Here is a 1,064,623-nt window from a genome sequence, read left to right as displayed (position 1 = left end):
GAGTGAAACGTGAATGTACACTCAAATGCTGTTATCTGCCAACGAAAAAAGAAGCAGTAATAATAGCTTCTTTTTATGCTTGCTTAAGCAGTTCTATTTTTATCTGAAAAATTAGAAATGTTTAAATTAGCATGCACCTACTACATACCTTGTCTGCTTCAACAGAGACTATCTTGTAGAGACTTTTCATCAATGTGGTATTTACTGACATTAAGAGTCTGCGTTTGTGGTTGACACTTTTGAAAAGCAGAAATGTTTAAATTAGCGTGCACCTACTACATACCTTGTCTGCTACAACAGAGTCTATCTTGCAGAGAATTTTGATCAATGTGGTATGTACTGACATTAAGAGTCTGCGTTTGTGGTTGACACTTAAAATGATGCCTAACATCGGTTATGCCTACGTGTGAAATCGAAAATCCCTCTCCAGCTTTTCCAACATATAAGATACATGTTGCTTTATATACATTTCCTGGAACTGGCCGCGATTCTGGACATTCTTTTACCCAAACTGAACAATACAATTGCAGTCTCCTATTTCAGCATGTGTTGGTTTGAATATGTAATTTTCTTTTTGTGGAATTTGTCACAGTCCCATCCATTTTGAACACCCTACTTCCACAAAGAAATAAGTTCTAAAACGTAAAATATGCGATGGCTTACCATAAGGTGTTGAACCTGCTCCCAAAATGAGCGAATTAATGTGGCTTGTTGCATGCAATGGAAGTACAGCTTGTAGCTTGTTCTCAAAAAGAAGAATAATTATGGGGGGGGGGGGGTGCAGTGTTGCGTGAACAAGCCGCACTTCCGTCACGCAGTGCTATAGCTCGCATCATGTTGGAAGGTGGCCCTATTTTCAGCAGTTCTGCGCATCCCCCACCATTAACTGTTGTAGCCAATAGGATTCATTCTCCTTCCGAGCGGCTAGCCGCCAAGTTACAAACTGGACTGCGAGAATCCCTCTCCCACAAGCTGCACTGTTGCCGTATTTTGTAACAATGCAGTTTAATTCACAGAGCGACCGATTTATTCACTCAGATGTTGATGTTACTTTCTTGTAGCAGTACTGCTCTGAATGTGTATCTGTAAACGTTTTAGTGTGATTTCCAAATGAAAATGTCATGTGACAGCAATAAACATGAAATTCCTCAGAAGCGACTTTAATTAAATTGCGTGCCTACGGAATATCATCTTAGTTGTGCGACTGGTTTCATGATTTCCTGCCAGAAAGATCACTGTATGTAGATATCGACCGAAAATCATCGAGTAAAACAGAAGTGATATCTGGCATTGGCAAGGAAGTGTTATAGGTGCTCCTCTGTTCCTGATCTAATAAACGATTTAGGAGACAATCTGAGCAGCCCTCTTAGGCTGTTTGCGGATGATGCTGTGATTTATCGTCTTAAGAAGTCAGTAGAGATTAAAATAAATTAATAAGTGACTTAGACAAGATATCTGTATTGTGAGAAAAGTGGCAATTGACTCTAAATAATGGAAAGTCTGAAGTCATCCACATTAGTACTAAATGGAATCCGCTAATTTCGGTTGACAGGATAAAACACACGATTCTAAAGGCTGTAAATTCAACTAAATGCTTAGGGATTAAAATTACGAATAACTTAAAATGCAACTATCGCATGGATAACGTTGTGTGGGAAGCAAACCAAAGACTGCGATTTATTGGTAGAACACTTAGAAAGTGCAACAGGTCTACTAAAGAGACTACTTACACTATGCTTTTCCGCGACCTCTTCTGGAATATTGCTGTCAGGTGGTGGATCCACTGCAGATAGAATTGATCGAAAAAGGGCGTTTTCCGTTGTGGCAGCATTTTCTCATGAAGTTTCAGTCGTCAACTTTCTCCTCAGAGCGTGAAAATACTTTGTTGGCGCCCACCTACATAGGTAGGAGCGTTCATCATAATAAAAACAAAGATAAATTAGAGCTAGAAAGGAAAGATGAAATCGTTCGTGTTTCCTGCACGCAGTTCGATAGGGGAACAGTAAAGAAATACGTAGCTTGAAGGTGATTCTATGAACGCTCTACTAGACACTTAATTATGAATTGCAGAGTAATCATGTAGACGTAGGCTATATGCTTCACAATCAGTCGAGGAGCTTTATGTGCTGCATTTGTAACTTCATCAAATGTGAATCTGAAAGCGATACTTCTATTTTTGACATTTTGGAGACTCAAGAAAAAACTGCAGAAGCACGTGTCGGCAAGAGAACTGTACGGAAAATAGTAAACAAAAGTGTCGGGGCTGTAGAAACCTAAGGAAAATTTGTTTTCGTGTCGCTTGAAAATCGTCGAAAAAGCAAGAAAGCTCTAGCACAAATAGACGGTTTTGACAACGATTTTTTAAAGCGCTCCGTGTTCGAAATGTATATAAGAACGGAATACCCAACACCACAAAAACTTGTTACAATTATGCTTGTGCAAATTGGCTTCAAAGGTAGCGCTTCGTCAATGTTAAGAATTTTAAAATACATTGGTTTGAAACATATTAAGAAGAGAGTTTTTAATTGAAAGAAGTGACACAGAAGCAGCACGAAGCACGTCCGTTGTAAATATATACGATACAAGAGGAGGATGTAGTTCTACAGTGTATTACGTTGATCATTCCATCAATGCATGGTGGAAAGTGAGTGATGGAACTGGCGGTTTTGAAGTTCCCTTAGGAAATGGTTTTCGGATACTTATTCTGCATGCTGGTTCTTCTGATTTGGTTCCTGATAGTAAAGTCGTATTTAGGTGTAAGAAAAACAGTAGTAACTACCATTCGGAAATGAATGCTGTCACTTTTAAGACGTGATTCAGTGAATAACTCTTGCCATACCTAGCTTCGAAGTCGGTCATTGTAATTACCGTGCCAGTTATCATTAAGCTGTTACAGAGAAATGAGCAAGTAAGAGCACCAGGAAAGGGTATATTTTGCACTGGCTGAAAAATAAAAATATTGCAGCTAATATAAGGAAAAATTGTGGTGAACCCCTGCAGCTCGTTAATTTATAAAAGTCATAAGACAGAATGCACAAATTTGACTTTCTTGGATGTGAATGATGTCACACAGTTTCGTGTTTACCCACATATTATTGTCAGTATAATCCGACAGAATTAATTTGTGTACAGGTTGCAAGCTATGTGAGGAAAAAAGAAAACATTCAAGATAACAGACACTGAAAGTCTTGTGGACGAAGCAACAGACAGTGTGGGCACACTATGTGTGTAACGCTGAAAAGTTTCAAAAATAAGACTTTCACAGGGAGGTGAAGATGGATAAAAACCTTTTCCCTGCCTGTTGTCTTACTTGCGAGAACGCACCTGGATAAATTCTTCAAAAATCCCACTATTTCGAAACGTAAAGCCTCGACATTTTCATGGCAAGAATTGGAAAATGCCTTAAAATGAAAGGGAGGCTTACATGTCGAGATATAGGAGGTTTTCGACGTTATCGGTCAGCATTCCGTCGAGTTATTCACAGAAGACGGTTAATTGTTAGCTTGTTCATTGGATCATAAATGCGTTCTCCCACTGTAATGTCGAACGAGTTAGTTTAAACTCATAATGCCTGTTGAAATCGAAAAATATGATACCACCCTGACAATTTTTACGATAGTCTTTTGCGCTAGTGTTTGTTACCAGCAATTCTTTTTTACGCATAATGATTTACGCTGAACAGCAATGAAACACACCCAAATACGCGCATTATACACATTTAAAAATTACATGGAGTAGGAGCTGTTATCAAACGAACATAATGATTTCGGTCCGAGTTTGAAATTTGAAAATTTGTGTAAGTTCCTATGGGACATTTATTTTTTTGTTGTTGTTGTGGTCTTCAGTCCTGAGACTGGTTTGATGCAGCTCTCCATGCCACTCTATCCTGTGCAAGCTTCTTCATCTCCCAGTACCTACTGCAACCTACATCCTTCTGAATCTGCTTAGTGTATTGATCTCTTGGTCTCCCTCTACGATTTTTACCCTCCACGCTGCCCTCCAATGCTAAATTTGTGATCCCTTGATGCCTCAAAACATGTCCTACCAACCGATCCCTTCTTCTAGTCAAGTTGTGCCACAAACTTCTCTTCTCCCCAATCCTATTCAATACCTCCTCATTAGTTACGTGATCTACCCACCTTATCTTCAGCATTCCTCTGTAGCACCACATTTCGAAAGCTTCTATTCTCTTCTTGTCCAAACTAGTTATCGTCCATGTTTCACTTCCATACATGGCTACACTCCATACAAATACTTTCAGAAACGACTTCCTGACACCTAAATCTATACTTGATGTTAACAAATTTCTCTTCTTCAGAAACGATTTCCTTGCCATTGCCAGTCTACATTTTATATCCTCTCTACTTCGACCATCATCGGTTATTTTACTCCCTAAATAGCAAAACTCCTTTACTACTTTAAGTGTCTCATTTCCTAATCTAATTCCCTCAGCATCACCCGACTTAATTTGACTACATTCCATTATCCTCGTTTTGCTTTTGTTGATGTTCATCTTATATCCTCCTTTCAAGACACTGTCCATTCCGTTCAACTGCTCTTCCAAGTCCTTTGCTGTCTCTGACAGAATTACAATGTCATCGGCGAACCTCAAAGTTTTTACTTCTTCTCCATGAATTTTAATACCTACTCCGAATTTTTCTTTTGTTTCCTTTACTGCTTGCTCAATATACAGATTGAATAACATCGGGGAGAGGCTACAACCCTGTCTCACTCCCTTCCCAACCACTGCTTCCATTTCATGCCCCTCGACTCTTACAACTGCCATCTGGTTTCTGTACAAATTGTAAATAGCCTTTCGCTCCCTGTATTTTACCCCTGCCACCTTCAGAATTTGAAAGAGAGTATTCCAGTTAACATTGTCAAAAGCTTTCTCTAAGTCTACAAATGCTAGAAACGTAGGTTTGCCTTTTCTTAATCTTTCTTCTAAGATAAGTCGTAAGGTTAGTATTGCCTCACGTGTTCCAACATTTCTACGGAATCCAAACTGATCTTCCCCGAGGTCGGCTTCTACCAGTTTTTCCAGTCGTCTGTAAATAATTCGCGTTAGTATTTTGCAGCTGTGACTTATTAAACTGATAGTTCGGTAATTTTCACATCTGTCAACACCTGCTTTCTTTGGGATTGGAATTATTATATTCTTCTTGAAGTCTGAGGGTATTTCGCCTGTCTCATACATCGTGCTCACCAGATGGTAGAGTTTTGTCATGACTGGCTCTCCCGAGGCCATCAGTAGTTCTAGTGGAATGTTGTCTACTCCCGGGGCCTTGTTTCGACTCAGGTCTTTCAGTGCTCTGTCAAACTCTTCACGCAGTATCTTATCTCCCATTTCGTCTTCATCTACATCCTCTTCCATTTCCATAATATTGTCCTCAAGTACATCTCCCTTGTATAAACCCTCTATATACTCCTTCCACCTTTCTGCCTTCCCTTCTTTGCTTAGAACTGGGTTTCCATCTGAGCTCTTGATATTCATACAAGTGGTTCTCTTCTCTCCAAAGGTCTCTTTAATTTTCCTGTAGGCAGTATCTATCTTACCCCTAGTGAGACAAGCCTCTACATCCTTACATTTGTCCTCTAGCCATCCCTGCTTAGCCATTTTGCACTTCCTGTCGATTTCATTTTTGAGACGTTTGTATTCCTTTTTGCCTGCTTCATTTACTGCATTTTTATATTTTCTCCTTTCATCAATTAAATTCAATATTTCTTCTGTTACCCAAGGATTTCTATTAGCCCTCGTCTTTTTACCTACTTGATCGTCTGCTGCCTTCACCACTTCATCCCTCAGAGCTACCCATTCTTCTTCTACTGTATTTCTTTCCCCCATTCCTGTCAATTGTTCCCTTATGCTCTCCCTAAAACTCTCTACAACCTCTGGTTCTTTCAGTTTATCCAGGTCCCATCTCCTTAAATTCCCACCTTTTTGCAGTTTCTTCAGTTTCAATCTGCAGTTCATAACCAATAGATTGTGGTCAGAATCCACATCTGCCCCAGGAAATGTCTTACAATTTAAAACCTGGTTCCTAAATCTCTGTCTTACCATTATATAATCTATCTGAAACCTGTCAGTATCTCCTGGCTTCTTCCATGTATACAGCCTCCTTTCATGATTCTTGAACCAAGTGTTAGCTATGATTAAGTTGTGCTCTGTGCAAAATTCTACAAGGCGGCTTCCTCTTTCATTCCTTCCCCCCAATCCATATTCACCTACTATGTTTCCTTCTCTCCCTTTTCCTACTGACGAATTCCAGTCACCCAGGACTATTAAATTTTCGTCTCCCTTCACTACCTTAATAATTTCTTTTATCTCGTCATACATTTCATCTATTTCTTCATCATCTGCAGAGCTAGTTGGCATATAAACTTGTACTACTGTAGTAGGCATGGGCTTTGTGTCTATCTTGGCCACAATAATGCGTTCACTATGCTGTTTGTAGTAGCTAACCCGCACTCCTATTTTTTTATTCATTATTAAACCTACTCCTGCATTACCCCTATTTGATTTTGTAGTTATAACCCTGTAATCACCTGACCAAAAGTCTTGTTCCTCCTGCCACCGAACTTCACTAATTCCCACTATATCTAACTTTAACCTATCCATTTCCCTTTTCAAATTTTCTAACCTACCTGCCCGATTAAGTGATCTGACATTCCACGCTCCGATCCGTAGAACGCCAGTTTTCTTTCTCCTGATAACGACGTCCTCTTGAGTAGTCCCCGCCCGGAGATCCGAATGGGGGACTATTTTACCTCCGGAATATTTTACCCAAGACGACGCCATCATCATTTAATCATACAGTAGAGCTGCATGTCCTCGGGAAAAATTAGGCTGTAGTTTCCCCTTGCTTTCAGCCGTTCGCAGTACCAGCACAGCAAGGCCGTTTTGGTTAATGTTACAAGGCCTGATCAGTCAATCATCCAGACTGTTGCCCCTGCAACTACTGAAAAGGCTGCTGCCCCTCTTCAGGAACCACATGTTTGTCTGGCCTCTCAACAGATACCCCTCCGTTGTGGTTGCACCTACGGTACGGCCATCTGTATCGCTGAGGCACGCAAGCCTCCCCACCAACGGCAAGGTCCATGGTTCATGGGGGGGTTTATTTTTTTATGCATTACATATTTACTTATAATACAGTCCAAATCGAAATAAATGACAATTATTGCAACTATTTTCGATGATCTTGTGCGTTAGACAGTCGTAGTTTTCAGAAACATTGTTCTTGACGTCTTCACAGAGTTTTATCAGTTGTTGTTACCTTCCAGTGTCACACAGACAATTGCTGTGGAGCAGCGGATACAACCTCAAGATTCACAAGTAAGATTTCTCTCACGTAGAACAATGATCGAAATCGGTTTTAAAATGTGTTATTCCCTCATAGATTTGAATATATAAGACAACGTACCGAAGGAAAATGAACAGGATTGTTGTCCGCAGCAACACAGTTTGGCAACACGGACTTTGCCCACTGTTTGCCTACACGCATGCGAAAACCCCATCCCCTGCACACCTTATCTCTCTGCCTCTATGCGCGAACGCCCGTCTTACATGAAGTGGCCAATAGTACTACACTCGCACTTACATACCAGTATCAATTTATGCCCAAGCAAGGCTCCAATCGGAATTGATAGTTTCATGTTGAATGTTGGTGCCTTTTTTGTTCGTAATTCCATATCATAGACAATTCGAAATTGAAAACAGCCAGCAATAAAACTTACATTTTGGCAATAAAAAGAGCACATCACAACAATCACTTCGCAATGGGTACACTGCAACGTTCTGTGGTGAATCGCTGACGTTGACAGAGATTGACACAAAACATGAGGAGTTCAATGTTGACCGACTTCTGGCGAGCCAGAACTAGGCAGGCGTAGTTGATCTCTTTCTTAGTAGACTGAACACAACGCAGTTTTGCGTTTGACGTCACATCTTTCTCACTCTCAGTCTGAACTGCCATCACAAGCTCGCCCTAGCATGAAAAACGTAATCTGCATCGTAAAGTTGAGTACTGAAAGATTAAAAAGTATAAGTCATTATGCCTTATGTTTAAAATCAGAAGATTTGGCGTATGGTTAAAGGTTTGCACCGTACCTGGCACAAAACGCGAAAATTGCGTATAGCTGGCTAAAACTGTTCGTTTGGCAAGCCTACCCCGGACCCTTGATGATCAAAGCCTTGGAGAAGAGTGGTAAACAGATTTATAGGAATTTTGCAAATGATGTACACTACACAATTTCCAACATGGCTCTTTTCTATTTTATTTCCATCAAAAAAACACTGATAATCAAATCTGATTGCATATCGAAATGTTTCTATGCAAGTAGACAGCCTCACTCTCCTATGACACAATACCACAGTGGCATATACAATCACAGTCTGAAGTTACAGTCCTTTTTAGACACATTATCAGTACACAGTTTGTCAAATAGTAATACGCCTTTATGTAGCAAACACACACTGCTGTTTAAATGAGTCAGTAATTCCGAAATATTCTTTATTTGTAATGATATTTATTCATACTTTTATTAAATAGTTCATGTTTTTCCCATCCTAAATGACTATGTAACCCTAGTTGCAGATATTTCACACAAGATATTTGTTCAGTCACAACCCCAAATTCAAGTATTGTATTACTTTCAGTTGGTGAGTAAATATATGTCAAGTTCCTCATATGCATCTCCCTGACTTCACCTCTAACTTTTTACTGTGGGAATATGTAAAGCATATTACATCAATAAGAAGAGTAGTTGGGTTTTTCAATTGTATATGTGCATCTTTCATAAACTTGGTCCACACTGAAATATAATACTTTAAGCAACAGTCTTAAGGCATCTATAATGCTATATTACGACTTGAAGGCATGATTAGGTTTATATTTCAATACAATGCAAGTATATGATGACTGATAATCATCATTCGCTATTACAAACTGATCATTCGTTGTTGCAAAATGTTTTCACTGTATATATGTTATCAATGGAACATTATTCCCCATGTTTAATGCAACATTCAATTCAACTTTCAGCAAGTCAGCACTTTTGATTTTTAACTGTAGGATGATTATTCCTGTATATCTGAACCAAGTAAGGAGATGCATAATGTTCGTTTAGCACAAATATAATAGTTGACGAACAACTTTAAAGCTTCTTTATCAAAAAAAATAATTTTCACACTCTTTACAAGACTTATCACATTTGTTGTACCAATATTTGTATGTACAATATACGATTTTAACAAGAAAACTGATGAATTGTAGATTCTGTTCAAAGGTATCAACACTTTTTCATTTCAGTTTTACAGAAATACAGTTATTACCTTATTTCTACGAAGAAACTGCCTTGCTTCTGTCAACTGCATTGTTAAAACATGTTAGTTTAAACATTAAACATGTTTCTAACAAGTCTAATCACCTATTGTTTGCTGCAAGGAACAATTCCAATATAAAGTAATCTCCAATTTTTTTTAAATCACATTAATATTTCATAATGTTAATTAAGTGTTCATACTGGAGTGACTTGGTAAATGTGTGTCAAATAGCATCTGAGCAACACTGATTAGGGTTATACAATACATATAGTTTTACTGCAAACTGAATCAATAAAAATTTCAATACGAGCTATTTTTCTTGGAGAAGGCCAGAAATGTCTTTTAGGTTGGCTTTTGTTGGAGTGAGTGGCACAAACATTTACACTGCTACATCCTGGCATTTGGCCAAATTTTTCCAGGAAAAAGTCCCCTTTAAAAATTGACGGCAGTTCGACTTCTCGCAGCTCTCAAGAACCTGATTTACAATGAAATACAATATGTTGAGGGCATCTACAGGTTGGAGACTACAGAAAGTCGACAGTTACAACTGGTTGATAGCAGTGGGTCAGTAACAGGAACAAGTTGTTGACTGCCTGGAGATGAGTGTATGCACTTCAGGATCTCATGATGGTGGTCATGTTGTACATGCAACAGATTGTACAAAACATATTAGTTTCATGCACAGTAAACAAAATTCACAGGCCCATACATTCAAACCACACTGGTGTGAAAACAATGACAAAAGTAACTTTCGCATAATGTATCACTGTCAAGTAACACAGCCTGATGAAACCATGTAGAGAAATAACTACTTGACTAAAATGCAGCAGGTAACCGAAAGAAATACAGTTTATCATAAACAGAAATAATGCTTTCATTCAAAGACAATACTTACCTCAAAGTCACCAGGAATTATAATCGTCCTCTGGACATTACACAAGGCTGGACATGGTTCTTAATAGGGTTTGTAATAACCACAGATGGCAAAATATGCTCTGCAACATGCTCACACATTAGTCACAAGAATGGTAAGGAGTTGTAATAGTAGGGTGTTCCATTCCTCCACCAGTGTGGTTCGCAACAGCTGGATGGTAGTTGGCGTATGCTGCAACACATCTCCCCAACATGCCCAATGGAATTTATGTCGGGGGAACAGCCAAGCCAGTCCATTTGTCGAATATCCTCATATTCCAAGAGCTGCTCCACCTACACTGTTCGATTAGGTCAAGCATTGTCATCCATAAAAACTAATTCAGGGCCAAATGCGCTACTGAAAAACAAACATCAGGAGGGAACAGATTATCATAACGACACTGACTGGTGAGTACTGTGTTCAAAGATTTGAAGACATTACGCCAATGCAACATAGTGCCTCCCCACACCATAACAACTGAACCACAAAAACTATTATTTGGCAACATTGTTGGAGTGCATTACATTCTCACACAATGAGGCCACATTGTCATTTTGGTGGTCTAGATGTTACGATATGGGGAGCCATGATGTTACATGGGCATACTGCCTCCAAATCTTTGAACACAATACACTTACAGATCGACAACACTGTGACACTACTTCTTCCAGATGCGTCTTTTCAGGAGTGCATTCAGCCACAATTTCATTTATATGGATGACAACACTTGGCTGCATTGACCAGTGCAGGTGCAAGATATTTGGCAAGTGGGCTGCCTGCCCAATCCCCTGCCTTAATTCATACCTACCATGTGTGGGTGTGTTGAGGAGATATACTGCAGCACATCCATAAGCACGAACAGCCATCCTGCAGTTGTCAACTGTGTTGGTGGAGGTATGGAAAGCCCTACCAAAAGAACTACATACCAAACTTGCGGCCAGCATGGCAGCATGTTGCAGAGCATGCACTGCTATCTGTGGTTATCACAAGAGACATGTCCTGCCTTTTGTAATGTCCAGTGTTCTGCTTGCTACCATAAATACACAAGTATCAATTGTGATAAATTATTTGTCACTTAAAAATTTTGTAAAATTGTTTTTCTCAAGGAAACACACTAAATACTGAAGTGAAATGAATCTAATCGCACCTTATAACTGAGCAAAGTCTATATACAATAATGAGTACATAGGTTTGAGGCTTCAGCCTAACATCTATTCCTGAATCAAGATTACTGGGGGGGGGGGGGGGGGGGGGAGGTACACTGTCCATATCACTCTGACTCACGGAAGGGAAAAAGATAAACATTTCCAACAACAAAAACTGTTAGCAATCAAATAAGCCACATGCAAGGAGACAAGCAGTTAATTACTGGTAGCTACAATTATTGTTCTTCCTTTGTTTTGTTCTATAAAATATGGCTAGAGTGTTATAGTGCTCTCACACGAAATATTGACCCAGGCGACAGACTGATCTGTGTCGTACCCTGAGATCTAGGTTAGGCTGAGAAGTGGCAGTTGGGTCATGGGTCAGTGAATGCGATATTAGTAAATGATTGATTTATAGCATAGCCCATTGTCGCATCTTCCTAATTTAAGGGTACAAACAAACACAAATACAACAAAATACGCTGAAAATGTGTTTCCTTACCTGGCACAGACAAACTCCAGTTTTATCACTATTTCTTTCACGTGAAAATTTTCCAGCAGCATGACAGATTAACAAAGGAACAGGATACATGGTAAGGATGTTCACAACACTACAGTACATCGTATTATATTGAATACTCTCCTTATCTCTCCTATTGTAGGCCTGCATGTTTTCATGTATCTTTTGAGATCCATTGCAAATGTGACACTGTTTCTTCTCTGCCTTGCTGTAACTGTGTCAAACGCACATACGTTTCTATAAGTTATAGCTGTGGACACAATTTTTCCACACATTGCAGAACACTGCACGTTTCATCCGTATTCAAACCATGTGAACCAGGAAGGTGTAGACAATACATCACTTGTATCATAATGTTTTCATTGGCTGATTGTAACCTGTGTCGTCATTGGCTGACTGTGAATGGAGCAAATATATTTGGAATTGAGTGCATTTTAGGTCGGCCAAATAAGCATTCGTATTGTACTTAATAGTTCAATCAGAGTAAGCAGGTGAGAAATCACTTGTGTGGTACAATATGGCTCAATCTTAGGTCCACTACCGTTTCCCATATACGTAAAGGACCTTCTGTAGTAGTAGTAGTTTTATTCGCCTGTAGATTTCTTTTACAAGGATGTTGGACGTGTCTTGGCATTTCAATTTAAAAACAACGAAAGTAAAGTAATTCACAAATACAGACTTTTACAAACTTTAAGGTCTAGTATGAAGAGAATGGGACAGGTAGTCAGCTGCGCCCTTATAGTAGAAACCATCCCATCATTCGCCTAAAATAAATTAGGATAACCACGAGATACTACGATCAGGATGGTTGATGGAGATTGAAGCCTCCAGCCTCCCAAACACAAGGTTTCCGCGTTTAAAACAGTGTTACCTCATTTGGTTTACCCCTACTGTACAGTACTGTGTAACAGATAAGTTATTTAATACATAAAGAGGCTAATGCTACACTGTTCATACATTTCTCAGTCCCAGTTACTGCACACAGAACACACGTTCTACACACATTGTTTTATAACGCTACACATACTATCAGCTGATGTCAGGTCCATTTTGTGCACCACAACTTTCCACTTGCTAGCATGATAAGCTGAGTCAGCATCCCTTCAAAACGAGTTGGACACTTAGCTCAGGAACAGAATAAGGTGTCAGTATTACACACAGCATAGCTTCATGAACAAGTTTTTCCAGAAAAGGAAACAAAAATATAAATCTGTTTTAGGGTGCGAGTCCACCTTACACCAAACAGAACGTTTTCTTTTTCTTCTTTACCGAAACACGTTTTGATGAAGTTTCAGCATCATCAGTGGGCTCCTTTCTCTTAAACAGGAAAAAAATGCTCTTTGCAACATGTACACATATAATTTTGAGTTTTTAAGTAAATGCTTACAGATTTGGAAAACAGGAAAATTTTTTGCATTTATAACTTTGTCTGTTTTTCAAATTTCATCCCCAGAAATTTTGTACTTTTTACACCATCTACAGAGGTGCCATGTACATATAATTTAACAGTGTCACTTTCCCACTTCAAACTGAAATTCATGACATTTGTTTTCTTTATGTTCAGTGTCATTTATACTGCTTATTGACCAATAGTACTTCCTTGAGGATTTCAAGTCCAAGGGGTTCTCTTGTTTTCTCAGTGATTATAATACTGCTGTCATCAGCAAAGAGAATTTTTTCCCCATGACTAATAATGCTGGGGAAGTCACAGATGTGTATCAGGAATAGTTTTGGTCCTAAAACGCTACTTTGAGGAACTCATAAATTAATGCCTTTTGGCTCTGATAACCCTTTTCCAAAAGTGTATATTAGGGGTATGTTTTAGCCCTACTCTTTGTACTCTGTCTGTTAGATATAATCAGAGCCAGTTGTTCACCATCTCTTATTTCGAATGCTTCTAACTTATTTAGTAGAATCTTACAGTCGACAGTATCAAAATCCTGAGAAAGATATAAAAATATGCCTGTGAAACACTCATCTTTGCCAAGAGCATCAAGAGCCACTTTTGTGAATTCTACTATGACTGATTCTGTACTTCTACCCTTTCAGCGTATTTATTCAAAGCAGAGAAATGGGCTGGCAGTTTTCTATGTCTTCTGTATTATTATTGTTTAGTAGGGGTGTAACTTTGCCTCTTTTAAATACCCTGGAAATTTCCCTGTTATGAAGGACAGTTTTTTTTTTTTTTTTGCCTTCCAATTGACCAACTAGGATCACGTTAACAACTTCAGTTCCTCTTCTTCCTTTGTCGTTGTTTCCTATTTTTCCAGTATTACCTCATTTTCTCCCCATGAAGTCTCTTTCTTTCTTCTGTCCATGTTCACAATTTTTTATTTCTTTTGCTTTGAAAGCCTTCCAAATTTAGTATTTTATTTTAAAACGGTTTCTTTCTGCTATTTCCGATTCTTTTGAAGTTGTTTCTTTCTAGATCTTTCCTTAGTTCTGTTATCCATGCTATTGTCCATTCCTCCTTCCAGAAATATAGGAATATTTGTTTTGTTAGTCTAGTTCCATTCATTTGGTAGAGGTGTCCGAAAACCGTTAATCTTCGTTTGGCCATTACTTCAGATATTTTCTCTATATTTTTGTAGATCTTCTTATTACTTCTTACTTTCCAACCAACTGCAGTTTTTATTGCACCCATTATTTTTCGAATAATCCTTCTTTCCAGCACCTCTAGTTTGTCCTTCGTTTAGGCATTCAGATCCATATAAACACACTCGTCATACCACTGTGGTGCAGTGTTTCAGTTTTGTTTTCCTAGATATACATTTCTTATTGTAAATATTTTTGGTCAAACCATAAGCTCTTTCCATTTTGTTCATTGTTACATCTATTGCAAATTTTTCTAGTCCATTCTGTTGTATAGTTTTTCTAAGATATTTAAATCTATCTACTTGCTCTATTTTACCTATTTGTGTTTCTATGAATTTTGGCGCATTTTTTTATATTTGTCATGAATTTGGTTTTTTCCACTGAAATTTTGAGACCAGTTCTGTTTCCAGAAGGTTTATCTGAGTAACTTCTTCTGTCAGGTTTTTTGGAAGTTGTGCAAAGCCATCCGCAAAAGCCAAGCAATTTACCTAAATTCCGTTTGTTTTCCTTCCCAGAGCTATTGGTTCAATTTTGTGATTTTTAGCTCCAAATTCCAGATCCTTACAATTTTTTTCTAGAACACAATTAAACAGAAAAGGTGATAAACCATCACCTTGTCTAACACCAGTTTTTATTTCAAACGGCTGAGATACTTTCCCACAAATTTGACTTTAGATATTGTATCTGTTAGTGTTTCACAAATTATATTAGCTAATTTTGACTTAACTCCCAATTCTCTAATGACCTTGTCTATTGTTTCTCTGTCTATCGAATCAATTGCTTTCTTGAAATCAGTAAATTACACTATTATTGGTTTGGTGGTTAACATTCTATGGCGAATTATTGACTTTAAGTCAAAAGTTTGTTCTGTACAAGATCTTCCCATTCGAAAACCACCCTGATATTCTTCCAATTGACTATTTAAAGTATCTACCATTCTGTTCAGGAGAATTTTTGCTAATATTTTGCATGCCACTTTCAGAAGTGACACTCCTCTGTAATTATTGACATTTTGTTTGTCTCCCTTTTTATGTAGTGGGTGGATTAATGCTGTTTCCATTCAACTGGAATCTTTTTAGTTTTCCAAATGTCCTAGAAAAAAAGCAGATGAAGATCATTTATGAGTTTTGGTTCTGACCACTTCAATAATTCTCCTCTTATGGAGTCTTCACTACTTGCTTTATTGTTTAAGTGTGTTTTGATGGCTTCATGAATTTCTAACTCTGTTGGTGGGAAAACGTCCTCTTGACTTTGAGATGTCACTGGAAATTCTAATTTATCTTTTGGAACCGGACAGTTTAAAAGCTTTTAAAAAATTTTGGTAAAATTTCACAGTTACCTTTACTTGTCTCAGTTTCTTCTCCAAATTGTTCTATATTTTCTTTTGAAATATTAAGTGTAGTGGTGTTGCATCTAATCACTTTCTTTGTCGCCTTTTTTGTTTTAGATGGGAGAAATTTTATTTTAATCTTAGAGGGATAATGATATGAATGAAATTCCGCATTTCTATTTTAACATTCATGATTTCTGAGATATATCTTTTATACATGACTATGTGATCAAGTTGAAATTTTCCTTGATCAGTATTTCACCATTTCTGTTTGTTCTTGAGTGTGCTGGATATTCACCTACGATAGTCCTAAACTTCTTTTCCCTCCCAATTTGCACATTGTAGTCATCAAGAAGTATTTTTACGTTCTTTTTAGGTATGATAGTGTAGGGAAGCAGCCTACTCACGCCGTAATAAACTCACATCAGCCTTTCCATTTTGTGCCAGCCAGTCTGCTGTAACTAGCTCTGGCGTCATAAATGTTGCGCAATACTTTAAAAATCAAGCAAATAACCTAAAACTTTTCTAGCACGTCAGAAGTAATACTAAATTAATGTGTGTTGAATATCAGTTCGATAAATTTAGCGATTTTCGAAATTTGGACGTTTTTCTGTAAAAATCATTGGCGCAACAGAAAAGAGCTAGAGACTTCAAAATTTATATTTAAATTCATCTTTCATAATAATTTAATAAAAACAGTACTTTGGATTTCACAAATTAAGATTTTAGTGGAAATTCATGATTTTCTGGTTTTCGTCTCAAAACTTAAGGAAGCAAGATAGATTAAGTAGGCTAATAAATAAGGCTAGGATGTTTAGATTTAAATAGGTTGGAGATCCGCTATGACTATGAAGATGTGAAAAGTTTCTTTTGAATACCTATAAAATTATAGCGATAGTGGATCTCAAAAGGGCCAGTTCAGAGCTCATCTACTGCGTGCAGTGTAATTTAATTAATTCTCTCGCCCAAAATATTTAGCTTAGCCACGTCAAAAATTTATTATCAATACTTACCTGCGTGCTGAATGCACATGTAAATTAAGAGCTTCATCGGCCATCAGCAAAAGAAGCTATAATTTATTATGTAACTTGAAGTGGTGCGTTACTAGCCCAGCGGCTAGTTGGGAGAGCCGATTTGATCAGGCGTTCCCTTAGCCGCCCGCACCGCGGCTTTATATATAAGAATGCTGCGCGAGGAAGCAAGGCCCCAGTTCTCTCCAGACGCTGAATAACACGCCATCTGTGTCGGGAGTCGCGTCGCGTCGGTATCACTGTTACAAACAGCCTCGGATGCCGTATTAAGTTACTCGAGATGCGCGTAACCAGGAAATCATTTTCAAGTGAAGTGTTAATTCTGGGATGATTTTCATTATCTAGCTTCAGTTTGCGTATTGTCGTATTTTCACGTGCCGTCGCGGGACAGACATTCTACCATTATTTAGCGTGGCGTTTGATGAAAGTAATCATCAAATTATGGCGAGCATTCATTTTAACATTTAATTCGGACATTTATAGTTGCATCAGCGCATTAGACTCTGAACTGCTCTGTTAGTTAGGTTGTAGGGATACTTGTGTTTTTTTTTATCAGTGACTTTCAGAATATACTCAACTATTTTGGAATATCGTTTTTGATTATAAATCCCGGACAATCTCCTAATTCCTCAGAGCTATAAGCTGCAGCTATAATTGTATTCTCAGATGAAGTGGGCACTAGGAATTCTAATTACAGGCTTCACGTTTTGTTAAATCACTTTCTGGTTGCTAAAAAGGAATTAGAGAGCCAGTGTTGAGAACGGAGAAAGACAGCATAAATAACATTCTAAATAATAGGAACTGCATTTTACATACATTCTTCAAACTTTTATACAACAATAGTTTAATTCCCACCAAACCGCCGCCCCACATATGGTGCATCGGCCGGGAAATACTGAAGTGAAAGTGATTTTTAACTATTCGGATTCGCGAGTGAACTGCGACACGCAGCTGAGTAATAGAACAGTGAATGTGTTACGTGTGTATGTGGACGACGCAATTGCATTAACAACGCCTCTGGATTGACGGAGCTGGCACTGAGTCTAGCGGCGCTGCTGGCATCGAGAGACGCCAGTTTCACCTCACCGCAGTCGTCCACTGGAGCAGCCAGAATCGCGCCTGCAATTGCGGGCCACGCAAACACACAACAGCCGTCGGAGTGCCGTCTGCAGTTCAACGTGCCACGTCGCATCAGTAATCCTGGTACGCCGCGCCGGAAACGCCATACGTCGTGCAGAAGGAACTAAGTTAAGTGAAAAGCTGTTAAAAATTTTACTAACCTGCACTAAAAAACTGTCGGCGATGGAACCGCCAAAAGAAACCGAGTTTAAACTTAAATTAGAACCTATGTCTGTTGAGGGAGCTGTAAATTCAGACAACGATTCAAGTGTAAATATGCATGAAAGTAGTAATGTTAAAGTGAAATATGAAGTATTGTCTCCTAACAGTAGTGTGGGAAGGGGCAATGATTCAATAATAGAAACCCCTGTAGTAAAGCAGAAATTAGAAATTGTAAATTTATTTGATGATAGTTTCTCTGATGAATTAAAAATGAAACAGTCATCAGAGATAGTAGAGTTTAAGAAGGAGAAGTTAGATATGACTGATCAATCAGAAGTTTCATTTAGTTTTGATGATTCTGGTGTTGGAGCTAGTTTTTCGTCACCTGAGTGTGAGAAGAAACCAGCTAGTGAGCAACCCAAAGATGCTGGGGCTGTTGATTTAAATGTTATATTACAAGCAATAGCTGCCAGTAATGCTGAATTAAAGTCTGATATAATTGAGGTAAATAATAGAATTGTGGCCAGCCAAACCAATTTTAATAAACGGTTTGAGGCAATGGACAATAAATTAGAATCCAATAATGCTGAATTAAAGTATGAGATTGTGGCCAGCCAAACTAATTTTAATAAACGATTGGAGGTAATGGACGATACCTTCAAGGCTGGTTGCAATAAGTTGAAAGAGGATCTAGACAGTTTGAATTGTAAAATTGATTACAATCATGAGGATATTAAGAAAAAGGTTGCTCAACAGTTTTCTGAAATGTATAAAACAGTAAAATCCGAAGTTGCTGAGGTTCGCAAAGACTTCCAAATGGAAGATGCGAAGCTGGAGCACAAGTTAACAGAAAAGATCGAGGCGGAATCTGAACTGTGCTCAGATAGATTTAAAGATGTTAATATAAAAGTAAACATATGTCAAGCAGAAGTAGATGCAATCAAAACTGATACTACTCATATTGTACAAAGAGTAGATAATGTTGAAATGAAAGTAGAAAATATTAGTACTAACATTGCTAACATTGAGAGTAAAGTAGCTTCAGTAACTTCTGGTAATGGTAGTATACAACAAGTTGTAGCTGCAAACGCCGCTTTTATCGGGTGTCGGCAGTTCTTGCGGTTCGATCCAGATAAAAATATTCACCCGCTAGATTTCTGGAACGATTTTGAAGATGTGATTCCACCAACTTGGTCTGAACGAGAGAAAATCTCATTTATTAGAAGCCATTTAGCAGGTGACGCCATGCGTTGGTCAGCTGATGTTATGTTGAAGTGTAAAACATTAGCGGAGTTTAAAACAGCTTTCATTAATGAGTATTGGTCTAGCAATAAGCAAAATGAAGTTTTGAGAGAATTTTGGAGTGGAAAACGCTTCAATGCAGGCAAGGAATCCATTAAAGAGTTTGCTAGGTCATGGATTTCACGTTTGTCACATTTGGACGAAAAGCTGAAACCTGAAATGATTGTACTAGGTCTTGAAGCCAAACTGCCATTGTATTGGCAAACTAGAATTATATCTGCCCCTAGAGACAATCTGGATCGTTTCATTGAGTATTTGGAACGTGTAGAACGTGTTGCTGCCAATGAGGAGCAAGCACGTAATTAAAGAAATGCTAATAACAATAGTAGTAATTTTAGGAACGACCAAAATGGCAATGTAAACATCAGAACAGTAGGTGTTCGCCATCCTAAGAGAGGTAGGAATGGGAGAAATGATTATCAGAACCAACATTGGCATCCAAATGATAATAATTTTGGTCCAAACAAAATTATACAGGTAAACAACGGTACGGAAGACAATGCTGTGCCAGTTAATTATAATGGAAATAAAGCAAACAGTAGTAGGCCGAGGCAGGAAAACTAGTTCCCGTCTATGATGACACTGGCGCTCACCAGGCGGTTACTTTTCCTGAGCCAGTAATTACAATAATTGGTAAGACAGATCAGAATACTCAAACTGAACATGTGGATGAAGAGTCGGGAGCACCTAAGGATACAACAGAAATATTAGATCACTCACAGTATTTGATAGATACCGTGTTAGAGACGCTTTCTAAGTGGGAAGAGAAAGAGAAGGCGCAGCTGTGTAACGATAGGGAAGAGCTACAAAATATTGAACTGTCAGGTGAAGAAGCAGAAGAAATTCACGCTTATATTTACGATGAAGATGATGTGCTCTTATCTAAAGTGCCTGTGCAGGATGTTGATAATGTACTAATAGATTTAGGACAGGAGATGTAGAGGGTAGCCTGTTGGGGGTCGATGAACCCAGTAGCTGTGACCAGTTGTCGCTTGAGAAGGAAACCGACGATAATGGTGAAAGTGGTTTAGCTGTAACTAGTGTTATGCCCGGTCTGGAAGCGCAGAATCGCTCAGACTACAGTAATTTGGGTTATGTTCAGCAAACTAAATGTAATGAAGTCGTGCGGTGTTTCGATTTAAAATTAATAGACCGACTGGAAAAGGCAGCTGAAAATGTAATTCAGGAAACCCCTACACACTGTGACCTAAATGTAATGAAGACAGATGTCGATCACTTTAATTGGAGACAAATCCAAAAGGAGCTATTAGATGAATTTGAGGAACCACCTGTACCACCTAGAATAAGCCACCCTATAATAATAGTGAATATGTTGGGTATCAATGTACGTTGTCTCTTAGACAGTGGAAGTGAGGTGAGTGCAATATCTCAGTCCTTCTTTGATGCATTACCTGGTAAAGACAAGCTTACAGTAATGAGGGTATCAGGACTAAGAATAATTGGTGCTACTGGCAAGGTGTCAAAAACAGTAAAGCAAGAAGCTTTGCTGCCCTTTAACATTAATGGTAATTTAATTAATCATCCATGTTTAATTGTAAACAATCTCAGTATTGAGGTTTTAATTGGCATAGATTTCTTGTCAAAATATCAGAATGTTGTTGACTTTGAAAGATGCCAGTTAAAAATGGTCTTGCCAATAACCGGAGTAATTACAGTACCTTTTAGTGATAACCATGTAGTAACTAATGATAACACTTGGGAGCTGCCTATACGAGTTCTGAAAAATAGGAGATATTGGGACGAAAGTGTTAATCTTAGTAACAGTAAGCTGAACACAGAAGAAGAAAAAGCAATTATTTTAGATAAAATAGAAGCTAAATTGCAGGAAATCGATAAAATTTCCGCCAATCCGAAGGAAGAACTCAGACAGGTTCTAAAAAGGCATCATAAAGTATTTTCAGATCGACGTGGCGTGGTCAAAGGTTATGAATGAATGCTGTAGGGAGGAGGTTGTTCTGTAACCTCTACACCGTGTGGCAGCTGTGCAGTGCCAGCTGTGTGAGATCTTCTTTCCTTTTCAGGTCTCACTCATTCTTCATCTTTCCTATCCATCAAAATTTCGGCTCTTATTCTCAAGTACTAAAATCTTCCGGTATGGCTAGTAAGCCAGCATTAAACTACATCTACATCTACATCTACATTTATACTCCGCAAGCCACCCAACGGTGTGTGGCGGAGGGCACCCTACGTGCCACTGTCATTACCTCCTTTTCCTGTTCCAGTCGCGTATGGTTCGCGGGAAGAACGACTGTCTGAAAGCCTCCATGCGCGCTCTAATCTCTCTAATTTTACATTCGTGATCTCCTCGGGAGGTATAAGTAGGGGGTAGCAATATATTCGATACCTCATCTAGAAACGCACCCTCTCGAAACCTGGCGAGCAAGCTACACCGCGATGCAGAGCGCCTCTCATGCAGAGTCTGCCACTTGAGTGTATTAAACATCTCCGTAACGCTATCACGGTTACCAAATAACCCTGTGACGAAACGCGCCGCTCTTCTTTGGATCTTCTCTATCTCCTCCGTCAACCCGATCTGGTACGGATCCCACACTGATGAGCAATACTCAAGTATAGGTCGAACGAGTGTTTTGTAAGCCACCTCCTTTGTTGATGGACTACATTTTCTAAGCACTCTCCCAATGAATCTCAACCTGGTACCCGCCTTACCAACAATTAATTTTATATGATCATTCCACTTCAAATTGTTCCGCACGCATACTCCCAGATATTTTACAGAAGTAACTGCTACCAGTGTTTGTTCCGCTATCATATAATCATACAATAAAGGATCCTTCTTTCTGTGTATTCGCAATACATTACATTTGTCTATGTTAAGGGACAGTTGCCACTCCCTGCACCAAGTGCCTATCCGCTGCAGATCTTCCTGCATTTCGCTACAATTTTCTAATGCTGCAACTTCTCTGTATACTACAGCATCATCCGCGAAAAGCCGCATGGAACTTCCGACACTATCTACTAGGTCATTTATATATATTGTGAAAAGCAATGGTCCCATAACACTCCCCTGTGGCACGCCAGAGGTTACTTTAACGTCTGTAGACGTCTATCCATTGAGAACAACATGCTGTGTTCTGTTTGCTAAAAACTCTTCAATGCAGCCACACAGCTGGTCTGATATTCCGTAGGCTCTTACTTTGTTTATCAGGCGACAGTGCGGAACTGTATCGAACGCCTTCCGGAAGTCAAGAAAAATAGCATCTACCTGGGAGCCAGTATCTAATATTTTCTGGGTCTCGTGAACAAATAAAGCGAGTTGGGTCTCACACGATCGCTGTTTACTGAATCCATGTTGATTCCTACAGAGTAGATTCTGGGTTTCCAAAAACGACATGATACTCGAGCAAAAAACATGTTCTAAAATTCTACAACAGATCGACATCAGAGATATAGGTCTATAGTTTTGCGCATCTGCTCGACGACCCTTCTTGAAGACTGGTACTACCTGTGCTCTTTTCCAATCATTTGGAACCCTCCGTTCCTCTAGAGACTTGCGGTACACAGCTGTTAGAAGGGGGGCAAGTTCTTTCGTGTACTCTGTGTAGAGTCGAATTGGTATCCCATCAGGTCCAGTGGACTTTCCTCTGTTGAGTGACTCCAGTTGCTTTTCTATTCCTTGGACACTTATTTCGATGTCAGCCATTTTTTCGTTTGTGCGAGGATTTAGAGAAGGAACTGCAGTGCGGTCTTCCTCTGTGAAACAGCTTTGGAAAAAGGTGTTCAGTATTTCAGCTTTACGCGTGTCATCCTCTGTTTCAATGCCATCATCATCCCGGAGTGTCTGGATATGCTGTTTCGAGCCACTTACTGATTTAACGTAAGACCAGAACTTCCAAGGATTTTCTGTCAAGTCGGTACATAGAATTTTACTTTCGAATTCACTGAACGCTTCACGCATAGTCCTCCTTACGCTAACTTTGACATCGTTTAGCTTCTGTTTGTCTGAGAGGTTTTGGCTGCGTTTAAACTTGGAGTGAAGCTCTCTTTGCTTTCGCAGTAGTTTCCTAACTTTGTTGTTGTACCACGGTGGGTTTTTCCCGTCCCTCACAGTTTTACTCGGCGCGTACCTGTCTAAAACGCTTTTTACAATTGCCTTGATCTTTTTCCATAAACACTCATCATTGTCAGTGTCGGAACAGAAATTTTCGTTTTGATCTGTTAGGTAGCCTGAAATCTGCCTTCTATTACTCTTGCTAAACAGATAAACCTTCCTCCCTTTTTTTATATTCCTATTAACTTCCATATTCAGGGATGCTGAAACGGCCTTATGATCACTGATTCCCTGTTCTGCACTCACAGAGTCGAAAAGTTCGGGTCTGTTTGTTATCAGTAGGTCCAAGATGTTATCTCCACGAGTCGGTTCTCTGTTTAATTGCTCGAGGTAATTAATGCTGTAGGGAGGAGGTTGTTCTGTAACCTCTACACAGTGTGGCAGCTGTGCAGTCCCAGCTGTGTGAAATCTTCTTTCCATTTCAGGTCTCACTCACTCTTCATCTTTCCTGTCCACAAAAATTTCGACACTTACTCTCTAATACAAAAACCTTCCGTCATGGCTATCCAGCCATGTGTTCTGTAACCATTCTATCCACCGATTAGTGAAGAAAAATACCTAATGTGACAAATTTAACAGTGACGTAAACAATAGAGAAGTATGAGGTAATTAAGATACAAATGTATTTGAGTAACAATTATGTATAGAACCCTGGTAATATTGTAAGTACAAAGTGTTGTTTTATTGGAAATGGTCCCATAATAATAGTTTAAAAAGATGTACAAATTCATGTTCAAGCAGGATCTGAAGTGGTAGTGAAACCTAATGTATGCATTAGAGCTAACTAATTAATAGTAAAAGAGATTGCTTAGTGTTATGAAAAATATGCAGACAAGTTGTAAGAATAAACTCACCTTGTGTAGCAAGGAATGGCAGTGTAATAAAATTGAACAGTGTTTGTGGTTGAGACGTGAAGGACACGTCTTTGAAGTATTTATAAGGTTGGAGCTGGCCATTATTTTGGTGTAGTGTGTGACAGGACACACCTATACGTATTGAGGTTATGAGTTGGAGGCGTGAATGCGACCATAGGTACCCTTATGTTAGATGAGACAGAGCAGCTCATGGTGTCCTATAGGTTTAACGAATTTAGCATTACGCTCGTCCATAATTACTTGATGCACTTTAGTGGTAGGTCGAGAGAGACTACCTGAGGTTTCAGCGTCTGATCGAGTGGAAATGGATTGCCACGTGAGCAAACTGATCAGCTGCAATACACTATAAATATGAAATAAATGTGCTATCCTGTGCTTTAAATTTTAATGGAGTGAGTGTTAAATAAGTAATACACTAGAAAAGTAAATTGAATAACATACTGACAGACGTGAAACATTATTTTAGCTCAGCATAAATACACTTCAAAGTAAGTACACAATTGCAGATGTGGAACTGACACAGCAGAGGACCAATAAGTGGATTTTGTAGTCAACTAAACGTAGTGTGTTTTGAACACTCAGAACTGTACTATTACCAAAAGTTACTCATATGCACAAAGAAGCTGAGAAAACAACCACTAATCATACTCATACTAGCTCTAAGAATAAGGTAATCAAAGATGAGTCAGTTAAGTGCTTAAAATACAAATGTATCAGGAATGTACCGAGCATTGGTTCAGTGTTCCGAACCAGAAATGATAAATTCAGATTAAATATGATTTATGATTATATGCCTTGAGCATAAATTTTCTCTAATACGTGACTAACGGCGTTTTGAGCCATTTGTTTACCGATTTTATGACAATTAAGTAACCGTAAGAGTAAAATTGAAAAAATTCTGTTAACTGTGTTCCAGTAACTTACTAAAGGATAAAATGTATATATCCCCATTTCATTGTGACCCACCCTTAGATATTAAGTGAACAGAGTCTGAGGCACTCTTTTTGTTTGTTGTACAGGACAAAGCAGATAATGGTAGCCTGATAGCTGCGTGAAAGCGTGGAGTAACTCGGACACAACTCACAGTGACCCCTCCCCTTTCCCCATGTAATTTAGAGTGAACGTGAAGGACGCACACCATAGCAACTTCCCCTCCTCTACCCTTGTGAATGGAAGTGTAGGACGCCAGCCAAAGTGGCTACAACCACGTGTGTAAAAATCATTTGTGAAAATTTTCTTTCAGGTTTAGAAAAGACTGCTAAGAGATAATCATCTGTTTATGTATCATGCTATATTCTTTGAATTTTTGTATGTAAAAATGTATTTAATGTATTTAATTGATTTAAGATTTTCATAATTTTACATAATGTATGTGTTTGTTCGTCTAAGGCAATATGTATGCCAAAATATTTCATTGACTTTGCTTAAATTTTGAGTAATAATGTTGCTTAAGAGGCAGTGAACATGCCCGCAATTTAAATAATTAATGTAGGTAATCAGTTTTCTTTAATGTGTCTATATGTTTACATTTCAATTTCAATTTTTCATAGGAAGTTACGCTGTACTCTTGCTTCCCTTTTTGTAATTAAATTTTTTTTCTCATTCATTAACATTCATAAACAAAAAAAATTTTTAGTAGAGGGTGATGTAGGGAAGCAGCCTACTCACGCCGTAATAAACTCACATCAGCCTTTCCATTTTGTGCCAGCTAGTCTGCTGTAACTAGCTCTGACGTCATAAATGTTGCGCAATACTTTAAAAATCAAGCAAATAACCTAAAACTTTTCTAGCATGTCACAAGTAATACTAAATTAATGTGTGTTGAATATCAGTTCGATAAATTTAGCCATTTTCGAAATTTGGACGTTTTTCTGTAAAAATCATTGGCGCAACAGAAAAGAGCTAGAGACTTCAAAATTTATAGATTCATCTTTCATAATAATTTAATAAAAACAGTACTTTGGATTTCACAAATTAAGATTTTAGTGGAAATTCATGATTTTCTGGTTTTCGTCTCAAAACTTAAGGAAGCAAGATAGATTAAGTAGGCTAATAAATAAGGCTAGGATGTTTAGATTTAAATAGGTTGGAGATCCGCTATGACTATGAAGATGTGAAAAGTTTCTTTTGAATACCTATAAAATTATAGCGATAGTGGATCTCAAAAGGGCCAGTTCAGAGCTCATCTACTGCGTGCAGTGTAATTTAATTAATTCTCTCGCCCAAAATATTTAACTTAGCCACGTCAAAAATTTATTATCAATACTTACCTGCGTGCTGAATGCACATGTAAATTAAGAGCTTCATCGGCCATCAGCAAAAGAAGCTATAATTTATTATGTAACTTGAAGTGGTGCGTTACTAGCCCAGCGGCTAGTTGGGAGAGCCGATTTGATCAGGCGTTCCCTTAGCCGCCCGCACCGCGGCTTTATATATAAGAACGCTGCGCGAGGAAGCAAGGCCCCAGTTCTCTCCAGACGCTGAATAACATGCCATCTGTGTCGGGAGTCGCGTCGCGTCGGTATCACTGCTACAAACAGCCTCGGATGCTGTATTAAGTTACTCGAGATGCGCGTAACCAGGAAATCATTTTCAAGTGAAGTGTTAATTCTGGGATGATTTTCATTATCTAGCTTCAGTTTGCGTATTGTCGTATTTTCACGTGCCGTCGTGGGACAGACATTCTATCATTATTTAGCGTGGCGTTTGATGAAAGTAATCATCAAATTATGGCGAGCATTCATTTTAACATTTAATTCGGACATTTATAGTTGCATCAGCGCATTAGACTCTGAACTGCTCTGTTAGTTAGGTTGTAGGGATACTTGTGTTTTTTTTATCAGTGACTTTCAGAATATACTCAACTATTTTGGAATATCGTTTTTGATTATAAATCCCGGACAATCTCCTAATTCCTCAGAGCTATAAGCTGCAGCTATAATTGTATTCTCAGATGAAGTGGGCACTAGGAATTCTAATTACAGGCTTCACGTTTTGTTAAATCACTTTCTGGTTGCTAAAAAGGAATTAGAGAGCCAGTGTTGAGAACGGCGAAAGACAGCATAAATAACATTCTAAATAATAGGAACTGGATTTTACATACATTCTTTAAACTTTTATACAACAATAGTTTAATTCCCACCAAACCGCCGCCCCACAATAGAAATTTCAGATTCTAAAAGGTCCCACAATTGATTTAGTTTCTCCAGATTTCTTCTGTTTTCAGCAGCTGTAGGTGCATGACAGTTTATGAGGGTGTAACCTTTATTCTTTGTGAATTCAAATTAGATTGTGTTACACTGTCTATGATTTTTCTGTTTACATAAAGTGCTGTTCCAAACATCAGCATGTTTTCCATTATTATCATTGTTGGTTTCCCTTTACAAAATCTGTTATGTTGTGTATCAACTATGTTCTCATATAAGAATCGTGTTTTCTGGACTGCTATAATTTGTACATCGTTCTTCTGCAGAAGTAATTCTAATTCCTTTTGTTTGCCAATTTTCAGAAGAGAATTTATATTTGATGTTCCAAAGCAGAACTTCTTCCTGAACTGAAACTTGGAAGGCTTTTCAATATACTCCATCTCTTCTTTACCGCAAATGTTGGGACTCCCCAGAATCCTAGGTGCCATTGCGCTACATGATGTAATCGTGGTGGTAGAGCATCCATTGTGTGAACTTTTCATTTTGCGATTTGAAGCTGTAAATTGTAAAGAGTAGGGAAACCAAAGTCATCCCTGAATTCCCAAAGTAAGACCAGGTTGTTAGCTTGGAATATTACTTATTCAGCCACACTAACATGTGGAACAGATGCTGTTGGGGTGCCGCCACTAACATGTGGAACCGTCATACCCTCTCTCCATTTTGGCCTTGGACAAGAGGTTGCCTCTTCCACCAGCTCTGCCGTATCGAATTCCATCTTCTCCACTTTTGCTGCCATTGAGGTCTTCACCGTATCCCTGGCAAGAGGCCCTCACGAGGTACTATCACACGGACCAGGTGAACCAAGGTTTTTTAATGAGGTGTTACTCCTCCCCGGCGTCCTCTCTCAACCGGTCTTGGGATCGGCTATGGTGGAGTTGAAGGATTCTTTTATTATTTTCGTTAAATGAGCTTTTATTCTCTCTATATAAAACCAAAATTAGATCTTTTTGCAGATGGCATTAGTATTGTATCCAGTCCAAACATACATGTAACAACATAGGAAATGATAAATAATATTCTTGAAAATATTATTGATTGTTTTTTTGCGAAGGTCTCACTCTCAATTTCAAATAAATACAACAAACTCAGTTGCCATCAAGTGGTAATATACCAATGATAAGTGTAACACATGGTGAGGACGTAATATAGTGGAGACTAAAAATATTTTCGGTGTCCATATTGGTAAGAATTTAAACTGGAGGAAACACATTTTGGAACTCCTAAAAAACTTTGTTCAGTCACATTTGCACTTTGAATCACTGCAGCTCTTGAGCTGAGACAAATCAGTAAGTTGACATATTTTGCGTATTTTCATTCAATACTGTCATATGGAATAACGTTCAGGGTTAATTCATCTTTTAGAGATGAACATGCTGAAACATACTCAAAAACAGGTGGTGCTCACATATGATCATCTTGCAGACATCTGTCAAAGGAGTTAGACATTTTGGCTTCTGCATCACAGTATGGTCATTCCCTTGTGAAATTTGCTGCAGATAATTGTCTGCAGTTCAGAAGGAATAGGACAGTGCATAATTATAATACCACAACAAAAACTGACATTAATTATTCAACATTGACTTTAGCACAAAAGGGTACACAGTAATTTAACGAAAATTTGTCATCACTTACGGTGAGATATAAAATGTCTGACAGCCAGCAAAGGTAAATTTGAAAACAAACTGAAAAAGTTTCTCCTTACAACTCTTTCTATTCTGAAGAAGTATTTCTAATTTTTAACCTGCAGATGGTGGCGAGAAAGAGAAACTTCTACAAAGTCAATAGGTAGCCATATTGATAAATGAATTCTTAATGAGCCATTTCACATTATTATGATTAATCATTCCAAAGATCAATGGAACATGAAACTACCTTGTGTTTTCTTCCTATTGGCCTATGGAATGTTGAAATAATAATTTCTTAAATGAATCGCTATAATTTGACTAATCTTGTCTTTGCGTTCCGTATAGTGGCAATAATTAGGAAGCTGTAGTATGTTCCAAGATTGCTCTCTTAATAACTACTTTTTGAGTGACTGTAAACATACTTTCACAGAACATTTGCAATCTATCTTCTATGTCTGCAAATTTGAATATGTTATCATTTCTGAGACTAACTCATGGGCCAAACAGATATATGCACTGTCTGATGCTGTCTTTCTTTATATATCAAATATCCCAGGTTATTTCTATTTTGTATAGGTCACACTGAATTTTGTCAGTATCTTAGAAAAGAGCTAAATTTAAAACACGTTTCTCATCACGCCAATCTAAATAGTATGACTTATGTTACATCTCAGCAACAGAAACTAGCTGCAGTTAACTTTTGGGTGTATACACTGATGAAAAATTGCAGCATACAAACCACATTAATTTAGTATGTCAAAAAGTCAGCAGTGGCTTATACATTTTTAACCAGCTCGTGAATGTAGTTCCTGTTCAAACATTAAAAATTTTGTACTATGCAATAACTTACCCTGTTATTAACTACACAACTGAATTATGGAGCAGTGCACTGATGTCTACTTAAAAAGAATGTTGGTATTATACTTATACATTGGATAGGCCATAGGGCATCATGCAGAGATGTGTTTGTGAAATACAAATAATTAACACAATATTCTTTAGCCACATAAAATTATTAACATTTTTATGAGCCAGCTAAGTGTAGTTATCAACTGCGTTGATGTACATGATCACTCCACCACTACAAAATGTAACTACTTCCAGTAAAACAAAAGGTAAAAATTAGTTAGTGAAGCCAAAAAACCAATGATTTGATTTGGTCTAGGAAACTACCAAACTTTCTGAACACATGTAGGCCAACGATTTTAACAAAAACTTAAAATCTTTTCTGAGAGGGAAATGTTTTTATTTAGTCAATGAATTTTAAGACATTACTTGTCATATAAAGCAGTAAGATGTCAACCATAAAATAAAAAATATAGAAAATAGGTATATGATGTTACAATTGTACTATATAATATATTTTTCTTGTAATTACTGTAGTACTATTTTTCCAATGTTTGTAAAAGTCATCATTGGAAGGGACTCCATGCAAAAAAATTAATATATGAAAAAGTAAGTCTGTCAACTGCTTTACCTACAGCTGTACCTACACTATCATTGCATCCCATATAAACTTATATCATCACACTCAGGTATTTGTACGATTTAAGGGAATCCAAAAATGATTCTCTGGTACTGTAGTGATAGGATGCTACGTTTTTGTAATTGGATTTTTATTTTCCCCATAAATTACCTTATATGCAGCTATGTAGTTATACCAAATGGCACATCATTATGCTTACAACCTAGACAATATAATTATACATATAATAGGTTACACAGAATTGATTTACAATACACATTGTTTTACAGTAAATACGGTTACCTAATATCAATGTTATGGTTTAAAAGACATGTTTGTTAGATCACTGATAACAACCATCAAGAATTTCAAGAAATGCATATTTGACCATCTGCTGTTTTATTGAAAAACGTAACCATCAACCAGTTTCGATCTTACACTGTCATTAATGGATATCTATCCATTTTAAAATGTAATGAATTCCAGAATAAAATGTGCTTGTAGCAAGTGTTAATATTCATTGTGTCAGAACAAACTGAACAATTTAACCATCTCTGTGTGCCAAGACAAACTAGGTGTTTTGTGCATTGATAAATAGTGGCTAGCTGAGCAGGAAAGGGATTATCATAGACACATGGAATATCTTGAAACGATAAGTGCATGGTATCATAAAACAGCCACTCATGGTGGGGTATCTGTTTATGCAGACAACATTTTCAGAGCCTGGGAAGTTGACCTTAAACAGTTTTATGCTGACCTGAATCTATAATTGGCTACGTTACAACTTTGTGATGTAAATATTGTTATTGTGTCTGTTACCATGCACCTGTTGGAGACTTTGATAATTTTATCACCACGATGGAGAACTGTTTATGCTACCTAATGGGTATGAAGTCAGAAATTGTGTTGTGTGGTGACTTCAACATTCATTTTAGATAATGCAATGCTAAGGAGAAAACATTTACATGCTTGATGAGTAGCTATGGTTTGTATGTGGCTAACCATATACCAACAATGGAAGAGACTTGCCTCAACACTGTCATCACCGTCCTAAACACCTGGGACTACAAAATATGTGTGATGTAGCCTCTGACAGAAGATTGTGATGCATTAGTTGTCCACCTAAATAGTCAAAGAAACCTTCTTTGAAAAGGCAATGTGTAGTATTCTGACTATACATTCACTAAAGGAGTTATAACAGAGCAAGGAATAAACATCTTTAAAAATGTGCTTGCCAGGATTGACTGTCAGTCTGAAGCTGTACGCCTGGGACCAAGTGACACTTTGACACGTATTTTCTAGCTCCTCAGAATAAATTTTGACACCTGTTTCCAGCAATAACCATGAAGAATCGCTTAGATAAACTACAAAATAGAAGAAAAAATAGACAGAGACAAAGCATGTTACACTCCCAAGCTGGAAAACATAAAGTGTGTTGTTTTTCTGCTACATGACCAAGTTATAACAGCAACAGATGCCAGAGCCTTAGATATGCTTCATTGTTATTACCTGAAAACTACAACAGGAAGGCAGCAGAAGCAGCCAAGTAGGAATATAACATTAGGTTCATTTCTGAAGCCCACAACCCACGCAAAGCATCCTGGAAGCACAGAAAAAGATGCACTGCCACAATAAAGGCTTGCAACCATGAGAGTTATAGGAAATATTTTATTGATGTTGTTGGGAATAATGTAGCTGAAGTACCATATTTAATTATTGATATTACTAGCAATATGGGTGTTAGCAATAGTTGAACTTTGACCTGGAGGAAGAAAATGTTTCCAGAGGGCATATTTAAAACTGTGGATGATTTTCAACACTTTGTTGGCATATATATATGTGGCATGTCATGTGCTATATCTCATATTGCTGGACCTTTGGCTGCAGTCATTAATCAATGCCTTGAGGTTGGTACTTTTCCAGAGATCTTAAAACAGAAGAAGACAGTACCAATATATAAAAAAAGGTTATCCTAACATCCCATCCAGCTACTGACCAATTTATGTAATACCTATAGTAGAAAAAGTAATAGTATAACGAAGAAACTGCTATTATGTCATTTGGAAGACAACAGCCTCTTCCTGCGCAATCAGCATGGATTTAGAAGACTACATTTACTGCAGTGCTTGATATAATAACAAAAATAATGGAAGCATTTGAAGAAAAGAACTGTGTGGCATCAATTTTTTGTGATCCAAGTGAGGTATTCCGTTACATCTCTTATGATACACTGTTGGAAAAATTAAAATCTTATGTTATAAAGGGTGTCGTTTCTGATACTCTGTCATCTTACCTATCAGACAGGTGGCAGGGAGTTTATATTCAGGAAGTAGTGTCTCGTGAAATAGCACTTAAACACTTATCTTCTAGATAAGCTTAAGTTTTGTGGTATGAGTGGGACAGTGCACAAATGGTTTAATTCATACTAACTGGAAGAATGCAGAAGGTTGAAATTAACAGTACAGATAGTCTGCAAAAACCAGCAGAGTCCTCTAACTGGGGAGGTATCAAGATTAGTGTCCCACAGGGTTCAGTCTTGGGTCCCTTATTGTTCATAATATATATTAACGACTTGCCACTCTGTATTCATAAAGATGCAAAGCTTGTTCTTTTTGCTGATGATGTAAGTATAGTAATAATACCCAACAAGCAAGAATTAGCTGTGGAAATTGCAAATAATGTATTTCAGAAAATTATTAAGTGGTTCTCTGCAAATGTACTGTCACAAAATTTTGAGAAAACACAGTTTATACAATTCTGATAAATATAGACTATAAACAGAAGTCTGTTGCTAAGGCAGAATACTCAAAATTTCTGGGTGTGTGCATTGGTGAGAAATTGAATTGGAAGAAACACATCGATGATCTTCTGAAACGGTTAGGTTCAGCTACTTATGCTATTAGGGTTATTGCAAGTTTTGGTGGTAAACATATCAGTAAATTAGCCTATTATAACTATTTCCATTCACTGCTTTCATATGGCATCATATTTTGTGGCAATTCGTCATTAAGAGAGAAAGAATTCATTGTACAAAAGCGTGTAATCAGAATAATAGCTGCCCACCTAAGACATTTATTTAGGGAACTTGGGATATTCACAGTACATTCGCAATACATATATTCACTCATGAAATTTGTCATTAATAACCCATCCCAATTCAAAAATAACAGCAAAGTGCAGAGCTACAACACTAGAAGAATGGATGATATTCACTTTGGCACAGAAAGGAGTGACTTATGCTCCCACAAAAATCTTTGGTCATTTGACAAATAGTATTAAAAGTCTGACAGATAGCCACCAACATTTAAAAGCAAATTAAAAGAATTTCTGAATAACAACTCCTTCTACCCAATAGATGAATTCTTAGATATGAATAGTAACTATTAAAAAAATTAATTAATTAATTATTTTGTGTAAAGAAAACTTTTGTTAAAGTGACATGTTGCACATAATTAGGAAATGTATTGATCTATGGAACAAGGATCAATGTATGTATGTCCCACAGAGCTCAGTACTTGGCACTCTGTTCTTTTTAATATTTGTCAGTCACTTAAGTTGTGGTGGTCATATCCTTGCTCTTTGCAGATGATACAATATTAATGGCGAAGGGCATAAATTTAGTTGAGGCACTAAAAGATGCTGATAGTTTGTTTGAAGTAGCCAAAAAGTATTTCATAGCGAGTGAAATGAAATGGAATGAAAATAAGACCCAGAAAATATAATGCAGCCGTGGTGACTCTGGATCTATAGCAGATGTTGGTAATGTCAAAGCCTTGGTGTGGTGTCACCGCCAGACACCACACTTGCTAGGTGGTAGCCTTTAAATCGGCCGCGGTCCGTTAGTATAATTCGGACCCGCGTGTCGCCACTATCAGTGAATGCAGATCGAGCGCCGCCACATGGCAGGTCTAGAGAGACTTCCTAGCACTCGCCCAGTTGTACAACCGACTTTGCTAGCGATGTTTCACTGACAAAATAAGCTCTCATTTGCCGAGACGATAGTTTAGCATAGCCTTCAGCTACGTCATTTGCTACGACCTAGCAAGGCGCCATTATCAGTTACTATTGATATTGTGAATCACGTACCGTCCAGACCGACGTTCACCATTAATGGATTAAAGTTAAGTATTCCACCAGCTACGTCCTTTTTTCTAAATTCTAATTTCCTTGTCCTGTTCCAGACCTCACGCCAGCCTGCGTGAGCTAAAACGCGTGCCTTTCGGCCTCCTCTAGTAACACGGTGTTGGCTCTCCTGCCAACCAAAACACTTGGTAATCACAATAGGCAATAAGCTGATGTGGACACAATACGCTGTACATGCATGTTCTGAGCTGTCAGGAGTAAATATCTCCTCAGTAAGCTCAAATGTGTGATAACAGATCATCACTGAATCACATAATATTATCCACAGCTACATGACGTATGAACTCCTGCTGTAGGGACACACTACTGGAAGCAAAATCATATTACTACTACAAAAGGAGGTTGTAAGAATAATATCTTCCAGTAAGATATTTGACCATTGTAGACTCATATTCAAGCAGCAGCCAGTATGTTTTCAACTCTTTTCTCTATATAAAAGAAAATCAAGAGTCCTTCTGCATGAGACAAGACACTCAGAACTACAACACACGAAATAAGGGCGACATTGATATTCGAAGCTGTCGCGTAATTAAGACATTGGGAAATTTACCCACAGCAGTCCTGAAGATGTTCAACCACCTACCACTGGACTTTCAAACATTGGCACTGAGGATGTTCAGAGCTTGACTGATGCATGTGCTCAAGCAACAACCACTATATTCTGTAAATTAATTTTTCTCTACAAGGGGAGCTGTAGCCTGGTCATGATGATGCCATTACTGGGCGCTTCATCACACAGAAGGATCATGTCGGCGTGTTCTGCAAATGTGTACTCAACCACGTTGCTCTAAGACTCACAGTCATGTGAATGAGGCTTGAACCAGGTGAGAGAGGATAGACTTCAAATGATATCAGCCAATCAAACTTAAGCAGCCCCCACCATGAGTACCCTGTTGCAAATCTGCCTAGCAAGCATGTTTTGAATTGTCTGTATTGCGGACATGAGCTCCTATTCAAAGTTTTATCTGTTCACTCTCCTCTACAAGCCCTTAAAATTTCTAACAGAAATTTTCGAACACCCTGTATACAGTAATGAGAACGCTAGAGATGTAGATACTATCATGGTACAATCACTGAAAGCTGGATGAAGACCTTCATTAAACCTTTTCAGCATATGATATAAAGTATATCAGTCATGAGTTAACTGCTGATAGGGCAGCAGATTATTTCGGTGAACTTCTTTAGCAGTTTATCATGTAGGCATAAAGTGGAAAACGACGTTGCCATTAGAAATATAGAAAACCATCTATCCTACAGTAAGAAGGTAAAACTTCTGCAATATCCAAATCCTTAACCCATCAAGTGTGTAAAAACAAACATGAATCACAATGTAAACGTAATTTAAATGGTGTTCATAACATAAAATAGGTTAAAAACAGTATTTTGTGATGTACTATTGTTTTTGATTGTCTATGTGATATGGTACATAAAATTCATTGCTCACGGGGTAAACAAGTATTGTTAGCTCGCTTTCTGTTCCCATATCCTGCCGCACTAAAGAATTCTTTTTCATCAGAAAATTTTCTAGGATTATAGGGAAAGTCTTTTCAGTTCTGAGGCTTTATAGTTCTGTTGGAAATGTTTGTAATAATTTTATATTGAAACATTGAGGTCCTTTCTTAAAAATCTGTAGTCAGTACGAAAGACACCACAATCATTTTCTGTTTCTTGTCTTATGGGGATAAAAAATCTCGTTGTCTCCAGTTTTGTGGGATACTGTAACACAGCCACAACAGTCTTGAACACAGACACTGATGGAAATGTTAAAATCTTAAGATCCTTAAAACAATTCCTACACTAATGTATTTTTTAAATTGTGTTAATGGCTTTTTTCTGTGGAGTGAATATTGTTTTTATCCCTGTGATCCTGGAGTTCCCCCATATTGTGATTCCATTTTGCACATACAGCTCAAAAAACCTATTATAGACAGTGAACAAGAGCAGTTGGTATACACTTATTTCAATTACAAATGTCACTCAATTAAATTTATTGGAAACTGTGTTTACCTGCAGTCTTCAGTTTAGCTCACTGTTTGTTATTATACCTTAAAACTAAACTAAATCTACTTCTTCCAGTCTTTATACATCAAAAAATCAATCCATGTGTTTCTCTTTTTATTTAATGTGAACAACTGCGCTCATAGATTTTTTTCAGATTAATAATTAGCTCAGTTTTCATTATCCATTGTTCTGTATTACTGATAGATATGAAACTGTTTTTCTCAAACACTTCAATATTATTGGTCACATTCAGAACAGTCATATCATCTGCATGCAGTATCTATTTTTTTATATGTTAACATGATCTGATTAGGGTCATCAGGTCCTCTCTTACAAAAGACCAGTATTTCACATGTACAGCATCTATTATAAATCATAGTTACCCAAGAAATAAGAATTTTAATATGACAATGAGTATTAAAATTATTTTAATATTCAAAATGGCAGTGTGGGTAAATTATAATGACTATGAACCAACAAAGTTGTACTACTGCAGCTGCTGCCACTAATTGTGACAATAATAATAATAATAACAATAAAATCATCAACAAAAGCAAAACGAGGATAATGGAATGTAGCCGAATTAAGTTGGGTGATGCTGAGGGAATTAGATTAGGAAATGAGACACTTAAAGTAGTAAAGGAGTTTTGCTATTTGGGGAGCAAAATAACTGATGATGGACAAAGTAGAGAGGATATAAATTGTAGACTGTCAATGGCAAGGAAAGCGTTTCTGAAGAAGAGAAATTTGTTAACATCAAATATAGATTTCAGTGTCAGGAAGTCATTTCTGAAAGTATTTGTATGGAGTGTAGCCATGTATGGAAGTGAAACATGGACGATAAATAGTTTGGACAAGAAGAGAATAGAAGCTTTCGACTTGTGGTGCTACAGAAGAATGCTGAAGATTAGATGGGTAGATCACATAACTAATGAGGAGGTATTGAATGGGATTGGCGAGAAGAGAAGTTTGTGGCACAACTTGACTAGAAGAAGGGATCGGTTGGTAGGACATGTTCTGAGGCATCAAGGGATCACCAATTTAGTACTGGAGGGCAGCGTGGAGGGTATAAATCGTAGAGGGAGACCAAGAGATGAATACACTAAGCAGATTCAAAAGGATGTAGGTTGCAGTAGGTACTGGGAGATGAAGAAGCTTGCACAGGATAGAGTAGCATGGAGAGCTGCATCAAACCAGTCTCAGGACTGAAGACAAAAGCAACAACAATAATAAAATGACAGTAATTGTGACGTTAAGAACAATAATGACAGTAGCAGGTATAAGAAGAGTTTATAGGCGGAGCAACAGATGTTGTCTGATACAGAGAGTTCTGGGAGAAGGAAATGTGAGGATGCTACATTGGCTAAGAATACAGGAAAAAGAAGAATACCAGGTTGTAAAGGGGGGTGTACAAGGGTAATGAGAGCAGGGACAGTGATAGTTCTTATTGGTGCTTTAGTAGATATGTCATTATCTCTCTTCTGAAGCTCGAAGTGTTATTTAACTCTGTAATATAATTTGGCAGTTTGTTCCAGAGTTGGGTTCTGCTACTGAGAAAGACTTTGAGAAGGTTCCTGAACGATGACGTGGGTGTAATGTGTTGCTCAGACAAGGAGAGATATGAGGAACAGTGTTCAATGATAAGACAATCGAGAAGAGAGAAGGTACAGAAATATATGCACTTGTCTGCATGCAGCCAGGATAGCTGTGCATATGACGGTGAAATGAAATCAAAGAGTCGAGCATCACAGATTTAGTGAAGACAGGCATTCATAACCAGTTTCCAAGCACCTTGAGCTTTGCTGATAAAGGCCTTGCAAGATAAGATCGCTGTAATCAATAATTGGAGGTATAAATATTTGTACAAGTTTATTTTTCGGGTCAAGAGGAAAGAACTTTTTATATTTTTGTAGGGCACAGAGAGATACTGATGATTTCTTGCACATTGCAGTTATGTGGTCAGTCCAACTTAGTTTTTCTTCTGTTATTACTCATAGACTCTTTGCTGAAGCAGAAGGGTTAAAGTTAACAGGGATTCGTGATATTTCGGACTAATGAGCCTAGAAAGACCAATCAGTACATCTTGGGTTTGGGGTAGATTGTACTTTAATCCTATGTCCTGTACCCATTATGACAGTGAACAAAAGTCGACACTGAGATTATCGATAGCTGTCTTCAGGTTTGTTGGTTTTGCACATAGATACAACTCAAGGTCATCAGTCTATAAGTGGTATCTGTAATAGGGTAAAACTGATGACACATCATTTCTGTACAATGAAAAGCATATAGGACATAATACCAAACCCTGGGGGACGCCTGATACTACCGACTGCATTGTGACTTCGTTGTGCCAGACATGACATATTGCTGATGAGACGTCAGATATGGGTGAAACCATTGCACTACACTTGGTGTGAAATTTAGGCTGCTAAGTTTGGCAATTAAAATGTCATAGTCGACGGTCTCGAGGGCTTTGTTGACATCTAAGAAGCACATGATAGTTGCCTCTTGTGCGGCCATGGCCAGCTTCATGTCATCAGTTACCTTTATTATGACAGAAGTTGTGTAGAAATGTTTACAGAAACCTATTGGTATTCGTCTAGCAGGCTGTTTGTAGCTAGGTAGTTTGTTAGCTGGTCATGCACTTATATTCCTTCATATTTCTATTTCATATATTTGTAGATTGTTAACAAATAAATTGAACATGATAGGTTCTATTAATTTCCTTCCGAAACACTGCACTTAATGCTTCTAACTTCTGATCTGTGTAACCTGTCAGTCGTTACATATTGTCTCCTGTTACTGATATATGATATTCTACAGTCTGCTGCATTCTCTGTCACCTAACAAGATTCTGCCTTTTGGCAGGTGATTTAGCTGGCAGGACAACCCAAAAGTGTCCCCACATTTCATTAATGACACAGATGTCATTAGAACAATAATAAAATATCCTTAATATGCATGCTGAATATGTTCATTCTATGTGCGACAGATAAATTCACTTGTCTCTAAGTCACTAATTCTCATTTAACTACAAGTATTAGTCCAATTTCCACCATTATATAACTCAAAAAGTATTACCTACTATTTTCTTATTATAGATTACTTGAAATTTGTAGCCTTCAGAATTACAATCAAAAACTTTTAACAATATTATTTTTTCTGACCAGTTTACAAAATCTCCCACTGTTGTTTTTATTTTCTTTCCATCGAACATTTTTGTTACTTAATAAGTGTTTTAATACTTGCCCACAAGAATTATAATGCTAATTCATTCAAACAGTTACACAACTTTTGCAAAAGTAATGTCTCTTTAGGAAAAGTACATGACTTAAGGGATGTTGTCAACACACTACTTTATGCATGTTTATTGTTGATCTGCATCATCAGTTTTGCAGTTTGCTGAGTAATGTGTATAAATGAAAGAAAAATTAAAGAGAAAAAAATTAAAGAAGAAAAAAAATCAATCAGAAGTGAAAGACAAAATAGGGATCAAAATAAAATAATGAATATGAAACATACCTGTGCATTGTGTTCTCCATTTATCACTTGTATTATACAATACCACACAACATTGGCAGTCACATTATAATTCTTGTTATTTCTTTAGCAAAACTGTGTAATTAATTGTGTCAAATGCCTTAGATAAGTTAAGGAAAACTTACGAAACTACTGTTTTCTCTAAATCTTACATAATGATCTCTGCTAAACATTGAATTTCTGTTTCATTAATTTCCATATCTGCTACCCATGTTGTGTTAGAGTTATTATATTATGATTTTCCAGGAAAGCATATCAGACCAATTGTGTGATTGGATTGAAGAGTTCCTAGATAACAGAACGCAGCATGTCATTCTCATTGGAGAGGAGTCTTCCGAAGTAAGAGGGATTTCAGGTGTGCCGCAGGGGAGTGTCATAGGACCGTTGCTATTCACAATATACATAAATGACCTTGTGGATGACGTCAGAGGTTCACTGAGGCTTTTTGCCAATGATGCTGTGGTGTATCGAGAGGTTGTATCAATGGAAAATTGTACTGAAATGCAGGAGGATCTGCAGCGAATAGACGCATGGTGCAGGGAGTGGCAATTGAGTCACAATGTAGACAAGTGTAATGTGCTGCGAATACATAGAAAGATAGTTCCCTTATTATTTAACTACAAAATAGCAGGTCAGCAACTGGAAGCAGTTAATTCCATAAATTATCTTGGAGTACGCATTAGGGGTGATTTAAAATGGAATGATCATATAAAGTTGATCGTCGGTAAAGCAGATGCCAGACTGAGATTCATTGGAAGAATCCAAAGGAAACGCAATCCGAAAACAAAGGAAGTAGGTTACAGTACGCTTGTTCGCCCACTGCTTGAATACTGCTCAACAGTGTGCGATCCGTACCAGATAGGATTGATAGAAGAGATAGAGAAGATCCAACGGAGAGCAGTGCGCTTCGTTACAGGATCATTTAATAATCGCGAAAGCGTTACGGAGATGATAGATAAACTCCAGTGGAAGACTCTGCAGGAGAGACGCTCAGTAGCTCAGTACGGGCTTTTGTTAAAGTTTCGAGAACATACCTTCACCGAAGAGTCAAGCAGTATATTGCTCCCTCCTATGTATATCTCGCGAAGAGACCATGAGGATAAAATCAGAGAGATTAGAGCCCACACAGAAGCATACCGACAATCCTTCTTTCCACGAACAATACGAGACTGGAATAGAAGGGAGAACCGATAGAGGTACTCAGGGTACCCTCCGCCACACACCGTCAGGTGGCTTGCGGAGTATGGATGTAGATGTAGATGTAAGTCTATTGAGTGTGAGCATTGATGCTAGTTGTGGCAAGGCTGATACTAAAGATATTGGTCTGCAATTTTTGGGATCATAGTTGTTTGCGTTTTTACTTTAACTAATTTAAATTGATCATGAAACAGTCCTTCTTTGAAGGAGCAGTTGGCGATATCCAATAGTGTTGTAGTTCTTTCTACAGCATCTCCTTGGTTAGATAGTTTGATATTTCCTCATTTCCAGCAGACTTTTTTACCTTTAGCTTTTTGAAACCATTTGCCAGTTCCTCTTCAGGTACTAGTTACAAGAACATTGAGTGGTTTGGATTATTTGTAACTATGGTCTGGTGACTTACTTGGCTATTTGTTCCATTCTGTATGTTTTCTACTGTATTGATATAGTTATTATTAATGGTTTTGGCAATTTCTGTTTTAACCGGGACTATTTTGTCACTCAATTACACAGTTGACATTTAATTTGTTCTCTCTGTGTGTTTTTGTAACCCCTCTCATTATTAGTTATATCCTTCGCTCCTTTCATTTTATTTGTTGATTCTGAAACAATTTCATTTGCTGATTTGGCTCTTGTTTGTCTTATCAACTGCTTTTGGTTCTCTTTGAAGGCTTCAATATTTTTCACTAGCCTGACATACCTTTCTACATATTTTCCTCTCCTGTTTGTGAGTTCCTACCACCATATACTTTACGTTGCTGTCAAAATGATCAGAAAGTCCTTTTCGTAGATCCATGCATTAGCGGTTTTGTTTTGAGAGGTTCACAGTTTTACATTTCTCAACATTTAATCCAAGTTGACAATATCTGAACCATACTGAAAATTTATCAGGATCTAACAAGAAATTGTGCTAATTTTTGCTGATAGTAGTTTATTATAGAACAGATCTCAGCAAGTTTGGTGTTTCCAAATAATTACCTCTATCTCTATATCTGGACGAAGGTTTATAATTCCAGTGAACAATGTCAGCATACATTGACTTGAGGATTTGGAGACTTGCTACTTTCTTGACTACGTGCAAACACAGTAACTATGGATTGGAACATATATATGCGTCTTGAACAATGCCAATCCAGCACTTACTGTTGTCATTACACCCAAGGGTTGACCTGATACTCAGCTGTGTTACATCCTGTAACTACTCAGTACCGTATGGAACCTTATAAAAAAAGTTTGTAAGGAAGCACATAAAAAAGTTGCTCTCAGGCATTCGCCTTATCATGCGAGGCTTAACGAGATGGCTTTCGTGATGCTTACAATCAAAGGTCGTGAGAGTAATATTCACTAAGTAACGTTGGCCAGAATGTGATCGAAAGTAAAATCTAACAGAATTTGTGACTTTCACTTGTTTTCAAGATAGTAAAAGTGACAAACAGTAGAAACTGAAACTGCTCTGCCATGTGTGCCTCTCCTTCAGAGACAGAAAGTAAAAGTGTGCTTCGAAACGCAATGCTTCCACACCTGCATATTCCGAACTTAACATTGAAACGAGAGTTAAAACTTCGTCATACGACCAGTGGGCCATCAACATGTACGAAATCTAAGCAAACACAGAAAATCACGCAAATGAAAACTTAATTCCAGAATCACTTACCTGTCTTGATGTAGCAGCATCATGTCTAAAGAAGTTGGAACTACTGTAATTCTAAATAGCTTCACATGTACAAATTATACTTTTTCACATGACTTAAGTCACTGCCTGCTCGACACATAATGTATGTATATTTGAGGGGAATTAAAACTTGCTGCCACTCAGAATTCGTTTAGACAGCAACATAGTATACAAACTGGGTTTGAAATTTACTCTGAGCAATATGTACTTGACTATTGTGGATATAATGAGCAAATTGTGTTTGTATCCAGTGGGATACAAAAGTTAGTAAACGTAAAAGTACTTTATTAGCACCAAGGCTAGTATTTTCGTGGACAGTTATGTACGTGATCGTCTGCTATGGAAGTCGAATATCGAATCTCGGTGGACTGCACATCAAGGCATCAGCAGACACCTTTCCACTTTATGTATGCTTTCGAAAGTTAAATTAGTATGTAAATATTAGTTTATGAAGTAATGAATTGATATTCATTATTGAAGTGGAATTTACCTGAGTAGGCCATCTTCTACACTTTCTGGTTGAATTTGTCATTAACAAAATGCTATATAACCCGAAAGGTTAATAAACTGATAGTACAACTTCGTGATGTTAGTGTATTGCTCAGCAGACCACCTCCCGCCATTCGCCTATGGAAGAGTCGTTCCATGCATTTCTCATGCTACAGAAGCTCTACATCCACCAAGAACTTCTGTAACACTTGAGAAAGAAACTGTTTTCCCATGCACCATTTCTGACCATATACACCTGAAACAGCACTGTCACCCTGAAGCAGCTGACTGCCTCGTCTACATAATGTTCTACTTAAGCTTACATCACACCAGTTCCTGTACTCTTTGTACCTTACCCATATTGAAATTTAATAAGGAAGCAGGTTTTACAAATAAACAGTTATATCACCTCACCTTATGGGAGACATGATTCTTTTGCATTAAATTTAGGTGGAGGCTTTAGGTGTCATTAGTACTGATAATCTCCCTCATCATGAGCTGGGGACCTTGCCAAGGAGGGGTGTGTTGCATGCCCTACCACCTCAATGATAAAGGTAGCTGTAGTGTAGTGCAACCACATCAGAGAGGTATCTATGGAGAGGACAGGCTAACCTGAAGATGGTAACAGCTTTATCAGTAGTTGCAGGGGCAACAGTCGAAATATCTGAATGATGTGGCCTTGTAGCATGAGCCAAGTTGAACTTGTACTGGAACTGCAAATGACTGAAAGCAAGGTAAAGCTTATCTGATATTTTTTTCCTGAGGACATGCAGCTCTTCCTCTGTATTGTTCAGTGATGATGGAATTCTCTTGGACATGATTAACGACAGGTAAAATAGTACCTCATTTGAATCTTCAGCTGGGTCTAGTCATGAGGATGTCATCATCAGAAAACACAAAACTGGCATTTTATGAGTTGGAATCTGACGTGTTAAACTATTTAGGTGGGTAGATAGGTTGGAGAATTTAAAAATGGAAATGAGTAAGTTGACATTAGATAGAGTTGGAATTACTGAAGTGTGGTGTACGGAAGAACAATAGTTCTGGTAAGATGAATACAGGGCTTTCTACACAAATTCAAATAGTGGTAACGCAGGAGAAGCCCTAAGACAATCCTCACATGGTACAAGGTAGCTGTTATTGACGTGGATGCATATGGGAAATCCAACTGCATGATACACAACATCCATATCGCATGGGATGTGCTGTTTAACACGATTTGCTACTGCAGTGCACTCCATGGCACATGTCAGCTGTCTCAGACTCGCAAACCACAGAATTTGTTAAGGAAAATAGACATGCAAAAATTTCCCTAGGCTCTGTTAAAGCGCCCATTTCCGCCCTTGCTCCTGTATTACTAATGTTGGTCAGTCTGTAACATACATAAATAAAAAGTTCGATATCCATGAACATTTTATAAAACAAAAAGGAAAGTTTCATATCCAGTCAGTAACTGTATCAGCTTATAAAAGTCCCATTACAAACAGTATGACATAAATCTACAACAGTCTTCCACATAAGATAAAATTATTTCACCATTCTCACTTTTTAGTAAAATCCTAAGGCCACTCTTACTTGATCATCGTTTCTATTCAATAGCAGGATTCTTAAAACGCGTAAAATACAAAACTTGAGACATGAAATTGCAAAATATCATACTGCAAATACTGCACACACTCTTGTAGATGAAGCAACAAAATCATTTATTTCCTGCAATATTAATGTACAATACTGTTACATTTTCTGTATTTTAGTAAGTGTGTGTGTGTGTGTGTGTGTGTGTGTGTGTGTGAGAGAGAGAGAGAGAGAGAGAGAGAGAGAGAGAGAGAGAGAGAGAGGGAGGGAGAGAGAGAGAGAGATCGTGTTACACAGCCATAAACAATATTCATAACAGAATTATGCATCCCAAAATCTAGAACTTTTTTTGGCTAAAGAAGAAAATAATGAATTGTGATCGAATCAGACAGTGACTAAAAAGAAATGAGTCATCTGAGAGCCACCTCCACTCTGTCAGTTGCAGAGGTAGTGAACTTGACTGTCTGGTGCAAATTGTTGACAATGCTGCAGGAATGTAATACAAGAATAATGACATTTCATAGCTGACACAGCCTGCATGGTTGCTGTGACATCATACTATATGACAGTTGTCAGATTTGAACCATCTGACTTACTTTCCCAGGTCACTTGTGCTAAGCATAAATATGGCTTATTTCAACTGAACAACACTGTTAATGATGCCAAAATCTGTCCCTTCTCATAGGAAAACGCGTGCAATGCAGGTGTAACTGCACACTGTATAGTCTCAAAATCTCTATTCAATTGTTGTATACAATTATTTGGCATACCCACTTGGGACGGAAGCATGAGGACTGTGTGCAAAGGGTTGGCCTGAGGATGATATGTGTACCAAAACTGGTAGCCAGTAGACAAAATAAATAAATTGTGACTGTAGATATAAACATAGAAAGAAAAACTATGGGGCATGTGTGCACTGCTGCTCATGCAGTGCAGCCATCTCTCCCCACAGTGGACTGCCTGCACTGCATGTCTGAGCCATCTAATGGTTGCCGAGTAAACTCAGGCCTGTGCTCTGGCGGTTGCGACCTTGGAAGACCTGCAGGGTGGTGGGTGGCCTATTGTCCCTCAGGCTGCCCCACCAGCTTACTGAGTGCCGTAAAAAACCCATGGGTCTTGCTCTGTATCCATAGGTAGTCTCCAGAACTGGGTTTTCCCCAGATCTTTCTTTGTTGGCAGCTTGCTTTCTTGACTAGCTGCTCATAACGCCCTCTTGAAGTTCTGCCTGAAACATTAAAAAAGAGTGAAAGGATTCCTGGAATACCTGCACACTTGAAAGACACCGACAAAGAGCTAAGAATTTCCTGGAACAGCTACACACTTAAGTCTAGTTTACACCACGACATTGGGTTGCGCCACTCATTGCGTGGAATGATTTGCACGCAGATGGTTTCATATTTGGCTGTAGACACAGCGAAACCAGTATATAATTCAGTTTCGTCGTTTTGTGGTCTCCTGAGTCATGTCTGAAATGAAAGTTTTGGCAGCTGCACGTCGCATGAGTTGTGATAGAGTTAAAGCTTGCTGCATGGAATCGCTGCATAAGAAAAAAGTAAGAAACGTGTTTCGATTAGTGACTGGATGAAGAAAAGACGTCAGCTGGGTTGCTCAGCAACCTGAAATAATTTGTAATGGAAGACCCAAGAAATTATTTTAGTTATCTTATAATGTCACCAGAACTGTTAACGTTTCTTCTAAATAGAGTTAATTATGCGACAAGGAATAAAGATATTACAATATATGAAGCACTGTCGCCAGAACTGAAATTACATATCACATTTCATGCGTTACAATCCAGAACACTCGGAATGCTATGAGATGCGGTTTTAGTTGTTGATGACGCTTTTTCATTAACACCAATAATTATTAACAGTAATAATTATTAACATTAACAGCAGGTCGCATTAAGAAGAGAATGGTTTTCAAACTACTCTCTTGAAGATAGATCTGTATAGTGGCAATATTTCAAAATTCAGACATAAGTTAATGAGGAGCACTGTGTTACGTTTTAAATAGAGGACTATTGAATAAAGAATGTAGCTTCTTTATTTGTGTAGCCTTCCTTCCTACCAACAATATTCCTTAAAAAAAAGAGTCGGCCAACTCGAACGATGGGATTTTAGTCTTGTAGACAAGAACATTTCTATAGCTAGAATTACATTTGCTTGTATTTTTCTTAATCCAGTTGTATATGTGCTCCTAATTCAATAAATTTTGCCCTGCAGCTCACATATTGTCAAACTATCTATGTTCTGATCACACATGACGGTCTCAGGAGCAGCAATATGTTGCTTATTTTTGTAATCAGCATCACTGAAATCCCACAAACACCTATGCAAAGCATAGATGTCCAAAAAGCGAACATTATTCTCCGTTCCCCACTTCATATTTCAGTTTGCCTACACTCTATGAACACACAATTTCAAAACTCATGCAACTAGTGTGGCTAAAGTTGAAACGCACCGCAACTGTTTAGTTTCACCGACGAGTTGCGCAAACGCGTGGCGCGCATGCACAGTAGCTGGTAGCATAGTTGCCTGCAACCTAGTGTCGTCATGTAAAGTAGGCTTTAAGCTGTGACCGACCTCCAGAATTGATAGGAAACACCATCATGCTTCCTGTCTGAGGACCTGAAAACCATTAATGGCTTGCTTTATGTTGGCGCTGCCCTAAAAGCTTGCCTTGTGTAAGCCCCCAGAGTACTTGTTATTCCTGGAACACTTGCACACAAAAAGGCGTGACAAAGAGCAAAGGGATTCGTATCTTCAAACACAAGAGGGTGCTTTGAGGGTGGTTCAGAGATATTCCTCAACTTGTCCAGACTCGCAAAAGCCATCCTATTCTTCTGAGAAGGAATGATGGACACGTGGGCACTTAAACGTCACCAACCTCCAGAACTGGGGAAATACCAGAACGTTTCACCAACAGCAAACAATATGCTTCCCATCTTCCCACCTGAAAATCGTTAAGCGAAGTTGGAATGCCCTATCCTGACAATATTAAATTTAGTGACTTGGCTGCCCTGTATTTCAAGAACCACTGTAGCCATTGACATGAAACTTATACAGAATACTAAACTGTATGTTCTGAGCCTACTGAACTACAATAATTGCATTTCAGCCACTGCTTTCGGTAATACAATTTTTTAATTACATAGTTAAAATTTTGTGTACAATTTTGTACGTTATCCTAAATAATTTAAATTATACATAACATTATGTTGTTCTTTCAGTTCAGTAGACTCAGGACATGTATGTTATTCCCGCCTGAACATTTGAATACTCTACTAGAAGTGATTTCTGAGATTTTGGGGAAAAATGCAACAGAACATGTAAATTTTCAGGAACGGCTTCTAAAAGTTTCAAAAGACTGTAACACACTTAATATATGCTTAATTTTTTTATTTTTAGTCACTCAGAAGTACCCTGCGCCATACTGTATATCATCCTCTTGATCTTTTCCAAGTATTTTCTTCTTTCTGGACTCCTTAGTGGCCAACTGTGCCGCATACTCTTCTTTATCAATGCGAACCTTGTCCACCTGTTCAAGTTCTCTGACGCAGTTTTCTCCAGGATTATATCCCATATGCTGTAGCACTTTCACCCTACATCACTGACCCCCACTTCAATCTCTTCGTTCCAACAAAAACATTTTTTGGTACTTGAGTCCATATAAGATTATTGAATGACTCATTGCGATTTTGAGTCTGACCATAGAGAACCTTCTTCAGTAATTCAGGATTTGCCAGGTCTCTGTAAATAGGTTTTATGATAACCATGACTGCTGCTGGGATGGAATGTTTATGGATGTATGAAGTGTTTGACTACTGGGCATTGCAGTAATTGCACCATGAATCAGGTCCAGGAGGGCAAAGGTAATGTACTGATTTTTCATCAGTTGACAGTCTGTGGAATAAGGTAGTCCATACTGCCTGCTTCATTTTCAACAAATCCTCAGTATTATTTCTAATGGCCATCCCATAATATTGTTGTAGTTCATCAATCATTTTGTCTGTCAGCCTGCCTCTTATTGTTTTACCATCAGAAAGTTAATTTTCTCTCAAACTTTGTTTCAACTTCATCAACCCGGTGCCCATCCTCTTCTGGACATGACCTTTATAACACAGCAATCCACAGCCTTCTATATAAAAAATTACCGATTTTATTAGATCTTGAAGCAATGAAAGTAAAAATTTTAACATTTTCAACCGGTGTAGATTATATTTAAAGTACTTCCCATGTGTACTTCTAATAATTTCCGGGTATACAGCCGGATCCCGTCGACATTCTGCCACGATATTTTGGCCCGGAGACGTCCGTACACAACTACTCAAGGTTATTTAAAAGGGACGTTGGGCCCGAAGCTAAATCGGCTGTGATTGGCTGGCGCAGTGACGTCACTGTAGGAGCAATGCGAGGCAGCAGGTTGAGCAACAAGCGACTCTTACTAAGGACAAGCAACTACTTGTAACAGCAATAAGTTCTCAGGAAATTATTTAAAACAGTTGATTTACCTGTTTAGATGTTTGCAGTGGTAGAAGAGTGCCACTGTCTTGATTTCCGCTTCTGTGCTGCAGCTGCTTTCTGCATTTTATGCTTCGTATTGAGGAACCGCATACGAATGAAAAGTCGTGTTCAGACATACAGTTTTATAACTTGTGAAGAACATTCCGAATATTTAGTTTGGACAGCAGTGCCTATTGTTTTTACTGTATTTTTTTCCTTGGAAATACTATCCAATCCATTAAATTCATTAAAAATTAGTTCAAACTGAGACACCTTATGTAGCCACTCATCTGTTGGAACTGTAAGACAGGGCTGCAATCCAACCATAATTTTCATTTGTTGGAGGACTTAAAATATCAGGAGACAGCGTTCCCAGTGTCTTGTCACAGTTCTTTGCATGATATGCAATGTAGCCAGCCAGGTAACGGAATCCTTCTGCAAAGCAGTCACATCCCTCTTTGACAGCAGATTCTTCTGGTGCAGGTTGAAGAGGAAAGTTAATATCTCGTAGCTCTTTTTCACCATCTATCATCTGCAGTGCTTCGCTCATGTCAGGCAAATTTCCTGTGAACAGGTATGACGCCAAAAATCCGTCACTCATCTGCCTCTACTGATGTGTCACTTGACAGAGGAATGTCATGAGCACTGTGTTCTAGCAGTAACAGCCGTAATCGATATTTTACTTCTGTTGGAGAAGGGTTCAAATGGAAATGACCAATTCCTCTGATCTGTGAGAAAAAATTTTCCAGTGCATCCTGGTTCAATCTTGCAGTTAAAATATATGTCATTTGTAGTGGCTGAAGGTCTTAAAACAGTCCAAATAATGCCTTTCTGGAATGGGAGCAAGTGATTTGCATTGCCTACACGCATTTTTTCGGTACACTTATACAGTTCTCTCGGTTTTCTTTCTTGAACATCCTCATGTATCCCATAACCACATGATAACGCATTCTTATTGTACCTCTGAGCATTCAGAATATCAAATGCGTCGTTTGCTAACTGAACAAAAATTTGCTGCTTCCTCTTCTTCAGGCATTAGGTACTTTATAGCTTTAGCTGTGGTATTCGGAAAAAGTTACATTGCCAAATAAACCTTTTGACGCTCTCCCCCGTTGACACTGAGATGAAGCTGTGACAGTTTAGGACACAACTTCATTTCACTCCTATCTAATGCTAGCAGTCTTTCTACAATAGATTTATTAACAATTTTCCCACTTGGAAGCTTTAGTTCGTCATCCAGAAAGTGGTTCCCCATTAATTTAAACAAATTCGGAACATCTGAAAACACCCAGATTCGTTTCTTTTTATACTGCGGATTGGAAAAGCAGGAATTTTTTTCTGTCACGTTAAAATCTTTCCACACACATCGATTTTTTGTCCCAAGGTCGCACACTACCGCAACAACATCGTAACCAACATCTCGTACAGAGACACGATCTTCAACAGGATCATAAGTAATATTGCTATCTACATTCATTTCGTCGAATGATACACACACACACACGTTCAGTTTTTGTCAACACAGATGAGTGTGCTTTCATTAGTTGCAAAACATCTGCCAGCACACCAGGAAAGCATCTGAAAGAGCGTGACGTCCATCTCCTAAGTGTTGACAGTCCTGGAAGTGGGAAACCGACCTGATTTCTTAGAAACAAATAACACTTCCTAGACATAGCACGAAGTGTAACCGCTTTACAGATATCTTCACTTTGCCATTTTGCTCATTTCTTTCCACTCAACAAGCAGTTTATCTGTGTTTTTGAAAACAAAAAAAATGGTTCAAATGGCTCTGTGCACTATGGGAGTCAACACCTTAGGTCATAAGTCCCCTAGAACTCAGAACTACTTAAACCTAACTAACCTAAGGACATCACACACACCCATGCCCGAGGCAGGATTCGAACCTGCGACCGTAGCAGTCCCGCAGTTCCAGACTGCAGCGCCAGAACCGCACGGCCACCGCGGCCGGCTTTGAAAACAATTTGCCTAATATTTGAGTCACTCACTCCTGCACTTGCTTCTTTTGACACTTTTGTTGATATTTTATTTTCTCACCACAATCTTTCAATTTGAGTTTCAAACACTTCTCACTACACCGGAGGTTTGCACACATAGCTGTCAGTCTGCGGTTCCTGTATTCTAATTCTTCTATACGTTTACAGAGTTCGCTGATCTGTTTACTATCAGTGTCACAGTCTTCTGTCGCTGTTGACTGGTATATTTTTCTTTTTTTCGGAGACACACTAGCCAGTTGCCCAATTGCATTTTTCATTGTCTGTCTTGCCTGCAACCTGTCTGCCCTATTCGGAGAAACTGTGTCATCAGGGCCTGAATTTCCACTAACACTGGGTACACTTCTTGGTATATTTACACTCGGCACTGCGTCTGGTTTAAGTGTTTTCTTCGGCGGTAAATTGAGAAGTTCTGCTCGCAAGTCACGTAGATAATCATCGGATGTGAAATGCAACGAACAAACAGTTGACGTCGCAACATTGAAGCTATCTTTTCGGTGGCACTTCATTATCCAGGTCTTCTGCACTTTGACGTCTTTTGGGAACGAATGATAAATTATATCCGTGCCATTTGTCTTTCGGCTGCACGACAGACACCCTGTTACAGCACATTCATGCATTTTAACGCAAAACTTTTACAACGTACCGCAACAACACCACAAACTAAAGTAAAACAACAACACCGATAAAAAAGCTCTTTTGGCGCCTCGACACAACGTGCTCCTATGCTGACGTCATGCGCAGAACGACGAAATATTCGCCGATCTGCTCAGGCCATTTGGGCTCCCCATGCAACTACTGAAGAGCACAGGTGCAGTCTCGGTATTTATGCCGAATCTCGCGTATGCGAAATGTACTGGCATCCTACAGCGCATGCGTCAGCTGTTGACATGCGCGGCATAGCCGAGTTGTATGTGCTGCCCTCGGTGGTGAAAGTAAAAGGTCATCTAGTCATTGGGTATCGAATGACGCCTTCGATTCCGCTGTGATTGTATAATTTTAATAACAGGGTTCCAATTTTTATACAGCTGAAAGCCGTTGTCACGATTTATAAGATTATCGGCAAGATGTATTTCCACGGATTCTTTGATTACAGAATCCCAAAATCCGGAAACCGGAGCTAGAATTTTTGTTCCATTGTATTCCATTGAATGTCCCAAAGAAATACAGTGTTGTGCTACTGCCGATTTTGACGGTTGCCGCAGACGGGTGTATCTTTCATGTTCTGTACATCGTTCATAGACAGTTCTTGTCGTCTGGCCAATATATGCAGAGCCACATTCACAGGGAATTTTGAAGACGCCTGCTTTTTTCAGTTGTAAATCGTCTTTAACGGATCCAACCAAGGCCCGGTTCTTTGCTGGTGGACGGAAGGTAACCTTGATTTTATTTTTCTTCAGTAATCTGCCTACTTTCGACGACACAATCCCGGCGTATGGAAGGAACACAGTTGATTTATAGTCGTCATCAGCCTTCTCAGTGTGTTGCTTCTTGTTATGACAGTTGCGCATGGCCTTCCTTATTTGGCGTGAAGTGTAGCCATTCTCTTTAAAAACCTTCTCCAAGTGTTCTAATTCTGCGTGGAGGTTTTCAGCATGCGATATTACATGCGCTCGATGTATTAAGGTACTGAGAAACACTGGCTGTTTGTGCTGGGTGATGACAGCTTGACGCCTGGAGGTACAGATCTGTGTGAGTCGGGTTCCTGGACACAGAATGTGCTAATGACCCATCATTTTTACGGCGTACTAGCTCGTCTAGAAATAGTAAAGCGCCATCTTTTTCAATCTCCATCGTGAATTTGATGTTCTCATATAATGAGTTTAAGTGATGGAGGAATTTCTCCGATTCCTTTCTGCCAAGAGGCCATACAACAAAAGTATTATCTACGTACCGCCAGAAGACCGAAGGCTTTAAACAGCAGACTCAAGTGCTTTCTCCTCAAAATCCTCCATAAAAACATTAGCTACCACATGAGACAAAGAGCTCCTCATGGTGACGCCGTCTGTTTGTTCAAAGAATTCGTCATTGAATAAAAATTACGTTGAGGGAAGTATATGTTCAAACAAGGCCGTCAGTTCTGCGCTGAATAAGTTACCAATAACATGTAACGAATCTATTAAAGGCACTTTGGTAAAAAGTGAGACCACACCAAAGCTGACTAATAAATCCGAGCTGCTAAGCTTAACTTTCTTCAAGCGACTGACAAAATCCTCAGAATTACATATTTGGTGGAATCCTGTTATTAAAATTATACAATCACAGCGGAATCGACGGCGTCATTCGATACTCAATGACTAGATGAACTTTTACTTTCACCACTGAGGGCAGCACGTACAACTCGGCTATGCCGCGCATGTCAACACCTGATGCATGCGCAATAGGAAGCCAGTACACTTCGCATGCGCGAGATTTGGCTCAAATACCGCGACCACACCTGGGCTCTTCAGTAGTTGTGTACTCACCCGATGAAAGCCGGACGTCTCTGGGCCGAAATATCGTGGCAGAATGTCGACTGGATCTGGCTGCATACCCGGAAATTATTAGAAGAAAAAATATCCTGGGAAAATTTCAGAAGTCACATCAAATACCTCTATGGGGAGGAGATGGTTCAGGATATCCACGGACTGGATAAATTACGTGAGAAAGAGGCAGGTTGCTGTGTTCACTAAATTTTTTACTGAAATGTAGAGACAATAACTTGATTCCAACTTTCGGAAGAGTTCTTCATTTTATTAATAGTGTGGCTTCCAACAATATAAAACGCAAGGCGAGACTGGCCTTAGTAAGAGAACGAATCCGTTTTACACGTCCTGAGTTAGACGCTGTTTCCAGGAATTTATATTATTTACATCTGAAGATTGCAGCAAGATGTTCTTCTCTCAGCTGGGACTGGATTGACGGCGTATCCTGGGCCAAGGCAGGCTGGGCTCACAGGAACAGTACGAACAGGCAAGCCATTAGACGTCTCCCTGTGGATTCTGCTGACGAAATTCGACGTGAATCTTGCCGAACGTTGTTGAAGTGTGCGCAATAACGAAGTAACATCTCGCCAGCTGAAAGAGCTGCTCTCCGCAGCCTCAGAGAAGATACTAGCACAGCCGTACTGCCTGCGGATAAGGGTAATGCCACAGTTCTTCTGACAAGAGAAGCCTACAACGAGAAGATATATAGTCAGCTGAATGATTCTACGTACTGCAGAATTGAAAAGGACCCAACAAGCCGAATATCAAGGAAAACTGCTACACTTCTGAACGACTGTTCTCTACCTGAACAAGTTATCAAGAGATTGAGACCACACAACGCAGTACCACCAAGACTCTATGGTCTTCCCAAGATACACCAGGAATGGTGCCCCATTACGATTAATGGTGAGTAATATTGGTGCTGCGACCTATTCTACAGCAAAATATCTGGTCTCACTACTAAAGCCATATGTGGGTAAATGTTGCCACCATATACGTAATTCCGAGGGTTTTGTCAGTCGCTTGAAGGAAGTTAAGCTTAGCAGCTCGGATTTATTAGTCAGCTTTGATGTGGTCTCACATTTTACCAAAGTGCCTTTAATGGATTCGTTACATCTTATTGGTAACTTATTCAGCGCATAACTGACGGCCTTGTTTGAACATATACTCCCCTCAACGTACTTTTTATTCAATGACGAATTCTTTGAACAAACCGACGGCGTCACCATGAGGAGCTCTTTGTCTCCTGTGGTAGCTAATGATTTTATGGAGGATTTTGAGGAGAAAGCACTTGAGTCTGCTGTTTTAAAGCCTTCGGTCTTCTGGCGGTACATAGATGATAATTTGGTTGTATGGCCTCATGCCAGACAGGAACCGGAGAAATTCCTTCATCACTTAAACTCATTATATGAGAACATCAAATTCACGATGGAGATTGAAAAAGATGGCGCTTTACCATTTCTAGACGCGCTAGTACGCCGTAAAAATGATGGGTCATTAGCACATTCTGTGTCCAGGAACCCGACTCACACAGATCTGTACCTCCAGGCGTCAAGCTGCCATCACCCAGCACAAACAGCCAGTGTTTCTCAGTACCTTAATACATCGAGCGCATGTAATATCGCATGCTATAAACCTCCACGCAGAATTAGAACACTTGGAGAAGGGTTTTAAAGAGAATGGCTACACTTCACGCCAAATAAGGAAGGCCATGCGCAACTGTCATAACAAGAAGCAACGCACTGAGGACGCTGATGACTATAAATCAACTGCGTTCCTTCCATATGCCGGGATTGTGTCGTCGAAAATAGGCAGATTACTGAAGAAAAATAAAATCAAGGTTATCTTCCGTCCACCAGCAAAGAACCGGGCCCTGGCTGGATTCCGGCCGGCGTGGCCGTGCGGTTCTTGGCGCTACAGTCTGGAACTGGGCGACCGCTACCGTCGCAAGTTCGAATCCTGCCTCGGGGATGGATGTGTGTGATGTCCTTAGGTTAGTTAGGTTTAATTAGTTCTAAGGTCTAGGCGAATGATGACCTCAGAAGTTAAGCCGCATAGTGCTCAGAGCCAGTTTGATCCTGGTTGGATCCGTTAAAGACGATTTACAACTGAAGAAAGCAGGCGTCTACAAAATTCCCTGTGAATGAGGCTCTGCATATATTAGCCAGACGACAAGAACTGTCTATGAACGATGTACAGAACATGAAAGATACACCCGTCTGCTGCAACCATCAAAATCGGCAGTAGCAGAGCACTGTATTTCTTTGGGACATTCAATGGAATACAATGGAACAAAAATTCTAGCTCCGGTTTCCGGATTTTGGGATTCTGTAATCAAAGGATCAGTGGAAATACGTCTTGCTGATAATCTTATAAATCGTGACAACGGCTTTCAGCTGTATAAAAATTGGAACCCTGTTATTAAAATTATACCATCACAGCGGAATCGACGGCGTCATTCGATACCCAATGACTAGATGACCTTTTACTCTCACCACCGAGGGCAGCACGTACAACCCGGCTATGCCGCGCATATCAACAACTGACGCATGCGCTGTAGGATGCCAGTACATTTCGTATGTACGAGATTCGACATAAATACCGCGACTGCACCTGGGCTGTTCAGTTTAGATTGTACACCTCCCTTGTCCGCCCCATCCTTGAATACGCGGTGGTGGTGTGGGGCAATGCTGCCCCCACCCACCTCCGCCGACTCCAAACCGTCCAGAACCGGGCTCTGCGGCGTGCCCTCCACCTCCCTTTCGACTTCCCAACCCAAGAGCTCCACATCCTGGCCGAGGTGCCGCTCCTTCGTACCCGTATCCTCTCCGCAGCCAATTCCTTTTACCAACAAACCCATCACTCCCCTAATCCCTTAATCCTTTCCTTGGGCACCCGTGTCCATCGTCTAGCCACCACTCGATGGCCTGACCTTCTGTTCCGCCCCCCATGATCTGCACTCATCAGTCACCACAATTCAGGTAGTCTACCATCTCTCATATCATTGATTCATTTCCCCTAGTCATGTCATCCACCCCCTATAGAATGCCACCCTCATCAGCCCCACACCCTCCCCACTACCGGCCTAATCATGACAGGCTCTCCTTTTTCACCTCTTATCTGTCACTCTCACACTGCTTTCTCTTTCTTCCCACCCCACCTCAAGACTGTCTGCCACCGCCATCAAAAGATGCCGCCAAAAAGAAGAGGCCAGGAAAATGGCCTTTCGTTTTCTATCAACTCACGCTGTTCCTCCTCCTATCCTTTATTCTATCACTAATTATACTTAATCAACTTAATCATGATCCTCGGCCAGCCAATGGGCCATTCGTCTTCCAACCACTTCTACTATCCCTTCTACTGTCCTATCTTCTATTAAAAAAAAAAAAAAAAAAGAAAAAAAATGGCCAGTCAATGGGGCCATTCGTTTTCCAGATTCTTCCACTATCGCTCTAACTATCCTTTCACCTATTTATTTAAAAAATATATATATATTTGCACAAAAGTCAAGCAAAAATTCCAACCGCCATGTCACCAACATCAATCTTCAAGTAAGAAGGAGAAGCGTCTTAGCTACGCTAGTACTTCGCAAACAGCAGAGGGTACATCCCTCAGTCTTGTGCCTCTGACCTCTGGGCTGTTCAGTAGTTGTGTACTCACCTTATGATGGCCGGACGTATCTGAGCCGAAATATCGTGGCAGAATGTCGACGGGATCCGGCTGCATACCCGGAAATTATTAGAAGAAGAAATACGCCGGGAAAATTTCAGAAGTCACTTCCCATGTGAGTTTATAAGTGATATGTATATCATTTTATTCGTAAAATTGTAAATTTTATAATGAGATAAAAATCCAATAATGTGAGTTTTTCCGTTGTAACTCCCCTTAAGCGTATTTCCACGGACGACACGTTCTGTGTGTGGTCCTAAAGATGTGTTTTCAAGACATTTCTTTCAGTCTACCTATTAAGATGTCGGTTTATTCATTTATAGGCAAACAAAACTTACACAAGCACGCTGCCTCTCATTTATCAGGAAAACAAAAGTCGGAACTTCTGCTACTTTGTATTATCCCCTAATTTTGACATAGCAGTTACTTCGCAAGAGGTATGTGGGAGGGAGTAATACAGTTCCTCACAACATTTAGGTGAAGCTCACCTCTCGACTCCCCCTTTGTCGGTGCATCACGTACCCTCGCACAGTCTTATGAATTTTCCAGTATTCGAAATTTGGCAGTTGCATCACCTAAATTTCACGAGTAAGGATGTCTCAGCCAAGTCACAGACCCCTGCTAATTCTGTCGAAATCCCATCATATCCTGATAGCATTGTTCCAATAGTTAGAAGGCTGTCGAGCCCTCTACCCATCACTGGTTAGCTAGAGAGCGTCACAATAAGAAAATTAGCAGTGTAACGTACAGGAAGGATTTCACAACAATGCAGATGCTTACATCCAGATATTTTTTATGACTGGTGTTGCTTCTAGTGATTTCTTGTCAATGGTGTAATGGAGCAACAGCAGAAGGTCTCTCCCTGCAATTTACCCCAATACAGAATCTAGTCCCTGCTACCTTATTGGGGTGCACATGTCGCAAAGCACTTGTTACTGAATCATAGGGAACTTTCTAGCACAGATCTTAACAATAGTACTCTGCTGGGGGAGGAAGTGATGTTTTCTGAACCCATGGAAGTCTGCACACATTGACAAAATGGTAGTATTGTACGTCAGTTCCACGCCTTGACAGTAAAAAATCACCATTCTTCAATACAGGCCAAGAGCTGTTAAGATCACAATGTAATCATAGTTATCATATTAAGGGAAAACCTAAGTGTGATTGATGTAGGAAAAAAAATAAGACAAGAACCCATTTTAACTATAATGCTTTATCGTTCACAGCATGTGTTAATGAAGTATAAAAATACATTGTAAAATATATTATCTCTTAAAAAATTGTTTCCATCGTCAAAGATGCTTTTACTGTAGCTAAAACAGGGCTCTGACACACAGCACACGAGGAAAGGGGAGGTTCACATTTAACACAAGCAACAATATTTCTGTAGGAAAAGAACAGTACTCCCACTTCTTCGTGGAAGCAGATTTTACACAGCTAATCATTGTCAGAAGCTCTCACAGCCACATGGTGTTCTGATGCTGTTTTCAGAAGATCTGATGGAGTTCTAATATTAGCAGCAGCCTGCAGTAATTTTTGCATCTCTCTTCTGACAAATATTATCCACAAAATCCTTATCCCTCACAAGAAGCAAAAGTGTACAGGCATCTATTAGTGAACTTATCCTGTTAACAGAATGACTGTGGTTGTGCTCTGGACAGGTGCATCAGTACCTTCAGATGACAGATTGCTAAAGACGATGGGAGAGGCGAAGGGATCTAAATCTGCGCAATCTTTCATCGTAATTCAATTCTTAAAATGGCCCTGACAACCAAGGAGAGTAAAAGTTCTCAATGCTGGGAAAAAACTTCCCTGGAGAACAATGCAGAAACTAGTGGAAACATGTAAGAGTATTGTACCTCAACGAGGTTTCACTGGAAGATCATGCTATCAATATCCTGTGGGGGCGTGAAGGGACCAAAAAGGCAGGTCATACCCTTTGGTGTCCTTCTGCCATCATTTATGGGGATACAGCATCAATACACATTGGTTCTGAATGAGGTCATGTGGGGGTATCCTGTACCACAGGGACCACTGGGAGTTCCACATCGTGCACTGAAAGAGAACATGTGACGTACAGAGGTATGGGGACCACTGGAACCTCCATCATCTTGGAGGTCTTCTTTTTGTTCCTCTTTTCATTGGATGATTTTGATGTTCATGAGGGCTTGTGTGTCCTAGTTTCAGGGATGGAGGAGGAACACAAAGCTGCATGACCAGCAACCTGTGGCTCCTTCAACCACTGGCTAGTGTCTGGTTACAGATCAGCAGAATCCTGGGAGGGGAGCATCCTGAGGGCCATGTCCTGGTGATATACCGTAGGAAGGTGTTGCTTCTCCAGCTGGGTGTTGGGGATTGATAGTCCCATTGGGTAGGGAGTCAATACTCGCAAAGTCTGTGTGAGGGAAACAGTAGGAGGGGGTCCCCAAGTACCAGAGGTATGGGTGTAGCTGAGTAGTCCCAAGGGCCTGACATAGAAGGTACAAAGGCAAGGATACCAGTGATAGAAAGGCTGATGTCATAGGCATAGCATACATCATCGTCATCATCATCATACATACATACATACATACATACGAAATGCAAACAATCATATTTCTTCTTGGCCTCCTGATACTTGAGTCAGTCAAGAGTCTTGTATTGTTACATTTGTTTCTCTCTTTGAATGACTGTGCAGTCTGGTGAAGAGTGGGAATGGTGCTTCCTGCAGCTGACGAAGATGAGGAATGGGGCACAAGCAGTGTCCATATACGACTGAAGTCCACGATCCCTACAGACTGGTATTACACTACAAAGACATATACACTAATCTCATGCATCTCAAGCACTACATTGGAGGAAGAACATATGGTTTCAGATCACACTGGCACACTAGCACCTTGATCTTTTCAGGCAATGAATCGCCTCCAAACGCCAAGGTAAATGCCCCAGTATGAACCCTATTACCCTTTGGTTCCCACTGGACACAGTCGAAATGCACACCCCATCATTCCAAATTGGTATTGAACTCGTCATCGGTCTGTAAAAGGAGGTCACAGTGAAAGATGATACCTTGTACCATATTGAAACTGTCATGGGAGTTCTAGTTACAGAATTTCACCCAGCTTTTCACTGGTGAACAGCACGTGTGATTGAGTGGAGGATGCCATTTAGTCACAATTGGATCACTTTTCATTTTAGAAATTGCTGCTGCGTCCCCAAACCTGTCCAACAAAGGATAATGGTTTTGTGGTCAAAAAGGAATCTCCTTTTGCCCTAGAGCAAACTAAATGTTGTGGGGAGTATTTCTTCCCTTTCCTCATAGCCCTACGCTCCTCCCATGGTGTAGTCAGGGAAGGGAACATGGTGGGGTCATATCAGTCTGCATTGTAGTAGTCCTTCACTTCAGAAGAGATTGCTATGGTATGTGGCCACTAGCAGAATAAAGATTGATCAGTTTCATTTCCGGGTCATTCGTTTTGGTGTCACACACTTCGAACTGGTGCTAACTCCATGGGGGCCACTCAGCCACAGCCAACGGCAACCTGGTCAGTAAACCATTGCCTGGAGTCCTTGTGCCCCAACCATCATGGGTACATACTCCTTGCTACTTGGGGCGTTTCCAGTTCAGGCACCAATAGGATGAACTCTATGTGGTTAAGGGGCGACCACCATGCACATGCTAGACGACACCCTCCCCCCCCCCCCCCCTCCAATGAGATGGCTACTGTGTTGGGTTTTGGGTGTAGTATTTTTACTGGAAAGGGAAGTTGCAAAGATAGAAAGGCACAAAAGGTGGAATGAATACCATGCTGAGTGCCCTTCGCTGCTCACTCCGCACATCTGTAATATTTGGAAGAGGAATGGTAAATCAGACTAAATGATTAATGGGGACCATATATTAAAGGACGCAAAGTTGTAGAAAGTGTCAGAAGAGAGAAAAACGAATGTAGAAAATCGTAAACTAAATCCAAACATGGTCGGTATCAAGAAAACCGTCCACTGGAGAGGCAAAGGCGAAAAGAGAGAATAGTAGCACTTGTAGCACGGAAAGGGAAGTAGCACTGCAAACGATGGGGCACTGTGGAGGCCAAGCACGTATTCACAAAAGAGACGAGAGCCACCTTGAGAGAACTGACACTGTTCATTCCTGATAGTCATACATATTATCACAAAGCATGACTTTTTTTTCTTCTTCACTATATATCGTTTTGTTATCTTCATTTGGAGCGCAGGCAGCATGTGATGTGCCGCCTTTTCTTCCTGCTTTCATGTTTCATTGCTGGTTGTTGGTTGATTTTAGAGAGGGGACCAAACAGCGAGTTCATCGGTCCCACCGGCTTAGGGAAGGATGGGAAAGTCGGCCGTGGCCTTTCAAAGGAACCATCCCGGCATTTGCCGGAAGCAATGTAGGGAAATCACCGAAAACCTAAATCAGGATGGCCACACCCGGGTTGGAACAGTCATCTTCCCAGATGCGAGTCCAGTGTGCTAACCACTGCGCCACCTCGCTCAGTTGCTTGTTGTAGAGAATATGTAGATATACAATGTAAGTTTACGATATTTCACTTTACTTTCTTCTCGACTGTTCTTTTATAGCTTCTGGCGATATGCCGAAACTGCTTTATAATTCTGCTAATAATTCCATAATTATTCTTCCTTCCCTTAAAATACGTAATATAATTTATTTCATTGCAAATCTCAGCTCTAAACGTGTAGGTCCTTAATATTCTTATTTTTAGATCGGAATTTCATTGCCTCTGTTAGTGCTCAGAATTCCATACGGAACTACGGTTATCTACGAGAAAAACTCCTGTACTTCATTCCTCAATGTTGCCGCCCATAAAAAATATTTGATATGAATCTTCCCATGTTACATAAATTCACCTCATTTCTACTTCAAGCTTGCTGATGATACAAGTATAGTAATAACATCCAAAAACCAAGAGCTAAGTGATGTAATTGTAAATGATGTTTTTCACAAAATTATTAAGTGGTTCTCAGCAAACGGACTCTCTTTAAATTTTGATAAAACACAGTATATACAGTTCCGTACAGTAAATGGCACAACTCCAGTAATAAATATAGATTTTGAACAGAAGTCTGTAGCTAAGGTAGAATTTTCCAAATTTTTAGGTGTGTCCATTGATGAGAGGTTAAACTGGAAGCAACACATTGATGGTCTGCTGAAACGTCTGAGTTCAGCTACGTATGCTATTAGGGTTATTGCAAATTTTGGTGACAAGAATCTCGGTAAATTAGCTTACTATGCCTACTTTCATTCACTCCTTTCGTATGGCATCATATTCTGGGGTAATTCATCGTTGAGTAGCAAAGTATTCATTGCTCAAAAACGTGTAATAAGAATAATTGCTGGAGCTCACCCACGGTCATCCTGCAGACACCTATTTAAGGATCTAGGGATCCTCACAGTAACCTCACGGTATATATATTCACTTATGAAATTTGTTGTTAATAATCCAACCCAGTTCAAAAGTAATAGCAGTGTGCATAGCTATAACACCAGGAGAAAGGATGATCTTCACTATGCAGGGTTAAATCTGACTTTGACACAGAAAGGGGTAAATTAAGCTGCCACAAAAGTCTTTGGTCACCTACCAAACAGCATCAAAAAGCTGACAGATAGCCAACTAACATTTAAAAATAAATTACAAGAATTTATAGATGACAACCCCTTCTACTCATTGGCTGAATTTTTAGATATAAATTAAGGGAAAAAAACAACAACGACTTCATCATTAGTGTCATGCAATATTTTGTGTAATGTAATATCTTGTACAGACATCTTTTATTAACCTGACACGTTCCACAACATTACGAAGTGTCGTATTCATGATCTATTGAACAAGTATTAATCTAATCTAATATCACTTCCTCTCTTTTCTTTGTAATATTTCTTTGTAACATTGCGTCAATACAGCCATCATTTCTGCCTGTAAATACGGCACAACGATATGTCCAGGCAGTATATTTTCCCCTAACATTTGCTCTTCCCCTTTTAAGTCCAGCAACTCAAGGCAGTCTATAGGATTGTACTATTTGTCCACAGTGCCTTTTTCCTTTAAGTCCACTAACCTGAAAGATTTGTAATACTATTTTTCCTTCAGTACTTTTGTATAGACATTACACACTATGGCATATCTCCAGAGTCTATTACTAATTTTATTGTTTGTCCATATAATTTGATTTTTATTGTATAATTACTAACTAAACTGAACTCCATCAGAACAGGTCTCGGAAGACCCTAACGATGCTACCTTCTTTAAATAAATTTAATTCCCCTAATTATCATTCTTGTTTTCCATATCAGACTTTGTAATTCTTTTGAACCTCTAGCTGCTTGTGAGCCAATACATTTTGTGTATTCACACTAAAGCAGGAGATTTCCTGTGCTGTGATTGGCTGGCTGCTGCACGCCCATTCTCCTCGTTCACTTTGCTTTGCGTTTTCCTTCGCTCAGACCACGCCGTTCTCCCCTGCCTACTACCTCATGGTTGCATCCATAATGATAGCCATCGTATCTGCTTTTTCGTTCTGCTTCATGGCGGATTCTTGTCTTCTGTCCACAGCGTCGAAGAACTAGTTTTGCGTGTCCGACAGTCTCTTTATGGGCCGTTGCTGCGTGCATACTGTTCTTCCTCGTGTCACCATACGTACGTCCTAGCCTATGAGGAGGCTGCATAACTCGTTCTCGATCAGCGCGCATATTACTCTTTCTTGTTCTGTTGTCATTTTTACTGCTATTGCTATTGTTCCTATTCGAAAGCTGCAAGTTTTGCATGGAAGTTCTTGCAGTTTCCACGTATTATATTTTGGTCATCATCTTGTGTGTCTCGATCTTTATTTCCTTCGATTTCTCTTTCCGCAAAAGGCTTTTTTTTTTGCACGAAACTTTTATTGTGCGTCTTCACACTGTACTACCGGTAGATCGTTTGTAGAATTTATTGCTGCCTTTTCAGTAGAAAAAGATGTGGTTTGTCGTTTGTTACTTGCTCTAAACATACTTCCCTGAATTTTGCATGCTCTGTACCACTTGGCAAACACTGGCTACGTGTCTGACTATGTGTAAAGTAGTGTCACCTTACTTCTGCGGATTCATATTTGTTAGAACTATGACTGTGTCTACTCTTACTGTCCCATGTTGTTTCTGCTGTTCTCGTATTTCATTAGTTTTTTCCCCTGTCTTCCTACATGTGACTAATTTTTCGCTTGTTTTGCGTAGTTCTTCCCATAGTGATTTTGTTTTCTCATCTATTTCTTTCTTTCATGCTTCGAAAATTTCCTTGAATCAAGATTTGCCTTTCCTGAATTTGCTTAATTGCCTGAATTTCTAATTTTACTTCCCTGTCCGGTTATTCATCAAATGACGGTCTTTATGCTTTCATTCACTTATCTGGTTTTTTCAGTCATTTTTATCCATACTAATGATTTCAGTTCTTTCTAAGTATTTGAATTATTATCTGCTGAGGACTTAAGTTCCTCCAGTTATGGTCCTACTAATGACTGAACTTGTTTCATTAGATTGTTTTGGTGTTTCTGTACACGCTCCATAGCAAGCCACTATCTGTTCTTGCCACTACGACTTCGCGCTGCACCGTTTTAGATGTAGTTATGCTTCCCACACTTATTGTCTGGTGTGTGGCCGTATTTTCCATACTATTTTTTCCCAGTGCTATTGGCAGAGGAGAATTTCGTCGAGTTATCGATCTGATATCTTCGGCCCCGTTCTCCATTTTAATTTCTCTTCGTGATAACAATTGTTCCTCTCCCGTTTGGCCTTATCTACCGATAATATTGACTTCATTTGCTATATATTAAGCTTACTATTTTTCCTGAATATTACACAACTGTATCAATACTTGAAATTTGCGAATACTACTTTTTATCAAAAATAACTTTGAGTATACTGTTTAGCCGACTACAGCAGCTATCCTTATCGCATATTGCGGCACTGTTTGATTACTTTCTACAGCAGTGATTTTAGTTAATGGCCGAGAGCAACTTGCTACACATTCGCTGTTTTCTGCTACTGATGGCTGCTGTGCATTGTGATGTGGCATCTGCTTCATCCACAGGCTCGTCACGTGGGCCAGCTTGTCTCTTCTTCATAGTATCAGTTGCCTCGGCGCATGCGAATGCTTGGAACCTACCCCTACTCTTTTTACACTATCACCTCTGAAAACTGAACTGTTCGGCCATGTCACTGGTTGACATATGTAAGCCACTCATTTTTAATTAAAACTACTTGCGGTAATTTGGCTGTCTGAAATTCATAGGCATCAAACTTGTTGGGTTTGACAGCATACGGGGGCGAACTTACAATCAAGGTACACGTGCCAAATCGTGCTAGTTCCTGACCAGGAGGCTAATGACATGTGTTTTTTCTGTTTCTTCTGTAACTGTCCACAACCCACACCAAAATACTAGCATTAAAATGATACGACAAATGATATTAACATTGATGTAATGAACAGTCGATTTATTGCAGTTTAGTTGCAAGTAGCAGATTAGATTAGATTAGATTAGATTAGATTTACTTTCATTCCAATTGATCCGTAGTGAGGAGGTCCTCCAGGATGTGGAACATGTCAGAAAAACAACAATATATGACAAATATTTCCAACTAAAACAAATAAGCTAATGTACCATTCCAAAGGTCCCAAGTGGAATGATCGTCATTTTTAATGAACACTATATGAAAGAGTCATTTTACAAATACTAATGCACTGAATTTAAAATAAAAAAGTTATTTATTTATAAGGTAATAGAGATGTAATACAACTACTATAATACTTATTTACAATGAACACATTACTGGACTGAAATGGTGCAGAAGTTAGATTGTACTTTTACACACACACACACACACAACACATTACTGCACTGAAATTGTGCAGAGGTCATATTGTACTTATATATATATATATCAGTGGGTATATCTTTACGTTTCAATTCTCAGTCGTTCTACAGCCACAGTCATTAACTAAATACCACTTCGTTTGAGTTAGTCGTCGCTGTCCGATACTTTACGGTCGACGTTGACTTAAATGTCTTTCTCTGATTGACGAAATACGATCAGCTCTTAAAATTATGAAAATTTTCTGAGCCATAAATAACCACATCATATACGTAATCCACATCACATGGTTCCTCAATTTGAACTCTAAGTATTGCAAAATGTCTCAATTAATATGGAAATGTCACCAATATTAATCCTTTCACAGAGCTACACTGGGGTGTAAGGTATGTGATGCGTCTCAAACAGCCTCTCCATACAAATGCCAACCTCACCTTCACGAGTTGCAGCCAAGGATTGCTGCACGGTACACCCTGTTACCACTAACGAGGATATGGCGACCGAGTATCTCCCGGAATAAGCAGACACCCTCTACCAAGCGAAACGGCCTCCTAGGAGGGCGGATGAGCAGGTAGAGGCAGGGCACTCTCTTGTCCTTCGGATGGGAAACTGTCCCTAAAGGCGGAAGAGCCACATGATGGCCAACGGCATAGAATGAAGAAGGCAAGGAGAAACCACTTCATTAAAGATCTAATTAGATTTCTCAAGTATCAGCAGCCATAATATGAATATGAAACAAGCTCTAGTAAAAATGCAATCCGGAGTAATAGCCCCTCATTCGGTTCTCCGGGAGGGGACTACCAGAGATCTCGTTTCAACAGTTCATAGGAAGAAAGGAAATAAAAAGAGCTATAGTGGAATTGGAACGTGGAACGTCCGCACCTTACTGCAGATGGGGAAGCTCGAAAACCTTAAGCAAGAAATGAAGAAAATGAAGTTGGATATACTAGGAGTGTCTGAAATGAGATGGCCTAACTGCGGAGATTTCTGGAGTGATGAGTACAGGATAATTCACACAGGAACGATAGAAGATAGACCTGGAGCAGGTGGGGTTGGAGTAGTTATGAGTCGAAAATTGGGGCAGAGAGTGAAGGGATATATACAATATGGAGGAAGGATAATACTTGTCAGTCTGGATACCAAACCTACAGAGACGGTTGTGATACAGGTCTATACGCCTACCACAAACCAGGAGGATGAGGAAGTTGAAGCTGTATATGAAGAGTTAAATGGAGCCTTGAGAGGAATCAAAGGAGAAACAAATTTAATAATCATGGGAGACTGGAACGCAATAGTTGGAGATAAAGAGGTACAGCCAGCTGTTTGACGCTACGGCCTTGGTAAAAGGAATGATAGAGGAGACCGACTTATAGAATTTTGTAACAGGAATCAACTGATAATATCGAACACGTGGTTTCAACATCACCCCCGTAGAAGATACACCTGGAAGTCACCAGGGGATAGAGAACGATACCAAATTGATTACATTCTAGTCAAAAATAGATTTAGAAATCAACTAAAAGACTCTAGAGCATACGCAAGCCCATATATTGTGAGTGATCACAACATGGTTGTTGCGGAATGCCGACTCAAGTTCAAATGCATAAGGAAGAAAATAGGAAATGGAAAACTGGATATAGGGAAGCTTGGAAACCGTGAGACGCAGAAGGAGTTCCAAGAAAGGGCTAAGGATCTAATTCAACAGCATCCTATAGAGAATGTAGAACAACATTGGGAAAATATGAGAGATGGCCTAATAAAAGCAGCTGAAGAGATAATTGGAAAACAAAAACCTGAAAAGAGGAAGGAGTGGATAACTGATGAAATAATACTTATGTTTGAGGAAAGAAGGAAGCTCAAAAATAATGAAACGGAAGAAGGGAAAACGGCATACCGAGTGCTTAGGAGCAAAATCAACAGGAAGTTGAAGCAAGTAAAAGAAAGATTCCTTGAAGACAGATGCAAAGAAGTTGAGGACCTTCTGAAGAAAGGGAACCTTGAATTAGCATACAAAACAGTGAAACGCTTCTTCTCAGGAGGACAAAGGATTAGATGTAATGCCCTAATAAGAGAGGATAATAAGATGGTGTATAATCATGAAGTTACAGCACTTACGTGGAAGGAATACCTAGAGAAATTATATGGAGGCAACGTACAAGATGACATGATTGAAAGTGAGGACGAAGTAGATAAAGATGAACTAGGAGACAGCATACTAAGGTCTGAATTTGATCAGGCACTACAGGCACTTAAGCATGGAAAAGCACCAGGAATTGACTTATTGCCTGCAGAAATCATCAAAGCAGCTGGAACAGAAATAAAAGATAAATTGTATAAATTAATCTGCCAAATATATGATACTGGAGAGCTGCCTGAGGACTTCAAAAAGTGTATTATTGTTCCATTACCAAAGAAAATTCCAGCAAAATCGTGTGCACAATACAGAACCCTCAGCCTAACATCACATGCATCAAAAATTTTGACGACCATCCTCCTCAGAAGAATTGAAGGGAACGTGGAATGCATGCTCACAGAAGACCAGTTTGGCTTTAGAAGAGGGAGAGGTACGCGAGAAGCCATTATGGCCCTAAGGCTCATAATAGATAAAAGAATGGAAAAAGGAAAGGACACCTACATAGCATTTGTTGACCTCGAAAAGGCCTTTGATAAGGTTGAATGGAAAAAACTATTCCAGATATTGAGGGAAACTGGAGCTAAGTACAAGGACAGGAGAACGATATGGAACATATACAAAGAAGAGGTGGCAATAGTGAGATGTGGGGAACATCAACAACAAGCAAAAATTAAACAGGGTGTGAGACAGGGATGTGCACTCTCCCCTATCCTCTTTAATATGTACATACAGAAAGCAATGGACGAGGTCAGAGAAAAGTTAGGACAAGCTAATGGAATCAGGATTCAGGGAAAAATAGTTGATATGCTGCGTTTTGCGGATGACATTGCTGTCCTAGCGGAAAATGAGGAAGAATTACAAGTAATGTTGGAGGAAATGGAAAACACTCTTGCTACACGGTACAACATGAAAATTAATAAGTCAAAAACAAAAATCTTAGTTGCAAGCAAACAAAATAATCAAGCAATTACGAATATAAGGCTGAATGGAGAGAAGCTGAAAGAAATACCAGATTTTGTCTACTTGGGAAGCAGAATAACATCAGATGGTCGTAGTAGGAAAGATGTAATAAGTAGAATAAATCAGGCAAAGACTGCATTCTATAAAAGGAAAGGACTCCTCACATCAAATATGATAAGTCTGTCGTTAAGGAAGCGGTTAATAAAGACCTTTGTTGGGAGTGTGCTTCTCTACGGCAGCGAAACCTGGACACTTGGAGAGGACGAAAGAAGAAGGATTGAAGGATTCGAAATGTGGTGTCTGCGAAGGATGTTAAAAATTCCATGGACGGCCAGGATGACAAATGAAGAAGTCCTGCAGAGAGCGGAGGAAGTTCCAGTTCTTTGGAAGACGGTCAAGAAGAGGAGAGATATATGGATGGGACACATTCTGAGACATGAAAGTCTTCTCCACACTATAACGGAAGGCCTTGTGGAGGACAAAAGGGCAAGAGGCAGACCTAGAAGAAAGTACATAAGCCAGATAATGCAGGACCTAGGATGCGGAAGTTTCACGGAATTGAAGAGGCTGGCCGACAATCGCACTGAATGGAGAGCTGCTGCAAATCAATCTTAGGATTGGCAACTTAAGAAGAAGAAGAGCTACACTGACGGAAAAAACTGGTGATTTGATCTGTTTTACTGCCATTCATGAACGGCATTCCAGGGGATAACACTCGCCCACATACCGCTGTTGTATCGTAACATGCTCTATTGAGTGTCGACATGCTACCTTGGCCTGGACGGTCACCAGATCTGTTTCGAATGTAGCACATATGAGACACCAGACGACAACTCCAGCGTCATCCGCAACCATCATCAACTGTCCCTGTATTGACCGACCAACTGCAACAGGCATGGAACTCATCCCATAAACTGACATCCGCCACGAGTACGACACAATGCAAGCACGTCTGCATGATTGCATTCAACATTCTGGTGGTTACACCAGTTATTGATGTACCAGCTGTTCATATTTGCAACAGCTTACCTCGAGCTTGCATTAACCTGTGATCTTGCAATGTTAATCACTTAAATATGTTACCTAGACAAATGTACTCCAGAAATTTGATTACGCTACATTAACTATTTTTGGTGCTTCCAGTTTCTTTCCTTCAGTTTTTTTCACTTTTATTTATAATCATGTGAAGCGCAATCACCCGGCACCTGCCCTGCCAGGTAGCTCAGGCTCGACTGAACTAAGGATCTGCAGCCCCCAAAACTGTACCCTTTGGAGCATCCCCGTCAGCAACACTACATTGCTCGAGCAAAAATGTGTAAGGATAGATATGATCCATCGGAGACAATATCGATATCTGTGCCCTTACCAAGTGGAAATACAAAAGTCAATCATTGGAAGCACATATGACCGCAAAGGTTGCTCGTTAGTAGATATGTAACAAACATAATGTGTTGAAGCTGGCAAATATGAGCGACAGCTTTCATCACACTTGCCTGGAATTGAAGGGCATATTAGAGTGTTTTTGTAGAGTAACCAACAGAACAGATTCCAAGTTGACAGTCTAAGCCATCCTAACAAGCATAAAAGTGGTCGTCATTCACCATAGTAGGACAATAATCAATATAGTTCAAAATGTGTCAAACACTGAAACAAACTAAGACACATAGTAATCATTAACCTTAGAGTGGTACAACGAAATTCTTCTAAATATTTGTAAAAGAGCAGTCACATTTCATAATTCAAATATTGACACACTAATACAAAATTATACAGAAATTTTCAGATTAAACAAAATATGGAAGGTGTTTTAATTACACAATAAGTTGTGTCATCTGTGCTAATGACACCATGGCATGGTCTGAATATTGACATAATAATGCACAAGCTATAAAAAAATCATTAAAATGAAAATGTAACAACTTTTTAAATATTCATAGAGGCGCATTACTTCTGCTGTAAATAGTACAGTAGTGTGGCCTAAATTTGTTAAATGTTATATAAAAGTAAAAAAAATTAAGTAGAGAAGTGCCATTTACAAAAGGCATATGTAAGTTATCAAGGTGGTAGGTGTAGGAAATAGATTTAAAGTCATAGCCTCATTGTGGCCGTGATGTCACACATAGAAGCTGGTGTGAACATCCTCAAATTATGTAGAAAAGATGCTCATAAATTAGAAAACTGAAAAACATGTAATTTCAAATATGGCCTTGCTGTAGACTTTATATGCACAAAAAAGGTATGAACATCTTTTAATAATGTAAAAAATGCTCTGAAACAACAGAGGTTAAACATGTGGCTACTACTGAGCCTATATACCCATAACTTTAAAAGTACTGCTTGAAATATTACATGTACATGATCCTTTTACTTAAGCATTGCCTCTCTGGACCTAAATGTGGTCACTGTGGCATATGACAGACGGAATCAATTGTATCACTATATATAACTCATAAGATCGTCGCATCTGTGGCCTTACCACATTAGTTCAGCAAAGTGAATAGCCTCCGATTTAACACAAATACAAATGATTATCTCGTTGAAGTCTGATTATGTTTGAAAATTTATGGTTATCATTAAATAATATATATAAAAAGTTGTTGGATAAATGAAAAAAATTAACACCACACGTTATTAATTGGATTTGACTGTTCAAAGCAGCAAAAATTAGTTCACTCTCTCACTCACTGATGGTAGGTAACGGTACTATTGTCATTTTATGGAAGTGTTCAGCATAGTTTTGTAGCACATGTTGGGCTGGAGAGTGAGCTAATATCAACATTGGTTCTGTTCACCTGAAAACAAACTTTCTCAAACTTTGGCTGGAGGACACAGAAGCTTCATACATGTGGCAAAACTCATCTTGACGGTACTGGCTGTTGAAGGTCGCACAGCTGGAACCTATCATCTCAGGTGAGCTTCCTTCACAATGGCCCATTCTCTGGCTTGGACTTCTCATGTTCTGCTGGTAGTCTCAGTCTCTTACCTTCTCCCTCAAGTAGTCATATTTCTTCTTACATGAAACATATTAAATCAAGTATAATTAAACTTGTTATCACCACTTCTCAATCAAAATAATACATTATCTCTAGTAATCAGGTATATTAACAAAATTACACATGGAATTATTGGTTAACTTACACATTTATATGTATGGCATTAGTGCACATATTTACTAAGCATGATTTACATTTCTTAGTAAATTGTGTAGCATTTTCTTTTAATGTAGTTATGGTTTACTTGCAGAGTGAACTTCTTCTGCAAAGTTCACTAATACTGCAAACACCTCTTCGTAAGCTGGTCTAATGTGTTCTTTACTAATTTCAATAATTTACACCCCACTATATTAGCTATCACAACGCACTTGACCAACAAACTACATATTCTATGTTACTTTCTGATAGTAAATACGTGTCAGCTATGTATACTAGATGAATAAACATTCAATTCAATGTCAAATTATAAGGTAACATATTTTCCCGCTGTGGAGAAAACATTAGTAACAACAAATGGAAACAGGCAATGAACAGTATTCAGTAAACATGACAAAGTAATTCTTAAAGATAATTGATACACAAAAGTAAATGATTCCCTAGCCTAAAAACTTTACACAGGGATTCCTGGGAACCTATAACCACAAAGATAAGAACATGACCATTTGTTTTACCATTGCTCTAATCATCCAAATAGGGAGCTTCACTGACAAGAACCATTACAGTTCATCCTCTATCTATCTTCCAATCACGAACTTCAAACCGAGTGAGGTGACGCAGTGGTTACCACACTGGACTTGCATTCAGGAGGATGAGCGTTTAAACTCGCATCCAGCCATCCTGATTTAGGTTTTCCATGATTTTCCAAAATTTCTTAAGCCACATACCGGGATTATTCATTTAAAATGGCTCCGCCGATTTCCTTCCCCATCCTCCCTAAACTGAGATTGCGCTCTGCCTCTAATGACCTCATTGTCAACGAGATATTAAACAATGATACCCTCTTCCGCGAACTTCAAGTGCATTTTCGTTCTCTCTCTTACAAATACATGTATCATCGTCTCTCAATATCGATCTACCAGTTTTATTTAACGCAGGCTTAATTATTTGAATGTATTTGTAGCCACGCTTTGAATTTAATGGTTTGTGAGAGAGGTAGGTTTGGCTGTAGGCATTGCTAGCCTCTAGAATTCTGAAGATCTCGTGCCATGTAACTCGTTTTAGGTGGTCTAATTTTAAACAATAGACTGCATAATCCTCCTGTACCCATGAAGGTTCCATCGTGAATTGCTAAATTAACGACATCGACATCTAACGGTGAATCAGTAATCATTCACACTCAGTATAATGCATTCTGTCTACTGGTTTACTAAAATATTATGTTACCAGTCTACACCATGCCTCTGGCATAATTTTCTCTCATGGCTCTACTTGATCTCCATCGCCATCATCTTCGTCTTCTGCTTTCCTAAGTACTTTAGATACCCCTCCCTTGTCTGGGAAACTCTTATTCCTCCGCCAGAATAGTTCTACCAAACTCTCTTGTGGTTGACAAATGGGTCTAAATGCTCCTCCCAATACAGAGTCAGCAGCTTGAGCTTGCCTTTCATGAAGCAATGCCAGTTTCCTGCGGATATTTCAACATCTGTCTGTCAAGACTACTCTTCCATCCAATCGATGTGAGACATGTTGACTACTGCATTGCTCCATCAAGACAAGCAAATGTCTCAGTTTATACCACTCCTCACAGCATTAGACGTTAGAGGTCACTGTGTCTTAAATAGTATTCTAACACCAGGGGGATGTCAGCTGCTGCACAGGAGAAAACTGTACTCCCTCTGTAATATAATTCTGTTATGTGTTAGCCATTAAGCATTAGGGGTTACTTGGTCTTACATAGCATTCTAATGGCAGATGGATGTAGGAAGGGAAGGTGGAAAACTGTGTATTATAACGCTGCTGCCTGAAGGCATTATGCACTAGCCGTTAGGCTATAATTAATACAGTAGGCAGATGAAGAATAGTTTACCTAACCTTTCTGTGGTTATGATTTGAAGGTATACTTTTACACAAGCCAACTTTTACATGTTCTTGTTACTGCAGAATGACCGTAGCATCACATTTTGTTTGTGATCAATGATCAGCAGTCAGTGATTGTCAGTGTCCAGTGATACTCAGTGATCAATGATGATCAGTGACCAGTGATGTGAAGTGATTAATGATGGTCAGTCATCAATCAAGACCACTGATGCTCATTGATCACTGATGTTTAGTCATAAACGATGGTTGGTGATCACTGATGATCAGTGATCACTGATGGTCAGTGATTAACGATATTCAGTGGTCAATAATGATGAATGGTCAACAGGGCTGATCCAAGAACATTTTTCACATAAGCGACTTATTGTTTAGCGCCCTTCTCTTCTTCCCTTCTACACTTTCGCCTGTTTCAGTTGTTGTACTAACCGTGATATGCACTGTTTACACATCTTACACATGGGAACCCGTCTCACGTTGGTGCCCCAGGCAGCCACTACCAATTGTGATACGTCCTGTATAGAAATCTTACAGTCTTACAATCTGTCGATCCACTCAGCTTGGTGTTGCAAGTGGTGGCTTGTGTTATTTGGGCATTAAACTGGCGCTGGTAGCCGGTGATCAGTGATCAATGACGGTCAGTGGTCAATGATGGTCAATAATGTAATTTTTACTGTATGTTTGGAGCATCGTTTTAATACTATGTGCTGACTGGGATATGGTACAAAAGAACATAATTGGCCTGTACATAAATAATGAAAATTGACACAATTTTTAATGCCACAAATAATGAATCTCTTTAATTTTCATGGAGATAATGAGACTTTCAGGTGGATCAGATGTAATTCTTTTCTGCTGCATATCTGGAGCAATTTTTAATACTATGCTCTGATTGGCCTCAGACTAGGATGTTTAATACTGCAGTGGAGATTAGGAACAGAGGGTTAGAGGGGTAATATAGGTATGTACTGCCTGGGACACTTCATTTACATAGGAAATTATGGTGTCGGTTACATCAAATGACTGAGGTCATCGACCTAGTGTTGTCATCATTCTTTTCAGTGATGTCATACATGATGTTATCGATGACTTTGAACTAATGATGTCATCATTGATGTAATATTTTTGTATTAGGAGGTCATGCTCCTCCTTATCTCCAGGCAATCATAATGCAGTATTAAAAAATCCAAGACAGCAGAAATACCCTAACTGCATTAATGGAAAATTAGAAAACCCCTTCCCTCTCCCTATCACCAACAAATCACACAGTTTGTTTTCATCCAGTCATATTGTGGTATTAAAAATCCAAAATGATGGACATAGCACAATTGTGTTAATTGAATATTGAAAACCCCCTCAACACCTTGCATGGAGACATACCCATTATGTGTTTCATGTGCCCTTCCCCTCTTCTTTCAAACCAGTAAGAATATGGTATTAAAATCGTGTCAAATAACAATATTTTTGATTTACACATCAAGTCACCCCTTTTCCCTCCTTATTTCCAGCAAATCATAGGACAGTACTAAATATCCAAGAGGGCAGAAACAGGACAGCTGTGTGAATGGAGCACCCCCACCTCCATATATGGAAACAGACCAGTTGTGTTCTTTGTACCCCATCTCCTCCCCTTTCTACCCATGAGGATGTAGTATTTAAAAGATGTGTGACAATGGTGCAACTCGAAAGTCACAGTATTCCCTTGAAAGTCAAAGATATTCATTATTTTCTAACAAAAATGGTGTCAAGCTATATTGTTTGTGTACAGACCAACGACATACATTATAATCCCCCCTCCTCATCCCCTTCCATTGTGATGTTAAAATTCCAAGTTTATGGAAATAGACGAGCCATGTGTTTTACACCCCATGCCCTCTCTAGTATATGCTAAACGCATAACAGTAAACAGTAAATGCTAAATAGTATACGGTAAATACTAAACAGTAAATGGTAAATGCTAAATAGTATACGGTAAATACTAAACAGTAAATGGTAAATGCTTTACCATAAATGATAAGCAGAAAAGATAAATGCTAAATGGTAAACATTTAATGGTAAAGGCTAAACCATAAACGCTAAATGCATAACAGTGAATGCTAAATAGTAAATGGCAAACACTAGATAGTAGATGCTAACAGCTAAACACTAAATGCTAAAGAGTAAATGCGAAACCATAAACAGCAAATGCTAAACACTAAACAGCAAACACTAAATGGTAAATGGTAAGTAGTAAATGCTAAATGAGTAAAAGTAAACACTATAAATTCTTAATGGTAAATGGTAAATGCTAAATGTTATATTGTAAATGCTAAATGCAAAATGGTAGATGCTTAACAGTAAATGGCAAACACTACATTCTAAACTGTAAATGATAAATGGTAAAAACTAAACACTTAATGGTAAATGCTAAACACTAAATACTACACAGGAAATGCTAAATGCTCATAGTAAATGCTAAATACTAAATGGTAATTACTGAAAAGGAAATAGTAAACATCAAATGCTAACACTAAATGTTAATTGTTAAACAGTATATACTAAACACTATCTCAAAATGCAAGTATTATTACAGATTTCTACAAACATTTCTGATGTATGAAAAGTGGTATCAATGTAATTTATTTCTGTGAAAGTCAAAGATGATTGTGTACATAAATATACCTTTGGCATAACATTAGAAAATGAACCCAAGGCCAAAAAGTTCTGCATCATTTACATACACACTTATTTGTATATTTTATACACTGAAAATTCTGTACACCCCTTTCTTTTCTAGTAATCGTTTCTTGCATCACACACACACACACACACACACACACACAAAACTGTATCAGAATTAATAGAATTTTAATACATTACTGAGGAATAAAAGGAAAAACAAACAATATGTAAAAACTTTATTATATAAAAATGTTTACAGTTAGCTGTTATATTTTATATTGTGAAAAAGTACAAACTTAATGCACTTTCTACATAATCCTACACACTTTTTACAGCACTGTCTCCTGCAAACCGTAGTCTCTTGCAATCTGAGCAGATATTTAAAACAATGCCATCAGACAACCGAGATTTCACTGCTTTATCTGCATTAATGAAATTCAAACGGCGCTGAGCAGCATTTTGTGAGGAAACTGTGTACATTATAAATATATATCCTTAGTGTAGCAATCGACCTGCTTCTTACACTGGAACTGAAGCAGTTATGTGTAATAAACATACTTGTACCTATGGTTCAAAATGGCTCTGAGCACTATGCGACTTAACTTCTAAGGTCATCAGTCGCCTAGAACTTAGAACTAATTAAACCTAACTAACCTAAGGACATCACACACATCCATGCCCGAGGCAGGATTCGAACCTGCGACCGTAGCGGTCGCTCGGCTCCAGACTGTAGCGCCTAGAACCGCACGGCCACTCCGGCCGGCTTGTACCTATGATTTACATAAAATACAACATAGTGTAATGTGTTGTTGGATTTTTTAATTTTGAATGCGGCAAAGGATAACGTTCTGACTGTCATCTCAAACGCAGGGTGGTAAACAGACATTCCACATAGTTATTCGTTCTGTCCCTATCTCAAAGTAATCAAAAATGCTACTGTGACATTCCAAGAATACGTAAATTGATATTAATGACAAGTTTGGGATTTAACCTAAAATGATAACACAATCTCTCCCTTTTCCATATTACATTTAATTTACCAAAGCTCTCAAGAGTCAAGTTATAATCAATAAGCAAGTTTAATTACTTCTTCTCTCAATAAATCAAGTAATATTTAAAGATTGAATATGCAGTTAATCAAACTATATATCTATATGTGAAAATGTTATCAATTGAAACAAGTATATCTTCAGCAGTGAATTTTACACCTACGCCATAGCTGTACAATGAACTAAGTTAGGGGTGGATGACTTTATCTAATCTATTCACATGTACTCATTGGAGGGTAGGTTAGTAATTAGCTCTTGAATTTCTCTATTCAAAGTGTATGTATGTTAACGTATGCAACTCTCACAAAATTGGACTCAACATTTAATTCCGCCAAAAGCGCTTCGTACATTACCAAACGGCAACTGCGGCGGCGTTGTCTCCATGCTGGATCTGAAGTCGCTAATTCCCTACTCTGGCCTTGACTGAAAGTAATCAGTCTCAAACGCTATGCGTTTTGTGGAATGTTCAATCTTCCCTAATCGAAATTAATGGTAGTTGCACACTCGCTCTGGATTGAAGCGACATGCACAAAATTCAGCCAGAAAAGATACCAGCAGGAATATTTAACTATCGCTTTACGTTTGTCGCCACGATACGTGAAGTGTATCGGCCTCACTTCGCAAATGTAAAGTAGAGTCAGAGTCGAGCCTTTATCACACGCAGGTGTGTGGCCCGCCGCTAGACGTGCGTGCCTGCTCTCTCTGTCTTTGTGTCATAACTGAGTTCTCAAAGTGCTTTTATATGACGTTATCATCCCCACCTTTATTTTACTACGTCACACGTAGTAAAATAAAGGTGGGGATGATAACGTCTTGCCTGGGTCTTGTAACACTCCCTTATTATTTGGTGTATCCACTCGTTCGCGGATCTGAATAGCAGCCCAAATTAAGTAATTAATTAATGTGACCGTGTACCTAATGGGGCTGGCAATCGGATTGGACTGCTTGGGAGTTGTTACATTCCATATTGTCCTTCGCAAATACTGTAATAATGTACTGTCTGGTGGCAAGAAGAACAACAAACACAGCTTCACTAATCAAGACCTATATTCATACCAAAAACACAAAAATAAGGAGACAGCCACTGCCTTCGTCAATACACTGTTAATAACGGCTAATCTCAGCACAGGTTTCTTCGTTATTCATAATCGTCACACGCAAAATCCAATCACTATAATCCAACACTGTAATCCAAATAATGCCGGCGCGGTAGACGCGGAATCTCAATAACGGCACACAAATATCACTGAATCACTCTGTTAATTATACTTTCTCACTTTCCCGTATAATACTAATACAAAGGGGTTAAACCGCGGCGATGGCCACTCCCTTTGTCGGTAATTAGTATCAACAACTGCTGGCTTCTGCACAGCTCTCCGCCCGCCTCGCGGGAACCTACAACACACACTGACTGAACTGACTCTCGCTCTCGCGACCCAACACACTATCGATAGTTGCCCTGTCGACCTGTGCTGATGCAAACTTAGTAGTAAGGGCCTGCGGACCCCTTACAGTCTCCACTCATTAATGTACTCTGACCACTTACTTGCGTCTCGGCCGTGTTTATTCTGATAGGTATTACATTGATTTTGCCTTAATTCTTTCTGCAGTGCACCTGGGCTTTCTTTTGTTAAAGCTATTTGAGTCGTTCCAATATCATTAGCCACCTGCCCTGTCCATCTCCAAGCTGTGATCATTTTGTTATATTACTCATGCCCCTGCCGTTAAAAGGGTAAATCGTTTAATATTCCATACATGAGATGCCTCTAATTATTTCCTGTTGTCAATAATATCGTTATTTGCTGGTGATTTTATTCGGTATCGTCGTTATGCACTTTATGTAAGGCCCGAAAATGTGGACACCTTACTATAGTGTTTGGAATCAGTAAAGCACTCTCATTGAAGCGATTATGTTGTTCAGCCCTTGACTTCTGTAAGAGGCATATGATACTGCAGTGCCTGTGGTATTCAGAAGTATGAGGCAATGTTCCTTTGGGCATGCATACATGTCTGAAGGAACAAGTGCTGTGGTGACTATAGCCATTATGAAATGCATGAGATGTATTTGCAGCTGCCAGTATGGACAACCACCTGCTGTATAATGGAATGACGATAATGAACGTTTGTGCCAGACTGGGACTCGAACCCAGATTTCCCACTCATTGCGAGTGGTCGCCTTACCATTAGGTTATCCAAGCACGACTCATCGCCACACCCAAACGTGCATCTCTGAAAGAATATTGCATCATACTTCTGAATAACACAGGCACTGCAATGTCGCATTTATCCACCCACACCAGGCAAGGGACTTATGAGTAAAATGTCTCACCTCTACGGGAATACACATAATGAATGTGTGAGTGCAGATTGTAGACACATGGTTGACGAAATGTGGATGTTTAATTCAGGCTGTGAGTCGCGCTCAGATAGCCTAATGGTAAGGTGACTGCTCGTGCCATGTGGGAATTCCTGGTTAGAGTCCTGGTCCAGCACAAATTTTCATTGTCTTCATTCTTTAGTACAGCTGATGGTTTTCCATATTCGCAACTGCGAATATATTTCATGGGTTCTCTAAAAACCTTTAAATTACAAATACGTGGGAGTTCAAAACTTCGAAATAAAACGATAGTCTTGTTGTAGAGCTCTAATATTACTATCTCTTACTCTTCCACAGTGTGATACTTTGTAAATAGAAACAGACATTTTCTTATACACAAACAACTACATGCAATTAATTTCTAAATTTTCAGTGTCTGTGCTATTCTCTCGTCTACACTATATTATACACACTTTACTGTTGTTGAGGAAGTCAAGTTTGGCAGGACTGAGGGCCAGGAATCTTAATGGTAGATATACCTTGCATTCCATTCGATGAACCAGTACCATTGCTCCAAATCTGGTGATGATGCGTTTTGCGATCAGTATCAGGTGGTGCTGCTCCTTTTTCAGTGTTGACAGTCTTGCAATGCATACTGTGCTCTCCAGAGCTCTTCAAGTACTGCAACATCTTACATGTATTACAGAAAGTAACTGATAATAAAAATATATAAGCAGAGATTCTTATTATATTCTTCTTGTACATACATTTTTTCATGACTCTCCAAAGGTTCAACAAATAGCTTCTAAGTGAGATTTTACCAGTTTTTATGCCACCCTGATGAAGCAGCAGGAATTTCTTATCTCATGTGCTGGATCAGGGATTGTGCAGCAAACATTCTCGGAAACACCAGTTTCCCACAAAGCAGATAAATCTAAGCTAGGTAAGAAACTTGTTTTTTTTTCTGATAGAGATATGAAAAAGCAATGAGACATTTGGAAAGGCTTATCACACTCAATTTCTTGTTCTCCCGACTTCTAGGCTCTAGAGAACCATAGGAGATACCCTGCATTAAAAAAGTGACATAAATTACATCAATTTTTATTTGTATTAACAAGAGAGAAATCCCCCCCCCCCCTACATATAATGTTTTAATACATAAGCACTTGTCTCAACAGTGGCAATATGCATGGCACCATTCTTGCAAGAGAGAGATCAGATTACGCGTATCTGTTATCTTGCAGAATGTTGTCTTGAGTGCACTTATTTCTTTACCTCACTCCATGTACCCACTATTATTTACCCTAATATTTACATATTTCCCACATGAAGTCAGGGCAGGACCAGCAACTTGCATAGCAAATTCTTTATTGTAATTCCATCACAGTTGAGTTTTATTCAGCTGGCGTCTAGTTTCGAAGTACCAAGTTCATTTTCAAGACAGGCCTAATAAAGCTGCATTCATAGTGTTTGATTATGTGACACCAATTCACACATACGTACTATGCACATGATACATAGTCACATGGAATATCAGACGAATTTCACGATGTAGATGTACTCTCATTCATAAAGTGTACTGCAGTCTAATTCACCCACACTTTATGAATACACCTACATTGTGAAATCGGTTTGACATTCCATATGACTACACATCATGTATTTACTACCTATGTGTGAACTGATTATTGCCTATCCAGGCATTATAAGTGCAACTTTCATAGGCCTGGCTTGAAAATGAACTTGTTGTTGTTGTTGTTGTGGTCCTCAGTCCTGAGACTGGTTTGATGCAGCTCTCCATGCTACTCTATCCTGTGCAAGCTTCTTCATCTCGCAGTACCTACTGCAACCTACATCCTTCTGAATCTGCTTAGTGTACTGATCTCTTGGTCTCCCTCTACGATTTTTACCCTCCACGCTGCCCTCCAATGCTAAATTTGTGATCCCTTGATGCCTCAAAACATGTCCTACCAACCGATCCCTTCTTCTAGTCAAGTTGTGCCACAAACTTCTCTTCTCCCCAATCCTATTCAATACCTCCTCATTAGTTACGTGATCTACCCACCTTATCTTCAGCATTCTTCTGTAGCACCACATTTCGAAAGCTTCTATTCTCTTCTTGTCCAAACTGGTTATCGTCCATGTTTCACTTCCATACATGGCTACACTCCATACAAATACTTACAGAAATGACTTCCTGACACTTAAATCTATACTCGATGTTAACAAATTTCTCTTCTTCAGAAACGATTTCCTTGCCATTGCCAGTCTACATTTTATATCCCCTCTACTTCGACCATCATCAGTTATTTTACTCCCTAAATAGCAAAACTCCTTTACTACTTTAAGTGTCTCATTTCCTAATCTAATCCCCTCAGCATCACCCGACTTAATTCGACTACATTCCATTATCCTCGTTTTGCTTTTGTTGATGTTCATCTTATATCCTCCTTTCAAGACACTGTCCATTCCGTTCAACTGCTCTTCCAAGACCTTTGCTGTCTCCGACAGAATTACAATGTCATCGGCGAACCTCAAAGTTTTTACTTCTTCTCCATGAATTTTAATACCTACTCCGAATTTTTCTTTTGTTTCCTTTACTGCTTGCTCAATATACAGATTGAATAACATCGGGGAGAGGCTACAACCCTGTCTCACTCCTTTCCCAACCACTGCTTCCCTTTCATGCCCCTCGACTCTTATAACTGCCATCTGGTTTCTGTACAAATTGTAAATAGCCTTTCGCTTCCTGTATTTTACCCCTGCCACCTTCAGAATTTGAAAGAGAGTATTCCAGTTAACGCTGTCAAAAGCTTTCTCTAAGTCTACAAATGCTAGAAACGTAGGTTTGCCTTTTCTTAATCTTTCTTCTAAGATAAGTCGTAAGGTTAGTATTGCCTCACGTGTTCCAACATTTCTACGGAATCCAAACTGATCTTCCCCGAGGTCCGCTTCTACCAGTTTTTCCATTCGTCTGTAAAGAATTCGCGTTAGTATTTTGCAGCTGTGACTTATTAAACTGATAGTTCGGTAATTTTCACATCTGTCAACACCTGCTTTCTTTGGTATTGGAATTATTATATTCTTCTTGAAGTCTGTGGGTATTTCGCCTGTCTCATACATCTTGCTCAGCAGATGGTAGAGTTTTGTCATGACTGGCTCTCCCAAGGCCATCAGTAGTTCTAATGGAATGTTGTCTACTCCCGGGGCCTTGTTTCGACTCAGGTCTTTCAGTGCTCTGTCAAACTCTTCACGCAGTATCTTATCTCCCATTTCATCTTCATCTACATCCTCTTCCATTTCCATAATACTGTCCTCAAGTACATCGCCCTTGTATAAACCCTCTATATACTCCTTCCACCTATCTGCCTTCCCTTCTTTGCTTAGAACTGGGTTGCCATCTGAGCTCTTGATATTCGTACAAGTGGTTCTCTTCTCTCCAAAGGTCTCTTTAATTTTCCTGTAGGCAGTATCTATCTTACCTCTAGTGAGACAAGCCTCTACATCCTTACATTTGTCCTCTAGCCATCCCTGCTTAGCCATTTTGCACTTCCTGTCGATCTCATTTTTGAGACGTTTGTATTCCCTTTTGCCTGCTTCATTTACTGCATTTTTATATTTTCTCCTTTCATCAATTAAATTCAATATTTCTTCTGTTACCCAAGGATTTTTATTAGCCCTCGTCTTTTTACCTACTTGATCCTCTGCTGCCTTCACTACTTCATCCCTCAGAGCTACCCATTCTTCTTCTACTGTATTTCTTTCCCCCATTCCTGTCAATTGTTCCCTTATGCTCTCCCTGAAACTCTCTACAACCTCTGGTTCTTTCAGTTTATCCAGGTCCCATCTCCTTAAATTCCCACCTTTTTGCAGTTTCTTCAGTTTCAATCTGCAGTTCATAACCAATAGATTGTGGTCAGCATCCACATCTGCCCCTGGAAATGTCTTACAATTTAAAACCTGGTTCCTAAATCTCTGTCTTACCATTATATAATCTATCTGATACCTATTAGTATCTCCAGGATTCTTCCAGGTATACAACCTTCTTTTATGAAAATGAACTTGGCAGCTTGAATCTAGATGCCAGCTTAATGAAACGCCGCTGTGGTGAATATGCAATAAAGAAATACTCTAATATTTTTTAAATTTTTCTGCAGAGGTCCATATTCCAGTGAATGCAGTTCAATCTTAAAATCGATAGTTATGTGGACTGTTTCCGAATCTAGTTTTTCACTACATTGTTTCATCATATATCATAAACCTTTAGACAATAATAAATGCTTGCCAAAGCTCTTCTTCAGTAGATATTATTTCATTATTGTGTAACCTAATGCCCACTGCTTTCAAATCCAGCAAGGAAACTAACTGCTCCACCTTTTTACTTGCGTCGAAATGTGTTGGTGATTTGTTCGAGACCATCTTGCAATCATGAATGTCATCATCCTCAACTTCTGTGTCGTAAGCTCCATCTTCCTGATCACAATCCTCTTCTTCTTCTCCACCTTCTGCTTTCATAATACATTGTTTTTAATGTCTTCATCAGTCTCCGTTCAGCACAGCTGCCCCAATCTCTGAGAAGTGGGTTGAAGTGCAAGTTTATTAAATTGCATATTCTTTTTTAAGTACAGCTGGAATTGCGTTCTCTCCCATGCTGATATGTGTGTCATCATCTCCCAAAAATGATCCACCACTTGCGAGATATTTTAAGTACAACTGGAATTGCGTTCTCTCCCATGCTGATATGTGTGTCATCATCTCCCAAAAATGATCCACCAGTTTTATTTGATGCAGCTTCAACTATTTGTAACGTCTGTTGAAGTTTACTTGTCCATAGGCGAAATATCTTTCTTTATGAGGACTGTTGGCCTTGACAATTTTACCATGATTTCGAAGATCTTTGTTGCCTAACTTTTTCATGGGGTTTAATTTTAAACAATAGATTATATAATCGTATTGTTCTCAGGTTGTTTACGTTGCGAATAATTAAATCATTTCCACTGACATCTACCAGCGAATCACCAGTTATCCACACCCCTGATGTTGCTTTACACCTTTAGCTGTATACAGTCTCACACATTTTGTCTGTTTGTTCAACGATGATGACAGCAGTTCATCCTCTGCCTCTTCTTCACCACTGTATTTATCTTCTTCTAATACTTTCACAAATACAATTTTTAGCATCTTTATCTTTCTTCTTTCAGAATAGTTGTCTCAGTCTCTAAGAAGCACATGTAATAGGAAGTTGAAATGCACATTTGATCTTGAACCATATCTTCCTCTCCTCTCCCAAAAGCTGACAAGTTGTTTTTAGGAACAGCAGGATTATGGTCTGAAGCGAAAAATAATATCTCATTTATATCGCTGTTAAGTAATGATAAGGCATTATTTAATTATAGTTAGTTTACATTTTTGTGCACCGAGTCTGATGGAAAGTTGAAATGCTAGCATCCTCTTCTATGAAAAAACTTGGTGAGAGTTTTTTTGCATCCAACTTTAGGCAAAGTTGGATTAGGATCTGATATTCGGAGCAATAACTCATTAATATCTCTTTCAAGTAATGCTAAAGGGATATTCTTTTAATATTTTTACTCTCTCAATCTAGTGGGAAGTTGAATTGCTTGCACCCTCTTCTCCTCCTCTGTAAAAATGTAGCGAAATGTTTTGCATCTAGCGTTGGGTACATCTTCTTTGTGTAGTTTCTCATGCTACCTTCACAATAAATCACAACAAAATTAAACAAATTGCTCATACATTGCCTTTTTATACATGACTGAAGAGTGCATCAATGAGCATGTGCAGATGTTGTCATGGTGTTGAGTAAGCAAGATGAGTTTTGTTCCTGCAAGGCACAACAAGAGCAAACAAGTTGAGACTTAATAATTCAAGAGACTGTAATTTGTTATCTCATTAAAATAAACATTACAAAGAGGTAGAAGAAATTTACTGTAGTGTATAAATGAGAGAGATGAGTCTGAGCCAGATGTGTAAATAAAGCAGGTAATTTATTGACATTAAATGCAGTAGCAAATTGCATCAAATTACCTTAACTGTATAACCCCCCCCCCAAACAGTGTCAAATTACCTCAAAAATCTATCAAGTTGCATCAAAAGTCTATGAAACTAAACCTCACACTGTATTAAGTTGCCCCAAAAATGCGTCAACTAGCCCCACAAAATTGTGTGAAATTACTGCTGAGTCTGTATCAACTTGCCCCAAAAGTGTATCAAATTATGCCTAAAACTATATCAGTTTCCCAGAAAACTGTATCAAATCAACCCTCAAACTTTATCAACTTGCCAAAAAAGTGTATCTACTTGCCCCTCAGTCCTAATCAACTTGCCCAAAATATGTATAAACTTGCCCCAAAAGTGCACTAAATTTCCTATCAAACTGCTGCAACTAGCCCCAAATGTTTATTAGTTAGGTATTAAATTACCCTTCAAACTGTATAAATTTGCTTCAAATGTGTATCAACTCGCCCCAAAAGTGGATCAACTTGCCCTTCTAACTGTATCAACTAGCCCCAAAAGTGTATCAGTGAGACCCAAAAGTGTATCAGATTGGCCCCTCAAACTGTACCAAACTGCCCCAAAATTTCTGTCACGTCTTTGCTTTTGCTCATATTATGATCAAACCAAGTTATGGAATGCTGTGCAACCAAGTTCCACACCTCCCTGCCTCAGAAGAATCTTAGGAGATACCAGAAATCCAATCCATATTCTTTAACACAAAAGTAGTGACACTAAGCATGATGAGAGGAACATGTAACTCTCACCATAAAATGGTTAAGGCTTCTTTGGACAACATTTGCCTGAGTAAAATTTGCTTTCAAGATGAAAAGGGCGTGCCATTATTTCTATGCAGACACATTGCTGTTTCTATTAACTTTTTACTTTCCCTTTCTTAAACTACTGAGTGTATCAGAATCATATTTTAGCTACAGTAACAGCATATCTGTCGTAATAAATTCACTATCAACGAAGAGTTTTGACATATAAAATGAAAAGTTAACATAAACATTTTTGTACATTGTCAACTGTGAAAAATAAATCAATATTTTAGAAAGAATGTAATTACTTTTCTTTTTCATAGTGGAATATTTAGGGGCAGTACACATGTGTAGCTCTTAACAATACTGCTGAACCTAAAGTTGTTGCCAATAGTGCCAATAAGCAAGTAGTGAGTATTTTAATGAGTAATACAGACATTTATGTACAGAAATATTTAACTTGAAACTTACAAAACTGTGCGACATCTCACATAAAACACAACATTATTTTTGCTCGGATTTTCATAGTGGTCTTGCGTTTTATGATAAGCATGCAAGCTGTGTGTATTTTAATAAGTAATACAGACAATTTAGATGCTGAAATATTTAATTTGAAGCTTCATTGTGCTTGTAAAGTGTGAGAAGTCTCACAATAAATGGTAAATAATTCTATTTACTTTCGAGATTCTTTAGAAAAGTCATATCTTTCACTGTTACCAACTTTGGTCATCTCTCATGAGTGTGTTTATAAACAGTCAATGTCATTTTTATTAGATGTTTGGGTAGTATTTCTTCAGGCTTTCCTTGTGATATGTTGACATGTTGAATAATCAGGACATCTGACATTTCTTTGCATCATTCTCGCACCATTCTCAGGGAGGACCTGAAGAAGACAGTGAACCACGGCATCGAAATACTGAGCAAGAATGTTACAAACAACTGGCAGAGGTCTCAATCACTCAAGATGTTTCTGTAGTCGATTACATTTTTGTTTTCATGAACCATAGTTTCCTGAATGATTTAGCAGAAGTTTGTTTCTAACACTTATCATAGATTGTATTTTTTTCTTGTAAAGCATTATCTTCGTTTCCCCTCCTAAACTGATGTTGTTGTTGTGGTGGTCTTCAGTCCTGAGACTGGTTTGATGCAGCTCTCCATGCTACTCTATCCTGTGCAAGCTTCTTCATCTCCCAGTACCTACTGCAACCTACATCCTTCTGAATCTGCTTAGTGTATTCATCTCTTGGTCTCCCCCTACGATTTTTACCCTCCACGCTGCCCTCCAACACTAAATTGGTGATCCCTTGATGCCTCAGAACATGTCCTACCAACCGATGATGAAAGAAAAAGTGTTAAGTAATGAGAGAAGAAAAATAATCAGAGTGAGTACACAACAGATATTTAGATAGTGTTGCAACATAAACATTACATTTTCTGATGGATTTTAGAATATTGTAGCATTTTTTACAAGTATTATACATGATGTAAAATAATTTACTTGAGCCTTACATCATTTGCCTTGTACTTAACCTGAACTATATCCCAATCATTTTTCCAATAATTGTTATTGATTATATTTTTCCAGTGTTACATTATCTTGACTTTCCCCTCTCCTGACACATACTTTGGAGTTTGCAATCAAGGCAACAATGTGTGGGAATTAACTTGATGTAAACACATTTGGTAATCCATATAAAGATAGATGTTGTTGTTTTTGTTGTTGTCATCAGTCCTGAGACTGGTTTGATGCAGCTCTCTATGCTATTCTATCCTGTGCAAGCTTCTTCATCTTCCAGTACTTACTGTAACCTACATCCTTCTGAATCTGCTTAGTGTATTCATCCCTGGGTCTCCATATACGATTTTTACCCTCCACGCTGCCCTCCAATGCTAAATTTGTGATCCCTTGATGCCTCAGAACATGTTCTACCAACCGGACCCTTCTTCTTGTCAAGTTGTGCCACAAACTTCTCTTCTCCCCAATTCTGTTCAATACCTCCCCATTAGTTATGTGATCTACCCATCTAATCTTCAGCATTCTTCTGTAGCACCACATTTCGAAAGCTTCTATTCTCTTCTTGTCCAAACTATTTATCATCCGTCTTTCACATCCATACATGGCTACACTCCATACAAATACGTAAAGATAGATGTTGTTGTTGTTGTGGTCTTCAGTCCTGAGACTGGTTTGATGCAGCTCTCCATGCTACTCTATCCTGTGCAAGCTTCTTCATCTCCCAGTACCTACCGCAACCTACATCCTTCTGAATCTGCTTAGTGTATTCATCTCTTGGTCTCCCTCTACGATTTTTACCCTCCACGCTGCCCTCCAATACTAAATTGGTGATCCCTTGATGCCTCAAAATATGTCCTACCAACCGATCCCTTCTTCTAGTCAAGTTGTGCCACAAACTTCTCTTCTCCCCAATCCTATTCAATACCTCCTCATTAGTTATGTGATCTACCCATCTAATCTTCAGCATTCTTCTGTAGCACCACATTTCAAAAGATTCTATTCTCTTCTTGTCCAAACTATTTATCGTCCATGTTTCACTTCCATACATGGCTACATTCCATACAAATACTTTCAGAAATGACTTCCTGACGCTTAAATCTATACTCGATGTTAACAAATTTCTCGTCTTCAGAAACGCTTTCCTTGCCATTGCCAGTCTATATTTTATATCCTCTCTACTTCGACCATCATCAGTTATTTTGCTCCCCAAATAGCAAAACTCCTTTACTACTTTAAGTGTCTCATTTCCTAATCTAATTCCCTCAGCATCACCCAACTTAATTCGACTACATTCCATTATCCTCGTTTTGCTTTTGTTGATGTTCATCTTATATCCTCCTTTCAAGACACTATCCATTCCGTTCAACTGCTCTTCCAAGTCCTTTGCCGTCTCTGACAGAATTACAATGTCATCGGCGAACCTCAAAGTTTTTATTTCTTCTCCGTGGATTTTAATACCTACTCCGAATTTTTCTTTTGTTTCCTTCACTGCTTGCTCAATATACAGATTGAATAACATCGGGGATAGGCTACAGCCCTGTCTCACTCCCTTACCAACTACTGCTTCCCTTTCATGCCTCTCGATTCTTATAACTGCCATCTGGTTTCTGTACAAATTGTAAATAGCCTTTCGCTCCCTATATTTTATCCCTGCCATCTTCAGAAATTGAAAGAGAGTATTCCAGTCAACATTGTCAAAAGCTTTCTCTAAGTCTACAAATGCTAGAAACGTAGGTTTGCCCTTCCTTAATCTTTCTTCTAAGAGAAGTCGTAAGGTTAGTATTGCCTCACGTGTTCCAACATTTCTACGGAATCCAAACTGATCTTCCCCGAGGTCGGCTTCTACCAGTTTTTCCATTCGTCTGTAAATAATTCGTGTTAGTATTATGCAGCTGTGACTTATTAAACTGATAGTTCGGTAATTTTCACATCTGTCAACACCTGCTTTCTTTGGGATTGGAATTATAATATTCTTCTTGAAGTCTGAGGGTATTTCGCCTGTTACATACATCTTGCTCACGAGATGGTAGAGTTTTGTCAGGACTTGCTCTCTCAAGGCTGTCAGTAGTTCCAATGGAATGTTGTCTACTCCGGGGGCCTTGTTTCGACTCAGGTCTTTCAGTGCTCTGTCAAACTCTTCACGCAGTGTCGTATCTCCCATTTCATCTTCATCTACATCCTCTTCCATTTCCATAATATTGTCCTCAAGTACATCGCCCTTGTATAGACCTTCTATATACTCCTTCCACCTTTCTGCTTTCCCTTCTTTGCTTAGAACTGGGTTTCCATCTGAGGTCTTGATATTCATCCAAGTGGTTCTCTTTAATTTTCCTGTAGGCAGTAACTATCTTACACCTAATGAGATAAGCCTCTACACCCTTACGTTTGTCCTCTAGCCATCCCTGCGTAGCCATTTTGCACTTCTTGTCGATATCATTTTTGAGACGTTTGTATTCCTTTTTGCCTGCTTCATTTACTGTATTTTTATATTTCCCCCTTTCGTCAATTAAATTCAATATATCTTCTGTTACCCAAGGATTTCTACTAGCCCTCGTCTTTTTACCTACTTGATCCTCTGCTGCCTTCACTATTTCATCCCTCAAAGCTACCCATTCTTCTTCTACTGTATTTCTTTCCCCCATTGCTGTCCATTGTTCCCTTATGCTTTCCCTGAAACTCTGTACAACCTCTGGTTTAGTCAGTTTATCCAGGTCCCATCTCCTTAAATTCCCACCTTTTTGCAGTTTCTTCAGTTTTAATCTACAGGTCATAACCAATAGATTGTGGTCAGAGTCCACATCTGCCCCTGGAAATGTCTTACAATTTAAAACCTGGTTCCTAAATCTCTGTCTTACCATTAGATAATCTATCTGAAACCTGTCAGTATCTCCAGGCTTCTTCCATGTATACAGCCTTCTTATATGATTCTTGAACCAAGTGTTAGGTACGATTAATTTGTGCTCTGTGCAAAATTCTACCAGGCGGCTTCCTCTTTCATTTCTTAGCCCCAATCCATATTCACCTACTACGTTTCCTTCTCTCCCTTTTCGTACTACCGAATTCCAGTTACCCATGACTAGTAAATTTTCGTCACCCTTCACTATCTGAATAATTTCTTTTATTTCATCATACTTTTCTTCAATTGCTTCGTCATCTGCAGAGCTAGTTGGCATATAAACTTGTACTACTGTAGTAGGCGTGGGCTTCGTATCTATCTTGGCCACAATAATGCGTTCACTATGCTGTTTGTAGTAGCTTACCCGCATTCCTATTTTCCTATTCATTATTAAACCTACTCCTGCATTACCCCTATTTGATTTTGTGTTTATAACCCTGTAGTCACCTGACCAGAAGTCTTGTTCCTCCTGCCACCGAACTTCACTAATTCCCACTATATCTAACTTTAACCTATCCATTTCCCTTTTTAAATTTTCTAACCTACCTGCCCGATTAAGGGATCTGACATTCCACACTCCGATCCGTAGAATGCCATTTTTCTTTCTCCTGATAACGACATCCTCTTGAGTAGTCCCCGCGCGGAGATCCGAATGGGGGACTATTTTACCTCCGGAATATTTTACCCAAGAGGACGCCATCAGCATTTAACCATACACTGAAGCTGCATGCCCTCGGGAAAAATTACAGCTGTAGTTTCCCCTTGCTTTCAGCCGTTCGCAGTACCAGCACAGCAAGGCCGTTTTGGTTAGTGTTACAAGGCCAGATCAGTCAGTCATCCACACTGTTGCCCTTGCAACTACTGAAAAGGCTGCTTCCCCTCTTCAGGAACCACATGTTTGTCTGGCCTCTCAACAGATACCCCTCCGTTGTGGTTGCACCTACGGTACGGTTACCTGTATCGCTGAGGCACACAAGCCTCCCCACCAACGGCAAGGTCCATGGTTCAAGGGGGGAAAAGATAGATATGTGTGGAAAATAATTTGATGTAAATAAACATCACACTTATAGCACAGACAAACTTTACATACTTATATAATGTTGCAATGTAAACATTATATTTTCTAATAGATTTTAGAATACTGTGCTATTTCTGATAAGCATCATAGCTGAGATAAAATAATTAATTTATGCCTTACAACGTTTTTCTTGTGTATAAAGTCAAGTAGGTGCACAATCACTTGTAAAAATTGTTATCTATTACATTTCTCTAGTGATACATTATCTTCACTCTTTCATACACCCTAACACACAATTTAGGGTTCTAAGTTATGTTTTGTAGATGGAACATAACGTGACAAAAAATAACTCTGTGATAATCGATGGAAACATCGCCCTTCTTGCGTTGCCGTCATATTTTGCAAACATTTTAAAACATTATGATACCATAGACGTGGAAAATAATTTATTTAAGGCTTTGTTGTGTCTTAATCGAAGTAACATGGAATTTTGATTGTTTTTATGAGTACAGATACTTGTTGATTATAGTGACAAAAATTCGTAGTAGAGATAGAACTTTTGTCGATTCTTAACACTTTCACTACTACAGGTGTGTTTTCAGCATTCTCTGCTGAGTGCAGCTATGTTGTCACTGTACTGCTTGATAATGCTGCTACCTGTGCTGAGAGATGGCCCTCTAGCCACTGTGAAATACTTATCATACAGTTTTATGAAAAATATTTTCTGAAAAATTGATGTTTCCACATCTCACAATTAGATATCTTCAGTCGCTAAAGGCCTTCATTTCTTTTCGTTATTCATCATAGTTACTGTGCTGCATCAAATTAAGTAAAGCATTGCACGAAAGAGTTTTCAAAGGTAAAAATGCACTGCATAAACATTGCATACAGTAGACTGTAGCTCATATTTTTCTTTGTATGAAATGCAGATGAGATATCGAAATTTTATTTAAAACTGAGAGACGAATGATACTTCATTTTGGTCTCGGCGTATTGGTATTTATATCGAGCAGATGAATATGAGCATTACATACAATTCCATCCCTGCACATCGGGAATGGTGTAGTCATAAAAATCGTCATATTTCATAAAAGGTTTAAGATGTAAGATTTTATAAGCAAATGTTGGTATTTAATTATTTATTGAGAATATGTTATATACTCATTCCAATATTCCATAGCAAATGATATGTAGCTTCGAATGAAATTTACTGATGTAATTGGTAAGCTAGATAACAAAAAATATTTTTTGGAAGTCAGTAATGCAAACATAGTTGAGAACATTTTCGATATTTTAGGCAATTCAGATAACTTGACAAATTTTTTCGTAGAAAAAATGTTTGTGATACCTTTCAGCACAGCCCAGATGGGGTTATGTTGCAATAGTAATACTAGGCTCTGATTGGATGTTAGGGGAGGAAGAGGAAGAGAGGAAGAGAGAGAGAGAGAGAGAGAGAGAGAGAGAGAGAGAGAGAGAGATCATAGCCCAGATTGGGTTACATTGTAATCAGATCTTGCATATTGATACTAGGCATCAGAGAGAAAGATGGAATGGAACTCCATGCAATGTGTGTGTGTGTGTGTGTGTGTGTGTGTGTGTGTGTGTGTGTGTGTGTGTGTGTGTGTGTGGTATTTCACATATATGGCGTGTATCTTTGACCATACACTTTAGTATCATCTCAGAGGTATATGTGTGTATGAAATTATAAAAATTTGACATTATTTTTTCGTCAGAGATCAATGTCTTTTGGGAATAATGAGTATCATTGACTGTAATCCGAGGGTTACATGATTTTTACAGCATATTTAGCACTATTTTGAGTACTGCAGTGACTGGTTAGAGATAGAGAAGTGTATGTCAGAAATTATGTAAGTAGGGGGACAAGGCCTGCATCAGCTCGTTTTATTAGTGCGGGTTGCCTACATAAGGCACAAACACACAATCAGTGGCAAACCTATTGTTCACTTCTAATTGACAGGTCCTTAATCTTTTGTTCTGCTAAGAGGATTAAGACCCCCTAGTGATAATCCAACCTTTTGATTGACAGGTCCTTGACCGATTGTTGCCCCACCTGTCCACCTCCCCCAACCTCGCAGGAAACTTCCAACCCTCCCCCCTCCCCCTCGCTGATACAGGTACACCTTCAGGTCCAAGCTGTTCGAATAGCCCCCAATCACTCCCTTAATTTCATTGGCTACTTAATTAAATGGATCAGTTATTATTTAACCACTCCCCCTCTGGTCAACTCCCAAACATTCCCCTCCCCTCCCCCATCCCCTACCTGAAATTGGCGGGTCTGTGATGGAGTGGAAGGATCTAATGACAGGACATTCAATTACATAGCAGAGGGTATATTGTTTATTTATAAGAAATTCATTTTATTGTCATCCCCACATCGAAGAGATGTAATTAAATCGATCGTTTTTTATCCTGATTATGTAAGGCAACATGTAATTACGCTCTTAAAAATCTTTCAGTTGTGAAGTGCATACAGTCCACCATCTCCTGTCCACTGGCCTGCACCCAATGCTAGCTTGCATCACCGCATATGCAACTTGCTTGGGGTTCTGAAAAGCACAGCCCTGCCACATGCCTATCCAAGAGCGTCTGGTCAGGTCCCATGACTGACAGACCAGATGTCATGTTAATCTCAAACACATGCACCCAAGACACGTGCCCCTGTGGAATGCTGACACATGTGAGAACTCTTTCCAAGGCAAATTCCTGACTGAGAATGGATTCCACCATGGACTATAAGCTGCCGTCTGTGATAGAGTGGAAGGATCTCACGACCAGAAACTCAATTACATTGCATAGTTTATTTATAAAATTTAATTTGCAGGGGCTGGATCTCACTTTAATTTGTGTGGGAAAAGTTCACAACCACCACCTACATGTCCTAATTATGTAATTACACTGTTGCAGATTGAAGCTGTCATCTTATTGGAAAACATTCTTCTCTGTACTCACCTTGACATGTGGGGCTCGACTGAGCTGGTGCACAGTGCCACCACCAGATGACGTCCCAACCCCCTAACTCTCGCCCCCCCCCCCTCCCCACATCTCCTAGAAAAATTAATAGGAAAAATACTCACTCTGTGCAGGAGAAGATGGATCTCATGACACGAAATTCAAATGAAAGCCACAAATATACATATCCTTCATTTAATCAGTTTGTGGGATATGGGGTTCCCCCACTTCGGTAGACATGATGACTGCACTCCACACCCTAGCTCTCCATGATACAATAACTGTAATCACAAGGGAATGGAATGTAGTGCAGTGTAGTAGCCACCGTTTGGGTTCTCCTGTTTGTGTGTCTACCGTCAGGGCACCACCATGAAGGTCAAAACAGTCCAATGTCCTAATTACAGATCATGTTACTAAATACCACCACCATGGGCCAGATATTAGCGTCCTTTAATCTCGCAGCTCCAAACACAGCATCAAGTGACAATATTATATTGATTGGCAAATTCCTTACTCGCTTACTGTCTCTGTCACTCTCAAGAAGCCACTCTCTGCTTGACCGTGTGAACCAACGTCTGCAAACACAAAGATGGATGTCTTCCTCTCTCCTCAGATTACTGTATTCCTATTGGCTAATGGTGGTGACAAATGGATAGCTGTCGCAATTTCGGTATAAAAATTAGAGTGAGATAATCCATATGCATCGCTTAAAATACTCACTTCCACCTTACAACGAGCCTTCTTCATAATAACACATATTTTCAACTTTTGGTATCTCACACTACGCATATCAAGTAATGAAATTTACGTCACAAATAGGTCGTATACTACATAAAACTGAGGTCTTATATGTGCCCTTCTCCACCACAATGCTCCCATTAAACGTATCAGATGGAAAAAAAAGTCCTACCAATCAAACAAAATTGCAAGGCATGTGCTGTTGGCCATATACAGCACAGCCCTCGGCCGCACCGGCTGGGACTGAGACCCACACCCGAATGCATGCGTGCACGCTATAAAACAAGCGGAAACAATAAATTGATCAATCGAGAATTTGACGTCTCGATTGGGTTTTTAAAAGTACTATAGGCTTCCTAAATGAATTCTCTACATTACATTCAGAAGGTTCTGCCGCATGATAAGTTCTACAGCATGATAGACTAGAGACAACAGCATATACCACTGCAAGATGGAGTCCACTGCGATGTACAGAGTAGGCCTAGAAATGACACACTTAAATCATGATCCAGTCCGTAGCAATACGCTGTCATGGCTAGATGTCGGAGATAGCTGAAAACACTCGCACACTCGCACACTCCTGTCCCAGGGTCCTAACACAGTGCTCCTGCCACATGTACACTGCCAGTGCTGCATAAAGAGATCGGTGAAAATTACCGCCACGGCCGCAGTCGCAATAGTGGACACACATGCATGCCAGAGTGCACCACCCTCCTCCATGGAGAGCATCCTGGGAGAACTGGAGTGTAGGACTTCAGATGCTATGAATATCTCCAGCACAAACATCCATCATTTTGAACCTTTCTCATACACACGTCTGCTTCTGTCGCACTCACCTGGCACACTGGTCACTTTGCCAGCCTCCGCTGCCATGGGCAAGATTAGACAGGTAAACACATTCCTTATACACATCGAAGGCTGAGTTAATCCATTATTTCTGGTTGCCAACTCCACGTGACCGCCCTTGCAGGCAGCCACGGTGCACTACGAAACAAGCAGCTGCAGCTTGAACATACAGTGTAGTTCTAAACAATCCCCCTCGACATAGAACCATCAGTTTAAAAGAATCTACTTTACCCACCGTGAGGCATCCATGTTGTTGACTGTACACCTCGAATTTCTCTGGTTTATCCGAGCTATTTTCGAAGACTTAAGAAATAGGGCAATACACACGTTTTCACGTCACTAAAGTATCGTTAATTGTGAAAATCCTGTATGGGACTATGGCATAAGCTATATTCCCTCTAAGTATTCTTATATCAGAGAGAAAAACATTTTTTCTTATCTATTATGTCATGCATCAGAGGAATAAATATTAAACTCATTTTTGGATCATGATGGAGTGTTAAGGTCTACCACTGTCACAGGATGCCTCCTCACTTTCGAACTCTCTCTTAAGGTAACCAAATGTCTCGCCACATACGAAGCGTCTTTAGGCAACAGCGCTGAGAAATTGTAAATATAAGTTTTATACTGTGTATCACTTCATAAACTCGGTAACACATCTGATTTTATTACGATGTTTGTTACTCCCTGTATAGATGGACGACTGCAATATCGTTAAAAGATATCGCTGCAACGAAAAAAACACTGAGGGAAAAATCATAACCGTGGCATCCAAGACATCACCGACACCCACCTGGCGGCTATCAAATTGATAGGTTAAATAATTAACTGGATCATAAGAGTAATTTTGCATAGTGAGTAATTTTTCTTTTTTAGTAGTCGGATTACACTCACTAGGTAGCACAAATGGGTATTTATGGAGGGAAGACGATGTTCTTTTCGAGGAACACTATTGAGAACCGACATTTGAAGCTGACCACAGAAGGATATTACCGTCAGCAACATACTTTACGCATAAGGACCGCTCTGTTAAAAACACTATCACAACAACTATGTTACCGACACCCTGTATAAAAAGCAGTCTTGGTTCTGCAGGCACACACAACAGTAGTTGATTGTTTAACGCTTTGTGGTAGAAATGCTGTCAGCGATTTGGGATCAAGTCTCTCCATTGAATCATATACTCGTGTTGGATCCCATGGAGATGCCTTTTAATGTTTGCAAGCACAGGCGTATAATAATCGTGCCACTCTCATTTCTCAAAACGAGTCACATTTTTCGAACCTATCTACTACAGCAAAATTCCAGCGTGGTTTTAGACAATTCCTCTGTATCTTGTAACTGTTTCTCAGTCTTAGCCTCGGCCCTTCTGCATTTTCGTCCATGTAATCATTCCAATTTAGGTCGGAACCGAACGGGAGTCTACCACCTTCTGCAACCCGTGTAGGAACAGGGTAAGCTATATTAATGGACAGAACTGTGTGTTGACTACTCGATGGAAATGGGAACATGTTGTCGTAGCTCCGCCAATGGTATACGATGTTTAAGGTCAATGCCAAAACGAAGCTCTCTCCTGCAACACGAGGTAGTATAAAAGACAATTCAAACAATTACGGTGGTGTTTCTTATCAGGAAAATTAGGAAGACTCCACATCATACAGGAACCAGAAGGAGAACGAGGATTTTGCAACTGCATTGTGATGCATTTTGAAATTAGATACAGGTACTAAAGTCTGAAGAAGATCTGCGTCCCTCAGGGTGCATTCACGTCTCTCATCCAAACATTCTATCATCTTTATTTAGTACCGTCCAACGGAGACTGCACTAACTTCATCCGACAGAGAACTCCACTGGAGCAGGTGGACAGTGATCAAAATGTTCAAATGTGGATGAATTCCTAAGGGACCAAACTGCTGAGGTCATCGGTCCCTAAACTTACACACTACCTAAACTAAGTTACGCTAACAACTACACACACACACCCACGCTGCGCAGTCCGTGACGTGGCACCTCAAACCAGGCGGCACCAGTGATCCAAGTCTCTTCCACAGACCAGTGTGAAGTTTCATCGCCTGTATCGCAGGAGGGCCATATCACACGGACTATGTCACAAGCGAGGGTCCCTGTTTTGTTGTCTCGTACAGTGTATTTTCTGCTGTAACACGCTTTGTACACCACTACACATTTTGTTTCTTCCGCTAGGACTTCGAGGTCTGTGTCAGGTGCTAAACATTAACACGATTTGATCCATTGGCTCTTACAGAAAACTGGACATCGCACGGTGTAAACCATTTGCTGCTGCTCTCTTAACACACACACTGGATGATTAAAATAAAAGTCACAACATAAAGAAACTGGGAGAGTTCTGCGGCACTGTGGAGCGTTTCCAAACTGCTGTCGAAGGTGATTGACGATCAGTACGTTTAAACTCATCTTTCGTAGTGAGTGGATAGCTGATGTCTCGGTGTTCCATTTCGATCGATTCCTCATATTGCAATCATGTACATAATCAGTGTTTCGGTGCTAGGCATCCCCGGTAGGTGTTGCCCCTCCACCAAGTCTCTGTCAGTCAATCATTCTGGCGTAATCGACAGCGTACCAGTGGATGAGTGGGATGGAAAAGACGCCACTGGTGAACTGTAATAAGTATCACAGTTGATAGTGCCATCAATTTTAGGAATTTTACCAGTTTTTTACAACGCCGACCAGTGACACGGCAGCATGCTTCCCAATTTCTGTATCACTGCTTAACCACTCCACCTCTACTTCGCGAGTACCATTGCAAATGTAGATAGATGACTGTGCAGTACGTCAATTCATTGTTAATTTTCGAACATATACATCAAAGAATATCAGACAGTGACCAATATATTTCTAGCACTTCGATCATAGTGCGTAATTTACAATTACGATTGCCGATGCCCTGTGCGGATGGGAGTCACAGAGCATTCTCGCATTCTTAGGATAAAGATAGAGACCGAAAAATCTCCTCGCATTGTTTTTGACCAACGCTCCCTGCAACACTGTCTCCGATTTAATCTGCACCTGACCAGAAACAGACCGCTACATTCCACGTTTCGTGAAGAACAAAGCAAACCGAGTCCGAAACTGCTGTCCCGCACTCATCCAAGAACACTAGATTTCCCCAGATACCCGAATGTCGAGGAGGTTAGCACCCCCTTATCGATGTATAGTATATATGAAAGTGTTGTGATGATATATTGGACGGTCAAGGACAAGAAACAGGTCGTTTTTATGCATTATAGAGCTCCAGACGGATGGGGTTTGAAGCATTTTACGTAAATCAACTACGATATAAATTCTAAAGTATTGTTCTAGTGTCTGGGGTCAGTACCGAGAACGTATTGGTAAGAGAGAACATAAAAACACGCACTCCTAAGGCTATACTGTTCGGCACTTAAAACATGCTTTAATGTTACATCATCGCAGTTTCCGACCTATCAGTCGTGTGGAATGCAACGCTGTTACTATCTCAATTTAAGAAATATATTTCCAGCCCATGACATACATTCTCTTTGCAGGTTTCTCTACGACAGACGATGATGACAAACTTTAAAATGAAAAAAAAAAAACTTCCTTAAAATATCGATTCTTTGTGATACATCCACAATATAGCTTTCCAGAGGTGTATAGCACCCACTGTTCGCATCCGATCACGGTTCAGAAATTATACTATGCTCACATGAGTCCTATATAAAATGATCGTTAGTATCGGAGAATACCTCTTACAAAGAAGGAGACAAACGCATAGCAGAGGTGTTTGACATGTGAAAAGACACGTCACGTTGCCACTAACTCCGTAAACAGGACATCTGTGAAGCAGATGCATACACGGGGATTGCAGTACCTCACAAATACCTGTCGCTAAATTAGAATCGCTGTAGTTATGAAACTGATGACTCGATTTTATGCCCAAGATGCGGCAGGAGAATGGAGTACGTCGCATTAATCTTCGTTCGTCTAGAGGAATGTGTCGAAACAGGATGGACATGTTTCATCACACATGAGATGCAAGTCCTCTGATGACAGAGGTTTCCTGCTAACGATCGCAAATAGACAGTGCTCTAAGTCACATACAGAACACGTGGTTCTATACGAGTCGAACACAGACTATGGCCCGCATCTCGTGGTCGTGCGGTAGCGTTCTCGCTTCCCACGCCCGGGTTCCCGGGTTCGATTCCCGGCGGCGTCAGAAATTTTCTCTGCCTCGTGATGGCTGGATGTTGTGTGATGTCCTTAGGTTAGTTAGGTTTAAGTAGTTCTAAGTTCTAGGGGACTGATGACCATAGCTGTTAAGTCCCATAGTGCTCAGAGCCATTTGAACCATTTGAACCACAGACTATGTCACACGACTGATACGTCCTGACAGAACAGCGGAAAAAATGGCCAAATGACCTGTAGCAACATCTCCCACCTCCTCAGTCTGCCATTAAATCATATCTCGTTGGACAACTCCATCTCAACCGATAGCTCCATCCAGCCTCTGTCATTCTTTAACGCAGATGCAAGTAAGTTAAGGGGCCGATGGTTCTCTTTTTTCCATGAAAGCATCAAAGACAGCAGTCAGCTCACGTATATCATTATTACCTCAATAGACATTCAGCAGGATGTTACCTCCACAAAAAAAAAGGCTGTTTCCCTAATTCCAGATGCTTCCATGTCAACATTTCCTCGTATTCCTCTTGCTGTCACATACTAATTGCGATGTACAAGAACTGTTCTGCACCAACCAGAAGACATGCAAGTACTCCCTCAATTTCCCAGCATTTATACATATTTTCCGTCATTTTTCGTAATTTTATCGGTTTTATGTCACTTCTTCCCATGAGATCATGACATCACTTTTCGTTCCGTGCGCCTCCTCTGTTTTCTGTATGTCTGTGTCTGTACATTTGCCGTGGATGGCTCCCATGACCCAGTTCTGACTCCAGTGGATCCAGCTTCGAACAAAGAACACATCTCCGGACAATTTAAGTCGGAACTGAGCAGAAGTCGGAGTGTGTTACACATACCACCTTCTGCAACCCGACTAGAAACAGGGTAAGCTGAGTTAATGAGACAGGACCGTGTTTTGACAGTTCGATGGAAATGACAACATGTTGTCATAGCCTCACCAACGGTGTATGAAGTGTAAGGTCAGCTCCAAAGCAAAGCTTACTCCTGCAACACTTGGTAGTATAAAAGACAGTACGAACTGTTAGGGGCGTGTTTCTTATCAGGGAAATTAGGAAGACTCCACATCGTGTAGGAACTGGAAGAAGGACGAGAATTTTGCCACTGCATTGTGATGCATTTCCTGACTAATTACAGGTACTACAGTCCGAAGCAGATCTGTGTCCCTCATTGTGCATTCACGACTGTCACCCAAGCTTACTATCATAGTTGTTTTGTACCATCCAACAAAGAGAAATTACGAACTATGAGAACACTGATTGTGGTGTGCGCATCTAGCAGGTGAAAGACGGGTGGAAGACATGTTTACTGGTTCTCTAGACATGAGAAACACCTTAGTTGATTTTGTAAATTATAGGGATGATTTGGAATCTGTTATATCAGTGACATCGGTATTCGCGAGTAGAAATATCAGTTTCCTCTATTTTTTTCGAGTTTCCACGTAAAGGTCTTTACAGACGGGATAAGTTTCTAGTTGATCAGTGGTTTACAGCATGCTGCACCTTGCTAAAGTTTCGGTTTTCTAGAGAAATAATATCCAGTCTATATCTTCGGAATTATACTGTGCAAGCGATCGGTAGCATACTTCTAAGTGCTTGATATCGAGAAGTATCGCGTAAATGGTATAATATTCTGGTAAACCGTGTGAAAATACACGTATTCTTCTAATCCTAGAGTCTGGAGATGGGCGTATAAAGCAAGCAAGCAGGCAAGGGCCAGAAACAGTTACGCCTTTGTGCCGAGTGGAACCTACCCAGTGTTTGTACAACAGTCTTCATGGTGTATGCACGAGTGTCTGGTGGTTTCAGCACATCCTTATGTCTACCATAGATATTGAGATTCGTTCCAGAACCACAGCTGTCAAGATGAAATATTTCCCATACATTGCTCGGTGGCAGACTGCGACGGCAATCCTAATATTTAATTGTAGTTACACAGATAAATATGGACGTAGAAAGCACAGCAGCAAGCAAGCAGGTCGCAGCAACAAACAGCATCTCAATGAACGCCTTTGTTCCGAGCTGGGGCTTGCCTATCCTTTGTACAACGGTTCAGAGAGTCCGAGAAAGCTTTCGACTTTTGACGATTTGGCTCGCGGCTCCCCTGGATGGGTAAATAGTGAATTAATACCCATTTTGCGTTGAGTTACCTTCGAGACTGTGTGTGTCGCATGTATACTCTGTGGAAATTTGACAAGTTTCAATACGACGAGTGTTTGCGCTGGGAGTATTAACAGCATTTGAACTCCTACCACTCAGATCCTTCTGGGATGAGGGGGTCGCTGGCATCTGTCTAGCTGACATGCGCTTCCGCGGCTGTGGTCATGGGCCGCCTTTACGGTGGCAACTACCTCCATCGGCGCTGCACAGCGACACAGTGAGTACGTGGGATGTATCTGATAATCTGTAGACCTCTTTTTCAGGGTTTAACTGTCAGTGCAATATGGCGATCTGTACAAAATAGTTTTTTGCCGCTGAAAGTCTCGTTTACAGAAAGAGAAAGACGGACAGTGCCCAGTGCCTCCACACCGGCAGAATCAGTAATTTGATGGGTAAATTCAGTAAGAGCCAACCATAATGCTTCATTCATTCACAAGACATCCTGTGTGCTGGGACATAGGAGCCTCTACGGACTGGTTCGAACAAGATGGGGGGGGGGGGGGGGGCAAGGTATCTATGGAAAGTTCTGAGTGTAAGGTGATGTATTCTTTGTTCAAGTGTTCAAAGACAAGTTGAAGCAGACCATTCATCTCTGGTGTGATGCTGTTCCTCATCCGACATTGTGGTATTAGACCGTCTCCAGACCAGTAGCTGTAGGTCTGGCCACACTACACACACATCTCGCGTCTATGTGTCAACCACGCTGGGCAGGTAACACGGGCGTGACCAGAGGTGTCTCGCATGTCCCGTTAGGATTGCTAGGGATAATGCGACCTGTACTATTCTGGGAAGCATTGCAACACATTTCTATAGCACGTTCAGAGAAAGACTTGGATGTTATTTACATAGACATGTAACGTCAGTATAATATTGAGTAACTTTTATCTGTGTTTGTGAGGGTGAGCCAATATGTAACGTCTCTGTCGGCGCTGGACGCAGGTACGCCTCAGCCACATTGGTTAGGTGAACACGTGCACATCCAGAGGCTGACTTGGCTCTTATTTGCATAGTCATGTGACGTCAGTATAACACTTGAAGAATTCTAACTCTATACCCGAAAATAGATGCGACTTTCACCTGCTGACTGTAGGCGGCAGCGGCCTGAGAGTAATGGCTTGCGCATCTGCGTTCGTCTCTCCAGTGGTGGCTCACGTCCGGAGTCGGCGGCGTCAGTGGCGGCACGTGAAGGAACCTCTGATACATTGTGGTTGACGATAGTTCGAAAGTATTTTTTACATGCGCTGTTTGTTTGTGCAGTCCATTATTTTCGGTTGTTTATACATTGTGAGCGTGTTGGCAGAGTGTTAAATATGCATTATTTTGACAATTTACGAGTTGTTCGCGTGTCTGTACATCAGTGAGCTGTATTATTTCGGTGATTTACGAGTAGTTTGCAGGTCTGTAGGCTATGTAGTGTGACTCCAAGCAATTCAGAGTGAGTGATTTGTATCAGTGTAATAAATGAACTATGTGAAATCCATTGCTAAATAAATTGTTCCGAAATAAATAAAATACAGTCCTTCCTATCCAACAGCCCAGAAAAGGCTGAGTCCTTTTCTCGCCATTTTTCCCCCAGACCTCCATGGGATGATAGTGCCCTCTGGTGGTAGTACTGTATACTGGGTCAGTTGGACTCTGGACCTCATGGTTAACACACTGAATGGAGCTGCTGCCTCAAATTTCTAAAATTAATCACTGCATGCAAAATATAGTCACATCCATCCTATACAGTGCCTCAGCAGAGGCTTAGTTCTATTCCCACCAGTTGCAAGGAAGAGGCGGCGGTCGGATGACTTAGGTTAGTGGAGGTAGCCCAAGTGACCTATTTTCCCACCATTTTCTTAGGTTAGTGGAGGTAGACCAAGTGCCCTTTTTTCCCTGCCAAAATATGAAATTCCCACCGTTTTATAGGGGAAGGTGGGAGGGGAGGGGAAGGAAAAGAGGAGGGGTTAGGTTTGTGGAAGTAGCCCAATTGACCTATTTTCCCGCCAAAATTTGAATTTCCCGCCATGACGTCATTGCGACATTGCCATATCTATTGCCGCCATTTTGGATGCGCCATCTTCAATAAATTTGGCAACAATACAACATGGAGCCGTTCGAGTATTGTCCCACTACTTATGGCAACTGTGGGCGCTGGGAAAGAGGTGGGATTTAGTAATAGATTGGCTCTTTTATATACTTAATTGCAGATCCTGATGGTTTGCAATGCTGCCACCAGAACCAAATTTGTGAGTGTATTTGCTCCAGGACTCTGCTGCTTTTCTCCCCCAGATTCACAGCCTCATGGACTCGTGGAGCCTTCATAGCCACCTGCTGATGCCACCATGTCACGCCAGGAGGAGCAGATAGATGATGTGCCCTCGTCCCCACCATCCCCACTCGCCGACCCTATGGACCTGGATCCGCCATCACCGTCGCTGTCATCGCCCAAGGACACGCCCTCAGGCCTTGACTTGTACCATGGCAGCAGTTTTCCAGGGGATATTCCTGTTGCATCGCATGCCAGATGGTGGAATACAGTCGGGAGTACACCGTCCTCCACTGTCACTGCTCCCAGCTCATCTCTACATCCACCATCCTGCTTCCCTCCCAGTTGTTGTTCGCATTTTCCCTACACGACAATGGTGCGCTATTTTGGGGGGTGGGGTAGGGTTGGGGGGGAGAGATGTACTGGCATAAGCTGTCGCCAATGCCCTCTCGACCGCAAGTATTTAGATCACCGCTGCTGACCAGAGGGTTGCAGACAGTCACAGCCCCACTCACTAGTCCAGTCGCTCAGTCACTAGCTCAGTCACTGATGCACCAATTCGCACACCAGTTTGGCGGCTATCATTCATCACACAGCGGAACTCATAATGCAGCAGCAGTCAGGCTAATGTGAACTAATATTGAACAGCTTGTACCACAACACACAGACTCTTACAGATAAGTAGCTTCCTGTCCATTTAAATATGGAACCATGTTAATAGACGTGTGCAATAGGGTTGTAGAAAGAGGATACGGGCCACCAAATAACATCCTATCCCTTGATTCCTATGTTACAAGATTCAACAGTGGCGACGAGGACACAACACGTAAAATGGTCAAAGCATGGCCCTGTTGCATTAACTCAGCTTACCCTGTTTCTACACGGGTTGCAGAAGGTGGTGGACAAAGCGCTCTCTGACTTCTACTCAGTTCCGACTAAAATTGGAACGATCACATGCGCAAAGCTGCAGTGGTGGCGGTGACAGGCTGAGGAACAGTTACAAGATGCGTAGGGGCTACCTAAGCCACGTTGGAGTTTTGCTGTAGCAGATAGGTTCGAAAAAAGTGACTCGTTTCGATATATGAGAGTGGCACGAATATTATTCACCTGTGGCTGTAATCATTAAAGCCGGCCGAAGTGGCCGTGCGGTTAAAGGCGCTGCAGTCTGGGACCGCAAGACCGCTACGGTCGCAGGTTCGAATCCTGCCTCGGGCATGGATGTTTGTGATGTCCTTAGGTTAGTTAGGTTTAACTAGTTCTAAGTTCTAGGGGACTAATGACCTCAGCAGTTGAGTCCCATAGTGCTCAGAGCCATTTGAACCATTTTTTGTAATCATTAAAAGTTGTCTCCATAGGATGCAACGTAAGTATGTGGTTGAATTGAGAGACTTGATTCCAAGTCGCTGACAACATTTCTACCAGAAAGCGTTATACTATCAGTAACTCTTGTGTGTGCATGTACAACCAAGACTGCTTTTTATGTAGGGTGACAGTAACATAGCTGCTGTGATCGTGTTTTTAATAGAGCGGTCTTTACGCATGATGTATGTTGCCGGCGGTAGAATCCTTCTGTGGTCAGCTGCAAATGTCGGTTCTCAATAGTGTTCCCCGAAAAGGACATCGTCTTCCCTCCAGGGATTCCAAGTTGAAATACCTGGTGAGTAATCAACTACTGACAAAAAATTACTCACCATGCAAAGTGACTCTCATTATCAGTTTAAGTAATTAGCCTATTAATTTGATATCAGTGACATGCCCACTGTTGGGTGTAGCCGAGGGCTAGTGCATCATGAATATGATCTTTCACTTGGTGTTTTTTCGTTGCGGTGGTATCTTTTATATTTCAATCGTCCACCTGTACAAGGAGAGACAACCATCGTAATAAAATCATATTTGTTACCAAATTCATAAAGTGGTACGTAACATAAAACTTATATTTACAACTTGTGTTACCTTAAGAGAACCTCGTATGTGACGAGACAGTTGGTTACCTTAAGAGAGAGTTCGAAAGTGAGGAGGCGTCCGGTGACATTGGTACATCTTAGCACTCCGTCATGTACCAAAAATGAATTTAATATTCCAGTTATGTGATGCATCACGTGACAGATAAAAGATATTTTTCTACCTGCTGAAAGAATACTTAGAGGGTATATAACCTATGCCATAGTCGTGTACAGGATTTTCACAGTAAGTAACGATACTTTATCGACGTGAAAACGTGTATATTGTCTTGTTTCTTCTATCTTCGAAAATAGCTCGTATAAACGGGAGGAACCTACATTTCGCGTGAGAAATTCGAATTACATAGTCAACAACATCCTTTCCTCGGTTTGGGTAAAGTAGATTTTTGAAACTGGTGGACCTATGTAGAGATGGAATTGTTTAGAACTATTGTATACACCCAAGCTGCAGCTGCTTGTTTCGCAGTGCACCGCGGCTGCCTTACAAGGGCGGTCATGAGAAGTCGGCAACCAGAAGTAACGTATTAGCTCAGCCTTTGATGTATACAAAGAATGCACCTACTTGTTTCATCTTGCCCGCGGCAGCTAGGGGCGGCGAAGTGACCACTGTGCTGGGTGAGCGTGACAGAAGCGGAAGCGTATTTGTTGCGTAAGAGAAGATTGGAAATAGTGGACGTTTGCGCTGGACGTATTGATAATATCCGAATTCCTACCACTTCAATCATCCTCAGATGCTCTCCATGGCAGGGGGTGGTGCACTCTCGCATACTGTACATGCGCGTCCATGACTTCGACTGCGGCAGCGGCGGAAATTTTCTTTGACCTATTTACGCGGCGCTGACTATGTACATGGGGGAAGGCGCTGTGTGTGGACCTTGGGACAGGAGTTTGCGGAGCGTGCAATGGTTTTAGCTATCTCCGACACCTATCCATGACAGATTATTGATATCGATTGGATGGCGGTTTTAGTGTGTCGTGTTTAGTGCTTCTCAACACATCGCAGTGGACACTCTCTTGCAGTGTTATTTGCTTTTGTTTCTATTCTATCACGTAGTAGAACCTTTCTCCCTCCTTCCGAAGGGAGCACGGAGAATAAATTTAAGAAGTTCATGCTACTTTTAAAAATCCAAACGCGGTGTGAAATTTTGAGTGATCAATTTATTGTTTCCGATAGTTGTACTGCATGCATGCATGCATGCATGGGTTCAGGTGTGAATGTCTCTTCCGGCTGGTGCAGATGGGAGTATTGGTACTAGGCCAAGGTACCGTTATCCAAGATGGCGGCTTTTGGCGATTAAGTGTCACGCCCCCATCCGCTCCCCTCACCCAGAAAATGTCAGGAAGTTCAAATTCCAACAGGATAATGCATCACACTAAGGTTATCTCTTCTAACCTAACAAAATCGCGGGAAGATACGTCACTTGGGCTACCTCCACTAACCTAACTCATCTGAATGCCACCTCTTCCTAGGAAATGGCGCCAAGTCTGAATTTTGATGGTAAAGATAAGTCAGTTCGCCTATCTCTACTAAGCTAAGAAAATGGCGCGAAAAAGACACTTGGACTAACCTCAGTCACCCGACCACCACCTCCTCTTAGGGTTTTGTGGGAAAAGGACTGGACCAGTGCTGGACATAAGTCTTTATTATTTTGCATACACTATTTTATTTAAACAATTAGAGGCACTACCATGATCCAGTGTGGTTGCCAAGGGGTCTGGAGTCCAACTGACATAGTACACACTACCACCACCATAGGCCGCTCTCATCTGTGATGTAATCCAAGATGGCGGGGGAAAATGGCGACAGGCAGTATCTCCACCAAGAAATCTAGAGTCCAACTGACCTAGTACACAGTACTGCCACCAGACGTTGCTGTCATCCCTCCTGTGATGTAATCCAAGGTGGTGGTCTGGAGGGGTAAAATGGTGCGAAAATGACTCAGCCTGCGCTGGGCTGCTGGAGAGAGTAAGGAAGGAGTGTACTTTATTTATTTTGGACCAGTTTATTTATGGATGGAGTATATTTATCACACTGATACGAAACACATGCTTGGGTTCACAATACACAGTCTGCAGACCTGTAAACTACGCCTAAATAACGCTCGGCAGCCACACAAACAACTCCTAACTTACCAAAATAATTTCAGTACAGACCTGCAAGCTGCTCCTAAACAATGCAGCACAGTGATGTGTCGACGCACTCAGTACTCATAAACTGTCCAAGTAGTGCATAGCACAGCCTGCAGACCCACTCGCAAAATAATGCAACAGACATGCGCAGACACTGCCTACCATCTCCTGTCCATTGGATTGCACACACTCCCAGAAATCAGGATGCATCAACAGCGCCGTGAAGTGACATGGATGTCAGCTGTCAAACCACACACAGGTGCCAGTCTGTGCGTGCGTGTTCACTGCTGCTGGCCTGAACCCTCTCTCTACCTACGGTCCGGTGAAGAGCTTATTGCTGAGCGACACTGCAGAAATACATTCCAGAATAGCACAAGTGGCTTCCTCCCTAGCAGTTGCAAAGGACCATGCATGACGGGTGGCTGATGCATCGCTGCACATAGCTACATACCTTCACAAGCGCATCTAGCAATGTTATACTGAAGCCAAATGGCTATCTAAAATAATAACCAATAACTCTAGTAATTTGCATAGTGTCCCAGAAACACTTAAAGTGCGCTTTTGTAGGAGTTTTCGTGATGTCTCACCCTGTATGCACGGAAATTCTTTCCCAAACAGAACCTGTTTATGAAAATAGCACAGAATAATATCGAATGCACTCTTCCCAGCGGTCTTAACATGATACCCTTCCTGCTCTCAATATACGCATACATTCTCACTGCTATGTAGAGATGCCTATATCCCAGCACAAAGGATGTCTTGTGAATGAATCGAGCATTATGATTGGCTCTCATCGAATTTACCCACCAAATTATTGATGCCTTCGGTATCGAAGAACCATCCACCTTTCCTTTCTTTCTGGAGATGGGACTTTCAGTGGTAAAATTATTTTGTAGAGATCGCTTAATTTCATTGACGGTTAAACTCGCAAAGTTGTTTATAGATCATCAAATAAGTACGAGACACACACAAGCATATTGGAAGCCAGGAACACTACAATTAAATATTATGATTGCTGTTAAAGTGTGAAACCATTGATGTGCAGGTAATGTCTCCTCTTGATGGCTGTGCTTCTGGAACGAATCTCAATATCTATAGCGCACATAATTTTCCATGTAAAAAATCTCTCTCATACCTTGCAGCTATCAATGTGTTGAATCTGTACGTCCCTCATGACAGGACACACAGTCATCTTCTCTAGTCATGCCACAACATAAACCACAGTAACTTTACAATGCAATACATACACATTTTACACTATATAAGCCACAGTAACTTTACAATGTAATACATACACATTTTGCACAAACAGTGCAGTTACCTTTTACATCTGTGCAACACCCGAAAAAAATTGATCGCCATATTGCATCGACAACTAAACCTTGCAAAGTGCCATACATATTGTCAAATACAGAAAGGCTCTTACTCAATTATACTGCTTTCCCACTGAGGACAGGAGCTTGAATATTAGAGCATGAAATCGATATCCAACCCAACAATATATCACCGTGTACCGTGTTGACGTAGTAAACATACAATTCATATCGTCCACCATACAAAATCATCCCTTTTACATCAGAAAGCCATCAGTGGATCGAAGTAACTCTCAGAACTGTTCTACAAATTCGGCCTCATTTCCCCCCTCGGCACAAACGCATTACTGTTCCTGGTCTGGACCTGCTTGCTTGCTTGCTTTTCTACACCCATCTTCAGACTCTGGAATTACAAGAACATATCTAATCTCGCATGGTTTGCTAAATATCATACCATTTTCGCAGTTCTTCTCGATATCAAGCACATATCAATATCGCTTGCACAGCAGTACCACTTGCGTGGTATAATTCCAAAGATATAGACCGGATATTATTTCTCTAGAAACCTGAAACTAGGTGGGGCGTGATGTAAACCACTGACTAACTAGAAACCTGTCATGTCTGTGAAGACATTCACTCAGCAACTAGAAACAAATAGAAGAAACTGATATTTCCACTCTTGAATACTGATGTTGGTGATTTAGTAGATTCCAAATCATCCCTATAATTTTCAAAGTCAACTAAAGTGTTTCTCATATCTAGAGTACCAGCAAACGTTTCTTGTACACGCTAGATGCACACACCACAATCGACCTTCCCTCAACTAAATAAAGGCGCGAAATGTGCAGAAGCAGTCAACCGAACAATTTACATGGGAGGGAATAACGATCCAGAGCAAAGGCACCTCCATATTCAATCTTCTCAAATTTCCATGCAATCACGAATGCTATCCAACACAAACTAAGTATTAGTTCGCTACTCGATCGTCTAGAGGTCAACACAGTTAATTCATCTACATTCCTACACTCCAACAGGCCTCTCCATTCTGACAGCTCCTATCATTAACGGGAAACGTGAATCACCCCTGCACAGGTCACCGGCGCTGCAGGCCGAGCACGCACAGGTAGAATCAATCATCCTAAGAAATCACTCACATATGTATTTTATCCATGTACTTACAACTAAATGTTACGTTCACAGTCTCAGTTGAACGATATTCGACAATGAGCGAAGTGTCGGAAATACACCCTGTTGACGGCTGTGGCTCTGGAAATAGAAATATCAGTACCATTCTTATGACTTGACATACTCTTCCCATTCTATCACAGTACTCCACGTCAAATCCATACATTCCTTACGACTGGACATAGTTATTTCCTTTGCATATGTCGGAACACAAACACATACTTTATAAGCCTGATGCTCAACGCAAACACGTCACACAGACTCTATTACTAAGTATAATACTTCGTCAATAACTGATCGCTGGCAATACGAAATAATACTGAGACAAAGATGTCTCATAACTGTTTTTTCCGTGTGCTACCACTGTGTCTTAGAAAGAGAGACGTAATAGGCCAGATGTTAAAAAAACTCGATCCCAACAACTACTTTATGTTACTGTCACAAGCGGTCATGCTTCTACAGGTGCACACAAATATTCATGTTAAAAGCTATACTGGCTTTATAAATCGAGGTACGACATTACCTCTAAGTGATGTGGTTTTTCTATCCGTACAAATACAGAGACAGTGATCACTGGAGTGTATATTATCAGACCAGCAGCGCGCTTACACGTAGCCCACGACGCAACCTCGTGATAAAATCGCTGTATTTTGAAAGTTATTCGGCTAAGGAATGTGGTATGAAATAGGTATTTGCGACGCCCTCACACCGCTAGATATTTATTCAGTAGATGTAATGTATTCTATCTCGATACCATGTCAGAGGTTTTGCTATATATTCACTGAGTTATAGGCGATGACTGACTGAGAAGGATCACAAACAGTAGTAAATCATATGCTTACTGAGGTCGTAAGAAATGTACACTAGCTTCTCAGATCTCTAGTGTTACACTATCCGCTACAAATAGCGTCCATGATTTGGAATCAGGTCTTTCCATTCAAGTGCATACCTGCGTTGGATCCTATTGACAATTCCTTTAATGATTACAACCACTACTCAATAATATTTCTGGCACTCCCATATCTCGAAACGAGTCACATTTCCCGAACCTAGCTGCTACAGTAAAATTCCAACGTGGTTTTAGTCAATCCCTACGCATCTTGCAACTGCTCCCATTTCTACAGCTTTCCGCATGTGGTCGTTCCAATTTAGGCTGGAACTGAGCAGAAGTCGGAGAAAGACATGTCCACGACCATCTGCAACCCGTGTAGAAACAGAATGACCCAAGTTAGTGCAACAGAACCGTATTTTGACTATTCGGTGGAAATGCGCTCAATGTGGTACGTCTCCAAACTAGATACAGATGCTACAGTCCAAAGCAGATCCGTATCCATTCAAATCAATCAGCCCTACATGCTATCATCGTTATTCCCCCCCCCCCCAAAGAGAGAAAAATTATGAACTATAAAAACTCCACTAACTTCATCCGATACAGAAGACACCTAGGCACTGATGCTGGCGCAATGACGCAAAGCTGCAGCGCTGTCCAGCGAGGAGGCAGAGATTTCGCAATGCTTCCCAGAATAGCGCAGCGTGCAGCCATTCAAGCATTCCTAACGGTATACCCCGTCCCTCGCCGAATTTACACCTCCAACTGCTGCTGCTACTGCTGCCTGTGTGGCACAATCCTATTAAATATACAGGCAGTACAGATGCCACTTTGAAGTTTGATCACCTGTACTCTAGGTGAATGATCGTGTCCCACAGACTACACTAAGTAGCAAAAGACGCTCCCTCTGGTCATGTTTAGTTGTTTGAAACACTGTTTTCTAACACAATTTTGTACAATACCAAACATTTTCTTTTTCTGCCACGACTTAGAGAGCTGTGTCAGGTTCTAAACTGACATTAAGACGTTGTGATTCTCGGCCTCTCGCAGAAAAATAGACATCACAGAATGTAAATCATGTTGTTGCCGATGATAGAAGTATAGCTATCACACCCGACAGACAAGAATTAACTGGTGAAATTGTAAACGATGTTTTTCAGAAAATCATTAAGTTGTTCTCTGCAAATGGGCTCTCATTAAACTTTGACAAAACACAGTATATACAGTTCCACACAGTAAATGGAATGACCCCATTAATAAATATAGACTTCGATCAGAAATCGGTAGCTAAGGTAGAATATTCAACATTTCTACGTGTATGCATTGATAATGGGTTGAACTGCAAAGCCGGCCGCGGTGGTCTCGCGGTTCTAGGCGCGCAGTCCGGAACCGTGCGACTGCTACGATCGCAGGTTCGAATCCTGCCTCGGGCATGGATGTGTGTGATGTCCTTAGGTTAGTTAGGTTTAAGTAGTTCTAAGTTCTAGGGGACTGATGACCACAGCAGTTGAGTCCCATAGTGCTCAGAGCCATTTGAACCATTTTTTTGAACTGGAAAAAACACGCTGATGATCTGCTGAAACGTTTGGGTTCAGCTACTTATGCTATTAGGGTCATTGCAAAGTTTGGCGATATACATCTGAGTAAATTAGCTTACCACGCCTATTTTCATTCTCTGCTTTCGCATGGCATCATACTCTGGGGTAACTCGTCATTGAGTAAAAGAGTGTTCATTGCACAAAAGCGTGTAAACAGAATAATTGCTGTAGCTCATCCAAGATCATCCTGCAGACACTTATTTAAAGAGCTAGAAATCTTCACTGTAGCCTCACAATATACACTCCTGGAAATTGAAATAAGAACACCGTGATTTCATTGTCCCAGGAAGGGGAAACTTTATTGACACATTCCTTGGGTCAGATACATCACATGATCACACTGACAGAACCACAGGCACATAGACACAGGCAACAGACCATGCACAATGTCGGCACTAGTACAGTGTATATCCACCTTTCGCAGCAATGCAGGCTGCTATTCTCCCATGGAGACGATCGTAGAGATGCTGGATGTAGTCCTGTGGAACGGCTTGCCATGCCATTTCCACCTGGCGCCTCAGTTGGACCAGCGTTCGTGCTGGACGTGCAGACCGCGTGAGACGATGCTTCATCCAGTCCCAAACATGCTCAATGGGGGACAGATCCGGAGATCTTGCTGGCCAGGGTAGTTGACTTACACCTTCTAGAGCACGTTGGGTGGCACGGGATACATGCGGACGTGCATTGTCCTGTTGGAACAGCAAGTTCCCTTGCCGGTCTAGGAATGGTAGAACGATGGGTTCGATGACGGTTTGGATGTACTGTGCACTATTCAGTGTCCCCTCGACGATCACCAGTGGTGTACGGCCAGTCTAGGAGATCGCTCCCCACACCATGATGCCGGGTGTTGGTCCTGTGTGCCTCGGTAGTATGCAGTCCTGATTGTGGCGCTCACCTGCACGGCACCAAACACGCATACGACCATCATTGGCACCAAGGCAGAAGCGACTCTCATCGCTGAAGACGACACGTCTCCATTCGTCCCTCCATTCACACCTGTCGCGACACCACTGGAGGCGGGCTGCACGATGTTGGGGCATGAGCGGAAGACGGCCTAACGGTGTGCGGGACCGTAGCCCAGCTTCATGGAGATGGTTGCGAATGGTCCTCGCCGATACCCCAGGAGCAACAGTGTCCCTAATTTGCTGGGAAGTGGCGGTGCGGTCCCCTACGGCACTGCGTAGGATCCTACGGTCTTGGCGTGCATCCGTGCGTCGCTGCGGTCCGGTCCCAGGTCGACGGGCACGTGCACCTTCCGCCGACCACTGGCGACAACATCGATGTACTGTGGAGACCTCACGCCCCACGTGTTGAGCAATTCGGCGGTACGTCCACCCGGCCTCCCGCATGCCCACTATATGCCCTCGCTCAAAGTCCGTCAACTGCACATACGGTTCACGTCCACGCTGTCGCGGCATGCTACCAGTGTTAAAGACTGCGATGGAGCTCCGTATGCCACGGCAAACTGGCTGACACTGACGGCGGCGGTGCACAAATGCTGCGCAGCTATCGCCATTCGACGGCCAACACCGCGGTTCCTGGTGTGTCCGCTGTGCCGTGCGTGTGATCATTGCTTGTACAGCCCTCTCGCAGTGTCCGGAGCAAGTATGGTGGATCTGACACACCGGTGTCAATGTGTTCTTTTTTCCATTTCCAGGAGTGTATATATATTTATTCCTTACGAAATTTGTTATTAACAATCCGAACGAATTCAAAAGTAATAGCAGTGTACATGGCTACAACACTAGGAGAAAGGATGATCTTCACTACTCGAGGTTAAATCTAACTTTGGCTCAGAAGGGGGTAAATTATGCTGCCACAAAAGTCTTTGGTCACTTACCGAATAGGATCAAAAGTCTGACAGCCATATAGCATTTAAAAGGAAATTAAAATAATATCTGAATGGCAACTCCTTCTACTCATTAGATGAATTTTTGGGTATAGTAAGTGGATAATTTCCCAACACCACAAAAAAATTTTAAAAAATTAGAAAATTAAAAATATTGAGTGTCATGTAATATTTTGTCTAATGTAATATCTTGTACGGACACCAGTGTCGTATTCATGATCTATGGAACAAGTACTAATCTAATCTGTTACGACGGCTACCGTAACACTCCACACACTGGACGATTTTAAATAAAAGACGGTTACAACGTAAGGAAACTAGAAGACTTTGGCTGCATTGTGGAGAGTTTCCAAACTGATGTCCGAAAGTGATTGACGACCTCTACATTTAAACTCATCTCTCACAGTGATGGAATAGATGATGGCTCTGCATTGCCTTTCGACTGATTCCTCATATTGCACTCATGCATGCGATCACTGTTTCGGTGCTAGCAACCCCCAGAATGTGTCACCCATCTACAAAACTCATTCCCCAACTCAAACAAGCGCTGTCAGTCAATCATTATGTGATAACCAACGGCGCGCTGATGAACAGATGGGATGGAAAAGACACTTCCGATGTACTGTAATAATAAGCATCACAGTTGATAGCGCGAACAGTTTTAGCAATTTTACAGTAATTTCAACAGCAGCCAACGATATTACAGCATGTTTACCCAATTTCAGTATCATAGCTAAACTGCCCTTCTATTATTTGCGAGCATCATTGCGAATGCAGATAGATGACTGCGCAGTACATCCATTCTGTGTTAATTCTCGAACACATAAATCATCAAAGAATATCCGACAGCACTCTACCTGTTTCTAACACCTTGAGCACAGTGCTTAATTTACGATCTATTTCTCTGGGTATGAGAGTCACTCAGCATTCTCACTGTCTTAGGGTAAAATTAGAGAGAGAAAGACCCTCATCACACTGTCATTGACCAACCGGCCCTGCAGAACCGTTACCGAATTAATCTGCAACAGATCACAAGTATACTGCTACACTCCATGTCTCGTGAATGAATAGAGCTTTCCGAGTCCTCACCCATCCAAGTGCACGAGATTTCTTGAGAGACAGACAACTTTGTGGGTTTAACTGTCAGTACAATTTAGCAATCTGTGCAAAATAATTTTACTGCTGGAGTCCCGTCTGCAGAAAGAAAGAAAAGGTGGATGGTGCTTCGGTACCGATGGCATCAGTAATTCGGCAGGTAAATTCGATAAGAGCCAATCATAATGCTCGACTCATTCACAAGACATCCTTTGTGCAGGGATATAGCAGTCTCTACATAACAGTGAGAACACATGCGTATGTTGAGAGCAGGAAGTTTACCACGTTAGGACCGCTGGGAAGAGTGCATTCGATGTTATTCTGCGCTATTTTAATAAACAAGTTCTGTTTGGGAAAGAATTTCCGTGCATACGACGTGAGACATCATGAAAACTCCTACAAAAGCGCACGTTAAGTGTTTCTGGGACACTATGCAATTTACTGGAGTTCGACTTGGTTATTATTTGATATAGCCATGTGGCTTCAGTATAACATTGACAGTATTGCTAGACGCGCCTGTGGAGTTATGTAGCTATGCGCAGCGATGCGTCAGCCCAAACGTCATGCATGGTCTATTACAATCGCTAGGGAGAAAGCCACTTGTGCTATTCTGGAACGGATTTCTACAGGGTCGCTCAGCCATAAGCTCTTAACCGGACCGCAGGTAGAGAGAGAATTCAGGCCAGCAGCAGTGACCATGCACGCACAGACTGGCGCCTGTGTGTAGTTTGACAGCTGACATCCGTGTCACCTCGTGGGGCTGTCGATGCATCCCGACTTCTGGGAGCATGTGCGGGCCAATGGACAGGGGGTGGTGGGCAGTGTCTGCGCGTGTCTGTTGCATTATTTTGCGAGTGGGTCTGTAGGCTGTGCTATGCACTATTTGGACAGTTGATGAGTAGTGAGCGTGTCTACACATCACTGTGCTGCATTATTTAGGAGCAGCTTGCAGGTCTGTACTGAAATTATTTTGGTAAGTTGGAAGTTGTTTGTATGGCTGCTGAGAGTTATTTAGGAGTAGTTTACAGGTCTGCAGACTGTGTATTGTGACCCCAAGCGTGTGTTTCGTATCAGTGTGATAAATATACTCCATCCTCATATAAATTGTTCCAAAATAAATAAAGCACACTCCTTCCTTACTCTCCCCAGCACCCCAGCGCAGGCTGAGTCACTTTTGTGCCATTTTACCCCTCCAGACCACCATCTTGGATTACGTCACAAGAGGGATGACAGCAACCTCTGGTGGCAGTACTGTGTACTAGATCAGTTGGTCTCTAGATCTCGTGGTGATGACTCTGCCTGCAAAATAAAGACTCATGTCCAGCATAGGCAGAGTCCCATCATTTTCCCCCACCCCAGACCATCATCTTGGGTTACATCACAAAACAGATGACAGTGCGCTCTGGTGGCAGTACTGTGAACTAGGTCAGTTGGACTCTAGATTTCTTTGTGGAGATACTGTCTGTCGCCATTCTCCCCCGCCATCTTGGATTATGTTACAGATGAGAAATCTGGTGGTGGTACTGTGTACTAGGTCAGTTGGAGTTCAGAACCCTTGGTGACCACACTGGATATTGGTAGTGCCTCTAATTGTTTAAATAAAATAGTGTATGTAAAATAATAAAGACTTATGTCCAGCACTGGTCAAGTCCTTTTCCCATGAATCCCTACGAGGAGGTGGCAGTCGGGTGACTGAGGTTACTCCAAGTGTCCTTTTTTTCGCGCCATTTACTTAGGTTAGTAGTGATACGCAAAATGACCTATCTTTACCGCCAAAATTCAAACTTGGCGCCAGTTCCTAGGAAGAGATGACGGTTAGATGACATTGGTTAGTGGAGATATCCCAAATGACCTATCTTCCCACGATTTTCTTAGGTTAGTAGAGAGAGCCTTGGTGTGATGCATTATCCTGTTGGAATTTGAACTTCCCGCCATTTTTCTAGGCTAGGGGAGAGAAGAGGGTGCCGCACTTACCCGCCATCTTGGATAACGTGTCTTGTGTCATCAGTTGACGGCATGGTCGGCATCTTGGATGACGTCATCGGCGCCATAACGGTAGTTTGGGGCAGAACCGGCCTAGTACCAACACTGATGGGAGCTACACTGTAGATGGCCAACAGCACGTGCCTCGCAGTCTCTAGTTTGTGTGATTGGTAGGATTTTTTTTTTCCTCTGATATGTTTAGTGGATACGTTGTCTTGCAGGACGACACGTACAGGACCTCGGATATGTTTAGTGATACAATCTACTTGTGATGGAAGTTTCATTACTTGATTTGCATAATGTTTGCGGCAATACTCAAAGATTGAAAATATATTTTATTATGGTTCAAATGGCTCTGAGCGCTATGGGACTTAACATCTGTGGTCATCAGTCCCCTAGAACTTAGAATTACTTAAACCTAACTAACCTAAGGACATCACACACATCCATGCCCGAGGCAGGATTCGAACCTGCGACTGTAGCAGTCACGCGGTTCCGGACTGAGCGCCTAGAACCGCTAGACCACCGCAGCCGGCTATTTTATTATGAAGATAGATCATTGTCAGGTGGAAGTGAGTGTTTTAAGCGATCTATTTGATTCCTGTAAATTTTTAAACAATTAATTTGACAGGATAGTGCAAATGGATTATTTCACTCTATTTTTGATCTAGAAATTACGTCAGCTTTCCCTTTGTCAGCAGCATTAGCCAATTGAAATACAGTTTTCTGAGGAGAGATGAAAACCTCCCTTCATGTTTCGAAAAAATTTGCAAATTTGTGGTAAGTTCCCATGTGCCCAAACTGCTTAGGTCATCGATCCCTAGGCTTACAGACTACTTAATCTAACTTAACCTAACTTACGCTAAGGACAACACACACACCCTTGCCCGAGGGAGGACTCGAAACTCCAACGGTGTTGTATTTCGAGATAGACAAGCAAGGAGTGGCTTTTTGAGAGCGACAGATACAGGAAGCGAGTTTGGAATATGCCAATCAACATAACGCTGTCACTTGATGCTTTGTTTGGGGGCCGTGACATCGAAGGAGGCCGATATCGGGTCCGTCGTCGGTGGTATTTGCTAAGGTAAACTGTAAATAGGATATTGAACTGTTTTGACCTTCATGACGGCGCCCTGACGATAGACGCACGCTTGGGAGACCTCAAATGGTTGCTATTATATTGCACTTCATTCCATTCCCTTGAGATTACAGTTATTATGCCATGGAAAGCAAGGGTATGGGGTGCAGTTGAGATGTCTAACCAAGTGGTGGAACCCCGTCTCCCACAAACTAATTAAATAAAGAATATGTATCAATATATTATTAACTTCGATTTGAATTTCGTGTAGTGAGATCTTTCTTCTCCAGCACAGAGTGAGTATTTTTCCTACCAATTTCTTCTGGGCGTGGTGGGGAGAGAGGCGCGAGGGGTAGGGGATTGGGACGTCGTCTGGTGGTGGCACTGTGCACTACCTCAGTCGACCCCTGCATGTCAAGGTGAGCACAAACAGGAAAATTTCATATTAGACGACAACTTCAATCTACAGCAGTGTAATTACATAATCAGGACATGTAGTTACTGGATGTGAAAAATGAGATCCAGCCCCAGCAAATTAAATTTTATAAATAAACTGTGCTATATAATTGAATTTCTGTTCGTGATATCCTTTCTTTCCAGCACAGACGACAGCTTAGAGCCCATTGCGGAATACATTCTCAGTCAGGAATTTGCCTTGGAAAGAGTTCTTGCATGCGTCGATATTCCACAGGGGCACTGTTTCGATGGGAATTTCTCTTGTGCTTTTGTTCAGGGATTAGCATTGTAATGGGACGTCCTCCTCTAGTATTACTTTTCCTTAACAGTAGTTGTCTGTAACAGTATTATTTTTCGAATTTTGGACAGGTCAATATTACCTCTACTGCTTTTTTGAAAACTTTCATATAATTTTATAAAAATTATCTTATATTTAAAGCTAAAATTTATGAAAAGGAATTTCTTTATAAAATATTTTAGTTTCGATGTTATAATCGATAAGTACTAGTTCTGACTGTACAGTTAAAATTACTTTTTTTGTAGAAACATTTGAAATTATAAATTATTTTACACTTGAAATTTCTACTATTAATCACGCAATCCTGTACTGTTTTCTATGTTTATTTCTGGATTAATTTATGTAATAAAAATCGAAATTAATAACGTAACGAAAACTGGTAGGAATACATTTGTTAAGAAAAACTTTAAACCCTTTGGAATATTGTTACTTCCACAGAGTGTGAGAGTCGTAAGCTTGCCCCTGATGTGATCAGACGTATTTTTGTATAATGGGTGCGAACAATGTAATTTCGGCTTTGTTAATGTGAAAAATCAAAATACTATATGATATACTAAAATGTGAGAAAATCAGTGGCAAATATACAGTATTTATGAAAAAAGTTCAGCAGCAAAAATCTTCCAATTTATTTAGTTCAAACCAACCATGAGGACTTCATGTTAGATTTTCAGCTTCAAGAATCAGGCCCCTAGACAAGAAGAACTGGAGCCATCTCAACGTGATAAGCTAAATAAACTTGAAAGTTTATTTTAATCTTCGCTCCTCTCAGATCTTCATAAAGGACTTTGCTTCATTAATTACTTGGACTGGGCATTGTTTAATGTGGACAATAGATGGCAGAAGGAAGGAGGAGATTACATCGTGGCATCCGGTCTGTCAGTCGCGGAGCCTGCGTGGACACTCTTGTGGATAGGCGCTCGGCGCGGTCGCGCTTTGCAGAACCCCGAGCGAGTTGTGTATGCATTGGTGCGAGCCGGCACTGGGTGCGGGCCAGAGGACCGGAGACGCCGAACGCACGTGCTTCACTAGCGAAAGATTTTTAACAGCGTAATTACATGTTTCCTTACGCGGTCGGGATAAAAAAACGATCAATTTAATTACTTCTTTTCGATGTATTTTACAAGACCTGCATCATTCCCAAACAGCAGAGAATGATGAGCTGGAGAGATACAACCAATGCAAAACGAATTTTTTATAAATAACCAGTCAATCAAATAGTCAATCAAATTGATGGAGTGATAGGGGGCTATTCGAATAACTCTGGCCTGAAAGTGTACTTGTATCAGTGAGGGTGATGGGGAGGGTTTGGGGGGGGAGGGGGAGGGGGAGGGGAGGGAACAATAGGTTAAGGACCTGTCAATCAAAAGAGAACAATAGGTTTGACCCTTATTGTATGTTGGCCCCTGATGTAAGCAACCTGCACTAACAAAACGCGCTGATGCTGGCCTTGTCCCCCTATTAATGTTATCTGACAATTTTTACATATCACTTGATACAAAGGTCTGACTGATTGGAAATCAGAGGGGGTGTGGGTTATAACATACACAGTTGGTCTATTTCTATCAATTTATAGTTTTAATACCGCACTATGATGGGCTGGAGATATTTGGGATGATGGAACTTTTAATTTCCCAATAACACAATTTAGCTGTTTCCACAATCTTCGATTTTTACACACTATAACTGGCTGGAGATAGGAGGTACTGCACTGTGTGTGATTGTGATTTGGGGGAGGGGAAGAATTTTTAAATTTTCCACTAATTGAGTTAGTGTATCACCACAATCCTGGATTTTAATATTGCATTACGATTTTCTGGAGATGAGGGAGGAAGGTAGGGGGGGGGGCGGAGGAAGGGGTGTGGCTTCACACTGATAAGAATAATGATGTCACATATTAGTATGATAACGTTATGAGTTCAAGGTCATTGATAATAGCATGCACGACTTTCAAAGAAGGTCAATGATTGTGTTCAAGATCAGCTAGTGGAACTGTAAAAATTCAAGGTGGGCTAGGTAGTACATACCTATAATAATGCGGATGTCCATTATTTCTTATTCTGAAAATTCAATCATGACGTCTTTTATTGTCTAATAAGGAAAGTTGGTAAACACACTGCAAGATCCTCAGGCTCGGGAACAGCGTTTTGAACCACATAATAAGCAGCTGCTGCTGTCTTGAATTCGATATACGTTCACAGCCATACAGCATGACACTGTTAGAAATCTGCGGACCCTGTTTATATATCAGTTGATCTATAACCATTGGATACAATCTTCCAATGCTTGTTTCTTTATGCACACTTCCAATGAGTGCAAGTGATGTCCAACGTCACACTGTTCATTAAAATTTTTAGCAGTGTGTTCTACGTTTTTCTGGTGATTTGGTTCGCAGTTATGAATGTAACTGTTGCTGTGCTCGTTGCTTATTGTGAAGCTACCCCAGGACCTTCTGTCACATCGGTAGTTTATTGGCCTTAATGAGCAGTTGTGGATCCTCTCCACATTGCCATTTCACAGGTGGATTGGAGACAGGCTTCTATTGGTTATCAGAGAAGCTGAGATCACTGGCTGATTCGTCCATATAGTCTCTGTCAGTGTTCAGGAGCTGAAGAGCACTGTAAATAGCGTTCAGAAACCTTTGTGGTGCTACTGACGAACGATTACGAGTGGCCAGCAGTTCCTTACCTTCAACACTTTGACCACCGACCTTCCAACATGCATGACAGAATGCACACGTGACAAACAGTTAACACACAGTTAAGGTATCACCTGGAACCCGAAACTGTGGTATCGTCCAAATACCGAGGTGCCACACCAAAGTCGGCAACGTGCATCGATACCATAGTCATTAGCGATGTCTCGCTGCAGTCCGCAACAACGAACGAGAGGCGCTCCTGAAGACATTCCTCTCTCTTAGCATCACAGCGCTATCGCACAGAAGTCGATAGACAGCCGAGTATGGGCTCACTCTGCCCCAGTTCGTATCCTCCGATGAAACAGTCAACATCATGTAGTTAGGATACCCATATTATTCAAGTATCAGATGGAACTGTGCCCTTGTAAATGTTGAACTAGTACTTCAAGAGAACGGTTTGTAATTGTGTGCATCAAGTGAAGCTTTACTGTTCAAAGACAGTTGTAAATATCCGATTCATTCCTGTGCCAATGAACAGTATAAAGTGAAGTATAGCATTTTATCATTTTTATAATAAAGTGGGCTAGTGTTTCGTATGTTGTAGTTCCGACCACCCATCTCCCAGAGCGAGAAAAGTACCCACGGTTATGACCGGAAGGTTGTAGTATCGTCAGATCATAACAGAAATAATATCTCAAACTAATACCTGAAGGGCAAATTTCGAGCGCGACCTCCATGGAGTGGTAATTGCTAGGCAACCCAATTTTGAGTTTTGAACTTCTGTAGCTTTCATATTTTCTTCAGAAGCCATTTTTTTTCACTTTGGCAGGGCACAATGGTCTAGTTATCTATTTTGATTTCACCTGAGATCTTCTCTTATTATCCTTATTCCTTATCTTGTCGTTTTTTGTTTTGTTTTTCAAATCTTGTTCTTTTTCTTTGCAATATTATTTTTCTCTGTCACATCTGTTTACGTTGGCCCGCTCTATTATCTCCTCCTTCCACCTATGTGAAAGGATTTTCTCTGTGTACCATACGATTTCCTTCTTTGCACTGTTCACCTAAAGTATCTGCCACCGGTTAATCGCACCCTTGGGCTTAGTTATTGTGGTAGCCGTACACCATTCTTCCTCATAAACTGTCCCCTTTTGTGGCTTTGCTTGCCGTTGTGTCTTGTTTCGAAACTGAAAACTTGTACACTGTTCCATATTCTTATTTCCAGTGTCCTGCAGTACCTACGCTCTTTGCTATATCCTTGGAACGTGGTTAGAATATCTCTTTTTCTCATATAATGATGAATGTACTCTCTTTGTCGTTGTGTCTACTTGCCCCTGATGAAATTAAATTTGATTATGGCATTTGTGGCCGGGATCCCTCTTCTTGTCGTCCCTTACTTTATGTAATGATGCTAGTGGACATGACTGGGATTCATGTATTCTCGTTTACTTTACTGGAAAATGGTCTACACCTGTCAAAAGGTTCTCCCAAACTAAAATTAGCATAAGAAGAACCACGCATAAAGTATTCAACGAATTCAAAAGCAGTAATTCGTTTATTGGTATGACAGAAAATCCTGAGAAGTTTGAGTCTTATGATAAATCAGTAAACGGATCGAAGCCATCAGTCCAGAAATTCTGTGACCACTATAGCATCGAAACACAGAATGTCAGAGACAACGCTGAAATAGCAAATTCGGTTTTTCGAAAACTGTTTCACTGAGGAGGATCGTACTGCGGTTCCTCCGTTGAATCGTCATACGAATATCCAATTTACACATATAGAAATAAGTGATGAGAGGACATAAGATCAGCTGAAATCGCACAGCAGAGGAAAGACGACTGCCGGCCGGGGTGGCTGAGCGGTTCTAGGCGCTACAGCCTGGAACCGCGCGACCGCTACTGTCGCAGGTTCGAATCCTGCCTCGGGCATGGATGTGTGTGATGTCCTTAGGTTAGTTAGGTTTAAGTAGTTCTAAGTTCTACGGTCTGAGGTCATCAGTCCCCTAGAACTTAGAACTACTTAAACCTACCTAACCTAAGGGCATCACACACATCCTTGCCCGAGGCAGGATTCGAACCTGCGGCAGTAGCGGTCGCGCGGTTCCAGGCTGTAGCGCCTAGAACCGCTCGGTCACTCCGGCCGGCAAAGACGACTAGACAACACTATACTATATAGAGCATGCAGTAGAACTAGCTCCTCTTCTAACAGCAGTCTACTTTAGGGCGCTGCAGGAGCGAATTGGTAACAGTAACTGGAAAAAGAATGCAGGTCACTCATGTTTGCAAATAGCTGAGGTGAGAGGGCGTGCAGCAGCGCCGCCAGCAGCAGCAGTTTTCTCATAAACAGTAAATTAATTTAGTCTTTCTCTTTTCACGCAGTACATGTGTATTTTACTGTGTAGACTGGTGGTTAGAAAATTAATTGTAGTTTTTGTTTTTGTGTAAGTCTTGTGAATATCCTTGCGTAGGGTGGCTTCCTAGTGTAAATTTTCCCGTCTCCAGGAGCTCCGCCATGTCACTAAGTTCTAATCCGCAAACATACTCGTAAATTATCGAAATGATGCAGTATACTGATGTACAGACACGCAAACAATTCGTAAATTACCGAATTAATGCAGTACACAGCATACTGACCTGCAAGCTATGCCTAAATCACCGAAATAGTGTAGTACACTAATGTGCAGACACGAAAACAACCCGTAAATTACCGAAATAATACAGTACACAGCACACAGATCTGCAAGCTACTCGTAAATCAGCGAAATAATGCAGCGCACTGATGTGCAGACACGAAAACAACTCGTAATATTTACACAGCCATGTGATGTCAGTATAAGACTTAAGACCTTTTAGATATGCCTGCGATGGTGAATCGCTATGCGAACATTTCGCAGTGATGTGTCAGCCATACAGTGCAGGTGAACATGTGCATGGCTAGATGCAGCATGCATGTCCTGTTAGGATCACTTGGAACAATGCATCCTGTGCTATTCTGGGAAGCATTGGAACAGATTCCTATAGCGCACCTTGAGACGTCAGTATAACATTAAGAACCTTTCAGCTGCGTCTGCGAGGGTGAGCCACCATGCAAACATCTCTCTTGGCACTGGACTCGCAGCTATAAGTCATCGTACCAGCCACGGTGGTTAGGTGACCACATGCGTGGCCAAACACAGAGACATGTGACATCAGTATAACACTCAAAGAATTCTAACTGTATACTCGAAAATAGACACGACTTTCACCTGCTTGCTGTAGATGGCAGCAGCCTGAGAGCGATGGCTCATCACCCTGCATCCGGCTGCCCCTGCAAAGCGCCTGTGCAGTGTCGGTGGCGTTGGTGTGTGCACACATTGTTACCTCTGATACATTGCGGTTGACAATAGTGCGAAAGCATTTTTTACGGGCACTGAGTGTTTGTGCATAGCATTATTTTCGGCTGTTTAAGCATTATGAGCATGTTTGAAGAGCCTTTTACATGCACTATTTTTTGACAATTTACGAGTTGTTTGCGTGTCTGTAATCAGTGTACTGCATTATTTCGATAATTTATGAGTAGTTTGCAGATCTGTAGACTATACAACGTGATCTCAAGCACCTCAGGGCGAGTGTTTTGTATCAGTGTAATAAATGAACTACATGAAATCCATCACTAAATAAATGGTTCCATAGTAAATAAAGTACACTCCTTCCTCTCTCCAGTAGCCCAGCACAGGCTGAGTCCCTTTCCTGCCATTCCCCCCTCCTACCGCCCCAAAGACCGCCATCTTGGATTACATCACAGAAGGGACATCAGCGCCCTCTGGTGGCAGTACTCTGTACTACTTCAGTTGGTCTCCATACCTCATGGTGAACACACTTAATGGAGCTACTGACTCAAATTGCTTGGATAAACACTGCATGCAAAGTAAAGACTTATGTCCATCCTATCCATCAGCCCAGCACAGGCTGACAAGGGGAGGCCGCCAATTGTGAAATTCAGATTCGATTCATACTGCGCATAATAAAAGCTCATGGACAGAGGTGTAATGTGGCAAAGCACCAAGATGCACTTCTCAGCCGTTGTCGAGAAAATCGATAGTTAAAAGAAACCGTTGCGGTGAAATACTCTCTACGATTAATAATTCTCTACAGCGTCGTGGCGCAGCGGTAAGCGCTCGGGTTCGTAATCCGTAGGTCGCCGGATCGAATCTCGCGCTATGCAACCTTTTTTTTAGTATTTGTTTTTTTGTAATATATATATATATATATATATATATATATATATATATATATATATATATATATATATATATATATAATTCCCGGCAATCAGTTGCAACAATTATGCATATAATAAGTTGTTGAAAGTCGTTTGTCGTGGAAAAACTGGCGACATCATTATGTTTTCCGCAAACAAAGTTGTATTTCACAAATGTTATTAATTGTCTTCATAATGGTAACCACGTATAGTTAACGGAAGACGTAGAAACGATATTCCGAAACGAATACGTATAGCGTAAGTCAAACGTTCGAATTAGAATAGAGACCCCACGAACACAAATTTTCTGTGGCAGGTATGAAATATAAACTCCGTTACTCGCTCGTTACACTTGAATAACAGATGTTGAATGGGCCGAAACGAGCCGCTGCATAACAGTGTAGTTGCCTGCTAACTTCGAAAGAAGGTAGATGCGGTCCCTAGCGCAACTTATAACATTGTCGAAAATCAGTGCGGACGGGAGAGCTTTGGTACACCCTGTTAAAAAAACGGAAAAATGGAGGTGGTACAATTGGAGAGCGATCCGCCTTCACCAACATGCATAAGCAATTCATTAATATATATATATATATATATATATATATATATATATATATATATATATATATATATATATATTTGAATTACAAAAACTAATAATAAAAAAAATTGCATGGCGCGAGATTCGATCCGGCGACCTTCGGATTACGAACCCGAGTGCTTACCGCTGCGCCACGACGCTGTAGAAAATTATTAATCGTCGAGAGTATTTCACCGCAACGGTTTCTTTTAACTGTCGATTTTCTCGACAACGGCTGAGAAATGCATCTTGGTGCTTTGCCACATTACACCTCTGGCCATGAGCTTTTATTATGCGCAGTATGAATCGAATCTGAATTTCACAATTGGCGGCCTCCCCTTGTGAGTCCTTTCCTGGCAATTCCTAGGAAGAGGTGGTGGTCGGATGAATTAGATTACTGGAGGTAGCCCAAGTGCTTTTCTTTCCCTGCCAAAATTTGAACTTCCTGCCATTTTCTGTGGTGGAGAAAGGAGAGGGGGGAGGGGGAAAGGGTGAGGGGTGAGGTGAGGGGATTAGGTTAGTGGGGGTAGCCCAATTGACCTATTTTCCCGCCAAGATTTGAACTTCCCGCCATGACGTCATTTCGACGTTGCCATATCTATCGCTGCCGTCTTGGATCCGTCATCTTGAATAAATGTAGAAACAATGGAGAGTGGGGCGATGGGCTCTTTGTCTCACTACTTCCGTCCTCAGTCCAGAGTGTGTGGCAGACGGTGGTGGGTTCGCGTGTCACTGAGCAGAAGGCGAAAGAGGGAGCAGGCCGTATGGCTGGCTCCTTACGTCTTAGCAACAGGCACGAGGTGCTACCCAATGTTGATAATAACTCTGAGCCAGCACTGGATGCCCCTCCTGTTGGGCCAGCGGTCGATTTTCATGCCCAGTCCGTACAAGTACTGAGGGTAGGTATGCTTGTCATTGGGAGCTCCAATGTTAGGTGGGTGATGGAGCCCCTCAGAGAGATAGCAGGCAAATCGGGAAAGAATTTCAGTGTGCATTCGGTATGTTTGCCGGCAGGTCTCATCTGCGATGTGGAGGAGACCCTGCCAGCGGCTATCGAGCGCACTGGGTGCAACCGGCTGCACGTAGTGGCACATGTCGGCACGAATAACGCCTGCCGCTTGGGTTCTGAGGCCATCCTCGGCTTCTTTCGACGGCTGGCAGATTGGTAAAGGCAACTAGCAACGCATGCGGTGTGCAGACTAAGCCGTCTATTTGTAGCATTATACCCAGGGTCGATCGTGGTCCTATGGTTTGGTGCAGAGTGGAAGGTCTAAACCAGAGGCTAAGACAGACGACTCTGCGACGGTATAGGATGCATATTTCTCGACCTCCGTTATGAGGCGCAGAATTGTAGGGTTCCCCTTAATAGGTCAGGCGTGCACTACACACAGGAAGCGGCTACTAGGGTAGCGGAGTAGGTGTGGCGTGAACATGGTGCTTTTTTAGGTAAGAGAACCCTTCCCTTGGGATCAAAGACGATTTGCCTGTTTGATCAGCCACAGTGACTTCAGAGAAGCTTAGTCCTCGCAGATCAGAGATGGAAAAGATTAACATGATTTTAGTAAACTGCAGGAGCATCTGAGGAAAGGTCCCAGAATTAGTATCGCTTGATGAAAGTTATAATGCTAAAATAGTATTGGGAACATAAAGCTGGTTGAACTCAGACGTCAATGACAACGAAAACCTAAGTCCAGATTGGAATTTTTGCCGTAAAGATAGGTTAGTCGCCAACGGTGTTGTCGTGTTTATTGCAGTAAAAAATTCGATAAAATCTAGAGATTTTCACGGATTCCGAATGTGAATTAATCTGGGCAAAATTGAGTATCAAAGAACGGTAAAAAATGTTGATCGGATGCTTTTATATACCACTTGGGTCAGAATCTGTAGCTGTAGAGCGCTTCATACAGAACTTGAAGAACATCATTGGTAATTTTCCTGATTATGCCGTTTTAATAGGGGGTGACTTCAACTTGCCAGGCATAGACTGGGAGTGTTATGCCATCAGAACTGGTGCCAGAGACAGGGATTCGTGTAGCGTTGTTCTGGATGTCTTGTCCGCTCCGGAATTGAAAAGCAGGTACAGTCGCTTAGTAACGGAAAGGCGTCAGGACCAGATGTTATACCTATAAGATTCTATAAAGATTATGCGATAGAACTTCCTCCCCTTCTAGCAGTAATTTATCGTAGAACGCTTGAGCAACGAAAGGTACCTAACGACTGGAAAAACGCGCAGGTCATTCCCGTTTTTAAGAAAGGCCGTATGACAGATCGTTGACGTCAATCTGTTGTAGAATTATGGAACATGTTTTATGCTCAAGAAGTATGACGTTTTTGGAAAATGATCATCTCCTCTACAAAAATCAATATGGACTTCACAAATAGAGATCCTGCGCAACTCAGCTCGCTCTGTTCCTCCATGAGATCCACAGCGCAGTGGCCAACGGCGCTCAGGTTGATGCACTGTTCCTTGATTTCAGTAAGGCGTTTGACACGGTCCTTCTCTGCCGTTCAATGAAAAAAATACGAGTTTACGGAGTATCGGAGCAGACTTGAAAATTGGATCCAAGACTTTCTTGCAGACAGAACTCAACACGTCGCTCTTAACGGAACAGAATCGACAGATGTGAAGGTGATATCCGGAGTACCACAGGGAAGTGTGATAGGAGCGTTTCTGTTTACAATATACACTCCTGGAAATTGAAATAAGAACACCGTGAATTCATTGTCCCAGGAAGGGGAAACTTTATTGACACATTCCCGGGGTCAGATACATCACATGATCACACTGACAGAACCACAGGCACATAGACACAGGCAACAGAGCATGCACAATGTCGGCACTAGTACAGTGTATATCCACCTTTCGCAGCGATGCAGGCTGCTATTCTCCCATGGAGACGATCGTAGAGATGATGGATGTAGTCCTGTGGAACGGCTTGCCATGCCATTTCCACCTGGCGCCTCAGTTGGACCAGCGTTCGTGCTGGACGTGCAGACCGCGTGAGACGACGCTTCATTCAGTCCCAAACATGCTCAATGGGGGACAGATCCGGGGATCTTGCTGGCCAGGGTAGTTGACTTACACCTTCTAGAGCACGTTGGGTGGCACGGGATACATGCGGACGTGCATTGTCCTGTTGGAACAGCAAGTTCCCTTGCCGGTCTAGGAATGGTAGAACGATGGGTTCGATGACGGTTTGGATGTACCGTGCACTATTCAGTGTCCCCTCGACGATCACCAGTGGTGTACGGCCAGTGTAGGAGATCGCTCCCCACACCATGATGCCGGGTGTTGGCCCTGTGTGCCTCGGTCGTATGCAGTCCTGATTGTGGCGCTCACCTGCACGGCGCCAAACACGCATACGACCATCATTGGCACCAAGGCAGAAGCGACTCTCATCGCTGAAGACGACACGTCTCCATTCGTCCCTCCATTCACGCCTGTCGCGACACCACTGGAGGCGGGCTGCACGATGTTGGGGCGTGAGCGGAAGACGGCCTAACGGTGTGCGGGACCGTAGCCCAGCTTCATGGAGACGGTTGCGAATGGTCCTCGCCGATACCCCAGGAGCAACAGTGTCCCTAATTTGCTGGGAAGTGGCGGTGCGGTCCCCTACGGCACTGCGTAGGATCCTACGGTCTTGGCGTGCATCCGTGCGTCGCTGCGGTCCGGTCCCAGGTCGACGGGCACGTGCACCTTCCGCCGACCACTGGCGACAACATCGATGTACTGTGGAGACCTCACGCCCCACGTGTTGAGCAATTCGGCGGTACGTCCACCTGGCCTCCCGCATGCCCACTATACGCCCTCGCTCAAAGTCCGTCAACTGCACATACGGTTCACGTCCACGCTGTCGCGGCATGCTACCAGTGTTAAAGACTGCGATGGAGCTCCGTATGCCACGGCAAACTGGCTGACACTGACGGCGGCGGTGCACAAATGCTGCGCAGCTAGCGCCATTCGACGGCCAACACCGCGGTTCCTGGTGTGTCCGCTGTGCCGTGCGTGTGATCATTGCTTGTACAGCCCTCTCGGAGTGTCCGGAGCAAGTATGGTGGGTCTGACACACCGGTGTCAATGTGTTCTTTTTTCCATTTCCAGGAGTGTATATAAATGATCTGGTTGAAAGCGTCGAATTCCTTGAAGGCTATTTGCAGACGATGCAGTTGTTTATACCAAAGTGGCAACGCCGGAAGATAGTAAGATTTGCAGAACAGCCTGCAGAGAGTTGTTGAATGGTGCAGGCTCTGGCAGTTGACCCTAAATGTAAATAAATGTAACATATTGCGCATACACAGGAAAAGAAATCCACTACTGTACAGCTACACTATTGATGACAAACAGCTAGAGACAGCGTCTGCCGTAAAATATCCAGGCATAACTATCCAGAGCGACCTTACGTGGAATGGCCACATAAAACAGATTGTATGAAACGCAGATACCAGACTCAGATTCATCGGAAGTTTCTTAAGGAAATGTAACTCACCCACGAAAGAAATGGCTTATAAGGCACTTGTTCGCCCGATTCTTCGGTATTGTTCATCTCTCTGGGATCCCTATCAGGTTGGACTGACAAAGGAGATAGAGAAGGTCCAACGAATAGCGGCGCGTTTCGTCGCGGGGTCGTTTAGCTGGTGAGAGAGCGTTACGGAGATGCTAAACAAACTCCACTGGCAGACGTTGCAAGAGAGGCGTTGTGCATCACGGAGATATTTGCTACTGAAACTTTGCGACAGCGCTTTTGAAGAGGAGTAGAACGACATATTACTGCCCCCCCCCCCCCCCCCCCACGTACATCTCGTATTGACCTCGAGGAGAAAATTCGAGAAATTAGAGCCATTACAGAGGCTTACCGTCGATCATTCTTCCAACGCACTATTCGCTAGTGGAACAAGTTTGGAGGGATCTGATAGTGGTACCGAAAGTACCCTCCGCCACACACCATTAGGTGGCTTGCGAAGTATGATGTAAATGTAGATGGAGGATCATCTAACAGATGCACAAAGCTATTCAGGGTTAGAACGCTGACGTTATTAGGTTATTGAATCTCGGAACACATTTTACGTTCACGTATTACCACATTTCTGGAGATCTAAAATCTTCTCTGTAGGAACCAACATGGATTCCGCAAACAATGATCAAGTGAAACCTATCTTGCTCTGTTCGTCCGCGAGATCCAGAAAGCGGTGAATACCGGCACTCAGGGTGATGCAGCGTTCCTGGACTTCTGGAGTTAGATACACTTCCGTGATGCAGCCTAAAGAACAGAATAGGAATGCAGTGAGTAAATTAGTTACAAACTACGGCGTGGACACACTTTATTCAACATGCAAGCGTCACTATAGACATTCGAATTTAGATTATGACATGTTCGATATGCCTACCATCATTGGCGATGATGCGGTAAAGACGAATAGCAAAATTCTGCATGACCCGTTGAAGTGTCGGAACATCGATGCTGTCGATGACCTCCTGAATGGCTGTTTTCAGCTCAGCAACGGTTTTGGGGTTATTGCTGTACACCTTGTCTATAATATAGCCCCACAATAAGATGTATTCAGATCCGGAGGATATGGCGCCCAATCGAGGCCCACGCCAGTGGCTTCTGGGTACCGCAGAACCAGAATGCGGTCCACAAAGTGCTCCTCCAGGACATCAAACATTCTCCTGCTTCGATGAGGTCGAGCTCCGTCTTGCACGAACTGCATCTTGTCGAAATCAAGGTCACTTCGTATAACAGTGATGAAATCATCTTCCATAACCTTCACGTACCTTTCGGCAGTCATAGTGCCATCAAGGAATATCGCACTGATTATACCCTGACTGAATATTGCTCACCACACCCGTTGAGGGTAAAGAGACTTGTCGACCGTGATGTGCGGAATCTAAGCCTCCAGATGCGTCAATTTCGCTTATTGACGAAACCATCCAAATATAAAAGGGCTTCGCCGCTAAACCAAACCATGCATACGCATACTAATTCCCATTATACCCCGCGGCCAATCATGCAGTTTGAACGTTCTAACGCAAACCGTTCAGAAGTTATGACGATTTTATTTCATATAGTTCAATAATTGTCATCCTGTAACTTTGGACGTACTCCAAGCGAGTATTTTAGGACATTTATTTTTATCATTATATCGAAATGACGTAGTGAATAGCGTCATAAGCTTCATGAAGCTTTTTGAGGATGATGCCGTTGTCTACACAGAACTAATGACGCAAAAAATTTGAAGCAATATGCAGGAAAAATCTGTATGCGAGTACGATTGTCATTTGGTGCCAGGAATGGCGATTGATGGTCATCATAAACAAATGTAATGTTCTGTCTCTAAATAAGCACAATAACCCTTTGGTGTATGATTACAGGATCGTAGAACAGTCACGGAAAGTAAAAATATCCGTTAATTGTCTGGGAGTAAGCGTACGGAGATATGTGCGAAATGATCACGTAAAACTAATAGCAGGCAACACAGATGGCAAACAGATTCGCTGGAAGGATGATCAGGAAGTGCGGACCTCCCAGAGAAGGAGGCAGTTTCAAAACCCTCTTTCGGCCGACACTTTCATATTGCTCGTCAATCTGCGATTCGTACCAGAGTGGATTGATAGAGTAAACAGAGAAAATCCAAAGAAGGGCAAAACGTTTTGTCACGCGAAAGCGTCACGGAAACGCTCATCCAGCTCCAGTGGCAGACGGTGAAAAACAGTCGTTTCTCATCATGCTGTTGTTTAATGTTAACATTTCTAGAGCGTACGTTCCTAGAAAAGACAATCAATACAAGAGTTACTTCAACGTCTGTCTCAGGAAAAGACCACGAACGTAAAATCAGGGCCGTTCGAGCTTACAGGAAGGCTTCGTTGTTCCCACGGAACATTCGCGACTGGAGTAGGAAAGACGGAAAGTAACAGTGGCACATAAGTATTATCCGTCACACACCATAAGGTAGCATGCATGATACAGATGTCGTTGCATGTCCGTGACTGGTGAACGACGCCCTAAAATCGTACAACGTTATACAGCATGGAATGTGTTGCTTCATAACCATTTTTTATGTCTTTAATACCATTATCAACGTTGAAATGCCTATTGCTTGCCCATTCGAGGTTCTACGGGGTAGTGAAACATGACAGCTTCTGTTAACGTCGTATATGAACGACAAAGAGTATAGTATCGTCGTTGTCTTTGGATTTTTGTAGTTGATTAACTAATCGATGAGGAAAATCTATCCGGTGAAAACTGCTGTAAAGTGCAATTAGATCTTGACAAAGTATCAGCCCAGCAGATTGCTCTCAAAGCAGAGAGATGCAGAGTGACCCACTTCGCCACATGTAAAGCGTGATATCCGTTTACTACCAGATTAATGAGTTAAAGGTAGTTGGAAAGGTCATCCACATATTTATGTGAAACAATATACAGAAGTATGAAGTGGAACAACAACGCAGACGCAGCAAATGAGAGGTTACGATGCACTAGGAGGATATGGAGAAACGCAAGTTCGTCTCCAAAAGAGATTATATACAAAAAATTGCACGGCCAATACTTCAGTACCGCTCAAGTATCTAGGACCAATATTAAGTTGCATTAACGGGGGAAGCCTATAAAAACAAGGGTACTGCGAATGGTGTAACACTTATTTCACTGGCATGAAAATGTGAGAGAAATGTTGAAAAAGTATTAACTGGCAATCACTCGAAGAAAGACGCCATACATATCGATAGAACTTCCATAGAAAACTTCCAAAACCGTATTTTAGAGCAGAAACTGCGAATATTCTCCAGCCTCCTACACATCTATCTCGCAGAGATGATGCAGATTAAATCAGATGACAGTCCACATAGAGATGTACAAGCAGTCGCTTTCTCACGCTACATAAATCACTGGAATGAAAGATAAAATTGATATATCCCGTAAAATGGCGAGAATGTAAATAATGGGGTGAATAGAAAAGAAACATCTATAAAAATTCTACGCTATCGTTTCGGACGACGAATGAGAGGATTATTCAAAGATTTGTTTGTCCAGGTTAGTAGAGAACCGATCTAACAGCGAAAGTATGAATTTCAACGTTGGTGACTATCAGTTAATGTTTTGTTTACTGTATGACAAACATTGGATGTGGAGATGAATTTGTTTACTTCGAACTGCAGCTGTGAGTACCAATCCAACTGTGTTTTTTAATTGAAGTACCGGTACCTAGCAAGCAAATTTGCAATACCTTTCGTTCCAACTTTCTACGTCATTTCATTAACCATAAGTTCCGTTGTAAAGTATGCTCTAACATGACTTGTGTTTCAGCTAATTGATAAAAGACGAGTTATGTTTTCGGAATTTGTGGGGTGAATAGAAACTGTAGCCGTCAGTGTTTCTTCAGAAGAAGACCAAAAATTTGACAGAAATGACGAATCACCTGTCACTGTTCTCAGCTCAAGAGATCATGCTGTGGTTTAAGTATATGGAAGAGTAAGCAGTCATTGTTGTTGTTGTTGTGGTCTTCAGTCCTGAGACTGGTTTGATGCAGCTCTCCATGCTACTCTATCCTGTGCAAGCTTCTTCATCTCCCAGTACCTACTGCAACCTACATCCTTTTGAATCTGCTTGGTGTATTCATCTCTTGGTCTCCCTCTACGATTTTTACCCTCCACGCTGCCCTCCAATACTAAATTGGTGATCCCTTGATGCCTCAAAACATGTCCTACCAACCGATCCCTTCTTCTAGTCAAGTTGTGCCACAAACTTCTCTTCTCCCCAATCCTATTCAGTACCTCCTCATTAGTTACGTGATCTACCCACCTTATCTTCAGCATTCTTCTGTAGCACCACATTTCGAAAACTTCTATTCTCTTCTTGTCCAAACTAGTTATCGTCCATGTTTCACTTCCATACATGGCTACACTCCATACAAATACTTTCAGAAACGACTTCCTGACACTTAAATCTATACTCGATGTTAACAAATTTCTCTTCTTCAGAAACGCTTTCCTTACCATTGCCAGTCTACATTCCATATCCTCTCTACTTCGACCATCATCAGTTATTTTACTCCCTAAATAGCAAAACTCCTTTACTACTTTAAGTGTCTCATTTCCTAATCTAATTCCCTCAGCATCACCCGATTTAATTTGACTACATTCCATAATTCTCGTTTTGCTTTTGTTGATGTTCATCTTATACCCTCCTTTCAAGACACTGTCCATTCCGTTCAACTGCTCTTCCAAGTCCTTTGCTGTCTCTGACAGAATTACAATGTCATCGGCGAACCTCAAAGTTTTTACTTCTTCTCCATGAATTTTAATACCTACTCCGAATTTTTCTTTTGTTTCCTTTACTGCTTGCTCAATATACAGATTGGAAAACATCGGGGAGAGGCTACAACCCTGTCTTACTTCCTTCCCAACCACTGCTTCCCTTTCATGTCCCTCGACTCTTATAACTGCCATCTGGTTTCTGTACAAATTGTAAATAGCCTTTCGCTCCCTGTATTTTACCCCTGCCACCTTCAGAATTTGAAAGAGAGTATTCCAGTGAACATTGTCAAAAGCTTTCTCTAAGTCTACAAATGCTAGAAACGTATGTTTGCCTTTTCTTAATCTTTCTTCTAAGATAAGTCGTAAGGTTAGTATTGCCTCACGTGTTCCAACATTTCTACGGAATCCAAATTGATCTTCCCCGAGGTCGGCTTCTACTTGTTTTTCCATTCGTCTGTAAAGAATCCGCGTTAGTTATTTGCAGCCGTGACTAATTAAACTGATAGTTCGGTAATTTTCACATTTGTCAACACCTGCTTTCTTTGGGATTGGAATTACTATATTCTTCTTGAAGTCTGAGGGTATTTCGCCTGTCTCATACATCTTGCTCACCAGATGGTAGAGTTTTGTCATGACTGGCTCTCCCAAGGCGACCAGTAGTTCTAATGGAATGTTGTCTATTCCCGGGGCCTTGTTTCGACTCAGGTCTTTCAGTCATATATAAATGAAATGATCGTACGGCATTGTTGGTCGGAAGGCCCCAGTCGGGTTCGGCCGCCAAGCTCAAGTCTTACTTCAGGCGGTGCCACATTGGGCAACTTGCGGCCGCTGACGAGGATGAAATGATGATGAGGATAACACAACACCCAGTCCACGAGCGGAGAAAATCTCCATCCCGGCCGGGAATCGAACCCCGACCCAGCGTATGGGTGGTAAGCACGTTACCACTCAGCTAAGCAGGAGAGCTTCTGTTAAGTTTGGAAGGTAGGAGACGCGGTACTGGCAGAAGTAAAGCTGTGAGGATGGGGCGTCAGTCGTGCTTGGGTAGCTCAGTTGGTAGAGCACTTCCCCGGGAAAGGCAAAGGTCCCGAGTTCGAGTCTCGGTCCGGCACACAATTTTAATCTGCCAGGAAGTTTCAGATTCGAAAGTGTTGGATTCGATCATTGATCAGAACTAGGACTTTTATGTCTGGCTTCTTACATCTCTGGCAACGTCTGTTAATGTGAAAAAATCCGAGTAGCACCGTAGTTTGGAATCCACATTAAACCGTAGGGCCTTCTGTAACTGCCTGAGTTCAAAGGTCGGAGGAAAGCAACAGTTTACCCACCTCCGTTAGGACCACACCTAGTAAAGCAACCTTCAGGCTGATTATAGTCTTAGATGTAGATACAGTATCTGATCAAAAGTATCCTGACACTCCTATGACATGCAGAACTGACCAGTAGATGTCACGAAGAGCAGACCTGCCAGCATAAAACTAGGCGGGGAATGCTGTGTTGTCATTAGCGAAACAGTCACGGCAGAATGGGCCGGCCAGGATATCTCAGTGATTTTGAAGAGAGACTAGTCACTGGATATCACCTGAGTAACAGATCCATCACAGAATTTTCAACTGTTCTACAGTTAATGTCGACCGTTGGTGACGTGTTTGTGAAGTAGAAACACGAGCGAACAACCACAACTCAACCAAGACCAAGCAGACCTCATGTACTGGTGGACAAGGATCGTCGAGCATTGCGGAGGGTGGTTGAAAAAAACCAAATGAAATCAGAGGAAGGAATCATTCGTGAGATTCAAAGTGCTACCAGCATTCCAACCAGCACAGTAACTACGCAGGAAGTAAAAAGTAATAGGGTACAATGGTCGACCAGTTCCTCGTAGTCACTTTTAACCGACGCTGGAGGGAGTGTAAAGACCGGCGCCACTGGACAGTGGATGACTGAAAACAAGTGATTCGGAGTGATTAATCGCACCATATGCTGCGATAATCCGAAAGAAGGGTTTGGGTTTGGTGAATGCCGGAAAATGTTACCAGCCGCCATGCGTAGTATCAACAGTGAAATACAGAGGACGTGTGTTACGGTATGGGGGAGTTTTTCGTGGTTAGGGTGTGATCCCCTTATTGTACCTAAGAAAACGCTAAATACGGAAGTATATGAACACATCTTACGGCATTGTGTACTACGTACAGTAGATCAACAGTCTGGAGATGTTGATTATTTCTGTCAGCATGACACTGCACCCTTTCAGAAAGCAGCTGCTGTGAGGGAATGGTTTGTAGACAACAACATTCCTGAAATGGAGTGGCCTGCCCGGAATTCCGAACTTAACCCAGAAGTACACGTTTGGGATGAGTCAGAACGTCGATTTCGCTCCAGAACTCAGTGTCCAACATCAATAACTCTACTAATAACTTAAAGAACGAATTTCTGGCAAAAGTGAGCAGTAAGTACCACAGAAAAGAGCATATGACACAGACAGAAGCAGAGCATCATGCACCTACGAAAAAGCAGGAAAGAAATATTTTACGAAAATTCGGATCTATGTGGTGTAACAGAGAAGCGACATCAGAGGCGGATGTATGAGTGATATATGATACAGGCGATAAGGATTTGGTGACATGACACAAACGTGGCAGTTGTTCGTAGAATGCGACAACACACATCCTGAGGAATACACTGCATTGCAAGCAGAAGTAAAAGACGATTCGCCAATGCAGGACGTGAATCTGCAACAAAAGCAGTACAAGACTCAGAGTCAGTTCGTACAGGAAACAAACACCTACTACAAAGAAGTAAACAATAAAACACGGACGCTGAATGCTGGAAGGCTGAGAGTGCAATGACATCGAATGGCCACATCATCCACTATACCATCACAGGAACGGAAATCCAAGGCCCCACAGGCCCAAATACAAGATCAAGGACGTTAATTGGGAAGAACTAAGAAGGGTGTTTCAGCGTCTGGGGAGTCCATCGCTGTGTGATAATATAGATGTTAAATGGCAAGAACTGACTGTGGCTATACATAGAGGCATCAATACCTGCCAGCAGAGGTCATTCTAAAGGAGTACCTTGCATCTCGACCGAGGCGCTGCAGAAATTAAGATGTGAAGCAATAATAGCCAGGAAGCTATACCAGAGCAGAATGACCCAAGAAGAAAGAGTCCGAAGGTTGCATAAATACAGGTATCTTAAACAAATGTTTCAAGGAAGAGTTATGGAAAACAAAAATGGAGCGATGGAAGGAATTCGTAGACGCTAACTTAGAAACCGATCCCTGTGGTGTAAAAAATGGTTCAAATGGCTCTGAGCACTATGGGACTTAACATCTGTGGTCATCAGTCCCCTAGAACTTAGAACTACTTACACCTAACTAGTCTAAGGACATCACATACATCCATGCCCGAGACAGGATTCGAACATGCGACCGTAGCGGTCGCGCGGTTCCAGACTGAAGCGCATAGAACCGCTCGGCCACAACGGCCGCCTGAGAGATGATGTTGAAGTGTTAAATTGTCACCAGCGCTTCACAAAACAACGTACCTCCCACTGAAAGTGAAGCTAGTAAGAAACCTTAAAATAAAATTAAATCATACAACGATTAGAAGATGCGCAGTAACGAGATATCTATGGGTATTTCTGGACGAACGTCGTAACTTTGCACATCATATAGAGGAAGCAAGCACAAAGGTACGAATTTGATGACTAAAATTATAACCATTGCAGTTAGACAATTTCGGCTTCCCTTGAAACCAATCAGAGTATACCACCAATCTATATTAGCATCAGTCGTAGGGTATAGTGCGAGCGTTTGGGCTCGTAGATAGCAGCTGCTGGTTGGTTGATTTGGGAGAGGGGACCGAACAGCTTGTCATCGGTCCCAGCGGATTAGGGAAGGATGGAGGAGGAAATCGGCCCTGGCCTTCCAAAGGAACCATCTCGGCATTTGCCTCGAGCGATTTAGGGAAATCACGGAAAACCTAAATCAGGATGGCCGATCGCGGGTTTGAAGCGTCGTCCTCCTGAATGCAAGTGCAGTGTGCTAACCGCTGCGCCAACTCGCTCGGATACTGAAGCCAGCATCATTAGTGAGAAGAGTTCAACAAGTAGTAGTAATAAGATTAACAGACGCCTACTATAGCCCTTTACTGGTTAAAGAAAGGCAATCAAATGGAAGTACGAAGAGTACTTGGAACTGAGGCCAGCGCGAAAAAAGTGATAAAGGATCGCGTATTACAACTGTGGCAAAATTAAAGGAACACTTCAGGCACAGGCATGTGAATATACGGATTTCTCCCTAGCATCATGGAGAGATTAAAAATGAGATTTCTTACTCCGTCGAGTGGACTGAAACATTACCTGACTGGCCATGGCCCGTATCCTACGCATCTATACAAAATCGAAAGACAGATGAACGATAGCTGCGCCTGCGGCAGTGTGGGCACACCAGAACACACCTTGGGTGACTGCGTGCTCTGTGAAGATGCAGCGGGTAATGGACGTCAGGTATTAAGGATGTTTGATCCCAGTGCAGCACTAAGGAGCGAGTCGACCCGGCGACACTACAGCCGCAGTATCCAGAAAGACCAAGGAAGACTTCATGAGGCATTCAACCATAAGTCAGCATGCTGCCATCCAGGCTAAAAATCATATTCTGCATATAGAGAGAAGATAACTGAGGTCGGCGACCACAGAATGAAATAGTTTCCCAAGAATCTATAGTGCGTTGGTACAAGTGATTATGGAAGTATGGACTTTAAGGTGTAATAGTGATGGGTGGAACTGCCTTTTGAAGTAGAAACTCTGCTGACGTGCTGCCCGACGCCTAAGGAATCCAGCAGACAATGGCTGTTGACCGGGGTTGTATGAGGGCGGGTCCAGTAGCAGAAACAACCATCCACAAATTAAATTCACCAAAATAAATGAATGAGCAGAGAACAGATTCTGTAAGACTTACAGAAATGCTAGTAGTAGGGTAACTCGTTAAGGGTTTTATTGTAGTTTTGTAGTAGTATGAGTACATGTAGTATTTAAAGAAATGAAATACAGGAATAAATAGTTTGTATAAATTTAATATTATCGAAGAAAATGTTTCTGTATGGCTTTTCTTGCTTTTTAGATAGTAGGCTGTAATTAAGAAGAATAAGTAAAATAAAATAAATCAATAATTTCTCTGGTTTCGGCTCTTGAGAAAGAATGGGCTGCCATTCCTCCACAGACATCTACACACCTCACTGAAACTGTACCCAGCAGAGTTCAAACCGCCATAAACGCGAAGAATAGACACTTCCCATATTAATGTCCACTATTAGGTGTCCGTAGACTTTTGATCAGATAGTGCAGATGTTTGCTTCGTACCTAAAACTTTCCTGGGAACCGTGACTAAAATCCGATCGACCAATTCCGAAAGTCCCTCCCTCGCGCCATATACAAGAAACGGGATTCTGGCCCGGTTTTTCGTTTTGAAAACTGCGCTAGTAAAATCTAGGAGGACGCCGATGTGATCGGGGAAGGCGGCTTGGCAACGCAGCCGTTTTTTATCGCAGAGGCAGCGCCAGCATCGCCGCGTCGGGACGCTACAGGGACCTCGAACGGCAGTGTGACCTAATCCCAAACAGCTGTGATCACGCCTGCAGACGCAGTCCACTCATCGAAGAAGTCGGCACTTACTGTGAGTAGCACAAAAGGAAAAGCGTTTGCAATGTGATAACCGAGCCACGTTGCGTGAGAACACATCGTCTTGGACGTCAAGGAGAAATTCATTCACTTTTTTTTTGGTCATCAGTCTACTGACTGGTTTGATGCGGCCCGCCACGAATTCCTTTCCTGTGCTAACCTCTTCATCTCAGAGTAGCACTTGCAACCTACGTCCTCAATTATTTGCTTGACGTATTCCAATCTCTGTCTTCCTCTACAGTTTTTGCCCTCTACAGCTCCCTCTAGTACCATGGAAGTCATTCCCTCATGTCTTAGCAGATGTCCTATCATCCTGTCCCTTCTCCTTATCAGTGTTTTCCACATATTCCTTTCCTCTCCGATTCTGCATAGAACCTCCTCATTCCTTACCTTATCAGTCCACCTAATTTTCAACATTCGTCTATTGCACCACATCTCAAATGCTTCGATTCTCTTCTGTTCCGGTTTTCCCACAGTCCATGTTTCACTACCATACAATGCTGTACTCCAGACGTACATCCTCAGAAATTTCTTCCTCAAATTAAGGTCGGTATTTGATATTAGTAGACTTCTCTTGGCCAGAAATGCCTTTTTTGCCATAGCTAGTCTGCTTTTGATGTCGTCCTTGCTCCGTCCGTCATTGGTTATTTTACTGCCTAGGTAGCAGAATTCCTTAACTTCATTGACTTCGTGACCATCAATCCTGATGTTAAGTTTCTCGCTGTTCTCATTTCTACTACTTCTCATTACCTTCGTCTTTCTCCGATTTACTCTCAAACCATACTGTGTACTCATGAGACTGTTCATTCCGTTCAGCAGATCATTTAATTCTTCTTCACTTTCACTCAGGATAGCAATGTCATCAGCGAATCGTATCATTGATATCCTTTCACCTTGTATTTTAATTCCACTCCTGAACCTTTCTTTTATTTCCATCATTGCTTCCTCGATGTACAGATTGAAGAGTAGGGGCGAAAGGCTACAGCCTTGTCTTACACCCTTCTTAATACGAGAACTTGGTTCTTGATCGTCCACTCTTATTATTCCCTCTTGGTTGTTGTACATATTGTATATGACCAGTCTCTCCCTATAGCTTACCCCTACTTTTTTCAGAATCTCGAACAGCTTGCACCATTTTATATTGTCGAACGCTTTTTCCAGGTCGACAAATCCTATGAAAGTGTCTTGATTTTTCTTTAGCCTTGCTTCCATTATTAGCCGTAACGTCAGAATTGCCTCTCTCGTCCCTTTACTTTTCCTAAAGCCAAACTGATCGTCACCTTGCGCAATCTCAATTTTCTTTTCCATTCTTCTGTATATTATTCTTGTAAGCAGCTTCGATGCATGAGCTCTTAAGCTGATTGTGCGATAATTCTCGCACTTGTCAGCTCTTGCCGTCTTCGGAATTGTGTGGATGATGCTTTTCCGAAAGTCAGATGGTATGTCGCCAGACTCATATATTCTGCACACCAACGTGAATAGTCGTTTTGTTGCCACTTCCCCCAATGATTTTAGAAATTCTGATGGAATGTTATCTATCCCTTCTGCCTTATTTGACCGTAAGTCCTCCAAAGCTCTTTTAAATTTCGATTCTAATACTGGATCCCCTATCTCTTCTAAATCGACTCCTGTTTCTTCTTCTATCACATCAGACAAATCTTCACCCTCATAGAGGCTTTCAATGTATTCTTTCCACCTATCTGCTCTCTCCTCTGCATTTAACAGTGGAATTCCCGTTGCACTCTTAATGTTACCACCGTTGCTTTTAATGTCACCAAAGGTTGTTTTGACTTTCCTGTATGCTGAGTCTGTCCTTCCGACAATCATATCTTTTTCGATGTCTTCACATTTGCAGCCATTTCTTCTTAGCTTCCCTGCACTTCCTATTTATTTCATTCCTCAGCGACTTGTATTTCTGTATTCCTGATTTTCCCGGAACATGTTTGTACTTCCTCCTTTCATCAATCAACTGAAGTATTTCTTCTGTTACCCATGGTTTCTTCGCAGCTACCTTCTTTGTACCTATGTTTTCCTTCCCAACTTCTGTGATGGCCCTTTTTAGAGATGTCCATTCCTCTTCAACTGTACTGCCTACTGCGCTATTCCTTATTGCTGTATCTATAGCGTTAGAGAACTTCAAAAGTATCTCGTCATTCCTTAGTACTTCCGTATCCCACTTCTTTGCGTATTGATTCTTCCTGACTAATGTCTCGAACTTCAGCCTACTCTTCATCACTACTATATTGTGATCTGAGTCTATATCTGCTCCTGGGTACGCCTTACCATCCAGTATCTGATTTCGGAATCTCTGTCTGACCATGATATAATCTAATTGAAATCTTCCCGTATCTCCCGGCCTTTTCCAAGTATACCTCCTCCTCTTGTGATTCTTGAACAGGGTATTCGTTACTACTAGCTGAACCTTGTTACAGAACTCAATTAGTCTTTCTCCTCTTTCATTCCTTGTCCCAAGCCCATATTCTCCTGTAACCTTTTCTTCTACTCCTTCCCCTACAACTGCATTCCAGTCGCCCATGACTATTAGATTTTCGTCCCCCTTTACATACTGCATTACCCTTTCAATATCCTCATACACTTTCTCTATCTGCTCCTGGGTACGCCTTACCATCCAGTATCTGATTTCGGAATCTCTGTCTGACCATGATATAATCTAATTGAAATCTTCCCGTATCTCCCGGCCTTTTCCAAGTATACCTCCTCCTCTTGTGATTCTTGAACAGGGTATTCGTTACTACTAGCTGAACCTTGTTACAGAACTCAATTAGTCTTTCTCCTCTTTCATTCCTTGTCCCAAGCCCATATTCTCCTGTAACCTTTTCTTCTACTCCTTCCCCTACAACTGCATTCCAGTCGCCCATGACTATTAGATTTTCGTCCCCCTTTACATACTGCATTACCCTTTCAATATCCTCATACACTTTCTCTATCTGTTCATCTTCAGCTTGCGACGTCGGCATGTATACCTGAACTATCGTTGTCGGTGTTGGTCTGCTGTCGATTCTGATTAGAACAACCCGGTCACTGAACTGTTCACAGTAACACACCCTCTGCCCTACCTTCCTATTCATAACGAATCCTACACCTTTATACCATTTTCTGCTGCTGTTGATATTACCCGATACTTATCTGCCCAGAAATCCTTGTCTTCCTTCCACTTCACTTCACTGACCCCTACTAAATCTAGATTGAGCCTTTGCATTTCCCTTTTCAGATTTTCTAGTTTCCCTACCACGTTCAAGCTTCTGACATTCCACGCCCCGACTCGTAGAACGTTATCCTTTCGTTGATTATTCAATCTTTTTCTCATGGTAACCTCCCCCTTGGCAGTTCATTCACTACAAGAGCGAAAATAAACACATTGGTTAGTTACAGAAATAATTTGATGCATTTTAACATAATTGTACTGTCCTAGCCGTTGGAAACATAAAATAGACTCCAAATGAACCACCTCAGCTGCTGCTCTGTAGAACGCTTTATCATAAAAATTGGTTTAGGCTGTCTTCCGCCGCAGGCTTATTCGTCTCCTTCTATATGAGGAACAGTGAACTGCTATTGATCAGCTGTTACTCGATAAGATAACTGCATACTTCGTTTGGCCTACTGTTAATATATTACAGCAGCAGGTATAAACTAAAAAAAAAAATCGTGACACAGAGGTTAGTGCTACAAATTACTCTGAAACTTTCAGATATTTGTCAAAGCACTTGTGGAAACAACAGTGACGATGAATATGCTGTTTAGAATGAGTCAGTTATACTGAAATGAGGTAACGTAATGTTATATTTTTATGCAGCGAGAAACATTGATTAATTTACCATGGGTTTTGCGTGGTAGTAATGAGAATGTGTTTCATTCGTATGCAGCTCGTGGATAAGCTTAAGTAGCTTTTCCTATTTCATAATATATATCTTTTTGTAATTATTTTATAGGACATGGAAACACGTTCTTCTTTATTCTTTTCTCTTGCAGTTTCCCGTAATTCCATACGCAGTGTTCAGATTTTCGCGCACTTCGAAGTTGTTTGTTAAAATCCCAGTTGCAATAGTATTTGCCTCGTGATGACTGGGTGTTGTGTGATGTCCTTAGGTTAGTTAGGTTTAAGTAGTTCTAAGTTCTAGGGGACTGATGACCATAGATGTTAAGTCCCATAGTGCTGAGAGCCATTTGAGCCAAGCTCTTTATATAGTATCAGGAAGAAGTTAACCGTGAAATGGTGTTGGTACGGAGCAGTATCTACATATTTAATGATGGTGGAACATAACGTTGTTTAAGAGGTTCCTTTAATTAACGAGGTTTGGGCCATCGTCTTTACTTTGGTTCGATTCCCGGCTGATTGATAACAACATACTTCATATTTGAGTATGCAGACATTTACATGCATCAAACACCTGCACAGGCACTTCGTAGATCACATTTTTTAAAACCTTAAGTTGAGAATTTTACCAGGGTTTCTCTGACACGAAGCTAGTGGCACGCTACGGGCAACGCGCTACCCTCATATGTAACACAAGTACGGCGCAGGAAACGGAACTCACAATCTCACTATCAGTTCGACTTCTTCCGGCCAAAGTCGGTCACTTCCCCCACCCCTCCCCATAGACCACTTCCTGAATTCCGTTCACTGCAAAACATTTACGTCATTCCTGGCTTAGTAAGGTCGATTTTTGTCCCATTGTTACCTACAAACCTGGCAAATGATTCCTGCTCAGCATTTTTCGTTATTGTATAACATCTAATAATAGCTTCCTGCAGGTGACCCCAAAATCCCCTCGATCAGTCCTGGTCGTAGGGCAGCAAACTCCTGAGCGCAGAGAATAAAACACCTTGGATGTTGACCTCCGCAATAAGTTCTATGCCACTGACAGGGCACCCAACAGCGCCATCCCCACTGTCAAGGGTAGCATGCACCCAAATGGGTCACGGATTTTGCTGGTGGCGCGATTGTAGTAGATGTAATAAAGGCTGTCAACTACGATGTGTCTCACAATGTTTTTAGGGAAATGGGGGTTCGTGGTTTTATTTTATGAGACTGTTGAATACCATACGAGAGTGCCAGCCATGGAGCAGCAGTGTTAGGGCAACCGGCTGAAGTATGATTCACACATAACGGGACGGAACAGAACGTCAAAACGTTCCACAAAGGAACTCCAATTCACACAGGCTTTCTCGAGAGAAAAGACAGACGATGGTGGGAGAGAGGACAGTGTCGCCGTCTGCTAACGCCGGAAGTTAACCTATTTTCGTTGCGCTCGCTCATTTTATAGTAGCGCCTATACTTTATCTATGTTCTTTGTTTTCTTGACATAGTGGAATGACGGCTTGGATATTTTTGCCATTGAGTGTCCTTCCACAAAAAAAAAAAAAAATCTGTAAATGAAAAATGCTTTAGGTTTTATAACACCTGATCAAAAAGAGCCTACACTGTGTATAAATAAGGAAGTAAATTGATGCAGCAGTTTTCCTTTAATAGACTTTTTTTAACAGTGAAAACGGCAACTCTATTGAAGGGGAAAAGTGCAGTCGCTTTTGACGTTATTTGGTACTTAGAGAAAAAAAAACACCATGAATAAGGTAAACAGGCTCATTTTATTGTCTTATCAATGCTGTTTGATGTGGTCCATGTATATATTTTCTCTAGTAAATAAATATCAATGTTTGGACAACACTTTTCCTGTTCTTCCACTTCTCAGCAATTTATTGTACAAACTTTATCGAGAATTTACTTCCGCCATTAATCCTTTCGACACGAGGCCTAAGTCTCACTCGGGTATGTGCGTTTGACGTGGTTTGCATCAAAAATTATTTCTTAACGACCATTCTTTATTGAATGTTAATGAAGCGTTCATTCCACTAAATTTATTAAAAATCAAAAGTGTACGCCAGTAAGTGCCATTCACAAAATGTACTTGGTGCAAGCCTACGCTATGCTTTTCATTCTTTTATGATAGATACTACTAAAAATGCAGTCGTGTCATCAATGTCGACGATAAACTAAGAATGTAATTACTTGACTGCGACGACATTTTAATAGTCACACGAAATCAGCAGTAGTTGAAAGCTCATTTTATAACGACTCATTACGATACCTAGATCATATCTCGCAACGAAAGCACCACTGTGATTATTATTATTATTATTATTATTATTATTTACTGTTTCTTTCCTAAGAAATATGACTCGTTGTAGCGGTACAAGTTGGTGGTGGAAGATCAGAAAAAAAACTTAACATGAATGCAATACGTGCAGACCCCTAGTCTGCCACCTTAGCCCGTTACGATAACGCCATTGCTCGACGGCTGGCGCTTTCGTGTGGCTCGCAAAATTTTTAACCTCGATTTCTCTAAAACGCCCGAGAAGCGCATTTGTTACACCTAAGTATGTACCCTACAATTGTGCCAAAGATAAGTAGCACTGGCTTACAATACAACCATCGGCGGCGGCAGACATTTAAATCCACGCAGCAGTGGACAGCGAACTCGAGCTGCAGGCCGTTTAACACTGTCTTGCGCGCCGCGCCGTTTAAATGGTTGTTGAGATGTAAATGTCCGCTGCCGACGTTTGCACGGCCCTCCAAATCCGGTTACAGTAAACTTGTTTCCCTTGATGCTTCTGGTTAGTTATTTAACAGTTCAATGCCCAATCGCGAAATTCGTCAGATTTCAGCTCCTTACTGTCAGTAGTCGTTCCATGTGAACGCTAGACTGCATTTGAGTACTGCATTTATATAACTCCTCTCACCTCTTTAACATAAAATATGCTTCTCTTCCATTTAATAAATGAAATGAATAAACTCCATTTTAAAAGACATTATGGTCGTCTTCGTCTATTAAGAGTTGCAGTTGGTTCGCAATAATGTTAACGTGGTACATAGTCATGATAGTGTCTTGCATTAGCTCCATAAGTCCCATGGAATCCGAAGTGATCGTCCCCCATAGCATAACACTACTACTCTGATCTGCGCCAGTGGCACGATGTATGTATTGAGCAGCCTTTATCCCGGATGGCGATATATCACACCCTCACACCCTCACCTGGGTCTGGAACCGCGCGACCGCTACGGTCGCCGGTTCGAATCCTGCCTCGGGCATGGATGTGTGTGATGTCCTTAGGTTAGTTAGGTTTAAGTAGTTCTAAGTTCTAGGGGACTGATGACCTCAGATGTTAAGTCCCATAGTGCTCAGAGCCATTTGAACCATTTGAACCCTCACCTGGTATGAAAATAAATGTCATTCATCCAACCAGGATATACGTTATTGAGCCACAGTCCAATCTCGATGATCCTGTGCTCAATGAAACAGTAATTGACGATGTCGTCGGGTCAACGTGGTAACACATACGAAGTCGCCTGCTCTAGAGCCCGATATTCAGCAACGTACACTGAACGGTATAGTCTGAAACACTTGTGTCTGTAACAGAATTGTACTCTGTCTTCTAATCCTGCTTTACGGAGCTCGCAAGCCTCCGACATCCATGTTCAGCAATGAGCAACACATTGTCGCGTACGTGTGCAACCATTTTCCGTAGATGCTCCCGACAGCAGCAAGCAAACAGGCGATCATCTTTGACGTTCCCGGGATGCTCATTCTGAGGCAGCAGGGCGTAACAATCTGCCCTTTGTTAAAGTCGCCTATGTCATTTTCCGCGCGTATCGTCGTTAGAATGATTTCTCATTCATCTCTACTCCACTTCTGTTCTTTCCTTACCGCGGGATGTGCTCGCAGTGGCACCAGTCGGCATTCAGTCTCGCGATGGACAGTACTTATAATATTTTGGCTCATTCGTGTAAATATGTTTACATACTTTGAAAATAAAGACTTCTTAGTAGCACAGGGCAGTACCGGAAGGGTGCAGAGATAAGCCCATGCCATAGTAACAGGCACAGAAAGGGCGCAAAAACTGAGGACAAATAACAAGAAATAGGGTTTGAAAAATAACAGGGAAAGGTAAGTAAGTTGTCCTAACCCTCGTGTTCCTGCCTTCTGCCTATGAGAAGAAGCCTTTCCCTCAACCTGCGGATGTAAATATACGCTGTTATCACAGTGTCATTTCGTCCAAGTAGCATCATAAATAAATGAACAATACCCAACAGACCTCTACCACTGACATGGATCACGTTGCGACAGTGCATGCGTTTGTTACACGTGGTGGCCCCGCTTACACACCCCACTAACGTTCGACAATGGAGTTCTTGCTGCTGCTTTGGTACGGCTGCGCTTCCCAAATTGTGTTCCGCGGAACACTGGTGTTCCACCGGAAGTAAATAAGGCTCCATGAAAAACAATAACATGGCGATTTTTTGACATAGTGACAATACTAGCGCATTTTTAATTTTCTTATGATTTCTGTGTTATTAGTAATGATTTTAAATTGAAGTAATCACCGAATAAAACAAGTTTTCCTCATTTATTTTTTTTCTTAATTTTCAAAATAAAGGTGTTTCTCCGTTATTTACATCTACATGGCTACTCTGCAAATCACGCTTAAGTGCCTGGCAGAGGGGTCATCGAACCACCGTCACAACAATTCTCTGTTATTCCACCCTCTAACAGCGCGCTGAAAAAGCTGAAACCTATATCTTTCCGTGCGAACTCCAATTTTCCTTATTTTATTATGATCGTTTCTACCTATGTAGGTCGGCTTCAACAAAATATTTTCGCATTGGGAGCAGAAAGCTCGTGATTGAAATTTCGTGGGAAGATCCCGCTGCAACGAGAAACGACTGTTTTAAAACGGGCTGTCCAGTTAGGATCGCTAGGAACAATGCACCCTGTGCTATTCTGGGAAGCATTGGAACATCTCTCTCAGCTCTGGACCCACACCATAGCTAATCATCATCGTGGCTTCAACCGTGCCTAGGTGAGCAAGTATTTCGACAGGAATTTCTCAGGTGTCAAGTATGAAAGAGATGCCGCCGCCTCATCCTTGCGGGACGCAAACTGACGCCTACGAGTCGCCTGGCAGCTGATGACCACGTCGTCACTTCACAGGGATTGCTGGTGCATCCCGACTCCTCGGGGACGTGTGCAGAGTCGGCAGCATTGGCTTCGGGCGTCGAGTGGTGGGATGTGTTTTTTACTAGCCATCGTTTGTTTAAACTATATTCCATCGATTTCTCCCACCAATGGGACGCTGAGAATTAAAAAAACTACCCCATACATGTGAAGAATATCGATTTAACTAATTTGCATAATTTTTTTATATCAAGGTGCTGTTGGCGTTAGTTAAGGGGAGGGTGTGCGTGAGTGGATGACATGGAGCAGAACAGCAGGTTAAGTGCAGAACAGTAGGTTAATTTGCATAATTTTTATGTAAAATGCTGTACAATAGTGTAAGGGGGTGGGTGACAAAGAAGAATGCACCAGAAATGGCGTTCAAAAGCATGTGATATTCGAAAAGTGTACCAGAAAATGGTGGGAGGACATTACTAATTACTTAATTTGTATCAAAGTTGGTATAATAGTTTAAGGAAATTGGGGTGACATGGAAAACCACTTAACAGAACAATAGATTAAGTGCTGATAAAGGGCCAAACATTAGGTTAAGACACCCAGAGTACAGTGCCAAACAGTTTATGCAACCTGTTTGCCCATATAATTACTTCTTACAAGACCTACATGTTTGCAAACAGCAGAGAATGATGAACAAGAGAAATCCAACCTCCACAAACTGAATTTTTTATAAATAAAAAGTATACTCTTGAATTTCCTGTTATGAGATCCTTCCTCTCCACCACCAGACCGCCATCTTGGATTATGTCACAGAAGGGACAACAGCGCCCTCTGGTGGCAGTACTGTGTACTAGGTTAGTTGGACTCTGGACCCCATGGCGAACACACTGGATGTAGGTATTGCCTCTAACTGTTTAAATAACATTTTCTAGGAAGAGGTGTCGGTCGGATGACTTAGGTCATTGGAGGTAGCCCAAGTGACCTGTTTTCCCGCCATTTTCTTAGGTTAGTAGAGGTAGCGATGGTGTGTTGCATTGTCCTGATGGAATTTGTACTTCCCACCATTTTCTGGGGGAGGGGTGGGGAGTGGGGTTAGGTTAGTGGAAGAAGCCCAGTTGACCTATCTTTCACCCAAAATTCAAACTTCCCGTCAAAATCCGCCATCTTGGATGATATCAGATAACGTCATGGCCGCCAGCTTAGATGACGTCATCACCACCATCTTGGATAGCGTTACTTGGGGTGACTGCTGTACAACTTCTTGCCAGACGACGGTCCACTAATAGTATACACACACAGATAATTACACGAATGACGTCGATACCTGTCCCTGTGGGAGAGAGGAAGTCGCACTGGTAATAACAGTGCTAAAAATGAAAAACGAATCCTGGGTTTGATGGTAGCTATGCAGAAGTGCTCCAACAAATAATCTCACATGTAGCCTAAGTCCTCGCTCAGGTTTTAAATGAGGTTTTATGCGTGAAAACTAAACCTACAGCCTGGAAAGCACCTAACACTAATTATTTAAAAAAGGGCTGCGGATGAAGAACCAACAGATCCAAAACCGTACAGGTCATAATGCCTTCTTACCATACTGGCTGTGATTTAGAAAATTCACCTGTGTAACCAATTCCAGGCACACAGGAACCTCCTGGGTCACAGTCCACATCAATTCAGATTCAGGGTGAAGAAATGTATTGAGAACGTGACAGATTAGGCCCTTCGAGTAGCAGATAGCACACGTCGGAAGTAAGCTGTTGCAATATTAACAGACATCACAGGCACATTCGACAACCTTAGGTGGCCTTCCCTGTTTGCGCGGTCCAGAGAACAGCAGATACGTCTCCTGCACTCTACAGCGTTATTCATTATTTTTGAAACAGATTAGCAGAGTCAACTGCAGGTAGCCGGAAGGTGATCAAAGGAATCGTAAGGGATGTCCACAGTGCAAAAAAAAAAAAAATTCTTTCACAGACTTGTCGAATACATTAGGCAGAATATAGGCTGCCTTTAGGTTGTATGAGAAAACACAATTTCTCAATTTTTGAGTCCATTGTTTGATTTTTCGACAAACGCATGGGCTTACTGATGAAGTCTGTCAACCAATAACACTGCAGTCACGAGAAGAAAAAGAGGGGTTCTTAGGAGACTCTCAGGAACTTTCAGAACGACGTCAGTGGATTAACTTTATGTGCTGTTGGGATTATAGCCTGTAGATGTCACCGTTAAATACAGGGCTGCAGCCTACTGGCTGAAGATGGGAAAATGGACAAGGTGTTGGCCATAACAGGAATATACAGCACAAACGTCAGTCGACTAGATAGCAGGTGGATACCTGGCAGAGCGAATGGAGAAACGGCGACGAGGGCTGTAGAATAGACATTCTTCCCCAATATGAGGCAGTGGCTAGAAATGGCACATGTGAAATCCAGCTGTGGCATGGTTCCATTTCTTGACCAGACGTGATTTTTACCCAACACACAAAGCGGGCAAATCACAGACCAGGGCTAGAACGCACTTGCAGAGAAATAGAACTCACATGAATACACTGCAGATTATTTTGACACGTGAGATATTCTTCACAAACGCAAGAAAACTTACACAAAGCAGTACGGGACCCATACAGTAGATACAGTTAAATAATATAACAAATGCAGTCTCAGTCATACTGAATAACGAGTGTAGGGAGGCTCTGTCATACAGACAACGAAACAGAAAGGCGTGAATCAAACAGACGCACCAACTGATGAAACCACAGTCGCGAACATGTATGTGGATAACATTGGCAATGTAAACTCAGTTTGGGTAGTCAAGATCGTGATCGGATTTTAATCAACACAAGTCACACAAAACCCGCATTAACAATAAAAACAGATTTACAATTGATGCCGTTTAGATAACTGTATTGCGTTATTAGCGTTAGACAAAATGCATTAGACTATCGGCATAAGGCCTACATATACATTAGTAAATAAAAGCAGCAGTTGGGCTTCAAGTTTGCTGATCGTTTGTGATAATCCGAAGTGGCTGGTTCAAATGGCTTTGAGCACTATGGGACTTAACAGCTGAGGTCACCAGTGCCCTAGAACTTCGAACTACTTAAACCTAACTAACCTAAGGACACCACACGCATCCATGCCCGAGGCAGGATTCGAACCTGCAACCGTAGTGGTCGCGCGGTTCCAGACTGTAGCGCCTAGAACCGCTCGGCCACTCCGGCCGGCATAATCCGAAGTGGGGGAGAGCTGACTGCACACCAGTCTTCTCATACATGATGTCCCAGTGGACAGCCAACGGCTCGATTGGCTTGTCATGGTTTCACTGAAACTCAATAGACTATCATTTCTCTGGTTCTAGCAACACCAACAGAATGGCAGCATAACTGAATATGTCCTTGAGCCTGCACGTATGACGTGGTGGCTCTATGTGTATGAACACATTTTCCCCCGTTTATCGGTTCCGTCAGCACTCTGTCTCACGGTGGTAATTCGATAATATTATTCTGGGTGCCGAGCTCAGATCTTCTGCTTGCTTTTGATTTTTAAGTGACACACTGGCGCTGAAATTACGAAGTATTATTTTACACTTCCTTCTTATGTAGCACTGCCACATTTGCGTTTCTGCCTCCTTACTCGGAGTTTGTGTGACAATGCTCGCTTCATGCCCTGGCGTTGGTGACATCAGCGGTACATCTGCTGACATTCCGATCGGTACAGCGGCCGACAGCTAGCCTTCTCTGTTCTGAGCTCCACTGCGCAACATTGCCTTTGGTGATAGACTTGGAGGACGACAAGATTCGATCGTGTTTGCGATGCACTTTTCACCTTCTGTATGACGAAATCATCATTAGTGACAGCAGGCCTACGAGCGCACTTTCGTCGTTCTATATAACGACATCAACATTAGTCTCATTAATAACAGCAGGTTTTCAAACGCACTTTTGTATTTCTATATGACATCATTTGTGACAGATTTCCGAACGCACTTTCGTTCTTCTATATGACATCATCATTAGTGTCATTACCGACAACGGGATCTCGAGTGCACTTTTGTCCTATATGAAGACATCATTATCGGTGACATCAGATTTTCGAGGGTTTAAATGAGGCACACGTAACGGAAAGAGCGTTCTCTTTATTTACTACAGTCAAAGGCATGCTAAATCCCAACAGCTCGTGTACGGATTCGATTTGACACAGCTACCACACTGATAAGGGAAATATCCCAGCTGCAGTGGTTAAAATCGTATAAAAGATTTTTAAAAATGGACATGTGTCAATACTACTTCCCACCCATTCGCCCCAACGACGTCACTTTTCTGTAAAACTCTGCATTCGTGTAAAATCGATGTTCAAAGGTTAACGAATGTAAAAATCACTGAAGCACAAGGCGCAGAAGAAGAATCCTGTGTTACCACAGTTATGACTATCAGATTCACAAGAGTAAAATGAACTATATCTGGCAAAGAGAGATCCTACTCATATAACTACGCTTACTAACGTTTTTTTTCTACTGGCTACCATTTTTTAAGTAGAAATTCGTCAGTGGAATAGAAGTAGTTGTCCAGGTGAAATGATTTTAAATTAGATTTAAAACTTTCTGCGCTACCTGTCAGACATTTTATGTTATTGTGCAAATGATCAAAAATTTTTGTTGCTGCGTATTGATCTCTCCATTTTTCCTTCCAGTGTTGTACGTATTACATCACTGTTCTTATCAATAATCATCCTAATAAAATAAGAAAAATCAGAGCTCGTACAAAAAGATTTAAGGGCTAGTTTTTCCCATGCGCCGTTTGAGAGTGGAACGACAGAGAAATAGCTTGAAGTTGGTTCGATGAACTCCGCCAGACACTTAATTGTGAACTGCAGAGTAATCTTATAGTCGTAGATGTGTCGTGAGCAGTCGCCTTAATCGTTAAGCTATCTGGGTATACTACCATGCCTGACTCAAACTTTCACTCTCAGTGATGTTATCATCTGTGATTTCTGAATTTACCATCAGAGATTCATCCATAGTGTATGCAAAGTAGCACGACTTGGGGAATAGATTTGGAGACGGATCATGGTTATCCCTACCACAAGGGATACTGAAATGAATAGATTTTTGTGGATGGAACTATGATACAATGGCGGCATGGCCGGGAGACACAGAGTGAGCAGTCTTCACTACGTATGTTGAAGCTTATAAAACTGCTATGATTAACATCAATGTAGTAGTTTTAGAGGTCAAGTTTAAAGATCTATGCGAATATTTGTGTGCAACCGATACAGAAAACGCCATGGCTCAAGAAGTGGCCACAGTGAAAGTAGCTGACGTACATGGGTACTATGAAGTAATGTACGGGCTGAAGAGAAAATACCGCACTTGGCGGTCGGCGTGCGATTCCTCATCCCAGTTCAAGAGAAAAGTGTATCTAACAAAACCTAGTAGCGCCAGTAGGTTTAATAGAAACACGATTTAAAAAACGTGGCTCTGACAACGTCATGACTGCGTGCAGCGTGACTAACAAGGGAACCTCCCCATCGCACCCCCCTCAGATTTAGTTATAAGTTGGCACAGTGGATAGGCCTTGAAAAACTGAACATAGATCAATCGAGAAAACAGGGAGAAGTTGTGTGGAACTATGAAAAAAATAAGCAAAATATACAAACTGGGTAGTCCATGTGCAAGATAGGCAACATCAAGGACATTGGGAGCTCAGGAGCGCCGTGGTCTCGTGGTTAGCGTGAGCAGCTGCTGAACGCAAGGTTCATGGTTCAAACCTTTCCTCGAGTGAAAAGTTTAATTTTTTATTTTCAGACAATTATGTGACGCACATGCCGTCACCAGTGTCGTATAGAATATATCAGACGTGTTTTCCTGTGGAGGAATCGGTTGACCTATGACCTTGCTATCAAATGTTATCGGTTCCCATTGGAGAGGCACGTCCTTTCGTCTACTAATCGCACGGTTTTGCGGTGCGGTCGCAAAACACAGACACTAAACTTATTACAGTGAACAGAGACGTCAATGAACGAGCGGACAGATCATAACTTTGCGAAAAAATAGAAGTAAATTTTTCACTCGAGGGAAGACTTGAACCACGGACCTCTCATTCCGCAGCTGCTCACGCTAACCGCAGGACCACAGCGCTCCTAACCCTATGCTATCCTTAAAGTTACTTATCCTGCACATGGACTACTCAGTTTGTATATTTTGCTTATTTTTTCATAGTTCCACACAACTTCTTCCTGTTTTCTCGATTGATCTGTGTTCAGTTTTTCAAGGCCTATCCACTGAGTCACCTTATAACTAAATCTGAGGGGGGTGCGATGGGGAGGTTCCCTTGTAAGAACAGGTACAATGAACTCGGCGCTGTGCCGGAGCTGTCCCGTTAGCAGTCTGGCTGCATTAGCGGTGCTGTGCGGACGTGTGGTGGCTTTCGTGCTCCGTGGTCCGCCGTGCTGCGGTGTCTTAAGCAGCAGTGCTTATTGCAGCGATGCAGAAACTTCTCCGTTTATTGAAATTTGATATATGATATCTTGATGGCCCACTTCAACAGAAAAAGTACTTTGAAATTATTATTGGATTGCAATTACGCCCGACCCAAGCTACATGAAATCGAACGCCGGTTAGAACAAGAAGTAAAACTTGATTTCGTGGACGTTATTGGAATACATCTTTCGACAGTGAGCAGTGTTGTTTCTGTCAAACTAAAGGATGCTAACTTGTGCGAAAAGGTACTTGGGTCTGTCGGGAGAATGATGAAGTTTAAACATTCTGACAGGAAGACAGGCGAAGTTACCGTTGCTCATGCAGAGTGTGTAATATGGACGATCAGGATATTCGAACTGCCGTTCGAAGTACCAGCAGAACAGATAAATTTAGTGACAGCGCCGTACGGCAAAGCCTTCAGTTATGTTGCCGAACGGTTGTCCAATGCACACAAATTCCAAGTGCTCAGCGGAGTGAGACAGTTAAAGGTGGATTTGCACAAGCCATCGTACATCAGCGTCTGTGGTTACCAAGGCATAGTTATACAGAGTGGCGCACATAAAACCGGCCCTTGCGCTGAAAGGAATATGAATGAAGCAAATCAACGTACATAATTGCTTTCCTACATTTTTATTGTACAGTTTCATTATTAACTATGTAATTAAAAGTTTAAGTAACAGATTTACTTTTATTAGTTTAATGAGCATATTTTAGAAAGTAATTTAAAGTGTGTTCAAATGTTCTCCGCCATCCAAGCCAAGTTGTGCACGTCTAAGCATGTTAAGGAAAACACTTTTCAGTACTCTTTGAGGAATTGTCTCGAATGAAAAACAGCCCACAGTTGCACTAAATTATGTTTATTTTAAACCTTGACCATGGTTTCTGCTATAATAATATATCCTTCTTCAGAAGTCATACACACTAATAAATTAAAAAATGCCTTAGTGTTTATGACTTCTGAAGAAGGCTATATTATAGCAGAAACCATGGTCAAGGTTTAAAATAAACATAATTTAGTGCAACTGTGGGCTGTTTTTCATTCGAGACAATTTCGTAACGGGTGCTGTTGTCGCTGCCATAATGAAAATAATGTCTTTGAGGAGTGTTCGAAATTTCTTCACATATGTTGTTTTTCAATGTGTCAAGTGTTTTGGGATTGTTGCGGTAGACTCTAGCCTTTAGAAAGAACCAGAGGTAAAAGTCACATGGTGACAAGTGGGGAGAGCGGGGTGGCCACAAGCCCTTACTAATGGTCCTCTCTTCTGTAAAATCAGCATGTATACGAGCTAAGGACAAATCCGACGTATGAGAAGTTGCCCCATCTTGCTGGAAATATGCACAACATTTTTCGTTTGGAGTTAACAGAGCCGAAAATTCGTTGTAGATTTGCAAGTAAACATGTTCGTTGAACAATGGCCTGATAATTCTGTTACCAGATACAGCACACCATACACCAATTTTTAAATCGTGTAACGGCTTTTGCAGTATGCCATGGGGATTCTCTGTAGCCCAGTGTCTTGTGTTTTGTCAATTAAGTTAACAAGACAGATGAAATCAAGCTTCATCCTTCGAAAAAAGGAGGAACGGATCAAGATATCCCCCAGCGACATTTTCCAGCAACCAATTACAGTAATTTGTACGCTTACCCTTGTCCGCTTCTTTTATTTGCTGAACAAGACTCACAGGGTAAGGTTTCATTTTTAAGCCACGAAGGATGCATTGACATGACCGAGATATTCCACATTGCTGTGATAATCGTCGTGTTGACTTGTAGGGACTTCTTTCAATGTGTGCCGTCACGTTTGCCACAACTTCACGTGTACGTACAGTCGGTGCCTTATTTCTCTTTGAATTAACAACACTGCCTGTCGAACGCCACTTTCTCACTAGATCCTGAATCGTTGATTTTGCAGGAATATTACTTTCTGGAAACTTCATGAAAAGTGTCACGAACAGCTTTAATGGATTTAGACCGCACATATTCTCAACAATAAACACACGTTCTTCAATCGAGTAAGGCATCACAATGAAGTACACGGTTTATAACGACTACTTGCCGTATGAACTACTCACACGCCACTGCTGTTGGAAGGTGGCAAAGAAACTGACAAGCTAGTAATGCTACCCACGAGCGTTCGCATTCCGGTTGGGGCCGGTTTTATGTGCGCCTCTCTGTGTATGACGTCCGGCCAAGGACGTGCTCGGCGTGCAACTCTCCCAGCCCCGCCCGTGCTGAGTGTTTACAGCAGCGAGTGGCGCATCTGCTGGCTGGCGCGGCGCCGTCATCGCCGGCTATAAGTTACGTTTCCAGGTCCGCCCCAGGTAGCTGAGTGGTCAGCGCGACAGCCTGTCAATCCAAAGGGCCCGGGTCCGATTCCCGGCTGGGTTGGAGATTTTCTCCGCTCAGGGACTGGGTGTTGTGTTGTCCTAATCATCATCATTTCATCCCCATCGACGCGCAAGTCGCCGAAGTGACGTCAAATCGAAAGACTTGCATCAGGCGAACGGTCTACCCGACGGGAGGCCCTCGTCACACGCCATTTCATTTCATAAGTTGTCCAAGAAGTTGACTGCGACTGCGACACTGCCCCCTCCTCTTTTCCCACCCTGGCAAACGGCGACAAGGCCGCAACGCGACAGGAGTCGTCGCTGTTTCCCAAGCTCTGGTCGGCGGCGGCGGATTCAAATACATAAGAAAATAAGAATTCCGATTTTCTTGCTGTAAAAAACACTATGTTAATGGAACAAAGTTACATGGGCTCCCAGAGTTAGTTTTTCGATACAGATTCTCCTTTTACTTTAAAAAATTGAAAAGTATCTCTTCCGGTTTTGCGTGTTTTTTTTTTTTTTTCGCTGTATATTACTTCTCTATCGACGGTGAGGAAAGTAAAAGGCACAAAAAATTGATGTTTGCGTATCTTACAGTTTCACATCACAGCTTGATAATGAGGTATCTATTTTTCCGATATTCGTCACAGTTATTCCGATACTTAATTCACAAGTAACCTACTGCATAAAATTTGAATTGTGTACAGTGAAAAATGTGGTCGCTGGCTACTTTGCGTATGGTTCACGTTAGGTCATGCATCGTTGCCGATGAAAAGAAGCTAACATATCGAAATTATTTTTGAAGTTGAGATCAGAATGATATCGATCTCCGTTTCAGAGATTTGGGCTCATATATCTCCGGGAGCGTCGCGACTAGCCGCCAGTTCTGTCGACGCGCAACGTGAATCGTGTGGTCATCACACGATAGAGAATGCATTTGTTTTGTTTCGCTGACACATTTGGACCTAATGAAACCATTTTATGTCATATTTCTCCGGTATGAGTTACTAATATTTCTCCATATGCTCTTGACAATTTCATTTAAAATGCCACGAAATGTAGGTTTCTTAAAAGTAAAGACATGCTGCCTTCAATATATTTTTTTCTCATTCTTGGGAAGAGCATAAATTACTCACCTCTAGTATTTTCTTCTGAACCTGGACGAGGATACCCAAGTAGAAGTAGACGTCCTAACAAAACCAACAAATGTCAAAAATTTACGTTTTTCAACAGAACGAAAAAACGTTCAGATTAGTTTAATATTAAGACACCAATCTACCGTTTACTTTCAAAGTAAAGGTATTGTAAAATGTAACGTTCTCGTTGTACTTTAGAATGTTCATTTTATAATGTACTTGCCGTTTTCAATTTTTATCTCCACAAAAAAAGAGTAATGCGAAAAGTGACCTGCAAGTTCATTTTTATCATTCTAATTCTACATCTGCATGGATTATACTGATTTTCATAACAGGGCTGAAAAATTTACATTAATGGGAAAATAATATATATTTCACTCACCTGCCAGTTTGAACTGTGCACTAATTTCTTCCCAAATTCTGTCTCTGAACAAAGTGTCCCTATATTTAGGGTTCTTCAAATCGTAAAGGCAAGGATGTTGCGAGACCAGCTCACAGAGCATCACATCCTGTGAGTGGCTCATTTCAGTTTTCCTTGACTGGCTCTACGTCTTTCTGGCAGCCGTACGTCTTTGTGTCGTCCGACTTCCGTCGCAACACTGCTCACTGGTGCAGTGCTGCGGCAGCTGCCGCAACAGTCGCGCGTCGCATCCCAAACTCGAATTGCGCATGCGCCAGCAGGCAACATCTGACGTCACGTAGCGACCCGTGGCAGTCGCTAGTGTGCGTCGCGTCTTGGACAACGTACCTAACAAGACTGCGCTGCCAGCGACTTACTGGACTGCCCACGGACAAGTTCTGATTCAAAGCCCTAACATGAATAGGGACAACCAAGAAGCAGCCCAGAGTGCCATTACTGACACAACAGGACCAAGACCAACCGAGCCGAAGGAAATCGTGACGACTATAACGGATTCAGCACAACGGACCCCGGAAGGTAACGGGAAACCGATTCATTCTTCCACTGTTAAGACTAACGTTATGCAAGAACCAAATCTGAATGAGTACCCTCAAAGCGAACCAATTCTTCTCATCGAATGGACCTCCAATAAAAGCAAAACACCACCCTATTAGGAGAGTTGAAGAATACCGAGAAAAATAACTTCAGACAGCAGCCGGCGAAACTCAAACGGCAACCACGTAAACAGAGCCTTGAAGAGATTCAAGGGCTACAGCAAAAACTCCCACGTACCGAGAAAATTCTCAAAACAGACCGAAGCGAGAGAGACAATCTTGAACATATGGAGTGAGTGCGAAACGGCAATTTTGCTGAAAAAAAAGGCGTACAGCACAAGCTGTACTTGGATCTGGACAAGGAATAACTGCAAAAATGTATGAGCTACATCTTGTAAATGTATATGCTCCCTGCGGATCCAGCGGGAAACGTGCGAGGAGCAACCTGTTTCGAAATGAAATCGTCCCATTACTAACAGATGCTCGTTTGAACATAATTTTGGGTGGTGATTTTAATTACGTATTGCATCAAGAAGATCAGGTTCAGAATTTCAACTTTTGCCAGGACCTTTTGTTGTTAACTAACTGACTAGATTTAAGAGATACTTGGTGGTATCTCCGTCCGTAAGCACGAGTATACACGTACGTATCTATTAGTTCGACAAGCAGACTAGAAATGGACTATGTAATGAAAGGTTTTATCCATAATGTAACTGACTAAAATTTTATTCATTAACTTTTCGGATCACCGCGCATTTTATATAACCGCGCAGCATACTAAACAAAAAATACTCCTGGGGAGGGGCGCGTGGCAACTCAACGTGCCACTTTTGAAGGACGCACAATTGGAACAGGAGGTCAACGATACATGGCAACGATGCCTTCGTGTGCAATCCGGATATCCAACACGCATCTACACACACATGGCTACTCTGCAAATCACGCTTAAGTGCCTCGTAAAGGACTCATTGAAGCACCTTCACACTTATTCTCTATTATTCTACAGCACGAGGAAAAAACGAACACCTATATCATTCCGAGCGAACTCTGATTTCTCTCATTTTATTATGATGATCGTTTCTCCCTATGTAGGTCGGCGTTAACGAAATATTTTCGCATTTGCAGGAAAAGTTGATGATTGAAATTTCGTGAGGATATCCCGTCGGAAAGCGAAACGCCTTTGTTTTAATGATGTCCACCCCAAATCATGCACCATGTTCGTGACAATCTCTCCCCTATTTCTCGATAATTCAAAACGTACTGCTCTTCTTTGAACTTTGTCGATGTACTCCGTAAATCCTATCTGGTAAGGATCCCACACCGCACAGCAGTACTCCAAAAGAGGTCGGACAAGCGTAGTGTAGGCAGCCTCTTTAGTAGATCTGTTGCATCTTCTGAGTGTTCTACTAATGAAACGCAGTCTTTGGTTCACCTTCCCCACAACATTTCCTATGCATTAAATGTATTCGCATTTGCGAATAAGAACAGCCATCAGCTGTAGAATGGACTGACGACAAAGAAAATTTGTGCCAGATCGGGACTCTAATCCGGATTTCCCGCTTATCGAGAGCAGTAGCCTTACTATTTAGCTCAAATGTTCAGATGTGTGTGAAATCTTACGGGACTTAACTGCTAAGGTCATCAGTCCCTAAGCTTACACACTACTTAACCTAAATTATCCTAAGGACAAACACAGACCCATGCCCGAGGGAGGACTCTAACCTCCGCCGGGACCAGCTGCACAGTCCATGACTGCAGCGCCTGAGACCGCTCGGCTAATCCCGCGCGGCCTTACTATTTAGCTATTCGTGCAGTTGTTGGATCAGTTACTGCTACTACAATCGCAGGTTATCAAGATTTAAGTGAGTTTGAACGTGGTGCTAAAGTCTGCGCACGAGCGATGGGACACAGCATCTCCGAGGTAGCGATGAAGTGGGGATTTTCCCGTGCTACCATTTCACGAGTGTACCGTGAATGTCAGGAATCCAGTAAAATATCAGATCTCCAACATCGCTGTGACCGGAAAAAGATCCTGCAAGAAACGAACCAACGACGACTGAAAGAATCTTTCAACGTGACAGAAGTGCAACCCTTCCATAAATTGCTGCAGATTTGAATGCTGGGCCATCAACAAGTGTCAGCGTGTGAGCGATTCAACGAAGCATTATCGATATGGCCTTTTGGACGTCTCGTTTGAAATTGTATCGAGCGGATGGACGTGTACGGGTATGGAGACAACCTCATGAATCCTTGGACCCTGCATGTCAGCAGGGAACTGTTCAAGACGGTAGAGGCTCTGTAATGGTGTGGGACGTATGCAGTTGGAGTGATATGGTACCCCTGATACGTCTAGATACGACTCTGACAGGTGACATGTACGTAAGCATCCTGTCTGATCACCTGCATCCATTCATGTCTGTTGTGCATTGCGATGGGCTTGGCAATTTCAACAGGACAATGCGACACCCCACACGTCCTCAATTGCTACAGAGTGGCTCCTGGAACACTTTTCTGAGTTTAAACACTTCCGGTGGTCACCAAACTCCCGAGACATGAACATTATTGAGCATATCTGGAATGGCTCTGAGCACTATGGGACTTAACTTCTAAGGTCATCAGTCCCCTAGAACTTATAACTACTTAAACCTAACTAATCTAAGGACATCACACACATCCATTCCCGATGCAGGATTCGAACCTGCGACCGTAGCGGTCGCGCGGTTCCAGACTGTAGCGCCTAGATCCGCTCGGCCACATCGGCCGGCCTCCTATCTGGGATGCCTTGTAACGTGATGTTCAGAAGAGATCTCCACCCCTTCGTACCCTTATGGATTTATGGGCAGCCCTGCAGAATTCATGGCGTCAATTCCCTCCAGCACTACTTCAGACATTAGATTAGTCCATGCCACGTCGTGTTGCGCCACTTCTCCGTGCTCGCGGGAGCCCTACACGATATTAGACATATGTACCAGTTTATTTGGCGCTTCATTGTATAAAATGTTCGTTATCTTTTACTAGGTGCAAAGGCCATTCACAAAACTGTACTCTTCGAATGCGGTATTCTGGCCGATGGTGTCGAGTTAACGTGTAATGATACAGGTGATGTTCTTCAGATATCTGGAACAGCATTGCAATATCAAGGATATTTCGCCGAAGTGATTGGTGAACGGTTTGAAGAATCGCATCCTCTTGAGTACGTCTAGTCCTTGGACGACCTCTGTCCATTACTTGCGGACGAATGTTACAGGTTTCTTGAAGGCGTTGATCCTGGCGACGAGAAAGTTCTTATTGGGATCGCACCTTTGAGGTTACCGTGCGGCTCACGCACGAGAAGCGGCAGCAGCAGCTTGGTTATCGGATGCACCAAAAGCTTATCGACGTTTTCATCGTTTGTGCACTATCTGGAAGCCGCCCTACATGAACTCGACAGAACCAGTTATGGTTGTGCACTGTGTGGTTTAGTAGGCACGTGCATGCAGTTTAATGGATCTCGCTGTCACGTGGTAGGCTACTGTGATGAGATAAAATGATGTCCTGCTTATAAACGACGAGGACTAGGGAACGGACATCTAGAAAAAGGAGCCTGACGAGGAATCTAACGATAGCTTCATGATGTACCAGCAGTTTACTCAGTTTTTCATTTTATTTTATTTTCTTAGCGGCAGGAAAGGACGGAAACAGTCAGCTTCCAGGCTGGGAGTAGGCAAGGTGGTCAGGGGTTCAACACTGAGGCCTGGCCACGAAACACGATGCCTACCCCCGTCTGTCTCTATGGTAGCCCTGCACATCGTATTGGACTTTTTAAATTTTTTATCTTCATTATTTTTTGTTGAAACCTTACAACTTGCTACTCAAAAGGAAAAGGAACAAAATCGGACTTAATTCTGCATGGTTTCTCCCCCTTTAAAAAGAAAAAAATTAATTTTCATTCGTCGCCTGCAACAATTTTTGTTTAGTTTTTTATTATTAAACAAAAACAAGAGAAACAGGACCACAAAAATCAAATAACACAAAAGTGCCGAGAGGACTAGTTAACTCAACACCTTTTTTCCTTTTCTTCTTTTTTCAAGTTATCAAATGCAAGGCAAAAGAACGAAACATTCGAACAGAAAAGGGGTTCTATATTTCATCCAACTCCTTGACGATTAAATACCGGGTACAGCATATTCGCAAAAAGCTCACGATAGAGTGGCATCATTTGCCATGTCCTGTGGGCAGTAACCATATGTTTGGAAAAGGCACAAGGGTCCGGGTCATACCCGCTCCCCATCATGTAATGAACATCATGCAAAACAAGCCACATAACCGTATTGTTCTTTCTGGAAAACAAGGTGGAATCGGGACGCAGGGGAATTGTCGTTTGTGCACTATCTGGAAGCCGCCCTACATGAACTCGACAGAACCAGTTATGGTTGTGCACTGTGTGGTTTAGTAGGCACGTGCATGCAGTTTAATGGATCTCGCTGTCACGTGGTAGGCTACTGTGATGAGATAAAATGATGTCCTGCTTATAAACGACGAGGACTAGGGAACGGACATCTAGAAAAAGGAGCCTGACGAGGAATCTAACGATAGCTTCATGATGTACCAGCAGTTTACTCAGTTTTTCATTTTATTTTATTTTCTTAGCGGCAGGAAAGGACGGAAACAGTCAGCTTCCAGGCTGGGAGTAGGCAAGGTGGTCAGGGGTTCAACACTGAGGCCTGGCCACGAAACACGATGCCTACCCCCGTCTGTCTCTATGGTAGCCCTGCACATCGTATTGGACTTTTTAAATTTTTTATCTTCATTATTTTTTGTTGAAACCTTACAACTTGCTACTCAAAAGGAAAAGGAACAAAATCGGACTTAATTCTGCATGGTTTCTCCCCCTTTAAAAAGAAAAAAATTAATTTTCATTCGTCGCCTGCAACAATTTTTGTTTAGTTTTTTATTATTAAACAAAAACAAGAGAAACAGGACCACAAAAATCAAATAACACAAAAGTGCCGAGAGGACTAGTTAACTCAACACCTTTTTTCCTTTTCTTCTTTTTTCAAGTTATCAAATGCAAGGCAAAAGAACGAAACATTCGAACAGAAAAGGGGTTCTATATTTCATCCAACTCCTTGACGATTAAATACCGGGTACAGCATATTCGCAAAAAGCTCACGATAGAGTGGCATCATTTGCCATGTCCTGTGGGCAGTAACCATATGTTTGGAAAAGGCACAAGGGTCCGGGTCATACCCGCTCCCCATCATGTAATGAACATCATGCAAAACAAGCCACATAACCGTATTGTTCTTTCTGGAAAACAAGGTGGAATCGGGACGCAGGGGAATTGTCGTTTGTGCACTATCTGGAAGCCGCCCTACATGAACTCGACAGAACCAGTTATGGTTGTGCACTGTGTGGTTTAGTAGGCACGTGCATGCAGTTTAATGGATCTCGCTGTCACGTGGTAGGCTACTGTGATGAGATAAAATGATGTCCTGCTTATAAACGACGAGGACTAGGGAACGGACATCTAGAAAAAGGAGCCTGACGAGGAATCTAACGATAGCTTCATGATGTACCAGCAGTTTACTCAGTTTTTCATTTTATTTTATTTTCTTAGCGGCAGGAAAGGACGGAAACAGTCAGCTTCCAGGCTGGGAGTAGGCAAGGTGGTCAGGGGTTCAACACTGAGGCCTGGCCACGAAACACGATGCCTACCCCGTCTGTCTCTATGGTAGCCCTGCACATCGTATTGGACTTTTTAAATTTTTTATCTTCATTATTTTTTGTTGAAACCTTACAACTTGCTACTCAAAAGGAAAAGGAACAAAATCGGACTTAATTCTGCATGGTTTCTCCCCCTTTAAAAAGAAAAAAATTAATTTTCATTCGTCGCCTGCAACAATTTTTGTTTAGTTTTTTATTATTAAACAAAAACAAGAGAAACAGGACCACAAAAATCAAATAACACAAAAGTGCCGAGAGGACTAGTTAACTCAACACCTTTTTTCCTTTTCTTCTTTTTTCAAGTTATCAAATGCAAGGCAAAAGAACGAAACATTCGAACAGAAAAGGGGTTCTATATTTCATCCAACTCCTTGACGATTAAATACCGGGTACAGCATATTCGCAAAAAGCTCACGATAGAGTGGCATCATTTGCCATGTCCTGTGGGCAGTAACCATATGTTTGGAAAAGGCACAAGGGTCCGGGTCATACCCGCTCCCCATCATGTAATGAACATCATGCAAAACAAGCCACATAACCGTATTGTTCTTTCTGGAAAACAAGGTGGAATCGGGACGCAGGGGAATTGTCGTTTGTGCACTATCTGGAAGCCGCCCTACATGAACTCGACAGAACCAGTTATGGTTGTGCACTGTGTGGTTTAGTAGGCACGTGCATGCAGTTTAATGGATCTCGCTGTCACGTGGTAGGCTACTGTGATGAGATAAAATGATGTCCTGCTTATAAACGACGAGGACTAGGGAACGGACATCTAGAAAAAGGAGCCTGACGAGGAATCTAACGATAGCTTCATGATGTACCAGCAGTTTACTCAGTTTTTCATTTTATTTTATTTTCTTAGCGGCAGGAAAGGACGGAAACAGTCAGCTTCCAGGCTGGGAGTAGGCAAGGTGGTCAGGGGTTCAACACTGAGGCCTGGCCACGAAACACGATGCCTACCCCGTCTGTCTCTATGGTAGCCCTGCACATCGTATTGGACTTTTTAAATTTTTTATCTTCATTATTTTTTGTTGAAACCTTACAACTTGCTACTCAAAAGGAAAAGGAACAAAATCGGACTTAATTCTGCATGGTTTCTCCCCCTTTAAAAAGAAAAAAATTAATTTTCATTCGTCGCCTGCAACAATTTTTGTTTAGTTTTTTATTATTAAACAAAAACAAGAGAAACAGGACCACAAAAATCAAATAACACAAAAGTGCCGAGAGGACTAGTTAACTCAACACCTTTTTTCCTTTTCTTCTTTTTTCAAGTTATCAAATGCAAGGCAAAAGAACGAAACATTCGAACAGAAAAGGGGTTCTATATTTCATCCAACTCCTTGACGATTAAATACCGGGTACAGCATATTCGCAAAAAGCTCACGATAGAGTGGCATCATTTGCCATGTCCTGTGGGCAGTAACCATATGTTTGGAAAAGGCACAAGGGTCCGGGTCATACCCGCTCCCCATCATGTAATGAACATCATGCAAAACAAGCCACATAACCGTATTGTTCTTTCTGGAAAACAAGGTGGAATCGGGACGCAGGGGAATTGTCGTTTGTGCACTATCTGGAAGCCGCCCTACATGAACTCGACAGAACCAGTTATGGTTGTGCACTGTGTGGTTTAGTAGGCACGTGCATGCAGTTTAATGGATCTCGCTGTCACGTGGTAGGCTACTGTGATGAGATAAAATGATGTCCTGCTTATAAACGACGAGGACTAGGGAACGGACATCTAGAAAAAGGAGCCTGACGAGGAATCTAACGATAGCTTCATGATGTACCAGCAGTTTACTCAGTTTTTCATTTTATTTTATTTTCTTAGCGGCAGGAAAGGACGGAAACAGTCAGCTTCCAGGCTGGGAGTAGGCAAGGTGGTCAGGGGTTCAACACTGAGGCCTGGCCACGAAACACGATGCCTACCCCCGTCTGTCTCTATGGTAGCCCTGCACATCGTATTGGACTTTTTAAATTTTTTATCTTCATTATTTTTTGTTGAAACCTTACAACTTGCTACTCAAAAGGAAAAGGAACAAAATCGGACTTAATTCTGCATGGTTTCTCCCCCTTTAAAAAGAAAAAAATTAATTTTCATTCGTCGCCTGCAACAATTTTTGTTTAGTTTTTTATTATTAAACAAAAACAAGAGAAACAGGACCACAAAAATCAAATAACACAAAAGTGCCGAGAGGACTAGTTAACTCAACACCTTTTTTCCTTTTCTTCTTTTTTCAAGTTATCAAATGCAAGGCAAAAGAACGAAACATTCGAACAGAAAAGGGGTTCTATATTTCATCCAACTCCTTGACGATTAAATACCGGGTACAGCATATTCGCAAAAAGCTCACGATAGAGTGGCATCATTTGCCATGTCCTGTGGGCAGTAACCATATGTTTGGAAAAGGCACAAGGGTCCGGGTCATACCCGCTCCCCATCATGTAATGAACATCATGCAAAACAAGCCACATAACCGTATTGTTCTTTCTGGAAAACAAGGTGGAATCGGGACGCAGGGGAATTGTCGTTTGTGCACTATCTGGAAGCCGCCCTACATGAACTCGACAGAACCAGTTATGGTTGTGCACTGTGTGGTTTAGTAGGCACGTGCATGCAGTTTAATGGATCTCGCTGTCACGTGGTAGGCTACTGTGATGAGATAAAATGATGTCCTGCTTATAAACGACGAGGACTAGGGAACGGACATCTAGAAAAAGGAGCCTGACGAGGAATCTAACGATAGCTTCATGATGTACCAGCAGTTTACTCAGTTTTTCATTTTATTTTATTTTCTTAGCGGCAGGAAAGGACGGAAACAGTCAGCTTCCAGGCTGGGAGTAGGCAAGGTGGTCAGGGGTTCAACACTGAGGCCTGGCCACGAAACACGATGCCTACCCCCGTCTGTCTCTATGGTAGCCCTGCACATCGTATTGGACTTTTTAAATTTTTTATCTTCATTATTTTTTGTTGAAACCTTACAACTTGCTACTCAAAAGGAAAAGGAACAAAATCGGACTTAATTCTGCATGGTTTCTCCCCCTTTAAAAAGAAAAAAATTAATTTTCATTCGTCGCCTGCAACAATTTTTGTTTAGTTTTTTATTATTAAACAAAAACAAGAGAAACAGGACCACAAAAATCAAATAACACAAAAGTGCCGAGAGGACTAGTTAACTCAACACCTTTTTTCCTTTTCTTCTTTTTTCAAGTTATCAAATGCAAGGCAAAAGAACGAAACATTCGAACAGAAAAGGGGTTCTATATTTCATCCAACTCCTTGACGATTAAATACCGGGTACAGCATATTCGCAAAAAGCTCACGATAGAGTGGCATCATTTGCCATGTCCTGTGGGCAGTAACCATATGTTTGGAAAAGGCACAAGGGTCCGGGTCATACCCGCTCCCCATCATGTAATGAACATCATGCAAAACAAGCCACATAACCGTATTGTTCTTTCTGGAAAACAAGGTGGAATCGGGACGCAGGGGAATTGTCGTTTGTGCACTATCTGGAAGCCGCCCTACATGAACTCGACAGAACCAGTTATGGTTGTGCACTGTGTGGTTTAGTAGGCACGTGCATGCAGTTTAATGGATCTCGCTGTCACGTGGTAGGCTACTGTGATGAGATAAAATGATGTCCTGCTTATAAACGACGAGGACTAGGGAACGGACATCTAGAAAAAGGAGCCTGACGAGGAATCTAACGATAGCTTCATGATGTACCAGCAGTTTACTCAGTTTTTCATTTTATTTTATTTTCTTAGCGGCAGGAAAGGACGGAAACAGTCAGCTTCCAGGCTGGGAGTAGGCAAGGTGGTCAGGGGTTCAACACTGAGGCCTGGCCACGAAACACGATGCCTACCCCCGTCTGTCTCTATGGTAGCCCTGCACATCGTATTGGACTTTTTAAATTTTTTATCTTCATTATTTTTTGTTGAAACCTTACAACTTGCTACTCAAAAGGAAAAGGAACAAAATCGGACTTAATTCTGCATGGTTTCTCCCCCTTTAAAAAGAAAAAAATTAATTTTCATTCGTCGCCTGCAACAATTTTTGTTTAGTTTTTTATTATTAAACAAAAACAAGAGAAACAGGACCACAAAAATCAAATAACACAAAAGTGCCGAGAGGACTAGTTAACTCAACACCTTTTTTCCTTTTCTTCTTTTTTCAAGTTATCAAATGCAAGGCAAAAGAACGAAACATTCGAACAGAAAAGGGGTTCTATATTTCATCCAACTCCTTGACGATTAAATACCGGGTACAGCATATTCGCAAAAAGCTCACGATAGAGTGGCATCATTTGCCATGTCCTGTGGGCAGTAACCATATGTTTGGAAAAGGCACAAGGGTCCGGGTCATACCCGCTCCCCATCATGTAATGAACATCATGCAAAACAAGCCACATAACCGTATTGTTCTTTCTGGAAAACAAGGTGGAATCGGGACGCAGGGGAATTGTCGTGTTCTCAGAGGGAGTGAGACCGACACTCGCTGCACGAGACAGAGGAACTTACCTCAGTCGGCGATTCCGATGAGGCACTGCTCGTGCGCCGCCTACTGTAGCCCCGACCTCAGCTGAAAAGTAGAGTATTGACTAGTGTAGAGTGTGGAACTTTATAGGAATCTGATCGGTTAGAGGATGCAAGTCATCTACTCATAGACAAGTTGTTACTTTCCCTAGAAGTACCCCTGGCACATTCCCTAACTATATAGACGTTACTATGTACGAGTATCATAAGTATGAAACTTTAACAGCCTAACTGCTGCGCAGAGGCGAGTGGAGTTTTATTAAGTATTTTCTACTACGGATTATGACAAGTCCGGCTCCTGATCCTGACCGACACAGAGGTAGCGTCCCTGACGTCTACCCATCTGCGCTCTCCCACCAGTCAGCGGGTCGCCTATTTATAACGGGTGGTTGCAGCCGACACCACCCTTCTGGAACGTGCCATGAAGACTGTTTAATCTGTGACCGTCTTGAGGCTAACGTGTCACTTCTTGCTGCTAGCACGTGATATTGCTCAACGTCTTCTGCAAGTGCTCCCCTTGTGCTGGTGCCTGTGCCGTCCAAGGGTCAGATGGTTGTGCTTGCTAGAAACCTCGTGATGCTCCAGGGTCCATCCCTTGTTAGGAGAACAAGCTTTGCAAGCGGCTTCCGGCGTGTCAGACAATTATTTCACAGGCCACTCGCTCAGCAGCGGTTTCTAAACTGTCTTTCTGACAAAATTTGAATACTTCCCACTTGGTCATTTTACTATTCTTAGGGCTGAATATTTTACTATCCACGACAAAATCGTACTGGAGACTGCCACTACCGTCGTCCTGGCAAGAAAGGACAATTGTCTGCGGAGCCAACTCCAGTGTGTGTCTGCAAGGGACCAACTGATGATATAATGTATCTGTTTACGACAACGACTGCATCGGTCTGTATCACTAAGGCTAATCCGAAAAAGTCGAACGTTAGTGGGGAGAAGGTTATGAACGACATGGTACGATGAGCACGCTACTTCCATCGGTAAATTAGGTAGGCTGACATTGGACCAACCAACGTTCCACTCTGTCTCTGGCGATAGGGACTCCACAGAGGAAGTGCGATTTGGAAACGTCCAGCGACTTAACAGCATTCTGACAGAGATGCGGCTGAGAAAGAATATCAACACTCAAATAACTGACATCAAGAAAAAATTCACGAATATGCCTTAGTTTATTATTTATCCTACGAACATCTATAGGAGGGTATAAGCTTGCAGGTCGGGGACAGGCAAAAAGGCGAGCTGCAAGTGATTAGGGGACGCGAAGACACGTGAAAACAGTGCGTCGAAGAAATAAAATAGAAGCCTTGGCCCGAACATCATGGAGGCCCAAACCTCGCATTAGCTGCTGTGTCGACGTAACCTCACAGTGCATTAGAGTTTTGCCAGATAAACTTGCCTGATAATAGTTTTAACTTTCGGGACATCATCGCAGGAAGGGGAAAAATTTGGGCAACAAAATAAGCTTTGCTCAACACACAGGTACGAACCTTTTGAAGTAACGAGAGAGAGCGACGATCGTATTCAAGGATTGCTCATTCGATCCTTTCAGTGACGCCCTTCAAATTTAACGCATCCACCTTAATCGGACAACTGCCAATTATAACACCCAGCGACTGATGGCGAGCGACCGCCACAGCCCATGGAACCGCGTCAGCCGGCCGGGGTGGCCAAGCGGTTAAAGGCGCTACAGTCTGGAACCGCGCGACCGCTACGGTCGCAGGTTCGAATCCTGCCTCGGGCATGGACGTGTGTGATGTCCTTAGGTTAGTTAGGTTTAAGTACTTCTAAGTTCTAGGGGACTTATGACCTTAGAAGTTAAGTCCTATAGTGCTCAGAGCCATTTGAACCATTTTTTTTTTTTCGAACCGCGTCAAATTCCCTCAAACTGAGTAACCGACAGTTCCGGTCGTTAATCTGTGGTCCCGTAAGACGACTGAACGCATCCAACGCATCCTTGAGCATCGGTATGTCGTCACGAGTACGAAGAGATACCACAACGTCACCGGAATATGCGTGGAAGATGAACCTTTTCCGCCAATAACGATCAGCCTCCCAGTCGAGCAGCTATGGGTCGCAGTAAGGGTTCCAGAAATGACACGAATAACGACATAGGAAGGGTACTCCCCTCCAGACACCTCTACACACTTCTATGAGGGAGTAAGACGACCATCCTCGCCAACAGACGCCTGAATACCAGAAATTAGAGAGGTGAATATCCATCGTGCGACATCATTCAAACCGACAGCCGTCAACACTCACAACAGAAAATCACGACTAACTCGGTCAAACGCATGATTAAAATCAATGAAAAGTAAAGCTCCCGATACAGGAACAGTGGAAGCAATAGAGATGAGATCACGACATTCAGGAACGGAAGTTAGAAGAGTACGACCTAGGGAACAACTTTGATAACGCGCGACAATGTCAGCAAGCAGAACCGCCAAACGGCTATTTATCGCCCGCTCTACGATTTTATAATCAAAATTGAGTAGAGTTATCGGTCGGTCCTGATCCACGACAGACAGTCTTTTTGGCAATTAAAATAATTTTCCGATCTTCAAAGATGGCGGGATATGCACCCCTTTCACCACTCCATTACCGTATCTTCTATCTGTGGGCAATGAAGTTGGCAGGAATTACATCAGTTGACAAAAGTTAGCTTCATAAGGAAGCAGACAAATAAAAAGGGTCCCGTCAACTACTAGAAGTAGTTTTAAAATACGTAAAACGCACTAATGTGGGATCTCTGAGGATCCAAGCACCCTGCGGACTCAACGATGACAATAGTTATAGCTGGGAGTCTGATCCATAGGACGTAAGACGCATTTGAAATCTCCCCCTTTTCAAAATGTATCGCGGATTTTTATGAAGTAGTTAAATGCATCTTCCGTACAAGAGCGCGGGCGGTCATATGTACGACCAGATCCAGATGGAGCATAAAGTAACATTAAGGTGTGCTCATAGAACGACACCGTATAACCTGACTGTCGTCCATCGTTTCAAAGTCTGTCAACGGAATACCGTCCTTGTAAAGTACGGCCATGCGAGCAAAACTTTCTGGCGCAGCATTAAAAAACATACAATATCCAGTCAGACAAAACACATAAAAAACACTTCTTGCGAACACACAACAGCTTGTGAATCCTAAATAAACTGTCGTAACGTAGCAAGCCGTAATGAAGATCTTATCCTGTTAACATTAAGGGTCAGAAATGTATACGCCTGCATTAGTCAACACAAACAAGGAACGAAAGTAGTGTTAGAAAAAAATGTACTCATCATGTCCCGCTCTCCACAGCACAGGCAGACAGCGGAGACAGCGGAGACGAAACTTCAGGATTTGAATCTTCTCCACCGGAAGGTCCAGATTCCATGCACTGTTTCGTTGCGACGTTGCACGCCCAGGTTAAAAACGTTGTTTTACACCACTCTGTGCCAACGTAGCTTCTTGACGCGGAAGGGCATGGGGCTCATCAAGGTGCGCTGTGGAGATGGAGGCGACCCCACTCCACTCAACAGAATGAGAGAAATACAACAGGTAGCGATGAAGCGATGAACATCATCAGATAAACAACAGACCGGCAATGCAGCGTCTGAAGCTGTTTGCATAATCTGACTACGCGGAAGAGAATCGGCAGTAACCAGTTGCTCCATCGTATCAGACGGAGTAAGGGACGGAATTGCACTAGAACACTGTAAAGGCAGAACAGCAGACGATGTCTCCGTTAAATCATCGGAACCCACCGGAACAAATGGTTCAAATGGCTCTGAGCGTTATGGGACTTAACATCTATGGTTATCAGTCCCCTAGAACTTAGAACTACTTAAACCTAACTAACCTAAGGACAGCACACAACACCCAGTCATCACGAGGCAGAGAAAATCCCTGACCCCGCCGGGAATCGAACCCGGGAACCCGGGCGTGGGAAGCGAGAACGCTACCGCACGACCACTAGCTGCGGACCCCACCGGAACAGACGTTCCTACGGGCGGAGGAGAGGACATGCAACATTCATTTCAACATCAAGAGAACTAGCCTCGTCATCCCTGACGAAACAAGAACTGTTATTATCGTCAGTATTCAAAGCGTCACTGCTAGAAGAAGCACCCTCCATCACCTCCTTCTGGGAGAGACGAGGTTGGGGAGGGGTGACTTCAAAGTCTTCACCATCATGAGTACGATGGCGTTTAAATTATGCCACCGGTGCCGGCGCCTTAAAGGCAACAGAGGTCGCATATGAACGTCCCGGTAACGGCGGGAAGTCGCTCGGAGTGGGGGAAATGTCTCACCAAAGTCTCTAAAGCTGGATAAGTACTAACAGCAGACTGCGAAGATAATTTAGCTAATGTCAGCGGACGACGATTTTCATAGGACAACTTCAAAACTATAACACCTCGCGGACAATTGGATCTGATGTGGCCACTTTCATTACAAAAGAAGCAGGTCCTTCTTGCCCTGCATACGTGTCATGAATTCGGTTACCACAAACATTCCGGTGTGAAGAAATATTCTTTTGAACACATTTCTGCGGTTCGGATACCGCTGTAACATTGTAAACGATGTTGAGCAGACCAGCGTTCCCGCCAGATACGCCGAACGACTCCATAAGGAAGCAACTCCGCCTTAAGAAATGGATCGTCCACTTCGGGTGGATGATTGTAAACTCCAACCAGAATATTCTAGAGCCCCGCATTTGGAAGAAGGACTGCACTAACGGAACCGTTATGATGTGTAAACATCACCTGAGAACCAACCCGAGAGAGAAGCCAGTCTACTTGTAATGGACCTCGAAACTTCAGAAAAAATGCGTACAAATCAGAATCAAAGTAAGCACTCTACCTGATCAGATGTGACTCGAATCTTATCAACGGACAAATCATGAATTAGAAAATATAAATAGAAGCCGGCCGGTGTGGCCGAGCGGTTCTAGGCGCTTCAGTCTGGAACCGCGCGACCGCTACGGTCGCAGGTTCGAATCCTGCCTCGGGCATGGGTGTGTGTGATGTCCTTTGGTTAGTTATGTTTAAGTAGTTATAAGTTCTAGGGGACTGATGACCTCAGATGTTAAGTCCCATAGTGCTCAGCACCATTTGAACTACTTTATAAATAGAAAATAAAAATGTTTACGCATAGGGACTCGTACTTTATAAATAGAAAATAAAAATGTTTACGCATAGGGACTCGACCCCACGACACTGATATTACCGTTGCCTTCTCTTTCCGCTGCTCCAGCCGCTGCTCGGAAACTGCGCTAATATAAATGGCTTATGTCTCTCCCGATCTGCATCAAAAATGCAATTTTTACTATACGCTTGGCTATCTGGAGCTCCCACCTATCTCACTTTCGTTTCTGGCAAAGCCCTCCATATACCATAAATTGGACGAAACCGGTGACGACGAGTAGGAGCGGTCGCCTTGTAAGCTCACCAGCCAGGTACAATATACACTGGTCTCATACGGACCAGTGTGTACGACACAGGATGGGTAGACAAACCTGGACCATGCGGAAAAATCAGTCCGGTGTCAGTGATCTGATTTGTTGTGTATATGCAGGTTGAAGTGACGAATAAAGATTTGTACTAAGGCCGGGATTCGAACCCAAGTCTCCTGCTCACTAGGTAGACATGCTAGGCACTATGATACTCTGGCATAATGGCTTTGCAGACCTGCATGTGTTGCCCTAGCATGTGTCCCTCCTCGAGCTAAATTCCCATTCCGGTGTGAAGGAATATTCTTTTGAACACATTTCTGCGGTTCGGATACCGCTGTAACATTGTAAACTTGGTATTTCCCATAAACTGGAACATCCCCACAGAGGCTCTCCAACTGTATTTGAATAGTACCTCAGCATCGAATGAATAGGAATTTGGATCGAGGAGGGGGGCATGGTAGGGTAGACTGTGCAGGTGTGCAAAGCCAGTATGCCAGGGTGATATAGTGGTTAGTGTATCTGCCTAATGAGCAGGCGACCTTGGTTCGAATCCTGGCCTTGGTACAAATTTTCATTCGTTGCTTCAGTCTGCATACATACACCATAGATGTTTGAGGCTTTAAAGGGTCTCTGGAACCATATAGTTTCATTTGATCATATATAGTTTCATTTGATCATATATACCCGCCAGGGGAGCGCTAATGAGCTGCTTCCTGGACTCTAGTAGGCGCGCTGGACCTGGATCGAATCTGCCTGGCGGATTACCGACAAGGGCCGGTTTTTCGACCAGCCTGGATGTGGTTTTTAGGCTGTTTTCCACATCACACTAAGTGAATACCAGGCTGGTCCCCACGTTCCGCTTCAGTTACTCGACTTGCAGACATTTGAAAACTTTTGCACGAATACATGACTTACACTAGACGCAGGCAGTACACTACTTCCATCCCGGGGGGTTCGGTGTGGTGGCAGGAAGGGCATCCGGCCACCCCTCTGCAACTAACACTGCCAAGTCAATGTAACACTCCCGACCCCACGTTGGAGTGGGACAAAGGCCCCAAGAAAGAAATATATATATATATATATATATATATATATATATATATATATATATATATATATATATAGGGTTGAAAGGTCTCTGTTGGATTCCTTTCATGTTTGATTTCTTAAATCTGTTGTCATTTATGGAATAAATTCCTTTTCTAAATTTACTGTGGCGTTTCTGACTATCTGGGAGGAGACTGAGTAGTGGAACGTGTTACTTTTACACGTAAACAAGAACGATCTGTCACACTACTACACTTTAAAACACAGTTTATATGTAATTCATGTCACACAGTCTCATACGGAACCTACATCCACTTTCTGTTATATACTGTATATGATAAGATACTGTCATCCCCTTCCCTTCTGTGTGAGAGGATGAATGATCAAATGTGTTTGTAGTTGCATGCTTGAGGGTAGCAGACAAGGCTGTCTGCTAGAGAACAGTAGGACCAACGTCGGAACAGGTAGCTACGCTTTCTTAAAGCAGAGAGGTTCCTATTCTTAGTATGGTCCTGGCCGTCCATTGTCATGTTGGTATAGGAAGCTGCCCCTCTGGCCCCTTCCGTTTGTCTTTGTGAGCCACCCTCAGGAAGCACGCTCGGTAGTAGGCGGTAGCAGTCTGGCGGTAGCAGTCTGGCGGTGGCGAGCGTCTGAAGTGGTAAGATCTCCGGCTAAGCGCGTGTCTGCTAAGTCCATAGGACAATGGATTTGTTAAGTTCAGCCTAACTGAGAATTTAATCACCTTGATTTCGGGTTAGCTCTAAGATATCTAATGTTATCTTAAATTGCAGCGCAGTATAATTCTCGTGTGAAGTTCATATTATTTTCTGGTAGTTGCTTTGTCACTACGTTATGAGTAAAGTGGAACCACGTGTTGGTCAGTAACTCTAACTAAGATCAATCTTAAATGAGAATGGTTGTGTGATTATAACGTCTCGTCTTGACAATATTTTCAATATAGCAACTTTTCTTTATGTTCAACCCACGTGGGGTGTACTTTGTGAGACCAGTACCACGTGCTTATATAACTGTTTGACCCGTCAGGTTAACAGTAAGACGTTAGTAACCAGTTCGAGGTTTTTCTTTTGTAATTTGCTTTTCGATCTAATTTATTTTAATTATCAAAATTATTGTGGAGTGATACGCTTTGTGTAAACCAAATTGACCACGTGAAGCATGTGGTGTAATCATCAAAGTAGCCCTCAGCTATTCTTTTCGCGAAGATTTCACAAAGAGTTAATATGAATTTAGTATACCAGTGTGTGGTAATTACATGACGGACAGGATTGTGCTTCGAACGTAATTTCTTTGGGTAAAAATTTGAATCTGTTTGTAGTGGTTAACTTTCTCTTGCATGCGTTTCAACGTTCTTTGTGTGTTGTTTTATGAATGCAGTGTTGTATGCAGACTCCCAATCTTGGCTCCATATTTGATGTGTTCCGTAAGATTTTCACCATCCTAAATAAGGCACCAGCTTGTTACGAATAGAATTTAATATGCTGAAATTTCATGATCAAACTTAAAATAAATTTCCAAATATAAACTGAATTCCTTCTTTTTATTTAAATTCTCCTTTATATATATATATATATATATATATATATATATATATATATATATATATATATATATATATATATTACCGGTTGTTGTATGACTATTAAAAGATTATAATTAATGTTAGTCTGGTTGGGAATTCAGTAAACCTAGACTAGATACCTGATGAAACAGTTGCTTAGTAATGCAAGATTAACTTCCCCAGACAGCTCACAGCTTTCAACCCGGTTTTATTGTCCCATCAGTACCGCTTTCTTCATACCAAATCAAAGCTACAACCTTACACATGGCGACCCTGTTCTGTGATTCCGCTAGACTCTGGACTCTCTGAAACGTTAGATTGCGAGCGTGTTATAATCTTAATTTTTTTTCCCTACAGCGCTCAAACAACTTCTGCGTTGTTTCCGAGCAGACTTGCAAAAGATTCACGGCGTTGTTGATCGGCGTTGCGTTGTTTGTCTTGTTTTGTTTTCTATATTTGTGTGTTTTATATGTGTGTGTTTTTTTTTCTCGCTTGTACATTGCACTGTTTCGATCAAAGATAAAAATTTGTTTTGCGTGTGAAAAAGTGCGTACTAGGTTGGGTATCTTTCGTGTGACTGTCGTAATTTTTGTGGGATACATTTATTGTGATTAGTGTGTTGCGTACTGGGTATAAATTGCACTAATGCAAACACGTAACCAAGCTAAAAGTAAGCAGTCCGACAGCTTAAGCAACATGGACCAAGGGGATAATTTGATTTCCAATATTAACGCGTCGGGCGGTTCCGAAAATGCAATGGAGAATACTTTAGACGAAATGCAAAACAGCACGAACAGGCTCACATCAGCTAACCAAATTGATTTGGCAGAACTCATGAAAGCCTTATTGCAACAAAGTAAAGAAAACGCACAGAAATTTGAAAAATCGTTCCGAGAACAAAAAGAATCATGTGAAAAATCTATCCGTGAGCTAGGCGAACAAATGACGCAGAAATCAGAGAAATCGATCCGCGAGCTAGGCGAACAAATGACGCAGAAATCAGAAAAATCGATCCGAGAGCTAGGCGAACAAATGACGCAAAAATCAGAAAAATCGATCCGAGAGCTAGGCGAACAAATAGACGAAAAATTAATCCAGCAGACAAAGTTGACAAGTCGATGCAGAGAGTGTCCGATGATATCTCACAAAGAATAAACAATCTGGCAAGTGAAATAAAAAGTGATATTATGAAAGAATTAGGCCGTACATTTGAACAAATCGATGGTCGTCTGCAAGCCTTAGAACAGAGCAAGTGGAGTCGCGATGCCGAGTCTAAAGAGAGCGAAGAACAGCTACTTAGGAATTTCCAAGCGCTGAGAGAAGAATGCCAAAGGGAACACCAGCAGGTACTCTCGAGGGTCCAAGAGGCGGAAACGCATTGTCCCACGTCCGTTAGCAACACAATAGCGGACAACAGTTTAGCGATCCACGCGTTGGAACAGCAAATGGAACAATTGAAGCAGACTGGGGCGGAGGACAAGAGGCAAATAGATGATAAGATTGCGGCATTAGCGGACATTGTAGGTACGATGAAGCTGACGGAAAGCGAGAACAATACTACACTGGTAGCGGCCGCAGAGACCGAAGAAGTGCGTTCGCTTCTGAGATTTCAGAAGGGACTGTTCGAAGTGAACAGGCAAAACAAAGCGGTAACAGGCGAATTAAAAGAACGCGTGGCGCATCTGGAAAACCGCATGGCGTGTGATTCCGAACTCGCCAATTGCACTAAAAATAGCCGTACGAACAGTGCAGAGAGGGACTCCGGCCACGAGGGAGATTTTGACGACAGGGAAGAATGTATTTTGAGGGGCAGACATGAGACGAATAGAAACATACAAGGGCCTCGCCAGGAGGAAATGCGGGGATTTGATTTTAAACATTTCCTTACGGTGAGAAAGTTTGAGATATTCCGAAATTCGCAAAAAGGAATACATCCACGAGCATGGCTCGAGCAATTTGAGTTCTGTCTTCCTCCCGACTGGGCAAGTTCACATAAGATAGAATATATGTGTGGCTATTTGGAAGGCGAACCGGCGATTCGCATGAGGTCGGCAGCGCGTCACTGCAACTCCACTCGGGAGTTTCGACAAGCCTTTCTCTCCGCCTATTGGTCGGAAGCGGCACAAGATAGGGTCAAGCATGGCATAATTATGCTGCCAAATTTGAACCAGTCTGGTTTCGGCAGCCCTGCACGCCTATTCGACCACATGCTGCAGGCAAATCAATTTTTATACGACCCATACGGGCCTGCGGAACTAATTAGGATATGCATCACCAAATTGCCGATGCACTTGCGCCACGTCATTCTTGCGGGACGATGCAAAGAGGACGTGGAAACGTTTAAGACACTTCTCCAAGAGTTGGAATACAATACAGCAGAATGCCCGCCTAATCAGGCACAAAGTTATTACGGGGCACAGCAGCGCGACCGCAGTCGTGGCCATATTACTAATCAACGGCGTGACTGGTCGTCGCGACGCGAACGGAACAATAATCGGGACCGGCCGTATAGAAACTGGGGTGACAGTCGCGAACACAGGTGGAACAACAGAAATGATCGAGGACGTAGACAAGATCATGAACGCAACAGGTACGGCAACCAGCATCGTTACTACGATGAACACGGTGGGAGTAGGATTGTAGGCGGAGCCCCACATGATGTTGAAATTCGGCCGGCCAACCCTAGACATAATCCAGTAAATGGAAATGAACGAAACCGGCAATGACAAATGATCAGCCCAGAAGGCGCCAAATCGGAACAAATGAGCGACATGGCAAATGAGTACATAGGATTTATAGAGAGGAGAATGAATTAATTAGTTTAAATTTGTGGCGTATGCATTTTGAATATTATGTTGGTAAAAAATTAATGATAAAGATGTTTCTATGTGATTGACTGAAGTGATGTTTTAATTTTTTTTTCTTTCCTTGTGCAATCAGGATTTAGTTTGATTCAAACGTGAAGATAAAAGGTTTCTTTGTGAACGAGTGAAATGCTGTTTATGTATTTTTTGTGTCAATTGAAAAGAGTCGCTCCTGAGAGAAGCAAGATCTGTGTTGAATTATTGCAAAAACTCAGGGGAATATCCGATCTGTGGGTATTATGTGTCTGGCAAACCCAGGTCCCCAGCTGTTAGTAGCCTTGTTTCCGATTTTCTGCTTTCAGTGCTACTATCTATCTATTACTATTCTATATCTGTCAGTATAAATGAGGATCTTTTAGTATAGTATGCGTGCTGTATGAATATTTTAAGATAGGAGAACTCTGAGAAAGGAATGAGTAAGTTTAGATTCTTGAAAACAGGATGCGATAATACGATTGTTTAACCATTGGCTTCCCAATATGCGATGATATGTTAATATTGATGATAGATGTCCTTTTTGTTCTTTATAGCTGAGTACGTAAAGTGCTGTCTGTGGATTTCGTAAGTATATTGATTCCCTTCAAGGTGAAAGAAGAATTGTGGTTTGTGTAATTTACGTCGCCCTGAAATATTATTGTGGCAGTCAAATACGAGCAGTTTTCCAGCAAATGGAGAATGGAACGGAAATGTGGATCCTTTTTGTAGTCTTCACTGATGTTGAGACAGAGCCTGAAAAATTATTCTGCGTTAATACTTGTCCCAGAAAAGCGACGTTTATGTGTTTTGCTGATGCTGTGAGCATTACAGCTTACTGTTTTCGCTGGTGCGGGATGCACTGCAGCCTATATGATTTGTACTGAGGAAGTTTCCCTCTTGAAGGTAGAGGATGATTAAATAATTTTGATTATGGGACCGAAGGAAAGCTTGGTTTAAGGTAATAAGGATGAAGCAAAACATTTGTCATTTAAACTACGGGAGGATTCGGATCTTTTGTGTCTGTTGTAAGTTCAATATGTTAAGATGATACTGTTTTACAGAATAGAGGTGACCATAATTTTGCCATTCATGAGAAATGAATCCAGAATAACCACCACAGGCGAAATGACTGATTTGGAAGCGAAAGGTAACTTAAGGAAGGAACGAAATCGCAGCAAAGTGGGTAAGAAAATGTAGTATAACCTGTATAGTGCAGACATTTTTACCGTTCTCAGAGTCATCTGCGTGATTAATTCTTGTGATAACGTAATTTTAGATGAAATTTTCTTACTGCTTTATGTGTGAATATATGAGTAAGATAAATGTATAATTGAGAGTCTCTTATCAGGTGTGTCAACTGGTATAAATGTTTTGGCGTATAAATAACCATTGTTCTTCCTTCTATGTATGTTTAAGGAACGTTTCTCCATGTTTATCATGTGACAAGACGTATGCAGCGAGCGTCAAGAAGAGGACGAATTAGAACAATGTTGTAGTGGTATATACACGGTGTTGAAATAGCATTGAAGTAGCTTGTTGGCTTAACTAATAGTGGAGTGAAGTAGAATTTTGAGTAATGCATGTTTATGGGTAGTTAGTTTGTAGAATAGACAACAGGTGTGCATGTGTGTGTGTGTAAATAACATGTAAACCCTATGCTGTCCTGACCTATACTTGCACAAGGGATAATCCTATTCATTTTAGTGAATTAATAAGTAGCATTTGATTTATTAAAACGTAAGTGAACCACATTAGTGATGTGGATTTAAATATTATATTGTCAGTTCATTTAATTTTTATTTTTACATTGTCAAGTCATTTCACTTTTATTTTTTTTTACATTGTCAAGTCATTTAAATTTTATTTTATATTGTCGATTCATCTAATTTTTTTATTTAAAAAAAAATTAAGTCTCACTTTTGTTCTTAAAAATTGTGAAAGACAATACTAAGTGGTATTATGTATGACATTGTGTAATCACATAACTACGATAAAAAAAAAAATTCTGTGAATGCAGTTGAGAACGTGAAAGCGAACCGGCTAAACTCTTACGAGACAGTGGGAGCAGCCGGACTAGTTGTAAACTGGCGGGTTTCCCAGCGGGGGACGCTGTCAACCGGGCCACTTCGGGAGCGCGGTCGACCACAAAAGAAGGACACGCGGCAAACACTTTCCCTTGTACCTGGAGCTAATGGGCGGCCGCCCCGGGCGACCTTTCCTCAAGGCGATGACCTGAGATGGGCGAGCGGTCCACCGTGCGGAAATCCATCTGCTGGCATCGCACCACACGCACGCGACCGTGACGAGACGGCCGCGGAGAAACAACACAAGGGGCGTGGAGCCTTTTGACAGGTACTGTCCAGAGAAACTTGCAGACGTCAACGACGCCTATCGACATTTCCTGACGGATGCCCACTGTCAAGCGACAGTAAATCATGGTTCGATGTTCTCTGGTCGCTAAGGGTGACACAAAGAAGAGCCATTAAGTGTCATCCTTGCCCAGGAATATCAACCTGGTGTGTCAATCGAGGATACCGCACGAATTTGACAACACAAACATGGAACCAAATCGAGATGTATGTGACACGGGCCACCAAGAGAAACTTCATGAGAGGGCAGAGACGGCGGGATCGCACACAACAGATGGACAAAAAATCCCTACTGACAGCTGCGGCGACGAACCCCCTCCCCCACCCCTTATATTGTGCCTCGGAACAGTAGAACTAGTGAGTGTATCAGTGAACAGTGATTATACGGTTCTTAGTTCAATGCATATACGTGTGTTTCTGTCACAGAAACTTTGACTCGTGTGTTTTGCAGGGATTCGATTTATTGGTGTTTATTAGACTGACTCTTGTATTTTGCAGGTGTTCTATTTTATTTTTAGACTTTGACTCTTGTATTTTGCAGGTGTTTTATTTATTGGTGTTTTTTATTAGATGTTGACTATTGTACTGTTTTATTGATCAATGTTTGTTCTTGTGTGATGTATTAGATTTGTGTTATTTTGTTTCGTAAATTCATTCATGTGGCATTGCTTTGTTTATCAGTCAGAGTGCTGTTCATTCTCATTGGACTGTGATCGATTAGCCTTTGCATGGGGCATATTTATTGTGAGGAACCCCTTAAGGGTAAAAATCACATAATTATTGTAGTTTCAGTATAATGACACAGTGCTCATTGTTTGCTAACTAATTGAAATATAGTAGAGTGATTAAATTAGTGCCACATAGTTATGTTAATTCTACAAATTATTATTTTTATAAGAGATAGAATTTTTTTGCGATAACCACTTTGTAAAACATGTTTTTTTCTTATCAATTTTTTTGCTTTTGCGAATTATGCATTGTAATGTTCTGCTTTATAATACTGATGTTATTTCATGTTCTTTTTTAATTGCTGTGGCACCTTTGCTATTTTCATAAATTTTGCTTGCTAATAAACAGTCATAATTTTCCTGTGATCAGTTGGCTCTTGCAATGAGCAAATACTGGTGAATTCCATAAGGGTAACAACCAGAAATTGTTTTCATATTAATGACACAGGAACCATTGTTTTTACTTGCTGACCGATTTAGGTCTACACGATCTTTTAAATAGGTGTCACAGATTGTGTGCTTTTTTTTTCTCTTTGAAATTGGTAGATTGTAAAGATGTTTGAAATTAATGTGTTTTAGCAAGTAGCTGGTGACCTTTTGCCTTTTCTTTACACTTTTGGTTTAAGTAGGGTGTGAGAAGCCTGCTTGGGAATGTCCTAGCATGGCCAGAAAATTCCCTGCACAGTCTTTTCCCGGAGCGTTGGGGTTATGAAAGGTCTCTGTTGGATTCCTTTCATGTTTGATTTCTTAAATCTGTTGTCATTTATGGAATAAATTCCTTTTCTAAATTTACTGTGGCGTTTCTGACTATCTGGGAGGAGACTGAGTAGTGGAACGTGTTACTTTTACACGTAAACAAGAACGATCTGTCACACTACTACACTTTAAAACACAGTTTATATGTAATTCATGTCACACAGTCTCATACGGAACCTACATCCACTTTCTGTTATATACTGTATATAATAAGATACTGTCATCCCCCTTCCCTTCTGTGTGAGAGGATGAATGATCAAATGTGTTTGTAGTTGCATGCTTGAGGGTAGCAGACAAGGCTGTCTGCTAGAGAACAGTAGGACCAACGTCGGAACAGGTAGCTACACTTTCTTAAAGCAGAGAGGTTCCTATTCTTAGTATGGTTCTGGCCGTCCGTTGTCATGTTGGTATAGGAAGCTGCCCCTCTGGCCCCTTCCGTTTGTCTTTGTGAGCCACCCTCAGGAAGCACGCTCGGTAGTAGGCGGTAGCAGTCTGGCGGTAGCAGTCTGGCGGTGGCGAGCGTCTGAAGTGGTAAGATCTCCGGCTAAGCGCGTGTCTGCTAAGTCCATAGGACAATGGATTTGTTAAGTTCAGCCTAACTGAGAATTTAATCACCTTGATTTCGGGTTAGCTCTAAGATATCTAATGTTATCTTAAATTGCAGCGCAGTATAATTCTCGTGTGAAGTTCATATTATTTTCTGGTAGTTGCTTTGTCACTACGTTATGAGTAAAGTGGAACCACGTGTTGGTCAGTAACTCTAACTAAGATCAATCTTAAATGCGAATGGTTGTGTGATTATAACGTCTCGTCTTGACAATATTTTCAATATAGCAACTTTTCTTTATGTTCAACCCACGTGGGGTGTACTTTGTGAGACCAGTACCACGTGCTTATATAACTGTTTGACCCGTCAGGTTAACAGTAAGACGTTAGTAACCAGTTCGAGGTTTTTCTTTTGTAATTTGCTTTTCGATCTAATTTATTTTAATTATCAAAATTATTGTGGAGTGATACGCTTTGTGTAAACCAAATTGACCACGTGAAGCATGTGGTGTAATCATCAAAGTAGCCCTCAGCTATTCTTTTCGCGAAGATTTCACAAAGAGTTAATATGAATTTAGTATACCAGTGTGTGGTAATTACATGACGGACAGGATTGTGCTTCGAACGTAATTTCTTTGGGTAAAAATTTGAATCTGTTTGTAGTGGTTAACTTTCTCTTGCATGCGTTTCAACGTTCTTTGTGTGTTGTTTTATGAATGCAGTGTTGTATGCAGACTCCCAATCTTGGCTCCATATTTGATGTGTTCCGTAAGATTTTCACCATCCTAAATAAGGCACCAGCTTGTTACGAATAGAATTTAATATGCTGAAATTTCATGATCAAACTTAAAATAAATTTCCAAATATAAACTGAATTCCTTCTTTTTATTTAAATTCTCCTTTATATATATATATATATATATATATATATATATATATTACCGGTTGTTGTATGACTATTAAAAGATTATAATTAATGTTAGTCTGGTTGGGAATTCAGTAAACCTAGACTAGATACCTGATGAAACAGTTGCTTAGTAATGCAAGATTAACTTCCCCAGACAGTTCACAGCTTTCAACCCGGTTTCATTGTCCCATCAGTACCGCTTTCATCATACCAAATTAAAGCTAAAACGTTACAGGGTTAACATTAAAAAACCGACGAACTGCACGGATGGATTCACGACTGTAAATTGAGGAAAAAAGGTCCTATGAACATGTTTCTGGAAATGGTCACTGTGCATGTGACAGCAAATGGTCCAAGAACGCACTATAGAGCTGCATTGCATCCACATAGCAGATGTTCAAAATGGCCTCCATGGGATTGCAGATTACGGGGATACTAGCGGTTGTCATGCAGGATATGCATAATCATACTTTGGCTTACACCATATTGGCAGGCCTCTTGCCTGTAGCTTGTACTATGGTTTGTCTCAATATCCTGTAGAACCTGGTCCTCCACATCTGGTGTTTGCACAGTCCACCGCTTTCCTGCACATTTTTCTGTTTGAAAGAACCCATGATCATGCAAACACCCATAAAGAGCTTGAAATGTTGTGTGGCATGGCTGATATCTTGTAAGGTGGTGGTGTAATTTTGCCTCTTGCGCAGTGTTTAGCACACTGGACTCGCATTCGGGAGGACGACGGTTCAATCCCGTCTCCAGCCATCCTGATTTAGGTTTTCCGTGATTTCCCTAATTCGTTTCAGGCAAATGCCGGGATGGTTCCTTTGAAAGGGCACGGCCGATTTCCTTCCCATTCCTTCCCTAACCCGAGCTTGCACTCCGTCTCTAATGACCTCTTTGTCGACAGGACGTTAAACACTAACCACCACCACCACCACCACCACCACCACCACCACCACCACCATTTTGCCTCTCAACATACTGTTTTAAATATAGAAATGTAATCTACTCATCAAGCTGAGCAGTTTGATACCACACATGCCCTACTTCAAGTAAAGTGATACTAATTTGCAAAGTATCGAGAGTAATCAGTCATGCTGCGCTGGATTAGCCGAGCGGTCTGAGGCGCTTCAGTCATGGACTGTGCGGCTGGTGCCGGCGGAGGTTCGAGTCCTCCCTCGGGCATGGGTGTGTGTGTGTGCGTTTGTCCTTAGGATAACTTAGGTTAAGTAGTGAGTAAGCTTAGGGACTGATGACCGTGGTAGTTAAGTCCCATAAGATTTCACACACATTTGAACATAATCATTCATACACGGCCAGCTTGAACTCAATACTAAGAAGCGTCCCTACTTTACATATTAATACCCACATAGTATCGCAATCACTTTGAACTGATGTAGACCCAGGGAGTTCCCAGACTTTGAGAGAAGTACATGGAATGCATTTCAAGGGAGGCCATAAAAGGCTGACCCTTCACAGTGGGGAGGCAGGCACCATTAGCTAAGAATAAGCCATTAAGCGAGCTTATCTGACATACCTGTGTTGAATGGAAGGAAACATCTTAACATAACAGGGGTCCATGTGGTCGCTTTTAGAGGACCAATACACGGAATTCGCATTTACAAAAAATGTTGAGTCGCACAAAATAAAGTAATCAGCAGGGGCGAGACGACAGGACAGAACACACGTAGAAAGACCACACCTGATGCCTGGGAAAGCTTTTAGGAAAGCAATGCCTTCAGAATCACATTGGGATGTCTTTGAAAAGTACAAAAAACATTGTTGCTGTGTATTTTTTACAGAACAGAAAACAGGTCACAATGGAAAGCACCACTATTTTTTAACAAATACTTGCACATCACATGATGGAGTGGAGAACATGAGGGTGCTCGTGGACAGTTCATGTATCAGCAGAGTCAGAGTATAGGAGCGAAACTTGAATGCTATAAGCATTCAGGTCAAATGCACCACATAGTCATACCCCGAGGTGATTTAAACCCGCAAACCGCCCACCAGGGTGTTGTTTTACCATGTATCAGCATTGTCCTTAATTTATGAGCATGAGTGTAGTTTTGGATTTAGCAGTTACGAGACGGTAACTCAAACGCCACACTTTCTCATATCACTCACTCTGTGCGGACTCCCAAGGAAGACTGCAATATCAACATGAAAACAATAAATAAACAGTTACAAACTTTGTACAAAATATTTTCATGTGTCGTTAACAAAGAAAAATCTAAAGGATATATTCAGTAATTTATTTTCAAATGAATGGTATGATGAAAACTAGTGCATTTATGAGGGATAAGAATAAAGGTGGGTGTCCCTCTTGTGAACAGATTGAACATTTTGAATTGATGTATATGCTTGTAGATTAGATTGTTCTACTTATGTGTGTGTATTACTATTTTACATTTTTGTTAAAGCCATATTCCTTTTTACATGTTTGTTAAAACCACATTCTCACAGGTATATATGTATGTACTAATGTTTTTGCATTGTTAGAGAGTTACAAATACTGTGTTAAAGCTATTTTGTTACAGGTTAAGTGGCATAGTGCCTGTTCATGTGCTACTATTGGAGATACAACATCCATATTCAGAATATTAATTGATGATAAGCTTTAAGATACAAGAATTTTGACATACTTCCAGATAGCATCCAAATGATAATATTAAACTATTAGAGGACTGATGATAATTTAAATTATACAGACTGGTTGAGAAATTGTGGTTCAAGTAATTATACAAAGGAAATTTCCTCACCTTCAACCATTTTCATCATCACACTTAGCGTGTATCATTGATAAGGAAAAGTATTAGATGTAACTCAAACCATATATAATTATTGGCATTTATCAGTATTAATTTTCAGAATGATAGAGACCATCAATAGATAATTGTTGAATTAATGAATACTAATTTTCAGTATGGAATAATAGAATATGTGCCATCTATAAACAAAATTTTAGAATTGAAACATTTACAGCATATGTATCAATATTTAGGGTGAGTCGTGAGGGTTTCCACCAGTTTCTGGAGGGTACTCCTTAGGTTATTTGGAACAAAAAGTGTAAATATAGTAATGGGATCAGATCCATAATTAAGGAGCTACAGTAATTTAAAAACTCAGGAAAGTGGCACAAAAACTTTTATTGTAGGATTTCATTATAAAAAATGCAAATAATAATTAAACATTTTGTAGCAGTCTCTTGCATCCAGAGTGGATCTGAAGCAAATGTTCAAAATTTCCTCCCTGCATTTGAAAGCAAAGATTCACACAGGAGTGAACTGCACAAGTAGCATTTCGTAACTTCACGTGCCCGTTCGCTATTTATGTTGCGGCATCGAAAATAAGTCGTGTCAATTTTTCTCATGTTTCCACCTTAACTTCGTACACAATGTCTTTCATCCATCCCCAGATGCAGTAATCTAGGGGTGTTAAATTTGGGGATCTGGCAGGCCAGATATTTTTTAACAAATACTTGCATATCACGTGATGAAGGCATGGAGAACATGAGGGTGCACGTGGACAGCTCACGAATCTGCGGAGTCTGAGGGTATAGGAGCGATACATGAGTGCTATAGGCCAGAAGGAAAATACTTTACACCCCAATACACTACTCAAGCTTCATTGGGCCAAAAAACGACGCAAGTCGTACCACAATCAGCACTGGCCCCTACGAATTGTAAGGGATGAACACAAGGCACCGCGGAGGGAACAAAAAAGATATAGAGACCGGACCTATGGGTAGAAGAAGGGAGATCTCTTCAGAACAGGGCTGTGTGTAGATGGAACACTTACTGTTCTTTAGGCCTAGAAGAGCTTTTTAGTGTACACTTACGTTCACAGTGATCGAAAATCGCGTAACCTCCCTGGGGTGGAGATCATGGATTTCGACCCCAATTAGTTGTTTCTGCGGAACAATTACAAAGGGCAGAGGTGTACATGTTGCCAAGCCAGAGCGAGTGGATGGTTCAAATGGCTCTAAGCACTATGGGACTTAACATCTGAGGTCATCAGTCCCCTAGACTTACAACTACTTAAACCTAACTAACCTAAGGACATCACACACATCCATGCCCGAGGGAGGATTCGAACCTGTGACCATAGCAGCAGCGCGGTTCCAGACTGAAGCGCCTAGAACCGCTCAGCCACAGTGACCGGCGAAAGCGAGTGGACATTGCCAATAGTTTATCTAGGGGAAAACACAGTTTTTCGTCTCACGAAAACTCAGGACAGTTTCTGACTGCTGATACAATCAAGACCAGAATAGTATTGATGTTTACAGGTCCGCACAGCATCGACTCGCCGCCGTCGTCATACGCCACTGCCGACCACAGCAGCCGCCGACAAAGCACGGTAAGTATCGCGTTTCTCAGGCGCTCAGTAAGGGAGTCACTCAGTAAGGGAGTCAGTAAGTGTGTGTGCACTTCACTTCTTGACACGCACACACAATGGTTACGGTTACTACAAGCCACACCACAAGTTGGGAAACGGGGCCAAATTTCTAATAGTTTACTGTCGAGTTGAGATTTTCACAAACGTTTTATTCGTATCTTACAGAAACTAGCAGTACGGCAATAAACAGCCTTTTAAACACGCCGCTAACGGCAATGAAGTAATTTATAGCAATACAACAATTTAAAATTTAAAAAAAACATAGAAGCTAGCAGTAAGGCAATAAACTACCTTTTAAAACACGCCACTAAAGCCAATCAAAGTAATTTATAGCAATACAATAATTTAAAAAATTTAAAGAACATTAGTAAACAGGCTACTAAAGTAAATACAGAAATTTAGTAATAAGGCAAGGTGAGGTAGTGAAGCTACCAACACCGCCATTAAAAAAATTAAACAGGTCTCAGCAAGCACACGATTAATGGCAATAAAATGAATTTACAAACTTGGAGGAATTTAAAAAAATTGAAACAAAAGTGTCCTGGAATATCATTAGAACATAATAGATATGACGGACCCGTGTAAGGCGGCCACAAATCACCCACTCAGGGATGCTCGGCCTAGACAGAATACTGACCAATTAAAATACGCCCGTAAACACAATTGCCACTCTCAGGCTGGTCACGGCACCGACTTTTAGCCAGCGAAAACATGTTATAAGATGGCTTAACTTGCTGACAGAATTAGAGCTAACCTCGTGCAAGGAAACATTACCACACACCGTCCTGAATGAGCGACCACATGATCAACCAACAAGAAGCATGAATTTATTCATAACCCACGACAGAATAGCGAAACAAACTGCCAAAAGTACACCTCCCATCGGATAGAAACGAGAGGAGGAGCAAAGATCACTGTCTTCAATTACACCGGTGGCAGGGACAGGAAACCCGGTCGCCGTAGGCAGAAGAGACGCTGGTTACACAAAATTATTACTTAATAATTAAACCTTCCACGAACTTAACTTGCAATTATGCTCCAACAGGCAGTACACGACCTCCGATGGCAAGGATCCACACATCCGACCGCGCACGCGTCGCCAGCGTACCCAACACGCCGCTGTCACGCGACAACACGCTCTGTCACCGGAGTTCGCGTTTTCTCTGCAACGTTGACCGGTAGTGACCGCTCCTTCATGTTAGGTGTCTCCTTTTAAATTCCAGTGTTGAAACGGAGGATTTAAAGAAGCTTGTTAACGTCCAACCAAGGCGAAATGAATAGCAACTACTCGTGGGGCGATTCTGTATACAACCAACACGCGGGGAGCTCTTCCGTCAACTCGACCCGCTCATTACACACAACCGACATACATCACGTGGCGACTCGGTACAACCGACCACGCCTGCTTCGCGCTGGAGAGCCACACTGCCCTCCCGTGTCCACCACACACTCTGCGCGCAACGCCCCTACTTCCGCGCCACCACACGAGGTTACAACCGGTCAAAGATCTCACTTCCTCCATAGCAGTTTCCCGGAAGCAAACACGCAGATATCGATAGCAGAGGGAAAAGACAACGAAGCAGCCACTTAATGACAGACAACATATCAAACAAAGATGTCAGGGGAAGAAAAGGAAAACCAATGCAATCTAAACACAAGGCGTAGCACGAGTCGATACATGGCTCACTTCTATTGGAGATTGGAGTTGTATTATGCATTTTCTTCTCACTTCCTCGTGTCCATGCTAGCCACGTATCGCGTGTGTGTTAATAGGGCTTAAAAGTCGAGAAAGGTATCGGTAAATGTACGTTATATTCCAGCTAAAATAGCATGGACAATAGGGCATATTGAAGTGAGGTGAGTGTAATATTTTGGAGGTTAAATTGTTTTGTGATTATTGTATTGTAAATTATGCTAGGGGTTCTTTTCTCCTGTAGGAACGCTTTTGACAGGTTGTTATGTGTTAACGTTTATCACGATTAATTTCATTTAGTTTGTGAATTCCTTGTCAGGATCTTCCCAGTTATGGAGGATTTTTCAATGTCATCAACTACACACCTGAACCCAATGTGTATGGTGATTCTGTAATAAAAAGATTTAGTACAGGTAACAGTTGCTCGTGTGTTCTAGAGTAGAGGCTACCTCTTCCTCACTGAAATATTTTAGAGCATGTATGACGGCTGTTATTCTGATGTCTAATCGTGCCTTCATCCGGGATCTCCTTACCTTGCAGGGCCTGGGTTCACAGGTATTTTAGTTCTGTCAGATGTAACCGTGTGTGGCAAGTAGTAAGGACGGGTCATAACGACCGGGGGAGTACGTTGAAAGTCCGTGAGGTTACTTGTTTAGGCAAAGCCGTGCTGCCTCTCGACCATTTCCATCTGCTTGGCCGTTCACAGACACCATCTCGGCTTGTTCCCGACATGAATACCGGGTCACTCTGCTGCCTACAGTCGCTTTGTCACTCGCACAGCCTGCAACACACAAGGAACACATGGGTCACATGTATATATTAACTAGGGAACCAGAACTCCACTGACAAACTTTCAAAGGCGGTAGTACGGACCAACACATTAAAAATGTCTAGTAAACAACTGATCTAAATTGCACAGCTTAAGGGCTATGAGCACTTGCTCATCTTCGACACTGTGAAACACATTTCTTCTACTGCACTCTCTTTGTTTACCACATTTTGGGAGGAGGTTTTTGTGTTAGAAGAGCCAACACCGTGTTACGAGTTGAGGCCGAAATGCACGCGTTTTAGCTCACGCAGGCTGGCTTGAATAGGGAAGAACTATACTGACGTGAGGTCTGGAACATGACAAGGAATTAGAATTCAGAAAGCGGACGTAATTAGTTTGATACTTAACTTTAATCCATTAATGATGAACGTCGCTCTTGACGGTACATGATTCACAATATTATCTGCTCAGAATAAAGTCTTGAAGTAATTATAGTAACTGAATATGGCGCCTTGCTAGGTCGTAACAAATGACGTAGCTGAAGGCTATGCTAAACTGTCGTCTCTGCAAATGAGAGCGTATGTAGTCAGTGAACCATCGCTAGCAAAGTCGGCTGTACAACTGGGGCGAGTGCTAGGGAGTCTCTCTAGACTAGACCTGCCATGTGGCGGCGCTCGGTCTGCAATCACTGATATTGGCGACACGCGGGTCCGACGTATAACAACGGACCGCGGCCTGTTTAAAGGCTGCCACCTAGCAAGTGTGGTGTCTGGCGGTGACACCACAGAGGTAGTATAGACCAAACGAAGAAAAAAAAAGTCCAGTAAACATGGGCTTTAAAATCCATACCTTAAAAGCTATGAGCACTTGTTTAATAGACGTGATGTATTTCACAGTAACGAAGATGAACAATTGCTCATAGCTCTTAAGGTATGCGTTTTAGACGCAATATTTACTAGATTTTTCTATTGTTTTGGTCCGTACTACCACCTCGCAAAATGTGGAAAGCGAAGATGATTCAGTAGAAGAGATGTGTCTCACAGTTGTGAAGATCGACAGGTGCTCATAGCTCTTAAGATAAGCATTTTAGAGCCCATGTTTACTAGACTTTATCTTGTTTCGGTGCGCACTGCCACCTCTTAAAGTTGGTACGCGGAGTTCTGTATTGATGACATTCACAGCACTTACTGAACAGTGTAGACCCTTTATGCACAGCCACAACTGGCGGTGTGACCACACTTGGGGTGCTATCTGGAGTCCTTAGTATTGCGTGAATTCGATGTCAGAATTGTGAAAAATGTCCTTTGCAACCTCATTCTGCGTAACATTTCATTTTTACTTTCTTTCTTCGTGCCATAATTGCTCTCCATCTTCTAATTTTGAAAGGTTCAGGAATAGTATTTGCTGTATCCGTATCGTGGGCTGGCAGGAATAACAAAGAAACAAATAAAATCAAAAAATCTTTTAGTGGTTTTTTCTTTTAGTTGTGCAATTTCCTCGCAACAAAGATTCAAATTCTCTACTTGAATACGAGCAATATTTACCCTGTTATGTCAGTTTGCCAGGTACAGTGGCGGCAGCGATGTCGCGGAACCTGCCCAGCGACCTGGAGGGGCTGCTGGTGAGCGGGGAGGGCGCCGACGTGACGCTGGTGGCCGGCGCCTCGCAGGTGCCCGCGCACCGCACCGTGCTGGCGGCTCGCAGCCCCGTCTTCGCCGCCATGTTGCGTCACCCTACACTAGAGGCGAGCAGCGGCCGCGTCCACATCCCTGACGTATCCGAGCCTGTGCTGGACCAGCTGCTCGCCTTCGTCTACACGGACGAGGCGCCCGCGATGGCGACCATGGCGCACGACCTTCTCGCGGCGGCTGACAAGTACGACGTGTCGCTGCTCAAGAAAAGGTGCGAGCTGCAGCTGGCGAGTGACTTGTGCGTAGAGAATGCGGCAAAAACCGCCGTGCTCGCCGTGCTGCATTCGTGTCCTCTGCTACGCGAGACGGCGGCCGCCTTCATTAGGAGCCACCCCGTGCAGGTCATGGGCACCCGCGGCTGGGAAGAGGCGATGCGGAACCACCCGCAAATACTCATCGAAGTCTGTCGACACGTCGCATCGACGACGTCAGCCAACAGGTTCGCATTACTGCACACTTTAAATTCCCACACCCAGTGAAGTAGCGCAATGCTTGAGACGACGTGTTCGTATTCGAAGACTAATGGGGTTCAAATACCTGTCTGACTGATGACATTCACACCACTTACTGAACTCTGTAGACCCTTTATGCACAGCCACAACTGGCGGTGTGACCACATTTGGGGTGCTATCTGGAGTCCTTAGTATTGCGTGAATTCGCTGTCAGAATTGTGAAAAATTTCCTTTGCAAACTCCTGAGGCCATCGATTACTAGGCTTGCACAATACTTAATCTAACTTGTGCTAACTTACGCTAAGGAGAACACACACACCCATGCCCGAGGGAGGACTCGAACCTCCGATGGGGGGGGGGCGAAGCCGCGCGAACTGTGGCAAGGCGCCTAAGACCGCGCGGCTACCCGACGTGGCACCTGTCTGACCATCCGTAATCAGGTTGACCGAGTTTCCATAAATCACATGGCTAATGCCAGGATAGATCCTTAAAATAAGCTGAAAGCACATTTCCCACCCACTTGTCCAATATAAGCTTTTGCTCTGTCTCTGATTACATCGACGTCGACAGGAGGTTACAGCTTAACTTTCCGTCCTTTTTATATTCCTCTGCGTCTGTGTAAAAGACTGAAGGAAGATTAGTGTCTTACGTTCCGTCAAAGAGGTCGTTAAAAATGGACCAGTGGCTTGTGTTAGGGATGAAACTCCGTCGTGCTCTTCCGAAGGACCCATCACAGAATTTGTCTTAAGGGGGTAGAACAGGATAGAATTTTTTGGCGCCTAATTTTTATTGGCTTAAAATGTTCCTTAGAGAGTCTGTTTTTAAGAAAAATCATTCATATAAAGTGAACGATAAATGTTAAAATATGTTAAAACGGCGATTTGCAGACGGGGGTCTGGCGCATCTGAGTGGTCGAATATAACCGATGTAGTATTGTAACGGTTACCAACTGAATAGAGGTCCTTTTAGTTTCCGAGAGTACCAACTACAATATGATTCTCAACAAGATTTCTCTTCGTAACATGATTCGTTTATGGTAAACAGGCTGAAAGCACGTGCTTGTGTCGTGTCTGCATAACTTGTTTCGCTTGTTTATCATACGAATTACAACGTGAGAGCTTGAAAATGACAATCAAATGTATTTATACGAATAGAAAAGGTTCGAAATGTAATCCCAGACGTGGAAAAAGCGCTTCGATTCCCAAGCGGAAATGAGTTAATTGATATAATTTCGTCAAAATGCGAGTGTTTCGACATCAGCGAAAAAACGGCCAACCGTATGGTGCTGGCATTGCCGGCTAAAGGTTTCTTCAGTCTCAGTATTAAAAAACACAAGTTAAAACGTTAAACGCTGTTTTCTCAAAACAACAGTTTTCAAGTTGGCAGGAGCTACAACTTATGATTCAGTCTGGAACCGCGCGACAGCTACGGTCGCAGGTTCGAATCCTGCCTCGGGCATGGATGTGTGCGATGTCCTTAGGTTAGTTATGTTTAAGTAGTTCTAAGTTCTAGGGGCCTGATGACCTCAGATGTTAAGTCCCATAGTGCTCAGAGCCATTTGAACCCATTTGAACAACTCATGAAATATACATGCACTTACGCTATACCTTTTCGTAACTTGGAAGTCGGCCGTTTTTCTAATGTAGTACGTAAGGTTTTTGTGATATATTTTAATTTCGATTTTGGTGCACGTTTTTATAACTACATTTTTGCGAAGAAATCGATTTTTACTTCAGAGTCCACCATTTTATTAAAATCAACTTCTTTTAAAATAGCCATACGTACTACGCTAGACAATATCAACAGTTTCAAAACAGTTTTTCAAATTTTGTTCTAAGTTGAAAATTGTGGCCTTCAGAGCTCCCACCAGCCACCCTCGCATTCCACGAAGGCCTATCGTCGATGTCGTGTAGTGTCCTCTGGGAGTAAGCTTTTTACTTTAAAAAAACGTAATACAATTTTAAGGGTGTACAATAAAGGTCCAGAGTCAGTTTTGTAGTTTCTTTTGTTATGTTATTGAAAAAAAATCATTAACATTAGTTTCAAACTCGAGCGTTACCCTGGTCTATCCACTTAAGCGGTTTAGGGAAACCACACGAAACTTACATCTGGAGGACCGGACGGGGATTTGACCCGAAGGAAAGATGATGATGGTTTAACGTCCGATTCACATCGAGGTCATTAGAGACAGAACACTAGCTCGGAATGTTTCAAGAGTGGGGAAAGAAATGGGCGGTACCCTTTTAAGGTAAGATACCGATATTTGCCTGGAGTGATTAAGGAAATCACGGAAAACTTGATTCTGTATGGGGATTTGAACCGTCGCCCTCCCTAATGAGAGTCCAGTGTACCAAACACTGCGCTACGTTGTTGGGTCTCTTCATCTCTGCCGGAATACACATGGATATATGGTCCACCACTGAATTTAATAAAAGAAACGATATTTCATGAGATACAAAAATAAACCCATGAGGAAAGAAGGTGCCGTCTTTGAAGAAACACAACCTAGACAGGTCATTATTGCGAACCACATAGTATGTGGAAACTGGAAGCGAGGTAACATGTATACTCTGTTAGCAATTAAAAGTGCAATACTATGAAGGCAGTTGCAACTAGCATTAGACTGGCATGAAGGGGACTAAATTCTTGGTTACGCAACCATACATAATAGGGAGGACTAGCACCATTTACGAGGGGCGTTCAGTAAGTAATGTAACACTTTTCGACGAATTTCGGTTAAAAGTTTGCGGAATTTGTTGGGAGACCTCGTGGAATATTCCCGCTTTAGCCCCTACAGTTTCATGAAGTTCCGACACGTGGCGGCGCTATGAGTAGCCTTCAGAATGACGTCTGTAACGAAGGTGCGTTCCAAGCAGAGAGTTTCTTTTGGTGTAAAACCAGAGCAACTCAGATATTCATAGGCGCTTTCAGAATGTCTACGGAGAGCTGGCAGTGAATAAAAGCACTGTGAGTCGTTGGGCGAGACATCTGTCATAATCTCAGCAAGGTCGCGCAAACCTGTCCGATCTCCAGCTTGCCGGCGGCCGCACACATCTGTGACTCATGGAGCGTTACATGTGGACACTCTCATTCGAGCTGATCGCCGCATGCATACGAACATCTCCTTCTCCATGACAACGCAACGCCTCACTCAAGTCTGCGCACCCGAGAGGACCTCACAAATCTTCATTGGGATGTTCTTCCTTCCCCACCCCAGAGCCAAAATCTTGCACCTTCCGACTTCCATCTGTTTGGTCCAATGAAGGATGCACTCCGCAGTGAGCAGTACGTGGATGATGGGGAGGTTACTGAATGATGTAGTAAGACATTTGCTACGACGCCGACCACTAGAGTGGTACCATGCGACCATACAGGGACATCCAGTAGGGTGATGTAAGGCTGTCGCATTGAACGGAGGTTATGTTGAAAACCAGGATTTTGTAACAGAAAGAGTGGGAAATAATATGGTGTATTGGAATCCTGCATAACATCAACCTCCTTTTAGAAAAAAAGAAGTGTTGCATTACTAATTGAACGTGTCTCTTACATTCTGTAAATAATGAAATATTACGCAGATGCTTTATCTTTCAGAAGTCTTATTCGAATGTTGGTTTCTCGAGAAGATCGTGCCATCTACCGAGTAAGAAGGAGAAATTTCTACCAGCATTATCGAAATTTGACAGCAGGAAGATCGAGGCTTATCAAGAAAAAAATGGTTCAAATGGCTCTGAGCACTATGGGACTCAACATCTTAGGTCATAAGTCCCCTAGAACTTAGAACTACTTAAACCTAACTAACCTAAGGACATCATACACACCCATGCCCGAGGCAGGATTCGAACCTGCGACCGTAGTAGTCCCGCGGTTCCGGACTGCAGCGCCAGAACCGCTAGACCACCGCGGCCGGCGAGGCTTATCAAGACTGTGGTTAATTCTTCCGTGTTATGGATGATAGTGTTGATTAGAATTCCACAGTGGCCATTCACACGTGGAACCAATTTGTGCAGGAGGGCCATACGCAACACTATGCAGAATGTCAGTGGTACCGCACGACTAGCGCCCGAGAGGACAAACATATCCTTCAGTTGGCCATGCAGTATTGTACAGCCAAGTCACGTGCCTTGAGTCAGAAGATGAGTAAGACAAATGTCCACACAGACAGTATGACGATGTCTGGAGCGGTGCAGATTGGCAGGAAGGCGACCACTGTTGCCGCCTCCCTTGGCGCGGCAGCAGAGAGCGGCTTGCCAACAGTGGTGTGACCAGCGACAACATTGGATACAGAATTGGCATCACGTCTCTTTTCAGACTAGTGCCGGTTCTATGTTCAGCATCATGATGAACCTATACATGTATGGACGCTCTGAGGAGAACGAACGTTGACATATTGCATTCGTCATTTACAAGCAGGCCCAAAATCTGGTCTTATGGTATTGTATGCCATCCAATACACAACACAGTGACATAGGATTCGCCTACCCAGTAATTCGAACAGCAACCATTACATTTCTGTTATGTTGAGACCGGCGTATGTGCCGCATCTTGGAGGTTTCCACGGCGCTTCCTTTCAACAATATAACACGTAGACCACATGTTCCCTGTATCGTCCTGACCTACCCTAATACAGACGGTGTTTGATTGTTACCCTGACCAGCACGTTCTCCAGGTATCTTAACCACCGAAAACAGCTGGTCATGGGCTGCTGAGGCATGCCACCAGTCACTAGCCACTACGACTGATGAACACTGGTGTAGAGTTGACGTTGTAATCTATGGTGTATCCGTATCTTTCATTCACGCACAGTTCGAATCCATGTACAGCCGAATTAGAGCCATTGTTAATCCTAGAGGCACCAGTTCCGTGTACTAAATTTCTCACTCTCTATACCCCCAAGTCGTCTACAAATTTAATTACGTACTCATCCTACAATACTGCACACACACCCAAAGTAAAAGTTCGCTATTTCCTATCCTTCCTATTGTCACTGTTTTTATGAACAGCACTGTACTCGGAGAGGACAAAAGTCATGGGATACCTCCTAATATCACGTCGGACCTCCTTTTGCCCGGCATAGTGCAGGGACTTGACATAACATGGACTCAACAAGTCGTTGCAAGTCCCCTGTAGAAATATCGAGCCATGTTGCCTCCATAACCATCCACAATTGGGAATGTGTTTGCCGGTACAGGATTTTGTGCATGAACTGACCTATTGCTTATGTCCTACAAATGTTCGATGGGGTTCATACCGGGCGATCTGGCTGGTCAGATCATTCGCTTGAATTGTACAGAATGTTCTTCAAACCAATCGAAACATTGAAGTCCATGAATGCTGAAAATGGTCTCCAAATAACCGAATATTACCATTTCCAATCAATAATCGGTTCAGTTAGCCCAGAGAACCCAACCTATTCTATGCAAGCACAGCCCACATCATTATGGAGCCACCACCAGCTTGCACAATGCCTTATTGACAACATGAGTCCATGGCATCGTGGGGTATGCGCCATACCCGAACCCTACCATCAGCTCTTACCAACTGAAATGGGACTCATCTCATCACGCCAAGGTTTTCCAGTCGCCTGAGGTCCAACCGATATGGTCATGAGCCCAGGAGAGGCGCTGCAGGCGATGACGTGCTTTTAGCAAATGCACTCGCGTCGATCGTCTGCTGCCATGGTCCATTAACGCCAAATTTCGCTGCACTGTCCTAACAGATACGTTCGTAGTACGCACCACAATGGTTTCTGCAGTTATTTCACGTAGTGTTGCTTGTCTGTTAGCACTGAAAACTCTACGCAAACGCCGCTGCTCTCGGTCGTTAAGTAAAGGCAGTCGGTCAATGCGTTATCCGTGGTGAGAAGTAATGCCTGCAATACGGTATTCTCGGCACGCTCGTGACACCTGTGGATCTCGGAATATTGAATTCCATAACGATTTCCGAAATAGAATGTCCCGGTCGTCTAGCTCCAACTACACTATGTGATCAAGAGTATCCGGACACCCCCAAAAATGTACGTTTTTCATATGAAGTGCATTGTGCTGATACCTACTGCCAGGTACTCCATATAAGCGACCTCAGTAGTCATTAGACATCAAAAGAGAGCAGAATGGGGCGCTCCGCGGAACTCATGGACTTAGAAGGTGGTCAGGTGATTGGGTGTCACTTGTGTCATACGTCTGTACGCGAGATTTTCACAGTCCTAAGCATCCCTACGCCCACCGTCTCTGATGTGATAGTGAAGTGGAAATGTGAAGGGACACGTACAGCATGAAAGCTTATACGCCGACCTTGTCTGTAGACTGACAAGAGACTGCCGACATTTGAAGAGGGTCGTAAGGTGTAATAGGCAGACATCTATCCAGATCATCACACAGGAATTCCAAACTGCATCAGGAGCCACTGCAAGTACTATGACCATTAGGCGGGAGGTGAGCAAACTCATAAGCCACACATCACGCCAGTAAATGCCAAACGATGCCTCGTTTGGCGTTGTTGTTGTTGTGTCTTCAGTCCAGAGACTGGTTTGATGCAGCTCTCCGTGCTACTGTAACCTGTGCAAGCTTCTTCATCTCCAAGTAACTACTGCAACCTACATAATTCTGAATCTGCTTAGTGTATTCGTCTCTTGGCCTTCCTCTACGATTTTTACCCTCCACGCTGCCCTCCATTACTAAATTGGTGATCCCTTGATGCCTCAGAACATGTCCTACCAACCGATCCCTTCTTCTAGTCAAGTTGTGCCACAAATTCCTCTTCTCCCCAATTCTGTTCAGTACCTCCTCATTCGTTACGTGATCTATCCATGTAATCTTCAGCATTCTTCTGTAGCACCACATTTCAAAAGCTTCTATTCCCTTCTTGTCTAAACTGTTTATCGTCCATGTTTCACTTCCATACATGGTTACACTCCATACAAATACTTTCAGAAAATACTTCAAATGGTTCAAATGGCTCTGAGCACTATGGGACTTAACATCTGAGGTCATCAGTCCCCTAGAACTTAGAACTACTTAAACCTAAATAACCTAAGGACATCACACACATCCATGCCCGAGGTAGGATTCGAACCTGCGACCGTAGCGGTCGCGCGGTTCCAGACTGAAGCGCCTAGAACCGCTCGGCCACACCGGCCGGCAGAAAATACTTCCTGACACTCAAATCTATACTCGATGATAACAAATTTCTCTTCATCAGAAACGTGTTATTTGCCAGTGCCACTCTACATTTTATATCCTCTCTACTTTGACCATCATCAGTTATTTTGCTTCTAAAATAGCAAAACGCATTTGCTACCTTCAGTGTCTCATTTCCTTATCTAATTCCCTCAGCGTTCCCTGATTTAATTTGACTGCATTCCATTATTCTCGTTTTGCTTTTGCTGATGTTCATCTTATATCCTCCTTTCAAGACAACTGCTCTTCCAGGTCCTTTGCTGCCTCTGACAGAATTACTGTCTCGTTGGAAAACCTCGAAGTTTTTATTTCTTCTCCATGAATTTTAATTCCTACTCCGAATTTTTCTTTTGTTTCCTTTACTGCTTGCTCAATATACAATTGAATAACATCAGGGATAGGCTACAACCCTGTCTCACTCCCTTCCCAACACCTGCCTCCCCTTCATGACCCTCGACTGTTATAACTGCCATCTGGCTCCTGTACAAATTGTAAATAGCCTTTCGCTCCCTATATTTTACCCCTGCCACCTTCAGAATTTGAAAGAGAGTATTCCAGTAAACATTGTAAAAAGCTTTCTCTAAGTCTACAAAAGCTAGAAACGTAGGTTTGCCTTTCCTTAATCTACCTTCTAAGATAATTCTTAGGGTCAGTATTGCCTCTCGTATTCCAACATTTCTACGGAATCCAAAATGATCTTCCCGAGGTCGGCTTCTACCAGTTTTTCATTTCGTCTGTAATTCTTGTTAGTTTTTTGCAACCGTGACTTATTAAACTGATGGTTTGGTAATTTTTACACTTGTGAACACCTGCTCTCTTTGGGACTGGAATTATTATACTATTCTTGAAGTCTGAGGGTATTTCATCTGTCTCATACATCTTACTCACCAGATGGTAGAGTTTTGTCAGGGCTGGCTCTCCCAAGGTTATCAGTAGAGCTAACAGAATGTTGTCTACTCCCAGGGCCTTGTTTCAACTTAGGTCTTTGTGCTCTGTCAAATTCTTCACGCAGTATCATATCTCCCATTTCATCTTCATCTACGTCCTCTTCCATTTCCATAATATTGCCCTCAAGTACATCGCCCTTATAAAGACCCTCTATATACTCCTTCCACCTTTCTGCTTTCCCTTCTTTGTTTGGAACTGCTTTTCCATCTAAGCTCTTGATATTCATACAAGTGGTTCTCTTTTCTCCAAAGGTCTCATTAATTTTCCTATAGGTAGTATCTACATTACCCCTAGTGATATATGCCTCTACATCCTTACATTTGTCCTCTAGCCATCTCTGCTTAGCCATTTTGCACTTCCTGTCGATCTCATTTTTGAGACGTTTGTATTCCTTATTGTCTACTTCATTTACTGCATTTTTACATTTCTCCTTTCATCAATTAAATTCAGTATCTCTTCTGTTACCCAAGGAGTTCTACTAGCCCTCTTCTTTTTACCTACTTGATCCTCTGCTGCCTCCACTATTTCATCTCTCAAAACTAGCCATTCTTCTTCTACTGTTTTCTTTTACCTGTTCTTGTCAATCGTTCCCTAATTCTCTCTCTGAAACTCTCTACAACCTCTGGTTCTTTTAGTTTACCCAGGTCCCATCTCCTTAAATTCCCACCTTTTTTGCAGTTTCTTCAGTTTTAATCTACAGTTTATAACCAATAGATTGTGGTCAGAGTCCACATCTGTCCCTGGAAACGTCTTACAATTTAAAACCTGGTTCCTAAAACTGTGTCTTGCCATTATATAATGTATATGATACCTTCCAGTGTTTCCAGGCCTCTTCCACGTATACAACCTTCTTTCATGATTCTTAAACCAAGTGTCAACAATGATTAGGTTGCGCTCTGTGCAAAATTCCATCAGTCGGCTTCCTCTTTCATTCCTTACCCCCATTCCATGTTCGCCTATTACTTATCCTTCCCTTCCATTTCCTACTATCGAATTTCAGTCTCCTTTCACTATTTGAATAATTTCTTTTATCTGATCATACATTTCTTCCATCTCTTCAGCATCTATGGAGTTAGTTGGCATATAAACTTGTACCACTGGGGTAGGCGTAGGCTTCGTGACTACCTTGGCTACAATAATGCTTTCACTATGCTGTTCGAAGTGGCTTACCCGCGCTCCTATTTTTTTTTATTCATTATTAAACCTACTCCTGCATTACCCCTATTTGATTCTGTATTTGTAACCCTGTATTCACCTGACCAGAAGTCTTGTTCCTCCTGCCACTGAACTTCACTAATACCCACTATATTTAACTTTAACCTATCCATGTCCCTTTTTAATTTTTTTAATCTGCCTACCCGATTAAGGGATCTGACATTCCACGCTCCGATCCGTAGAACGCCACTTTTGTTTCTCCTGATAACGGCGTCCTCCTGAGTAGTCCCCGCCCGGAGATCCGAATGGGGGATTATTTTACCTCCGGAATATTTTACCCAAGAGGACCCCATCATCATTTAACCATACAGTAAAGCTGCGTGCCCTCGGGAAAAATTATGGCTGTAGTTTCCCCTTGCTTTCAACCTTTCGCAGTACCAGCACAGCAAGGACGTTTTGGTTAGTGTCACAAGGCCAGGTCAGTCAATCATCCAGACTGTTGCCCCAGCAACTACTGAAAAGGCTGCTGCCCCTCTTCGGGAGCCACATGTTTGTCTGGCCTCTGAACGGATACCCGTCCGTTGTGTTTGCACCTACGGTACGGCTATCATTATCGCTGAGGCACGCAAGGAGCGTAAACGTTGGACTATTGAACAGTGGAAAAACGTTGTGTGGAGTGACGAATCATTGTACACAATGTGGGGATCCGATGGCAGGGTGTGGGCATGGCGAATGCCCGGTGAACGTCATCTGCCAGCGTGTGTAGTGCCAACAGTAAAATTCGGAGGCGCTGGTGTTATGGTGCGGTCGTGCTTTTCATGGAGGGGCCTTGCACCCCTTGTTGTTTTGCGTGGTACTATCACAGCACAGGCCTACATTGATGTTTTAAGCACCTTCTTGCTTCCAGCTGTTCAAGAGTAATTCGGGGATGGCGATTGCGTCTTTCAACACGATCGAGCACCTGTTCATAATGCACGGCCTGTGGCGGAGTTGTTACACTACAATAACATCCCTGTAGTGGACTAGCCTGCACAGAGTCCTGACCTTGAATCCTACAGAACACCTTTGTAATGTTTTGGAACGCTGACTTCGTGGCAGGCCTTACCTACCTACATCGATACCTCTCCTCAGTGCAACACTCCGTGAATAATGGGCTGCCATTCCCCAATAAACATTCCAGCACCTGATTGAACGTATGCCTGTGAGAGTGGAAGCTGTCATTAAGTCTAAGGGTGGGCCAACAACGTATTGGATTCCAGCATTACCGATGGAGGGCGCCACGAACTTGTAAGTCATTTTCAGCCAAGTGTCAGGATACTTCTGGTCACATAGTGTACCATTCCGTGTTCAAACTCTATTAATTCCCGTCGTGCGGTTGTAATCACGTCGTAAACTTTTTCACATGGATCTCCTGAATACAAATGACAGCTCCGCCAATGCACACTGTTTTATAACTTGTGTACGCGATACTACCGCCATCTGTATATGTACATATCACTATCCCATGACTTTCCTCACCTCAATGTAATTCAGGAGATATGACGTCATAAACATTGAGCTGCATGAAAACGAAACTACAGGTCATCTACAATTCATGCTGCTATAGCAGCGACGTAGCTGGGTAGTCAGTGGATACAAGGAAGTGGAAGACAGTGGCGAACAGGTGATGGACTATAAAATGGGACGGAGACGGTGATCGCCACACATTTGCCGCGCGGAGTGGCCGCGCGGTTAGAAGCGCCATGTCACTAATCGTGCGGCCTCTCCCGCCGGAGGTTCGAGTCCTCCCTCGGGCATGGGTGTGTGTTGTCCTTATCGTTAAGTTAGTTTAAGTAGTGTGTAAGTCTAGGGACCGATGAACTCAGCAGTTTTGTCCCTTAGGAATTCACACACATTTGAACATTTGCCACACATTTCCTGCGTAGCTGCAGTCCACGGTATCGAGACCTGTTTATGCAGCGTACTGGATTGATTGTTCCCAGTTTACTGTCGTCGGGGAATCACAAGCTGCGGGAGAAATTCGCTTTAGTGTATCCTGCATTGAAGGCTGCTTACTTGTTGTAAACTACTGCAGTAATGGACCCGCAGCTTTTATCGACATAGTGTACAATGACTAAGTGAGATGTTTTTAAGCCACCATCTGATATCGCAAACGATCACAATCTCCACTTACTGAGGACATTGCCACGTCTTGGAGGGTCTACATCTCGACGTATTGACCTCGTCTCAAGGTTAATGTCATATGTGTTTTCATTATCCATAAGTGAGAGGTTATACATCAGATTGGATACAAAAATTTCGATTCTTCACTTTGGTACTTTTGAAATCTTTACTTTGTTTAATTCAAATTGCTCTGAGCACTATGGGACTCAACTGCTGTGGTCATCAGTCCCCTAGAACTTAGAACTACTTAAACCTAACTAACCTAAGGACATCACACACATCCATGCCCGAGACAGGATTCGAACCTGCGACCGTAGCAGTCGCACGGTTCCGGACTGCGCGCCTAGAACCGCGAGACCACCGCGGCCGGCTTTACTTTGTTTATTGGAAGTTCATTTTTGCTAATATGTTTTCTCTGTTTCGTTTAAATGCCATAGCATGTCAAGTGCCATGGCCAGATATCTACTTTTGGACGCTCTTAGAAAGGTATAATGTTAGGTACGACATTATTTGGGTAACCATATTAAACGTAGGCAGAAGCGCGCTTAAGTTTGACACCTACCAGGAACAACAGCTGTGAAGTTGGTGTGTGGATTATTTTGGAGTGGAACTGCGGACATCTGCCATCCTCAAAACTTTGGGAAACGTTGTTTGCAGTTGATCTCATCATATTCCAAACCAGTCAACTTTTTAGAGAAAGCAAATTACAGAATGTTTTCAAATTACAAGAACGCAAAAGCAGTTGACATCACACTATTAAAGCTGAATTACGACTGCTCGAAACGAGCACGCGCAAACCTCTCCATTCGACCATTCGAGAATTCTGATTGGCCAATCAGTTTGAAGATTGTCTCTGATAGCACGGTAAATATCCGTTCGTGACCAATCCTCACATCAGAATAATGATTTTCCAGACTTAGTACCGAGCGAGGTGGCGCAGTGGCTAGCACACTGGACTCGCATTCGGGAGGACGACGGTTCAATTCCGCGTCCGGCCATCCTGATTTAGGTTTTCCGTGATTTCCCTAAATCGCTCCAGGCAAATGCCGGGATGGTTCGTTTGAAAGGGCACGGCCGACTTCCTTCCCCGTCCTTCCCTAATCCTATGAGGCCGATCACCTCGCTGTCTGGTCTCCTCCCCCAAACAACCCAACCCAGACTTAGTTGTTGTTGTTGTTGTGGTCTTCAGTCCTGAGACTGGTTTGATGCAGCTCTCCATGCTACTCTGTCCTGTGCAAGCTTCTTCATCTCCCAGTACCTACTGCAACCTTCGTCCTTCTGAATCTGCTTAGTGTATTCATCTCTTGGTCTCCCTCTACGATTTTTACCCTCCACGCTGCCCTCCAATACTAAATTGGTGATCCCTTGATACCTCAACACATGTCCTACCAACCAATCCCTTCTTCTCGTCAAGTTGTGCCACAAACTTCTCTTCTCCCCAATCCTATTCAATACTTCCTCATTAGTTATGTGATCTACCCACCTAATCTTCAGCATTCTGCTGTAGCACCACATTTCAAAAGCTTCTATTCTCTTCTTATCCAAACTATTTATCGTCCATGTCTCACTTCCATACATGGCTCCACTCCATACAAATACTTTCAGAAATAACTTCCTGACACTTAAATCTATACTCGATGTTAACAAATTTCTCTTCTTCAGAAACGCTTTCCTTACCATTGACAGTCTACATTTTATATCCTCTCTACTTCGACCATCATCAGTTATTTTGCTCCCGAAATAGCAAAATTCCTTTACTACTTTAAGTCTCTCATTTCCTAATCTAATTCCCTCCGCATCACCCGACTTAATTCGACTACATTCCATTATCCTCGTTTTGCTTTTGTTGATGTTCATCTTATATCCTCCTTTCAAGACACTATCCATCCCATTCAACTGCTCTTCCAAGTCCTTTGCTGTCTCTGACAGAATTACAATGTCATCGGCGAACCTCAAAGTTTTAATTTCTTCTCCATGGATTTTAATACCTACTCCGAATTTTTCTTTTGTTTCCTTCACCGCTTGCTCAATATACAGATTGAATAACATCGGGGAGAGACTACAACCCTGTCTCACTCCCTTCCCAACCACTGCTTCCCTTTCATGTCCCTCGACTCTTATAACTGCCATCTGGTTTCTGTACAAATTGTAAATAGCCTTTCGCTCCCTGTATTTTACCCCTGCCACCTTCAGAATTTGAAAGAGCGTATTCCAGTCAACATTGTCAAAAGCTTTCTCGAAGTCTGCAAAAGCTAGAAACGTAGGTTTGCCTTTCCTTAATCTAGCTTCTAAGATAAGTCGTAGGGTCAGTATTGCCTCACGTGTCCCAACATTTCTACGGAATCCAAACGGATCTTCCCCGAGGTCGGCTTCTACTTGTTTTTCCATTCGTCTGTAAAGAATCCGCGTTAGTTATTTGCAGCCGTGACTAATTAAACTGATAGTTCGGTAATTTTCACATTTGTCAACACCTGCTTTCTTTGGGATTGGAATTATTATATTCTTCTTGAAGTCTGAGGGTATTTCGCCTGTCTCATACATCTTGCTCACCAGATAGTAGAGTTTCGTCAGGACTGGCTCTCCCAAGGCTGTCAGTAGTTCTAATAGTATTTCGCGAAAATCAAATAAACTGAAAATGATTCCTTCTTTACTGGTCGTAAGGACAAAAGTAAAGAGTTTTGCTTCTAGAATCCTTACATTGAGTGCTTTACACTAAGCATGTTAAACCTCGTATGTGATTCTGCTCTATTACACAACATAAATCACACGCTCATCATTAATTGTTAAGAAAATTCCAGATTCATATATCACACACATGTCGTATTCATGCGCTCTCATCGTGAGAGCTAAAAAATTTAAAATAATAATGTCGAAAACTTAATATACACTCCTGGAAATGGAAAAAAGAACACATTGACACCGGTGTGTCAGACCCACCATACTTGCTCCGGACACTGCGAGAGGGCTGTACATGCAATGATCACACGCACGGCACAGCGGACACACCAGGAACCGCGGTGTTGGCCGTCGAATGGCGCTAGCTGCGCAGCATTTGTGCACCGCCGCCGTCAGTGTCAGCCAGTTTGCCGTGGCATACGGAGCTACATCGCAGTCTTTAACACTGGTAGCATGCCGCGACAGTGTGGACGTGAACCGTATGTGCAGTTGACGGACTTTGAGCGAGGGCGTATAGTGGGCATGCGGGAGGCCGGGTGGACGTACCGCCGAATTGCTCAACACGTGGGGCGTGAGGTCTCCACAGTACATCGATGTTGTCGCCAGTGGTCGGCGGAAGGTGCACGTGCCCGTCGACCTGGGACCGGACCGCAGCGACGCACGGATGCACGCCAAGACCGTAGGATCGTACGCAGTGCCGTAGGGGACCGCACCGCCACTTCCCAGCAAATTAGGGACACTGTTGCTCCTGGGGTATCGGCGAGGACCATTCGCAACCGTCTCCATGAAGCTGGGCTACGGTCCCGCACACCGTTAGGCCGTCTTCCGCTCACGCCCCAACATCGTGCAGCCCGCCTCCAGTGGTGTCGCGACAGGCGTGAATGGAGGGACGAATGGAGACGTGTCGTCTTCAGCGATGAGAGTCGCTTCTGCCTTGGTGCCAATGATGGTCGTATGCGTGTTTGGCGCCGTGCAGGTGAGCGCCACAAACAGGACTGCATACGACCGAGGCACACAGGGCCAACACCCGGCATCATGGTGTGGGGAGCGATCTCCTACACTGGCCGTACACCACTGGTGATCGTCGAGGGGACACTGAATAGTGCACGGTACATCCAAACCGTCATCGAACCCATCGTTCTACCATTCCTAGACCGGCAAGGGAACTTGCTGTTCCAACAGGACAATGCACGTCCGCATGTATCCCGTGCCACCCAACGTGCTCTAGAAGGTGTAAGTCAACTACCCTGGCCAGCAAGATCTCCGGATCTGTCCCCCATTGAGCATGTTTGGGACTGGATGAAGCGTCGTCTCACGCAGTCTGCACGTCCAGCACGAACGCTGGTCCAACTGAGGCGCCAGGTGGAAATGGCATGGCAAGCCGTTCCACAGGACTACATCCAGCATCTCTACGATCGTCTCCATGGGAGAATAGCAGCCTGCATTGCTGCGAAAGGTGGATATACACTGTACTAGTGGCCGGCCGAAGTGGCCGTGCGGTTAAAGGCGCTGCAGTCTGGAACCGCAAGACCGCTACGGTCGCAGGTTCGAATCCTGCCTCGGGCATGGATGTTTGTGATGTCCGTAGGTTAGTTAGGTTTAACTAGTTCTAAGTTCTAGGGGACTAATGACCTCAGCAGTTGAGTCCCATAGTGCTCAGAGCCATTTGAACCATTTTTGAACCACTGTACTAGTGCCGACATTGTGCATGCTCTGTTGCCTGTGTCTATGTGCCTGTGGTTCTGTCAGTGTGATCATGTGATGTATCTGACCCCAGGAATGTGTCAATAAAGTTTCCCCTTCCTGGGACAATGAATTCACGGTGTTCTTATTTCAATTTCCAGGAGTGTAGTAATTACTGTTTGAAAACTGAACATTTTGCAGCAATTAACTATTGTTACGATGTAAGACTAGAAATTTTATCGCGATAACGTACCGTAAAGACTTTATTAACTCACCGGTTGGTGTGTGATATAAACGATCTGCAGAGCGTATATGCACTTCAACTTGTGAGCACAGAAACGAGAGACAGCAACTTCCCACAGAGGGAATGCCTTCTGTAGCGCATGAGGTTACTAAGGTGAATCTTACACCTTCTTAATTATTAATGCATGTCTCTACGCCACAACGCGAATATGATCCTCTGAACATGCAAAAAATTAAGCTGAACTAAATTATATTATAATCCTCTTAAAGGCCACAAAAAAACAATCTGAAGTGGACATCCAACAGCCAGCTTGTCAATTCCCAATCAAAAGAAATTAAGGAGATTAGAATTTGTTGAAATGACGTTTGGGTTATATGTTTGCCTCTTAAGTAGATCGATGAGGAAACATGCCGTGAGCTATACTATCTGCTCAAAAGTATCCGGATACCCGTATGTAATGCGGAATTGAGCACTAGACATCATGACAAGCGGACCCGCGAGTGTAAAAGTAGGGAGAGTAGTAACAGTAGAATGGGTCGGTCAAGAGGTCAAAAGAGCTCAGTCACTTCGAATGTCGCTGGATGCAACCTGAGTAACAAATCCACCAGGGACATTTCAGCACTGCTAAAGCTGCTCAAGTCTACTGCTAGTGAAGTGACTGTGAAGTGGAAACGTGAAGGAACAACCACAGCTAAACCAAGACCAGGCAGATCTCATGTACTGCATGGGGACAGCTGAGTATTACAGATGGTGGTTGTAAAGCATAGCATGAAATCAGTGGAATGAATCACTCGTGAGTTCCAAAGTGCTACGTTGCCAAGCTAGCACACAGTGACAGCATGGGGAGTTAAATATAATAGGGTATGCTGGTCAAGCAGCTCGTCGTAAGCTACATGTGTCTGTAGTCAGCGCTAAGTAACGCTTGAGATGATGTAAAGAGCAACGACACTGGACAGTGGATGAGTGAAACGAGTGATTTTGAGTGATGAATCACGCTTTACCCTCTGGCAACCTGATGGAAGGCTCTGGGTTTGGCGAATGCCTGAAGAACGTTACCTGCCTTCATGGGTAGTGTCAACAGTTAAGTACAATGGAGGGATTGTTGCGGTAGGGAAGTGCTTTTCGTGGTTTTGGTGTGGTTTTCTTGTTGCACTAAAGAAAATGCTAAGTGCGGAAGGATATCAACGCCTTTTACAGCATTGTGAGCTGCGTGCAGTAGAGGAATAGATCGAAGACGATGATTGTTTGTAGCAACATGACGGAGCACCCTGTCATAAAGCAGCATTTGTGTGGCAATGGTTTGTGAATAATAATATTCCCGAAAAGTTCTAATATGCCCGTGGTCCCGATGTGAACCCAGTGGAACACATTTGGGGTAAGTTGGAACGTCGACTTTTCACTAGACACAATCGTCCAACATCACTGCCTACCTTGGTTTCGGCTGTTGTGGTATAATGGGCTGCCATTCTTCCACAGGCATTCACTGAAAGCGCCGTCAGTTGAGTTAAAACCGTCATGAAGGCAAAGGGCAGACACACTCCATATTAACACCCACTAATACATGTTCTGATATCAATTATCAGATAGTTTTTGATATGCATGAAGAGAGCCGTTTCAGAGGGCCTCTAGATTGTAAAGGCTGGAGAGCAGTAAAGCCACGCATAGAGTCTTGACAGAAGACCAATTCACCCGAACCTACTGTGAAAACATTTAGTTGTCAGTGCACAAAACGCCAACGAGTCTTCCAAAGTGTAATATAGAAAAGGATATCAAAATCCTTTGCACAGGCGCATGTGATGCACGCATGACTCTTGAGTAAAATTGTTTGAAAATATCTCCAATACATCAGCTTTAGGCACATCTTTAAAAAATGAAGCACATCAAGAAAAATCACAAATACTACACAACAAACGAAATTGGGGCGGAAGATCGCAGCAAAGGCGAAAAGTGAAAAAAAGCAACCGTGGCTACGCACCTGGCCAGTATCAGCGGCAGGTTTCTTAGCTATGTCTGCAGAAAGACCTTTTCGGATATAAAAGTTCCATTTTGACACAGACTGTTCGACATATACCAATGAAACGTTCACCACATTATATTACACTTCTTACAACTATTCATTTTCGTAGTTTCCTGTAAAACTCTTGATCAACTGAAAAAACATGTTGTAAAATTCACTTTTTAAAATTTTTAAAAATACTGATTTTAATTCAGTCGTTAATGCTGTGGTCTTCTGTCCGAAGACAGGTCTGTTGTGGTTCTCCATGCTATTCTGTCCAGTGCAGGTCTCTTCGTCTCACCACGCTAGTCTACCCGTCCAAGTCTCTTCATCTCTGCATAACTAAGCCACCCTCCGTCCGCTTGAACTTGCTTACTATAAATTAGCCATAGTCTCATTCTACAATTTTTACTTCTCTTTATTACCATATTAGCTGTTCTCTGATGCCACAGGATGTGTCCTGTCAAGTGATCCTTTCTTTTAATAGCCGGCCGTGGTGGCCGAGCGGTTCTAGGCGCTACAATCTGGAACCGCGCGAGCGCTACGGTCGCAGGTTCGAATCCTGCCTCGGGCATGGATGTGTGTGATAGGTTAGTTAGGTTTAAGTAGTTCTAAGTTCTAGGGGACTGATGACCTCAGAAGTTAAGTCCCATAGTGTTCAGAGCCATCTGAACAATTTTTTTCTTTTAATAAAGGTGTGCTGTAAATTTCATTTCTCCCCATTGTGTGGTCTGTTCACATCCTTACTCGTACTTCACTGTAAGCGATCTTCTCTTACAGCACACTGAATAAACACATAAATAGTAGAATGAATGAAACAAATAATTGAATAACGATTTTTCTCCTTAGTTCCTTTTCCTCCTCTTCTTGTTACACTGTAATACATTTCAGCTTAGTCCTTCCTATTTCAACGTTGTATTCAAACCAACTAAAATTATCTCTCTCTAGGTCTATAATTTAAGATTCAAGGTACGATTTCCATGAGAGTTTTTCTTTTTTTTCTTTTTCAAGGTTCAGTTCATTTATTTGAGGCCCGAACTCTTCAGCTCGTCTTACTAACCAAATTTTGTTTTTGTGAATACTATATGTAACCAGTGTTTCAAAATGTATTACCGTATTACGGCTTCAGTCTTAATCACATTTATATTGAAATTAACTATATTAATTACTTCCCCCATGAGCTCTATATTGTCTATTCCCTTCCTAGATCTCGGTTCATTATTTAACGTATGTTTTTCTCATCTTTTTGTATAGAGATTTTGCTAGAGCTTACGACTCTCAAACAGGAGAAATATTTCGGTTCGTCACCATCGCTGGCATTCATTGCCCCTCGGTCCTTTGTGCCTATGTTTCGATGTCGTTTTTTGTGTTACTCTCTCCCTTTGTCTTCTCTCAAACTATGTGTGTTTTCTCTTTTCATCCCTAAATACCCTATTTATTACATCTTCTCAAAGAAATCTGGAATTGTTGTGATTTTTTAAATTTGTTACCAATCTCAGCGGTCGTTGTTCGAGTTTTCTGTTCATTGTTTTCTAGTGCTTCGTTGTGTATTTCTTCCGTTGTGTTCAATATAGGTACTTGCTTCAGTGGGAGATTTTCGTCTGTTTTCTGGATCAAACTTAGTACTTAGCTGTTTTTGCTTTCATGTTTTGCTGAAAAACCTATTGGAAGTTCTTCAAGGAGTTCACTAGTTAACTTTTATGCGACAGTCCCGATGTCACCACGGTCTTTATTCACATCTACGTCGTGTTTGTTTGTGCCTGCGACACTGCGTCACCGGCGCAGTGCGTCAACCGTGTCTTGTGATACTTAATTATGAGGAAACTGTTTTTTGTTTTTGTTTCAATTTATTGACTTTCGGTTCGTGCCCATTCAACAATTTCAGTAGTGGACAGACGATACGGCAGTGCATCGAAGACGACTTTCTTGTTAGTTCGACGATGCAAACGTAAGGACAACACAACATCTAGTCCCCGAGCGGAGAAAACCTCCGACCCGGCTGGGCATCGAACACGAGCCTCTTCGGTTAGCAATCTGCCACGCTGAGGAAACAGTTTCGGAGCCACCTCTAACGTTACTTTATTTTTGTCTTCGAGAGCTACTTTCGTTTACCATATCGGTCAGTCTATTTGTACGTTGTAAATTCACATTCAATACAGGAAAGAAGGTTGGGCAGCATTCTCTGAACTGACCTTTCTCATTACATACTAAATGCATTTGTATTTCCCAGCTATGAGAGACATGAACCCTTTGTTACAGCTATGATGGAATCGGATGTTGTAACCATATTGAGGATCTAAGGACCTGTATGCTGAACTCATGGTGTGGCCGCTACTAAGAAAAATTTTATGATAACTAACAAGTAAATGCAGCATTTCCGAGCTGCTTTTGAGTAGTAAGTCTACAAGGCAGCGTTTAAGGTTATTATTTAATTGTAAACAATTACACTGTACAATTAATGATTTAATGTGTTGATGAAATTTAAAAAATAAAGTGAACGGAGATCATTAAGGCATCCAACACAGTTTGTAACATCTCAGTGAGTAACTAAACGCTTTTTAAAAGAAGGAATAATCATTTCAATTCAAAAACATCAGTATCTGAATTTTAAAAATTAATGTATTGCGCTACAAGGCTTGTTAAACAAATACAAGATAACGGAGGGAATGCAACAATCAAGCAAATCTTACCTATATTTAGTTAAGATGCAACAGTTCCTTGACCTTGCCATGGCACCATGTGTCTGAAGACATATTCTATGTATCCCGCAGTATCTCCAAAGAGAATAAAATTAGCTAAAAATGATCAAGCTCCAAGAGCCAAAGAATATGCATCTGGCGACAGGTATTAGAAAGAAATAAGGTAGGCCCTGGTTTGGATGACATGAGGTTTGCAAGAAATCGACGTACCACGAAATGGAATTCACTTCCAACTGCCAAAACTCAGTTAACTATTCTTTTCAAAGTCTTAGCGATTATCTCAACTAAAGAGCCGCTCGTTTGACTGGACGCCACGGGGAATTTGACACGAGGGAGTCCAGGATTTGAGAGATGAATGCTACCGTAATTCCTGTCAGCTGTTCTTGAAAAATTCAACCGAATCAACCCAAATAAAATTATTGTTCCCACCTCTGATACTACTGTAAGAGAGCCCGCACCACAGTGTTAAGCAAGGACTTACATATTTTATTTTTTTTTGTTATGTATGTATCGTCGTAGTGTGGACCCATAGGCTGCAGCCTAGAAAGCCTGTGAAAATGTGCGGGCCTTGCTGTAAGACTACGATTACAGTAACACAGATATTGGTAGATTCCGACGTCGACCGACACTGGCCGAAGACAGCCAAGTTTTTCAAATCAATACGCCGCTACATGCGAAGTGATACCGCACCACAGTGTTAAGCAAGGATTTATATATTTTAATTTTTTTGCTATGCAGGTATCGTCGTAGTGCGGTCCGGTCACATGGACTGTAGCCTAGAAAGCCTGTGAAAATGTGTGGACCTTGCTGTAAGACTACGATTACAGTAACACAGATATTGGTAGATTCCGACGTCGACCGACACTGGCCGAAGACAGCCGAGCTTTTCAAATCAATACGCCGCTACATGCGAAGTCATACCGCAGAACAGAAAGCATACATAAAGGAAAGCAGAGGGCGGCTCCATTGACCTGTATGAACTGAAGCGTTGCGCTCGACGCAATATTGAAACGCTGTAAACGCGAAACGGTAGCTGCTTACCTGTACTACTACGGCTTGAATTGACATTCTTACGAAAGATAATTAATAAACCATAATAAATGAAAAGTTTTGCGAAAGATAACGCTAATGAAACAAGTTGTGATAAATCGGTAGTGAAAAACTTATCATATAAACTTCTAAATTCACTACTGTGCAGGCTGAGAACTGCCACTGCATTTAGCTTCAGATAACAATGAAGCTGCCGGCCGTTGTGGCCGAGCGGTTCTAGGCGCTTCAGTCTGCAACCGCGCGACCGCTACGGTCGCAGGTTCGAATCCTGCCTCAGTCATGGATGTGTGTGATGTCCCTAGGTTAGTTAGGTTTAAGTAGTTAAGTTCTAGGGGACTGGTGACCTCAGATGTTGAGTCCCATAGTGCTCAGAGCCATTTGAACCATTTTTGAACAATGAAGCTACTTCGCCTTTTGCAAATATCGGTTTTTCCTTGCAGCGATTTTATTTTATTTCTTAATTTTCCTTTTTTTCCTTGCAACAATTTTACATTACTTCTGAATGTTTCTTTTATGGGTCTTTCAGCTGATAAATGAACTCAACTTCCAACAGAAACAGCTGTTACGGGACACACTGCAGGAGTTTCCGTGTAATTTTCATTCATGTTACTAACCTAAAAGTAAAACATAGGTATCATTTAATTGCATGTCTGGATGAACAGTCGTTAATAACGATTGACAGCCGTCTGAAATTAATTCTAATGTAATTGGTGTCCACGGGCAGCCGAAGTGGTTCGAGTCCCAGTCCGGCATAAATTTTTACATATCGCTGCAGTGAGGTGAGAGTCATGAGACGGCGATAGTAGGGGGTCTACAGGGGCATCAGCGCATACTGTTAGTGCAGGTTGCCTACATCAGGGGCAGGTATGCACTCAGAGGCAAACCTATTGTTCTCCTTTGATTGACTGGTGCTTAACCTATTGTTCTCCTTCGATTGACAGGTACTTAACCTATTGTTCTGCTAAAAGGATCCTTCCTTTTGATTGACAGGCACATAGCCTATTGTCCCCCCCCCCTCTCACTCCCCTCCCCCTCAGGAAACCTCCAACCCACCCCCTCCCCCTTGCTGCTACAGGTACACTTTCAGGTCTGAGTTATTGGAATAGCCCCTCTCACTCTCATCAGTTTGATTGGCTACTTAATTAAATTGAACTATTAATTAACCTCTCACCCTCTGGTAAAACTCTTCCTCTTCCCTCCTCCAGAAAATGGTGGGAAGTCCAAATTCCATCAGTACAATGGAGCACACCATGGCTATCCCCACTAACCTAAGAAAATGGCGGGAAAAAAGGGCACTTGAACTACCTCCACTAACCTAAGTCATCCGACCATCACATCTTCCTAGGAACTGGCGGGAAAAACACTCAGTTGATCGATCATTTGGATGAAATTTGATTGTAGTGTATGAAATATTGTTTAAACAATTTAGACATTGTGTGGAATATTGTTTATTTAAACAATTTAGTTGATTCAAGACAGTGTATGGAATATATGGAAATTGGTGGAGAGGAAGGATCTCATAACAGGAAATTCAAAGGTATATTGTTTATTTATAAAAAATTCAGTTTGTGTGGTTGGATTTCTCTTGCTTATCATCCTCTGCTGATTGGAAACATATAGGTCTTGTAAGAAGCAGTTACATGGGGCAAACATGTTGCATAACCTAATGTTTGGCACTGTACTCTGGGTGTCTTAACCTAATGTTTGGGCTTTTGTTGGCACGTAACCTATTGTTCTGTTAAGTGGTTTCCATGTCACCCCAATTTCCTTAAACTGTTGTAATGCCTTTGATACCAAATTAAGAAATTAGTTATGTCCTCCTACAATCTTCTGGTACACTTTTCGATTATCACATGCTTTTGAACGACATTCCTGGCGCATTCCTCTTTGTCACACACCCCCTTAAATTATTGCACAGCATTTTACATAAAAACTATTCAAAGTAACCTAGTGTTCTGCACTGAACTTGCTGTTCTGCTCCATGTCACACACTGACACACACACACACACCTGCCCCTTAACTATTGTACCACTGATACCCTGTTGATATAAAAAATTATGCAAATTAATTAAATCGGTATTCTTCACATGTATGGGGTAGTTTTTCTTAATTCACAGCATCCTATTGGTCGGTGAAATCGATGGAATATAGTTTAAACAAAAGATCGCTAATAAAATGCAAATCCAGCGAACTGATGCCCGATGCCGACGCTAGAGTCTGGGTGCATCAGCAGGCCCAGCAAAGTGGCGATGCAGCCATCAACTGCCAAGCGATGCACAGGTGTCTGTTTGGATCACACAAGCATGAGGCAGCGGCATCCCTTTCATACTTGACATCTGAGAAATTCCTCTTGAAATACATGATCACCTAGGCACCGTTGCTGACATGACCAGACCTATTTGCAGTGCACAGACGCTCCAACGGCACGCACACGTCTACGTCGATGCGAGCCACCACCAGATGCAAGCCAGCACAAGCCATCGCTCTCACGCTGCTGCTGCCTACAGTTAGCAGGTGCAAGTTGGGTCTATTTTCGGGTAAACAGTTAAAGTTCTTCGAGTGTTATACTGGCGTTATAGAACTTTAAGGCGCGCTCACGCCAGTCCCAATACACGAGACGCTTCTGGCAGCACGTGTGTTTACCATTGCTGACGCGATACCTGTGGACACTGACGTCACAGAATAGCACAAGGTGTATTGTTCCTAGGGATCCTAATGGGACATGAGAGCTGCATCTAGCCACGCACGTGTACCCAGCGTGGCTGACGCATCGCACGAAATGTTTGTCAAATGGCTTGGTTCAAATGGCTCTGAGCACTATGGGACTCAACTGCTGTGGTCATCAGTCCCCTAGAACTTAGAACTACTTAAACCTAACTAACCTAAGGACATCACACACATCCATGCCCGAGGCAGGATTCGAACCTGCGACCGTAGCAGTCGCACGGTTCCTGACTGCGCGCCTAGAACCGCGAGACCACCACGGCCGGCGAAATGTTTGTCCTGCTATCAATATACATCTCAGAAACGTTAAACGTTCTCACCGCTAAAAGCCTGTGCATGCTCGTGAAAACACCATTAATCATAAAAGCATTCTTGTTGTTTGGAAAGAGAGCACTCTCTAAGCACAGACAGGGGGAAATCAGAACAAGTATTCAATGAAGTACTGTCTTACAGAAGAGAAAAAAATGGCCAGAATTTTCTGTATCCAACAGCTACAGGTCTGGAGATGTCCTAATGCTACAGTTGCAGATGAGTGACGGCAGAGATGGATGGTCTGCTTCAGTTCGTCTTTGAACACTTGCTTTCTCAGAACTTTCTCTACATACCTTGCCTCCATCTTGTTCGAATCAGTTTGTAGACACTCCCACGTCCTGGCACAAAGGATGTCTTGTGAATAAATAGAGCATTATGACTGTATTTTGTACAGATCCCCACATTGCACTGACAATTAAACCATGCAAAGTGGCCTATAGATCGTCAAATATGGAAATACTCTAACTCAATTACACTGCTCTCCACTGAGGACAGGAGATTGAATATTAGAGTGTGAAAGAGATCTCCAACCCATCATTATATCACTGTGTATCGTGTCGATATAGTAAACATACAATTCGTGTCCTGCATCATACAAAATCAGCCATTTTACATCATTCACACATATAAAGCAAAGTCAGACAGCACCGTATACACTCCTTGCATACACTCCCTGTGAGGCCGGCGGTCATCCACCCCAGAAGGATGATCAGAGCGCCCTCAGTGGACCGAAGTCACTCTCAGAACTGTTCTGCAAATTCGAACTCATTCCTCCTCGGCACAAACACGTTACTGTTTTTGGTCCAGACCTGCCTGCTTGCTTGCTTTTCTTCACCCATGTCCAGACTCTGGGATTACAAGAACACATGTATTTTCGCATGGTTTGCCATAATATTATACCATTTTCGCGGTACTTCTCGATATCAAGCACACCCTACCGATCGCTCGTTTAACATAATTCCGAAGATATAGACTGGAAATTATTTCTCTAAAAACTCGAAAGTTCAGCTAGGTGGAGCGTGCTGTAAACCACTGACCAACTAGAAGCTTGTCACGTCTGCGAAGACATTTACACAGAAACTCGAAAAAATAGAGAATGTCTGAAAGAACAGATATCACCTTCATATACATATAGTTAAGGCTCACCGGCCATTGGACCATCTCCTTCTGTGTGGATGCACAAACAGTGCCTGAACTCTTATGGGAATCGGCAGTAAAGCCGCGAGTAATGAGTATGGTGGGCAGGGGCACTATGAATATAGTGCGGGACAATAAGTTGCGAATGTGGGTCTCACGGGAGGCGTGCCAGAGATAAGTCCCTGCAATCTGTGTCCTCGGTGGCTCAGATGGATAGAGCGTCTGCCATGTAAGCAGGAGATCCCGGGTTCGAGTCTCGGTCGTGGCACACAATTTCAACTGTCCCCGTTGACTTATATCAACGCCTGTATGCAGCTAAGGGTATTCATTTCATTGTAATTTCATTCTAACGAGCTGCACCATCACCAATGATACCTGTTCTTTCTGACAATTCCAAGAGAACAGATACCATCTTCATATATACGTACTTCATAAGCCTGATGCTCAAGGCAAACCTATCACGCACCCCCTACTACTAACTGATCGCTGGCGATCCGAAATAATACTGACCGAAAATCAGCGATGGGTGAACATGTCTCATAAGTTTTTCTTGCGAGTGCTACCACCGTGTCTTAGAAAGAGAGGTATAATCGTCTTACAGACCGCCAGATGTTAAGAAACCCGATTGCAACAACTACTGTATGTTGCTGTCACAGGCGGTCTTGGTTCTACATGTGCACACAAGTATCCATGTTAAAAGCTACACCAGCTTTATAAACCCACACACGTGGTTGTTCCAGACAAATACCGAGACGGTGATCATAGTAGGAGTTTATATTATCAGACCAGCAGTCTGGTTACACGTAGACCATGATGCAACCTCGTCATAAAATCGCTGAATTTTGAAAGTGATTCGGCTAAGGAATGTGGTATGAAACCACTATTTGCAATCCCTCCCCCCCCCCCCCCCCACGCCACCGCCACTAGGTATTTCTCCAGTATTTGTATTGTATTCTGTCTTAATATCATGTCAGAGGTTCTGCAATATATCCACTGAGTTATAGGCGATGACTAATTGAGAAGGATCACAAACAGTAGTAGATGGTGTGCTGATTGAGATAGTAAGAAATATACACTAGCTTTTCATATCTTTAGTGTTACGCTATCTGCTAGAAATGATGTCTATGATTTGGAATCAAGTCTTTCCATTCAACCACATACCTGCATTGGATCCTATGGGGAAGTCCTCTAATCATTACAGCCACAAGTGAATCATGTTTCTGGCACTCTCATATCTCGAACCGAGTCACCTTACAAAAACACAAGTGAATCATATTTCTGGCACTCTCATATCTTGAAACGAATCACCTTTCTCGAACCTGTCTGCTACAGTAAAAGTCCAATGTGGTTTTAATCAGTACCTACGCATCTTGTGACTGCTGCCATTTCCTCAGCTTTGCGCATATGATCGTTCCAATTTAAGTTGGAACTGGGTAGAAGTTGGAGAAAGTCATATCCACCACCTTCTACAACCCGTGTAGAAACAGAGCAACCTGAGTTAGTGCGACAGGTCCGTGTTTTGACCATTCGGTGGAAAAGGGCGCATCGTGGTGCGTAGCCAAACGACATACAGACACTACAGTCCAAAGCAGATCCACATCCCTCAGGTCCCATTCATGTCTATCAGGCCAACATGCTATCATCATTATTCTGTACCATCTATCAGAGAAAAATTACGAAATATAAAAGCTCCACTAACTTCATCCAATATAGAATTTGATAAGATTTTTACCGCATATCTCTGTGCCTATATATAGAAAACAGATACCATCTGCATGCTGGCATCGAGCACATGTGACAATCCTATTAAACATACAGGTATTGATCAACTGCACAGACCAGTCTACAGTTTCATCACCTGTACTGTAGGAGGACGACTGTATCCCACAGACTTTACTGTAAGTCGCAAGAGACGCTCCCTGTGACCCTGTGTGTAGTTGTTTGAAACAATGTGCCCCCCCCCCCCCCTGCTCTAGCACGCTTTGTACACTGCCATACGTTTTTTTTTTTCCCGCCACAACTTCGAGGTCTGTGTCAGGTTCTAAGCTGACATTAACACCTTCTGATCGACAGCCTCTTGCAGAAAACTAGACCTCACACTGTGACGCGATTGACGACATTCAAGAGGGCTGCTGTGACGTCAGCTGATGAAGTGAGTACCATTACCCAAGATGGCGGGAAAGTGCCACCCCTCTCCCCCCTGCCAAGCCCCCCGTGGTGGAAAGTTTGAATTTTGGAGGGAAGATAGGTCAACTGGGCTACCTCTATATTTAAACTCAACTGTCACAGTGACGGAAGAGCTGATGGCTCTGCGTTCCGTTTCGGCTGATTCCTCATATTACACTTATGTACGCTATTACTGTTTTGATGCTAGCCATACCCAGAAGGTGTCAGCCATCCACAAAACTCTTTCTCCAACTCAAGCAAGCATTGTCAGTCAATCATTATGTGGTAACCAACAGCGTGTCAGTAGACAGATGGGATGGAAAAGACAGAGCCGATACACTGAAATAATAAGCATAACAGTTGACAGTGTGAACAATTTTAGAAAATTTACTGTTATTTCAACACCAACCAATGATTTGCCAGCATGTTTCCCACTTTCAGTATCATAACTAAACCACCCCTTCTCCACATTGCGAGTATCATTGCGAATGTAGATAGATGACAGTGCAGTACGCCCATTAATTGTTAATTGTCAAACACATACATCATCAAATATACCAGGCAGTGCTCTTAAAATTTCTAGCACCTTGAGCATAGTGCATAATTTACGATCTATCTCTATGCGGGTGGGAGTCACAGAGCATTCTTGCCGTCTTAAGCTAAAATTAGTGACTAAAAAGTCTCCCCACACTGTCTTTGACCAGCCCGTCCTGCAACACCATTACCGACTTAATCTGCAGCTGATCGGAAGTAGACCGCTATATTCCGCGTCTCGTGAATGAATGGAGCTAGCCGAGTCCTCGCCCATCCAATTACACAATATTTCGCCATATGCTCACATGTCGAGGATGTTAGCACCCCTTATCGGTGTATAGTAACAGATCTGGTTAATTGATTTATGAGGGACTTTGTTTCTTTCAATTGCTCTATTTGGTGCGTAAACCCGTTAGTCAACATATTATACTCTACTTGACTAATGTTTAACTGTTCCAGTCTCTCTTTGCACTGCTGTATCATTTTTAATCCTACTCTTTGTGCAGCGTGAAATTTGTCATCTAACGTTTTCAGATTTACATATGTTACCAATTTCCATGTTGTACTCGTAATTTCAACGTCGCCTCTGTGATGGTAATATATTCCTGGTGATACTCTTATCTGATTAATCTTCACAAGTCCATCCATATTTCCTTGCCCGTGGCAACTGTAAACCAACCATCCATTGATGATAATCAGCATCCACGTCATTAGGATTGATGCCATCCTGGTGGGTCTGTAATAGAAGTCTTGATGTTACCTGTCTAGCTTCTTTAGTAATATGGTTTTAATCTATTTGCACGCACGTTCAATTCCTGTCGCCTTTTCGTCTTTATGATTATATTGGGTACTTCCACTTTCACTATCTCCTATGGGCCTCTGAACTGAGAATCTAACTTTTTTGATCTCCCACGTTGTATTATTTCGTCATGCAGTAACACTCTGTCGCCTATTTGAAAAGCTCTCTGATGCTCTGTTTTGTCATCTGTAATGCATCTTGCCTATTTCTTTGGCCTCTCTTATTTTTTCTCTCGCTACTCGTTACGCTTCTTGCATCCTAGCTTTTACTTTGTATACATAATCGTCGTAATCATATCCTATTGTGGCTGTTTCCTTTTGCAATATTCCTGGTACGTTCACTATTCTTCCGAACATTAATTCAAACAGGGCATACCCTGTGTACTGCTGTGTGGTGTCGTACTAAATACAAAACAATTATACGATATCCACTTGTCCCGGTCACTATGATCTTCCTTGATGAAGTGCCTTAGATACTCTACTAACGTCCTGTGTGTTCGTTCCAATGCTCCATTTGTCTGCAGATGAAATGCGGTCGTTTGTATCTTCTTTATCCTTAATAATTTAAATATTCTCTTGAACACTTGACTTAGAAAATTTGATCCCTGATCTGTCAATAATAGTGAAGGAATACCAAACTTCAAAATAACTTCTTCTATGAACTTCTCGGCTATTGTGAGCGCATCTTGTCTCTCTGTTGGAATTGCTTCTGTAAACTTGCTTAAATCGTCCTAAAACGTCAAAATATATCTGTTCCCTTCCATGGTTTTGTCTAATGGACCAATTACATTCGTATAACATTTATCAAACACTGTTTCTGCCATGTCCATAATAACTAATGGCATTTTTATTTTTCCCTGCGTAACTTTATTTCGTTGGCATGTATCACATGTTCTAATATTCTTTTCAATATCTTTTTTTCATTCCTTTCCATGTACCATATCTTTTTAAACGATCCAGTGTCTTATGTATTCCTTGATGTCCACGTAATGGATTGTCATGTACTTCCTTCATAATGCCGGCCTTTTGTTCCTCGCTTAGCTCTGTGGTGTCTTCATTTAATGCCGTGTCCTCATTTATTCTTCTAACTGGCTCTTGTTTTTCGATTACCTGTGCATCTTCATCGCTGTACCTTATTCTGCTTAAGGCATCTGCATTGGCATTTAATCTTCCTGGCTTATATACAATCTCATATGTATATTCTTCTAATTTTAATCTCCATTTTAATAACCTGGATGATGGATCTTTCATACTAAAAATCCATGTTAAAGGCTTGTGATCTGTTACTATTTTAAATTCTCTTACATACACATATGGTCGAAATTGTTTCGTTGCCCATACTAATGCTTAACATTTCAGCTCAGTGGCTGGATAATTTCTTTCTGCTTTATTTAATGTTCTGGAGGCGTACGGTAGGTTGCTTAAAATGTTCCCTTGTGACAGTATTGCACCAAGTGCTATTCCACTTGCGTCTGTCGTAATAATAAAAAGTTTGTCGAAATCAGGATACTGCAGAATGGGAGGATTGATTAATCTTTCTTTTAATTCTTCAAATGATCCTTGCTGTGCCCTTCCCCATTCATATTGTTCGTCATCCTTTAATAATTTATGTAAAGGTGCTGCAATTTCACTGAAATCCTTTAGAAATTTGCGATAGTATGCTACGAGACCTAGACATCCTTTCAATTCCTTCTTTGTCTTTGGTACTGGGAATTTCTTTACGTTTTCTACGTTCCGCTCATCTGGCTGTACTCCTCCGTCTGTTATCTTATGCCCCAAAAATATGACTTCGGTTCGTAAAAATTCACACTTGTCTGGTTGTAACTTCAGCCTGTGTTCTCGTAATCTATCAAAAATCTCTCTTAATTTTTCATTATGTGCCGGCCGTAGTGGCCGAGCGGTTCTAGGCGCTACAATCTGGAGCAGCGCGACGGCTACGGTCGCAGGTTCGAATCCTGCCTCGGGCATGGATGTGTGTGATGTCCTTAGGTTAGTTAGGTTTAACTAGTTCTAAGTTCTAGGGGACTGATGACCTCAGAAGTTAACTCCCATAGTGCTCAGAGCCATTTGAACCATTTTTTCATTATGTTCGTTTAGCGAACTTCCATAACATATTACGTTGTCTAAATACACTAAACTCTTGGTTCCTTGTAATCCTGATAACACTACGTTCATTAATCTCTGAAACGTACTAGGCGCTCCTTTTAAACCCATAGGCATTCTCTTATAATGTTGATAATTAGCGCTGAACGCTGTTTTCTCCATGTCTTTGGGCTCCGTTGTTATCTGGTGATATCCGCTGGCTAAATCCAATGTCGAAAAGTACTTGGTTTTTGTAGCTGTTGTAATATTTCCGATGTATTCGGGATCGGGAATGCATCCCCTAATGAAATCTCGTTTACTTTACGATGATCCGTCACGGCATCTACTTTCTTAGGGATTAATAGAATCGGCGCTTTCCATTGACTTTGGATTTATACAATAATAACGTCTGCTAACATTTTTTCTACGTACTCTCGTAATGCTTCTTTCTGGGATTCTGGTATCCTATATGGTCTGACATTGATTACTTTTCCTGCATGCTCTGGCTGTATCGGAAGACTATGTTCTCCCATCTCTGTAAATGATAATTTATCTCCTTTTAAATGGAAGACATCACAGTACTCACTAGACAGTTTTTTCACTTCATATTTCTCTTCCTCATTTAAATGATCCACTCGTAATGCGTCTCTAACTTGTGCAGTACGATTCTTGTAATCCATTGCCTATTCTGGCGTTTCGTTTACCCTCCTTACTGTTGCTTCCACATATAATGGTTCTGTGGTTAAGCATACAGAACTCACATCACATTTTACTTCATTGGTATTTAACATATTAATAACACATTTCCCTTGAATCTTTTTCACTATTGCTTCTGGAATGTACACACTTTTAAGTACTTCTTGTTTCGGTATTATTACAACTCCTCCCTCGGGATTTTTTTTTGTGTTCAGCTAATCTAATTATCATTACTCTTTCTTCCCTAGGTCCGATTATTTCCGTAAGTTTGCGTTGCGGGAGCTCCACATCTGGTGTCCTTCTATGCTGTGACCTTAACGTGCCGTACTGTTTATCACTTATCTGTCCGTCCACAGCTAATGCTCCCTTGAACTTACGTAATTCTGTTGTCAGCTCCATATCATCCTGGTAACGTGCCCTTGGCCCTGCCTTGCTGTCCTTCTGGTTCTGTTACTTCAAGAAATGGCACTGAGCACTATGAGACTTAACATCTATGGTCATCAGTCCCCTAGAACTTAGAACTACTTAAACCTAACTAACCTAAGGACATCACACAACACACAGTCATCACGAGGCAGAGAAAATCCCTGACCTCGCCGGGAATCGAACCCGGGAACCCGGGCACGGGATGTTCTGTTACTAACGGAATGTCATGCCCATTCACTCTGTGTTGTTTCCTGTGGTAATCGATTATAGCTCTCTGCCGTTGTAGAAAATATCTTCCTAATACTCCATCATATGGAACATCTGTTCCCTTGCGTAATACATGGAAAGTCTGCTAACCCAACACTTTTCCGTTTAGTCTTAAATCCAATTCCGCTATGTCCAAATTGTTCATTGTACCTTCTGTAACCCCTTTCAGTGTTTTTATTTCTCTATAATTCACAGGCATTTCCACGGTTATTGTTTCTTCCTTGAGCGGACTTATATGAGCACCTGTGTCGATTAAAAACTTTAACCCCGTACCGAATTCTTTGCAGTATATCGTAATTATTTCATTTTCTGCCTTGCAGTCTACTACCCACACTTTGGGCCATTTAACGGTGGTTACGTGCGACTGCTTTGGGTGTCATCTGCTTCATTTCCCGACCATTCCCCTGGTTGTCTTCCACGGTTTTCTCCACCTTTAAACATTGTATGCCCATATTTATTACTGGGAGTTCGACAATCTTTTACCCTGTGTCCTCTCCTTCTACATTTTTGGTATATAATTATCTTCTCACATGTTGCATCCGTATGCCCTGGTTTATCACAGTAGTAACAACAATTTTGAAATTTACGCGTTTCTTGCGCTTTGTTGGGTGGTGGTACCCACCTGACTGTATTACTACGACAATGTTTGGATACATGTTCTATCTTTCCACATTGGTAACATTTCATTAGTCTTAGCGTCTCGTGAATGAATGGAGGTAGCCGAGTCCTCGTCCTTCCAAGTACACAAGATTTCGCCATATGCTCGTATGTCGAGGATGTTAGCACCCCTTATCGGTGTATAGTAACAGATTTGAAAGTATTGTGATGTAATAGCAGATGGTTAAGAATAACAAGAAACGGGTGATTTTTACGTATTATGGAGCTCCAAATAGATGGAGTTCGAAGCATTTTACGTGAATCAACTACGCTATCAACTTTAAAGTATGGTTCTAGAGTCTAGGATCAGTACCTAGAAGGTATTGGTAATAGAGAACAGCCGGCCGAAGTGGCCGTGCGGTTCTAGGCGCTGCAGTCTGGAACCGCGAGACCGCTACGGTCGCAGGTTCGAATCCTGCCTCGGGCATGGATGTGTGTGATGTCCTTAGGTTAGTTAGTTTTGACTAGTTCTAAGTTCTAGGGTACTAATGGCCTCAGAAGTTGAGTCCCATAGTGCTCAGAGCCATTTGAACCATTTTTTAAATAGAGAACACATGCACTCCTAAGGCTACAACGTTCCGCACTTTAAACAGGCTATAACGTTAGATCGATTGAGTTTCTGACCTTATCAGTCATGTGGAATGCAACGCTGTTAATATTCCAAAGTAAGAAATATATTTCCAGCGCATGACATACATCCTTCTTGTAGGTTTCTCCACGATAAACTATGGTATCGAACCGTAAAACGAGAAAACTACTTGCTTAAAACAGTGTCTCTGTGTGACATGTCGCGTCCCAGCAGTTTTGTTGTGCAATAGGAACGTTGACGACTATCTGAGGGTTGTTGGGGTGCCCACCTTTGTTATCGCAGATGAGAGGGAGAAAGTTCTTCGAGGTAGAACTGGGTGGTTATTGGTTGCAGTGGTAATCTTTTAGGATTAATGGCAGGATGAGTATACTGAAGAGTTCAGTATTTATTTAAGTAATTCATTTGTTATCCCTTTGATAACTTACAAAAGAGGAGCCAGTTCCTCACCTCTTCTTTAATAACTGTCAGACTCAGTTTACTCTTATCAACAGGCCACTCGCCTAAGCTTGCAAGAGACAATTACTATTTCGTGAATTGTTCTTGTTAATTACGAAACTACCAATGCTATCTACTCCTTGAGACAAAGACAGATTGCCAATGTTCAAAGCTATTCCCCAGAATAGATAATGATTACTTATCTCGGAGTTGATGTGCGTGTCACCAGATCTGATCACCGACTTCTCGCTGAGAATATTACTTCTGCATACTTGTGCTACTGCTGCCTGGCGTAACTACACGGTGGCTCCTCAAAGCGGCCACTAGCTAGTCGATCGTACTACTGCTCCCCCCGAATCCTCTCTCAGAATCTCTTGCTTATGTACCGTTCTAAGTCGCGGCTGACCGTCCATAAGATCCGTTCGGGATATTTCCATTAACTATCTCCTTCGACACGTAAACACTTTAATGTTCGATTTCTGTTATAGGTTTCCACTCGATGTTACCACTTACGTATAGTGGAAAGCTTCCTTTAGCGTCAGGGCTTGTGCCTCTTGGTGCAGTCTCAAATAGATCCATCACGTGTTTAATCCGTGATGCGACTTGCTACTTGATGTCCGTACTTTACGTAACATATGGTAAACTTTTGTTGACGTCCAACTGCGGTTCAAATAGTGTCTTAATGCGCGTGTTTGATCTTACGCATCTTATCTCTCTTCCCTTCACAAATATCCTCCACTATGGTTTCCCAATTCTTAAACTCTGATACTTCTAATTTCATGAAGTTACCATCGTTCTCCTTTCATTTGATCTGACAAGTATTGCTAAAGAATAAATTTTTTTTTTCTGAGGACTGGACATGCACAAATTAGTTTTCCAGAGATGTATAGCGTCCACTGTCCACATCCGATCACAGTTCAGAAATTATACTATGCCCACATCAGTCCTATGTAAATGATCTTTAGCAACGGAGAATACCTCTTACAAGGAAACATAAACAATTTATGAGATACGACATATGTTACGAATAGCTGTCCGACTTGCGCACGCAGGAAAGAGTGAGTGCCCCACATACGTTCAGTTTTCTGGAGAAGAGACATAAATATGATCTCCTCCCAAAATTTAATATGTTATTTATATTTCATGCGCAGCAATGTGTGACTTAACACGAACCAAACCTAAAGTCATAGAGACTCCTATTTTCCATTGCAAACTATTCGAATTTCGTGTGGCAGGTGAATTAGTTTTGAAATATTGCAATCACTACGATGATTAACGAAAACGATAGGAAGGCGACGAATGAACTGTAAGATGCGAAAAAAATAATTTTTTGTCGAATACTTTCTTTAAAATCGATTGAGAAACACCACACACCAACCGACGTGCATGCGCTGCCGTTACCGCAGTGTAGTGAGCCGGCCAGCAACACGTCAATATTCTTCACTCTGTTTGTTGTGTTGGCAGAAGAGCCAACACCGTGTTACTAGAGGATGCCGAAATGCACGCGTTTTAGCTCACGCAGGCTGGCGTGAGGAGGGAAGAACTATTCTGACGTGAGGTCTGGAACATGACAAGGAATTAGAATTCAGAAAGCGGACGTAAATAGTTTGATACTTAACTTTAATCCATTAATGATGAACGTCCCTCTTGACGGTACATGATTCACAATATTATCTGTTCAGAATAGTAACTGAATATGGCGCCTTGCTAGGTCGTAGCAAATGACGTAGCTGAAGGCTATGTTAAACTGTCGTCTCGGCAACTGAGAGCGTATGTAGACAGTGAACCATCGCTAGCAAAGTCGGCTGTACAACTGGGGCGAGTGCTAGGGAGTCTTCTAGACTAGACCTGCCGTGTGGCTGCGCTCGGTCTGCAATCACTGATAGTTGCGACACGCGGGTCCGACGTATACTAACGGACCGCGGCCGATTTAAAGGCTACCACCTAGCAAGTGTGGTGTCTGGCGGTGACACCACACTGTTTCCAGCTGCCTCACGCTGTCATCCAGTGTCCGGGTAACCTGCTTCCACTACCGTGCGCACTCTAGTAAACTCGTCACAGGCGGGACATTAAGCCCCCGTTCTTCTTCCTCTCTCCCTTCTTCTTCCTCTCTCCCTTCTTCTTCCTCTCTCCCTTCTGGCTGTAGTAGTTACTGCAAACGTTAGAGCAGATTGGTGTTCCCACAGGTCGGCGCAGGAGTCGTCGGACAGGATGCCGCAGCTGCACGAGGCGGCGATCCGAGGCAGCGCGGAGGACGTGCGGAGGCTGCTGGCAGCGGGCGCGCCGGTGGACGCGCGGAACGCGGCGGGCTGGACGGCGCTGCACTGCGCGGCGGCGCTGGGCCACGACCTGGTCGTGGCGAGTCTGCTGCGCGCCGGGGCCGACGTGGACGCGCGGGACCGCTGCGGGGACACGCCGCTGCACAAGGCGGCCTGGATGCGGCGCGTCTCGCCCGCCTGCTTGCTGGCGGCCGCACACGCGCACCTCGACGCACCGGGGGCGTCCGGCGGCACACCGCTGCACTGCGCCGCGCAGCTGGGCCACGCGGAAGCGGTGCGCGCACTGCTGCAGCTCGGTGCCGACCCCACCGCCACCGACCACTCCGGCAAGACGCCGTTCGACCTGGCCAAGCGCTACGGCAGAAGCGAAGTCGTCAACATCCTCACATAGTCACCACGTTTCGCGTATGATACTGTGTTGACGACTGTGCCGAGTGGAGCTTTACACTGAGGCGACGAAAGTCATGGGATACCTCCTAATTTCTCTTTTTCTTTTTCTTTTTTTGTCAGTAGTGGACCACAAGACTGGAGTTTATTCTTGGTGTGTCACATGTTTATGTCTCTTTATCTAACATTTTACTATACACTTTGTGAGGTAGCTGGACGCCCATAGGATCCTTTGGTCCTCTAATTAGGGACGTTTTTCAATTACGATATGAGTATTTGGTATTGTAGGGACCTTTTCTTAATTCGTTCCACGAGCTGTGGTACTCGCAACTTTTTAATGATTGGTGCACAAATCTATGGTGGGTGCCAGTGGACCAAGGTGTCGTGTACATAGTTCCGCGTAGTCAGCGCGTACACAACTTTCCCACTAGAGCGCGCCCCACTAAGCACAACAGCGCAGGCGCAGCGCTCGTCCGTCTCCGCACTACGAGATGGCGCTGCCTTAGAGACGGACCAAATTCTGCTCCCGCCGTACCGCGTATTAATATGTAACGCAGCCAATGAGATTGCTGCTAATGTAGAACATTTTCTCCTCACGGATCTCACTCGCGCAGTGATACCTGAATGCGCGAGGTATTAAACGAGTGTACAGACCTCCGAACAGTCAGTCTACACCAGTCTGTACCAGTCTGCATTAGTCTGTACCAGTCTATAGTCAAGTTTCAGTCTGCACCTAATAAGATTACCATATTCCTGTACATAGCCATGAAGATAAATGAATAGACACTTTGTCAAGTATCAGAGATATGTGAGAATAAGATTAACGTACCAAGACCAAAGGAACTTCAGATTGTCAATTGTAAACAGCATCCAGAATCAAGTTACGTAATGTCTACGCTTTTTATTATTTTAATAAATGTGTGTGAAAATTAATCAAGTTCTGTTTAAAGTTGGTCACCATCAACCTGCTACTCTAAGCGGGCAAGTGGCATTTCTATCGTCTGACCTAACGGCAGAAGATAAACACGCCACGATAAGACCAAGAGACATAAAATGGCTCTGAGCACTATGGGACTTAACATCTATGGTCATCAGTCCCCTAGAACTTAGAACTACTTAAACCTAACTAACCTAAGGACATCACACAACACCCAGTCATCAAGAGGCAGAGAAAATCCCTGATCCGCCGGGAATCAAGAGACATATTGCTGACACTCGCCTACTTCGTTAGAACAAGTCAAATAATCTGATGGTGTGTGTACCGAATGTCTTACAGTACGCACACCACACAAGGCCTGTGGCTCTTTGTACTTATGCAAGCGCTGGAGTTGAATGGTGCCTATTAGCCGGAGCTGCAGTATTTCGTCTCTTCAGTGGTTCACTTTATTAAAGAGCTCTGTGGCATAGTGTATTATTTTTTAGTGCGGGTATATCTTCTTTAGAACTTCGTGTAGCTCCCTGATTCTCGTCCATTGAGGAGCACCCAGCGACCATTTAGGCACGGCTTCTGTACTAGTTGGAGTGAACGTATTTGTTATCGCATGTGGCTCGCCACGTTGCACAGCCGTAGACGTGTTTTGACTGGACTGTCGATCTGCCGAGTTGGTACTTCTTCTTGGCGTTGAGATGAGTACTGGTGAAGAATGGTATCGGCGTGTGTACCAACTTCATGGTGTCCTTTTTCGTTACTGTGTATGTATGGTGATGGTCAGGGACTTATTCAGAATGATCCACAGATATTTCGTCTAGTGTGACCAAGGGATAGCATCTTCTTAGTAAAGAGCACTGCAGCAGTCTTCGTGGGGTTGATTGTTATCTTGTTGAACTGCACTCACTCTTCCATGATATCTGTGTGGCGTTGTGCCCTGTTTATTAGCTGGTCCTGGTTGCGGCTCGACATGACAAATGCAGTATCGTCGGCAGATAAACTGCAGGTCACCAGAGGATCGTTTGTAGGTCATTTATATGTACGCTGATCAGCAGTGGTGAGATAACAGATCCCTGTCGGATACCTGCTTCTGGTGTTTCCCTCGATGAACGTTTGCCGTCCACTGTAACGTAGTTTTTTCCTTGTAGAAAACTATCTTAACAGTTACACGTGACAATCCGGTAAGGGTGTTTGACAATATAGTTTCGATATGAGATTGTCATGCCATACTGCGTCGTCCACCTTTACGATGTCAAAAAAGTTTTTGGTGACACTTAAATGGTATTGCACTGCTCATGACGCAACATTCTGAACATTTTTTGCTTTTTGTTAATCGGCTGTGATTCACAGTCACATAAAACCAATATATTTATTTGTCACTGTCGACGACGCAGTCTGTAGAACGTGACGAGTGATGACGTTTGGTTGAAGGATTCGGGGATGGGGACAGCTTAAGGTGTGTACTCGGAGAATGTCACGTTCGGCATCCATAGAAAGTGCCATGAGAGATGAGCTTCATTAGCAGACTGATTCAGCAGAGCATCGGTACGCCTCTTATATGGGTCATAGATATCAGCTTGTGTCGCCCCGTAGCAGTTGTATCAATTCAACATTGGAGTCGATTACTTCGGACATTGCTGTGTAGATTTCCAAGGAAAAAATGTGCTGTCAGTATGGATACGACATGCAGTTAAATTGTTCCAATGTAGATTAGTGATCGTTGTCTCATACTCATGACTAAAAATCTGTGATGGGATTTGGGAAGGTTAATTCTTCATGCTTCTAGCCCATCTTCTTTCTAGCCCTTTTCTTGATGGTCTTCTCTTCTGCTCTTGCCGCATCTTCCCCTCTTCTCTCTTGCATTTTTTTCTTCTCTGGCCTGGTATATGGCGAAATGTATTAAAATACAAAATTTATATATTCGGTTTACCAGGATATTTGTTATATCGGGATATGATGTGTGGTCTGGTAATTATAGGATTTGCTGTGTCACAACTGCCAAAACACATTCGTTCAGCAGTTCGTTTCACGCATCCAATATCAGGTATACGCTTCCTGCCGAACAGCTCTTCCAAATTCCTGCTGCCCCTGTGTATGCCTGACGCCTGGTTCCGTTTTCGCATTCCACCGACTCTGCTATCTACCTTTCTTAAAATTGTCTGCTACTGCAACAATATGAGTGGTACTTACACTCGCATCTCCGTTAACTATTTCCGTCTTTTTCTGTCGCTTTTCCGCTGTCATATCTTCCGATGCTGGAAGTTCATACTGCCTCTGGATCGTTGATCAGTTGTGGCGTTGTGTTGTGGTGAGTGTCAACCTCTCTTGCGTACAATGTTAGTCTTTGTTAAACTCTACTCTATAATAAAGTAATCCTACCTTTACATGTCACCCTGCAATGGCCTTTACAATAGGCGTATAAACTCAACATAAATTTAAATTGGAACAAAAGGAATTAATATTAAACCGTAAAAAACATGTTTCGGGTGTTGCATCCAAGTGGCTACATCAATTTCTTTACGCAAATCTTAAAAGTTTCCTCAGTTTCATAGGGAAAGTACAGGTATGGAATAATGGTGATGCACGATGTGGGAGAATAGTCATATCATGCGGTTGGTTACCCATAATTTTTTTCTTCACCTTGTAATCTAAATCTACGAAAAGGTTAGTATGATCATGTTTAGTAATATAACTTTTTTTACCGGTTGACCTTTGCCTCTTTAACGGCATTATAGTTTCCCATCAGTACTCTGTCTTTCCTGTTGGTCCCTGAAACCTTCGAAGCATAGGCGTTTTATGCTTTCGACTAGATTCTTTCTTTCACTCGATAGGCATCTCAAAATTATTATTCGAATTATCATTCGAATACCTGTGATTGATTTACTGTACCATTATAAACTCTTCCTTGCCTCTTTATCTTTTCTATAGTTATTTTTTTCCGGATGATATATGTGCCAACGTCCAGATAGCTACTCCATTTCTCCTTAATTACGTGTACAACTGTAATGATCATGATGAACAAAGACGTATTAACGCCACACGAAAGTTAAAACATCACTGGCTTACTCCTCCTTACTCAACATCTCTCCCTCATATAACGAGTTATCTTTCTTCGAATCGCCCAACTTTTGTTCCTAGATGCTAATCCAAAAATACCGCTTACAGCCCTTCCTGTCACCTATTAACCATTATCAAAGGTTCTCATACCTTCGCCGAGTCCTATAAAAATGTTGGTATCTCATGCCCTTTACTATGAGTCCAAATATCTTTAATGGTTTGGTTGCATTCTGCTTACGGAACCTCGACCTACACCTTCCTTCATTTAAACTTTGTGGCTCTTTAAGTCCACCAGCAATGATGACAACATGACCCGCCCTTCGATAGGAGAGTTTTCAACTTCAACTTCGTAGACTACCTTTAGTGATGCTTTTACTACAGCTTTTAATCAGTTCGTAATGGGGTCGTATAGCAACATGTTATTTCTGCAGTTCAGTATAACCCTTAACTTAAACAACCATGGATGTACACACTTTCTTCACTGTTCTTTGCGTTACCTGCTTCATACTTTATGTCTCATATAGAGAGTATGAAATAGTTGTTCAGTACCATCATCTTTAATGGTACGTCTAAAGCTAACCGTCCCGTTTGTTTTCAAATTTTTAATGAACTCTTCATGATCAGAGACGTCACTTAATTGCTGTAATTATTTGTTTCATCTATAAGTTCCTCGTCTTTGGGAACTGGTTGGTCTGTCCATGCATATCGTGGGTGTTTTTTCCCTGTCCCTCCAGCCTCGATTTGTGTCCTCAATTGAATCACAGATAAGTCGTTTGACTTGTTTAGCTCTGGAAACCAAGCTTCGCAGCAGACATACATCGACAACTTCGTCTCCTCTAACGTCAACTGTATGTCTAGCCTTTACGGGTGAAATTTGTTCATAATCAAGAGCGCACGTTAGCACTATGGCGTCATAATCCCCTGAGTGGTATACATTTGTTTTTGTTTTCGATTGCACATGGGCTTATGTTTCAGTTGGGCGCGCATTATCTTCCTGAGCTTTGCTTTCATCAGCCTCTGTGTCGAACATTTGTAACAAACAATGTAACAGATTAGCATCTTCAGGTCTTGTTACATTTATTGGTTGAATCCCAGTCAATAGTATCCCAGCATGTTAATTGTGACTTTCGACTTATCTGTTCCATCGTTGGTACTATTTTCTTGTTTCCTGTAACATAAATGAGTCTGTTTTATCTGTTTACTGCCAACTTCGCAATTTTCATTGGGTTGTGCATTCTCCTCCGGTTTCCCGCTTCCACAGCTGGTCAATTTTGACGTTTTCCTGAGTTAAGCTGTCTAATTTCGACCTCAGGTTGTGGTTCGTTTCGCCTTTGATCACCTCGCGTGTTCAGATTCTGTTGCTCTTGCAACACCCGGAGGGATACTCGTGTTCAAATTGTTCAGATTACGGTGCTGGACACGACTTGATCTGTTGTCACTGTTTCTACAGTTACCTTTTCTGTTATTATTACTTCTCTGGAACCTATTGTTATACCCACAGTCATTTCGTGGTAGGTTACAATTTGCTCCATTTCGACAATAATTCCGCCATGGAGTCTGTCTTCCATTACTACCATTGTTCCTGTTTCTACACGTTTCCATTTCTCGACCTATCACTGTTACTTTCTCGTTGATTTCTACGTTTACAGGTATCATGCTCACTGTAAATGAAATCTAATTCACGGAGGATTCCTTTGAAAGCTTGCACTTTATCTCCTCCTTTTCCTACCAATGATTGTTGATGCTGTAATGGGAGCATCGTAGTACAGAGATGTAAGAATTCTCCATCGCTATACAAATTATCTAAACACTGATTCTTCTTCACCATGTTCTCAAAGAATTTTTCTGGTTTTTCCTCTCCCGAATTTTCGTATAATGCCATCTGAAGTTGCTCATATTTCATTCTATTCTGTGCTCCAGTTGTGCAATAACCATATAGTGTTTGTTGTAATATACTACTACTCCTTCCTGTCGTGCGTACGTTACTCTATTCTGTATGTTGTACTGCCATCGTGTACTTCCGCTGTCAGCCAGACGTGTGTTACATCGTCGCAACTATACACAGTTATGTGCTTCAAACTGCGCCGTAAGTACTGGACTGTCTGTCATGGGTAATGCTTCGCGACCTTGGTACATGCTATTAATTTCAAAGTCTGTGTCCTGTCTCGCCAGTGGCACTGGACTATTGTACGGTATGTACTGTCCTATTCAGTGACCTTGTGCTACCTGATTGGACTACAATAGAGCTGTGTATTAATTTGTTGACACCTGTGATTGTAAGTTACATTTTATGCCTGATGTGTCGGACTCTGGTGCGCTACACGGAGTTCCGTTCCTATCTGAGGTATCATTTGCCCCTGCGAAAGTCGTGATTTCATGTGCTGATTGTCAGTACTCATTGTGTACATCGGAATACTTGACTTTTCGCACGTTTCTTCACTTTGCAAACCGCGCACCCACATTCGCGTCTGTTAACTGCTTCGCAATCTCTTTCCGGGTTATTACAACATGCGGGTGATTTCTTTCTGTTCTTACCAGCTCTGTTGTGCGGACCTACTGTTGACTGTGACGTCACACTTGACCCTGAACACAAGCTATCATTGTCACTCTGACATTCAATACTCTGCGATAATTCTGATCTGAGCCGTTGGATTTGTTCTTTGTTCTCCGATTCTACTGTAGGCGCCCCGGTGGTCCTGGTCGCCTACTGTGGATTGGAAGCCGAGTGGTGACCTCTCCAGTTGACAGGATGCTAGGAAATGACTGTGGACGCGTCAGAAACGCCAAAGAAACATTATTAATTCATGACACCTTTATTCCTGCCGAGTACAATGTGGCCCGCGTAACACAGGCTGGCTCAGCTTGGTGATATCAACGACCTTCCCCGAGTCCTCGCTGACTCGGAGTGATAACACCAGCTCCGGGCTGCACCAGTCTTGCTAGTGCATCGCCGCGTGCTGTGGCGTAGCGGTGGAATGCCCTTACTTCTGCCACGCGTGGCTGGCGGTGCCCGGCTAGCCGGCCGGCTTGGCGGCAGACAGCAGGCCGCTGTGCGTACGAGGCTCCGGGTTGAAGTCCAGGCGCTGTCGGCACGAGAAGCGTTCTCGTAGTGTGGAGTGTACTCTATCCCACCCCGCCTTCTTCCCTGCTCCTCCTGGTGGCTCGTCTGCGGTGGACAGGCGGAACGGGCTGCAGTCCCCCAGCGTTGTCGGCTCACCCGGTTATGACGGCAGATGCACAGGGCCTAGGCCCCGCACAATCTCGACGACGGCTCACTGATGTGGTCAGCATTGGCGACGAGCGAGTCTGCCACGATGTCTGCTAATCCTGGGTTGATGATGGACAGCGGTAGCAGAGAGGACCAGAGCTGGTACTGTCCCCTCACGTCTGCTGCTGGATGGGCCACCCTTACTGCAACATATCCTTAATAAAGATTAACATGTCAATCACCGAGTTGAGCGCTACGCAGCGTCCCAGTACACATCTAGCTGCAAGTCTAACTGCGAGTGCCTTGTTGCTATTAAAGCTGGCGTATTTAAAGGAAGCATGAGCGACGTCCTGACGTCATGCTCGTTTGTAATGAACACATTCGTTCCACTTATACTGCTCATTTATCTGTCGTACTCGCCCCTTAGGTGTTCTTGTGACAGAGTTACGTGTTGTTACGGCAGACTTACACGATGTTATGAAATGCAGTACAGCTGAGGCTATACCTCTGTCTTACACTCTACGAAAGTCTCCGTCTAACACAAACCCGCGCGCTAAGCAATTCTCTCTCGCCTGTTGTGTGTAACCAGGCCACTGCCCCTGCGTGACGACACATTCAGATACATGTGCAATCCTCTTACCTCTTGGCTAACCTACTGCCTCTGGCTCTCAGCATAGGCAACAAAACTTTGACAATATTCCATGTTTACAACTCTTTGCTATTCCGTGACACTACACATCCCCCTCCTTTAAGAAAATTCGTCCCGAATTTTACAATTCTGGAGTTACTGGTTGAGCACGCCATACTTCCTTATACTCTACAGGTATCTTACAACTACTCCGTCAACACTGTCAAACTTTTCTTATCCGCTAATAATCTATTTACATTTAATACTGATTCCAATCTTATCATTGGTTATCTATTTATATTATGTTTATTATTCCCGATCCATCCCATACGTATTTTATGTACGGTTGTTATTTCAGAACGAGACATCTTTTTCCATACACAAAAGTAAGTTGCACAAATAAACACTAGAACTAAGATTATGCTAGTTGCTGACACACCAAATATAATTGTGTTTTGTTTACGTTTCTCCCGATATTGCTGCACGTGCTGCAGTAGTTGATTAACGAGATCTGCTCTTTTTCTGAGATAATCAGGCTATCTAAAGATTGTAGCAATGTGGGATCCAAGGACTCGTTAATAAAAGTTAGGTTCTGGCGAGGCAATATGTGTGGTGGTTCCTCTGGATAATACAAGATAGGCTGTGTCACGTTAATCATTGTTGTACCCATGAAAGTACCTGGTAGGTGAAAATGCTTCCCCATTATTTCACATCCAGTGCCATTAATCAATAACCCACTGCCCTTCAATTCAAGCTTTGATATATCTGTCAATCTACCATTTCTTTAACAAGTGGCAACTACGGTCTCCAGTTCGAACACAGAGTAAATCCAATGTTCCCCAACTTTCTGAAATTTCGATCTCGGAAGTAACACCTTCTTTTCGCATTCTAAGGTTTCCATATTCCCCAAGAACAACTGCATCTCACACGAATGATTGTGGGTTGCCACCTCCTTTGCTGGACAAATAAAAACACTTCCCCTGAAACAGTCTGTCAAATCTTCCGTAGACATAACCACGTGAGCACTCCTCCGTCTTGACACTAACAACACTTCCCGATTTTGCACTTGCACCCACTTCCCAAGTGCACCCCATCTAATTGGATACGGGTGTACTGTATAACACTGGTACCGCGAATTGATACCCACCACTGGTATTTGCACTTCTACGTGTATACTCGCCTGATCCGTAATTACTCTCACTTTAGACATGTGATAGAATAACGGTAAATTCCGCTTCGGCGGAGGCATGACGTGACACACTCCTTCCGAGAATTCTTTCTGCGCTTTCAGCAACGCCTTCAGCATCTGATCTGGACCTAACAAAGTGGCACTCAATTGCCCATGCACTACGTGATGCATAGCTTCATATAACGCTTCCAATTCGACACGCGCATCATCCACCCTGTCTGCTAATGCCCCTCAATAAAGCTGCTACTGGTATTTTCCCGTCTATTCGGATCAATCACGCCTGTATAGCCTCTATATCCCCATTCAACGCTCTCCTGGTATTTGCTGCTTACCGTTCCGGGTGTGAAGTCAACTCCCGCACTGTTCTAGTGACATTCAATATCCCCTGCTCCATGTTACCTATACGTGTCCTGTGCCAATCCACTTTCGACTTTGTCTCCTCCACCAACTCCTGCACCTCCCCCACCGTACTATTTAAGCTCCTTATATCTTCCTCGTCCGCGGTTCCAAACACTGTTTTCAGCAATTTTCCCCCTGCATCCAACCACCCTCGTTTCCTGCAAATGAGCGTCTGCGGGACTACTTCCATTACTTGTTGCAGCTGCCTTCTCAGCTTTTCGTATGAGAGCTTCAATTCCTGATACTCGTTCCGTATGTCTTGAAGCAACCCCTCCTTCTCCGTGGCCACCTGTAGCGCCGTAAACCTATCCTGTAGTGTCTGTACATCATTCCTCACTCCCCATATATTATACATGATCACAATTGTCCAGCTGCGGCTTGACAATACCACTTCTAATTGTCTTGCAAACAAAATTCCCTTATCTAGTGGTTGCACCTGCACCACCTCTCCTCTGCAACAGTGTAGTAGTACCAGACTGACGAAAAGTTTCCCAGGCCACATCCTGGCACGGCATCTGAAGGAAAAGGAAGCCATGTCAATCGCTCCCTTCCTTACCACGTCTAAAACACACAAATGACAAGTAAAAACTACACATACCCTATTACCTAATAACAATAAGTACGACATGTTCCTCCCCGAGGACACTTAATCTACGTATCCCTAGACCTAAGTGCGTAAGGAACGTTCCTCTGCTGTTCTTTTAGCTTCGGTACCCTCACACCCTTTGTTACTGCTGGAGGAATCTGCGATAACGCATCCACTGCGCCCTTAAACGGCTTAATCCTACTCACATGAACTACTGACGACTTGGTTGGTAACTGCAACTTTACGTTCACTGGACACACTATTTCATTTACCTGATATGGTCCAGAATATTTCGTCAAAAACTTCTTCGTTTTACCCTTTGGAACATAAGGATTAGCCAACAATACCCACTGACCAATTCTGTATTGCGGCAGTTTACCTGTTCTTTGCCCAATATTCTCTTGTTTCTCCAAAGCTTTAGTATTAGCACGCCGTACCCTTTGCCAATTCTCTCTCAATTTCTTGGCGAAATTCTTCACTGACTCATCCTGTGAACCTACCTGAGGTTTGAGCACATCAAATGGTGATGGCATTTTCCAACCATAAATTACCTCATACGGAGAGAGCACCGTTCCTGTATGAACTTTCGCGTTATATGCGCTTGTCAACAGATTTAAATGCACGTCCCAATCCGTGTGTTCTGAATTTTCGTAATGACTAATCATCTTAACTAACGTCCTATGAACCCGTTCTGTTCGTCCATTCGACTGAGGATGAAATGGGCTTGTCCGCAATTTCTTAACTTTCAATAAACGGCATAACTGCTTCATCAGCTCCGACATAAAGTTACTACCCTGATCTGTAATTATAGTATCAGGCACACCATACTTCAGCAACCAGTTATTTACTAAGGCTTGCGCAACAGTGCTTACTTTCTGATCTGGAATAGCTACCATTACCAGGTATCAGGAAAAATGATCTAATATTGTTAATACGTATCGATTACCCGCTTGGGTCTTGTTAAATGCTCCGATTACGTCTAATCCGATGAATGCGAACGGACGATCCGCTTCAGGTAGTCTCTGTAACTGAATTTTCTGATGACGTAAATCTGCTCTCTGTGCACACGGTATACAATTTTGCACATACCGCTCTACATCATTGCGACGTGTCTTCCACCAAAACCTTTCAGCTACCCGTCTATCAGTCGTTCTTTTACCACCATGCCCTGACAATACATGGTCGTGCGCTTGTTTCAACATTTCTTCCCTCAGCGACTCTGGTACTACGACGCGTAGTCCGCACTTCTTCTTCCTGCAAAGCAACCCATCCTGCATTTCAAACTGCTGTTGCGTTCGGAACAATTGACACTCTCTGTCAGTGGCTTGCGCCTTTATCCACTCCTTCTCACTTATGCCCACAACTTGTACAGCTGCTATTTTTCTACTAAGCACATCTGCATTCGTATGTTTTACCCCTGGTTTGTGAATTACCTCGTAGTCAAATTCACTTAGTTTCAGTGTCCACCTCGTTAAACGACTCGAAGGATCTTTCAACCCCAACAACCACTTCAGTGCTGTCCGCAGCTCGTGGTCGTGCGGTAGCGTTCTCGCTTCCCACGCCCGGGTTCCCGGGTTCGATTCCCGGCGGGGTCAGGGATTTTCTCTGCCTCGTGATGACTGGGTGTTGTGTGATGTCATTAGGTTAGTTAGGTTTAAGTAGTTCTAAGTTATAGGGGACTGATGACCATAGATGTTAAGTCCCATAGTGCTCAGAGCCATTTGAACCATTTGAACTTCAGTGCTGCGTGATCTGTAATCACCTTGAACTTACGCCCATATAAATAACAGCGAAAATACGAGATACCATAAATCACTGCTAACATTTCTTTCTCTGTAGTTGAATAATTCTTCTCTGCCTTATTCGGTTGCCTGGAAGCATAAGCCACTGGATATTCCTGTCCATTAACCCTCTGAGAAAGAATACAACCTACAGCAATATTACTAGCATCACAAGATAGTATGAACTCTTGTTCGAAATCAGGAAGTATCAACAATGGGTCTGATGTTAGTATCTGTTTGAGCTTCTCGAATGCCTCCTGACACTGTGCTGTCCATTCAAACTTAACACCTTTCTTTAACAATCTCGTTAATGGATGTGCAATTTCCGCGAACCCCTTTACATATCGTCTGTAGTAATTACATAAACCGACATATTGCTGAACTTGTTTAGTGGTCTGTGGTACTGGAAAACCATGCACAGCCGACGTTAGACGAGGATCCGTTCTTACCCCATCCTGACTGATAGATATGCCCAAGATAAGTCACTTGCGTCTGGGCAAACTGACATTTGTCGACATTAAGCGTAAGATTTGCCGCTCTTAGCCTACTAAATACTTCGTTCAGTCGTTCCACATGCTCTTCTATATTACGCGAAAAAGTAACAATATCATCGAGGTATACCATAGCAATCTTCGGTTTCAGTGCCCGAAGCACACCATTTAACAGACGCTGGAAAGTAGCAGGAGCGTTTTTCAACCCAAATGGCATTCTGCGATACTGAAAGTGACCAAGACTTGTTGTAAAGGCCGTCTTTGGTCTATCATCGGGACATACTTCTATCTGATGGTACCCACTCCATAGATCTAGTGTCGAAAAATGTTTACACCGACCTAGGTTGTCAATGTTTCCGTGATGTTCGGTATTGGATACGCATCTGTTACAGTTCGTGCGTTCAAAAAACGATAATCACAACAAAACCTATAGTTTTTAGTACCGTCCAAGCCTTCTTAGGAACTACCACTATGTTGGCAGACCATGGGCTTTCACTGTTCTCTATAATACCGTCCCTTAGCTGTTGATTAATAAATTATTCCACTAGTGGTTGTAGGTGTTTCGCTATCCTGTATGGTTTTCTATAGACTGGCGGACTATCAAATGGCTCTGAGCACTATGGGACTCAACTGTTGAGGTCATTAGTCCCCTAAAACTTAGAACTACTTAAACCTAACTAACCTAAGGACATCACAAACATCCATGCCCGAGGCAGGATTCGAACCTGCGACCGTAGCGGTCTTGCGGTTCCAGACTGCAGCGCCTTTAACCGCACGGCCACTTCGGCCGGCCTGGCGGACTATCGCCAGTCGGTATACGGTGCTGTGTAATAGGAGTTGCTGGTAATGGACCTTCTGAATTAAACAAATCTAAATACTCTAATAACAAAGCTTCCATAGCTTTCCGATCACCATTCTCCAAATGACGAATCTTATCACGTAGTACAGACGCCTTGACGGTTTGGTTGGTTGGTTGGTTGTTTGGGGGAAGAGACCAAACAGCGAGGTTATCGGTCTCATAGGATTAGGGAAGGATGGGGAAGGAAGTCGGCCGTGCCCTTTCAAAGGAACCATCCCGGCATTTGCCTGGAGCGATTTAGGGAAATCACGGAAAACCTAAATCAGGATGGCCGGACGCGGGATTGAACCGTCGTCCTTCCGAATGCGAGTCCAGTGTGCTAACCACTGCGCCACCTCGCTCGGTCCTTGACGGTTTGCTTGACGTTATAATCACCTTGGGATTCACCTGTATCCTCATGGTCGAGTATTTCCAAACTTGCTACCACTAAACCCTTTGGGAGATCCACTTCATCTGCCCCAAAATTATCTACACTGACCGGAATCATCAGTTCCCCATTTATATACGTTACGCGCGTAACGCTCCTCTTAATAAAACAATGCATTTCATCCAATGCTTCATTGCTCTGCAGTGGCTCCACCACACACAGTCTCTGCTGTGGTACATCGGTACCTACTGACAACCAAACTAACTTCCCAGTACCCGAAGGCACTTTGACATGCGTAATCATCTTTAATGCCCTTGTACACGGTTCAATTGGTGACATCTTAGCAACGGATGCACCTCGCAACGTAGAAACATTTACAGCTGTTGTACCCATTGAAAACAAGTTTCCACTAAGTTCAACTGTACGCTGTGAAAGACTAATTATAGCATGGTGTTTATCGAGGAAGTCCAATCCGAGAATCACAGAATACCCTTGTCCCACAATTGGCAACACTTCCATTTGCTCTCCGAACTCTACAGTTCCAATCTTAAAAACGAGCTGTGTTGTACCCAATGATTGCAACTCATTATTCCCTACTCCAAGTAATGTATACCTAGGAGTACCTAGTCTTCTCTTACCCACGAGATCTAGACTAGCAACAGATAAATGTGTCCCTGTATCAATCAAAAACTTACATCTGTTAGTCCTTACAACACCCATCAAGCAACAATCCATCTCTGTACTAGTTTTCACCGCAGTTCTGCTTACCGGGAATGTCTTCCGACGGACGAAACACTCCAGTTCCCGTTTAACGCTTTTTCCTGTTTATTCCCATTACCATTCTACTTACTACGACACTCATTCGCCTTGTGACCGTAGCGTTTACAAACATAGCACTGCGGCTGTCTGCATTGAGCCTTCACGTGACCTTTCCTCCCACAATGGTAACAATTCCTCTCCGACGCAAAGATGCGTTTATCATTGCGAACCCGTGTTGCAATGTCTATCTCCTGCAGATGCGTTGCAATACACAGTGCTGCAGCTAAATCCCCAGGATTCTCCATCCTAACCCTACTACGAGAAAATTCTGCAGGAATTCCCCTGAGGAATACATCGAGGGCTCTGTTTTCTGCCTCTCGTAGTAATACACGATCCGCATCAGGATTGCCCGATAATTCATAGGTCTGCGAAGTAATTTTCCGTATCCTATCTGAAAAAGACTCCACTGTCTCACTGACCTTCTGTGTCAAATTAGCTGACTTCTCCCTAAAAAATCTTGCAGTATTCAGCTTACGATATCTTTGTCGTAACCCATCTGCCAATTCTTCAAATGTGCTCGCCTTACTAAGCGTCTCACGGTACATCACGAACGTCTTGGCTTCCCCTGCAAGTCGCAAATTTGCCATATGTAACGTAGTTACGTCACACCAATTGTTCATTGCAGCTGTTGCCAAAACATCGTTAATGAACGCTGTGACATCCTCTGTTGTTGTACCCGAGAAAGACGTGATCAGGTTAGCTACTGAAGGATATATTGCAAGGTCGGACATTGCAACTGACTTGCACTCACTTGAACCCGTTTGCAACTCTTACGCCGAACGCAAGGTCTCCATTTGCGTCATTAATTCTACATGACGTAACTTATGCTGCGCATTCTCTTCTAACAATTTTGAGACTTGCTCCGTCAGAGCAGCTATACTCACTTCAGTACTAACAGATCTTGTTTCCGGCATGATTTGTGCAAATTACCAACAACTTACTCCTCAGAACAATAACTACACTAGCTACTCAACTCCTTTGTCACAGTTGAGCACTACACACAAGAATACAAACAAGACTCACAATGCACAACTAAACAAAATTAATCCTTCCGCCTTGTTATTGCCCAGCGACACTCTCTACAATTGTGCACTGCGTGATCAAACCGTCTACAAATTGAGCATTCTACTGGTACAAACTTCGTGCATGGCTCCACATGCCCCGTTAAATTACACACAGTACATCTGACTGGTACCAAGTACGTTTCCCAACTGTTTCCCTTAAACTCAGATAAATCCGCTGTTTCCGAGGGTCTCACAAACTGGACTCCCAACAAAGAACGTGCATCCATAGTTATTAACAAAAATCGCCGCGTGCACTTACTACAAGGCTGCGTAGAGTCGACAGTTCTGACCGCAACTCTGTGGTGTCAGTCCTGCAGTGGCGTTGTCGACGACTCCAGATACCAGATCTTCAGGCCAGTGCTGTAGTGGGCGGTTCGAACACTTCTGATACCAAATCTGTTGGTGGTGGTCGCGAGGACTTCTGACACCAAATCTGTAGGCGCCCCGGTGTTCCCGGTCGCCTACTGTGGACTGGAAGCCGAGTGGTGACCTCTCCAGTTGACAGGATGCTAGGAAATGACTGTGGACGCGTCAGAAACGCCAAAGAAACATTATTAATTCATGACACCTTTATTCCTGCCGAGTACAATGTGGCCCGCGTAACACAGGCTGGCTCAGCTTGGTGATATCAACGACCTTCCCCGAGTCCTCGCTGACTCGGAGTGATAACACCAGCTCCGGGCTGCACCAGTCTTGCTAGTGCATCGCCGCGTGCTGTGGCGTAGCGGTGGAATGCCCTTACTTCTGCCACGCGTGGCTGGCGGTGCCCGGCTAGCCGGCCGGCTTGGCGGCAGACAGCAGGCCGCTGTGCGTACGAGGCTCCGGGTTGAAGTCCAGGCGCTGTCGGCACGAGAAGCGTTCTCGTAGTGTGGAGTGTACTCTATCCCACCCCGCCTTCTTCCCTGCTCCTCCTGGTGGCTCGTCTGCGGTGGACAGGCGGAACGGGCTGCAGTCCCCCAGCGTTGTCGGCTCACCCGGTTATGACGGCAGATGCACAGGGCCTAGGCCCCGCACAATCTCGACGACGGCTCACTGATGTGGTCAGCATTGGCGACGAGCGAGTCTGCCACGATGTCTGCTAATCCTGGGTTGATGATGGACAGCGGTAGCAGAGAGGACCAGAGCTGGTACTGTCCCCTCACGTCTGCTGCTGGATGGGCCACCCTTACTGCAACATATCCTTAATAAAGATTAACATGTCAATCACCGAGTTGAGCGCTACGCAGCGTCCCAGTACACATCTAGCTGCAAGTCTAACTGCGAGTGCCTTGTTGCTATTAAAGCTGGCGTATTTAAAGGAAGCATGAGTGACGTCCTGACGTCATGCTCGTTTGTAATGAACACATTCGTTCCACTTATACTGCTCATTTATCTGTCGTACTCGCCCCTTAGGTGTTCTTGTGACAGAGTTACGTGTTGTTACGGCAGACTTACACGATGTTATGAAATGCAGTACAGCTGAGGCTATACCTCTGTCTTACACTCTACGAAAGTCTCCATCTAACACAAACCCGCGTGCTAAGCAATTCTCTCTCGCCTGTTGTGTGTAACCAGGCCACTGCCCCTGCGTGACGACACATTCCGATACATGTGCAATCCTCTTACCTCTTGGCGAACCTACTGCCTCTTTACTATTCTGTGACACTACACTACTCTTAGAATTCGGCTACGAAATCGCTTTAAAGCTGTTTTTGTAACACTTCTCTTTATTGTTCTTTCCTCGTTTACATGTTGCGCTTGACAAGTTGCGCTCCTTGTAAAATACTCTGAACCATTGGTTAACTTTTTCGACGCTCTGTTGAGTATCGCCACGCAACCTGTTTCTGTCCTTTTGTATCTTATCTATGTCTTTTCGCATTTGTTTGTGACCAGCCGTGCACGTTTCAATCACGCTTCGTGATTCTTTCGTATCCTTTCGAAATTGATATAATTGTTTATTTAGATCTGTTAGCGTGTTTTGGATTTTGTGACTGATATCCTCTCGCATTTTTTCTGTTCCGTTTCAAGAGTTAGTATCCCTGTATTCGTTTGTTTCAGGGTTTGCTGCAACCCATTTTGCATGGTTTGCATGGTCTGAGTCAAGTACTGAAACACTGCAAACGCATTATCTGGTACGTTCCTGCCTCCCCCTGTAACCATTGTCATGCAGTCTTTCCCTATTCTGTGTTTCCAGTGGCGATTCCTTGAGTTCAGAGCAGGCTGCTGGTGCATTACCACTCGTTCTTTCGGCCCTATATTGTGCCGGTTGGTTCCGTATGATTTCGTTCGGTTCTACATACTCTAACTAAACCCATCTGAATCCACGTCTACCTCACTCAAAGCCTCATCCCCATGTTCATCATGTGCAGCCAGGTGCAATTGTTGTGTAACTATGCCTGCCTTATCATTTGACATTCCCTGCTCTAAATTGTGCTGTTCACGCAAATTATCTTCCCACATGTCGATCTCGATCCTATCCAGGTGGTCAACAACCTGTCTTTGTCCTGATCTATGTCTTTCCGCCTCCGGATCTCTCTAACCTTCAGGACGTTCGCGCGCTTGAATTCGCGTTAACATTCGATCATATGACTTAACTCTTTTCCAAAGCAACATAGGTACATAGTCCCCACGTAAATTTCCTACGTTTTTAAATCGAAATTTCAGTGCGAAGCTGTACTTTCAAACTCAGTATTGTTGTAATGGAATCCAGCGGAACTCAGCAACGACGAGACAATCACCTACGCACCAGCAATGAAAGAACAGAAATTGCTCTAACTACTGACTCCAACATTTAAATAAAGTATATATACATATCATACAAACGAAAACTTAAATTGTTTAGGCAGTTATAGCACACACTTTCTTTTAAGTTATACTCTCAAAAAAAAAAAATGGTTCAAATGGCTCTGAGCACTATGGGACTTAACTTCTGAGGTCATCAGTCCCCTAGAACTTAGAACTACTTAAACCTAACTAACCTAAGGGCATCACACACATCCAGGCCCGAGGCAGGATTCGAACCTGCGACCGTAGCGGTCGCGCGGTTCCAGACTGCAGCGCCTAGAACCGCTCGGCCACTTCGGCCGGCTAATACTCTTAGATCTGGCATCAGTGCGGAGTAACAAAAAAATTTTTTTCTAACAGGATAATGCACCTTATTACTGCTACTAACTCACAGAATATAAGGTAAATGACAATCCTGGCAGATGACTCTATTATTCCTAGTAACTAACAAAATAAATGTGTGGCTGTCACAAATGCGAGGGAATTCTAGCTACTACTCCAAGCTTACACAGTTCTGAAGTGTAAGCACGCTAGTGACTCCAACATTTAGAGCCTCAGCAATGTGTGATTTATGTTTCGAAGTGTGCAGCAACAATGGTGGCGGTGGCCGGCTGCTTCATGCGACGTGTCTTTGACCTGTAAACCTAATAACACTATGCTAACCTCTGACTGAATTTAACCACCCGAAACTTCCCTAAGTTTCCATGAAGCGGAAGACTGCATGTGTTCCTGGGCTAAAACAGAATTGCTATGCATGCTGGCCAAGGCTGGGCGAAGTGCACAATATTGCTCTCAGAGTTCTCGCAAGAATGTTATCTAATCCGACTTATTTCGTTTTCTCCACTTTGGAGATCTACGAGGGATGAAACAGAGCCTAGCGAGCCAAAAATGTTCACAGAAAAACCTGTGTCTGAGTCACCACAGGTTGTTAAGCGCCCCGTGCAACACTCGATACCTCTCGAGAGAAGAGAGCCCCAATTATCCATCCGCAGTTGACTAAATCGTCATGAACTTCTCCCATTGTACCGCGACCTTGCCTCGGATCAACACTGGTATCAGCCAATGGAGTGCTCTGTACATTCTGTACTTGCTTGTTCAATCCAATGAGAATTCTCCTGGTAATCTTCTCCATCGCAATAACGTCGCCTTCTCCCTCCTTGTCTTCCTTTCGTTCAGTCATCGTCTGAGTTTTTGTTATTGCGTTTAAGTTTCGTCAGGGTAGATGTCCTTACATATGAAGCCCGCGAGCTATTCACGACATATCACGTGATGCGAGTGGTTACTAAAACTCCAAAGCAGAGGTTTTTTTTCCACCTGCCACTGAAATGCCCAGAGGCAATGGCCCAGACCCTTGTCGTGTTAAATTGGTTCCTTGCGGTGGGGGGAAGTTTTTTGTGCTTCACTAATGTTTCCTAAATGGGATTTCAATGTCGCGCTTCTGCGTTCTAACTTGAGTGACTGGTCCCTTTCACTTCAATTGCACGTTGCTATACAAATTTTGGCCGGCCGGAGTGGCCGAGCGGTTAAAGGCGCTACAGTCTGGAACCGCATGACCGCTACGGTCGCAGGTTCGAATCCTGCCTCGGGCATGGATGTGTGTGATGTCCTTAGGTTAGTTAGGTTTAAGTAGTTCTAAGTTCTAGGGGACTTATGACCACAGCAGTTGAGTCCCATAGTGCTCAGAGCCATTTGAACCCATATACAAATTTATGCATTTATCTGCATGCAAATTAGAGAGGACATGAAAGCCACATTTGTGCTGATTGCTCATTGCACTTCTCATTATGCAAATTAAGCTAATTACGCCTAAAGTATGGCATGTGCATATCAATCGAATCGCCATGTCGTGAAGAATCAGACATGAGGTGGTAAGATACCCTGCCTCGTTACGGTGCTTATTGAGTCATACCAGTTGTAATTCTGCTGCCAAACTGCTCCAGCCGGATAATTTCGTGTTCCTGGAAACAGTTTGTCATCCTAGCCAATAGCACACGTTTCAGGATTCTTCCCAGCGTGGATAGTAATTTTTTGGGCCGATGGTTCATGGGTACCGCCAGATCTTTTCCCAGTTTTGGTATTAGTACTATCTTCCCCATTTCCCACGCCACTGTAAAGTATGTGGTCATCAAGCAGTTGTTTATGATCCTCGTGAAGAGGACGACGGCTTTTTACGGTAGGTGCTGAAGTCCAGTATTGGTTATACGGTCAATTCCAAAGTACCAAGTTGTTTGCCCTCCTGATGATTTGCACTACCGCTCATGGAATGATAAGACTAGGTTGAAGGAACACTAAGCGGTTCCGTTCGGAATTGTGCGACGAAAGCCTGTATTTCTTCTTCATCGTCCCTTTGTCGGCCTCTGAGGCCTTGTATAAATTTTGGAGACGTCATTTGCTGGATATACGTGTCTACAAACAGTTCGGCCTGTTGTGTAGCTTTGTATACCAATTCATTCCGTTCCGCAAAGGTTCGCTTAGCTGATGTTTGGTTGCCGTGTCGTTTCACCAGCTTCCACTCGTTCCTTGGTTGTAAAACAAATTGGGGCACGGTGTTCTCCCTTGTTTGTTGACTCCACTCTACTGCTCATTTTGGCAGTTCTCTCGACAATCGTGTCGTTCTCCGTCTGTCAGCTGCATCTCTAAATCTCACCAACAGTTTATCACTCTGTTGCGCAGCGTCTTCATCTTTTGCAGGTGGCGTGGGAAGATAGTAAATTGTGGGTCTGATATGTGACGTTTGCCGTCCTACGATATGCCTGTTGGATCTTCGTTGTTGAAGTTTCTAATGCCGTGTCAGTATCAATAGTCGTATGTAGAAATATTGTCGGCCTGACGTTATTAGTGAGGAACCTCTTGAACTGGTTCCAGTTGACTTCCGTTTGGTTAATGGGTGGTCTCACCTATCTGCAGCAGCTGATGATTTCCACGACTGACAGGTGATCCGATTATAGGTCATTTATGTCGCGTACCTATACGTTTGAATCAATGCCTTTTGCTAACGCAATGTTGAGGAAATCATCTGATTGACCCTGGAAGTGACTAATCCTGGTAGGATGCAGTGACCCGTGCACGACACAGTTTAGGTGCTATCGAAGCTCTAAAAGTGTGTAACGCTTCTGGTTGTTTTTCTGGATTTCCAAGTGGAGTGTTTGGCATTTAAATCGCCCGCTAGGAGAAGTTTTGGGTACCTGTCGAAGATTGTGAGTAATCTTCTCGAATGAGCCAGCAGTTTGGGCTGATATATCCTGTCACCAACGTAATGTTTCCAACTGCTGTTTGAACAGTTGTATCCTCCAACGTCTGCAGCGGTGGTAGTGTCTCCATATGGTGTCATATCGAATTTCGTGGGAAAATTGCTGTGGCACCTCAGCTCCGGTCCATCATAGGCGTCCTGTACATCTGCATATTACGGGGACGAGAGAAGACTGAGTCCGTAAGCTTGGTTTTCATCACCATCGCAACGTCGACGCGGTGACGTGTAATAAAGTCGGTTAGTTCCGCTTTTTTATTGTGAACGCCGTTCGCACTCCGATTAATACTTCAATGGTCACGTCACTAGCGGGCACATTGGTGGTTGCGTTGTATCTGCGAGATACTACATCAACGTTGTCCCATTAGCTTCAGTTAACCTCAGATGTTATAGTGAATAAATAAACATAGCGCAGAACAAAACATGTATGTATTAAAATAATAGCAACTGGACATTTATTGTGTGAGAATGAGCACTAGAACGTTTATTTATTACCATGTAGAAACTTTACTCAGAATACAGTAATGTATCTAGAATCTAACAATGAAACAGGTACGGAAGCAGTAAAAAATAACGTCCCTTTCTAAGGAAGTAAAATAAAAACGGAAGATGTATCATCACCCACTGTCTTCGATGTCTTCATCAACGTCACAGCTATCGGGACAAAACATTGCACATAAATATTGACCGTGGGTAGAGTCTTGTTCTCCCAACATATTTGGCAGCGCTTTCGCGTTTTGGTGCCCTCGGTTGTTGTGTTACCGGGAGTCGCACGTGTTTCAATTTGGGGAAGAAGTTCCCGAAGACGGAATTAAATAATTCGAGGCAACTGGGGCAGCAGCGAACGCTTTTGCATCTGGCTTCTTTTAGTTCTTTTACCAGATTAGGGAGGAAGATTCGGCAGGCCGGCACTTCGATTCTGTTTGTTAAAGATATGATCTGGTTGTTTATTCCAGCAACATTCAACATCGCGTAAAAAATAACGACTGACCACCGTTTTGCGCCTCTTTGAACATTGTACCCAGAACACATTTTATCGACCACGTCCACACCTACAGGTAATCACATTCGATTTCTTTTTGTCTCCACTTTCAGCAGTCAAGTCCCATAGTGCTCAGAGACATTTTGTCCCCACTTTCTTCGTCAATCGCTCCATCCATATGCATGCTGGAATTCGCAATGACGTTTTTCCTGTTATTTTTATTATGGGCACATTTGACACCATAGTGCCCTCTTTGCGGAATGTAAACATTGTAGAAAATGGCTCCTTTCCTTTTTATCTCTTTCAATTCATTGGGGATTTGCCATTTGTTCTTTTTGAGTGTTCCCACGTAGGAAAGTCTGCAATAGTCTTTCAACTATCTAGAGGAATAGAAGAGGTGGGAGCTATTACGATAGCTTTTTAACTGAGAAGTCCCATGCGGCCATTAACGTCTTAAGTAAGCGGAGGTATTTCGTTGCCTTTCGTAGGTCCATTTAAGGCGACACGAACGCTTTGATTGTTCCTTCCACCAAGCTGAGTAAGGATGTGGTTTTCTGCTAGAACGCTGAGAGAAGCAATGCAATGTCCGTCAAAGCTTGTGAAAATGGCTTCGTAATACTTTGCGATGTCAGGTGACTTGCGGCAAAGGGTGTTGATTCCTGCGTTCCCGGACAATTGTGAAATGCATCAGAGGAGGTTCTTGCTGTCCGCCTGACTCCTGCAGGTGTATCAGTTGTGTGGCAAGTTGAGGGTTGTGTTGTGGTCTGTGGTGGGGCCTGCGTCTGCTGGGGTGGTGCCTCTTGCCGTGCAAACACCAGCTTCGGTTGCGTCATCTGCACTTGTTTGGCGTCCTCGGTTTCCTAGTTTTGGTCTTGCGACGTAATTCTTGTTTTTGTTTCAAAGCCTTTCTAAGAAGCCAGGTGGTCCTTTTCACACCTTGCGCATTTTGCCTTTGCTGTGCGCGGCACTGTGCAGCCTTTCGATGCATGGAAGCCTGCACAGCGGACACAACGTGCTGGCAACGAGCAATACAGGTAATTAGCTGTGTGCTCAGATCCCTGGCCCTTCTTACACTGTTTTTGTTGTGACTTGGCAAGACAGCCAAGCCACTAGGAGATAGCCGAAAGGCACGCGTTTAAGCTCACGCAGGCTGGCGTGAGGTCTGGAACAGTTAAAGGAATTGAGTCTAGTAAAAAAAGTACGGAGCTTCTGGAATGCTTAACTTTAATCCATAATTGGTGAACATCGGTCTGACGGTACATGCATCACAAGATAAATAGCAAATGATAATGGCGCCTTGCTAGGTCGTAGCAAATGACGTAGCTGAAGGCTATGCTAACTATCGTCTCGGCAAATGAGAGCGTAATTTGTCAGTGAACCATCGCTAGCAAAGTCGGCTATACAACTGGGGCGAGTGCTAGGACGTCTCTCTAGACCTACCGTGTGGCGGCGCTTGGTCTGCAGTCACTGATAGTGGCGACACGCGGGTCCGACGTATACTAACGGACCGCGGCCGATTTAAAGGCTACCACCTAGCAAGTGTGGTGTCTGGCGGTGACACCACAGTTTTGATCCATCTTTCTTGCATTATGATCAATTCACACCCTTGTATACCGTAGATATTGTATGTTGTAGATCTTGTCGTTTTCCTTTGATTTGGGAAAGTTCATGACTAAGATTGGCATTGGTACCAAGTCGCTGTTTGCTCCTTTCCTCGTCATATTGATGTACCCTTGCAGCCGCGAAGCCTTTTACCTGTAGTGCCCTGGCCGCTTCCGCCACTGAAACCGATGCAAGTAAACGTATAATTACCACTTTCAGTTCCTTTGCCTCAGAGGGCTGGTGGGTGAAAAATGGAAGTTGGTATTGTTTGAGGAAGTTCATTGCCCTTTGATGATCTTCATGGGATTCCAAATGGTACTTTGTCCTGTTATGAAACGTCCCCTTTTGAAAAATTATATACGTGACTGGGCTTGAACTGACACACAATGTTCTTAGCGCAACGTAATCTGACTTTCAATAATCCCTACAAAAGAATGGCCCTGACTAACATTAACCTATACCTTTCACAATTCACTTACCACACAAAAATCTTCATTACTCGAACTACTGCAATACAGCGAGCGCCACTACTGCCAGCTAAATAAAAGATTCAAACTACTGAAGGCACTAACTACTGATAGGCATAGTTAGCAAATGAAAAATTTTGATAGAGAACAAACAATGTATTTACCTTGATAGTCATAATATATATAGCAGTTCATGACATCCAGTCTTACAAATTTCAAAACTGCGCCATCTCTCTCCCCACATCCACCACTGCTGGCGGCTCACCTCCAACTGCGCAACGCTACGCGCTGTTCACATCCAGCTGCCCAACACTACAATGGCAGACAACAATGCAAACTAGCCACAAACTGCACACAGCACAGCCAGTGACTTTCATACAGAGCGCTACGTAACGTTGCCAGTAAGAAAACATAAACAGCCTACTTACATAGCCCCCATGCTCCCCACAAAAAATTTTACAAATTGTTTTGGGCAGTGGCCACTAATGATTTGATAAAATTTTTCATAATTACAATAACAAAGATATCAAATACACACACTTATTGATACAATGTTGGTCAAAAGCTAAAATTTTCTCACAGTCCATAAAGACAGTCCTGATCATTCATCACAGTAAAATTGCAGTGTTTTTCTCAAAGTCTGAGCAGCAAAAGAAAATGCACACGGAAGTAGTGGATGTCCATGCAGTCTTGAAGAAGTAGTGTTGTCCTTCCAACGGAAAGACAGTGCTGACTCTTGACATGCAGACAGGTAATGGGCCACAACAGAGCAAACCCACAGCAGAGTCAGTCGAAGTTTTGAAGAATAGTGGTAGGTAGGTCATCACAGAGCAGACCCACTGTAGTCCTGGTAGAGATTACGGTATTGGTGGGTCATCAAAGATGCAGACCCACTGCAGTCCTTATAGAGATGGCCAGCAGCCATCTGTTATGACTGTGCAGGTGCACAATCACCATTGAAAAGTCTTGCGGATAATATAGCAAGTCCATAACCACCACTTGTGCACTCACAAAGTTTTTGGAATTGTCCTTAGAACCAGAAATGCTGTTATCCAGTCCCTTGCTGAATTATTAACACACGTGCAAACACTAACAGTCCCTACTTCTCACATATTGTCCATATACTATGACCAACAGAAACGTGTGCAGTGAAATGTAACTTACAAGTTAATAATATGATGAACTGGTGTCAATTACAATTTTATAACATAAGAATACAATTACAAAGGTACAAAATACATCATTAAAGAACATAACAATACAGATAACATTTGTAGTACAGGCTTTACAAAAGAATCGAAATAACATATACATCAGTGTTACAGGAATTATGACATAAGTTCGTAAATAAAAGATCAGAATAACTTTTGAAACATCAACTTCACACATGAGCATTAAAACAAAACAGAATAAATAATGTCTAAACATCTTTACAAAGAAAATAACATATTATTAGAAAAATTCCACAACATATCTCATATCAGCTAAACACATCAAGACAGGAAAAACACAAACACACAAGAGTACACAAACACATAGCAGAATAACACAAGAGGAAAGGACAGGGTTTGTTTTCAGTGTAACATTTGGTACTGCAGTATTTTGCAAACAAAACCTTTTTTTTCTTGGAGATGTCCCTTCGTTCACCATTATTCCCAAAAAGTCCTATCTGTACCTGCTTTCTGTACTTTTTTCGTATAACTTCTCAATGCATTTTTTCCAATTCATTGCAACTCATTCTCTTATATAGTCTACCCCCTCTTAAGCTAACTTAAATCTACTGAGCTCAGATGCTAAACTAAGGGACGAGGCAATGCAGCAGCACAAAACAATTAACACAAACAGCAATGACAAAAAATGCAGATTTGCATAGGAAGCAGCATTATAGAAATTAGCAAAGCAGTTGCAATATTACAACTAATATAAGGCAATGTGCAGCAAACAAGAAAAATAAATCTGGCTTAGCAGAGTAACACAAATTAAAATTCAGTAGCACTATGCCTGGCAAATAGCAGCAGCAAATGCAATAACTAATATCTGAACATGACATAGCTCAAGCAGAAAAAATATTACATTAAAGACAACAATGCAGATGAGGGAAATGTATATTCACATCTTAATGTCTATGTAATTAAAGTGGTGCACCACAAGAAGTTATACTACCAAAAAAATTACCACGTAGTTGAAAAGAAAATTCCGTATGCAATTCCTGTGAAGGGAAATGTCTTTTTATGCTCCTTCGTTTTTTTTTCAATAGATCATAAAATTATTTACTGGATCTGTAGGCATAAAATATTTATATTAGTACATCTATTAAATTTTATTTTAACCAATGCTGCAGTGCAGCTAGAAACTAGATATTAAACAAAATGAGTAAATAAACACATAAAGCAAGCCATATGGCATTTCTCTCAACTAGCAAGACAATAGCCGTGAAATGTTTCTCATCGTTTCATTAGGCATTTTAGTAAATATCATAAATTAAGAGCTCCACAGTATAATCATATGTTTTCAAGTTTGAGCGTGTCGTATTTGCGATGCTTTCTACAAAGGAATGTCAATAGCGAGGATAATGGACTCCCTTTTTTTTCTACCTATGCCTCTGAAAAGGCACACACTAATGGCTTTTTCTCCAGGCGTCTGACACAGCTGGGTGCCCATGACGCATTACATGCAGGTGATCACTTAACTTTCTTATGGAAATATTTACGACAGCAGTTTCCGCTACAGTGACAGTCTCATATAAAATATTTCACATAAACTAACCACTGCGTCATCTGGTATCTCACAGAAAGTACTTTAAATCCAGAATGTATCTTCAAGTAAACCAAAATGTTGCATTAAAATCTCATTAGCAGTACTGGTAAATGTTCTAAGTATGTGAGCCTTATAGTCATTACGTAATCGTACAACTAACAAGCAAGAACGTACACACACAATAACACTGTGTCGTCTGTTCACAATAACAATGCATTCATAATTTCTGTTTAAATAAGTTCTCTTGGTTCTTGATTGTATATTTAACTTCAAACATTGTTGCATATTAACAGTTTCTAAGTCACAATGCATACTAGAAATGTGAAGTGAAAAATTTTATGGCAAAGACTAAATTAAAAAAAAAAACAGATTATCTCTCAATAAACGGTTTTACAAATGTGGTGCAATCCTTTACTCTTCCTAGTACGCAGAGTTTCAACTTGAACGCAATTATCATGCGGTATACGTCGGTAAGGAATACTAAAAATTTTCTCGAGGTTAGCGTCCACGTTATTTTTCACCGAGCCAGCTGGCGCACGTGGCTGCGGTGTGGGTCATTGTCTGTCTTTTTGTTGGCGCGCATCGTTAAGATTAGGAGACCTAACTTCTACAAATTCACCTTTTCGAGAGTGCCCTGTTCTGTTTGAATCCCGCCAGTTCTGATGTAATTCAGGTCTGTCGTTACGATCATATCGTCTGTCGTCATGTCGGTAGATTCCATAGTTTCTTTCTTGTCGGTCATGTGGTGGAGAATTTCTCCCGGAATCGTAACTGCGTGGTGGACCGTTGCGTCTGAAGTTATTCTGTCTCCCTTGATAATAATTATTTTGGTTCCCATATTGTCTGTTTCTATGGTTGTCTCTGTCACATTCATTACTACGAAAATGCGATCTTTCTCTGTAACTATTACTCTGCCAGTGGTTGTCATATGGGTGGTGTCTGTTTTGGTCACGATTTACGTTGTAAGAATAGCCTTGTTGTGTCCAGTTATTATTTCTGTCATCGCGGAATTGTGACGGATGTGACCTATAATTGTTGTGCTCCTGTTTTCGCATTCCGCGATTGTCAGTGTCAATTTCCAGTTCTTGTAAGAGCCCCTGAAAAGCTTCAATGTCGTCTTTGCAACGTCCTGCCAAAATAATATATCGCAAATGTTCAGGTAATTTGATCAAGCAAATGCGGATGAGTTCTGAGGGGCTGTATGGGTTTGACAGGTACTGATTCTTGTGCAACTTGTCTTCAAAATATTTGACAAGACTGGAAAATTCAGATTTTTCAAAGTGTTTCATCATCATGATGCTATGTTTTACTCGGTCTTGTGTAGCTTGAGACCAATATGCTGAGAGGAACGCATGGTAAAATTCTCCTTCACTGTGACAATCGTGAATGACCGATCGCTTTCTTTCAGCTGGTTCATTCTCTAAGTAGCCACGCATAAATTCTAATCTGTGTTCTAACGACCAGTTGGGAGGAAAACAATGAGAGAATTGATGGAGCCATGCTTGTGGATGAATGTCGTTGCCAGAATTCTTAAATGTTTTGAATTTACGTGTACTAATGAACAGCTTGTAGTCAAAATCATCATGTCGGCGAGTAGCATATCGGTCATTGTTACTTCGTGTCGGCGGTTCCATCTCAAAATTAGGTGCACCTTGCCAATTTCTTTCATAATTTCCGAAATGCCCTGTGTTATTATTTTGTGGCTTTTCCGTATTTCTAAGTCCCTCTTCCCGTGTTGGAGCGCGAGTGTTCTCTGAAATATGTAATTTTTGTATTACTTGTGCCAACTGATCTTGTACTTCCCGGATTTCTCTTTTGTGTTGCGTATTAATTTGATTCTGATTTTGTTTGAATTTCTTAATTTGTTCATACTCTTCTTTGTCAGTGATGGCTACAGGTCTTGTGTCATTCAGATCATCACCTACCTTTGTAGATAAGTTAGTGAACTGATCTGAAAGTTCGGCTACTTCATCCATTAGTGAAATTATTTCCTCTGTGTGTTTTTCTGAACCAAGTTTCAGAGTGTCCATTTGTGTTGAAATCGTATCTACTGTGTCCTTTAAGTTTTCCTGAGTTTTTGCAAGTTGCATAACCGAATCGGTAGATGCAACTGAGTCAATTTTAGCTTGCAAGGTGTCGTGATTTTCATGAACAATAGTTTGCAGTTCTTTTATGGCTGCTTCGTGATTCTGTAATGCATTTTCATGACGCGAAAAAATAGGTTGGAAATGCTCACAAATTTGTGTTTTTACGTCATTACAGACTTTTTGACATTTCGATTCGATTTTATGTAAGTCAGTAGTTAAATCTTCACGTGTTTGTTCAAGTGTGGTGTCTAACTTTTGAAGATTTTGTTCCATTGCGTCTAACTGTTGCTGTGTTTGTGTCTGGTGTTGTTCCATTGTGTCTAACTTTTGAAGATTTTGTTCCATTGGGTCTAACTGTTGCTGTGTTTGTCTCTGGTGTTGTTCCATTGTGTCTAACTTTTGAAGCTTTTGCTGTGTTTGTCTCTGATTTTGTTCCATTTGTTGCATTCGTTGTAATAACAATGCATTAGTGTCTGGAATCTGTTCCTCTACGCTTTTCGGCAGTGCATTTGCACCGGCAACACTCACATTTTGACAAGCAGAAAATGTGTCTTGCCTTATTTGAGAAAACGGTGAGGACGCAAAACCTGAATCTACAGTATTTGCAAAATTGTGTCCTGTCATTTCGGATTCCTGAGGCGAGCTGTTGCCGAGCGATCGATCGATAATGCTTCCCTGTTCACTAATTGTTTCACTGCCTACGCCATTGTTTGCCGCCCGCTCCATTTCCCTATGCACGGTTACCAAATTACTATGTTGAACATTAGTTAATTCATTACACGGTGGCGCTAACACACTGCTTTCGTCTTCACTGTCATTTCTCAGTTTACTTTGGAGCCTAGTATTACATTTTTCACACGCCATTATTGTCACAATATTTCACACGACAACACAGAAAAACACAGTTTGAAGAGCAAAAATAAGAGAACGCATTAACATAGCACTGAAAATAATATCTAGTTAATTGCAAGCGCAGCTGCGAAATACTTGGTGCAAATCTACATGCATGCCACAACTGTTTTACTGTACAACAATGAAAAACTACAACTACAAAGGAATCTCTCTCTATAATTACGCGCTAGCAATAAACAAAAGCTACACTAATTACACAAACTACAAGAAAAAATCAGTAGATTCCAGTGAGGTATCCTCGGCTAAGGGTCGACATATGAAACGTCCCCTTTTGAAAAGTTATATACGTGACTGGGCTTAAACTGACGCACAATGTTTTTAGCGCAACGCAATCTGACTTTCAATAATCCCTACAAAAGAATGGCCCTGACTAACATTAACCTATACCTTTCACAAATCACTTACCACACAAAAATCTTCATTACTCGAACTACTGCAATACAGCGAGCGCCACTACTGCCAACTAAATAAAAGATTCAAACTACTGAAGGCACTAACTACTGATAGGCATAGTTAGCAAATGAAAGATTTTGATAGAGGACAAACAATGTATTTACCTTGATAGTCATAATATACAGGGCTATTACAAATGATTGAAGCGATTTCATAAATTCACTGTAGCTCCATTCATTGACATATTGTCACGACGCACTACAGATGCGTAGAAAAACTCATAAAGTTTTGTTCGGCTGAAGCCGCACTTCAGGTTTCTGCCGCCAGAGCGCTCGAGAGCGCAGTGAGACAAAATGGCGACAGGAGCCGAGAAAGCGTATGTCGTGCTTGAAATGCACTCACATCAGTCAGTCATAACAGTGCAACGACACTTCAGGACGAAGTTCAACAAAGATCGACCAACTGCTAACTCCATTCGGGGATGGTATGCGCAGTTTAAAGCTTCTGGATGCCTCTGTAAGGGGAAATCAACGGGTCGGCCTGCAGTGAGCGAAGAAATGGTTGAACGCGTGCGGGCAAGTTTCACGCGTAGCTGCGGAAGTCGACGAATAAAGCAAGCAGGGAGCTAAACGTACCACAGCCGACGGTTTGGAAAATCTTACGGAAAAGGCTAAAGCAGAAGCATTTCTTAAACAGGAGATTGGAAAACCGATGGATCGGTCGTGGTGGAGATCATGATCAACAATTCATGTCATGGCCTCCACGCTCTCCCTACTTAACCCCATGCGTTTTCTTACTGTGGGGTTATGTGAAAGATTCAGTGTTTAAACCTCCTCTACCAAGAAACGTGCCAGAACTGCGAGCTCGCATCAACGATGCTTTTGAACTCATTGATGGGGACATGCTGCGCCGAGTGTGGGAGGAACTTGATTATCAGCTTGATGTCTGCCGAATCACTAAAGGGGCACATATCGAACATTTGTGAATGCCTAAAAAAACTTTTTGAGTTTTTGTATGTGTGTTCAAAGCATTGTGAAAATATCTCAAATAATAAAGTTATTGTAGAGCTGTGAAATCGCTTCAATCATTTGTAATAACCCTGTATATAGCAGTTCATGACATCCAGTCTTACAAATTTCAAAACTGCGCCATCTCTCTCCCCACATCCACCACTGCTGGCGGCTCACCTCCAACTGCGCAACGCTACGCGCTGTTCACAGCCAACTGCCCAACACTACAATGGCAGACAACAATGCAAACTAGCCACAGACTGCACACAGCACAGCCAGTGACTTTCATACAGAGCGCTACGTAACGTTGCCAGTAAGAAAACATAAACTGCCTACTTACACTGTTTCCCTGATAAATTGCTTTGAGTGAACCCTGTAGCTGTTGTTTGAGAGTTGTATTCTACTGTACATAATTTTTCGTATAATATATGGTTATTGGCGGCATTCTGCAGTGTGTTGGTGTCACTTCTGCAGGTCCTGCGTTGTCTGCAGGGGCGTTGCTCGTGTCGGCTGGTGCCTCTCCTTGTGCAGGAGGGAAGGTGTCAATCTGAGTAAATCGACTGGCCGTTTCCACCTTCGCTTTTCGTTAACGCGGATTTTCCTCCGCTGTTTTTTGCCGGTGGTGACGGCATCTATATTGCACCGTCTCAAACTCATTCACCTGTGGATTTTACGTTTCGTTTTGCTGTTCCGTTTCTTCCTCGCTTTGTGACGATGAAGAAACTTCGTGTGGCAAATGTTCTTCCGTTTCGTTGTCCGGAATGGAGTCGTTTTTTACTGGTGTGTTGTGTGCCGGTGGGAGTTGTTTCAGGTGTTGTACAGCGCTGTTTAGGCAAAGCTGCAGTTATTCTTCGTTGGTACGGGCGCCAGAGGCGGCGGCGTGGTGAGATGTTAGCCTCTCGGTGTTCCTATGCTCCGCTTGCGTTGTAAACGGAGCAGCCTGCAGGGCCAGCGGCTGGGCATGCCCAAACGGACGGCGGCAGACAGTCTTCTGGGCGGCCGAGGTGGCTACCTCGCCCGTTGGTGATCTTCATGGCATTCCAAATGGTACTTTGTCCTATTACCGTAAAAATTGCTTTGAGTGCAAACACCGGCTTGTCATTCAAAACATTCCATCATTGTTTGGGAACACGAAGTCCATGAATGGCTGCAAATGATCTCCAAATAGGCGAACATAACCATTTCCAGTCTACATCTACATCTACATCTACATCCATACTCCGCAAGTCACATGACGGTGTGTGACGGAGGGTACCCTGAGTACCTCTATCGGTTCTCCCTTCTTTTCCAGTCTCGTATTGTTCGTGGAAAGAAGGATTGTCGGTATGCTTCTGTGTGAGCTCTAATCTCTCTGATTTTATCCTCGTGGTCTCTTCGCGAGATGTACGTAGGAGGGAGCAATATACTGCTTGACTCTTCGGTGAAGGTATGTTCTCGAAACTTTAACAAAAGCCCGTACCGAGCTACTGAGCGTCTCTCCTGCAGAGTCTTCCACTGGAGTTTATCTATCATCTCCGTAACGCTTTCGCGATTACTAAATGATCCTGTAACGAAGCGCGCTGCTCTCCGTTGGATCTTCTCTATCTCTTCTATCAACCCTATCTGGTACGGATCCCACGCTGCTGAGCAGTATTCAAGCAGTGGGCGAACAAGCGTACTGTAATGGTCGGTTCGTTCGACCAGAGGACCCAATCCATTCCATGCAAACACAGCCACCACCAACTTGCACAGTGACTTATGGACAACTCGGGTCCATTGCTTCGTGGGGTCTGCGTCACCTTCTAATCCTACCATCAGCTCTTACCAACTGAAATCGGGACTCATCTGACCAGACCACGGCTTTCCAGTTTTCTAGGGTCCAACCGATACGGTCACGAGGCCAGGATAGGTGCTGCAGGCGATGTCGTGCTCTTAGTGAAGGCACTCACGACGTTCGTCTGCTTCCACAGCCTATTAATGCCAAATTTCGCAGCACTGTCCTAACGAATAAGTTCGTCGCACGTTACACATTGATTTCTGCGGTTATTTCATGCTGTGAGCTAGTATGTTAGCACTGACTGTTCTATGGAAACGCCGCTGTTGTCGGTCGTTAAGTGAAGGCCGTCGGCCACTACATTGTCCCTGGTGACAGGTAAAGCCTGAAATTTGGTATTTTCGGCACAATGTTGATACTGAAGATCTCGGAATGTTGAATTTCCTAACGATTTCTAAAATTCAATGCTCCACGTTTCTAGCTCCAAGTACCATTACGCGTTCTAAGTCTGTTGATTCCCACTGTGCGGCCATAATCACGTCAGAAACCGTTTCACATGAACCACCTGAGTACAAATGACACCTCCGTCAACGTACTGCCCTTTTGTGCCTTCTCTACGCGACTCTACCACCATCTGCTTAAGTGCATGCCGCTATCCCATGACTTTTGTCACCTCAGAGTAAACCTGAACGTGTTACCATCAGAACAATAAATATCCGAAGACAATCACGTTTTAGGGCTAAATTAGTAAAAACAAAATAATGCGCTACTCGTGCCTGTTTATCTGAACACTTATTTACTCTCAGGTGGGCCCATACGAACGTAAGGAATACGTTACTATCGTGGTCTATATCCTGATTTGTGACCACTCATGTACCTTATGACTTGGACAACATTAGTACTCACATGATGTTTGGACTAACGGCTGTGTCTATGACCGGATGCCAATTAATATTTTAGACTTCTCCCTGAAGATGAGGAGTGATACTCGAAATTCCAATCATGAAGAATAAAACTTAAAGTAATATTGACAGACATAATAAGAAATGGCCATGTTTACTAAATTCAGTGTACTCTGCAGACGTTGACTGTATTTCCTTAACCTCTATGTTCGTCAGCACTCTGTGTCAAATTATCAGTTGTGTATAACGTACCTTTGTTAGACTGTGTGTGATTATTATAAGACCATTCTCAGACCTCTTAAGAAGAATGAGCGTTTGGTTCCCCATCTTCAGCCTGGGACGACAACACACAAACGTTTAACAAATGGTTCAAATGGCTCTGAGCACTATGGGACTCAACTGCTGAGGTCATTAGTCCCCTAGAACTTAGAACTAGTTAAACCTAACTAACCTAAGGACATCACAAACATCCATGCCCGAGACAGGATTCGAACCTGCGACCGTAACGGTCTTGCGGTTCCAGACTGCAGCGCCTTTAACCGCACGGCCACTTCGGCCGACAAACGTTTAACAGAAGAAAACACGCGAAATATGTTTTATGAAACACAACTGTATTTGTTTCCACTACCTTTGGGGTGGTATGGCCAGAAAGGGTGTATGATAATTAATAACGACAAATGACTGCTAGGAAATATATGGTGTTTCACAATTCATGTTACACACTTCGTGAGGTTGTTGAGGGTCTTAGTAGATCAAATTTTATATAGGAACCCATGTCCGGAAATGTCATCCAACTACGCTACAGAGTGTCAAAATATCGATCTATATATATACAGTTTGATTCCGTGATGATGTTACAAACTTTTAAGGATTATGGAGAAGGATAAATGATCAATTTGAGGTAAGGATCCTTGTACCGGAAACGAACGAGTCGAAAGTTATGATCCCTCTGACAGTGGAATACATAAGACCGTTGGATAGGTAATTTTCAGAGGTGGTAGTATGGGTCAAAACAAGAAAAAATGTCTGGTAAACATGGGCTCTAAAATGCATACCTTAAGAGCTATGAGCATTTGTTCATTAGAGGATATGTGTTTCACAGTAGTGAATATGAACGAGTGCTCATAGCTCCTCAGACATGCATTATAGAGCTCATGTTTACCAGACATTTTTCTTGTCTTGGTCCATACTACAACCTCCGAAAGTTGCATACCCTACATTCCCAGCAACAACGATACCAGCGCATGTATTCCACTGTCAGAGGTATCAGAATAATTTTTGCTAATAACTTTCGACTCGTTCGTTTCAGAACCAGAGACCTTTACCTCAAATTGATAAATTTATCCGTCTCCATCATCCTTGAAAGTCTGTAACGTCATCACAGAAGCATCCTGTATATATACAAATTCACAGGCTCTGGCGTCTACAACTTTAATGCTCTGTAGCGTCGTTGGAAAACGTTTCCGGACATGGGTTCCTATGTAAAATTTTATCCACTAAGTCCCCTCTACAACCTCTAGAAGAGTGTAGCATGAATTGTGAAACACATTCTAGATGATAATCTGAGCAAAAAGGAACCAGGAAATAAGGCTCTAGAAACGAGCCGTTTGCGAGATAACTGTGAATGTGTGGTTACGAACCACTACTGATTTCCGATTAAGCCCTCTTCTAATTGGGCTCAAATTTCACTCATGACCTTCCTTATCAGTAAATGATTGTTGCTCTATAGTGAGCTACAAATCCTTCCAACATACCAGATCGTGTCCTAAGTTTTCAAAATTGTGTGCAGTTCACTACTTCAGTTCTTCAACCGTATTTACAGGAGTGCTGTAGACTTCACTTTTGTCACAACCTGTGGCAAAAAAAAGTCCATATGATTGAGGACAGGTGACCTTGGAATCCAGGATACAGACTCTGCGCGACCTATCCATCTTGGCCATATTGTCACGTCTCAGACATGAGTATTGTCTAAGATTGAGCGTCGTGGTTCCTAATAAAGAGAGTCTGCTTGTTGACGATTGTGAGAGGGGGTCGTGACATGGCTATGATGTTATAATCCCTTGTGTGCAAGGGAAGCAATGGGGTATAAGTTGGAAAATAAACCCGGTTGGAAGCGGTTAACAACTTCAAAGTTTATCCATATCTATAACAATGCCAAGGTAACTGCCCTGGCTGAGGCGTGCCCACGAAGTGGCCAAGTCGCAACACAGAGACGATGACTGCCTATCACCGTTCCGTCTGCTCTAAAGTGAACCTGTCAGCGGCACCTACGACGGAACACAGAGTCTCACAGCGAACTGCCTAAAAACCCATCACCTCCGGCTACTACCTCTGCAGTAACGTCTGACAAGCTCTTCCAGCTGCCTACCTGAAACTTCTCACTTTAGACTACGACTACGAACTTCCTTATGACGCCCTCGAAGTGTTCTGCTCCCGAGTTTTGTTTATTTTTTCCTTTAGACTCCGCCTGTCCCCGACATGATATAATGTCGAAGAATCCTTGCTACCTCATTGGCTCTTTTTTACGCATTGTTCTTCAGCAATTGTTCAAGGGGCTGTGTGGAGGGATATCGGTGCCTCTCTCTATATGGTCACACACTGCATCCTAAGCCCTTCGTTGGCTTTTCATGGCATAGAGTCGTCCCCACCAAAAGGACCTCTCTCTTTCTCCCTCTCATCCCACACTATCTCTAACCAGAGATGACAGTCTCGCTATTATTCGATTCTGATGAGTGATGATAAGGTAAGTAAACATGATGCGTCGCCTATCAGGGGCTCACTACCCAGTAACGCAACGGGCCACTCAGTGTGCGTGTATCATTACCACGCACAGCTGCCTGGCAGACTAGTCTTTTGCCCTAATACTTGACTTTATTTCCGTCTTGTTAATAATTGTAACGTAAGACTTGGCTATTCCTCTGGACACGACAATATTGATTCATTAGATGTCGCCTCACACCAGTAGCAAAATGTGTCGGTGCCTGGTCGTGGATCTATGGAGGGTATGCCGAATGGTAATGCCTTCGAATTTTTGTGTTAAAACTCTTAAAGCCTTTTCAATAAAACAAACGTTATTAACATTCTACATCTTTATTTTTTATATCTACTGTTTTATTTCTCAACGTAGTCACACTGACGACGAACACATTATTCCCAACGAGAGACTAGTTTGTTGATAGCATTACTGTAGAACGTTTAACTTTGTTGACGGAGCCACAACCTCACCTGTGCTTCCAATGCTTCATCACTATCAAAGTGAAACCCTCTAAGATGTTCTTTAAGTTTTGGAAACAAATGAAAATCATATGCGGCAAGTTGGGACTGTGCGGCGGATCATCGATGACAGTGATGTTGCCGAAATCGCAGCGCCGCGCGGGGTAGCCGCGCGGTCTTGGACGTCTTGCCACGGCTCGTGCGGCTCCCCCCGTCGGAGGTTCGAGTCCTCCCTCGGGCATGGGCATGTGTGTGTTGTCTGTAGCGTAAGTTAGTTTAAGTTAGATCAAGTAGTGTGTAAGCCTAGGGACCGATGACCTCAGCAGTTTGGTCCCATAGGAACCTACCACAAATGTCCGTATTTCCGATATCGCAGCGCTCGAGTGTGGTCTGGCAATGTCATCCTGAAGGAGAGGGTGCTCAATGTCTGGACGAACTCTTCAACTTCGAAACTGAATTACAGCACGCTTTTTCCCATGCACCTACATAGTTGAGTTACACACCTACATGTTATAAGCTACAATTTGGAGCCCTCTTGCGGAAGAGGGCTTAAATATGTAGACATAAAAAATAAAGATGTAGAATGTTAATAACGTTTCTTTTACTTAAATAGTCTTAAGAGTTTTCGCATAAAAAATTCAAAGGCATTACTTTTCAGCGCGCGCTCGTACCACATTTCCCAACCATGCTTCGTGAGTGAAGTTAGAGCCCAATTAGATTGGGACTTTTCATCAAAAATCTCACATGTTAAATACATTTGTACTACACTGAAGTGACAAAAGTCATGGGACCCCGACATGCAAATTTACGGTGGCGGTATTATCGCGTACACAAGGTATAAAAGGGCTGTGCGTTAGCGGAGCTGTCAGTTATACTCATGTGAAACGGTTTCCGACGTGATTATGGCTGCACGACGGGAGCTAACATACTCTGAACGTGAAACAGTAGTTGGAGCTAGACGCACGGGACATACCACTTCGAAAATCGTTAGGAAATTCAATTATCCAAGATCTGTAGCGTCAAGAGTGTCCCGGACTACCAAACTTCAGGTATTACCACTCACCACGGATAACGTACTGGCTGACGGCCTTCACATAACGACCGAGAGCAGCGGCATTTGCGTAGAGTTGTCAATGTTGTCATTGCTAACAGACTAACAACACAGCGCCAGATACCCGCAGAAATCAATGTGGGACGTACGACTAACGTCTCCGTTAGGACAGTTCGGCGAAATTTGGCGTTAATAGGCTACGTGTCCCTATAGCAGTTGGTAAGAGCTGATAATAGGGCTCCAATGTGGCGCAGGACCCACGACGCCATGGACCCTAATTGTCAACACTGCACTCTGGAAGCTGGTAGTTGCTCCATAATGGTGTGGGCTGTGTTTTCATGGAATGAACTGGGTCCTCTAGTCCAACTGAACCAATCATTGACTGAAAATGTTCTGTTTGGCTACTGTGAGACCATTTGCAACCATTCATGGAATTCATGTTCCCAAACAAAGATGGCATTTTTATGGATGACAATGCACCATGTTACCATGAGCCGGCCGAAGTGAGCGAGCGGTTCTAGGCGCTTCAGTTTGGAGCCGCGCGACCGCTACAGTCTCAGGTTCGAATCCTGCCTCGGGCATGGATGTGTGTGATGTCCTTAGGTTAGTTAGGTTTAAGTAGTTCTAAGTTCTAGGGGACTTCAAAATGGCTCTGAGCACTATGGGACTCAACATCTTAGGTCATAAGTCCCCTAGAACTTAGAACTACTTAAACCTAACTAACCTAAGGACATCACACACACCCATGCCCGAGGCAGGATTCGAACCTGCGACCGTAGCAGTCCCGCGGTTCCGGACTGCAGCGCCAGAACCGCTAGACCACCGCGGCCGGCTCTAGGGGACTGATGACCTCCGATGTTAAGTCCCGTAGTGCTCAGAGCCATTTGTTACCATGGGACAATTGTTCGCGATTGGTTTGAAGAACACTCTGAACAATTCGCGAGAATCATTTAGCCATCCAGATCGCCCTGCATGAATCCCATCGAACATTTATGGGGCATAACGAGAGGTCAATTCGTGTACAAAATCCTGCACCGATAGCACTTTCGCAATTATGGATGGCTGTAGGGGCAATATGGCTCAACATTTCTTCAGTGGCCTTACAATGACTTGTTGAGTCCATCCCACGTCGAGTTTCTGCACTACGCCGGGCAAAAGGAAGTATCCCATGAGTTTTATTACCGCAGTGTAATTCATACTAAAGTCAGTGACGCCTTGCAACCACGCAGTTATCGGAAACGGCTCGTTTTCAGAACCATGTTTACTGCTATTATCGCTTACTCACACTCGTGTCAGTTACCGCTCTTCATTAAGAAAAATTCTCCATATCTATTTTCGAGTGGAAAAGTCTGTAAATACATGAAATATTATATCCAATTTGGCCGTTGCTGGTTTAAATAAACGCCGGCCGGAGTTGCCATGCGGTTCTGGGCGCTACAGTCTGGAGCCGAGCGACCGCTACTGTCGCAGGTTCGAATCCCGCCTCGGGCATGGATGTGTGTGATGTCCTTAGGTTAGTTAGGTTTAATTAGTTCTAAGTTCTAGGCGACTGATGACCTCAGAAGATAAGTCGCATAGTGCTCAGAGCCATTTGAACCAATTTTGTTTAAATGAACATAAACGTACAGTCATGAGGAAATAATGTTGCCTCGCGAAATATTCCAAAAGACGGAACCATAGCTGAAAAAACTAATACTTTTTGAATATATCGTCGAAATGCACAGCGATTGTTGCAGAGTCAATCTCTTTATTGTGGTATCAGTTTAGATGTACATGATAATCGTCAGACCATGATACATAATCCTACCTATCATACTTCCGATAATTACCATCCTGTCTCAAAATTATAAAAAATAACGTTAAATCTCCCTCAAAATTTGCGTTCGCAAGCGTGATAGATTACGCATACATATTCTAAGGTGATGTTCGTGGCTTTATGACGATCTATAGGGTAAAAGCGGTAGCTCTATGAAGAGACTTAGCCAACGAGATGTTTATAAAATACATTACAGCTCCCGAAAATTGCCTATCGGAAATATTACTGAAACATATTACACACGAGGCAAGGACATTGCTCCCCTTAAATGTAGGTGATGCCGACAGAAAGGCAGCCGACCTGAGAAAAATTCCACGTACCGATGAATCGTCAGTTCCGGGCCGTTTAATGCCGGACAACGCTAGACTTTCAATACAAGTAAAGGTATTCTCAATTCGTGGACTTGTCGGCGCGTATCACTGCCTTCATCTTTCCTTATCTTTCACAAGTCTCGTCGACACCACAGTATTTACAGACCCTACTATGAAAGGATAGCATCTACGAGGGTTGGAAGTTTAATAGTGGCAACTACACTCCTGGAAATTGAAATAAGAACACCGTGAATTCATTGTCCCAGGAAGGGGAAATTTTATTGACACATTCCTGGGGTCAGATACATCACATGATCACACTGACAGAACCACAGGCACATAGACACAGGCAACAGAGCATGCACAATGTCGGCACTAGTACAGTGTATATCCACCTTTCGCAGCAATGCAGGCTGCTATTCTCCCATGGAGACGATCGTAGAGATGCTGGATGTAGTCCTGTGGAACGGCTTGCCATGCCATTTCCACCTGGCGCCTCAGTTGGACCAGCGGTCGTGCTGGACGTGCAGACCGCGTGAGACGACGCTTCATCCAGTCCCAAACATGCTCAATGGGGGACAGATCCGGAGATCTTGCTGGCCAGGGTAGTTGACTTACACCTTCTAGAGCACGTTGGGTGGCACGGGATACATGCGGACGTGCATTGTCCTGTTGGAACAGCAAGTTCCCTTGCCGGTCTAGGAATGGTAGAACGATGGGTTCGATGACGGTTTGGATGTACCGTGCACTATTCAGTGTCCCCTCGACGATCACCAGTGGTGTACGGCCAGTGTAGGAGATCGCTCCCCACACCATGATGCCGGGTGTTGGCCCTGTGTGCCTCGGTCGTATGCAGTCCTGATTGTGGCGCTCACCTGCACGGCGCCAAACACGCATACGACCATCATTGGCACCAAGGCAGAAGCGACTCTCATCGCTGAAGACGACACGTCTCCATTCGTCCCTCCATTCACGCCTGTCGCGACACCACTGGAGGCGGGCTGCACGATGTTGGGGCGTGAGCGAAAGACGGCCTAACGGTGTGCGGGACCGTAGCCCAGCTTCATGGAGACGGTTGCGAATGGTCCTCGCCGATACCCCAGGAGCAACAGTGTCCCTAATTTGCTGGGAAGTGGCGGTGCGGTCCCCTACGGCACTGCGTACGATCCTACGGTCTTGGCGTGCATCCGTGCGTCGCTGCGGTCCGGTCCCAGGTCGACGGGCACGTGCACCTTCCGCCGACCACTGGCGACAACATCGATGTACTGTGGAGACCTCACGCCCCACGTGTTGAGCAATTCGGCGGTACGTCCACCCGGCCCCCCGCATGCCCACTATACGCCCTCGCTCAAAGTCCGTCAACTGCACATACGGTTCACGTCCACGCTGTCGCGGCATGCTACCAGTGTTAAAGACTGCGATGGAGCTCCGTATGGCACGGCAAACTGGCTGACACTGACGGCGGCGGTGCACAAATGCTGCGCAGCTATTTAGCGCCATTCGACGGCCAACACCGCGGTTCCTGGTGTGTCCGCTGTGCCGTGCGTGTGATCATTGCTTGTACAGCCCTCTCGCAGTGTCCGGAGCAAGTATGGTGGGTCTGACACACCGGTGTCAATGTGCTCTTTTTTCCATTTCCAGGAGTGTATTTATTTACAGCTCATACAAAATAGATCCCCCCCCCCCCCCCATGAACGATGGACCTTGCCGTTGGTGGGGAGGCTTGCGTGCCTCAGCGATACAGATGGCCGTACCGTAGGTGCAACCACAACGGAGGGGTATCTGTTGAGAGGCCAGACAAACATGTGGTTCCTGAAGAGGGGCAGCAGCCTTTTCAGTAGTTGCAGGGGCAATAGTCTGGGTGATTGACTGATCTGGCCTTGTAACATTAACCAAAACGGCCTTGCTGTGCTGGTGCTGCGAACGGCTGAAAGCAAGGGGAAACTACAGCCGTAATTTTTCCCGAGGACATGCAGCTTTACTGTATGATTAAATGATGATGGCGTCCTCTTGGGTAAAATATTCCGGAGGTAAAATAGTCCCCCATTCGGATCTCCGGGCGGGGACTACTCAAGAGGACGTCGTTTTCAGGAGAAAGAAAACTGGCATTCTACGGATCGGAGCGTGGAATGTCAGATCCCTTAATCGCGCAGGTAGGTTAGAAAATTTAAAAAGGGAAATGGATAGGTTAAAGTTAGATATAGTGGGAATTAGTGAAGTTCGGTGGCAGGAGGAACAAGACTTTTGGTCAGGTGATTACAGGGTTATAAATACAAAATCGAATAGGGGTAATGCAGGAGTAGGTTTAATAGTGAATAAAAAAATAGGAGTGCGGGTTAGCTACTACGAACAGCATAGTGAACGCATTATTGTGGCCAAGATAGACACAAAGCCCATGCCTACTACAGTAGTACAAGTTTATATGCCAACTAGATCTGCAGATGATGAAGAAATTGATGAAATGTATGACGAGATAAAAGAAATTATTCAGGTAGTGAAGGGAGACGAAAATTTAATAGTCATGGGTGATTGGAATTCGTCAGTAGGAAAAGGGAGAGAAGGAAACATGGTAGGTGAATATGGATTGTGGGGAAGAAATGAAAGAGGAAGCCGCCTTGTAGAATTTTGCACAGAGCATAACTTAATCATAGCTAACACTTGGTTCAAGAATCATAAAAGAAGGTTGTATACCTGGAAGAATCCTGGAGATACTAAAAGGTATCAGATAGATTATATAATGGTAAGACAGAGATTTAGGAACCAGGTTTTAAATTGTAAGACATTTCCAGGGGCAGATGTGGATGCTGACCACAATCTATTGGTTATGAACTGCAGATTGAAACTGAAGAAACTGCAAAAAGGTGGGAATTTAAGGAGATGGGACCTGGATAAACTGAAAGAACCAGAGGTTGTAGAGAGTTTCAGGGAGAGCATAAGGGAACAATTGACAGGAATGAGGGAAAGAAATACAGTAGAAGAAGAATGGGTAGCTCTGAGGGATGAAGTAGTGAAGGCAGCAGAGGATCAAGTAGGTAAAAAGACGAGGGCTAATAGAAATCCTTGGGTAACAGAAGAAATATTGAATTTAATTGATGAAAGGAGAAAATATAAAAATGCAGTAAATGAAGCAGGCAAAAAGGAATACAAACGTCTCAAAAATGAGATCGACAGGAAGTGCAAAATGGCTAAGCAGGGATGGCTAGAGGACAAATGTAAGGATGTAGAGGCTTATCTCACTAGGGGTAAGAGAGATACTGCCTACAGGAAAATTAAAGAGATCTTTGGAGAGAAGAGAACCACTTGTATGAATATCAAGAGCTCAGATGGCAACCCAGTTCTAAGCAAAGAAGGGAAGGCAGAAAGGTGGAAGGAGTATATAGAGGGTTTATACAAGGGCGATGTACTTGAGGACAATATTATGGAAATGGAAGAGGATGTAGATGAAGACGAAATAGGAGATAAGATATTGCGTGAAGAGTTTGACAGAGCACTGAAAGACCTGAGTCGAAACAAGGCCCCGGGAGTAGACAACATTCCATTAGAACTACTGATGGCCTTGGGAGAGCCAGTCATGACAAAACTCTACCATCTGGTGAGCAAGATGTATGAGACAGGCGAAATACCCACAGACTTCAAGAAGAATATAATAATTCCAATCCCAAAGAAAGCAGGTGTTGACAGATGTGAAAATTACCGAACTATCAGTTTAATAAGTCACAGCTGCAAAATACTAACGCGAATTCTTTACAGACGAATGGAAAAACTGGTAGAAGCGGACCTCGCGGAAGATCAGTTTGGATTCCGTAGAAATGTTGGAACACGTGAGGCAATACTAACCTTACGACTTATCTTAGAAGAAAGATTAAGAAAACGCAAACCTACGTTTCTAGCATTTGTAGACTTAGAAAAAGCTTTTGACAACGTTAACTGGAATACTCTCTTTCAAATTCTGAAGGTGGCAGGGATAAAATACAGGGAGTGAAAGGCTATTTACAATTTGTACAGAAACCAGATGGTAGTTATAAGAGTCGAGGGGCATGAAAGGGAAGCAGTGGTTGGGAAAGGAGTGAGACAGGGTTGTAGCCTCTCCCCGATGTTATTCAATCTGTATGTTGAGCAAGCAGTAAAGGAAACAAAAGAAAAATTCGGAGTAGGTATTAAAATTCATGGAGAAGAAGAAAAAACTTTGAGGTTCGCCGATGACATGGATAGTGTCTTGATAGGAGGATATAAGATGAACATCAACAAAAGCAAAACGAGGATAATGGAATGTAGTCAAATTAAATCGGGTGATGCTGAGGGGATTAGATTAGGAAATGAGACACTTAAAGTAGTAAAGGAGTTTTGCTATTTAAGGAGCAAAATAACTGATGATGGTCGAAGTAGAGAGGATATAAAATGTAGACTGGCAATGGCAAGGAAATCGTTTCTGAAGAAGAGAAATTTGGTAACATCGAGTATAGATTTAAGTGTCAGGAATTCGTTTCTGAAAGTATTTGTATGGAGTGTAGCCATGTATGGAAGTGAAACATGGACGATAACCAGTTTGGACAAGAAGAGAATAGAAGCTTTCGAAATGTGGTGCTACAGAAGAATGCTGAAGATAAGGTGGGTAGATCACGTAACTAATGAAGACGTATTGAATAGGATTGGGGAGAAGAGAAGTTTGTGGCACAACTCGACTAGAAGAAGGGATCGGTTGGTAGGACATGTTTTGAGGCATCAAGGGATCACAAATTTAGCATTGGAGGGCAGCGTGGAGAGTAAAAATCGTAGAGTGAGACTAAGAGATCAATACACTAAGCAGATTCAGAAGGATGTAGGTTGCAGTAGGTACTGGGAGATGAAGAAGCTTGCACAGGATAGAGTAGCATGGAGAGCTGCATCAAACCAGTCTCAGGACTGAAGACCACAACAACAACAACAAAATAGATACGTGTTTCAAAGTTTTACTGACCTTCAAAGTAAGCAGCAGCATTGTGTATAACCCGTCGCCAACGATGTGGAAGTCGGAGGATGCTCTTAGCAGTGCCAATTGTGTTGACAGTTCGAGCGGCGCTGTCTATAGTCCGACGAATTTGTAGCAGTTCTGAAGTGAATGCCGTGAAGTGTTTCCTTTAGTTTAGAAATCGAGTTGAACTTACGAGGGCTTACGTCAGGGGAGTGCAGTAGGTGGTATAACACTTAGCAACCCCATCAGTCAAACAAACCAGTAACAGCTTGGACTGTACGTGCTTGAGCATTGTCCTGTAAAATGATGGTCAGGTCCTGCAGAAAGTGTCATCACTTCTGCCTCTAAGCTGGTCGTAAATAGTGTTCCAAAAATGAACAGCATAATGTGGCATAAACACCATACCATCCCTATTTAGATTTTTAATCGTTACCTAATAGCTTAAGATAAAATGCCGGTATCATTTCCTTCAAAAGGATAAGTCTGATTTCCGTCTCCATCCTTCCACATTGTCTTCAGCTAAGGAGCTTGTTATCGAGAGGGCGGTAAACCACAGACTTCCATCGTTCTTTTTCTGCGTGTACATGAGATCCTTAGGACATTTCCACAATATAATGCAGTTTGAAAGAACCTATAGACTATTGAGGATTGCTTCTTACTCGGTTTCTAACAGGTGAGCTTCAGAAGTGGCTCTCCGCACTTAAAAAGGTTTTCCTCAATTCACGTCAAGCAACCACATCTTTCGCTTAACAAGGTTAAGAATAGAGGGACAAGAGGATAATGAATGCATACGAAATTAAGAACTACTGTAGTGACCAAGTATCTAAATAAGTTGTTTACAATGACACATATATTTAAACAAATCTGTCAATTTCACTTACTGAAAGCACTTTAATTTTTCACTTAAACATCTTGACAACATTACGCATCTTTCTTAGTGGTCCACACCTGTCAACCACGTCTTTGTTTCCCAAGGGACTGTCGCCGCGACACTTATTTGACTGACCTGCAAAACATACACAAACATTATATTTCTCACTATTTTAATAAATAATCAAACATTCAATTTATCTACTGTACTGTATATGGTCAGGAAAGGGGGTAGAAGGTTGTTACATATGCCTCGTAACGACAGTGTGCAGGAGGTCGAGCGGTCAGGACTTGAGAGTGGACATCCAGGGCTGCCGTTAAATGACGGAAATTAGGTTGAAATGTGACCAAGTTGTGGTCTGAATGGTTGAGAACTTCTCAGTCGTCACACAGTTTCAATATTGTTCCTAGTAGTACCACTCAACCACAATGTTTTACAAACTTATTACAGTAAGTAAAATTACAACTAGAAAAACTGAAGAACAAGACCAGAAGAGCCCTTGTTTGAGTGTCAATTGGAAGTCAGGATTGGTTACAACCTTATTTTTTCCTCTAAAACGGCAAAGTTCAAGAAAAATATATGTCCCGTTAACTGTTCTTAGAGGTTACAGTTTTCAGATTATCAGGGAACTTTCATATGTCATAAAACAGGCTTGTAAAACACAGTAATAGGCATGGAGAAACACACAGGCAAAACTCTAGAAAAGATAATTAAAATGTGTGTCCATGGTGACAAAACAGCTAACAATATCCTTGTCCTATTTATAAAATTGCACATAAAAAGGGAAAGAATTCAGTAAGTTTATAATCAGAGCATTAAATATTAAGGCGGCCGGAGTGGCCGAGCGGTTCTAGGCGCTACAGTCTGGAGCCGCGCGACCGCTACGGTGGCAGGTTCGAATCCTGCCTCGGGCATGGATGTGTGTGATGTCCTTAGGTTAGTTAGTTTTAAGTAGTTCTAAGTTCTAGGGGACTGATGACCTCAGAAGTTAAGTCCCATAGTGCTCAGAGCCATTTGAACCATTAAATAGTAAACATTCACATCTAGAATATGGTTCTGTGCGACAAAAGCGCGCGCACTGTTTGTAAACAAACTTTGACTGACGGGAGAACAGCACGTGGCTTGTCCGGCGGGGAAGGAGAGATACGCTTGTGTGACGTCGACAAACTTTAATGGCGCTTCTCTCTAGTAGGGTGATGGAGGGGGTATTGACTGTGGCGTAACGCACGTCTTGCGGGAGGGGAAAGAGCGCAGAGGTAGGCGCAAGGGATGAGAAAGGGCGAGAGAGGCGAAGGGGAAGTGGCAGTGGCACTTTCAGCACTCGGCACAGCACAGGTGTGCATGCTAAGGCAATCTTGAAGCAAACGTGTTTTGAAGCTCAGCTGGCGGCGTGCACCGGCGGTATAACGCAAAGTATGCGTAAAAACAGAGAAAAGCCGGCCGAAGTGGCCGTGCGGTTAAAGGCGCTGCAGTCTGGAACCGCAAGACCGCTACGGTCGCAGGTTCGAATCCTGCCTCGGGCATGGATGTTTGTGATGTCCTTAGGTTAGTTAGGTTTAACTAGTTCTAAGTTCTAGGGGACTAATGACCTCAGAAGTTGAGTCCCATAGTGCTCAGAGCCATTTGAACCATTTGAGCCAAAAACAGAGAAAGACAAAACTGGCTAACAGACGGTCGAACACTGGTAATGATCTGCACAGACTGGCACCAAATTTTTGCATGAAGAGATCCTGTTATAGGGCAAAACCAAATGCATGGCGGTAGAGTAAACAATGTTTAAGAAGGCTCAGTTAAGATCGTTAGTACGATACTTGCATTAATTCTTAAACAGATATTGGACAATAGAGTACATCTCTGTGTTGATTTTCAGCAGACACAAAATTCATAAAACGCTGGCCATCCCTATTAGGAATTTGTTGTCTGCATAAAGACTACAACAGAGTCGCGTCAAGACGACGAAAATTCTGACACGCAACGGTGGGAGCATATGACAGAGTATTGCAGGACTTAATATACCATGCACAAGACGTAGGTAAGAAAAAAGTAAATGTTGATTTCACTGGACACAAGGCAGGAAAGTTTTGTAAAGAGAGACTTAAGAGAAACAGTCAATTCGGCAGACATGAGAGTTAAACTCGCGTAATCATTTTTAACTGTTAGTGACAGCTTGAAAGAAAACAGGGAAATAGACGCTTCTAATCCGAAAATGGACTTAGCTCATCTGCAAAGCAGTGGAACATTAGTTCCGAAAGTTAGATGAATCTTCGAAGTATCACAATCCATTGAACAATAAAAGACAAATAGAATAGACACAGCAAGGAGGAGCTCCACATTCTAGGTTTGGCAACAAAACGAAATGTTCAACGACGTACGCTTGTAAAAAGTAGCATTGTAGAAAAACTTTACTAAACTTGATGCATTCCTAGTCAGTAAAAGAAATCTACAAGTGAAATACAGTACAACACCAAAATTCTGCAACAAAACTGAATAATGCAAGTAGCTTAATTCACCACATCACAAAAACCTATACAGTAGTTGAGACAGGGTACCTTTAAACACCTAAAATTCTTCAAAATACCTAAACTTCCCACGTAATACAAATACTGTAGGTGTGCACCTGGGGCATCCGTCTCATACAAAATAGTGACTTACTTACCATCACTTAATATTTATACCCTATATAATACTCTCCGTACATTGTCACTCAAAGCTTATATAATAAATGACTTACAAATCGTATGAAAATTAGACTTAATTACGGCAGACAGGACGAAGAATAGGGAGAGAAGTGGTAGCGTTTGGGGCCCTGATTGGCTTATTGCAAGGCGACAGCTGCGCCAGTCCACTCTTATTACGGTACATCACGTAATACATCGTAGCTTCGTGAATTCACTTACAAAAAAACAGAAGACATGGACAGAAAAAGAATAAATGGTCGGGAAAGGGGATGCAGAGAGACGAGAAAGAAAAGAAGGAGAAGGTAGAATAAGTTCATTCTTTTCGTTACGCAATCCGGCATGTCACACAACGTCCTATCGGTTTCGGCAACACAAGTGCTAATCCTGTAATTACGACTGTGTATACGCTTGGGGCCTAAAGTCGCCTAGTACCAGTAGTAAAGAGTGGCCGAGCGGTTCTAGGCGCTACAGTCTGGAGCCGCGCGACCGCAACGGTCGCAGGTTCGAATCCTGCCTCGAGCATGGATGTGTGTGATGTCCTTAGGTTAGTTAGGTTTAAGTAGTTCTAAGGTCTATGGGACTGATGACCTCAGAAGTTAAGTCCCATAGTGCTCAGAGCCATTTTTTGAACCAGTATTAAACAACGGACATCACCAGGACCGTCAGAATCCAGTGGTTTGTCGCTTTTCTTACGAGGTCTAAACGCTGATTTCGCGTCTGTGCCTGGTCTTGCAATAAAAAGAAACTCACGTCAAGGCGAAAAGATTTAGTGTGCCAACGATTTCGGAAACCTTGCAGACGAGGTATGGCGGCACAGGGCGTTACAGAGCCCTTAAAGCGCTCACGTCTTTCATCATACGGCGGAGAAATGATGCTTATAGGAAAGATGAAAGAAAAAAGAGTTGATCATGACACGAAAACGAAACGGAAGAAAATGCCATGAACGGCTGGGAGACTCTGCGGTTCTCAAGCACATTGTGCAAGCTGCACATCCCTGGAGATTAATCGAAACCTCTCAAATGGCTCTGAGCACTATGGGACTTAACATCTGTGGTCATCAGTCCCCTAGAACTTAGAACTACTTAAACCTAACTAACCCAAGGACATCACACACATCCATGCCCGAGGCAGGATTCGAACCTACGACCGTAGCAGTCGCGCGGTTCCGAACTGAGCGCCTAGAAGCGCTCGGCCACCGCGGCCGGCGAAACCTCTCAAAGAAAATCTTAAAAAACCTTTTAACTATCCAACCAACAGACAGGTGAAGTGCTTATCAACGAACAAATAACACATTCAACGTATCTCATAGTAATCAGACTCGAAAAAATTCAAAGTTCAAATCGTCTTAGGTAAAGGCACCTCCAAAACACAGGCAATAACTGCATAAGATGCAAAATTTAGCTGTTTACTATAATTTACCGATCGCTTCTCTGAACAAATGGCTGCAAGTGCTTCACTACATGTCAACACTCACAGTACAGCTGTTGCGTCGCGACGTGCAGAAGCGGCCCGGCGGCTAAGAGCTGTACGCACGCGGTACCCGCGTAGCAGCGGCGTGGGCGGCGGGGCGGCTGGCTGCACGGCGTTGAAAGTACACGACCTGGGCGTTGAGGCCAGGACCCAAACGCAGATGGCAGCGGGGACCTGCCTTGCGACCAACGTGGGGCGGCAGGTGGGCGGCGGCAGCGGCAGGGAAGCCGCGCCAACCGTGAATAGCGCGCCCGTGCGCTCAGCGAGCCACGGCACACGCGAGGACGTATCGCGCGTTTTCCTTTCGTGCTTCCGCGCCCAGCTCAGAGTTAGCTGGCGGTGACCGAGAAGCTGGACCAGTAGGACCGTCAACTGAGGCCGGAGCGCACAAACTAAGCACGTGGGCTGTGAGGCACAGCTCGCTGTACTCAGAGCGCACGTGTTGGTGCGGCGCGCTGTGAGAGTCAGGCAGTAGACTTTGCCCCGGGCGCTGGTACGTGCAGACGCAGCATTCGGGGCGGCACCGTAGCCGATGCGCTGCAGCATCGAGGCTCGGCACTCAGCGGAATAACAGTGGCGAATACTGACCGACCATACAACGTCAAACATGAACCGAAAGTAAATGGCCACCTTATGGACCGAACAGTGGGAACGAATACCACTTCTGACACCAATGTAATGTATATGGTCAGAGAATGGAGGAGAAGGTTGTTACATATGCCTCGTAACGACAGTGTGCACGACTTGAGAGTGGACATCCAGGGCTGCCGTTAAATGACCGGAAATTAGGTACAAGAAGGAGAATATATTTCAGTATATGGCATTCAACTGGTGCACCTAGGGTCGGAAGTTACCGGGTTTAGGCCAGTATAGGAGGTCGAACAATTAATTAAAATGGGCAACGGAAGGGGAAGCGGTTCGTGATAACTTATGTCGGTGGCCGGTTGTGGAAAGCAGGATCAGAGGGTCTGCCTTCCGAAAAGACGTCTGTTCTGCTCGAGGTCTGGATTACAAGAGAGAGAGGCAACTGTGTTCCGCACCGCAGAACACTCCAGCGTCCACACACGTGACCTTTAAACTCGCACGCTATTGGCTAAAACCAATGGCGTGAATTCGGTAGCAGTTTCAGCAGAGGTCTCAGGGCGTCTCTTGTCAGCAGCTTTAACTGGATAGTGCTGCCTCGGTTTTGAAAGACAGGCAACTTGTGTCACGTAGGCATGGTATGGCGGTTCTAGGCGCTACAGTCTGGAGCCGCGCGACCGCAACGGTCGCAGGTTCGAATCCTGCCTCGAGCATGGATGTGTGTGATGCCCTTAGGTTAGTTAGGTTTAAGTAGTTCTAAGATCTATGGGACTGATGACCTCAGAAGTTAAGTCCCATAGTGCTCAGAGCCATTTTTTGAACCAGTATTAAACAACGGACATCACCAGAACCGTCAGAATCCAGTGGTTTGTCGCTTTTCTTACGAGGTCTAAACGCTGATTTCGCTGTGAGAGTCAGGCAGTAGACTTTGCCCCTAGGAGTAAATGTGTAAAGATTTGACTGGGCCTTTGAAATAAATTTTTTAAACCAATTCCGTAAAATAGTCCTTGACTTGCTGCCACCATGTACTCCGTCTTATTCGTCTTCAGGCCACGTGTGGCCTACCGGGACCATCCGACCGCAGTGTCATCCTCAGTGGAGGATGTGGATAGGAGGGGCGTGGGGTCAGAACACCGCTCTCCCGGTCGTTATGATGGTTTTCTGCCACCATGTACACTACACACTTTGTTAGTAAGGCACTGGGGTTTCTCGTTCATGGTTTGTAAGCTTAGTATCGTACCATCCTTAGTAACGTCTCTGCAACATCACACGCCTCTCGAGCATCTGTCACTGTTGCTGCTACAGTGGCTGTCACATGCGTGCACACACACACACACACACACACACACACACACACACACACACACACACACACAAACACACACACACGCACACACACACACACCGCTCACACACACTCTGTACATTATAAGATGTGATTGTTTGTTTGCTGCACCCCTGCTCCACAATTGTATTTTCATAGGTTGTTCTATGCCCCCAGGAGCTGCTAGTGACCAATGCTTTGCCATCTTCCTCTAGCAGTCCATTCTGTGTATCCCAGAGTCGCCATTTACTGTGAAAGTTCGATCTCTGACCCTTCCTCTGCCATCTAGTTGTCATAGTTCGTTCTTCGTAGACCAGAGCCACCATCTTGCTCTAGTAGTTCCTTCCACATATCCCAAAATCCCGTTTACTGGGAAAGTTCGATCTCTGTTCGCCATTCCTCCATCTTCCTCTCATACTTCGTTCTATATACCCAATGAATTTACATTGTATAATCTGATGAGTGGCCCTCTTCTAGTTTTCAAGACACATGCAAGTTACCATCCCTACGCTACTGTGCTGACTTCGTCTTTTGCTGATAATGCCAATTTATTTTGCTGTATGGTGAAAACTGTATGCAGCTTGGATCGACTTATGTAATTAAGAAACTATTTATCAATATTTAATACACATTCCCAGTAATTATCAATGTGTAATTCCTTTGATGATGGATGTTTAAGACCCTATGCTTTATGAATTGTGCACAGAGTTTCAGTTTCAAAACCATACATATTTGTATTCAGTCCTGTGAATTCTGTAATAATGTCCTTCGGTAACATCTTTCATTCAACACACTTTCATTTATTGACACACAAGATGCAAAAATGTTGTTATCGGTGTTACCAGATGTGTCAAACCACCTATGCATATCATCTTTCACAACAACTGTAAGGGGCTGGTACAGTGGCCTCTACAGTTATCAGGATGGTATCGTGCAGTATGCCCGAAAGTGTTAATGAAACATTACTGACAGTTTACACACTTATTAACAACAAGTACAGGATCGTCTTATCCAGATCACTGACAGCCTGGCGAACCAACAGCGCGAATGGTCGATGACCCAGTAGCAGCTCAAACACAGCCACTGATGGCTGGTGGCCTGCTGCAGCTCTGCTATCTAATTTCTAGGGAGTCTCCTGGACATTGAAGAGAAGTTTAGGAAAGGCGCCCACCAGCTCTGCATGACGTGGCCGTAGTCATGAACAGTTATGTCACAGCCTCCCCGCGACGCCAGTGTCTGCTCATAGCTGCGAGTTGGGGGGGAGGGGGGGGGAGTAATTACTGTGCTCCCAAAGAACGGCGGTCGTTGATCAGCTCACCAGGGACCTGGGGACCTTCAGTGAGACCTGCAGCATCCTAATGTTGGAAGGCACCAAAGTCTTCCCATCAGCGTAGGCAAGGATGGGGCAGCACCAGTTGTTGGCAGCAGAGTCCGCCAGATATAATTAAAAGTGGCATCGTAGATCATAGTCATCTCAGGAGACTGGATGGAGCAATCGGAACTTGTTAGCTGCAACACTGAGAATCTAGTTGTACAAGTCAGGGTATTTTTACTTGTCGGGCAACTCTTCCTCCACGACTTCAAAGTGTTTATTTCTGCATCGTTAAGGTGTTGTAAAGTTATTATTGCGTCTGACTTAGACTGCCGTGTCGGAGGCCCTCGGGCAGCTCCATCATGCAGGCAGCCACCAGTGCCCCTACACGCCTCAGCATCATCAGTGCGACAATACCGGCCACCAGGAGGCTAAGCCAGCGCCTGCAGAGAGTACCCCAACACAGGAACTACTCGCATCCGCGCGTCACGTGGCAGAGAAATAGTTCCTACAGTATTCCGCCACAGGCAGCTACATATGCTGGCGACAGGGCAAGAGGGTATTATTCACGAAGGTGAACTGTTTCTCCGGTTAAAACAACACACGATTTGTTGACTTGAGCGTAGCCGTCTCGGTGACTACAGATGGAAGACGGAACGTGGTGACCACTATGTCACGTCGTACAATTTATTAATATTTCGGCGTCCTGCAATTCCATTCTCGTCATGCTCTTCTGTTTCGCGTTTTTCTAACAATTTATGATTACTATTTCTGGCGGAAAGCTGAGTAGACCCAGTCTGTACCCGCTCTCTGGAAAAAGAGGACGCGGGCTAACACTTCCCTTCGACATTCAGTTGTTTCAGCTTTCCCTGGGAACAATTCTACCTCGCATGTCTGTGACCCAGTCAGTGCCATCGTAGTTTTTATTTCCGATATGCCCACAAGTCTTCCAATGAGCTCTTTTTGCTCTTAAACTACTAATACTTTCCGGGTTTGCACCTGTACTCGTTTCCCTACAATTTTCCACTTCACTGGGTGGGGGTGTACTGTAAAACATTGATATCAGCTGTTCATGTCTGCAGCCAGGTGTCGAATTAACACATGTAGCCTTGCTCCATCAGTACTCATTTCAACGGTTGACTACACTATGTGTTGTAACGATACTACAAATTCCTTCTGTGCTCTGTGTAGTCCGGCTAGGAACCACTGCGGAGACTGCAACATAAAACACAGTTGTCCTTGCATGGCACGATATACTTCTACCTGTAACGTAGTCACTCCCATCCTTGCGTCGTTCAGACTATCTGTCAATGCTCGCAGTAATCTAGGTGCAGCCATTCTTCCATCTAGTGCATTCAATCGATTTTGTAGTATCTCCAAGTCACTGTTTATGCCTCGCATCGTGTTTCACATACATTGCGCTAACTCGGCTGTTGGAAATGACGTGTGGCTAGGGCCTCCCGTCGGGTAGACCGTTCGCCTGGTGCAAGTCTTTCGAGTTGACGCCACTTAGGCGACTTGTGTGTCGATGGAAATGAAATGAAGACGATAAGGACTACACAACAACCAGTCCCTGAGCGGAGAAAATCTCCGACCTAGCCGGGAACCGAATTCGGGCCGTTAGGTATGACATTCCGTCGCGCTGACCACTCAGCTACCAGGGACGGACACTCGGCTGTTAATTACCATCTATCTTGGTGTTGTTCAGCACATGTTCTAAGTTTGAGAGTTGAATGGTAAGTCACTCTACTGTAATTCTAATAGCATCCGCTACTGTTTGTACCTGTCCTGTAATATTATGCCGTTCAAGTTCCGGGTGTCCTCGTTGTCGGCCGTGCCAAACACAGCTCTTAGCTGTCCAACATTTGTTTAAGCTGTTCTCTAAGTTTTTCTTATGACGGTTGCAACCATTGGTATTCCCCTTGCGCTTCTGTCAAGGCTCCTCTTTCTGGCATCCTTGCGCAGTTCCAAAAATGCAACCTGCAATCTACGCACGTCATTCCTCACTTCCCATACATTGAAGATCAGTCCAAGTGACCACTGATGGTTAGTCAGTAAGACGTAAGTCTGCCTGGAGAGAAGTACTACTGACTCGAGAGGCTGGTTCTACAAGGTCTCCAGTGCAGTCGCTACTCCCCTTCTGGCGAGATGTAGGATCACCAAGATTACGACATTCCCCCAGGACCCACTTGTTGGTACATCACCTGAGAGAAACAAACCTTTGACAGTTTCCCTCCTTCCTTAGAAAGGCAAGACTACATGGACTGAACAACATTACGGCTACCTACAATAAAAGTAACTTCCATCCACAAAGAGTGAGAAAGAAAAAAAAACACCCTAAAACACATGATACCTAGCGCAAAAAAGAAACTCGTAATCTATTAAACAAAAACAATCGGCGTACAATGTACACAAAAAAATATAAAAATTCGGTCATAACGCTTGTTGTCGATGCGGTCAAAGCTCATAATGCACCCTGTGTGCAAATTACTCATTACTGGCTGGTCATTTTTTAACCATTTTAGACTTAACATTCTGTACTGCAGATGATGAAGGCACTTGTGGAGAAGGACCCACAGCTCCCATGAACGGCTTAAGACGCCTCACATGAACAGTCGATGTTTTCGTCAGTATTTGTATCTTAACGTTGACAGACAATGTCATTTCCTCCACTTGGTACGGTAGCAGGTATCAGGTTAGAAAATTCTTCGTTTTGCCCTTAGGTGTGTATGGATCGTTACCAGAATCCACTGACCAAACCAGTGGTGAGGCAACTTCGCCACACATTGTGCTGTTCGTTCCAGACGCTCTAAGGCTTTTGCTTGTGCGCACTTCACATTTTGCCAAATCTCTTGCAACCTTTTCAGAACCTTCTTTACGGATTCACCGTCCGTTCCAAGACCTGATATACCACTTGAAAAACCCCGCTTGTATATGAGTGAAGTTAAACTGTTTCTGAATTAGTCATAATTCAGGCACTCCCTTGTGACCCAGTGCTGAATTTAATGTACGCAACGGAATTACTGGCGTTGTAATTTATTTAAGCCCCAGCAGAGAATCTGAAGGTTGGGAAATTGACATAATATTTATCATTAAAAGGACTGAATATGATAATAAGCTCAAGATGTAAGTGTACTCTAAGGTTTATTGCAAAAGACAACTGGAATTATAAAGCATTAAAAACAATTATGTAAACATGAACTTTACAGTTATATATCAAACTAAAACTCTTGAGCTGACGAAGTTACTGAATGAGGTGGAGTTGCTTAGCAATCTCGGGTCTGATTCTGTGCAATGTATTGAATCCTGACTATAACAATCACAGTGACTGTCTGCAAGTGACGCATACCATAATCTTCAATGTAATGCGAGCAGAGTTGAAACTCAGTGGCATTCCGGTCTGATGTTCAGCGCTACAGTCGGGCAGCTGAGGACTCGAAAATTCGACCCCAAACGATTCCAGCACTTGAGAACACAGCTGCAACTCTTCCCGCCATTTCCCAACGATACCTTATCTCTCCAAAATGCATCTTGCTTCCTGTTCCCACCAACAAAATGCATCCACCAATCCTCTCACTACAGCCCGCCAACGGTATAATTGTTTGTAATTGTTTCTTTGACAAAATATCCCGCCAAGAAATGGCAAAACGTCAACATGCCAATGTACTGAATTTCTTCCCCTCTTTTCTAAAAAAACTTCCTGCTAAGTGCTACGTCCTCCTGACGTCGCCTATAACTAGAGACCGGATTATATGCATAATAAAAACCTTAAAATATGCGTGAAAAAATGCTTACAAATGCATGAAAAGTGTCGAAATATGGAAGATCAACTGATAAAAAAGTGATAGTTACTGCGTTCATTAAATCTCAAAGTCGAACCTGTGCATATCAGTTACGAGGAAGAGCGCCGGCCACCCGAAAAATCGGTACATTTACAACGCTGATATTTTCTGAATGGTTTCTGGTAAAGGTTTGGAAGGGGGTCTTTCTGGGATTATTTTCTTAAATATGTAAAATTAGAACACATACCGTGTTTCAAGAATTATTCTTTCTTTGCTATTGTTGTCGGTAACAAGTAGATGCGATGCGAGTCAGTCGCAGCGAAGCAATTGATATGTACAGTACCTACTTCGAGATATATCACACGCTCAAAAACTCTGTAATATTTTATTTAGAAAACAACATGCAATCATGAATTTTTGGACAGTATTGACTTTTAATTAATACTATTGGACCAAAGCATCATTTACAATTTATTTTACATTTTTCTACTGTTGTAAACATAAACGACCAAGTACTGTTCCAAATGTGTCTTCGATCACTCAAAGTGTTTTTATAAGCATTGAAGGACCGTTCTACATCAAGTGAGGTAACTGGGCAGTATTTGAATTTGGGTGCTATGTTGGCACTTATTGTTTCTGGTAAAAGCTCACCCTTCCCATTAATAAAACTATCCGTTTTGTTCAAGGGTTCAAAGCCTTGGTTATTGTTTAAAATGTTTTTAACTTTTTCTGTAAGTTTTCTTGGGAATACCTCCGCCAATGAGGAGTTCACTAGTATAATTTTATTCTTTAACTGAATAGATTCACTCAACGCCAAACCTCCAGTTTCATGCTTTTTAATACTTGCAGGTGTATTGGAAAAATGAGTGCTAATCAAGCAATGTCTTTTTCAATACCGGAATCATTAAAAGCTCCTTACACTGGCAAACTGCCAAAGCCTCTGCACTATTGAAGTCTTTTACTACCCCTCTAATGGCCTCGAAATGTTCATTGTAAAACAACACAGCTTCGACCCACGTACCCCAAAGAGTTACCACACTGATTCGGGTGGTAAAGGCATATTTGGTAGTTTTTCTTTGTAGGTCTTGATGTGAGCAGGAGCCTTTAGAAACACTTTATTTGTGGATGAAATCAGTTTACTTACATTCACAAACGTGGAACGTACTTCTTCAGCAAGGCGATGTACTCCATGAGCAAAGCACGTCACATGAATGAAATTGGGATAAAAGATCATACAGGGAGCAGCATCTGAAAGAACAACAAACACCCTTTCATCTGCAGAAGATTCTAGAAATACTTTTCTAATGCCCTCATACACAAACCTGGCAATAGTAGAATGATTTACTTTTTCGAGTTCTTTGCAGGTCGCTAAATAGGAAGGGGAGGGCTCTTCTTTTAAAGCACCAACAATGAAATTTGCAATTTAACTGCCACAAGTTCAAAATGGTTCAAATGGCTCTGAGCACTATGGGACTTAACAGCTGAGGTCATCAGTCCCCTAGAACTCAGAACTACTTAAACCTAACTAACCTAAGGACATCACACACATCCATGCCCGAGGCAGGATTCGAGCCTGCGATCGTAGCGGTCGCGCGGTTACAGACTGAAGCGCCTAGAACCGCTCGGCCACCACGGCCGGCCGGCCACAGGTGTCTGTAGTTTCGTCAGCTGAAGTCCAGATAATGCTGTCCTTGAGTTCATTGCCTATTTCTTCCAGAACATTTACGTAAACTGTCGGTATGTAGTTTTTACGCAATGTTGATTCATCTGTTATGTTTTGATTTAAGCAATATTTGTGCAGCCGGCCGGAGTGGCCGTGCGGTTCTAGGCGCTACAGTCTGGAGCCGAGCGACCGCTACGGTCGCAGGTTCGAATCCTGCCTCGGGCATGGATGTGTGTGATGTCCTTAGGTTAGTTAGGTTTAATTAGTTCTAAGTTCTAGGCGACTGATGACCTCAGACGATAAGTCGCATAGTGCTCAGAGCCATTTGAACCAATATTTGTGCAGGAAGCCTTTTGAGGATAGGGTCTGTACATTTGTGAAGAGGAATATTGCTTGCAATGAATGCTTCACATAGATCCATGTTAAACCGACTTTTTTGGTTACCTTTGGACTACTGCAACTTGCTGTTGTCAAAAGTTGTCGTGGTTCTTGTACATAGTCGTGACATACTGGTCTATTTGAAACTTTTCATTGTACGGAACGTTTTTTCTCGCAAACTCGACAGTATAAAGCAATTCCGTCATACGTAAATGTCCCAGGATGGTCAGCTATCCACGAAACGACGTTTCTTTTTTCGGGTGACATGGAGCATAACACGTTAAACATCACACGTCGTAAACATGTTCACCTGTGTGCAAGTAAATAGAAAGCTAAACTGAAACAGTGGACGTGCGACTAAAAGCTTGCGTAGTTTAATTTAATTGTTGCCGACGGGTACGGTATGACAGCGGAGGGGATTAACCGGGGGCGCGGGCGCAGGAGCATTGACTCTGTCTGCCTGTTCCTCTTTCTCTTCTGTAATGATTTCGCTAGGCAGTGGCCTCTCGGTTAGCGATAGCACGCAGTTCTAGGACGCGGTCAGTCTGTGGGACATCAAAACTAGATCGAGCTAGAGACCGCCCGTCTAAATTTTTAAAATATTGTAACATAGAGCGAAAATATGCATCGTCACTAGTTTTTAATTAAAATATGCAATAACCGGTGAAAAGGAGCCAAATATGCAAATGCAAATGCATATAATCCGGTCTCTACTTATAACACACTGATTGGTGCTCATTCAATCACTGGCTAGCTTCGCATTGCAGGTCCTGTGTAAATGTTAAAAAAACTGTCCACAAGGTTAATCGTCAACTCTGCTGAAACATCTGAACGTTAAGTAGGTCAGAGCTAGAGCTGTTTCTCATGCTTTTAGGAAAGGCAGGAGATGTTTACCTACACAAGTATTTCCTTTAACAAACTCTGGCGCCTATCACGCGCTGAATTCCGTCTTCTGCAACAAGTGCTTTATCACGGCTGTCCCGCAGACCGTGCTTTAAACCGGGCAATAGTCTCTCTGCCTGTTCACTGTTCAACAAAGCGACATTCACCCCCTGCATGGTGAGGACACTATACCAGTACTTTCCCTCCCTATGTTTCCGTAAAGCCTGCCATGCCCATAGCACCCTGTGGCTCGTTTCGCTGTGCCCTGCTACAAGTCGTCTGTCTCCTATTCACAGCGCTCCTCACTTCCAAGACTTACCCATAAAGCAACGCAGCACCATGTTAGGTTACAGAAGGTCAAGAAGAGGAAGTGAAATCAGTTATACAACCACCCTGGTCCCATGACACCCATAAAACCAGTTCAACTCCCTCCAATTGCATAATTAAGAGTGAATAAATGGAAAGAGATGAGTCAAAGGGCTTGCCACCTTTCACCCTTTTAAAGGTGAAGGTATTTTCCTACCATTTATTACCTCTGTGGCCAGTGTTGTAATTGTTTGTCATGGTGATGTACCGAAGGTACACATCCCAGTTGTGATTAATATTCACATAATACTAAAATATCATTGAAATTATGTGATGAACACTTTTAGTTCTCCCATTGGACAGGGCTTGTTATAAGATTATGAATACTAAGCAACTGGCGCTACTGTCTCATCAGATCAGACATAAAATTAGTTCCATGATCTGTGATTAAAGTATCTGGAACGCCAAATGCGTGCAACAAATTATTCATTACTGCTTGTGCTGAAGGATACTCTTAGCAGTGCCAGTTGTGTTGACAGTTCGAGCGGCGCGGTCTATTGCCCGACGAATTTGTAGCAGTTCTGAAGCGAATGCCGTGAAGTGTTTCCTTCCGTTTAGAAATCGAGTTGAGCTCACGAGGGCTTAAGTCAGGGGAGTGCAGTAGGAGGTATAGCACTTAGAAGCCCCAGCATTCAAACAAATCAGTAACAGCTTGCACTGTACGTGCTTGAGCATTGTCCTGCAAAATTATGGTCAGGTCCTGCAGAAAGTGTCATCACTTCTGCAGGACCTGACCTTCATTTTGCAGGAAAACGCTCAAGCACGTACAGTCCATGCTGTTACTGATTTGTATAACTGATGGGGCTGCTAAGTGCTATACCACCTACTGCACTCCCCTGACTTAAGCCCTCGTAAGTTCAACTCGATTTCTAACTAAAGGAAACATTTCACGGCATTCGCTTCAGAACTGCTACAAATTCGTCGGGCAATAGACCGTGCTGCTCGAACTGTCAACACATCTGGCACTGCTAAGAGTATCCTACGACTTCCACATCGTTGGAAACGGGTTATACATAATTCTGGTGACTACTTTGAAGGTCAGTAAAACTTTGAAACACGTATCTATTTTGTACAAGTTGTAAATAAATAGTTGCCACTATTACAGTTCCAACCCTAGTACATTGTGTATCTGCAGATTTTCTATTAAATGGATCTGAAGTATCCAGTCCTATCATTTTGAATTATTTCGACACTTCTGGTAGCCTTTGTAGCGTGATTGGTCAGTGACTAAGGTCATCCCATTACCCACAAAGTATGCAGTTCCTAACATATTGCTCGACATCCTGTTTCCTTGTCCTCCACCAAAACTTTTCAGCCACTTGTCAGTTACCTGCTTTACGACCGCCATGACCCGCCGCATCATGAACTGTGACTGTCACTTGAATGCTTGGTGGTCGGCAACTGCTGTCTGTACTTTTTGCCACTTGGCAACGCTCTTGCTTAGTTCTTGTAGAACTGCAATTTTTCTCCTTAAATTATTGGCGTTACTTTGCTTTTTCGCTGGTCTATGGACCACCTCATAATCGAATTCGTTTAACTTCAGTGCTCACCTTGTTAACCTACTGGAAGGGTCTTTAACCACATTAACGCAACATGATCTGTCACTGCCTTAAACTTTTGACCACACAAATAACAATGGAAGTAGGAAAACTTGTAGATAACTGCTAACATTTACTTGGCTATAGTGGAATAATTTCGCTCCGCTTTGTTCAATTCTTTATATGCGTATCTACTGGATGTTCCTTGTTATCTATTCTGTGACAGAATGCTGCACGCTTGCATTACAGAACAAAATGAATTCCTTTATGAAGCTTGGAAATACTAATTCTGGGTCCGATGTCAGCGTATTTCAAGATTTCAAATGCTGACTGACAGTTGGCAGACCATTCAAATTTTGCTCATTTCTTTAATAATCAGTTCAGAGGCTCGTCAATTACTGCAAAATTCTTTACAAATTTCCTATAATAATTACAGAGGACTAAAAAATGACTGCAACTGCTTCACTGTCTGAGGTGGCAAGAAATCACGAACTGCCAACACTAACCATGTATCGATTTTTACTCCTTCCTGGATGGCAAGAAAGTTTACTTCTGTTGTTGCAAAATGACAGTTATCAGCCATGCTGTTCTCAGTCTTGTAAACATTTCATGCTACATTCCTCCATGTCCTGTGGTTTAATCTAGATGTACCAAGCTTTTGCCTCAAGGTACCCCATCCAACAGTCGTTGAACATTAGCTGCGACATTCTTGAGTCCAAACAGCACTCGCTGGTATTGAAAATGGCCCCATGGGACAGTAAAAGCGGTCTTCGGATTGTCCTCCGGTGCTACTTCCAGTTGGTGATATCCACTCTTCAAATTCATTTTTAAAGAGTATTAGCACGAACCAAAGTTGTCCAGAGTCTCCATTACGTTCGGTATTGGTTATGCATCGGTGACAGTTCTTCCACTGGGGTTTCGATAGTCACAGCAAAAGCTATATTTATTAGTGCCATCCTATGACTATTTTGGGACCAAGGCGATCACTTCTGCCCATGGCCTGTCACTATTATTAATAATCGCATCAGCTAGCTGTTGGTCAATAAATCCTTCCTTCAATAGTTGCATACATCTCTCGACCCTGTATGGTTTCCTATATACTGGAGCGTTGTTTCAGTTTGGTATCCTGTGCTACGTGCCTGGCGTTGCTGGTAATGGACCACTTGGATCAAATAACTCTGTAAACTGCAGTAATGAGGTTTCCATTGCTTTCGTATCGCTTTCTTGTAAGTACTTTACTTTCTCACATGATGCAGACGCATCGACAGTTTGCTTGCGGCAAACGTCCTCACTTGGCCTATCCATAACGTCCTCACTTGGCCTGTCCATATCAGTCTCGTCTAGAATATCTAAATTAGCAATTAGTAAAATCTTTAGCAAGTTGACTTTGTGCATGCCAAAATTATCAAGACTAACCGGAACCATTAAATCTCTGTCCATGTTATTGATGCATACTACGCTTCTGCTTTCCAATGGCTGTGCAGCACATGATACTTTATTTATTTTTTATTTATTTATTTATTGTTCCGTGGGACCAAATTAAGGAGAAATCTCCATGGTCATGGAACGAGTCAATACATGAAATTATAACACGATATTAGAAACAGATAAAATGAAATATAGAAAAAAAAAACATATTCAGGTGACAAGTCATAAGTTTAAATGAAGACAATCAACAATGTAACACTGGAATTTGCTTAATTTTTTAGCTCTTCCAGGAGCTCCTCGACAGAATAGAAGGAGTGAGCCATGAGGAAACTCTTCAGTTTAGACTTAAAAGAGTTTGGGCTACTGCTAAGATTTTTGAGTTCTTGTGGTAGCTTATTGAAAATGGATGCAGCAGAATACTGCACTCCTTTCTGCACAAGAGTCAAGGAACTGCATTCTACATGCAGATTTGATTTCTGCCTAGTATTAACTGAGTGAAAGCTGCTAACTCTTGGGAATAGGCTAATATTGCTAACAACAAACGACATTAAAGAAAATATATACTGTGAGGGCAATGTCAGAATTCCCAGATTTTTGAATAGGGGTCGACAAGAGGTTCTCGAACTTACACCACGTATAGCTCGAACAGCCCGTTTTTGAGCCAAAAATACCCTTTTTGAATCAGAAGAATTACCCCAAAAAATAATACCATACGACATAAGCGTATGAAAATATGCGAAGTAGACTACTTTTCGTGTTGAAGTGTCACTTATTTCAGATACTGTTCTATTGGTAAATAAAGCAGCATTTAGTTTCTGAACAAGATCCTGAACATGGGCTTTCCACAACAGCCTACTATCTATCCGTACGCCTAGGAACTTGAACTGTTCCGTCTCGCTTATAACATGCCCATTCTGTCTGATTAAAATGTCAGTTCTTGTTGAATTGTGAGTTAGAAACTGTAAAAACTGAGTCTTACTGTGATTTAGCATCAAATTATTTTCCACAAGCCACGAACTTATTTCATGAACTAAATTATTTGTTACTGTTTCAATATTACACACAAGATCCTTCACTATCAAGCTGGTGTCATCAGCAAACAGAAATATTTTTGAATCACCTGTAATACTAGAAGGCATATCATTTATATAAATAAGAAACAGCAGTGGCCCCAGCACCGACCCTTGGGGAACGCCCCACTTAACAGTGCCCCATTGGGACTGAACATCACTACCACTCTCAATATTGCGGAGAATTACCCTCTGCTTTCTGTTCTTAAAGTAAGAGGCGAACCAATTGTAAGCTACTCCCCTTACTCCATAATGGTCCAACTTCTGCAGTAATATTTTGTGGTCAACACAGTCAAAAGCCTTCGTTAAATCAAAGAAAACACCTAGCGTTCGCAACCTTTTATTTAATCCGTCGAAAACCTCACAGAGAAAAGAGAATATAGCATTTTCAGTTGTTAAACCATTTCTAAAACCAAACTGAACATTTGACAGCAAATTATGTGAATTTAAATGCTCCAGTAACCTTGTATATACAACCTTCTCGATAACTTTAGCAAACACCGATGGCATAGAAATAGGTCTAAAATTGTCAACATTATCAATGTCTCCCTTTTTATAAAGTGGCTTCACTACCGAGTATTTTAATCGATCAGGAAACCGACCACTCCTAAAGGAAAAGTTACAGATATGGCTAAGTACTGGGCTAACATACATAGAACAATACTTCAGTATTCTGCTAGATACCCCGTCATATCCATGAGAGTTCTTGGTCTTTAGTGATTTAATTATTAACTCAATCTCCCTCTTGTCAGTATCATGGAGGAGCATTTCAGGTAACAGTCTCGGAACACTTTTTTCTAAGAGCGCTATATGATTCCCTGTTGGAATTAGGTTTCTATTTAGTTCACCTGCTATATTCAGAAAGTGATTATTAAATACTGTACATATATGCGACTTATCAGTAACACGGACATTCCCACTACGCGCTGATTCTATATCCTCGACCTGTCTCTGCAGACCAGCAACTTCCTTCAGTAAATCCATATCTTCACTAACCCAGACCAACTTCCCTGTGCCTCTCGGTACGCTGTCATGATAACTGATATGCACCGTATGTCACCATAGTTTATTTGGTAACACCTAGATGATCACTGAACCTTGTGACACTTTTTGTCGGTAGCGCAAGGTGAAACATTGTCCTGCTGAGTGCACCTGAATACTGCGAAAGATCAATTTTTACATGACGTTTGTCAAGAAAGTCAAGTCCGAGGATCGCACAGTATACGCCACCAACATATGGAAAAAGTTCCATATGCTCCTGAAAACTCTTAGTTCCATTAGAGCAGAGCAGCGTCGTCCCCAGTGACGACATGTCTTTGTCATTACCCCACGTAAGCTATATTGTGGAGACTTCAGTCACTTTCTGGCCAAGAGATCCAGACTGACGATCGACACGTGAGCACCTGTAACCGCCAACAAAATATGTTCCTTACCGTTTAATGTGCCTAGCAAGCAACATTCCATCTCTGCTTACGTTTCTGCAGTACTCCGTTCCACTGGGAATGCTGCCCGACAATGAGGCACCTCCATTAATGTGTAACAAATGCCTACTTGAATGTTGTTTATCTCATTTTTTGCTCTGGAAATCGCACGCCTTATGTCTGATCTCTCCCTATACATAACATTCCAGCTGGCGACATTGGTTTCTGATGTGTCCTGTATACCCACGCCTATAACACTTTACCTCGGAGTAGGGAACATTATGCTCATTCTGTCTCCCACTAACAATGACGATTTCTTTCGGCTGTTCGGTGATCCTAATAGCAGCAGGCAAACCATTTTGGTTCTCCATCCTGAATCTTCTTGACATCTCCGCAGAAATACCGCATACAAATACAGCTAAATCCTTCTTCTCCACCTCAAGTACGATGACCCTATCAATACTGCATTCTGCGTTAACTCGTAAGTTTGTGCTTATATCTTCCTGATTATGTCAGAGAAGAGGTCTGCCGATTCACTGTGTTTCTGCAACAACCCACAGAGCTTCTCCCTAAAAATCCTCGCTCTGTTTAATTTACGATAGCGCTGGACAAGTGCATAACACAGCTCATTATAAGTTACCGCTTTACTTAGTGTCTCTGAGTACTTGTGTCACTCGATGCCCGTAAACCGTTTTATCTGGCCAGTTTCCTAAATAGGCGGAAGCCATCACATCACTAATAAATATAGACATCCCTTATTTAGTTATCATGTTAGCTGCTACGGGTTCAATGGAACGGACGGCTATATTCAATAAGGTCTTAGGTTCTCGCGCGTCAGATGCTACTTGCGCGCCAGTGGCTTCTAATGCAGTTCCTTTCTATAGTAAAGCGTCATTCAGCACCGTCTATTGGGCTGTTGTTCCCAAGGACGCAGCTACTTGCCCTTTTAAGGCCTCCACTATACCGCAAAAAGTTTGTTGCATCCCAAATGAGCCTATTGTATGAGACTGGGCAACATGGATTGTAATAAGGGATTTAGCCGATTGATTATTGTGAGAACGAGACTTGATCTGGCTATGATGTTATACAATAGTATGCTTCCAGATATAAAAACATCTAAATCAAGTATTCTTAGCAATAAGTATCTCGATGATTAGCTACAGGTACAAAAACTTAAAGTCTTTCAATTCATCATGTATCCGCCTTAAAATTTTACGATCTGTACAGGGTTTCTTCAATGAGGCTGCCGTATGCCCTTCTGTGAATTTATTTATTTTACACGTCTAGTTCCGTAAGACCAAATTAAGGAGCAAATCTAAAAGGTCATGAAACGAGTCAGTACATAAAATTACAACATCAAAGTAATGAAAGATAAAATAAAATGTTTATGAATCCAAAAAAGACAAGCTATAATTTTATATAAAAGCAATCAACAGTATAACACAGGAATCAGCTTAATTTTTCAAGGAACTCCTCGACAGAATAGGAGAGACCCATGGGGAAACTCTTCAGTTTCGATTTGAAAGCGCATGGATTACTGCTAAGATTTTTGAATTCTTGTGGTAGCTTACTGAAAATGTATGCAGCAGTGTACGCACACCTTTTTGCACAAGAGTCAAGGAAGTGCGATCCAAATGCAGACTGGATTTCTGCCTAGCATTAACTGAGAGAAAGTTTCTAATTTTTGGGAATAGGCTGATACTTTTATCAAGAAATGACAGTAAAGATTACATATATCGAGAGGCCAATCTCAGAATACCCAGACTGAAAAGGAGTCGACAAGAGGTTCTCGAACTTACACCACTTATTGCCCGAACCGCCCGTTTCTGAGCCAAAAATATCCTTTGAGAATGGAAAGAGCTACCCCAAAACATAATACCATACGTCATAAGCGAATGGAAATAAGCAAAGTAGACTAATTTTTGTGTCGAACTATCACTTACTTCAGATACCCTTCGAATAGTAAAAATAGCAGCATTAAGTCTTTGAACAAGATCCTGAACGTGGGCTTTCCAAGACAGTTTACTATCTATCTGAACATCTAGAAATTTGAACTGTTCAGTTCACTAATAATATGCTCATTCTGTGAAATTAAAATGTCGGGTTTTGTTGAATTGTGTGTTGGAAACTGTAAAAACTGAGTCTTACTGTGATTTAGCGTTAGTTTATTTTGTACAAGCCATGAACTTATGTCATGAACTGCAGTATTTGAAACAGTGCCAGTGTTGCACACAACATCCTTTACTACCAAACTAGGATCATCAGCAAACGAAACTATTTTAGAATGACCTGTAATACTGGAAGGCATATCATTTACATAAATAAGGAACAGGAGTGGCCCCAGCGCTGATTCCTGAGGCACCCCCCCCCCCAACCCCCCATTTCACGGTGCCCTACTCAGACCCTACATCATAACCATTCTCTACACTGTGGATAATGACCTTTTGCTGTCTGTTGTTAAAGTAAGAGGTGAAGCAGTTGTGAGCTACACCCCGTATTCCATAATGGTCCAACTTCTGGAGCAACATTTTGTGATAAGCACAATCAAATACCTTAGCTAAATCAAAGAAGATGCCTAGCCAGAATGAGATTTTCACTCTGCAGCGGAGTGTGCGCTGATATGAAACTTCCTGGCAGATTAAAACTGTGTGCCCGACCGAGACTCGAACTCGGGACCTTTGCTTTTCGCGGGCAAGTGCTCTACCAACTGAACTACCGAAGCACGACTCACGGCCGGTACTCACAGCTTTACTTCTGCCAGTACCTCGTCTCCTACCTTCCAAACTTTACAGAAGCTTCTGTAAAGTTTGGAAGGTAGGAGACGAGGTACTGGCAGAAGTAAAGCTGTGAGTACCGGGCGTGAGTCGTGCTTCGGTAGCTCAGTTGGTAGAGCACTTGCCCGAGAAAGGCAAAGGTCCCGAGTTCGAGTCTCGGTCGGGCACACAGTTTTAATCTGCCAGGAAGTTTCAAGATGCATAGCGTTCGAAAATTTTAGTTTAATCCATCAAGTGCCTCACAAAGAAAAGAGAATATAGAATATTTATAGAATATTTAATTGCTAACCATGGCCAATTATGTGAAATAAAATGATAAATTATCCTTGCACACACAGCCCATTCAATAACTTCAGTAAACACTGATGTCATAGAAATAGGTCTAAAATTGTCTAAATTATCCCTTTCTCCCTTTTTATAAAGCGTCTTTACTACAGAGTACTTTAATCGTTCAAGATATTGACCATTCTTAAAGGAAAAATTACAAATATGGCAAAGTACAAGGCTAACATGTGCCGCACAGTACTTTAATATTCTGCTAGGTACCCGATCATATTCATGAGAGTCCTTAGTCTTCAGTGATTTAATTATTGACTCAGTCTCTCCCGTGTCAATGTCACAGAGGAGGAGTATTTCAGACATCAGTCTCGGAAAGACATTTTCGAAGAGAGTTATATGTTTCCCTGTAGAAACTAAGTTTTTATTTAATTCACAGCAATGCTCAGAAAGTGATTGTTAAATACTGTACATATATCTGACTTCTCAGTAACAGAAATATTTTTAGTACGAACTGACTTTATATTGTCAACCTTTTGCTGCTGACCAGACACACCCTTCACAATTGACCATATGGTTTTAATTTTATCCAGTGAAATAGCTACTCTGTCTGCGTACCACATACTCTTTGCCTTCCTAATAACATTTTTAAGCACATTACAATATTGTTTACCGAGCGAGGTGGCGCAGTGGTTAGCACACTGGACTCGCATTCGGGAGGACGACGGTTCAATCCCGCCCCCGGCCATCCTGATTTAGGTTTTCCGTGATTTCCCAAATCGTTTCAGGCAAATGCCGGGATGGTTCCTTTGAAAGGACACGGCCGATTTCCTTCCTCATCCTTCCCTAAACAGAGCTTGCGCTCCGTCTCTAATGACCTCGTTGTCGACGGGACGTTAAACACTACTAACCTAACCTAACCTAACCTACAATATTGTTTGCAATGGGCTACTGTAGCTCGATTGTGACTACTTCTAATATTTTGCTATAATCCCCAGTTTGTTCTACATGATATCCTTATCCCACTAGTCAGCCACCCACTGCTAGTATCCTGTTTAGAACGTTCTAAGCAGCTTTGAAAGAGTATGAGAAATTTGTTACAAAAAGTATTATATTTGTCATCTAAGTTATCGGCACCATAAACATCCTGCCACTCTTGTTCCTTAATGAGGTTTAAAAAACTCTCTATTGCCGTTGGATTAGCTTTCCTACATAATTTGTAATTATATATAACATATGTTCGAGTACAAAAACTTTTTAGTGTTAAAATTTGTGCACCATGCACCGTGGTTTGAAAGGCCACCCACCCTTTTACTAACAGAATGCCCGCCTAGTAATGAAGAACGAATAAAAATGTTGTCTTTGGCTGTGCTACTGTTCCCCTGCAGCCTGGTTGGAAAAAAACACAGTCTGCATCAGATCATATGAATTTAGGAGATCTGTTATGCTTTCAAAGTGTTCTGCCAATAAACTGCAGACTTTGGTTTGCTTTCCCCACAACATCATCTACACTCCTGGAAATGGAAAAAAGAACACATTGACACCGGTGTGTCAGACCCACCATACTTGCTCCGGACACTGCGAGAGGGCTGTACAAGCAATGATCACACGCACGGCGCAGCGGACACACCAGGAACCGCGGTGTTGGCCGTCGAATGGCGCTAGCTACGCAGCATTTGTGCACCGCCGCCGTCAGTGTCAGCCAGTTTGCCGTGGCATACGGAGCTCCATCGCAGTCTTTAACACTGGTAGCATGCCGCGACAGCGTGGACGTGAACCGTATGTGCAGTTGACGGACTTTGAGCGAGGGCGTATAGTGGGCATGCGGGAGGCCGGGTGGACGTACCGCCGAATTGCTCAACACGTGAGGCGTGAGGTCTCCACAGTACATCGATGTTGTCGCCAGTGGTCGGCGGAAGGTGCACGTGCCCGTCGACCTGGGACAGGACCGCAGCGACGCACGGATGCACGCCAAGACCGTAGGATCGTACGCAGTGCCGTAGGGGACCGCACCGCCACTTCCCAGCAAATTAGGGACACTGTTGCTCCTGGGGTATCGGCGAGGACCATTCGCAACCGTCTCCATGAAGCTGGGCTACGGTCCCGCACACCGTTAGGCCGTCTTCCGCTCACGCCCCAACATCGTGCAGCCCGCCTCCAGTGGTGTCGCGACAGGCGTGAATGGAGGGACGAATGGAGACGTGTCGTCTTCAGCGATGAGAGTCGCTTCTGCCTTGGTGCCAATGATGGTCGTATGCGTGTTTGGCGCCGTGCAGGTGAGCGCCACAATCAGGACTGCATACGACCGAGGCACACAGGGCCAACACCCGGCATCATGGTGTGGGGAGCGATCTCCTACACTGGCCGTACACCACTGGTGATCGTCGAGGGGACACTGAATAGTGCACGGTACATCCAAACCGTCATCGAACCCATCGTTCTACCATTCCTAGACCGGCAAGGGAACTTGCTGTTCCAACAGGACAATGCACGTCCGCATGTATCCCGTGCCACCCAACGTGCTCTAGAAGGTGTAAGTCAACTACCCTGGCCAGCAAGATCTCCGGATCTGTCCCCCATTGAGCATGTTTGGGACTGGATGAAGCGTCGTCTCACGCGGTCTGCACGTCCAGCACGACCGCTGGTCCAACTGAGGCGCCAGGTGGAAATGGCATGGCAAGCCGTTCCACAGGACTACATCCAGCATCTCTACGATCGTCTCCATGGGAGAATAGCAGCCTGCATTGCTGCGAAAGGTGGATATACACTGTACTAGTGCCGACATTGTGCATGCTCTGTTGCCTGTGTCTATGTGCCTGTGGTTCTGTCAGTGTGATCATGTGCTGTATCTGACCCCAGGAATGTGTCAATAAAGTTTCCCCTTCCTGGGACAATGAATTCACGGTGTTCTTATTTCAATTTCCAGGAGTGTATGTGATCGTTGCAGCTTAAGTTATTCGTAAATGTAATATCTAAGTATTTAGTTGAATTTACAGCCTGTAGCTTTGTCTGGTTTATCGTGTCACCTAAATCAGGCGGATTTATTTTAGTACTAATGTGTACGATTCCTCACTTTTCATCAAAGTCAATTGCCACTTTCCGCACCATACATATATCTTGTCTAAATCATTTCGCAATTGGTTTTGCTCATCTGATGACTTTATAAAGCGATAAATGACAGTGTGATCTGCGAACAGTCTGTAAGGGCTGCTCAGATTGCCTCATATGTCGTTTATGTAGGTCAGGAACAGCAGAGGGTCTATAATAGCTCCTTGGGCAACGCCATACATTACAATTATTTTACTCGATGACTTTCCGTCCATTAATACGAATTGTGAGCTTTCTGACAGGAATTCACAAGTCTAGTCGCACAAGCGAGGTGATACTCCACGGGAACGCAGTTTGATTAGAAGTAGCTTGTGAGGAACGGTGTTAAAAGCCTTCTGGAAATCTAAAAATATGGAATCAATTTGATATCCTCTGTCGACAGTACTCATTGATTCGTGAGAATAAAGAGCTAGCTGTGTTTCACAAGAACGGTATTTTTTGAATCCATGTTGGCTATTTGTCAATACACCGTTTTCTTAGAGGTGATACATAATGTTCGAGCATAGTATATGTTATAAAACCCTATTGCAAATCGACGTTGGTGATATGGGTCTGTAATTTTTATCGGATTACTTCTGTCTCTTTTCTTGGGTATTGACTTGTGCAACTTTCCAGTTTTTGAGTACGGATCTTTCTGCGAACTATCGGTTGTATATCATTCCTAAGTATGAATCTATTTTATCAGCATACTCTGAAAGGGACGTGATTGATATACAATCTGGACTGGAAGCCTTGACTTTCTTAAGTGTTTTAAGCTGCTTCGCTATACCAACGATATCTACTTCTAAGTTACTCATGTTAGCAGTTGATCTTGACTCCAGTCCTAAAATATTTACTTCGTCTGTTTATGTGAAGGAATTTCGGAAAACTGCGTTTCGTAAGTCTGCTTTAATGGTACCGCGCAGTGAAGGTACTGACTGCGCCTTGCCACTGAGGTACTTTACTTACGACCATAATCTCTTTGTGTTTTCTGCCAGGTTTCGTGACAGAGTTTGGTTGTGGAATCTATTAAAAGCATCTCATACTGAAGTTCGCGCTAAATTTTGGGCTTCTGTAAAACTTTGCCAATCTTGGGAATTTTGCGATCTTTTAGATTTGGCATGTTTTTTCGTTACTTCTGCAATAGTGTTCTGACCTTTTTTGTGGACCATGGGGGATCAGTACCACCCTTTATTAATTTATTTAGTATATATCTCTCAACTGCCGTCGATACTATTTTTCTGAATTTAAATCATATCTGGTCTACGCTTTCATTGTCATATTGGTAGGAGTGGAGACTGTCTCTTAGGAAGGTGTCGAGCGAATTGTTATCTGCTTTTTTTAAATACACGTATTTGACTTGAACCATGTAGCGGTAGGTGTTCGATGCGTAAGCTTGTCGAGACCTGGTTCGTCTGGTAACAGACAAGGAACGGGTCCGTATCCTGTTCTGCAGCCACATCCGCCTAATCAATATCTGTAACCGCCGCGCATGAGCAGGACAAGCAGTCTGCCACCACATTGCCTTACCCCGACATACGGTGAGTATCGGTGGAAAATTGCGCAATGATTTCGGCGTGGTGCAGCTACCGTGGGGAGTTAAGCTCTCTGACTCGTTTGAAGAAAGATGTCAGCGGCTTATTATTGGTGAAAGTAGAAAGAAACCGACCTTCCAACCACGGGCGAAAATTATAAAGCAGGCCCGCAATAGTCGTTATTTCACGACAGATATGTTTTGGCTTTCATTTCCATTTTCAAGTAACCTGCGAATACATTGTTGGTGAGATCATTTGCGTAGATATAATACGTCTTGTACATTTGATTGATTACATATTGCTACTTACGTTTAGCTGAACTTGATATCCATATTACATCCATAGTAAACTGTCACGCAATTGTCAGTGCTCAGTTGGTGGTAAAATAACGTAATTGTAGTATCTGTTAGGGTTGAATTTGCTTTGACAATATTTTGACAGTTATCTTACTATGATATTATATGTGTACAAAGTATATGGAAATAGATAGCGATGATCTAATTTCCCACTGGTTGGATTTCAACGTTGGCTATCTATGGTTGCTGTATGTTATTATTTTTATTTTATCCCTCTTCGTGTTCTTTGTTTGTTTATACATTTATAATTGTTCAAGAATGTTGATAGCGGGACCTTTGGGTATTCTCTGCAATATTTGAAATGCATTTTCAATATTAACGACTTTGTGGTGTTGATTTTTCAGATAGAGAAAGAAGTTGGGTTGGTTATTGTCGCTGTTTCTGATGTTCTCTCTGAATCTACCTAAAGAACTTTATTGAAAAGCTGGAGCACGAAAAAGAATAAAATTAAAAACAAATACCACACAGTAACCAAAGATAGTCTATTTCGAAATCCAAAAAGTGGGGAATAACATAATCTCTCTCTATTCGCGTATACTTTGTAAACATAGAACTTCATAGTAACAGAACTGTCAAATTACTGTCAAAACACATTCAACACATAACAGGTATTGGTTACGTAGTTTTACCAACAGCTGAGCACTGGCAGTTACGTAACAGTTTGCTATCGATGCAATATGGACAGTAAGTTCACCTACACGTAAGTATTAGTAATACGTAATCAATCAAGATGTATTATGTACATAAATGATCTCACCAACATTGTATTCGCAGACTACTTGAAAATGACAATGAAGCCGAAACAGATCTGTCGTAAAATAAAGACTGATAATTACATTGCAGCTGTTCTGGACTTTCTTCATAACAATGTCATTTTCTAAATATCCCTATATTGCAGGCCCAAATGAACAATAAAAAAATGGACAAAAATGTTTAGCCGCTAAATAAATAGCTAGAAGCTCTCGGACAAGGGGCTCCATAATTGTTGCTGGACTGAGGCGTTATTGGAGAAGAAAGCCAATGGCTGCCACCGTCTAGATATTGACTGCTGTAAGACCGCTCCTATTGCCGTTTGGTTAGCATCCACCATCAGGGCGATGGGAGCATTGGCAATTGGATGTGCCGATAATGAAGCCTGAGCGGGCGCACTTCTTAAATCCTCGTAACCTCTCGTTGCCACTGCAGACCAAGAAATCTTCTTCTTGCCTGACTTGTTTCTGTCCTTCAGGAGGTTGTTGAGAACCTCTTGAATTTAAGTCGACATTGTCATGTGTCTACGATCTGCATACCTACAAACCGCCGAAGCCCTTTTAAAGTATCAGGAAGGGGCATCTGCACGATATCGGATACTTTTTCAGGTGTATGTGACATGACGTTCATAAAAAAACATATTTATTGACATTAACCATAATTCCATAGTTTTCCAGTCTCTGAAACACCGCACGCGCATGATCCACATGTTCTTCTTGTGTTGAGGAAAAATTTGAATGTCATAAACGTGACAGAAAACAGAAGAGAGACCGGGGAGTACCTTGTGCATAAAACGTTGCCACGTCTGAGCAGCGTTTCGTGGACCAAACGGCATCACACTCCGAATCGAGATGTTATAGCAGTTTTCTACTTGTCTTTAGGGGCCATTGGATTCTGTGCAAAAGCTTCTGTACAATCGAGCATAATAAAGAGATGCGCACCCGCCAAGCTGCTAGTAAAATCTGTTGCATTTAGTACTGGGTACCTCTTAGGTATTGTGCGAGAGTTTAGTTCTCTGTAGTCACTACACATTGTCCATTTACCGATATTCTTTTTAACCATCTGTAATGGAGATGAGCAACACTGTGAGAACGAGATACAGATGCGTCAGCAATCATCTTGGCAAATTCTTCTTGGCTGTCCACAGCTTATCTGCAGGTAGACGTCTAGGACGACTAACCACAGCTTTTCCTGGAGTCGTCCGTGACTGGCACAGAGGCAGAACTACCTTTCATCAGAAAACATAACAGACCTCTACCCGTCCTAAAATGAGCTCTCGCATGACACCACGGAAGTCGCAAATGGCGGTGGTTTGGGGTCAGTGGAATACACGTTACAGGGCGTCTGACTCGGAGCTGTCCTTGTAACCGACTTTCAACAGTCCGTTGTGTCAATGTGGTGCCAACTGATGCTCAAATTGCTGCTGCAGATGCAGTACGATGCGCCAGAGTCATACGCCGAACACGATGATCTTCCCTTCCGGTAGTGTCAAGTGGTCGTCTGGAGCCCGGCCTTCTTGGGACCGTATATTCCCGTAAACATCTCTCCCTGCAACCACGTACAGTAGCTACACTCCTGCCAAGCCTTTCTGCAATATCGCAAAAGGAACTTCCAGCTTCTCGTAGCCCTGTTACATGGCCGTGTTCAAACTCAGTGAGGTGTTAATAATGGCGTCTTTTTCGTCTTGAATGCATTCTTGACTAACATCAACTCACCACGTCCAATCTTAAAGGTAACTAGCGCTCACGACCGTTACAGCGTGTATTTAAATCAAATCTGATTCGTATTCTCACAGTGGTGTCAATAGCGCCACTCTTGTGCGACTGACGCGAAATCTGAGTAGACATCATCTTTCCGATGTAGAAACACGCTTACCAACTTTCGTTTATGTCGCGTAACTCCTTCTTGGTGATGGCGAGTTTTTTTTCTTTTTTTTCACTTAAGTCTTTCGTGGCCACTTGTTACGTGATGCCTGCTGGTTTTTATGCCAGAATCTTCAGTCAACGTTTGTTTAACGATTTTTTGACGTTTCGGCAGCACAAGTGCATGGCATTTTCAAAGGTTCATCATCCATTGCTGGTGGTCACCAGAAAGGAGTGGAATATGTATGCGGCGAAAGACCATTGACAATGCTGGCGAAACACCAGAAACATCGTTAAACAAATATCGGCCAAAGAGTCCGAGACAGAATCAAATTTGCTACGAATCTTTGGTAATACCTAAGTAAGCCCCAGAAGTCATTTAGTTCTTTCGTCATTCTCGGATGAAGCAAGAACATCACATTTTCCACCTTCGTTGTGTCTGGAGAGATTCCTTTGTCCATAATGCAATAGTCCCTAACTATCAGCTTTATGTACATAGGCTCTGCCTCCCAAGAAAGACGTCTGTTCTAACCGAGGGCTGGATCACAAGAGAGAGAAACGACTGTATTTTGTTCTGCAGAACCCTCCAGCGTCCACACATGTGACCAGTTTCCCACGTTCGTTATTGGCTGAACCCACAGCATGAATTCACTAGGAATTTCAGCAGAGGGCTGAAGGCGTCTCTCGTCAGCAGCTTTAACCAGACGGAACTGCCTCTGTTCTGAAATGCGGGTAGCTTGGGTCACTTAGGCACAGCCAAAATTACTCGAGGAGAAAACTTGTACATATTTGATTGGGATCTTTTAAATAAATTTCCTAAAAATATTCCTCGACTGTCTGCACCTTTCACATTCCTCCCCCTTCAAGAAGGGTGGGGACTAACATCGTTTACAACAAAAAGACCGTTTGCCCTAGCAGTGGCCTTAATGCTATGGGAGGGATCCATTGAAATATTTCATTTACTGTAAGTGGGAGGAGACGTAGATGTAGTCAAGTTTATCAAATTTCATAATGTAAGTAAATAGTAAAAGGTAAAATTTTCAATTTTTGTGTAAGGATGTAATATTCTTAGTAAATTAAATGTATTTGGGTGACAATCATAATAAATCAACATGATACAAACATTAACGCCCAACTTGAGTAAGAATTGGATAAGTACATTTGTGAACAGCAATAACAAAGGAATAATCTTGCTGCATCCTCTAACTATTTTTGATAGGTACGAATTGCACAAAGTTCCACAGACTACAATTATTTAAGGCAATTTCAGTATAATACAGATTTCATTTAGCAAATGCAAGAGATGGTGTACCATAAAACACACAAAAATCGTATTTATGTTAACCTACACTAAAATACAGAAGTACAAAATATTTTCTTATATTACTCAGCACATACTCATTCCGAATAACGGAAAAATTTCTGATTGCTGAATATAAACAGGTGACTGATTTCCTTAGAATCCGAGGAATTTGTGCTCTACCATTATAGCGGTGACATACAGTAATGATAAAATAACAGCTCATGAAATATAAGTAGATTGTTCCATTTGAAGAGGTAGTTTTGTCTATAAGATTAAAAAGAGGTTTCAAAATAGATCCTAAGGTAAACAATTCAAAATCGTAAGTTTAGCTGCTTAAGGCAGTTGAGTTAAAGTAAAATACAGTTCATGAAAGGAATGACTGATGTATTTAATTTCTAAGCTGATTCCATTATCATGGATCTAAGAATTTTATTGATTCAGTTCTACTCTGCAGCAAAAATACAATCTTGTTCTTTTAGAAATAACTAAATTAGTGCCTGTGTATCTGCGGGTAAGAATGTTATAGAAACACAATAGTCATTACTTTATGAACCGCTTGAGACTACTCATTAGGGTTAAAATAGATAAAAAATATATATAATCTATCTTTAACACATTAATAGATAATTATAGTGGAGAAGTTCGCCACTTCACTCTAAATGGGGATAGGAACAGAAATATGGTACAGTATTTCCTGCGAATTATTTTCTAATTTTTAAGATGAAAAACAGGGAGAAAATCCTTTGGTAAGTTTCCGTTCCAGTAATTCACTTTTAAAAATACGGTTCGTTGCAGGATTCCGCCAAAACTGCAATACAATTGTTAATTTATCTTTGTCTGAATTGTTAGCCATTTCTCACGTGAAGAAGCTCCATAAATTATGAAGAAGGAACACATTTCTCTTTTTGACGGGTTTAATTCCGCTCTTTTTGCCAAAACGCAGTATAAATTGCACAAGCTCACCTAGTATTACCTATTGTTCCAGAATCTTGAAACAGAGTGTCTTATTAAACAAGCGATAGGTGATCAGGGTGTCCATACCTTACAGAAAACCTCGTTATCTCGGTTTCCTGTGTCATAAGATAAGAAATTTCATTTTTATTTCCATACTAGCAAATCCTCTATTCAATTGTTGCCGAAGAGGCTAAAAAATTACAGTAATGGATCGAAAAAATAACATAAAAACCATAGCTTCTGCTCTATCGCCATAGATGAGAAAGTTCCATATGTTACCCATATGGCAAAATACTCTCCTCTTTGCATGGTATAACTTACCAAAGTCTCGTATCGATATCTCGATTAGTTTACTAGACATGAGGTACGTCATGAATATTTCATTCTCGGGCGCGTGTAGCCAGAAGTGTATGTGCTACATAAATTCTATTTTCTCGAGGTTGAAGGCAGATAGAGACCTCCTCCCAAGTCTAAAGAAAAATTCAGTATCTTAGCTAAATTTCATTCGCAGCAATATATGGTGTAATATGCACCAAACGCAAAATCACAGCGACCCATGTTTTTCATTGCAAATTTATTTTGAATTTCTCGTAGCATCTCACATCAATGAGAATATTACAATCAGTGCGACCATCATCGAAATTTTGAGCACGTCACCATGAACATGGCATATGAAGCTATAAGTAACACGAAAATAATTTTTTTTCTTTTTTTTGCGATTAGTATCTGCAAAACTGCTTCAGAAATATTGCAAGGCGTGCGCCTCGATTCTGTTAGCTCAGGGCGTCGCCAACGGGCGCGCGAAAAACAGGCAAGGTATGTCTCGTTCATTTCAGCTCGCCGGCAGGCGCGGGCCCGTGCCGATCGATACCGCCACCCGGATGCCATTGTGAGCTGCCTTGCCTCATTAGATAACAAGAGGATTTTTTCCGCGCTGGGTCTGTGCGCACCATAACATCTAGTCCCAAATGTGCGGGTTCGCTCTAATAGCCGAGCGATCCAACGCGAGGCTGTGCGATGTGGTTACTCTGCGCTACACGCGCAGCCCCAGCCTCGCGGCTAATGACAGTACATGAGAAAAATGAGTTTACGATTATCTTGCTGTAAAAAACACTGTCTGTTAATGAAGTAGAGCTGCATCATCTCCTGGAGTTGGTTGTTCGGTAGAGATTCTCCTTTTCTTTTAAAAAATTAAAAACCACTTATTTCGGTTTTGAGCGATTTCTTCACCATATAATACATTTCATTCCACACTGAGGATGCTAAATGGCACAGAAAAATTGCAGTTTTTCTAGCTTGCAGTTTTACGTCTAGGTTGATGATGAGGTGTCTATTTTTTCGATATTGGTCATAGTTATTGTCATACTTCATTTCTAAATAGGCTGTCACAATAATTTGAAGGATTTATAATGAAGAATGTGGACACTGGCTACTTCACGTTTTGTTTGTTTTAGATGATACATTGTTGCGTATTAAATGCAGCCAATATATCGAAATCGTTTTTAAAGCTTAAGTGAAAGCCATACCTAACTACCGTATGGAGAAAATATAACTTAAAATATTTTATTTCAGCACACTGGCGCAGAGCAAATTGCCTGAACAGCTCACTGTCAGTCGTGAAGAGGTCGTGGAGGCAGTAGTGCCATTCCGCCGCCAGTACGCTCGACCATTCGACACAGCACATTCATTATGAGCAGACGAGAGGCATCTTTAATGAAAAACTCGTACCCTAAATATCAAATACTGAACACCCATTGTCTACAATAAAGGAGTGAAACTAATGTTGTATAGTGGTTTTTGAAAAGACATATTCATGGAGAATTTCATCATATGTATAAAGACCCAGTAAATCTGGTTGCATGTATTATTGCTAAAAATCTTTTCTATTGAATTATTAGCTGCCATTGATGCAAATTACTGCTTTGTAATGGTGAATGTAGGCTCCTACGGCAAAGTGAATGACGTAATTGTTTTTGATGACTGTTCCTTCGGACATGTCACAGAAATGGGAAACCTAAAAATACGAATTTTTTTTGCCAGGATCCACTATCAAGTGTCCAGATGTTTTCCAAAGGGATGCAGTATTCCCTCTAAAGGAATATCTAATGCGGCCTTTTCCAGCAAGTACGAAGACTGCAGGTGCCGCCAAAGACAGATATAGCTATGGGTCATCTTGTACTTTTGGTTCCACAGGGTGATGATGTTCCAAACTTTAAGGGGCGATAGAGAATGGCAAATGTATCAATTTGACGAAAAATTCTGGAAACAACCGAATCAAATGTTATAAGCGAGAATCGTTCAGATAGCTCTGATAGTGGACCTCTTCTAATGCAAACTCTTTGTTTTCCATATATCTGGAGGAGGTAGTGTGGATCAAAACAAGAAGAAATTGTCAAAGTAAACAAAGGCTCTAAAATGCATAGCTTAAGAGCTATGAGCACTTGTTCAGTAGAAGTGTTGTATTTCACAAAGATGAACAAGTGTTCATAGCTCTTAAGGTATGCAATTTAGAACTCACGTTTACTGGTCAGTTTCTTTTTTTATTGCTTTGGTACATATTACCTCCTCCCAAAACAAGGTAAGCAAAGAGCTTTCAGTAGAAAAAGTCCACTGTCAGGCGTAGCAGAGTGATTTTCGCTTATAACGTTTGACTCGGCCCTTTTCAGAACAAGATCAGTTACCACAAATTGATATAGTTATCGTTATCCATCATCTCCGAAAGTTTGTAATATCATCACGTAATCACACTGCATAACATATAAATTTACATACATCAAAAAAAAAAAATTCCATCGCCCCATTTCCCAGACCTCCTGAAGATAGACGTTGACAGTGGGTATTGTATCACAGGTACAGTCCCTTTGCCTGTTCAGAGACGTCGCTAAACCCGCCCAAATACACTCCTGGAAATTGAAATAAGAACACCGTGAATTCATTGTCCCAGGAAGGGGAAACTTTATTGACACATTCCTGGGGTCAGATACATCACATGATCACACTGACAGAACCACAGGCACATAGACACAGGCAACAGAGCATGCACAATGTCGGCACTAGTACAGTGTATATCCACCTTTCGCAGCAATGCAGGCTGCTATTCTCCCATGGAGACGATCGTAGAGATGCTGGATGTAGTCCTGTGGAACGGCTTGCCATGCCATTTCCACCTGGCGCCTCAGTTGGACCAGCGGTCGTGCTGGACGTGCAGACCGTGTGAGACGACGCTTCATCCAGTCCCAAACATGCTCAATGGGGGACAGATCCGGAGATCTTGCTGGCCAGGGTAGTTGACTTACACCTTCTATAGCACGTTGGGTGGCACGGGATACATGCGGACGTACATTGTCCTGTTGGAACAGCAAGTTCCCTTGCCGGTCTAGGAATGGTAGAACGATGGGTTCGATGACGGTTTGGATGTACCGTGCACTATTCAGTGTCCCCTCGACGATCACCAGTGGTGTACGGCCAGTGTAGGAGATCGCTCCCCACACCATGATGCCGGGTGTTGGCCCTGTGTGCCTCGGTCGTATGCAGTCCTGATTGTGGCGCTCACCTGCACGGCGCCAAACACGCATACGACCATCATTGGCACCAAGGCAGAAGCGACTCTCATCGCTGAAGACGACACGCCTCCATTCGTCCCTCCATTCACGCCTGTCGCGACGCCACTGGAGGCGGGCTGCACGATGTTGGGGCGTGAGCGGAAGACGGCCTAACGGTGTGCGGGACCGTAGCCCAGCTTCATGGAGACGGTTGCGAATGGTCCTCGCCGATACCCCAGGAGCAACAGTGTCCCTAATTTGCTGGGAAGTGGCGGTGCGGTCCCCTACGGCACTGCGTACGATCCTACGGTCTTGGCGTGCATCCGTGCGTCGCTGCGGTCCGGTCCCAGGTCGACGGGCACGTGCACCTTCCGCCGACCACTGGCGACAACATCGATGTACTGTGGAGACCTCACGCCCCACGTGTTGAGCAATTCGGCGGTACGTCCACCCGGCCTCCCGCATGCCCACTATACGCCCTCGCTCAAAGTCCGTCAACTGCACATACGGTTCACGTCCACGCTGTCGCGGCATGCTACCAGTGTTAAAGACTGCGATGGAGCTCCGTATGCCACGGCAAACTGGCTGACACTGCCGGCGGCGGTGCACAAATGCTGCGCAGCTAGCGCCATTCGACGGCCAACACCGCGGTTCCTGGTGTGTCCGCTGTGCCGTGCGTGTGATCATTGCTTGTACAGCCCTCTCGCAGTGTCCGGAGCAAGTATGGTGGGTCTGACACACCGGTGTCAATGTGTTCTTTTTTCCATTTCCATGAGTGTATGTAAACAGCCATGCGTGAGCAGCGCCTATTAGACGGAGGGGGTCCGACAGCCGATCAGTTCCAGTCATTCCACCACGATGGAGGTACACGGCTCGTGTTGCCTGTAGTTCAACCATGCCTAGACGGGCAATAGCGCGGTTCGATCGCGTCCGCATTTTTACTTTGTGCCAGGAAGGGCTCTCAACAAGGAAAGTGTCCAGGCGTCTCGAACTGAACCAAAGCGATGTTGGTCGGACATGGAGGAGATACAGAGAGACAGGAACTGTCGATGACATGCCTCGCTCAGGTCGCCCAAGGGCTACTACTGCAGTGGATGACTGCTACCTACGGATTATGGCTGGGAGGAAACCTGACAACGCTATCATGTTGAATAATGCTTTTCGTGCAGCCACAAGACGTCGTGTTACGACTAGAACTGTGCGTAATAAGCTGCATGAAGTGCAATTTCACACCCGACGTCCATGGCGAGGTCTAGCTTTGCAACCACGACACCATGCAGCGTGGCACAGATGGTCTCAACAACATGCCGAATGGACCGCTCAGGATTGGCATCACGTTCCCTTCGCCGATGAGTGTCGCATATGCCTTGAACCAGACAATCGTCGGAGACGTGTTTGGAGGCAACCCGATCAGGCTGAACGCCTTAGACACACTGTTCAGCGAGTGCAGCAAGGTGGAGGTTCCCTGCTGTTTTGGGGTGGCATTATGTGGGGCCGACATACGGCGCTGGTGATCATGGAAGGCGCCGTAACAACTGTACGATACGTGAATGCCATCCTCCGACCGATAGTGCAACCATATCGGCCTCATATTGGCGAGGCATTCGTCTTCACGGACGACAATTCACGCCCCCATCGTTCACATCTTGTGAATGACTTCCTTCAGGACATCGCTCGACTAGAGTGGCCAGCGTGTTCTCCAGACATGAACTCTATCAAACATGCCTGGGATAGATTGAAAAGTGCTGTTTATGGACGACGTGACCCAACAACCACTCTGAGGGATCTATGCCGAATCGCTGTTAAGGAGTGGGACAATCTGGATCAACAGTGCCTTGATGAACTTTTGGACAGTATGCCACGACGAATACAGGCATGCATCACTGAAAGAGGACGTGCTACTGGGTATTAGAGGTACCGATGTGTACAGCAATCTGGACCACCACCACTGAAGGTCTCGCTGTATGGTGGTAGAACATGGAATGTGTGGTTTCCATGAGCAATAAAAAGGGCGAAATGATGTTTATGTTTATCCCTATTCCAATTTTCTGTACATGTTCCGCAACTCTCGGAACCGAGGCGATGCAAAACTTTTTTTGATGTGTGTATAATTTTACACAAACCTCTCGAAACCAATGTATGAAAATGCAATACACACTGTGAAAGCTATAAGTTTATTTACTCAATATGATCTGTGTTCGCTAATCAATAAATAAGGCTGAACTTACATTTTTCTAGGATATGTACCGAAATATACCAAAAACAGCACAAGGCTAGAGACATAATGCCTCATCACGAGCAACCGTGATAGCGAGGAAAAATTTTAAATTGTATTTTGAATAAAATTTGATACAAAGAAGGGAAAATATGACGATTATTATCATTTCTGTTTCTCTTGTCTTCACTTGATAGATAAATGCATCCATCTATGAGGTAGGAAACCATTCAGAACTGGTACATAATTGTGGAAAGTCTTGGTCGCAATTTAATTTATTAACCCATTTCGATACATCATCAGAACATAGTCGCGCTAAACAGAAGAAGAAGAATTACAATATGAAATGCAAATGCACAATGGTCAGCCGTTGCATCAATACTTACAGTGAAATACCAGAACGAGTCACATAGCGGTGAACACATAAGTTACTGAAAATAGCTCATACATATATGAAGCCTAGTGCCAAACTCAACGTATATTGAGACAAGTAGTGGCAAGGAAAACAGTTGCCATCATCAGATGTCGTTGGCAACTAATACATTGCACAAACGACTTTCGAAAAGTGTAACTAACAGATCGCGCACTGGACATCGATTACGTGCTACATAATTTGGAAATCACGGAGGAGTCATACAGGCATAGTATTTTTTTTTTAAATTATGTGCTGAACAGAATAACAATAAATTATACTCGTACATCAAAATATACAGTTTTCATGGGAAATGTTGGATGCTATAATTACTAACATAAAGAAGGTATCAGTAAGGTGATACACATGAAGCTGTCACATTTCACGCTCATATTGAAATCGTTTGTGAACTAAAGTCATTATTTCTGTATTTTATACCTTGCATGTTGTTATAGTTTACGGCTTATTGGTATCTGCTCTACATTTAGTGATTGTAGGAGCTAACATTCCAAATTATCTGTATGTTTTGTTATATTATTTACTGTTATTCTGTGCAGCATATAATTTTTTTAAAAAAATACTACAACTGCATGGCTGCTCCATGGTTTTCAAATTGTGTAGTATGTATTCGATATTCAGTGTATGATATCCATTTTTCAGTAGTCATTAATGGGCTGTTTTGTAGTGACCAGTACCATCTGGTGATGGTAGTTGTTTTCCTCACCGTTACTGGTCTCTACGTACGTTCAGCTTGGCACTAGGCTACATAAATGTATGAGCTGTTTTCAATGCCTGTTGTGTCCGCAGCTGTGTGGCTATGTGGCACGATCTTGTATTTCTTTGGACATACTGATGGAACGTCGACCTTCTGCATATAATCATTATGCGGCATTTCATATCGTAATTCTCCCATTCCTTTTTAACACGGCTATGTTATGATGGTGTATCGAAACACGTCAATATATTGATCCGCTAACAAGACTTTCCACAATCCATTAAGTGCCAAATTTATTTCTTTAGTCCAACAATACACAACGTTCTAGAACAGCCAAATGTATTTCTTTTGTCCCACAATACACTACGTTCTAGAACAGCTATGACCAAAATTTCAGACGTTGCAAGGCAAACCGCAACCGCGTCCACAAATCAACCGATAGCGTCCTCCCTGTGCGTATGCGCTTACGCAGGACAATTGAACAGCTGGCCACTGTTCAATATTTTCGCTCGGTCGCTCGCCGAGCCGTGCCGATTTCGCAACAGTTCGCTCACGTTGTACGCCGCCTAAGTGGGGCAGACGGGGGAGGGAAAATGCGCTATGCCTTGATCGGCGCGCGTTGTTCGAAAGATTACCGAAATATGTCCTTGCTCTCCCCGAGATTAGCCCCAACAAAAAGCGAGAGGAAACTTGTTTTATGTTAGGTATGGTAACAACTCCGTACAGTAGAAACAATATCGACGACAAATATAAAGTATTTGATGTAAGTGAGGTGTCTAGAAACAGAAAAGCCATTGTTTTTTTTTAAATAATGATTTGCAATATATGACAGACCTTTTTTATGTTTTCTGAAATAAGATTCTTTCAGCTGCGTACCGACAAGATACTGTGCATGTAGACCGCTCAGACATTTGCTTAAATCATTTAAATGTGTCGCAGTTTTTCCCATTAATCTCATGTACTGCAATAATTTTAATGAATATTGTAAAAATTGTTTGAGAATAATGAAAAGCCACTGCTGGTCCAGGATGTGCGAGTAAATATACAGTTTTCGTTACGTTTCTTTTCTTCTTCTTTTTAAATTTTATTTCGCAAGACTTCACTCCCAGTTCGAACGGGAAAGATAAATAAATGGGCCGTGGTTTTTCCCAGTTACTCATCACGGTAATTTCTTGCATTGATCGACAGAAACGACAAATAATGTAACCTATTATTATTATCATTGTTCATCCTATTACCATGCTTTGTTATTTTTCTACGTTACACGTTTTATATTGTTTGATCAAGTGGTCTTCCTCACAAAGGCGTAAATCATTGGCTTGACACGTTTCTTGAATGCATATGTAACGTTACTTGTCGACAGTCGGTCGCCAACTGCCGAATGGAGAGCAGCTAGCGCACTGTCTGACTGCATTGTAATAGATGGCTCCCCCACCACTACTAACTGCTGGCTGCTTTACGTGGCTTGCGGTCTGTAATAGAGGTGTGAAGGGGAGAGTGGAGGGATAGGCGCTCTGGGACGGAAGGGTCAGAGGGGAGAGTAAAGCTTCCCAGCCAGCGCTCGTGTTATACATGCGCTTGCTGTAGCGACCTCGGAGAAACTATGTTTCTAAACTCATAGCTGGTGATATGTTCCAGGGATATAACGCTAAGTACGCGCGAAAACAGTATGACAATACTATCTGACAGCAACTTAAACACTAGTAACTGTCGGCAGAGAGTGACACTAAACTTGTAAGTGAACGAATGTTAACGTTTGCACGACGAAAACAAGGTCTGAGAAGGGTTTGTTCAGATCGTTAGTACAGTACTTGAATTAATATAAAACGGCAGTGGCAGAAATAGAGTGGTACAATAGAATTTCATCTTTACAATAAGACAAAGTGTAACGACTCAAACAGGCAGATAAAGAATACATAATTTCAGATTTCGGTGGTGCCCTAGCGAGTTTCTGTGTGTAATCTCAGCAACATCAAACTCAGAAAATGTTGGCCACCATTTACGGAATGTGTCTGCATTGACACACAAATGGTTCAAATGGCTCTGAGCACTATGGGACTTAACTTCTGAGGTCATCAGTCCCCTAGAACTTAGAACTACTTAAATCTAACTAAACTAAGGACATCACACACATCCATGCCCAAGGCAGGATTCGAACCTGCGACCGTAGCGGTCGCGCGGTTCCAGACTGTAGCGCCTAGAACCGCTCGGCCACCCCGGCCGGCATTGACACACAACACAGACGCTCTAGGATAACACTATTTTAATAAGTAAAAGAACTGTCATGTCAAGGGAAGTTGTAGCATAAGTTTCGGATGGAAATTATACTGGTGACGTCAGATGAGCAAAAAAAGAGTGCTTATTTTTTCGCCGATCACAGGGCAAGAGAAAATCGGAAAAAGAAAGGATAAGAAGGATAAACAGTTCAACATACAGTAGAATTAAAAATACACGCAAAACGATTTTTAACTCTTATTACTGATACTTTGGAAGAAAGGAACGGAAATAAATGCTTCTAAGCCGACAATGGACTTAGCTCGTCTGCGGAGCAGTGGGGCATTAATTACAAGAATTAGATGAAAATCTGAAGTGTAATGGATCAGTGAACAATAAAAGACAAACAGAACAGACACCGTATATTCTTTATTTGACAACAAAGCGAAGTACCGAACAAATCAGACTTGTAAAAAGTAACATTGTAGAAAAACCTACGTAAGGTTAAATTAATGCATTCTTTCGAAAGAAAACAGATTCCCACGATGTTCAACACTGTTTACACTCACTCAAAACTTATACCACAAATGACTGAAAATTAAACTTAATTGTGGCAGACAAGACTAAGACGGGAAATGGAAGTGGTAGCATGTGGGTGCATGGCTGGCTTATTGCAAGGCAAAAGCTGTGCTAGTCCACGTGTTTGTACCATGCGGCCTCTGCTTATAGTAGTAAGCGTTCACACGTAACAATTTAAACGATTCCAAAGACACATTGTTGTCTGAAATTGAAACGCGCTTCGTGGTAAAATGAAACATTGTTCGCTGCTCTTTCTGACCTCTGGGGGCGACAGCATAAAATTCACCGTTTAACATCACTCAGTCAACTCCACATTATCAGAAAACGTATCCTCCTTAGCTTCTACCACAAAACATTATCTGTACAACAGAAACGACATCACTTACAACGACTGACACACGAACTCTTGACTGCACGCAATTCCGTTCGACCATATTATCCACAGGGGACCTCTCGCCTTCTCACAAGTAACCTCAATAAGAACAACTTCATACATATCTTCATATCAACAAACTTCGCTGTCCTCTGCGGGCAACAGCCGAAAATTATCATGTCCTCACACGTTAACTTAGATAGGTACTCCATCATGCATTATAACTCATATTTCAGTACATTACTTAATACATCGTAGCTTCGTGCACTGAGTTAACCAGTTAAGCAACTTCTACTTATGAAAAACAAAAGGAACGGGCAGAGGAAGACTTCAAGATGAGGGTTGGTTCAAATGGCTCTGAGCACTATGGGACTTAACTTCTAAGGTCATCAGTCCCCTAGAACTTAGAACTACTTAAACCTAGCTAACCTAAGGACATCACACACATCCATGCCCGAGGCAGGATTCGAACCTGCGACCGTAGCGGTCGTCGCGCGGTTCCAGACTGTAGCGCCTTTAACCGCTCGGCCACCACGGCCGGCCAAGATGAGGGGACAAAATGTAAAGAGATGCTGAAAGAAGAGAAAGACAAGACCGAGAAAGTTCAATCCTTTTCCTCCGCAATCCGGCATGTCAGGCAGCGGCAACGGAAGTGCTAATCGTGTAATTACGACCGTATACGCGCTTGGGGTCTGAAGTCGCCCAGTCCCACTAGTAGTCTGCTAAACAATACCAGGATGGTCAGAATTTAATGGTTTGCCACTTTTCTCACACGGCCTAGACGCGATTTCGCGTCTGTGCCAGGTCTCGCAATAAAAACACATCCCCATCAAGGTACAGCGATCGAACACCCCGATTATTTCAGCGGCCTTGCAAACGCGGCTTTCGGACAGAAGGGGTTTGTCGCGGTCCGTGGTGCTCTCACGTCTGTTTAGCAAGGCGTAAGAGCCTACTCTCATCGGGGTGCAGGAATAGTACTTATAGAAATGATGAAAGAAAATAAGATAAATCGTGGTACGAAAGTGAAACTGAAGAAAATGCCATGAACGGCTGGGAGTCTCTATGATTGACAGACACATTTTGCTAGCTGCAAATCCCTGGAGATTAATCGAATACTCTCAAAAATATACCTACAGAAACTTCTGCTCATTACAACTACGCACGAAATTAAATAAGCGACTGTGAAGTAAACAGCGCTCAGCATGATACCAAATAGTACAGCTGACACACATATAACAAGAAAATAGGGGAGCTGTCCAAACTCAAAACGTTACTGTATAAAGATACTTCTCGGACGATATAAATGAGTTGCCCGAGGCGCGACAGCGGCTTGCGTCAGCGACAGACCCCCGCGGCGACAGACGCTGTCTGCTCGCTCAGGTATCCTGCGACGCACCCGAATTTCGTCCGCAGTCGCCGCTGTTTCCCAAGGCGCGGCCCAAAGAGAGCCTGTATACAGAGAGAGTGGCCATGCGATAACTAAATAACATACAAAACTTAATTTTACACCACGTACTTTCAATTACTGAGGGAAACAATTCACACAAGGAGCAGCAGAAATGGTGTATAAAACCACAATCTGGTATAGAAACACAAAACGCCATTCTGAATTGAAGTTATTGGCACAAAAAACACTAGTCTTGGCCTCTCACACGGGAAAACTTCCATCAGGAGAGTAGTCTGTTCTTTCCGCTATGTCGACACTTACAATAGCTGCGGCGCGTAGACGGCGGCAGAGAGACGGTGTGGAGTGCGGGGGCGGCGGCCGGTGCGATGCGGCGGCACGGGAGGCGGGGCGACTGGCTGAACGGCGCGGCGGCGAACGTAAGCGCCCGGGCGTCGACGCCAGGACCCTCACAGAGACGGCAGCAAGAGGCTCCTCTGCGGCGAACGTGGGGCGGCGCGATAGCAGGTGGTTCCACGCAGCTGGGTGGCAGCAACAGCAGTGTCCGCGACGCGGTCTTCTCGGACGATATAAATGAGTTGTCCGAGGCGCGACAGCGGCTTGCGTCAGCGACAGACCCCCGCGGCGAAAGACGCTGTCTGCTCGCTCAGGTATACTGCGACGCACCCGAATTTCGTCCGCAGTCGCCGCTGTTTCCCAAGGCGCGGCCCAAAGAGAGCCTGTATACAGAGAGAGTGGCCATAGGTGAAGTAGCCCGTGATTGGTTGATTAGCTTTGGCGCCATATTTCTGCCAAACGTCTCTCGCGCTTCCTATGTTCGCCGTGCTTTTGATTTGAATTGAAGTTCAGAGGACTTTTGGAAACGATTAAAAGGTATTTGAATTATTGAGAGACTTGTTATGCGTTGTGCATGCATGTTCGATTTAGTTGTATATCGTTTTTAGTACGTAATTAGCGTTTGCGATCTTAAATACGAGTTGAAATAATGAAGCGTTTTGTGATGGAGTCGGTAGGCCTACATGTTTGAAGTAAACACGTTAGTAATTGTACAGTATTCTTTTTAACATCTGTAATTAGTTCTGCAGACTTTCTTAAACAATGCCAGGTTATGCTGCATTTGGTTGTTCCAATAGAGGCGAAGGTGGATTTCGCATGTTAGCATTTCCACGCAATGAAGAAAGACGAAAGCAGTGGGCAGTAGCAGTCAACAGGACTGACATAAATCAAACAGGAGCCTTGTGGAAACCAACCAAGTACTCTTATCTATGCGAAGTAAGTCGTTTTTGCTTTTTACTACATATAAAACAACTTGCAATATACATAGTTAAATTAGAAAACACACCTGTAAATTGGCTGTGTGAAAATTATTATAATGCATTATTTTTATAAACATAGAATTAAAATGGGATTGTGTATCTAATGTTGCTGAAACCTTATTGGTAGTAAATAATTGTAGGTACTCTTGAAGACAGTTTTTAATAGGCCTGCTTGCTGTGGGGTAGAAGGGATGCGTTAGTTTTCGTGTTATATTTGGTCGTTATTACAGTAACCTACATTTAACATTACCTGATTTTTGTAATCCTTTTCGTTTGTTGTCTACGAGAGGTATTCATGAAAGAAAGTCGTAAGCAGTTGTTTACTTATGACATGCAAAAAGTTTGAAGACGTGACAAGAAGTAGTAATACGTCTCACACTTATTGCATGCCACAACTAAACAATTGCTTACGACTTTCATTCATCTGACGTAATACAGGTACGTTAAATATTTAGCGTTATGCACTTCCGATACAAAACAAATGCTATACACTATTTTTTTTATTTACTTTACTTTCATTGCAGTATGTCTAGTAAACGAGCTTTAAAGGAGATAAATTCAAGTAACGAATAATTTTTACAGCCGCTGTATCAAATTTTCCTGTGCTGTACGTAGTAGGCTACTATGAGTATATTATAGCTGTAAAGAAAGGCATTTACCGAATGATTTCGCCATATTGTCTTGTGCTTTTGATTCGGTGAGTGTGTACTCCACTCCACTACTGGCCATTCAAAAGTCCCGCCCGCAGTTTGGCAGAAAAATGGTCGCCGTATCGTCCGGTTGGCCACTCTCTCCCTACACAGGCTCTCTACCTGCCCAGGTGCAGCCGCGGCACCAGCGGGGCAGTCGGCAACGTGATGGAGAAAAGCATGACGGAATTGGATTTGAACTAATTAGATAATTTATAACATGAAGAACAGCATGACACGGTAATATTACCGTGGCTCCTTAACAGGACGAAGAAGAAGACACATCTTGTTTTCAACACTCACCTTCTTTCTCTTATGTAAATTTATGCCACTGGGATAAGAGCCTCTGTTTACCTGCACGAAATTCGTATGCTCATCGGAAATATTTAATCGAGCTCGCATCTCTGTTTCATGTCAGGTTCTTCCATTTAAGTGGTATGGATGCAAGTTCTGTATTATCTCTGGAATCAGTCACATTGTTTGAAACAATACTGTCAATGTTTTCTTCCGACTGAAAGAGTCAGATATTGAAGACAGATCTGCAACAAAATATTTGCTGTTTTAGTTCGTCAAATGTATCAGAATAGCGCTTGCAGAAAATTTAGGGACACGTCTAAATTTCGTTGAATCCAAATGTGTCCCTTAAGTAACAACATTTCAGTCAGTGTTCTACATGATGTTATTACGGATCTGAAATATGAGTTTATAGTTAAAAATTCACTGCTCCGGCTATAATACTTTAGGAGAGTCTATGTTTTCCGTTTTGCAACCAGAGCTACAGAAAGTTCTGTTTTTCCGACTAAAAGGTTTTCTTTCTGTAAAACTGCTTCTTCTACTGTTACGAAATTTTTAATGCCGCTTCAGTACACCATAGCAATCACAAGCGTAGAAAAAAACCCTAGTGGCAAAATTGGTCACTTTTGTTCTGCGATAACTACCGATTGGCAACACTTGGGTGAATTCTGAGCATGCAGTTGTTTCTGCGAGTTTTGTGTGTGATGTATCCATAGAGTAAATACCTCTGGAGTGAGCATTGCGTTCTGCGCATGTTGTCAATATTAAACCAGGATTGTCACGTGATCTCGGGACTTCGCTGTGCCTGTGTGCTTTCTGCAGCGTTTGAAGTTTATAATACCAAGAGTTTTTGTTGTGTTTCACCGTTTGTTGATAGTGTAATAGCGATGGTGAATTACGTTGTTGCTACGGATGGAAAGAAAAATATGTGAAAGGAGGGATAGTAACTTTTCATGGGTACATTCCATATAGCTCTAATTATAGTTTTCATTTTAGTGAGAGACACTGTATACGTTTAAAAATTTCGAGACGCATTATAATTAAGACTTCATTCTGTAGACCTATTTTTCTACGATATTACGGCTCGTACAAAAGCTTACAAACAATCGCTTCCTCTCGTAAATTTGCTAGTGGAACAGGAAAGGGAAAGGTTAGTTGTTTCAGTAAATACTATCCTCCATGCATTTATCAGTGACTTCTCAATTATGTATATAGATTACTCCGTCTACTATTTATTTAATGAACTGGGAGCAAGTACTTAAAATGCGTTAAATAAATACTTCAAAGTGCCACCAGTAAGAAAAATTGTGCTTTAGGTCGCAAAAACGAGAAAATAAATACGCAGAAATACAAGAAAAAAGGACGAATTAGCAGGGATATAATCGCTAATGTGTGGTAAATTCAGTGTTTTTCGGACACTTCAGAAAGTACTAACGTACTGTCAAGTCGTTTTGCAGGACTATCACTGCAAAAATGTACTTCAGGCTCTGTAATACTATAAAGTGCGATATCACACCAAAAGCTACCAAAAATCGAGTGCATCTGAACTATGAAACCTATCGCAAAGAAGCTGAATGTAATATCACTTGCCCTTAAAAGTTACGTATCTGGTTTATTATCGGTATCAAATGGATACTGTTAAAATGTCTTCGCAACATATATAAATAATCCACGACACGTACGAAAAGAATCCGTCTGTACTAGGGATGTAGTGACATTCTAAATATACAGGGCGCTATACGAACAAACACACGACGTCCCTAGATCACGTGGTCAGGCCGGCAATGTATGTTGACAACACAAAATTTGTTCGGCGCATGTGAGTGCTCACTCCAGAGATATTTACTCTATGGATGTATCTGCAGTCAAAATAGGTCTAAATGGTTCAAATGGCTCTGAGCACTATGGGACTTAACTTCTGAGGTCATCAGTCCCCTAGAACTTAGAACTACTTAAACCTAACTAACCTAAGGACATCACACACATCCATGCCCGAGGCAGGATTCGAACCTGCGACCGTAGCAGTCGCGCGTCTCCAGACTGTAGCGCCTAGAACCGCTCAACCACTCCGGCCGGCAAAATAGGTCTAAATGTTGCCAATCGTGAGTTATAGCGGAACGAAACTGACCTATTACGAAACCGAATTTATGGGGGAAAAATTTTGCTTTAGAGGTGACGACATGAGTAGGGACTTTTTCTCACGTTCTATTGCTATATTAATGATTTCTATGCTGTATTAAAACAGCAGTAAAAATTTCATTTTCGAGAAAAGAAAAATTTTAGTCAGAAAAACAGGACTTTTTAGTTCTGTTTATAAAACGGTAAAATATTCCACCTCCCAAGGTATTAGAGCTACAACAGTGAAATTTTAACTGAAAATCATTATTAAGTTGTCTAATAACACCATGTAAAACACTGTCTGAAATGCTGTTATTTTAGGGACACATGCGGATTCAACGAAATTTAGACTGTCCTTAAGTTATTTTGCATGCGCTGTAACAGCACAAATTTATTTTTCCCAAAGGCAAAGAAGAGGAAACTATTGGCAAATTAAAGTAGAATGTTAAAATGCAATAAATTTACTAGTTGTCTTTCGCATTGGACTGTACCCAGGGAAACCTTGTGATCATATAGACCCTATTTCTTTGGTTTCGTTGAGACTTTGAATCTTGTTCCAAGCATTCTTTCTCTTCTGTTGTTCGAACATGAGTCCTCAATGTTCCGCCGTATCACTTAAAATGCCATGAAATAATGGTTTATTGAAAAGACATACTAGTTTGCTTATCTTTTTCCTGATTTTTAACAACAGCAGAATTTTACCCATCTCCAGTATTTTTCTTCCTAATCTCTGCAGAATACGTCAGCAGAATTGCGGAAGAAGTGCTGTTCGTATTTCTTAACAGACTGTCTCGTATTTTATTTTATCCATGTTGGATCTTGTGAACTCCTAGGCCGTTATTGATAGTTGGTGAATGACGCAACCAGCCACAAACACTTTTTAAATGTTTTATTTTAGTGTCATAACCAGTTTAGAGCTACCATGCCCATCTTCACACGGCTAATATTTTTCGTTATATAGATTTTTTAATCAACACCGTGTCGTCTGCTCCACATAGCACAAGAATATTTGAGTATTTAGTACCGCTTTTATCAGTTGTTTTTTAAACAAAAATACACTAAACTGTTTGCATTTTTTATATATAGCATGCAAATTAGTTGTGTTCACTTTCATATGTTCCAGTAAATGACGATTTGTTTTGTTTTAGACCATGTGGTTTTCTAGCTCGATGTGTTATGTTCTTGAATTCCACCATAACACACATACTGTAAGTAAGTTACTGTTGCACACTTAATAATATTCTTCAAATGCGTATTGGGCATTGCCATGTGTTACACACTCGATGTTATTCTTTACAACACAAATATTATCATTAAAAATAGATACAAAGATGATGTGTGGGATATCGGTTCCGCCCTTTTACGAACACACTGCTTTTTCTTTTTACCCAAACATGTTTAAGCACCTCTGTGCATTCATCAGTGGGTTTTTGTTTATTGAAAACTAAAAAGTGAAAATATTTTAGGTTATAACTGATTGTGAGGCCTAAGGAAAGTTTTTGTTCGTTTTGCTTCTTAAGGTCTCACTTCGTTAAATCAATTATAACCTAAAATATTTTCACTTTTTACAGTTTTCAATAAACAAAAATCCACCGATGATGGCACAGAGGTGCTGAAACATATTTGGATAAAAAGAAGAAGCAGTGCATTTGCAAAACGTGGAAGTGGCACCCCATAATTTAACTGCAAATGCGGAAAGAAAGGACTAGAGCTGCAGGTTCATAAGGTGAATATGATGTGTGGGATGTGCAAAATGTAACATGTTAACAACAGAAAAATGTTTGCACCTTAGATTTAAATTTATTATTAAAAGGCAGCAACATAAATAGTTTTTAGTAGTATTTTTTTATTGTCAGTGGAAAGTATTGACGAAATACACCTTGTGATCAAAAGTATCCTGACACCTGGCTGAAAATGACTTACAAGTTGATGGCGCCCTCCATCGGCAATGCTGGAATTCAGTATGGTGTTGGCCCACCTTCAGCCTGGATGACAGCTTCCACTCTCGCAGGTATACGTTCAATCAGGTGCTGGAAGGTTTATTGGGAAATGGCAGCCCATTCTTCACGGAGAACTGCACTGAGGAGAGGTATCGATGTCGGTGGGTGAGGCCTGGTACGAAGTCGGCGTTCCAAAACATCACCAAGGTGTTCTGTAGGATTCAGGTCAGGACTCTGAGCAGGCCAGTCCATTACAGGGATGTTATTGTCGTGTAATCACTCAGCCAGAGGCCGTGCATTATAAACTAGTGCTCGATTGTGTTGAAAGATGCAATCGCCATCCCCGAATTACTCTTCAACAGTGGGAAGCAAGAAGGTACTTAAATCATCAATGTATGCCTGTACTGTGTCACGCAAAACAACAAGGGGTGCAAGCCCCCTCTGAGAAAAACAGGACCATATCCTAACATCACCACCTCCGAATTTTACTGTTGGCACTACACACGCTGGCAAATGACGTTCACCGGACATTCACCATACCCACACCCTGCCATCGGATCGCCACATGCTGTACCGTGATTCGTGTCTCCACACAACGTTTTTCCACTGTTCAGTCGCCCAATACATACGCTCCTTACACCAAGCGAGGCGTCGTTTGGCATTTACTGGCGTGATGTGTGGCTTACGAGCAGCCGCTCAACCATGGGATCCAAGTTTTCTCACCTCCCGCCTAACTGTCATAGTACTTGCAGTGGATCCCGATGCAGTCTGGAATTCCTGTGTGATGGTCTGGATAGATGTCTGCCTGTTACACATTACGACCCTCTTCAACAGTCGGCGGTTTCTGTTAGTCAACAGACGAGGTCGGCCTGTACGTTTTTGTGCTGTACGTGTCCCTTTACGTTTCCACTTCACTATCACGTCGGAAACAGTGGCTCTAGGGGTGTTTAGGGGTGTTGAAATCTCGTGTACAGACGTATGACACAAGTGACACCCAATCACCTGACCACATTCGAAGTCCGTGAGTTCCGCGGAGCGCCCCATTCTCCTCTCTCAAGGATGTCTAATGACTCTGAGGTCGCTGATATGGAGTACTTGGCTTTAGGTGGCAGCACAATGCACCTAATATGAAAAACGTGGATCTGGATACTTTTGATCACACAGTGTACTTCAAAGCCAACCTACTGTATGTTATAAAGCAGACATATATGTACACAAATTTATATATACAGATATTTGGTTATCACTACAGTTCATACCTTAGTTGCAGGAAATATAAAATTAAAAAGCTGGAGGGTGGATGAGAGCAACACATTTGTATATACTTACAGACTGTTATCATAAACTGTAGTGTATAACTTTTAGGAGTGGAATTCGTTTTTTATTTTTGTGAACAGTCCAAGGATATTATTTAGAAAATGTTTATTGGCTAGCTCCAGTTGTTCTTTTAGAATATATTGGAGTGAGCTGAGGGTGTGAACACGTATCTCTAGTTCCTCTAAGAGGTCCATTTTCTTCCCTTTGTTAGTGGTATGTAATATCTGAAAGTTGTCCTTAATGTCAGAAACAGAGTGTCCATGTTGGTTAATGTGAGTGGCTATTGCGCATTTATTTAAATTTTTTAGTCTAAAGGCATCCATGTGTTCTCGATATCTTATACTGAAGCTTCTGCCGGTCTCTCCAAGATAAAAGCTGGGGCAATTGTCACAGATAATCTTGTAAACTTCTGAGTTTTCTTGCACTGTAATGAATAACATCCAGTTTATAACACATCGCGATGCTCAACACGCATTTTAAGAGTATTATGAAGTGTGCCACCGTAACTTAAGTACGATATGTGTATTGTGGTGGACTTCAGGAACATATACATCTAGCTAGAGAACCAAATGAACCACAACAAAACAAATCACCATTTACCGTAAAATATGCAAGTGAAAGCAACTATTTTGTATATGAAATGCATGCACTTTAGCGTATTTTTATTAAGGAAACAACTGATAAAGTGACTCTAAATACTCAAAATATTCTTGTACACTTTGGAACAGACATGTTGTTGATCGTAACATCCATGTAACGAAAAATATTAGCCATCCGAAGATGGGTACGGCAGCTCGAAACCGGTTATGGCACTACAATAAAATATTTAGAAAGTATTTATGGCTGGTTGCGTCATTCACCAACTGTCCCCTATTTCTTTCCCAGTTCCCTGAACAGAAAAACATTTGGAACAAGCAATGGAATTTTCAACCAAATCACAGTTTTCCAGCTGTGACGGTGCTAAACAAGGCGTCTTTATACTTATGATGCTTTAAATTTCAAGACACTGATGCTGAGAGACTAACTCACAGAGTATTACTTTCTGTGAATGTCTCATTACAGTTTTCTTTGGGTAAACATCACGCGACAACACTGTATGAACACACCCTAGACGCACGGATCCCATCGCAGCACTGGCCACTGATATAGTGCTGCGGCGGAGTCCGCACCAGCAGCGCGTCGCAGCACAAACTCAAACTGAGCATGCGCGAGCAGGCAGCGACAAGCTACGATTATGGGTGGGGGAAGGATGGGGGGGGGGGGGGAAGGGTTGGGAAGGGAGGAGGAGGCTGTTGCTGCAGAAAGCCGCTGTAACACCTTGAGCAATGCACGATTGCGGGTGGGTGGTGTGGGTGTAGGGGAGGGAGGAGGAGGCTGTTGCTGCAGCAAGCCGCTGTAGCACCTTGAACAATGCACCTTGACGGACAAGGCAGCCACACTGCACTCAGCGGCGGGCGGCGCCAGTAGGCGACGCATGTGGGCGACATGCAGTTAGTGGGCGGCGCCTTTGGGCGGCGTTAGCGGAGAGGCAGCCGCTCTGGCGGTAGGTAGCGCTCCCCTGCGCATGGTGTGGCCCCAGGAGCGGTAAGGACACATTGCGCGCTTTATCATGTCCCGGCGCCCGGCTCAGGGTAGGCTGCGTCCTACGTAAGCGACAGAAGCGATCGACAGCGCCCAACGTCTGGATACCCGATCTTCCAGCTATACTCTGTTCATCGTAATAATGACCTGATGTAAACAAACACAAAAGCGATGACTGGTCAGAAGCCGTGGTACACGTACACTGGTGTTGTTACACTCTTGGAAGTCGGTGCTACTCACGTGTTAGATATCTTGTTACTTGTATGTTGTATGTTAACCAGGGACCTAGAAACGACGGAGAGGCTCCGTCCACGCCGCAGCCGCAGTGGTCCACAACCCCACGACGACTGCCGCAGTCCACTTCACCCCTCCGCCGCCCCACACCGAACCCAGGGCTATTGTGCGGTTCGGCCCCCGGTGGACCCCCCAGGGAACGTCTCACACCAGACGAGTGTAACCACTATGTTTGCGTGGTAGAGTAATGGTGGTGTACGCGTACGTGGAGAACTTGTTTGCGCAGCAATCGCCGACGTAGTGTAGCTGAGGCGGAATAAGGAGAACCAGCCCGCATTCGCCGAGGCAGATGGAAAACCGCCTAAAAACAAAAAGGGTTCAAATGGCTCTGAGCACTATGGGACTTAACTTCTGAGGTCAACAGTCCCCTAGAACTCAGAACTACTTAAACCTAACTAACCTAAGGACATCACACACATCCATGCCAGGCAGGATTCGAACCTGCGACCGTAGCAGTCGCACGGTTCCAGACTGTAGCGCCTAGAACCGCTCGGCCACTCCGGCCGGCGCCTAAAAACCATCCACAGACTGGCCGGCTCACCTGACCTCGACACAAGTCCGTCGGGCGGATTAGTGCCGGGAACCAGGCGCTCCTTACCGCTCCGGAAAGCCGTGCGTGAGACCGCTCGGCTAACCGGGCGGGCATCTTGTTACTTACTTACATTAAATGGAACTTTAAGATATTCTAATGTATTAATACTCATTAACTTTTTCTTAATCACTCTTTAGCTATGTAGCTTTTATTTCAAAAAATCGTGTACAGTCACAGTATTTGTAACGTTGAGCTCCGAGTGTCGCGTTGATAATACGCAGTGTGAAAATGGCTGAGGCTGCTTCCTGGTCCGTAGTGGAATACGCCCGTGGAACACAGTTAAAAAATAACGAGAAATAGGTTGTTCTTAAGGTTTTTCGTAAATTTACATAAAAAATCGGCTTTGAAGTTTTCGGAGGGGCTGTATTTAATATAGTTGAGATACAAACACGCACTGGGTATATAAGCGGAATCTGTTGCGTAGTAAACTGGTGCAGTTCATAGATCGCTGATTCAAATCTGGCCTTGGTCATCCTTTTTTCGTTCGATTTGAAATACCAGCATTTCGTACCTGTGAAATTCATCATCATTTTTTATGAATAAAGTACGTGTTCTTGTATCTAATTACATATTGCACGCGAAATTCCTGTTTTCATTTCAAATATGAATTCTTAATTATCGACATTTTATGAAAAATTGTTAATAAAAGAAAACATAACAGTTTAATTTTTAGGACAAAAATGAAAAACCGAATACTCTTTGTTTGGACTATGTCCATTGTTTTATACCACAGATGAGTCTCACACGAGCCAGACTGGTAAGTGTCGTAGAAACATGCAAAACAATCATTTTCACAGGATCGAGCACACCACACAAATGCTGCAATTTTACATTTGCCATTACGATATGAATCCAATAGAACTGATCTGGAGCCAAGTTAAGGGATTTGTCTCTAAAAATAACAAGACTGTTTAGCTGCAGGAGGTACTGGAATTAACGCAAGCAGCAAACGCAGGCAGTGTATAGAACAGCACGTTATAAAAGATGAGGAGAAAATGCGGTGGCTTGGTGGCTTCCTGGATTCTGATGCTGATCAACTCGTTATCAACAGTCCCAGAACTGAAATGTATTTCTCGGATTCGGATAAGGAAGGAGCTAAGGGATTACCAGACGACTTACTGTAATTAATACCCGCAGTGGCTGCACTATTCAACAATACGGTGAAATTCCTGCAGTATGCTTTTGCATCACACATAACTCGTTCAGAAAAATTACCCTGTGTTTAAGTTATGCTTTCCATCTGCTCCCCTATGAAGCGTGCGGTATTGCTGGAGTTTTGTCGAATAGTATTTCATTCTCTTTAAAAATTAAATGACATTCGAAGCTATATTGTTTTTCTGCTCTTCTCTTTTTTATGTCTGAACTGCAACTGCTCACATTATTGCAGGTTAGTTGGACCAGCTGGCTGGCCTGTCCTATCCAAGTTAAACGCGCCGCTAAAGCTGTTGTCTCTCATTATCGCTCAGTCTATGTGCGTGTAACGCACAGCATAAAACGTATCCCTATGATCGTACTTGACTGTACTGGACACGTATCGGTCTCCGCTCCATGTTAAACGAAATCCAATGAGATTCAAGCAGACGCGGAAGAAGACATGGTGTACTGTTGACATCAGGTTTAGTCTTATGACGAACAGAGTATAAAAGCAGCAGCGTGTCCTGTGTGCGAGCGACAAACTCCTGCTACAAGATGGTTAACAGAGCCGACCAGCTTTTCCTGTAAAACGAATCGTGGAATGTTGTAATTCGAGAGTAAGGCAACAAAATTATCTTCTAAGGCGATGAAGGAGCGCTGTGTATGAAATTTAAGAACAGATGAACCTTCATGGATTATTTCATAATTTGTATAGTCAGCTACAAAGACCACCAAACAAATTCTGGGAACTGCGTGGATGAGCACAGATACGTTCTACTGTCTTATCAATGAATTACTGAGTAGTGTTTCTTACGTGATCAAGCACTTTCAACAGCCGATAAGTGCAGAAGAATGACTGACTAATGTAAATACTAAATAATGAGAATTGTTTGATACGAGCTGTTCGTGGTCTTCAGCTGTTCTGGGTACCAAGTTTTATCTATACTCTTTACACTGCATTTCAAAGGATATTTGTTAGGTCTTCAAATGGCTCTGGGCACTATGGGACTTAACATCTGAGGTCATCAGTCCCCTAGAACTTAGAACTACTTAAACCTAACTAACATAAGGACATCACACACATCCATGCCCAAGGCAGGATTCGAACCTGCGACCGTAGCGGTCGCGCGGATCCAGACTGAAGCGCCTAGAACCGCTCGGCCACACCGGCCGGCCGTACGTCATCATCAGTCAGTGTTAAAGCCAAGTGTTTCAATTAATTTAAATAATCTGCATAAAAACACACACAAAATTTTTGAAAACAAAGGTAAAACGTTTTGGGAAATGATTTGTCTAAAAGTATGAAACAAAACAGTATAGAGAAACATTTGGTGCACATCATTTGCATCGCATTATTTCGAGCATCATTCGACAGCATGTCTAATGCGTATGTAAATTATTTTATTTCTTTTACACAAATCATTTCACAAAATATCGTTTTACTTACAAATTTTAGTCAGAAATTCTGTACTTACTGGCACCTCATTTGCCTTCCTAGCGTCTTCTCTTCTCGAAATGTACAAAATTTAGTACTTGATTCGAAGGAAGTTTTTTTTGAGAGTTTAATATCACACCAATGTATGTTTTTATGCGCAAAGTAACTAGGCCTTGAAGAGATGAACTTTTTGAAACTTCATTTTCATAGCTAGTAGCTAACATTTGACCAAGAAGTTTCGAGTGTTAATCATACGACAAAATACATCCTCTTTGCATGTTATCATTTGCAAAAAACTTCGTTTCCATATCTTGAACAGTTATGTCTTGAACAGTTTATGAAATATGACGATTTTTACGATCGCATGATTCGTGAAGCACAGGGATGGACATGAGCGCGACGCGCGCGACCCATCCGTCACATTCACGTATCCAAAATCTTGAGAACTAAGAGAGATCCCGTTCTGTTCTCAACTTTAATAACTTCACTGCATTTCATACGTTGATATCTATGACCTATAATGAACTATAGGTAAAGTCTACACAATCCTTTTTTACCTCTGCAAATTTCCAAAATTTTTGTGCAGTCGTTTACATTGATTTGTGCAGCACAGTTACTATGACGAATAACGAAAAGAAATTCAGTCGCTTAACGAGCGAAGATATCAGTTCGTGAGATGAGAAACAATCAATTTCTTTTCACCAAATACGGGGTGTTCAAAAGTCTCTCCGCAGTGCCGTATGATTGTTACTCGCGCGTGCCGTTTGACGCAGTGAATATACCGAAATGAAACTCAGCGAAATACAAGTTATTAATTCATTGCCTATTCAGTTTTACTTACAAAGTTTCACATTAAATGTTGAAAGTGTCCCCCCTGTTGTTGAATACACAATTCAATTCGTCTAATCATGTTTCCAAACACAAGCTGCAACATTTCTTCTGTAACAGAAGCAGTGAAAGTGGATATTGCAGTTTTCAATTCATCAATGGATTTTGGACGGTTTTTATAGACAGTTGCTTTCGCTGCACCCCAGAAGAAAAAGTCAGGTGGGGTTAGGTCAGGCGATCGTGGAAACCAAAGTCCCTGTGAAATTATGCGATCACCAAAAACATCAGCAAGCAGTGACATTGAAACGCGAACTGTATGCGCGGTTGCACCATCTTGTTTAAAATAACCGTTCAGTATTTCACTTAACACAAGTTCTATGAATGGGTACAGAATATCACTGCAGTATCGTTGCGCGTTTATTGTTTCGTTGAAAAATATGGGACCCACAATCCGAAGTCAAGAAATTGCAATCCAAACCCCTATTTCCACAGAATGAAGTGGTTCCTCGTGAATACACATGGATTTGCAATACTCCACATACGAGAATTTTGCGAGTTCATGTACCCGGACAAATGAAACCACGCCGCATCAGTGAAAAACGTTTCATTAAGAATATACCTTCCACTTTGTTGAACGAAATTTTTGAACCATTGACATTTAATGCAGTCTCTTGCCATGCTCAGTATTTTTCAGTTCTTGCACTTTGTATGGGAGAAGTTCTATTTTTTCCTTACAGCTGTGTGGACCGTTCCGACATTAACATCGATTTCCTGGGCGAGTTTTCTTAGTGATTTGTTCGGACTCATGGACATTTTATCGGAAATATCGAGTAGTTTGCCGGCCGCGGTGGCCGAGCGGTTCTAGGCGCTACAGTCTGGAACCGCGCGACCGCTACGGTCGCAGGTTCGAATCCTGCCTCGGGCATGGATGTGTGTGATGTCCTTAGGTTAGGTAGGTTTAAGTAGTTCTAAGTTCTAGCGGACTGATGACCTCAGAAGTTATGTCCCATAGTGCTCAGAGCCATTTGAACCATCAGAGCCAATCGAGTAGTTTATCCTCAGACAAAAAGCTAGTACGACCACTTCTCGGTGCATATGTCACTGAACCCGTACTTCGAAATTTGTTAATCAAATCTCGCACAGTATCGCGATGTGGGAGTGTTGTCTCCGGGAAAACTGAATTAAATGTTTGACGAACTGAAACTGTGTATTTACGGCCAACTTTGAACACTTGCTCGACTTAAAACACACGTTGGTTAGCCTTTTAACAGTGACAAAAACGAAACAAACGAACAAAGGAACTAAACTTAAACGTACAAGTCAACACGTAACTACACACACCAACGATACTACTGACGCTGGCTGAGATAAACGAACAAGTGGAATGTTGGGAGAGTCCCCTTGAAGGGAAGTAACCCAGGCAGACTAACAATCATACGGAACTGCGGAGAGAGTTTTGAACACCCCGTAGATAGGATGATAAATATTTCATAGCAGCCTGGTGTCTGCTCCAGTGCTTTGCCGAGAAGACTCGTAGCTGTCGCTCTAACTGTCGCGCGCGCTGCAGCGATAAGATTCAAACACGTTTGATTTCAAGCGTCGCAAGTTGTAGCGCAGGACAGGCAGCTCACCTAGGACACTTCCGTGGGCTTTTGTTTGTTGCCTGAAGCTGTCGCACACTCTCGGTCGCTACCGCAGTTTAAAGTAGGACGAAGCCGCGGCGACTGAAGCTACAGTCAAACGGTACCGTCGCGCATGCAGCACGCGATGCGCTGCAACACGCTGCTCGTTGCACTCAGTGCGCACGTGTTGGTGGGGCGCGCTGTTTTGCTGCGTAGTAGACTTTGCCCCGGGTCCTGGTATGTGTAGAAGCAGCGTCTGGAGCGGCAACACAGTCGGAGAGCTGCAGCACCCAGATTCAGCTCGCAGGGGAGTAACAGCGGCGAATACTCCACACAACTTCAGATATGAACCGAAAGTAAACGGTCGCCCTATGGACCGAAACGTGGGAACAGATCCTGATTCTGATAGGTCGAGCGGTCAGGACTGAGGTGTGGGCGTTCAGAACTGGTGTCAGAAAAATGATAGCATAGAAAATTGGGCCAAATAAAGACAATATAATTCACTGCAGGGATACACGGGGCAGCCTAAAATAGGAAATTACTAAGTGTAGGCCAGTCTAGGAGGACGAACAAACTAAATAAGTGGTTAACGAGGAGAGGTGGCGCTTCATGTTAAGTTCTGTTGGTGGCCGGTCCTGAGGCATTGCCTCCCAAGAAAGATGTGTATTCTACTCAAGGACTCGATCACAAAAAAGGAAAGTGTCTATTCTGCTTTGCAGAAACCTCCAGTGTCCACACACGTGACCTGTCTCCCATGCATGTTATTCGCTGAACGGATGGTACAATTCACTAGCAGCTTCAGCAGAGGGCTTCAGGCGTCTCTCGTCGGCAGCTTCAACCGAAAAGAACTGCCTCGATTCTGAAAAGCAGGCAGCTTGTGTTACGTATGCACAGCCAAAGTTATTCAGGGAGTAACTTGTAAAGATTTGACTGGAGATCCGAAATAAAATTTTTTTAAATCAAATTCCGTAATATATTCCTTCACTGATTGTCACTTTGTGCGTTTAAATTATGCTCTCGCAATACTGTATATCAATAATTTCCAGGATGTGCTGTGCCGGCCGCTGGTGGTCGAGCGGTTCTGGCGCTACAGTCTGGAACCGCGCGACCGCTACGGTCGCAGGTTCGAATCCTGCCTCGGGCATGGATGTATGTGTTGTCCTTAGGTTAGTTAGGTTTAAGTAGTTCTATGTTCTAGGGGACTTATGACCCTTTTGCCGGCCGCGGTGTCCGTGCGGTTCTGGCGCTGCAGTCCGGAACCGCGGGACTGCTACGGTCGCAGGTTCGAATCCTGCCTCGGGCATGGGTGTGTGTGATGTCCTTAGGTTAGTTAGGTTTAAGTAGTTCTTAGTTCTAGGGGACTTATTACCTAAGATGTTGAGTCCCATAGTGCTCAGAACCAACCACTTATGACCTCAGCAGTTGAGTCCCATAGTGCTCAGAGCCAGGATGTGCTGAGCACTCTCCTGCCGGTTTCTTCCATAGCACACTATATTGGCCAGATAGCGTCTAGGTAGACAACACGTTTTATGTCTTGCAAGCCTGCCAAGACAGTGTGCATGAGCCGCTGAAAACATTCTGGTGTTCGTTTCACTCCCATTGGCATCCACTTATACTCGTAGTGCTCCTAATTCCAACTGAACGCAATTTTCTTTCTGTCTTTCTCGCCCGTCAGTATCTGATAGTATCCTCTTGCAGCCCGCCCGGCTAGCCGCGCATTTTAACGCGCTGCTTCCAGAGCGGGAAGGCGTGCCGGTCCCCAGCACGAATCCGTCCGGCGAATTAGTGTCGAGGTACGGTGTGCCGGCCAGCCTGTGGATGGTTTTTAGGGCGATTCTCCATCTGCCTCGGCGAATGCCGCCTCAGTTATACTACGTCGGCGAGTGCTGTGCAAACACTGTCTCCACGTACGAGTACACCATAATTACTCTACCACGCAAACATTTGGAACTACACTCATCTGGTATGACACGTTTCCGAGGGGGGTTGGGGGTGTTCACTGGGGGCCGAACCGCACAATAACCCTGGGTTCGGTGTGTGTCGGCGGTGGGGTGGATGGACTGCTGTGACCTGTAACGCCGGCCGGGATGGCCGAGGGGTTCTAGCCGCTACAGTCTGGAACTGCGCTACCGCTACGGTCGCAGGTTCGAATCCTGCCTCGGGCGTGGATGTGTGTGATGTCCTTAGGTTAGTTAGGTTTAGGGGACTGATGACCTTAGAAGTTAAGTCCCACAGTGCTCAGAGCCATTTTGACCTGTAGCCTGTAGTGAACCACTGAGGGCTACGGCGGAACGAAGCCTCTCTGTCGTTTCTAGGTACTCGGTTCAATACACAATACACACACACAATCCTCTCGCAAGACGAAGCATCGATAAATGCACTACCTGCCCAAGTTTGTCCTTTATATCGAAGATATTCAGAAGTAAAAGTGCATTGACTATACTGATATCGTTTAATTACCTGCAGTCCGTCATGAGTCTCCTCTTTTGTTTACCACTGGCGTCTGTCTTTCCTGGAACCAATAGTAACGGGGTATTCCATTTGTTCTCGCTTTCGACAATTATACCATATTTCAGCATTTGCTCATTATGCTGCCTTAAGATCATTTTCTGTGCTTCCGGAAGCCTGTAGGAGATGGCATCCACTAACTTCCCTGCATGTTCCTATGCTATTGGTATCTTATGCTTAGCTGTAGACATACATGACAATTTATCAACCGGTAGATGGAATACATATCCATACTCTAGATAAACCTCAACTGTTGCACCTTTCTACGTTTATATACGATACAATATTGCACTGCCTGAGTTATTCCGAATTACGATGCAAAAGGGCCAGGCACTGCAGCGACTACAGCCCTTATGAAATACATGAAATGTATTCGCAGTTGCGAATATGGACAACCATCAGCTGTATAATGGAATGACGACAGTGGAAATGTGTGCCAGACCAGGACTCGAACCTGGAATTCCCGTTTATTACCACTTTTTTTAATCTCATTTTGTTCGTTATTGTTCGTTGCATTTGTTCGGGGCGGACATTCCATGACATCCGTTTAAGTTCATTGTTGTTCCATCTACTCAGTTTTTTTTTGCCGCAGAGGGCAGCTAACCCTCTGACCCAACACGCTGATCTACCGTGCCTTCTACCATTTGGCTATCCGAGCACGACTCACGGCCACACCCTAACTTCCATATGTCATCAACAATGTGTCTACAACCTGTACTCGTGCGTCCATCATGTATATTCCCGTACAGGGAAGACATTATACTTGAACGTCGCTTGCCTGGTGTCGGTGGATAAGTACGATATTGCATATGCCACCTGCAGGATGGTAGATCTACTGACACTGGTTTCAAGGTCGAAAAGAAAAAGTTTTTAATGAGGATTCCAATAAGGAAGGAACAATTGTCCCCTCCATGTGGTGGAAAAACTTGAAACACAAATGTGGAAATTAGAATTACAAGAATTTGTGTTTTTGGTTTTTTTTGTTTTTTTAAGCGAAACAATGAATACTCAGTAGATGAAGTAGCTAAGAATGCAGGGAAAACTGTTCTTCGAATTCCTCCCTACCATTGTAAATTAAACGCCATCGAGTTAGTTTGGGCCAGAATCAAAGGTTATGTCGCACCAAAAAACAGAAATTAAAAATATGTTAGAACAAGCGGTGAGAACAGTGACTGCAGGAGAGAGGAACAATTATGCCATCCATGTGGTAGAAAAACTTGTAACACAAATGTGGAAATTAGATTGCATTACAGAGGAGAAAGAAGTGAGTTTTGTTGTGAACCTGAATGAAAAAGGTCAGGTTGGACAGAATCAAAATATGTTATCAAATGGCTCTGAGCACTATCGGACTTAACTTACGAGGTCATGTCCCCTAGAACTTAGAACTACTTAAACCTAACTGACCTAAGGACATCGCAAACGGGCATGGATGTGTGTGATGTCCTCAGGTTAGTTAGGTTTAAGTAGTTCTAAGTTCTAGGGGACTGATGACCTCAGAAGTTAAGTCCCATAGTGCTCAGAGCCATTTTGAACTCGTTTATAGCATTTAGACTCTACTGCTTAACAGTCCTCATTTCATATAAGATTTAGTACCTCATCCAACCGATAAAATTTTATTATACGCAGTACAGTCGTAACAAATTATTAGTATGCATATGGACTTCAGATCATTGTAGGACTAATAAACAATAAGACTCCATAATAGCGGATTCACAGTAGAAGATGCAACTCTCATTTGCACGTAAACACGCAATTTCGTGTTAACAGGTGCAGAAGCATAGTTTGTCTGCTGAGGTGAGCGAGCGAGTAAAGCCTACCTTCGTGACGTACGCGCGCGGCCTGTCTTTCTCGTGGGCCTCGTTCGATGCATGGCCCGTATATATCGTTCAGCCCGCACACTGCACTGTGACGTCAGACCGGCAGCCAACTGCACAGCGTGCACGAAGTGTTTTCGACACCCCTGCTTCCACTGGAACAGGTTGTCGTCTGTCACGTGAAGCTTTCTGTTTCGTTCCACCTCTCGGTGAATAGACTACAGGAGTGTCTGTGGTGGTGCTAACCTTAAGCCTCATTATGCGAAATATCGATGACACCAGAGGTATTGTCTTAAATTGGGCAACACTATTCGTAATAGGGAAATTAGCCGATTGGCCGTTGTAAACAGGAGACTTGATCTGGCTGTGATGTCAGAATTACTTGTGTGAAAGGTGACTTAGAAAATAAACCCCGTTAGAAACGATTAACAACTTCTAAATTTATCAGAACTACTACAATGGCCAAGCTAACTGCCCTGGGTCAGGTGTACCCACGAAGTGGCCAAGTCTTAAAACAAAGATGGTTACTGTCTGTTACTGTTCCACTGCTCTAAAGTGCATCTGCCAGTGGCACCCAGGACAAAACACAGAGTCCCACAGCTAACTGCCTAAAACACCGTCAGCCCTGACTGCTTCCCCTACAACGACCAATGACGAGCTCTACCAGCTGCTTGCCTGCAGCTTCTCACTTCTGATTATGACTCCTTCTTTGCCCACCTCTAGCTGGGCGGTCAGCGTATTTGACTGCTATGCGGTGAGCCTGTGCTCGTTTCCCTGCAAGGTCGGAGATTTTCTCTGCTCAAGGACTGGGCGTTGTGTTGTCTTCATTATCATTTCATCATCATCGACTCACAAGTCGCCCAAAAGACGTAATTTCGAAGGTGTCTCGCCACCTCATGGCCCCTTTTTGTATTTTGTTCCTCAGAGGCTAGATATAGATGCTTCTCTCTATACGGTCACGCACTGCCTCCTAAGCCCTTTATTGGCTTGTCATGACGTACAGTCTTCCCTACCAAACAGACCTTTCTCTTTCACCCCCTCGTCCCACGCTTTCTGCTGGTCTCACTATTATTACATTGGGATGTGTGATGATAATGTGAGTAAACTTGATGCATCGCCTATCAAGAGTTCACTGTCCAGTAATCCACAGGGCCACCATTTTTGTATATCTTTATCATGATAATTTTTACATAATTATGGTTCAAATGGCTCTGAGCACTATGGGACTTAACTTCTGAGGTCATCAGTCCCCTAGAACTTAGAACTACTTAAACCTAACTAACCTAAGGACAGCACACACATCCATACCCGAGGCAGGTTTCGAACCTGCGACCGTAGCGGTCGCGCTGATCCTGACTGTAGTGCCTAGAACCGCTCGGCCACCACGGCCGGCAACTGTCAGAAAAGCTTCCTTCAAATTAAGTTGTGAATTTACGAGTTTCGAGAAGTCAAATGAAGTGTCAACAAGATCATGCTTTCTGAGTAAAACTTACGCAGATTATTTAGACTTATGGAAATGCTTGGCCTTAACATTAATTGCTGATGAACTACGTTCCCAGTAATCAAGGAAAATTTCATGGTTGTTCATTGTGTTTTATTCGGAATTTAACGTGTGTGATGTTCTGGGATAGGTGTGCATACACTTAAAGATCGATTACTTTGATGAGACCTTAAAAATATGCTTTGAGATGTTGCGTAAACAGTATAGATAAAAGCTAGTACACAGCATTGGTGACATGATTACAACCAAGTCAGTGATAAGAGAAGATATAGTCACGATCGAACTCGGGATCCATCAACATTGCTGTTCATGAGCTTACGATGCTACCATAACAGCACCGACGCCTTATGCAGAGTGTCATTCATTCTTGTATATTTCTTGTAGTCAGTCACTCATCCGCACCTGCCGGCTGTTAAGAGTTCTTGATAATGTAAGAAACATTCGTGTTTAATTTCTTGATGAGACATTCGAACGTCTCTCTGCTTATCCACGTATATTCGAAGTATTTATCTCGTATTCTTCGTAGTTGATGATATAAATTATGAAATTCTCCATGAAGATTCCTCAATTCGTAAACTTCATGCACGGTACTCCTTTACAGCCTAATTTTCCGAAGCTAATTTTGTGGCCTTATACTCGAGCTACAATTTTCTACGGTTTAGGGACACCGTTTTATAGAATCAGCTGTTCGGCTATAGTAGCCATCTTGTAGCGGGAGATCATGGCTCACACGCAGGACACCCCAGCGTATAGCCCAACGCTGACGCTTGTTGCTGGAGTTTCGCGCATCCAGACGTCGCTCGCTGCCGGCCTAAGTTTACGTGCCTCGTATCGCGCAGTTGCTCGTCATCGCCGCGGCGCTACTCCACATCGTGGGCTGCTGCCTGGCGATGAATACTGCTTGTCGCTCTGTACTCGGTGCCTGTTCGCACCTATTCTGTTGCTTCTGGACCTGTAGTCTTCCCCACCTCCTTCTCAGGAAAGTTGGGCGTAGCCACATCTGCCTGCTTGTGCCGTAGTGTGTAGCACACCAATAGTCCGATTAAAATTACTTGATAGGCCGACCTCCGTCACTTGCCACTACAGTGTTGCCACATCCACTGGCTGCTACCGCTCGGTTGTCGACGACACACACGAACACGGCGAGTCACTTCATAAATGCCGTAAATGTTTCGCGTGAAACAATGTTGGAAGAGGTCACCACGGGATATGAGGGAAATGGGAAATGTTATGTCGACAGCTGAGGCCACTACGAGGTTTAACGGATCTGGGAAATGCTATGTCGACAGGTGATTTTAAGTGACCAATGATTGAAATGCTATAGACGAAACGTTTTGTAGCCCTGTATTTAAACTCATGTCGTAACCTAATTACAACCTCATGTATCCGAGAAAAGGGCGATCAACAATCTGCGGCAGAACTAAAATCACGATCGGTGCGTTTAAGGCTAACCTCTCAGAGCAAACTCGAGACAGAAAAGTTTGAGTGGTAATTTCTCGCTGTCATTGGTTACCTGAATCTATACTCACATTGACTAAACGGGCTGTTGCATTACCAATCGATGAGCAATCCTGATTGGCACTTGGTTGCAGATTATAGGTGACGCAAGCAGATTCCAAACGAAAAATAGAATGATATGAATGAAAAAATGGTTCAAATGGCTCTGAGCACAATGGGACTTAACATCTATGGTCATCAGTCCCCTAGAACTTAGAACTACTTAAACCTAACTAACCTAAGGACAGTACACAACACCCAGTCATCACGGGGCAGAGAAAATCCCTGACCCCGCCGTATGAATGAAAAAAAGAGCAAATAAAGTCAATATGATGATGAAAATGACGTGGCAAAGTATTAGAAAAAAAAGTTATATTTTAACCAATTAACTGAATAAAAGTAATAACGAAAGTCTTTTGATTGGACTTAGAAAAATAAAAACTTTCGGTGCATATGATGAGATTCGATCCTACAACCTCCCACATGTCAGGTTTATATTACACGATGCTACCACACTGCGTAAGGTTACTCCGGCGACCCAGTCACAACGATTAATTGCAGCCTTCAAAAATTCGGCTTTATGCAATGTCGTGCGAAGTTTATCTAATGTGAATCGATCTCTGTGATTATACTAACTGTGTTATGACGCTGAATCGCATCTTGTGCGGAAGGATCCAGTAGCGATTGGTTACAGCTGTTCATGAAGCGTGTGTATTTCATTAACATTGTTGTGTGAATGTGACTGTGTGTGTCTTTTTGGTGTGCCTGTCATTTGTGATGAAATATGAAATAAAAGTGCCATACCCAGCATTCGGGATCCAACACATCAAGAAAGAAAGCCGGACAACGAATTGTAAGAGAAGTGACTAATTGTTGTAGCAGTTTGGCAACGGCGAACGGCTCGGGCGTGACCGTGAGCGCACTGATAGGAGGAAACCAGTTACAACGTCTGAAATGTCAAGTATCAAGTAATTTTAATCGGACTATAGTAATTTTCATGCGGAACATTGTCGCGTCGCCGGCCGGTGTGGCCGTGCGGTTCTAGGCGCGTCAGTTTGGAAGCGCGTGACCGCTACGGTCGCAGGTTCGAATCCTGCCTCGGGCATGGATGTGTGTGATGTCCTTAGGTTAGTTAGGTTTAAGTAGTTCTAAGTTCTCGGGGACTGATGACCACAGATGTTGAGTCCCATAGTGCTCAGAGCCATTTGAACCATTTGAGCCTTGTCGCGTCCCGAGTGTAGTTTTGCAGGGTATTCAGCGACAGGTGTTCGTAAAAAGGAAATTCATCCGGTTGGCCAAAGTGAGACGGATTATTTTGCTCGACTGAACTTACTTACGTTCGAAATTTAACTGTGACGAAGGACAAGGGCGGGAGGTGACTCGGCTGAATGACAACTTCAGAGGTGCAAATGATTCAAATGGCTCTGAGCACTACGGGACTTAACATCTGAGGTCATCAGTCCCCTACAACTTAGAACTACTTAAACCTAACTAACCTAAGGACATTTCACACATCCATGCCCGAGGCAGGATTCGAACCTGCCACCGAAGCAGTCGCGCGGTTCCGGACTGAAGCGGCTAGAACCGCTCGACCACCACGGTCGGCAACTTCAGAGTTAAAACATTGTTTGTATGTTTATTTCAAGAAACCATTCACACAAGAGGAATACCTGACAAGACGGAATGTTGCTTCGACAACACTGCTAAGCCCTAACAAAGAGACAGTGACAACCTCTCACCATTTCATCTGCCTACCAGAATGAAGTAATCGAGCCGCCAGCCTAATTGTGAATTCAACAGCAAGACTGTTACTGTACCTTCCCCAGCCTACCGCATATCGACCGCGAGACATTTACTACATGGGTAGGCGTTGACTAACAGTGGTCTATGCTTTAAAACTGCTGTTGAGGACGGTCAGGTGAGGACAGGTGATGCTGGGTCGTCCCTTCGTTTTGAAGCAAAATTTCAAGTTAAACCATAAAGAAAATTTATTCAGATTCGGTATCCGGTGTCACCAGGAGGATGCCGCCAGTTCAGAGGTGTTGAAACAGTGGGGCTGAGAGGAACCCATCATTGAGATAAGAGTAGCTGCGTATGTTCGGTTCGGTAGCCACCACAGAAGAAAGCGTCGCCTTCGTCGCTACGTCTGTTTGGTGATCGCCGCAGCACCTCACGCCAAACATCCCTCGCACACTACTGGCTCTCTGAGAGGACCGCGGAAGTAGAGGCGCCATGCACTCAGCAATTTTACCCGTGGACAGCCGAGTGGTATTCACGTGAACAACTCGTGGCGTAACCTTGGTGCGTAGCCATGCTAAGCCAGCTCCGAGCAGTGCTTCTACGTTAACTGCAGTTGAAAGGCAGATAGTAAAAATTTTGTTATTTGCCCACCGTAATTCCTTCTGAACTAGCGGCCCTGCACACTCCTCCCCGTTCTTCAAGAGCAGCAGTTACAATTTAGAATTATTTAAAGAAGTGTGAAGTTGCTCCCTCAGACAGGGCGGTGTTGGGCATAGGGGCCTTACAGAGTAAAAGGAGGGAAAGGCTCTCCCAAGTGGATGGGCGACGCTGGGGTATCAGTGGTGGTATGGTCGCAGCACCGTAGTGGGTGGTCAGTGGTTGTCAGCAGGTTCACAGGTGACAGCATATTGGCTGGAACACTCCCACAGGGTGAATTTTAGCACAGGCCCTGGGAGAGTGGTTACAAAGGCAAAGGGGTACATAATATTCGGTAACAAAATAAACTGCACATATTTTCCTACAGGGCTAACCTACTAGGTTGAGTTTCATTTAAATAAGTAAAGTATGTGTTAAGTTTTTCTCTCCAATAGCATAAGGTATTAGGTGTATGTGTTTCCCATCTCGAGCTGCTGGATGTGTAAATGACTGTCAAACTACAGCGTTTGCTCAACTCTACTGACATTCATAGGGCCAAAACGCCGTAGGAATGATAGAAAGCGTTTGACATGACGTTTGACACCTTCAGCTTATAAACTATTACATACTTTCTCCTTACAAACTAGATTCTGTGTTATGGGTGGCTGTCCATGTCTCCGGAATAATTATTCTAAATGTTACGATTCAGATCAGGGCGGTGGAAATAGCATTTGGTAGGATGACAGTCATCATAGGGTTATGACACGGAATATAACTGGCTGCTATCTACGAAGGTAACAACTGTCTGATTGCCCGCATCTCGTGGTCGTGCGGTAGCGTTCTCGCTTCCCACGCCCGGGTTCCCGGGTTCGATTCCCGGCGGGGTCAGGGATTTTCTCTGCCTCGTGATGGCTGGGTGTTGTGTGCTGTCCTTAGGTTAGTTAGGTTTAAGTAGTTCTAAGTTCTAGGGGACTTATGACCACAGCAGTTGAGTCCCATAGTGCTCAGAGCCATTAGCCAACTGTCTGATTAGGCTTGGAGGTTTAAACTCTTAAGCGTGCTGTTTTGCACTGGCTGTACTCAAACGGATATCAAGGAGTAAACAAAAGCAATCCTTAGCATAGATGCAATTACACTGAAGAGCCAAGAAAACTGGTACTCTTGCCTAATATCGTGAAGAGCCCCCGCGGGCATGCAGAAGTGTCGTAATGGTTCAAATGGCTTTGAGCACTATGGAATTTAACATCTGAGGTCATCAGTCCCCTAGACTTAGAACTACTTAAACCTAACTAACCTAAGGACATCACACACATCCATGCTCGAGGCAGGATTCGAACCTGCGACCGTAGCAGCAGCGCGGTTCCAGACTGAAGCGCCTAGAACCGCTCGGCCACAGAAGTGTCGCAACACAACGTGGCATGGACTCGACTAATGTCTGAAGTAGTGGTGGTGAGAACTGACACCATGAATCCTGTAGGGCTGTCCATAAATCCATAAGAGTACGAGGGGATGGAGGTCTCTTCTGAAAAGCACGTTGTAAGGCATCCCAGATATGCTCAATAATATTCATGTCTGGGGATTTTGGTGGCCAGCGGAAGTGTTTAAACTCAGAAGAGTGTTCCTGGAGCCACTCTGAAGAAATCTGGACGTGTGTGGTGTCGCATTGTCCTGCTGGAATCGCCCAGGTCCGTCTGAATGCACAATGGACATGAATGGATGCAGGTGATCAGACAGGATGCTTACGTACGTGTCACCTGCCAGAGTCGTATCTAGACTGTCAGGGGTGCCATATCACTCCAACTGCACACGCCCCGCACTATTACAGAGCCTCCACGAGCTTGAACAGTCCCCTGCTGACATGCAGGGTCCATAGATTCATGATTTTGTCTTCATACCCGTACACGTCCATCCGCTGGATACAATCTGAAACAAGACTCGTCCGACCAGGCAACATGTTTCCAGCCATCAATAGTCCAATGTTGGTGATGAGGGCCCATGCGAGGAATGAAGCTTTGTGTCGCGCGCTCATCAAGGGTACAAGAGTAGGCTTTTGGTTCCGAAAACTCATATCGATGATGTTTCGTTGAATGGTTCACACGCTTACAGTTGTTGATGACCCAGCATTGAAATCTGCAGAAATTTGCGGAAGGGTTGTACTTCTGTCACACTGAACGATTCTCTTCATTCGACATTGGCCCCATTACTGCAGGATCTTTTACTGGCTGCAGGGATGTGGGAAATTTCATATATTACCGGATTCCTGACATTCACGTTGTGCTCATAAAATGGTCATGCGAGAAAATCGCAACTTCATCGCTATTTCGGAGCTCCTATGTCCCGTCGCTCGTGCGCCGAATATAACACCACGTTCAAACTCACTTAAATCTTGATAACCTGCCATAGTAGCAGTAGTAACTGATCTAACAACTGCGCCAAACACTTGTCTTATACAGGCGTTGCCGGCCGCTTGCTTCGTATTCTGCCTGTTTACGTGTGTCTGTATTTGAATACGCATGCCTATACCAGTTTCTTTGGCGCTTCAGTGCATATGTAAATTACAGGGGGAGAGGGGAAGAAAGGGACGGAAAGGGAGGGAATATATGTAGGTGCAACTGTTAAGTTTGTGCGCTTGTAAATAAAAATAAAAAAAATAAAAAAAGGCTAGTTGGCCAAATCACGCAACAGGATAAAGTTGGTAAAATTCTGGTTGACATTGGGCAATAATAGGTAACTGTATGTACATGTTTTTAACATCAATGCCTCGTGTTAAGTCGCCATGGGTGTCAGAATCGTTTACTCGCATGTGTTTACTTAGCCACGGAAATAATGCAATGTAAAACACTGTGGGGCATAATACTGGCAGGGACAGTGCTGAAATTCATAATGAGATCCCGATGCCAAGATATCGTTTCCAAGTATTGGTAATGGATGCTCGGCATTTTAATTTGGTGACAGACAGGTTGACAGATGTCATTCAGTACTCTTTCCTTAACTTCCAACCGGGAAACTTTAGTATGACAGGAATAAGGAACAAAATGTACACGAAACATTCAACTGTCTGACTCGGCGCTTTACGTAGCGTCGAAGGCGAAATACACAACGTTACAACACGTAATGCGGAAAAGAAACAATTTCCCAGTAATCATGAAGTTCTTCAAATGGTTCAAATGGCTCTAAGCACTATGGGACTTAACATCTGAGGTCATCTGTTCCCTAGACTTAGAACTACTTATACATATCTAACCTACGGACATCACACACATCCATGCCCGAAGCAGGATTTGAACCTGCGACCGTAGCAGCCCCGTGGTTCCGGACTGAAGCACCTACAACCGCTCGGCCACAGCGGCCGGCATGAAGTACTTCAACAGTAGCGAATGCAGTTATAAAGGTACGGACACTTGCTGCAGGATAGGTCCGTGAATTGTTAGCACATGGATCAAAAAAAGCGGCTTCTGCTATACGTCTGGAATAGACAGAACTAGATACATAAAAATACTCTCGCTTCGACGCAGGATGGCAATAGACATAATCGGACATGCAGGTTAGTGAGGCTTGGATGTTTTAGGAAAGGGTTTTTTTAGACAGATTGGAAGCAAGTAATATTATCTCCAGTCGACGATTTCCAGAGCAGCCAACACATTATGCACAGTGGAGGTTGTCTGTTCACTCCGAAGTTAGATGATGAAAATTACGGCGGTTGCAGTATTAGTAGCCTTTAACGAATTCTTTGGACACAGGAAGGGGCTAATGGGGCGGATATGAACTGGTAGGCCGGTAGACTGGGTAGTGAAATCAGAATTTACGGAGTTCGGTGTTCTCACTCTATTTTATTCTTCAACAAGAGGTCACTGAATTTGGTATGATCAACATTAAATTTCTATAAACCAGTAGGTTGCTCAGTGGAGGCCAAGACACAGGTGTATGGGTTAAACATCTAGGGCTAGATAACATATATGCATAAAGAGGCTTAAGATGACAGCAAAAGTCATTGCGGCAAATGTAATCAGAGTAATGGTTGACAATATCCATCTGGACACAAAAATCATTCATAACTCATGTGACGTCAGCTGTAGGATGAGAGTTACATTCTGACTTAAACACTTTCCAACTCTCCTCTCTACTAGCCGATTATGTATGGGCAGCAAAGTGTGGTGGTCAGTGATGACAATGGGTCTGACAGTGTCAAAGTAATTACATGAACTACATACACATAAAATATTTGAAACTATTCACGGCATCACCAATACATAAAGTACATGCGCAATAACATCATATCAACAAAAACACGTAATGAGCATCTAAGGAAGCAATATAAATAACATAAATACAGGGGGACAGAGGCAGTGAATAAACGAGACAGTAGACTTATCCCCACATGTTTGATTAGGGCGCAAACTTCTCTTCAAAAATGTTCAAATGTGTGTGAATTCGTATGGGACTAAACCGCTGAGGTCATCGGTCCCTACACTTATGCACTACTTAAACTAACTTATGCTAAGAACAACACACACACCCATGCCCGAGGGAGGACTCGAACCTCCGGCGGGAGCGGCCGCGAAATCCGTGACATGGCGCCTCAAATCGCGCGGCAAACGTCTGCTTGTGGCAAAGATAATTGGTGTTGACATGCTCGCTTAAGTTCTGGCTGAACGGTCTGTAATGTTGGCGAGGACGGTAAAAGCATTACTGCTCGCTGGTGCGGCAGGTTATAATGAATTTTAAAGTTAAATATGATCTATCCGTTCTGCAAGTGTGTCTATTAGTAACTGATTTCTCTGTAAAGTTAGGTGCATGCATCTGATTTACGAATAGTGTTGTAGTAATGGAAAAATCGCAATTAACGTGAACTACATGACAAAGGAATTCTCAACTACGTGGATAGCAGGAGGTGGATTAAATGTTTATGAATGTACTCCTTAACAGTAGAAGGGTGAAGATGATTTGTTGGGGTAATGTAGTGAACGAATGAAAAGTTCTCGTTGGTGTTTTAAAGTAGCTTAGCTCAGCTTCTGAGCGCACCTGCAGGCAGCGGCGTTGCTGACGGCGAGGACGCCAGTGCAAGCCAAACGTGTTATGATTGTCGTCAGACAGCGGCGAGGTGGTAGCGCGAGTATAATAAAAGTGTGAAAAACTCTGGAACGTGTCCTTGGTTGTATCTTGACTCATTTGTTCCTCTAAACTCGACAACGCAATGTGTGAAGGATGAAGTAACCTGTACTGTGTAAAGGTAATTATGATTTCCCTAAGGAGGTCTGTGTAGACATGTGGGACTGCAAACGCGTAAAAGCATAAAAGTTGTTTCCTAACTGCTTGGTCTAGCAGGTAATAAACTTTGAATACTATCTTCCCAACGGCTGTATCCTTGCTATTAGCAAAACCGTTGTATTCCTCGATGTGATGGTGACAGTTGATGATGCCAATGGTCTCGGAGGCAGGTAGTAGACACGCAGCAGCGGTGTTGATCCCTTGCCGGATTGAGCTATATCTTAGGTTGTAACCTGGAAATTGTGTGAAACGGTAATACTAGACATTATGGTGTATGAGTTTTGAAGAATTACCATCATATTGAATCGGCTGTAATGCTTGATGCTGTTATAGAAAGTCGGGGCTGTTTGTTATGTAAGTAACGGCCCATTGTTTGTGTGCGTGTTTTGTGGCTACCTGATTAAACATAGTAAGAATAGGAGAAACATCATTCCTCTGATGTTAATGAGGTATTATACATTCAGAGTAACTCAAAACATAAGGTGAAAGAGTGTTTACTATGAGCGCAGGATGGGGCTACACTGAGAAAACACCGGAACGGTGCGTAAAGCATCTGTTTCGACTAAGGGTTACCATTCATGGCAGAAAGCTTGCTAACAGCTGTAAGTGGTGTGTCCGTCCATACACATGTATATAAGGGTGGTTTGGATAACATTTCCGTTGGCAGTGGGAGGGGGTGGGGTGGGGGTGGAGTTCTGAATACATGGTGTCTTGCAATGCACGTGGCATATCCACCATACGTCACATTGCGTCGATGTGCGCACGTGTTACGTAACGGGACGGTGCGTAGCACGACGCGTGGCGCGGCCATCGAACTCAAGGTATCAACGGAGAAGAATAGCGATGGCTTCGTAGAGAGGAAAAACGGAAGGAAAGGTTACTCGAGGTAGTGACTGTAACGTCAAAACAACCCGAAACTCACTCGTGTGGTATGGCTGTTCATAATTTAATAGCCATAGTCGGAAATCTGTCGGTCATCACCTGTTTGCTGCGTAGATCCGCCAGGGCGTGATGGCTAGCGCACCAATCCATTGATCAACCAATCTACCTCTCGTAGTAGCAGCTCTAGGCTTCAACGAACTCCAGTGCGAACACAACTTTACGGAGCCCACAAATGTTCATATCGAGGGGTCTGACGTCGCAGTAGCACCACAGCTGGGTCTGTTAGGCGAGGGGAGAGAGATGGGAGGAGAGCCATGGGTCGGCTCCACTTGTTACCTTGGAGGAGAGAGAGGGGAAAAGAGGGAGGCGCAGGCGGGAGGTAGAGAGGGGAAAAGAGGGAGACGCAGGAGGGAGGGGAGAGAGGGGAAAACAGGGTGGCCCAGGCGGGAGTGAAGAGAGGGGAAAAGAGGTTGGCGCAGGAGGGAGGGGAGAGGGGAAAAGAGTGAAGCGCTGGATGGAGGGGAGAGAGCGGAAAAGAAGGAGGCGCAGGCGGAAGACACGGGCCACGTGGTCATCCGCTAGGCGCTCGAGGAAAGAGAGGCGGAGGAGGATAGCAGGTAGACCGCGCCTTCGCAGTACAGCAGCGCAGCACGTGTCCGCTTGGAGATTCAAACATTTGACAGCTGTCACTCTGACGTCTCACTCGGCAATCTGGCAATAGCAACATTAGTTGTACTGTTAATTAATTTTACGGACGGAACAACATCACAGGCTTCTCTAATCATCCTCGCAGCACGGGTCTCTCCTTTATCTGACAGTCTGCCGGTAAACAAACATGTCAGTAGTAGTTGGATGGAACGAATCACAAAATATGTTTCTCACTACAAAGATAGTTTTAGGAATGGCATTATGTGTAAGCAACTGGCAGTAGAATATCAGGTTGTATTTAGATCGTCCGTAGTCAACATACACTCCTGGAAATTGAAATAAGAACACCGTGAATTCATTGTCCCAGGAAGGGGAAACTTTATTGACACATTCCTGGGGTCAGATACATCACATGATCACACTGACAGAACCACAGGCACATAGACACAGGCAACAGAGCATGCACAATGTCGGCACTAGTACAGTGTATATCCATCTTTCGCAGCAATGCAGGCTGCTATTCTCCCATGGAGACGATCGTAGAGATGCTGGATGTAGTCCTGTGGAACGGCTTGCCATGCCATTTCCACCCGGCGCCTCAGTTGGACCAGCGTTCGTGCTGGACGTGCAGACCGCGTGAGACGACGCTTCATCCAGTCCCAAACATGCTCAATGGGGGACAGATCCGGAGATCTTGCTGGCCAGGGTAGTTGACTTACACCTTCTAGAGCACGTTGGGTGGCACGGGATACATGCGGACGTGCATTGTCCTGTTGGAACAGCAAGTTCCCTTGCCGGTCTAGGAATGGTAGAACGATGGGTTCGATGACGGTTTGGATGTACCGTGCACTATTCAGTGTCCCCTCGACGATCACCAGTGGTGTACGGCCAGTGTAGGAGATCGCTCCCCACACCATGATGTCGGGTGTTGGCCCTGTGTGCCTCGGTCGTATGCAGTCCTGATTGTGGCGCTCACCTGCACGGCGCCAAACACGCATACGACCATCATTGGCACCAAGGCAGAAGCGACTCTCATCGCTGAAGACGACACGTCTCCATTCGTCCCTCCATTCACGCCTGTCGCGACACCACTGGAGGCGGGCTGCACGATGTTGGGGCGTGAGCGGAAGACGGCCTAACGGTGTGCGGGACCGTAGCCCAGCTTCATGGAGACGGTTGCGAATGGTCCTCGCCGATACCCCAGGAGCAACAGTGTCCCTAATTTGCTGGGAAGTGGCGGTGCGGTCCCCTACGGCACTGCGTACGATCCTACGGTCTTGGCGTGCATCCGTGCGTCGCTGCGGTCCGGTCCCAGGTCGACGGGCACGTGCACCTTCCGCCGACCACTGGCGACAACATCGATGTACTGTGGAGACCTCACGCCCCACGTGTTGAGCAATTCGGCGGTACGTCCACCCGGCCTCCCGCATGCCCACTATACGCCCTCGCTCAAAGTCCGTCAACTGCACATACGCTTCACGTCCACGCTGTCGCGGCATGCTACCAGTGTTAAAGACTGCGATGGAGCTCCGTATGCCACGGCAAACTGGCTGACACTGACGGCGGCGGTGCACAAATGCTGCGCAGCTAGCGCCATTCGACGGCCAACACCGTGGTTCCTGGTGTGTCCGCTGTGCCGTGCGTGTGATCATTGCTTGTACAGCCCTCTCGCAGTGTCCGGAGCAAGTATGGTGGGTCTGACACACCGGTGTCAATGTGTTCTTTTTTCCATTTCCAGGAGTGTATTAGAATTCTTTGCTAGTACGCCACTTACCTTGGTTTCTTTGTTTTGGTACTCTGGTTGAAATAAATGCAGTGGCAATATTACTCAGAACGTTGCTCGTAATTGTTTATAAAGTGACGTAATGAGGTGTAACCATCTGGCTACAGTAGTAAGTCTACAGAACTTGCAATTTGGGTGTAGGAATAAAGTTGACATGTCTGTTGGTCTCTGCTCACGGTTAAATACGGAATGCCTGCATTCCATGGAACACTATATGACCTACACAACAGTCTCAGATCTAATTCTTGTGTGTTCCTAAACAATGTGATTGTGTGCACGTACGCTTGTTGTCAGTAGACCACAAGGAAACCTGGGATAAGACACACTATTTACTTGTTTCACCGTACCTCTGTAATAAGGCAAATCTTAAACAAAAATTGGATAGAAATGACATACACATGACAGAACATCGAAACACTATGAATAGATGCAGTAAATTGACTCTAAGCTCCATGCAGCAATATACGGCGCGCGCAACTTAACACATCGGCAGTAACCAAACACTTTCCGTTCTACAACGCATGAGCAGGAACGGGCTAAATCAGCTTTGACTTCATACCGTGTGTACTGTTCATTCGTACCTAACACTTGCAGTCAGTCTTGATTAAACATTTCCTCATTGATACTTACAATCTCGTATTCCTCTTTGATCTGCATTACTGTTCGCTTGGGAGGCAGGCAGTAACGGGGTGAGCTGCCTGTTCTACCACATCTTTGCTCAGCTGGCCTCGGGTTATTGGCTTTGGGATTGTTTTGGTTGCTACACTTCCTCCTTCTTTTAGTATTAGAACCCTGGTGTGGCTTCATCGGAGGTTGAGCCGTGGTGACTGCGTTTATCTCACTACTGTTTTTCTGATATGGCTGGTTTGAGGGTACAGTGCAGCGACAGAAACTTCGTCGGTACTGTACCTATGTACAGTGCCTCCTCATAGGGACGAATTGAAGGTACGTCGAACGGTAAGGATTGGGACAGTGCTCAGCGACGTGACCGGTCTGGCCACATCGGCGGCAATTTGCCACTTCCGCAAACAAATGGCGAAGCTCACTTCTCCGTGGAGGCGGGGCCACGAATCTACAAGCCTCGTCCCATAGGAACGCAACTCTGACAGCTTCAACAAAGGAAAGGGTCGTGTGTGAGGGGGGGGGGGGGGGGGAAGGATTGGAAGCAAGCTTAACCTGAACACCTATGTGAGGGTGTATCCCTCTGACATAGACATCTATTGCTCGATACTCTGCTTCCTTTCTGAGCGCTTCATTTCGCGCAACCTTTGACCCTAATACATACGTGCGGCACGAAACAGCCAGAATTATGTCAGCAAAGGTATCAAACTCTTTATTCAGTTTGTGCCGCAAGGTAGACAACTGATCTCGGTAGTAACTGACTCTTCTATTGTCAGAGTAGCGCTCTACTAATCTACGCGCCAGGGCATCAAACTTTGTAATACTTATATGTATTCCGTATAAATCCTAGCATCGTCCGCAAACCAGACGCGACTGATGTTAAGCATAAACTCGTCGGGCCACGCACATATTTTAACAGTGTCCGGGACGTTTTGAATAAATGTGTAGACGTTCTCATTTGATTTTCCAGAAAAAGAAGGTATGAAATTTACAGTTGGAAGGGCGAGGTTGTAAGGCGCCGGTATTTTGGTCACCTTACATGTTAAAATTACTAACTAAAAGTCATCAATTATGATAATTAATACAGACATTTTATCAAAAGAGATCGATGGTTTGGAGAGCTGTCACTTTATTAGCGGAAAGGTTTGATACTAGCTAACTTCTCCCTGGGAAAAATATTTTTCGCTGGCCGTAACAACGAAGAAGCATTTGCTTGATTTTTTCGAGAAACATCTCGAAGGTTCTGGAAGCGCCGTGTAGGCTGCGGTTTCACATCCTATAAGGGTGGGAGGAAATCGCTTCGAATGGATGGCTGTGTACAAAACGGACACTGGAGTAACGGAGGCTTGTTTGCGAGCGTGCAGGAGTCTAGAGAGAGGAGACGAGCAGGACAGTCACAGAGCAACGCTGTTCTGAGAGGTTGCTGGCAACGTGTACAGTGACTAGTCTCTGTCTTACTTAGTACACTGCTGATTGCGCTACTTGAAGTGCGAGAAATTTGTTTCTCTGTAGAGAGAATAACAGGTTGGTTCTTCACTGTGGCGTTGCTAGTGTTGAGACGTACTCATTTACGCTGGTGCACTAGAGACACAATTTCACTCCTGGCCAGTGTAGACAAGCAGACTTCAGAGCCTCGAAAACGACTGCGATAACTGAATATCTTCAACCATAGGAGCAATAATACGTCCATTGTGTAGCCGTATTTATATTGTGGACGCCATGCTGCATCTCCACGCCGCCAGCAGTCTTCTACTACTCGGAAGATCCTTACTTTGCTGATCACTCGGGTGATATTTGCGCATCGAGCTAATACAGGTAACTGTGAAGTTAAATCCGAACTGTTCCACTAGTTTGTCTCACTGTTTTTCGTTGTTCAAATGGCTCCAAGCACTATGGGACTTAACATCTGAGGTCCATCAGTCCCCTAGATTTAGAACCACTTAAACCTAACTAACCTAAGGACATCACACACATCCTGCGACCGTAGCAGTTCCGGACTGAAGCACTTAGAACTGCTGCGCCACAGCGGCAGGCGTTTTTCGTTGTCTATGCCAGCCTAGGTGGTGGTTAGAACAAACAAAAAGGTTAACAGTATCAACCTTTGCAGTGTTCTTAGCAAACGTAACAGGGGACGCATTTAGGCAGCTAGGTGTTATGCCAGTCTCGGATATGGTAAAGAGTAGGATTTATAATGGTATATTTCTTAGCATTCCACGTTCTGTTCTTACACTTTCCTTTTTATTTTTAATTAAACATTTATTAATTGAATCCTCCTTTTCTTATTTAACATTAGATAAGGAATAGATATATAGGGAAGGATCAATTAAATTAATTTTTTATGACAAGAACACATCAGTGTTGTCGCGAAAATCAGAGACAGAGTCAGATAGCGATAAATACACTACTAATACCACAGATGGCATCTTGCATAGAAGTGGCTACTCCGCGCAGGCTTGTGCATAAATAGGAATTCTGATTGTGTAGCTTGTTTTTGAATTAACAAGATGAGTAAAACACCAAGTTAAATAGACAACCAAGAGCTCTGAAAATTTAACAGTAAATGTGTAGAAAAAGTAATAGTTTAGATAGTTTCTTTTTATAATAATTAAATTAAACTCAAGCTTTAGCATAATATTCGTAACATTAGTGATAGATTCTGCTGTGCTTCAATCAATCGATTTTTTTCTTTTCTGTTGTTGTGTGAGTTCTGTTCTCACAATATTTTCGCCGTTGTTTATGTCGTTATACTGATATTTTTATGATATTATGTGTGGTAAGGTAGGATATGATGTGCGTTAGTATAGAATCTGATCTGTGATAGGTCATGTACGTACGAATATTACCGTATTAATGATCACGAGTAGTAAAGCTCGACAAAAAAGAGAGCAAAGCCGCACAGTACACTGCGACATAATGGCAGAAACATAAAGGGGAAATATTGTTGATAGTGATTTATACTATCGGAAAAACGCAGAGTGGTGGTGGTTAGTGTTTAACGTCCCGTCGACAACGAGGTCATTAGAGACGGAGCGCAAGCTCGGGTTAAGGAAGGATTGGGAAGGAAATCGGCCGTGCCCTTTCAAAGGAACCATCCCGGCATTTGCCTGAAACGATTTAGGAAAATCACGGAAAACCTAAATCAGGATGGCGGGAGACGGGATTGAACCGTCGTCCTCCCGAATGCGAGTCCAGTGTGCTAACCACTGCGCCACCTCGCTCGGTGTAAAAACGCAGATAGGGAACATATAATTAAGTACCCATCCGATGCTGAGCAGGAATTACACAGGCACGTCGAAACAGTAGTTACCATACTACACTATTCGGATAGTGATTCCGATTGTCCAGCCATGTCAAGGAAGTGTTACAGCGAACCACCGTCTTGTGCGTCTGGCCGAAGTAGTACTAACGCCACATACGGTAAACGTACAGTTCAAACCGAAAGACCGAGTTCTCGAGGTGTTAGACTATCACGAGTAAGCTTAGATGGATAGAGTGAAACGATGTTCAGAAACGTGAAAAGCGAAATATCCTGCATACTCGATTAATTAAAAGCGTTGAAGGAGGACGGAATAGAGATACGGAAGGAGATTGAGAACTTTCGTACAGAATTACAGGCGGAAATTATCAAATATCGAACATATTTACTGAAACAGGTCAAGCAAGTAAATGACGAAACTGAAAAAAAAAAAATAGAGCAGCTGCAAAATCAGATTGTGGGTTTCCGAACTGAAATTAAACGAGACGTTTCACAAGCTCAAAAGAGGCGAAAGAGGCACGCATGCTCGCAAGAGAAGCAAAGCGCATAGCACAACAGCTTAGAACCGAAATAAGGAGACAGAAAAAACGGGTAAAAGTGTTCAGTAAGATGCAGAGTCGCATCAAGAAACTGGAACAAGAAAGGGCGCAGGCTTCAGAACGATTGTCGACTGAAAACCAAAAAGTGAAGTATCATGATGTAGAAAAAGGTCTAGAAGAGAGGCTTCGGCAACTCTTGGAACAAAAACGATCGTCATTATGCTCAGGCGTGGATACGGAAACATCGGACACGTGAGGACGCGGTGTCACGTGCAACGTTAGTAGCGTCTTTTCACGAGTGAGTGAAAACAGACAGAACGACGTGTCAGTCGCACGGGAAAGTCATAACATGCGGACAACCGCAATACCACACTCGGCAGAAGCGTAGACACGAGGCGATGTTCCGTTGTAATACGTCAATAAGACACGGAACCAGTATGTGTGGCCGGCCGGAGTGGCCGAGCGGTTCTAGGCACTACAGTCTGGAACCGCGCGACCACTACGGTCGCAGGTTCGAATCCTGCCTCGGGCATGGATGTGTGTGATGTCCTTAGGTTAGTTAGGTTTAAGTATTTCTAAGCTCTAGGGGACTGATGACCTCAGAAGTTAAGTCCCATAGTGCTCAGAGCCATTTGAATCATTTTTTTCGGTATGTGTGAGCACTTGCAACCAGGACTCATAGCCAGTAACAAACTGCATTCCGCTACGCCGTTGTGACACATATCACAAATTTATGTCACCACATCCAGCATAATCGGCACTAATTGAAGACACACGTGACCGAGAGACGTGATGGCCGAAAGAAACAGGCGACAATATGACAATAGTCGATCACGAGAAATATTTAACGATCAGACGGTTTCAACATTACAAAAAAGATGGAGACAGTCTCCATCCGAGAACGTTCATAGAACAGTGTACAGAGGCAATCCCACGTATTGGCCCGAGCATAAAAAGAGGGACTGCGTCCGTTCTCATCTAGAAGGAGTCGCGGCAGAGACAATGCGAGAAGCCATACGTGTATATAACACGCACGAGGACTTTAAAAATGCGTTTCTCAGCCGATACTGGTCGAAAACGACACATGAACTGATAAAACACGAGTTATTGATGAGTCGCCATATGGAGGGATCAGGATAAAAAAACTGCAGTGAAACTTAAAGATCACATATCCAAAAGGAATAAATTTCTGGTCACTACATGTAGCAATAACGAGATAATATAGTTATGTTTTACCCGGCTCCCACTTACGTACCGTCCGCCCCCGGTAGCTGAATGGTTAGCGCGACAGAATGTCAATCCTAAGGGCCCAGGTTCGATTCCCGGCTTGGTCGGAGATTTTCTCCGCTCAGAAACTGGGTATTGTGTTGTCGTAATCATCATTTCATCGCCATCGACGAGAAAGTCGCCGAAGTGGCGTCAAATCGAAAGACTTGCACCTGGTGAACGGTCTACCCGACGGGAGACCCTAGTCACACGACACGACTTACGTACCGAGAAATGGTTATTGGAAAGGGCGGAGATGACGTAGATGCGTGCAGAGGAATTTTACGTCTTCCACTCCGGCCGCGGCTAGGCGGCGCGGCGCTTATATTCTCTTCGTGTAGAGGCCGCTCCTGTCTTGGTGTCCTCCTAGAGAGGGGTTTGTCAGTATACTATTGGCTGACGTCGTCTCACAGCCCTCTCTGTTTTTCCGTTCTTGATCGTCGTGACAGAATTCACACTGAATGAATAACAAAAAAGGAAAAACGGAAACAATAGGAGTATAGATATGATCAGCCGAGCAAGAACGACCACAACAACCACTGTAATAATCGTCAGAATAATCAAAACCAAGGATATAACAACCAAAATCAAGGTTATAACAACAAGAAACGAAGCAACGGGAACCGTAACGGATGCCGATTACAATACAACAGTCAGCAGTTCCGTGGCCATAACAGTCAGAATTACAATCAGAACACCAATTAGCGAAATAGTCGGAATGATAACGGAAACCAGTACCAAAGTCAGAGACGTGAAGCGAGCGATGCTCAGCAACAACCAAATAATAACGAGATTGAACTTCGTCCGCCCAACCGGGGTCGGGCAAGACAGGATGACGCTCCTCAAATCTGACTAGATTCCGCTGCGGGAAAGACTGCAAGAGATCCCGCAGAAAGGATGGGAGACAGTCACTTCAAATTATTAGACCACGACGATTTAGTGGAATTCTTAGCTGATGAACCGGATGTAAACATCGGCATGATCTATACCCAGTTTTGGAAATCTTAATTGGCGAAGTAAGGGTAGAAGCTATCTTAGATAGAAGAAGCCAACTCTCTACAGTCTCTGAACAGTTGTACAAGACATGTGCGTCGTGTGCAAACGCACCAATGGTAAAGGTGCAAAAGACGAAGATACGAGTGGCAATCTTAGACAAGAGCACTGAGATCAGCAGACAAATCAGACTAGAGATCTTGTGTCAGGGACACAAATTATCCGTTAATCTTTTCGTGGTGACGAATCTGGCAACAGAAATCATCCTGAGGATGTATTTCTTGTCAGAGCAAAAGGCAGTCACGGACATTGGGAGAGGCGTGTCAACATTGGAAGAAAATGGTCAAGTCGACATTAGGTTTGACGAGGAAGCCGTAAAGGCACAAATACCTTCCAGCTACTTGAGATTGCAAATGGAAGACCCATGTGACGATTCTTTAGAACGACACCCGCGATTCAGCAGAGAGGAAACCTAAAAAATAGGAAATCCTTCCGAGCCAGTACGAGAAGTAGTGGACTTCCCGCCGGCCGCGGTGGTCTAGCGGTTCTAGGCGCGCAGTCCGGAACCGCGCGACTGCTACGGTCGCAGGTTCGAATCCTGCCTCGGGCATGGATGTGTGTGATGTCCTTAGGTTAGTTAGGTTTAAGTAGCTCTAAGTTCTAGGGGACTGATGACCACAGATGTTAAGTCCCATAGTGCTCAGAGCCATTTGAACAATTTTTTTGGACTTCCCGCCGAGGTCACGACTTCGTCACACTGATATTGTGAGACAGACGCTCCACAATATAATAACTGGACAGAAGTGCAAGGAACGGGCAGATACACTGAAGCGCCAAAGTTACTAGTATAGGCTTGCGTATCCAAATACAGAGATGTGTAAACAGGCAGAATACGGCGCTGCTGTCGGCAACGCCTATATAAGACAACAAGTGTCTGGCGCAGTTGTTCGATGGGTTACTGCTGCTAAAATAGCAGGTTATCAAGACTTAAGTGAGTCTGAATGTGGTGTTACAGTCAGCACACGAGCGATGGGACACAGCACCTCCGAGGTAGCGATGAAGTGGGCATTTTCCCGTACGACCTTTTCAAGTGTTATGGCGTAAAGTCGAGCTCAAACTTTGAATTGGGCTCTGAGCACTATGGGACTCAACTGCTGAGGTCATTAGTCCCCTAGAACTTAGAACTAGTTAAACCTAACTAACCTAAGGACATCACAAACATCCATGCCCGAGGCAGGATTCGAACCTGCGACCGTAGCGGTCTTGCGGTTCCAGACTGCAGCGCCTTTAACCGCACGGCCACTTCGGCCGGCAAACTTTGAATTGTTCAATTCAAGAGTTTCTTATTTTGTCAGTCGCACTTTGTTTGTGACACATCTGTTTAACATAAAGTTAAGTACTGTAATCATTTCCTTTTATAATAAAATTCATTAATACGATTTGTTTGAATATTGTCTAGCGATCTCAGAAAGTAGGTTTCCTAGATACCCCACATTCTTTGAATAGGCAGTTTTAACATTTGGAGACGAGTAAGAAGAACCCCGCGCCTGGTTGGCACAAATTTTTGTTTTTTCGTGGGCTTTTTTGTTTTGCTGGCGCCTTAATTCTACTTTGACTTTTTCGTTGCAGGGGTGTGTTTACTTGCTTTGACAGTGTCTCTTATAGTGTTTCTGTTAGTCAGTGTTTTCAGGTGGGCATTGCGGAAATTTTCTTTGCTTGTGTGCTTATTTTCATTGCTTGCCTTGTCTGTTATTGCATTTGTGTATTCCAAAATGACCAACCCACCTCACCCACACCTTACTCAGGCGCCTCAGCTGCAAGCGATAGATGTAACGCAGCTAACACAGATGTTTCAGTTTTAGAACCTGCAAATTGACTCGCTGCTAACCACGGTGCAGCGGCTCCTGATGAGCCAAACCACTAATGCAGTGCAAACTACAACTGTAGCTCCGAGTGTCATTTCCCTTTCTCGCCAGTTTAATGAAAACTAAAAGGACTGGCTCGAGCAGTTACAACAGTTTGAAGCCCACGTAATTGCTCACGCCTTACTAGGTTCTGTGAAACTAAATTACTTTTTGTTAACGGTAGGAACTGCAGTGTTTCACCTCATTCAGAAATTGTTCCCTAACGCCACTCTGAGTGAACTTTCGTATGACCAGGTTGTAGATTCGCTGACTAACTATTATGCCCAACAAGTGAATGTGGTAGCAGCCAGGTACCAATTCTTCAATTGCAATAAAAAATCAGAACAAACTTATCACAAGTGGGTAACAGGTTTGCAGGGTATGATGAGAAAATGAAAATTCAAATGTGCTTGTGGTGCTTGATATTAAGATGTTATGTTGCAAGATGCGATCATGTACAATGTAACTGATGTCAAACTTAGAGAACAGATTTTGAAACAGTCCGATTCATCATTTCAGTACGATTCAGGTACCATGTCGGCCAATAAATCTGAGCAGCCTCCAATTTGTCGGGTTGAGTCGTCCCTTGCTTACGACCGGCCCAGTAGGCAGCGACAACATGAGTGCGCCACACCACATAAATAGTTCTCCATGCTGCATAAAAAGTTCTCTAAACAGGTAATAGAATTAAGTCATACCCTCGGTGTGGTGTTATTCACACCACAAACACCAAGACTGCCCGTCCTGACAAGCACAGTGTTACACTTGTGGCAAGAAAGGTCACATACAGTCCGTATGTTTGCAACGGAACAAACAAAAGAATTCAGCCCTCTCACAAAAATCTATTCCCAGGGCCCGTGTAATCAATGCAGTGTATTCAAAGTCTGCTGCAGGCATTAGCAAAACTCACAAGCAAACGGTTTCTTCAGTGTTACGCCAGTCCAACAAACTTTTTGTTCAATTGCATACTAGAGGAAAACGTGCGAAATTTCGCCGGGTCAGAACAGTTCCCATTGCATTACAGGGCAAAGTCGCTGCTGAACTTAAAGAGTTGCAAGATAGCGGAGCTATTGTGCCCATACAAGCTAGTCAATCGGCAAGTCCCCTGGTTTTGCTCCCCAAACCTCCTGGTCGCATTCGCCTCTGTGTTGACTTTAAGTCTACAGTCAACCCACAAACTGTAATAGGTACTTATCCATTGCGATACCCAGAGAATCTCATGGAAAAATTAGGCGCTGGTCGTTACTTTTCAAAAACTGATTTGTGCTACGCATATCTTCAAATTCCACTAGATGAAAAATCTCAAAAACTGTGTGTTGTGAACACTCATTTGGGCTTGTTTAAATATTTGCGTTTGCCTTTTGGCAGTCCTTCCGCATCTGCCATTTGGAACAGCTGACTACTCAAGTACCAAACTGTTCACACTATTTGGACGATATTGGGGTATCAGGTCGTACACCTGAAGAACACATTGAAAATTTGCGTGCTTTGATTTGTGTATTATCTGATGCAGGTCTAAAGTGTAGACCGGACAAGTGTGATTTTTTTTTAAACCTGAGTTGCAGTATCCTGGTCATGCCATAATCAGTTAAGGTGTACATCCTCTTCAGTGACATTTGTTAGCCATACGTGATCTGCCAGTTCCTCGCAATATCACAGAATTGCAGTCAGTATTAGGGAAAATGAACTATTATATTCGGTTCATACAGGATGCTACACAAATCGCAGCCCCATTGATTCACTTGTGCCGCAAGAACTTTCCCTTTGTTTGGACAGATGAGTCCAAAAAACTTAAGTTTCAAAAACTTAAAGATGCATTGCTCAGTGATCGATACTTGGTTCACTTTGATCCTGCAACCAGTTATGTTGCAAGTTGACGCTTCCTCTTACGGAATAGATGTAGTGCTTTCGCACAGATTTGGTGATAAAGACAGGCCTATTGCTTTCACATCAAAAGTATTGTCCAAAGTCCAGTGCAACTATTCACAAATAGAGAAAGAGGCGTTGGCTATTGTGTATGGTGTCACCAAATTCCACCACTATTTGTAGGACAGAAAATTCTACTTCGTAACGGATCACAAGCCGTTGTACTCCTGTTTCATCCGATGAAGCCGGTTCGTGTAAGAACTGCCCACAAATTGCAAATATGGGCTTTGTTGTTGTCTCAGTACCAGTACGAGATTGTGTATCGTCCGACGGCTCAACATGGTAACGCGGAGTCACTTTCATGTCTTCCCATTGGCCCTGACACAGATTTTGACGCTTCTGCTCCATCTTGTTGTCACATCGATGCTACGGATTCTGAATTGCTTCAATCAAGGACAATTGCACAGGCCACGGAAGCTGATTAATATCTGACCATTTTGCTAAAGCACATCAGTGGGCAGCCACGAGTGTTGATCCCCAAAGCTTTGCAAAAAGAAGTGTTGCAGTTACATCACCAAGGACATATGTTCGTACGAAAAGTTAGCGCATAGACACTGTACTTGGCAGGGTATGGACAACCAAATAGAACAGATGACGTCACAGTGTCAAGCATGTGCGGAAAATCAGTTCGCTCCGCCACAGAAATTCTCTGCTTGGCCTATGTCGCAATCATCATGGCAACGTGTGCACACAGACTTTGTGGGACATTTTTGGAACACACGTTGGTTGATTGTGGTAGATTCTTACGGCAAGTTTCCTTTTGCTGTACCAATGAACTTGACAACGTCACGTAGCACATTCAGGTATTGTCCTCTATTTTTTGCCTCGACGGTTTGCCTGAAGTCATAGTACCTAACAACAGCCTTCAGTTCACGTCAAATGAATTTGAAACGTTCTGTGAAAGTAATGACATACAGCATTTAACTAATAGAACGTGAAACGTCCCCTTCGAAAAATTTATGAATAACTGTGCTGATAAACCTATCACGTTATTTGATTTCCAAACAGCTGAGCAGAACTGAACGTACTCAGACATTTCTCTCTTTACTTATTCTGATCAACACTAAACTGACACACAACATTTTTAGCGCAACGCAATCTGACTTTCAATAATCCCTACAAAATAATGGCCCTGACTGACAATAACCTATACCTTTCATGAATCACTTACCTTACAAAAATCTTCGTTACTCGAACTACTGCAATACAGCGAGCGCCACTACTGCCAACTAAATAAAAGATTCTAAATACTGAAGGCACAAACTACTGATAGTTAGCAAATGAAAGATTTTGATAGAGAACAAACAATGTATTTACCTTAATAGTGTTCAAAGTCATCCTGGCGGACACACGTCCAGATCATCCGCTCTCAAAACTGCGCCATCTCTCTCCCCACATCCACCACTGCTGGCGGCTCACCTCCAACTGCGCAACGCTGCGCGCTGTTAACAGCCAACTGCCCAACACTACAATGGCGAATATTCCAACAATGCCAACCAGCCACAGACTGCACACAGCACAGCCAGTGATTTTCATACAGAGCGCTAGGTGACGTTACCAACATAAAAACCTAAAGAGCCTACTTACAAACGTTCCATCCACAGTCAAACGGCGAAGCGGAACGTTTTGTCAGAACCTCCAAGCAGCAGATGGCAAAACTTCACACCGCACACACCAGGGATCAAGCATTGCAACTGTTTCTCTCCTCATATCCTTCGCATCGACGAGATGGATCATCGCCAGCGGAATTGCTACACGATCGCCGCCATCGAACACTGCTCCACTTGCTCCACCCTCCTCAGCATCCGGCGCTGAAGGAAGAGCGAAAGTATCGCTTCGCACTGCATGATATTGTGTTTTACAGGGTTTTTAGCGGCAGCAGACGGTGGGCGCGAGGCGAGATCTTTCGTCGACTTGGCACGTGCATGCATCTCATTTCAGGCCCAGACGGAGTGCAGCGCCAACATCACAATCGAAGTCGCCACTGTCATGTGCACGGTGATCCCTCTGTAGCTCTTCCACCAGATTCACGCATTCCGAGAACAGCGCGGCCACAGCAGCCGCCAGAGGGTGGTATCACGACACCGAGGGACGACTCCATGGAAGTGGAGCATTCGCCTCCTCCGCCTCCTCTCGTCCTACCGATGGAGCTGGACCCGCCCACGCCGCAGCAGCCGACGCCTTCAACACCTGGGCGTGGGCCTCAGGAGGTGACGCGTATACCCTTCTGGTCGTTTTCCGGGGGACGTTTCGGCCAGAGCGAAAGCCGGATGGCGGGGTACGACTGGACGTCTGCAGTCCCCTGCAGCCACAGCTTCCAGTCCATCGCAGCATCCACACTCCTGCCGCTCCCGCCGTTGTCGTGCTCCCTATGCGACGACGGTTCGTCGCTTTGAGGAGGGGAGGGAGAGGGGGGAAGGAGGAATGTAACAGCGTGAAGTCAAGCGCCGGCACGCCAGTCGGAACGAGACAGCAGAGAGGGCTGTGAAGAAGATGTCAGCCAATTGCACGCTGACCGACCGCTCTCCATGACAACAACACGACAGCAGCGGCCTCTATGTGGACCGACCGCGGCCATTTCTACAGCAGCCTCAAGACTAGCAACTAGGACAGAAGCGTCAACACTCATTACTTTGCTCGTACATTCTGCGTAGCTCAAACTTGGAATTGTTACACTGAAGAGATTTCTTATTTTGTCTGTCGGCCTTTGCTTACGACACATCTATTTAACACAAAGTTAAATATTTTAATCATTTCCGTTTGCAATAAAATTCATTAATACGATTTGTTTGAATGTTGTCTAGCGATCTGAGAAATCAGGTTTTCTAGACACTCCATATTCGACGACTAGGCTGGATTCAGCGTAACGAGTGTACCGTGAATGTCAGGAATCTGGTAAAATATCAAATCTCCGACATCGCTGCGGCCGGAAAAAGATCCTGCAAGAATGGGACCAACGACGACTGAAGAGAATCGTTGAAAGTGACAGAAGTGCAATCATTCCACAAATTACTGCAGATTTCAATGTTGGGCGATCAACAAGTGTCAGCGTGCGAACTATTGAACGAAACATCATCGATAAAGGATTTCAGAGTCGAAGGCCCACTCGTGTACCCTTGTTGACTGCACGGCACAAAACTTAACGCCTCGCATGGATCCGTCAACACTGACAATGGACACATGGTGACTAGAAACATGTTGCCAGGACGGACGAGTCTTGTTTCAAATTGTATCGAGGGGATGATCGTGTACGGGTATGGAGACAACCTCGTGAATCCATGGACCCTGCATTTCAGCAGCGGATTGTTCAAGCTGGTGAAGGCTCTGTAATGGTGTGGGGCGTGTGCAATTGGAGTAATATGGCCCCACTGATACGTCTAGATACGCCTCTGACAGGTGGTGATACGTACGTAAGCATTCTGTCTGATCGTCTGCATCCATTCATGTCCATTGTGCATTCCGATGGACTTGGGCAATTCCAGCAAGACAACGCGACACCCCACACGTCCATGCTACAGAGTGGCTCCAGGAACACACTTCTGAGCTTAAACACTTCCGCTGGCCACCAAACTCCCCAGACATGAATATTATTGGGTATGTCTGGTATGCATTGCAACATGTTGTTCAGAAGAGATCTCCACCCCCTCGTACTCTTACGGATTTATGGACAGCCTTGCAGGATTCATGGTGTCGATTCCCTCCAGCAGTACTTCAGACCGTAATCAAGTGAATGCCACGTCTTGTTGCAGCACTTCTGCTTGCTCACGGGGGACCTATACGATATTAGGTAGTTGTACCAGTTTCTTCCGCTCTTCAGTGTAAAATGGCAACGGTAAGAGAATTAAACGATGGCGACAAAAACCTGGTAAAGTCTCACTGTTTGACTGACAGAAGAGAGTCTGCCACAAGTTCTTTGCAACTTACTATGCTCTTGTGCGTGTGCGCAGGATAACACACGTAAATTCAGTGGAATTAGAGACTCTCAAGTCAAAAAAGTCTTTGGAGGTGCATCATATAAGCCACGCAAAGGAATTCTTTGACTAAGACTGTTTCTTTAGTCAATAAATATAAAACAAAAAGTATTATTTGTAAGGTTGGAATAGTGGTGTGTACGTAGCGTATGGCCACTTGTACAAAAACATCATAGATTAGAGGAGAAGTTTTTGTTTTGGGTCAACCGTTTTACTACTCATGCAGTAAAACCGCTGAAAGGACAGTAATATTTCGTTTACAGTAACAAAATCTTACAAAGCGCGATGTACACTCACCGCAAATTGAGAGGTACATTTCCTGTGACATGCAACGTAACCAACAGTGAAAGCGTTGGTTCACTAAGAAATACGACTGTATGAGCAGCTAGAGACTGGTAGGGTGGTGTAACAAAGAGAAAACCATAAAAGAGCGTCGATTAAGTCTCTAAAAAAGGAGGTGCAGGACGCATTGTGCGGATGAACATTTTCCCATTTTGCAACTGAAAAAGATATTTGTCCTACTCAGTAGTCGACAACTCATACGTTTGTTGTTCCTTGGACAAGTCATTGAGAATTGTGTGTTTTATTTTATGGTACGGTCTCACTGCCAGACCCGGCAAAGATGACCAATTTATATAGATGGAGGTGAGCTTTACGCAGGTGCAGAAGCGAGTTTTTATGTAGGAAAGGAGCATGAACCACTGCGCACGTGCGACGGATACACAAGGACACGGTACGTTCGTTGAATGAAGCGGAAAAGTTTTAATTGGTTGCGAACTTAGAAACTGTACTGTGCGTGCAAATTTCACGACAAAAAAAACCACTAATGTTCTCATCGTTCGACAGACAAATCCAAAATATAATAAATTTCAGCACCAAATGAAATGGAAATTATGACAGAGAATTGAAAATAAGTACGTCACGTGCTCGAGACAAGCACCATCATCAAGAAGAAGGGGATTACTTACAAAAAATATATTCCTTTACTAACGCACAGTGGTAATCGTTGTTGATTAGTTTACTAAGGAATAGTTGGCTGGCTCTGAGCACTATAGGACTCAACTGCTGTGGTCATAAGTCCCCTAGAACTTAGAACTACTTAAACCTAACGACAGCACACAACACCCAGCCATCACGAGGCAGAGAAAATCCCTGACCCCGCCGGGAATCGAACCCGGGAACCCGGGCGTGGGAAGCGAGAACGCTACCGCACGACCACGAGATGCGGGCAAGGAATAGTTGTGTTGGTAGTAGAAGACTTACTCTTGCCTGCATTCTAACAAAATAAATCACTCTGACCCACTAATCAGCGAAACATGAATGGACGAGTATTTATTATATTTTACTTATTTGTTGTTTTCTTTTGTTAATTAAATATGTGTAAATTTACTTTTCACTTTAGCAATTTTAATTTACGTTTTTATAATGGCTAGCTCTGCAGGTAGCTTTATATGCAATTAAAATTCATAGATATTTGCATTATTCACCTTTTAAAAATTTACTTTATCCCTGACTTCGCCTTGATGTAACCAATTTCAAGTTACCTTTTTGTAATAACTAGCCTTATCGCTAGCTTTAACTTGAGAGTTAACTTTCATTGTCGTCAATTGCATTTCAACTTGCAGTTTGTCTACGTGAAATTTGTAATTCTTTGATGTATAGGTAATAAATTGTTTAGCCGTAAGTACTTATACGCAACGTACAGTTTGCGCATAGTTCTGAGGAGATTATAAGACGAGCCAAGCAAGCACTGAGGAGTAATCGTCTCACAGCGATCTTTGTCGAGACAGCCGAACACTAGACCGAATGCAGGCGGCAGGCTGCCCGCCAGAAGAAGAGAAAGTTACGAGTCGCCGTCCCTGTGAGCCGAGATAACAGGACCAGCGCATCACTGCAAGCGGCACGTGCTTCTGTGGCCTAGCGGTGATAATAGGGTGACAGCCCACGCACGCGCCCCGTCTCACTATGCCACGCTGCAGACCTGGAACACAATACGGCGCGGACGTCACTCTCCAGGCCGTTACAAGAGCTTAAGTGGTTCCTCAGCGACGTAAGTCTCTGTAATCCTCCCGACAAAGTACCGGAGTCGACAGCTCACTTGACCGTCGCAACCACAGGCAAATAATGCTTCGAACGCGGTGTACTCTCGCGGACTAGTACACATTTCCTATTGTGGCTGTGATAACGCCACCCGCTAACGTCACCACACATGGTAGTATTTTCCGCTCCTCGTTAGAGTAGAGCGGATACACAGTCTATAGCTGCAGAACTACGGCAGTGAAGTGAGTTTCAACAAGCACTATCGCTCCAAAGTAAAGTTCAAAGCTCCACCAATACAACATTATTATTCTGCCAAAAACATTTTTTTTAAATTCAGTGCTCCTCGTCTAAAATCTTTTTCCACAGATAAAAACAGTTTTTGTACTTGTCACAAACTTTTTCTCCCTGATGAAAACAATTTTTGGGAAGTTCGGTCCCTTTTTTCTTCAAAAACATTCTGCACAGACTTTTTACAACTTGCCCTATAATTCTTAATATGTACTTGTTCTTTAGATGTATCCATTCATTCTTGATATGTACCTGTTCTTCCTAAATATCCATGTTTTCTTAAGGCATGTCATCATGGAATGACTTGTGTACTTGTCCATCTATGTAACTATGTTTTGTAAAGCCATGCCATCTTGCAGTGACTTGTGTATACTACAATAATATATTTATGTTTGTCTTTTTCATTTGTATTTCCATGTATTCACGTTTGGCCATTCATTCTACATCTACATCTACATCTACAGGGTGTTTCAAAAATGACCGGTATATTTGAAACGGCAATAAAAACTAAACGAGCAGCGATATAAATACACCGTTTGTTGCAATATGCTTGGGACAACAGTACATTTTCAGGCGGACAAACTTTCGAAATTACAGTAGTTACAATTTTCAACAACAGATGGCGCTGCAAGTGATGTGAAAGATATAGACGACAACGCAGTCTGTGGGCGCGCCATTCTGTACGTCGTCTTTCTGCTGTAAGAGTGTGCTGTTCACAACGTGCAAGTGTGCTGTGGACAACATGGTTTATTCCTTAGAACAGAGGATTTGTCTGGTGTTGGAATTCCACCGCCTAGAACACAGTGTTGTTGCAACAAGACGAAGTTTTCAACGGAGGTTTAATGTAACCAAAGGACCGAAAAGCGATACAATAAAGGATATGTTTGCAAAATTTCAACGGACTGGGAGCGTGACGGATGAACGTGCTGGAAAGGTAGGGCGACCGCGTACGGCAACCACAGAGGGCAACGCGCAGCTAGTGCAGTAGGTGATCCAACAGCGGCCTCGGGGTTCCGTTCGCCGTGTTGCAGCTGCGGTCCAAATGACGCCAACGTCCACGTATCGTCTCATGCGCCAGAGTTTACACCTCTATCCATACAAAATTCAAACGCGGCAACCCCTCAGCGCCGCTACCATTGCTGCACGAGAGACATTCGCTAACGATATAGTGCACAGGATTGATGATGGCGATATGCATGTGGGCAGCATTTGGTTTACTGACGAAGCTTATTTTTACCTGGACGGCTTCGTCAATAAACAGAACTGGCGCATATGGGGAACCGAAAAGCCCCATGTTGCCGTCCCATCGTCCCTGCATCCTCAAAAAGTACTGGCCTGGGCCGCCATGTCTTCCAAAGGAATCACTGGCCCATTTTTCAGATCCGAAACGATTACTGCATCACGCTATCTGGACATTCTTCGTGAAATTGTGGCGGTACAAACTGCCTTAGACGACACTGCGAACACCTCGTGGTTTATGCAAGATGGTGCCCGGCCACATCGCACGGCCGACGTCTTTAATTTCCTGAATGAATATTTCGATGATCGTGTGATTGCTTTGGGCTATCCGAAACATACAGGAGGCGGCGTGGATTGGCCTCCCTATTCGCCAGACATGAACCCCTGTGACTTCTTACTGTGGGGACACTTGAAAGACCAGGTGTACCGCCAGAATCCCGAAACAATTGAACAGCTGAAGCAGTACATCTCATCTGCATGTGAAGCCATTCCGCCAGACACGTTGTCAAAGGTTTCGGGTAATTTCATTCAGAGACTACGCCATATTATTGCTACGCATGGTGGATATGTGGAAAATATCGTACTATAGAGTTTCCCAGACCGCAGCGCCATCTGTTGTTGACAATTGTAACTATTGTAATTTCGAAAGTTTGTGTGCCTGAAAATGTACTGTTGTCCCAAGCATATTGCAACAAACGGTGTATTTCTATCGCTGCTCGTTTAGTTTGTATTGCCGTTTCAAATATACCGGTCATTTTTGAAACACCCTGTACATTCATACTCCGCAAGCCACCCAACGGTGTGTGGCGGAGGGCACTTTACGTGCCACTGTCATTACCTCCCTTTCCTGTTCCAGTCGCGTATGGTTCGCGGGAAGAACGACTGTCTGAAAGCCTCCGTGCGCGCTCGAATCTCTCTAATTTTACATTCGTGATCTCCTCGGGAGGTATAAGTAGGGGGAAGCAATATACTCGATACCTCATCCAGAAACGCACCCTCTCGAAACCTGGCGAGCAAGCTACACCGCGATGCAGAGCGCCTCTCTTGCAGAGTCTGCCACTTGAGTTTATTAAACATCTCCGTAACGCTATCACGGTTACAAAATAACCCTGTGACGAAACGCGCCGCTCTTCTTTGGATCTTCTCTATCTCCTCCGTAAACCCGATCTGGTACGGATCCCACACTGATGAGCAATACTCAAGTATAGGTCGAACGAGTGTTTTGTAAGCCACCTCCTTTGTTGATGGACTACATTTTCTAAGCACTCTCCCAATGAATCTCAACGTGGTACCCGCCTTACCAACAATTAATTTTATATGATCATTCCACTTCAAATCGTTCCGCACGCATACTCCCAGATATTTTACAGAAGTAACTGCTACCAGTGTTTGTTCCGCTATCATGTAATCATACAATAAAGGATCCTTCTTTCTATGTATTCGCAATACATTACATTTGTCTATGTTAAGGGACAGTTGCCACTCCCTGCACCAAGTGCCTATCCGCTGCAGATCTTCCTGCATTTCGCTACAATTTTCTAATGCTGCAACTTCTCTGTATACTACAGCATCATCCGCGAAAAGCCGCATGGAACTTCCGACACTATCTACTAGGTCATTTATATATATTGTGAAAAGCAATGGTCCCATAACACTCCCCTGTGGCACGCCAGAGGTTACCTTAACGTCTGTAGACGTCTCTCCATTGATAACAACATGCTGTGTTCTGTTTGCTAAAAAATCTTCAATCCAGCCACACAGCTGGTCTGATATTCCGTAGGCTCTTACTTTGTTTATCAGGCGACAGTGCGGAACTGTATCGAACGCCTTCCGGAAGTCAAGAAAAATAGCATCTACCTGGGAGCCTGTATCTAATATTTTCTGGGTCTCATGAACAAATAACGCGAGTTGGGTCTCACACGATCGCTGTTTCCGGAATCCATGTTGATTCCTACATAGTAGATTCTGGGTTTCCAAAAACGACATGATACTCGAGCAAAAAACATGTTCTAAAATTCTACAACAGATCGACGTCAGAGATATAGGTCTATAGTTTTGCGCATCTGCTCGACGACCCTTCTTGAAGACTGGGACTAACTGTGCTCTTTTCCAATCATTTGGAACCTTCCGTTCCTCTAGAGACTTGCGGTACACGGCTGTTAGAAGGGGGGCAAGTTCTTTCGCGTACTCTGTGTAGAATCGAATTGGTATCCCGTCAGGTCCAGTGGACTTTCCTCTGTTGAGTGATTCCAGTTGCTTTTCTATTCCTTGGACACTTATTTCGATGTCAGCCCTCAATTTAACATTAAATGCATACCAACGGTAGTTAAAATTAGGAACATTTCTCTGTGATATGTTGTGGTGATTCTGCTGCATTTGGTGAAAGTAAATTTAAATGCAGATCATCATAGCTTGTGTTTTTTTTTCTATTTACTTTGAGTGGTACTGCTTGCATGTTTATAATCAAGTTACATAAAGTAACGTATATTTAAGTGCAGTTCGCTATGTTTAATATCATGTGATACTGATTGTCGTTTCGTCGGTTTTTCTTGATCTTGAAATTATATAAAAAGTAAACGCAGATCACAGTAACTTTAGGTAGTAATATTCAGGTGACGGTCATGCCTACTTTGCGTAATAAATAACACAGTATTTGCATTTCTTCCTTAAGGGTGGATGGCCGTAGAATAATTTTTGCACTGCTTAGAGAATGGCTGATGAGGAATGAGTTTGTTGCTTGAGGATGCGAGGCTGAGGTAGTTGATGGCAATCTGGGTTGTGTAAGAGCACTCAAGTAGATTGGCGACTGCCCTTCCTTTTCCAATGTAGATAACAAACAATTGTCTTTGATGATCTAAAGTAGAGTTTTTCTTTTTTGTACCTGGGTCATTGTGCCGTTATAATTGTAACAATGTCACAGAACCCAGTGTTCTCCCTCAAGAGGTGACGGATTAGGGAAGTAAATAATGACCACAGGTTAACTTCCTTAATGGAGTCCCCAAGCAAATCTGTATGTGCGTGGGTAGATTGGCACAACAGAGACTTAGCTCTGGGGCTTACGAAAGCACATTATACTCAGTACTGCGAATTTTATGCATAATCATGTAGCACCTCAACTGTCACATGATCCTAGCAGATTAGTCGTTTTAGGGGAATGTTATGTAAAGGCACCGGTATTTTGGTCACTTTACATGTTAGAATTATCAATTAAAAGTCATCAGTAATGTTAATTTATACAGATATTTTACATCAAGAGAGATCGATCGTTAGGAGAATTGTCACTTTATTAACGGAAATGGTTGTTACTGGCTAGCTTCTCGTAACACAGTAAAACAACATGCGCTGGGAAAACTAAATTTTTCGCTGGCCGTAGCAACGAAGAGGCAGGGAGCATTCCTAAGGGCTGCGGAGTCTCGTAAACAACCTCGATGAGTTTTCGGATACAATAATACGTCAATGGTGTAGCCATATTTATTTTCTGGACGCTACGCTGCATCTCCACGCCGCCGCCAGTCTTCTACGACGCGTAAGATCCATATTTTTCTGATCACTTGGGTGCTGTTTGCGCATCGAGCTAATATAGGGAACTGTGAAGTTAAATACATACAGTTCCACCAGTTCGTCTCAATGAGTTTTTCGTTGTCTACGCTAGCTTAGGTGGTGGCTGGAACTAACAAAAGGATTAACAGTATCAATCTTTGCAGTGCTCTTAACAAACATGACAGGAGACGCATTTAGACAGCTAGGTGTTCTGCCAGTCTTGGATATAGTAAATAGTAACATTTGTAATTGTATATTTCTTAATATTCATTGTTGCGTTTTTTGCACTTTCGTTTTTATTTTACAATTAAACGTTTATTAATTGAATCCTCCTTATCTTATTTAGCCAGGATTAGTCCCTATACTCATCCTGAATACATTAGAAAAGGAATGTATATATATATATATAGGGAAGGATCAATTAAAATAATTTTTCATGCCAAGGATACCTCGTGTTGTCGCGAAAAACAGACCCAGAGTCAGATAGCGATAAATCCACTACTAATACCACTGACGACATCTCGCAAGGTAAACATGAGGATGTAGTTATGGCTGTGGTGGTTGATCTTGCTGCGATGTGTTGGCGCCTCGAGCCGTTAGCTGTTTTGGCACATACACCAGACTTGCTCCCTAAAAATTTTGAGTCGAACGTTCCGGATTGGCGCATTTGCTTAAAGCGCTGGTATGAAGGATGCCTTCTGGAAAAGTTGACGAAAATTTGAGTGTGATTGGCTGGAGCCGTTTAGTATGAGGAAAAATGGTTCAAATGGCTCTGAGCACTATGGGACTCAACTGCTGTGGTCATAAGTCCCCTAGAACTTAGAACTACTTAAACCTAACTAGCCTAAGGACATCACACACATCCATGCCCGAGGCAGGATTCGAACCTGCGACCGTAGCAGTCGCACGGTTCCGGACTGCGCGCCTAGAACCGCGAGACCACCGCGGCCGGCAGTATGAGGAAAGAGGGAGCATGCACTGTGGTTTCTAAGCGATGATTCGCTCGCCCGTACCAACGTGGGAGGTAAAGAGGGGTTACGGGATTCCTGTTTGAATTCTGGAAGGAGCAGGAGACTCTGTCTCAACTCTTGAAAGAGCAGGAACACTTTCTTGTCTTCGCTCCCAAGCGCACGGAAGAATTCTGTTTTAGCCTCAGTGCGACGCAGAACTTCCGTCTTAGAGATCAGTTAGGGCACTGTATTTTGCTGTACGTTTGAAAACGATACCGTACTCCGTCTGGTGGTGGAAGTTCCCGTCTTGCGTCTGGCATGCAGTTCTTGTGAGTGTATTGCTGTTATTCACTTACGCTTAAGACGTTGCTGAATTCCTCCTTGTGCTGGGAGTTCGCGTCTTACGTTTGCTGCTGGCAGTAAAGTGACAAGATTCAGGTTTGCTTTAGCAGTTATAGATAGCAGTCTGATGTCTAAGGTGACAGGTTTCAGCTCTTACCACATTTGCAGGTCTGCAGCCTTGTCACCAGCAGCAGTTACATCGAGTATAATCATTGTGTCAACCAGCACGCTTTTGCTATGGTGATATAGCCAACGGCAACGGATTCTTAGGGCAGATAGAGATTAAATTGTTGGGATCACGGATAAAGGTTACTTCGCTGAGGTTATACGGCAATCAATCGATTCCAGTAGCTTCTTCTAGTATTTGGTACGACAGACGAACTCAGTCATGTCATGTAGTTTTTCTCAGATCGCATTATCCATTTTGGGGAGAAGCAGCCAGAAGTTTCCCAATGTTACTTAAGTTCATTTACTTCACAGTTTTATTTAAAATTTACTGTATAGTGAACACTAGCATTCGTCCTTCTAGAAGCATTATAGTTTATCCTTGATCGTTCTTTTACTGATATGATAAGCGTTTTAATTTGTGCTCTAACATTAGCCACTGGGGGTATTTATGAATGACATGGCCCAATTTCAATATTGCGTTGATTTAAAGTTTCCGTTGCGCAGGTCTCCCTACGCCAAATTTCTCGGAGCTTCACAGTTGAGAGGTAGTAAGTACTCGCAAAAATCACGCTTGTATCACAATAAACTAACTGGGGCGATTTACAAACTTGGTAGATCAAAGGGCTGCCGGCAGTTTAGGATTTAGTCAGCCCTCAACAGTCATAGAACTGTTCGCTCTGGCAGAATAAAATGCCGCCAGCGGCGCAGGCTAAGCCCGTCTCACACAGAGTAAGATTCGGCGCTATCTTACTTGCCGGCTCGTGCGGCGGCTTCCTTGAGGGCTCTGTCGTCTGCTCGCCGGCTGCACTGCAGGAAGCTGCGCATGTTTTCCTTGATAGGTCCGGTGCTACTTTTCTTCTGAGGCCTAGTTGGGTTTCCTGCATGCTACCTGCGCTGGACAATCAGGAGACGTGTTTGGCGACTGACGTTAGAGCCTACAGGGCGGAAACTGAGACAACGCCAATTAACCCTCAAGACCAAACACAACGTTATGCGCCCACCGGCGAACTAGCGATCTTTCTCGAACGATTGTAAAGAAACCATTCGGTAGAAACATTGATTCTCGCACATCTTATAGCTTCATCCTTCAGCTACATGATAAAGTGCCTCTCATTTCATTAATTGCAATATTTACTGCGATATTTGGTAAACTACTGCAAGAATTTCGGAAAGCTTGGAGTGGAAAACAGAGGTCGTTATGAATTTGCGTTTGACGCATGTCAAGTCAAGTCATTTGTTGCTGCATATGAAATGTAGCTAACACACTGAATTTTTCTTTAAGCTTTTAAGGATATTGCAATCTATCACCAGTCTTGAGAAAATGGATCATACGTAAAGCGCTTCGTTCCGCGCTCGGGCGCCAGCGAAAAGGCCAGAATGAAATATTTATAAAATTCCTCGAATCTCGTAAACGGTTTTAGATATCGAAACAATATTTTGGCAAATGACAATATGCAAAGAGGAGAGTATTTCGCTACATGATTAATATGTGAAATATCCATATCTACCGCGTTATTCAAGCGACTGCAGATTTTTCAATGAAATGGTGTAATATATAAGTGCCATCGAAAGTTGGTAAAACGAGAATTGCCGGCGTGCCGGCCGAAGTGGCCGTGCGGTTAAAGGCGCTGCAGTCTGGAACCGCAAGACCGCTACGGTCGCAGGTTCGAATCCTGCCTCGGGCATGGATGTTTGTGATGTCCTTAGGTTAGTTAGGTTTAACTAGTTCTAAGTTCTAGGGGACTAATGACCTCAGCAGTTGAGTCCCATAGTGCTCAGAGCCATTTAGAATTGCCGGCCGCGGTGGTCTAGCGGTTCTAGGCGCGCAGTCCGGAACCGCGCGACTGCTACGGTCGCAGGTTCGAATCCTGCCTCGGGCATGGATGTGTGTGATGTCCTTAGGTTAGTTAGGTTTAAGTAGTTCCAAGTTCTAGGGGACTGATGACCACAGATGTTAAGTCCCATAGTGCTCAGAACCAACCAAAACGAGAATTACTATGGGGTCGGAACAACATACACTATATGATCAAAAGTATCCTGACACCCTCCAAATACGTTTTCCATATTAGGTGCATTGTGCTGCCACCTACTGCCCGGTACTCCATATCAGCGACCTTAGTACTCATTAGACATCGTGAGAGAGCAGAATGGGGCGCTCCGCGGAACTCACGGACCTCGAACGTGGACACTTGTGTCATACGTCTGTACGCGAGATTTCCACAATTTCCCTAGGTCTACTGTTTCCGATGTGATAGTGAAGTGGAAATGTAAAGGGACACGTACAGCACAAAAGCGTACCGGCTTACTTCATCTGTTGACTGACAGAGACCGCCGACAGTTGAAGAGGGTCGTAATGTGTAATAGGCAAACATCTATCCAGACAATCACACAGGAATTCCAAACTGCGTCAGGATCCACTGCAAGTGCTATGACAGTTAGGTGGCTGATCATAAGCCACACATCACGCAGGTAAATGCCAAACGACGCCTCGCTTAGTGTAAGGAGCGTAACATTGGACGATTCAACAGTGGAAAAACATTGTGTGGAGTGACGAATCATGGTACACAATGTGGCGATCCTTTGGCAGGGCGTGTGTATGGCTAATGCCTGGTGAACGTCATCTGCCAGCGCCTGTAGTGCCAAAAGTGAAATTCGCAGACGGTGGTGTTATAGTGTGGTCGTGTTTTTCATGGTGGGGGCTTGCATCCCTTGTTGTTTTCAAGTGGCATTATCACAGCACAGGCCTACATTGATGTTTTAAGCACCTTCTTGCTTCCCACTGTTGAAGAGCAATTTGGGGATGGCGATTGCGTCTTTCAACACGATCGAGCACCTGTTCATAATGCGCGGCCTGGGGTGGAGTTGTTACACGACAATAACATCCCTGTAATGGATTGGCCTGTACAGAGTCCTGACCTGAATCCTATAGAACGCCTTTGGGATGTTTTGGAACGCTGACTTTGTGCCAGGCCTCATCAACCGACAATGGGCTGCCATTCCCCAAGTAACCTTCCAGCACCTGATTGAACGTATGCCTGCGAGAGTGAAAGCTGTCATCTAAGGGTGGACCAACACCATAATGAATTCCAGCATTACCGATGGAGCGTGCCACGAACTTGTAACTCATTTTCAGCCAGGTGACCGGATAGTTCTGATCACATAGTGTATGTGAAGCAATTACAGTTTATTTTTTTACTGAGAATGGGCATCTTCATAAACTACTGACATGTTCTTACATCATTTGTTGTGTTATGATTCTGTCTCAATTTCAACTACATTAGAATTGCTGCGCCACGAATAAACTGAGGCGTGGATTTGGGCAATTCTTGTAACTTTTGCGCAGTTATGGCTGGAAGACAGTAGTTAAGGGACCGATTGGCACATCGCTTGGCAGCCGCGGGCGATGTTGATATTTCGCAAACGATTCTGCGAGGCAGGTTTACGACACCATTAGAAGGGACGACGAGGTAAGGACTGTATACAAATGTGAAATGATCAGGGCAGCACAGGGCACTGACGCTCTGTGAAGAACTCATACATTGCAGTTACAACAACGCCTAACGACCTGTGTTTAGGGGCCCAAGCGGGCTGAGTAAAGCTGACGTTGTAATTATCCAAGAGCACGCCATTTGTCAAATGGTTCAAATGGCTCTGAGCACTATGCGACTTAACTTCTGAGGCCATCAGTCGCCTAGAACTTAGAACTAATTAAACCTAACTAGCCTAAGGACATCACACACATCCATGCCCGAGGCAGGATTCGAACCTGCGACCGTAGCGGTCGCTCGGCTCCAGACTGTAGCGCCCAGAACCGCACGGCCACTCCGGCCGGCTACGCCATTTGTCCCCTCCAGAGAAACTACGTCAGAGGTTTATGGAAAAGACGTATAAATAAGCGAGCCCGGAGGCAGTCGTGTCGCCACTTTATACGCGTCTAGAACCGGAGACAATGAGGATCGTTTAAGTTGCAGGCCAACCATTACGACCTTCTGGTGATAGTTATCGGTGGCCCGCTGAAGTTGCAGTACTTCCAACCTCCGTTGAAAAACGCGTCATCGCTGTGGCGGGGCGCATCGCACCTTGGAGCAACACGAGCGCGAGGAGCGAGAGAGCTGCTAGCCTCCGCGCTCTGGGTGGGATTGTCCGGCGGGCTGCAAGCTGCCTTCCGCAGGGGCGGGGCAGGGGCTCGAACTCGCGGACTCCAGGGTGCAGAGCTGTCTGTGGGCACTGAACGAGCTGCCCTGAGCGGACGGCCGGAGCTGTTAATGCTCACTACAACGACGGCGGTTGGCTGTTTTCCCTCGGCGCTCTTCATGGAGTCTATGAGTCGCGTTTGAGGGATCAGTCAGCCGTGTTCCGGGCCGCGGGCACAGTTAACTCATGCGGCGGCCACTAGTCGGTCGTTCTGACATATTACAACTCTTGAGCTGGGGGGAAGGGGAGGGAGGTTGAAACGGAATGTTAGTGACGTGAAATAACTACAAACTCTTATGTGTTTTTGCGAAAGAAGTAGAAACCAGAATCTTGTTTCGATATCTGAATCTGAAACCGTTTACGAGATACGAGGAATTACGACTTTTTCGGTGGCGCGCGAGTTCGCGAAGAAGCACTTCATAACAATACATTTTCTGGAGACTGGTGATAGATAGCAATATCGTTAAAAGTTTAGAGAAAAATACAATTTGTTAGCAACATTTCATACGCAGCAACATATGACCTAACATGCACCAAACGCAAACTCATAGCAACCTCCATTTTTCACTGCAAACTTTCGGAAATTATTGCAGTAGTTTACTTAAGCCTAAAATATCACAACAAATATGACCACTAACGAACTCATAGGCAGTTCGAATTAATTTTTTTACCGACAAGTTTCTTTGAGAAAGACAGCAGTTTACCCGGCTCGCGCACCATTCACGGAGTGAAGCCAGCCAGCTAGCTTCTACGCGGAATTATGCACTGTGCGAGAGGTTCGGCATGCGAGGTAGCCGTCTCCCCCGCCCCCCTCCCCACCCTGCCAGCCGGAACCATGCGCGACATCTAGCTTACTCCGTGTGACAGGCAAGGCCGCCTTCACACGAAACACCGCGAAGCGCTTATCTGCAGCGCCGTGCCTTCCCACAACGTTGCACGGCGCGGCTCTACTGGAAAGAGAAGCAACTCCTGTGTCGGCGCTTTGCTCTGCCGCTGTTGCCACATTGCCTTGTTTCGGTTCCGTCTGGAGTCTGATGAGCAGGGTGCCTCTCTCTTACTTCTCTTACGGAGTAACAAAATGAAAAGGAGGTAATTCAGAAGTAGATCATTGGTGCCACTATTTCTCGAAGCCGGCCGGGGTGGGCGAGCGGTTCTAGGCGCTGCAGTCTGGAACCGCGCGACCGCTACGGTCTCAGGTTCGAATCCTGCTTCGGGCATGGATGTGTGTGATGTCATTAGGTTAGTTAGGTTTAAGTAGTTCTGAGTTCTAGGGGACTGATGACCTCAGAATTTAAGTCCCATAGTGCTCAGAGCCATTTTTTTCGAAGGAGAAGTTGTGAAATGTTTACTAAAAAGATAACCAATTTACCCAGCTGTATGGCGTATATAAATGGTGAACAGATGCAAGACATCAAGGTAGCTGACTGTGTGTAGCTTTGTTACAAGAACAAAAATATTTTCTCCATAATGTCGCTGGCAATGTGTGATGGCCACCACAGACTCACATTTATTGGCGTTGGAGCAAATAGGGGATCGCCAGATTGGTGTGTGCTCAAGAATTGATAATGAAACTAAATTTCCTCAAAGCAAGCAGTTCTGTGAAGGCTGTTATTACTTTCCTTTTGTAACCATTGGTTATTAAGATTTCGGTACATCAACTTTCTTACTGCGTTAATATAGCGACAATTTCAAAGAGTTTTCAGATACAGTCCCTGTAGGCTAAAATATATGTTGAAGGTATTTTCGGAATTTTTGCTAAAGAGAGCGAAGTTTTTTTGGTCTGCCTTCGAATGTATCTCCTGAATTTGTTGAAAATATGACAAAAACTTGCTGCGTGTTGCACAGTTTCGTTCGTGATCAAGACAGATACAGGCTGGAAGACACTTTTGAGTACTTGTGTGTTATATGACATGTCAATAGACCCCACACAAGCGGGAAGAAATGTGAGTGACGCTTGCCAGTTGTCGTCTTCTCTGAAGAACGTTTGTCTCTGTTGGCTACAACTTTAACTTTCTTCAGTTTCTCGGAATATTCCTCATACTCCACGCTGCATATCGATGAATATTTTTGAGATTCACAGATGATATCTTCTGTACTGACTTTCATCTTTGGCCAACAGTATGCCCTACACGACCATACTAACTAATGACAGTGAATAGCATGGGCCGTGTCTTTACACTCTGCTTGGCCGGTTAACAGTGCCAACCGAGCGTCGTGTGAAGGCCGCTATTCAAAGCAATGTTCTGCCAGTGGTGGCGGAAAGCCACAGCTGGATGGTGGCGCTGCACATCTGTAGGCACCCATTTAAACCAATGTTTTGCCAGCGGAAGCGCCACTGAGAAGCACTTCTCATTGTCAGTTGCTCCGTGTGAAGGCGGCCTAAGGTTTCTGTTCAATTCACCTCCCGCTCCTGGGTTGATGAAGCGTGACAGCGGATTTATCAGTTCACCGGACAAGATTCTACCACGCTGCTGGAACGGTAGAACAGTGTTTCCAAGAGATAGGGAAATTAACCAGAAAATCATATACCATTCACACTTATTAGAAGATCCGGAGAACGGTGCTGAAAAACAGTTTTCAGGGCATAAGCATCCTATATAAATTTTTTAGTTGAGCTGAGAAAGAATTATTTGATAAAGAAACCCCTTTACCCCTGGGTATATCACACGAGAATTACAGCTTTTTTAAAGAAGTGTCCAGTTATTTATGTGTTATTATACGGCGCTGTTAAGTATTGTATGTACAGTGTAATATCATTGTTTATTTAGGTTGTTTCGGTGCAAATTTAAACCTAGTAAGATGTTATTAGATAACGCAGAATTCTGTGAGACATACTTGAAATTCAGTCATTAGTTAGTCCTAGGCCAGTGGTGATGTTACAGGACCAAATTGTTTTCGTTGATTCCAGTCATGTAAGGGCTAATGTCCCGCTCGGGTTGTTTTTATTTATGAGTGTTAGTAGGCAGAGCACCGAAAATCTCTCGCAAGATTGACCGTTCAGATCTCTTGCTCGTGTGTTACGGTCCAGATTCCGGCGCAGCTCCCCGACAAAAGAAGATAGTCAGTCTTCCTCAGAGCTGACTACGCCAGTTCGGGTAGGATCTGTTTGTTGTGTTCGACTGCTGTAGCAGACCAATCTACGCTCGTGAAGTAACTGACACGTCGTAAGTGATTTACTGATTAAGGAAGTTTGGACACACACACGCAAACATTTACTAGTGTCGAAAGGAGGCTTGCTCAACTAACAGTTTCCGAAAACCAATAGGGAAGAGACAAAACTCTTATTGCCCCTAATAATCCAATTACTGCCAATCCCCAATAATTTATAGGACCTGCGCGAACTCCAGTGCCTTGTGTATTAGGCTGCACGCCGACAGAACGAGTTTGTGTTCCTCGCAATACTTGCTAGATAAAAAGCACCTTAGTACTCGTAAATACGAAAGTGCATATGTCTACTTCTGGTAATTTCTAAGTAATGTGGTTATGTCCTGCGATGTGTTCTGTCCAGGCAGCTCATGGGATGTACATTGGTTTAGAAACTTAAAACTCCACCTTAATTTAGACATTACTTCGAGCACTAAGAGAAAAAGAGAGAAGCAGTAAACTTTCCCAAGTTACTGGAAGACTAGAGCCTAACACTACTTTAAAATTTAAAGTGTTTGATTACGTTTTTTCTCCATTTGATCATAACATTGTGTGACTGAAAACCCAAGAGACATGAATTCCTTAGGAACAAGAGTGTAGTGTGTATTAGGGAAACAAGTATAATTATATTGATTTGTGAAACTAAGAGGAGGTATCTGTATATAAGTTATGAACTGTAAGTTACCCTCTACTAAGAGCGGAGCCAACGCATCAGCTAGTGAGCCACCATTGTCTCTGAGGAGTTGAGCTTCCAGTGCTCTTGCAAACAAGTCTGAATGAAAAGGACCAAAATTAATGTTGAAAGAGTTCACTTATTTCCAGTTCTTGTTCTACATAATTATATTTGTCTCATATTTTTCGTTTGTATTGCTTCTATAATAGTGTTCATTCCTTCTACTGACTCATTCATGTGTTAGGCTACATATTTTTACGAAGGGTAATGCAATTTTGGAAGCGGAAGGGATGACTGAACCATAGTTAATTGACCTGTCTTAGAGTTCTTGAGGGGAGGGGGGAGGGGCAAGTTATAACATATCGTGTTACGAACCCTTCCAAGAAAGCCACTTGCCGTGAAAAGCGCGTGAGTGGCCGCGCAAGGTCGGAAACAGAGGAGGAGTCAAAAAGAACTAATGAGTATGAAATCAGGTGACATATTTGGGACCGTTTGATGAGGAACAAACAGCTGCTCCATCTATAATTTGCATATGTTTTATTTCGAAGTATCTAAAGATTCTACCACAAATTGAAGCACCTAAATAATTACAGAAACAAAACAAGCCTTGTAGTAATAAATCACTACATACAGAGGAAGCGATGTCTGTAAACAGATTTCGGCTGCAGTCATTTTGCGAGGAATTAATAAACTGTTCCATATGGTGGCGGCTGTTAAAAAGATTCAAGTTTCAACGGAGCGTCTTCTTGATCCTGAGGCGCGCACAAACACAGAAAACCCCGCTATCCCAACGACCGAGGCTGCGCCACGTTAGGAAACCTCTGAGGTTCTCTCTCTGAAACGTTCTCAGTTAAACTTGGATATTTTATCTCATCACCACTAACATACCTGCGCGTTGCTGTTCTTTTCGTAATTCAACACTTCCTTTCGTCAAGCAGACATTCCACTTAACAGATTAAATATCTACATTTCCTAACGGCGCGTTGTCGTCCTTTAAATTTATAAACTAGAAAAATTTGCATCATCTGGATGTCTTTGCACACTTACGATAGCTTACAAATTGGCGCATTGCAGTCATTTACATAATTCAACAATCCCTTACGTCAAGCAGACATTTCATTTAACAGAGTAAACACACACTTTTCCTAGCGACGCATTGCCATCCTTTAAATTTATAAACAAGAAACATCTGCATCATTTGGATGTCTTTGCACACTTAAATATCGGGGCATTACTGTCTTGTACACAGTTCAACGCTTCCTTATGTTAAGCAGACGTTTCACTTTACAGGGTAAAAGCAAAAAACCTTTATGCACATTTCATATGGACGTGGAGACGATGGATCAAATTTGCACCGACAGATGCGATAAACAAGTGCAGGAAACACACAACAGCAACACGCAGACATGATTCCATTGACTGAGGTATGGTTTGACATTGCGTGACTTCAGATTTGCCCAACTAGTCCTCCCGTTTCCAACGTCAGGCAGCATACAGGACCCATACCATTCCACGTAACAGTACAAAATAACTTAAATTAGTGAAACAAACACATGATTATTATACATGAATATAAATTAATACGTATTATTATTGTTTTTTCTTCAAGCGTGGCTGTGTGACATTCAAACGGCACGTTTACTGCTGGGGCATTGCTCGTAACTCTCCCAGCGTCTTCATACGCTAGCAAACCATCTGTCGCAAATATGTCCATGACTCACACTGATATTCAGCATACTCTCTCTCGTGATATAAAAACAGCATTACTCGTCTGCTTTGTTCGTTATTTCAAAAGCATCTTACCGTACTTATGTCCCTTCTAAGTCTTATTTCATAATTACGTCACATTTTGGATTACATTTCAACTATTATTTATTTACCTATTAGTCTTGAGCACTTTGTGTTTTCTAAGATACACAATTGCGGTTCAAAGATACACTGAGAGAATGCTGCTAATATTTTGCTTCGTTGAATCCAAGTTAGTACTCAGTGCTTCATTCGACAGTATGAGTTTCTTACTCCTTGTGTACTTGCATGTTATGTTGTCGTTATCAACATCGCCAGTGGAACTAATTTTAGGCGTACTGTAATATTGTTACTTGAATTTGGTATGCTGGCTAACGGTACTGATGGACAATGAAACCGGGTTGAAAGCCGTGAGCTGTCTGGGGAAGTTAATCTTGCATTACTAAGCAACTGTTTCACGACTGGGTATCTAGTCTAGGTTTACCAAATTCCCAAACAGACTAACATTGATTATAATCTTTTACAGTCATACAACAACCGGTAATGTATCTATATATAAAAAAGGAGAATTTAAATAAAAAGAAAGAAATCAGTTTATATTTGCAAATTTATTTTAAGATTGATCATTGAAATTTCAGCATATTATACGTGAGTAATACTGAGCTGGTGCCTTATTTACGATTGTGAAAATGTGAGATTGGAATCTTACGGAACACATAAAATATGGAGCCAAGATTGGGAGACTGGATACAACACTGCATTCATAAAACAACACACAAAGAACATTGAAACACATGCAAGAGAAAGTTAACCACAACCAACAGATTCAAATTTTCAGTCAAAGAAATTACGTTCGTAGCACAATCCTGTCCGTCATGTAATTACCACACACTGGTATACTAAATTCATATTAACTCTTTGTGAAATCTTCCCAAGAAGAATAGCTGAGGGCTACTTTGATGATTCCACCACATGCTTCACGTGGTCAACTTGGTTTACAGAAAGCGTATAACTCCACAGTAATTTTGATAATAAAATAAATTCGATCGAAAAGCAATTGACAAAAGAAAAACCTTGAACTGGTTACTAACGTCTTACTATTAACCTGATGGGTCAAACAGTTATATAAGCACGTGGTACTGGTCTCGCAAAGTACACCCCACGTGGGTTGAACATAAAGAAAAGTTGCTATATTGAAAATATTGTTAAGACGAGACGTTATAATCACACAAACATTCGCATTTAAGATTGATCTTAGTTAGAGTTACTGACCACACGTGGTTCCACTTTACTCACAAAGAAATGACAAAGCAACTACCGCAAAATAATCTGAACTTGACACGAGAATTACACTACGCTGCAATTTAAGGTAACCTTAGATATTTTAGAGCTAACCCGAAATAAAGGTGATTAAATTTTCAGTTAGGCTGAAGTTAAGAAATCCATTGTCCTATGGACTTAGCAGACACGCGCTTAGCCGGAGATCTTACCACTACAGACGCTCGCCACCGCCAGACTGCAACTGCCTACCGCCAGACTGCAACTCTGCTACTACCAGACTGCCACTCTGCTACTACCAGACTGCCACTGCCTACTACCCAGCGTGCTTCCTGAGAGTGGCTCACAAAGACAAACGGAAGGGGCCAGAGGGGCAGCTTCCTATACCAACATGACAAGGGACGGACCGGACCATACTAAGAATAGAAACCTCTTTGCTTTTAGGAACCGTAGCTACCTGTTCCGACGTTGGTCCTACTGTTCTCTAGCAGACAGCCTTGTCTGTTACCCTCAAGCATGCAACTACAAACACATTTGATCATTCATCCTCTCACACAGAAGGGAAGGGGGATGACAGTATCTTATCATATACAGTATATAACAGAAAGCGGATGTAGGTTCCGTATGAGACTGTGTGACATGAATTACATATAAACTGTGTTTTAAAGTGTAGTAGTGTGACAGATCGTTCTTGTTTACGTGTAAAAGTAACACGTTCCACTACTCAGTCTCCTCCCAGATAGTCAGAAACGCCATAGTAAATTTAGAAGAGGAATTTATTCCATAAAAGACAACAAATTTGAGAAATTAAACATGAAAGGAATCCAACAGAGACCTTTCAGTACATTGTATACCTACCTACTAACGTTTATTATTATAATGTATTCTGGGGCTGTTTATGATTCTTACAGTTAGGCCTTTGTTTTTTTTCCTATTATTTTGGTCAAGTGCATGACGTTACGTTGTCTACTTCATTTCATGTGACCTCATACCCAACTCTTATGTGTACCATTTGGCATCCTTTGTTATATCCTTATAACTTCTTGTTGTACCTCACGAATGTCGATAATACGTGTCTACTTCATCATATTTCTTAAACAATTGGCGGAAACCACTTCGCCTATTACATCACTTTTTCTTTCCCTAAATAATTGGTCGACTTACCTGTCAGCTTATACACTTCAATACGGTAAACCATTGGCTGACTCACACGTCGCCTTCTTCATCTCAAACACTATAACGTATTAGCCGACTTACCGGTCGCCTATCAATTATCCTCACTTCATAATAAACCTTATTGACAGAACTATCCCTTGCCTATCATCGTATAATCATTTATTTCAGCGGAAACCTCTGCCACTTATTAATTACTCCCTCAACGTATAACATTTATCTATTTAGTTTGACACAGCCTTTGTTTATTTCTTATCTCGAGACGATGTACAAGCTGTTGCTTTGTTTCGCCACTTAATCCTCCATTCCCTCTTAATACGTCATATGCACGTACCTGGTTTAGTGCAGCCCTCTGCTTCTGCTGCTTATTCATATTATTATGCATCTTAATCTTTTTGTTCCTCTATTCCATCATAATAGCCCTAGCACTTCAAAAAACATCTTTCCGTTGTACCAGTTGTCATCGATGTCTGTTATTAACTTAAATATATATTTCGTAATACAACGTTATTTTATATTCTCCTGCCTGCGAATCTGTGATCCTTGTCAAATATCCTTTACTTATTTATGTTCACCTGCACTTTGCAGATGTTTGTTCTGCTGGGTTACTTGCGATTATTTAATTGTTTATTGTTATATCCAGTGTATTGTGTTTTCGTTCTAGCTTTTAGCTTTTTTGATATAGAAGAAGACAGACAGATTTAGTTCACAATGATCGAAGTGTAAGAAGTAACAGCATGAAGAAAAATAAAATAATTTCGGCTCTTAACTCAGGCACCTGGTTATCGTAAATTACCTGGCAGTGCGAAGAGTGCTATTGCCCCCTGAGATAGTGCTCGTCTTAGCTCTGGATAGTGAAGAAAAGTAAAAATGACAGATTTAGTTCAGAATGATCTAAGATGAAGAAGTAACGACATGAGGGAAGATGAAGTAACACTGTCACTTATCTCGTGCACCTGGCAATCGTCAATTACCTGGTAATGCAAAGAATGCAATCGTCCGCTCAGGTAGCTCATTCATAATAAAAACTGGTTGTTTTGGAAATCAGCGTTATGCAAAACACAATTAGTTTATTTTTATATTTACCCGGACATGTGTCATCTTCTGTGGGTCAAATTTTTATTTCTGTGAAGTACAATATCACATTTGTAATAATTTAACTGTTGTAGGCCTAAGAAGTACAATATTTGCAATTTGCTTCGTTTTGTTTTGACACTCACCTTAAAATTAGATAGCTAACTGAACTGTATTGTTATACATCGATTTCAGTGCTCGTTTTCGTCGTTTTTTGACAGCATGTCACTTGCAAACTAGCAATGAAGAAACTTATTGCGTATTTAAGGAAAGCTGTTTCGAGGGTAAAGATTATGTACGTTTCTGTACTTACATTATCCGTCCTGTTTCGTGTGCCTGGTTGGTGTCTCAATCAGTTGCTATTTAGTGCATTGCTTTCACTCAGTTTTTCACAAATTTCCGCTCACTACTTCATCTAGCACCGATGACCACGCTGTCTGGTCTCCTTCCCCAAACCAACCAACCAACTTCATCTAGCATGCACTTACTCAAAAGTGGCGAAATGTGATCTGAGCAGACGCTTCTGACAACACACTCAGTGAGAGGTGTCATGTTATTGTCGTTGCTCACTTGTTCATCGTTGGTCTTGTGTTTGTTTCATGTTCTATCAATTAACGTAATCCCTGGATACCCACTCACAAGTCCTGACGGCTCGACCTCCTGTACACTGTCGTCACAAGTCAGACCCTATAAATCCTTATCTCCCCACTATTGCACGTTGTTCTCAGAAGCGGGATGCAACAACGCGCTTCTCTCCTCGTTCACGTACATCGGTGTCAGAAGTGGGATTCGTTTCTACCGTTCAGTCTATAGGGCGGCCGTTTACTTTTGGTTCATGTTCGATGTTGTGTGCCCGTTCAGTACTCGCCGCTGTCAGTCCGGCGCGAGCCGAGCCTGTCTGTCGTAGCGCGCTGGCCTGCTACCGCGCTAGGCGCTGTCTTCGCATATTCCGGCGCCCGGGGCAAAATCTACTGCATCGCTTCGCTGCCTGTCGCAGCCTGTGGCCGCAGCCAACACCGACTCAAAGGAAGGCCGCGGCGCTTGTTGGTGACGTCGCGTCAGCTAGGCACGGCGAACGCGAGGTCTGTTGCAGGCAGAAAGGCCTGGGCGTGCTTATCACTATAAATCCCTTATTTTTGGACAAACTGTTTGATATTGTTTTGGATTCTGCAGTCTTATTTAGATGAAAGATTTTCTTACTGTCGTAAAGCTACAAATGAAGATCATAGTTCTGTATTACTGAATCCTGTCGAAACAAACGTAGATCAATATGAGAAGATGCTTTGCCCCATTGCAAGCTTCGGAAATTTTACATTCAAGTAACTATATTTACTTGATCCATTTTGTTATCGAAACTTACCCCAACCCCCTTACAATGAACTCGTTTCTTTTATTTATTTATTTTCGTTTGACATCGTCACTGGAAACGTGAACTAATTTACATGTGTAAATGTCCAACTGTTGCCAGTCATTAGATTACAGTCGTTTTCAACGAAAGGAATTCTAAACGGGAAACAAAATAGCTTCATACATCGAAAATACTGCTGAGCTTAAACTTTTTTAAACATGCACATTAGAAAAGATATATATTTCCCTCTGGCAACTGAAAGGAGAAACTTTATAAGATAAAAAAATTTTATTTGATAAAATAAGTATCTCTCTTTTGCCTCTTCTTCTGTCCCCCACCCCCTCCCCCAATGTGTGCAATCACAAGATATTTCATTAGCATTCAGTGCTCCTCATCCCATAGTCAACCAAGATACCTAAAGCACAGCACCAATATGTTGACACTTTCTTGTAAAAGCAACCTAGTACAAACGTAACTTCCTCAGATTTACAAATAAGGTAAAGAAGCACGAATTCTGTTGCTGCTGAACCATGAAGTTGTTTTTGTATGTCAACCTTTAAAACAGGTGGAAATTTAAGTTCAGGAGTACATTATTTGTTAATAAGTGTAATGAATTGCACAATTTATTGATTGCAGAAATCTCTCAGAACAATGTGCGTTGGTCAACTACCGCCAATAGTTTCACATTTTCCTGTGTCAGAGAGGGAGACACCACCATTATGAGTATGCCTGCAACAGACCTGGCGTTCGCCGTGCCTAGCTGACGTGACGTCACGAACAAGCGCCGAGGCCTTTCTTCGAGTCGGTGTTGCCGCAGCGCGAGCTGTCTCACATCAGCGCGTCGCACGAACACGCGCGCCCGAGTCACCGAGCCGAGCAGTGCAGCCAGAGAGCACAGACGTAAATAGTGGCCTTCAGGCCGCGCGAGATTGTCTAGCTTCCCCCTCCATCTGTGTACCCACTACCGCTGAGCTGCTAGTCGATCCAAGCAAGACGTACCGCACGATACACGGGGAGTGAAATTTCGTGTCATCAGATTTGCCTCAACAAAATTGTTTTACGTAGGTGAATCAACGCTATATCCGTCTCTGTAGTTAGTTTCTCAGTAAAACTTTTAGTTATCGCGTAAAAAAAAGGAGCACTGTTTTGGGATTCGTGCGTGTTCTCTGCTGTGCAGTCTTTCTTATTCGTTTCTGACTAGGGAACCTCCCCATCGCACCCCCCTCAGATTTAGTTATAAGTTGGCACAGGGATAGGCCTTGAAAAACTGAACACAGATCAATCGAGAAAACAGGAAGAAGTTGTGTGGAACTATGAAAAAATAAACAAAATATACAAACTGAGTAGTCCATGCGGAAGCTAAGCAACATCAAGGAGCGTGTGAGCTTACTAGCGCCGTGGTCCCGTGGTTAGCGTGAGCAACTGCGAAACGAGAGGTCCTTGGTTCAAGTCTTCTCTCGAGTGAAAAGTTTAATTTTTTTATTTTCAGACAATTATCAAAGCTCAGGCACTCACACATAATCAACTTCGCTCTCCAAAATTCCAGGATATGTTCAGTTTTGCTTGGACATATGCAGGATTTGACGGTCTACACACGGAAACATTTGAAAACGTAAAAAACATGTTTTGACAGAGCACAGGGAAAACTGTGCGACTGTGAAACTGTTGCATTCATTTGTTGCAGTTTATGTGACAAACTCTTATGTTTTCATCACTTTTTTTGGGAGTGATTATCACATCCACAAGAAAACCTAAATCGGGCATGGTAGAAGAATCTTTTTACCCATTCGCCAAGTGAGCAATTTAGGTGGGTCGACAACATATTCCTGTCATGTGACGCACATGCCGTCACCAGTGTCGTATAGAATATATCACCGAGCGAGGTGGCGCAGTAGTTAGCACACTGGACTCGCATTCGGGAGGACGACGGTTCAATCCCGCGTCCGGCCATCCTCATTTAGTTTTCCGTGATTTCCCTAAATCGCTCCAGGCAAATGCTGGGATGGTTCCTTTGAAAGGACACGGCCGACTTCCTTCCCCGTCCTTTCCTGATCCGACGAGACCGATGACCTCGCAGTTTGGTCCCTTACCATAAAAAACAACAAACAGAATATATCAGACGTGTTTTCCTGGGGAGGAATCGGTTTACCTATGACCTTGCGATCAAATGTTTTCGGTTCCTATTGGAGAGGCACGTCCTTTCGTCTACTAATCGTACGGTTTTGCGGTGCGGTCGCAAAACACAGACACTAAACTTATTACAGTGAACAGAGACGTCAATGAATGAACGGACATATCGTAACTTTGCGAAAATAAAGAAAGTAAAATTTTCACTCGAGGGGAGACTCGAACCAAGGACCTCTCGCCCCACAGCGGCTCACGCTAACCACGGGACCACGGCGCTCCTCGGCTCACATTGTCCTAGATGTAGCCTATCTTCCACATGGACTACTCAGTTTGTATATTTTGCTCATTTTTTCATAGTTCCGCACAACTTCTTCCTGTTTTCTCGGTTGATCTGTGTTCAGCTTTTCAAGACCTATCCACTGTGTCAATTTATAACGAAATTTGTGGGGGGGGGGGGGGTGCTATGGTGAGGTTCCCTTGTGAGGATACTATTCAGTAAGAAAATAATATTTTTCCGCATCTTGCAGCCACACATAGCAGTTTGATAACGAACGTGTTTTCTTTTCATTATGGCCCATAGTCATTGTGATACTTCGAAGTACAACGCCGTGCATATTTTGAAAAGTTTGCAGTGAAAAATGTAGCGCTGGCCAGTCTACATTTGATAGGTTTCAGGGCATAGGTTCATGCGTACGAAATGTGGATAACATATCGAAATTGTTTTTAAGAGTGGAGGGAGAATCATTGAAAGGTCTCTGTTGGATTCCTTTCATGTTAATTTCTTAAATATGTTGTCATTTACGGCATAAATTCCTCTTCTAAATTTTCTGTGGTGTTTCTGACTATCTGGGAGGAGACTTAGCAGTGGAACGTGTTACTTTTACACATAAAAAAGAACGATCTGTCACACTACTACACTTTAAAACACAGTTTATATGTAATTCATGTCACACAGTCTCATACGGAACCTACATCCGCTTTCTTTTATATACTGTATATGATATACTGTCATCCTCCTTCCCTTCTATGTGAAAGAATGAATGAGCAAATGTATTTCTAAGTGCATGCTTGATGGTAGCAGACAAGCCTGTCTGCTAGAGAACAGTAGGACCAACGTCGGAACAGGTAGCTACGCTTTCTAAAAGCAGAGAGGTTTCTATTCTTAGTATGGTCCTGTCCGTCCCTTGTCATGTTGGTATAGGAAGCTGCCTCTCTGGCCACTTCCGTTTGTATTTGTGTACCACCCTCAGGAAGGGACCAGGGCAGTCTGTCCGCAGCGAGCTTCTGAAGTGGTAAGATCTCCGGCTAAGCGTGTATCTGCTAAGTCTGTAGGACAATGGATTTCTTAAGTTCAGCCTAACTGAAAATTTAATCACCTTTATTTCAGGTTTAGCTCTAAAATATCTAATGTTATCTTAAATTGCAACGCAGTGTATTTCGAGTGTGAAGTTCAGAATATCTTCCAGTAGTTGCTTTGTCATTACTTTGTGAGTAAAGTGGAACCACGTGTTGATCAGTAACTCTAACTAAGATCATCAATCTTAAATGCGAATGTGCGTGAGATTATAACGTCTCGTCTTGACAATATTTTTCAATATAGCAACTTTTCTTTATGTTCAACCCACGTGGGGTGTACTTTGTGAGACCAGTACCACGTGCTTATACAATTGTTTGACCCATCAGGTTAATAATAAGACGATAGTAACCAGTTCGAGGTTTTTCTTTAGTAAATTGCGTTTCGATGTAATTTATTTCAATTATCAAAATTATTGTGGAGTTACACTCTTTGTGTAAACCAAGTTGACCACGTGAAGCATGTGGTGTAAGCATCAAAGTAACCCTCAGCTATTCTTTTCGGGAAGATTTCACAGAGAGCTAGTATGAATTTAGTATACCAGTGTGTGGTAATTTCATGACGGACAGGATTGCGCTACGAACGTAACTTCTTTGGGTGAAAATTGAATCGGTTGGTTGTGGTTAATTTCCTCTTGCATATGTTTCAACGTTCTTTGTGTGTTATTTTATGAATGCAGTGTTGTATGCACTCTCCCAATCTTGGCTCCATATTTGATGTGTTCCGTAAGATTACAAACTCACATTTTCACAATCCTAAATAAGGCACCAGTTTAGTTATGAATCAAGTTTAATATGCTGAAATTTCAATGATCAATGTTAAAATATAAACTGATTTATTTCATTAAAATTCTCTTTTATATATATATATATATATATATATATATATATATATATATATATATATATATATATATATAAAAGAGAATTTTAATGAAATAAATCAGTTTATATTTGGAAATTTATTTTAACATTGATCATTGAAATTTCAGCATATATATATATATATATCACCGGTTGTCATATGACTATTAAAAGATTATAATTAATGTTAGTCTGGTTGGGAATTTGGTAAGCTAGACTGGATACCTGGTGAAACAGTTGCGCAGTAATGCAAGGTTAACTTCCCCAGACAGCTCACAGCTTTTAACCCGCTTTTATTGTCTATCAGCACCGCTTTCATAGTAAAATCAATGCAACAACGTTACATCATACCTCTTTCCACTGTTGAGAAAATACGTGAGATATACTGGAGACTGTCCGTAACGAGGTTGGAAGTTACGCGTCACGCGCGACTATTGGCGACTGCTATGCGGAATGCGGAGCTGCTTCATTTTCGTATCTGGTGTCACGAAACGAAGCTAGAAATGAAAGAAAAACTTAATGAAATGGAAAGACACCGGGAGTCATCAGCTCATGACGCTACTGTTTGTTTTTTTTTTTTTTTTTTTTTCAGTCTATGCTGCTTGGTTTCAGGAAACAATGATACCTGTATTATTTTGTTCACAACGTTAGTAACATATTATTAACTTATTTCTGCATAACCTGTGCACTTTGGCACTGCCGTTTTAGCTCAATGCGCCGCGCGGGATTAGCCGAGCGGTCTTGGGCGCTGCAGTCATGGATTGTGCAGCTGGTCCCGGCGGAGGTTCGAGTCCTCCCTCGGGCATGGGTGTGTGTGTTTGTCCTTAGGATAATTTAGGTTAAGTAGTGTGTGAGCTTAGGGACTGATGACCTTAGCAGTTAAGTCCCATAAGATATCACACACGTTGTTTTTTTTATTTATTTATTTATTTTTTTATCTGAAAGCGCTGAGAACTGCTGACATGTTCTGCTGTTGGTTGTTTCGTATGACGCACGAGCGATATAACTGCGCTCAGTCAAAATGTTATCACGGTTCCTGAAGTGTACTTGGTATATTCTGTTAACACAAGTCTACGCTAAAACAATGGAAATTAACAATAGGAAAATGAAACTTGTTTTACAGTCGAACACTCCAGCTATGCGTGTAGGAGCGAACGGTATGGTTCAAATGACTCTGAGCGCTATGGGACTTAACATCTAAGGTCATCAGTCCCTTAGAACTTAGAACTACTTAAACCTAACTAACGTAAGGACATCACCCACATCCATGCCCGAGGCAGGATTCGAACCTGCGACCGTGGCACTCGCGTGGTTCTGGACTGAAGCGCCTAGAACCGTTCGGCCACCTCGGCCGGCGAGACAACGGTACTCTCACTTTTAATACACTCCTGGAAGTGGAAAAAAGAACACATTGACACCGGTGTGTCAGACCCACCATACTTGCTCCGGACACTGCGAGAGGGCTGTACAAGCAATGATCACACGCACGGCACAGCGGACACACCAGGAACCGCGGTGTTGGCCGTCGAATGGCGCTAGCTGCGCAGCATTTGTGCACCGCCGCCGTCAGTGTCAGCCAGTTTGCCGTGGCATACGGAGCTCCATCGCAGTCTTTAACACTGGTAGCATGCCGCGACAGCGTGAACGTGAAGCGTATGTGCAGTTGACGGACTTTGAGCGAGGGCGTATAGTGGGCATGCGGGAGGCCGGGTGGACGTACCGCCGAATTGCTCAACACGTGGGGCGTGAGGTCTCCACAGTACATCGATGTTGTCGCCAGTGGTCGGTGGAAGGTGCACGTGCCCGTCGACCTGGGACCGGACCGCAGCGACGCACGGATGCACGCCAAGACCGTAGGATCGTACGCAGTGCCGTAGGGGACCGCACCGCCACTTCCCAGCAAATTAGGGACACTGTTGCTCCTGGGGTATCGGCGAGGACCATTCGCAACCGTCTCCATGAAGCTGGGCTACGGTCCCGCACACCGTTAGGCCGTCTTCCGCTCACGCCCCAACATCGTGCAGCCCGCCTCCAGTGGTGTCGCGACAGGCGTGAATGGAGGGACGAATGGAGACGTGTCGTCTTCAGCGATGAGAGTCGCTTCTGCCTTGGTGCCAATGATGGTCGTATGCGTGTTTGGCGCCGTGCAGGTGAGCGCCACAATCAGGACTGCATACGACCGAGGCACACAGGGCCAACACCCGGCATCATGGTGTGGGGAGCGATCTCCTACACTGGCCGTACACCACTGGTGATCGTCGAGGGGACACTGAATAGTGCACGGCACATCCAAACCGTCATCGAACCCATCGTTCTACCATTCCTAGACCGGCAAGGGAACTTGCTGTTCCAACAGGACAATGCACGTCCGCATGTATCCCGTGCCACCCAACGTGCTCTAGGTGTAAGTCAACTACCCTGGCCAGCAAGATCTCCGGATCTGTCCCCCATTGAGCATGTTTGGGACTGGATGAAGCGTCGTCTCACGCGGTCTACACGTCCAGAACGAACGCTGGTCCAACTGAGGCGCCAGGTGGAAATGGCATGGCAAGCCGTTCCACAGGACTACATCCAGCATCTCTACGATCGTCTCCATGGGAGAATAGCAGCCTGCATTGCTGCGAAAGGTGGATATACACTGTACTAGTGCCGACATTGTGCATGCTCTGTTGCCTGTGTCTATGTGCCTGTGGTTCTGTCAGTGTGATCATGTGATGTATCTGACCCCAGGAATGTGTCAATAAAGTTTCCCCTTCTTGGGACAATGAATTCACGGTGTTCTTATTTCAATTTCCAGGAGTGTATATTCCACAGAAAAGCGTAGGAAATGAAAATAAATAAATAAAATAAAACTTGGTTACTGTCTAACAGCAGTGAACACCTAATACAACTGCTATTCTTCTACAGTGAAGCGTACGAAATTAAAATAAAATTGTGATTTTTCAGTTTCTCTTGGCGTATTTGTTGATAGAACAGTCCACCGGTGTACTGCTGGTCCACAGTATCAAACGGACACGCAATTTTGGCGGTCAGAAATGTCACCATCTTCAGGTGCGCTGACGAACTGTCGTCGACAGTTCGGTCAAAACAAAACTGTTGTTTTACGAGCTAATAACTGGAGTTGGAGTTTAGATCGCAGGTGCAGGTTTCTTGGCATCTTTCCCATTTTCTTTCATTGGTCTAAGAATGTGTGGACGCCATGCTACAATGTCCTCTCACACAAACAGAAATATCCTGTTTTTACATTTCTGAAACCGAAGCAAACCTCTCAGTTTTTCTTCTCGACAGAATTTAACTACATTATTTATCAACACATTTCCATCTGAGCATACTCTGCGATCAGGGAATATTTGCGCAGTGACCTTCCATTTCAGCAGACGCTAACAATACGCAGAAGTAGTAACGCACTCTCACTATAACGTGACTGCACAATACCGAGGTATGTGCGTCAATCGTGTACTGTCGAGGATCATCGAATGCCTTTCGTCCCGTCTGCAAGTAAATAAAGTTGAGTTTCGCGTTCTTCCGTCGGCAATTGTAAAATGAACAAGTTATAATTAACTTGAAAACTAACAAATCTAAAGGAAACCATACAGAAAGGCGAAATGAGATGGTGAGTAAACAAGGAGACCCGGCGAAAACAGAGCGCGGCTGATGCTGCGCTAGATTTGGTAGGTGCAGGTCCTTAGCCAAGGGAAAAGCCCCTCTGCTTAGTTCTGTGCTCTGAGTGGAGTGCAGGGCACGTGCGTGCAGCGTGCGCGTCGGCCACATACTCTGTCGCAGCAGCCTTTGCTACTCTGTCGCCTCGCGCAAACCTTGAGCAGGCGCTGAGACATAAAAAAAAGCTCCTTGCGTCAGTGCCGCTCCCGTGGCTCTGTAATCGCCCGGGGCGCCCCACCCACGGTCGTCGTGGCTTCACTGCCGCTGCTGCCACCCACCAGCTGCTTGTCGCCCACCTGCGTCGCCCACTGACGCCGCCACTGCCGCTGCCGCCGCCCACCAGCTGCTTGTCGCCCACCTGCGTCGCCCACTGACGCCGCCACTGCCGCTGCCGCCGCCCACCAGCTGCTTGTCGCCCACCTGCGTCGCCCACTGACGCCACCACTCCGCTGAGTGCAACGTGTCAGGCCATGCTGCCTTGCCCCCACGCTGCTTACAGGCGCAGATCTTGTCGCGGGCTCTGCTGTTGCTGCGGATTATAACATGACCTTTACCCCACACCGCAACACTTTCTGCTTGCAGTGGGCTTCAGCTGCAGCCAGCTTGCTGTCCTGTGTAATCGTTGCGCCCTGTGACTCTGTGCGTTCGTTTTTACGGTTGTAGGAGTTAATCTTTTATTTGTTGTTTCCGTTATTCGTTGTAGTACTGAACGATGTCAGCGTTAAATTCGTCGCAAGTTATAAAAGGAAAAGTTCGAGGCCGTTCTCTTGTCCAGGGAATTGCCCTACGAGGACAGTTGCGAGCCAAATTTGAGAATTAAAAACTTAATGGCGGTGCTCCCCATTACCAAAGTGATCGACAGAACTGCTACAGCTTTGAATATAAACAAAAACACTGTTGTGAAGAAAAGGAAGCTTAACATCCCAGGCAAAAACCGTCGTATGGATAAGCGGATTAACAATATCGATTCCTCTGCAGAGGATGCGATTCGTCGTCATGTTATGCTTATTATCGCAGGAAGAAACGTCCGATGCTCAGCAATTTATTGGTCACACTTAAATAATGAGGACTTTTTCAAGGTAGTCGCATATCCTTGTCCACAGTTTTACACAATCTTGGCTTTCGCTATGGCCGTTTCTGTGGCCGTAAGCTGTTGATGGAAACGGAGGATATACCCGCATGGCGGTGCCGATTTTTAAGGGACATTCGTAGCATAAATATCGACGTAGTGGTGTGGCTTGAAGAAACGTAGGTCAAATTCCGTCACGTTGTCAAGCAGAGCTGGACAGACGACACAGCTATGGGAACTATGGCAAAGTCTTCCGGCAAGGGGGGCAGTCTTCTTCTTCGTCTTGCAGGCACCTCGCAAGGTTTTCTCCCAAACAGTCTCTTGCTTTTTAAACCAAAGAAAACAGGAGATTATCACGAAGAAAAGAAGCATGTTACACTTAAAAAGTGGTTCGAACGTTCACCAATACCAAAAACTGGAAAACCGTCAACAATTGTTCTAGATAATGCTACTTACCATTCAGCTGTTTTTGACAAGGCACCTATCATGCCAAACCGAAAGGAGGAAATGCCTGATTGGCTCCAGCGTCATAACGCCGATGTAAGTGATGACCTTAAAAAGGTGGAGCGTATGGAAAAAAATGTTCCCCATAAGTTACAGTTCTCCCTATATGAAATCGACTAACTGGCAAGAAGAACATGACCATACAGTCAGGCTATCACCTCACGAATGCCGTTTCCACCCAATAGAGTTAATAGGGCTCAAATCAAAACTTACATTGCTAGGAATAATTATAAATTTACCCTCTCTGCAGTCGAAGCACTCACAAGAGAAGCTGTCAGGAACGTCATTGCTGAAGATTGAAGAAAGCCGTCCAACATACGCGGAGCATCATGGAAAGAGCATGGCAGAATAAAGCTCTTTTGTAAAATTGAGTGGTGGAGATGACAAGTTTTTCTGTTATCCCCATATAAAGGGAGCACAGGCACATACAGCTATGTGTTTGGCGTGCGCAGTTTACATCTGTAAGTATGTATATAACAAAATGATATCGTCATCATTCGTGAAATTTTAATAAGAATGACTTAATAGCAACTTATTCCAAAGGAAGTTCATGTGAGGAATTCAGTATGTATCACACAAAATAAATATTACTATAAATTATTGTAAATATAACTGCTGAAATACAGAGGTCCTGTTATTTGCATCACTTTTGTTCTTTCTAAGCAATTGAGGTCGGCCTATTTAAGATATGATTTCCCATTGTGATAAACACGCTTAATCTTATTTGTTGTTGTGTTAATAACAGTTTCATTACAAACCTATAGTGATCTGTTTCTCGTGTCGAAATTGGACAGGCGCCCGATTAGTAGTTGACGCGTCATATTTAGCTCAAATTATCTCGCATTAGAGATCTCCGACAGAGTTCTGGTTAACATATGAAAATGTGACGTAGTCGTAGATTTCATTCGCATACTCTATTCACTTAACTTCAATGACAACATAAGTTTCCCGCAAGTCCAAAATTCGGTAACGTCGTGAGAAAATGCACTTCCGTCAACTGTCATATCGTCTTAATAATTTGTTGCCGCAGATAAAACAAAAATCAAAACTTAGTGTAACTCTTCCAGAACACATTGATGCAATTTACATATTTATAAAGTGAATAGTTTGCCTGTTTGCACGAGTTGAATGAAATGTAAGGTTAAGCGCGTGTTCCGTGCGGGGCGTGGCAACACTTTTCCGCGGTTCCACGCGCTCCTGCAAACTGTCAGTTCCGAAGTAATTTTGGACAGACAGGCGACTTGGCCCCAAGCGCGTACACGGCCATAATTACAAAATTAGCACTTGTGCTGCCGAAACCAATGGGACACTGTGTGATATGCCAGATTGTGGAACGAAAGGATTGAATTTTCCCCGTCGTCTTCTTCTCTTCTTTCTGCCAGTCTCTACTTTTTCTCTCCCCATCTTCAAGTTTTATTTTGCCCATATTTTATGTTTTTTCGTAAGTGACACTTGCTTGTTACTGGTTATGCAGTGCACAAAGCTACCATATATTAAGTGATGTACTGTACTAAGAGATACAATGAATGACGAAGTAAGTTGTCAAGTGTTGTTAACTGAGTATATGATGACTTTCGGCTGTTATCCTCCAGAACATACCGAAGGTTTGTTGATATGAAGATATGTGTGAGGTTCTTTTATTGATGTTATTTGTGTGCAGACAAGAGTTCCTATGTCAGCTGTTTTAAGTGATGTTGTTTTTGTTGTGCGAGTAATGTTTTGTGGTGGAAGCTATGGAGGGTACAATGCATGCAAACGAGCTAATTCTATTGTTAGTTTAGAAGCATTTACTTCCGTATTTTGTTTCATGGCGTCATTCACAAGGATTAAAAATAATTGGGCGTTTTTTATTCTTATGTCCGCTGAACTGACAGTTTCTCTTCAATCTCTCTTTGTAAAATTTTCCTGACCTGTGTCCAGCGAAATTAATATGCACTTTTGTTTTACCGTTATATGAAGTCCGAACTGCAGCACTGTATCACACTCACACCCTTACGTATCGGTATTTTCGTCGTCTTGAGGTGATTGTTGTGGTTTCTATGCGGACAACAAATTCCTAAAGCGACTGGCCAGTGTTTTCAGAGACACAATGTCATCCTGTTTCTGTTTCAAAATTACAAGTACTGTACTAACGATCTGAACTAAGTCTACTTAAATCTTGTTTACTGTGCTGCTTTGTATTTGGTTTTGTCATACAAATTTCGAGTACGAATTTGATGTCGCTCTGTACTGATTGTTATCGGTGTTTGACCTGCTGCCATATAGCATTGTCTTACTCTGTTTTACCTGGTGTTGGGACATAGTTGGCGACACAGAGCCGGTATGTGGCATCAGCTGTAAGTTAAAACATGTGTCTACTTCAAGGCCGATTCGGTCACCTCACGCTCATCGTTAGCACTGTGCTGTGCAGAGGGCTGTTAAGTGCCATCTACCCCTCACCCATCTTTGCCTTCCTCCTCCCTTGCGCCTACTCCTCAGCGTCCCCCTTCACTCCTTCCGTAACAATGAGCTGTTTCTTCTCCTCTCCCCTCCTACCGCTTTTCGTAGGGATAGCGCCCCCCTCCCCTTCCCAACCGCCTTGCGCAAACCGTTTCAGCTTTAACTTGCAGTACTCTACGCCTTCTTCCTCTCACGCGTTTGAGTCGCCAATAAGGTTTGTCGCGTCACACGCATATCTCTCCTTCTCCGCCGTGCATTTCATGTGCTCTTTTCTGTCAGTGAGAAGTTCGTCTACAAAACATGCGTTTTTGTCGCGCCAAACAGCATTCTGGACATGGCCTTCTTTCGTAGTTTATGTACTGATTTTAAGCTCACTGCATTCTTTTCTTTCCTTTATAAGAAGTTTTATTAATGGGCCCAGAATAGTTTTAGTTGTTTCATTATGGTGGGCACATAATTAATTTACGATTTCTAAAGTTTTGTCTTGTGTTTCTCCGTGCCAGTAGCTTTATATTTTGCACTTTCTTGGTGCATTTTCACATATTGCGTCTTTAGAGTAATGGTAATTAGTAATGTTTCGTGTGTTTTCCTGCCAAACAGACTTAGAGTGTTATTCAATCAGTGGATCGTAGTTTACGTTAGTGTTGATTGATGATAAAGGGAGCAGTGTTCTTACGTAAGATAGTGGGTATTAACGATTTGCCACAGAACTGTTCTCTCAGGTGCTTTTGTTTTATGTTCTTTTATTGAGGTGACACATGTATGATTTGATTTTGTAGTTCTGGGGATTCGATAAGCATTTAAAGAAGGTTGTGTTTTCCGCAATTAGTAAGTATAAGTCGAAACCGTATTATGATTGGAAGGTTCTCACGTTAGGTAGATGCGCTCGCTCCAGAAATATTTAAGGTAATGCCGGATCTTCGTTTTGCAATTGGACAATATTGTGGCATGTCGAATCTTGAGTAGTAACTTATGGGAGATATTGGTTACAGTTATCTACTTATGAAACCTGTATAACTTGTGCAAACCTATAACTATTCAGATCACAACTTTGCCTCATTTCAACCTTCTTAGTATCGATTTGCCTCAATTATGTCTAATTAATTTACATGTGATGTGCATAAGGACTTTTACGCCATGAGGTAATTTAAAATGATTTTTAAGTGAGCAGGTATATCTTTTCTTTTGCTTTTCTGAGATTTTCACTATTGTTTGGCTGTATTGGCCATTTCCAATGATGTACCCAAGTTGAGGCAGCGGCAGCGTAACACATGCTCAGGCTAGTTTTTGCTACCCTTTTTCCAGTTTAAATTAATTACCTAGGTGTAACATTTCACTGTGTTTTTCTCACTGTGTATTCCTAAGTATGCCGTGTTCTGAAGGACCACTAATCAATGAGGTAAATTAAGGTGCTTTAAAGTGAGTAGGTAGAATTTAAGCCTTAGAAATTCGTGTGTTTTGTTGTGTAGCCCGTGCTAACCCCTAATTTTATCCGTAACTCCTATATTTTGTCAGTATAAGAAATGGTTTTTCACTTCTGTATTTTGACATGGTATAACGTAGATAAGGTTTTCATGTTTTTTATTTTTTTATGCTACACCATCTTTTACGCTTGCTAACTGAATTCTACACTTTAGTGAAATTTTGGTAATACATTTTAGCCAGTGGAATTTTGTGCAACCATTCTTAACTAATACACGGAAGATGTAGCAATATTTTACATTTGTTGCAACCTTTTTCAAATGTATTAATCCAGTTCTAATCAATTCTAGTGCTGAGTTTTGCAGTAGGTCGGTTTATTATGTTTGTCGCCCAAATACATTGATTTTTAGGTAATTATGCTGTCATGCTGGCGATACATTTTATGTTTTGTTATTGGTTCACTATGTAGCATCAAGATTAGTATTTGCCATTCAACAAAAACTCCTACACATTTCTAGGGCGCCTGTAAACATTTAAAAGATCAGTGCTGATAAAGTTCGGCCAATTTCTGTTCGTTTACTACACCGAGTTTAGCAATGTAAACCGTAAACTGTTAAAAGAAATTTTTGACTTATCAAAATTCGTTCCATTGTTGTACTGAAATCATTCTTTTATGATTCTGAGTGTGATGATTACTAAGAATTTTATATCATTGCACAAAATTTGAACATTTAATACTTTTCTATTTACTTATCTCACGAAATCTGATAAATTTGACTACATGTAAGTCCCCTCCCACTTACACTAAATGAAATGTTGTAACAGACCGCTCCCATAGTATTAAGGCCCTTAGCAGGGCAAACCGTCTTTCTGGGGAGTGGATGACGCCCTTATGTAGATAATGTGAGTTGCCACGTCTCTGGAGGGTGAAAGGGATAGACAGGGTGGCAACCAGACAAGGAATATTTTAGAAAATTAATTTAAAAATTTTATTTCAAATGTCCCAGGGAAATTCTTACAATTTTTCTCCCAGAGTGTCTACGTGACAAAAGTTGTCTGCCTTTCAGAACTGAGGCAGTTCTGTCCGGTTAAAGCTGCTGACAAGGCACGCCCTAAGCCTTCTGCTGAAATTACTAACGAATTCATGCCATCGGTTTAAGCCAAAGCATGTGTGGGAGTCAGGTCGCGTGTGTGGGCTGTGGAGGGTTCTGTAGAGCAGAACACAACTCTTCTCTCTCTTGTGCTCCAGACCTCGAGTAGAACAGATGTCTTTCTCGGGAAGCATATCCTCTTGCTCTGGCCGCCTATACCGGCCACCAACAGAGCTTAACATGAATCGCCTCCATTCCCGTTGCCCACTTCGTTTACTTTGTTCGACTTCATATACTGGCCTACTCCTGGTAACTTCCTAGCCTAGGCGCACCCTTGTATCCCGTACAGTGAAATATATTCTATTGTAGGCCCGTATCATAACAGCACATTTTCTATGAGGCAGTACTTCCAACAGATATCTTCACTTTTACTGCAGACAATAATTTTTAAATTTACGGAAGAGACTATCTTTTAACCTTAGCGGTTGCCAATCCAACGCACAGTGAGCTCGTAGCTTACCCCAACCAACTAGCTAAGCTCAGTGTTGGAAAAACAAGCATCATAGTGCCCTCTATATTCCAAAGTGTACAAGACGTAGACATCAAATACAACAAATACCATTAACAGAAAAACCAAAGCTCACATAAAAGATAACCTTCAAAATCATATTATGAATTTTTACCGTCACAAGTCACAGAAAAACTTTAAAAACGCAGTACAGGCATAACAAAAAATACAATAAAGTTACACCCTGTGATGTAAAGTACAAGATAAAATTTTATAGGAATATACCTAATGTAAAAGCACATAGTAATTTCTTAAAAATAAACACAGAAAACTTAACATCAAAACAGCCTTTTTACATTTCCAAAATCATCGATTAAATGTAAAAACATTAACCCTTTACAATTGGACATTACGCCCTCTCTATCATACTCGAAGACTTGACCAACCTATTGATTGACATTATCAGCGTAAATTCTTAACAGGCATTTACAAAGAGTAATACAAAGACAGTAACAAATCTACAATAATCTCCCATATGATGTACCAGAGCCGTAATACTGCTATTTTCCAAGTGACCAATGACATTAAATTTCAATAACGATCAAGTGCATGACTGGTTACTTCAATGGATAAACAGGCATATGCCAAATATAAACAGCAAATAGCGCTCAAAAATAAAACTAAATTCACCATTTGCTGTTAGGAAACCTGTTAAATCCCTTATAGCAAAAAATTTCTGAAGAGGTGGCTTGCCTAAATGCGCACCAAGTTTACGCTCATATCATGAATCAGTGTGTTGCACTGTATGAGAGCGTCATACCAGATAATGTTCTCTCCCCCACCTGCTCTCGGCTGTGGTATGTCATATTTGTGCCAACTTTTTAGTGCTGTGTTTAAGTGAGTGTCCAGTGTTGTGCGTCTTTCCACAGTGTTGCGAACAGAAATCATGCTGTCGCTAGGTGTGCATTTTATATCTTGGGAACAGAAACCAGACTGTCGCCGTGTTTTTTTAACTGTCTGTCTGTTATTTTTCTGCTTCTTGTGTATTATCTTAGCATCATTTCTGCCATTTTACCTTTAAGTCGCCGATTTTATCGCCAACTGTTATTTTTTATTATCTTCGTCTTTTTAACACAAATTCTGTAGGCTGAAGAGCGGCGTAGTCAGCTGCTGCCAGCCCGCCCCCTTGGGGGGGAATTGAAATTCAATAAAGAAAAAAAAAAAAAAAAAGGTAATGTTCTCCCCCCATCCATCCTGTTTTTTCCCCACCTACCCTCTCTCTGCCTCACTTCACTCCCCCCCCCCCCCCCCCCCCCGAGTCCTTTTTGCTCGCCCCTCCCCTGCCTTTCCCACTCCTTCTCGCATCCGCCCAGCCCCCCTTATCTATGACGCGTCCCTCCCTCCCTCCCTCCCTCCCTCCCACCGTCGGCTCCCCCTTTTTTTTCTTTTCTCTCCTCCCCCCTTTTCCCCCTCATAGGTCAGGTTTCCCGCCCCTCCCCTCACCTCCCAATCTGGCGCAGTGTCACCTGTATAGTGCTGTTGTAAGTGAGTGATCAGTGTTGTGGGTCCCCTGTCAGTGTTGCGAACAGCCACCATACTGTCGCTAGTTGTGTTTTTTATCTCGTGCGAACGAAAACGAGACTGTCGCCGTGTTTTTTAATTATGCCTGTCTCCTTCTTGTGTATCTTCATCCGCATCGTCACCGCAGTGTTTTTATGTTTTAAATTCCACAACTTTCCGCCATTTTACAGTTTTTTTACAATGTCACCGTTTTATCGCCTGTTTTTCTTGTTTGTTTATATTCTCATTATGTTTTTCACTTTTCTGTAGGCTGTAGAGCAGCATTTTACGCTGCTGCCAAGAAAAAAAGTTAATGTTCCTCCTCGTTGGCGTTGCGGCCGGCTTTTTTCCATGCGCTAGGCAGTTCTCAAATTGTTGCCAAGAAATGGGCACTTTCCATAACTGTCTTCTAGTTAAACAACGTGCAATTACGATATCCAAATTGCAGAAAATCTCCATCTGCTCAAGGAGATCGAGATATTTGCCTTTTTCTCCTCTATGCAGCAATTTAAGCTGCAATGTCAAGTCAGGAGAGAGATGGCCCGCATCAGTCAAATGTGCCGCAAATTTGGATCTATCGGCAATATCCTTCCCATCCAGGGAAACATGCTCACAATATCTAACTTTGAGTTTTCTCCCCATCTGATCCACAATATTGAAAAATTATTGTATGCAGTAAAACTGAAGATATCTGTTGGAAGTAATCATCTCAGTACATTTTTCGCCTCACAGAAAATGTTCAGCTGTTATGATATGGGCCTACAAGGTTTGAATAATTTGGTATGAACGAGAATCTGTATATTTGTGTACATTTTCCTCTTTCTGTATTTTTTTATGGTGGTTATTAATAGGGTCACATTTGTGTTAAGACTCGCGGAGTGGCCGAGCTTTTTGAGGCGCCATGTTACAGTTTGCGCGGTGCCTTCCGCCGGAGTTTCGAGTCCTCCCTCGGGCATAGATGGGTGTGTTGTTCTTAGCATAAGTTAGTTTAATTAGTGTGAAGACATCAGCAGGTTGGTCCCTTAGGAATTCACACACACACATTTGTGTTAAGATCCTCATGTCTGATGGCTCTTATGAATGTTTAATACTGAAGATGGTCACACAATGAACGAAATCGATGTTTAAGCTAAAGGGTCTCAATATTTACGATCGATGCTGCCATTTATCCGAAATAAGCTGAAGAGCCAAAGACACTGGTACACCTCTCTGATATCGTGCAGGGCGCCCGCTAGCACGCAGAAGTGCCCCAACACGACGTGGCATGGACTCGACTAATGTCTGAAGTAGTGCTGGAGGGAACTGACACCATGAATCCTGCAGGGCTGTCCATAAATCCGTAATAGTACGAGGGGTGAAGATCTCTTCTGAACAACACGTTGCAAGGCACCCCAGTGTCTGGGGACCTTGGTGGCCAAGAACAGTGTTCCTAGAGCCACTCTGTAGCAATTCTGGACGTGTGGCGTGTCGCATTGTACTGCTGGAATTGCCCAAGTCCGTCGGAATGCACAATGGACATGAATGGATGCAGGTGATCAGACAGGATGCTTACGTACGTGTCACCCGCCAGAGTCGTATCCAGATGTATCAGGGGTCTCATATCACTCCAACTGCACACGCCCCACACCATTACAGAGCTTCTACTAGCTTGAACAGTCCCCTGCTGAAGTGCATCAGTTCGATGCAATTCGAAACGAGACTCTTCCGACCAGGCAACATGTTTCCAGTCATCAACAATCCAATGTCTGTTAAAGCTATGTGTCGTGCAGTCATCAGGGGTAGGTGAGTGGGGCTTCAGCTCCGAAAGCCCATACCGATGATGTTTCGTTGAGTGGTTCGCACGCTGATTTCTTTTGATGGCCCAGCATTGAAATCTGTAGCAATTTGCGGAACGGTTGCATTTCTATCACGCTGAACGATTCTCGTCAGTCGTCGTTGGTCCCGCTATTGCAGGATCTTCTTCCGGCCGCAGCGATGTCGGAGATTTGATATTTTACCAGATTCCTGATATTCACGGTGCTCTCTTGAAATGGTCATACAGGAAAATCCCCACTTCATCGCTACCTTGGAGATGCAGTGTCCCATCGCTTGTGCGGCGACTATAACACCACGTTCAAACTCACTTAAATCTTGTTAACCTGCCATTGTAGCAGCAGTAACCGATCTAAGAACTGCGCCAGACACTTATACCTTATGTAGGCGTTGCCGACCGCAGTGCCGTATTCTGCCTGTTTACATATCTATGTATTTGAATACGCATGCCTATACCAGTTTCTTTGGCGCTTCAGTGTACAGCCATGTTAAAATTACTACATACACCGATTAATTTAATGTGGGTCACCAATAATGGGAAACATATCACTTTGAATACGGACATCGGACATTCATTTAACCAGATTTGTTTTCTTTCATGCCTCCTGAGCTATCATCCATTGAAAATGACTATATATTGTTGAATAAGTCGACTATGTTATTCTACAAAATTGCAACTTCAACCGTAATAAAATTTTGTACTTACACATCTGTTTAGGTCATTTGCAAGATATGTTAGCATTCTACCAAACCGCATTCTATGCAAGATTATAAAATTGCCAATCTCAATTAAACAGCATTCAATCGAGTCTCAAAATTCAGGCTTTGCAAGATTATCTTTTTGCTGCAGACAATGATATTATTTAACTCCAAGAAGCACGAACTGTAAAATAAACCAAGTACGTAACTTTGAGGCAATTATTAATATTGACGGTTCCTGTGGCACTGCAATTTTATTGAAAGAAGTTATGCAGTTAACGACAACGGCGGTCCTGGACAATGCAAGGGGCGTAGCTGTCCAGCTGCAGGATACGTTGCATATCAGTGTTTGTGCGCCACAGGGAACAAACAACGCGCAGAAGCCATTTTTTTACCGACAACGTATTAATTAATTCTTTTAGCAAGCCCGTACCGCTCAGTGCTACTTGGTGGGGACTTCAACAGTGTATTACGAAATCAGGACCAAATCCCAAACTTCAATGTCTGTGAAGAACTGCAGACTTTAACAAGTTGACTGGAGTTGTGTAATATTTCTGGCTTCACAGCCATCGTAGAGCAGTTGCGAAGTCAGTAGTGGAAAGATGATGTAATGTGATGTGAGGTACTGGTGACAGATGGGTTATTCGGTACGGGCTCGTGAAAACACCACCTAAATTGTGGTCATTCTCCGTGATTGGTTGCTGTGTTCGGAAATAGCGCGCCACAAATATAAATTTCTGTTATTAATATTAGAAAATCTAACCAGTGTATTTACTTGAATTTCATGAAGAAGCACCTCTCTTTAGCAGGCTATCATTTCATTATTTCAGAAATGTTAACTGCCAGCAGAATAGTAAACAACTGCTGCACGAAAGGCAGACGAAGCACGCCGGTGATATGCGAATCGCGCCAACGTGGGTGGCGGGCGAAGTGGTTCGGCTGTAATATCAGAGCTGGTTCTGCAGTCTCGGAAGACAGACATGTTGTCTGCCTTGGTCGGTATCGGTTAAGAACATAATTAGCAATCTCTGGTTATTTGGATACGTAATTGAGAACAATTTTATAATAATTACGCAAATCCGCAGATCCTTGTTCTGTTTATTTTCTATGAAAGTGTGAAGAACGGAAATTATTTGTGATTCATAAAGTGGAACATAATTGTACAGTTTCTCGTATTCTGCTAAAAAGAAAACGAGTGGCATCCCGTGTAAACAAACTAACAGAAAATTTAATTATTTATATAATATCAGTTCCTCGTTAAGAGTGTATTGTAACCTTAAGATAACGGATTCATGATATACAAGCTGTTTTCTGCACAGAGTACAACAAATATAGAAGACTGCAGCTTGGTGAACATTAGTTACAACTTATGCATTCCGTTCAGGGCGATAGAAGCAATAGACACTGTAAGTAGGCTGTTTAGGTTTTTTTATTGGTAACGCCACCTCTGTATGAAAATCACTGGCTGTGCTGTGTGCAATCTGTGGCTGCTTTGCATTGTTGTAATACTCGCCATTGTAGTGTTAGGCAGCTGGCTGTTAACAGCACGTAGCGTTGGGCAGTTGGAGGTGAGCCGCCAGCAGTGGTGGATGTGGGGAGAGAGATGGCGGAGTTTTGTAATTTGTCATGAACTGCTATATATATTATGACTATTAAGGTAAATACAGTGTTTGTTCTCTATTAATATCTTTCATTTGCTAACTATCCCTATCAGTAGTTAGTGCCTTCCGTAGTTTGAATCTTTTATTTAGCTGGCAGTAGTGGCGCTCGCTGTATTGCAGTAGTTCGAGTAATGAAGATTTTTGTGAGGTTGCGAGGTGCCGGGGCTAGCAGTGTATTTATCACTAAGTTCTACTAGAATCCACATATGTAAATCATGCTCTAAGCCCCCCCTATTCTAACTCCGACTTTTGCTGTTGCACAAGGATAAAAGAAATACGCGAACTGACTCTAATCAACCCTGCTAGTGGAGTAGAAGAGAGTTTGGCACCTGCAATAATTTAATTTGATAAATAAGTTAAATAAACCAAGGTTTCATTAGCATAGTGAGGAATGATAGGGTTGCTCTATCGATTAACAGAATGAAAGTTCTGTCCAAAATAACAATATGATTTATTAAGATTAAACACAGAATAGTAAAAGAAATACAGGAAATATTTATAAAACATCAAATTGGCTAAAATTGGAGATTCATACAAACACTATAAAGGTGAAGTTGTCCCTAACTTAGATCGTGAGGTTTAAGACGAAGTGGTATGTGGAGCCAATTCCTTTCCACTCAAATCTCAAGAGAGACACACAGCTAACCCAACAGTAATTGCTGCTACTCGAAACAGAACAAAGTTAGAAAAGGATGAACAGGCGCGCTCTGCTGAGCTCTGATTGTCACCTAGGAAAATCCCTATCTGCCGGTGCTGCGGACGTACATTACCAAACGGTCTTCTTATCTCCCAGAACACGATCTGGCGTACCGCAGGCGAGGGCTGGTTGCTTCGACGTCCTCGACCGAAAGGCGACTGCCGACTCTCAGAGCACCCGTACAGGCCGAACACACAACATTCCCGCCCCCACGACAGTGGCCGTGGTTACGTTCCAATCAGCAACTCGAAAACCGGCGGAAATTCCACTCCATTGCCGGAGCACTACCATTCCACCAATGGAGATTCTTGGCGCCAATTTCTGTGCTGATTTTGCTCCGTCACGGAGCTATGCCCTGAGCAAGCCAATCACGGTTCCTATTTTGCAGAAAGCGCGGGAATTTTCCCGCCACAGCTGCCTGGGTACATAAGTCATTCCCACGCCTCGCTGGTAGCCCGCCAGAAAGTGTTTTCGCTAAGCTTCTGCGAAGCAACGGAACCTCCAGCCCAGCCGCCACTTCCGGCTCCCGCGGGCGCGTCTCCAGACAATGTCGGCGTCCGGAAAGTATTCACTCGACCCCCCACACCTGTCGGCCTACCCTTTCACTCAGAAGAGCCCGCCTGTCACTGGACCACCCGGGTGGCGAGAGACGCTGCATGGGAAGTCCGCGTGTGAAGGAATAGCAACGGAACCTCCACCGCATGCAACTAGAGAGGAGAATCGTAAGATAGAAATATGAGAGGGGGCTCATGCCACCTCTCAAGGTAAGTGATTTGTGAAAGGTATAGTTTAATGTTAGTCAGGGCCATTCTTTCGTAGGGATTTTTTTTGAAAGTCAGATTGCGTTGCGCTAAAAATATTGTGTGTCAGTTAAAGCACAGTCTTGTATAAATTGTTAAAAGGGGACGCTTCATATGTCGACCCTTAGCCTAGGATACCTCACAGGAATCTTCTGTTTTTTTTCTTGTAGTTTGTGTAATTAGTGTAGCTATTGTTTATTGCTAGCGCGTAATTATAGAGAGAATTTCCTTTGTAGTTGCAGTCTTTCGTTGTTGTACAGTAAAACAGTTGTGGCATGCATGTAGATTTGCACCAAGTATTTCGCAGCTGCAATTAACTAGATATTATTTTCAGTGCTATATTAATGTGTTCTCTTGTTTTTGCTCTTCAAATTGTGCTTTTCTGTGTTATCGTGTGAAATATTGTGACAATAATGGCGTGTGAAAAACGTAACACTAGGCTACAAAGTAAACTGAGAAATAATACTGACGACGAGCGTAGCTTATCAGCACCACTGTGTAATGAATTAACAGACATTCAAAGTAGTAATTTGGTAACTGTGCATAGGGAAATGGAGCGGGCGTCAAATAATGGCGTAGACAATGAAACAAGTAGTGAACAGGGAAGCATTATCGATCGATCGGTCGGCAATAGCTCGCCTCAGGAATCCGAAATGACACGACACGATCTCGCAAGTACTGTAGATTCAGGTTTTGGGTTCTCACCGTTTTCTCAAATAAGTCAAGACACATTTTCTGCTTGTCAAAATGTGAATGTTTCCGGTACAAATTCACTGCCGAAAAGCACTGAGGAACTTGTTCCAGACACCAGTGCATTGTTATTACAATTAATACAACAAATGGGACAAACACAGCAAAAGCTTCAAAAGTTAGACACAATGGAACAAAATCTTCGAAAGTTAGACACAGTGGAACAAAATCAGAGACAAACACAGCAACAGCTAGACACAATGGAACAAAATCAGAGACAAACACAGCAAAAGCTTCAAAAGTTAGACACCACACTTGAACAAACACGTGAAGATTTAACTACTGAGTTACATAACATTGAATCGAAATGTCAAAAAGTCTGTAATGACGTAAAAACACAGATTTGTGAGCATTTCCAACCTATTTTTTCGCGTCATGAAAATGCATTACAGAATCATGAAGCAGCCATAAAAGAATTGCAAACTATTGTTCATGAAAATCACGACACCCTGCAAGCTAAAATTGACTCAGTTGCATCTACCGATTCGGTTCTGCAACTTGCAAAAACTCAGGAAAACTTAAAGGACACAGTAGATACGATTTCAACACAAATGGACACTCTGAAACTTGGTTCAGAAAAACACACAGAGGAAATAATTTCACTAATGGATAAAGTAGCCGAACTTTCAGATCAGTTTACTAACTTATCTACAAAGGTAGATGATGATCTGAATGACACAAGACCTGTAGCCATCACTGACACAGAAGAGTATGAACAAATTAAGAAATTCAAACAAAATCAGAATCAAATTAATACGCAACACCAAAGAGAAATCCGGGAAGTACAAGATCAGCAGGCCGGCCGAAGTGGCCGTGCGGTTGAAGGCGCTGCAGTCTGGAACCGCAAGACCGCTACGGTCGCAGGTTCGAATCCTGCCTCGGGCATGGATGTTTGTGATGTCCTTAGGTTAGTTAGGTTTAACTAGTTCTAAGTTCTAGGGGACTAATGACCTCAGCAGTTGAGTCCCATAGTGCTCAGAGCCATTTGAACCATTTTTGAACAAGATCAGCTGACTCACGTAATACAAGAATTACGTATTTCAGAGGCCACTCGCGCTCCAATACGGGAAGAGGGACTTAGAAATACGGAACAACTACAAAATAATAACACAGGACACTTCGGAAATTACGAAAGAAATTGGCAAGGCACACCGAATTTTGAGATGGAACCGCCGAAACGACGTAATAATGACCGACATGCGACTCGCCGACATGATGATTTTGACTATAAGCTGTTCATTACTACACGTAAATTCAAAACATTTAAGAATTCCGGCAACGACATTCATCCACAAGCGTGGCTTCATCAATTCTCTCATTGTTTTCCTCCCAACTGGTCATTAGAGCACAGATTAGAATTTATGTGTGGCTACTTAGAGAATGAACCAGCTGTAAGAATGCGGTCGGTCATTCACGATTGCCACAGTGAGGGAGAGTTTTACCATGCCTTCCTCTCAGCATATTGGTCTCAAGCCACACAAGACCGAGTAAAACATAGCATCATAATGATGAAACGTTTCGAACAATCTGAATTTTCCAGTCTTATGAAATATTTTGAAGACATGTTGCACAAGAATCAGTACCTGTCAAACCCATACAGCCCCTCAGAACTTATCCGCATTTGCTTAATCAAATTACCTGAACATTTACGACACATTATTTTGGCAGGACGTTGCAAAGACGACATTGAAGCTTTTCAGGGACTCTTACAAGAATTAGAAATTGACACAGACAGTCGCGGGATGCGAAAACAGGAAAACAATCACTATAGGTCACATCCGTCACAATTCCATGACGAAAGAAATAATAACTGGACACGACAAGGCTATTCTCACAACGTAAATCGTGAACACAACAGACACCACCCATATGACAACCACTGGCAGAGTAACAATAGTTACAGAGAAAGATCGCATTTCCATAGTAATGAATATGACAGAGATTACCTTAGAAACAGACAATATGGGAACCAAAACAATTATTATCAAAGGAGACAGAATAACTTCAGACGCAACAGTTCAGCGCGCAGTTACGATTCAGGAAGAAATTCTCCACCACATGACCGACAAGAAAGAAATTATGAAATCTACCGACATGACGACAGACGATATGATCATAACGACAGACGTGAATTTCATCAGAACTGGTGGGATTCTAACAGAGCTGGGCCCTCTCGACAAGGCGAATTTGTAGAAGTTCGGTCTCCTAATCCCAATAACGACACGCGCCAACAAAGAAACAGACAATGACCCGCACCCCAGGCAGCCACATGCACCGGCTGGCTCAGAGAAAAATAACATAGACGCTAACCTTGAGAAAAATTCCAGTATTCTTTACCGACGTACACCGCATGACAATTGCATTCAAGTTCAAACTCTGAGTACTGGGAAGAGTAAAGGTTTACACCACATTTCACATGTAAAACCGTTTATTGAAAAATAATCTGCTTTTTAACTTTGTCTTTGCCATATAACTTATCACTTTACATTACTAGTATGCTTTGTAAGACTTAAGAAACTGTTAACATGCAACATTGTTGTTAAATATCCAGTCAAGAACCAAGAGAACTTATTTAAACAGAAATTACGAATGCATTGTTATTGTGAACAGACGACACAGTGTTATTGTGTGTGTGCATTCTTGCTTCTTAGTTGCACGATTACGTAACGACTATAAGGCTCACATACTTCGAGCATATACAGGTACTGCTAATGAGATTTTAATGCAACATTTTCGTTTGCTTGAAAATACACTCCTGGAAACTGAAATAAGAACACCGTGAATTCATTGTCCCAGGAAGGGGAAACTTGATTGACACATTCCTGGGGTCAGATACATCACATGATCACACTGACAGAACCACAGGCACATAGACACAGGCAACAGAGCATGCACAATGTCGGCACTAGTACAGTGTATATCCACCTTTCGCAGCAATGCAGGCTGCTATCCTCCCATGGAGACGATCGTAGAGATGCTGGATGTAGTCCTGTGGAACGGCTTGCCATGCCATTTCCACCTGGCGCCTCAGTTGGACCAGCGTTCGTGCTGGACGTGCAGACCGCGTGAGACGACGCTTCATCCAGTCCCAAACATGCTCAATGGGGGACAGATCCGGAGATCTTGCTGGCCAGGGTAGTTGACTTACACCTTCTAGAGCACGTTGGGTGGCACGGGATACATGCGGACGTGCATTGTCCTGTTGGAACAGCAAGTTCCCTTGCCGGTCTAGGAATGGTAGAACGATGGGTTCGATGACGGTTTGGATGTACCGTGCACTATTCAGTGTCCCCTCGACGATCACCAGTGGTGTACGGCCAGTGTAGGAGATCGCTCCCCACACCATGATGCCGGGTGTTGGCCCTGTGTGCCTCGGTCGTATGCAGTCCTGATTGTGGCGCTCACCTGCATGGCGCCAAACACGCATACGACCATCATTGGCACCAAGGCAGAAGCGACTCTCATCGCTGAAGACGACACGTCTCCATTCGTCCCTCCATTCACGCCTGTCGCGACACCACTGGAGGCGGGCTGCACGATGTTGGGGCGTGAGCGGAAGACGGCCTAACGGTGTGCGGGACCGTAGCCCAGCTTCATGGAGACGGTTGCGAATGGTCCTCGCCGATACCCCAGGAGCAACAGTGTCCCTAATTTGCTGGGAAGTGGCGGTGCGGTCCCCTACGGCACTGCGTAGGATCCTACGGTCTTGGCGTGCATCCGTGCGTCGCTGCGGTCCGGTCCCAGGTCGACGGGCACGTGCACCTTACGCCGACCACTGGCGACAACATCGATGTACTGTGGAGACCTCACGCCCCACGTGTTGAGCAATTCGGCGGTACGTCCACCCGGCCTCCCGCATGCCCACTATACGCCCTCGCTCAAAGTCCGTCAACTGCACATACGGTTCACGTCCATGCTGTCGCGGCATGCTACCAGTGTTAAAGACTGTGATGGAGCTCCGTATGCCACGGCAAACTGGCTGACACTGACGGCGGCGGTGCACAAATGCTGCGCAGCTAGCGCCATTCGACGGCCAACACCGCGGTTCCTGGTGTGTCCGCTGTGCCGTGCGTGTGATCATTGCTTGTACAGCCCTCTCGTAGTGTCCGGAGCAAGTATGGTGGGTCTGACACACCGGTGTCAATGTGTTCTTTTTTCCATTTCCAGGAGTGTACATCCTTTACTTGAAGTACTTTCTGTGGGATTAAAGATGACTTAGCATTTGGTTTCTTTGACAGCTACACGATTATATCACGACGCTACTAATGAGTGACAATTTACAATGTTGCTATTGTGGTGTTTCTGTTTTATATCTGCACAGTTTTTCTGAATTCTTCTGGAAAGTAAAACATGTTTTAGTAGCAACTTTTGTGGTATAGCAACAATGAGACAGCCTTTTCCGTAGTACAACAATACGTTACAGCATGGTAGTTTCTTCTTCATGGCAATAAGCGTAATAACTAAAGATATCTATACACAAAGCATTTCACTTTTGTTTATCATGAGGTAAGTACATTGACTTCAGCAGAACTTTGCTTACAGAGGACGATAACTACGACACTTCCACAGAATTATCTTACAGCAAGACACACATTTAGCGCTACAGGACACGCATTTGAGAGGTTAATTTTGTACTTAAGCCATTTATTTTTCAAGATTTTTGAATTACAAAGAAAGTTTTCCATGATACTTTTCATTCCATTGCTGTAATCTGTAACACCTGAGGGTATAATTACATTAATCCTCAGGGGGGTACACGCTTACTTTGTGTACCATGTGTTTGGCAAGCACAAGGAGCCCTAGCTAATATGGTATTTGCTTATACAACTTTACACATCAGTACCATATTTCTCTAACACATAAATTACACAGCTATCTGATCATTTAACTGAGAGAGACAAACATTTTTTTTTACTACATCAGTGACAGATGTTTACGTAATTACACCGTTGGATAACGTCATGCTTACGCAATTTCACAGTTGGGTAACTTCACACTTATGAAATTGTATTTTGTCTATACTTTGTGAACTGTTCATATTTTTTCGGAACCATTGTGATACTATGAGAGCTTTGAATGATGTATTTGGTAAGGGAGCATGATCTTTAAAGTACGTTTGAGGTAGATGAAACTATTGAAATGAGCAGAGAATTTTTTTTAGGTTTTTAAATTATTGCAGAAAGCTACGACGTTTTTGAGATTTGACTGAGGGGTTATGATGTTACTTTTACAAAGACGATGTGTATTATGCTGTTGCGGTATGTTTATGATCAATAAGCTGATGCTATATGAGTTATTTGATTATGCTACGTATGTTATGCTGAAATATTGAAGAAGTGTCGACGAATAAGGTAAGGAATAATGAGTAGTGGTTAGGGACGCTGATTTGTGAAAAAGCATGTTGGAAACCAAGAATCGTACTTTAAGAGTTATGAAATGTGTGTATATGCGTGAATGTATCACAATGCCGGCGAAAATTTTTTGGACACTGTTATATTTACAGGATTTTGTTTCTACAGATTTGTAACGCAAATTCTTGACCTGTGAAATCTTTTATATGAGACTGCCACTGTAGCAGAAACTGCTGTCGTAAATATTTCAGTAAGAAAAATAAGTGACCTTGACGTAATGCATTGTGGCGCCCAGCTGGGCCAGCCGCCTGGAGAAAAAAAAACCATTAGGTGAAAAAAAAAGAGGCCGTTAACCTCGCTTCCGACATTCCTTTGTAGAAAGCATCGCAAATACGACACGCTAATTACTTGGAAACATATCGTCCTTTCTGATATTTACTGAAATGCCTGATGAAATGACAAGAAATAGTTTGTCTACACGCCTGATTATGACTACTGTCTTTCTAACGAGAGATTTTTTTACTACTTATGAAATGCCACATGGCTATTGAACGATGTTCTTATGCTTTGCTTTGTACATAGTTGCTTATTTCATTTAATATCTAGTTTCTAGCTGCACTGCAGCAGTGGTTACAATAAAATGTAATATATGTACTAATATAGTTATTTTATGCCTACAGATCCAGTCAATAAGAAATTTATGATCTACTACCAAGAAAACGAGGGAACATAAATAGACATTTCCCTTCACAGGAATTGCATAAATAATTTCTTTACGATTTGGTAACTTATCTGCTAGTGTAAGTTCTCATGATGCATCACTCTAGTGTTAAGATGTGACATAGGTATTAGACATGGCCATTTTTAGTGTAATATTTTTTTCTGCTTGAGCTATGTCATGTTTAGATATCTGCTGTTTGCCAGGCATAGTGTTACTGAATTTGACTTTGTATTATTCTGTTAAGCCAGTTTTACTAATGATTTATTTTTATTGTTTGCTGCACATTGCCTTATATTAGTTGTAATATTGCTGCTTGCTTTGCGAATTTGAATATTTTGTCATTGCTGTTTGTGTTATTTCCTTTGTGCTGCTGCATTGCCTCGTCCCTTAGTTTAGCATCTGAGCTCAGTAGATTTAAGTTAGCTTAAGAGGGGGTAGACTATATAAGAAACTGACTATGGACAATAGGGAAAAAATGCATTGAGAAGTTATATGAAAAAGATTTGGGCCAAAATGAGTATTGTACACTGAGAAATGATTATTTTGAAAGAAATATGAATAGAATACAGAAAGCAGGTATAGATAGGACTTTTTGGGAATAATGACAAATGAAGGGAGAGAGTTTTGTTTGCAAAATACTGCAGTAAAAGAAACCCTGTCCTTTCCTTGTATTATTCCGCTATGTGTTTGTGTACCCTTGTGTATTTGTGTTTTTCCTGTCTTTATGTGTCTAGCTAATAAGATTTACGTTGTAGAATTCTCTGATAATATGCTATTTACTTTGTAAAGATGCTTAGACATTATTTATTCTGTTCTGTTTTAATGTTCATGTGTGAAGTTGATGTTTCAAAAGTTATTCTGATCTTTGTGTTTGTACTCATGTCATAATTCCTGTAACAATGACGTATATGTTATTTCGATTCTTTTGTAAAGCCTGTATTACAAATTTTCTCTGTATTGTTATGTTCTTTAATGATGTATTTTGTACCTTTGTTATTGTATTCTCATGTTATAAAATTGTAATTGACACCAGTTCATCAAATTAAGCAACTTGTAAGTTACATTTCACTGCACACGTTTCTGTTGGTCATAGTATATGGACAATATGTGAGAAGTAGGGACTGATAGTGTTTGCACGTGTGTTAATGATTCAGCAAGGGACTGGATAACAGCATTGCTGGTTCTAAGGACAATTCCAAAAATTTCGTGAGTGGACAAGTGGTGGTTTATGGACTTGCTATATTCTCCGCAAGACTCTTCGATGGTGATTGTGCACCTGCACAGTCGCAACAGATGGCTGCTGGCCGTCTCTACATGGACTACAGTGGGTCTGCATCTTTGATGACCCACCAATACCATTATTTCTACAAGGACTGCAGTGGGTCTGCACCTCTGGTGGCCCACCAATACCACTACCGTAATCTCTACCAGGACTACAGTGGGTCTACTCTGTGATGACCTACCTACCAATATTCTTCAAAACGTCGAATGACTCTGCTGTGGGTTTGCTCTGTTGTGGCCCATTATCTGTCAGCATGTCAAGAGTCAGCACTGTCTTTCCGTTGGAAGGACAACACTACTTCTTCAAGACTGCATGGAAATCCACTACTTCCATGTGCATTTTCTTTTACTAATGTGACTTTGTGAAAAAAACTGTAATTACTATTATGATGAATGATCAGAACTATCTTTATGGACTGTGAGAAAATTTTAGCTTTTGACCAACATTGTATCAATAAGTGTGTGCATTTGATTTCTTTGTTATTGTAATTACGATTATGAAAAATTTTAACAAATATGTATTGCCCAGTGCCCAAAACAATTTGTAAAATTTTTTGTGGGGAGCATGGGGGCTATGTAAGTAGGCTGTTTAGGTTTTTTTATTGGTAACGCCACCTCTGTATGAAAATCACTGGCTGTGCTGTGTGCAGTCTGTGGCTGCTTTGCATTGTTGTAATACTCGCCATTGTAGTGTTAGGCAGCTGGCTGTTAACAGCACGTAGCGTTGCGCAGTTGGAGGTGAGCCGCCAGCAGTGGTGGATGTGGGGAGAGAGATGGCAGAGTTTTGTAATTTGTCATGAACTGCTATATATATTATGACTATTAAGGTAAATACAGTGTTTGTTCTCTATTAATATCTTTCAGCAAGACCGCTCCGGTCGCAGGTTCGAATCCTGCCTCGGGCATGGATGTTTGTGATGTCCTTAGGTTAGTTAGGTTTAACTAGTTCTAAGTTCTAGGGGACTAATAACCTCAGCAGTTGAGTCCCATAGTGCTCAGAGCCATTTGAACCAATATCTTTCATTTGCTAACCATCCCTATCAGTAGTTAGTGCCTTCCGTAGTTTGAATCTTTTATTTAGCTGGCAGTAGTGGCGCTCGCTGTATTGCAGTAGTTCGAGTAATGAAGATTTTTGTGAGGTAAGTGATTTGTGAAAGGTATAGTTTAATGTTAGTCAGGGCCATTCTTTCGTAGGGATTTGTTTTGAAAGTCAGATTGCGTTGTGCTAAAAATATTGTGTGTCAGTTAAAGCACAGTCTTGTATAAATTGTTAAAAGGGGACGTTTCAACACCTCGCGTGTACTGCAATCTTAGTACAAATAATATCAGTAACATGTCGAATGTGGTAACACAGAGGAGGTATGAAGGAAACAGATTTTCGAGGGAAGGGGTTTATCAAACGCACGGAGATCCATCTCACTAACGGCATCTCTGTCTCTCTCTTTCCACTTGCCGTTCTTGGTAGAAACGTGCACATTACGGTCAAATGTTACGACGTACGCATTTGCAGCGAATAACAGCGCGAATAGATTAGACAGGAATATATGTATCAAAACCTATGATGTTCAGTGTCACTGGCACGGAAATATGGTCGGTAAGATTTTTTGATCACTGTGCGTACCATATGTGGGTCAAATTTTCTCGCCAATCTCTCGAGGCAGTGATAATTGGAATCTGAACATCTCCCATTTGTATGAGCCAGCGCTGAAACAGACTATTTTAGAAGTTAGAAATCTACATCTACGTCTACATCATATTACGCAAGCCACCTAATGGTGCGTGGCGGAGGGTGCTTTCGGTACCACTATCTGATCCCTCCAAACCTGTTCCACTCGCGTATAGTGTGTTGAAAGAATGATTGTCGGTAAGCCTCTGTATTGGCTATAATTTCTCGAATTTTCTCCTCGTGGTCAATACGCGAGATGTATGTGGGGGGAAGTAATATGTTGTCTGACTCCTCCTGAAAAGTGTTGTCCCGAAATTTCAATAGTAAATCTCTCCGTGATGCACAACGCCTCTCTTGTAACGTCTGCCAGTGGAGTTTGTGTAGCATCTCCGTAACGCTCTCACGCCAGCTAAACGATCCCGTGACGAAACTCGCCGCTCTTCATTGGATCTTCTCTATCTCCTCTATCACTCCTACCTGATAGGGATCCCAGATGGATGAACAATACTCAAGAATCGGGTGAACAAGCGCCTTATAAGCCACTTCTTTCGTGGATGAGTTACATTTCCTTAAGGTTCTTCCGATGAATATCAGTTTTGTGTCTGCTTTTGTCACTATCTGTTTCATATGGCCATTCCACTTAAGGACACTCTGGACTGTTACGCCTAGTTATTTTAAGGCAGACGCTGTCTCCAGCTGTTTGTCATCAATAGTGTAGCTGTACAGTAGTGGATTTCTTTTCCCATGTATGCGCAATATATTACATTTATTTACGTTCAGGGTCAACTGCTAGAGTCTGCACCAATCATCAATTCTCTGCAGGTCGTTCTGCAAATTCTTACTTTCTTCTGGCGTTGCTACTTTGGTATAAACAACTGCATCATCTGCGAATAGCCTTAAAGAGCACCCGACGCTTTCTACTAGATCATTTATATATATTGTGAACAGCAACGGTTCTATCACACTTCCCTATGGTATTCCGGATATTACCTTTATATCTGTTGATTTAGTTACGTTAAGAGCGACGTGTTGAGTTCTATCTGCGAGAAAGTCTTGAGTCCAATCATAAGTCTGCTCCGATGCTCCTTAAGCTAGTATTTTTTTCATTAAACGACAATGCGGGACGGTGTCAAATGCCTTACTAAAATCAAGGAACACGGCATCAGCCTGAGCGCCGTTGTTCACTGCACTGTGGATCTCGTGGACTAACAGAGTGAGCTGAGTTGCGCAGGATCTCTATCTGTGAAGTCCATATTGATTTTTATAGAGGAGATGATCATTTTTCAAAAGCATCATAATTCTTGAGCGTAAAACATGCTCCATAATTCTACAACAGATTGACCTAATCGATATAGGTCTATAATTGTGTGGATCTGTCTTACGACCTTTCCTGAAAACGGGAATGACCTGCGCTTTTTTCCAGTCGTTAGGTACCTTTCGTTGCTCAAGCGATCTACGATAAATTACTGTTAGAAGGGGAGCAAGTTCTTTCGCATAATCTTTATAGAATCTTATAGGTATCTCATTTGGTCCTGAAGCCTTTCCACTACTAAGCGATTATAGCTGCTTTTCAGTTCCGCGATCGGTTATCTCAATATCTGCCGTTTCGACGTTCGCACGACGATTGAAAAGAGGGACAGTGTGACGACCTTCCGCGGTGAAACAGCTTCGGTATACCGAATTCAGTATTTCGGCCTTCTCTCTGTTATCTTCCGTTTCGGTGCAGGTGTGGTCGCTGAGAGAATGAATAGATGATTTTGACCCACTTACTGATTTTACATGCTACCAAAATCTCTTAGGGTTTTTATTCAGGTCGGTTAACAACGTCTTACTTTCGAAATCATTGAACGCTTCTCTCACTGCTCTCCTTGCGCTCATTTTCTCTTCGTTAAGCTTTTGTTTGTCAGCTAGGTTCTTACTTCTCTTGAATCTGAGATGCTCTTTGTTTACGTAGCGCTTTTCTAACACGGCTATTAAACCATGATGGATCTTTCCCATCCTTTAAAACCTTACTCGGAGCATGCTTTTCTAGGGCATATTGAACGATACCTTTGAATTTTTCCATTTCTTCTCCACATCTTCGTCCTCATCACCGAATATTTGATGCTGACTGCTGAGATATTCTGAAATTTGTATCCTGTCACCTTTGGCTGAGCAAATATATCTTCCTACCTTTCTTAACATTCCTTGTAGGACCTGTCGTCATAGATGCTGTAACAGCCTTATGATCATTAATACCTTACTCTACGTTAACTGATTCGATAAGTTCAGGTCTGTTTGTTGCCAGGAGGTCTAAGACGCTACCCTCACGAGTTGGTTCTCTGTCTGCTCAAGGTAATTTTCGGACAAGACATCCAGAACAGTGCCAGATGATTACCTGTCTCTGGCATCAGTTTTGACGGGATAAAACTGCCTGGCAAGTTGAAGTCACCCCATATATTAACGCCATGATCAGGAAAATTATTAATGATATTCTGCAAGCTCTGTATGAAGCGCTCTGCAACTACAGATCCTGACCCAGGTGGTCTATAAAAGCATCCGATCACCATTTTTGACCGTTCTTTGATACTCAATTTCACCCAGATTAATTCATATTCGGAATCCGTGATTACCTCGCTAGATTTTGTCGAATTTTTTACTGCATTAAACAAGCCGCCACCATTGGCGACTAACCTATCCTGCACCCCCTGTGCGTTGCTAGTTGCCTTCACCAAAACAGCCAGCCGCCGAAAGGAGAAGAGGATGGTCTCAGAATCCAAGTGGCACGCGTCATTCGTGCCGACATGTGCCACTACATGCAGCCGGTTGCATCCAGTGCGGTCGATACAGGCCGGCAGGGCCTCCTCCACATCATGGATGAGACCTCCCGGCAAATGTACCGAATGCAGGCCGCGGTGGTCTAGCGGTTCTAGGCGCTCAGTCCAGAACCGCGCGACTGCTACGGTCGCAGGTTCAAATCCTGCCTCGGGCATGGATGTGTGTGATGTCCTTAGGTTAGTTAGGTTTAAGTAGTTCTAAGTTCTAGGGGACTGATGACCACATATGTTAAGTCCCATAGTGCTCAGAGCCATTTGAACCATTTGAACCAAATGTACCGAATGCACATTGGAATTCTTTCTCGTCTTGCCTGCTATCTCCCTGAGGGGCTCCATCACCCGCTCCCAATGACTAGCATACCCACCCTCTGTACTTGTCCGGACTGGGCAGGAAAATTTATCGCTGGCCCAACAGGAAGGGAATCCCGTGCTGGCTCAGAGTTATCATCAACACTGGGAAGCACCTCGTACCTGTTGCTGAGACGTAGGGGGCCAGCCGCACCGCCTGCTCCCTCTTTCGCCTTCCGCCCAGTGACACGCGAACCCACCATTGTCTGCCACCCACTCTGGAGTGAGGACGGACCAGCCAGAAGTTGCGTATCGGAAGCCTCAGTGACGTCCGGGCCATCAGTGGTTTCCAGTGACACCAAAGGTGTCGCAGGTCTCGTTACTGGCGCCCCGACGTCACCGCAGCTTCGAGCATTAGCTAGAAGCTTGTTGCCGGTAGCCAACGCTGCTTCCAGCTGTTTACGGACAGCAGCCAATTCTCCTTCTGTCCGCTCACAACAAGCACAGTCCCTAGCCAAATCGTACTGCGTATAAAATAGATATAAGGTGTCAAATGGCGCTACTAGGTTTGAAATTAAACCAAAGGAGAAGAAAGTAACAATAAAAGTTGGTGTGAAGATTTATCACTGAACTCTGAGACCGCAAGCTATTTAACAGAAATAAATTTCTCTACACGGAAAATTTACACCAGGAAGCCGCCCTTCACAAGACTTACGCAAAAACAAAAACTGCGATTAATTTTCTAACCTCTAGTCTACACAGTAAAATAAACACGTACAGTTCACTAATTTACAGTTTATCACACAAGTGCTGCTGCTGCTCTGCTGCGCGTCCTCTCGGCTCGGCAGCTGTCGCTACACTGTCTCTCAAAGCAAACACAACATCGGAACCGTGCATATTAGTGCATGGAATACGTCAAAACCCAAATAAAGTGAACTACTATGCAGTACGCCAAGGAAAAAGCGAAATGAACTAAATCAGCTATAGAATGTTACTTTATGTGTCTCAGAGATTTCTGCGGGGAGCACAACGAACTGAAACAAAAGTGTGTTAGAATGAAGCAGACAAAAGCGAAAATTCTTTTCTTAAAACGACAATCCTAGCATGTCAGATGCATCCTTGCCCGAAACGATTCCGATGTTCATTCGGAACGCACCTCTGTTTTCCACGTAATACGAGAAGAAAGAAGAGTGAAACAGAAGTCAAATAATCGTCTAACTGATGCACGAGGTGTACTTTGCGATACTTAAACGACCATAAAGCAACATGTAGCAGACTATTTTACTAAGCTTTACGCGCCGCCGACGACATGTTCTGATCAAGGTCTAACATTCTGCGTGGTGTCTGTTTGTTCTATATCGTGTCTCCCTACCACTTTCGCGCAACGACGCTCTGAGCGTGTTTTTTAGGGAATTGACTAGTTTGAACCTGGGACCTGTTGCTGGTAAGGACACGCCAAACCACACATGACATGTAGAGTTCAGAAGAGTTCAGTGAGACTAGCGATGATATAACCAAATACTTAATGATTTCAGCGTCAGCTCCACTGCACTCCCTGTAAAAGAATCTTAATACTAACTAAATTTAGTGGAAGGGGTTCCAGGCTTTCCTATTTTTAGTTAGCTGGTAAAATAACGTCGAAAAAGCAGTTAAGTTTACCACTGGAAATTTTATTCAACTCACAAAACATTGTTTATAAATTGCACTATTGATAAAAGGAAATGTTTTAATACAGGATGATAAAAACCAACTGCGTTCAACAAAAATGTGAACGAATATTCCCTGAGTGGGTTTCCAAGTTCTACAATGGATCGAAGGATGACCTATGCCATATCACATCTATAATCTAGGTTTAAATTAAGTTTCGCAAGAGTGAAAGCTATCAAAATGGTCTACAGTGACCCTCAATTATCTTTAATTACTTATCTAACTTGTCGTAAATTACAGTGGCTGATGTGGCTTCTCAATAACTATATAACAGAAAAATCATCGCGTTTCAGATTTTCACTTCAAGTGGCAAATGTGAACACCATGAGCTTTAATTGACGATCGACACTAGTATTACGCAAAAAGGGGGTGTAACAGATGAGACATCTGCAGTTCTGAGTGAAGCTTTATGCGCTGTTATGCGGCATCGCGTGCGTTCATTACCTTGTTGGTGTTCGTCAGGGGCGGCAGGCAGCACAGCTCCGCTCACCTCGCCGTCTCGGAAGCAACTCTCCTCTAACTTCTCCTTACTACAGTTTACCGAAGTTGGTTTAAAAAAACTATCTGGCTGTGATTTCATCTGACTAATCAGGGTCTCAATGTTAACCTTAAGCTCCGCCTACAAAAATTCTTTCTATCCAATGAGAAACGTTATACTTTTCGTGGTGGGGCAATGTTTTTAAAGTTTGCAATGTAACAGAGACGCGAAAAAGTCTCACGCTAAAACTTGCGGCTGGGGTGGCCCTTTTTGTGTTATCGTAAGATCTATACTGTTCTTCTGGAGGGCTCTATCTTTTAACATGGGCTGTGTGGTGGTCCTAGCGGTTAGATGGCGACATGGGTATCCGTCCCTTATCGTAGGGCCTTCCAGCTTAACACGGTTCTGCTCTCGGCTTCTGTTTTCGTTTCTCCCCTCGGAACTGCGTCTGTCTCGTGGTGGGAAGGTATGACATGCATTTAGGCATTCTTGTGTTAGCCTGTGGTATTCAATTTGCTCACTTGTTAGTCGTATTACTTTGGTTAATTTAATGTCACGATTTATTCGGAGCTACGTGATATACTACTGGATTTGCTTATCATGTCAGTGTTTTCATGGAAGGTGTTGGATTTGCCTGACGCCTTACATATCACCACCCTTCGAACTTAATTTTTGCACTGAAGTTAGTCAATGATTGAATCGTTGTCTAAGTCAGTCAAAAATTATTCCGTTATCTAAATTTTGTTGACTACTGTTCAGCCACGTTATTCTGTTCTATGCTAGTTTGTATTACTAATTTATGGTTTTATATTCTTCCACATTATTATTAAAAATATGTTTATATTGACAAGGGAATAATATTTTTATTCTATTATAATTATTACTTTTTAATTATTTTCTTTCTTTATTTAATTGTGAAGTTTGTTTTTTAAGAAGTTTGTTATCGAATGTGAGGAGTCTTTCACATCGATTTTCTTAGAAATATTGTTTTTATAAATGTAGTAATTAAGTAAAATCTATTCCTAACACGTTTTCTAAATATCATGTACAAGTAAAATGTTTTTGTTTCTAGACACTCACTTCAACATTGTTACACTAACAAATAAGAATTATTTCCAAGAATTGCTTTGACAAAGAAATATACATACACAAGTATTGAGATATTATCCTAACAAATGGTACAAATGTTAAAAAAAGGGAAAACATCCAACAAGATAATTTTTTATTCTTTGTTTTTATAAGGAGAAAATAAGTAAAATATAGTTATTCTTTTATTTTTATGAGGAGAAAATAAGTGGCATATAGTTTTAGTGTTTATTATGCCTTACTTTTGTTCTTAATATACTGTCCATTTCAGAACTAATGACTTATTTTTATCGATAGTCTATTTTTTACTTAAGTCCATAGTCAAAGACTGTTATTTTGTAGTTTATTAGCTGTCTGATGTGCTTAACTTATTCAGTTTTTCACACGTTTCTTTTGCACAATTCCTACATCAGATAATTTGATTTCACACATTCACACAATCCTATGAATGTTTAAGCATGAGGTTGGCGAATGTTTTTTGCACGAAGGTGATGGACTTGAGTGAGATGGATGTGGGCAAGTATTTGATGTACAGCTTCGTTCGTCATTCCTTGTTGGCTTTGCAAGTGTGTGTTGCTGTTGTGGAGGTCCCATAATGGAATGGAGCTGGGAGTACAGAATCTAGTGGTTTATTGGCTTTGTATGCGTGAAATTCATCGTTATGTGTCGTTGAAAGCGGTCGTTTTTCGTTGTAATACTTCGCAGACGACTAGTTTACAATAGGATAGGGATTTGGGAAGGTATGTCCTCTATTCTTCACCCATCTTCTTTCTTGGTTTCAATCTTGTGAATCTTCAACTTCTGTTCTTCCTGCTTTTTCTCTGCTTCTTACTTGCTTCTTGCTTCTTCGCTGGGCAGGATATGGAAATATTTATTGGTAACTAGTCGCTTTGAAGTTCTCGTCTTAGTAACAGTTTGATAAATTGTTTGGGCGTGTCATTTTTACTTTGTGGAAGTTTTCTTCAGTTTCTTGCATCAGCATACTGTTTAATAGCAGTAGTGTGGCGTTTACACATATTTTTTTGCCAGTGGTGTCTTGCCCAAGCGGTCTTCTCGTCGGGCCGTTTTTTGCTCGCTCCACCGAGTCAGGGCGCTCGGATACCCTTCTGGCATTTGGCATCCTGTCGTGTCTCTGCAGGGCTCCGCCACTGTGTGGTTCCATGCTCCGTCCCAGCAGGGTTCCACCACCGTGTGGTTCAGCCTGGCAGCAGATTTATTTACTGCCCACTCCGGCTACAAGGGCCTTCTGTTGGTCTCGCTGTCCTTTCCCTTGTCTTGACGCTTCTGCCTTGTAGGAATCATGTCTTGCTAATTACATTCTTTCCTTTCTTGATACTTCTCGCATTGCAACTTGTGGGTTGTTGCATCTCGTCCTTGCTGGAGTCCTCAGGTTTTGCCTGTTTTTGGGTTCATTAGTTCCACAGCATTATCATGAGCAATTCGGCTAATTATGACAGGTCCTTTGTAAGCAGCGTAAAACTTATGTATTTTGTGTTTCTGTTTGCTGGAGAGTTGGTGTGTTTTTACAAATACTTTCTGGCGTACTGGGAATGTTCTTTTAATTGCTGTTCTATCTCCTCTTTCTTTTCTTTTAATGGCTACCTTTCTGATGTTGGAGAGTGCTGTTGCTATGACTTGTTTGTGCTGTCTACATGGTACAATAGGAAATCTAACATTTTCTCTGGTTATGTTTTGGGTTCAATATTTTTAAGCACAGTAACTGGAGGTAGTAGTGTAGTGCTATGTGGCATTTCATTTATTACTTCTTGAAAATCTTTAAGGTAAATATCCCAAGTGTTGTGTCTTTTGCCTGCATATAATCAGCATAAAGTGCCTATGTCCTTCATAGATCGTCCTGCTGGATTTACGCTAGGTTTGTACTTAGATATGTAGATGGGTTTTATTTTGTGTTGTTTTAACATGTTCTGCCATTGCACTGATTTGTATTGTGGGCCATTATCCGAAATTATTCGTTCCACTCGACCTACTTGTCTGAGAAAATCTTGCTGCCCGGTTTAATGGTGTCAAGGTAACATATTTAGAAGTAAGTTCCAAAACGACAAATATGAAAATATATCCATTTTTTGTGAGTGGGACGGGCCCCGTCAAATCTGTTGCAGCTATTTGTTTTAATCTTTTAGGGATTATTGGAAACATAGGTGGCTTGGTTTGGAAGGTGACGTGTTTAGCCCTCATACATTTTTGACTAATGCTGTTCTAATTCATCTTTCCATATTAGGTAAATGGCTTGTTTGTTTTATTTTAAAAAAGCATTTCTATGTTCCAAAGTGGCCATTACTTAAATGTGTATACCGTATGTACTTATTGATTAGTTGATCTGGGATATAAATTAACCATTCATTCGTTGCAACATTTCGTCTAAAAAATAAAACATTGTTTTTTACGAGATAGTGCTGTCGAATGTCTGGAAAATCCTTACTTCTCCACATGTGTTTGAGTCCTAGTATTTCGGGATCCTTGTCCTGTTCTTTGCCTATGTTTTTCAATGCTGTCGTAATGTAGTTTTCGAAAGGTACTTTTTTCATATAGTACATAGTAAACTGGTCTTCTGCTGCTTCCAAACCTATGTTATTGGATGCACCCTGTGGACATCGTGATAAAGCATCTGCTAATACATTTGCTGGTCCTGGTATGTGTGTAATAGTGAAGTCAAATTCTTGTAGTATTAACATCCATCTGGCTAACCTCCCATGAGTTAGTTTGGCGGATAACAGAAATTCTAATGCTTTGTGGTCAGTGTATACTTTTGTTTTTCTTCCGAATTACAAGTATCGAAAACGTTGGAAGCCCCATACAATGGCCAATGCTTCCAGCTCCGTGACTGAATAGTTTTTCTCGCTTTTTGTGAGTACCCAACTGGCAAATGCAGTTGTTCTATATGATCTTAGCCCTGCCTGTTCGTATTCTTGGAATAAAACAACTCCTAAACCTGTTTTCGCGCTATCAGTGGCCATACAAAAATTTAGTGTTAGATCAGGATGTGCTAAAATCGGTGCAATTGTTAGTGCGTTTTTCACTTTTAAAAATTCTTCATTGGCTTGTTGATCCCATACCCATGGCGTGTTTTTTTCTAGCCAATGCACATAGGCGTGGTGTTGCCAGAGAGTCGATCCAAATAAATTTTTTATAGAATCCGGTGAGACCTAGAAATCTTCTGAGAGTTTTCTTATTATATGGAGTACAGAATTCTTTGATTGCCGTTAGTTTTTCTGGGTCGGGCATTACCCCTTTCTCGGAAGTTATGTGTCCTAGAAATTTGACATTTCGCCTTCCAAATTTGGATTTTGTTATATTTACTGTGACCCCATGCTCTTTCATGACCTGTAAAAACTGATTTAATGTGTCGTTGTGATGTTCCCAAGAGGGTTCTGCTATAATCACATCATCAACATAACAAGTAATGTTTTGTAAAATTTCAGGACTGAGTATAATATTAAATCCCCTAATAAACGCTGCTGATGATATGTTTAAACCAAATGGCAATCGTTTAAACTGGTAACATCTACCGAATACGATAAACGCTGTAATTTTTCTACATTCTGGGGCCAATTCTATTTGCCAGAAACTACTCCGTAAATCAATTGATGAAAATATCTTAGCACCGTGGACGTTTTGTATCAATTCCTCTAATTTTTCTGGGCGATCTGTCTCAGTGATTATGATTGTGTTGATCTGTCTGGAATCAAGCACTAACCTGATGCTCCCATCTCGCTTTTGTACAATATGGAGCGGGCTGTTATATGTGGAGGTAGCTGGTTCAATAATATCGTCATCTAACATTTTAGATATCTCCTGGAATACTTTATTCCTGTAACTTAATGGGATTGTATAGGGTGGCACTCTAAATGGTTTGTGCTGTTTTACTTCAAACTTGTACTGAAAGTGTTTAATACTGCCAGTCTTAGGTAAAAATACCTCTGCTTTATCTCGTAAAATACCCTCTAATTCTCTTTTACTGTGTTCCGAAATACCTTGAATTTCTTGCAATTTTTCGTCGATTTCTTTATGGACTTATAACATGAGTTGAGGCGATTCCCCCTTTTGTGCATACCATTCTAATTCTTCATCCTCTTTATCTCGCGCCATTCTTAATTGTTTGTTTATAACTGGTATTTCTTCTAATTTTAGCTTTTGCTCAAAGAGAAGTGTGACATTCCCGAATGTTACGCTACCTTTCCCCATATCTATTATCGCTCGTCTCTCATTTAAAAAATCTGCACCTATAATCAAATCTACAGTTAGTGTAGGTATAATCACGAAGTTGGCTTCGATCTTTTGACCTTGACACGAAAGAGTTAGCCTTGTTTTTCTCGTAACTTCCGCAGCATTGTTTCTAATAGGACCTCTTACTTTAATCTTACGTGTTTTCAGAACTGACAATTCCTCATTGGCATTACACTGCATGAATAAATTTTCTGAGATCGCAGTCAGTTCACTTCCGCTATCAATTACAATATTGACTGGGATATGCTTTACCATGGCCTTCACAATTGGTTGAATTTGAAAGGGTTGGTTCTGTTCTTCTTCTTTTTCTTGCATCAACGAATCCTCCACTGAATCATACATGAGTTTTTTTAGGAATTTCCCTTGTGAATTCGAACTTTTTGTAGGATAAGCTTCGACTGCTACTTCTCTTTCTTTTATTTCCTCTTCTCTATTTCTTCCTTCATTTACGCTTTCTTCAACATACTCTACTTTTTCCTCATCCTCGTCTATCTTCTCCTTCTTCGTCGCTACTTCCACATAATCGCATCTAAATGCTCTAATTATCGCTTCATAACTTCCTTCATTATATACGTTGGGTTGTGTGCCCACTAGTAACATATTTTCAACTTCTGTCGACTGCGCATTATCCTCATAGAATTCGCTTTCCCTTGTTTCCATCTAAAATAGCTCTGCAATACTCATTACTTCGTCCTTTCCTCCGACATTCGTTGTGCATGCCCCTGGTAATTCATCTTCCTCGTCAGTATTCTCCCAATTAATTTCGTCCCAACACGATATTGTTATTTACTTGTCTTCGTTTTCATCTGGTCCCTGCGGATTTGTTTCTTCCTTCTTCTCTTCTCGTTATAAGATTTTTACTTCTCTGTTCAAGGTGCTGCAATTGTCCTGGGTCGGTACGTCATTCTCTTTGGCATGGGCGCTTAGCTCTCAATTCGAACGTTTATCGGGGTTTGGTGGTCTTACCTCCACCTCTTCTATCTGTATTCTCTTTTCTTGTTCAGCTTGTTGATAGTGGTTTCTTTGTTGATAATTTGTCGGTCTATTGGTTCTCCAGTACCCGTTCCGGTTGTCGTTATTCCCTCTGTAATATTTGTTGCCGTTCCTGGGTGAATTATAGTTATTGCCATATTCTCTTCTAAATCCATAACCGGTTTTTTGTTGAAATCTATTGTCGTTTCTTGGTGCGAAGTTATCACGTGGTTCGTAATTATTGTTTCTTCGTACTGTGTCTTGTGGATTCCACTGCTTTTTGCTTTCGTTTTCACGTGCGCTTCGTCTTTTTCTTGCGTCATCTTCCGAAAATATGAACTCTAGTTCCCTTAGAATACCTTTAAATGCTTCGACGTCATTGCCTCCGCGACCTACTAATGATTGCTGGTATTTCAATGGTAACTTCATCGCGCATAATTTAATCAACTCTCCGGCACTTTATGGTACATCTAAGCATTGATTTTTCTTTGCTATTAATTCGAAAAATTTCACGGGACTCTTCTCTCCTGAATTTTCAAAATATGGGTTCTGTAATAATTCGTACTTCACTCTGTTCTGTGCTTCGCTGGACCAATATCGTGAGAGAAACTTCTCTCTGAAATCTTCGTACGATCGGCATGTCGCTGCAATATTCTGCATAGTTTCTGCGACTGTTCCTGACATGTGTGCACATATTAAGTCTAATTTGTGTGCTAGCGTCCAGTGTTCTGGTAATCCTACTCTTAATTGATCAATAAACGTTCGTGGATGTAATGAGCTTCCTTCTCGAAAGTGTTGAAATTTACTGACTGTGAGGAAATGATCGTTGTCGTACTTCGTCATAGTTCCATATGAAATTCGCGATTCTTCGCCACCTTTGTTTCTGATCATTTCTCCCGTCGTTCTTTCCGGTTGTGGTAGACCCATTGGATATTGTCCACTGTAACTTTCGCCTACCCTTGCGTAGTATCGTTGGAGTGATACGCAATAATTTTCTTCCACCGGTTGTGAACGTGTAGCGAATGCATTGCACTGTACTCTTCGCGACCTGGCTTTCCATTGTCAGGTATTGGTTCGGTATCTTGTCTGGCTAACCTTGCTGCTTCATTACACGATCCAAACTGTCTTGAAACATACATTTGTGGTTCCGCATGTGTTTGTGATGACGTTTGTTCATCAAGAATTTCGAAACGTGTTTGTTGCTGTGCAGGCTGTCTGATTTCACGTATGTTACTTTCCGCTTGTGATTGGAATCGCAAATGCGTAATATCTTCGTTAATTGCTTGTTTTTCCGGTGCTGTTACAGATACGGATGTGGTTGCAGACTCTGTGTTTGTTCGATCCTGTTCACTACGCTCTTCAATGGTTTGCAACTCTGTTCGCAATTTCTGAAATTGTTGCTTCGTTTGACTATGCGGTTATCATATCTTTTCAGCGCTGCTTTTGTGATATGTTTGTGTAGCACACTGTTTTCAACAACTTCGCGCGCTGTACCTGCTGCTTGTCTAGTATTTTCGTTTATCTGTTTCTCTAGTTTCTTGATTTCTCCCTGGATGTTGTTACGTAATGTATTGATCTCGTCCTGAATGTCATTACGAAATGTTTGTACGTCCGCTTGTACCTTGTCAATGTCTGTTCTCAGTTGATTGTGACCTGTTATTAAGTTTCCTATCACTTCTCGAGATTCTTTTGCCTCGTCTGCAATATGATTTAGGTGTAACTGAATTTTTTTTTTTTTTTTTTTTGTTCTTTAATCGCACGCATTTGTCTCGTGGTTTCTGCATTCTGAATTTGAATTTGGTTCGCTATGTCTTTATTTTGCCTTGTCATGGTTTCCGTAATTTGTTGTAATAATTCTGCCAGATTGGTGGGTCCTATTGCGTTTTCTTCCGACGTCCTACGCTCTGTGTTTTCGCCCAAGTGTTGGTTCGCAACCGATTGCATTGAACTGTGCTGTTACACGTTTCTGCTCGCATTCCTTGTACTCTGTGGTGAGGGAGCTCTCATTACTTGTACTATGGGTTCTACGTATTCAAGACGCAAGTTAGAATCCTCATCGACTGTCTCTCTACTTTTCTGCTCCTCTGTCGTATGCTGACTTACGTTTTCTATGCCTTGACGTACATTATCCTCGTTATGGTGCGTTATATGTCCTATTTCTCGCGATACTGCATCGTCTGTTGCACTGTCCTCTATTCTCTGTCCATTTTCATGCTGGGTCTCTACCTCGATTCGGTCAAGGTCTCGATCTGCCATTGCTAATCTTTCCGAATCCCTTATTTTCTGTTTTAAAAGCAATTCGCGCGCCCTACTTCGAGTCAACATGCGCTCATACGATCTCACGCGTTTCATAAACTTTTTGTTCACACTACTTGACACTTATTATACCCAAGACTGACAATCAATTCACTTACTTGTTGGGTCAGAACCAACTTGTGAACGATGTATCCGCCACCTGTGCGCTTGCATTGAGGAGAAAACTTGATTCTAACAATTTTTAAAATTCATAACTTAATTATGCTATTGTCTCTGCTACAATGTCTTACTATCTATCGCTGCAGCTACTGTTTTCAACTATTTATGCCTTTCAAAAAAAATTTTTATTACGAAAATTTTTTAACAGGATATTTTTCTGACCTAGTTAGGCATGTGGTCGACCTTCAATCATGGTATTTTACCATCCTGGCAGGGTCGCCATTCTCTAACATTCTGCGTGGTGTCTGTTTGTTCTATATCGTGTCTCCCTACCACTTTCGCGCAACGACGCTCTGAGCGTGTTTTTTAGGAAATTGACTAGTTTGAACCTGGGACCTGTTGCTGGTAAGGACACGCCAAACCACACATGACATGTAGAGTTCAGAAGAGTTCAGTGAGACTAGCGATGATATAACCAAATACTTAATGATTTCAGCGTCAGCTCCACTGCACTCCCTGTAAAAGAATCTTAATACTAACTAAATTTAGTGGAAGGGGTTCCAGGCTTTCCTATTTTTAGTTAGCTGGTAAAATAACGTCGAAAAAGCAGTTAAGTTTACCATTGGAAATTTTATTCTACTCACAAAACATTGTTTATAAATTGCACTATTGATAAAAGGAAATGTTTTAATACAGGATGATAAAAACCAACTGCGTTCAACAAAAATGTGAACGAATATTCCCTGAGTGGGTTTCCAAGTTCTACAATGGATCGAAGGATGACCTATGCCATATCACATCTATAATCTAGGTTTAAATTAAGTTTCGCAAGAGTGAAAGCTATCAAAATGGTCTACAGTGACCCTCAATTATCTTTAATTACTTATCTAACTTGTTGTAAATTACAGTGGCTGATGTGGCTTCTCAATAACTATATAACAGAAAAATCATCGCGTTTCAGATTTTTATTTCAAGTGGCAAATGTGAACACCATGAGCTTTAATTGACGATCGACACTAGTATTACGCAAAAAGGGGGTGTAACAGATGAGACTTCTGCAGTTCTGAGTGAAGCTTTATGCACTGTTATGCGGCTTCGCGTGCGTTCATTACCTTGTCGGTGTTCGTCAGGGGGCGGCAGACAGCACAGCTCCGCTCACCTCGCCGTCTCGGAAGCAACTCTCCTCTAACTTCTCCTTACTACAATTTACCGAAGTTGGTTTATAAAAACTATCTGGCTGTGTTTTCATCTGACCAATCAGGGTCTCAATGTTAACCTTATGCTCCGCCTACAAAAATTCTTTCTATCCAATGAGAAACGTTATACTTTTCGTGGTGGGGCAATGTTTTTAAAGTTTGCAACGTAACAGAGACGCGAAAAAGTCTCACGCTAAAACTTGCGGCTGGGGTGGCCCTTTTTGTGTTATCGTAAGACCTATACTGTTCTTCTGGAGGGCTCTATCTTTTAACATGGGCTGGGGGGTGGTCCTAGCGGTTAGCTGGCGACGTGGGTATCCGTCCCTTATCGTAGGGCCTTCCAGCTTAACACGGTACTGCTGTCGGCTTCTGTTCTCGTTTCTCCCCTCGGAACTGCGTCTGTCTCATGGTGGGAAGGTATGACATGCATTTAGGCATTCTTGTGTTAGCCTGTGGTATTCCATTTGCTCACTCGTTACTCGTATTACTTTGGTTAATTTAATGTCACGATTTATTCGGAGCTATGTGATATACTACTGGATTTGCTTATCATGTCAGTGTTTTCATGGAAGGTGTTGGATTTGCCTGACACCTTACAAAGGGAACAACATTTCGTCTTCAGTGCATAGTGAGGTAACCGCAGCTGACAATGAGGGCCTATTAGAGCGTTTTATGTCGCAAGCAATTCTTTTAAAGATCAACCCAGCACCTAAAAACAAGGCCCCTAGAATAGACGGGTTTCCTCTAGAATTTTATGCTCTGATGTAGGATGATACTGGCGAAGAAATTACAAAAACGTTCAGTGAGATACTTTGCTTCCCCGACACCTTGACTGCAGGACTGGTAGTCCTGGTACCCAAGGTATGAGATGCGAAACAAGTAAATTATTACAGGCCCATAAGTTTATTGAACGCCGATTTTAAAATTTTTACGCGTCTTTTAGAGGACAGAAAGAAATTGGCACTTACCAAACTTTTGGGTTCATATCATTCCAGCGTTGCAACTGGTCGCTCTATGTCTAATCTTCTGTCGGAATACAGACACACAGTACAGCTCACGTCAGTATGCCGGACCAAATTATCTCTCGTTTTCCTTGATTTCGATGAAGCTTATGACAAGCTAAATCACACATTTTTACTGACTATTTTGAAGACAATGGGTTTTAGTGTGCATTTCGCGAAAATTATTGAAAAAAATTTAACGGAATCCTTTTCAAGAATCAAAATCAATGGACAGCTTACAGGACCAGCTCAAATCGCCAAAGATGTCCCCTGTCAACAACCTTATACGTATTATGTATGGAACCGCTAGTAAAAACGTTGCATCTCACATTAAAAGCTCTCCAAATTTTTAACACCAAGACAGTATGTCTCGCATATGCGGACGACATTAGTTTCATAGTGAACGATAATGCGGAAATATGGACACCCAAACACATTGACGAGGACTATTGTGATGCGGTAGGAGCAAATATTAATTTTCGGGAATATCAAATCACTGAAACTAGGTCGAGTTGCTAACACATTCGCACATAACTTATTGGTTACAAAAGTAAACAGAACTCAACTGGGACTGAAAATATGGGCCGAACCTAAGGACGTCAGCACGGATAACGGGACAGATAAGCTTAATGTATTTCTAGCTACAGTTAAAGAACATAAAGCAAGAACGTCAGATTTCAGAGGTTCGATTTTTTAACATCTATGTCTTTTGCAAAATACATACGTGGCAGCCGTCTTAGCCATAACAACAGCAATTGCTCAGAAAATCCACACTATCTTGGTTTGGTACGTCTGGCGGGGTACCATTTTTAAGACTTAACACGGATAAACGGAGGCTTAGGAATCAAGAACTTCAAGGCACAAGCTACAGCTCTTTTTCTTAAGGAAACTCGTAAAACCCTTCATAACAACTACAATGCCATAACAAAATGCTTATTGACGCGATTAGAACCTACGACCAGCCTACCCCCAATCAATGTGGGTTCCATAAATCAGGAACTAGATTATATAGGTCGATACTTATTGGAACTTAGTCATTTGCAAGAAGTACCACCCCGATCGACCATTAAAATCCTTGTACGTCAAACTAACAAAACACTTTCCACGGAAGCCAGCAAAACAAAAATAGCCTATCGCAAATTGGCAGAGGATATGGAAGAATATCAACAATCCTACTCTGCTGTCCCACATCAGGGCCACCTGGTATGATGTTGTTAACAACACAATTCCCACAAAGGAAAAACTACATAAAATCAATCTAACGCCAAGCCGTATGTGTCGACAAGGTCAGCTCGTTGACTCCTTCCCACACAGGTTTGTGTGCAGAGATAGGAGCGAAACCTTGAAATGGATAAGGAAGAAAGTATCAACTATCATCAGAACCATCGATCGCAGATAGTCGTAAGTTATATTCTGAAACCTGCCTGGTACTGCTATCCCAATGCAAAAACTAACAGCGTGACTTGGCTGCTGGAACCATATGTTTATTATTATATGATATCGAAAGGACACGTTTCCTTGCTACATTTTACACTATTCTTTACGGCGGAGCACTTTCGTTTGTCACAACCTAAATACAAAGAGTGGATGCAAAGCTGTTTAACAAACTATCTGCATGTTTAGTAAATGTCGCACTTCACGACAAAACGTTTTTCCCTTTCAAGAAGAGATTACTTTCTTTGAGTCATACTTGTTTGTCATATGTGTCAATGTTTATTTTTTTAAAAAAGGAGGGAAAATAATTTTCTGTTTTATCCAGTAGAGGAAAACCATACTACAAGGACAGTGCCATAAAGAAAAGCGCCTTCACACATTATGGCTCCTGAGAAATGTCGCCATAAGTTCCAGATTTTTGGCCAGGTCTCAAGTTCCTTGACACCTGCCCATTTTGTCTCCAGCTTCCTGGTATCGACAACTTTCCTTAAAAAAAAAAACACTGGATTTAATGTAATGCAGAAGTAACACTTTTATATTTCTCTTCATTATATCTTTTGCTTAAAGGCGAAGAGGCCGTGCTGAGAAAGTAAAAGTTGGCGAGCGTATGGATGGGTTGCAGGGGAGGAAGGAGAACCCCCTCCCACAAAAAAATAAGCTAGCCGAGCGTGTTAAAAGCACCTTTTCCGTGACGTAAGGGTGCGCTGGCCTTGGATCGAATCGACCCAGCGGATTTACAACGAAAATCAATATGCTGGCCAGCCTGCACGTCCTTTTTAGGCGGTTTCCCACATCCCATTAGGTGAATATCCAGCTGGTACCCAAGTTCTGGCCAGATGCACGGCTCGCAAACATTCAGAAAACGTTTGCTCATTTTCACGGGAATAACACTACACGCAAACAGTTGGGGTACACATATTCCGTGCCAGAGGCTAACGGTATAGGACATGCCACCAACTTTAGCAAAACAGTTAATAGAAATGAATCATAGACCATCTACAAGAGAGGAATACATGAAAATAGAATAAATAATTAAACACCTGATAACTTAACAAGAAAACTATTATGTATAGGAAACAAACACAGAAAATAAACTGTTGTTAAATGACTAAGTAAATATGAAAAGCAACTCACTGTTAACAATATTTGATTATGCAGTAGACATACATTCCTACACGTGATTACAAATCTCATTCCTCTCCTAATTCTATATTAACGCAGTTCCACGAACACATATAAAGGCAGATAGAAAACAAGTAAAAACAAAAAACCTGGAAAGCTGGCATCACTTACAGAAACAAATGACACACACTATACACCGAAAATGTAAGTTTAATTAACGTAATGTTAAGACATTACAGTAAGTATGTGTGAAAAAGTTTTCCACATGAAAGAAAACTACATTGTCTTCAAGTAATGAATAAAATGCTGTAGTGTAAGCACCTTTTCATTATTTTGTAACGTATTTACGGGAAAAAAGGCTTTTTCTTCCTTCCTACTGCAATTTGCTAGCGCATTTCTTTCCTATTTAATTCACTTACTGAACGTGGTAAAACGCCTGTCTAAATGACTTTGAAGACTCCTATGTGTCCTAAACTCACTTATCCTGTTCCCATGTTCCCTATGCAAGATGTACGATGGCAGCAGCATAATGGTCACAAAGTGCTCTTTGAATACAGTTTCTCTAAATTTACCCAACAGGATTTCGGGAGAACGACGTTGTCTTCCTTCCACAGAGCCCAATTTAAGTTCCCTGAGCATTTTTTTTTTTTACAATTTAGTTTGTGGTATACAAGTGTTCATGTGCTAACGTGCTACAACACGCTGTAAATATCGCATTTAAATTATGACATTTCTCTTCAAATGTGAGATGGGAATCGCAGTAAAATTATCCCATTTCTCCTCACATGCATGCTGGTATGCATATAAAAAGGATGAAACCATGTTCTGTAGCGTTTTTCCCGCTATAACTAGAAACCCGTGCCGAGCGCTGAAATGATGTCAGCCATGCTACAGACATCTCACAGAAGGAACGCAGCTGTCCGTTTTCGACTGTGCATGCTCTGATTTAATGTCATCACTTCTGGCACTGTGGGTGCTGTCGTGGTCACAGCACCAGGGTAGTGTTTTTCTTTGAAAGTGCGGGTAAAGTATTATGAATCAACATGGTGAATTCTACAGATGATCTGCTAAAGAGGCCCTTTTCCAGTGGATCTTTGGAATAGAAAGTGAGAGTTAAAGACTTAGGTAGACATACTCCAGTTCAAATCTAACAAGGAGAGGTCATGACAAAGAGAACACTGGTTTGGCTCAAACTACATATGTGAATAGAAGCAGGTAGATGTCCCTTTCAAGTTCCTAGAATATTTCGCCTGAGAGGGCCGTAGGAAAAGATAAAATGCTCTGTAAAGATATACGCGTAGAATATGAGGTATGAGGGATTTTTGACCAGCAAATGACGTGTCAGTGTCAGTGTCGTGCGCAGTGGTTAAGTGCACGGACTGACAAGTCGTCAGTTTGGGTTTGACTCCTGCTGCCACCATCTTTTATTCCTTACAAAATTTAAATATATTTAAACAGTTCAGTTTATATATGCAAAATTAATATATTCGATTTAGTCATGATTATCTGCCTTGTAACTCAAAAAGCTGTACGTGGTGCTAAAAAAGCGAGTATTTGAGGAAATTTAGTATGAAAGTATACGAAAAGGGTTGGATTTGTGGGTGTGATGTTTACAATGATCTTTTTTTGCTTTTCATGTTTGTTATTTGGGAACAGAGATGTGTGGGGTACAGTGGGAGTGAAAAAAATAGTGGAAGTCATAAACATATAAACATCATGTATGGTCTTAGTGTATTAAGTACAGCTAATATAGCAACAGAATTAAGTTGTGCCTATCGTGGCGACATACGGGAACGCAATCTGTTTATTTTTGTAGTATTGTAGGACAGTGGTAAAATTTTGCATAAGCTGCCACTGGGCTATTCCAGCCTGTTACAATCCTGAATTCGTTCGATGTCTGTTGTCATGTCTACCTGACAAGACCTCCAGACCCTGGTACAATACTACAGAACTGGTCGCACATTGTTATTTCAAATTAAAAACCGTTTACTTGTTTTCAGTTAAATTTTGAACTAAATCTTAAATTGATCAATCTCATCTTTTTCTGTATTTCTGGGTGGTTGTAATTAAAGTGTAGCTACTCACAGAGGTCCAGTGTGGGCTGTGTAGCAGCGAAACGTGGTAGTTATTCTAATCCGTTAATGCGGAAGCGATTTACTATGGAAAAAAATTGGTCACATTTTGGCAACCATATGTAAATCAGGCACTGTGAATACAACAAAGGCGTATAGAAATGTTTTCATACGCAGTTAATTAGGAAGACGTGGACAGAAAAGGTGAAACAAGTGAGAAAGTCATAATGTTGAGATTATTATTACCTGCCATTTACACAGTATGTTTAATATCAGCACCGGAGAAGTCGACGAAATGCTGTACAGCGCCAGATTTGCATCTGACCGCCAAAATTGGAATTAACTTTTTTCCAAAGCGCATCAGTTCCACATTAACGCGTTGGAATATCTAGCAAGTTTCGCTGTCAGACGATAATTACAGCCCACACTGGACCCACGTGAGTATCTGTACTTTAAATATAACCACTTGGAGCATTGAAGAATCAAGTGCGTGTATTAGAGCAACTCCGAGATTTTGCATTAACAGTAATCAACATGGAAAAGGTAAGTATTTCTTTACACATTGAAGAATCTTCCCGATTGCATGTAACATAATAAGCCTTTTATTTTTCACAAGCGGAAAACAATTTTTTCCTTACGGTATTTTAAGCAAAGCAATAATTAACAAACCAGTTCCAGAAATATCTCTAACGTACTCTTTATACAAAAATATTTATGTAACCATAATTTTTTCGCATCCATCTCTTGCTGTTTGTGACGTCGACCAAAAAAAAAAGAGATTTCAGTTTCGGCGATCACCGTCAGACGTCGGGAAAGTCAGTCGATAAATTCAAATTCATTGTCAATCAAATCGTACATGTGGAACTGCGCAACACTCAAAACATGAGCTTTGTTCGACCACGTCGCTCGTCAGCTGAATGGTCAGGTGTCGGTGCCAAGGTGCCAGCAGCCTTAACGCTATAAGTGGCAAAATATTTTGTCCAACATACGAGTAACAATGAAAAACATGCCATTATGTACTCTTCGGGAATAGTAATCAATAAAACTCCACAGATTAACACATATTTCTCAATCCACCATGAATTATGGGGTGTAAATATTCATACCAATGAAACAGGAACGCAAACTCTGTGCCGAAGAAGATAGAAAAGTTCTGCAAGGAATTAGCATCGTCAACTTATAGCGGCTGTTGGCTTTTGTAAACGATGGCGTGAATACTAATGAAGGTTGATCTGCAGAGATGTTGCAAAATAATTACTTGTGCAGACGATTTGGCCGGCCAGTGTGGCCGAGCGGTTCTAGGTGCTCCAGTCTGGAACCGCGCGACCGCTACGGTCGCAGGTTCGAATCCTGCCTCGGGCATGGATGTGTGTGATGCCCTTAGGTTAGTTAGGTTTAAGTAGTTCTAAGTTCTAGGGGACTGATGAGCTCAGATGTTGAGTCCCATAGTGCTCAGAGCCATTTCAACCTTTTTTTTTTTTTTTTTTTTTTTTTTTTTTTTTTTTTTTTTGAGACGATTTCTCTGTTTCCTTGCAAGTGGTGAAGTTTGTCATTCACCTTTTTTTCGGTTCACCGAAGCTAAGAAGGTGGCTAGTCGCGAACTCGCGGCCGTCGTAACTGCTCACTTCCGTTTAACTGGATCAACTAGTCACAAATGGACGGTCAAGGTGTCTCTCGAAACTTTTATAGCGGAAGAGCCGTCGACACAGTAAGCTTCCGCCGACAACAAGAGGACCGTATAGCCGACCCCATCAGCGCTGCGGTCAGAGACCGCGGTCCAAGCAAGGGTTGAGTATATGAAGATGCAGCACCTTCCGCGAGAACGCCAGCACGCTCGTGTCCTTCCGCGGCAAGTTGCTGTGGCCTGAATTTGAAACTAGCTTCGGCCAATATTTGCCACCTTGCGATACAGAATTAACCAAATTAGGGCCCAGAAAATTCTTCCGCCCTCACGAACCCATAACCCGCTGGTTAGGCAAGCCAACGGTGATCTCACATCGTCGGGGAAAATTAGTCTGATAGTGAATAATTAAAGATTAATTATGACGACTTTTGAAATAAGAGTTTAATCAACTGGAGATGCATGTCAAACGAAAGGTAATTTTCTGACTAACCCGAATCAGATGTTAAAGTTATTCATTTAATTTACTTAGTGCACTCTCCCTATGTCATTGAGCTGGACCATGCAGCAGTAGAGATCGATGGCAGGTTTTGTGGCCAGTCCACGAAACATCTGCAGTCTGAAGACATGCTGACGTCCTTTAGAAATGGTTCAAATGGCTCTGAGCACTATGGGACTTAACATCTGAGGTCATCAGTCCCCTAGAACTTAGAGCTACTTAAACCTAACTAACCTAAGGACATCACACACATCCATGCCCGAGGCAGGATTCGAACCTGCGACCGTAGCAGTCGCGCGGTTCCGGACTGAAGCGCCTAGAATCGCTCGGCCACACCGGCCGGCGTCCTTTAGAAGACCGCACCTCTAAGGTGCGATTAATCTAAATACAACCCTAATTGGTATTTAAATAAATGACAAGATCAAGACACACAAAACATTGGCACACTCCAAGCAAAACAAATGTTAGCTGTAATACAACAAAACAAAATAAATTCCACACAAGTTACACAAATACTCAAATAGAAAAATCCGTTCAGGACTTCCTCTTATATAAATCATTAATATTCTTACTCTAAGGCACAGTTCTGAGAACGAAGTTTCGTCGAAATGGAACTTTTCACTGCATGAATTTTTACAATGTCCTTATATATTTTATGTTTTTATTAAACTTCAGTTCATAAAGGAGTCAATCTTGTCTGGAAGGATACTTACACATGACAGAAGAAAGAACACCAAACAACTGAATCAAATAAACTCTCCTTCTAAATTTGAGTTGAGAGTCCACTAACTAAATTAAATCAGTTTCAGATGCTTTGGTAACTCAAATGGGAGCCACTAGAAGGAAAGCGACGTTCTTTTTGCGGAGCACTATTGAGAAAATTAAGAGAAGCGGCCTTTGAGGCTGACTGTAGAACGACTCTAGTGCTGACAACGAACTCTTCACATAAGGACAACGAAGACAAGATTAGAGAGATTATGGTTCGTACGGGGGCATACAGATAGTCGTTTCTCCCTCACTCTATTTGCGAGTGGAATGGGAAACGAAATGACTGGTAGTGGTACAGAGTACCGTCCGCCACGCACCGTACAGTGGCTTGTGGAGTATGTATGAAGACGTAGACTTCTCGTATGTCGCGCACTCCCTACTACACAAGCAATTTCACTTTATGTGGGCGTCACTATAATTTCTGTTCACGCGCATACCGGTCCTGTCTGGTTGTTTCCCCCACTACGGACCATACCCCCAAACACTGTCAAAGTCGCAGTGGCGCGATGGCGGTATGGCGGGCGCACAGGCGAGGACAGGGGTGGGTAAGGGGGGGGGGGTGCTTTGGGTGACGGTTGTGGGAGCACAGGCGCTTGACTGTGGTCTCCGGCCCCGCGGGAGCAAAAAAATGGTTCAGATGGCTCTGAGCACTATGGGACTCAACTGCTGTGGTCATCAGTCCCCTAGAACTTAGAACTACTTAAACCTAACTAACCTAAGGACATCACACACATGCATGCCCGAGGCAGGATTCGAACCTGCGACCGTAGCAGTCGCACGGTTCCGGTTCTAGAACCGCGAGACCACCGCGGCCAGCTCGCGGGAGCAGCCTTCAGGGTGGTTGAGCCTCCTGCAACAGGTGCCCAGGTGGCTGGCACTACTGTTCAGCGAAGGGTTGGTTTCCGGAGAGATTACTGGAGTGCAGCCAGCTCTTGTTTCACCCCCCCCCCCCCCCCCCATAGCCTGACTTGCGACAAGCAAGAGTATAAAGACAATTGCTGCTAGTTCCATTCGCAGTAATTTAAGTTGTGCTCTTAGATTCCTGTCAGGCCACACACTTGGAAATCGCTATGCATGCAGAAAGAAATTGTGAATTATTTGTGACAAGAAAAACTCACCGTCAGTTGTTTCATGCACAGAAATTTCATCTTTCATTTCTTAAACATATGAAAGTCACAAAATCGAAGATACTCATTACTGAGAAAGCGCGCTCTTACATGTAGCCGGCTGGGGTGGCCGAGCGGTTCTAGGCGCTACAGTCTGGAACCGCGCGACCGCTACGGTCGCAGGTTCGAATCCTGCCTCGGGCATGGGTGTGTGTGATGTCCTTAGGTTAGTTAGGTTTAAGTAGTTCTAAGTTCTAGGGGACTGATGACCTCATAAATTAAGTCCCATAGTGCTCAGAGCCATTTGAACCATCTTACATGTAAATAACAACGAATATTTCAGAAAAATACTTAACTTTGGCTATTAACGAAGTCTCAGAATGTGTTACAAACACGAAGAGGAAAAAAGTATTTTGTACGCAGCGGTATGCGAACCTGCGATCTTGGAGACTGTAGTTCGTTGCCTTACTCAGTTTATCGTTATTGCTCTTTGTATTTGATCGCAGAAGACGTCACATGACATCCGATGAAGTTCGTTGTCGATACCTTCATTTAATTTTTTTTTTATTACAGAGCACAGCCAGCTCTCTGACAGAACATGTTGAGGACCATGCCGACTTGTTCGCTACTACAACCCACGTGCCCTCAGTGCTTTATTCCACATAATTCCAATCTTGAGAGACGCAGGCTGACTTCGTTGCCGAATGTAAGCCGTAAATGTATGAAATTTTGGAAGGTTTCCTCTATCAGGCTCACAAACTTCCTTTACATTGTTGCTTAAAAGTTTTAGACGCGTTTCGATGATTAATAAGTAAACCATTTGTGGAAAAAAAACGCGAAGTCGATAGAAATTTCAGGCAACACTCATGTGATACCACCAGCTGCAACATAGTCGCGTGTACAACAGTGATCCAATAATGCCAAATGTTTTTATTCCAGTCTTTGATCACAATATCAATTCTTCTTACGATGACCAGTTTCAGTCAGCACGGCCATTACGGCCTTATCACTTTAGGACATGGTGTAGAAAAGATCTGAGGGTGGTTATTACTGACTGAAACCGGTCATCGTCAAAATAATTGATATTATGATCAAAGACTGGAATAAAAAACATTTGACTCATGTGATATACGTAAGCAGAGCCGAGCTTTTGAAATTTTATGATTTTTTAAACTCTTAATTACGTAGAAATAACAGGAATTTTGTGAGAATATTGGCCGAAACCGTTTTTTTGATGTTATAATCATTCACAGTAACAACAATACAAACCATATTTCTAATAAAGGAAAACAGTATATTATGGACTCGCTTTCCGTCCGGATATGTTCTGGTGATTCTTAAGTAACACAATCACTCATCCGAAGCTAAAAACGCTCAACATGTCTAAAATAACAAATTCTAGGTGTAAATAAATCACACCCAACCGAACGAGTGGGTCATACCTAAACCTAAAACCTCTCAGTACAGCTGTCGAAAAATCAGTGGGAAGACCGATTGGTAACAGGTCTCAGAAGCTTACAGAACAGCAACTTCGTATAAAGAACAAATGACGTCACTTCCGTGGCTAAACTACTGCACCGTCTGGTATGAACGATACAGAATATCGCCCTAGGGGCCCTGTTTTGCATCTTTCCGCCATTTTGCCTATCGATTCAGTACGCGAGCGCACCGAACAGTCTTGTTTTAGAAGGATAGCCCCAACATTATTCTGTAAGCATTCCGGAAACGATGCCGAAGGGTCCTAGCGAGCCGAAATGCTGTTGTCAGTTCTCCTCGCGCAAATAAATCAATAGCAATATGCTTCAGATCCGCGCATGCGCACCGCAGCATCAAAGCAAGCCGAAGTGCTGTTGCCAGTTCTCCTCGCGCAAATAAATCAATAGCAATATGCCTCAGGTCCGCGCATGCGCACCGCAGCGTCAAAGCGAGCCGGAATGCTGTTGGCAGTTCTCCTCGCGCAAATAAATCAATAGCAATATGCCTCAGATCTGCGCATGCGCACCGCAGCGCCAAAGCTGCCGAAGCAGCTAGCAGCCGACCCAGGAACGCTATTCTTCACAGTACTGAAAAGTGTGGTTAGAGTACGTAATACTGTTCAGATTTCGCTGACCACATGCTTCCATCCAGAATGAGTTTTTCACTCTGCAGCGGAGTGTGCTCTGTTATGAAACTTTCCTGGCAGATTAAAACTGTTTGCCGGACCGAGACTCGAACTCGGGACTTTTGCCTATCGCGGGCAAGTGCTCTACCATCTGAGATACCCAAGCCCAACTCACGCCCCGCCCTCACAGCTTTACTTCCGCCAGTACCTCGTCTCCTACTTTACAAACTTCACAGAAGCTCTTCTGCGAACATAGCAGAACTAGCATTCCTGGAAGAAAGGATATTGCAGAGACATGGCTTAGCCACAGCCTGGGAGATGTTTGCAGAATGAGATTTTCCCTCTGCACCGGAGTGTGCGCTGTTATGATACTTTCCTGGCAGATTCATGTTTCCATGAATGCATGATAACGATATAATATTGTCTATGTTCGGGAAACTTTGATGAATGTCACATTATGTCATTTTATCCTCATTCACATCGACATCTTGTTTTGCATTTTACGTTTCAGAATATGAGTTAGGAATGGAGTGTAGTACAACATTGTACAAATACATCTGCAGAAACACCCGAAAAACTCGTCATTATCTTCTGTTTTCCGTCGTTCCTTAGTGGCTTCAAAATTCATAGAGGCACGTTCCGTCTATGCAACTAATTGAAGGCAGTTTGCTTATTGCCATGCGCGTTTCGCTTCTTTCATTCGTGAATACGCTTCACAAATAAAAGAAGCGAAACGCGTATGGCAATAAACAAACTGCCTTCAGTTAGTTGCAAAGACATCTCATACATGTAAATAACAATTAATATTTCAGAAAAATCCTTAACTTTGAGGATTAACCACGTCTCAAAATGTGGTACGAACACGAAGAGAAAAAGAAAATATTTTCGTACCCAGCAATATGTGAACCTACGACCTTCGACACGGCAGTTCATTGCCTATTCAACTTTTTTTTTTTCAGCCTCATTTTGTTCTACATTGTTCGTTGTATTTGTTCGGGGCAGACGTCCTATGACACACGTTCAGGTTCTTCGTTGATCCGATCACTCATTTCTTTTATTACAGAGGGCTGCTAACCCTCTGACCGAACACGCTGAGCTACCGTGCCGGCACCAACTTGGCTACTACAGCTCCCATGCCTTCACTTCTTTATTCCACATAATTCCACTCGAGAGAGACGCAGGCTGACTTCGTTGTGAATGATGTGGGCGTAAGCCGTATATGAATGAAATTTTGGAAAGTTTCCTCTATCAGGCTTCAAAAAATTCCTTTACATTATTACTTAAAAGTTTTAAACGTGTTTCGATATTTAATAAGTACACCATCTGCGGAAAAGTGCGCGAAGTCACTAGTAATTTCAGGTAACACTCATGTGATATACATAAGCAGAGCCGACCTTTTCAAATTTAATGATTTTTTAAACTCTTAATTATGTGCAAATAGCAGGTGTTTTGTGAGAATATTGACCGAAACTGTTTTTTATGTTATAATCATTCGTAGTAACAACAATTAAAACCATATTTCTAACAAAGGAAAACAGTCTATTACGAACTCTCTTTCCACCCGGATGCGTCCTGGTGATTCTTCTTAAGACAATCACTAAATCCGAAGCTAAAACCGCTCAGTATGTTTAAAATAACAAATTCTAGGTGTAAATAAACCACACCAAACCGAACGAGAGGGCCATACTGAAATCCAATACCTCCCAGTATAGTTGTCGAAAAATCGGCAAGAGGACCGATCGATAATAGGTTTCAGAAGCTTACTGAACAGGAACTTCAGATAAAGAACGGAAAATGACATCATTACCGATTCTAAGCAACTACACCGATCGGTAGGAACGATACAGAATAGGGCCCCAGATCACCGATCGAAGAGTGCCTACGGACAGTATTGCGTTGGGGAGGTAACTGGAGTAGTTTACGTCCAGTACCTGGCAGTCACTTTCCCTGGTACACACTGCCGAAAGAGGGGCCTCTCCAACTGTGCCTCACCTGTTGCATTCTGCCTCGACCACACGGGGACACTCGTCCATACTTACGGTTTCTCCCTCATCTGTTGACAACCAAACATACGCTACCGAGTCGACAACATCAGAATCTTGCTGTTGGTCTCTGGGACAATAAATATCCTTTAACAGATCATCTTCACCTCCAACTTCAACAACTGTTCCCACACAACTGTACAATAATAAACAACCAAATATGGTAATAAACACTCCTCTAATACTAGTTATTCTTCTGATGACAAAAAATTGTTTAAACTCAAAACAAGATTCCTACTAGACTTTCTTAGTTCGATCACTGGTTACTCCCATCGTGACAGTAACAGATTCCCACAAGTACCAGCAATCTTAATACTTTAAGTACTTCTAAGATCTAGGGGACTGCTGACCCCAGAATTTAAGTTCCATAGTGCTCAGAGCCATTTGAACCATTTGAACTTAGTATTATTATCATTTTTTTGGGTGAGGGGTGGGGAAATTACCCACTTACTATATCCAAAAATTCATCTAATGAGTAGAAGGAGTTGCCATTCAGTTATTCTTTTAATTTCCTTTTAAATTCTATATGACTATCTGCCAGATTTTTGATGCTAGTAGGTAAGTGACCAAAGACTTTTGTGGCAGCATAATTTACCCCTTTCTGAGCCAAAGTTAGATTTAACCTTGAGTAGTGAAGATCATCCTTTCTCCTAGTGTTGTGGCCATGTACACTGCTATTACTTTTGAATTTGTTCGGATTGTTAATAACAGATTTCATAAGTTAATATATGTATTGTGAGGCTACAGTGAAGATCCCTAGCTCTTCAAATAAGTGTCTGCAGGATGATCTTGGATGAGCTCCAGCAATTATGCTGATTACACGCTTTTGTGCAATGAACACTCTTTTACTCAATGATGAATTACCCCAGAAAATGATGCCATACGAAAACAGAGAATGAAAATAGGCTGGTAAGCTAATTTACTGAGATGTGTATCGCCAAAATTTGCAATGACCCTAATAGCATAAGTATCTGAACTCAAACGTTTCAGCAGATCTTCAGTGTGTTTTTCCCATTTCAACCACTCATCAATGCATACACCTAGAGATTTTGAATATTCTACCTTAGCTACCGATTTCTGATCGAAGTCTATATTTATTAATGATGTCGTTCCATTTACTGTGTGGAACTGTATACACTGTGTTTTCGCAAAGTTTGATGAGAGCCAATTTGCAGAGAACCACTTAATTAATATTTGAAAAACATCATTTACAATTTCATCAGTTAATTCTTGTCTGTTGGGTGTGATAGCTATACTTCTATCATCGAAAAAAGTACCAGCTTTGCATCTTCGTGAATATAGAATGGCAAGTCATTGACATATATTAAGAACAGCAGAGGACCCAAGACCGAACCTTTAATATTTGGGGGTTAATCTGGGATGGTTGCCATATATACTACTGATTGAAATGATATATTGCCATCCAAGATTGAGCCTTCTCAAATTTCCAGAATGAGATTTTCACTCTGCAGCGGAGTGTGCGCTGTTATGAAACTTCCTGGCAGATTAAAACTGTGTGCTGGAGCGAGACTCGAACTCGGGACCTTTGCCTTTCGCGGGCAAGTGCTCTGCCATCTGAACTACCCAAGCACGACTCACACCCCGTCCTCACAGCTTTACTTCCGCCAGTACCACGTCTCCCACTTTCCAAACTTCACAGAAGCTCTCCTGCGAACCTTGCAGAACTAGCACTCCTGGAAGAAAGGATATTGCGGAGTCATGGCTTAGCCACAGCCTGGGGGATGTTTCCAGAATGAGATTTTCACTCTGCACCGGAGTGTGCGCTGATATGAAACTTCCTGGCAGATTAAAACTGTGTGCCGGACCGAGACTAGAACTCGGGACCTTTGCCTTCCGGACAAATACCGTGATGGTGATCATAGGAATGTGTATTATCAGGCCAACACGTAACCCACGATGCAACATCGTGATAAAATTACCGCATTTTGAAAGTGATTCGGCTAAGGAACGTGGTATGTAAGCGATATTTGCGACTCCCTCACACCGCCCCAGGTAGATAATTCTATAGTATTTGTAGCACATTCTGTCTCGATACTATATCAGAGGTTCCGCAATATATCCACTGAGTTATAGGCGATGACTGATTGAGAAGGAACACAAACAGTAGTAGTAGATGATGTGCTGATTGAGGTCGTAAGAAAACGTACACTAGCTTCTCAGATCTCTAGTGTTACGCTATCCTCTAGAAATGATGTCTAGGATTTCGTAACAGGTCTTCCCATTCAAGCACATACCTGCGTTGGATCCCATTGACAATTCCTTTTATGATTACAACCACTACTCAGTCATATTTCTGGTACTCCCACATCTCGAAACGAGTCACCTTTCCCGATCCTAGCTGCTACAGTAAAAAGTCTGAGAGAGCTGTATTTACCACCTTCTCTCTCTCAGACTTCTACTCAGTTCCGACTTAAATTTCAACGACCACATGTGCAAAGCTGCAGAAATGGCAGGAGTTGCAAGAGGCATAGGGACTATCTAAAATTATACTGTAGCAGATAGGTTCGAGGAAGATGACTTGTTTCGAGATATGAGAACGCCAGAAATATGATTCACTAGTGGCTGTAAACATTAAAAGGCTTCTCCATAGGATACTACGCAGATATGTGGCTGAATGGAAAGACTTGATTCGAAATCATAGACATCATTCTACCGGAAACATAGCACTAGAGATCTGAAAAGCTAGTGTACATTTCTTACGACCCCAAACAGCGCACCATCTACTGTTTGTAATCCTTCTCAATCAACCATCGCTTGTAACCCAGTGGATATATCACCGAACCTCTGACATCGCCGGAGACTGCGTTACAAATACTGGAGAAATAAGAAATATCTAGCGGCGGCATGAGTGAGTTGCAAATGCCGGTTTCATACCACATTCCTTAGCCAAATAACTTCCTAAATTCGGTAATTTTATTCGAGGTAGCACCGTCGGCGACGTGTAACTGTTGGTCTGTTATATACACTCCAGCGTTCAGTGTCTATATTCAGTGTCACAGTATTTGTCTGCAAAGACCACTTCATTCGAAGGCAATGCAATACTTCGATTTATAAAGCCAGTATAGCTTTTAACATGGATACTTGTGAGCATCTGTAAAACCAAGACCACCTGTGACAGTAACATACAGTAGTTGTTGCGGTCGTGTTTTTTAACATCTGGCGGTTTGTAAGACGATTACGATTCTCTTTCTAAGACACAGGGGTAACCACCCGCAAGATAAGCTTATGAGACATGTCCACCCATCACTGATTTTCGGTGAATATTATTTCATATCACCAGCAATCAGTTATTGGGGAAGGTATTATACTCAGTAGTAGGGGATGCGTGACAGCATCAGGCTTATCAAGTATGTGTGTGTGATCTGATTGTGCAAAGGAAATGACTATGTCCAGTCGTAAGGAAGGTATGGATTTGACGTGGAATACTGTGATAGCAAAGGGAAAAGTATGTCAAGCCATAAGAATGGTAGGGATATTTCTATTTCCTGAGCCAGAGCCGTCAGCATGGGGTATTTCCGATATTTCACTCATTGTCGAATATCGTTCAGTTGGGATTGCGATCGTAATATTTATGAAGTGTTGGCAGAAGAGCCAACACCGTGTTGCTAGAGGAGGCCGAAATACACGCGTTTAAATACACGCTGACTGGCGGGTGGTCTGGAACAGGACAATGTCTTGAGAATTGCAAATAAAGTACGTAGATGATGTAATACTTAACTTTAATCCATAATTGGAGTACATCGCTCTTGATGATACAAAAGTATAATAAGTTCAATATAACTGGTAATGGCGCCTTGCTAGGTCGTAGCAAATGACGTAGCTGAAGGCTATGCTAACTATAGTCTCGGCAAATGAGAGCGTGATTTGTCAGTGAACCACTGCTATGAACGTCGGCTGTACAACTGGGGCGAGTGCAAGGACGTCTCTCTAGACCTGCCGTGTGGCGGCGCTCGGTCTGCGATCACTGACAGTGGCGACACGCGGGTCCGACGTATACTACCGGACCGCGGCCGATTTAATGGCTACCACCTAGCAAGTGTGGTGTCTGGCGGTGACACCACAATTTAATTGTAAGTACAGTGATAAAATAGATTTGTAGCTGGTTCCCTAACATGATTTTGTCTTGGGGTGCGTGGCGCGCGGCGGCGGTGGCCTATGGTAAGAATGATTCACGTTTCCCGCTAACGGTAGGAGCCGTCCGAACCGACAGACCGGTTGGGGTACAGGAATGTAGCTGACCTAACTGTGTCGCCCTCTAGACGGCTGAATAGCGTACTAATACTCAGTATGTGTTGGACAGCTTTCGTGATCGCGTGTGTAATCTGTAGAAACTTGAGAAGATTCAATATCGACGTGTGTTTACGCTGGACCATTATTCCCTCCCATGTAAAGTGTCCGATTGACTGCTTGTGCATATTTCTTGGCTTTATTTGGTTCAGAGAACAACGATTGTGATGTGTGCATCTAGCAGGTGAAAGACGGGTGGAAGACACGCTTGCTGGTTCTCTAGACATGAGAAACACCTTAGTTGACTTCGTAAATTATAAGAATGCTTTGAAATCACTTATATCACTGACATCGGTAATCGTGATTGGAAATATCAGTTTCCTCTATTTTTTTCGAGTTTTCACGTAAAGATCTCCACAGACAGGATAAGTTTCTAGTTACACGATAGTTTACAGCACGCTAAACCTCGCTAACGTTTCGAGTTTCTAGAGAAATATTTTCCAGTCTGTATCTTCCTAATTATACTGTGTAAGCGACACTGCTATGCAAGCGATGTTGCTATGTGCTTGATATCGAGAAGTATCGCGTAAATTGTATAAAATTCGGGAAAACCATGCGAAAATACCTACGTTCTTGTAATCCCAGAGTCTGGAGATGGGTGTAATGGGTGTAAAAAGCAAGCAAGCAAGCAGGTGGGGGCCAGAAACAGTGACGCCTTTGTGCCGAGAGGAACCGTCCCAGGCTTTGTACAACAGTTTTTGCGGTATATGTACGAGTGTCTGGTGGTTGCTACTGTGTGTCCTATTGTGAGGAAGGTATAGATTCAGCACATCGATAGTCGCAAGGGGAATGAAATATGTTTTTTTTTTTTTTTTCATGTGGAAAATTATGTGCGCTATAGATATTGAGATTCGTTCCAAAATCACGGACAGCAAGAGAGGACATTTCCAGGACATCGCTCAGTGTCAGACTGCAGCAGAAATCCAATTTAATTGTAGTTGCACAGATAAATATATTCCTGGTTCCCAATATTCTTGTGAGTCTGGAGATGGCCATAGAAAGCGTAGCAGCAAGCAAGCAGGTCGGGACCAGAAACAGCATTTCAGCGGACACCTTTGTTCTGAGCTGGGACTTGCACATCCTTTGTTCACCAGCTCAGAGAGTCCAAGAAAGCTTCCGACTTATCACAATTTGGCTCGCGGCTCCCCCTGGATGGGTAAATAATGAACTAAGACCCAGTTTGCGTTGGGTTGCCTTCGGGACCGCGTGTGTCGAATGTATCCTCTGTGGAAATTTGAGATGAGTCAATACGACGAGCTTTTGCATATCCATAGCGTTCAAACTCCTACCACTCAGGTCCTCCTGGGATGTGAGGTCGTCCACGGTCGACTGGCCTCTGCCTGGCTAACACTCGCTTCCGTGGCTGCAGTCATGGGCTGTTTTTATGAAGGCAATATCCTCCGCCGGCCCTGCACTGCAGCACGGTGGGTACTTGGGATGTATTTGATGATCTGTAGACCACTTTGCGAGGTTTTACTGTCAGTGCAATATGGCGATCTGTACAAAATAGTTTTGCGCTGAAAGCCTCATCTGCAGAAAACAATGGCACTGACACTAGCAGCAGCTGCAGTTTTACAGGTAAACTAAGTGACAGATGGGCTATCCTGTTAGGATCATCAGGAAGAATGCATTCGGTGTTATTCATGGCTATTTTCGTAAACAGGTCCTGTTAGAACAACAATTTCCATGCAGACAAGCTGATACATCACGAAATCTCCTACAACAACAACAACAACAACAAAAGAGACCGTTAACTATGTTTGCGACACTTACGAATTCCAAGAAGGGACTGATATGTAATGGATTGGCTGTCCTGTTAGGGTCACTATGGAGAATTTCTATAGCACACCCAGAGGGAGACTTAGCTGTTATTTACGTAGACATGAGATGTCAATATTACAATGAGGACCTTTTAGCTGCATCTGCGAGGGTGAGCCACTATGCAAACGTCTCTCTTGGTACTGCACCCGCAGCTATGCGTCATCATGCCCTCAATGGTGCCTAAGTGAACACGTGTTTCAACAGGTATTTCTCAGGTGTCAAGTATGAAAGAGATGCCGCCGCCTCATCCTTTCTGGACTTGAACTGACACCTGCACGTGGTTCGGCAGCTGATGGCCGCATCGTCACTTTGCGGGGCTACTGGTACATCCTGACTCCTGGCAGCATGTGTTGTCCAGTGCACATTGTCGGTGAGCGGTGCATGCTTTGCGATCGAAAAAATTTTAACTGTGTAATTATGTGTGGTGTGTGTTGCATGACGGTATTCCTTGCATGGTCGGAATAAAAAGAAGGGCGATCCATTTAATTACTTCTTACAAGACCTGCTTCTTTGCAAACAGCATAGAATGATGAGCAAGAGAAATCCAACCCCTTCAAAGGGACTTTTTTTTTATAAATAAACAATATACCCTTGAATTTCCTTTATGAGATCCTTCCTCGCCACCACAGAGCCGCCTATTTCCAGGTGGGGGGGGGGGGCGTAATGGGAGATGTGAGGGGGGCAGATGGGGGTTTACCAGAGGGGGGATCCATTTCCTGAAAAATTCTTTAAATAAATAAACTATATTCCATACACTGCCTTGAATTCCATAAATTGTTTAAATAAACAATATTCCACACATTGTCTAAATTGTTTAAACAATAGTCCGTACACTGAAATCGATTTCTGGACAAATTCGATAAGTAAAAGAATAAACTATATTCTGTATGCACCTATAAATAATTAAACAACATTCTATACATGGTCTAAATTGTTTAAACAATATTCCATAAACTGCAATCGAATTTCCTCCAAATGACCGATCAACTCATTCTTTTTCCCGCCAATTTCCAAGAGGGAGGTGGGAAGGGAGGAGCCTTACCAGAGGGGGAGGGGTTAATTAATTGATCAATTTAATTATGTAGTCAATCACATTGGTAAGACTGAAAGGGGCTACTCCAACAACTCAGTCCTGAAAGTGTACCTGCAGCAGTGAGGGGGAGGAAGTGGGTTGGAGGTTTCCTGAGGGCTTGGGAGGATGGAAAGGTGGGTGGGGGGGGGGGGCGGAGAGTAGGAAGGATCCTTTTAGCAGAACAATAGGTTAAGGGCCTGTCAATCAAAGGAGAACAATAGGCTAATAACCTGTCAGTCAAAGGAGAGCAAGTGGTTTGCCCCTGACTGCATACCTCCTCCTGATGTAGGAAACCCGCACTAACCAAATATGCTGATGTCCTTGTCCCCCTACTTGTATATTTTAACAGTGTATGAAAACATGTTTATTTGAAATTTGTTTAAAGTTATTGAGAAACTAATTTAAGACGTTTCGTAATTTTTCATGGAATTGTACTGGAGCTGTATGAAGAAGTTTCAGATGGAAGAATGGACAGACAGTTGTGAACTCAACATCATTTGGGAAAGTCTGGAGTTTCACAGTGCAGGGCAACATCATGGACAACAGAATCCTCAATGTGGGTTGCTGTTGTGGGCTGCTTGCGTATGTTGTGGTAAAGGGTGTGAGTGTAACGTTCATCCGTCTCCATGTGTTTGTGAAATGTATAGATGCTGTGTTTGTTTTATTTGTAACCATGTGAAATGGACGTCTGTATAACGCATTCAAATATAATTAAGTGCAGAACGGCATGGTGCGGAATAGTGTAAAGTATGTTCCATCGATTTGAAAGGACAGCAATGCGCCGACACTAGTTCAAATAGAGGTGTAACTTTTTTTAGCAAGTAATTGGTCAATTTAAAAGAAAGTCAGTGTGACAAATGTGAATAACAATGTAAATTAGTCATGAGAAATATTTTATTGAATTTAATGTACGGCAATGCGCCAATAGTGGCTTAACAGGAGTATAAAATTTCTGATTGATTGAAACTTGGCTAGGAGGTAACGAACTTCTGTGGAGTATTCTAGCAGAAATGATAGATTTTAAGTTAATAAAAGACTATCAACAACATAAAGATGCAGAATAATGCGACTTTGAAAATCTTTACTACTCAAACAATAGTGTTATTACTATAGAAAGTTTAACTTAACATTAATTATTTTAGGATATAAGGTTATAGACGGATTTTATTGTGAGAAACAATTAGTATTTTCTAATCATAAAATAATTAAGTCGATAATTATATAAATTAATTTATAATTTGAGAATGAAAAAATACGAAGCAGATTCAAGTTTTGAAAAACAATAACGAATCACAAGTAGAGTGGAATGATACAGCTGTAGAGAGATGCTAGCTGAAAAATTGATAAAAATTTGAATAAAAATTTGCTTATTTCGAAAATTGATTGTTGTCTGCGAGAGCATCCCAATTTTTGGAAATCTCGGAATAAGGGGAATGTGTAATACTTGTGGCTTTACAGCTATCACATTCATCTACAAGAGATTGAGAAGGCAGCAGTGGAAAGATGACGCAATGTGGTGTGAGGTACCGTTGGTTCAAATGGCTCTGAGCACTATGGGCCTCAACTGCTGAGGTTATTAGTCCCCTAGAACTTAGAACTAGTTAACCTAACTAACCTAAGGACATCACACACATCCATGCCCGAGGCAGGATTCGAACCTGCGACCGTAGCGGTCTCGCGGTTCCAGACTGCAGCGCCAGAACCGCGCGGCCACTTCGGCCGGCGAGGTACCGTTGACAGATGAATTGTTTGATACGGGTATCATGGGAAAGACCGCCTAAATTGTGGTCTTATACCTCGATTGGTGGCTGCTTTCGGAAGTTGTGCGCCAAAATGCTAAACTTCTGTTATTAATATTAGAAAAACTGAACAATGGATTTACTTGCCTTTCACATAAAACCGTCTCTCAATAGCAGGTTATCATTCCATTGTTTCAAAATTGTCAGTTATCATCAGAATAATAAACAACAGTTAATCAAAAAAGGCAGGCAAAGTGCTTCGAAGATCTTCGGGTTGGGGGTAATTCGGATGGTGGGCGAATTGGCTTGGCTGTAAGATCACAGCTGATTCGGCAGTCTTAGAAGACATGTTGTCTGCCTTGGTCGGTATCGGTTACGGACTTAATTAGCAGTTTCTGGTTATGTGGACATGCCACTGAGAACAATTTGATAGTAACTATGCAAATACGCTGTTCATTGGTTTGTTTATTTTCTACGAAAGTGTGAAGAATGGAGATTATTTGTGATTCATAAAGCGGATTATAGCTGTGCAGTTTCTCGCGTTCTGCTAATAAAAAAAAAGGGAGTGCCATCCCATATAAACAAACTAATTGAAAATTTAATTATTTCTAAAATAACAGTTCCTCGCTAAGAGGTTCTTACAGCTTCAAGATGACGGATTCATGACCTACGTGCTGTTTTCTGCGCAGGGGACAACAACTACAGAAGACTGCAGGTTGGTGAATATTTATTAGAACTTATTAACTTATTCATTCTGCTCAGGCGGTGGAAGCAAATAGGGACCTCACGTGTACTGCAGTCTTAGTACAAACAAGATCAGTGACACGTCATATGTGGTAACACAGACAAGGAAGGAGAGGAATTTTCGAGGTAATGTATTTATTATACGCACGCAAATCTCTCTCTCTCTAATTCTCTGTTCTTCAACTTTCCTTACTGGTCAGCAGTAATTCCGACGCGACGCGATAACCTGAACGCCAAAAGGTTGATGCAAGAACCATATCACGTTTCTGTAAAATCAGTCTCAAGAGCCCCTGCCTGCGCTGGTCTCATCAATTCCTATTTCAACTATCTCTTGACGCACTCTCTCTTAATGCTAGGGTTGGACCATTCAATATTATGTCCATAATTCGTGCTATTTGATTATTATTGTGTCTTGACCTGCAGCAAGACGAGTCTTGCTAATTTCTTAACTTAGTTGGCCAGTAGTAACAAATAGTCACGTGTAACAGATTATCTCGCACATACCATGTCTGCCTGTCTGTTTTCTTGGTCTGTGGTTTCCTCTTGTTGTCTATTTATTAATTAATCACTGAAATCCAGCTAAAGGTGATGGAGTCTGATGCTGTCCGCGATCGGCAGAGTGGAACAATCAAAGGCGAGGTTTAATATCGCCAGTTATTATGGAAACAAGGAAAATGGACAGTCAAATTAATTATTCACTCATTCCTCATTCAGCTTAATAAACCCCCCTCCACCCACCATAGACATGGCGACAGTGACAGGACTCGTTATGTGTCAGTGAAATTTAGAATTCCTGAAGTTGTTACGCACACGAGTTTCTAACGAGTGTAGGCGTTACTGCATCAGTATTGTGCCTGTTAGCCACTACTGGCCAAGCGTTAGCGGTGACAGGAACGATACCGGTTTCACATCTGCAGTTGGTGACCAAGTTTTCTTTAGCCTAGTTGCCTGGAGAGAGATAATAATTGTTGCTAGACGAAACCCAAAACTTAGTCATGAGGGACTGACTCAGGAGACAGGCAGGCGGCCCTCAAAGGGAAACCAAACGTGGTTGCGGCTCAATGCGACGATATTCCTGTTTCCATTCACGCGCAGCGAGGCAGACGCCATTATGCCAGCGGCAAGTACGGCCAGCCGGCAGTGACGGTGGGCAATTAACTAATGTTCTTAGTGGAAGCAACGAAACTTATATCGCTGTAAAGTATTATTCCGCTGCGACTGCACGCCGTAGCGGCCGGCAGTAACTACCAGCCGTAACTGCCGGCCGTCAGTGTCTGTATTTCGTTGAATCTGCAAACCGCGGCGGTCACGTCACTCAGTGCGTCGCCCCTGTGAAAGAAACAGGCACGTGAGTTCGCGGAATAGGTGCTAATACCGCTGTAGGTTTTTTGGCACACTAGGAAGAGGAAATTTTGGCAATGCTTAAGAGATCTCACCCCCACATCATTTTCCAAACACGGAAAAGTGAAGGCATTTCTGATAACTTAGTAAACGGCCACTCACACAATGATGAAGAAAGGTTCAGAAATCTTTGTAGGCTTAATCCATTTCAGTTCGATTTTGCTTTAACCCTGGTGAAAGAAGATATAGCAGGAACAGCTACAAGGGGTGCAAAATCCAATAGAAGCTGATGAACAGATGACGGTGATTTTACGGTAAGTAGCTGTATAAAAATATACTTAATCATCAACATCAGTTTAAAATGGATAATTCTGCATATCTGCGAAATAGGATAAAATTCTATGAGGATAATAGGTTTATATGGAAATGATTCAGGGCGTGTACAGTTTGTTGTTTATTTTTACATTACATTTACTTTATGTTTACATTATTATTAGCAAATATTTGCAAAAGTAGCAGCATCACCTGCCCGTGGTTCGATGTTTATTAATGGGATGAAAGTGTACCCATCGTCTCCAACTGAGGAAACATCTAGTGGTTGTGAACTTCGTTAAAGTGGAGATGGGAGGAAGAAGAGCTGGAAGCACTGATGGTCATAGCTGGTTGCACAAGAGATGATTCAGAAGAACATTCAAGTCCTGTAACATAGCTTAAAATGTCAATTTTCGCTTTATTAGTGAGGTGACGTGTCAGTTTCCTAATTGGTGCTGCGATGCTTCTTATGAATAGCCCCATATCATCTTGGGGCTTTTCTTGATGGAATCCCATTGGGTTTTCCTCGAACTGTGAACTGAGAAGGAAGAGTTGGCAGCAGGCGTATCACTAGAGGACAAGGAAGCAATGGCTTGTGTAGTGTCACACCCTTTTTCGTCAGCATTTTGTGCCGCGCGGGATTAGCCGAGCGGTCAGAGGCGCTGCAGTCATGGACTGTGCGGCTGATCCCAGCGGAGGTTTTTTTATCTCTTTTTTTTCGTCGAATTTGTTCGTGGCGGACGTCCGATGACACCCGTTCAGGTTGTTCGTTGATTTGTTCACTCAGTTTTTTTTTTTTAATTACAGAGGGTAGCTAAACCCTCTGACCGAACACGCTGAGCTACCGGGCCGGCGTGGTTCGAGTCCTCCCTCGGGCATGGGTGTGTGTGTTTGTCCTTAGGATAATTTAGCTTAAGTAGTGTGTAAGCTTAGGGATTGATGACCTTAGCAGTTAAGTCCGATAAGATTTCACACACATTTGAACATTTGTCAGCATTTTGTACGCCTGCATCAGATGGCAGTCTTTTAACCTTTGTTGGGTCGTGTAGCGGAAAACTATAAAAAGAAGATCCCTCCCTTTCTAAATCTCTCAAAAAACTTGAGTCTGTTGAACCACTCCCTTCTCTTCCTACACGGGTTACCTAAAACAGAAAGATATATTTTTTTAGATGCGTAACCAGTACAATACATTTAATTTATGTTTCATGTAGAGCATATTAATAATAATTATGGTTTGTGTTACAGGTTTCTAGCTACAGGTGAGAGTTTTATGGGCATCACCAAGCTATGTGAGCACCATGGTTCGTGTCACTTTGGAGACTATGTACAAAGATTCTCACCTATCTTCCTACCTCCTCCATCTCGAGAATCGTTCTGGTAAAGTGTGAAACAATTCTACACTCTTTGGGGTTTCCCTAACTATTGCGCTGTTATTGAAGGGAATCATGTAAGGATACCGTATCCTGGAAAAATTGGTTATGTTTTTTCTGGAATTCTAAAGGCTACTTCTCCATAGTAACTTTCGGTATTGGTTGATTCGAACTGTAAATTCGGTGCGATCGACACCAGTTCATTAGGGAATAGAGTTACCAAGCGTCCGGCTTTTTACGAACATCTTCAGTTTCTCAAACCTTTTCATAATGACCGTCCGGATTTTTTTTTTTTAGAAAAGTCCGACTTTTTGGTACCAAAGTTGCATTTTATCATACAAAGAATTTCAGTGTAGCGTAACTGCACTGAATTGTAAGCTGCCGGCCGAAGTGGCCGTGCGGTTAAAGGCGCTGCAGTCTGGAACCGCAAGACCGCTACGGTCGCAGGTTCGAATCCTGCCTCGGGCATGGATGTTTGTGATGTCCTTAGGTTAGTTAGGTTTAACTAGTTCTAAGTTCTAGGGGACTAATGACCTCAGCAGTTGAGTCCCATAGTGCTCAGAGCCATTTGAACCATTTTTTTGAAACCATTTTTTGAATTGTAAGCTGCACACACTTTGCTATATATTTTTTAATGAGGCACGCTGCCCATGGCTTAACTGTCGTAGCACTGTCTCGATATTTTCATAGTTGATGTGTGTGATATCTCAATTCCAGATACTGTAGTTCGTGTAGCACTGCTTTGATATTACCATACTTGAGCAAAAGCTTGTTAGTTAATATCTGATTTGGAGTATGAAGTCTTCTAAGTTATATGTATAGCAGTGACGACAGAAAAAGGCAGTGCAATTTCTCAGACGAAGTAAATGCAAAATACCAGTGCTTTGTATTTTGACGAAACGAAAGTGAAGCTACATGTTCAGTGTGTGATTAGGAAAAACATCTTAGCATAGGAAAACATGAAAGAATGGTACGAACCAGCTCCACATCGTGCTCAACGCTAGATTTTGTTAGTAAAAACCATACGCCTGTAGTTAGAAACTTTCAAGCCACAGAAGACACTCTGGCAAACCACTCCAATCGATTGATTGTACAATCACAATAATATAAAACTATTTCCAAAATCTGAGGTTGCTCAGAATTTATCTTGTAGAAGAACTAAAAGAGAATCTATAACTAATTATGTCGTCGTACCTGTCTCTGCAGACATTTTAGTCAAAACTTTGAATGACAAAATTCCGTATTTTGATCCGGGGACAGATAAAAGTAATCATGGTGCACTGGAAAGTTTCCCAATTGTAATTCAGTATTTTGATTACTAAATCAGTGGTATTCAGACAAAGGCCGTTGACTTACAATGTTTTTCAAACGAAATCATTGCCAATTATATTATAGATACTTTGAGAAAGCAGCACCTTACTATTTCTCAACGAACTGCTTTTGTTTTGACAATTCAGATGCAAACTTCTGTGGTCTGCATGCAGGGGAGAAAAATGTGTGTATTCTGCTCTCAAACGACAGCTAAACGATAGCCAAATACCCTGCTATACTGCGTAACAACTTGCAACACGGAACTGATTCTCTCCCTTTAGATGTAGAATCTTTCTTTATAAAAGTGTTCCTTTTTTTTTACGTGTATGTAGTACACAAGAATGAACCGCAAAAATTTCTGCGAATTTGTAGACATAAATTACCAGTAGTTCCTAAACTATTACGTGAGTGGGTGGCTATCATCGTATCCAACAATACAAAGATTCTGCAAGTGGAGCCAGCACTTAAATGCTCAATTCTCAAAGAATTGAAACTCTCTTAATACAACAATTAAGAATCCTTTACGGGACGACTTTTTGGAGCCATATCTTCTGCTTCTCTACTCGATCATACAAATTTAACATTGCAAAATGATGTCTTATTAAGAGGAAAACAGTTCTATTGAGTGCATGACTTATTACAAACTATACTAATTTCTCTGAAAAACAGATTTTAGAATAAGTTCATCTCTCTCAGTAAGACAAGCTTTGCATTTTTTTTTTCAGATGGTGGCTTGGAAAAAGAATACCAGTGTATTTGGAAAATCTTTCGTATTTCTATGAAACTCGCAGTGAATACGCAGAAAAGTGGATGCAACCAATGGCAGAGTTCAAGTTCCTCAAATGACTTAAATTGAAAGACTTAAAGGACCTTTGCTTAGACGACATTCTTCCATGTCTTCAGTACTTATAAACCAAAGCGTGAAACAGATGATTCGAAATAGTTTGATCAGATCTGCAACATCAAGAATTGTGACAAATGAACAATGCTGGAAGAAAACTATAAACTAGGCCAGCAGTGGTATTCCTTGTTTAAAAAGAGTCAAAATGTCACACCATTTACTGAAATTTTAAAAACTTGCTAAATTTTGTTTGCAATTCCTGCAAGCAATGCATCTATTAACATGTGTTTTATCTCATAGCTGCTCAGTGCAAAAAAGAGAGGAAACGTTTGTTGACAGATTCAGTGTGCCGGCCGAAGTGGCCGTGCGGTTAAAGGCGCTGCAGTCTGGAACCGCAAGACCGCTACGGTCGCAGGTTCGAATCCTGCCTCGGGCATGGATGTTTGTGATGTCCTTAGGTTAGTTAGGTTTAACTAGTTCTAAGTTCTAGGGGACTAATGACCTCAGCAGTTGAGTCCCATAGTGCTCAGAGCCATTTGAACCATTTTGAACAGATTCAGTGAAAAGAATTTCACTGGTCAAGTACAACTTCATTGATATGCTTTGAGAGGAATTTTATAGCTAGATTCTTCAAAACAATGAACGAGGTCTTCTCTCAGCAGGTCATTCTATTGAAAAATACAGTTTCCAAGGGAACGCTATAGAAAAACACTGAAAATTACTTCTAGATGATTGTATTATATGGCCAACAATTAAATACCATTGTTTAATACTATAGCAGATTTTCAATGTATTATTTTTTGCTCATTTGAGGTTACAGCATGTTTATTACACAACTGTGTAAAATATAAACAATTTATTTATTCTAAAATATACTGTCAGGCTTCTTTAAAAAATATCAGGCTTTTTGTAAAGCACTGTCCTGCTTTAATAATTTGGAGTTCGTAACCGCATATGGGAAAGAAGCAGATAGTGATGTATTTAATAAGTCGGCTATGGGGAAAATGACCATGAACAGAGACGTATTTCCAGCAGGTGAAACTGACTGAAATCAATATGCCATTTGTTATAGCTGTTGACGAGGCATTGCGTTTGCGAAATCATATTCTCAAGCCTTACATTGCCTAGCAAGATAAATCAAAAGCTACCTTCAACTATAAATTGACGCGAGTGCGCAGGGGTTTCTGAAAATGCCTTTGGACTCCTGAGTCAGGTATTTCGACTGTTTCAGACAAATGTAGATCTACAACGTAACACACGTGATAAACTCGTTACAGCTTACTGCCGTCTACACAATCTCCTCAGGGATACCAACTTAGAAAAAAAGTTACGACTTTTTTATGAACTTGGCCGTAATGAGTTTACCATAAAACATTACTCCGGTGCTTCTAGTAGGCGGATTCTGCCAAGCTGAAGGGTTTCAGGTACGAGATACATTCAAGAATTACTTCTGTTAACCTACAAACCAATGATTACAACCTGGAAAAGAACTGAGGCTCAAATAAAGGAATTAGCTTATTGCTACTACTCATAACTACTATTATTGTAATTCTTTGGCGACACGAAGAAGGAAGGTATTGTTCCAACTTGAATATTGTAAAATTAAGTGTCACATTAGGAAAAAGTCATAAGTAAATAAATGTGTGTATGCAAAAAGATTTACCATGTATTTTCATTGCTTCTCCTATCTTCTACCAGAGCTTATCCTTTTCCACGACATTTCTGAAATCTGTATGCTTATATAATCATGCAGTGTAGAGTATCTGCTCATATGCTTCACAAACTGGTCGTCGTCGTCATCATAAGACCCTTTCTTCGACATTGCAGTCGTCACAGACCCGGCCCGACTGCCAGACAGCTTCTGCAGCGGCCGTCGCAGCAGTTTGGATGACGTCACGACCGTTATCTGTTGTGCAGTTACAGAGGCATAAGGTCCTTTGCTTTGCCTAAGCACTGCCGTTACGGCCTGCAGTCGCAGCGTAACATCACCTCTCGGGTAGTCGCGCCACCTGACCGCGTCAGACAACTTAGAGGCATGTTAGACAGAGGCGGTTTTCAGCAGCGCTGCTGAACAGCTTGCGTCATTCCCCTCGCTCGTCAAGACAGTTGACTGTAGAGCAGTTACAGAGCCATATAGTCCGTTGCTTTGCCTTATTGCCTAAGAACACCAGTTAACGGCCCGCAGTCACTGCCGGCCACTACGGTCGGCAATCCCAGCGTAATAGCACCTTTCAGGTGGCTGCGCCAACTTACCGCGTCAGACCACTTAAAGGCCTCTTACACACAGGCGGTTTTCAGCAGTGCTGCTGAGCAGCTTGCGTCGTTTCCCGCGGTTGTTTTCCTGTTGCACTATTTAGTAGTGCTGCCACTCGTTAATCGTCGCTGCTTACGCCGTGCTGTTTCCCGCTCATTCGGTAATATGGACTCAGACGAAGAAGTGTTGGCTCTGGCTGTGTTGAGCAAAAGAAAATTCAGGCTCTTACGTCGTAAAAGTGAGTACTGGCAACACCCATTGTGTCACCACCCGTACAATATACGTTCACTTCTGTACCGTATGCAGTAACGTGAAGACAGTGCTAAGTTCAACTACTTCAGGATGTCAGTACTGATATTTGAAGAACTACTGCATTTGCTGAAAAAACACATTTCACGCCTAAACATTTACATGAGAAACAGTATTTCTGCTGAGGAAAGGTTGGTCATCACATTAAAGGAAGTACAGACAGTTGATGTAAAATGATTTTAATTTAACAATTTGCGTTACATAAGAAAATTACAATATGTGTAGACATCCTAAAATGAATCTTCGTACACTGATGTATCATAAACCTGAGATGGTGATTCCATCGACGCCCTTTGTGCTGTCTGAGCCAGCTGTTCTTCATAAGTGGCCACGGAAGCAGATGAGCCCTGTTCCACAATGTGCGTTACACTTACTTTTCCTTGTAATACAGCCACGTTTCCATGAGCAGTATCGTCTGTAATGTATTTATGCACCACACTCACAAATTCGAATTTCACATTGAATCACTTTTCTTCGGTATGGCCTTGAGATGAGGTAGCAAAGACAAGAGAAATAATCAGTCAGGATCTACCTCCATTAATTTCGTTTTCTATCTGTCTGCAAGTATACTAAATAATTTGTGCTCTGCATAAAGTCTTTTTGGGAATTCTAGAGCCTGAGGCAGTAGGTGATGGTTCTTTATAAGTTTTTGACTCTTTCTTTGTCATATTGTCTGCTTCTTTGTCAACAGGAGGTTTAGTTTTACATATAGCCTCTGAAAAACGAAAATTGCTTGAAGAAAATGTGTTGTTTTCTGGCATCTGCCGCTGAACCACTCTTCACTTTTTTCCTGTTTGAGCACTTCGCAAGTGTACCGATCTCTTACATTTTTCCACCTCTTCTGCAACTGTGTTACTGAAATAAACAATTTCTTTTGTGATTCCAGGTACATTGCATCAGGAATTGCATTCAGAGATCTACATTACACATATAAATGTGGAGTTTCTACAGTCTCAAGCATCCCGCCATTTATGGGTACGAATGAAATTTAGCTAAGATATTGAATTATTCTTTAGACTTGAGAGGAGGTCGCTGTCTGCCTCCAGTCTCGAGAAAAGCATGAATATGTAGCATATTCACTTACAACCTCACGCGCGAGGAAATGAAATATTCGTAACATACCTCATAAATCCCAAATCGTTCGAGATATCGATACGAGATTTTGGCAAGTGATACAATGTTAAGAGAACATTATTTTGCTGTATGGTTAACATACAGAACTTTCTTATCTACAGCGGTATGGCAGACGCTATGGTTTTTATTTTATGTTTTTCAGCCCAGTAGAGTAATTTTTTAAGTCTTCGACAGCTACTGAAAACAGAATTTGCTAGTATTAAAATAAACATAAAATTTCTTCTCTTATGTTATTCCAAACTGAAACAATGAGGATTTCCATAAGCTGTTGACATCTCCGGTCGCCAGTTGGCTATTTGATACGACACTGTTTCAGAATTACGTCGCAGTACTTACTGCAGGACGAGTTTGTCCTAATTATACTGTTTTTTGTCAAAAGAAGCAAAATTAGCAAAATTAAACCTGTCAACAAAAAAACATAGCAGTTACTCATAACTGACGAATCTTCTTCAACTGGTACAAGGTTAACGATTTAGACAAAAATAACTTGAAAATTCTGTTCCAATTCTGGCAGAAACTCGTAATCCATCATATTTTGATAGTGAACAACTGGAATGAAAACTTACTAAGTGATTTTCTTCCTGGCCTTCGTAGCAAATAGTGCATATCTCCTTGTTCCTATCCCCATTCGGAGTGAAGTGGTGATCTTCTTCACCTTAATTGTCTTTTGATGTGGTAAGGGTAAATGATATATATTTACAATCTCAAGCGGTGCATACAGTAATGACTATCATGTTTTTGTAACTTTGTTATCCACAGATACACAAGCACCAAATTCGTTATGTCTAACAGAAAAATACATAATTTTTGCTGCAGGGTAGAACTGACCCAATAAAACTCTTTCGTAACTCTGATGCTGTGAACTCACTGACGACTTGCACAACCTTGCCAACTGTTCATCGATGTCAATATCACCGACAAATTAAAATATATTTATGGTGAGAAGATTCACTCTCCGTACAGGATAGGAACGGAAAGCAGAAATGCTATTTGCTGTACTTTTTCATGCGGCAAATTTACTGGGTTGTAGAAAGAAAATCCTTTGGTAAGTTTCAGTCCCAGCTGTTCATTATTAAGGATACAAGGAGATACAGAATTCCCATGAAATTGTAACAGAATCGGCGATTAGTTTGTCTGAGTCATTAACCACTTTTCATTTGAGGAATCGTCTTCAATTATGAGGAATGGTGACATTTCTTTTGTTGTCAGGTCTAATTATGCTTTTATTGCCAAAACACAGAATAAATTACACAAACTCACCTCTCAGTAGCTATTACCACAGCATCTTGAAACACAGTGTCTTATTAAACAAACAGTAGGCAGCTAGAGTACTCAATACCTTATGGCAAATCTCATTGTGTTGGTTTGCTGTAACATAAGAGAAGAAACTTCATGTTTATTTTCATACTAGCAAATTATATTTTCACTAGCTGTCAATGACTTTATAAAAATTACAGCACTAAATTAAAAAAATTAAATAAAAACAGGAACTTCAGCTTTATGGACGTAGATAAGAAAGTTCCGTATGATAACCACATCGCAAAATATTTTCCTCATTGTGTGCTGTTATTTGCCCAAATCTCGTTTCGATATCTCAAACGGTTCAGGAACTATGAGGTATGTTATGAATATTTAATTCTCTAGCAGGTACATAAATTTCAATTTCTTGAGACTGGAGACAGATAGGGACCTCATCTCAAGTCTAAAGAAAGATTTAATGTCTTAGCTAAATTCATTCCCAGCAACATATGGTGTAATATGCACGAAACGCAAAATCGGATTGACTCATGTTTTTCACTGCAAACTTTATCGAATTTCCTGCAGGGTCTTACTTAAATGGGAATATCATAATAAGTATGACTGTTGGAGAGATGACGGACACTTCACCATAAAGCTGGCATATAAAACTATGTCTAACGCAAAAATCCAGTTTTTTATGAATAGTTGCTGTAAAATCATGCGAGAAAGACTACACAGCTGACAGATTGTACATGACGTTCTACCCGTAATGGCACAGCTCCACCTTGTCTGGTAGGCTAACCAGCATTCTCTGTGTGCACCCGTGGGTATGTATAGCTGCTGTGGACAGTGCGGCGACTCCACACACAGACTACCAATTTCCTTTGTGTTCTTACACTTAGCAGCTGAATGTCGTAGGCAACACAATGTAGTCAGAAGTGTTTCACTGCTATCCAATTAGAGCCACCTCACATAACAATGATTTTATTGTTCTGTTGGTTTTGTTTTCACGTTGTAGTGACTCATCGAATTTTGAAGCACATAAGAAATGGGTGGCTATGAAGTCACACCACGAATATCGATAGACATTTAGGAGAGATTTTTTCCTTGCATGAAGAAACCGTTCCCAAAAAACTTATATTCTTGTTGCAGAAAAAGCAATAATACATTTCAGTATCTGCTGAAGAACATCCCACACAAAAATATCGAACTAGAACACTTTTTCACAGGCGTATAACACAAGAAGCAAAGTTATGTATAACGATGAAGTAAGTTGAATTAGTGCACAGTCATTATTTTGAAGGAGAACTTTGTACTGAACTCGCTGTGTCCAATTCATCATACACAGGTTCTTACATTTTAAATTTTACAAACATGTGCCTCTGAAGGACAAAGGGGATTACTGCAGTTATGATACTCTTCCAGAAGTGGTAAGTATCATCATATTTAGTGACGTCTTGGTGTGCCTTCACCACAGCTAATTTATCCTTTCCGAACTTTAAAAATTATTCTTCAATATTTTGCCCACTGCTTTTCTTCTTTTTTCTTAGTGACGCTGTACTATAAAATCCATTGCCATCTGATGGAAATGCTTTTTACTCCCTCATGTATGCTATCATGTATAGCATGCATCAACACATAGCAATTCAAGTGCGTGTCTGTGTGCATGTGGAGAGCAGGATGGGGGAGGATGGGGGCAGTGGTGCATACAGATGCAAGAGGAGATTATCTATGCAAGAACACTACACACAGTCGTTCACGTTACATGGACTACACTAATAAATTATAACCAGTTCAAGACATCCAGAAAGATATCCAATAAGTGATAGCACACAAAGAGGAAAGTATTTTGGTAATAGCTAACACTTGTAACTATCCTGAAACTGAAATATTAAGGAATCTGTTCTTTAATAAAAAAAAAAAGCTCGAAGTGTTTTTCATCCCCAGTGAGAGATTTAGAGGTGGCATGCCACTCTCTCACTTTAACAACACTGTCAATCAGAAGAATATTCATATTTTAGGTTAGGATCTCGGTGTTCCCCAGTGCTACATTTAGGATGTGTGGTACATGACATTTTACATGAAGAAATTGTAGCAGTGTTCATATAACTGCATGTGTAGCCTGTAGAGATCTTGTACCTAAGAGGCCATAGTGGAGGTGATGGAGAACAGGGAGAAATATGGATTTGGGGGCCATGAATGTTGTATCCACCGATCTGGCTGTGTGAGTGCTTCTGAAAAGCCTACAGAGGGACATCGGACCGTGGCGCTACCCTCTTCCCACTTAGGGTCAGAGCAGGAGGACCCCAGTTCGCAAAACATTTTACCTGGGCCAGGCAACAGACTGACACGAATGCGGATAGTTGGTGGAAAGTGGAAGGAGGAAGTCATTTAAGAGAGACTGCTGTAATCTGAGCTTTTGTGCAGATGGTTGGAAGATCATAAAACTCCAAGAATTCTCATGTTAGAAGCTGGGACGGTACGGACAGAGCAGCTGGGGCACATGTTTAGTGGATGCAAAACTGTAACTTCCCTGACGCTAGGTTCTTTTAGCAAGTGGAAAAAAACATATATTTCACACGCATGATGTCTGGGAAGCTGAATAGCCTTCTTTCAGAAATTGGAAATGGTCAGCCTAGAAAGATTAGATCTCTCCATAAATGAGGGACTGTGGTCCTGTCTAGGTAGATGTTTTTTGCCGAAACATGGTCATGCTTAACTTGAGAACGAGGCCTCCCTAGTCCAAAATCTCCTTTTTTCAAACAAGAGAGATTTTGAGTCGCTGATTGGCTCCTCTCAGGATACGCAAAGCAGAGGCTTGCCCCACGAGCATGGGGACCCCAGTGCTGTGTCTAGATTGGCTACCAGGCCAACAGAACAGTCAATAGCGGAGATTCAATGAGTACAGGATAGTTCGACTGGTTTGTTCAGTTTGGTGACCCCCTTTTTTTTGGCTAATTCAGCTTCCGTACCAAGGCTTGGTGGAAAGCGATTGTGATTCTATGCCTTCTTCGTCTTTTGGTTCTCCACTGGTGGAGAACTTCAGGTCTTTTCCTAGTGGTTGAGACTTGTGGTCTGTAACTTGAAGTTATTCATTCTGAGTAAACCGTCTGACGTTTAAAAATTCCATCACGCAGCGTTGTGCCTGTGAGTCAAATTGGTTTGGCCAGACCAGCGAACGGGTGCACCTAACACTGAAATCTGTTGCGATTTCAGGTCTCTGATATGGAAGTTACCCGCGCTCTAATGTTCAGAACGCCAGTCTGTGCAGTTTGCAAATTTTCGTGGACGCGTCAGAATAATACAGTGCGCCTCTCCTCGCCCACAGCGTGCCGGTTTCTACTGCCGCCTGAATCAAGGTGGAACGATAGAGTATTGCTGCACCGGCGTAGGGTTGTTAAATGATATTCACAGCTCCCTGTTCTCCATGAACTATAGTTTGTGGTGTACTTGGTCGTAGTTGATTCCATTTGAATAGAATTGGGCCTCACAGTGGATTCATGTAAACAATGTCAGATTGCGTTTAAGGCGGATTAATTCAGGGGACAGTTTGTATAGCTCCCACCCCAGTGAATGCTTTGCCAGTCTAGCACCATCCCTTTTTTGATTTATGTTTGTCATTTATCAGCTACTGTTCGTATTTATACTCCCTCAACTATTCACTGTTTTTATTTTATTGTGGTGATACATTAATGCACCAACAGTTCAAAATTCAGTCATATTAAATTAGTTAATTTGATTATTAATTTGAGATCTAAAAGTGACCACAGACACAGGCAACAAAAGTGCCATGAGTAAATTCACTAATCACATAAATAAAAATTAAGGGTGTAGCTTGCTGAACATGCGCATGTTTTTGGTTTTTTCCTTCTTTTTTTTTTTCGAAGTGAGTCTATTGTGCTCTGGGAACTTTTGGATTCGGTTTTTACGATATGAGTTGTATCTCAGTAATTTGAAGTATTTTGTAGTCATTTTGTTTCAGTGTATGTATTGTTTGTGTAATCTATTTTTGTTTGTCATTGTGTCTTGTCAGTGACTTCTGCGTCACTTCTTGTCTGATATTCCGTCGTTGCTAACCGCATTCTGCAAGCTTTTGTGGAGCAAATTTGTTTATGGGGATGTTAAATATATTTTAGAATAGGTTTTGTTCCACGAGCTTGGGCATAAATGTGTGCATTATTTGAAAGAAGGTCAGAGTAGCGTTGTGGCGCGTGATGCATTAGAGTCGGAAACTTGCGGAAGTAGCAATTGATTTGAATGCTTGGGAGAAGCAAAGCTCGTGTATGTAGTGAGAAACACTGCGCACTATTGTCGTCCAAAATGGAACACGAGCCACTCATTGATTCAGAACAAGATAGGACGGCGGAAGAAGCTCCTTTAAAGCACTCTGCAAACGGGGCACAAATGTCAAATGCAGAATACCCAATGATAAGGGTTCAATTCACTCAGGAAATGAAAGTGAAAACGATGCCGGGGTAGCAGGTCACGTAAGTTCTATAAATACGCAAAGAGGTACAGTCAGGGAAAGTAACAGTCCGATTTTGTGGGCAATGCGCCATAGCGTAGCTGAGTGGCGTGCGTCTAGTCCGGGATACGTTACTGGAAGTACGCAGTTAGAATCGATCATTCAGTTTTTGCAAGAGGCAGAGAAGAGACGACGACAGGAAGAAAACCAAAGAATGAAATTAGGGAAATTCAGAAGCGACAAGACAAGAAGCAAAGAGACAGGTCGAAGTAACGAAAGAAATTAAGGACATTCAAAGGAGAACTGATGAGTTTGTCGAAAACATAAATCACATCGAGAATGAAGTTAAGAGGGTAAAAGCAGAGGTTGAAGACAGTGAGTTCGTTTGTCCCCAGGAATGTCAAAGACAGAATTGTGAAAAGCCTGGAACCACATCCACGGCTCAGGCCAATATACGGCAGTTAGTGCTTGCGTAGCGGGGTACGACGCTCGGCAGAACGCGCGCAGTCAGTGGCGCGTAGTACACTAAGTATCAAGCCGGACCACAACTTTGAGCGACTCAGACGTGCGGAAACATTACTACGTGACTCTGATGATACGAGACAAGGGTACAACAGCACTCAGGGACCGGTCGGCCATGAAATCTCGGGCGCACGCATGCCAGAATTTAGAGAAAGTCCAGAGGTGCAAAATTACAAATATTTTGACTTAAAACAATTTCTCTCAATTCAAAATTTCAGATTTACAAAGAGAACAGCAATTCATTACACCCCATGTCATGGATTGCTCAGTATGGTTGGGTAGTACCCGAGTCATGGCCACTCGTATACAAATTGGAATTTGTGTGTTGATACGCCGGCCGATGTGGCCGTGCGGTTCTAGGCGCTCCAGTCTGGAACCGCGTGACCGGTACGGTCGCAGATTCGAATCCTGCCTCGGGCATGGATGTGTGTGATGTCCTTAGGTTAGTTAGGTTTAAGTAGTTCTAAGTTCTAGGGGACTGATGACCACAGATGTTAAGTCCCATAGTGCTCAGAGCCATTTTTTTTTTGTGTTGATACCTGGAAGGTTCAATGGCAGAGCACACGCGTAGCGTTGGAGCAATCTGCCGCGAATTCAGAGAGGCTTTCCTCAATACCTACTCGTCACAGGACACCTAAGAGAGGATTAGAAAGGAGATTATGTTAGATAAGGATTACGAAGCATCGGGGTGCCGCAGTCCGGTAAAGTTTTTCGAGACGCTAGTCAACAAGAACAGTTACCCGCACCAACCATGTAGTGATAAGAAGATAATGCGACAATGCTACATGAAACTGTTCAAATGGCTCTGAGCACTATGGGACTCAACATCTTAGGTCATAAGTCCCCTAGAACTTAGAACTACTTAAACCTAACTAACCTAAGGACATCACACACACCCATGCCCGAGGCAGGATTCGAACCTGCGACCGTAGCAGTCCCGCGGTTCCGGACTGCAGCGCCAGAACCGCTAGACCACCGCGGCCGGCATGAAACTGTCATTGAGGTACCAGGAACTGGCTCTGAGCACTATGGGACTTAACATCTGTGGTCATCAGTCCCCTAGAACTTAGAACTATTTAAACCTAACTAACCTAAGGACATCACACACATCCATGCCCGAGGCAGGATTCGAACCTGCGACCGTAGCGGTCACGCGGTTCCAGACTGAAGCGCCTAGAACCGCACGGCCACACCGGCCGGCCATACCAGGAACTGCTCACTGGCTAATGTAATGACACAATAGAGTGATTCAAAAGCTCTCTACGAGAGTTAGACTTTGTCAAGGAAGCACAAAACGCGAGGGACCAAATGAAACATAATAAACGAAATTCGCAAGGTGTATCAGGAGGAAATAATGACGGGCAAAATACAAATAGAAATAAGTCAACAAAAAATCATTATCAAGGCCAAAGATTTAATAATGAGCCTCAGTGGAATGATAGAAGCAGATGGGACCGAATGGCGGTAACTTTCACGGAAACGGAAATAGCAGCAGGAGGGAAATACAAAATACTAACCACTTCGTGCAGCCGGTCTGGATTTATGGGAAAACAAGGATTAATGAAGGGATTTGTAGGCGAAGTCCGCAACTTGATCACCAGCATGACGCAGTGGAAACAGACCACCTAGCCCCTCAAACAGAAACCGCAGCAGGAGTCGGCGCAGGGATTGACAGTCGGCAGCTGCGGCTTCGTTATATCATTAAGTTAGTGTTAAGAATCATTTGTTTACGATTCATTTATGTAGTCATTTAGTGCATTATTCTTTATTTGTTCGCACTTGCATAATATATTATTATTATTAACGAATAATCTGATCAAGAAATTTGGCGTTCGTAGTTTTCTGTCCAGCATTTTCAGTTTGATGATCTACCGCAAATTTGTGACGTGTTGGTATCTTCTCGTGTTTCACTGATGGAAATTTATTTCGTGTAAAGAAATGTGCCGATTTCTCGACGGAAACATCTCGGGTTTATGACAAAACTGTTTGGTTCAACGCTTGAACATTGCTGTTTTAGTAGCTTGTCACGCAACAGTAAAATTACGTGTTGGAACAACTTGAAAGTTGCATTTTTTTGGTTCAGAAACAATTGCAGAATTCTTGGAGACACAATTCGCGGCAACGGCCTTGCCGCAATGGATACATCGGTTCCTGTGAGATCACCGAAGTTAAGCGCTGTCGGGCGTTGTCGGCACTTGGATGCCTCACCATCCAGGCCACCATTCGCTGTTGCCACTTTTCAGGGTGCACTCAGCCTCGTGATGCCACTTGAGGAGCTACTCGACCGGATAGTAGCGGGTTCGGTCAAGAATACCATCATAACTACCGGGAGAGCGGTATGCTGACCCCACGCCCCTCCTACCCGCATCCTTAACTGATTCACTGAGGACGACACGGCGGTCGGATGGTCCCGGTAGGCCACTCGTGGCCTGAAGACGGAGAGCTTTTTTTTCTTTTTCTTTTCTTTTCTTTTTTTTTTTTTTTTTTTTTTTTTTTGAGACACAGTTCTTCCCAGAATTCATCTTGGAATGCAGTAATGTTTTTTGGTTTCTTCCGTTGATATTGTGTGCAATGCCAGTGGGGCGTATGCACTGTCCGTTCCACGATTCGGATAGTGGTGCCACAGAAGTTGATTTGTGATCCTATAGTGGATCTCGGCGTGATCTGGATCATGCCACCGATGCCGGTGGGGGTATTTTTCAAGATGGACAAGGACTATTCACACCAGATGAGTTTTGACGTTCGAGTAAGGTTATTTTCCTCGCTGTGGTTTGGTTAGGGTTATCGCCAGTAGAGCGATATGTTCTCGTTGGTGGTTTTCGAGTCTGATTACACTTATGGATAATCGCCTATGGTGCGATATGTTTCGCTGTTGGTACTTTTCCGTCAGTGGTTGTCGCTTATGCATTATCGTCAGTAAAGCGATGATGTTTGCCTTGAAGTATTTTGACTGTGGATCGCCAGCTCCAGAGTTGCGTCATCGCTAAATTTTTGTATTACGTGGCATGAGCATATCGAGTGCGAGGCAGGGTAATATGTTTTTAGGTGGATAGGAATGAAATGGCGAATGGGACCAGACGAAAACGGAAGATACAAATCCTTCTCCATTAAAAGAAAATTATTAAAAAGACCAGGTATTTTTATGTCACTGCAGCAGCTGTTAATTGATGATATTTGTAGGTCGTTTTTTGAGAGTGATTGGTCAGTTTCCGAGGGAAAGCTGAATTCGTGCCGATGTCTGATCTGCGCTGACAGCACAGAGAGAAGTGTACAGATGGCGATGAGCAGTATTCGACCCAGATTCTGCGCCAGATATCAGCATCAGCGTCACCATCCAACAAGTTGACATCAGGAGAAGTATCAAAGTGCAAGTAGCGTGAAGCAGGAATGGTTAGAGGTAGATAAACTCGGTAATGGGTAGAATAATTAGAAGTAAGTGTTGCATGCTGTGAGAATGATTGAAGTATGAATGTGCAGTCTGTGCCAGCTTAGTCCATTGGGGTGCATGAGTGGTGTTGGGAAACTAGTATAACACTTACATACACAACAGCAACACGGCTTCACAACTAGAAAACAATTAGTTCATTTTTTTTAGATAAGAGCGAAATTTCCGATCCTTGGTTCATTATTTAAGTGAAAGAAAGCAGTAAGGCACTTTTTCCATTAATAATATTGTAAAGTTTAATGACCATCAGTTCATATTTTATTAGAATTTTCTATGTATGTATTTTTGTAAACATTCATAGTAAAAACACGGCATTAAAACATGTGCTAAGGATTAAGCAGAGGACTACGACGTTCCAAATGGTGACCGAGTAGCAGACCGTAGCTGGACGTAGCTCGGCACAGCACAGGTGCCCGTATCACAACGCGGCTGGTGGGGGGGGCTCAGGTGTTGTAGCGAGACCTTGTGCGCGACTGCCAGCGTGACGTCACAACAGGGGCGACATCCCCAGGTGGGTAGACCAGCTGATGTGACGTCACTGCAGGGCCACTTCTGCAGGTGTGAGCAACAGGCGACCCGTCCCCCCACCCGGAGGTGGCAGTGCAGGCAGCTGGCAGATCCCATTCACTCATGCCAGTGCAGAGGGGAAGCATCCACAGGGGTGCCTCGTCTGCAGCCAGTAGGTAACGGAGGCTCGCCCCTGACGTGACATGACCAGCTAGGCTCGTCTGAGCAGTTACCAGACAGCGCCAGACAACAGGCTGTACTGCGCACGCGCAGCTACGATGACGTAGGCAGCACGTGCTTGGTACTCGCTCTGCTCATACGCTTTTCGTCGCATTTCTGGTGGAATTTCGTACGTGGTGGGGCAGCACGCGACCATGTGCAGCCCTGCAGCATGTTGTTGAGAGGACATACAGAGTTGTACTTAGAGCAATTGTTTTATCATATCCCACCAGATAAAGGATGCAAATAAGAAAGCAGTTCTTGGCAAAATATCATTTCAAAATTAGACTCCACAGCTTTTGCTATGGGGCGACTTTGACAGATTTTTTTTTTTTAATTCGTACTCTGCAATATTGTTATGTAACATTTCCAATAGCTTTACATCTACACAGCACTGCAAAAAGCTAGTAGGATGGAATACAAATTTCTTGATTAAAAAAATTAAGTGGTTCATGGTGTGGGTTCCTGTTGTCATGTCCTAGTTCATGACCCATGGGCAACGTATGAGTGGCCAAGTAAGTGGTCCTGACAGTCGGGATACCAGTTACTTTGGAATAAGGCTGGGCATCTCAGACACATTCTGAGTCGTGGTCACCTTAGTGTTCAGACAGCAAAGACTACCAAACCCAATGGTTAGTCCCTCAACCGTTAGGGGTAAAACTCAATGGGACCCGGGGCAAGTAAGGCTAACAACCTGCTTCCCTGGTACTTTAAATATGATGCTGGCAACAATCAGAGCAAAATGCCTCAGACCTTTGGAGGTGACGGAGTCCCACCTCTAATTGACAAACCAGGGACTCCAAAGATACGACTCGGCAAACGAATGGTAACGAGATGGGGAGCTATTAATATCAATGGAGGCTACTCTGGGAAGAAGGTAGAGCTGGCAGAGGCTGCAAGTAAGATGGGGCTGGACGTTTTAGCTGTTAGTGACATTCGGGTAAGGGGTGAGAAAGAAGAGGAAGTTGGAAAATACAAGGTCTACCTGTCAGGAGTGAAAGCAGGAATAGCACAATGGGGTGTAAGGCTTTACATCAGGAAATAAATGGAACCCAGCGTAGTTGCAATAAGGTATGTAAACGAACGACCGATGTGGATAGATTTGACAGTGCCTAACAAGAAAATTAGGATTGTGTCAGTATATTCGCATTGTGAAGGGACAGATCAAGATAAGATGGATAGTTTTTATGACGCACTCAGTGATGTAGTTGTTAGAGTAAAAGACAAGGACAGTGTTCTGCTCATGGGTGATTTTAATGCCAGGATTGTAAATCGATCATAAGGGTATGAAAAGGTTATGGGTAAATTTGGAGAGGATATGGAGGCCAACAGGAACGGGAAACAACTCTTGGATTTCTGTGCCAGTATGGGCTTAGTAATCACAAACTCCTTTTTTAAACATAAGAACATACACCGGTATCCTTGGGAAAGCAGGGGAACCAGATCTGTCATTGACTATGTAATAACAGATCACGTGTATTCAGGGGATTCTTTGATGACAGTGATCACGATTTAATCTTCAGTGAAATTGGTATTGTGAGGCCGAAAGTGCAGGAGGTCAGGTCCATATGTAGGAGGATAAGAGTGGAGAAACTTCAGCGTAAGGAAATCAGGCACAAGTACATAACAGTGATCTCAGAAATGTATCAGTTAGTATCAGTTAGTTGAATGTAGTCAATTACAGTCATTGGAAAAGGAATGGACGAGGTACAGGGACACAGTACTAGAAGTGGCTAAAGAATGTCTTGGAACAATAGTGTGTAAAGGTAGGATGAAACAAACAGCTTGGTGGAATGACACAGTCAAGGCAGCCCGTAAAAGGAAAAAGAAGGCATATAAAAAATGGCTACATACTAGAAATCAGGTAGACAGCGAAAGTTATGTTGAAGAAAGAAACAAAGCCAAACAGATAATTGCAGCATCCAAGAAGAAATCTTGGGAAGACTTTGGAAACAGGTTGGAGACTTTGGGTCAAGCTGCTGGAAAACCATTCTGGAGTGTAATTAGCAGTCTTCGAAAGGGAAGTAAGAAGGAAATGACAAGTATTTGGACAGGTCAGGAAAATTTCTGGTGAATCCTGTTGATGCCTTGGGCAGATGGAGCGAATATTTTGAAGAGTTGCTCAATGTAGGTGAAAATACGATCCGTAATGTTTCAGATTTCGAGGCAGAATGAGATAGGAATGATGATGGAAATAGGATCACATTTGAGGAAGTGGAGAAAATGGTCAATAGATTGCAGTGCAATAAAATGGCTGGGGTGGATGAAATTAAGTCGGAACTCATCAAATACAGTGGAATGTCAGGTCTTAAATGGCTACACAGGATAACTGAAATGGCGTGGGAGTCGGGACAGGTTCCATCAGACTGGACGAAAGCAGTAATCACACCAATCTTTAAACATGGAAACAGAAATGATTGTAACAACTACAGACGTATCTCTTTAATCAGCGTTGTGGGTAAAATCTTCTCAGGAATTGTTGAAAGGAAAGTGCGAGTATTAGTTGAGGACAAATTGGATGAAAATCAGTGTGGGCTTAGGCCTCTTAGAGGTTTTCAGGACCAGATCTTTAGCTTACGGCAAATGATGGAGAAGTGTTACGAGTGGAACAGGGAACTGTATCTATGCTTTGTAGATCTAGAAAAGGCGTATGACCGGGCTCCTAGGAGGAAGTTATTGTCTGTTCTACGAGATTATGGAATAGGAGGCAAACTTTTCCAAGCAATTAAAAGTCTTTACATAAATAGTCAGGCAGCAGTTAGAGTTGACGGTAAATTTAGTTCATGGTTCAGAGTAGTTTCAGGGGTAAGACAAGGCTGCAACCTGTCTCCACTGTTGTTCATATTATTTATGGATCGTATGTTGAAAACAATAGACTGGCTGCGTGAGATTAGGATATGTGAACACAAAATAAGCAGTCTCGCATATGCGGATAACTTAGTTGTGATGGCAGATTCGATTGAAAGTTTGCAAAGTAATATTTCAGAGCTAGATCCGAAATGTAAGGACTATGGTATGAAGATTAGCATCTCCAAAACGAAGGTAATGTCAGTGGGAAAGAGATATAAGCGAATTGAGTGCCAAATAGGAGGAACAAAGTTAGAACAGGTGGACGGTTTCAAGTACTTAGGATGCATATTCTCACAGGATGGCAGCATAGTGAAAGAACTGGAAGCGAGGTGTAGCAAAGCTAATGCAGTGAGCGCTCAGCTTCGATCTACTCTCTTCTGTAAGAAGGAAGTCAGTACCAAGACTAAGTTATCTGTGCACCGTTCAATCTTTCGGCCAACTTTTTGTATGGGAGCGAAACCTGGGTGGATTCAGGTTACCTTATCAATAAGGTTGAGGTTACAGATATGAAACTAGCTAGGATGATTGCAGGTACTAGTAGATGGGAACAATGGCAGGAGGGTGCCCACAATGAGGAAATCAAAGAAAAACTGGGAATGAACTCTATAGATGTAGCAGTCAGGGCGAATAGGCTTAGATGGTGGGGTCATGTTACACGCATGGGAGAAGCAAGGTTACCCAAGAAACTCATGGGTTCAGCAGTAGAGGGTAGGAGGAGTCGGGGTAGACCAAGGAGAAGGTACCTGGATTCGGTTAAGAATGATTTTGAAGTAATAGGCATAACATCAGAAGAGGCACCAATGTTAGCACTGGATAGGGGATCATGGAGGAATTTTATAAGGGGACTATGCTCCAGTCTGAACGCTGAAAGGCATCATCAGTCTTAAATGATGATGATGATGATGATGATGAAAAAAATTAAACAGTTTCTTGTGTAGCTTACAACGGAATAAAGGACAATAAATTTCATGAGTATTCCAAAATGTGTAAAAAATTAACAAGGATGTCAGTGAGACAAAGAAACTGTACAACTGACAGCTTATATTCTACTCTAGGAATAAATGTAAGAAATTAAAACGATAAAACAAGATATGCTGCCAGTCTACAATTTAGCATAGAATGGCTTTCAATAAATTTAAGACGTAAACATAAATTAAGAAATAACATCAGGCCTCTAGGAAGTACTAGAAAAGTGCCTTGTGATCGAAAAACACTTTCACAGAAGGCAAATTTGTAAAATTCTGCTACATCTGTCATTATATTTGAAACAAAATATTTAGTTTAAAACTACTGACCAAATTTACCTACTTAGTCAGCTTCAAGTAAATGTTTACATATGTTGGTACGTATTAAGAGGTCTTACAGTGTCATAAAAGGAACAGGACATCAGAGACTAATCCAGCGGCATCGGAATTTCATAAACCATACTAAAATGCTTCATTCCGTTCTAATTGCCGGCCGGGGTGGCCGAGCGGTTCTAGGCGCTACAGTCTGGAAACCGCGCGACCGTTACGGTCGCAGGTTCGAATCCAGCCTCGGGCATGGATGTGTGTGATGTCCTTAGGTTAGTTAGGTTTAAGTAGTTCTAAGTTCTAGGGGACTGATGACCTCAGAAGTTAAGTCCCATAGTGCTCAGAGCCATTTGAACCATTCCGCTCTAATTGCACATTTCTATGTGCAGATGCACCCTGAAGTACCTGATATTCAACTTTTCTATGTGGTTTTCGTGATACCAATTTTCTTGGAGGTCCAGTACTGTATTCTTATGTTTGGTTCTTTATTATGGTATAATGTCGTTCGTCCCAGAAAATGAAAATTTGCGCTTGAAACTGAACGAAGTTGAAAGTAACCAATAGTGCGGAATGAAACACTTCGTTTCAAGTAAACTAACTGCCTCAGCGGAAAAAATAATAGAAACAAATTTTTCTACAAAACAGACAGGAATGGCTTCATTAAGACATTTATGGTTGATTGCTAATAATGTGGAAATAATACAAAATCAGAAAATTGAAACTACTAGCTTATTTTGGTCTTTCATGGTTATAACAACTTGGGTAAGCCATCGACAAGTGATAGTCAACATTAACTATATTACCGATTGTATAACAATGTATATTAATTCACTTGATGGCTCCCGGCCACAGAAATCTGTTTCGATTTCATTTGACGTGGGAGCTGTAAACGAAGAGGGAAGCAATGTTACGAAGACACGAAACATCACGGGTCACGTGGGGAAGGACCTGCATTTAGCCTCAATGAAACATGGAAATTTGTTTTAACAAAGTAAAAGCCCTAGTTTCTTTGTTCACAGCCATCATATAGAACCTCATCAAACCAACTTTAATGTGCAGCAGTGAAAGTGGAATTTTCTGAGGATTCAGGAGAGCTTGTGACTTAACGTTGTGCAATCCAGATGAAAGGGAAGGTCTTACTTATTAGATGCTTTAGCTCCAAAGAATTCAAGGTACATTTTCGTCACAAAAGGAGTGGTGTTTAACGTCTAGTGTGGCTTAATGACTTATCCAATATGCAGCAAAATCGGTCAGGACTATTCCTGCACTTTCGATTCGTTTTGTAACAATATTGCTTTCACTCAGGAAACTTAAGTCATGCTACTTTCCAGCTTACTGCAATATGACATGGAAATAATTCTGCATTGTGATAAACCTAAAAATTTCGAACGCTTGAATCGCTTGTTACCTAATAGGCCACTACCTGAAAAATGAGGAAGGGAAGAAACCTGACCTGATTGAGCAAAGTGAGTTAAATTTTGTAATTCAGCGTGCACTAAATATACTAGATCACCTAAAAATAACTGTGACCTCAGAAAAGAAGTTTTGAAATACACTCCTGGAAATTGAAATAAGAACACCGTGAATTCATTGTCCCAGGAAGGGGAAACTTTATTGACACATTCCTGGGGTCAGATACATCACATGATCACACTGACAGAACCACAGGCACATAGACACAGGCAACAGAGCATGCACAATGTCGGCACTAGTACAGTGTATATCCACCTTTCGCAGCAATGCAGGCTGCTATTCTCCCATGGAGACGATCGTAGAGATGCTGGATGTAGTCCTGTGGAACGGCTTGCCATGCCATTTCCACCTGGCGCCTCAGTTGGACCAGCTTTCGTGCTGGACGTGCAGACCGCGTGAGACGACGCTTCATCCAGTCCCAAACATGCTCAATGGGGGACAGATCCGGAGATCTTGCTGGCCAGGGTAGTTGACTTACACCTTCTAGAGCACGTTGGGTGGCACGGGATACATGCGGACGTGCATTGTCCTGTTGGAACAGCAAGTTCCCTTGCCGGTCTAGGAATGGTAGAGCGATGGGTTCGATGACGGTTTGGATGTACCGTGCACTATTCAGTGTCCCCTCGACGATCACCAGTGGTGTACGGCCAGTGTAGGAGATCGCTCCCCACACCATGATGCCGGGTGTTGGCCCTGTGTGCCTCGGTCGTATGCAGTCCTGATTGTGGCGCTCACCTGCACGGCGCCAAACACGCATACGACCATCATTGGCACCAAGGCAGAAGCGACTCTCATCGCTGAAGACGACACGTCTCCATTCGTCCCTCCATTCACGCCTGTCGCGACACCACTGGAGGCGGGCTGCACGATGTTAGGGCGTGAGCGGAAGACGGCCTAACGGTGTGCGGGACCGTAGCCCAGCTTCATGGAGACGGTTGCGAATGGTCCTCGCCGATACCCCAGGAGCAACAGTGTCCCTAATTTGCTGGGAAGTGGCGGTGCGGTCCCCTACGGCACTGCGTAGGATCCTACGGTCTTGGCGTGCATCCGTGCGTCGCTGCGGTCCGGTCCCAGGTCGACGGGCACGTGCACCTTCCGCCGACCACTGGCGACAACATCGATGTACTGTGGAGACCTCACGCCCCACGTGTTGAGCAATTCGGCGGTACGTCCACCCGGTCTCCCGCATGCCCACTATACGCCCTCGCTCAAAGTCCATCAACTGCACATACGGTTCACGTCCACGCTGTCGCGGCATGCTACCAGTGTTAAAGACTGCGATGGAGCTCCGTATGCCACGGCAAACTGGCTGACACTGACGGCGGCGGTGCACAAATGCTGCGCAGCTAGCGCCATTCGACGGCCAACACCGCGGTTCCTGGTGTGTCCGCTGTGCCGTGCGTGTGATCATTGCTTGTACAGCCCTCTCGCAGTGTCCGGAGCAAGTATGGTGGGTCTGACACACCGGTGTCAATGTGTTCTTTTTTCCATTTCCAGGAGTGTACAAAATAGTGTAATAGAAAGAAAATAATCTTCTTTTCAGAATATTTATAATTAACTAATTTTCTTTTTGTTATTGTGCACTCAGCACGCCTAGCATGAATAGACGAAACGTCTTTGGTACACACAAATGAAATATTTAGTTGGTAAAGTCAGAATTGACATTTAAATTTGACTAAAACGTATAGGGTTGCTTACGGGAAAATTGTTATTGAAAACATGTTGTTTCTTAGTGAAATTCATCTTTATTGTTGTAAAATACAATCGGTAATATAGTTCATGTTGGTGACTATCACTTGTCGATGGCTTACATGCGCCTCCATCAAATGTTCTTCCATGGGGTTGCAGTTGTGTAGCTTGTTGATACGCGCCTGTTGCGTATATTCTACTATGGTGTTGCAGTTGTGTTGCATCGTATGGGAGTGGAAACTGTGGTGGAGATTGCATTACATGCATCTACGGGTTTGAGTGAGGCGTAAAAATTTGGGAATCACAACTTAATTTCCTCCTCTTTGCCAAAAAGAGTACATCCGAAATAATTTTTTTTTTTTGCTATGTCCTTTTGTTGGCAACGGCCCTGCCGCAGTGGATACACCTGTTCCCGCGAGATCACTGTCGGGCGTGGCTGACGCTTGGATGGGTGACCATCCAGCCGCCATGCGCTGTTGACATTTTTCGGGGTGCACTCAGCCTCGTGATGCCAATTGAGGAGCTACTCGACCGAATAGTAGCGGCTCCGGTCAAAGAAAACCATCATAACGACCGGGAGAGCGGTGTGCTGACCACCCGCCCCTCCGATCCGCATCCTCACCTGAGGATGACACGGCTGTCGAATGGTCCCGATGGGCCACTTGTGGCCTGAAGACGGAGTGCTTTTTATGTCCTTTTGTTCGTTATCAGTAACTGCCTGAATCTCGAGACCCACACTTTTGCCAAAGGCAGTGGCATCATTGTGAGGGGTAGAGTAGCCTGCAGGTACTGGGACACAATATCTGCTAACTGAGATCTCTTTTTCGCCCATGATGTTCTCTCCTGAGTTCGACCACATCTCTTTTTCCCTGTAGTGGGCGTTACAGCTGGTGGGCTTCCAGATGAAGGTAGCTCCTGTGACAGGTTCACCTGGAAAGCACAATGTCTGCATCAAAAATATGCAGTGTTTTCACTGTTTGTACAACTTTGCCACTTAATCGTGCATTTCGGTAATTGAATCAATTTTAATTTCAGACTCCTTCATCTCAAGAAGACTGGAGAAACGTTGCTCGTCAGTTTAAAGAACTATGGAATTTTAAAAACTTGCGAGGTGCCGGGGCTAGTAGTGTATTTATCACTAAATTCTACTAGAATCCACATGTGTAAATCATGCTCTAAGCCCCCCCTATTCTAACTCCGACTTTTGCTGTTGCACAAGGATAAAAAAAATACGCGAACTGACTCTAATCAACCCTGCTAGTGGAGTAGAAGAGAGTTTGGCACCTGCAATAATTTAATTTGATACATAAGTTAAATAAACAAAGGTTTCATTAGCATAGTGAGGAATGATAGGGTTGCTCTATCGATTAACAGAATGAAAGTTCTGTTCAAAATAACAATATGATTTATTAAGCTTAAACACAGAATAGTAAAAGAAACACAGGAAATTTATAAATCATCAAATTGGCTAAAATTGGAGATTCATACAAACACTATAAAGGTGAAGTTGTCCCTAACTTAGATCCTGAGGTTTAAGACGAAGTGGTATGTGGAGCCAATTCCTTTCCACTCAAATCTCAAGAGAGACACACAGCTAACCCAATAGTAATTGCTGTTACTCGAAACTGAACACAGTTAGAAAAGGATGAACAGGCGCGCTCTGCTGAGCTCTGATTATCACCTAGGAAAAATCCCTATCTGCCGGTGCTGCGGACGTACATTACCAACAGTCTTCTTATCTCCCAGACCACGATCTGGCGTACCGCAGGCGAGGGCTGGCTGCTTCGACGTCCTCGTCCGAAAGGCGACTGCCCGCTCCTCAGAGCACCCGTACAGGCCGAACACCGAACATTCCCGCCCCCACGACAGTGGCCGTGGTTACGTTCCAATCAGCAACTCGAAAACCGGCGGAAATTCCACTCCATTGCCGGAGCACTACCATTCCACCAATGGAGATTCTTGGCGCCAATTTCTGTGCTGATTTTGCAGAAAGTGCGGGAATTTTCCCGCCACAACTGCGTGGGTACACAAGTCATTCCCACGCCTCGCTGGTAGCCCGCCAGAAAGTGTTTTCGCAAAGTTTCTCTGAAGTAACGGAACCTCTAGCCCAGCCGCTACTTCACACCCCAGCGGGCGTGTCTCTTGACAATGTCGGCGTCTGAAAAGCATTCACTCGACTGCCTCACACACGTCGGCTTAACTCTCTCCAGTTCCACCGAGCCCGCCTGTCACCGGCCCACCCGGGTGACGAGAGACGCTGCGTGGGAAGTACGCGTGTTAAGGAAAAGCAACCCTCCACCGCATGCAACTAGAGAGGAGAATCGTAAGATAGAAATATGAGAGGGGGCTCATGCCACCTCTCATTGCCCCTACGCCATTTTAGATTGTAATTGGTGAGCGGTTGGCTCACTTAGGAGCAAGGTAGTGAGTCAATCGCCCAAGAACAATCTTACAAAGTGACTCCACATACCGCACTCTATAAAAAAGATCATTGCAACTGAAAAATGCAACTCATAGAGGGAGGATTATTTATGATGTAGCCAACTTCACCTTCTTAATATGGAACACTAACACTCACATCACACATCCATACCCAGGGAGCCCCTTCCGAACACCGATTCACGCAGACATTCACGCTCTAAACATGGCCCGGGCATCTGAGCCAAATATGGAGCAGTTTATTCTTTACAATCAGAGTTGGAGTGCTCCGCAATTAAATGCCCAAGATGTTACAACAATTTTAATCATTAAACTAACCTGACCTCACTCACACATGATAATATTTAAGTTAACAATCTCTTTGTGAGTTTTCAGAATCTAGTTACAACCTCCGATTCATTCTGTCTCCCTGCAGCAAGAATAACCTTTACAAAATGTTCCCTGAACTGATGGTCCATTCACAATGACAGTGGTGGTATCTGCTTCAGTTTATGGGGACTTCAGGCACACTGTTAGCATACACACAACAATAAACACAAAATACAAAAAAAACATGATGTGGAGAACAATACAGTAATCTGTAATAAGAATTACAGTGTAAAACACAAACGCATACAAGGTATAACATACATTACAGAAACAACATAAGAGAAAGAAATTTAAGAAAAACAAAAAAAACAAGGTTCATGGGGCATCAAATTGTGCGTGCACATTGCACAAAGTTCACGACTGTGCTGAGAATGAGGCACTAAATCACATTGTTAGAAATATCCGTGGCACTTCACTGATTCCACTGTACTGACATCACATAAGGCTAAACGTCGGTTGTAGTTGCTACGTTGTGGCAACAGCAATAGGGAGTTCTGGAGTGTCTGCAGTACGCTGTTGAGATTGTAGTCAGACCCACGCATATGATCACGGCCGTATGGTAGGAAGACACAGTGATAGGCTCTCCTCACGTCGATTAATTGTCACTGAGGTCTACTCGTTGGGATACATCACTAGTCTAGGTCTCTTCTCTCGCTGGACAGAACTTTATGTTTCCCAATATTGCAGTTCGACGAGGGATGATGGCACGTGGAGTGACTCCACAAGTGTGTGAGGTCATCCATACAGGATCGAACTAGGAGCGACTATTGTTAAAAACTGCTCTCTAATAGAGAGGAGAAGTAAGACATGAGACCATACATTTGTTAGTGTGGCACGATACTGCTTTGTGTATGCAGATCGGCCAATGCTAGTGAGTTGTAAAAACCCAAACAGGTGAGTATAGAGCGTCCCTTTCTGTCCTGAGGCACATGAGGCGCAGGTTCTGACACGATATGTGATCTTCTTCGTGTACTCACGACAACGTGGTCTGCCGCAGGGAATCCCTCCAAGCGGCTGCCGCGTCTGGAGAGCTAGCAGGCTGTCGCGTGTCAGGGTCAACGGCCAGCCCCTCTTTCGCTTGTGGCGGGGCAAGGGTCCCGTGTAATCCCTCAGGTAGGCAGCCGGGTGACTGTCAGCGTGTAGGACGGGACGCTCGCCCTCTAGCAGGTAGCCGAAGACCTCTTGTTTTTGCGCTGGCTGGCCTCTGCATTGCCACGTTCCTCGTCATCTGTACAATTCTTACAAAAGTCTTATGCCTAACTTTTTCCCATGACCTTCTATGTTATAATAAATTTACCTAATGAAACATTGATGGTCTGTCATTTCAGACACTCTTATTTTACTTTTATAGTTATTAATCTATGGCAATCATTATAACATCTAATCTAGACATGGAAATAATTTATTTTGATATACGTGTAGAGACCGATCTCAGTAAGTACATGGTGTGTGATAACTGATGCTTTGTAGTGGATGAACAACTAAATGTGCGGGCCCGCACTAATATTACTATTAATTATATAGATCGACAGTAGACATGCTTCAAGAATTAACTACCATATCCCAACGATCTACATTCTACGTCTTTTAATTAAATTATGTTGTTATGCAGATCTAAGTTTTACTGTGCTATAAAGAACATGCAACTACGCTACTTTCGCTCGCCCGTCGTCCCTCCATCTCGGGTCTGTGGTTTGGTGACCTGAAAAATAGCAACTCAACAGGCGCGCGCCACACTTGTGGTAGAAAACCCCCACAATATTAATCTAGTTATTGTTAAATCCTACAGTTTAACTTATCCTAGTATCGTACTTTCCCTTTTATTTATTTATTTATTTATTTTATTTTATTTATTTATTTATTTATTTATTTATTTATTTTTTTTATTTACCTTATACAATACCCTTACATAGTTCCTGTTACGCTGAGATGTCTTGCTGCTCGCCGCTATTGACGACAGTGATGTGCGCGCCGTACGACATGACCTCCGAGTTTTCATTACGCCTCACTGAAACTCCAGAGACTGGGTTAGCCATGGCTATACACGACAATAAATTTATAGTTGCAACTTCCTTCTCTATGTGAAGCGGTTTTCGCGATCGAAGTACACCTTTCCAGAAGCAATGTAATATGACCAAGCCAGGACTGGTTCCTGTTGAGGATTCAGACACCCAACACACGCCAGCTACACAGTATGTCACGAATATCCAAGTACAATTCCTTGGTGATTCATCTGTGACAAAAACGAGCAGCACGCTAAATCCCCAACCAGCACATTAGCATGGTAGGCTTTTATGCCCTCATTTCTCTCGTCTAGGGCACCATTAGAGTCAAATGCTCACAGGTTCACCCCGACTTGCAAGACAACGATACCGGCGCAGCTCTGCAAAAACTATACTGCCCATATTCACCCTCGAAATCGCGCAATATACCACAATCGTGCAGTGCACTGACGCGTGCCTGCAAGCATTGGTATGAACGTCTCACGAACTGGTTGTGGCCGCTATGGAGCGTATCACGACCTCTCAGAACGCTTCTAAGAGCACGTTCTTGTATGCGCCCGTTTGTGCGACGTCTCGTCACTCATCCTTATCCCTTAACATGGACACCAGATAGGAAAGGACAAAAACATTGCTCATGAAAAGGTAGTGTCTCCTACTCCATCGACATTGGAGATCGCAAACATAAACAAAAAGAGGATAGCAGCAGTAAATTCTTATGCAAGACAACGCAGCGTGTTAATACTTTAGCAATCTTAATCTATTAATGTAACGATTATTGTTCCCCGAAAAAAGGTTCATATCTTTGCCTATTCTACTATGTACATTTCTTACACTACTACTATTCTACGAACTCCTTTATGTGAGAGAAGTGGTGGAGTCCTATGGACTAGCGTCAATCCCTTCTTAGACTCCCCCTCCTCTGACGTGCATTAGGATTTGGAGGTCTAATTTCAATCTCCTGGTTCTCCTGTTGTCCTTGATTTCGCTCCCTCCAATTACGGTCGCTTTGCCGTTCGTCATTCCTCCTGTCCCAGATTGCTTGTCTGGATTGACCCTGTTCCCTGACGTTCTGGTTTCCGTGTCTCTGGTTTCCATAACCTTGAATAGCGTAACCTTGATCTCGGTAACCCTGGTTTCCTAACTGACCAGTGCGATTATGCGATCTGTTGTCGTCTTCCCTTGCTGGCCCGTGGTATTTGTTATTTTGCGCCTTCTTCCTGTCCTTTGCGTCTTGTTTATCGAAGACTACTTCGAGTTCGCGCAGTAGACTCTTGAATGCATCTATGTCAGATCCACACTTCCCGACAAGTGTCTGTTGATACCTAACTGGCAATTTCGAAAAGCAAAATTTAATAATTTCTCCGTTGCTGTATGGACTATCTAAAAACTGATTCTTCTTGAGTAAGTCATCAAAAAATTTGGTTGCGCTCTTATGCCCGGACACTTCCAGTTCAGGACAAAATATTATTTCCTCTTTAATCCTGTCTTGCGTTTCCTTTGACCAGTAGGTCCGCAGGAATGCACCAACAAATTCCTGATAAGTCCGACACGTCGCTGCCACGCCCCGCATCTTTTCCGCGGCTTGGCCTTCGATGTGTCCACACATGAATTCTAATTTGGCCTGGGTTGGCCATGACGACGGTAATGAATTAGTAAATTGCATCACCCAGCTCTTCGGATGCATCGACCCTCCATTATCTTTGAACTTCTGGAATTTGAGTATCGACAGGAAGTGATTGTGATCAAAATTCTGTCCGATCCTCGCACTGGTGTTGTCAGACGTTTCCGATACTTGCACGTCTGCGGAGTGTCCTGATCTATCTTGCTGATAACTGTGATGTGCTACGTCTGTATCACAGTGGAAGTGGCATTCAGCATTCACTCTTCTAAGTGGGCTGCAATTATTGGAGCTATTACTCGCTGTTTCTGCGTGTGCATTGTTTGTTCCGCACGCTGTCACTGGGCTAGAGCACGGCGGGCTTTTCCTCGGAGACACAATCCTGTGTGCTCCATCATTGGTATCCGAACGCGCAGTGCTCGTGTGCCCATTTCGCTCTAGTTTTGCTATCCGACTCTCTACTTCTTTCATTCGTTTCGTGATGTTCGTAACCGCAATATTACCTTGAGTCTTTAAGGCCGCTAGGGATTTCGAGTGGACTTGTGTCGCACGTCGCAAGCGCCCTGCGAGTTTAAGAGTTACTCTTGCGATTTTCATTGCCCCTGTTGCTGCAGTTTTGGCTAGGCCTGCTACTTTTTGTGCTACCATTGACATTTGTTTTGCTTCTCCACATTCTTTCTTTATTGTTAATAATTCCCCACGAATTGCCCCTATATGCGAGATTATTGCCTCAGTGTCCCTCTTACGCTGTTCGTCAGCTTCTTCCTTCTCCTTCTTACGTTGTTTGTCAGCTTCTTCCTGCTTCTTACGCTGTTCGTCAGCTTCTTCTTTCATTGATCGTAGGAAGCTCAGTATTGGGTTTACGTCATCTTCTTGATCCTCTTCAAACATGGGCGATGTAACTCTGGACACCTGGGCGCTAGAGCTCTGACGTGACCGAGCTGGCCTCTGTCTGCACTCGTTCGTTTGACTATAAACTTCTGCTACCGTCTCGACCTGTGTGCCTGTCTCTGTTTCATCCTCTACTTCACTATCATAATCACGGCCGCAACGCTGCTCTGAGATCGCGTCCAAATCACCTTCCTCATCAATGCCCCTGGCGTCCTGTCCTGCTAAAAATGTGCCCATCTCATCTCCGAATCTATTCCCGTCAGTAAACTGCCCCTTATCCATTATGCTATCCTCTTTTGTTTTAGCTTCGCCCGATAATAGTCGTGCCTTACTTCTCGTTATCATTCATAAAAACAAATTCATCTAAAATGCACAATAAAATTAATCTACTCCATATATTTTTTACACATAAACATAAAATTTCAACAACGCTGTTCCAACGCTGTTATCACAAACACAATTTGATGTGGTACAGAAACCGCACACAAATCCGACAAAGTGCGATGCGGTACAGACACCACATCAGCGAAACACAAAAAAAACAATGAACAAAAAATATATACACTGAGAACAAAAACTGTAGTCATGCGCCGCTACTTAAAACTAAACGCGGAACTACCAAAAAAAACTTGGGTATTAATCATTAAAAAAAATAGAGAGAAAAAAAATTGAATGTTCCTACTAAGAATCCTGTTTGTTTATCAGAGATTCACAGGAAAGATCCGAGGCCAAGGGTCGCCATATTATGCGAGGTGCCGGGGCTAGTAGTGTATTTATCACTAAATTCTACTAGAATCCACATGTGTAAATCATGCTCTAAGCCCCCCCTATTCTAACTCCGACTTTTGCTGTTGCACAAGGATAAAAAAAATACGCGAACTGACTCTAATCAACCCTGCTAGTGGAGTAGAAGAGAGTTTGGCACCTGCAATAATTTAATTTGATACATAAGTTAAATAAACAAAGGTTTCATTAGCATAGTGAGGAATGATAGGGTTGCTCTATCGATTAACAGAATGAAAGTTCTGTTCAAAATAACAATATGATTTATTAAGCTTAAACACAGAATAGTAAAAGAAACACAGGAAATTTATAAATCATCAAATTGGCTAAAATTGGAGATTCATACAAACACTATAAAGGTGAAGTTGTCCCTAACTTAGATCCTGAGGTTTAAGACGAAGTGGTATGTGGAGCCAATTCCTTTCCACTCAAATCTCAAGAGAGACACACAGCTAACCCAATAGTAATTGCTGTTACTCGAAACTGAACACAGTTAGAAAAGGATGAACAGGCGCGCTCTGCTGAGCTCTGATTATCACCTAGGAAAAATCCCTATCTGCCGGTGCTGCGGACGTACATTACCAACAGTCTTCTTATCTCCCAGACCACGATCTGGCGTACCGCAGGCGAGGGCTGGCTGCTTCGACGTCCTCGTCCGAAAGGCGACTGCCCGCTCCTCAGAGCACCCGTACAGGCCGAACACCGAACATTCCCGCCCCCACGACAGTGGCCGTGGTTACGTTCCAATCAGCAACTCGAAAACCGGCGGAAATTCCACTCCATTGCCGGAGCACTACCATTCCACCAATGGAGATTCTTGGCGCCAATTTCTGTGCTGATTTTGCAGAAAGTGCGGGAATTTTCCCGCCACAACTGCGTGGGTACACAAGTCATTCCCACGCCTCGCTGGTAGCCCGCCAGAAAGTGTTTTCGCAAAGTTTCTCTGAAGTAACGGAACCTCTAGCCCAGCCGCTACTTCACACCCCAGCGGGCGTGTCTCTTGACAATGTCGGCGTCTGAAAAGCATTCACTCGACTGCCTCACACACGTCGGCTTAACTCTCTCCAGTTCCACCGAGCCCGCCTGTCACCGGCCCACCCGGGTGACGAGAGACGCTGCGTGGGAAGTACGCGTGTTAAGGAAAAGCAACCCTCCACCGCATGCAACTAGAGAGGAGAATCGTAAGATAGAAATATGAGAGGGGGCTCATGCCACCTCTCAAACTGTTTAGGGGCAATGGATGGTAAGCATGTCCTGATTAAAAAACCTGCGGGTAGTGGCTCCTATTACTATAATTACAAAGGTACTTTCAGTGTTGTCCTTTTCGCTGTTGTAAATGCAAACTATGAGTTTACATATGTTCACACCGGTACGAATGGTCGAGTGTCAGATGGCGGTATTCTAAATCTTACAGACTTCTACACTTCACTAGTATCTGGAACTCTAAATTTACCAGATCCCGTTTATCTGGAAGGAGTGGAATCTACAGTGCCATTTGTGTTCGTAGTTGATGAAGCTTTCCCTTTGATGCCGGATTTAATGAAACCGTATCCTCAAAGGAACTTAACAAGGGAGAAAAAGATCTTAAAAAAAAAATGGTTCAAATGGCTCTGAGCACTATGGGACTTAACATCTATGGTCATCAGTCCCCTAGAACTTAGAACTACTTAAACCTAACTAACCTAAGGACAGCACACAACACCCAGCCATCACGAGGCAGAGAAAATCCCTGACCCCGCCGGGAATCGAACCCGGGAACCCGGGCGTGGGAAGCGAGAACGCTACCGCACGACCACGAGATGCGGGCAAAAAGATCTTCAATTAGAGGCTTAGCAGAGGTCGGCGGGTAATTGAGAATGCTTTTGGAATAATGGCAAACAGATTTAGAGTGTTGTTAACGCCAATAGCGGTTGACGTAAAAACTGTTCATGGAATCGTTCTAGCATGTACAGTTTTGCACAACTTTTTAAGGAAGAAAAGCCCTAATTACATTCATACTGCCGCTGATTGCAATAACTCACAAATTGTAAACCTTACTGATAAAAACTTGCAGTCAGGTAGTCAACAAATGTTAAGACTCGATACGACACGACAAACCAGCGCAGTTGTTGCAGAGGAAGTGCGAGGAAAATACAAGCAATATTTCAGTGACGTGAATGAATTAGAATTTCAAGAAACTTTGATCATTTAGAGTTTATGTCCAGAGCAACATTTATTTATACTTTGTATACTTAATAAATAAAAGCGTTTGTATACTTAATAAATAAAAGCGTTTGTATACTTACATCAATATCTGACTCATCATTTACTTCCTCAGTCTGTTCATCCTCCAGAGTCCTCCCCTGTGTTAGTGAAGATATCCCACATCGCACCTCTTCTTGATCCAGGGTGAACTGCAGGAGATCGTAGTACCAAAGTGTCGGTTCTGGCACGTTTTCAGCAGCGCTTCCAGTTGCTGATTTAGCGTCCTGTATTTTTCTAAACTGTCGCCGGAAAGACGCTCGTAGAGAACTATTTTTTTATAATAACAAACGCCTTGTCTGCTGCATGATTTATCTCTTTGCACTTAGCTATTCGTAGGCTTTGTTCCTCATATTCCTATTGGAGTAGTCCTTCGATTTTATCTCCCACAAACATGGCCATTCTCTGTACATATTAATGAAGCACGCCCAAAAGTCTTTGTTTTCATCGAACGACATTATCATAAAAGCAGCGAAAAGCAGTGACAACGGAAGACGTAGTGAATAACACAGAGTCGGACACCGTACTGACGGAATGTGGGCTAGGAGGAAGCGGCCGGCCTGAGCTGTGGCCCCGGCTCAGCAGGTGGCGGTCGGGGAAGCAGGTAGCGGCTCGCAGGCGACGCACCCGAACTTCGGACACGAGCGCGAGCCCATCGCCCACACACAGGCGAGCCGGTCGGGGTCAACCCTCTCAACGGGTCGGTCGGCGGACCGGTCCGGCTGCGAATGGGCTGCTTTGCCGACCAGAAAGGAGGGACTGGAGAGTGCCCGACCAAGCAACTGACATCTCCGGGCACTTGACACAACACTCACAACTGCTGCTGGAGGACTGTTTCCAACAAGAGCAACCTCTTTTTCATCTGCTGCCCCATCTCTGGTCTGTCAATAGTACAGATGCTGATCTGTTGCTGCCATAGACTGGATACAGGTCCTGCCGTGACACTGCTGCCATCACTGACGATGTTAAGCGAAGGGGTAACCCTTCTCTTAGCACCAACTCACCTGCTACACCTACCACATCCGACCTGTTACACGCCTCTTGAGTGTAGTGCTGTGTTTATTTGTCTGTCTAATGTTAAAGCTAATTTTTGGACTCTCTAAATACTCTTGAGAAGGGAGCAGTAGTAGACTTAAAATACGTTTGTGTTTTTAATTCTTATTTTTGTGTGCCTTGTTGTATTTATTTTATTAGGTTAAAGGCAATTTTTTAAGAGACAACACCATTTTTAAATGTGTACTAGGGTACAAGATTAACTCTTATCTAAAATTTAAGATTAACAAAGGATCACACGCAACAAATACACTAATAATCAAACCATCTTTTCGAAATTGACTCATGTATTTATTTTGCCTTTGTCTTTTTGTAAAGTCACACTATGTTATACACATCATTTAAACTTTGCTTATTTTGTGCTAACACCATTTATCCTGTTGTACTAAAAGAATAAGTTTTGCTGAATGCTTGGATAGAATTTATCATGTTGTTGTCTCTATGGAAGATTGAATCACTGTGAATACTTGGGCAGGGGTAACAAAGTCTATGAGGCAGAGAATGCTCAATGGTCAACAATATTGTATTGTGGCTAGGGATACCAATCATCTCTGACCTCACCCTCGTTGGGAATGGGTTAGTTAATCATCTGCATGACCTTTTAACCATTAAATCATTGTATTTATGGTCAGGGGTGTATGTCAAAGACCTGAGGGCCCACAGGAACAATTATGACACCCAGCAAATCCCAAAAGTTTTCCAGGCATGCAGCAGAGAGTGTGTGTATGCCTCTGGTTGTATGAGATCAAGACAGGGTGTGGCAGAGCCATCATGGTCTGGCATGTCATCCTCAAACACACAGGCAGAGTCTCATAATTTCCCCTGCTCCATGTCACACTAACCTCTTAATTGAAGTGTGGCACTTCACATGCAGAAATTATTAGATAATGGGGAGGTAGTGACATGTGGCACGCCACTCTCCGACTTTAACAACACTGTCAGGCAAATTAAAATTCATATTTTAGGTCGTAATCTCGGTGATTCCCAGCACTACATTTGGTATGTGCAGTTTATGACCTTTTACATCAGGAAATTGTGGGCGTAATGTTCATATAGCTGCATGTGTAACCTGTAGAGAACTTGTACCTGAGGGGCTGTAGTGGAGGTGACAGAGAACGGGGAGAAAGATGGACTGTGTGCCATAAATGCTGTGCCCAGCGATCTGGCTGTGTGAGTGCTTCTGGGAAGCAGTGCTCAGTGAATTGCACCTGCAGAGGGACTTCGGACCATGGCGCTCCCCTCTTCCCACTTAGGGTCAGAGCACGAGGGCGCTGGATCGCAAAACATTTTAGCTGGGCCAGGTAACAGACCGTCGTGAAGGCAGCCAGTTGGTGGAAAGTGGTTGAAGGAAGCCATTTGAGAGAGACTACCGTAATCTGACCTTTTGTGCAAACAGATGGTCATAAAACTCCAAGCATTCTCATGTTAGAAGCTGGATTAATATGGACAGGGCGACTGTAACTACCCAGACGCCAGGAAGTCGCCAGATTCTTTTAGCAATCGACAAAAACATATATTTCACGGGCACGACAATCTCGGAAGCTGAATGGCCTTCTTTTAAGAACTGTAAATGGTCAGCCTAGAAAGATTAGATCTCTCTGTAAATGAGGGAGTGTGGTCCTGCCTAGATAGATGTTTTTTGCCGAAACATCGTCATGCTTAACTTGACAACGAGGCCTCCCTAGTCCAAAATCTTCTTTTTTCAAACAAGAGAGATTTTGGGTCACTGATGGGCTCCTCTCAGGATACGCAAAGCAGAGGCTTGCGCCACGAGCATGGGGACCGCAGTGATGTGTCTAGACTGGCTACCAGGCCAACAGAACGGTCAAGAGGGGAGATTCAATGAGTACAGGATAGTTCGATTGGGGTTGGGTTGTTTGGGGAAGGAGACCAGGCAGCGAGGTCATCAGTCTCATCGGATTAGGGAAGGACGGGGAAGGAATTCGGCCTTGCCCTTTGAAAGGAAACATCCCAGCATTTGCCTGGAGCGATTTAAGGAAATCACGGAAAACCTAAATCAGGATGGCCGGACGCGGGATTGAACCGTCGCCCTCCCGAATGCGAGTCCAGTGTCTAACCACTGCGCCACCTCGCTCGGTGATAGTTCGATTGGTTTGTACAATCTGGCTATTTCAGCTCCCGTACCAAGGCCTGGTGGAAAGCGATTGTATTCTTTGCCTTTTTGTCTTTTGGTTCTCCACTGGTGGGGAACTCCAGGTCTTTCCCTAGTGGCTGTGGCTTGTGGTCTGCAACTTGTGGTGGACTAAGAGCCAGTGGCAGTTTCCAACTGTACCGACAGTGGAACTTCATATCATCTCGAACATATTGTGTGTCACGAGAGTGAAGTTATTCATTCTGAGTAGACCGTCTGACGTTTGAAAATTCCATCACGCACCGTTGTGCCTGTGAGTCAAATTGGTTTGGCCAGACCAGCGAACGGGTGCACCTTACACTGAAATCTGTCGGGATTTCAGGTCTCTGATAGGGAAGTTACCCGCGTTATTACTATCAGAAAGCCAGTCTGCATAGTTTGCAAATTTTCGTAGACGCATCAGAACATTACAGCTGCCGCAGCACGCCGCTCCTCGCCCACAGCGTGCCGTTTCCTGCTGCAGCCTGAATCAAAGTGAAAGGGTGAAGTGTTGCTGAATCGGCGAAGGGTTGTTAAATGATATTCACAGCTCCCTGTTCACCATGAACCATATTTTGTGGTGTACTTGGTCATAGTTGATTCCGTTTGAATGGAACTGGGGCACAGTGGATTCACGTAAGCAATGTCAGATTGCGTTGTACGAGGGATCAATTCATGGGAGAATTTGTGTAGCTTCCATCCCAGTGTATCCCAGCTTTGCCAGTCAACGACCATTCCTTTTTTGATTCATGTTTGTCATTTTTTATAAGATTTATCAGCTCATTGTAAGTGTAAAAGGATTAATAAGAACTTGTCAATATTTTTATAAACTTAAATACGCAGTTGTTCTCATTCATTCTCCCTCGTCTATTCGCTGCTTTATTTTATTGTGGTGATTCAGTAGTGTTAAACCAGTTAATTCGATTATTAATTTGAATTCTGAAAGTGACCGCAGACATAGGCAACAAAAGTGTCATGCGTATATTCACTTATTTCGTACATAAAAATTGTGGGTGTCGCTGATGATTTGAAGGTTTTGAGAAGATGATACTTTTCCTTATATAAAGATAATAACATTTAACATCACTTGGATATATATTTATGAATAAAGCAATCAACGGCTTGCAAGATATTGACGAAAGCGGTACAGTGATAGAGGCTGACTAACACCTGGAGTGACATGTCTCATAAAAACAGACGGGAGACGTATAATATGTTTGTTCGAGTAACTGCAAAAAATGGTTCAAGTGGCTCTGAGCACTATGGGACTCAACATCTGAGGTCGTCAGTCCCCTAGAACTTAGAACTACTTAAACCTAACTAACCTAAGGACATCACACACATCCATGCCCGAGGCAGGATTCGAACCTGCGACCGAAGAGGTCGCGCGGTTCAAGACTGAAGTGCCTAGAATCTATCGGCCACACCTGCCGGCGAGTAACTGCAGTGCAACTCCATTGGCTTGCTATGGCCGCCGGGTCGCGCTGGGAATATTAAAGATTCTGAGGGCCAGTTATATAAACATCCCTGGCTGGAGAGCAAATTTGACATTAGACCATAAATTGAACTATGTTTAGGACACAGATCTATTGTATAATGCTAAATTTGGTCCACCGAAGTACGTTCACATTTGATCTGAGATAGCTCGTAACATGTCTGGCAACACGGCTGAAATCGGTTAATGACACTATTATTGCGCTTCGACCAGAGATATTTTGGGCAGTCGTGATTGGAAGAATTTGAAAATGTGTTATAAAAATTGTTAGAAAAGGACCAAGGAAGCATTAGCACATGACGAGCTATAACTTTGAGACGTACTTTACAATTATTGCGTTTCATTGTTTTAATATGTGGTACGTAAACTGGAGCAAAAACAGTGTCAAAACTTTCCATGGCTGAAATGCATAAAACTGCAGGAGGTAATTTCGTCAGGCCTAGTGTTATGGAAAGTGGACAGAAACCAATTGCAGCCCTGAATCCACAATTTTTCCCATTTCCAATCCCTACGATGACGATACAGATTTTCATCCCGAAGTTATATGTTGTGGTTTGTAAAAATTTTGATGCGACGGTATAAATTTTTTTGAAGCAAAGTAGCAGCGTGAAAAATAGTTTATAATGTTATTCGTTACGTTTTTGTTCTGATACAGATTCAGATAACACAGGTTACACTTCATTTACTTCGTCAGTAAACAAGGAGACAGCGGTAACTTCAAACGAAAATATTGCTGTTGTTGATGACAATGAAAATGAAAACGAAGGAGAGAATGTTCACGTTGAATTGGTAAGAATGGTAATTCACTAGAATATTGTACTAACTTTACTGCGACAGCACAAGATCGCGTATTTTGCATGGAAAATAACCTCTAATTATAGGTAGCTACGCAACACGCATGCCAGGATTCTGTTATAGTCAGAAAATCGTCTCAAAAACAAAAGAACAGAAAATGATCTCTATAAGAAATACCAGTTTTAAAAGAGAAGCTTAGAATGGCAGTGCTTGCTTGTTGAACAGGAAATAATTATGGAAACCCTCAAAAAAAAAATTAAAGAACTGGAACTTAAAGAAATGAAAAGACAATCAGACCTTTAAACTGCCACATTATGGATTTCTTACAATATTGTAACTTTTTTATAAATACCTTGTTAATAAATTTCGTACTCATTGCATTTTGACTCCTGTTACTTTCACTTTTTGGTGGTGTCTAGCCTACTGGAATTTCTTCGTAGACAGATTTTTATTCCAAAGTTATATGCAGTGCTGTGTATACATTTTAATACGATCTGATTAATGTTTTGAGACGAATTTGCTGCATTAAAGGTCGTTTATAATATTATTCGTGGTGTTCTTGTTCTAATAGAGAATTCAGTAACCAGGATATATAGAAGTAACTAGAACTAAAAGAAAAGAAAATAAACTCTGGCTTTCAAACTGACACTGAAAGTTAATCCTGTGGGGACTATATAAATGGTTGAGAATGAAGTAAAATTTACTAACAACATTTACTTTACTAAACCAGACATAAATTATGCTAAACAAGTTATTGATTGAATACCGTAAACAACGAACAGTTGGTTTAAGGCTACACTGGACAAGGATCTTGGGTGGCAGAAGTGTGTCAAGTACTCTGGCCCTAAAAATGTGAATAACGCAATCTGAATTGATCTGACGCTAAGCAGACTTTGATTGATCAAATCTACTGTAGTTTCGCTACATAGGTGCAGCTGAGTGCAAGCGGCAACTGAGATCTGCACGCCCTGACAATGCCGGAGCGGCAGTAGGGAGCGCAGTACGTTACCCTGTTTGCGTCGTGCGGCGATGTAACTTGCAGCTGACGAGATGGGTGCGCGTGAGGCGGCACCTGTGAATCGATCGCGACCACGAAATGAATGCAAAAATCTCACGGTCTAGCGACCAGGCAGACGGATCGCAATTTACTCTCTACCGGAGCCCTGAAATCACGATAGATTTCAGTATGTGACACACCCGTTCGCTGGTCGTACCAAGGACCAGTTCGGCTCACTTATACGACAGAGCGCACAAGGATATCAAACGTCAAGACTAGTAAACCGAAAACGAATAAGTGTACCCTCAACCAACAAGTAGTCTGAGACATTTGAAGCCACACTGTCGCTACAGTAAGAATTTCACCACAGGCTCCCCAGTCTAAACTACTCACAAGTGAAGTCAGTCTAAGGACAGGTCCCAAGCACCAACCACACATGCCAGAGCATCCACCAGAAGTGCGCTTACCAGACCAAAGTCCAGCACCCGAGTGTTTTGCACCTCATCAGAAAAAAATCCGTTTAACCCCACAGTGCACGAACAACATCGCTTTCACGTCGTCTTGAGCCAATCACAGGGCTCTAGAAGCGCTAAATCTCCCCTCCCACACGACAGCACAAACTGATGTCGAACCAGGGCAAGAGATGAAACCTGCGTCCCTGGAAAGAATGGAAACCGCCAATTACTGGCTTTTTTAAGTTTTCACGGAGGGGAAGATGATTTTCTCCTGCATCTCTGGAAAAAACGGAAACTGCCTATTCCTGGCTTTTTTAAGTTTTCACGGAGGAGGAAGATGATTTCCTCCGAAGTAGTGTCACTTCCCATGGAAACAAGCAAACAGATACCATCTTAAAGATCTTTATCTAAATCACCTGTGCCTCGGAGCTTGTTACTCATGGCTATGAGGTGTAACAAAGATTCTATCTCTAAACGTTTCTGAGATGCCGGAGTTTCTTATACAACCAAGGCGGCTGATGGAAGTGGTTCACAGGCCTATTTGCAGAATCAGCGAACACAAAAACTTGTGAATTTTTCATACGCATGGCTCTGCACACAGTGAACGGTTTATGACTCCACTGTGTTTATGACTCCTTCAGATTGTCGCCCCCAGGACCAGGCTTTGGCTGGCGCCATGGCATGTAGCTCCCCATGTTCTGCTGGAGACCTGTCTCAACGAGAGGCTGCTCCGTCTACCCTATATGGCTGTGGGCCTATCCGGAAAGATTTACTGAGGGATGGGCTCGCTGCCAATTGCTTCCAGCCACCAATATGCCGTTTCTACGAGCTAAGCACCATAAAAACACCTCATGCTTTTAGCGCTCCATCAACATCTGCTCAGGCCATTAACTTTCTAGAGTCTCGCTCAAAGTGTGTACGGTTGTAACCAAATCTTTAATAATTTTCTGTATACGAAAAATAGGTGAGAGAGTAACTTGTCCTCTCTCAACACTTCCTACACTTATTCGAATTTTTTAACTTTTTACATAAACACATTATTAATGAATCCACCCTCCCTGTGTTATGACCTCTGTTGGATTCATGCTCTGCAGGTACTGGAATTTCTGCGTACACACTTCTCCCAGCAAATATATTGTCATTAGTTTTAGATTTCTCCTCTTAGACACTGACAGCCATAACGTGCAACACAAATGCTGCAACTATTATAACTGCTGCACGATTTACTGTCACTCTAAGTCCTAAACTCAGAGAATCGCCTTTTTACTACGCAAAACATTCTTTCAACTGCTAGTCTGGTTTTCTTGTGGGCACGATTACAGATTCGCTCAGCCGCCGTTTCTTCGCTAAGTACCGGCGTCAACAAATACGTACAACTCTGGTAGCCACTGTCTCCCAGAAGTATGTCTTCTGGAATTTCTCCTGTTTCCAACTGATCATGTATGCGTGAGTTTCCGAAAATGTTGCTGTTATGAGCATATACTGGCCAACTAGCCATGGTATTTAAAAATCGCAGATTAGCGTTTGCGATCACTTGTACAGTCGTGGACAAAACGAGCGAGACCCCTCGCCTTTTCGTTATGCTGATCCGCACGGCTTTAAAGTCTGCTACACAGCATAACAGGCAAGGCGACGAAGTGCTACCAACATACTATGCGCAGGCGTGAAATTGACAAACTATCTGAACTTTTTTAGACTGTATTCCATAATTTCTAAGACTATATTAATGCTGATTAGTGTGTTAAATACAACACGTAAACATAGGACAGAACTGAAAGAAGAAACGCTAATTTGTATGAAACGGACGAATAAAAATGAATTTCAGCTTATCCAGATAACAGACAAAGAACCCCAGACCGTTACGAATTAGCAAAATATTATCCGCATTCGCCCGCGAAACGGTCTGTGTCAACGTTCAGACCAGTCATACTGGATTACCATTGCTGACCTACCATGAAAGTGTGCAAATTTAGCAATGCGTGAAGATTCATAACGAAATTCACTTAAACATCATTCAGTGCCACACTTAAGTCAATTCCATTATTGACAGAAGCGGAAAAAGGAGGCAGTATCATGTATGAAATTCTACAAGAGTGTCATATTGACATCCACAGAGCGCCAGTACAGAATAAAGGTAGCGATAAATCGTATTGGGTGCGCGAGAATTTCTTAAAATTGCTTTACTGATATTCTACCTGCCTCCATAGAGATTAGAACCGAAAACAAACCAGACCTTCCTTTCACTATGCTAGCAGACAACCTAGGCAAACAGCCCTCTATTATTACCCCAGACATGAACAAGCCGGCAATTTCGCAATAAAAATCTGCAGTTTCTGTTGCATAGAGCTTTCTGGACTCAAAAACATAAATTTTCTTCCTTTATGTCACCACTTATGCGACAATCATTCGGGATGATTATCGAAATAACAAATTACTGTTATTAGAGAGTAAATTTTGTAGGATAATTCTGCACCACCCCAGGAAATAAACGGCTACATAGCTGCCAAACGTATTCTGCATTGTTTCGAATTCTCCACTAGACTCGCCACAGCCAGAAAACGTTCATTAGCAGAAGTGTTTCTTAAGCTAGCTAGCAATGAGAATGTTCGTACTTCTAAAACGCGGTGGCATTAATACTGGGATGTGAATTACCACGTGTATAGGCAAATACATTCTATTTGCATTCCTGTAAACGTGATTTGGATCGAAAACGTAGCTACGACTAATATGCTTATGTATCGACAGCAACTAGAACATTTCGAATAAAGAGTAGCGGGTGTTATTTATGCGGCCCTCATCTTCAGTGTTTTCGTTGTTAGGATTTCGTCACCTAAACCGGTAAAAACGGAACCCTACTAGTCTCACTTTCTTGACCGTCTATCGGTCTACCCAACCCTTAAAACCCGTTTACCTCCAGAACGGGTGGACATAATAAGCGGAAATGTATCGCACTTCTTGCTGTAACCGGTCCCTTGCTGGTGTAAAAAAGTGAGCTTCTATGTCAACGCAATCAAAAGATACGACGGTTTATGTAAAGAAAATTTACGCGAAAGGTCAAAAAATGGCTTCAAGAACTATGCGACCTAACTGCTTAGGTCATCAGCCCCTAGACCTAGAACTACTTAAACCTAGCTAGCCTAAGGGCATCACAGACATCTATGCCCGAGGTAGAATTCCAACCTGCGACTGAAGCAGCCGTGCGGTTCGTCACTGAAGCGCCTGGAACCGCTCGGCCACCGCAACGCGGCGAAACCCTACTCACCTCATGTATAATGATAATATATACTGTCTAGTGAGGATAAACTGTATTCGCCAGCAACTCAGATCGTTTGCTCACGGAACTTTTACGAAGCTACATTCAAACTTTGTCGAAGTCGTCTGCAATATCCATTACAAACACCCTAGGAACTTCGTATGCGATATCCACTTCTGAATACGCTGGCAGATAATGCAGTACTATAACAAGTAGGTGGGAACTTATTGTTATTGGTCCATGCATGACACTTTATTTCAATATCACTTTAACGCGCCTAGGTGTTCGTATATGGCTGAAATTAATGAACAAAAAGTAAATAAACAGTAAACAACTTCGATGTTCAGATCAAGTGAAAGTCCCATGTCGTAATTACAACATAATTTCGTTGTTACATCTACATGACTACATCAACAGGATTTCTTTGCAATCCGGACCTACGTGCCTGGCAGAAGGTTCGGATTATTTCTCTACCGTCCCACTCATTAACAGTGTGCGGGAAAAGGGACTACTTAAATCTTTTCTTGCGAGCCTTGAATTACATTATTACTATGGTTTCTTCTTGTGTAAGTACCCTAGGAAATAATGTTTTGGCATTCAGAACATATGGTGGTGATTGAAATTTCGTGAAAAGATCTCGTGGCAACGAAAAACGCATATGTTTTCATGAATGTTACCCCAACTCGATTATCAAATCTGGGATCCTCTCTCCCCTATTTCGTGACATTACAAAGCGTGCTACCGTTCCTTGGACGTTTTTGCGTGCACAGTCAATCACGTCTGTCAAGGATATTATAGCAGTGGACGGACAAACGTAGTGTAGGCAGTGTTTTCAGTTGGCCTGTTGCGTATTCTTAGTGTGCGGCCAATAAAACGCAGTCATTCGTTTGCCTTCCCCACAAAAGTATGTTTTCGATCTTTCCAGTTTAAGTTTTACTGGGTACTGAGATGAACTGACAGTGCTTCGACTTGTGTTTTGTCATGTAACCGAAAGTTAATTATTGTTATTGGACGCAGCTTTCGTGTTTAATGCATTCCTCAGTCAACAACAGTAGACTCCTCGTACACCACACATAACTGTTTCAAAGTATTAAATTGTTACTGATCTTACCATGTTGCAGTGGTCATCTTAACTTGCCGTTTTGAAAAAAAGGAAAATATTTTAGCGAAATGTAGCAACTAAGAAGCGGAGTATCCAAACAAACAAACGTTTCCGGTTTAAGTAGTTGCAGTAGGTCTACTACACAGTAACGTAAATTAGGAGCAAAGTCCATAAGTAGATCCTCATCAGGAAAACCAGCCCTCATAATGCAAAGTGCAACTACAACAAAGAAAGTTTCCAAACATGTCAATGAGTAGTCGAGGAAAGTGGACGCATTCTGTCTACTGAATCCCAACGCACGCAATTTACGAGGGGGCACGCCAAGTGTCAGACCCCGATCTTGCTTTTAACTACGCTCATTGAAAGAGGGGACAAAATAAGCTTAAACTCTACCGCTTCTGAGAAAACGACGGTCAAAGTGTTCAATGCGTTGTTGCTATAGTGTAGATACCGCTTAGCGGTTAAGGATTCAACTGAAGCGGTGGCTCTGCGGCTACCATAGCGACTTCGGAACTTTGCGCTGCGAGTTCGAAACCCGGTTTTTCCTTTTTTCCCCCCTCACTCTCTGAATTATCTACGAATGTTTATTCCAATTTATGATGAAACACTGTTGTCGTTATTCGTCAGTTAATTTACTGTGTAAAGAAATAAGTTAAAAAGGGAACACACAGTGCGTAGTGGTGCGATCACTCTGTTGTAGAAATAATTCAGAAGCCAAGATCGCTTAAATACTGTCTACTGGATAACCGGTTTCAACACACTAAAGGTGCCATTATCGGATCTAAATGTAGATTAACATTGATAAACCATTTGGATATAACGATACATGAGGCAGACGAGATGATTTTATATCAGCTTGTCTCATTCGTTTATTATTTTTTTAATTCATTAATTACACATAAAGTTAATTGTCGAGTAATGACAACATTATTTCAACATAAATTAGAAAAAAAACATTCGAAGATAATTCTGATAGAGAGGCAGGAAAATAAAATAATTAAAAAACCCAATATGGTCTCGAACACGGGAATCAATGCTAAGAAGGAACGACGGTAGCCACTGAGCCACCGCTTCAATTGCGTTCTCGGCTGCAGAAGGTATCTACACTAGAGCAACAGCGCGTTGATAACTTTGGCCGTCGTTTTCTCGGAAACGGTCGAGTGTCTGCAGATAAGCCGAAACACAAGTTCGCTTATTTTGTCCTCTCCTTCACTGACAAGGGGAGCCCGCCAATTGTGAAATTCAGATTCGATTCATACTGCGCATAATAAAAGCTCATGGCCAGAGGTGTAATGTGGCAAAGCACCAAGATGCACTTCTCAGCCGTTGTCGAGAAAATCGACAGTTAGAAGAAACCGCTGCGGTGAAATACTCTCTACGATTCATAATTTTCTACAGTGTCGTGGCGCAGCGGTAAGCGCTCGAGTTCGTAATCCGAAGGTCGGCGGATCGAATCTCGCTCCATGCAACTTTTTTTTTAGTATTTGTTTTTTGTAATTCAAATGTGTGTATAAACACACACACACACACACACACACACACACACACACACATATATATATATATATATATATATATATATATATATATATATATATATATAATTCCCGGCAACAGGTTGCAACAATTATGCATATAATAAGTTGTTGAAAGTCGTTTGTCGTGGAAAAACTGGCGACTTCGAACATCATTATGTTTTCCGCAAACAAATTTGTATTTCACAAATGTTATTAATTGTCTTCATAATGTTAACCACGTATAGTTAGCGGAAGACGTAGAAACGATATTCCGAAACGAATACGTATAGCGTAAGTCAAACGTTCGAATTAGAATAGAAACCCCACGAACACAAATTTGCTGTGGCAGGTATGAAATATAAACTCCGTTAATCGCTCGTTACACTTGAAGGACAGATGTTGAATGGGCCGAAACGAGCCGCCGCATAACAGCGTAGTTGCCTGCTAACTTCGAAAGAAGGTAGATGCGCTCCCTAGCACAACTTATAACACCGTCGAAAATCAGTGCGGACGTGAGAGCTTTGGTACACCCTGTTAAACAAACGGTAAAATGGAGGCGGTACAATTGGAGAGCGATCCGCCTTCACCAACATGCATAAGCAATTCATTAATAGTTTATATATATATATATATATATATATATATATATATATATATATATATATATATATATATTTGAATTACAACAAAATAATAATAATAAAAAAATGTTGCATGGCGTGAGATTCGATCCGGCGACCTTCGGATTACGAACTCGAGCGCTTACCGCTGCGCCACGACGCTGTAGAAAATTATTAATCGTAGAGAGTATTTCACCGCAACGGTTTCTTCTAACTGTCGATTTTCTCGACAACAGCTGAGAAGTGCATCTTGGTGCTTTGCCACATTACACCTCTGGCCATGAGCTTTTATTATGCGCAGTATGAATCGAATCTGAATTTCACATTTGGCGGCCTCCCCTTGTGAGCAAAGTTTCGGGACAATCAGCCTATGACACTTGGCGAGTTCCCCTCGCTCGTCGAGTCGCTTCTTACGCCCGGCGAGAATTATGTATGCCTCCGAGTAAACTGCGCCACCTGGAAACACGGCGAGCGGGGATAAACACGTTTTCCTTCTTATAAGGCAACCCTCTACAGATAAAATTCATGAAGTGTTCTTCAGGTTGCCTCAGATATTTCAGAAATGTTTCTTGCGTCAGGCCTGCCGCATATGCAAAACGTAAACATTTCATTTCATGTAATATTTATCAGGATAAGACATGACAAGAGTGGACCAGTCCCTTCTGAGAAAAATTAGAGATTTTAAGTTGCTCCACTATGTAATGACACGGGTATGGGCTTGCGATCTCTCTTTTATGCCATCGATTTCCGTGTTACACATACTTGGCCACTGCGTTGTGGCTGCCATCGTGGAGGAGGCAGTCTGTTTCCTGCCAGCGCTGTTTCCGCAGCCAATATTAACCGCGACGAATCATTCAGTCAACGCTAAATGGCCCATCTGGCTGAGGCAGACAAGGGCGCTATAATAGAACTCCATGCAGAGGGATCTTCAAATGCCGACATAGCAAGAACTATGGGTCTTCACAAGTCGACGGTAGCCAGGTGGATCAGACGAAAGGAAGAGAGTGGTAACTTGAATGGGAGGCCTCATGGCCGTCGCCGCAAAACAACAGCAGCTCAGGATCAGCAGATACGCCGTTTCAGTGAGAACCACCCATTTGTCAACGCACGACAAATTCAGCAAACTTTGGGTCTCAATGTTAGCAGTAAGACCGTCACTCCTCGTGTAAGGGAAGGTGGACTGAGAGCAAGAAGCGCTGCTGTGAAAGAGACATTGACTGTTTCCCAAAGAGAAGCTTGCCTTGCTTTTGCTACTGAAAATGGCGACAAACCTCTCCAGTTTTGGAGGCGAGTGATTTTCACGCACCAAAAAGTTTTCTCTACGGCATCATCCGGAAAAGTACTAGTTTACCGGCCTAAATGTGCTAGGTATAATCGAAAATATATTTACAGTTGCCGAAGGAGTGGCAGGTTGTCGGTGCCGGCCGGTGTGGCCGTGCGGTTCGAGGCGCTTCAGTCTGGAACCGCGTGACCGCTACGGTCGCAGGTTCGAATCCTGCCTCGCGCATGGATGTGTGTGATGTCCTTAGGTTAGTTAGGTTTAAGTAGTTCTACGTTCTAGGGGACTGATGACCACAGATGTTAAGTCCCACAGTGCTCAGAGCCATTTGTAGTCGGTAACGGTATGGGCGTGGATATCGGCCGAAGGGTGTGGGCTCCTGTGGGAAGTGGAAGGAAGATTCGATGCGCGCAATTACATATCAATTCTGGAGAACGTGATGTTGCCTGCTGTGGCAGCAAGATTTGGCGATGATCAGATCATGTTCCAACAAGATCGCTCGTCTATTCATATGGCACGTGTGGTTAAGAGGCGGGTCGACGACCATAGTAATATTACTGTAACGGAATGGCCACCTAAAGGAGCTGACACGAATCCCATTGAGAATATCTGGGCAGAAATGGTCAGAGTAATACGAGAAAAGGGCAGTCACCGTCGACTCGCCGACAGCTTTCTGATGTGATTCATGACGCTTGGAATGAGTTACTTGAATCTCCTAGTTATGTGGCTCGAGTTGTGGGCTCAATGCCCAACAGACTTCGAGCTGTTGTGGAAGCCAAAGGAGGCTTCACCAATCAGCTGTTTCAAGCTTTGTTTCTTTCTTCTTCGTCTTTTTTTTTTTTTACTTACAGACGTATATTTTATATAATTTCAAGGAAACGCAGTAAATGGAATGTGGACTGATTTTTGAGGCTTCATTTTGTGACGGCTAAACAGTGCTGCATCATGGGACCCGCTATTTGTCCACATGTGGCTGAACATCAGAGGTGTAAAAAATTTTGAGGTGCCGAAGTTCTCTGGAAGAATAACGTCTTTTAGACAAGGAGATGATTTTTAGTTCATTTCATTTTAACCATTCACACTATGATTTGACATTCTAATCTTTGATTTCATTTTATTATTATGTATCTTTTCTCCAGTGAAAGTCAACGGTAGTAAGTTTCAAGATATGAAGAATAACTGGAAGTTTCTAATTTGTGGAAAGCGTATTTAACAGTTAATATTTTCGACAAATCTGTAGTTATAGGACATATTAAGAAGCGAGTCAAAAATGGCATTGTGGAATGATCAGGTTGGTCTCTAAAGGGTAACGACGATAAAATAGCAAATATGAAACTATGGGTAACAACTATTGTTGATGGTGAGGAGCCATAATCGATATGTCACTTTTCCGTAATTGTATTTCTGAAGTTTATCGTCAATCCTAGGACTGACACCGATACTCTGTTTTACGTAAAGAATACAACCTTCAAAATTTATTTAGCAGCGCAGAATATTAAATCACAGTTTATAGATCAGGAACCTAATCCAACTGCCTTTAATTTTATTTTCACGGATGACATTGAGACAGTAAATAACAAGAGAAATAAGAAAACTCTCAGAATCAATATAGAGAATTCAAGTATCATGTGAATTCAAAAGTTTGCTATAATAGCGATTAATTGCTTTTTACAGACCCCTTCATGCCTACGTTTTCCGTCAGACAGACAATGTTTGAAACTAGGACTAACGAGGTAAACAATTTTTCCACAAAGTGTCAAATTGGAAGTCGGAGAGCCAGTTACATAAATTACGATGACAACAAACGTTTTTCAAGTAAACTGATCACAGGAGGCATCCAACGCATTTATTGTGAGTTACATGCACAGTATGTAAACTGGCAACGCCACCAACACACAATACCACTAACAAGGGAACATCCCCATCGCACCGCCCTCAGATTTAGTTATAAGTTGATACAGGGGATAGGCCTTGAAAAACTGAACACAGATCAATCGAGAAAACAGGAAGAAGTTGTGTGGAAGTATGAAAAAAATAAGCAAAATATACAAACTGAGTAGTCCATGCGCAAGATAGGCAACATCAAGGATAGGGTGAGCTCAGGAGCGCCGTGATCCCGTGGTTAGCGCACGCAGCTGCGGAACGAGAGGTCCTTCCGTCAAATTTTCCCAGGAGTGAAAAGTTTAATTTTTATTTTCAGACAATTATTATCTGTCCGTCCGTCCGTCCGATGCGAGGTAACCGCGCCGTAGTATGATGACGCTACACCTAAAAAACATCGAAAGACATGACGTCAGTCGACTATAGCGCACGGAAGAGAGAGTATTCCTGCTAATGAGGCTCCCTGGCTGGCAGTTAACTGTTCGCTACTTTGGACGAGAGTGCATTAAATACGTGCGATGCATTGCGTGGGCAATATGAATCCAGCAAATATAGCTCGTGACTCCAATAACAATGTCAATGAATATTTTCCGAACTGTAAGGCATCGGAAAGTTCCTTAAGGGATCGAACGATTGTCGAACATTTGTATGATTATTTCCTACATTTGTTGAATAACAGTACGTGTGGTGATGATTGTCTGAAAATAAAAAAAATCAAACAACTAACCCGAGGGAAGCCTTAAACCAACGACCTCTCGTTCTGCAGCTCCTCACGCTAACCACGCGACCACTGCGCTCCCGTGCTCAAGCTATCCTTGATGTTGCTTATCATGCACACGGACTACTCAGTTTGTTTGGTTTGAATATTTTTTTCATAGGTCCACACAACTTCTTCCTGTTTTTCGAATGATCTGTGTTCAGTTTTCAAGGCCTATCCACTGTGTCAACTTATAACTAAATCTGAGGAGAGTGCGATGGGGAGGTTCCCTTGTTACCTATGAAACAACTGTAGCAAAACGGAGCATCCTCGTTATCCATGTGATTGATAAGACGACTAATTCGCAACATAAATGTCAATGTAAGCATCAGTTTCTGTTGGAACGTGCTTCCCGGACCAAATAACATACATTTCCTACGTCTTCAATGCGAATCATGTAGCAAATGTAATTTAAAGGACATAAAAATATCGAGTGAATTTACTAAAATAATTATGAACCACTTGAATTTGCATTCAACAGGCAATGTTCAGAAGTCTGGTGTAGGAGTACTGCATGCTCTAATTCGAAACAACAAAAATCAACAGAGTAACTATTATTGAACGTCATCAGGTCACTCATCGAGCATTCCTATGCAGTACTGTTACTGGAGACGTGTTATGATGCCTTTATCGTTAACTTCCTAAGAAGAAATGAAAGGCTGAGCCCCACCAAAAGACGTAAACTCGAGGAAAGAGTTGCGTGAAAATATTATTTTACATCTGATAAATCCAAAAGTGTGTTTTGGGCTACGAATTCTGCCCCCAGGGTGTGTGCAACACAGCTGGAATTTGTTGCCAACAACTGAGACACCTTTCGGTCACTGTAAGAAAATCGAGCAACAAAACTACATCACCTGTGCTACTGCATGATAACGCACTATGTTGATTTGAGAAACAAAACTATCCAGGAGATTGATAGGAAAGTCGTCTCTCAGACACATTTGTATTGATAGGGAAGTCATCTCTCAAGCACTTGTCCCTCTCGTCATATATTTGTAAAATTTTACCTTTCCCACTCTAGATCGATCAACCGTCAAGGCAATTCATTTCTAGACGAAAATACTTTTAAAACTACTCTGGTTTATTGACATCGTTAGAACAAGTAGGTTTCTACAGGCGTAGAATTTGTAAACAACTTTAGCATTGTCATATCGTTTTAGATATCGTGAAAGAAAATTCTGCTGCTAATTAATTTCTCTTTGATAATTACTGTTGCGTTTAGTAAACTAATGGAAAATGCAATTAAAATATTCACTGTACTAATACAAACTAAAGTCAGCTTAATACAGAAACATCACGACGGCAGTCTATCTTAATAAAGCATTAAGTTTCTGTGAGACAATTGGGCTTATTTTAACACGAATTAGTAGGATATTACAGACTTTACACTTAGAAAAGATCTGTATTTATTTCATTTCCTGTACCATTCGTAAGTGTTATGAAAATGGGGCTTTTCATAGATAAAATTATGTATTCACAACAACAAAAAAATGTCGGCAGAAAACAAAAGTGGCATTATGAATCTGGCAGTACCGTAAGGTTTTCACTCTGACACTAAGAGTTACTGAAAGTAGCAAGAAGAATTTTGCTCGAGCGTTGTCTTACGATTCCCTTATTAAGTTTTTATCTGCCTGCTTGTAGCTGTGCTACAAAAGAATTAAAAATCTGGCTTTCAGCAAGTCTCGAAAGGCGAACAAAAGCAGCTTGCACCTGGTTACTAAGCATGTTACCTGGGGACTGGTTTTTTCTTAAAGCGGGAAGACATCCTTTTGTGGTTCAATTGGCAAATGTCAGTCAGACGTGTGACGTTAGTCTAAGCGTTTCGGTGTGTTGAATTTGTACCAATGATTTTTCTACACGTTTTTTCTGTCCCAAATAGAGTTGAAGTCTCCCATTAGTATTTTCACGTCATCTTGGTGAATTTTGCTCATGGTATTTTCGAGTGTGTTCCAGAATTTTTCAACATTGTCGGTGTTTTTCTTATTTTCGATGTTGGTGGGTTCAAATGGTTCAAATGGCTCTGAGCACTATGGGACTTAACTGCTGTGGTCATCAGTCCCCTAGAACTTAGAACTAGTTAAACCTAACTAACCTAAGGACATCGCACACATCCATGCCCGAGGCAGGATGCGAACCTGCGACCGTAGCGGTCGCGCGGTTCCAGACTGTAGCGCCTAGAACCTCTCGAACACTCCGGCCGTCGATGTTGGTGGGGACACGTGCATTGATGAGTGTATATGTTTTACTGGGGCTCTGAATGACCATAGTCATAAGTCGCTTGTTGACGGGCCAGCCGCGGTGGCCGAGCGGTTCTTGGCTCTTCAGTCTGGAACCGCGCGACTGCTACGGTCGCAGGTTCGAATCCAGCCTTGGGCATGAATTTGTGTGATGTCCTTAGATTAGCTAGGTATAAGTAGTTCTAAGTTCTAGGAGACTGATGACCTCCACTGTTAAGGTCCATAGTGCTCAGAGCCATTGGAACCTTTTGATTGTCGATCGGTGTGAATTCTTTGGCAGAGTTGATAGATCGGTGTTCGAGAAATGCAATGCCGAAGATTGGTACGCCTTTCGTTACCTTTTGTTGTATTCTGCTCTTGAAGATGCAATGGTTTCCCTAATACACGGTTTCATTGTCAGTTAGTCGTGGTTCTTGAAGTGCAAGGATGAGAATTTTTTGTCGGTCCATTTCTTTTGTGAGATTATTTAGTTTTCGTGTTTGGATCAAGGTATCGATGTTTACTTTTAAATGCATGTTTTTTGCTTGTAGGGAAATTTACCAGAGATCTTCGATATTCTCTGTCGTGCTAACCTGGACTCCCCAGAATCCGAAAATCCAACTGCCGCCTGTCGACAGCCGGGTTGTGTACCACCTGGGATAAAGTTGACTTTGCTTGCATAGTTTACGTTTGCTTGTGTTTCATTGGTTGTGCTTGGGTGATACCAGGACCGGACAGGACCAGAGGGTGTTGAAGCCTTTGAAAGCAAATATTTTCAGCCAAGCTCATTGAGCTAACACGGTGACCAGAGTAACGGTGATTTTCACTCAGACGTGTCTGGATTTTGCGTTCAACGGATTGAGTAGCCGTTCAGGATTGTGTTAGTATTTGGTTCACCCCTAGTATTTGATTTCCTCGGTACCACCCATATGGGGGAGGGTTTCCACTATCCGCCACACGCGATTATTATTATTATTATTATTATTATTATTGTCATTATGTCTCAGCAAATCCCATATGGTGTATCTTCCCACCACTGAAATAGATGTGTATTGTTCGATTCAGTATTTCCATCACATAAATGTGGTTTATAATTACGTTACATTGCTACTAGTAGACATATTTCTCACTTTTTCTTAGACAGTTGCTACCTGTTACTCCATCATAGGAATTTATGTGCGAAGCATTGTTGAAATACAGACGTTCAAATTATCCGATTTCTGTAATTTCATTTCGATACCAGATCGTTCTAATCGGATTCAGCCAGGTAGTCTTAATGTGGATATCCGACCACGACTGTCATCATATGATAGACTGTGTAAACCACATTCTTTATCGGACTGTTGAATATAGATCACTTATCTATGACAGGACCTGAATTCTTAAACACTGTGGAAAATAATAATCCGATGTGCTTATTACAAATACGTTATTCCAATATAAATATGTGAACTAACGAGATAACAGTTTATTTACAGGAGCAGAACTAATGTTCAAATGTTCAAATGTGTGTGAAATCGTATGGGACTGAACTGCTAAGGTCATCAGTACCTAAGCTTACACACTACTTAACCTAAATCATCCTAAGGACAAACACACACACCCATGCCCGAGGGAGGACTCGAACCTCCGCCGGGATCAGCCACGCAGCTCATGACTGCAGCGCCCCTGACCGCTCGGCTAATCCCGCGCGGCTACTAAAAGTATACTCGTCCACAAAACCCATGTGGACAATTATCTGATAATCGGTCAAGCTTTGCTTTATCGCAGCTCTTTAGGACAAAAGAATGGACAGCTCCCTGCTTTTTGCGTTTCCGATAGCGCCTACGATAAGAATCTGGTGTCATATTATGTTTCAGAGCCGTAAACTGTTTATTTTTTCACCTCATACTAAAACAAAAGCTATGATATGAGACGAGGAAATGACTTATATGCTTCTCAGGAACTTAAGTTTTTCGCGTTAATTTTCTCACTTCATTCTAAAACAAGGACGTTAATATGAGAATAGGAAATGAAATATACGCTTCCAAGACATATTATTTCCTTGTGTGCTACTACTGCATACATGAAAGCCCTGCAGTTAATTTTTGTATGTTGGATAAATTTTGATATCACCTCGCATTCCTTTGTGAGAAGGTTCCTATTTTCTTAGGATTCAAATAGAGTGGACATTTCATCACTGGTTAATATTCTCATGACTAATGACATGATACCCGTTGCAATTGCTCCATGGCACCAGTGAGTAGAGTCTCACGTTGGTTACTATAAGAACACGCAGGCAGTGATATCCGCTCACTGCAGTCAGAGCCAAGGTGATTTCTTTCTGTTTATGGCGAAGCGTCTGCTGCAGTGTCCACGCTCAGCCAACATAAACAAATCGCGGCGGCATTGGGCAGTGCTGATCGCTGCGCTTGTCGCAGGCCTCGACAACAAGAGCGCACTCTCTGCTAACGATACTATGGAGTTAATACATCTTACTTAACGTAATATGCAGGACGTGGGTTAGGTGAAAATTCAGTTTGTAACTTCCCATCGCATTAACATACTTTACAGTCATATTTGATGCCCGGTTGTCTGTCTGATGTTAATAGTATTGATTCAGATTGTGCATTAACACGAAAACTCACTCACTCACACACACACACACACACACACACACACACACACACACACACACACACACACACGCACACACTCATTGATTCCAGTGAGGGTGACAACTACTGTGTGTTGAACAACACATGCACCAGTCAGTTCCTCAGTTGGCGTCGAGTGGATGAGTTTTTTCAATTACCTTGCATTGCAAGAATTGTATGTAAGAGCCTGAAAGTAAATGGACTTGTATCCTAAAGAGCTGCGACAAAGCAAAGCTTGACCGATTATCAGATAATTGTCCACATGGGTTTTGTGGACGAGTATACTTTTAGTAGCCGCGCGGGATTAGCCGAGCGGTCAGGGGCGCTGCAGTCATGAGCTGCGTGGCTGATCCCGGCGGAGGTTCGAGTCCTCCCTCGGGCATGGGTGTGTGTGTTTGTCCTTAGGATGATTTAGGTTAAGTAGTGTGTAAGCTTAGGTACTGATGACCTTAGCAGTTCAGTCCCATACGATTTCACACACATTTGAACATTTGAATATTAGTTCTGCTCCTGTAAATAAACTGTTATCTCGTTAGTTCACATATTTATATTGGAATAACGTATTTGTAATAAGCACATCGGATTATTATTTTCCACAGTGTTTAAGAATTCAGGTCCTGTCATAGATAAGTGATCTATATTCAACAGTCCGATAAAGAATGTGGTTTACACAGTCTATCATATGATGACAGTCGTGGTCGGATATCCACATTAAGACTACCTGGCTGAATCCGATTAGAACGATCTGGTATCGAAATGAAATTACAGAAATCGGATAATTTGAACGTCTGTATTTCAACAATGCTTCGCACATAAATTCCTATGATGGAGTAACAGGTAGCAACTGTCTAAGAAAAAGTGAGAAATATGTCTACTAGTAGCAATGTAACGTAATTATAAACCACATTTATGTGATGGAAATACTGAATCGAACAATACACATCTATTTCAGTGGTGGGAAGATACACCATATGGGATTTGCTGAGACATAATGACAATAATAATAATAATAATAATAATAATAATAATAATCGCGTGTGGCGGATAGTGGAAACCCTCCCCCATATGGGTGGTACCGAGGAAATCAAATACTAGGGGTGAACCAAATACTAACACAATCCTGAACAGCTACTCAATCCGTTGAACGCAAAATCCAGACACGTCTGAGTGAAAATCACCGTTACTCTGGTCACCGTGTTAGCTCAATGAGCTTGGCTGAAAATATTTGCTTTCAAAGGCTTCAACACCCTCTGGTCCTGTCCGGTCCTGGTATCACCCAAGCACAACCAATGAAACACAAGCAAACGTAAACTATGCAAGCAAAGTCAACTTTATCCCAGGTGGTACACAACCCGGCTGTCGACAGGCGGCAGTTGGATTTTCGGATTCTGGGGAGTCCAGGTTAGCACGACAGAGAATATCGAAGATCTCTGGTAAATTTCCCTACAAGCAAAAAACACGCATTTAAAAGTAAACATCGATACCTTGATCCAAACACGAAAACTAAATAATTTCACAAAAGAAATGGACCGACAAAAAATTCTCATCCTTGCACTTCAAGAACCACGACTAACTGACAATGAAACCGTGTATTAGGGAAACCATTGCATCTTCAAGAGCAGAATACAACAAAAGGTAACGAAAGGCGTACCAATCTTCGGCATTGCATTTCTCGAACACCGATCTATCAACTCTGCCAAAGAATTCACACCGATCGACAATCAAAAGGTTCCAATGGCTCTGAGCACTATGGACCTTAACAGTGGAGGTCATCAGTCTCCTAGAACTTAGAACTACTTATACCTAGCTAATCTAAGGACATCACACAAATTCATGCCCAAGGCTGGATTCGAACCTGCGACCGTAGCAGTCGCGCGGTTCCAGACTGAAGAGCCAAGAACCGCTCGGCCACCGCGGCTGGCCCGTCAACAAGCGACTTATGACTATGGTCATTCAGAGCCCCAGTAAAACATATACACTCATCAATGCACGTGTCCCCACCAACATCGACGGCCGGAGTGTTCGAGAGGTTCTAGGCGCTACAGTCTGGAACCGCGCGACCGCTACGGTCGCAGGTTCGCATCCTGCCTCGGGCATGGATGTGTGCGATGTCCTTAGGTTAGTTAGGTTTAACTAGTTCTAAGTTCTAGGGGACTGATGACCACAGCAGTTAAGTCCCATAGTGCTCAGAGCCATTTGAACCATTTGAACCCACCAACATCGAAAATAAGAAAAACACCGACAATGTTGAAAAATTCTGGAACACACTCGAAAATACCATGAGCAAAATTCACCAAGATGACGTGAAAATACTAATGGGAGACTTCAACTCTATTTGGGACAGAAAAAACGTGTAGAAAAATCATTGGTACAAATTCAACACACCGAAACGCTTAGACTAACGTCACACGTCTGACTGACATTTGCCAATTGAACCACAAAAGGATGTCTTCCCGCTTTAAGAAAAAACCAGTCCCCAGGTAACATGCTTAGTAACCAGGTGCAAGCTGCTTTTGTTCGCCTTTCGAGACTTGCTGAAAGCCAGATTTTTAATTCTTTTGTAGCACAGCTACAAGCAGGCAGATAAAAACTTAATAAGGGAATCGTAAGACAACGCTCGAGCAAAATTCTTCTTGCTACTTTCAGTAACTCTTAGTGTCAGAGTGAAAACCTTACGGTACTGCCAGATTCATAATGCCACTTTTGTTTTCTGCCGACATTTTTTTGTTGTTGTGAATACATAATTTTATCTATGAAAAGCCCCATTTTCATAACACTTACGAATGGTACAGGAAATGAAATAAATACAGATCTTTTCTAAGTGTAAAGTCTGTAATATCCTACTAATTCGTGTTAAAATAAGCCCAATTGTCTCACAGAAACTTAATGCTTTATTAAGATAGACTGCCGTCGTGATGTTTCTGTATTAAGCTGACTTTAGTTTGTATTAGTACAGTGAATATTTTAATTGCATTTTCCATTAGTTTACTAAACGCAACAGTAATTATCAAAGAGAAATTAATTAGCAGCAGAATTTTCTTTCACGATATCTAAAACGATATGACAATGCTAAAGTTGTTTACAAATTCTACGCCTGTAGAAACCTACTTGTTCTAACGATGTCAATAAACCAGAGTAGTTTTAAAAGTATTTTCGTCTAGAAATGAATTGCCTTGACGGTTGATCGATCTAGAGTGGGAAAGGTAAAATTTTACAAATATATGACGAGAGGGACAAGTGCTTGAGAGATGACTTCCCTATCAATACAAATGTGTCTGAGAGACGACTTTCCTATCAATCTCCTGGATAGTTTTGTTTCTCAAATCAACATAGTGCGTTATCATGCAGTAGCACAGGTGATGTAGTTTTGTTGCTCGATTTTCTTACAGTGACCGAAAGGTGTCTCAGTTGTTGGCAACAAATTCCAGCTGTGTTGCACACACCCTGGGGGCAGAATTCGTAGCCCAAAACACACTTTTGGATTTATCAGATGTAAAATAATATTTTCACGCAACTCTTTCCTCGAGTTTACGTCTTTTGGTGGGGCTCAGCCTTTCATTTCTTCTTAGGAAGTTAACGATAAAGGCATCATAACACGTCTCCAGTAACAGTACTGCATAGGAATGCTCGATGAGTGACCTGATGACGTTCAATAATAGTTACTCTGTTGATTTTTGTTGTTTCGAATTAGAGCATGCAGTACTCCTACACCAGACTTCTGAACATTGCCTGTTGAATGCAAATTCAAGTGGTTCATAATTATTTTAGTAAATTCACTCGATATTTTTATGTCCTTTAAATTACATTTGCTACATGATTCGCATTGAAGACGCAGGAAATGTATGTTATTTGGTCCGGGAAGCACGTTCCAACAGAAACTGATGCTTACATTGACATTTATGTTGCGAATTAGTCGTCTTATCCATCACATGGATAACGAGGACGCTCCGTTTTGCTACAGTTGTTTCATAGCTAACAAGGGAACCTTCCCATCGCACCCTCCTCAGATTTAGTTATAAGTTGACACAGTGGATAGGCCTTGAAAACTGAACACAGATCATTCGAAAAACAGGAAGACGTTGTGTGGACCTATGAAAAAAATATTCAAACCAAACAAACTGAGTAGTCCGTGTGCATGATAAGCAACATCAAGGATAGCTTGAGCACGGGAGCGCAGTGGTCGCGTGGTTAGCGTGAGGAGCTGCAGAACGAGAGGTCGTTGGTTTAAGGCTTCCCTCGGGTTAGTTGTTTGATTTTTTTTATTTTCAGACAATCATCACCACACGTACTGTTATTCAACAAATGTAGGAAATAATCATACAAATGTTCGACAATCGTTCGATCCCTTAAGGAACTTTCCGATGCCTTACAGTTCGGAAAATATTCATTGACATTGTTATTGGAGTCACGAGCTATATTTGCTGGATTCATATTGCCCACGCAATGCATCGCACGTATTTAATGCACTCTCGTCCAAAGTAGCGAACAGTTAACTGCCAGCCAGGGAGCCTCATTAGCAGGAATACTCTCTCTTCCGTGCGCTATAGTCGACTGACGTCATGTCTTTCGATGTTTTTTAGGTGTAGCGTCATCATACTACGGCGCGGTTACCTCGCATCGGACGGACGGACGGACAGATAATAATTGTCTGAAAATAAAAATTAAACTTTTCACTCCTGGGAAAATTTGACGGAAGGACCTCTCGTTCCGCAGCTGCGTGCGCTAACCACGGGATCACGGCGCTCCTGAGCTCACCCTATCCTTGATGTTGCCTATCTTGCGCATGGACTACTCAGTTTGTATATTTTGCTTATTTTTTTCATACTTCCACACAACTTCTTCCTGTTTTCTCGATTGATCTGTGTTCAGTTTTTCAAGGCCTATCCCCTGTATCAACTTATAACTAAATCTGAGGGCGGTGCGATGGGGATGTTCCCTTGTTAGTGGTATTGTGTGTTGGTGGCGTTGCCAGTTTACATACTGTGCATGTAACTCACAATAAATGCGTTAGATTCCTCCTGTGATCAGTTTACTTGAAAACGTTTGTTGTCATCGTAATTTATGTAACTGGCTCTCCGACTTCCAATTTGACAATTTGTGGAAAAATTGTTTACCTTCTGAGTCCTAGTTTCAAACATTGTCTGATAGAAAATGTAGGCATGAAGGAGTCTGTAAAAGCAATTAATCGCTATTATAGCAAACTTTTGAATCCACTGGACACTTGAATTCTATATATTGATTCTGAGAGTTTTGTTATTTCTCTTGTTATTTACTGTCCCAAAGTCATCCGTGAGAATAAAATTAAAGGCAGTTGGATTAGGTTCCTGATCTATAAACTGTGATTTAATATTCTGCGCTGCTAAATAAATTTTGAAGGTTGTATTCTTTACGTAAAACAGAGTATCGATGTCAGTCCTAGGATTGACGATAAACTTCAGAAATACAATTACGGAAAAGTGACATATCGATTACGGCTACTCACCATCAACAATAGTTGTTACCCATTGTTTAGTATTTGCTATTTTACCGTCGTTACCCTTTAGAGGCCAACCTGATCTTTCCACAGTGCCATTTTTACTTGCTTCTTAATATGTCCTATAACTACAGATTTGTTGAAAATATGAACTGTTAAATACGCTATTCCACAAATTAAAAACTTCCAGTTATTCTTCATATCTTGAAACTTACTACCGTTGACTTTCACTGAAGGAAAGATACGTAATAATAAAATGAAATCAAAGATTAGAATGTCGAAGCATAGTGTGAATGGTTAAAATGAAATGAACTAAAAATCATCTTCTTGTCTAAAACACTTTACTCTTCCAGAGAACTTCGGTACCTCTCAAAATTTTTTCAGCTCTGATGTTTAGCCACATGTGGAAAAATAGCGGGTCTCATGATGCAGCACTGTTTAGCCGTCACAAAATAAAGCCTCAAAAATCAGTAAATAAAACTATTCTTGTACAGTTGCTCCGAATCGCATATACCAACCGCCCTTTGCTGCGACAACTACTCAAAGTCTATTGGGTATTTGATTTTGTTCTGCTTTTTCGGGCTTCCTTACCTCTCCTTCTAGCCCAACCTTTGTTCTGCAATTACGTCTTCATCGGGGAGCTTCTCCTCAACATTTTTATTTTGTGCTGAACTGTTTTGTACCCTTCTTGCATACACACGTGTGTCACGTATTTTATAGAGACTGAATGAATATATAAGGTGAGTATTTCTTCTCTTATCAAATTAAATATTACATATCTTGCTGTGAATTAATTTGTTTGTCCCCATTCCACTTATTGCGTTTCCTTGAAATTATATAAAACATAAGTCTGTAAAAAAAAATCCCGTATAGCCTCCTTTGGCTTCCACAACAGCTGGAAGTCTGTTGGGCATTGAGCCCACAACTCGAGCCACAGAACTAGGAGATTCAAGTAACTCATTCCAAGCTTCATGAATTTGCTGATTTGTCGTGCGTTGACAAATGGGTGGTTCTCACTGAAACGGCGTATCTGCTGATCCTGAGCTTGCGTTGTTTTGCGGCGACGGCCATGAGGCCTCCCATTCAAGTTACCACTCTCTTCCTTTCGTCTGATCCACCTGGCTACCGTCGACTTGTGAAGACCCATAGTTCTCGCTATGTCGGCATTTGAAGATCCCTCTGCATGGAGTATTATAGCGCCCTTGTCTGCCTCAGCCAGATGGGCCATTTAGCGTTGACTGAATGATTCGTCGCGGTTAATATTGGCTGCGGAAACAGCGCTGGCAGGAAACAGACTGCCTCCTCCAAGATGGCAGCCGCAACGCAGTGGCCAAGTATGTGTAACACGGAAATCGATGGCATAAAAGACAGATCGCAAGCCCGTGCCCGTGTCATTACATAGTGGAGCAACTTAGAATCTCTAATTTTCCTCAGAAGTGACTGGTCCACTCTTGCCATGTCTTATCCTGATAAATATTACATGAAATGAAATGTTTACGTTTTGCATATGCGGCAGGCCTGAGGCAAGAAACATTTCTGAAATATCTGAGGCAACCTGAAGAACACTTCGTGAATATTATCTGTAGAAGGTTGCCTTATAAGAAGGAAAACGTGTTTATCCCCGCTCGCCGTGTTTCCAGGTGGCGCAGTTTACTCGGAGGCATACATAATTCTCGCCGGGCGTAAGAAGCGACTCGACGAGCGAGGGGAACTCGCCAAATGTCATAGGCTGATTGTCCCGAAACTTTGCTCATTGAAGGAGAGGACAAAATAAGCGAACATGTGTTTCGGCTTATCTGCAGACACTCGACCGTTTCCGAGAAAACGACGGTCACAGTTATCAACGCGCTGTTGCTCTAGTGTAGATACCTTCTGCAGCCGAGAACGCAATTGAAGCGGTGGCTACCGTCGTTCCTTCTTAACACTGATTCCCGTGTTCGATACCATATTGGGTTTTTTAATTATTTTATTTTCCTGCCTCTCTATCAGAATTATCTACGAATGTTTTTTTCTAAGTTATGTTGAAATAATGTTGTCATTATTCGCCAATTAACTTTATGTGTAATTAATGAATTAAAAAGTAATAAACGAATGAGACAAGCTGATCTAACATCATCTGGGCTGCCTCATGTATCGTTATAACTAAATATTTTATAAATGTTAATCTACATTCAGATCCGATGATGGCACCTTTAGTGTGTTGAAACCGGTTATCCAGTAAACAATATTTAAGCGATCTTGGCTTCTGAATTATTTCTACAACAGAGTGATCGCCCCACTACGCACTGTGTGTTCCCTTTTTAACTTATTTCTTTACACAGTAAATTAACTGACGAATAACGACAACAGTGTTTCAACATAAATTGGAATAAACATTCGTAGATAATTCAGAGAGTGAGGGGAAAAAAAAGGAAAAACCGGGTTTCGAACTCGCAGCGCAAAGTTCAGAAATCGCTATGGTAGCCGCAGAGCCACCGCTCCAGTTGAATGCTTACCCGCTAAGAGGTGTCTACACTATAGTAACAGCGCATTGAAAACTTTGACCGTCGTTTTCTCAGAAGCGGTAGAGTGTAAGCAGATAAGCCGAGACACGTGTTCGCTTATTTTGTCCCCGCTTTCACTGAGCGAAGTTTCAGCAAGATCGGGGTATTTCCTCGGGAACACAGGAAGAAACCATAGTAATAATGTAATTCAAGGCTCGCAAGAAAAGATTTAAGTGGTCCTTTTTCCCGCACACTGTTAATGAGTGGGACGGTAGAGAAATAACCCTAACCTTCTGCCAGGCACGTAAGTCCGGATTGCCAAGAAATCCTGTTGATGTAGTCATGTAGATGTAACGACGAAATTATGTTTTAATTACGACATGTGACTTTCATTTGATTTAAACATCGAAGTTGTTTGCTGTTTCAAAATGGTTCAAATGCCTCTGAGCACTATGGGACTCAACTGCTATGGTCATAAGTCCCCTAGAACTTAGAACTACTTAAACCTAACTAACCTAAGGACATCACACACATCCATGCCCCAGGCAGGATTCGAACCAGCGACCGTAGCAGTCGCACGGTTCCGGACTGCGCGCCTAGAACCGCGAGACCACCGCGGCCGGCTCGTTTGTTGTTTATTTACTTTTTGTTCAATAGTTTCAGGCATATACAAACACCTAGGCGCGTTAAATTGATATTGAAATAAAGTGTTATGCGTGGACCAATAACAATAAATTCCCACCTACTTGTTATAGTACTGCAGTATCTGCCAGCGTCTTCAGAAGTGGATATCGCATACGAAGTTCCTAGGGTGTTTGTAATGGATATTGCAGACGACTTCGACAGAGTTTGAATGTAGCTTCGTAAAAGTTCCGTGAGCAAACGATCTGAGTTGCTGGCGAATACAGTTTATCCTCACTAGACAGTATATATTATCATTATACATGAGGTGAGTAGGGTTTCGCCGCGTTGCGGTGGCCGAGCGGTTCCAGGCGCTTCAGTGACGAACCGCACGGCTGCTTCAGTCGCAGGTTGGAATTCTACCTCGGGCATAGATGTCTGTGATGCCCTTAGGCTAGCTAGGTTTAAGTAGTTCTAGGTCTAGGGGCTGATGACCTAAGCAGTTAGGTCGCATAGTTCTTGAAGCCATTTTTTGACCTTTCGCGTAAATTTTCTTTACATAAACCGTCGTATCTTTTGATTGCGTTGACATAGAAGCTCACTTTTTTACACCAGCAAGGGACCGGTTACAGCAAGAAGTGCGATACATTTCCGCTTATTATGTCCACCCGTTCTGGAGGTAAACGGGTTTTAAGGGTTGGGTAGACCGATAGACGGTCAAGAAAGTGAGACTAGTAGGGTTCCGTTTTTACCGGTTTAGGTGACGAAATCCTAACAACGAAAACACTGAAGATGAGGGCCGCATAAATAACACCCGCTACTCTTTATTCGAAATGTTCTAGTTGCTGTCGATACATAAGCATATTAATCGTAGCTACGTTTTCGATCCAAATCACGTTTACAGGAATGCAAATAGAATGTATTTGCCTATACACGTGGTAATTCATGTCCCAGTATTAATGCCACCGCGTTTTAGAAGTACGAACATTCTCATTGCTAGCTAGCTTAAGAAACACTTCTGCTAATGAACGTTTTCTGGCTGTGGCGAGTCTAGTGGAGAAGTCGAAACAATGCAGAATACGTTTGGCAGCTATGTAGCCGTTTATTTCCTGGGGTGGTGCAGAATTATCCTACAAAATTTACTCTCTAATAACAGTAATTTGTTATTTCGATAAACATCCCGAATGATTGTCACATAAGCGGTGACATAAAGGAAGAAAATTCATGTTTTTGAGTCCAGAAAGCTCTATGCAACAGAAACTGCAGATTTTCATTTCGAAATTGCCTGCTTGTTCATGTCTGGGGTAATAATAGAGGGCTGTTTGCCTAGGTTGTCTGCTAGCATAGTGAAAGGAAGGTCTGGTTTGTTTTCGGTTCTAATCTCTATGGAGGCAGGTAGAATATCAGTAAAGCAATTTTAAGAAATTCTCGCGCACCCAATACGTTTTATCGCTACCTTTATTCTGTACTGGCGCCCTGTGCATGTCAATATGACACTCTTGTAGAATTTCATACATGTTACTGCCTACTTTTTCCGCTTCTGTCAATAATGGAATTGACTTAAGCGTGGCACTGAATGATTTTTAACTGAATTTCGTTATGAATCTTCACGCATTGCTAAATTTGCACACTTTCATGGTAGGTCAGCAACGGTAATCCAGTATGACTGGTCTGAACGTTGACACAGACCGTTTCGCGGCCGAATGCGGATAATATTTTGCTACTTCGTAACGATCTGGGGTTCTTTGTCTTACTGAAACAGTTAAGTCATCTCGATAAGTTGAAATTCATTTTTATTTGTCCAGTTCATACCAATTAGCGTTTGTTCTTTCAGTTCTGTCTTATATTTACGTGTTGTATTTAACACACTAATCAGCATTAATATAGTCTTACAAATTATGGAATACAGTCTAAAAAAGTTCAGATAGTTTGTCAATTTCACGCCTGCGCATAGTATGTTGGTAGCACTTCGTCGCCTTGCCTGTTATGCTGTGTAGCAGACTTTAAAGCCGTGCGGATCAGCATAACGAAAAGGCGAGGGGTCTCGCTCGTTTTGTCCACGACTGTACATTTAAAGAAAATGACACGTGACGATTTCTAAATGTCTCAGCATTGTCGCCTCCAGGAGATTAGATGGGGATATGAATGCAGTCAGTAGCCCCTAAAACACCAGGAAAATACGCTGTTTGATAAAAATCACGCTGGGTCTTCCTAACATCATTTTCATCTATAGGCACTTTAATAAATTCGTTTTCAATGAGGCAAGCAGAGTGATACCTTATGGACAGCTCTGCAAGCTGTTGCTACATCTGCTTTAGACACATCACCAACTATCATTTGAAAGGTTCCTGAGGCGTAAAATCTTAAAGTTAACAGCAATATGCTTATTGCAGTCAGTGGATCGTTTCTTTTGGTTGGTTTCATCAGATAGTCTCTGAACCTTAGTTCCAGCTGCTCTACACAACATTTTTGCAGACGAAACCTCAGCTTAAATTACTTGTTATTTAACTCCAAGAGTGGGTTCACTAATTTCACGGTAGTTCCGTCTTCATCCTCCTCAGCGGACATATCTGAATACTCAGGTAACTGTAAAGTAAACGAAAGGAAACCATGTAATTCTCGCCGCGTAGGGCTGTTGCACACAGAATTTTGTCCAACAGTGGTCCAGAACGCTCGGAAAACGGATAATATGGTATGGTTTCAATGGTATTGAATGGATTGGCATGGTAGTGTTGTTATAATTATTTTTGTGTCCGATACATTAGAGAAAGTAGCGACAGATGGAAAAAAAATATTTTTGAGAATTGAAGCGGGTTCCTATAGGGGATATTTGGTGTTGCAGTCCACGGCGCACGTTCTGCGCCACCGAAACACCAGATTCAGGGGTAAATTGTTAACGTTATATCGCTAAATACTTGCTAATGTTCTATTGATTGGCGTATGTGGAACTGTCACAGCTGTTTAAGGACGTGTTCGGTAGTTAAAAATATAATGTGAATTGCATAATTACTGCTACTCGAACTGAGAGAGAAGATATGATATAAGAGATGGTGAATCGTTGTTTGCTGCTACCACAATTTCTCTACGTAACTGTTCACTGCAAATATTTAGAATTTTCGTTTCTTTCTCTGCTGCTAAGTGTTTATGAAATGCCTTTGAACTTATCAGATAAATTATGAGTCGTCTCTCAAGGACTGCTATGAGATTAATCATTACGTACACAAGGAAGCAGATAATTTCCTTAACCTAACCTTACAGATCGAAAAAAAGTATCTCGAGCATCAGCGGAGTGGGAATGGCGTATTCACATACTTAGTTACTATTTTTGTGTTAATAACAACTGTTTTATTATTTCAATTTGTATTTGCTAAGAACAAAAATGATGTTTCGTAATGCTACTATACCATAAATTGACGATTAGAGCGGAACCTGTCTTTGAACCACGAATTCTCGTAGGTCAAATATGGGTCTTCGGATCTATTCCACAATGCCAGGTCTTGTAGGCGATGACATCTCGGTCGGCGAAAGATTCCAGTCCAGGAAGGGAAGCGTTTTCACAACGGACAATTGCCATTGTAAACCAGCCACTACCAGAATTTCCAGTAGCGAGTCAGCAAAGCTTCTGCGCCGAGCTTTATCGCGTGCCGCCGAGCCAAGTCGGGCGGGTTGCGTCACCGACTCACTAGGCGCTTAGCGGGCAGTGCGGCACTATGCTTTAAATTTTATCAAACTGTTGCATCCTTGAGCCCCCGGTTCGCTATGTACGCTCCCCGGTTACAGAGGTCAAGGATCACACTTTATTAATAATTATGGTACAGAGTAATATCTCCAGTAACAGTTACATTTTCAGCAAGTACACCAAGTCCTTTCATCCATACATGTATTTTTTCATCATTACTAACTTTTCTACAGGAGCGGGTATACAATGTAAAAGGCATATTACTATAAACATAACTAGGTCTACTCTGCGTCTTCGGGTCGTTTCCACAATGCGATTTCGCAGATTTCGGGGTTAACCTTGATCTGAGGCCATTTTATGTCTTAACCTGATGTTAAATGATTTATACAACTGGGTCTTAATGTCGCCGACGCGACGCGAGCCGGCTCTCACCGTGCAATGCGAAACCAGCCCCAGATCTACATTTCCGAACCGGGGCAAAAACTTCATAGTGGCGATCACCCCCCCCCCCCTTTTCATTCGAGCGAACGTTTGGGATAGAACGTCAAAAATGTTTAAAAAATCGATTTTTCAAAAATATGTTCATTTTCTAGCGCAGATAGTTCGGAAGAGTGTGATATGTAAAACATATATGTTCGAGGAAACGTAAGACATGTTATTTGGTCTTAAGTGTGCCAAAGTGCAGTGTCACGCCTCTTCACACAGCATTCTCCTATCGCACGTCGCTGTATTTCGCTCTGTGGAATTCAAACGTGTATATTTTGTAATTGAAACCATAAAACCTATATTCAGGACAGTGGAAATTAAAATGTGCTGTGGTACCTCTGCTGCTCCCAGTCTGCCGATTTGACATCCTACCTTCCCTTTAAAAAATAAAAAATAAATAAAAAATAAGAAACCCTCTTTTGTGTGACATAAAATTAATAAAACAAGTAAAGACAAGAGACAAGCCAGACAGTATACATTTCTTCACTCCTTAGGTTCCAGCATTTTTTTCTCTCTAATCTTGTTGTAGCTTTACACGGCGTGCTTTCCTTTGTGCGAAGTAACCTATTACCTCATCAAAGTTCGTCAAACGTTTTGCTACATGAAAAATCAAAATGTCGTTGTCTGATCTGTTAACATGAAGAGTACCCAAGACTGGTGTGGTTTCACGATTTTATTCTGTCTATTTTGTCACTGTCTGTTAGATAAAACGAAATAGGTCTTTCTAATATTGCAGCAATTGTAACACATGCCAAATAAGCGGACTGTTTTGGCATGAATGGTCATTTTTATGTAGCTAATTTACATAAATAACACGACAGACTGTAATTCATGAAATACTAATATGAAATGCCTACAAGCAAAACGTTTTGTGTTAGGAAATAGTCTCACATTTCATTCATACGCTCCAGTTTCTCAAGCATGAGATCGAAAAGTAGTAGTACGAAATTTCTGTATAAATTTTTAGTCGTCATATTCTTCCATTTAATTTATGTGATGTTCTCGTTCCTTCACCTTCCTCGTACCAATAAACAACCTTCTCATCACTAATTCTGTGACTATTCCTGCCCTTGTCAAAACTTATTCTCCGGTTAACTTGGCTAATCCTGCCAGAATCACCAGTTCAGTTTCCCCGCGTTTATCCTCCAGTTGGGCGTTTTACGTGTTCGCATGAGTTTCCCGCGCTATTCCGAGAATAGAACTTATGTGGCTGCTAACCGGTGATTGTATAACTGGCCCTTAGTAGTGGAACCTCCTGGCAAAAAGTTTCTGTCAAAATTTCATTTTCTTAGATATACCATGGAGATAATATGTAATCTTTCTTACCTGTTATTCCTGTTAGTCGTTTATTTCCACTCTGGTATTCTGAAGCTATGGATTCGCCAATAATTATAACAATGCTGATCATTCTCACACCCAATCAAGAAGATAAACAAACAGCGATTGGCATTCATCCGTTCACGTTTATTCGGCTCAACTCGTATAGCCCCGCCCACTTTCGTCTGCGGGAAAGTTTTTGATTTCTAGATGCGACGAGGATTCCCCTGGCAGAGACATTACGTACACTATGGTTCAAATGGCTCTGAGCACTATGGGACTTAACTTCTGAGGTCATCAGTCCCCTAGAACTTAGAACTACTTAAACCTAACTAACCTAAGGACATCACACACAACCATGCCCGAGGCAGGATTCGAACCTGCGACCGTAGCGGTCGCGCGGTTCCAGAATGCAGCGCCTGGAACCGCTCGGCCACTCCGGCCGGCGGAGACGTACACTATGCACACATTCAAAAATGAACTTATGATTCTTTCAGAAATCAACTTAGAATGTGTTCAAAAATGTTCAAACGCAAACTAGGTTTCTTTCCAAAATCATAATCGACCGACCAACATGCGTTGAATGCTAGATGCTTTGTGAAATAAGGTTTTTTTCTTCAAGAATATGAATTTGGCGCGAGCTGAAATTGCCATGCTGGGTAGGTAACCCGGTCTGCCCGCCCCACCCTCCTCCCCTTCCTACATCCGGGCCTTTGCGAAACAGTGCGTTTGATATCCATATCCATGCGCGTCCCGACCCGGTCCGGTACGTCTCGGTCCGGCGCGCATTGTGAACACGCCCTCACATGCAGTGTCTGGTCACGGCCGACTAAAGATAGTCGGCCGTGGTGTCACGTGCTGTGACGTAAGCGCCATGGTCTCAGCCCGCTGTGCGTGACGTCACACCGATCGCGCCGCGGTCAGATGGTCTGCAGCGCTCTCGTATGCTAACGCTCGTCAGTTGTGCTTTGCACTTTACCGCACGAGGGCTGTGCGTCTGTGCGTCATAATGGTCGCTGTTGCTATTAAGTGGAGTCATTACGAAGTGCTTAGAACGAAAATACGCGCTACAGATATCATAAAAAACAGGAAATATTAATCGAGACGGCACACTCATTACTTTCAGATTAAAAAAAGAAAAAAAAGCTGAGACATATAAGCAGGCTGTTGGTGCATAGTTACGAGAACTGAATAATGTTCAACGATGCTTTGTGGATTTATGGAAGATTAATAAAGCTCACTGTACAGCCATCGATAGCGAATTTAATTGATACTATACTATGCCCTGTCCTCACTGTCGCCTTCGTCATCATTAAGCAAGTAGGCTACAGGCTCATTTCTTCAGACAGTATGTGAAGTTCATCCGTTCCTCCAATTACTGGAAATATACGCTATTCTGCTGCACAACGTGAAGCAGAAGGACAAGAATCCGGAAACGGTACTTACACTGTGAATGAGTACCTGCTATTCAAGAATACTGGTACACAATAAAAAGTCTTTTCACGTGAAATAAATTCTAAGTAAATGATTTTCGTTCTCAGAAATAGTTGTCTTTACCAGTATTTAGTTCCTCAAAACTTTGCATATTGATTAGTACGTCATATGGATTATTTCTAAGAGTCACTGTTGTGAGATTGCAGTACCGTACTTACGATCTGCGTAGTCTGTTCCACTGGCTAAAATATGAAAGTGGCAACCACTATTTTTTAGCAGTAACTGCTTCTCCCATGAAACTGTTCTATTTCGAAATCAATGGTGTCACCAAATGCAGCATTGTAATGAAAGTGTCGTAGTCCCTTCTCAGATAATTACGAAAGTTGTCACTATCCAGTTCTGTCAGTAACGTCATGTGAATAAATGAAACACTTTCTCGTCCGCATCGCTCTCCATCTTACTCGAGGAATGTCTAGCAATGCTACGAGAGTATTGCCAACTTTATTTTGTTTCTTTCGATTGAACAAGAGTCGCCTTTAGCGACACTCCTCGCTTTGCAGTTGTCTCTGGTACTTCACTCCGGCCTCCTCGACGATGTTACAAACTCTCCTAACTTCGAAAACTTATGTTAATTCATGGCCTTGAACTATCTATTTACGAATTACATATTGGATCTGTCGACCTTAACCAACACGAATTCAATAAAACTGCTCATTAACCAATGCACAGAGGGCTGTTTCATTCAACTAGCCGTCTTCTGTGTTTAGCGCTCATTTTGAAGGGTAGAAAAAAACAAATGTCTTTAGACAACTTTCCTGTATAAATGGATGCACGAAACTATGCATTATATTACTATTTTATAAACTGTTTTAGTATTTTTTTGGAGTGGAACGCATTATCCCATTTTTACGTGAGTTCCTACAGAGAAATATGTTTAGTAGGACGAGTATTTCGCACTGTAGGACAGACTCAGAAGCGAATCATGCTCGTTAAGCACGTTCTAACTATATAGTCAATTTGTAGAAAAAGGAGATCTTTTTTCAAATTTCTCAAAGTTACTTACTGCAACTTGTTCATTTAGTTATCGTTCGTTTCCTGAAAATAATTTTCAGGTTTTTCGTTTATTCATCGTTAACATAGTGTTATTATAAAGTAATCTACGTTTTATTCAATTCAGAATTAATCTTAAACAAGGAATAACACAATTTTAATAAAAAATAAGTTTCACTTTTTCCAGTCCGTGTTTTTTTGGTATTATTACTTTCATTCAATTTCAAAAGAAGACAATATTTTTTTTAATTAATTGCGAGAATATTTGATGCATCTTATTAGAAATTATTGTGCTAGTTTTTAGAGGATGTTTTTCAAATCTTTTATAAAGCATTATCAACATAACAATGACTCACTTCACGACAATCACAATTACTCACACGAAAAAAATGAGAAATGAACCGCGCAACAAGCAACGACGATTCCTTGAAAATCCATATCAAATCGCACAGCTAGGAAAGTAGAAACGACGGCAACGCGCAGTGTGGCAATTCCAATCTGAGGTGAGCTCAAGCGTCCTAGATCTGCTCAGCTGAAATTGCTGTACTTCGTAACTTGTTGCACTGCTGCCAGTCCTTGCGATCTATTGTTCGATGCATTCTAGCAACAGTGGTGCGAAGGCTTGCACGTGAGCTGTGTGTGTGTGTGTGTGTGTGTGTGTGTGTGTGTGTGTGTGTGTGTGTGTGTGTGTGTCTGTGTGTGTGTGTCTGTGTGTGTGTGGGTGGGTGGGGATGGGTGGGTGAGTGGGTGGGTGTGGGTGGGTGGGTGGTTGCAGCCATTTTGTATCACATTTCAACGTCAGCGCTTTCTAGCTCAGTGTGATATTTTTGCCACAGCACATGATCGACACGAAAACTAAGTTGTCAGTACTGCACAAGACGCCCCACCACCCCACCCCGCCACCTCCACCGCCCACGTTCCCGTCCACAGCTACAGATCCAGTTCACGAGCTCAGTGACACACAAAATAAAGGTTTAGAAATTAAAGAACTGAGGGCCGAGACTGAATTTTTTAAAAACTAAGCCGGCCGTGGTGGACGTGCGGTTCTAGGCGCTGCAGTCCGGAACCGCGGGACTGCTACGGTCGCAGGTTCGAATCCTGCCTCGGTCATGGATGTGTGTGATGTCCTTAGGTTAGTTAGGTTTAAGTAGATCTAAGTTCTAGGGGACTGATGACCTAAGATGTTAAGTCCCATAGTGCTCAGAGCCATTTGAACCATTTTTTTAAACTAAATAAACAGAAAGAAGCAGTACAATATAATGTGTTGTAGCCTTATGAAGTGAAGCAAATGTTTTTCGCCATGTTCTTTCGTTAAAGCTGGCAAAAAGGCTATCTGACACGGAAGAAGAAAACAAATTACACAAAAATGTAAGCAATGCGTTAACAAAATACACTCCTGGAAATTGAAATAAGAACACCGTGAATTCATTGTCCCAGGAAGGGGAAACTTTATTGACACATTCCTGGGGTCAGATACATCACATGATCACACTGACAGAACCACAGGCACATAGACACAGGCAACAGAGCATGCACAATGTCGGCACTAGTACAGTGTATATCCACCTTTCGCAGCGATGCAGGCTGCTATTCTCCCATGGAGACGATCGTAGAGATGCTGGATGTAGTCCTGTGGAACGGCTTGCCTTGCCATTTCCACCTGGCGCCTCAGTTGGACCAGCGTTCGTGCTGGACGTGCAGACCGCGTGAGACGACGCTTCATCCAGTCCCAAACATGCTCAATGGGGGACAGATCCGGAGATCTTGCTGGCCATGGTAGTTGACTTACACCTTCTAGAGCACGTTGGGTGGCACGGGATACATGCGGACGTGCATTGTCCTGTTGGAACAGCAAGTTCCCTTGCCGGTCTAGGAATGGTAGAACGATGGGTTCGATGACGGTTTGGATGTACCGTGCACTATTCAGTGTCCCCTCGACGATCACCAGTGGTGTACGGCCTGTGTAGGAGATCGCTCCCCACACCATGATGCCGGGTGTTGGCCCTGTGTGCCTCGGTCGTATGCAGTCCTGATTGTGGCGCTCACCTGCAAGCCGCCAAACACGCATACGACCATCATTGGCACCAAGGCAGAAGCGACTCTCATCGCTGAAGACGACACGTCTCCATTCGTCCCTCCATTCACGCTTGTCGCGACACCACTGGAGGCGGGCTGCACGATGTTGGGGCGTGAGCGGAAGACGGCCTAACGGTGTGCGGGACCGTAGCCCAGCTTCATGGAGACGGTTGCGAATGGTCCTCGCCGATACCCCAGGAGCAACAGTGTCCCTAATTTGCTGGGAAGTGGCGGTGTGGTCCCCTACGGCACTGCGTAGGATCCTACGGTCTTGGCGTGCATCCGTGCGTCGCTGCGGTCCGGTCCCAGGTCGACGGGCACGTGCACCTTCCGCCGACCACTGGCGACAACATCGATGTACTGTGGAGACCTCACGCCCCACGTGTTGAGCAATTCGGCGGTACGTCCACCCGGCCTCCCGCATGCCCACTATACGCCCTCGCTCAAAGTCCGTCAACTGCACATACGGTTCACGTTCACGCTGTCGCGGCATGCTACCAGTGTTAAAGACTGCGATGGAGCTCCGTATGCCACGGCAAACTGGCTGACACTGACGGCGGCGGTGCACAAATGCTGCGCAGCTAGCGCCATTCGACGGCCAACACCGCGGTTCCTGGTGTGTCCGCTGTGCCGTGCGTGTGATCATTGCTTGTACAGCCCTCTCGCAGTGTCCGGAGCAAGTATGGTGGGTCTGACACACCGGTGTCAATGTGTTCTTTTTTCCATTTCCAGGAGTGTATTTTGCACTGGTGAAATACGCTGTCTGTGAACGAAAAGGGTAGAATGAAATTGTCTTTAAGAGTTCTATCGCCAAAAGCACATGCTTAAACGCGAAAGCGTAAAAGGCCTTTGGTGTGCATGACAACACTTCAGAAATGGACAAAGTGATTCAAACGCAGACTGGGTATGTTCGGAATTGTCGTACGTTTGTCGAAAGCTAAGTCAAACACTTCGAGACTCAAGTAGTTTTGACATTTGACAAAATGAATGTTGATAGTCGCGTATGTTACGAGTCATCGGAGAACATACCAATTGATCCACATTCCAGTGTTCAGTTCTGCATGATCCGTGTGTTGTGTAAGCAATGGAAGCAACTAGTTTACTATGATATCAACACAATTATGACTAGTAGTTTGCTTCAGAGTATCATAGAACACTAAAGGGGGAAAAATGTTACACTAATATTAAACCATCGTAAATCGTATTGCTCAAAATTTATTCATATTGAAACGGCTCTGTACAGTCGTTTTATAAGACTGTTCCTTCATTTTATTCAATAACGGCTCATGTGGTTCACCGCGTAATTGCGGTTGTGCTTGTTTACCTTCCTAGGAGGTGGGAACAGCGGAACTAAGTGAAGTTCTAGCCCTATTGGACGTAAAATGTATAGATTTTGTGGCATTGCATTAATTTTTTAATATATTATGTTCTATTTTATGTTTCCTGCTCCAAATGTATCTTTGTTCCTTCCCCACTTTACCTTGTATGTGCGTGAATATAGGTGAATGAATGTCTTTTCGGATCCTTCTGCGTTTCAAAAAATGGCTCAAATGGCTCTGAGTACTATGGGACTTAACATCTGAGGTCATCAGTCCCCTAGAACTTATAACTACTTAAACTTAACTAACCTAAGGACATCACACACATCCATGCCCGAGGCAAGGATTCGAACCTGCGACCGTAGCAGGCGCGCGGTTCCAGACTGAAGCACCTAGAACCGCTCGGTCACCACAGCCGGTCCTTCTGGATTTATTTTGTGATGGGAGCGGAGTTGGTTGCCGTCTGCTGGGAGGAGGAGATGTGTGCTTCTTGTTAGGACGGGAACACAAGATGACCAACTTTGGGTCCCTGTGCCTGAGCAGAGAGGTTTATCCCTTTTGGTCCGACTTTTGTTTGTGTGTCAGGTTGGTAGAGGAAACGAACTTCTCTGGTGGTTTCCGTTGCACAGGTAGTTGCGAGAAGCTCGGTGGGGAACGGATACTCTTCGTCTGGTTCTTGGTAAGAACGGATGTAGCTCAAAAGTTATGGCGGAGATAGGATGTAAGTCGGGTTTTGCCTAAGCTAAATTTCGTTAAAATACTGAAATTTTTCAACTTAACTGAAGCATCAGGATTTCACAGTTAGTTTCTGCTACGAGTTTTCAATATTAGCTAATGACTGCGTTCAATAGTTACATTGATCGTACCTTGCTTTGTTCGTTTGGAACCACTTGGTGGGCAGGATACACCACAGACATATTTTGATTGATATAGCGAACCTATCTCTAGTGTGAATGTGAGTGTAGTTGAATCTTCGTATGTGTGTGAATTTATTCTTTAGTGCTTCCGTGATTTTTCGAATGTATCTTTCGTGTACTTTTATCTTCAGGTTGTAACTTGTACTCGCGATTAAAGAGTCTCCTTTTCTGCTACTGCACTGTAATGTGTCTTGTCTCTTGCTGATTTAATTTGTTTTGTGCGCGTTATATTTGTAGAATTATCTGATCTTCGTGGTTTAAAGGGCACCTTTTGTAACGGTCTAATTCGGTGTGTAGCACGCGTGCTTTGGATGATTGGAGGCCCTCAGCCATGGTGATTTTATTCTAAATTGTTCTGTTTCACTTGGTATTGTGATTTTGACTAGGAATTGTGCCTACTTTGTGGCTTGAGAACTCTTTCTATTCTTTCATTGGACTCGTGTGTGAACGATTTCACCACGTGATAACTCTGTTTGCATATTGATGCACTATTGGCCGTTGTGGGTATTTATTTACTGCTTAGAATTCTACAAACGGCATAAACCTTTCTGCGCAGTACTGCATGTCAGGAATGGTAGTGTTATGTTCTTCTCAATTTTTATTTTTCTGCCGGTCCCTGGTGGCCGAGCGGTTCTGGCGCTAAAGTCTGGACCCGCGCGACCGCTACGGTCGCAGGTTCGAATCCTGCCTCGGGCATGGATGTGTGTGTTGTCCTTAGGTTAGTTAGGTTTAAGTAGTTCTAAGTTCTAGGGGACTTATGACCTCAGCAGTTGAGTCCCATAGTGCTCAGAGCCATTTGAACCATTATTTTTTTATTTTTTTGTTTGAATCCAGTGTGATTGACAGAGTGCATGTTTTCCCTGTTCCTTTGTGTTTCTTTTTTTTTCATGTTGTTCAATCCATATTAAGTCGTCTTACGAGAGTTCACATATGCAAGTAATTTAATTTGTTGATCAGGCACTTTTAGTCAAATGATTTCCTCACTTAATATAATGTTGTTCGGTGAATAAAATTGTTTCATAAATAATAACACTGTGCCTCGTGTACGTTATTTATCACACACTAATTTAGTGCCTTATTTTTTATATTAAAAAAAATAATATTTGACTCCCTGATTCATTAAAAAGTTAATTGGATCTGAGATTCCCCTTAGGGACAGTGAAGTGGCTAATAAATAATTATTCTTGCTAAACTGGATAGTTCATTTATTCTTAAAACAAACTTAATATTCAAAATTTTCCAGTTCAGTTTTCTTAAACATTGAGCGAGGCTGATGGAGACCGTAAAATTAATACTAATATTAGGTCTATATGCTTTCCAGCTCTCAGTTAGGACATCTTACAGTATGAAGTCATAACGAATAGGTTATGCACTAGTTAATTACAATTATTAGATTTCCAGTGACATGTTACATGCCGAATTGAGTACCAGATATCCTGTTTTATACCCTACTGCAATCGCAGATTTTACGAGGGTTTATCAATCTAAGGTCAAGGCAGTTGAGGGGTCGGGGAAACATGGTACAGCTGTGACACGTGATATACGTTTGGAAGGAATTGTGTATCGATACAGATAAAACGTATTTCGTAAATACAGAATATAGAATACCTTCCGGCTGAACTTTTCTGCGTCCTGAAGATTCAATACCAGTGAGCTCTGTGTAAATGTTGTTTATGAATCGCCAGTACGAGAACTCCCAGAAGCTGTGAATGTTTAAACAAATTTACTAACAGATTAAGTAACAGTGCGCACCGAGCGAGGTGGCGCAATGGTTAACACACTGGACTCGCATTCGGGAGGATGATGGTTCATACCCGCGTCTGGCCATCCAGACTTAGGTTTCCGCGATTTCTCTAAATCGTTTCAGGCAAATGCCTGGATGGCATTTGCCAACTTCCTTCCCCATCCTTCCCTAATCTGATGGGACCGATGACATCGCTGTTTGGTCTCCTTCCCCCAAAAAGACCAACCAAACAACAGTGTGCGATGATTCTGTAGTCTCAGATGTCCTTCCAGGTGCAGTGAAAGACACTACACGCTGTATTGCATTTAACAGCCAAAACATTGATAAATAATTAGGTTTTCTGACATCAAAAGCTGAAGTATGAGAGCCTGATGCAGACTGGGTATTAATTAGGTCTTTTGGTGCTCTTTGATCTCAAATGCCAGCACGGACAGGCAAGGTGTTGTAGTTTGGTGAATAATTCGCTGCTTTTCATGGAAATAGAGTGTGCAAACAAAAAGTCTTGTAAAGTCTCTATGCTCTATTTCGAAACAAAAGTGTCACAAAGGTCATGACAGTTACTGCTCTTTATTTAAGAACAAGAAAATTTATATGTATTAAGTATCAGATTCAACAAGCAAAGTAGTACACCATGAAGAAATGTACCAAGAAAAGGAAGCAGCAGTTGTGAAACAAAGCCGATTCTGCGACAGATAACTTATTCAAAATAGCAGATGAGTTCCCCCCTCCTCCCTCCCCCCCCCCCCCCAGTGACATCACACACGCTCCACCCCCATGGAAATGGTAGGAAATAGAGAAGTTGGGTTGCCTGTACTAACCTAGCTCCTCCACCCATTCCTCTTGCCACTCTCATGACATCAGCCATGTAAATAGTAGGAAATGGTCACTCTCTGTTTAGCTGCTGGAGATGAAGGTTAGGTTAGTTTACTGTATTTATTTTTGGTGGGTAATGATAACTCTGTGCTGGAGAAGAAGGCAGGGTATGTAATTTATTTATTTATTTATTTAACGTTCAACTGGGCTACCTCTAATAAACTTATTTGGAGACATGCGTGTTCGCCTCGAGGTGCTGGGACTGACTTAAGTAGCTCATACTACATCCACCAGAGGACTCTGTTGGCCTCCCCTCTACTCCTATGATGTCACCCATCACCCACCACCACCCCTCGCCTGGAAATGGCGGGAAATGGTCAGTCTATGCCCAGCTGCTGGAGAGGATGGATAGGTCTGTGTACTTCATGTATTTTGGGTGGGAAACTGAAGTAAAGATCGCTCATAATTACTCATATCTATGCGTAGTGCTACACAACGAGTGCCTAAAATCACAGTACGGCTGAAAATTGACGATGTCACACAACTGGTACTATCCTGATGGGGAAAAAAATGCAAAATACCACTCGAAAGGCGGCGGATTCAAAATAAACAGTAACTCTACATAAGACGCTCCCTTCACCTACAAGTCGAAATAAATCTCGCTTCCCCACATGTAAATTGGCAGGAAAAAGATTCAGTCTAAAACGATAGCTGAAACAATCCACAAAATTGGTACATACATACATACATGCTACTGAGTGGGCTTAGTTTATATTTGCTGCTGGAGTCAGGAATGTTAAGACACTTATTTATTATTTTCCTCACGTTTTGAAGCACAGTTCTACAATGGGAAACCCACACTGGTGTCTAAGCACAGACGGGAAAATCAGAACAATTACATATGTAAAAGTTCATGACATATTTCGAAACCTGTTACAGATTACAAAGAATAATTAGAATTTGAAGCACTGTCCTACAGGCGAGAAAAATGGCTGCAATTTTCGGTGAATTTTCGACGTCTTACAACAGCTGGTCTGGTGATGCTCTAAACTCGCAATGGCGGGTGGGGGACACCATCCGAGAGGAGGTTGGTGGTCTGGTTGGAATTTTCTCTGAACCCTCGAACAAAGAAGACATCACGTGACTATCTGATGCCCAGGAATTTTCCGTGGGCACTTTGTTCTGCCCCTGTCCTGTTCGAACCAGTCTGTAGACACTCCTATGCGAAGGATGGCCTGTGGTTCTCTGACTACATGGAACTTATTGTGAACGGAGCATCATGACTGGTTCTTACTGAATTAGCCCACTTAAATGCTGTCGCTGGCATGCGAGACATGCCTACCACTTTCTACACATGGAAAAATTACGAGAATTCAGCGGAAAGCTATTTTTGTACTGATCGAAACAAAAAGAAACATATAACAGTCATATTGCAGAAACAACTAAACCCTGTAAAGGTGACCTACAGATCATGAAATACGGGAACTATTACCAAAGACGCCCAATCAATTACACTGCTCTGCTACTGTCGAGAAAAGCTTGAATTTTTCGGTGTGAAACCGATCTACAACCGGGGCATGTCACCACAAACGATTGTACGATCATGCCATATCGCTACGTTCCTGTAGTAAACACAATTCATATCCTGCACCATACAAAATAATCACTTCTGCATATAGCTATTGACCTCCAGGTACTCCTAAATATACTGCAAAGAATCCCAGACCCCAAAAACAGAAGCACATGCGCCGTATATAGCCGCAGTGCTTGATATCCTCAGCGAGCTCAAAACTTGTGTACAAAGGCTGGGCTGGTTCCTCTGGCAAGAAGGCGTCCGCTAACAGTTCTGTTTCTGACAGGGCCTCCTTGCTGCCGTCGTCTCTGCAATGAGTTGCGGCCACCTGTAGACTCTGGGATTACAAGGATTATTTTCTGAGCTCTGTCGATGATAACTGCTTCGTCAATCATGAATTAATTTACCGATATCAGTTGCAAGATCCGATTTCACGCGCAAAAAAGACGACATTTGCGACACTTCTATGCTGAAATGTCCGAGTAGCGTATGGAAATTTTCAGAATTTCATGTATTTTCACATGGTTTCCCGAAATAGCACACTATTTACGCGACTGTTTGTTCATAATATCAACCACATAGCAATATGTTACCAATCGCTTGCAGGGCATAATTCTGAAGATAAAGAGTGGAAATTATATCTTTAGAGAGCCGAAACTTTAGCGTAGAGTATGGGGCAAACCATTCAGTAACTAGAAACTTGTCTCGTCTGTGGAGATTTTTCGGTGACAACTCGAAAATTGAGGAAAGTGTTAGTTTCACTCGTATCTGTCTCTCTCTCTCTCTCTTTTTTTTTTTTTTTTTTTTTTTTTTAAGGAATACCGATGTCAATGATATAACAGATTCCAGATCATCTTTGTACTTTGTAAAGTCAATTAAGGTTTTAATACTCCTAATCATATGTGTTTCTCATGTCCAGGGAACCAGCAGGTGTCTCTTCCACAGGTGTTTCACCATCTCAATGTGAACAATACATCACAGTTAATATTCTTTCAACAATATAATGATGGGAAATATGTAGAATGGCAGTATATGCCACAGTCGAACAAAAGGCTCTGGAACTCTCACAAGAACCAGTTTCCTCTGTTTTCGAGTTTTCGCCTAGAAATCTTCACAGACAAGGTTCTAGGTATTCAATGGTTTGCACCAGGTCCGACGCTAAAGTTTCAGCTCACTAAAGATATTATTTCCACTCTCTATGTTCAGAATTACACTGTGCAGACGATCGGTAGCGTATGGTGTTCTGGGGCCCTATTCTGTACCTTTCCGCTATTTTGCCGATCGGTTCGGTACTCTTGATTTCGAAGGAGAGCCCCAACATTATCCTGTAAGCATTTCAGAAGCGATGCCGAATGCTCCTAGCGAACCGAAACGCTGTTGTCAGTTCTCCTTGCCCCAACCAATCAAAAGCAATCTGCCTCATATCTGCGCATGTGCACTGCAGCGCCACAGCGGCACGAACCCGAAGCGGCTAGCAGCCGACACAGGCACGCTTTTCTTCACAGTACCGAAAAGTGTGGATAGAGTACGTAATGCTTTTCAAACTACGCTGACCACATGCTTCCACGCATGCAGGATAGCGATAGTATATTGACTGTGTTCTGGAAACTGTTATAAATGTCACATTATGACATGTTATTCTCATTCACATCGACGTCTTGTTTTGGGTTTTACGTTTCAGAATATGAGTTAGGAATGGAGTGTAGTACCACATTGTACAAATACATATACAGAAGCACCCAAAAAATTCGTCATTTTTTCTGTTTTCCGTCGTTCCTTAGTTACTTCAAAATTCATGGAGGTATGTTCCGTCTATGCAACTAACTTGAAGGCAGTTTCTGTATTGCCATACACGTTTCGCTTCTTTTATTTGTGAAAAATCTTCACACTTCACAAATAAAAAAAGCGAAACGTGTATGCCAATAAAGACACTGCCTTCAGTTAGTTTCATAGATGGAACATATCTCCACGAACCCAAAAAATTGTTTAAGAGAGTGTCAGAGCATAAGAACATGCATAGAATGTGGTTGTACATCGTTCCTAGAGATCCAAATGACGAAGTAGCCTACTTCCCTGTATGATACATTAACGATTTGGTTCGTAAAAACAAAATTAAAAAAAAAGTCTTTTCGAGAGCGTGTGGCGAGTGCAGCTATAGAAGTTCGTTGTAGTTTATAACATGCATCTGAGAAATCGAAATGTCCCATATATGATGGTATAGTCTAAAAACATTGTGGCAGTAATCTTTCATCTTTATCTACTGGTTTTAAGGATTCGACTGCAGAAAAATACTTGTGAAAGCTAAAGTATAAAGACAATTGCTGCTAGTTTCATTGGCAGTAATTTAAGTTGTGATCCCTGTCTAACCACACACTTGGAAATCGCTACGTACTCAGAAAAAATGGTGAATTATTTGTGTCAAGAAAAAGTATAAATGTCACTGTCAGTTCTTTCACGCACAATTTTATCTTTCATTGCTTAAACATATGGAAGTCACGAAATCGAAAATACTCATTACTGAGAAAGCGCGCTCTTACGTATAAATAACAATGAATATATCAGAAAAATGCTTAACTTTGATGATTAATGAAGTCTCAGAATGTGTTACAAACACGAAGGGGAGAAAAAAATATGTTAATACCTAGTGTTATGCGAACCTACTCCCTTGGACACAGGACGTCGTTGCCTGACCCACTATGCTACTACAACTCGCGTGGCTGCCGTGCTTTGTTCCACATAATTCGAGCCGAGAGAGACGCAGGCTGACTTCGTTGCAGAATGATGCGGGCGTAAACCGTAAATGCATGAAATTTTAGGTTTCCTCTATCAAGCTTCACAAAATTCCTTTACATTGTTACTTAAAAGCTTTAAACGCGTTTCGATAGTTAATAAGTAAACCATTTGCGGAAAAAGTACGCGAAATCAGTGGTCAGCTAACACTCATGTGATGTACAAAGCAGAGCCGACCTTTTGAAATTTTATGATTTTTTAAACTCTTAATTACGTAAAAATAACAGGTATTTCCTGAGAATATTGACCGAAATATTCAGAGCAACAACAGTACAAACCATATTTCTAACAAAGGAAAATAGTCTATTATGAATTCACTTTCTACCCAGACACGTCCTGATGATTCTTCAGTAACACAATCACTAAATCCGAAGCTAAATCCGCTCAGTATGTTTAAAATAACAAATTCTGTCTGTAAATGAACCACACCGAACCGAGCGAGAGGGCCATACCGAAATCCAAAGCCTGTCGGTACACTTGTGGAAAAATCGGCAGGAGCCTTATTTTACGGCAATATGTGGCCGCAATAGTGTTGCCAGTAAGACTGCTGCAACACGTCAATGCCCAGGCCGTATCTGTCTCAGTTGTTGTCTGTATGTCTTTGCGTTTCACTCTTAGCCTCGATTCTTCTTCCTTAGCCGACAGTGCTGCTGTGTCAAGTCATGTGCAACAACATTATTTCGTTCTTGGAGATTAAGTTCGTCTAATGAATTACACGAACCACTGCTTCAAGAATACAGACACAGCTACAGGTATTTAAACTTGGGCAAACGAGACAACCAATGAGAAATCCATGTACGTGATAAATACATCTACAACTAGAGTGAAAGAAATAGAAAGTAATGAATACAAAGAGCAAATTATGGAAACGGACGCTCTCACAGCTATCGTTTTAGAAGATCTACAGTATTGAATAGCAAGTTTATTCTACATCGGTTATTAAGACGCCCGAACGTTTTTGAAGCTTCATCGCGCGTTTTAAATGGGTATCAGTCTGCCAACTGTTATTATTTTATTGCTATGGGTCATTACTTTATTGCGAAGGTTATATACATTACTTTGCATGCCCTATAACTCTGGTCAACTCAGGTCTATTACGTTAATAAATTCTTTGAGCCCTTCCACCAAAGCATTGCAAATGCTTGTACCAAGGAGCATATAGATGAGAAATGAACTTTAAAGATATAAAATTTTTCAGTGCATCGCGTCTGGCAGCTCAGAAATGTGGAAGAAAAGACATTTTTAAACATTTACAACAAAGTTGCTAATTAATTATTTAGTGTTGGCTGACTAGTTTCGGACTTCGCCCATTGTCACAAGCCTGTTACGAGTGGATGCATTGATTGTAGATAATAAATGTATCATAAATAATATGGTTCATACGGTAGCTATTTACGTATTTTGTATTTAGGATGTGTGTGGTGTGAACAGTTCTATTTATGTCACTACACTGGAATGTATCTCAGATCTGCATTCGAAGATGCCACAATTGTATTTACACCTTACTGTACGGTATTATTTTAATGTATGTGTATATTTGATTGTGGTACCTTCATTACCTAGCTTGATGTAATCCACGTGACAACGACAACGATATTTTCTGTACAGTGGAGAATTTGTTCTCATTGGATTACGTTGAATTATTTATTGCTGGCATTATTGCAATTTTGACAGAAACACACTCGACACCAACATCATTTATAAAGTAGTCAAAACGTGACGATATAACTATTCTGGCAGTTAAAAAAACAAATGCAACGAATGTAATAAAGCCTACGTTGGACAGACGGACGTTTAAGGGGGCCTGGACGTGAAATGACCGAAATTTTCGAAAACATATTTTAGTCACCATCTGAAAGACAAATTTCTCCCGTTTCAAAAAATGTATTTTTTTATCTACTTTTCAACTGTTGATTTGGTCTTAAACGCTCTTTGAATAAATGTCTACGGAGCAGGCAAGGCCTAGCACCATAAACATTTCTTGCCTGTCACAATCATGGAAACAATAAAGCCAATATACAGGGACCTTGCAGATACAAAATTACTTAGCAGATGTCTACGTGGCCTTACATCAAACCCTAATGAAAGTTTCAACAGCTGCGTTTGACAAAGAGTAGCAGAAACAATGTTTGTTCGATTGACAGTACTCAGGTGTAATGGATGCAGTCATCTGTTTCAGTGATGTAATTAGCAAGACAAAACTAATGGACAAATTAGATACCCAACCAGGAAATAATATGACAGCTGTGTTGAATGCCAAAGACTGTCAGCAAATAGTTGAAGCTGAAAGGGTTGCGAAAGTCAGCGCTGATGGTCCAGAGTAAGGAAAATCTTCCTGAAAAAGTCTACAGAGGATGAGCAAGCAGCTGACCAGCGAGAATAATGCTGCTGGATGTTCTGAAAGAGGCATACGGTGAGTCAAAAACACTGAGAACAATCTTTTCTCATTCCCTCGAAACTAAATTTTCAGGACATTCAGTACATATATCTTCACAATGATTTGAGCTATGTTCACCAAATTCCTCTAAAGTGAACCCGTCTGTTATATTGAATGTCATATATCTTCAACTGTTTTAGATAATTAAATGGCTTTCCTTATACAGCTTTAGTTTATGTCATTCAGTATTGGTTCCAAACCACAACTTCCTTCGCATTGTAGATCAAGAGTAACACGCGATGAAAGCGAGGTGTAGATATGCAGCCCTTCCAACTCCACGTCCACTTAAAACGAGATATACAGGACACATAAACAGAAACACAAATAACCTTTCAATTTTCAGCACGCACCTCAGTGAATAATACACATTCCATTGAAAATATCGAGAGAAATTTCACTACTTTACAGATGTCTTCAGAGGCCAATTGATGGACATGCTAGAAGAAATGCGTGTACAAATCTACATTCACACAACTAAGCTTCCAGAACAGACGTTAACTCAACAAACAAAATCGTGCAGCAGAAAAATCATAGAAAATTCCCATAGCACCTTAATCAGCACATGAAAGGCACTCCACCATGCATTAATCATAAAAAACGTGAATACAAACGATTCATAGAAACCTTCAAGAGTACCTTAATCAGCATACGAATCGCAACGTATACAGTGAGAATCGTAACAGCAGAATACCATTGTATGTAGATTTCATTGAAATAGAAATTAAACAATATGTTTGCTTTCAAATAGTGCTAAAAGGAAATGAAATATTTACTGTACAACTGTGATGTGATGGAACACTGTCTTACACTCGACATAGTCGTTGATCTTAACACAATCGCGAAGTAAATTGAATACATCGAAGATTATATAAGACATATTAAAATTCGTTGCATCAATATCTGTCAAAATTGTGATGATATTTACGATAAATAAGCCAGCGCACGCACAGTGTAGGTCATTGAGGAACTTCTCCAAAAAAATGGTTCAAATGGCTCTGAGCACTATGGGACTTAACATCGATGGTAATCAGTCCCCTAGAACTTAGAACTACTTAAACCTAACTAACCGAAGGACATCACACAACACCCAGCCATCACGAGGCAGAGAAAATCCCTGACCCCGCCGGGAATCGAACCCGGGAACCCGGGCGTGGGAAGCGAGAACGCTACCGCACGACCACGAGCTGCGGGCGAACTTCTCCATTGTACATAAAATATTGTTGTCACGTGAATCACATCATGCTGGGTAATGAAGGCACAACAATTAGAAAATATATATATTATGCAGATATGTTAACACAATAGAGTAAGGTGTAACTACAATTGTGACCTATCTTAACGCAGTTCTGAGATAGATGTAAGTTTTATGACATAAATAGAACTGTCCACACCAAACACATCCTAAATACAAAATACGTAATAAGTTACCATATGAACCACACTATTAATGATAAGCTCCATTTATCATCCGCATTCGACTCTCATTACAGATTTTATTCTCTGTAACAGGTGGCACCTGAAAATAGGCAAAGCCCGAAACTTGTCAGCCAATACTAAATAACTAGCACCTCTGGTGTAAACTTTTAAAAATGTATTTTTTTTCAGCTCTTGAAAGAGGAATATCAGACGTCTGTATCAACCCCCACTAGCCGAAAACTGAACGGTTGCAACTCGTATGTAGTAGATAATAATGATATTGGTTTTATCTATTCTCGGACGAATTACTTTTAAACGATATATTCGAAATCGGATTTCAGCTTTCTGGAAAGATATGTTCCCAGTATCAGTTAACAACTAAAGTTTCGGAAGCAGTTCGCCTGATGCCTTATTTCTCTTGTTCTTGCTAATTTTTTTCCTTGTAGAACGCAAATGTAAGAGAGCTCCACTCACATCCACTATCTTGCTTTTGTTCATTCCGCAGCCAGAGCGTAGCTCATGTGAACACATTTGGCCCGGAAATGTTTTTGCCGCAAGCATTACCGGGCAATAGTGCCCGGCAATGTTGCCGTGCATTTGGCTGTAACTCGTGTGGCCGCGATATTGCCAGACAGCACTGCCGGCCTATATTGTCAGCAATAGCCAATTCTTACAGTCCATGTAAACGTACTTTTATGTGCTGTACAGGTGAACATGACTGGTGATGATCGAGTAAGATTCGTAATGCCACACTACTTATTATGAGAAGTGATCATTTTTCCTGTTACATGATTTCTACTTAGCACTATATCTTTAGAGACAATAATCGAAAACAGAAAGACCAATTTACATACACAAAATTTAAAGATATAACCACTTCTACTTCACAAAGAATTCTTTAAAATAAACGTAAAGTAAAATATGGTCCACAGCCGTGGATCAACATATGCTACATGTAATGTATCTAAGATGTGTCGTCATACTAACTAAAAGTCCAAGGTTAGGCACGAGTATAGGAGAAATTAGCTGTACACAGTTTCTCACGTCACACCTAGCGCTACATACGCGCCCTCATCTTCACACATTATGTGCTACAACGCACGTTATGTACTTTACGTTACATATACATGATATTCCATCTGTAGTTATGAGCCATACTTTATTTTATGTTTATTTTAAAGTATGCTTTTGAGAAGTGAAAGAAATACTATTTTTAAATTAAATGTTTGTAATTTAACATATATGTTTTACATTGTTTCTGGAGATGTATGACGTTGGCCGATACAGGCTATATGTGAAAATTTTGCGATAGCGTCAGAGAGAAAATAAAAAAAAAAAATATCAGTCAGTCATGACCTGACACTCCACTCCTTTTCTCTATCGTCAAACATCAGCAAAAACACACTTTGAGTGCGTTAGCGTCTATAGAATAAATGACTGGGGTAAGGAGTAGACCCTTATTCTATGACAGAGCATAACGGTGGTTAGCTGTACACAAATTGTTTTTAATTCAAGATTATTGTCAAAGAAATACACGAAGTTACATAGGTTGTAACATGACAATGTTAGGACAGTTGTCGAGATAACGCATTACATCCTGTTTAATCGAAATGACACTGAATATAACAATAGCAAATTTTAACCAGAAGGTTCTTGACAAAATTATGCTTACTACTACGTCGTGATGTTGGCCAATATTACGACAAATCATCCGATTCCGGTTCTAAATTCGGTACTATTTAGGATAACAATCAAGGCTACGGAGGATGGTTAGTTTTTGTGACAAGCTGAGCAAAAGATTACTCAAGGTTGCTCGAGTTCACAGTGGACGTAAGCTGGTGAAGCAACAAGCTTACATCTGTGCTAGCGGTATTTACCTTAGCTGCGATGAGCTGTCGGCTGCATGGATGCTCTCGTCCTCTGAAAGTCCTATAGAAGCTAATCAAAATCTCTGCTGATTTTATCAGCAGAAACTGTCCTATGTTTCTCGTTAGGCGAGAAAACATGCACTCATCCCTGGTCTTGAAATATGGCGATATGTACGTGCATGGATGGAGCAGCGTGCATATTACAATGCCCTCTTACTTCTCACAAGAACAATTAACTACGTGGCTGTTTCGTTTCTCCGCTGTTGGAGCTCAACGACGCGACAGCTAATATTTAGCTGAATGTCAGCCGAAGTGAACAGTGTTCACACAACATTCCTCCTATGCGTCGTGCAGACCGTGATGCACCCCTTTCTGCACTTGACGCTGGTTCAGAGGAGCATCACAGAAATTTTCGGTCTTGTGTCTCTCATAGCAAAACTGTCCCCCACCTGGGTCCTTTCGTGCTCCACGTCACAGCTTTTTCCGATCAATAGGAGTGTTCCTTTCATCTTGTGTAAACTATCTCTGCCAGTCGCAAAGGGCCAACCATCAAACTGCGTCGAAATTTCGGCACTTTACTCCTTCCTAGTTCATTTCAGCCAATCGGACATTTTGTGCCCGCTCCAGATGCCTAAAAGTTACACGCGTACATCATGAGTGTACCACCCGCATTTCACGTGATCGACTGCATTGCTGGTCTGTTTGTATCCATGTGGAAATTCCCCAGCACGGTTTTTTAAAGATTCCGTCATCACTTAAGAGAAAACTGCTGCCGCCATTCATGGTTAGTAAATGTGCTTGAAAATGAACTTCTTGTCGTGTTTTTGGTTCTTTCGGATTGCCGTGTCATTTGTCCCGGTGCATGTATAATATCCTCTTCATTGCTTGCTGTTCTGACATTTCGGTAACAAAATCATACCCTCGATTGTGCAAGTCTCCTAACTCTTCGGTATATATTTTAGAAATCGAAGTCTCTTCCCCTCATGATCTCTTCTTTGCCTGATACAATGTCTTTTTTACTTCTAAGCGAGCGTCATCCGGTGCCCCACATTATTGCTCGTTTGAACTAAGTGTGATACAGTCTTTGGTCTTAAGTATTCCTCGGCAATATGTTGTTCTACGTTTCGAACAGCGCCATATCACAGACCCATATGCTTTGGTTCTCTTTATGATGTACGAGTAATCATCATAGTGGACACATGGTTTACCATGGGTGGTTGTTGACAGTTCCATATTGAACGTATAAGCACACAGAGACACAAGGGGAACGAGCTGAATACTCTGAAAGTTGGACTCACACTGCTCGCCCGGTTAGCCGTGCAGTCTAACACACTGCTTTCCGGTCGCGAAGGCGTGCCGGTCCCTAGCACGATTCTGCCCGATGGATTAGTGTCAATGTCCGGTGTGCCGGCCAGTCTGTGGATTGTTTTTAAGGCGGATTTCCATCTGCCTCGGCGAATGCAGACTGGTTCCCCTCCTTCCGCCTCAGGTACACTATTTTGGTGATTGCTGTGCAAACACTTTCTCCACCTACGTGTACACCATAATTACTCTATCACGCAAACATTGGGGTTACACTCATCAGGTGTGTGACGTTCCCAGAGGGGTTTGTTGGGGGCCAAACTGCACAATAACCCTGGGTTCGCTGTGGACCGGCGGGGGGTTATTGGACTGCTGTAGCCAGTTGTGGAGTTGTGAATCACTGAGGGCTACCGCCAAAACTAAGCCTCTCTGTCGTTTCTAGGTCCTCTGTTCCATACAATACAATACCATACAACAGACTCAAACTGACAGTGGCTAACCAAGCGGTCAGTCAGGTAGGCCGTGCAGTGCAGGGATCAACTCCTGGGGGTGCAGGTAGGCTCTGCCCTTGAGCAGGTAGCTTCCAGCAAAACGTGGTGCGAATTTCACAGATTTCTGGCTGGGTGCGATTTTAACATATCTGTAGCATTCTGCTATGTGATTGATATCGTTATCAGTCGCGTAAATGGTATAATATTCCTACAAATCATGTAAAAATACATGAAAAACTGGAAATTTTCATATGCTACTCGACTATTTCAGTACAAAAGTGTCGCAAAAATCTTTTTTTTTTTTTTTTTTTTTTTTTTTTTTTTTTTTTTTGCGTGTAACATCGGCTATTGCAGCTGATATCGATAAATTAATTGCCGGTTGACGAAGCAGTTCTCATCGACAAAACTCAGAAAGTAAATATTCTTGTAATTCCTGAGAAGCATCCTCCGAGCTGCTTTCGCTACTGTGAGGCGATATGTAAATGAACTACTTACTGAACTCAGAATTCTATTATAAATTCTCCCAATGCGGCCCTTATGTTCTTAATGACAATTGACTATGCAATACAGGACACTGTTGAAGAATCGGATTGGGTGAGATCGCTTCCCTCATACAAAGTAGTGACGCATGCAAATTATGAACTTCAAATTAACACACCAAATTTTTTGACTAGGTTGTAGGATAGGGTTGGTGTGTTAATATATTTAGTCTGAAATATCAGGAAAGATAATCAGATTTATTCCATTTGAGAGGTTACATATACTCATAAATCGCATTAATGAGATGATGCTTCTTGAATGTGAACAGGTTAATATCTTAATAAACAGAAAAGAGCATAACACGAATCTACGCAATTCGGACTGGTACTTCTCCTTAACTGAATGAGAGCACAAGATTCTAGGTCAGGTTCTTTCCATCAGTATCTAATTATAGAAATAATGTGAGAATGTGCTGCGATGCTCAATGGGTCATTGGCCACCTTTTTAACTTCCATAAATTGTAAGGCTTATTGTGCTACGGCCTGAGCTGTTATATTATCTCTTCTGCTCCTCTTCTCCATTACATGGTCCCCAGTCGGATGTTCTCATCGTGCTGTTATGCCGATCAGGTGTGATGTCACTGCCACAGCAGCACATTTACGCAACACAATTCTTCGAAATTATCCGGAGTTCTGGATAAGGTACGCAGCTATTCCGCTATTACTCGCTATCGCCTGGTACAGAGTACTTGCCCTTATCGGACGAATGCTGAAATACGAGTGCTTCATTTCTACCAAAATCTATTGGGGCTTGCCACTCCACTGCTATGGCTGACCAAAGCGCTATTCTCACTGGACCGTGTGCCGGAAACACTGTTTACGTCACATCGATCTGGACAATTGTGGTCGCCTATGGGAGTCACCACTCGTATGAGAAACTTTCCAGACACTTAGTTGGCGCCACCCACTAAACAGACACATTCCACTCCTCTGTCCCATGCTTAAAAAATATGGAGTGAGGAATTTGTGGAGGTACATTCTTTGCTGCCAATGTCGCCTGCAACACTTTTGTGAACCCTGCCGGCCGCGGTGGTCTCGCGGTTCTAGGCGCGCAGTCCGGAACCGTGCGACTGCTACGGTCGCAGGTTCGAATCCTGCCTCGGGCATGGGTGTGTGTGATGTCCTTAGGTTAGTTAGGTTTAAGTAGTTCTAAGTTCTAGGGGACTGATAAACACAGCAGTTGAGTCCCATAGTGCTCAGAGCCATTTGAACCATTTGAACCCAGGGCGACATGGCCAAGGTGAAAACAGCGTCTCCCTGCGTTATTCAGTTTGGGGAGGCATTCTGCTTGCCTTGCAATGTTCTGCCAGAACCGACGCCTGCAATCTAGCTGCATCAAAGCCCTACCACTAGAGACTGGCCTGGTGAGGTCAACACCTCCTGAGGTGCTGCAGATTGTAAAATTCGACCTTCGGGCTAACGTGCTGCTCACTTCACGCTACCGGCTCCCTGAGTAAAATTGCACATTAAACTCTGTCCACAAAATTATTTGCACTTAACACAATGCAGTACATTTTCATTGCTCATCCCTTAGCCACATGTGTTAGCACAGCGCAGTGAACCACAAATTTGGTCACAGCCATGCGGGTACTTGTCATTACAGCCCTAATAAATTATTCGATAATGGAAAGTGGCGATTGATGAGGGCCTTGCACTCCCAGTGCACAGCCCATACAGGCTGCCACCTCGCATCCCAGAGTCTAAAAAAAAAAAAAAATGGTTCAAATGGCTCTGAGCACTATGGGACTTAACATCTGACGTCATCAGTCCCACAGAACTTAGAACTACTTAAACCTAACTAACATAAGGACATCACACACATCCATGCCCGAGGCAGGATTCGAACCTGCGACCCTAGCCGTCGCGCGGTTCCAGACTGAAGTGTCTAGAACCGCTCTGCCACAGCGGCCGGCAATCTAAAAATGGTCGCAACTCGTTGCAGAAACCACGGCACCAAGCAGTCCCTCCCGGAAACAGCACTGTTAGTGGACGCCTTCTTCCCGGAGCAACAAGCCTATCCTTTGTATCCTTCGAAAGTGGCCAATGTCTGCGGAGGGCGCCCCAATCATGCAAGAGGCCAGCGCATGCGAAGGGCAATTGTCTTGTGACCGTTGGCTGTGATGGATGACCGACCAATCTCCTAGCACCATGACTACATACGGCGGCTGTGCTTCGGTTTTTGGGGTATGTGTTTCTTCGTAGTATATGCAGGGGTGCCTGGCAGTCGATAGTTATATGCAGAAGTTGTGAGTTAACGAGCATTTCGCTCTCATTTAAGTATATGGCCGAAAGAGACAGCCTTCCAGGAATTGTGAAACGAACTCTGTCGTCCAGAACCGTGTGCCTTAAAGAGTTCAGATTCGCGACTAGATGGGGAAATTCACAGGCGTGTATTGGGCTGAATGAGGCCAGGCTGATCACGCCTAAGCGCTGTAGTGTGCGAGTGAGACACACGAGAACCTACGTCATAGGGAAACCCGCTTGGAGCTGTTTGTGCCCAGGGAGGCGTAGCAGTGGTAACTATGGCGGGCCGGCCGTTGTGACACAGCGGTTCTAGGCGCTTCAGTCCGGAACTGCGCTGCTGCTACTGTCGCAGGTTCGAATCCTGCCTCGGGCATGGATGTGTGTGATGTCCTTAGGTTTAAGTAGTTCTAAGTCTAGGGGACTGATGACCACAGATGTTAAGTCCCATAGTGCTTAGAGCCATTTGAACCATTTGAACTATGGCGGACCTAAGATCGGTCATGAAGGGAAACATTTATGAAAACTATTTAATTCTGTAGTAATTCGGGGAATGGAGCCACAGTAATTTTAATCTACCATCTTTGTTAAATTTTCATGGTGATCCCAATAAAACTCGAATATTCGTCATTACTGTTAAAGTGAAATTAAGTTTTGTAACAAAGATCTGAATGCTAAAATCTGAACGCTTTGGTCAATCTTTTAATAGCGCATCATTAAAATGACAAATGTTGTAAATATCAACTCTGTAACTTTATTTGTTTAAAAGATAAATTTAAATTACCAGTATTTTCAGTCAACCATCAGATCATCATTTCCTCCACACAAAACACATTGAAAGATGACAGCATGACACCTTATTTAATCATTAGGTAATAGAATATTTGTTGTAAGGTTTAGTGCTTAATAGTTACTTTTGTTCTTCATTTATTTATCAGAAAGCACATTGGGTCAAGGCTACTGGCCATGACATTCAAAGTTAAGAAGGAATCTGTATTGCTTTTATGTAAAAGAATTTAATGTTTATTATGTAATGGATATTATTGTTACTTTATTTAGAACGTGAAAGTGGTCAAGCTTTGATTACTTAAATATGTTAAAATGTAAAATAATGTACAATAAGCTGTAGCAAATCAGATGGGCGGCTTCAGGGAAGGGAACTGCCCTAGTAAGTTGAGCGACGATGTTCGGCACGCGGGAGACGCGGCCGGAGAAGGGCAGAGGGACAGTTCGGCTGGAGACACCAAAGTGGACAGTTCTGGTCTAGACACCAAAGGGTACAGTTCTACATCTACATTTATAATCCGCAAGCCACCCAACGGTGTGTGCCGGAGGGCACTTTAGGAGCCACTGTCATTACCTCCCATTTCTGTTCCAGTCGCGTATGGTTCGCGGGAAGAACGACTGTCTGAAATCCTCCGTGCGCGCTCGAATCTCTCTAATTTTACATTCGTGATCTCCTCTGGAGGTATAAGTAGGGGGAAGCAATATATTCGATACCTCATCCAGAAACGCACCCTCTCGAAACCTGGCGAGCAAGCTACACCGCGATGCAGAGCGCCTCTCTTGCAGAGGCTGCCACTTGAGTTTGCTAAACATCTCCGTAACGCTATCACGCTTACCAAATAACCCTGTGACGAAACGCGCCGCTCTTCTTTGGATCTTCTCTATCTCCTCCGTCAACTCGATATGGCACGGATCCCACACTGATGAGCAATACTCAAGTATAGGTCGAACGAGTGTTTTGTAAGCCACCTCCTTTGTTGATGGACTACATTTTCTAAGGACTCTCCCAATGAATCTCAACCTGGTACCCGCCTTACCAACAATTAATTTTATATGATCATTCCACTTCAAACCGTTCTGCACGCATACTCCCAGATATTTTACAGAAGTAACTGCTACCAGTTCGCAGGAGAGCTTCTGTAAAGTTTGGAAGGTAGGAGACGAGATACTGGCAGAAGTAAAGCTGTGAGGACCGGGCGTGAGTCGTGCTTCGGTAGCTCAGTTGGTAGAGCACTTGCCCGCGAAAGGCAAAGGTCCCGAGTTCGAGTCTCGATCGGGCACACAGTTTTAATCTGCCAGGAAGTTTCAACTGCTACCAGTGTTTGTTCCGCTACCATATAATCATACAATAAAGGATCCTTCTTTCTATGCATTCGCAATACATTACATTTGTCTATGTTAAGGGTCGGTTTCCACTCCCTGCACCAAGTGCCTATCCGCTGCAGATCTTGCTGCATTTCGCTACAATTTTCTAATGCTGTAACTTCTCTGTATACTGCAGCATCATCCACGAAAAGCCGCATGGAACTTCCGACACTATCTACTAGGTCATTTATATATATTGTGAAAAGCAATGGTCCCACAACACTCCCTGTGGCACGCCAGAGGTTACGTTAACGTCTGTAGACGTCTCTCCATTAATAACAACATGCTGTGTTCTGTTTGCTAAAAACTCTTCAATCCAGCCACACAGCTGGTCTGATATTCCGTAGGCTCTTACTTTGTTTATCAGGCGACAGTGAGGAACTGTATCGAACGCCTTCCGGAAGTCAAGGAAAATGGCATCTACCTGGGAGCCTGCATCTAATATTTTCTGGGCCTCATGAACAAATAAAGCGAGTTGGGTCTCACACGATCGCTGTTGATTGCTACAGAGTAGATTCTGTGTTTCCAAAAGCGACATGATACTCGAGCAAAAAACATGTTCTAAAATTCTACAACAGATCGACGTCAGAGATATAGGTCTATAGTTTTGCGCATCTGCTCGACGACCCTTCTTGAAGACTGGGTCTACCTGTGCTCTTTTCCAATCATTTGGAACCTTCCGTTCCTCTAGAGACTTGCGGTACACGGCTGTTAGAAGGGGGGCAAGTTCTTTCGCGTACTCTGTGTAGAATCGAATTGGTATCCCGTCAGATCCAGTGGACTTTCCTCTGTTGAGTGAGTCCAGTTGCTTTTCTATTCCTTGGACACTCATTTCGATGTCAGCCATTTTTTCGTTTGTGCGAGGATTTAGATAAGGAACTGCAGTGCGGTCTTTCTCTGTGAAACAGCTTTGGAAAAAGGTGTTTAGTATTTCAGCTTTACGCGTGTCATCCTCTGTTTCAATGCCATCATCATCCCGGAGTGTCTGGATATGCTGTTTCGAGCCACTTACTGATTTAACGTAAGACCAGAACTTCCTAGGATTTTCTGTCAAGTCGGTACATAGAATTTTACTTTCGAATTCACTGAACGCTTCACGCATAGCCCTCCTTACGCTAACTTTGACATCGTTTAGCTTCTGTTTGTCTGAGAGGTTTTGGCTGCGTTTAAACTTGGAGTGAAACTCTCTTTGCTTTCGCAATAGTTTCCTAACTTTGTTGTTGAACCACGGTGGGTTTTTCCCGTCCCTCACAGTTTTACTCGGCACGTACCTGTCTAAAACGCATTTTACGATTGCTTGAACTTTTTCCATAAACACTCAACATTGTCAGTGTCGGAACAGAAATTTTCGTTTTGATCTGTTAGGTAGTCTGAAATCTGCCTTCTATTACTCTTGATAAACAGATAAACCTTCCTTCCTTTTTTTATATTCCTATTAACTTCCACATTCAGGGATGCTGCAATGGCCTTATGATCACTGATTCCCTGTTCTGCACTTCCAGAGTCGAAAAGTTCGGCTCTGTTTGTTATCAGTAGGCCCAAGATGTTATCTCCACGAGTCGGTTCTCTGTTTAATTGCTCGACGTAATTTTCGGATAGTGCACTCAGTATAATGTCACTCGATGCTCTGTCCCTACCACCCGTCCTAAACATCTGAGTGTCCCAGTCTATATCTGGTAAATTGAAATCTCCACCTAAGACTATAACATGCTGAGAAAATTTATGTGAAATGTATTCCAAATTTTCTCTCAGTTGTTCTGCCACAAATGCTGCTGAGTCGGGAGGTGGGTAAAAGGAGCTAATTATTAACCTAGCTAGATTGATGAGTGTAACCTCCACCCATAATAATTCACAGGAACTATCCACTTCTACTTCACTACAGGATAAACTACTACTAACAGCGACAAACACGCCGCCACCGGTTGCATGCAATCTATCCTTTCTAAACACCGTCTGTGCCTTTGTAAAAATTTCGGCAGAATTTATCTCTGGCTTCAAATGGTTCAAATGGCTCTGAGCACTATGGGACTCAACTGCTGAGGTCATTAGTCCCCTAGAACTTAGAACTAATTAAACCTAACTAACCTAAGGACATCACACACATCCATGCCCGAGGCAGGATTCGAACCTGCGACCGTAGTGGTCTCGCGGTTCCAGACTGCAGCGCCAGAACCGCGCGGCCACTTCGGCCGGCTCTCTGGCTTCAGCCAGCTTTCTGTACCTATAACGATTTCAGCTTTGGTGCTTTCTATTAGCGCTTGAAGTTCCAGTACTTTACCAATGCAGCTTCGACAGTTTACAATTACAATACCGATTGCTGCTTGGTCCCCGCATGTCCTGACTTTGCCCCGCACCCTTTGAGGCTGTTGCCCTTTCTGTACTTGCCCGAGGCCATCTAACCTAAAAAACCGCCCAGTCCAGGCCACACAACCCCTGCTACCCGTGTAGCCGCTTGCTGCGTGTAGTGGACTCCTGACCTATCCAGCAGAACCCGAAACCCCACCACCCTATGGCGCAAGTCGAGGAATCTGCAGCCCACACGGTCGCAGAACCGTCTCAGCCTCTGATTCAGACCCTCCACTTGGCTCTGTACCAAAGGTCCGCAGTCAGTGCTGTCGACGATGCTGCAGATGGTGAGCGCTGCTTTCATCCCGCTAGCGAGACTGGCAGTCTTCACCAAATCAGAGCCCGCATCTCGTGGTCGTGCGGTAGCGTTCTCGCTTCCCACGCCCGGGTTCCCGGGTTCGATTCCCGGCGGGGTCAGGGATTTTCTCTGCCTCGTGATGGCTGGGTGTTGTGTGCTGTCCTTAGGTTAGGTAGGTTTAAGTAGTTCTAAGTTCTAGGGGACTGATGACCATAGATGTTAAGTCCCATAGTGCTCAGAGCCATTTGAACCAAATCAGATAGCCGCCTGAAGCCAGAGAGGATTTCCTCCGATCCATAGCGACACACGTCATTGGTGCCGACATGAGCGACCACCTGTAGATGGGTGCACCCTATACCCTTCATGGCATCCGGAAGGACCCTTCCCACATCTGGAATTACTCCCCCCGGTATGCACACGGAGTGCACATTGGTTTTCTTCCCCTCTCTTCCTGCCATATCCCAGACTGAGACGCGAAAGCGGACAGTCGGTTTTTAGGTAGCTAGGAAGTGGTTGTGTGGTATTGGGGGACTTAGTCTCTGAGCGGTGAGCAGCCGCGTGCCTGGTGTGAACTCTTAACTTTTCGTGTAAATAACGAGGTGGAGTATTGGACTTAGTGTTACACAATGAGATTCTGAATGATCGAACTGTGTCAAATGGATATGCGTGTGAGGTGGCATGAGCCCCCTCTCATATTTCTATATTACTCTGAGTAATTCGATTTTCCTCTCTAAATTCATGCGGTGAAAAGTCGCTATTCCTTCACACGTGGACTTCCCACGCAGTGTCTCTCGTCACCCGGGTGGTCTGGTGACAGACGGGTTCCTCTGATCTTGAAGGGGTTAAGCCGACGGGTGTGAGGGAGTCGAGTGGATGCTTTCCAGACGCCGACATTGTCATAAGAGTGGGGCGACATGCCCACAGTGGCCTGACGGAGCAGCTGGGCTAGAGATTCCGTTACTTCGCAGAAACTTAGTGAAAACACTTTCTGGCGGGCTACCAGCGAGGCGTGGGAATGACTTGTGTTCCCAGGCAGTCTTGGCGGGCAAATTCCCGCGTTTCCTGCAAAATCATAACTGTGATTGGCTTGCCCAGGGAATAGCTCCGTGACGTAGCAAAATCGGCGCAGAAATTGGCGCCATGTATCTCCATTGGTGGAATAATAGTGCATCGGCAATAGAGGGGAATTTTCCGCCGGTTTTCGAGTTGCTGATTGGAACATTTAACCACGACCACTGTCATGGGGGCGGGAATGTTCTGTGTTCAGCTTGTACGGGTGCCTTTGAAGGAGCCGGCTCTCGGCCTTCGGTCGGGGTGGGTTACAAGAGGGAGCTCTCGCTGCGCTGGACAGCCTGCCTTCCGTTGGCTGTCTAATATACTTCCATTTCATTGTAACTGTTTGACGAAGTTGCTGAAGTTTCGACTTCAACGTAGCTTTCCGAGTATAGTTGGCAATTGAGCGTTCTGTGTACAAGCGGCCTGTGTTGTCCGTCTTGAGCAGTTTTGACTAAAGCTGACTGTATCGGAGTTACTGTGTGACTTCGCTTGTTAAAATTAGTCACTGTACCTTCAGTGATTGTGTGGCGAGCCTTCTTCGTCTCCCTCAGAGGCGCATTTTTATTGACAGGAAGTGTTTAGTCTGGAACAACCAGACCAGGATACTTTCTTTGGTGCTATACTCGCGACATTTTCAGCACCACGACGGGACTTCGAAGCAGCCAGCCATCGCCTCCGGTATGCCAGATCGTGTCCTTGCAGTTAAGAAGACAGCTTGGTAATGTATGTCCTCAGCACCGGCAGATTAGGGAATTTTGCTCTGTGATAATCAGAGCTGTCTTGGTTGTTCATTCTCTGAATTCTCACTACTGTAGCAGCAATTAATGTTGGGTTGGCTGGGTGTTTCTCTTAAGATTTGAGTTGCAAGGGATTGGCTCCACATACCACTTGGTCATAAACGTCACAAGATAGTTTATGGACAACTTCTCCTTCACAGCATTTATTTGAGTATCCAATTTGACGTATTGTAAGTGTTTCATGTGTTTTGTTTATTATTTCGAGTTTAGTCACATTAAATCAAATTGTTATTTTGGATAGAACTTTCATTCTGTGGATCAGTAAAGCAACCCTTTCATTTCTCACTACGTTAATGAAACTTTCCTTTATCAAATTAATTTATATCAAATTAAGTTATTGCAGGGGCCAAACTCTTTTCTACTCCACTTGCAGGGTCGATTACAGTCAGTTCGGGTTTCTTCTTAATCCATGTGCAACAGCAAAAGTCGGAGTTAGAAAAGGGGGGGGGGCTTAGAGCATCATTTCCATATGAAGATTCTAGAAGAATTTAGTGTTAAATACACTGTTAGCCCCGGCACCTCGCATGCGCTCGAGTGTAACAGTAACTCTAAATGCGACCACTTTCGCTATTAGTTTGCTTTCTGAATAAACATTATTCTAACCAAATCCCAAATGTGAGGCCTACATCGTTTATGGGACGTTAATTTAGCTCCCGATATTGTTATTACTGTTCTTATATGTTATATTAACTTTGTATGTTTCATACAATTTCGCAAACTTGCCATCCGTCAGATAATTTAACCAAAGGGTCACAAGTGTGTAACTTAGGGCGTATAATGCGACACGTGCGGTTCAACCACTAGACGAGTTTGAGCCAAGACATTTCGACGGAGAGGAACCGCATGTGAGCCCAAACATCTTTGGGATGTTAGCTCGCCAAGTGAGGATTTTGTATGGTGCCGAATATGATTACTGTAGCAACATAGCGGCATGGCATGGTGGTACAATCGTTTGTTGTGATATGGGATGGCTGGAGATCGGTTTCACGCCGGAAAATTCAAGCTTTCCTCGACAGTAGCAGAGCAGTGTAATTGACTACGTGTATTTAGCAGTAGTTCCATATTTAATGATCTGTAGTCCATTTTTGCGGGGTTTACCTTTTAGTGCAATGTGACTGCTTTAAATATATATTTTTTTCGAACACTACAAAAACAGCTTTCCGCTAAAATTATCATAATTTGTCCATCTGTAGAAAGTGGTGGTCAGTGCTCCCACACCAGCGGCAGTATTTTAGCAGGTAAATTCAGTAAGAACCAATCAGGATGCTCCATTCACAATAATTTCCATAATGCCAGAGAGCCACAAGACTTCCTTTTTGCGGGCATAGGAGTTTCTACAGACTGATTCGTAAAAGACAGGGACAGAACAAAGTATCTACGGAAAGTTCCGTGACGTCAGATAGTCACGTGATGTCTTCTTCGTCTGAGTATTCAGACACAAGTCCAAGCAGACCACCCTCCTTTGGGAAGCTGCCCCCATCCCCTATTGCAGGTTTAGAGCATCACCAGACCAGTAGTCGTAAGATGTCGAAAATTCACCGAAAATTCCAGGCATTTTTTTCGTATGTAGCACAGTGCTTCGAATTCTAGGAGAAAGTATTGTGTGTCTGTGTTTTTTAATGATCTGTTGCAGGTTTCGAAATATATCATGAACTTTTAGATACGTAATGGTTCTTATTTTCCCGTCTGTGCTTAGACACCAGTGTGGTTTTCCGTTGTAGAACTATGTTTCAAAAAGTGAGGAAAATAATGAATATGTGTCTCAACATTCCTGACTCCAGCAGCTTATATAAACCAAACCCACACAGCGTTTCAGAAAAGTGATGAACACCTCAGTAGCAGGTATGTGCGTAGTCTTTTTCCTTTTCTTTTTTCTTTTTTAAAATCAGTGCAGTCCTAATTTCTCTGAAACTTCTATGTATGTGCCAGATTTGTGGGTTGTTTCACCTATCGCTTTAGATTGAGTCTTTTTCCTGCCAATTCACAAGTGGAGAAGCGAGATTTATTTCGACTTGTAGGTGAAGGGAGCGTCATATGTAGAGTTACTGTTTATTTTGAATCCGTATGCTACTATTTAGAGTGGTATTTTGCATTTTTTCCCCATCAGGAGAGCACCAGTTGTGTGACATCTTCAATTTTGAGCCATACTGCGATTTTAGGCACTAACCTATCCATCCTCTCCATCAGCTGGTCTTAGACTGACCGTTTCCCGCCATTTCCAGGCGAGGGTTGGTGGTGGGTGATGGGTGACATCATAGGACTGGAGGGAGGCCCACAGCATCTTCTGATGGATGTGGTGTGCACTAGTTTAGTCAGTCCCTGCACCTCGACGCGAACGCTCATGTCATGAGTAAGATTACTGGATGTAGCGTACATCTACATCTACATGACTACTCTGCAATTGACATTTGAGTGCTTGGAAGAGGGTTCATCGAACCACAATCATACAATCTCTCTACCATTCCACTCCCGAACAGCGCGCGGGAAAAGCGAACACCTAAACCTTTCTGTTCGAGCTCTGATTTTTCTTATTTTATTTTGATGATCATTCCTGCCTATGTAGGCTGGGCTCAACAAAATATTTTCGCATTCGGAAGAGAAAGTTGGTAACCGAAATTTCGTAAATACACTCCTGGAAATGGAAAAAAGAACACATTGACACCGGTGTGTCAGACCCACCATACTTGCTCCGGACACTGCGAGAGGGCTGTACAAGCAATGATCACACGCACGGCACAGCGGACACACCAGGAACCGCGGTGTTGGCCGTCGAATGGCGCTAGCTGTGCAGCATTTGTGCACCGCCGCCGTCAGTGTCAGCCAGTTTGCCATGGCATACGGAGCTCCATCGCAGTCTTTAACACTGGTAGCATGCCGCGACAGCGTGGACGTGAACCGTATGTGCAGTTGACGGACTTTGAGCGAGGGCGTATAGTGGGCATGCGGGAGGCCGGGTGGACGTACCGCCGAATTGCTCAACACGTGGGGCGTGAGGTCTCCACAGTACATCGATGTTGTCGCCAGTGGTCGACGGAAGGTGCACGTGCCCGACGACCTGGGACCGGACCGCAGCGACGCACGGATGCACGCCAAGACCGTAGGATCCTACGCAGTGCCGTAGGGGACCGCACCGCCACTTCCCAGCAAATTAGGGACACTGTTGCTCCTGGGGTATCGGCGAGGACCGTTCGCAACCGTCTCCATGAAGCTGGGCTACGGTCCCGCACACCGTTAGGCCGTCTTCCGCTCACGCCCCAACATTGTGCAGCCCGCCTCCAGTGGTGTCGCGACAGGCGTGAATGGAGGGACGAATGGAGACGTGTCGTCTTCAGCGATGAGAGTCGCTTCTGCCTTGGTGCCAATGATGGTCGTATGCGTGTTTGGCGCCGTGCAGGTGAGCGCCACAATCAGGACTGCATACGACCGAGGCACACAGGGCCAACACCCGGCATCATGGTGTGGGGAGCGATCTCCTACACTGGCCGTACACCACTGGTGATCGTCAAGGGGACACTGAATAGTGCACGGTACATCCAAACCGTCATCGAACCCATCGTTCTACCATTCCTAGACCGGCAAGGGAACTTGCTGTTCCAACAGGACAATGCACGTCCGCATGTATCCCGTGCCACCCAACGTGCTATAGAAGGTGTAAGTCAACTACCCTGGCCAGCAAGATCTCCGGATCTGTCCCCCATTGAGCGTGTTTGGGACTGGATGAAGCGTCGTCTCACGCGGTCTGCACGTCCAGCACGAACGCTGGTCCAACTGAGGCGCCAGATGGAAATGGCATGGCAAGCCGTTCCACAGGACTACATCCAGCATCTCTACGATCGTCTCCATGGCAGAATAGCAGCCTGCATTGCTGCGAAAGGTGGATATACACTGTACTAGTGCCGACATTGTGCATGCTCTGTTGCCTGTGTTTATGTGCCTGTGGTTCTGTCAGTGTGATCATGTTATGTATCTGACCCCAGGAATGTGTCAATAAAGTTTCCCCTTCCTGGGACAATGAATTCACGGTGTTCTTATTTCAATTTCCAGGAGTGTAGATCTCGCCGCGACGAAAAACTTCTTTGCTTTAATGACTTCCATCCCAACTCGCGTATCATATCTGCCATACTCTCTCCCCTATTACGTGATAATACAAAACGAGCTGCCCTTTTTTGCACCCCTTCGATGTCCTCCGTCAATCCCAACTGGTAAGGATCCCACACCGCGCAGCAATATTCTAACAGAGGACGAACGAGTGTAGAGTAAGCTGTCTCTTTAGTGGACTTGTTACATCTTCTAAGTGTCCTGCCAATGAAACGCAACCTTTGGCAACCTTTGGCTCGCCTTCCCCACAATATTATCTATGTGGTCTTTCCAACTGAAGTTATTCGTGATTTTAACACACAGGTACTTAGTTGAATTGACAGCCTTGAGAATTGTACTATTTCTCGAGTAATCGAATTCCAACGGATTTCTTTTGGAACTCATGTGGATCACCTCACACTTTTCGTTATTTAGCGTCAATTGCCACCTGCCACACCATATAGCAATCTTTTCTAAATCGCTTTGCAAATGATACTGGTGTTCGGATGACCTTACTAGACGGTAAATTACAGCATCATCTGCGAACAACCTAAGAGAGCTGCTCAGATTGTCACCCAGGTCATTTATATAGATTAGGAACAGCAGAGGTCCCAGGACGCTTCCCTGGGGAACACCTGATATCAGTTCAGTTTTACTCGATGATTTGCTGTCTATTACTACGGATTGTGACCTTCCTGACAGGAAATCACGAATCCAGTCGCACAACTGAGACGATATTCCATAGGCCCGCAGCTTGATTAGAAGTCGCTTGTGAGGAACGGTGTCAAAAGCTTTCCGGAAATCCAGAAATGCGGAATCAACCTGAGATCCCCTGTCGATAGCGGCCATTACTTCGTGCGAATAAAGAGCTAGCTGCGTTGCACAAGAACGATGTTTTCTGAAACCATGCTGATTACGTATCAATAGATCGTTCCCTTCGACGTGATTCGTAATGTTTGAATACAGTATATGCTCCAAAACCATACTGCAAACCGATCTCAATGATATAGGTCTGTAGTTAGATGGATTACTCCTACTACCCTTCTTAAACACTGGTGCGACCTGCGCAATTTTCCAATCTGTAGGTACAGATCTATCGGTGAGCGAGCGGTTGTATATGATTGCTAAGTAGGGAGCTATTGTATCAGCGTAATCTGAAAGGAACCTAATCGGTATACAATCTGGACCTGAAGACTTGCCCGTATCAAGCGATTTGAGTTGCTTCGCAACCCCTAAGGTATCTACTTCTAAGAAACTCATGCTAGCAGCTGTTCGAGTTTCAAATTCTGGAATATTCCATTCGTCTTCCCTGGTGAAGGAATTTCGGAAAACTGCGTTCAATAACTCCGCTTTAGCGGGACAGTCGTCGGTAACAGTACCATCGGCACTGAGCAGCGAAGGTATTGACTGCGTCTTGCCGCTTGTGTACTTTACATACGACCAGAATTTCTTCGGATTTTCTACCAAATTTCGAGACAATGTTTCGTTGTGGAACCTATTAAAGGCATCTCGCATTGAAGTCCGTGCCAAATTTCGCACGTCTGTAAATTTTAGCCAATCTTCTGGATTTCGCGTTCTTCTGAACTTCGCATGCTTTTTCCGTTGCCTCTGCAACAGTGTTCGGACCTGTTTTGTGTACCATGGGGGATCAGTTCCATCTCTTACCACTTTATGAGGTATGAATCTCTCAATTGCTGTTGCTAATATATCTTTGAATCATAACTGAGTCATGAATAAATAAATAAATAAATAAATAAATAAATAAGTAAATTAAATATCCTGCTTTCCTCACCAACATAGAATTACCATTACCCACCAAAAATAAATACAGTACACTAACCTAACCTTCCTCTCCACTAGCTAGATAGAGACTGACCATTTCCCACTACTTTTACGGGTTATGTCATAGGTGGGATTGCGGTGGGTGACATCATTGGAGTGGGAGGATGTGTGGGGAGTTAGGTTAGTAGAGGCAGCCCAATTTCCCTATTTCCTGACATTTCCAGGAAGTGGCGTCGGTTTGACATTATAGGGGTACGGAAAACCCGTATGCCATTGTGTATAAATTATTTGTGCCAGAATAGGCTTTGTGCCATCACTGGCAGCTGTGGAGGGCATCTTCATTTGGTTATTGACAATAGAAATCTCGAAAGGCTTAACATCTGCTTCTTCATCAAACGAGTGTTGTTTTCAGCTCAGTAATCATATACGTAGCCCAAATGTGTAATACATCTGTATGACATTTGTTCTGATTTTTCCATCTGTGTATTGAATCAAACCAAAATACCCACCTCGGTAGCTGCTGGGTCAGCGTGGCAGACTGTGGGTTCGACTCCCAGCTGGATCTGAGAATTTCTCTGGTCAGGAACTGGATGTTGGGTTGTCGTTACGTTGCCGGCCGGAGTGGCCGAACGGTTCTAGGCGCTACAGTCTGGAACCGCGCGACCGCTACTGTCGCAGGTTCGAATCCTGCCTCAGGCATGGATGTTTGTGATGTCCTTGGGTTAGTTAGGTTTAAGTAGTTCTAAGTTCTAGGGGACTGATGACCTCAGAAGTTAAGTCCCATAGTGCTAAGAGCCATTTGAACCTTTTTTTTTTTTTTTTCGTTAAGTTCGTATCATAGAAACTGACAAACAAATCGTCTGCAATAAACTGTCGTATCGTCTGTCTACTTTTGAGATGTTTGTATAGGCATGACACAAAAGGCAATAAATTGAAATAAGTTTAAAAATACAAACAGAAATAAAATTAACGTGTAACACGCCACAGCATTCTATGGTACAGTGCATTTACTGTATAATCACTCTGATACACTGCACTACACAGCCCCACTGAGATGTCAGGGGGCTCCAGCCACTGGCGAACTCTGTTGCTGGAATGCGTTCCCTCCTGCTCATAAACTGCCTTTCGTTAACAAGGGCATCATCAGTCCAATCCCGGAAATTCTGGATGTAGTCTACTGAGTGTAACCTGGATGTCAATCCACGAAATTTTTCCCGATTAGCTTGTGCCACTGGGACAGGAGTGTACCAGTTAGGAGGAATGGGGGCCACACTCCTTGGCACTAAGTGAGGGTTCTCTGCTGTCTATGTGTAGGGGGTTCGTGCTTGACAGCAGAGTCGCGGCTCTTTATGTTATAATGAATGAATCCGTCCTGCTAGTTCCGTATTTCGGCTTGGCTGAGATTCCAGACTGATTACCCGCAGCCAAGACACCACTATGCGCCATACATCAGTTTGGTCCGCCACGCCCACGTGAGAAGGGGAGTAGGGGAGCACTCGTCTCAATGAGCTCTCTTCCCCACCTCGCTCACCTTCGGCTGTAGCCGTGCCATGCCTTTGTTCCTCGAAAGCAGGTTGCCACAGACGTTAATAACGTGGTCGAACTTTTAAATTCCAACTATCATTTGATACATCACCACTTCCATCGGTTACGTCAGATAATAATGGCTTTGGATTATTGAATTAAAACGTAACACCGTTGTTTATGCACGCAAACTGCTGCCAGACTCGATCTTTTCTTATTTCGAGTATTTGTTAAACTATGTGAAGCGAATTTTTTAAATGCTATACTAACGATTTAATTAATATTTCCCATCGCACGCGATCTGAAGTACCATTTGTGACATCTTCAAGATGTGATATTCCACACCAGATTTAATAATTCCTGAAGAAGTTCGTGAAGTGAACCTCAAGACAAGTGCACCAGAAGACTGGGGGCAGTTTGGAGTCCATGGCAGAATGAAATATCTCATGCTAATTCCTATGTCATCTGCAAAGCAAACTACAGCTCTCTCTCTCTCTTTGTATGCAAACATCTTTTTTTTTTAAATATATTTCAAGTCCGCTGGATAATAGCTTTGTGACATCGTCAATTTGTACGTGTGTGAGATAGCTACCACGTCCACCTTATATCCCCTACATGACGATAACGTGACTGGGAATTAATTATTTATTAACTTCATCAGTATTTCTGAAACGATTCCCAATCATCCATTTGCCTTGGACGGATTTCTCGTGTGCATCAGTATTCAACAAGGGGTTGACAGGGTAAATGCTGTTTTGTTTGCACTTCGGCTCGATCACAACCAACAGCGCATGCAGGCCTGGCATTGGCAGGCGACAGGAGGAGAAATAGAGAGCACGTGTTTCAACAGGAATATCTCAGGTGCCAAGTATGAAAGGGATGCTTTTGTTCTAGGATTAACGTCACATCCAGTCTGTTAGTTGTGGAACCCAAACGGACACCTGCCCATGGCTCAACAGCTGACAGCCACTTTGTCACTTTTCGGGGGCCACCAGTGCAACCTGAGCCCTGGCAAACTGCGCGGGTGGCGTTCTGTGCAGTCCAGTGGATGGCCTATGCTTCATGATCGAAATATTTTTAACAGTGTAATTACGTGTGATGGTGTTCCTTGTGCGACTGGAATGAACAAAAAAAGCGACTGATTTAATTACTTCTTAAAGATCTGAATCTTCCCAAATAGCAAAGAACGATGAGCAAGATAAGTCCAACCCTAACAAACGGATTTTTTTGTATATAAACAATACACCCTCGAATTTCCTGTCATGAGATCTTTCCTCTCCACCACAGAGCTGCCAATTTCCAGGTAGGGGAGGGTATGGGCAGAGGGGGGGGGGGGGCGGGATGGGTGGAAGGTTTACCAACAGGGGAGGGGTTAATTAATTGATCATTTTAATTAAGTAGTCAAACAAATTCATAAGACTGAGAAGGGGTTGTTCGAATAACTCAGACCTGAAAGTGTACCTGTATCAGCGAGGAGGAGGGGGGTAGGTTGGAGGTTTCAAAGGTGTTCAGAGGGAGAGGTGTGGGGGAATAATAGGGTAAGGACGTGTCAATCAAAAGGAAGGATTATCCACAGGGGGTCTTAATCTTCTTAGTAGAATAATAGGTTAATGACTTGTTAATCGAAAGAGAACATTTGTTTTGTCCCTGAATGTATACTTGCCCCTGATGTAATCAACCTGTGCTAACAAAATGCACCAACTCTCTCTTTGTCCTTCTACTAGTGTGTACCTGATGAAGAAGTACTACATTCAGCGGAAAAGAGAAGCAATAAACATGAACGTTTGTTACTCACTGTTGTACCGTCCGTCCCTGGTAGCTGAGTGGTCAGCGTAACAAAATGTCAATCCTAATGGCCCGGGTTCGATTCCTGGCTGGTTCGGAGATTTTCTCCGCTCAGGGACTGGGTGTTGTGTTGTCCTAATCATCATCATTTCATCCCCATCGACGTGGCGTCAAATCGAAAGACTTGCACCTGGCGAACGGTCTATCCGACGGGAGGCCCTCGTCACACGACATTTACATTTTACTGTTGTACTAATTTTGAATAGAGGTCACAATGCAGCGAGTTCAGATGTAACTTTGAGGTGTGGCAGGCCAGCGACGAGTCTATTCGGTTCATCCGATAGACATTGTGAAGAAGCAGTTGTACTTAAAAGTGTGCCTCAAATGGTTCAAATGGCTCTGAGCACTATGGGACTCAACTTCTGAGGTCATTAGTCCCCTAGAACTTAGAACTAGTTAAACCTAAGGACATCACACACATCCATGCCCGAGGCAGGATTCGAACCTGCGACCGTAGCGGTCTCGCGGTTCCAGACTGCAGCGCCTAGAACCGCACGGCCACTTCGGCCGGCAAAGTGTGCCTCATTTCGATTGTCTGTTGCTAGGGATAAGCTCGGATTCTGAACCTGTTTGTGATTGTTTCGTGTATTTCTGAGTGGCAGTGTTGTCTTGTCATTTAATTATTTTGTGTGTGTTCCAGTTTATTTCGTCAGTGCTGATCAGCACGTATACGATGTTTCAGTGATTTTATATCCTCACCAGAGATGCAAGTGAATGTGAGTTGTTTATGTAGTCAGGGTAGACCAGGGTCCCAGATGATGTGATATATGGCTGTCCTGCCCAATGATGTGTGCGGACAGTAGTGTTTTTTTGTGTAGTGCCGTTTGTCGTCAGAGGACGGCCGAACGATTTGTTGTTCATCGGGAACATTATTTGGTTTTTGTTGCAGCAGAATGGTACCTGTTTTGGTGTGGAGAAAGAGGCCGTTTGCTGTGTGATTAATGTTCAAATGTGTGTGAAATCTTATGGGACTTAACTGCTAAGGTCATCAGTCCCTAAGCTTACACACTACTTAAACTAAATTATCCTAAGGACAAACACACACATCCATGCCCGAGGGAGGACTCGAACCTCCGCCGGGACCAGCCGCACATGTGATTAATGAAAAGATATGAAAATGCTAAGGGAATACGAATGACACCACAAAGCAACAGAGGTCTGCCTGCACGAATTATCCTAGTGTATAGCAACAGTGCATGGGAGAGTTAAGAAAAAATGTGAGGTATTTAATTATGTTTTTATCTGTTATAGTGAACAGGACGAATAACGAACAAATCGATGGCAAATGTGCGACACGTTGATGAAGGTCAATCTAAATTCGCTTAATATACCGCAAAAGTTCCTAAGGTGAATCGTTTGTTAATGGAATTCTATGATAATATATGAAAGCAAGTTAATTAACAGGAGGGACGTCTCATCTTAAGTTACAATTCTGTGTAACAATGTTTTATGTATAGAATTTGTTGGAGGATGTGGCGATTGTGTGGAGATTTTTGTTCACTGGAGAATGGCACTGTATCTAGAGGTAATTGAGAAAATGAAGGGACAAAGATTATCAAAGGAGAGAAGCAGGTAATACGCTTCGAACCAAGAAAAGGGATGGTGAACGAGAACCTTGTTTGGGTGTCATAATAAATCGTAATAACTAAACATGTTAGCTTTACTTAATAAGGTAGTTGTTTCTTGAACAGTCATTAATTTTGCATGGGATGCTAGTATCATCGATGACTAACACACTAATCCAACATTAACAGCTATTAATCAGTTTTTTTCACAGATTCTTGTTTTTTCCACATGACACAATCAGTTCAAATGGTTCAAATGGCTCTGAGCACTATGGGACTCAACTGCTGAGGTCATTAGTCCCCTAGAACTTAGAACTAGTTAAACCTAACTAACCTAAGGACATCACAAACATCCATGCCCGAGGCAGGATTCGAACCTGCGACCGTAGCGGTCTTGCGGTTCCAGACTGCAGCGCCTTTAACCGCACGGCCACTTCGGCCGGCGACACAATCAGTGTTAGGTAATTATGCCACCTCTGGCTTGGACAATATGTCTTTATATTTTTTTGTCTTTTGTTGAAATATAAATATGTGAATTTCGATTTCATGTGTATTGATGGCACGATGGCATAGTTTTGTTCAATAATAATGTCGATACAATATGTAAAGATGTTAATAGTGTCGCCCATATGATTCCATGTGTAAAGCAATGCAAAGTAATGTAATGTATTCAGCTGTTAGTTATGTCTGTACTGAGCCTCGTCATAGGATTGTGAAGGACCAGAAGAAGGCAGGGACGGCGGCGAACTCACTCCCTCCGGCTGATTACGTGGGGCGGGCTGCCGCAGGGAGAGCGGTAGCAGGAAGCGGCGATGGCGCTCAGGAGATGGCGCAGCGGTGAACTGCACGTGGCAGCGGTCAAGGTCGCCCGGGGCTCACGGCTGGGGCTAACTACACGTGGCAGAGGTCAGGGTCGCCCGGGGCTCGCGGCTGGGGCTAACTACACGTGGCAGAGGTCAAGGTCGCCCGGGGCTCACGGCTGGGGTGTTGGCTATCGCTGCGCTGCGCTGCGCTGCGCTGCGCTGCTCTATTGATCGCTTGCGCGCGCCACGGGGCAGGGACTCAATCGGCCGTTCCTGCGGAAAAAGGCTAACAAGCTATGGCTAGCGCACGGTTTCTACGTTCATCAAAAGAATAAACCTGAAGCAAACAAGTATAAACGTGATGACTGGTCAGCAGCTGTAGCACAAAGGTGTTGTTACGCACTTGGAAGTAGGTCCTGCTTATGTACTCGTATTAGATATCTTATTATTGTGTTACTGTAAATGAAACTTTGAGACATTCTAGTGTATTTATAAAACATTCTCGGTATTCTTGCCGCGTCAGTTCCAGATAAAATCTCGAGCTTTCGACGATTACCTCCATCGTCACCGTCAGGAGCTGACTGTGTTAACTGCTGCTGTGGTAGCCTCTATATAGCCCGAAGATGGCTTCTGATTGGTCGGCTTATGATTAGTCGGCGATTACGTACTGCTGTCTCTGACGGTGTCACTGTGTGCTCCGGTGGAGCCACCGCTTCCGTTTGAACGTAAACCTTGGAAGGAACGTCCCTGCTGCTTCTCTGCATCTTTTGTTATCTACAGTTCTCTCGCCGTTTGGCTGGGAGTTGGTCGATATGACGACGGCTGCTCATCAAAGAGCTCATCTTAGCAATACATCAGCTAGACAAGTAAAGAAATTTGAGCGTCTTGCACCTGTGCAAAGATCAGAGTCATCGTACGAAACAGCACGCACTGTCGTCAACCTATCGGGCAAGAACCTGGACAAAGGAGCCATCTCGGCCCTTAATAAAGGTTTGAGTTTTGCTCCTACACCACATACTATACCCATCGTGGATCTTATCAGTGGAGTAGAACAGGCTGTGCGGCATCTTGCACAGGACGACGCCGACGAAGTGAGACTTGTTACCAGTCGCTTTTTGGCCTCAGCTAAGCCTCCCAGATCTAATATCAGTAGAGAGGAGAGGGAGGGGCTCCATTTACTTCGGAAGGATGAAGATCTTGTCATATTACCAGCTGACAAAGGAAATGCCACCGTGGTCCTTAATACTACCGAATATCATAGAAAAATTACATCACTGTTGGAGGACAGTACGTATAAATGTCTTAAACGGGACCCAACTTTGACGTACAGCAGAAAAATCATGAAGTTACTGAAGAATCCCGGGCTGCCAGACGATGTTACAGAAAATCTCAGAGTCCGAGCTCCTAGACCGCCCAGGTTGTACGGACTACCGAAGATCCACAAGGATAATGTTCCCATGAGACCTATCGTCAGTGCAATTGGTTCTCCTACTTATAAGCTGGCCAAATACCTAACAAAGTTGATGACTCCTATAGTCGGCCGGTGTGAACATCACATCAAAAACTCCCAGATGTTCATTGAGAAAATCAAAGAGATTAGAGTTGGTCCAAATGACATTTTAATCAGCCTGGATGTGGTATCGCTGTTCACAAAAGTTCCTGTGGATGACACTTTGAAAATGCTGGCGGATCTTTTTCCTCCAGAAACTATAAAGTTGTTCCGGCAAGTGATGACGACCACCTACTTCTTGTATGGTACTAAATTTTATGAAATGACAGACGGTATGGCGATGGGCTCTCCGTTGTCTCCATCACTGGCTAACTTTTTTATGGAGAATTTTGAAGAACATGCATTAAATTCGGCTCCCCTCCGTCCATCCTTATTTTATCGTTACGTTGACGATACATTTATGATCTGGCCACACGGCGCAGAAGCTCTCGAACAATTCATGGAACACATGAACAGTATACATTCGAACATCCAGTTCACTGTCGAGATGGAAAAGGAAGGGAGAGTGCCTTTCTTAGACGTTTTAGTACAACGACAGGCGGACGGGCGTCTTGGCCACACTGTATACCGTAAGCCGACGCATACCGATTTATACCTGAATGCACAGATTTTCCATCATCCTGCTCAGAAGAGAGCCGTTTTGAACACGTTGGTATATAGAGCCAAAACTGTTTCTGACGAGGACCACTTAAGGTCCGAGATTAACCGCCTGAAGAACGTGTTCCGAAAGAATGGCTATGGTGCACGCGATATAAAGGCAGCGTTCTCCAAAAGAAGGAAACGTGAAAATGCTGCAACCTCACAGGATGAATCACCGATTGCGGTTCTTCCTTTTTGTGGCGTATTTCCAGCAAAATAGGACGAGTCCTGCGTAGACGTGGTATAAGACCGATTTTTCGTCCTCCTAAGAAAATTAAGGAGATGATGCGCCCTATTAAGGACAATCTCGGCCTCAGGGCCCCTGGAGTTTATAATGTACACTGTGAGTGTGCAAGCAATTATATAGGTCAGACGATTCGTACCGTTTCCGACCGTTGTGCAGAACACCAACGCCATATTAAAAATAAAGAACTGGAGAAATCGGCAATTGCGGGGCACAGCCTCACGAACAAACGTAAAATATTGTTCGATGAAACTAAAATTCTGTCCCATGCCTCCACGTACTGGGATTCTGTTATTAAGGAAGCTGTTGAAATAAGAATGATCCCAAAGAACATTAAACGCGATAGCGGATACCATCTGAAATGTGCGTGGAAACGAGCGCTTGATGCAGAGAAGCAGCAGAGACGTTCCTTCCAAGGTTTACGTTCAAACGGAAGCGGTGGCGCCACCGGCGCACACAGTGACACCGTCAGAGACAGCAGTACGTAATCGCCGACCAATCAGAAGCCGTCTTCGGGCTATATAGAGGCTACCACAGGAGCAGTTAAGTCTTTCCTCTCCACCCTGGCCAGGCTCTACAATGTAGTCCTGTCCACCGGTTACTACCCCTACCTGTGGAAAACCTCCCGTATCCTCATGTTCCTTAAACCTGGCAAACCGCCGTCCGCCGTCCGCCGTCTCCTCCTACCGTCCCATCAGCCTTACCTCGGTCTTCAGCAAGGTCCTGGAATCTATCCTCACCCGCCGCATCCACCAACATCTCCGCCAGCACCGCCTCCTTCCCGTTACCCAGTGTGGCTTTCGGCCGTCCTTCTCTTCCGACGACCTTCTCCTTCACCTCACTCATCTCCTTTCCGAACAGCTTAATTCCCGTCGCTCCGCAATCTTCCTCTCCATGGACCTCGAACGTGCCTATGACCGCGTATGGCATTCCGGTCTCCTCTTCAAGCTCCAAACCTTCGCCCTTCCCGTTAACTACGTCCGTCTGATCGGCTCCTTTCTCTCCCGCCGTCCTTCCTATGTCACCGTCCATAACACAGATTCCTACACCTTTTTCCCCTCTGCCGGTGTGCCCCAAGGCTCCGTCCTCTCCCCCCTTCTGTACCTTTTGTACACGGCGGACATGCCGCCGCCGTCAGCCCCCGTCCACCTTCTCCAGTTTGCCAATGACACCGCCTTCCTTGCCCTTGCCCCCACCCTACAGCGCTCCCAACACCTTCTCCAATCCCATCTTGACCGGTTCACCGCTTGGTGCAACCAGTGGTTGCTCAAGGTCAATCCCTCCAAAACCCAGGCGATCATTGTAGGCAAAACCACCCCTTCCTTCCGCCTCCTTGATTTCTACATCACCATCTATGGCCGTCCTATCGCCCTCACTCCCACCCTTAAGTACCTTGGCGTCACCCTGGACCGTCGCCTCTCCTGGACTCCCCACCTCCGGACAATCCAAGCCAAGGCACGCTCCCGACTCAGTCTCCTCAAGCTCCTCTCCGGCCGCACGTGGGGTCTGGACCCCTCCACCATCCTCCACACTTATAAATCCCTCATCCGCCCTATCCTTTGTTATGCCCATCCGGCTTGGATCTCCGCCCCCCCCTTCCTTTTATAAATCCCTCCAAATCCTTGAACGCCATGCTCTCCGCCTCGCCTATCGCATCCCTCTCCCCTCCCCTACGCGGATCCTGTACGATCTCATCCCCTTCCCCCACCTCCTCCTTTTCCTTGAAAAGATACGGATCCTGTACACCTCCCGCAAACTCGATCCTCCTCACCCGCTCGTCTCCCCAATCCTCTCCCACCCCCGCCCACTGCCGCGCCTGTATGCCCATGTCCCACCTGGTCTCCATCTCTCCACCCTCCTTACCCTCTCCCAAGGTGGCTTCCGCCAGCTCCCCCTCCCTGATGATGTCCTCCTCCCCTCCATCTACCCCTCCTATCAACTTTGATCCTGCCCCACCCCCCACTTCCGGTGTCCTTTCCTTTAGGCACCCTCCCTCCCTCCCTCCCTCCCTCCCTCCCTCCCTCCCTTCTCTTCCCTTCCCTTCCCTTCCCTTTCCTTTTCCCCCGTCTCCTTCCTCCACCCCTCTTCCCCCCGGGCTTCCCCTCCCCCTTCCTCCCTCCCCCCTTTCTCCCCTGCCCGTGGCATCTCTGCTCTCCCCTCTCCCTCTCCCACTCCCCTTCCTCCTCCTCCTCTCTTGGCAGGTCCCCGGACTCGCACACGCATAGTGAACATTCGCGCGCCGGAGATCATCGCCATCAGTGTCTAGTGTGTGTGCTTCGTTTTGTGTTTCGTGCAGGTACAACTCAACTGTTCACATGTGCCGTCGCCGTTCTCCGTGTTTTGTGCGCCGTGTCAACAAGCGTTAGTGTTTTTATCGTCCAACGTGAACGGCTTCTTGTTTTTTGTTTTTTGTTTTTTGTACCTACTTTCTTTGCCCGCCATTTTTTGTATTGTCTGTGTCACCTAAATCATGTTATTGTACCCCATAAGGCTGAAGAGCAGCGTATTAAGCTGCTGCCAGCCCACCTTGTATGAGGTGATTAAAATTACAATAAAGGAAAAAAAAAAGCAGTTAAGACAGTCAGCTCCTGACGATGACGGTGGAGGTAATCGTCGAAAGCTCGAGATTTTATCTAGAACTGACGCGGCAAGAATACCGAGAATGTTTTATATATAAGTGCCGTCGCGAAAAACTTCGTTCCCATATTCTAATGTATTAACAGCCATCGAAGTTATTCGTCATCATACTTTCGCTATGAAGTTTTTATTTCAAAAATCGTGAACAGCTTCCTGCTCCGTAGTGAACAAGAGTGAGGAACAGCGTTAAAAATTGCGAGTAACAGGTTGTTCTTGAGGGGAGGTTTACTATCTTTGGCCCGAAAAAAGCATGTTCTTTGAGAATTTTTTTCTCGGAATGTGTTATAGATTTCAGTGTCACATTTGGTCAAAATGTTTCTTGATATTTCCTCTATGAACTGGAGTTTTTTCGACCGGAAATGTCGAAGAGCAAAGGCGGAAGTGCCGTCGGAACGAAACAAAATTTCGATGTAGACCTCCACGAGCGGTATGTCACAGGTCAGCCGGCTCGTCTGAAATCAAAATTGAGTTGACGTTAGCGAAGTATATAAGATTCTTTAGGAGTTCTACTTCGCTTAAATTATTTGGACCATAGGAAACAAAATGGTGGCCATTTGAAGAAAAATATGGTTTTTTCGACTTCGTCGGCCAAATAAAAGTGGTACAACTCCCAGACAATTTAGTTAGCTTCGTCGGAAACAAAGCATCATGCCAATCAGTTCAGTAGATTTGAAGTTACCATACCGCGTGATGAAAATAACGTCATTTCGAGAAAAACGCATTTGAAGTTTGGATTACATATAAATGCAATATTATGCAACGTACGTTCAATCTGTTATTCCGGGTCCATGAACTAGTCCTTCCTCATAGAGGGTGTTCTGCTCGATCTGGACCATCCTGCGCTGCTCCAGAGTCGCTCGTACGGCCGCTGACAAACGGTTTTCGGCCGTTTGAATCCTGTGGTCGTCCGAATGCTTGGCGAACTGCATCGAATAGAGTCCCAGGGTGACGTCCATCGTTGTCATGGTCTTCAGAATTGCTGAATACTCTTCGTTGAAGCTGCTCACTGCCAGGAAAGTTGTAATCTCCACAGTCTTCGCACCAGAATGCAAATGCTTAGGGGCTAACTTCCAAACTCACGCGTTCAAACTTTCATTCGAATTCTGTGTGTCTACTCCCAAGCACCGGCACAATAACTCGTCCTCCGAAAGAAAAAAACTGGTGCGTGAAAAGCGATTTCAGGCAGATGCATTTTTTTGTTCAACCGCGAATAACAAACATTTCCGTTCCGTATTCGGAAAAACCGTTTCAGGGGTGGATTCTAAAACTTTTATGGATCCAAAAATGCAATTTTATAAATCGATTTTAAGAACCAAAGGATAGTAAACCTCCCCCTTAATGTTTTTCTCAAGTTTACAGAGAGAGTCAGCATTGTAGTTTTCCGAGCAACCGTACTTACCAAAGGTAAGATATTTCTTATTCACTACTCGCGTAGCGTAATTGATTGCGTTGGAGAATGCCGGACATTTGCCACACTTGCCCCTTCGTCAGGTAGCTTCAGTAGCGATCCCTCAGGTAAGGGACGTCCTTCCTCGAACTTCTTCTGTCCACTTTCAAACCGCCGTCTCCACATCTTACTCGATAGAACCAGTATGTAAGGGACCTCCTTCTTCGACATCTTGGCGAAATACAGAGCCTCTTTTCCGAACTCGAAATATTTATAACTTTTGGGAAACGAAAGCAATACCGACGATTATGTCAGTATGTAATTAGTTCTGCCAAATATAAATATAGATCCCTCTGTCTGTACGGTAGCTTCCTTTGACGCTTACAGATTGCGATAGAAACAGTCCATCGCCATGGTAGCAACAAGAAAGGAAAGATGTAAAGAGAATGCGAATTACTGTCCAAAAGACAATAAGGAACGAAGAAATGGGTATGTGAATGTTTCAAAAGAAGAATGACATACTTCATATTAATTTACTCTCTAAAATCCGATATCCCTTACGGCGAAACATTAGTTAACAAAGTGTAGCGGGACAGTGTTCAAAACATGACTGAAAATACGTTCACTAAATAGAGATCAGAACATCTATGACTGACATGTCATCTAAAGTCGACGTACAATTATAAAATGTTAGAAATAAGGAAATGAAGTAATACAGAATGCTTTGCTTGTAACCTACGTTGTTGTTCTACATTGTTTAGCTCTGGTATTTACAGGGTCACAGAGAAAGCACCCTAGGCTTTGGAGGGAAAAGCCGTAATTGTAATGATCTGTAGTAAAACAGAAACAAGAAGCACAACTTAAGGAAAAATAATGTAATGTATGTTCCAGCTCACAAGTGACATTGAAGCAGATAGTTCCTGTGACTTCGTATGGGCAGAGGTTATATTAGACAACCGGAATAAATTAATAACTGGCTCCTTTTACCGACCCCCGGTCTCAGATGAAACAGTTGCTGAACAGTTCAAAGAAAACTTCAGTCTCATCACAAATAGGTACCCTACTCATACAATTATAGTTGCCAGTGACTTCAATCTACCTTCCGTATGTTGACAAAAATACATTTTCAGACCCTATTGTAGATGGAAAACAACTACCGTAATTGTTCTAAATGCATTTTTAAAATCATTTTGAACAATTAGTTCACGGGGCCATTCGAATTGTAAATGGTTACGAAAACACACTTGACCTCTTAGCCACAAATAATTCTAAGCATCACGACGGATACAGGGATTAATGAACACACAGCCGAAGCGAAGCTCAATTCCGTAACAAAGAAATTCACCAAAATTAAACGGGAAATATATCTATTTATAAAAGCAGCTAAAAATTGTTGACGTCTTTCTAAGAGACAATCTCCAATCCTTCCAAACTATGTAAGTGAAGACCATATGTGGCTTAAGTTCAAAGAAATAGTATCAACAGCACTCGAGAGATTCATACCAAACAAATTAATAAGAGACGGAACTGATCCCCCATGGTACACAAAACTCGACAGAAAGCTGCTGCTGGAGCACCGAAAAAGGCATGTATAATTTAGACGAACGCAAAATCTCCAAGATTGGCGGAGTTTTACTGAGGCTCGAAATTTGGTGCGGATTTCAATGCAAGAAGCATTTAATAGTTTCCAAAACAAAACTCTCTCTAGAAATGTGGTGGAAAATCCAAAGAGATTCTGGTCCTATGTTAAGTATACCAGCGGAAAGGCTCAGTAAGTACCTTTACTGCGTGACAGCGACGGTAATGTTACTGATGACAGTGCCACTAAAGTTGAGTTACTAAATGCAGTTTTCCGAAATTCCTTCACCAAAGAAGACGAAGTAAATATTCCAGAATTCGAAATGAGAACAGCTGCAAACATAATATAGGAGGAGGAGGAGGAGGAGGAGGAAGGAGAGACAGGGGACCCAACCCGTCGGAGCAGGTAAAATCGTGGCAAATGTCCGCACACCTAGTCATAGGCTGCTCTGCGGATCTCGGGGTTCGAATCTCCCTGTGTTCCTTACTTTTAAGATTTTTTTTTTTGTTCAATTCGAATACCTACATTTTTTAAACGTAAAGTTAATCAAATATGTGCAAATTAACACACATGTAATCATCATTATTAAATGAAAAATACACATCATGTTATTTCTAATTACAAAGCACACACAAAATTCCAGTTTTCATTACAAATATAGATCCTTAATTTTTTATTTTATAAAAGATTGTTAGTAAAAATTATTCATATTAAGAAAACTTTACAAATAAAATTTATGGGACAAAAAATGAAAAATCAAATGCTCTTAATCTGGACTATGTCCGTTGTTTTATACCACAGATGTGGCCTTACACGAACCAGAATGACAAGAGTGGCAGAACCAGTGAAAACAATTTTCTAGGCATCGAGCACGTCGCACATTTGCTGTATTTTTACAGTTTTTATCATAGCATTGCAATCTGAACGCATTAGAATTTATATGGTCCCAAAGAAAGCGATCCTTCGTGAAAAATAGCAAGACATTTAAGCTGTTAGACGTACTGGAACTGATGCACTAAGCTCTATACCACGTCACTGCCGAACGCTGGCGGGATGCAGACCAGCACGTCATTAAAAGAGAAAATGTGCCTGGAAAGAATCGAAATACTTTTCAATAAATCGAATACGTGACCAATTGTTCACTAAAAAAGGATCTGTATAATCGATCCTAGTAGTTCGATCTGCCCACCTACGCAGACGAACATTAAATGACAAACAAGAATCGTTACAATTAGATATTGGAACAGAATCTTATTTGGTAATGTAAATTAGTGCAGACTTTCGACTTCTTCAATTCAGAACATCAAACACGCCATTAATACTCCCAAACATATATTCTATGCCAGCCCTAACCTCATTTAAAAGCATTTTTTCCTTCAGCTTTATGTAACAATGCAGGTGTGTTAAATTACCTTGAGCAAAAGATTCCTCAGAAACACAATACTCCAATATAGACCATACAGACAAAAGAGTGTCCACAAAGTGCTGTTTTCCAGAAACAGAACCAGCATCGACTGTTATAAGAAAGCTCTCACTCCTCTTTTTATACCCGCGCCGACGCGAAACACTTGCAGCAACGTCTGGCACATGTCCAAGCCGGTCAGGCTTCGTGGATTCTGCTGTTGATAGACTCTGTTGTAGGAGATGACAGTACCAGTACGGGAATGTATTCCTCAGATTCAGATATGGAAAGAGCTTAGAGATTGTCAGACGACTGACTTACATTCAGTGGCTTCAACATTTAACTATACAGTGAAATCCCTACAACACGCTGCTATGTCACACACAGCTGAAGTAGAAAAATTACACTCTGTTTAATTTAGGCATTTTAATCACTCATATTCTTAATTGCAGTACTATATTACCTGCGGACTAGAACATGTTACGTTTTCCGTCGCATCCCCTAGGAATCATGATGTCAAAGTTTTGCCGTATATTGTTTCAACGTGTTAAAAAATTAAATGACATTCGAAGCTGTATATTTTCCCTACTCATCTTTTTTACGTCTGAACTGCAACAGTTCATGTTATTAGAGTTAGTTGAACCAGCTGGCTGGTCAGTGATGGCCAAGTTAAATGCGCCGATAAAGCTGTTGTCCCTTATTATCGCTGAATCGATGCCTGCGTAACAAACAGCATCCACGTGAAACGAAATCCAATGAGATTCCAGCAACACCGGTAATTTTCACACAAGGGGAGCAAACCTCTTTGCCTACCTGAAAACTACAAGGGTTGGCCATTCTCTACGACTACCGCTGATTCTCTGCATCAGACTAAACCACCGTATAGCAAAGTGAAACACACCCACATTCATTCACTCACGCATGTCAGAGAGTTCTCTATCACTGGAAAACAATGAACATGATAATGAAAGGGGGCCTCGGGACCCTTTCTTCACCCCAAACGTGCCGGAGAAGACTGGACCGCGAATTTTCTAGCCATACTAGGAGATTCGCCAACAGTTTACGAAACAAATACAACTTAATAAACAATTATCCCAGCAGGAAAACAGCAGCTCAAAAAAAACGACTAATCTACAATATTTAAATGAATTCTGGATGACTTAAGTCAGTAGTTGTGACCTCATGTTGTCCACAAAGCAAGCAGATTAAGATAAATGAAATGTATGACATTGGAAGTTGACATAGCACCCAACTTATTGCAGCAACAAACATGAGATATCATCTTAAAAATTGTTTTAAACAGTTATTAAAAGTGATTATTATAAGGTGATCAGTACTTGTGTCCTGATCATCATGCTCAATGCAAGAGCCAATTTGCAAGCATTCCAAATAAAATTTTAAAGAGAAAACAAGAAACGTATGTGACAAAACAGACCTCTGTCAGCCATCAAAGTAACATTGGAAATTAATTTGTTTAACGATATTCAATACAAAATCATAATTAACACAGAAACATACATAAAAAGTACACAAATATACAAGTTTACAAAAAAAAGCACAACATTAAAAGATTCAAGTGGTGAGTGTTCGATTAGACAAGAGAATTGTAAACATGACGTCGCAACTTTCGTTGGCACTTTCTTTATCATCATAGCTAGTTTCACGCCGTAACACACTAAAGACATACGCGCCACGATAAATTATTTCAAGACTCACATCCATATTATGCGGCGAACAACAAAAAAGAAACACTTGCACTTCACTGATCGTGCGGTGACATCAACCCAGAATCGACCAGAGCGCACGCCGTCGTCCCACAGAGTGAAGGACCTCAGTGGTAGAACGCCTTCCTCTGGCATAGTTGTCAGCACGCATGACTGTCTATTCGCCATGCCTACTTGGCAGTTCCGAACTCCGCGGAAGTACGACATCTTAGCGCACCGTGGTAGTTTGACGTTCCTGCCCGAGGGAGGCAAAAAATGGCTCTTCTGTTAGCACCGACCTTGGCAAGCAAGGAACGTCGACCACGACTGCATTTCTTCTGAATGTCAGGGCACGTCACTTCAGTCTTCATACCATCGTCGTCATCGTTTGCTCACAGCTCAGTTGGTAGAGCCATGCAATGTTCGTCAGGACATTCCAGCGCGAGGAAGGCACTAATAAGCTCTTCTTCGTGCCTTCCCTCAGCAAGCAGGGAACGTCCACTTCAGGTGCTGTTTGGTAGGGTCAGCTGCACAGCTCTGTACTTGTCGCATGGGCACGCCCCCGTGCCATGAAATTCAGCGAAACCATCTTCCTGAGATGGTAACGCCTCAATAGACAAGAAATCATGCCGTCGTCAGACCGTATTAATGTTTTTTGGTCGTGCATCGGGCACTGCCCAAATCTCGCTTGTGTGTGCGCGAGCGCCGCGTGCTGGTGCCTGACTCGGATCAGCGACCAGGGCGATGGCCTGCCGCGCCACGCTGTCTGCGCCGGCCGATAGTCTGAGGTTGGGGTAAGACCAGCATCGGCCCCCCCCCCCCCCACCCTCTGGCGTGGAAACAGCTGTGACCGTACACCACACCACTGGCTCGCTGTTGATAGCAAGGCTCTGCAACACCTGCCGTCGCAGCAGGTCCCGTACTTTCTGATGCGCAGCCTAACAAGGGCGGCCTGGCGATGTTGCGCCCACTTAATAGCTGCACTCACAGAAACTTTCACTTAATATGATGCATATTTTACAAAAAAATCAGCGGAAATTCCTACTACTGACTAATACATGAAAAATTTTCCGAAACTGGTTTTACAAAGAGGGCCTTCTTAATAATCTAAAAAACAGAACACTTATATGACGAATTATTATGCATTAGGATTAGTTTTAACGATAAAGGGAAATGAATTTAACTCTTAGGAAATCATCTGAGCTCCCTTCACAACAGCGACATGATACTCAAAATATAAACAACGAAGATACTTCTTATATAACACAGATATAGCATTACATCCTCCAGGACAGGTCTTGTACAAGATTTGATAAGGATTTGGAGTGGATTTGGTGGCGCTACGAATTACCAACACAGAACTTTATCTACTACTAACTACATCCACACACACAATCCACAGAATTTGTACCAGTCACCACAAACATATAGAACGACTACGATCCCCACACATAAAAATGTATTTTTTTTTTCGATACCCATATTGCTATTTTTTGACTGCTTCTCCATGGTTTGCAGTACACGTTTGCTGATCTGTGGAAAATTTCTGTGACATCTTTTCTATGAACATTTCACAATAGAAGTTATGGTTAATGAGACACAGAAAGTTCATACAAGTCATACCCGGAATTATAACGTGTTGATATTTAGGCATCAGATTGATTTAAACGGAATTAGTGGGCATAAAACAGAAGTCAGAATCACTTTATCCTATACATAAACACGTAAAAACTGTCAAAAAAAAAAACCAAATCATTTGCCCATGGCCATAATTTCTCATCTTACTAATTGTCATAAGATACAACCATTGCAACATTACTCACCACGTGTCGACAGGGATCCTCACATACCTTCACGTTATTTCACACTTATAAGCTGTTACCTTGATTCCTTACCAAATACAAAATCGCATGAGGTTAAAACGTGTTTCAATATTCATCTTCCAGGGCTTCCATATTCTGGTATCGTTAAACGTACCTGGTAGTAGGTGGTGGCAAATTACATTTCTAATCATCTTATAATGTGGCATCACTGAAAATCAAAAACTATTAGTCTCACTTTGCCGGCCAGTATGGCCGAGCGGTTCTAGGCGCTTCAGTCTGGAACCGCGCGACCGCTACGGTCGCAGGTTCGAATCCTGCCTCGGGCATGGATGTGTGTGATGTCCTTAGGTTAGTTAGGTTTAAGTAGTTCTAAGTTCTAGGGGACTGATGACCTTAGAAGTTAAGTCCCATAGTGCTCAGAGCCATTTTTTTTAGTCTCACTTCATACACAAATCCATCAACCTACAAGTCGTCAAATCGTTTCATAAACATCGCAGTACATTGGCAAGTCTCACAAAATCATACTCACCTAGAGGGAATAAATACACCCCAACTGAAGTTCACTTTACACAATTATCCATCAACCTCCAAGGCGTCAAATCGGGACAAAAACATCACAGTACAGTTGCAAATCTCACAAAATCATCCTCACCTAGAGGGAATAAATACGCTACAACTGGAATTAATCATAAACAACTACTTTACGACCATTTAATTGCCACACCACCGTACTCTATACCTTTTCACTCATGAGAAAGAAAAAATTATCTTACTGTGATGTTATCAAATTACACAACACTACGCTTTTTTGCTGCAAAGAAGAGACCACATTAAACATATTGAGGAATCCGTCACAATTCATAGGAAATAATACACTTTAATTTTACCTACATAAGAAATGAATCAAAAACATAGGGGAAACACGCCGTTTCGATCTCAGAGGTGCATGATTATCTACTTCTTACTCAATATGCGGTTTTACACTGGAGAAGTGGTGCAGGCCCTTCGACTTGCGAGAGCAGAGGGTTTCTACTTCAAGTGCGTTCGGATGTGGAATCCACTTGATTCTGTACAGCACATGGAATAAGAAAAAGAACTTCTTTGATAACCCAGCACGTTTATTTGAGAGCTTTTGCGAGCGTACAAGCACTTTCTGGCCTACGTGAAAAGCTATGTTCCGCGCTTTCTTTCTGCGTGCTCTTACCCGATGAGTTGCAGCACTCTTTATATTTTTCAGGGCGAGCTCAACAATTGCAGATGCCGTAACCTGGGTTCTGCTGGCAAGGAAATCACCTCTTTTATCTTACTCGGAGGCTCCTTGTTTTTCAGTACCAGAATCGGTGGAAACATCGTCGAGGCGTTTGGTAATTCATTCAGTATATTCTGGAAATCGGATAGTTTTGTGTCCCACGTCCGGTGGTCACGATGGCAGTATAACCGACATAATTTCCGAATTTCCTTCATCCACCTTTCACAGGGATTTGCTGAAGGGCAAAAAAGGGATATATAGATCGGCTTAATCCGCTTTCTCCGAAGCATATACACCCAGTGACGTGACCTAAATTGTGGCCCGTTGTCCGTGATCACACGCTTCACAGTGCCAACCTCGTGTAAGAAGTGGTAGGCTGACCGCAGCGGCTACGGCCTTCACGGTGGCCCTACGCAGCGGGATAAGGCAGACGAATTTTCACGTCAGCTCTACATCCGTTCCTGCAGCGCACCAGTGGACCGAATAGGTCTACTGCCGCGAGATCCCTTAGTTTGCTGGGAATGATCGGGTGCATTGGTGCTGCAAACGACACAGTAGGCGGCTAGGCTTGCTGACAGGGACGGCATATTCTAAATACTTTACGGATACGCCGATGCATATTATTAAAGTAGCAGGTTTCCCTCAGCTTCTCCAAACATTTCTGTGGTGTCACTGCCAGACAGCACACTTGCTAGGTGGTAGCTTAAATCGGCCGCGGTCCATTAGTACATGTCGGACCCGCGTGTCGCCACTGTGTGATCGCAGACCGAGCGCCACCACACGGCAGGTCTCGAGAGACGTACGAGAACTCGCCCCAGTTGTACGACGACGTTGCTAGCGACTATACGGACGAAGCCTTTGCTCTCATTTGCCGAGAGACAGTTAGAATAGCCTTCAGCTAAGTTAATGGCTACGACTTAGCAAGGCGCCAATTGTCACAGTGCATGTATCTTACGAGTCTCATTTGTATAGTCAAGAGAGATGTATCACAAGGATTGATTAAAAGTTAAGTATATTCCAAAGATACGTATTTTCTTTATAGTATTCAATACGTATCCTGTTCCAGACTTGACGCCAGTCGGCGTGTGTGTACGCGTGCCTTTCGGCTTCCTCCTCAGTGTGGCGTGACTAGCTTGTTACGCCACAACAATTTCCACGCACCAAAGTAACCGTTGCTCAGATGCACTTATCACACGAGCTTATTCACCAGTTCCCTGGGACTGTTGCAGAAGACGGGTAAGTGAGCAGACATGCCCTCAGTGCGTCTGTCTCGATGTTTACGCGTGGAAGAGAGGTATATGCACATTTGTACAAATTCTTTTATTTCCAGCTTCGGATTGTGTAAGGAAATGAATGTTCTCGTTTAATTTCGGAAATTTGACCCCCTGTGTTAATGTATCTGGTCCCCAGTTGGCCCGTTATCCTCCTCACATAGTGGATGTCCCATGTAAAATATTGGGGACTTTGTTGGTATACATTTGGCCAACGCAATTCCGTCTTGCCTGTAGAAATGTGCGTGCAGATTAGTATATAATATACCCGAGCTATAAGTTGTAAAATTGTAATATCTGTAAACTGGAACAATTGCTTCAGTCGCTGTAAAGTCGAATGATAATGTTTAAAATAAATAGGTAATCAATTGTCATCAATCTTTAACATACCCTAAAAATCACATAGGAGTCAAGTTAAAGGAATTCATTTAAAATAAAAGCTATAGAATGCAGGGACCCACACATCAGCGTGTGAGCCCTCCAGCCCCTTGCCTAGTATCGTACAGAAAGGACACGCTCTCTAGGTAACACTCTCAAGCTCCCCTCCCCAGTTATCCGTTGCGCAATTTTCATTCAGGGCTTGTTGACATCAACTTTCATCTGGCGTCCCTAGGCAAGGAGGTTTGACGGTAATCTTTCACGTTTCCAAACAGGCTCGTGTGCCCACGTGGTTCGCGGAGACAAATCTTAGTAACATCAAACCACGCAGTCGCGAACAATTAATACTTTACAGAGGACACATTTGAATAGACAAAGGATAATGGCAGAGGGCCAACAAACCCTAATATTAACCCACGTGGATGGTTTCCAACGGAGATAGAGTAATGAGACAAAGAAAATTCACAAAGGGGCAAAAATTACCAAGACTTGGAAAAGATTAGAATGTATACACACACAGTTGCAGGCACACAAACATTCACACTGAACTGAGGGCGCTTCAAAACATGTGGAACACCTTTGTGCTACGTTCTTCTTACGGATCAAAGTCAAGTCTGCACTAGGAATCAAACTGAAAATCTGCAAAAGCCTTGCATTCGTTTCTGCGACCCAGCAAATCAACCTTTATAAGATGAAGTGCGAGACCAAAAGCTAAAAGCTCCACTCTTGCTATGAGACAACGCGCCACGCGGTTAAGACAACTCACCCTTCTTCGAAGAGACTTCGGCTGCAGACCCTCGGCAAGCTGACTGATCGTCTCACACACTCCAACGTCTCACACTCGACCCCGTGGCTAGGAAAACCCAGAGATGAGGCTTCAGCCACCAACCTAACACCGGTAACTTTCACACAAGGGGAGCAAACCTCTTTACCTACCTGAAAACTACAAGGGTTGGCCATTCTGTACAACTACTGCTGATTCTCTGCATCAGACTAAACCACCGTATAGCAAAGTGAAACACACCCACATTCATTCACTCACGCGTGGCAGAGAGTTCTGTATCACTGGAAAGCAATTAAAGTTATAATGAAAGGGGACTACAGGACTCTTACACTATGACTGGACGTTGCGGAACTCCTGCCGGAATCGAACCTGTTCGAGCACCATGAGAGCTACACCAAGGGATTCCCATGGAGTGGGAGGAGGTTGCTGGACAAGTATGGCAGGTGCTGGAATGCAACAAACGATCTGCTTATATCGTCGAATGTTTGGCAGTGTGTCTGTGCACCACTCCATTATTTAACATTTCTTCTGTTGGATACAAGGTTCTAAGGGCCAGGTTGTTTCTCAACACAACACTGTGCTACTCATGGTGTGTCATTAACAATTAAGACTCTCTGGAAGACTTGGATGGAAAGGATTAGCTCACGATTTTCTTTAGAACCCTTGGATAGCATGATATGGCAAACCTAGCTAGTCTACAACCAATATCAACACAGCTGAGAAGAGCATAATAACAATTCACTGTCCAAGAACAGTTGGTTTAATCAAGACCACTAGCGACATTCACCTGCACATGAACTGTGAAGCATAAAGTTTTTTGCTTGATTCGAGGAATACTAGTAATCTAGAGGGTACCATTTTGTAGAATGTAGCCACCTTTCCCACATTTGATGCGATGTCATGCCTGTCGAAACTGCTACCCATTGTCAGACGATGTCAATGAAGACGAGTTGGAGTCCCTCCAGACGACCACCGTCTGTCGCCATTTAGATGACGCGAGACCTCCGTGCTGCAAGTGACGGCCAAACAGCTGCTTCGTCCTAATCTGCATGCCCTCCATTTAACGATATGTTTCTGAGTTCTCCATTATCGTGTCTGTGTGTTTGAGAGAGTGAACATAAGTGTTCTTCTGGCGAGAAAAAGGAAAAGGTCAGGATCATTAATTTACATGTCTTATCTATGTATTTGTAATGCGTCTTTTATGTTGACTGTCGCGTTTCTTTTGTCTAAATGTCTGGTTTTACTCTCAGAAATATTGGGTCACGTTGTCTGTACGTTGTAGAGAAAATTACGCGTTTTGGGGGTAGCATGGAATAACTAAAATGAATTTGATCTGAATTGTTATCATTGTTAAGTACAATAAGGTTATTGTCTCTTTTCTATTTATGTTTTGCTTGCAAAGATCTTGTTGTTACACAAAGTACTCCAATACACAGGATTTGAGAACAATTTTATGTCCGTGTTACGTTGATTGTCACACTGTACACATTTTCGACTTATGTGTATGTTTCTTTTCTTACGATTGAACTTCGTAATGTCGTTACGTATATGGTGTGAATGGACCCTCTGTGAAAATTTTATTAATATTGCAAATTGATGAATGAATAAGGTATCAAGTAAATGTCAGACAGAATAGTTAATTCATTCATGGGTAAATAATTTGGAGTCTGACCTGTGAGAGATAATTTGATTGATCAGCTGGTACACTAGTCCTGGTTACCGTTGTAAAATACGTAATTGGAGAGGGCATATCTTCAATATACCGACCACTAGTAAGGTTAAAGTAGGGAGGTACATTGAGAGCATGAATTATGTGCATTGTTATGACTTAGTTAAGGGAAAAAAGCATATACTGGTGATCAGAGTTATTGGTTTGGAATCAGTCAAGAATGACGAACTTTCTGGGGAAACCAAGTATTGGTGAACATTCGTTCCATTAATTGGTAGCAAAATTTTACTTGTAGGTGCCCCTCTACCAACTAAAGAGGACCACCTACGGAGCGAAATTTATCACGGCTACCTCCAATAACCTAAGTCATCCGAAAGCCACCTCTTCCTAGGGATTGGCAGGAAGACTGAATTTTGGAGGGTAGATAGGTCAATCGGTCTATCTCTACTAACCTAAGAAAATGGCAGGAAAGAAAAGGCACTCTGTCTGCCTTCACTAACCTAAGTCACCCGACCGCCACCTCGTCCTTGGAAATGGCGGGCAGAGGACTCGACCTGTGCTGGACATAAGCCTTTATTTTACATGCACTATTTAGTTAAACAATTACAGGCACTACCACCATCCAGTGTAGTCGCCTTGGGGTCCGGAGTCCAACTGAACTAGTGCACAGTATTGCCACCACAGGTCGCTGTCGTCCGCTCTGTGACGTAATCCAAGATGGTGGTCTGGGGTAGGGGGAAATTGCGGGAAACAGTGTGGTCACCATGGGGTCAGGAGTCCAACTGACCTAGTAACGCAGTACCACCACCAGAGGGCGCTGTCGTCCGTTCTGTGACGTAATCCAAGATGGCGGCTATGACGTCAGGTCATGACGCAAGTACCATCATCCAAGATGGCGTATTTTGGCGGGAAACTGTTCACCACGAGGTTTGGACCTAGTTCACAGTAATAGCACCTGAAAGCGCTGTCATCTGTTCCATGACGTAATCCAAGACGGTGGGGGAAAATGGCGGGAAACAGTGTAGTCGCCACAAAGTCTGGACTTAGTACACTGTACTGTCACCAGACAACGCTATCAACCATTCCGTGGCATAACCCGAGATGACTATCTGGAGGGGAAAATGACTCAGCCTGTGCTGGGCTGCTGGAGAGAGGAAGGAGTGTACTTTATTTATTTTGGAACAATTTATTTAGGGATGGATTTTGAAAGATAGTATATTTATCACACTGATACAAAACACGCTCTGATATGCTTGGGGTCACGCCACACAACCCACAGACCTGTATTCTGCTCCTAAATAATGCACTACAGACACGCAAACAACTCCTAAATTACCGAAATAATTTCAGTATATAACACATAGCACAGTCTACAGACCTGCTAATAATGCAACAGAGATGCAAACAACGAGCACAGCATAGGCACATCCCGCTGCCCCCTGTCCACTGGGTCGCACACACTCCCAGAAGTTGGGATGTACCAGCACCCCCTCCCCGCGAAGTGACGCACAGATGCCCGTTAACGGTAGGAGCTGTCAGAATGGAGAGGCCTGTTGGAGTGTAGGAATGTAGATGAATTAACTGCATTATCGTCTAGACGGTTGAATAGCGAACTAATACTTAGTATGTGTTGGGCAGCTTTCACGATCAAGTGGAAATTTGACAAGATTGAATATGGACATGTGTTTGCACTGAGCCATTATTCCCTCCCATGTAAATTATTTGATTGACTGCTTCTTCACATTTGACTTCTTTATTTAGTTGAGAGAAGATCGATTGTGGTGTGTGCGTCTAGCAGGTGGAAGACACGTTTGCCGATTCTCTAGACATGAGAAACACCTTAGTTGACTTTGTAAATTATGAAGGATGATTTGGAATCTATTACATCACTGATGTCAGTATTCACGAGTGGAGATATCATTTTCCTCTGTTTGTTTCGAGTTCTCACGTAAAGGTCTTTGCAGACGGGATAAGTTTCTAGTTACACAGTGGTCTAGCCATGCTCCACCTTGCTAAGGTTTGGGGTTTGTAGAGAAATAATTTCCAGTCTATATTTTCAGAATTATGTTGCGCAAGCAATCGGTAGGATACTGCTGATATGTCGCTGCAGAGTGAAAGATTCATTCTGGTATCGGTATTATACACTCCTGGAAATGGAAAAAAGAACACATTGACACCGGTGTGTCAGACCCACCATACTTGCTCCGGACACTGCGAGAGGGCTGTACAAGCAATGATCACACGCACGGCACAGCGGACACACCAGGAACCGCGGTGTTGGCCGTCGAATGGCGCTAGCTGCGCAGCATTTGTGCACCGCCGCCGTCAGTGTCAGCCAGTTTGCCGTGGCATACGGAGCTCCATCGCAGTCTTTAACACTGGTAGCATGCCGCGACAGCGTGGACGTGAACCGTATGTGCAGTTGACGGACTTTGAGCGAGGGCGTATAGTGGGCATGCGGGAGGCCGGGTGAACGTACCGCCGAATTGCTCAACACGTGGGGCGTGAGGTCTTCACAGTACATCGATGTTGTCGCCAGTGGTCGGCGGAAGGTGCACGTGCCCGTCGACCTGGGACCGGACCGCAGCGACTCACGGATGCACGCCAAGACCGTAGGATCCAACGCAGTGCCGTAGGGGACCGCACCGCCACTTCCCAGCAAATTAGGGACACTGTTGCTCCTGGGGTATCGGCGAGGACCATTCGCAACCGTCTCCATGAAGCTGGGCTACGGTCCCGCACACCGTTAGGCCGTCTTCCGCTCACGCCCCAACATCGTGCAGCCCGCCTCCAGTGGTGTCGCGACAGGCGTGAATGGAGGGACGAATGGAGACGTGTCGTCTTCAGCGATGAGAGTCGCTTCTGCCTTGGTGCCAATGATGGTCGTATGCGTGTTTGGCGCCGTGCAGGTGAGCGCCACAATCAGGACTGTATACGACCGAGGCACACAGGGCCAACACCCGGCATCATGGTGTGGGGAGCGATCTCCTACACTGGCCGTACACCACTGGTGATCGTCGAGGGGACACTGAATAGTGCACGGTACATCCAAACCGTCATCGCACCCATCGTTCTACCATTCCTAGACCGGCAAGGGAACTTGCTGTTCCAACAGGACAATGCACGTCCGCATGTATCCCGTGCCACCCAACGTGCTCTAGAAGGTGTAAGTCAACTACCCTGGCCAGCAAGATCTCCGGATCTGTCCCCCATTGAGCATGTTTGGGACTGGATGAAGCGTCGTCTCACGCAGTCTGCACGTCCAGCACGAACGCTGGTCCAACTGAGGCGCCAGGTGGAAATGGCAAGGCAAGCCGTTCCACAGGACTACATCCAGCATCTCTACGATCGTCTCCATGGGAGAATAGCAGCCTGCATTGCTGCGAAAGGTGGATATACACTGTACTAGTGCCGACATTGTGCATGCTCTGTTGCCTGTGTCTATGTGCCTGTAGTTCTGTCAGTGTGATCATGTGATGTATCTGACCCCAGGAATGTGTCAATAAAGTTTCCCCTTCCTGGGACAATGAATTCATGGTGTTCTTATTTCAATTTCCAGGAGTGTATTTACGAAATTTCGATATCTACGAAATATAGATGTGCCGTTAACATTTCTAGATATTGCAGTATGGCTCTTGAGGCGGGAAGGAAAGAAACAGTGACGCAGGCGTAATCTGGTCACAGCAAGACATCACATGGCGGGGCTAGCGTCAGCATCAGACCTGCTACGCAGCGGGGTATTGGGTTGTCTTGGGACCGACGCAATGCAGATATTAAACGCAAAAGTAGCGATGGTGGCTGCTAGACTTTGCTGTGAACAGGAGGACGGCTCTGAAAACCATAATGCTAGAATCTGAATAGCGGCGGAATATTACATCCAATTACTATATCTCGAAGATAAAGTTGTATTTGTGATGATTTCTCAAGTACACAAGCGAATTGGCGCGGACCGCTTCCGATAGTGCCACAAAAGCGTGGCTTAAGCGCTCTCACTAGTCAAACTAGAGCCTAATGAAATAAATTTATACAGGTAAGCTGTCAATATTGTGTAATTCTTAACCTGAAAGAAGTGCAATTCTCATACAGCCCTGCGATCGCGAACAGGGACTAATTACTGGAAGGCGTTCGATAATGCCGGCGCCAATGTTGACGCCGGCATGAACAAAATACGAGCGCACAGAATACAGACCAACTGTGTGACTGGAGTGAGGAGTTCCTAGAAAACAGAATCCAGCACATCATTCTTGACAGGGAAAAATCTGCAAATACAAAAGTAACTTTAGGCGGAACCGCAAGGGAGTGTTATAAGAGCATTACTCCTACAATTTATTAGGGGGACCGGAAAGTAATGCCTTTTTTACATTAAATTCAAACAGATAAATGGTTACCAAATTTTTATTTTTAATCAATGCTGTAATCACTCTCGTTATCAACAACTATTTGCCATCTAGTGCGCAAATTTTCAATGCCGGAGGGATAAAAATTATTTGGTTTTTGAGCAAAATATTTGGAGATGGCATTTTGGACATCATCCACATCTTAAAACTTTTTATCACTATGAAAATATTGTAGCGATCTGAATTAATGGAAATCCAATGGCATAATATCGAGCGAGTACGGTAGACGACGCAGAACCTCTTAACCTAATTCATTAATTTCTTCCAGGAGTCGTCTTGCGTAGTGCAGTTTTGCACTATTCTATCGCAGAATAACGCCCTTTCTGTCGACGCTCGTTGAGCACTTTTCAATTAAAGATGGATTTACTCGATCCAGTTGTTCACAGTAAAGTCTGCGTTCACAATTTGTCCAAAGTCTCAGCACTTCAAAATGAACGACACCGCGAATGCTCAACGAAGCACACTAACCGTGCTTGGTTGTACTACGTGGCGGTTCTTTCGGAGAGTGCCACTGTCTTTTGCGATTTTGATTATCATAGAGGATCCGTTTTTGATGTGCAGTGATCAAACGATCATAAAACGCTTAGCTTTATCTTCACCAATCTGATGCAAATGTTGTTGGATGGTGGACCTAGGATGGTTAACAGTGTTTGACGGTTCGTCAATTGTCTGACACGGATTTGCTTCCACTTCCGTCCTTAACATGTCATTGTGTAAAGCTGAGGTCTTCCTATTCGATACAAGTTGGAAAGACCAAAATTACCGGATCTGAACTTAGAAAACCCCGTCTGGTATTTACGAACGTCTAATGCAACAGGATAAACATAGAAAATGTTTTTGGTAGCATCTAATGCCTTGCTACACTTGCGAAACTCAAAAGACATACGATGCCGGATATATACCTCTTCTGGTATTTATTTGGCCATTTCACCATAGACTGCAAAAAGTAAGTAAATAAATAAAATTTAATTATTTATTAGCAAACAAGTCACTCTAACCTTAAAAAGCCTTCGGCACGCCTTCGGCATACACAGCGAGCTGATAAATGACAAACGAATATTGATATGCGCAGAAACGACATTACTTTCCGGTCCCCTTAATACATAAATAACCTATCGGATTGCATCATATTCTCCAAGACGTAGTTTGTGGATGATACTGTTGTGTATAGAGAAGTCGCAACACTAGCTATTGTAGCGAAATGCAGGAAGGTCTACAGAGGAGATTGGTGCAAGGGACAGTAGTTGAGACACACACACACACACACACACACACACACACACACACACACACACACACACACACACACACAAAACGATCGTAACATATTGCGCACAAATAGCGGAAATCCCCGTTGTTATATGATTACACGATTGCCGAACACTCAGTGGAAACAGTCAAGTCACATCAATTAAATGAGACTAAGCGTATAGAGCGATTTGAAGTAACTAATCGTAGGAAAAGAAGATGCCAGATTCATTTACTTGGAAGAATCCTCAGGATCTCTAGTCCACTTACAAAGAAGGTAGCCTACAAAACCATTTTTGACGACACTTGAGTACTTCTTGTGTTTCTGGGATCCTTAGCCCGCCGGAGTGGCCGAGCGGTTCTAGGCACTACAATCTGGAACCGCGAGACCGCTACGGTCGCAGGTTCGAATCGTGCCTCGGGCATGGATGTGTGTGATGTCCTTAGGTTAGTTAGGTTTAAGTAGTTCTAAGTTCTAGGGGACTGATGACCTCAGAAGTTAAGTCCCATAGTGCTCGGAGCCATTTGAACCATTTTGGGATCCGTATCAGATAGGATTGGTAGAGGAAATGGAGAAGTACCAAAGAAGAGCAGCGCGTTTCGTCACATGTTCGTTCAGCAAGCCCGAAGCCATCACAGAGAAGCTCATTCATCGCCAGTGATAGACGCCACGGTGTGTATTTATGTTAAAATTCCGAGAGCGTACGTCCCTAGAAGTGTATGTCAATATACTGCTTTCTCCTACACGTATCTTCAAAACAAACCATCAAAGTAAAATTGAAGTGATTTGAACTCACGGAGACCTACCGACATTTTTTCATCTCATGTTCCAGTCGCGATTAGGACAGTAAAGGATGAGTTGACAGTGATACACGAAGTACCCATGACCAGGCGTCTTTAGGTGAATCGCGGATGTGATTAACTCATTTCTTCATTGCGTATGGTTAGGTAATAAGGGAAGTTAATATCTGACCGAGTCACGGCAGCTTCCAAGAACGGGGAAACAAGACGACCTGTTCTCAGCACGTAGATTCGAATTGAGAAGGATAGAAATTTAGGGCACAACTTCTCAAAAAGGAGGGATCGGTTGAATGGACGTATCCCTGGGTCATCAAGAAATTTGGTACTGGAGAGAAATGTAGGGATAAAAATATTGTAGAGGGATACCAAGGCTTGACTACTGTAAGCAGGCTCAAATTACTCTTGGTTGCTATAGTTATGCAGGGATGAAGAGGCTTATGCAGAGTAGAGTAGTGTGGGCTGCTTCATCTAAGCAGTCTGCCGATGGGAACATAACTCCATATATACGGCAGTTGGCACCGTAAACAAGGACTCACTGGGAAACTAGATAGATTTGCGGGGCAGGTTAGCAGTTCATTTTAGACCAGGATCCTAAACAGGAAGTGTAGTCATCCACGAAGAGGCTGGTTTACAAAACCTTTGCTCTACTGATGCTTGTGCATTGCTTCTCAGTCTGGGCCCTTGCAAGGTAAGATTGACTGACAAAATAGAGAAGGTCCAAAAGAGAGCAGCACGTTTCATGACGGTTTCGTTTAGTAAGCCGAAAACGTCGGGGACATGCTCATCCAATTCGAGTGACTGGCGCTACAAGAGAGCCGCTGCGCATCACGGTGTGATTTACTATCACAATTTCGAAAACGTGCGATCCTAGAAGAGTCAAACAACTTATTTCCTCCCCTCGTATATCCCGCGAACAGAACATGGAAACAAAATCAGAGAGACTCGAACTTCTGGTGAGGTTTACCAACAGTCGTTCGTCCTGAGCTTCAGTCGCGATTAGAACAGTAAAGAGGACAAGCGACACTGGAACCATCACCACACACAAATATCCAACGATGGAACTGTAAAAGTGTGCAAGTAGCCTGTTTATATGTTGGCAGCGCTATAATATCGCTGACAGCGCCCTGCGCCCAAGGCAAGAGGTTCTGTGGTTAGACAGACTAGCAGTATGCAAGAGGATAGGGAAGTGTATGGACATGATATTCTTAGTGGAGACTCTGTGTTGGTAGGACATGCATTGTAAAGTGAGATGAAATGATGTGTTTATAAAATTATTGACAACTATATAATTTTTGGAACTGGATGTTATATGAATAAGGTCTCTAAATACATTGCTTGCTCTTCAACAAAATCTTTCTCTTGCTAACCATATGCCTCCTACAAGTTAGAGTCTATTGTAGTTACAATCCTTTTATTTAGCTGGCTGTTGTTGCTACTTGCTGTAATTGCTATAGTTCGTGTTATGAAGATTTTCTGTGAGGTAAGTGACTTATGAAAAAGAATGGGCTTCCCACTATCGGGATTCATGATTGAAATGAGTTTAGACAATTAACAGAGTTGGAGGTAATTTCATATTTCTTTAATTTCATATTTTTTGGATTTGTATTATTGTTAGGATTTCTTGCAATTCAGGGCCATTCTTTTGTGTTAATTACTGGAAATCATGTAGTCAACGTACAGCAGGCAGATTGCGTTGGGCTTGTATATTGTGGGAAATAAATGAATAGTTAAGTCTGAGTTATCTCTGTCAGGGAAAAATAATTAAAGAGTTAGTTTCAAGCGTTTCACGTGTTATCGACTAAACGCATTGAGCGAGGTGCCCCAGTGGTTAGCGCATTGGACTTGCATTCGGGAGGACGACGGTTGAAACCACCCTGATTTAGGTTTTTCGTGATCGTTTCAGGCAAATGCCGGGATGGCACCTTTGAAAGGGCACAGGCGACTTCCTTCCCCATCCTTCCCAAATCCGATGGGACCCATGACCTCGCTGTTTGGTTCCCTACCCGGAATCAATCAACCAACCAACCGATCAAATGCTGGCTTTATTCATAATTCACAAATACAGATTCCCCGGAATGCAGAACACGCAAATATGTACTAAAGGCAAATCATTACTGTCCACAGACTGAAGGAACCCGGAAGTTCACCACCAGATGAAGCTAAATTAACTTCTTATCATTTTTGGTATTAAACATTTAACATTTCTTTCTTTTTTTTTAATATTTCAGAGCAGCGAGACGCAACGTACTGAAAACTTAGTGCTGCATCTTCTATTTACAAGATTTTACGAGCTCCTCGTCCAATCCTTGAGGGCCCAAGGGTTTTCGTAATAGGGAGTGACTTCAACCTGCCAGGTATAGATTGGGAGTGCTATGTCATCGAAACTGGTGCCAGAGACAGGGATTCGTGTCGCATTGTTCTGGATGTCTTGTCCGAAAATTATCTTGAGCAGATAGTGAGAGAAAAAACTCGTAAGGGTAACGTCTTAGACCACCTGGCAACAAACAGACCTGAACTTATCGAATCAGTTAGCGTAGAGGAAGGTATTTGTGATCATAAGGCTGTGACAGCATCTATCACGACGGGTCCTACAAGGAATGTTACGAAAAGTAGGAAGATATATGCGCTCAGCACCGGTGACAGGACACAAATTTCAGAATATCTCGCCGGCCGCGGTAGTCGAGCGGTTCTAGGCGCTTCAGTCCGGAACCGCGCGACTGCTACGGTCGCAGGTTCGAATCCGGCCTCGGGCATGGATGTGTGTGATGTCCTTAGGTTAGTTAGGTTTAAGTAGTTCTAAGTTCTAGGGGACTGATGACCTCAGATGTTGAGTTCCATAGTGCTCAGACCCATTTGAACCATTCAAAATATCTCAGCATTCATCAAATATTCGGTGATGAGGACGAAGATGTGGAGAACAAATGGAAAAAATTGAAAGGTAACCTTCCGTATGCCCTATACAAGTATATTCCGAGTAAGGTTTTAAGGGATGGGAAAGATCCGCCATGGTTTAATAGCCTTGTTAAAAAAGCGCTACATAAACAAAGAGCACTTCATCTCAGATTCAAGAAAAGTATAAACCTAGCTGACAAACAAAAGCTGAGCAAAGCGAAAATGAGCTTAAGGAGAGCAATGAGAGAAGCGTTCAATGATTTTGAAAGTAACACGTAGTCAACCGACCTGAGTAAAAACCCCAAGACATTTTGGTCGTACGTAAAATCAGTAAGTGAGTCAAAATCATGTATTCATTCTCTTAGCGACCACACCGGCACCGAAACGGAAGATAACAGAGAGAAGGCCGAAATACTGAATTCGATCTTCCGAAGTTGTTTCACCGCGGAAGGTCGTCACACTGTCCTTTCTTTCAATCGTCGTACGAACGTCGAAATGGCAGATATTGAGATAACCGATCGTGGAATTCAAAAGCAGCTACAATCGCTTAGTAGTGGGAAGGCGTCAGGACCAGATGAAATACCCATAACTTTCTATAAAGATTGCGCGAATGAACTTGCTCCCTGTCTAGCAGTAATTTATCATCAATCTCTTGAGCAACGAAAGGTACTAACGACTGGAAAAAAAACATAGGTCATTCCCGTTTTTAAGAAAGGCCGTAAGACAGATTCACACAATTATAGACCTATATCGTTTTTCCCAAGGCCATGCAGCTTTACTGTATGGTTAAATGATGATGGCATCTTCTTGGGTAAAATATTCCGGAGGTAAAGTAGTCCCCCATTCGGATCTCCGGGCGGGGACTACTCAAGAGGATGTCGTTATCAGAAGAAAGAAAACTGGCGTTCTACGGATCGGAGAGTGGAATGTCAGATCCTTTAATCGGGCAGGTAGGTTAGAAAATTTAAAAAGGGAAATGGATGGGTTAAAGTTAGATATAGTGGGAATTAGTGAAGTTCGGTGGCAGGAGGAACAAGATTTTAGGTCAGGTGAATACAGGGTTACAAATATAAAATCAAATAGGGGTAATGCAGGAGTAGGTTTAATAATGAATAAAAAAACAGGGGTGCGGGAAAGTTACTACAAACAGCATAGTGAACACATTATTGTGGCCAAGATAGATACGAAGCCCAACCCTACCACAGTAGTACAAGTTTATATGCCAACTAGCTCTGCAGATGACGAAGAAATTGAAGAAATGTATGACGAAATAAAAGAAATTATTCAGATACTGAAGGGACACGAAAATTTAATAGTCATGGGTGACTGGAATTCGTCAGTAGGCTAAAAAATGGTTCAAATGGCTCTGAGCACTATGGGACTTAACTGCTGTGGTCATCAGTCCCCTAGAACTTAGAACTACTTAAACCTAACTAACCTAAGGACATCACACACATCCATTCCCGAGGCAGGAATCGAACCTGCGACCGTAGCGCCCGCATCTCGTGGTCGTGCGGTAGCGTTCTCGCTTCCCACGCCCGGGTTCCCGGGTTCGATTCCCGGCGGGGTAAGGGATTTTCTCTGCCTCGTGATGGCTGGGTGTTGTGTGCTGTCCTTAGGTTAGTTAGGTTTAAGTAGTTCTAAGTTCTAGGGGACTTATGACCACAGCAGTTGAGTCCCATAGTGCTCAGAGCCATTTTTTTGCGACCGTAGCGGTCGCGCGGTTCCAGACTGACGCGCATAGAACCGCTCGGCCACTCCGGCCGGCTTCGTCAGTAGGAAAAGGGAGAAAAGGAAACGTAGTAGGTGAATATGAATTGGGGCTAAGAAATGAAAGAGGAAGCCGCCTGGTAGAATTTTGCACAGAGCACAACTTAATCATAGCTAACGCTTGGTTCAAGAATCATAAAAGAAGATTGTTTACATGGAAGAAGCCTGGAGATACTAAAAGGTTTCAGATAGATTATATAATAAGACAGAGATTTAGGAACCAGGTTTTAAATTGTAAGACATTTCCAGGGGCAGATGTGGACTCTGACCACAATCTATTGGTTATGAACTGTAGATTAAAACTGAAGAAACTAAAAAAAGGTGGTAGTTTAAGGAGATGGGACCTTGATAAACTGACTAAACCAGAGGTCGTACAGAGTTACAGGGAGAGCATAAGGGAACAATTGACAAGAATGGGGAAAGTTAAAAAAAATGGTTCAAATGGCTGTGAGCACTATGGGACTCAACATCTTAGGTCATAAGTCCCCTAGAACGTAGAACTACTTAAACCTAACTAACCTAAGGACATCACACACACCCATGCCCGAGGCAGGATTCGAACCTGCGACCGTAGCAGTCCCGCGGTTCCGGACTGCAGCGCCAGAACCGCACGGCCACCGCGGCCGGCATGGGGAAAGAAATACAGTAGAAGAAGAATGTGTAGCTTTGAGGGATGAAGTAGTAAAGGCAGCGGAGGTGGTTATAAAGACGATGGCTAGTAGAAATCCTTGGGTAACAGAAGAAATATTGAATTTAATTGATGAAAGGAGAAAATATAAAAATGCAGTGAATGAAGCAGGCAAAAAGGAATACAAGCGTCTCACAAATGAGATCGACAGGAAGTGCAAAATGACTAAGCAGGGATGGCTAGAAGACAGATGTGTGGATATAGAGGCTTATCTCACTAGGGGTAAGATAGATACTGCCTACAGGAAAATTAAAGAAACCTTTGGAGAAAAGAGAGTCACTTGTATGAATATCAAGAGCTCAGATGGAAACTGTAGTGTCGGCAGACTTGCCAACACTACGCACACTAATTGAAAGAGGCGGCCAAGATGCACGCGCTAACTCACGAAGGATGGAGTGAGGTCTGAAACAGGAGACTTAATGAATGTGATAAAGAAAATACGTAATTTTGGAATATACTTAACTTTTAATACATCCTTGTATACATCGTTCTTGATGAGACATCTGGAGATTGTGGCGATACAAGTAACTCTTTATATACAAGCTATTTAAGGCTAATGGCGCCTTGCTAAGTCGTAGTTAGCTGAAGGCTATTCTAACTGTCTCTCGGCAAATGAGAGAAATGGCTTCGTCCGTATAGTCGCTAGCAACGTCGTCGTACAACTGGGGCGAGTTCTCGTACGTCTCTCGAGACCTGCCGTGTGGTGGCGCTCGGTCTGCGATCACACAGTGGCGACACGCGGGTCCGACATGTACTAATGGACCGCGGCCGATTTAAGCTACCACCTAGCAAGTGTGGTGTCTGGCAGTGACACCACAGAAACCCAGTTCTAAGCAAAGAAGGGAAAGCAGCAAGGTGGAAGGAGTATATAGAGGGTCTATACAGGGCGATGTACTTGAGGACAATATTATGGAAATAGAAGAGGATGTAGATGAAGATGAAATGTGAGATACGATACTGCGTGAAGAGTTTGACAGAGCACTGAAAGACCTGAGTCGAAACAAGACCCCGGGAGTAGACAACATTCCATTAGAACTACTGACAGCCTTGGGAGAGCCAGTCCTGACAAAGCTCTACCATCTGGTGAGCAGGATGTATGAGACAGGCGAAATACCCTCAGACTTCAAGAAGACTATAATAATTCCAATCCCAAAGAAAGCAGGTGTTGACAGATGTGAAAATTACCGAACTATCAGTTTAATAAGTCACGGCTGCAAAATACTAACGCGAATTCTTTACAGACGAATGGAAATCTAGTAGAAGCCAACCTCGGGGAAGATCAGTTTGGATTCCGTAGAAATATCGGAACACGTAAGGCAATACTGACCCTACGACTTATCTTATAAGCTAGATTAAGGAAAGTCAAACCTACGTTTCTAGCATTTGTCGACTTAGAGAAAGCTTTTGACAATGTTGACTGGAATACTCTCTTTCAAATTCTGAAGGTGGCATTGGTAAAATACAGGGAGCAAAAGCTATTTACAATTTGTACAGAAACCAGATGGAAGTTACAAGAGTCGAGGGACATCAGAGGGAAGCAGTGGTTGGGAAGGGCGTGAGACAGGGTTGTAGCCTCTCCCCAATGTTAGTCAATCTGTGTATTGAGCAAGCAGTGAAGGAAACGAAAGTAAAATTCGGAGTAGGTATTAAATTCCATGGAGAAGAAATAAAAACTTTGAGGTTCGCCGATGACATTGTAATTCTGTCAGAGACAGCAAAGGACTTGGAAGAGCAGTTGAACGGAATGGATAGTGTCTTGAAAGGAGGGTATAAGATGAACATCAACAAAAGCAAAACGAGGATAATGGAATGTAGTCGAATTAAGTCGGGTGATGCTGAGGGAATTAGATTAGGAAATGAGACACTTAAAGTAGTAAAGGAGTTTTGCTATTTAGGGGGCAAAATAACTGATGATGGTCGAAGTAGAGAGGATATAAAATGCAGACTGGCAAAGGCAAGGAAAGCGTTTCTGAAGAAGAGAAATTTGTTAACATCGAGTAAAGATTTAAGTGTCAGGAAGTCGTTTCTGAAAGTATTTGTATGGAGTGTAGCCATGTATGGAAGTGAAACGTGGACGATGAATAGTTTGAACAAGAAGAGAATAGAAGCTTTCGAAATGTGGTGCTACAGAAGAATGCTGAAGATTAGATGGGTAGATCACATAACTAATGACCCCCCTGCGGGTCCGGGGATTAGAATAGGCCCGAGGTATTCCTGCCTGTCGTAAGAGGCGACTAAAAGGAGTCCATCCCCCTCACGGGGGTAGTTAGCGCCTGCGTCCGGAGACGGACGGTTTCACGACCTATAATCGTGGTCTTTTTGGTTTTTCACTTCTCGTTTCTTCCTTCCTTTTGTTGGTTCCTTTCTTTGCTCTTCTCCACTTCACTGTCTTCCTTACTCTTTCCCTTGACTCCTCCTTGCCTTCTCATTGCCTTTTTCTCCTTGCCTTCTCATTGCCTTCTTCTCCTTGCCTTCTCCTTGCCTCCTTCTCCTTGCTTTCTCATTGCCTTCTTCTCCTTGCCTTCTCTGGTCTCCGCCTCGGCGTTTGAGACAGTCTGTCCTCTTTCTCCCTCTCTCTTCTTTTTCCTCTTCTTCCTTCCTCCCTGTGCGTGTCTGAAGGCCGACCCACGCGTTCGCACGCGTAGCCGGTGACGGGGTAACGCGTAAGTCCCCGCCCTGGGTAGACATGTAAGGCACGCGCGTACCCCCTGGTAAAGGCCAGGCCCGGGGAGGGGTGATTGCCTGAGCTGATACCTTCTGACCATGCCGATTGGTCCCTCCGTCTGTTTCTCGGGAGGTGTGACCTGAGGTGTAAACATTCACCTAAGGCGGGAGTGCCCTCTGAGAGGGTCCCCACAAGGAAGGAGCGCGCCATCGGAGACGCTGGCAATCATGGGGGATTCCTCCGCAATGGATTCTACTCCATCGCTTTCGACTTCGACCCACAAACGGAAACGTGACCAGCCAACAGTGACAAAAATACTACCGCCTGCCCCACAGTTCCTCGTAGTTTCTCGATCTGAGGACGGAAAGGATTTTTCCTCTGTCAACCCTTTCGTTATCCAGAAGGGCGTAGATGCCATAGCCGGATCTGTCAAATCTTGTACCAGGTTGCGTAACGGTACCTTATTACTAGAAACTGAGAGCGCCTTTCAGGCACAAAAACTGCTTCGGGCCACACTCCTGTACACATTCCCTGTCCGGGTGGAGGCTCACCGAACTTTGAATTCGTCTCGTGGTGTGGTCTACACTAGATCCCTCGACGGTTTGACTGACGAGGAGATTCAATCTTTCCTCGCTGAGCAGGGCGTGACGGCTGTCCATCGGGTCATGAAAAAGGTCAACAATGACCTTGTACCGACCCGGACACTTTTCTTAACCTTCGATAGTGTTAAGCTGCCATCGCACATCAAGGCGGGCTACGAGGTTATTTCTGTTCGCCCCTATGTCCCGACACCTACGCGCTGCTACCAGTGTCAGCGTTTCAATCACACTCGACAGTCTTGTTCCAATGCGGCTAAATGTGTCACTTGTGGCAGGGATGCCCATGAGGGTGACTGTCCACCTCCGTCTCCTCGTTGTGTGAACTGTCAGGGTGACCATGCCGCATCCTCCCGCGACTGTCCTGTCTATAAGGAAGAACGCTGTATCCAGGAAATTCGAGTCAAAGAGAAAGTGTCCACCTCGGCTGCTCGCAAGCTATTGGCTAGTAGGAAGCCCACGCTGCTCCCAGCGGGGAAATACAGCACTGTCCTCGCCTCTCCTCGGACTACCCGGGAGGTAGCAACCCAGACATGCGATCTGACCTTCAGCACCACGGTCGTCCGTTCGGCCAGTGCTAAGATCGCGCGGTCGACGTCTCCTCTTCGTCCCATCACCCCACAGACACCAGCCCCTTCATCAGCTTCTGCTAAGACGAAGACCCAGAAGTCAGATGCACGGGCCTTCAAGAAGGAACCGTCCCGTGCAGACTTCCTACGTACCTCGACCTCCCAGCCTTCGTCCGGTACTTCCACCAAACGACCATCCAAGAAGGCTAATAGGAAGCACAGTTCTCCTTCTCCGCCACGGCGCATTTCTTCTCCTGCGCCACCCAGCGGTTGCCGCCCCAGGCCGTCATCCCTTTCGCCTGGCCGCACCGCTGGTAGCCGAACATCTGGCCGTTCACCGGCGGAGGAAGCTCCCCCTCCCGGCCATCTTCCCAAGATGGCCGATGAACCTATAGAACCAATGGACGATGACTGTCCGCCTACTGATAGCGGCGGCAGTGCTCGCTCGAAGCCAGGCCCTCAGCGGCCTTCGAGGTGACCCCTTCTCTCATCTTCCTTTTCTTCCGATGGCACTTATTAACTGGAATATTCGCAGCGTTCGCTCCAACCGAGAGGACTTGAAGTTGCTGCTCCGCTCGCATCGTCCGCTCGTCGTAGCCCTCCAGGAAACGAAGCTACGCCCATGCGATCAAATTGCCTTGGCACACTACACCTCTGTGCGTTTTGACCTACCCCCTGTGGTAGGTATCCCAGCTCATGGAGGGGTTATGTTGCTGGTCCGGGATGATATTTACTACGATCCCATCACGTTGCACACCGGCCTGCAGGCAGTTGCCATCCGCATTACTCTCCCCACTTTTACGTTTTCCTTTTGTACCGTTTACGCTCCATCGTCATCTACCGTTACCAGGGCAGACATGACGCAACTTGTTGCTCAGCTACCTGCACCATTTTTGTTAACTGGAGACTTCAATGCCCACCATCCTCTTTGGGGCTCTCCAGCATCCTGCCCGAGGGGCTCCTTGTTAGCAGACCTTTTCAACCAGCTCAATCTTGTCTGCCTCAATACTGGCGCCCCTACTTTTCTTTCGGACACATCTCATACCTATTCCCATTTAGACCTCTCTATATGTACTCCCCAACTTGCACGCCGGTTTGAGTGGTATGCCCTTGCTGATACATATTCGAGCGACCACTTCCCGTGTATTATCCATCTCCTGCAGCATACTCCCTCTCCGTGCTCCTCTCGTTGGACCATCTCCAAGGCAGACTGGGGGCTCTTCTCTTCCAGGGCGACCTTTCAGGATCAAACCTTCACAAGCTGCGATCGTCAGGTCGCACACCTCACGGAAGTCATTCTCGCTGCTGCTGAATATTCCATCCCTCACCCTACCTCTTCTCCACGTCGCGTACCGGTCCCCTGGTGGACCGCAGCATGTAGGGACGCTCTACGTGCTCGTCGACGTGCTTTACGCACCTTTCAACGCCACCCTACAGTGGCGAATTGTATTGATTATAAACGATTACGTGCTCAGTGTCGTCGTATTATTAAAGAAAGCAAGAAAGCCAGCTGGGCTGCTTTCACCAGCACCTTCAACAGTTCTACTCCTTCTTCTGTTGTCTGGGGTAGCCTGCGCCGGCTATCTGGCACTAAGGTCCACTCCCCAATTTCTGGCTTGAAGGTCGCGAATGAAGTCCTTGTGGCCCCTGAGGCTGTCTCCAATGCCTTCGGCCGCTTTTTCGCCGAGGTTTCGAGCTCCGCTCATTACCACCCTGCCTTCCTCCCCCGCAAACAGGCCGAGGAGGCTAGGCCACGTGACTTCCGCTCCTCGAATTGTGAAAGTTATAATGCCCCATTCACCATGCGGGAACTCGAAACCGCACTTGGCCGATCACGGTCCTCCGCTCCAGGGCCTGATTCTATTCATATTCAGATGCTGAAGAACCTTTCTCCTGCGGGTAAAGGTTTTCTTCTTCGTACATACAATCGCATCTGGATTGAGGGACATGTTCCCGCATGCTGGCGCGAGTCTATTGTTGTCCCGATTCCTAAGCCGGGGAAGGACAGGCACTTGCCTTCCAGTTATCGACCTATCTCGCTTACCAGCTGTGTCTGTAAAGTGATGGAGCGAATGGTTAACTCTCGATTGGTTTGGCTGCTCGAGTCTCGCCGCCTACTTACCAATGTACAATGTGGATTTCGAAGGCGCCGCTCTGCTGTCGACCATCTGGTTACCTTGTCGACCTTCATCATGAATAACTTCTTGCGGAAGCGCCCGACCGCGGCTGTGTTCTTTGATTTGGAGAAGGCTTACAACACCTGTTGGAGGGCGGGCATTCTCCGCACCATGCATACGTGGGGCTTTCGCGGTCGCCTCCCTCTTTTTATTCGTTCCTTTTTAATGGATCGACAGTTTCGGGTACGTGTGGGTTCTGTCCTGTCAGACACCTTTCGCCAGGAGAATGGGGTGCCACAGGGCTCAGTTTTGAGCGTCGCTCTCTTCGCCATCGCGATCAATCCAATAATGGATTGCCTCCCAGCTGATGTATCAGGCTCCCTTTTCGTGGACGATTTTACCATCTATTGCAGCGCGCAGTGTCCACGTGTCTTGGAGCGCTGTCTTCAGCGTTCTCTTGACCGTCTTTACTCCTGGAGTGTCGCCAATGGCTTCCGTTTTTCTGCCGAGAAGACGGTCTGTATTAACTTCTGGCGCTACAAAGAGTTTCTCCCACCGTCCTTACGACTCGGTCCCGTTGCTCTCCCACTCGTGGAGACAATCAAATTTTTAGGCCTTACCTTTGACAGGAAACTTAGCTGGTCTCCACATGTGTCATATTTGGCCGCCCGTTGTACCCGTTCTTTAAATGTCCTCCGTGTTCTCAGTGGTATGTCGTGGGGAGCGGATCGAACCGTCCTACTTCGTCTATATCGGTCGATCGTCCGCTCCAAGCTGGATTATGGGAGCTTCGTATACTCCTCTGCACGGCCATCCATCTTACGCCGCCTCAACTCCATACAACATCGGGGTTTACGACTTGCGATCGGAGCATTTTATACCAGTCCCGTAGAGAGTCTTCATGCTGACGCTGGCGAATTGCCACTCACCTACCGGCGCGATATACTGCTTTGTCGGTATGCCTGTCGGCTACTGTCAATGCCCGACCATCCTTCTTATCGTTCCTTTTTTGACGACTCTCTTGACCTTCAATACGGGTTGTATGTCTCTGCCTTGCTACCCCCTGGAGTTCGCTTTCGTCGCCTCCTTCAACACCTTCATTTTTCACTCCCTGCAACCTTTCGAGTGGGCGAGAGCCGCACGCCACCTTGGCTCCAGGCTCAGGTCCGCGTTCACCTCGACCTCAGCTCGCTCCCAAAAGAGGTCACCCCCGGTTCGGTCTACCACTCCCGTTTTTTGGAACTTCGTTCGAAGTTCAACAACATGACTTTCATTTATACAGATGGCTCTAAGACCAATGACGGGGTCGGGTGTTCCTTTATTGTCGGGGCACAAAGTTTCCAATACCGGCTCCATGGCCATTGTTCGGTCTTCACAGCTGAGCTCTTTGCCCTCTACCAGGCTGTTCTGTACATCTGCCGCCACCGACATTCTGCTTATGTCATCTGCTCAGATTCCCTGAGCGCCATCCAGAGCCTCAGTGATCCGTACCCGGTTCACCCTTTCGTACACCGGATCCAACGCTCTCTTCAGCAGCTGGTGGACGTCGGTACGCCGGTTAGCTTTATGTGGGTTCCTGGCCATGTCGGTATCCCTGGGAACGAAGCTGCAGATGCCGCGGCCAAGGCTGCGGTCCTCCAGCCTCGGACAGCTTCTTGTTGTGTCCCTTCGTCCGATTTTAGCAGGGTCATTTGTCGGCGCGTTGTGTCGCTGTGGTATGCCGATTGGGCTGCACTTACCGACAACAAGTTTCGGGCCTTAAAACCTCTTCCCGTGGCTTGGACGTCCTCCTCACGCCTTTCTCGGCGGGAGGAGGTCGTTTTAGCAAGGTTAAGAATTGGACACTGCCGGTTCAGCCATCGCCATCTGCTGACGGCTGCGCCGGCGCCGTTCTGCCCATGTGGGCACTTGCTGACGGTTCGTCACATTTTAATGTCCTGTCCCGATCTTAAAACACTGCGCCTCGATCTTAACCTGCCTACTACTTTAGATGCCATTTTAGCGGATGACCCACGAGCAGCTGCTCGTGTTCTTTGTTTTATCAATTTGACAAACCTCGCTAAGGACATTTGATGATGTTTTTTCATCCTATGCCTGTCAGTCTGTCTTTTATTGTGTTTTCCCTTTTAGTTGTTGTTGTCAACTTGTGCCTCGCGGTGCATTCTTAGAGTAGTCAGGGCGCTAATGACCATTGAAGTTGTGCGCCCGAAAACCACAAAAAAAAAAAAAAAAAACATAACTAATGAGGAAGTATTGAATAGGATTGGGGAGAAGAGAAGTTTGTGGCACAACTTGACTAGAAGAAGGGCTCGGTTGGTAGGAAATGTTCTGAGGCATCAAGGGATCACCAATTTAGTATTGGAGGGCAGCGTGGAGGGTAAAAATCGTAGAGGGAGACCAAGAGATGAATACACCAAGCAGATTCAGAAGGATGTAGATTGCAGTAGGTACTGGGAGATGAAGAAGCTTGCACAGGATAGAGTAGCAGGGAGAGCTGCATCAAACCAGTCTCAGGACTGAAGACCACATCAACAACAACATCGTTGACGTCAATCTGTTGTAGAATTATGGAGCATGTTTTATGCTCAAGAGTTATGACGTTTACGGAAAATGAACGTCTCCTCTATAAAAATCAACATGGATTCCGCAGAGATCCTGCGAAACTCGGCTTGATCTGTTCCTCCATGAGATCCACAGCGCAGTGGACAACGGCGTTCAGGTTGTTGCCGTGTTCCTTGATTTGAGTAAGGCGTTTGACACCCTAGTAGAAAGCGACGGATGCTCTTTAAGAATATTCGCAGATGATGCAGTTGTCTATACCAAAGTAGCAACGCCAGAAGAGAGTAAAAATTTGTAGAACGACCTGCAGAGAATTGATGAATGGTGCAGGCTCTGGCATTTTACCCCGAACGTAAATAAATGTAACATATTTCGCATACGTAGGAAAAGAAATCCACTACTGTACAGCTACACTATTGATGACAAACAGCGGGATACAGCGTCTGCCGTAAAATATCTAGGCGTAACAATCCAGAGTGACCTTAAGTGGAATGACCACATCAAACAGATAGTGGGAAAAGCAAACACCAGACTCAGATTCATCGGAAGAATCTTAAGGATGTGTAACTCATCTACGAAAGAAGTGGCTTATAATGTGCTTGTTCGCCCGATTCTTGAGTACTGTTCATCCATCTGGGATCCCTATCAGGAGGGACTGATAGGGGAGCTAGAGACAGTCCAACGAAGAGCGGCGCGTTTCGTCTCGGGATCGTTTAGCTGGCGAGAGAGCGTTACGGAGATGCTAAATGAACTCTATTGGTAGACGTTACAAGAGAGGCCTTGTACATCACGGAGAGATTTGCTGTTAAAATTTTGGGACAGCAGTTTTCAGGAGGAGTCGGACAACATATTACTTCCCCCCACATACATCTCGCGTATTGATGACGGGGAGAAAATTCGAGAAATTAGAGTCAATACAGGTGCTTACCGACAATCATTCTTTCCACGCACTATTCGCGAGTGGAACGCGGTTGGAGGGATCAGATAGTGGTACCGAATGCACGATCCGTCACACACAATTAGGTAGCTTGCGTAGTATGATGTAGATGTAGATGTAGATGTTGTCGACCGGCTGCCGTGTCATCTTCTGCCTCACGCCATCATGCGGATGCAGTATAGAGGAACTCCGGTCTCCTGGCCGTTTTGTCGACTTACCAGACGGTGAGGCCGCTACTTCTCATTCAAATAGCTCCTCAGTGCATCACGAGGCTGAGTGCACCTCGTACCAAAGCCCCACCAAGGGAATCTCAACAGTACCGAAAATCAAACCAGGGTCCTGCGTATGGCAGCCATTTGCGCTCACCACTCAGCCTCGAAGACGGAGGTCTTTGCAAGATACCGTGTGTGAATAAACTGAATAGTGTTTCACACTAGCAGCTTCGATCCGTCTTCGGACACGTCTTTAATATTTCGGCTATTTGTAGCTAATTTGTTAGTACTGTCTAAGAAAATCATAGTCCTCAACTACACCAGCGCCGAAACTGTAATCCGTTATAGATCCGTTTGTGTGTATATTGCACTGCAAAATATCTATACAGAAAACTGCGCATAATAAAGACCATTATCCGTTTTATACAGAACCCCCTCCACCCACAAACAGGATAAATTAGAGGAAACTAAAATATTAAGAAACTATTTTTTTACATTTTTAAATATAATCTGCAATCCGCTGTACAATGACACTGCCGAAGGTACTCGGTAGCAACACTTGGCGCTTTCTGTCACCGAGTGAGCTGCTGGAGCTGGTTCAGGTAATGGAGAACTGAGCTTCAGAGCCCTGTCCGAACATTCATGTTTAGGTTCCCTGAATTTCTTAAGGTGAATGCTGAGGTACGTAAAATGAAAAGGGCTGCTCTACTTCCATTCCCCATCCCTGTCCATTCCGATCTAATACCTTGTCGCCAATTACCTCGTCGACCTTGGGGCATTGAAATGTAATCTCCTTTCCTTACATTTAAGCCATATTCCGTAAGGGTATGAAGTGAGGGAAGATTTTCTGTGCCAGCCGTCTTTCCTTTCTTTATTGTTGTTTCAGTTCTTCCCCAGAGGGTCGACTGACAGGAGATAAAACTGCTCTTCAGACAAAAATACATAAAACAGATGAAAATATTCCGTTTCTAAAAATATACATTGGTGAACAATTTTGATGAGTTTTAAGAATTTTGAACCATTTTACACTAAATTTAGAGTGTAATGACTGGTAATGATGTAGATTTTGTGATACAGTATAGTGGTGATGATGGTTGTGCATGAAAATGATAAAATTCATGATGGAGGTGGTTGGTTGGTTGTTTGGGGAAGGAGACCAGACAACGTGGTCATCGGTCTCATCGGATTAGGGAAGGAAGTCGGCCGTGCCCTTTCAGAGGAACCATCCCGGCATTTGCCTGGAATGATTTAGGGAAATCACGGAAAACCTAAATCAGGATGGCCGGACGCGGTATTGAACCGTCGTCCTCCAGAATGCGAGTCCAGTGTCTAACCACTGCGCCACCTCGCTCGGTGATGGAGGTAGAGTAATGAGTACGATAGTGGGACCCTGTGAAGTCGCATGAAGCAACTAACAGACGTTGAGGGGAAGGAATGTGGAAGGCTCGGAGCGTTGTTGGCTAGCGATGGATTTCGTTGTTGGGTAGTGGATGTTGGTTGAAACTCCGGCGGGAGAGGATGGTTCAAATGGCTCTGAGCACTATGGGACTTAACTTCTGCGGTCATCAGTCCCCTAGATTTAGAACTACTTAAACCTAACTAACCTAAGGACATCACACACATCCATGCCCGAGGCAGGATTCGAACCTGCGATCGTAGCGGTCGCGCGGTTCCAGACTGTAGCTCCTAGAACCGCTCGGCCACACTGGCCGGCGGGAGAGGATGAATAAGGCATGGAAGAGCGTGGGAAGTAGTATATGGTTGTTGCGTCTCAGCATGGTATCTGGGTTGGTGACTAGCGGGTAGGATACTGGGTGCTGGAACTGGGTTTTCCGGCTAAATGTGCAGGGTTGGACGTGCTTCAAGAAGAGAAGAAAGTGGGGGAAATGGACGAGCTGGTATAGAATGCGTGTTGGGAAAGTATACGTATGTGAAAGGCGAGTCAGTCTGCACGTTTTTTAATAATGTCAAGGGCTTTCGTAAAATGTGAGCGAGGTGTAGATCGAGTCAATTTTTCCATACGTTAGGATGGAGTGGATGAGGATTTAAAGGTGAAGATAATAGTAGAAGGATGCAGACCCCAGGTTCGACTTGTTAGTAGGTTTACTGAGTTTCAGGATTTGAGCCCTACTCTCGTTCACCTTATTATCACAGTCCCAATGGAACGTATATGACGGAGGTGGTCATCACTTCTTCAACTACAGGACCTCACAATTAATACAACAGACCTCCACGGGAACAACGAAATCTTTCTTACAGATTGCCATTTACATTGTGTAATCATTTCCGTTACATTTTGTGGACCTATGGTTTTTTGTTATGATCCTAGCAGCGCATCTCAAATGTTCAAATGTGTGTGGAATCTTATGGAACTTAACTGCTAAGGTCATCAGTCCCTAAGCTTACACACTACTTAATCTAAATTATCCTAAGGACAAACACACACACCCATGCCCGAGGGAGGACTCGAACCTTCGCCGGGACCAGCCGCATAGTCCATGACTGCTGCGCCTTAGACCGCCAGCGCATCTCATTTTGATCTCATGTTAAGGTATGGCACTCATCAAATTCGTGCACGATGGATAAAATTCATAGCGTTAAACATCGTCGTTTGCTTTTCAGGGATCTTCTACTTCGGTATTCCATTTTTCTTACTTTTTTAAATATTTGTAAAGGGCCCTATACACGCACCAGTTTATTGCCGACTTACCGACCGATTTCGCAGCACCCCACAGGCGTCCTGACCGACTGCAACCACCGATTACAGCGCCACCCTGTTGTGATTTGTTACAAACATTAAGTTTATGTTCTACGAAATACTGCTTGGTTTTACACAGAAACAAAAACGGAGTGTTTGCCTTGGCTGTTTTAGAGGCAACAAGGCAAAAAGAAAAAAAAAAGCCGAGAGAAGGCTATGGGCAAAGAAGTCGCTAATGCAAGATAAGAAATTCACCTACGTTGTGTTACTTAAGCAGCTGGGAGCCGATTATTTTCCTAGTTGTCTAAGAATGGATAAATCATGCGTTTCAGAGCTGCTGAACATTATCAAACCATTCTTAACGAAAAAAAATGCAGTCATCAAAGAGGATGTGAGCTGTGAGAAGAGGCTGTTAGCTACATTGCGATTTCTAGCTATTGGCAGAAATGAGAGGACCTGAAATTCAGTGCTGTTGTAGCCCAACAATTATTAACTAAAATGATTCCTGAAACTTGCAACATGATTTATAGTTGACTAGAAAACACATCATGGCAAAGCAAAAGAAATAAAACAAGACCTTCGTGTAAATGTTACTAATTTATTTACCGTACGTAGCATAAGAGATGACCTGTGAGTTAAAGACCGTCATTTCAAATTCGAAGAAGAAAGAATGCACACGGTTGTGGCGCACATTGTCCAATAAATATAATAGATACATAAGAAGTGATTGAATTAGCACCTCTTAAAACTGTAAAAAAATGCCACATACTGCCCTTCATAGCAGAGATCTTGGACATAGGCTGGACTTTTTTAACAGTTATAACAATGAAGCACGTATATTTTATGAATTAACGTCCATTGAATGCCGATATTTCGGTTTTTAGATTTCATTTTCAATAGGTATCGGAAATAAAACCTAAAAACGAAAGTACAAGAGGTCGACGGACTTTTAACCTCTTTATGTGCCACATGAAATCGTTACGCATTCGTTAAGGAAATGAAAAAAAGTGCTTCATTTCTTGCAACTATATTGCTATTCTACTCGCACGACGTGTCCCGCAAAAATGGGCTGTCTTTAAATTTCTCCAGAAACTCTGTCCTTAAAGTTTTGTCCGTCTGGTACACTGTCATATAGATCAGAACAGCATTTAAAGCCGCACACACAAAAGGCGAACTTTTGTCGGGTGGTAGGCACGACAGTGCTACACACGGCACAATTATGTGGGTGGGAGAGGCGGGTGGCGGCTGTCGAGTGGTTCTAATCGCCCGACATCGCTTCAAGTTCGTCGCTCGAACGGTCAAAACGCTTACACACGTCCAGCTTGTCGGTTGGTTGGTTGGTCGGTCGGTTGGTTGGTGGATGTGTAGGGCCCTTAAGAACTGTTTTTGTTTGTTTGCATACAAGTTGGTCGTCACGTGACCTTGTTAATTTCTCGAAGACGGAAGTAGGGAGTCCGGGCCTTCAGTCGGTGAGTGCAGCGCGGTGTGCCATGTTTAAAGACAGAAGAACATTCATTCGCAGCTGGCAAGAGAATAGTCCTATTTTGTTTTCCACGTTAGGCATGGTGAGGAATTTGTACATTTCACTTCTGTTCGTGGCTATTCTTCGTTTATACAATGAGCTGCTTCTCGAAATGTTCCTGTTACAAGGAAGGAAAACAAGAATACCGCCTTGAGCTTTGTGAAAGTTAACGTTGTTACATAACCACAGCCTGACGTCATAAAGTGATAGTACAGAAGCTTAAGAGTTGTGTAACGATGTTCGCGATAGTTCTTTTTAGAATAGTGAAGTTACCAACGACAGTAAAAAAAAAACAAAAACAAAAAAAAGTGTAAATTTATATGGATTGAAGGTTGTGCCGACAGACTAATGTGTAGCGTAGTCGAAGGTCGAACGTATATGGCTGGTGTCATTTTGTTTTTAAACTGGTGAAGCCAACAAATGTGACAATACACTTTCTAAAAACAACTTACGGTGAGAGAACGATGCATCGTATAACGTAGGTCAGATTGGAAGGTCATAGTGATCATGGCTTAACATTTTTTCTTCCCCTGTGGTCCGATATTTTCGAGATTTTAATATACTTGAATGTACTGACAACAAAAACTTCCCCACCCAAAACACTCACATAATCACAAGGGTCCCAGTATCGTAATGAAAATAAATGTATATGACACAGTGGTTACGTAGTACCGATGGCGTCTCTGGTCGAAGCTGTCGTTATACTACTACCTCCCTCCCTCCCTCCCTCCCTCCCTCCCGAACGTACCTAGTCCGCACGCAGATACGGCTGTTATCGTAACGGCTTAGTGGCTGCGCTACGGAGAAGCCAGAGAAACATTGTAGCATGTATGTTTTGAATTGCGAGCGGAAGTATGTTGAAACTTCTTTCAGCTGAAATAACTATGCTGTACTTCGAGCACAACTAAAATTAGATGCGAAAGCGAAGGTACCATAGTTGCAACTGCTGGTGACCGTAATAGTCGGCAAGTCCTGTAATTTGAGCAGCGCGCTATCAAAATTAGAAATTTTGAAATATAAACTTTAACCACCCATCACAAGTATTTGATTTTGGATAAAATTCTGATATGAATGGCCCACGTGTTGGTCCTAATGATATTTTGTTGGTACTGAAGTTCCTGGTAGACATTCCGGTGATACATTACCGAAGCGAGAAAAAAAAGGAAAAATAAAAATGGGGGTGGGGGGGCAGTAGGTACTTTCTGTATAGAAGTTGTGGCATATTATTTTCATAGGTGTATTAGTATTTGAAAAATATGCACCCAATGTTAAGAAATACAAAAGCGCGCGTATTTTGTTGCAAAGTGTAGGTTGATATTTGTCTGTGCATCAACACAGTATATGTTGACAAGCATAAGCAGAGCTTGGTTTCTGAAATAGTGTAGTTTTGTTAAATTTGTTCAAAACATGCTTTTAGATAACATCATGATTACTTCATTATCTTAGGTTTCTTATCCAACTCTCCTAGATTTTGTCATTTTCATCTCTGATCATCACTTACACCAAACATCTCATTTGTTGTATTTTAGATTTGTTTTCCCCTCTACGCTCTCTGTAGTATCATGGACGTTATTTGCTGATGTTTTAACGTATTTCCTATTATGTCTTGTACTAGATAGTGTGTGCGCCACATAACACTGCGATCGTTGAGGTGAACGATGATCTGTCTCCAGGGGTAAGATTAGCGCAAAAGCTGGTGCGTAGACTAAATGCGAAAAAAGTCCCAAGTCATCTTAGTATCCCACAAGAAATTAATACATTCATAATTCCGCGAACAAGTGCCTCCTGTTCTTCTCGACGTTGTTCCAGTACATCAGGAAACAGTGGTGACGAAACTTCGGGTGAGTATTTCAGCTGGGCAGAATATACTGTCGCCACGTTCAGGAAGACTTCCGTTTGCCTCTATGCCTTCAAAGATTCGGCAAATCTTTCCCCAGGATGTGGAACGTAAACTTCTGCTGTCTCTCATTTATTTAGATTAGTTCTGTGTAACAGAACAAGAGTGGTGGAAACTACACAGCCGGAACTATAAGGATTGCTTCTGCGTGTTACATCTACAGCACTCGTCCATTTCACTGCTTCATATGACCAGTTAGGATGGTTGCAGCCAGACGAGTTGGAAGAGACTGCCATAAGCTATGTCTTCTCAGCTGTACCATCGGTAACACAAAAGCACTAGCAACGTCCTCTGTTGCTGCCGTCCGTTCACAATTCAGTGTCCTGTTAGTTTTAAGAAGCAAAAGCACTTCCGTCCTCCTCTAACGTTCCCCAGAAATTGTCTACGGCGTTTTCCGTCTGCCGAACAGTAAAACAAATGTTCAAGGTTTTTCCCAGTAACACTTAGTCACTCGCTTCCCTTATCTTCATTAATTATTGAATCGCGTTCCTCTCTCCCTCTTCCGCCTTCTGACGCCCACTGCCGCTAGCGTCCATAGTTTAAACCTACCTCCCTGTAATTATTTATTTCACTTCTCATAAACTATTACAAACTTTTCTGTATAGTAATTTCTAAATGTTGTAGACTACGTTGAACGTAACTTAAATGCTTAGCGTAATATATGCAATTTAAGATATTTAGAATGACTGGTCAGATGTAAGAGGGGGTTTGCTAACTCTAATCTTGCCAGGTTTATTTAATTATTTTGCCCACCAATTTCGTGTAGAATGGCATCAGCCCACGTAATTTTCAGCATCCTTCGGTAATACCTCTCAAACGCTTAGATTCTGTTCTTTTCTGGCCGCACTATCAAAAGTCAGTTGAGAGCTGTGCGTTCACTACAATTAATTTGGCTGATGGGGTACTTCGGTCTCGTGGAAAACCAGGAAGTGAAGCGATACTCATTCGCCTCAACCAGTAGCGAAAAACAAGTTAGGCGCATCTGTTGGGAATGTTTGGTGGTGTGAAATGTCTGATAAGTATACTTATTGGTTTAACTGTAATATATTCATATTTTATAGCCATTTACTATAATTTTGATTTCACCAGCGCTATTAATGGATGTGTAAGTTATTTTGATGTAAATGCTGTAACTGTATTTGTTTCTTGGAGTGTTGTGAGATCTAACTCAGATCTGTAAACTTCTTGTTCACTTATTTACATTTGTTCGTCGACAATGTCTTTAAATAGCTAGTCGAATAATGTGCATGCCCCCTTCCAGGAACATTTTTAAGCTTAGGAATGTAATAGTTTACGTATCGAATTCGCCTTAACACTGATTCTCAGGACTTCTTGCTTTTTAAAAATTTATGCAGTATAGGACTGATAACTAAAACCATTTGTTAATTTGCAGTCATGAAGCTTTGTCTTGCTTGATTCCCTCACACACAGCATGGAGCGGAGTTTACATTGCTGCAGTACTAGAGAATTTTTGTTCTGCTGAATGAGAAACCATGAACGTCATTAAAAGTATCTAGAAATGGCCTAAAAATGAGATTTTAGTCTTGTTTCGACCGATGACTATGATCAACACACACAAAAATATCCCCATCAGTGAATAGTCTCACTAAAAGTTTTTAAGTCACGCTATAGGCGCTCACTACGGGCAAAATTTTGTTATACGGTAAACGTCACTATGTACACTCTTTGACATAAAACTTGACCGGCGGCCGGCCGCTTCAGAGGCTAAGTCCGCGCCGATCGCGACATGGGACAAAAAAACTGGCCAACTCGCTAATTCTCTAAGTCCGGTTATCTGCACAATCTGGCAACACTGTAGACTGCGGCACTTCCTGGAGGAAAACTTGTCCCATGATAGAGAAACTATATGCTGATTACGCCTGTGGTCTAGCGGTAGCGTGCGTTGTTTCTGTTCATAATGTCAGTGGATCGAGAGCAGCTGGCAAAAAATATTTTTATAGCCTCTTCTGTCTGAATGCTGAAGACGTGAATGTAATGGTAGCGCAGATTCAATCTATTTCGCTTTGTGACACACCGATATCAAAATTTTATCCAGTAACGATTTTGCGGCAGATTTCCTGCAGACTGTCCTCCTCTGGACGCCGTATGCGGCAAAGCTCCGGGATCCATTTGCTGGCTACTGGCAGCGGCCGTGGCGACAGCAGCGGCGCTGCACTCCCCCGTTCTTTATCGAAAGCGCCTGCTACCGCTCATCGCTTTTGATGATTTAAAACGCTTTATTATTAAATGTTGCTCCACAGAAAATTTCTACAATTTCCATTCACGCTCAAAAGCAACGGAGACAGACGCCCTGATTAGTAGGCGGGTATTATATTACATTAATCGGCAAGAGCTGAGTATGGCCCGAAATTAATTTTATAGACTGGGACGAAATTAAACCACCTCACTACATTCGATGAATTTATAAATGCTTCATACCTCGTTTCGTTTCCTTTCAAACTCAATTATTTGGGCAACTTTTGGTCAATGTTTGGATGTTTCCGTCAAGCCAGAGTGAGCGTCTGTGGTGTAAAGTGTATTACAGTTCTTGTTTCATTCCTTATGGTAAGTCTATGCGATAAACTGTGTGAATACCTTGCAATGCATGCTCTGTAGCAGTGCAGGAACACTGCACATTTGGAGTTCGATGTATGGGTTCATGAAGTATTTATTGTTGATCGGAAGTGATAGTTAAGGTCATCAGATTTAAACCAGAAAAATTTGTCGTTTTGAAGGTTTCAGAGAACGGAAAGGAATTGCTAACGCCGGTGTTAGAAAACGTCTGCAGTTAAATGCTATTGCAAAAATTTAGAAGAAGGGAACTATATTAATGAACATGTGCACTTCATAAACAACCTTCTGACGTGTTAGACCTATATGACGAACAAAGCTCAAATTTATATCGTTGACAGTCGGTTTGAATCTTTTCAGGGTCTATTTTACAGTGAAGCACCTTGGAATTTGCAAAGCAGAAATCCATGATATTAACTTAATTTACTAAGTCGAAATCGGACGAAGATTGATGTTTAAAGGCATTCATCAGATTTCGCATAAGAAATTTTTACTAGCAGTTTGCAACTCCATTAATTAAAATGGAAAATAAAAGGTTGTAGTCAGCGGCTTCTACCGTGATTCGAACTGCTATGTCTTATAGTATAAGTACTGCAACGCACAAGGGAACCTCTGAGCTAACGACACACTGGCGGCCAGAGGCGGAATATAGTCACTGCGATGTTGCCTGAGCCTCAAAACGCAACCTTAAACACACGAACAGAGGAGGTGGAGATTACTGTTTTAACGTCCCGTCGACAACGATGTCATTAGAGACGGAGCACAAGCTCGGATTAGGGAAGGATGGGGAAGGAAATCGGCCGTGCCCTTCCTAAGGAACCATCCCGGCATTTGCCTGAAGCGATTTAGGGAAATCATTGAAAACCTAAATCAGGATGGCCGGGCGCGGGATTGCACCGTCGTCCTCCCGAATGCTCACACAAACAGGTGTTACTTATGTGAAGAACGCCGTTTTTGGAGTCCAGAAATTAAATATACTTTCTAATTGTGTCATCTTGCAGTGGATTATATCGTACGAGTCTTCGATGTGGAAAACGAATGTCAAGTGAATTTAGCGAGGTAACGCCGACCTACATCCGGAAGTAAATGCACTATCAGTGTGTTGACAAATACTTGCTACGACGCTGCCATTTCTAGGCTCTCTGACGAGGCAGCTCTTCAGCGAAATGCTTGCCGTGATTCTCCGATACGGTTCTTCAGAGTGGAGACGCGCGCGCACGTTTGGTTTTTATGCGGCGTTCTCCCCTGATGGTTTGTGACGTCGCCTTGTGGGCTATGTATACAAATGAGACATTCAATTATCATTAATCCAGAATCATACAAGTTTCAGCTTCCGGCGTGGAAGAAGGCTGTGACGCCGACATTATATCATTTCAACGTAGGGAAAGCAAAACGGATCGTTCAATGTTTCTCATTCAACATAAAGCATGTGAGATAATTTTCCGTAACGTTCATAATCATCTAAAAACACAAACGAAGTAAAAATACACCGGAAGCTTATCCGATTGAATATAACGCTTTGCACCTCGATGTCGAATTTGTCCACTTGCAATCTTTTGCAGCATACACATAGAATGTCATGATTACCACGAGAATGAAGAAATATGTTGGTAAGGATGGAAGCAAGAAGAGACGCAGTCAACAAATATTCTATTCCTCATGGCATTCATTTCATTTGACACGTAAGAAGAGGTAAAGCGGGAATTTACTTTCGTTAACACGAAAGATATGCCGCACATATTGATAACGAGGAAGTCTGCGTCTTCATACGTTTCCTCCTTGAAATCTGTATGCTCTATTATATACTAAGTAGCCCGATCATTGTTTCAGTAATGTTACCCTCTTGTTTGACACCGTAACGATGAACAGATTCCAAATGCATGTCTCCCTTCCTGGGTTGTTTTTTGTGTTTTATTGCTTGGAATTCCTGAAGCAGACCACTGTGCCTTCCCCCCTCGTGGGTTAGGTCTCAAAACTAAACCGCTTTGTATCCAATGGCATAATTTATTCAGACAGCATCAGCATAAGACTATCAAACAAAGCCTTCCATTTACAGTTGCAGCACTCTAACCAGCACTGACCAAAGTGTAATCCACGGTCATGGTCCTAAATTACCAGCTGTCTGCTGCTGTGGCAAAGTCCGTACTACACTTTCGATTCCGCAGCACCATTTTAACTGGTAACACTGTGTAGTTGCACAGTTGTGCTACCAGGTCTGTCCTCACACTGTCAACTTTACGTATCTCACTTCTCCTGTAGCGTAGATCACGAGGAGCCGAAGTAAATGAGTGTATTCTGCATGACGTAACATTCAGTATTCCCTTCTTTCATAGCCACTCTTCATGTGCATCGATACCAAATAGGAATGCGAAAACTCTTGCGAGTGAGAGAATGACAATAACAATCGTAACAAGAACAAGCAAATAATGAATGATGTTTATTCCAACGCAGAACGAGAATGGCTTTAAATATAAAAATCTGTATCTATATCTATATCCATATCTATTGATCTTTGAGTTGGCACAATGCAAATATATTCTTAGCATTTAGTTACTGAATTTAGTTCTGGATGTTTGCAGAGAAAAGGAAAAGTCGGTACTTCTCGCTAGTGTAATATAATGTGAACCAGCAACTACCCTTTCCTTAGAACACGACTCAAGCAGGTCCTCAAGTAGGTAGCAAGGCACAACTGCATTCTGTTCCCTGACATTGCTCTGATGACGGTTAATGCAGATAGTTCCGATTATGAAATACAAAACGTACTGCAGGTTAGTTCCTAGGATAGTAACATTAAATTTGCGTTGTAGACGGCACATGAACGTGACGACTATCCATATTACTCATCAATATAAAAAGACAATATTTTGGGAATTTAGCAGGATTACTCAAAATGAATTCTGAAATTGGGTGACTGACTGCACAGGTGCTAAACGTCGTCAAGAGTACACGATGTCCTAATCGCATTAGGAATATGAAGATCGTCTTCGACAGCTCGCAACTTTCACATTGCTATCTCCACCCTACTCCAGACAGCCCTCGGTGGAGTTGCACTACGTTGCCGATGTTATGGAAGGCCTTCAAACCGACAACAGACCACATATTGAAAAATACAAGCGAATTCTCTTGCAGCGTAAGCTTATTGTAACTAATCTAAAAATTATTGGAGAGGAACATTGTCCTATTCAAAAAAAGTAAAATGTTACACACTGTTGACGTCAAACGGACATTATCTATGTCCTGTCTTGTGTCCTACTCATCTATAATATCAAGTGTACTATGAAAATGATTATATATAATGGATGATAGGGTAATGCATTGATACCAGATGGCGGGGGCCGGCCGGTGTGGCCGTGCGGTTCTAGGCGCTTCAGTCTGGAACCGCGTGACCGCTACGGTCGCAGGTTCGAATCCTGCCTCGGGCATGGATGTGAGTGATGTCCTTAGGTTAGTTAGGGTTAAGTAGTTCTAAGTTCTAGGGGACTGATGACCTTAGAAGTTAAGTCCCATAGTGCTCAGAGCCATTTGAACTATTTAACACAAAATGACATTAAAAATTAAAGTTATTCACGAGCAGCTAGTTGAGAATATGTATGAACATTAAATGACACGACGAACTGAAATAATATGACGAAGAGTTCAGCGCTCACTGGGAATAGAGCCCCACACATATCGTTGTTGACTACACACAAAGAGACGTCAGCTACCGAATTTTTATCCACCAGCTGCTCAGAATAGCATCTTGAACTTACAGTCATCTCGCAAATAGTTCTGTGTCTCACTGGGAGTTAAAAACGTCAGATATCGTTAGTGTTGACAACGAATGAAAATACATTAAAAATCAAAATTATTATCCACCAGCAGACAGGTGTTCTCATGATAGAGCTTGATAATACATAATTAAATCTTTAGTGCCGGGCCAGGATTCGATCCCATTCACGCGTAATATGTGAAGGTGTTGAGGAATCTGCAGTTTTGAACAAACAACAAATTGTAGCCGAGCTGTATTGCCACGAAGGGATCAAATTCCGCGTTAAGGGCGGTCTGAGTTGCATTCCCAGTTTAGAACCAATTTTTTCGACATACAGAAGCTCAAATAAAAGATGGAATAAGTGTCCTGTGACCATACATAGCGTTTGTGTCGTCACTTGAAATAAATAACTAGTATAAGAAAGGTTACTGGTGATAGAGTTTCTACATGTCGCCACTCCAGACTTTATTGTGGTTCAACCTACCGTCTACTTGGTAAAGAAGGAATATCATCTTTAATGTGAATTTTCAGACCACGCAGCCATTATATCTCTTTCACTTGGTGTAGCCAGGAGAGAATGGAATCTGTCTCTCCCTATCTAAAATCATTGACGGAAGTGGGAATCGAACCCAGACCATAGGTATAACAACCTACCATCCGTCCAACAGACCACGAAATCCTCTTCTCTGCGAGTCATTTTTCTATCGTAACGCAGTTGCGCCACACTGGATGAGAATTCTGACACACAGGCTCCCTGTAGTAATTTGCAGCATGTTCAGTAAATTCATTTACTTGGTTGACCGAATCACCATGAACTAGCTGCCTCGGCTACCCAGTGCATACATTCGACTATTTTGTAATCACAGAAATAAAATCACGTAACTGCCACCTACACACAACTGCCAACAGTGTAGGATGCAGAAGTTTAAATAGGAAGTGTTCCTTTCCACTTGAGCTATTCTATTGCGCTATCTGTTACTAGAAAACGTCGTTCAGTCCAAAAGAAAAGCTGTAACTGTTTGTCTCTCAGAAGTCAAGACCTGGCCATATGCATAATCTCACAGTGCTGTGGAATCCAAAAGTTCTGGAGGAATAGTTGCCGAGCTCTGGAGCTGCTGTAGCTACGTGTCAGCTTGTAGCATAGATAAGATGTCGCGAGTTCGAATACATTCAGTGCTACATTTTTTAAAACGCGATTATGCTCTCTGCTGAAGGTATCAATCTAATGGAACTTTGAACATAATTCCCTTCACTTCTCAACCCAAAGTAGTCGCATGTGGAAAAAGGGCTAACTACTGTGACATTTTGTTCTATTCAGGTTTAATAGACAGCAGGCAGCAGATGCATCTCGAAGATGTGCAGGGAGAGCGCATCGTGCCATAATATGTCAGAAAAGTATTTTCTACATTAGCCGTCGTGTGGTAGTGATATTTTATTCTTCTTCAAACTTTGTTTGACAGCTTTAACTCAGAACAAGTTTTCTACATGCATGTAATCAATAAACTGCATGTGCATTGTCAGACTGTCATAGGTAACATCAGAGAATTCGCATATATCGTTGATGTTTAATTTCTCTCTCATGTTTACTATTGTTTTAACAACACTAAAGGAAACCTTACGAAAATTGTGCACTGTATTATAAGAAATGAAATAAAACTAACCATGATAACCTTACGACGAAAGTATCTGTACACAAGCATGCCTCTATCGACACGAATTAGTACAATACTACTCACTTAGATTTTGATTGGGTCTGTGTTTAATTGGTATGCTGTGTCATACTCAAGAGGTATGCAAATGTGGCATTTCATAAATATAGTTACGTATTCCTAGAAACCCAAAATTCGCTTGGCAGCAGCGGAAAGAGGCCTTACCTGTTGTGCAGCATTGTAAGTTTTTCAACATTGCACTATGAGCTGAAAGCATTTTCTTGCGATTTCCTTACTGATGTTTGATCTGACTGCTTGTAGCTCTTTCACAGAAGGGATAAAAACGTTACAGTCAGTGAGACTGGAACTGCGAACCGTAACAGACGCTTTTTCACAGGTCAGCACGTTACCACAGAGCTGGCGAGGAGGTATGGGTCTTAGCTTCCTATTACGAGGGCAATAGTAACTAGAACTCGTAAACCGCTATTTGAAGGTCGAGATTAGTTGTGGTTTCCACCTGCAACGACTTTTCTGGGCTGAAAACCGTAAATTTTCAATCTTTTGTTTCCCTTCAAGCGATAATAACTCAGATTATTCAATGGAAATGACAGGTAAAATCAAGTGAACTTTGAGGCTTAATTCCGTGCACACCAGGAAGTAACTCGTCGATCACAGAGTTGCCAAACATACGTTGCCTTGTTGCCAAATCTCAGTTACAGTACCAGCAGGAAGAAGACGAACCGATGTGATCCTACAGCGGTCTGGGAAGTGACCATAGCTGGTGTCTCCAAGTCGCGGCTGCTACGGCCTGGAATACGTAATGCGTCTGATTCGCTTTCTGTAACTAGGTTTAGGGACTGGAGCGTAGTTACTAATAATACTCAGAACTGACTGCAAACTGAGCATCATAAATCAGTAACTCTCATTGTTGTTTTTATATTTCTTTCGTAAGTGTACTCAAAACTAAGAAAGTCATTCACAGGCGTTTTCGTGCCTCGCCGATAGTCGAGCACAACATACAAATAAAAATAAAAAAGAATGTGTGTGTGTGTGTGTGTGTGTGTGTGTTTGTGAGAGAGAGAGATTGAGAGAGAGAGAGAGATAAATAAAAAGCAATGAGAGAGAGAGTAAAAAATTGTTGTAAAGAAATTGAATCGTGGTATTTAAAGAAATCTTTCATTAAAATGACACGTTCCACATCATTACGAAATGTCGTATTCATAATCTATGGAACAAGAGTTAATCTAATGTAATCTAATCTAATCTAATCACATCATATTGATGATTAGCTGTGAAGAGTCATGAATTACCGAAATTTTGGCCAATACCAGTAACCAAATCTAAACTTGAAAATAAAAGACGACAATTTTTGTAATAAACCGTGACTCCTATCAAGACCCTTTCGTCCCTGTTATCTAACCACGAAAGATGTCTGATATACCTCCATTCTGAAGTAACAAAGTGTGCATGCATTTAAAGATGAAGTGCATGATGTGAAGTTCTGTGACGGAGATACGAACCCAACACGTAATCCGATTGTTAACTAAGAAAAATCAAATGTTAAGTATCGGTTCTTCTTACGAGCCGCTAGGTGTCTGAATCTAAAATAAGGATACAAACTTTTGTGCCTAAGCGACAATCGAACTGCACACCTACCGTGCATCCACGAATATAGCTTAAGTATCAGTTGCTTACTCATGAACAGTAAGATGTGTGCGTGTTTGACCAGAAATAACGACACCTGTTGCGATTGTTGGAAACACATGAACAGACATTGAAATTGCGCGTTAATTTTCACTAGCAGGTGGGTGTGCACTTGATAAAGCTAGAAATGAAATTATGAATATTTTTGTACTGGATCAGGTTTCAGACCCACATACTTACCTTTGGAGGAGACCTAGAGAAGATTGCAGTCTTGGGAAAAGGAACGACATGACTGAACTATACTGTTCCGAGAGATTCAGATCCTCGAAAGAGGAGATACGAATTCGAATCACAGTCCAGCACCAAATTTTTAAACGTCTCTAGTTCAATCAAGTACAAGTAAAATAAGAGCCCTGTCCCTTTAAATGGCTATCGGTTCATCAAATAAAATAAAATTTCCTAATGTAAGTAAGCTTACTGGCGACTGTATTTCTGTTTACCATGACTTCCGCTGTGTCATTTCCCAACGTAAACCGGCTCTTCCCAGTTGGTAATGAAGGAACGTGATTTTTAATGCGGATTCTGGATTATAACGTCTTTCTCTTGAGGTTACCAGAGGTAAAATAAATCTGTTTGTGCCTCTTAAAAGTAAATGGCTGAACCCACGCATTGCACCTGTGATAGCTCGTTCCACCATACCATTGTGGCCACATTACCCAGCCCCAAGAGTGTGCTGTAACGGATGATGTGCTTAGCTTACAAAATTAGTCACGGTGGAAAAAATGCGAGTCTATTAAATGGTCAAGTAGAAGCAAGCTTCTGACGCAGAGATTATGCTATTCTCATGTCAGCAGGATGTAAAGACTCTTCTATGCATCATAGGCTGGATGTGAAGCCATTTTGATTTTTCACAAATTCAGCAAATTTCTTAGTTCGAGAAAATCCACTGTGAAGTGTGAAATTGCCGGATAATTCGATTATTACTGTTATTATTAATATCATTTTATTCATACCGCTGCTGGAACACGACCGTAGTCTTCAGGTAAAACGCGAGAACAGCTAACATGACGTCTGGCGACCGAAAGCACATATCGACAAAATTTTTATCGCCCCTTTTCTCTCGGTGCTGAAGCTATGAGTGTAATTCAAGCGAATCTACAATATCATATTAGCTGGTCTCGCGTTTTACCTCAAGACTACGGTCGTAGTCAAGAGTAATGTACTAAGACTGGAGTCAAGACTTCCTCTGGGAAGTGCCGCAGTCTACATGTTGCTAGATCGAGCATATTGCCAGACATAGAATTCTGAGAGGAGCACGACTGTATTGTCCACCTTACGTGAACGACTCGGGGGTCAATTTTTTGGTCTGAGACTGTATCTACAACACATATTGCACGCTGAAGACCCAGAAGAATTTAAAAAAAAAAGTAGTTTATGAGAGCAACGTTAACCATAGCGTTCGAAGTATTCATAGTATTGTATACGTGTGTGTAAACGCCTTCCAATGACCACTCAAGAAAGACAAGGATACACAGTCTAGCTCCAATATTATAAATACGCCTCAGTTTGTGGATGAACTCAGACTTAGGTTGATAATAATTGTGAAAATTTAGCAGCACTGTACCCATTGGTGTTAAACTCGTTTTCAACCAATGATTCCCACAGCCACAGGGATACTACTTGTGATACCTCTTAGACAAAATACTTAAGCAGTGTTATCAGACGAAAAGATCAACCTGACACAAACTGTGGGAAGTTTGTTTTACAACCTTCGTACCTGGATATTCAGCTTTTTCCTATTTGAGATATCTGTGAACGTTGCTGCTTAAGACGATTTAAGCAGAAACTAAATTCCCTCAGCTTCGACAATGTTTAAAGAAATCGTCTTATTGGCACTAAATCGTGGTTTGTGAATTGTTTACCGGCCGCACTCTGCCGTGTTTTGCCGGTTGGAAGGCAAAAGCTTACTGACAAATTTCACACAGAAATTACTGTTACAGTGTACTTATGGAGCCAAATGAGTGAATTGCGTATTTTCCGGTGAGAAAGAGCACTGGCAAACAGTCTTCGCTACATTAGGTTATTTAAACTGGTGTCACTCTGAGGTAGAATGTATGGTCAGCGGCTAAGTGTAAGGTCAACGTTTCGGATGCGAGTTTTGCGACTGTGAAATACTTTCCTACATTACAGAAGCGAATATTAAATTTGGACTAATATTGCGAAAATTTTGTACTTGGACAGCTTAGAATGAAAATACTTCTGTTTATTTCAAAGGGAAACAATAGATTTTCTAAATCACTGTCTGTCATACACAACTTGAAACAGGTCATGTCGACCAAATCATGTGGAAGAACTAACAGCAACGTATATCGGAAGGCAGTAAGATCTCTTGCCTTTTGGTTTGTCAGTACTCGATAGCCATTTCTAGGCGAAAGTAAATGAAGAAAGGCAGTGCGTTTTTGTTACCAAGTAACGTCTTCGTCAATTACTTTAGTTTTAAAGTAATCTACGAGTAATTGCTGGTGTTTGATATTAACATGAAAACGATTCCGTAGACAGGGAAAGAACCTGTTTTGGGAAACTACATCTATAATGACCAAAAGGCATTAAATGATGTTCAAGCACTTGTGTTACAGCAGCGGTATGAATAGAATGGTATTAATAATAACAGTAATAATCGAATTATCCGGCAACTTCACACTTCACAGTGGATTTTCTCGCACTAAGAAATTTGCTGAATTTGTGAAAAATCAAAATGGCTTCACATCCAGCCTATGATGCCTAGAAAAGTCTTTACATCCTGCTGACATGAGAATAGCATAATCTCTGCGTCAGAAGCTTGCTTCTACTTGACCATTTAATAGACTCGCATTTTTTCCACCGTGACTAATTTTGTAAGCTAAGCACATCATCCGTTACAGCACACTCTTGGGGCTGGGTAATGTGGCCACAATGGTATGGTGGAACGAGCTATCACAGGTGCAATGCGTGGGTTCAGCCATTTACTTTTAAGAGGCACAAACAGATTTATTTTACCTCTGGTAACCTCAAGAGAAAGACGTTATAATCCAGAATCCGCATTAAACATCACGTTCCTTCATTACCAACTGGGAAGAGCCGGTTTACGTTGGGAAATGACACAGCGGAAGTCATGGTAAACAGAAATACAGTCGCCAGTTGCTTACTTACATTAGGAAATTTTATTTTATTTGATGAACCGATAGCCATTTAAAGGGACAGGGCTCTTATTTTACTTGTACTTGATTGAACTAGAGACGTTTAAAAATTTGGTGCTGGACTGTGATTCGAATTCGTATCTCCTCTTTCGAGGATCTGAATCTCTCGGAACAGTATAGTTCAGTCATGTCGTTCCTTTTCCCAAGACTGCAATCTTCTCTAGGTCTCCTCCAAAGGTAAGTATGTGGGTCTGAAACCTGATCCAGTACAAAAATATTCATAATTTCATTTCTAGCTTTATCAAGTGCACACCCACCTGCTAGTGAAAATTAACGCGCAATTTCAATGTCTGTTCATGTGTTTCCAACAATCGCAACAGGTGTCGTTATTTCTGGTCAAACACGCACACATCTTACTGTTCATGAGTAAGCAACTGATACTTAAGCTATATTCGTGGATGCACGGTAGGTGTGCAGTTCGATTGTCGCTTAGGCACAAAAGTTTGTATCCTTATTTTAGATTCAGACACCTAGCGGCTCGTAAGAAGAACCGATACTTAACATTTGATTTTTCTTAGTTAACAATCGGATTACGTGTTGGGTTCGTATCTCCGTCACAGAACTTCACATCATGCACTTCATCTTTAAATGCATGCACACTTTGTTACTTCAGAATGGAGGTATATCAGACATCTTTCGTGGTTAGATAACAGGGACGAAAGGGTCTTGATAGGAGTCACGGTTTATTACAAAAATTGTCGTCTTTTATTTTCAAGTTTAGATTTGGTTACTGGTATTGGCCAAAATTTCGGTAATTCATGACTCTTCATAGCTAATCATCAATATGATGTGATTAGATTAGATTAGATTACATTAGATTAACTCTTGTTCCATAGATCATGAATACGACATTTCGTAATGATGTGGAACGTGTCATTTTAATGAAAGATTTCTTTAAATACCACGATTCAATTTCTTTACAACAATTTTTTACACTCTCTCTCATTGCTTTTTATTTATCTCTCTCTCTCTCTCTCAATCTCTCTCTCTCACAAACACACACACACACACACACATTCTTTTTTATTTTTATTTGTATGTTGTGCTCGACTATCGGCGAGGCACGAAAACGCCTGTGAATGACTTTCTTAGTTTTGAGTACACTTACGAAAGAAATATAAAAACAACAATGAGAGTTACTGATTTATGATGCTCAGTTTGCAGTCAGTTCTGAGTATTATTAGTAACTACGCTCCAGTCCCTAAACCTAGTTACAGAAAGCGAATCAGACGCATTACGTATTCCAGGCCGTAGCAGCCGCGACTTGGAGACACCAGCTATGGTCACTTCCCAGACCGCTGTAGGATCACATCGGTTCGTCTTCTTCCTGCTGGTACTGTAACTGAGATTTGGCAACAAGGCAACGTATGTTTGGCAACTCTGTGATCGACGAGTTACTTCCTGGTGTGCACGGAATTAAGCCTCAAAGTTCACTTGATTTTACCTGTCATTTCCATTGAATAATCTGAGTTATTATCGCTTGAAGGGAAACAAAAGATTGAAAATTTACGGTTTTCAGCCCAGAAAAGTCGTTGCAGGTGGAAACCACAACTAATCTCGACCTTCAAATAGCGGTTTACGAGTTCTAGTTACTATTGCCCTCGTAATAGGAAGCTAAGACCCATACCTCCTCGCCAGCTCTGTGGTAACGTGCTGACCTGTGAAAAAGCGTCTGTTACGGTTCGCAGTTCCAGTCTCACTGACTGTAACGTTTTTATCCCTTCTGTGAAAGAGCTACAAGCAGTCAGATCAAACATCAGTAAGGAAATCGCAAGAAAATGCTTTCAGCTCATAGTGCAATGTTGAAAAACTTACAATGCTGCACAACAGGTAAGGCCTCTTTCCGCTGCTGCCAAGCGAATTTTGGGTTTCTAGGAATACGTAACTATATTTATGAAATGCCACATTTGCATACCTCTTGAGTATGACACAGCATACCAATTAAACACAGACCCAATCAAAATCTAAGTGAGTAGTATTGTACTAATTCGTGTCGATAGAGGCATGCTTGTGTACAGATACTTTCGTCGTAAGGTTATCATGGTTAGTTTTATTTCATTTCTTATAATACAGTGCACAATTTTCGTAAGGTTTCCTTTAGTGTTGTTAAAACAATAGTAAACATGAGAGAGAAATTAAACATCAACGATATATGCGAATTCTCTGATGTTACCTATGACAGTCTGACAATGCACATGCAGTTTATTGATTACATGCATGTAGAAAACTTGTTCTGAGTTAAAGCTGTCAAACAAAGTTTGAAGAAGAATAAAATATCACTACCACACGACGGCTAATGTAGAAAATACTTTTCTGACATATTATGGCACGATGCGCTCTCCCTGCACATCTTCGAGATGCATCTGCTGCCTGCTGTCTATTAAACCTGAATAGAACAAAATGTCACAGTAGTTAGCCCTTTTTCCACATGCGACTACTTTGGGTTGAGAAGTGAAGGGAATTATGTTCAAAGTTCCATTAGATTGATACCTTCAGCAGAGAGCATAATCGCGTTTTAAAAAATGTAGCACTGAATGTATTCGAACTCGCGACATCTTATCTATGCTACAAGCTGACACGTAGCTACAGCAGCTCCAGAGCTCGGCAACTATTCCTCCAGAACTTTTGGATTCCACAGCACTGTGAGATTATGCATATGGCCAGGTCTTGACTTCTGAGAGACAAACAGTTACAGCTTTTCTTTTGGACTGAACGACGTTTTCTAGTAACAGATAGCGCAATAGAATAGCTCAAGTGGAAAGGAACACTTCCTATTTAAACTTCTGCATCCTACACTGTTGGCAGTTGTGTGTAGGTGGCAGTTACGTGATTTTATTTCTGTGATTACAAAATAGTCGAATGTATGCACTGGGTAGCCGAGGCAGCTAGTTCATGGTGATTCGGTCAACCAAGTAAATGAATTTACTGAACATGCTGCAAATTACTACAGGGAGCCTGTGTGTCAGAATTCTCATCCAGTGTGGCGCAACTGCGTTACGATAGAAAAATGACTCGCAGAGAAGAGGATTTCGTGGTCTGTTGGACGGATGGTAGGTTGTTATACCTATGGTCTGGGTTCGATTCCCACTTCCGTCAATGATTTTAGATAGGGAGAGACAGATTCCATTCTCTCCTGGCTACACCAAGTGAAAGAGATATAATGGCTGCGTGGTCTGAAAATTCACATTAAAGATGATATTCCTTCTTTACCAAGTAGACGGTAGGTTGAACCACAATAAAGTCTGGAGTGGCGACATGTAGAAACTCTATCACCAGTAACCTTTCTTATACTAGTTATTTATTTCAAGTGACGACACAAACGCTATGTATGGTCACAGGACACTTATTCCATCTTTTATTTGAGCTTCTGTATGTCGAAAAAATTGGTTCTAAACTGGGAATGCAACTCAGACCGCCCTTAACGCGGAATTTGATCCCTTCGTGGCAATACAGCTCGGCTACAATTTGTTGTTTGTTCAAAACTGCAGATTCCTCAACACCTTCACATATTACGCGTGAATGGGATCGAATCCTGGCCCGGCACTAAAGATTTAATTATGTATTATCAAGCTCTATCATGAGAACACCTGTCTGCTGGTGGATAATAATTTTGATTTTTAATGTATTTTCATTCGTTGTCAACACTAACGATATCTGACGTTTTTAACTCCCAGTGAGACACAGAACTATTTGCGAGATGACTGTAAGTTCAAGATGCTATTCTGAGCAGCTGGTGGATAAAAATTCGGTAGCTGACGTCTCTTTGTGTGTAGTCAACAACGATATGTGTGGGGCTCTATTCCCAGTGAGCGCTGAACTCTTCGTCATATTATTTCAGTTCGTCGTGTCATTTAATGTTCATACATATTCTCAACTAGCTGCTCGTGAATAACTTTAATTTTTAATGTCATTTTGTGTTAAATAGTTCAAATGGCTCTGAGCACTATGGGACTTAACTTCTAAGGTCATCAGTCCCCTAGAACTTAGAACTACTTAACCCTAACTAACCTAAGGACATCACTCACATCCATGCCCGAGGCAGGATTCGAACCTGCGACCGTAGCGGTCACGCGGTTCCAGACTGAAGCGCCTAGAACCGCACGGCCACACCGGCCGGCCCCCGCCATCTGGTATCAATGCATTACCCTATCATCCATTATATATAATCATTTTCATAGTACACTTGATATTATAGATGAGTAGGACACAAGACAGGACATAGATAATGTCCGTTTGACGTCAACAGTGTGTAACATTTTACTTTTTTTGAATAGGACAATGTTCCTCTCCAATAATTTTTAGATTAGTTACAATAAGCTTACGCTGCAAGAGAATTCGCTTGTATTTTTCAATATGTGGTCTGTTGTCGGTTTGAAGGCCTTCCATAACATCGGCAACGTAGTGCAACTCCACCGAGGGCTGTCTGGAGTAGGGTGGAGATAGCAATGTGAAAGTTGCGAGCTGTCGAAGACGATCTTCATATTCCTAATGCGATTAGGACATCGTGTACTCTTGACGACGTTTAGCACCTGTGCAGTCAGTCACCCAATTTCAGAATTCATTTTGAGTAATCCTGCTAAATTCCCAAAATATTGTCTTTTTATATTGATGAGTAATATGGATAGTCGTCACGTTCATGTGCCGTCTACAACGCAAATTTAATGTTACTATCCTAGGAACTAACCTGCAGTACGTTTTGTATTTCATAATCGGAACTATCTGCATTAACCGTCATCAGAGCAATGTCAGGGAACAGAATGCAGTTGTGCCTTGCTACCTACTTGAGGACCTGCTTGAGTCGTGTTCTAAGGAAAGGGTAGTTGCTGGTTCACATTATATTACACTAGCGAGAAGTACCGACTTTTCCTTTTCTCTGCAAACATCCAGAACTAAATTCAGTAACTAAATGCTAAGAATATATTTGCATTGTGCCAACTCAAAGATCAATAGATATGGATATAGATATAGATACAGATTTTTATATTTAAAGCCATTCTCGTTCTGCGTTGGAATAAACATCATTCATTATTTGCTTGTTCTTGTTACGATTGTTATTGTCATTCTCTCACTCGCAAGAGTTTTCGCATTCCTATTTGGTATCGATGCACATGAAGAGTGGCTATGAAAGAAGGGAATACTGAATGTTACGTCATGCAGAATACACTCATTTACTTCGGCTCCTCGTGATCTACGCTACAGGAGAAGTGAGATACGTAAAGTTGACAGTGTGAGGACAGACCTGGTAGCACAACTGTGCAACTACACAGTGTTACCAGTTAAAATGGTGCTGCGGAATCGAAAGTGTAGTACGGACTTTGCCACAGCAGCAGACAGCTGGTAATTTAGGACCATGACCGTGGATTACACTTTGGTCAGTGCTGGTTAGAGTGCTGCAACTGTAAATGGAAGGCTTTGTTTGATAGTCTTATGCTGATGCTGTCTGAATAAATTATGCCATTGGATACAAAGCGGTTTAGTTTTGAGACCTAACCCACGAGGGGGGAAGGCACAGTGGTCTGCTTCAGGAATTCCAAGCAATAAAACACAAAAAACAACCCAGGAAGGGAGACATGCATTTGGAATCTGTTCATCGTTACGGTGTCAAACAAGAGGGTAACATTACTGAAACAATGATCGGGCTACTTAGTATATAATAGAGCATACAGATTTCAAGGAGGAAACGTATGAAGACGCAGACTTCCTCGTTATCAATATGTGCGGCATATCTTTCGTGTTAACGAAAGTAAATTCCCGCTTTACCTCTTCTTACGTGTCAAATGAAATGAATGCCATGAGGAATAGAATATTTGTTGACTGCGTCTCTTCTTGCTTCCATCCTTACCAACATATTTCTTCATTCTCGTGGTAATCATGACATTCTATGTGTATGCTGCAAAAGATTGCAAGTGGACAAATTCGACATCGAGGTGCAAAGCGTTATATTCAATCGGATAAGCTTCCGGTGTATTTTTACTTCGTTTGTGTTTTTAGATGATTATGAACGTTACGGAAAATTATCTCACATGCTTTATGTTGAATGAGAAACATTGAACGATCCGTTTTGCTTTCCCTACGTTGAAATGATATAATGTCGGCGTCACAGCCTTCTTCCACGCCGGAAGCTGAAACTTGTATGATTCTGGATTAATGATAATTGAATGTCTCATTTGTATACATAGCCCACAAGGCGACGTCACAAACCATCAGGGGAGAACGCCGCATAAAAACCAAACGTGCGCGCGCGTCTCCACTCTGAAGAACCGTATCGGAGAATCACGGCAAGCATTTCGCTGAAGAGCTGCCTCGTCAGAGAGCCTAGAAATGGCAGCGTCGTAGCAAGTATTTGTCAACACACTGATAGTGCATTTACTTCCGGATGTAGGTCGGCGTTACCTCGCTAAATTCACTTGACATTCGTTTTCCACATCGAAGACTCGTACGATATAATCCACTGCAAGATGACACAATTAGAAAGTATATTTAATTTCTGGACTCCAAAAACGGCGTTCTTCACATAAGTAACACCTGTTTGTGTGAGCATTCGGGAGGACGACGGTGCAATCCCGCGCCCGGCCATCCTGATTTAGGTTTTCAATGATTTCCCTAAATCGCTTCAGGCAAATGCCGGGATGGTTCCTTAGGAAGGGCACGGCCGATTTCCTTCCCCATCCTTCCCTAATCCGAGCTTGTGCTCCGTCTCTAATGACATCGTTGTCGACGGGACGTTAAAACAGTAATCTCCACCTCCTCTGTTCGTGTGTTTAAGGTTGCGTTTTGAGGCTCAGGCAACATCGCAGTGACTATATTCCGCCTCTGGCCGCCAGTGTGTCGTTAGCTCAGAGGTTCCCTTGTGCGTTGCAGTACTTATACTATAAGACATAGCAGTTCGAATCACGGTAGAAGCCGCTGACTACAACCTTTTATTTTCCATTTTAATTAATGGAGTTGCAAACTGCTAGTAAAAATTTCTTATGCGAAATCTGATGAATGCCTTTAAACATCAATCTTCGTCCGATTTCGACTTAGTAAATTAAGTTAATATCATGGATTTCTGCTTTGCAAATTCCAAGGTGCTTCACTGTAAAATAGACCCTGAAAAGATTCAAACCGACTGTCAACGATATAAATTTGAGCTTTGTTCGTCATATAGGTCTAACACGTCAGAAGGTTGTTTATGAAGTGCACATGTTCATTAATATAGTTCCCTTCTTCTAAATTTTTGCAATAGCATTTAACTGCAGACGTTTTCTAACACCGGCGTTAGCAATTCCTTTCCGTTCTCTGAAACCTTCAAAACGACAAATTTTTCTGGTTTAAATCTGATGACCTTAACTATCACTTCCGATCAACAATAAATACTTCATGAACCCATACATCGAACTCCAAATGTGCAGTGTTCCTGCACTGCTACAGAGCATGCATTGCAAGGTATTCACACAGTTTATCGCATAGACTTACCATAAGGAATGAAACAAGAACTGTAATACACTTTACACCACAGACGCTCACTCTGGCTTGACGGAAACATCCAAACATTGACCAAAAGTTGCCCAAATAATTGAGTTTGAAAGGAAACGAAACGAGGTATGAAGCATTTATAAATTCATCGAATGTAGTGAGGTGGTTTAATTTCGTCCCAGTCTATAAAATTAATTTCGGGCCATACTCAGCTCTTGCCGATTAATGTAATATAATACCCGCCTACTAATCAGGGCGTCTGTCTCCGTTGCTTTTGAGCGTGAATGGAAATTGTAGAAATTTTCTGTGGAGCAACATTTAATAATAAAGCGTTTTAAATCATCAAAAGCGATGAGCGGTAGCAGGCGCTTTCGATAAAGAACGGGGGAGTGCAGCGCCGCTGCTGTCGCCACGGCCGCTGCCAGTAGCCAGCAAATGGATCCCGGAGCTTTGCCGCATACGGCGTCCAGAGGAGGACAGTCTGCAGGAAATCTGCCGCAAAATCGTTACTGGATAAAATTTTGATATCGGTGTGTCACAAAGCGAAATAGATTGAATCTGCGCTACCATTACATTCACGTCTTCAGCATTCAGACAGAAGAGGCTATAAAAATATTTTTTGCCAGCTGCTCTCGATCCACTGACATTATGAACAGAAACAACGCACGCTACCGCTAGACCACAGGCGTAATCAGCATATAGTTTCTCTATCATGGGACAAGTTTTCCTCCAGGAAGTGCCGCAGTCTACAGTGTTGCCAGATTGTGCAGATAACCGGACTTAGAGAATTAGCGAGTTGGCCAGTTTTTTTGTCCCATGTCGCGATCGGCGCGGACTTAGCCTCTGAAGCGGCCGGCCGCCGGTCAAGTTTTATGTCAAAGAGTGTACGTGCAATTCATCGACAGTAATCTGTTTTGGAAACCTGTTCACTGGGTTGAATATCTGGAGTAGTGAACTTATTCGATGCGGCGATTCGCAGAGGACGTATTATCCACATGTTCTGAGACGCGTAACTCCTAGTGCAAATACGCCACGGCACATGTTAAGATTCAAATCTTACTAACGTGCTGTATCCACTGACGCGGCGTTTTTCTGTATGCCTTGTAATTTTCGCACAGTAGTCTTCTGAAACCTTGGAGATATTTACGAATAACTCTGTATTTATTTTGGACCTATGTTATCCAGCAATTTAGTATTTTATCTTACAACTTATTAATGTTCTTGGGTTTCAGATATGCTCCATACTTGTGGTACTGGAAATGTTCGAGAAGCTTTTCAATGATTCTGCGAAAAACTGGTCTCCGATTAGACTTTTTGGGCCTCAAGTGTGGATTCCAGTTGTTACTGACAAAGGTATGCGCTTTCATTCCCGTTGTGTACCAAAGACGTGTGAATAAGTAATGTCATTAATATTATCTGACGTCTACGTATGTCAAGAATATTAACCTTCATTACAGTTGAGAAGAAAATTTACGCTTTCGTCAGGAATCACTTTCCACTTATGTTTAAATGATTCTGGGCCTGTGAATGTTCCCCGGAAGTGTAGTTAAGAAATTCAAAACTGCTGGAGTAAAGATGGAAACGTTTCGTAGAATTGTCCTTTCAGCATCAGAATGTGTTTTCATTACTTAATCAGGCAAAAAAGGAAATCTGTTTCCTCGGCAAATCAACTAATTAAATATAATTTATCTTAAAAATCAGCGTTGGTACTTCTTTTACTTCACGTAAACAAACCGCGAAATACAGCTTTAAGCAATAGCGTTCAGATACAAGGAATCGGTGATCGCGTAATATTGTTCCGAAAAGCAATGCATGTCGTAGCATACTTCGTATCGACGGCAGTACCTGTGGGTGTAAACTGACGTTAATGGCATTTCAGTCATAGATGACAAAACGAGAAAGCAGGCGGTTTTCAAACGTGATAAATGAAAATATATGCCAGGTTGGGATTAGAGATTGATTTCCAGCATACTGCGAGTAATTGCTTTAACAAGAAATCCTGAGATCGTCTCCAAGGTCGACGAAAACATTCATTGCCAGTTACGTATTCCTCCTTTTTTTTCTGCAGAAGCAATGAGGTTCTCGCTTCTGGAGTAACCGCGCCAGAAAAAGGGCATGACAGGAGACGGTGGCTTACCCTGTAACAGAGATAAACAAACTGACTTAAGGCACAAAGAAATGACTTACATTAGCTACTAGTGGGCTTTGATTGAAATCAATGGGGAAAGTTGAAAATTTGTACTACTTCTACTTACTAGGTAGATATGTTGACCACTGCGCTCCCTAGCACGCCTCCCGTTAGACCAAAATTCTCAACCTATCCACACACTACTGATGTAGTACCCCTTGTCCATTATTTCCATTATTCATGGCATTTTGCCGGTTCCACTGAAGAGCTAGTGTGTGGTGATCATCTGCACTGAAGTGATAAATTGGCCCCCTCACGTTGATTGTGTGTTTGGTGTCTGTTCTCTAGCACATGTCCGAAAGAACAGACACCACATAAAAAATGGCTCAAATGGCTCTGAGCACTACGGGACTTAACTTCTGACGTCATCAGTCCCCTAGAACTTAGAACTACTTAAACCTAACTAACCGAAGGAAATCTCACATCCATGACCGAGGCAGGATTCGAACCTGCGATCGTAGCGGTCGCGCGTTTCCAGTCTTTAGCGCCTAGAATCGCTCGGCTACCCCGGCCGGCAGACACCATATACAAAACTGATTAAAATTCACTGAAACGGAACGAATGGAATAAATTCGGATGAAGCCACTGAAAGTACACAGACATGAACTACCAAAAATCATTTTATTGTTAATGAAAATGAGGATCGGTGTGGCTTGCTCAGATGGCTTAAATGATAAATGCGAGTGCTACTGATAAATAGGTCCTGGGTTCTAAACACCATGTGCCACAATGTCTTGTGACGATATACTTGTTAAACTGCAGATTCAGTAATTCAGGAGTGGATTTCACGGATAATATTCATAGCGTTTCACTAATTTCATCCCCATTTTTTACATTTCTCAGAATATAATTAAACCGATCTTGTTTTAATAGCCCACTCTCTCCTTGTTGCCCTCGCAACTGTAACGACTCATTGTGGTCATTCTTGCCAATTTATTCTTCAGGGTGTAGGGGAAGGGGGTCGCAAACTCAAAGAAACGAGCGTCGCTTTTCATTCCTGGGAGAAAGGTCGTAATTAAATTAGCTAATAAATCGTTACTGGAGTGGTTACTGTGATAGGAAGTGTGATGGTAAGCGAAACGTTACAAATGAATGCAGGCGATTAGTGATTTACGCAATAATTCACGCGACTGAATCATAAGCTACTGGGGAAAATGCAAACTAACAAAAATGTTGTCGCAGTCTTCCTAAAGGATGATCTGTAACGTTTTTTAACCCTCTGGTGCCGAAGCTGACTCCATGATTCTACTGTTGGGCAGAGAACGAAGTTCAGTAATTATTAAAGAACCAAAAGAAGTCATCACGTGAGTTCCTGAAAATGGTATACTTTTACTCTTCACAGCTGTTGAAGATGATTTCGTGGGAGGTAGCTGCTCAGTTACTGCAACGGCGAAGCTTGGAACATTGCGTTTTGCAGATAGTTCCTATTGCATACGGCTCGTTATATTAGATGACAATAGTATGTCGATCATTTTGTGGAACCTGACACAGGAACCAAAAAATTCTGCCGTTTATCCTACGGCAGTTGAAGAAAGAGTTTATTTTGGAGGAGCTTTTATGGCGTTGCCTCTTACTATGGATGTAAAGGTAACTTTAAGCGGCTTCCTGTACGCCCATGCTATATTAAAGCATAGGTAACTCGGTGAAATGGTCTTGAGTAATTATTTGTGTCAATGTTTGGAGAGCACGGCTGCTTCGCAACTGTGTATTGAATTTTTGAATGCTTGTTCCACTTGTTAAAAAGTTCATTTTCTAGTGGCATCAGAAAGTGATATGGTAAATGCAACGAAAAGATGTACGTAATCATGTAAAGAATGGCCAAATAATTTACGTAACATTAAAGTAAGAACTGAGGCATGAAAAATTTAGTTTTACAAATGTATAGATAAGTATAGAAAAAGAAAATAGAGCATATATTGTGATGTGGTGAAGCAAAATCAAATGATTAACAAAGTAAAAGTAGAGTAGATTTTAGACATGTCCAATAATATTATAGGGAAGATGGGTAAGTCATGAGTACAGTAACTGTATGTTTTGTAAATTAAAAATATTCGTAGCTGGGAGGATGGCAGGAATGGGTAAGTTATCAATCGAAAACTCTTACTTCCAGTCGTTAAATTACATAGTTCGAATCCTTACTCAGTTGGAAGCATACACTGTGTTGACGGAGACAAGTTAATACTTCCCACCGGCAGCTCGAAATGGTATCCTGTTACGTATGCGGGTTTGAGTACTGGTCCTGCACACAGTGCTCATGTGCAATCAATGCAGTGTATAGTCGAAGAGCCATGTGTTAGCGGAAATCCTCTCTATTGATAATTCACGTTCCAGTAACAGGTTGTAAACGTGGAGAAATGGTCAGATACGAAAGTAAATTCTGTTGTACCCCATTGGAGTGTTTTAGGGCCATTACCGGTAATATTACATTTATGATTTACCCATTTCTTTTTCCAATTACAAATGGTGTGGAGGAGGATGGTCAGTAAGCCTACATACGAGCTCAAATTTCTCATTTTGCGAGATGCAGCTTATGCGGAAGTCTTGCCTGATTCTTCTTAGAACGTACAGTCTTAGAGAGGATACCGAGCCGTTGCATACTGCTGTAGACCGTAAACTACGTACAGTTAAATAGTTAGCTAGTGCCATACCCTGCCCATGCACCTGAGGCAGTAGCGTAATATAAAAATGGTGAGAAGATCCTCCCCTCCCCCGGACCTGGACCGATAAGGATAAAGTTCCCGCCTCCCTCATCCCAATTCTATTAGTAGAACAGTTGTCTGGGCATCATCTTTCACGTCCTGTGCCCTGGATGCATTACCATGAAGCGCCAGCAGAGTCCAGCCACTATTTCCAAGCACAATAAAAAGAATAAGAAGCCATTTAAGTAAAATAAAAACCTTACTCTTACAACAGATTGCCATTGAAAATTTTCAGGCAGTTGGTTGCAATTTTAGATTTTCCGAAGACTAACATCTCCGTTCTATGGTAAACACAGTACAGTGTCAACCTATTACTGCAGGGCATTGTGTAACGAATTATGTGAATATTCCACGTTCAACACTTTCCGCAATGCCTCCTTTAACAATAAATACGCACTTCCTAAGTACCAAGTCTGCATACTACCTGCACTGTCAGTGTTCGGAGCTGCTGTGAGTGTCCATAGCGAAAAAAATCTCCCATAACTCTACTATCCTTTAGTTATTTTCAATAGTTAATCAGTGTACGATCTGGCCCAAATTCCAGGAACAGATGTCACTTCTGGAGTCAGGTTACACAATTGTGAGACTTACATTCACAGTTATCCCCTCCAACCCACTCACGTAATAAGGCCTTAGGTTGTCAGTTTACACTTTACCTTGGACAAAATAGCGCAGTTTGTACGTCACTCTTCTTTTTTTTTGTATTTTTTTCTCCCCCCCTCCCCTCCCCTCAGGCCAGCCCATGCACCTGAGTCGCTGCAAGTTATAGATGGCCTTGACCATGAGTGTCAGGCTATACGTCGGTCCATACACCCTTCCCTCACCCCTGGATCAATAAGATTAAACCCACCATCCCCTTTATGCTTTTTATTACTAGATCAGCTAAATGGGATGCTCCATCAGGTTTGCTAGTGCTCAGGATTCGAGTAGTTGTTAATAACAAATTTAATGTTACAAATAAACGAATTTTGGCATTCGATGCGTCAGCACGGACGACACCCAGCAAGACATATAAGTACTTCTTTCCTATTTACGCATTTTCTGTATTTTTCAATAAATTTATGTATTTTCCACATTTTTACCGTTTTTCGTATTTTCCCACAATTTAACTACTTTTACATATTATTCCATATTCTGAATAATCTATATGTAAATGTACAAGAATATATATACTCTTATTTCAAGTTACCACAACAAAGTAACAACAAATACGCTGCTGCAGGGAATTAATATGTTAAACAGTTTATATCACACTGCAATAGATAAACAAACTGAACGATTGTTACACTTGCCCATTACCACTAGTGGATGCAAGTAACGTCGTAATGTACGTGTTAAAACGAGAGCATTATTAGAAATGATAACGTTCGGGCAAAATCTCGGCTAATTTATGACGTCATAGCTAAATACTGAGACCTACGGACTTCAAAGACTGTCAACCAAACATTCTTTATATACATGAGAATAAGAATTAGCGCAGCGCTACAAAATATGCACCTAGAGAGGTGACCAATATACCCAATTACCCTGAGTGTAACTTAGGGCGCCTGTAAGGTAGACCACACTTCGAATACAGACACATAAGGAGCTTATAGTCTGACTGGGACCACAAACAATACGCTAGACTACAAACCAGCAATGACCGAGAAATTTGCGTTATTTAATCAGTGATTGTGACGGTCCTGGTTGCTGGTGGGAAAGACACTGGTTCAAAAGCAGACACCCAGGCAGAGCCATGCCACCCACGTCAATATCGACAAATAGATCCTGAGACGCAGGCTGAAATAAGTGGACGGCTTTGCAGATAATCACCATTCCCTCTCCCCCTTTCCTTTCTATCTGGAAAAACCAGAAACAAGCTCTTCATCCATCTTGTTTTAGTACTATCGAAACTGCATAGGCAATATCAGTCTTCTTGTCAGCTAGCGCTCCTACGTGGACTAAATGAGAGTAGGAAGACAATTAACCTACCCCCTCCCCCCTCCACAGGGGACTCGACACTGTTTGGCAGCTTCGTGATTGGCTACCATGGGGCCCCAGCCTTTGTATCATTTTTCCCTTCCGAGCTGCATGTCTATCTTCTTTTTCCCCTCCCTTGGGAAACATGTCTGCATTGAAACTTCCTGACAGATTAAAACTGTGTGCCCGACCGAGACTCGAACTCGCGACCTTTGCCTTTCGCGGGCAAGTGCTCTACCATCTCAGCTACCGAAGCACGACTCACGCCCGGTACTCACAGATTTACTTCTGCCAGTACCTCTGCGTGTCTGCATTGTCTGTCGATGACGTAAGAACAGTCTCGCCATTGTTTTTCGCTCCCTTTTCCTTTCTTTGTTCCCTTCTCCTCTGTTTCCTCTGCTTCGACGTTTGAGGTTCATCTTTTTCTTCCTCCCTGTGCACCCCTGAAGGCCGGCCTGACGCATAACAGGTGACTGGGTAATGCGTAATTCCCAGCTCTAAGTCGACAGGTAGGTAGGGTTCGCACATAGCCCATGTTGCAGGCCAGGTCCAGGGAGGGATAATCGCCTGAGCTGCAACCTTCCCAAATTGCCGATTGATCCCTCCATCAGGTGTTAGAGGTGTGACATGAGGTGTGAACAATCAGCTAAGGCGGGTGCACACATAGTGAAGAGGGATCCCAGTTGTAAGGAGTGCGTCATTGAAGACGCTGGCAATCGTGGGGATTTTCTCGCAGTGAGTCAATCATCTTCACAATCAACTTCTACGAAACGAAAACATAATGAGGCTTACGATTCAAAGATCCTTCCCACTGCACCACGGTTCCTTGTGGTCTCACGTACTGAAGACGGGCAGTCCTTCACTATGGTAAGTCAGTTTGTTATTCAGAAAGGTGTTCATGCAATCGCTGGCCCTGTGAAATCTTACTCTCATTTATGGAATGGCACTTTGCTTTTGGAGACTGCTTCTGATTCTTAAGCACAACAACTGCTTGCTGCCTCGCTTCTCCACGGCTACCCTGTTTGTGTTGAAACCCATAGAACTTCGAATTCTTGCCATGGTGTTATTTACACTATGCTGCTCGATGGTCTAACAGAGGCCGAAATCAAATTTTACTCACTAATCAGGGTGACATTGCCGTGCATCGTGTAATGAAAAGGTAGGTTTCTCCTTAGTGCCCACCCGCACTCTTTTTTTTTGTCACCTTCGATAGTGGTGCTACCGTCCAAGATCAAAGAGGGCTATGAAATTATCCCAGTCTGGCCATACATTCAAAACCCGTTGCGCTGCTACCAGTGTCATTCCCCCCTGTGGGTCCGGGGATTAGAATAGGCCTGAGGTATTCAAGCCTGTCATAAGAGGCAACTAACAGGAGCCATACACATTTCGGCCTTTGTGATGGTCCCCTATAGGGTTTGACCTCCATTTTCAAAATTTTCCCGAAGAGCAAGCCAGTTGGGAAAAGGCGCCTTACATGGTTCATTGTGTCCATTGTGCCTTGAGATCTTTAGCCCACTTTCTCGTCGTCGCATTACAGTCCAGCTCATTCTCCACCTCTGGGGCGAGAACACCTTCCTGGGTGCGTTTTGCACAATGCACTACGCAGTGTCGCTTTCAGCGCCGATGATGACCATGGACTTCTTTTTACCTCTTATCCAGCGTGGTAGCCAGTCTGTTGCGGTGGGGCCACCATGTACCCTGGTGGTTGTAGCCCCCTGACAACACAGGGATCACTCTGCTGATGCCTGCACCGTTAACTCCCCAAGTGTGCCATGGAGTAGATGCCCATCTGCCTAGGGCATCGGGACTCTCAGCAAAGGCCATCCTGCCAGATGGCTTTTGCTGCAGCTGGATGGCATCCGTGGGGAGGCCCTGGTCAGAGTGGGTGGCATCAGGGCTTACGACGCACGATGAAGAGTACCACGTCATTACTTGCTGGTGATCGGACACCAGTAGTCTCTAAGCGTTCCAAGTCTCAGTACAAGTCAAGAAAGTATGACTCTAAATCATTCCCCTCCCTGGTCACACCATGGGAGGAATTCCAGGCTTAGGATGGCAGCGAACCTTACTCGCCCCAGTACCTCATATGTACGAGAACTGATGGGCACTCCTATGTTTTGATGAGACCACAGTTTCTTGTAGAGCATTTAGAGGACAAGATTGGGGAGGTGGAAGGCTTGTCCAAAATGCGCTCTGTGTCAGTCTTGATAAAAAGAGCATCATCTGCCCAGTCACGGTCTTTACCCATGTGTAATAAGTTGGGATGTTTGTTACCATCACGCCACATGAGAGTTTAAATATGGTCCAGGGTATAATATTCCACAGGGACCTTCTTTTGCAGTCTGACGACGAGCTGCCCGGCAACGGAGAGCAGCGAGGTGTTTATTTCGTGCCGCGCATCTATCGGGGTCTGTGGGATAATCAGGTTGCCACCAGTGCCTTCATCTTGGCCTTTGAGGGTGATACATTACCGGAGAAGGTCAAGATGATGGTCTACCACTGTGATGTCAAGCTCTATGTCCCTCCCCTGATGTGGTGTTTTAAGTGCTGGATGTTCAGCCATATGACTTCCTGCTGTACTTCCAGTCAGCTCTCAGAGCCAGGAGGCTACACTGGCCCCCCTTGATTTGGGGGGGGGGGGGGGGGGCGGGGCGGCGGCGGCAATTTCCCCCTGTTGCTCCTGCACCACCTACCTTGGGAGCATTGCCCCCCCCCCTCCCCCAACCACTGAGGACACCAGTCCCCATTTCCCAGCCAGAGAAGCGTAAGTCTTCTTCTGCTCTTGCCAGAAAGGGATCCCTTGGGGTAACTCTTCCCAGGTTTCTGCTAGTGGGAAAGATGACGCCAGCCAGTGGCTGAAGTGCCCAAAAGCAACTGATCGTAGGGCTTCATGATGCTCCTCAGTCCCAGAGACTGAATCAGTGAAGTTCTCCCAGCAAGAGAAACCCAAGGAGTAGAGAGAAACGTCCAAAAGAGAAGACCCCTAAGACCAATGAAATTGCAGTGTCACACCTACAACCTCTGCATCTGGGGATGAGGTGGAGATTCTGGCGTCCACTGAGGACCTAGATCTCGCCGGACCCTCATACACAATGGATATATAATAATTTTTTCATAATGTGGGGCCACAGTCATAATATATTTTTTTTAGTCAGTACCGCCATTAGACTTTATTTGCAGTGTTACATTTCCACGATCGTAATTTCGGATTTAAGTTGCCGTTATCAAGTGTTTTAATGTTGTACATGGCCTACGATGGCATACTGTCGTATTTAAAATACAATATTAGACACACTGTCTAAGGGTCAGTATTTCTGGTAAGTCTACTGCTTTGTTTTATCACTGAGTGTACCATTCCGGCTTATTAACCCTCTCCAAGCGCCTTGGACGACCTCCTCTCGGCCCTCCTGGCGGGAGGAGATTATTTTAACTCGGCTGCGTGCTGGGCACTGCCTTTTTAGCCATCATTTGCTAAGTGGCACTACCCCAGCACTTTGTACACATTACGCCCAAATTTTAAATGTCCGACACTTCCTGCTGGAATGCCCTTTAACAATTTACGTTCCAGCTTGGGCTTGCTGTCTGATTTATCAGCCATTTTAGCGAATGACGTGCGGGCTGTTGACATCTATTTACTTTTTAACTACCGAAGCAAAATGGCGAAGGCCATTTAATTTTTAGTTTTGGGACTCCGTTTCTGTATGGTGTTTTTTTAGCCCTTATTCCACGAGCCTGTTTTTAGCTGTCTCCTATTCCGTCCATAGGGACTGTCGTAGAGTAGTTTAACCGCTCTCCGTGTTCGTGTTATATAGTTTTGACTTGAGCGTAATGTTGCACGTGTATATCTTATGCGAAGCCTTTAAAATATTCCATTACAGATTTTTTTAACATTGATCATTTTCACCTGATATCACGAATATACTTGTATATAAAAAATACACTACTGGCCATTAAAATTGCTACACCATGAAGAAATGATGATAAACGGGTATTCCTTGGACAAATATATTATAACTGACATGTAATTACATTTTCATGCAATGTGAGTGCATAGATCCTGAGAAATCAGTACCCAGAACCACCACCTCTGGCCGTAATAACGGCCTTGATACGCCTGGACATTGAGCCAAACAGAGCTTGGATGGCGTGTACAGGTATAGCTGCCCATGCAGCTTCAACACGATACCACAGTTAATCAATAGTAGTGACTGGCGTATGGTGACGAGCCAGTTGCTCGGCCACCACTGACCAGACGTTTTCAGTTGGTGAGAGATCTGGAGAATGTGCTGGCCAGGGCAGCAGTCGAACATTTTCTGTATCCAGAAAGGCCCGTACAGGACCTGCAACATGCGGTCGTGCATTATCCTGCTGAAATGTAGGGTTTCGCAGGCATCGAATGAAGGGTAGAGCCACGGGTCGTAACACATCTGAAATGTAACGTCCATTGTTCAGAGTGCAGTCAATGCGAACAAGAGGTGACAGAAGTGTAACCAGTGGCACCCCATACCATCACGCCGGGCGATACGCCAGTATGGCGATGACGAATACACGCTTCCAATGTGCGTTCACCGCAATGTCACCAAACACGGATGCGACCATCATGATGCTGTAAACAGAACCCAGATTCTCCGAAAAAATGACGTTTTGCCATTCGTGCACCCAGGTTCGTCGTGGAGTACACCATCGCAGGCGCTCCTGTCTGTGATGCAGTGTCAAGGGTAACCGCAGCCATGGTCTCCGAGCTGATAGTCCATGCTGCTGCAAACGTCGTCGAACTGTTCGTGCAGATGTTTGTCTTGCAAACGTCCCCATCTGTTGACTCAGGGATCGAGACGTGGCTGCACGATCCGTTACAGCCATGCGGATAAGATGCCTGTCATCTCGACTGCTAGTGATACGAGGCCGTTGGGATCCAGGACGTTGTTCCGTATTATCCTCCTGAAGCCACTGATTCCATATTCTGCTAACAGTCATTGGATCTCTACCAACGCGAGCAGCAATGTCGCGATACGGTAAACCGCAATCGCGATAGGCTTCAATCTGACCTTTATCAAAGTTGGAAACGTGATGGTACGCATTTCTCCTCCTTACACGGGGCATCACAACAACGTTTCACTAGGCAACGCCGGTCAACTGCTGTTTGTGTATGAGAAATCGGTTGGACACTTTCCTCATGTCAGCACGTTGTAGGTGTCGCCACCGGCGCCAACCATGTGTGAATGCTCTGAGAAGCTAATCACATGCATATCACAGCATCTTTTTCCTGTCGGTTAAATTTCGCGTCTGTAGCACGTCATCTTCGTGGTGTAGTAATTTTAATGGCTAGTAGTGTATGTATGACGGTAAAATTTTAAACTCTAAAACCTTAGGGCGGCGATTGGTACTTTCGTCTGACAGATTCCGATACCAAGGTCTCCTGACGGATCAGAAGAGACTGGCTTCACCTTGTGTGCGTGTGCTAGCTCTCCTCCCAAAACAGTGAACTTTGTTTCGAAAGCAATACACTTCCCCAACTATGAGTGCCGGAAAGAACTAATTAAAATATCATTGAAAGTAAGAAATTAGGCAGACTCAGTGTAGTTGTATCAGGTCTTAATCTAAGTCATGTACAAAGGCGTCCTGAAAAGTAATGCCTAAAAATTTGCTAAAACTCTTAAGGCTTTTTAAATAAAACAAACATGATTAACATTTTAGATTCTTCGACACTGGTGTCTAAAATCAAAGAAACAAACGGAAATTTTGTAAGGTTGCGTTTATTTTGCCACAAAATAGTATAAACAGGTGACATCAAAGTAGAAAAATGTAAAGAATACGGAACATAAACTGCAAAGTGCATAACGGCAGACAAAAATGTTATTTTTTTCCAACTTTACGGATTTGTACACGCATGCTGACAATTGGTTAATGTGCTCAGTATGGGGTGTGATCACCTCTGGCGCCAATACAGTTCTGAAAATGACAGGATATGCTATGAATGATATCAATCTCATACTGAGGCAGTAACGCGCATTATTCCTGCAGAGCTACTCACAAGTCTTGGTGAGTGATCGGTGGATGCTGACGTGATGCAACCCATCTCCCTAGTGCATTCCAGACATGCTCTATGGGATTCAAATTCGGAGAGCGAGCAGGCCACGCCATGCATGCAATGTCTTCAGTTTCCAAAAAAATAATCCTTTACCCGTGCTCTACGAAGTAGAGCGTTACCGTCCATCAGTACGAAGTGTGGGCCCACAGCACCTCGTAACAACCGCACATGAGATTCCAAGATCTCCTCACAGTACGTGATAGCAGTTAAATCTTGCTGATTCACCCCCTACAGTTTCATGAAGAGGTGTTAGAGTGGTCAACATAATCCCTGTCCACATCATAAGGTATCCTCCTTGATATCGGTCTTTTTGCACAATGTTTGGACCCCGAAATCGTGTTCCAGGTGCCCTCAAGATGCGTTTCCGTCGAGAATCACTCTCCAAACCAAATCTGGACTCGTGTGAAAAGAACATTGTACCACTGTTCGACCATCCAGGGGGCATGTTGACGGCTCCACTCTAGATGTTCCCTTCCGTGAAGACACACCAGATGTAGACAGACAGCAGGTCTCCAACAGTAAAGACCATCCTGCTGAAGCCTTCTGTACACCGTTTGCCTCGATGCAATGCGTCCAGGTGATGCTGGGAGGTCAGAGGTCAGATGCCAGTTGCAGTGCAGTACTAAGGCCTCACCGTCGAGCTCTTACAGCCAAAAATAGTCCACTCTTTCTGATGTCATACGTGGTCAGCCCTGTCCTGGTCTCAAGGATTCAGTATTGGTCTCTCTAAACGGTCGCCCCATCCAAGAAACAACAGAACTATTCATATTAAGCCATCAGACCACATCAGTTTGCGACTCTCCTACTTCCATTCTTCCTATGGCCCTCTACAGTAGTGTGTCTGTAGACGTCTTCTTTGTGCCATACTGTACCGTCTGTGACTGTACACGGGGATTGTGGATGTGGGGATACCTTGCAAACACTATCCCGCTTGGTAGATGCCCTGACGTCATTGTTGGTGTACTTGTCCATTGATCGGAATGCCACCCCCCTAGCAAAACACGATCGTAACGACATCTGTTGACAGTTTGTATGATTATATCGTGAATTACACACAGGACGGGGAAACAGCAATGTTTTTCTTGAATTTTTTCACCAATGTACTTCATTTCCACAAATTTACAGCTCTCTGCCGTTACAGGGCTCAGATTTTTAGCGCGTTATACGGCGGTGTGTAACGTAAATATATCGGTACGTGAGAAACGGTGTGCTGCAATAGTGTTTCGAATTGGGAGAGCTCGTCCACACATGAAACAACCTCTCCTTTAGCATGACAATGCCAGACCACACACGAGTGCTGACATCTGCTATAATCCGGCGCCTTGGGTTCGATGTTTTTCTTCCTCCATATGGTCCCGACTTCACCCCATCCGATTTGCGTCTGTTTCCAGTACTTAAAAAGCACCTTTAAAGAGTTTTTTGATAGTAACGGAGCGGTGCGGGCAGAGGCGAGATATGGCTCCTACAACAAAGTGAAAAAGTCTACAGTTACGGTATCGACAAATTGTTGTTTCGCTGGGAGAAATATGTTCGTCATCAGGGTCACTAAATGAGGAACAAATATTCAGACGTTAAGAATGAAGATATGAAATGTGAATAGCGACTATTTTATTTAAATGATCTTTTTCACTTAAATTCGTTAGCATTATTTTTTAACACTCCCTTAAACAAAATGCATCCTACCTGTTTTGGGCAAAGAGTTCTACCCTCGGTCAACAAATCTCTACTGATATAATCTGGAGTAGCGTCAATGTGTAGTCCATGTGTGTCGCTTTTCGTTTATAGAATCAAGCCACTTCACATTGCCTCAAAATATTTCAAGATTCCAAATACATCTGACTTGAAACTTGCATATATTGGGAGAGAACATCACAACATTCAGAATTCAGAAAGATACATTACCATTTCTGTGGTGTCACCGCCAGACACAACACTTGCTAGGTTGTAGCCTTTAAATCGGCCGCGGTCCGCTAGTATACGTCGGACCCGCGTGTCGCCACTGTCAGTGATTGCAGACCGAGCGCCGCCACACGGCAGGTCTAGAGAGAGACGTCCTAGCACTCACCCCAGTTGTACAGCAGACTTTGCCAGAGATGGATCAATGACAAATACGCTCTCATTTGCCGATACGATAGTTAGCATAGCCTTCAGCTACGTCATTTGCTACGACCTAGCAAGGCGCCATTACCAGTTTATATTGAGATTGAAATTATGTATCATCAAGAGCGATGTTCTCCAATTACGGATTAAAGTTAAGTATTCCAGAAGCTATGTACTATTTTTTGCTACTATAATTACTTTACCTTGTTCCAGACCTCACGCCAGTCTGCGTGAGCTTAAACGCGTGCATTTCGGCCTCCTCTAGCAACACGGTGTTGGCTCTTCTGCCAACACATCAATTTCCTCGCACACACAGAACTTAAAATTGAGTCACGTTACCATGTCTCCTTAGAATGCATAGTCTTTAAATTATTAAAGCACTCACTCACTATGTGCTCAGAAGTATCCGAACAACCCCAAAAACATACGTGTTGCATATTAGGTGAATAGTGTTGTCACCTACTGCCAGTACACCATATCGGCGACCTCAGTAGTCATTAGAAATCGTGAGAGAGCAGAGTGGGACACTACGCGCAACTCACGGACTTCGAATGTGGTCAGGTGATTGGGTGTCACTTGTCATACGTCTGTACACAAGATTTCCACACTCACAAACATCCCTAGGTCCACTGTTTCCTATGCGACAGTGAAGTGGAAACGTGAAAGGTCTCGTACAGCACACAAGCGTACACACCGACCTCGTCTGTAGACTGACAGAGACCGCCGAAATTTGAAGAGCGTAGTAATGTGTAAGAGGCAGACATCCATCCAGACCATCACACAGGAATTCCAAATTGCATCAGGACCCACTGCAAGTACTAAGACAGATAGGCGGGAGGTGAGAAAACTTGGATCTCATGGTCGAGCGGCTGTTCATAAGTCACACATCACGTCGGTAAATGCCAAACGATAGCTCGCTTGGTGTAAGGAGCGTAAACATTGGACGATTGAACAGTGGAAAAACGTTGTGTGGAGTGACGAATCACGGTACACAATGTATCCGATGGCAGGGTGTGGGTATGGCGAATGCCCTGCGAACGTCATCTGCCAGCGTGTGTAGTGCCAACAGTAAACTTCGGAGGCGGTGGTGTTATGGCGTGGACGTGTTTTTCATGGAGGGGGGCTTGCACCCATTGTTATTTTGCGTGGCACTATCACAACACAGGCCCACACTGATATTTCCAGTACCTTCTTGCTTCCCACTGTTGAAGGCAATTAGGGGATGGCGATTGCATCTTTCAACACGATCGAGCACCTGTTCATAATGTACGGCCTGTGGCGGAGTGTTTACACGAGAATAACATCACTATAATGGACTGGCCTGCACAAAGTCCTGACCTGAATCCTATAGAACACCTTTGGGATGTTTTGGAACGCCGACTTCGTGCCAGGCCTCACCAACCGACATAGATACCTCTCTTTAGTGCAGCACTCCGTGAAGAATGGGCTGCCATTCCCCAAGAAAACTTCCAGCACCTGATTGAACGTTATGCCTGCGAGAGTGAAAGCTGTCATCAAGGCTAAGGGTGAGTGAACACCATATTGAATTCCAGCATTACCGATGGAGGGTGCCACGAACTTGTAAGTCATTTTCAGCCAGGTGTTCAAATGGCTCTAATCACTTTGGGACTTAACATCTGAGGTCATCAGTCCCCTAGACTTAGAACTACTACATCCACGCCCGAGGCAGGGTTCAAACATACGATTGGAGCAGCAGCGCGGTTCCGGACTGAAGCGCCTAGAACCACTCGGGCACAGCGGCCGGCTCAGCCAGGTGTCCGGATACTTTTGATCACATAATGTAGTTCTTATGCTGCAAACTTGGAGTGCTCCCTGTGTTTAAATAAAAACTGCATTTTTAAGGGCATGCGAGCTTTCTCAAACCTTAGCTCAGATCTGTGATTTTTGGTGCTGTGATCCTAATATCAAATCCCTTTGATCAAGTTCTTACATCACAGATTTAAACTACTGCCTCTGTGTAACGTTGTATGATCATTTTGTGTACAGGTTTTGCTGCATTAAACATTTTTCTGTATTTTTCTCAATGTTTCCGTATTATTTCATGCTCTACATGTGAATGTACCAATGTGGGTTGTCTTCTTCTAAATAACAAACGACATAACACTTACTGTCAAAGCCAATGCTAAAACACATCCACATATATGGATTACCGTGGAGGTAGTGTGTTTACATTGTCATAAATCCAGACATTTCTCAGTTTCACTATTTTGTGTCACTTGCTGCGGAGGACCCCATTGTCCACAGCAGTGTCAGGATACAGTTAAGAAGCCGTCTGAAAGTGGATCCGCCACTAATATGTTGAAAATATTGAATGGTGTGGGCCCACCCAAATTAAGTTCTGGCTGTCATCCAAATGTGGATCCATGCCATGGTAGTTTGGAGATTGTTTTCCAATGTGGGTCCACCCACGTATGATTTGGGGTAGTGTCCAGAAATGTATCCACCCACCTAAGATTCAGGATAGTTGGGGGGTGGGGGAGGGTGGACCCAACATGAGAAACAGTTACAAAATAGTGTAACTAAGCTGTGTGTGTTTATAACACACTGTCAACACTCTACCTCCACAGCAGTCCATGTGTTTCACTGTTGACTTTGACAGTTATTGCAGTCTTGTACCAGATCGATACAGTCATGAGGATCATGCTGAGCGGAGATCTGGTGAGGAGAACCTCTTCATGCTCTTGAATGCCAAGGAAACATTATTCCCAGCCATACATTTATTATTCAGAAACACAAGATTGTTTTCCCCAAACACTGGGAGCTCAGTTGGCCTGGCAGTGCAATATCGGGTATCTCAGGCATCATAGCCAGTGTCACCTGCGGTGGATGGTGGTGGATAGTAGCATCTGTGGGATGATCTCCAAAGTACTCTTGTTGAGCACATGCGCTGAGGAGACTCCGTCCAGTCCAGCCTGAAGTACTCATTGTAATGTATGACTGACCCAAGGCCTCTTGTTATGGGACTGGGGCCAGCAGTATCAGTGTCGGCTGCAAGAACAAGGCGAGCAACAACAGTGGTTCCCCCCAACAACGGCGAATGGCAAACAGCTTCATGGCCCTGCTGGTCAACTGATCCAGCGTTATGACAGAATGTGGCTATCATCAAAGCCATCCATTATATTAGCAACTGTAATTACAAGGCCTTCCTAATAATGACTATATAAGTAACATCTGGGCCATAAAGCAATGCTGTTCTTGGAATCCATTCGTTTTGACCATTCACGATCATTCCAAGTTACATGATGGTGAGTGCTTGATGCTACTTGTCGACTAGGATTCATGTTAGAATTTTCGGAACCAGCTGGTTAATAATCGTAGCTTAGGAGGTTAGTAATGGTATCTGACAATGGTATTGTTTTGGACTCTAATATTTTTAAAACCTCACTGCAGGGCGGTCACTTTCTGACTGCCGTGCAGCATCTGCCCTTACTTACAAAATGTTTCCTGGAACAAAGTTAATGCAACATCCACCCTCACTACCACTTTGTGTGGCCTTCCACTACGGCAACTGTTAAAATACAAAAGTTTCATCGTTGTACACTTAGATCCACCCGAGATACAGCCTGCTTTGCCATGCTCACAAGACTGATTCTTCATCTACAGGAACCTCAAGAACTGTGGTTGATTGTGGACTTATAATTGATTTTGATGTAACTATAGATGTTTAATATGCGGTATGTCCACCCTTCGCTTGTATAAAGGAGTAAATCTTGCAGGGGACACTTTCAATGAGATTCCTGATTGTGTGTGGAGGAATGGCAACCCATTTTTTCTTAAGATCCGAAACCAGGGAGGGTAGTAATGCTAGACTCTGGATTCCAGCCGGTGTTCCATTGGATCCCGCTCAGGACTCCGGGACCGAGCGAGGTGGCGTTGCGGTTAGTACACTGGACTCATTCAGGAGGATAACGGTTCAAATCCGTGTTCGGCCACCCAGGTCGCTCCAGCCAAGGCCAGGATGGTTCGTTTCAAAAGGCATCTTGCCCGATCTTAAAACATTCCAAACGATCCTAGCTTTCCTTTCTATGGTACTCTGGGCGGGCCAGCCCAATTCAGGAACGTTTTTGTTCACAAACTATTGCCGCATGGATGTTGCTTTGCGATGGGGTGCAAAGTCATGCTGACAAAATTATCCCCTCCGAAATGTTCGTGTACACAATGCTATAAAATGTGTTCACATCCTTTTACATATAACGTTTTCTCAAACACAGTAAGAGACCACAACTTAACTATGAAAAAACACAACCATACCGTAATACCATTTCGTTTCTACTTCACTGTTAGCACTATACATGATGACTGGTAACGTTTTCCAGGTAATCGCCAAACCCAAACACTTCCATCGTATGGACACAGGCTGTAGCGTGATTAATCATTCCAAGGCACTCATTTCGTCAACCACTGTCTAGTGACGTCCCTCTTTACGCCTTAAGTGTCACTTTGAATAGACTGCAGAAATGTGTAGCTTACGTGGAGCTGCTGGGCCATGTACATCATTCTTCTTAGTTCCCCACGTAAAGTCATTGTTACAGCTAGGCTGTTGTCAGGACTTTGAAAGTGAAGAGTAATAACTCCTCCTGCTGATTACGTGTGACATTTGACAACCACTCAGTGGCGTTAGATGGTTCCTGTCCGTCAGTACATGAGGTCTGCTTGGTTTTGGTTTGGCTGCGGTTGTTCCATCGCGTTTCCACTTCGCAATCACATTACCAACAGACGTTTTGGCAACTTTAGAAGAGTTGAAATTTCCCTGACGTATCCGTCTCTCAGGTGGCGTCCAATGACTATTTCACGTTCGAGGCCACTGAGCTCTCCTGTCCGACCTATTTTGCTGTTGCTGCTTCTCCACTGACAACACGATACTCAACGTTTCTTTTGTACACCCGCATGGTGTAACTTCTGGTGTGTGTGTGTGTGTGTGTGTGTGTGTGTGTGTGTGTGTGTGTGTGTGTGCGCTTGTCGAATGTTTCCGCAGTAGAATTACGCCCACAAGTGATAAAGGTGACCCTGGCATTGATAACCTATACCTAGGAATTTCCATAAAAAGAATTATCGTATTGTGGGTGTACTTAGTTTAGCACATCAAACAAATGATTCCTATCATGATGCTATTGGAATGAATCACAAAGTGGATACTGTAAATTATTTATGCTAAGAAAACATGTAGAAGGTACAAAATTGTGTAAATATGTAGTAAACAATTTTCTAAATTAGCGGAACATGTTTGACTTTCCGTAGACTGCCCCCCCCCTCCCCCTCTCCCCAACTACCGACCCCACTACTCCCCAGTTATTTGACGGAAAGGAAATTGCTTTTTATCAATTAGCGATGACAGAGAAGACGTTCACCTTCAGTGGCACTTTCAGAAAATGTTCAGTGGATAAGTAAATGAATCTGAACACATTTGTATTTCCCTATCCGCCGAACCGTAGCACACGTATCACTGGTTGCAGTACGCATAGCAGTTGTACTGCACCGATCTGCTCCCTGGGGCGTTGGCAGCTGTGCAGATGACGTGCGTGGCGTACCTGCGATTCTCTGCCTATACAATGGACACAACATGCCGTTTGCAGACTTCTAGGGCTGTAATTACCTCAGTACAAGACAGAACAATTCTGTTCGCTGACTAGCAAGGAACAGAAATTCAACGCAAGTATTCTCCCATAACGAAGCATTCAATCTGTATGTCAGAATATCCACGGAACTACAGAACCGTCACTTGAGTAAGCGGAATAGCAACACAACTATGGAGAAACGAATTCACGCGCTCCCTGCGTCGAAAGCAACACTTCTCAAAATATAACTGCCACATTCTCCACCGTGACCCAAGCCAGCAAATTCAGTAGCTCGAGTCCTGGATTGAACTGGCTTCGATCGATCCCGGCAGCGAAGCGCCTCGCTAAAGCTGTACCCCGCACCCTCCTGGACACGTGGCGTCTATTTTTGCGCTTAGCTGACGAATCCCTGCGGCTGTTACAAAAACATTACCTCCCACTACAAGGGTGATGAATCTGCCGGCCAATCACTTGGAACTCATACCCACTTCACAAGATTTTCTGAGGTTCCATGTCCCTCCTACATCCTTAGCACTCCACAAATAATACAGTCTCTGCTCTCTGAAGGAAGTGGGGCCCCCAGTGCTTCCTTTGACAAGATTCCTCGGAGGCCAGCTCGCGACCTTCGTTTGTGACCCTCCGCATTCCTTACTGGATGTGCTTCCGCCTTCTTGTGCCTCCAACACTTTTTCTCCATTTCCTCTATTCTGAAATTTTTTTCATTCCACCAGAGAGCATCATCCCACCCGCTCTATCCGGGATTTCTGCCGCCTCCAGCATCATAAACCACCGTCACCACGCTCTCTCTCAGGGCAGCAAATGTCCTCGCCTGCAGAATACAAGTGCCCTCTCAGCCCCTCTTTAGCCAGCAGCGCTTCTGAGGAATAGGTGGCCCACTTCACCTTTTCTGTCAGTGCTCAGCCCTAATTAACTCCTAGACGTGCAGTACTGCAGAAATTGTTACTGCGTGGTGATAACCAGTATCAGCCAGTGAAATGATAAATAAGCAGATTGTGCATCGTAAACAGTGATCTAATATTGTATTGTATTTTGTTACCCGGGGGGCCTAGAAACGACGGAGAGGCTCTGTCTCCGCTGCAGCCGCAGTGGTCCACTACCCCACGACGACTACTACAGTCCACTTCATCCTTCCGCCGCCCCACACCGAACTACTCTTTCAGTGTTATTGTGAGAATCCGCCCCCGGTAGACACCCCCCCCTCCCCACCACACACACACACACACACACACACACACACACACACACACACACACACACACACACCGCGCAGACAGAGAGGGGGGAACGTCTCACACCAGACGGGCGTAACCCCAATGTTTGCGTGGTAGAGTAAGGGTGGTGTACGCGTACGTAGAGAACTTGTTTGCGCAGCAATCGCAGACAGTGTAGCTGAGGCGGAGTAAGGGGAACCAGCCCGCATTCGCAGAGGCAGATGGACAACCGCCTAAAAACCATCCACAGACTGGCCGGCTCACCAGACCTTGACAAAAGTCCACCGAGTGGATTTGTGCCGGGGACCAGACGCTCCTTCCCCATCCGGAAAGCCGTGCGTTAGACCGCACGGCTAACCGTGATCTAATATACAAGAATATTAAATGTACGGTGGCAAATTTTTCCGCCTTACCTCTTTTATACCAGCTGGTTCGCCTCATGTGACATCTAGTGGTTAATTTCACATCACATAATTTTGATCAGATAATACAGTTCATGACCCACACAAGAAGTCCTCAGATATAACAAATTAATGGCCGTGGCCGTCGTGGTCGTGGAGGAAAAGTGGTAGTACTGTGGAAGCTGTATAATACTATACTAGCAATTTAATAATGCTCATAGGTTATTCAGTTTATGTTGCATCCAAATTTGACGCATCATGACCCACTATAAGAAACTAAAATCAGCAATGAAATAATTTGTTCTCATATTAGTGCACTGTTTGCTCTTACATCTTTTAATGTACAGCGAATTCCTCAGATCGTTGGAATTTTTGGATTAACCGTTCCGGCCTTTCTATTGTACATAAACAGATGTCATGATCAAGTTTCTATAGTTACCTTTTAAACTTTCGCCAGTAGGTTGGCTCGATAGTGACACGTATAGGCGCAAAAAGGCTGTTGATGCTGTTCAGCTACAAATACGTAATTTGAAACAAACATGGTGTCTCACGTAACAGATGATTCACTCAGCCCGTGGAAGTAAATCGCTTTGTTGACACGATTATTAATTCCCCAACTGAGACTTCAGCTGAAATGTCTACGAAAACGGCTCAGCTCTTTGTATTTACAACGAAGATATACGAATTTGAAGTGACTGTCAGTTCAACCCCTCAGTATATTACCATTCGCCAAACACGTAGAACCACCTGAGTCAATAATACTGCTCAGGACTGCAAAGGCGAGCTGCAGCTGCGAGCAATGTTGCTAGTGGTGTACAGATAACTATAAACATTATCATGTTTTACTTACCGATCTGACATCGATTAAGTAATCTTAATACCCATTGCTGGAGTAAATGTAATCCACAGAGTGATTTACGCTATGAAAGACTGTGGCTGTAGCAGTGACTCTTAATATATGGAATACACATTTTATCATTCAAAAATATCAGATATGCTCAGAGGCTACATCTACTAGAATCAGACACACGATTTAAGTGAACTATTGAGTTTATTACAAAAAGCCATGAGAACGAACAAGCATCTAAATAAGTCACGAAATCAGGAAAATTGCAAACACAGAAATTAACTCTGAGAAGTAGAGAAACGAACTCAGTTGCCAAAGTTACGGATCGGAATTAGCTTATCACATACCTGAGTTGGTGAAATTTAACTTGACCTGCCTACACATAAATTGCAGTGATTGTCTGACATGGAGATGGACACTCATTCGGGAGGACGACTGTTCAAAACTGCCTCCAGCCATCCTGATTTAGTTTTCCGTGATTTCCCTGACTCGCTTAAGGAAATACCGGGGCCGCGCCGAGTGGCCGAGCGGTTTGAGACTCCATGTCACGGATTGCGCGGCCTCTCACGCTGGAGGTTCGTGTGCGTGTGCGTGTCTAGGGACTGATGACCTCAGCACTTTGCTCCCTTAGGAATACACACACATTTGAACATTTTTTGAAATGCCGGGATGATTCCTTCGAAAGGGCACGGCTGCTTTCCTTTTCCATCCTTTCCTAGTCTGCGCTTGTGGTCCATCTTTAATGACCTCGTTGTCGACATAAAACACTAATCTCATTCTGACTGGAGAAACGAGGAAGTCCTGAGAATTCGCTGACGAATGTGGAAAAATGAATCTGAGAAAGATTCTGAATCTCTAGTTTCAATGGGCCTAACATACCAAAGTTGCTAATTATGCTCACAATTATTGTTGGTGCGATATGAGCCGATCGTTGACATCGTTGTCTGGCTGCCATGAAGTACAGTGCTAGAACAGCTCTGCCAAGGATTCCAAAATCGGACCACACACTAACAGCGTCTGCTGTCCCAGTTGGGAGTGAAGCCTGCAGAGTACAGCACGATGTTCGGAGATAACGTCTTTTAATGTGTAGTCAGTCTGTTAAGAGGCAAAACGTTAAAAACGAATAGTCTAGATTTCCTCCCCACTTTCGCTAAAAACTTCGCGCTACGTGTTACGTCGTCCTGATGTCACGTCAATTTCATCTATCTTTGTCCTCTCACACCACAGCTAGCCTTGCATCAGAGCTTTCCGTCAACTTTGCTGTATCTTCTTAACGTATAACATGTCACAACTGTCTTGCATTGTTGTTTGGACTACCAGGAGAAGTTCATCAGCTGAAAGTACTTCTGTTAGCACAGCCCAGATGCCCACCCTCCGCCGGGCAGTGTTCTGTCATCCGTAATGAATGCTTGCAGCTTGGCTGTCCAAAGCGAATATGCACAATAAATTGCACAGTAGGCTGGGCGCCAGTATGACATTAACCAAGGCGACTTGCCCCAAGACAACGTGAGGTGGCCAACAGGGGGTCGGTTTTGGCGTGCCACTCTTGCGACTTCGCTGTACCGTATCCTCAGTGCATCTCAATTCTGAAGCTCACCCAAAGCAACTGAGACAGCTAGCAACAGGTTTAAATTACAGAATGTCAAAAAGAGGAGATGAAGTAAGCACCTACAGCCACTGTAATAAAATTAACCCATATCAAAATTTACTCTATCGAACCCTGTCTAGCTCAACTCACGTATGGTCGAGTTATTTATTAAACCTGAATTAAGAGAGACTGACAGATTGGTTTACCACTTTTCACTGCGAGAGGTCTGTTTTTATTCATTGGCTCTTAAGATCAGTCGTATATCGTATCCGTTAGAGTATCTCAGCACCTGTATTGTTCGCCTCATTTTAAATCCTGTCGCTGATAATTACGTTAAGTGTACTAATGAAACAGCTGTAAGTATCTGACATTTGTAGGATTGCATTTCATATTTTAAGGCGGTAACAAATGTCTTTTAGATGACAATAAGACTCCTATGGTCTGTTGTACCTCTTGCATTAGCCTCCACGTTGGAAATTGTTCTAGGCCATAAATTTTTCAGTCATACGTATTTGCTGTAGTACGTTACTAGCTCCCACTTTCCTTTAAATATTATTGTAAGAATACTGTTGTTTTCTGCTTGTTTGCATATTTCAGAGAACATGATTTGTAACAAAACATGTCCAGGATTAAATCGAATTAATATTCCCTCAGGGGCTCAACATTCGTTTGCTGATTACGGGCTTGGCGACCCCGGGTTCCTGAGCCGGGTACTGGCAAGCGCCACCAGTCCTCCGTCACCATAAGCTCTGGTCATACTTCAGCGAACACCGTGCGGTGCAGCGGTGGAATGTTGTGTGTTTCGGAGAACTGGGGTCTTGGCTTCACCGCCTGGCCCGCGAGGAAGGTCTACACCTCTATAAAAAAAAAAAACCTCAACCTCAAGGTGTGCTACGTGCTGAGGTGGTGTATGGCTGTTGAGGTAAAACAGTCTGACGGACAACCTCTGGGGCACCTGCCGCCCACCAGTAAAAGGCTTCCTCAGGCATGCAGGGCTCTGCCTGGGTCGACGGTTGTTTCCCTAGCGTCTCGTGGGATTCCTATGGAACTGTCTCATGAAACTACTACTCCTGACGGGACGGGTGTACCTTCAGGCAACACCTATACCCACTCTACATCTACATACATACTCCGCAGTCCACCATACGGTGCGTGGCGGAGGGTACCTCGTACCACAACTAGCATCTTCTCTCCCTGTTCCACTCCCAAACAGAAGGAGGGAAAAATTGACTGCCAATATGCCTCTGTACAAGCCCTAATCTCTTATCTTTGTGGTCTTTCCGCGAAATGTAAGTTGCCGGCAGTAAAATAGTACTGCAGTCAGCCTCAAATGCTGGTTCTCTAAATTTTCTCAGTAGCGATTCACGAAAAGAACGCCTCCTTTCCTCTAGAGACTCCCACCCGAGTTCCTGAAGCATTTCCGTAACACTCGCGTGATGATCAAACCTACCAGTAACAAATCTAGCAGCCCGCCTCTGAATGCCTTCCCCACAACTGCCATTACATGCTTGTCCCACTTCATATCGCCCTGCAATGTTACGCCCAAATGTTTAATCGACGTGACTGTGTCAAGCGCTACACTACTAATGGAGTATTGAAACATTACGGGATTCTTTTTCCTACTAATCTGCATTAATTTACATTTATCTGTATTAAGAGTTAGCTGCCATTCTTTACATCAATCACAAATCCTGTCCAAGTCATCTTGTATTCTCCTACAGTCACTCAACGACGACAACTTCCCGTACACCACAGCATCATCAGCAAACAGCCGCACATTGCTATCCACCTTATCCAAAAGATCATTTATGTAGATAGAAAGCAACAGCGGACCTACCATACTTCCCTGTGGCACTCCAGATGATACCCTCACCTCCGATGAACACTCACCATCGAGGACAACGTACTGGGTTCTATTACTTAAGAAGTCTTCGAGCCACTCACATATTTGGGAACCAATCTCATATGCTCGTACCTTAGTTAGGAGTCTGCAGTGGGGCACCGAGTCAAACGCTTCCCGGAAGTCTAGGAATATGGCATCCGTCTGATACCATTCATCCATGGTTCACAAGATATGTGAAAAAAAGGCGAGTTGCGTTTCGCAGGAGCGATGCTTTCTAAAGCCGTGCTGATGCATGCACAGAAACATCTGTCTCAAGGAAATTCATTAATTCGAACTGAGAATATGTTAGAGAATGCTGCAACAAACCGATGTTAAGGATATTGGTCTGTAATTTTGAGGATCTGTCCTTCTACCCTTCTTCTATACAGGCGTCATCTGCGCATTTTTCCAGTCGCTCGGGACTTTACGTTGGGCAAGAGATTCACGATAAATGCAAGTTAAGTCAGGAGCCAATGCAGTAGATTACTCTCTGTAAAACCGAATTGGAATCCCATCAGGACCTGGCGATTTATTTATTTTCAACCCATTCAGCTGATTCACAACCCCAGAGATGTCTTACCACTGTGTCCTCCATACGGGAATCTGTAAGAGACTCGAACCTCGGTATGTTTGTACGATCCTCCTGCGTGAAAGATTTCTCAAATGCTAAATTTAAAATTTCAGCTTTCGTTTTGCTGTCTTCCGTTGCCAGGCCAGACTGATCGATGGAAGCCTTCGACCGGCTTAGCGATTTTACGTAAGACCAGAATTTCCTTGGGGTTTCAGGAAGAGCTTTTGCTAAGGTACGACAGTGGCAGTGGTTGTATACTTCGCTCATCGCTCTTTTTACAGCAGCACGAATCTCTACAAACTTTTGCCTGTCCTCATTCTCCCGATCTTCCTTGTGCCGCGAGTGCAACTGTCTTTGCTTCCTGAGCATTCTCCGAATTGCGCTGTTAAACCACGGTGGGTCTTTTCCGTCCGTAACCCAATTTTTCGGCGCATACTTGTCCAATGCGTGGTTTACAGTGTGTTTAAAATTTGCCCACAATTCTTCCACGTCCATCGTACCAGAAGTAAATGAAGTAGATTCATTTACTAAGTGGGATGCTAACAACTGCTTATCTGCTCTTTCTAGTAAAAATACTTTCCTAGGCGTCTTGACCGACTTTTTAACGTTCGTATCCATATTCGTAATGACAACATCATGTTCACTAATCCCTGTCTCAACACTGACACCGTCGATGAGGTCTGGTCTGTTCGTGGCTACCAGATCTAAAATATTTCCATAACGCGTTGGCTGTCGATTTAGCTGCTCGAGACAGTTTTCAGATAATGTGTTCAAAAGTAATTCACTCGACGGCTTGTCTGTACTACCTGTAACGAATCCATAGACATCCCAGTCTAGACTAGGTACGTTGCAGTCGCCTCCGACTAATATAGCATGATCCGGGTACTTCTGCGATACAGAGTGTAGACTCCCTTTGAATGATTCTAGAACCGTCACGGTGGAACCTGGTGGCCGGTAATAACATCCAACAATTAACATTATTTCTCCTAGCCCTGTTAAACGTGTCCAGATAACTTCACAATCACACTCTACTTCGATCTCAGCAGACACAATATTTTTGTCAACTGCAATGAAGACACCACCACCTCCTACGGTATCTAATCTTTCTTTCCGATATACGTTTCAACCCTCACTAAGTATTTCAGAACTTCCTATCCAAGGGTTCAGCCAGGTCTCAGTCCCGAGAATAATTGCGCGCCACACGCTTCCTGGGGGGCAGTAAATTCAGGAACTTTATTCCGAACACTCTGAAAATTTACTGCTAGTATCTTTACAGCTGAAGTGTCTTTACACTGAGCGCGTCCTGATGTCCCTGCCTGCACGTCGACTGGTGAGTGTTCATCAGGACACCTCGCACTACTGGCTAGCCTAAAAAACCCCCATGTGCACGCCACAAGTACTCTGCTACCCGAGTAGCTGCTTCCTTTGTGTAGTGCACCCCTGACCTATCTAGGGGCGTCCTACAATTCACCACCCAATAGCGCAAGTCTAGAAATCTGCAGCCAAGACCGTCACAGAGTCGTCGAAGCATCTGGTTGAGACCCTCCACTCGGCTCCAAACCAAAGGACCCCGATCCACTCTGGGAACGATGCTGCAAATAGAGAGCTCTGTTTGCACCCCACGTGCGAGGCCAGCGGTCTTCACCAAATCCGCCAGCCGCCTGTACGACCTGAGGATCGCCTCAGAACCCAAGCGACAGGCATCATTGGTGCCGACGTAGCAACTACTTGCAGACGACTGCACCCCGTACGCTCTATAGCCGCAGGCAAGGCCGCCTCCACATCTTGGATGAGGCCCCCCGTCAGACACAGACGCGACTTCTTTCCAGCCCTGTACGCTATTTCCCTAAGGGGCTCCATCACCCGCCTAACATTGGAGCTCCCAATAACCAGAAAGCCTTTGCCTCCGTGTGCCTGCTCGGGCCCTGCTGAAGGAGCGGCCGCCTGCACACTGACAGGCTGAACGGGCGAGGCCAGCCGGCCAGCCTCCACGTTGAACCTCCGCCTCGAGCAACGCGAACGCGTTGCAGTCCGCCACTCACGCTGAGGTGAGGGCGGCCCCAATGCGCCGGGTACACTAGAAGGTGCCTCGGTGGCGGAGTAAGCGGACGCAGCAAGCGACATTTGGGATGTCTCAAGCGACGCGCCAGACCCTCCGCCGCCGCTGGACCTCGAGGCAGCAGCCTGAAGCCGGCTGACCGTGGCCAACAGCACGCTCAGCTGCTCGCGAACCGCGGCCAGTTTCTCCTGCGCCCGCACACAGCACGCACACACCCTATCCATCCTACTGCTAATATCTGGACGTATAGAGTTGCGACAAATAAATCAGCAATATGCGACTGCACAGTTGCGTCACCAGCGCCAGATTGAGCTGCGATATATGAACAATTACTTACGAACTAAGCAATCAAATAACCACGACTACGCCACTATACAGATATTACAATGCGATCCTACCCCTATCTTAGTACAAATGACAACCGCCTACGCGTTGTTACACTCTACCGTTATTAAAATTTGATACTACCCCTTTCTAAATCGAAAATACGCGAAGATCCGAAAAATTTCACAACGCAAGCACACAAACACACAAAGTAATTTGAATTAAACCTGCGGAACAAATACGAAAAACTGAATATACGACTAGTTTCTGCTACTGCTGCTCGCACAAGTCACTCTGCAAGCACAGATGAAACCGCACTGGCCTCTGTCTGCTGCTGACTGACTCTACGAAATAAACAGAAAGCACTGGCTGTCCAAAACAAACAACTGACTAAAGACTACACGAATTTATACTTTACAGCTACCAATAAGCAATATTACTCATCTCAAATACGAGAATACGCAAAGATTTTAGGTAATTAAATATGCAAGCGCACAAACACCCGGAAAGACATTAAGAATCAAACGACAAAACAAATATGGAAGATAATATGCGACTCGCTAGTGCACTGCTGCTGCACTGATACTTCACCAGCGGCTGCTCAAGGCTCACTGCCTTACAGGGAGCTCGGATGGTGAGTCGTCCTGAAAAGAAGCCTCATCGTAATATTAACAGGGCATTAGTGTGCCATAACACTTTTATTGTAATCAAGCGAAACGGTGGAAGCTTTGAGAAGATATCCCATTTTTATATCCAAATGGAATTGAAAGATATTGCTGGGTCTCTGAAACGTGTCAAATGACTTTGTAATGGAACGCTTTTAGTTGAAACCAAATATCTAAGGTTCTGGGATGTAAGGCCTTAGGTGACTACCCAGTCGAGGATGTGAGTTGCATAATACCCTTAACTTGCGGGGTTACCTGCTCTGATATAATGGTGGACCCTGCGGAGTTCCGTGAAGAGTGGAAGAATGTGGGCGTCATGGAGTTACAGAATTATATGAGGAGAGTCAATGGGAAATTGGAAAAATCGGCAACGTTTATTCTAACGTTTAGTAAACTCAGAATTACCGGAACATACCCGCTATACCACTATCGAATGTAACGGGATGGCTACGTGTGGCAATTGTGCAGGCTCCGCTTACGAGTCAGGGACTTCTTGTACACAATCTCCGAAATGTGTAAACTGCTCTGGGAATCACCCAGTGTGGAGCAGAAAGTGCGGGGGTTACAACGAGGAAACGAAAATTCAAGAGTTGAAAGTAGACACACACACACCCTATGGTGAAGCTAAAAAGGCTTTCAAAGCCATGAAACCACCGGGTTTTGCTTCTTCTTTTGCATCAGCCCTTAAGACACCAATCGCTAAGTGTGATGCCTCCACAAAAACTCAGACCACAGATTCCAGTACGAACACATGCACTTGTCAATGTACCTGTGGGGAAAACGCTACACTTGCAACTGCTGTCGTTCGGAAACCGTCAGCAGTAGGCTTACCACCTAAGCCGCATGTCATTCTCCAACATTAGAACCCAACTAAGCCATCCCCGCAACCCAGGCAACCGCCGCCTTCTGTCAGTAAAGGAAACACATTCTTCGAAAAGTAGTTCTAAATCCAAGAAAGCTGTAGGTAAACGTTCGGATCGACGAGCGCTCTTGCTTTCTGATGGAGAATGTGCTCTTGGGGATATGGACTTCCAATCGGAGGAACCAGAGAGAACGGAAGCGGCTGACGTTCCCCTGACCTCTCCAGTAAATCACCGCCTCCAAGGGAGAAAGAAAAGAACCACCATCTCTAACCAATGGCTTCCGCAGGAACTTGGGTGTTGCAGTGGAATTTTAATGGATATCGCTCACATTTGGAAGAATTGCAGCTGCTGATCCAGGATAAACCTTTCTGCATATGCTTACAAGAAACACATTTTAGTCAGACAGCTCTGCGTTACGGGGCTACCACATGTACTTCTGAAGACTGGGCTAAAGGTGAAGTGGCTATTTTCCTTGATGACAGATGCCTCTTCTTCCCTGTCCCTCTTACCGTGACTATGCAAGCAATTGCTGTGAAAGTTCTCGCACCCTTTACTAGCACAGTGTGTTCTCTGTACCTGCGCCCCAGTGACGCTTTAGATGCAGACATACTGGCAAGACTCTTCCAGGCACTTCCGCGACTATTCGCCCTTGTGGGGGACTTCAATGACCACAATGTGCTGTGGAGCTCGGCTACTTCTTGCTCCAGGGGTCGGATGATCGAGCGACTCGTCCATTCTGAGAATATCTGCCTTCTGAACGCAGGTCAGATAGCACACTTTCCCACAGCTACAGGGTCTTTTTCAGCCGTTGGCCTTTTTGTTCCCCAGCTATTGCAGACTGAGTTCAGTGGGAAGTGGCTCCAGATTTACATTCTAGTGACCACTTCCTAGTGTGAATCCGCCTGCCAACTAGGATGGTGGCCAAGAGGAGAGCACGCAGGTGGATGATACAAAGAGCAAATTGGTTACAGTACAGTCGACAGGCTATTTTTGAACAAAAGGATTGTGCACAGGAGGCGGTGGCCCATATCACTCATGATGTCCAAAGGGCTGCTGCAGAGGCCATCCCTAGGTCTAGTAACCACCTCAGACAACGGCCTGTACATTGTTGGAATGACGACTGTCGATTGGCCATCAAGGCCAGGCAGCTAGCTCTGTGAAACTTAACTGTCCAACTACAGACAATCTTCATGCCTTCAGGTCTACGAGAGCACATGCAAGGCCAGTGATCAAAGAACGGAAGAAGGCTTCCTGGAGGGAATTCACGACTTCCATTAGTAGGTCCACTGCCGCTGTGCACGTTTGGGAATGAATAAGACGGATTTCAGGCAAGGGTAATCTACATCCCCTTACGGTCTTGTCAAATAATGGGATCGTCGTGGACACGCCAGAAGACATGGCTCACGTTGTAGCTGAACACTTTCTTACTGTTACAAAGTCATCCAGACAAGCTCCTGCTGTTCAGGTATTCTGTCGGACTGCAGAGATGAGGAAGCTTCATTTCTCCTAGCATAATGAGGAAGTCGACAATCTTCCATTCTCCATGTGGGAACTGGAATTAACTTTATCTGCTGCCAGCCACACTGCTCCAGGACTTGATGAGATCCAATAATACCATTCTTCGTCATCCGTGCACTGAAGCAAAGAGTCAGCTCCTCTTGTTTCAATCAGATCTGGTTTGATGGACAGTATCTCATGACTTGGAAGGAGGCACTATTAATTCCATTCTGGAAACCAGGCAAGGACCGTAGCGCTACTAACAGTTATCGGAGTGTCGCTCTTACCAGTTGTATGGGAAAGACTCTTGAACGCATGGTCAACCGCCGCGTTGTGTGGCTGCTCGAGTCGAGAGGTCACCTGAGCCGCTCCCAGTGCGGTTTCAGGCGCTATAGTCCCACTCTTGACAACTTAATTCTACTAGAGACGGCGGCCCAGGAGTCGTCCTTACGCCAAAACCATTTAGTTTGTGTGGTTTTATGACCTAGAAAAAGCATATGACACTACTTGGAGGTGCAACATCCTTCGCCAACTTCATGAGTGGGGACTATGTGGACGCCTGCCACTTCTGATCCAATCCTTTCTCGAGAACTGGCGTTTTCGTTATCGCATTGGCGATGTCATGTCTGATTGCTACGTTCAGGAGAATGGTGTGACCCTGGGCAGTGTCCTCAGTGTCACATTGTTTGCCATCGCTATCAATGGCATTACCTCTGCAGTCAGGTGCCCTGTCAAATGATCTTTGTTTGTGGATGACTTTGCAATCTTCTACTCTTCCTCTGATCTTATAACGACGACGACGAGGCAGCTACAGCTGACCATTAGGAGGCTGGAAACATGGGCCCAGAAACTGGTTTTCGGTTCTCACCTGAGAAGACTGTGTGTCAATTTTAATCGGAGTTTTTACCAACCGGAGGCTACAATGGGGGACCGTACTTTAAGTTTTCAAGACACTGTGTGCTTTTTGGGTTTATTATTTGTCTCGAAATTAACATTGCTCCCACACCTAAAAGACCTACGAACAAAGGGCTTCCAGTTGTTGAACATTTTGAAATGCCGCCTGCAGTTTTATAGAGCATTTGTTCGTTCACACTTAGACTATGGCAGCGTGGTCTACGGATCGACCCGTCCTTCCTACCTCCAGATGTTAAGATGCTGTCCACCATGAGGGCATTCGGATATCGACTGGAGCCTTTCGGACCAGTCCAGTCCAGTTCAGAGTCTGTGTACAGAGTCTGGTGCACAAACACTCTGGATTCGGCGACGTATCCTTTTGGCTCGACAGGCGCTGAAAATCTCAGCGTCTCACCAGTCATTGGCATATAGTTCAGTGATCCAACCCACCTTCGAACGACTGTTCAGGAATCTGTCCCAAGCGACCCAGCCATTTGGTGTACGTGCTACACACTGTCTCGAGGATCTCTCGGACATGAAAATACACACTCAGGGATGGAACGCACTGCCGCCTTGGTGTCTTCAGAGGCTCAAATTCATTTTAAGCTTGACGTAGTACACGAAAAGTTGTACTCCAGATTTGGTTTTTACAATTTTGATTTCGTCTATTTTAAGAATGTTCCATAGTTTTATCGTTATTTATACAGATGGATCCCAGCAGGGAAATGCTCTCGGTTGTTTTGCGGTTTTCCCTTATAGGGTTTTTGAAGTGCATCTTCCATAACAATTTACAAATTATGATGCAGAGTTATATGGCATTCTGATGACACTGGAGAGGGTTCACAGATATCACCGTATGAGTTTCCTTGTGTGTTTAGACTCTCTTACTGCAATGCAGGCACTTTACCAAATGTATCCGGTAGACCCGCTGATTGAGCTCATCCATGACTCCTTACAGCGGCTCCAACACCGTGGCAAGGAGGTGATCTTTTGCTGGGTACCTGGCCACATTGGGATACTGCGTAACGACATGGCTGACAAAGCTGCCAAAGAAGCATGTTGGGATGGTGCTGTCCATCAATGTCCCATCCCGTAGCACGCCATTCTCATTTTCTGACAGATGCATCATGCGTCAGTGGGAGACTGAATGGTTGCGGGTGAGAGACAACAAACTGCGGTCGCTCGAATCGACCACAAAGGCTTGGCGGACTTCATGTCAGCCTCGCCGCTGGAAGGAGATTTTGCTTACCAGACTGCATCGGGCAAGCTCTTTCACACATGGCTTCCTCCTCAGGCGGGAGGATCCACCATTCTGTGAAGTTTGTGGCGCGCCGCCTTCAGTTCAGCATATTGAGGCTACGTGTGTCCTGTATACTGATGTTAGGGCAGCCCTCTATCTCGCTGGAGATCTGCCCACCGTCCTCGTCGATACCGATACCAGTGTTACAAGACTGGTGAACTGTCAGGCCTCATCCCTAAACTGGCGGGGAAGGGCGGCAGACTTTAATACGTTATAAACTGCTTCGCGTGTGAGGACAGCCTTCGTCCCCACCCATGAGATTTTCAGGTTGACTTTTCGTCAGGGTGCTGATGACCATGATGTCTAGCGCCCCATCATCGAATTAATATAGGAAAGAGTCAGATGTCAAATTACTTCTGCCATTTACAAGCATCAGTAGTATTGTTAGCAAACGTAATAACAGTAGAACCACGAACTTGATGGCTGAACTGTGTGTAGATTGAAGGAGTAAAGGGCAGCAGGGACCTGCGAACTCCGCTTAACAACTAAAAACTGTTCATTCTTCCCATACAAGTGTCCTTCCAAGCGTGGTAAGTACGTAAGATGCAATATTATTGCGCTGCTGTCACTGTTACTACATGCCTGTCGTAAGAATATTTGTTTGGAAAAGTACTCACAGGCCTGACATGTTTTATTATTAAATTATTCGCTCAGTAATGAACGTACAACGCAACAACAATCACTGATACCCATAAACAGCCACCGTATGAGCGAAAAGTTTTGCAATATTTTCTTAGCGTTATTCACGCATACATCATCTAACATATAAAATCCGTTGAACATCCACCAAATTAAGTCTTCGCAACGGAGGAAAATTCGGTTAGCTGCATAAAACGCTTTTAACAGAAACGTTAGCGTAACGCTGTTGTAAAAGTGTTGAATGCTACTAAGCTTTAACTAATAAAACAGCCGGTACCTCACATAGCTGGAAGTGGATAATACTAATACGAGAAAGGAAACTTGGCAGCTATATTTATAAGATCACAATGTCTAAGAAAATCTACATATGCTTTTGTGTAACCTAGACATATATTGCAGTAAAATAAACAGGTAATTTAAGAACTGAATCTCCGTTCACCGAAGAAACTGAGATTGATTTCTGACGTCTTGTTGCAGGGAGACTGGTGGCTGTACATATGATGGTATACGGCTTCATTTACTTCTTAGCTTGCGGCAAGCTGCTAAAAGCGCAAAAGGGAGTAAGATGGCATTGCATACTTGTAACAGTAAACACACAGCTTGACAGACTACTGTACTTCATTAACAATACTTCAAATGCACTCTTAACATTAAAGCTTCAATTTCATTTTAGACATGTTCTTTCAGAGAAGTATAGCTCTGGCGGTTCCATGGTACGCAATGCACAGCATAATTGCGTTATACCAATTTATTCTGTTGGTCCTCAACATAGAACTCTATGGAATGGCAGACATCGTTGTAGCTATTTGTTTTTTTGGTAAGCATGCGTTTCTACTAAATAACATTTAGCATGTCTTTGGCTTGGCAGCAATCTTTGTAGTTAACTGCTCTCAGAATGCAGAAGTGTCTAGAAAGGTTGGTCTTAATGTGACATACAAGACTGCTTTTTAGCTGCTCCTAGTCTACTTTTGTATTCTTATATTTAACAATGACACTGCCTTTATACTAGCTTCTGATACACTTATAGATTAAAAATTATTTTGGTAGAAGTAAGTAGTAGGTTTTCAGTGGGCGCACAGTCCATGTTAATGGTCTTATCTCAACGTCACTGATACGAACCACCGGTGTCAGGTTACGTAGTTGGGCGACTCACAATCAGGGTTACCCCCGGTCTCTCCTCCCCGCAAGGAACCACTGGCAATTGTTACAGGTCATCCAGCGGAACCCACCCCTCCCCCACTCCTCACCTTGTACCAATAGGAATAATGATGTCCACTGCCCTTCTCTTCATTATATTATGAATCCAGTTCCCCAACCCACCTCCCACAATTTCAGGTTTGATCTTCATAGTGAAAGGATGCAGTACCAGCAGGAATCAGCGTGTGCCCTCAGGCATATGATGAATAAGACTGGTATATCTGAAAGTGAGTATCATAGTAGTAGTAGTAGTAGTAGTAGTAGTAGTAGTAGTAGTAGTAGTAGTAGTAAGACAATTAATAATATTCTTATTAATAAATATATTCGATTACACTTTTTTCCAGCAGTGCAACGCGCCCGTGATTTGATAGTAGCAGAATTGCCTGCATCTCGATGAGCTGAGGTAAGGCCCTCCAGAGTACTACTCTTCAATAGCACTTAGTGTGACTGCGAGTTGATCTAAGTGCATTCGCGTCAAACTGTCACTAGACAGTGACTTAGTTGTACATGCACAATGCGTCACTGCCAAAGTTCAGTATTCATGGTATGAATGGGAATATCTGTGTAGTATGATCCATTCCGCACTCCAATACATGTTCGTATGTTTGACCCTTAAGTTTCAGTAGTTAAGTATGGTGAGGCCATGTTAGAATGAACTTCATGGGACCAGAATATTTACTTAAAATATTTAAGTGCAGTAAATTTAGATCTGTTCTGTCCATTATCGATCTCTAGAAGAAGATTGTACCTGTGTCAGCCGAATGGAAGAGCGGCTTACCATGAGACTGTAGACTATTTGAGTGAAAATAGTGATGCTATGTACCAGTTAGAACAGTCTATGCCTGTACACCCTACGTACCAAACTGTATAAGCGTACAACCAATATCCTATCCAACTTCTTACTGCGAGTCAGTGCGCTCAGGTGCCACCGACGCCTGCCTCCACCTCAACCATGCAGCTGCCACTGCCTCCGTCGATGCCACCACATCGAACAGTTGTGAATGGCTGTCTGATACGATTAGAAACGGCCGAAGGATTTTGGCCTACTGGGGCCCGACAAACGGTCTTCGGCACCCACCCCAGAGGGGGGGGGGGGGGGGGGGCGGCTCATATGTTCGTAACGAATGCAGCAAGACTGAAGTGTCTCATGGAAGTATGAAATAGAGTTAGTTCGTGAAAAGAAATGACTTAGTCCGTAGCATCTTACATACTAGTTAAGCCGCCGTACCTGTACATAAACTTAAAAAATACACTGGGTAGAAAAAAATCATTATTTTCCTCTTTACAACCAACACAGTGCAGTTAGGTCCATCAATCTGGCATGGAGTATTCATATCATAATGTTAAGAGCAGGGCTCATACATAGAGAGAAACACATTATTTTTAAACAGTTGAGGCAGTATGCTAAATTTGTATGAACGATCACAAGCGAAAGTATGAGCTGTGTAAGAAACAAGGAAGTCTACAATACTGAAACAACGATATCGTTCAGTAGCTGTTATATAAAATTTCAAAAGGCACTTAACAAATATATCTTGATTTAAGCCACTCGAACATGATAGGCAGTAGTAAATAGGTCCTTGTTATTTTAGAAACCATAGTCCTCCAGCTGAATTGTCTTCATGTATTCAGAAATATTCAGAACGTATGGGTTAAGTAGTTTTTTAATACAGTCCCTTGTCTCCCTAAAAGCTATGTAATAGGCGACACATCAGCAGACCTCGCTCACAGTACACACTCGCTGCTCTCACTTACGCTGACTTGAGATCATCGCTCCACAAATAATAACCTTGTTCGTTCTGTTGATGAACTGGTAGTAGAGGCCAGCGTGTTTGTGTTTTATACTGTGATTTTCATATTTTTTAAAGAACTTGCATACATTGCTGCAAAAAATGTAGATAAACAGTGGTCGATAAATTGTTCAGTGAGTCGAGAGAGAACTGGAACGGGCTGCGATGTCGAGGTGCATAGCACGTGATAATGTAGCCCAGGAACTCGTCACTGAAAAACAAGAGGTCATGACCAGTCCTAAGAGAAACGGCCTGTAGTTCCCAAGTGTCACGGGACAAGAATCTCCAAAGATTGAGAAGTCAGAAGGACGAGAAGATACTACCAGAAGGACAACACTGCAGAAAAAGAGCTCGCGGACTGAGCAGATACACACACCTTAAGCAGCAATTTAAAGACCGCTTGCGGCAGGAAAGTACAGAGCTGGAACCGATTCGTGACACAAACTTCCATTTTGATCCATGGAACACGCCGTATAAAATCATCTGTCAAAAGATAAAATCTCCTAGGATGTTATCAACTCTAAAACGAGCAGATGGCAACATGACAGAAAACTGGCGCCAATCCAAACAGTTACTGTACTCTGTACAGGCGATACTGCAGAAGAAGAATTTGATGAACAGACAAAATTGCGAAACAAAATTAGGCAAGCATACTGTGGAGATGGGATAGTTAATTTTCGGAAGAGGAAGCAAGAAAAGAAATCCCGAAACTGAAGAGGAATAAATCACCTGGCTGTGACGGTGTATCTGCTGAATTTCTACAAACTCGTCGTAAGCACATAGCTTTATATTTATGCCAACTCTACAATTCATGTTTAGTGCAGGGAAGAATAACAGATACAAGGAAGAAAAGAAATGCAATCATCTAGCTTCAACGTCCTACAGACCGATTTGTCATAGATTTTTCCGGGAAGGATCTGGAGAAGTTGATATTTGGTAGGCTACAGGAGAATAGACTTCTTCATGGAACGAACTCGCAACAGTATGTTTTCAGAAGCGGAAAGTAAACACAATACACCGTAAATGAGGCCATAAGACGTATGAAAAATGATCAGCATAAATATGTAATAGCCATAACGGAGAATATCGCCGGAGCGTTCGATTAGTTATGGTGGGCAGCATTTACTGACCGCCTGAGAGCTTGGACTGCCCACAAGCATTACACAACTGTCATAAGAATTATTGCGAAAATAGAGAAGCATCACTTTCGTGCCCCGGAGAGACCGTAACAAGACATTTCAAAGGCTGTCCGCAGGGATGCATCCGTAAATGGCACTGTTTCCTGGGATCTGGATTCGACCCGGTATTACGAAAGTTGCTGGTTAATGAAGACGTCGTAGGAGCAGTGGCATTTGCCGACCACGATGGCCCTTCTGAAGGGAAGCTCCAGAAGCAACCTCTAAGATAGATGCTACGTAGTCCTTAAACAGTAAATCAGCGGTGCCAATGAGTCAGATAATCTATTTCGCCGCAAGAGACCACATATACACTGTTAAAAGATAATCTGTTAAGAGACCCAACCATGAAATTAAGAGACAGATTAATAAAGTCCGTCGTCAGGTACTTCGGCACCGTCCTGGACGAATGATAAAATTGTAGTGCACGTATTGAAGAAATAAGCAAGAAAAACAGGAAAATGAACAAAATTATGTCTCGCTGGTTCGGATTATAAGCCTGTTAACGCAAACAATAATAATATAGCGTTATGATATCTTAACTGCTGTGATGGGATGTGGGAGTTCTTGGGTCCACAGACTTCTGCTCGTGACACCAGCACGGACAGCTAACAGGAGGCAATGTGGAATACTTCTTGGGTTGACGGGAGCTTTTCACACTGTCAGTTGAGGCGTTGCAGGACATACTTCGAATATATCTACTCGATCTCCAGATATGAAAAAAAGGGGAGGGCGGTGTATTGACTGAAGAATGAACAATATCATGAAATGCTGAATTCAGTGGGAGTACTGGCTACAAGCAAGAAGTAAATTGAAAATCAGATCCTACACGTATGGCAGAAACAATGGGACGACGCCCAAACGGCAGAGAGCACGTATGATTTTTTTTTTCTGCCAAATTTAAAACTAAGACTGGGTATGAAGCACCTGAATTCCTCAAGACTGGTCATGGGCCATACGCCACCTACTGGCATTGAATTGGTAGAAGACAAATGTGTGTGTGTGTGTGTGTGTGTGTGTGTGTGTGTGTGTGTGTGTGTGTGTGTGTGTGTGTGTGTGTGTGTGTGTGCGTGTGCGCGCGCGCGCGCGCGCGCGCGCGCCGATGTTGCCGAAACTGATCGGCAGCAAGTGAATCAGCATGGAAGGCTCGATGTCAAGGAGACTGTGTTGTGAGGCAGAATGGTAGATCTTGGTAAACATTGCTGATACTATTTCAAGAATGGCTTGGGTAGCGCATTAGCTTGACAATTTAGCCCTGTCTATTGCACTCAGTGACTTTACGATAGTAGATCGAGAAGCAACGCAGCAAAGGCAGCTGAGGTCAACAGCTGAATTTCTACAAACACCAGAAAGAAGCTCAGCTGTGGGCCATGTCTCACCATCCTAGGAACTAGAAACGGGATGATGTAAATTGACTTGTGGCTGCGCTTCTTATCGGCAACGATGCTCCCTTGCAATGGGGAAATCGTTCCCTGCAGCAGGGAGCCAACAAACAGAAGAGGTAGATGGAACTACAATGCCGTCCCAATGCCCAAGAAACTACATGGCATTCCTGTGGACTACGGAGTGTATTGTGGAATGTGACAGACAAGAACTGAAGTTAGGGTGGTGGTGGTAGTAGTAGTAGTTGTAGTTTTTATTCATAGTGGAAATAGAATTTTATTATTACTATTACGTTTTGGTGATGGGAGCTAGTATTGACTTAGGACAAAATTAAGAACTAATTTCTATTCCGTAATTTGCATATGACTCAATACAACGGGTGTTAAAATTATAGGTAATAGGCTATAATGGAATAAAGAAACAGTATTGTACTTCCCTTCCTCGAGGTCATCAATTTAAACCTCCTAAAAGAATACGCCTATAAAATATGCAGTTCACGCAGTAGAATCTTAGTTTGTTGTTCTACTGCATATTTAAATGCTGTTAAGACACTGATTTAAAAGTGCTTAAGCGGGACCGACTTCGATTTTATTGTTATGCCCTGGCCGTATTTCAATCCGTTGTTGGTTCAAAGCAACGTTAAATTTTCGTCTTTGTCAAACTCGCACAGCTTCACTATAAGTTGCAGAATTGAAGATAAGATTAGAGAAATTAGGACTCGTACTGAGGCTTATAGATAGTCGTATTTCCCTCGCTCTATTTGTGAGTTGAATAGGAAGGGAAATGACTTGTAGTGTACAAGGTACCCTCTACCATGCACCGTACTGTGGCATACGGAGTATTTGTGTAAATATGGATCTCCAATAACATAAATTCAGTTAGATAGTTGTAACAGGCAAATTGTCTTCAACGCCTTGTGTGGGAAGAATAATGTGATCGGAAATTATTAAATAGGTTCTCAAATTCTTCAGAATAAGAGCTACATTGAGCATGAAATATAGTTTCTTAACACCATCCTTGTGATTAATCTCGTAATGAGGTGGTGTAAAATGAAGCTAATAAGTAAAAGTAAATATTTAAGTGTAATATGATACAAAATTTAAAGCTCTTAAATTACTGTATTACCAATAAAGTGAACATAAGACAGCAGTAACCTTGTTGAGCCCCGATTTTTTTTCTATTTCTCTTACGAAAAAATTTAAAACCTGTACTCTTAATTAGAAGGCATTTATTTACACAAGGTACAAAAATATATTTTTACACTCAGTTTGCAAATTACAGAATGTACTGTAAATAGTACATCAGATTTTTTGTGGAGTAAGTAGTTACACACACACACTTAATGCGTTATTATCTTGTTTTCCATACAACAGTTTCCACGCAAGTCTTCCTTCAAATATCATTATCACTAACCATGAAGAAATATGGTAATTATTTACTTAGCCAAAATTTTCATTGCTATTGAAAGTACTGTATCTAGCGATTGTGGAAGAACTTAGTGTCATGGTTCGTCAAACGTAAGTGTAAATCACACTTTTTTTAACCTTGATTTTTACTTCAAGGCATACATTCCTTTCTTGTATCTCCCTTGATTGTCCACTGTTTTTGCCTTGTGTCCTGCATTGTCATAGCACACTGAACTCACATTCAGGAGGACGATGGTTCAATCCCGCGTCCGGCCATCCTGATTTAGGTTTTCCGTAATTTCCCTAGATCACTCCAGGCAAATGCCGGGATAGTTCCTTTGAAAGGGCACGGCCGACTTCCTTCCCCATCCTTCCCTAATCCGAGCTTGTGCTCCGTCTCTAATGACCTAGTTGTCGGCGGGACGTTAAACACCAATATCCTCCTCCTCCTCCTCCTCCTCCTCCTCCTCCTCCTCCTCCTCCTCCTCGTGCATTGTCATATCCAATATCACCTGTATGCTCGGCATAGCAGTAATACGTAACACTACAGCTCCATCCACACAAAAAGCTTCAATCAGTTCAGGTTTGAGTGGTGTTGCTTTCCATTAATGGAAAATTAAATCGGAAATCAATTATCAGCGCACAGAAGTTAACATTTCACCCAGCAAGGATACGTCTTGCTGTTACATATTGCTCTGAAGGGAATAATTTGCTCACCAGTTCACACATTCCTTTCAACATGGGGACCATGGCATCTTGACTTGACATCATTGTTTGTTATAGGTCTAACCTTCCACAACCTATTATTGTTATTGCTTGTTTGTCAGCTGCTAAATGTAGACTATTTCATAATTTTTCAAATCCGTTGCGTGGCATGAGGTCAGCATCCAATGGAATGCTTGTTACCGGGTTTCAAAACCGTATCATTTTAGAACACCCATTACAGTGTGCATTGCAATGAGCTTCAAAATTTCTGTGGGATTTGTTGAAATGCTATTTCCCATATTTCTAACAATGTAGTTGTTTGCGAAAAGCGGTAGTTTTGTAAAGATCCTATGGAATATACCTTCTAGAATATTCATATGGTGTACATACATTTTTCCCAACTCCTAGTCTGGTGTTCCAAGCCAAATATTATGTGGGTTCTGAAAGACTGTTTACTTTTGACTTCTCACACAAAGGTACATGTTTCTCATGATCACTTAGTTGTGAGATTTCGTCATTAGAAATTAATTTTCTTTCGTCTGGGAAAGTTCCAATAACTGTAATATCATCATCATCAGCAGCAGCAGCAGCAACAGACCTTAATGTTTCAGATTGGTTTTCGTTATCTTCTTCCTCATCGGAGACGCAGGCCATGTCAGATTCACCATTTTGCAATCGCCGTAACAGATCTTAAAGTTAAGCTTCTGATAACAGTGTATACTTGTCTATTATTCCTAAACTCGGTTAGACTCCAGCGACTGACAATGAATTGAGTCAATAACATCACGTGAAATCCACGGTTTAAGTGTAAACACAAGGTACCAGTATTACCACTTTCAAACGTACACACAGTGTATACGTAACAGCTTCAATTACGTAACGTGTTACCGAAACTGCTGCTTTAATGGCAATTCTGTTATTTGCAAAGACTCTCAAAAACCCTATTAATTACTATAGCAAAGCTTTTCTCAATAGAAAATCACTGTAATTGAAGCAAAGTTGTACCTTCACACTACGATAATACGGAGTAATTCACTTTAATTAATCCCGCAAAATGTTAAGGGATCGTCGGAGTTTAAACCACTCCGATTAAACTGCTTTAATACCTTTGGTATGTAATTATTTCCCGAGTCTTGTTATTTAGCGTAAAAATCTTTCCTTTTGTTGACTCAAATATGATAAAATTTCTCACACAGATGCTACTATTACGAAAATCACATTTATGATCCAGAGTTCTTATTACAAAAATATTATCGATAATTTCATTTGACTTTATTCCTTTATCTCCGCTTTGGAGTTACTTCCAAGTAAATATGACCCCTCTAATAACTTGCAAGTTTTTTCTCTCTAATTAACGCTAGTTGGTTTGATGTAACACAAAAAATAATAAATAACCATGGTTCAAAATACTGTTATACGTCACGCGTATTCGCAAACCGTTTTTCATATGTAAATATATTTCAAATAACTAGAAACTGTCCTTGGAATTTAGTCGTATTCCTATATACGAGGGTTACAACTTAGTTGCCACCATTTATTCACTACCGATACAAGAGTTAAATGTTTGCACCTGTTACTGTCCTTCAAAGTAGTCACCAGCGTTGTGACGAACCCGTTGCCAGCGATGTGGAAGGCGTAGTATGCCGTTAGCAGAGCCTGTTCTGCTGATGGTGCGAATGAAGCGGTCTACTGCCTGTCGAATTGCTGGAACAGTTCTGAAGCGAGTGCCACGAAGCCAAAACTGAAACGCCAATCCAACGAATGGTGTAATTATGGGTCGCCGCGAAAGTCGAAAGTGTGTTAGAGCCCCAGTATGGTGAAATTTATGGTGATTCTCCTGTACGACTGTGACAGTGTTAGTCTAATGCATTACGTTCCTCCACGGCAGACCGTCAATGCACAGTACTACTGTTCGTTTTTGGAGTATCACCTGCAACCAGCTTTGCGAAAGAAGCGGCAACGCTTTCTGCGCAACCCACCCATTTTGCACGACAGTGCGCGGGCGCATACAGCGCAAGCTGTGGCTGCTCTGTCCAGTCGATGGGACTGGGAAATACTGTACCATCCACCATACTCCCCGGACTTCAGTCCTTGTGACTTAGATTTGATTCCGAAGATGAAGGAACTAACGGTATACTATGCCTTCCACGTAGCTGGCAACGGGTTCTACACAACGCTGGTAACAACATTGAAGGACAGTAACAGGTGGAAACATGTAACTCTTTTGTATCGGTTACGAATAAATAGTTGCCACTATTTAAGTTCCAACCCTCGTATTTAATCAATAAAGAACTTTCGAAATATCACGACAAATACACCATTTAAAATTTGTAGCTTCTCACAGTACACGTTAACACACTCACACTACGAGATTAGAATAATTTTTAAGTTTTACTTCTTTTGCCAATCTCAGCTACCTTTTTCCTATTTATTCATAAAAGCTCAGTTATCATTTACACACTTTGTGTACACGTCTGATCTGGTGAAGAGAGAACTATATCCCCTCAAACGGAATCAAATTATCAAAAACTTCTATGTGCCATTGCTACTTTAAATACTGCAATTGAATGGTAATTCAAAGCTCAACGCTTCAGACGTTGACAATATGCAATCCCACTACTTCAAACAAATTACGAAAGTCACTCGTCACAGATCTCTTAAATAGTCTTAAAATGGTTATAGAATGCCTCATAATATGGCTCCAACATTTCTGACCTTCACTTCCTTTTCTTTACACGTAAGGGCAGATCACAAACTTCACATAACACGTTGTGTGCAGTGGCAAAATAAGACACAGTTACCAGTCTATGAATCGCTAGCTGCTGCCAAACAAAATATGAATTACATCGAAACCTCCGCTCGGAAACCAGAATCATCCTACATTCAACAGCCATCAGATAAGCACGAAGTCTACCACCCCAGACTCGGCCAGAAGATACGCTGACAGCCGTTCACGGAACCGTAGGACCCCTCAAATCTAAATAAAACAACTTCAAATGAAATTATGTAACCTCACAAATATGCAGCTAACTGCACCAGCTACTAACTGAAATAGGCGATCTCCCTAATCTAGGTAACTACATTCACAGCTTAATCAATCAAATTCGGACATGCGGAACCTCACGGTTAGGAAGACTACTAAATTTACTAAACCGTAAAAATTTCGGAATGAGCTAACCGCGACCACTAGCAGCAATTAGACTTACCGATTGAGGCAAACTGTTACCAATACTATCTCTCGTCGGTCTGCTGTGTCCTATGACAACGGGGGTTCAATTGACGGTCTCTCAATGTCACGTTACCCAGGAATGACATCACAGACAAAATGCAACAATTTTTTGACTTCACAATAATGTTCACATCGTAGAAAATAGTTTTCGCGGAGTCGTATAGAGGCCAGATATCTGCGATGGTGGACTCTCTCTAGACTCGGCCGTCCCCGCTGCTCAATCTTGGCTTTGCTAAGAGGTTGATGGGTTTTGTAGCTGTTTGTCATCTGAGTATCTAAAACATACATGCAAAAATCCTTAGACAACAATTAAAACATGATTACATTAGAACCCTTCGTATTTGTTCTCTATAACTCATGTGACATAACACATATATGGAGGCGAACAACGTCTTTTAATGTACGTCAAATCTGACACAGTAAAAACCTAACCAGTGCAGAAGTATTCTGAATTCAGTATAGTAGGCATACCATAATCAAAAACTTAACTGAAACAATGACAGTATCTGTCTACTGTACGGTATGTATTAGGAGGTGTCACTCTTCTTTCTATAAGGGCGACGAATATGGATTCTCACAGAAGTTTAAAGAATTGGCACCAGTTGTCATGATCGATTGCTTGAGGCAAAATGAGTATAAAGACTGGTCCCACAGGCGTTCATATTGAATTTGAATCATCAGTTTCCCTCCAAACACTACATAATTGTTGTATCATTATGTTATTAATTACTAATCTCTCACAGGAATTGTAGAGAAATATTAGTATAAATGTGGTGGTGTTGCTTCACGCTAGATGCATTCCATGTTGGCACCTGAAAGTGTGAATATATTCACGGATGTACAGGGCATTTACAAAGAGTGTGTGGAAAATTCGTTTTGAAAGATATTACATTCCTTGCAGTGACAACACTGTGTGGGTATTGACAATATTCTCATCCATTGTTGCTTTACCCAAACAGTTTAGAACAGTTCAGACTGCGGAGACCCGATGGACTGTTACCTCGTTGACCCACAATTACTACGGAAAGCAGTGCAGTGATGGACTGCAATATGAAGAATTGCTGATAGAGCTACAAATCTGAGTCATAACGACAGCATTGTGTACATCGCAGTCTGTGAAACAGTATTGCAGCTTTGTGACATTTCCAAAAGTTCATTAATAAGGAACCTTGAAGGCTGTAACCGTCCAGCTATTTGGAGACTCAGGGAAATGTGTCGTGGACACAAGTGATTCTGTATGTGCTACAGGAAATGTACAAATACAGGGTGTCCCACTCAAACCTCTCAGATTTCAAAGACCCACAAAAAAAACACAGATACGATAATGAAAAATTTACCACATTGTAGAGCATCTCAAAGAACTTATTTATCATCAATACACCTCTACATGTGAACCATTTGTAGCATGAAGAATATAGAGTCTATACTCAATTTCTTGCCAAGTTCTTTGTAAAATTTCCTCTGTTATTGTTGCAATCATTAGTGATACAATGTCTCAACGTAGCATTATGGTCCACTTTGGAGGCATACACGCGGTCCTTCACGAATCCCCACATGAAGAAATCAAGCGGCATAATGTCGGGTGAACGTGGTGGCCAGGCAATGGGTCATCCGCGTCCGATCCGACGATTGGGAAATTTCCTATCTAGGAACTTGCGAACAGCCGTTGACTAATGCGGCGGAGCTCCAGCTTGTTGAAAACTGATGTTGGGTTGAAAGTCTTGTATCTGAGGGTACACAAACTGCTCCAACATGTCCAGATACACTGACCCATTCACTATTTGTTTCGCAAAGAAGAACGGTCCAACAATCTTGTAGTGCATTACCCGCACCAGACGTTTAGTTTAGGGCTATCACGAACATGTTTAGTGACAACGTGCGGATTTTGCAAACCCCAAATTTGAACATTATGCCTATTACCCCTTCCTGATGAAAGGTTGCCTCATCTGAGAATAAACATCCCTTCAGGAAGCTGGCATCCATATCAATACGCTGCAGCATATCCGCAGCAAATTGTTGTCGGCGTGATTTGTTATTCGGCATCAGATGTTGCAGAATTAGCTCTTCGTAAGCACACGTACGAAGACGCTGGTGAACTACACGATGCAATGTTGATCGAGGTGCATCAAGTGCCCTAGATGCTTGACGAATTGACTTACGTTGGCTTCTGAGAAACGTTTGTCTGATGTCCTCCACCGTCTCTTCTGAAACTCCATAACGTGCACCGCCAGAATGTTTCAGAACATTTCCTGTTGCCAGAAACTTCCTATTCCATACCTTAATTGTTTTCACATCAGGTGGATCACATTTATACGCATGACGATAGTATCTTTGCACAGCGATCGGCGATTTTGTTTCTGCAAATCACACTACTGCTTGCGCGCACTGCTGTGGAATCGCCATTTTCACTTCATGCGACCATGCTGCAATCTGGCGACGATACTTTGCACTTCTGGCTCGTTAATATAAATTCTTTGAGATGCTCTAAAATGTGGTGCATACTTCATCGTCGTATCTACTGTGGTTTTTCTCTCCTGGGTCCTTGAAATCAGGGAGGTTTGAGTGGGACACCCTGTACTTTTAAGGTGGATAATCACTGAACAAGTCCCTTTTTTTATGAAAATATTTCTTTTCATTAATCAGATCCTCCCTCTCCTTCTGTTACACTTTCCATGTAAGTATTCATTATATGCTGCCTGTGGGGTTCACTGAGTATTGGGGTTAAAATTCTAGTAACTTCCTCAGTATTTTTGTGGAAGTGCCACCTGTCCACAGCCACCTATATCCAAGGGCCCACATGGGCCTCTGGCTTCACAGTAAGTGGTCAACCATTTGATGTATGAAGTAAGGTACACTCGTCTTCTGGAAACTGTACATTCATCATCATCACTTTGATGTCTATATCACAACCCTTTCTTATATGCAGATGTACACACTGAATCATGGCCAGCATTCAGTTCCGAGCTACGACAGTCAGTGCTGCCAGCACAGAGGAGCAGCAGCAGCAGCAGCGGCGGCGGTAGTGGATATTTCTGCATAGGGTGTTGGTGACATGGCCCCAGCAGGAACTGTGTGGGCAGAGATCTGCAGATAGCAGCCTTGCCAGCAGCCTTGCCAGCAAGGGTTGGTAGCACTTCCACCATTAAAATGGAAGTTTTGCAAACCGCTGGAAGAATGTTCAGTGGATCTACTGCAGCCCATGTACGATCCATAATGAAATAAAACAAACACTTGCACTGAAACACAAAACACTAACGTGATAGTGCTGCTGCAAAGTGATGATAGAAAATAGTTTTTAGTCCCAGGATGCTGCTGAATTTCAGCGACATGATAGTGGGCAGGCTCTGATTTGCTTATCCCTATGCCTCCAGGAACCAACTTGTCAAAGGTAAACGCAGTAATTAACATACTTGTTTCCTATTTGATGAAATAAGCAACGGAATGCGACTCTGGTATACAAAACGAGAAACATCGAGCAGAGGACCATTTGATTCCAATCACTGGCATGTCACTTCCCTTCCTTCTGCTAGCAAATAGACTGGTCAAAGACTGTGTGTGTGTGTGTGTGTGTGTGTGTGTGTGTGTGTGTGTGTGTGTGTGTGTGTGTGTGTGTGTGTGTTTCTTTCTTCTTCCTCTTACACAAAACTAGCACCCATACTAATGTCAGGTAGGTGTTCGTTTGCTTCTAGTTGCACTTGACGTAAGCGAATGGTGTGTCGAGCAGCAGGCAGAAATCGACTGCATAGTGCTGCAGATAGTAGCCAAGAGTCCCAGATGCGGCAATTTCTGAGTGTGAGTAGAACCACTAGAGACTCCTGCGTATATCTTAATTTTAATTACACATCTAATATTTTTTATTCCTTTGCAGATGATACTGAGAAAATAATTGGAAGGAGACTTGCACCTGCCGCAGCAAGAACTGACTGGGTGGTGGTGGTGGTGGTGGTGGTGGTGGTGGTGGTGGTGGTGGTGGTGGTGGTGGTGGAGGAGGAGGATCCGTGGCTGGACTTGCAGCAGCCCAGTTTGCCATCTGCGATGCAGCCTAGGCCATCGATGCCCCAGGCTGTCTGTGGCATGGTATCGCAATCCGGCCTGTTTGCAATGGTCTGGGGTATACACTCTATGCTCTGGTCTGTCCTGTGAACATCACCACCATCAGAGATCACTGCAACGTCACATAGGATCTAACAGCACAGGCACAAACAACAGCGCTGTTAGGGATCACCAAGTCCGTCCTGCAGCCTCATTGGACTAATGTGTGATTTGGGGACAGGGTCTCACTTGCCCAAACTGATAACTGGAATGTGAGCTACGTAGATCCTGCAACTTCCCTGAACACTTCAGCAGTTCTGGAAAGGGATCTTCTGGATACATCAGTGACCCATAGTATCCCACCATTAAGTGCAAAGTAGTTCCGCTCTATGAACTCCCACAGCCGCCAAAACAGGGTAGCGACAATACTGACGAGAAGAACATTGTCCAGATTTCGGGGAGAAAGTGTGATATCACAGGGTGAGCCATTCACAGAGTAGTTCCGAAGATTTCCCAAGTATGTCATACTGCGCCATTTTTATTGAAGTGCAGGAAAGATGGTGCTCGGCTGTGTACTTCATTTTGATATATACTCGCATGTCTTTCATCGTCATAATGGAGGGTCCGATTTCATCCCCCTTCTGAAAGATATTGCCGCTAAACAGAGCTCGAAAAACATGAGCAGGAAGTTGATAGGATATATCAAAAAAACTTTCCCATGACCAACCTGAAGGAGAATGCCTTACATGAGTAGGCAGTTGAGTGTTTTAATTGTGGGCTACTGATGGAGAGTGGAGCAGAAACTCCACAGAGGGGCCATTGTCATCTGAGGGGGAAGTTCTACAGTGCAGCTCACAATGCATCCAACTTGAAGTACCAACTGCCATGGCACATACCCTTCTTTTTCCACCATTTGAGTGGGTATGATACCCACTTTCTCATTCAGTACTCAAGTGATTCCGGTTTGAATGTTAAGGTCAGTGTCATCCCTTATACTGTCGAAAAGTACATCTTTTTTTCCAAGCACATGACACGAAGAATAGCACTCTGCTCCCTGGATTTACTTCACTCTATCCACGCCTCTTTTCAGAAACTTGCTGAGAAAAAGCATCAGGAATTATACATATCTCGACGATACAAAGTTTCAGCTTGTTACAAAGAAGGGGTCATTCCATAAGATTACCTGAGTTCAGTGGGAGACTCCATGAAATCACACTGCCCGACATCACCGCATTCTCCAATAAACTAACACACTGACATATGAATGCAGAGTATAAGCACAAGGTGAATATATAATGAGAGTTCAGCATCCCTGATTCAGGAGAATATGCTAGATAATACATGAACACCAATGTATACGTGCACGTGAACATTTCCGAATAGTTCAGGACTGTACATGAAAACATACTACTTGGATCCCACCTGTTTCACCGTGACACGGCTTTCATGGGACGCAATGTGAAGAACAACATGTCAGCGTCGAACTATTAACTGATGTTGACATATTTACTTCTTCAAATGTACTTTTCTCAGGGGGCTTCGCCATTGTGTGCTCAGGTACACAAAGACGAATAATTCGCAAATTAGTGAGGAGACAGGCCATCTGACGATCTTAACTACATAATTTACCTGGTTGTAAACAACCTCCTCGGGTATGTCACCCAACAAAGTCTGCCATTTGGAGAGCTCTAGGGCTGCCTGAAAAGGAAATAGTCAGACTGATGGGTGAGATCCGTTACATGGCTGAGGATGCTAATGAGGGATACGTCCTGGAGGCAGAACTCGCATATCCCACCTATTTCCATGGCAAGCAGTGCAACTTGTCACTGTGCCTGTTGCGAGTAGTCATGCAAAATAGTTCCATCCTAAACTTGTTGACAAAACTGGGAAATAAGCAGCAATATATTCTGCATTACAGAAACCTCAAGCAGTGTCTCATATTGGGGACAGAACTTTAGTAATAACCCATAGCATCTCCGTAAAGCATCATTGCTGGATGAAGTGGTACATTGATGTAAACACCGAAGAGAGGACTCTCTTGATGTTTGACTTCAGAAAAGATTTTTGTATGTTGATGAATAATTCAGTTCCTGGGAAAACAATTGAACATGTTAGAGAATATCGCGGAATTCATTTAGTTTACTGGTGGGATGGGCGTTACGGTGCAAGAGATTAAATCGCCACGCCAATAAAGTGAGCTGCCATCTTCAATGAAGAACTAAAAGCTGTGGAGATGGCTAGGATTTTAGTGCAGTTCACAAAGCCTGTCTTATTGGTCCAGGGGTTTCCCCGCAAGTTTTGTACCATGCGATCAGTATCAAGTTAAGTCATGACTTTGCCCACTTGCCTAAGGTGTTTGGGTGGGTAGGGGTTCTCCTGGATGATTTTGGTCAATTGCTTAGGGGGAGGAGAGTGGGGGTGACCTTGAATATAAGTTGCCCTAGAGTGTAACACGGCACCAATGTTCTTATCAGTGACCTTGAGATAAGATAATTATCTTGGCTCGTATACCCACTGAAAACGTAGTGAAATGGACTTACAAATTCTGAAGTAACAGCGAGTGGGGCACAGCTGACGTTTATTGAAGACAACATTTTTTCCCACGTTGTGTTATTTAATGGAGTCTCATTTTATTTCCATTAGTATTACATGACATTTCACTATACAGCAGATTCCAAAAGCGAACCCAGGTAGACATATCACCGTAATAAAACATGAACCAAAACTTTTAATTTCTCAAAGAGTTTCTCCAACATGGACGAGCCGTCAGTGGCAATGCTTCGTTCACAATCAAAATAACTAAACAAATCACATACGCAGCAGCGTAATCGTAAGTTAACACAGGTAACGACCGTTATAATTAGTAAAACTAGGTATGACTGAAGAGCGTCATAAAGTGGTAGGCACACCACAACAAATTTAAAAGCATCAGAGAAGATTGTAATATGAAACATGTGCAATTTAGTGACACCCCAGTGCACCACTGAGTCCAAGGATGTAAGAGAGCGAGTTCGAGAACACGTATAGTGGTTTTCATATTTTCACTATTTCACATTCAGACTGTAAATCACCATATACGCTGATGGGGTCTACTCAGGGAGAAGATGTGGATAGCTATGTGATTTGCCCTGGCCATGTCTGTAAGATCAGCTTAACAAATGTGTGATGCGGTGATACCGGCTGTCTTAGTCATGATAGAGCTATGAAACTCTCCCTATCTGAGTGCATTGCGTACAATCCACTTCACGAACCCAGCAGAGAAAGTAATCCAGGAAACCCTCCTCCGCCTAAAACATCTAGGGAATGTGTTGGTATTCCGAGGGGTACATGGGCGTGTGGCAATTCAGGGCACTGAACTGGCGGATAGGCTAGCCAAAGAGGCCTGTACAGTGTCTACAGTAAGTCTATAAATACGCAGTGAGACCGCTGTTAAGGCAAAGGATCGTGCGACGTTTGAAGGAACAGTGGTTGGAACAGCCAGACAAGAGGCGGCGTCTACGAAGCCAGTCATTCAGCTGTGGCCCAACTCCTTCATGTTAGAGACAGAATAAAGTAATGGAGACACGACTTCGATTGTAGTCCCCCTAACGGTTTCCGCTCCAGTAAAGGGACCTACCATTGTGCTGAGCTTCGAACGTGCCGCAGACCATAAATCCACATTTAAATTGACTATGCTTCATATTCTGATTCATATTCTGACAGGAAGGCAACTGTATAATTGGCTGTGGACTATATTTCTATTTTAGGAAATGACTGGACGGATGTAGTACGGATTTTATTGCTTTCAGAACCATGACACGTTCACCAATGCACATATCGTGTGAACCAAATATCATGCACTGACAAGAGCCTCAGACTGGGACTTAAGATTTAATCGTTGTGCAAAAAGAAAAGCACATTTAGGGATACTGAACATAGCATATCTGCAAAAGTTGGAGTTTCCTAAGAGTGGTTTGTTTATAAAACGCGTTTGCTTACATTTAAGCGGTCGTACTGACATGCGTTTTTATAGCAGGCGGTTCGCATCGCAGGAACAAAAAAATATAACATTTCTTGAGAAATCTGGACATTTAGAGACTTAAGCGAGTTACGGTTTATATAAGTGTGTCTAATTCACAATTTTCGTTTTTACTAGTGGTGATGCCTATCCTTCGATAGTCCACAGCAGCGCTGGGTAAGTTAATCCGGGTCAGATGACAGTTACAACAAAAACCGGTCAGTGCCGACATTAAAATAAAATACAATTTAGACTTAATGCTTATTTTCATATAATTTAATTAAATAATTAAAGAAATGACAATCTCAATCAACCTTTTTGTCACTGCAGTATTTCATTGGTGTTAGTCGGGCAGTAGTAGCCGACCGCAACAGATGGAGCAACAGGCAAGTAAACCGCTTTTGTGACATTTACGAGTTCCTAACCAGGAGCAAATTTTATATCATCTATGTGCTTTAATAGTTCAGTTTGAGTTTCTGCGTGTAAATTTAAAATCTAATAGCCAGTCCTCACGTTTTCGTTTGCGTCAGAAAGTAAACCGATTTTGCGACACATTACAAGTTCCTTATCAGGGGCAAATTATTTAGTTTCACCTGAGTGCTTCGGTAGTTAGGTTCTTGAATATCTGCGTATTACTAGAGACAGTTCGTGTTCTTTTGTCAGGGTCTGCAGTAGATTTCCATAGCGCGAGTCGACAGTCCGTTTATCTGCATAGTTTAGTTTTCCATGGTCTTTAGTATAGACAGGGACTGCGATTGTTGTGTGCGTATGCGAGCCGAGTTGGTGACACTTCGCTATCAGCTTCAGGCTGTGATGGCTTCGGTTACACAGTTTGAGGCTGCAGTGTATGGGTGCACTGTTGTGGGCTGGCCGTGGGGATCCAATGGGCGTCCAGCACGTCAGAGTCCTCTGACTGGTCCTCACCAGTGGCCAACCCAGTTACTGCTCGCACTGAGGCTGACCCCTCACCTGTGGCCGAGTGGGAGGTCGCCTTGGGGGCGAAGCAGGCAGCGAAAGACTTCCCAGGCAGCTGCACGTAAGGCATCCCCAGTTTGTCAGACAAACAGGTTCCAGGTGCTGTCTGTGGCTGACACTGTCGCTGAGCCGGATGCTGTCGCCTGTCCTGTTTCAGAGGAAGCCATTCAGCCTGCAAGATCCGGGCAATAGCAGAGGGTGGGATCATTGGTAGTAGGGAGCTCCAACATTAGGCGCGTTACGGACCCCCTTACGGACTTGGCTGACAATAAGGGTAAGAAAACCAATGTTCACTCTGTGTGCATACCGGGTAGTCATTCCAGATGTGGAAAGGTTCCTCACGGATGCCATGAAGAGCACAGGGTGCAGCCAGCTGCAGGTGGTGGCTCACGTCGGTACCAATGATGTGTGTCGCTTTGGATCAGAAAGAGTTTCTTTCTGGTTCGAGTGGCTAACAGTAGTGGTAAAGGCTGCCAGTCTTGTTTGCAAGATGAAAGCAGAGCTGACTATTTGCAGCATAGTCGACAGGACCGATTGCGGACCTCTGGTACAGAGCCGAGTGGAGGGTCTGAATCAGACGCTTAGACGATTCTGCGACCGTGTAGGCTGCAGATTCCTCGACTTGGGGCAAAGGGTGGTTGGGTTTCAGGTTCCGCTGAATAGGTCAGGTGTCTACTATACGCAGGAGGCGGCTACACGGGTAGCAGGGGCTGTGTGGCGTGGACTGGGCGGTTTTTTAGCCGGGAAAACACAAGAAAGACTTCCGTCACAAAGGGTGCAGACTGAACACAGGAAGAACGTAGATACAGGAACCATTGGTATAACAGTTGTAAATTGTCGTAGCTGTGTTGGGAAAGTACCAGAGCTCCAAGCGCTAATAGAAAGCACTAATGCTCAAATCGTTATAAGCAGTGAAAGCTGGCTAGAGCCGGATATGAGCTCAGCCGAATTTTTTGCTAAGAACCTAACGGTGTTCCGAAAAGATAGGCTAAACACGGTTGGCGGTGTTTGTTGCTGTCGGTAGTAGTCCAGCTTGTCGCGAAATTGAAGTAGATACTTCGGAGAGTTAGTATGGGAAGAGGTCATAATTCTATCCTTTTACCGACCTCCCAGTTCAGATGATACAGTTGCTGAAAGGTTCAAAGAAAACTTGAGTTTGATTTCAAACACGTACCCGGCTCATACGATAATAGTTGGTGGTGACTTTAATTTACCCTCGATATGTTGGCGAACATACATGTTTAATTCCGGAGGTACGCATAAAATATCATTCGAAATTGTGCTAAACGCATTCTCTGAAAATTATTTCGAGCAGCTAGTTCATGAGCCCACGCGAATAGTAAACGGTTGTGAAAACGCACTTGACCTGTTAGCAACAAATAATCCTTAGTTAATAACCAGCATCAGAACCGATATAGGGATTAGTGAACAGTTGTCGTAGCGAGACTGAATACTGTAATCCCCAAATCCTCGAAAAATAAACGAAAAATATACCTATTCAAAAAAGCAGATAAAAATTCACTTGACGCCTTCCTGAGAGACAATCTCCACTCATTCCAAATTAATAATATAAGTGTAGACCAGATGTGGCTTAAATTCAAAGAAATAGTATCGGCAGCAGTTGAGAGATTTATACCAAATAAATTAACAAAAGGAGCTGATACTTCTTGGTACACACAACGTGTTAGAACACTGTTGCAGAAACAACGAAACAAACATGCCACATTTAAAGACACAAAATCCCCAAGATTGGCGGTCCTGTACAGAAGCTCGAAATTTAGCGCGGAGTTCAATGCGAAACGCCTATAACATTATCCACAACGAAACTTTGTCTCGAAACCTGGCAGAAAATCCAAAGCGATTCTGGTCGTATGTGACGTATGTTAGCGGCAAGAAACAATCAATGCCTTCTCTGCGCGATAACAATGGAGATATTATCGAAGACAGCGCTGCCAAAGGAGAGTTACTAAACACAGCCTTCCGAAATGCCTTCACAAAACGGCAACTGCAGTTACAGAATGCAGAGCAGGGACTGAAACTGACTGGGAGCGTGATAGTTCTGCAAGTTGTGGTCTGCGTATTTAGTGCTGCAAGATAGTGTCAACGCCGACATTACTAGCCAGAGTTCCAGGTTTCCCGTGGCGCGCGCGCGCACACACACACACACACACACACACACACACACACACACACCACTGTGTTCACAGCTTCACCGCGAGAACTGATGCTTCCTGATTTATGGCCAGTATCTACGGGTTTCCAAGGAAGGGATACGGAAATCCTCATGGAAACTGCACTTTGTGTGATATATTCGCCTTCGAAAACCTGCAACATGGGGACAGAAAAAACGCTTCTAGCTGCCAACTCACCTTCGCTCTACACTAGAAACTTACAGTCGTCATTTAACAGTTCTATTGTGCGGTGCTGCGAACTGAGGTGTGAGAATTTTGTGAACATTTCTTCATATTCGCAATATTTCAATGTTAGCAAGGAGGAGAGCGAGAGGACGTTAAAGGGTGCGTGCTGTGAGAGTCTCTCTCTCTCTCTCTCTCTCTCTCTCTGTCTGTCTGTCTGTCTGTCTGTGTGTGTGTGTGTGTGTGTGTGTGTGTGTGTGTGTGTGTGGTCACATCATTGCACTGAGTGGCAGACTTGTGAATACTGCGATAATGTTAGGGAATACCTCGAACGGAAGAAAGACAACGGTGCGCTCTTGCTGTCTCTCGCTAAAGTGATAGAACGGGGGCGCACTAAAAATTCATAGAACACAGTTGTGGTAATACAGAAGGAAAAGTACGGAGCAGAAGGAGAATGTGAAGCTGGACCATCTCACTGAAGCACTCCAGCAAAAAGGTTGGTACGAGAAACGTGCGACAAATATAGACGATTTTCAGGGAGATGCAATTCGGCGTCCTGTGTATAATTACGATTTGAGAAACTGAAGGTTTCCTTAGAAGAAGCGGAACTTCTCAGAGGCAGCAAATCGCTACGGAATACCGTAGCGCATGGATTAGGATTCAAATATATAAAAAAAATTACGGAGATGTATTCCACCTTTGCAATTAAATGAAAGGCAGTTTTTTTTGCCATGCGCGTTTCGCTTATTATTCAATTTTTTCTCTTGTCTTTCGGGTTAGAAACAACTTTTGTAGCTCTAGTTTCGTGAGGTTAAATTATCCTTTGGTGTTAAGATGTCCAATGTTGCTAGTCCATGTGTGTGGTAATGGAGTTGTTAATTCGGTCCCCAGACTTCAGATGGCAGATTTCCGGCGTTTATCCACCACATCTATTACAACACTTCACTTGCACTTTTCACTGTGTGTTCAACATGTGTGGGTTTACAGTGTGTAGTGTTGCCAACTGTCGCCGTGTGTTTATCTTTTGCATTGTGGCGTGTGTCACATTTCTCTCCCTTCTTTTTCTATAGTCAGGAGTTTTTTTGTTGTAGTTATTCACTCCAATAATTTGCACGTCCTGTTCCATGTTGGATGGCTAATTTCCAGATTTTATCAAGTGTTCAGAAAAGCAGGTTTACCTCAGAAGATTTCTTCCGCAGTTGGAGACGGAATGTTAGGAAGCAGTTTCATGTGACGACCACAGCCCCTCTGCCCGGAAGTTTTAACCGAAGAAGACGCCAGCCGTGAAAGCCTACTTTGTACAGTTAACGATATCGTTTGGCGCGAGGAAACATGGGTAAATGGAAGCCATTCAATGAGTACAGGCTAGACAGATGATTGTAACTGGCACCATGCCACAAACTCATCGGTAAAGGTAGCAGACCGATTCTTATCTATGCGGGTGTTATGGAAAATTGTACGTTGTTGCTTAGATCGAAGAAAACCACTGATAACAACAAAAATGAACGGAGAGACATCTTTGCTGTGGTTTAAGGGCTCGCTTTGGGAAACTTGAGCATGGCTTCAGTGATAGTTATGGACAACGTTTCTTATCATTTGACTCGTTTTGGTGTCTTCTACTGCCAAGATAGTTTGCGAAGAGCTGAAATCTTCCAACCGCTTGTGATGAAGGTAATTTTTTCGTTCGATGTGGACCACGTCATCAGTAGCTATCAGATGGGTAGCAAATTAAAGAGCAGCTCAGAGATACGTAGTCGTTTCGCGAAGAAAAGCTACGCATCTAGCTGCAACCAGTTTAAGTAATGACTGCTTCGTTATGCCGCCCAGGTTCAGAGACAGCAGCAATTCCTGTCAGGTTTCAGATTGTCGTTGACGTGACGTAACATAACACTCGTCTGTGGTCCCTGCCGGTTAGAATATTCTTATTACATTGTCTACGCTATCTTACATGACGGCGAGTGGTAGACCTTTCCTTGGAGACAATCAGCGTTGATTAACAATAAGAAGGAAGACAAGGATCCGATGATACCAAAAGCCTACAGACCAATTTGTCTTCTGAATGTTTTTGGGAAGACCTCTGAAAAACTGCTATGCAAAATATTACAAGATCCCAGATTACTAAAAGGGGGGTGAGCCCTCATCAGTACGTCTTTAGAAGAGGAAAATCGACTGAAAACGCCATTAATAAGCCGATTCCGATAGTGACAGATATTGATTTTACGTATGCTCTAGCGATGATGATCGATATTATTGGAGCTTTCGATAACCTTTGGTGGCCATCTTTCTTTGGTCGCCTTAGGGAGTAAGAGTGCCCAGAGAGCCGGTACAACAGCCAGAGAGATTATGCCCAAAACAGGAAATAACGAAGACAATAACAAAAGGCTGTCCACAGGGATCACTGCGTAGCCCAGAATTTTGGATATAACATTGAAACCCATACTACATAAGTTAGGTGACACCTGTAACGTAAGCGGATTGGTAACATTTTCAGATGACGTGCCGTTTGTTGTAAGTTGTAACTTTAAAAATACGGAAGATAAATGTAGTGCAGCGCTCCATGAGCTCCAAGGATGGTGTAGAAGTGTCAAATTGTCAATTGTCATCGGTGCTTTGCAAAATCACGCATCTCTTGCTGAAAGAGAACACAGTAAGAAATCAGAAGATGAAATCAACGATGTAACTATTAGAAGCAGCGCAGTAAAGAGGTATCAGGAGGTATTCATGGACGAACGTCGTAACTTTGCACATCATATAGAGGAGGCAGGCGGAAAACGTAGTAACACGATGAACAAAATGGTAGTAATAACAAATAGACAATGTCGACTTCTCTTGAACACAATCGGAGCATACCAACAATCTGTATTAGCATCAGTCGTAGGATATGGCACGAGTGTGTGGGCATGTGAAGCCAGCTTCATTAGTCAGAAGAGTTCGAGGAGAAGTGCTATTAAGATTAACGAGAGATTACTGCACTACACCGAATGAAGCATTGTTAGCAACTCGAGGAACATGCCCACTGGGTTTGGAGATTAGGAAAATTAATTCAAGAAAGGCAATCAAATGGACGTACAAAGGATACTTTAAACTGAGGTCAGCACAAAAAAGGTAATACAAGATCGCATACAGCAACTCTGGTAAAATGAATGCAACTATTCAGGCACCGGAAGGAGGACATAAGAATTCCTCCTTGACATCAGGGAGAGACTGCAAATGAAATTTCGTCAGCTGTCCAGAGGACTGATACGTTACTCGACTAGTGATGGCCTATATGCTACGAACCTGTACAAAATCAAAAGGCAGATTAATGATAGTTACGCCTGCGGCTATGTGAACACTGCGGAGCACACGTTGTGGGACTCTGCACTTCATGAAATTGCAGCGGTTTATGGTCGTCAGGTATTAAAGACTGTGGATCCCACAGCAACACTGAGGAACGAGTCAGCCTGGCGTATCTTGGACGATACTGCAGCCGCGGTATCCAGGAAGGGCAAACAAGATTTCATAGTGCATTCAACCACACGTTAGTATGCTACCATACCGACTAGGCGAGATAATCAACGGATGGAGAGAAGGCAACTGAGATTGGCAACCAATGAATGAAATTTTCTTGATGCAATAATTTACCAACAGCCGTATGTATTGCAGAAATTTATTTTATGAGCTTCTTATGTGCTACCAGTTTCGCCATTACATGTCTCTTACAACACATCGATGTTTGCTAACCGCCCCAGTGTGTGTCGCCTGGCCACCAAGAGCTGTTGCATAACGATCTGATTCACGGATCCAGTTATATGGCTCCTTCCGTGTATAGCGATTTTACGACTGTGACGTGTGGGGCCTGAAGATGGCATCGATGTAATGCCGAAACTGGTAGCACATAAGTTCATAAAATAAATTTAGGCTATACATATGGCTGTTGGTAAATTATTGCATCAAGAAATACATGCCATCCGTTGTCCCACGGTCCATAATGGATCAACGAAGAAGTAGTGACCACGAAAGTGTACCTTCTCAGACGTCACATTGAAAAATGGAATCGCTTGTAGAGTGGAAACACGTGGACGGTGCCCTAATACCAACGACTCCAGCAAACAGCGCTATTCACTGGGACCTCATGAGCGAGGATCCAGCAGCGAAAAGAAATATGAACAGTTACACGCTCGCGAAGAAATGGAAATAATTAGAATATAATCTATAGCACAGAAGTAGTATTAATACTTAGGTAATTGGTGAAGAACTTTTTTAAATTGTAGTTTTATAGTGGTAGAGAATAGCTCTAGTAGCAGATTTTCTTGTATAATTAATTTTTTTAAAATACACACATAAAAAAAAGTTTTGCCTCAGCTCGGATCCGAAACCTGTACAGAAAATTGGACTAGATAACATAACATTTCTGCCCCTTTTTATTGCTCATGAAAATCACACATTCCATGTTGTACCATCATACAGCGAGACCTTCAGAGGTGGTGGTCCAGATTTCTGTACACACAGGTACCTATGATATCCAGTAGCACGTCCTCTTGCACTGATGCATGCCTATATTCGTCGTGGCATACTATCCACAAGTTCATCAAGGCACTGTTGGTCCAAATTGTCCCACTCCTCAACCTCGATTCGGCGTAGATCCCCTCAGTGTGGTTGGTGTGTCACGTCGTCCATAAACAGACCTTTTCAATCTATCCCAGGCATGTTCCATAGGGTTTATGTCTGGAGAACATGCTGGCCTCTCTAGTCGAGCGATGTCGCTATTCTGAAGGAAGTAATTCACAAGATGGGCATGATGGGGGCGCGAATTGTCGACCATGAAGACAAATGCCTCGCCAGTATGCTGCCGATATGGTTGCACTATCTGTCGGAGGATGGCTATTACGTATCTTAAAGCCGTGACTGCGCCTTCCATGACCACCAGCGGCGTACGTCGGCCCCACATAATGCCACCCGAAAACAGCAGGGAACATCCACCTTGCTGCACCGTCTGGACAGTGTGTCTAAGGCGTTGAGACAGACCGGGCTACCTCCAAATACGTCTCTGACGAGTGTCTGGTTGAAGGCATATGTGACACTCATCGGTGAAGGGAACGTGATGCCAGTCATGAGCGGTCCATTCGGCATGTTGTTGGGTCCATCTGTACCGCGCTGCATGGTGTTGTGGTTGCAGAGATGGACCTGCCATGGACGTCGGCAATCAAGTTGCGCATCATGCAGCCTATTGCGCACAGTTTGAGTCGTAACGCGACGTTCCTGTGGCTGCACGAAAAGCATTATTCAACATGGTGGCGTTTCTGTCAGGGTTCCTCCGAGCCATAATCCGTAGGCAGCGGTCATCTACGGCAGTAGTAGCCCTTGGGCGGCCTGAACAAAGCATGTCATCGACAATTCCTGTCTCACTGCACCTCCTCCCTGCCCGAACAACATCGCTTTCACTCAGAGAAGCCTGGACACTTCCCTTGTTGATAGCCCTTCCTGACACAAAGTAACAATGCGGACGCGATCGAACAATGGTATTGACAGTCTACGCATGGTTAAACTACAAACAAAACGAGCCGTGTACCTGCGTCCTGGTGAAATGACTGGAACTGATCGGCTGTCGGACCCAGTCCATCTAATCGGAGCTGATCATGCGTGGTTGGTCACATCTTTGGGTGGGTTTAGTGACATCTCTGAACAGTCAGAGGGACTGTGTCTGTGATACAATGTCCGCAGTCAACGTCTATCCTCCGGTGTTCTGGGAACCGGGGTGATGGAAAACTTTCTTTTATTTGTGTATTTAAGTACGGGAAACAATTAACCCATACATTCATTACTATGCACAAAAATGTGACTGTATGGCCAATGTTAGCTTTATAGATAATAGGCTGTAACGTGAAGAACAAATAAAAAAATATAAAAATCCACGTTGATAAACACAAATTGAGTAGGTTCATTCTCAGTTTAGTTATTATGGGAATGTCTAAAAACGCTCTCTCTTTTCTGTCATGTCAACCTGCCACATTACCCTGTCGTCCTGAGCTGAACCTTCGGGACATCAGTTGGCTATTTAAGGACCTCATTCATAAGAGCGTAAATAACATGTCGAAGATATTTCCTAGCAGTGTTATACGCAACATCAATCTGAAAAAATAAACGGATGTGCATTCTTGTTGATGATCATATCACAATGAAGGTCCTTAGATATACTCCTAATGTCCTGAAGGTACAGTGCTTCAAATGTTCGTTGGCGAAAAACGCATGCTGTTGAGAATCAAGTTGACCACTTTTTTCCTTCAGATCTTCCTTTTCCTCTAATATGCTTCCGTCTTTGCCTTACTTCACACGTGTCCTTACATATTTTACTTTGGAACCCTTCATTTAACAAAAAATTTATTTCTGCTGCTGCCCTTTTTATGTTGCATGTCTCTAAATCTTTAACTTCTTGAATTCAACTTGTTTTATTTTCTCAGAGGTTACTTGATTTGTTCTGTCAGAGTATTATGATCCATGCTGTATAAATGTCCAAAGGTGTCTTGTGGTCCCTTGTTAACTTTTTCTGTTTTGAAATATTTCTTTACTTCAAGACTTCTTTTCTCATTATTGGATCTAAAATTTCCTCTAATTCATCTCTAGTTCTAGTCAAGATTATAATTCAATGGTAATAAATTAAGTTTTCCATTCGTTTGTCTGTTCTTGCCCATTTTGGCCACTATTGGTACCACGAGAACATTTTCTTTTCGCAGTGGTAAATGTTCTGACACTGGTGTCTCTGTACTTCACGATGAGACGGTGGTGTCTTCACCCAGAGAAGAAAGAGAGCTGGCACGGCAGCGACTTCGAAGACTACGACTACGACTTTGACAAACCGAGCAGTGGGGGCGGGTCGCAGCCGTATGTGGTGAGAGCGATGACGAGGATGCGCAGCCGTGTGGTGGCAAAGCCAAAGTCACAGCCACAGCCAGAACCGGAGACAGACCTCGAGGAAATCGGCAGCGACTAGCATCATCTCCACACTCTCTTCCCATTTCATAACAATTACTGTTAATGATTGCATGTACATTTCACTGATTAATATTAAATCTTGATGTTCGAGCAAGACACCTCTGGTTTGTATGTTTTCATTCTACAAAGGGAAGGTCTTCATCAAAATTGAAGTAAATGGCTTGTAATCCGACTTCAGTAAGCAGTGTTCCACTTGGTATATTTCTCGTCGAAGTAGTGCAATCGTTCTGCTCATGTATAAGGTGAACCCGAACCCACACCAACGAGGTTTCGGAGCCTGTAGAGTGATAGATTCTGGTATTTAGGGACCCGTTGTATCTGACCACCTCGGTTTATAACCCCCAGTTACATATGTTCGTGTGAAAAATCTTCACAATTGGGAAAAGCCTGTAAGACACAAAAAACGGACAACAGAACTTATAAGTGCCTAGAGGCTGTCACTAACATTAAATCAGCCGCTGGTTTTTAACAGTTTTTCATGTCTGACGAAGGATTACGTACCAAATGTAGACAATGTCTCGGACCAGATCTGAGGTAGCTGTTGGACAACAAATTGTCGTTGAAGCACTGTAAAGTATTGATAAAAATATTTTTCTAAGTAATGAATGTTTAATGTACGGTCGCATAAGAGCATGAATACACTTATCTTGTCTAAATGCTCAGTGTGTGTAGCATAACGGCCGCTTATCCCTGTCCACTCACTTAATAATCCGTCCCGCCACGTTATCAGAAAGGTCGCAATGTGACGCAAAGTTAGAAAAGCAACTGGTTGTGTTTCATCGTGTGGAGTGGACAGAGAGACTGCCACTTAGTTGAATATCCCTAGAAGTATTGTTGGGTATTACAAAATATTCGACGAAAAGAACCACGTAGAATTTGTACCTCTAACAAGGCTGGCAAGCAACAAAATGAGAGGTGATAAATAATAAATAGCAAGCGTAATAGTAGGTTAACTGCACCGAAAATTGAAACCCAGACAGTGAAAAAGTCCAAACAGTTATAAGAGAACGAAAGTGTGACAAGGAAAAAGCCAACCTTCAAAAAAGTGAAATGGGAAAAAGGTTAGAAAATACAAAGCCTTGTTATAAGAGGGGTGAGATTGGTGGAAAGACATATTTGTTGATTTGAGCAAATTCATCGTCTTTTGCACAGACAGAAAAAAACATGTACGTGGAAAACTACCTGTGAAGAGTTACAGGCTGAACATTTGTACCCTATTGTAAAAGACGAAGGGATGAATATTTTGGGGCAGGACTGCATTTCGTCATCTTGCGTGGAACGTTACTTTCATTGACAGCACGTTAAACTAGGGAGCATAAAATAACATCCTGAAGCAAAAATCTGCACAAGGATGAGGAAAAGCTGGAAATTAGATATGCATTCAAATCTTCTCAAGGTAATGACCCGACGGTTTGTAGAGGAATTGCGTCGTTGTACTACCCCAAAATTATCACACACCACCTTAGCTACCACACGTTAACTCCCATCGCGTATTTATGGGCTGAACTCTACTGAAGTCAGGAGAATTACACTGTTGTCCCACCCCACCATGGAATTGGCAGGAAATTAAAAAATGGCAGTGCCCTTTCTGGGACTCGAACCCCAGTCCTCCTGTACAGAAAGCCAAAGTGCACCCACCCAACACATGGAAACGGTCCGAATACAGCAGAGGAAGGTTAGATCAGTGTACTTGCTTATTTTGGTTGGGATATTGAAGCGAAGATCGGTCCCAATTACACATCTATATGCACAGCGCTGCACAAGGAGCACCTAAAACCGCAATACATATCAAAAATTGCCGAAGTCATACAACTGGTGTTACCCTGCTGGGAAAAAATATCACAGTACCGCATGAAAATGGTGGTAGACATACACAGATTCTACGTAGGATGTTGGACAGAGAGGAGTTTAATAAGTGTATTACCTGTAACCATACAGCTGAGGACTGTCTACTGCTTTTTGAGTCAGACTTTGCTACAGACGCTTGCTCGACAATCATCCTGCAGTGCAGGTAATCAAAATCATTAAACAGTACAACAAATGACGGAAAATGCCTCACTGCTCCAATACACATCAAAATTGTCATGGAAAAAACCAGCTGTAGTAATCAGTGTGTCATTACGGAACACATGTACTGAGAATCAGGAAAAATTGTTATGCCGTAAGGTTGTACCAGGAGAGAGGGCGGCAGTTGCACGTGTGTTCTCCTCGATGTGTGGTCATGAACTATCCAGCTTAGAGCCACTCTTACCTCTTTACTCCTCATCCTTCCCTCTCCCCACCGTAAGCAGGAAGACAGGCCTGTTCTATCTTGTCGCTGTTTGTCCACAGAGAGTTCCATCTGGCGACAGTGATATACTGTCTCCTGTCTTCAGGACACAGTCGCAGATGGACGCCTGCTGCAGTCTTATAAACGTATTTTTCAGAAAGACTGGAACAACAACGAAATTTGGGGGAACTCTCCAGATAGCTTTTTCAAACCGACAGTTGCTACTGCTTCTGCGAACTGCCAGCACCCACCCCAGCAGGTAGGAGTGGCAGGCCACAGCCGGTGGCCTAGTCGGTCGGTCAGCGCTAACAGTGCTGACATACACAAGTTTCGGACACCGGTGTCAACAGAGCGAAGCGAGATAAATGACGGCTACCCCGTCTGCGAGCTGTTTGTCTAAACTGCAGCTGCGCCGCACTGTTCCCCACACTGCCAGCAGCCAGCCCCCGAAAGTGCCCACAGCTCTGCGAAGGAAAACCCTTCACTCTAAGAATTGTAATTAACATCAACGCACCTCTTGTAAGTGAGCATCTATAAAAGAAAAGAAAACACAACCACAACAATAATGAATCTCCTGTTCCCACGAAAATAGGCGCAGTTCATTTTTATTTTAGATTTATAATCAAAATTGGTATAGTTTGATAGCATTCACTGTGTTGAAATTAGAAATCGTCATGCTGGAGGGTATTATATTCTTTTCAGATCGATGAATTATCAATAAAGAATGGCATCTATACACTCATTGTCTTACGTTTGGCTTCAGGATAAAATTTTCATATCTTCCCCCTCCTACCACCGTTATTTTTTGCAACATCCAATGGTGTGAAAAAAATCTACAGTACTGCCGCCAGTTACAGATAACCAAACTGCAGAGGTCGGTGCTATACATCTGACATGTATTAAACTATCTCACATCTAATGTACATGTCCACCATGGGTAAAATCGAAATAAAAAACTTGCATTGTTTTGTTGCAAAAACACCAAACACTGTAAAATGTCCGCATTATTTTGAAACTTTCATCGAAGTAAAGAGAATTTCTCTTTCATGTTTACTGCTGTGTTCAATAAACTAATATAAAACGCAATTCAAATATCCATTGTATTAATACACATTAAATTCAACTTACTACAGAAACATCACGAAGGCAGTCTTATCTTAATAAAGCATAAAGTGTGTGTAAGACGATTGTTCATATTTTTACACGAATTAGTAGCATGTTATCGACTTTTGACTTCGAAAAGGTCTGTATTTACTCCATATCCTGTATCATACTCAAGAATTATGAAAATGTAGCAGTTCATAGATAAAATTATGTATTCATAACAAAAATTATGTCAGTAGGAAACTAAAGTGACATTATGAATTTCGCAGTAGCATAAAGTTTTCGCTCTGGCTGTAAGGGGTTTTAGAGTAGCAAGAAGAATTTTGCTCGAGTGTTGTCTTACGATTCTTTTCTTGAGTTTCTATCTGCTTGCTTGTAGCTCAGCTCCAAAAGAATTAAAAATCTGGCTTTCAGCAAGTCTCGAAAGCAGCTTGCACCTGGCAGAAGCACGGTACCACAGAGCTAGGGAAAAAGTGGGGCGTATGTGTCTTACTTATTGGCCTAGTAGCCGCTATGACAGATAAATCGTAACGTAAGAGATGAGAGTAGTTGTATTTCCCGTATGGATCGACTTTCGGGGACTCAAAAGCATTAACTGATATCCTTTATCACATCTCAAGAGAAAATCACTCACATTATTCAATTGAATTGACATGATAGTGTCAAGTGAATTTAGCAGGATAGTTCTGTGCCAACAAGGAAGTAACTCGTCAGTCACAGAGTTGCCAAACATATTCTGCGTTGTTGCCAGGTTACAGTTATACTACCAGGAAGGATACCAGTTGATGTGTTCTGTGAGTGACCTCGGAAGTGACTATAGTTTCGTCTCAAAGTTGTGGGTGGCAAAGGCTGGAATATGCTCATTATATGTCAATGAATCCTCCCCCCCCCCCCCCCCCCCATGAACCATGGACCTTGCCGTTGGTGGGGAGGCTTGCGTGCCTCAGCGATACAGATGGCCGTACCGTAGGTGCAACCACAACGGATGGGTATCTGTTGAGAGGCCAGACAAACGTGTGATTCCTGAAGAGGGGCAGCAGCCTTTTCAGTAGTTGCAGGGGCAACAATCTGGATGATTGACTGATCTGGCCTTGTAACACTAACCAGAACGGCCTTGCTGTGCTGGTACTGCGAACGGCTGAAAGCGAGGGGAAACTACAGCCGTAATTTTTCCCGAGGGCATGCAGCTTTACTGTATGATTAAATGATGATGGCGTCCTCTTGAGTAAAATATTCCGGAGGTAAAATAGTCCCCCATTCGGATCTGCGGGCGGGGACTACTCAAGAGGACGTCGTTATCAGGAGAAAGAAAACTGGCGTTCTACGGATCGGAGCGTGGAATGTCAGATCCCTTAATCGGGCAGGTAGGTTAGAAAATTTAAAGAGGGAAATGGATAGGTTAAAGTTAGATATAGTGGTAATTACTGAAGTTCGCTGGCAGGAGGAACAAGACTTCTGGTCAGGTGAATACAGGGTTATAAATACAAAATCAAATAGGGGTAATGCAGGAGTAGGTTTAATAATGAATAAAAAATAGGAGTGCGGGTAAGCTACTAGAAACAGCATAGTGAACGCATTATTGTGGCCAAGATAGACACGAAGCCCACGCCTACTACAGCAGTACAAGTTTATATGACAACTAGCTTTGCAGATGACGAAGAAATTGAAGAAATGTATGAGGAGATAAAAGAATTTATTCAAATAGTGAAGGGAGACGAAAATTTGATAGTCATGGGAGACTAGAATTCGACAGTAGGAAAAGGAAGAGAAGGAAACGTAGTAGGTGATTATGGATTGGGGGGAAGAAATGAAAGAGGAAGCCGTCTTGTAGAATTTTACACAGAGCATAACTTAATCATAGCTAACACCTGGTTCAAGAATCACAAAAGAAGGTTGTATACATGGAAGAAGCCTGGAGATACTGACAGGTTTCAGACATATATAATGGTAAGACAGAGATTTAGGAACCAGGTCTTAAATTGTAAGACATTTCCAGGGGCAGATGTGGACTCTGACCACAATCTATTGGTTATGAACTGTAGATTAAAATTAAAGAAACTGCAAAAAGGTGGGAATTTAAGGAGATGGGACCTGGATAAACTGACAGAACCAGAGGTTGTACAGAGTTTCAGGGAAAGCATAAGGGAACAATTGACAGGAATGGGGGAAAGAAATACAGTAGAAGAAGAATGGGTAGCTTTAAGGGATGAAATAGTGAAGGCAGCAGAGGATCAAGTAGGTAAAAAGACGAGGGCTGGTAGAAATCCTTGGGTAACAGAAGATATATCGAATTTAATTGACGAAAGGGGGAAATATAAAAATACAGTAAATGAAGCAGGCAAAAAGGAATACAAACGTCTCAAAAATGAGATCGACAGGAAGTGCAAAATGGCTAAGCAGGGATGGCTAGAGGACAAACGTAAGGATGTAGAGGCTTATCTCAATAGGGGTAAGATAGTTACTGCCTACAGGAAAATTAAAGAGACCTTTGGAGAAAAGAGAACCACTTGTATGAATATCAAGAGCTCAGATGGAAACCCAGTTCTAAGCAAAGAAGGGAAAGCAGAAAGGTCGAAGGAGTATATAGAAGGTCTATACAAGGGTGATGTACTTGAGAACAGTATTACGGAAGTGGAAGAGGATGTAGATGAAGATGAAATGGGAGATATGATACTGCTACTGCGTGAAGAGTTTGACAGAGCACTGACAGACCTGAGTCGAAACAAGGCCCTGGGAGTAGACAACATTCCATTAGAACTACTGACAGCCTTGGGGGAGGCAGTCCTGACAAAACTCTACCATCTGGTGAGCAAGATGTATGTGACCGGCGAAATATCGTCAGACTACAAGAAGAATACAATAATTCCAATCCCAAAGAAAGCAGGTGTTGACAGATGCGAAAATTACCGAACTATCAGTTTAATAAGTCACAGTTGCAAAATACTAACGCAAATTCTTTACAGACGAATGGAAAAACTTTTAGAAGCCGACCTCGGGGAAGATCAGTTCGGATTCCGTAGAAATATTGGAACACGTGAGGCAATACTGATCTTACGACTCACCTTAGAAGAAAGATTAAGGAAAGGCAAACCTACGTTCCTAGCATTTGTAGACTTAGAGAAAGCTTTTGACAATGTGGACTGGAATACTCTCTTTCAAATTCTGAAGGTGGCAGGGGTAAAATACAGGGAGCGAAAGGCTATTTACAATTTGTACAGAAACCAGATGGCAGTTATAAGAGTCGAGGGGCATGAAAGGGAAGCAGTGGTTGGGAAGGGAGTGAGACAGGGTTGCAGCCTCCCCCCGATGTTATTCAATCTGTATATGCAAGGATAGGTGGAAAGAATACATTGAAAGCCTCTATGAGGGTGAAGATTTGTCTGATGTGATAGAAGAAGAAACAGGAGTTGATTTAGAAGAGGTAGGGGATCCAGTATTAGAATCGGAATTTAAAAGAGCTTTGGAGGACTTACGGTCAAATAAGGCAGAAGGGATAGATAACATTCCATCAGAATTTCTAAAATCATTGGGGGAAGTGGCAACAAAACGACTATTCACGTTGGTGTGTAGAATATATGAGTCTGGCGACATACCATCTGACTTTCGGAAAAGCATCATCCACACAATTCCGAAGACGGCAAGAGCTGACAAGTGCGAGAATTATCGCATAATCAGCTTAACACCTCATGCATCGAAGCTGCTTACTAGAATAATATACAGAAGAATGGAAAAGAAAATTGAGAATGCGTTAGGTGACGATCAGTTTGGCTTTAGGAAAAGTAAAGGGATGAGAGAGGGAATTCTGACGTTACGGATAATAATGGAAGCAAGGCTAAAGAAAAATCAAGACACTTTCATAGGATCTGTCGACCTGGAAAAAGCGTTCGACAATATAAAATGGTGCAAGCTGTTCGAGATTCTGAAAAAAGTAGGAGAAAGCTATAGGGAGAGACGGGTCATATACAATATGTACAACAACCAAGAGGGAATAATAAGAGTGGACGATCAAGAACGAAGAGGTCGTATTAAGAAGGGTGTAAGACAAGGCTGTAGCCTTTCGCCCCTACTCTTCAATCTGTACATCGAGGAAGCAATGATGGAAATAAAAGAAAGGTTCAGGAGTGGAATTAAAATACAAGGTGAAAGGATATCAATGATACGATTCGCTGATGACATTGCTATCCTGAGTGAAAGTGGAGAAGAATTAAATGATCTGCTGAACGGAATGAACAGTCTAATGAGTACACAGTATGGTTTGAGAGTAAATCGGAGAAAGACGAAGGTAATGAGAAGTAGTAGAAATGAGAACAGCGAGAAACATAACATCAGGATTGATGGTCACGAAGTCAATGAAGTTAAGGAATTCTGCTACCTAGGCAGTAAAATAACCAATGACGGACGGAGCAAGGACGACATCAAAAGCAGACTCGCTATGGCAAAAAAGGCATTTCTGGCCAAGAGAAGTCTACTAATATCAAATACCGGCCTTAATTTGAGGAAGAAATTTCTGAGGATGTACGTCTGGAGTACAGCATTGTATGGTAGTGAAACACGGACTGTGGGAAAACCGGAACAGAAGAGAATCGAAGCATTTGAGATGTGGTGCTATAGACGAATGTTGAAAATTAGGTACACTGATAAGGTAAGGAATGAGGAAGTTCTATGCAGAATCGGAGAGCAAAGGAATATGTGGAAAACACTGATAAGGAGAAGGGACAGGATGATAGGACATCTGCGAAGACATGAGGGAATGACTTCCATGGTACTAGAGGGAGCTGTAGAGGGCAAAAACTGTAGAGGAAGACAGAGATTGGAATACGTCAAGCAAATAATTGAGGACGTAGGTTGCAAGTGTTACTCTGAGATGAAGAGGTTAGCACAGGAAGGGAATTCGTGGCGGGCCGCATCAAACCAGTCAGTACACTGATGACCAAAAAAAAAAAAAATATTGAGCACGCAGTAAAGGAAACAAAAGAAAAATTCGGAGTAGGTATTAAAATCCATGGAGAAGAAATAAAAACTTTGAGGTTCGCCGATGACATTGTACTTCTGTCAGAGACAGCAAGGGACTTGGAAGAGCAGTTGAACGGAATGGATAGTGTCTTGAAAGGATGATATAAGATGAACATCAACTAAAGCAAAACGAGGATAATGGAATGTAGTCGAATTAAGTCGGGTGATGCTGAGGGAATTAGATTAGGAAATGAGACACTTAAAGTAGTAAAGGAGTTTTGCTATTTGGGGAGCAAACTAACTGATGATGGTCGAAGTAGAGAGGATATAAAATGCAGACTGGCAATGGCAAGGAAAGCGTTTCTGAAGAAGAGGAATTTGTTAAGATCGAGTATAGGAAGTCGTTTCTGAAAGTATTTGTATGGAGTGTAGCCATGTATGGAAGTGAAACATGGACAATAAATAGTTAAGACAAGAAGAGAATAGAAGCTTTAGAAATGTGGTGCTACAGGAGAATGCTGAAGATTAGATGGGTAGATCACATAACTAATAAGGAGGTATTGAATAGAACTGGGGAGAAGAGGAGTCTGTGGCACAACTTGACTAGAAGAAGGGATCGGTTGGTAGGACATGTTTTGAGGCATCAAGGGATCACCAATTTAGTGTTGGAGGGCAGCGTGGAGGGTAAAAATCGTAGAGGGAGACCAAGAGATGAATACACTAAGCAGATTCAGAAGGATGTAGGTTGCAGTAGGTACTGGGAGATGAAGAAGCTTGCACAGGATAGAGTAGCATGGAGAGCTGCATCAAACCAGTCTCGGGACTGAAGACCAGAAGAACAACAACATGTCAATGAGTCTTATTTGCATTCCTGTAAATAGGTTTAGGGGCTAGAGTGTAATTACTTGTAATGCACTGATGCACTGAGTGCAGACGAAACGTCATAAATTAATAACTGCGACAATTATTTGTATTTTACTGTATTTCACTGTTACCAAAACCTTGAAAGCATATTAACCAGACACAATTCACAATTTTTGGAGTTTCTCCAATGGTTGAGTTGGCAACATATCTTTGCTATTCAATATTGTTACTGTGATCACTGTCACTAGCACACCCGCCAGGAAACAGGCATGACCTGGCTTCTTGTCAGCTTTTCTGATGAATATTCTGCGGTTGCTCGAAACGTGAGCACTTAAGGTGAATTCGAATATTCTATATGGCGAAAATCTGATGCTTCTGTTCTTTCAGCTCTAATATTCAAAAATAGGTACAATAGCTGCAGAAAATCGCCTGTGAACCAACAATAAATAATGCAGTCATAAGTAGTGGAATCTGACAAAGGCCGGCCGCGGTGGTCTCGCGGTTCTAGGCGCGCAGTCCGGAACCGTGGGACTGCTACGGTCGCAGGTTCGAATCCTGCCTCGGGCATGGATGTGTGTGATGTCCTTAGGTTAGTTAGGTTTAAGTAGTTCTAAGTTCTAGGGGACTGATAACCACAGCAGTTGAGTCCCATAGTGCTCAGAGCCATTTGAACCATTTTTTGAATCTGACAAATTCCGTCTGTCATCTGATAACTGTGAAAAACTAGTTCTTTCATCTGCACAGCGCCGCAGTATGAACTCAAGGGTGTTGTAGGATTTCTATACTTAATTCGTTGTGATTGGTTTCAATGAGGTGTCAAGAACGCGAGCATTCACTCATTGCTGCAGTACAGGCTAGGGCAGAACGAAGCAGGTTTCCCACAAAGTAAACGGTGAGGGACACTGTAATTAACGCATAAAGTAACCATCTCGCCAACTTAAATTTTCCAAATCACAGTCACTTATTAAACATGAGTTGTTCAGAAAGTTACAACAATATCTAGTGAAATGAGTACGTTGATGCAGCTCCAGTCCGTCACTATCACTGAGTTGCCAAACATTTTCGGAACAGCAGTTAATATATACAGGGTGGTCCATTGATAGTGACCGGGCCAAATATCTCACGAAATAAGCAGCAAACGAAAAAACTACAAAGAACGAAACTCGTCTAGCTTGAAGGGGGAAACCAGATCGCGCTATGGTTGGCCCGCTAGATGGCTCTGCCATAGGTCAAACGGATATCAACTGCGTTTTTTTAAATAGGAACCCCCATTTTTTTATTACATATTCGTGTAGTACGTAAAGAATTATGAATGTTTTAGATGGACCACTTTTTTCGCTTTGTGATAGATGGCGCTGTAAGAATCACAAACGTATACAGGTAAGTACGTGGTATCACGTAACATTCCGCCAGTGCGGACGGTATTTGCTTCGTGATACATTACCCGTGTTAAAATGGACCGTTTACCAATTGCGGAAAAGGTCGATATCGTATTGATGTATGGCTGTTGTGATCAAAATGCCATACGGGCGTGTGCTATGTATGCTGCTCGGTATCCTGGACGACATCATCGAAATGTCCGGACCATTCGCCGGATAGTTACGTTACTTAAGGAAACAGGAAGTGTTCAGCCACATGTGAAACGTCAACCACGACCTGGAACAAATGATGATGCCGAAGTAGGTGTTTAAGCTGCTTTCGCGGCTAATCGGCACATTAGTAGCAGACAAATTGCGCGAGAATCGGGAATCTCAAATACGTCGGTGTTGAGAATGCTACATCAACATCGATTGCACCCGTACCATATTTCTATGCACCAGGAACTGCATGGCGACGACTCTGAAAGTCGTGTACAGTTCTGCCACTGGGCGCAAGAGAAATTACAGGGCGATGACAGATCTTTTGCTCGCGTTCTATTTAGCGACGTAGCGTCTTCACCAACAGTGGTAATGTAAACCGACATAATATGCACTATTGCGCAACGGAAAATCCACGATGGCTGCGACAAGTGGAACATCAGCGACCTTGGCGGGTTAATGTATGGTGCGGCATTATGGGAGGAAGGATAATTGGCCCCCATTTTATCGATGGAAATCTAAATGGTGCAATGTATTCTGATTTCCTACGTAATGTTCTACCGATGTTACTACAAGATGTTTCACTGCATGACAGAATGGCAATGTACTTCCAACATAATGGATGTCCAGCACATAGCTCGCGTGGGGTTGAAGCGATATTGAACAGCATATTTCATGACAGGTTGATTGGTCATCAAGCACCATACCATGGCCCGCGCGTTCACCGGATCTGACGTCCCCGGATTTCTTTCTGTGGGGAAAGTTGAAGGATATTTGCTATCGTGATCCACCGACAACGCCTGACAACATGCGTCAGCGCATTGTCAATGCATGTGCGAACATTACGGAAGGCGAACTACTCGCTGTTGACAGGAATGTCGTTACTCGTATTGCCAAATGCATTGAGGTTGACGGACATCATTTTGAGCATTTATTGCATCATTGTGGTATTTACAGGTAATCACGCTGTAACAGCATGCGTTATCAGATATGATAAGTTCACAAAGGTACATGTATCACAGTGGAACAACCGAAACAAAATGTGCAAACGTACCTACGAGGTGTGGCTAGAAAAAAACCGGACTAGTACTGGTGAAACAATAAAACGAATGCAATAAGGCTGAAAGTCGCGTGGCCTGTCACGTGACTCTCGCTCCGCCTACTGTTCGAGTTTCATCTGCCTCCTGCACTCAGTCTGCCCGTGGCGTCTGTTTTAAGTAGTTGACGTTTTGTCTGTGCGTCGGAAAATGTTGAGCGTACAGAAAGAACAGCGTGTTAACATCAAATTTTGTTTCAAACTAGGAAAATCTGCAAGTGAAACGTTTGTAATGTTACAACAAGTGTACGGCGATGATTGTTTATCGCGAACACAAGTGTTTGAGTGGTTTAAACGATTTAAAGGTGGCCGCGAAGACACCAGTGATGACACTCGCACTGGCAGACCATTGTCAGTAAAAACTGATGCAAACATTGAAAAAATCGGTAAACTTGTTCGACAAGATCGCCGTTTAACAATCACAGCAGTGTCTGAGTTAACAGGAGTTGACAAGGAAAGTGTCGAACAAGTTTACCGATTTTTTCAATGTTTGCATCAGTTTTTGCTGACAATGGTCTGCCAGTGCGAGTGTCATCACTGGTGTCTTCGCAGCCATCTTTAAATCGTTTAAACCACTCAAACACTTGTTTTCGCGATAAACAATCATCGCCGTACACTTGTTGTAACATTACAAACGTTTCACTTGCAGATTTTCCTAGTTTGAAACAAAATTTGATGTTAACACGCTGTTCTTTCTGTACACTCAACATTTTTCGACGCACAGACAAAACGTCAACTACTTAAAACAGACGCCACGGGCAGACTGAGTGCAGGAGGCAGATGAAACTCGAGCAGTAGGCGGAGCGAGGGTCACGTGACAGGCCACGCGACTTTCAGCCTTATTGCATTCGTTTTATTGTTTCACCAGTACTAGTCCGGTTTTTTTCTAGCCACACCTCGTACGTTCTGTATTTTAATTTAAAAGACCTATCTGTTACCAGCTGTTCGTCTAAAATTGTGAGCCATATGTTTGTGACTATTACAGCGCCATCTATCACAAAGCGAAAAAAGTGGTCCAACTAAAACATTCATATTTATTTACGTACCACACGAATATGTAATAAAAAATGGGGGTTCCTATTTTTAAAAAAAAATGCAGTTGATAACCGTTTGACCTATGGCAGCGCCATCTAGCGGGCCAACCATAACGCCATCTGGTTTACCCCTTCAAGCCAGACAAGTTTCGTTCTTTGTAGTTTTTTCGTTTGACGCTTATTTCGTGAGATATTTGGCCCGGTCACGATCAATGGACCACCCTGTATATTGTGTGTGTGTGGTGTCTGTTCTTTCGGACACTACGAATCGAAACAGACAGCCTTGTTAATTAATTAAATATCGAAGGACAGATGCCTAGGCAGTCACAGGGCGTTAAAATACAGCTATGGCGGCAGATGAAAATTTGTGCCTGACGCGGTTCGAACCAGGATTCGTTGTGTCTTTCCTCTCGGACATGTCCAAAAGAACAGACACCATTCATATATGCATATACAGGGTGTTTCAGAAGGAATAGTAGATTTTTTAGCAGGAGCTAGTATAGACGACTTGCATAAAAATTCCTTTTAAATGTGTCCATAAAAAAAAAAAGTGTGTGTGAATTTCTAAGGGACCAAACTGCTGAGGTCATCGGTCCCTAGACTTACACACTACTTAAACTAACCTATGCTAAGAACAACACACACACCCATGTCCGGAGGAGGACACGAACCTCCGACGGGAGTGGCCGCGCAGTAAATGACATGGCGCCTCTAACCGCGCGGCTCCATTTTTTATTGAGTACAGAAATACAGCTGTTAGTACGTAACCCTAAGGAACTCAATGCAAAGGCAAATGAGGACGTTCAAGGTTGATTTTCAAAAATTCCCGCACCAACTTCAATGCTCTTTTGTCTTCTCTTGAAAACACGACGTGTAGCTATTCTGACGTCGTCTTTACATTCTTTTATGAGGACTGCACTACTCATAATCCGAAGGATCAAATCGGCTCTTGGGTTTACTTTTTCTTTGTAGACTTCACCTTTCAACCATCCCCACAGGCAAAAATCCAAAGGGATAAAGTCGGGCGACCTTGGTGGCCAAGAAAAGTGCCAATATCTACTGATCCATCTTCCAGGAAATATTAGGTTTGGATGATGTGGCCTCTGACAACTAGAATGTGCAGGAGCCCCGTCATGCTGGAGGGACATACGCATTCTTGTAGCCAAAGGAACCTCTTCCATTAATGCTGGTAGCTCATTTTCGAGGAAGTGTAGACAACGGGGTCCTGTAAGGGCCAACAAATAAAACGAAAATGCATTGAACCCAGTTGCGTGTACTCAATTAAAATTGGACACGTTATACGGCATTTTTCTGCAATTTGTCTGTACTACCACCTCCTACATTATTTACTATTCCTCCTGAAACATCCTGTATATTATTCAGGTCTCGACGGGCCATCGAAAGTTTTCAGTACTAGACGCACGTCGTCATCCAGACTCTCGCAGTAATACAGTGTGGCTGCGAGTGAGTGGAATAATGGGGGAAGGGGTTACCGTGTATGTGGTATGCGCAAAGATCAGAATGTATGTCTAACGAGGAGCGTGTGTTGATGGGTCCTGCAGGCAAGTTGGCCATTGTGTCCTGATAGAGCAATGGTCAGCGCGACTGCCTAGTAAGCAGGAGGTCCAGGTTTGGAACGCGGTAGGGCACAAGTTTTCATCTGCCGCCGTTTCTGTATTTCTACGCCCTGTAACAGTGTGGACGTCTGTCCTTCGATAGTTAAGATGCAATTGTTTTTTGAGACAATACAGGTGATCTGCGAACATTTGTCTTGCGATCAGTGTAACAGGGCTTCAACGGCACCCATTCCTTAGTCATTGCTTTGTGATGGTGCTAACCCATGCCAGATACATGCAAATTAGATTGCAGCACACACTTATTCAAATAACGAATGGTCAGTATACAAGTACGAGGGCCGTTCAGAAAGTAACCTCCGGTTGATTTTAAAAAAATACACCAAGTTAAATAAAAATATTTTAATATATACATCTTACAACTACATCTTTGCACTATTTTTCTACATAGTCTCCATAGCGATTGAGGCACTTATCGTATCTCTTCACAAGCTTTGAAATTCCTTCTGCATAAAAATCACCCGCTTGTGCCTGGAGCCAGCCTGTGACCGCATCTTTGAGCTCTTCGTCGTCATCAAACCGCTGTGACCCGAGCCATTTCTTCAAATGCATGAAGAGGTGATAATCACTTGGCGCCAGGTCTGGGCTGTAAGGTGGATGGTTGATAACGTACCACTTGAAAGACTCAAGAAGGCCGTTGTTCTGCGAGCAGAGTGAGGACGGGCGTTATCGTGCAAAAAAACGATACCGGAAGTCAGCATACCACGGCGTTTGTTCTGTATAGCCCGTCGTAACTTTTTTATTGTTTCACAGTACACGTCTTGATTAATGGTCGTACCACGTTCCATGAATTCAACCAACAACACCCCTTTGGCATCCCAAAACACCGTTGCCATCAGTTTTCTGGCAGAAAAATCTTGCGAGGCTTTTCTTGGTTTGGTAGGCGAATTTGAATGTGCCCACATCTTTGATTGTTCTTTTATCTCAGGGTTCACGTACTTAATCCAGGTTTCGTCACCGGTCACGATTCTGTTTAACAATGGTTCTCCTTCGTCCTCATAACGTGACAGAAAGTCTAATGCAGAGGCCATTCTTTGAGTTTTGTGGTGGTCGGTAAGAATTTTGGGCACCCATCGTGCACAGAACTTACGGTAACCCAATCTTGCTGTCACTATCTCGTACAAGAGAGTCTTAGAAATCTGTGGAAAACCAGTAGGCAACTCCGACATTGAGAAACGTCGATTTTCACGAACTTTTGCATCAACTGTCTGAACGAGTTCGTCAGTCACCAATGATGGTCTACCACTCCTCTCTTCATCATGAACGTTTTCTCGTCCACTTTTAAATAAACGTACCCATTCACGAACAACTCCTTCACTCATAACTCTTGGTCCGTACACGGCACAAAGCTCACGATGAATAGATGCTGCAGAATATCCTTTGGCTGTAAAAAACCTTATGACAGCACGCACTTCACATTTGGCGGGGTTTTCTATTGCAGCACACATTTCAAAGTGCCACAAAAACTAAACTAGCGCAGGTACGACGTTCACTCGACCACGGCTTGATGCCGACTGACCTGTTGAGTGCGTGAACGCACAAATGGCGTCGCTACTCCCCCCACAACCCGCACTGTGACCAATCGGAGGTTACTTTCTGAACCGCCCTCGTATTTACGAACAGTAGAATCAGGATTGCAGCGAGTTGATCACTTAACCAAGTGCAACATAGAGTACCTGTATAGTGAGTCATTTCAGCTGCGTAGCTGATGGTAACATTTTTCGATCAATTTACGGCAGGATTAATGTAATACCTACACGATGAGCTCTGTAGTCACACTATATCATTAGCAGCTCGTGAATGGAGTACTATGTTCGACAAATTAGATTACTCAAGCTGATACCAAATAAAGAGTAGCGACGACGCCACCACACTATCTTCACTTAGGTAGTCAGCGCTAGATTATGTGCGCCACCATTAACGTTGCTGTAAGCAGTTTGACAGCGTAACACCACCACATCCTCTGACAACCTGTACCATTATCATCACACAGTTGTTATTCGCAGTAATTAAAAGTTGCTGATCTTTGTCAAGATTAGCGGAATGAGCATCATGAACGTGAATTTCCATTTGCATTATGCCTAGCACAGAAAGGATCCTAAATAACAGTAAGAGGTTACACATCGAAGGGAAGAGCCCACGTATTCTCTCGAGTTTGATATTAATGTAGTTTCCGATGGTTTCACACTAATGGGTTCTTTTGGCTATCGGAACACTCAAATTATCAAACTGTAATTGCCAGAACACTGAACTACCTTAATAACACCTCATTTTGGATTGAATATGACTCGGAAAGTGACGTTAAATTGACGTTTCCGTCCATCTCCTGACAACTTACTGAATGAGGTCGCACTCACAGTTGTGTTGCCTGCCGCACGAATTCTGTAAAGTGTTGTGGCAGCTGGCAGTCATTGCTGAATACAGACATGTGCAAATATCCTCACTGCTCAAGGGGAACTCGTCTTTGCTGCATTTTTTCCATACCGTAACACATAGTAATTGATTCCAGTAAGAGTGACGACTGCTGTCTGTTGAACAACACATACGCCAGTCAATTCCTCAGTTGGTGTCTAGTGGATGAGATTTGTCAGTTACACTGGATTGCAGGAATTGTAAGGAGGAGACTGAAAGTAAATGGACTTGTATGCTAAAGAGTTGCGACAAAGCAAAGCTTGATTAATTATCAGATGATTGTCCACATCGGCTTTGTGGGCGAGTACACTTTTAGTAATCAACCCACCAACCACCATTACGTGAGATTTCTCGAAGGCGTCGGGGCATTGATTCCACTAAGGTCCTTGATTCCACTAAGGTCCTCCATATTGTAGCGGGATGGTTTACTTCCCACCATACTTTTCTGTATTCGTCCATAGGTTGCTTGCATTTGTAGGTCCACATGGCAATGACCTCGTTACCTTTGCCCCCATATTCTCAATCAGGTTGAGGTCCAATGATCGTGGAACAAACGGCAACATCCCTGCCCCCTCTTTTCCCTCTTAGAGTGGACTTCTTTATGTCGACCTGGCTATCCTCCTGGCTTTGTTTTGGTCTGTGCTATTGTTTAGTTTGCTGCTGCCATCTCCTTTTCGGCGTTTCTGGTCCCCTTGGGGTTTGACCTCCATTCCCAAAATTTTCCGATCAGTGTGAGCCATTTGGGGATGAACTCCCTACTTAGCTTCCATGGTGCAGGTTCCTCTCCCCCTCGACTCTCCCTTTGCACCCTGGCCCCCCTCCTGCTAGGTCACCAGCACGGTAGCCAGTCCGTGTGGTGGGGCTGAGCCCCCTGAAACCACAGGGGTCACACTGCTAGTACCTGAGCCGTTAATGCCTCTTGTATGCCCAGGAGTCGATGCTCATCACTTTGGGGCACCAGAACTCCCGGCAATGGCCTCCGTGCCAAACGGCCCTTGCTGTGGCTGGGTGGCGCCCACGGGGCGAGCCCCTGATCTGAGTGGGTGGTACTAGGGCGGAAGCCTTGCGCATGAAGCGACAAAAGCTTCACCATCCTGGCCATTCTGTGGCCGTCTCTAAGAGTTGTAGCAGACGTGACATTCCTTCTTCTGATCCTCCGGCCTTCCCCTCCCTGGTCACCCCCTGGGAGGAGGGTCAAGCTCGCCGGCTTGGGTTGAAACCTTTCCCTCGGTACCTGGTTTGTGCCAGGACGGATGGCAGAAGTTTTGAATAAGTTTTGGTCAGAGGAGAGATACAATCCCAAGAAAGATAATATTAAAAGGTTTTTACAAAAAGGGGTAACCATTTTATCGTATCTAAGTTCAAAAGTAGAAACTGAGCAAATAATTATGGGGATAGAAAATAAGCTGCCATTGTACTGGAGAAACAAAATAATTTCAGCTCCTAGAGATAATCTTGATAGATTTATTCACTATCTGGAAAGGGTAGAAAGTATTTTAAAGGAAGAAGAAAATGCCAGGAGAGATTATAGGCCTCCTGTCAGACAGAAGATAATAGAGCTGAAGTTAATGTAAGCAGAATTAGCGTCATAAGAGGTAATGGATACAGAGGTAGATTTAGAGGACGAGGTGGTACTAATGGGAATAGGTTCAACGAACGGGTTCGATATTACTACTGCCATCAACTGTCGGCTGATGACGTAACAGAGAGGCGGTGCCCGTCCGATGACAGGCACCTTAGACATAATAACACCCGGCAGGAAGACTGTTCGCGGTCTGCGATGAAGCTGGCGTTCGCAGACGAAAACATTACGGGTTAAACCCGCCAGCGACACCCTTTGTAAGGAAGGCGCCTACAAAACAACATATTGGTAATAATAATTTAGCCACTAAGAGAGCAGAGGAAAGTGACACGGAGAAACTAAAGGTATATCCGGTAAATAACGTAGCATTATATGATAGACACAGTGCAAATAAAGATCATAAGTACCATAATCATAAGGAACAAGTAAATTTGAGTGAAGACTCGGATCAGGAAATGGGGGTGAAGCAGCACTGCGAAACAGATGTGAGGCTACCAATGAATTGTGGAATTAATGCGGGAGTAAGGGTCGAGGAAGTTTTGAGTAAATTAATTGAAGTAATTTCTGAAAGTAAGAATGGAGAATCGGAAGAAGGGGAAGAAGAAAGTGGTGTAGAAATTTCTGACAGTACCTTGGAAGAGGTAGCAGAATCAGAGGAAAATTATGGTGAGAAGTTGGAGGAGTATTTTAAGTTGTCAATAGTGGACAGACTTGTGGAAGCTGCCACTACTAATAATAAGCAAAAGAAGGACCCAGTAAATGTAAGTATGATTTCCACAAGGGAGGCAGGATTCGACAGACGAGAAGTGGTGCAGGATTTGTTAGAGGAGCCTGAGACAGTAATCAGGACAGAGTATGTAGTAGAACCTATAACACTCCTGTCTGCTACTGCTATACCATAACCTCGGAACTGGAGGCAGTTTGCAAACAGAATTATTTTGTTAGAGTAATAATGGTATAAAGCAACAGAGCAATGCTACCCTCTGAGAGGAATTTTGTTATGTTGACCGTGCTGTACCTAACGGAGGTGGCTTATCGGAAGTGAAAGTCAGAATTACGTAAATATTTGAACAGTAACAAACAAAATTTTGCCTATCTGCACTGTTTAACTGATAAAGAAAACGGTCGCCAGCCTAACTAGGCAAGAGAATGATTAACATTCTCGTTCAAGAAAATAGTTATTAGTAACTTTAATGGATAAACACAACCTATACTTTGTCACACGCGAGTGCAGTGAACTCTGACACATACATATGTTTACGGTAAGATTGAAACTAACAGTTAGAGCAGCACAAACTATTTGCAAAATTATAACATTATACCGAAACACACTATTACTTTCAGGGCTTATACAAACTGAATGGTCTTTATAACGTTATTATTACTATTCACTGCAGAATCATTAATTGGATATAGGTTAAGTCTCTCTCGGTTAAATACTTTACTATTTAAAATGAAAGTTAATTGGAATCCACTAACAGGTTGCTTCTCGCTATCATTTGAATAAAGAAATTATAGTTTTCGTAATTAGTCGTCTTCCCATTACTTGTTACCTAGCATTAACACAATAGACAAACAGTGGATCCTGTTATATTATTAATATGCACTTCCAATACACAAGAGAGACAAACACTTAGCAGACATGAGTATATAACGTTTCACACTGCAGTTTTCCACTTTCACTACATTGAGAGAGAAAATTAACATATATGTGAGATACTGACTCACCTTCTGCGATTTACAACAGGCAGTAATGTGATCATTTACTAAGTAAAACTTAATAAGCCTCAGTCTTAAGAACTTTTAATTTGAAGTTGGCAACAACACAGTAATAAGCAGTTTTACTAGGAAAATTATATTCAGCAAGCATCATTGACTTTAACTCACTCTCTTGCCACATTAACTTTAACTTTCTCTTTACTATGTTCAAGAGGCATTAATTTAAAAAAAACACTGGTTTTTTATGTTCTTTCAGTAGGAACACTCGGTAATTACTTTAGTTCAAACGAAAAGGAACCTGAGAGGTGTTACGATTAGGAAAAAATTAAGGTAGGTACATAAATTTAGGTATAAATTACCTTATATTTGTGCACACTAAAACATCCATTAAGCTGATCCTTCACTGTACATCATTGTAACATTCCGATGCAATGATTGCGCAATGTGGTGGCAACTGCATGTTGGTAGGTGGAATTGCAGGTAGAATTGCTGGACTCAGTCATTTCTTGGTGGCGATGATAGATACAAATTCCAGAATAGTTCCAGCTATTTATCCATCCATCCGAGGCATTGGAAAGTAGCAGTAAAAGCCTCTCTCGGAACCAGCACAATATGCATACTTTACATGGCAGTGCACAGTTTGGTAGCTCATCCCCGACTGACTATCAGTTCCACCTTTTCTGCATAGGCCAACCACAATTTGCGCGCGCTACACAGTTCCGTTCCCGAGGGGAACCACTACACCTTTTACATACAAACTCACTAAGAACCCTAATTGAGGATCAGCAGTTTACATAACAGCAACCAAATACATTAAATAAAACAGAACATTTACACACATAGACATTTCTACAAAAAATTATTCACACACAAATTACAATTATATATAGTAAATTTTGTTCCCTCCAAATGGGACAAAGAATATAAATGACAGATATGCTACACAACATACAATCAAATCATGACATCAAAGTTTTTACAAAGAAAGGAGTATACAATTTTGTGTTCTCTATTCTATCAAACACACTTACAGAAGCTCAATGATGTAACATTAAATGAAACAAAAGCAAAATAAATCCGTACAGCATTAGAGCTATGGTGTTACAAACCGATTATTGAAGTAATGATGTTTGAAGAAAAAGTTCCTTGTCTAATTGATACCGGTTCGGAAGTGTGTGTTGTATCACAGAATTTGGTAAATGCTCTCCCAAAGAATAAAGAAGTAGTTATCATGCCAGTGAGTGGTTTAAACATTATTGTAGCTACTGGAAAAACTAAGAAAGTGGTTAAACAGGAAGTCCTATTACCCTCACTGTAAGTGGGGTAGCCATAAAACAGAATTTTCTAGTTATAAATGGACTCAGTGCGGAAATGTTGGTGGGTGCCGACTTCTTCCATAGATATGAAGGATGGGTAAATTTTCGGGCCAATTATGTAAGTATAAGAATAAGTGGAAAACCTATAGTTATTCCATTCATTGGAAAATGACAGTGTAAACGAAGAACAAAGTGACATTCCGATACGATACTGTAGGGCGGATACATTGATCGAAGGCTATAATGAATATGGTGAAAGGGAGGAATTCCTCCAGGGCCGTGTGTCTTGCACGTTGCGTTTAGAGCCCGCAGAGTGCCCAGCTAATCGGTTTATTCCTTCAATTTTCGTTTTCATAAACCGGTCTCCTATCTGTCTCTTTAATCTATGCGTCCTTGCTGCCCACCTTTGGAAGTGGGAAACAAACACTTCTCTACCCATCCAATGCAATTCCTTATAGTGCCACTCAGCACTACCAACAAGTTACAGAGCTGTTGAGTGATGTGAACACTGCGGCAACAATGCTCCTCCATCCTATCCTTCTTGTAGGTGATTAGCAGAGCGGTTATTCAACGAAACAGCACAAACTTACATTGACACATTAATTCTAATAGTGAACTGAGATACTGACCAATCCTAACATAAAAATAAATGAGATGACTTGAAAGCCACAAAGAAGTGGACTTAATGTATTTAAAATTGTCAGTAATGTATGTTTTCTTGAATATAGTGAATGAGATGTGTTGGAGAGCCACACGAGTTGGTGTAAGTCATGCTGAATGTTTATCTGTAAGAACCTTTTATATTATATATATATATATATATATATATATATATATATATATATATATATATATATATATATATATATATATATATATATATATATATATTGTAATTTGATCATGAGATGATGAAGAGCCACAGTAATTGGCTAGCAGGTTCAGTACTGTTCTATAACGATTTTTTTACTTTTATTTTGCTCAAGCCACGGATGATGGCAAGGATATTTTTCAGAGATTTTATAAGGACTTTCTATAGACCAGGTACTCTTTGTATATAGTAGTATGCAAGATGTGCCTCAGAGCTACTGAAGCTGACATAAGTAAATATTAGTAACGTGATAAAATTGTTTTCTCTTTTTGTATGGTGTATATAGGAGGTGCTACATGACTGTAGGAGGTGGGCTAAATGATTTTCAGTGCTCAATAATTTTGTGTTTCTTTACGTAATATGTAATGATGTTTTTCAGAGCCGCAGATGGTGGCGGAGATAACTTTGCAAGATATTTTATGATGTTGTATTTTGTTCTTTGTGTACAATAGCTTATTTGTGTAAAGGCAAACAGTAAATTTTGTTTTCTGAGAGAGAGTTAAGAAGAGTAATATTTAGAGTCGGCAGAATTTGTAACAGTAACCTGGTTAATGATTAAAACAGATTTTGGAAAAAGAATTCAGTGGTGGTGCCAATTTTGGGTACTGTTGATTTTTTTGAGGGACCGTTAATTCACTTTTTACTGAGAGGATTAGTATTAGATTTAACTATTGTATATAAGATGATGGATTTTATCGGAAAATGAATTTGTCTGAAGAAAAAGCTTTTGTGTAAATAAGAAGTAAATTGTAGAGGACAGTAAAGTTTTCGAAAAATTTTTCATGGAGTTCTTTGCTTTTGAATGGAGAGCACCAATTGCTGATTAAAGTATATATGTGTGTACTGTATTTTGCAGGTACGGAAAAACTGTACAGAATCTGATGCAAGACTGAGAGAGAACCCCAATCTGTGACTGAGAGCTGGATTATGTACCCCAGTGACGAGACTGTAATGCTACCGATATGTAAGTGTTGATTTGAAGAAATTATAATCCATTTTGCTTCATCAGAGATAGTTATCAGAACCCTAAAGATTTGTGAAAAAAGTGTTAAGTAAAAGAGACGACCCCCATATGGAAGTGAAGATTTTGTAAAAAATTCAGAGATGAGCCCCATATCGAAGTGAATATATTCTGTGAAGGTTCAGGAACGGACACCCTACACAGTGCCTAAATTGTATTGAAGTAAATTTCTGAATGCTGATAAAGCGACGTATAAAATTACTATTTTTGCTTAAAGTCAATGTGAAAGACAGAGAGCTTTTTGTTCCGAGAAAATTGTAATTTCAATTAGAGTTCAATGTAAATATTTTGCTAATTCAGTTTTGGAGAAAAATATTCAAGAGTATAATTTTGTGAGAAAAATGTGATTTTGGAGAAGGATGGAAAATTTTGTAAATTAATTTGATTGTATTCTATTCAGTCCTAGCTTTTGATATTCAATATATGTGTATATAATACTATCATGTAGTTCAGATATTTGGTTAATTGAGGAAAACAAATTTTAATAAGCAGCGTCGTGGTAGTTAAAGATTTAACTTTGAACGCAGTAAGAACCATAAAATGTAATTAAAAGAAATTTTAGGTTCTTAGCTGATGTGTTGTATCGCAATTTGTTCCAAGCAAACGTTTGTTTTAGGATAGCTTGCTGCATATTACTTCGGGTGCTGACATCTAGCGGCCTACCCGGGAGACACGTGCACCTGGCACTGCCTGCCGTGGGAAAGCTATTCATGTCCCTTACTGAACGCGTACATTCACCACCTATAAGAACCTAAATAAACGATATTAAATATTATTCAATCATTTTCAAAATCGGTACACTGCCTTTTGTTATTCAGGAGAAGATTGCATAAAAATTTCAACATTGTAACTATCATAGTTTCGGAGATAGAGAAAATTTCTTAAAAGATCAAAAACCGACACCTAGGGAATTAAATTCAGTTATAACTATAATATTTACCTTTTGGTATCATTTAAAAAACATAAACAGAACTCTCAGTGTGCAGAATTAATTAATTGAGATTTTCATATTAAAATTTTAATTATTTTTCTTTTTCATAATATAAATATCAAACAACATTATTATTTGCGTGTAATATTGTTGTGGGAGTAAATGTGAGTAAAGGAGAGTGTGTACGTGGGTCACTCGTCAAATTTTAATCTTGTATTATATACCGTGTAAGTAACCCGCAAGTTACACAAGCTTGTCGTGGGAAAATGGTCCTAGGGGATTTACTCACTTTGCTGATAACGTAAGTCTAGATGCGATTGCTATTGTAACAGAGCAGCCAGAAAGTCAGCTGGAGTAAAATCTGTATCTGAAGAATATTTCCAGAACTATTCTCTTTTCGTTTTCGTTTATTAAACATTACTTTAATATTTGTATGTCAGATTGTAAGGATTGGCGCAGGCCAGTTTTGGCGCGAGAATGATCATGAGCGAGCATTCTGATTGACAGCGAGTATGGTCAGCTAATCAGAATTGAGACGGTTCCTGCTCGTTACCTGATAGTTATACTGCGAGTGAGTCTGGAAGAAGGGAGTCGCTTGCTAGCTTTGAACGCGGACGATCATGTCAGTAGTGCCAGTCAAAATAATGTCTAAAATGAGGAATTACTTTGTGTTTGATTCTAAAATAACCCCAAAAAATTTTGGTCGTACGTAAAATCTAAGAACGCTACAAATAATTCAATACCTTCTCTTGCTGACAGTACTGGTAATATAACGGATGATGATAAACAGAAGGTCGAACTTCTAAACCTAGCTTTCAAAACTCCTTTACGGTAGAGGACTGCAGCACCATTCCCCCTTTCAACTATCGAACAAACGCAAGGATGGCTGACATAGTGTTTAGTGTATCTGGGAAGGTAAAACAGTTAAGATCCTTAGACGACAGGAAGGCATTTGGCCCAGACGGTATCCCCGTAAGATTATATGTTGACTATGCTACAAATATTGCACCATTCTTATCCATCATCTATCAGAGATAATTGGAACAGCGGAAAGTTCCACGGGACTGGAAGAAGGCCCAGGTCGTAGTAATCTATAAAAAGGGTAGAAAATCGGATGCACATAATTACCTGCCAATTTCACTGACATCGTGTTGTTGTAGAATCAAGTAACATATTTTGTGTTCAGACATAATGACCTTTCTAGATTCTGAGAAGCTAATCTGCAGAAACCAGCACGCTTTTAGGAAACAGCGGTCATGCAAGACACAGCTGGCCCTCTTTGTGCATGATATACAACAGGCTCTAGATACGGCTCCCAGGTTAATGCCATTATTTCTCGACTTTCGAAAGGCGTTCGACTCAGTTCCGCACTGTCGCTTGCTCCCAAAAGTGCGCACTTACGGTCTTTCCGATGACATATGCGGTTGGATAGAAAGTTTTCTAACAGACAGAAAGCAGTATGTCGTCCTGAACGGGGTGACTTCAACAGAAACAAGCGTAACTTCAGGTGTGCCCCAGGGCAGCGTAATAGGTCCGCTGCTTTTTACGATTTACATAAATGATCTGGTTGATGGTATTGACAGCGGCATTAGACTGTTTGCCGATGATGCTTTAGCCTACAGGAAAGTAGTATCACACGAAAGTTGTGAACAAATCAGTGAGGATTTGCAGAAAATAAATGCGTGGTGTAATGACTGGCAATTATCTCTCAATATTAGTAAGTGTAACCTACTGCGTATAACAAGGCGGTAATCCCCATTAATGTACGAGTACAAAATAAATGCCCAGTCTTTGGAAGCGGTAACATCCGTCAAGTATCTGGGTGTGACTATTCGAAATGGTCTCAAATGGAACGATCAGATTACACAAATAACGGGCAAGGCGAAATCTAGATTGCGGTTTATTGGTAGAGTCCTGAAGCGATGCAGTGCTTCAACAAAGAAAATTGCTTACAATACGTTAGTTCATCCAGTCTTTGAGTATTGCTCGTCTGTATGGGAGCTTTACCAGTTGGGTCTCATTCAAGAGATTGAAAAGGTCCAAAGAAGAGCGGCAAGATTCGTAACTGGTACATTTAGCCATCGCGAGAGCGTTACAAATCTCACAGAAAGATTGAAGTGGGATACACTTGCAGATAGACGACGCGCTAAACGGAAGGGGCTGCTCACTAAATTCCAAAATCCGATCTTCGCCGAGGATGTAGAGCATATATTATTACCACCAATTTCCAAATCGCGCAATAATCACCATTCAAAGATAAGGGAAATTAGAGCTCGTATTGAGGCGTCCAGACAGTGATTTTTCCCTCGTGCGATCCGCGAGTGGAACAGAGTGGGGGAAATATGACTTTGGCACGAATGTTGCCCTCTGCCACACACCGCTTGGTGGCTAGCGGAGTATTTAAATAGATGTAGATGTAGGGCTAGTTGCCATTCATCATACCAACTGGAAATTTTGTCTAAGTTGTCTTGTGTCTGCCTACAGTCACTGAACTTTTACATGTTACGGTACACCACGGCATCATCACCAAAGAACCGCAGATTGCCGCCCACCCTGACAGCCAAATCATTTATGTATACAGAGAACAACAATGGTCCTATCACATTTTCCTGTGGCACTCCTGACGATACAGTTGTCTCTGATGAACATTCGCTGTCGAGGACAACATACTGGGTTCTATTATTTAAGAAGTCTTCGAGCCACTCACAAATCTGTGAACTATTAGTTCGTAATGCCTTCCTAGTGATTAAGAATGATTCCCGAAAATGACTATACCCGAACGAAGACTTACAAGAGAACATGAGAGGCAGTTCACGATAGTAAATTCTGAATATTAATAATAAGAGTCGTCAACTTTTCAGCACTAATGATAGAAAAATAACGGCTGAAATAAATAAATAATAAATGAGATCCACAAAAAGTATTACTAACAGTAAAATACAGATACTTTGCACTAAGGGAAGTAATTGAAGATGAAAATTTCTAAAATCTAAAATAATAAACTGCATAAATTAATAATTTTCAGTTGGGAGTGAGGTTCTCTGAAGGTAAGGGAGACTTATAAAATGGTGCCAATAGAGGCAAGCCAAAGCGTTTTGATATTAATTAAAGGAGATGTATGGAACTGGTGTGAGGATCACACGAAACGATTATGAAAATAACGAGGTCTAGGCTGATGAAGATGAGGGAGCAAGAGGCGTCGAGAAATATGAATAAATGAAAACAGGTAGAAATGAAGTCAGTAGGCTAATACATGGTAGAATGATGGAAAATTGATGAGTAATTCCCTCGCATCTCTCTTAAAAAGTGTTGAGAAACGCGTAATCTTGCTTAAGGCAGACGGTCAATTAACAGAGCAACACAGACAACAATAGAGGTAAACGAATGTGTTAGGAAATGCAGATTGTAGATAGAGTATTGGTATAGTATAGCCTTCTGATTACGTTTGTAATAAAGCAAAGTAACTGCTGTCGAACAAATGACTTCCTTAGCATGCCAATCCATACGATAATTGAGCCATATGGAGATAGAACTTACAAATGTTACTCGTTTTATTAAGTAAAGCAACACCTAATGTAATGAAATAAATTGCAAACTACCCAGTATGTAACTATTTAAAAATCTACTTTGACTTTCAGTGCAAAATAGCTATTGTTAAAAAAAAGATAATTGCAAAGTTTGTGATTCAAGCTTAATAATTAAGTAAGATGTCACTGTTTTGTGAAGTAATGTTTTGCCAATAATCATTTTCAAAAAATTGATAGTAGTTTTCCAACTTATAAATTTAAAAAAAGGAAAAGAAATTCTTTCTGGTAATTTCTCAATTAATTGTATAAATTATAGAAGGGAAGTAGAATATAGAACAGGGCCGGCCAAACGCTGCACAGTGTGCAGATGTGCGGAAGTGCTGCACATGTGCGCACGTGTGCGACAGCATCTGTTATTAGGCATGTGTCCTAAATGAACGGCGGCGGCTCCTCTTCCCTGTTTATGTGGTACAAGCAAGAGCGCAACATACCCAGTCTCGTTTACCCCTGGTGACCGTAACTTTAACAGAGAAGAACTGATAAATGGCAGGTACTGTGAAAAAGCAAAGAACGGAAGATCTATGTTCTCAGTCGTTTTGATCAAGCATCAGTGATGAAAATCTCCCGCAACTGCTTGTGTTTGTCAATGAGCCGTGCTTTTGTGCCCGATATTAGCTGTATCATTTCTCATGACCAGTGATAAACGTGTTTGGATTTATTCCTTTCATAACTAAAAATTATTGTTTACTAACTAATTGTGCACTATTGCCTCATTCTGCTCCATGTTACATTATTATAAGGGAAATTGGTCATTAAACCGATTGTTGTATACTGTTGTATACTTACATTTAGGTTCTTTTTTTTTTAAAAAAAAAAAAAAAAAGAAAATGTGTGAAGAGCTACGCTCAGCTGAAGTCGATAAAACATAACATTCATCTAATTGTCGGTTATTGTGCAGATTTCAGACGGAACTGATGAAAGATATAACAATAATGGTACAGGTCATCATCGAGGGTCTGCGGTTGTCATTCTGTTCAGAGGTCATTGAGACAGAAATTATGTGGATATAACTCAGGGCACCGAGAATTAGTTATAGGAAACCTTGCATTAGTTTTATGTTATTTGAAATCATGACTAAGGTTCGTTGGAAGTCGCTAAGTGCTCTCTTTCTTAAATACTAGATCAAAAACACTACGCGTATTTACGTGCCGTCAGTCAAGCTGCCTTAATAAAAACCCACGGTTGTTAACTGTATTACTTGTCTCACTGGGTTAAACTGTTAACATAAAAGTAGACGTCTCAATGAGTAGACTGTGACAGTATTTTAAATGTTTAATACGCGAAATACCTTCCCATGCTTGGCTTGCAAGCTGTGGAAAGAGCACTAGAATGCGCCGGTACAGAGTATCTCAGCAAGTGGATAAAGCGACATCTGTGGGTAGAAACATGCACTACATGAACGCTGACGGCTGCGGCGTGCACGCTGTCACCCGGAAGTTGCATATGTGCAGGAGTACCAAAAAAATGGTTCAAATGGCTCTGAGCACTATGGGACTTAACATCTGTGGTCATCAGTCCCCTAGAACTTAGAACTACTTAAACCTAACTAACCTAAGGACATCACACACATCCATGCCCGAGGCAGGATTCGAACCTGCGACCGTAGCAGTCGCGCGGTTCCGGACTGAGCGCCTAGAACCGCTAGACCACCGCGGCCGGCGCAGGAATACCGCACGCGTGCAGAATTTCTGGCCGGCCCTGATATAGAATGTGTTTTGTCCTTCCTTAGATGTAAGTTGAGAACAGAAGCTTAGGCTATGTTACCTGCTTCTCAGCGACATGGAGACTTCAGGAAAAGCAGCCTGCAAGCTGTGTTGGAGAAGGAAGCGAGAAGAGCGTAATCTACAATGGATCTTCCACTTTCCTTTTTGCAACAAGATATAATGGAGAACGCCATAAAGTGACTTCCACCCTCTACCTTAAATGTTTTAGTGAAAGTGGTTCATACGGACACTCACAGTGGTCCATGCAATTGTAATTAAATGAGTAAGTACTGCAAAGCAAAATGTTTTGCGTGTTTCTCTGTCAGGTGAAGAATGAAAAATCTAAATCACAAAAGTAATTTTATAATAATCGAAAATTTTGTTTCATGTTTCTATGTTATTTACGTACATGATTTGTAAAAATCGATTATGTCATGGTTTTCTATGTGTACTTACATATGTGTACGGTTATTTTTGTAAGTTCAGTATTAAGGAAAATTTTGCTGAAATCAATTTCATTTAAAAGAAGTTAGCTATAGCAACATCACTTGTTTCTAATATTTAATTTTGTTGAAAAATAAGTTTTCACAAAAATAAGTAGGGGGTGATGTGGCGAAACAAGTGCTGTATCATTGGAGAGATACAGAGGCTAACAGATGTGTCGGGACTTAACTCCAGCTCACTGCTACTAGAGCCACCTCATCATAACGCGCCTGCACATAGCATACAAAGTATTGTTCCTTAATCTAAGGATGAAATGAAAAATTAAAGTAACTCTTCTACATTTGTCAATATATGCTTCAATATATTAATGTTAAAATTGTTAAATCTGAAAATGATCAGATGAATATGTTTCAAAAATGGTTCAAATGGCTCTGAGCACTATGGGACTCAACTGCTGTGGTCATAAGTCCCCTAGAACCTAGAACTACTTAAACCTAACTAACCTAAGGACAGCACACAACACCCAGCCATCACGAGGCAGAGAAAATCCCCGACCCCGCCGGGAATCGAACCCGGGAACCCGGGCGTGGGAAGCGAGAACGCTACCGCACGACCACGAGATGCGGGCGAATATGTTTCATTTGATATATTGTATAAAGAAAAAAAGTAAGTGGTGCTAAGTAATACAGCTAGAAAGCTATAAATTGTTCAGAATGTGCAAATGTATGTAACAATCAACTCTTACAAGTCTCAACTTGATGGGAGCAATATTTTGGTCAAAATCGGCGCTTTTACGAAAAATTGAAGGCGCCAAATATTCGGCACAGAAATATGAAAATTCGTATGTGGACTCAGCTTCATATAAAAGTATTAACTATGTGACTCCATTTAACATTCCGCAGAACTAATATGTACCATGCAGCGGCCAGTACAACTGAGCGTTGTTTCTGAGCAGTCCGAAACCTAGTGAGGATTCACTGCTATACGAAACACACAACATGGGTCGAATGCATCCAGTAGTTGGAGGTGATTATAAGTAGTCTTAATATACGACTCCACGGGCTACTCACCGACCGAACTGATGCTGGAGAGGGCACTAATCTCTCCAGTGATAGCAGGGGCGCTATTAGGCCCTGCCCCTGAAGAAAATTTGCAGTCAGTATCGTCAATTGCTTTAAGAAGAATTAGGCGAAAAGACGCTTAAGGAAAGCGCGAGTCAACAGCACCGCCAAGCGCCCTCGCTTAGGAAAGGAGATCTCGTTAAAGGTCTGGCAATATCGAAAAAAAAAAAAAAATCTGCCCGAGTAGGGAATGTTCTGGGCGACCATTCTTATGTTGTTGTCGACCCTGATACTGGTGCAGAGAAAGGAATCCATAAACATCGACAACATTAAGCTCTCCGTCAGCTAAACCCTCCTCCGTTTATTGATTAGTAACCTATCATCTAAATCGTTGTTTACGAGTGTATTTATTGTGCTAGCTGCTTCGACAGTTAAATTTTCATTGTGTGATAAATAAAAGAGTGAAACTGTTTTTATTTGTTTTATATATGTGCTCGCCGAGGGTACTGTGTTTCCTTTACCAAGATTTTAGTTGTAATTTGAAACTGTTTGGCTACTAAACGTTCCAGGAGGGGAACGAAAGGGAAGAAATAGATGGCGAAACTGTCGAGGAGAGACGTAGTTCAGAGACGAGAAGAGGAAATCGGAAGTACTGGACGCGTGTCTCTGCATGAAATGGGCTGGTGACGAAGGTGGCAAAAGCATGTGGGCTGTTCCCTTTGAAGCAGGAGGCACCTGGCATATCACTGTCGAGCGTGACGGGCTGGAAGCGGCGCTATACTAAGGCCCCTTTTCACATACGAATACCTGCCGAGGGTAGATCGAGTCTGAGGAACGATCTACTTCGCTGAAGTCCCCCCAACATAGTGTGATAGTGTCATTGGGTAACTCTGCAAATAGACAGTAGAAACACACCGTCAAACACAAACACTCATTGGGGCCAACCAGTTTGAGTAAAACAAGATTCATGAGGGAATAAGTAAACGCATTCGTAAGAAAGGATGGAGGACAAAGTTTGAGTATGTAGAGGTGCCCTAGTAGAAGGAGGAAGGTGTTTAGAACATAGAATAAATTGTAAAAGAGAGCACACTGAAATCACGTAAGGAATATCGAAAAAAGGGATAACTAAAGAACAACATCGAGTATTGTACAATCTAAATAGTTCGCGAAAGTAGTGAAATTGGGTATCATTACTTGCTAGTTTTAAGAAATAAACACTGGAGGCCACAAAACGATTGTGTAACTCTCAACTTCCAATTCGTCCAGCGACTCTCAGAAATTGAAGAAAGTGAAACAATATTAAAAGGGGAAGAGGCACCCTGTAATCAGAAGGCCTTTGACAGCAACACTAGTTGAGTGATGATAACCGAAAATAAGAGGAAACCAAACAGACAGAGAGAGATTATGAGAAGGTTGCGAAGCATTCATTGAAAATAAAAAAGGAAAGAAAAATATATACTAATTACTGACAATTAGTATTAAATTTAAATTGAGAGAGGAATTTTTTTTAGTTATTTTAATGAACAGTATCTTGATGTAACTGCACAAGTGCTGTGCACTCGGCAACTAAGATTGCACCACTGGGGAAGAAAGGTGACCACAAGAAAACTAGTAGTAAGGTAAATAAAGTTTTTTGTTTATAAATAGTATACTGCTTGTGTTATTGTTTATAAATGTATATTGCTTGTGTTAGACTATATTATGTGAGAAAATATAAAACATGTAACCTTAGAGGGGTTCCTTCGCAAATAAGTACCATAGTTGTGTGTCGCCTGCAGCTCCTTCAGAGAGTGCTAACAAGGAAGTCATCTGCAAGGTCTGAGGCAGCTGGCAAGGACCGTATAGTTAAAAATGGACGCTCGTCAAGGCGCAGCCCGGGAGTAAACATGCCACCGAGGTACCAAGGTGTGTGTGACAGGGACCGTCGCCGAGAAACGGTTACAGCCCCTGGCCACGAGAGCTAGGGCCCACCAGCAGGAACTGGTTACCGACCCATTCGGTCGTCGGCAAGTTTCCTCCCCGCCAGCGCTGAGACGACAGCTGGTCGCCCAACGCAACCACGCAATGCGGTTACCTGCGCGTGTCTAGTGAGTGCGTGTGTTCCGGTAGATAGATGATTCGGGGGAGGGGACCAAACTGCGAGGTCATCGGTCCGATCGGATTAGGGAAGGATGGGGAAGGAAATCGGTCGTTCCCTTTCAAAGGAACCATCCCGGCATTTGCCTGAAGCGATTTAGGGAAATCACGGAAAACCTAAATTAGGATGGCCGGACGCGGACTTGAACCGTCGTCCTCCCGAATGCGAGTCCACCCCGCCCGGTGTGTTCAGGTAGAGAAGGTGAAAGTGAATCTGAAAACCTTGGACCACGCGAACACGCTCTAGCATGGCATAACGAGGAGTCTGGAACACAAAAAGTCTCAAATAGCAATCCTTTTTCATTGCCTCGTGACAATACAGTAGTGTCAGTGTAGTTTCATTATTTTTTTTAAGAGTCCGTGATTAAGAGACACTGTCGTTACCACATTATTAACTGAGAGTCAGGGTGAACCTTAGAAACACTTATTCCAACCTAAAGAGAACCCATTTTAGCTGAAAGTGAAATCAGTTACTAGTGGAACTTGGTTCTAACCTTGTAATTAGGTAGGAATATACAGAGGTAGTCCTGGAAACATTCATTGTGTTGTTAATTTTTGTGCCTTGTGTCTTTAAAATTTTGTGTCTGTTGGGATGTTGCTTGTGTGTGGTCATCAGGGAAGGATTCTGTGCCCAGAGCGGACAGCTGTTTCCACAAATCGGTATCCTGGAGGGGGTAGTAGTAACGCACAAACCTTTTGAGGACATACAACGGCTAGGGCACGACCACAGCGGCTGTACTTGCCAGTTCCAATCACAAATAAAGGGGGCCAAATAAAATTAGTTTCATAATTCCAACCATAGATTCGAGTTGCCTGCAAATTTTCGAACTCATTAATAATAACCTGAGACCGGACGGATCATTAATTAACAAGTCATAAAACTAAATCGGTCATTTTATGCAGTTAGAGTAACTGTCCTCAGTCAACAAGTATCATCGAATGATTGCTTGCATGGAGTACCATCAAGTGGGGAGGGCAGAGTAATTTTCACATTCTCCATTTGGTTAATGTAGAAAATGAAAATATGACGAATTTCCGTGACAGCTCATGGCCGTTACGTTTGAATGTAAGGTGAAGCTACACGTTGGCGAAGGCATACCAGTTTTCCCTCGTTCGGAGAATTCGCGCCCAAACAAGTGACCCAGCCTGAGAGGCAAAGAGACCGAGCTGCCCTCCGGGGTGACGCTGCACCAACGGTTCTCTCCCTCCCGCTGGTATGTTGGCTGCTGGGACCTACTTGTCAACTGCTGACGCACACTACTGTGCGGCCCCCGAGTTCACGAACAGCACCGAGAACCACACTCCACCCCATCCGGTTGCTGGTCTCGCACGTCTTCACTTTGCGGACAGCAGTTATGCGACACGTACCGTTATTTCGTTACTGAAGTGTTGTCTCTTACCACCTTGAGAGTGGCCATCTGTTAGAGCCCTCCACCCGTGTAAATTAGCATGATTCGCGTTCGGAATCTTGTAGCAGTCACGTTGGTGGCTACCAGGCAATTACATTACCTGCACAGCGAGCATCCGGTATCGCGGCCTCACAAATCGTAATGTGGTGAGTTTCGTCGTTCGGCCCCAGCCCCTGCTCTCGTTATACGGAGCTCATGGCTAGCATCTTATTATTCTCTCGTTCAACCATTCCTCGCTCTCTAGGCACTGGACGTAACCTCATTTCACTTCAATGTGTTTTGATGAATTTTCTTGTTTTAATTCCCAGTCTTACAGGAAGATGGCTTCGTACCAAGTTACTCAGATTTGTGAGTGCATGTTATAAAACTTGTGACAGGTTTACCTCACATTCGTGTCTTTTACTGCAATATATATGAGTTTTTTAATCATATTTACTGCGTATCATGTTCTGTAACTTTCCCACTGTCTCTTTGTCTTTAAAGAAGCTACGAACAAGGCGACGAAACACATGCAGAGAGAAGAAGTCTGACGCATTTACGATCCGGAGACCGCAGATCAGTAGGTGAGTGTAACTTCCTCTCTTAGAGGGAAAGGCGATAGACGGAAGAATACCATACCGCATCAGTCACCCAGTTCCTTCAACAGACCAGCATTAATAGCCTGATATTACGATCTGAGCAATATCTGGCATCTGAGATAATGTCCCATTTCTAGAATATGGAGCCGGTATACGTAGTAACATAGGTGCAATTCTTATAACAATGTCCCGAGTTCTTCCACCAAAGTAGCGCTGCGCATGGTACTTATCTGGCCGATTTTAATCATTTGTCTATGTTCCTTTGCCGTAATGTTGCGTGTCGATTGAATGTGAATACTACAGGAACACGGTGAACGCATAGCTATATAGGCTATTGGAATATGTGATCATGTACAATTCGGCCGTGTCATCACTAACTGCTTGTACAGATGGTCGATATCGAGATGTGTCTTCTGCCCCGTCTTACAAAGACGTCACGTAGGGTCTGTAGTTCCTCTCTGTTTATAGGAAAGTTTGACCAGACTATTTTGGCTTTTTCTGCATCCTGCTTTCTTTTCGACGGAGGTTTTTGTTTCTTACAAAGATAACTGGCAATTTTATAATCCGTTTGATCGAAGGGCTCGGGTTTAACAGTTTTCTTCCTGGACAGCGTTTCATGTGTTTCGACTGTCGACCTGACATATGTTTCGTTTGCAGTTAGTCTACGATTTTTTTTGTGAGGCTCACTGGCAGATTACTCTGTGCTTCAGAATTCATGTTCCATTCCTTAAATTTATCGCCCCGAGAACATTCCGTATGTCGCACAATCTTTACTTCATTCGCTGTATGATTCCTTTCTTTTCTTCACTGCATTGTGTCGTTTGTCATTTTTACGGTATTTTTTCAGATGGTCAGATTTTCCACAGTGGGGGCATATCAGTTTGTTTTCCATACAGTACTTGTAATATGGCCGTAGTCATGGTCGTTGCAGCATTTGGTGACAGCAAGTTAGTTCTTCAGAAGGACTGATCAAAACCCATTGTATATTTTTTCTGTTTAACTAACTGTGCTCTGACTGTTGGATTTATTTTCAGGACTAAATGTACTATCAGCTTCCGTCGCGGGCCCGTTTTAAATATGGCTTTTGTTTCTTCTAAGAATTTTTTCCTGTCTGTAGGAGAATCTGCTAAGACGACAGACTGTACAGCTTCGAGTCTCATACTTTTTTTTTTTAATTCCCACCAAACAAGTGTCACAACAACGAATCATATTTCTTCAGAAAGATGTAATGATAATGGTAACGATAGTGGTACATTCGTGGCGAGGTGTAATAAAAAACAGTGATCAAATGAGCACTCATATATAGATACATTCATGCGGGTATTGCAAATATATGGTGCCTTTTTCAAAGCAGGTATTGCCCGATATGACTTCACTGCAGTGTGCGCTTCAATTTATTGATATAATTGTTCGTTTCATAACTATTCCTTACTATATCCCGATTGTGCCTTGCCAAGACCGTACAACGACGATTGTAACCGTTATTATTGTCCCATTCTATGTAGCGACACAACTGTCTGGTGGAAGATTAGGAAAAAAATGTGCCTTCAACACAGTACTGGCAGGCATCTAGTTTCAATAGTCTCGTATAAGTTAGAACCCATATTTCTCAAAAAACATCTGAGAAGCACACCATACTACATCAGCATTTGTTACATGTAAGTGTGTACTACATTCGTGCGAAAGATGGACAAAGTCGCTGACCCGTTGGGTGTACGCTTCCCTTGTTGCTGCGATTGTGAGTTCGTAACATGAAAGGAAATGCTACGGTGCACTTATTTCCCGATGTGACGCAGAACTGTCCGGCTGAATTCATTTCATACTCTCTTGCCACCTCATTCCAATAGTCTGAAAATTTGAACGTAAGTACTGACACTGAGTTTGTAAATTTAATTTTTCTATTCCAGGCGGGTCGTCCTGTATGTAAGTGGTTGTAATTAAGTGCAGCTACTCACAGAGCTCCAGTGCGGGCTGTAATTACCGTAGGGCAGCGAAACTAGGTAGATATGCAAATGCGTTATTGCGGGATCGATTTACATTGGAAATTAGTTCCATTTTTTGCCACCAGATGCAAACTGGGGCTGTGAATGCAAGAAATACATATAGAAATTTTTCCATGTGTAATGGGATAGGAATGGGACATGGGCAGAAAAGGTCAAACAAGTGACAAAGACATAATGCCGATTTATTATTAGCCGCCGCTTACCACGTTTGTTCAATATGAGCAATGGAAACATCGGTGGTAGACAGAAAACATCTTTCGAAATTGTATTAAATGCTTTCTCTGAGAATTACTTTGAACAGTTAGTTCATGAGCCCACACGAATTGTAAATGGTTGCGAAAACACACTTGACCTCTTAGCTACAAATAATCCTGATCTAATAGAGAGCGTCATGACGGATACAGCGATTAGTGAACACAAGGTCATTGTAGCGAGGCTCAAAACCATATCAACCAAAACCACTAAAAATAACGCAAAATATATCTATTTAAAACAGCAGATACAAATTCGCTTGATATCTTCCTAAGAGAGAGTCTCCATTCCTTCCAAGCTAATTATGTAAGTGTAGACCAGATACGGCTCAAATTCAAAGATACAGTATCGACAGCGATAGATAGATTCATACCGCATAAGTTAATAGGAGACGGGACTGATCCACCATGGTACACAAAACACGTCAGAACACTTGGCAGAAGCAACGAAAAAAGCATGCCAAATTCAGAAGAACGCAAAATCACCAAGACAGGCTAAGTTTCACGGAAGCTCGAAATTTAGTGCGGACGTCAATGGGAGATGCTTTTAATAGTTTCCACAAGGAAACATTGTCTCAAAATTAGGTAGAAAACCCAGAGAGATTCTGGTCGTATGTAAAGTACACCAGTGGCAAAAAACAGTCAATACCGTCACTGCGCGATAGCGATGGAAATGTTAGCGATGATGTTGCCACTAAAGCGGAGTTACTAAATACAGTTTTCCGTAATTCCTTCACGAAAGAAGACGAAGTAAATATTCCAGAATTCGAAACCAGAACAGCTGTTAGCATGAGTGACATAAAATAGATGTCTTAGGTGTTGCGAAACAACTCAAATCACTTAAGAAAGGCAAGTCTTCCGGTCCAGATGGTACACCAATCAGGTTCCTTTCAGAGTATGCAGACACAATAGCGCCTTTCTTAGCAATCATATACAACCGCTCACTTGACGAAAGGTCTGTTCCTAAAGAGTGGCAAGTAGCACAGGTCACACCATCATTCAAGAAAGGAAATAGGAGTAACCCATTGAATTACAGACCCACATCACTGACCTCAATTTGCAGTAGGATTTTGGAGCATATACTGTACTCGAACATTAAGAATCACCTTGAAGAAAATGACTTACTGATACATAACCAACACGGATTCAGAAAATATCATTCTTGTGCAACACAGCTAGCTCTTTATTCCCACGAAGTAATGAGTGCTGTCGACAAGGGATCTGAGATCGATTCCATATTCCTAGATTTCCGGAAGGATTTTGATACCGTTCCTCACAAGCGACTATTAATCAAATTGCGTGCATATGGAGTATCGTCTCAGTTGTGTGACTGGATTCATGATTTCCTCTCAGAGAGGTCACTGATCGTAGTGGTAGACGGTAAATCATCGAGTAGAACAGAAGTGATATCTGGCGTTCCACAAGATAGTGTCATAGGCCTTCTGCTGTTCCTGATTTACATAAATGATCTAGATGATAATCTGCCAATTAGAAAATGATCTAGAGAGAATTTCTGTATGGTGTGAAAAGTGGCAATTGGCACTAAACAAAGAAAAGTGCGAGGTCATCCACATGGGTACGAAAAGAAATCCGATAAATTTTGGGTATATGATAAATCGCACAAATCTAAGGGCTGTCAATTCGACTAAATACCTACGAATTACAATTACGAGCAACTTAAATTGGAAAGACCACGTAGATAATATTGTGGGGAAGGGGAAACAAAGACTGCGCTTTGTTGGCATAACACTTAGAAGATGCGAGGAACCCATTAAAGAGACAGCCTACGTTACACTTGTCCGTACTCTGCTGGAATATTGCTGCGCGGTGTGGGATCCTTACCAGGTGGGATTGACGGAGGACATCGAAAAAGTGTAAAGGAGGGCAGCTCGTTTCGTGTTATCGCGCAATGGGGGTGAGAGTGTCACTGATGTGATATGCGAGTTGGTGTGGCAATCACTGAAACAAAGGCGGTTTTCCTTGCGGCAAGATCTATTTACGAAATTTCAATCACCAACTTTCTCTTCCGAATGCGAAAATAGTTTGTTGACACCCACCTACGTAGGGAGAAATGATCAGCATAATAAACTAAGAGAAATCAGAGCTCGAATGAAAAGATTTAGGTGTTCCTTTTTCCCAGGCGCCATTCGAATGTGGTATGGTAGAGAAGCAGTATGAAAATCGTTCATTGAACCCTCTGCCAGGCACTTAAGTGTGAATTGCAAAGTAAGCATATATATGTAGTTGTAGACGAGATGCTATACAGCGCTAGATTTGCACCTGGGATCAAAACTGGAACTAATTATTTCTGGTACCGCCTTAGCATATCTACCAAGTTTCGATGCCATACGGTAATTTGGTGTCTGTCACGTTATGAGCTGTCTGCCTTAGCAGTGAGAGAGTCTCCACAAAAACAAGGAGCCGTTAGTCCAGTTCCGCTTGCGACAGCACTCGCCTGGCCTCGCCAGCTGCAGACAACGCCCGCCACCTCACGGAGTTTGAGCAGCGATGTGAGTACAGTTTTTGATTTATCAGGTGATTACTGATATGTAAATCTTCGACCATAGATGCTCATAGGTCGGGCAGGACGTTACGTTTTTGAGCTTTAACATCTCTATAGCTATTACCACGTGACTACTGGGAAAACAGTCGTGGTGTAGTGTTGTGATTATGAATGTCAGCGTGTTTTGCCGAGAGAAGTAATCCTAAATTTGTAAATATTCATACTTTAATGCATCACGTTTCTTGAAAATTGCTAAACAGTTGTTTATATCATTTTTATAAGCAGAAAATCGCTGTCATGTAGATCATTGGTTAAAAGTGAAGTGTTTGATGCACATTCCAATGTGGCGTATTTGTTGGAAAATTAGACAACATAGGTTTTTTTATTTGTGTATGGTCCTTAACGATGAAGGGCAGCTATGGATACAGGCACTGAAAAGAAAACTGTGCATTTCTGAACCTGTCCCAAATATTTCGAGAAATAATGGAGCGACGCTGTGCCAACCAAATTAACAAAGACGCGTAAGCTCTGTAAAATTTTGAGTAACAAAATTCACTAGATGAATCTTTGTGAGCAGAAACTTCTTGTAATTCTGGGAAGCCTGGACATGTACAGTGTGTATGTGTGAGGGCGGTGGTGGTGGTAAGGGTGGGGGTGGGGGAAGAGAGTTTAGCAATTGGTAGGGTTCCTGCCCCTAACTTTGGATCCACTTAGCAACTAATAAGTACACGATACCTTCCGTTGCCAAATTTACCTTTATTGTAATTTTAATTAACGTGGAAGCCATAAAAACACCAAACATGGAGGCAAAATGTACGCATCTAAAAGCTACTTAAAAAAGGAAGAAAATCACTTAAATTTGTTTCAACAAGAGGAGAATAACTTAACTTCAACATGTAAGGTGATTACAGTAAGCCCTAATTCCACTCGACAAACGTAGTAACGATATAAGCGAGACAAATGTACTGAAGGAGGATAGCCGGATGTGCCGTAGTAAAAAGGGCGACTGTCAACCCCGTCAGGACGCGACCCCCGTCAGTTTCAGCTACCTGCAACATTCACAAAGTCATTTGTAGCTTCTTAAAAACAGTTAACATGAAAAGGCACAACGCGTAATATACTAATAAAATATAAACGACTACTTCACAGAACTAGCTCCTCTTTAGACAAAGCAAACAGCAGAATATTAATAACACCTAAAATACTTCTAACCTATAACAAACTAAGGTACCACGTAATAGAATATCGTCTTGAGCTCATCGAATACTCAGTTTGACTTGCCTGTTTATAGGTCTTACAACTCAATAGTGTCAGCTTAAGCAAACACGCGAATACAAAACTCGAAATACGAAAGGAATAATGATTGAAGCCACTGACAATGCTAGGCTGCCACACAGAGGAGACAATAGTAATTTACAGCGGCACACTACCGACTTTATATCTCCAATTTAGTATAATCAGAATAAACAGTTTTGTGGTTCAAATGGCTCTGAGCACTATGGGACTTAACATCTGAGGTCATCAGTCCCCTAGAACTTAGAACTACTTAAATATAACTAATCTAAAGACATCACACACATCCATGCCCGAGGCAAACAGTTTTGTGTATAATAATTACTTACAGTACCACGACAACCTCCGAATAATATTTATTACCCAAGGTAGGTGCTGGTATGGAAAGGCACCTTTAGTAATACAGAGTTCGAGTGTATTCACTTATTGGAAGGTTTCAACTTTACATCCCTTTCCCCATAGCTCTCTGTTTACACATTTCTATAACTTCTGCAACTAAATAAGGGCATATAAATGCACATATAACTGACACAGATTTAAGCAGAATAAAACAGTACCTTAGTATGGCGCAAATGGTTTCATTTGCTTCACAGGTGGGATATCTTCACCATTCAGTAATTCCTAAATGTATTCAACAACGCGTGAGAGCAAGACGTCGCCATGGTACCAGCTATTTACTTCACATGATTTCCTGCACAGACGCAAGGCAAACGAAGCGTTTTCACGTACAACAGTGGCGAGCATCACACATTTCCTCCGTCACGCCATAGACACATCTCAATTTCAATGGCCAGTAACAAGAACCTATACATGTCCTCGCAGCAGAAAAGCCCCGAAACACAACAGTGCACCACCGCGATACCCAGGTTCGTCGTTGAGTACACTATCGCATGCGCTCCTCTCTGTGATGCAGCGTCAAGGGTAACCGCATCCATGGTCTCCGAGCTGATAGTCCATGCTGCTGCAAACGTCGTCGAACTGTTCGTGCACATGGTTATTGTCTTGCAAACGTCCCCATCTGTTATGGCTACGAAGTCTTTCGCGACGTATTTCTTGAATAAAAACCTCTCGGTGTACATGCCGCGTCAATTCAGGATAAAACTCCAAGCTTTCGACCCCATCTGTTGACTCAGGGATCGAGACGTGGCTGCAAGATCCGTTACAGCCATGCGGATAAAATGCCCGTCATCTCGACTGCTAGTGATACGAGGCCGTTGGGATCCAGCACGGCGTTCCGTATTACCCTCCTGAACCCATCGATTCCATATTCTGCTAACAGTCATTGGATCTCGACCAACGCGAGCAGCAACGTCGCGATACAATAAACAGCAATCGCGATAGGCTACAATCCGACCTTTATCAAAGTCGGAAACGTGATGGTACGCATTTCTCCTCCTTACACGAGGCATTACAACAACGTTTCACCAGGCAACGCCGGTCAACTGCTGTTTGTGTATGAGAAATCGGTAGGAAACGTTCCTCATGTCAGCACGTTGTAGGTGTCGCCACCGGCGCCAGCCTTTATGTGAATGCTCTGAAAAGCTAATCATTTGCATATCACACACCTTCTTCCTGTCTGTTAAATTTCATGACATTTAACCCAAGACATCGGATTGTTGCAGATGTCGCAGCGCTCGTGTGTGGTCTGGTGTTGTCATATTGAAGGAGCCGGCAGCTCCATGCGTGGACGGACTCTTCGAATTAAAAATTCGATTACAGCGCGCTCGTTCTCTCTCACTTAAGTAGTTACGTTGCACACCGCCATGTTAGACGCTACAATTCGGAGACCTCTAGCGACAGTGGTGCAAATATCTAAACATGAAGAATAAAGATGTATAATGTTAATAACGTTTGTTTTATTTACAAGGCTTTAAAAATTTTCATATAAAAATTCGGAGTCATTATTTTTTAGCACCCCCTCGTAGAAAGGAAGTCAAAGTAGATGAAAATGAGACATTATACTGAGAGAAGAATTCGAAAGATCACTAAAAGATTTAGTCAAAATAAGGCCCCTGGAGTAGACGACATTTTCTCAGTACTGTTGAGATCCTTCAGAGAGCCAGCCAAGGCAAAATTATTCCACGTGGTGTGCAGGGTGTATGGGACAGGCGAGTTTCAGTTCCAAAGAAAGCATGTGCTTACAGGTGAGAGTACTACCGAACCATCAGGTTAATAATTCATTGTTGCAAAATACTAACACGAATTATTCGCAGTTGAATAAAAAGAAGAGGCCGAGCTTGGGGAAAATCGGTTTGTGTTGTGGAAAAATTTAGGAACACGCAAGGAAATGCTGATCCTGAGGCTTAGCCTAGAAGATAGGTTGAAGAAATGTAAAACCTAACTTTACAACTTTTTTAGAATTAGAGGAAGCTTTTGACACTATCGAATGAACTATACTCCTTTAAATTATGAAGGTGATAAAATACAGGGGGCAAAAATTAATTCATAACTTTTACAGAAACTACACCGCAGCTGGAATAGTCGAAGGACATGAAAGGGACGTAGTTTGGAGTGGAATGAGACCTGTTACCAGCGTTATTCATTGTGTACATTGAGGAAGCAGTAGAGGAAATCAATGACATTTTTGGAAAAGGAATATAGTTCAAGGAGAAGGAATGAAAACTTTGAGGTGTGTCGGCAACTTTGTAATACTATTAGAGACGGCAAAGGACTTGAAAGAGCAGTTGAATGGAATAGATAGTGCCTCGAAAAGAATAAAACAAGGTTAATGGAATGTAGTCGAATTAACTCAGGTGAAGCCGAGGGACTTAGGTTTGGAAATGAAATGACATTTGAAATACATTTGAACTAACTAGGACAGTTTACCATAGTGAAGCCACTGGCAGCTCGTAACAGTACATTCAGCATTATCTCGCAAATGGCTCGCTTATAGACTGATGTTTACTTGAGCGTTTTTTGCTTACTTTGTCGTGTACTTTCTCACGTGTGTGTTTTCATTATTAATTATGATTCGCTCTATATACCTAAAATCTTGTCAAATAGCGTAAAAGACGGAGAAATGTGGTCGGTTGGCTACTCAGATAATTGCGTGATTCAGATTTCGGTTAAGCTTCTACCACAAAACATGTACTGTTGCAGAAGTATCTGGCAAATGAACATATCCCTCTTCCACGAGCGCGAATAGCGCCGCTGCAATAACATATTCAGAACACTATAATAATACATAAAATTACATCGATGCCTCAATAACAGCGAAACAAAAGTAACGATATCGACAGTATTGCGAGCTACTGGAAGTATGTTGTGTATATTTAAGTTTTTCTTCAACGGAAGTAGCTTATATTGAATACAAGATAAAATATAGAAGTTATGCAGTGTTTTCATACACCTAATTGAGTATAAAATCAACATACAGGGCAGTAAAGGAAAATTATTCCAAAGACACGCAGTGATATAGGACTTAATGTAAATTCATGCTACGCACACTTGGCTGTAGAAAAAGGTTATTATTTTCGAAGTGAAAAGCCATATTTATTTAAACAGGTTTTTTTCTGACATATTTTCAAAGAATGTTTTCCCTGAACTCAGGATCTTTGTTAGGCGATAGTAGTGCCAGATTTTTAGACTGTCCAGTCACATTAATGTAACCACTGCCTATATTCGACGTCAACGTGCAATAATCGCTCACCAGGTGGCAGCACCAGCAGTGGAGGATATATAAAGCGTGTCAGCGGAGGGAGGCGCGAAAAAAAAAAACCGTAGAGTCGTTGTCGTAATGAGGAAACGGAGAGATTCGTCTGAACATGAATACAAAAATTCATAGACATAAAACATTTACACTTAAATACTACTATTTATCAAGTGACTTTAATGCATAGTGTATACTAAGTGCATGTATTGGGACAAGGGCAGTTCTGGCACATTTGGTTAGTGCAGGTTGCCTACATCAGGGGCAGGTATACACTCACAGGCAAACCTGTTAAGTGCTTTTCCATGTCAGCCCATTGTTCTACTAAGTGCTTTTCCATTTTTCTGCACTTAACCTATTGTGAGCGAGAATAGCCTCGAGCGTGGCGCGCCGTAGGCAGCTGCGGCCAAGCGCCAATATATATCACTCGATTACTCGAGACTGGAAAGAGATATGGCTCTCCTTCCAGTGTTAAAAACAATTTCGATATCTTAGCTACAATTCGTACGCAGCATTATACGACCTCAAATTCACCAAACGCAAAGTAGCCAGCGACGACATTTTTCACTGCAAACTTTTCAAAATATGCGCTGTATTTTACTTAATTATGAAGTATCACGATAACCATGGGCAGCAGCGAAAAGAAAACCAGTTCATTATAAAACTGTGATATCAGGCTATAACATGCGATAAAATAAATTTTTTTCGTCGAATAGTTTCCTCACAATCGAATGAGAGAGATTGCGTAGCGCAGAACACAGACGAATTCCAAAACAGTGGTTTTTAATTTTTTACACGAAAAGTATAAGTTGTAATAAGAAACTAACTACATGGACAGATGTAGTTTTCCTTCGTTTACATGAAACAATTTTTTTCGAGACAAAATAGATGACTAGATATTTGGCTCTCCGCACGAACATTCCGCAGCTAGCCGCATGGCTACATGACTCTGCGTCTAGCCTGCGGCCGTCCACCATTGCGGAAATAATCCGCTCGTGTGGCCCCGGCCTAATCTATGATGTTACACGCGGGACGGATATGGTGTTTCAACTGGCAAAATAGAGTTTATTACGAAAAACAAAAGAGCCTGTTAGAGCGTCATACAAAAATTTTGTTTATTACACGTGCGAGAAATGGTGATACAGCCCTGTTTAGATCATATAACGTGTGTGTGGGAGCTCAATTAAAAAAAAAAATAGAAGGAATATCATTTTATATAGAAACCTCCTACAGGTCTGAATGCAAAGACTGCTTTATTACAAACGTGCAATAGACTCTTTCAACACACTAGATGTATCTAACTGAATAATCACCATGATTCCATCATAATTAAATTATTGAACTTCAAGTGTGTCCTAGATGTCTTTGAATAAGGTAATGCCATAGTTCTGAGGAGCGGTAGTGAGTGTAGTGTGCAAAGTATGGTCATGCTTTAGTTGTCGCTATTAAAGGGGGTTGTGACTGCACTACTCCACTTGTTCAACAACAGAGCTGTAGCCCCACATTAGAAGAAATATTCCATAGCTCTTACTTCCTTAATATGTTACGACGATTAACCTTGAGAACTATGGATTCAGGGGAAAATAGAATATTACTGCTTACAGCGTGTTTGAGCTGGTGAAATCATGAAATGCGTTTAATGTGCTCTTGGATATTTATATGAAAACTGATGAACAGTCGTCGCCACGTGAACGCTTTTGATTATTACATATTCCCTACACAACTTGTACCATTATTACGTGATATATATATTTTACTTACCACCTGGCGTATATCAAAGTATGAGCCACGCTTTAAGCACTATGACTCGAATGCGTGATGCCACAATGATGGACCACCATTCAGCGACCCTTGTATCACTTTAGTTTAAGCTTTACAGCAACGTCATTCTCTGTTTTCTGAGTCGTGTAGCGGTTAATTTTTTTCATAAAACGAGGGAGGCGTGACTATGAAGCAGAATGTGGATGAGGGAATAGCAGATATTAAGTATTATTTAGCTGACGTAGAGTACTTAAAGAATTGGACAGTTACTTTGTTTCGAATTCATTCAAACAAAGGCAAATATTAACAGCAGTGAAATTAGCAAATGTACAATCATAACCATAAAAAAATCATCATGTCTTTGAAATCGGTGAACTATACTTTCACGCTAACAGCAATTCTAAAATAATTGTTAGCGCCCGACAGCAGCAAACAAATACGTAGCTGCAGCTCTAGGAAAAATTCCACAACCACCTGGACGCAGAAAGTGCTCGCAGACCGGCACCGACATGTCCAGCATGGTCAGACAGGCATAGATAGACCTGTCCAGCGCGCTCAGAGAAGCTTTCACCTACTGGTGGGGTAGGATGCTGCGTTCCTATTGGCTCACTGAGGGAGGTGGTGGGTTGATGGTGCAGAGGGTATATAAAGACCATTCTCTTCTCAGTTGTCCTCATTCTTTCGTCAACCACCGTAGTGTGAAGTCGATCGTCTTGTTCCTGCTCCTGTGCGTCAGTTTGCTCCTTTCTTGTGTACGTGTTACCAGATTAGGTACAAAAATGAAACATTCAGCAGTGGTATCAAGCACCGACGGTAGTGCCAGTGACGGCAAACGGCAGAATCCTTTAGAGCATGATGGGGAATTACCTGGTGAGTATAGATTCAAATCGGTGACTCTAACTTTTCTCTTCCACTAAGAAGTTCATAGTATTGAATACATTTCTTCTTCTCATTGTTTCAGCGCATATCTACCAACATCAAAGCGCGGGTGATACGAACCCTGTCGTGCAACAGCAGACACAGTGGCACCAGCTGCTCCATCAGCAGCAGCAGCGGCAGCATTGTAAGTATATATACCATCTTTACACCACTGGTGTGACCAGCGAATCCGTAGATGATTTCGAGAGAAATCAAAATCGATAACGATAACTTTTTTCCCCCACTAAGAATTTTGTATTGAATACATGTCTTATTGTTTCAGCATATATCCAGCGGGTAACTGATGCAGGTGAGAGGCAACAGCAGCAGCAAAGGCTGCGACAAAAGACGCCTTCCACTTCTGTTGATTCCTGTCTCTCCCACTTCCCTGTGCTCCAGAGGCTCGGTGGTGGTGAGGGGGCACTGTGGCCAGGCCTCGGGTTTGACCCCTGCCCACTTTGCCCCCTGAGCCCCCACCGGTCCACTATCCCTGAAAAAAAATACACCGGTTCTAAAAAAAACAAAAAGAAGTGGTAACGAAATAAAAAAAGTCGAATAGAGCGTCTGCCATTTAAGCAGGAGATCCTGGGTCCGAGTCCCGGTCGGGGCACACATTTCAACTGTCCCCGTTGATATTTATCAACGCCTGTAAGCAGCTAATGGTCTGGATAATGTTGAGTGGAAAGCGAGCCAAAGACTGCAATTTATGGACAGAACACTTAGAAAACGCAACAGGTCTACTAAAGAGACTGTATACACTACGATTGTCGTCCTCCTTGGAGTATTGCTGCGCAATTTGTGGATACGCATCAGATAGGACTGACGGAGGACACTGAAACAGTTCAAAGAAGGGCAGCTATTTTTGAAGTTTCGCGAAATAGGGGGGAGAATGCCAGAGATATGATACGCGAGTTGGGAAGGCAGTCATTAAAACAAAGGCGTTTTCGTTGCGACGAGACCTTTTCACGAAATTTCAGTCGGCTTTCTCCTCTGAATGTGAAAATATGTTTTTGAAGTCAGCCTACTAGGAAGGAATGGCCATCGTAATAAAAGAAGGTAAATCAGAGCTCGCAAGGAAAGACTGAAAGACTTAAATGTTCGTTTTTCCTGCGCGCTGTTCGAGAGTGGAAATGCAGAGGAAAAGTCTGAAGATGGTTGGACGAATCTTATGCCTCAATTGCAGAGTAATCATGTAGATGTACATGTTGCATTGGCGATACGTCATGTTGACATAACGATTAGCACATTACTTCAGCTCCCACCTTCTCCATTCCGAGCTCGCCTGATGGAACTTTAATAAAAAATTTAAGCCTGCACAACAAAATTATTATGCTGTGCGGCAGTACTGGACCAATGAGTTATGATGCCAACATTCCTACGGAAAGCTGTGTGTCCAGATGGTACCTTTGACCTGTTACTCGTATGGCAGCACGGGTGACCCCATAAACTGCGCATGAGCTCACTGTATTGATTTGTACACCTGTTTCCCGGGACGCAGCCGACGCCCGGGCAGGCACTTTTCATCAGGCGTGACTCGCTTGGGCCTCAAAGCAACGTCTCTGAGTTAAAACGCACTGTAGATTTCTAAACATTATGCAGTATATGAGTCACCGTTGTTAAGTATTCCTAATGTTTTCGTCTAAACAGTACCGTATGTACGATATATGTTTTTTGGTTCAAGACAGGATTTTATAATGCGTGAGCGATGTTTATTTCCTTTTGACCACGTCATAAGTAACGACTAATGGTTTAAGCTCACATATACAGAGTGAGCAGCATGAGACGTAACAAATCTTTTATTTCGTGAATGGTCCAGGACCTCGAAACGAAGCTCTCGGATAATGATAATACGCGGAGGCGCACGAAATCGTTGTGTTGATCTGCGCTGCCCACCTGTTGGCCAGAAGGCAGCAAACGTCTGAGCTTGCTGCCAGCGTGGGGGCGGATAGCAGAATGACAACTGCTTTACTTCAGCGCCTCTCATCAAGCGTTCTGCACTCGCCCGGTGGAACCTTAAAAAAATGTTACACATGCACAATAAAATAATTCTCCTGTGCAACAGGATTGAACCAATGTCCCATAATGCCGACACCCATACAGAAGCGATGTCTCTCCATCAGGTGCGTTTGAACTGTTAGGGAAAAGTGGGCATGACCCCACATTGCATTGTTGCCAAATTTATTCAAGACGACGGACCCAAGATGTAGCAACATTGCAGTGACATCATGGCGGGAAGTTCACATTCTGGCGGGAAAATAGGTCAATTGGACTACCTCCACTAACCTAACACCAACCCTCTCCCGTGCCCCCTCCCTCCTTCCCCTCCCCACAATCTGAAAATCGGTGGGAAAAGGACTCAGTCTGTGCTGGGCTGCCAAATAGGACGGATGTAAGTCTTTATTTTGTATACGTTACTCCCCTCTCTTCGCCTCCCCCATCTGGAAATTGGCGGGAAAAGGACTCAGTCTGTACTGGACTGCCAGGCAGGATGGACATAAGTCTTTATTTTGTTTGCATTGTTTATTTAAACAATTTGAGTTGTCATAGACAGTAACTCCATCCACTATCTTCACCATGAGGGCCGCAGTCCAACTGGCGTAATTCACAACACCGCTACCAGAGGGTACTGTTGGCGCTACCGCACTATCCTCCTTTGATGTAATTCAAGATATCAGTCTTGGGAAAAATGGTGGGAAAAGGACTCAGCCTGTGTCTAACTACTGGACTGGGAGGACGGACGCAATTGTTTACTGTGCTCAATGAATGAGATGTCTGTGCTCGGCGAGAGTAGTTTAATGGGTATATTAGCAGTAACCATGCATCTGAGGACTTTGTTGATAGTAATAATATTTGGTAAAGACAAAGGAGCTTCATTAAATAATGAAGATGCTGCAGCATGGGGTTAAATTACAGTTTGCAACTCATGCTGATAAACACATCTGCTTTAATTGTAAATCATTCGGTACAAGTCCAGTCAATCTTCCGAAGCACAAGAGGCAAGGCGTTCCCTCCGGTGTGCACATTCCCTGCCGCCAGAGGCCATGCGCCGACTTACGCCACTGCCACGCCTAGCCCTTGTCTTTGAGCAGGAACTACTTCAGAAGATAATAAATCAAACTGAACATGTCTCTAAACACATTTGCAAAACAGACCGCTGCACAATAGTTTGCCTCAATTTTGCTGTGTATACCGCCACACTGGAACACTGACTCTAAAAAGATCACTGCACACTTGTAAAACTTCTCTGAATCCAACTGAATATGTCTCTAAATACACTTTCAAAAAAATATCGGTGCACAGTAGTTTGCGTCAGTTTTGCGATGTCTACTGCCACACTCGAATATGGACTCTAAAAAGATCGCTGCACACTTGTGAAACCTCCCTGAGACACTTCACAGGCTTTTGTGGGAAACAGATCCCGAAACCGATTTAAGTTGCAGTATCTGATTTTAAACGCCAAAACGATGATATTTGGAAGTCGAAGTAAATATCTCTGTAATTCTAAGCTGGACGATTACCACTTTTTGAGTATTAGCTGCTTGTTTGAAGACGCTGCCAGACAGAGAAAATTTTCTTAGTCCTAGAGCTGCTGTGGTGTTCATCACTTTTCAGAAACGGTGAGTGGTCTTAGTTTATATTTTCTTCTCGAGTCAGGGACGTTATTTTCCTCACTTCTCGAAGCACACACTGGTGTCCAAGCACAGACGAGAGAATCAGAACAATTACACAAACAGAATTCGAAGCACTGTCCTATAGACGAGAAGAATGGCTGTAAATTTCGGTGACATTTCGATGTTCTACAGCTGCTGGTCTGGAGATGCTCTTAGGTCATAATGGCGGGTAAGGAATGGCATCCCGCATGTCCAAACCAGAGCAGAATATTGTGCCTCGACTTGTTTCTGACCACTCAAATGGTTCAAATGGCTCTAAGCCCTATGGGACTTAACATCCGAGGTCATCAGTCCCCTAGACTTAGAACTACTTAAACCTAACTAACCTAAGGACATCACACACATCCATGCCCGAGGCAGGATTCGAACCTGCGACCGTAGCAGCAGCACGGTTCCGGACTGAAGCGCCTAGAACCGCTCCACCACAGCGACCGGATTTCTGAACACTAAAGGAAAGAAGGCATCACGTGAATCTCAGATGTCACCAAACTTTCTGTAGATACTTTGTCCCCGTCTTGTTCAAACCAGTCTGTAGAGCCTCCTATGCCGCTCACAAAGGATGTCTTGTGACACTCTGACGTCAAGGAAATTTTGTGAGTAGAGCATTCTGATTGGTTCTTACTGAATTTACCTGCCAAACTGCTGCTGCTGCCGGTATTGGATCACTGTCCGAATTTTTCTGCAGATAGACAAATTACAAGGCTTTCAACGACTGAACTGTTTTGTACAGATCGAAAAAAAAGAAAGAAAATATACAGCAGCCATATAGCACTGGCAGTTAAACCCCGCAAAAGTGGTCTACAGATTATGAAATGCGGAAACTACCGCCAAAGGCATTTCCTCAATTACAGTAATCTGCCACTGTCGAGAAAAAGCACAAATTTCTCAGTGTTAAACTGATCTCCAACCGTGCTATATCACCACACACCATATTGATGCAGTAAACAAAATTCGTATCCTGCATCATGCGGTATCATCACTTGTGCATCCTGCATAGAGCTGTCGACCACCAGGCACCCGTACATATGCCGCGAAGACAGAAAGATCCGCGAAAAACATTGGCACATGCGCTGTATATAGTCTTCACAGCACTAGATATTTCCCACGAGGTCGCTCGGCCATCCATCATCGCCAACGGTCAAGAGTCAACTGCCCCCGCACATGCTGCCCTGATCTGCGACCAGAGTGCACTCAGCGACTGCGGTCACTCAATGGTAACACCCCCCCCCCCCCCCCCCGCACAAAGGCGTTGCTGTTTCCGGTCCTGACCTGCTTGCTTGCTTGCTGTCAAGCTTTCTAGAGCCATATCCAGACTCTGGAATTACAAGAACATATGTACACTCCTGGAAATTGAAATGAGAACACCGTGAATTCATTGTCCCAGGAAGGGGAAACTTTATTGACACATTCCTGGGGTCAGATACATCACATGATCACACTGACAGAACCACAGGCACATAGACACAGGCAACAGAGCATGCACAATGTCGGCACTAGTACAGTGTATATCCACCTTTCGCAGCAATGCAGGCTGCTATTCTCCCATGGAGCCGATCGTAGAGATGCTGGATGTAGTCCTGTGGAACGGCTTGCCATGCCATTTCCACCTGGCGCCACAGTTGGACCAGCGTTCGTGCTGGACGTGCAGACCGCGTGAGACGACGCTTCATCCAGACCCAAACATGCTCAATGGGGGACAGATCCGGAGATCTTGCTGGCCAGGGTAGTTGACTTACACCTTCTAGAGCACGTTGGGTGGCACGGGATACATGCGGACGTGCATTGTCCTGTTGGAACAGCAAGTTCCCTTGCCGGTCTAGGAATGGTAGAACGATGGGTTCGATGACGGTTTGGATGTACCGTGCACTATTCAGTGTCCCCTCGACGATCACCAGTGGTGTACGGCCAGTGTAGGAGATCGCTCCCCACACCATGATGCCGGGTGTTGGCCCTGTGTGCCTCGGTCGTATGCAGTCCTGATTGTGGCGCTCACCTGCACGGCGCCAAACACGCATACGACCATCATTGGCACCAAGGCAGAAGCGACTCTCATCGCTGAAGACGACACGTCTCCATTCGTCCCTCCATTCACGCCTGTCGCCACACCACTGGAGGCGGGCTGCACGATGTTGGGGCGTGAGCGGAAGACGGCCTAACGGTGTGCGGGACCGTAGCCCAGCTTCATGGAGACGGTTGCGAATGGTCCTCGCCGATACCCCAGGAGCAACAGTGTCCCTAATTTGCTGGGAAGTGGCGGTGCGGTCCCCTACGGCACTGCGTAGGATCCTACGGTCTTGGCGTGCATCCGTGCGTTGCTGCGGTCCGGTCCCAGGTCGACGGGCACGTGCACCTTCCGCCGACCAGTGGCGACAACATCGATGTACTGTGGAGACCTCACGCCCCACGTGTTGAGCAATTCGGCGGTACGTCCACCCGGCCTCCCGCATGCCCACTATACGCCCTCGCTCAAAGTCCGTCAACTGCACATACGGTTCACGTCCACGCTGTCGCGGCATGCTACCAGTGTTAAAGACTGCGATGGAGCTCCGTATGCCACGGCAAACTGGCTGACACTGACGGCGGCGGTGCACAAATGCTGCGCAGCTAGCGCCATTCGACGGCCAACACCGCGGTTCCTGGTGTGTCCGCTGTGCCGTGCGTGTGATCATTGCTTGTACAGCCCTCTCGCAGTGTCCGGAGCAAGTATGGTGGGTCTGACACACCGGTGTCAATGTGTTCTTTTTTCCATTTCCAGGAGTGTATTTTATATGGTTTTCCATTTACGTGATAGTTCTCGATGTCATGCCAGCGATCGCTTGCACATTATAATTCCCAAGATAAAGACTGGAAATTATATCTCTAGAAGGTAAATATCTTCAACATTTCGCGGCCCTGTTAGCAACTGTATAAATATTAATTTTAATTTAAATAATCAGCAGCCTCAGTTGCACCGTTTACCTATATTTACCTAGGTTTCAGTCGGGATAACCCAACCTTCTTCAGAACAACAGTAACTACCGTTTGTCCATAGTGGACATCGTCAAGCTAAACCTACAAATCCATAAATTACCGTCAGACTATAAAACTTATCTGGAACTGCCTCGGCCCCACTTCGCGACCGCATTGTGGCAGCCATGAGTGCTGTACTGAGTTCCAGTACAGCACTCGTGACTGCCTCATCGCGGTCGCGAAGCGGCGCTGAGGCAGTTCCAGATAAGTTTTATAGTCTGACGGTAATTTATGGATTTTTAGGTTTAGCTTGACGATGTCCACTATGGACAAACGGTAGTTACTGTTATTCTGAAGAAGGTTGGGTTATCCCGACTGAAACCTAGGTACATTATAAGTAAACGATGCAACTGAGGCTGCTGATTATTAAAATTAAAATTAATATCTCTAGAAGCTCGAAACTTTAGCGAGGTCCAGTGGGATGGGATGTGCTGCAAACCACTGAGTAACTAGAAACTTATCTCGTCTGAGAAGATCTTCACTCAAAAACTCGAAAAAAATAGAGGAATCTGGTTGTTCCACTCATACTTTTTTAACAAATACCGATGTCAATGATGTACCAGATTCCAAATAATCCTTCTATTTCACTAGGTGTTTCTCATGTCTAGAGAACCAGCAGACATTTTTTCCACCTGTCTTTCACCATCTAGTTGCATACAACACACACTACAAGTGACGTTCGCTCAGTCACATGAGAAGGGTAATATATAGAAGCAGTCAACTGAACAATTTACATGGGAGGGAATAATTTTTCATCTCAAATTTCCATGGAGAACACAGGCAATCACGAAGGCTGCTCAACACATACTGAGCATTAGTTGCTGATGCTCCCACAACACACACACACATACACACACAGGATGATTTTAAATAGAAGACAGTCACAACTTATGGAAACTGGAAGAGTTTTGCGAAGTTCTGGAACGTTTCCAAAACAGTTGTCTGAAGGTGATTGACTACCTCTACAATGAAACTCATCTTTCACAGTGATGGCATAGCTGAAAGCACGGTGTTCCATTTCAGTAGATTCCTGATATTGCAGTCATATGCATGATCACTGTTTCGATGTTAACCATCTGTGGAAGGTGTTGTCCCTCGGCCAAGATTCTTTCATCATCTCAAACAAGAGATGTCAGTCAATCATTATGTAGTACTCAACAGCATGCCAGTGGACTGGTGGGATGGAAAAGACACTGTCGAGGTACTGTAACAAGCATTACAGATGACAGTGCGATAAACTTTAGCAATTTAACCAGTATTTATTCTGTAACTTCAACGCCTTCCAGTGACACCACAGATGCTTCCCCAAACTGAATCATCGCTGAAACCACCCTTCCACTACTTTGCGACTACCACTGCTAATGCAGATAGATGACTCTGCAGTGCATCCATTCATTGTTAATTCTCGAACATACATATACAAAAGTATACCAGATAGTGTCTTACATATTTCTAGCACTTCGATCATAAGGCATCATTTATGATTACGTTTGCCCATCTTTCCCTACATGGATGAGAGTCACAAAGCATTCTCGCATTCTTAGGATAAAGTTAGAAACTGAAAGATCTCCAGGTATTGTATTGACCAACACTCTCTCCAACACTGTCACCGATACAATCTGCAGCTGACCAGAAGTAGACCGCTACATTCCACGTCTCGTGAAGGAATAGAGCGAACCATGCCCATAACTGCTATCCTGCATCAGACTCACTTACGGCACTCACCCAAGAGCACAAGATTTCTCGAAATGCGCGAATGTCGCGTAGGTTAGCACACCTTATCAGTGTATAGTAGATATAAAACTGTTGTGATAATGTAACCGATGGTTAAGAACAAGAAACAGGTGGTTTTATGCACGATTGAGCTCCAGACGGATGGAGTTTGAAGCATGTTATGTAAATCAACTGCACAATCAATTCCAAGGTATTATTCTAGTGTCTGTGGTCAGTAGTAAAAAAAGTATTGGTAAGAGAGAACGTAAACATATGCACTCCTAAGGCGACACACTTCTACACTTAAAACATGCTACAGGGTTAGAGTGGTGTGGTTTCCGACCTACGTCATGTGGAATGCCACAGTGTTAGTATTCCAGTGTAATAAATACATTTCCATCGCATGACATACATTCTACTTGAAAGTTTCCCTACGATAAACTATGGTGACAAACTGTAAAATAAAAAAATTACTTCCTTCAACGTAGAGTCTTTGCGATACATACACAATAGAGCTTTCCACATGTGTATAGCGTCCATTGTTCACATTCGATCACAGTTCAGAAATTATGCTATGCTTTCATCAGTCCTATGAAATGATCGTTAGTAACAGAGTATGTCTCTTACACTGAAAGAGACTAATACATACCACCCTTGTTTGACATGTGAAATTACACGTCAGGCCGCCACTAACGGCTGGCCGCTGTGGCCAAGCAGTTATAGCCGCTTCAGTCTGGAACCGCGTTGCTGCTACGGTCGCAGGTTCGAATCCTGCCTCGGGCGTGTATGTGTGTGATGTCCGTAGGTTAGTTAGGTTTAAGTAGTTCTAAGTCTAGGGGACTGATGACCTCAGATGATAAGTCTCATAGTGCTTAGAGCCATTTGAACCGTTTTTTGAGCCACTATCGTCGTAAACAGGATATGTGTCAATAAGACGTATACACGGGAATTGGAGTACTTCACAAATTCCTGTTGCTAACTTAGACTCACCATAGTTATGAAAATAAAGACCCGATTTTATTCCCAAGATGCGACAAGAGAATGGGGTATGTCGCATTAATCTTCATTCATGTAGCGGACAGTGCAGAAACAGGATGGACATGTTTCAACATCGTCACACATGAGATGATTGAGAGGTTTGATGTTAACGATCGCAAGTAGGTCGTGCTCTAAGTCAGACGCAGAGCACACAGTTGTATACGAGTCGAACTCGGGTTATGCTACACAACTGATGCACCCCAACAGAGCAACAGAAAAAATGGCTAAATGACCCGCACCAACACCTCCCTCTGTCTCTAGAATACATCATCAGCCTAATATTAAATCATACCTCATCACAACTCCATCTCAACTGATCATTCCATCCACTTTCTGTCATCCTGCCATTCTTTAATGCAGATGCAAGTAACTTTAAAGGCAGATGGTTCTCTCTCTCTCTCTCTTTTTTTTCCAAGAAAGCTTCAAAGACAGCAGTCAATTCGCGCGTGTATCACTCTTACTTCAAAATGTTGCCATACAGCAACTGTTCATTAACTGGCGTCACAAGGTTGTGATTGGTGGGGGGTACAGAGAAGCGCATTGTGAATACTGTTTGTTAGGGTTTAAAACACCTAATGTCCTGCCTAGTGTCAAACACTCGATCCATTCTGTAGTTGTAGATTGCACTCTCTCCGCGTCATAAGCCGCAGGGAGTGGCCACACGGTTTGAGGCGCCATCTCACGGATTGCGCAGCCCCTCCCGCCGGAGGTTCGAGTCCTCCCTCGGGCATGGGTGTGTGTGTTGTTCTTAGCATAAAGTTAGTTTAAGTAGTGTGTAAGTCTAGAGACCGATGACCTCAGTAGTTTGGTCCCTTACGAATTCACACACACACACACACACACACACACACACACACACACATACACACACCTCATAATACAACGCTCTTTAGCTAATGACTCACAGTGTCCTGCCAACTGCCAATCTGTCTTTTACTGGATCACGCCACACCGATCAGGGCGTGTGCTCATGTATGCGCTAATCCTAAGCACACTTTCTGTCTCTCTAAGTTAGCAACATTTGTTTGTGAGGTACTGCAATGCCTGTGTATATATCTGCTTGGCAGATGCCCTGTTTACAGAGTTAGTGGCAGCATGGCATGTAGTTTCACACATCAAACAAGGCTGCTATGCGTTTATCTCTTTCCTTGTAAGAAATATTCTTTTTTACTAATGATCATTTTATAGGACTGATGCAATAATAGTACAGTTTCTGAGCCGCCGAGGTCGAATGTGAACAGTGATCGCTATGCACCTGTGGAAAGCACTACTGTTTATCACAAAGACTCTATTTATGAAGAAGTAGTTTTTTTTTCATTTTAAAGTTTGTCGCCATACTTTATCATAGAGAAACTTTCAAAGAGAATGTATGTAATGTGCTGGAAATGTATTTCCTACACTTGAATATTAACAGTGTTACATTGCACATGTCTAATAGGTCGGAAACCACACCGCTCTAACAGTATAGCATGTTTTAAGTGGCCTTAGAAGTGCATATGTTTATGTTCTCTCTTACCAATACCTTTTTTTTACTGACCCCAAACACTAGAAAAATACTTTAGAATTGGTAGTGCAGTTGATTTACATAATATGCTTCAAACTCCATCCGTCTGGAGCTCAATCATGCATAAAAACCACCTGTTTCTTGTTGTTAACCATCGGTTATATCATCACATCAGTTTCATACCTACTATACACCGATAAGGGCTGCTAACCTCCTCGACATTCGCGCATCTCGCGAAATCGTTTCGGTGAGTGCCGTGAGTAAGACTGATGCGGAACAGCAGTTACGGGCTCGCCTCGCTCTGCTCCTTCACAAGATGTGGAATGTAGCAGTCTTTTTCTGGTCATCTGCAGACTGCTGACAGTGTTCTAGGGAGGGGTGGTCAAAGAGAATGGGTGGAGATCTTTCAGTCTCTAACTCTGTCCTAGGAAACCGAGAACACTCTGAGACTCCCATCTGCATAGAGAAAGATGGACAAACGTTATCGTAAATTACGCACTATGACTGAAATGGTAGATGTATGTAGGACACTGGTATATTTTGGTATATATATGTTCGAGAATTAACAACCAATTGGCGCACTGCACAGTCATCTATCTACATTTGCAGTGCTACTCGCAAAGTAGTGGAGGGGTGGTATCAGTGCTGATACATAAACTGATAAAGATCTGCCATGTCACTGGTAGGCGTTGAAATTACGGAATAAAACTGGTAAAATTGCAAAAAGTGATCGCACTACCAATTGTGACGCTTGTTAGAGTACATCGGCAGTGTCTTTTCTGTCACAACTGTCCATTTGTATGCTGTTGATTACCACATAATGGTTGACTGACATCGCTTGTTTGAGATGAAGAAAGAGTCTTCGTGGAGGGACAACACCTTCCAGTAATGGCTAGCACCGAAACAGTGATCGTGTACATGACTGCAATATGAGGAATCAATTGAAATGGAACACCGAGCTATCAGCTATGCCGTCACTGTGAAAGATGACTTTAAATGTAGATGTTGTCAGTCATCTTCGGACAGCTGTTTCGAAATGCTCCACAATGTCACAGAACTCTTAATGTTTCCATAAGTTGTGACTGTCTTTTATTTAATATCATCCTGTGTGTGTATTGTGGGGGCAGCAGCAACATAATTTACACCGTGAAATGTCTTGCTTTCAGTCAGAGCCAATGGATCGATATGTATGAATGTCAGTTTAGAACCTGACACAGACCTCAAAGTCGTGGTGGGCAAAAACAAAATATATGGTGGTGTACTAAACTGTAGTTACAGATTGATTGGACGTGTTACAGCAGAAATAAACATTGTATCAAACAACAACAAACAGACATAGGGACCCACTCTTGTGACTTACAGTCTGTGGGGTATGGTCCTCCAACAGTACAGGCGATGAAACTTTACACAAGCCTGTGTAGGTGACTTCGATCGCTGGGTGGATCAATACATGTACATTTAATAGGATCGTCACATATGCTCTATGTCAGCAAACAGACGGTATTTGTATTCGATATATATGTACAGCACGACAGACCTGTGGTAACATCTTACAGAGTTCTCTGCCGGATGACATTAGCAGAGTTTTTATAGTTCATAGTACTCTGTAAGTATAGTAATAAAATATATGTGCCTGGCTTCCTAGCACACTTCTGCCTGTGATGTGGAGAGTGCGTGGCAGCATGGCTTGTGGCTGGAACGATTGAAATACGTATCTGGCTTATGGCGGGAGCAGTCGAAACTGGACGGGCTGGAGTACAAGAAAGCAGCTGTCCTAACCGTGTCGCCCTCTAGCTGGGTGAACAGCGAATTAATACTCAGTATATGTTGTGCAGCCTTCGTGATTGCGTCTGTTCTCCATGGAAATTTGAGAAGATTCAATATGGACGTATGTTTTCACCGGACAATTATTTCCTCACATGTAAACTGTCTGGTTGACTGCTTCCTGTCTTTATTTGGTTGAGAGAACATCGCTTGTGGTGTGTGCTGTATGTGTCTAGATAGTGAAAGACGGGTGGAGGACCCGTTTGCTGGTTCTCTAGACATTTTTAATTATTTAATCATATGGCTAGGGCCCCCTGTCGGCCAGACCGATCGATGGGCGCTGGTCTTTCAATTTGACGCCACTTTGGCGAACTGCAGTCGATGAGGATGAAAGGATGACGATGAGGACAACACAACACCCAGTCCCTGGGCGGAGAAAATTCTTCGACCCAGCCGAAAATCGAACCCGGGACAGGATTGACAATCCGTCACGCTGACCATTCAGCTACTGGGGGCGGACTTCTCTAGACATGAGGAACACCTAGTGAAGTAGAAGGATGATTTGAAATCTTTTATATCACTGACATCGGTATTCGTTAAAATATACGCATGGAATATTCAGTTACGTCTACGTTTTCGACTCTTCACATAAAGATCATCACAGATGAGACAGGTGTCTAGTTACTCAGCGGTCTGCAACATGTCTCACCTCACTGCATCTTGCAAAAGTTTTGGGTTTCTATAGATGTAATTTCCAGTCTTTATCTTCGGAATTTTACTGTGCAGCCTATCAGTAGCATACTGCTATGTGCTAGACATCGAGAACTATCACGTAAAAGGTATGTTATTCTGCCAAACCATGTGAATATACATATGTTCTTGTAATCCGGAGTCTGGAGGTGACTGTAGAAACCTTGGCAGAAACCAAGCAAGCCAGAAACAGTAACGCCTTTGTATCGTGAGGGGAAACCAGTCCAGCCTTTGTACACTAGTTCAGAGAGTGACTGCAGTGCGCTGAGGGCTCTCTGGTCACCAATCAGGGTAGCGAGTGGCCACAATGGACGACCGAACGAACTCACGGGAAATATCTTGTGCTGTGAGGACTATATACAGTGCATGTTCCTATGTTTTTAGGGGATCTGTCTGTCTTCGCGATATAGCTACGAGTGTCTGGTGGCCGACAGCTATATGAGGAGGCAAAAGTGATGATTTTGTATGATGCAGAATACGAATAGTGTTTACTATATCGGTGTGGTATGTGGTGATACAGGCAGGTCTGATATCGGTTTTACACTGAAAAATTCGAGATTTCCTTGACTGTAGCAGAACAGTGTAATTGAGGAAGTGTCTTTGGCGATAGCATCCGTTTTTCATGATATGCAGACCACTTCTACACAGTTTAACTGCCAGTACACTATTGCTGCTGTATTTTTTTCTTTTTTTTCGACCTGTACAAAATAGTTTTGCCACTGAAAGTCTCGTAATTTGCCCGTCTGCAGAAAATAGCGGACAGTATTCCAATACCGGCAGCAGCAGCAGTTTGGCAGCTAAATTCAGTAAGAACCAGTCAGAATGCTCCATTCACAAGAAATTCAATTACGTGAGAGGTTCACAAGACATCCTTTGTGCAGGACATAGGAGCCTCTAGAGATTGCTTTGAACAAGATGGGGGCAAATTACCCATGGAAAGGTCTATGACGTCCGAGAGCCACGTGATGTCTTCTTTGCTCGAGTATTCAGAGACAAGTTCAGGCAGACCATCCTCCTCTGGTTTGTAAATGGGGGATGCATTCCGTCACCTGACATTGAGGCTTTAGAGCATCTCCAGGCCACAAGCTGTAGGACATCGAAAATTCACCGAAAATTCCAGCCATTCTTCTCATCTCTAGGACAGTGCTTCGAATTCTGTTTGTGTAACTGTACTGATTTTCCCTTATCTGCTTGGACACCAGTGTGTGCTTCGAAAATTAGGTTAACAACGTCTCTGACTCCAGTAGAAAATATAAACTTAGCCCACTCACCGTTTCTGAAAAGTTATGAACACCACATCAGCTGTAGGACTGAGAAAATTTTCTCTCTCTGGCAGCGCCGTCAAACGATCAGCTAAGACTCGAAAACTGATGATCGTACTGTTTAGAGTTACAGAGATATTTATTTCGACTTCCAAATATCATCGTTTTGGCGTTTAAAATCAGATTCTGCAGCTGAAAGCGGTTTTGGGATCTGTTTCCCACAAAAGTGTGTGAAGCGTCTCATGGAGGTTTCACAAGTGTGCAGCAATCCTTTTAGAGTCCATATTCAAGTGTGGCAATAGACGTCGCAAAATTGACACAAACCACTGTGCAGCGATCCTTTTTGAAAGTGTATTTAGAGACATATTCAGCTGGATTCAGGGAGGTTTTACAAGTGTGCAGTGATCTTTTTAGAGTCTTGAGCAGTGATCTTTTTATTTAGTGTCCATGTTCGATTGTGGCGGTATACAACGCAAAATTGAGGTAATCTACTGTGCAGTGATTTTTTTTGAAAGTGTATTTAGAGAGATATTCAGTTGGATTTAGTAACTTCTGAAGCAGCTCAAGCTCAAAGACGAGGGCATTTCCAACAAAAGCGCGCGAAGTGTCTCAGAAGTGGTTTCACAATCGTGCCACGATCTTTTAGAGTCCATATTCAAGTGTGGCAGTGATGGTATTTCTCAGAATGAAACATGTAACTGTCTAAATAATCTTGCATCATCTGCAAAGCTCCCTCTCTCTCTTCGCACTTTGGTACATTTAGTTCATGTGACATCTTCAAGTTATGTATGTGGCAATATTCATGCACATTGCTTAAACATCAGATGTGATAACTCCTGAAGCAGTTTGTATTCAACGACAGAGGGTATCCGTGTCCCGAATATGAGAAGGAGGAAGGGCGTGAGTATTTCCAAAGTGACAGGAAGTACTTGGCTGCTCCTGCGGCTACTGTGTGGCCGTGCCGTAAGCCAGCATGTGACCTCTGGGGACTGGGAGTGCATGCACCAGAGTGAACATCTTGCCTTTTATGCTGCGGAAGACTGACTGAACTTTTACCGAATAATCTACAGTTACAGCACACGCATTTACCAGCATGAGTTTCAAAGTGTAACTTAGCCCCATCCTTCTGTGTGGTGTCACCGCCAGACACCACACTTGCTAGGTGGTAGCCTTTAAATCGGCCGCAGTCCAGTAGTATACGTCGGACCCGCGTGTCGCCACTATCAGTGATTGCAGACCGAGCGCCGCCACACGGCAGGTCCAGAGAGACTTCCTAGCACTCGCCCCAGTTGTACAGCCGACTTTGCTAGCGATGGTTCACTGACAAAATAGGTCTCATTTGCCGAGACGATAGTTAGCATAGCCTTCAGCTACGTCATTTGCTACGACCTAGCAAGGCGCCATTATCAGTTGCTATTGATATTGTAAAGAATTTACAGACAAGAGCTACGTTCAACATTAATGGATTAAAGTTAAGTATTCCACCAGCTACATCCTTTTTTTCTAGTCTAACTTCCTTGTCCTGTTCCAGACCTCACGCCAGCCTGCGTGAGCTAAAACGCGTGCCTTTCGGCTTCCTCTTACATTAGTGGGTTCGCCCTCTTGCCAATCCACAACATTCTGCATCTTCATTATTTGGTGAAGCGTATTCGTCACCAAATATCATTGCTATCGACACAGTCCTCAGATGCAAGGGTACAGCCGATATACCCATTAAACTCCTCCATCACAGACATCTCATCCATTGAACACAGTAAACAGTTACATTCATTCTCCCAGTCCAACAGCTAGATGCAAAACGAGTCCTTTTCCCACCATTTTTTTCCAGACCTCCATCTTTGATTATGTCACAGGATAGGAGGGGGCAGGTCCAACAGTGCTCTCTTGTGGCGGTGTTGTGAGCTAGGTGAGTTGGACTCTGGACCTCGTGATGAACACAAAGGATGGAGCTAGTGTCTATGAAAACCCAAATTCTTCAAATAAGTAATGCATACAAAATAAAGACTTATGTCCATCCTATCTGTCAGCCAAGCACAGATTGAGTCCTTTTCCCACCAGTTTCCAGATGAGGAGAGGGTGGAGGGTAGTAATGGATACAAAATAAAGAATTACATCCATCCTATCTTTCAACCCAACAGAGACTGAGTATTTTTTCCCACCAATTAGCAGATGTGGAGAGGGGAAGTTGATTGGGGAGGGGAGAGGGGAGGGGTTGGTGTTAGATTAGTGGGGGTAGCTCAATTGATGTATTTTCTCGCCAGAATGTGAACTCAGCACAATGACATCACTGCGACATTGCCGCATCTATGGCCGCCATCTTGGATCCACCATCTTAAACAAATTTGGCAACAATGCAACGTGGGCCATGCCTGCTTTACCCTACTACTGTTAACATGGCAGCACTGGCGAGCCCATACATGGTGCACATCCTCACTATATTGATTTGCACCACCCATGTGTTTCCTGGAACACAGCTAATGTCCAGGCTTGCTGCCAGTGTGGGGGCAGTTAACAGACTACCGTAAACGGCATCCACTATGGCGCTTCTCTTCAGGCGCGATCCACTCTGGTCCTCAAGAGAGCGTCTCTGATTTAAACGGACTGCAGATTTATAAATACTCTACATTATGTGGGTTACCGTTGTCAATTATTGCTAATGTTCTCGTCAAAAAAAGTACCAACAGACGACATTTGTTTGGTGCTTTACCACAAGATTTTATCAAGCATTAGCGATGTTTATTTCGTACTGACCACATTATAAGTAACGACTAAGGGTTTGAGCTTGAGAGATTGAAGGGCACTCTCACTTCTGATACGATGTTATACTTCTTAATGTTGTTAGGGAAGTTGATCTTTATTACTCGGTTGCTATACTGGATACGGTCTGACTTCATTTATATGTAGCCGGCCGCGGTGGCCGTGCGGTTCTGGCGCTGCAGTCTGGAACCGCGGGACTGCTACGGTCGCAGGTTCGAATCCTGCCTCGGGCATGGGTGTGTGTGATGTCTTTAGGTTAGTTAGGTTTAAGTAGTTCTAAGTTCTAGTGGACTTATGACCTAAGATGTTGAGTCCCATAGTGCTCAGAGCCATTTATATGCTGAAATGGTTGGCAGTAGTTAACGCTCTTGCTTGTGTGCTCTAGTGAAGGAATAGCAGTAAGCTTTACCTGCATTCAGAGGAAGAGGGTGCCAATTTAAACAACTGCAGCAAAAGTGTGTGCGACTAAGGGCCGAGGGAAGTGTTTTTTCTGCGAAACCTAGGTGAAAATGTTGCGGACTGCCGAGTTCCTCGGTCTCACTGTGCAGACACGTTGGACGGTGCCGATCGGTTGGTGGCCGCGTCCAGGTAGGCTGACTATCGCCGAGTTGACACTGCTATGGGCAGAGCATTGATGAGCAGCAATAAAGCGGAGAATGGGCCTTTGTTAGGTAGGAAGTCGATGAGACGACTGTGTGTTTCTGTGGAACAGGTCAGTGGCGTCCTGACTCTGGTACAAAACATACACTCCTAGAAATTGAAATAAGAACACCGTGAATTCATTGTCCCAGGAAGGGGAAACTTTATTGACACATTCCTGGGGTCAGAGGAGGAGGAGGAGGAGATTAGTGTTTAACGTCCCGTCGACAACGAGGTCATTAGAGACGGAGCGCAAGCTCGGGGGAGGGAAGGATAGGGAAGGATATCGGCCGTGCCCTTTCAAAGGAACCATCCCGGCATTTTCCTGAAGCGATTTAGGGAAATCACGGAAAACCTAAATCAGGATGGCGGAGACGGGATTGAACCGTCGTCCTCCCGAATGCGAGTCCAGTGTGCTAACCACCTGGGGTCAGATACATCACATGATCACACTGACAGAACCACAGGCACATAGACACAGGCAACAGAGCATGCACAATGTCGGCACTAGTACAGTGTATATCCACCTTTCGCAGCAATGCAGGCTGCTATTCTCCCATGGAGACGATCGTAGAGATGCTGGATGTAGTCCTGTGGAACGGCTTGCCATGCCATTTCCACCTGGCGCCTCAGTTGGACCAGCGTTCGTGCTGGACGTGCAGACCGCGTGAGACGACGCTTCATCCAGTCCCAAACATGCTCAATGGGGGACAGATCCGGAGATCTTGCTGGCCAGGGTAGTTGACTTACACCTTCTAGAGCACGTTGGGTGGCACGGGATACATGCGGACGTGCATTGTCCTGTTGGAACAGCAAGTTCCCTTGCCGGTCTAGGAATGGTAGAACGATGGGTTCGATGACGGTTTGGATGTACCGTGCACTATTCAGTGTCCCCTCGACGATCACCAGTGGTGTACGGCCAGTGTAGGAGATCGCTCCCCACACCATGATGCCGGGTGTTGGCCCTGTGTGCCTCGGTCGTATGCAGTCCTGATTGTGGCGCTCACCTGCACGGCGCCAAACACGCATACGACCATCATTGGCACCAAGGCAGAAGCGACTCTCATCGCTGAAGACGACACATCTCCATTCGTCCCTCCATTCACGCCTGTCGCGACACCACTGGAGGCGGGCTGCACGATGTTGGGGCGTGAGCGGAAGACGGCCTAACGGTGTGCGGGACCGTAGCCCAGCTTCATGGAGACGGTTGCGAATGGTCCTCGTCGATACCCCAGGAGCAACAGTGTCCCTAATTTGCTGGGAAGTGGCGGTGCGGTCCCCTACGGCACTGCGTAGGATCCTACGGTCTTGGCGTGCATCCGTGCGTCGCTGCGGTCCGGTCCCAGGTCGACGGGCACGTGCACCTTCCGCCGACCACTGGCGACAACATCGATGTACTGTGGAGACCTCACGCCCCACGTGTTGAGCAATTCGGCCGTACGTCCACCCGGCCTCCCGCATGCCCACTATACGCCCTCGCTCAAAGTCCGTCAACTGCACATACGGTTCACGTCCACGCTGTCGCGGCATGCTACCAGTGTTAAAGACTGCGATGGAGCTCCGTATGCCACGGCAAACTGGCTGACACTGACGGCGGCGGTGCACAAATGCTGCGCAGCTAGCGCCATTCGACGGCCAACACCGCGGTTCCTGGTGTGTCCGCTGTGCCGTGCGTGTGATCATTGCTTGTACAGCCCTCTCGCAGTGTCCGGAGCAAGTATAGTGGGTCTGACACACCGGTGTCAATGTGTTCTTTTTTCCGTTTCCAGGAGTGTATTTGTGAAGGCACGAGGCTTTTACGGAGTTTGTGGCCGTTCTTTGGAAAGTTCGAAATGGACGCAACAGGGAAGATAACGATCTTTTTATGGAGGGCTGTGGTTCCATCTAGGTCATTCTATTAGCAAAAGACACAGTGTAAACACGTGGGAAAAAGACTGCGAAGCTGAATCTTTTTTCCTTTTCTCCCAATTAATTTTTAAAGTCGCTGATTTGTCAAATTTGTGTATACAGAGCAAGGGGCGGTCTCCCAGCTTCGAGTTCCGCGCTCCAGCCCGTGATTTGCTTGGGCTAAAGGTGGAGTAGTTTAAGATGTAAATGTGCTTTGCTACCAAGCTTAGGAGGAAGCGGACAGAGCCGGCCGGAGTGGCCAAGCGGTTCTAGGCGCTACAGTCCGTAACCGCGCGACCGCTACGATCGCGGGTTCGAATCCTGCCTCGGACATGGATGTGTGTGATGTCCTTAGGTTAGTTAGGTTTAAGTAGTTCTAAGTTCTAGGGGACTTATGACCTCAGCAGTTGAGTCCCATAGTGCTCAGAGCCATTTGAACCATTTTGAAGCGGACAGAAAGAGAAGAGAACTCGCTCTTGTACTTGCGCTTCGCTAGTAAAGAACTGCATGTCTTTACCTAAACGGTGAGACTTGTGTCTTTTGCTAGTGTGTCACTCAGAGCCTGTGCCAGTCACCATCTGAACCGTCAGAGATACTGCTTGTAGCATCACGCAAACGAGCGATGCGTGGGTGTACTTACTTGTTTTGAGTCAGCCGTCTAAACAATTGGCATATTTCGTCACACATAGTCGTGGCACGGGGTCAAATTGGTTTGGCAGACCAGCAAATGGGTTTCTCCTGCACACTGGAATCCACCGGCGTTTCATAGGCTCATAGGCAAGTATCTGCATTCCGAATTAGTTGAACGCGAGACCGTGAACTTGCATTTTTCGGGCGTGCGCCATTAATATCACATTGCTGTCGTCCATGACTCTAGTCGCCGAACGCATCGTGGTGTCCCGCTCTGACCAGCAGGAGGGTAAAGTATTCGCTGCTACGGCGTAGGGCTCTACTATATGCTTCTCAGCACCCTGTTCTTCGGAACTATATTTTTCTTCATGGAATAGTAAGTATAGGGGCTTGATAGTAGCGTAGTTTTTGCGCCATACCACGGATTCACATGTATGAAGTCAGGTAAAGCGATTAGTTTTGGTTAGTGTCGTGTATTGATTCCCGGCTGATCACTTTATTCACCATTGACCGTATATTAGTGAAAGCGCTTGTCAAATAAACAGGTTTGTGCGACGTTTCTTTATCAATTTTTTTCTGTCTTCTGAGGTTAAGAATGAATAAATCTATTGTTATTTAGACACCAACTCCTCCCAGTGTTCTGATTAACATTACCTTTGCCATTTTTATTGAAGTCATGATAACAATTGAAAGTTAGGAAGTTTGCAAGCTGGCCTATACAGAGTGAGTCGCATGAGGCGTAACACATGTTTTATTTCGTGAGTGGTCCAGGATCTCGAAACGAAGTTTTCGGCAAATGATACACTCCTGGAAATGGAAAAAAGAACACATTGACACCGGTGTGTCAGACCCACCATACTTGCTCCGGACACTGCGAGAGGGCTGTACAAGCAATGATCACACGCACGGCACAGCGGACACACCAGGAACCGCGGTGTTGGCCGTCGAATGGCGCTAGCTACGCAGCATTTGTGCACCGCCGCCGTCAGTGTCAGCCAGTTTGCCGTGGCATACGGAGCTCCATCGCAGTCTTTAACACTGGTAGCATGCCGCGACAGCGTGGACGTGAACCGTATGTGCAGTTGACGGACTTTGAGCGAGGGCGTATAGTGGGCATGCGGGAGGCCGGGTGGACGTACCGCCGAATTGCTCAACACGTGGGGCGTGAGGTCTCCACAGTACATCGATGTTGTCGCCAGTGGTCGGCGGAAGGTGCACGTGCCCGTCGACCTGGGACCGGACCGCAGCGACGCACGGATGCACGCCAAGACCGTAGGATCGTACGCAGTGCCGTAGGGGACCGCACCGCCACTTCCCAGCAAATTAGGGACACTGTTGCTTCTGGGGTATCGGCGAGGACCATTCGCAACCGTCTCCATGAAGCTGGGCTACGGTCCCGCACACCGTTAGGCCGTCTTCCGCTCACGCCCCAACATCGTGCAGCCCGCCTCCAGTGGTGTCGCGACAGGCGTGAATGGAGGGACGAATGGAGACGTGTCGTCTTCAGCGATGAGAGTCGCTTCTGCCTTGGTGCCAATGATGGTCGTATGCGTGTTTGGCGCCGTGCAGGTGAGCGCCACAATCAGGACTGCATACGACCGAGGCACACAGGGCCAACACCCGGCATCATGGTGTGGGGAGCGATCTCCTACACTGGCCGTACACCACTGGTGATCGTCGAGGGGACACTGAATAGTGCACGGTACATCCAAACCGTCATCGAACCCATCGTTCTACCTTTCCTAGACCGGCAAGGGAACTTGCTGTTCCAACAGGACAATGCACGTCCGCATGTATCCCGTGCCACCCAACGTGCTCTAGAAGGTGTAAGCCAACTACCCTGGCCAGCAAGATCTCCGGATCTGTCCCCCATTGAGCATGTTTGGGACTGGATGAAGCGTCGTCTCACGCGGTCTGCACGTCCAGCACGAACGCTGGTCCAGCTGAGGCGCCAGGTGGAAATGGCATGGCAAGCCGTTCCACAGGACTACATCCAGCATCTCTACGATCGTCTCCATGGGAGAATAGCAGCCTGCATTGCTGCGAAAGGTGGATATACACTGTACTAGTGCCGACATTGTGCATGCTCTGTTGCCTGTGTCTATGTGCCTGTGGTTCTGTCAGTGTGATCATGTGATGTATCTGACCCCAGGAATGTGTCAATAAAGTTTCCCCTTCCTGGGACAATGAATTCACGGTGTTCTTATTTCAATTTCCAGGAGTGTAGTACGCAGAGGCAGACGAACTCACTGTATTGATTTGCGGCACCCACCTGTTTCCTGGGTTGCAGCAAACTTCCGAGCTTGCTGCCAGTGCAGGGGCGGTTAGAAGACTTGTGATAAATTGTTTTACTTCAGCACAATTCTTTCTTGGCCTCTCAGTAGCGCCTCTGAGTTAAGAAATATAGTTTTTTATTGGAGTGAATTACTTTGTAATGGCCTTTGACGGACCTTGAAAAAACGAGTACGATTATATAACGCTTGTTAATATTGGCGTCGAAACTGTTTTGAAAAAATATTCGAGAGAAATGCTAGAACTGAAAGGCAGTATAGTCGGAATTAGCTATTGCGGTGTAAAATCCGCCACGTGGAGCTTTGATGCCAGGCTCCTTTGTTACATGCAGCGAGAATACGGCCTACGCTACTAAGATTAACAGCGTTTACATTTGGCCCTACTTCATAGGCATACAATTGTTATAAATGTAACCATATGGTAGTCTATAGTATATCAGCTGGGGTTTGAGAAAACTATCCTAAATTTGTGTACGTACTCATGCTTAAGTAAACTGGTTTTGTGGAAACAAAAACTAAGTATAAAGGCTTGATACAACGTTTAAGCTTGGCATGAAGTCCCACTTGGCGGTGTTTCCACTGGAACAGGTGATTCCGGCCACCTAGTTATTCAAATTCAGCAAATTCCTCGAATGTCTCTGTGTAAAAGTTTCAGCGCCAACATTAAAAACGGTTAAATCAATGTACTCCGCTTTTCAATAACTTTCGAGTGCCGTTAAAAATAATAGGTCTTTTCATTAAAAGAACCCTGTTTGTTACAATGCCTCTGTTGATACAAGAGTTACGACGATTAAACTTATGCCAGAACTACGTGTTCCGCAGCGTTCTATAATTTGTCGAAAACCTCGTATCGATATCTACAACCTTAACGAAATAAAATGCGACTCGCCCTGTCTCCTGTAAGACTCACGAGGTTTATTTCCTCGTGTTTTTCGGCGCAATTTGCAAATTAGTTTTGGCAATGTATAAATGAAGTCGTCATGCATCTCATGATATGTCCAGTCTAAGCGAATGACATTGGTTTGTTTCCCACTACAAACAAAACTCTTTTTAAATCGGAGCTTTATATGCCTATTCGAAAGAATGGCCCCAATTTAGTCTAGTCCATTGTTCTGTTTAAAGAAACACGATAACAAGGACAGAAGAAACACGGAGAGTAAACAATATTCCAGCGGCGACTGAGCAGCAGTGCAGCGTGACGGTTGACACACAGCGCGGCACGGGCCGTCACACGCGATGAAAAGAAGTGAGCCGTGCAGCCAAGACGTGGCGAATAAGTGATAGATAGAAACACTAATCTTATTATAATAACAGCCACTAATCCAAAATCATCACTTTGCTTCAGCAAAGAAACAGATGACACAGGCTTAAAGCTGCGAAATTTAGTACAGGAACAAGATTTACAACTTATCAACAAATCTCTAAACCCTATCATACAAAACAACTCAGTGGTACATTCTAAAATATTGACATAAGCGTAGTAAATCGGAACGTCCATAGTGTGGTCGACAGTGAGATGTCTTACAGTTAATGAACATAACCTTATTTACTTCGTGCGGTTAAAGGCGCTGCAGTCTGGAACCGCAAGACCGCTGCGGTCGCAGGTTCGAATCCTGCCTCGGGCATGGATGTTTGTGATGTCCTTAGGTTAGTTAGGTTTAACTAGTTCTAAGTTCTAGGGGACTAATGACCTCAGCAGTTGAGTCCCATAGTGCTCAGAGCCATTTGAACCATCTTATTTACTTTTTACTGATATCTACAATCAGAAACGATGTAGATAAGTAAATAATAATAAGAGTACTCAGCTTAAAATGGGCAAACTGAGTTCTTCTGAGGTCCTCAATTTAACTTCTGTCGTACAAGCATTGAGGATATGGCACAAATGTATGGTGGCCTGCCTTATTATATCGACGAAGAGATGCAGATCCAAGGGAGGTGGGGGTGGGTGGGAGGTAGAAATCGGTGTCATGACACCCTTCCACAAGCATCGTTTTACTAAAAATATTTATATTTTTACACATATTAATATATAAATTTTGCAACTAACTTTCGGAGAATGCAGTATCGTAATAACCAGTAGTCTCAAAAATGGCAAGAAATTCTAAAAAAGTTTCAAGCTTCGCTTAATACAGGATAGTCTTCCGTTGCGGCCCTGAAGGTTAGTCTACGTGGAGTGGTTTTCCGCCTGACTGTAGAAAACATTCCAGCCAAATAGAAAAAAATGGCTCTGAGCACTATGGGACTTAACTTCTGAGGTCATCAGTCCCCTAGAACTTAAAACTACTTAAACCTAACTAACCTAAGGACATCACACACACATCCACCGTAATGGTCGCGCGGTTCCAGACTGTAGCACCTAGAACCGCAAGGCCACTTCGTCCGGCTGCCAAAGAGAGGCGTCCATTGCATGGACTGACCATACCTGCCGCCAACAACAAGTACATTGACGGAAAAAAATATCGCAACATAAAGAAGGAGTTGTGCGACATAAACGATATAGCAATGCCCGTATTATTCGTAATTACGACACAATGTTTCTTCGCACATGCATGTCCTAAGGAACAGACACTGCGGCGACTACAGCCGTCATGAAATACGTGTAATGTATTCGCAGTTGTGTCTATGAACTACCATCAGCTGTATAATGGAACCACGGCAACGAAAATTTGTGCTGGAATTGGACTCGAACACGGGTTTCCCGCTTATAGCGAGCGCTCGCCTTACCATAGATTATTCTGAGGACGACTCATGGCCACACCCAAACTTCCATATGTCGTCTACAACCTGTACTCGTACATCCTTTATGTATATTTCCGTAGAGGGGAGGCTATTACTTGAAAGTCGCTTGCTCAGTGTCGGCGGATAAATACGATATTGCAACACCTGTTATTACTTCGAATTACGATGCAAAGTTCCTTCGCAAATAGTGCTGGTCGGTGGGGTCAGTAGAATGCACGCTACAGGGCGTCGGGCTCGGAACTGTCATGCATAGTAATTCGGAATAATACAGACGCTGCTATATTGTATTTATTCGCTGACACCAGGCAAGCAACTTTCAAATAAAACGTTTCTCCTATACGGGAATGTACATAACGGACGTACGAGAACAGAACCCCATCGGAAGTTCGAGTCCTCCCTCGGGCATGGTTGTGTGTGTTGTCCTTAGCCTAAGTCGGTCTAACAAGGAGACGGCACGACCGTGGGTTCGGGGATTTGTCCGAAATTTTGTGTGGTGAAAGAGGACCCCTAACACCTCACGTGGTTAAAATATTAGGACGCACTACCCGGAAAATCCCGTGAAAAATCTATCCAAACTTTCTTAGGTGTCATATGAGTATAAAATGTTAGTGCATTGCCGAGTCGCCGTTTGTCCTAGATGTCTAGCCGGCGCGGTAGCTCAGCGTGATCGGTTAGAGGGCTAGCTGCCCTCTGTAATAAATGGATCAACAACGAACTGAAACGCGTGTATTTCGACGTCCGCCCAGAGCAGATACAACGAACGAAAACGAACAAAATAAGATTAAAAAAATAAAATAAAAAAAAGATGTTTAGGGCTCGGACTCTTACGCCAGAGGCCTCGGGTTCGATTCCTCCTCCGGAACTTTTTTCTTCTGTTTTATTTTCATTTGTTATTCCACCAATTATTCAGAAAGTTTCCCAAACCTATATTATCTTTAACAAATTAGTTAAATTATTGAAAAAAATTATTTTCTTTTTGTCCAACAACACAATTCATGGCGGTGGGTTTTCCATTTTTCATTGTAAAGTATATGAGGAAAAAACATTGGATTTTTAATCAGAATAACAAAGTCGATTCGGAAACATTTAATTTTTATACATATAATAATTATAAACAAAAACCGCAGTGGTAATTATCGTAAAAACAAACAAAGCAATAATTTCAGCGACATCTTGCACAACATATAGAAGCGGATTTTTTACTTTCACAGAGCGTTTGCAATAAATCTGTACAAAAACATGCCCCATTAACATTTACGAAAATGAAACTTCCTGGCAGATTAAAACTGTGTGCCCGACCGAGACTAGAACTCGGGACCTTTGCAAAGGTCCCGAGTTCGAGTCTCGGTCGGGCACACAGTTTTAATCTGCCAGGAAGTTTCATATCAGCGCACACTCCGCTGTAGAGTGAAAATCTCATTCTGGATTTACGAAAATGTTTTGAGTTTCTGATAATTTTGAGGCAAACCAGGAATATTGAATCATATCTCGGAATATTGGTGACGGTAATTGATGGTGAATTATAGAATGAATTTTTATACAATCTTCCCGGGAATTAATTTCACGATTCTCCTGTAACAATGCGCTGCAATTTTGCAAGCAACAGAAGGGAAAAAAAAGTGCCGGAAGAGGAATCGAACCCAATACCTCTGGCGTATGAGTTCGAGCGCTAACCATGTAGGCCTAACGGCGTCTAGGGACAGGACTAACATTTTATTCTCATACGCCACCTAAGAAACTTTGGATCGATTTTTCTCGGGATTTTCCGAGTAGTGCTCCTAATACTTTAACCACGTGAGGTGTTAGGGGTCCTCTTTCACCACACAAAATTTCGGACAAATCCCCGACCCCACGGTCGTGCCGTCTCCTTGTAAGTTAGACTACGTAGTGTGTAAGCGCAGTCTGCTTTCCGCAGTCGTGCGGCTCTGACGTCTGTTTACGTCCCTGCCGCTGACCTTCGCGCGCACGCGGTTGTTTACTTCGTGTTAGCCTTCGCTTATTCTGCACTTTCGAACTAGAATGGCTCATTCGTACCGACAATCTACTATCAAGATCAGCTTTAATAATGAATTTGCAAGACCGAAGGCATACGAAGTAGAACGATTTATAAGCCAAGAAATTGTAATTGACCCACAAGATATGATTGGCATCCATTTCTCTATCACAAGCAGTGTGGTCTACGTCAAACGGATCAACGACCCGGTGTGTGACAATATCGTAAGCGACCATAAAGATGGATTTAAATTTAAACATTCAGACGTCCATGTCGGAATGGTAGTTATTGATCATATAGGACTTCGATTGAGAACTGTCAGAGTATTTCAGCAGAAAAATGGACAACCTTTACCATGTACCCGGTACTTCATGGTGTGCGATAAATACGAATCGAACTATCAAAACACGTGCCGTCTTATCCCACATTTGGAGGCTGCAGAACGATAGTCATTTACGATGTTCAGGTTGTGGTCAGGAAGGCAACGTTCGCTCAGCGTGTCTCCAAAGAAGAATTGCACAAGTACCGACAGGTGAACCTGTAGCAACACCTGTGGCGACGTCTCTCCCTCTCATATATGCAAATTTGTTCCGGAAGGAAGCCCATCCGAACAGTGACCGCGCCCAACAGCTGAGCTGGACAGGCCAGTCGAAAACCCGACGATAACGGATGACGACACGAGCATGGTGACGGTGGCGAGGCCCCCCCCCCCCCCCCCCGCCGAGGAGCACCGATCGATACCACCAGTAGGGAGATCGGATGAGCAAATGGTCATGGATAGTCGAATAGTGCCAACGGCTGCCTTCGTGTCCGACTGCAGTGGTGACAGAGATACTCGCCTACTTTGGATACGGAAACGCACAAGCGTAAGCAACGGTCACCGAAAAGGCGCAAGAATCGACTTCTAACCCCGTCGGACGACTCTTTAATACGTATGCAGGGCGACGATCAAGAAACGACAGAGACAGACGGCCACCTTACAGAAGGTCCAGAGACTCTTCATCCAGAACACCACCGTCTCGGCGGCAGCATTCGTCAAGAGCGACCTGAATAAGTTGACAACGCACGGCAACCAGCAGTCCACTGCCCCTCCCAGGTAGTAGAGGAGGAGCCACAGAGAGACGGGGCTGGCGGGCCCCGGCCGACGGAAACTTGTCCCAAGGAGACTGGGCTGGTTATTGTGAATGGGACCCACCGACAGTCGCAACAGGCGACACGGCGGAGGCGGCGCCCCTCTAAGGTTCAACTAATAACTAACGACGGCGGGCAGGACGGGGCCACGTAACGTGCCAGTACAACAGCAGACGGCGTAAGTTCCCGTGGCCGATATACTGTACATGCGACGGAACGAAGACAAGCATACCGGCCTGCTTCTATCAGTATCAATAATATATGGTCGCAGAGTAAGGTGTCCTTACTCAGACATGCTACAAGCAGCGGACAACGGCATCGTCCTCCTACAAGAAGTATACGTCGATGAATTTCCTGTCATGTGCGGGTACTTATCCTACATATCACACGACTCCGAAACTGGCAGCGGCATAGCAATACTTAAACAAGCCATCAAGGAAGAGGATGTGCTGTGCCTACCGTCGGCACAGGGATTAGCAATGACTGTACTTGACGTACGACTCATCAACATCTATGCACCGTCCGGTACAGACAGAAGGCAAAAGCTTTCCCGCTTCTTTGCAGACGAAATTACCCGCTCTTCCAATGTCGACACGACCGATTAATCTTAGGCGGGAATTTTAATTCTGTACTTGCACCGAAAGATCCATTCCCTCGATATACCCTGTGCCCGGAATTACGAATGTTGGTGCAGAGTATGCATCTGGTTGACATCTAAGAGCATGTCCATAGCCTCCATCCTGGATGCACCCATGCAACAAGTCATTCCACTAGCCGTCTCGACCGAATATGTGTTACACGCAGTCTTAACACAGGGCCGGCCGAAGTGGCCGTGCGGTTAAAGGCGCTGCAGTCTGGAACCGCAAGACCGCTACGGTCGCAGGTTCGAATCCTGCCTCGGGCATGGATGTTTGTGATGTCCATAGGTTAGTTCGGTTTAACTAGTTCTAAGTTCTAGGGGACTAATGACCTCAGCAGTTGAGTCCCATAGTGCTCAGAGCCATTTGAAAGTCTTAACACAGACTTCCTGGAAGCGGAGCTGTGGCCTACAGCCAATACCGACCATACATCATTAATATGTACAATCTCCCTCCGGCGGCAGCAAGTGTGGCGTAGCCGCGGTCCTTGGAAAATGAACGTCGCCCACCTGCGGGACCCAACTTGTCGAGCCGTCATCGGAGATGTTTGGAGATCTTGTGAGCGACGCCTTCGATAGTATCCCACGACCCTAAGTTGGTGTATGGGTTGCGCCATGCCGGCACTGCGCCGTGCATTGATGACATACTGTATGGTCGTGAGCAGGCAGTGTGGCGACGTCAGACAATGGACTTCTATTTCACGGTGCTACGGGAATGCGCCGAACAAATGCCTTCTCCGGAGCGGCAAGAGGCGGTACAACGAGCAAAAGCCAAAATTATATCCATCATGCGACGCCACCTCGAAGGTACAGTGGTCAATGTGCAGACACTAGATCGGGTTGCAGGAGAACGCCCATGGAAGCAACACATCATCAACGGAAACCAGACGACGAAGAGCACTAGTAAATGCCGTGGACACGGATGATGGCAGACACCTAACATCGCCACAAGAAATAGTCAATACCTTTGTAGAACATTACACTCAACTTTACACCGCAGTGGATACCGATTGGCGGCCATTAACGAAGTTACACATATCATTTTCGGCACCACTGATCCAGAGGCGGAAGCACAACTGATGGAGGAGATTAAATGGCTCAAATGGCTCTGAGCACTATGGGACTTAACATCTATGGTCATCAGTCCCCTAGAACTTAGAACTACTTAAACCTAACTAACCTAAGGACATCACACAACACCCAGCCATCACGAGGCAGAGAAAATCCCTGACCCCGCCGGGAATCGAACCCGGGAACCCGGGCGTGGGAAGCGAGAACGCTACCGCACGACCACGAGATGCGGGCGATGGAGGAGATTACAGAGGAGGAAGTGACTGAGGACATTGGTAAGGGGGCGGTGAACAAATCACTGAGACCAGATGGCTTCCCTCTGGAATTCTACAGGACCTCTAGCTATGTGATCGCACTACGATGGACTACTATCTGCCGCGAATTAATGTTTCCTAAAGTGCCCTTACCGCTGTCTTTTCTGGAGCGACTGATTATCCCGATACACAGATCCTCGGGTGGTACACGGATACTGGATTACCGACCACTGACGCTCCTTAACTGCGACTTTAAAATATTCACCAGATTATTAGCAGCATGTTTCCGAAGAGCTTTGCGTCAAGTGCTCTCACTCGATCAAACTTCGCTCGGTGGAGATAACAACATCCAGATGGCGCTTGTGGAATATCGCGATTTGATCGCCCTAGCAAAGACGTGTCAACTCCGTGCAGCACTAGCGTCAATAGATTTTGATCAAGACTTGACACACATGCGATTACCACGACTATTTATCGCTGTCGTGATGCGGCTACTCAGCAATGCCTCCTCCAAGATGCTCGTCAAAGGACGTACGACAACATCTCTAGTCGTAGTGAGATCGGTCAGACAAGGATGTCCCTTATCAACGGCATTATACGCACTGGCTCTCGACCCGTTAGTTTGGTGCCTACGACACCGCTTCACAGGATTGACTTTTCGAGGATACATATTTATGGGCAAGTTATATGTGGATGACCTGGTGCTGATAGAAGGGAATGAAAACGGTATGAGTGTGGCTTTAGACTGGACACGCAAATATTGAACGGCCACTGGCAGCCGTATAAATATGGACAAGTCTGTAGCGATGAACATTGTTTGACTGTCGGAAGAATGTGTAGCACCTTTACGGCTCATGGATAGCTTGAAATGCCTAGGTATTGTTTTTACCAACGACATATGTCTCACACCAGCATACAACTATAAGAGACTACTACAGTCAGACCGGACGGGCGTTAGGGGAACATCATATGGCCATTAGCCATGGTCCAGCGGGTCACATATTGTTAACACCTACCTGGCGTCACAAATTCCGCACTATGCTCAAGTACTCCGAATGTCGGTGATGACAGCACGACGAATAATGGCAGCGTTCGGTTCCTTTGTGAGTGCAGATCTACTGCTTAGAGTAAGATACAACACCCTTACCCCCCTCCCCCGCCCTCTTAGTAGGGGTGGACTTGATCTTGCGCAGGCTCGTGATCGAGCGGTGACACTATGTATCAGCACAATGTTAAAACTATGGAGTCGGCATCAAACTTGTCTGACAGAAATCTTAATAGAAGAACTAGCATCAGTTTCTCGACTGGCGCCAGTGGCGGTCCAGCGCATTTCCCAGTCACTCCAGCATATACGAGTACAGCTACGTTCAGACGGCTCTGCCGGAAACCAGACCTGCAACGGTGCCTGACATCTATCGGATACTAACGACTGGAAGACACATCAAACCCATTGAGAGGAAACATGCACATATGAATTGTTGAATTGGCAAGTAGTATGGCGATCAATACAGCATGTTTCCTTAGACACAGAGACACGTGCAACGTGGTACCTAACAGTTAATGATAAAAATGTCACCAGATCCAGACTCCATGTGATTCATAAGACAGATACACCATTGTGCCCTCAGTGCCAAACTCTGGACAGCGATGAATACCGCCTCATATGCGGCTCCTCGGCAGAAGTGTGGCGTTTGTCGTCACAGATGATAGCTTTCTTTCTTCGAATGGGACAACACAACATTGAACCAGGGATTATATTCTTCACGGACGGGACGTACAACCCACGCACCAAAACGAATGCCGTAACGTGGCTTCGAGGTCTGACGGTGCTCTATTTGTTCAGAGATGGCCCAAAGAATGTAATGGACTTTTGGACCTTTTTACAGGAACGACATCTAAAGATCGTGAACAATCTGAAATACCGACAGTATGTCTCTAACTTCCTATGGAGTGTGATTCAAGAGTCCCCGCATAGCTGGAACGTCCAGGGTAGGAGAAAATAATTATCGATGCGAAGAAAGAATGAACAGAAGAGAAGAATCGGTGGGTACCTTATACTTACGAGAAAACGTAACCGGATGACAGAATAGCAGAAGGGGGGGGGGGGATACCATTATCCATTGCGATGTGGATTTCCTTCTTAATGCAAGCGAGAATAATGTTCGGTTTACTAGCTTTCAAGCAATACAGAAATATTATTTGTGGTATGACAATGCAGTAGTTGTTCCCGAAATTTAACTTCAATTAAATGTTATATGTGAACCAGGATTTGCTACAATTTGTAAATGATATTCATTAAATTTTGAAGCTATGATGGAGAAGTATTTCTTTTTAACGTAAATTTCTTATGTTTTCATTTCTGACGTATGTTTACCTTTCCAAAGCTTACTACTTATTACAACGTTAATTTTACGTCAGTCTGGTTTATAGTTACTTTTTCAGTTTATATATGTATAAAGCGGCTGAAAGCAAGGGGAAACTACAGCCGTAATTTTTCCCGAGGGCATGCAGCTTTACTGTATTATTAAATGATGATGGCGTCCTGTTGGGTAAAATATTCCGGAGGTAAAATAGTCCCCCATTCGGATCTCCGGGCGGGGACTACTCAAGAGGACATAGTTATCAGGAGAAAGAAAACTGGCAATAATCTGTTAGAAAATTTAAAAAGGGAAATGGATAGGTTAAAATTAGATATAGTGGGAATTAGTGAAGTTCGGTGGCAGGAGGAACTAGACTTCTGGTCAGGTGAATACAGGGTTATAAATACAAAATCAAATAGGGGTAATGCAGGAGTAGGTTTAATAATGAATAAAAAATAGGAGTGCGGGTAAGCTACTACAAACAGCATAGTGAACGCATTATTGTGGCCAAGATATACACGAAGCCCACGCCTACTACAGTAGTACAAGTTCATACGCCACCTAGCTCTGCAGATGATGAAGAAGTTGATGAAATGTATGATGAGATAAAAGAAATTATTCAGTTAGTGAAGGGAGACGAAAATTTAATAGTCATGGGAGACTGGAATTCGACAGTAGGAAAAGGAAGAGAAGGAAACGTAGTAGGTAAATATGGATTGGGGGTAAGAAATGAAAGAGGAACTCGCCTGGTAGAATTTTGCACAGAGTATAACTTAATCATAGCTAACACTTGGTTCAAGAATCATGAAAGAAGGTTGTATACATGGAAGAACCCTGGAGATACTAAAACGTTTCAGATAGATTACATAATGGTAAGACAGAGATTTAGGAAACAGGTTTTAAATTGTAAGACATTTCCAGGGGCAGATGTGGACTCTGACCACAATCTATTGGTTATGAACTGTACATTAAAACTGAAGAAACTGCAAAAAGGTGGGAATTTAAGGAGATGGGGCCTGGATAAACTGAAAGAACCAGAGGTTGTACAGAGTTTAAAGGAGAGCATAAGGAAACAATTGACAGGAATGGGGGAAAGATATACGGTAGAAGAAGAATGGTTAGCTTTGAGGAATGAAATAGTGAAGGCAGCAGAGGATCAAGTGGGTAAAAAGACGAGGGCTAGTCAAAATACTTGGGTAACAGAAGAGATACTGAATTTAATTGATGAAAGGAGAAAATACAAAAATGCAGAAAGTGAAGCAGGCAAAAGGAATACAAACGTCCCAAAAATGAGATCGACAGGAAGTGCAGAATGGCTAAGCAGGGATGGCTAGAGGACAAATGTAAGGATGTAGAGGCTTATCTCATGAGGGGTAAGATAGATACTGCCTACAGGAAAATTAAAGAGACCTTTGGAGAAAAGAGAACCCCTTGCATGAATATCAAGAGCTCAGATGGAAACCCAGTTCTAAGCAAAGAAGGGAAAACAGAAAGGTCGAAGGAGTATATAGAGGGTCTATACAGGGGCGATGTTCTTGAGGACAATATTATGGAAATGGAAGAGGAGGTAGATGAAGATGAAATGGGAGATATGATACTGCGTGAAGAGTTTGACAGAGCACTGAAAGACCTAAGCCGAAACAAGGCCCTGGGAGTGGACAACATTCCATTAGAACTACTGACGGCCTTGGGAAAGCCAGTCCTGACAAAACTCTACAATCTGGTGAGCAAGATGTATGAGACAGGCGAAATACCCTCAGACTTCAAGAGGAATATCATAATTCCAATCCCAAAGAAATCAGGTGTTGACAGATATGAAAATTACCGAACTATCAGTTTAATAAGCCACAGCTGCAAAATACTAACCTGAATTCTTTACAGACGAATGGAAAAACTGGTAGAAGCCGACCTCAGGGAAGATCAGTTTGGATTCCGTAGAAATGTTGGAACACGTGAGGCAATACTGACCCTACGACTTATCTTAGAAGAAAGATTAAGGAAAGGCAAACATACGTTTCTAGCATTTGTAGACTTAGAGAAAGCTTTTGACAATGTTGATTGGAATACTCTCTTTCAAATTCTGAAGGCGGCAGGGGTAAAATACAGGGAGCGAAAAGCTATTAACAATTTTTGCAGAAACCAGATGGCAGTTATAAGAGTCGAGGGGCATGAAAGGTAAGCAGCGGTTGGGAAGGGAGTGAGACAGGGTTGTAGCCTGTCCGCGATATTATTAAAAAAAAATGTTCAAAAAAAATGTTCAAATGTGTGTGAAATCTTATGGCACTTAACTCCCGATGTTATTCAATCTGTATATTGAGCAATCAGGAAACGAGAGAAAAGTTCGGAGTAGGTATTAAAATCCATGGAGAAGAAATAAAAACTTTGAGGTTCGCCGATGACATTGTAATTTTGTCAGAGACAGCAAAGGACCTGGAAGAGCAGTTGAACGGAATGGACAGTGTCTTGAAGGGAGGATATAAGATGAACATCAACAAAATCAAAACGAGGATAATGGAATGTACTCGAATTAAGACGGGTGATGCTGAAGGAATTAGATTAGGAAATGAGACACTTAAAGTAGTAAAGGGGTTTTGCTATTTGGGGAGCAAAATAGCTGATGATGGTCGAAGTAGAGAGGATATAAAATGTAGACTGGCAATGGCAAGGAAAGCGTTTCTGAAGAAGAGAAATTGGTTAACATCGAGTATTGATTTAAGTGTCAGGAAGTCGTTTCTGAAAGTATTTGTATGGAGTGTAGCCATGCATGGAAGTGAAACATGGACAATAAATAGTTAAGACAAGAAGAGAATAGAAGCTTTAGAAATGTGGTGCTACAGAAGAATGCTGAAGATTAGATGGGTAGATCACATAACTAATAAGGAGGTATTGAATAGAACTGGGGAGAAGAGGAGTCTGTGGCACAACTTGACTAGAAGAAGGGATCGGATGGTAGGACATGTTCTGAGCCATCAAGGGATCACCAATTTAGTACTGGAGGGAGCGTGGAGGGTAAAAATCGTAGAGGGAGACAAAGAGATGAATACACTAAGCAGATTCAGAAGGATGTAGGCTGCAGTAGGTATTGGGAGATGAAGAGGCTTGTACAGGATAGAGTAGCATGGAGAGATGCATCAAACCAGTCTCAGGACTGAAGACCACAACAACAACATATGTATAAAGAAATTGTTAATCTCATTTTGTAATACCAACAAAAGGTAGTTTTCTGTTTTCTATTGTTCCTGTTTAAATCTAAACAAAGGCGGTAGAGCACCTGTCTCCAAAAAAAAAAAAATTAAGGCGACCACTCGCGAAAAAATAAAAATAAATGGTTAGGCGACTGCTCGCGATAAGCGGGGATCCGGATTCGAGTCCAAAACGGGCACAAATTTTTACTGTAGTCATTCTATCACACAGCTGATGGTAGTCCATATTCGCAACTACAGGTACATTTCATGTAAACGAAAGTTGTGAGACGCCATTGTCAACACCTCACTGAGTGTGAACGATGTCATGTAACACTGCTACGAGAAGCTGGATGTTCCTTCCACGATACTTCAGAAAGACGGGGCAGCAGCCATTGTACATGATTGTTGACAACGGTGGTCATTAGAATGTTTGGTCGCAAGAAGACCGGGCTATCGACGGCCACGTAGCACTACCGAGAGGGAAGACCATCGTGTTGGCGTATGGCTCTGGCGCATCGTGTTGCATCTGCCGCAACAATTTGAGCGGCAGTTGGCAGGACAGTGACACAACGAACTGTGTCAGATTGGATAATTCAAGGACATTTCTGGGCTCGACGCCCTGTAGTGTGCATTCCATTGGCCCCGAACCATCGCAATTTGCCACTTGACTGGTGTCAAGCGAGGGCTCATTGGAGGGCAGTGTGGAGGTCTTTCGTGTTTCTGATGAAATCTGGTTCTGTGTTGGTGCCAGTAATGGCCGTGTGTAGGTTAGAAGGAGACCAGTTAAGGGCCTGCAACAAAACCTGTCTGCGTGTTAAGCTCATTGGACCTTCTCCTGCAGTTATGGTCAGGGGTGCAGTTTCGTATGACAGTAGAACCACTCTCGTGGTTATCCCACGTACCCTGGCTGCAAATTTGTACGTCAGTCTGTTGGTTCGAAATTTTGTGCTGCCATTCATTAACTGCATAACAGGGGGTGCTTTCCAACAGGATAACGCTCGCCCACATACTGCTGTTGTAACCTAACATGCTCTACAGAATGTCGACATGTTGCCTTGGCCTGCTCAGTCACCATTTCTGTCTCCAATCGAGATCATATGGGATACCATTGGACGATAACTCAGCGTTATATACAGCCAGTATTAACAGCCCCTGTAGTGATCGACGAAGTGCAACAGACATGGCACTCCATCCTACAAACTGACATCCGGCACCTGCACAACATAATGCATGCACGTTTTCATGCATGCTTGCATTCAACAGTTTAGAAGTTACACTGGCAATTAATGTGCCAGTATTTCACATTTGCAATGGCTTATCTCGCGCATTCATTAACCTTTGGTCTTGCAATGTTAATCACTTAAATGTTTTACCTAGACAATTGTTTTCCCAAAATTTCGTTACCTTAGATTTATTATCTTTTGGTGTAGCGATTTTTTTTCCGTCAGCGTACGATTCGCTTTGTGAGTCCACAAGTGTAACAGACAAATCACAGGAATTTGAGGGAAGGCAGGACAGAAGGAGAAAGATGCTGCACTAAGAGAAATAACACAAAAACTTTATCGTACGTAGGTGAAAACGGCATAAACATACAGCGTTCTGCCCATATGTTCGCACGGCCATAGCCAGCAGATTTACGTTCGCAGTCTTAGAGGTAAGTGAAATACTGATAGATGTGAGTGCACACTTCGATTTTATGCCGTATAAATTGTGAAGTTGTCAAACTTTTGAAGCTTTGTTGCTGTTATAGTTCGTAAAACAATTGCATGACATAGTTACTTTCAAATTTTTTGACAGAAGCTATGAAATGCAGTTCTTTGGAAGTTATGAGGAAGCGATGTACTATACACTACCCTAAACAAATTGTATAAAATGCGTTAGTAAAATAATAATGATAATATGTTGTTATTAAGAACCGAAATCCAAATCCACGCCTGTGTGATGCGGTTTACGGGTTATGGAATTTAGTGGCAACGGAATGCAATCCTGGTTGGAAGCCCGAACGTAAGCCATCTTTCTTTATGGTTCATATTGTTTTATTTACCATAAATTTGTCTGTACGAACAATACGGTAAACTACCCAACCTTTGCAAGTATTGAAACTATTCCTGAGTGACTATCGAATAGTTTTTCTTGGTGTGGAATTCCTGGAGAATGAGGTACCAGATGACTTGAACTCGGCTGGGAATCGTTGGACGAAAGACCCCGTAGTTCTCCTGAAACGCTGTTGGATAAATTTAAAGAACCTATATCTGAAGAAACCTGTGCGAGCATTATGCTACCACAATGGGATACCTCGCGTAAGGATCAAGAGAATAACGTAAGACAGCAAATACTCTTAACGGGTTTGCGGAGGAAAGCGGCGCTATTGGTACCCCCTACCGGAGATATGCATCAGTTTTAATGCTCAGCGGTTTTGTTACCGCGCAGCTCCTGGTTCCATAGAAGTCTTAAATAGCCTTTCGCTATTGTTCCTTCTATGGTTGGTGTGTTCTTCTTAGAGAAATTCTTTTTGTTGACTTTGTTGCTCTGCACTGGAGCTTTGAGGTGATTCGTGAGTTACGACTTGCTTACTCAAGCCGTAACAGGTCTGACCATCGTGTGGATTTCTCGCTTGCCCTGTGTTTTTGTAGAAATTTTTGGGTTTCCTAAACCGGCTCCTGAGTGGTAGTACGTCGGCGAAAGACGTGTAGGTCCTCCGAGGTAAATCTCGTGGGAGGTGGAGTGCAAATTTCAGAGCCATGTTCTGGATGGTCTGAAGGCGGAATAGGTTGGTATCAGCTGTGTTTCCCCATCCTACCGCTGCACATTCCAATAGGGGTCGTATTGCTGCTTTGTACAGCATGAGACTAAGTGGGCAGGTAGCGTTGTTGTAGGGTTTAGCGCAGGGTACAGTAACCGTAGCCGATCTTGTGCTTTCGCCCTCGCCTCTCCTATATGTTGGCGTCACGTCAGACGTTCGTCTATCGTGACGCCAAGGTATCTGACTCTGGCACTCTACCCTACTGGACATCCACGCACAGAGGTCGGTGGTACTCCCGGTGGAATGTGTCTTCCTGTGATAATGATGGCCTCTGATTTTCGGCTTTGTACGATAGACGCCATTTGATGGCCCACTCCTTTAGGTTGTCTGTGGCCATCTGTCGTCGCCTTTGCAGGATGTAAACTGCAGTTTGATTGGCTCTATGCGCGGAAGGTCAGCTGTGTAAAACTAATAGAGGGTCGGGCCAATGACCGAGCCTTGTGCTACACCCGTGAATATTCGACGCTCCGTAGAAATTCCACTAGCAGCCCGAACGTGAACGTCCTGTCCTGCAGATAGCGCTGCAGGAGACTCACATGCGGCGTCGGAAGCCCCAGTACAAGAAGTTTGTAAGGGAGGCCGTCGTGCTACACGGAATCAAAAGCACGAGACACGTCGAGCAGATGAGCGCCGAAATATTCGCGTCGGTCAATGGCTTAGAACGCCTCTTCCATTAAACGTAGTAGTTGGTGGACCGTCGAGCGGCCCTGGCGAAAGCCGAACTGTTCCTTTGCGTATGATGTCCTCGTCTTCAATATGCCGGTGGAGGCGCTGAATCTGTAATCTTTCAAACACCTTTCACACCGCTGGCAGTAGGCTCATAGGGGGGTAGTTCTTAGTCAAGTGGATGTTTTTCCCTGGCTTGGGAAGAGCTACCACCGCTGCGTGCTTCCAGCAGCATGGGAATGTTCCAGACTGCAGTATGGTGTTGAATGTATTGGCTAGAACATCCGCTGCTGTTGCCGGTACTTGTATCAGCAGGGTGTTTGTTACTGAGTCGGGGCTTCCTGCCTTCTGCTGTTGAGTGTGCGAAGTTGCGCAGCGACTTCGGCTGAACTGATTGGTGTGATCGCTTGGTCATCAGCTCTCCCTGCCAGGAAGATGGGGAGGTGCTCCCTGACGAGCTGTAAGTGGTCGGCGTCCACAGGGCCTTCGGTCAGCGTAAAATTAGCGGCGAAAGCGTCTGCCAAGGCGTTTTTCTTCGCATTCGGATGGCTAAAGTAGTCAGCACCGACCTGTAAGGGTGGTATTTTCATCGATCGGCGCAGATAGCTTTTGACTACCTTCCAGGCGGTGCCGTTCAAATGGTTCAAATGGCTCTGAGCACTATGGGACTCAACTTCTGAGGTCATCAGTCGCCTATAACTTAGAACTACTTAAACCTAACCAATCTAAGGACATCACACACATCCATGCCCGAGGCAGGATTCGAACCTGCTACCGTAGCGGTTACGCGGTTCCAGACTGAAGCGCCTAGAACCGCACGGCCACACCGGCCGGCGGCGGTGCCGTCTTCGACGTTTAGTCGTGCTATTTTATCTGTCCACTCTTGCTGCTTGTGGGCATCTACAGCCGCCTTGATATGGCGCCGCATCCGGTTTAATGTTCTTTTTATCGTCGGGTTGCTTGTCCTTATCCACTCTCGGTGTAGACGGTTTTTGGACGTAATTTCGTCCACGATGTGTGGGGGGAGCTGTTGTGGGAGCCGCATAAAGGCCTTCCGCGCGTGCGCTGTGGGCAGTGATTGTGCTGCCAGAAGCTCCTGCGGTTAGAAGCTGAATTAAATCTCAGCATGCCCTGCGACGGGTCATGCATCGAAAGTTCTTGTTTCTCCGGTATTAATTTAATGACAGCCAGTGCTGGATTCGAGGCGGCACTTATTTGCAAACCTGCATCCCTGTTGACAAGATTGTCCGCCGTACGGATATGTATCGCCTCCTTAAGCACACAGTACCAGAAAGATGACGCTGAGGAGAAAACTTCAGTCTTCTTGTAAAACATGCGACGCCCTGTGTGTAGGCAATGCTCCGCTACTGCTAATTTATCAGGTTAGTGCAGGCGTGTATGGCGATGGTTTTCAACACAACGTTCTTGCGCGGATGGGCATGTCTGCCTAATATAATAAGATTTGCCTTGTTGGCATGGGATCTTATATACGCCACGTTTGCTGATGCCAAGATCGCCTTTGACCGAACACAACAAATTCCTCATTTTGCTGGTGGCCGAAAAACACTCTTGATGTCGTGTCTCTTGAGGATTCTCCCTATTCTTGAAGACATGCAGGCAAAATACGGCAAGGACACCATTGCAATGGGTACCTTTCACAGCTTCATTTGCATCGCTGCGTTGAACTTGCTTAGAACTGAATGTATGGCGTATCTGTCTGTCAGAATAGCCATTCTGTTGGACCACCGTTCTTAGGCATGTGGAGTGCATGAGTGTGGAAACATTTTCGAGGTTTTAGCCGCATTTGTTTGCTTTAATAAGTGTAAGGGCGCTGATGACTTCGCCGTCGAGCACCCACAAGCTATAAAAACACACACGCATGGGGCTAAGTGTACCTCGTTCCAGTCCTCTCACCAAAGAAAAATTCCTGGCAGTACTAGAAATCAAACCTGGATCCTCCACACAGCAGCCAAAAAATGGTTCAAATGGCTCTGAGCACTATGGGACTTAACTGCTGAGGTCATCAGTCCCCTAGAACTTAGAACTACTTAAACCTAACTAACCTAAGGACATCACACACATCCATGCCCGAGGCAGGATTCGAACCTGCGACCGTAGCGGTCACGCGGTTCCAGACTGAAGCGCCTAGAACCGCACGGCCACACCGGCCGGCCACAGCAGCCAGATACGCTGATCACTGAGCTATGGAGGCGGATCTCCTATCATGTGGAGTACTCAAAACATGAGATCATATACAGATCGTTAAAGCTATGATTTGTGTGTCACGCACAGATCCCTGATCCAAGGGGGGGGGCGGGGGATATTATACTAAAAGCATTTATACTTTCCATATATCCATTTGCACATATCTCAGGTAGCCTGCAAAAAGTAAAGTAGCATCAAAACTTCGAGTCTCTAAAATGGCAAAGATTCTAGAAAATTACAAGCTGTGTTGAAGACTAGATACTTTCCAGTTACGACCCCACGTGGATGACCCTGCGGTCTGACTGGCTGCAGATAACGTTCCAGCCGGATAAAGGTCCCTACAGTCAAGCTAATCATGCCCCTGGCCAACAATAAATTCGACTCGGTTCGTGAGTCAACTGATATAACTGCCAAATGACAGTAAGTTGAGTGAGGCAAATCAGGTAGAAAAGACCTTCCACAAAGTAAAAAAAGAAAGAAAAGAAAATAGATGGACAGTCTTCACCAAAAGGAGACCGAAGTGTCTGTAAGTAGCAGCATTCTCTCCATTTGTACGTTTATGTAGCCCTGGTCTGAAAAACACGTTGTTCACAACCCTAGCGGTGAATGCCCACTTTGATTTTTTTCACATTAAAAAATTAAGACGTTGTCAAACTTTGGGAGTTTGTTGCTATTATAATTATTAAATCAATTGTATGTCACGCTGAAAGCTTATGTCTTCGGACGAGTGCTCTTCAAATTCTGTGTAACTCTGAGCTGCAGTTTTTGGGGGTTATGTTAAAGCGATGTGTTAGGCGCTGACGTAAACAAAATTATTATTATACTAAAATTTTTATTGTTAATCATATAAATCGCAGGCATCTGTGGCACCTTGGAAGTGTTGATGTCGACAGATTGCACTTGATAGACGGGGAGGAGGACCAGTAACAAACTGTGACCCACCTCCCTCTCTCCCAGAATCGTTCCCTGAATTCGTGCCTTCACTGTGTCATTACATACCTCATCTGTGATATAAAGTTAATAGCAGTTACATGTATTATTTTTTATATCACAATTTTCGTAAACGTTGGTGCAGGTTTAGATGATACAGTGGATGACTTCTTTTATTTTTTTTCAGATTAACATAGGAAATAAACGCTACAGATTATGAGAATCTCATCTTTTTTTTTAAAAAAAAAGAATAAACCCCTAAATGGCCGTATTACTGTATCTTCTTCTGGACTGCCTAGATTTAGGCTTTTTCGCCATTATCGAGTACTATGCTAAAAGTTCTTAGGCCATTTACACGTCATCTCTGGTAAACTCAGCCCAAAGCAGGTAAACAAGAGTCTTTAAGATTTTAAGACGGTACCAGATATGACGTGTTAAAAGTCTAGGAACTTTTAGCAGTGTACTCGATAATGGCGTAAAAGCCGAACAAAGGTATGTCTCGAATTGCGTATCACATTACTGCAGTTTCATGGTGTTTGCGAAGATTGTCATTCGAGACCTATTCATTGGCTGTAAGGCGTAGTTCCGAAGAACCGAGACGTCGGAAATGGCAATGTCTTACAGTCAGTGTTTGTTTTCCGCGTAATGTCGCCTTGTGCCGTCCAGCGTAATAGAAATACTTCCGTGTTTGTTGTTGCAGTTTTGGGTGTCACATGACCTCAGCGCTACGTTGACGCTGTGCAGTCGTCCAGATGAGCTTCTACAGGTTATGGCTGCAGCAAAGCCCACACGTGTTCGCTTTCATTGGCTATGTGAGTACCGTTTTCTGATAGTTACATTTACCATTAATACATTAGAACAAGTCAAATTATTTTAAAATTAGCATTTAGAGCGTAAACTGATTTCCTTCCGGCCATATCCACGCGGCGCAGTCATAACTGATTTTAAACATCGTGTGGCATATATGCTGTTCCCATTAGAAAGAACAGTAATTATTCAGAGAAATGACCTGAACCAAAATTGTTATTGCTGTAGTTCAGACGTTGCCGATAATAAACTCTTGAACACTTTTATCGTCATTATTAAAGCGTTTTTAAGTGTTAATACTTGTTAAAGTAAGAAATTTACAACCAAGTGCTTTTCACCAAGTTTAAAATAGTTCAGAATACCGATAGACTGAAGCTGCCGCTAGCGGACGTCAGCTTTGGCCCGTAACACAATGATTACGTGGCGTGTGAGGCAATACATGCGGAAACAGAGGTTTAACAAAACGATGACATATATACGCGTATTTTGCTTCTCTGTTAATTTTTTTGGATTGCAGTTTATGATGACAGTGACCTGTAGTAAAAGCTCGAGGTCTAGCTTATACTAGGTGATCGTTTCGTTATGATGTGGCGAAGCCAACGGAAAGTGATATAAAAATTACCATAATTTTTGTTATGGTGTGGATTATACTCACTGTATTTTGAGGAGTGCTTTATGTCTGGCATTTTGATACTTCATGAGTCATAGCAAAGAGGTGGTATCAGTAGATTTATTATTTCCATGACATTTTAAATTGTATTTAACGTAATACAGTGTTTATTATCCGCATACTGGAACTGTTTCGAGCATTGTTTCATTCCGTTTGTAAATGGAGTCATTCTTCACGATGGTTGTTGCAAATTGGATGTATATACGAAAAATCTTCAACATGTTGAAGATGAACATTGAAGCATTTTGAAGGTAAATAAAATATCGTCCTTAAAAAATACAGTAAGTAGTTCACTTCTCGTGTATTTAAAAAGGCGTTGTGTACTGCAAGATAGCTGCTATATGGAGAAGATCTAGGAACTAGTTTCGGTCACTGTGATAATCTAGTAGACGTATTAACATAATCATCTCTTAAGAGGAAAAATCGCGGACGACAGGTGCAAGAATAAAAGATAAATTTACGCTACATTGAGCATGACGAATCTGTTGCTGTGTTGGTATTCAGCAAACAATCTGATCTTGCAGATAGGAACAGCACAACCCTAACGTGATACGTCAAGTTCTGTCTTGGAAACCATTCGGAATCAAAGCACATTCGTGCAGGAACTTTTTGGCGCCATGCGACCATTTGTCACCTGGAGCTGTTGTCAGCGACACATTTGTTTTCCGCTATGAGCACACTCAGAATGCCCGATATCTAGGCCAGATCAGAGCATAGTTTTTTAGTCCTTTGTAAACAGAAGTGTTTCTATTTACGAGATAAAGCTCGACCGCTTTCAGTGGTAGAAACAGTCTAGTGTATAGTTGACTAGTTTAATGCTTCAATAATGAGTGTGGGCCGCCTTGATGCAAAACAATTTCTTCTCTAAAGTAGTTTCAGCGAAAATATCACTATCATCTGTGGATACTCTTTATTCTAAAAAATGCAAAATTAGCATCATTACGGAGCATTACAAAATCATTACATGTGTACTGTTTGGTTCCAGATGCTGTATTGTGTGGTTAGTTTTATAATAACTTTTACTTTTGAGTCACGATGTGATTTGTATGTTTATTGCAATTTTTCGGCATACAGCATTTCATCTACAACGGCATGAGCTGCTGTTAGCAAATATGAAAATGTGAACTTAAACACGTGTTATACTACTGGAAGTTGCGATAGTGTTGTGGACACAATTTTTGGTGGGCATTAGCTTGTAACGTAATGTCATGTACTCATATTAGTTTGTCGGCTTTTAGTTGGTCTGAACCACAGAAAAACGTAACTTAACATCCTGTCACCCCTCTGCATATGGAAGAGCAATTTTTATTATTGAGCTTAGTTGTATAGTCCTCTACAAATGGACATGTAACCACATACACTCAACCTGCTGAACAAAATAATTCCTTATTTCATGTGAAAACTAGTAATTTATAAATTACAACGAAATATAGGTCAAAAGTTCAGATTCAGAATGATGCAAAATATGTACTTTATATTTCGTCGCGTTTTGTCTTCTGAAGTGCGTCCTTTCGCTGTCACAATAGTTCCTTGTACAGTGGAACTCGCTCCAGCGGACACCTGCATACAGGTATACACTGCGCAAGCCACCGTACGGTGCATGTCTGAGGATACCCTGTACCATAACTAGCCATTTCCTTTCCTGTTCCACTAGCAGATAGGGAGCGTGGGAAAAACGACTATCTATATGCCTCCGTAGGAGCCCTAATTTCTCCTATCCAATCTTCGTGGTCCCTACGCAAAACGTATGTTGGCGGCAGTAGGATCGTTCTGCAGTCAGCTTCAAATGACAGTTCTCTCAGCTTTCTCAGTAGAGTTCTGTGAAATTTCGTCTCTAGGGATTCCCACTTGAGCTCCCGAAGCATATCCGTAGCACTTGGATGCTCATCGAACCTACCGGTCACAAATCTAGCAATTCGACTCTGAACTTCTTGGACGTCTTCCTTCTACCCGACCTAGCTCGGCTCCCAAACAATCGAGCAGTACTCGAGAATAGGTCACACTAGCATCTTATATGCGGTCTGCTTTACAGATTCTCCCAGATAACCTAAGTCGACCATTCGCCTTTCCTACCAGTCCTCCATGCTCGTCTCGTTTCACGTCGCTTCCCAGCGTTACGCTCAGATATTTAAACGATGTGACTGTGTCAAGCAGGACACTACTAATGCTATATCCTAACAGTACGGGGTTGTTTTTCCTACTCATCTTGTATCAACCTACAGTCACTGATCTTAGATACCTTCCTGTACACCACAGTATCATCGGCGAACAACCGCAGATTTCTGCCCACCCTCTCTGCCAGAGCACTTACGTATATAGAAAATAGCAACGGTCCGATCACTCTTTCCTGAGGCACTCTTGAGGTTACCCCTGTCTCCGATGAACACTCGCTGTCGAGATAATCCTGGGTTGTATTACTTTGAGAAGTCTTGCAGCCAGTCGCATACCTGGGAATCTTTTACGTACACACGTACCTTCCTTAAGTCTGCAGTGGGGTCGTTTCGAATGCTTTCCGGAAATCTAGGAGTATGGAATCTGCCTGTTGCCCTTCATCCTTAGTTTGCAATATATCATGTAAGAAAAGGGCAAGCCGAGTTTCCTTTGAGCGAGGCTTTCTAAAACTATGCTGATTTCTGGACATGAGCTTTCAGGTCTCTACGAAATTTATTATATTAGAACTCAAAATATGCTCTAGAATTCTGCAGCAAACCGATGTTAAGGATATTGGTCTGAAATCTTGCGGGTCCGTTCTTTTGCCCTTCTTAAATGCTGGAGACATTTGCGCTCTCTTCCAGTCGCTTAGCATTTTGCGTATCAATGCTAACTAAGGGGCCAGTCACTTAGAGTACTCTCTGTAAAACGGAACTGGGATTCCATCCAGACCTAGTGACTTGTTTTCAATCCTCTGTTGCTTCTCTACGCCAGAGATGCTTATTACTGTGTCATCAAAATGGGAGTCTGTCCGATGGTCACACGACGGTGCGTTTGTACGAGTCTCCTGCGTGAACGATTTCTACGTGGAATTTAAAACTTCGGTTTTCATTTTGATATCTTCTGCTGCCAAACCTCACTGATAAACGAGTGACTGGATGGAAGCCTTAGACCCGCTTAGCGATTTTACATAGGACAAGAATTTTTCGGTTTCTCCTCCAGATCTATAGCCGTGGTATAATGTTGGTAGCCGTTCTATGCTTCGCGCATAGATCTTTCCACAGACGCACGAATTTTTGCTAATCTTCGCCCGTGGTCGTCTTCGGGTGCTATTTTGAACCGAGAGTGCAACAACTTTTAGTTCATCATTTTCCGAACTTCGTTATTAAACCACTGTTGGTCTTTTCCGTCCTTCCACATACTAGGCACATACTTGTCCAGAGTACGATTTACAATACGATTAAACTTTGCCCATAATTTATCTATGTCCACCATTCTGGAACTGGATTATTGCACTTCATTGTCTAAGTGAGATTCTAACAACTGCCTATCGGCTCTTTCTGGCAGAAATACTAGCCTACCCCTATTGACTGACTTATTAACTTTTGTAACCATAGCCGCCATGATATCGTGATCGCGAATCCCCGTCTCTAGGCCTATACTGACACCATCGATAAGGTCCGACCTGTTTGTAGCTACAAGGTCCCGGATACGTCCATTGCATGTGGGCTGCCGAACTAGTTGCTCAAGACAATTTTCGGAAAACGTGTTCAGATGTACTTCAAAAGATTGTTTGTATGTACACCCTGCAATGAATCCATACACGTCCCAGTCTATGCTCGGTAGGTTAGTCACCACCAATTAGTATTGGATGATCTGGGTATTTATGCACAACTGACCATAGACTTCTTTTGAATGACTCTGTAACTGTCACTGCGGAGTCGGTTGGTCGGTAATGGTTCAAATGGCGCTGAGCACTATGGGACATAACATCTGAGGTCATCAGTCCCCTATAACTTAGAACTACTTAAACTTAACTAACCTAAGGATATCGCACACATCCATGCCCGAGGCAGGATTCGAACCTGCGGCCGTAGCAGCAGCGTGGTTCCGGACTGAAGCGCCTAGAACAGCTCGTTCATAGCACCCGGCATGGTCGGTAAAAACATCCAACAATTAACCTGGCTTCACGTAGACCTGTCATGCGCAACCAGATAACTTCAGTAGCGCACTCAATTTCAATCTCAGTAGATACACTATTTTTGTCGATTGCAATAAACACTCCCCCCTCCTACAGCGTCTAATATGTCTTTCCGATAAACATTTCAAGACTCGCTAGATATGTCAGAGCTTTCTACTTCTGGTTATAGCCAGCTCTGTCCCAAGAATAATTTGAGATTGAGAACTTTCCCGGAGGACAGTAAATTCGAGAATTTAGTTACGAATACTTATACAATTTACTGATAGAATTCTTACAGTCGAACTGTCTTTACTCTGAACGCAGTCTGATTTTCTTATATGCGTATCGACTGGCGAGTTTTCATGAGAATACCTCAAACTCACGCTTAACCTAAAAAAAAAGTTTACGCCACAAGTACACCAGAGTAGCTGCTTCCTTTCTGTAGTGCACCGCTAACCTATCAAGGGGAGTCCTACAAACCCCACCTGATAACGCAGGTCCAGAAATCTGCAGCCAATACCGCCACAGAGACGACAGAGCCTCTGGTTGAGACCCTCAACTCGGCTCCAAACCAAAGGTTCCCGATCAACTCTGTGAACGATGCTACAAATTGGGAGCTCTGCCAGCACCCCGCGTGCGAGACCAGCACTCTTCACACCTCCGCCAGTCGCCTGTAAGAACTGAGGATGACCTCAGAACTTATGCAACAGGTATCGTTGGTGCCGACGTGAGCCACAGCTTGCAGACTACTGCACCCTGTACGCTCGATAGCCGCAGTCGAGGTCGCCTCCACATCTCGGATGAGCCCCCATTTCCCCATCCATCCACCCCTCCCCCCCATCGGCAGACATACTGAGTGCACATTGGCTTTCAGGTCAGCTCACAACTCAATGCCCCACAGAACTTTTATCCACAACACAACTGCAGCGTAACACTGATGTAAGTAAGTTCATATATCCTAATATGTACCTCATACTGCTGCAGATGACATGCTGTGTGCCAAAAAACGGCAACAAAAGTGGCTCATCCCGAAAGCAAAAGAAGCATTATAAAACTATTCACACAATAGAATCAAATAGTACACATGTAATGATGTTTTGTAACGATGCTAATTTTGCATGTTCTATAAAGAAGAGTACATACTGATCATGGCGATATTTTCGTTGAAACTAATTTGGGGAAGAAATTAAACACAAGTGCTCAGCGTTAAGGAGGACCCAACATCCCATACGATTTTTTTACGCAAATAAAGACCAGCAAAAGAGTTTCCAATGATTGTTAATCCTTCAAGACCGAGACGCTTCATGTGGAGAACTAACGAAGGTGTTTTTACCGCGAGACGCAACAAAAATTTGAGGCTGTTCAGTAGTATCGATGTGAAGTTACACAATGTAACGCGGCCAATCAAAGTTTCGTTTCATTCATTTGGTTATTCATTTTCTGATCATGGATTTTGAATAACGTAATAGGTGAAAAACAAATTATTCAATCATTCCCTTCCTATTTATGTTAATTTTTGTTTTGTTTCTGGACTTACCGGTAATAAAATGAAATAATAATATGCAAAATAAAGTTACAGCTACAATAGGACGAGCAATACCGTAGTGACTTATATGAGACATAACCGAAAACCAATTACGTAGCAACAAACTCTATCAGCCCTCAGATATAGATGAGTAGCTTTTGTTATTGAGCATTGCAGGATGTCCCTCTCCAAAATGGGGATGTAACCACGTACAGCCTTTCCCCCTGCGGGTCCGGGGTAAGAATAGGCCCGAGGTATTCCTGCCTGTCGTAAGAGGCGACTAAAAGGAGTTTCAACCGTTTCGGCCTTACATGTGATGGTCCCCCTTGGGGTTTGACCTCCATTTTTCAAAATTCTACAGAAGTACGAGCCTTTTGGGGAAGGACACCTTACGTGGTGTACCACTGGTCCTCAGTGCACTAAGACCTTCGCACTCAGCATTGTAACGGCGTTGTAACCATACCCACTATTCCTCAAATTGGGCCTAAACGCCTGATGGGTTGTACAAGTTACTCCCATAGTGCGTCCCCATCTGCACCTACGATCATGATGGACTTTCCATGGCACCAGAAATCCAGCACGGTAGCCAGCCCGTTGTGGTGGGGTCGTCATGTACCCTCTAGGTTGTAGCCCCCTGACAACACAGGGATCGTACTGCCGATACCTGAGCTGCACCCTCCCCACGTCGGCCAAGGAGTAGATGCCCGTCTCCTTGGGGCACCAGGACTCCCGGCAATGGTCTTCCTGCCAGTTGGCCCTTGCTGCAGCTGGGTGGCGCCCGTGGGGAGAGCCCCTGGTCGGAGTGGGTGGTATCGGGGCGGACGTTTCGCGGATGAAACGTCACCACGTATCAGGTCGCTCTGCGGCCGAGTCTTTCAAAAGAAAAGGTACCGTTTCTAGTTCTGGTTCTCCTGCCCTTTCCCCCTTGGCCACTCCATGGGAGGAGGGACAGGCCCGCCGGCTTGGGGCGAAGTACTTCCCCCGCTATTTAGTCTGTTCTCGAACCGATGGGGGGACATTCGCCACCTCCAAGCCCATGTTCTTTGTTCAGCACATTGAGGACATCTTCGGGGAAATCGAGGCTCTCAGCAAGATGCGTTCAGGGTCCGTTCTTATCAAGACCACCTCCGCCACTCAGTCGGCGGCGCTCCAGGCGTGCGACCGCCTAGGGGACATCCCAGTGTCCATTGTCCCACATCTGGCACTAAATAGAACGCAGGGGGTTATTTTTCATCGTGACCTCCTGCTACAATCTGATGAGGAGCTCAGGGCCAACCTGGAGCGCCGAGGCGTGCATTTCGTCCGGCGAGTCCAGCGCGGCCCCAAAGACCGTCGCATCGACACCGGGGCCTTTATCCTCGCCTTCGAGGGGGACGTTCTCGCGGAGAAGGTAAAGGTGATGTGCTACCAGTGTGACGTGCGACCTTACGTCCCGCCTCCTATGCGCTGTTTTAGGTGTTTGCGCTTTGGGCACATGTCGTCACGGTGTGAGGCTGAGCCCCTTTGTGGCGATTGTGGACGTCCTCTTCCTGAGGAACATACATGCACCCCACCACCTCGGTGCATAATTGTCCTGGCGTCCACTCGCCTAGATCCTCAGACTGCCCCGTATATCAGAAGGAGAAGAAGATTCAAGAAATCAAATCTTTGGATCGTCTCTCTTATTCTGAGGCCAGGAAGAAGTATGACCGCCTCCATTCCGTGCCATTGACCACTTCGTTTGCCTCAGTTGTGTCCACTCCTTCCGCGGTATCCTCAGCCCTATCCTGTCCCCCCTCCGCCTCCTCCGCCCATCAGGGGGCTCTACCTCCGCGCCCCCTGCGGGTTCGGGGGTTAGAATAGGCCCGCGGTATTCCTGCCTGTCGTAAGAGGCGACTAAAAGGAGTCTCACATGTTTCGGCCTTATGTGATGGTCCCCTCACGGGTTTGACCTCCACCTTTCTAAATTATTCCGAAGAGCGAGCCAATTGGGGAAGGGCGCCTTACATGGTGCACTGTATCCGTCGTGCAATTAGACCTTTAGCCGGCTTTCTCGTCGTTGCAATGGTGTCCCGCTCCTTTTCGATCTCTTGAGCGATTACCACGCTGCACTCTGCAGTGTTTCTTTTAACTGCGACGACGACCTTGGACAGTTTTGCACCTAAGATCCAGCACGGTAGCCAGTCCGTTGTGGTGGGGCCGCCATGTACCCTCTTGGTTGTAGCCCCCTGACAACACAGGGATCGCTCTACTGATGCCTGCGCCGTTAACTCCCCACGTATGCCAAGGAGTAGATGCCCATCTCCTTGGGGCATCAGGACTCCCGGCAATGGCCGTCCTGCCAGGTGGCTATTGCTGCGGCTGGGTGGCGCCCGTGGGGAGGGCCCTTGGTCGGAGTAGGTGGCATCAGGGCGGATGACCCGCAATGAAGCGTGGTACATCGTCTCTCGCTGGTGGGCCTCCGCCAGCAGTCTCTAAGCGATCGAGGTCTAACCTCAACGGGAAGAAATTTGATCCGAGATCGTTTCCCTCCCTAGCTACTCCATGGGAGGAACGTCTTGCTACAACAGGCAGTGGAGAATATTCACCCCGATACCTCGTGTGTACGCGGGTTGATGGAGAATCTTTTATGTCAACCAAGCCCCAGTTTTTTGTGGAGCATTTAGAGGACAAGTTCGGGGAGGTGGAGGGCTTGTCAAAGATGCGCTCTGGTTCTGTGCTCATCAAAACGGCATCCTCTGCCCAGTCACGGAGGTTGCTAAATTGTGACAAGTTGGGGGATGTTTCCGTTAGCATCACGCCGCATAAGAGTCTCAACATGGTCCAGGGTATTATATTCCACAGGGATCTTCTTCTGCAGTCCGACGATGAATTACGCGCCAACCTCGAACGACGAGGTGTTCACTTCGTCCGGCGCGTCCATCGGGGTCCGAGGGATAATCAGGTAGCCACCGGTGCCTTCATCTTGGCCTTTGAGGGTGATGTATTACCCGAAAAGGTTAAGGTGATGGTTTACCGTTGTGATGTGAAGCCATATATCCCTCCTCCGATGCGGTGTTTTAAATGCTGGAAGTTCGGGCACATGTCATCTCGCTGTACTTCCAGCATCACGTGTCGGGATTGTGGACGTCCTGCGCATCCTGATACTCCATGTGCCCCGCCTCCTATCTGTGTTAACTGCGGAGAACACCATTCCCCCTGCTCGCCGGACTGTCGGATCTTCCAGAAGGAAAGGAAGATAATGGAATATAAGACCCTGGACCGCCTGACCTACACCGAGGCAAGGCGGAAATATGAGCGGCTACATCCTGTACCCATGACGACTACCTATGCCGCTGCTGCAACACCAGTTCGATCTCAGCTCTGCCAGAATTCACCGGCCCCCTTGGTTGTGGGGGGCACTTCACTCCCTGTTGCTCCTGCTCCATCTACTTCAGGAGCAACACCTCCCCAACCACCGGGGACATCTGTTCCCCGTTCACAGCCGGAGAAGCGTGGGCCTTCTTCGGCTCCTCTCGCCCGGAAGGGGTCCCTTGGGGCCCTCCCATCCCAGGCTTTGCCCAGTGCCAAAGCGGACACCCGCAAGTTTGCCAAACAACCACCGGTCGCTGGTCGTAGGGCGTCGCGGTCGTCTTCAGTCCCTGAGACTGACCCAGTGGCGCCCTCCCAGCCAGAACCACCAAAGGCACAGCGAGCAAAGCAGTCGAAGAAAAAGGCTCCCAAGAATCCTGAAATTGCGGTGGCACCTGTCCCACCGCAACCTTCTCCCTCTGCGTCCAAAGATGAGGTGGAGATTCTGGCATCCGCTGAGGACCTGGCTCTCGCCAGTCCCTCGAATGCAATGGATGGCCGTAGTGCAGGTGGTGATTCAGTAGCAGCAGGGGCCCCGGAGGCGTAATCTGCCTCCCCAGTCCCTTCACGCCTTTCCCATCCATGGCCAATACCATCCTCCAGTGGAACTGCAGCGGTTTCTTCCACCATCTAGCTGAGCTCCGCCAACTTATCAGCCTTCACCCTTTCTTCTGCATTGCTCTCCAGGAAACTTGGTTTCCAGCAATGCGAACCCCTGCCCTCCGTGGCTATCGGGGTTATTATAAGAACCGAGCAGCTTATGAAAGGGTGTCTGGTGGCGTCTGCATATATGTCCTTCACACTCTGCACAGCGAGTCTGTCCCTCTCCAGACGCCTTTAGAGGCTGTCGCTGTACGGGTGTGGACGCCACAGGCTGTTACCGTCTGCAGTATTTACCTTCCACCGGATGGTGCTGTCGGGCAGCATGTCCTGGCTGCTCTGATAGCCCAACTGCCGCCACCTTTCTTGTTGCTGGGCGATTTCAATGCCCACAACCCTCTATGGGGTGGGACTGTCTCCGATGACCGCGGTCGTGCCGTGGAGCATTTGTTGGCTCAGCTCGACCTTAGCCTCCTGAACACCGGTGCTCCCACACATTTCAGTGTGGCCCACGGCTCGTTCTCGGCCATCGATCTCTCTCTTTGCAGCCCCGGCCTTGTCCCATCTCTCCACTGGCGAGTGCATCCTGACCTGTGTGGTAGTGACCATTTTCCCATCTATCTGTCACTGCCCCAGTGTCATTCTTCTGGGCGCCTGCCCCGCTGGGCTCTCCACAGGGCTGACTGGCCGAGTTTCACTTCCGCGGCAACCGTTGAGTCTCCCCCGCAGGGTGACATTGACGAGGTGGTCCGTGACTTAACCACGTCCATCATTTCGGCGGCCGAGGCTGCCATCCCCCGCTCTTCTGGACTCCCTCGGAGGAAGGCTGTACCCTGGTGGTCGCCGGAGATTGCTGAAGCTATTCGCGGCCGTCGGCGGGCCCTCCAGCGTCATCGGCGGCACCCGTCTCTCGAGACCCTCATCGCCTTTAAGAGGCTCCGTGCCTTCGCCCGTCGTCTTATTACACGGCGTAAGCAGGAGTGCTGGGAGCGGTATGTTTCATCCTTGGGCTCTCGTGTCTCCCCCTCGCTCGTGTGGTCCCGGATACGGCGGATTTATGGACACCAGACCCCTATGGGTGTACCTGGGCTCTCCTTGGACGGCGCTGTTTGCACGGACGCTGCTGCCATTGCTGAACAGCTTGCCGCGCACTTTGCAAAGAGCTCTGCGACTGCCTCTTATCCCCCCGCCTTTCGCTCTCTAAAGGAGCGCGCAGAGCGGACGCCGTTATCCTTCCACACGCGTCGTTCTGAACAATACAATGCTCCTTTCAGCGAGAGGGAATTCCTCGCTGCCCTCGCCGATTGCCCTGATACAGCACCAGGACCAGACTGTATACACGCGCAGATGCTGAAGCATCTCTCCAGGGACTGCCAGAAACACGTTCTCGCGGTATTTAACCGCATTTGGAGCGAAGGCGTGTTCCCGTCGCAATGGCGAGAGGGTCTTATTGTCCCCATTTTGAAGCCCGGTGCGGACCCACTGGTGGTGGACAGCTATCGTCCCATTACCCTCACCAACGTTTTGTGCAAATTGCTCGAACGTATGGTGGGGCGGCGTTTGTGTTGGGTCCTTGAGTCGCGCGGTCTCCTCACTCCATCCCAGGGTGGCTTCCGTCGGGGCCGGTCTGCAGTGGACAATTTGGTGCGGCTGGAATCAGCTGTCCGTACGGCCTTTGCCCGACGTCAGCATCTCGTTGCTGTATTTTTCGATCTGCGGAAAGCGTATGACACCACATGGAGGCATCACATCCTCGCCACGTTGCATGAGTGGGGTCTTCGTGGTCAGCTCCCGGCTTTTCTTCAAAGCTTTTTATTGCGCCGCTCTTTCCGGGTGCAAGTCGGTGCCACCTCTAGTTCCTCTTATATACAGGAAAATGGGGTCCCGCAGGGCTCAGTGTTGAGCGTCTCCTTATTTCTGGTGGCTATTAATGGTCTGGCTGCAGCAGTGGGGTCGTCGGTGTCTCCTTCTTTGTATGCCGACGACTTCTGCATCTCATTTAGCTCCACGACTACGGGAGTCGCCGAACGCCGGCTGCAAGTCGCCATTCGCAAGGCAGCATCGTGGGCTCTGACTCACGGTTTTCAGTTCTCTGCAGCCAAGACTCGAGTTATGCACTTCTGCAGGCGTCGGACGGTCCACCCTCATCCTGAACTTTACCTCGACGGCCACCTGCTTGAGGTGGTGGACACTTGCCGCTTCTTGGGACTCGTGTTTGATGCCCGGCTCACATGGGTTCCTCATATTACTCAGCTGAAGCAAAAATGCTGGCGGCACCTCAACGCCCTCCGCTGCCTTAGCCACACGTCTTGGGGTGCAGATCGCTGCACGCTGCTGCGGTTGTACAGAGCCCTTGTGCAGTCCCGGCTTGATTATGGGAGCCTGGCCTATGGGTCTGCGTCCCCCTCAGTGTTGAAGTTGTTAGACCCCGTACACCACTGTGGGGTTAGGCTTGCCACTGGCGCTTTTCGCACCAGCCCCGTGGATAGTCTACTGGTGGAGGCCGGGGTTCCCCCGCTGCGGATTCGCCGCCATCGTCTGCTCGTCGACTATGCTGTCCACGTTCATTGCTCGCCAGATCATCCCAATCGTCGCCTGCTTTTCCCTGCTATGGTCCTCCATCTGCCCGAACGGCGACCTAGGTCTGGGCTTTCCATAGCTGTCCGTGTCCAGTCCCTGCTGTCAGACCTGGGGTCATTCCCTCTTCTGCCTCCCTTCCGGGTCCGTACACCTACGCCTCCCTGGTGTTTGTCCCGGCCGTCCGTCCGTCTGGATTTGGCACAGGGACCTAAGGACTCGGTTCCGCCTGTGGTCCTCCGTCGCCGTTTTCTTGCGCTCCTCGAATCATTTCCGGGCTGTGAGCCTGTCTACACGGATGGTTCCCTGGTTGATGGTCGCACTGCCTACGCTTTTGCGCACGCTGCCCATGTTGAGCAACGCTCCTTGCCGGCTGGCTGCAGTATTTTTACTGCAGAGCTGGTGGCAATCATGCGCGCTCTTGAGCATCTGCGTTTCTGCTCAGGTGGGTCCATCGTCATCTGCAGTGACTCCCTGAGCAGCCTTCAGGCCATCGACCGCTGCTATCCCTCCTCTCCTCTGGTGTCCTCCATACAGGAGTCTGTTTCCGCCATTGCCCGTTCTGGTCGTTCGGTGGTCTTGGTTTGGACGCCCGGTCATGTTGGCATCCCAGGGAACGAACGTGTCGACAGGCTGGCTAAAGGGGCGATCGACGCCCCGGCTTTGGAGATCGGCCTTACGGCTCGCGACCAGCAGATGGTGTTGCGCCGTAAGCTGATTGGGATGTGGGCTGCTGAGTGGCGTGGCATGACAGCCCCGAATAAACTGCGGGCTGTCAAGGAGACGACCGCCGTGTGGCGTTCCTCCCTGCGGGCTTCTCGCAGGGACTCGGTGGTCCTGTGTCGGCTGCGCATCGGCCATACGTACCTGACGCACGGCCATCTCTTGCGTCAGGAGGATCCCCCCCTGTGTCAGTGTGGGTCCCGGCTGACGGTCGGCCACATTTTGCTGGAGTGTCCTCGACTGCGCACACTCCGGCGATCTTTTAATCTCCCGGGCACTTTGGCTTTGGTTTTATCTGACGATGCCTCCATGGCTGATAACGTTTTAAATTTTCTCCGTGGTAGTCCGTTTTATGGTTCGATTTAGGGAGGTCCTGCACCTTTCCCTTTCTGTGTCTTTTGTCCTTGTGCCTGTTGCTGTTCTGGTGTGCCGTGAGATGGTTGACTCTTTCCCTTTTTTGTTGTCGTGGTCAGTCAACCAGTCTCCGGCCATCTTCTTCTCTTCTATTTCTTTCTGTCTGGTGTTCGTCCGTACTCTTCTTTTCTGTAGTGTTCGTTGCCTAATTTGTGTTCTTTAGCACCTGGGGGGGGGGGGCAGTCTCCTTCCCCCTTGGGGTTTTATCTGCTCTGCGACTTTGTCTCGCTTGTTTTTGGAATGGGGGACTGATGACCTTCGCTGTTTAGTCCCCCTTACACATCCCAACAACCACCACCATCTACCTCCGCCTCCCAAATCCCTCCCTTCCAAATCCTCCTCCCCCGTGGCCCCCAGCCCCTCTGCCCCAGGGGCCACCCTTCCTCCTCCTCCTGCCCCCACGCCACCTGAGAAGCGATCCTCTTCTCAGGCGTCCATCGGGGAAACGTTCCGGACCCCAGCTTCCGAGGTCCGGCGTTCCAAAACAGACCCCGCGCGTGAGGACCTTCTTCGGCTCCAGCCCACCATCCCTGTGCCTCCTCAGACTTCCAAGAAGGCCTCCAAGAAGAAGTCTCTATCCCCCTCTCCACCCCGGCGCGTTTCGTCTGACGCTCCATCCGTGAGTCGCTGCTCCCGGCCGTCCTCAGTTTCGCCGGGACGCTCTGCTGCCAGGCGCTCAGCTGGCCTTTCGTCGGCAAACGATGCTGCCCCTCCTACACAACCAGGGACAGCGGCCGCAGCTGGCGACGAGTCGCTGGAACCGGATCCGCCTCCCGTCGGTTGTAGCGTTGTTCCCTCGCAACCTGGCCCTCCGCAGCCGTCGAGGTGACCAGCTCTTCCCCCGTCTCGTTCCCCCAACTTTTTGACTAGCGATGGCGTTGTTTCATTGGAACATAAGAGGTATTCGATCTAATTGGGAGGAATTACAACTGCTCCTCCGCCTGCACTGTCCGGTTGTCCTTGGTCTCCAGGAAACCAAGTTGAGCCCGACTGACTGTATTGCCTTTACCCACTATACCTCGGAGCGGTATGACCTCTCCCCTGTGGACGGTGTCCCAGGTCATGGTGGGGTCATGTTGCTCGTTCGGGACGATTTCTATTACCATCCCCTCCCATTGACCACCCCACTCCAAGCAATAGCTGTCCGCATTACTCTTTCTGCTTTTACTTTTTCAGTTTGTACCATCTACACTCCACCGTCATCTGCTGCTAGTCGGGCTGACATGATGCACCTGATCGTTCAGCTTCCCCCGCCGTTTTTATTGTTTGGCGACTTCAATGCCCATCATCCCCTTTGGGGCTCTCCTGCATCCTGTCAAAGAGGCTCACTCTTGGCGGATGTCTTCAACCATCTCAATCTTGTCTGCCTCAATACTGGCGCCCTGACTTTCCTCTCGGACTCTACTCATACCTACTCCCACTTGGACCTCTCGATCTGTTCTACCACTCTTGCCCGTCGGTTCGAGTGGTATGTCCTTTCTGACACCTATTCGAGCGACCACTTCCCCTGTGTCGTTCGTCTCCTGCACCACACCCCATCCCCACGTCCTTCGAGCTGGAACATACTGAAAGCTGACTGGGGACTTTACTCCTCCCTGGCGATCTTTCCAGACCACGATTTTCCCAGTTGTGACAGTCAGGTCGAATACCTCACGGCTGTTATCATCAATGCTGCCGAACGTTCCATTCCTCGTACTACTTCTTCTTCACGTCGCGTTTCTGTCCCCTGGTGGAACGAGGCTTGTAGGGACGCTATCCGTGCTCGACGACGTGCTTTACGCACCTTTCGCCGCCGTCCTACGTTGGCGGAATTGTATTGAATACAAACGACCCCGAGCGCAATGCCGTAGAATCATGAAAGACAGCAAAAAAGCTTGTTGGGCCTCTTTCACCAGCTCCTTTAACAGTTTTACTCCCTCTTCCGTCGTTTGGGGTAGCCTGCGCCGGCTGTCGGGCATTAAGGCCCACTCCTCGGTACCTGGCCTGACCTCAGGTAATGAGGTCCTTGTTGATCCTGTGGCTGTCTCCAACGCCTTTGGCCGCTTTTTCGCGGAAGTTTCAAGCTCCGCCTATTACCATCCAGCCTTCCTTCCCAGGAAAGAGGCAGAAGAGACTCGGCGACCTTCCTTCCACTCGCTGAATCTGGAAACCAATAATGCCCCCTTTACTATGCGGGAACTCGAACGTGCGTTTGCACTGTCCCGGTCCTCTGCTCCGGGGCCCGATGCCACTCACGTTCAGATGCTGGCACACCTTTCTCCGGCGGGCAAAAGCTTCCATCTTCGTACCTACAATCGCGTCTGGACCGAAGGTCAAGTCCTCATGCGTTGGCGTGACGCCGTTGTTGTTCCTATACCCAAACTCGGGAAGGATAGACACCTTCCTTCTAGTTACCGCCCCATTTCTCTTACAAGCTGTGTCTGTAAGGTGATGGAGCGCATGGTTAATGCTCGGTTAGTCTGGATTCTTGAATCTCGACGGCTACTTACCAATGTCCAATGCGGCTTTCGTCGCCGCCGCTCCGCTGTCGACCACCTTGTGACCTTGTCGACATTCATCATGAACAACTTTTTGCGAAGGCGCCAAACGGTAGCCGTGTTCTTCGACTTGGAGAAGGCTTATGATACCTGTTGGAGAGGAGGTATCCTCCGCACTATGCACAGGTGGGGCCTATGCGGTCGCCTGCCCCTTTTTATTGATTCCTTTTTAACGGATCGAAAGTTTAGGGTACGTGTGGGTTCCGTATTGTCCGACGTCTTCCTCCAGGAGAACGGAGTGCCTCAGGGCTCCGTCTTGAGCGTAGCCCTTTTTGCCATCGCGATCAATCCAATTATGGATTGCATTCCACCTAATGTCTCAGGCTCTCTCTTTGTCGATGACTTCGCGATCTACTGCAGTGCCCAGAGAACATGCCTCCTGGAGCGCTGCCTTCAGCGTTGTCTAGACAGCCTCTACTCATGGAGCGTGGCAAATGGCTTCCGGTTCTCTGAAGAGAAGACGGTTTGTATCAACTTTTGGCGATATAAGGCGTTCCTTCCGCCATCCTTACATCTCGGTCCCGTTGTTCTCCCATTCGTGGACACAACTAAGTTTCTGGGGCTCACGTTGGACAGGAAACTGTGTTGGTCTCCACATGTCTCTTATTTGGCGGCCCGTTGTACACGTTCCCTTAATGTCCTCAGAGTTCTTAGCGGTTCATCTTGGGGAGCGGATCGCACTGTCCTGCTTCGCTTGTATCGGTCCATAGTCCGATCGAAGCTGGATTATGGGAGCTTCGTCTACTCGTCCGCTCGGCCATCCCTCTTACGCCGGCTCAACTCCATCCACCATCGGGGGTTACGTCTTGCGACCGGAGCCTTCTACACTAGTCCTGTCGAGAGTCTTTATGCTGAAGCTGCCGAGTTACCATTGACCTACCGGCGCGACGTACTGCTGTGTCGGTATGCCTGCCGGCTGTTGTCAATACCCGATCACCCCTCTTACCAGTCCTTCTTCGCCGATTCTCTCGACCGTCAGTACGGGTTGTATGTGTCTGCCCTGCTGCCCCCCGGAGTCCGCTTCCGTCGCCTGCTTAGACAATTGGATTTTGCCCTCCCTACCACGTTCAGAGAGGGTGAGAGCCCGACACCACCTTGGCTCCAGGCTCCGGTTCATATTTATCTCGACCTCAGCTCACTCCCGAAGGAGGGTACTCCGGCTGCAGTGTATTGCTCACGGTTTGTCGAACTTCGTGCTCGATTTGCCGATCACACCTTTATTTACACCGATGGCTCCAAAATTGAAGATGGTGTCGGCTGTGCCTTTGTCGTCGGGGCCGCCACCTTTAAATACCGGCTCCTCGACCAATGTTTGAGCTTTACGGCCGAGCTTTTTGCTCTCCATCAGGCCGTTCAGTATGCCCGCCGCCACCGCCATTCATCGTATGTACTCTGCTCTGACTTACTCAGTGCTCTTCAGAGCCTTGGAGCTCCCTATCCGGTCCATTCCTTGATTCAACGGATACAGCAGTCCCTCCATTCTTTCGCTGATAATGGTTCTCCTGTCAGCTTTCTGTGGGTTCCCGGACATGTAGGAGTGCCTGGGAATGAGGCTGCGGATGCTGCAGCCAAGGCTGCAGTCCTCCTGCCTCGGCCATCCTCCCATTGTGTCCCGTCATCTGACGTTCGTGGGGATATATGTACGAGGCTTGTGTCGTTGTGGTGGGATGCTTGGTCATCCCTCCAAGGAAACAAGCTCCGGGCAGTAAAACCGCTCCCAACTGCTTGGACAACATCCTCCCGACCATCTCGGCGCGAGGAGGTCCTTCTGACCAGGTTGCGGATTGGGCATTGCCGGTTTAGCCACCGCTACCTGCTCTCCGGTGACCCAGCCCCGCAGTGCCCTTGTGGTCAGGCATTAACAGTGCGCCATGTTTTATTGTCGTGTCCCCGTTTTAGTCAATTTCGTGTTGTCCTGTCCCTGCCATCTACTTTACCGAATGTTTTAGCTGATGACGCTCGAACAGCTGCTCGTATTCTGCGTTTTATAACTTTAACTGGCTTGTCCAAAGACATTTAACCTTTTTACTTATTTTATCTGCATCTTTGTCAGGTCCTTCTGGTGCCCCCCAACCCCTTGAGTTTTACCAGATTCCATGTGCTCTCACAACAGTGACTGGGCGCTAATGACCTCAGCAGTTGAGCGCCCTTAAACCCAAACCAAAAAAAAATACAGCCTTGTTTTTGCGTTAAAGTAATTCTATACTTAATGTGAAAAGTAGTAATTTATAATTTAAAACGAAGTACCAACCAAACTTCCGGATTCTGGATAACAGAAAATGTTTGCTTTGTATAACTCCGCATCTAGTCTCGTTCGCTGTCACATTATTACCGTGTACAGCGGAGCTCGCGCGGGCGTGGACGGTTCCGTATCACTGTGGCTGTCGTTGGCGTTGAAGCATTATGCAAATATTTCGAGGAATTATGTTCTGTTACAACCCAAATATTAAAAAATCTAATGGATCTAAAGGTTCGTCGTCATGACCTCTGCTGCATACATGCTGCAGTAATAAGTAACGCGAAGCCTGTTGGTTTAGATTTTTAACCTCGTCGTATAAACATCTATGGGTAAGGGAAAAGACCGTGACATCCTCGATGTTACGGTTGTTTGTAAAGCCACATACATCAACGTAGTGTCTCTGCATATTTACAAGTGCTTGTTGTTGTGTGTGATATATCGAAGCTACTCTTAACAATAGAGTGAAAATTTGTGTCAGACCGGGTTTAGAAATAGACCTCATTCTTATCAGAAGTAGTCGTCGTAACCATTAGGATTTCTAAGTGCGCCTTCATACTAGACACAAATTTTATTTTCACTATTGTTTCTACCTTTCTAGAACACTACAATCAGAATTCCTCCCACAGGTTAGATAGGAATACCATAGCTGGGAGGACAGATCTGGAGGAGGACCATGACTTACCCTGCCATAGAGATACATGAAATAAAATGAACGGAATCACAACTGATGAAATGTTAATATACTCATTACATTCCAGGTTCGTGGTCATTGGTTCCATTCATTTCTTTTGTGTACACTGATGGCTCTCTGGGTGACCGTGGAGTCGGGTGCGCCTTCGTCATTGGCACCGAAGTTTATTGGTATCGGCTTCCGGGAGACTCCTCAGTATTTACAGCAGAGCTCTTCGTCCCGTATCAGGCCACGCAGTACATACGGCGACACAGGCTTTCCAGTTGCATCACCTGCTCACTCTCTCTCTGTGCTCTTCAAAGCCTCTATATGCTGTACACCGTTCGTGCCTCAGTGCAAAGGGTAGAGGAAAGCTGGATGGATCGACTGTGATGTTTATGTGGGTTCCTGGGCATGCCGGTCCCACAGGAAACGAATCCACTGACGCTGCTGCCAAGGCAGCAGTCCTGGTACCTCAGTCCGTTAGTTCTTATATTCCGTCCGATGATATCTGCGTTGCCGTCTGTCAGCAGATGGTGTCACTTCGGCATCGCCTCTGGCCCTCCCTTCATGGGAACAAACTCTGGTTTGTTAAGCCTTTCCCATCGGCCTGAACGACCTCCTGTCGGCCTTCTCGCCGCTAGGTTGCGCCTAGGGTACTGTCTTTTTAGCCATCGCCATTTGTTAAGTTGCGACCCCCCCACCAGTTTGTACTCATTGCGCTCAACCTTTGATGGTACTCCATTTCCTGACGGAATGCCTTTTTTCTTTAACCACTTACGTTCTCGTTTGTGTTGGCCGTCTGAGTTACCGGCCGTTTTAACGAACGACGCGCGGGCTGTCGACCGCATTCTACTTATCCGCCGTAGCAATTCGCGAAGGCTATTTAATTTTTAGTTCATGACCTCCGTTTCTCTATGACGTATTTTATAGATCATTACTCTAACAATCCTACCACAAAAAAAGGTCAACATTTAATAATTGTGGTGTTGCTCACGCTGCTAAATACTGCATTTTCGGGCAACAACATAGTTATGTGGCAGTTGTCATTAGAGCACAGTTAAGTCATTTCATGTAATAATGAATAAACTAGGCACTCAGCTTTTCGTGTTTCCCACTCTGGTCTCGTTGTAAAATCATGGCTCAAACGTCGAAAATCTAGGTGGTGATGATTCCAAGCTCGGATGCAAAGTGGCCTAGGTTTTATTCTGCTATATTCAAAAGTTTTGTAGATGTGCTTCACAAACCATTCTTGAAGATTAAACCTTTCAAAGTTAGCACAATAGTGATGTAAAAAAATAATCAGCACTCCGAATTTAAGTTACACTTCCTTTTAATTGCTTTTATTGGGATATCACGTAACACGCAAAACATCCCTTCACAATACAAAACATACTTGAAATCCTCTTCCTCAGAGTCACTGTGCCGGCTGCGGTGGTCTAGCGGTTCTAAGCGCTCAGTTCGGAACCGCGCGACTGCTACGGTCGCAGGTTCGAATCCTGCCTCGGGCATGGATGTGTGTGATGTCTTTAGGTTAGTTAGGTTTAAGTAGTTCTAAGTTCTAGGGGACTGATGACCTCAGCAGTTAAGTCCCATAGTGCTCAGAGCCATTTGAACCATTAATCAGCCCAAATCTGAATGTTGTCTCAGAAATATGTTAACTACTTTACATAAACACAGTAGAATATTGCTGGTATCGAGAGGTTGAGTTGAGATGCCGTAATGGTTACGTAATTAAAGTACCATTACATTCCTCACGTCCCTGTTTTTAGCGGTCATCTCTTCCGTCGATGGGGATTCACTCATCTGTTAGTCTTCTACAGTTCCGACATGGGTGCGTATGACCCTCGTTGTTTTTGCGCCCTAAAACAAAACAACCACAAACCATTCGTTTCAGTTAGTTAAGTTATTAACAATTGGAAAGACGCCGTACAAAGAAAGCGGTGGCTTGGAGCTGTATGGACTGTGTATTCGGAGGGTGTACGCTATGTGATCATCCCCCTGCGGGTCCGGGGTAAGAATAGGCCCGAGGTATTCCTGCCTGTCGTAAGAGGCGACTAAAAGGAGTTTCAACCGTTTCGGCCTTCCATGTGATGGTCCCCCTTGGGGTTTGACCTCCATTTTTCAAAATTCTACAGAAGTACGAGCCTTTTGCGGAAGGACGCCTTACATGGTGTACCACTGGTCCTCAGTGCACTAAGACCTTCGCACTCAGCATTGAAACGGCGTTGTAACCATACCCACTATTCCTCAAATTGGGCCTAAACGCCTGATGGGTTGTCCAAGTTACGCCCATAGTGCATCTCCATCTGCACCAGCGATCATGATGGACTTTCCATGGCACCAGAAATCCAGCACGGTAGCCAGCCTGTTGTGGTGGGGTCGTCATGTACCCTCTAGGTTGTAGCCCCCTGACAACACAGGGATCGTACTGCCAATACCTGAGCTGCACCCTCCCCACGTCGGCCAAGGAGTAGATGCCCGTCTCCTTGGGGCATCAGGACTCCTGGCAATGGTCATCCTGCCAGGTGGCCCTTGCTGCGGCTGGGTGGCGCCCGTGGGGAGAGCCCCTGGTCGGAGTGGGTGGTATCGGGGCGGACGTTTCGCGGATGAAACGTCACCACGTATCAGGTCGCTCTGCGGCCGAGTCTTTCAAAAGAAAAGGTACCGTTTCTAGTTCTGGTTCTCCTGCCCTTTCCCCATTGGCCACTCCATGGGAGGAGGGACAGGCCCGCCGGCTTGGGGCGAAGTACTTCCCCCGCTATTTGGTCTGTTTTCGAACCGATGGGGGGACATTCGCCACCTCCAAGCCCATGTTCTTTGTTCAGCACATTGAGGACATCTTCGGGGAAATCGAGGCTCTCAGCAAGATGCGTTCAGGGTCCGTTCTTATCAAGACCACCTCCGCCACACAGTCGGCGGCGCTCCAGGCGTGCGACCGACTAGGGGACATCTCAGTATCCATTGTCCCACATCTGGCACTAAATAGAACGCAGGGGGTTATTTTTCATCGTGACCCCCTGCTACAATCTGATGAGGAGCTCAGGGCCAACCTGGAGCGCCGAGGCGTGCATTTCGTCCGGCGAGTCCAGCGCGGCCCCAAAGACCGTCGCATCGACACCGGGGCCTTTATCCTCGCCTTCGAGGGGGACGTTCTCCCGGAGAAGGTAAAGGTGATGTGCTACCGGTGCGACGTGCGACCTTACGTCTCGCCTCCTATGCGCTGCTTTCGGTGTTTGCGCTTTGGGCACATGTCGTCACGGTGTGAGGCTGAGCCCCTTTGTGGCGATTGTGGATGTCCTCTTCCTGAGCCCCCCAGGGGGTCCACAACTCTTTTGTGGATACGTGCGTGGCGAGCACGGGGCCCCGAGCCATTGCAGCCTTCTTTCTCTCCCGGGCTGCATTTCCTTTCCCTTCCCCTCCTTTCCCCTCCATGCTCCTATCCCCTCGCCCTCTCCTCTCCCACTATTGGTGTCCTTGCTTATGTTGGCCCCGCTATCCTCCTGGTTCTGTTGGTTTTACTCTCTGGCTTTGTTGCGTCCTTATCTCCTCTTTTTGGCATTCCTTGGTCCCCCTCTGGGGTTTGACCTCCATTCCAAAATTTCTCTTCCGTAGTGTGAGCCATTTGGGGAAGAGCACCTTACCTAGTGTCTCCGACGTGCGCCCTCCTAGTACATTCCACCTTTTCTTTCACGTCGTGGTCTGATGCTAGGGTGCATAGCCAGCACGGTAGCCAGCCCGTGTGGTGGGGTCGCTATGTACCCTTTTGGTTGAGCCCCCTGAACACACAGGGATCACACTTCTGATACCTGAGCTGTGACCTCCTCATGCATGCCTTGGAGTGGTTGCTCGTCATCCTGGAGCATCGGAACTCCCGGCAATGGCCGCCGTGCCAGACGGCCCTTGCTGTGGCTGGGTGGCGCCCGTGAGGAGAGCCCCTGATCGGAGTGGGTGGTATCAGGGCGGACGCTATGCAGATGAAACGCATAAGGGTCCAAAACTCTGGCCGTTCTGCGGCCGTCTCTCTGCGTGGTACTGATTCCTCAAGTGCTGCTTCTCTTGCCCCTTCGGCCTTCCCTTCCATGGCTACCCCCTGGGAAGAGGGTCAGGCCCGTCGTCTAGGGGCAAAACCTTTCTCCCGTTATCTAGTTTGCACCAGGACTGATGGAGATACTTTCACCAGTGTCAAGCCTTTATTCTTTGTGGAACACATTGAAGACAAGTTTGGCGAAGTGGACTCCCTGAGCAAGATGCGGTCGGGTTTGTTGCTGATTAAAACTACTTCAGCTGCCCAATCTGCGGCCCTTCGTGCCTGTACCCATCTTGGCACAATTCCTGTGTCTATTACCCCTCACCAGTCTCTAAATATGGTACAAGGTGTGATTTTCCACAGGGACCTCATCCTTCAAACTGATGAGGAACTTCGGGACAATCTCGCACGGCGGGGTGTTCACTTTGTTCGGCGTGTTCAGAAGGGTCCTAAAGATAACCGTATTGATACTGGTGCCTTTATCCTGGCCTTTGAAGGGGATACCCTTCCTGAGAAAGTTAAGATTATGGTCTATCGCTGTGATGTGAAGCCGTACATCCCACCTCCTATGCGGTGTTTTAAGTGCTTGCGTTTTGGCCACATGTCTTCTCGCTGTTCCCAGGACCCTCTCTGTGGTGACTGTGGACGTCCACTCCATGAGGGGAGTCCCTGTGTTCCCCCTCCTGTATGTGTAAATTGTCGTGGTAGTCATTCTCCACGTTCACCAGATTGCCCAGTTTATAAGAAAGAAAAAAAGATCCAAGAGTATAAGTCCATCGATCGTTTAAGCTACACAGAGGCCCGTAAGAAATATGCACGACTGCACCCTGTGTCTATGACATCAAGTTACGCCTTGGTTACATCTTCCCCCCTTCCCCCCCCTTCCTTACCCCCATCCCGGACCCCCCTCCTCCCCCCCTCACCTGCGGCTCCCACACCTTCTCCTCTGGGTGCTGCTCCCCCTCCCCAGCCGGAGAAGTGTCCCACTCCTTCGGCGTCTGCCGGTCAAGGGCGCCTCTCCCGGGATGCCCCTTCCCGGCACCTTCCAGGTCAAAGGTCTGCTGCCGCGCGGCGACCGCGAGAGCCGCGGTCTGTCGGCCCCCAGGTCGCCCGGTCTCTTTCTGTTCCTGATCTTGCTGCAGCTGGCTCCTTTATGCCACACAGCCCTCCTCGATCTCAGCCTGAAAAGAAGAAGAAACATAAGTCCCGGGACAAAGAGCCTCTGGTGTCACCGGAGGTCCCTTCCCCGACTTCACAACTGGATTCTGACCTGTAGTTTATGGATGTCGCCCCCTCCTTGTCTGTGACGGGTGGGGACCCGGCAGTCTGACTGGATTTAGCGTGTTCAGCCCTCATTTAAACCATCGTTCTGTGGTTCTCCAATGGAATTGTAATGGCTACTATCGACACCTTCCGGAATTGAAATCCCTTCTTTCGTCCTACTCTGCAGCTTGTGTGGTTCTCCAGGAATCACATTTTACTGATGCTCACTCACCGACCCTCCGTGGGTTCCGTGTTTTCTGTCGAAATCGGGTCGGACCCTTGCGGGCTTCTGGTGGCGTTTGTACGTTGGTCCGTACCGACATTGCTTGCACGTGGATTCCTCTCCAAACTACATTGGAAGCGGTTGCTGTTAGGGTCCACTTAGACTCTGCAGTCACCGTTTGCAATCTTTATCTCCCTCCTGACAGGGCTCTTACACCTGCTGCCTTAACCACCCTTCTTCAGCAACTTCCTCCTCCCTTCCTCCTCCTTGGGGATTTTAATGCTCATCATCCTTTGTGGGGCAGTGCCTTTCCATCTAGACGAGGTCTTCTTATAGACCAATTTATTGCAGACCACGACCTGTGCCTTCTTAATGATGTCTCCCCTACTCATTTCAGTGCTGGTCATGGTACCTTTTCTGCCATTGATCTTTCTCTTTCTTCTCCCTCTCTCCTCCCTTCATTACACTGGTCGCCACACGACGACCTTTGTGATAGTGACCATTTCCCGTTGATTATCACGCTCCCTTCGCGCTCCCCGATGGACAGGTTACCTCGTTGGTCTTTCCACCGCGCCGATTGGCCTCTATACACTGCACAGGTCGAGTTTTCTCCCTCTTTGTCGGGTTGTATTGATGACGTCCTACGTGACGTGTCTGACGCGATTGTTCGCGCTGCTAACCTTGCTGTCCCGCGCTCATCTGGACTATTTCGTCACCGGCAAGTCCCGTGGTGGAGTCCGCCCATTGCCATTGCCATCCGTGATCGCCGTCGAGCTTTGCAACACTTCAAGAGGCACCCATCCGTAGCCAGCCTTACTACTTTTAAACGCCTTCGCGCTAAAGCCCGTTATTTAATCAAACAGAGCAAGCGGATATGTTGGGAACGATTCGTTTCTTCCCTTGGTTCCACTGTCCCTCTGTCGCGGGTATGGGCTACACTTCGTTCTCTCCAAGGTTGCCATCGGCAGTCCACCCTACCAGGCCTTCACCTCCCAGATGGCATTTGTACGGACCCATTAGTTATCGCCGAACATCTTGCGACCCATTTTGCAGTGGCATCGGCGTCAGCCTCCTATCCCGCTGCTTTCCTTCATCACAAGCAGCAGGCTGAAGCTTTCACCTTATGTTTCACCACTTGTGAGTCAGAATCTTATAACGCACCTTTTACTGAATGGGAATTTCTTTCTGCTCTGTCTTCTTCTCATGATACGGCCCCTGGCCCAGATTCCATTCATAACCAACTGCTTCAACATCTCAGTGCTCCACAACGGCAACATCTTCTTCGGGTGTTTAACCGTATCTGGCTCCAGGGTGACTTCCCTTCTCAGTGGAGGGATAGCATTGTGGTTCCTGTCCTTAAGCCTGGTAAGAACCCCCTATCTGCTGACAGCTATCGGCCAATTAGTTTGACCAATGTTGTTTGTAAGTTACTTGAACGGATGGTAGCCCGTCGGCTCACTTGGGTCCTCGAATCTCGGGATCTATTGTCCCCTTACCAGTGTGGCTTTCGAGAGGGACGATCTCCAATCGATCATTTACTTCGCTTGGAATCCGCAGTTCGGCAGGCTTTTTCCCAGCGCCGCCATTTGGTTGCAGTGTTTTTTGATCTTCGCAAGGCCTATGACACGGCCTGGCGCTATCACATCTTACTAACCCTTCATCAGTGGGGTCTTCGGGGCCCACTCCCGATTTTTATCCGCCAGTTCCTGATCCATCGGTCATTCAGAGTTAGAGTTGGTACTGCTTTTAGTTCTCCACGGACCCAGGAGACGGGCATCCCACAGGGTTCTGTCTTGAGCGTCCTTCTTTTCCTCATTGCTATCAATGGACTTGTGGCCTCTGTCGGTCCCTTGGTCGCCCCTGCCCTGTATGTGGATGATTTCTGCATTTGGGTTAGTTCCTCCTCGATGGCATCTGCAGAACGGCAGCTCCAGGTGGCTATACGGCGTGCCTCTGCATGGACCCTCTCACACGGGTTTCAATTCTCTCCTTTAAAATCGCGGGTGGTCCACTTCTGTCGCCGTACTACGGTCCACCCTGATCCCGAGCTCTATCTCGCTGCACAACGATTGCCTGTGGTTTCACAGTTTCGTTTCCTGGGTCTTCTTTTCGACAACAAGCTCACTTGGTTGCCCCATATCAGACTCCTGAAGGTAGGATGTTTACGTAAACTCAATGTCCTTCGCTTCCTTGCCCACTCCTCTTGGGGTGCGGACCGTTCTCTCCTCCTCCGTCTTTATCGTGCTCTAGTTCTGTCTCGTTTGGACTATGGTTGTCAAGTTTATGGTTCAGCTGCTCCTTCCACACTGCACGTGCTGGATCCAGTCCACCATCGTGGTATCCGTTTGGCCACCGGTGCCTTCCCTACTAGCCCTGTTGATAGTCTCCTGGCTGAAGCTGGGATCCCACCCCTTTCTGTTCGGCGGTCCCAGCTTCTGGTGTCTTATGCCCTCACTATCCGTTCTTCTCCCTCTCATCCTTCCTATTCTATCCTGTTCCCAGACCATGGACGTCGCCCACCCGACTCCCGCCCTCGGGCGGGTTTACCGGTTGGGCTGCGCCTTGCGTCTCTTTACCGTGATTTTCAACTTCCTTCTTTGTCCTGTCTTCCTCGCTCCCTCCCCTCCACCCCTCCTTGGTTAGTTCCTCGGCCTCGAATTCGGATGGATCTCCGCCGCGGTCCGAAAGATTCCATCCCCCCGGTGGTGTTTCGTTCCTTTTTCCGCCAAATTTTATGGGAGTTTCGGGATGCTGTTGTTTTTTACACTGATGGCTCTAAATCTGCTGATCATGTTGGGTATGCCTTCACGTCCTCTGTTGGAACGGAAAATCATCTGCTGCCACCTACATGTGGGGTGTTTACTGCGGAATTGATGGCAATTTCCCGGGCCCTTACCTTTATTAAACAATCCCAACACAACCGCGTTTTGTTATGTACGGACTCGATGAGTGGCCTTCTTGCTATTGACCGGTGTTTTTCGCGCCATCCCTTGGTCTCTGCCATCCATGACCATCTCGCTGATATTCACCGTGCTGCTTGTTCCATTGACTTCCTATGGGTCCCTGGCCATATGGGTATCCCGGGAAATGAGCTCGCTGATCGTTTGGCTGGGGGAGCAGTTACTTACCCCCCCGTTTCCTGTAACCCCTCCTGCAGCGGATTTACGGCTTCACATCAAATCCCACTTCGCGCAGTCATGGGCCAATTCTTGGGAGGCTACTCCACTGTCTAATAAACTTCGTGCAATTAAGGTGACACCAGGCCCATGGCGTTCTTCCTTTCGCCTCTCCCGAAAGGACTCGACCACACTGTGTCGTCTCCGCATTGGTCATACCAGGCTGACCCATGGTTTTCTTTTGCGTGATGAGCCACCCCCGCTATGTGGTTGTGGAGCCTTCCAGTCAGTGGCCCACATTTTGGTTGAATGCCCCCTTCTTTTGGCTCTGCGTACTAAGTACAGACTCCCCCACACTTTACCTTTGATGTTGGCTGACGATTCCCGGATGGTCTCTCTGGTTCTCGGTTTCCTCCGGGAGAGTGGTTTTTATTCTCAGTTTTAAGGTTTTTAATCTCTCTGGTGTTGGGGCAGGGCGGTGAGTGTTTGGGTGTCTCCCACTGTAGGCAGTGTTCAGAGATTCCCGATTCACCTCCCTGACCGGAATCCTCTTTTCTTCCCCTTTTACTCTTTTTACCCTTTTTTACGGCTTGGTTAGTCTTTTTATTCCCATATGTATTTTCTGCATTATAGCAGTTGTACCTTTTAAGTCACAGGTGGTCTTGCCTATGCTGCTTCAGCATAGTGTTGGGTTCGTTCTCTTGCCGACTTCCCTCATTTGTTTTTACCAATGACAACGTGACTGCCCTTTACGTTTTTTCCCTTTTTCCGTTTTATTGTTCTGACTTTTCTGAGATGTCCCGTTAGCAGAATGGAGTATATTTGAAACAAGGGACTGATGACCTCGCTGTTTGGTCCCTTAAACGTCAAACAACCAACCAACCAACCAACTCTTCCTGAGGAACATACATGCACCCCACCACCTCGGTGCATTAATTGTCCTGCCATCCACTCGCCTAGATCCTCAGACTGCCCCGCGTATCAGAAGGAGAAGAAGATTCAAGAACTCAAATCTTTGGATCGTCTCTCTTATTCTGGGGCCAGGAAGAAGTATGACCGCCTCCATCCCGTGACGTTGACCAATTCGTTCGCCTCAGTCGTGTCCACTCCTCCCACAGTATCCTCACCCCTATCCTGTCCCCCCTCCACCTCCTCCCCCCATCCGGGGTCTATGCCTCCGCCTCCCAAATCCCTCCCTTCCAAATCCTCCTCCCACGCGGCCCCTGCCCCCCCTCTGCCCCGGGGGCCACCATCCCTGTGCCTCCTCAGACTTCCAAGAAGGCCTCCAAGAAGAAGTCTCTATCCCCCTCTCCACCCCGGCGCGTTTCGTCTGACGCTCCATCCGTGAGTCGCTGCTCCCGGCCGTCCTCAGTTTCGCCGGGACGCTCTGCTGCCAGGCGCTCAGCTGGCCTTTCGTCGGCAAACGATGCTGCCCCTCCTACACAACCAGGGACAGCGGCCGCAGCTGGTGACGAGTCGCTGGAACCGGATCCGCCTCCCGTCGGTTGTAGCGTTGTTCCCTCGCAACCTGGCCCTCCGCAGCCGTCGAGGTGACCAGCTCTTCCCCCGTCTCGTTCCCCCAACTTTTTGACTAGCGATGGCGTTGTTTCATTGGAACATAAGAGGTATTCGATCTAATTGGGAGGAATTACAACTGCTCCTCTGCCTGCACTGTCCGGTTGTCCTTGGTCTCCAGGAAACCAAGTTGAGCCCGACTGACCGTATTGCCTTTACCCACTATACTTCGGAGCGGTATGACCTCTCCCCTGTGGACGGTGTCCCAGATCATGGTGGGGTCATGTTGCTCGTTCGGGACGATGTCTATTACCATCCCATCCCATTGACCACCCCACTCCAAGCAGTAGCTGTCCGTATTACTCTTTCTGCTTTTACTTTTTCAGTTTGTACCATCTACACTCCACCGTCATCTGCTGTTAGTCGGGCTGACATGATGCACCTGATTGTTCACCTCCCTTCGCCGTTTTTATTGTTTGGCGGCTTCAATGTCCATCATCCCCTTTGGGGCTCTCCTGCATCCTGTCAAAGAGGCTCACTCTTGGCGGATGTCTTCAACCATCTCAATCTTGTCTGCCTCAATACTGGCGCCCCGACTTTCCTCTCGGACTCTACTCATACCTACTCCCACTTTGACCTTTCGATCTGTTCTACCACTCTTGCCTGTCGGTTCGAGTGGTATGTCCTTTCTGACACCTATTCGAGCGACCACTTCCCCTGTGTCGTTCGTCTCCTGCACCACATCCCATCCCCACGTCCTTAGAGCTGGAACATACCGAAAGCTGACTGGGGACTTTACTCCTCCCTGGCGACCTTTCCGGACCACGATTTTCCCAGTTGTGACAGTCAGGTCGAATACCTCACGGCTGTTATCGTCAATGCTGCCGAACGTTCCATTCCTCATACTAACTCTTCTTCACGTCGCGTTTCCGTCCCCTGGTGGAATGAGGCTTGTAGAGACGCTATCCGTGCTCGACGACGTGCTTTACGCACCTTTCGCCGCCATCCTACGTTGGCGAATTGTATTGGATACAAACGACTCCGAGCGCAATGCCGTAGAGTCATCAAAGACAGCAAAAAAGCTTGTTGGGCCTCTTTCACCAGCTCCTTTAACAGTCCCCCCAGGGGGTCCACAACTCTTTTGTGGATACGTTCGTGGCGAGCACGGGGCCCCGAGCTATTGCAGCCTTCTTTCTCTCCCGGGCTGCATTTCCTTTCCCTTCCCTCCTTTCCCCTCCATGCTCCTTTCCCTTCGCCTTCTCCTCTCCCTCTATTGGTGTCCTTGCTTAGTTGGCCCCACTATCCTCCTGGTTCTGTTGATTTTACACTCCGGCTTTGTTGCGTAATGATCTCCTCCTTTTGGCATTCCTTGGTCCCCCCTCTTCCGTAGTGTGAGCCATTTGGGGAAGAGCACCTTACCTAGTGTCTCCGACATGCGCCCTCCTAGTACATTCCACCTTTTCTTTCACGTCGTTGTCTGATGCTAGGGTGCATAGCCAGCACGGTAGCCAGCCCGTGTGGTGGGGTCGCTATGTACCCTTTTGGTTGAGCCCCCTGAACACACAGGGATCACACTTCTGATACCCGAGCTGTGACCTCCTCATGCATGCCTTGGAGTGGTTGCTCGTCATCCTGGAGCATCGGAACTCCCGGCAATGGCCGCCGTGCCAGACTGCCCTTGCTGTGGCTGGGTGGCGCCCGTGAGGAGAGCCCCTGATCGGAGTGGGTGGTATCAGGGCGGACGCTATACAGATGAAACGCATACGGGTCCAAAACTCTGGCCGTTCTTCTGCGGCCGTCTCTCTGCGTGGTACTGATTCCTCAAGTGCTGCTTCTCTTGCCCCTTCGGCCTTCCCTTCCATGGCTACCCCCTGGGAAGAGGGTCAGGCCCGTCGTCTAGGGGCAAAACCTTTCTCCCGTTATCTAGTTTGCACCAGGACTGATGGAGATACTTCCACCTTTATTCTTTGTGGAACACATTGAAGACAAGTTCGGCGAAGTGGACTCCCTGAGCAAGATGCGGTCGGGTTCGTTGCTGATAAAAACTGCTTCAGCTGCCCAATCTGCGGCCCTTCGTGCCTGTACCCATCTTGGCACAATTCCTGTGTCTATTACCCCTCACCAGTCTCTAAATATGGTACAAGGTGTGATTTTTCACAGGGACCTCATCCTTCAAACTGATGAGGAACTTCGGCACAATCTCGGACGGCGGGGTGTTCACTTTGTTCGGCGTGTTCAGAAGGGTCCTAAAGATAATCGTATTGATACTGGTGCCTTTATCCTGGCCTTTGAAGGGGATACCCTTCCTGAGAAAGCTAAGATTATGGTCTATCGCTGTGATGTGAAGCCGTACATCCCACCTCCTATGCGGTGTTTTAAGTGCTTGCGTTTTGGCCACATGTCTTCTCGCTGTTCCCAGGACCCTCTCTGTGGTGACTGTGGACGTCCACTCCATGAGGGGAGTCCCTGTGTTCCCCCTCCTGTATGTGTAAATTGTCGTGGTAGTCATTCTCCACGTTCACCAGATTGCCCAGTATATAAGAAAGAAAAAAAAGATACAGGAGTATAAGTCCCTCTATCGTTTAAGCTACACCGAGGCCCGTAAGAAATATGCACGACTGCACCCTGTGTCCATGACATCTAGTTACGCCTTGGTTACATCTTCACCCCTTCCTCCCCCTTCCTTACCCCCATCCCGGACCCCACTCCTCCCCCCCTCACCTGCAGCTCCCACACCTTCTCTGGGCGCTGCTCCCCCTCCCCAGCCGGAGAAGTGTCCCACTCCTTCGGCGTCTGCCGGTCAAGGGCGCCTCTCCCGGGATGCCCCTTCCCGGCACCTTCCAGGTCAAAGGTCTGCTGCCGCGCGGCGACCGCGAGAGCCGCGGTCTGTCGGCCCCCAGGTCGCCCGGTCTCTCTCTGTTCCTGATCTTGCTGCAGCTGGCTCCTTTATGCCACACAGCCCTCCACGATCTCAGCCTGAAAAGAAGAAGAAACATAAGTCCCGGGACAAAGAGCCTCTGGTGTCACCGGAGGTCCCTTCCCCGACTTCACAACCGGATTCTGACCTGTCGTTCATGGATGTCGCCCCCTCCTTGTCGGTGACGGGTGAGGACCCGGCGGTATGACTGGATTTAGCGTGTTCAGCCCTCATTTAAACCATCGTTCTGTGGTTCTCCAATGGAATTGTAATGGCTACTATCGTCACCTTCCGGAATTGAAATCCCTTCTTTCGTCCTACTCTGCAGCTTGTGTGGTTCTCCAGGAATCTCATTTTACTGATGCTCACTCACCGACCCTCCGTGGGTTCCGTGTTTTCTGTCGAAATCGGGTCGGACCCTTGCGGGCTTCTGGTGGCGTTTGTACGTTGGTCCGTACAGACATTGCTAGCGCGTGGATTCCTCTCCAAACTACATTGGAAGCGGTTGCTGTTAGGGTCCACTTAGACTCTGCAGTCACGGTTTGCAATCTTTATCTCCCTCCTGACAGGACTCTTACACCTGCTGCCTTAACCACCCTTCTTCAGCAACTTCCTCCTCCCTTCCTCCTCCTTGGGGATTTTAATGCTCATCATCCTTTGTGGGGCAGTGCCTTTCCCTCTAGACGAGGTCTTCTTATAGACCAACTTATTGCAGACCACGACCTGTGCCTTCTTAATGATGGCTCCCCTACTCATTTCAGTGCCGGTCATGGTACCTTTTCTGCCATTGATCTTTCTCTTTCTTCTCCCTCTCTCCTCCCTTCATTACACTGGTCGCCACACGACGACCTTTGTGATAGTGACCATTTCCCGTTGATTATCACGCTCCCTTCGCGCTCCCCGATGGACAGGTTACCTCGTTGGTCTTTCCACCGCGCCGATTGGCCTCTATACACTGCAGAGGTAGAGTTTTCTCCCTCTTTGTCGGGTTGTATTGATGACGTCCTACGTGACGTGTCTGACGCGATTGTTCGCGCTGCTAACCTTGCTGTCCCGCGCTCATCTGGACCATTTCGTCGCCGGCAAGTCCCGCGGTGGAGTACGGCCATTGCCATTGCCATCCGTGAACGCCGTCGAGCTTTGCAACACTTTAAGAGGCACCCATCTGTAGCCAGCCTTACTACCTTTAAACGCCTTCGCGCTAAAGCCCATTATTTAATCAAACAGAGCAAGCGGATATGTTGGGAACGATTCGTTTCTTCCCTTGGTTCCACTGTCCCTCTGTCACGGGTATGGGCTACACTTCGCTCTCTCCAAGGTTGCCATCGGCCGTCCACCCTCCCAGGCCTTCACCTCCCAGATGGCATTTTTACGGACCCATTAGTTCTCGCAGAACATCGTGCGACCCATTTTGCAGTGGCATCAGCGTCAGCCTCCTATCCAGCTGCTTTCCTTCATCAAAAACAGCAGGCTGAAGCTCTCACCTTATGTTTCACCACTTGTGAGTCAGAATCTTACAATGAACCTTTTACTGAATGGGAATTTCTTTCTGCTCTATCTTCTTCTCATGATACGGCCCCTGGCCCAGATTCCATTCATAACCAACTGCTTCAACATCTCAGTGTTCCACAACGGCAACATCTTCTTCGGGTGTTCAACCGTATCTGGCTCCAGGGTGACTTCCCTTCTCAGTGGAGGGATAGCATTGTGGTTCCTGTCCTTAAGCCTGGTAAGAACCCCCTATCTGTTGACAGCTATCGGCCAATTAGTTTGACCAATGTTGTTTGTAAATTACTTGAACGGATGATAGCCCGTCGGCTCACTTGGGTCCTCGAATCTCGGGATCTATTGTCCCCTTACCAGTGTGGCTTTCGAGAGGGACGATCTCCAATCGATCATTTACTTCGCTTGGAATCCGCAGTTCGGCAGGCTTTTTCCCAGCGCCGCCATTTGGTTGCAGTGTTTTTTGACCTTCGCAAGGCCTATGACACGGCCTGGCGCCATCACATTTTACTAACCCTTCATCAGTGGGGTCTTCGGGGCCCACTCCCGATTTTTATCCGCCAGTTCCTGATCCATCGGTCATTCAGAGTTCGAGTTGGTACTGCTTTTAGTTCTCCACGGACCCAGGAGACGGGCATCCCACAGGGTTCTGTCTTGAGTGTCCTTCTTTTCCACATTGATATCGATGGACTTGTGGCCTCTGTCGGTCCCTTGGTCGCCCCTGCCCTGTATGTGGATGATTTCTGCATTTGGGTTAGTTCCTCCTCGATGGCATCTGCAGAACGGCAGCTCCAGGTGGCTATACGGCGTGCCTCTGCATGGACCCTCTCACACGGGTTTCAATTCTCTCCTTTAAAATCGCGGGTGGTCCACTTCTGTCGCCGTACTACGGTCCACCCTGATCCCGAGCTCTATCTCGCTGCACAACGATTGCCTGTGGTTTCACAGTTTCGTTTCCTGGGTCTTCTTTTCGACAACAAGCTCACTTGGCTGCCCCATATCAGACTCCTGAAGGTAGGATGTTTCCGTAAACTCAATGTCCTTCGCTTCCTTGCCCACTCCTCTTGGGGTGCAGACCGTTCCCTCCTCCTCCGTCTTTATCGTGCTCTAGTTCTGTCTCGTTTGGACTATGGTTGTCAAGTTTATGGTTCAGCTGCTCCTTCCACACTGCACCTCCTGGATCCAGTCCACCATCGTGGTATCCGTTTGGCCACCGGTGCCTTCCCTACTAGCCCTGTTGATAGTCTCCTGGTTGAAGCTGGGATCCCACCCCTTTCTGTTCGGCGGTCCCAGCTTCTGGTGTCTTATGCCCTCACTATCCGTTCTTCTCCCACTCATCCTTCCTATTCTATCCTGTTCCCAGACCATGGACGTCGCCCACCCGACTCCCGCCCTCGGGCTGGTTTACCGGTTGGGCTGCGCCTTGCGCCTCTTTACCGTGATTTTCAGCTTCCTTCTTTGTCCTGTCTTCCTCGCTCCCTCCCCTCCTCCCCTCCTTGGTTAGTTCCTCGGCCTCGAATTCGGATGGATCTCCGCCGCGGTCCGAAAGATTCCATCCCCCCGGTGGTGTTTCGTTCCTTTTTCCGCCAAATTTTATGGGAGTTTCGGGATGCTGTTGTTTTTTACACTGATGGCTCTAAATGTGCTGATCATGTTGGGTATGCCTTCACGTCCTCTGTTGGAACGGAAAATCATCTGCTGCCACCTACATGTAGGGTGTTTACTGCGGAATTGATGGCAATTTCCCGGGCCCTTACCTTTATTAAACAATCCCAACACAACCGCGTTTTGTTATGTACGGACTCGATGAGTGGCCTTCTTGCTATTGACCGGTGTTTTTCGCGCTATCCCTTGGTCTCTGCCATCCATGACCATGTCGCTGATATTCACTGTGCTGCTTGTTCCATTGACTTCCTATGGGTCCCTGGCCATGTGGGTATCCCGGGATGTGAGCTCGCTGATCGTTTGGCTGGGGGAGCAGTTACTTACCCCCCGTTTTCTGTAACCCCTCCTGCAGCGGATTTACGGCTTCACATCAAATCCCACTTCGCACAGTCATGGGCCAATTCTTGGGAGGCTACTCCACTGTCTAATAAACTTCGTGCAATTAAGATGACACCAGGCCCATGGCGTTCTTCCTTTCGCCTCTCCCGAAAGGACTCGACCACACTGTGTCGTCTCCGCATTGGCCATACCAGGCTGACCCATGGTTTTCTTTTGCGTGATGAGCCACCCCCGCTATGTGGTTGTGGAGCCTTCCAGTCAGTGGCCCACATTTTGGTTGAATGCCCCCTTCTTTTGGCTCTGCGTGCTAAGTACAGACTCCCCCACACTTTACCTTTGATGTTGGCTGACGATTCCCGGATGGTCTCTCTGGTTCTCGGTTTCCTCCGGGAGAGTGGTTTTTATTCTCAGTTTTAAGGTTTTTAATCTCTCTGGTGTTGGGGCAGGGCGGTGAGTGTTTGGGTGTCTCCCACTGTAGGCAGTGTTCAGAGATTCCCGATTCACCTCCCTGACCGGAATCCTCTTTTCTTCCCCTTTTACTCTTTTTTAACCCCTTTTTTTAAGGCTTGGTTAGTCTTTCTATTTCCATACGTATTTTCTGCATTATAGCAGTTGTACCTTTTAAGTCACAGGTGGTCTTGCCTATGCTGCTTCAGCATAGTGTTGGGTTCGTTCTCTTGCCGACTTCCCTCATTTGTTTTTTACCAATGACAACGTGACTGCCCTTTTACGTTTTTCCCTTTTTCCGTTTTATTGTTCTGACTTTTCTGAGATGTCCCGTTAGCAGAATGGAGTATCTTTGAAACAAGGGACTGATGACCTTGCTGTTTGGTCCCTTAAACCTCAAACAACCAACCAACCTTTAACAGTTTTACTCCCTCTTCTGTTATTTGGGGTGGCCTGCGCCGGCTGTCGGGCATTAAGGCCCACTCCTCGGTACCTGGCCTGACCTCAGGTAATGAGGTCCTTGTTGATCCCGTGGCTGTCTCCAACGCCTTCGGCCGGTTTTTCGCGGAGGTTTCAAGCTCCGTCCATTACCACCCTGCCTTCCTTCCCAGGAAAGAGGCAGAAGAGACTCGGCGACCTTCCTTCCACTCGCTGAATCTGGAAACTTATAATGCCCCATTTACTATGCGGGAACTCGAACGTGTGCTTGCACTGTCCCGGTCCTCTGCTCCGGGGCCAGATGCCATTCACGTTCAGATGCTGGCACACCTTTCTCCGGTGGGCAAAAGCTTCCTTCTTCGTACCTACAATCGCGTCTGTACCGAAGGTCAGGTCCCCATGCGTTGGCGTGACGCCATCGTTGTTCCTATACCCAAACCCGGGAAGGATAGACACCTTCCTTCTAGTTACCGCCCAACTTCTCTTACAAGCTGTGTCTGTAAGGTGATGGAGCGCATGGTTAATGCTCGGTTAGTCTGGATTCTTGGATCTCGACGGCTACTTACCAATGTCCAATGCGGCTTTCGTCGCCGCCGCTCCGCTGTCGACCACCTTGTGACCTTGTCGACATTCATCATGTACAACTTTTTGCGAAGGCGCCAAACGTTAGCCGTGTTCTTCGATTTGGAGAAGGCATATGATACATGTTGGAGAGGAGGTGTCCTCCGCACTATGCACAGGTGGGGCCTACGCGGTCGCCTGCCCCTTTTTATTGATTCCTTTTTAACGGATCGAAAGTTTAGGGTACGTGTGGGTTCCGTATTGTCCGACGTCTTCCTCCAGGAGAACGGAGTGCCCCAGGGCTCCGTATTGAGCGTAGCCTTTTTTGTCATCGCGATCAATCCAATTATGGATTGCATTCTACCTAATGTCTCAGGCTCTCTCTTTGTCGATGACTTCGCGATCTACTGCAGTGCCCAGAGAACATGCCTCCTGGAGCGCTGCCTTCAGCGTTGTCTATACAGCCTCTACTCATGGAGCGTGGCAAATGGCTTCCGGTTCTCTGAAGAGAAGACGGTTTGTATCAGCTTTTGGCGATATAAAGCGTTCCTTCCGCCATCCTTACATCTCGGTCCCGTTGTTCTCCCATTCGTGGAAACAACTAAGTTTCTAGGGCTCACACTGGACAGGAAACTTTGTTGGTATCCGCACGTCTCTTATTTGGCGGCCCGTTGTACACGTTCCCTTAATGTCCTCAGAGTTCTTAGCGGTTCATCTTGGGGAGCGGATCGCACTGTCCTGCTTCGCTTGTATCGGACCATAGTCCGATCGAAGCTGGATTATGGGAGCTTCGTCTACTCGTCTGCTCGGCCATCCCTCTTACGCCGTCTCAACTCATCCACCATCGGGGGTTACGTCTTGCGACCGGAGCATTCTACACTAGTCCCGTCGAGAGTCTTTATGCTGAAGCTGCCGAATTACCATTGACCTACCGGCGCGACGTACTGCTGTGTCGGTATGCCTGCCGGCTGTTGTCAATACCCGATCACCCCTCTTATCAGTCCTTCTTCGCCGATTCTCTCGACCGTCAGTACGGGTTGTATGTGTCTGCCCTGCTGCCCCCTGGAGTCCGCTTCCGTCGCCTGCTTCGACAATTGGATTTTGCCCTCCCTACCACCTTCAGAGAGGGTGAGAGCCCGACACGACCTTGGCTCCAGGCCCCGGTTCGTATTTATCTCGACCTCAGCTCACTCCCGAAGGAGGGTACTCCGGCTGCAGTGTATTGCTCACGGTTTGTCGAACTTCGTGCTCGACTTGCCGGTCACAACTTTATTTACACCGATGGCTCCAAAACTGACGATGGTGTCGGCTGTGCCTTTGTCGTCGGGGCTGGCACCTTTAAATACCGGCTCCTCGACCAATGTTCCAGCTTTACGGCCGAGCTTTTTGCTCTCCATCACGCCATTCAGTATGCCCGCCGCCACCGCCATTCATCGTATGTACTCTGCTCTGATTCCCTCAGTGCTCTTGAGAGCCTTGGAGCTCCCTATCCGGTCCATTCCTTGGTGCAACGGATCCAGCAGTCCCTCCATTCTTTCGCTGATAATGGTTCTCCTGTCAGCTTTCTGTGGGTTCCCAGACATGTAGGAGTGCCTGGGAATGAGGCTGCTGATGCTGCAGCCAAGGCTGCAGTCCTCCTGCCTCGGCCAGCCTCCCATTGTGTCCTGTCATCTGATGTTCGTGGGGTTGTTCTGGTGTCCCCCCCTCCCCTTGAGTTTTACTAGATTCCATGTGCTCTAACAACTGTGACTGGGCGCTAATGACCTCAGTAGTTGAGCGCCCTTAAACCCCACAAAAAAAGCTATGTGATCAAAAGTATCCGGACACCTCTAAAAACATACGTGTTTCATATTAGGTGCATTGTGCTGAAACCTATTGCCAGGTACTCCGTATCAGCGACCTAAGTAGTCATTAGACATCGTGAGAAAGCAAAATGGGGCGCTCCGCGGACCTCACGGACTTCGAACGAGGTCAGATGCCACTTGTCATACGTCTGTACGTGAGATTTCCACATTCCTTAACATCCATAGGTCCACTGTTTACGATGTGGTAGTGAGGTGGAAACGTGAAGGAACACGTACGGCACAAAAGTGTACAGGCCGACCCTGTCGGTTGACTAGCAGAGACTGCCGACAGTTGAAGAGGGTCGTAATGTGTAATAGGCAGCCATCTATCCAGACCATCAAACAGGAATTCGAAACTGCATCAGTATCCACTTCAAGTACTATGACAGTTAGGCTGGAGTTGAGAAAACTTGGATTTCGTGGTCGAGCTGCTGCTTATAAGCCACACATCATGTCGGTAAATGCCAAACGATGCCTCCCTTGGTGTAAGGAGCGTAAACATTGGACCACTGAAGAGTGGAAAAACGTTGTGTGGAGTGACGAATCACCGTACACAATGTGGCGATCCACTGGCAGGGTGTGGGTATGGCGAATGCCCGGTGAATGTCATCTGCCAGCGTGTGTAGTGCCAACAGTAAAATTCGGAGGCGGTGGTGTTATGGTGTGGTCTTGTTTTTCATAGAGGGGGCTTGCACACCTTGTCATTTTGCGTCGCACTATCACAGCACAGGCCTACATTGATGTCTTAAGCACCTTCTTGCTTCCCACTGTTGAAGAGCAATTGGGCGATGGCGACTGCATCTTTCAACACGATAGAGCACCTGTTCTAATACACGACCTGTGGCGGAGTGATTACTCGACAATAACATCCCTGTAATGGAGTGGCCTGCACAGAGTGCTGACCTCAATCCTACTGAACGCCTTTGGGACGTTTTGGAACGCCTTCTTCGTGCCAGGCCTCACCGACCGACATCGATACCACTCCTCAGTGCAGCACTCTGTGAAGAATGGGGTGCCACTCCCGAAGAAACCTTCCAGCACCTGATTGAACGTGTGCCTACGAAAGTAGAAGCTGTCATCAAGGTTAAGGGTGGGCCAACACCGTATTGAATTCAAGCATTACCGATGGAGGGCTCCACGTACTTGTAAGTCATTTTCAGGCGGGTGTCCGGATACTTTTGATCACATAGTGTAGATAGCTTAAGTGGCGTCAGAGGCGGTTTATCAATGTTGCTAGTTTCAGCCTTATATGCCATTCTGAAGTGATTTTGTGGTTCTGCAATGGAAAACTGTACCGTCGATGTTGAAATGTCATAGTTTTTAAATTTGTTTTTTTTTTTTAATTTTTCTCTAACAAATGTTTGTGGGAAACACGCCCTTGGCGCTCCTCGTGATAAGATTCTTCGGAGGTCAGCTCGTAACCATTGTTTGTGATCCCGAGGATTCCTTCGCACTAAAAAGGGTTTCTCTTCGCCTTGACCTGCCCCCTGCGCTCTTCCTCCAAGTAAGCTATCTTTGAAAATTTTTTCGATCCGCCAGAGTGCAGCATGCCGTCCGCACTGTCAGCGTTACATGGCTTCTGCGACGTTGTGAACCGCCACCTCCTCGCTCCCCTCTCTCAGGGCAGTTTACATCCTCCTCTGCAGCACACAACTATTTTCCAGCCCCTCTTTAGCTGATACTGGCTTCTGAGGAACGCATTGTCCACGTCGCCTTTTCTCTGTGCTCAAGTTGGCTAAAATGGCTCTGAGCACTATGGGAGTTAACATCTATGGTCATCAGTCCTCTAGAACTTAGAACTACTTAAACCTAACTAACCTAAGGACAACACACAACACCCAGCCATCACGAGGCAGAGAAAATCCCTGACCCCGCCGGGAATCGAACCCGGGAACCCGGGCGCGGGAAGCGAGAACGCTACCGCACGACCACGAGATGCGGGCTGTGCTCAAGTCTGACATGCCCTACTACAGAAATTTAGTACGTGGTGCTAGCCAGTATCAGCCAATGAAATGATTACTAATCGGACTGTGCATCGTAAGTAGTGATCGAATGTAAATATAAATCGAAAAGAATTTACCGAATATTAAATGCATGGTGGCAAAATATTTCAGCCTTATACTTCATTTTAACTTGAGGAAACCATTCATGTAAAGCATCAGTATGTCGAAGATCGGGTGAAATACTTAAAATGAACATAGACTATACCGCAATTTTTCTGAACGATTAATTTCAGATTTTATATCCTGTACTGCATCAAAAAGATGTAACAGAACGATGTTACATATTGGTGTTCTGCCAAGAAGGGGTTATTCATACTTTTCATTGCTAATCTCGAATTACGTCTGTTTCAGCTTGGATCTGGTCTGGTATTGCTGGAGACAAGTGTGAAGCTGGGAGTTGAAACGGACAGTGTCTGGTCCTCACTTGGGATCCTGGGCCATCCAACATGGTTTCCAATAAATAGTCCCACAAGTTAGTTTTTGATGTCTGTTTTATTTTTATCTCAACTTTGTCACACATTTATAAAAAATGACACAAGTAGAAGTAGTAATACTAATAATAATAATAATAATAATAATAATAATAATAAAGTAACACAGACGTAGAAGCACTCAATACACTTACACGATCACAATGCCACAAATATAGAATACATAACATACATTCAGCAACAGAAAGATTCACATTAAGCAGAAAGGAAGGAGGAAGGGGATTTATCGATATAAAAAACCTACATTATGGACAGGTAGACAATTTAAGAAAATTCTTTATAGAACGAGCAGAAACTAGCAAAATACACAAAGCAATCACTCATATAAATACATCGGCTACACCACTACAATTTCATAACCACCTCTACAACCCTTTAGACCACATAACATCAACAGATACGAAGAAAGTAAATTGGAAAAAGAAAACACTTCATGGCAAGCACCCGTATCATCTAACACAGCCACACATCGATCAAGACGCATCCAACACATGGCTAAGAAAAGGCAATATATACAGTGAGACAGAAGGATTCATGATTGCAATACAGGATCAAACAATAAACACCAGGTATTACAGCAAGCATATTATTAAAGATCCCAATACCACAACAGATAAATGCAGACTTTGCAAACAACAAATAGAAACAGTAGATCACATCACAAGCGGATGTACAATACTATCAAATACAGAATACCCCAGAAGACATGACAATGTAGCAAAAATAATACATCAACAGCTTGCCTTACAACATAAAATTATAAAACAACACGTTCCCACATACAAGTATGCACCACAAAATGTACTGGAGAATGATGAATACAAATTACACTGGAACAGAACCATTATAACAGATAAAACAACACCACATAACAAACCTGACATCATACTCACCAATAAAAAGAAGAAATTAACACAACTAATCGAAATATCCATACCCAATACAACAAATATACAAAAGAAAACAGGAGAAAAAAATTGAAAAATACATTCAACTGGCTGAGGAAGTCAAGGACATGTGGCATCAGGATAAAGTTGACATTATGCCAATTATACTATCAACTACAGGAGTCATACCACACAATATCCACCAGTACATCAACGCAATGCAGCTACATCCAAACTTATATATACAACTACAGAAATCCGTAATTATTGACACTTGGTCAATTACCCGAAAGTTCCTAAATGCAATGTAACATATACCGTACAGTTAAAACGAAGTCACCCTTGATCAAGGTCCGCGTCACTTTCCATTTTTGACCAGACATAACGTCTGAGAAAAGAAAGAAATAATAATAATATACTGTGACGTGTGGTGTTTATCACACCATTTGGCACAAGTGGTCTGCTTCTCGTCACAGAAAGTCCCAAACATCACCACAGCTACTCTGAAGGTGTTTCCATTACATGTCTTCTAGTTACATACTGATTTCCCCTATATGATCCTAAAGTTTATGTACCGCGGTCTTCTTTTTTCTGTTCCAAGTGGAAGACGTTAAAGCAGTCCAGTTGGTGCCATGCGTTCTTTCTGCATGACCATTATAAACTTTAACATTTATGGAAGAGCTCCTTTCTTGGCGAATGACTTTTGTGGTTATGAAAGCTATTTCAGTTTTTCTGGCTTTCGATTTCTATTCTTCTCTATGTAACCCATTGGGTATAATCCAATTCCCAGATACTTCGTTATTGGCACATTTTAGTGCCCCATATCCGGAATATAGCTGGTTTGTATTGTCGTTGGCACATTACTATCTTCCTTTTGAAAGAGATTTGCAAGCCTTGCTGTTTCGAAATCTTATGTCAGTAAAACTCTACAACCACGCTGTTATTCTTAGTTACAGCCCGCAAAGGTTTAAACACGTTCTGAATTTTTATTTCCTTAAACCACTCTTGTATTTCTTATATACTCACTTGGATTACTGTTTTGATTTCAATGGTTTTAGAGAAACATTCTTAGAATATTATTTCAGTCAAAAGTGCTCTTATAAATCCCTAATAGTTTTTACTCAGCTCGAAGCTTTTACCATTGTGTTATGAATAACGTCACGATCAATGCAATCATACGCCTTTTTTAAAAACCTAGAAAAGGATGTTTCCGTAAACTCAGTGTCCTTCACTTCCTTGCCCACACCTCTTGGGGTGCAGATCGTTCCACTCTTCTCCATCTTTATCGGGCTTTAGTGCTGTCTCTCTTGGACTACGGTTGTCAAGTTTATAGTTCAGCTGCTCCTTCCACACTGCACCTCCTAGATCCGGTCCACCATCATGGTATCCGTTTGGCCACCGGTGCCTTCCCTACTAGCCCTGTTGATAGTCTCCTGGTTGAAGCTGGGATTCCCCCCCCCCCCTTTCTGTTCGGCAGTCCCAGCTTCTGGTTTCTTATGCAATCGCTGTCAATTCCTCTCCCACTCATACTTCCTATTCTATCCTGTTCACAGACCAAGGACGTCGCCCACCTCATTCCCGCCCTCGGGCGGGTTTACTGGTTGGGCCCCGCCTTGTGTCTCTTCGCCATGATTTTCAGCTTCCTTCTTGGTCCCGTTCCCCACGTTCCCTCCCCAGCACCCTTGTTGGTTAGTTCTTCGGCCCAGGATTCTGCTGGATCTCCGCCGAGGTCCGAAGGATTCCATTCTCCTAATGGTGTTCTGTTGTTTTTTCCGCTGAATTTTATGGGATTTTTGAGATGCTGTTGTTTTTACACCAATGGCTCCAAATCTGCTGATCGTGTGGGATATGCCTTTACATCCTCTGTTGGCATGGAAGATCTCCTGCCATGTGCATGTGAGGTGTTTACTGCAGAACTGATGGCAATTTCCCAGGCCCTTACCTTTATTAAACGGTCCCAACTCAACCGCGTTTTGTTATGTATGGACTCAATGAGTGGCCTTCACGCTGTTGACCGGTGTTTTTCCCGCCATCCCTTGGTCTCGGCCATCCATGACCATCTCGCTGATCTTCACCATGCTGCTTGTTCCGTTGACTTCCTTTGGGTTCCCAGCCATGTGGGTAACCAACGTAATGAGCTTGCTGGGAGCAGTCACTTATCCCTCCTTCTCTGTAACCCCTCCTGCGGCGGATTTACGGCTTCATATCAAATCCCACTTCGCACAATCATGGACTAACACTTGGGAGGTTACCTCCCTGTCTAATAAACTTCGTGCGATTAAGGTGACACCTGTCCCATGGCGTTCTTCCTTCTGCCTCTCCCGAAAGGACTCAACCACACTGTGTCGTCTCCACATCGACCATACCAGGCTGACCCATGGTTTTCTTTCACATAATGAGGCACACCCACTTTGTGGTTCTGGAGCCTTCCAGTCAGTAGCCCACATTTTTTGTGGAATGCCCTATTCTTTTGGCTCTGTATACCAAGTGCAGACTTCCCCACACTTTACCTTTAATATTGGCAGAAGATTCCCGCATAGTTGAACTGGTTCTCAGTTTCCTCCGTGAAAGTGGTTTTTATTTTCAGTTTTAAGGGTTTTAATCTCCCTCTGGAGTAGGGGCAGGGTGGTGAGGGTTGGGGTGTCTCCCACTGTCAGCTATGTTTTGAGATTCCTGACTCCCCTCCCTCGCCAAGATCCTCTTTTCTTTCCCTTTTACTCTATTTTTATCGCTTTTTAGATTTGGTTAGTCTCCTTTTACAATACGCACTTTTACATTCTAGCGGTTGAACGCTTTTGGATAGTAGGTGATCTTGCCTGTACTGCGTCAGAGGTGGGATATTTCTTGCCTCTAGCATAGCCTTGTGGTTGCCCACTTGCTGACTTCCCTCCTTTTGTTTTCACCATTGACAACACGACTGGACTTCTACGTTTTTTAACCTTTTATCTTTTATCGTTATGACTGTTCTGAGATGTAAATCGGTCCGAATGGACCACCTTTTACACAAGGGACTGATGACCTTGCTGTTTGGTCCCTTAAACCCCAATCAACCAACCAACCGTTTCTACAGGTGTTTAAAAAAACTGTCTTCACGTTACCTCAGAAGGAAAAGTTCAGAGGTATGAGACCTGGTGATCGAGCCAGCCATGGAACAGGACCTTCCCTTCCAATCTAACGGTGAGGGTAAGTGTTCAGGTGCTCGTGGACATTAACATCGTGGTACCATTATTTCCATGAAGGTATGAAACATCAAGTGCTACATCAGTGGGAGGTTGGTTCAAGATTAGACCATACTCTCGACGTTCTTCTTCGAATGTGAGAATGGAGTCATGGAGGGTGCCAGCACACACAAGTCCATGGCACGTTTTACATACACCTGTGTTGTGGGTGTGTCGTTCTGTCAAGGCATAGTTGGTGTACTGCGTCTCATAACATGTCGATCTTGGTGAATAACTTGGTGGTGTATTCTGTTACCTTGTCCTTTAAGTATCGTTCCCGAAGGGCTTCGTGAATTTCTCATGTTCTGGTCCAATGAGGCACCCCAGCGTCCACTTCATGCTCCGATTTTGGATTGTCTGTAGGGACTTACTGTCAGAATCAAAAGTTATGCCCCACACTGCGCATCTGTACAGAAGTTTTCCTGCACTTCGGATTTGTGGTGTAGAAATTTCGTCTTGGCATTAAAATACTTACTGACGAAAAAGGGGATTTAGGCATGAACCATGTTTTTTCACGGCTGTCTTCTGCTCTTGCAAGTAAAGCATAAACATCAGTGACTTATCCAAAATACTCTTAAGTGTTTCCTAGACAGCGACTCTGAATGGGTAGTCTCAAAATCTGCAGTGGGAAGTGTAGGAGTGGTCGTCTCTTCTGTGTGAACACTGCCACCGTCTTGCTGAGGTTGGTGGTAATTTTATTCGCGAAATGCCCATGTCTCCATGAAATCAATTTGTGCTCGTGCCCTGGTGAGCAATTCATCAGTGTTTCGCCCCAACATAAAAATGCGGTGTAACCTGCGTGAAGGCTGCAGGCTATATGTGGATTCGTTGGGAGGTGATTGATGTATAGGTCGAAAAGCAGGGGCAAAATACCGGTACTGTGAAGAATGTCTTCAGCCAGAGTTTTCAATGCAGATCTCTTACCATCAACAGTGACGTAGAAAGTTCTTCCGTGTGGAAAGGTGTCCACTAGCTTAATGTAGCAGTCTGAGGGAGGCGTTTGGTGACAGTTCGGGCATCCAGTTGTCCAGTCAGGCTGTGCCATTTGCCTTTCCGAGGTCAAAAAAACGCCGACAGTGGACTGTGGCAGGTTAAAGTTAAGAGTATGTTCCATGAGACAAATGAGCTGCAACTTGGATGATATGTTCTGCTGAAAGCCGAATTGTTCTGGCCAAGTAATACAATGGTCCCTGAGGCAGATTCAATCTTACAACAACACCATCTTAAGTATCGTATTGAGCATCGGTGATTTGGTGGCTGTGCAAGGTGGTGGCCGGGCTTTGAAATAGGGATGAGCTTCACAGCCTTCCAGGCAGGTAGGAAGTGTGAGTTTACTTGACAGACATGTATGATTTTTGTTAGGAGGATCGTCGCCTTCCATTGGAGGTGTCATAAGTCTGTGTTGCTGATGTGTTCATCCTCAGCTCTGAGTTCTTCATCTTGAGGACAATCTTGGCGACCTCTCTAGGTGTTGTAAGCAGAGGCTGGTCCTGTGTGGGTTCTGACTGGCCGCAACATGTCCTGGTGCTTTTTACAGCCACGCTACGAGGCAACATGGAGCATTTCGCCTTGGACGTGCATGGCAACGTGCAGTCTTCGGAGGCGTGGTAGTCGGCACCGCGGACACAGTGTGCGGGAAGTGAGGAATAGTTAGCTATATGATTGAACCGCTAGCACCGCTTGCATTGAGATGCCCCGTCTTTGTTTCTGAATGTTTCGAAGCGACTCGAATTGTGCAAATAGTAGTGTACACCGCAAATCTTGTCGTTATCCTTCGACTTAGGTAGATTTACCACAAATACTGGCATGGGCACTAAGTCGTTTCCCTCTTCATCTCGCTTTTTACATTGGTGCGCTTTCGCTAAGGTGAACCTATTCTCATGCAGTTTCCATGTAACGTGAGCCACTGGTACTTGGGAGAGTAGTCCTTTTGTGACCACTTTCAGCTATTTTGCCTCTGGTGCCGGCGAGTAAAAAGCAGCAGGATGTTGTACTATTCGAGGAACTGCATTGCCTGCTCATATTCGTCATAAGAATCGAGATGATACTTCATTCGGTCTCCTTGGAATATCCCCTTTGGGGGAGCCTTGAAAAAGTGTTGCTTTAATGCGTCGTAAGTTTCACTTAGTTAGACGTGTAGTAAAACCTGATCACCGGTATTTTGCTCGACGGTGTAGGTTTAGATGTAGGTTCCAACTGGTTGGCAGGAGAGGCAGCCGAGCATGCCAGTGCCTTCCCCATGCTCGGAGATTTATGGGGCGATCGGCTGGAAACGTTTCCACCTATGCCTTCTGTTTTCTCGGGTTTTCCTCTGCAAACGTTAGTCGCCGGTGTCTAGGATTGTATTGGACGGTTCAGAATCATTGTCCCGTGTGTTTTGCGCCTCTGGAGCGTCATCCGCCTCCTCGTCGCTCGGTGAAGATGAAAAGCGTCTGGTGAAAGGTCCTCTTCTATGTTGTGGTCTTGGATTTGGTCCACTTCAGTGGAGGCATGCTGAACCGGTAGCAGTTGAGTGTTTCGGAGTGAGTCGTTCCTGTTATAGGGATGTTAGTGAGTGGTAGAAATACGAGCGCCGTCGGTGGTCGTAGAGAGTTGAATAGCCGTCCTCTCGAAATCCGTGTCGGTAGCCAGTGTTAAATTTCCTCGCAAGTCGTCCTGTCATCGCCTGGGTCGTCGTAAACGGAGCAGACGATGAGGCAGCCGACGTTGCAAGTCCCGCCGGCCGGCGATCGATAGACTCCGACGTGGCCGAGGCAGCTGCCTCGGCCGCGCGCCTACCGCGCGAAATCACGCACTGATGACACACGTGCTATGAGCGAAGTTGTGAGCAGTCTGTCTGCCTGGTGGCCCGGGGTTGTAAGTTATCACCCGCTGCCTGTTTCAGTGTGCAACAGACACCCGGGATCATTGGGAGAATGCGGCAGAATCGCATGCGCCGTTCCAAAACACTCATTGAGACTGGCCATCGTTGCTTTGGACAATTACTATGAACTACGTTGTTGTTACGCAGTGTACGCCATATACATAACACAATAAATGTGGATTTCCGACCATTGCTTCCCTATCTCAATATAATCGGTTGTGGCCCACTATCACCTATTTCAATAGGTTTGAGGCATGCTGTGGGACAGTGGGCAAATAACCGAACTGTTGATACTTAGTTATTAAACTTGTGAAAGGGCATGTAATTGTCTGTGCGTGCATTACACCTCCCTTCGCCGTTAACATGAGCCTGAGAACTTTTCTGCAGTCAGCCAGAAAGGGATGTAGAGCGTATTGACCATAATTTCCAGTCTGCAAGTCCATATTAATCATTGTACCCACAAAAAGAAAATGATCTACTTCATATTTACTCATCAGGATCGGGAACAATGACTATAAATAAAGGTTTTGAGTTCTAACGGACTGATATCTTCTTTAAAATTTCACACACCGAAAATATAATAATATCCATAGTAATAATATTAATAATAATAATAATAATAATAATAATAATAATAATAATAATAATAATATGTATGTTCTGCCAGTCGTAAAAGGCGACGAAAAGAACAAACCACTAATAGGGCTAACCCCCCTTTTAGTGTGATTAGTTGGTTCAGGACAGAACTAAAGAAGCCTCGGACAAGCGCCGTCATGGTCGGGGACGACGCTTGAACCCTATGCCCGCCCACAATGGTAACGACACTGCTAGCCAACTGGAAAATGATTTAAATCCAAATAGAGGTGTTTTGCAGGATATGCTTCCTGCAACCACCCTAGAAGGAAAACAAAGACAGAGGATGAGATGGTCAGATGAAGTTAATCGACACCTCATGTTCTGTTATTACCAAGCAACAAACCTAGGAACCAACACAACTGGATACAGATCACAAGTATACACAACATTTATTACCAGATACCCAGAATTAAAATTTTTAACAGAACAACGACTAGCTGATCAGATCCGTGTAATAATCAAAAATAACAGGATACCCCAGTCAGAATTAGAAAACATCAAACAAGAAGTACAACAAATACTGGAACAAAATAATGTGCAATCAGAAGAAGAAGAAAATACAGTAATGGACTCAAACATCCCAGAGCAAACAAACAAAGAACAACACGCACCAATTAAACAATCAGAGGAAAACGAAATCTTAAGACAGCCACCAGAACAAGCACAAATAGAACACGAAGTGACACAGATGCTAGATATAGAAGAAAAATTTCAGCTAACATATATAGAATACAAAGACACAAATACAGACATTAGACCATTCTTGCATAGACCACCAAATAACCCACAAGTCGAAACAACAATAAAAACTATCAACACAATCATACACAACAAAATAAATGAAAACACAACTATGGAAGAGTTACAACTACTGGTTTATATAGGAGCACTCACTACACTAAATATACACACTAGACAGAGATCAGAACCAACCAACATACAGAAGAAAACCACAAAACCAGCATGGCAACACAGGCTACAGATCAGAATAGAAAAACTGAGAAAAGACATCGGACAGTTAACACAATTTATAAGAAATGAAATATCAGACAAAAAACGAAAAAGGTTAGGTAAAATCTCACAACAAGAAGCAATAGAGCAATTAGATGAAAAGAAGCAAAAATTACAAGCTTTGGCGAAACGACTTAGAAGATACAAAAAAAGTGAAAATAGAAGGAAACAAAACCAAACATTCAACACAAACCAAAAGAAATTTTACCAAACAATAGATAACACATACATAAAAATGGACAATCCACCAAACATAAGAGACATGGAACACTTCTGGAGCAGCATATGGTCAAACCCGGTACAACATAACAGGCATGCACGGTGGATACAAGCAGAAACAGATACATACAAGATGATACCACAAATGCCTGAAGTGATAATTTTGCAACATGAAGTAACCCGAGCAATTAATTCTACGCACAATTGGAAAGCCCCTGGAAATGATAAAATAGCAAATTTCTGGCTAAAGAAGTTCACCTCAACACATTCACATCTAACTAAATTATTTAACAGTTACATTGCAGACCCATACATATTCCCTGATACACTTACACATGGAATAACTTATCTGAAACCTAAAGATCAAGCAGACACAGCAAACCCAGCTAAATATCGCCCCATAACATGCCTACCAACAATCTACAAAATATTAACTTCAGTCATTACACAGAAATTAATGACACATACAACACAGAACAAAATTATAAATGAAGAACAAAAAGGCTGCTGCAAAGGAGCGCGAGGATGTAAAGAGCAACTGATAATAGATGCAGAGGTGACATATCAAGCTAAAACTAAACAAAGGTCTCTACACTACGCATACATTGATTACCAAAAAGCTTTTGATAGTGTACCCCACTCATGGTTACTACAAATATTGGAAATATACAAAGTAGATCCTAAATTGATACAGTTCCTAAACATAGTAATGAAAAACTGGAAAACCACACTTAATATCCAAACAAATTCAGATAATATCACATCACAGCCAATACAGATTAAGCGTGGAATATACCAAGGAGACTCATTAAGTCCTTTCTGGTTCTGCCTTGCTCTGAACCCACTATCCAACATGCTAAATAATACAAATTATGGATACAATATTACTGGAACATACACACACAAAATCACACATTTGCTATACATGGATGATCTAAAACTACTGGCAGCAACAAATCAACAACTCAACCAATTACTAAAGATAACAGAAGTATTCAGCAATGATATAAGTATGGCGTTTGGAACAGACAAATGTAAGAAAAATAGCATAGTCAAGGGAAAACACACTAAACAAGATTACATAGTGGATAACCACAGCGACTGCATAGAAGCGATGGAAAAAACGGATGCCTATAAATATCTAGGATACAGACAAAAAATAGGAATAGATAATACAAATATTAAAGAACAACTAAAAGAAAAATATAGACAAAGAGTAACAAAAATACTGAAAACAGAATTGACGGCAAGAAACAAGACCAAAGCTATAAATACTTATGCCATACCAATATTGACCTACCCATTTGGAGTAGTGAAATGGAGTAACGCAGACCTAGAAGCACTCAATACACTTACACGATCACAATGCCATAAATATAGAATACATCACATACATTCAGCAACAGAAAGATTCACATTAAGCAGAAAGGAAGGAGGAAGGGGATTTATCGATATAAAAAACCTACATTATGGACAGGTAGACAATTTAAGAAAATTCTTTATAGAACGAGCAGAAACTAGCAAAATACACAAAGCAATCACTCATATAAATACATCGGCTACACCACTACAATTTCATAACCACCTCTACAACCCTTTAGACCACATAACATCAACAGATACGAAGAAAGTAAATTGGAAAAAGAAAACACTTCATGGCAAGCACCCGTATCATCTAACACAGCCACACATCGATCAAGACGCATCCAACACATGGCTAAGAAAAGGCAATATATACAGTGAGACAGAAGGATTCATGATTGCAATACAGGATCAAACAATAAACACCAGGTATTACAGCAAGCATATTATTAAAGATCCCAATACCACAACAGATAAATGCAGACTTTGTAAACAACAAATAGAAACAGTAGATCACATCACAAGCGGATGTACAATACTAGCAAATACAGAATACCCCAGAAGACATGACAATGTAGCAAAAATAATACATCAACAGCTTGCCTTACAACATAAACTTTTAAAACAACAAGTTCCTACATACAAGTATGCACCACAAAATGTACTGGAGAATGATGAATACAAATTATACTGGAACAGAACCATTATAACAGATAAAACAACGCCACATAACAAACCTGACATCATACTCACCAATAAAAAGAAGAAATTAACACAACTAATCGAAATATCCATACCCAATACAACAAATATACAAAAGAAAACAGGAGAAAAAATTGAAAAATACATCCAACTGGCTGAGGAAGTCAAAGACATGTGGCATCAGGATAAAGTTGACATCATACCAATTATACTATCAACTACAGGAGTCATACCACACAATATCCACCAGTACATCAATGCAATAGAGCTACATCCAAACGTATATATACAACTACAGAAATCGGTAATTATTGATACATGTTCAATTACCCGAAAGTTCCTAAATGCAATATAACACATACCATACAGTTAAAACGGAAGTGACGCCTGATCAAGGTCCGCGTCACTTTTCATTTTTAACCAGACTTAACGTCTCAGAAAGTAAAGAATAATAATAATAATAATACAGGATCAAACGATAAACACCAGATATTACAGCAAGCATATTATTAAAGATCCCAATACCACAACAGATAAATGCAGACTTTGCAAACAACAAATAGAAACAGTAGATCACATCACAAGCGGATGTACAATACTAGCAAATACAGAATACCCCAGAAGACATGACAATGTAGCAAAAATAATACATCAACAGCTTGCCTTACAACATAAACTTATAAAACAACACGTTCCTACATACAAGTATGCACCACAAAATGTGCTGGAGAATGATGAATACAAATTATACTGGAACAGAACCATAACAGATAAAACACCACATAATAAACCTGACATCATACTCACCAATAAAAAGAAGAAATTAACACAACTAATCGAAATATCCATACCCAATACAACAAATATACAAAAGAAAACAGGAGAAAAAATTGAAAAATACTTCCAAATGGCTGAGGAAGGCAAGGACATGTGGCATCAGGATAAAGTTGACGTTATACCAATTATACTATCAACTACAGGAGTCATACCACACAATATCCACCAGTACATCAATGCAATTCAGCTACATCCAAACTTATATATACAACTACAGAAATCCGTAATTATTGATACATGTTCAATTACCCGAAAGTTCCTAAATGCAATATAACATATAACGTACAGTTAAAAGGAAGTCACGCTTGATCAAGGTCCGCGTCACTTTCCATTTTTGACCAGACATAACGTCTGAGAAAAGAAAGAAGTAATGATGATGATGATGATGATGATGATGATGATGATGATGATGTAGTAGTAGTAGTAGTAGTAGTAGTAGTAATCCTAATGGAAACAGTACTATTAACAGTTGAGGTAACCTACGGGAAGTTCCAAGTAAAATGGTCTATCATCGTGACTTGTAATCACAAAAGTTAACTGCTCTCCTTAAAAGTGAAAAAATACACTGAAGCGCCAAAGAAGCTGGTATAGGCTTGCGTATTCTATTACAGAGACACGTAAACAGGCAGAATACGGCGCTGTGGTAGGTAACGCCTATACAAGAAAACAAGTGATTGGCGCAGTTGTTAAATCAGTCACCGCTGCTATAATGGCTGGTTATCAAGATGTGAGTTTGAACGGGATGTCGGGATGTTACAGTCGGCGCACGAGCGATGGGACACAGCATCTCCGAGGTAGCAATAAAGTGGGAATTTTCCCGTACGACCATTTCACGTGTATATTGCGAATGCCAGGAATGCGGAAAAACATCAAATTTCTGACATCGCTGCGGCCAGAAAGAGATCCTGCAAGAACGGGACCAACGACGACTGAAGACAATCGTTCGACTTGACAGAAGTGCAACACTTTCGCAGACTGCTGCAGATTTCAATGCTGGGCATTAAGTGTCAGCGTGCGAACCATTCAACGAAACAACATTGATATGGGTTTCCGGAGCCGAAACCCACTCGTGTACCCTTGATGACTGCACGATACAAAGCTTTACGCCTCGCCTCGGCCCGTCAACACCGACATTAGAATATTGATAACTGGAAACATGTTGCCTGGTCGGACGGGTCTCGTTTCAAATTGTTTCGAGCGGATGGACGTCTACGGGTCTCGACACAACCTCAAGAATCTATGGACCCTGCATGTCAGCAGAGGACTATTAAAACTGGCGGAGACTCCGTAATGGTGTGGAGCATGTGCAGTCGGAGTGATATGGGATCCCTGACACGTCTAGATAAGATTGTGACACATACGTAAGCAGTCCGTCTGATCACAAGCGTCCTTTCATGTCCATTGAGCATTCCGAAGGACTTCGGCAAATCCAGCAGGATAATGAGACACCCGACACGTCCAGAATTGCTACAGAGTGGGTCCAGGAACACTGTTCTGAGCTGAAACACATCCGCTGGCTACCAAACTTCCCAGACATGAACATTATTGAGCACGTCTGGGATGCCTTGCAACGTGCTGTTCAGAAGAGAACCCCCCCCCCCCCCCTCTTCTGGATTTATGGACAGCCCAGCAGGATTCATGGTGTCATTTCCATCCAGCACTACTGCAGACATTAGTCGAGTCCATGTCACGTCGTGTTGCGGCAGTTCTGCGTGCTCGTGGGGGCCTAAACGATATTAGGCAGATTTATCAGTTTGTTTGGCTCTTCGGTGTAATCTCGCCACTTTCCACTAGGTTTTGTCAACATTACGGGCGGTACAAAAACAGTTTTCAGTGAAATGTAAGCGATCCAAGTTGGTGTACAGTCCTCGCGAGTTCACTTCCTACTTTCACGGGAAACGCATTCCAAGTCTGCCCATCTCTGATGTCAACTGAGGCACAGCACACACAGGCGTTTAAACTGGGGCAGACACATTGATATTTCGGCGCGCATTGTGTCGATCATTCTGAGACTTCAAAATATACTGAAGCATACACTGAAGAAGTTTGGAAAAGTTATTTTAATTTTTAATTTCCGTATTAGATTATGGGGCAATCCTTTGTGCATTATGTGATCAAAAGTACCCGAACACCTCTAAAAACATAAGTTTTTCATATTAGGTGCATTTTGCTGCTTCCTACTGCCATGTACTTCATATCAGCGACCTCAGTAGTAATTAGACATCGTGAGAGCAGAATGGGGCGTTCCGCGGAACGTGGTCAGGTGATTGGGCGTCACTTGGGTCATACGTCTATATGCGAGATTTCCACATTCCTAAACATCCCTAGGTCCACTAGTTCCGATGCGATAGTGAAGTGGAAACGTCAAGGGACACGTACAGCACTAAAGTGAACAGGCCAACCTCGTCTGTTGACTGACAGAGACCGCCGACAGTTGAAGAGGGTGGTAATGTTTAATAGGCAGACATGTATCCACACCATCACACAGGAATTCCAAACAGCATCAGGATCCATTGCAAGTACTATGACAGTTAGGCAGGAGATGAGAAAACTTGGATCTCATGGTCGACCGGCTGTTCATAAGCCACACATCACACTGGTGAATGCCAAACGATACCTCGCTTGGTGTAAGGAGTGTAAACATTGGCTTACTGAAGAGTGAAAAAACGTTCTGTGGAGTGACGAATCATTGTACACAATGTGGAGATCCGATGGCAGGGTATGGGTATGGCGAATTCCCGGTGAACGTCATCTGCCAGCGTGTGTAGTGCCAACAGTAAAATTCGGAGGCGGTAGTGTCATGTTGTGGTCGTGTTTTTCATGGAGGGGGCTTGCACCCCTTGTCGTTTTACGTGGCACTACCACAGCACAGGCCTACATCGATGTTTTAAGCACCTTCTTGCTTCCCACTGTTGAAGAGAAATTGGGCGATGGCGATGGCTATTGCGATTGCATCTTTCAACACGACCGAGCACCTTTTCATAATGCACGGCATGTAGCGGAGTAGTTACACGACAATATCATCTCTGTAATGGACCGGCTTGCACGGAGTCCTGACCCGAATTCTGTAGAACGTCTTTGGAATGTTCTGGAACGCCGACTTCGTGCCAGGCATAACCGACCGACATCGATACCTCTCCTCAGTGCGGCACTCCGTGAAGAACGGGCTGCCATTCCCGAAGGTACAATCAAGCACCTGATTGAACATACGCCTGCGAGAGTGGAAGCTGTCATGAAGGCTGAGGGTGGCCCAACATCATATATAATTCCAGCATTACCGATGAAGAGCGCCACGTACTTGTAAATAATTTTCAGCCAGGTGTCCAGATACTTTCGGTCACATACTGTATGTTAAATACATTCGTGTTATGACGATATGGCGCCGGTAGCAGCGAACTGGGGTAAGCCCTGGCACACTCGCTTGCCTCTGTAGCTCTTACAATGATACAGCCCCCCTGCGGGTCCGGGGTAAGAATAGGCCCGAGGTATTCCTGCCTGTCGTAAGAGGCGACTAAAAGGAGTTTCAACCGTTTCGACCTTCCATGTGATGGTCCCCCTTGGGGTTTGACCTCCATTTTTCAAAATTCTACAGAAGTACGAGCCTTTTGGGGAAGGACACCTTACGTGGTGTACCACTGGTCCTAAGTGCACTAAGACCTTGGCACTCAGCATTGCACCGGCGTTGTAACCATACCCACTATTCCTCAAATTGGGCCTAAACGCCTGATGGGTTGTCCAAGTTACGCCCACAGTGCATCTCCATCTGCACCAGCGATCATGATGGACTTTCCATGGCACCAGAAATCCAGCACGGTAGCCAGCCTGTTGTGGTGTGGTCGTCATGTACCCTCTAGGTTGTAGCCCCCTGACAACACAGGGATCGTACTGCCAATACCTGAGCTGCACCCTCCCCACGTCGGCCAAGGAGTAGATGCCCGTCTCCTTGGGGCATCAGGACTCCTGGCAATGGTCATCCTGCCAGGTGGCCCTTGCTGCGGCTGGGTGGCGCCCGTGGGGAGAGCCCCTGGTCGGAGTGGGTGGTATCGGGGCGGACGTTTCGCGGATGAAACGTCACCACGTATCAGGTCGCTCTGCGGCCGAGTCTTTCAAAAGAAAAGGTACCGTTTCTAGTTCTGGTTCTCCTGCCCTTTCCCCATTGGCCACTCCATGGGAGGAGGGACAGGCCCGCCGGCTTGGGGCGAAGTACTTCCCCCGCTATTTGGTCTGTTTTCGAACCGATGGGGGGACATTCGCCACCTCCAAGCCCATGTTCTTTGTTCAGCACATTGAGGACATCTTCGGGGAAATCGAGGCTCTCAGCAAGATGCGTTCAGGGTCCGTTCTTATCAAGACCACCTCCGCCACACAGTCGGCGGCGCTCCAGGCGTGCGACCGACTAGGGGACATCTCAGTATCCATTGTCCCACATCTGGCACTAAATAGAACGCAGGGGGTTATTTTTCATCGTGACCCCCTGCTACAATCTGATGAGGAGCTCAGGGCCAACCTGGAGCGCCGAGGCGTGCATTTCGTCCGGCGAGTCCAGCGCGGCCCCAGAGACCGTCGCATCGACACCGGGGCCTTTATCCTCGCCTTCGAGGGGGACGTTCTCCCGGAGAAGGTAAAGGTGATGTGCTACCGGTGTGACGTGCGACCTTACATCCCGCCTCCTATGCGCTGTTTTAGGTGTTTGCGCTTTGGGCACATGTCGTCACGGTGTGAGGCTGAGCCACTTTGTGGCGATTGTGGACGTCCTCTTCGTGAGGAACATACATGCACCCCACCACCTCGGTGCATTAATTGTCCTGGCGTCCACTCGCCTAGATCCTCAGACTGCCCCGCATACCAGAAGGAGAAGAAGATTCAAGAAATCAAAACTTTGGATCGTCTCTCTTATTCTGAGGCCAGGAAGAAGTATGACCGCCTCCATCCCGTGCCATTGACCACTTCGTTTGCCTCAGTTGTGTCCACTCCTTCCGCGGTATCCTCACCCCTATCCTGTCCCCCCTCCGCCTCCTCCGCCCATCAGGGGGCTCTGCCTCCACCTCCCAAATCCCTCCCTTCCAAATCCTCCTCCCCCGTGGCCCCCACCCCCTCTGCCCCAGGGGCCACCCTTCCTCCTCCTCCTGCCCCCACGCCACCTGAGAAGCGATCCTCTTCTCAGGCGTCCATCGGGGAAACGTTCTGGACCCCAGCTTCCGAGGTCCGGCGTTTCAAAACGGACCCCGCGCGTGAGGACCTTCTTCGGCTCCAGCCCACCATCCCTGTGCCTCCTCGGCCTTTCAAGAAGGCCTTCAAGAAGAAGTCTCTCTCCCCCTCTCCACCCCGGCGCGTTTCGTCTGACGCTCCATCCGTGAGTCGCTGCTCCCGGCCGTCCTCAGTTTCGCCGGGACGCTCTGCTGCCAGGCGCTCAGCTGGCCTTTCGTCGGCAAAAGATGCTGCCCCTCCTACACAACCAGGGACAGCGGCCGCAGCTGGCGACGAGTCGATGGAACCGGATCCGCCTCCCGTCGGTTGTAGCGTTGTTCCCTCGCAACCTGGCACTCCACGGCCGTCGAGGTGACCAGCTCTTCCCCCGTCTCGTTCCCCCAACTTTTTGACTAGCGATGGCGTTGTTTCATTGGAACATAAGAGGTATTCGATCTAATCGGGAGGAATTAAAACTGCTCCTCCGCCTGTACTGTCCGCTCGTCCTTGGTCTCCAGGAAACCAAGTTGCGTCCGACTGACCGTCATGCCTTTACCCACTATACCTCAGAGCGGTATGACCTCACCCCTGTGGACGGTATCCCAGCTCATGGTGGGGTCATGTTGCTCATTCGGGACGATGTCTATTACCATCCCATCCCATTGACCACCCCACTCCAAGCAGTAGCTGTCCGTATTACTCTTTCTGCTTTTACTTTTTCAGTTTGTACCATCTACACTCCACCGTCATCTGCTGTTAGTCGGGCTGACATGATGCACCTGATCGTTCAGCTTCCCCCGCCGTTTTTATTGTTTGGCAACTTCAATGCCCATCATCCCCTTTGGGGCTCTCCTGCATCCTGTCAAAGAGGCTCACTCTTGGCGGATGTCTTCATCCATCTCAATCTTGTCTGCCTCAATACTGGCGCCCTGACTTTCCTCTCGGACTTTACTCATACCTACTCCCACTTGGACCTCTCGATCTGTTCTACCACTCTTGCCCGTCGGTTCGAGTGGTATGTCCTTTCTGACACCTATTCGAGCGACCACTTCCCCTGTGTCGTTCGTCTCCTGCACCACACCCCATCCCCACGTCCTTCGAGCTGGAACATACTGAAAGCTGACTGGGGACTTTACTCCTCCCTCGCGACCTTTCCGGACCACGATTTTCCCAGTTGTGACAGTCAGGTCGAATACCTCACGGCTGTTATCATCAATGCTGCCGAACGTTCCATTCCTCGTACTACTTCTTCTTCACGTCGCGTTTCCGTCCTCTGGTGGAACGAGGCTTGTAGGGACGCTATCCGTGCTCGACGAAGTGCTTTACGCACCTTTCGCCGCCATCCTACGTTGGCGAATTGTATTGAATACAAACGACTCCGAACGCAATGCCGTAGTCATCAAAGACAGCAAAAAAGCTTGTTGGGCCTCTTTCACCAGCTCCTTTAACAGTTTTACTCCCTCTACCGTCGTTTGGGGTAGCCTGCGCCGGCTGTCGGGCATTAAGGCCCACTCCTCGGTACCTGGCCTGACCTCAGGTAATGAGGTCCTTGTTGATCCTGTGGCTGTCTCCAACGCCTTTGGCCGCTTTTTCGCGGAAGTTTCAAGCTCCGCCCATTACCATCCAGCCTTCCTTCCCAGGAAAGAGGCAGAAGAGACTCGGCGACCTTCCTTCCACTCGCTGAATCTGGAAACTTATAATGCCCCCTTTACTATGCGGGAACTCGAACGTGCGCTTGCACTGTCCCGGTCCTCTGCTCCGGGGCCCGATGCCATTCACGTTCAGATGCTGGCACACCTTTCTCCGGCGGGAAAAAGCTTCCATCTTCGTACCTACAATCGCGTCTGGACCGAAGGTCAAGTCCTCATGCGTTGGCGTGACGCCGTTGTTGTTCCTATACCCAAACTCGGGAAGGATAGACACCTTCCTTCTAGTTACCGCCCCATTTCTCTTACAAGCTGTGTCTGTAAGGTGATGGAGCGCATGGTTAATGCTCGGTTAGTCTGGATTCTTGAATCTCGACGGCTACTTACCAATGTCCAATGCGGCTTTCGTCGCCGCCGCTCCGCTGTCGACCACCTTGTGACCTTGTCGACATTCATCATGAACAACTTTTTGCGAAGGCGCCAAACGGTAGCCGTGTTCTTCGACTTGGAGAAGGCTTATGATACCTGTTGGAGAGGAGGTATCCTCTGCACTATATACAGGTGGGGCCTATGCGGTCGCCTGCCCCTTTTTATTGATTCCTTTTTAACGGATCGAAAGTTTAGGGTACGTGTGGGTTCCGTATTGTCCGACGTCTTCCTCCAGGAGAACGGAGTGCCTCAGGGCTCCGTCTTGAGCGTAGCCCTTTTTGCCATCGCGATCAATCCAATTATGGATTGCATTCCACCTAATGTCTCAGGCTCTCTCTTTGTCGATGACTTCGCGATCTACTGCAGTGCCCAGAGAACATGCCTCCTGGAGCGCTGCCTTCAGCGTTGTCTATACAGCCTCTACTCATGGAGCGTGGCAAATGGCTTCCGGTTCTCTGAAGAGAAGACGGTTTGTATCAACTTTTGGCGTTATAAAGCGTTCCTTCCGCCATCCTTACATCTCGGTCCCGTTGTTCTCCCATTCGTGGACACAACTAAGTTTCTGGGGCTCACGTTGGACAGGAAACTGTGTTGATCTCCACATGTCTCTTATTTGGCGGCCCGTTGTACACGTTCCCTTAATGTCCTCAGAGTTCTTAGCGGTTCATCTTGGGGAGCGGATCGCACTGTCCTGCTTCGCTTGTATCGGTCCATAGTCCGATCGAAGCTGGATTATGGGAGCTTCGTCTACTCGTCCGCTCGGCCATCCCTCTTACGCCGGCTCAACTCCATCCACCATCGGGGGATACGTCTTGCGACCGGAGCCTTCTACACTAGTCCTGTCGAGAGTCTTTATGCTGAAGCTGCCGAGTTACCATTGACCTACCGGCGCGACGTACTGCTGTGTCGGTATGCCTGCCGGCTGTTGTCTATGCCCGACCACCCCTCTTACCAGTCCTTCTTCGCCGATTCTCTCGACCGTCAGTACGGGTTGTATGTGTCTGCCCTGCTGCCCCCCGGAGTCCGCTTCCGTCGCCTGCTTAGACAATTGGATTTTGCCCTCCCTGCCACCTTCAGAGAGGGTGAGAGCCCGACACGACCTTGGCTCCAGGCCCCGGTTCGTATTTATCTCGACCTCAGCTCACTCCCGAAGGAGGGTACTCCGGCTGCAGTGTATTGCTCACGGTTTGTCGAACTTCGTGCTCGACTTGCCGGTCACAACTTTATTTACACCGATGGCTCCAAAACTGACGATGGTGTCGGCTGTGCCTTTGTCGTCGGGGCTGGCACCTTTAAATACCGGCTCCTCGACCAATGTTCCAGCTTTACGGCCGAGCTTTTTGCTCTCCATCAGGCCGTTCAGTATGCCCGCCGCCACCGCCATTCATCGTATGTACTCTGCTGACTCACTCAGTGCTCTTCAGAGCCTTGGAGCTCCCTATCCGGTCCATCCGTTGATTCAACGGATACAGCAGTCCCTCCATTCTTTCGCTGATAATGGTGGTTCTGTCAGCTTTCTGTGGGTTCCCGGACTTGTAGGTGTGCCTGGGAATGAGGCTGCGGATGCTGCAGCCAAGGCTGCAGTCCTTCTGCCTCGGCCAGCCTCCCATTGTGTCCCATCATCTGACGTTCGTGGGGATGTATATACGAGGCTTGTGTCGTTGTGGTGGGATGCTTGGTCATCCCTCCAAGGAAACAAGCTCCGGGCAGTAAAACCGCTCCCAACTGCTTGGACAACATCCTCCCGACCATCTCGGCGCGAGGAGGTCCTTCTGACCAGGTTGCGGATTGGGCATTGCCGGTTTAGCCACCGCTACCTGCTCTCCGGTGACCCAGCCCCGCAGTGCCCTTGTGGTCAGGCGTTAACAGTGCGCCATGTTTTATTGTCGTGTCCCCGTTTTAGTCAATTTCGTGTTGTCCTGTCCCTGCCATCTACTTTACCGGATGTTTTAGCTGATGACGCTCGAGCAGCTGCTCGTATTCTGCGTTTTATAACTTTAACTGGCTTGTCCAAAGACATTTAACCTTTTTACTTATTTTATCTGCATATTTGTCAGGTCCTACTGGTGTCCCCCCATCCCCTTGAGTTTTACCAGATTCCATGTGCTCTCACAACAGTGACTGGGCGCTAATGACCTCAGCAGTTGAGCGCCCTTAAACCCAAACAAAAAAAAAAATACAATGATACAGCACTTACTTCGTCTCAGCGTCCCCCACGATTTAAACGCTACTATCGCTGGATTTATGAAGGAAAAAATAGTGTAGGATCTAAAATTAGAATGCCCGAAATACATTGCAAACCTCGCATTTTAAGCGGACATGACTTTACACTGCCCATAGTAAGACTTAAAAAGGTGAGAAACAACTTCTTAGTGATTTGATTGAGGTGCATTTAAAAAGAAAATCGCATTGTCAAATTGAGAAATTCAGACAAAAACAGCCTAGTTCCACAAGTTCATTGAATGGAATGAAAATGCTAGTGCTAAAGAACTGATTGTGGCCTTGAAAGAATATCAAGAATAGATTTTTAAACGTTTTGAGGATAGTGTCAATTTTAAATCTATATTCGAGCTGTTTTCGAGACGGTTTGCTGTTTAAATTGAAAGCACCCTGTGCACATGCAGATGTAACTGATTGATCTGCAAAGTAACTCCCGTTTAAAGACAAATCCTTTTATCTTAAAACTGTCAAGGACATCGACATTGTTTTCTTCAGGTATAGCTTCCATGTGATTATAATGAGGTTGCAAACATGCTCCAATATTTGGATTATTAATAAGTGTGTGGAAGACCGTGATTACATGGCAGCCTGAGTCAGAAAATCTGTGAAACTGTCTGCGTCTGTCCATAGGTGGACAGTTTGTACCACATGAAAATTGTCTCCAGTGCGCCAAAAATAGTTAAATAATACTAAAAATTTGTCCCTTTTGTGATCTGTGTTGTTGGGAAATATGAAATAAAGTTGTATGAAGTGTGACTGCATGCCATCTAAGTACAGTGTCTTCGTAGTTGTCCATCCTACCACTCAGCGGCTGTGGCAGAGGGGGAAGTGTGGAGCCGCCCATGGGGTAAAGTACACTCCTGGAAATGGAAAAAAGAACACATTGACACCGGTGTGTCAGACCCACCATACTTGCTCCGGACACTGCGAGAGGGCTGTACAAGCAATGATCACACGCACGGCACAGCGGACACACCAGGAACCGCGGTGTTGGCCGTCGAATGGCGCTAGCTGCGCAGCATTTGTGCACCGCCGCCGTCAGTGTCAGCCAGTTTGCCGTGGCATACGGAGCTCCATCGCAGTCTTTAACACTGGTAGCATGCCGCGACAGCGTGGACGTGAACCGTATGTGCAGTTGACGGACTTTGAGCGAGGGCGTATAGTGGGCATGCGGGAGGCCGGGTGGACGTACCGCCGAATTGCTAAACACGTGGGGCGTGAGGTCTCCACAGTACATCGATGTTGTCGCCAGTGGTCGGCGGAAGGTGCACGTGCCCGTCGACCTGGGACCGGACCGCAGCGACGCACGGATGCATGCCAAGACCGTAGGATCCTACGCAGTGCCGTAGGGGACCGCACCGCCACTTCCCAGCAAATTAGGGACACTGTTGCTCCTGGGGTATCGGCGAGGACCATTCGCAACCGTCTCCATGAAGCTGGGCTACGGTCCCGCACACAGTTAGGCCGTCTTCCGCTCACGCCCCAACATCGTGCAGCCCGCCTCCAGTGGTGTCGCGACAGGCATGAATGGAGGGACGAATGGAGACGTGTCGTCTTCAGCGATGAGAGTCGCTTCTGCCTTGGTGCCAATGATGGTCGTATGCGTGTTTGGCGCCGTGCAGGTGAGCGCCACAATCAGGACTGCATACGACCGAGGCACACAGGGCCAACACCCGGCATCATGGTGTGGGGAGCGATCTCCTACACTGGCCGTACACCACTGGTGATCGTCGAGGGGACACAGAATAGTGCACGGTACATCCAAACCGTCATCGAACCCATCGTTCTACCATTCCTAGACCGGCAAGGGAACTTGCTGTTCCAACAGGACAATGCACGTCCGCATGTATCCCGTGCCACCCAACGTGCTCTAGAAGGTGTAAGTCAACTACCCTGGCCAGCAAGATCTCCGGATCTGTCCCCCATTGAGCATGTTTGGGACTGGATGAAGCGTCGTCTCGCGCGGTCTGCACGTCCAGCACGAACGCTGGTCCAACTGAGGCGCCAGGTGGAAATGGCATGGCAAGCCGTTCCACAGGACTACATCCAGCATCTCTACGATCGTCTCCATGGGAGAATAGCAGCCTGCATTGCTGCGAAAGATGATATACACTGTACTAGTGCCGACATTGTGCATGCTCTGTTGCCTGTGTCTATGTGCCTGTGGTTCTGTCAGTGTGATCATGTGATGTATCTGACCCCAGGAATGTGTCAATAAAGTTTCCCCTTCCTGGGACAATGAATTCACGGTGTTCTTATTTCAATTTCCAGGAGTGTATTTCCATCTGTCGATACGCGTCCGCCTCAAATGCTAAGGGTAACGACCGCTGCGTCGTCATTGGCGAGCAATAAGCGGCACTTGGCCCGTGTGATTAGCGACCATAAAGCGGTTACTGCATCGATTTCAGCTGTAAATAAAAATATTAAAAAAGGTAGGAAGATTTTTCTGTTTAGCAAAAGTGACAAAAAGCAGATTTCAGAGTACCTGACGGCTCAACACGAAAGTTTTGTCTCAAGTACAGAAAGTGTTGAGGATCAGTGGACAAAGTTTAAAACCATCGTAAAATATGCGTTAGATGAGTATGTGCCAAGCAAGATCGTAAGAGATTGAAAAAGAGCCACCGTGGTACAACAACCGAGTTAGAAAACTGCTACGGAAGCAAAGGGAACTTCACAGCAAACACAAACAGAGCCAAAGCCTTGCAGACAAACAAAAATTACTCGAAGCGAAATGTAGTGTGAGGAGGGCTATGCGAGAGGCGTTCAATGAATTCGAAAGTAAAGTTCTATGTACTGACTTGGCAGAAAATCCTAAGAAATTTTGGTCTTACATCAAAGCGGTAGGTGGATCAAAACAAAATGTACAAAATGTACAATGTACAAAATGGTACTGAAAAAGAGGATGACAGACTGAAGGCCGAAATACTAAATGTCTTTTTCCAAAGCCGTTTCACAGAGGAAGACTGCACTGTAGTTCCTTCTCTAGATTGTCTCACAGATGACAAAATGGTAGATATCGAAATAGACGACAGAGGGATAGAGAAACAATTAAAATCGCTCAAAATCGGGAAGGCCGCTGGACCTGATGGGATACCAGTTCGATTTTACACAGAGTACGCGAAGGAACTTGCCCCTCTTCTTGCAGCGGTGTACCGTAGGTCTCTAGAAGAGCGTAGCGTTCCAAAGGATTGGAAAAGGGCACAGGTCATCCCCGTTTTCAAGAAGGGACGTCGAACAGATGTGCAGAACTATAGACCTATATCTCTAACGTCGATCAGTTGTAGAATTTTGGAACACGTATCATGTTACAGTATAATGACTTTTCTGGAGAGGAGAAATCTACTCTGTAGGAATCAGCATGGGTTTCGAAAAAGACGGTCGTGTGAAACCCAGCTCGCGCTATTCGTCCACGAGACTGAGAGGGCCATAGACACGGGTTCACAGGTAGATGCCGTGTTTCTTGACTTTCGCAAGCCGTTCGATACAGTTCCCCACTGTCGTTTAATGAACAAAGTAAGAGCATATGGACTATCAGACCAATTGTGTGATTGGATTGAGGAGTTCCTAGATAACAGAACGCAGAATGTCATTCTCAATGGAGAGAAGTCTTCCGAAGTAAGAGTAATTTCAGGTATGCCGCAGGTGAGTGTCATAGGACCGTTGCTATTCACAATATACATAAATGACCTTGTGGATGACACCGGGAGTTCACTGAGGCTTTTTGCGGATGATGCTATGGTACATCGAGAGGTTGTAACAATGGAAAATTGTACTGAAATGCAGGAGGATCTGCAGCGAATTGACGCATGGTGCAGGGAATGGCAATTGAATCTCAGTGTAGACAAGTGTAATGTGCTGCGAATACATAGAAAGATAGATCCCTTATCATTTAGCTACAAAATAGGTCAGCAACTGGAAGCAGTTAATACCATAAATTATCTGGGAGTACGCATTAGGAGTGACTTAAAATGGAATGATCATATAAAGTTGATCGTTGGTAAAGCAGATGCTAGACAGATTCATTGGAAGAATCCTAAGGAAATGCAATCCAAAAACACAGCAAGTAGGTTACGGTACGCTTGTTCGCCCACTGCTTGAATACTGCTCAGCAGTGTGGATCCGTACCAGATAGGGCTGATAGAAGAGATAGAAAAGATCCAACGGCGAGCAGCGCGCTTCGTTACAGGATCATTTAGTAATCGCGAAAGCGTTACGGAGATGATAGATAAACTCCATTGGAAGCCTCTGCAGGAGAGACGCTCAGTAGCCCGGTACGGGCTTTTGTGGAAGTTTCGAGAACATACCTTCACCGAAGAGTCAAGCAGTATATTGCTCCCTCCTACGTATATCTCGCGAAGAGACCATGAGGATAAAATCAGAGAGATTAGAGCCCACACAGAAGCATACCGACAATCCTTCTTTCCACGAACAATACGAGACTGGAATAGAAGGGAGAACCGATAGAGGCACTCAATGTACCCTCCGCCATACACCGTCAGGTGGCTTGCGGAGTATGGATGTAGATGTAAATGTAGATGACATCCCAGATGTAAATGACTTCACGGAGCTCAGTGTGCATTGGCTGAGTTTGGGTTTGGCGAACCAACGTTTCTTGAGTTGGGGACTGTTAAGAGCTGGCAGGCTTCTGAAATTGTAGGATCTGTCCTCACTTCAGTGACCATCGTGGTTGATCGTCGTGTGAACAGGGACCTTGATTTAATCACCAAGATTTAGAGTGTGATATGAACTTGTATTAAAAACTTAATCTTGAACTGTGCTATTTGCCGATACGGTGGATGTCTGTTCAGGCTGAAGAGTCGCTAACATTGTGGGGCCTACTGGGCAGCTGGACACATTTCGTTTCGTTAGCCACTGCTCCACTACTTACGTTACTTCGTAGCTCTTGCTTTGTTTTGGCTTCTGTAAAGCAACGGACTGGGCCAGAAGCAGGTTTCTAGAAACGAAACACGTTACACTCCTGCAACTCTAAATGGTCCCTGCCAGACTCCGTCTGAAGTTAGTATCAACTGAACCAACCCAAGAAATGAGTACACGACACAGGCAAGCTTGTAACTGTGGGTTCATTCTGCCAACCTGAGGGATCACAATCGTTGCACTCACTATAGAGATTAGGCTAGTACTCAATTATAACATGTAGCGACCTGGCCCATATCTTCCCAATCACTACACCTGACCAAAAGCAAACATCTGCCTCCTTGGCTATTTCTTCACGAAGTGAGTGAGATTATGTCGCTATGAACGTTCCCTTGCTCTTATGCAAGATAGCGTATTCTGGCCACTGTCCGGACTATTACTGTTGCGGTCATTCAAACTCTTATAACAGAGGACGCTAATTCTCACAGAATTCGCGCGCTTGGATAGTTCAGGTGTAGAGCAGGTTTGTGGTCCCGTGAAGACAAGAGCTTCGTTGTCTTGGCGGAATGTGGAAGGGGTTTATTTGTGTGTCAAACACGGCAAGGCCGTTTCTGATCAGCCTGTGACGTGTGAAGGTGTTTCACCTTTTCGCACCCTTTTGCAGAGTTCTCCTCGTGCACTGCAGTTTATAATCATACTACCAACAATAGACCACATCGTCTGCACCCTCCACACTTCTTGTACCGACTAATGTGACCTAATAGGAGTTTCTTCTCATTTTCACACATCATATAATTTGTACTTGTGCAGGAAAAGCGTGACTCTGTCGGTATCGACCTAGTATGATGGAAATAGTTAATGCAAAGAGCCTTGGAGATAGTGGCGTGACTAACATGATCGTTAAGATAAGCTGTTACGAACGAATAAATTGTCATTTTTATGTACGAAATTATCTTATATGTAATGAGGTGTCGTACTCCATATTCTCGAATTCGTTGATAACCAGGATGTAAAACTGAACCTTCAGCTGCCCATAACTTTATCCAAAATTTTACAGCAGATTCTTCTAAATTTTGTTTCCAAACTGACTGCAGCATCATGCCTAGGACGTTTAATTACTAGTTCATCCATATTCTTTCAAACAACTGATATTTTTTGTTCAACATTTTTTCGAAACCATTAATTATTGTTGCACATTAGCCAATATCCTAAGCTCCAGCTTACAATATGCAAATAAGACGTTAATGAGCAGATATATGCAAAGGTATGTAGAACGAAATTGAAACCAACATCTTGCATGGTTGTTTCAAATGCAAGTGCAGCAGTATAGGCTTCGTTGCCCCACTTCTCACTTAAATCTACTATCTTTTTGAACAGTGAGAAAAGTTACTCCAATGGGTTTTCCCCAAACGAGGTACAGAGCTGTACAGCTCATTTCTTTGACTCCTCGTCTACAGTCAACGTTCTTTTGTTTTACTCAAAAAACTGTAGCAGGACGGTCCAAGTGAGGAAAGTATTGTCATCTTCGACACTGCTTGCAATAGCTCTTGGTTCAGCCGATGGGCAAAACAGTAACCGAATGTTTAAGTAGAAAACGTTTGTCACTCTTGATTGCAATCCACTCAAATGTACAGCCATAACTGCAGCTGCATCGTAACTCATAGCTTGTTCATGAATTTTAGAAACCTCTCTTGAACTTCACCAACAACTGTAAATAGTGCAGCGAGTAGACTTGGGAGTAAACAAGAACACACAAGTTGTTTCATCCAACATAACGGACACAAAATTCGATTCACATTTCCCCTGTATTATTTTATTTATGAGCATGTTGGAAACAAAATCAGTTGAGTCTTTCTATATTAGTCTGACACTCCTATGAACACAGAAGAATGTTGTAATTATTCATCTTTGCGTCATAGTCAATAAGATGTAAGAGTTTACTGTTGTAAAGTTGCCTATAAAAATGCTGTATGCAAGATTTCTAGTTACGATACATAATTCTGTTTTAGATCTACCTAGTTCTATTATGTTCTTTTCCTGTTTGAAATTGCTTGCAGCAAAGTTGTGTAGCAAACTACCACATTTACTCTGACGCCGCTTTGCTTGATTTCCACATTTTGCCGTTCCAGGGTACTATACGCAACGAGCTTGGATGCTTACCTTTCCACCAACAGTTGTATCGTATGAAATGAAATGGTTGTAATAAGCTTTTGAAGCTGTTCATGGCGTTGAGGTAACATGGAACTATGTGCCACGTGTGGAATCAGTCATTCGCATTAACAATGAGTACATTTTCCGTAGTACCGGGTAATAAATTTCGCCTTTTAGTTCTGTTAACGTCACTCAAAGGTCGTCAGTTGCATCACTGCTGGACCTGATGCTGGTCGCGAGGCGTAGTAGGTACCCAAGCTTCCCGTGGCCGCTTATACAGCCCGTTCAGAGAACATCTATAATTGCTTGAAACGTAACGCGCAGTGAGGGCAAACTTAATAATTTCGCCAAGAATCATAAAAATCTGTGGCACCAATCCGAAAATATTGTGCAATATCATATTTTGCACCCCATGTTAGAAATGCTATTAAACTTCCTTCCATTTAGCTTTGCAGTTTTTTCCAGTTTATGCAGTGATTACCTTTGCGTCTACTGAATACGCATCACTGCTTGCAACCGAAAATAATAAAAGTTAGGAGGACAATTGATTGAAATTAACACCTAATATTGCTCGATAGGCTATTCCTCTACAGAAAAAATTGAAAATGTCAAAACCAGCATACATGAAACATCTGTATCAACACATATTATTGTGATTAAAAATGGTAGGTGACTTGCCTGTATTCAGAACACTTTAGAATCTGAAAATTCCTGGCAGATTAAAACTGTGTGCCGGATCGAAACTCGAACTCGGGACCTTTGCCTTTCAAAGGTCCTGAGTTCGAGTCTCGGTCCAGCACGCAGTTTTAAATCTGCTAGGAAGTTTCATATCAGCACGCACTCCGCTGCAGTGACAAAATTTCATTCTGTAAACTTTAGAATCTGTCGCTACAAACTTACATCCTGCAGAATGATGTAGAAATGAAGCGCTGCTTGAGAGACGACCGGTTAAACAAGCACGATGGCTTCTTAAATTCTAAAAGTTGAGGGAATACCCAGTTCAATTTGAAAATCATACTTCCTACAAGACAAGACGCCCATTATCAGGCTATCATTAACTGAAATGAAATGGTCGTATGGTATAATCGGCCGGGATACCCGTCTGGAGTTGTTTGGCCCATTGGTGCACGTCTGTTTATGCCACTTCGGCCACTTGCACTTGATGATGATGATGATGATGATGATGATGATGATGATGATGATGATGATGATGATATGAAATAATTAGGACAATACAAAGTCCCTAACCATATTTTTTTTTCTCTTTCTTTCGGTCTGGTTACTTGTCATCTTCCCTCTGCAGTTCTTTGTGGATATCGAATGACGTCTCATATTCCTTCGATAAGAACTTAGTCTTTTATTACAGAGGGCTATGGACGGATGTTACGAAAATTACACTAAAATAAACCGCAAAAAGAATCGGATGAAGATGGAACAGATATGCGAACCACAATGGAGCCTGCCGCCTTTATGGCAACTTGTATTTTTGCATGCGTACGGTAATACTGGCGTGGCTATACGTAGCTAACCCGTTGTGGGGTCAAGCGCGAGTGACCGGCTTCTTTGCCTGTAACGGAAAGGCAGTTTGTGGCAAATATGGCGTGACAGCACAAGAGAATGTCCCATTTTCGCTCCCAGAATTCTTCATTAAGTGTTCCTGCTGATATGCAGCACGAAGCCGAAGCAGAAACATTTCTTCGATAGAAAACTCAGTATTTGGAAATAAGGAACATAATGGTCAGGATGAAAAATTCAGGCGGTAAAAGGTGTTAAATGAACACTACGCGAGAGGTGCGTGTTTGTAAACTGTTTATTGTATAAGAAACAACTGCCTGCCGCATCAGTGTTGGTATGCTATCTTTATGAACCATGCGCAATCATCTGAGATGAGATGTGCCCACGATGGAATATGCTAGTGTTTACATTTAGTGAGTGATTGTCGATTATCGAACACGTCCAGAAAGCCTAACGAATACACAGAGAAAAGTTTCGGAATACGTGTCATCCCAGATGGCAAACGTTTATCGCCAAGGATAGAAACTTTCGAGAAACTGGGTTGTTTCTTGTTCACACAGTAGATTTTGTTAAGATTGTTTGGATAATGTGGAAAACGGTTCATCAATAAGAACCCGTTAGCCTGCTCGCGAAATACCCACTATGAAGAATACAGTGAAGAAAATAATGGTGGATCAGCCGTTCCATCCCTGTTACAACCAACACGTGAAAGCATTGTGTGCAAAGGGTTTTGAGCATGCATTTTAGTTCTTTTGCCGCTTTAAGTCTAGCGGTAGTCACATTGAACTACTACCATGAGTTTCTGCATCTACATGATTACCCTGCAATTAACAATTAAGTTGTTGCTATATGGAGTAAGTTTTTTTGTCAGTGGCAAAATTAATATTCATTTGCCACCATTAGTCCCATATCTTCAAGTATTCATTTCATCATACACTAATGGCATGTGTATGATACTGGTCGTAAAGGATTGGGTTATCCCGTATGAACAGCTACCGTTGTCCAACTTCATTAAATCCTTTGTCACAGTGAACATTTTGATTCATAAGACGCAGACCTACAGGGCATGATCCGCTGGACTGCTTAAATAAATTCCCTCCTCAGATACTCTCTTGGTGACTAGCTGACTTGCTGTACATCTCAGTCTGCAGAAGTAGTAGAGGAACAGGGGTGCCAGGCCATTTTGTTAGTGTGGGTTGCCTAAATCAGGAGCAGGCATGCACTCAGAGGGAATCCTATTGTTCTACTTTGATTGACAAGTACTTAACCTATTGTTCTGTTAAGTGCTTTTCCATGTCACCCACATTTCCTTTTGACTGATAGACACTTAATCTATTGTTCCCCCTACCCCCTCTCCCTCCCCCAACCCCCTCCTCCCTCGCTGCTACAGGTACACTTTCAGGTCTGAGTTATTGGAATAGGCCCTTCTCACTCTTATCAATTTGATTGACTACTTAATTAAATTGATCAATTAATTAACCTCTCTGGTGGGAAAGTGCCACGCCTCCCCCCCCCACTGCCACGCCCCCCCCCCTCCCAGGTGGGTAATTCAAATTTTGTGATTTTAACGAGTGTCACGCCCACCTGCACTTGAAATCAAATAGGTAAAGTCTCCACCACGATCCTCAACTGACCGAAACGTCCCCTTACCAACCCATGCTGGTGTACTAACGTGTAAGACTTCATCCAAGATGGTGGCTGTGACGTCAGTTGCTGATGCCGATGCCACACCCCCCTGGCTGGAAGTTCAAATTCTATCAGGCCAGTGCTACCCCTACTAACCTAAGAAAATGGCGGGAAACAAGGGCACCTCCACTAACCTAAGTCATCCACCCAGCACCTCTTCCTAGGAATTGGTGGGAAAAAGACTCAGTTCATCGATCATTTGGAGGTTATTAGATTGTAGTGTATGGAATATTGTTTCAACAATTTAGACATTGTGTGGAATATTATTTATTTGAACAATTTAGGGGATTTAAGCATTGTGTGCAATATAGGGAAATTGGTGGAGAGGAAGGATCTCATAAACAGGAAATTCAACGGTATATTGTTCATTTGTAAAAAAATCAGTATTTTGGGGGGGTTGGATTTCTCTTGCTCGTCACTCTCTGCTGTTTGGAAATATGTAGGTCTTGCAAGAAGCAATTACATGGGGCAAACATGCTGCGTAACCTAATATTTGGCACTGTACTCTGGGTGTCTTAACGTAATGTTTGGGCCCATGTCGGCACTTAGCCTACTGTTCCGTTAACTAGTTCTCCATGTCACCCCCATTTCCTTAAGCTATCGTACCGCCTTTGATACCAAATTAGGTAATCAGTTATGTCCTCTCACCATTTTCTGTTAAACGTTTCTAATTTCACATGCTTTTCAATGCCATTTCTGACGCATTCTCCTTTGTCACCCACTCCCTTAAACTATTGTACAGCTTTTTACATGAAAATTATGCAAATTAATGTAGTGTTCTGCACATAACCTGCTGTTCTGGTCAATGTCACCCACTCATGCACCCCTCTCCCATTAACTGCTGTACTGCTAGCACAACACTGATATAAAAAATTTATGCAAATTAATTAAATCCGTGTTCTTCACATTATTAATTCGCAGCATCTTATTGGTTGGTGAAATCGATGGAATATAGTTTAAACAAAAGGTTGCTAATAAAAAACACATCCCGCCGCCGCCGCCGCCGCCGCCGCCGCCGCCGCCGCGAGCCACTGCCGGAGGCAAGCCATCACTATCACACTGCTGCAGGTGAAAGTTGGGCTGCAATGACGCATAGGTGTCGTATGGTCCAGCACCGGGAGAGATGTTCCAATGGTTCCCAGAATAGCACAGGGTGCATCGTTCCTAGCGATCCTTTCGCCATTGTTTTCTCCAGACGAGACTTTCAGCAGTAAAATTATTTTGCACAGATCGCTAAATTGCACTGACAGTTAAACACTGCAAAAGTGATCTACAGATCATCAAATACATACAAGACTCACAAGAATATTCAAAGCCAGGAACATATTTACCATTGTAACTACAATTAAATATTACGATTGTTGCTACAGTCTGACACCGATCGATGAACAGGTAATGTCTACTCTTGATGACTGTGGTTCTGGAACGAATCTCAGTATCTATAGTGAAATCTCGCAAATTGCATAGTGTCCCAGAAATTCTTAACATGCACTTTTGTAGGAATTTTCGTGATGTCTTGGCTTGTATGCACGGAAGCTCTTGCCCTAACAGTACATATTCACGAAAATGGCGCAGAATAACGTGGCAGCCCGTCCATCACGTGTTACCCTTCCTGCTTTCAACATACGCAAACGTTCTCACAGCTAAAAGCCTGTGCATGCTCGCGAAAACGCCATTAATCATAAACGCATTCTTGTTGTTTGGAAAGAGAGCACTCTCTGAACACAGACTGGGAAATCAGAACAATTACGCAAACAGAATTCGAAGCACTGTCTTACAGAAGAGAAGAAATGCCCGGAATTTTCGGTATCCTTCAGCTACAGGTCTGGAGCTGTGTTAATGCCACAGTGGCAGATGAGTCACGGCATCCCTGCCAGAGATGGATGGTCTGCTTCAACTTGTCTTTAAACACCTGCTTTCTCATAACTTTCCATACACACATTGTCTCCACCTTGTTCGAATCAGTTTGTAGACGCTCCTACATTCCGGCACAATGGATGTCTTGTGAATAGAGCATTATGATTGTATTTTGTACAGATCACCATATTGCACCGATAATTAACCCTGGCCGGCTGGTGTGGCCGTGCGGTTCTAAGCGCTTCAGTTTGGAACCGCGTGACCGCTACGGTCGCAGGTTTGAATCCTGCCTCGGGCATGGATGTGTGTGATGTCTTTAGGTTAGTTAGGTTTAAGTAGTTCTAAGTTACAGGGGACTGATGACCACAGATGTTAAGTCCCATAGTGCTCAGAGCCATTTGAACCAATTAACCCTGAAACGTGCCCTACATATCGTAAAATATGGAAAGACTCTTCCTCAATTACAGTGCTCTCCTACTGAGGACAGGAGCTTTAATGTTACAGCGCGAAAGAGATCCCCAACCCGGCAATATATCACCACGAACCGTGTCGATGTAGTAAGGCGGGAAGTGAGAAAACTTGGATTTCATAGTCGAACGGCTCCTCATAAGTCGTACATCACGCTGGTAAATGCTACACGATGCCTCGTATGGTGTAAGGCGCATAAACATTGGACAAATGAACAGTAGAAAAACGTTGTGTGGAGTGACGAATCACGGTACACAATGTGGCGATTCGATGGCAGGGTGTGGATATGGCGAATACCCCTTGAACGTCATCTGCCAGCGTGTGTAGTGCCAACAAAAAATTCGGAGGTGGCGGTGTTATGTTGTGGTCATGTTTTTCATGGAGAGAGAGCTTGCACCCCTTTTTGTTTTGCGTGGCACTGTCACAGCACAGGCCTACATTGATGTTTTAAGCACCTTCGTACTTCAGACTGTTGAATAGCAATTTGGGGATTTCGATTGCATCTTTCAACAATGTCGAGCACCTTTTCATAAAGCACGGCCTGTGGCGGACTGATTACACGACAATAACATCCCTGTAATGGACTGGCCTGCACAGAGTCCCGACCTGAATCCTATAGAACACCTTTGGGATGTTTTTGGACGCAGACTCCGTGCCAGGCCTCACCGACGTTCATTGATACCACTCCTTAGTGCAGCACTCCGTGAGGAATGGGTTGCCATTCCACAAGAAAACTTCCAGTACCTGATTGAACGTATGCCTGCGAGAGTGGAAGCTGTCATAAAGGCTAAGTGTGGGCCAACACCTTATTGAATTCCAGCATTACCTAGGGAGGACGCCACGAACTTGTAACTCATTTTCAGCCAGGTGTTCGGGTACTTTTGATAACATTGTGTAATAAATAAGCTGCGCCCCGTTAACTCAGTTACTTGGCCGGATCAAATCATCTTTCAGCAACTCGGAGAGACAGTCGTCCACATTTGACTCCGAACAGCAAAAGATCTGTGACAATGCACTGGCGAGAGAATCCTCAAACGTGTTCTGGTCGTGGCGTCTATTTTTAAGTACGCCACATTTTAGAAGATAGTGTTTTATATCTTGAGACATGGGGCATAGGCCAGTTTATTGGGAAACATGTTCTCCCTTTTATTTAACAGAACCACAAATCTTTAAATTTTTCATGTAGCGACCAACCTCAATTTAAATTACTTAGTAAAGAGTGCGACTGTATGTTCTCAGTTTCTCACTCGAAATGGTCATCTCCAGCTTTACACGGCTCATCATCCGAAATATAACGTACCATCAGGGTTTTATGAAAACTGCAGCTGGTCCTCGCCTTTTTCACAGAGACAAAAAACAATAAACAGTGCCAAAATCTGATGTCACTCAATTAGCTAGAAATAAGTTCTTGAAGATTTAAGTTCTAAGGAACACTGCACCAAAGTTAAAGGTGCCATAATCCTTAGTAAAGATTACAAGCAACATTCGTATATGTTTGCACCCAATTTCATGCTTAGAGATCTTGACTCTCACAGCAACTAAAAATTTCTTTGAACTCGTAATCGGAAGAATTTCTCCCAGTTGTAAATCAAATTACGACGATGCATTATTCAAACGTAACTAATGGGTGGAAAGTAATAATATAATATTTATTCCTAATGACGTGGTAATACGCAAGTTGACTTTCAGGATGTCCACTGTACAGGAAAAAAAATGTTGCGCTATTCTTTGAGATGATGTCCAATCATTATGACAGCGCACTACCACAATTCTCCAATTTATAGGCTCATGTTTTTGCCTGGCGGTCATGTAATTATTTCTGCTTACTCTACTTACTTCAAATTCTCTGCAAGACTACTTGGCGTAGTGATAAATTTGCAGCTTCTTCCTGGTGGCTTTCAGTGTTCGGCGTTTATCATCTCGTTGGATGGACATCCCGTAAACAGATATTGTAAAGAGTGCAAGACGTTTTCAAACAATTTTCACTGTGTTTATGGATGTGATAGTTCCTAGATGCTTGTGAAGGGGCTCATGGTCGATTGATATACTCTGTGTGCAGCAGTGTGCTGTGCACGCTATCCATGTTGAACACTCATCTTTGAGGAATAAACTGTGGCCCATTGTGTAGTCTCTCAGTGACTACCGATCCCTTTAACATGAAAGCCTATTGTTCCTACTTGGGACAGGTTAATTATTTATTTATTTAGTAGGAAAAATAAAGGTAATTGTTGGGTGTTATTACCGGCCACCATGTTCCACCGTGACAGTTCTAGCTAGAATCATTCAAAGGGAGTCTACACTCTGTATCGCAGAAGTACCCGGATCATGCTATATTAGTCGGAGGCTACTTCAGCCTACCTAGTATAGACTGGGATGTCTATGGATTCATTACAGGTGATACAGACAAGCCGTCGAGTGAATTACTTTTGAACACACTATCCGAAAACTGTCTCGAGCAGCTAAATCGACAGCCAACGCGTAATGGAAATATTTTAAATCTGGTAGCCACGAACAGACCAGACCTCATCGACGGTGTCAGTGTTGAGACAGGGATTAGTGATAATGATGTTGTCATTACGAATATGGTTACGAAAGTTAAAAATTCGGTCAAGACGGCTAGGAAAGTATTCTTACTAGAAAGAGCAGATAAGCAGTTGTTAGCATCCCACTTAGTAAATGAATCGACTTCATTTACTTCCGGTACGATGGACGTGGAAGAATTATGGGCAAATTTTAAACACATTGTATGAAACGTCCCCTTAGAAAAATTATACAAGACTATGCTTAAACTGACACACAATATTTTTAGCGCAACGCAATCTGACTTTCACAAATCCCTACAAAAGAATGGCACTGACTAACATTAGCCTATACGCTTCACAAATCACTTACCTCACCAAAAATCTTCGTTACTCGAACTACTGCAATACAGCGAGCGCCACTACTGCCAGCAAAATAAAAGATTCAAACTACGGAAGGCACTAACTACTGATAGGCATAGTTAGCAAATGAAAGATTTTAATAGAGAACAAACAATGTATTTACCTCAATAGTGTTCAAAAGTCATAATGTATATAGCAGTTCATGATATCCAGTATTACAAATTTCAAAACTCCGCCATCTCTCTCCTCACATCCACCACTGCTGGCGGCTCACCTCCAACTGCGCAACGCTACGCGCTGTTAACAGCCAACAGCCCAACACTACAATGGCGAGTATTACAACAATGCAAAGCAGCCACGGACTGCACACGGCACAGCCAGTGATTTCCATACAGAGCGCTACGTGGCGTTACCAATAAAAAAACCTAAACAGCCTACTTACAATTGTAAATCACGCATTGGACAAGTATGTGCCGAAAAAGTGGATTACGGACGGTAAAGACCCACCGTGGTTTAACAGCGCAATTGGGAGAATGCTCAGGAAGCAAAGACAGTTGCACTCGCGGTACAAGAAAGATCGGGAGAATGAGGACAGGCAAAAGTTAATAGAGATTCGTGCTGCTGTAAAAAGAGCGATGTGCGAAGCATACAACCACTACCACCGTCATACCTTAGCAAAAGCTCTTCCTGAAACCCCAAGGAAATTCTGGTCTTACGTAAAATCGGTAAGCGGGTCGAAGGCCTCCATCCAGTCACTCACTGATCAGTCTGGCCTGGCAACGGAAGACGACAAAACGAAAGCTGAAATTTTAAATTTAGCATTTGAGATATCTTTCACGCAGGAGGATCGTACAAACATACCGCCGTTCGAGTCTCGTACAGAATACCGTGTGGAGGACATAGTGACAGACATCCCTGGGGTTGTGAAGCAGCTGAATGGGTTGAAAATAAATAAATCGCCAGGGAATCCAATTCGGTTTTAGAGAGAGTACTCTACTGCCTTGGTTCCTTACTTAGCTTGCATCTATCGCGAATCTCCAGCCCAACGTAAAGTCCCGAGCGACTGGAAAAAAGCGCTGGTGACGCCTGTATATAAGAAGGGTAGGACAGATCCTCAAAATTACAGACCAATATCCTTAACATCGGTTTGTTGCAGGATTCTCGAACATATTCTCAGTTCGAATATAATGAATTTCCTTGAGACAGAGATGTTTCTGTGCATGCATCAGCACGGCATTAGAAAGCATCGCTCCTGCGAAACGCAACTCGCCTTTTTTTCACATGATATCTTGTGAACCATGGATGAATGGTATCAGACGGATGCCATATTCCTAGACTTCCGGGAAGCGTTTGACTCGGTGCCCCACTGCAGACTCGTAACTAAGGTACGAGCATATGAGATTGGTTCCCAAATATGTGAGTGGCTCGAAGACTTCTTAAGTAATAGAACCCAGTACGTTGTCCTCGCTGGTGAGTTCATCGGAGATGAGGGTATCATCTGGAGTGCACCAGGGAAGTGTGGTAGGTCCGCTGTTGCTTTCTATCTAAATAAATGATCTTTTGGATAAGGTGGATAGCAATGTGCGGCTGTTTGCTGATGACGCTTTGGTGTACAGGAAGGTGTCGTCGTTGAGTGACTGTAGGAGGATACAAGATGACTTGGACAGGATTTGTGATTGGTGTAAAGAATGGTAGCTAACTCTAAATATAGATAAATGTAAATTAATGCAGATGAATAGGAAAAAGAATCCTGTAATGTTGGAATACTCCATTAATAGTGTAGCGCTTGACACAGTCACGTCGATTAAATATCTGGGCGTAACATTGCAGAGCGATATGAAGTGGGACAAGCATGTAATAGCAGTTGGGGGAAGGCGGAGGAAGGCGGAGGCGGGAAGGCGGATAGTCGTCTTCGGTTCATTGGTACAATTTTGGGAAGATGTGGTTCATCTGTGAAGGAGAGCGCTTATAAAACACTAATACGACCTATTCTTGAGTACTGCTCGAGCGTTTGGGATCCCTATCAGGTCGGATTGAGGGAGGACATAGAAGCAATTCAGAGGCGGGCTGCTAGATTTGTTACTGGTTGTTGTTGTTGTGGTCTTCAGTCCTGAGACTGGTTTGATGCAGCTCTCCATGCTACTCTATCCTGTGCAAGCTTCTTCATCTCCCAGTACCTACTGCAACCTACATCCTTCTGAATCTGCTTAGTGTATTGATCTCTTGGTCTCCCTCTACGATTTTTACCCTCCACGCTGCCCTCCAATGCTAAATTTGTGATCCCTTGATGCCTCAAAACATGTCCTACCAACCGATCCCTTCTTCTAGTCAAGTTGTGCCACAAACTTCTCTTCTCCCCAATCCTATTCAGTACCTCCTCATTAGTTACGTGATCTACCCAACTTATCTTCAGCATTCTTCTGTAGCACCACATTTCGAAAGCTTCTATTCTCTTCCTGTCCAAACTGGTTATCGTCCATGTTTCACTTCCATACATCGCTACACTCCATACAAATACTTTCAGAAACGACTTCCTGACACTTAAATCTATACTCGATGTTAACAAATTTCTCTTCTTCAGAAACGATTTCCTTGCCATTGCCAGTCTACATTTTATATCCTCTCTACTTCGACCATCATCAGTTATTTTACTCCCTAAATAGCAAAACTCCTTTACTACTTTAAGTGTCTCATTTCCTAATCTAATCCCCTCTGCATCACCCGATTTAATTTGACTACATTCCATTATCCTCGTTTTGCTTTTGTTGATGTTCATCTTATATCCTCCTTTCAAGACACTGTCCATTCCGTTCAACTGCTCTTCCAAGTCCTTTGCTGTCTCTGACAGAATTACAATGTCATCGGCGAACCTCAAAGTTTTTACTTCTTCTCCATGAATTTTAATACCGACTCCGAATTTTTCTTTTGTTTCCTTTACTGCTTGCTCAATATACAGATTGAATAACATCGGGGAGAGGCTACAACCCTGTCTCACTCCTTTCCCAACCACTGCTTCCCTTTCATGCCCCTCGACTCTTATAACTGCCATCTGGTTTCTGTACAAATTGTAAATAGCCTTTCGCTCCCTGTATTTTACCCCTGCCACCTTCAGAATTTGAAAGAGAGTATTCCAGTTAACGTTGTCAAAAGCTTTCTCTAAGTCTACAAATGCTAGAAACGTAGATTTGCCTTTTCTTAATCTTTCTTCTAAGATAAGTCGTAAGGTTAGTATTGCCTCACGTGTTCCAACATTTCTACGGAATCCAAACTGATCTTCCCCGAGGTCCGCTTCTACCAGTTTTTCCATTCGTCTGTAAAGAATTCGCGTTAGTATTTTGCAGCTGTGACTTATTAAACTGATAGTTTGGTAATTTTCACATCTGTCAACACCTGCTTTCTTTGGGATTGGAATTATTATATTCTTCTTGAAGTCTGTGGGTATTTCACCTGTCTCATACATCTTGCTCACCAGATGGTAGAGTTTTGTCATGACTGGCTCTCCCAAGGCCATCAGTAGTTCTAATGGAATGTTGTCTACTCCCGGGGCCTTGTTTCGACTCAAGTCTTTCAGTGCTCTGTCAAACTCTTCACGCAGTATCTTATCTCCCATTTCATCTTCATCTACATCCTCTTCCATTTCCATAATACTGTCCTCAAGTACATCGCCCTTGTATAAACGTTCTATATACTCCTTCCACCTTTCTACCTTCCCTTCTTTGCTTCGAACTGGGTTGCCATCAGAGCTCTTGATATTCATACAAGTGGTTCTCTTCTCTCCAAAGGTCTCTTTAATTTTCCTGTAGGCAGTATCTATCTTACCCCTAGTGAGACAAGCCTCTACATCCTTACATTTGTCCTCTAGCCATCCCTGCTTAGCCATTTTGCACATCCTGTCGATCTCATTTTTTAGACGTTTGTATTCCTTTTTGCCTGCTTCATTTACTGCATTTTTATATTTTCTCCTTTCATCAATTAAATTCAATATTTCTTCTGTTACCCAAGGATTTCTATTAGACCTCGTCTTTTTACCTACTTGATCCTCTGCTGCCTTCACTACTTCATCCCTCAGAGCTACCCACTCTTCTTCTACTGTATTTCTTTCCCCCATTCCTGACAATTGTTCCCTTATGCTCTCCCTGAAACTCTGTACAACCTCTGGTTCTTTCAGTTTATCCAGGTCCCATCTCCTTAAATTCCCACCTTTTTGCAGTTTCTTCAGTTTCAATCTGCAGTTCATAACCAATAGATTGTGGTCAGAATCCACATCTGCCCCTGGAAATGTCTTAAAATTGAAAACCTGGTTCCTAAATCTCTGTCTTACCATTATATAATCTATCTGTTACCTATTAGTATCTCCAGGATTCTTCCAGGTATACAACCTTCTTTTATGATTCTTGAACCAAGTGTTAGCTATGATTAAGTTATGCTCTGTGCAAAATTCTACAAGGCGGTTTCCTCTTTCATTTCTTCCCCCCAATCCATATTCACCTACTATGTTTCCTTCTCTCCCTTTTCCTACTGACGAATTCCAGTCACCCATGACTATTAAATTTTCGTTTCCCTTCACTACCTGAATAATTTCTTTTATCTCATCATACATTTCATCAATTTCTTCATCATCTGCAGAGCTAGTTGGCATATAAACTTGTACTACTGTAGTAGGCATGGGCTTTGTGTTTATCTTGGCCACAATAATGCGTTCACTATGCTGTTTGTAGTAGCTAACCCGCACTCCTATTTTTTTATTCATTATTAAACCTACTCCTGCATTACCCCTATTTGATTTTGTATTTATAACCCTGTAATCACCTGACCAAAAGTCTTGTTCCTCCTGCCACCGAACTTCACTAATTCCCACTATATCTAACTTTAACCTATCCATTTCCCTTTTTAAATTTTCTAACCTACCTGCCCGATTAAGGGATCTGACATTCCACGCTCCGATCCGTAGAATGCCAGTTTTCTTTCTCCTGATAACGACGTCCTCTTGAGTAGTCCCCGCCCGGAGATCCGAATGGGGGACTATTTTACCTCCGGAATATTTTACCCAAGAGGACGCCATCATCATTTAATCATACAGTAAAGCTGCATGTCCTCGGGAAAAATTACGGCTGTAGTTTCCCCTTGCTTTCAGCCGTTCGCAGTACCAGCACAGCAAGGCCGTTTTGGTTAATGTTACAAGGCCAGATCAGTCAATCATCCAGACTGTTGCCCCTGCAACTACTGAAAAGGCTGCTGCCCCTCTTCAGGAACCACATGTTTGTCTGGCCTCTCAACAGATACCCCTCCGTTGTGGTTGCACCTACGGTACGGCCATCTGTATCGCTGAGGCACGCAAGCCTCCCCACCAACGGCAAGGTCCATGGTTCATGGGGGAAGTTGTTACTGGTAGGTTTGATCAAATGCTTCAGGAACTCGGGTGGGAGTCTCTGGAGGAAAGGAGGCTTCTTTTCGTGAATCGCTACTGAGGAAATTTAGAGAACCAGCATTTGAGGCTGACTGCAGTACAATTTTACTGCCGCCAACTTATATTTCGCGGAAAGACCACAGATGAGAGAGATTAGGGCTCGTACAGAGGCATATAGGCAGTCATTTTTTCCCTCCTCCTGTTCGGGAGTGGAACAGGGAGAGAAGATCTTAGTTGTGGTTCGAGGTACCCTCCGCCACGCACCGTATGGTGGATTGCGGAGTATGTATGTAGATGTAGTTCGGTATGCATTGAGCGACCATCTAGAGGCTAATGCATGTGGTGTGTGGAAACCTCCATAATGAGATTTTCACTCTGCAGCGGAGTGTGTGCTGATACGAAACTTCCTGGCAGATTAAAACTGTGTGCCGGACAGAGAATCAAACTCGGGACCTTTGCCTTTCGCGAGCAAGTGCTCTACCATCCGAACTACCCAAGGACGACTCACGACCCGTCCTCACAGCTTCAATTCTGCCAGTACCTCGTCTCCTACCTTTCCAAATTCACAGAAGCTCTTCTGCGAATCTTGCGGAGACATGGCTTAGCCACAGCTTAGGGGATGTTTCCAGAATGAGATTTTCACTTTTCATTTTTTTGAAAAGTACACAACTACTGAGAAACACAACAAAGCTAACAACAAAACAAAATCTGTCCCTGATGTAATCCCGCCACCAATATAATCTGTCCTAAAATTAATCTGTGGTAAGAATGAGTCAGATCACCGTGTACGGTAACGGGTGATGGTTCTAGGCAACTAGTTGAGCAGCACACCCTGGAGTTACCATTCTGATGCCCCTAAGACCTTCAGTTGACAGATTACGCGTAAACATCCTTTTTTCAGATTTTGGGGACTACTAAATTTTAATTACATTTTGTACTACGGGACTGGGTTGGGTTCCACTAGTTGTGTGTAGCGGGAATTATACTAACCCCATGTCGTCAATGAAAATATAGCTCATAATGATATCATAGCCTATAATTTCCCACATTATACGCTGACCTTCGTAGCTACCCACAGGTCTGTTTCGTTAGTACAGGTAGAGTTCCATTTCCAAGAATTCCCCTACCACCAAAACTAGAACCAAATAAAATTCCATTCCACATGATGGTTGTACTAGACACTAATATCTCTTGAATGAAGTTTTTCATCGTCTATGAAATTGTCCAAATCGTTGCTCTTGAAATTTATGTTCTCTGGTGTCCTTTCTGCACCATATATGCATCTTCCGTCCATCCTTTTCTGTACAAATAGCTAAGGTACGGTCCGTGGCTAGTCACTAGAAGTATGGACGTCATGGTCCTGAGGGTACACAAATTAATATGCTTCGGAAAAATTTTGAGTATGGTGAATGTGTACTTCACACCGCTGCGATTTTCATACTCTCCCTGTCTGAGGATCTCTACAGGGAGAACGAGTACATCCGGTTGGGGTTCCAAATTCCCAAAAGGGATTTCACTGGCAGTCAGGTGTGGGTGTTCTTCCTTTATTTTTTAAATGTGGTCGCTGATACGCCTTTTTCGCCACGGATACCGGTTACCAGTTTGCATGTAATCCTCGAATTTCCTCGTCCAAATGATATCTCCGTAGTGTTCTCTGTCCCACCAGAATAACTTCGGTTTACATATGGACTGGGCTACATCCCAGGATCGCTACTATGATGTGCCAGTCCGCTGGGCTAATTTGTTTAGAGGCCGCTTCAGCAGCATTTGAAGAGGCATAGGCGTAAGGGAATCAAAAATACGAGGGTTAGTCACAATTTTTTTAAACACCACCTCAACAAAATCAAGCTGCGGCCACGAAATCTGCTGATCACGTTGTTAGTCATTCTCTATATATTCACCCTCCAATGCGACATATTTCCGAACGATAGTTTACTGTAGATCCAAAATGGTTCGGCCGGCCGAAGTGGCCGTGCGGTTAAAGGCGCTGCAGTCTGGAACCGCAAGACCGCTACGGTCGCAGGTTCGAGTCCTGCCTCGGGCATGGATGTTTGTGATGTCCTTAGGTTAGTTAGGTTTAACTAGTTCTGAGTTCTAGGGGACTAATGACCAAAATGGTTCAAATGGCTCTGAGCACTATGCGACTTAACTTCTGAGGTCATCAGTCGCCTAGAACTTGGAACTAATTAAACCTAACTAACCTAAGGACATCACACACATCCATTCCCGAGGCAGGATTCGAACCTGCGACCGTAGCGGTCGCTCGGTTCCAGACTGTAGCGCCTAGAAACGCACAGCCGGCGTTTACTGTAGAGACCCTGGTTGTAGAACTGTGCACTTTTGCTGTCCAGGAAATGTTTCACCTTAAAAATCACCTCTACATATACATCTACATCATTAGTATACAGTTCACATTTAAGTGCCTGGCAGATGATTCATCGAACTGCCACCAAGGTATCTACTGTTCCATTGTCGAATGCCACCTGAGAAGAAAAAAACACATCTTCGTGTGAGAGCTCTGATTTCTCTTATTTTATTATAATGATAATTTCTCCCAATGTAGGTGGGTGCCAACAAAATATTTTCGCAATCGGAGAAGAAATCTGGTGATTGAAATTTCACGAGAAGATCCTTGTCGAGGAAAAACGCTTTCGTTTCAATGATTGCCGCCCCAATTCGCGCATCATGTCCGTGACACTCCCCGATTTATCGATAATACAAAACGAGCTGCCCTTCTTTGAACTTTTACATCTTCCGCCAGTTCCATCTGATGCGGCTGCCACACCACACAGCAATACTCCAAATGTGGGCAGACAAGCGTGATGTAAGCACTCTAGAGTCGACCTGTTGCACTTTGAGTGTTCCACCAGTAAATCGCAGTCTTTGGTTTGCTTTACCCACAACATTATCTATGTGACCGTTGCAGCTGAAGTCATTCGTAACTTTACACACTAAATATTTAGTTGAATTTACAGCTTGTAGATTTGAGTGATTTGTCGTGTGGACGAAATTTAGCGGATTTCTTTTAGTACTAATGTGGGGACTAGACAGTTTTCGTGATTTATTAGAGTTAATTGCCACTTTTTGCACCATACAGACATCTTGTCTTAAACATTTTGCAATTCATTTTAATAATCTGACACTCCACTCTTTTTCACATTCGTCAGACAGCAAAAACACCCTGTTAGTGCGTTAGTGTCACTAGAATAAGTTACTGGGGTTGTGAGTAGACCCGTATTCTATGACAGCACATTGTTTAGCTGTACAAAATTTGTTTAATTTTTGTAGTTGTCAAAGAAGCACACTGGTTTACATAGTCTGCGACATGGCAATTTCAGGATAGTTGTCAAAATAACGTATTACGTCTTGATTAGCAGAAATGACACTGAACACAATATTAAATTTAAACAGGTACTCTACAAGATCTTTCTTACATCTAGACAGTTAAGCACAATAGGAGTTGGCCAATATTACGACAAATCGTCCGATTCCAAGTTCGGTACTATTTAGATAACAAGTCTGTGGAGGATGGTAAGGTTTTGTGACAGATTACTGTAGGTTGCTCATGTTCACAGTGGATGCAAGCTGGCGATCCAACAATTTTACGCCTTTGCCAGCGATATTTACCTTTAGCGGCGACGTGCTGTCGGCTGCATGACTGCGCGCGCACTCTGAAAACCCTATAAAAAAGCTAAGCAAAATCTTTACTCATTGCATCAGCTGAAACTGCCCTATGTTTCTCGTTAGGCGAGAAAACATGCACTCAACCTTCATAGATGGAGCACCGTTAGTGCTTCAACGCCATCTGTTTTCACAAGAACAATTAACTATGTGGCTGTTTCGTTTCTCCGCTATCGGAGCTCAACGACTCTTCAGCTAACTTCTAGCTGAATGTCTGCCAAAGTGAATACAGTGTTCACACAAAATTCCTCTTTTGGCGTCGTAAAGAGTGTGATTCTCTCTGTTCTACACTTGGCGCTGGTTCAGAGCAGAGTCCCCAAAGTTTTCGGTATTCTGTCGTTTGTAGCAAACTGTCCCCCACCTGTGTCCTTTCGTCCTTCACATCACGGCTTTTTCACACCAATGGGAGCGTTCCTTTCATCTCGTGGAAACTACACCTGCAAATAGAAAAGGGCCTACCTTTAAAATGCGTCGAAATATCGCCACTTCTACACCTTCCAAGTTTATTTCAGCCAATTGGACATTTTGTGCCAGCTCCTGGCGCCTCCAAATTACACACGTACATCACGAGAGCGCCACGGACCTTTCACGTGATCAGTAACTGGGTCTGTCTGCATCCATCTGGAAATTCCCCAGTGCGGCTGGTCCCGGCGGAGGTTACAGTCCTCCCTCGGGCGCGTGTGTGTGTGTGTGTGTGTGTGTGTGTGTGTGTGTGTGTGTGTGTTTTGTCCTTAGGATAATTTACGTTAAGTAGTGTGTAAGTTTAGGGACTGATGACCTTAGCAGTTAAGTCCCATAAGATTTCACACACATTTGAACATTTTGAAATTCCCCAACACAGTTTTCTAAAGAACTCCGTAACAGGCAACTCTGGGCCGGTACCTGCTCCCCTCGATGCGTCGTATGGCACATTCGTTGTCTCTCTCTCTCTCAGTGCAGTTCACCGACCCCTGTTAGAAGCCTTTCGTTGTATGCGGGCCGTTACTGCGCAGCGTTTTTCACCTTATGCTCATTGACATGTAGGATTTGGGTTCAGTGTGTTAATACTGTCGAATTGAGAGTCATCCCTTTTGGCATCATCTATTGTGCATTTTGGAAGGCGCATTTGCTCACTATCACCAAAGTATGTCATGTGACATATCCATCAACTTGTTAACATGTATAAAATCTCATGTAAGGTGCGAAATTTTCATTCAAGCTGCCGCCTTACACATCTTACGACATGTCAGTAAATGACAGCATCGTTTGCAAACAATCTAAGAAGGCTGCTCAGTCTGTCTCCTAAATAGTTTATATAGATCAGGAACACCAGAGGCTTACAATGCTTCGTTGGAGAAAGCCAGTTATTATGTCTGTTTTACACGTTGATAGTCCGTCAATTACTATGAACTGTGACCTTGCTCACATGAACTCGTTAATCCAGTAGCAAACCTCAGGCGATGCTCCACAGACACGCAATTTGATTAGAATTCGCTTCAGAGAAACGGTGTCAAAAGCCTTCTGAAAATTTAAAAACATGGTATCAATTTGACGTCCCCTGTCCATAGCACTCGTGACTTCGTGAGAAAAAGAGATAGTTGTTTCACAACAACGATATTTTCTGAATCTGTGCTAACTCTTTGACAATAAATGGTTTTCTTCGCAGTAATTCGTAATGTTCAAACACAGTATTTGTTCCAAAATATTACTGCAAATCGACGTTAGTGATATGGGTCTGTAATTCATCGAATTACTTGTGTTTCCTTTCTTTGGTACTGGTGTGACTTGTACAACTTTCCAGTCTTCAGTTGTGGATCATTCGACGAGAGCGCCATTGTACATGATTGCAAATATGGAGTTGTTGTATCAGCTGAAAGGAAGTTGACTCACGTGCAGCCTGGACACGAGGCCTTGCCTTTGATAAGTGATCTAAGGGGAGTTAGAACGGGAAATTTTTTTTCACATTTTCGGAATTTTTCTCATTATAAAATAAAAACTTATTTATATTTATAATATTTTTATTTTTATTTATTTATTTATTTTTATTTTATTATTTATATTATAAACTCACATGGGAAGCATTTTATTTTTAAAAAATATAATCTACGCTAGTTGAAAATGTTAAAATTCTATGTGCATTACTTCAAAATCTAATAAAATAGGCAATTTTTTGTATAGAAGGCTGTGGATTTGTTACAAAGGTTCAATTACGTGTTTGTATTGGTCATGTCCAGAAGAGGGTGGGAACCAGGTTGAGGAAGTTGAAACAAAGTTTGAGACACAAGAAACTTTCTGATGGTAAAACCATAAGAGGCAGGCTGACACACAAAATGATTGAACTACAGCAGTATTATGGGATGGCCATTAGAAATAATACTGAGGATTCGTTGAAAATGAAGCAGGCAGTATGGACTACCTTCTCCCACTGAATGCCAGCTGATGAAAGACCAATACACCACCATTGCCCTCCTGGACCTGATGCATGGTGCCAATTACCTCAATGCCCAGTACTCAAACAGTTCATACAACCGTAAACATTGCATCCCAGCAGCAGTCATGGATATCATAAAACGTAGTTACGGAGACCTGGCAAATCCCGAATTACTGAAGAAGTGTCTGCATGGTCAGACTCAAAATCCCAATGAGTCGTTCAATAATATTATATGGACTCGCTTACACAAAAATGTTTTTGTTGGAATGAAGACACTAAAGTGGGGGGGGGGGGGGGGCAGTGATGCTGTTATTGCTTTTAATGATAACATTGATAGGGTGAAAGTGCTACAGCATATGGGAATGAATCTCGGCAGGAATAAAGGTGTCATGAATTAATAATGTTCCTTTGGCGTTTCTGACACGTCCAGTCATTTCCTATCATCCTGACAACTGGAGAGGTCACCGCTCGGCTTCCAGTCCACCGTAGGCGACCGGGACCACCAGGGCGCCTACAAGGTTGATACATATGGATGTTGTTATTATATGGATCCCACTTCCTACCTCCACTGGAAGCAGTTGGTCCAGGTCCACTTGGATTCTGTGGTCATGATTTGCAGTCTCTGCCTCTCACCTGACAGGCCACCTACATGTACCACCATAACTACCCTCCTTCAGTAACTCACTCCTCTCATCCTTCTTGTGGATTTTAATGCTCATCAGCGTTCGTGGGGCAATGGTTCATCATCTAATTGAGGGCTCATTATTGATCAGATTGCTGTGGACCACGAACTGTGCCTTCTTACTGATGGTTTTGCTACTCATTATAGTGTCACATGGCACATTGTCTTCCACTGATCTTTCGCTCTCTTCCCCTCCCCTTCTTCGTTCCTTACACTGTTCGCCACTCGCTGACGTCCGTGATAGTGACCACTTTCCGTTGATTCTATTGTTCTCTTTCCACCTCCGAATGACCACGTTATCCCACTGGGCTTTTAGTAGTGCTCATTGGATTCTATAAACCTCCCAATTCGTGTATCCACCTTCTTTGTCATATTATATTGAAGTCGTCCATTATCTGACTGATAAGGTAATCAACACTGCTGGCATTGCCATTCCCCACTTGACCAGCTCCATTAACCATCGGTCAGTTCTGTGGAGTAGCATGGCCATTGCACCATTATCCGTGATGGTCATCGTGGTTTGCAAGCGGCACCCGTCCTCTGCCAGTGTTGCTGCATGGAATGGCCGCGCCGTTTGAGGTGCCATGTCACGGATTGCATGGCCCCTCATGCTTGCCGGAGCTGGCAGTTCGGTCCCTTAGAAATTCACACACATTTGAACATTTTCAACATCTGCCGGCGTTGTTACCTTTAAACATCTTCGCATCAAAGCTGGTTACTTAATCAAAGCAAATGGCTGTGTTGGGAAAGCTTTGTCTACCCCCTGCGGGTTCGGGGGTTAGAATAGGCCCGCGGTATTCCTGCCTGTCGTACGAGGCGACTAAAAGGAGTCTCAAACGTTTCGGCCTTATGTGATGGTCCCCTGTCGGGTTAGACCTCCATCTCAAAATTCTTCCGAAGAGCGAGCCGATTGGGGAAGGGCGCCTTACATGGTGCATTTTGTCCATCGTGCATTGAGACCTCAAGCTAGCTTTACCGACATCGCATTGTCGTCCCGCTCATTCTCCATCTCTTGGGCGAGGATGCATTCCTGGGTTCAATTTCCATTGTGCACTGCGCAGTGTTGCTTTTTGTGGAGGTGACGACCATGGACTTCATTGCACCTAAAATCCAGCACGGTAGCCAGTCCGTTGTGGAGGGGCTGCCATGTACCCTGTTGGTTGTAGCCCCCTGACAACACAGGGATCGCTCTGCTGATGCCTGCGCCGTTTACTCCCCATGTATGCCAAGGAATAGATGCCCATCTCCTTGGGGCATCGCCCGCATCTCGTGGTCGTGCGGTAGCGTTCTCGCTTCCCACTCCCGGGTTCCGGGGTTCGATTCCCGGCGGGGTCAGGGATTTTCTCTGCCTCGTGATGGCTGGGTGTTGTGTGCTGTCCTTAGGTTAGTTAGGTTTAAGTAGTTCTAAGTTCTAGGGGACTGATAACCACAGCAGTTGAGTCCCATAGTGCTCAGAGCCAGTTCAGCCACATGTCTTCCCGCTGCACTTCCAGCCTCACATGTCGAGATTGTGGACGCCCATCACATCCCGATACTCCATGTGCCCCGCCTCCTATCTGTGTCAACTGCAGAGAGCACCATTCACCTTGCTCGCCAGACTGCAGGATCTTACAGAAAGAGCGCAAAATCATGGAATATAATACCCTAGACCGACTGACCTATACTGAGACCAAGCGGAAATCCGAACGACTACATCCGGTACGAATGACTTCCTCCTATGCTGCTGCAAAGACAACCGTGTTAGCCCCATCAGTTCAGCATCTTCCAGCCACATCACAGAGCCATAAAAATCCACATACCCCCTTGCCCATGGGGGGCACTATCCCCCCCCTGTTGCTCCTGCGCCACCTACCTTGGGAACCCCCCCCCCACACACACACACATCAGGGACATCCTTCCCCATTTCTAAGCCGGAGGAGTGTCCAACTTCTTCGGCTTCTCACGCTCACAAGGGGTCCGTTGGGTCCTCCCTTCCCAGGTTCCCACAAGTGGGAAGGCTGACGACCGACAGTGACATAAGTGCCCACAATCAGCTGGTCGTAGGGCTTCGCAATCCTCCTCCGTCCCAGAGACTGAATCGGTGAAGCCCTCCCAGCCGGTGAAACCCAAGGTTCAGTGAGAGAAGTCAAAGAGAAAGACCTCTAAGGCCAAAGATTTTGCGGTAGCACCGACCCCACCGCACCCTTCGAGATCTGAATCTGAGGATGAGGTCGAGATCCTGGCATCTGCTGAGGACCTTGGTCTCGCCGGTCCCTCAGACACCATGGATAGCACTTACACAGGTGCTCAATCGATGGCGGCAGGTGACCCAACGGCGTAATCTGCCTCCCCAGTCCCTTCCCGCCTTTCTCAGCCATGTACAATGTCATCCTCCAGTGGAATTGCAGTGGTTTCTTCCACCATCTAGCTGAGCTCCGACAGTTTATCAGGCTTCACCCTTTCTTCTGCATTGCTCTTCCGGAAACTTGGTTTCCAGCGATGCGAACCCCCACCCTCCATGGCTATCAGGGTTATTATAAGAACCGGGCAGCTTATGAAAGGGTGTCTGGCGGCGTCTGCATCTATGTGCTTCACTCGCTTCACAGCGAGTCTACCCCTCTACAGACACCTTTAGAGGCTGTCGCCATTCTGGTGAGGACGCCACAGGCTGTTACCGTCTGCAGTCTTTACCTTCCACCGGATGGTGATGTCCCGCAGCATGTTCTGGCTGCGCTGATAGCGCAATTTCTGCCGCCTTTCCTGTTACTGGGCGCCTTCAACGCCCATAACCCTCTGTGGGGTGGGTCAGTGGCAACGGGTCAAGGCGCCACCATTGAGCATGTATTGGCACAGCTCGACCTTTCCATTTTAAATGATGGTGCCTTCACACATTTCAGTGTGGTACATGGAACGTACTCCGCCATCGACCTTTCGATCTGCAGCCCTATCCTCTTACCGTCTGTCCAATGGAGAGTGCATGACCACCTGTGTGGTAGTGACCGCTTTCTGATCTTTCTGTCACTGCCACGGCGTCAGTCTTCTGGGCGCCCTTGCAGGTGGGCTATGAATAAGGCTGACTGGGACTTGTTCTCCTCCACTGCCGCTATTGAGACTCTCTCTAATGACGACATTGATGCAGTGGTTCACTCAGTCACCACCGGCATCGTTACTGCCGCAGAATCTGCCATTCCCCGTTCTTCTGGGTCCCCTCGGCGGAGGACTGCCTTTGTAGTCGCCTGATATCGCTGAAGCGATTAAAGATCGCCGGCGGGCGCTCCAGCGTCACAAGCGACATCCCTCCATAGAAGAACACCTCATCGCCTTCAAACGGCTGCGTGCGCGGGCCCACTGCCTTACCTGCCAACGCAAGCAGGAGTGCTGGGAGCGGTATGTCTCCACCGTTGGCCCCCAAGTCTCTCCATCGCAGGTCTGGGCCAAGATTCGACGCCTCTATGGCTATCGGACCCCTGTCAGCGTCCCTGTGCTCTCACTGAATGGAACAGTTTGTACTGACTCCGACGTAATTGCAAACCGCTTGGCAGAGCATTTTGCTCTGAGTTCCGCTTCTGCGAATTACCCACTGGCCTTCCGCTCCATTAAAGAGCAGATGGAACGTCGGAGGCTTTCATTTCGCACCCACCATCCTGAATCCTACAATGTTCCATTCAGTGAGTGGGAATTTCACAGTGCCCTAGCCGCTTGCCCTAATACTGCTCCTGGGCCAGATCGCATCCACTGTCAGGTGCTGAAACACCTTTCAATGGACTGCAAGCGACGCCTCCTCGACCTTTACAACCGTCTGTGGATCGAGGGTGAGTTTCCGTCGCAGTGGTGGGAAGGCATTGTCATCCCCATTTTGAAACCTGACAAGAACCCTTTGGAGGTGGACAGCTACCGCCCCGTTAGCCTCACCAATGTTCTTTGCAAGTTGCTCGAACGGATGGTGAGCCGGCGATTGAGTTGGGTACTCGAGTCTCGGGGCCTTCTGGCTCCGTCTTAGGGTGGGTTTCGTAAAGGACAATCTGGTGAGCCTGGAGTCAGCCATCCGTACAGCCTTTGCCCGCCGTCAGCACCTGGTCGCTGTCTTTTTCGACATGCGGAAGGCATACGATACGATATGGCGTCATCACATCCTCTCTACGCTTCATGGTTGGAGTCTTCGGGGTCCACTGCCGATTTTCATCCGAAATTTTCTGTCGCATCGTACCTTCCGCGTGCAAGTCGCGGCCTCCCATAGTTCGTTCCGAGTTCAGGAGAACGGGGTGCCACAGGGATCTGTTTTAAGTGTCTGCCTGTTTTTAATTGCAATTAATGGACTCGCTGCGGCGGTAGGAACGACTGTCTCGGCTTCCTTATATGCTGACGACTTCTGCCTTTACTACAGCTCCACTGGCATTGCAGCTGCTGAACGTCAGCTGCAGGGCGCTATCCGCAAGGCGCAGTCTTGGGCTGTAGCGCATGGCTTCCAGTTTTCGGCTGCCAAGACCTGCGTTATGCATTTCTGCCGGCGACGCACTGTTCATCCGGAGCCGCGGCTTTACCTTGACGGCGAACTTCTTGCTGTGGTGGAGTCACATAGGTTTTTGGGTGTGGTTTTTGATGCCCGGTTGACTTGGCTGCCTCATATTCGGCAGCTTAAACAGATGTGTTGGCGCCATCTAAATGCTCTGCGATGCTTGAGCCACACCAGCTGGGGCGCCGACCGATCTACCCTGTTACGGCTCCACCAGGCGTTAATCCAGTCCTGTCTGGATTATGGGAGCCTGGCTTATGGCTCAGCATCCCCATCTGTGTTGCGGGTGCTGGACCCAATCCTACACGGCGGGATACGACTTGCCACTGGTGCCTTCCGGACCAGCCCTGTGGACAGCATACTTGGGGAGGCAGGTGTCCCTCCACAGCGGTTACGGCGCCAACATTTACTGGCCGCTTATGCTGCCCATGTTCGTAGGTTGCCTGGGCATCTAAATTATCGTCTCCTGTTCCCACACACAGTCGTCCATCTCCCAGAACGTCGGTCCCGGTCGGGTTGTACAATCGCCGTCCGTGTCCGAGAGCTTCTCTCCGAGCTTGGGATTTTCCCTGTTCCACCTCCTTTCCGGGCCTATCATCCCTCGCCCTTTCCTTCGGCTCGAATTGGCACAGGGCCCGAAGGACTCCGGAGGCCTTCCGCCGCCGCTTTTATTCCATCCTAGCCACGTATCAGAGCTCTGGCGTTTTTTACACTGATGGTTCGATGGTTGCTGGTCATGTCGGTTATGCTCTGACTCTAGGGGACCGCTACGAACAACATTCATTGCTGACTGGCTGCATCGTTTACACTGCTGAGCTGGTCGCCATCTTTCGTGTCCTAGAGTACATCCGCTCCTGCTCAGGTGAGTCCTTCGTTACCTGTAGCGACTCCCTGAGCGGTTTACAAGCTATCGACCAGTGTTTCCCTCATTCTCGTCTAGCGTTGGCTGTCCAGGAGTCCCTGCATACTCTTGCCCGTTGCGGCCGATCTGTGGTCTTTATGTGGACCCCAGGCCATGTTGGGATACCCGGCAATGAACACGTAGACCGCCTGGCGAAAGAGGCCACCAGTAAACCATCTCTGGCCATTGGCCTCCCGGCGACTGATTTGCGGGCACTCTTACGCCGCAAAGTATTCGACCTTTGGGACACTGAATGGCGCGATCTGACCACGCCCAATAAACTCCGAGCTATCAAGGAGACGACGACTGTGTGGCGGTCTTTGATGCGAGCCACTCGCAGAGACTCAGTTGTCCTTTGTCGGCTCCGCATTGGCCACACCCGGCTGACGCATAGTCATTTACTGCGTCGTGGGGACCCGCCTCTTTGTCGTTGTGGGGCGGTCTTGACGGTGGTCCACATTTTGTTGTCCTGTCCACTTTTAACTGTGCTCAGGCAGACATTTGCGCTGCCTGATACGCTCCCTGCCCTCTTAACAGATGACTCTGACATGGTGGACTTAGTTTTGTGTTTTATTCGGGCAGGGGTTTTTTACCATTTAATCTGAGTTTTTGTTATGGTTTTTTTAGTGTTGATTCTGGCCTTCGGTCTACGATTTTAGACTTAGTTTCTAATATGTTTCTCGGTGGCTGGCTTTTCCTTTTTTTTCTTTATGGTCGGCCAACTACCGTCACACTCTGTGTGGTTTTAATTTATTTTGTCTGATCTCTGTTTTAGTCTTTCTTGTCCTATGTCGTCTGCCGTCTTTTCTGTTGTTCGTTTTCTTAATTCTCTGTTGTTCGTTTTCTTAATTCTCTGTGGGTGATTTTAGTTTTTTGGAAAAAGGGACCGATGACCGTAGCAGTCTGGTCCCTTTAACCCCCACAAACCAACCAAAGCTTTGTCTCCTCTCTAGGTTCTTCTGTCCCTTTCGTCATGGGTGTGGACTAAACTCCATACATTCAAAGGCTGTGAGTGGCAGTCTTCCATTTTGGGCGTTGTCCTTCCAAGTGGTCTTTGTACATATGCATCAATTTTCGCAGAACACGCCATGACCCATCTTGTGATAGCATCAGCATCGTATCCAGCTGCCTTCCTCTTCCAGAAACAGCAGGCTGAAGCTTCCCACTTGTTTTACCTGTTGTCAAGTGTAATCCTACAATGCACCTTTCACTGAGTGGGAGCTTCTTCTGGCCCTCTCTTCTCAAGATTCGGCTCCTGGCCCTGATTCCATCCATAACCAATTGCTTCAACACATCAATCCTCCGCAAAGCTAATATCTCCTCCAGCTGTTTAACATTATTTGTTTCAAAGGCATTTTCACCTCTCAATGAAGACAGTATTGTGGTTCCTGCTCTTAAGCTTGCCAAGGATCTGTATCATTCCTTGATAATTACTGGCCAGTCAGCCTGACCAATGTCCCCTGCAAGTTACTGGAATGGTTGGTGGCTTGTCAGTTCATTTCGGTCCTTTAATCTCAGGACCATTTATCGACTTACTGGTGCAGCTTTTTGGAGGGATGGTCTCTGATCAATCATCTGTTCGATTGGAAACAGCTGTTTGGCACGCCTTTTATCAGCGCCACCATCTTGTCGCAGTTTCTTTTATATTCCTAAGGTCTATGACACAGCTTGGTGCCATCACCTCCTCCTCCCACTTCGTGAGTGGAATCTTTGGGGCCCCCCTCCCAAATTTTATTCGCCGGTTCCTGTCCCACTGGTCAGTTAGAATCTCGATTGGCACTGTTCTCAGCTCTCTGCAAACCCTAGAGAATAGCATTTGACAGGACTCCATATTAAATGTCCTTCTTTCTTTCATCGCTATTAATGGACTTGGAGGCTCTGCCGTACTGCAGGTAACCGTTGCTCTGTACGTAGATGATTTCTGTATTTGGATTAGCTCCTCATCGGATTGAGTGGTATCAGGGCGGATGTTTCGCATGTAAACCATATAAATCTGCAAAAATCGAGCCATTCTAAAATGGCTGTCTATTTGAATGGTGAGGTATCTTTGAATGCTGCTTTGTATGACTTGGTAGCCTTCCCTTCTCTGGCCACACCATGGGAGGAGGGCGAGGCTCGCCGTCTTGGGCTGAAACACTTTCCTCACTACCTCGTCTGTTATAGGATGGATAGGGACACATTCACTGCCACAAATCCATAGTTTTTTTGTGGAGAATATAGAGGACAAGTTTGGTGGGGTCTCTCAGCAATATGCGGTTGGGCTCCCTGCTGATGAAAACTGCTTCTGCCACCCAATCTGCAGCTCTTTATTCTTGTGATCGTCTTAGCAATGTCCCAGTGTCTATTACCTCTCACTAATCTCTGAATATGGTCCAGGAAACTGATTAACTCTGGGCTAATCTGAAGCAACATGGGGTTCATTTTGTTTGATGCATGCAGAAGGGTTACAAAGACAACTGCAACGATACTAGCGTCTTCATTCTCGCTTCTGAAGGGGATACCCTGCCACAGAAGGTCAAGGTTATGTGCTTCAGATGTCATGTGAAGCTGTACATCCCACCACCCTTGAGGTGTTTTTAGTGCTTGTGTTTTGGGCACATCTTCCTGCTGTACAGTAAACCCTCTGGGTGGTGACTGTGGACACCCACTCCATGAGCAAAGCCCCTGTGTTCTGCCACCTGGGTGTCAGGTGTCATGACTGCCACTCCCGTCATTCGCCGGTTTGCTCAGCTTACAAGAGAGAAAAGAGGGTCCATGAGTAAAAGTCCCTAGATCGCCTATCTTATGCTGAGGCTTGCAAAAAGTATGAGAGAATCAAAGTGTTACTTCCTTCAACTTCTGCCTCTGTTACATCCTTTCCCCATCCTACCTCTTTCTTACCCTACTCCCATCCCCCTCTCCCTTCCACCTCCCCTTTAACTCCCACGACGTCCCCTCCAGAAGCCACTCTCCCTCCACAGTTGTAGTGTTGCCTTCTTTTGCACCTACCGGTGATGGGGTTCCCCCACCCCCCACCCCTCTTCCCTCGAACCCCTCTCCCCAGCGTCTCTCAGGCTGGAAGCCTTAAGTGTCACACTCTTCCTCATAGCCATCAATGGGCTTGTAACCTCTATTGGGACTGTGGTTACCTCGGTGATGTATGTCAACAAATTTTTGCATCTGGTGCAGCTCCCACTCAGTAGCATCTGCTGAGTACCGGCTCCAAGGCGCCATCTGATGGGCCTCTGAATGAGCCATCTCCCATGGCTTCCAGTTTTCTCCCTCCGAAACGTGGGCTCTGCAGTTTTTTCATCGACCCACAGTCGGAACTTTAAGCGACCAGCTCCTCGATGTTGTAGTGCAGTTCCATTTCTTGGGCCTTATTGTTGATAAAAAGCTGACGTAGATGCCCCATATTCGCCACCTAAACACTACATGTATCGAGAAGCTTAATACTCTTTGCCTGCTGACCACACATCTTGGACTGCAGAACGTATCACTCTTCTCTATCTTTACGGTGTTGTGGTCTTGTCCTGACTAGATTATGGTAATCAGGTTTAGGGCTCAGTGGCTCCTTCCACTCTGCAAATACATGACACTGTTCACCATTGTGGCTGTTGGTGCCTTTCGCACTAGTGCTGTTGAGTCTTCTTGCAGAAGCGAGGATTCCCCCTCTGCAAATACGATGGAGCGAACTCCTGGTATCTTATGCAATCGCCATTCGCCAAATTCCCTGGCCATCCCCAGTACCCTGTTCTCTTTGCAAATGAGACATGTCTCCCTCCTGGTAACTTCCCATGGGTGGGATTGCCAGTTGGAATGCATCTCACTTCCCTGTGTCCAGATCTCCATCTCCACTCCCTGGAATGTACCCTGTGTATTTCCTCCCACACCTCGCATGGATGGTGCCTAGATCACAGATTCGGACTGACCTATTCCATGGTCCTATGGTCTCTGTCACCCCTATGGTTTTTCTGGCATATTGTAGGTGACATCATTGCACAATTCCAGGGTGCCACCGTCTTGTACATTGTTGGTTCTAAAACTGTAGATAAGGCAGGATACGCTTTCACTTCTCCTACTGGCTTAAAACACCATTTATTGCCAGGATCTTCTAGTGTGTTCACAGCAGAGCTCCTAGCCATTCACAGAGCCCTCTATTTTTGTTTTCTCAGGCCTCCCTCCACTGTGTTTTAATTTGTACCAACTCAATGAGCAACCTGCAGGCTATCGACCAATGCTGTTGTCTCCATTTGATCTCTTCTATCCATGACCTTCTCTCTGCCCTTGGCCATGTCGTCTGCTCATTTGCTTATATCTGGGTCCCAAGTCATATGGGAATCCCAGGGAATCAACTGGCTGACCGTCTGGCTAGAGAGGCGGATACTTAGCTCCCATTTCCTTTCAGGATTCCAGCTGTAGATATGCAGATAGCCATCAAATCTTTCTTTTCCCAAAAGTGAAATGACCTCTAGTTCGCCGGCCGGAGAGGCCGTACGGTCCTAGGCGCTACAGTCTGGAACCGAGCGACCGCTACGGTCGCAGGTTCGAATCCTGCCTCGGGCATGGATGTGTGAGATGTCCTTAGGTTAGTTAGGTTTAATTAGTTCTAAGTTCTAGGCGACTTATGACCTCAGAAGTTAAATCGCGTAGTGCTCAGAGCCATTTGAACCATTTGACCTCTAGTTTGCTACTGCTCTCAGTAATAAACTCGGCACACTCATGAAGGCTACTGCAGTTTAGTGCTCTTCTTTCCGCTCCTAAAGGAAGGGATTCACAGTCTTAATCCGTCTGTGCATTGGTCATACCAGGCTCGCTCATTTTTTCCTCTTGCGTAACAAACCACTCCCTACAATGTGGTTGTAGATCCAGATTGACGATATCCCATATATTGGTGGAATGTCCTTCTTTTGCCCTTCGTTCTAAGTATCGTCTTCCAGATTTCTTAAATTTAATATTGGTAGATGATTCACGAGCGCTAGGATTGGTCCTCAGTTTTCTCCTTGAAAGTGGTTATTATTTTCAGATATAAGGGTTTGCTTTACTCCTGGAGCAGGGGCAGGGTGGTTGTGGTTGGCGCCTCTCTTCGTTTTCTCAGCCTGGGACCCATATCCACTTCCCCTTGCCAAGACCGCTCTTTTATCCCTGTTTTCCAAGTTCTTAGATTTGGACTACCCTTTCATACTGTCTACTGTGTGTGTTTTAACATCCTCCTCGTTTTGTAGTTTGACTCCTTGACGTCCAGCGAACACCCTCTCTTCCGTGTGTAGGTTTGAATTCGCGGGACTGATGACCTCGCCGTTTAGTCCAAGACCCCCTCAATCAATCAATCAATCAATCCATTCAATCATCCATATTTTGCTAGACTGCCACTGCGTTTTGGCCCTTCGCACTAAATATGCCATCCCACCTTCCTCCCCCCAGGGGGTCCACATCTCTTTTGTGGATACGTGCGTGGCGAGCACGGGGCCCCGAGCCATTGCAGCCTTCTTTCTCTCCCGGGCTGCATTTCCTTTTCCGTCCCCTCCTTTCCCCTCCATGCTCCTTTCCCCTCGCCCTCTCCTCTCCCACTATTGGTGTCCTTGCTTATGTTGGCCCCGCTATCCTCCTGGTTCTGTTGGTTTTACTCTCTGGCTTTGTTGCGTCCTTATCTCCTCTTTTTGGCATTCCTTGGTCCCCCTCTGGGGTTTGACCTCCATTCCAAAATTTCTCTTCCGTAGTGTGAGCCATTTGGGGAAGAGCACCTTACCTAGTGTCTCCGATGTGTGCCCTCCTAGTACATTCCACCTTTTCTTTCACGTCGTGGTCTGATGCTAGGGTGCATAGCCAGCACGGTAGCCAGCCCGTGTGGTGGGGTCGCTATGTACCCTTTTGGTTGAGCCCCCTGAACACACAGGGATCACACTTCTGATACCTGAGCTGTGACCTCCTCATGCATGCCTTGGAGTGGTTGCTCGTCATCCTGGAGCATCGGAACTCCCGGCAATGGCCGCCGTGCCAGACGGCCCTTGCTGTGGCTGGGTGGCGCCCGTGAGGAGAGCCCCTGATCGGAGTGGGTGGTATCAGGGCGGACGCTATGCAGATGAAACGCATAAGGGTCCAAAACTCTGGCCGTTCTGCGGCCGTCTCTCTGCGTGGTACTGATTCCTCAAGTGCTGCTTCTCTTGCCCCTTCGGCCTTCCCTTCCATGGCTACCCCCTGGGAAGAGGGTCAGGCCCGTCGTCTAGGGGCAAAACCTTTCCCCCGTTATCTAGTTTGCACCAGGACTGATGGAGATACTTTCACCAGTGTCAAGCCTTTATTCTTTGTGGAACACATTGAAGACAAGTTTGGCGAAGTGGACTCCCTGAGCAAGATGCGGTCGGGTTCGTTGCTGATTAAAACTACTTCAGCTGCCCAATCTGCGGCCCTTCGTGCCTGTACCCATCTTGGCACAATTCCTGTGTCTATTACCCCTCACCAGTCTCTAAATATGGTGCAAGGTGTGATTTTCCACAGGGACCTCATCCTTCAAACTGATGAGGAACTTCGGGACAATCTCGCACGGCGGGGTGTTCACTTTGTTCGGCGTGTTCAGAAGGGTCCTAAAGATAACCGTATTGATACTGGTGCCTTTATCCTGGCCTTTGAAGGGGATACCCTTCCTGAGAAAGTTAAGATTATGGTCTATCGCTGTGATGTGAAGCCGTACATCCCACCTCCAATGCGGTGTTTTAAGTGCTTGCGTTTTGGCCACATGTCTTCTCGCTGTTCCCAGGACCCTCTCTGTGGTGACTGTGGACGTCCACTCCATGAGGGGAGTCCCTGTGTTCCCCCTCCTGTATGTGTAAATTGTCGTGGTAGTCATTCTCCACGTTCACCAGATTGCCCAGTTTATAAGAAAGAAAAAAAGATCCAAGAGTATAAGTCCCTCGATCGTTTAAGCTACACAGAGGCCCGTAAGAAATATGCACGACTGCACCCTGTGTCTATGACATCAAGTTACGCCTTGGTTACATCTTCCCCCCTTCCCCCCCCTTCCTTACCCCCATCCCCGACCCCACTCCTCCCCCCCTCCCCTGCGGCTCCCACACCTTCTCCTCTGGGTGCTGCTCCCCCTCCCCAGCCGGAGAAGTGTCCCACTCCTTCGGCGTCTGCCGGTCAAGGGCGCCTCTCCCGGGATGCCCCTTCCCGGCACCTTCCAGGTCAAAGGACTGCTGCCGCGCGGCGACCGCGAGAGCCGCGGTCTGTCGGCCCCCAGGTCGCCCGGTCTCTTTCTGTTCCTGATCTTGCTGCAGCTGGCTCCTTTATGCCACACAGCCCTCCTCGATCTCAGCCTGAAAAGAAGAAGAAACATAAGTCCCGGGACAAAGAGCCTCTGGTGTCACCGGAGGTCCCTTCCCCGACTTCACAACTGGATTCTGACCTGTCGTTTATGGATGTCGCCCCCTCCTTGTCTGTGACGGGTGGGGACCCGGCAGTATGACTGGATTTAGCGTGTTCAGCCCTCATTTAAACCATCGTTCTGTGGTTCTCCAATGGAATTGTAATGGCTACTATCGACACCTTCCGGAATTGAAATCCCTTCTTTCGTCCTACTCTGCAGCTTGTGTGGTTCTCCAGGAATCACATTTTACTGATGCTCACTCACCGACCCTCCGTGGGTTCCGTGTTTTCTGTCGCAATCGGGTCGGACCCTTGCGGGCTTCTGGTGGCGTTTGTACGTTGGTCCGTACCGACATTGCTTGCACGTGGATTCCTCTCCAAACTACATTGGAAGCGGTTGCTGTTAGGGTCCACTTAGACTCTGCAGTCACCGTTTGCAATCTTTATCTCCCTCCTGACAGGGCTCTTACACCTGCTGCCTTAACCACCCTTCTTCAGCAACTTCCTCCTCCCTTCCTCCTCCTTGGGGATTTTAATGCTCATCATCCTTTGTGGGGCAGTGCCTTTCCATCTAGACGAGGTCTTCTTATAGACCAATTTATTGCAGACCACGACCTGTGCCTTCTTAATGATGGCTCCCCTACTCATTTCAGTGCTGGTCATGGTACCTTTTCTGCCATTGATCTTTCTCTTTCTTCTCCCTCTCTCCTCCCTTCATTACACTGGTCGCCACACGACGACCTTTGTGATAGTGACCATTTCCCGTTGATTCTCACGCTCCCTTCGCGCTCCCCGATGGACAGGTTACCTCGTTGGTCTTTCCACCGCGCCGATTGGCCTCTATACACTGCACAGGTCGAGTTTTCTCCCTCTTTGTCGGGTTGTATTGATGACGTCCTACGTGACGTGTCTGACGCGATTGTTCGCGCTGCTAACGTTGCTGTCCCGCGCTCATCTGGACTATTTCGTCACCGGCAAGTCCCGTGGTGGAGTCCGGCCATTGCCATTGCCATCCGTGATCGCCGTCGAGCTTTGCAACACTTCAAGAGGCACCCATCCGTAGCCAGCCTTACTACTTTTAAACGCCTTCGCGCTAAAGCCCGTTATTTAATCAAACAGAGCAAGCGGATATGTTGGGACCGATTCGTTTCTTCCCTTGGTTCCACTGTCCCTCTGTCGCGGGTATGGGCTACACTTCGTTCTCTCCAAGGTTGCCATCGGCAGTCCACCCTACCAGGCCTTCACCTCCCAGATGGCATTTGTACGGACCCATTAGTTATCGCCGAACATCTTGCGACCCATTTTGCAGTGGCATCGGCGTCAGCCTCCTATCCCGCTGCTTTCCTTCATCAAAAACAGCAGGCTGAAGCTCTCACCTTATGTTTCACCACTTGTGAGTCAGAATCTTATAACGCACCTTTTACTGAATGGGAATTTCTTTCTGCTCTATCTTCTTCTCATGATACGGCCCCTGGCCCAGATTCCATTCATAACCAACTGCTTCAACATCTCAGTGCTCCACAACGGCAACACCTTCTTCGGGTGTTTAACCTTATCTGGCTCCAGGGTGACTTCCCTTCTCAGTGGAGGGATAGCATTGTGGTTCCTGTCCTTAAGCCTGGTAAGAACCCCCTATCTGTTGACAGCTATCGGCCAATTAGTTTGACCAATGTTGTTTGTAAGTTACTTGAACGGATGGTAGCCCGTCGGCTCACTTGGGTCCTCGAATCTCGGGATCTATTGTCCCCTTACCAGTGTGGCTTTCGAGAGGGACTATCTCCAATCGATCATTTACTTCGCTTGGAATCCGCAGTTCGGCAGGCTTTTTCCCAGCGCCGCCATTTGGTTGCAGTGTTTTTTGACCTTCGCAAGGCCTATGACACGGCCTGGCGCTATCACATCTTACTAACCCTTCATCAGTGGGGTCTTCGGGGCCCACTCCCGAATTTTATCCGCCAGTTCCTGATCCATCGGTCATTCAGAGTTAGAGTTGGTACTGCTTTTAGTTCTCCACGGACCCAGGAGACGGGCATCCCACAGGGTTCTGTCTTGAGCGTCCTTCTTTTCCTCATTGCTATCAATGGACTTGTGGCCTCTGTCGGTCCCTTGGTCGCCCCTGCCCTGTATGTGGATGATTTCTGCATTTGGGTTAGTTCCTCCTCGATGGCATCTGCAGAACGGCAGCTCCAGGTGGCTATACGGCGTGCCTCTGCATGGACCCTCTCACACGGGTTTCAATTCTCTCCTTTAAAATCGCGGGTGGTCCACTTCTGTCGCCGTACTACGGTCCACCCTGATCCAGAGCTCTATCTCGCTGCACAACGATTGCCTGTGGTTTCACAGTTTCGTTTCCTGGGTCTTCTTTTCGACAACAAGCTCACTTGGTTGCCCCATATCAGACTCCTGAAGGTAGGATGTTTACGTAAACTCAATGTCCTTCGCTTCCTTGCCCACTCCTCTTGGGGTGCAGACCGTTCTCTCCTCCTCCGTCTTTATCGTGCTCTAGTTCTGTCTCGTTTGGACTATGGTTGTCAAGTTTATGGTTCAGCTGCTCCTTCCACACTGCACGTGCTGGATCCAGTCCACCATCGTGGTATCCGTTTGGCCACCGGTGCCTTCCCTACTAGCCCTGTTGATAGTCTCCTGGTTGAAGCTGGGATCCCACCCCTTTCTGTTCGGCGGTCCCAGCTTCTGGTGTCTTATGCCCTCACTATCCGTTCTTCTCCCTCTCATCCTTCCTATTCTATCCTGTTCCCAGACCATGGACGTCGCCCACCCGACTCCCGCCCTCGGGCGGGTTTACCGGTTGGGCTGCGCCTTGCGTCTCTTTCCCGTGATTTTCAGCTTCCTTCTTTGTCCTGTCTTCCTCGCTCCCTCCCCTCCACCCCTCCTTGGTTAGTTCCTCGGCCTCGAATTCGGATGGATCTCCGCCGCGGTCCGAAAGATTCCATCCCCCCGGTGGTGTTTCGTTCCTTTTTCCGCCAAATTTTATGGGAGTTTCGGGATGCTGTTGTTTTTTACACTGATGGCTCTAAATCTGCTGATCATGTTGGGTATGCCTTCACGTCCTCTGTTGGAACGGAAAATCATCTGCTGCCACCTACATGTGGGGTGTTTACTGCGGAATTGATGGCAATTTCCCGGGCCCTTACCTTTATTAAACAATCCCAACACAACCGCGTTTTGTTATGTACGGACTCGATGAGTGGCCTTCTTGCTATTGACCGGTGTTTTTCGCGCCATCCCTTGGTCTCTGCCATCCATGACCATCTCGCTGATATTCACCGTGCTGCTTGTTCCATTGACTTCCTATGGGTCCCTGGCCATGTGGGTATCCCGGGAAATGAGCTCGCTGATCGTTTGGCTGGGGGAGCAGTTACTTACCCCCCGTTTCCTGTAACCCCTCCTGCAGCGAATTTACGGCTTCACATCAAATCCCACTTCGCGCAGTCATGGGCCAATTCTTGGGAGGCTACTCCACTGTCTAATAAACTTCGTGCAATTAAGGTGACACCAGGCCCATGGCGTTCTTCCTTTCGCCTCTCCCGAAAGGACTCGACCACACTGTGTCGTCTCCGCATTGGTCATACCAGGCTGACCCATGGTTTTCTTTTGCGTGATGAGCCACCCCCGCTATGTGGTTGTGGAGCCTTCCAGTCAGTGGCCCACATTTTGGTTGAATGCCCCCTTCTTTTGGCTCTGCGTACTAAGTACAGACTCCCCCACACTTTACCTTTGATGTTGGCTGACGATTCCCGGATGGTCTCTCTGGTTCTCGGTTTCCTCCGGGAGAGTGGATTTTATTCTCAGTTTTAAGGTTTTTAATCTCTCTGGTGTTGGGGCAGGGCGGTGAGTGTTTGGGTGTCTCCCACTGTAGGCAGTGTTTAGAGATTCCCGATTCACCTCCCTGACCGGAATCCTCTTTTCTTCCCCTTTTACTCTTTTTACCCTTTTTTAAAGCTTGGTTAGTCTTTTTATTCCCATACGTATTTTCTGCATTATAGCAGTTGTACCTTTTAAGTCACAGGTGGTCTTGCCTATGCTGCTTCAGCATAGTGTTGGGTTCGTTCTCTTGCCGACTTCCCTCATTTGTTTTTACCAATGACAACGTGACTGCCCTTTCCGTTTTTTCCCTTTTTCCGTTTTATTGTTCTGACTTTTCTGAGATGTCCCGTTAGCAGAATGGAGTATATTTGAAGCAAGGGACTGATGACCTCGCTGTTTGGTCCCTTAAACCTCAAACAACCAACCAACCAACCAACCCACCTTCCTTACCTCAGATGATAGCGGACGACCTTCGCATGGTTACATCTCCTCAGTTTTCTTCACGAAACTGGTTTGTACTCACAGGTGTAAGACTTTGAATTTTCCTCTAGAGTTTGAGTCCCTCAGTTAGCGCAGACATTGGTTGTGAACGACTCGACCTTGCCTCTCCACCGGCCAGGTTCTCCCCGCCTTTTACCTACATTTTGGTTTTTGGTCTATTGTGCATTTTTGTTTCGCCTTTCCTTGTGTCTTCCTCCCTGGTGTTGTCTCCATTGCATCATGGTAATGGCTGGTGTGGATGTCGAGACGGACCCGTGACGATGCTGGTTCCCCACCACATGTAGCGTTTCTGGGTCACCCCTGCTCTCCCAATTTCCACTCCACCCCTCCTATAGTGGCTAGCGTTGCTGCCTCTGGATCATGGGGTCCTGGGTGCGATTCCCGCCTGAGTTGGGGATATTCTCCGCCCGGGGACTGGGTATTTGTATCATCATCATCATTTGTGACAGTGACTAGATTGGAGTGTGTAAAAAATTGGACTGTGAAAAAAAACTGAGGATTTGTATAGGCGCTGATGACCGCCCAGCTGGCCGCCCCACAAACCAAACATCATCAACCTTCTCCTATTCTTTCCTCTTCCTCCTGCCCTGGCGTCCCTTTTGCCTTTTTGTTTGCACGTTATCCCTTCACCACAACTGGACTGTGCTATTTGTTGTTTCTCCCTTGAATTTTCCATCCTAGATCATAGGACTGATGACCACCTTGTTCGATCCCCTCCCACAAATCAAGCAACGAACCAATCCACGAGTTATTTTGACCAGAAAGGTCACTCGTGTAAAAAGTCTTAAATACCGATTAATGCAATATGGTGGAAAAACATTGATATGGGCTGCCGTAGAAAGAGGTCACATAAATTCTCATATGTAAACCAGTGAGAGATATGAACTAATCAGCTTTTGTGCTAACATGTAGTCTTGGAGTGATAAGGATTAATTTCAAAAATCTTTGGCCTCACGTAGAGCAGAGGTGGAAGTAAAGAAGTAGTTCTGAAGTCAAACATCGATGAATACCCTTTAGATACCGTGAAGGAAGCCCAGGAGAAAATTTGGGAAGGGCATTCACGTCAAGGAAAAGAGACTTTTAGGTTCGCTGATGCCATTGTAATTGTGCCAGAGACGGAAAAGAACCTGGAAGAGCAGTCTAACGGACTGGGCAAGGTCTGGAAAGGAGGTTATAAGACGAAAACCAACAAAAGTAAAATGTAATGGATTGTCGTTATCAGGCGACGGCGAAGAAATTAGATTAGGAAGACACTAAAAATAGACGAATTTTGCTATTTGGGCAGCAAAATAACTGATGGTAGAAGTAGGTAGTATATAAATTGTAGACTGACAATAGCAGAAAAGCATTTCTGAAAGAGAGAAGTTTTTTAACATTGGATAAAACTTTAAACACTAAAATGTCTTTTCTGAAGCTTTATGTCTGGAGTACACCCTCGTACACGAGTGATGCGTATATGATAAACAGTTCAAACAAAGCGAGAGTGGAAGCTTCTGGAAAGTGGTGCTACAGAACAATGCTCAATGTTAGACAGGTCGATTAAATAACTACTGATATACTTAATGGAACTGGGAAAAAGGAAATTTATGGCACAACTTGATTAAAAGAAGATATCGATTGATCAGACACATCCTGAGGCATCAAGGTGTCCTAAATCTGGTAAAGATGGAGGATAAAAATTGCAGAGGAAGTCCATGGCTCGAATGCAGAAATTGATTCAATTGAATGTAGGTTGTTGTAATTATGGGTTAGCATGGAGAGCTGCATCAAACCAGTCTTGCGACTCCCCCCAGGGGGTCCACAACTCTTTTGTGGATACGTGCGTGGCGAGCACGGGGCCCCGAGCCATTGCAGCCTTCTTTCTCTCCCGGGCTGCATTTCCTTTCCCTTCCCCTCCTTTCCCCTCCATACTCCTTTCCCCTCGCCCTCTCCTCTCTCTCTATTGGTGTCCTTGCTTATGTTGGCCCCGCTATCCTCCTGGTTCTGTTGGTTTTACTCTCCGGCTTTGTTGCGTACTTATCTCCTGTTTTTGGCATTCCTTGGTCCCCCTCTGGGGTTTGACCTCCATTCCAAAATTTCTCTTCCGTAGTGTGAGCCATTTGGGGAAGAGCACCTTACCTAGTGTCTCCGACGTGCGCCCTCCTAGTACATTCCACCTTTTCTTTCACGTCGTGGTCTGATGCTAGGGTGCATAGCCAGCACGGTAGCCAGCCCGTGTGGTGGGGTCGCTATGTACCCTTTTGGTTGAGCCCCCTGAACACACAGGGATCACACTTCTGATACCTGAGCTGTGACCTCCTCATGCATGCCTTGGAGTGGTTGCTCGTCATCCTGGAGCATCGGAACTCCCGGCAATGGCCGCCGTGCCAGACGGCCCTTGCTGTGGCTGGGTGGCGCCCGTGAGGAGAGCCCCTGATCGGAGTGGGTGGTATCAGGGCGGACGCTATGCAGATGAAACGCATACGGGTCCAAAACTCTGGCCGTTCTGCGGCCGTCTCTCTGCGTGGTACTGATTCCTCAAGTGCTGCTTCTCTTGCCCCTTCGGCCTTCCCTTCCATGGCTACCCCCTGGGAAGAGGGTCAGGCCCGTCGTCTAGGGGCAAAACCTTTCCCCCGTTATCTAGTTTGCACCAGGACTGATGGAGATACTTTCACCAGTGTCAAGCCTTTATTCTTTGTGGAACACATTGAAGACAAGTTTGGCGAAGTGGACTCCCTGAGCAAGATGCGGTCGGGTTCGTTGCTGATTAAAACTACTTCAGCCGCCCAATCTGCGGCCCTTCGTGCCTGTACCCATCTTGGCACAATTCCTGTGTCTATTACCCCTCACCAGTCTCTAAATATGGTACAAGGTGTGATTTTCCACAGGGACCTCATCCTTCAAACTGATGAGGAACTTCGGGACAATCTCGCACGGCGGGGTGTTCACTTTGTTCGGCGTGTTCAGAAGGGTCCTAAAGATAACCGTATTGATACTGGTGCCTTTATCCTGGCCTTTGAAGGGGATACCCTTCCTGAGAAAGTTAAGATTATGGTCTATCGCTGTGATTTGAAGCCGTACATCCCACCTCCTATGCGGTGTTTTAAGTGCTTGCGTTTTGGCCACATGTCTTCTCGCTGTTCCCAGGACCCTCTCTGTGGTGACTGTGGACGTCCACTCCATGAGGGGAGTCCCTGTGTTCCCCCTCCTGTATGTGTAAATTGTCGTGGTAGTCATTCTCCACGTTCACCAGATTGCCCAGTATATAAGAAAGAAAAAAAGATACAAGAGTATAAGTCCCTCGATCGTTTAAGCTACACAGAGGCCCGTAAGAAATATGCACGACTGCACCCTGTGTCCATGACATCAAGTTACGCCTTGGTTACATCTTCCCCCCTTCCCCCCCCTTCCTTACCCCCATCCCGGACCCCACTCCTCCCCCCCTCCCCTGCGGCTCCCACACCTTCTCCTCTGGGTGCTGCTCCCCCTCCCCAGCCGGAGAAGTGTCCCACTCCTTCGGCGTCTGCCGGTCAAGGGCGCCTCTCCCGGGATGCCCCTTCCCGGCACCTTCCAGGTCAAAGGTCTGCTGCCGCGCGGCGACCGCGAGAGCCGCGGTCTGTCGGCCCCCAGGTCGCCCGGTCTCTTTCTGTTCCTGATCTTGCTGCAGCTGGCTCCTTTATGCCACACAGCCCTCCTCGATCTCAGCCTGAAAAGAAGAAGAAACATAAGTCCCGGGACAAAGAGCCTCTGGTGTCACCGGAGGTCCCTTCCCCGACTTCACAACTGGATTCTGACCTGTCGTTTATGGATGTCGCCCCCTCCTTGTCTGTGACGGGTGGGGACCCGGCAGTATGACTGGATTTAGCGTGTTCAGCCCTCCTTTAAACCATCTTTCTGTGGTTCTCCAATTGAATTGTAATGGCTACTATCGACACCTTCCGGAATTGAAATCCCTTCTTTCGTCCTACTCTGCAGCTTGTGTGGTTCTCCAGGAATCTCATTTTACTGATGCTCACTCACCGACCCTCCGTGGGTTCCGTGTTTTCTGTCGAAATCGGGTCGGACCCTTGCGGGCTTCTGGTGGCGTTTGTACGTTGGTCCGTACCGACATTGCTTGCACGTGGATTCCTCTCCAAACTACATTGGAAGCGGTTGCTGTTAGGGTCCACTTAGACTCTGCAGTCACCGTTTGCAATCTTTATCTCCCTCCTGACAGGGCTCTTACACCTGCTGCCTTAACCACCCTTCTTCAGCAACTTCCTCCTCCCTTCCTCCTCCTTGGGGATTTTAATGCTCATCATCCTTTGTGGGGCAGTGCCTTTCCATCTAGACGAGGTCTTCTTATAGACCAATTCATTGCAGACCACGACCTGTGCCTTCTTAATGATGGCTCCGCCACTCATTTCAGTGCCGGTCATGGTACCTTTTCTGCCATTGATCTTTCTCTTTCTTCTCCCTCTCTCCTCCCTTCATTACACTGGTCGCCACACGACGACCTTTGTGATAGTGACCATTTCCCGTTGATTATCACGCTCCCTTCGCGCTCCCCGATGGACAGGTTACCTCGTTGGTCTTTCCACCGCGCCGATTGGCCTCTATACACTGCACAGGTCGAGTTTTCTCCCTCTTTGTCGGGTTGTATTGATGACGTCCTACGTGACGAGTCTGACGCGATTGTTCGCGCTGCTAACGTTGCTGTCCCGCGCTCATCTGGACTATTTCGTCACCGGCAAGTCCCGTGGTGGAGTCCGGCCATTGCCATTGCCATCCGTGATCGCCGTCGAGCTTTGCAACACTTCAAGAGGCACCCATCCGTAGCCAGCCTTACTACTTTTAAACGCCTTCGCGCTAAAGCCCGTTATTTAATCAAACGGAGCAAGCGGATATGTTGGGAACGATTCGTTTCTTCCCTTGGTTCCACTGTCCCTCTGTCACGGGTATGGGCTACACTTCGTTCTCTCCAAGGTTGCCATCGGCAGTCCACCCTACCAGGCCTTCACCTCCCAGATGGCATTTGTACGGACCCATTAGTTATCGCCGAACATCTTGCGACCCATTTTGCAGTGGCATCGGCGTCAGCCTCCTATCCCGCTGCTTTCCTTCATCAAAAACAGCAGGCTGAAGCTCTCACCTTATGTTTCACCACTTGTGAGTCAGAATCTTATAACGAACCTTTTACTGAATGGGAATTTCTTTCTGCTCTATCTTCTTCTCATGATACGGCCCCTGGCCCAGATTCCATTCATAACCAACTGCTTCAACATCTCAGTGCTCCACAACGGCAACATCTTCTTCGGGTGTTTAACCGTATCTGGCTCCAGGGTGACTTCCCTTCTCAGTGGAGGGATAGCATTGTGGTTCCTGTCCTTAAGCCTGGTAAGAACCCCCTATCTGTTGACAGTTATCGGCCAATTAGTTTGACCAATGTTGGTTGTAAGTTACTTGAACGGATGGTAGCCCGTCGGCTCAATTGGGTCCTCGAATCTCGGGATCTATTGTCCCCTTACCAGTGTGGCTTTCGAGAGGGACGATCTCCAATCGATCATTTACTTCGCTTGGAATCCGCAGTTCGGCAGGCTTTTTCCCAGCGCCGCCATTTGGTTGCAGTGTTTTTTGACCTTCGCAAGGCCTATGACACGGCCTGGCGCTATCACATCTTACTAACCCTTCATCAGTGGGGTCTTCGGGGCCCACTCCCGACTTTTATCCGCCAGTTCCTGATCCATCGGTCATTCAGAGTTCGAGTTGGTACTGCTTTTAGTTCTCCACGGACCCAGGAGACGGGCATCCCACAGGGTTCTGTCTTGAGTGTCCTTCTTTTCCTCATTGCTATCAATGGACTTGTGGCCTCTGTCGGTCCCTTGGTCGCCCCTGCCCTGTATGTGGATGATTTCTGCATTTGGGTTAGTTCCTCCTCGATGGCATCTGCAGAACGGCAGCTCCAGGTGGCTATACGGCGTGCCTCTGCATGGACCCTCTCACACGGGTTTCAATTCTCTCCTTTAAAATCGCGGGTGGTCCACTTCTGTCGCCGTACTACGGTCCACCCTGATCCAGAGCTCTATCTCGCTGCACAACGATTGCCTGTGGTTTCACAGTTTCGTTTCCTGGGTCTTCTTTTCGACAACAAGCTCACTTGGTTGCCCCATATCAGACTCCTGAAGGTAGGATGTTTCCGTAAACTCAATGTCCTTCGCTTCCTTGCCCACTCCTCTTGGGGTGCGGACCGTTCCCTCCTCCTCCGTCTTTATCGTGCTCTAGTTCTGTCTCGCTTGGACTATGGTTGTCAAATTTATGGTTCAGCTGCTCCTTCCACACTGCACGTGCTGGATCCAGTCCACCATCGTGGTATCCGTTTGGCCACCGGTGCCTTCCCTACTAGCCCTGTTGATAGTCTCCTGGTTGAAGCTGGGATCCCACCCCTTTCTGTTCGGCGGTCCCAGCTTCTGGTGTCTTATGCCCTCCTATTCTATCCTGTTCCCAGACCATGGACGTCGCCCACCCGACTCCCGCCCTCGGGCGGGTTTATCGGTTGGGCTGCGCCTTGCGTCTCTTTACCGTGATTTTCAGCTTCCTTCTTTGTCCTGTCTTCCTCGCTCCCTCCCCTCCACCCCTCCTTGGTTAGTTCCTCGGCCTCGAATTCGGATGGATCTCCGCCGCGGTCCGAAAGATTCCATCCCCCCGGTGGTGTTCCGTTCCTTTTTCCGCCAAATTTTATGGGAGTTTCGGGATGCTGTTGTTTTTTACACTGATGGCTCTAAATGTGCTGATCATGTTGGGTATGCCTTCACGTCCTCTGTTGGAACGGAAAATCATCTGCTGCCACCTACATGTGGGGTGTTTACTGCAGAATTGATGGCAATTTCCCGGGCCCTTATCTTTATTAAACAATCCCAACACAACCGCGTTTTGTTATGTACGGACTCGATGAGTGGCCTTATTGCTATTGACCGGTGTTTTTCGCGCCATCCCTTGGTCTCTGCCATCCATGACCATCTCGCTGATACTCACTGTGCTGCTTGTTCCATTGACTTCCTATGGGTCCCTGGCCATGTGGGTATCCCGGGAAATGAGCTCGCTGATCGTTTGGCTGGGGGAGCAGTTACTTACCCCCCGTTTTCTGTAACCCCTCCTGCAGCGAATTTACGGCTTCACATCAAATCCCACTTCGCACAGTCATGGGCCAATTCTTGGGAGGCTACTCCACTGTCTAATAAACTTCGTGCAATTAAGGTGACACCAGGCCCATGGCGTTCTTCCTTTCGCCTCTCCAGAAAGGACTCGACCACACTGTGTCGTCTCCGCATTGGCCATACCAGGCTGACCCATGGTTTTCTTTTGCGTGATGAGCCACCCCCGCTATGTGGTTGTGGAGCCTTCCAGTCAGTGGCCCACATTTTGGTTGAATGCCCCCTTCTTTTGGCTCTGCGTGCTAAGTACAGTCTCCCCCCACACTTTACCTTTGATGTTGGCTGACGATTCCCGGATGGTCTCTCTGGTTCTCGGTTTCCTCCGGGAGAGTGGTTTTTATTCTCAGTTTTAAGGTTTTTACTCTCTCTGGTGTTGGGGCAGGGCGGTGAGTGTTTGGGTGTCTCCCACTGTAGGCAGTGTTCAGAGATTCCCGATTCACCTCCCTGCCCGGAATCCTCTTTTCTTCCCCTTTTACTCTTTTTTACCCCCTTTTTTTTAAGGCTTCGTTAGTCTTTCTATTCCCATACGTATTTTCTGCATTATAGCAGTTGTACCTTTTAAGTCACCGGTGGTCTTGCCTATGCTGCTTCAGCATAGTGTTGGGTTCGTTCTCTTGCCGACTTCCCTCATTTGTTTTTACCAATGACAACGTGACTGTCCTTTTACGTTTTTCCCTGTTTTCCGTTTTATTGTTCAGACTTTTCTGAGATGTCCCGTTAGCAGAATGGTGTATATTTGAAACAAGGGACTGATGACCTCGATGTTTGGTCCCTTAAACCTCAAACAACCAACCAACCAACCAGTCTTGCGACTAAAAACGACAGCAACATTCAACCGCGGTCGTCAGGGGGACAAGAGGATTCTGAGACACAGTCTTAAATATTTCATAAAAATTAAAATACTAAGTAATGTCCTCCGTATAAATGATGGCTCTCAGCTAAATATGGTACGGGCGTCGGCAGTGGCCAAATTGAAGTGGACGCAGAATGAAAGCATTTCCTTCCGTAGTCTAATCACAAATTACTTCACGGGTGACAGGCCGATTGTATGTAAGTACAATTGTGACGACGGCCGGGGAGTGCTCGGCAATTAAGAATTTTTAATGACACGTTGACTGCTGTTCATTGCCCTTAGTGACCAAGAATTTTGTGGAAAGTTCTGTTCTTAAATTTTTAAGTGTCATATTGCTCTGTATCATTTGATGCCATGCTTACAATTAATTTTTCCGATTGTTTATGTTTCAGGATACCTTATCGCTGTGATGACCCAGATACACTGCGTGTTTTACATTATTGCGTGTTTTTACCTGCAAGAGGCGCGATTCCAGGTAATAATTTTGCACAGTTACGAAAGCTAAGAATTGCGTAAGAATGTAGCTGTTGTACTGGTTTTCCCAAGCTTTTACATTTAAATTTACGAGTGGACTTCAAAAAGTAAGTTAAACATTGTATAGACCCAGTAAATTTTATTGAAATCTGCACTACGTTTCAAACTGACACAGTGGGACGACACTGTTTTTCAGCATAGTGGAAGTGTCTTTGTAAATAATGGTCAGAACGTTTTAACAATCTATAAAAATCCGCTGATGGGCCAGGGAGCCATTCGAGAACCGCTTTATGTATGTCCTCATCTCGGAAAAATTTGCAGTTGCTGCGAATCACTTCACCGATTGCCTGGGGACGGTAGTCTGTGGACGATGTCGATGGCCTTCCTTCCTCATCAGCGTTAACCACGTATGTGCGGTTTCGGTCAAATGTTATCACCATTTCCCTGGGACTGGACACGACACGACATGACATGACATGGCATCTGGTGCATACACTACCAGAACTGCAAGTTCAATGTGTGCAATTTATACATTTTGCCGACAGATACAGTGCCGCTCATACTCAAACTTTGGAGTACTTTGCCAACTGTCACGCCATCTCACTCCCACACTGTGACACATCTGTTATCCGTACCGCAGGAAACCTATAACAAGTATTGTCCTCTGATACGGTCAGTCTTGTTGCGCGGACTTAAGCGTGGGACGGCGTGGGTAACTACGTCCACGCGTATATTGACCAGAGAGCACACTAATTTGAGTATTTTGAGATTGAGGAGCCAAATGTCGGAAGTGAATGTTTTAGGTGATACGAGGTCTTATGCGGATAAACGCAAGGTAATATAAGTAACACAGATAACAGTGGCGAACATCTTCAGCACATCACATCAGATAAATACACACATCATGAAAAGTTTTGCATCGCCCCGGTTCCCAGAACACCGGAGGATAGACGTTGACTGTGGATATTGTATCTCAGACACAGTCCCTTCGAATGTTCAGGGACGTCACTAAACCCGCCCAAAGAAGTAAACAACCATGCACGAGCAGCGCCTATTAGACGGAGGGGGTCCGACAGCCGATCAGTCCCAGTCATTCCACCAGGAATAAGGTACACGGTTCGTGTTGTCTGTAGTTCAACCGTGCCTAGACGGTCAATACCGAGGTTTGATCGTGTCCGCATTGTTACTTTGTGCCCGGAAGGGCTCTCAACAGGGGAAGTGTCCCGGCGTTTCGGAGTGAACCAAAGTGACGTTGTTCGGACATGGAGAGACAGACAGGAACTGTCGATGACATGCCTCGATCAGGCCGCCAAAGGGCTACTACTGCCGTGGATGACCGCTACCTACGGATTATGGCTCGGGGGAAGCCTAACAGCAACGCCACCATATTGAATAATTCTTTTCGTGCAGCCACAGGACGTCGTGTTACGACTCACTGTGCGCAATAGGCTGCACGATGCTCAACTTCACTCCAGACGTCCATGGCGAGGTCCAGCTTTGCAACCACGACACGATGCAGCGCGGTACAGATGGACCCAACAACATTCCGAATGGACCGCTCAGGATTGGTATCACGTTCTCTTCACCGCTGAGTGTCGCATAAGCCCTCAACCAGACAATCGTCGGAGACTTGTCTGGATGCAACCCGGTCAGGCTGAACTCCTTTGACACACTGTCCAGCGAGTGCAGCAAGGTGGAGGTTCCCTGCTGTTTTGCGGTGGCTTTATGTGGGGTCGACGTATGCTGCTAGTGGTCATGGAAGGCGCCGTAACGGCTGTACGATACGTAAATGCCATCCTCCGACCGATAGTGCAGCCACATCGGCAGCATATTGGCGAGGCATTAGTCTTCATGGACGACAATTCGCGCCCCCAATCGTGCACATCTTGCGAATGACCTCATTCAAGGTAACTACATCGTTCGACTAGCGGCCAGCATGTTCCCCAGACATGAACCCTATCGAACATGCCTGGAATAGATTGAAAAGAGCTGTTTATGGACGTCGTGACCCACCGACCACTCTGAGGGATCTACGCCGAATTGCTGTTGAGGAGTTGGATAATCTGGACCAACAGTGCCTTGATGAACTTGTAGACAATATGTCACGACGAATAAAGGCATGCATCAATGCAAGAGGACGTGCTGCTGGGTATTAGAGGTACTGGTGTGTACAGCAATCTGGACCACCCCTTCTGTAGGTCTCGTTGTATGGTGGTACAACATGCAAAGTGTGGTTTTCATGACCAATAAAAAGAGCGGAAATGATGTTTATCTCTATTCCAATTTTCAGTGCAGGTTCCAGAACTCTTGGAGCCGAAGTGATGCAAAACTTTTTTTTGTTGTGTGTATTTAGGGGTAATGCTAAGAAGCGTTATGAAATGGGATGATCACGTAAAACCAGTATTAGGAAAGGCGAATTGAGGACTTAAATTTGTTGATACGGTTCTGGTAATGAGTGGTCCGTCTTAAAGGAAATACGCTGACGAAGAGAGGGGAAAAAGTCAACACCAAGGAGGAGTTGTGAGATATAAACCAAAGTTGGTAGGCCTGTTTCTGTATCGGAACGATGATGACTATTAAAATTCCGCGCCAGTCGCGCCACTATGAGGATCCAAATCAGGTTTTCTTGAAATACACGCTGTAACGGTCGTGAGCGTTAGTTATCTTAGAGATAAGACGTGGTGAGTTGGTAGTCGGGAACGCCTTTAAGGCGACAAAGAAGCCATTATCTACACGTCACTGAACTTGAATAAGGTCGATCTAATAGGGCTACGAGAAGCTAGATGTATCTTCTGCGATACTGTAGAAAGACTTGGCAGGGATGGAGCCACTGTATATGATTGTTGGCAGCTGTGATTACGGGATTGAACGGTAGCAAGAAGGCCGGGATCCAGACGGCCACGTGGCCACTGAGAGCGAAGACCATCGGGTTCGACGTATGGCTCTGGCGCATAGTATTGTATCTGCAGCAGCAATTCGAACAGTAGTTACCACTACAGCAACACAACGAACTGTTACAAATCGGTTACTTCAATGGCAGCCCCGAGCCTGTCACCTTGTTGCGTTCGTTCCTGACCCCAAACAACGCCATTTGCTACTTATCAAGCGAGAGCTTATTAGAATGGAGGTTGCAGGGTTGTTGTGCTTTATGATGAAAGTTGGTTCTGTCTTGGTGCCTGTGATGGCCGTATGTTGGTTAGGGGGTGGCCAGTTGAGGGCCTGCAACGACACACATCGGAGTTGTGATATGTGGTGTGGTTTCGTCAGATAGCGGAACCACTCTCGTGGTTATCTCATGCACCCTGACGGCAAATTTCTACGTCAGTCTGGTGATTCGAAATGTGCTGCTATTAATGAACAGCATTCCAGGGGGTGTTTCCAACACGATAGCACTCGCCCACTTACTAGTGTTGTAACCAAACATGCTCTACAGAGTGTCGACATGACGCCCTGGTCTGCCCAATCACCATATGTCTCCAATCTGCCTGCCGGGGTGGCCGAGCGGTTCTAGGCGCTACAGTCTGGAAACGTGCGACCGCTACGGTCGCAGGTTCGAATCCTGCCTCGGGCATGGATGTGTGTGATGTCCTAAGGTTAGTTAGGTTTAAGTAGTTCTAAGTTCTAGGGGACTGATGACCTCAGAAGTTAAGTCCCATAGTGCTCTTAGCCATTTTTTTTGTCTCGAATCAAACACATATGGGACATCATCGGACGACATCTGCAACGTCAACAACAACTAGCATTAACCGTCCCTGTATTAACTGATCAAGGTCAACAGGCATGTAACTCCGTCCCACAAACTGACATCCGGCACCTAACACAATGCATGCACATTTGCATTCTTGGTTTCAACATTCTGGCGGCTACACCGGTTATTAATGTACCAGCATTTCACATGGGCAATGGCTTATCTCTTTCTTACATTACCCTATGTTCTTGCAATATTAATCACTTAACTATGTTACCGAGACAAATGTATTACCGAAACTTCATCACTCTACATTATCTTTAGGTGTTGCGAGTTTTTCCGTCAGTGTGATGTACAAGTTGCTAATGCGTCCAATTATACACAAATATTGTTCGAACGTTTAGAATTGTTAACAAGTAAGCTTGACAAGACATCGAACGGATTCAGAGACGCACTGATAGTATCATAACAGACAGGTTTAGGCCACACGAAGATGTTATAGAAATGCTCGTGGGAGAATCCTTGAAAGGAAGAAATGTAAGTCTCGTGAAACCCTGTTGTGTGATTTTAGAGAACCTGTAATCGAAGCCAACTGAGCAAACGCTATGCTACCACAAACATGTATCTCACGTATCATTAGAAGAGACTGGGGTGCGCACACGGGCATGTCTAATCATTTTTTCCTCACTCATAGTGATAATTTCAGTACGATACACCCTCCGCCACGCACTATACAGTGACTTGCGGAGTATTTGTCTAGATGCAGAATGCGCGTAGCGCGTGAGGCACGTGGTCAAAAAGTGTCTGTTTCAAAGCAAACAACTGCTTGTCACGTCGACATTACTTTCTCTCTTGAAGTGACAACACTCAGTCATTTTTTGTGTGTCCACAGTCGTGTTCGCCACCGTTTATGGGTCATGACTGACTGTCGAAGATGGAGCATGAATCTTTACAGGAACTTGCAGACACACATTTAATGAAATGAAACTTGGGAAAGTTATCGAAAAGGCTGTGAATGTAAGGTTAATTGATCACTTTATATCACACGATTTGCTATCAAATGTACTGTTCGGCTTTAGAAATCGTTTGACAACTGAAAAAGCTATATTCTCTTTTCTCTGTGAGGTACTGGATGGGCTAAACAAAAAGTTTCGAACGCGTGGCGTATTTTTTGATTTAACAAAGGCATTTGACTGCGTTGATCTCACAATATTGATCCAGAAGTTGGACCATTACTGAATAAGGGTAGTAGCTCACAATTGGTTTACCTCTTACTTTAGCAACAGGCAGCAAAAGGTCATTATTCACAATGTTGATAACGGCTGTGATGTGGGATCCGAGTGGGGTACTGTCAAGTAGGGGGGGGGGGGGGGGGTGTCCCAGGGATCAGTGTTGGGGCCGCTCCTGTTCCTTATTTATATAAATGATATGCCCTCTAGTATTATGGGTAACTCTAAAATATTTCTGTTTGCTGATGACACTACCTTGGTAGTAAAGGATGTTGTGTGCAACATTGACTCGGTTTAAAGTAGTGCAGTACATGACATTAGTTCATGGCTTGTAGAAAATAAACTAACGTTAAATCACAGACTCAGTTTTTACAGTTTCTAACACACAATTCAACAAAACCTGACGTTTTAATCTCACAGAACGGGCATATGATTAGTGAAACTGAACAGTTCAAATTCCTAGGTGTTCAGATAGATAGTAAGCTGTCGTGGAAAGCCCACGTTCAGGATGTTGTTCAAAGACTTAATACTGCCCTTTTCACTGTTCGAACGGTATCGAAAGTGAGTGATACTTCGACACGTAAATTAGTCTACTTTGCTTATTTTCATTCACTTATGTCGTATGGTATTATGTTTTGGGGTAAATCTTCCCATTCTAGGAGGATATTTTTGGCTCAGAAACGGGCGTTTCGGGCAATAAGTGGTGTGAGTTCACAAACCTCTTGTCGACCTCTGTTCACGAGTCTGGGTATTTTGACATTGGCCTCTCAATATGTATATTCCTTATTGTCGTTTCTTGTTACCAATATTAGTTTATTTCCAACAATAAGCAGCTTTCACTCGGTTAATACTCGGCAGAAATCAAACCTCCATTTGGATCGGACTTCCTTAACTCTTGTGCAAAAAGGTGTTAAGTATCCTGCTGAATCCATTTTAAATAAGCTGCCACTCGAATTCAAAAATCTTAGCAGTAATCCACACACTTTCAAATCGAAACTGAAGAGTTTCCTCATGGGTGACTCCTTCTATTCTGTCGAGGAGTTCCTTGAAAAATTAAGCTGATTCTCATTCTACTGCTGATAGCGTTTGCTTAAACTTATGGACTGATTTTCTTTCAGGTTCATGAACTTTTATTATTATCTGCTATTACTTTTATGTTCTAAGTTCATGTACTGACACGTTCCATGACCTTGGAGATTTGCTCCTCAATTTGGTCCTACGGAACTTGACATGTAAATAAAATAAATACCAAGTGGGCCGAAACGTGAATGAAAATTTGGTCTGAACAGGGAGGCATTCTAGGGTAGTCTGTGCAGTCGTGCCAAGCCACTGTACCAGGGCGGCGTAGCACTTACCACATCTGGCTAATGATGCGGAGACCCAGATTCGAATCCCGGCCTTCACAAAAACTTTCATTAGTATCTTCAGTCTTGTACGTAGTTGTATATAGCACAATATATGGTGCAGCATCAGGTAGAGAGCCAAGTATTGCAGTTAGCATCAAAATTTGAATAAATTTATCCCAGAGGATTAAAACTCGGGAGAAACAGGGTCGCAAAAGCCACAGAGAGCTGATCATGGTTCTCAACACAGAACCTTTCGCACAGCAGAATTTAATGAAATTCTGTTGGGTCTTGCGGGAGAATATTTGAAACTAAAAGACGAACTGGTTCGTAGGATACGAGCTGCCTGTGTCTCAGTACAGTTGACGACAGGAATATTTAACAGAGAGCAGCAAAATTTTATGCTTCGTTGTAATGTAAGCATTCACGCGGGCGGCCGTTGCGGGTAACAGTTCCTATAATGCGTAAATTATGTAAGTAACAAATTGGATAATCATTTACGGTCCTTAGCTCTTCATCTCAAGGTTTAAAGTTTAGGGTTCCCAAGCAACTGCATCATTTCGGTACTTCACGTGTGTGACACCCTTTGTGGTGATTGATTCATAAGCTACTAAAGAAAACTGTAACCACTGATGTAATTGAAAGATTTTTATTTTTTCAGGAAAACGTGAGGTTGGTGCCCTTCTGGTATCTGATGCAAACCTACATTATAATGTATCAGTTAGGCCTGGTAATCACTTTCGGACACGAATACAGCACTTCCAGGTTCAATTTAGCTATATGTGGAATTGGTAAGTGTTTCCTCTTAAGAAAAACGGTACAGAAATCTGAATAAAATAATTTTTTTGCAGCTGGGCTGTTTCTGTGGCTGTAAAGCAATTAGTGCTTACAATGTTGAAATTAAGGTACTGAAGATGTCCATGGTAACAGTCTCATATTTTATCTCTGCAATATTTTCAGAATTTTTTTTTTCTGAATGCGTTGATTACTCAATCGTCATCTCGCAACAGAATCATGTATGAGCGAATACCGAGTTCCCTTTATTCACGAATGTCGATAAAATTCATCAGACCAATCAGATGTGCTCTTCCAATCACCAGGACAGCACTACAGCGCACTGGCTAAATATGTACTTTCTCGAACTAATTATGCCACAATTTTTGAAAGAAAAAAGATTTGGAGGTTATAGTTTTCTTTCACAGCTTAGTTTAATAGACAATGTTTTAAAGTGAACACTCATTGCTGCTATGACACATGATACAGTGGTTACCACATACCATTTACGCAGAGGCATACATTTGCTACAGTTTAGTCTGTGGTCCATCATGAGAGGAAAGATCAACATAATATTGAAATTCACAGGGCGTCTATAAATTTTCGCTATTTGAGACATTGTAAGAGGAAAACTTTTTACCGATGGCTAACCAAATTTATAGGAATGATGATCAGACACTGTACAGCAGGATTTGCGTTGTTAGTAGTGTTAGTGTCATGAATTGCCGTTCCGCGCCGATACTGGTGTGGCGACGTAGGGTTTACACTCAAGCATCAGTGAGCTATTACAGTCGCAGACAGTCAACATGGGTGAGCAGGGCAAGTATTGACGCATTAAAGGAATACGAAGAGGTCCGCTTCCTGCAAGGGCTAAAGAACACGATTCGGAAGTTCGAATTAATTGGTGATCATGAAATTGCTACTGGGAGAGGCCGACGGCCAATTGAGCCACAAATATTGTTGAAGTTACTTTTGCCTTAGTTGGCAACGCTGGACGCAATGTGCGATCTCCAAGCAGTGCACGAGCTGTGTCAAGACAGCTGAACTTTCCATGGTCCTCCGCTGGAAAGGTGCTGCTAACAATTGTCAAAAGGAATCTCTAGTGCGGTTCCAGGCTGTCGTGGATGCAGATGGTCGTCACCTTGAGCAATGCCTATAACCTGAAACGTAAACATGGCACGTAGTTAACAAATGTTGCCCTCTTCTGTGGAAATTAAAATGTTTTCTTCGATGGTTTATTCGTTATTTTTTCTTTGGCATGTCCTTACAAATGTTTCCACAAAGTTTTATTGTCGTATGATCACTCGTTTTCATGCTAGCCCTCTCAAGTAGCGATAGTTTAATTATAGCCATACGATACAACATCGTGACAATCTAGCTCATGTAGACGCAATTCGGTTAGAAGAGGAAGCAAAGAAATATTTCATTGCTGACAAATTGGAAAAGTAGCTGCACAAATGATACATTTGTAAGATGCTAAAAATTAGCCCTGACGACGACCATGGAGGTAGTGGTCGAAAGCTTGGAGTTTTATCCAGAATTGACGCGGCATGTACACCGAGAGATTTTTATTCAAGAAATACGTCGCGAAAGACTTCGTAGCCAAATGCTTAATTTCGCTCATTGAACTCCTAATTTTCCAGATTTCAAACTTCAGTTAATGGTATTTACGATTAAAATAAGAGATTTCATACAAAGAAGAATGTTAATTGTAACTAACAGTGAGGGTTACATTATTTTATTAGAAATGACGCTATACAAGACTGTAAACTGTTTAAATTTGTCTTTAATGTGCGACCAATTTTTTACATTTTAGACATTTTGTTCTTTTGGCATTTATATGTAACTCCTGCTATTAACCAAAGCTGTGCTGAACAATGGTCTTTGCGCGAAACCCGTTACACATTAAATATAAATTCAAACAGTGCTTACCGTGCTATATAACATCAACTGTAAAGTTTATCAAAGTGTGAAATACAGTCTACAAATATTATTATTTTAGCAGTTAAGGTTTCTGTGATTCACATTGGTACTGAATATGTCTTTCTTTTCCGCAGTGTATAATTCGGTAATCCTGGCGTCTGGAATTAGCACCCTTTCTCGATGGTTATCAAATAAACTATTTGATGAGAACAATCGACACGACGGTTGTGTACCCGACAGCAGTCAGTAACTTCCGGCTGACTGCAGACATAGCGTGTGTGTTTGATCCAACATAGGCCCAGTCCAGTACAGTAACAGTCTGTTGTCACAATTTCCCGCACCCAAGCAAGCAACACGGTCGGTCACAGCAGTGCAGCTGGACCACCACCGACCATCGAGAGGGAGGTCAGTCATGTGGCCAAGCTAAGTTAAGGTGCCAACAGGACCATTACCACAACTTCGACGTTGGTTCGTCAAAGCGAACGTGACCACGAACGCAACAGTGAACTGCCAACAGCCCACTGAGCGTCGGTGACCATATTCTGCAGGTCCACAAGGGGGGCCTTGTGCTACGCAACACTGGCCGCATCAGCAGCCAACAGAACTGTGATCAGCCTGACAACCGCCTGATGATGGAGGGTGACCATTATCAAGATAGCCAGCTGACGGGACACAACAGGTATGGTCACCACCACGTTGCTCGACTTAACACTGGACAGCATGACTCTGAAAGTAACTATCCGTACTGCAACCTCCATCGTGGTCAGTCTGTCACTCCATGTCATCAAAATCAGAGTTGTTGACCCAGACAGTTAGTTACGGCTATGATCCCCGCGGTGGTAGCCAGACTGCCGACAGAGCGAGCGCAGCCGTGACCACGATAGCAACTGTACCTGAGAATGCGAGCACGGCCAGTCCGGCAGCCAACTGGGACAGCGCAAGCTCGATAGCGACTGCACGTATGGCAGTGGTCAGCCTGACAGCCAGTTGGGTGTTAGTAACTGTTAGTGTGAACGTGACAGTGGTCAGCCAGTGTTTTGATCAAATGCTGAATGTATCTGTGTCTCAGAGTGAAAGAGACTGTTGCTTTGAATACATCTGTGCCCAGCCGTCTGCAGACTCCACAGAATGACTGATAAGAATCACTGGCACAGTCAAGTGGACTTTGAACTTGACCATAGTTGGAGTGACCTCACAGCAAACAGTGTGTGTGTCTGTGTTTGTGACTGTGACTATTATTTGCAACACCTCTGTGGACAGTGCAAAGACTACTGCGACCTCATCCTGACAGCAAAATGCATGTGCATGACTGCGAGCTTATGTACTGCTACGTCAGCTGTGATTATGTTGACAGTGTACAGTAACACTGACTGCAACTAAGATTATGGCGACAGAGGCTTCGTGACTGACGGCGTCCACAACTGTAGACCTGCTAACAACAGGTGTGATCACCACCACGTTGGTCACCTTACAGTTGACAGCCTGACTTTGACAGTGACTATCCGTACTGCAACCTCCATCGTGCTCAGTCTGTTAGTGCATATCATAAAAATCAGAGTAGTTGACCTAGACAGTTACGACACTCTTGACCTGGTACAGACATCCGCAATTTCTAGGATTACAATGATACATGTTGCACAACTGATGCACACAAAGCTGCTGATGCATATAGATGATACAGTGAGCAGCATCACAGCAATAAAAACGGAACATTATGGAGCAGCGTTGAGGCTACAGACGACCAGCCCCTGGAAATCGAAGAGGAAACTCATACTGGCCTCAGTCACTGCTGGCGCTTTCTACTGAACTGGTGGTGTGGCACATTTTGTGCTTGGACATCGGTGGTCCCTGCATAATGCAGTTGCTGCCATGGTAGTGGTACGAAAACGAGCTGGAATTGTTGCTGACGCCGACGAATGTGACACTGTGCAAATGATTATGTAACACTACTACGTGTAATCAGTCTCTCACTAAAGCATAAACAAAACATATATAGATTGTGTGTCACTAAATACTTAATTTGTTGTTTTGTCAACTTTTAAACAAGATAATTAATTACGATTTTATATTCTTACGCATGTTGTTACAGTACTTCAGAAAGGTTGTGGCGGTTACTGTACAGTCAAAAAGTAATAAAAACTGTGAAATCGGAATTAAGTATTCAGTTAACATATTCTTGTATAATATATCCTCAAAGTTGAGAAAAATATTGAGCTTTCAACGAAATTTGTTTTTTCGGTGGTGGTGGTGGTGGTGGTGGTGGTGGTGGTGGAAGAAGACGACCACCAACCTCTGCAGTCTAGCCCTAGGTACAATGGGGGAATCTAGTGCTGGTGACCTAGGTAAGCGGACGATAGACGACAACTAAGGTTAATGTCACCATCTGACAGATGACTATCAACAGTTGCACATGTTCAAACTCCATGAGATACTGCGGTGCCTTGTGGAATTTATTGCTGGAAATTAACATAATGTGTGAGAATCCGGAAGTGACCAACAACAACAACAACAACAACAACAGCTACTGCAATAACACTTCTCCTGCTTCAGTTTAAAAACTTACTATTAATTTATTTACACTGACAGTATTCTAAATGACCACCATTGGCTTAAGTGCCACTACACTTACGTATGTCAGCGACATTAGCTGCGGCGCTGAGTAATTATGACTTGAACGATTCTAAATGTCTGGCTGTATTTCCATGGCTACATTGCGCGCGTGGAACTCAGCTTCTCTTACACAGTTTCCCTTCTTCGGTCGTTTTGACGAGACACTGAGTCACGTGGCACTGAAGCTTTGCGGCAGTTCATCGACCATATAACTAATAAACGTGAAGTTACTGAGTTAATTGTTCAGATCTAAAGAAATTTTGCCAAAACTGGATGAAAATCAGGATCCAGAAAAAGTAAATACAAGAAGGTGCGGTTTTAGCTAAGCTATGGCGGGCAATGTGTCAAATTTTGTGATGCACACGATCTATTTTCAATCCTTACAAGTGCCGAGTTACGACGCCTTTATTATTTTAAAATAAAACTACATACTTTCTTTTGTGGCACTGGGAAGTGCCTTCAAACAGTATTTAACAACGCAGGGTGTGTGGAACGCAACAAATTTAACAAGGTAACATAGCTGCAAACAACCGTCGTGCTGTCAGTAGTAGTAGTAGTAGTAGTAGTAGTAGTAGTAGTAGTAGTAGTAGTAGTACCACAAACGTTTGCGTTAGATATTTACATGCCCCATAGATCATTTGAGCGATTGTCTTAACGAAATGATGTGGAACACGAGTTTATAGCTATATATAATGACGTGATACATCATTAATGTTAACACTAATTAAGACAGCATTTTATAGTCCTACTCGTGCTATTATGCTTAATAATTAGTTTTATTACAGAATACCAATTTTTAAAAAGAAATTTGTCAGTGGAATAAGAATTTACCAACAGAAATAATTTCAGGTTATATTTAAAACTTGCTTTGCTACCAGTCAAAAATTTTATGGTATTTGACAAATATTCTTTTTTTTTTTTTTGCTGCATATTGAACTCCTTTATGAACCACTAGCAGCATCAATAACGGGCAATAAATGTAATTTTTCCTCTATTGTTATAAATATGGATAGCACTATTCTTCTCAAATTGTGATAGATTACTTACGACGAATGTCGTTAGTGAATATACGTATTGCGATGGTGCAGTTAAAACATCTCCTTGAAGAGGTATACATATGGCTGTGGGTGGACACACATTCTCTTTTTTTTTTTTTTTTTTTTTTTTTTTTTTTTTTTTTTTTGTTGCAGTCAGTACAATCTTTCTACGTGACGTTATCCCAGAAAGCTACTTCATGAGAAATTACCGAGTGAAAATCTGCAGAATACGACAGAATGTCGATTCATTTGTTTCAAAGATCAGCAATTATATGATGAACAAAAGAAGCTGAACCTATTTGTTTGAGAAGCTCAGTGATACGCTTTCTCCACCTCAGGTTTTCATCAATATGTACACACAAAAATTTGAAGCATTCTGCCCTATCAATTAAGCAACATTCATGTCCTATATCAATTGTTGCTATGAATATTGAAGAGAATTATAGTGTGTTTCCTCAAACATTACGGATAGTCAACTTTCAGAGAACGTCTCATAATTCTGTTTCTTTCTCTCTAATGAGATTTATTATAACACTAGTATCGTCTACAGAAAGTGACATTTCTGCTTCTTGACTGTTAATTGGAACGAAACTCGCATACATACGGAGTAGGAGTAGAGAGGACCCAAAATTGAACACTGTGGGACTCCTTTTGCCGTTTCTGCCTCATTCCAACAATGATTAATTACTCAAAAACGCTTTATGCGTTCTGTTTGTTAATTCTAATTCAAACCTGCTGTGTGTAAAGCAATCATTTCCACAAAACATCAGTTTTTCGCAGATAGTAACGTGACCTATGCAATAAAACGCCTTCGAAAGCTCACAAGAAAACAAACTGGTGATATTTTATTATTTAAAGCTTTTAATAGTACGTGGGTGAATGCGGAAATGGCATGTTCATTTGAGTAACACTCCTGGAACCCAAATTGTGGTGTGCTAAGAATGCACAGAAAAATAAGGTTAGTTTATTTCACAAGAAAATTAGAGAATTGAGTAATAAGGTAGAAGAGTTTTGGGGAAATTTAGAGAACTCTGAAAAGACAGACATCTTGTACCTATCTGAGCAGGACATAAACACATAGTTGGGTAAGCTATATATAAAAGATACACGCCAGCATATTACTAGTGCAGAACTAATATGGGGAAAGGTATATTAAGACAGAACACAAGACAAGTAGGTTTTGTAGTGACCAGCACGTCTATGTGTATGCTTAAGAATTGATACTAAAATATAGTCCTTTTAAATATAACTGTATACAGATCTCCAACTGAGAAATTTTGAACTGTTTACGAGGAGTCTGGATTCCTTACCATGCTATGTCAGGCAGCAGCTATCAGTCAAGTCTGTGGTGACATCAATGTAGGTTTTCTAAGGGATTCTGACAGAAGTTAGTTCTGGAAACCTTATTTGGATCGCAGAATTTGATCTCAGAAATTACTTTCCACCATTGGTGGCTAAAACAGTAGTAAGGACCTAATGATGCTCAAAGTAAGAAAATAACTTTACCCAATATCGAATACTCTCTCTAATCATGATGCACAGTTAGTTAGGATAAATGACAGAGTGCATTACAGTATGGATACTCCTGAGTGGAAATCAGTTAGAATAATTGATTACAGGATAAACGTTTTAAGAATAGTTTGAGAGATGACCTGGGATGAGATTTATAATGAACCAAATGACATAAAATTTGATTTATTCCATGATAAATTCATAACTTCATCTGAAAACAGGTCTCTACATAAGCTAATCAGAAAGGTCATTAAACAGTCGTGTAAAAAGAAGAAACATGGATCACTAGAGGGATTAAAGCATCTTGTGAAGGTAAAAAGGAATTGTATCAGTTGGCAAGTTCAAGTAAAGACCCTGCAGTAGTTGCGCACTTCAAAGAACTGTTCGAACCTACTAACAAAAGTTATTGAATATCAAGGAATGTGCACATGTCAGAAATCAGCAGTTCCAACGACAGACTTAGGCTATATGGAATGTAGTAAAACGAGAGATATGACAACATGCTACAGAACAGGATATAGTCACTACTGAACTGTATGGAAGAGTTGTAAATGAGTCACAGGCAGCAAATGAAATGTATTTAATAATCATTTCTTAAATTTTTCTGCATAACACAATTAAAGGATCACTGTTATGAAATCCCATAACTGTCTTCTATTACGACGCAGAAGTTTGAAATTTGTGTGCAAGGTGCCTGCAACCTTCCTTTGTAATGGTGCAAAAGCGTGGCACCCTGCACGTCACCTTCGGCATCAGCGACAACAAGGTGTCGATACGTGTATTTGAAAGGCCAGAGCTCAGATGTTCATGTGAACTGTAAGAATAGTTTATGATGTCACATTGTCTTCAAATGTCACCACAGTTTCGCCCAACGCCACTGTGGATGTGCCACACGATGGGAAAGTCACACTCCCTCTTCTCCACACTTCAACCCTTCGCTTGATGCCTCTGTGATGGGAGTCAGAACCGCGACGCCTATCGTTTAAATAGCGCGAGTTTGTGATGGGTGACCGAGGAAAACATTTAGAACGCACCGCCGCTCAGAACGGACACGAGAAGGCCTCAAGATGTGGCATTAAAGGCGTCAATGGAACCACCCCATCACTAGGGACATTAGTTTTCACACATTTTGCTCTCGAAAACAAAAGTTTGTAGTGCAAAGTACAACAGAACGACGTTCTTGAAAAATTTTTCCACTGCTGGAATCTCCCTCCCATACCTCCCCAGACTATTCAACTATTTTCTAAGGAAATCACGGGACTGCAACCACACTGAACGTAAGTTCACCCCACCTTGGAATGCAGTGTGACCACAAGTAATGCTTTGATACATAGGGTGGAACCACTAGGTACTGTTCAAATTTGGTCGACGAAATTAGAACATGATTGAAAGCAAAGGAGGTGTATGCATTTTCATTCTTTTGTCGCGCCCTCTTGTGCGTGTGCATAGAGGGTGCAACACTGACACACTTGTGAATGAAATAGCAGAGTACCTCAAAGACCCCCCCTCCCTCCCCCAGTTCGTTAACACCCTTAGTGCCACTCGAGCACCTTTGTTGGTACCTTAAAAATGTCCCGGTACAAATATACTTTGTGATCCCCACCCACAGGCGGGAAAAGCAGTCAACTAAACAATGGCGCCTGCTGGCCGAATATGGTAGCGATTAGTAGATGAGTCTCTGTACAGAGAAATCTTTAAAGTGCCCAACAAAGACGTGCAGGTGATACTGATGGTGTTGCTGAACTGGAAGGGGTGAGGGCATCATAGAGGGACCATTTGCCGATTTATTCACGCGTTTTTCAATGACGCAGTTTCCCGTACATGCGACACGTGAGGGTGCGAAGAACACGGGATGAAAAAGCATAAACACCCTTTTCTGCTTCTGATCACGTTCAAATTTCGCCCAATGATTTTGAACGGTTCCTAGTTGCTGCATCCTGTATGCCATTGCAAAACATGTAGTTACGCTACACTCCAAATGGGGAGATCATGTTCAGTGGAGTTGCAGCCACACGATCTCATTAGAAAATGGTTGAATCGTCCGTGGGTTGCCATCAGTAGCAAAATTTGTCAAGAACTTCTTCCTGTTGTACATCGTATTTCAAATTACGAGTACCGTTTCCTAGCGTGAACTGTGTCAAGATGAACGCTTCTAGAGGAGGAGTGGTGTCATTGACACCTTTTATGCTACACTACTGGCCATTAAAATTGCTACACGTCGGCCGGTGTGGCCAAGCGGTTCTAGGCGCTTCAGTCTGAAACCGCGCGGCCGCTACGGTCGCAGGTTCGAATCCTGCCTCGGGCATGGATGTTTGTGATGTCCTTAGGTTTGTTAGGTTTAAGTAGTTCTAAGTTCTGGGGGACTGATGACCTTAGCTGTTAAGTCACATACGAGGTGCATTAAAGTTCTAAGGCCTCCGATTTTTTTTCTAATTAACTACTCACCCGAAATCGATGAAACTGGCGTTTCTTCTCGACGTAATCGCCCTGCAGACGTACACATGTTTTACAACGCTGACGCCATGATTCCATGGCAGTGGCGAAGGCTTCTTCAGGAGTCTGTTTTGACCACTGGAAAATCGCTGAGGCAATAGCAGCACGGCTGGTGAATGTGCGGCCACGGAGAGTGTCTTTCATTGTTGGAAAAAGCCAAAAGTCACTAGGAGCCAGGTCAGGTGAATAGGGAGCATGAGGAATCACTTCAAAGTTATCACGAAGAAACTGTTGCGTAACGTTAGCTCGATGTGCGGGTGCGTTGTCTCAGTGAAACAGCACACGCGCAGCCCTTCCCGGACGTTTTTGTTGTAGTGCAGGAAGGAATTTGTTCTTCAAAACATTTTCGTAGGATACACCTGTTACCGTAGTGCCCTTTGGAACGCAATGGGTAAGGATTACGCCCTCGCTGTCCCAGAACATGGACATCGTCATTTTTTTTAGCACTGGCGGTTACCCGAAATTCTTTGGTGGCGGTGAATCTGTGTGCTTCCATTGAGCTGACTGTCGCTTTGTTTCTGGATTGAAAAATGGCATCCACGTCTCATCCATTGTCACAACCGACGAAAAGAGAGTCCCATTTGTGCTGTCATTGCGCGTCAACATTGCTTAGCAACGTGCCACACGGGCAGCTGTGTGGTCGTCCGTCAGCATTCGTGGCACTTATCGCATTTTCAGGTCGTCATGCGGGATTGTGTGCACAGAACCCACAGAAATGCCAACTCTGGAGGCGATCTGTTCAACAGTCATTCGGCGATCCCCCAAAACAATTCTCTCCACTTTCTCGATCGTGTCGTCAGACCGGCTTGTGCGAGCCCGAGGTTGTTTCGGTTTGTTGTCACACAATGTTCTGCCTTCATTAAACTGTCACATCCACGAACGCACTTTCGACACATCCATAACTCCATCACCACATGTCTCCTTCAACTGTCGATGAATTTCAATTGGTTTCACACTACGCAAATTCAGAAAACGAATGATTGCACGCTGTTCAAGTAAGGAAAACGCCGCCATTTTAAGTATTTAAAACAGTTCTCATTCTCGCCGCTGGCGGTAAAATTCCATCTGCCGTACGGTGCTGCCATCTCTGGGACGTATTGACAATGAACGCGGCCTCATTTTCAAACAATGCGCATGTTTCTATCTCTTTCCAGTCCAGATAAAAAAAATTGGAGGCCTTAGAACTCGAATGCACCTCGTAGTGCTCAGAGCCAGGCAAAATTGCTACACAAAGAAGAAATGCAGATGATAAAAGGGTATTCATTGAACAAATACATTATACTAGAACTGACATCTGATTACATTTTCACGTAATTTGGGTGCATAGATCCTGAGAAATCACTACCCAGAACAACCACCACTGGCCGTAATAACGGCCTTGATACGCCTGGGCATTGACTCAAACAGAGCTTGGATGGCGTTTACAGGTACACCTGCCCATGCAGCTTCAACACGATACCACAGTTCATCAAGAGTAGTGACTGGCGTATTGTGACGAGCCAGTTGCTCGGCCACCATTGACCAGACGTTTTCAATTGGTGAGAGATCTGGAGAATGTGCTGGCCAGGGCAGCAGTCGAACATTTTCTGTATCCAGAAAGGACCGTACACGACCTGCAACATGCGAACGTGCATTATCCTGCTGAAATGTAGGGTTTCGCAGGGATCGAATGAAGGGTATAGCCACGGGTCGTAACACATCCGAAACGTAACGTCCACTGTTCAAAGTGCCGTCAATGCGAACAAGAGGTGTCAGAGACGTGTAACCAGTGGCACCCTATACCATCACTCCGGGTGATATGCCAGTATGGCGATGACGAATGCTCGCTTCCAATGTGCGTTCACCGCAATGTCGCCAAACTCGGATGCGACCATCATGATGCTATAAACAGAACCTGGATTCATCCGAAAAAAAAGACGTTTTGCCATTCGTGCACCCAGGTTCGTCGTTGAGTACACCATCGCAGGCGCTCCTGTCTGTGATGCAGTGTCAAGGGTAACCGCAGCCATGATCTCCGAGCTGATAGTCCATGCTGCTGCAAACGTCGTCGAACTGTTCTTTCAGATGATTCTTGTCTTGCAAACGTCCCCATCTGTTGACTCAGGGATCGAGACGTGGCTGCACGATCCGTTACAGCCATGCGGATAAGATGCCTGACATTCGACTGCTAGTGATACGAGGCCGCTCGGATCCAGCCCTGCGATTCGTATTACCCTCCTGAACCAACCGATTCCATATTCTACTAACAGTCATTGGATCTTGACCAACGCGAGCAGCAATGTCGCGATACGATAAACCGCAATCTCGATAGGCTAAAATCCGACCTTTATCAAAGTTGGAAACGTGATGGTACGCATTTCTCCTCCTCACACGAGGCATCACAACAACGTTTCACCAGGCAACGCCAGTCAACTGATGTTTGTGTATGAGAAATCGGTTGGAAACCTTCCTCATGTTAGCACATTGTAGGTGTCGCCACCGGCGCCAACCTTGTGTGAATGCTCTGAAAAGCTAATAATTTGCATATCACAACATCGTCCCTCTGTCGGTTAAATTTTGCGTCTGTAGCACGTCATCTTCGTGGTGTAGCAATATTAATGGCCAGTAGTATACGTCCTGAGGCATTTTCGTGTCGATTGTGAGTGGCAGAGTTGTCTGAAATGTTTTCTTCGGCCGCCCATAAGAAAGCGTCTTGGTTCTGAGTTCTATAGCAAGGCGTCAAATGAAGGGGTGAAATGTGGCTAAGAGGGGGTGTGATGACATTTTCATCGTGTGAAACCGCCAAAACGGCGTTGGGCAGAGCTGAGTGAAATTTGGTGCCAATATGACGCTATTAACCCACCTTACAATTCACATGAACTAGAATGCTCTCGTCTTTTATTTATGTATATCGACACCTTGCTGTCTGAAGTGAAGTATCACCGAGCCCAAGGACGACGTCGCAGGGCGCCTTGCTTTTGCACCATTACAGAGGAGTGTTGCAGGCACCTCTGAGCCTCAATCTTATGCGTCACAATGGAAGACAATTACGAGGTTTCAAAAAACTGAGTCATTGATTTGTTGCGCAGTATAGTAGGAAGTATAGGAAGAAACAGAGAAAAGTCATAGCAGTACGTCGAAAAAAACTCTCATAAAATTGTCATGTGCATGTATCAGTAACTTTTCCTTCTGAAATTAAGAAAATTATATACCCTCTCAAAAATAAACTCATCTGCTTTTGATGGTGTTCACATTAGGGCACTAAAGATTTGTTCCCATACAATAAGGCCTATCTTGCGTAGAATTTGTAATGCAGAACTAACTCAAAGCATTTTTCAAAAGATACAAATATGTTGTTAAGCCACTCTTCAAGGAAGATGATAGGAGAGATGTAAATAACTACCCACCTGTTTCACTGCAGACATTTTCCAAAATTTTTCAGAGGGCAATGTATTCTAGAATAATATCGCACCTGAGCAATAAAAATATCCTCAGTAAACAACTGGGATTTCAGAAGAGTTGAAAAAAGAATACAGGGAGATACATACCTCTCTCCTTCATATCACCTCTTTGTTACCACAAATGGTCACCGATTCCATTTGTACTAAGATTGCACCTTTTTGCCTATTAGCGAGGAGCTGATATTGAATAAATAGTTAAATCTTCAGCTAGCTTATTTATACAGGATGCCACTCACTTTTTATTAGCAGAATACGAGAAACTGCACCATTATACTCAACTTTATGAATCCCATATAATTAATAATCTTCACACTTTCATAAAAACAAAGCTATGAACTGTGCATTTGCGTAGTTACTATAAATTGTTTTCAATTACACATACAAATAACTAGAGATTGCCAATTGATTCCTTAAGTGATATCGACCGCGCCACACACTACGTCCTCTGAGACTGCCGAACCAGCTCTGATCTTAACAGCCGAATCACTTCTCCCGCCATTCGAGTTAGGCGCTATCCGAAGATCTCCGAAGTGCTTCGATGGCTGTAAAGCCAGAAATATTACACATTCCCCTCCTTCTGAGATTTCCAAAAATTGGGATGTTCTTGCAGACAACTATCAATTTTGGAAGTAAGTTTTACCCAATTTTTTATAAAATTTACTGTATCCTCTCTAAAGAGCCATACATTTCCACTATACTTATTATTTCTTATTGTTCTCCAAAAGTTGAATCTGTTTTATTTTTTCATTCGCAGCTTATTAATTTAATTTTTCTGATCATAGACTTTCTTATTTAGTGATTAGAAAAAACTGATTGTTACCCTCAGTAAATTCGTGTATAACCATATATCATTATTCTTTAAATAGTAAAGATTTTCAAGGTAGCGTTATTCTGCACCTGTATGCTGACAGTCTTTTTTTAACATACGATATGTCATTTCTGCAAGAATGCTCTACAGCAGTCCGTTATCTCCCAGCCGAGTTTGTCAATCAGAAATTTTATACCGCTCTTAAGCTCCTATCGGCGCATTGCCGTCCATTAAAGAACTTACATTGTTGTTCACTTTTGTCACATCGTCGTTATTCAAAATTGACCAATTATTTGTCGTAAAAAGTCATACTGCTATACAAATACTATTGGCGTATTGCCGTCCATGCAATTCGATGAAACGTTCTTTACACTTTACGCTTTTCCTCGCCATGCAGTTCTGGAATTACTTATAATTGAACGCGTCGTAAAGACGTCCAATTCACATGTTTACCAATAAAACAAACGTAACACCTATGCATTTCACAAATACATGGAGACGGAAGAACTTAAGACTCTAACGTTTCACCAAAACATACGCAAGCAGCCCATAACAGCAACCCATACTGATGATTCTGTTGTTCATGATGTCTTGCGTTGTGGAACTCCAGACTTCCCCAACTGGCGTTGAGGTCAACTATTGTCATTCCAGCCTCCCATATCCAACCTCCGCATACAGCTCCAGTACAATTCCATGAAACAATACAAGATGCCTTAAATTAGTTTCATAATTTCAAATAAACATGTTTTCATACACTGTTGCAATTTACATGCATAATACGTGATGCTTTGTTTTAATTTTGGGTGATTACAAACGGTGCCACTGTTTACATCGTACTACGACAGTGGTTTATCACTGTTTTTGTTTTGGTTTCAGCTGTAGCAACGTACAACTGGGACATTGTCCTTAGCACTCTTTAAGAGCTCTGTGCTTGCTCGCACCATCTGTAACTACTGACCCGCTACGGCAATGACTCGCGCCGCTAGCCAGCGTCACCTACTATGCTGTTTAAATCTTACATACGGAGGCTCACAGTTGCGATTCACAGATACATCGAGAGAACATTTTAGAATCTTGCTTAGAACATTATACACAAACACTAGTTTATCAAATCATTGCTTCAGTCCACAGTATGAAGTTCCTTCTACATTTGAGGGTCATCGTTGCTACAAAAAGTACTAGTGGAACTGTTTTCATGTAATGACTACGTGTTTCTGGCTCACGTTCATATACGAGCAAAATGTGACTTTGCAATACGTAGGGGCTAATAATCTTAGGTAGACCTTTATTCCGCATTCCTTTTATATTTAAAACCAGTATGTGTAATTACACTCTATACTTCATACTATGTGGCCTCCCATTTAAACCTTATTAACTACTTTTGTGTCATTTATGAGATCTCCGTGTTAGTGATGTCTTATGTTGACAATGTCTCCTCCTTTGTACTTCACAAAATAGCTGCGGAAACCACTTCGCCCATAAATATTGCTTAACAGCAGACCTACACGTCGCATTTTGCCATTCCTCCCGCACTCTTCATGAATTACTGGCAGATTTTTCTGTCGCCTGATAACTGTACCACACCTTTCTCTTTCTATGAAGATAATTTGCTGACTTTTCTGTCGCTTAATAACCGTAACTCTCCATTTAACAAAACCTCTTTGGCAGGACAATTCCTAGCCTATCAGTGTGTCATAGATCATTACAGCGCAAACCACTTCGCCGTTTCAATTCATATTAATGAGTAGCGATATGCTTATGTTGACACAATCTGTACATCATCTCAAGACAACATTTATTTCCATTATTGCCACCAGAATTTCTGCTGTTGTACACTGTCATATTCACTTACCTGGTGTAGCATCATCCTCTTCTTTAGCAGTTTTCAGCTTATTTTTTATGCGTTACTTCATCTGTGTTGTACATATAGCCCTCGTCTTGCTTTCCCATTCTTAAAATATTTTCAGGCATAAACGTTCATGTATCGTTGTTGTAAATATTTAAAAATTGTTCCAGTACATACTTTGTTTTTTTATGTGCAGTAATGTACTGGTGTCTTACTGCAACTACATACCATGTTCTCTTGCTGGTGCATATGTAATCGTTACTTCATATACACTCCTGGAAATTGAAATAAGAACACCGTGAATTCATTGTCCCAGGAAGGGAAAACTTTATTGACACATTCCTGGGGTCAGATACATCACATGATCACACTGACAGAACCACAGGCACATAGACACAGGCAACAGAGCATGCACAATGTCGGCACTAGTACAGTGTATATCCACCTTTCGCAGCAATGCAGGCTGCTATTCTCCCATGGAGACGATCGTAGAGATGCTGGATGTAGTCCTGTGGAACGGCTTGCCATGCCATTTCCACCTGGCGCCTCAGTTGGACAAGCGTTCGTGCTGGACGTGCAGACCGCGTGAGACGACGCTTCATCCAGTCCCAAACATGCTCAATGGGGGACAGATCCGGAGATCTTGCTGGCCAGGGTAGTTGACTTACACCTTCTAGAGCACGTTGGGTGGCACGGGATACATGCGGACGTGCATTGTCCTGTTGGAACAGCAAGTTCCCTTGCCGGTCTAGGAATGGTAGAACGATGGGTTCGATGACGGTTTGGATGTACCGTGCACTATTCAGTGTCCCCTCGACGATCACCAGTGGTGTACGGCCAGTGTAGGAGATCGCTCCCCACACCATGATGCCGGGTGTTGGCCCTGTGTGCCTCGGTCGTATGCAGTCCTGATTGTGGCGCTCACCTGCACGGCGCCAAACACGCATACGACCATCATTGGCACCAAGGCAGAAGCGACTCTCATCGCTGAAGACGACACGTCTCCATTCGTCCCTCCATTCACGCCTGTCGCGACACCACTGGAGGCAGGCTGCACGATGTTGGGGCGTGAGCGGAAGACTGCCTAACTGTGTGCGGGACCGTAGCCCAGCTTCATGGAGACGGTTGCGAATGGTCCTCGCCGATATCCCAGGAGCAACAGTGTCCCTAATTTGCTGGGAAGTGGCGGTGCGGTCCCCTACGGCACTGCGTAGGATCCTACGGTCTTGGCGTGCATCCGTGCGTCGCTGCGGTCCGGTCCCAGGTCGACGGGCACGTGCACCTTCCGCCGACCACTGGCGACAACATCGATGTACTGTGGAGACCTCACGCCCCACGTGTTGAGCAATTCGGCGGTACGTCCACCCGGCCTCCCGCATGCCCACTATACGCCCTCGCTCAAAGTCCGTCAACTGCACATACGGTTCACGTCCACGCTGTCGCGGCATGCTACCAGTGTTAAAGACTGCGATGGAGCTCCGTATGCCACGGCAAACTGGCTGACACTGCCGGCGGCGGTGCACAAATGCTGCGCAGCTAGCGCCATTCGACGGCCAACACCGCGGTTCCTGGTGTGTCCGCTGTGCCTTGCGTGTGATCATTGCTTGTACAGCCCTCTCGCAGTGTCCGGAGCAAGTATGGTGGGTCTGACACACCGGTGTCAATGTGTTCTTTTTTCCATTTCCAGGAGTGTATTTTGGCCTGTGTTCCAAGATGGCCGCCGAGTAAGTGACGCCAGAAACCATTTCCAGAAAGTTAAGTGATTTAGACAGGAATATAATTTACTTTAACGCCGACAACAAATTAAATACGTGCATTAGTGTATCGTTTAGTCTTGCCGTTAAAGGTTTGTCTTTCTTTGCATATTTTTTCAGAAAACACGAAAAGTTCGTAACTTCGCGAAGTCGCGCTTAGGCTTAAATTTTGTAAACGTGTTTGTTTCTTTTTTCACGGTAATTTAACTTGTTTCTCGGTAAAAAATAAGTAAACTACCGTAAATAGCGTATAACATCATTGTTTTAACACAGATTTCAGAAAAACAGCGTAACTTTATATCAGAAACTTGCCTATATACATTTGTTTACAGGCCTAATTCTCGTAACGTTTTAGGAGAATCAAAGTTAAAGTATCTCGTTTAATTGTCCTTTTTTTCATTCCATCGAGAGAAATATATAATAAATAGCGTATACCTTCATTGTTTTAATACAGATCTCAGAAAAACAGCGGAATTTTAAATCAAACTTGCTTATATACATTTGTGAATAGGCTTAATTCTTGTAACGTCTTTTTTGATTTTCGGTAATTTCATTGATTTATTCTAGCTAAAGTATTATTTTTGCCATGAGTGAGAAGTGCCTGACTTGCCGTATAATTGTTAGTTCCGGGGTTTGGTGTGATGGATGCAGTAGTTTTTTTCACTGGGGGGACTGCAGTGGCGTGGGTGTTGGGGAAGTGGATCAGGCTCATCAGTGGTTATGTAGGATTTGCAGCAGAGATAGGAAGATAGTGGAACAGGAGGGGAAAATTGCTGCCCTTCAGGCTGAGCTAGATCAGGCTAGGGAAGATCTGGACAGGTTAAGGAGGGAGAAGGGCAAAGAGAGGTGGGAAGTGGCAACAGGTAGCAGAAGGAACAGGCCTAGAACTAAGTCTGACAGTTTTGTGGTGAATGTCAAAAATAAGTTTGACCTGTTGCTTCAGTTAGAAACTGATGAGCCTCAAGCAGAGGTAGGTGTAGACAGGACAGAACAAACTTTCAATAGGAAATTGAAAAAGAATGTAGGAAAGTCATCGAAAAAGGAAGAAAGTTTTGTTATTAGGCAGTTCTCATGCCAGAGGTGTAGGCCAACTTCTGCAGGAGGAATTAGGACCAGAATACCAGGTCACAAATTTTTTTCAAACCAAGTGCTAGTCTGGATCAGGTGACAGAGGATTTAGGTTCACTCTGTAAAGGATTTACCAGGGAAGACACCGTGGTTATTGTGGGAGGGCCAGGGAACTGCATCGACAAAGATCCTGGGTACAGTATAGAGTGTGACCCGGTAAAGATTGCGTCGGCATCGAGACACACCAATGTTGAATTTGTGTCTGTCCTGAGACGCCATGACCGGCCTCATTTGAACTCTTCTGTTGGGAGAGTTAATTTGGAGTTGGAACGGCTGCTTGGGTCGGGTGCGGGGGCTCATATTGGTGTGGTTCCTGTTGATTCTCTCAGTAGGTGGGACTACACCAGGCACGGCCTACATCTCAACAGGAAAGAGAAGGGGAAAGTGGCTGGGGTAATAGCAGGAAATTTAAGGGGGGAGGCACTGCCATGAATGGTAAAATACCAGTGGTTACAGGTGTTGGAGCAGCACCTTTTTTAGGATAGGTAAGACAGAAATATGTCAATTTCTACGAGAGGTCAGGATTGAAACAAATCTTCAGTTTACGAAAGAAATTAAACAGCACAATTCTAGCACAGTCGATCACCATCACAGCTGTCAATTATAAATATTCACCAGTCACCAGAAGTTTTATCTCCACCAAGTTGTATCTCAGTCCTAGGTAATTGCATTGATGAATTAAAGTCACCCAACCCAGTTGACATAATCTGCCTCTCTGAACACCATGTGAAAATTACTAAGTGGTTCCTTGTAAACGGACTCTCACTGAATTTTGATAAGACACAGTACATACAGTTCCGTACAGTGAATGGCATGACGCCATTAATAAATATAGACCTTAATCAGAAGCATATAGCTAAGGTAGAATATTCCTAATTTTTCGGTGTGTCCATTGATGAGAGATTAAATTGGAAGAAACACATTGATGATCTGCTGAAATGTTTGAGTTCAGCTACTTATGCAATAAGGGTCATTGCAAATTTTGGTGATAAACATCTTAGTAAATTAGCTTACTACGCCTATTTTCACTCATTGCTTTCATATGGTATCATATTTTGGGGTAATCCATCACTGAGGAACAAAGTATTTATTGCACAAAATTGTGTAATCAGAATAATAGCTGGAGTCCACCCAAGATCATCCTGCAGACATTTATTTAAGGATCTAGGGATATTCACAGTAGCTTCTCAGTATATATACTCTCTTATAAAATTTGTTATTAACAACCAAACCCAATTCAAAAGTAATAGCAGTGTGCATAACTACAATACTAGGAGAAAGGATGATCTTCACTATTCAAGATTAAATCTAACTTTGGCACAGAAGGGGGTGAATTATACTGGCACTAAAGTCTTTGGTCACTTACCAAATAGTATCAAAAGTCTGACAGATAACCAACAAGTATTTAAGAAGAAATTAAAAGAATTTCTGAATGACAACTCCTTCTACTCCATAGAGGAATTTTTAGATATAAATTAAGAAAAAAAAACAAAAAAATATATTAAAAAAATTTAAAAAATTAAAATAAAAAATAAAGAAAAACAAAAAAATAAAGTTATTATATTAACTTAAGTATGTTATTAAATTAACCTAATTATGTCATGTATTGGAAAATTCGACTCGTTCCACATCATTAAGAAATATCGTATTCATGATCCATGGAACTAGTATTGATCTAATCTCATCTCATCTAATCCACATATAAATTGTGAAATGTCGGTTTCTCACCCGTGCTGTGCAGATGTTTATTTTGCTTGGTTATGGTTCAAATGGTTTAGAACACTATGGGATTTAACTTCTGAGGTCATAAGTCCCCTAGAACTTAGAACTACGTAAATAACTAACCTAAGGACATCACACACATCCATGCCCGAGGCAGGTTTCGAACCTGCGACCATAGCGGTTGCACGGTTACAGACTGTAGCGCCTAGAATCGCTCGGCTACACCGGCCGGCTCTGCTTCGTTACTTTGTTCTCGTATCATACAATGTATGATCTGTTAGTGCTATATATACGAACACAAATACATGTTTACTTGAAAGTGACTCAGGAATCGAAATTAGACAGTAGAGTATCTACAAGACATATTTCAACACCTGTGTGATACCTTCTTTAGACCTTAAGTTGTTTCTTAATTGGAATCGATTACGTCTTAAATGTACAGATCGTCATTCTGTTGTAAATTACGGATTTTCAGCATACAGTGTTTTATCATTATCATCACCTCACTTAGAAAAGAAAAAAGAGAGCAAAGATCACTACAAAGCCAACAAACATATGTAGAAGAGTTCTCCAGTATTCGCATATTTCCCATCTTGTCAGTGTCTACATATTGAGAACATGTAAGTCTGTTCGGAATAGGAGCAGTAAATTGAATTCCCACAGTAAAGTAAAAAGCATAAAATGAATCTCTGTCTTAATATAAGAGAAAGTTATTCCTTTATGAAGATAGCCCTTTTCAGCAAGGAATCAGATGTACAACTTGTCAACAAAAATTAGATACATTGTCTTTTTCTTGTTTAACGAAAATCTGAAAGCGGTTTTGCTTGATAATTGCTTTTAAAAGATAACTTTATTCACATACAACACTAAAAGGGATAATGAATCACGTAAAATCTTTGTGAATGAATTTCTTTTGGAAATACAACCTCTGTCAATGTTTTTATTTGCTATTCAGAGAGGGGGAATGTGAAATGGATATAACAGTTTTTTGCCTTTTACATATTTATGTCAAATCTTGTTTGCTCCATGTGTATATGAATTTATCATAACACTGAACAATTGCTATCTACCATGACATGTGTCATATCTTAATACACCTATTGTGTACATTAAGATCTGCATACCTTTTCAGAAAACGATTCAGCAAAGCAAAGCACGAAGAGAGAAATAACAATAAGGGTAAAATGAATTTTCGAACATTGTTCTGACCTGTTCAAACTGTTGTACTCGATTTCTGTAGGTATTTCATGACTATTATTCATGGCATTAGGCCTCAAGACTTAAAATGTAGGACTATTTGGAACAGCAAACGCAGATAAGTTTTAGGTAATATGTTTATACATTGAAGCAGTATTTCCAACTTCTGCTAAATTATGACACACCAAAAAGATGTGATTTTGATAGACATTTTAAGAGTCAGTGTCACTTAGCGTGATATTTTCTTAAAACCCTCGGGTCGGTATGGGGTGGCGGTGGGGTGGGTGGACTGCTGTGGCCTGTTGTGGGGTTGTGAACCACTGAAGGCTACGGCGGGACGAAGCCTCTCTGTCGTTTATAGGCCCCTGGTTCAATACACAATACTCAGTACACAAGCATGATATTTTCTTAGTATGCAAATTATAATACGTTAACTACAAAATGCAGCACTTCAGCTTCGAAATTTTGAAATCGATTATAGCTTCGAAGGAAGCTTTCTGTTTCCATCTAGTGCTACAGGTGGCGAAACAAAGAAACACAGAATATGTGCTACGAAAAGGTGTCAGACGATCACAATGATCATGGAGCTGTGCACCTGCAGTAAGGATGTTTTAACGTGGTTCTGATCGGTCAGACACCTTTTCACAAATGAACCGTATAGCAGGTCAGAACAATGTTGCGTCTTCTTACTTCTCTTACTTTTCTGAACGGCGCTGCGGTCGTCAACCGCCTATATAAGACAACAAATGTCTGGTGCAGTTTCTAGATCGGTTACTGCTGCAACAATGGCAAGTTATAAAGATTGAGTTAAAACGTGGTGTTACAGTCGGCGCACAGCATCTCCGGAGTAGCGCTCCTGTGTGTGATGCAGTGTCAAGGGTAACCGCAGCCATGGTCTCAGAGCTGATAGTCCATGCTGCTGCAAACGTCGTCGAACTGTTCGTGCAGATGGTTGTCTTGCAAACGTCCCTATCTGTTGACTCAGGGATCGAGACGTGGCTGCACGATCCGTTACAGCCATGCCGATAAGATGCCTGTCATCTCGACTGCTAGTGATACGAGGCCATTGGGATCCAGCACGGCGTTCCGTATTACCCTCCTGGACCCACCGATTTCTGCTATCAGTCATTGGATTTCGACCAACGCGAGCAGCAATGTCACAATACGATAAACCGCAATCGCGATAGGCTACAATCCGATCTTTATCAAAGTCGGAAACGTGGTGGTACGCATTTCTCCTCCTTACACGAGGCATCATCACAACGTTTCACCAGGCAACGCCGGTCAACTGCTGTTTGTGTATGAGAAATCGGTTGGAAACCTTCCTCATGTCAGCACGTTGTAGGTGGTGCCACCGGCGCCAACCTTGTGAGCATGCTCTCAAAAGCTAATCATTTGCATATCACACCATCTTCTTTCTGTCGGGTAAATTTCGCGTCTGTAGCATGTCATTTTCGTGGTGTAGCAATATTAATGGCCAGTAGTGTATTTTTTGATCTAATGTGTAAAAAAAGAAATAATGTAGAAACAGTTATCAAGCAATATGCCCTTAAGATTCTCAGTTAAAATTGACTTTGTATTTTATGTTGGAAAGTTTTATATTTGAATTCCTTGAGGAAAAAAATATTTCTATGGAAACAAGGTTTCTGTTGTACGAACATGATTCATTTTGCCTCTTGTACTATAAGCATGTTGTTACTTTAAACACTTACAGGAGCTTAATATACACTCCTGGAAATGGAAAAAAGAACACATTGACACCGGTGTGTCAGACCCACCATACTTGCTCCGGACACTGCGAGAGGGCTGTACAAGCAATGATCACACGCACGGCACAGCGGACACACCAGGAACCGCGGTGTTGGCCGTCGAATGGCGCTAGCTGCGCAGCATTTGTGCACCGCCGCCGTCAGTGTCAGCCAGTTTGCCGTGGCATACGGAGCTCCATCGCAGTCTTTAACACTGGTAGCATGCCGCGACAGCGTGGACGTGAACCGTATGTGCAGTTGACGGACTTTGAGCGAGGGCGTATAGTGGGCATGCGGGAGGCCGGGTGGACGTACCGCCGAATTGCTCAACACGTGGGGCGTGAGGTCTCCACAGTACATCGATGTTGTCGCCAGTGGTCGGCGGAAGGTGCACGTGCCCGTCGACCTGGGACCGGACCGCAGCGACGCACGGATGCACGCCAAGACCGTAGGATCCTACGCAGTGCCGTAGGGGACCGCACCGCCACTTCCCAGCAAATTAGGGACACTGTTGCTCCTGGGGTATCGGCGAGGACCATTCGCAACCGTCTCCATGAAGCTGGGCTACGGTCCCGCACACCGTTAGGCCGTCTTCCGCTCACGCCCCAACATCGTGCAGCCCGCCTCCAGTGGTGTCGCGACAGGCGTGAATGGAGGGACGAATGGAGACGTGTCGTCTTCAGCGATGAGAGTCGCTTCTGCCTTGGTGCCAATGATGGTCGTATGCGTGTTTGGCGCCGTGCAGGTGAGCGCCACAATCAGGACTGCATACGACCGAGGCACACAGGGCCAACACCCGGCATCATGGTGTGGGGAGCGATCTCCTACACTGGCCGTACACCACTGGTGATCGTCGAGGGGACACTGAATAGTGCACGGTACATCCAAACCGTCATCGAACCCATCGTTCTACCATTCCTAGACCGGCAAGGGAACTTGCTGTTCCAACAGGACAATGCACGTCCGCATGTATCCCGTGCCACCCAACGTGCTCTAGAAGGTGTAAGTCAACTACCCTGGCCAGCAAGATCTCCGGATCTGTCCCCCATTGAGCATGTTTGGGACTGGATGAAGCGTCGTCTCACGCGGTCTGCACGTCCAGCACGAACGCTGGTCCAACTGAGGCGCCAGGTGGAAATGGCATGGCAAGCCGTTCCACAGGACTACATCCAGCATCTCTACGATCGTCTCCATGGGAGAATAGCAGCCTGCATTGCTGCGAAAGGTGGATGTACACTGTACCGACATTGTGCATGCTCTGTTGCCTGTGTCTATGTGCCTGTGGTTCTGTCAGTGTGATCATGTGATGTATCTGACCCCAGGAATGTGTCAATAAAGTTTCCCCTTCCTGGGACAATGAATTCACGGTGTTCTTATTTCAATTTCCAGGAGTGTATATGCACTGTTAAGATGTGAAATACGTGAATACTGGAACAGAGTTCTTCCAGACGTATATGTATGGTTTATACTGTTAATTCCTCTTTTCTCAGTGAGAACAATCTCTAAGCCAGATCGAGACAGCAAATACAACATGTGTGACGCTACTAAATCAGACAGGTGGTGTGCACGAAATTACTCTTACTACTTGTTTGTAAAAGTAAACCTACCCAAGGGATACACTTGGATTTTGATCAGCTTTGAACATGTAGTTTACAGCAAAAGAAGATACCTTTTCTTATATATGCCCATACGACCGTTAAGACGTTGAAATAGCCATTAAAAAACAAGAGGTTAACTGTTATCAGGAATGCTATAGAATCAGTAGGAGATATTAAAAAACACTTCATATAAAAATCCTATGGATTTTAATGTTATAACGGTGCATTTAGATTAGTTGAAAAAGTCATATTTTTCGAAATTCCCCCCACCCCCATTATATTGTTTTTCATTTCCACATTTGACTAAAGTAGACAAAAAGCACTGTTACCGGCTTACTCGGCTCAAACCAGCACTGACTCAAGTTAATGTGGACTGGTACTTTTTATGTGGTATACTCCCATTTTAGCTCCAAATTCAGTTATTTTAATATAAGAAATTCTGTTTTAGTATAAATTACTTGGAAAATTAACAAACAAATAATTTTTGCTTATCACATCACATATTATAAAATAATTATTTTTTCTTATGAAAGATGAATTAAGAAAATAAATTTAATATTTTTTTATAAAAGGTGCACATAATAAAATATTTAAATCATTCCCACAAATAATAATTCATATCAAAAAAATAAATGGCTCTCCATTTCAGTGAAAAGGTAAATTTATGTAAATAAATAAAAACTGTCCTTTTCCTGACCCAAAATTTTTCTAATTCTTCCTTCTTGATCAGCCATAAGATTTTTATAGACTGTCGATTACACATCCGTTTTTAGTGGTCTTTTTTTACCCACAATTCTATCACATTCATATGTACCTGTAATTTTCTGGTACTAAGATACACATTCTTTACAAATCCAACAGTATCCATCTATATTTAGCTTCATACAATTCATTAATATTCTTTTTCTGTAGACAGTCACCACACTGCTTCAGTTGTTTGGTATTGTCCATTCAAAGATTATAAAATTTTATAGGAAAAATAAAATTTTTAAAAATTTTTTAAAAAATTTTGACAGTGAATTCCATATCATGAAATTTATTATTTCCAAGTTTTTTCATTCCTGTAAGTTTGTTTAATGTGTTATTTCTCAATTAATTGGAAATCCCAGTCTGTAACGAAATTATATCTGTCTGGTAAAATAACCTTAAACTCATTATTAAGTTTCATACAAATTTTTTCACCATATCTAGTATTTAAATATTCACATCCACTAATAATATATAAAATATTTATCTCTAATGTGGTTTATTTTTTAATCACTTTCGAGACGCTTGCGTTGTTGAGCTTCCTGATAAGTGTCTCAATTTACATAACAAAAATTTTATTTGATTTTTTTATACACACATCAAAACAAGTTTTGAATCACCTCAGTTCTGAGACTTCCAGAAAAACTGAAATAGAGATCAACATAAATATCAGTTCCACTCTTTTTTATTGCTCATGAAACCACACATTGCATGTTGTACGACCATACAGCGAGATGTTCAAAGATAGTGGTCCAGATTGCTGTATACACCGGTACCTCTAATACTCAGTAGCACGTCCTCTTGCATTGATGCATATCTTTATTTGTCGTGCCCTACTGTCCACTAGATCATCAAAGCACTATTGGTCCAGATTGTTCCACTCCTCAAAGGAAATTCAGCATAGATCCCTCAAAGTGGTTGGTGGGTCACCTCGTCTGTAAACAGCACTTTTCAATCTATGCCAGGTACGTTCGACAGCGTTCATGTCTGGTGAACATGCTGGCCACTCTAGTCTAGGCGCTGCTCATGCATGGTTGCTTACATCTTTGGGCAGGTTTAGTGACATCTCTGAACAGTCAAAGGGACTGTGTCTGAAGTACAATATCCACAGTGAACGTCTATCTTCAGGAGTTCTGGGAACCGGAGTGATGCAAAACTTTTCTTGATGTGTGTCATTGATAATGACTGTATGATAATGTATCCGCTTTATTATCCAAAACATATCTTTTAACATCATGAGGACTCAACTCTTTCATATGTATTTCAACTATTTGTATTTCATGTTTTTTGCTTAAAATCATATTAATTTTTCTGTACTGTTCCCTATTGTTAAACAAACAACCTTTATAATCTCCTAAGCTTTTATTTACTTTTAACAATACATTTCTTAACTGCTTTCGACTTTTTCTATATTTTATCACCAACTTTATAAACAAAACATTTTTCTCTCAAAGCACAAAATTCTACTGTTACTTTTCCATTGCATTCATCTTTCATTTTCCTGAACCTTTTTTGTTTACTTGTGAAGCGCTATACATATCATTTTCAGGATAATCGTTAGTATCCAATTTATCAATCATGGTGTTCATGTCTTCATAAAAATTCCAGTTTTTATATTCTACATGTAAATGACCATGTCTTGATAACACAACTCGACGTTTTCTCCATATTTCGGTCACATTAAGTGAAAATCATACATCAGTTATTTATTTAAATTAAGTATACTAATACCAACATAGATGGGTTTATGGAACACAAGTTTTTTTTTATTCGTATGAATAGCAAAAAGATTTTCATTAAATATAGTTCTTCCTTTAAAGTTTGGCTTAGCTACAAGTTTATATCACATTTATCTCCATCTCACACTAATTTTATATCTACCTGTTTCTTATATTTTCAATCTTTTTTCCAAACACTGAATTACACAGGCCAACAACGGAAAAACTTTTTTGCTGAAAATACGTTGTTCTTATGTTTTTTTAGGGTGGGAAACCCAAATATGATACTTCAAAAACTATATCACCCACCATTTCTTCACATTTTACAGTTAAATTTATTAAATTAAGCGATTTTTAAAGAATTTGACAGTTTTTTTATGGTTAAAATTATTTAAGAAGGAGGTGTAATGAATACAGATGATGTTGGTAGTACTGCTGAAAAACGTTTGCTGGCAAAAAAGGGTCCATTCTATTTTTGTGTTAACAGATGTTGTTTTGTTTATGGACCACCTAACCTCACTTCCCCATGTCCTGTACATGTGCTCAGTGCAATGTCTAATCATGGTTGTAAAAATTTTGCTGGCAGTTTTTGTGGTGAATTTGTGATTAAAAAACACCAAAGACACAGTAAAGACTTCGTGGAAAAGGTTTATCTATCATACTTTGGATATAAACTTGGTGATAAAGATAAATCTCGGGAACCACCTAAGGTATGTTATGAGAGTGTTGAAGATCTGAGAAAATAGTCCAAAAAGGAGAAAAAAGCCTTTAAATTTGCTGTTCCTGTGGTAGAGAGGGAGCCAAGAAATCATTCCAGTGATTGCTACTTTTGTAGTGTTGATATTACTGGTCATAATTCGAAACACAGAAGGCAATAAGCTACCCTAACCTTCCATCCGCCATCCAACCAGTAGGGAATGGTGTAGATTTGCCAGTTTCTGAACCACCACATGATTTAAATTCTATACCAACAGAAGTATTTTCTGATGTACAATGTGATTTAGATATGCCGGACGATGATGAATTCCACTCTAGTACAGAAAGTCTGGATCCCAAATTGTTTACTCAGACTGAGCTTAACGATTTGGTTAGGGATCTGGGCTCAACGAAAGAAAAAGCAGAATTGCTTTGCTCTAGATTAAATGAAATTAAAAGAACTTACTGACAGTTGGAACCAATATACAGGGTGTTACAAAAAGGTATGGCCAAACTTTCAGGAAACATTCCTCAGACACAAACAAAGAAAATATGTTATGTGGACATGTGTTCGGAAACTCTTACTTTCCATGTTACAGCTCATTTAATTACTTCTCTTCAAATCACATTAATCATGGAATGGAAACACACAGCAACAGAACGTACCAGCGTGACTTCAAACACTTTGTTACAGGAAATGTTCAAAATGTCCTCCGTTAGCGAGGATACATGCATCCATCCTCCGTTGCATGGAATCCCTGCTGCGCTGATACAGCCCTGGAGAATGGCGTATTGTATCACAACCGTCCACAATACGAGCACGAAGAGTCTCTACATTTGGTACCGGGGTTGCGTAGACAAGAGCCTCCAAATGCCCCCATAAATGAAAGTCAAGAGTGTTGAGGTCAGGAGAGCGTGGAGGCCACGGAATTGGTCCGCCTCTACCAATCCAACGGTCACCGAATTTGTTGTTGAGAAGCGTACGAACACTTCGACTGAAATGTGCAGAAGCTCCATCGTGCATGAACCACATGTTGTGTCGTACTTGTAAAGGCAGATGTTCTAGCTAGCAGCACAGGTAGAGTATCCCATATGAAATCATTATAACGTGCTCAACGTGCTCCATTGAGCGTAGGTGGAAGAACATGGGGCCCAATCAAGTCATCACCAACAATGCCTGCCCAAACGTTCACAGAAAATCTGTGTTGATGACGTGATTGCACAATTGCGTGCGGATTCTCGTCAGCCCACACATGTTGATTGTGAAAATTTACAATTTGATCACGTTGGAATGAAGCCTCATCCGTAAAGAGAACATTTGCACTGAAATGAGGATTGACACATTGTTGGATGAACCATTCGCAGAAGTGTACCCGTGGAGGCCAATCAGCTGCTGGTAGTGCCTGCACACTCTGTACATGGTACGGAAACAGCTGGTTCTCCCGTAGCACTCTCCATACAGTGACGTGGTCAACGTTACCTTGTACAGCAGCAACTTCTCTGACGCTGACATTAGGGTTATCGTCAACTGCACGAAGAATTGCCTCGTCCATTGCAGGTGTCCTCGTCGTTCTAGGTCTTCCCCAGTCGCGAGTCATAGGCTGGAATGTTCCGTGCTCCCTAAGACGCCGATCAATTTCTTCGAACGTCTTCCTGTCGGGACACCTTCGTTCTGGAAATCTGTCTCGATACAAACGTACTGCGCCACGGCTATTGCCCCGTGCTAATCCATACATCAAATGGGCATCTGCCAACTCCGCATTTGTCAACATTGCACTGACTGCAAAACCACGTTCGTTATGAACACTAACCTTTTGACGCTACGTACTGATGATGTGCTTGATGCTAGTACTGTAAAGCAATGAGTCACATGTCAACACAAGCACCGAAGTCAACATAAGCACCGAAGTCAACATTACCTTCCTTCAATTAGGCCAACTGGCGGTGAATGGAGGAAATACAGTACATACTGACGAAACTAAAATGAGCTCTAACATGGAAATTAAGCGTTACCGGACACATGTCCACATAATATCTTTTCTTTATTTGTGTGTGAGGAATGTTTTCTGAAAGTTTGGCTGTACCTTTTTGTAACACCCTGTTTACATGTATAGAAAGAGAGAGAGCAGCAGAGGTGATTTAGTGTAGTGCTCAGACATTCCCATTCTGATGAATGACTTTGGTATTGAATATGATAAGATTTGAGGCTATTTATTGATTCATCCAAAACAAGTTAAAAGGCTGTTTTATTACACAATGGGAATATGTATGGATCTATACCTTTGGACATTCTGTACATATGAAAGAAAGCTATGAAAACCTGTAAATAGTGCTAAATAAAATAGCCTATTCTGCTCATGGTTGGATGATCTAAAGGTACCATGCATGCTCCTTCGTCAACATGGTGGCTTTACCAAATTTCCATGTTTCTTGTGTGAATGGGTCAGCAGAGCTAGGGATCAACACTAATGCATAAACAACTGGCCTGTTAGGGAGTCTTTAAAACCTGGTGAGAAGATCATTCTATGCAAAAAACTTGTAGATCCAAAAAACCTACTCCTACCACCTCTACAAATAAAGTTAGGCCTAATGGAACAGTTTGCAAAGGCTTTGCCTAAAGATGGACAATGTTTTAAGTATCTCTGCCAAAAGTTTCAGGAGCTAAACTAAAAGAAGGCGTGTTTGATGGACCTGACATTAGAAAATTGATGTTTGTTAACTTTGAATCCACAATGACCTTAAATGAGAAAGAAGCATGGGTATCATTCAAGCAAGTCGTTACAAAGTTCTTAGAACATTAAAAATACCCAAAATATGTCCTATTATACCTACAACGTTAAAGAAGTATAAAACTTTAGGATGTTTAATGAGCCTGAAAGTTCACTTTTTGAACAGTTACCCTGATTAATTCTCAGACAATATGGGAGATGTTAGTGAGGAACAAGGAGAGCGTTTTCACCAGGACATTAAAGTGATGGAAAAACGATACCGAGGCCGCTGGAACACAAACATGATGGGGGGGGGGGGGGGTAGAGACTACTGTTGGTCTCTTCACTGAGAAGTTCATCAAGTGACTCATCATAGAAAAAGCTACACAAGAAGCTTCAAAGAAAAAAAAAGAGAAAATACAAACCAATTCCAGCTGACAAGTGAAACCTCTATTAACACATCATTGTTTCAAGTAGCTTACTGTAAATACAAACCATGCTTATGTTGTAACAAAGCATTTCATTAATTTCCCTATTTAACGTATAGTATAGGATTTTTATACTATATAATAAAAAGTATATTGCTTGAAAACTACAGGTGATACAAAAAAACTAAGGCTAGATTTAGATTCAGCTCATAAAAATTAATAAAGATGAGCAAAAAGAGTAAAAAAGTTTTTAGAAAAAATTTTTTGTTGGCCTGTGTTATTCATCAATTTATACAAACCTGTATCAAAATAATTTTTGCCTTTAGTTCTCATTTCTTTACTTAAATGTGTTTACTGCTTCAGCCAATACGATAGTTTAAATATTAAAACTCTAAGTATTTTTGTTATTTTCATTCCAAGAGACAGACACTGTTTAAGGTTTCTGTTGTGAGCTACATAACTATGACTGTCATTCAGAGTAGTAAACAACTTGCATACTTTAGTTCCTGCTACAATTTTATTTTCAGAAGCTAATGGTAAATCTTTATGTAAATCACATAATCTTTTGGGTATTCTAAATCTATTTCAAAAATATATCCAATTTTAGCAGTATCTGATATTTCACTATTTTTTTACATTAAAAACTGTTTGATTCATCCCATTAAAATAAACCATATGGTAAACATTGACTCATAGCATAACCATATAAATTTTTCACATCTAAGTATGCTAGATAATTTGATATATTTTTACTAACATAATCTGTCATATACTTACTGTTTGCTTTAAAATATCTTCTACAACACTGTTATATCCGTCCTTTTAACCCCCTTTCAACCTTTAAAATCGTATCGCAACCATGTAATAAATCAAGTGGTTGTTTAGTCACTATCAACATTGCATTCCAAGATAATTTTGATGCAGTAAAATACCAAGATGAATCAAGATCATATACTTTTATACAAGTTTTTCTAAAATTTTGAAATACATTAGACAATTTTGGAATACATTATATTTTTATGTTAACTTTTCCAAATTATTTTTGCATGTTTATAATTTCCATCATTTATCTCACAGTCATTCAGTTTATTATATAATTCTTCTTTTGCTGGCAATGGTTTCTCTTCAAATTTCTTCCAGTAATTTATGTAATCATTTGTATATGCACCTTTTCTGATCACTAAATTAAATAACTCTTCTGACAAAAAATTTCAAATCTTTTTCATTTGATCTCTCTTCAGATTTGATCTCTCTTCAGATTTGATAAAAATTTATCAAGTGAAGAAGCTGTAAATTTAAATGTCAGTAAATCTCATTTACAGACTTCTGTTCTCTTACCGAAACTAATACATCTGTCTTCATTATTAGGCATGAAATACATTTCTTTTTCATCATACACAAGTTCTTTCAGTACTAGATGTGAATTATATCCTCATAAATTACGTAAATAAATTGGTACAAAACTTGTTTCATACATAAATTACATTTACTACAAAGTGGATGGATAAATTTTCCAGTTACATGATCATGGTGTCGACTGTCAGCACATTGTACAAACTTTAGATTCATTATGTCTTGATTCTTCAGGAATTAATGGTTTCATTTCGTCAATTTCAAAATAAATTATTCAAATATCTTCAACTTCTTTTTTAATATATTTAATAAATACCTTATGACAATTTGGTCCTCCGTAAACAACAGGATCCTTATAGTGTCCATTGATATATTTAATATAACAACATAATCCACTTGTTTCATGTCTTTGATATTTCATTGTATATGACTTTTCTGGATTTGCATAACAGTTGTCCATCTCCAGTAGCTAACTTTCAAAATTTGCATAAATGACAAATGGAACATCTTGTGTACATTGACACTTTTAAAACGAACATGTGAACATTTGTTTGGAATTTCTACTTTTAATGGTTTGTTAATTAAACAGCTTGATGTTAATTATCTAATTTTTCTCTACTAGTGAAATGGAGTAAACATAAATTAGAAATAAATTTTTCATTTTGGTGTTTAGTAATTAGACTCCAAACAAGCTTATATAAATTTTTTGTATGGCAATAATGTGAATTCTTCCATCCTTGAAATATAGAATATTTATATGCATCTCTCTGAAACATTTTGTAATTTTTAGTGCATGCATTTGATATATTTTATCAAAAGAATAGACATTAGTAGATGCATCAATTCTATTATCAGTTTTTGAAATATGATCAACTTCTACAGGAAATTGAAAATTTTCAAGTATCTGGTCAAGAACAAGACCAATGTTTTTATATTTTGTAACTCTTTCTAACTTCTTAACTACAGGATAAAATGCAGAGTTTCATTTGTTGCATAAATACATACGTTTTATTTTTTAGTTTATCCAGTAATTCAGTGTAAGAGGATCCTTTCAGTGGAACATATCTATTAATTGCTAGCAGTAATCCAGTAATCCTGTTTAATGTCCAAGGTGATCCACATGCTTGAAAATCAGAAATTCTTGATAAAATATTCTCTTTACCAATCTTAATTTTTAGTTAAATATCTTTCATTTTTGATCCTGTAGTTTTCTGTCTGGAAATGTAATTCCATGACATTTCTATATGTCTGAATTTTGTACGCACAAAAAAGCTTAAAAGTTACTTTCAATCAACGATGTATTCTTAGATTATCTTTTACAATTTTCATAATTGTTAGTTTGAAGCCAAGAAATTATTAGGTTCAGCTCAGTTGATATTATTTTCAAAATTTATAGTTTGCAATCTGGTAGCAAATTCATTATCAACTAGACAATCATGAACTGTTCTTCTGTCGCTTGATTCTCAGATCAATATAAAAAGGAAATAATAATTCATCATTATTTCTAGTTTTTTGTTTGACAAACACATCAGTAGAAAATAAAAATATTTCTTTCAGTGGTTTTGTTTCTTTATTTAGCGAAATTTCACAATCGCTTCCAATTTTATAATACTGTAATTGTTTCCATACACATCCACCTCGAGTTGGATAACATCTATTAATAAACATAATGAGGTCAGCTTTATGTAATTTAGTATAACCTCATAAATCCTTCTTTTACAATAATCATGATCTTGAACAACCGTGAAGTACTCTATTTGGCCTTTATAGTTAATAACATTTATTAGATCTGAAAAAAACTACTTTCAAAATGTCAACTAAATAAAATCATTATTTAATCGATATTTAAATATTAACTAAGATATGAGTTTTTCTTATTTTTCACTTTTTTTACGTTTATTATTATCTTTATCTTTATGTGAGGCAGTACTCTCTTGACACCCATCACGTGTCTTTGTAGATGAATCAATTTCTGGTATTCATCATTGTTCATCGAGAATAATATTTTAGAATACTCTTCACTCTAAATTCGTAAATGGTTTTTATAATATTTAGAAAGATTTTTTCCACATACACAAGGAATTCGTTTACAGTTTTAATTTTTACAAGATATTCGTTTATCTTCTGTATATTTCTGTGAAGTAATATTGGCAGTTGATTTCTCAGTGTTACAGTATTTACAAAATTTGGATTTGGCACAAGAGTGCTTTGGTTGTTGTTGAACCTGCTCCATTTATACAGAAAAAATTTGTTAGATTTGTGAAAAAGTAACATATTATAATTTTTCTGATGTACCTTTCAATACATTTACTACTTCAAGCATTAATGGTGAACGTTTTTGTATTGCATTGTGTATTGTGTATTAAACCACGGACCTACAAAAAACAGAGAGGCTTTGTGCCGCTGTAGCCCTCAGTAGCTCACAACACCACAACAGGTCACAGCAGTGCACTCACCCACTGCCCCACACCAAACCCAGGTTTATGGTGTGGTCCGGCCACCAGTGGACCCCGCCCCTTTGGGATTATCTCATACCACACAAGTGAAACCCCAAATGTTTGCGTGGTAGGATAGTTATGGTGTACACATACTATTCCTTTTCCATATTTTTCACTTTTCCAAAATTATTTGAAATTCTAATAAAATATTGTGTGCCTGTTGGATTGTTGATAATGAAGTTCATGAATTTATTTGTCACAATTTTTGTTATTCTTCCTTTTTCACTGAAATAATTTTTGATGTCAGCAATTTGTGCTTCATAAATAACTGTTAATCTGTCAGTTACATCTTGTGATAAATTCTTCAAAAACCTTATGAAATAAGGTGTACCATTTGGATTGTTGATAATGAAGACACATAATGTATCTGTTTTATTCCAGTTGGCCGGGCAGCTGAGTGGTTCTAGGCACTGCAGTCTGGAACCGCGAGACGGCTACGGTCGCAGGTTCGAAACCTGCCTAGGGCAAGGATGTGTGTGATGTCCTTAGGTTAGTTAGGTTTAAGTAGTTCTAACTTCTAGGGGACTGATGACCTCAGAAGTTAAGTCCCATAGTGTTCAGAGCCATTTTTTGTTATTCCAACTTTTTCAATATGATTTTTATTTCCAGCTATACCTTCACCACTGATAACTGTTAATCTGTCAATTAACTGACAAATATCATTCATTGAAACATATTAGATGTTTTTCTGAATATTTCTCTATTAAACTTTTACCTTTCCTCTTGGGTGAATTTATTTGTGAATAATCTGAAGAATGTATAGTTCATCTTACGTTTGGGAAATAATTAACAAATTTTTACCACATATATTGTATTTATTACCACTACTCGATTTGTTTTATTGGATTACTCTCAAAATATAAAGCTGCTAATTGATAAAATATATTTGCATAGTTAGATAACTCAACACCACTAAATATTTGACCCATATCATCCATAATAGTCTGTTTTTCAGTTAAGATTCATTAACCCATCTGTTCCTCCCTACATCTTTTCACCAATAACTAATTTATCTCCAATGAATACAACTAGTAATTTACCAACATATTTAAAAAATAGGTGTCAATCCAAAACATAATCTTTACTATGATATGCTATAACATTCTTTCACTAAATTTATTGTTTTAGCATTACTATCCATTTTTAGCAGTGCCTGTCTTGTTTTTACTTTTAGTCTCTACTTCATACTTCTCCAATACATCTCGTAGATCTGACGCTTCTTAATGTGTAATCACATTGCGGACTTTAATAATATTTGTTTTCTGGTATATCTCCAAAATCTTCTGTATAATGACGATAGGGAATCATTAGTTTTTCAACTTGACTGTTTTCTTTAATAGCTTTTAACGCATTATCGCCTAATCCTTCGATTCCTTGTTTTACTTGATTAATAGCATCAGTAACTGGTTGATCTTTTTTATATTTTTCATATTCTGTTCTGAGCGTTGCAGTCCGGAACCGCGGGACTGCTGCAGTCGCAGGTTCGAGTCCTGCCTCAGGCATGGGTGTGTGTGATGTCCTTGGGTTGGTTGGGTTTGGGTAGTTCTAAGTTCTAGGGGACTGATGACCTAAGATGTTAAGTCCCATGGTGCTCAGAGCCATCATATTCTGTTCTTGGTTGTTTTTTTTCCAAAGGGTGAATTGTTCTCTCAATTCTTCTCTTTCTTTCTATTTCGTTTAGCTTTTTTAACAACTTCTGAGTTGTATTTTGCAAACATGTACGTCTTGTTTAGTGTTTATGTTAAGTTTAATGTTTATGTTTGATATTTATCTTGTTATGAAATTGATCATTGCAGCATTTACTACACATTTCTTTAAAATCATCAAATTTTAAATCAGCATGTAATCTTACCCTCCCACGTATCACTGTTAGAATTATAAGTGTCTGCACAAATTTTAAAAGTATCAAGAGGAGTAAGATATACAAAAGAACAACTTTTTACTTATCTTCATTGTTGGATGCAGTTATTGCATCTAGAGGTACATTATTGTGGATGAAATTTTGACTTAACGTTGTGGGTTCCTGATGACTAAATAACTGATGAAGATTTGCCTTTATTATTCTAGAATTTTATTCTTTGTTACATTTTTCAATATCACACCATCTTTACAATTTTTAATTCATATTTAAAATTACGTTGTTAGTGTCTATCATAAAAAATGTCTGCCTCCATCAGAGGCCCTACTGCTTACATTCTGTGGTACTAACAATATTTCAAATAGCGTACAAAGCAAAAGAGTTTACAAACATTCTTGACAAAAGAAGAATCATCATCTATATATAACATTATTTCATAAATGATTCCAGAAATAAATTTGAAAATTAGCGTTAGACTGTGCAAATAATATGAATTTTGAAAATGGCAGGTATTTCATAATTTCAAATATTTATACGGGAAGAATAATTTTAGCTGTATCGATTGTAACAACTTAATTTCCTTTTATACATTTTAGCATGAAATATAATACATCATATACAAAATCAAATGAAATTCTTTCAGTGAAACAGCTGAGAATGTTCACCTATACAAGATTCTGGGTTAATCCTGGTATCGGCTACTTCTATAAAAAAAACCTCCAACACACTCATGATATATATGATTTAAATTTATATCATCTTGTCTGAAAATATTTTAAAAATTAATTAATTTTCTCTAATTGTTTCTGTATTTTTGAGTAAGTTTTGGCTAAATATAAGCAATCTATTCATTTATGTTTTCCTATAGTAAAATATTCTCTGAAAATATCCTGATTTTAATGAATGAAGTCATTAAATACTACTACTGAATTACCTGTACTTTGATCTAATGGAATATTATCATCATTATTTTCAATAAATGTAGCCATTTTTTGTTATGTTTATCTTCAGTTTTTTACAACTTTTTATAATTTCTGATTATTTTGGGTGTCTAAACTTTTGATCTAAACATACAAATGTTTAATTCTATTTGAATTCAAACATCTTGTAGGTAGAATATAATTATGAATCATCAGTGTAGTGTTTCCACAACAACTTGGGCCAGTTGTTAAATATCGAATAGAATTTAGAAAAAGTTTACCATGGGTATTTTTTTATTTCTTTTCTGGAATTCTCCCAATCTGTCATCTATTTAAATAAATTTTATTAGTATAAATGGCTTGTCTATTTCAGTTGAACGATACATTATCTGTTCTTAAAAAGCATTATCTATTCCAATAAGAGAACTTTTAAGAATGTTACATTATTTGGTTTTTATACAACTTTTTAACCCAAAATATTCATTGAAATATAATAAGACTTACTGCGATGAAGAAATGACAGAAATTCCAGTGTGTGAATATACAGGGTGATTCAAAAAGAGTACCACAACTTTAAAAATGTGTATTTAATGAAAGAAACATAATTTAACCTTCTGTTATACATCATTACAAAGAGTATTTAAAAAGGTTTTTTTCACTCAAAAACAGGTTCAGAGATGTTCAATATGGCCCCCTCCAGACACACGAGCAATATCAACCCGATACTCCAACTCGTTCCACACTCTCTGTAGCATATCAGGCGTAACAGTTTGGATAGCTGCTGTTATTTCTCGTTTCAAATCATCAATGGTGGAATAGATTAGATTAATACTAGTTCCATGGATCATGAATACGATATTTCTTAATGATGTGGAACGAGTCGAATTTTCCAATACATGACATAATTAGGTTAATTTAATAACATACTTAAGTTAATATAATAACTTTATTTTTTTGTTTTTCTTTATTTTTTATTTTAATTTTTTAAATTTTTTTAATATATTTTTTTGTTTTTTTTTCTTAATTTATATCTAAAAATTCCTCTATGGAGTAGAAGGAGTTGTCATTCAGAAATTCTTTTAATTTCTTCTTAAATACTTGTTGGTTATCTGTCAGACTTTTGATACTATTTGGTAAGTGACCAAAGACTTTAGTGCCAGTATAATTCACCCCTTTCTGTGCCAAAGTTAGATTTAATCTTGAATAGTGAAGATCATCCTTTCTCCTAGTATTGTAGTTATGCACACTGCTATTACTTTTGAATTGGGTTTGGTTGTTAATAACAAATTTCATAAGAGAGTATATATACTGAGAAGCTACTGTGAATATCCCTAGATCCTTAAATAAATGTCTGCAGGATGATCTTGTGTGAACTCCAGCTATTATTCTGATTACACGCTTTTGTGCAATAAATACTTTATTCCTCAGTGATGAATTACCCCAAAATATGATGCCATATGAAAGCAATGAGTGAAAATAGGCGTAGTAAGCTAATTTACTAAGATGTTTATCACCAAAATTTGCAATGACCCTTATTGCATAAGTAGCTGAACTCAAACGTTTCAGCAGATCATCAATGTGTTTCTTCCAATTTAATCTCTCATCAATGGACACACCTAAAAATTTGGAATATTCTACCTTAGCTATATGCTTCTGATTAAGGTCTATATTTATTAATGGCGTCATACCATTCACTGTACGGAACTGTATGTACTGTGTCTTATCAAAATTCAGTGAGAGCCCGTTTACAAGGAACCACTTAGTAATTTTCTGAAAGACAGTATTGACAATTTCATCAGTTAATTCTTGTTTGTTAGGTGTGATTACTATACTTGTATCATCAGCAAAGAGAACTAACTTTGCCTCTTCATGAATATAGAATGGCAAGTCATTAATATATAATAAGAACAACAAAGGACCCAAGACTGACCCTTGTGGAACCCCATTCTTGATAGTTCCCCAGTTTGAGGAATGTGCTGATCTTTGCATGTTACGAGAACTACTTATTTCTACTTTCTGCACTCTTCCAGTTAGGTACGAATTAAACCATTTGTGCACTGTCCCACTCATGCCACAATACTTGAGCTTGTCTAGCAGAATTTCATGATTTACACAATCAAAAGCCTTTGAGAGATCACAAAAAATGCCAATGGGTGGTGTTCGGTTATTCAGATCATTCAAAATTTGACTGGTGAAAGCATATATGGCATTTTCTGTTGAAAAACCTTTCTGGAAACCAAACTGACATTTTGTTAGTACTTCATTTTTACAGATATGTGAAGCTACTCTTGAATACATTACTTTCCCAAAAATTTTGGATAAAGCTGTTAGAAGGGAGATTAGGCGGTAATTGTTGACATCAGATCTATCCCCCTTTTTATGCAAAGGTATAACAATAGCATATTTCAGTCTATCAGGGAAAATGCCCTGTTCCAGAGAGCTATTACACAGGTGGCTGAGAATCTTACTTATCTGTTGAGAACAAGCTTTTAGTATTTTGCTGGAAATGCCATCAATTCCATGTGAGTTTTTGCTTTTAAGCAAGTTTATTATTTTCCTAATTTCAGAGGGAGAAGTGGGTGAGATTTCAATTGTATCAAATTGCATAGGTATGGCCTCTTCCATTAACAGCCTAGCATCTTCTAATGAACACCTGGATCCTACTATATCCACAACATTTAGAAAATGATTATTAAAAATATTTTCAACTTCTGACTTTTTGTTCGTAAAGTTTTCATTCAATTTGATGGTAATACTGTCTTCCTCTGCTCTTGGTTGACCTGTTTCTCTTTTAATAATATTCCAAATTGTTTTAATTTTATTATCAGAGTTGCTGATTTCAGACATGATACACATACTCCTGGATTTTTTAATAACTTTTCTTAATATAACACAGTAGTTTTTATAATTTTTGATAGTTTCTGGATCACTACTCTTTCTTGCTGTCAGATACATTTCCCTTTTCCGGTTACAAGATATTTTTATACCCTTAGTAAGCCATGGTTTGTTACAAGGTTTCTTATGAGAATATTTAACTATTTTCTTGGGGAAGCAGTTTTCAAATGCATTTACAAAAATGTCATGAAATAAATTATATTTTAAATTGGCATCAGGTTCACGGTACACCTCATCCCAGTCTAACAGCTGTAGGCTTTCCCTGAAATTTGCAATTGTTAAATCGTTGACTGAACGTACTACTTTGGAGGACTGTTTAGTATTGCTGAATGGAGCTATGTCATATATTGTAACTAGCTGTGCACCATGATCAGAAAGACCATTCTCAACAGGCTGAGCATTTATCTGGTTAAACTTATCTTGGTCTATAAAGAAGTTATCTATCAGTGAGCTTCTATCCTTTACCACCCGAGTAGGAAAATCAATAACGGGTGTCAAATTGAAAGAACCGAGTAATACTTCAAGGTCATTTTTCCTATTACCCTCTTTCAGAGAATCTACATTGAAGTCCCCACAAATAATAATTTGCTTCCCCCTGTCTGACAGATAGCACAACAAGGAGTCCAAATTTTTCAGAAATAGATGAAAATTTCCTGATGGGGACCTATATACAGTTACAATTATAACTGTGCCTTTATTTAATTTAAGCTCACAGGCACATGCTTCTATATGTTTCTCTACACAAAACTTTTTTGTTTCTATACTTTTTGCACAATGATAACTTTTGACATATATGGCAACTCCTCCTTTCTCCATATTTTCTCTCATTACATGTGCAGAGAGCTTATATCCACTTACATTTACCTTATCCATATCAGTAACAATGTGATGCTCAGAGAGGCATAGTATATCTATTTCATTCCCAGCTTCTAAATCTTCTAAACAAACCAGAAGCTCATCTACTTTATTCTTTAAACTCCCAATATTTTGATGAAATATACTTACATTATTTTTAATTATACTTTTATGAGAACCTTTCCTTATTCTAACATTTGCAGTACTCTCCTGTCTGAGTTTCTCATTGTGCTTAGGCCTAGTTCCTATACCAGTGGTCACACGGTGTTCAGAGAGGCAGATTATGTCAACTGGGTTGGGTGACTTTAATTCATCAATGCAATTACCTAGGACTGAGATACAACTTGGTGGAGATAAAATTTCTGGTGATTGGTGAAAATTTATAATTGATAGCTGTGATTGGTGATCCAATGTGCTAGAATTGTGCTGTTTAATTTCTTTCCTAAACCGAAAATTTGTTTCAATCCTGACCTCTTGTAGAACTTGACATCTTTCTGTCTTACCTATCCTAAAAAAGGTGCTGCTCCAACACCTGTAACCACTGGTATTTTACCATTCATGGCAGTGCCTCCCCCCCTTAAATTTCCTGCTATTACCCCAGCCAGTTTCCCCTTCCCTTTCCTGTTGAGATGTAGGCCGTGCCTGGTATAGTCCCACCTACTGAAATAATCAACAGGAACCACACCAATATGAGCCCCCGCACCCGACCCAAGCAGCCGTTCCAACTCCAAATTAACTCTCCCAACAGAAGAGTTCAAATGAGGCCGGTCATGGCGTCTCAGGACAGATACAAATTCAACATTGGTGTGTCTCGATGCTGACGCAATCTTTACCAGGTCACACTCTATACTGTACCCAGGATCTCTGTCGATGCTGTTCCCCGGCCCTCCCACAATAACCACGGTGTCTTCCCTGGTAAATCCTTTACGGAGTGAACCTAAATCCTCTGTCACCTGATCCAGACTAGCACTTGGTTTGAAAAAATTTGTGACCTGGTATTCTGGTCCTAATTCCTCCTGCAGAAGTTGGCCTACACCTCTGGCATGAGAACTGCCTAATAACAAAACTTTCTTCCTTTTTCGATGACTTTCCTACATTCTTTTTCAATTTCCTATTGAAAGTTTGTTCTGTCCTGTCTACACCTACCTCTGCTTGAGGCTCATCAGTTTCTAACTGAAGCAACAGGTCAAACTTATTTTTGACATTCACCACAAAACTGTCAGACTTAGTTCTAGGCCTGTTCCTTCTGCTACCTGTTGCCACTTCCCACCTCTCTTTGCCCTTCTCCCTCCTTAACCTGTCCAGATCTTCCCTAGCCTGATCTAGCTCAGCCTGAAGGGCAGCAATTTTCCCCTCCTGTTCCACTATCTTCCTATCTCTGCTGCAAATCCTACATAACCACTGATGAGCCTGATCCACGTTCCCAACACCCACGCCACTGCAATCCCCCCAGTGAAAAAAACTACTACATCCATCACACCAAACCCCGGAACTAACAATTCTACGGCAAGTCAGGCACTTCTCACTCATGGCAAAAATAATACTTTAGCTAGAATAAATCAATGAAATTACCGAAAATCAAAAAAGACGTTACAAGAATTAAGCCTATTCACAAATGTATATAAGCAAGTTTGATTTAAAATTCCGCTGTTTTTCTGAGATCTGTATTAAAACAATGAAGTTATACGCTATTTATTATATATTTCACTCGATTGAATGAAAAAAAGGACAATTAAACGAGGTACTTTAACTTTGATTCTCCAAAAACGTTACGAGAATTAGGCCTATAAACAAATGTATATAGGCAAGTTTCTGATATAAAGTTACGCTGTTTTTCTGAAATCTATATTAAAACAATGAAGTTACACGCTATTTACGGTAATTTACTTATTTGTTACCGAGAAACTAGTTAAATTACCGTGAAACAATAAACAACCACGTTTACAAAATTTAAGCCTAAGCGCGACTTCGCGAAGTTACGAACTTTTCGTGTTTTCTGAAAAAATATGCAAAGAAAAGTCAAACCTTTAATGGCAAGACTAAACGATACACTAATGCACGTATTTAATTTGTTGTCGGCGTTAAACTAAATTATATTCCTGTCTAAATCACTTAACTTTCTGGAAATGGTTTCTGGCGTCACTTACTCGGCTGGGAGAGGTGGCCGAAACACCATATCCTTAACATACCCCCATAAGAAAAAATCGCAGGGGGTAAGATCAGGGCTTCTTGGAGGCCAGTGATGAAGTGCTCTGTCACGGGCTGCCTGGCAGCCGATCCATCGCCTCGGGTAGTTGACGTTCAGGTAGTTACAGACAGATAAGTGCCAATGTGGTGGCGCTCCATCCTGCTGAAATGAATTGTTGTACTTCTTGTTCGAGCTGAGGGAACAGCCAATTCTCTAACATCTCCAGATACTGTAGTCCAGTTACAGTAGCACCTTCGAAGAAAAAGGGACCAAAAACTTTATTGGCTGAAATGGCACAGAAAACGTTCACCTTAGGCGAGTCACGTTCATACTGAGTTGTTTCCCGCGGATTCTCAGTGCCCCATATACAGACATTGTGACGGTTGACTTTCCCGTTAGTGTGGAAAGTTGCTTCATCACTAAGCACAATCTTTGAAACGAAAGATTCATCTGTTTCCATTTGAGCAAGGATAAAATCACAGAAATCGATTCTTTTAATCTTATCAGCTGCAGACAGTGCTTGAACCAATTTCAGACGATAAGGTTTCATAACTAACCTTTTTCGTAGGACTCTCCATACAGTTGATTGTGGAATTTGCAGCTCTCTGCTAGCTCTGCGAGTCGATTTTCCTGGGCTGCGAACAAATGCTTGCTGGATGCGTGCTACATTTTCATCACTCGTTCTCGGCCGTCCAGAACTTTTCCCTTTGCACAAACACCCATTCTCTGTAAACTGTTTATACCAACGTTTAATACACCACCTATCAGGAGGTTTAACACCATACTTCGTTCGAAATGCACGCTGAATAACTGTCGTCGATTCACTTCTGCCGTACGCAATAACACAAAAAGCTTTCTGTTGAACGGTCGCCATCTTAGCATCAACTGATGCTGATGCCTAGTCAACAGCGCCTCAAGCTAACAAATGTACAACTAAATGAAACTTTATAGCTCCCTTAATTCGCTGACAGATAGTGCTTAGCTCTGCCTTTTGTCGTTGCAGAGTTTTAAATTCCTAAAGTTGTGGTATTCTTTTTGAATCACCCTGTAGTTTAAAAAGTTCAGGAAAATTTATTCATTCCAAAAATCCAAATATCACATCACAGTAGATGAAATTTTAAATAGAATTATTATTGAAACTGATATAAAATTGTGTGCTTGGATTTAGTAGACAAACTGCTAAAGCCAATAAAAGACTGCTGGTAAAGATGGAACTTCCTGGCAGGAACTTTCATATCAGTGCACACTCCGCTGCAGAGTGAAAATCTCATTCTGCTGGTAAAGATGTTTCTAAAATTATTCAATTTGAATTAATTAATATACGTTTTAATCTATCTTATGGAATGTTTGTAAGCTTTCTGATCATTTTCATAGAGGAACTAATACTGTTGTTTCATTTAAACGAAATGCAGAATTTGGTGGAGCAATAATTCTTGGACCACATTATCCACTAGATATTTCTATTTTTGATCCTCTTCAAGTTTTACAAATTACTATAACCAATGAAATTGACAGTCTGATTTAATTTAATGGTGCTTATGTAACAGTTGTTTTAAAAATGCCTTAATAAATTTCATCCTTAATAAATCACAAACAAAATTAAGGGTTATCAGTTCTAGTCATTTCCTGCGAATGATAAAAGGAAAAATGATTTAAATGCACTCACACAAGGATACAAAGACTGAAATAAATATTGGTGATGCATGGTTTCATACAAATCACACACAGTTATACATGAGGTTTACAACTGTTATAGCTAATCGTGATGGATTAGATGCGGATTATCCAACATATCACAGGAAATTCAGTAAGAAATTAATCGGTAACTATGTGGAAAAACTGCTTGATTTTGTGACCATAAAGAAAGGAATTAATATTCTATCTAGAATGGAACAGCCTTATCCTTTCATTCCATCAACAGCTGTTTTATACACACATCAAAAAATTATTGCATCACCTCAGTTCCGAGAGTTTCGGAACCTGTACAAAAAATTGGAACAGAGATCAACATAAACATCATTTCTGCTCTTTTTATTGCTCATGAAAACCACACATTGCATGTTGTACCACCATACTGCGAGACCTTCAGAGGTGATGGTTGTACACACCAGTACCTATAATACCCAGCAGCACATCCCCTTACATTGATAAATGCCTGTGTTCGTCATGGCATATTATTGACAAGTTCATCAAGGCACTGTTGGTCCAGATTGTCCCACTCCTCAACGACGATCAGGCGTAGATCCCTCAGAGTGGTTGCTTCGTCACATCGTCCATAAACAGCCCTTTTCAATCTGTACCAGGCATGTTCGATAGGGTTCATGTCTGGAGAAGAAGCTGGCCACTCTAGTCGAGCGATGTCGTTACCCTGGAGGAAGTCATTCACAAGATGTGCACTATGGGGATGCGAGTTGTCGTCCATGAAGACGAATGCCTCGCCATTATGCTGCCGAAATGGTTGCACTATCAGTTGGAGGATGGTATTCACATATTGTACAGCCATTACGGCACCTTCAGTGAGCACCTACAGCGTATGTCGGCTCCACATAATGCCACTGCAAAACAACAGGGAACCTCCACCTTGCTGCACTCGATGTGCAGTGTGTCTAAGGGTTGCCTCCAGACAAGTCTCCGACAATTGTATGTTTTGAAGGCATCTGCGAAACTCATATGTGAAGAGAACGTGATGCCAGTCCTGAGCAGTCCATTCGGCATGTTGATGGGCCTATCTGTACCGCGCTGCATAGTGTCGTGGTTGCAAAGATGGTTGGACCTAGCCATAGACGTCGGGAGTGAAGTTGCGAATCATGCAGCCAAGGCACACAGTTTGAGTCGTAACACTAGGTCCTGTAGCTGCACGAAAAGCATTATTCAACATGGTGGTGTCGCTGTCAGGGTTCCTCTGGGCCATAATCCGTAGGTAGCAGTTATCCACTGTAGTAGCTGCCCTTGGGCAGCCTGCGTGAGGCATGCCATCGACAGTTCTTGTCTCTCTGTATCTCCTCCGTGTCTGAACATCATTGCTTTGGTTCACTCTGAGATGCATGGACACTTCCCTTGCTGAGATTCCTTCCTGGTACAAAGCAACAATGCAGACAATCGAAACGCGGTGTTGACTGTCTAGGTCAGCTGGCGGCTACGCGGGTAGCGGAGGCTGTGTGGCGTGGACTGGGCGGTTTTCTTAGGTTAGAAGGCCTCGGGAAAGTACGGGGTGGCCTGCAATCTCAAAGGGTGCATGGCAAATACAGGACGTGCTTGGATCAAGGAACAGTCGGAATTGTAGTTGTAAATTGTTGTAGTTGTGCTGGGAAAGTCCCTGAGCTTCAAGCGCTAATAGAAAGCGCAGAAGATGAAATCGTTATAGGTACAGAAAGCTGGCTAAACCCTGAAATAAGTTCTGCAGAAATTTTTACGAAGTCTCAGACGGTGTTCAGGAAAGATAGATTAGGCAGAATTGGTGGTGGAGTGTTTGTGTCGGTCAGTAGTGGTTTATCTTGTAGTGAAGTCGAAGTAGATACTCCTTGCGAATTGGTATGGGTGGAGGTTATACTTAACAGCCGAACTAAGTTAATAATTGGCTCCTTCTACCCACCCCCAGACTCCAATGATATAGTTGCGGAACAGTTCAGAGAAAATTTGAGTCTCGTAACAAATAAATACCCCACTCATACGGTTATAGTTGGTGGGGACCTCAACCTTCCCTCGACATGTTGGCAAAAATACTTGTTCAAAACCAGTGGTAGGAAGGAAACATCTTCCGAGATAGTCCTAAATGCTTTCTCCGAAAATTATTTCGAGCAGTTAGTCCACGAACCCACGCAAATTGTAAATGGTTGCGAAAACACACTTGACCTCTTAGCCATAAACAATCCAGAGGTAATAGAGAACATCATGACTGATACAGGGATTAGTGATCACAAGGTCGTCGTAGCTAGGCTCAATACCATTTCTTCCAAATCTACCAGAAACAAACGCAAAATAATTTTATTTAAAAAAGCGGATAAAGTGTCACTACAAGGCTTCCTAAGAGACAATCTCCATTCCTTCCGAACTGGCTATGCAAATGTAGACGAGATGTGGCTCAAATTCAAAGATATAGTAGCAACAGCAATTGATAGATTCATACCTCATAAATTGGCAAGAGGTGGAACTGATCCCCCATGGTACACAAAACAGGTCCGAACGCTGTTGCAGAGGCAACGGAAAAAGCATGCGAAGTTCAGAAGAACGCGAAATCCCGAAGATTGGCTAAAATTTACAGACGGGCGAAATTTGGCACGGACTTCAATGCGTGCCTTTAATAGATTCCACAACGAAACATTGTCTCGAAATTTGGTAGAAAATCCGAAGAAATTCTGGTCGTATGTAAAGTACACAAGCGGCAAGACGCGGTCAATACCTTCTTCGCTTTGCAGTGCCGATGGTACTGTTACCGACCTCTGTGCCGCTAAAGCGGAGTTATTGAACGCAGTTTTCCGAAATTCCTTCACCAGCGAAGACGAATGGAATACTCCAGAATTTGAAACACGAACAGCTTCTAGCATGAGTTTCTTAGAAGTAGATACCTTAGGGGTTGCGAAGCAACTCAAATCGCTTGATACGGGCAAGTCTTCTGGTCCAGATTGTATACCTATTTGGTTCCTTTCAGATTACAGTGATACAATAGCTCCCTACTTAGCAATCATATACAACCGCTCGCACACCGATAGATCTGTACCTACAGATTCGAAAATTGCGTAGGTCGCACCAGTGTTTAAGAAGGGTAGTAGGAGTAATCCATCGAACTACAGACCTATATCATTGACGTCGGTTTGCAGTAGGCTTTTGGAGCATATACTGTATTCAAACATTATGAATCACCTCGAAGGGAACGATCTATTGATACGTAATCAGCATGGTTTCAGAAAACATCGTTCTTGTGTAACGCAGCTAGCTCTTTATTCGCACGAAGTAATGGCCGCTATCGACAGGGGATCTCAAGTTGATTCTGTATTTCTAGATTTCCGGAAAGCTTTTGACACCGTTCCTCGCAAGCGACTTCTAATCAATCTGCGGGCCTATGGGGTATTGTCTCAGTTGTGCGACTGGATTGGATTCGTGATTTCCTGTCAGGAAGGTCGCAGTTCGTAGTAATAGACGGCAAATCATCGAGTAAAACTGAAGTGATATCAGGTGTTCCCCAGGGAAGCGTCCTGGGACCTCTGCTGTTCCTGATCTATATAAATGACCTGGGTGACAATCTGAGCAGTTCTCTTAGGTTGTTCGCAGATGATGCTGTAATTTACGATCTAGTAAGGTCATCCGAAGACCAGTATCAGTTGCAAAGCGATTTAGAAAAGATTGCTGTATGGTGTGGCAGGTGGCAGTTGACGCTAAATAATGAAAAGTGTGAGGTGATCCACATGAGTTCCAACAGAAATCCGTTGGAATTAGATTACTCGATAAATAGTACAATTCTGAAGGCTGTCAATTCAACTAAGTACCTAGGTGTTAAAATTATGAACAACTTCAGTTGGAAAGACCACATAGATAATATTGTGGGGAAGGCGAGCCAAAGGTTGCGTTTCATTGGCAGGACACTTAGAAGATGCAACAAGTCCACTAAAGAGACAGCTTACACTACGCTCGTTTGTCCCCTGTTAGAATATTGCTGCGCGGTGTGGGATCCTTACCAGGTAGGATTGACGGACGACATCGAAAGGGTGCAAAAAGGGGCAGCTCGTTTTGTATTATCACGTAATAGGGGAGAGAGTGTGGCAGATATGATACGCGAGTTGGGATGGAAGTCATTAAAGCAAATACGTTTTTCGTCGTGGCGAGGTATATTCACGAAATTTCAGTCACCAACTTTCTCTTCCGAATGCGAAAATATTTTGTTGAGCCCAACCTACATAGGTAGGAACGATCATCAAAAGAAAATAAGAGAAATCAGAGCTCGAACAGAAAGGTTTAGGTGGTCGTTTTTCCTGCGCGCTGTTCGGTAGTGGAATGGTAGGGAGACAGTATGATTGTGGTTCAAATGGCTCTGAGCACTATGGGACTCAACTGCTAAGGTCATTAGTCCCCTAGAACTTAGAACTAGTTAAACCTAACTAACCTAAGGACATCACAAACATCCATGCCCGAGGCAGGATTCGAACCTGCGACCGTAGCGGTCTTGCGGTTCCAGACTGCAGCGCCTTTAAACGCACGGCCACTTCGGCCGGCAGTATGATTGTGGTTCGATGAACCCTCTTCCAAGCACTTAGATGTGAATTGCAGAGTAATCATGTAGATGTAGATGAACAACAGACAACACAAGCTGTGTACCTCCTTCCTGGCGGAATGTCTGGAACTGGTCGGCTGTCGGACCCCCTCTATCTAATAGCCGCTGCCCATGCATGGTTATTTACATCTTTGGGCGGGTTTAGTGACATCTCTGAACAGTCAAAGGGGCTGTGTCTGTGATACAATATCCACACTACACAGTCAACGTCTGTCTTCAGGAGTTCTGTGAAACAGGCTGTTGCAAAACTTTTTTTCGTGTGTGTATTTGACTTCGTCTGTAACTGTTAAAATAAGCTTGGTAGGACATATTCTTAGTAATGGAAAAATAAGGAGTAAGAAAAACTAGGCACTTCATCCACTTGGAGAACGTGGCGGATTTTTTTAAAGATTATAAAGAAATTTAGTGGGAATGAGATTTAACTGTAGTTTTTACTAGGTCTTCCAGTACCGGAGATGCAATTCATGGATGACCTGATTATAATGATGCTGGAGCTGAAATTAATGAACCATTTCCTAAAGAAGGAAAAATTGTAATAGAATCGACGAAAATTCGTGTACCAATTGTTAAATATGAACCAAATTACGAGTTAGAACAACGAGAAAATATTCAGAAAAAATCCAAAAATGTTGATTTTGATACCACAAATTACCATAACTCTGCAGAATTTGATATGCCATATTTCGTATTTGTTACGTTTCTGACAAATCGTAAAAATAGTTACTTGACTCTCCATTATTCCACCACATTAATCTGTTAGTGAAGTTTCTTCATCATATGATACTCTACCATGGGTGAAACAAACTGGAGACTATTTGTGCAGCTTCTCTTCTCTTCATATGTTCAATACACCCTTTTATCCCTGTTTGCATGGGTCCCACTCACTTGGGCAATATTCCAGGATGGGTTGCATGAATGATTTGGAAGTAATCTCCTGTGTAGAGTGCTTGCATTTCACTTTAATTCTACCAGTAAACCCAATAAACCAAAGTCTGCCATCCATTTTTACCTGCTACTTAGCCTGTGTAGTCCTACTTCATATACATGCAAACTTTTAAGAAACTTGTTAAACTTATTATGATGACCCTCAGTGAAACTAACTGTAAAGTAAAAATACAGGGTGAAATCTCCAGAGAATTGGAAGTGAAGAAGGGACTGAAATAGGGCGACAATATATGCTCACTGCTATTAAACCTCTGCCTAAAAAAAGTCGTAAGTCAGAGTTAAATTGAAGATAAACCATTTTTAATTGCTCACTGCAGTACCTAGCCTGCACAGATGATGTGGCATTACTTGCATGAAACACTGCTGTGCTGACTGATGCCTATCAGCAACTGGAGAGAGGTACAAGGGAACTTGGCCTGGTAGTCAATGTCAAAAAGACAAAATATATATTTTTTTTTATTCGTGTCAGAAGCACCATGGACACAGGAATATAAAAAATGAATAGCACACAGAAAAAAAAATAATTACAGACATATGAAAACATATATAAATATATATACAAATATGTGTGCACAGAAATAAAATGTTATAGGCATTTGGCCCATAAGCGGGCTACGTCGACAGCATTTGGGGTTGCCAACATCAGATCCTCTAAAGTGCAGTGTGAAGGACATTCAGGGCAGTTATACATGTGCTGGGTCGTCTGCACCTCTCCACAGCCGCAGAGATTAGATGTAGAATATCCCACTTCAGAAGGTTATCTATTGACCATGCAGTGTTGGTGCGTAGCCTGTTTAGTGATCTCCAGACCACCCAGTCCTCATCGTAACCCGGTGCCAATTCTTCCTTTGGTTCCATCCAGTGCCCTTCTCCCGACCGCTTCCATCTCTCCACCCTAGATCCAGGTTGGTCGCTAAAATCTTCGGTTGCTCTGAGAAAACTGCGTCTAGATTTCAAGCGTTTGGTGGCTGGGTGAGTTTTGTGGAGGAGGTGGCTCTCTGCCATCTCAGCCCTTGCTCTTTCACTATAGGCTGCCACTTCTCTTCGCACTGCAGGAGGTGCAATCCCGGCAAGTTGGTAGAGCTTGTCTGTTGGCGTCCGTTTCAGACATCCAGTGACGAGCCTGCAGGTCTCGTTCAGAGCAATGTCGACCTGTTTAGCGTGGGTAGAGTTGTACCAGACACTGCTTGCATATTCGCCTGCTGGGAAGCAAACTGCTAGTGCTGTGGTCCTCACTACCTCTGGCTTTGCGCCCCAGGAGGAGTTCGTTATTTTCCGAAGAATATTATTTCTGTCGCTCACCTTCATTTTGGTGTTAATACAGTGCTGTTTATACGTCAGAGCCCTGTCTAGGGTTACTCCTAGGTATTTGGGGTTAACGCAGTGTTCGAGGAGTGTGTCCTTCCAGAAGACACGCAGCTTACCGGATGCCTGCTTGTTACGGAGATGAAAGGCGCAAACTTGTGTTTTGCTAGGGTTCGGCTTGAGTTGATTGTCGGCGTAGTATTGACAGAGCATGTCTAGCGCATCCGTGAGCTTTGTCTCAACATCCTCAAAGGAGACACCCTGTACGGCCATAGCACGGTCATCGGCGTAGATATAGTTTTCCGTACCAGCTGGCAGTGGTTGATCATTGGTGTATATGTTAAAAAGTAAGGGTGCCAGTACGCTGCCCTGAGGGAGACCATTTTTCTGGGCCCGCCACCTGCTATGCATCCCTTGGAATTCCACAGAATTCTACAGGAAAATATATGGTAATGACTAACCAGTGAAACCTACCAAATCTCAGGATAGCCGACAAGGAGTTTGAAAGAGTGAGAAACTTACTGCCTTGGATCGACTATCACAGAGACAAATGACATCAACAGTGAGGTGAAAGCTAGAACAGTAGAAGACAACAGATGCTACTTTGCTACACTACCCATGCTTAGCTCACTTTTATCATGAAAATCTAAAATCCTTATTTACAAAACAATTATAAGAGCAGTTATTTTGTATGGTGCTGAGACATGGACCATGACTGCAAATGAGGAAAGTACCCTTAGCATTTGGGAGAGAAAAGTTCTGCATAAAATATACAGCCCAATATATGATCAAGGTCGTTTGCACATCTGTACGAATGCAGAATTAGAACAACTTTTTGAAGAACCTGACGTCCCTACCATTAAGATGAGACGACTGCAGTGGATAGGACACATTGTCAGAAAGGAGGAAGATAAAACATGCAAGATGATTTTTGATGGCAAGGCTGAAGACAGATGAAGGAAAGGACATCCTAGAAAGAGATGGATGGGTGGAATTGAAGACATGAAAAAGCTGGGTGTCAGATGATAGAGATGGAAAGCCATGGACCAGATAGAATGGCAGGATATTGTGATGTGGGTCAAGGCCCTTCAAGGCTGTAAAGTCAGGGAGTCAGTTAGTAAGTAACCTCTAGATTGTTGCCCTTGGTCCTGATGTATGAAATTGTAGATATTTCTTGGAGTATTATTTCATAAATAAGTACAATAACATTGCTTTTCAGAGACACACTATCAATTGGTGTGCGGTACACTCTCATTATTTTTCTCTCCACAGAGTGATTTCTGTGGTGATGAGTAGATTGTGACCTACTAGCATAGTTAAAATTTCTGCAGCTGAAATGAACAGCAGAAATACTTACAATGATGACTGTCACATGTGCTAGGCACTTCTTTCAGAATATGTCCTGCTTTCTGAGGTGTTACTGGTCTTGGACTTGACAGCACAGCTGAAATTGAACTGTATATTTCACATGCACAATCTCCTACATGCCACCACATATCTTTATAGGTAATTTTAGAATATTTACTGTATGCAATTCTCCCAGAGGTTCTGTCAATGTATGAAATTGGGAAACATCATCCATTCCCAATTTCCCATTCCCAATTTCTGTCTGTCTCAGAGGGGGGGGGGGGGTGTGTGTGTGTGTGTGTGTGTGTGTGTGTGTGTGTGTGTGTGTGTGTGTGTGTGTGTGTGTGTGTGTGTGTGTGTGTGTGTGTGTGTGTGTGTGTGTGTGTCACTTTCAGACTTATGCAAAAGTTCTATGTATTTCTGCTGTGAAGAAATGTTTTGGAATATATTTATGTACTATAAAGTTCTATACAAAAAATTAGCAGAAGAAATTGCAACAAATAATTATTCTGGAATTTATTGGTAGAAATATAAGAAATATGAATGTTTCTTAAATCATGCAATTAGCTAATTTCAATGATTTGTGACTAACAAGCATATATAAACCCAATGTGGAGGAGTATCACACTGTCTGCATACATCAGCATGTATCAATAACACGTTACACAACTCACATTAACATACCACTTTACCGTACAATATTCCCACTTACATGTGTAATGTTATATACTAGATCCAAGATACGAGGAAGGGCAGCATCTGTCATAAGCTTTTAAACTGTGTATTGCAGGTCAGTTTCAGCTACCGTTCAGTTATCTTGAGTGCTACATAAATACAAGAACATAATGGGAATTGGGCATTAAAATATAAATTAAAACCAAATCACAAATACATCAACTTCTAAACTGTATAAATTTACATACCAATTATACCCAGGTCATCACAGTTCATTGTAAATATGTCACATGTTACTACTTCACACTACAAATAACAAACATCAGTTGAACTCAGCTTGCTTGCTTACATTTCCATGCAGTTAACCTTGGTATTTGTGTAGCGACCCATTATTACTGTCATTTGTGTTCTACATCATAAAAAAAAAAATTATTTGGAAAGTAAAATGTAATAGCCTTACATAAAATTAGTGGCATCCTTAAATACTGAAATACATTCAGTAATTATGTTTAAACCAGGAAGAAGACTCCACATGTAGGTGGCACAAATTGAAATACTAATAAGACTCTTTTTATATCAAAGCTAAAATCAATACAAATATTGAAAAAATTATATGTTGTAGATCAAAGCATATGTTGTATGTTTAATTATCTCTTCCAAATTGACTTACATTATGAAAAGTAACTTAGATGGTTGTCAAGTATGAATCAGTGTTAAGACCTCAAAGAAAATACTATGAACAATGACTCATAATGTCTTATCACAGTTTATTACGGAAACATGTGTAACTTGGTTTGGTGTTTGTTATTGTTATTAGTGTTAATTGTAATAGATACATGTACTGTCAGTGGCTACTGGAAAAATGGCTTGGTTCATGAGCTATGAATTTTGTTGTCACTTAATGAGCTGTCCCACAGCACTACATACAGCCACAATTCTGTGGTGTTGTCTCCTCCTTTGAACCTATGAAAGCCTCTTAGTTTTATTATTTAGGTGGGTTTTGAAAAACTCCCAAAGTGGACTGCTTCTCATTCCCACCTGGTCATTGAGCAAGGTGGCAAGGGGAGATCTCTGATAACATACAGTATCTCCACTTCCTCTAGGAGATCCAAAAACCTGTGCTTATCACCTTGATGCAGCAGCTTCAGTTGTGATATCATCTAACGCCACATGCTAAAGAAATTTAATCACAAGTGTGCGCACGCGCGCACACACACACACTAAAGCAAATGTCATAGTCCATCATTACATTGGGAATGGATCCACATAAACATCACCTCTTCACATGTCATAATGGTAACTGCTCTACGTGCTACAGCTTGACAATTAACAACAGCTGATATGATGTTGTCAAAGATACATATACATCCAAACACTACAGAACTACTGATGGCGGAGTAGAGCACAATACATAAACTGCAGCTGTGCTGGACTGTTGATGTATGTTAGGTAATCAGCAACCAAAGGCTACTTGAGTGCAACAGACATAATAAAATATTTTATACAGTATATTAAAAATACTACATGCAATAAGTTCAAACTCCATAAAATATTGAAAGATGAACACTTCATTAACTGCTGATGTGCCAGACTTAATGAATGCCTTGTATCACCACCCATCAGAGCATGAAGGATATGTATAGACACAAAAGCCAATCTGTTGACATTTTTTTACAGAAGAGTACTCCAGAAGAATGCAAATTTCACAATATTTAAAAAAAATTGTGTTATCACTGATGAACCAGCAGTATTCTCTTATACAGGACAATTTATACACACAAACATATGCCAATGTGTCTGCAAAGTATTTCACTAACATTGGTAGGTAGTGGTAGCAGGTAACAAAATGAGACTAGGAATATAATGGGCACTCATTTCTGGGTACACCTTACTGGAGACACAAGGGTACCAAAATGAAACACTGAAATATAAACTGTGCAGAAATTACCGAACTTTTTGAAAAATGAGTATTTATAGTACATACTCAACATTCATTACAGCATATTTTTGTGACTCACCGATCTTTCAAATTGCTGCCGTGCAGTTACCGGTACGAACGTTCTCTACATGCGGTGCTGTCTGCCAGCCAAGCAGCAGCAACGCCACCTAAGCGGCCAGCCAGCCAGCGGCCCCTAGACTTGGACTCGGTTATGATTTGACTGTTAAAGTGTACACACGTCTTACTCTGTTTACTTGATCTGTGACTTACATGTATTGCATCTTCCTTGAAATACACTCCTGGAAATGGAAAAAAGAACACATTGACACTGGTGTGTCAGACCCACCATACTTGCTCCGGACACTGCGAGAGGGCTGTACAAGCAATGATCACACGCACGGCACAGCGGACACACCAGGACCCGCGGTGTTGGCCGTCGAATGGCGCTAGCTGCGCAGCAGTTGTGCACCGCCGCCGTCAGTGTCAGTCAGTTTGCCGTGGCATACGGAGCTCCATCGCAGTCTTTAACACTGGTAGCATGCCGCGACAGCGTGGACGTGAACCGTATGTGCAGTTGACGGACTTTGAGCGAGGGCGTATAGTGGGCATGCGGGAGGCCGGGTGGACGTACCGCCGAATTGCTCAATACGTGGGGCGTGAGGTCTCCACAGTACATCGATGATGTCGCCAGTGGTCGGCGGAAGGTGCACGTGCCCGTCGACCTGGGACCAGACCGCAGCGACGCACGGATGCACGCCAAGACCGTAGGATCCTACGCAGTGCCGTAGGGGACCGCACCGCCACTTCCCAGCAAATTAGGGACACTGTTGCTCCTGGGGTATCGGTGAGGACCATTCGCAACCGTCTCCATGAAGCTGGGCTACGGTCCTGCACACCGTTAGGCCATCTTCCGCTCACGCCCCAACATCGTGCAGCCCGCCTCCAGTGGTGTCGCGACAGGCGTGAATGGAGGGACGAATGGAGACGTGTCGTCTTCAGCGATGAGAGTCGCTTCTGCCTTGGTGCCAATGATGGTCGTATGCGTGTTTGGCGCCGTGCAGGTGAGCGCCACAATCAGGACTGCATACGACCGAGGCACACAGGGCCAACACCCGGCATCATGGTGTGGGGAGCGATCTCCTACACTGGCCGTACACCACTGGTGATCGTCGAGGGGACACTGAATAGTGCACGGTACATCCAAACCGTCATCGAACCCATCGTTCTACCATTCCTAGACCGGCAAGGGAACTTGCTGTTCCAACAGGACAATGCACGTCCGCATGTATCCCGTGCCACCCAACGTGCTCTAGAAGGTGTAAGTCAACTACCCTGGCCAGCAAGATCTCCGGATCTGTCCCCCATTGAGCATGTTTGGGACTGGATGAAGCGTCGTCTCACGCGGTCTGCACGTCCAGCACGAACGCTGGTCCAACTGAGGCGCCAGGTGGAAATGGCATGGCAAGCCGTTCCACAGGACTACATCCAGCATCTCTACGATCGTCTCCATGGGAGAATAGCAGCCTGCATTGCTGCGAAAGGTGGATATACACTGTACTAGTGCCGACATTGTGCATGCTCTGTTGCCTGTGTCTATGTGCCTGTGGTTCTGTCAGTGTGATCATGTGATGTATCTGACCCCAGGAATGTGTCAATAAAGTTTCCCCTTCCTGGGACAATGAATTCACGGTGTTCTTATTTCAATTTCCAGGAGTGTATATTTGTTCAACTTGAAGTTATAACAATTGGCAACGAGGATGGAATTTTTCAAAAAATGGTTCAAATGGCTCTGAGCACTATGGGACTCAACTGCTGTGGTCATAAGTCCCCTAGAACTTAGAACTACTTAAACCTAACTAACCTAAGGACATCACACACATCCATGCCCGAGGCAGGATTCGAACCTGCGACCGTAGCGGTCGTGCGGTTCCAGACTGTAGCACCTTTAACCGCTCGGCCACTCCGGCCGGCTGGAATTTTTCTTTTTCATCTTTGACCCACATGTTTCCATGGCTACGTTAGAGAAACTATTGCAAGGTCTCATTGAACAGCAAACGCTTCTCATAAATGCAGTTCGTGATTTTGTCGTGGCATCAAATGCAGGGCGTCTCTCATCGTCATCTCTACCTACTTTTCCTCCTTACGACAAGACAGCGGAAGACTGGTCTCATTACAAAAAACGTCTTCGACAGCACTTCTTGGCATTTCATGTCACGGATGAACAAACATGTAAGTATCTGTTCCTTTCATGGATTTCACCTCAAATGTATCGGTTCTTGTTGCAATTGGCTGCTTTGAAAGCTCCTGCATCTTTGTCCTTTGCTGACATGTGCTCACTTCTGTCCATATATTTTCAAAGGCAAACAAATGTGGTAGCCTCTTGTGTTGCCTTTGATCATTGTCAAAAACAACCGAATCAATCCTATCGCACTTGGGCTGCTGAACTTCACGGCCTCAGTAGAAAGTGTCAATTTGTTACTGAAGTTCACAAAGAATCCTACGCCGATTCCATGGTACGGGATGCTATTATCCGATCGGCGCCCAACAAAGAAGATAGGCAACGTGCCCTTCAGTTGGCAAATCAGACTCTAGATGAAGTCCTATCAATTGCTCAGTCTTTTGAAATTTCTCGCACCGCTGGAGCGCAAATAGAGGCATGGGGGGACGTCAGGGAAATACAACCTCTGTGCGTGTCTCCGCTGGCCGACGTGGCCGCAGTGCGCTCCAAAGAGCAGCCTTGGCCTAACCGTAAACAAACCTCTAAGAAACTGCAGCAAAACCCATGGCAACTTCCTTCATGTCCGCTGTGATTTACGAAACATTCACGAGAAGATTGTCCACAACGTTGGGCCGCGTGTCACAAATGCAAAAAAAAAAAAAAAAGGTCATGTGTCATCCGTTTGCAAATGCGACCACATACATGATCATGAACATGACACTGATTCTGTGTTTTCTGTCAATTGTACTTCTTCCCTTTCAGGGAAGTTATTCCTCACTGGCCAAATACTTGGTCGAGATGTTCGCATGCAGGTGGATACTGGTTCTGCTGCCACTATCATCAATTCTCAGACGTATCTTCAGTTGGATTCTCTGATCCTGTCACCTGTCACTAGGCAATTACGGACTTACAATAAACAGAAGATTTCTCTCTTGGGACAATTTGATGCTGAGGTATCTTACAAATCTGTCATTCGCACTGTTCCCATATTTGTGGTCGACCATAGTAATGCAGAGAATCTTTTTGGTTTTGATGCCTTTCGCGTTTTTGGGTTCTCCATAGATGACTCTGTCAATCTCATCTCTGATGCCATTCCTTATGCTCAATTGGATTCCTTGTCGACGAAATTTTCGTCCCTTTTTTCTCCTGGGTTAGGCCGTGCAAACAACTTTGAAGCTTATATCATACTCAAACCCACTACTCGGCCTAAATATTTTCGGGCTCAGCCCATTCCTGTGGTCCTTCGTGATCAGGTCAGATGGGAGCTGGATTGTCTCACTGCTTCAGGAGTCTTGATTCCTGTCATTTCCAGTGAGTGGTCCTCTTCTGTCATCGTCGTTATTAAGCCAAATGGTGATATTTGTCTCTGTGGCGATTTCAAAGCCACTGTAAATGCTCAATGCCTTATCGACACTTACCCTATGCCTCGACCTGAAGAATTGTTCACTAAACTTGCTGGAGGCCAGTATTTTTCTAAACTTGACCTGTCGGGAGCTTATCATCAACTTCCTCTCGACACTGCTTCCCGGCAGTTTCTGGTCCTTAACACGCCTTTCGGCCTCTGTCAGTACCAATGATTGCCATTTGGGGTTGCCAGCACCGCTGTTCTTTTCCAGCGATTCTTGGAACAATTACTGCTCACTGTCCCTGGGTGTATAAATTGCCAGGACGACATTGTTGTCACTGGCTCCATCACTGACGAACATCTTCAAAATCTCCACACTCTTTTTCATGTCTTACAGACTGCTGGTCTTAAGTGTAATCTTCTAAAATGAAATTTTTTTCAGGCATCTATCACGTACTTGGTGTTTCAACTCTCTCAGGATGGTATTCGTCCGCTTCAGCAAACTGTCACTGCGATCGATGCCTTTCCTTGCCGTACATCTGTTAAGGAGCTGCAGGCCTTCTTGGGGAAAATAGCATACTATCACAGGTTTTTACTGTCTGCTGCTTCGGTGGCTCAGCTGTTGCATTGCCTGTTGCTTAAAAACGTGCCCCTTCACTGGTCCGCGTCATGCGATGCAGCTTTCCAGAAACTGAAGACTATGCTGAAACAGGCCCCTTGCCTGGCTGCTTATTCACCTGGCCAACATCTTGTTCTTTCCACAGACGCCTCAACATGCAAATGCTGACGCACTGTCTCACCTTCCCGTGGGTCCTGATCTGGCATTCGATAGGGACGAAATTTTGTGTTTCCGTCTGGATGTTGCCGAGCAGCGGGTTGTGGACGGGTTCCCCATCACCGGGTACCGGCTGGTGGCTGCTACGGGTTCTGACCCTACCCTCTCCCGGGTTTTATGCTGTATTCAGAAGGGTTGGCCAGATCGTCCGTCCGCTAAGACTTCTGATCTGTTGCAGAACTACTACGCTTTGTATTACCGCCTCACGGCTAGGGATGGTGTTATCCTCCTTTCCACCGAAAATGCTTCCCCACGTGTTGTGGTACCTGCGTCTTTGCGTGCTTCGGTCTTGCACCTCCTTCACCGAGGGCACTGGGGTGTCTCTCACACAAAATCTCTGGAGTGCTGTCATGTGTACTGGCCTGGCATCGACTCTGAAATCACACACATGGTCGCTGCCTGCGGCCCTTGTGAGTCACAGGCCGCCGCCCCTAAGTCATCTTTGTCACCGTGGCCTTTGCCTGAGAAGCCCTGGGAGCGTATTCATGCTGCCTTCATGGGACCTTTTTTAGGTACTTATTGGCTTCTCATTATTGACGCCTACTCTAACTTTCCTGTCATTGTCCGTTGCACGTCGTCTACCACCGCGGCAACCACCAATGCTCTAGCTCACATTTTCTCTTTGGAAGGCCTTCCCTCTACCTTTGTTACTGATAATGGTCTGCAATTTGCCTCTTCCGAATTTGCGGATTTTTGTGCCCGTCACGGCGGCATGCATGTCACGGCCCCTCCGTTCCATCCACAGTCAAACGGTGAGGCTGAACGAATGGTCCGTACATTTGAGGCTCAGATGAGGAAACTCCTGACTTCTTCTGCTGCTGATGATGCGCTTCTCCAATTTCTGGCTTCTTACCGTTTCACCCCCATGGGCGACCACAGCCCGGCTGAGCTCTTACATGGCTGACAGCCCCGCACGCTACTTCATCTTCTGCGGCCTTCCACCTCATGGCCGCGGGTGCCTTTGCTTGGCCAGTTCACCACTGACGACCTTGTATGGGTACGGGGATATGGCAGGCGGCCAGAATGGAGTCCTGTCTGCATCTTACAACACCGTGGCCAACGACTGTATGAAATCCAGACAGATACGGGTGTTGCAGTGCATCATTCGGACCAGCTTCAGCCTCGTGTGCTGGCAATGCCTGTTCCAGATACCGCTACACCACCTTCGGCTCTACCTGATGCTCGGGACATTGGAATCTCTCATCACTCACAACACAGTCCTCTCACCGTCATATCGGTGCCAGCACAAGAACTAACGCCACCAGGAGACCTGCCCATGCAGGAACCAGATGACCATCATCTGTCGGAGCAACTCTACTTGCCTCCTTCTCCTATGGACGTGGACACATCACCCATGTCTCCTGTTATAACAACCGCACTTGCCGCAATGGGCAGATTGGTGCACGGGGCCCCAGCAGATTCGACCCCCACGTCTCCTGTCATCTCGACCCGTTATCATTGGGGACACTTCCGCCCGTATGGGAAGCCTCCTCCTCGAGACTTTACGGCCAGTCAAACAACACCTCTGGACGTTAGCAATCTACAGGCCACCTTCATCAAGACCTGTGCAAAAAATTCAAAGGGGGGAAAAGTGTTGTGACTCACCGATCTTTCGAAGTACCGCCGCGCAGTTACGCGCGTCCTCTACATGTGGCGCTGTCTGCCAGCCATGCAGCAGCAGCGCCACCTAAGCGGCAAGCCAGCCAGTGGCCGCTAGACTTGGACTCAGTTATGATTTGACTGTTAAAGTGTACACACGTCTTACTCTGTTTACTTGATCTGGGACTTTCATGTATTGCGTCTTCCTTGAAATATATTTGTTCAACTTGAAGTTATAACACATATAATATTGGTAAATGTAAGGATGCCAACACATTGTTCCTGAAATCATGTATATGAATCTGGTATTAAGCAAAATATATGATAACACATCACATTATTTGAAGAATGATATATGGTAACTAAATAGCAAGATCAGTAAAAGCACAGGTAATAATTATTCCATGATTATACATAAAGTAAAAGTACAACTAATACAACCTACTACTTAAGAGCAAACAAGGTGTCAATTGATGTGGCATTCAGTAACTTGAAAAAAAGTAGTCCTCAAAAAATGGAAGCTTTCTAACACCTATCAACAGATTTAAGATGCAAGGAATGGCAGCAAACAAACACCACTTGGGATTAGAAGTGTAGGGGCAAATACTGAGTACTCTATGTAATAATGAGATTCTGTATATTCTGTTGTCATAATATAAAATGTTATAAAAATTGTGAAAAACAATGAAAAACCTTAGGGATCAGTGCATACATGTGTTTTAGAAAGGATTGTTCAGGTGGCCTTATGTGTCCAGTAAGGTGTACTCAAAAATATGTGCGATTATATTCATTCTTTTTAGTTCTGTTACCTACCATCACTGCTTACCCATATTAGTGAAATAAGACAAACATACTGACATACTTTTGTTTGTGTGTGTAAGTAATCCTCTATAAGATGATTCTACTGCTTTGTCACTGATATAATTTTATAGAAATATTATGAAATTTGTGTTTTATGGATTATTCTTCTGTAAAAAATGTTAGTAGGTTACCTTTTGAGTAAGTTAAATGTTCCATGGATCATTTTGCATGATACAGTGTAATGATGTGGAACGAGTCATTTTACATTCACACAGCAAATTAATTTATACATATGGTTACATTCTGAACATTTAGTTCTAAGTGTTTACATAAAGAAAAAATATACATTGTGAGTTAGTAACACCTACCTACCACCTTTTACACATTACAGTAAAAGAAATTCTTCTTCAGAATAGGAGTTGTCAAGGAGAAACTTTTTTCAAATTTCACTTTGCTGTGTGAGACATTTTATATCACTGGGTAAGTGATCAAAAATTTTTGTTGCTGCATTGTGTGCCCCAATCCCTTTTTGTGCTAAAGACAACCTTAATGTAGCATAATGTTTGTCATCTTTCCCTCTGGTATTGTAATTATGTAAATCATTGTCCCTTTTGAACTGTAGTGGGTTATTTACAACAAACTTGAGTGAAACGGTAGTCAGAATGCCCAACTCCTTAAACAGATGTTTACAATATGACCATAGGTGATCCCACATTATTCTTACAGTACATTTTTGTGCAATGAAGACTCTTCTTAAAGATGAGTTACCCCAAACATTATTCCATATGACATTATTGAATGAAAGTATGCAAAATATGTCAACTTACTTATTTGCCTCTCTTCAATATTTGCAATGATTCTAAGTGCAAATGTGGCTCAGCTAAGTTGTTTCAGAAGGTCCTAAATGTAATTTTTTCAGCTTTAAATTCTCATCAATATGGACACCTAAGAATTTTGAAGTTTTCGCCCTATTTATTATTCCCTCACCATGTGTTACTTGTCATTGGTTTAGTACCTTTATATTTGCAGAACTGAATATGTTACCATTTTAAAACTGGGATGAGAGAATTCGTAGAAAACCAATGATACTTTTAAGAACATAATTTATCTTTTCTTCTGTTTCTGAATGTATGCTTTGATTACAATACTAGTGTCATCTGCAAAAAGAACTAACTCCTTGTTTTATATTAGGCAGAAGGTTTACATATATGAGGAAAAATAGTGGACCTAAGATTGTGCCATGGTGGAACCCTGTGTGTGTGATTTCTCCCCAATCAAGATAACATCCCTGGACTATATTGGTTGAATTACTAAGAACAACTTTCTACATTCCTTTGGTTAGGTATGCATTAGTTAGCTATACCATAAATCCCATAAAACTTAAGCGCAGTGGTTAGACACTGGACTCGCATTCGGGAGGACGACGGTTCAATCCCGCGTCCGGCCATCCTGATTTAGGTTTTGCGTGATTTCCCTAAATCGCTCCAGGCAAATGCCGGGATGGTTCCTTTCAAAGGGCACGGCCGATTTCCTTCCCTAATCCGATGAGACCGATAACCTCGCTGTTTGGTCTCCTTCCCCAAAACCAACCAACCAACCATAAAACTTAAATTTATCTAGGAGAATACTGCGATTCCCACTGTCAGATGTCTTAAATAGGTTACAGAAAATGCCAACTTGCACTATTTTATTATTTAATGATTGTAAAATCTGATGAGTGACCATGTAAATGCCATTCTCAGTAGAGCAACCCTTCTGAAACCCAAACTGTGACTTGCTGATATCATTGTTGCTAAGGTGAGATTCTATTCTAGAATACATAACCTTATCAAACGTTTTGGAAAATATCAGCAGTAAAACAGGTAGACTGTTATTGACATCCCTCTTCTCACCTTTCTTAAACAGGGGTTTAACAATGGTGTATTTAAATCTCTCTGGAAAAATGCTTTGAATTAATAATGCATTATATATTTCAGATAAGACTAGGCATATTTATATGAGAGCAAATCTTTAGTACTCTATTGAAAACACCATCAAAACCAGATGAGCTTTTATTTTTGAGAGAACATATTATTTTCTCAGTTGCAGGACAAGACATTATTGATACATTCATATGATTTAATTTTATGAAAGTTGCTTTTTCAACGTACTGTTGTGATTTTTCTCTCAAACTTTGTCCCTATGCTTTCCTACTATATTTAAGAAATGATTGTTAAATAAATTTACTACCCGTGACCCCTCATATATAGATGTCCCATCAGTTCAATAGTGATGTTATCTTGTTCTGTGGCTGGTTGTCCTGTGCCTAGTTTCACTTAGTGTTACATCTGTTGTCAGAATTACTGATGTCTGACATTATGTCCATGTTTGTTAATTTTTTTAATAACCTTTCATAGTATTTTTGAGTGGTTTTTGTAGTGTGCAACCACTGCAGGACCCCTACTTGTTCTTGCCAAAAGATAGATTCCCCTGTTCCTTTCAAAATATACTTTAAACACTCTAGGGATCCATGGTTTGTACATGGATGTTTAGTGTCTTTTTCTGGTTAGCTCATGCAGACAGATGTTTTCAAATAATGAAATGACTTTATTATGTGATAGATTAAGTTTTGTGTTAGTATTTGGTTCATTACAATTTTCATTCCAGGTAATTTCTTATGGAGTCATCATTTAGTCAAATTTCCACTGTGGTGTATCCATACTGTAAGGCAGTGTTATTTATCCTAATTGTGCATTATGATCAGAGAGAACATTTGTTACTGGGTAAACAGTTATTTTCTTGCTTTGAGTTTAACCAGAGAAAACATTATCAGTTAGGGTCCTACCGTCTTTATCCTCCCATGTTGGAAAGTTAATTACTGAGATCAAATTGTAGGATCCAAATAATGATTCCAGATCATTTTTTCCCCATCAGAATCCTTAAAGGAATCTACAATGAAGTCACCATAGACTATAAACTGCTTGCTGCTGTCTGAAAGATGGCATAGTAAGGAATTCAGATCCCTTATAAACAAAAATTTCCCAGTGGAGATCTGTATACAGTTACAATTCAAGGTAAGCTATTTTTCAGTATTAATTCACAAGCTCACACTTCTGTGTGCTGATCACTACAAATTCTGCTTTTCTCGCTATTTTTGAACTTGTTCTGTCATAAAAAGTGTAACAACTCCTTTTCCCAAGTTAGTTCTGCATGAGTAAGCTTCTAGTGTAATCTTTTGTATGGAACTTACTTAAATTTGTGGTTCTGTGTTGCTCACATAGGCACATGTCTATATTCAGAGCTTTCAAAGTTTTCAAAATAGATAAACCCTTCTACCTTATTACTCAGTCCTCTGATATTTTGATGAAATTAGTTATCCTTACTTTTCTGTGCATTCTTAACCATTTGGAGGGCTCTTCTGTTATTTTGACTTCTGAAACACAGTGCCTCAATCCTGATACGTGGTGGTGGGTGGGTGTCAGTACATAGCCCTTAGGTGCTATTCCATGTTTGTTTTATGGTTGCTTGTACAGGACAAATTGTTGAAACTAGCTAATGACACTTCCTGGCAGATTAAAACTGTGTGCCTGACCAAGACTCGGGATCTTTGCCTTTTGCAGGCAGGTGCTCTACCATCTGAGCTACCCAAGTGTAACTCATGCCCAATCCTCACAGCTTTACTTCTGCCAGTACCTCATCTCCTACTTTCCAAACTTTACAGAAGCTCTCCTGCGAACCTTGCAGAACTAGCACTCCTGAAAGGAAGGATATTGCAGAGACATGGCTTAGCCACAGCCTGGGAGATGTTTCCAGAATGAGAAGTTTTTATAAAGTAAATGCTTAAAATGTAATGACCCCCCATTTACATTTTTCCACAATTTACACTGGTTTTAAAAACCCTTGAAAAGTGCAAAACAGATCTTTTGCTATATCACAAATAAAATTTGATTAAATGTGAAGATATAAGTTTACACTGTAAGAATAACGCTTTGCATATTGTGAATCACACATCAGTTTTTAAGCTTCCTGGCATATTAAAACTATTAGCCACATCTGAAACTGAAACTTGGGATCTTTGCTTATCATGAACAAGTGCTGTACTGACTGAGCTATCTATGTGAGACTCAAACCTGTCTTATTTGCCATACTTTTGTCAGTACTTACTCTCCTACTTTACAAAGTTTGAAAGATAGAACTGTATGGACTGCATTTTGTGCAGTTAAGCTTTGTTTCACATCTTGTGACTGGGGGATAGTCCTTGCATTGTTTGTGAAGATGAAAAATGTGTTATTTCTTTGGATTTTATGACTGCGTAAAGGGTGAGAATATTTGCTTGAACTCCTCTTAAATTAACATACATTTTCAATTCTTTGGTGTTGGGTGTAAGATCTCTCTAGGATAAAAGCTAGAGTAATGCTATGTCACCAAAGATAGGGAGGTTTGTCTGTAGTTGTTGTTTCCCTTTATTCTCATCACAGACTGATCAGTGCAGTGTCTCAGTCTTTGTTTCCTTGTCCTAGAATTCCTACTTTCCAGTTGACTCATCTGACAGTTAAAACTGATACTCCTCCAGGCACATTGTTGTCCTATAAGTAAAGTAATGTGCTGGTTATTTCATCCTTATCAGGTGATCTGTATTGTTTATACGTTAAGTATGGCCTTGTTAGTTTTTCCATAATTGAGTGGATTCTTAAAGTGTTCTCCAGGTATCTTCATTTGTGGTTGTTAATGTGACACCCTTTTGTTGAAACACCAGCAATGTTAGTTTGTAGCTCACAAGTTCCTTTTAAAGGCCTCTAGTACTGTCATTTTGATTTGTTTGAATTTTGATCATATCTTTTCAGTAAGGAACATCTGATGGCCACTTCGAGCAGCACTGATCATCCTTTGGGAAGATTGCATTTTTTTACTTTCTCAGTTGCTTTCTGATTTGTTTGAATAATACTTTTCATACATTGGATCTCTTTTAAATTGATTCACCTTTGGTGTGATTCACTGGTATCATTCCACCAGGTATGTGGTTTCTTCCTTAGATTTCTAAGTGTTCGTTAGTTTCTCACAGGCTCAGATAGGCTCTCCTGATGTTGAAGATCCAGCTCCTTGATCTGACCATTTTCTGAAACTCCATCAGTTTTTCTTTAATTTTTATGGAGTGAAAACGTGTAATCTGTTTAGGAGCCTTGCTGGTGAGTGAACATAAACATTGAGCTCTTTTTTTCCTGGAAATTACAAACTAATCTGTTTGAAATTATTCAGTGCACCTCATCTGACTGTAGACAGTAAAAACTGATTGATATAATCTAGGAGGAAAGGAGGGGTGATTTTTCAGAGTGAGATAAATTTCTTACCATTAATGTTAATTCTTTGGTGAGCTTGATAATTTCTGGTGATTTTTCTGTTATTTTCTTTTCTTGGCAAGTTGAGCAATGAAATCATGCCTGGTAATTTCTATGTAATATTTGATAACTTCTATTATATTTTCATTCATTAGTTCTAACAAGTTAGTTTTCCACTTTATCTAGATAAACTTTGTTAGGGGACACCTGGAAAATAAGAAGTATGCATGGAAATTGATTTTACTGGAAGTCAGGGCTAATTCAGGTGATTCTACACTCCTGGAATTCTGAGAGACTAATGGTGGGTTGAAACTGGAAAGAAATATACAGTCATTTTCTTACAAATCATGTGAGGTTGTGATTTAGAAACAATTCTTTGTGGAATTGCTTAAGGAAAGGACAAGAAGAAATTCTGTGAATTTACAAGTGTTAGGTGCAGAATTACAGCTACATCTGGCACGTTCATCAACCTTAGAAATCTTCATTATTGTCTATTGGTTCTTGAATTCCGTTTATTTCCCATTGCATGGTCCTTAGTGTATTGGCATGTGACATAAACATGATAATTTGTGGAATAATTGGGTCTACTGCCAGATGTTTGTGTCGCTCTGGCCAGTGCGACACAAACATCCGGCAGCAGACCTGATTATTCCACATGCCAAGATCTCGCCAGGAAAGCCTGAAGAGTTACATGATAATTTGTCATTTATATTATATATAAGAACTAAAAGTACAGATTCATATTTGAACATGCTTGTTTTTTAAATTGGCAATTAATACAATTAATAGTAGGCTTTTTCTTCTTTTATTAAGTTTAGTGCAAAGTAGTGCTTTGCTAACTTTCTTGCAATGTCATGCTTCAGGTTAACAATGACCATAGAGTAAATAGCATCTGGTTTAAAAATTATGCACTATTTCCTTCAAAGTCTATTGACATTAGAAACTGGTGGCAATGGTTTGAAGTGTGATCCTGCAAGGATATCTAATATACTCAACATTATCACACAAGAACACGATATGACACAGTGGTGATGGATGAATGTAATGAAAGAATTGCTGTGCTGACAAAGCATTTAAACGTGATATTTGATCTTCTTTTCATTAGCATCTTTATTTTCTTTCATAACTAGAATGGTGAAAGTCCTGTCACACTCTTAAATTATGGAAATTAAAAAGTGAACAAATGCAGAGTGAAGGTAATGGTAGTATGGAAAATATGGAAGAAATCAAAGCCAACATAAAAATTGATGACCTCAGATTTGACGAGATGAAATAATTGTCATCTAATTGGCATAAGAAGACAGTAGATGCTGAATAGAAGTGAAAGATTCCATTGACAAAACAGCCATTTATGACTATGAAATACATTTTTACGCAGCTTTTGTATGAATATAAATGCCAAAAAATCAATTGCAAACCCATTTGTATGACGTACACTGTTCTATGGAAGTGAAAGTTGGACTCGGGTAAACTTGAAAGGAATCAAACAAAAGCTGCTTAAATGTGGATATGGTGGAAAATGACAACAAGGTGGATGGACCAACCTGGAGATCTTAAGAAAGTCAATGAAGAGGGAAGTTTATTAAAGGAAAAGGAAAACAGAAAAATAAAATGTATTGAACATGTTGTCAGACACAACACTCTCATCATTAACCTTCCTGAAAGAAATGTGCTGGGAAAGAAAGAAAAAGGGCAGCCTAGAAATAAATATTTGAAGAATGGAAAGAGGATCAGATGTGACAATTACATAGAACTGAAATGAACAGCCAATGATAGAAGTGTGTCATTGCACCAGCAAGGTATTAATCTTTCAGAATATGTATATATGTAAAATCTTTGTCATGTCTGAAAGAGTCACATAGTCTTAATCTATATTACATTTTTTTTTTTAGTTTACACTTTCAAAGTAAATGTATTTGATGTCTGTATGAAAATTAGGTAACTTAACCAGAATGTTTCTGCAAGGAACGTTAAACTTCCTGCAGAGCACAAATTGCAGGGACAGAAAAAGCTCCATGCAGTGCAAAAATACTCTATACTCACTGTTGTTTATAAAATGATACACACAGTTTTATCTTAATTTAATGTTTGTACTCTTGGCTTGAAAAAGTTAATATTGTCAAGCTAGGAATACAAATGTTAGTCAGGTGATCATGACTAGAGTATTTTTGGACATTAATTTACACCTTCTATATCGCTGCCAAGCTGTACTGCTTGCAATGTGATGTAACAGTTATCATTGCTAGCTGCTACACTGTAGGTTGTTGTTCAAACCTTGACCACCAGAAACTATTTGTTATTTAGTATATCTTATTTCTGGAAGGTTCTAGAAATTTATTATGTTTTTAATGTATGTATGCTCATGAGTATTTGATGTTGATGTAAATGACAGCTCTTCCCCTTCCATGAGGTCAGTTTTGTTCTGTCTGTACTTAAATGTTCGTAATAAATGCTTTCAATGCTAAGAGCTGTAGTTAATAATCCAGCTTTCAAATTTGGGGTTGGATCTCTTTACAGTGTGATAATAATAGCTTTTTGCATCTGACTTTGAAGAGACTATGTAGTCTGTGTCAGTTCATTGTGAAGTTTGTTTTGTTTCTACAAAGACAAGTTTTGTTTTTTGAATTGCAGTACTGATATGTTTTAAACACATTGTGAACCTGCTTACAGTATGCTGCATGACAGCTCACCCATCTTATTGAGATATAGATATTGATTTTTTAGTGCCTGTAAACCTAGTATGTATAAGTGTAGAACATCAGGGTTTTGTGTTACCACTTTTTGGAAATTCTTTTCAAGCTCTATGAAAATAAATGTTGGCGCAGTGTCTGACTGTTTTACTTTATTTGTAAGTACATGATTATAAGTTTTTTATTTCATTGAATGTACCAAACATGGATTCTGTTCTCGTCTGTGCAGGCTTTCTAAACAAGTTGGGATGATGAACTCTGTTATAGCAGTATTACTGGAAGTCCAATGTGATCGGTAGTTGTCATGATTTTCAGCTATATTTCTAGAACAAAGGTGAAGTCTGCTTCCATGCTACTTTTATATGGAGAACCATACTATGTTTTGATCAAATTAGTACAGGACTGTTCAAGTCAGTGGGCAATATTTTCATCTTTAATTACATACATTTAGCAATACTTTGTCAACAGTCTCTTACAAGAGGGCCAAATAATGCCAATAGAAACACATTTAGAATAGCAGATAATGGGCATCAAACTCTTACTCACTGACTTTATTTAGAATAGTAGTGGAATGAATCTTTCATTTTGGAGTGGAAGGTATGTTGTTATAAACATTCCCAAGAAATGGAAAACTGTGTGGGGTATTTCGTCATCTGTTTTGTTTATTTTTCTGATCTCAAGTTGCTCACTCACCTTGAAGACTGACTTCCAAATACCCTGGCCTGGGCTGCTGGAGTGTTAATTATGAATGTATTCTCTCTTTTCTAAGGAAACTTGTTAATAACACAGTGCAACTTTAGCAAACTTGCATATCATATTCTGCAGGGCAATTTAGCATCACACCAACAATTAGTTTGTGCTTATGAAGAGGCAAAAACACTAAAATTCTTTTTGCATACTACAGAAAATCCTTGTAAAAATGTCAGATGATTGAGAATATAACTATGTATGAGACAAAATAGAAAAATGTACTTGACAACCTGCATTCTTCTTCTTCTTCTTCTTCTTCTTCTTCTGCCTTTGTCCTGCAGGTTGTGCAGCGTTGGTGTGGTTAGTCAGATTTGACAAGGTTAATTGGAAGGGGTGGCCGTATGCCCTTCCTGCCATGACCCCATAACCCCAGGATGGAATCAGTGTACCCCAGCTGTCTGCATCTGGTGTAAATAATGAAATAGTGTGAACGTGTTCCAAATGTCTGTGAGTCATGTAACTGAGGTGCGATGTGGGGTACAAGCCACGTATTCAGGATGTGGAAAACCACCTAAAAAACATATCCAGGCTGGCCGGGGCACCAGCATTTGTCGTTACTGCAGGCGGATTCATCCTGGGCTGGCACGCCTACCCAAGTCCAGGAAGCACTGCATTAGCATTCTCGGCTAACCTGGCAGGTTATTATTTGTGTATACTGTAAATTCTAATGCATCAGTTCTTCTCAGAGAAATATCCTCACTGTACCACACCTACTTAATCTCTTACATCTATTGTACAGCTTAATTATTTGTATAATTGAAAATTCATAGCACCATATGATGAAAAATTTCAGTGCTTTTTAGAGCTGTTCTATCACTGTGACATTTTCTGTATCAATGTCACAGCTGCAATAAGCCTCGCTGTGTCTGACATCTTTAGAAATACAGTTATTTTGTTCGTGTCTAAATATTTTTCCCAATGATCTTTGAATAGGATTAAACCTGCAGAGTTAGTACTGTAAGGAAGCTTCCTGTTAGCAAAAGTGTCTTGCATCACAGGTTTTCTTCTGTCATAACCAGATTTTAGCCTCCAATTTTTCCCCAAGTACTGTTTCTCATTCCTCCTCTTTGTTTCCTTAGTACAAGCTTCACAATCCTTTCTCATACTTCAAGTCACTTTCTGATGCGCAGGCTTTAGTTGTTTGAAAAGTATTGCAAAAGACCTCTTATTTTGTGCCAAAATGATGTCTTTTAAAGCTGTGGACAAGTAATCTGATTTCTTAGGTGTAGTTGATGCTTTGTCACACACATGCCAAAAGCCTTCCCAAGGGAGCCTCTTTTACTGGGGCCGCCTCTGTCTCTGCTCGCCGCCCTGCCCCCCCCCCCTCTCTCTCTCTCTTTCTCTCTCTCTCTCGTGTGTGTGTGTGTGTGTGTGTGTGTGTGTGTGTGTGTGTGTGTGTGTGTGTTGTTGCAAGTGATAGTTGGTGGGTATGTCGTTTGAACTAGATGAGGCTGTGTTCTCTGCCACCAATAAGAGTGTCAACTTACATATAGAAAGAAATATTGATAAAGTCACCTCCTTTAAATAAGAACTAATACTGAAAACAAAAATAAAAAAAACTGTCTGTGGTTCATTTTAGAATTGACCGGCGTTCCATAAAGGGTGATGTTTCATAAGAGCAAATTCAGAATAATTTTGCTGTGGAGAATTGTGCACAGCTAAATGATTTGCCTTGCCCTAAAGCGTATCACTGAAGACTGATTTTAATAAACATAAAGCTGTCAAAGATAACACTAAATCATCAAAATGGTCTAAGCTGATAAGAGCTTTTCAATTAAGGCTTCCTGCTAGGACTGATGCAAACCTGCTATATATACTGACCCCCACTCATTGAATAAACAAATTACTAGCCACAGTAAAAGAGGTTCCCATGGGAAGGCTTATGGCATGTGTGTGACATAAAGCATCAACTGCACCTAAGTAATCAGCTTACTTGTCCACAGCTTTAAAAGACATCATTTTGGCACAAAATAAGAGGTCTTTTTCAATACTTTTCAAACAACTAAAGCCTGTGCATCGGAGATTGACTTGAAGTACGAGAAAGGATTGTGAAGCATGTACTAAGAGAACAAAGAGGAGGAATGACAAACAGTACTTGGGGAAAATTTGGAGGCAAAAATCTGGTTCCGACAGATGAAAACCTGTGATGCAAGACACTTTTGCTAAAATGAAGCTTCCTTACAGTGCTAACTCTGCAAGTTTAATCCAATTCAAAGAAGACCATTGGGAAAAATATTTAGACACAAACAAAATAACTGTATTTCTAAAGATGTTGGACACAGTGAGGCTTGTTGCAGCTGTGACATTGGTACAGTAAATGTCACAGTGAAAGAAGAGCTCTAAAAACCACACTGAAATTTTTCATCATACAGTGCTATGAGTTTTCCATTATACAAATAAGTCTCCCATAAATCCAACCCTGCGTCGAAGCCATGGGAGACGGGCAACTTCATGAAGTAGGGGATTGCCTGTAAGGGTGAAGATCAGCAGCAATTGGGTGTTGTTGGGCACCATTACAGTAACTTTGAAGACCCCACAGGAACCCTGAAAAGTGATGGCTAAAGGGGCTCTGGTGGATCTACGAGGTGTGGCTAGAAAAAAACCGGACTAGTACTGGTGAAACAATAAAACGAATGCAATAAGGCTGAAAGTCGCGTGGCCTGTCACGTGACTCTTGCTCCGCCTACTGCTCGAGTTTCATCTGCCTCCTGCACTCAGTCTGCCCGTGGCGTCTGTTTTAAGTAGTTGACGTTTTGTCTGTGCGTCGGAAAATGTTGAGTGTACAGAAAGAACAGCGTGTTAACATCAAATTTTGTTTCAAACTAGGAAAATCTGCAAGTGAAACGTTTGTAATGTTACAACAAGTGTACGGTGATGATTTTTTTATCGCGAACACAAGTGTTTGAGTGGTTTAAACGATTTAAAGATGGCCGCGAAGACACCAGTGATGACACTCGCACTGGCAGACCATTGTCAGCAAAAACTGATGCAAACATTGAAAAAATCGGTAAACTTGTTCGACAAGATTGCCGTTTAACAATCAGAGCAGTGTCTGAGTTAACAGGAGTTTCCAGGATGTCAGAACAAATCATTCTTCGGCGTTCCTTCTGTTCAATTGTGAGACACTTTGGAACCATTTTTGAACACACTTTGTTCATGTTGAAACTTTCATGAAGAATCTGCCTAACACTTTCCTTGTCAACTCCTGTTAACTCAGACACTGCTCTGATTGTTAAACGGCGATCTTGTCGAACAAGTTTACTGATTTTTTCAATGTTTGCATCAGTTTTTGCTGACAATGGTCTGCCAGTGCGAGTGTCATCACTGGTGTCTTCGCGGCCATCTTTAAATCGTTTAAACCACTCAAAGACTTGTGTTCGCGATAAACCATCATCGCCGTACACTTGTTGTAACATTACAAACGTTTCACTTGCAGATTTTCCTAGTTTGAAACAAAATTTGATGTTAACACGCTGTTCTTTCTGTACACTCAACATTTTCCGACGCACAGACAAAACGTCAACTACTTAAAACAGACGCCACTGGCAGACTGAGTGCAGGAGGTAGATGAAACTCGAGCAGTAGGCGGAGTGAGAGTCACGTGACAGGCCATGCGACTTTCAGCCTTATTGCATTCGTTTTATTGTTTCACCAGTACTAGTCCGGTTTTTTTCTAGCCACACCTCGTATGTCATGCACTGCTGGCCAGTTGTTGATAAAATTATGCTCAGTTGTAGATAATATTGTGCTTTGAAAACAGATAGAGGCCTCAGAATGAAGTAAAAAACCTAAGGCAGTTTATAAAGCAGGTAGAGTGGCAGTTCAGAACTGACTCAATACCAGCAACTGGAATCAAATGCAGGCAGATTTTCTGGATGGGAACATTGAATATTCTCTCTCAAACTAAACTGAGGAGCAGGTCTACCTCAGGGGGAGAACACTGATAGTCATGTAATTAAGTGAAACAAAATTGAAGTCCAGGCAATCATCATGAAATGTCTGCTTTATGCCATGTGAGTTTTAGTGCCTTCCCACTTTATGAAAGCTAGAATTAATTGTTAAAATGATAATTTTCATGAGAGGAGGTCATATGCAAGTAAGCTAATAGTACACTATCAGCTGTCTTTGTTATTTGTAGGTTCTGGTAAAGAAACATGTAGCTTCCACATTAGAATAATTCACAGCTTTCATACAGATAATACAATAAATTTCAGTGACAATTAAAAGCTGTCTCTTTATTTGTAGTACTATTTTTAAGACATTAAAATGAAACAGGCATAAAAAGTATTGAGTATTATTTTGTGAAAGATATGTATGTATGTTTTGAAACTGTCAGGCATACTCAGATTTTGTCAGATTTCTGTGCTGTATACCTGAGTGTTGCTGGTGGCAGATAGATTTTATGACTGTTAGAAAGCAATAAATATTTTACACTATAGATACAGCTATGTGACATTTTAATTTTTAGCACCATTTGTTATCAATTGAAGGGCTTATTTCAATAGTGGTACAAGTCCATTACCTCAACTTTTCTGCCTATAATGCTTCTGAAATTAATGATCCAAACAAACAGAAAGAAAGGTTCATCTCTAGCAAGGAGCCATATGCTTGAATATTTCTGGTATCTCAACTGCAGATTTTTCAGTGCTCATTTAGCTTTAGGACTCTGTATTTCAAAATGTACAAAAATGGACTTTTACCACTATTGAAGTAAGCCCTTCAATTAATTCTGAAAGTGTTCTATTCAGCTAGTCTTGATTTTTCTTTTATATATTCCCTATTGTATACTTTGTACTTAAATCTGTCATGGATTCTAATTAGTGTCCAACTTCTATGAGGTATTGAGCTTTTGTTTTGCTGATTATTGCATAGAATTGGTATATTTGTATCTTGTAACAGTGTATAGAGAAGTGATGTACTACCTCTACACTCTTAAAGGCCTACATGTTTTTCTCTGTACGAGTGTGAAACATTTTAATGGTAAATTATTATTAAAAGTATTGTTTATTACATTTTTGATGAAAAAATATGTCTGAAATTAAATTTCTCAGAATCCACAAGACAAGCTGCTTAGTTAGCAACTTGCATTAATAATATTTTAACAAATTGTATGTTTGAAGATATAAGTGAATATAACTGAAATTTATGATAAAATTCTGATTTCAGGCTGAAAGGGACAGAACGGTGCTGTGATAGTAGTATTTAAAATAGTTCAGAGTTTGATAACTTTCTAAGCAATTTCCTAGATGTGTTCAGAGAAACATTCCTGCATCAAACCTGCTGTAGAGAAGTGACAAATTCAAAAGGGTCACTAAAGGCAAAACAGCCTCTACTGGTGGGCAAAAGCAACTACACAATAAACTAAAATCTTATTAGTAAGCAGTGCATTATATGTTGAAAAACATTGAGATGCATTGTAACAAAGGCATAATTTTGTGTGTTAGGCTATAAATCACTCTGTTATTCAACTAATAATTTGTAGTCACTTCCTTGGCTTCAGTCAATCATACAACACTCTAATCTGAAAACTCTCACTATTTTACAAATTAGTCTTACACCTCAATCGAGATTTTTCACGTTTGAACCTTGTTTTTGCATTTAATTCTCATAACGAAAGTTCCATTGCCTTGGTGACCCTTTACTAATGCCAAAGTTCTGCTCTTGTGGTGACTGATAACCATAGATGTTAAGTCCCATAGTGCTCAGAGCCAATTGCTCTTGTGGTACCTATTTCTTGGATGTGATGTATGATATGTCTGAGTTGGTCTAATTTCTCATGAATTTTTGTGGACCTTAGTTTGATCATACTATAATAAGTGTGATATTAAGCTCATCATGCAGTGTATGGATGTATGTGTATTGTGAATGTTGGCATCCACCCATAAAGTACACAACATCATCAGCAAACTGTGCCAGTTGGACATTTGCAATTGTCGGCATGTTATTGACATAGACCATAAACAAGAGTGGTGTCAAGATTGAGCCTTGTGGATTTTTGTCATTTACTAGTTTTATCTCTAATCTGATGCCTTCATTTTTCATTCACACTTTTTCTGTTGGAGAGAAAGATTGCTATGAGTTTAATGTAATCATCTGGGATTGTTGTTTGGTCTCTCATTTTCTGTAACAAGTCCTCACATCAGACCTTATCATAGGCTTGTTCCTTGTCTAGCAAAACAGCAGTGGTCAAGGTTGTCATATTGAAATTCTTCATGGCATGTTCTGTAATTTACAATACTTGGAGCTCCACTGAATTCTTCTGCTGTAAACCGTACCGTTCTGGTCAGATCATCTCACCTTCAATTAAAATGTCTTGTAGTCTGTCCTTTCGAAAGTTTTTCCAGGGCTCCTCATTTAACTGATTGGTCTGTGATTGGCAAGCTGAGTTAAGTCTTTCCTTGGTTTTGGAACAGGAATGACATGTGCTAGCTGCCATTTTTCTAGGAAATAGCAGCTGAGTAAGCAGCTGTTGTGAATTCTAGTCAATATGACAAGTGGTTTCCTCAGTAATCTCTTGCATTGTTGATTTGTTATTGCATCTGGCCCAGGTGCTTCACTGTTCTTAAGATTCTTTAGCATGGTTCTCACTTAATTGAGTGTTGTTAGTTGAGGTGCATTCCTCATCTCTTGTATGGCTATCCATTGTACTGCTCAGTTAGTTGTTATTTTGTACCCTCTTTCCCAGATGTCAAGGTCTTGCTGCATTGTTTAATTTTGTGTTGCAAAAGTCTTAGCAAAGGCTTGTACTTATTTGAATGGGTCATTTTAAGTCCATTTCCAGTCTCCAATGGGTGCTTCAGATTTTTTCTCCCTCTCACCCATCTAACCAGTTGTAACTCATCTCTGGTTTATAGGAGATAGTTCAATATCTTGTCTTCTAATTTCTTAGTTTCCCATTCAAACAATTGCTCCCATATTTCATGCTGCGATCTATTTAAGTTTCATCAATAATGGAGGTAAAGTCTCTTGTTGCAATCTATTGTGTTTAATATAACAGCAGTCTCCATGGTCACTTTAGTATCTGTTTGGTGAGGTAGTCGATAGCTGTATCTATATATGTCTGCATCTACAAATGTACTCCACAAGTCACCATGTGGTGAGTTATGGAAGATATCCTCTACTGTTACTAGTCATTTCCATTCCTGTTCCATTCACAGAGCAAGGGAAAAATGACTATCTATGTGCCTCCCTATGAGCCATAATTTCTTGTACCTTATCTTTGTGGCCCTCATGCACAATGTGTGTTGGTGGCAGTAGAATTGTTCTGCTGTCAGCTTAAAATGATGGTTCTCTAAATTTTCTCAATTGTGTTTCTCAGAAAGAATGTTGCCTTCCCTCCAGGGATTTCCATCTGAGTTCCTGAAGCACATCTGTGATACTTGAGTGTTGTTCAAACTTCCAGTAACAATTACAGCAGCCACCTCTGGAATGATTTGTTGTCTTTCTTTAAACTGGCCTGGTATGGATCACAAACTCTCAAGCAGTACTCAAGAGTAGGGCACACTAGCATTCTATATGCAGCCTCCTTTGCTGATGAACCACACTTTCCTAAAATTCTCCCAATAAACTGAAAACCTTTTGCCTTCCCAACTATAATCCTTAAGCGCTCACTCGTTTTCATACTACTTTGCAGTGTTACACCTAGATATTTAATTAATGTGACTGTGCCCAGCAGCACACTACTAATGCTGTATTTGGAGAAAAGGGTTTGTTTGTCCTGCTCATCTGCATTAACTTACCTTTTTTTTTTTTTTTTTTACATTTAGAGCTAGATGTCATTTATCACACCAACTAGAAATTTTGTCTAAGTCATCTTGTATCCTCCTACAGTCACTCATGACAACAGCTTTCCATACAGCACAGAAACATCAGCAAACAGCTACAGATTGCTGCCCACCCTGTCCGCGCAAATCATTTATGTCCATAGATAACAACATTGGTCCTATCACACTTCCCTGGTGCATTCCTGGTGATGCCCTTGTCTCTAATGAACACCAATTTCAGGTTTTGTTTTGCTATCTTCAGTTGCCACGCAAGACTGATCAACAACTGACTGGATGCAAGCCTTAGACCCACTTAGCAATTCTACGTAGGACCAGAATTTTGTCAGATTCTCTACCAGATCTTTTGCTACAGTATGATGGTGGTAGCTGTTCTATGCTTTGCACATAGATCTTTTCACAGATGCTTGAATCTATACTAAACTTTGCTTGTTGTCATTTGCACATTCTCTTTTGAAACAAGAATGCAACAGCCTCTACTTCCTCAGCATTTTCCATGATGGGTCTTTTCCACCCTTAATCCACTTACTAGGTACATCATTCTCCAGACCACAATTAACAATCTGCTTAAACTTTGACTGTTATTCCTCTATGCCTATCATACTGGAGCTAAGCAATGTCAATTCACTGCCCAAGTGACATGATAAGGCTGCTAATTTACTCTTTCTAGCAGAAACACCCTCATAGACTTTTGACTGATTTATTAGATTTTGTAACCATAGTTGCTATTATGATATCATAATAATTCCCATTTCTATACTGACATTGTCAATAACGTCCAGCCTCTCTGTAGCTCCAAGGTCTAAGATATTTCCATTGCATGTGGACTACTGAGCTAGCTGCTCAAAACAGTTTGGATAAGGTCTGGCCCCTATGTAGCTACAAGGTCTAAAATATTTCCATTGTGAGTGGGCTGCCATATTAACTGCTCAAGACAGCTTTCAGAAAACATGTGCAAAAGTACTTCACATGACTGTCTGGTTTTACCCCCTGGAATGAATCCATAGACATCACAGTTCATACTAGGTAGTTTAAAGTCTCCTTCAACTAATATTGTATGATCCAGGTATTTACACACTACTGACCATAGACTTTCTTTGATTGACTCTAGAACTATCACAGGAGAATCGGGTGGCCAGTAAAAAGTCTAACAATTAACTTGCTTTCACCTAGACCTTTATATGCAACGAGATAAATTCACTGTCGCACTCAACTTTGACCTCAACAGAGACAAAATTTTTGTCGGCTACAATGAACACTCCCTGTCCTATGCCCTTAATCTGTCTTTATGATATACATTTGGTGACTTGCTAAATAATTCAGAGCTTTCTACTTTGGGTGCTAGCCAGCTCTTGGTCCCAAGAATAATTTGACCAAGCCACAACTCTCAGATGACTGCACTCTGCACACTCAATAGCCACAAGAAGGGCCATCTCCACATCTTGAATGAGGCCCTTGCGCAGACATACTGAATGCACATTGGCTTTCTTTCCAGCCCTGAACACTCTGTTTAAGGGGCTACATAATGCACCTAACATTGGAGTTCCTGTTAGCTAGTAAACATCATCTGCTGTGTGCCTGCTCAGACCCTGCTGACATGGCAGCCACATGTGCCTTCATTGATTTGAATGCGTCAACCACACACCACTCACCCTGCTGTGAGGGAGGATCTATGATGTTCAATTACATCAGGAGGCACCTTAGCAGCAGAGCCTGTTGTTGAAACAAGTGACACCTGAAGTGTCTCATTTGGTACGCCAGATTCTTTGTCTCTACTGTACCTTAAGACAGCAGCCTGAAGGTGACTGACCATAGAAAAAAATGCATTCAGTTGTCTGCAAAACTGTGGCCAGCTCCTCCTGCATCTACACACAGCATGCACACATCCTTTCCATCCTAACAAGACTAACTGAAGAAGTAAATTATAAAGGCAGACAGAATATTAGGTATGCAACTTGGTACGCTCCTGATGTTTCACCAAAGCATGCTGATGCCTTAATGAGCTATATAAATGTATTATTGTATTTATATCAGAATAAATGAAAACTTTACAGACAACCTGAGCTTACACCAACAAAATGAAAGCTTAGGGGAGACTAGGGCAATCATACCACCTTAAGGTAAAATGATTTTTAACTTATATAAAAATTAATTATAATTGCATAAATATAATATATAAGACTCTACAGTTATTTGGTATTCCACATTTTTTTGTTTCTTCTTCTTTCTAAGTGCATTAAATTTTTTTAAATTAAATGTGTGTACAATGGTGAGATTTCCCCAGGTTCCTATATAATTCTGTTGTAACCATGGGGTAATCATGCTACCTGCTACAAAACTAAGAAAATAATGGAAAATACAATAAATCAAATAATGTAATGAAAAATTTATTAAATAATGATATAATATTTTTATACAGTTAACTTTTACAACCATTAGTACACATGAAAAAGATTAAAGTTAAGTTTTAGGGTCTCTGGCAAAAGTCACAATTATAATTATCTGGGAAGCCAGCACCACTACACTCAGTGTGTGCCCACTGTCCTCCACACTGTTTACATTTGAAACAAAGCTCATTGAAAGTGTACTCTCCACAGACAAGGCAAAGCTCAAGATTATCTGACCTTATGAATTCTACAGGGAGAGAGTGGTTTGTTTTTCTTGGATGTGGCATTCTTTCATTTAATAGAACATCTATTTTTCATAGTTTTTGTACTTTGTTTCAAAACATTTGTTGTTGCTTTCTTGACAGCTAATTCTTTCTTCACAACTATTTCCCTTCTTTTACATTCACTATATTCAAGAACTAACTTCATATGAAAGGACATTACAATAGCAGAGAGACTTTTCTACTTTGCATTTCCCTTAAAATTAATCACCACCACTTTGGGAAATGGTGATAGCTTATTGAAACATTTTAGAAGACATTTTCCCAAATTAACTTCCTGATGACATTCCAGAGCACACAGGAATTCCAAGCAAACCATCTAATATGAACACACCAAGCCCCTCAGCTCCCAGAGGTGTCTTCTGTGTCTCTTGAGGGTAGGTGCTCTGTTGTGGTAAAGGCCTACTTATGTTTGGATGAAGCTTTACGGATACACCATTAGTGTTGGAATGATTGACCTCTTCATCTTCTTGGTCCTCTATCACAAAAGGGTATACAACCTGAGATGGTTCAACAGCCTCTTCTTTAAACTTACCTGCATTTACTGAGAAGATTCCAGTACTTTCAAACCCAGAAATGCCTTTCTCAATTGTAGCCACATTCATATATGCAACATTGAATATGTTAGCAATGTTATACAGTATTATCCTTCTCTATAAATCTGATCTCATGAATTTTTCACATTCCTTATTGGAAACATTTTTCAGAGGATGAAGAAATGTGATGTCAAGTTGTATTTTGTGGGATGTACACAGAGGAATTGAAAACATGTGAATGTGGTTTTTCTGATAAAACTCATACAAATCCGTTGATACATGACTTCCATGATTATTGAGTAAGAGCAGAACTGGCTCTTCTTTTGGTGGCTTAGTGAATTTATTGATGTGTTTCAGCCAATCAAGGAAAATGTGCTTATCAGGCTATCCACTGTGTGAGCATTTGTAAAGGGCACCTGTTGGTCCTCCTCTCTCAAGTAAGAGAGTCATCTTTTTTCTTGGGAAAATGAACATTGATGGGACATACTCTTGAGAAGCATTCATAGAACACACAACTGCAATATTGCATCCTCTTTCCCAGCTGGTCACACCCTCAACTTGATTTTGACCTTTAAGCCCTAAGATATGATCCAGTTTCTGCACTGAATAAATACCAGTCTCATCCATGTTGAATATTCTGGATCGTTCAAACTTATATTTGTCCATAATTAAATTTAGATTTTTGAAAAATATTTTGACCTCGTTTTTCTTGAACACAGTCACCCTGTTAATGCTTGTTGCAGACAGTTTGCACAAAGAAAATTTGAGGATTTCTCCTTCAGAATCCTAATACCCAATCTTCCCATGCCATTTTATCATCTCGCTTGAAGCTGTGCTTTATTTGAAGTTCCTCTGCCAAATCAATGCCAAACAGTCAACTCTGTAGTAGTAATTCCATAAAAAAGATTTGCTAGACCAATGACTCATTTTATTGGTTCTGCTTCCTGTTCCCTGTTAAAAATTGGAGATTTAGCCATATGGGCTTTGAGAGTTTTATTTTTCATCTTCCTTCAGCAACCTGCCGCATGGCAACCTGCAGAACTTCTTGAGTCCATTGTGCCTTCTTTGTTGACCTTATTCACACATGAGGAATCTGAAATTGAATGAAAATCACATAAACATAATGATGCATTAACTTGGGGTAACACTGTCTCCTTTGTAGGATGGAGACATAGCCCCATCATATGGTGGCATTATTATCCAATTTGCTAATATACTGGACATAAGTAACCTACATCAAAAGGGAACAGAACAAGTAAAACAAATGACAATATGTGTAAATAGATTCACTATAAATATATACTAATGTTAAATTTCTATTTTCAGTGCAAATTTTACATACCTCAGTAGTTTGAAAGTCAAAAATTAGATGAAATCTCTAAGAAAAATGAAAATTATTCCTCGCATTAATCCAGGTCTCATATAAACATTAATGCAACTGACAGAACTTTGGGAACTGTCTGCTAGGTTTCAGCACCTGTCACAGGAATCTCCCTCCAAACACATGCATTATATGTGAGGTAGTGGAATAACACAGTGTGGTGTGAGTAGCGAGGTCTCCCACACATCTCTTAAACAGAAAAACATGCATGAAATTTAATAAATATCCTAGGAGGAAAACACAAGAAAAGATAAACTCTTAACTTGCTACTCTGTAGATGTGAATAAGCCAAGGGATAGAGGCTATGTCTTGTTTTGTTGTGATGTTTATAATTGGGCTGATGTTGTTGCTCATATATCTGCTGAATCTGTTCCAATCAATATCAGTCATCTTCCAACATTGTGAGTGTTTTATAACTCTTTGAATTTTTCCAATTACCGGATGGTGATCAGAAGTAAGGTCCACCACTGTCATCAACTCAGGGTCACCATCTATGCCCTTAAGTATTGCTATGTCCCATACATCAGGTCAATGATTAATTTGTATTGTGGGCTTGAGAGGTACTCATATGGTGGCATCAAGGTCTTCCTCCCCAAGTTCAACATTTGCTCCCCCTTCGTATTGTTTCTGGTTGATTGCCATATCAGGTGTTTTACTTTGAGGTTGCCATTGGGAAATACTTTGTTGAAACCATGAAATACCCTATGTAGGTTATAAGGTATTAGCTGGTCATTTGGTCCTAATTAAGCCACTACCAATGTTACTTACCTTGTTGTTGTCCAGATGGTTACTGCCACTGTAAGTTGTTGTAATGGTCATAGTGTTTCTTCCCAATGTGTGATGTCATTGTGGTTGAATGCTGCCATCCAACCTCCTCTTCTGTTTTGTCTGTCCATTCTGTAACCTGTCATATTCCGTAAGTTTCAGACATGTGGAGATGTGTTTCTGTTAATAACAGAGCATCATTATTGTTAGTGGAGACATAGTCCTGTAGTTCTGTTTTCTTGTTTCAAACTCCATTCACATTCCAGATGCAGATTTTTAAATCCTTTGTTCATCTTCTTTCCATGGTGTGTGGTACTTTTAGTCAATGATGCTCACTAGTTCTTTGACTAAGATAGTTATCTTAGTAATGGTGTCAGGTACTTTCATCAACTTCCTCCCTAAGTTGACCAATTTGTGAAACAAGTTGCCATTTTTTAGGGAGATCAACAGTTTGGCAATATCTGATAGCGCTTCACCAGCTTCCAGTTTTTCTGTGTTATTGCCTGAGATTGTTGCCTTGTTGTCTTTCTTGAACACGCTTTTCTTCTTGAGGGCAGTCTTTTTGATGCATTTTGGTGTTTTTTTCTCTCCTTATTGATGTGGCAGCTTGTGTCACCAGTGTTGGTTCTTTTGTCAATGCTGGTGTCACTGTTTTTACTGCAGGCAAGGTTGTAGCTTTTGGTCTAACATTGGGTCATACCTTGTGGGCTCAGATGGCTTCCTGAGCTTTCTTGCATCCCTTTCAATTTGCTGTATGAACATCCTGTTTGCAGTTTGTGTATTTGGTTGGTTTGTCCTATGTGTGGGTATAAGCTTCCAGTTGTGGGGTCCTCCATGTCTAATGCCTCTTGCTGGAGGCCAGCAACAATTTTGTGTATGTGTTCATCTTTGGCAATTTTTGTGCTGAGGGGGCACCTCTTGTGGAACATAATTTTCTGTTGTGACTTTTACGCAACTTATATATTTGATATCATAGAAGGCATCTAGGTTCTGATTTTTTGGCAGAGTAGCCATAAACAGAGGTTGAGGAACCAGTCATCCAGTTTTGGGATCCTTCTTGTGATACAGGAGCACTTCTTCAAAACCTATGTTCCAAGTTCCTGTAGGATTTCTTCTTCCTCTGTGTCCAGTGACAGGTATTTGATAACCATTTTAACTTTCCTTTTGTCTGGCTGCTGATGAGTGTAGAACAGTATTTTATTGACTTGGCAAAAGTTAAATCCTCTTGCATAGTCTTCCATTGTTGAAATGGTATGATATGTTGTATCCTTTGAATATCACTCTGTGGCTTCCGTCTATTACATTTTTGACAGCCTTTGCAAGTACTGTATGATTTACATCATAGTAGATTACTAATGGTGATACCCATTGTTTCTTTTCAAGATTGGCTTGTTGCTCTGTGGTGTGTTGTGGAGGTGACTCATTTGAAGTTGCTGCCAAGGCATCATATTTGTTAGTTGTCTCAGTGTTGTGAATTTTAAAATTTTCCCAGCAAATTTTATGTTCAAACAAATTTCAGGCATGCAGCTGGTTGCCTTTTGTGCAGTCTTTCAACATATGGATCTCTGAGGGAAGACTGCACTGAATTGTTATTTGTAGTAGTCTTCTTCCATCATTTGGCATCTACTTGCACTTTCATTTTTTCATCTGGGTTTGAAATATCACTCCATTCTCTTTTGCTGCATTGGTATAAACTGCTTTCTTTCTGTAAAAAGTCTTGTTGGATTCTTCTGATTTCTTCTAATGCCATTTTTCTTTGTTGTCTTCTCACCTCTTCTGCCTTATTTCTTGATTTTTTCCTTCGTATAGGTGAATCTTCATCACCTCTGGCCTCTGGCATGTTGGTGATTGGTTTTTCCATTGTTTCTATTGATGGTGGAGGCAATGGAAAGTTGTCCCTACTTACATGTCTATTGGTGTTTGACAAACCTTCACCCACAGGTCATGGGCTGGTCCCACTGCAGCAGGGGCTCTGGACCTGAGTTTTCCCTGTACCTACACCCCTAATTTCCAGCTAGTCTGGAAATATCTCTCACCCAACATAATTTAACACACTATTATATGTCATAACAGTAAAGTAATGACAGTTATTCTGTTCAACATCCAAGATGTATGCACTGCCAGGACTCCGGTCTGACAGATGAAATAACAGCTGTTGGCAGATCTATATTTAAAGGCTTTGGTCAACAAGTGAGTGATGTTGCTTATGTCACTAGAGCTGTTTACAGGCCAGATCATCAGGCAGAGCTGTAATGGGCTTTTATCCTTTCTGATGATGTCATGAACCCATTCTTCGGGGCTACCCAGCTGTATGTCCAAAGGATTTATGCAGTACATAGATATTCTGGACTAGATTTTTGATGGGGGAGCATGCACTTGGTAGGTGTTGAGAGGTTTGAATGGGTGGGACTTGTCCCAGGAGAAAAGCTATCACTAAGGTTCTCTCCTGATATCATGAGTCTGCGCCTCGGGAAAGGACAGGGTCAAGTGAAGAAGGAGTGAAATCCAAATGGGAAGTGATGTTAAGAGTTACTGTTACCCTCATTTTAGCTGAAATCAAGCACTAATTTTAACAATTGAAAAACTTACTGTATATGTATTTCACATGTATTATTACATTTAATTTAGCTTCTCTAAAATTTGTAATCTTACTTCAATGATTATTATGTTAATATTTGGCCAAATTAAAATGGAAGAAAGTTCAGAACATTTATTTATAGTTCTTTCTTTTTACAAGTGACAGAAATGCATTTTTTTTCATACTGCTCTGTGGATCATTTAATTGACTACTGCCACAGGATTGGAAGACTAAAATGTTGCTTGGGCTCAAAGAATTCTGATGATTCCTCAAAAATACATGTGAAACATTTTTCTTATTTTTATAAAAATAACATTGAACTTCTACATTTTACTTCCCATAACCTGCTCAATCCAGTAAACATATTCAGGGGTGTGACTCTTCAAGCTTTCCCAGCGGATGTGTTGTAAATAGTCTTCACAGGTTTGCCGCTGGATCACGTTGTGCAAATTCCACAATATTCCCTCAGAGCAACTGTCCGACATCTTCAGGTGGTTCAACCTTGCTCGTGTCTAGGTATGACTGACAGTATCCACACACTGATGCCCCATTTTTAGAACACGTGTGCGAAGAATGTGCAGCCGCGGAAATCGCGCATGCACAGTGATTTGCACTATTCAAACTCCCTCTGCCAAAGATCACAGAGTGGCTCTCCCGCACGTGTGTTGTACGCTGCATTTGTCAACAGTGCGGCCAGACGTTACTCACCAATGACCGTACTAGGCCCATGTTATGACGGGTCTGTTATCGAGGAATCTTGATTTTCATGTCATGATTTAATAGCAGCCAATTCAGGGTTCCAGGCTGTGCTCAGCTGAAATCCCGTATCCTTGTTGATGAGATTATCAGCTGTACAGATATGTATTGCTTCCTTAATGACGTAGTCCCAGAAAGATGATGCCGGGGATAAAACTTCCGTCTTTTCGTAACTCATACGATGTCCTGTATTCAGGCAGTGTTCCGCAATTGCCGACTTTTCCGGATGACGAAGGCATGTATGACGCTGATATTCATCGCAGCATTCTTGTACTGTGCACCATTTCTGGCCTACATACGCTGCCCCACACTGACAAGAAATCTTGCACACACCACATTTCCTCAGTCCAAGGTCATCCTTAATGGAACCCAACAGGTTTCTCAGTTTTGCAGATGGTTGAAAAACACACTTAATTCCGCATCTTCTGAGGTCTCTTCCGATTTTTGACAACATGGCACCAAAGTACAGCAAAAAGGCCAAAGTGGTGGGTATCTTCGTATCTTCATTCTGCTCCATAGGTTGAACCCGCCTGGGCCTGAATGCATTACGTATCTGTCTCTCAGAATAACTGTTTTGTTGGAACACTGTCTTCAAATGTTGTATTTCACTCGACAGGCTCTCAGGGTCAGATACCACATGTGCTCTATGAACTAACATATGTAATGCACTACTGCATTGTGCGGGATGATGGCAGCTTGTGGCCTACAGATATAGATCTGTATGCGTTGGCTTGCGGTAGATGCTTTGTCCCTAGGTTCCATCAGGGATGCATGCAGGTTTAAACATCACTAGGGGCAAAATATTTTCCCCGTAGTTGTTATTTAATTATGTTGAGGACACTGTCATTTGCTCATTATTTTCTCCTATTGTTTTCAATAGTGAACTTTTAGTACCTGGTCAATGTTTATGAACATAAATAAGCTAACAATGTGGTTACAGTAGAACCTGTTTCCATATCCCCAATTTTAGGTTTTCCTGTCATTTACATTATTTTTATTGGTCCCATTGTAAGTCCTATTAAATCAATTAATTGTTTTGCTTATGGGTAACATTTTCCACATTTTGCATTTTTGAACCACTGCAACAAACTTCAATGTCAATTTTCGAATTCATTTATGTGGAAACTACACAATGTTCCTGATAACACACACAACCTGTAGGGTACTGTATAACATAAGACTGTATAGTTTGTGTAACTATCTAAATTGATGAGGAATATAACTGGAAGTTTTAGGAGAATTTTCAAAATGTTTCCAAAATTTTATGTCACCTGACTGCACTATAAACTGCAATACATGATCAAAACTAGCATTTTGATTTGTTTTTACTCAAAAGGCAAGTCATTTGATGAACAAAACAATTTCATTTCAATTTAGCATGAATAATTTGTGCTAATTTTGCATGTTTCTTATTGACAAGTTCTTCTACACTCTTAGTTTCATTTCTCATAATATTAACAAAATTAATTGACTCTTCAGTTGCATGTTTAGGCCATGCAGAATTCATGGGCATTTTTTGCAGCTTTGTGTAACTTGCAACTTTACATATAAATATGAGAATCGAGAATGAGAATGTTCACAGACAAGACTAACCATACATGATGATACTGACAGTAAATAGTGAATGGAGAAGCTAAAACTTGCTTCCACAAAATAAATGTTCGATCAATAGCTTGCGAGTCCCCACATGCAACTGCATGTATAATAAATCGTAAATCAGAAAGTCGTCGTTTATAGGTTCTCCAAAATGCATATTGGGGTTTTTAAATGTTGACTACATTACATTCTAGGGGCCAACTATTGCACCTGTTTCATTACCCATGAAAAATTCAGTCACAAGTTCAAATTACTGCAGGCAGGAATTTTCAATGAAAATAATATTCACTATTCACAATGTCCTAAATTTTAACAAAACTTAGTCTGTTTCAAATAATAATGTTAATAAATGCTCATCAATGAAATAATGATCATCTGAGACAGTACTTAAATGAAACAGTATCTCACTTTTGCATGAACCTCTGAAAAATAATCAAAGTTCCTTCTGTGAACTAGCAAAATTCTGAGTGCACATCAAACCCAATAATAGACACAATAAAGTATTTAAGTACACACTAGATCACCTAATGTGAAATATACACTAGATCATCTAATGTGAAATATTCAAAGTCGACACGTTGAAAATATTTTAGAGTCGGCTATTCACCAGCGACACATGCAACTATCACAAATCCACAATTCAACTAGTTTGCCTGATGCAAAATATTCTAATACCTCAAGTTGAAAATATTTCATTACCAACACACAAATATTCCAAGTCCACAAGTCAATACTTGGAAATATTTCAGTTCAACAAAAACATTACCTACTGCTGCACATATGTACTGTGTGTTCCAGATCTCAAACCTGACTGCTGCATGAATCAAATGTAGTGTGCTATTGTCCAAAAATGGCTGCCACTATTTATGCCCTCACTTGGACGTGAGTCAAGTCTGACATCTTAAACCAACTTAAAAACTATCAATTTGATGCTATATACATGTGCCATATATGAATTTGCCTGTAAATTCCCACAACTTTCTATTTCTGTTGTTAGTTTTTCTCTAACATAAATAGATTGTTCATAAATAAGATTTTTGTCCAAGTAAATGCTACGTTTGTGTTGTTATGTTACTAATAAATATGAACAATTAAAAGTAAGTGCATTCATACACCTGTAAGTATGTTTGCTTAGTAATGTTGCCGCTATTTTCAGTGTTTCACTTCTTATTTACTTGAAAATTCAGGAATTTTTTTTTTAACAGAATGTACATTCCGGCCTGTAATTCAAAATAGGAAATATTTATATATTTAAAAAAAACTACTACACCAGTCCAATAGTGCTCAATGGGATCTATCCGTAGACATTTAATTTGTAAAAATCACTTATGGTGTACTCAAGATATAAATTTTTCAAGTTAATTATATAAGTAAGACATTTAACATACATAAGGCATTTAATAATAAATAAATTAAAAGCCACATTTCATATTGGGTGGGGGGGGTGTTTTCACCCTCGCACTCATCTTAATTTTGTCTTGTTAACTGTGGTACTGGCTTGGCTGTCACTAGTTGGGTTAAGGCTTTATTAGATTCATTCTTATACGATATTTGTTCCGGATAGTCAATCTGACCATGGCGTTTATACCTCCATGTTTAACACCAGTGGCTGGGTTTTCCCAAACATGTGCTCAGAGCCTATGTTTATCTAACATGTGGTCTAAAATTCTCATACTCACAGTGTCTGCCAGTCACTGCAGCTCAAAAGGTGCCACCATCTATTGATGATACTGTGAGTCTCACGCATCTATTGGGCTCCATCTAACTTGGTCAGCCCACCATCCTGGCTGTCCAAATACTCACCAGTTTGGTTGCGCCTGCTCCAAACATCACAACTGAATGCGCATACATGGTCACATCTGCTTTTTATGGCTTCTCATCACAATTTCTGGGCTGTACCATCTCAAACTTTTTGAAACTGGTGAATGGATAGCTTATGATACTACAGGATTTTTGTTTGCTTGGTAAACTGTGACTCTACACTGAATGACCTGAGAGTCATTTAAATATCAGACATTTATTGAACTTTCAATTTTTGCTTACAGAACAGCCATAAGTACTGAATTGTGCAGTTACCAAGAGAAAGCCAAAGAACTAAAGAAAATAAAGATATCCAACACTGAATCAGATTTCAATGTTCACTACTGATGTGTCAACTGACGAGGTTGCTACACCAGCTTCTCCTCCCTATTTGAAACCAGGAAATTGGGGATGCAAGGGAACTGGTGTTTTACTACCATCTCATATGACCACCACTGGGCCCAATGCTGATGGTATGTGTATGTCCTCCACTGCTTTCGTGGAATGTCCAAACCTTCTTCTTTTTTCTCTGTCTGGGGGCATGTGAAATGAAAGTGATGTGTGCTCTCCATGCTGGTGGGAGTTGACACAGTGACTGTTGGTGGCTGGACTGTATTTGACTCTTCTATTTGAGCCAGGCTTAAGGTATTCAATTGACACCATCTCTTCTGTGCCATTCTGTTCTATTTTGAAGCTGTGTATTGCCTCTGTGGAGAACCTTGTAAGGTCTAGTTGTGATGAAGCAAGCTGGGATATTTTTACTTCCCCTCTTGTTTTGCCATCTGCCTCCTTAAATTAATTTTTAAATTTTAAACAATTACCATTAACATACATGAATATTATCTGCAAGTCCATAAAAGAGAAAGGTTGACCCTCAGGTTTAAAGAATATAACAACAGATCTAGTTTTGTGCTTAGTTTTATGTATGTAATTGATTTTCTAATTTATTTTTATTATTCCTAGTTAGTATCTTTTGCTATAGGGTGAAATCAGTAATTGCTTCATAACATAAATTCTATTGTTGACATATAAACAAACATAAATTCTGTACTAATTACAAACATTTGGAAGACAAAATAATAGTATTCTTAAAGTATTTATTTGGCCCTATTCGAAAACATGTTAGCAAAGCCAGCCTTTAATTAATTTCAAAGTAATTAACAGCTTTGTCAAAAGTATTGTTTGTATAACCATGTATGTTAATTTCATCATTTAAACAAATAATTTTGCTTAACCCTCGCAGCAGAAGAAACTGTTAAGAAGAACCAATTTTTCAATGTATTCAGCTAATTTAATGAGTTAATTTTTAATTGTAATTTCTGTAATTTTAACTTTGAACAATGTGTAGCTTCAGTACTTATTATTCTGATGATATGTAAGGGCCCGGTTTTCGGTCATGAGACAGTCAGTCCACGGCCGAGTTTCAAACGAGAAACCTTTGTTGGTTAGAACAACAACAATGCTTCAACTTAACTGTGGAATAAGTGTTAAGCAATTAGGCCATGTGTTAAAACAATGACAGTGTCTGCTCAATATGTACCTCTCTATTCTTCAAGAACTGTGAACTTTGTGGTTAGGTTTTTACTGCTCATAGATGTTTATTAGTAAACTATTGTAGCAGTATGTGGAGGTTTGCCTGCACACTATTAATGAAGCTTATTGAAAGTTAAGCAATAGTGCACTGACCATATAACTGCATATTATTAGGGGGTTGTGAACAGTGAAATTGAAGTACTGTGAGCCAGCCGAGCAGTTCTAGGCACTTCAGTCTGGAACCGCCCGACCACTATGGTCGCAGGTTCGAATCCTGCCTCAGGCATGGATGTGTGTGATGTCCTTAGGTTAGTTAGGTTTAAGTAGTTCTAAGTTCTAGGGGACTGATGACCTCAGATGTTAAGTCCCATAGTGCTCAGAGCCATTTTTTTGAAGTACTGTGAAATGCAACTGTGCACCTGTCAGCTACATTATTTACAGTACTCGGTGTCGGAATTCCAAACCCCGTTTTTCAGCCATTATGTCAACACTGAGGACAACGAACGAAGGAAATAAAACAGGTAGAACTGCTACACAGTGTCTGATGGCCATAAAGCAGGCTATATGCTGTCATCTCCCAGCCAGACTTACAGCGTTGTCTGCAGTTCTTTGTGTACAAAGGCAATTTTATATCTGTGATTCTGTGATGCTGTGCGGTGTACTTGTGCCACCCTTCTTTGTAGTTGCTGTTGGAACTCTGTCATGGCCTTTGTAGTTGGAAGATGCTGTGGCTGAGTAGAGATGAGCTCAGCAGGAAGTCATATTTGTTCCCAATACACAAGCTGTGTTGCATAGTACTGCAGATCCTCTTCAGTCACTGTTCTTAGCCCTAACAACACTAGTGGTAGTGATTTGTTCCACTGGCAATCACTTTTCAGGTTCTGTGGTGTCTTTCTACTATTCTGTTGCTCACAGGTTGGTAGCTAATAGTTCTGATATGGTTGCAGCCACACTGATGAAGGAGCTCATGGAACAACAGAGACACAAATTGCCTCATACAATTAGTTGCTAAGGTTTGGAGCACCCCAAATCTTGTGAATCAGTTCATAATCATGGCTCTGGCCAGTGTTTCTCCTGCCATGTCTGTGATGGGAATGGCCTCTGACCAGCATGTGAATTTATCTATGATGGCAGTCAATAAGAAACTGTACTGGTTGGAACTCAGTAGCAGTCCTACCAGATACACATGCACATGTATAAAATGCGCCATTGCTGTGTCAATGGTACCTAATGGTGCTGAGGCATGGCTGCCAATCTTGCTCTGCTGATAGACGTCACAGGATTGCACCCATTGACGGCAATCTTCCTTGATACCTGGCCAAATATCCTTCTTGATGACCAACTTGACACCTGAAGGCCTCAGACACCTTATGTTGAAACTCCTTTGGTAAATGAGATGTGTTTGTGATATCTGAAGGGTGATGTGCCATGGCAAGGTTGGTACCTTGCAATGCAATGACAAGAAAAGGTAAGTGCCACAAGTCAAATTAACAAATGAATGACATCAGCATAGTCACACACAGAAATATTTAGCTATGCTACCACAATGGATCTTCTATTTATGGTCAAATACAGTACTGCTGAGGCCATCTGCAGTCATTGACTACAATGAGGGCATTGTCTTCTAGTAATCCATCTGTGTGATCAATGTATCAGGCAGAACTCACCATGTAAGTTATTGTTAAATTTACTCTGAGTAAGACACTCATATGTTGTCTGTATCAAGTGATACATTAATTTTCAGAGACGAATATGAATACTCATGACATTCCTGTGAAAACAGATTTTACAAAATTAAGTAATTCTTCTTATCTGTGTTGTAATAAAGTGAACAAACATTTTATGTGTTATAGTATCCAGTCGGTCTCGTGCCAGAGCAAACCAAAGAGCACACTTTGGTACCAATGAGTGTATTTTCATCCAGTACAACAAATGGTGACGAGGCTGGTTATATAGATTTGCCTCACCAGCTTGAGAAGGGTTATTGTGTGCAAGCTGGACATGCCTTAGCTGCCTGGGATTTCCCTATTCTCTTGTTCTGATTAGATTAGTACTTGTTCCATAGATCATGAATATGACACTTCGCAATGATGTCAGGTTAATAAAAGTTTTTTGTGTGTGTTGGTTGGAGAAATTACCCACTTACTATATCCAAAAATTCACCTAATGAGTAGAAGGAGTTACCATTAAGAAATTCTTATAATTTCCTTTTAAATGCTATATGGCTATATGTCAGACTTTTGATGCTATTAGGTAAGTGACCAAAGACTTTTGTAGCAGCATAATTTACCTCCTTCTGAGCCAAAGTTAGATTTAACCTTGAGTAGTGAAGATCATCCTTTCTCCTAGTGTTGTAGCCATTGACACTGCTATTACTTTTGAATTCGTTCGGATTTTTAATAACAAATTTCATAAGTGAATATGTATATTGTGAGACTACAGTGAAGATCTCTAGCTCTTTAAATAAGTGTCTGCAGGATGATCTTGAATTAGCAGCAGCAATTATTCTGATTACACGCTTTTGTGGAATGAACACTCTTTTACTCAATGATGAGTTACCCCAGAATATAATGCCATACGAAAGCAGAGAATGAAAATAGGTGTGGTAAGCTAATTTACTGAGATGTATATCGCCAAATTTGCAATGACCCTAATAACATAAGTAGCTGAACTCAAACATTTCAGCAGATCTTCAGTGCACTTTTACCAGTTCAACCCCTCATCAATGCATATACCTAGAAATTTTGAATATTCTACCTTAGCTACCGATTTCTGATTGAAGTCTATATTTATTAATGGTGTCATTCCATTTACTCAAAAAATGTGTGTGAAACCTTATGGGACTTAACTGTTAAGGTCATCAGTCCCTTAGCTTACACACTACTTAACCTAAATTATCCTAAGGACAAATACACTCACCCATGCCCAAGGGAGGACTCGAACCTCCGCCAGGACCAGCCGCACAGTTCATGACTGCAGCGCCTTAAACCGCTCAGCTAACATTCCATTTACTGTGTGGAACTGTATGTACTGTGTTTTATCAAAGTTTAATGAGAGGCCATTTGCAGAGAACCACTTAATGATTTTCTGATAAACATTGTTTACAATTTCACCAGTTAATTCTTGTCTGTTGAGTGTGATAGCTATACTTGTATCATCAGCAAAAAGTACCAGCTTTGCATCTTTGTGAATATAGAATGGCAAGTCATTAACATATATTAAGAACAGCAGAGGACCCAAGACTGAACCTTGTGGCACCCCATTCTTGATTGTTCACCAGTTTGAGAAATCACCAGTTTTTTGCATGTTATGTGAACTGCTTATTTCAACTTTCTGCACTCTTCCAGTTAGGTAAGACTTAAACCATTTGAGTGCTGTCCCATTCATACCACAGTACTTGAGCTTATTTAGAAGTATGCCATGATTTGCACAGTCAAAAGCCTTTGAGAGATCACAAAAAGTCCCAATGGGTGACTTCTGGTTACTCAGAGCATTTAATATTTCGTTAGTGAAAGTATATATGGCATTTCCTGTTGAGAAACCTTTCTGTAAACCAAACAGACATTTTGTTAAAATTTTATTTTTAAAAAGGTGTGGAGCTACTCTACGATACATTACTTTTTCAAGAATTTTGGATACGGCAGTCAGAAGAGAGATTGGGCGGTAGTTGTTGACATCAGATGTATCCCCTTTTTTATGCAGTTTTTTATCAATGGCATACTTCAGTCTATCTGGGAAAATACCCTGCTTCAGAGAGTTATTACATGTGGGGCTAAGAATCCCACTTATCTCTTGGGAACAAGCTTTTATTACCCTGCTGGAAATGCCATCAATTTCATGTGAGCTTTTATTCCTGAGGGAGAGGTAGGTGGAATTTCAATTGTATCAAATGGTGTGGGTAAGGCCTCTTCCATTAACTGCCTTGCTTCTTCTAATGAACATTTAGATCCTATTTTCTCTACAACATTTAAAAAATGATTATTCAAAATGTTTTTGACTTCCAACTTCTTGTTTGTCAAGTTTCCATTCACTTTGATGGTAATGCTACCATACTGTACTCTTGGTTGCCCTGTCTCCCTTGTAATAATATTCCAAATTGTTTTGATTTTGTTATCAGAGGTATTAATCTCAGACATGATGCACATGCTTCTGGACTTTTCAATAACTTTTCTTAATGTAGCACAGTAGTTTTTATAATATTTGGCTGTTTCTCAGTCATTAATCTTTCTTGCTGTTAGATACAGTTCCATTTTGTGGTTACAAGATATTTTTATTCCTTTAGTAAGCCAAGGTTTTTTGCATGGTTTCTTATAATTAGATTTAACTACTTTCTTGGGGAAACAGTTTTCAAATTCTCTTACAAGTGTATCACGAAATAAGTTATATTTTAAATTAGCATTGGGTTCCTTGTAAACCTCATCCCAGTCTAACTGCTGAAGATTTTCTCTGAAATTTCTAATTGTTGAGTCATTAATTGAATGCACAATTTTAGAGGGTAGTTTTGAATTACTGAATGGAGCTATGTCATGTACTGTAACTAACTGAGCACCATGATCAGAAGGGCCATTCTCAACAGGACAAGAATTTATGTTTTTAAACTTATCTTGGTCTATAAAAGTGTTATCTATCAATGTGCTGCTGTCCTTTACTACCCGAGTAGGAAAATTAATGACAGATGTCAAACTGAAAGAACCGAGCAAGACTTTCAGGTCATTCTTCCTATTACCCTCTTTCAGTGAATTGACATTGAAGTCCCACATATAATAATTTGCTTTCCCTTATCTGACAGATAGCACAACATGGCATCCAAGTTTTCCAGGAATAAATGAAAATTTCCTAAAGGGGACCTATATAATGTTACAATTATCAAAGAGCCCTCCTTCAGTTTAAGTTGATGGGCAAATGCTTCTATATGTTGCTCTAGACAAAACTTTTTTGTATCTAAGCTTTTTACACAGTGATAACTTTTGACATATATGGCAACTCCTCCTCTCACCTTATTCTCTCTACTCACTTCTGCAGCTAGTTTATAATCACTGATATTTACCTTTTCCGTATCAGACACAATGTGATGCTCAGACATGCATAATGTATCTTTACATCATCAGATTCAATGTCATCTAAACAAACCAGGAGCTCATCTACTTTATTCTTCAATCCCGGAATATTTTGGTGAAAAATGGTAACATTATTTTTTACTTTACTTTTGTGAGACTACTTTTTTTTTAATCCACCAACATTTTGGTTAAACATGGTAACATTATTATTTACTTTCCTGTTGACAATCTTGTGAGTTTTGGACCTCTTTAACACCTGCCTGCCTGAACTTCTCATTGGACACTGATATTAGTCTAAAAAAAGGTACATCCATGAGTACTAGTGCCCCCCTTATGGATTTCGCTAACAACTCTGCCAGTTTGCCCTTCCCTTTCCTATTGAGGTGTAGTCAATGCCTTGTGAAATCCCCCCTATCAATAGCCTCGACAGGAACCAATTCAATATCTGACAGAGTGACCGCCCTGCACAACCGATCCAACTCCATTTTTACCCTCCTGACAGAGCGGTTCAACTGGGGCTGATCATGCCGCACGAAAGCAGGCACAAGCCCAAGATTGGAATGGGTCATTGAAGAGGCTATTTTCACCAGGTCACGTTCAATACTGTAGCCCTGATCCCTATCAATACTGTTTCCCACTCCACCCACTATCATCATATGATCCTGCTTTGAGAAACTCTTGCTCAAAGAACCTATACCCTCTACCACCTGGCTAAGACATGCACTTGGCTTGAAAAAGTTTGTGACCTGGTACCTGTCACGTAATTTTTCCTGCTAAATCTGGCCCACACCTCTTCCATGGCTGCTACCTAGCAACAGAACTTTCCTCTTACTTTCTACTTTTTTTGAAACAGTTGGTTTCCTAGTGAGATTCTGTTGTATCTTAACTACCTCTACTTCTACTGGAGCCTCTTCCTTACTTAACTGTGGTAGCAAGGTAAATCTATTGGTTGTGCCAATTGGGAAATGGTCAGACACTGTCTTCTTTCTGTGGTCCCTGTTCCCAGCTACCACTTCGCACCGCTGTTTACCATTCTCCCCCTTTAACCTCTCCAGTTCCTCCCTCGCTCTGTCCAAATCAGCCTGACAGGCTCTAATTTTCTCCTCCTGTTCAGCTATAATCCTATCTCTTGAGCAAACCCTGCAAAAGAATGGAAGAGTGTCATTTGCTTCCCCAATTCCCACACCGCTACAATTTCCCCAATGAAACCCTGTCACAACAGCTGCATAAAACCCCTGTACTAACTTTCCTACTGCAGCTCACAAACTTAGTATCCATGGTAGTTTAGAAATTAGTTAAGAGATTTACTAAGTGATAACGATAATGTATTAAATACAGATGCAAAAGGACACTAAATATGTTTGGGAAACTAACATGTAAGTAAACTATTACCAAATGCACTTAAATTTGTGGTATAACGCTAAATATGCACGATCAAAAATTAGGCCTAAACAGCCAAATGTAACCAAAATGAACTTTTTGCGATTACTGGAAGAATACTCAAATATGAGAAAAACCTTTAATGTCAAGCTTAAAGAGCACACTAAGGAACATATTAAATTAGTTAATCTATACCAAATGCACTTAAGATTGTGGTATAATGCTAAGTATGCACACTCAGAAAGTAAGGGAAAGCCGCAAAATATGAACAAAACGAACTTTTCACAATTACTGGAACAATATGCAAATACAAGAAAAACTTTTAATGGTGAGCTTGAAGAGTACACTAAAGAATGTATTTAATTAGTTAAAAGTGTTCAACTACAATTAGTTACAACTTAAATTACTTATCTTTCACGAGAGCTCTGTCTCCGTACGTGCGACCTTGTGCAGAGCTACCAACACATGTCTGTTCTTTCTGTTTATTGTATCAAGTGTTTAACCATGTCTGGGCCACCACAGGAAATGTCTCTACATGAAGTTGTTCAGTTTCAGGCACAACAACTTTAATGCCTGCTGCTCAGTGTCTGACAAATGACCAGTCTCCTCTCACAACAAGCAGCACTGCCCTCAGTGCTTTTTCTTTTGACAGTTGGAGCCGATGTATAAAGTCTGTGTTTAAAACTGTGCCCTGACTCTTTTTCTGAGTCTACCAGTTGCAACAAACTTATTTGGCTGCTGACCAAACATTACATTAGTCAGGTGCATATCACAGCAGCAAGGTTTAAATTTTTTGACTCAAGAAGCAGCTGCACAAACTTTCAAACAGTGGATTACCAGATTCAGGGGGCTCACGAGATATTGTAGGTTTAAGTGCTCTTGTGGAATCAGTTAAAGTGATGTCATGATATGTGATGCAATCACTTAGAATGTGTCAGACACACCTATTCACACTGCTATTGTCAAACTGCCAGAGCCTGTTCTAAACACAATTCTGTCTACTGTGTAATCTCAAACTGTTGTGGACTCAGCTGAAGTTGATTTGGAGAGTCCATGTGTTTCTGTCGTTCAGAAGGCATGTGACACTCAGTCTAAAGTTAATGCTAGTGTTAAAGTGAGTAAAAATAGAGCTCAGACAAACAGTAAACATAGAGGTAAAAACTTGGGTGTACTGCACAATACTTTGAGGAAGTCTTGACCTCAATAAGTTTCAAATGTCGACTGAAAAGCTTGTCCTTGTCATGGTGGAAAATGTTGCCAGTGTAGAAAGCAAGGTCATTTTTAAACAGTTTGTTTACAGTGAAATCAAGGCTCTGTCAATGGCCAACCATCTGCAATGTATGGCTGCAGCATTGCTATCAACAAGTGCATTCTGTATCTTCCAGGCTATTAAAGCCAGTGCAAGCAATGGATTGCACTTCTGCATTGCGCAACTCTTCTGCTGCAGTACACAGACAGGAAAACAATTTTTTGTTGAATTAATAATGGCGCAAAGGACAATTAAGTTGCAGATACATACTGATGAATCTGTTTCCTTTATCAATAAAGACTGTATGACAGGATCAGTAGCCTACAGCTTCTGCAGCCTATTTCTGTTCTGTCAGCATACAAGTTCCAGTAGTTGGCATGTACAGTTAACCAGCAACTTTTTGTGAAGTTATGAAATGTGTATCATTTCATGTACTTAGTTCTAGAACCAGTGCAAACATATTTGGTTTAGACTTGTTTGATTTGTACAAACTGAGCATACAAAACAATGTGTGTACAAAACAGTGTTTCAGTGTCTCACACTGTTTGTAACTTGTGTAATAAGTGCAAGGAACTGTTTTAACCAGGTTTAGGAAGGGCTAATAATTTAGAAGCACACATTACTGTTAAAGAGAATGCTCAATCACAATTTTTTTTATGCTCGGCCTGTTCCCCGTGCACTACATGAGCCTGTTGCTCAGGAACTGCACAGATGGGATGACAGTGAAGTTATCCAATCTGTTTCTGCAAGTCAGTGGGCACCGCCCTTGGTAATTCTCAAAAAGCCATCAGGTTATTCACACCTGTGTGTTGATTTTAAAGCATCACTAAACCCAAAAACCACCATGAATTCTTTTCCTCTCTCATGACTGGTGTGAGGCATACTTATAGCAGGCCAGCTGTGTGATCAATGTATTAGGCAGAACTGAATGTGAAAGTGATTGTTAAATACAGTCTGAGAGAGAGACCTGTATATTATCTGTATCAAGTGGTAAGCTAATGTCCAGAGATAGTTGTGACTACTCATGACATTCCTGTGGAAATGGATTGTACAAAGCTGAGTAATTCTCTTATCTATGTTGTAATAAAGGGTACTAATATTTTATGTATTGTAGGCCTAGTATGCACTCAGTCTCCTCCCAGAGCTGTCTGGTTCAACAGAGTTCGAATGTTCGAAAAGTGTCAGGAATTTTGTAATTTTGCAGTTCATATTAGTCCAATTTGTGTGAATTTTCCTTTTTTGGGGTGAACATGGTTGAAACGTATCTGTATGCTGGTAGCCACATTAAATGTTTAGTCTGTCATCAGTTGTCAAGAAGGTTACATGTGTTTCCTTACAAATGGGAATTACTGATTTGTTTTAAAAATGGTGCAGAGAATTTTGCTACAAAAAATTGAATAAAATGTAACAATGTTTTAGAAATGTTGAATACCAATATTGCTTTTGGTGAGACTGTTGTGAGCAAAACAAGGGTTTATGAGGGGTATGAGTGTTCCCAAGATGGCCATTAACATGCTGAAGATGACGAGTGTTCTGGACACCTACATTACATTAAAAACTGGTGAAAACATGGAAAAAAGTGAAAGAAATGATTAAAAATGATAAAAAGCACATTCCTGATTAAGCTAAGTGTTATCCCAAAGACTGAGTTCCAGAAGTGTTTCAGGGATTGGAAGAAGCACTGGGATAAGTGTGTCATATCTGATTAGGGCTGCTTTGACGGAGATAACATTAATGTAGATGAATAAATAGAATTATTTCCAATTCCCAATACTTTTTGACAGACCTCATATACGGTTACTGTATGTTGTGGGCTGCTGTGTGTAGTTTGCTAACATAATCTTGTGTTAGGTTGAGTGCAGACTGTTACTGCTCAAGGAGTATTTGTGGGTTGCAGTCTGCCTGTCGCTGTTCTGCAATTTATTTACATGGAACAGCTTGCACATTAGTGCAGCAGGATGAGAAGAGGTCTGCCACTACCTGGCTTTACGTCTGATGTGTTCAAGTTGGTGGTGAAGTGTGAGATATATTCTGCCTGTGAACACTGTTTTGGAGAGCCATGGCCCATGACTTTCATTAAAAAAACTGTTAATGGCATGTGATCAGTGTAGACCATGAAATGGTTTCCTTTCACTGAGCTTCTGAAGTGTACACTTCCCTATCCATCACACTCCACTTTTGCTAGTCTTGATTGAGCATTTGTGAGGGGTGAAAAAACTATCAATGTTTGTCACATTCCTCTGACCTGTTGCTGCAATGCTGCTCCAATGTCATTCTGGCTAACACTTACCATTAATGCTAATGGTGCATCATGAATTGGATGCTTAAGAAACATGGTGTCAGCTGCATAATCCTTGAGTTTGTGGAATGTATCTGATTGCTTCTGTGTGGACTTTACTTTTCGTCTTCCAGATATATATTAACTTTTAAGATGTCTGTCAGTGGTACTTGCAGTTCTGCAGCTTCTGGGCATATGCTGACAGTAATAGTTGAGAATTTCTAAAAAAAAACATCTTCGTTCCTTGTAAGTTTGTAGGACTGGAATGTTTCGAATGCTTGATGCTCTCTCTGCTACTGACACTCTTAAATTTACAAAGTCCACTTCCTCTCTGCCTAAACAGTGTTTGTCTTTGTTTATACACACACACACACACACACACACACACACACACACACACACACACACACACACACACACACACACAAAATGTGTGCAACTTTGCTTCTGCCATTTTTTACACAACATTTGAGGCTTTAATGAAACAAATTGGTTATACATGTATCATTCAAAGTATTTTCCATCGCTGGCCCATACTTTCTCTCATCTTTCGGGCAGTGTACGAATCCCGCATCGAAAAAATTGTTCATCTTTTGAAGGGATCCACGAATTGATCCAATTTGTGACTTCTCCATGAAATCGGAAGTGTTGGTCAGCCAGGCCATGCGCCATTGTTCTAAACAGGTGATAGTGAGAGGGTGGAATGTTTGGAGAATACGGTGGGTGGGGTAGAATTTCTCATTTTAACATTTCCAAGTACGTTTTGACCTCTTTTGCAACGTGGGGTCTAACGTTGTCATGCTGCAAAATCACTTTAGTGTGCATCTCGCTGTATTGTGACAGTTTGTCTTTTAATGCTCTGCTCAAATGCATTAATTGCATTCAATAAAGAGCACCTGTGATTGTTTCACTTGGTTTTAACACCTCATAGTACACGACACTGAGGTGGTCCCACCAAATATATACTGATGCAGTCGGTATTTTAGATCCAGCTATCTCACAGTGAATGATGATAAACTTCCAAGCATGTGCAATTCTTGCATTATTGAAGTCTGTTGTGTGTGGAACCAGGTATGTCTACCTCTGTCCTTGAACTGAATGCTGCGCAGTCATGCCATAAGTGCTATATATTCTTTTTTGTTAAAGCTGTATGGAGCTGCAAAGCCCACGACTCTCTGAGGGTGCCATTATGTCAGCCTATATTTGACAATTTTGTTTTCTTCAACCACTTATATGAAACTCATTCTCTGTGAATTGTCGGCTGTCTGTAGTATTTTGGCTGGTGTAACAGCTGTATCTTCGTAACACAGTGCCTCAAAGCTTTTGTTCTCATACTCCTTCATTGATGTAATACAATGGTACATCATGTTAGCCAGCCGGAGTGGCCGAGCGGTTCTAGGCGCTACAGTCTGGAACTGCGTTACCGCTACGGTCGCAGGTTCAAATCCTGCCTCGGGCATGGATGTGTGTGATGTCCTTAGGTTAGTTAGGTTTAATTAGTTCTAAGTTCTAGAGGACTGATGACCTCAGAAGTTAAGTCCCATAGTGCTCAGAGCCATTTGAGCCATTTTTGAACTTCATGTTAATAGTTTGGGTTACTCCACTTTTCATTGTGGTATCAGGACCAGTGACAGAAGTAAAATTCATGATGGAAGTTCCAGTATCAGTAGTCAAGCCACCAAACCCTGAACTAAAGAGGGCCTTTCCAGCCAATGCAGGCTGTGGAAAGAGACTGGGCTGCGACTGTCCAGGCTACTCATCCCCTTTAATATCTGCCACCAAATACTTATGGTTTCTGCTAATCATATGCAGATGATAGTGTAGCATCCACATCTTCTGCTCTAAAAGGATGGAAAGGAGACTGAGTTTAATGTCCTGTCAACATTGACATAATTGAAGATGGAGCACAAGCTTGGACTGTGTCAAGGATGGGGAAGGAAATTGGCCATGCCCTTTCACAGGAGCAATCCCAGCATTTCCCTGGAGCAATTTAGGTAAATCACAGAGAAACTAAATCCGGATTGCTGGACATGAATTTCAACCATTGCCCTCCCAGTCCAGTGCGATAACTCTGGTATCCCAGTCTGACAATTTGGACAGCCTGCCAGACGGCATGGACGTAGACAAAAGCTGCTGCTAAGTATGTGGGCCACACCCACCACACCAGCCTGTCGGTACTGACAGTGGCCCTAGAAAGCCAGCAACACAGGAGGAGTCAGTCATATTCCTACTGTGCTCTTGTGTTGTTCATCATATGTATCATCATCGGTTTCTGATCTGGCTATGTCTAGGCTCTAGACTTGCTCCACTCATGGATTTGCATACTGCCGTATCTGTCTGTAGCTGTCGTTGTCATCTTCATTATTGTCCAAAGTGATTGTCTTTCTGTGGTTTTGGTGACTCACCGTTGATGCCCTTGGCTGGTTGGCCTGTGTCTCCTGGTCATGTCAGAGTCTGGTTACTAGAATTGGTGATGGGGTACAACGTTAATGGTGCATTATGGACATGATACTTGTACAGCTTGTGGCACAGTAACAGCAACAGCTGCTCCTGCAGCAGCAATTGCAACAGCAGTTGTGTCAGCCATTCCAACAGAAAACAGACCTTTTGCATTAGGAAATTCAGCTGCTGCCAGAATGAGTATGGATACCACGTTCACAACCTGTCCAGACTGTTTGTCATCTCCAAGACGGAGTACCGCCCACCTGCATTTCCGCCATTTAATGATGCCGAGGAGGACTGGGACAGGTAATTTCAGTGGCTGAAATAGCACTTCGCCTCTTTGCGGGTTTCTGATGGTGCCCTCCAGTGGTTGCTCTTCCTTTCTTGGGCTTCCACAGAGTCATTTTTCTTACTTAAGAAGTTGGCTCCCCTCTAAAACCCAGCTGCACTCACTGCCAAGGAAATGTGTTTGTTGCTGTTGATGTATTATTCACAATGATTCCATGTGGTTGCATCACAACTAGAGTTCCATCAGGACCACAAGCAAGCAGGCCAATCATATTGCTCGCATATTGCTCATGGGTGATGGCTTTGCAAGGTGTGAACTGTTGTCATGATTTTACATGTGCTGACCCATCTTAAAACCCTCATATGCCAATTCCCTGATCTATGACATAGTGGTCCAATTGGTTCCTGACCCAGGAGTTTGCACTGCAGCTCTCAAGCTTGACAATCCTTCGTTGGATGAAATACTGAAAATCATGCACTCTTTCGAGATCACACTGGCAACAAAAATGTTTTATAGCCTGCCCCCAGATTGCTCCATTTCAACCACTGCCGTGGTGATGGAATTCTCGCAAAAACTTTCTTCCCGATAGTGGTGTTGTGATTCATCATTTTCAGACATGTCAATGGCCTCTGAGCAGCCAGTCCAGCCACATCGGCGATTACAGCAGCGTCTGCCTTCTTGTTGTGACTGTTTTGTGACGCACCAACTGGCAGACTGCCCTGATTGTTGGGTTCACTGCACCCATTGTGGCAAGGATGGACATCTCTGAACTGTCTGCCATCAGCCCTCAGGTTAGTCTAACCCCATTCCTAACTTGCATCACAGGATGGTGCATGAACGTCAGGCCATTGTTCCCCAGGGAAATCCTTGCTCCCCTAAGTTTTTTATTGATCGCATGATTGCTCATTAGGGTGTTCGTTTCCAAGTGGACATGGTAGCGACTGTTTCCCCCGTCAATGTCCCAACATATGCTCGTCTGGGTTACCTGGGATTGGGCCCACCCTTTTGCAAGTTGGTTGCATATAGTGACAGCTCTATTCCCCTCAGAGGTCAATTCACCACTACAGCCACATATAAGATCATTGCACAGCCACTAAAGCTGTATGTTGTCAACAGTCATTCAGTTGGCAACACTTTCACCCTGGATGCTTTCTTGCTGTTTGGGTTCTCCATCATAGATGAAAATGTCATCTCAGACACAGTCCCCTTCCAGGAGCTTGGTGACCTTTGTGCTCCTTTCACATCTCTGTTTGTACCTCGCTTTGGGTGTGCCACAGATTTTGAGGCACAGATTTCCTTATGTCCAGATGTGGTGCCCCATTTCTGTCTAGCACGTCCTTTTCCAGTCTCCTTACAGGTGGCCTTTAAGCTTGAACTTGATCGCCTTCTCGACTCTGGGGTCATAGAATTGGTCAAAATTGTTCTTGGGCCACAGCCCTGGTCATAGTCCAGAAGCCAAATGATTCCATCTGGCTTTGTGGAGATTTTAAGTCAACAATCAATACCCAAGCTCTGGTGGAAACCAGCCATATACCAATTCAGGAGGAACTCATCTCAAATCTTGTTGCAAGTGAAAGTTTTTTCTAAAATAGACCTTGCTGATGCTTTCTTACATATTCCACTAGACAAGGAATTGCAACACATTGTTGACATCAATAAAACATTTTCCTTATACAAATACAGGTGTTTGCCTTTCGGGATCTCTTCTACTCCAGCAATCTTCCAGCGATACCTGGATCAGTTAACCATGTCCATCCCAGGTTGTACCAATTACCTTGATGACTTAACTGTTATGGGTACTACATGCCAATACTACCTGTGACCTACGTATCCTGTTTACTACTTTACATGATGCAGGACTCTTGTGCCTTCTGCAAAAATGCCAGTTTTTCCAGGAACAAGTGAACTACCTTGGCCACTTGCTCACCAAACACGGGATACAGCCCACTGACCATATTGTTTCTGTTATTGACTCTCTCCTGCATCCTCAAAACCTCCAAGAGTTTTGGAAGAAGTGAAAGTCCTTCCACAGGCAGCACACATTATGCATTGACTCACCCGGTTATGGAAGAAAGGCGTTCTATTTGAGTGGTCAGTGGCCTGTGAGCAGGCCTTCTCACAGCTGAAGCACATGTTACGTTCTGCACTCTGCCTTACCACCTTTTCCCCATCACACCCTCTTGTTTTGGCGTGGATGCTGCTCCCTGCAGTATTGGTGCAGTGCTGGCACACTGTAATGATGATGGTACAGAGCAAATCCATTGCCTACATATCCAAAACACTGACACGTGCCCAATTCAATTACTCCCAGTTCGATAAAGAGGCACTGGCGATCATCTTTGCCATGAATAAATTCCATGTGTACCTATTTGGGTTCTGCTTTACTTTCGTTACAGACCATAAAGCCCTCATAGCATCTTTGGGTCACACTCTTGGCATCCAGAGCAGAAGGCACAAAGGCTCCAGCATTGGGCTCTTTTCCTCAGCTCCCACAATTACACCATCAAGTACAAGCCTACTGCACAACATGCAAATGCAGATGGCCTTTCATGTTTACACTCAGGACTGGACCCAGTGTTTTGGCAACTAGAGCTCTCATGTTTTCACATCAACATGGAGTAACAACACACCTTGGATGGGTTTCCCGTTACCCCTACTCATGTTGGAGTGGACACAGGCTGTGACACTATCCCGTACACTATGTTCTTCATGGGTGGCCCACTTATTTTTTCAATTCAGGTGCTCCCAAGCTCTGGGCCTGGGCTCGTCTCTGTCATGATTTGCCCATCATCTCCAATGTGCTGCTGAGAGATGTAGAGGTGAGTACCCTACATGTTATCATTCCAACTACCTTACATACTCACGTCTTGGGACTCCTCCATCATGAGCACACATATCTACTGGCCAGGACTCAACAAGGACATGGAGACTATGGTGTGCCACTGTTCTGCCTGTGCTCAACATCAGGTAGCTCCACCTCAGTCTTTTGCTCCCTGGCCTACTCCCCTGGGATCACATTTATCTGGATTTTGCTGGTCCTCCTCTGCTTGATGTGATTTATTGTCATGGACAATTATTCAAACTACCTCAATGCCCCTGTGCAGATACTTGCCATTGAAGGGTTTCACCACATCATCATAAGTGACAATGTGCTCCAATTCACTTCTATGGCCTTCAAGCAATTCTGCACCACTAATGGTATCTCACACCTGTGCAGCCCTCCATTCCACCCCTCCTCCAGTGGTGAAGCAGAGTGGATGGTGTGCATGTTTAAGCAACAATGTTGAAGGCTGTGGGTGCATCTACCATGACAGTGGCACTAATGATGTTCCTGAGCACCTACAGGACCACCCCTGTCCATGACCACAGCCCAGCAGAACTTCATGGTCAACAGTGCGCACCCTCCTCCATCTCCTAGGAGGGGAGGGGTGGAGAAATTTGGTATCCTGGTCTGTCAATTTGGATGGCCTGCCAGAAGGCATGGACGTAAATGACAGCTGCTAGGCAGCACCCCTATAACCTGCAAGCACTGCTGTCATTACCACAGTGCTGTGCATAGGCCGTTCTCACCACGCTAACCTATCAGCACTCACGGGAAGCCTATAAAACTGGCAGTGCAGGGGCTCAGGATTCAGTCATGTTTCTACTGCGCTCTTGTGTCGTCCGTCGTACACATCATTGTCAGTTCCTGATCTGACTAGGTCTAGGTCTCAATTTGGTTCACTCTTTGGATTTGCATACTGCCACATCTGTCTGTAGCTGACATTGTCACCTTCGTTGTTGTCCATAGCTGTTGTCTTTCTGTGCTTTTGGCGACTCACCATTGATGTCGTTGGCTGGTCAGCCTGCATCTACCAGTTGTGTTGGATTTCGGTTAGTAGAATAATCACTGTCTTCTACTGTGACAACTTGAGCGCAAGTGGGAGGTAGTTGCAACAAATTATTTGCAGATATTTTCTTGTGTACTGCAATCAGTTGCACTCTGCAGCCATGAGCATGAATGAACATCTCCTTTGGCTTCAGTAGGGTGCCGGCTGGAGTGGCAGACGGGTTTTAGGCACTACAGTCTGGCACCGCATGACCGCTACGGTCGCAGGTTCGAATCCTGCCTTGGGCATGGATGTGTGTGATGTCCTTAGGTCAGTTGGGTTTAAGTAGTTCTAAGTTCTAGGGGACTGATGGCCACAGCAGTTAAGTCCCATAGTGCTCAGAGCCATTTGAATTTTTCAGTAGGGTGGGGAGGTGCATATCTTAGTGTTTGTGATGGCCATTGTCACTGCTTAGCAGCTGTCTGTGGCGTTTGGGTGCCGCCAAGGTACAACATATTTGCTTACTGTCTGTTGGAATTATTGATAATAACAGCACCAGCTACTGCCACCTTCCTGTTTCTCACCACCCTGTTCTTGAGGGAAAGGTTTGTTGTGCCACTTGCAGTGTGCTTTTGCTGCTGTGCCTTGCAGGTGGTTTAGTGCCGCTAACTACGTGTTCACATCTTGAATGCTGGCTGCCAGCTGACCTTGTGTTGCTGTGTGTGCTGTAGTGGTAATGCATGGACAAGGTCTGGTGAGTTGCTGCACCTCCGTCATGCATATTCCAGGTCCATCTGCCATGTTATTGTATGCCTTCACACTGGAAACATTGTTTTGCAGGCTGTTTGTAGTGGCTACAGCTTAATCCACAAGAGAGCTTAAAGGCATCTCTCTGTTAGCTCCCAGAACTGCCCAAATGTTAGGTGGTAACTGCACAATCACAACACGTGAATAGAATTCTCAGGCAAATATCTGTTCCAGCCAGCATCATAAGGTCCTTCAAAAACTCTTTGAGGGGCTTGTCCCCTAATTGTTTTCTCTGAGTAACTTCTGAAGATGTAGCTCAGGTATGTGGGGGAATTATCAGATTAGACGATCTTTTAATGCTATGAAGCACCGATTTTGCAACAGTTCTTCAGCTTGAACAGTTTCCATTTCATTTAAGTGAACTACAGTGCAATGAAATTTGTCCTTGTTATCCCTGAAGCCATACTGTTCAAAAATGATTTCATCTTGTATGAACCATAACTGTGGTCTTGTCAGCCAGAACAGGGGCTAGTCCTACCTTGCATTGCTGCATGAAGTTACCAGAAGTGCTCTGGCTGATCATTTGTCAAATTTCCTTTGGTTTGCGGTATGTTTGACGTGTTTGGTGGTCATTGCTCCTGCTTGCAGTGGGTGTTGTCAGAGTTACTGGTGTGGCACAGCCCAACATTCTGAATTAACATCATCCTCACTTCAAGGGGTTACCACTATAGGATTTTTGTTTGGTTGGTGGACTATGAGGTGTAAATTTGTTTTGTCATGCTACTGTTTTGTTACACCAAGCTCCTAATATCATGTTGGAACTCCTTTTGCCCATTGTAGTGCAGCAACTCGACATAGCATGGACTCTACAAGTTGTTGGAAGCCCCCTCCATAAATATGGAGCCATGCTGCCTCTATAACCATTTATAATTGCGAAAGTGTTGCTGGTGCAGGATTTTGTGCACAAACTGACCTCTCAATAATGTCCCATCAGTGTTCGATGAGATTGAAGGTGGGCAATCTGGGTGACCAAATTATTTGCTAGAATTGTCCAGAATGCTCTTCAAACCAGTCATGAAGAATTGTGGCTCGGTGACATGGCGCAGTGTCATCCATAAAAATTCAATCACTGTTTCGGAACATAAAGTCCGTGAATGGCTGCAAAAGGTCCCCAAGAAGTTGAGCTTAACGATTTGCAGTCAATATTCAGTTCAGTTCAGTTTGACCAGAGGACCCAGTCCATTGCATGTTAACACAGTGCACACCATTATGGAACCACCACCAGTGTGCACATGACATTTGACAACTTGGATCCATGGCTTTGTGAGGTCTGTGCCACCCTCAAAATCTACCATCAGCTTTTACCAACTGAAATCGGGACCCATCTAACCAAGCCACAGTTTTCCAGTCATCAAGGATGCAACTGATATGGTAGTGAGCCAAGGAGAGGCACCACAGGAAATGTCATGCTGTTGGCAATGGTTTTCATGTTGGTTGTCTGTTTCCATAGCCCATTAATGCCAGATTTGGCAACCCTGTCCTAACAGATACATTCGTTGTACATCACACGTTCATTTCTGCGGTTATTTCCTGCAGTGTTGATTGTCTGTTAGCACTGACAACACTATACAAATGCCAGTGATCTCTGTCATTAAGTGAAGGCTGTCGGCCACTGTGTTCTCCATGGAGAGAGGTAATGCCTGAAATTTGGTATTCTCAGCACACTTGTGACATTTTGGAACTCAGAACATTAAATTTCCTAATGATTTCCAAAATGGAATGTCCCATGCATCTAGCTCCAACTACCATTCCAGTCTGTTAATTCCCATCATGGGGTTATAATCACATTGGATACCTCATGAATTACCTGAGTACAAATGGCAGCTCTGCCAATGCACTGCCCTTTTGTAGCTTATGCACACAATACTACCACCATCTGCATATGCGCATGACTTTTGTCACCTTAGTGTATACTGCAATAGCTCTAAGACAGTTATACAACAATTTTCATACATCTTCAAAGAATGAGATTACTTAAAGAACAACATAGCAATTTTAAATTAACTATCCTTTTAGTAATACCAGTTCCAACCCCTCACAAGAGTTTTTCCATTACTCTAGTTTATTTTATAATGCACCTTAAATATGGTACGCCTTACATACTTTTAAGTCTTTGATTGATATTTTCACATAATTTAGTCATTATTTTCTAGGTATTTTAAGGCATAAAAATTCAGGCCCTGCAATTATAGTCTTACAGGTCCTATTTAATATTCATGAACTAAATGAATTCTCACTAGGGGCAGCTCCCCCTTGAGGCAGACATGTCCAACAGAACAGACACCAAAGTATATGTATGTAATATTTCCTTAGGCTTGACAGTCAAACACAATTCCTTCAATGTGGATGCATATCAGGTTTCATATCCTCTTGTGGGAATACAGGTAGCACTGTGAGCAATAGTACATGGACACTGACATTGCATTGATGTGTGACGAGTTGGGAACTTGGGTCAGCTGGCAGGCATGTCAAGGTGGCCAAAGCAGTTAAGGCAATCTTTCTAGAGAAGTGGAGCTTCTGTGTTCAAGCCCCAGTCTGGTCCAAACTCGCATCACTGCTTAATGTCAATGCCTTAATGTGGCTGTTCCTTGAATACAGATATTCACAGCTGCTGAACCATAATAGTGTGTGGTGGTTGTTCTGTTGGATATGTCTCACAGAAGGGACACCATACATAAATATGTATTGTGAAGGTTTCAGGAGTACCTTTTGCGTGATTATGTGTTGCCCACTTATTTTGTGGTGGTTCACCTTTCCCATGCCATAGCCCCATCACTGAACACTAAATGAGAAAACAAATTGTTGTATTGCATCTCTGTGCCCAGAATGGATTCACAAAACACTGCACATTCTTGTTTATCACCATCATGATGGGCTTGTAGAAACTGCATTCTGTATCAACTGAAATACACGTCCTGGCAAAACACACTAGACGGACACATGAGAAATGTCTCACTCTCAGCTGACACAATAAGTAGACTTCTGTAAACAATATGCAAAACTTAGTTGAAAGTGATGACTAACTGACAACCTCAGCTGCCGACAGGTGTTGTTGATATACCTCGATGTCGACAGCTGAAAATGTGTGCCCCAACCGGGACTCGAACCCGGGAGCTCCTGCTTACATGGCAGACGCTCTATACATCTGAACCACCGAGGACACAGATGAATAGCGCGACTGCAGGGACTTATCCCTTGCACGCTTCCCGTGAGACTCACATTCCCAACTGTCCACAATTCTATATATGTATTGTACCTTATAGACATTTGCCCACCCACTCATTACTCACGCACGCTTTGGCGATTCCCGTAAGAGTTTGGGCAACCTGTGCGCATTCGCACAGACGAAGGTCAATGGCTGGGTAGCCTTTAACTATATATACGAAGACAGTAACTTGTTCTCGAAAGAACAGTTACTGTTGATGACCGTGCAGCTTTTCCCTGGAATAAATGATGACTAACTGACAACCTCAGCTGCTGACAGGTGTTGTTGATATACCTCGATGTGGACAGCTGAAAATATGTGCCCCAACTGTGACTCGAACCCGGGATCTCCTGCTTACATGGCAGACACTCTATCCATATGAGCCACCGAGTGGGTGGGCAAATGTCTATAAGGTACAATACATATATAGAATTGTGGAAAGTTGGGAATGTGAGTCTCACAGGAAGCGTGCAAGGGATAAGTCCCTGCAGTCACGCTATTCATCTGTGTTCTCGGTGACTAAGATGGATAGTGTGTCTGCCATGTAAGCAGGAGAACCTGGGTTCGAGTCCCGGTCGGGGCACACATTTTCAGCTGTCCACATCGAGGTATATCAACAACACCTGTCAGCAGCTGAGGTTGTCAGTTAGTCATCATTTATTCCAGGGAAAAGCTGCACGGTCATCAACAGTAACTGTTCTTTCGAGAACAAGTTACTGTCTTCGTATATTTAGTTGAAAGTACTCTACATTTTAAATGAGTGTACATGGGTGACTTGTAGAGTTCCCCTTACATAAATAACCAGTATTCTGAAACTGCATGTTCCATCATTGAACACTTTGAGCTGTAGGAGAAGCAGTGCCATTTTCTCAATGAAAACCATGCTGCACAGTTCTATCTGAACAACACCTTCTAATCTTACCCTCCCACACATCACTAATAAATTTTCAGTATCATTAGTTAAAAAGCTTCAAGAGGCATAAGATATGCCAAAAAGTTTACTTATCTTCATTTTCTCATTGTTGGCTGCAGTTTTTCTAGGGGTACATTCCTGAGGCTGAAATTTTTTAACTTTGTGGGTTCCAGTTGACATAATGACTGATGAAAATTTGCCTTTCTTACTCTTGAATTTTATTTTTTGTCACATTTTTTCAGTATCACAACATCTTTACACTGTCTACTTCTATAACACCACAAATTACATTGCTATTACCAATCATAAAAATACATCCAATTCCATCAGAAGCATGCCAACTACTCCCAACATCCTGCGGTACTCACAATATTCCAAAGAGTTTACAAAGCAAAAGAGATTACAATCTTTCTTGACAAAAGAAGAATCTTCAACAAGTTATATCATTATTTTATAAACGAGTCCAGAAATAAAGTAAACAAATATCATCAGATTGTGCAATTAATAATAGGAATTATAAGTATGACAGATATTTCATAATTTCTAATATTTCTAGAAGACGAATAACTTTTTCTGTACAAACAGAGCTAGTAAATATCATTTGTCACAAATTCATTTCCTTTTTATACATTTTAGCTTGAAATACAACACATTGTATGCAAAATAATATGAAATTCTTTCAGTGAAAACAGCTCAGATAATGTTCACCTATACAAGATTCAAAAATATCCCTGGTATCAGCTATTTCTATACAAAAAAGGGTAATGTCAGGGGAGGGTGTCCCATTACAAAGTTTTAAAAACAGAGATGTAAATTGTTTGTTAATATTTACACTTACAAATCTGAAAATGGAGGAAAACCATAGAAATTATTGTTTATAATTATCATCATGTACAGGGTGACCCAATGCGCTAATTCACTGACTAATGTTGGTAGAGAGGTGATACTCAACACACATGACTGAAATGACATGGGCTTTTATTGAAACCAAAAATGAATGCAACAACCACCATCAGCATGACAGGTGAGAGGTATGCTGATATGCTACAGAATCGCATCATCCCTAGCCTGACTAATTAACACCTGCTGCTTTTATGCAAGACGGCACTCAACCCCATACTGCTATATGTGTGAAAGATTTGCTTATGTCATTTGGTGATAACCACACGCTGAGCTGCCACTTCCATCATACTTGGCCTTTCAGCTCCCCAAACCTCAATCCATGTGATTATTGGTTGTGGGATTAACTGAAGTCACAAGTCTACCATGACCATATGACCTCATTATGGATAATAAAAGACAAAATCTGATGGCAATTTCTCACCATACCTATTGATATGTGGTACAGTGCTGTTCACAATGTTGTCCCTTGACTGCAGGTATTGTCAATGAGTGATGGCTGACATCCTTATTATTTGTTATGAAGACCACTGTCTTTGCTAAAAATCAATTATTATGCTAATTATTGCTTTTCTATTGTGTGAAATGTGATCTTTGGTCATTTTGTGCACTTTTTTGATTTCAAAAGAACCTCATGCAATTTCAAGCATGTGTGTCAATTTTTACCCCTCTACCTGCATTATTCCATGAAGTATTGAATTTTCAAATGTCAAAAGACTTTTGGATCACTCTGTACGTAAGAAAAATTCTGTGTAACATTCAGCTGCAAAATATGGAATTTTTCTTATGTTACGTGATAGACATAACTCAAGTTGCAACAGAGAAATAATGGCTCTTGATATTAACCTAATGCTTTTTGTTGCTGTGTTTTCGTCATCTCATTTGGATGGAGATTGGGTAATGAATGAGTGAGAGAGTTAGCTGCACCACTGAGACCTCTACCACCAAGCACATGAAACAGTAACTTACGACTGGCACCAAGGTACACCTTCAGTTAAGTTAAAATTTACCCCAACTTTCTCTCTTCATTCAGGTAACACATTTAAGTCTTGTGAAAGAATCCCTTTGAAACACCTGTATTCCTCACGCACAATTATTCTGTAAGTCTCGGGCAGTGAAAGCATAATATACAATTGTGGCTATGTTAAAATAAACAAAATGGCTTGGAAATCTGCATAAAATGGAGGCAATGACTGTCATGTGTAAAAATTTGACAGTTTGACTGAGGACAGCTCACACAATTGAAATGATGCATTCTCCATCTACATCTATACTCTGCAAACCACTGTGATGTGCATGGCAGAGGGTACATCCCACTGTACCAGTGATGAGGATTTCTTCCTGTTCCATTCACATATGGGGCGCAAGAAGAATGACTGTTGAATGCCTCTGTGCACGGCCGGCCACAGTGGCTGTGCGGTTCAAGGCGCTGCAGTCTGAAGCTGGGCGACCGCTATGGTCGCAGGTTCGAATCCTGCCTCAGGCATGGATGCGTATGATGTCCTTAGGTTAGTTAGGTTTAATTAGTTCTAAGTTCTAGGCAACTGATAACCTCAGAAGTTAAGTCGCATAGTGCTCAGAGCCATTTGAACCTCTGTGCACGCAGTAATCATTCTGATCTTATCCTCACAAACCCTATGTGAGTGATACATAGGGGGTTGTAGCATATTCATATAGCTTTTAAAGCATTTCATGCCTTGTAAATACATGACCCTACAACCACAGAAATTAGCACTACAATAGTCAGTTGTATATTCATCCACAAATCAGTTTGATATTTGATATGTCTGCTTAATATGATAATAAATCATATGCGTGCATGTTGGTCATTTATAAAACTAATGCTACACTTATAACTGAAGAACACAAAATTGTGGATGTACTACAACTAAATTCTGATTTTGGCATTCTAAGCCTAAAATCAGGTAACAAAATTCATTACTACTGGTGAGAATCCCCAATTTTGTGAATTTCATTTATAATTATGACAGTTTTCTACTGAGAAGTGATCTTGGGCAAGAAGATCTTAGGCATACAGTTTTCCAGTAAAATGTATCACAAAATATATTATGGAACATTATGGTCATTTAATTTTTAGCACCAACTCTTACTTTGTGTTAATTAAGCAACTGACTGTACAATTTGTTTCCATGGAATCCAATCTCATTTTGGATTTTTTAAACTTATTCAGTAAGCGTGAGTACAGAAACCAGAATGTAGATGAAGGATTTGAAAAGGAGGCTGTTGCAGAAAATGGAAAGAGGCAGGGTTGTCACATACCTACCATATAATTGAATCAGAATATAAAGCAAGCAGTAAAGGAAACTGAAGAGAAATTAGGAAAGGAAATTGAAGTTCAAGGAGAATAAATAAAAATGTTATGGTTTGCCACTGATGTTCTAATCCTGTCAGACAGCAATGTGCTTAAAACATAACATCAAAAAAGGTACCAGTAAAACATCAGTAATTGAATGTAGTTGAGTGATGCTGAGGGAATTAGGAAATTGTAGCACGATAGCTTATTGTAAAGGGAAGAGAGACTTAATTCAATCACAAACATGTGATCAAAGACGCACACACTGAGATTGGGTCATATTCGTGATGACAGCTGAAATCAGCTTGAGAGGAGCCCATGGAGGGTTAGTTTCACACTATGGGGTTGTCTTTGGACTTCTAGCGGCTGCTAAGTTGACCACGTGACCAGGAAAACCCATCCATTGGGCAATACAATAGCTGCTCGTTTCACATGGCTGCATTGTGTGTCCACTGCAAAATTAAAGCTTTCCCCAAAACGAATAAATATTGGACGAAACGTGTTACTGAAGAGCCTCCCCCCAGGGGGTTCATCGCTCTTTGGCAGGTTCATGCTTGGCTACCATGGAGCCCCAGCCTCTGCAGCAACTTTTCCCTTCCACGCTGCATGTCTATACTCTTCCCGTTCTTTTTCCCCCGTCTTGGGGAACATGTCTGGGCTGTTTTTGGAAATGTATTCTGTATTTTCAGTAATCAATATCAGAATACCCTCCATTGTTTCCGTTTATTATTCAGGAAGGTGTTGATGCAATTGCTGGCCCTGTGAAATACTGCTCTTGTTTACACAATGGCACTTTGCTTTTGGAGACTACTTTGTAACCTCAAGCACAACAACTGCTTGAAGCTTCACCCCCTCCATGGCTATCCTGTTTGTGTCGAGGCCCATCGAATGCTGAATTCTTCCCGTGGTGTTATTTATACTAGGTTGCTTGATGACCTGACTGAGGCTGAAATGCAAAAGTACCTCTATGATCAGGGTGTCATTACAGTCCATTGGGTGATAAAAAAAGTTGATGCCTCCTTATTGCCCACACTCACTCTCTTTCTCACTTTTGATAGGGTGGTTCTTACATCAAAGATCAACACAGGTTATGAAGTTATCACAGTCAGACCATATATTCCAAACCCAATGTGCTGCTACCAGTGTCATCGTCACAACCACACTCGAGAGTCCTGTCAACACCCAGCCAAATGTGTAACATGTGGTAGGGATGCTCACAATGGTGATTGTCTGCTTCCTTCTCCCCACTGCACCAGCTGCAATGGCGACCATGCTGCCTCCTCCCATGATTGTCCTGAGTATTTCGATGAGCGGGCTGACCAGGAGATCTGGATGAAGAAAAAAGTGCCTTACCTGGTTGCTCACAAGTTGCTGGCTAGTCGGAAACTCTGCGTTCTACCATCTGGTACCTACACCACTGTTCTTGTTACATCTTGCTCCATGAAGAACATGGCCGCGCAGACATATGGCCTCAAATTTAGCACCATGGTTGTGAAACCACCCAGTTCATGGCAGTGGCCCTACCTTCTCCTTCAGCTGTGTAACACGCCACCAAACTTTCAACTCATGGGGTGAAGTCACCTGTAACAAAACCAGCAGGCTGGAAATGACAGAAGGACCACTCTTGTGAAGACTTTCTACATCCCTCCAGGAAACCAACATCAGAGTCTTCCTTTGCCAACTGGAAAGGCTCCAAGAAGCCAAACAATGGCAAATGGTCTTCTACTTCTTCACCAACTCGAAGATCCTCTTTGACAGAGTCCAACCTCCATGTCACTGGTGCACACCACCAACTGTTTTTCTGCCCCTTTCTGCTGCTCGGTGACTTTAATGTGCACCATCCCCTTTGAGGTTCTCCCAGAACCTGTCTGAGAGTTACCCTCTTGGCTGACCTTCTCAGTCAACTTAACCTCCTCTGCCTTAACACGGGAGCACCCACGTTCCTTTCAGTCTCCACAAACACACCTATTCCCATTTGGACCTATCCTTCAGCACCTCCCAGCTTATCCATCGTCTCGAGTGGTCCATTCTCTCTGATACACACTTGAGTGACCATTTCCCATGTGCTATCCATTTTCTGACTCCTACACAACCTACGTGCACACCCAAATGGGTGCTAACTAAGGCTGACTGGATGCTTAGCTCCTCCCTGGTGACCTTCAATGAACAATGAACAACATTTCCCCATTTGTGATAAACAGGTGGAATATCTTATAAACATTGTCCTTACTACTGCAGAATGTTACATTCCTTGCACATCCTCTTTACCAAGCTATGTCCCTGTCCCTTGGTGGACTAAGGCATGCTGTGACGCTATTTGCACATGGAGACATGCTCTCTGCATTTGTAACCATCATCCTATATTGGCAAACTGCATTCATTATAAATGGTTGTGTGCACAGTATTATCACGTTCTTCGGGATAGCAAAAAAGCTACCTGGATTTTATTCACTAGTTCTTTAAACAGTTCCACTCCCTCTTCTGTCATATGGGCCAATCTCCAGTGGCTCTCAGAGCAAGATCTATTCCCCCGTTTCCGGCCTAACAGTAGCAGACAATGTCATAATGGATCCCATTGCTATCTCCAACACCTTGGGCCACCATTTTGTGAACATTTCGAGCTCCTTGCACTATCGCCCTGTCTTCCTCCATCAGAAACAAGTGGAGGCGGCTCAGGTGATACCCTTCTCTTCTCAGATCTGAGTGCTACAATGCTGCCTTTACTATGAGGGAGCTAGATCATGCTCCCACTTCATCCTGATTCTGCCCCAGAGCCAGATGATGATCACAATCAGATGATTCAGTACCTTTCTCTTGTGGGCAAGCACTTTCTGCTTCTTATGTACAACAGCATCTGGGCAGAGGGCACGTTTCCCAGATGCTGGCGTGAAGCCACTGTCATATCATACCTAAGCCTGGTAAGGACAAACACCTTCGTTATAGCTACCACCCCATTTCTCTCACCAGCTGTGTTTGCAAGGTAATGGAACATATGATTCATGCCTGGCTGGTGTGGTGGCTCGAGTCTCGCAATTTACTAACCACTGCGCAGTGTGGACTTCAGGCAGGCTGTTCTGCAGTTGACCATCTTGTCATTTTATCCACCCATGTCATGAATGGTTTTCTGTGGAAACCCCAGGCTGCGGCTGTGTTTTTCGAATTGGAGAAAGCTTACAACACCTGCTGGAGGACTGGCATCCTCCGTACTCTCTACGTGTGTGGCTTCCATTGCCACTTGCCCCGTTTCCTTCAGGAATTTTTAAATGACCAAGTTTTCAAGGAACGTGTGGGTTCTGCCTTGTTGGACACTTTTATCCAGGAAAATGGTGTGCCTCAGGGATCCATCCTGAGCATCGTCCTCTTTTTCTATCACCATTAATCCTATAATGGCCTGTCTGCCACCGGGCATCTCCGGCTTTTGATGATGATTTTGCCATGTATTGTAGTTGTCCACAGATCTGTGTCATTGAGCAGCGTCTTCAGTGATGTCTCGAACGTTTTTACTTATGGCGCATCAACAATGGCTTTTGTTTTTCCATTAACAAAACAGTTTGTATGAATTTCTGGCGGCACAATTGGTTTCTTCCACCGTATTTACATCTCGGGAATTCCTGGAGCTCATTCTTGATACGAAACTTTCTTGGTCCTCCCATGTGTCTTACCTGGCAGCCCACTGTATGCGATCCCTCAGCTTCCTACATGTCCTCGTTGGTACTTCCTGGGAAGCAGATTGTATCACCCTCCTCCATTTGTTGCCTGGTGCAAGTCTTTTTAGCTGACACCACTTTGGTGACTTACGTGATAAGAATGATATGATGATAAAGACAACACTACATCCAGTCCCCAAGCAAAGAAAATTTGACTCAGCCGGAAACTGAGCATGGGCCACTTGCATGGCATTCTGCAGTACTCACTGCTCAGCTATGTAGGTGGAAAAGATTTTCACTAATATGTATATACAAATAACACATGGCATACATTTTATGCTCTTCCCATTTAGCCTTGAACTGGTATAATGTCTTTTCTTTTGAATGAGAAATAGTAAAGCTCTGATTTTACACAAATGACTGTTAACACTACTTCCTGGAGTTAAGAAACAATACAAGATCTACATCTATATTGATACTCTGCAATCCACCCTATGGCACATGACAGAGGGTACCCTGAACCACTACTAAGCATTATCTTTCCTTTTCCTTTCACAAATACAACGAGGGAAAAACAATTTTCTATATGCCTCCATATGACACCTAATTTCCCGTATGTTATCTTCGTGGTCCTTGTGCACAATGTATGTTGGAGGTAACAAAATCGTTCTTCTGTCAGTTTCAAATGCTGATTCTCTACATTTCCCCAGTAGTCTTTCTTGAAAAGAATCATCTTCCCTCCAGGGATTCCCATTTGGGTTTCCGAAGCATCTCCATAACACTTGCATGTTGTCTGAATCTACCAGTAACAAATCTAGCAGGCCGCCTCTCCAGTGCCTCAATGTTCTCTATTAATCCGACCTGGTGTGGATCCCAAACACTTGAGCAGTACTCAGGAATAGGATGCACTAGCATCCTATATGCATTCTCCTTTACAAACAAACCACACTTTCATAGAGTTCTCCCAATCAGTCAGAGCCAACCATTCACCTTCCCTACATCAATCCTCACATGTTAATTCAATTTCATATCGTCTTGCACATTATGCCCAGATATTTAAACAATGTGACTGTGTGAAGAAAGACACAACTAATGCTGTATCCAAATATTAACACTTTGTTTTTCCTACTCATCCGCATTAACATACATTTTTCTACATTTAGAGTTGGCTGCCTTCGATGACACCAACTATAAATTTTGTCTAATTCCTCTTGTATCCTCCTACAGCCACACAACTTCAATGCCTTAACATACATCACTGCATCATCAACAAAGAACCACAGATTTCTGCCCACCCTCTCCGCCACATCATTTATGTATATAGAGAATAATAGCTGTCCTTATTGCACCTTCCTGGGGCACTCCTGATGATACCCTTGTCTATGATTATCACTCGCCGTCAAGGACAACATACTGAGTTCTACAACTTAAGAAGTCTTTGAGCCACACACATACAACTATGTCAAATGCTTGTACCTTCTTTATCAGCCTGCGATGGGGTACCATATCAAATGCTTTCCAGAAATCTAGAAATATAGGAATCTGCCCGTTGCCCTTCATCCATAGTTCAAGTATATCATGTGAGAACAGGGCAAGCTGAGTTTTGCACCAGCAATGCTTTGGAGAACCATGCTGATTCGCTGGACATAAACTCCTCAATCTCAAGAAAGTTTATTATATTCAAACTCTGAATAAGTTCAAGGATAATGCAGCAAACCAATATTTAGGATATTGGTCTGTAATTTTGCATATCTGTTCTTTTGCCTTTCTTTTTCCAGTAGCTTGTAACCTTGCTCTGAGAAAGAGATTTTCTGATAAATTCAAGGTAAGTAAGGGGCCAATGCCATAGAGTACTGTAGTGGACTGTTAAGGCAGCCAGTCCACAGAGACGGGTAGCCGAAAGGGCACACGTACACACACGCCGGCTGGCGCGAAGTCTGGAACAGGATACGTGATGAATATGATAAAGAAAAGAACGTAGCTACTAGAACACTTAACTTTTATATCGTCCTTTGGTATACAGCATTCTTGATGATACAAGTGAGACTCGTTAGATTCATGAAGTAACTAATGGCGCCTTGCTAGGTCGTAGCCATGGACTTAGCTGAAGGCTATTCTAACTGTCTCTCGGCAAATGAGAGAAAGGCTTCGTACGTGTAGTCGCTAGCAATGTCGTCCGTACAACTGGGGCGAGTGCTAGTCAGTCTCTCGAGACCTGCCGTGTGGTGGCGCTCGATCTGCGATCCTGACAGTGGCGACACGCGGGTCCGACATGTACTAATGGACCGCGGCCGATTTAAGCTACCACCTAGCAAGTGTGGTGTCTGGCGGTGACACCACAAGTACTTTTTGAAAAACTGAATTGGGATTCCATCTGGACCAGGTGACTTATTTGTTTTCAAATCCTTCAGTTGTTTCTCTACACCATGGATGTTTATTAATATGCTGTCCATACAGGATTCTGTTCAATGGTTAAACAACAGTATGTTTGTATGATTCTCCTGTGTGACAATTTTTTGAATGTGAAATTTAAAACTTCTGCTTTTGTTTTGTAATCTTCAACTGCCACACAGACTATTCAGTAACTGATTGAATGGAAGCCTTAGACCCACTTAGCCTTTTTATGTATGACCAGAATTTTCTCGGGTTCTCTGCTGATCTTTTGCTAAGGTATGATGGTGACAGTAGCTGTATGCTTCACACACAGATCATTTCACACATGCACAGACTTGTACTAAACTTTGGTTGTCATTATTTGTGCATTCTCTTTTGAATCAAGAGTGCAACAGCTTCTGCTTCCTCAGCATTTTGTGAATTTTGTTATTAAATCGTGATGGATCTTTTCCATCCTTAATCCACTTATCAGGCGCATAATTCTCCAGACCACAATTTACAATCATCTTAAAATTTGTCCATATTCCTCTACATCTATCTTACTGGAACTAAGTGATGTCAGTTCACTGTCTAAGTGAGATCCTAACAAGTGCTTATCTTTCTAGCAGAAACAATCACCTAGCATTCTTAACTGAGTTATTAACTTTCATAACCATAGTTGCTATAACAACATCTTGATCACTAATCCCTGTTTCTATACTGACTTTCTCGATAAGGTCTGGCTATTTTTAGCTACAAGGTCTAAGATATTTCCATTGTCTGTGGGCTGCTGAAGTAGCTGCTTAAGACAGTTTTCAGAAAACTGTGTTCAAATGTACTCCACATGACTGGTGGCTGGTAAAAGCATCCAACAATTAGTTTGGTTTCATGTGACCAGATAACTTCACTGTCACACTCAAGTTTGACCTCAACAGAGACAATATTTTTGCCAACTGCCATGAACACTCCCCCTCCTATGGCCTCAAATCTATCCTTCTGATATAGGTTCCATGACTTGCTAAATATCTCAGAGCTTTCCACTTCAGTTTTCAGTCAGCTCAAAGATGTTTAGTATCACATCCATAGTATTCTGTAAGCTACACTTTCACCTATGTCTACATCCATACTCCACAAGTCACTGTATGGTGCAAGGTGGAGGGTACCCTGTACCACTACTAATAATTTCCTTTCCTGTTCCGTTCTCAAATAGTGTGTGGGAAAAATAATACACTATAAGGGGCATTCAAGAAGAAATGAGCCAGAGTCTGGAATGTGCAAACCTGTGACAGCAGGGTAATATCGTGGCATGTGTAATGTGTGGTTCTGACCAGAGTGTGGAAGTTCATAGCCTGTTGCTAGAGGGCACACGTGTACGCCATGTGACAATACAGAGCTAGCAGCAGCATGCATCAATCATCCAATGCTGCCAGTTGCATTGCAAACAGTAACATGGAGGCATCAAAAGAAGAGCAAAGAGGTGTTGTTTGTTTTCTGACAGCAGAAGGAGTAGGAGGAACAGACATTCATCGACGAATGTCACAAGTGTATGGCAAATACTGGATGTCCCTTGCAAGGTCAAGGCATGGCACAAGACCTTCAGGGAAGGACGGGTGTCGTTAGCTGATGATTCACCATCTGGAGCACCACACTACATTACTGACAACATCGTTCAGCAGGTGGATGCCCTCATTACCCAGGATCGCTGAGTGACAGTGAAAGTCATCATGCTATGCACATGCGCAAAGTGTGTGCCCAGTGGGTGCCCCACAGTCTTCAACCACACCAGGAAGCATGTCAAATGGCCCACTGTCTTGCTCATCTGCAAAGCTATGCTCGGGAAGGGTGTCAGAATCAAAATGACAAAGTCTCCAGTGGAAGCATCCAGGATCACCACCACCAAAAACAGCCAAGGCCATCCACACGAGTGCAGGAAAGGTTATGCTGACACTTCTTTGACCAAGATGGCCCCCTTCTGATTCACTTCCTGCAGCATGGGACAACAGTAAATGCCCAGCGTTACTTGCAAACCTTGACCACCTCTTTTTGGTCCCCTTAAAAAGGCTCTGATGGGCAAACAATTCACCTTGGACGACAACGTCCAGCTGTACGTGCGGAACTGGTTAACATCGCAGCCTCAGGAATTTTATGAGACAGCCATTCACCACCTTGTGTCACAGTGGGACAAGAGTCTCAACAGCCAAGGTCAATACTTCTAACATACAGGTACTGGTTTCTGTAACTATGCCTCCAGTTCATTTCTTTTCGAATGCCCCTTATATATATGCCTCTATACAATCCCTAATTTCTCTTACCTTCTCTTTGTGGTCCTTATCCAAAATATACATTGGCAGTCATACAATCATGCTAAAGTAAGTTTCACATGCCAGTTCTTTAAATTTTCTCAATACTGTTCCTCGAAAAGAACTTTGCCTTTCCTCCAGGGATTCCCATCTGAGTTCATGAAGCACCCGAGCTGGAGAATTAACCACCACTGCCTGTCCTCTTTACTGAAAACTCTACATGAGATTCAGTTACAATCATTAAGTGTGAGGTGAAACATTATAGTTTCTGAAAGTGGTGGTCATTACTATAACAGCCTCAATGCTGAGGATGGTGTGAACCTAAAATGAGCTCAGTAACAACAAAGTGAATGTTGAACCAAAAACCTTCCCACCAACAGCCAGACATTGAAAGCTCATGCAGCTATCAGTAAAGTCACTGGTTCATGCTATTTGTATTATCAGACAAATGAGAATTTGAGTCACAGGCAAGCATAACGAAAAAGAATGTCAAAATATATAAGCTTTTAGTCAGTCCCCATTGAAGTGAAGCACATCACGTTGGGCAGATGATGTCTACAAACTGGGTGGTCAAGCTGTCTCTTGGCTGCAGTTTGGTGGTGGCCATCCAGACAGACAGACAGCTCATTAGTTGTTATGTCCATGTAGCAAGTGGCACAGTGGTTGCAGCTTAGTTGGTGCATCACATGGCTGCTTTCACACGTAGCCCTGCCATTGATGGGATAGGAGATGCCAGTGACAGGACTGGAGTAGGTGGTAGTGGGAGAATGTACGATCTTGCATCTAGGCCTATTGCAGGGATATGAACCATGAGGTAAGGGGGTTGGGAGCAGGGGTGGAGTAGATATGAACATGGATATTGCCTAGATTCAGTGGGTGGAGGAATACCACTGTTGGTGGCATGAGTAGCATACTCCACATTTCATGGCAAAACCCTAGGGGGGGGGGGGGGGGTGATCCAGTTGCTTCTCTCCTCGTTGATACTGAGTGACCAGGAGTGCTCCTTTGTGATTGGACAGTGGGTATGCTGGAGGTGGAAGGTGATTGCAGAGACAAGGCATGGGAAATCTGTTGCTGAACAAGGTTTGGAGGGCAATTTGGGTTTGTGAAGGTCTCTGTGAGACCGCTGGCATATTTGCAGAGGGACTGCTCATCATTCCAGGTGCGATGACCATGGGTAGCTACATTGACTTCCTGGTATGGAATGTGTGGCTGCTGTTGAAATGGAGGTGAGTCATAGACATGGATGGAGGTACTGATGTAGTCATTCCTAAGGTGGAAGTCATCATTGAGGGGCGCGGCTTATTGGGTTGAGGAGGATCAGACTCTACTCCAGCATAGCCTTCTGACACTGCATCTAGCAGCCCTCCTCAGTCCCCACCATGTCCCTGCACACTCCCACATGCAGCACAGCACCTTGTCCAACCCCTACCATGCTATTCCTTCCCTTCCCCACCCCATTCCGCCTCCTGATCTCCACCACCCGCCCCAGCAGATTGCTGCTCACATCAGACACAGTCACAGTTGGACCCAGGCCATAGAGACAGTGGCTATGTGTGTGAGAGTTGTGCTTGTGTGAATACATTGCCATGTGTGCATGTGCTATTTCAGAAGAAGGACTTTGTCTGAAAGCTCATATATTTAAGTAGTCTTTTTCATTCTGTCTGTCAGTGACTCAGTGCCTTCTCAATGTGGTCATCAGCAATCTATCCTTTCCATACTGTTATACCATCCTGGACTTTCCAATGTTTGAAGTGAGAATCTGATATTTTTTGACAAATTTTTGTTATTTAGTTTTTAAAATTTCTAGCAAGTTCTTGAAATTCCTTATGTTTGTAACATTTGCATTTTCTGGAACATTCATTCAATGTTTGTATAAATAGCAGCACATTCCATTCAGTGGGCAGTTCTATATCTGTATCTACACCTACGTACATACTTCACAAGCCACTGTATGCTAACAGAGTTCTGTTCTGTTCTGTTGTATGTTGGTTACCATAATAAACATGATTTCAGTGCTGAGTATTGTACTTCACTGATGCCTCTGCTTTCAGGTTTGGGCTTCATTGTGGATATGGCATAAAAAATGATTTTCATTTCTTAACAGAGTAAATATTGAACGTTTATTCCCAAAGTTGACATGCGCACTATCAGCAGAGTATGAATAAATGTTATCAAGACTTAAACTGTGCATTGTTAATCTGCCTTTAATTTAATTAAAATAGCATTTGCAGACTCATAATTATCACTATAATAGTCTAACAGTACTTGTACTATACCTTTATTAAAACTGAAACACCTAATGATAATTGGAGACATTTTAGTGTGACCATGATCAGAGGCATCACTTGCTATTGAGTAAAACATATGCTATCAAAACAGTGTTTAATATGTTGAGTTGTGTGCAAGAACTATTATCTTGCTTTTTTCCCCAAAGAAATGTTCCTAGCAATTTCTAAATCTGGATATATCATATGCACCAGCTTTGAGTCACAATCATAATAATGTTAAAGAACATTGTGTACTCGTAGAACATTGCGATACATCCCAGTCAATTCAGAAGTTTTAACTTTATCCATGCAATTTTCCAATTTTTACCGAAAAATGAAGTTATTGTCTTATTCTTGACTGAGAGGCTCACACTATTTTTGTTTTCTTGCCCATTTGCATGTTTCGTAATGTCATTAAAGCCTTCATGACCAACACACATGATGCCAAGATTGGCATATTCATTTCCCACCTTGAAATGTGTACACAATCACTTTTTAGTTCTGGAGATACTATCCCAATTTAGTTCTCTTCTTTGGCCACTATTTACTTGGGAATCATATTCACTTTCTGAAATTTCCATTCTCACTTACACACGCAAATTCCAACAGATTAAATTAATGTGTGTAATGTAGCCAACAAATACAGCTGGAGCAACAATTGAAAAGCTGAAATGATTAACATTAGATGACTGATTATCTGAAACCTGACAACAGGTGCAAACAGAAAAAAAAATTTAAACACATTGTGCAGGACAAACCCAGTTCTGCTTGGGATAGTTTAAAATGTATCATAATATGGGACTGTCCCACAAAATTTGGGATGGGTGGTCACCCTAATGGCAGCATATCTATTGCAGTAAAGAATTCAACAATATCTAGCAAGGTTATCATGGATTCTCAACCAGAATGAAAATTTCGAGACTAAGTTTCCTGATCACGCTCTTGTAATAAGGGAGACTTCAGCTAGCCAGGTATCAAATGGCAGAGTTATGTGATTAAAACTAGTGCCAGAAACAGGATCATCATCTCCGAAAATCACTGCCAGGGGATAGAGAACAAACTCAAGAGGGTAATGCCTCAGGCCTCCTAGCAGGAAACAGGCCTGAACTTTTAAAATCAGTTAATGTAGAGGAAGGCATCAGTGATCATAAGACTACGATAGCATCAAAGACTGCAGGTGTCATGAGAAAGTTAAGATATGTACGAAACTACTTTTGCATAACAATAATGACGATAGAAATTACTAAGTATCAGAGTAGTCAACATCAAATACTCAAGCCCGAGGATGAAGATGTGGAGCACAACTATACAAAATTCAAAAGCATTGTTCATTACACTTTAGAGAAGTATGTTCCAAACAAGGTTTTAAGGTATGGGAAAGACCCATCATAGCTTAAAATGTTGACTGCCACATAGCTGCTGGTGGACACAGCAGAGGTTCACGCCTAATGCTGTGTACCCACTGATGGCCACACACTCCCCTCTGTTTAGAACATGACATCTTTGTCAGGCGAGCAAAAAAAAAAAAGGTAAGTTCAAAACTTTCTTTTATTTTTTCCAGTTTGTCACAGTTACATTCAAACATTTGTATATTTCTGTTGTCTGGCATTTGACTACATTGCCACTCTCCAACCATAGCCTACAAACAATAAATAATTGTTAATGTATTTTTTTAATTAAAAAAATACATACCACAAAATTAAGCAACTCTCATAAGTGTAATATTACATACCTTGATCGTAAATGTTTACATACATTTCCACCAGTGCATTCAGTGCCACAACCATAAAATTTTTATATATATAATGTGTGCTCATGCAAGATCCAGTGACTTCACAAAGACCGCTTGCTCTGCTTTACTTGGTTTGTGTGTGTGTGTGTGTGTGTGTGTGTGTGTGTGTGTGTGTGTGTGTGTGTGTGTGTGTGTGTGTGTTTGTTTTAATACACCTGAAGCATAGAAATTGCATGTCACAACTGTGTTGCATATTCAGTTTCTTCATGTACTGTGTACTGATGGTTGTGTCGTCATTTCATGATTTTCCATGTGTGTACTATTATTTGCTCGCTAAGCCGTTCATATATATATTTCATGTGCCACATGAGCTGTAGAGATCCAAAACTTGTGTGTGCACATTTTATTATGGAGTCATTTGCCTCAGCCAGCCGGGGTCGCTGAGCAGTTCTAGGCGCTACAGTCTGGAACCGCACGACCGCTACGGTCGCAGGTTCGAATCCTGCCTCGGACACGGATGTGTGTGATGTCCTTAGGTTAGTTAGGTTTAAGTAGTTCTAAGTTATAGAGGACTGATGACCTTAGACGTTAAGTCCCATAGTGCTCAGAGCCATTTGCCTCATTTGAACTATTCAGTGGTATCCACCTTCCGTATGTCATATTACAGGTATTTCATTAATGTGTGTACAGTGAATGCTTGTTTATTTCTTACAAGATGAGTCCACAACATAGGGATCAAAGATTCACTTCGACTTTTGTACACCTTTAATAGGCCATTAAAACAACATAATGTGCAAGTAGGAAGGTGCACTAAACTGGCAATTCCAAGAAAAATCACACAACAGAAGTTTTACACATGTATTATGTAACTTATGTAGCTGTGCAAAGTTTTTGGCTCTCAGAAGGCACTGTGGTTAGCATTCACACATGGAAAGATGGTTACTGATGAGGCGATGGTTCAAATCCTGTGAACATGCATTTTTTAATCTATATTTTTTTCAACACTGGTTGCATTATTTAATTTTAATGACATATGATAGGTAATATAATTAAAAAAAAGAAACCACATGCATTTTCATGAATTTCATATTTGACTATTTACTACTTTTGATTCTCCGATTAGGACCAGGCAAGTGGCTCTGTGGAGGTCCAAGTGTAGATTTGTTGAAAACATCAGACAGAAGTGCAAGGACAAATGCTGTCTTATCATAATGGACACTAAGAAGAGATTGTGGCAGGAATTCTTGAGCTTTATCAGTTATTTTACAAAAAATTATAACTATGGGAGACACTCATGATGATCTTAAGGATAACATCAGAGTAGTTTCAGCTCTAATAAAAATTACAAATTTTCAGACCTAACAGTTGTAGCAGAGATAAGGTAACACTTCAAAGTGAAGGCAGTTTCACACAGGTGGCAGTTGACGCTAAATAACAAAAAGTGTGAGGTGATCCACATGAGTTCCAAAAGAAATCCGTTGGAATTCGATTGCTCGATAAATAGTACAATTCTCAAGGCTGTCAATTTATCTAAATACCTGGGTGTTAAAATTACGAACAACTTCAGTTGGAAAGACCACATTGATAATATTGTGGGGAAGGTGAGCCAAAGGTTGCGTTTCATTGGCAGGACACTTATAAGATGCAACAAGTCCACTAAAGAGACAGCATACACTACACTCGTTCGTCCTCTGTTAGAATATTGCTGCGTGGTATGGGATCCTTACCAGGTGGGATTGATGGAGGACATCGAAAGCGTGCAAAGAAGGGCAGCTCGTTTTGTATTATAACGTAATAGGGGAGAGAGTGTGGCATATATGATACGCGAGTTGGGATGGAAGTCATTAAAGCAAAGATATTTTCGTCGCGGCAAGATCTATTTACGAAATTTCAGTCACCAACTTTCTCTTCCGAATGCGAAAATATTTTGTTGAGGCCAACCTACATAGGTAGGAATGATCATCAAAATAAAATAAGGGAAATCAGAGCTCGAACAGAAAGGTTTAGGTGTTTGTTTTTCCCGCGCGCTGTTCGGGAGTGGAATGGTAGAGAGATAGTATGATTGAGGTTCGATGAACCCTCTGCCAAGCACTTAAATGTGAATTGCAGAGTAATCATGTACATGTAGATGTAGTAGACAAATGACTTGTCTAGGTTTACTACTAGTTGTTGCATGTCACATGTTTATTATCCAACAACGATGTTATGGGTGGGTCAGTGATGTTCAATTGATTGTGCCAAGAGAACACTTGAAATCCTGAGTTGCTGAATTCTGTACATGCAATGAAACCTGTGTTTGCTAACACCTGAATATTACCATTTCTCACCTTACCCATGTTATCCATCGTAGTGGATCTTTTTTCTTCTAACTCTGTTTTATTGTTTGCTCTCTTTTCATAACACCACAATGATTGCCTGAGGACTTCATATTTTTTCTACACAAGTTCTTCCACAGGAACTCACATATGAAAGCAAAATTTAATTTAGGTTTTATAATACCTGGAGAAAGTGAAATTTACAATGTTCAAAATAAATGGAGAATGTTTTTAGAGAAACTAGCTTTGTGAGTGCAGAGTGAGTTCTATTGAAGGAGAATAATAGTGTTTGTGTGTAACTTGATACTTAGCACCTCTTTCCTTCATCCTTTGTGTCTGTTTTCAATGTACTGCTTTCGAAACTTTGTTTTCTGTTCTTGCATCCCTATAGTAACAAATAATTGTTTTTATATGATTGGATGACAATTTTCCTATACTTTGACTTCTCAGTAGTGTAGTGACTTTATTGTATGACCTATGTCAAGAACATCCACTACAAGTTTCGCTTTACTCAATAATAAACAATCATAACTAGTTCCTTAATGCTGCTAGTTACTTCGACTTTTGTAAGGAGAGTACCTCAATCGCGCTCATCACTCCAGTGCCAAACTGCGTAGTAAATAATGCTCTCGACACATGCTCCTTTTATGCTGGTGTGTCAATGAAAAAGATCACTCAACATGCAAGCCTCATAATATGCCAGTGTTGCTGCTGTAGACTCACTCACCATGCATACTTGACTGTGGTAAGAGTTGCCAGGGTTACTATCCAGAATCCCTGTAGTCCCCATCATGAGGGCAGTACTTCAACTCAAATTTCAAGTTACCAGTTTTAATAAAAGTAAATATATAACTGTAAGCCTAAAACATGTAGAAGACAAATAGGTTAAAATATACTTATTGTATCACAACATTAATTTTAAAAAATTAAATCAATGAACTTCTGATTTGTTTAAATAATTGCAGTGTGAAAATCATGTGGAAACAATGCATGTTTCTGATTATCAGTTGACAACATGTATCAGAATGTTAAATATGGATGGGTATAAGTTAGCTATTTACAATTTGTACAGAAACCAGATGGCAGTTATAAGAGTCGAGGGACATGAAAGGGAAGCAGTGGTTGGGAAGGGAGTAAGACAGGGTTGTAGCCTCTCCCCGATGTTATTCAATCTATATATTGAGCAAGCAGTAAAGGAAACAAAAGAAAAATTCGGAGTAGGTATTAAAATCCATGGAGAAGAAATAAAAACTTTGAGGTTCGCCGATGACATTGTAATTCTGTCAGAGACAGCAAAGGACTTGGTAGAGCAGTTGAACGGAATGGATGGTGTCTTGAAGGGAGGATATAAGATGAACATCAACAAAAGCAAAACGAGGATAATGGAATGTAGTCGAATTAAGTCGGGTGATGTTGAGGGTATTAGATTAGGAAATGAGACACTTAAAGTAGTAAAGGAGTTTTGCTATTTGGGGAGCAAAATAACTGATGATGGTCGAAGTAGAGGGGATATAAAATGTAGACTGGCAATGGCAAGGAAAGCGTTTCTGAAGAAGAGAAATTTGTTAACATCGAGTATAGATTTAAGTGTCAGGAAGTCATTTCTGAAAGTATTTGTATGGAGTGTAGCCATGTATGGAAGTGAAACATGGGCGATAACTAGTTTAGACAAGAAGAGAATAGAAGCTTTCGATATGTGGTGCTACAGAAGAATGCTGAAGATTAGATGGGTAGATCACATAACTAATGAGGAGGTACTGAATAGAATTGGGGAGAAGAGGAGTTTGTGGCACAATTTGACCAGAAGAAGGGATCGGTTGGTAGGACATGTTCTGAGGCATCAAGGGATCACCAATTTAGTATTGGAGGGCAGCGTGGAGGGTAAAAATCGTAGGGGGAGACCAAGAGATCAATACACTAAGCAGATTCAGAAGGA

At 43.1% G+C, this 1,064,623-nt stretch overlaps 3 protein-coding genes and 2 non-coding genes across 9 annotated transcripts; 3 read left to right on the top strand and 2 right to left on the bottom strand.

Annotated features, from left to right (window-relative positions):
• Positions 1-144,441: 144,441 nt before the first annotated feature.
• LOC126249273 (speckle-type POZ protein-like) lies at positions 144,442-237,097 on the top strand. The gene is made up of 4 exons (XM_049950927.1): positions 144,442-144,484; positions 195,100-195,170; positions 199,237-199,801; positions 236,614-237,097. Exons 3-4 carry the CDS (start codon positions 199,254-199,256, stop codon positions 237,095-237,097), a joined length of 1,032 nt encoding a protein of 343 aa, XP_049806884.1. The 5' UTR covers positions 144,442-144,484; positions 195,100-195,170; positions 199,237-199,253.
• A 46,475-nt stretch (positions 237,098-283,572) lies between these two features.
• Positions 283,573-336,637, bottom strand: LOC126248380 (uncharacterized). 3 transcript variants are annotated; one of them, XM_049949319.1, is made up of 4 exons: positions 330,112-330,136; positions 329,779-329,931; positions 328,107-328,522; positions 283,573-283,692 (listed from the first exon to the last, which is right to left on the bottom strand). In XM_049949319.1, the coding sequence occupies exons 2-4, from the start codon at positions 329,846-329,848 to the stop codon at positions 283,621-283,623; spliced, it is 558 nt and encodes a 185-aa protein (XP_049805276.1). In that variant the 5' UTR covers positions 329,849-329,931; positions 330,112-330,136; the 3' UTR covers positions 283,573-283,620. The 3 variants fall into 3 exon arrangements, 1 of the variants encoding a protein (XP_049805276.1); XR_007545469.1 differs by lacking the exons at positions 328,107-328,522; positions 329,779-329,931; positions 330,112-330,136 and adding an exon at positions 287,710-287,816 and having other exon boundaries at positions 283,602-283,692; XR_007545468.1 differs by lacking the exons at positions 283,573-283,692; positions 329,779-329,931; positions 330,112-330,136 and adding an exon at positions 336,584-336,637 and having other exon boundaries at positions 325,872-328,522.
• Positions 306,319-306,393, top strand: Trnas-aga (transfer RNA serine (anticodon AGA)). Its single transcript has one exon. It is a non-coding gene; the product is annotated as a tRNA-Ser (tRNA).
• Positions 336,638-336,899: 262 nt separating the features above from the next.
• On the top strand, positions 336,900-934,329 carry LOC126248381 (uncharacterized). 3 transcript variants are annotated; one of them, XM_049949322.1, is made up of 8 exons: positions 336,900-337,020; positions 739,042-739,149; positions 763,477-763,578; positions 807,023-807,134; positions 848,741-848,861; positions 923,189-923,271; positions 930,192-930,321; positions 932,362-934,329. In XM_049949322.1, exons 4-8 carry the CDS (start codon positions 807,075-807,077, stop codon positions 932,475-932,477), a joined length of 510 nt encoding a protein of 169 aa, XP_049805279.1. In that variant the 5' UTR covers positions 336,900-337,020; positions 739,042-739,149; positions 763,477-763,578; positions 807,023-807,074; the 3' UTR covers positions 932,478-934,329. The 3 variants fall into 3 exon arrangements, with proteins under 3 accessions (XP_049805279.1, XP_049805277.1, XP_049805278.1); XM_049949320.1 differs by lacking the exons at positions 336,900-337,020; positions 739,042-739,149 and adding an exon at positions 755,750-755,819; XM_049949321.1 differs by lacking the exons at positions 336,900-337,020; positions 739,042-739,149; positions 763,477-763,578 and adding an exon at positions 755,750-755,819.
• Trnaa-cgc (transfer RNA alanine (anticodon CGC)) lies at positions 365,007-365,079 on the bottom strand. The gene has a single exon. It is a non-coding gene; the product is annotated as a tRNA-Ala (tRNA).
• Positions 934,330-1,064,623: the final 130,294 nt, after the last annotated feature.

The sequence above is a fragment of the Schistocerca nitens genome, chromosome 3 (genome assembly GCF_023898315.1).
Source record: "Schistocerca nitens isolate TAMUIC-IGC-003100 chromosome 3, iqSchNite1.1, whole genome shotgun sequence".
Taxonomy (NCBI): domain Eukaryota; kingdom Metazoa; phylum Arthropoda; class Insecta; order Orthoptera; family Acrididae; genus Schistocerca; species Schistocerca nitens.
Note: the sequence above shows the minus strand (reverse complement) of the source record. Positions and strands in the feature narration are given on the sequence as shown.

What these genes read in the sequence shown, in the direction of transcription:
- LOC126249273 (XM_049950927.1), top strand. Translation starts at nt 199,254, where the DNA reads ATGTCGCGGAACCTGCCCAGCGACCTGGAGGGGCTGCTGGTGAGCGGG. An exon ending in TCGACGACGTCAGCCAACAG is followed by an intron (nt 199,802 to 236,613) that starts GTTCGCATTACT and finishes GTGTTCCCACAG; the next exon opens with GTCGGCGCAGGAGTCGTCGG.
- LOC126248380 (XM_049949319.1), bottom strand. Translation starts at nt 329,848, where the DNA reads ATGGCCAGTAGTGGAGTGGAGTACACACTCACCGAATCAAAAGCACAA. An exon ending in CAATATGGCGAAATCATTCG is followed by an intron (nt 328,523 to 329,778) that starts GTAAATGCCTTT and finishes CTCTGTATACAG; the next exon opens with GCTCTCTTTGGGCCGCGCCT. An exon ending in GTCTACGCGCCGCAGCTATT is followed by an intron (nt 283,693 to 328,106) that starts GTAAGTGTCGAC and finishes TATGTTTTGCAG; the next exon opens with GTCAGTCAAATAAGTGTCGC.
- LOC126248381 (XM_049949322.1), top strand. Translation starts at nt 807,075, where the DNA reads ATGAGCTTCTACAGGTTATGGCTGCAGCAAAGCCCACACGTGTTCGCT. An exon ending in TGCAAGAGGCGCGATTCCAG is followed by an intron (nt 923,272 to 930,191) that starts GTAATAATTTTG and finishes TTATTTTTTCAG; the next exon opens with GAAAACGTGAGGTTGGTGCC. An exon ending in TTTAGCTATATGTGGAATTG is followed by an intron (nt 930,322 to 932,361) that starts GTAAGTGTTTCC and finishes TCTTTTCCGCAG; the next exon opens with TGTATAATTCGGTAATCCTG.